The 1,123,328-nt window shown below is 36.5% G+C and overlaps 3 protein-coding genes, 5 long non-coding RNA genes and 2 pseudogenes across 15 annotated transcripts; 5 read left to right on the top strand and 5 right to left on the bottom strand.

Annotated features, from left to right (window-relative positions):
- Positions 1–47,980: 47,980 nt before the first annotated feature.
- Positions 47,981–84,634, top strand: FHIP2A (FHF complex subunit HOOK interacting protein 2A). Of its 4 annotated transcripts, none has more exons than XM_072805198.1 (18): positions 47,981–48,171; positions 54,530–54,608; positions 58,939–59,108; positions 60,967–61,071; positions 61,532–61,654; positions 66,981–67,274; positions 67,457–67,653; positions 68,679–68,793; positions 69,308–69,384; positions 69,477–69,669; positions 69,857–70,026; positions 70,355–70,498; positions 71,369–71,459; positions 73,480–73,623; positions 78,395–78,535; positions 78,895–78,998; positions 81,315–81,349; positions 82,242–84,634. In XM_072805198.1, exons 1-17 carry the CDS (start codon positions 48,127–48,129, stop codon positions 81,328–81,330), a joined length of 2,208 nt encoding a protein of 735 aa, XP_072661299.1. In that variant the 5' UTR covers positions 47,981–48,126; the 3' UTR covers positions 81,331–81,349; positions 82,242–84,634. The 4 variants fall into 4 exon arrangements, 3 of the variants coding, with proteins under 3 accessions (XP_072661299.1, XP_072661298.1, XP_072661296.1); XR_012020550.1 differs by having other exon boundaries at positions 47,982–48,171; positions 79,100–81,349; XM_072805197.1 differs by having other exon boundaries at positions 81,315–84,634.
- LOC140620830 (uncharacterized) lies at positions 77,148–221,487 on the bottom strand. Its single transcript, XR_012020555.1, has 5 exons — positions 220,477–221,487; positions 172,224–172,391; positions 164,973–165,087; positions 164,656–164,834; positions 77,148–78,577 (listed from the first exon to the last, which is right to left on the bottom strand). It is a non-coding gene; the product is annotated as an uncharacterized lncRNA (long non-coding RNA).
- On the bottom strand, positions 128,062–157,814 carry LOC140620828 (uncharacterized). Of its 3 annotated transcripts, none has more exons than XR_012020553.1 (3): positions 157,398–157,813; positions 155,253–155,411; positions 128,062–131,212 (listed from the first exon to the last, which is right to left on the bottom strand). It is a non-coding gene; the product is annotated as an uncharacterized lncRNA (long non-coding RNA). The 3 variants fall into 3 exon arrangements; XR_012020552.1 differs by lacking the exon at positions 128,062–131,212 and adding an exon at positions 152,851–153,050 and having other exon boundaries at positions 155,253–155,414; positions 157,398–157,814; XR_012020551.1 differs by lacking the exon at positions 128,062–131,212 and adding an exon at positions 152,851–153,050 and having other exon boundaries at positions 157,398–157,812.
- Positions 140,673–179,681, top strand: TRUB1 (TruB pseudouridine synthase family member 1). Its single transcript, XM_072805199.1, has 8 exons — positions 140,673–141,024; positions 144,696–144,794; positions 152,146–152,201; positions 161,115–161,196; positions 171,866–171,938; positions 173,480–173,619; positions 175,781–175,837; positions 176,904–179,681. Exons 1-8 carry the CDS (start codon positions 140,739–140,741, stop codon positions 177,161–177,163), a joined length of 1,053 nt encoding a protein of 350 aa, XP_072661300.1. The 5' UTR covers positions 140,673–140,738; the 3' UTR covers positions 177,164–179,681.
- LOC140620827 (small nuclear ribonucleoprotein-associated protein B-like) lies at positions 144,817–149,101 on the top strand (annotated as a pseudogene).
- LOC140620829 (uncharacterized) lies at positions 196,514–210,506 on the bottom strand. Its single transcript, XR_012020554.1, has 2 exons — positions 210,223–210,506; positions 196,514–197,512 (listed from the first exon to the last, which is right to left on the bottom strand). It is a non-coding gene; the product is annotated as an uncharacterized lncRNA (long non-coding RNA).
- Positions 221,488–266,747: 45,260 nt separating the features above from the next.
- Positions 266,748–267,983, bottom strand: LOC140620548 (uncharacterized). Its single transcript, XR_012020307.1, has 2 exons — positions 267,608–267,983; positions 266,748–267,364 (listed from the first exon to the last, which is right to left on the bottom strand). It is a non-coding gene; the product is annotated as an uncharacterized lncRNA (long non-coding RNA).
- Positions 267,984–268,931: 948 nt separating this feature from the next.
- ATRNL1 (attractin like 1) lies at positions 268,932–1,053,797 on the top strand. Of its 3 annotated transcripts, XM_072805187.1 has the most exons (29): positions 268,932–269,251; positions 293,518–293,601; positions 295,282–295,395; positions 300,601–300,729; positions 302,507–302,715; positions 318,181–318,355; positions 323,283–323,370; positions 328,754–329,009; positions 365,051–365,234; positions 393,463–393,617; positions 417,017–417,101; positions 418,013–418,221; positions 419,214–419,332; positions 423,372–423,504; positions 426,892–427,073; positions 435,358–435,571; positions 438,086–438,274; positions 448,078–448,296; positions 480,745–480,882; positions 505,102–505,195; positions 533,787–533,839; positions 561,533–561,627; positions 577,462–577,540; positions 579,761–579,918; positions 620,101–620,162; positions 645,599–645,677; positions 813,849–813,956; positions 949,924–950,038; positions 1,051,618–1,053,797. In XM_072805187.1, exons 1-29 carry the CDS (start codon positions 268,947–268,949, stop codon positions 1,051,740–1,051,742), a joined length of 4,155 nt encoding a protein of 1,384 aa, XP_072661288.1. In that variant the 5' UTR covers positions 268,932–268,946; the 3' UTR covers positions 1,051,743–1,053,797. The 3 variants fall into 3 exon arrangements, with proteins under 3 accessions (XP_072661288.1, XP_072661289.1, XP_072661290.1); XM_072805188.1 differs by lacking the exons at positions 813,849–813,956; positions 949,924–950,038; positions 1,051,618–1,053,797 and adding an exon at positions 729,149–731,986; XM_072805189.1 differs by lacking the exons at positions 561,533–561,627; positions 577,462–577,540; positions 579,761–579,918; ... (3 more) ...; positions 949,924–950,038; positions 1,051,618–1,053,797 and adding an exon at positions 559,095–559,164.
- On the bottom strand, positions 846,233–867,789 carry LOC140620823 (uncharacterized). The gene is made up of 4 exons (XR_012020531.1): positions 867,668–867,789; positions 862,958–863,013; positions 849,190–849,330; positions 846,233–846,859 (listed from the first exon to the last, which is right to left on the bottom strand). It is a non-coding gene; the product is annotated as an uncharacterized lncRNA (long non-coding RNA).
- LOC140620822 (FUN14 domain-containing protein 1-like) lies at positions 859,216–860,968 on the top strand (annotated as a pseudogene).
- Positions 1,053,798–1,123,328: the final 69,531 nt, after the last annotated feature.

Genomic DNA, 1,123,328 nt, shown 5'->3' with positions numbered 1-1,123,328 from the left:
AGGGGTTATAATGATCCCACATCTGTACCATCCGTGGCTCCCAAGAGAAGCAAACAAAAATCCTATTCTGGCAAAAGCATTCCTAATTTAGACCCCCTGGATTCCACAGATGATCAACCAAAAATGAGGTCATAATAAAAAAATTACGAAATACATAGGGTGCCTGGGTGGCTCAGTTGGTTAAGGATCAGACTCTTGATTTTAGCTTAGGTCATGATCTCAGGGTCATGATATCAAGCCCCACATCAGGTTCTGTGCTGAGCATGGAGCCTGCTTAAGATTCTCTCCTCCCACTGCCCCTCTCTGCTCATGCTCTCTGTCAAAAAATTTAAAAATTACAAAAAGAAAATAAAAGTTGAAATGTATAATGTAATAAAATAAAATAATAAAAGATATAAATCACAAAAATGAGCCAACAAGAGACTATCAAAAACGACCAAGTAAATTTCAAAAAGAACCAAACAGAAATTTAAAATATCAACAGATTTTTTTGAAAATTCAATGGATAGGTAAAACAGAAAATTAGTTGGAACCAAAGAAAGAATTACTGAAGTGGAACGTAGATATTAAAAACTACTAAGAATACAACTCTGAAATATAAAGAGATGGATAATACAAGAAAGGTTAAGATATATGAAGAAAAGGATGAGGACTAATGTATAGTTAACACATTAATTATAATTAATAGGAGTCCTACAAGAGAATAGAAATCATGGAAGAGAAATGCCATTTGAAGAAATAACAGCTGAAAACTTTATAGAAAACCATAAATCCATAGATAAAGGAAATACAGCATATATCAAACAGAATGAATAAAAATTACATTGACTTAGGGATCCCTGGGTGGCGCAGCGGTTTGGCGCCTGCCTTTGGCCCAGGGCGCGATCCTGGAGACCCGGGATCGAATCCCACGTCGGGCTCCCGGTGCATGGAGCCTGCTTCTCCCTCTGCCTGTCTCTGCGCCTCTCTCTCTCTCTGTGACTATCATAAATAAATAAAAATTTAAAAAAAAATTACATTGACTTGAAACTGAACACTGAAGACATTTAAAAAAAAAAAGAAGACCCGAAAAGCAAACAAAGAGAAGACACACAGCTTATAAGGAGATAGCAGACTGACAACAGACTTCTTGATGGGAATGATGAAAACCAGAAGACAGTGAAATTCTGTTAGACTATAACTAGTCATTTAATTTTGCATAAACAACAAAAATGTCTTTAAAACATGAGGGCAGCGGCACCTGGGTGGCTCAGTGGTTGAGTGTCTGCCATCAACTCAGAGCTTAATCCCACAGGGAGCCTGCTTCACCTTCTGCCTGTCTCTGCCTCTCTCCATGTCTCTCATGAATAAATAAATAAAATCTTTTAAATAAATAAATAAAATAAATAAACAAAATGATGGCAAAATAAAGATATTTTAAGATTGAACAAATAATGATATTTCCACTAATTTCTACATTATATATATAATGTAAATATATAGAAAGAAATGATCCCTGTTAACAGGTATGAGATAGAATAAGGGAAAAATATTTGTTTACATAGATAAATCTAACCAAATGTTAACACATTTGAAATGATAAAGTAGGGTAAAATTTTGTTCTTTTAAAAAATTAAGAAAATATACAACCTTTAGTGAAATTGGTTAGGATACAAAAAAGGCATTAATGAACAATATTAGAAATTGAAAGAGATATTTAACTATAGGCAGAGCACATGTTTAAAAGAGGCTATGGACAGGGGTGCCTGAGTGGCTCAGCAGTTGAGCATCTGCCTTCAGCTCAGGGCATGATCCTGGGTCCAGAGATCAAGTCCCATATCAGGCTCCTTGTGAGGAGCCTGTTCCTCGTCTGCATCTCTCGTTCTGTGTGTGTGTGTGTGTGTGTGTGTGTGTGTGTGTCAACCTCTGTCTATCTGTGTCTCTGTCTCTCTCACTCTCTCTCTGTGTCTCTCATGAATAAATAAAATATTTTTTAAAAAAGAGGCTATCGACTGGGGACATCTGGCTGCCTCAGTCAAAAGAGCATGAGACTTTTTTTTTTTTCAAATATTTATTTATTTATTTTTGAGATACAGGGAGAGCTGGTGGAGAGGCAGAGAGAGGGGGAGAGGGAGAGAGAATCTCTAGCAGACTCCCCACTGAGTATAGACCCTGACATGGGGCTTGATCTCACAACTCTGAGATCATGACCCAAGCTGAAATCAAGAGCCAGATGTTTAACCAACAGCTACCAGGCACCCCTCAAATTGCTATAAACCAGTAACAAAGAGAAAATCATACAAGTGGCTAGAATAAAAAAGATATACTGCATGCAGAACAACAAAGGTAAGAAGCAGAACAGACTCCATAACAGAGCTAAGCTATAAAGAAGACAATAGACTTTTTTAAGTGTTGAAAGAAAAAACTCTCAAACTAGACTTCCATATCTAGCAAAAGTACTCTTCAGAAACATTCAAAGCTTTCTTCAACAAACAAAAGCTGAGAAAATGCATCACCAGCAGACCTATACTATAAGAATGTTGAAGGGATCCCTGGGTGGCGCAGTGGTTTAGCACCTGCCTTTGGCCCAGGGTGCGACCCTGGAGACCCAGGATCGAATCCCACGTCGGGCTCCTGGTGCATGGAGCCTGCTTCTCCCTCTGCCTGTGTCTCTGCCTCTCTCTCTCTCTCTCTGTGTGTGTGACTATCATAAAAAAAAAAAAAAAAAAAAGAATGTTGAAGAAAAAGAAATTTTTCAGGAAGAAAGAAAATGATACCAAATAGAATCAAATAGAACCAGACTCAGACATAACCCAGGTTTCAGAATGACCATACAAGGGATGCCTGGGTGGATCAGCGGTTGAGCATCTGCCTTCAGCTCAGGGTGTGATCCCTGGTCTGGGATTGAATCCCACATTGGGCTCCCTGTGAGGAGCCTGCTTCTCCCTCTGCCTATGTCTCTGCCTCTCTTTCTGTGTATCTGACAAATAAATAAATAAAATATTTTTTTAAAGATTTATTCATTCATGAGAGACACAGAAAGAGAGAGGTAGAGACATAGGCAGAGGAAGAAGCAGCCTCCATGCAGGGAACCCAATGTGGGACTCGATCCCAGGACTCTGGGATCATGCCCTGAGCCAAAGGCAGACGCTCAACCACTGAGCCACCCAGGTGTCCCAAAAAATAAAATCTTAAAAGAAAAAAACAAAAAAGAATGACTGGACAAGAACTTTAAGGTAACAGTGAATCTGGATCTGGTGGAAAAGAAGGACAGATAACATAAAGAGATGGAGAATTTTAGCAACAAGACAGAAACAATAAGAAAAGTGGAATGGCAGGGCACCTGGGAGGCTCAGTGGCTGAGTGTCTGCCTTTGGCTCGGGTCAGGATCCCAGGGTCCTGGGATGGAGTCCCACATCAGGCTACCTGTAGGGAGCCTGCTTCTCCTTCTGCCTATGACTCTGCCTCTCTTTGTGTGTCTCTCTCATGAATAAAGAAATAAAATCTTTTAAAAAATAATAATAAAAAAGAAAAGTAGGATGGAAATACTAGATATATCTGAGATGAGAACTTCTTCAGTGAGCTCATCAGTAGACTGAACACATCTAAAGAGAGAATCAACAAATTTGAAGATATGTAAAACGAGGTATGGTTCAGTCATATATTGGAATATTATAATTTATGATAATGAATGCACCACAGTCGCACCCGACAACATGGTTGAATCGTAGAAACAGAACATTGCTAAAAACAAGCCATACTAGAAAATGTATCATCTAGGGATACATACTTGCATGGTAAATACTTTTTTTAAACAAGAGAATTCTTTAAACCACACTATAACTCAGTGATATAGCAGTCTCTGCTTGGCCATAGTTGACTGGACTGGAGTGAAGACTTGATCCAGACTGGACAAATCCAGTTCTTTCTCCAGAGAATTTGGATTGATTGGGAGAGAGGACACTTATTAGTCTACTATGTGGCCTCTGACCTGAGAATTGAAGTGTTGTGAACTGAGTTGTGTTTCCCCAAAATATATGTTAAAGTCCTAGTCTCCAGTGATCGTATTTGGACAGGGAGCCTTTGGGAGATAATTAGATTTAGATGAGGCATTAGGGTAGGCTCCTCACTATAGGATTAGTATTCTTACAATAAGAAACACCAGAGTTTGGCGTCTGTCTTTCCTTCTACCATGTGAGGACACAGCAAGAAGAATGCCATGCTTCAGCCAAGGAAGAGAACCCTCAGCAGAAATCACCCACACTGGTACTTGACCTTGGACTTGGTCTCCAGAACTGTGAGAAAAAAATTTCTGTGGCATAAGCCACCCAGTCTGTGATATTCTGTTATGGCAGCCTGAGCTGACTAAAATAGACATACGACTCTGTGAACATACAAAAAGTCAATGAATTTTACATTTTACATGGGTGAATTGTACAGTATGTGAATAAAGCTGTATTTAAATAAATCACTAGAAGCCCTGGGCTCAATTCCAATTCTAAACTTCCTGGCTGGGAGACCTTAGAAAACTCATTTAACTCCCAAATTTAATGATTAATTGCTTGGAATTTTTAAATCCTGGCTCTCTCATTTGCTACTCTTACATCCTTAACCACAACCTCTTTGAGCCTCAGATTTCCTCGTCTGAAAAATAGTTGCTTCCTCTTTGGGATTTTTAATGAATTAAAAGAGGTAATCAATGTTAAATATATCACCATAATCAGACATATAGTAGATACTCCATAAAATTAGCTATTGGTTCAAAATGTACATGATAGTGGTGCCTGCCTGGCTCAGTCAGTAGAGCACATGACTCTTGATCTTGGGGTCATAAGTTGGAGCCCCACACTGGTTGTGGAGCCTACTTTTAAAAATAAATTAAAAATGCACATAATAAGAATAATATTCACCTCACAAGGGTTATTGGGAGGAGAAAGTCTAATACTGTATATGAAAGAACTTTTTATTACAGACCATTGGGCAAATGGTAATTATTTACCTGGTTGATAACAGGCACTTTTTGTGGATCCTAACACTTTACACCCCCAGGAGGGTCTTATTTTTCACCGAAGGAGCTCCTGAGCTAATGCATGAAGACATCAACCTGTCTGCCACTTCCATTCTGGAATCTTTGTTCAATTCATCTCAGCCTCTAACTGTGCCCATCTTTCAGAAATTTAAGTGATCATGCTTAAAATGGCTATTTTGATGTGAAGCATACTGCTGAGTTTGATATCAGTCAGTTTCTTGGGAATTGTGTTCTGAATGGGATCTATTCTATCCTTCAGTAAATAGTAAATGCTTTACTTACCAGTATGGGGCGGGGGAGCTTAACATAATGAAACTGTTAGCTCGAAGCAGACGGTGAGAGGCTGATCATACAGCATGCTGGAAGAGTTACGCATAAATTGGCAGTAACTGGGGGGATATTAAGAGAAAAATTGGACCAAAAATGGGGAGATAAAGTCAAAACAGAGGAACAAGTAATTGAGTCCAGATTTAGACCAGAACGTGAAGCTTGAAGGACCTTTAATTTAGACATGAGGGCTAGTGACAGAGTGGAGATTGTAACTATTTCAGAAGTAGGCTCTGCCATTAAAAGACATCAGTACAAGGAAATAAAGGCAGAGGTAAGAAAAGATTTTATTCTCTAGCAGGAGTCAGGTAAAAAAAGTACTAGCTGTCCAAAGACACCCACTCCAGAGACTACTGCCCTTAAAGGAAAAAAAGAAAAAAAGAGAACACAATAAGAGGGAAAGTATTCTACACAGCCTAAGAAGGGATCTGGATGTTGCATGGGACATTTAAGGGATGAGAAGTGCCAAATGGCAAATTCTAATCATCAAGGATTAGACATCTTTGATGGCTAGTTTCCCCTTAGTTCAGAAGAGAGGAAGGCACCCAAGCTATATATAATGGATCTCATTCTAAACACCACAGATAGGCCATTGCTTCTTGGCCTTTGGGCTAAGATCAAGTATAAACACCAGAGATAGGCCAGAAAGGGCATATTAGCCACAGGAAGTTCTCACTGTTCTGTTTCACTTACGACAAATCTCCAGGAGTGTTGGAGACACATAAATGACATATGCTTAGCCAATATTTAGATACATTAAATCACACCAAAGGGACCAACAGTCGAAGGATGGCATTGCTGCTTGTAACACTGAAATAAATGTTCCATTTCTCTTCACACTGCAAGTGCAGGAAATTCTTTTTTTTTTTTTTTTTAAGGTTTTATTTATTTATTCATAAGAGACACAGAGAGGCAGAGACAGAGGCAGAGGGAGAAGCAGGCTCCATGCAAGGAGCCCGATGTGGGACTCGATCCCAGGAATCCAGGATTCTGAGCCAAAGGCAGATGCTCAACTGCTGAGCCACCCAGGTGTCCCAAGTGCAGGAAATTCTTAAGTAACATGAAAAAAACAATGTCCTAGCCTATATCTTGTGACTAAGCCACAAATCAGATGTTTTTAATGGCCTAAAAAGTTCCTAGTCAGGGGCACTTTGGTGGTTCAGTTGGTTAAATGTCTAACGCTTCATTTCGGCTCAGGTTGTAATCTCAGGGTCATGAGATCCAGCCTGGTGTCAGGCTCTGTGCTGGGTGTGGAGCACCTCGCTGCGTGCATGGATGCTCGCTCTCTCTCTCTCTCAAAAGAAAATATCCCTTTAAAAAAAAAAGATTCATTTATTCATGAGAGACACATAGAAAGAGGCAGAGACATAGGCAGGGGGAGAAGCAGGCTCCCTGCAAGGAGCCTGATGTAAGACTCAATCCCAAAACCCTGGGATTACAACCTGAGCCAAAGGCAGATGCTTAACCACTGAGCCACCCAGGTGCCCCTCAAAAGAAAATATTCCTAATCATTGAAATCAATATTATATGTTTTAAAAATCAGAATAAAAGCTTCTAGTACAAGTAATATTCCTGATATATGGGCAGAAAGCTCTTGCTAATAGGGTCAAAGCAATCTCAACTCTTGATGAGAAGATCACAGTGATGCTATGATTTGATTGCAAAGTCCAGCCCGTGGAGTACAAACGTGAACATTGCCTTACAGGGGTATAGAACTCCAATCTGCACAGCCTGGTATGGATGATCTTTATGTCATTTGCAAAGTCCCAAATCATGTAATATTCAGAGGGTGTGAAGCGAAGCTAACTCAGGGTGCTGAAGAGAGTTTCAGAGGACCTATATATGATCATAAGTATGAGACAATGAACAAATCTATCTTTGACTTTGCTTGCATTGGCTATTATTTCTCTTGACTATTGATCATATTTTCCTGCCTTTTCATAATTTTGTAATTTTTATTGTATGCCAGGCTTGGTATACAGGAATCCAGAGGCTGCAGATGATGTCATCTTGCATTAAATAGGCAGATCACCTCAACCAAAACAGGGATATTGTTGTCTCCATTCTTCAGGTGTGGCTCTCCTGGCTTTTGATTGAGACCCTACCGGGTCTCTATCTCTTCAGTTCTTCAGAATTGGTTCTGTCATTTAGAGGTTTTGAATTTAGCTTTTTACCTTCTGACCCCATGCATCTTTCAATATTTAGCAAATGTTTAAAGGGGGTAATTGACTGTATATTTGTGGCAGGATCTCTCCTTTTGGTGGGACTTTGTCTCCCAAGTTCTGTGAAATTAGGATATTTCATTCTGCCTTTTAGAAGTCAAGTCCTCTAGCATCCAGGAATCAACAAATGCTCCTTTGTGTTCAGTTCTAAACTGGTTTACAATCTGTCAAGCCAGCCCCACACCATTACCAAAAAAAGTTCCACTAGTTTCTCTTTTCCCTGGAGAGGTCCCTCTTCCTAGGCCATGCCTGATTTCTTAGTCCTCGCCTGGAACTGGCAAATATCCCCAGAGAAGAAAATGGCCAGATATTGTTAGCTCATCGAGGAAGGGCTCCTTTCTCTCTAGAATTTTGGTTCTTATGGTCTTACTGTGTCCACAATCTCTGATGTCTTTTAAACTATGATTCAGTAACTTATCCTTTTTCCCCCCTACCTATTGCAGCAAGAGCACTGGCTTTCAATGTGTTACTATATTCTACCTTAGAAGCAGAAGTCAGGAATCAGCCTGTAATATTTCTTCAAAAGTTTATATGTCAAAGGTGAGACCTCTCAATAGAATCCCTTGATCTGTCTGAATAGGCAGGTTGTTTTCAGTAATCTTTCCACTGCAATACTACACAATTAAGATCACCTTTTGTCACGATCTTTCCAAACTTGTTATTCTTTACTTCTCCCAACAATTCTTCCCTTCCTCCATCCCATCAACCACCCAAACACACATCCGCATACATAAAAACATACACATACTGCATTTCAGCAATACCAAACTACCGTAGTTTCCTCAGATAAATCATGATGTTTTCTCTGCCTGGAATCCCCATTTCTTCCTTATTTTCATAGGTAACTCTTCATCCTCCTAGAATCTTCACCTCTTGCTGGAAGCTTTCCTTGTTACCAGCCATTCCTTTCTTCTATAACTCCATTCATTGTTCTGTATTCCTATCACAGAACTATGTTGTGTTGAAATGATCTGTTTACTGATTGATTCCACCCTCCACCACACCCCCTGTCACACAAAATGGGATCCTTAAGAAAAGAAAATTTGCCTCGTTGGTCTTTTTGTCTCCAACACTCAGTGCAATGGGTTGGCATTAATATTGATTGAACTGTACTCTCTCCAGTGGGCCATAATGCATTTTGATCCAGGATGACTAGATAACAGCAAAGCCATTAGAAGCCTCATCTCCAATGCTGTTGACATTGATTTTTTTCTTTTAAGGTACATTTCCTGAGGTCTCACCAGTGCCAAAATATGAAGAAAGTAATCATTTCTCTCTGACTAAAGTGGGATAACTAGTGATTTATTCTTGAGTTAATAATATTAGCTAACACTTACATAACTCATGCTAGGTGCCAAATATTTTACATACATCATTTTATTTCATCTTTACAACCACTTTCTGAGGTAGGCACTGTTGTTAACCCCAGTTTACAGAGGAAAAATCAGAAGCACAAAAAGGTTAAATAAGTAGCAGACTATAACGTGAGTATAGGTTATCTGGTTCCAGGGGCCATAAAATTAACCACTGTACTATCCAGCATGTCCTCTTGGCTTCCTTTCCCTCTTGTCTCTTTCTCCTAAATGTTCATTATATAAATAGTACATTAGGAAATTCATATTGTGAAAAATTCAAAAACAAAGCAAAAGCCCACTTTAACTTCCCCACAAGTCCAGATTTCTTCTGCAGAAGTACTCACCACTGTTTGGTTGGTGGATATCCTTCTAGACCCATTTTTTCTTTGTTTACAGACATATAGCTATCATGCATACATGTCCATAAAAACAGAAAAATATTTTTCTAAAAATTGCTGCAGGTTTCCATATCAGTATTTGTAGGTCTATTCCATTCTTTGAATGCTGCAGAGTGTGGATATATTCCATAGTATGGATGCATTCTAGTTTAGTTAACCATTTCCCTTTTTTCCTGATTTCACCGTTACAAACAATGCTGCAAATGAATATCCTTGAATGTGTCTCTTTAAAATTGTTTGCAAATATATGTCTAGAAGAAACACTCAGAAATAAAATTGCTAGGGAGGAAGATTGTGTCAACATTTTTTTAATGGTGATACACAAGTGGTCCTCCAGTGAGACTGTAACTTTTATTCTTTGTCATTCACAGATAAAAGGGGTTGAGGCTGCTGTGTTTCCAGGAAATCAATTCTGTATATAAACACTGTCACTCTCTGACACATGAAGGAAAGCCCAGGTCTTCCCTCTTAACCACTTCATCTTCAGGAAGAAAGAGTTTTGATGTAGGTTGTAGATAAACAGAGTCCTTGAGAACACACAACAGGATTCCTAAAAAAGGAAGTGGCAGGCCAGAAGGAAGTGAATTTTCTGTGAGAAAAAATGAAGTGAGTCAAAGCCTTCTTTCTCCTCTTTAGTTTCTCTTTATGTTTTGTGACCTGTGTGGTAAGACCAAGCCAAGGGTGTGTCCCTTTACCCTTGAAAGGCCACACTAGATGGCACAGGGTTCAGGGTTAAGAGAACACAGAGTGAGCAGTTCTGGAAAATTCTGTTCTAATCCCTAAGGAAGATGAGGGCAAGAGGCCAGAGAGAATGAGGACCGAAGATTTAGCTAGAAGCAATATGCAATTGCCTGGATGTTCCCTTGTCCTCATGCCCCTCACAACTCTAGAAAAGTCACAGACGTAGTGGCTAGTGATTATTAGTAGCATCAGAATCACTTCTCATGAGACAAAACCAACAGGTATTTCAATACATTTCATTCTTTAAATGGCTTTAAAATTTGATGTAAGTACTGGTTTTATTTTATATGCTATTTACAATGTTATTTTAAACATTATTTATAATGTTATTTTAAATCTTATCTTACTTGAATTTACTCCTAGTATAGAAAGTTGTTGATATTACTCTCTGAAGCCTTTTTTGTAAAAAGAAAAAATAATAACAAATGTTGCTCCATCCTTATACTCTTACTGCATGCTCTAAGGATAAACAAGCTGTATTTTTAATATAAGATTAAGGTTGCAGAACTCTCTGATAGCAAAATAACTGACTCAATTTGTAATCATATAACTAGAGCATATTATCATCACGGTCTAACTTATTATATTGCCAAAATCCAAATATGCTCTTTCTAATACACGTTTGACCAGGGAAAAACAAAAGGTATTTATGGCTTCATACTGTCATTGGTGTTTGTTTCCTCTTATACTATTTGGGTTATCACAAATATGCAATTTCTATTAGCAATTCTAGCTCTTTGTCTCATAAGTACATTTTAGTAATTCGAGGCATAAATACCAATGATGCTCTGCTTAAGTAAGGCTATCCATCTGTGAAACTAGGAAGACTATCCTGAGTCTTCATACTGCCACCTTCAGGACACGAATGCTTATTCACAACTCTGGAATGCTAACTATTAAATTAAATTAAATTTTAAAATAGTTGTCCCCTAACCCTCTAAGAAAGTTGCCACTTATTTAACCCATACTGTGCAGGAGACCTTATGCTAAGAACTTTTTAGTACTTCTTTCACTATTTATCTCTCTATAAGGTAAATCCTAATTTATGTAAGTAGATAACATCATTCATTCAACCAAGAAATAAATAAGGGGCTGAAATACAGATAAGAACAATCAAAAGGTAGATTTAGATTGATTTATAATTAAAGCAACTGTAAGAGCTAATCATAAAGAGAGCAAAGAACAGATCATTTTAGACAAGGGGTGCATATACAAGAGTTCTGTATGGGGGCAAAGGGGGAGGGGACTTGGCCTGTCCAAGGACTAGAAAACCAACTACAGTGGGCTTGAGCTGAACAGAGTGAACTTGAATTATCACATTTCCAGTTGGACAGGTAAGCAGGGACCAGTTCAAAAACCTGAAATTTGGGCAGCCCAGGTGGCTCAGCATTCTAGCACTGCCTTCAGCCCAGGGCGTGGTCCTGGAATCCCAGGATCAATTCCCATGTCCGGCTCCCTGCATGAAGCCTACTTCTCCCTCTGCCTGTGTCTCTGCGCCTCTCTCTCTGTGTCTCTCATGAATAAATAAAATCTTTAAAAAAAAAAAGAAAATGAAAAAGAAAAAAACCTGAAATTTTATTTTTAAATTAAATATAATGAAAGACCACCGAACGATTTTAAGCAGGGAAATGGTGACTAGACATAGGCCTCAGCGTGAGGGTAAATGTTTAACAATGGGGGAAAAGGTTCTAATTTGTGGCATTTGCTGATTTTCTGTGATGTAAATGCTCTCATTGTGATAAATTTCAAGCCACCAACATGTCTTTACTTAACTGGAAATTGGAAAAAGCCACACATAATTAGCTGTCAGGTACCATTACTATTAGGCTCCAGGACACACTGCTGCTGAGAGGAAGCATGAGATGAACACAAGAAAATGTGCATTGAATTTGGCAAAATGTAGGTCATTAGTGACCTTAATAAAGGTTGTTTGAGACTCTAAGGGCAGAAGCAAGTTTGAAGTGGGTAGAGGAATAAAATGAAGGCAAAAAAGGAGTGACAATGCATGACTTTTCTAAAGAGATGACAGCTAAACAAAGAGGAGGAAAGATAAAAAAAAATTAAATGAGATTAAGATTTTTGCCCTAAAATACATCAAATAAGTATAAGTGGAAGGGATAGGATTTGAACCCAGCTTTGTTGGACTCTAAAGCTTATGCCTTATTTAGAGCTACCTGGACCCTAGAGAGAAAAACAACATAGAATTATAGATGATTTTTTAAAATACTTTTCTGTATTTTCCAATTTTTTCATTAACAGAATACTCTTATAATCAGAAAAATACTTATAAAACTATAATGGATTTTATATTTGCAGAGTAACTACTGAGATATAGCAAAGTATATGAAAACCATTGGTTAGTCAAGTTCAACATAAATAGCCTATTACCAAACAGTGCTACCTAGTACAAAGCTTACTTCTCAGATAAATATTTAAACGTTAATTGTATTTTACTGCTTATAAATCAACACATTTTAAAATATCTGTGAACTAAAATACCTAAAGGTGCAACCTTCAAAACTCATGACTTCATAGATTTTAATTCTTAAATGACTTCACAACATTAGACATGGGAAGGGACCATGTTCTGAATTTTGTGTAGTGCTGAGTACACTGACACAGCTCAAAAGACAATGAATAATGGTAGGAACCAGAAAATGATGTAGTTTTCTGTAAAAAATGAAGCCTCTTGCATTGAAATTCAAAATATATGATGATTGTTTTTCTCTAGAGTACAAGGGTATAATAAGGGAATAAGTTACACTTGGGACTTGAATTTCATGAGGATATTTTTCCTTTGGCTTTGTAAAAAGACAGATCTCTGTGATCAGAGAAAGCATTCTTAGAACAGATCAGAGGTTGGGGCATGTATGTAAATGCAATTGACAATTATGGTTCTATTTTATAATTGATATCATATCATTCATGGGTAAATACAAGCTATAAGCTTATGTTGTATGTTTAGATTACAATACTAAACTATTATAATGATAATTTTGAGTGAATATAAAATTTCAAACTAATAGAAATCGTTTTTTAAAAGATTTGTTTATCTGAGAGAGAGAGAGAGAGAGAGAGAGAAAGAATGCACATAAGCATGCGGGGCCGGGGAGTGGGGAGCAGAAGGAGAGAGAAACTTCACAGGCTCCATATGTGTGGAGCCTGATTTGGGGCTCGATTCCACCTCCCTGAGATCATGACCTGAGCTGAAACCAAGAGTTGGACACAATGGACTATGCCACTCAGATGCCCATAGAGATAGCTTTTTAAGGGCATCCATATGATCATTTGTTTCTTTTTAATTCTACACTTAATAGAATTACATTTAGGTTTTTTTAAGTAGGAAAAAGAAATTGCTATTTTCTCGAGAGGAAAAAGTATATTACTTGCAGATAATTCATCTACTAAAAAAAAATTCAAGAGTATTTACAGTAACACTACTTGAACTATAGAGTATGGTCTAACACAAAAATGAGCATACAAAAATCAATAGCTATCTTACACATCAGAAGCAATGTGTTAGAAAACGTAGGGGAAAAAAGATCCTATTTACCATATCACAAATATCTACATAATTCTGAAAATACCATTAGAAGTATAAAAGGCACTGTTGGCCACTAGGATTGGACTACATGTGTGTTTAAATCTTTGATGGTTGAGTTGTGGGAAAGTTGAAGACTGACTTTATTTTTCTTTTATTCATGATAGTCACACAGAGATAGAGAGAGAGAGAGAGAGGCAGACACAGGCAGAGGGAGAAGCAGGCTCCATGCACCGGGCGGGAGCCCAACGTGGGATTCAATCCCAGGTCTCCAGGATCGCGCCCTGGGCCAAAGACAGGCGCTAAACCGCTGCGCCACCCAGGGATCCCCTGAAGACTGACTTATACTTAGTTTTGAGCACCTTCAAAATTTATCTTTCTTTTATGAAAACTTACTTTCTATGAAAAATAAATGCTAAACTGTGTGTGTGTGTGTGTGTGTGTGTGTGTGTGTGTGTTTTAATTTAAAAAATAACCTTGTTAATAGATGGAGAAGTACTACAGTATTACCCTTGGATTTGCCAAGCGGCTCCCATTAAATCATTTGATCAGACTGCCACCTACAGGTGACAAGAAAAGCAGAATGGCACTAAAATACCATCTGCCATGTATCAGGCATCGTATTAAGAAAAATGACCGGATAGCCAGATAAATACAGAACTCTCCCTTAAAACTGTTTTCAGTTAATTACCAATACCTTTGTAGTATAAGTATGTCCCAAGTATTGCCTATGACATACCGATATAAAAATTTTTCATTGCTTATCTGAAATGAAATTTAACTGGGCATCTGTAGTGTTATTTGCTAAATCTGGCAACCTTTAAAAATAAAGATAATAATGTTGAGCACACTCTCCTGCATAAAACCTTTCATTGGCCTCAGCGGAAGGTAGAAGCATCTTAACATGGTGTGTAAGAACCTTCATGTCTCACCTCCCATCCGGCTCCTCTCTCCTTACTATCAGCTTCCCATCAACATCAAAATCTTTCTTTTGCTTAGGTATTTTGCTTGGCCTAGAATGTAAAGTTTACTAGTTTGTCTGTCTTTTAATATTGCTTATGGTAATTTTATTATGTAATCACATCTTGCCTCAAGACTTAATAAATTAATGTCAAAATTATAGCAAAATTAATTATAATTAAATTATAATTATAGCAAAATTAATTATACTTAAATTATAATTAAATGATACATTACTTCAAGATAAAAACTAATAAGAACACATAACTTACATAAAAATATTACCTTGGAAAGACACACTGGAAATAGTCTATCTCCTGAGAATTTTTGTGTTCTTATTTGAATGTTAGTGAATCAAAAGTCCTATTGAACTTAAACTGTATGTTTGTTTGTATCTAGCTACAGAACTTGCAGAGTCCAGTGCGACATAAAAAATGTGGAGCCTCTTGTTCGAAAATGATTAAGAACTTCAATATGATACAACCCAACATCAAATCCAAGCATGGACCCTTATAAGAGCAGATCGCTGGCTGCTCAGGTCACCTGCTCTGTATATACATTTTCCTCCAGACTGAATGATTTTAGAATTGAGATTTCTCTAAGAGAAGTTCCTTTTTGCTTAAACTAGGACATGAATAATTTATAATTTGTGACGTTTTGAAGATCTTGCTAAATGGACCTACTAGACAATCAAGAAGAAAATTAAGCTTATAAGAATGTGGAATTTGCAGGTACACCTGGCTGGCTCAGTCAGTGAAGCATGTGACTCTTGATCTCAGGATCATGAGTTCAAGCCCCATGTTGGGTACAGAGACTACTTAAAAAGAAAAAAATCTTAAAAAAAAAAAAAAAAGGAACGTGGACTCTGTAGTCAATTCAAAGCCTATTTTCATGGCTGCTTGGTGGTCTTACTGGTTGGCTTTAGAGATCCACAAACTTCCTCTAATTATAATCAAAATTATGTGTGTGTGTGTGTGTGTGTGTGTGTGTGTTTACATATGCATTTTTTAGGGGAGAGCTTTCATTCAATTCTCAAAAGGGTCAATAACCAAAAGAAACTTAAAAACCACGGTTCTATGAAATTATTTCTCCTTGTTTTGATGTTATCTCTATGGCTATCCATGCTTTGCTTAAAGAAACCCCTGCTGGTAACTGTTTTTTTTTTTTTTAAACTTTAAATAAAGGGATTGATACAGATTTTTAAAACTATGTTTATTTCAAAATACAGAAAAGAAATGTAAAAAGAGAAATATAAGGAATAAACAAGTATATCAGAATCCCAGTCAGAGAAATGAAACCCGAAAGGATCTACATTAATCTCTTACATCTTAGCTGCTACTGTTAGAAAATTTGAAAGATAGTAAAATTGATCTTTAGTTGCAATATTTATTATGTAATAGTATATAATACTTACTGAACACGTACCATGTGTTAGGTACTGTCCCAACTATTAATTCACTCCATCCTCTTACCAACCCTATAGTCTCCATTGTAGAAATGAGGAATCAAGCAAACAGAGATTAAGAAACTTGTCCAATGGTACACAATGAATGGTAGAGACAGGTCCTGAATTGGACACAAAGTCAATATACTTTATAAGCTTCATTTTTTCTTCATTATTTAGTAGGCCCACTTAGCAAGAAACCAATACTTCATAGAACAGTTAGGAGGTATCAAGATTAAAGAATTAGAACACTGAAAACGTATCTTTCCAGAAAACCTTTTTCACTTGGCTTCCAGGACACTGCTCTTCTGTGGGTCTCCTCCTGTCTCTGCCTGCTGCTCCTTCTTCAGTCTCCGTGTACGATCCTCCCCTTCTGTCAGGCCTTGAACCTTTTTTCTCCATCTATATATACTCCTTAGGCAAAACTAATCCAGTCCCATGACTATAAATGCTGTCCATATGTTGGCGATTTTCAAATTTGTATTTCCAACTTGGGACACTCCCTTGAACTCTAGATTCATGTATTCAGCTGCCTTCTCAACCTCTCCATTTGGCATCTAGTCAACATTGTAAACTAAACCTGGCCAAAATGAGCTGCTGATTTCCTTCTCTCAGGACTCTCATTCTCTCTCATTCAGTAAGTAGCAATCCCATCCTTCAGTTAGAACAAAAAACTTTGAAGGTCTGTGTCTCTTCTCCCTCCCTCACGCCTCATATCAAATCTATTGGCAAATGATTGGCAAATCTTTTTTTTATAATAAATTTATTTTTTATTGGTGTTCAATTTGCCAACTTACAGAATAACACCCAGTGCTCATCTCGTAAAGTGCCCCCCTCAGTGCCTGTCACCCAGTCACCCCCACCCCTCACGCTCCTCCCCATCCACCACCCCTAGTTCGTTTCCCAGAGTTAGGAGTCTTTATGTTCTGTCTCCCTTTCTGATATTTCCTACCCATTTCTTCTCCCTTCCCTTATATTCCCTTTCACTATTATTTATATTCCCCAAATGAATGAGACCATATAATGTTTGTCCTTCTCTGATTGGCTTACTTTACTCAGCATAATACCCTCCAGTTCCATCCACGTTGAAGCAAATGGTGGGTATTTGTCATTTCTAATGGCTGAGGAATATTCCATTGTATACATAAACCACATCTTCTTTATCCATTCGTCTTTCGATGGACACCGAGGCTCCTTCCACAGTTTGGCTATTGTGGACATTGCTGCTATAAACATCGGGGTGCAGGTGTCCCGGCGCTTCATTGCATCTGTATCTTTGGGGTAAATCCCCAACAGTGCAATTGCTGGGTCGTAGGGCAGGTCTATTTTTAACTCTTTGAGGAACCTCCACACAGTTTTCCAGAGTGGCTGCACCAGTTCACATTCCCACCAATAGTGCAGGAGGGTTCCCCTTTCTCCACATCCTCTCCAACATTTGTGGTTTCCTGCCTTGTTAATTTTCCCCATTCTCACTGGTGTAAGGTGGTATCTCATTGTGGTTTTGATTTGTATTTCCCTGATGGCCAGTGATGCGGAACATTTTCTCCTGTGCATGTTGGCCACGTCTATGTCTTCCTCTGGAGATTTCTGTTCATGTCTTTTGTCCATTTCATGATTGGGTTGTTTGTTTCTTTGCTGTTGAGTTTAAGAAGTTCTTTATAGATCTTGGAAACTAGCTCTTTATCTGATCTGTCATTTGCAAATATCTTCTCCCATTCTGTAGGTTGTCTTTGAGTTTTGTTGACTGTATCCTAGCTCTGCAAAAGCTTCTTATCTTGATGAAGTCCCAATAGTTCATTTTTGCTTTTGTTTCTTTTGCCTTCATGGATGTATCTTGCAAGAAGTTACTGTGGCTGAGTTCAAAAAGGGTGTTGCCTGTGTTCTCCTCTAGGATTTTGATGGAATCTTGTCTCAGATTTAGATCTTTCATCCATTTTGAGTTTATCTTTGTGTATGGTGAGAGAGAGTGGTCTAGTTTCATTCTTCTGCATGTGGATGTCCAATTTTCCCAGCACCATTTATTGAAGAGACGGTCTTTCTTCCAAAGGATAGTCTTTCCTCCTTTATCGAATATTAGTTGACCATAAAGTTGAGGGTCCACTTCTGGGTTCTCTATTCTGTTCCATTGATCTATGTGTCTGTTTTTGTGCCAGTACCACACTGTCTTGATGACCACAGCTTTCTATTGGCTGCTTAACCTTCAATATATGTCCAGAGGAATAGAAAGCAAAATCCATCCACTTTCTTACCCCAAGTCACCATCATCTCTCTTACCTGGATTATGGCAAAGTCTCTGTGATGGCCATGAGAATATGCCTCTCAGAGCTCCCAGTGCAGATGGATAATTGACTGGTGGTTCCATCCATCAGTGAGTTCACAGGGAAGCCACACTTCCCACAGAGGCCATACTTCCCACGGACTGCTTCTAGCTTCTGGATGGTCAGGAATACTGGGGTGGGCCCATTCCTGGGAGACGGGGTGGGGGTGCTTTGCTGGTAGGTGACTTTGGCTCCAGACCTCTCTGTTAGCCTTACCAAATTTTCATAGAATCGCAGTTTCAGACTGCCCCTCTGACCTTCCTGCCCCCTATCTGTCCCTTACCTGGGTCAGACCTACACTGCAGTCTGAAGGCCACTTAATGTCTATTCTGGTCCTTTCCATGTGCCCTTTCAGGGGTGCCTCTTAATGAATCTCTCACACATCTAATCCCAACATTCTCAGAGGACTCAGGCTGACATGAACTCAGTCTGTTCATTAATCTTCCTGCTTCCACAGTTACATCCCTACAGTCTCTAGACACAGCAGCCAGAAGGGATCAGGTGAAAACCAAACTCTTCACCTCAGGCTCTAGGCTCTACAAGATCTGCTCCTTGCTTTACCCATGGATCTCGTCTCCTTTCTGCTGACTCTGCTTCAGCTACACAAATCTCCTGGCTATTCTTAACCCTCTCGGTATAATTTGCTGGCCCTTGCACTTGTCTTTCCCTCCGGAATACTTGTGCCCCAGACATACACAATCTTGATCCTTCTACTCATTCAGGTCTGTCACTCTCTATCCTCTTGTTCCGCTTTATTTTTTTCTTCGTAGCATTTAATCACCATTTGACATATTATACATCTATTTTGTTTATTTGCTTCTTGACTCCCTCATCCCCAGTACAACACAAGTGCCATGAAAACAGACACTTTGTATTCATTCCCACATTCCCAACACAAATAAAAGTGTCTGGCACATAACTACTTAATAAATTTTGTTGAATGAATAAGAACAATGAACTGTTTTTTTTAGAGGGTGGGCATGGATAGAGAGAGAGAGAGAATCTTAAGCAGACTCCATGCCCAGTGTGGATGGAGCCTGACATATGGCTCAATCTCACAACTCTGAGATCATGACCTGAGGTGAAATCATGAGTCAGAGGCTTAAATAACTGATCCACCCAGGTGCTCCTTGAATAATAAAATTCTTACTAAAGATCATGTATAAGGTCATAAAAATCAAAGGAATTTACAAACATAAGTTTGATTAGGAACATTGGAGTTTTCTAAAGAATGAGAACACAACCAGAAAAATGAGTACCATAAGTAATAAAGGATATACATTTTTGTTTTGTTTTCTTTTTTTGCTGATTATAAAAATGCTAATTTTAAAAAAAGCAAAATTCACATTTATCACTAAACTTTCATATAAATATGAAATAGTATTTTATCTCAAGAAAGCTTAAGCCACACTTAGTTAGCTGGATTATACTGGGAAAGTGCTAAAATATCAAGGGAGTAAAAGCTGTCTTTCTATGACTTTTGAGAGGATATGTGATGCTAGGGAATAGTTAGCAAATCTATTTTTTTCAAGCATAGAGAGAAAAATATATAGGAAAACATTCAAAAATCTCCCTAATGTTGGGAATATATGACAGCAAATTAACTTACTGACTGTAATGAGAAGTAATTGGAAATATATCTGAATTTTTGTGAGATTTAATGAAATTGGAGTCTTGAACACACTTGAGATTAATTTTTCAAAAAATCATGTTCTCATGAAATTCAAAGCCACTTTCCTACTTTTCTCCCTGCTTTTCTCCTTTTCCTACTTTCCTAGCTATATTCTTAAGGAAAGAAAAATAAAATCAAAATATTATTTAATCACACTTAGAAAATCTGAGTCCCAAAGTTTAAGTCAATGGGTCATACAAAATTTCTCTGACATAATAGCTATGTGCATCCAATTGGCAGACTCTGTGGCCTGGAAATAGAAGCCACAAAGTGCCTTTTTGGCAATCTGCCCTTCTCTGAAAATTACATTTAGAGACAACAGACAGAAATGCAGACACTCAATCCTGGCATTGATTCATTGCACAGGAAGGTCAGAATTATTGAAGGATTTAAATGATATAACTACTACCGGGAGTCTATGCCATTTTTGTCAGTGATTAAAAGAAGCCAAGTAGAAATTACATTTCTGGTTTTACCACTAAGATATTGTACACACTTGAATTAGTCTTCTCAATATAAGCATGTTTTAGAAATGCTTATATATTATTATATGGTGGGGACAAAGAAAGCATTTATCTTACTGAATTTTATTCTGCATTCCATGAGGAAACCTGGTCCAGTTTTCTTTTTTCTTTGTTTCTTTGTTTCTTTCTTTTTCTTTTTTCTCTTTTCTTTCTTCTCCTTTCTTTTTTCTTTTCTTTTCTTTTCTTTTCTTTTCTTTTCTTTTCTTTTCTTTTCTTTTCTTTTCTTTTCTTTTCTTTCTTTTCTTTTCTCTCCTCCTTCTCCTCCTCCTTCTCCTCCTCCTCCTCCTTCTTCTTCTTCTCCTTCTCCTTCTCCTTCTCCTTTGATGAAAAAACAAAACTATGATCCTTTGAACTTTTTTAGATGGTGCATGTGTGATTACTTCTTAGGTTATGGAAGGATTCAGGGATGGCTTAACTGGTTCTGGCTCAGGGATTCACATGAGCTTGCAATCAAGATATCAGCTAAAGCTGCACTCATCTGATGATTTACTGGGGCTAGAGGCTCTGCTTTTAGGCGTACTCACACGTCCAATGGCAAGGGCTTCAGTTCCTTGCCATGTGGGCTCCTCCATAGAGTTGCTCATGATACGGCAATTAACTTCCCCCAAGGTGAGTGATCCAAGAGTGAGAGAGTAATGAGACAGGTGCTGTGATATCCTTTGTCACCTAACCTCAGAAACAATTACCATCAATTCTGCTGTATTCTACTGCTTCTGTAAGCCTACCTTGATGCGCAATGGGAGACAGACAACACAAAGGTGTGCATAGCAAAAGATGGGAATCTCTGGGGAGCGTCTTGAAGGCTGCCTACCACACTCTAACATCATTTTCCTCATCTATAAAGATTTTATTTATTTATTCATGAGACAGAGAGAGAGAGAGAGAGAGAGAGAGAGAAAGAGGCAAAGACATAGGCCATAGGCTAATGTGAGGTCTTTTAACTAGATGACTTTTAAGATTGCTGACCTCCTCTCTCCCCAGTGCCATTTCCAGACCTTAATTTTCACTCTCACATTGGCAATTCTATTTCTATTACTAAGCCATCAAAAAGAATGGAATCTTGCCATTGCAATGATGTGGATGATACTAGAGGGTATTGTGCTAAGTGAAATAAGCCAGTCAAAGAAAGACAAATACCATATGATTTCACTCATCTGTGGAATCTACGAAACAAAACAGATGACTATAGGGGAAGGAAAGGAAAAATAAAATAAGATGAAAACAGAGAGGGAGGCAAACCATAAGAGACTTTTAACTACAGGAAATAAACGGAGGCTTGCTGGAGGGGAGGTTGGTGGGGGGGAATGGGATAATTGTGTGACAGGCATTAAGGAAGGCACTTGATGTAATGAGAACTAGGTGTTATAGGCAACTGATGAATCAATAAATTCTATCCCTGAAACTAATAATAAAAATAAAATAAAATAAAATAAAGTAGAAAAATATCCTATTTTTCTTAACTTTAAGCCATATAGCTGTACCAACCTCCATTCATCTATGTTCTCATTTATAGACTTCCTGGTCGCCATTCTTCATCTCTGTAACTTAGCACCTGACCTACAGTTGTCTTTCTCACTCCAAGTCCTGCCATTAGCCTAAGACTTCTACGTCCTCTTGGGTGACCCAACCTTCACCATGGCCTTCCACTTCTTTAACCTCCTCATCTCCAATGCCCTTCCTAGCTACTTTATTTCAGAATCCAATTCACACTAACACCCTGAATTTGTCATCACCAAAACTGTTCAACTTTGTAAACAATAAACACAATCACCTCCTCTCTTGTTAAAAGTTCCTGTTTTTCTGATTCTCTAATCAACTGCCCCAGACCTGGTTGGAACTTCTGGGAAACTATCACATCTACGTTCTCTCTGTATCAGATCTCTCTTGTCTTCACTTCATATTGGATTTTAAAGTCCATTACTTGAAATACTCTCTGGATAGATTCCTCACATCCTTTATTTCATAATCGCTTTCACATCCACCTGGAAAAGCCTTAGTCCTGATTGCTTTCAACTATCTTACACCTTCTCTATCACCTACAACCAGACCACTGAAAGCTGCTGGAGAAAATCATGTGAGAGTGTGAGCTGGATAGATGATCCTCACATTCATACAGGCTTCCACAGTTGTCCACCAGTTTCATAGTCAAGGTTCCCTAGTCAGCTCTATCTTCCAGTCCCACAGAGTCTATTTCAAATAATCCCCACTTCCCTCAAAACTCCATAACTGCCCCTGCCACCTCCCCTAGCACCTTCACTTACTCTTTTACCTCCCAAAGAAAACAGAATCCATTAGCTGAGACTCTTTGTGTCCAGACTCATTCTTTTCTTCTTTCCTCTTATCATAATGAAAGAGGAGTTTCACCTCTCATCTGAGGTCTGTCCGTGTCTAAAATTCCATTCCCTCTCACCAGCTCAGAAACTCTCTTTTTTTAACCCAGTGCAATCTCACTTCCATCTTCCTGTCTTCCCTGAAGTAGTTCCTTGTTTTATTCTGTTGACTTTCTCTTTTGTCTAAATCTACTGTCCAATATGGTACCACTAGCCACATATAGCTATTGAGCACTTGAAATATAGCTAGTCCCAAATGATAAATCCTCACTGCTTTAAAAACTTAATATTTAAAAAAAGAATGTACATTCTCTCTTTAATCACTTTCCATATTGATTGCATATTGAATGTATGGCTTTCTAGGGGATGGGACAGATTGACCTCTAATTCCTAAATATTCTATTCCATGACTTGGTATTATGAAGTTATCTGGTCTGCTTTATCTGAATGAGATAACATATTTTCTTCTGTATATATACAAAGTTAATATACCATGATATAGTATATTATATAAAGTATATAGTCTCATACATTATATGATGTGTGGTATTTATATAAAAGATTAATAATGCTGCAGATGCTATTAATATTTGAATATAGGGTTTTTTTGAATTTTAATCCAGTGGAGCCCATTCCAGACCTCTGTCCTCTAGAACAATGAGATAATAAGTTTTTGTTGTTTTAAGCTATGAAGTTCGTAGTAAATTGTTAAAGCAGCAATAAAAAACTGATATACTAATTTTAGTCTCTAAAGTCTTTTTTTAAACGAAATGCGTTTCTGTGGGTCAGGGGTTGGCATAGTTTAAATTGGTCCTCTCCTCAGGGTCTTACAGATGGCAATCCAGGCATTGGCCAAGCTATGCTTTCTTGCTAGTTATCAGTTAGGAGCTGCTCTCAGCTCCTAGGGACCCCCAAAGTTCTTTTTATGTGACCCTCCCATAAATGGCTATTTGATTCTTCAAGGCTAGCATGAGAATCACTCTGATCTCCAGATGCTGCTTTTATATTTCATCATGATAAATGTACTCTTTAATCCCCAGGACTTATGTCTCCATAGGTATATCTATTTCTTGGTTTGTCTCTCTCTCTCTCTCTCTTCTTTCTTCACTCATTTGTTTTGTTTCTTAAATTCCACCTGTGAGTGAGATCATATGGTATTTGTCTTTCTCTGACTTATTTCACTTAGCATTATATTCTCTCGCTCTCTTCATGTTATTGCAAATGATAAGATTTAATTCTTTTTATGACTGAATATTCTATTTTGTATATATACACCACATCTTCTTTATCTATTCATCTATTGAGGGACACTTGGGCTGCATCCATAGTTTGGCTGTTATAAATATGCTGATTTAAATATAGAGGTGTGTGTATCCCTTTGAGTTAGTATTTTTGTATTTTTTGGGTAAACATCCAGTAGTTCAACTACTGAGTCAAAGGGTAGTTCTAGTTTTAATTTTTTGAGGAAATCCCATACTGTTTCCCACAGTGGCTGCACCAGTTTGCATTCCCACCAACAGTACAAGAGGGTTCCTTTTTCTCCACATCCTCACCAACACTGATTGTTTCTGGTGTTTTCAATTTTGGCCATTCTGACAGGTGTGAGGTGGTATCTCATTGTAGTTTTGACTTGCAGTTCACTGATGATGAGTGATGTTGAGCATCTTTTTATGTATCTGTTGGCCATCTGGATGTCTTCTTTGGAGAAATGTGTATTCATGTCTTCTGACCAGTTTTTAATTATTCTGGTTTGGGATGTTGAGTTGTATCAGTTCTTTATGTATTTTGGATACTAACCCTTTATGGGATATGTCATTTGCAAATATCTTCTATTCATTATGCTGCCTGTTAGTTTTGTGGATTGTTTTGCTGTGCAGAAACTTTTTATTTTGATGTAGTCCCAATGGTTTATTTTTGCTTTCATTTCTCTTATTGTCTCATTTCAAGTGACATACCTAGAAAAATGTTGCTAAGGCTGATAGCAGAGAAATTACTGCCTGCGCTCCCATCAAGGATTATTATAGTTTTGGGTCTCACATTTAGGTCTTTAATCCATTTTGAGTTTATTTTTGTGTATAGCGTAAGAAAGTGGTTTATTTCATTCTTTTGCATATAGCTGTCCAGTTTTCCAAACACCATTTGTTGAAGAGACTTTTTTCTCACTGTATATTCATTTCTCCTTTGCTGAAAATTAATTGATCATATAACTGTGGGTTTATTTCTGGGGTTTCTATTCTATTTCATTGATCTATATGTCTACTTTTATGCCAGGACCACACTGTTTTAATTGCTAGTGCTTTGTAATATAACTGGAAATCGGGCAGCCCGGGTGGCTCAGTGGTTTAGCACCGCCTTCAGCCCAGGGTGTGATCCTGAAGACCTGGATCGAGTCCCACGTCAGGCTCCCTGCATGGAGCCTGCTTCTCCTTCTGCCTATGTCTCTGCCTCTCTCTGCCTCTCTCTCTCTCTCTCTCTCTGTGTCTCTCATGAATAAATAAAAAAAATATATATATATATAACTGGAAATCTAGAATGTGATACCTCCAGTTTTGTTTTTCTTTTTCAAGATCACTTTGATTATTTGAGGTTTTCTGTGGTTTTGTACAAATTTTAGGATTGTTTGTTTTAGTTCTGTGAAAAATGCTGTTGGTATTTTGACAGGAATTGTGTTCAATGTATAGATTGTTCTGGGTATTATCAACATTTTAACAATATTTGTTCTTCCAATCCATGAGCATGGAATGTCTTTCCATTTCTTTGTGTCATCTTGAATTTCTTTTTATTTTTTTAAAGATTTAATTTATTTGGCAGAAAGAGAGAAAGCGTGAACAACTAGAGCAGCAGGCAGAGGGAGAGGGAGAAACAGGTTCCCCACTGAGCAGAGAGCCCAACACAGGGCTTGATTCCAGGACCGCAAGATCATGACCTCAGCCAAAGGCAGATGCTTAACTGACTGAGCCTCTGAAGAAACTCAGGTGCCTCTTGAATTTCTTTCATCAGCATTTTACAGTTTTTAGAGTACACGTCTTCACTTCTTTAGTTAAGTATATTCCTAGATATTTTATTGTTTTTGGTGTAATTATAAATGAGATTTTAAAAAAAGATTTTATTTATTCATGAGACACACACACACACACACACACACACACACACACACACACAGGCAGAGGGAGAAGCAGACTCCATGCAGGGAGCCCGACACAGGACTCAATCCTGGGACTCCAGTCTCACACCCTGAGCCGAAGGTCGGCACTAAACCGCTGAGCCACCCAGGGATCCCCCTGGGATTATTTTCTTAATTTCACCTTCTGCTGCATCATTTAGTGTATAAGAATGCAACAGATTTCTGTACATTGATTTTTGTATCCTGTGACTTTACTGAATTCATTTATCAGTCCTTGTAGTTTTTTTGGTGAAGTCTTTAGAGTTTTCTATATCACATCATCTGAAAATAGTGAGAGTTTTACTTCTTCCTTGCCAATTTGGAGCCTTTTAAAAAAAGATTGCCTAATTGCTATGGCTAGCACTTCCAGTACTATGTTGGATAAAAGTGAGAGTGGACATCTTTGTCTTGTTCCTGACCTTGGGCCAAAGCTCTCAATTTTTCACCATTGAGTGTGATGTTGGTTGTGGGCTTTTCATACAAGGCCTTCATTATGTTAAGGTATGATCCCTCTAGACCTACTTTGCAGAGGGCTTTTATTATGGATGGATGTTGTAGTTTGTCAAATACTTTTTCTATATCTATTGAAATGATCATATGGTTTTCGCCCTTTCTCTTACTGATGTGACATATCACATTGGTTATTTTTGTGAGTATTGAATGACTCTTGCGTCCCAGGAATAAATCCTACTTGATCATAGTGCATGATTTTTGTAATGTATTGTTGGAGTTGGCTTGTTTTGTTGGGGACTTTTACATCTATATTCATGTAGATATTGGCCTGTAGTTGTCTTTTTTTGTGGTGTCTTTATCTGGTTTTGGTATCAGGATGATACTGGCCTCATAGTGTGAATTTGGAAGTTTTCTTTCCTCTTCTAATTTTTAGAATAGTTTGAAAAGAAAAGGTATTAATTCTTCTTTAAATGTTTGGTAGAATTCACCCATGAAGCCATCTGGTCCTGTACTTTTGTTTTGGGGGAGTTTTTTTTTAAATAATTGATTCAATTTCATTCCTAATAATTGGTCTGTTCAAATTTTCCACTTCTTCCTGCTTTTGTTTTAGTAGGTTATACACGTCTAGGAATTTATCCATTTCTTCAAAGTTGTCCAATTTGTTGGCATATAGGTTTTCATAATATTCTGCTACAATTGTTTGCATTTCTGTGATGTCGGCTGTTATTTCTCCTCTTTTATTAGTGATTTTGTTTATTAGGTCTTCTCTCTTTCTCTCTCATTCTTTTGTTTGAGTCTGGCTAGTTATCAATCTTGTTGATCTCTTCAAAGAACCAGCTTCTGGTTTCCTTGATCTGCTGTTGATCTATTTTTTTAAGTTTCTATATCATTTATTTCTGCTCTAATCTTTATTATTTCCTTCCTTTTGCTGGGTTAAGGTTTTGTTCATTCTTATTTCTCTAGCTCCTCTAGGTGTAATGTTTGGTTATTTATCTGAGATTTTTTTTTTTTTTTTGGCTTCTTGACATAGACTCTCAAGTCTTTTGACAGTTGTTACCTAGCCATTAGTTAGTACATTATGTCTCATGCTGAACAGAAATACTTAATTTGATATAGTAAAGCCCTCAATGTTCCTCTTTATGGTTTGCCTCTTGGGGTCTTGTTTAAGAGAATCTTCCATTCTATAGTCTCTTACATTTTCTTCCATTTTTTAGATACAGATTTCCTTTCATGTTTATGTCTTTAAACCATTTGGTGTTTGTTTTTATATATACTGTGATGAAGAGACCTAGTATAATTGTTTTCCTTATAGCAATACAGAATTTTTTTTCAATAATATGCATTGTTATATTGGTTTATTAGTTTCTTCCTACATTATAACTGTGCTATTTTATTGCTTTTGTGCTATTTTATTTCATTTATAATTTTTTTAATCGAGGTAAAATTCACATACCATAAAATCAAACATTTTAAAGTGAACAATTCGGTGACATCCAGTACATTCACCACCCATACATATTCTCATAAATTACAGTTCCTTTTAATATTTGGTAGGATATTTCAACTTTGCCTCAGTTTCCTCATCATTAAAGAAAGACAACAATTTAACCTAACTCATAGAGTGTTTATGAATATTTTTTTAAAAGCTGTATATATTAAGTGCTTAGAATAGTGGTTGGTAGGGGCACCTGGATGGCATGGTTGGTTAAGTGGCTGACTCTTGGTTTCAGTTCAAGCCCTCATCTCAGGTCATGAGACTGAGCCCCATGTTGGGTTTCATGCTCACTACAGAGTCTGCTTAGGACTCTTTCCCTTTAGGGATGCCTGGGTGGCTCAGTGGTTGAGTGTCCACCTTTGACTTAGGGTGTGATCCTGGGGTCCTGGGATGGAGTCCCACATTAGTCTCCTTGCAGGGAGCCTGCTTCTCCCTCTATGTCTATGGCTGTCTCTCAGTGTCTCCCATGAATAAATAAATACAATCTTTTTAAAAACCCTCAAATAGTTTCCAGTTTCACTCAAAATAAAATCCCAAATCCCCTGTGGTAAGATCCTCTGGCACTTGATCTAATGGAGACCATAACCGAGTAGGTGTTTTGGAAATCTATGGAGGATTATAGCAGGGAACAGTACCATATATCCTGCAATATATGGTATGGGCCCATAAAAGAAAAAAATTCTCTCTTGTTTTATAGAATTCTTGAATTTCTGGCTGGATATTTATGTAGGTGGCAAACCTATTTATTATTAGTTGAGAATTTAATATATAATACAATATCCAGGTAACCACTACTCTGTAAATTAAGGGGAAGTGGCACATTATTTTGTTTGCAACATTATCAACAATTGCTCACCACTTTGGGAAATCACCTTATTCTTGGCAACACCATTGGCAATTTGTGTCACTTGTATGAAACACCTGAACAAATTTATAGCTATCATCTTCGTGCTGATTCAACATGTAGATATAAACATCTTTTATATTCCTCTATTGCAATTGGGTCTCTGCATTTATGTGTTAAAACGCATATAATTCTATTAAATTGGTCCAAATCTACCCTTCTCAACTCTACTTTCTGGTGTAGGTGTAGGTCTTCTCAAGCTACAGTTCTTTAGCAGGTAATGCTGTGTTCAGTTCTACCAGCAGAGGGTACTAGAGGGAGGGTATGAGGCAGAAGAAGAAAATAGACTGCCTCTTCTCATCCTGAGTGTGTGGTTTCTGCCACAGTGACTTCAACACTGCTTCTTTCTGCTACTGGCAGTTGGCTCTTCTTTAGCTTCTTTGGCACTTCCAAAATGAGCCTTAAGGTGCCCCCCTACAGTACTGGTATGAGCAGGACAGCATCTTCTTCTCAGGGGTCTAAGCCCTAGCTCTATGTAGTCCCTCTTCTAAAGCCCCTAGTTTCTGAAAACACCAACATCTTCTCTTTGTTCCTCTGGCAGGTCATTATATTTGGGCCTCAATGTTTCCTTCCTTCAAGCTCCACTGTAACACATTCCTCATATTCAATTATCTCTGTTGGGGGTGTCTAGGTGGCTCAATTGATTTAAGCCTCTGACTCTTGATTTCAGCTCGGGTCATGATCTCAGAGTCCTAAGATTAAAGTGTGGGTCATGATCTCAGAGTCCTAAGATTAAGCCCTGCATCAGGTTCCATGCTCAACAGGAAGTCTGCTTGAGATTCTCTCTGCCAAACAAACAAACAAACAAACAAATTCTCTGTCCCTTTCCCTCTGCCCCCCTGCACATGTGCTCTCTCTCTCTCTCTCTCTCTCTCTCACACACACACACACACACACAAATAAATCTTAAAAAAAAAATTCTCTCTGCTGAAATGACTGGTGTAGTTTCAGTTTTCTTGACTTCTTTCTCATGAATACTTGGTGCCAGAGTGGGTCCAGGAAACAGGCCCTCAAAGATGGGATTTGGGATTGTTTAGTTATGTCCTTAACTTTGCAATCAGTACTGACTGATTAACAATTTACTAATAGAAAATTGTTATCTGGTTATCTGTGGCCATATAAGTCATTATGATTACCTAAAGTGTTACCTGTAGTTGATTGTGCCTCCTGAAACAAGTGGCCTGCAGGACCAGGTGGTGGTTCCATTTGACTGCTATGGTAAGAATGATGACTACAAGAACTGTGGGGTCAATAGCTGCTTCTGACCATGCTAGGGAGCTTATGGAAAGGAAATAACAAGATTAGGGTTTTAAACTTTCATCTCAGGTCACAGCCAAGGAACTAGAGAGTATCTATGGCAGCCCTAACATAACCTACTATTTCTCAGAGCTGCAGGGTCAGACTTACTGAAAATCATCCCCAAAATTTAGTTGTCTGGGTTGCAAAAAAATGATTTAAGTTGAATTCGCAGAATGCACATCTCTTATGTTAAACTTATGGCATTAAGAAATAGACCTGAGGCTTGAAATGAGGACCTCTGATAGAACTGAACAAAGATGAGAATTTGAATTCCCAAGTCTCTCTGAGCCCCTCTTGCCAGCACAGCCTGCTCTCCCATGTCTGAGGAGACCAGATTCACTTAAAAATCTGGTATAACCTCACCTTAAGGAAGTTGCCTTGCAAAGATATGTCAATCATTCTCAAGACATCCCCTGACCAGCCCCGAATGACTCTAGACTCAAAAGTAGAGTCGGATCTCAGAACACCCCAAGGAGATGAATAGTTTGGCCCAGGATGACATAGCTTACACTCTCAAAGAATTTCCATGTTTTTCTAAAATAGAAAGATAAAAACTAATACATATAAAGATAAAATGTTGGAAATGGATTTGAAGAGTACCACTCCAAGGGGGAAAGAATACAAAATAGAATGAGGGCAAATGTACTGATATATAAGTGCCTTTGCAAGAGGTTCCAGAGATAGTGTGTAAACTAGCAAACCTATCAGCTTCCCACCACACTGCTGGAACTGCTTGACCACTTGATGATTAAAAGGCAGAGAAAATCAAACCCTTTTATCACCATTTAAGTCAGATGCAGGATTAAGATTGTTATTTGACAGATATGGCTTAATAGCTCCAAACTTCAGGTTGAGGTCCTTACTTTAAAAGGGACTTTTCAGAGCACCGGTGTGGCTCAGTGGTTGGGCATCTGCCATTGGTTTAGGTCATGATCCCAGGATCCTGGGATCGAGTCCTGCATCAGGGTCCCTTTAGGGAGCCTGCTTCTCCCCCTGCCTATATCTCTGTTCACTCATGAATAAATAAAAATAAAATTTTTATTTTTTAAAAGATCTTATTTATTTATGAGAGATACAGAGAGAGAGAGGCAGAGACATAGGCAGAGGGAGAAGCAGGCTCTATGCAAGGAGCCCAATGCAGGACTTGAACCCAAGACACTGCGGAATGCTGGGATCACACGATGAGCGTGATCAGTAGTAGTAGATTAGTAGACGCTCAACCACTGAGCCACCCAGGAGTCCCAAAATAAAATCTTAAAAAAAAAAAGTTTTGAAAAAGGATTCTTTTTAGAAAGACGAGTTTCACAGCTAAAGTCACGGTGTTGTTAGTAGCAGACCTCCTGTTTCTATTATCCCTACCATGGCTCCTTAAACAGTGTCAGTGCCAAGCCACAGATTCATAGTGTAGATCCCACTTTCTCAGTTCACACTTGTCAAATCAGTTCCTACAACTGCAGTTTTGATTAATCCACAATGTATGGGAACCCAAAACATTCTCATCACCACCAACATGGTTTCATGACAGAATGCAATGAATGAGCCAAACTCAATTGAAGAGAAAACAAGATGACCACTATAATACCATGTTAAAAAAAAAATACATATAGCCTTGATGTATTTCAAGGTAATGAAATGAAGCACTTTAGATTTTCTTAAGTTGTATCTTAGAAAACTTTAATAAAATTGCAAAAACCTGTGAAACTGGTTTTATAGAGCATGAGTGGGGAAAACGAGGAAGATGATAAGAGAAGGAAAAATAACGTTCCTTTAAATACCATCTTATATAGGTCTGTATCAGTAAGGATTTGGTCAGAGATCCAGAACCATTAGGATCTCTTTCTCTCTCTCTGTCTCTCTGTCTCTCTGTCTGTCTCTGTCTCTGTCTCTCTCTCTCACACACACACACACACACACACACACACACACACAGATTTACTATAAAGATTGGGCCTTATGTGGTGGTGGGAGCTGATAAAAGACAGTCTCTGTAGAGCTGTCTTCATATCTGATGCCAGACCTTGAAATCTGCAGGCAGGCAGTTGAGAAAAGAGATGTCAAGTGGTGACTGGAATCTGTGTCAGTCTCACTGTCTCCAACTTTAATGATGTGGGTATCTTGCAGGAGAAGCTGGTGCCCTGTGTCCCAGAGATAAATGTACACCTGGAGGAGGAGTCAGAGGGTTGAGGGAAGATCCAGGGGAAGGTTAAGCAGCTGTGGGCTGGCTGCGCACACCAAGGAGGTGAGTCAGCAGATAAACAACAATGTGCATGAGCTACAGAAGCACCCGGAGACCTTTCCACAATTTTCTGAGCATAAGAAATTAAATGTCTGCTGAGGCCTGTTGGTGCGCACATCTCACACGAAAACTGTCTCTTGTGGCACACCCTACCTGGAAACATATATGGGAGGGAATTGTGGGAGATGTAGTTCAGCCCAACCGATTCAACACATGACAAAGCCTCTGCAGTCGATGGATTCCCAGTCAACCTGGCACTCATACACATCTCTTTAAATTAAACTTAATTTCCAAATGAAGACAATTAAAAAGCCAAGATTCTACCTAACAAGTACAATTATCCCATATATAACTAAAACCACATTAACCATATTCCCAAAAAAGGCTATGAAATCTTCCTTCTCGTCTTGGGTGATGTTCATTCTTTTTTGAGCTAATTTATACTTTCTCTTTGGTACCCTACAATTTAACCACTGAGATGATAGGGGAATAAGAGGGGGGAAGAAAACAAGTTTTGGTATACATACAAAAAAATAAGCATATTCATATAAAAATAAGGAAGAATTACTCATAACTGCTTTAGCCCTTATTTCTGCAACTGGTCATACGGTGATAACTTGTATATACCACCTTCTACTATTAATTTCATATTTCCCTTACTCTCAGCAAGTGCCTCAACTGGCTGTGGTTTCTTGGGTGACTCACACCTTTGTTCCAGAAGAGTCTGGGCCATTAGCAATATAGCCTAAATGGGGTTATTGCAGCTTTCCATTGACTGTAATCAAAGGACCTGGAAGCAAGACTAAGAGGCAGCCCCGGGGATATCCTGCATTCTAGACATACTCCTCCTTGTTCCCACTGAGTAGCAGCAATCCAACTCTTCTTTTAAAATCAGGATAAATAACCCCAGTCAGTGCAGAACGCTCCTTGTTTGCCTGTTAATTTATTGGCAAGAAGCCCAAAGCGGGCAGGTTGGAATCTCAACTTCCAGGTCAATGGAATCGCTGGTGTGCCCCCTTTTGGAAACATTCCTCTCTTTCCAACTAAGTCCTTTAAACTAGCAGAGTCTAAAGTTATATGGATGAAAAGCACTCATTTGTACACTCATTGTACACTCATTTCCACCCTTAATTTCCAGACCCATAAACACTCCATGATACTGGCACTGTAACTGAGCTTCAAAAATGCCATACCACTGCTCTAGAAAGCCAGCTGCTTTAGGATTATAAGAAATATGGTAGTCATCAGGAATTACATGAGCAGCATGGACCAACTGCCACATTTCATTTGCTAGAAGTTATTTGATCAGAAGAAATGCTGTATGGAACACATTGATGGTAGATAGATTTTTAAGTCCGTAAATTATGTTCTGCCTAAGGCATTGAGGGATGAAAAGCAAGTCCATATCCAGAGCAAGTGTCTATTCCAGTGAGAACAAAATGCTGCCCCTTCCAGATGAAAGTAGTAAGTGGAATCAAGCTGCCACAGGAAGCTGACTTATGCCCCTAGGGAATGGTTCTACCATGGGTGCTCAGTGTTGGTCTCTGCTATTGGCAGGTTGGACACTCAACAGTGGCTTTGCTATATTGGTCTTGGTGAGTGGAAATCGATGTTTCTTATCCCATGCTTAACCTCCCATCCTTGTTGAAATAGCCATGTTGGGAGCTCACTGGGCAATGATCGGAGTGGTTGAGGACATAGGCTGACATCCACAAAATGGGTCATCTTATCCAGCTGATTAAAATTCTGTAGAGGTTGCCCTCTGAAGGGCATTTACATGGAATGCAAATATATTTATATTCTGTTCCCAGAGAGCTCTATCTACATACTTATTCCTCAGACCTCCTTGTATACCAATCTTCCAATCGTGTTCTTTCCAAGTTGACATACAGCCAAACTATTGACTGTATCTCAGGAATCGGTGGACACCCATATCTCTGGCTAGCTCTACTTTCAGGAAAAGCAAACAACCTGGTGCACTGTTCTACGTTCTGCTCCCTGGAGGCTTCCCTTCACTGTTTTGCAAGGTCATCTTGGAGTGGGGCTGTAGTGCCAGAGCTGTCCACTTTCAGGTGGTACCAGTATTATCATGCAAAACCATCTGCAAACCAGATTTTTTTTTTCCCATAGCAAACTGGTCAGAGAATTTCTCATGAGGCCATAAATGATAACTAGGGTTGGAGGAGTGCGGATTGTTGTAGAAGTAGGGCCATGGTCATCTGGGCTACTTCCTCATGCAATTTACTTGCATCTTCAGAATCTTCTTGAGCCCAGTCTCATATGTATGAAGTGCTGCTGTGCGTGCCCAACTTAATGGATGACTTTATGAGTCACACAGTACCAGGACATTAAGCACAGCTTACATCTCATAGTAATTTGGTGTCCACTGTCTATCCAAGTATTCAGTCCATACTAAGGCCTCATAGTAAGTAAAAAGCTGCTTTAAAAAAGCATAGTTTTATATATATAGAATTTTATATGGCTTTGCTCCAAAATCCTGAGAGTCTGTACTGCAGCTCATGTATAAGAGCCTGCCAAATGCTCCACGCAGTAATGTCTTCCACCAACACTTCATACACCATTGAATCTGCTAGGTCATATGGCCCAAGCGGCAGAGAAGTTTATATCACTGCCAAATCTGGTACAAAACCACCTACTGTTTGGAGACCCACTCGAAATTGGTATTTTTTTGGGTCATTTAGTAAATGGCTCAGAGTACTGGGCAAAGAATTAGGTATATATTGCTTCCAAATTCCAGAGTGGCCTACTAGGTATTCTATATCTTTATTGGTGGTAGCATGGGGCCAGGTGTTACAACGTGTTTCTCATGTGGAAAAGATAGCTTGACATGCCCCAGACCTCTGAACCCCTAGAAGTGTCACCAAGGTGGCAAGACTCTACATTTTTTTTTAATTTTTTTTAATTTTTTATTTATTTATGATAGTCACAGAGAGAGAGAGAGAGGCAGAGACACAGGCAGAGGGAGAAGCAGGCTCCATGCACCGGGAGCCCGACGTGGGATTGGATCCCGGGTCTCCAGGATCGCGCCCTGGGCCAAAGGCAGGTGCTAAACCACTGCGCCACCCAGGGATCCCAAGACTCTACATTTTTATGGGTTTTCTTTCCTGTCTTCTGGCCCATATGTATCTTAACAACATGCATAAAGATGTTAATACTTCTTGCTCAGCAATCAGCAGAATATCATCAATGTATTAGACCAGCATGATGTGCTATGGAATGGAAGGGTAATCAAGGTTTTTCTACACACCAGGTTATGACAGAATGGCAGAAAGTTAATATATCTTTCAGCTAGAACAGTGAAGGTATATTGCTGGCTCTGCCTGCTGAAAACAGACCACACTTGATAATCTTTAAAAAAGGTCAGCAAACTGTGGCCCAAAGAGAAAAATCTGGCCCACCACTTGTTTTTATAAATAAAGTTTTATTGGAACACAACCCTGTTCATTCATTTACATATTGTCTATAGATGCTTTCACACTACAATGCATATTTGAGTAGTCATGACAGAGACCCATGGCCCACAAATCCTAAAATATTTACCATCTGGCTATTTACAGAAAGGTTGCTGATATTGAGAAAAATACATTTGTTTTATTAATAGCTATGAGCCAGGTGCAAGAGGATATGTTGATTTGCCTCAGCAATGAAAGTGCATCTAGAAAAATGGCTGCAATCAGAGTTAATACCTGACTAGGCTTACAAACATCCACTGCGGTTATACAAGTTACATCTGTTCTCTGTAAGGTAAACAGCAAGTTGAATGGAGATGTGGTAGGAATCACCATTACTGCATCCTTTCAATCCTTAATAGTGGCGCTAATCTCTGGAATCCTTCCATAAATATGATATTGCCTTCCTATTTTCAAATTTTTTAATTTAATTTTATTTATGATAGTCACCCAGAGAGAGAGAGGCAGAGACATAGGCAGAGGGAGAAGCAGGCTCCATGCAGCGAGCCCGACGCGGGACTCGACCCCGGGTCTCCAGGATCATGCCCTAGGCCAAAGGCAGGCGCCAAACCTCTGCGCCACCCAGGGATCCCGCCTTCCTATTTTCATAAATAGAGGCAGTTCTAGTAGATTCCACTTGGTCTTTTCTGCCATAATAGCACTCACTCCCTGAGTCAGGGAGTCAGTGTGGATTCTGCTAATTGCTGAGTGTGTCTACCTCAGGTATGCATTATAAAATTGGGTAAATACCCACAGGCTAGATTCAGGTACCCAATGGGACCAGTATGAAAATAATTTGAGCCAAAACTCCATTGATCACCTGATAGTGATATTTTTCTAAGGCCCTACTGTGGTATTTTGGGGTCTCTAAAAATTAGTTGAGTTCAGAGCTAGGATCTAGTAATCCCATAAAAAGTCTGGCTCTTTTTCTTTCCCCAGTACAGAGTCACTTTGGTAAATGACAACACATCCCTTGGATGGAAGGCTAGAAAGAAGACCAACAGTATATATACTTGGCAGTATGGCATGGTCCTTTCTCAAGAGTACCTGGTTTTCCCTTCATTTAAGTGGCTCCAGATCTGTGAAATGACTCAAGTCTGGGAAATGACTGAGTAACTGAGGCTTTCTACTTTGGTGATTCAAGTCAGACTTCCTGGTTTTTTGTTTTGTTTTGTTTTTGTTTTTACAGATTTTATTTATTTATTCATGAGAGACACAGAGAGACAGAGAGGCAGAGAGAAAGAAGCAGGCTCCATGCAGGGAGCCCGATGCGGGACTCGCTCCTGGATCCCGGGATCACACCCTGAGCTGAAGGCAGGCGCTCAACCACTAAGTCACCCAGGCATCCCTCAAGTCAGACTTCTGTTCATTAGACTTAGAGATCAAGTAAGACTTCAGTGGTGATACTCATCTGCCTTAAATGTCGAGACACCATGATTAACTAGCTAATGCCAAAGATCTCTGCAGGTTAGGATACTCTAATGACTACTTTGCCTCTGTTGCCCATTATAGCAACTAAATCTACCTTGACTCTGGTAATTAAACGCTACTGCTTGGCCCTACCATCCTAGGAGCCCATTATCTCCATTTAATTTAAGGATCCCAGCTCAATGGTGGTAGTCCCAACTGCAATTACTTGCCTAGAGAAGACCCATCACGGAACTCTTCACAGAGGATGGGGCTCCCCTCATGACTCGATATCTCACTGCTTTGGTAAAGAATGTATCCCATGGGTCCTCCTGAATATAGTGGGAGGCTGGATGAGCAGGTTTTATATGATTAATCCACTAATATTCCAATTTCCTTAAACCTTACAATTTCCTGAAGAGCTTCCCCTGTAATATATGAAAGAAGTTTGGCATTTCTACTTCCTGTAATGGGAAGTGCCTTTGGGTCCAGATTTTTGGTCAGCCAAACAGACTATTAGATCTATTCCATGCTCATTCAACACACTGAATCTGGAATCTATGATTAGTGAGCCAATATTTAGCCTGATCCAACTCCATATTCTTTCCCTCCTGATCTTGTGGCCTTAAGATCTATTCCCAAACATATTCTCTAAGTTTCCTTAGTGGGCAAAATCATGCTAGGGAACACATTACCCTTAAGAAAGCAATACTAAAACTAATAGCTGACTCCTCAAAAAAAAAAAAATGGAAACCAAAAAAATGGAATAACATCTTTAGGAAGCTGAAAGAAAAACCAAAAATTCTAGTGAAAAATTCAACATTAAAAGTGATATAAGTGAGTAAACAGATAAAGATAAAAAAAATACATAAAGTTAACAATATCTCTCAATATAAAGATGAAATAAGGATGTTTTCAGGCAAAAAGATGAAAGAAAGAAAGAAAGAAAGAAAGAAAGAAAGAAAGAAAGAAAGAAAGAAAGAAAGAAAGAAAGAAAGAAAGAAAGAAAGAAAACCCCTAAAACCAAAAAACAAAACTCAAGGGGCACCTGGGTGGCTCAGTTAAGCGGTTCAGTGTCTGACTTGGACTCAGGTCATGATCTCAGGATCCTGGGACAGAGCCAAGTGTTCAACTCCCTGCTCAGCAGGGACTCTGCTTGTCCCTTTCCCTTTGCCCTTTCTCTCACTTGTGCTCTCTCGGTCAAATAAATAGTCATCTAACAAATAGTTAGATGGTAGACAAAAATCCAAATATATCAGCAATGACATTAAAAGGATTAAATATTCCAAGGAAAGAATTAAAGACTGTCAGACTGGGTAAAAAAGAAAAACATATGTTTATAACAGACACATCTTATTTTTTAAGCACATAAAGTTGAAAAGTAAAAAGATGCAGAAATATACTGTGCAAACAGCAACTAGCTATACCTATATGAGATATAGTAAAATTGAAGACAAGAAGCATTATTTTCATAACAGGGACATGCTAAAGGAATCAATCCATCAGCAAGTTATCAAAAGTCAAAATCTGAATATACATGTAACATAGCTTCAAAAGATATAGAATGAAAATTGGCATAACAGTAAGAAAAAAAAAAGCCATAACCATAGTGGATGACTTAATCACATCTCTCAAAAGCTGACAGAATGAGAAAATAGTCACCGAGTATAGAAGATCAGAACCACAAACTTGACTTTTAAAACACTGTACCCCCCAAAAAATAAAAATAAACAATAAAAATAAAACACTGTACCTGACAATGACAGAATGCATATTACATCATTCTATGAATACAAAGTTCAAAATGAGGCAAAAGTAATGTACGGTGTTAGAAGTCAGACTAACAAGAGCCCGTGGCCAGGGTTAGTGCCTGAAGATGGACACTGGAAGCTTCTGAAGTGGGGCCAATGCTCCTTCTTGGTGAGGCTGTTGTTGATTGTCCCCGCCATTCACTTTGTGACAATTTGTTATGCTTTACACATGACTTTCCTGTGCTTGTTAGACTTCTATTAACATTTTTACATGAATAAAAGGAGGAATCTTTGGATTTGATAGCATTGGGAATAACTGCCTTCCATGATCTGACTCCTGGCCACCTCGCTACTATTCAACTATTTTCCTCTTCTCATCACCTACCTGCTCCAGCCACGCTGCCTTCCTCACATACACCAATGTCTTTCCCAAGATAAGGCATTTGCATTTGCTGAGAATATTTCTTGGCCAGAAATATTCTCTCTTCTAGGTGCAAAGTTAATTCCCTTACTTTATTCATACGGCACCTCCTCAGCGACGCCACTTTATTAAAATAAAGACTTTCCCAAATCATCTTCTCTCCCCTTCCTCTAGTTTATTCTCTTCATAGTGTTCATCACTACTTGAAACTTTATATTATTTGCCTTTTGTCTTTTCCCCTTAGGATGTAATGTGTGTGTGAGTATGAGTGGTTGCTCAATAAATATTTGATTACAGAATGAATATAGAGTCTTTGGAATTTCCTTCGGCTTCCTTGGTGGCTTGGTAAATAATCAAATTTTGTGAATGCTCCATATATGCTTGAAAATGTGATTTCTTTGATGAGTATAAATGTCCACATAACTTTCAGTTCAAGCTTGTTAATTGTGTTATTCAAGGGGCGCCTGGGTGACTCAGCAACTGAGTGTCTGCCTTCGGCCCAGGGCATGATCCTGGAGTCCCGGGATCGAGTCCCACATCGGGCTCCCTGCATGGAGCCTGCTTCTCTCTCTGCTTGTGTCTCTTCTTCTCTCTCTGTGTGTCTCTCATGAAAAAATAAATAAAACCTTTTTAAAAAATTGTTATTCAAATAACCTATATCTTTGCTCATTTTCAGAGTTTGATGTATCTGTTTGTGTTAGGGTTAATTAAAACTTCTAAGTACAATAGATTTTCTTTCTCTGTAGTTCTGTCAGTTATTGTTTTCTATATTTTATGTCTAAATCATATATATTGTGTGTATATCAAGTACATTTATGAACATGAAAATTATGTCTTTTAGACCCATTATTGTTTTACAAATGTTTTTACCTTTTGTGATGTTTTTCTTTTTTTTTTTAAGATTTTTTTTATTTATTCATTCAGAGAGAGCAAGAGAGGCAGAGACACAGGCAGAGGGAGAAGCAGGCTCCATGCAGGAAGCCCGATGCGGGACTCTATCTCAGGTCTCCAGGATCACACCCCAGGCTGCAGGCGGCGCTAAACCACTGTGCCACCAGGGCTGCCCTGTGATGTTTTTCATCTTCAATTCTATTTTGTCTTAACTTGTTACCCTGTTTTTTCTTTGATCCGTATTTCTATGGTATATCTTTTTCTATTTCTTTATTAGAGCCTTTCTTTTCCCCTTGGTTTTGAACATGCCTCTTCTAGAAAATATAGTACGAGGTATTTTTAAAAATCCAATCGATGCGTCTCTGGCTTTTAATTGGTAAGTTTAATCCATTTATGTTTATTATAATTATTATAAAAACCGATTTTATGTTTTCTATTTTTCATGCTTTTATATATTTCATTTTCCCATATATTCCACTGAATTGAGCAAAACTTTTTCTATTGAATTTGGAAGTTATACTTTGCATTTTTATTTTTTTAGTGGCTATCCAGAATTAAACACCACATTTCTCAACCACCAAGTGTGGTTATGGAAGTTCTGGCTGATGAAATGTAAGTAGAAATGTAGAACTTTCAGAAAGAATTTGTTAAAAGGGAAGAAGTAGACCCCTTTCTTCTGCTTCCTCCTGCAACTTTCCCCAAAATTAGAAACTGGAGTTACAGCACCTATATAGGACCAAGAAGTGATTTTTTTTTTTAAGATTTTATTTATTTGAGAGAGACAGAGCACGGTGTGTACTTGCATGCACACAAGCACATGAGGTGGGGGTGGTGGGAGGGGAGGAAAGAGGAGGGAGAGGCAGGCTTCTGGCTGAGCAGAGAGCCTGATGCAGGGCTCAATTCCAGGACCATAAGATCATGACCTGAGCTGAAGGCAGACACTTCACTGACTGAGCCATCCAGGTACTCTGGGACCATGAAGTGATTTTGCATGTAGCAGTGCTGGAGGGTGTACAGAAACTTAAGACTGTCTCTATGATAATGTCCTGATACTAGTTCTGGCTACCTATCAAGCAAAATTCTTTTACCTGAAAGAGAAATAAACTTAAGTCACTGTTATTTGGGATTTTTTTGTCACACACAGCTGGACCTAACAGGGCCCAGCTCAATTCCAGGAATTGTTTCTTTTATGGTAATTAATCTCTTAGCCTGTGGGATGAAGGCATATCTCTCTTGGTCTGTTTCCAATTTGTGGCACTTGGCCTTTCCTTCTGGACTTCTTCCACTCTAATCCCCACACAAAGTGGGTTTCCTCAAAAACAGAGCCTGAGATGAAGACTTGACTGTAAGTAGTTTATTTCAGATCCAGGGAAGTGAGGGTGTAGGGAGAATAAGAATGAAGGAAGAAAGGCATAAGAGGGCTATTGAGGTCACCACTGTGATTGATTTTCACACTTGACCCCACTGGGACCTCCTGAAAAGTGCTCGGAACACTTCCTAGGATTGCTTCTAACCGTAGAGATGGGACATTGGAGTATGTATCCACTAGATTCCAATCCCTGTTAGCTAAGAGTTGTCCCCATGGGTTCTAACTCTACCATATTTTTGGAAGGAGCAGGCTCCCCATACAGAATTTTCAGTGGCAGAAATTCCAAGGAGTAGCATGAGGCTGAGATGAGATGCTGTAACCATGAGGGGAGTTGAGCTTGCCCAGAACTGCCTACTGCAGCGTCAACTGTAATCAGAAATGGGTCAAGATGAGGGATCCCTGGGTGGCTCAGTGGTTTAGCAACTGCCTCCTGCCCAGGGCGTGATCCTGGAGACCCAGGAGACCCAGATCGAGTCCCGCTTCAGGCTCCCTGCATGGAGTCTGCTTCTCCCTCTGCCTGTGTCTCTGCCTCTCTCTCTCTCTCTCTGTCTCTCATGAATAAATAAATAAAATCTTAAAAAAAAAAATGGGTTAAGAGGATGTGGCAGAGACACCGGCAGTGTCTGCTACGCTGGGCAAGGAGTTTTCACAGTTGCTATGGAAGTTTCTGAGATCTTTTGGCTTCCTTCTCATTTTCATGACAGTTGTAGGGTTGAGTTCAGGAAATGAAGTGTGTAGCCTATGCAAATTCGCCATTTTATCTTGAACCAAATTCCCAATTTTAGAAACTCACTTCTCTGTGAACGTTTTTATGACACGTTTTCCCATCCATTTGACTGCTCTTTTCCATGAATTCCTCCTCCCTATTCCAACCCTTAAATGCAGGGAGTCCTCAAGTTTGTATTTATTCTATCTTTCTTCTTTCACTGTATCATCTCACTGAACCATCTCCCTTATTTCTGTATCTTATTTACCACCTATGAGAGAAAACTTTTTCCATCTTTTATTCTAGTGCAGATCTCTCTCCTGACTTCCTAATCCAGACTGATCACCCCATACTAGACATGGTCACATAGACTTATCATACAAGTAAACAAATCTAACATATTAAAAAAACTCATTATCTTTCCACATCTCAGTTAAAAGCATCTTCATCTAACCCCATCCAAACGAGAAACTCCAGCAACATTCTTGCTTTCTTATTCTTCACTCATATTTAATCACTTGCAAAAATTTGGTTGCTCTTAGTACATCTCTCCAGTATAACCTCTCCTTTCTATTCCCATAGTAATTAGCCTTTATAATCTTGTATGAGCTTTTTAAAAAGTACCAAAAATGATTTCTTGCCTACAGTTTCTCCCCTTGCCAAATAAAGGGCATATTGTTTACACCAGTATATAGTTTAGTCAAGAAGTTTTACACGGTTTGTTTTGAAAGCTCCTTATCCTTCCTCCAAAACTCCCAGTCTCCTGGGAGGAAAGGGATCTCTTTCAGTACCTGAGCAGACTCTTATTATTTGCTTCCTTTCTTTAAATAACAAAGATATGCCCATAATTTCACTTCATATTTCTGTTCTAAGCAATATCTAATGTTTCCTCACAACAGATGAGGGTTTAGCTTCTGTCTTTCTCTCACATACACACCCCACCCCTACTTCCACCACATAACCATCCTTTAATCTTCCCAATACAGCAGCAATAATATAATTTTAATTAAATCAGTGTTTATATTACTATGGTTATATAGACATATAGCTGAGCCATGGATGTATTATGATTACTTGTTCCTACAGAATATTTTTCTTTTCCTTGGTATTTATAATGATTCTCATTTTTTTTCTTTGTTTAGTTTTCTTTGTATTTATCACTAGTTCAACCTCAAACTCTCCTATCTTGTAAATCTTCTCAAACACACAGATAATCCATCTAGAAGTTTTATCTTCTTGAGGACATCTCTTCTGACCTGCTCCAGTCTGGACTGGTTGGTTAGCTGTCTCAGCTTGATGCATAGTTGTTATCTTGGAATACTACTTCAGCAACATCCTAGGAATTTCCCTCACCTCCCTCTGATGATGGGCTCTCTATTCTGATTCCTTTATCTTTTTTTCTTTTTTTCCCTTTGGTTTACTCCATGAGGTTTGATGGAGCACATCTTCTGATAGCTTGAGAGAGTAGAAGGTAGGAAAGATTTTCAATACCCTGCACATCTGAAATGACTTATTTACTAAGAAACTGTAAACTAGGAAACTTCGGTTCCTAGAATTCTAGATTGAAATTATTTTATTTCAGAATTTTTAAGGCATTGTCCTAATGCCTTCTTACTTCCCATGATGTCATTATAAAGTGTTATACCTTCATAATCCTTAATTCTTTGTATGGACTTCTTTTCTCTTTTCTCTCATTGGAAACTGTGTAGTTTCAGATCTTCTCTGAACTCAGAGTTCTGAATTTCAAAATAACATCCTCTACAGTGAGTCTATTTTCATTTATTGTTCTGGCGTTTGTTTGTTTATTTATTCATGAGAGATACACAGAGAGAGACGCAGAGACATACGCAGAGGGAGAAGCAGGCTCCATGCAGGAAGCCCAATGTGGGACTCAATCCCTGAACTCCAGGATCACACTCTGAGCCAAAAGCAGAGCTTAACCGCTGAGCCATCCAGGTGTTCCAAGAATTTTTTTTTATTATTATTTATTTATTTATTTATGATAGTCACACAGAGAGAGAGAGAGAGAGAGGCAGAGACACAGGCAGAGGGAGAAGCAGGCTCCATGCACCGGGAGCCCGACGTGGGATTCGATCCCGGGTCTCCAGGATCACGCCCTGGGCCAAAGGCAGGCGCCAAACCGCTGCGCCACCCAGGGATCCCGAATTTTTTTAAAAAATATTTTATTTATTTATTCATGAGAGACACACAGAGAAAGGCAGAGACATAGAGGGAGAAGCAAGCTCCCTGTGGGGAGCCTGATGTGGGACTCCATCCTGGGACTCCATCCCAGAACTCTGGGATCAGGCCCCTGAGCTGAAGGCAGATGCTCAACCACTGAGCCACCCAGGTGTCCCTGTTCAGGAAGGAATTTAACAAACTCATTCACTCTGAAGTATAATGAATGATAGAATTTGGCACATTATCTCTCCCAAGAGTATTTCAATTTTTAGCAGGGACTAAATTTCTTATTTGGCTTAAGCCAAAGGAATGAAGAAATAAAATCCTAATTGGGGAATTTCAGTTTCCCATATCTAAATGTTCTGGAGGCTAGGGAAGCCTGTATTATGCTTTCTCAAATCACACTTCTGTTGCAGGAGGTCCAGTCCACGCATGAGGCTGGTGCTAATGTTAGTGTCACTACAGACTATCTAAGATGAGAAGAGGTAAGGCTATCTGCTCAATTATAATTCTAGCCCAGCGTGTATGTCTTGGAACATACATCAGACATCAGGGAGATGAATCATCATCCTAAATGTTGATATTTTGTCGAGTAAAACATTTTTTATTATATTCATAATAAGTATACAAAGACAGGCATCATCAAATGCAAACAACTCTAAATAAGCCTGTGTTTAACAGACCTTCTTATACAATTAGTGGTTGTAAGACATTATGAAAATACAAAATATCATATAAATGTATGACAATTAGGTCAGGAAAATAATCACGGTTTTTAATATGATTAACCCCCTCAAGCTGTGTGCATAATAAAAAATATGTACTCTTGCTTGAAGCAGACACAATTAGTCAGAATTTGGTAGGGAGCATACTTCAATTTTTGGCATACAACAGAGAGTGCTTCCAGCATTCTGGAGACCAGTACACAGGAAATTAAAGCCAAATTTACCTGCACTGCAAGGATACAAGCAACAAAAACAAGAGAAAAGAAGACAAAACAACAGATAGTCCCCTGCTTACAATAGTTTGATTTACAATTTTTTGACTTTATGATGGTGTGAGAGTGATACACATTCAGTAGAAACCCTACTTGGAACTGGATCTGTTCCCAGGCTAGCGCAGTGATACGCTCTCGGATACCTGATGCTGGGCAGCAGCAGCAACCATGACTCCCAGTAGGCCACTCCATCACAAAGGTGAACAACTGATGCACTTAAGATCATTCTAGTTTTCAGGATGCCTGAGTGTCTCAGGGGTTGAGCATCTGCCTTTGGCTATGGGTGTCAAACCAGGGCCCAGGGATGGAGTCCTGCATTGGGCTCCCAGTGGGGAGCCTGCTTCTCCCTCTGTGTCTCTGCCTCTCTGTATCTCTCATGAATAAATAAATAAAATCCTAAAAAAAAAAAAAAAAAAGACATACTGTTTTTCACTTTCAGTACAGTTTTCAATAAGTTACATGAGGTATTCAGCACTATTATAAAATAGGTGTAGTGTTGGGTGATTTTGACTATCTCTAGGTCAATGTAAGTGTTCTGAGCACATTTAGGTAGGTAGACTAAGTTACGATGTTCTGTAGGTTGTGTATTAAATGCACCTCGACTTAAGATATTTTCAACTTATGGAGTTATGAGGACATAACCCCATCGAAAGTCAGGGGAGATCTATAGTTAAAGTCTCCACTTAAACCTTAATATCTGGTCCTATTATTTTTAAACACCATTATTACTACTAATAATAGAAGTAATAACAAATGCCAGCATAATGCTTACCATGGATTGGACGTGGTTAAAGTATTTTACATACGTTGTTAAATTTCCACACAACCTCACCGGGTAGGTGCTACTCTCCCCAATTTTGCAGATGAAGAAACTAAAGCATAAAGAGATTAAAAAGCCTGCCACGGTGAGTGGCAAAGCAGGAGTTTAAATTCAGGCTATGCACCTCCAGAGACTGGCTCTTAACACCACTGCACACTGCTGTTCCTTTCTGCCTTTTTTTTTTTTTTCCTATTCAACAAATTCAATGACAAATACACACCGCCATCACCAGTTATGCAAAACTTACTCCACCCTCGCCTTATCAAGAACTTAACGGTCCTTTTGATAAAATACCAATACCGGCAAAAAAAAAAACAAACAAACCAAAAAACAAAAAAAACAAAAAAACACAAAAACAAACACAAAGTTCTCCAGGACATGAACATTTTCGTAACTTGTATCAACCCAACCTAAAATTCACCACCGGGCATTGTGCTTCTTCAAAGCCTGGCTAATAATACTGTTGCACAGTATTTTTAAGAAGTCTCCACCCGAGCACTTACATTGTAGCCCCACTTACCTGTCCTATGCATTTAGCAGAACCCCTTCAGGTTGTTTCCCTCAGTTATTTTCCATTCGATAAACAGAATAGAAAATACAACACTGGGCAGCCCGGGGGGGGGGGGGGGGGGGGGGGCTCAGCGGTTAAGCGTCAGCCTTTGGCCCAGGGCGTGATCCTGGAGTCCCAGGATCGAGTCCCACGTCGGGCTCCCGGTGCATGGAGCCTGCCTCTCTCTCTCTCTCTCTCTCTCTCTGACTCTCATGAATACATAAATAAAATCTTTAAAAAAAAAAAAAAAAGAAAGAAATAAAATACAGCACTGGATGCCCTGCACCTATCAAACATGTTACAAATTATGAACTGAGCCATCTTACCATTTGTCCATTCGGGACTTCTGTTTTAATACTTAATTACTATTAATAACTAATATTATTATTATTATTTTTATTATTATTATTATTATTTTGCAGTTAGCAAAGCCATTTCAGCAACATTGGCTGCCTTGTTCTAATTCGTCGTATCTAAATGCACGGACCATGTTTGCCTTGGGAGCACGGAGCTGCTCCTTACCAGTCTCCCAAACCTGCCCTTGGAGGGGAAACCTCGGAGCTATGCCCTACACAGCCACGGCGAGGCTCCCCTACAAAATCGGCCTGGCAGTCCCCCTGCAGACACGGCACTGGGGGCCGGCTGAATTTTCCCGAGCTGAGGACGCCGGTGCGGGGGCGCCCGTCGGGTCCGGGTCCGCGCCCCCCGCGCCTGTCCCGCCCCCGCCGCGTCCGGCCGCCCCGCCGCTGGGCAGGCTCGGTCGGGGCCTCCCCGGGCCGCGGCGGCGCCCCCTGCAGGCCGCGGCGGGCAGAGCGGGCGGAAGAACCCGAGCCGGGCTGCCACCGTGTCCGAGCCCGAGCCCGAGCCCGAGCCGCCGCCGCCGCCGCAGCAGCCGCAGCAGCAGCGCCGCGGGGGCCCCGAGCCGGCGCCGATCGCCGCGTCCCCGCCGCCCGCCGCCCGCCGCCCGCCGCGCCCCAGCGCCCGCCGGAGCCGCCCGCCGCCCGCCCGCCCCGACAGCCGCCGCGCCCGGGCCCCGCCTCGGCCTCCGCTCGTGCCCCGCGCGCACCGGCCTTCACTCTGGAGCGGCCCGGGCAGCCGCAGCAGGGGCGGCGGCGGCGGATCGAGGAGCTCTCCAGGTCGTCCCGGGAGAGGCTGCTGCAGTCCCGGGACAGGATGTTCTCCAAGTTCACCTCCATCCTGCAGCACGCCGTGGAGGCGGTAAGGCGGCGGGCGGCGGGCCCACGGCAGGCCGGGGATGGCGGCGGCCTACGCTCCCGCGCCCGGGCCTGGGCGGCCGGCCTCCCGCGGACGGCGAGGCTCCGGGGCGGGCCTGGCTCGCGGCAGCCCCGGGCACGACCGCGCTCCCGGGCGGGGGGGGAGGGGGGGCTCGGGGTCGCCCGGCTCCCGGGTGGGGCCGCGGGGCCGTGGGCCTGCCCCGGGGAAAGGCGGCCGGCGTGGGCAGGACAAAGCGGCGGCAGCGCGGCCCGGGCCTCGGGGCCGGGGGGACTTTGCAGGACCGGGCGGGGGGGGGGGGGGCGGCGACCCCAGGGCGGGCGGCGCGGGGCCTCTGTGCAGGCCTGGGCGGCGGGACTGCGGAGCCGGAGCCCGAGCTCGGGGGTCTCGCGGCTGCGGGGAGGCTCCCCAGCCCTGGGTCAGGATCCCCCAGCCCTGGGCCGCGACCCTCCAGCCCTGGGTCATGACCCCTCAGCCCTGGGCCGCGCCCCCCCAGCCCTGGGTCATGACCCCTCAGCCCTGGGCCGCGCCCCCCCAGCCCTGGGTCAGGATCCCCCAGCCCTGGGCCGCGACCCTCCAGCCCTGGGTCATGACCCCTCAGCCCTGGGCCGCGCCCCCCCAGCCCTGGGTCAGGACCCCCCAGCCCTGGGCCGCGCCCCCGCAGGCCCTCCGTCTCCTTTCCTGCCCTCTCTTCCCGGACGCTCTCCTTCGAGGACCTCACACACCAGCGTAGAAGGCCGTTCAGAGCCCCCAGCACACTAAACTAAAAAAAAAAAAAATTCCCTCGTTGTTGTCTTCGTAAGATAGAGGTCTACTTTGCTGCCCTTTGGTGGTTTCTCTTTACCCAGGGAGAGTTGCCCAACTTGGAAAATGCATCCTGTGGAAGAAACCAGTACTTTCCTAATTAAAAAAAAAAAAAAAGTCATTCTCTATATTTAGCTTGTGCGAATATGAATAGCACCTTAAAATCCACCCAACTTAAAAACAACAACAACAACACCCCCCCCCCCGCCCCCAGCTGCCACAGAACCATTTTCATGGTCAGATAAAATAAAAGGTATTTTTAAAATTAAGTGTGAAAACAAAAACCTCAGTACAATTGTTTTAAGTGATATGTGGGAAATGCTTAGGAATCACGTTAAGCGCAGTCCAAGTTCTTGAGGAAAAAGTGTATCAAATCAAAGAGGGTTTTCATGAATGAAGAGCAGGATCACACGTGAAGGAGATGACAGTTTTAGACTTCAGGGCAACAGTTTTCCCTTCTTATACACAGTCTACGGCATCTTTATGTTAAAAGAATTAAACCAAAACTTATAAAAACAGTGGCATTTACATTTTATATTATTCTTTAGCTTAAAATACTGAGAATCATTTCATTTTAACATTGAGTACAGGTTGATATTGAGATAACTAGGAAAAAATATATTAGGTTATTTACATCCTTTACCTATCAGGTTGATATTTACAGAAAGAAGTACTGAGAAAAAGCAGGACAGCTTTCACACTCTCCCACTAAAGAGTCCTTTTTATCCTGAGACTTGTGTTTTCTGTCCTCGTTATCTTTTTATAACTGTGTATGCTAGCGTCTACCAAACTGTCCGTGGGAATTGACTCTGGCATATCCAGGTTCTCTACTTTGCTGAGATGAGAAAAAGTTAAAGAGTGGGTTTTGTTCACCTGGTCCTAGTAACTGATATGTTGCATTTGGAAAACTAATGTTTTTACTTGATTAGAGTTCATGTTTCCAGCTGTGATACCTCCCAGTTTACTTTGATAAGGAGGTTAAATCTGAAAAAATTTGGCATACTTTTTCCTTTCTCTCTTGGAAATGAACTCATACATAATGATAAATAAGCCATCCTTGTGGTATTTGAACAATGTTTTTGCCTAGCCTAAGATTGGTTTCTAGTTTTTCAGTTCTGTTTATTTGCCTGGCATTTTCTTCTATAAACTACTTTTACCATTCAGCAGTTCATTAGTTTTTCTCTGTAGTCCTTTTAATTTGTGTGCCCGAATAGCATTTCTGATATAGTAATGCAATTAACATTATTATCTGGATTTTTCAGAGGTGGGACATTATCCTATGTGCTGGTGTTGACATCATCTTTTTCCAGTGTCGCTGTTTTTAACCATTTTGATATTATTACTTTATAGGTTTCTTTGTTCAATTAGTTCAGCCTTCAAATCTTCAAATGTTTTTTTTTAGGGTTGGCAAGATAAACATATTCATTTAAATGTGATTCACATGTAGAGTTTTCCTTATTTAATTAACGGTTTCTCCTCACTTTCTGTTAACTAGTACTAGGAAAAAGTATATAAGATTTTCAAGATCAGTATTTGAAAGCATGTTAGTAAGCTGATAGATTACATTTTGAGTTTAGGAGAGAAATTCATACCTTGATCAAAAGCAAAAACTGTAATGTAACTCTTGCTTCCCTTTTCAGAAATGAGTCTTCCCTCAGTGAAAAAAATGATTGGCCAGTAAGTTTTGCAGCGAATGAATCCATTTTGTTAGCCTGTTGCCACATGTCATGAGTGAAATCTTGTAGTTAGTGCCTAGGTTGGACTAGATCATGTTAGCACAGTTTCTCCAAAATACAAGTAAAACACTTTAGTACAATTAAATATTGAGGGCCTAGTCTGTCCCAGGTAATATTGCCTGGTTCTTTTTAAATTTCAGCCAGTTTCACCCTTTGAGGGCAGATTTATTCCAAGAGGATAGGGGAAGAAAGTTTTATCTACTTTAATTCAATGGAAGTCATCCTTCAGAATTTGAATCTTCTTTTTGAATTATAGTTAAGAGTTGTTGATTGTTGGGACTGGCAGTGTTTTAAAAGCTATTCTGCCCTGGGAATTAAAACCTCAAATCAAACATATATATATATAGTGTTTTCTTAGGTGTATTTTTTTTTTTTTTAAGATTTTATTTATTTATTCATGAGAGAGTCAGAGACATAGGTAGAGGGAGAAGCAGGCTCCCTGCAGGGAACCTGATGCGGGACTCGATCCCAGGACCCCGGGATCACAACCTGAGCCAAAGGCAGATGCTCAACCACTGAACCACCCAGGTGCCCAAAGTGTATTCTTTTTTGATGGGATCTCTAACTTTTAGTCCTTCAGTCATTCAGCAAATGTTTGTGAGCCTACCATGAAAGCATGGCACAGTGCAGAGGAAACACAAGGCTTACAGCCTAATTTGGGAGACAAAACAAATACACAAGTTAAAGATTAAACGGTGCACAAGAGTACAGCCTAGCCTCTAGAACCATCCAGAACAGAGTCAGTCCTGCCTCTGTCCCTCCCTTCTACACAGGACAGGTTAGTCTTTGTACATTTCAACATCCTCATTGTAAAATGGAAATATACCTATCTCATAGGATTATTGTGAAAATTAAAATGAGGTAACATATGTGAAGTGCCTAGTGCAGTGCCTGGTACATAGTAAGTGCTTCATAAATGTGAACCATTGATATTAATTTTTGGTTGATTGTTCAGCCAGTGAGTTTTGTGGGGACAAGCAGTTAGGATTAGTGGGCTTGGAGAAAGAAGGGAGGCCTGTGCTGGATTTGGAAGAGGCCAGGGAGATAGGAGGCACCTGAGGGAAACAGGAAGGAAGAAGCATTTTGAAGCTGAGGGTGTGAAATGTCCATGTTACAGGTGAGAGTGAGCACATCGGGCTTCTCTGACAGATGCTGGCTCTCTGAGTTACCGCTGTAGGTCCTTCTGTGTGGTAGGCCTTTGGGAGAGACAGTCTGGGTTGCTAGTTACAAGCAGTGTTTCCCCTTGGGTGAAGCAGTTAACTGGCTTTGGATCTTAATAGGAGTTTAGGGGAAATTGGAGTTTATTGTGAGATCATTTAAGACTATATAGGAAGTGAAAACTTCGCAGCACTGTGTCTGGCACATAACTACTCAGTAAATGACAGCAACTGCCGTGTGGATGGATTATTCACTCGGTAAAAATTACTGAATGCTTACTTGTGTCATCACTGAGTTGGAAACCAGCAGAGAATTCGGTGATGAGAAAGATGACACAATCCAGTGGAGGAGACCAGCCATGACAAATGTGGGATAAGGGCTAGGAGAGAGTGAGCAGGCTGGGAGAGGGTGCAACGGTTTGTGGGAAGAACTGGAAGCTCGGCAGGAAGTCTGGCAAGGCTTCCCAGAGAAAGCCATGCCCCAGGTAGGCACTCATGTCCAGTTTTGGCTGAGAGTGTGATTGCGTGAATTTTCAAAAATTCAATCTGTTTCGTAAAAGGTAAACTCAAGTGAGAATCCCCTCATGCTGATTCACACACCTCTTCCTTTTTTTATTTTTAAATAAATGTTTATTTTATGCAATGATAAAACAAGTTATTTGCATGTTAGAATTAGTAATGAAAGACCATTTTAGTAGGAAGTTTTACATAAATAAGGAAACTTACTCATGTTTGAACAAGGTTATTACTAAACTAAGTTGTTAGCAGTTTGTCTCACTGTCTACTTAAATAGGTTTTTTATTTAAATCAAACTCCTGGGAGAGAGGTATTTACAGGTAAGCAGCACCATCCTGCTTTGATTTGGACTACAACACCAAAGGTCCGAACACAAGTCCTGTAAGACCTCTGATCTAGTGACCTAACTTGGAAATGGAGTTAAGTCCCAGAGGTAAAATAATCTGGAGCAAGGATGCTCTAATTCCTTCTATACCAAGGAGATGGCCCTCAGAAAAATTTAACAAATCACAACATTTACACTTAAGAAACGAGGTACTTTTTTTTTGAAACACCAAATTTCATTTTGGTTTATCCCAATCGTTAATACATTTTACTATATAAAGATGGTAAATAAAAAACCAGGTTCAAAAAAAAAAAACAAGAGGATTTTGATATATATATTATATATATTTTGAAGGAGATCTTAAAATCAAGTTGCTGATTGAAACATTTTTTCACTCTAAAAGTTTGAGGAAGGTTATTTTCCCAAGGTAACACTTCCTAATTTTCTATTTTTTTTCTCCATGTCTCCCAAATAATTTCTCTGCCAGATAGTTAATTTTTCTTTTTGAAGGATAGTAATCCCAAAGGTTTTAACTCTTTTGTTAAAAATCTAAAGCTTTTTAAAAAAATTCACAGCACTGTCTTTGGAAATGAGGTGGGTACTTACAATCGCTCAACTCTGCGATTCAGAGTGGCGCCCACAGGCAAGCATAGGAACTAGCGTTAAAATGCTGTCAGTTGCTGTGAAATGTTTCACTTCTTTCCTAAGGACATTTCATCTTCTGGGTTGAAACGCTTAGGGGTCTATGACCAATGTTTATAATTTGCCCAATAGTTTTGAGATTGTTTTGATAGGATTTCAAACTTAGAGGTCTCTCCCTGAGGACACCAAGAAATCAAAATGGAATAGGAAAAAGTACAGAAGTAACATGATCCCTCAAGTCATCAGTTTAGGTGAAGTATATGGAAAAGAAAGATGACCTTGCCATGCTATAGGTTATCAGAATAGAAACCTGTTTGTTTTTAAGTAAGTTGAGTCAACTGAGAACTTTCTGGCCAAAATTTATGAGCAATAGTAGGACCAGCAGAGCATTCTCTCTTTCTCTTTCTCACTCTGTTTAAAGAAAAGACAGTGTTGTGGAAGGTGTATCCAGGTCTTTTTCTATTCATTTAACACACATTTGAAATCCTTGGCAGGTTTGCTATGAGATGGCTGAAGGCATATAATTTTGGTCTTAAAATTTTTGAAGTAAATTTGAAAGCTAAAATGTAAAACATTTTTGGCTTTGTGGAATTTAAATTGGTAGTGTCTTGTTCACATAGGTATTTTGCTAAAAATATGCACTGCCTAATCCAGGCTTAAAAAAGAAATGGTTTACATCTGTATGTCACTGGAAGTAGGAAACAGTTTTAATCAGATTACAGGGTTGACTTTGGTCTATATTTTCGTAATGGTGACGTGTAACTAATTACATAGCAACTTTTTACTGTTTTGGATTTCAAAGTACTAGGTACAAAGATCCCTGGTTATTGATAATTTCATTTTACTGATAATATAAATAGGATATTGCATTTTTTCATTTAACACTATTTTTGAAACCTTTTGTAGTTACAAGTTTGGGGAGGAAAAAACTAGTCCTTGTAGTTTAATATTGATAAACATTTTTCCTCTCAATCTTTCTTGATTTTAATTCCTTTGGTTTCTCTTTGATACCTGACGTGTAGAATGAAATTAAAGCTCATCCCTTAGGCTTATGCTGCTTTTATATTATTAATAGACAAATACAGAGTTATACTTTATGGGAAATGTATAATGCCATTTTCTTAATCGTTGTGGTCTTTTTGTGTGTGTGTGTGTTTGTGTAGCTTGCACCTTCTCTTCCTTTACAAGAAGATTTTGTTTATCACTGGAAGGCAATTACCCATTACTACATAGAGACTTCGGGTAAGAAACAAAGCTAATGTTAATTAAACAAAATTTATGAAATCCTAAAATATATTTCAAATTAATTTTCAGAGTTATATTTAAATTTATAAACAAGTTATTTGACTTTTAATTTCTCTTTTAGATTCATTTTAAAAATGTATCTGTTGAGCACCTACTATCTGTAGGAATTGTTCTAGGCACTGGGCAATAGAACAGTAAATCAAACAGACAAAATCCCTGTCCTAATAGAGCTTATATGTTGACAATGGAGGAGCGAACAATAAATGGACAAATATACATAGTGTGTCAGATGGCAAGTGGTAAGGGGGAAATGAAACATGCTAAGGGATAGAAGTGTAGACATGGGGAGAAGGAGGCAATTGGTTATTGTAGGTTAGAGAAAACCTCATTGCCCAACTAGACTTCTCAGTTGAAATCTGAAAAAGAGAGGAAACAAGCCTGGGGGCGGGGTTTCAGGAAGAGGACCTAGTGCAAAAACCCTGTGGCTGGAGCATGCAGCATGCTTGGCGTATTCTAGGAACTGCAAGGAAGCAAGATTGGCTAGAGCAGCGTGAACAAGGACAAAAGTGTGAGGAGTTGACATGAGATGGGAGCCAGGTGCAGTTACAAGGTCCTGGTAAGCTATTATAAGGGCTTTAGCTCTTATTCTAAGGTGGGAAGCCATTAGAGGGTTTTGAACAGCATGTAACATAATCTTTTTTAAAGGGACCACTTTAGCTTCTGTGAAAAAAAGATTGGAGGGATGAAGAGGTGAAGCTACAGACAATTAGGGGCTATTGCACTGGTCTGGTGGAACTGGTAAGAAGTGATTGTATTTTAGGTGTATTTTGCAGAAAGTTTTTGTGACAGATTGGATGTTGGGTATGAGAGACAGAGTCAAGGAAATTCCAAAGTTTTGGGCTTAGGCAGTTGGAAAATAGAAAGGCCACTCACCAGGACAGGGAGACTACAGGAGGAACAGGTTTATAAGAGTATTCTGGACATGTTAAATTTGAGATGCCAACTATGCGTCCAGTTGGGTTTGTTGAGTAGACAGTTGGAAATAGGAATCTGGAATTTAAGGTGGAGTTCTAAACCAGAGATATGAAATGAAGTCATCACATGTAAGTAGGATTTAAAGCCATGAGACTGGATGAGATGTTCTAGGGAGTAAAGATATATGGAAGAGAGAAGATGTTCAGAAATGGACACTTGGGCCCAGGGTCCAGGTTGGGATGATGAGAACAATAGCAAAGGAAACCACTTTTGCTAGTGGGATAGAAGACAGCCAAGAGAAAATGGTGTCCTAGAAGCTAGGATAGGAGAGAAGGATTAATTATGTCAAATGATGCTGATGTCAAGCTAATGAAGACTAGGAAAGGATCTTTGGACTTAGCCACATGGAGCTCATTAGTGGACTTGATAAGAGCCGTTTTAATGGCGAGGCAGAAAGGGAAGACTGATTGGAGTATGTTTAAGAGAAAATGGGCAGAGAACATGTATAGACAGTATGTATGGACTGCTCTCTTATGTTAATGGAAAGGGGAGTGAGAAGTGGAGCATTAGCCTGGGGGAGATGTGATATCAAGAGAGTGTTTTCAGTTTAATTGATTTATTTAATTAATCTCTACACCTAACATGGGTCTCCAACTCACAGCCCTGAGATCAGTGTCTTATGCTCTTCTGCCTAAGGCAGCCAAGTGCCCCTCAAAGAGAGGGTATTATTATTATTTTTTTTTTTAAAGATGGAAGATATTGCAGTTTGTACCTTGATGGGGTGATCTAGTAGAGAGAGAAAGGTAGGCAAGAGTTAGATGCGATAATTTCTGAGCAGTACCCTTAAATAGGCTAAGGGGTGGGGTCTAGTGCACAAGTGAAGACTTACTCTTAATAGGCATGTGGACATTCCATCCGTAAAAATAAGGTGTAGAAAGTAGAGTATATGAGTATACATGAAAAAAGAGGGTGGATGTGGTACAGAGTCTTCAAGAGTTCTTTTCTGGTTGCTTCTATCTTTCCCAGTGAAAAAGAAGGGTGGAGAGTAAGGGGGATTGTGAAATAAATTAGGTCAAAGATTGACAAACTTTCTGTAAGGGGCCAGATAGTTAATATTTTAGGCTTTGTGGGTTCTTTGGCCTGTGTTACAGCTACTCAGTATTGTTGTAGTGCCAAAGTAGCCATTGACAATATGTAAAAGAATAGTGTTCCTTTGTTCCAGTACAACTTAAAACAGGTGGCAAAGCCAGATTTATCCAACAGGCCAAGGTCTGGCACCTCCTGAAATAGAGTATTCAGGCAGTCTGATTGGGGAAGCTGATGGGGTCCTAGGTTATAATTCCTTAAAAGAAAAAAATCCTTTATGTTTGTATAATACATAAAAACTAGACGCAAAATGTATGTATACCTTTCCATGTAAAATATAATATCTACCTTAATATAGGTATTTAAACAGCAGATCTATAGGAAAGTTTTTTGAGAGGAACTGCCTTTTCAAATGACTCTTCTTAGCCCTTGTGAATTTTTCACTCCTCCATAGCTTTAAGGAAACATTTCAAAGAAAAGGCTTTAAGTTCTTGCTTTAAATGAGTTTTTTTGCAGTTTAGGAGAAACAAGTATGTTATAATAAAAGATGGTACAAATGTGTGTGTGAGAGAGACACAGAGAACAAAGCAGGGAGAAACAGAAGGCAGAGTCCATAGCCTGGGTTTTGAAGGATGAGTAGGAGTGCAAGATCGAGAAGGAGGACAAAGGGATTTAAGGTATGGCATATGAGAGGCACAGAGACTTACATACAGCTCAGGAGTGAAGGGGAAGCTAGGATTTTAATCCTGTCAAATCACATTTAAAATTCATTTGTCTCTCAATTTACAAAGCCTTTCTGGTCATTTTTCTCCTCTAATAACTGTAATCAAACCATGCTTGAACATGGATTCTTTCCTGGGATGTTTATATGAAGTCTGTAATTAAATGGGAGAAAACATTAAACAAAATAAATTTAAAGCAAACTTGCAGATTATCTTCTATTAGTGGCTGGCTATTCATTTTAGAAGAATATGAAATGAAACATCCCAAGTTAACACTTCTTCTTAGTATGTGTCAAGGCACCAAGCTTCACACCCATAGTTTCATTGTAGTCGTACTATAACACTTACTGGTATAGATTAGCCCCATTTTACAGGAGTTGGTGACTGAGGCTTAAGTAGTTCACCAAGGTCATCCAGCTACAAGTGACAGAACCAAAATTTGAATGCAAATTGTCTAACTCCCAGCTCCATGTTCTTAGTACCTGCCACATACTCTATCAGATTTGGTACATGTATCGTCCTTGGAAACAAGGGTGACCATTGTCTTTCCATTGTTTTCCCTATAGGCTTAGAGTTATGATTCACACTGTGTGTGTGTGTGTGCTCGTGGGTGTGTGCACACATACATACACATGCACACAGGCAAAGCAACATAATCAAACTAGGATTGTGTTGCACCTACTATGGAAGTACTAAGTAAAAGACAACAGAGACATGAGTAAGAACTTGGCATTTCCAAGTATATTTTGTATTTAAACATTCTGTAAAACTTCACATATTGTTAAGAGCAATTCAGCCCTCATACAATATGGATAAGTTGATTAAACCATGTGATTTTTCAAGTTCAACTATGAACTTGAAAAAGTATCTATGAATTTGTATCTTTAAAAAAATCGATAGTACATAATAAGAATTCTCCTGAGAAGAAGTTTTGGCTTTGGGAATAGCTGCCTGTTAATGAGAGATGTCAGAAGTTTTTCTTTGGGCTCCTCATGTTTTCACAGATGGAGATGAATTAGGAGCTCTAAGAGGTCTGACTTCCAGTGTTACATTGTGATTCAGGAGCATTCAGAAACAGAACCTGCCCTCTCTATATATCTTATCTAATTCAGCTTAATGTTTAAGGTGAACCTGTTTCTATATAAAGAGACTTAAAATTCAGATCTAAAAGTTCAGATCTTCTGAACTGGCTATTTGAAAAAAAAATTTTAATTGTAAGTACATACAAAACTTTGATGTTACGTGTATTTTTCTTGATCATGTTGCTATTTCCATATAAGTGGCTCTTATTTTGGTTATGCATGGACAAAGTTAATAGAATATATTTCAGAATATTGATTCCATTTTTGAGTAAGGACATAGCAAAAGAACCACCTAAATCCTGGCAAAGATAATTATTCCATGAACATAAACTTCACTTGAGTGTGTAGTTGAGGTTTTTCTCAGTTTGAATTGGAACAGGGAAATATCAAGAGTACTTTAGGTACAAAATAGGCAGTTTTAAAAGGTTTGAATGTTTGATGTATTTTTTTTTTTTTATTTAGATGATAAAGCCCCAGTGACAGATACAAATATTCCCTCTCATCTGGACCAGATGTTGGGTATTTTGCTGCAAGAAGAACGTGAGCGAGAATTCGGAGTGACAGGGCCATGTATGGAATATTTACTTCATCACAAGATCTTGGAAACATTATATACCTTAGGAAAAGCTGACGTAAGTTCCTAATCCCCCATTATGTTCTTGGGCATGTAATACATGCATTAATGTCTTAGAGATAAACAAGCTGCCATGTACTAAATTTAATCTTAGAGGTATGTATTAAGCATGGTGGGATTCAAGTGAGGATTGTGTAAAACAGAAAATGTGCAGCCTGCATGGATGTGATTTTTCCAGAGAGCTAGCAAAGCCCCCAAAGGCTCTAAACAACAATTGGTACTTAGGCTGCTTCGAATCACCGTATAAACATTTATGAAAATACACTCAGGTACATGTACTTACAATCAAAGGATGTGAGAAGGAACCCAGTGAAAATTGGGTTAGGAAAATAGGAATTATTTTTCATAATCCTAAAAGAGAATGTCACTGGTTATTCTGACATTATCTCTACTGAGTGCAGCCATGTTAAGTTTTGAGGCCTCGTGAATCTTGGGAACTCTTTGCAAAACTGATATTTATGATATGAATAATATGCCACAGGAAACTTTCAGATTACTTATAAGGGCGAGTTTCAAAGCCTGTGGGAGTGCAAGGGAAGGGGAAGAACTTTGGGGTGCCTGGCTTTGTCACTAATATACTATGATCTAAAAAGTCCCTTTGCTTAATCTGCTTTCTCTTTGGATCAAATAGGTGATCACCAAGGGCCTCCTCCAAGTCTCAAAATCTGAGCTTCTGTTCTGTGAATTCCTATAATTTACATGAAAATCAAACTGGAAAAAAAATCAACATGTTTAAACACCAGATAGAGTTATGAATAGTGGTATTATGGACAGTTTCCTCTTAACTAAGTCTTTAATACTTCCAATTCATTTTTTTTTTCTTCCAATTCATTTTAAGTTAAATTGATGCAATTTATATTTTTGAGGCAGGACATCCACTCCCCTGCCCTGTGAAGAGAGGGACAGTACAACACTAAGTTGAATTGATTAATTGCTCTTTGAGTGAAAGTTAATAATTGTACCACTAGCAAATTAATTTTGATACTGGTGATTGTTTAATATTATTGTTTTATCTGAATAATGTAGAGGATCTGCTATCTAAAAAAATATTACTGTACATGAGATTATCGTTTATACCATTTCCAGATAGCATGGCTATGATGATGCTGTGGAAATGCTCATTTTGTGACTGTATTTTAATTGCAGGGCAGTATAAGCAGCTTAGTCATAGAACAGATAGCCTTGTTAGTTTGCGCTCTGTTAACCCACTGTATAAGTAATCATCAGGTTTACCTAGTTTTCAGTAAAGATTTAAAGCAGCTGGCATGTTACAAAAACTTCTTTATTAAATATTCATTGTTTATAGTAATCATAATGTAAATAATTTTGCAACTAATGCAAAACAGCATTGTTAGAATAAATCTCAGCATTTTATACCAGAGGATTCCCTTTACTTACATGTACATGCTAGAAGGTTTTGTTTACTCCTCCATCTCTGTAATGGAAAGTTATCGATTACCTGTTGTTAGTGGAGGTAACAAGACTCTGCCTCTGTTTTAGCCCATGGAGTTAACCATAATAGTTTCATGTTATCCTAGCATTTAGAATACAAACAGCTTGATGTTGCTGGAACCAAACTCTGATTTCGGCAGTGTGTTATTACCATGCTGTCTGTCATTACATCAGCCTGTGGCTCCATAAGCGGTATTATAATCCCAGATATAATTTTATTTCTAGAATACCAGTCATTAATATTTGATTGTGAATTTTATTCTGAAAGACTGATTAATTGGCTGATGGCCTTGACATTTGAGGTTCAGCAAATTCATTCACGTTCCTGTTCTTTAAGCTTTTGAGTAAGTGTGTTTGTATCATCTGTTCTCTTCTTGTTTGCTTTTCCTTTTTTATGTGCCCAGTGTCCTCCAGGAATGAAACAGCAGGTTTTGGTGTTCTACACTAAACTCCTGGGAAGAATCCAACAGCCGCTGCTTCCACACATTAATGTCCACAGGCCAGTGCAGGTATTTTTGTTCCCCTTACAAAAAAATTATTTAGTTTGATTTCTTTTAGTATAAATAATTTAATGTGATCTTTCTAAGAGTTAAAATAAAGGAAATTATTCTAAAAATAACATGTAAATTAGCAAATACTTGAGTTTTTTGTATGCATGACTTTGTATTTTTACTCTATATATCTTTCTCTTAAAACTTGAAACATTAGTTTTTCCTTTAATTTATCTCTATGATATCTCAAGGAGTTTATTGTGTACTTATTACTTTTTTAGGGTAATGTATTGAAAAACTTGTTACTAGTAAGTCTCTCTTGTTATGGATGATTGTAAATAGTGCTCTGTCTGAAAAATGCAAGGTATGGTATATTTGCATTATTTGAAAAGAGTATTCATAAGGCAAGCAGATGGCTACTACAATATGTGTAAAAAGTAACAGAAGCTTGAAAAACATTTTTAAAATTTTTTAACAGAAATTAATTCGACTCTGTGGTGAAGTCCTTGCAACACCAACAGAAAACGAAGAAATCCAGTTTCTCTGTATCGTGTGTGCAAAGCTGAAACAAAATCCCTACTTGGTTAATTTTTTTCTGGAGGTATGATACTCTTCTTGTCAACCTTCAAAGCGTGCTTGTATTAAAATTATTTTAAGAATTGAATTCTATAAAAAATATTAGAAGGAATTACATTTTATGGGTGTCATAGGGCTTGTTTTACTTCCTAGAATTATTTTTCATTGGCAATCCCTGTTTTAACTTGAAGTCTTCTGAGGAGGACAGTTTTCAGAGAAAGTAGTTGAGCTGGATACACAGGGCAGTACACAGCCTGGACAAATACAGAGTCGAGGTTTAGCAGGGGTGCAATGTGAAAGGGAAAATCAAGGAGGGCAAAGTCAGGATTCCTGGGTGGCGCAGCGGTTTGGCGCCTGCCTTTGGCCCAGGGCGCGATCCTGGAGATCCAGGATCGAATCCCACGTCGGGCTCCCGGTGCATGGAGCCTGCTTCTCCCTCTGCCTGTGTCTCTGCCTCATTCTCTCTCTCTCTCTGTGACTATCACAAATAAATAAAAATTAAAAAAAAATAAATAAATATTAAGGAGGGCAAAGTCACAGGAGCTTATGAGCTATCATGTTTTCAGCCAGGTTTGCTCTAGTGTGGAGCGTGGATAATCTGGCCTAGGATAGGTGGGGGTGGTGTGTGCGGATTTGGCTGGATGTGCAAAATCACGAGTTACCTCTCCATAGCAGTTGCGATCGCTCTAGTATCCTGTACTGTCTTTTCTTAGCCATAGTCACTGGATCATACTTTACGTGTTACACCAATCGATATTTTGAGTTTTACTCCTAGTTTTAAATCGAAAATACTTTGTGTACTTTCTTCTATCATTCACTTTTTTTCCTCAGTGAAGTCATTTAGAAATATAGTAGAAAAATGAATTTTGTTTTTTTAGTTCTTTTTTACATCTTTTTGTCGTCTTTCTTTTTTCCCCTAGGTTAGGTGTAAGTGATGTACACTGCAGTTTGCTCTTTCTGGAGTATGGTTCTCTGAGTTTAACAAACCCACAGTTGTGTAGCTACCACCACCATCAAGTGACACAGCAGTTCCGCCCCCCTCCTGCAGTCCCCTTCTCGCTCCCTGCCCGTCCCCAGTAATCACTGATATGCTCCTGTCACAGGTTTCCTCTTTTACAGAAAGTCACAAAATGTCACCAGCCTTTGAGATTTAACGAGTTTGGTCCTTGATACTGTTGAGTAGTGTCCCATTGCATGAACATGTCACAGTTGTTTATTCGTCCATCCGTTGAGGGAGTTGTGGTTGTTTCCAGTTTGAGGCAATTATGAATTGCCTCACATTCACACCCAGTTTTTTTGTGTGGTCTTAGATTTCCACTTCACTTGGGTAAATGCCTAAGGGCAGAGTTGCTGAATCCTGTGGCAAGTGTATAGTTTTTTTCATAAGAACCTGCCATACTGGGGATCCCTGGGTGGCGCAGCGGTTTGGCGCCTGCCTTTGGCCTGGGGCACGATCCTGGAGACCCGGGATCGAATCCCACGTCGGGCTCCCGGTGCATGGAGCCTGCTTCTCCCTCTGCCTGTGTCTCTGCCTCTCTCTCTCTCTCTGTGACTATCATAAAAATTAAAAAAAAAAAAAAAAAAAAAAGAACCTGCCATACTGTTTTACCCCAATGGGTTTATCATTTTGCATCCTACCAACAGCATATGAGAATTCCCATTGTTCCACATCCTTGTCAGAGTGAGTGTTGTCAGGGTTTTGTTTTGCTTTGTTTTTAAAAATTTTAGCCGTTGTAGTAGATGGGTTTGTTTTCTGATTCACTTTATTAAATAAGTCACCCAAGATCCTCTTCTGCATGCTTACTGAAGATGAGTAGGCAGCCAAGCTGCACAGTGGCATGCTCGTAAGTTTCTAGGTAGTGATACGAATTTTGAATGCCAGTTTTTCATGATGTACCTCATATTTTGAAGGTATACTTCAAATTAGCTGGAATAAACTTATGATTTCAGATTTTAAGGGTTTATTAATTAGGGTGGTATTAATCCTCTTGGTTTTTGATATAAGTATATCAAATATCTCAATCTAGCTAAGTCTGGGATTTTTCTTCTCAAAGGTCACTTACTAAAGCTTTTTTTAGCTGATCTTAGTTATTTTCAGTGAGTGGATTTTTGCCCAAGCTTATGCTTTAAGGACTTTTTCTCAGAATCTCTAAAACCTGTTCCTAAGTACACAGCCATAGATCAGAAGCAGAGAACATGTGTGAGCCTATGTGTGCTGATGGTGAGATGTACTTTGTTTACCTGTCTTCGGAGAAGCATTTATGTTCAGACCTTGCTTACAGAGAACACTCTTCAGAATCAGTGGCATGTCTGCTATAATACACCCGTTTTAAAGCATGTACTTCTCTACAGCCTGAGGTGATAGGCATCTCTGTTTTCTCAAGACTATTCGTAAGCTTTTGATGTGTTTATTTCAGTCTCCCTGGCATTAGAGTTATTGAAATGTGTTTTATTTTTCCTGCTGCTCAGTAAGCTCCTTGAGGACAAGGACTTGTCTCATTCATCTTTGGGTTCCCACAGCTTCTCTAGTGTCCAGTATAATGTATAATAACTGCCTAATTAATACTTAATGAATGAATCTTTAGAGAAATGCAGCTATTTTACTGATAACTATAGAGAGTAACAAAAGTACTTCGTAGTCCTCAGGCATGTATCCCCTGAAATCTAATCTCTCTTTTCATGTATATCAGCTACTATGTGCATCTGCTATGGTTTAAGTGCCCAAGGTAAATGAGTTAGGAACAGTTTTTGCCCTAAAGGAATTTATAGTCTGGTGACAAGGCTATATAACCTGAGGTAGAGTAAGGTGAGTATCATAAGAAGGGTACAAAGTAAATGTGAATGTGCCTTAAGTCTTCCTAGGATGAAGGGATTACATCTGCTCTAGGTTGTTGGGAAAGACGTCATGGAAGAGGTTATCTTTGATATGAACCCTGACAGGTGTTCAGATAACAATGGGTGAACATAAGTAAGGGAATGAAGATATAGAAGTTTGTGGTGTGTTCATGAAACAGTGTAATTAGGATATGTGATAAGAAAAGGGCCTGGAGAGATTGACTAGGAAGGGTCAAAGGCTTTGAATGACAGCATGAGGAATTTGAACATACTTGAAGTCACTGGGGAGTCATTGAAGATTTTTGAGAAGGGTTGTTATTACATGATGGTGTGTATGCCTTCAGTTAAACTGGTGGCGGCATCTTGTCCCGTGGATTCCTTTGAGAGTAAAAAGAAGAGCAGAAGAAACCAGCTTGGAGGCTGAGGTAGTAACCCCAACAAGGACTATAAGTTGGAAGCACTGGGATGGAATGAAGTGAATATGTTCAAGAGACGTCAGAGGTAGATTCTGTATGGGCTTGTGCAGGAAGCAAGAGAAAAGATGATGAGTGCTTGAATTTTTGAACTAGTAAGGCTGTTGCAAACAGAAAGAAGGGAGCTTCAAGGGAGCTTATTTTGAGGGGCATAGGGTAATTATGGTTCTGGATGTTTTGAGTCCTCCTGGTATCCTAGTAGAGATAATTGGCAGGTATTTGGTCTTGCAAATCTGTGATTTAGGAAAGAAGTCTGGGTTCAAGAGATTTGGAGGTTATGTGTATAAATGTGCGGGGGCTATCATTAAATCCCTAATAGGAGTAGAAAGGGAACAGTTTCAGTTAAGAATCAAAGTGTGGGGGATCCCTGGGTGTCTCAGCGGTTTAGCACCTGCCTTTGGCCCAGGACGCAATCCTGGAGTCCCAGGATCGAGTCCCGCATCGGGCTCCCGGCATGGAGCCTGCTTCTCGTTCTACCTACCTGTGTCTCTGCCTCTCTCTCTCTATGTCTATCATGAATAAATAAATAAAATCTAAAAAAAAAAAAAAAAAAAAAAGAATCGAAGTGTGAGAGAAGATAGCACTTCCTCATCACCTAGAGAGCATTTTTAAAAATGCAGATTCCATCACGGTGTTGTATACCTGAAATCAATATAACGTTGTCAAGAATACTTCAGTAATATAAGTAATAAATTAAAATGCAGATTCCTTGGCTTCACCTCCAGATATTCTCATTCAGCAGGTCTGGGTGGGACCCAGGAATCTGCTTTTTCTCAAGCTCTACAGAAGACCATGACACCAATAGTCTTGAGTCACACTTTGAGAAATACTCATCTAACGAGTGCTATTCTAAGATTATTCTTCCCTTTGCTCTTCTTATCTGAGATACCATTTCCAACAATCTTACTAGTATTTTAGATGGAATCAAGTGTTTTGTATTCATAAGGACTGTGATATGCAACTGATTTTGTAGGAAATTGGAGAGTTGTATGGAGGATTCATGGAGTTCTACAAAGTTGTTTTAACGTGCTGTGGGCTCAGTTTCTCAAGAAGATTGGTCTAACTGTAATAAAATGATTTATAATAAGTATACTATAACTTTGGAAATAGAACTTTGAATTCAGTCAGCATTGAATTCACCTCTGTGATGGGTGAAACACGGTGAGATGGCCCCTTAGGAGAAGCTGGTTCATGATGACTTCTAACCTCTATGCATGATTTGATTTTTGCTCTTAGGTTCAAATGGAAAGCAAAACACTTTTTCCCTAAAACTAATGATTTGCTTTGGTTAAGATTCCTTTTTTTTTTTTTTTTTTAAGATTTTATTTATTTGAGAGAGGGAGAGTACATACGAGTAGGAGGAGGGAGAGGGAGAAGGTGACTCCCTGCTGAGCAGGGAGCCCGACATGGGGCTCGATCCCAGGACCCCACTATCATGACCTGAGCCAAAGGTAGACGCTTAACCAACTGAGCTACCCAGGCACCCTTTCTCCTCATGTTTATGTATGTGTTGGGGAAGTGGGGCCAACATTTCAAGTAAATCTTTCTTTTCTCATCAAGAACACTTAAGAAAAAGGTCCTGAGAGTAATGAGGTTTTTTTTTTTTTAGTAAAGCAGAGGTACAAGGGGAAAACAGAAAAATCATCTAAGGAAATTCATCTTAGAAGAATCAACATCGAGGCTATATATTTTCTATAGAGCCTCGTGATGAGAAAACAATTAATTCCAATTGAATTCCTGATTCTTTTTTTTCTTCACTAACATCAGTTGTTTTTAGCAGTAGTCACGTAGTTATCACTAGTGTTGTTCATCGCTTATGGTCATGGTAAACCATTTTGTACTTAGCAGAAAGAGTGTTATAAATTCCTGAGCAATTTTAAAATATCTAAAGCACAGCTTGTTGAAGTCTGAGTATTTTCATTTGTTGTAACACTTTCATCTATTGCTACATTGAATGTGAATTATAGAAAAACAGATAAAAATATGATTTCTGTTTTATAAGTCTTCTAGTGTGAATCTTGCAGAACATGTATTCTTTTTCAGAATAAATTGAAATCATTGGCTTCCAAAGGCACACCAGATGTAATTTCAGAAGACTCATTGAAAGGTCAAGATTGCTTGTCAACAGACACAGGACAGTCCTGTCAGCCAGAGGAACTGTCTGGTGCCATGGGGCTGGAGCACACAGAGTTAGAAGACGAGCCTCCTCAGCAGATAGATGACCTGTCCACCAGCTTAGATAATCTTGCTGTCACCTCACTGCCAGAGGCCACAGTTGTTCGTCCAAACCAGGATTACAACTTAGTGAATTCCTTGTTAAATCTCACTAGAAGTCCTGTGAGTCTTCCTTACTCTTACCCCCTAACCTGATCACAGTTACGTATATTTGAAATAAGAAAAAAAAAGTCTATTCTTATTTTTGTGTAAAACATTAGATCTTTTTCAGTTGAATTTTTTCCCAAACAACTTGACACGCAGCTAATTCAAGAATTGAAGGGGTGTGTGTTTTCTCCCCTCAGGATGGCCGAATAGCTGTGAAGGCCTGTGAAGGCTTGATGTTGTTAGTAAGCTTGCCGGAGCCTGCAGCTGCCAAATGCCTCACGCAGAGCACTTGTTTGTGCGAACTGCTGACAGACAGACTCGCTTCCCTGTACAAGGCCCTACCTCAGTCGGTGGACCCGTTAGATATCGAAACAGTGGAAGCAATTAACTGGGGGTAAGAACTATCACTTGTGTTTTCCTGTAGGAGCGGTTTCTTACACCTATACTTTTAAATTCACTTCTATTTTGCAGTGATATAAACCTTCTGTCGTGGAAAATGTGACATTGCTTGTGATCATTAAATGGGATTATTTTCTGAGGCTTGTTTTAAATTTGTTACTAGTCAGGAATGAATTGGTATGGGAACAATCCAGCTGTTACAGAGTTAAGCTATTTTTCCATTATAGTGGTCGGATAAGACCTAATTACATGAAAACCAATAACTTTTATTTATTCATTTATTTATTTTGATTCCTGAAAGAAGGAACATCCTTTTAGAAACATCCTGCAGCCTCTCGGGCAGTTTCATGTTTTGTGGCTTGTGTTTATGGACTCTCCCCTCCTACCTTATGCTTCCACCCTCCCGATCCACCTTTTGGGGCTTCCCATAATTCTCACAGGAAAATATTATTATTGCAGAGCATTTATGAGTTTATAAGCAGCATGAGGAAAAGTACCCCCAATCCCATCATTTTAGTATAATAACCTGTCATAATTTTTCTGTGTATTCTACTTGTCTCTTTCCACCTGATAGTCTGCAGCATCTGTGGGGCAGACCCATAGATTCCCTTTACTACTGTATCGTGTTTTATGGTGGGAGGAGAAGCAGCCCACTTGTTTTCCTTTTGCACGCCTCCTAGCACCTGAGAACCTCCAACATTTCATTCCCACGACTTGGTCAAATTTATGGGGGAGCACAAGGAACTGCCATGTGGTTTTCCCTCTGCAGATGGCATTCTGCATTAGTCTCTCTCTTCCCCCTTAATGAGTGAAAGTTATTTACAACTTTCATTTAAGAGGTTTTCTCTTATCCATGGCTTTCTTTTATATGACCTGCTTCTAATAGTCATCCAGCATGGCCTGTGTACATGTGTCTAACTGCATAAGTTCATTCACGGGCATTCATTGTTCCATATGCACTGAATTGAATTAATTCTCTGGGATAACTTCGGACTAAGTATTTCTTCCCACACCTTACAGCTTGGACTCATATAGTCATAAAGAAGATGCTTCAGCATTTCCAGGAAAACGAGCCTTAATTTCATTTCTTTCCTGGTTTGATTATTGTGATCAACTCATAAAGGAAGCACAAAAGGTTTGTTTTTTTTGTTTCTGTTACTTATTGATAATTTTAAAATATAAATGTCTATTAAGTAAAACTTCCTCAGTTTATATCCCCAAATAGATCTTAATTGTTTTAGGATGATAGTTAGTACAGTAAACACAACTAAATAAAATTTAAAAATGTGTGTGTGTGTGGATGGGTGTGTATGTGTATGTTACAACTCTGTAATAAACCCCAGTTCAAGTTCTGCCCTATATTTCTTTAAGTATTAAAATCGAAAGCTCCTTGAGGTGACATTGGCCTCCCTCCATTTACTCTAAGGCGATTGGGATAATATTTTTGTCCTTTTCATCTTGTTCTTGGAAATTTAGATAAAATATAAATGACCCCGTAGCTAACATCTAGTCCAGGCTTATATGCCATCAGCAAGATGGTCAACAGGCAAATTTGTGTTTCCCCATTAATTCAGATGGACAGCAGTGCTACAGGTTAATCTCTCTTTTCCATTAAAGAGAAAGATAATGCTGCTCCTTGTGCATTCTAGACTGCTGCTGTGGCTCTTGCCAGAGCCGTTCATGAAAGATTCTTTATTGGAGTTATGGAACCTCAGTTGATGCAAACGTGAGTGGCCTTTTTCCTTAAAAAACAAAAAAACCCAAATAGCTACTCAGTGTTATTTTCCCCACTAATAATTACCTGTTTGTTATGCCCAGTTCTGAGATGGGTATTCTGACATCAACCGCTCTGCTCCATCGCATTGTTCGGCAAGTAACCTCTGACGTTTTGCTGCAAGAAATGGTGTTTTTTATCCTTGGAGAACAGAGGGAACCGGAAACTCTGGCAGATATTAGTAGACACCCTTTAAGACACAGGTTAATAGAGCATTGTGATCACATATCTGATGAGGTAAGCTATGTAAGATTTAGAGTTGGTCTTAGATTCTTGGAAATACAGTTGGAATGTCCTTGTGATGTCTTGAATACAGCCTCTTCCTTCACGTGGCTTGAAAATCTAAATCATGACTTCTAGGATGGCCAGAAGAATCATTTATGCAGAGATGTTTTTCAGTAACCCTTTATCATTTTGGTTTCAGATAAGCATAATGACATTAAGAATGTTTGAACATCTTTTACAAAAACCCAACGAACACATTCTTTACAACTTGGTCCTAAGAAATCTCGAAGAAAGAAATTATACGGAATATAAACCTGTGTGTCCAGAAGATAAAGATGTGGTGGAGAATGGATTGATAGCAGGAGCTGTGTAAGTTCCACCCAACTCTGCAAGCTTGGCATTTTCTCTCTCCTCTTCCTAATTCATAAAGAAATGCTTCTAACGGTTCACAAGATCTTTGAAAATTAAGTTTAGATGCCGTGGTATCACCATCCCTTTAAATCACAAGTGGTATTCATTAAACAGAACAAAATCAATATATTCTTGAGTAAGATTTTATGTTAATTTCCCTATAAAATGTAATTCTTTAATTTTTTTATTAGCAAAATTATGTTTTCTAAGAATGGCAGAGAATCTTCTGGTTTAGAAAATGTGATAAAATGTTGTCTTTTTTCATACGTGATTAAATTAAACGTAGAGATCTAGAAGAAGACCCGTTATTTACTGACATTTCACCGGAAAACACTCTGTCAAATCAAGAGTGGCTTAGTTCTTCACCCCCTGCTACTCCAGAGCACCCCAAAAATGATGGGAAAACTGAAGTCCATAAAATTGTAAATAGGTGAGTTGCTGTATAAATTTGACTTACATCTCTTCTTGTTTTTATAACCTGTAATAGCTCTGTTCTTAGATTGTTATGGAGATATATAGTGAATTCAGTCTTCCCTTCTTTAGTCTAAAGATTATATCAGCTTTTTGTCATGTTTATGTAGCAAGTGACAGCCTAGGGGCAACAATCCATAGCAAAAGAGGAAAGCTCTACTTAACATAGAAACAAAAACGAGTAATAGTGCTTAAATAAACCTTCAGAGTGCCCTGCTTTTTTTTTTTAATATAAATAATTTTAAGTCATTCCCAGTTGGAACCACATGGAAAGTGTCCACTTTGACAACATGTCCATCTTGGACATGTACTCACATATGTGAAGCGTAGGGCCATTCCTTTTTGATTTTGTGGTTTTACTTTTTTTTTTTTTTTTTAAGTACTCTTTCTCGGAAAATGTTCTCTTTCTTCTTTCGTGGTGCTACCATGATTTGCCTGGTTCTGGCAGGTGACTTTACAGAAATTGCATGCGGCCCACGATGCAAAATTAGGATGCATAAAAGTCTCCAGTTTAATTACGTAAAAGCCAGTTTCTTGAAATTAACAGATACTGTGGCAGTATGTCATTATGCTGTAACATGAGTCCTTTTAGGCTTACTTCTACTTTGAGTGGAATGAGTGATTTTTAAATAAAACCTTTTAAGATATGAGAGAGTAATCGGTAAAACTGATTCAAAATTAAGTACTTAAGAATGGATCATTTTAGTTTTTAAGTTTCCATTTGCAGCCATACTTTGCTAAACTGAAGATATTGCTCGATAGTTTAAGATACATAGATACTGAATTGTAGGAATATTTATGTTACTGATTGTGGCTTTTTTCATTTAAGTTTTCTCTGTCTGGTACCCGATGAAGCAAAATCATCCTACCATGTCGAGGGCACTGGATATGACACCTACCTCCGAGATGCTCATAGGCAGGTAAGTGAAGTGGTTAATTTTTGGAAATGTACTCTAATGAGTGCACGTGCATGCTTTGTCCCAATTGCCCACAGCCATTTCTCCAAAGGTTTCCCTTTCTCTGCAGGACCTGAACTCCTTCTTGCCACTTTAACTTTGGGCAGGTAACCTAACTTTGCCTTTTACTATCTCTGTCTCAAGACTTCTCTGTTCCCTTCTCCACCTCTTTTCTCGCCTGAACGGTTATTTACAAGGACCCCATGCCCTGTCTCCTGTGCTGGAGTTTTCTACCTCCCTGAAAGGTCTTCTCTGAAGTGTTAAACTAAGTAGCCTTCCCTCGGTCTTCTTTCCTCTCTCTAGCATTTTACAGAACTCCCAATTTTGAAATGTTTCAAGTCAGAAAAATGCTTATTTAATTTTCATTTAAATCCTTGAGATTGAAGTGTGCTATTCTATCTAATTAATTTGCATATGCCTATAGCCAGAATGCAAGTCCAGATGACTGCATGAGTGAGTAGAGTAATTGTGTAGCTAGTGCCTTCAGGGACAAGAGGGTGAAGGCAAGACAAGTGGTACCCATGTCAGTATTATCTACTGGATTTTTAAACTGCATTTATTCTTTCTGTAAAGTTTCATTTCCATTTTATACAAATGTACTTATTGTAGATTCAGAAATATTAGAAAACAAGAGGGATAAAAAACTTTAAAACTATTACTTTCTAGGTGAGAATTTCAGACGGTTTTAATGGAAAACTTATTAAATGTTGGGGTGTGGTTTAGGATAGAAAACAGTCTATCAAAAGCCAAATTGTGGGATCCCTGGGTGGCGCAGCGGTTTGGCGCCTGCCTTTGGCCCAGGGCCCGATCCTGGAGACCCGGGATCGAGTCCCGCATCGGGCTCCCGGTGCATGGAGCCTGCTTCTCCCTCTGCCTGTGTCTCTGCCTCTCTCTCTTTCTCTCTGTGTGACTATCATAAATAAATAAAAATTAAAAAAAAAAAAAAAAAAAAAGCCAAATTGTTTAAAACTCACAAAATAACTGAAGAAGCTGGCTTTTTTTTTTTTTTTTTTAAGAAGCTGGCTTTTTGATTGTTTTAAGTATGTTTTTCTTTTAAAAGTTGAAGTTAGTACTTTGTGGGAGAATATGTCTTGTTTTAATTTCAGGTAATTTCCAAACTAGAGAGGTCAGAGTAATGTTGCTTTATTGAATAAGGGGAATCTGAAAAGGGAAAGGATGGGGAAAAAAACTGTGCTCTAAATTTCTTTTGTTTAAACTCAAGTAAATTATATATCAGGGAAGACTTTTCAAATTTATTTTTGTTATATGAGATCTTCTTGTGCTCATCTAAGTCATATTGTTTAAAGCTGTGTAGTGAAGGACCAGTTCCTTATTATCTCCAATCTGTTACAGACTGACACTTGGGTAAAGTATAATAAAAATGAATTACTAGAAAGATGAAGAGAAAAATACACAAAATACCAGCCCTGATTATTTTATGAGATTCAACAGACTTAAAATTTACTCAGCTAAATGCAGTGTAAAGGATTCTAGATGCTTACTCAGGTTTGTGCTCCTCTCACGGCGAGGGTAGCAAACCACCTGCAGAGCATACTCTAGGCCACCAGATTTGTCCCGGGACAGGACGGCATAGGAGAGCCAGACCTGCCTGCTTGGACAATGCACCTCTGTTCATCTATTTGCATGCAATGTTTTCAAATAGATTTGAAAATGTGGTTAGGACTTACTTTGCTTTTTCAGTATTCCCTAAATCTATGATGGAAGTAAGTAGAGTTAAATTCCTCTAAAGGGAAACACATGCCCATTTTTTCAACAGCATATGTTGGTTTTGATGATTATAAGCTTACCTGTGCATGTTACAGGTCAGCATGTTACCTGAGCCCCTCCCTCTGTTACGGGTGCCTCCCAGGGAACAGACACTCGACCCTCAATCGGATTCTTATATGCCTAATAGAGGGATTTCTATTTAATCTCAGTTTGTGTTGGTTGGTTCTCCTTTGACTATGTGAATGCTTTTCCCTAGTTCCAGGACTACTGTGCTATCTGCTTAAGATGGGAGTGGCCTGGGTCTCCAAAAGCATTGGAAAAGTGCAATTTAGAAGCTACTTTCTTCGAAGGTCATTTTTTGAAAGTTTTATTTGACAGAATGGGAAGGATTCTTGATCAGGTAATAAGCTTTAAAATATGAATTTTCATGTTATTTTGTTACCATTCACCATGGGTTCATCTCAAGTCTTAGTTTATATCTTTAATAAAGTAGCCCTGTTTTCTTAGTTTTTCCACTAGATGACTTTCATTAAAACTTGATTGCCAATGAATGGTGCATTTCTGATGCATTCATTATGTTCAAAGAGCCTTTATTTGGCCTGACGACTGTTATAGAATTATATATTTTACTTCTCATTGTAGACTATTGTCTTAATAGCCTTCACATGTTTTGGAGGTGATTGGAATGCTTTCCTTTTATAACTTAGAAAGCCTTTTTTTTTTTCAAGTTAGTACAGTTATTACAGATACAGATTGAGTCAACCTTGTAAAGTTCAATTCAAAGGACCTTAAACGTCATTTCAAATTGAATCCTGAGCACTCCAGTCTCATTAAAATTACAGAACAATATTAGATGAATCTGCTTCTTCAGACAAAGAAGTTACGAATGATATCCATTTTCATAAGGGGGAGGTGAAATGGAAAAAGTGAATTTACTTATTCCAAGGTAGATAAAAGCACCATCAGCTAGTATGTTGCTGTGTGTGTGTCTCTCTGACTGTCAGGAGAAATGAATTTGGGATTACAGAATCCGTCCCTCCCTCCCTCCCTCCTTGACAAATGAACAAAGTGACGAATAGAGCTTTGAAATGCTTTCCACCCTGGGATATACACTTGAAGTAAAACCACCTGGCATAATACTTGCCTTGACATAGAAATTGTCTTAACCAATTTGGAATTAATTTAAAATTGTATATTAAAGTACTTGTTCTTTTTTTTAGCATTTTAGTTAAATATTTATGTGAGCATAGGGAGTTATAAAAGAAATATACTCCATAAGCAGGCTGTCCTCAATAACCAGGAAGCCAAATAAAGAAATTATAATTTAAGAAGTATTTTACCGGGTTAGACTTCAGTCAGTACTGTGATAGTAATCAGTAAAGAGAGAAAGTCCTTTTTTCTTTTAACCTCTTAAAAGCAAGCGCTGTGTTTCTTGTGTTTGCTTGGTTGGTTGTTAAATCCGGCTCTTGCAGCCGTTATGCTATAAACATCATGGCTGTGTCAGCCCCCTGGGTAGCAGGGCTCATCAGTTCACTGTGTTCTTTGTGCTGGTTTGCTAAGCCTCATTTGGATCTTGGGTATTTTTTTCCTTTAGTTTGTGGAGTGCTAACAATAAAAGCATACTTGGAAGCAGATACCCTGAAATGCTTTTAAGTTCTTTTTTTTTTTTTTTTTAAGTTCTTTTTATTTCAGGCAGATAGCACATCACAGTGCAGAGCTGATTCATCCACGCTGTCTCAGCCATTCTTCTGTAACCCGGAGTCAGTGACAAGGCAAGACAGACTTCTGGGCATATTTTGTCAGTGAGGGATCCCCACTCCAGTTAATGCAACTTGCAGCTAGTTTGCTACGGCCACAGCCTCAAAGCTTTGGTCTTTAAAACCTTTGATTTTCCAAGCCTTTTTTTGGTCAGAACATTATGTAGTCAGATCTCAAAGATAATCATGAGTCCTGGTGTGCTAAGCATGCTTGGTTTAGTTTCATTTTCTTTCTTTCCTAAATGTTTTTTTGCTGAGGATAATGTTTGCTTATAGTTTCTTAGTATAGAAATAGGGTTCAAAAAAAAACAGGGTTCAAGGGGGATCCCTGGGTGGCTCGCGGTTTAGCACCTGCCTTCGGCCCAGGACATAATCCTGGACTCCCAGGATCGAGTCCCACATCGGGCTCCCTGCATGGAGCCTGCTTCTCCCTCTGCCTGTGTCTATGCCTCTCTCTGTGTGTCTCTCATGAAAAAATAAAATCTTAAAAAAAAAGAAAAAAGAAATAGGATTCAGGGAACCAGCCTGGAATTAAACATTTACTCCAGATGATTAGTGAAGGTAGCTAGTTTCCTGCGTGCATAATTGAGAAATTATGTCTTGAGTATTCATAATATTATTGTGTTGTCACAAAGTTAATTTTTCTAAAATACCCTATAACACAAACATTTAGTAGTATTTGTGATGATTTTATAAAGATAGTAAGATGCTGAGGTTCATAAGCAGAATATAAACAACACTAGGAAAAATGTAGGGAGATTCAGCTGCTTCTCTCTGCCCTGACAGAGAAGAGGGCAGTCTTGGGCAACTATGCCACTTGTCACATTTTTTTTTTTTTGTCAGGGTGAAGCTGACATTACTTGCCATAACCTCCTACTTAGATTTGCTTCTAAGAATTAAGTGAAGAAAGCAATTTTTAGATACCTTAAAAAATGCAAAATCTTGATAAGTACAGGATTTTTTTGAAATTTCAGAGGCTATCATATTAAATTTTGATTTAATATGACTAAATCATATTATTTTGGCTATCTGTAAATTTAGCTTTTTAGTAGAAGATTGAGACTAAGTTTACTGGTGACATCAGGATGCTTTTTCTTTTTTTGTCATTAGTATGCTTTTAAGTCAGAGTTTATTGTCCTAAAATTCAGGCCTTATATTTAGTGTGAGCTCAAAGATGGGCAAAGCCCATTTGACACATAAAAAAATCTGGTTAGCTTTCATTTCCGGTGAATACTGTATGTAAAGTAGAAAATAAAGAGATCCAGAATAATAGATATACTTAACTGTTAACCCAAGAAAGAGTTACTCATATTGAAGAAAAAAGGCCAGCTTATTTTAAATTAATTACCAGGGATGCCTGGATGTCTCAGAGGTTGAGCGTCTGCTTTTGGCTTAGGACTTGATCCCGAAGTCCTGGGATGGAGTCCTGCATCAGGCTCCCTGCATGGAGCCTGCTCCTTTCTCTGCCTATGTCTCTCTCTCTCTCTATCTCTGTCTCTCATGAATAAATAAATAAAATCTTTAAAAATAAATAAAGTTATTACCATTATGAAATGGAGACCATTTCAGAGGTAGGACAGTTTCTGTGTAGCTGAGATTTGTTTTCCTTTTCACATTAAATATAATCTGAGTCACCCTCAAACTCCCTCAAACAACCAAGGACATAGATTCTTGTTCAAATAAAGCTAAAAACCAAAGTAACACCCTATAAAGAAAATACCAAGTTTAAGTGGCAGCGTATATCCTTGCTGAAAGCCATATTCTGTTGACTTATTTAAGCTCCTATAAATGGTAGAATTTAGTGACCTAAAAATCTGAACTACCAGAAATAAAGTCACATATAAAACTGTACTGAAGTTGTATTTTAAGTGATTTTGTTCACATGCTTTGCCAAATACATTCTTCTTAAAGATTTTTCAAACGTTTCCTTTGTGCCTAAAATACAACCTAATGTGAATTCATTGCTTGTTAAGAATTGAGTCCTGGAGGCTATGTTCTGTTGCACATATTATCAAATTGGAGAATATGCTCTTCAAATTATCCTCCTATAGGAATAGTATCTCCTTTCATTAATCTTGCCGGAGGCTCAATTGTGAATAAGAGTGCCTTAGGATAGTTTTTCTTCTTTTAGAAAATCTGTGTTCACGAATCTCGTGCTTTAAAAAAAAAAAAAAAAAAAAAAAAAAAAGCTATAGTTGGACTTACAACGCAGAACTTGTGGTTCTTTTCGTGTAACAGCACCTTTGCTGTCTTCTGGCACATGCCCTAGCATGTGCTGTCCTCCGAATGCCAAATGTTCACTTCTTAATTGGTGTTCATTCTATCAAGGGCTTAGCAGCTGCTCAGCGAATGGAGTGAAGCAGGCAAAGCCTGTGGTTAACATTCACTCGTTCCAATTCCCTTTTCTCTCCTCCGGGCTCAGCACGTGTTCCTCACTCGCCCCCAGCCCTCCCACGGGAGTCAGTTTTGTCTCAGCCACTCAGTTTCCTTTGGCTGCTTAAAAGAAAACTGGAAGGAACGAGATTTCTGTTGAAAGCTCTAGGCACCATAACAGCAACTGTTTTTGTACAGTTGTGCCTTTTGCTTTGATTTTGATGTGGTCTGTACAGCATCTCCAAGTTGTTTTCTATGTGGAGTAAACAGATCAAAAATTTAAAAACCAGAATTCAAGTAAAATCATGTTGCTGCTATGAAGCTTTGTACATTACTACATACAAAAAACTGTGTGCAGGATTGTATCCAGATGTACAAGTGTTTGGGGAGAATTCATGCTCTAGCAGTGAGTGAGATGATCCTTGTCTGTCACACCATTTTGAACCTTTTCACTCACTGGGAGGCACGTGGGGGTCATTTCTATCCCAAGTACTCTCCCTCTACTGAGAAGGTTCTGTGATGTGTAGCTTTATTTTATTATATACATGCTCTTGATGATTGACAGTAGCTGAATAATCTAAGAGGTGAAAAATACGATTTCTAAGATTAGATGACTATATTTTAAAAGATCTTAATATCTTCCCTTCTATCTTTGATCTTATATTCAATGTGCCCTATGCTGCTATAATTTTACATATGACACTTTGGTGGGTTTTGATACTATCTTGAACACTTTCATTAATTAGAACAACCTGTGTAAAACAAACATTCTGACTATGTTATGTGTTTATGTTTTCTTTGTATCTATATGTGTGCTTTTTTTCTCCTAAGTTTTAGCATTGTGATATATGTACTTTGACTAAGATGGCAAGGGTCAACTTCATCATCAATATTTTTATTGTAGAAGAGCATGTGGAGGGAGGAGTAAGATGAAATATTTTCCTTTCCTGCAAAAAAATAAATTGAAATGGTAAATGAAGTGCTCAGGTGTATACATCATAAATAATGTCAAATGTCTTTTTGTTTTTTGCCTCTCAATAGCCATATGATGTAAATTTACAAGTCACCTCCGTGTTATCTAGACTTTCTCTCTTTCCTCATCCACACATACACGAGTACCTTTTGGATCCTTATGTAAACCTTGCTTCTGGCTGTAGATCCCTCTTCTCCGTAATCGTCAGGGTGAGTTCTTAGTTTTGTTATATTCTCTAGGATTGATAACACCTGCAATAAACATGTCCACTAACATTACTTACCGTTGTACGCACTTACTGTTACATAATGGAAAATACTATGTGTATACCGTCAAGAAGTCATTATTTTACTATATCATGTGGAGAAAAAAAAGAAAAATTCATTCTTTTAAATGGTAACTTTTATATTTTAAGGAACATATATTAGTCCTTTGCCAAAGATGGTTATTAGTCCTAATGCCAAAAGGTGACATTCTTCATTTAGAAATAGGAAATTGATTTTTTTAAATCCTGAAAATCCCTCTGTAGTTGATAACAGGAATGCAGTTCCTTTTGTCTCTGATGCAGGTTGTTGGAGACCTTATGGTCCGAATCCAGCGTATTCCAGACTTTACTCCCAAGCTTCTGTTAGTCAGAAAGCGATTGCTTGGCTTGGAACCGGAAGGCCCTATGTAAGCCAGTGCTTTACATGTTTTTAATCTAAAAAGTTCACCAAAATTTGACAAAATGCTAATATCTTGAATTGACTTATTGGTTGCTTTCCTTTTACCAGTATTGACCACATCACATTGCTAGAGGGTGTGATCGTGTTGGAAGAGTTCTGTAAGGAGCTGGCGGCAATTGCATTTGTGAAATACCACACTTCCTCCACACCGTAAATAGCATCCTCCAAGTAGCTAAGGAAGCAAAACTGTAATGTACATTTCATCAAAAAAGACTCAGCTTCACCCAGCCGTGAGGATAAAAAGCCTTTTAAATGAAGTACTGCTATAAACTGGACAGGACCATTAACTCATGGAGTGGACATTCTCAGTAAAATGTTGTATAATGTTGTTTTCATTGGCTTTACCATAATGGTTCTATCTGTAACATTGCACGTCCTTGAATCCAGGATACAATCAAAGGAACTTCAGGAAATAAGCATTTCTAATCCCTGTGTGAAAAGCTGCAAAATTTCTGATGTCATGACTTTGATGATATTTCTGTTATTTTAATATCCTTTTAGGTAGCAAGGCATTTTGACATTCTCTGGGACTCAAATGCTTATATTCTTTTGGATTAATAAGTAGCAAAAAAAGAAAAAAAACATAATTTTATAACTTTTTAAGGTCAGGATTCTTATCAAACAAAATAAAAAACTGTAAATGGAAAAAATATAATTCAGAAACCATCAAATGAGATGAGTTAATAATAGAAGATAAAAATGTATAGAGCACCATTAACTTTCTTCAGCTTTTCTAAGAATAACAATTTAATATGATAAAGAAGTTCTTGATTAATATATATATTTTTTAAAGAAACATTCTTTTACTCTTTTGTGCACATAGCCATGTTAGTGATTGATTTTCACGTATGGGTCCCAGGATATTTAAACTGTGTCATTTTTGCAACAATGTTGAATTTGTGCTCACCATTGGTAATGTTTGCTAAAATAGTATTTTTTTTTAAGCTAATGAACATATATTGGGTTGAGAACCTTTTTTTCCTTCTATCTGTCCCTTTCTGAAAGTTGCTTTCAAATATTGCTTTATAACTTGATTTCTTATTGAAATGCGTGGTAGTGTCTAGGCGGGGAACTGACTGCTAACTCTTGGGCAGCAATCAAAATGCCAGTGGCCTCCTCTGTGTTTACATATTTTTTTCATTTTGCTCAGTCTTTTGTTTTAAATGATTCTAAAGAGATTGAAAAAGAAAACCAGTGTGTCCTGTTTACACATTAAAGAATGTGGGTAAATTGGGTCTACGTGAAGGACAGAGTGTGGTAGTTCACAAAGCTGTGCTGTGCACAGCACACTTCTTCTTGATTTACAAAATGGTGTTTGCTAATCCACTTTCTATTCTTCCTTTAAGTGATGCTTGTCACTCAAATATTGCTTTTAAGCTTTCTTCTTCTTTCTTTCCTCCTCCACCTCCTCCTCCTTCTGTTGAAATATTAAGCAGCAGCACTATGCGCTTTATCTTTCCATTTACTGATACTTTAGGGAGCAGACTATCAGAATTTCCAGCTTGGAAGGAACTGTCGCTGCTCCTCATAATAAGTTGTTTTATGTAGCATGTTTGCACATGTGCATCATGTGGCACGTGCACAGAAGCATGTTTTACACCTTCTAATTTTGTTGTATTTGTTTTTCCGATTTATTTTATAGTTAGTTTTGGCTATTTATTAAGAACAAAATATCAAAAAAATTATGAATATTCTTGGCTCTAGAATGCGTACCAACATTAAGACTACATTTCTCATTTAACGCAAATCTTCATTAGCTCAGTCTGAGCACATTTATTAAGCAGAACAGGGGAAAAAAAGTGGGAGATGGTTACTTTGTGGATGATTTTCTTCAAATGATTTTTAATAATGGGGAAGTGTTGCTCAGTTCTCTATTTATTGATCAGCCCATATAAGAAACACTGCAACATTTCCATTTTTAGACATAGTCGTGGTCTATTATGATGTAGGTTTATTTAAAAGAAGGCATGAAGAGATATTAGGTATTTCTTCATGTTTTTGTAGTGTTCAGTGGGTGTATTAGCAATATTACCTCTCAAGCCAAATACTATTTTATCCTTGATTTCACAATGGGACCTTATAGCTAATACATGACACCAAGCTCAGAAAAGCTTTAACTCTTACATTTTTGTGTATGTATGCTGCTTCTTAAAACATAATTATTTTCTTAAGTTATTGTAATGATTTTGATCTGTAGTCAACTAAAGCATGCAATATAAGTTGCTTCTCTTCTAAGTTTCTCTCTTTCTTCTTCCTTGTTTAGTTCAGACAGACCTTAGAGCTGCAGAAGTTCTCACAGTGAGTTGGATTTGTTAGTGAAACAATGTACTACATTCCTAGCCTTTTTCTTACTGTTTTTTGGAAACTGAATATTTCTGTTACTCAGTACTTGTAAAGCAGTGACTCCAGTGCACTGTGGGGTGGAAAGTACTACCTTAGCTGATTGCCATAGCAAGTTCTGAGCTGAATTTTAGTCCTGCTTCACATCAATATAAATATGTATGCACATTTTTTTTAACTTTCTAACAAGTATAATCTCTGACTTTATTTTTAATAATGAGCCACATTCTTTACTTGATAGAACTCAGATTTGTCCTTAGCCAATTATCAGTGTAGTACTCACATTATAACTATGTAATGTTCTCATAATGTATCTGTCTGTGCAATATGGAAGCTATGAGGGGATTCATAGCCCTTTGATTTAATTGTACATTATTATGTGTGTACATGTGTATATATATGTGTGTGTGTGTGTATATATATATATGTATATATATATATATATATATAAATGGACCAAAATCCTTAGCTTGCTTACACTGTTGCTAGTGTAAAGATTGTTACACTTAATTTTACAGGGCACAAGTTATAGAATTACTTCATAATTCATGGTGACATATTTCCACAAATTATTGCATTCATATACAATTACCATTTAATTATGAAGTTCACAGGTATTGACAGAAGTTGCAGTGAAGTGCTAAAACCACAAATTATATGGTAGTTCTATTTTGGGTTGTATGATTAATCAAAATATGCATGTCATTGTGACACTTGATATGTTAAAACAAGATAGATAATCATATTTCTGGGCCCTGTAAAATAGTGTTACTGTAATACTCTGGCCTCCTGCCTTGTTTACATTAAACAAAGGATATTTGATAAATTTTTCTATTGAATATTTGTGTAGGTTACTGACAGTATTACCAAGGCCTGGAATTCTTGGGCCATCTGTGAAGAAAAACTCTTCAGATGATGATTGTGTACCTACCAGCTCTTCAAATGGAGGTTGTGATCAAGTTCAACTTTTTGTGCTAATGATGCATGCAGGACTAGGAGGGATAATCTAAAAATAAATAATGTAATTTAAGCAAAATGTCTTATATTTTTATAGAATTCTAATTGAAAATATTGTACTCACTGATAAGTCTAAAATAATAATTCATAATGTACAAAAGGATATGACACACATCGGGGCACCTGGCTGGCTCTGTTGGTGGAGCATGCGACTCTTGATCTCAAGGTCATGAGTTTAAGCCCCACATTGGGTATACGCCTACTTTAAAAAAAGAAAGAAAGACCGGGATCTCTGGGTGGCTCAGCGGTTTGGCGCTTGCCTTTGGCCCAGGGCGTGATCCTAGAGTCCCAGGATTGAGTCCCACGTCGGGCTCCCAGCATGAAGCCTGCTTCTCCCTCTGCCTGTGTCTCTGCCTCTCTCTCTCTCTCTCATAAATAAATAAATCTTAAAAAAAAAAAAAAGAAAGAAAAAAGGTTATGACACACAAAGATTAATGGGTCACTTCATTGATTCCAGGGAGAAAACAAGAAGGAATAGAATCAGAATATTTGTGAGGGATAATGTATAGCTTGAGAAATCCTCCTGAGTGAGCCTCATAATATATTGTCCACCCCACTTTTTAATAATCACGTCCCTGAGGAAGGAATGTTTATACAAGTCTTAGAAAAACAATTGATGGGAAGTACTATCTCTTAATATATTTGTAACGCATATAAAAACTTTTTTTTTAACTGATGTGTAAGACAATTAGACTTGAGGCTTATTCCATTCATCTGAATATTTGCCAAAGTGCCCTAACTGGAAACTGAAAGAAACATGGAATATACTGCATAGCCAGGGAGAGAAAAATGTGATTATTCATCCCACCTATTCAGGATTCTTTCCAGCAGCTGTTATTCAGAATAGTTTTAGAAAGACTTAAAAAGGATAACAGGTTAAAAGGATGTAGGGGAGGTAGGTTTAGCCATTGAGGAGTTGAAATTTCCCTCCTTGCCTTGAACTGCTTTAAAAGCAAACTGCGTTTTAGGGATGTATAATCAGATCCCTAGTCCAAAAACCTGGTTCAGACTGCTGCTATTCATGAAGAAATTTGCAGTGTTTCATGTGGAAAACTAGTTGTCTCAAGGGAATTTAAAGAATTGAATAAAATTGTTAAAGTCAAAATTTTGTGAGAGTAACTCTCAAAAGCTATACCTTTCTCAAACCATCCTTCCCCCCCGCCAAACAAAACAAAACAAAACAAAAAACCCCCCAGCAGAAGCACTGCATGACAGTTTGGTGCTAAAGGATCCAAGGATGTAAGAAATGGATTAGGTTTTAGTTGGTCTTAAGCCAGTTAGTAAAGTTGTTGCTCATGGGCCTAGCTCTTAGGAGACTGGCTGTTAATTTTACTTGATCTATACCTAACAACATATATCAGGGAGATCCATCTAGTATACATTCACTACTCATGGCTTGACTGTTGTGTGCATCAGAGTTTTTTCTGTTATAAAAGCATTTCTAAATGTCAAAAATGCATCATCAAAAACAAACCAATAATTTGGTTATTCAATGAATACTTATTGGGAACTTGTTATGAGCCAGGTTTTAAGATGCTAGGAAAACAAGCAATTTTTGCCCTCAAGAAGTCACAGTCACAGATGAGGGTTCAGTGTGTTTACACAAATTCCAGCCCACATTGGTGAATGCTGTTAATACCCAACTGTAGGAGCACAGGGAGAAAGAAGTGTTAGCCCTTGAACAATGCCAGTGTTAGGGATGCTGATTCCCCCTCACTCACCCCATGAAGTAAAAAAAAATGCATATTTGACAAAAATTGTCAACACATTTCTGTGTTATGTGTATTATATACTGTATTCTCAATAAAATAAACTAGAGAAAAGAAAATGTTACTAGGGAAGAGAAAGAACATTTTCAATACTGTACTATAGCCAAAAAAAATCTGTGAAGAATTGGATGTGTGGGGTTTAAGCCTGTTTTGTTCAAGGGTCGACAGTAGTGTTGCAGATCACCTACAGGGAAAATCTAAAATTCAAGTCTTGACTGAATTATATTCTTACTTGGAACTGGAGGTGTGCTGGATATTCTGAGAAGTCATAACCATAAAGTAAAGTCAGCAAGAAATGGAACATGGTTCTGTATCCTGTTACGTGTATCATAATTAACTGTTTCGTTTCACCTTCTTCGTTCTGAGATTGGTATAAAACACCAGCCCAAACAATTGTACTTTGGAGCCCAAACTTTCTCAGTTGGTGAATAGTTATAATAAACTGTTCTGATTTAAATGATCTCTTTCTAGAACTATTATATCGAAGGCAAAAAGTCAACTGAAATATTAAAACCAAAAGACTTAAGCTTAAAAACTGACCCAAATAAATGGTCAGCGTAAAATTCGATTTAGTAAAATATTTGTAGAACCAAACCCTTCTCCTTGCTTTAACTCTGTGCTCCCTTGACTACCATTCTTTATTGTGACACAAGGTGGCTGCATATCCGGTTGCAAACCAGCTGTGGTTGACCAAGACAGAAGAGGTGAATTCAGAAACCACAGGCTGGAGATGTGAGAGGGATGGAATGTCTTAAACCGCCACTGGTTCTCATTTCATAACTCCCTGTCCTGAAATTTCAGCCTGATAGGCTACAAGGCAGGTCAATCTAGGAGTCAGGTCATCTAGCAAAATGAAGAGACCTGATGTGTTTCCCTTCCTATCTTCAGTCTTCTGGAGGTACCCTCAGCAAACCACCAGGTCTCCCAAGGGTGAATCTGAGGAATTGAAGGAAATTCAGCATGCTTCATAGGTTTATATTTTGATCTTATTCTTCATTCTAATTAGACTAGTCACTATATCAATGAACAGAAATTCTCTTTTGAAGAGAGAAGGGGAGGGGCCTCTGGGTGGCTCAGCTGGTTAAGTGTCTGCCTTTGGCTCAGGTCCTAATCCCAGGATCCTGGGATCAGGCCCCACATCAGGCTCCCTGCTCAGCAGGAAATCTGCTTCTCCCTCTCTCTCTCTGCCCCTCCCCCTGCTCATGCTCTCTGTCAAATAAAATCTTATTTTAAAAAAAGGGTAGAGGAGGGGGCATTTATGTAATAGTTCTCTTGGATTTTTTTTTTCGATTTTATTTATTTATTTGAGAGAGCATGAGCGGGAAGGCAGAGATGGGAAGAGCAAAGGGAGAGGGACAAGCAGACTCTGCACTGAGTGTGAAGGCCAACACAGGGCTCCATCCCACAACCCTGAGATCATGACCTGAGCTGAAATCAAGAGTCAATACGGTCAACCTACTGAGCCACCCAAGTGTCCCATATTCCCTTGACTCTTGATGACTAACCAAATCCTGACATGAAAGTAGGACCCAGTAGGACTGCCAGAAACTCAAGCACGACCATGAGCTACTCTGTTCTCATTTGAGGGGGTGAGGGTGAGGAAATAAGACATCCATTGACATTTGTAGCTGTTAGTTTCCTAATGGTACTCATGTTAGGTACATTCATTTGCATGGTGATCATTCTATTAATTCTTAACAAAATGTTTAATTCCGATCATGAGCCAAACAAAGGCTTCAGGGATAATATTCAGGTTAGAGGATCCAAACAAGCCAAGAACACATCCTGGGTCTAAGAGACTACTCTTTTTCAAAACACATTTGAGGTTGAGCACTATAACCAGATGTGCAAGCTTGAAGAGCTCCATGCGGTTCAGAAAAAGAGAACAGGTGACACGCCCAGCCTGTGAGAGTAGGGAAGACAAAGCAAAGGCATCTCCCAAGTCTGTTACTGCCTCAGGCCTGTAATTTATGAGTAAGGAATCATAAAATCAATTTCACTGTAATGCAGACAGATGAGATGGCATACAAATTCACTATAGTCTGGATGAAGTTATATTTCAAAGCCCTGAAGATGAGATTCATTTATGTAATAACACGAGAAATGTATTTCTCATGCCACTCACAAATGCAATAGCATGTTGGGTTTTAATTGATTAGACTTCCCCAGAGAATCATGTACTGAAGATTTCTAGAGGGAAACAAATTAGCCATTCCTTAAACATTATTCTTCCATGTTTAAAATACACTTTCCTTCTTAAATCTCTTTATCCTGTTGCTTTTATCAACAATGTAGCAAGTCACAGAGCATTTTACAGCTCTAGACTCTTTGTTGGCTGCTTCAATTATTAGTGTCCTGCAATCTTTATTCCCATTCTGTTTTAGAAATTATTAGGCAATAGATCATCTTTTTCTTAAGTTGAATTGGTGGTGGGCTCCAACAGAACTGGAAGTCGAGAAAACATCTCCTTTTAGGATATAAATATTAGCCCCCAAATCCGTGTACCTTCGGATCCCCTGACAATCATTTCCCTGAAGTGATCTAATGTGATGCAGCTACACGTAAACCTTTCCCAGAAAATACTGTTGGCAAGAGCACATGACTCACTGGAAGTTGGGTTCAAAATCACATCCTAAAAATAATAAGAGCCATAAGTGCAAATGTGCATAGCACTTTCTGGGTGTTTTTCTTTGGAATTTGACATTGAAATAAAAAATCTTGCATGGTTCTCAATGGTTGGAGTCTTTTCATGCATAACATATGACATAATTGATATTCATTGAGTTGAGTATTTCAAAGAAAAAGCTGATATATATCTTGCCAAGTAGTGTTGCTCATTCATTATCATTTTTATTTCAATAGAAAGAAAAAGACAGGGAAGTGTAATTAATTTGACATAGATAATTCTGGGCTGAGCATTTCACTATCAATACCATTTTGAGGCCATTATGAAAAGTTCTTTGTCCTCATACACCATGCCACTGCTATACTTTGATACAAGCACATTGTATTTTGGTCTTTCCTCCAGTAAATTATGTGATCACACATTCAGCTAATGCCATTAACTCCTTAGGACAGAGATCCTCACTATTGGCCCTTTTTGGTTAAGAAAGATGTTGGGCAGATATAAATGCTGAGGTTTTTTTTTTTTTTTTTTTTTTTTTTTTTTTACCGGTGTCCGGATTATGTTTGGAAAGACCTTGCAAGTTTCTCAGAGTCTGTGTTATATATATATATATATATATATATATATATATATATATATATATATATATATTTTGTGTGTGTGTATGTTATATTTTTTTATCTGCAAATGCTTCAGAAATCTCCACATCACCATGGAAGCTGATACCTGCTTTTTACCATGATTAAAAAAGAAGAAGGTATTTTGCAGGGGTAGTTAAGCTGCCCTCATTACTTCTATTCATCAGACCACTGACAGTAAGAGGCTACTTCGCTTATACAAAGGCACAGCTCTGTGTTCCCAATAGGACTTTCCAAAATAATCCTCGGAGTAGAAAATACTTTTTAGCTAGATACATAAAACACTATAATCAAATGCTCTGTCCGTACACATTGAGGTCTGAGGTCCAAAATGGATTGTTTGTCCCAGGATTATAGTAACATCATCCATGAAGCTCAACCAATGTTTACTAAAATCCTGTCTGGCTATGACAAGAGGAGGGAATTTCAAGAAGTGCCTCTCTCTGAGAGGTTTGCTTTTTCAAGAAGAGGTTAATAATAAAGCAAGTTCAGTGCAGGTTATCAAGCTATGGTCCCTCAGTCCCAAATCTGCTCTTCTATATTCTGTTTAATGATGCTGTGCTAGGATCCCACGAACTAGATTTCTTCTTTACCGGCTGACTTTCTACTAGGTTGTGTCGGTAAGAGTTTTCTATGGGAAGAAGGGGAAACAGGAGGAGAGGTGAAGGCACGTCTTTCCTTGCGTTTGTTCGCTGTTCCTGACCTGTCAGCTCAGCACTGGGTTTGCAACTGGTTTCAGCCTCTGTATTCTCTAAGCTCCCCTAGAGGCAGCATAGCAGCGCCCCCACACTCCCACCCTCTACTGGAGCCTGAGCCTCAGCTTTCCAGAGCTTTCCTGCATGCTACCAGGACTGTAACCCCTGCCTCTTCCCTTTGCTGTCTCAGCCCTGGGTTCCTGCTTCCTGGGTTAGTATTAATGAGTGAACTCCAGGAATGATCCTTCTTCCTCATTCAGCCCCCAACCTTAGGGCAACTCATATCCGTATTGAATTCTTTCTGCTGGGGGCACCTGGGTGGTTCAGTGGGTTAAGCACCTGCCTTCCGCTCAGGTCATGATACCAAAGTCCTGCAGTCGAGCCCCACATCAGCCCACTGGGCTCCCTGGAGTTCAATGGGAAGTCTGTTTCTTCCTCTTCCCTTGCCTGCCGCACCCCTTGCTTGTGTGCTCTCTCTCTATCTCTCAAATAAATAAAATCGTAAATAAATAAATAAATAAATAAATAAATAAATAAATAAATAAATTCCCTCTGCTGAAATACCTGTGACATAGTTTCTGTCTTCTTGAAAGGACCCATCTCAGTGTCAATATCTTCCTTTGTCAACTCCAGCCTAGGGAAAATAATCTCCACGGAAATTTTCAAGGATGCTGATGCTTTCCTCGTTAATAATCTTTCTTAATACTTTAGTGAAGACATTGCCACCTGGACCCCATCAGGAGATATGGTTGGGTATTCATACTCCACAGAAATCCACATCCCTATCTCCCTAAGTGTTTGTTTTTTAATTTAATTTTTTTTTATTCATGAGAGACACAGGAAGAGAGAGGCAGAGACATAGGCAGAGGGAGAAGCAGGCTCCCTGTGGGGAGCCCAATGCAGGACTTCATCCCAGGACCCTGGGATCACGACCTGAGCCAAAGGCAGACGCTTAACCACGGAGCCACCCAGGTGCCCCTCTCCCTAAATCTTTGGATTAGCTTTCTGCATGACACCAGGAAACTATGGCATCTCAACTGATTGACGGTAGGCCACTAATGGGAATACATTTCATTGAACAAACCAAGAAAACCCCTTGGGCCACTTCCAGCTGGGTGAACTAACCCACTTAATCCAAATTCAGGTGAGTACATCCAAGTCCATACATTTGGCCTGACTGAATGTTCTATTTTATCTTTGTTTGACTCTGTTCCCAATAAAGTTGTGCCTCACCTCTTTCCATACTGTCGTCTTTGGAAGCAAGTGCACACCTCCACTTTTCTTTTAAATAAGCTCTGCTCTCAATATGGGGCTCAAACTGATGACCCTGAGATCAAGAGTCACATGCTCCACTGACTGAGCCAGCCAGGCGCCCTCATAGCCCACACTTAAGAAATGCAGAGTTAAGTTATATCCTATCTCCTTCAGGCTGGAGAGGCTACATAAATTATTTGGAATTCTTCTTCTATATGAAAATTTGCATCCTCCTTCCCATGTATTTGTTCAATCAGTTATTTATTTATTAAGAAAATATTTTATTTATTTATTTATTTTTGAGAGAGAGAATGTGAGGGGAAGGGCAGAAGGAGAGGAAGGCAGAGAATCACAAGCAGACTCCACACCAAGTTTGAAGCCTGATGTGGGGCTCAATTTCAGGACCCTAAGTTCATGACCTGAGCCAAAACCAAGAGTTGGACGCTTAACTGACTGAGTCACCCAGGCATCCCTATTTGTTTAATCATTTACATCAATATCAACTCATGGATATTTATTTTATACTTTAGGTTGTAATCCAATATTGCTTATAATCCAATACTTTAGGTTATAATCCAATATTGCTCAGATTATTCCAGTCTAGCCATGGGACTCTTTCCATTGATTTCTATGCCCCTTTGACATCTCCCATCAAGGAAAGGATCTCTCTGGTTTTGAGCATGTCCTGTCTTCCTGGCACTGCTAGTTGCTCCAAGCTCATCTCACACATTACCTGTCCTAATCCTGAAATTAGCAGCTTCTTCGAGGAGCACCAGGGCCATTTGAAAAAATTGAATTCTGCAACAATGCATTGACTTGGCATAGTGCTTTGGGTCCAAATAGATTTAAGAACGGCTGTTGCACTAAATGCATGGTATTTGTAAAGCCCTTCCAACCTGATTAAGACAGGCTAGAGGACACTGATATACTAACAGAACTGTTTAGAATGGGTGACACAGTGGAAAGAGCAGTAGAATTTATTTAGAGACAAGAGTGTTCCTGTTAACAGCACAGAAACCCCCACAATCACCAATATTATTACTCGAACATGGCTGTACAAAAGATTCCAATTTTAGGCTTATGTTGTTTCCAAAGGAATCATATACTGCTAGAATCAGAAGAAGTTCTTCAAAATATGTCCTTACACCTGTATCCCATTACGTCTGATGCACTATGAATCATCGCTTTCTACAAATCCTGTAATTAGCTTGTAATTAATTAGAACAATTGTATTGTCTGATATCTTTTGTGTCAAAAATATTAAATTGCGAATGATAATCATTCACAATCAACTACAACTACAACTTTCATGACCTTATTTTTGCATTTCTTCATTTTACAACTACTGGAAGCCAAAAAGTGGAAGGGCCTATGTATATGGATTTTCCGTTCTTCTGACAAAACCGGTTTGTTTAAATCTGTACAGATGAGAACACAATTATTGTAAAATAGGAAAACCCACATTGGTTTTGTACACTTGTGTTTGCTCTGTAAAGGGCAGCATTTATGTATCTTAAGCTGTATCTTGAAAGCTTTTCTGTCTCAGAAGCCCGCTTGCATTAAACATGAGAGGCTGATAAGTGCTGTTGCCACAGGGAATTACAGGCCGCTCTTGGCGGCCCCGGATGATCTCAGCTCTGTGGGGAGGGCGAGGCTGAGGAGGCTTGGGGCCCAGGCTGTGCACACCACAGGAAGGAAGACAGGTGTGGGCTTTGACTGCAGACAGCGCAGATTTTGATGTTTTTCTTTACTTAAATGATCGATTGTTCTCCTTTACATCCTGTGAGGAGAGTGTGACATGCTGTGCAGACATGCCTTGGATCTGTGAGGGAAGATAAAACCCCTCCTCTGCGGGGGAAGAGAAGAAACAGAAAGAAAGGATGTGGGAGAAGAAAGGAACATGAAAAGATCCAGAAGAAAGAAGGGAGCTCAAGGAGAAAGGACTGCGGAGGATGCAACGTTGGAGGAGACCCTAGTCCCCCATCCTCCAAGCTCACCAAGCTCACCGGTGCCTGGACTCCCCCTGTGTTTTCTGCAGTGACTGCCTGGTCTCTGGGCCCTGCCTCCTCTGCAGCTCTACCTTCTGTTCCTCCCTCCCCCCTCATCTCCACTTTACCCCCAGACTTTCTGTCACCACCAGCATCGGTTGGGCATCATCCCAGACTCTGGGGCCTGTCCTCAAGAACAGAAGGTCCTAGGGGAGTTCTGTAGACTCGCCTTGCCAGCCTGTCCTGCTGTTGGTCCTGCTCTCTGACATTTGGCATCCGGTGTAGGAGTTAAGGATTTGACTTGTTCTTATGACTTTGTTCCTGTGATCTGCTCCTTCCCACTCTCAATCTGGTAGTGCAGTCCGGAGGTCATCACTGCCCAGCTATGAAGTTTCAGGCACCTAATGCCACCTCCCTGAGCCTCAGTGTCCTCATCTGTAAAATGGGAATGGTATCATCTATTCTCAAAATCCCCTTAGATCCCTAGGCCAATTGAATCATTACTGGTGGAATGGGCCTTTGCAGAAGCCTTCTGGACAAGCTTCCCAGCTGGTTCTGATGTGCAATAAGGTTTTCTTCACACAGATCAGTCTTCCCCCACATGCTAGCTCCAGGACCCAGGTGTGCAGTCTGGTCCATTGTTCCTGTCCGTCCTGGTGACATATCCTCTCCTTAGCTGTCCCCTCCCTGTCGTGCAGCTTCCTACCTCTAATATCCAGCCCACACGAGAGAAAGACCTAAACTGAATATTCTGAAGAGTTCAGTTTGCTGAATATTTACATTTTTCCTCCTTCCTATACCCTACAACTGGTTTTTTTTTTTCCCCTACAACTGTTAATGTGATTTTATTTTTCTATAAAGTTACAAGAATAATTCTGGCTCAGCTCAGCATAAAGCAACCCTGCTCTTTTCCTCGGCAACTGCTAATCCTTGCAAGTAAGGACCGGTCTGGAAATTTTGTCCTAGGTTTTATGGTTCCAAGTCTGTTGCTGACATGTCAGAAAGGGGAAACATCTCGCTAACTCAAGGGAGCTTTCAAAGGGCAGGCCCATGCCCAGCTGGTCATCGGTTGAAAGGACTGCAGACCAGGGTGGAGGGTCGGCCAAGCAAGGCTCAGGAGCAGCCTTTGGGCCTGTTCCAGGACAGTCAACGGGAAGGAAGGGTGAACCCAGGCCTGGCTAAACAGTTACCAAGTGCTGCCACTGGAGGGCGATGTCTCCAAACAGTCTCTCACCACCGGGAAAGGTGCTGCCGAGGGGGTGGGTTCCAGCCTGAGTTTCCAATTCATTCAATTTGTAGGGCATTTGAAAATCATGAGGCTCCTTCTGAAACCCTAACAAATATGGATATATTAAGCTTGAGACAACGAAATAATTGAATATAGGATTTTGTATTCAACTAGGTATTCAATTAGACATTCCCAATCCTGTCTGAAGACTAAAATCACCTAAAAAGCTTTTTAAAACCGTCGCTATCTGGACCCCACAAAAGACCAATTAAATCAAAATCTCTGAAAGATAGAGCAATGGTATTTGCATATTTTAAATCTCCTCAGTAATTTTAATGTTCATTCTACAAGATTCTAGTTGAGAGATTGGTAGCAAACATCAAGGGACACTTTATGGAAGAAAATCTTAATTTTAGAAAATTGTGTTATGTTTTCTCCTACAAATTGGGAAATCACTACTGATATTTTACTTTAGAGGTAGAACTGCTTAGCTTAGTTCTAGAGGGAATCTGTGGTTGAGAACTGCTGTATAAAGTCATTTTGCCCCTGGAAGCCCAATTTCAATAACACCCTTCAAGAGCTAACAAGTTATTAACACCTGTGTGCAAATTAGCTTATCAGATATCAAAAAAAGCTAGGAATCTGATACAAATGAGGCCAGAAGAGCTTAATTTTTTTTTTACACAAAAGGGGGAAGAAAATTTATATTGGCTTTGCCCTCCGTTATATATAGACTTAACCTGAAAAGTCAGAAAGTATTAAAAAATAAAATCATTCAGAACCCCTCTCTCACTATTGACATTTTTATGTATTTCCAGTATTTTATGCACATATATTATTTTTTTAACCTGTGAGGGCTACATAAATTTGTTTTATCCCTCTAACCTTAGCATTATAATAAAAAGACTTTATTTATGCATTTGATGCAGAGAGAGAGTGTGCGCAAGAGCACACAAACAGGGGAAGGGGCCAAGGAAGAGGGAGAAGTAGACTCTCCACTGAGCAGGGAGCCTGATGCGGGACTCTATCCCACGACCCCAGGATCTGAGCTGAAGGCAGACGCTTAACTGACTGAGCCACCCAGGCACTCCTAAAAAATTCTTTAGAAGCATTGTGAATAGTAGCCTAGAATCACTGTATGAATATGTGTCAAATCATGCAGCTACAGTGGAAGATGAGAGTGTCTGGTTTATGCCCATTCCTTGTTTTTATGCTTCTAGTAGCAAATAGCTGCGCTCTATTATAGGATTACATATTCTCTTCCCCAGAGTCCTGGAGACACTGGCTGGAATCCCTTGGCTCCAGTTACAAATTCCCAGGATAGGGACTCATAGGCCAAGCTTGGATTGGGTGTCCTCACTTAGTCCAACCAGTTACGCCTGGGTAGAGGAGTGAGGGTGAGATCACACTATTATGGGAGCTGCTGGAAGCCCACTTCTTTTTTTTTTTTTTTTTTAAGATTTATTTATTTGAGGGAGGGAGAGATAGCATGCAAGTGGAAGGGACAGACGAGAGGAAGAGAGAAACTCTGCTGAGCACAGAGTCAATGCCAGGGCTCTATCCCATGACCCTGGGATCCTGACCTGAGCCAAAATCAAGGTCGGTGCTTAACCAACCCTTCCAGGCGCCCCTGGAAGCCCACTTCTGTAACCTTGTAGATGGATGGTGGCACCAAAATAACCCCTGGGAAAGGAGAGCCTGGACACATGGCCCATGGGTGTCCTCTATAACCTGTTCTTCCTTTTTGACTCTTTCAGCTTTTGCTCATAAACAACTATCATAGGAATTGTGTGGGAATCAAAGACTGTCCTCAGAGGGGCTTAAAATCCAAATAAGGAAACATAATGTGAAAAAAAAAAAAAAGAAACATAATGTGTATGAAATGAGAAATTAAATAATAGTAATATTTGCTTCTTTTTACTGAGCAGATATTTTGAGCCATGTTGTATGCATTTATTATATCATTTACTCTTCAGAATCATTCTATGAGCAAAGCACCAATATTCCAAATCTACAGGCTGAGAGAGGTAAGGTGACAGTTATTAAAAGTATACCAGAATTTGAACCCAGATAGCCAACTCTCTCACAGTTTCCACAATGCCAGGCAATCTCAGGTAGCTCATAATTATGTAGTGGCCTGTTCTTTTTCCTATTTTACCTCTTTACCCTGGGATTTGGCTTAGGTAAACCTCCAAATCAGGTTACAAGGGGGAACTGATCTCATCTATAAAATACTAGAGCCAGACTAAAGCATAGGCGAATAAATTTTTATGGAATGGTAAAACACATGCACACACACACACACACACACAGGAGTACTAACCATTTTCTAGGGAAAAATCACCTCTGAAATAGAGAATTGTATAGTGGTTCCCAAATACCTGTGTGTGCACTCCCTACATCAAAATCACCAGAGGCACTTGCCCAGATATCTGGACCGCACACAAGATTGACTGAACTCTGGAGTGGAGCCTTCTCCCAACCCCCAGTATCAAGAGATGGTTGCTCAATTGCCTTGTAAGGAGCAGGAAATATGGTTAACTGTGGGGTTTTGGTTTCTCTGAGTAAAGTTTTGTTTGTTTTAACATAGTTTTCTTAAGATGTAGTTCATATACCATACAATTCACTTATTTAAAGTGTATAATTCAGTGGCTTTCAATATATTCACAGGGCTATCCTTCCATTTCCACAGCTTTATAACATTTTCATTATCCCACAAAGAAACTCCACTTCCCTTAGCCATCACCCCCGATCCTCTTACCCAACCCCTAGCCCCAGACAATCACAAATCTACTTCCTGTCTGTATAGATATGTCTATTCTGGATATTTCATATAAATGGAAACACACACTATATGGTTGCTGAGCAAAGTTTGCAGGTTTGGGACAAGAGCAGATTCATGGCAGACAGCAGAGAAAAGTCTTTCCCACTTAACACCAGGTGTCTCTCTTCTAAATAAGTGTTGAATGCAATATTTTAAAAACATTGGCTTGAAGGAACCCAGGACCCCTGCCAATCTAGAACTGGATTGCACCAAGGGTCGCCAAGGGTCCTCTGAGCACTAAACATCCAAGGGAAAGCTCTCATCTGCTGTTTGTCTTGACCTAGCTGGGTAAGAATCCTGGGCCCATTCTTGAATTCAGTGTGTCCTGCAGGAGGTCCAGGTACCTGTATTTTAAGGGAGTACTCTGCTGATTCTGCATGTGGGGCATCAGACAAGCATTTGGGAACCACTGTAAAAGGCTCTGTTTCAGAGACAAGGCAAAAGCTGCTTTTGCTCACACACTCTCTTTTGTCAATCTGCCTTCCTTTCTTTGCAAGAGCTGCAACAGGGACTTTACTTCCACAAGAGACCATCTCAGTTATTATATGGAAATTCCATTCTTACAGAGACCAGAGGAAACTTGCGAGTATAAAAATAACAGAAATCCCTGGAAACAACTGCACACTGCTGACCTGCTGAATGTTACTGATTTGCTGGAGGATGGCTTAGGGACTTCACACAATCATTGTGCCTGTACCGATGTGAGTGTTTGGGGAGCCTAAAAGTTCCCTTCAGCCATCCAGTGCCCCTTCCTGGGCCTGAAACTCATTCTCCCAGTGAGCAGAAATGCTTCCTTAGCTGAGTCCCTTTTTATGACTTTGATTTACAGAAGCTTCCGACAAATAAATACAAGTTGATTACTAGGTCACAGCCTCTAAAGAGCTTTCCAAAAGCCTTCGATGTAAGGGAGATAAACTCGAACAATATTTGCAAAATAATCCCCGTTGTTTGTCTATCATTTTACCAGGGACTGAGACACTGATTATATCTGGGCTCTTTGCTATTTGCCCTAGAAGGCAGATAGAGACTTTTAAGCTACTTTGCACAGATAAAGAAAGGAGATTCAGAGAAGAGATTTGCCCAAGATTACCCAGCTGGCCAGTGGTGGCCTCATCTTGGGACTTCGTCCCAGATCTCCAAGTCCCTGGGCTTACCATGTTGCCTCCCTCCCGTAAATATTATAGAGAAGCCTGCCAGTATGTAGGAAACTTCAAAGATTTTTCGTCCCAGCTGTTTAGCCACAGAGGTTGGGCTTACAGAGCCACTAATTTAGTCTGGCAGCGCCTTGTGGTCTGCAGAGCCTTGGCAAGAAGAATGAGGAAGATTTGTACATTTTAAGGATGGCTAGCCCAGTGGTTCTCCCTAAATGCCCATTCTGGGCATCTCACAGCTCTGCTAGATACACAGACACACATACACATACATACACATATACACACAGACACATATATACACATGTACACACAGAAAGATACACACACACATGTACTCACATACATAGACACGTACACACAGACAGACACAAATTCTCTCTCTCTCCTGGAAAATCCAAACATGACCTGTTTTATTTATAGATTTACTTAAAAGCCTAACAGCCAATCCATTTCCAAAACAGTCAAGACCTAGTGAGTTAATCACACTCATGAGCACATGCACACACATGTGTGTGCCTGTGTGTGTACTTTGTTTACTTATTTGTAATGTCTTGGTTTAATGAGACTGTTTACAGCTCATCCTGTTTGGCCTGAATGTGAGCAGCAAGCTAGGCCTTGCTGACTTGCATCAGCACTGTGTGCTGCTATGTGCACACGTCTGCTCACCCGTGAACAGAAGAGATGCTTGTGGGCTCTTTCTGAGCAGCCTCCGGCGGGCGGCAAGAGCTCACCACCTCCCAGGAGCCAGAGAAGCTCCAGCAGCAGCCTCAGGCATGCATCTCTTAGCAAAGGATGAAGCAGAAACTGGCCTCTAGCATTTCTGTTCCCTTCACAGGACAGGAGGAGCTCACGTGATTGGAGAGCCTACAATGTGTCATGCTCTTCACTTGCATTATTTCCTTCTTTCGTCATAATAACCTCACATGGTACACACTTCATCGTGCCGATGCTCCAAGAGAGGACATAGACGCAAAATTCTTTGTGGTGCAGTAACGAGTATGAAGGACATGCCAGGTGGTGCTGCAGCTGTGTTTAGCAGAAAGATTTGGTCTGAAGGTCAGAAAACACCTCCTGAGCAAGTCACATATAAGCTACATCCAGAAGGATGACTAAGGGCTGGTGAAGGTGAGAGTAGAGTTGGGGCAGGAAGGAATGGTCCAATGGGGTTGGGGAGGACTAGGGAGCATGAAGCTTGTGACAGAGGAGAGTTTTAGAGGTACAAAGGAGGCCAGGGTGATATAGTTGGTGGACAGAGTAAGGAGGAGAGGTGAGAGATTAGAAGGGAGAGCCAGATCCAGACTGGAAAAGGCCTTGGAGGCTAAGGCTTTGGGATCATTTTGTGATATTACAGGATTAAATCATTTTTGTAAGTGATACCTGAGATAACAGGACCTTTAAAACATTCTTTCTATGGGGTAATAGTCCAAATTTTACACGATCTATCGTCCAAGGGACATTTGGAACATAACCAACCAATTGCTAAGCTGTAGAGTGTGTTGTGTCTCTACCAATTGTGCTAGTTCTTGTCTTTTCTTATCTGTGTATCTTATCTTCTTAGCCACGGTGTAATTCCTTGGCTCCAAAGACCTCATGCTTTTTAGAACATTCTCCCCCTCCCCCAACACCCACCACCTACAGCCCTGATTATTTTCTATTAGAGTAAGCAGTTTTCTATAATGCCTGTCTTTGAAAGTAAAAGAGATAAGGCATCTGATTGGTCTGTACTGGATAAAGATAAAAAGAATATTCCATCCCAGCTTGACATACTACACAATAGACTTTCTCATTCTATGGGTAAATTTATACTTTCTCTGAAATGTATGACTAGTTAGTGAAAAGATTGGTTTCCTTCGTACACAGGAATCCATCTCATTGTAATTGCATCATGTACAGAGTAATACGTTCATCATACTGCGTAATAGGCCAAGAATGAATTAACACCCTGCCCCATCATTACATTTGCAGTGGGAATGAATTGGAAAACATTGTGTTGCAAGTGTCAGAAACTCAACTTGAATTCACCTAAGAAAAAAGCAGATCCATGGGAAGGTTCCTGGTCTGATGAGGAGGGCCTCTTGGCTTCTTAGGTGGGCTCTGAATAAAGATGGTAGCTCCCATGTGGTTAGAAGGAACCCTTCCCAAGAGAAAGGAGATTGCCTAGACAAAAAGCTACTGGCAACTGCATGTGTCTACTGTTTACATTTTGGGGGTTATTGTATAATTACCAGAAGAACACAATGGAGTGAAAAAGAGCAGGACTTTTTGAGGTCAGACAAAACTGAATTTGAAATACTAACGTATTCGTGCTGAGACCTTAGCAAATAATATAAACTCTTTGGACTTGCTTTTTTTCAGCCAAAAAAGAAAAGATCACTTAAAGATGCAATGAGAGTGTGTGTTTAAAAACCTAGCACGGTGCCAGAGATTTACTGAGGGCTAATAGTGTCAGCACCATTCTTCTCTCTGTTCATTGGGAAATGAGTATTAACCACTGTGTGTGTGACTCTGTGTGCGTAAAGTGCGAGGACAGTAAGTGACACATGGCAAGAGCTCCATAAATGTAGCTGTGATTATATCATTGGGATCATGGTTTCAATTTCCCTATAAGAATACCCCTAAGTGAATCGCGTGGATTCCCATCTTGCCTTTCTTCCTCGGGGAAATGGACATGAAAAGACGTTGATCTTTCTTCTTGATCTTCTTTCCATCTCAATGCCAGGAATTGTTCTTGCTCCACAGTGCCCAAACAGACATTGGACACTTAGTCAATATTAATTAATGATGTTGGTGTTGGTGTGGCAGCTCTTTGACACTAAACATTTTTATGCCAACAAAACCACGGTAGAATCCAGCAGCTGTGCTGCAATCTTGTCTCAGATGTAATCACCATGCACTTTGTTCGTATTCCCTGTGCTATTCATGCCACTTAATTAGCCCGGTTTTGTTGCCTTTATGCTGATTGTATTGATGCCCCTTCAGGAATAATCCTCCCTCATTTTTCTTGTTCTGTGGCTGTGGGGATTGCAAGACCCCATCTCTACTTCCACTAGGGCTTGCATATAACCTGTGGCAAAAAAAAAGAGTGCAGAGAAGGCACCAGGTTTTGCTACTGTGGTGTATGGGGGATGTCTCAGGGCTTTGTTTAAACTGATAGTTTACCTGTCATCATCGGTTGTCAAAGAAAGCCTTTCTAGCAACATAAAAGGGTGGCGTGGATGTGGTTGCTTGAAAGGAGTTTTCAAGCGGAAGACAACAATCTTTTTTTTTTTTTTTTTAAAGACAGAGAGCCCAAGTGTGAGAAGGGGCAAAAAGAGAGGGGGAGAGACAGGCAGACTCCTCGCTGCATGGGGAGCTTGACGCGGGGCTCAATGCCAGGACCCTGAGATCATGACCTGAGCCGAAGGCAGACATTTAGCCGACTGAGCCACCCAGGCACCCCAGACAACAATCTTCTTGATGTCAGCGAAACTGCATAAAGTATCTCAGTATCTCCTCTAGTGTTTAATTTAGTGCTTTGTTCAAATATAATAAAAATAACAGGGATCCCTGGGTGGCGCAACGGTTTGGCGCCTGCCTTTGGCCCAGGGTGCGATCCTGGAGACCCGGGATCGAATCCCACGTCGGGCTCCCGGTGCATGGAGCCTGCTTCTCCCTCCGCCTGTGTCTCTGCCTCTCTTTTTCTCTCTCTGTGTGTGACTATCATAAATAAATAAAAATTAAAAAAAAAAAAAAACAACAGGAGGACAGCCAACATTTACTGAGCGCTTATGGATGCTAGGCATTATTCTACACACGCTGCATGTTAAATTGCTTAAATTTCAAAACAGCTCTATGACATAGTTACTATTATTATTCCCACTTTACAGATAAGAAACCAAAACAAAGAGGTTAAGTAACTCACCGAAGGCCACTCAGCTTTCAGGTGGTAGTCCTGACTCTCTAACCCTAGCAGTGCACTTTGAATCCATGATAGCAGACACTTAGGAGATACGTATTGATGGATTATTTTTATTTTCATCTTGTTTTATCTGTATAGTGTCCTTAGGGACTACTGGCTGGCTCAATTGGTAGAGTAACTCTTGACCTCATGTTGAGCATGGAGCCTACTTAAAAAAAAATTTTTTTTAAACCCAGGTAAAATGCCCTTTAACATTTTCTCAGAAAAAAAGAAAGAGAACATTTATGGAATATCTATGGTGGATCAAATATGGCATTCTGTGTTAACTCTATCTCACTTCATTTTTGAATTATTCTGCAAAGTAGTAACCTGCTATTTTTTATTCTTACAGAGGAGGACACTAAGGACCAGAGAACGAAAGGATGCTGTTAAGATTCTATAGCTAGTAAGGAAGGTAGAGATGGGATTTGAATACTCATAAGACTCTGGCCCAAAGGCCACAATTCCATACATTTCCTATAGCTGCTGACTTTGCATCACAGATGGCAACCATGGAGTCATTTCCTGTAAATTTTTCACAAAGCTGTCCTTTTGGGGTAGGCTCATCAGCTTAGATATATATATATATATACACACACACACACACACTGTCACTGTGACTATACTGTGTGAATATTTGCCAAAAGATCTAAAAGCACTTCAATACTAGAAAAGCAGCTCCTTTTCAAGATGGACCACAGTTGTGATAAATACAATACCAATAATTACAACATTTTACATGCTTACATTTTAATTTCATTAATAATAAGCACCTTACATTTTCATGATGCTTACTATATACCTGATATTGTTCCAAGCATTTCACATGTAGTAAATCATTCAATCCTTACAAAAACCCTATGAAGTTGGCCTAATATTACTTCCCTTTCTATAACGGGAAACTGAGGTGGCAAAAGACAGAAAACTTGCCCAAGGTGACCCAATGACAAAGTGGTGAAGCCAGACCTGAACCTAGGCAGTGTTGCTCCAAAGCCTGGGCTCTCAGCCATGCCCTACACTGCCACTCATTAATTATTTCAGAAGTGGTAGTTTTATTCCTTTCCCCATACTTTAGGCCATGGGGATTAATATGAGAATTAATCATGTGTGGTGCATGACCTAATAAATTTACTAAATGAGCTAAATATTTATTTAATGTTTATATATATGTGTGTGTGTATATATATGTGTATATATATGTGTGTGTATATATGTGTATATATAATAGTAATGCAACCCCTGTCTTCAGGAAGCTAAACTAAGCAAATCAGCAAAGACAACACCATGTGATACAGGACTCCAGTAGGAATGTTTGCTGTTGTCTATTTTCCATTTATTCTCTACACCATTCAAACCAAATGTCCCAGGAAGCTGCCCCAGGTCTTGTTGCCCTCTGACTTCTGGTTAGGTACAGGCTACAGAAGGAGGAGAGAGAAGACAAGTATGTACATTCCCCAGCCTCCCAGCACTGCCCCACTTCAGCCCTGGCAGTGTTATGATCCCCTGTGGCTGTAATTTCTGTTGGGTGACTACCCATTCGTGGCCCAGCTCTTGCAGGGGCACCTGTCAACACCATTTCCTCCCTTTGTTCTTTTCAGGTTTTTTCTTCTTCTTCAGGCTAAAGGGTAGGATCTTAGAGGTAGCTTTATCATTCCTTGTTGAATTAGCTCTTAGTGTACATTTGTTTCCTGCAGGAGTCTGGCCGATACTACATGTGAGCAGACGCAGAAAGGTACAGAAAGGTACCTGACCTAGACTCAGAGGGAAAGGGGAGGCTCCTCAGAAGAAGCAAAATCTAAGATGACTTCTAAAGGACGAGTAGGAATTATCCAGATTGGGAAAGAAGATACAGAAGAATATGCTCCAAAGAAAGAACAGCAAGTGAAAAGAGAAGAAAGCTAGCGTGGCGTAGAGCATAGACAGTCTTAAGAACCACAAGTGGCTACTAGATACTGCTCAAGATGAGAAGCAAAAAGATTAAGCCTACGTAAGCAGGTTTTAAATCACAACGGTGCGGATTCTAATGTAGTTTTGCTGTGTGGTTTGTCATATGACCTTTCCTTGCATTTCCTTATGAAGAATTCAGCAAAATCTATATGACCTACCAAGTGTTCTAGAATGGGGTTTGGGGACGCTGAGTGAGATGAAGTGCTGGGTCTGGTCTTCAGGAGAACATAGGGGTGATAGGGCGATAGGTTTTGGATTGCTCTGTCAGATTCTGAAATTTTTTAGGCCACACGTACTACTGCTGATGTGTAGCTATGGGTGTGGTTAATGGATGTGACCAACAAAGTTCATTTAGGACAAGTGATTTGGACATGAAGAATCAGCAAAGGAAAGCTTTGAGGAAAAGAGGCAGTGAATGCTCAAATGTTACAGAAGAAGCCTTATTCTCTGCCTTTATTTGCATAATCCATAGTAAAACATAACTAAATTATTGGTTAATATCATTTAAAACCAACACTGAGTTCTGATGAGAAGACATGGGACAGTTTCTTCCTTTCTTCTACTAGTCCTCTATTCTTGCCTCTCTTGGTTACAGATATTAAGCATTTTCTTTGTTGGCATCTTGTTTATTTTGTTTACCTATGGATGCCATGCCCTATTAGTTATTTCCATAATTCCTCACAGTCCAGCCACCGTGGCTGCCCCTTCTACATTGCTAATCATGACAGTAATTACGGCCTAGTCTCTGGTGGCTAAATGCTATCACCTAGCCTGACTACCTTTGGGCCCCCATCACCCCTATGAATATTAACAAGGTCAACTTTGAGTCCATCTTTTCTACCATCTGAGAACCACTGCAACTGAACTTGTTAGCATTGCTGGTGTCGCCTCACCAGCACATTCCTAATTGTTTTGGTAAATGCCATGTCCTTTGGGCCCTCCAAGGATCACAATCCTCTGATGGGACTTCCAGCCTTGTACCTAACAGCCATTCTATTATGTCTGCTTCTCTTGGCCTCTGTTCCTTAGCATTCTTTCTTCAAGCTTTGGTCAGGGCAACTCTGCCCTTGCTACTTTCTGAGTGTTGGTCCCTGCTTTTGCCAGGCTTCCAAGAACCACCCAGCTGTGAGTTTGCCCCATTCCCTGAGGTTCTTGCTAGGGGATGTGAAATAAAAGAAAAATATGGATTAGTCTCTGCCTCAGTTCCTGGCAGAGCTCCTCAAACCCTTGTAATCTCCTAAGTGACAACAGCACTATGAGCATCTTTTGTTCTGATATTTGGTCTTTGCCTTCAGTTCCTGGCATAGAGTACCTAAATCCCTTAGAATTTCCTGGGTGATAGGGGCGCCTTTTGCTCTAACGAGGCAATTCTTGGTGGGCTCTTTAATAGCTTCCAGATGGGGGGCAAGTCACCAGAAAGATCAAGCCATAATTAGCCTGGAATTTGGAGCCCCACTCCCTGTCCTCCAGGAAGAGGAGAGAGGGTGGAGATCGAACTAATGGTTGGTCATGCCTACATGATGAAGCCTCCAAAACATCTCAAAAGCACTGGGTTCAGAGAGCTTCCAAGTTGGTGAACACATCTATGTGCTGGAAGGGTGGCACATCCCAACACCCCAGGACATCGCCCCTGTGCTTAGGATCCTTCCAAACCCCACACAATGTAACCCTTTGTCTGCCTGTTCATCTGTTTCCTTCATCACACCTTTTATTATACAATAAACCAGTAAATGTGTTTCCCTGAGTTCTGTGAGCCAGGCTAGGAAATCCCTGACACAAAGAAGAAGTCACAGGAAACCCAGTTTACAGCCAATCAGTCAGAAGTATGTGTGACAACCTAAGGCTTGCTGATTGGTGTCCGAAGGGGGGCAGCCTTCTGACATCTGATGCTACTCCAGGTAGTGTCAGAACTGAACTGAACTGACACCTGGCCAGGGTCACGGAATTGCTTTGTGTGGAAAACCTACATATCTAGTGTCGGAAGCGCCGTGAGTGTCGCAGTAGTGTGAGAGAGGAAGAAACATCGCGTGCCCCCTGCAGAGGTGCTAAAGCCCACATGCTGGAAAAATGCCCCCAAACCAGTGAATTCTTGCTTTTCTGGTTTCATATTCTTTCCCCTCATCAGTCGGCCTCAAAATTCATTCCTTCTACCTGACGTTTTTCCAGGTCACCAGAGTTGAAGTCTAGTAACTGAGCTGCTACCTGTGCAATAGAGGGTGCCTACGTCACCCTCCTAGTGAGGGTGACCTGTTTATCCAAAGTCTTAAAACTTTGCTGTAATACTTGCTTTGGAAATTCAACTTTCACGAATCTATCCTAGAACAATAAACAGAGATTTATGCAAATATTTAGGTACAAATATGTGTAATAAACCATTGCTTTTAATAGCATTAAAATATGTATAATATAATTAATTCTAATAAAATGAAAAGAAAAGCAGGAAGATAGGCAGGCAGGCATGAACACCAAAAAGGAGGAAAGGGAGGGGCACCTGGGTAGCTCAGTCAGTTCAGCTCAGGTCATGATCCCAGGATCCTGGGATGGAGCCGGGTGTTGGGCTCTTTGCTCAACGGGGAGTCTGCTTTTCCCTCTGCCCTCTGTTCCCCCTGCCTTGGGCTTGTGCTCTTGCACTATGACTCTTTCAAAAAAATAAATAAAATCTTTTTAAAAAATCCTCCTTCCTTCCACCAAGAAGTGGGAGTATCTTGTCGCATATTGAGTATGCGACAATAGGAAAAAGTTAAAGAAATTGTGTTACATACCAACACAGATACACAATATTTTTCAATTGTTAAATGAGACTATATGATGGATGGCAAGGAAAGATATCCAGGACAATTAATTAGATGAAGAAAGAAACTGAAAAAGACTACCAGGATTCTCATTTCTGTTTATTTGTATACTTTTACAGAAGCACAGAGAATGAGCTAGAAGGATAAGCACTAAACATTCAACAGCAATTATATGGTGGGGAAGCGGATGGCTTATAGATGATTTTAATTTTCTTCTTTTTATGCATCTATATTTTTTAAATGTTCTGTAATGAACCTATATTACTATTATAAAAATTTCCTTAAAATCTTCTGTTGAATCAACAATCCACTTCTAGGAATGTTTCCTAGGAAAATAACCAGAAGTGTGCTCAAAGACTGGTTAGGATGATCAATGCAGCATTATTTATAAGAGAAGGAGAATTGTAAATAATACAATTATTGCAATTATTCCACAATAAGAAAATGATTAAACAAATTACGGTATTGAGAATACAAATATTTCTCTTTTTCCTAGAAAAGTGCTTACTGTTCTGTGCTCCTGGTAACAAGTGCTGCTATAACTAGTTTTAACACCCTTCTATGATTCAACACAACTTGTTTCAGCAAACAAGCTCTGGCTAACCAACCAATAAGTGACAGTCTCTTATGACCCAAAGTCAGCCAATCAGGACAAAGTTAGGCCAATAAATATGCTTCTCAATGCCAACCAATCAACAGTAGACTCACTAGAATAGCCATGTTTCTGGAGTTGATGTCAATCTATTTATGCTCCTGAAAATCTGCCAATCCCTGAACTCCACATTTCCCCAAAACCCTATATAAAATCATCAGTCTGTTATGATCCTTGAGATTGTGGCTGGCCAGCACATTTGCCCCTTACTATATAGCAGACAACAAATTCAACTTTGTATTGTGCTGTGTTTTTTGTGTGTGTATTTACTTTAGTAATAAACTCAGCTCTGTGTGTGTGTGCATGCACCTGTGTGTCTGTCTGTGTATACTCACCTTGAGAGAGCACACACACATATATACATAAATACAGACCTATGATGGAATGCCCATCCATGTTTAATGCATTCGTTACAAATTTTATTTTCAAAGACATATACTGGCAAGTAAAACTGTTCAAAATTTATTATGCAGAAAAGATGAATACAAAACTGTGTATTGTATGATTCTAATTAGAGAAACAGAGATGAAGGGGGAGGAAGGGGGAGAGACAGAGAGAGAGAGAGAGAGAGAGACTAGAAAGAAAATACACCAAAATGTTAATTAAAAGTGATTCTATGTGGATCGTGAGATTCTGGGTGACTTTTTTCGTCTTTATTTTTTTTTTCTTTTCTTTAAAAAAAAATCTATGATGACACTTGGCACTTTTACAACAAGGGAGGAAGATTGTTTTTGAAAAAAACATCTTGGCTTAGCACTATAGCACCAAATCAATTAATTTTAAACACCATCTATAAAGTTTAGCACCTTCTTATGTGTCCTTTTTATAAGATTCTTTCACTGACGAAGCAAGCCCTGTTATGTATGTAAAGGTCTAAATTCAACAAATATGTGGCCTCTGTGCCAGATACCACATTAGGCACTCAGGTACGAAGGGAATGTCCCACCTTAATGATATAAATGATGTAACACTTCCCTGAAAACCTTGTGGTAAAGGGCATTTTCGTAAATGGCCCTAGCATCTGAAATTATGCTTTTGCTTTTAGACATGTTCAGCTGCTTGTTATTAGTGCAGACCATCAGCGTAGCAAGGGAAGGTAAAAAAGAGAAATACAGGTGTTTGTTAGGACTGGGAATAATGGTCTATGAAATGTGGAACAATTAAAAAATGGCAGTAGTATTAGAGAGGGAAAAATAAATTGTAATTTCTCCTATGGTCTTTTTCTTTATTTTGGAGGAAGAGAGCTTTAGCTTCTTAATAAAAACTGTGTCAATGTCCTAATTGCATTTAATGAAGCCATATGTCTGGTGCTGAGAATGTGGAAAGATGCACTAGAGCCTTCTGGTCTCCAACTCCTAATTCATGCAAGCAGCTCTTAAATGGCTAAGAAATGATGATTGAATATTGTGAACAGGCACAATAGTTAATCTCGTATGAATAGGCAGTAGGAGGGGAATGTGTTTGTCTTGGGTTTGTTAGAAAGGTTTTCATGATCAAACACTGAAAGAGGATTTTCCCCATTTTCTGCCTGCTGACAATGCATCACTGATAGTTTGACTTAATGAGGTTCTTAGGTTTAATAAAATAGGAAAAGGCAGTGAGCCATTTCCCAAAATGACTTGAAAGAAATATTTGGCAAAAATAATTGAGATTCAGAGATTACCAGTACAAAGAACTCTATCAGTTTCTCCCATACCAGACTATGCCCACTTGCTCTATGCTTCCTGCTGATTTTAGAATTTACCCCCATTTGCTGCCAGGAGGGCAGCATCCTCCCTTAACAGAGGCCATTCTTCATAAACTATAAGATGCTAAGGAATTAATCACAATTTCAGTGGGTAAGAAGTAAATGGAGAGTCTGCACAACCCTTCATAACGATATCCTAGCCTACCTTTGTAAAATCTGCTGGAATTTACATGGTGCTTTCATAAACCGTTAACTCATTCAATTCTCACTCTAACCCTGTGAGTGGGGGACTGTTACCCTGGCTTTACGGCTGAGAAAACAGGCTCAAAATATGTAAGTGAGTTACCTGAGGTCTCACAGTGAGAAAATGCTAGAATTCAGACCCAGATCTGGTGTTTGATCCATTCTATCTGAACTACTACATTTAAAGGAGCAGAGAGGACCATTCAGATCTGAGGTCTGAGGACCTAGAACCCTGCCTCTTGTTAGCAGATGACGTGACACGTCAGTCAACCTCTCTGAACTCTACTTCTTGCACTGAAAAAAAAAAAACAGAATTAATCATGCCAGTTATCAACTTATTATCTCTTGGCTCCAAATCCACCCTTCATTACCATGCTAAAAGATGAGACTGGAGTTTGGCTATTCAGGTCTCCTTACGCCACAGACCAATAGCAGATAAAGATGTTGCGCCACTGGCTGAATCATTGATCCCAACTGCCAAGGGGAAAGTGAGTTGTTGCTACACAGTATGGGCAAGGAAGACTGTCTGGAACACAGAGAATTCTCTAGAGTTCTTGATACTTCGATGCTCAATAGTAAAGGTTAATAGAAAACTATAGAACCCAACAAGCAAAAAGCAGGAGGATTGTGGACTCAGACTCTGAAGTAATGAAGGTTTGGGTCATTTCACCAGGTAGAGAACCCTGACCATTTAAGATTCTTTCTGAGGGTAAAGGGCTGTCTATCTGGAGGCTGTAAGGGAGAATCTGCTTCATTGTCTCTTCTATTTACTAAGAGCCACCCACACTCCTTAGCTCATGACCTCCTTCCAGAAATGTCATAACTCCAATCTCTGCTTTCATCATCATATCTCCTTTTTTGAGTAATCTCTACATCCATCATGCGGCTTGAACTCATGACCCCAAGATCAAGAGTCACATGCTATACTGACTGAGCTAGCCAGGCACTCCCATATCTCCTTTTTTGACTTTGACCTCCCTCTTCTAAGGATGCTTGTGATTACACTGGGCCTACCCAGATAACCTAGGATAATCTCCCCATCTCAAACTCCTTAAATTCATCACATCTGCAAGATCCTTTTGTCATGTAAATTTCAAATTCACAGGTTCCAGGGATTAGAACACGGACATCTGTAGGGGGGGCCATTATTTAAACTACTACTGAACTATAAAAAAAAAAACAAACAAACCAAAACCCTGTCCTTCATTATTATTGTGTATATTGTGTTACAATATTACAAATACTATTGTAATAACAATAATGAAAAATTTGAAGTTACCTTTTCAGTGGAACTGTTTGTCTTCTGAGTAAAAATACCTCTAATTCAGATGTTTTCCATTTTGCTTTACTCTAGGTAAGGAAGGATATTGGAATTCAAACACATTTGTTTCTTCTGCAGAAATGATACTGCTCATTCTTTTCTTAAAATACACTCACTTTGAGTTGTATGTGGCTCTCTGAGCAGTGTGGAAAAGTGAAAAAAAAGAACAAGAAAAGAGGAAGATTTGAGCAAGATGCAGAATAGAAGGTGGACAAAAATTCAGAAGCAGTTTGTCAGTATTGCTTCAGAAAGGGAGGGGAAAAAAGGAAAAAAGCAAACACATACCCAAAATATTTGCCATTCTCATAAGATGGAACTTAAGTGAGAGAAGGGTGTAACCTCTGGCTTGGAAGGTGCCGAGGGCCAGGGAAAGCTTCATTTAACCACATTTCAAGACAATACAAAGCAAATGAGTGTCTCTGAAAGTAAATGGCAAAGGGGATTGATTTTTAAATTACTTTTAAATCATAAAATACCACAATTGTAACAGCATTTTGGGTAGTCATCCGGCAGTATACCAGGAACTTTACTGGAGAAAAAAATCCAGGAAGACATTTCATGAGAAGCACTCATTAATGCATATCTCTGTTGGATTGGATTGGTCTATTGACCTTAGTAACTGAGTTTTCACCCTAGAAAAGGATTATTTGTGAAAGGTGGGCATTTGAAAAGCCTGCCTTGAAAATCTAGTAGAAAATAGGACATTTTATAAATGTTTAAAACCATATATAAAAGATGGCAGGCTGAGAGCGGACTTCAAGATTCTCTGCAACTTTGATAATTGGAAGCTTTAAGAAACACCCATCTATTTCTCTAAGCAGGTTGTGTTTTTCTCAAAAGGGAGAGGCTTGAATCCAATATAAATTTTCAACATTTATGTAAGAGTTCTTTCTTTTTTAATGGAAATTGAATCACTTCTGGGTGAATTATCAGAAAATCCATTTCCCGAATGCCAGTTTACAGAAATCCAATACGCTCAATGACAATTTACCAAAGGAACATCTCCAAATTTATTGAATTTTCTGATTTATCAAAAAAAAAAACCTTTAAAAATTTCAATATTATTTCTTACATTTCAAACGTTAACATTAAATTATCCCAAACAAATGAGAAGGGTATTATACAATCCTGACATATATTAAATGCTGCAAGTTTTCATTCTTTCTTTCTATAAAAAAAAAAAAGATTTCATTTATTTATTTGAAAGAGAGAGCATGAACAGGGAGAGCTGCAGAGGGAGAGGAAGAAGTAGACTAACCACGAAACAGGGAGCCTGATGTGGGGCTTATTCCCAGGACCCTGAGATCATGACCTGAGCTGATAGCAGATGCTTAACCCACTGAGCCACCCAGGCACCCCTGCAAATTCTATTTCTAACCATTAGATACTATATACAAAAACACAGTAGCAGTTTGCAGAAAGATTCAGTGTAGTAAAATGAAAATTATTCAATTGCATGGAAAGAATGCCTAGAAGGAGTCAGCATAATGTACTGTATGATTAATACTTTAAACTTGAGTTATCTTAACCCTAAATATGAAATTATAAAAGAAGAATTTTAAAAGGGGTTAAAAATCCTAAAGAGATTAAAAATGGAGAAATGATCTGGAAAGTGACAGGATCAATTACATCACCTAATAATTTCAAGCTATAAATAGCTGAAAATAAGAAACGTTGATCTGTTACTTGAAATAATAATGGAGAAAATATCTTAACAGTGCAAAAATATTAGTAAATATTAAATAGTAATATTAATAATTAAATATAAATATATAATTATAATATATAATTATATAATTATATATTATAAAATATAATTAAATGTAAATAATATTTAATATTAGTCAATATTAGGAAATAAAATTATACTTTCAAAATCTCATTAACAAGCATTAGGAATCAATGTAAACATAAAACAATCTTGAGATGTCAGCTATGGATAATTTTTTATATTAAATGTATTTATAGAAGACTAAACCACTCTAAATCAGGAGTGGTTGACCAGCTGACCATTCAAAACATGCTGCTATGGAGACAAGACAGAACCAGTCAACAAAAACTTCACAGGAATCTTCAAAAGCTGTTAAAACTATCACATCCAATTTGAGATGCTGCAAAACTGGACTAATAAAATCCACTACATATTGCTCTAAACTTTAGAAATATTTTTTTTTAAAAATTAGGTTCTAGTCAATGAGTAAATTTATTGAGTGGGTCACCTCAGTCAGTCCATGATTGAAATCCACCCAATGGCTTCTCATTCCTCAGAGGAAACCAAACTCTTGGACTGGAGTCTCCCTCAGTCTCCTAGGTCTCCCACAGTACATTCCCGTACTTCTCAATTCTCATCTAACCTTGAGCCTGGTAGTCTGGCTTCTTCATGTCTTAAAAATTTCATTTCTCTTCTTTCTGGCTTCATGACCTTTGTTCTTGATCGTTGCCCTGCCTGGTAGAGTCTTTTTTGACTTCTTATGACTATCTCCTTCTCATCTTTCAGGTTACAGCAAAAAAAAATGTCATTTCCATGATCACTCTGTATAAAGTTTCTTTCCCCAGTTACCCTCCAATCAACCTCTTCGCTTTAAAAAAAAAAAAAAAAAAAACGAAAAAAACACAAAAAACTATCACTATTGGAAACAACTGGGCTTGTTTATGTCTTTGCTTGCTTATTATCCATGTTCAGTAATGGAATGTAAGCTCTATGAGGATTAAAGTTATGCTTCAAACCTAGCACCTTTTCCAGACACACAGTACAGACATTGTAAATATTTGTTGAATAATCAAAGGACAAGTCCTTTTGTATTTGGGAACATACTTCTTTTTTATTTTAAAAAAATCACTTGGCTGGGTCTTTTAGTAATGTGAAAATAGAGCAAGGAATTTTTGGAATGGAGACTTTTGAGACAAAGAATCTTGGCCAATCATCCATATCCACGTCCAAATGAATGGAAGGTTTCCTTTCCACTTGAGGATTGTTTCCCTATCTCATGGAAAACTACTTGACTTTTGAACGTACTGACTTCAGGGATTTGGAAGGATCTCTAATAGGCTGTCTATGAAGGGTCCATGGAAGAATGACTCACCTTGTAAAAGCTGTCACAGAAGACAAATCTGTGACAGTGTAGGACATGGATCAGCATAAATCAACCAATGGCTCATCTGGGAATTGTGTCTGCTTGTATATATCAATACCTTCTTTGGGAGGCTTGGTTCCAAAGCATACTTTAAAGACAACAATATTAATCCTTGGAATTGCTTCAGAGGAAGAGATGAAAGGAGTGCCATCACTTTTGCAACCTGTGTGCCCCAGGCAACCTCTCTGACTGTTTTTCCTTCCCACTGAACTCTTGTTATTGAAGAAAAGCTAATTAGAAGTCAGAAAGAGGTTAAAGTTCCCCCAAAGACAGCATTTCAAACAGAAAATTGGGGAAAGTTTTCCAAGCTTGACAATAAGAAGGGTTTTAATAGCTATTAAGGTGACCTCAAGTTCACCTTCAAACAAAATTTTGAGGAAACTGGTGTAAGCCTCAATCTATTTTTACTCAATGAACTGAAAGAAAAAAGGGAAAGAATCTAGACAATGTGTTGCCTGTCCTGGGTAAATCAATACGAATGCTGCTCTTTTTCGAAGGCTTGTGTGAGCTTAATGATCATCAAATCCTGAGCTCAGAATTCAAAAAATATATGTATATAATTATTGCAAATGTCACTCAGAAGCACTAGTTTAAAATAAAAGACTCAATGAAAATGCATGTGGCAAGCTGACTACAAATTATCATACACATTATTACCATCTATTCAAATATTTATCTTTCCTGGGTACTATAAGCCCAGGGGGATTGGTAATGAGATATTGAGCCTTTTGCCATTAATATTCCATCTCAAATTGAGCCCAGCTTTACAGGGAAAAAAAAAACCCACATTGTTGTCATCTCAGTTTTCACTGGCTGCTCTTTGTAAAGGGGTAAAGACACTGTCACAATTGGCTCTACAGGAAAATTGCAAAGTTGAGGTCAGTTTCCACTCTCATTTCACTCTTCTGTGCCTCTCGTTTCCTTAGGTCTTCCTATTATCTATCCACATTCTGGGAGTTTGCAGTGTACTGTACAAGGTACTCCCTTTGCTGGGACCTTTACCTTCTTTCCCTCTGACCCATCTGAATATGCTCTCTCTGCTCTTATGAAGGCAAAGACACTGAAGGAAAACAAAATCCTTGTATTGTGGACTGTGTCCCTCAAAACCTTGGAAATAAAGTCACCTTCTCAGAGTTAAACTATAAATGAATTCCTAATGGATCAATGCAGAGATTAGTAAGTATCTTAACAGGACCAAATGGTTCCCAGGGCAGTAAGAACAGACATTAATCAGATTAAAAATATTAATACATATCTAAATAATGGGGGAAGGGGAGGATTTTGTCAGCCAAGGAGGTAGAAATCACTTGCCAGAGATAAGATTAGCTGTGTCATCTAAGCAGATTGTAGATGGGGCCCTTTCTTTTTTAAAGATTTTATTTATTTATTAAGGAAAGAGGCAGAGAGAGAGGCAGAGACATAGGCAGAGGGAGAAGCAGGCTTCCTATGGGGAACCTGATGTGAGACTCGATCCCAGGACCCCGGGGATCATGACCTGAGCCAAAGGCAGATGCTCAACTGCTGAGCCACCCAGGTGTCCTGTAGATGGGGCCCTTCTCATTGCCTTCTTATTGTAGTCCTGGGTGGATGCCACCAAATGTCCAAATTATAAAACTTCTGCCTCCCATGCCCACCATCCAGCTTATTCGATTCTTTCCAAAAAGTGTCTAATAACTTGATTTCCACACTTGATCTTAGCCAAAAGGCCAAGAGGCGATTGATAACTTGATTTTCCCATGCAGCTTGCCTACATGGAAAAAAAAATGCATTGATCAGGCCAACAAAAATATCCAGCATGTCTAATAATTATTTTTCATATTAAAAGTGTATAAGCAGGTGCCCTGATTGTATGATAGTGTGCCGTGAGCTGTACAAGCACATCATCTCTGGATCTCCATGAAGTTTCTGAGGCTACTAGACTAGTTTAGAAAGAATGCCTCAATGGGATAGCCCACTGTGGTACACTGTGAGGGGCAGGTGACAGGACGTCACACAGTCTATAATCATAAGAAATCATGAGATTGGGGGATCCCTGGGTGGCGCAGTGGTTTGGCGCCTGCCTTTGGCCCAGGGCGCGATCCTGGAGACCCGGGATCGAATCCCACATCGGGCTCCCGGTGCATGGAGCCTGCTTCTCCCTCTGCCTGTGTCTCTGCCTCTCTCTCTCTCTCTGTAACTATCATAAATAAAAATAAAAATTAAAAAAAAAAAAAAAAAAAAGAAATCATGAGATTGGGCAGCCCGGGTGGCTCAGCGGTTTGGCGCTGCCTTCGGCCCGGGGCCTGATCCTGGAGACCTGGGATCAAGTCCCACATCGGGCTCCCTGCATGGAGCCTGCTTCTCCCTCTGCCTCTCTCTCTCTCTGTCTCTCATGCATAAATAAATAAAAATCTAAAAAAAAAAAAAAAAGAAAAGAAAAGATAAAGAAATCATGAGATTTCTTATGCACACTGTTATGGGTTGAATTGTTCCCCACTCCCAATGGTATGTTGAAGCCCTACCCCAAGTACCTCAAAATGTGGTCTTATTTGGAAATAGAGTAATTGTAGATGTTAAGTCATTGTAGATGTTAAAGTGAGGCAATACTGGAATATGGTGAGCCTTAATCCAACATCACTGGTGTTCTTATAAGTAGAGTAAAATTTGGACACAGATAGAGACACAGAAGAAAGACGACCATGTGAAGATGGAGGCAAGACTGGAGTGATGCTATCACAAACAGACAACATCAGAAGCCAGAAGAGGCATAGAAGGATCCCTCTCCAGATCCTACAGAGGGAACACAGATCTGACACCTTGATTTTGAACTTCTAGAACTATCAGAGAATAAGTTTCCTTTTTGTAAAGCCACATAGCTTGTGATAACTGGCTATGCACCCCCAGGAAATAATACACATATTTAAGAAGAGAGTACCTAATGGCTTCAGAAGCCCATGGTGTACAAAATGAAGGTGTATAAAGTTTATAGGAGGAAGCAGTCTATCGGAACTAGGGCTGTGTCTAAGGAGAACTTTGAGGATAAGAGAGTTGAGATGGAGAAGTTGGGGAAATCCTCAGTTAGAGGTAAAATCTCAGAGCAAGGAACTCATCAGGGCTGCCATTTACCATGACTAGATGGAATAAGGGAACCAGGAATTGGAACTTAACTGTTGTTAATATCTGTTTTTTGTGTGTGATTAGCAGGATAATCCTTAAAAGCTACAGAAGTAACAAGAGAGAGTAGGTGGGAGGGGCTGTGGTTCCGAGATTGAGGTAACTGGGAAGACCATTGCACCCTGTAGCCTGGTTTGGGGAGACGCCAAAAGAAAGAGATCATGGAGATTGGAAGAGAAAACAGAGTATTGTCTCCCAGTCTCCCACTTGGCTGGTTTCCTGATAGGGGGTCCTGGAAAACCACTTGCGAATGCCTCAGTTGGACAGCCCACTGACACTTCACTTACCTCATGGGCCCTTCTCTTCACTGCCCAAGTCTTACCGGGAGCTGTAACTTATAGAATTACTCTCTCCATTTCTCATGCCAGAAATCTAAAGTCATCTTCAATTTTTCCCTTTCCTTCACTTTCTCATCCCCTTGTATCAGGAAACCCTGGATTGATTATCTCTTAATATATCTCCTTTACCACGTCTCTGCCCCTTACTGACCAGTCCCATTAGCCCTTTGCGCCATCATTTGCCTGCACAACACAATGGCCTTCTTTTTTTTTTTTTTTTAAGATTTTATTTATTTATTCTTGAGAGAGAAAGAGAGAGAGAGAGAGAGAGGCAGAGACACAGGCAGAGGGAGGAGCAGGCTCCACGCAGGGAGCCCAACGTGGGACTCGATCCCAGGACTCCAGGATCACACCCTGGGCCCAAGGCAGGAGCTAATCCACTGAGCCACCCAGGTGTCCCCACAATGGCCTTCTAATTGGTCTCCCCACTTTCAGTCTTTCTTCTCTAATACATTCTTCACTCGCTAGCAAAAGTGATCTTGTTAAAACGAAAATCTGATTAGAAAATTCCCCTGCTTAAAATCATCCATTCACTGAGAATAAAACCCCACTTTTTATAATGGCTTACAAAATATTTTGCTCCTATACCCTGTATCTCTCTCTCTCCTATTCCTTGGTTCTATCTGCACTGTTCTTCCTTTAGTTTCTCTACCTGATACTCTTGCCCACCACAGGGCTTTTGCACTTACAATTTTTTAAAGGTGGAATCTTCTACCCACAGTAGCATGGCTAGCTATTCCCTATCCTCAGTTTCAGCTTAAATGACTCCTTGGAGAGGCCTTTCTTGGCCACCACCCATCTCTATTAATCTTAATATCTCATTTTTTCTTTCATAGTAGGTATTATAACTTGCAATTACTTGATATCTCCTCCTTTCCACACACATACACCTCTCTCTCTTTTTTCTTTGTCTCCCCCAAAAAAATGTAAGTTCCATAAAACTAAGGACTATAATTAGTCCTGTTTACCACTGTATTCCTAGTATCTAGCACAGAACTTATTTATTTATTTTTATTTTATGATAGTCACAGAGAGAGAGAGAGAGAGGCAGAGACATAGGCAGAGGGAGAAGCAGGCTCCATGCACCGGGAGCCCGATGTGGGATTCGATCCCAGGTCTCCAGGATCGCGCCCTGGGCTAAAGGCAGGCGCCAAACCGCTGCGCCACCCAGGGATCCCCTAGCACAGAACTATATAGTAGTTGCTCAATAATTATTGTTTGGGTGAATAAATATTTAATGCAACCACAATCCAACAAGGCCCCAGGACTGGAAGTGGAGGGGATAGTAAGAACCATTTGCTGGGAGGAGGAATTTTTTTTTTTTATTTTTTTTAGGATTTTTGTTTTATTTATTTGACTGAGAGAAGGAGAGCACGAACAGGGGTAGGAACAGGCAGAGGGAGAGGGAGAAGCAGGCTCCCCACTGAGCAGTAAAGCCAATTTGAGGCTTGATCCCAGGACCCTGGAATCATGACCTGAGCTGAATGCAGATGCCACCCAGGTGCCCCAGAAGAGGAATTTTTAAAATGTGTATATGATAGTTAATTTTATTTGTCTACCTGACTGGACCAAAGTGTGCCCAGATATCTGGTTAAACACTGTTTCTGGACTTGTCTAAGAGAGCATTTCTGAATCAGATTAGTGTTTAAATTTTTTTCTTTAAGTAGTCTCCATAATCAGCATGGAACCCAACGTGGGGCTTGAACTCACAACTCTTGAGATCAAGACTTGAGCTGAGATCAAGAGTTGGATGCTTGGGAGGCCTGGGTAGCTCAGCAGCTGAGCGTCTGTCTTTGGCTCAGGGCATGATTCTGAGTCTGGGGATCAGGTCCTACATCCAGCTCCCTGTGAGGAGCCTGCTTCTCCCTCTGTCTCTGCCCCTCTCTCTGCGTGTCTCTCATGGATAAATAAATAAAATCTTAAAAAAAAAAAAAGAGTCAGATGCTTAACTGACTGAGCCACCCAGGCACCCCTGCATCAGATTCATATTTGAATTGGTAGACTGAGTAAAGCAGGTGACCTCCCTAACGTGGCCAGGCATCATCCACTCTGGTGAGGACCTGAATAGAAAAAAAAAAGTCAGAGGAAGGAGGAATTTCTCCCTTTTTATTCTGCCTCATTTCTGCAGCTGAGACATCTCATCTCATCCTCTGTCTTGGATTTACATCATCAGCTCCCCTGGTTCTCAAGCCTTAAACCTCAGATTGAATTACAGCCCTGGCTTTCCTGGGTCTGCAGCTTGCAGATGGCAGATGGTGGGACTTCTCAGCCTCCATAATTGCATGAGCCGATTCCTCTTACTGAACTTCCTTTTATATCCTGTTGGTTCTCTTTCTCTGCAGAGCCCAGGCTAATACAGTGCATGAAGGATAATTTCACTATGACAGTAGCTGTATTTCCAATCCAAAATGCCGGGGGAAAATATTTTACTTAAATAGTGTTCATTGGGGCGTTATTTATAATAGCAAAAAATTTAAATAGTCTCTTGGCTACAAGTGGAGAAAAGGGCATATTTACTACTAGTCACCATACGGAACTTTTAAAACTATCAAAAAAGATATGTAGAAGCAAATCTCGATGTGATCTTTATCTGTGATGTTAATCTGTCAAATAAAAGGTCAAGTTGTGTGTGTGTGTTTTGTCTTTGTGACTTAATGGAATAACGAATTTGTCTTTAGTTAACAACAATATTGTGCAAAAATCCCGATGAAACCGAAAATTTGAAAATATCTTTCACAAAAAAATATAATTGTATCCAGAAGTTTCCAGAGGATTTTAGTGGCCCAAACTCCTTGCGACTGCCTTGTAGGAAGGAGAGCCTAATGGCTCTAAGTTGCCCTGGAGGAGTGGTTCTCAGAGTGTACTCCCCAGAGCGGCAAATTCTCAAACTCCATCTTAGACCTAATAAATCAGGAACTCTGGAGGGGGCGATGGATAGTGCAGAGATCAGCAATCTGGGTTTTAGCACTTTCTCTGAGTCATTCCGACACATGATAATTTTTGAGAACTAGTGGCTTGAGCAAAGGCACTAGTCTTCCTCTGGATCCAGACCAAGTAGAACAGGTTTTCTCCACCTTGGGCATGCCCCAAATCCTGCCAGGAGTAGTGAGATTGTGTACCCCATAAATTCCCACATTTGGTCAGGGATCCCCTCCTTTCTTCCTCACTGGGTTTTAGGAGGATGAGAATCCATAATAAGTTTGCTCTGCTTTATTCCTGCTCTGTGAATGTGTCTCTGGGTAAAAAGCCACTTATTTAGGGGAATAAGCTGCTTTTCACATCTCCTCTGGAACTAGAAAACCACTTCTTAGTCTAATGCACTTCCTGTATTAGGAATTATATTAGATGGAAAAAACCAGCTCAAGAGTCCCCATCTGTCGCTGAAACAGAGACTTAACACACTCCCGTTATCCTTTATTGCAAAGGAGAGCACAGAATCCCAGAGAGCAGAGGCCTCTGAGGTTACAGTTTGTAAGTGACAGCCCCCAGGGTTTGCTGCTTCTAATTGTACATTAGGGCTGTACTCAATTCAGTTGCCCTTCGACTTCCAGACTTACACAACTCAGGGCTCTACTTTTCACATGTATGTACTAGGGCCTCAGGAGCAGTGTGAATATTCAGACAGTTTTCTACAGATCGAAAAAGCCCTACTAAGGGGTTCGAGCAGAGAGCATAGCCTGAGCCAAGCCCTGACTCCTGGCTTAGGGCAACATCCACCACAAGAGATTCCTTTACAAATATGGAGACCCTTCTGGGGACTCTTCCAATACTGACACCTGAGCCACACCTGAGACCAATTCAATCAAAACCCCTGAGAATGCGGACTGCCATCCATGTTTAGCTATTAACGTTCATCAGGAGATTCTAATGTGCAACCAGAATTAAGAACCACTGTTCAGAATTATTTCCAAGATTCCTTTACCATGTTATTTTTTTAAATTGAGGTATAAGTGGCATAGAGCATTTATCAGTTTCAGGCGTACAACATAATGATAAAGTCACCAAAATAGTCTAGTGAACATCTATCACCATACATAGTTACAATTTTTTTTTCTTGTATTGAGGACCGCACTATTATTTAAGTGTCTAATCTTAACCTTATCATCAAAGAGACACTGGAGATATGCTAAAAAATTGAGATTAATATAGTCTGGTCATCTCCATACCAAAACAGCACTGGTTGATGAAATTAAATATTTCATCCAACACTGTCTGAGCCATCAATTCAATAATGTATTCCATATGATCTTAAAAGCAAAATCTGTTTTAAAGATAAAGATTATTTCTATTTCTATACCTAAAGACTGACTACTGAAAACTGAAAAACTCAGTCGCTTGTTTTGCAAAGCAATGAGATTTGGGGGTAATCAGGGAACATTTTCTCCTTGTCTTGGCTTTCCAGCCGTAGCTTATAAAGTAAGAACTTCCAGGCTCTTGGAAGTATTGGCTAGAAGCTTCTGCCTTCCTTCTTCTGCTAGCTCCTTCCATGGAGGGATTGCTAGAAGAGTGTTGAGCTTATTGGCATCCATCTTCTCCTAACCAGCCTATCCAGGCATACATACTCTTCACCTTAGATGACAAGCACAGGGCAAACCCTGGCCTGCCGAGAGTCCTCCCTCTTTGTGCAGCTCAGGAAAGAACAGGAAATCTGACTTCATCATAGGTACTATCAGCTTATTCTAATCCAGCTTTGCTGGCAATAAATTTTATATCTTGATCTTCATTTGACCTCTGGGTCTATTTCTGAACTGATTCAGCAAAAGAGTAAGACTAATTAGCCCACTGGAGCCCTAACACGTTAATCTCCATGACCAAAATGACCCACACAACTATCCTATTTGTGGTGTTTCCACTAAAGTCGTGCTACAGAGTTGATGCACTCACTGCAACATTATTGCTCCAGCTTTCAATCAAACCAACTGGTTTTGGCTGAGAAAAACGTTGGTGGATTAGGAGAGTCTGGGAAGTATTGGTCATTCTCATTATTCTCTTGTGTTGATGAGCTGAGGCTGATTAATTCAGTAGAAGGCTTCTTTTGTCATGTTTTGTAATGATTCTAGGATAAACACCGCCTGAATTGATTTATAGCTCTCAGGAATTGACAGAATTAGTTTGTGGTTGTTTTGAGATGGAGTAGTTAGGATTGGTAGCATCAGGATTATATAGGAGTCTTCATAACATTTACAGTCTGAGTTTCATTATTGTTATTGCTATTGGAAAGACATATCTGTTACTGTTCTTAGAACAGGGCTAGGTTCAGAAGTTTTGGGCTTATTGATAAGGACAACTAATTTAATCTTTTTTGTACTAAGATGTTTCCAGTTGTCAAATAAATTTTTACTGTCAAATAATCTTATAATCATTGTTACCATGGCACTTAGGGTACTCACTAACTATGAAACTAGTAGAATATTAATGAAAATTTGTGCCCAGGGATCCCTGGGTGGCGCAGCGGTTTAGCGCCTGCCTTTGGCCCAGGGCGCGATCCTGGAGACCCGGGATCGAATCCCACGTCGGGCTCCCGGTGCATGGAGCCTGCTTCTCCCTCTGCCTGTGTCTCTGCCTTTCTCTCTCTCTCTCTCTCTGTGTGTGACTATCATAAATAAATAAAAATTAAAAAAAAAAGAAAATTTGTGCCCAAATCCATAATGTGAGAATTTCAAAACCATACATAACAAGCCTAGATGACGTAGGTACAGAGATAGATTGAATTGAAGATACTACCTTGATCCTAAAAGCCACAAATTGATATTTAAAATAGCTATTCACTTTTCTTCTGAAGAAACTGATGTAATTCTAATGCTTAACTGTGGGCTCGAGTTTGGATCTTATGATGGAGCTCAATTTTCTCAGATTTTGAATCCGGAGGACGTCACTCTGAAGAAAATTGAATGTTTTCAGCCACAATAATTGGTTAAAAGACATTTCTGGGAAGAGAATATATTGATAGAATTATGTAGTCAAAGATTTAGGTAAATTTATGGGCAAAAGACTCTTTAATGTCCTCAGCGTACATGATTAATAATTTAGAGTCAAATTTAGGGGCACTCCACCTAGAGAGAATTACATTATCCAATTTCTGTTAGGTTATCCTGAAGTGTAAGCTGCAAGCTTATTAAAAATAAATGAGGTAATCAGACAAATTCTATGACTATGCGTGAGCTCCTCATTAATGTTTCACTAGACAGCATTAAGAAAGAACTAAATAGACTGCACTAGATTTAGAAGTAATAAATGGACTTCAAAAGCAAAGCAACTTAATGACCTTCCAGTAAACATGAAGACTTGAAACAGAAAGGATGAAGGATTTAAGAAGCCTATCAGCTACACTTTTTGGCTGCATCTACAATGGAAAATATACAATAGAGTTTGATCAATTAGCTGCTTAATTTGTTGAATCAAGAGGCCAGGTTTAAATATTACTTGGGAGCTGGAAATCACTGACTGGACTGTCATTAACAGGTTAAAGTGCCTAGTTCTCCTTTCACTAAGTGCTGTTTGAATACAGCATGGTTTCTCAAGGGCAACACTACTGGCATTTTGGCCTAGATAATTCTCCATGGCTGGGCACTGTCCTATGAGTTGGATGTTTAGTGGCATCCCTGACCTCTATCCACCAGATGCCAGTAACATTGCTCAGTCGTGGCCACCAAAAATGACTCCAGACATTGAGAAATGTCCCCTGATATTTGTACCCCATGCTAGAGAGAGGAGGCACACCTGTTACATAGAGGTAGAGGACTCCAAGAATACAAATAGCACCTTTCAAATCAGAGTGAGAGGTTCCAAACAGCATTAAATGAGAGGATTAACTTAAAATTATTTGAACAACTTGGATTTCACAGGCAATTAAACTAGTTAATTCAGATAAAAATTTCTTCTCTGAGACTTATCGGGATTGGCATCAACTCAGTGATCTAACTGCTAGGTATATGTTTTATTTTGACTTCAGGTTTTGGGCCCAGAAATACCTCAAGTGCAATGATCAGGACTAAAAAGCAGGTGGGGCAGTGCTTATCAGCATGATTATATTTCTTGGGCCTTGTTACTGTGCACACACATCCTCCTGCAAGAGTTTCTTCTGCTGGTTTCTGGTGACTTGGTTCTTACTCTGGTGTCTACACTGCCCCTCTCCCATCCCATCCCTGCCTTAGCAGATAGACCATCCCACCTTGGCTTACCAAATGGTTTGAGATTAAACATATGTACTTTAGGGCCAGATAAAACTGTGTTTGAATTTTGACTCCATGTTATATCAGTCTGTCATCATGAAAAAAAAATGGGATCAGTTATAATAATCCTTCTAAGGTTGTTGAAGCAGTTACATGAATTGGTTAGGACATTAATGTCTGTGCCAAAAATAGAGACCCAATTACAATGCTAAAATAGGTAAGGATTAGTTTTTCATGTAGAAATTCAGATGGAGGCAACCCTGAGCTGGTATGGATGCTCCAGGTTGTCACCAGGAACCAACACACTTCTTTTATTTCTACTCTGTGACCTTCAGTGAGTGATTTCCAACTGCCGGGTTAAAGGATGGCTGTTGGACGATTTCCTCATTCCCAGCAGAAGAGCCCAAAGAGTAAAGGTACTTTTTGGAAAGTACTTCTCGGTAAGTTATTTTTATTCTCATTGGCCTCACATGTGAGAGGCAGGTACGGTTGCCCCCAAGAACACAGCAGGTAGAAGCCCAGGTTTCAAGAATTCAAGTCAAATATTTCCTCTTAGAGTTAAGGAAATACAAATCTTCAACATACAAGGCTGTGTTACTTTATCTGGAACAACCAAAGTGGGGACACATACAATAGGACACATAAGCAATACTATTATTGGGGGGGGGGGAATAAAGGAAATTTTTACATTGATCAGGTAATGTCCTTAGCAGTTTAAGTGGAATATCCAATAAAAATGTATTTTCATCTATGTGGGAGAAATGCAAATTATTTGAAGTTTAGAATAATTGGGACTTTTTCTTCTTTTCCCCAGTGCCATTGTAATGTGAAAAGTATAACATTTAATAAGTACTGATACCATTCATCATAAAGTACCATTCCTTTTATTTTTCTCCATCTATAGAAAGAGAAATCTATGCCTTTGTGTTAATGTTTAATGATTCATTGTCTCATCTCACGCTTGTATTTTGCCCTTTAGAAAGAAAATGCTAATTAAGTAATAAATGAGGTATCAGGGAATTTCCTAAGTATGTACTACTCAGAATAGCTATAAATCTGTGCTTTATAAAACATAGAATAAGTGTGGTAGCCATCTATCCAGCAGTCATTCTCCCCATCACCTTGACTACTTCTTGTCTTCCTTGGTACCTGAAGTTTGTTCAAGTATTTACCTTTCCACATATTCAGTCCCAGAAGGGAATCACTGATTCACTACTGTAACTGGTTGCTGTAATTCCATTACTCTTGCTAACGATTAGTGCAGTATGGGCACATGATACCCAATTAGTCAGCTGGGATTTTTCTTCTTTAAGAGATACAGATAAGAACTTGCCCTTTTGAGGGTTTGGATGTTGTAATGTGAAGACACAATGCAGCCATTTTTTTTTTTTTTTTTTTTTGGCTACAGAGAAAGATGTTGTTGATATATTTTTGAATGGCATCTCAGAAAGTTGGAAGGTGCCCAGACCTTGATAACATCCTTGAACCTCTGAAACAACCCTGAACCAGCCTAAGTTTATAGGATAAAATTTACTATTTGAGCTCCCTGTTTGGAGGTGTTTTGTTATTTGCATCTTGACTCTTGAATGACATAAGAGACTTTGCTGTGGTCTCTTATGTGCTAGCTGCCTATACAATATCTGTTGTCCATTGTTTCTTATTAACAGAACCATGATTGTGTTCATGGTAGCAGCTGACCACATTTCCCAGCTTCCCTTGAAGCCAGGGCTCAACAGAGATGTAAACAGAAATTGATGGGTTTGTCTTCTAGGATTGCTCCCTAACAGGCACTAACTCAATCCAGATGCTCTCTTTTTCCCTTTTCCCTTCCCTCCTTTTTCTTGCCAGGAATGTGGATATAAAGGGTGGTACTGTAATAGCTAAATCTGACTGTGGGTAGACTTTAAGGATGAAAGATACATACAAACGATGGTAGAGAAGGAAGAAAGAAGGAGCTATGGTCTCTGATTGACCCCAGAAATGCCATGCCAGCACTGAACTATCTACCTTTGGACTTTTTCTTGTTCAAAGCTATTCTTATTTGGGGTTACTGATATATACAACCAAAACTAATCCTGACTGTTGCAGCTGCTGAATGGCATCAAAAGTGATACTTTTTGGAAGAAATTAAGAAAGAAGCAGAAGTCTTATTTCGTAGAAGACAGATTTTTTTTTCAAATTTAAAAATTGCCAATGAGTTATTTTGAAAGATCAAAGAGTCCCTCAAATTGTATTTAATAATTCTATTAGATTTTTTTTTACACAATTATCCTAAAAAATATTTTCTTTTGAAGCTGGTTGAGAAAGCAAGGAATAGAGACCATTATAATGCTTGTTACTATGTTTCTGCGAATGCCCAGAAAGGAATCCAAAACTGGGTCACTAAATTCATTCAGCCTGCACATATTTATTGAGCACATAAAAAAGAAGAGGTACTGTTAGGCACTGTGTGTGTGTATGTGTGTGTGTGTGTGTGTGTGTGTGTAAGAGAGAGACAGAGAGAGAGATATGCAGGGAGGGGCAGGGATGGAGAGAGGGAGGAAGAGAAACAATCAGATGTAGATGCTACATTCATAGAACAAAATGAATGTTTACTGGCAGGAAAGAAATTGAAAAAGATGATGCCATTTAAAAAAAATCAAAAATCAAAATACAAATGATTGCCAAAAGAATGCAAGGAAATAAGCCAAAATGTTAAAAGTTCTATGTCTTACAGTTTTCATTTTCTTCCTTATATTCTTCTCATGTTCCCTGTAAAGAACATGGTCTTTTGTCAGAAAAAGTCATAAAAATATTTTATTTTAAAAATCTAGTTGTTATAAGCAAGGAATTTGAAGTTGAAGTCCTCCACCCATCATGTCCTGGGAATTCTCAGTTTTCTGCATGTCTCTTCCTCAGTGGCTGCTTAAAATTCTTTAGTTGATCAGAGTGGCTTTAGCTGAAGGTTTTGACCTTTATAAAATGAAGATTCAGTGGAAGGTCAGTAATTCTTAATCAGGAATCTTCACGGTCTTTTAGGAAATAAGTATTCCTGTTCCCATTCCTAGCAATTCTGATTCACGAAGTCTGGAGCAGAACTAAACCACTTGAATTTTTATTCCTCAGGTGATGCAGATGGGCACCATGCACTGAGAACCATTGCTTTAGGATGTTAGCAGTCATTTGCACCATAGTTTAAATGAGGATCCAAAGAAACGTTTGATAGGGAATGAGGGAACATAACAAGGGCAGTTGTACCAACACTGAAGGGACAAGGCCTTCAGCACTGGAGAGAAGCACAGAAACCTCCAACTTCACCATTCTCCCAGGACCTTGCACTAAGGTTTTAAAGAAACAGAATGTATGAAAACAGATGCTCTAAGTATCCAACTTACTAGGATAATGAATCAGCTGCGCCCTTATCTCAGCGAGGTAGAAATGAAGATGCCATGAAGAAAGGAGAGATGGTTTGGAACTTCTGATACACAATATGAAATCAGCTTGAGTGTGTCTCATTTTGGAAGGCTTATTACATCATGGCCAGCGGTCAAGAGAAGGTCACTGGAGACAAATTCCAGAGGGTGTGATCTGGGTATGTCCAGATATCATTAAAAATTGGGAGATGGTGTTAAACATAGGACACTGCTTCCTTAGGCGATCCCCAGCTGGGGATCATCGCTGCTTGGACACAGAGCCAAGTTCCGCTCCGGGGTTTGCATAAATGACTCTCACTATGAATGGTATGCATACATGCCAGGAGGGGTCTTAATCTCTGTCTTTGTTTATCACTGACAAAGGAAGATAACTATAGGAATAATTTTTCTCTCTCATATCTTGCCAGAACAAAATAAGATCCATCATCAACCCTAAATAGCCAGTTGTTTATATTGGTAATTTTTTGAAAACTCTTAAAGCTCCACATTCTGTTGTGTTACAGTAATTTCTTCCTCAATTCTTAATTAGAGTACTAATTGAAAGTACTACTTGAAAAACGAGCATATTTTTCTTGCAAGTAGAATGATAATAAATCTTATAAATTTAAACCAGGAATCAAAGACCCACTGAGTTAGGAGGAAATCAAAAGACTGTAAAATGTATCACATCATTTTCCCCTGGGCCATTTGATTCTTCCAGTGTCAGGCTCTGCCTACTATCTTGTCCTGGTGGGCTGAAGGATGCGCGTATTCAAGATGAGGCATTACATTCTACTTAATAATTATACACATAAAATTTTGATGCTTAGGGACTCCTGGGTAGCTCAGCAGTTGAGCATCTGCCTTCGGCTCAGGTGGTGATCCTGGGTCCGGGAATCGAGTCCTGTATCAGGCTCCCTGCAGGGAGCCTACTTCTCCCTCTGCCTATGTCTCTGCCTCTCTCTCTGTGTCTCTCATGAATAAATAAATAAAATCTTAAAAAATTTGTTTTGATGCTTATAGACGTTTAATGCATTGGAAGGGAAAAGACTTTTTATTTTTTAAGGTTTTATTTATTTGAGAGAGAGAGAGGGAGATAGTAAGTGAGGGAGTGTGGTAGAGGGAGTCTTAAGCAGACTCCATGCTGACCAGGGAGCCCAATGGGGGGCCTGATCCCATGATCTATGGGATCTTGACCTGAGCCACAAACTGTGCCACCCAGGTGTCCTGCAAAAGCTTTTATTTGGGCCTTTAGTTCATTTATCAGCTTCTAGGACTTATCCTCTTAGATTTAATTTAGGAAGATTTATCCAACTGAAGAATTAGTTTTAAAAATCAAAATTAAAGTCAACTAAAGAACTTCCTAAACTCAACATGATGAAAATCAGAATTTCTTATAGGAATGGAGATGAATTATTTAGTGCCCTGGTAAGCCTATATATTTTCTTTTATCTACCCTTTGAAATAAAAGGGAATCACTTCAGAGAAAAGAGGTCATTATCAATTCTATCCAGAGAAGTAAATACCATATTAGGTATTCTTACAGCATGGAGCATTGTAGTATTGCTGATAGGTGAATGTTTTACATTAGTTTCAGTGAAAACTAAAATCTTTCTCTTACTCGAAGTACCAAGCACTTAAAACAATCACAGAAACGCTTTATTTTTATTTTTATTTTTTATTTTTGGTTAAGTGCAAGTAAAAAAAAGACACTGTGTTATATACTTCTAGGGAATATTGGAAATGATGATTCTTTCTTTGGAGGAATAAAATGTATTTTCTCCAAAGGCAATTCTTCCCTACACAAGAGGAGTGAAGAAAAAGGCTGTAGTCTTAAAATAAATCATTGAACACTAATACCCAGTTACAGGTTTTATTACTGTAATCACAAAAGGCCAAAGACCAATATCATTTCCTATAACAGCTGCGGCCCGTTAACAACCATTTAGAAAAGACCACGTTCCAAGAACACACACCAAAATAATTGACGTCATCTGCAAAAAGAAATAGTACTCTGCAGTCTCCATCAGCAATCCTGAACCGTGGAAGTTATAAATAACCTCACTTAAGCCCACACTGCCACTTCTGTCTGTGAAGCAAGCTCTGCTCCGCTAGATCGACCTTCTGAATAATGATACCCAACTTCGGTTACACATTAGAAACCACTGACACACTTCCTTTGTATTTGTTCACAAAAAACTGCTAAGCCTGGCTCTTTTTGAAGCTATGGATAATTTCTAGTTTTCAAGATGATACCAAGTTATGTCATGTTTCTCCACACAATTAAGTGTTCCAAAGTCACTCCACCTTTTGCTCTGCAGGCCTAGCACATTGCTGGGTACATTGCTCAGGGACACTGTGGATGAGCCAGAGTGGATGTCCAATGCCAAATGAAAGATAGTGACCCTTTTTGAACCCTCATTTGCTACAAACCAAGGAATTTACGTCTCATCCATTCCAATTTCTGCTACTTATAATAAAGCACCTTCTGAAACTCATAAAAAGGAGAGAAATATTGATCTATCCCTACTGGCAGTGCCCCCTTCCTTTGTTTTGCTTTTTCTTCCCTTCCTTCTCTTTTTTTACATCACCTCCTCTTCCCCTTCCTTCCTATTTACTCTCATAAGCATCTATTGGTGGGTATTGAGCTAGTTGCTGAGGCATATCTAAAGAAACGTGTTTTTTCACCACAACCTGCTCAGAGGATCCCCTGGTTTAGTGAGCTATCATTTGTAGTAATGATAGCTCCATCTATTGCATGTTGACTTCATTCCTGGTGTATTAAATCATTGTATTTAATCTTCAAACAATCTTGAGAGGAGGTTATTTGACAACAACATGTTACAGTTAGGAAAAAATACTCAGGGCAGCCCCGGTGGCCCAGCGGTTTAGCGCCGCCTTCGGCCCAGGGTGTGATCCTGGAGACCCAGGATGGAGTCCTACATGGGGCTCTCTGCATGGAGCCTGCTCCTCCCTCTGCCTGTGTCTCTGCCTCTCTCTCTCTCTCTCTCTTTCTCTCTCTGTCTCTCAAGAATAAATAAATAAAATCTTAAAAAAAAAAAAAACTCAGAGTGCTTATTAACCTACCAAAGTTCACACAGCTACTAAATGATTGATTTGGGATTCAAACCGATCTATTTGGATCCCAAGCCCATGTTTACTCCACAATTATATTCTGTTCCAAGGGAGGGAGCTGGGGGGGTATTTACCACCACACTAATAAGTATGTGATCTTTCCTCTTCTGCAGAATTATTTCTCTGCATCACAGTTTGATTACAATTCATAAAGACACACACTTAAAGCATGTAAGGATATTTAAAGCACAAAAGGCTATGATTCAGATCAGTGTTACTTAAAGCCTGATCTATAGACCAGCACCAGGAGGTGAACTATGTGATGAGATAAACCCAGAAACTGGGAGTAAGCATTTAGGAACTTTTATAGCAATTTGGTACAGTAACAATAGTAATAATTATATAAGATAATAACATACAATAATACATAATAGTGATGGCGATAGAATAACAATAATAGTACAATGTAGCATTCCATTTTGGGATTTTTTTAATTTATTTTTTTCTAGTACTCCATTTTTATGGTATTTTAACAAAGTATTAGTCTACATGAATCTGATATTTAAAAAAAAACAACTGATCCTTCACAAACAGTTTGAGAAGCACTGGTTTAGGTCACTGTGAATACAAATAAGTGAAATTTAGCTGCTATTAATAAGCTAACAATATGATTTTCCAGACATACACTAGGATACCCAGAATTCCTTTGTTTTGCTTTTTCTTCCCTTCCTTCTCTTTTCAGAATAGATCTTTTCTGTTTCCTGCACAGTAAACCGCTAGCTGTTTCCTGGGCCTACTACTGTGGCATTTGGGAGAATCAGGCCACTCCAAAGCGCTTCTGCCCTAGAGTTCCTCTAGCAGGTTTCTGGAACAAAGGGAATTTTCAGGAGGTGCTTGATGAATGTTGACTGGAACAATTAGTGACCAGTGACCCATGAGGTAAAAGTCTTTTCTGAGTTTTGACTCATATTTCTTGGTGAAGAAAGAATTAAGTGTTGACACATTGGTGAACCTTCCAGTAATTTTGGTCATGGGACTTAGTGACAGATATCAAAGATACTTTTAAGTGGTGTCATTTACATACTATGTTGATTGGGAGTTGTGCTCCTTACCCTACCTTGGTGGAGTATTTCAGGGACTAATACAAGACCATGAGATGATCTCAGGGCTCTTCTGTGGACAGAATATAGACATATAATATGGTACTTGGAAGAGACATCCTGGAAAATTTATGTACCCAGGAATCAGAATTGGCTTATTCATGACTTCTAAGGGAAGTCATGCATTTAAGGAGTTGGTTATTGCAACTGATGATAAAATGCTGCTGCTGGCAGAAAATGTTATTTTATGAAAGCTTTTAAAAGAAATCTTTCCCCACGCCCTGAATGATAATATATTTGAGATTTCAATTGCATGTGTCACTTCCTTATTTTCAGAGCTGTGTCCTGGCCATGAAAACATCTTCTGCTCATGGTGACACCTTAACTGAAGTTGATAGGGTTGATTTTCAGCTGGCTGGTGACAAGCATGAATCCTTCATGGAAAAATCTGAGCTATGGAGTTGTTGCATGGCTTCCCTGCCCCCAGAGGCCTGCAGTGAGTGCACAAGACTGCTCTTTTATCTGTGACTAAGGAAGCTAACCGGATGACTCAGAGGCCAGGGGAAAACATGCTCTAGGGATTTCTTCTTTCAGATCCTTGAAATGGGAGGAAGATTAATGGCAGGCAAAGTCACACGGCAGATTATAATTCTCTTCAGGCAGGTTACAAAGGTGCACTGACAAACTGTGAGGTGGGGGAGAGGAGGAAAGGAAAAGTCTTAGAGCTGCTTTGAAAGCCATTTATCAGAAAAGAAAATATCTCTTAATAAAATGACACCATATCTCAAAAATCTTACCTGGCATCCCTATCTGCTATATGCTACAATGTCAACTAAATATGCCTTCATAGTAATCGGAAAATAGAATTTATGCACAAGAAATATGTAATTATTAGATACATATGTTTAATAAAACAAGCTGGCTTGTTTCAAACACTGAAGTAAAGGAAGGCTAAAATTTCATAGATGGGTGTGCTCATCTATTTGATGAATTACACAGACTGGCAGCTTTATGAGTACTCTAAGTATCTCAGCTTTCTGATAAAATATGGAATATTTATTGTATAATATAGATAGTAGGATTACAATATTATTCCAAAAAGTGCATGTAAGAGGGAGAGGAAGATGTTTGCGCTGGAATATTTATTACCAAAGATAAATTTGTTGGGTAAGATGGGGTTCAGGATATGCTACCCCTAAATATGGCACCTTGGCATATTGAATTTCTTAAGCTGAAGACATTTGAGAAAATGGCAGGTGCAGAAAGGTCACTGTGACCTTCCCTTGCTTGTCCTCCTCCCCTGAAAGCTGGAGATAAATCTCCCATGTGAAAAGTACCCTCCCTGAACCAAGAGGAAGGAAGACATTCTTATCACTAAAGACAGAGAATTTGGGACTGAGAAGGCAGTACAAACAAACCTTCTTAAACTCTTATCTTTCTAGCTATTTCTTCATTATGTGCTACCTCTAGCCCAAATCCCTTTGTCTTATCAATTTTTCACAAATTTATTATTTCTTTATCTAAAAGGTATAAAAGCTTCCTGCTCTAGCCACTTCTTCAGGCATTTCTTCTCTTGTGAAGGGCCTTCTGTACATGTAAAAATTCAATACACTTTGCAAGCTTTTTTCTTGTTACTTTGTCAGTTTAATTTTCAGATCCAGCCAGGAATCCTAAGAGGATGAAGGAAAACCTTTTCCTCCACTACAGGAGGGATATAACCTTTAGCAGGATAAGCTAAACTAAGTCAATTCAACCATTGACAAGGTGTCATGGTCAATTCACAAACCACGTATGAACTAGGCTCCCATGTTACAGCTTAGGACAGATCAAAGCCCAGCAACATTGAGTATGATCTTAACTGTTTTCCTACCTTTCAGAAATTTTGTAAAGGAGAAATAAATTTTATTTTTGGGGAGAATGACCAGGGTGTTCATGGTTAATTAGTGTTTGTTCAAAGTAGGGGAGTAGAATGGGTGGAAAGGGAAAAAAAAACATTTATTGTTGATAGAAGATGTGGATGCAGGTTAGAACTTATTCTTGAGCTTCTTAAAATAGTTTGTAGAGTAATGAAGGTATATTACATGTAATTCAATGTTAAATAGTAAAAAGTAATTTTAGAATTTCATAGTCAAGCTTCACTTGTTCTGAAATGTTTATCCATACCTAAGATTAACCACAAGAATCAAGAAATTTTTGAAGCCCAAGCATATCTGCACAATCAAGAAACTTAGGAGGACATGCCTTGGCTCCAAAAATAAGAACATATTTTTATTTTCTACATTAGCCAAAACATTCAGGTATTTCTAAAATTGTAGAATATATACCAAATCACAGATTAGGAGGAAGGTATCCAAACATTCTTCAGGCCCGCCCACCCCTCAAATCAATCGTACGTTTAAAAACTGGTAAAATATTTAAAAGGAAGATCATGATTTTCTAAATTCAATTAAGTAGTAATAGGAAAGGTTGAAGCCTTCAGGAGTTTTCAGATAACAAATGACGGGAGGTAAAGCCTTCTTCCTCTGCCAGCTTCTAAGCATAGTCCAGGCTAAATAAGAGGCTCTTCATTCGACCTGTTAATGGGAAACATCCATCACCTCTGAGTACAGCCTTAAAATGGTCTTCAAGCGGAGACCGTTATTAAATGTTTAAAGAAAACTGAAGTCACAGAATGACATTTCCCCAGCTTATGATAGCATAGATTAATCAATGCAGACAATTTGTACATTATCTTTGGAATGTGAATATAGAATGGTTTTAAATATTCCAACTCCTCAGAGCCTACTTAAAAACAGATACTGATGATACTTTCTCCAAGCTGTTTATAAATGACTTTATTTGCACCAGTGGTCAATATGAACGTTATTTCATGTGCCTATCACAGAGCAAATGCATAATAAACATTTGTTGAACGAACAAATGAACAAATCAATGTTAAGCAACATAAAAACAATCAGATCTGCAGTGTTACTTTGGCAGCATTAAAGATACCATTGGACGGATCCTAACGAAGCCTGTTCTATTGTGTTTGTAATTTACCTAATGTATATAGTCACACATATTGTGTTTACATTAGATTATAAATATTTATATTATTAATGTCATTTTATACAAATTCAATATTTATTATTGTGGATATTGGTGTAATTTGAGAATTTATTCAATGTATATAGATAACATTGTATACATTGTAGGGAATCAATTATATCCTTTGAATGAATGTTCTGAGAGCTCAGAAGTAATTACAATCATCTTTTTTTTTAAAGATTTATTTATTTATTTATGATAGACATAGAAAGAGAGAGAGAGAGAGGCAGAGATACAGGAGGAGAGAGAAGCAGGCTCCATGCCAGGAGCCCGACGTGGGACTCGATCCCGGGACTCCAGGATCCACGCCCTGGGCCAAAGTCAGGCGCTAAACTGCTGAGCCACCCAGGGATCCCCCCCACTTTTTTTCAAAAGATTTATTTATTTATTTATTTATTTATTTATTTATTTATGATAGACATAGAGAGAGAGAGAAAGAGGCAGAGACACAGGAGGAGAGAGAAGCAGAAACGATCTTTTTATGGACCTAAAAAGCAAGAAAATGTCAAGTATTTTTATTTTATACATTGTAAAATATTTCTATCATCTTGAGTCTTTCTGTGTCATGTCCTGTCTCTTCTATCTCTTTGCCCTTAAAAATTTTCACATTTGTTTAATCTAAACTGCTACATAGGGAATCCCTGCATGAAACCTGCTTCTCCCTCTGCCTGTGTCTCTGCCTCTCTCTCTCCTCTGTGTCTTTCATGAATAAATAAATAAAATCTTAAAAAAAAGAAACCCTGATTTCAAATTTATTTAAAATAAATAAATAAATAAATAAATAAATAAATAAATAAATAAATAAATAAAATAAACTGCTACATTGTGGGGAGAGAGGGTATGTGGCTTCTTTTTGCTTATTACTGTGAAATTGTCCCTTTTTTATAGAGAGGTCCTGTAAGCCAGCTAATGCATTGGCAGGTGAACTAACTTTTACTGCCAAATGAGTCAGCTGAGATGGGAACATTAATTTATTTGAATGGACATGAAATGACAATGTCATAAAGAGATATTGGTATAGCTTAATAGAATAAACTGTCAGGAAAATGTAGGTTGCGTATGATGTGATTGGCAAGCATCAAGAATGTTTCCATGTTCACAAGTGCCTCTTCTTCCTCATCTGTACTGTTGTGTCTTGGATTCCTCTACTGAATTGCAAATACTCCTGGAGGAACGACACCTACAACTATCATCAAGTGTTAATATTAGATTAAAATCGCTGATGTTCAGATGTTTTGACCTATGTAAGTAGTATTTTTTTAAAATTTTTATTTATTTATGATAGTCACACAGAGATAGAGAGAGAGGTAGAGACATAGGCAGAGGGAGAAGCAGGCTCCATGCACCAGGAGCCTGACGTGGGATTCGATCCCGGGTCTCCAGGATCATGCCCTGGGCCAAAGGCAGGCGCTAAACCGCTGCGCCACCCAGGGATCCCTGTAAGTAGTATTTTTATTTGATTCAACATCACACCTTCTTAGGGATAGTTCATGAGATTACCTTGTTATTGAACTGAGAAGAGAGGGGACAAGAAATCTCTGAGACAGGGAAAGATCTGGAGTATGAAGTACTGCCTAGAGTCAGCTGTATTATCTGGACCTATGACACCTCCGTCATTCTGGGCATAATGATTCCGTTATTGCTTCCAAGATTCTATATCTTATATGGCCATTTTATATTTATGCAAAGTTTATAGTGCACTCATGTAAGGCTTGATGTACACTGAAATCCCCCAAGCATTTTCATTTAGGTTGATTCAAAGCCACGTTTTCTAGGACTTGTCCCTGAGAATTGGTTTTTAGCATCTATAATTTAATGTTCACCTCTATAAAAATAATTTCAATCCAGCTTAGTTCTCTAGCCCCTACAATCTGGTTAGTGCTTATGGAATACTGGGTTAAGATTTTGGACTTTGGAGTCAGGCAAACCTGGATTCTACTAAGTCTAACTGCCGCTTGTTGGTTGTTGGACCTTTAGCAAACTGCTTACTCATTTTGAGTCTTAACTGACTCATCTTTACATGCCACTAATACTTCTCAGAGTCATTAAATGAGTTACATGTGGGTTAGATGAATTATTGTGTTAACTCTGCACTTTCCAAAGAAGAGGCTAGTCCTTGACTAATACCCAGGGGATAACTTCTCACTCCTTGGTATATCCTGCCTGATAACAATGTTTTAGTATGCCTGAGGTCTTGGGCTATAATGTATCAGTTGGACAAGAAAGTTTGTGCTAACAAGATGACTTAGAGCACCTGTTCTTGTACTTCTGAGGCCCAGGGCCACTTGTTAATTTGTTTTCTGGGGGGGCTGGAGACTGAACAGCTAAGGTCAGTCATGTAGGTACTCTATGCCTACATGCTGGATCCCCAATTTAAACCCTGGATACCAAGGCTCAGGAGAGCTCACCTGATTAGCAACACTTCACATATGTTGTCACATTTTTATTACTGGGAGAATTAAGTGCTGTCCTTGTGACCCTACTAGGAGATGATAACTGGAAGCTCATGCCTGGTTTCTTCTGGTGCCTTCATCCTAAGTGCCTTTATACTTTTTGCTGAGTTTAATCTGTATCCTTTCACTATAATAAACTGTGACCATGAGTATAACTGCTTTCTTGAATTCTATGAGTCCTTCTAGAGAACCCATTCTGAAGTTGGTCTTAGGGACCCTCACATATCCATGTATGCTCTGCTAGCTATATATCCTTGGTCAAATGCTCTAACCTTAATTTCATTTTCTCATCAGTAGATGGAGATTATAATATGTTTAATAGCTACCTTGTAGTGAAGTTCTGGGACTCAGCCTATACTTTATTTTCAACTAGTGCAGAAATGTCTACTTCCAAACTCCTCACCCCTCATGGACCTCACTCGCCTCTTATCAGTGGCTGACTTTTCCCATTTTCATCCAAAAATCATCTCCTTGATGGAAAAGTCAGGTAAAATAGGATCTTTGCTTGAGTTTTGTCACCTGATTGGCCTCAAGTAGTACATTGATCTTTCTTGATCTTGTTTAAAAGTTCCTTTTTGTTTTCTTTTTAATCTCTGGAATTCTTAAATTTTTTTCCCATTCCTGAATCATTTGGACTTTAACTTTTCTGACCTTACTCCTTCCTACATGTGTGTGATAGTATCTGCCCCTTCTTTAAAAATATGTGATGCTATCTACCCCTTCTTTTAAAAAATTCCTTGCTTAATTAAAAATTTTACATTATTGCTACTATTTTTCCTAATTATAAAACTTATGATCCAAATTAAAACATTAAAAATACTTATACCTTAGAAAATAAACCCTTTTTTAGAAGTCTAACTCTAAAGAAACCAAAAATGTGTTTTCTTTAAATAACTTAGTTCACAGCAGAGTTTCTTATTCAATCACTGGCTTCTTTAATTATCTTCCCTATTAGGATAATTTCCTTCTCTGTTAGGATAATTTGAAATTGCACATACAGAATTTTTTTTTTTCAGAATATTTTTTTGGAGAGTTTTTCAGCTCTCTCAAATTTCATGTAATGAAACATGCCCATCTGTTCTCTGATCTTTTAAAAATATGCCTTTCTCAAGACCATGGTATAGGTTTGAGCATCTCCAGCTTTCCCTTCTTGGTTATCAGGAACACCCTTTTGTGCTTCACTTTTAAAATGAGGGTCTCACATTATATGGTCTTGAAGTTCTCATCAAGCACTGTTTGCTTCTTTTTTTAAAAGATATTATTTATTCATTTGAGAGAGAGAGGTCATAGGTGAGAGGCAGAGGCAGAGGGAGATTGAGTAGCAGACTCCCCACTGAGCAGGGAGCTGGATGCAGGGCTTGATCCCAGGACCCTGAGATCGTGACCTGAGCCAAGCGCAGACGTCTAATCAACTGAGCCACCTAGGCAGCCCCCAAGCACTATTGTCTATGTTTCTACCATCTGCAGGAAGTTGTATAGATGAGCAACAATTGGAGGAGCCTTTGCAAAGAACAGCTTTCCCAGGCATCCTTGCCTATGGCAAGGGTCAAAGAAGTGCCCCAAGAATGCAACCATGGTGGAGTCGATGACAGATTTGGAATCAAACCTGATAGTATTATCAATTTTTAAGTCTCATTAATTAACAATCCTTGGAGGGATTGGGTAGTTGAAGGCAGCATGGAAGCTGGTCTAGAAAGTTGGGGTTTTATTATATAGCACGAGGTGATCATTTTCTCTTTGCATCAGTTCCATACATACAAAAAAAATGGAGATAAAAGCCCTGTGGTAAGCTACACTTGGAATATACATCTATTATTTTATGTATTTAGCACTTTACTTTTCTGGAAACTGGCACTAACTCCCCTTTATTTACATGGTTTCTGCTGGATATGCCATGTTTATTCATTCAGTTATTCAACAACTATTTATTGAGTGCTATGTGTGACACTATTCCAGGCCCTAGAGACATAGCAATGAAAAAAATATACAAAATTCCTCATCGAGCTTACGTTCTGATGGAGGAAATAAGACATTAAACGAAATAAGTAACTATTTGGTACGTCACATAAAATGTGCCATGGAGAAAAATCAAGCAGGAAAGTGAACAAGGAAAGACAAAGAGACAAAGTGAGAGAAGCACTATATTTTGTAGGTGGCCAGGAGGGACTTCATCCAGGATATTTTTGGAATTAGATCAAAATAGGATGGTTTAAACCAAGACTGTGGAGTAGGGGCGGGGGGAAGCCTGGTAGAAGCAAAAGAGAAGCATGAGACACAAGAGAATAGCAGGAAGAGTGGAGAGAGAACCTGAGACAGAATTTTCCAGGTTCTGCGTAACATTCCAGTATATTTCTGATAAATCCTTTTTCAAAAATCCTTCTGATATATTTTAAACTGGATCAGTTTCTGTCACTCTGAATCAAAGAATCCTAACTCATACACGTTAAGTAAGATAACTTGTAAATTCAAGGCTTGCTCAATGTGGGACACATTGGTTACATCGGAGAACCAGAGCTTGATGCTTCTGATGCCAAGAGTACAGATTTAATAGCAGAGTAGAATTAATTTTGCTGTTCCCTAGCATTCCAGAAATAAAATGTGCAAGAAATATCCATTTTTCTGGTTTTTTCCCAAGTTTTTCTCTAAATCTGGTTAGTTAACATATATGGTAAAATTGGTTTCAGGTGTAGAATTTAGTGATTTATCACTTACATATGACACCCAGGGAGGGTTCTTCTGTTATCTTTTAATTGAACCAACTCTGATTCTATATTGGCATTGTGGAAAATTCAAATGGAAGCATTATATTTCATCTCTATTTCTGTTCTCCCTCCACTCTCTCCATCCTGGAGTCACAAAATAATTAGGGAATCTTACGGATGTCTAGACCAGTGGGAAAAGGCCCTCTAATCTCTAAGTCATTATTGTACAGTCCTGCTTTAAACTTTCTCTTAAGGTTTCTGGCTCTCTGCTTTTCACCATGAGGTGAACCCAGAAATCTGTGCTAAGGCTAAAGGATACTTTGCTCTCTAGGGTGCAGTCAGCCCTTCTGAAGTTGTGACACTTTCCTGGAAAAGAAAAATCTTGAAGCAGGATCAAGTATCCACTCAGGTAATAATGGTACCTGTAAATCACTCACTCTCCCTTTCTCTCTTTTTTCTCAAAATAATTCTATTCTCTTCTGGCCTCCAAAGCACTTCCATGCATAATGTTTTCATTTAGCTTAGACTTTTAGAATAAACCATAAGAGTAAGAGACTCCCACTTCCAATTCAGCTTTTTAGCTTGCAAAAACTCCCCAAAGATTTTTTTTTGGCCTTTCTTTTTGTGGCATAATATACATAACATAACATATTCCATTTTAGCCATTTTAAGTATACATTTCTGTGGCACTAAGTACATTTACATTGTTGTATACCCCAGAGATTTAATGAAGGACTGCCGATCTGATTGAAATGGGGAAGGATGAAAATATAGAAATAAATACTATATTTGAAACATTGTTTTTTCAAGTGTTTGTTGAGTGAATGGGGCAAGTTCCCTAATTGGTCATTTTGAGCAGCAAAGACGCATCATTAGTATCGTAGGTTTTAAGGTACAAGAGGATGATGAGGAGAAAGGGTGGCTGTAAGAAAATGTGGGGTAACAATGAAGACCAACATTATCTTTCTCACAATACTCATAATGCTATTTGATGTATCTGAAGGAGAGTAAAATGAAGAAATTTTCTCCACTCTGTACCAGCATCAGAACAATATTACTGAATTTGATAGGGGGTGTAAATAACTTCCAGAAAGTCTCAAATCGAAAGTAAAGCTTAATTTTACGAATTGCAATAATGCCTTTTGATACCTAAGCAATGGATTACTAAGGGATGCAATCCACATTAGAGTTAGTATTAAAAATCTTAAACTTCTTAAGAATTACAGCAGGGGTAGACCAGTGGGAAAAGGCCCTCTAATCTCTAAGTCATTATTGTACAGCAGAGGGTGGGGTGGACAGAAATGCATCAAAATAAGCCCAAGTGATTTAGTATTGGCTTTCTTTTGGGAATTTGAAGAACTCGGATCAATTTATTCATTCTGAAATATTTAGTTAAGCGCCTACTCTGTGTGAGGCAGTGGGGATACAGCAGGGAACAGGTAAATGGTGAATTACATTTAGGTGTATTTTAATTCTGAATCGTGAATCCAAGGGCACGATGAATCGAATCAAGCAGGGAACTGAGGGAGCTAGGATTCTTCACAAACCGCAGCAAAATCAGTATTTTAAATTTTCTATTCTTGGAAGCTGGGTCCTCTTAGTTCTGGAAGGTGGGTGGGCAGTGGGATGTACAGAGACTGCCCGCCGAATATATATACACATAGACTTCGGGTTTGGGTTCAGGAGTTTGGGGCTGGAACTCCAAATTACACCTGCAGTACTGAACTCACCCGACCCAAGAGACAGGTAAGATTACAGGAGGAAAAGGACTCCATCAGAGCCCTCGCAAGGCATTGCCATTTCAGCACGCAGGAGAAGGCCATGGACTACAATTCCCACACGCCCTTGCGGCCGCCCCTCCCGGCGGCCCAGCTCCGAAGCACGGGAAACATGGAGGGACGTCGGGCGCACTCCTGTTGCGTCACTAGAGTGCGACCCCAGATACAGACCAGGTGTGGGCTCCAAAAGTATGGCAGCTACCGAGGCGGCGGTGGTACCGTCGTCATCTTTGGAAACAGACACAGCCCTGGTCCCTGAAACTGCAGGAACACCCGCCGCAACGGCCGCCACCTCCCCAGCGACGGCTGCAGCCGCGGCCGTGGCGGCCGCTGCCAGGACCGGACCCGACGCCAGGGTCTCCAAGGCCGCTCTGGCTACTAAGCTGCTGTCCCTGAGCGGCGTGTTCGCCGTGCACAAGCCCAAAGGGCCCACTTCAGCCGAGCTGCTGAATCGGCTGAAGGAGAAGCTGCTGGCAGGTACTGCAGCCCGGGTGGGGACCAGGCCGAGGCGACGGCCGCGACAGCGGAAGCTGCGGGGAGCCAATGGGCTTTTTTTTTTTTTTTTTCTTGTGGCTCAAGAAGTCCAAGGAGGGGAAAGGAGGGCTGAGCCCCGGAGTAGCTCTGGGCCGAAGCCCGGGGCCTCTCGGGCTTGGACTTGCCCCGGCGTGGACTCCTCTAGCCTAGGTGGCCGTTGTTCTCAAGGGAAGGACAAAAAACTAAGCACAAGACCCCCACACGTACACGGAGAGGCCTCCTTCCTTGGGCAGGACGAACAGTCTGCAGTCCCGCCGCCCGGGAGCCTTTGCATTTGGCCCACGGTGACGCACCCCCTCCTGAAGGAAGCCTGGCCTCGCCCCCCCCCACCCCCCCGCCAGACCTGCATTCTTAAACATAGTTTGGTAATGCAGATATTACTTAAGTAACCAAGACTTTAATGCAGTGGTTTTCCCAGGGATTGGGATTGGGAGATTCTGGTGGTGGGTTTTTTTTTTTTTTTTTTTTTTTGTTTTTTTTAGGAAACCATGTTTAATCTGCACCCCTCAGGTGATTCTGGTGTAAGTGGTCTGTGGACCACATTTCGAGGAACACTAAGTATAATTTAAGAGCATTCTTTTTGTTGTTTTTTTTTTTTTCTTTTTTTTCATGTACACCAGGGGAATATTAGAAAAGTCTGAAGAATCTCTCAGTTCGTCAGCCCGGTAGAGTATTTCAGGCAGTGGCATCAAGGAACCTTAGTTTTTTTTTTTTTTTTTTTTTTTTTTGGACACCTACAAGAAGCCAAATCTATGTAGAGATGTGAAGGTGAAAGATATCTTTTCTCTTGACTGAGCTCATAGCAGAAATTTCTGCAGATAATGGTGATAAAACTATTTAGCTGCATATTCAGAACCCTCTTGAATTTGGCCCTGGCTTGTCTTTCTGTTGAAAAACAGTAAAGGAAATTTCTTCCTCCCCCTCCCTCTCCCTCTCCCCTCCCCCCCTCCTCCTCCCCCTTGTCCTCCTTTCCCTCCCCCTGGTCCTTCTCTCCACCTCCCCCTCCTCTTCTACTCCTACTCTCCCTTCCCCTCCTTCCCCCTTCTCCTTCCCCTCCCCTCGTCCTCCTTCCCCTGGTCCTCCCCCCTTCTCCCCCTCCTCCTCCTCCTCTTCCTTCTTTAATGATTTATTTATTCATTTGAGAGAGAGCAAGCACTTAAGCAGGGGGAAGAGGCAGAAGGAGAGGGAGGGAATCTCAAGCAGACTCCTCCGCTGAGCGCCTAGCTACAAGCAGGACTTGATCTCAACATCCTGAGATCCTGACCTGAGCGGAAATCAAGAGTTAGCCACTTAACAGACTGAGCGCCCCCCCCCCCCCCCCCCGGCACCCCAGGAATTTTATTTTTTACATTGTGCCTTGGCAAACTTTATACCTTTTTTTTTTTAATGCGAGAGCAAATTATAGGACTTTGTTGAATAAAATGGAAGCAGTACAGATTCTAATGTTTCATGGGCAGTAGGCACACTCTTGCAGATGTTTAATTCCAGTATTATATCTACTCGTTCTTTTGTTACGTTTTCCTTATACTTTGTTACCTATAAGTATGGGTCATATAAGGGATGTTGAAGGGAAGAATTGAATTAAGACCAAGCTTTGTGGTGTCATCAGAGTTGTTTCCTATATAGAATTGTTTTCGTTTGGCCTGATTTGTTAGCTAAACTATAGCTTTTTTGATCCTCAAAGTAATGATTACCATTCTTTCTCTCAGATAGGTTTCTGATAGGATCAAAGACATAGCCTGGCCTTCTGGTTCATCTGTCTCTAACAGCTGATGTTTCTTGTTGAAACTTGGTTAAAACATTGTTTCAAGGCTGTTGCTAGGCCATCCTCTAGAAGCCTCTCACCCAGATGCAGACGTTCTCATTACTCCATTTCTGTATTGCTTTCATTGGTCTATTCTATATTTATGTTAGCTGGACCAGGCTTTCTCAAATGCCATTGTAACCAGCTGTTAGAATTACTTTGGAAGGTAATTCTTGTAAAAGATACAAATTACAAAGCCGCACATTCTGATGCCAGCGAGGTTTGACACGCACTGACCAAAGCCACTCTTATTAATGGTCATAGCCTCCATTAACACTTCTGGCCTCTCCCTATATTGGTTCATGTTGTGCTAAAAATCCTCGCCCTTTTTTGTCTATAGGAATCCTTCAAGGCCCAAAACAGAATTTTGTAGCTAGAAAAGACGTTAAGAAATATTCTTCCATAAATGTTACCAATAGGGTGAGCCAGATTACATTACATTTACATTTACAGTACATTTACAGATTACATTACATTTCCAGTGTAGTAGAGGTGGTAGGTATGTCTTTGAACTAGAAAGAGGTAAATTTGGATGCAAAGGGGCGAAGTAGATTTGTGGGCCTTCATCCTCTAAGAAGTGTCAAGGTGAAAAATACAGAGAGTTCTCCAAAAGTTTTCTATAAATTTATAGATGAGAGATCCATAATGAATTGCAAGTGAAAGGTGAAGGGTTTGAAGCTTGGGCCTGTCCTTATGGGCTTGTGCTAAAGCAGACAGCCGTGCCCTTCCCAGCATGGTGATATAATTAGAGAGTGGCATTAGGACTGAGTTCCAGACAGACTGTGTTCTGTAATTATGTGGTTGGGCCAGGCAACCCAGCACATCCTTTTGGTCATCTATTCTGGCTTCTCCATTATTGCTTTGCTTCCCTTCTTTGCTTTGTCCTCTCTTTTCATTTTCTTTTGCTCTGTTTTTTATCTTCTCCGTGTCAGTGGTTATAAGGGAAGTTTGGTGGGCTTGGGAGATGTAGATCAATAGAATAGAACTGTTCTCTCCTTTCTCATTTGAAGTTCAGTAGCCAATAGTATGTCAATGTATGGATATATGGATATATGTTTAACAGTAATAATAATAATAATAATAACTTATTGTCAGAGTGCCTTGTAATTTCCAAAGCACTTTCAGATAACTATTTCAGTTGATCTTTACAATAGGAAGATGAGATGGTCCAGATTAGGATTTTCTTTTTTTTTTTTTTTTAATCTAAATGCTTCAGAGTTTAAGAGGTAATTTAACTGTTGCCTACTTCCCACATAACCTTTTGTTAAGCTTAACTTCCTGAAGGAATTGAGGGTTTTGATTTGGAGAGAAGGGCAGCAAAAATAGATAGTTTGGGAACTTCGTGTTCTTAGAAGTAGCCTTTTGAGAGGTACTCCTGACAATAGGTAGCTGGGGGGTACCAGCAAAGAATACCAGGAAATAGAGAATTAGAAATGAAGTCAAGAACTTTTAAAACTAGCTGCCTATATAAAAACTAACTTCTTTTCATTATTCCCTGACATCCACTACTACTAGGAATTTTTAGGGTTTTCAGGGCTAGCCTAGATATTTGCTCAATGTGTAAAAAAACTTTTTTTTTTTCCTGTTAGAAAATGAATTCTAGTTTCTAAACTAATTTTGGAATACTATTTCTTTGTAATTTAGGGAGTGTCTGCACATTTTTAAGTCTGTTCTTTGCTAGTAATGTTATCTTAATCTGTTAACTTTGTACAATATTTTTTGTTTTGAATATTCCATCCCTCCTATATTTATGGAGATCTTACTTCATTTGTCTACTAATTGCCATTTCTCATCCCAATTACTCTCATAGAAGCTGGAATGCCTTCTCCAGAATGGACCAAAAGGAAAAAACAGACTTTGAAAATTGGACATGGAGGGACACTAGACAGTGCAGCCCGAGGAGTTCTGGGTAAGAAATATGAATGGAAGCTTGATGTAACTATCACTTATTATAGAAAGAAATAATGAGAACAGATAAAGCCATGCTGTTTTCAGTCTATTTTGGAGTATTTCAGATCTCCATGGATTTATAATGCCATCTTCTAAAGAAGCCCTTAGAATGGCACAAGGTATACAAAGCTATTAGAAATAGTCACTTGCGTGTGTAGATAGGGCTTTGAAAGGGTTTGTATCTGTAAAGAAAAGAGTTAATGCAGTAGGTCTGAAATCACTATGTTTAGAAAGGCCTGCTTGCATGGCTTGCCCTTGGCAGGCATCTGGAAACTTGGATTTTGAGAGGGTTCCCACCCTTCTCTATCTGTTGACTGGTTTGCTGTGCCTTGGCTCTTGGTGTGAAAAGTGTGATGTATGGTGACCACCTGCTTTCCTTTTAGAAGTCTGAAATTTTGTCCCACTTAGGCAGGTGTGCCTGGGTAATCATCTTCAGCCTCTCCAATTAGGAACTTTGAGAACTGAATTTCTGATGGACTTCCCTGAGTAGGAGCATTGCCCATGTGTTGCTGCTTTTTTACATTTTGGAGAAAGGAGCATGCTCAAGTGTCCCCTGTCATAGGAGAAGAGAAAATAAGAAAGCCTGTGTGTGGATTTCACTGGTGTTTTTTCCATTATGATCTTGCTATGTAACATTACTATGTCACTGTGGTAAGTCTTCAGTGTATATGAATCTTGGTGTTAGGGATTCCTGACAAGATATTTGACTCTTATTTTTGCCTATATCAAATTTAATCTCTGAGATCAGCCCTCTTGAGAAAGTGAGCCGTATGGTTCCTGAGAGAAAGTAACACTTTCTTTTGAAGATATAGTGAGCATTATTGCTTCTGGAGGCAGATTGGTGGAATTGATTGACAGGAACAAAAGCATTTATCCTTTTTTCTTCTCCTTCTCCCTCCTCCTCCCTCTTCCTCCCTCCCTCCTCCCTTCTTCCTCCTCCTCTTCCTCCTCCTCCTCCTCCTCCTCCTCTTCTTCTTCTTTCTTCTTTCTTCTTCTTCTTCGCCTCTGGTAGAGGTTCTAAAGTTTGCAGATTGCTAAAGTGTGTATCCAAAGGCTAGGGTATGTTTTACAATCTTTTTATACAACTCTATCCATAGTCTCAGAAATAAATATGTTGGGTTTCTTGTTTCCACATCCTAGAAACAAACTTCTGTAGGACAATGCTTACTTTTTACATGGTCTGGTGTTTGGTAATTTATTCTATTTCATTTTTTTTAATGTTGATAATCCACTAAATTGATTTCATGATGCTCTAATAGGCTGTGATTCATGGTTTATAAAATACTGTACTGCAGTGTCCAATCCATTTTATTAGCGCTAAAAATTTTGATACAAACATTAGATACAAACCTGGTCTAAGTTATCCAACGGAAATGAGTGCTTATTTGGAAGTAAAGGATAATGTTGGTGAAGAAAATTCTGTTTCTCAAGAAAGTTAGAAATAATGTTTGATTTGAACTTTCTAAGATTACAGGAAAAATATTTTTACTGAAGATTTAAATAAGTTAAAAAAAAAACACAAATCCATTTTCCAGAATTAGAGAACTTGAATAGGCAAATTCTGACACCTTAAAGTTATTGTTTCCTACTGTAACTAATGATAATCATTTAATGAGCAACTTGCTAAGTGTGAAGTCTTTCAATTAGGACATGCATAACTTACATACTTAAGTCCTCTTTTTAAATCTATAAGGTAGGTGTTATTATTCCTAATCTTACAAAATGAAGACTCAAAGAGAGTGCATTGTCATAGTTTGTAGCAGAGTCAGGGTTTTGAACCAGAGCTGCTCAGTTCCAGAGCTTCTGCCCTAACCTGGTGTGGCAAATATCTGGGCCTCCTGCCCTCCTCCCCTGCCCACTGCAGGGTTACCTAGCAGTCACAGCATTCTTTGCTATTGGTCCTAAAAGTGACTTCAGTTTTTATTAGTTCAGCGCTCCTTAAGTTGAAGCCTATTTGTGGTAACCATTCTGTTCTACTGTTTTCCAAGGCACAACACCAAAAATATAAGAAGAGACAGGATAAGGTCTGCTGTTGATTTACATATAGACCAATTGTATTAGTTTCTGGTGGTTTTTATTCATTGGTATGCAGAAAATAGTGATATTCAAGGCGATGAATAAATAAGTTTATTTTTTACCCTACAGCTAAGGGATTTTGTTGAAATTTACATTTTAGTCTTATGAAAGGCTGGCATTTGACTAAGATTTGTATGGGTGGAAGAAAATGCATTGGAAATAATTTCCTATTTGGAGGCTTAATATGTATTTATTACCCAGGGACTTTATGATGATATAATCTGTGCATATATCAAATTTATTAATTTTTCTTCTAATACCTGTAGTTCCTGATGAGGAAAAAAAATTTTTAAATGTAGGTATTTTGTCACAGAATAAAGAGTATTTGTTATTTAAATTAGTAGTTCTGGAGACCGTTAGAATTTGATTTTTGCTGTATCGTAGAATAAACACTGTGTTCTAATCATCATGAGTTTGTGAACTAGCTGCTTTATTTACCAAATACAGCCTAGGAATATCTATAAATAACTTCTCTGAATCTCTACTTGTTTATCTCTTGAAAGGGTAATATCTACTATAACTCTCAGTAGGTTTATTGAAATATGAAAGATCTATAATACACAGATATATGCTGTACTCTGTCAAGTGCTTTATAAAGGCATTTTTTAAAAAAAATAAAACTGAACCTGTGTGCGAAAAAATATACTTTTACTTTCAAAACGTAGACTGTTTTTGCTGGAGTTTTCCTGTGCTATATTAATGGTACAGATTTAAGAAGTTAGCTGACAATTTAAGATATAATCTGAAATTTGGGTTTATAATTCTATTAATGGAATTAATCGTCTTTCAAGATGATTGCAAGGGTGTTGGAGAATTAGATAAATGGCAATAGAAACTTCTAACTGCAAAAGCTTTGGAATTACATGTATCGTACCCTTGCCTGTTCCAAAGTGGCTTTCCTCATTTAAAGAAGTCTGTCTTACGATTTGAGAATAGAATACTAGGGCATTTGGATAGGTTTGGAGACAGTTTTTTACAGAGAAATATTTTAGCACAGAAAATTTGGGAGATGGAGAAAGAGAGTGGTATTGTGAGACAGGGGAATTGGAGCCATCAGAACCACCACCATGACTGTGGGAAAGAGCAGCAAATGCTGCAACACATCGATTATAGGATGAGGTGCATCCTACAAGATGGCCGGATCTTCATTGGCACCTTCAAGGCTTTTGACAAGCATATGAATTTGATCCTCTGTGACTGTGATGAGTTCAGGAAGATCAAGCCAAAGAAGTCAAACAAGCAGAAAGAGATGAGAAGCAAGTCCTCAGTCTGGTGCTGCTTCGGGGGGAGAACCTGGTCTCGATGATGGTAGAGGGACCTCCTCCCAAAGATACTGGCATTGCCCAAGTGCCACTTGCTGGAGCTGCTGGGGACTCAGGGATCGGCAGGGCTGCTGGCAGAGGAATTCCAGCTGGTGTTCCAATGCCCTAGGCTCCTGTAGGACATGAGGGCCATTCGGAGGGGTTGATGGGCCATCCCAGCAGGTGATGACCCTGCAGGGAAGAGGCACTGTGGCTGCTGTTGCAGTTGCTGCCACCGCCAGCATTGCAGAGGCCCCGACCCAGTACCCACCTGGCCTTGGGGGTCCTCCCCCACCTATGGGCCAGGGGACCCCGCCTCCAGGCATGATGGGCCCACCGCCTGGCATGAGGCCTCCCATGGGCCCCCTGATGGGGATCCCTCCCAGTCAAGGAACTCCGACGGGGATGGGCATGTTCCTGCCGGAGATGCGGCCCCCTTCCCCGGGCATGTGAGGCCTCCTTTGACCCTTGGCCACAGAATTATGGAAGTAGCTCCACAGAGGCGTGGGCCCGATTACCACAGACATGTTTGTTATGCCGTTGTTCTTAGAGTCTCACAAGATTGTCTGGTTTCCCTTTCAGGGCCCCCTGCCCCGTGAATGTGCTCACCAAGGCCTTAGACTCATCTTGGCCCTCCTCAGCTCCCTGTCTGTTTCCCGTCAGGCTGTGCACAGTCCTTTTATTTCCTTGTCGCCTGTGAAACTGGTTTATAATAAACTCTTAAGAATATTAAAATATGGGGCAGCCCCGGTGGCTCAGCGGTTTAGCGCCTGCCTTCAGCCCAGGGTGTGATCCTGGAGACCCGGGATCAAGTCCCACATCAGGCTCTCTGCATGGAGCCTGCGAGCCTGCTTCTCCCTCTGCCTGGGTCTCTGCCCCCCCCCCCTCTTTCTCTGTGCCTCTTATGAATAAATAAATAAAAATCTTTAAAAAAAGAAAAGAATATTAAAATATAAATAAATAGGGCAGCCCGGGTGGCTCAGTGGTTTAGTGCCGCCTTCAGCCCAGGATGTGATCCTGGAGACCCGGGATTGAGTCCCACATCAGGCTTCCTTCATGGAGTCTGCTTCTCTTTCCCTGTGTCTCTGCCTCTCTCTCTCTCTCTCTCTTTCCCTCTCTCTCTCTTCTCATGAATAAATAAATAAAGTCTTTAAAATAAATAAATAAATAATTGTGAGACAGTGCATGGCAAATCCTGTTATTCATTCATTCTCTCCATTCTTCCCACTTTTCAAAGTGTTGTGTCTCTGCTCATGCCTTTCTTTTGGACAAACTGCTCATCTCTTTATTATTAGAAATCCTACTGACCTTTCCAGATTTGGTGGAAATGCTCTCTTCCTATACAGCCTGTGCACCTTGCTTTTTTATGTTAATGTAAAACTTTACATTCTATTCTTTCTTTTGTTAACTCATGAAGGGCTGAAACCAGGTCTTACTTGTTCTGTGCCTGTATAATAAGTACTGAATAAAATGTTAAGTGATTGAATGTTGAATGATTGAGAAAAACCTGAGTAAAAATTCTGTCAAATAAACTGTCCCTTGAATGAAAAGCTACTGGTTGGGTGGGCCTCAACTCCAGATAATCTTTCTACATACCACTTTTGTAGTAGACTTCCTAGAATTCTGTTTTCACTAATCACCTAACTTCAATGGGCCTTGGTTTTCTTGGATATAAAATGAGAAAGTTAAGTTGGGTAACTTTAAAATGCCTTCTATTTCAAACTGTCATTCTGTATCACTAACCTAGCAGAGAAATCAGCATTCCAACCATGATAAAGTCAAACATGTGAGTCTATTCTAAGACACCTGTACTCTGGTTGATAAACCCACTATGCTCATCCTGAGAATCTATGCAGTTTGTTACTTTTTTAGAACATGCTTTTCTCTATTTCAAATTCTAAACCTCCTTTAAAGCCTATCTCAAGCTCTGTTTGAAATGCTTGAATGAAGCATTATCTGGCCTCTAGTGGTTCAGAGTACTCCCTTCTTTGACCTCCTGCAGCAATTCTGTGTTCATTTTGACTCTTAATCATATACTATCTTATTGCTATTTAGCATTATTTACTCAATGATTCATGCACCATTTTTTTTGAGCACTTGTAATTTCCCTTATCTATATTTTATTTTCCCTGTGAGATTTTAAACTCTTTCAAATCAGGAAATGTTCGGTTCCATGAAAAGTATTGTTCTTGGGACTGTGTGCATAGTAGCTGCTCCAGAAATATTGACTGGGGATTCTTATTTTTTTTTTTAAGATTTTTATTTATTCATGAGACACACACATTATTCATGAGACACACACACACACAGAGACAGAGAGGCAGAGACACAGGCAGAGGGAGAGGCAAGCTCCATGCAGGGAGCCTGATGTGGGACTCCATCCTGGTCTCCAGGATCACGCCCTGGGCTGAAGGCGGCGCTAAACCACTGAGCCATCTGGGCTGCCCAAGGCTGGGGATTCTTGAATGGGATGAAATTGCATTAGATCTTTGTTATTATTATACAGAGTTCTCCCTGGACAGCAGCAGCTATCATTTACATAATATGATGCTCAACAGAGGATACTAAAGGCAATTTTTTATCTTAGTCTTTGAACTAATACGATCTATCATAGAAGCTTAGAGAGGGTTTGGGATGGCTTTATGTAGGGGTTGAGATTTGAGCTGGATTTCACAGGATGGATTTTGAACACTAAAGAGTTGGTGCTGTGGTCATTGGGACCCTATTGAAGACTACTGCTTTGTAGTGTGCAGTACAGATAATCAGAAATGGTTATAAAATGGTATGAATTGGAAGAGAAAGGGATAGAATGTAGAACAGTCAGGTTGGTAGTGATTTAGGCTAATTTAGGCTTATGGCAGTGGGAAAAAAGCCTAGATGAGTAAGGTGGTGGAAGGATGAAAAGGAAGAGGGGTCTACTATTAGCCTGGTCTGAATTTTAACTCCACCATATACTAGTTGTGAGATGCTGGGCAAAGTTCTTAGTCTCTCTCAGTTTTCTCATCTTTAAAATAGGTATTATTTTTTTAGGCTTGTTATAAGGATTAAATGAGCTAATAAATGGAAAGCATTTAAAGTAGAATTTGATACATGGTAAGCTCAATGAATGATATCTGCTATAAATATTCATGATAATTCTTTCAGCTGCTCAATCATTTCTTGTTTTGTTTTCCTTGTAATTTCTGAATTGTGGTGTTTATACTCTGTTGTTTTTACAAAATTATACCCATGGATGAGAAATAGTTCAATTATTATAAAAATTTGCTTTCTGTTAACTGAAGAAATGATTATAAACTTTCATTCTTGTGTGGGGAAATGTGTTGTCATAAGGGTAAATGATGTTTGAAATTGAAGAGATACTTAATACATGGGTTGTGTGTTGTACTTAATGTATAGTCTGTGTGACTTTACATTCTCCAAGCTCTCCTTTTACCCTGTATTCTTCCTCTGTGTTTGGTTGATCTGTTATGTTTCTGTTTTCTTGATTGTATACTGCTGGACACTGATCATCAGTAAATGGTTCATTAGCTATGATGAGGACTTTTACTTTGTTTGATAATAAACTGTATCAAAAGGGTTTATCATACTGTGGTTAAATTGTACCATGAATTTTTCACTGATCCTCATATAAGATTACAGGAATTCCTCTGAGATTGTTCTAAAACTTTTCATTATATAGTGGTCTGGATTGAGGTTTCTATCATGTTTAACACTTTGTGAGAAAAAAGAAAGTGTCCCTCACATCTCTTCAGAATTTCTAAGTTACAGGACAAGTTCAACTGATAGGAGTGATAGGAGCCCTCTTGTTATGCTAAATATGTTTTTTCAACTTTATATTACATGTGCCAGAAAATTATGACCAAAGTATATAGATAATTAGAAAATCTAGTTTTCAGAATAGAATGTCATAATATCTCTTTCTTTGATTTATAGTGGTTGGAATTGGAAGGGGAACAAAAATGTTGACCGGTATGTTGTCAGGGTCCAAGGTAAGAACACTGGAATACTTTTTATTTTCTCTTGAATATTTTTCTTAATGACCTATGTTTTGGATTTTAATAATTAAAAAACTGTGTATGTTGCATTTACAGGTGTTATTCCAAGTATTAATTAGGTCTGTCATGATATCTGAGATTCAAAATATTGAAACTATAAATTGGAAATTCTTTTTTTTTTTTTAATTTTTATTTATTTATGATAGTCACACAGAGAGAGAGAGAGAGAGAGAGAGAGAGAGAGAGAGAGGCAGAGACACAGGCAGAGGGAGAAGCAGGCTCCATGCACCGGGAACCTGACGTGGGATTTGATCCTGGGTCTCCAGGATCGCGCCCTGGGCCAAAGACAGGCGCCAAACCACTGCACCACCCAGGGATCCCTAAATTGGAAATTCTTAAACAAATTGATTTATGGAATCAGAAACTCTGTAGTGCTTATAATTTTAAAAAATTATATTGTCTTTTTATGTATTTCTTAGATGAAAGAGAACTTAACAGATCATGAATTCTATTGGTAGTTTTTTTTTAAACCTTGGAATTTTTATAAAAACAAAACCATTAAAAAAAAAAAGAACAATACCATTTTGTAACCCATACACTTTTCAGCAAACAAACAAACAAAAAAAACAAAACTGCTTTGTTCAGCAGTTACAAAATGTTTATTAAAGACAAGTGAAGCTTTCTAGGAGATGGTAAGTTCTGTCATTCATCTGTGAGAGTAACCTTGGCTAAATCAAAAAACACTTTTTGAGGCACTTGATGAGTAGGGAGAGGAAGGTTTACACAGAGGCAGGGAGAGTTTGTAAATCTGTGGGTAGCTTCAGGCATTCACTGGGAACCCTCCTGCAAAGCACAACGGTAGAAGGAGCATGAAACAGAGGTCAGTGTGTCAAAGGGGTTAACCTCTCTGGGCTTCTCAGTTTTTCCTTAGGAAGAATGATTTGATCCCCTTTAGGGTCTCTTGTGGCTCTAAAAGAGACAATCTTGTCTGTATTCTAATTAGCAGTGAGATGCTGGTTATAATAGTTGGGGCTAGGGATCAGTGAAAATGCCTATGCAGGAAGATTAATAAGCCTCTAGGTAGAGAAGAATTTTAGCAAGTTCCTGGACTTTTTATTTGTTTTAAAACCCTTACTCTAAGTGGGATATGAATAGTTGTAAAGTGAATTTGTCTAAATTGTTTCTTAAAATATGTAGATGGTCAAAGACCATTAAAAAAAAACCTTCCAGTTTATTGCAGACTGATGACATTTATAAAATAGAATTTAAATGCTCTGGCAACATCAAATTGCTAAATAAGTTTCTAAACATGCTCATTTTCTGAGCTTATCTCATCATGGATACTGGCTCGTGGAGCACACTTTGAGTGGCAGTGGTCTAAGTAAGCTTTTCTTAAAATAAAAAGCCCTCGAGAACATACTGTCTTTGACATCCCATTTTAGTTATCAACTGGAATAGAAACCTGTGTCTTTCAGTTGGAAAGGATCTTTATACCTTAGATAAATGGAAAAATTTCAGTGTGTCTTGCTGTGTAATCCTTAAGATGTTGGTGTTGAAAAATCAAAATTTTTTAATACAAAAATTGTGTTAAATGGCAGAGTTTGACTGTTAATTTGTACCTTCTGCTTAAATAATTACGCATGTAATTTAGATTTTGTCTCTGGTACAGGATTTTGCCATTTGCTTAATATTTGTTTCTTGACTCTACAATATAGACAGTGGTTATATTGATGCAGGATTATGGATGATATTTAGTTTCTTTTTCACATTATTTAGTATTTTTCAGAATCTTTACAATGAATAAATCACTTTTATAATAACAAAAAAGATATATTTGCATTAAGGATTTGTTCTCTTACTCCAAGTTAAATGATGTTGCATTCATTGGAATATTCATTATTCACCTTTCCCCTTCTCCCAAAACCACAAATCCAACACACTATTGAAAAGTTTGACATATAAATTCCAGGCATATTTCCAGAAATATGACCGGAAATGTGAATACATCATTGGCTCTGGTTTAAGCTTTATTTATCATGAACCATTTTGGTATTCAGCTAGGAAAGCTGAATGTCATACAGTGAAATCACTGATCCTCGGATGACTGTATCCTAAATAGAAAATCCCAGGTGCATCTTATTACAGAAACCTAGTTCTTGGGTGCTTCACATTTCAAAAATAGCCATTTTTATCTTGTTAGCTATTTCTTTTTCTTACACTTTTAATTTTAGATTAGGTATCTGTTAAAAATTAAGTCATTTAAATTTAAGTATGTGGAATATTACATTTTTATCAAAAGCAGTTAAAAAATTTTAATGAATTTTTAAAAATATATTTTGTCTTTAGCACTAGAGTGAATCTTTGAGATTGCTTTCAAAATTTTTTTGACCAAGGCCTATAGTGAGAAATTAATTTTACATTGTGATCCTATATACACATACATGTCTAAAAAACAAAAATTTCAGGGGCACTTGAGCAGCTCAGTTGGTTAAGCGTCTGCCTTTGGCTCAGATCATGACCCCAGGGTCTTGGGATGAAACTGGTATGGACCTCCCTGCTTAATGGGGAGTCTGCTTTTCCTTCTCCCTTTGCCCCTCCCCCCAGCTCATATGCACATGTGCACTCTCTCTCTCAAATAAAATCTTAAAAAAACAAACAAAAATTTCATCAAACAGCCTTTAACCCTGTGTACAATGTACTCTTGATATTTTTCCTTCTACTTCATTAAGAAAAATTAGGGATGCCTGGGTGGTTCAGGGGTTGAGCATCTGCCTTGGGCTTAGGGCATGATCCTGGGGCCCTGGGATCCAATCCCACATTGGCCTCCCTGTCGGGGGAGCAAGCTTCTCCCTCTGCCTTTTGTCTCTGCCTCTCATTCTGTGTCTCTCATGAGTAAATAAAATCTTAAAAAAAAAGAAAGAAAAATTGCAGCCTCTTAACTAGGCACAGACCTACCATTGGCCCTAATGTTTGCTCTTTTCTACTTTAAACTTTTACAACCAAATTTTATTTTCATTACAATGCTACTAGAAAAATTAGACTTACAGTATGTGTAGGGTGGAGTTGCCTCAAGAGTAGAATTATTTAGCTGTTGGATGGCAGATATTTGATGTTCACATTACAGCCGTATCACAGTACATCTTTCCTTTACCATCCAGTCCTGAGTAGAGACCTTGCTAATTGAACACGGCCTAACACTCTTTCCTGCTGAATCAAGAAATATCCTTAGAATTCATTTCAATATGATGCCACTTCATACAGCCACTGTCAATTAATGAGTGACTTTTTAAATAAAATTTTTATGCCATCAGATTATTTTGCTCTTATTCTTTGAAGACCAGAGACCATTGAAACTGCTCACCTCCTTTCTTGCCTTCCTTCTGATTCACATCAGTGTGTGATCAAGAGTCCCTCTCTGTGTTCTTCATTACTTCCTCTCCTGTCTTGTAGTACTTTTTGTTTTGCCAATGAACATGTTTCTCTTGAGTCATTTTTTTTTCACTGCGTGCTCTTTTGGATTACATGTATATATAATGTGTATAAAAAGCATCTAGGTTTTCTGTATAATACCATGTGTAACAGAAGTTGATTGATAAATCCTCTTAATTGTTGACCCTTGAACAATGCAGGGATTAGGGGTACTGACCCCCTACATAGTCAAAAATCACTATATAACTTTGATTTCCTAAAAGTTTAACTACCAGTAGCCTACTGTTGACCAGAAGCATTACATCATAAGGAGTCGATTAATATATACTTTGTATGTTATTTGTATTTTATACTGTATTCTTAAAATAAACTAGATAAAAGGAAGTGATATTAAGAAAATCATAAGGAAGAGAAAATACAGTGCTATACAATAAAAAATTGCATATAAGTGGACCCACATAGTTCAAACATATATTATTCAAGGATCAGTAATATTACTGTTGCCAAGGGCTTCATGTATTCCCAGATCTCTAGGCCTATTGGATCTCTCTTACTACATATGCCATAGACACTGACATTTATTTTATCTAAGCAAGTTCTGTTAGAAATCTTGAGCACAATTAATTTCATTTCTTTTTCATATCTGTCATTTCTGGTAGCTGAGGCAAAATATGGTACTCATGAGAAGCAGGAAGCATTACCTGTCATTTCTTTAAGCAGCAAAGTTTCTTTGGTCATTAAAATGAGGAAGAAATTTCTTACCGTGAGGGATATTGCATGACAGACAGTGGTTCTCAAAAATAGTTTTATAACAGATACAGAAGTGGATCTAAATAAGGTGTATTAGGTAAGGGACACCTGGGTGGCTCAGCAGTTGAGTGCCTGCCTTTGGCCCAGGGCGTAATCCTGGAGTTCCGGGATCGAGTCCCACATCAGGCTCCCTGCATGGAGCCTGCTTCTCTCTCTGCCTGTCTCTGCCCCTCTCTCTCTGTGTCTCTCATGAATAAATAAATAAAATCTTTTTAAAAAATTAAAATAAAAAAAACACACCAGCAGCAAAGGAAAGCAAGTGATAACATATATATATTTTTTTAAAGAAGTATTAGGTAAGATAATTCTGAGAGAAGTTAGGCTAATGTGTCCCTTTGGCCTAACTTGATCTAAATTCCTAGAAGGCGGCAGTGGTTGCATGGTCCCTCTACTAGCCTCTCTTAATTAGACTTTACGCTAATCACTGAGCAGAAGATGGATAGCAGATGTCCTTAGAAGTAACAAACTTTGATGAGGTTTTGTAGTGCTACCTTTATTAGTTTCCTATATTGCTGATTAAAGTCAGTTACTTATATGTGCTTTAGAAACCACATGAGCAGATGGAAGGGTTGATGTCCTATTATGAAATTACTGATGCCATATAAAGACTAATAGCATTTTCCAGATGTAAGGCTACTCCCCTGTCTCTGTGGAAATAAACTAAAATGGTACCTGAAGGCAAAGCCAACATTTCCTCAGAAAGCAGCTTTGTATCCCTCCCATTGAACCTTCCGCCAAGTATACAGTAGCATTTTTAGGTTAACCAGTCAATGTCAACTCTGAAATGGGACTTGAATATTACTCCTGTGAAATATAAGCCAACTCTCCAGGACTTGCACATTTCTGTCATTTTCTCCAGAGGCTAGTCCAATTTGTACCTTGTCTTTACACTCTATTAATATTATACATTTCATAAGTACTATATTGAAAATTTGAAGGGCTTACACTTACTATCTGTAAAGAGTTGTTCCTTTTTAATGAAGACATTTAAGGTCACGTGGTCTTGGTTTGGTAAGTTTAAAAAAAAAGGTTCTTCCTAGTTGTAAATAATATTCCTTTGTTTGTGAAACTCTGAATCACAAGCTTTCAAATCAAATCTTGGAAAAAGCAGTTGCCTAGTTGAGATGAAGATGATTATGTATCTTTCTGTAATATAAAAACATTTTCCTTTATACTGAAGAGTACAGAATGCAGTTTGCTCTTAGAGCTGTTGAGCTTGCTCAGGAGTTCAGGGAGCTTAAAGATGAGTGAAATAGAGAGTACATACTACTAGTATCAGAGAGAAACTATGAATCCCAAAGAGCACACAGTTCACCGGAAACTTCTTTAAGAATTCTGTAGAACCTCTTTTTGTTTTGTTGTAGTTAAATTATGTTGTAGTGAATACCTTAATAGAATTTAGAATTACCAGGTATGCAACCCATCTCTGTGTAGAATTTAGGACAGTAAACAGAAATACTTTAGACCCCATAGGATAAAATGGTAGCATGTGTGTGTGTGTGTGTGTGTGTGTATTCCCATGTTTTGTTTTGTTTTTTTTCCTCTAACCCATATCTTCTTGGTGGTGAGGTTTTTGTTTCTCTTGGAGGCTTACCTATCTGGGTGGATTTTTCTTAGTAGCTTTGGGACCATTGACTAGAATTAAAAAATTATCACTAGATGCCAAGACAAGGGAGATCTAGAAAACAGCTATGATTTGATCAGCAGTCCTTTGTATTTCTCACAAAGTATGGTCCAGGGACTTCTGAGGCTTTTGAGGGGTCTGTTGAAGTCAAAACTGTTTTCGTAGCTTTGCAATCTGATAAGCATATTGTGGAGTTTTTCAGAGGTTACCTGGTTGATAGCATGGCTCTGATAGTTAATGGGATGTGTGCATGTGTATCAGTGTTTTACACATTTTTGAGTTTTAATTTCTAACAGATAAGTATCAACAGATAAACCTCATGAAAACAAACTTGTGCTGCTAAGGTTTCTAAATAACTTTCAGGTGTATATAGGGGTCTAAAACCACAATGTCTGAGAATTGCTATTTAGGTATTATTTCCCTTAAAAAGAATCCAGCATGTAGCTCACAGTTGTGAGCGCAGAAGCTGAAAGGATTTGAAACTTGGTGAATACAATCTCATGTCCCAAACTATGGTGAAATGTGGAAAATTGCACAGATAAGAACTTCCCCAACATGGATATAATTCTATCCACAACTTTTTATTAAGTAGCTATACTGTGTTTCCATCTAGTAAGAAACAATAGAAGAGCAGTGCAAAATCCAAGCTAACAGTTTGTAATTGGAGAAGATAAGGATCAATATTTATCTTTCTCACAAGCACCTCCTAGAATGTACTTTGTACATTCACAGTCCTTAAGAAACATGATTGAATGAATGAACACACTAGTGAATGAATGAATACGTGATGTGGGTTTGATACAGGCTTTCATTCTTCTTATGTAAGGAACTTATATTGGGCACCTACTCAACTATTCTGGCAGGTGGTGTTTAGAAGTTGAGATGAATTAATAGGGTGGTTTTGAAAGATGAACAGGGTGTAGGATTTGATTCTTAGAGAAGAGAGGAAGCTCAAGGCTAGGGAAGTACATGTGCAAGAACCCCTGAAGTCGAGAGACTAAAATGAGCATTGCACACAGAAAGCATGTTCCAAGATTAAAAGGTTCCTGGTTAAAACTTGTTACATAGAATAGCTCATACATTTCCAAGGCACAGTAAACATGATTGCATGTTTTTTCTCATGCAGTGAGACAGATGATTAAGGCAAAAATCAGAGCATTTTCTTGGAAAGTCACTATAACTAGCTGAGTTACTCTAACCACTGTTACTGTGAATCTTTCTGTATTTTTTAAAAAATAATAATGATGATAATAGTATTGTTCAGTGTTGCTTACCATGGCCAGGTACTGTAGTTCTCAACTCTGCCCTCCTGAGGTACTATCATCATCTCTGTCTTAAGATAAGGACAACAAGGATCCAGCAGGAAAGACTGCCTTAACCTACTTTACTCATGTGATGGAGTCAGGATTCAAACCTTGGAGTCCACACTCTTCCCATTCACCCTGCTGTTTGTACTTCTCTCCATAGTATGCTTAATCCTGCTCGATCGTTCCAAAATATGGAGGCAGGAATGGAGCATCTCGAGTAATGAGACTGAATGTTTAGTTACAAGAAACTAATTTTTGTTAATACTAATGGAATTTTGCAGGGAACTTTTAAAATTTTATTTTAATTCCATTACAGTTAACATATAGTGTTATATTAGTTTCATGTGGACAATATAGTAATTCAGCAATTCTGTACATTACTCAGTGCTCATCACAAGTGTACTCTGAATCCCCATCACCCATTTCTTCCATCCCCCCACCCAACTCCCCTCTAGTCACCTTCAGTTTGTCCTTTCTAGTTAAGAGTCTGTTTCTTGGTTTGTCTCTTTTTTCTTTGTTCATTTGTTTTGTTTCTTAAATTCTACATATGAGTGAAATCATATGGTATTTGTCTTTCTCTGACAATACCAATGAAATTCTTAAAAGTTAATTCAAATACATTGGAACATTCCCTCCTGTTTTCCATTGTTTAAAAAAATTATTTTGAGGAGCACCTGGGTGAGGCTCAGTCATTTGAGCGTTGGATTCATGATTTCAGCCCAGGTCATGATCTTAGGGTCTTGAGATTGAGCCCCACATTGAGCTCTGTGCTCAGCAGCGGGGAATCTGCTCCTCTCCCCACCTGTGTGTGTTCATTCTCTCTCAAAAAAATAAATCTTGAAAAAAAAAAAAGAATATATTACACAAGTGTGCCCTGAGGTACGAAGTAAAATAGTCCTTGGTTAACTATGAATGCTCTAATTCTTCGCTTATGTATAAATGATCAGTTCTTAGAAGTGACTTTTTTCCTTTCAGAGAGCTCAAGAAGTAGCTATTTCTCTTTATTAAGAAAACACATGTACTGTTAAGTACACTACCTCTTCTGTGCTAGTTTGACTCACTTTCAATATATTTAGCTTTTGTTTAATTATCTAATCAAGTTAATGAAATTAGTCTTAGTATTTCATGTAAGAAATAGTAAATTTATTTATTTTTAAATTAATTTTAATTATGTGGGTGGTAAGATTGTTGAATGTTGTGATGGCCATTTAGAGATTTATTGTACCATTCTTTGCACTTCATAAGTATATTTGAATTTTTCCTTCAGAGTCAAAACTGCCTAGTATAAAACTGGTTTTAGAAATTTCTTTGTGGGATGCCTGGGTGGCTCAGTGATTGAGTGTCTGCCTTTGGCTCAGGTTGTGATCCCGGGGTCCTGGGATCGAGTCCCACATTAGGCCCCCACCAGGGAGCCTGCTTCTCCCTCTGCCTCTCTCATGAACAAATAAATAAAATCTTAAAAAAAAAAGAAATTCCTTTGTAATAACTATGTTTATAAGTCATAATTGTCAATAAAATAAGACTTTTCTTTGTCATATTGGCTGGTGTGGGAAGTTTGTGAGTGCTCCTCACTTACTACATATCAAAAATTAATAAAACAGCTGCAGTCTCTTATTTTTGCCTTTATTTTGTGTCAAGTTGGCAGTATTAGTAAAATTCTGTAAAAACTTTTAGACATCTATAACAGTTTTCCTTTACCTTATGACCTATTTTTCTTGTTTGCTTCTCTTCCTCTAGAGGTATATTGCCATTGGAGAACTGGGGAAAGCTACTGACACACTAGACTCTACTGGGAAAGTAACAGAAGAAAAACCTTACGGTATGATGTTCATCTAATGTAGTTCTCTTTTTAACATTTAGAGAAAGTTTCTGTGAAATCATAATTTTAAAATCTCTTACTGAGGGATCCCTGGGTGGCGCAGCGGTTTGGCGCCTGCCTTTGGCCCAGGGCACGATCCTGGAGACCCGGGATCGAATCCCACGTTGGGCTCCCGGTGCATGGAGCCTGCTTCTCCCTCTGCCTGTGTCTCTGCCTCTCTCTCTCTCTCTCTCTCTCTCTCTCTCTGTGACTATCACAAATAAATAAAAAATTAAAAAAAAATCTCTTACTGAATATTAACAGTGATTGTTACAGTTTTTAGTATTCCCTGAGTTAATAGGATTGCAAATTATTGACCACATTTTTACTTACTTGGTATGAGTTTGTTAAAAAAGATTTATCATAACTGCCTCTTTTCTTCTGATCAATTGTTTTAATATTCAGAGTTCTTCCAAAGAATTCTCTTGCCAAAAAAAAACACATATAGCTAGGAATTAGGGATTTTACTTGTGTCTTGTCATTGTTTATTTACTTATTTTTTTTTAACAATTATTTCTTAGCTTTTGAAGTGTATCAGGTTTAGTGCTTTACAACTAATCTTGTTTCTGTGCTTTTGGTGTATGTAAAAAAACATGACAGAGGGAAAGCTATTTCTCTGGAAGTAAAACAGAACTCACTGGGGCCCACCTTGATTTTTCTACCATTCCTTCTTTTACTACTGTAAGGATAGATAAATGAAGTGGTTTCCTAGCAACTGTCAGGGTGTGATACTATTCATAATACAGTGGTTGCCATTCTCTGTAGTCAGTTCACCTACATTATTATGTCATCAATTGTGAATTATTTTTGTAGGCTTTTTTGTTGTTATTGTTTTGGGTTGTTTTGTTTTTTTGGCCTATGTTTAATGTTACCTCTTTTTATTTAGCCAGCCCAACATCTGGCTTTCCTAAGTTTTTGTGTTGAGTGTCCTTAATATATATTCCATATTGCCCTAGTACTAAGACCAGTCTTCTCCTTGGTCATAGTAGCTTCACTTGTCTTGTTAACATTTATATGTAACTTAGTGTGTCTTAATTGATTAATCAAGCAATATAATCAAAAGATAAATCACTGATTTATGGTGTTAAAAAATAGATATTAAATTAGCTTTGAATTATTATTATTAGGAATAATAGCAGACCCTCACTTAATAGTAACCCAACCATAATTTTCAATAAAAAGCTTTTGAGAGATTAGAAAGGCATAGGACAATTGGAGGATGTCAGAGATTTCCAGAAATACTAAAGTATATGTCAGTACCTATAGAATTAGAAGAATAGTGAGGAAGTAAAATTGGTAAGACTTCTTGATACGATAAAGTAGTGAGGGAGAGGACATTGTCAACCAAGATCTAGGTTTCTAGGTTTTAAAGTTGGTTATGTGATGATAATTTACTGAGTAGGGATACTAGAAGAAGACCAAGGTGATGAAAATACAGTTGACCCATGAATAGCACAAATTTTTCTTGTGTGGGTCCACTTATGCATGAATTTTTAAAACAAATACAGTATGGTATTAAAAATGTAAATGTGTTTTCCTTATGATTTTTTTTTAAGATTTTATTTATTTAGAGAGTGTGTGCTTGTAGGCAGGGGGAGGGGCAGAAGGAGAGAGAGAATCTCAAGCAGACTCCAAGCTGAGTGTAGAGCTCCATGCAGGGCTCAATCTCATGACCCTGAGATCATGGCCTGAGGTGAAATCAAGAGTCAGTCACTTAACTGAATGAGCCACCCAGGTGCCCTTTCCTTATGATTTTCTTAGTAACATCTTTTTTCTAGCTTACTTTACTATTAGAATAAAGTATAATATATATATATAATATACAAAATACATGTTAATCATCTGTTTATGTTCTTGGCAAGGCTTTTAGTCAACAGCAGGCTATTAGTATTTAAGTTTTGGCGGGAGTCAAAAGTTACACATGGATTTTTTACTTTATGGGGGTTCTGTGCCCCTTAATCCCTTTGTTCAGGAGTCACCTATATTTAAACATTCCCTTCCTTCCTGCTCTTAATAGGCATTTTGGAATTTTAAAAAATTCTGTATTGTGCAATTTGTAACCTTACTTTAAAGAAAACTTAGTTTATTAAAATCATCGTATTATATGTTGAAATAAGTCATGGAGAAACCAAGTAACTTTCTTCAGAACGGGAAGGGAGACCTCCTTATTGTTTATTGAATAGTGTTTGTAGTTCCAAAAAATAAAAGCTCAGAGAATTTTGCTTATTAACATGAGTTTTCTATGTAATTTTAGTAAATTAACAAATGTTGGTCATTGATTTCAACTGCTATAGCAGGTACCAAGGGGAAGATTAATAAGTATGAGACCTAACCTGTATCCTTAAGGAGCTTCTGTCTAATGGAAAACTAGGACCTATATTCTCAACTCTCTAAGACCCAATACCGAGACCTCTAATCAGTATTTTACAATGCTTCTTCACTGTCTTGAACTAAAATTCAGAGATACTCTCTTCTACCTACACATTAGGGAAAAAGTCACTAAAATACAATAAACAATATAAGGAACAAATTAAGGATTTTATAATGAAATAAGTGTGTTGCTATGTAAATGCATGACTATTACTGCACTAAAAGTCATAACTTAGTAGTTAGATGTTGACACTTAAAAATGTGAATGCCATAAGTACAAAGGCAGACTGATGCAGGTACGTTGTATTGGTGATGCAGTATTAGAAAATTCAGTATATGGAAAACAGCACAAAAAATACTTTGTGTTTAAATGGAAAATGGACTTAGATTCTGGACTCAGGGGATTATAAACCCACAAGAATATCTGGCAGACATCCAGAAGTTATGTAGCACACAGAACACTTCATCGTGCTATCCCATCCTTCAAATTGTAGGACACCCAGCATTTCTGGTCCTCAACTATGAAATGCTGCTAGTGTTGCCACCCCACCTGGTCACTAGTGGTAACAATAAAAAAATGCAGTTCTTAATTGACCTGTTGAGGATAACTGACATATGGGTATGGTGACTAAGACAGGATGCAGTAAATGGTAAATGAATGCTCTTACGTCATTTTTGTTCTATCTAGACAAACACTATTTTTAGCCATTGTTTCAGATACCTGAAAGCTCAGAAGAATAAAAAAATGAGTCTGGCTCAGGAGACTCAAAGCTCAAACCATATTTAAAGGACCCTTCCTTTTATTCTCTTTCACGTCACCCTCCTTTATCCCTAAGAAACTTTTCACCTTTTATAAATACACATTCGCATGTTAATCCCCAAGCTATGGGGCAAGACCATGTCTCTTTCAGTCCTAAGTATATTCTTGGTGTCTAGGACAATATGTGGCACATAGAATAAAGTATAGTGTGTGAATAAATAAGGCAGGCAATAGAAATATGGCAAAGATGACTGCAACTAAGTCATACAAAAGGCAAAGCATCTTCCTACCTTCTGCTGCTCTTTTCTCATCCACATCTAGGTCTGAAGTCTCAGGCACAGTTGCTTGGATTTCTGTGAACACTTGGCTTCATTGTGCTCATCTGCTCTTCACTGAGCTCAGGATACGAAGGCCATGGCTTCCCAGGCTCTTAGATGTGGGCCAAGCTTCTGGGAAGGCCTGACTGCTTCTGCAATAAGAATAGGTTTTTCAGTCTCTTTTGTGGCTTTTCTACTGGAAGGCAAAAAAATGTGGGAAAAAAAAGTATCTTATGCTTATCCTCTGTTCTAAACACTGCAAACCTCCTGATCCCAAGATAGGAACTTACCAAGGTCTTCTCGAAGGGATGTAGCTAATATCTAGTGGGAGTGGCTCCTCTTTGGTCTGTGCTTTGGCTGCATACACTTCCTGGAGGAAGCTGACAAGTTGAATTGGGTCTCGAACTGTGATTTAAACAAATAGAGCACACTTTTTAGTAGGGCTGCTGTGAAGCTGGGGATCAGTCATCTTATGGTGCCTTTTGTTTGTATTTAAACCTTTTTATTATAAAGTATTACAAAAATAAAAAGTGAATGAAACTTAAATTTATGGCTCAGTGAACTATCGCAAAGCAAACCTCCCTGCAACTACCAGTCATGTCAAGAAATAGAAGATTCCTAGAGATACCTTTCAAGCCCTAATCCATATATAGTATTCTTCTGTTGATACACATTTGACCCCAGTTTGAGGCTTTATGAAGAAAGCTGCTATGTGTATTTTGTACCTGTATTTTGATAGACACATGTACTCATTTCTTTTGGATATACCCCCAGGTAGAATTGCTGAGTAATGGGGTAATCCTATTGTATGGAAAATAGTCAACAGTTTTCAAAGCAGTTGTATAACTTTGCATTTTCACCAACAGTAAATGAGTTCCACTGACTTGGACAACACATGGTATTAACAGTGTTTTTAATGTTGGCCGTTCTGTTAAGTGTGTAGTGGTATTTTATTATGATTTCATTTGATTATTAATGAGATTTAGCACTTAATCATATGTGTTTTGGCTTCTTAGCCATATTCTTTTGTGTATTGTCCAGGTCTCTTGCCCATTCTTTTTGCTTTTGTTTTTGTTTTTCTTTCTGTATTGAGTCACCTTTTAAAAAAAAATGATTTGGGGCAGTCCGGGTGGCTCAGCGGTTTAGCGCCGCCTTCGGCTCAGGGTGTGATCTTGGAGACCCAGGATCGAGTCCCACGTCGGGTTCCCGGCATGGAGCCTGCTTCTTCCTCTGCCTAGGTCTCTGCCTCTCTCTGTGTGTCTCATGAATAAATAAATAAAATAAAAAAAAAACAACAACAATGATTTGTATGAGATCTTTGTATACAATGGATGCTCTTTTGTTGTATGTCTTATGTATATTTTATTCTATTCTGTGGCTTATCTTTTATCTCTCTTAATTTTATCTTAGAAAAAAGAAAGTTTTAGTTTTATGTCTTTATTTTTTTATTTAAAGGTTTTTTTACTTATTTATTCATGAGAGACATAGAGAGGCAGAGACATAGGCAGAGGGAGAAGCAGGTTCCCTGCAGGGAGCCCCTTGTGGGACTCAATCCCAGGACCTCAAGATCACGCCCTGAGCCGAAGGCAGATGCTCAACTGCTGAGCCACTCACGCAACCTGAAGGTTTTAGTTTTAATTTAGTTTACTTTATCAAATCTTTTCCTTTGTGATTAGTCCAATTCTTTTGGTTCCCAGTTAAAAAACTGTTGTATTGTCTTAAATCATGAGCAGACATTGAATTTCATTGAATACTTTCCTAATATCTGTTGATTTTTCTCCTTATTCAAATAAACTAACCTTACATTTCTAAAGTAAGCCCAAATTGATGATAATATGTTATCCTTTACATAAATTGTTGAATTTAGTTTGCCAGTATTTGGTTTAGGATTTTTGCATCTTTGTTTCTGAGATTACCTTCTATTTTTCCTTCCTGTTAATGTCCTTGACTGGTTTTTTTTTTTAAATTTTTTTTTTAATTTTTATTTATTTATGATAGTCACAGAGAGAGAGAGAGAGAGAGAGAGAGAAGCAGAGACAGAAGCAGGCTCCATGCACCGGGAGCCCGACGTGGGATTCGATCCCGGGTCTCCAGGATCGCGCCCTGGGCCAAAGGCAGGGGCTAAACCGCTGTGCCACCCAGGGATCCCCCTTGACTGGTTTTAATATCAGAGTTATGCTGACCTCATAAAATGGGTTGGGAAGTGTTCGCTTTCTTTTTTCTTTTTTCCTCTAGAATTTCTTTCTTCTTCTAATGTTTGGTAGAATTTTTACTGGTGGACATCTGACATCTGGAGTTTTCTTTGTTAGGACGGTTTTTAATCATGGCTTTCTCTATTAAATATCATACAATATCTCTTCTTGTGTCATTCTAGATAATTTTTACCCTAAGAATTTGTTCATTTCATCTAAATTTTCAAACTTACTAGTGTAAAGTTGTTTATACTATTCCTTTATGATCTTTTTGTTTTGAAATAATATCAAACATATTTTTATAGTTTTCAGTATGTAGATCTTTCACTTGGTTTGTATATGAAATCCCTAAGTCCTTCATATTTTTTGATGCTATTATAAATTGAATTTTAAAAATGTCTGTTTCTGATCATTCATTCTTAATATAGAAAAATGGAGTTAATTTTTAAATATTGGTTTTATGTCTTTTAGCCTTGCTAAACTCACTAATTCAAGTCACTTTTGTGTAGATTCCTTGTGAGGGGGGATCTAAAGTAGATATTTTTCCAGGTCTCCATTAGCCCTACTCCTCAGATGTGGCTTTTTGGGGTCTCTGTCAAATACCCTGGGTATTCAGCCAACTTTCTTCATGCTGATGGTTGGAATTCACACATCTTCCCACCTTGTAAGACCTTTAGTCGTAGTTCTTTGGTTAACTATGTGGCAACTCACTGTATTATATGCAGTGTGGAATTTAGCCAGTCTCAAGTGGACCCCTCTAAGACATCTCTTTCTCTGTGTGTTTCTCTCAAATTCCACCTGCTGCTTCCCCAATTTCTGATATTTTTATCAATGAGATTGTTACTAGTTGATGGACTGTAAAGTTTCTTGGTTCCTGTCTTCTTGAAGGAAAAAATTCAGTTGAGGGACTTGATGGAGAATTAAAGCACCAAAGATTTTATTTAGCAAAGGGGAAGTACACTCCAGAAACATAGCAAAAGGGATTGGTCTAAGGGAGAGGGAGCGGTCTCTGCATGGAGACTGGGTGGTCTCTGGCAGTTTTCCATTTGCTATCCTTTCTCCTCTCTTGCTCATCTTTATCTTTTATCTATCTCCTGATTCTGGCAAGATCACAGTGCTCTTTTGGGATTTTCCTCCTTGTACCATGGTCCAGAAAGCATTTCTGAATGAAGCAAATGATCCTCAGAAAGGCTTACCTGTTTCTTTCCCTTCTTTCAGAGATTACAGTCTTTGCTATCTGTTGTCTAAATGTTCGAAAACAGTTCTGCACTATATATTTTTTTCAATTGAAAAGCTGCTTTTAGGGGTAGAGCTTGTCCAGGAACGGTTACTCTGCCCTGGTGGAATATTGCTTTTAACCATACAGTTCAGTTAAATACCAGCTATCGTGATGTAAGTAGAGTCAACAAATATTAAGCAAATAATAATGTGTGACATGATCTTGCATATATTACATTATTGTGAGAATGACTTTTTAAAATTAATTTCAAATGAATACTGCCACATTGATGATTTATTAGTTCCTAAACAAAGAATAATACCCAAGTCCTGTGACACTTTTATCATACCCATCTTCTTTTACCAAATGTATGTCTTTTAGATAGTTATTGGATGTAATTGCTTTAGAGATTTTCTCATTTCTTTGTAAATCCTTTGGAGATAGTCTTTTTTTTTTTTTTTTTTAAGAGAGACATTCACTTACTGAAAAAGAGTATGCACAAGTCGGGGAGGGCCAGACAGAGAGAGAAAATCTCAAGCAGACTCACCCTGGGGCATAGAGCCCAACATGGGGCTTTGTCTCACAACTGTGAGATCATGACCTGAGTGGAAACCAAGAGTCAGATGCTTTCTCAGCTGTGCCACCCAGGCTCGCCTAGAGTCTTTATTATTATTATTGATTATTATTTGGATTGGACTAATATCATATTTTAGAGATAAGCCAGCATGCTTCACTACATACTCATGTAGTGAATATAATAATCATATGATAAAAAATAATCCTGTTTCATTCTAAAATATTACATTCATTTTTATCATAAAACAACTTGCTACAGGAACGCCTGGGTGGCTCAGTATTTGAGTGTCTGCTCAGGTCGTGATCCCAGGGTCCTGGGATCGAGTCCTGCATCAGATTCCTGGAAGGGAGCCTGCTTCTCCCTCTGCCTATGTCTCTGTCTCTCATCAATCAATAAATAAAATCTTAAAAAAGAAAAAACTTGCTGCGTAGGCTTTCTGTCCAGTAATTCAACATCAGATGAATGATTGGCCTAGGTGACTTTTAAATGCCCTTTGACCTTGAGATTCTATTATTCCTCAGCTAATTCAGCAAGAATATCTTGAGTGTCTCTGTAATTGTGTACATTATATAAGAAGAAAAGCTGCTTTTGCCTTTTAGGACGTTGGAGTTTCATTGGTGAGATAATACCTGCATATATATAGTAGGTATCAGTTAAAAAATTGTGTATGATTAGTTGCAGAATGAACAGCACAAACCAGAAATGCCTGAGACGTTAAGTCAGAAAAAGAGACATTGGCAGAGGTAGATATTTATTTCGAAAATGTATTGCTAAGTTATGAAGTATTGTAGTATTCTCAGCAATGGCATTTCTTTAGCAGTAGTCAGGAAGGAGGTGGCATTGGCTGTCTAAATTTGGAAGTTTTGCATCACTAAAGTGCCACCAGTAATTGTTTTAACATGTTTCAACAGAATGAAAATTTTTCATGGAAAAATCCTCATCATATCTGTCATGAGCTGCATCTGTTTAAAAAGCAGTATGAAGAGAATACCCATCTGAGATCTGTCTTTATGGACCGCTAGGTGTTAGAGGAAATCTCTTTAGTTCTTGTAGCTCTTTGAGTCTAGTAGGTTCTGGTCTTTCGTTTGTGTTTAACTTGAGGATCCAGGTCACACTGAGGTTAAGACTATCTTGCTGTGTTGATACTGAAATCTGAATACAGTATTCCATGTTATCCTTTAATTTCTATTCTGGTGTTACAATGATAATTCAAAGCACATTAGTTTTTGTTTTAATATTTTTTAATAAAATCAAATGTAGCATGTATGTATTAGAATAAAAAGTTTAAATAAATTTCCTTCTAAGTGAAAAAGAAGCACTAGAATTTCCACTGTGAGACCTAAAGAAGTATATGATATTTTTGTAATTATTGAATATGAAATATATATAGTCATATATAAATATGAAAACCCCAAATACTGAATTTCAGTGTGTCTAGTTTTAATGTGTTAAAATTTTAGAACTATGTTGTAATATTATAGTAATAATATTTATACTTAATAATATAGTTAATCTACTGGAAAGAGTATCAAAAGCTGGAAATAAGACTAACAGACACTGAAAGCTTTATGTCTTCATTCAAATCTTCTCAAATCATTCTTTAAAAAATGCTTAGTAATCATGGTATCCTTCCACTATCTTTTCTTGCACTGGCTTTTTTTTTTTTTTTTTTAAGATCTTATTTATTCATGAGAGACAGGCAGAGAGAAAGAGAGGCAGAGACACAGGCAGAGGGAGAATCAGGCTCCATGCAGCGAGCCCGACATGGGACTCGATCCCAGATCTCCGAGATCAGGCCCTGTGCTGAAAGGCGGCGCTAAACCACTGAGCCACACGGGCTGCCCTGGCTTATTTTTTAAAGTCAGACTCCTGACAGTGTTTGTTTAAAAGAACAGAAAAATTCTAAGAGCAGTGAAGGGAGGGAAGGAGACAAATAAATACTTTACCTGGGGACAGAATTGAATGTGAATGTCAGTTTTATGCCATACCACAGAACAGTTTTGAAATCTAGCAGGTGAGTTTTTAATATGGCCAATACTTAATAGTCTTTGATAACTGCATTAAGTTGTTTACAGTATTTGATGCCTGGAGAAACTTAAGACAGTTTATGGATGCTTTTCTTTTTTTAAAGATTTTATTTTTAAGTAGTCTGTACACCCCCCAAGGTGGGGCTTGACCTCACAGCCCCAAGATCAATAGTCACATGCTCCACCAACTGAGCCAACCAGGCACCACTTTCTTTTTTAAAAAAAAATTAAAAAAATTTTTTTAATTAAAAAAATTTTTAATTGATATATTTTTATTTACTTATTCTTTTAAAGTTTTACTTAATTATTCATGAGAGACACAGAGAAAGAGGCAGAGACATAGGCAGAGGGAGAAGGAGGCTCCCTTCCAGGAGCCTGATTCAGGACTCGATCCTAGGACCCCGGGATCATGACCTGAGCCAAAGGCAGACACTCAACCACTGAGCTACCCAGGTGTCCCTAATTGATTTATTTTTTAATTAAAAAATAGTTGGCATTCAGTGTTATATTAGTTTCACGTGGATAACATATTCAGTGTTTACCATCTATCATCATACAAAGTTACTGCAGTATTTTTGACTATATTCTCTATGCTGTACTTTTCATTCTCATAATTTACTTATTTTACAACTAGAAGCTTGTACCTCTTAATCTCACTTACTTATTTTGCCCATCACCACTTATCTGGTGAGCACTAGGTAATATATATTGTCAAATCATTATGTTGTACACCTGAAGCTAATAATAACATTGTATACCAATTATACTTTAAAAAAAGAACTTATCTATCTGTATTTCTCTATTTTCTGATTGCCTCATTTTTGAATACTACAGTACCATTTCTGTAGCTAATGCAACATTTTTCTCAGGTCTTCTAAAGGCTATAGTAAGAACCAATTAAGTGTGTATAAGATGACTGGACCAGTTTTGGAGAAAATTTAGAGAAAAAAATTGAAGCAAAAAGAAATTTAGTCTTAATATTACAAAATATAAGACTTTCTCCCCCTTTTATCCCAGTAATGTGTATTTTATTCACCGCGATAAGGGAGAATTTGGCCTACAAATATATTTTGTTAGAAAATTCTTAAAATTTCCCCTTTAATGCTGTGAAAATAGCACGTATACTTCTGATTGGTTTAGTATTATATTTTTTATTCATTTTTGACAGATAAAATAACACAAGAAGATATTGAAGGCATTCTACAGAAATTTACTGGGAATATAATGCAGGTACCTCCCCTGTAAGTTCAATTATTGAATTTGAATAAATGTTTAATTTTTATTTTTTAGTGTTTATTAACATCACTTTAATGAGAAAAAAAGAGGGCTTCATTTTCTGTATAGTGAGTCATGTTTTAATCTGACAACATACGATCAAGTCAAGGTGAGCCTTATTTAGACAGGTTGCAGAACTTCAGCACTCTCTGAGGTAGTGGAATGTGGTTTTCTCTGTCCCTGGATGTTGCCACAGCCTGACATCTATGCTATTCCAGTGTTTATTGGTTTTTTTGATTCTGTGTGTATACCTCAGGGCAGTTCTGGAATGCAGAAATGTCAGTTTTCCTGGAATTGCTGTGAAGGAACCAGTCCAGTCTAGTACTGGTATCGGAGCTGTGATTTATAGTCCAGTTGGTACTTTTCTTTAGGTGTGAGGACCATTTTTTTAGGCCAGGAGTCTTATGCTTCACAATTCTCTGGAACAAATGAAACAGATGAGAGTTAGAATTTATTAAAAGTATTAGAATATTGAGTACCACTGAACCATATTTTTTGTGCACATCCCCATTTCAAGTAGCTTGCTTTTTATTTTTAAAAAATCGCTGAATTGTTATAAGATGTTAGGAGAAGTTACTGATGTTCTTTTAGAATTGAGTAATTATTTCTTAAATTTTTTTTTTTTTTTTTTAAGAAGGCCCCACGCCCAGCGTAGGGCCTAGTGTGGGGCTTGAATTCACGACCCTGAGATCAAGACCTGAGCTGAGATCAGGAGTCAGATACTTAACTCATGAGCCACCCAGGTGTCCCTAGAATTTAGTATTTATGTTTTACTATAAAATCTTTATTTTTTTCAAGAACACTGGAATATGTAAAGAGAAATATGTCTTCAAAGTTTTGCCTCAAATGAAAGTCAAAAAATTTTGCAGAATATGAGTAAATGTTATTTTTTCGATCATTATTGTTAAAATAGCTTAAACATTTATATCTATAAGAGCAGTTTTAGAAATTTCTTCTGTTGATTATTCCAAGGATTTTGTGGTCTAAAAATCTTATCACACAAAGCTAAGATCTGTTAAGTAGATTATTTGCTTATTTGCATTTTAGAAATATTTTGGTAACTTTTATGTGAAAATGATTATTATTGTAATGAAAGTTGTTTCAGGGAAATATAGCTGAGACCATTGTGACCAGAGGCCTTGTGCCTTTTTTTTTTTTTTTTTTTTTTTTTTTTATTTTTTTTTGCCTTGTGCCCTTAACCCAGAACCAGGACCAGTGAACATATGAAGAGACCATCTCCAGAGAGAAGGTTAAAGTGTAAAATTGACAATATTGTTCATTGGGTAGCAGATTGAGCTTTAGCTTTAAAAGTATTTAGGAACTCCATCCCTGGCACTGTTAAGGAGTTGATTAGAAAGAAAAAAATAGTTTGTATTTTAGAAAGATTCAATTTAAGAGCTGCTGGTCCTCCTTTCTTTCCATCCCGTAATCTGGAGTTAATCTCTCTCATTCTTTCTTAATCTTTTCTTGCTCCTTCATTCCTTCTCTCCCTCCCTTATCTTGCAAGCTATTCTGCATTAAAGAAAGATGGACAGAGACTTTCAACCTTGATGAAGAGAGGCGAAGTAGTAGAAGCAAAACCTGCCAGGCCTGTTACCGTATACAGTCTCTCCCTTCAAAAATTCCAGCCACCATTTTTCACATTAGGTAAGGTGGAATACTTTGAAATCATTTGTAGTTACATGTACTTTTATTCTGCATTTGGCTACTTTTGTGTATTTTAATGGATTCCTAGTATGTTGAGGATTTTTAACATTTGAATTTAAGTAAAGTTAGGGTTTATTGTTTTAATGGATTCCTAGTATATTGGAGATTTTTAACGTTTGAATTTAAGTAAGGTTAGGGTTTAATAATACCTTTTTGATAACACATTTGTTTTTTTGATAACACATTTAATGAAAATACTGATAGCTACATGGAAGTTCAGAAATGCTTTTCTAAATAGGCTGAATTTTTAATATATCATATTATAAATAAATAAAATCTTAAAATATATATATATATCATATTATAAAGTTGGAGGTAAATACTTTCGGTCTCTAATGGCAAAGAGTGAGGGGTATATACTGTCAAAATTTTACATTTTGTGTTTTATTATCTTATGGATGCTTATTCCCTCATTTTGGCTAATACCTGGTAGTTTACATTTGGTTTTAAAATTTAATTTGTCCTTTTAAAATAGAGCATTTTTAGTTTTTGGATAAGAAACTCCTAAGAGTAGAGTGATTATTTCTCCCCCTTCTTTGTTACCTGCAAGTTACTGCTAAAGATCCTGACAATATGGAAATAATGGGTAAGACAGAAATGTATTCTTGGACGTGTGGTAAATTTTAATTCAGGTTATCAATTTGAATTTATCTATAAATCTATATTTGAAATAAATTTAAAAACCAAAAGGTTTGTTTCTATTGTTTGGAAATTTTATGATCTCCTAGTTGCAGAAAATAGTAGTTGAAGTCATGATCATATATAAGCTATGAAGAATCAAAAGCTGTACCTCTTTTAGAATCTCAGGCTTCTTTAAACTGATCTGCTCTTAATTTCACAGTGCCTACTAAATAGGATTCCCTTTAGAAATAATTTCATAAAACTTTTTTCCCCTAACTTCTGTTGCTTTGACATACTAACAAATGGATGTAAAGTTCCTAAAGGATGTGGTTTTTGTACAGTTAAAAAACAAAGTCATTTCTTTCCTTTAGTGTCCTGATTCTAAGCCATTTGACAAATAATGAGGAAAAACATACTAAAAATGCTTCATTTCATGAAAATGCAGCAGCTAGGTTGGTGCAGTAGATATTACCTGTGAAAGAGAAACTGGAGTTTTTCCAGTTTCCAGCAATAAATTGTAAATACTTATTTTGTTCACTGGAGGTTGTAATAGGCCAAAAGAGTTGTCTTTTCACTAAAGTCAAATATAGTCCAAGAATGTTTACATTCCTGCTTTGATCCTAGTGCTCATATTTTATCTCAGCAGTGGCCCCCAACCTTGAGCTGATGGGGAAAAAAAAGAATTAAAATCCCCAGGTTGTGAGTTTTGGTTAATTCCTTCAAGTGGCTTTATTTGTATGATAAGACTGTAAGCAGCAGGAGTGTAGTCCCTTTGTTTGGAAATTCAGGATATCTTGTGGATGAATGAAAATAGTCCAGAGCCTTGCTCTTAACCAATAAACGGTAATATACTGTGTTAAGATGTTTAGATCTGCATTCAGTCTGCAACATTGTGTAATTTTAGTTATTTTGTGATTTCTTTAGGAATATTTCTAAGAGAATGTACAAATAGACTGAACTCTCCATTTACTGTATTTTCCCAAACATAATTACTGTCCCTTATGATAAGGGGTTTTTGTTTGATGTATTTTTTGAGTGTGTAAATCTGAAAATATCTTAAAAATCTACAACTCTTGATAGCAAAGCTGAGGTGTCCAACTATTTAAACCTAATTAAGTGAACAAAGTGTACAAATCTGAAAATATTTTTTTAAATGTACAGCTCATAATAGCAAAGCTGAGATTTCTAACTATTTAAAACCTATTAAATGAACAAGGCTGAAGTATTAATGTTGGTGTGACTTGCCAGTTAATTTAAAATGTGTTCATGAGTTTCTGCTGTTTGCTTTCTCCACACTCTGACTTTTCAATCTCACAAACACATATGCTATTGGATGAATAATTTATGTTTTAGTGCATAAATATTTTATCACTCGATTGTTTGCATAGTGCATTTTTACATTTGTTTAGGGGCATCATTTCTATGTAAAGTGGATTTCATAGGAGGTTAGCAATTTACCATGTCACTGTTAACATTCCAGATGTTGAATGTGGAGGAGGTTTTTATATCAGAAGCTTGGTCAGTGACATTGGTAAAGGTAAGCATAAAGATGAATTATGAATTATCATTTAGAGAGTAATATTCCTTTTTGATGGGAAGAGGGAATTTCTATTTTTCATATGTCTGAGTGCTGGCCTTAGGGAACTGTACTCTTGCTGCCTTCAGCTTCAGAAGCATTGAAGGTTTATGGCATACAATTATCAGCATCAGCAGCTGCCATGAAATGCTTAGAACAGGAGAGAAAGAGAAAAAGAGGAGCAGGAAATGATGATGGGAATAATCAGTGTAAGAACCAACAAACATTATTTCAGATTAAAATATTTTAACACAAAAAAAAGGGATAAGATAAAAAGACTCATCCTTTTCAAAGTTACTTTCATTGATATAAGTAAAAAAAAAAATTTAACTGGAAGCCACAGTCTTATAAACAGCTAGAAAGTTACAGTTCCGGCTCTGCCATTTGCTGGCAGCTGTGGCACTGGACAAGTCAGATTACCTCATCTGCAGAGGAGAGTAATAGTTACCTTATGGGCTTGCTTCATGGTTAAATGAGAAAAGTATCTGCCAGTTCCTTGTAGACTTTAAAGCAGTTTACAAGGTGAGTTGCTAAATATGATTTTGCTACTTGATCATTTCTTAATCTCAAAGCTCTTGGTTCTTATTTTATTTTATTTTATTTTATTTTATTTTATTTTATTTTATTTTATTTTATTTTATTTTATTTTATTTTATTTTATTTTATTTTATTTTATTGTTTGCTTTGGTTCTTAGATTAGATTATTACAGTTTTACATTTGGGGTGGTTTTGAGAGGTTTAAATCAAGATCGTCTGTCATTTGAATATGATTATGACTATGAAATCCTGAATGAGGGATCCCTGGGTGGCGCAGCGGTTTGGCGCCTGCCTTTGGCCCAGGGCGCGATCCTGGAGACCCGGGATCGAATCCCACGTCAGGCTCCCAGTGCATGGAGCCTGCTTCTCCCTCTGCCTGTGTCTCTGCCTCTCTCTCGCTCACTGTGTGCCTATCATAAATAAATAAAAAAAAAAATTAAAAAAAAAAAAAATCCTGAATGATTTGCCCTGTGGATTTTTGTTGTTCTAGAACTCTCTTCCTGTGCCAATGTCCTAGAGCTGACCCGAACCAAACAGGGACCATTTACACTAGAAGAGCACGCTCTGCCTGAAGACAAATGGACGATTGATGACATTGCACAGTCTCTGGAACATTGCTCATCTCTTCTCCCAGCAGAATTGGCACTTAAAAAATCAAAACCTGAGGAATCTAATGAACAAGTTTTGAGCTGTGAATATATAACGCTCAGTGAGACAAAGGGAGAAGATGATGTCATTAAGACATATTAAGATTGGTTTGGGATTGTCATCATTTCTTGGTTGACATTTGAATCCTGTGTACAGAATGACAAGCTACGTGCAAAAGACAACCACTATTTTTTTTTCCGCATGATTGTGTGTGTGTGTGTGTGTGTGTGTGTGTGTGTGAAGAAAAACGTTCATCATTTACAGTTTTTATGGTGTACAATTTATCTGCTCTACATTATAAATAGCCTTGCAGTTAGTTGTTCAGTTGTTTGCCTTACTATGGAATGTTCTTTTAGGATGTTATTATGTTGTTAGATTGGATTCAGGAAAACCAGACCTTCTGATTTTGATCTTTCTTCAAAGTCTTTTCCTGGAAAAAGTTGAACACATTTTCTAATCAGAGAAAAAAGAAACACAAGTTACATGTTTCTTTGGTGTCACGAGAGTGAGTGTAAATTAGTGTTATATTGACTTAACTTTGGCTTCCTCGTGGCTCTTGTATTGAAGTTCGTTATGTTTGGAAAGGCCATTATTTAACTCATGTTCTGAAGTTTACAATTATTAAGAACATTTATTTGATAAGGCTGTACTACCCTGGTAATAGCTATGTTTGTTTAGATCTTAGAAACCAATAAACTTTTGTAATAAATATTTGTAAATAAATTATTGCTGCTACCACTACCAGAATGTAAATAGAAGACTAAATATTTAATTAAATTGACCTCTACCATGAGTGCAAAGGACAGCCTGTGGCTTATATTTTGGCAGCTCTGTGATCTTTTCCTAATGATTTCCTCAACACAGTCAACCGCCCTGCACCAAGTTATTAAATAGCATAATTTTTAAAAATTAAGCTAAAGAATGTATCTTTAATTTAGAATTTCTTTTCCCTATTTCTTAGTATTTGTATCTCTACAGGGCATTAATCCCTATGACACTGTGGGGTTTTTTTGGTTTTTGTTTTTAGTTTGCTGTTTCAAATTATATTTATAGATATTGAAATAGCTACCCTGTATTTTCCAGTTAATCACTTATGCTCTAAATATTTTAAAACCGTTATTCTCAAATGTTTTTATTCAAATAGCCTACTGAAAGTTCCAGGTCCCTTTTTAACATAATTCTGAAAATGTAGTCACATTACAAAATGACAAATTTCACATATAAGGAGTGCTTCATATTTTTGTTACGGGAAAGCAATATATTATGTGGCCAGTCTTCAGAAATGTCTGAATCCTGCTTCATTTATTCAAATAAGTATACTTTCTAAAAGAAGAATAGTTTAAAATTTCATAATTTAGGAGTTTCTAGGTTTTTATGGATTGCATTTCTTGTAAAAGTAGTTGTTTGTTTGCAACCTCTAACTCAAAAATTGAAATATGTAAACTAGTGTGATTTTATTTGTAGTTAATCTAATATAAATTAAGTATAAAAAGTTACATGGTTTAGTAGATCATTTTCATCATATTGGCTATTTATTTATTTATTTATATTTTTTATTTTTAAAGTAGGCTCCATGCCCTGCATGGAGCTTGACATGGGGCTTGAACTCACAACCTGAGACCAAGACCTGAGCTGAAGTCGAGAGTCAGATACTTTGACTAAACCACTCAGGTGCGCCTTGACGATATAATTTAAATGAGAATATTAAAACTAATTCTAATTATGACACACAAAACTATAAGGGAAAGACTTTGATCTCTTGATGCTGTAATATAAAATACCAAACACACAGTTACAAGTTGAGAGTTTACAATTTTACTTAATCACATATCATGCCCTGCAGTTTGTATCAACCAGAGTGGCAGTGGCTGCCCCTGCCTGCTGGAGCAGCACAGCTTCTCATTTGTTACGTCTGTATGCATTGCCAATTAAGGTCCAAATAGAGGAACATTCAAGTTTTAGAGAACAACTGGGGCATCTGTGCCCTATTTCTCCACTTAAAAATTGACATATATAATTTGCCAACGGAAAATAATAGAGATTTTATCTTTTTTTATATTTACAACACTGAAGGAAATTTTGCCAAGTGGAAAAATTACCCATAATCCTTACCTTCCTGATGCAGTGACTTCAGAGCTTTAATATAGTATTCCTGTCTTCCCATTTTTTTGTTTACCTAGTTACAGTCTTAAGGCATTTATATTTTCTAATTGTGTTTTCATTTCATATTATCAGACTATATTTCTGTTTAGTTTTGGTAATTATTTTAATCATATCACTTCATGTTCAGTTTATTTGAGCCATTTCCCTATTGCTGAGCACTTACGTTATTTTCAGTTTTCTTAGATCAATTCCTGGGAATGGGATTATTAAGGGGAATAACAAGAACAGCTTTATGGCTCTTCATATGTTTGCCTTATTGTTTTCCCAGAGTTATAACATTTTACAGTGGCACCCTTTCAGTATATCAGCTCATTAAAAGTTTACAGCTTTGGGTGGGGGTTTTATATGTTGTTGCTAATTTAGTAAGAATAACGGTTCAAGACTGCTCTTGCTTTTGTGTGACTTTTTCATATACTTTGTTCATTTATAGAAATAAATGGTCTTAATGGTTTCTTTATACATTTGTGTGAGTTATTTATGCAGTAAATACTTGGTAGAAGTATTTTCATGGCCTGTTGTCTTTTTTTAAAGATTTGATTTATTTATTTGAGAGTAGAGACAGACATAGAGCATGAGCAGAGAGAGGCTCAGGGGGAGAGGGAGAAGCAGACTCCCTGCTGAGCAGGGAGCCTGATGCAGGACTTGATCCCAGGACCCTGACTGAGATCATGACCTGAGCAGAAGGCAGATGCTTAACCGACTGAGCCACCCAGGCACTCCTGGCCTGTCGTCTTTTAAATTTTCATTTCATTTTCATTTTTTGCTAACTAAATTTGCTAATTAATTTTAGTAACTGTACCTCTTTTCTAGTTGTCAGATTTATTAATATGAATGGTTAAAATTTTTTAACCTTAAAATATTCCTGTCATAAACAACTAAAACTGATACAGATGCTCTTGAAAGGTTCAAGACTCCTTGATAAAACATTTTTTTGTCTTCCAAGAGTCCATTATCTAAGTACTGTTTTGTTTTTTTCATTATGTAGTTCTAGGCCGAAAGTTTAATGATATGATAAAGTTCTGTTTTGATTGTAAGAAGAACTTTCTGAAAATGTTTCAACTTGGAATATACCAAATCACTTAATTTTACACTTTAGATTTTTTATGTTTCTGAAAAAAATTTTTTTTAAAGATTTTATTTATTTATTCATGAGAGACACAAAGAGGGAGAGGCAGAGACACAGGCAGAGGGAGGAGCAGGCTCCCTGCAGGGAACCCAATGTGGGACTCCAGGATCACACCCTGGGCTGAAGAGAGGTGCTAAACCGCTGAGCCACCCAGGGATCCCCAGTTTCTGAAAAATATTTTTGTCTTAAAAGTCATCAAAGGTGATCATAGGATTGTTTTACTTATGATTTTAAAATTCATCAGCATTAAAATAATAATATAGACTTTCCCTCTACTAATTCAAAATTATAAAATTTGAATAAGGGCTAACCTCACATTTTCCTTTTTTTTATTTAACCTCACATACATTTTCCTATACTGACTAGATCTTTCATTCTTAAATACTTGAATTAATACAGGCTACTAATCCATCATCAGAAATAATTTATTTTGAAAAAAAATAAAGTGTGCTTTATATCAGTTCTTCAGTACATTTTATACTCCTGACCAGGTTGAAATTTGCATTAGACTGACAGTGGGCTGTTAGAGGTTCATTTAAATAGTGAGTTGTTCTATTTCAAAGGAAGAAAGTAATTTACCTTCTGTCATTATGTATATAATAGAGAAAATGTAATTCACGAAGCACTTTAAAATGTTAAAAATTTAATAGAAGTATATAATAGATAGTTTATATACTGAAATCATTATGATGGCCTTGTAGTCAAATCTGTAGAAGACTTGTGTTGAAACTATTTCTTTACAGTATGTGTGGGCAGCCCTAGTCTGGCCTAATCATTAAGTACCATTTGTTAAACACTTATTATGTGACATTTGAATCAGTAATGCCTTCATATTTTCAATTTGAGTTAGATTCTATGAACAGGAATATTTCAGATTGCTGCTGTAAGTAAGTGGTGATACCAGCAGGGAAGCTAAAGTCAGAAATGACTATTTTGCTTGTCTTATCCATGACTCTTAAAATATAACATATTAAGATCATTTCTGTCTCTACTGCTAATGAGCTTTTTCATCCAGGCAAATCACTTCAATTTTGGGGGCCTCAGTTTTCCTATCTTTGAAACAAAGGGCAGACTAGTCTATCTCTAAGAACTTTCCCAGCTCTAAAGTAGGAAGCTTCTGAGTACAAAACAAATGTATGTTTCTTCTGTTCAGAAGCTCGTTCCTAATAACCTGAATTTTCATGTTGTTCATCAAATTCCCATTCTTTGTCTCTTTGAGTATTGCATCTCTTCCATCCAGTTGTCATATTAGATTTATGTCTTACATTCTCATTTTGTTTTATGTGTCTAATTTACTCTTTCATATTTTCTATCTATCCCTCTGTGCTGTAGCTAGGGGATTTGCTTTGAATCTTTTCCAGATAATGAATTCCTTCTGCCATTTTAGTTTACTGTTTACCTATATATTCACTTTAATGAATATTGTATTTTTAGAAAATTTCTAGAATATCACCGTTTTTCCCCCCAAAATCCCTCATGTGTTGTTCTTTCATCAGATATTAGTTTACATATATATTTAAATATAGTTTAAACATGTGGAGGTTTTTCACTTACACTGATAATATGTATACAGAAAATTGCATATACAATACATGTGTAACCAGCAACGAAATCAAGAAATAGGATATTACTAGTCTAGCAAAAGCCTCCTGAAGTTCTCTTCCAGTCATCAGCCACTGACCTTCACCCTACCACCAGGGATAACCACTTCTAGCATAGATTATTAATTTGCCTTCGTGCTTTATATAAATAGAAGTGTGTAATATATACTCTTCGATGCCTGGCCTCTTTTGCTCAAAATTACATTTGTGAGATTCTGGGATCTTGTAGCCTATGGTTATAAGTCATTCATTCTCATTATTGTTTAGTATTCCATGGTGTAAATATACCACCCTTTATTGATTCTAGTGAATAATGGGCACTTGATGAGCTTTCAGCTTTGAGTGTTTGTTTTTTTTTGTTTTTTTTTAGAATTCCATTATATTTCACTCATTCTGTCTCATTTTTGGCTTGTTCTACCTCTTTCAAAAATGTCTTAGTGTCTGTGGTAGGATTTATGATATACATCTTCAACTTATCACAAATTACCTTCATTGTACCACCTCATATATTATGTAGAAACTTTATAATAGTATATTTCCATTTCCTACCTCCTATCTTTGTGCTTTATTCACACAACTTACTTTAACAAATAATATAAACCTTATAATATATTGAGATTTTGTTGTTGTTTTTACTTTATCACTTTAAAGCATGGTTCAGCAAACTTTTTCTGTAAGAAACTCGATAGTAAATATTTTAGAGTTGGCAGTATATGGTTTTTCTTGCAGCTACTCACTTTTGCCACTAACATGAGAACAGCCATAGACAGTACATATAAATGAATGGATGGGGTTGTGTTCCAATAAAATACACTTACCCTCATGTTATAGCTTGCTGACCCCTGCTTTAAACCGACAGCTATCTTTAAGAGATTAAAAATTGTAAAAAAATGTATCTTTATATTTCTCTATATCCTTGTGTTCTTCATTTTTCTTATGTGGATCCAAATTTCTACTATCATACTTCTTCCCCCTGAATAACTTCCTTTAATAGCGCTTTTATTTTTAAAAGATTTTATTTATTTATTGAGAGAAAGAGTGTGTGAACAGGGTGGAGGCAGAGGGAGCAGGAGTGAGAATCCCAAGCAGACTCCCCACTGAGTGTGGAGCCCAGTGTGGGGCTTGATCTGAGGACCCTGAGATCATGACCTGAGCTGAAATCAAGAGTTGGGCCACCCAGATATCCCCTAATATATCTTTTAGCACAGGTCTGACAGGAATAAATTCTCTCAGGTTTCGTCTGAAAAATGTTTATTTCACCTGCATTTTTTAAAGCTATTTTTGCTGGGTATATAAATTGGGTATATTCACCTTTTTTTCAATAAACACTTAAATGATGTCATTTAATTATCTTCTGACTTGTGTGTTTTCTCTGGCTGCTTACAGGGTTTTATTTTTAGTGTTTCTCAGTTTGATGTGTCAAGGTCTGGTTTTCTTTGTATCTTCCCTTTAGGCCTCTGAATTTCTTGCATTTTCAGTTTATTTTCTTTCATCAGTGTTAGAAAATTCTCAGCCATTATCTTTTCAAATATTTATTTTACTCCATGCTCTCTTTTTTTTCTTCTGGGACTCAAATTGTTGTGATATTCAACATTTCATATTGGCACACAGATATTGGATGCTCTGCTCTTTTTTTAAATTTATATTTTGGTTTGGGTAATTTCTAGTGACCTCTTTTTAAGTTCACGGACTTTTTCCTCAATCCAGTGCACCAATACACCTGTTAAGGAAATTCTTCATCTCTAATACATTTTTAATTCTAGCATTTTGATTTCATTCTTTTTTTTTTTTTCAGTTTTTACCTCTCTTGAAATTCCCTATCTGTTCATGCATGCTGTCTACCTTTCCACTAGGTCCATTAACATATTAAAGTTATTTTAAAGTCTGTCTGGATGGGGGGCGTGGGGGTGACTGGGTGACAGACACTGAGTGGGGCACTTGATGGGATGAGCACTGGGTGCTATTCTATTTTTTTTTTTAATTTTTTTATTTATTTATGATAGTCATACAGAGAGAGAGAGAGAGAGAGAGGCAGAGACACAGGCAGAGGGAGAAGCAGGCTCCATGCACCGGGAGCCCGATGTGGGATTCGATCCCGGGTCTCCAGGATCGCGCCCTGGGCCAAAGGCAGGCGCTAAACCGCTGCGCCACCCAGGGATCCCTGGGTGCTATTCTATATGTTGGCAAATTGAACACCAATAAAAAATAAATTTATACAATAAATAAATAAATAATAAATAAATAAATAAATAAATAAATAAATAAATAAATAAATAATAAAGTGGTAGTTCTAACATCTGGACCATATCTTAGTCTAGTTCTGTTGATTGTTTTGTCACATAGCCTTTTCTTACTTGTGTGTGTGTTTCTTATTTCTTAATTGAAGGCCAGATTTTGTGCTTAAAACAGACTGAGCTACATAGTATTTACATCTGTAAATGGGCACACATCTTCCATCCAGCCATTAGAGTGGGGTGTTGGGGCAGTCTAGTCAGTAGTTGAAACAGGCTTGGGTTTGGTGTTGATCTTACTATCAACATAGCAGACTTGTAATTGCTGCTAGGGTAGGTTGCTTCTACTTTGTTTAGTGGACTCATGGATTGTGGGAGGATTTTCCTCAGTTTTTCTCTGCATGCTCACAAGTCTTTCATATTTATGCCGTAGAAGGAATCTGACCAAGGCTTTTCCACGTTTCCCAGGGGTAAACTGCTATTGCTTGTTACTTGGTGGGTTCAAGGAAATGTTTCTTGGTCCTCTCACTCCAGCCTGTCTTAGGCCTTGTGTTTCTGGACTTCAGGGGTGAGGTTTTTCAGCAATTCTGCCCCTTTCCCAGGGATAGCAGATCTCTGCTTTGTAACAGTACAAGATCCTGACCCAAGTTCATTTCTTACCGTTCCTGCAGTGACAGGCAGCTTTTGCTTCTGCCTTTCCCCCAAAGGCAATGGATCTTTGCTTGGCTTTTTCTCTCTCCCTAAAAGATTATGGCTTTTGCTTCACGTGAAGGGAGGGTTCATGTAGGGGGTGGGCTTCAATGCCTTTGTGCCACCCACAGGGTCTCTCAGGTCTACTGCCCTGCGCCCAATCACTCTTATATGTGAAGACCCACAGTAAAGAACTAGGAAGTGACTTCCTTTCTGTCTGAGACTCCCCAAATTCCTAAGCTATCATTCTTGGCCTTCAAGAATTTATTACAATTTCAGTTGTTTTCATCTTCCGTGCTTTTATGATGACTGCCTCTTCCTTCTGTAGTATGCCAAGAGTGGAAAAATTCATGTTTCCCATCTCTTGTCAGAGGAGCTTGTCACCCATTTGAGTTCATTTTACCTCTTAAATGATGCTTTTATATTTTTCCCAGCATTTGTAGTTGCAAGGGTTTTGAGGCTGTTTCATTCCCTGTTTTTGTTAGAAATGGAACTCTCCATATCAAAAGAGCAGTGAGGGGAACATACCTGAGCTGCAGTACTCTAATGTTGTAGTTCATTTTATATGTTTAGAAAATAATCTGACTATCCATTGAATCATGGCAAAATATTTAATAAATTAGCATTCATGTGTGAAGGGTGCCTTGAAATTCTTTTGACTTTTGGATTCTTCCATTGTCAGTGAGAAAATTGTGACATAGAAAACTAATTTTTCCCAACTCCAAATTAATGCATTATTAAGAACAGAACTTAGAGGTCAGATATCTTAAGTCATTAATAATCTTTTGGCTCATGGATTTGGCCATATGATCTAAAGGTGGCAAATAGGTGTTTTATTTTATATAATTTAAATATGTCATTGTCAAATATTCATGAATACCTTTGCATGGGGAAACAATGTATAGCATACTAAAGAGTTCTTGAAGACATAGTTCAGGCCTTTAAGAAGTTTTCACTTAATTACTTCGCTTACTTACTACATACAAAGAGATAAGTATGGTACGATACAGGAATATCAGTGAGTGGTATCACCAGAAAGTGCTAGTGATGTTTAATGGAGCAATAATTAATTCTGCAAACATCTGTTGAGCTTCTAAAGAGAAGAGAGGAGGGAGAACAGAGTGTCTAGTGATCAGGATGGGTGCATAGAGGAGGGATAGTATTCAAAGAGTTAAGAAAGGAGAGGAGAAAAAAAAAAGAAAGGAGAGGAATTCAGGAGGGGATAGTAGTTCCAGCAAGAGAGCAGTGTACAAGGCATATGTAGGGAGAAGAGAGAAGGTCTGAGTGGAGAGGAACATTTGCATGAAGATGGTTAGCATTACATCGTTTTGAACCTTGAAAGTCGGAAATGAATAAAGCTTCAGAGGAGGAACTGGTTTAGATGGAAGCTTTATTTTAAGGAGATTAATCTGGCAGTGATGTGTGGCAAGAACTGAAGAGGCTGAAACAAGAGGCAGAGAACCCAATTAAAACTGAGTCTGGTGCACTGATCCAGGACTGAGATAATAAAATACTCCAAACCAGAGTATCATCAGATAATGGATGTTTGAGCGAACAGTTTAAAGGAAAATTGGCATTATTCAATTTATTTATTAGATAGCCAAGGGCCAGGGAATTGGAGGATAAAATGATTAGCAATAGCCATCAAATAGTTTATCTAAAGGGAATGAATCTGAATTTTTGTATAAGAGTAGTATTTTTGTATAAGAGCATTTTCGTGGATGTTGGGTAATTGGTATAATTGCCTATGCTAATGACAGCCATTGTGCTTTGTTCCTTTTTAATCAGCTCTGAGCTTCTCTGTGAGCAAACAGCCTCCTGGAAGGAGCCATGCCTTCTCACTGGTCTCCAGTGTCTGGCACATAGAGGTTTGTTGAATTTAATCTATAGCTAAAGGTTCGCAGTAATTATGTGAAATATTAAATCATGCTCACAGTTGAGAGAATGGGCTCTGGAGTTGCAGGTTTTCCAAGCTCTACAGCTTTGACCAACTATTAACATTAGGCAAGTTAATTAGCTTTTCTGAGCCCCAGTTTCCTCGTCTTTAAAGTGAGAATGTTGATAGCATCTACTTCATAGAATCATGAGGTCTAAATTGGCCATTCAGGTAAAGTGTTTAGCACGACTTAGAACTTAGTAAATAGTAAACAGAAGCAAATGCCATATACCTGACTTAGAAGTAATAGAAGAATAAACATGAAAGTCTCATGGTTTATGGATTCATAGTATACATTTCAAAAAATATTTTATTAGATACTGTTTTGATAGGAAGAATTGAGCTGAAACAAAGAACTCCTGATAGTACAGATGATTAAATGGTGCAATAAGCTACTGATGCAAGTAGAAAAGTCTAGAGAATGTAGAAGTTAATGTTTTGTATATTAAGTGTACTAAAGTATATTAAATATATATATCTGCATCACATGCCATTAAAGTTAGTAAACCTTTTGCATTTATATCATCTTATTTAACCCTCCAACAATTCTGTGAAGTAGAGAGTAGAAAGGATCAGTCTTGTCATTTAGGTGGGGAACTTGAAGTGGCGCTGAGTATGAGGTGACTTGCCAAGAGTCACATAGCCAGCATGGCAGAGCTGGGTCTCTGTACTCTTCTGGTTCCAAAATACTGTTTATATTACATCTGGAGGAAAGTGATCTGAAGCACAGATGTTTAGTGGGAGGAATGAAACACATGCTGTAATGCCAAAAAATAACTGGGCATAAAAGCAGAAAACAAGACATTTGTTTCTGTTATAATATGACAGAAAATAAGGCTCTTGTGGTTTGGGATTGAGCATTCAGAGAAGGAATGGGGAGCAGTTTGATTTGGGTGACACGGCTCTTGGAACGCTACATCTGGTTCTGGGCTACTCATTACTAGGCTTATGGAAACCAGCTGGACGAGGTTCAAAGCAAAGCTCCAAAATGATTAAGAGCTTATGGCATTGATTAATAAGAGTAAAAGAACTAAATATGTATAGTTCAGCTAAGCAAAGACTAAGGAAAAACAAGCCAAATGTATACAAATATCTGAAATGTGTAAACATTAAAAAGGAAGATTAATTATTTAGCATGATACATGAGTATAATATGCAGTAATGGGATGAAACTTTAAGCTGAGGATAAGGAAAAAATTGCCTGATAATCAAGGCTATCTGTGGCATAGCCTTTCCCTAGAGAAGCAACAGAAATCTCAAGCCTTATGACTTCTAAAACTTTCCTGGAACCTAGGTTTTAGATGACGTGAGAGGATTCCTATTCATTTGGTCAGGTGTGGCAGTAGTATTGCAGTTATATAATAACATGTCATTTTTTAGAATTATTCTGAAGTATAAGAGTAGAATAACATGATGTAAGACATTTGTTTAAAAATACTACAGCAAGGAAGAGAGGGGGGAAGAAAGAGAAGAAAGAGAAAGAGGGAGGAAAAAAAGATAGAAGGGAAAGGGGATGAAGCCAGCATGTCAAAGTGCTGATAGTATTGAATCTGAAGAAGGCAATGTGTGAGTTCATTGTACTTTTTTTCTTTGCTTTTATGTATGTTTGAAAACTTTCATAATAAGAAAAATTAAAATCTATGTTCCTAAACAAAACTCGGTAGTATATTAATCCCTGGCCTCCCTGGATAGAAAAGCCTTCCTGCCCCACAGGCAGACTTCTGGTTGACCAGGGCCTACCATGTAGGGGTAAATGCCTCTGTTCACTGTCTCACTCTGGCATTGCAGATTGAGCTGGGATCAAGGACTCTAAAACTGGAGATAGAAATCCAAGAAAAGGGCAGCCCGGGTGGCTCAGCAGTTTAGCGCCACTTTCGGCCCAGGGCATGATCCTAGAGACCCGGGATTGAGTCCCACGTTGGGCTCCCTGCATGGGGCCTGCTTCTTCCTCTTCCTGTGTCTCTGCCTCTGTGTGTGTGTGTGTGTGTGCGTGTGTGTGTGTGCGTGTGTGTGTATCTGTCTCTCATGAATAAATAAATAAAATCTTTAAAAAAAATAGAAATCCAAAAAAAATTATTAGATTTGTAGGCCTCTAGTGTAGCTTCAGGAGGTAGAATTTCTAACAGAGTAAAATTGTTGAACCGTTAACAACTGACCTCTCTGGTCTCTTGTTCCTGGAAAATACTGGCCATTGAGCAGAGGTCGAGGTGCCTTAGAATGGCTAAATCTTATTCTCTTCAGTGAAGAAACACTTTTCCCTTTTGTTTGTTGTTTGAAAAGCCAGAAGATGGGTAATTCATAAAGTGAAAGATTTCAAAACCTAGCAATCACCTATGAAGGTGAAGTGTTAAAAAAAAAAAAGATTTTAAAAAAGTATCTTCTCTCCCTTAACTTCTCCAGGCAGATCTGAATGTTTAGGGTAGGGGATTTAGGAAGCTTTTGGAATATATGCCCTCACTCTGCTCTTTTGTTTGTAGAGGAATATAAATATTTTATGTGAATTTCACTGGTAGCAATCAAGCATGAACACAGACCGAGTATTTGAGGACCTGTCATGTCTACATTTTTCCAGAGTGCACAACTAGGCCATCACATGGTGGTTGGAAGGGGGCTGATTCCACCCCAGTGTAGAGATGGACTGTGTAACCTCCGGAGCTGTCTGAAAATAAAGCAGTGGCTGGATGGAGGACACGTTTGGTTGAGTCCATCCCATGAACAGACCTCCTTTCTCCAGCCCCGGGTCACTGTCTTAGCTTGGGCCCTTATCATCTTTTACTGGGGCTATTGTGGTCTCCATAATTGGGCTTCCTCACCTCTAGTCTCTCCTTTAAGCCTCTCTCCTCCACCTTCAGAGTGGCTGTTCCAAAATACAGCTGATTGTCTTGCTCCTGTGTTTAAACACTTAGCACCTATAGGATAAAGTATGACAAGGACATAACTTATTTTTTACTATTTCCCTGGTGCTTCACATCTTGCCTGGCACGTAGACATTCTTCAATGAAGATCTGATCGAATGCATGCAACCTCAGTGGCTTTTCTGTGTCTTTGTAGGTGCCCAGAAGGTGGCTATTTCCCTTGTCCACCCAGCAGTTTTTTGAGACTCAACTTAAGGGGAGTAGTAGTGAAGTCTTTTTTTTTTTTTTGATAGCCTGGTCAGAATAAATCCATCCTCATTTGGTTGCCATTGCACCTCATATATACGTTCATTACCATACTTAGCACCCCATTTTAAGCATACCTGTTTTCCCCACCACACTCTAGCCCCTTTGAGAGCAAATGCTGTTTTCATCTCGATTTCCCCACTGCTTGGTACATTCTGGGTACTCATTATGATCAGATAAACCTTGGAACTCTGTTCCAAGGATGGGAAGATGAGGGGCACTCATCAAGTTTGAGTGAATAAAGTGAGAAGCATTTATTCAGCACATATTTACTGACTCTACTTTTTATTCCAGCTGCTTTCCTGTCTATAGTTCAAGGAGAGCATGATACTCAGAACCAGAGATCTAGCTGACCTCTAAGTTAACCTTGAGCCTATTGCAGGTCCTTAAAGGAGGAAACATCCCCCCCCCCATTTCTGCATCTTAGAGACAGAAGGATGAGTAATGCAGTGATACATGCTAGAGATATTTATTCCACTACCCTAAACTGCCTCTCGACTTTAAGAATCTATGAAAGAAACAAGATTAACTTATCCCAATTTGTGGTAGCATTGTTTGTTTGTTTCCTTTTTAAGGAGGAGGTGGAATTGGATTGTTTGTTTGGTTTCTTCTTCACTAAGAAGCGTCTTAATAAAACTAGTCTGGACATCTGTCCCATTTTCAAAAATTACAAGTTTTGATCATTGCTAAATTGTACAGATCCCAATCTGTCTGTTCTGCATACATTTGCATTTATAAAAGCAGAAACAGACTAAAAGTCTTTCTAGTGCAGTCCCCTAAATGCATGAAGTATTAGATTGCTTGCCCCCATTGGCTCATGCATTGCTAAGGGCTTAAAAGGATCATTGATTTGAATTATTTAATGTGTACAGCAAGTTGAGTTTCCTTTTATTTTTTTTTTTTAAAGAAGCTTTGGGGACATTGCTTTAGTTTTTTTTTTTTTAATGCTGAATCTCATTTTTCTTTGAAAATAAGAAGTTAAAGCTGTATTCACATAAGCTCCCAAAGTGCCAGATTTTCATTGTGTTTTTAAACCATCTAGGAAATGTTTGATTCTAATGAACATTACTGCTGGAAATTGGACTGAAATTGCTGGGCTGAAAATATAGTTATAACTACATGTTATTCTAATATTATATTATTTTTCCTTTTCTGGAGCTGATGCAGATGAAATAAAAGAGGGAGAGATCCTGCATCTAATAAAAAGCCCTCCTGGATTTTGCTGTTTTAAAATTTTAAGCTGGTTTTGACTTAAATTCAGCCACCAGAGTCCTGCACTAAATGTTGAACATTTTTTACTATGTAATTGAAGTTTTAGTTCTCACTGTTTTGGGTGGTTTACTCTTTCCCCATGGAAAGGCTGTGGTTTTGTCGGCACAATTTGGGATGGTAACATCTGGGTGAACGGATTTATTTTAGTTTGTGTTGTGTTTGGAAAGCTTGCCAGAAATGGAGCTTTGTTTGTGATGTCTAGTGTGGCTCTTTCTCACCAAGCAGAGAGTGTCATTTCACCCCATCTGTCAAGACATTGCACAAATAAGAAAAATGGAAGTCCAGCCACATAAGGCAGTCAGGTGATATGAGAAGTAGAAGTAGAGAGATCAATAGGGTGACCATATAACTTATCATCTGAACCCACAGAGTGAGAGGGGAATGCTAAATAATTACAAGACATCACTTGATTACAACAGTTTGTAAACTGGGACCATCTAGGACAAACCAAATGCCACTGTCACCCTAACTGGGAAGCTTGCCACTCCATTAAAGGTCTCGTTTACCATGATGTACAGCACATTCTTCTGGGAATTCTAGGAGTTCTGCTAAGTCATCGATGCAGCTCTGTGTCAAGGAGTAAGATGGTAGGAATTCTAATACATCAGGTAATATAATACTTTCTGGATTTGTAGCAGGTGAGAGGCATGTTAGGGCAGAAGACAAAGCAACTGGGACTTAAACAAAGGGTGTAAACATTGTCTAATAAACCTGCTACAGCTGACGGTAAATTATTATTATTGGCTAACCATCTTTCTTCATAAATCAAAGGCACTTAGAATGGGGGAGGGCATGGAAATTGACTGCCTACTGGGAGAGCTGGGATTTGGGTTGTCTATGACTTCGATTCCAGAATCAGAAACATTAGCCAAGGATGTCAGCAAATGAAATATGTTTTCACTGTTACATGCCACGAGGTGCAGCCACTGGCCTATTTTCACTTACAGTAATTCCTTCTGAATTCATATACCTTAAAATAGCTGCAACTCCTCAAATCTGTAAGGATGGTGCATGCTGCTTGCCACATATTCCTTTTTCCCGAAGGTTTCTGAGGTCTTTCAAGAACACAAGTCAATTCAGCAAATATTCGGGAGACCTAAAGTGTGTAAGTCACTGTATAAGGTACTTCTAAGATACAAAGGGGAGAGCGGCCCCTGCCACTCAAGGTACTTCTCTATAATACAAGGAAATAAAGTGAATAAATAAAATCATGATACTACATAGCAGGTACCATTAAAAAGGGACATACAATAAAGCTGGGTGTAGGAATGAAGATACCTGCAACAGTCTATAATAATTAACTGCATGTTTGAAATAACTTATCATTTTAAAGCATCTTGGGGTGCCTGGCTGGCTCAGTTGGAAGAGCACATGACTCTTGATCTCAGAGTCATGAATTTGAGCTGCATATTGAGATTACTAAAAAAAAAAAAAAAAAAAACTCACAAAGAATCTATGTCTAAGTAGTACCATGAAGATTAGAGAACTAGGAGATCACATCTAGTTATAAGGATCTGTGATGACTTTCCCTTTTCTGCAACCTTATCTGTAACTTGGCTTCCCTAAAATCTCTCATGAGAAGAGACTTCTTTCTCACACATCTATTCGATCTTAGGCAGCCAAACATATGTCCTTTGTGGTCCCCACGATGTTCCCTGTTGCTTTGTCTTTAAGAGTCTTTGATATTCTCTGCCTTCCTCTCTAACCTTGCCTGTGTCCGGTGCATTGTGTTTTGGCACCCAGCTCCAGGAAGCCTTCCTCCTCACTCCATTGCTTGCCAGGAGGATCTGGGGATATGACCACTGCTCATCTTTCCTTTGCACAACTCAATCAAAGCCACACACATTTCTTGACTGGACTCCTGCAATGGGTTCCTTTCTCTCTCTTGCACAAATCTGCTCTCCGCACAACTGGCAGAGATGAGACTGGGGGACAGATAGATGTGCAAGTTTAGAGGGGAAGAAGACTCTTGTACATATGCTGGTTTGAGACGTGTTAGGAGTGTTAGATATCCACAAGTTGGCAATCAGATGAGTCTCAAGGGAGAGATGGGGGCTGAAGAGCTGAGATTCTTATGTATGACAAGTGTTTAAAACCATGGGATAGGATCAGGTCATTATTCTAGGGAGCGTATAGGTGGAGAGGCTCACCAGCTTCTGAGGCCTTAGTCATTCCAAGTCAGCCGATATGGTAGGAGGAAAGGCCAGGGAAGGTGGAATCTCAGATTCGAGGGGAAAAGTACTTCAAGGAGGGACTGGTCCGTGCTATGGAGGGAACTAGTAGAAGCAGAACAGAGAAGCTGTTGTGGGACATGGAGAACTTGAGTTTGTTAGTAATCTTGAAACTCCCTTAAAATTATATGCAAGATTTGTTGGGTGTGTGCAAAAGAGACCAGAAAACCAACAAATCCTTATTGATGGTTCCTACTTGCCGGGCACTCTATTACTCTCGTTGAAGTTTCACAGAAACCTTCTAGATTTAGTACCATCGTTCCCAGCTTACAGATGATGACACTGAGGCCCAGAAATTAAGTAGTTGGCCTAAGGCTATACCAGCTGATGAGCGCAGAGCTAGGAGTTGAGCCCAGGCAGCCTGACTCCAGAGCCCATGCTCTAAATTACGAGACTGACGCTCACGGAAGACTATGGCAGAGTGTGCGCATACCTCCGGACTAGAGTATCAGGACTTGTTCACATGGGAGTAGAACTGTCAGAACAGATGAAATCAGAAAGTAAGAGCAGGAAAAACGCAGACCCACAAACAACAGAAGAACTCACTGGCTGGGGGTTAAACCTTCAATTTATATTCAAACAGAGGCAGGTGTCTTAGCCTCTCTTAAAAACTCACATCCCCTTTGATGAGCACAAAACTTCATATCCTCCCTTGAATACTATTTATAACCTCAGTCATATTAAATATTGTCACTGAAATCAAGGCAAGGGGACAAAGTGCTGCCTCGGTTTCAAATTCTATGTCCTCTCCCAGATTCTGACATGTATCTGTGCACAGACTGAACACACACACACACACACACACACACATGCACACTCACGAACATCTCTGATGTGGCCGGTGGAGGGAGAAAGTTGGAGAGATGGGCCATTAAAAAGAGAGTCTATCAGGGATGGAAAGAGGAACAGGGAAGAGGGATAGGACTTTGTGAGCAAAGGGCCGGAGGGGCGCTGTCTTGTCCAAGGAGAGAGGCCAGCACTGTCGCAGGCGGATGCAGCAGGACAGGGTGCCTTCTGGGTGCTAAGTCCACACTTGCCTTACTACCAGCCCCGGGGCAGATGCAGCAGTGTCAGGAGAAGAGTATTGTTACAGGCAGAAAACTTGGTGGGGGAAACACATCTCCCATCCTGTAACGGATGCTAGAACTACAACAAACGTCTGCCCCCCAAATCCATTTTCTTGCTTTCTCCGAGAGAACGGATCATTAGAATTGCAGGTAACCTTGGGGAAGGGAGGGAGAGAGCTCCCGCGAAGCCGGGCTCATTTTCAGCTGTCAACGGAAAACACAGTCCCGCACCCGCCGCCAAACCTCTCGGGCTTGGCCAGTAGTTGTTCTCCGACTTCGTTCTGTTACCTTTGAAGTCCAAACATTTTTCGATCCATTGTTTTCTGCTGTGTCAGCCCCGATCAAGCTAAGTGCGAGAGTTTGCACCATCAAGATGCCACAATTACTGTGTCACCATCCGAGCAGATGGGGAATGCGCCCGGCCCCTGCAGGCATTGGACCGGAGGGGGGCTTTTAAGGGATGTGGTAATAGCCACGTTCCGATGATCTGGCCTTAAACTAATGGGCAAAAGAGGTATCTGACCCTCTACTTGTAAGGGATGGTAACAATATAATAAATCACTTTTTTTTTCTGTGTCAGTTTCCCACCTTGCCCTAATTTCATAGATGAAATCACATGTGTCGAACCGACTTTGCAATTTAGCTCTGAAGTCCAGAATGGCTACACAGGAGAGCACCAGGCCTTTTTATATACTTGTTCCCTGATGTGTTAAATCACCCGGAAAGCTGGAGGAAAATGCTCCCCTGCCTGAGCAAGTTCAAGAAGGGTGCCATCTGAAGGATATTCCAACATTTTACAGTTGAAAGGATGTGGAAAATCTCAGAGTATTAATAATAACTATCATTATCTTTTTATTTTTAAGCTCAGACGCAGGAAGTTGAGTTAATTACACTCCTCAGTTCGTGGCACATTTACGCTGTTATGTTTTCCAGTCCCTTCTCTGCTTTCATGTATTTATTCCTCATTTCTGTTCTCTCCCTGACTGCTCCCCTTGCACCCTGTCCCCCCCATAGGTAACTGTTCTAATGCATGTGTATTTCATTATTCGCATGTATTCTTATGAATTGTATAAACACGTATGATCAACCTACATAACAGTGTTGTGTTATATATCATTCTTTTTCTTTATTCAATCAACTAGGTTTTTAAGATTTTTAAGATTTATCCTTGTTGCTCTGTGTATTTCTATAATCTATTGATTCTACTTGCTGCAGAATGCTCCATGGTTTTGCTCTCTTCATTGGGTGCTCACAACATGCAGCGCTTTAGGGGCATTATCTCATTTGATTTTACCTACAACCCAGGAGCAGAGCACTGTAATTTTGGCAGTGATCCCAAATTGAGGGAAACGAGTCAGGATAACACCAGGGGATTCAACAGAGTGATATACTGATGTGCCAATAGCCAGGCAGGATTTGCTCAGCATACTCCAGGGCAGCTGTCCTGGTGACTGCTTCCTCCTCCACTTCTTGCAGGTCTTTAAATACTGCTGATTTCAGCTCAACGGTAGTCCTTTCTTCCTTCTGGCGGTCATGTTCCTCTGGATCAAACAGCAAACGATTCTTTGGAATCACTTAGCACCCAAAGACAAAAGAGCTACAAGGCGCTGGGCATCTATGTACGTGTTCTTGGAAGAGACATGTTATGGAAGGCCGTGGGTGGGCTTCAGTGCCTCTTGAACATTCTGTGCTTGGCCCAGGCCCAAGTTTCATGGTTCCAACAGGACACTGGGGGAACTCTGAGCTTCAGAGAAGGATCCACATCTTTAGTGGCCCAGGTAGGATGGAGAGATGCTGGGATTGTCAGAAAGTGCTGCTCCACCAAACCCAACCAGAGACTGGAAGCTCTGACTGCGGATCACAGGTTGTGCAAACATTGAATCCTCTTCAGGCAGAATATAAGCCTCTGCGTGGATATGCTAAAGTGCTGGACTTTGTGTCTCTATTCCTCTAGGAATCTGATAGAAAAAAATGTGCTTTTGTTCTTTTTAAAACTTTTTGTCAACAGTTACACTCAACACCACATCCAGTGAAACTTCCAAATCATACTCCATGAAAATGCTCCAAAACCCAATATAGTGAGGTGGTTTTTTGTTTTTTGTTTTTGTTTTTGTTTTTGTTTTTTGCCATGTGTGATTAGAGAGTTTGCTTCAATGCTGACAGTCTTTAGAGAAGTATTTGATTATGTTTTCTCAGATCTTGTATTTTGTTTCTCAAGCCTCCATTTCTGTCTGTTCATTTTGGAAGTAGTACATTTAAGATTTTCAACAATTGAGTATCTTTGGAATATTCTCTGGTTCCCTTCTTATTCTTACAAAAATATATTCAGTATAGTTGATAGTGTTTCTTTCAAATTGTTCATTTTTCTAACTCAGGATTTAGAACCACATGTCTAATTTTTCTTGACCAGTCTCCATTTCTTGTCATCAAGCTTCTGGTCTCCTATTACCTTTTAGGTCTAATTGGCTATTCTAATAAAGAGCTTCTAACAGATTTTTTTTCTAGTATGTCTTATCTTTTGACTGCATGCTAGTAGCAGACTGTTAGCTGTTTTGATCTTTTATAATATTCTACACTGCATGCTTACTACTCCTCTTTTGCTGAAAGTGGTGCCCACATACAGCGCAGTAAAATGATGTAGTACCCAACCAACATGGACATAGCAAAAATTTGAAGGAAAGAGACACCTCTGGACCTGAGCAATGGTCACTGGACCCAGTCTCCAAAAAGCCCTGAGTTGAAACAGATCTAGTTGTGTGCATGAAGCAGGAAGGATGGAAGAGACGTGACTGCTGAAGCTTGATCTACATTGAGGTAGAGATGGCTTCCTGTCGCAAGTAGCCTCTCAACTGCCAGCTGATGGAGAAACTCTAGGTCTGCTCTTCTGGTTCACCAGGGCAGCTTTACCACATCCACTCGTTGGCATTGCAGTTTGACCCCTTCAGGGACCCACAGTTGTCAGATATTACTTCTCTGCAGAACAATTACACCAACATAGAAACAAGCTCCTAGGAAAGAGCTGTCACCATCACCTACTCAGAGACTGTTCACTGGAAGGACCCATGAGCCACTCAGTTCGTTCTGAGTTTTTATGAGAAGGCCTCTGACTGCAGGGCCCCCTGGATGTTTCCATCTTTGCCAGGCCTACTTTTCTCTTTCTCTTTCTTAGAATCAGAGTTTGGAGCACACAGCATAGTGAAAAGTCATCCTATCCTTACAAGGCAAGACAGAGAGGCCTTTCCTAGCAGGAGGGAGAGAGCAGATGGAAAGTTCATCTTCTTCCTGCGGCAGATAGACTCTCTGACACCTGGAGGGATTTGACATTCCTCCTAGCAACCAGCTTAACAGGAAAGGCATACATACGTCCCTCCCCCCCTCCTCACCTCGCTTCCTTCTCTCCCTGTTTCTGGGCTCTGTACCTTCAGAACCTATTTTAATTATGCTATGATTTCTGCCTCCCCTCTTCTCTGTTGGAAATGAAACGACCTGGAAACCACTTACCTTTTACTGAATGAAGTAAAAGAGCTAAAAACTGCCCATAAAAATGAAAGCATAAATGAGGTACGATACTAATAGTAATGAAAAGATACTGAATTAAAAACTGACAGAGAAAAAAAATAAAAAATAAAAACTGACAGAGAGAAAAAAAGGGAAAAAGAGAGGCAAGAGAGAAACAAAACAATAACCTAGATGACCTATTTTTAGAAAAGCAACATCAGAGAAAATAAATATTATTTATATTCGTGTAGATTTCTATGGAATCAAATTTGTAGAGAGATCTTTTCTGATTCTTTCTGAATAATCAGAGCTGTACATACAATTAAGAGGACATTCAGGACAGCCCGGGTGGCTCAGCGGTTTAGCGCCACCTTCGGCCCAAGGCGTGATCTTGGAGACCTGGGATTGAGTCCCACATCGGGCTCCCTGCATGGAGCCTGCTTCTCCCTCTGCCTGTGTCTCTGCCTCTCTGTCTCTGTGTGTCTCTCATGAATAAATAAAAATTTTTTTTTTTTTTTAAAAGAGGACATTCAAAGAAGTGTAACACCATGGCAGGTGCTGAACCCACCTGCAGAGGGTTGCCCATCTCCTCCAAACTATGAAGAGTTTTTGGTTCAACTTTAATATAATCAAGACAGAATGATCAGAGAGAAAGAGCAAGCAGGCAGTTCACTGGCGGAACATGTGTGAGTTCTTACCATTCACTCTCTAAAATCACAACTGTCTTAGATAAAAAAGAACAAAACCACTCTGTTAAAGAGAAGCTTGGTGCTATAGAGAGTTTAAAATGTACTCCAGAACTGTCTCCACCATTCTAAATCCTTCCCAGTGTTGTACAGCAAAGGATCCCAATCCTAAGAAACATTAAATCAAATTTCTGTAATGGAAAATATAAAATATGAAAATGTATTATGAAGCGACAGTAATTAAATCAGAACTGGTTGCAGGAATACATGAACGGACCAATGAGGCAGACATCAAGTCCAGGGATAGATTCAAATGCATAAAGTAATCTAATGTAAAATAAAGGTAACATGGCAAACCAGTGGGGAAAAATTGTTCATGTGATAATTGGTATTGAGATAATTGGCTGATCACTGGGAAATAAATAAGCTTATTCCCTACTTCAGTTCTTATACTAAGTAAATTAGAGATGGATATAAGATTTCTGTGTATGCTAAATATATTGAAAAAAGTTTTCAGAATATCTGCTGGAACCGATCATGCCACTAATCAAATAAAGATGCAGAAATGTAAAACAGACCTACTAAAAACAAAACAAAACAGAAAACCAGACCTACTTTTCCAAAGCATATTTATTTTTAAGAGAATTTTATTTTTAAGGAATTCTGCATGTATTCTCTGAAGGAGCATTACTATGGGACGTGGCTTATCAAATGATGAACTCAACCTCAGATTCCATATAGGAGCCTTTCATGTTTAAAAAATAAGTCAACTAGTCCTTTTGGCCTCATGAAAACTAAACCCTACCCAAAGCATCAGGAAAGGGTAGTTCTTTGCATAGGGGGTCACAGTTAAGGTTGAGCCAATTATGACATCCATCAACACAAGGTAACATTAGTAGAGTACACATGCTTGGAGACTTTATGATTTAACCCGTTTACTGAACCAACAGATATGGTTTATACTGGGAATTTTGATTTTGATCAAGATGAACTATTTTATTCAACAGGCTTATTCAACACCAGTCACATGTGTAACATCTGTACTTCCGTGTTTCAGATATTGCTAATTAGGGTTATCTGGCTAACTAAGTCAGCGGACCATGTGACACTTGATTTCAGGGTTATGAGTTCAAGCCCCACGTTGGGTGCACAGATGGCTTAAAAAATAAAATCTTTTAAAAATTATTAATAATAGTTTGATAATGATATCTTAGATATGACACCCAAAGGCCAGGCAACAAAAGAAAAAAGACTTCATGAGAATTTAAAAGTTTTGTACATCAACAGATAAAAAAGTCGACCCACAGAGTGAGAGAAAATATTTGCAAATCATGTATCTAATAAGGGATTAACAACCAGAATATAGAGAGAACTCCTAAAAGTCAGCAACAAAAAAACAAAGAACCCAATTCAAAGATGAGTAAAGGAGTGAAAAGACATTTCTCCAAAGAAGACACATAAATGGCCAGTTAGCACAGGAAAAGATGCTCCACATGACTCATCATTGGGGAAAAGCAAATCAAACTACAATGAGGTACCATCTCATACCCATTAGGATGGATACCATAAGAAAAAGGAAAAAAAAAAACAAAAATAAAAACAAAATAATAAGTGTTGGTAGGAATATGGAGAAGCTGGATCTCTTGTTCACTGTTGGTGAGAATGTAAAACAGTAGACCTGCTGTGCAAAACAGTATGGTAGATCCCTCCAAAATTGAAAATAGAACAATCATATGCATCTGCACACCTACTTTCACAGCAGCATTATTCACAAGAGCTAAAACATGGGAGTCATCCAAGGGTCAATCAAAAGATAAGTAGGTGAACAAAGTGATTGTACATATGATGGAATATTATTCAACCATAGAAAGTAAGAAAACGCTGACATTTGCTATCACATGACTGAAGCTGAGGACAAAAACCACTCACAAAAGGCAAATTCTATATGATTCTACTTACTTGAGGAATTTAGCATAGTCAAAATCAGAGATAGAAGGTAGAATGGTGGTTGCCAGGGGTAGAGGAGGAGAGGGAAGAATAGGGAGTTCTTATTTATCAGGTACAGAGTTTCAGTTTTACAGATTGAAAGCATTCTAGAGATGGGTGGTGGTGATGATTGCACAACAAGATGAACGTACTAGTGACCACTGAACTGTATACACTTGAAAGTGGTTAAGTACATTTTATGCAATGTCTATTTTACCACAATAAAAATATTGGAGAAAATTACTAATAAGAAAAATATCAACAGTCCACAATCAATCATCCCACTTACCTGAGGGAAGATTAACATGGTTAAGGACTCCAAGTGGTCTGATGAAATATATATAAAAGGACAGAATAAAGGGGATAAAGACTAAATAAATGAGGACATTGAGGCCCAGGCAAGATGAAGGCTAGGAAATGAATAAAACAAACGATAAGACTAATACAAAAAACCCCCCCACAAATTAATAGTTGGCATTTGCTGAGCTCTTAGGAAGCACCTGGCCTGAGTACTTTACTCATTCACTCATTTATTTATTTATTTATTTAAAGATTTTTTTTTTAATTTTTATTTATTTATGATAGTCACAGAGAGAGAGAGAGAGAGGCAGAGACACAGGCAGAGGGAGAAGCAGGCTCCATGCACCGGGAGCCCGACGTGGGATTTGATCCCGGGTCTCCAGGATCGCGCCCTGGGCCAAAGGCAGGCGCTAAACCACTGCGCCACCCAGGGATCCCTCATTCACTCATTTAATCTCCCAAGCAAACTCTGAGGTAAGCAGTATTTTTTTTTTTTTTTTGAGGAGTACTAATTAATTCAGTAGACTAAGCAGAGAATACTACCTGCAGAGAGGGAAGAGCAAGTATAAAAGCAGAAAAAAAAATAGTAGAATGTGACCGTACAGAAGAGCTGGATATTGTTCCCTGTTCTGTTTTTGGCACAGTATGAAGGAAGACTTCAAGTTGCACTTATTTCTATTTTGTCTTAACTTTCTCTCTTTTTTACTACTATCTATCATCTATCTATTAGCTTGTTTGCCCAATCCCAGGATACATGTATAGTGATGTCAGAATGTTAACCTGTACTCTCATGGGAAATGACTTTATTAACTATAGTCCTGTGCTTCTATAAAGTTTCTGTCCTGTGGTCCTTAGTATTGTAGTCTTTACTCATTATCTAAGGCACATAGGCAAATTTTCCCCAACTCCCTTTAATGAAATTGTGTCATATATCTGTAACACCGATTTTTTTTTAATTTTCAAAAATAAATTTGTACACCACTACCCCCACCCCCAGATCCTTTTATCATCCCATTTTACAGATGAGGAACAGACCCAGAGAGGCTGAGCAACTGGCCCAACTTCATAGCTAACATGGTGGAGGTGGGATTGAACCAAAGCATTGATCTAGAGTCTACATTCTCAGTCGCTGCATTAAGCACATTAAGTGAATACATGTGCTATCAACATGGACAGAGGCGGGCCACAAATCTGACTCTGTCTTCTAATAGCCAAAGAGAAAGTGTGATCAGAACTTACTTTAAGGGATGCCTCTGTGGCTCAATGGATGAGTGTCTGCCTTTGGCTTAGGTCGTGATCCCTGGGTCCTGGGATCCAGTCCCTCATTGGGCTCCTCACCGGGAGCCTGCTTCTCCCTCTGCCTATGTCTCTGCCTCTCTCTCTGTGTCTCTCATGAATAAATAAATAAAATCTTAAAAAAAAAAAAAAAAAGAGAACTTACTTTAAAAAGAAATTCCCAAAGCAGAGAAATAGGGTGTCCTAATGAACATACTCTGCTCACATATATAATAAAACTTGACTCATTTTCCAGGTAGCCCAAGCATTTAATCTCTAATGTCTTACAGAATAAAAATAGCTAGAGTTAAGGTGTGGTTTCTAGTTACTGCAGTTAGGACTGAGTTTCTTTGCTTTTTTTAAAGCAGATTTTCTTTTTTAGAACAGTTTTAGATCTACAGAAAAAATGAGAAAACAGTACAGAGAGGTACAGAGAGTTCCCATATACCCCACACCAATATCCGCCCTCATTAGCTTCTTACATCAGCGTGGTACATTTGTTATAATTAATGAATCAATACTGATACATTATTATTAACTGAAGCATATCCCTTCCTCAGATATTCTTTGTTTTTAACCAAAGAATATCTGATATTTTCTACTCCAGGAAGCCACAGGACACCACATTATCTTTGATTTTCATGTCCCGTTGGCTCCTCTTGGCTAGGACTGGGTTTTAATCTGCCCTATGCAGAGTCTGAGGACGTTAGCATTTTCCTTGAAGCATTACAGCTCAATATTTTCAAGCGCTTATACAAACAGCCTAATGTTATGATGGCTCATAACAGTGTTTCAAGGTAGTAAACATCTCTGTTTTCTGTGCCAACTGAAAAAACTGCTGCTTGCTCTCTTGCCAGATGACTAATTGGGTACACAGGAGCATTCTTCCAGGTAAAGCATATTTCATGGGCTTTCTTAAGCTGCAGCCTCATATGCAATAATTGTCCAATTACGAGACTTCTGTTCACAGTCCAGCCACTCTGTTTTCACTAACTATATCTCCAACTTTGAAAAGGATGGCTCCAATCACTCAGAAAATTTAACATGACTATTAAGTTTTTTCACCATCAATTTCCCCTCCATCAAGTCCTTCCTCTTTGCCTATAAACATGCCCAGGATCCTCCCAGACTTTAAAAAGTAAAGAAAACAGTTCCTTGCAGACCAGTTACTGTCTGATTCCCTTATTCCGTGACTGCTGGAATTCTCAAAAGGCCTGGCCTCTGTTATCATTTCTACTTCTTCCTCATCCTTTGGTTCCTTAATTCAGAATCATCAGGGCCCTTTCATCACTATTTAAAACTTCTCTCTAAGGATGACCAAGTCCAGTGACCTCTTTTCAGTTCTACTTATGCTCTTGGAATATTTGACTGTGTTGGTGATTCCCTCCTTTAAAGCGCCTCCCAGGCTGCCCGGGGGGCTCAGTTCGTTAAGCATCGGACTCCTGATTTCAGCTCAAGTCATGATCTGAGGGTCATGAGATGAAGCCTCGAGTGGGCTCTGAGCTCAGCGCATGGTGGGGAGGGGAGTCTGCTTGAGGGTCTCTCTCTCTCCCTCTGCCCCTCCCCCCACTTACACGTGTACGTGCTCGCTCTCTCTCTCAAATAAATAAATGAAACCTTAAAAAAATAATAAAGTGCCTCTCACCTGGCTTTTATGATATAAAATGACTCACTCTCCTTCTCCCTCTTCCCCTTCCACTCATGCTCTCTCGCTGAAATGCATAAATCTTTATATATATATATACACACACACACACAAAACATACTGTCTTAGTACAATCTAAGAAGGTAAAAAAAGGTAAGTAATAATCCTTCTTCCCTTGGTAGTTAGTTCACTTTCTTTGCACCTTAGTTTTGATGAAGTCACAGGTGACATGAACCATTAACCCTCCTAGTACCCCTGGAGATAGAAGGGCTGCTGTATTCATCGTATATATGGGGAAACTCAGATCATCAATGACTTAAACAGGATCCACGGCATAGAAATACCACATAAACTGTGAGGTGTTAGTTACAGGATTCTGATTCCTGGCTTGTGGCTCTTCACGTTCTCACTCTCTGCAAATTTATGATCTTTTCTTGTGCCTAGGAAAATCATTTTTGTTCCCCGCCGTCCTTAGTATTATAATAGCTGCTTTAAAGCCCCCTCCGTACACTCAGAAACATCAACAGTTAGTATTTGGGGCACTTACTGAGTGTGTATCATTATGTATACACACAGCTCCCACTTTAATCAGAAAATCCACAGTGCCAATATTCTCAGCAGATGCCACCAAGAACCCAGCTGAAGCAGGTGGCACGAATAGCCAAGCACTGTCATGCCAATCTTGAGTCCTCGGGGGATGCAAATGATTCTTTTAATCACTTTTTGCTGGCTTGTCTCTTTTGCTAATGGGGGAGTGGCTACTGCATCCATTTCATATCCATGTAGCGTCGCACTGTTAGCATCACTTGGCTTTTTCCAAGCAGAACTTATAGCTAATGACAAGCTATTGCTGAGAAAATGAATATTTTTTCTGAGTTCAGTTCTGCATGGGAACAGCTGACCAATTTCCATTGCTATAATGTGGCTCTTTTGCTCTTGGTTGATTTTGAGTAATAGCTTCACTTCTGAGGAAAAAAAGATCCTGTTTGAAGTCCATTCGAGATTTGGTTCAACAAACTGGACTATAGGTCTCAGGAAAAAATCTCTTTTGAACCTTCCAATAATAGACTTTCTCTTCTGTTATTTCTGGAACACTTTATCCTTCACAGCCAAGCATGTAGATAGTTTTTGTTGTTCACTGTGTTCTGTGTTTGCCATTCTGACCCACTTTTTCAACTTAAAGAACAAATAGAATAAAATCTCCTTTCTATTTCTAATTAATTGTTTGAATTCCCCTTTCTCTCATCTGTAGGAAGTCCAGTATCTTCTTGAAAACTTCCTTTTCCCAATCTGGGAGATTGATTAGTTGGTTTGTAAAAGGTGTCAATCTTATATCTAAATATCAGGGAGAGAAAGATTGGAACCATTTTCATCCGCATGAATGTCACTTTCAAAAACTGGTCCTGGGCAGATCTGGGGACCTTTGTCCACTCTATAGTGGTACCCTTGGTAGGCCAGCTTCTTGCTCAGGCTGCACGTATGCCCCATTTAACTTACTCACTACAGCAAGTGTGATATCAAAATATTTAAATATTGGTAAAGCATGGGCATCAAGCAATTAGAATGATTTCTAGCTGTTAATATCTGACAGACTTATAAAGAGTACCAGCTGATTGTTGGTCCTGGAAAACACTCCCTTTTAGTTCCTATGCCCCTGGTCAGCCCTTTTCCTGCAAACTACCCACTCTGTGTGGAAGTGGCCGGCACTGTTTACAAATACACCTCCCCTTCCCAAAGTTCTGCATAGCTGGAGGCAACTCTTTACCAGGAGGTAAAATACCCTGTTAGGTAACCTTAACCTAGGATAATAGGTCCCTACTTGCCTGCATTTTTGTAAGCAACAGAACCACCCAGGAAACTCATTAACAAGACAAAAAAATTTTTAAAAGTCTTCTCCAAGGAGACTTTCTGTAACTATGTATACAGGATTTCTCTTGGGAGGAAACAAACAAACTAAAGTCATCATATTAGATTTGGTTGACAAAAAAAAAAAGATTTGGTTGACCAAAGAAATTAGCTACATGAAGGCAAGGACTTTGTGTTCCCATTTCACATGGGAGCTTTTCTCTGCTTTTCTGTTCCAAAAGGGCCTAGGAAAATTGTCAGAACTCTTGTTTTTAATTAAGAAAATTAAGATTTAGAGAACTGAAGTGGCTGTCCAGTTTACTCAAATGGTAAACGACAGAACTGTGATTAAGAATCTTCACATCTATGTTGCTCTGACCACCAGACCAAGTGGAATTCTATCGATCTTTCAGGACTCAGCTGAAGACCCACAGCTTTGAAGACAGTATTTTTTCCTTCCACCAATGGACCATTGATCTAGGAAAGTGAGATTAGAATGAGATCATACAAGGCTTGAAAGAGAGCCAGAGGAGTTTAAATCTTATTTATCAGGCAGCAAAGACTTTTTTAAAAAGAAAAATGGCACAATCAGAATTGAACTTTTGGAAGATTAATCTGCAAGGTATACTCAAGTGTGATAGAGGAGAATCAGGGACCCAGAAGGAAACCAGGGGGAAAGTCCAGGAGAGAGTATGCAGCATGAGACCAGGACATTGGTAGAAGGCAAAGATGGTCCTAAGGTTTGAGCCTTTAGAAGATAACACTTCTTTTAAAATAGGGGACACGAGTGGGGCTCACCTGGGAGGCTAGGGTGAATTCTACACTAGAAATACAGAGCATGATGCTCTGGTTAGGTGTTCTAAAGGAGATGTCCCATTGATGGTATATGCCTTTTAAAATAAGAGGATTGAGATTCCAAGTTTGGTCTTCCTTTAGAATGCAAATCTGGCAGGATATGTCCTAATGGCACATGTACCCTTGTCAGATCTGTCTTGTGGTGGGATCTCCTCATTCATTGAGTAGCAATTCACCACTTTTCAGGAGCTGGGGATTCAAAAAATGGCTGACAGCATTCTGGGTTTCAAAATCATTATAGACTGTCTCCTGGCACAAGGGCAATGACAGAGATCAAACAGGAAGCAATGGAGTCAGAGAGGTGGTGGTGGGACAAGGGTATCCAGAGAGGCTTCCAGCGAGGTTGTACAGGAGGACTCAGAGCTGTGTTGGAGGAGCATTGAGTGAGGGTTTCCCCCAGTAAGGTCATAGCAAGAGCAAAAGCACAGAGGGAAGAGATATGGCCACTTAATTATAAGTGGGCCAATGAGGCTTCAGCACAGGGGATAGGGAGGAGGTGGAAGGGTCATTTTCATGATGAGAAAAAACAAAACAAAACAAAACTGCTTCAGTCAGAGTGAGGAAGTGGGAGACCGGGAAGGAGGAGTGGGGATCAAAAATAGAATTTCAATCTTAGAAAATACGAAGTTTTCATGCTTGTAGGAACCATCAGGGACCATTCTGCTCCAACCACCTCAATTTATGGATAAATAAATAAAGCCCAGAAAGCTTCGATGGTTGGCTCAAGGTCACACAGATAAGGGAGGACTTAAGCTCCCAGATCAATGTCCTGGCTCTTGTCTCCTCACTAAAGACTCAGAAAGAGAAAGAGGCATGCTCAAGTCTATAGGCAGTGATGCCAGGGCTTTGGAGTCTTATGACAGCACTCCTTCCCCCACCCCAGAGATCATTGCTATAGACTGTGTCCCTCTAAAATTCACGTTGACACTTAATCCCCAAAGCGATGGTATTTGGAGGTAGGGCACATGGGAGGTGATCAGGACAGTGAAGAGCCCTTGTGAATGGGTTAGCACCCTCATACAGCACTCACAGCACTCCCTTGCCTCTCTGCCACATAAAGACACGGGAGAAGACAGTCTTCCATGAATCATGAAGCAGTTTCTCATCAGGCATTGAATTTGCAGGTGCCTTGATCTTTTAGACTTTTTAGCCTCCAGAATGGTGAGGAATAAATTTCTTTTGTTTATAAGCCGTCTAGTCCACGTAGTGTTATAACAGCTGGAACAGACTAACACAATCACAGAGGTGAAGCCGCTGTGAGAAACCATGAAAGCAATGCCGTCATCATGGCTGTGATGTGACTGACAGGAGGCCAAGATCAAAGTGGTGAGAAGAGATGAGTTTGACCCATTTTATGAGCAGGGTGTGGGGACCAGGATAAGCAAGGATGTTGGAAATCCTGTTAGTGCTGCCAGAGGAAAAGGCCATGAACCAGGGTCTAGTGTCATCCAGGAAGATGAGAGAATGTTCCAGAGGCAGAAGAGAGTGGGAAATGGGTGGGACATGATGAGGAGGACTGCCCAAGAGCAGTTGTTATTGCAAAATAGAGGTGGAAGCAGAGCCTGGAAAGGGTAATGGAAAGAGAGCTTCTCTAAGGTCCCCTCTTTCCTACAGGGGTTTTGACAAAGTGGTCATGGACAGGAGTTGGAAATCACAGTGATGGAGAAAGTAGAATTCCTCAGGTATTGGATATAAGATTAGAAGTTCTACCTAGGGTAGTGAGAGGGAAGGTGCTATTGAGCCAAAAGGCGGGAGAATGTGGGTAACGGGCAGGAGATGGGGGTTTGAAGGTAGGATGGTGATTTTCTTTCTTTTTTTTTTTAAAGATTTTATTTATTTATTCAGGAGAGACACACACAGAGAGACAGAGACACAGACAGAGGGAGAAGCAGGCTCCCCGCAAAGAGCCTGATGCAGGACTTGATCCTAGGACCCAGGGATCACAACCTGAGCAAAGGCAAACACTCAACCACTGAGCCACTCAGGCCCTGCAGGATGATGATTTTCTAATGTAGAGTTGAGGGAGACAGAATTTGGGGAGCCCCTGGATGCCTGTGCTTATGGCCAGTGAGACATGACTAAGCATTTATTATAGGCCAGGCACTGGGCAAAGTGCCTGGGATGCCTGTCTGACCACCCTTACCTGATCCCTCTGAGGTAGAGTTGTCCTCATATTATTTTATTTATTTTTTCGTCTTTTCTTTCTTTCTTTCTTTCTTTCTTTCTTTCTTTCTTTCTTTCTTTCTTTCTTTCTTTCTTTCTTTCTTTCTTTTTCTTTCTTCTTTTTCTTTAAGAGAGAGAACGTGTGCACACATGCATGCCAGCAGGGTGGGGAGCAGAGGGAGAGGGAGAGATAGAATGTTAAGCAGGCTCCATGCCCAGCAAGGAGCCTGACTTGGGGCTCGATCTCATGACCCTGAGATCATGACCTGACCTGAAATCAAGATTAAGACACTCCATGACTGAGCCACCCAGGTGCCCCATCCTCATTCTATTTTTACTTTTTAAAGTTTTTATTCAAATTCCAGTCAGTTAACAATAGTCAGTTGGCCTCATTTTATAGATGAGGAAATTGAGGCACAGAAAGTTAAGAGACATTCCCAATGTCATGTAGCTGATGGATGGCAAAGGCGGAATTTAAGCTCCATTAAGCTCCACTCCTGCTCCAGAGTCCAGGTTTGTAACTACCATGTTTTTAGCCTTACATCCTCCACAAAAGGGGAGCAGCTGCATAAGAGGATCTGGGGTAATGGCACCTTCCAGCCCTGAAGTTATGGTACGGTGTTGTTTCTGTAAAACTCATCCTCGTCTTAGAAGAAGGTATCTTGAAACAGATAATGTGGGCCTGCATCCCATCTCTGCCGCTAGTAGCATAGTGACTTAGGAAAAATTACTTAACCTTACTGAGCCGACCTTTGCTTTTTATAGAGATGTTGTAATGAAAGTAATAATCAAGGTACCAATTTTAGCAGAGCGTCCAGGGTGTTCCTATTAAAACATAAATCATATCCTGTCATTGCTCTGCTCAAAACCATCCAATAGCTTCTGAACTTACGGTAAAAACTGGTCTGTAAGCGGCCTGCAAGACCCTGGACCATCTGGTCTTTGAACTTGCCTGCTGTTCCTGGCTCCCTCCCTTCCTGGCTCATGACAATCAGGTCCCCTGCTGTTCCTTGAAGACACCAGGCACACCTGCGCCCCAGATATCTTCACTCACCCCTTCACTCCCCTAATTCATTGATCAAAACTCTCAGTGAGGGCTTTTCTCTCCCTTATATAAAATTGTCTGTTCTATTCTGCTTCTCTACTGCTCCGCTTGTCTGTTGCTGTGTAACAAATCTCCCCTAAAACTTAGTGGGTTGAAACATCAACAAACATTTTGCTTCTCATGGTCTCGGAGGGTCAGGAATCCTTCAAGGACTCAGCCGGGAGGTTGTGGCTTCTGGATCTCTCCCAACTGGTCAGAGTCAGAAGGTGGTTAGAACTAGACGAATGCAAGTTTCAAGCAGCTGGGGCTGGCCAGGTCTCTCTTTCTCTCTTCATAGTCTCGGGTCCCTGAAGGGGAACTCTGCATGTGGGCTCATTTGACCTACCTCATGGCACCAGGGCCTCAAGGCTGTGGACTAGTTTATATGGTGCCTGAGGTGAGCATTCCAGCTGGTGAGGTGGGAGCTGCGTCTCATACATGCTAGCCTCGGAATTCCCAAGGCACCACTGCCACATGTTCTATTGGTTGATGTCACAAAAGTATCCCGTTTCTAGGGAAGGAAACAAAGAACCCATCTCTTAATTGGAGAAGAAGGATTGAGGTCACATTGTAGCAGGAGTCCATGGGGTGGGAGATACCGTTGTTGCCACGTGTGAACAATTCAACCTGCTGTATTTCCTTCACTTCTTCATCTCATGTGCCACTTACCTGACTTCTTTTCTTTTCTTTTCTTCTTTTCTTTTCTTTTCTTTTCTTTTCTTTTCTTTTCTTTTCTTTTCTTTTCTTCTTTTCTTTTCTTTTCTTTTCTTCTTTTTCTTTCTTTTCTTTTCTTTTTTTTCTTTCTTTTCTTTTCTTTTCTTTTCTTTCTTTTCTTTCTTTTTAAGATTTTATTGGGGAGAGAGAGCGTGCACATGCATGAGCAGGGGGAGGGAGAGGGACAAGTAGACTTTGCGGAACCCCAGTGCAGGGCTGCTTTATCCCATGACCCTGAGATCATAACCTGAGCTGAAACCAAGAGTCAGATGCTTAGCTGACGGAGCCACAGACATTTATTTTCTATGGTCTGCCTTCCCTGCACTAGAATGTCAGCCTGGTTTGTTCACTGCTATGTTCCCAGAGCCTAGCACAGAGCCTGGCACACGGTAGTCAATGAGTACTTGTCGAATGAATGAATTATGCCTTTTAATTCTAACTATAGGTCTCGAAATTAGGTATTATTATAACCATTTTACAAATGGGGAAAGTGAGGCTCAGGAAGGTTTGGTAACTCAGGCAAGATCCTCAGCTGCAGAATGGGAGAGCTGGGATTTTGATGCGTGTCTAGCTTTTTCCACTATTCCAGGCTGCTCACCACTCTGCAGTCCCCCTCTGCCCTGGCCCCCAGCCCTGCCCAGAGACACATACTGCCCCTGGCACACCACAGTTCAATTTTTCCCTAGTTGGTTGCACCTAAGCCGAGAACAAAGCAATTACACTTTAAATCCCCTGATGGCAGATATTACTGAGCATGTTCAGAGGTAACCAGCACATTTTGCATTCAGATTTTATTTCTGGTTTGCTGCGAAAAGGCAATTAAATGAAAGGTTACGCAGCTTTTTTAAATGGCCAACTCAAACTTTTGGCTTATTTTTGCCGTGCTGTCTTTATAGGCATTTTACCAATATTTATCACTACCTCCCTCAGGGAGCCCTCAGATCTGTGATATTTGAAATAACAAAGCCTCTCCGTTGTGGGCCCTTTAAAAGGTTTGTGGTAAAACTGCACTATTAACATTCACAGTTCCTCATTTATGAGGCCGGATTGCACGTATTTCCATATTCCTCACTGTTTTTCCAATGAGGATTTCATATAATAGTGTTTGAAGGCTAAAGACTTCAAAGCAAATTCTTTACCATTTTTATCTTGAAAAATATTCAATATTTGTATAATTAAAGTGAAGTCTTCCTAGAGAAAATGACAACTCAAATAATCTTAAATGTACCTCCAAGAAAGAAGCTGTCAAAATGACATTTAGCTGTACGGTCACATTTTCCAAGGCCGTTGCTTCTCCTCCTCATTTCTTGTAATCTTTGAAGGTTATGTCACGGCTGACTTCAGATCACTTTTTAAATTATTACGGTCTCCCTTCCGTGTGAGTTCTGAGGGTGAGGGGCTCTATCTTCCCTTTGCTCCATATTTTGTCTCCTGCATTGCAACCGGCCTTTTAAAACAAAAGCCAAAACAATGAAATCTTCCTTGACCGAGGTTTGCCACTAGTTACTATCCTAGTTCACTCTTCTCTGTACTAACGCTTTTCAGTAACTCTGTGTCCCCTCTGTCTTCATTTTCTCACCTCCTAACTATATGGCAAAGATGTGACAGTGACCTCCAAGCTCGTTAGCAATTAATCTAAGGGAATTTCTTGAGTTCTTTTTTTTAATTGACTAGCCTCCTGTCTGCCTGTCTGATTTTCACTTTCCGCTCCTCACTTGGAGCCCTACTCAGTATTTAGGCGTCGGTTCACCTAGGATGTCTTCAAAGTAGCTCATGAGTTGGTATCATAATTCGTATATCCTTCTACCTGGGGCTGGTGCAGACATTCAGGGAGAAGAGGAAGAAGCTGGAAGTAGGTCAGGCCAGGGCTAGGGAAATGGACCCATCTCTAGGCTGGGAGACCTCGTAGCTTTATGCTTGGTGTTCAAAGGGGTTTGGAGAACTTGTGCTGGACCTGGGTCAAAACTAGTTCTTGGGGTCCAACCCAGTGGTCACTTAGGGATTTCCAGGCAATGCCTCTACTCATTCAATGAGAATTTACCACGTGCCAATTCTGTGTTAGGCATTGTGCTAGGCGCAGGAGATGCTAAGCTAAGTAGACACAGTAGCTTTCCTTAAGTTGCTCACCAGGGAAGCAGAGAGACAGAAAAGTAAACCCACAAGTATGACAAGAATATCTAGAAGAGTATAATTCAACAATAGCGTTCCTATCACTGGTCATGGAAATAAATGTCATTGCCTTTATTTAATCAATTGCTCTTTCGAGAGTTTGATATGGGACATACTAGGTGTTATATTAGAGAAGCATGATATTGATTGCTTTGCACATGAATAAATAAATAAGATGCTTCAGTATTTTTATAAATAGCTGTTAAGAGCCACTAGAAAACCTGGAAACTCTTAAAACTGCTATGCTATTTCCTCTAGAATCTTTAATTTTGCACATTTTATTTATTTATTCATGAGACACACACACACACACACAGAGAGAGAGAGAGAGAGAGAGGCAGAGACACAGGCAGAGGGAGAAGCAGGCTCCATGCAAGGAGTCCGACGTGGGACTCGATCCCAGGACTCCAGGATCACGCCCTGGGCTGAAGGCGGCCCTAAACTGCTGAGCCACCGGGGCTGCCCAATTTTGCACATTTTTATCCATACAAACACTTGTTTTCTTCATTGCTTATCTGTTTAAACCTCCCATCCCTCCACCATGTCTTATTTAAGTCCCATCCATTAATTCTCCAGTCCCAAATAAAACAAAAATGACAGACTGTCTAACCAAGGAGAGTAGATTTTCGACAGGCAGTACTCACAAGTAGGAGGAAAGAGTCGAGACAGGTATGATAAACGGAATAAGCTACTAATGTTACAGTGTAACAACTTTCAGCCATACATTTCAAAAATTTAAGACTTTAAGAGACACGTCTGCAAAGAAAGAAATAAAAACTTCAACAGACGATTTAGAAAATAACAAGAAGAGTGATTTTTTTTTAATTTATGGGATGTGGTCAAACCTGTGCTCATTGCCAAATTCATCATCATAAAGGCTTTCTGGTATTTAAAGCATAGGTTTTAGGTTTAGTTAGACCAGATCCAAATCCCGGTGCTGCCGCTTGCTGAATGACCTTAAACGACCTTGCCTCTCAGCATGTTTCTCCATGGGTAAAGTGGAATACTGATCGCTTATAGTGGGGAATAAACTTACGAAAAATGTCAAGAATAGCATCTGGTATGGAGTAGGGACTTGACAAGTTGTAGCTGCAAGTGACGATTTATTTGAGTTCTGGTTTTGTCCTACAACGATTTAATGAATTTTTAAAAAACTAATCATAGATTTTCTTAGTGATTCAAGAGCTTTGAAATGATCTAAATGTGTCATACCTGTCTTCAGCTAAGAAATTCCTCTTTGTTCACTTACTTTGACTTGCTATGAGTATCTCTGGCCATTTTTGATCAAGCCCTCACAGATTTTATATCATTAACTATGTGGTAAACAAATTATTTGTGGAAATAATAGCCTTGCTGCCTTTGGAGGAACGTCCTCCGTAGAAATAAATACACAGCATCAAATTTGATGTGCGACAATTTCAGATGCTTAAAAGGGACTTCGATTTGAGAAGGAAGGGGTCTGTTTGGGTTCTTTAGATTCTGTGAACTAAAACTGCTTTGTTAGTTCTGTTTTTCTGGCTTCTGGGAGAGGAGGAGATGTGAATTCAATTAGCACCTTGGTGTTTTCTTGATCCTTCATTTCAATACGGGAGACGCTTCCTATGCACAGTGGTGTCAGGTTACATCAAAGGACAGGGAAACAGTTTCTTGGTTTTTAATTTTCTACCAAAAAGGAAAGGCACCCACTTTGTTCCGCTCTAATTAGTATGGGAGCAAGTGCATGACTTTGAGGGCAGGCAGATGCTTCAAAGGCGGTGTATCAGAGATCTTTATTAATTTCCGTGCAGGATTTCTGTTTCTTCCACGTTCTAGGCTGACTGGCCCAGGGAGACGCTGAACAACCTGAGCCAGGTGCTGTTCCCCAAGAACAAGTCATGATGGTGAGAAAATGGCTTGTTCACAGTCTCCCACTTCCTTCTCCATCAGAAGCATAACGTTCATTATTTTATTTAGGGATTTTAAAAATTATTTTAAAGTCAGTAACAAGACTAATTATAAAGACATTTGCTGTGAAGGTGCTGGGATTAACACTAGTTTGCCGCCCCCCCCCCTTCTTTTGGAGGAGCCCAGACTGGAATCATGCAGAATGTTCCGCTGCCACCAAGTCCTGCTTTTCTAATGAGGAAACAGAGGCCCACATGGCAAAGTAAGGATTAAACGACTAATAAGGGCTCTGGTCCTTTTATTAAGCACTGAAATCTTGATCCGCTAATAAATTTGCCCAATGAAAGGAGCTTCCCTAAGTAACTGATTCTCACTCATCTTCTTCAAAGGGCCTGTGCATCCTATACACGTGCATTCCGAGGGGACCTTGCCTCCCTTGCTAAGAGACCTAAGCCCAAACTGTTACAAGTGACATTTGAACAGCAATTTTTTTTTTTTAATTTTTTGGAGTTCAATTTGCCAACATTTAGCATAACACCCAGTGCTCATCCCGCCAAGAGCAGGCTTTTATGCCTGAGCTCCAGCAAGGCTACCCAGATGTGCAATCCATTTAATTCAGTGAGCACTTCGTTCTAGTTAGCTGAGCATCTAACTAACTTTGTAGAAGTTAGTAGAACTAACTAACATCTAAAGAAGAAGTTAGTAGAACATCTAACATCTAACTTTGTAGAAGGCCCTCTCTGTGGAGGCTCATAGATGAGAAAAACACTGAGGTTCTACTATCGCCTATAAAACGTCACTTTGGGAGATTTTTTAAAATACAGGTAAAGCCCCTAAAGGGTCTTCCTTTAGGCTGGAAGTCACACACTCAAATGCCTGCAGAGGCCCAGCTAACAACATAAATGAGTGATTTGGGCTGGATGTAAAACAATTTGGGGTGGTTGGGTGGGGGCTGTGGGCTGTTTCCAGCTGGAGCCCTGCTCCTGTTTTAAAGGGGCAGCTGCTACTCATTTCCGGCCAATTGTGTTCCCATGCAGAAATGCAGGACCGGTTGGGCCAATACTGAAGATTTCTCAGGAAAAGCCAGAAATCTCAATTTTTGGGTAAAATCCCTCAAAAGGACTGTGCAGGCCAAATGCACCCAGCTCAGTTAGCTGTTTCCCACTTAGCCACGTGCGGAGCGATCACAGAGAGCAGGGTGCAATGCCCTTCAACGGAATTCTTTATCATCCCCTGCCCTACCTTTCCCCTTCCTGCCTGACGGTAAGGGTTCTTCTCCCCCAGCCTGCTCTGGCCCAGGCCCCGGTTCAGTGAATGTTCCAGAGGAACACTGAGCTTTGGTTGTGGGCTCAGTATAAACAACCTTGAGCAACACTACTCTGGGGTAAGCACCTGACTGTAGATTTGTAATTTTTTTTAAAAAAGGAAATATTTATGATTTTCTTCTTTCAAGGAAGAGCTGTACTGGTCTGAGAAAGCACTTCGAGGTTGACATGGGTCAGGGCTGTATGAGGATACATAGTAGAGAGCTCCATTCTGAAATGAGTGAAAAAAAGCATCCAATGCCACATGAAAGTCATTGCCAGAACTTAAAACTGGGTTCAAAAATTCTAAAGGCACCAGCGGGCCAGCCATTAAAAGACCTGCATGTGACCCCTCTGTCTTTCTCTCCTTCTCTTAAAGAGGTAATGTGAATATCAGAACAATAAATGCAGACAGACAGTGTCCACCATATTTAAAACGCCGCTTACTATGCAGGCATCAGGAATTGCAGGTTAAGAGACACCTGGGTGGCTCAGTGGTTGAGTGTCTGCCTTTGGCTCAGGTCATGATCCTGGGGTCCTGGGGTCGAGTCCCACATCAGGTTCCCTACAGGGAGCCTGCTTCTCCCTCTGCCTGTCTCTGCCTCTCCGAGTCTCTCATGAATAAATAAATAAAATCTCTAAAAAAAGTAAAGAAATTGCAGGTTAAGAATGTCAGCTGAGAGGAGTACATTAGGAGTTAATGAGACACGGGTAACAGAAGGAATGAGTGGGAGCAGAGGAGACTGTTGGAGTCACCCATAAATAGAGCCTGGCGAAAGGAATGAGCAGACCATCAAAGGACATGGCATGGAAGGGCAGTATTATGTGTTTTGGAAGAGATGACTCTGGATTACAAAATAGAAAGGTAAAAGCTAATAGGGGATGACGGACAACAGTGAGATGGGAAGGGATTAGGGGTTATGATATAAATATATGTAACCATATGCAATGTTATGCTGGAAAATGGTTAGCCACTCGTTCTCCTGGGGTGGGGAAAGCCTCGATTTGTAGCATTTGCTTATTATGTGGTATAAATACTCCCACAGTGACTAGTTTCAAGCTATAAATGTGAAGGCACTAAAAGCAGAGCTGGGAAGAGATGTGCACGGTTGGGCCCCCGCAAGGTGGAAGGTAAGGAAGGTGACATAATAAGATCAAAGAAAACTCAAGATCCTGGGGTGCCTTAGCTATGAGGGATGATGAAGTCTAAAGAGTGGCTAGAGTGATGCAGAGGTCATGAAGCTGAAGAGGTGAACACAGAGATTAGAAGGACCCCTCCCCCACCCCATCCAGGAGGGTGACTGTGGAGAAAAGGGTAGAGGGTAGAGTTTATGATCTAGGTCCCGAAGCCATAGAAGGCAGTGTGACATTGTGCTCAAGGTCAGTGGCTGTTAGAGGGAGATGTCACGTGATGCTATGCGACTCATCCATTGCCAGTTATTCAGCATCTTCTATGGGCATGATGCTGTGTGGATTATAAAGATGTATAAGACCACGTGCCTATCCATTTAGTAGGGAGATGAGGCCTGTACACAGGAAATAGTGTCATGTGACTGATATAGGTTACGAACCTATAGATGAAAGATGAGGCTCTTAATATTAATTATAGCCAGCACTTATTTGAGCTCTTACAATGTGCCCAGCATTGTGTTAGGTACTTTACCTGCAATCCTTTTGATCTTCAATACAACCCACTTAACAGATGAGGAAATGGAGTCAGAAATTTTAAACAACTTATCCAAGTTCACACAACTGGCAAGCGGCAGAACCAAGCTTGGAACCCACGCCTTTCTAATGTCAAAAAGCATGTCCCCCAACCACTGGGCATACCAGCCCCCTCCCCTTCCAGACTCTGATGGAGATGAAGGGTAGTGTAATGGGAGATTTGGAGTTTCTTTTTAAAAAATTACTCAGCTTGCATATTCCTAAAGAGTCAATTCATGTTAAGAAATAATTTCCCTTGTGCTCGCATGTGACATGTATTTTTAGGATCTGCTGTTAGCAAGTGTATTTTTATGTGATTGAGTGGGAGAGTGGGAAAGTTTTGCAGAGCTGTTTAAACCGGAATGCAGGGGGCACAGCGGAGACTTTAAAATCTCTGTCATCTAACGTCTTGGAAAAACCACAAAGAGACGTGTTCTCAATTTATTATTCAATGTACATCCCCAGATGAATGACTAGTTAAAGGTATTGTTAAAGCATTTTAAATGACCCACTTCCAGCAGTGAACAAAATCACTTACTGTGCCAAGCCAACTGGCGTTTCTGAGATTATAAAACCACAAAGTGAGGAAAACGTTAAAACTGCTAAAGCAAAAATGATACGCAGTAATGGAGAAGGATAAAAACTGAGCTTTATCGTCTGCGTGGGCAGATGGCTGGCCACTAGGTGGGCCTCGGTGTAATGTCCAGGGTAATTGGCTGCTGGGGTTTTTCTGGCGAGGAAGCGTCAGACTTCAGCTTGGTACACAAAATGCTGGCACATTCTTTCCTATCCCTTGCTCTCTGCCTTCTCCTCACAACTAGATCTGACAGTTGATCCAAGGAGGCAATTGAAAACAGAAAGTTACCTTTATCTTGAAACGCTTTTCTGGAAGTAACGACATGAAAAGTAATTAAGGACCGGATTTCCTATCCACCATTCTCTTCTGCATTGTACAATTATCCGCAGATATAAAATTGCCTGCTTTGATAATTATCCCCTCCAAATGAGGGGCAAGTGGCTAATTATGCCCACATGTGGCCGATTGCACTCTCCATTAGCCAATTATGTGCACGATTATTTGTGCACATAAATAATTGTACTCATGGAAAATAGCCGCCCTCCTTTCAAATGCTCCTGCTTTGAGGCGCTGATGGAGTGATTGTCACACTTGGACTCGTTAGGAGTGAAAGAGTATCTGATACCAGGAAACGCACAAGTGACCAGAGCTTGCAGGTGTGCACTGAAGCACATGGCAGAGGAGGCCAAGCGAGCAGGAAGGAGCACGGGAGGCAGTGCAAGCCTGTGGGTCAGGAAGGTGCTTCCGAGGTCGCCTGAGCCACTCATGTGTGGTGACCTTGGGCAAGTCATTAACCTTCTACTGGTTCTGCATACACCATGGGGATGATAATAGTGCCCAAGTCCCAGCTCTAACGTAGGATGGATCTGACAATTCAAAAGGATTTGCAGTCTACTTCGGATAAAAGCGCTGCATAACATGAGGCATTATGATGTGCATCGGCACATTTGCAACTGCCAAAGAAAGGTAATGACCCTCCATAGCAAAGCAGGACCTCTGGTTTGGAGGGAAAGGACTTGATCCCCCGGGGCACTGATGAGATACCAGAGAATGACATGTGGTCAAACAATTCATTCATTCATTCATTCATTCATTCACTTCTTCAAAAAACCAGTCGGCCTTTCACATGGAGTTGTTCTGATGAGTCAACGAGGGGAACTTTTACTTCGAGCCTAGGAGATCCGACCTGGGTTTTCACAGTTTGATTGACAGGTAAACTCAATGCCAGTGAATGTTGTAAGGTAGGGTCATTTTTAACAACCTAAAACCTGTGGCTTTAATGCCAATGCTAACAAGTAGTAGATGTCACGGTGTGGGGGGAAGGCCAAGAGGCGAGACGGTAACTTTGCTACTGCCTGTGCTCCCATGTCCCCTTTCACACACAGTGGAAGGAAGTGTTCTGCCTCAAGGGGGTGAGGAAAAAAATTCACAGAGGCAAAAATGCTAAGTTAGTTTTGAAAGAAGAGTTTTTGCCAGATGGATCGGACATGGGGGGATGTGTTCATATTACAGGAAACTAAGGTATAAAATAGCCTGATCTAGAGTTAAAAATGTGGACTCTGAAACCGGACTCTGCCTGGGTTTGAATCCTGGCTGTGTGTTATTGAGCAAGTTACTTAACTTCTCTGTGTTTCTGTCCACTCTTAGGGGTATTATAATAGATTTGTATCATAAAGTTTTGTAAGGGTCAAATTAATAATACATACATAAATAGAAGTATTTAGAACAATGACTAACATAGAGTAAGCACTGCCTGCCATTATTTTATTTTTTTAAAGACTATTTGTTTATTCATGAGAGACACACACACACACACAGAGGCAGAGGCAGAGGCAGAGGCAGAGGGAGAAGCAGTTTCCATGCAGCCCGATGTGGGACCCGATTCCAGGACCCTGGGATCACGACCCGAGCCAAAGGCAGATGCCCAACCGGTGAGCCTCCCAGGCGCCCTGTCTGCCATTATTTTAATTACTAAACTAAATGTAGTTGGACCAAAAAGTCCATCCAAGAAAAGCAATACCAGTGGTTCTCAATCTTCAGTATATCTAAAAATCATGTGTATAACTTATCAAATAAAGCAAATTCCCAGATTCCATCCTCAGAGATTCTCACTCACTAGGTTGGGCTATAGTCCAGAAATCTTCACTTTAAACAGGCATCCCCCAACCCCACCCCATGTGATTCTGCTGCAGGTGATCTGAGAAATGGAATCACACAAAAGTGGCTCTGACCACATCCCATTTCTTACCTGGCGTATCTTACATGAGAGAAGAAGGAGATTCTAAGGCCTTGTGTCGAAGGTCTTTTTCTGGGATTTCTGCTTATAGGTGCCTCTTCGGGAACAGGCAGTGAGAACCTGGAATGACAGTAACAAGTCTCCTCCAAAGCAGCGCTGTGTCTGTGCTGTATGGTCAGATGGGCACACCAGCAGCTGCCTTCTCTGACTCTTCTGTATTTTCAGGAGATGGCATTTTTAAAAAATAATATTTTTATGAGATGAATCTCATTTTCTCTAATTCTATAAATAAGGAAACAAAAGCATAAACATCTGCACTTAGGGGAACAAGTGACCAAAGCCAGATGCTCCCAGCTCCAGGGGATTCACAGCAGTGAATGGTGAACTTGCCCACTGTGCAAACTATTGACCTGTGGCTGGATGCTCTGCATTTGCCAAAAAGAACTGGTTCTGCCCACGGTGCATCAATGCTTAAGGTAAGTGGTTCTTCAAAATGCTAGTTTTGAAAGCCTGGCTTCCCTAAATAGGAATACTGTAATGGTAGCAAAAATGAAATCATCTTCTGGATTGAAAAGGGACCCACGACATAATGGTTATCACACATCCCTTTCCCTAGGTGATGAGTGGATGCCTGGCCAGCCTCCAATCCCAGGGTCTGAAAGCTGCAGCAACTGTAGAAAAGATACTGGACACTCCTCAGAAATATTTTGTTGGCATAAAAAGAAATATTGATTAATTATAATAAAAATGTCTTACTTAAATGCTACCAAAAAAAAAAAAAAAGAAAAAGAAATTTGCTTTTCCCATATTGACACAGTGAATCATCACAAAGACAAGTTCCCCTAAATACCAACTTTGTGATATATTCACACAGATCTCATAAACTCTGTCAGGAATAGCAGATAGTACAGGTCATCTACTCCCTGTCTAAAGCCTGAACCCTCTTCATTACGTCCCCAAGAACAGCCTCTCCCCTCTGTTGGAGGTTAGATTTAGCAGCCAGCTGTCCTGAGCCTTGCTCTAGCTGACAGTTTCATCCATGAGATGAAAGATGTTCCAGATGAGAACACTGGAAGCATGCTGCTCTGGAAAGAGCCAGTCAGGCTGGAGGGAGGGACTAAATCTAACAAGATGATATGCAGTAAGGATGATCTTGAAGCCAAACTCCAGACCAGATGAGTTGAGCACCCCATTCTTGAGAACAGCGGAGATGAGCTTTGGTGGCTGGGCACGTCTTTGTCTGCCAGAGCAGCCTGTTCCATCTGGATGGCTCGAACTGTTGGAAAGTTCCTCTCCACATGGTGCTCATGTACTTTCAATCCATTCTTGCCATGGTCGGGGGACTTGCTCACCCCAGCTTCCCTTATCTCTCCCTTGCACCTCTGGATATGTTCCCCTTCTGTCTTCCCTTCCTCTTCCTGATTCATGTGCACCAGCCACCCTGGGGCCTTTGCTCCGGTCCTTTTTTTTTTTTTTTTTTTTTTTTTTTTTTAAATTTTTTTTTAATTTTTTTTTTTTTTTTTATTTATTTATTCATGATAGGCACACAGTGAGAGAGAGAGAGGCAGAGACACAGGCAGAGGGAGAAGCAGGCTCCATGCACTGGGAGCCCGATGTGGGATTCGATCCCGGATCTCCAGGATCGCGCCCTGGGCCAAAGGCAGGCGCCAAACCGCTGCGCCACCCAGGGATCCCTGCTCCGGTCCTTAATGAACTGAACTCAGTCCTGCCTCCAAATCCTTACACCTGCTGTCTTGCCTCTTGGCAAGGCTGCCTCCTTCCAGTCCTTCACGACTCCGCTCAGATGTCTCCTCACCCAGCGTCAAGTGAGCCCTCCCGTTCCTCTCACTCTCTGCACCCTGCTAACTCCCTTCTAGCACTGGCCAACATTTATATTTATTTAAAAACTTTGTTACTTAGTTATTTGTACATTCTCTCTCCTGTTCCCCCAAATTCACTGCAAGTCTTCATAAGCCAGTAATTTAAACTAAGTTAATAGATACCAAACTTGTTCCTCCAGATAATTATATATCATTTTTGGCTCATTCTGAGTTGATAAATTTATTTTAATTGTATTTGGTATGAAGCGAGCAAGAGTATTTGTTCACCTGTTCTTACCTATGGATGTATCTAAAAAAGATTTAAAGTAGACATTTTGGGGGCCAGATATGTGTGATGATGAGGTCTTCTATTTCTAAATATCCAGCTCTTCTAGCTCGTTCTCCCAGCATGGGCATGTCAGGCCTTGGATCCCCATCAGACCTGTGGTCTTCAAAGCTGTGGCTCTCCAGGGTTGGCAGGTTGACGCAGGATTCACCCAGCTACCTGGAAGGCCACTTGCTCAGGACTGGGTCTGTCCTGACCTGGTCAGGGGGCTGGAGGAGTCAGGAGCCAAGGAGGTGGGTAGCTGCTGATATGAACTCCTTTCACCGAGGCTGCCAAATGGCAATCAACAGTGTTAATGACTTTTGATTTAGGTTTGAACAGGGCAGTCCCTTGGGCCATTTACTGTGCTGTATCATCCTCTTTGGAAAGTGCTCTCTAAGTAACTGCCCAGCAGACTGAGGAAATAAAATGCTCATCAAGGAAAAAAAAATGCAGAAAGTCTGACTTCTCATAACATGGTGTTTAGGTCTAGAACTGCATCTTGAAAGGGTGCTTACATTTTCTATATTCATTGCAGAGAACACTCATCTGTTCCCTCCCTCCCCCTCACATCTGCCTGCTTCTGTCTCTCCATCACACACACACACACACACACACACACACACACACACAGAGAGAGAGAGTCCTTGCCAACAGAAATAGAGTTGCTTCTTTACCTCTTGGAAAGAAACTTCATTCTGATGAAGACCATGCTGACTAACCTTGCTCTTAATTGTTGAGACAGTGCTTTATGCCTTTATCTTTGCACAGCTGAAGGGCCTGGTGGAAGCAGTCCTCTAAACAAAATAAGATGGAAAGATTCCTGCCAAGGGTTGGCAAAACTGCAGTCTTCTCTCCTCTCCTCCATGCTCACAGCTTCTGAGGGAGAGAGGAAGGTGCGGCAGCGAGCAGTCCTGGGCAAGGCCCCCTGAAGGGAAGATGGAGGAAGAAATGTATGTAGAGGTCAGGCTGGCTGCCCAGACCATGACATAAAGGATCTAGCCCTGAATAACTGCTTCAGCCCTTTGGTAACTGCTCTGAAATAACTTGGCAGAAGTTCACAAGGACCTACTGCAGGGCCCAGAGGAACCCCTTAAGGCTGAGACACTTATTCCTGCACAGACTCTTGAGAATGTACACTGCACATTGGCCAGTATTCTTGCCCTGATGACAGTAAAGAACAGCAGGTCATGGCTCTACTCCCAGGATTATGATGGAAGGTGATGTCTCCTGAGGGTTCACCATGTGTCAAGGGCTGATTGAAGCACTTTGCTGTATCTAGTGGACATCTAGTCCTCACAGTTATCAGAAGGGAGTGTGTATGGAGCAAAAACCAATAGCAAAAACCACCTAAGTGGCTCAGTGGTTGAGCATCTACCTTTGGTTCAGGTTGTGATCCCGGGGTCCTGGGATTGAGTCCTGCATCAGGCTCTCCTCAGAGACCCTGCTTCTCCCTCTGTCTGTGTCTCTGCCTCTTTCCCTTTGTCTCTCATGGATAAATAAATAACATCTTTAAAAACAAACAAACAATAAGGGCACACAGCAATAGCTACCCTCTTTGGGCCCCTGTAAACATAGTAATCGTGTTTTCTTCTCCAAATCCTATGTATTGCTTCTATTGCTGAGGTACTCATTGTAGAAGAGAGATATAATGTAATTATGTAAGAGGGTACTAGTCAAGACAGCATCCAACCATGGTGCTCACTAAAGGCTGAACCAAAACTCCAGCTTCTGCACTGTCCCAAAATGAAGATCTCTTGGTTTAAGGATGAGCCAGGTAAATGTCTGCTGTTCATTATATAAATGATTTCAACAAAAGTGTAAAGAGATCTTTGTATTTTCTGGGATTCAAAAATCTGCCTCACTCTTTGGGTAAAGGATTTCAGACAAAGGTCACCCAGGTAAAGGGGGCCCAGCACATCTGGTTCTGTAAGGTGGCAGACAGTAAAATGAAATTCACACTTGCAGCCCATATGCCCCTGGCTTTGTGCATGAACTGCAAGAGCTAATCACAAACAGCTGTAGCTTTGGAATAAGTGCAGCACATCCTTGGCTAAGGTTGGCCCCAAAAGAGGGCTCTTGTCCTGTAGAAACCCATTGCATGTGTGCTTTCCTCTAGGCTAGAAAAGGCATGATCAGACTAGTAAAAAGGCATCATGAAAGTGACTGTGATATCTTGTGTAAATGGAGGCCTAAGTAGCCTCCATTTCCATTTGGTGTTGAAAAAAATGGACCCATCTTTGTGCTCCGCAAAGCCTAAAACTCTTAGGAGAAGGAAACCTTATGGAGGAATGTATTGCACTCTCTGGGGTGTTGACAAGGGATAGAGGGAGGGTGAGGGCTGCTTCAGGCAGCATTCAAGAACCTGGCTGACAGCACATCTGCCATTTTTAACATTTATTTCCAAGGTTATTCCAGTCATTGATGTCTCTACTGCAGCCCACATGAAAGAAGATGGCTTGGAGGAGCACAGAGGGGAATTCTCATGGGCCAGAGTTGAGATGTATATATACAACTTCTGACCATACCTAGCTAGAACAGGGGCTGAGAAATAGAGCCCAGGAAGCAGATTTTGTGAACAGCTCACAGTTTCTGTCACCTAAGATATGGAGGATCCAAAGCAATTAATTAGAAAAATAAAATAAAAAATAGTGATAGCTAACATTTATTCAAAAGTGACTATACACCAGATAGCACTCTAAGCATTTTCATGGATCAACTCATTTAACCCTGACAATGGCCCTTTGAAGTCAGTGCTTGTCATTACCCCCAAGACAAGGAAACTGAAGTCCAGAGGGGTTAAGTAGAGAAGTGGTCATAATTGTGCCCTTGGTCTCTGAGCAGTTCCTACAAATATCACCTGGAATCTGACGTGAGAAATGCTTGAACAAGGTGGGAACAAGGAGCTGAAGGGCACTGAGACTCAGTTGCCCAGTTGGGGATAGAGGGATGAATGGGATGGCCTTGAAGTTTGATTGAGAAGCTGATGCTTGACCACCTTTGTGGAGCCTTGAAGGGTGAAAGGGACTTCACTAGAGAAATTGGTGGGTAGGGAAAGAGGGTGTATGGCAGGTAGGAGGCAGAGGAAACCGTACCACCACAGAGACCCGGAGATACTATAGCATGTTTGGGGTGTTAGGAGATAATTGTTTTAGAGGTAAAACCATGACCACATGCAAATACATGAACATATGTCGAAGATTTTATTTGATTTATTAATTAATGAGGGAACCAGTAAGATGTTACAACTGGTTCAAAAGAGAATCCGCATGATAAGCAATGAGGAATGCTGCAGTGAGCTTATAAGCAGATGCAAAACTGCTATATTCCACTAAACATGATTCAGGTGCATTTCTATGGGCAGGAATTATTTGCATAATTATCAATTTTATACAATAGGCAGAGCTGTAAAATAGCTCAAAGACCATGAGAGCATGAGCAACCCAGAGGGTATGCTAGACAAGTTGCCTCCAATTTTTTTTCTCATTTCAAAATCTTTCACAGTTGTTTTTATGATAAGGGAGTATCAGTGATTCTGTATGGCAGGAGGCAAGACTGGAAAGACAGTGGAGCCTAGTTTTCAGGGGTAATAAAAGTCATGCAAAGATATGTGGACACAATCCTACAGGTCAGTGAGTCTCACATTAATAGAGTGGATGAGACACCTATAGAGCTTGTTCTTCTACAATTCTCAGGCCCAACCCTACCCTAAAGGGTCTGATACAATAAGTTTTGGGTAGAGCCTGAGAATGTGCAATTGTATAAAAAGCAACCCAGGTGGTTCTAATGCACTTTGAGAAACATTCATAGAACTCATAGAGAGCCATCAAGCATTTTTAAGCAGGGTAGAAACCTGAAGACATCTATGTTGGGGCAGAGGAAATCTTGATTAGGAGGAGAGAAACTCGATGGTCTTAAAAGACTGCAAAGCAATAGCCAGAGCAGCTCTCCTTTGAGTGCCAATGATGGTCTTGGAATGTATGAGGCATACAGATGTTTTATTTATTTTATTTATTTATTTTAAATTTTTTTATTGGAGTTCAATTTGCCAACATATAGTATAACACCCAGTGCTCATCTCGTCAAGTGCGCCCCTCAGTGCCCATCACCAACTCACCTCAACCCCCCCGCCCTCCCCCCTTTCCACTACCCCTTGTTCATTTCCCAGAATTAGGAGTCTCTCATGTTCTGTCTCCCTCACTGATATTTCCCACTCCTTTTCTCTCCTTTCCCTTTTATTCCCTTTCACTATTTTTTATATTCCCCAAATGAATGAGACCATATAATGTTTGTCCTTCTCCATTTGACTTATTTCACTCAGCATAATACCCTCCAGTTCCATCCACGTTGAAGCAATGGTGGGTATTTGTCATTTCTAATGGCTAATATTCCATTGCATACATAGACCACATCTTCTTTATCCATTCATCTTTCGATGGACACCGAGGCTCCTTCCACAGTTTGGCTATTGTGGACATTGCTGCTATAAACATTGGGGTGCAGGGGTCCTGGTGTTTCACTGCATCTGTATCTTTGGGGTAAATCTCCAACAGTGCAATTTGTGGGTCATAGGGCAGGTCTATTTTTAACTGTTTGAGGAACCTCCACACAGTTTTCCAAAGTGGCTGTACCAGTTCACATTCCCACCAACAATGTAAGAGTGTTCCCCTTTCTCCACATCCTCTTTAACATTTGTTGTTTCCTGTCTTGTTAATTGTAGGATTGTGTCCTTGTTGTTTCCCCATTCTCACTGGTGTGAGGTGGTATCTCATTCTGGTTTTGATTTGTATTTCCCTGATGGCAAGTGATGCAGAGCATTTTCTCATGTGCGTGTTGGCCATGTCTATGTCTTCCTCTGTGAGATTTCTGTTCACGTCTTTTGCCCATTTCATGATTGGATTGTTTGTTTCTTTGCTGTTGAGTTTAATAAGTTCTTTATAGATCTTGGATACTAGCCCTTTATCTGATATGTGATTTGCAAATATCTTCTCCCATTCTGTAGGCTGTCTTTTAGTTTTGTTGACTGTTTCTTTTGCTGTGCAGAAGCTTTTTATCTTGATTAAGTCCCAATGATTCATTTTTGCTTTTGTTTCCCTTGTCTTCATGGATGTATCTTGCAAGAAGTTGCTGTGGCCAAGTTCAAAAAGGGTGTTGCCCGTGTTCTCCTCTAGGACTTTGATGGATTCTTGTCTCACATTTAGATCTTTCATCCATTTTGAGTTTATCTTTGTGTATGGTGTAATAGAATAGTCCAGTTTCATTCTTAAAAGCCATCTACTAAAAGCCCACAGCAAATATCATTCTCAATGGGGAAACACTGGGAGCCTTTCCCCTAAGATCAGGAACATGACAAGGATTCCACTCTCACCACTCCTATTCAACATAGTACTAGAAGTCCTAGCCTCAGCAATCAGGCAACAAAAAAGAAATTAAAGGCATTCAAATTGGCAAAGAAGAAGTAAAACTCTCCCTCTTTGCAGATGACATGATACTGTACGTAGAAAACCCAAAAGACTCCACCTCAGGATTGCCAGAACTCATACAGCAATTCAGCAGTGTGGCAGGATACAAAATCAATGCCCAGAAATCAGTGGCATTTCTATACACTAACAATGAGACTGAAGAAAGAGAAATTAAGGAGTCAATCCCATTTACAATTGCACCCAAAAGCATAAGATACCTAGGAATAAACCTAACCAAAGAGGTAACGGATCTATACCCTAAAAACTACAGAACACTTCTGAAAGAAATTGAGGAAGACACAAAGAGATGGAGAAATATTCCATGCTCATGGATTGGCAGAATTAATATTGTGAAAATGTCAATGCTACCCAGGGCAATTTACACATTTAATGCAATCCCTATTAAAATACCATGGACTTTCTTCAGAGAGCTGGAACAAATCATCTTAAGATTTGTGTGAAATCAGAAAAGACCCTCGAATAGCCAGGGGAATATTAAAAAAGAAAACCATATCTGGGGGCATCACAATGCCAGATTTCAGGTTGTACTACAAAGCTGTGGTCATCAAGACATCAAGACAGTGTGGTACTGGCACAAAAACAGACACATAGATCAATGGAACCGAATAGAGAACCCAGAAAGGGCCCCTCAACTCTATGGTCAACTAGTATTCGACAAAACAGGAAAGACTATCCACTGGAAAAAGGATAGTCTCTTCAATAAATGGTGCTGGGAAAACTGGACAGCCACATGCAGAAGCATGCAGATGTTTTAGATATGAAAGCAGCCTGAGCAAATTTGGTGTCAAGGGGAAGAAAGGGGGACGCCTGGGTGGCACAGTGGTTGAGCGCCTGCCTTGGGGCCAGGGCAAGATCCTGGGGTCTGGGATTGAGTCCCGCATCAGGCTCCCCAAAGGGAGCCTGCTTCTCCCTCTGCCTGTGTCTCTGCCTCTCTCTGTATCTCTCATGAATAAATAAATAAAACCTTAAAAAAAAGGAGGGGGAAAGAAAAGAAAGGGCAGAATTAAGAGAGATTTTCACTATAGCCTGAGAACTCTGCCTCCTGCCAAATTCAGCCCCAACGCTGCACCTGTGGAGGTGCTTCCAGCCTCTTCCTGGGCCAACAGGGACAGGCTAGGCTCCTGAGAAATAAGGAGACTTGCCACCCATGGAAAGCCTGCTTTGGAACTCTCTGGATATTATTCATGCTTTCTAATAACAATGGCACTCTGAACCATAAAAAGAATCCAAGTTCCTCAACTCATAAAGCCGCTCATCATTTGGAAGGGGTAAAACACTGTCACTAGATTCATTCATCCATGAAATGAACATTCTGGGGAGATGCAGTGAGTTGATGCACCACCCTTGAGCAGGGCAAAATGAATGCTCACTGGGAATACTTGGTATTTTAAGAGGATAGCCAAGGGAAGAATAGCGGGGGTGGGGCAAAAACTTTAATAGATTTCCTCCAATCATCTACGGCAATAGAAGATAATTAAATTATAATCTTAATTGAGTAAGCATTCATGGGTCCCTTATTATTTGAATTGCCTCCTAACTGTTCATGTACAAATATGATACATTGAACTGAAGCTATTTTAATAAAACATCAATTTTCAGAAGCTGTAATAGGTTCTCCCAGGTCAGATTTGATAAGCTATAAAGAATAAATGCCAACTCATATTTTTCTGTGGTAATGGGAAATAAAGAGAAATGAGTGGTTCAAACCTATAGTTTAATTTTAGACAAGAGTTTGGCTCCTTCTCTCCTGTCCCTTTTTTTCCTTTAAAGATTTTATTTATTCGTGAGAGACACAGAGAGAGAGGCAGAGACACAGGCAGAGGGAGAAGCAGGCTCCCTGTGGTGAGCCCAATGGGGGACTTGATCCCAGGACCCCAAGATCTTGGCCTGAGCCAAGGCAAATGCTCAACCACTGAGCCACCCAGGTGTCCCTCTCCTGTCCTTTCACCAAAGCTGTTACCAAGTAACCAGACTGGTTGGCTTGAGTCTCACTGTTTGGTGTTCACCCTTCCCCTGACCCTCTGCGCAGACACTTTTCATCTGTTAAATGAAAGAATGATTGTAAAACTGGGGCTGTCCTGAGCTAGGATTCTGAGGCCTAGGTTCTGACTCTCTCTTGATTGCTAAGTCTGCAAATGACCTTCAGGAAGACACCTAAGATCTGTGTTGAACCGCAGATCATCCCATTTTTATCTTGAGCCCACACTGAGAAAAAGATTACATGACTGCAGTTATTGGAGAGCCTCATGGAAAGATGTCTTCTAAACAATTATAATTAATGTTATCATTAAGTATTGCCTTAGTACAGATCTCCCAAGTATAAATATCAACGGAGTCAGAAGTCAGTTTTCCCTGAAGCAAAATTGAAATTTGAAAGTGCAAGTTGGAGGAGCTTCTTTTGCCATGTATGATTCCAGAGGTTCTGCAACACATATGTAATTTTTTTCCTAAATGGACTATTGACGACAAATTATGACTTGAAATTTCTTCTTTCCAGAACTGACCAGAAGCTTAACAATAATCCCCCATGGGAGCTTTCTAAAATACTTTCATAAACAGTTTTCGGGACCATTAAATTTTCTATATAATATCAGTCTATACAAAAGCCACTATGTGTTTGTCAATTGATTACAAGAAAATATATGTTAATTGTTATAAATGAGAAAATTGATTTATTATGTGTAATAAACATTTACAAATATATACGCAGTATCATCCTTTGGTTAGTTTAGAGGTTAGAAGAAACTATTGGAATGTATTGCAGTGGACAGAGAACAGGACTAGGAGTCAGGACACTGGGTTCCCAGGAAGCACTACATAAGGCTGCATGGTACAGCGTAGGGCTATTCCAGCAGTGGACCAGCCTGGCATCATGGGTACTTACCCGAGGAACTTGTTAGAAATACAAATTCTTGGGTCTGACTCTAAATCTGCTGAATCAGAATCTCTTAAGTGTGGGCCATGAAATTTGTATTTTAGAAGGCTCCCATGGGATTCTGATGTACAGTAGAGTTTAAGAAGTACTGTATAGTTGATCCTGATTTAGACTTACCAGGGATGTGACCTTGAATAAGTTACATAATCTCACTGAATTCAATTTTCTCATATTTAAAATCTGCCCAATAATGTCTATGTTACAGGTTTGCTTGGAGGATTAAACAAGTTGTTGATGTCTGGTCTAAGGCTGACATCAATAAATGGTAGTTTCCTTGCTTCTCTGCTCTTCGCATATGAGCTGGTTCAGTGTGAGCAAATAATTAAGCTGTTCTCCATTTAGTTTCTTCATTTGTAAAATGAAGGAGATATCCGTTATACTCCCTCACAAGGTAGTTACAAAAATCAGTTGCAATTATGTCTGTGACAGCTCTTTGTACACTTTAAAAGGATTAGACATATTTAAGAGATTAATGGGGCTAGGTTGGTGATTTTTAAGCTCAAGTGGGTAGTAAGATTGACCCTGTTCTATGTCCACATAGAAACTCTAAAGAATATGCACGTTTAAAACAGAGGTGTCATCCAGGGAAGGTGATTTGTTCACCCAAACTAATCCATACAGATTGGTCTTCCAGTGGTATGCTAGAGCCAGCCTATACAGCTCATGTGGGCCAACTGTTAAACCTTCTGGAATTTTGTAAATTGGTTGTTTAAAACAGACACTACAAAAACCGAGTTATACAAATAAACTTACAATAATATTAAATAAATTAAAAACAAAGGTAATAATTACTCCATACTCTTCTATTCATAATTATTTTACTACTATACCTTGAGATTATTCACATTTCTTGTACACAGATGGCAACAGTATTTATAATGGTGTGCTGTCTCCTCACTCCACAGAGACTGATATTGGGCCAGTAGGTTGAAATTGGCCAGGGTAGGAGTGTATTTGCACCATGGAGATAGGCCAATGCTACAAATCTAGGCCTTTCTTTTTTCTTCTTCTTTTTCTTTTTCTGGAGAGCTGTCTGTCAAAAATTTACCAACACACCATTGGTAAACCCCTGGTCTTACCTTTGTTAATTTACCGCAGTTCAAGTTCTGACTCCAGAACTTGACTCCTTAGAAACTGAGATTTGTCAATATGCTGAAAATAGAACCATTTCTATGCAAAGGACTCATTACCTAGGCTCACAGGCTGATATATATACAATCAGAATATCCATTTATTAATTTACTGTAACGAGAGTTATCATAGGACATACCCCAGGGAAGGCAAGAGGAGTTAGTCATACATTTTGAATGCTTAATGACATTATGCCAAGATGATGTTGAACATTCTTCTCCACAACTGGGATACTCATTGACTTAGGGAGGGGCAAGCGGAGTCCTTGGGCAGGTCACCCTCTCCTTTGGACCTTAGATGGGCACTGTCCACTTTGCCCAGGGGCCCTCCTTTCTTGACATGATTATAGCTGACCTTGCCTTTCTGCCCCTACTGATGAACTTACCCTTTCTTAACACAGGGCAATGACTCCAATCAGGTTATAGTCAAAACCTGGCAGCTATTCTTCATTTTTAAAGCACTGTCTTTCAAAGACAAGTTCATGGACCATCTGCAACAGGATCATTTGGATGTGTCTTAAAAATGTAGCTACTCAGCCTTCCCTACATCTGCTAAATCAGAATCTCTGCTAGTGGGGCCCAGGAATCTGTATTTTCAACAAGCTACTAGGCAATTTCTATATACACTGCAAGCCTGATGACCACTGCTTGAAGTTTCTTTGTATACCTCCACTCAATACATAAAAATACTAATTTCTGAATTTAACTCCCAAGACACATGTAGCTTAAAGTTCCTGGGGGCACCACACTGCCGTCCCCTGTGCCACACATACCATGTTAGTCATGAGAGAGACTGCACCAGACAGTGTAGCTCTATTAGTACAAATTCACTCCCACTTAGGAAAACTAAGTTCTAATTCTGACTTTGGGCCAGTAGGCACTTTTGCAATCCCTTTCATTAAGGGACAATAACAATATTAATTAGCATTTTAATAATAATAATCGTTATTACTATTATTACCCTTGATGGCAGAGTTAGAGGTGCAGGACTGGAATTTGCTTTATGTGAGATCTAAATGTATACAGATGGAGGTGCGTGAGTTTTGCTATCATCTCTAAGAAGTGAAAGGAACAAACTTCTGTGAGTAGCACATTATCAGAATCATTCTGGCCCAATGGTTCTTAACCAGGAGTGAATTTGACTCCAGGCAACAGTGCCAATATTTGGAGGTATTTTGGGTTGTCACACTGGGAGTAGTTTGGGGGTTGCTACTGGCATCTAGTAGGTAGAGACCAGGGATGCTGTTAAACATCCTACAAAGTGCAGGACAGTCTCCAATGAAGAATTATCCAGCCCCGGATGTCAATGGCTCCAAAGTTGAGAAACCCTTCTCAAGCTTCCTTTTCTCTTTTACGTTCTAGTCAATTGTCCTTCCAGCTTTAGGATTCATCCAACAGCCCACGCAGTTTCTGGAGAATCTTTAAAGGACTGAATCATTTTAATGTCACGAGAAAAGAATAAATTCACATGAAAGGATGGGTCATTTTGTTTAATGATGTTTTTCCTTTCACCTAGCAGGAGCTCAATAAATATTTTTTTAATTAAATGGATGAATAAATTAAAACATTACTTTCACATGTGTTTTAATAAATAACAGGACAATGGCTTCATCTACATATATAACTTGTTCTTGTATTTGTCATGAGTAGATCATCAAATGCTGGCAACATGCTTCTTCCTTTGAATGGATCCAATAATAATGCTCTTTAAAAGAGAAAGCAAAGTGGCTGTTATTTGCTGAGAATGTAATGCTAATAAAAGCCAGCCCTGAATCCAACCCCCTAGATCTATTTAAGGAATTCAAAGAATGTCAGAAAAGCATGTGACTTCAAGGTTAATGTGTAAAATTCACAGAAACTTGAAAAATCACTATGACTAAAAAGAAAGTATGAGCACTCTGCATGCCCTTAAATTAGAATGACAGCCAAAGCCAGTTAATTATAAGAACAGCTAATTTAACAAGTTTTTACATTTGCCTCCTGCCCTACCTCACATTTAATCAATATGCCTTAAAGAAAAATAATGAAGAAGGGGAGCTCTGAACAAAATTTGATTGTACACACCCAGGTCAAACACTGCATTTTCTATCTGCAACTTGGGTGCATCTGTAGTTTACTAGCCAGGAAGAAATGCAAATAGAGGAAGACTGGATTCATCCAACAGCCCCCTGTTACAGAGCAGGGAGTGATCTGAGAACTAGAACAAGAAGGTAAAAGAAGCGGTAGCTAAAGGAGCCTCATCATTGTCATACCATAAGAACGTGGACTCCTGGAAGTTAACAACCGATGTGATTAGAAATTTTTCTTTTGAAATAACTTTTTTCTCATTATAATTCCTGTTCATTATAGAAATGTGAGAAAATAGTAGATAAATAAAGAAATAAGATAAAAATTACCCATAATGGTACCATACTTTTTTTTTAAAGCCCTGGGTAAATGCTAGGAATATAGTATAGGAATAAAGGTTAAAGTTTGGAGGAGCATAATTGACTTAAATTATCTAGGCTGGACATTTCTTGCTGAGGTAATTTTACAGATGACATTACTGAAAGAATAAGTGACTAGCCAATCTCACACAGCGAGGAAGGGGCTTGGGAGGATATTGGAACCGAGATTTCTAGTTTCCAAAGGTAGTCAAGGGGGAAGTGCTAAAAATCTAATATCCCTCTGGATGGATATTTAGTCTGTTACTACAATAAGCCACATGGTAAGTCATAAGGGGCATTTCATACTTCTAATCTGTCTCTACTGTATTTAGAATCTGATAATGCCACTATTAGAATTCATCTCTTCAAGAATAAAAGGAACCAAGGAACTAAAGAGAGGGTTGCAATAATCCATTAATTATATCCGTTAAGCTTCAGTTACAGCTAATAAGGAATATCACATGACCACGGTGTGTGCTTGTTCTGAACAATAAAGAACACGAGGAAAGATACGATTCAGGACTGAAATGTCCTTCAGCGCTATGTAGGTAGTGGCGATGAAAGTCATTAAAAGAAAAATTGATTGAGGTATTTTAGTAAACAAAAGAACTCACTGCTTACCCATCAGGAAGTGTATTGTTAAAATAAGGCCGTTTAGCCTCTTGGAAGAAAATGTTTCTTCATGCTTCTCTCTTTAGCCTAATTCTTATCCTGTCACATTTCAGGCGGGGAGAAAAAAAAAAAAAAAGACGAGATTGAAAATGATGGTCCTATTTTATTTGCTTCAAAAGAAACAGGCTGTTGCATTGTGCTTGGAACAGTTTACTCTTGGCCTTGACGTAAGTGTGAAAGGAGGACCATGTAATTGACTAGGCTGTCTCTGGAGAGGCAGCAAATATAGTGTTAAGAAGATGAACAGGCGTGAAAACAATGACTATTTGATAAAAGTAAATAACTTCTGCAGCGAAAATATTCTCAACATATTTTCTTTGATACTGATTTGCTTAATAGGACGATAACAGAACCGTAAGTAGCTTGTGGGCATTTCCTTCCTGATATTTTTCTTTTGCATTCTTGAATTTATAATCACTCACATTTGTATTACCTTCAGGTTACACCGAGGATCTGTAACTTTTATTAAAATCTGGAGCATCCAATACTTGACATATATCTCTGTTCTCTGAAATCTTAGGATTGAACTAGAACATTCTTGTGAACATTGATATATTAAAATAGGAGTGAATGCCAGGCCACCATACAGGATTTTTTTAAAGAATGGTGCTGGAGGGGGTGGGGAGAGGCGGGAGGAAAATCAGTTTTGCCACCCTTAAGTAATTCACCCTTGATAAGAGTATATAAGGCTGGAAGTTGGAAATCAGGAAGAGAGTATTTTTGGAGAGGGGTGTTGGTTTGCTCTGAATGAACCCTGCCCCTCTCCCAGTGGAGACAGGCTAGGGGAGACCTGTCTTTCCCCTAATGCATCGTTGGAAAGAACCCTCCACATGACCACCTCCAGAGCCTGCTATGGGAAAACTTTTGCCTGGGGAGTAGTCCTCTGGACTCTGACTCAGCTAAAGGGGGAAACACAGTTTGGCTGGCTGCTTTGATGATGGAGTCAAGACTGGCTGCACTGAACAGCCTTGTGGGGGTTGTCTTAGGTCTTGTCTGAGAGGTGCCCCTGGAAGAAAGAACACAGAACTGCAGAGAAGATAGAGGTCACTTGGAACTGAAAGAGGAGTAGGTGACCAATTGGGACCTAGATTCATTCACCCTGTAGACAGAATGACATGGGAAAGATCCCCAGTGATGGGGGATGGGGATGTCTCTATAGATACAATTCTCCACCCCACATACACACCCAAAAGCAGTCAAGCTTTAAACGCATGCCACGTCTTAGAAAACTCAAATACTAAATCACCACCAAGATATCTGGCAAGTAAGAACTTTCTGGCTCCCCTTATCTCTTTTTCCTCCTCCTAACCCTGGGAATCTTAGCAAGATGGGCAGGAGAGGAGCAGAAACCCTTGGTGGGAAACAAGACCAGACATTTGCCCTCCTTCTGCAACTATAAATTCTCTCTTGCCACAGGCCCGAGTGGGGAGCGGGAAGAAATTTCCTTTTAAATAGGAAATGTGTTATTTCATTTAAAAGCATTTATACATTGGGACTGGATACTTCAATTATTAAAGCAAGAGCATGTTTGGTAGCTTAAAGTGATAAGAGAATTCTTTTTCTTACCTAAGAGCATCCAGAAAAGTCACATGTTCATGCAGTGACAAGGGAAGAATGAGGTTCTAGGGTAGATTTTATGAGGGTAGCCAGAGCCGTTATGAACTGGTTTAATGTAGTGGTTCCATATGCAGGTTTGTGCACCATAGCCTGTGCAGAGGGGAGAAAAAAGGGCTGTCATATTTTCCCTGGTCCTTTGTAGAGAAGAGAGCTCAGAAAGCATAAAAGCCCAAATCAAAACCCAATGGGTATATTTGCATATTCAAGTCTAAGACATATCGCATAAGCACTGAATTATGGCATTCATTATTTCAAGTGACAAGCTGTGTTTCTTTCCTCCTTCTAATTTAACAAATTAATTTTCCTTGGAAACTTTTGGTTTGGATTTTAAGATTTTAAGCTTTCATCACAAAAAGATGACAGCATTGAAGATGAAAGTGTGTGGTCCTTCCCAAGATGTTCTCAGCCCCTCAAAGGATTCTGTGCATCTTCAGACTTCCTTCCTCTCCCATAACCTGTATTTCTTGATATTCTCTTTACATTCTTCAAGATTTTTTTTAAAAGAAAAACAATCTTCTGTGGTTGAAGGACATTTCAAAGAATGAGGATATAGTTTCAAATCAAAGGAAGTTTCATGATAAGACTTTAGTAGCTCATTGGACTTACAGTACATCCTTTCCTCATGAAAGTGTTAAATAGCTCCCCGCAGTAAAGCTGGCAATCTTCCTGCAAAATACAGGTTTCTTTTTTTTTCTCCTGCCCTACAGAATGTATTTTTCAAAATATGAAAATATATATATATATCAGCAGTCAGAAAATAGCATATTATATATAATGTATATAATATATGTATATAATATGTATGTATATATATTTTGGCTTCTTTTTCAAGGTCCTTAAAACCCTATAATCATGAATATTTTCTCTCCTTGGTATTTGTTCCCCCTCTCAGAATCTTTGAAGTTCCTTTGCATGACTCTAGGACAATGTCATCGACATTGTCGTCTTCTTCTTCTTCTTCTTCTTCTTATTATTATTATTATTATTATTATTATTATTATTATTTTGTAGACATGAAAGAGGAATACCGTATTTCCAACCGGGTAGAAGAAATTCTGAAGCCCCCTATTTTTTACCTCATTTTGCAAAGAGGCCCTTCTCTTTAAGAAATGTAATTTGTTATTCACAGTTTTCTTGTCCTCTTATTATCAAGGGAAAAATTGTAGAAATTTTAAAGAAAGCTCTAGGCAATGTTTTTATCCTTGAATCTTTGGGGAGTTATAAAAACAAATAGATTACTGAATCTTCAAGAGAAACAATTGTGAAGTCATTACTTTTAAGCACAAGCAAAATTTCCTCCTGGATCATTAAGCTATAGAAGAATAGAAAAATTGCATTTTGAGATTCTGATAAGCCTAGGTAACTTGTAAGTAAAAAAAATATAATTTTACTATTCAGAAATATTGACAACATTTGAGTATAATAGACTTCTCCCATTCCAAATGTAAAGCTTCCTTCACCGGGCTAACAGAAGTACTGCCACAGTAGATATTAAGAAAAAATAAATAGAATGAGTCAACAATTTAAAACTAAAATGTGTTTTTTATTCATTCTCATTCACATAAAATTTTTAAATCATCATAAGAGCTTTGAAAAAAGGAGAGGGCAGAAAAGTCACCCACTTTCCTTCTCTCCAACTATTTCCTTCAGATGCGTGCTTTTTCTTGAGATATAGGCACTCCACAAGAGGGAGGTCTGGGTGGCTCAGTACTGATCAGACCAAAGCTACTGACCCACTTCTTACCTCCAATCTGTTCTCAGCCCTTGACTTTTGGCTTTGTTTTAGTTCAAGTCCTATGACCTGATTTGGCTTATCAGACTGAATAGGTTAATGTGCCTCCTTCCCTCTTGGTCTAGCCCTATGGTGGGCCTAGATCATTCAGAAAACATAGCCATTCACAAGGACCTTGGTAAATTTCCTTCCAATGTTTTTCCAATATCTTTTTTCTTTCGTATTTAGAATAGTACACACACGCATGTATTTGAATATCTTGTGTTTTGCTTTAAAATTACATTTTAAACACTTTATATCATCTCTGTAATTGTCACTTTTAGGATAATAAAATAATCTCCAATTGATATATAATGATTTATTTGGTCATTCTGCCATGGTAGTAGATATCTGCTGTTTTTCTTGCTCAGCATCACTCTTTCAGTTCAGGAACTACCACTCCCCCTTTTCATGGGATCTGGAGGAGACGCTGATCACAGTGTTTTCACTCTACATTTTATCTCACCAAGGGCAAGCAGGTGACCAAGCCAGGCCAGTTAGATATGACCTCCATATCTTCTGTTTAGAGAGTCTTAAGCATGGTGTCATCCCATTCAAGTTTCACTGATAAGCAGAAGATGACTGAAGCTGGGTCATTCAAACACAGTACCCCAAAGGAAGACTGTCCATGAGACCATTATATGAAGGTTCCTGGAGTTATCCTGGTTCCCATACTTCCCAATGTCATTGATTTGAGAAACTACCCAATCTTTCCAATGTTCTCTTTTGCTACAGTCAGAATTGCAGTCTGTTCTTTGCAACTAAGGAATTCTAAATGATAGACTTGTTGCTAGACATTTTGGTTATTTTTACTACTTAGGATAGTTTCGTGATAAACATCTTTGTGTGTGTGTTCTTGTGTGTATAATGGCTTTTTATATATTTGAAATAATTTCCCAGAAGTGTAATTACTTAGTCAAAAGATATGAACATTTTTCTGATTCCTAATATAAATTGCTCAAATGTTTTAAAGAGGATTACGTGAATTTACATTTTCTATATTACAGTAAACATTACTAAAAAATACTATAAAATCTGCCTTTCCGTTCCGAAGGACCTTGTAATAGATGCTGTGTTGAAAGTACTTGATATAGGAGCAGAGTGCTTCCGGTTGAGCTTTAAAATAATTTAACTGGGTGTTCATAAGATGTGGTGGAGTTATGGCCAAACAGGCATTTATGGGTTAGTTTGCACCACCCCCAGGCTGGTGAACAGATTGTGTATTCAAGAGCCTTAAATTTGTAATAAAAAGCTGACAGTCAGCTAATGCACACTTTGCTAATGGCTTTGCATTATTCCATGAACTCCTCAAGATAACCTTATTGTTATCCCTATCTTATAGGTAAGGAAAAGAAAACTTTGAGAACTTGATTAACTTTCCCAAAGCTGTACTGATACTAGGACCCAAATCCATGTACCCCTTAACCCTCATTATAAAACTGTATCCTAATCCTGCTCTTATAGAACCTGGGGTCAGAAAGTCAGGTTGGGCTCCTATAATTGGATAATCTTGGAAAATTCACTCAATTTCCTTGAAAATTCCTTTTCCAATCTATAAAACTTAAATAGTAATACCAACTCTACCCACCCCATAGGACTTGGTGAAACACAGAGAGATAATGTAGGAAAGTGCTATACAAATGTAAAGTATTAGCATGATGATTTAGAGTTAGCAGACCCCATGGGATTTAAAGTTAGCAATGATTTAGAGTGAGCAAACCCCCTTTATAAGAGGTCATAAAGAATACTGGGGCCTTGGGATATCCATTCATCCCTTTCTGCCTTGAGTTCTAAGTCATTTGGGATACATATACAAGCCCAACAGATGAACATGAAATACATCAGCTGGATTGGGGATGTGGTTTAAGTGCATGGCCACAATGGGCTTCCTAATACTTCATGACTGATTAAGGAGATAGATTTTACCCACCCCTCGCTGACAGAGCTGGATCCTTCATGTCTCTCCTATAGGGCAATCTCTTAGTACTTGGTGTTAGAGGAGAAAGTTGGCTAAAGGCAGACTGTCCCACAACACAAATGTGAATGGCACTGAGCCCACATGGTCGGGTCCTCCTTCCTAAGTGAACAATCATATCCTTTGTCCTAGACAAAGGTACTGAGGTGGTACAGGGAAAAGGTCTGAAGACTCCCAAGGTTTACCCTTCTGGGAATCTTTATGGGGATATGGAAATATGAGGTTTGAGAAAATAAAGTTTCCCTAAGCAGTGAAGAATCTTTATTAGTATTAGGAAAGCAAGGACCACGGGGAGTAGTTCTTCAACGATACTGCCTCCCACTTGGCTGAGCTGAAGGGAGCCATCTGTGGCTGCTACATACAATTTTGTCAACTTTGTAATTCCACACCCACTCTTTAATTTCTCACCATGTGGCCATAGAACTCCCTTCATATTATTCATTTAAAAAATAAAATGTGTTTCCTCTCCTATAAAATACAGCTCATTGTCAGCACTCATGCATTGTTTGCTGTCTGATGTAACTGTTTCCCACCACTTGGGCTGCTTGTTCTCTATGTGTCTATGGGTTCCCTCTAGGTCCGAGTGTGTGCCAGCCTCATTTGGGCAGCAGAAGCCCCATGGAAGGGCATTAGGAGACAAGAGCTAATTGGAGTTTTGTGATTAGCTGTCATGGATGCCTGGTCCTGTCAATAGTGCTCAATAAAGCCACAAGGCCAAACATTTCCTTCTGCATACTGATTGCTGAGTCGGGTTTCTCTGTGCAAAAGCACTTTCCAGGCAGTCAATTTTAGAAAATTTGTCTTGGTTCCTAAGTGGTTAAAAATCCAAGTCTGGAGAGTTGCTGGTTATGACTGAGATACTGCTATGTTATTTTTGTTCTTCAAATCTTTCCCGTTTCTCAGATCCCTTAATCTGTATCTGATCAACGATCTCTTTCCAGTCTCCAAGAGTGATAAGTACATATTCTACTGGATTTAAAGTAAAGGACTTTGAAATGTCTTTCTTCTTGTCCGCTTTTCCTTCTTACTGCCTCCCTGCTAGTCTAGGCCCTAATTCCTCATCTACACTATTATGATGACCATGAAGGAGGTTTTCTGGGGCTACCCTACTTCCTGTCCATCTGGAGGTCTGTGGTCAGCTCTTCCTTCAGTCCTGGGAACTGCCCCATCACTATATTTCCAGTTTGGCTTAAGTTGGCCAAAGCCTCCTTGCAACCAGAGGACTAATAAAACACCATCTTGCGATGATCTGTGTTGGTTCCAAACTTCTCCAGCATTTCCTGTCTAATCCACCTATGGATTTTTAATAGTTTCTTCCTCTTATTGGGTAATTATTTGTGTGCATGTCTTATCTCCTCAAATAGAATGTGGTCTTTTTTTTTTTTTTTTTTTTGAATGTGGTCTTTTTAAGAGTGTTGGACCATGTTCTGTCCATCTGTAGATGCCTTATAGCACCTAGTGGCACCTTTCACAAAGAAAGTCCGCAATAGATATGGATTGACTACTCCATTTTCTTCTTCTTTATCTCCAGCTCCTCCCCAGTCATATCAAACACCTCAGTGGGGGTCCCAGAGAAAGCACGTTGCTTTACCTGCAGCTATGGTTCTATCCTCAAAGCAGCTAGGAGAGGACCCAGAGAGTCCTGATACATCCTGCCCTGGTATCATGTCCTTGGTATTCTGATGGTCCATGACAAATATCAGTGTGTGGTGTGTGTGTGTGTGGGTGATTGCTTGCTCAGCTCCTCCCCCTGTGTACCCACTCCATGCTCTCCATGGAGACTAAGTCCCTTAAGTAAAGGGGCTAGGTTAGAAGAAATTCTATTATTATTTTATTATTTTATTAAATGATGGCAGTATAGATACTGAGTATTCTGGTGTGTGTTTATGATAAGCATATCCTTCTTTGTAGGAGAGAAAAAGAAGAAGAGTAAAAACTAGATTATCATGTATATTATTCAGAACCCTTTGTTTGCAAATGATAGACACTCCATTCAAACCAGCCTGAGTCAAAAAGGAAAGTACATTGCTTTATGCAATCTTATCACAAACATGGCAGGGTAGGTGGACCCTCAGGGACAAAGGAATGGGATACAAGGATTAATCCAATGGGAGTCAATTGCCCATCCCAGAGGTGGTAGTGGTGACATGGAGTCTTATTAGAGAAGGGGTATGTGTTAGGGCAGGGGAGGGCTGAGCAGATAAAGATAAAGGCCAACAACCATTTTAAAAATGGTTTCCTTTGATGTCTTCCTAAATTTTGCAAGTGCTTTCAACCAACAGGGAAAAGAACACAGAGTCTAAACTAGTGGGTGCTATGCTTGTATCATGAACCCTGTGCCTGCCTTGAACAGCTCACTCACTGCCTATACCTGAGGCTGTAGGTGCTCTGTGAAAAGCTTCTACAAGGCTGCTCCCAAGCTGGGTTCCTCACATGATTCTATCCCCTCTCTGTTGCTTCACCACAGTGATCGCCCTCCTCTCCTAACCTCTGGGACTGATGGCTTGTTTGCATGGACTGCCTAACTTTGCTTTTGTTGTCATGCTGAATGACAAAGTCTTCACATTATCCTAAACCTGATAAACTGTGGCCACTGGACCAGTTTCCCCCTCCTGTAATTGCACCATGGTCCTTCACCCTAGCTTAAGTCAAGCACTCCTAGGAAAAGAAAATGCATGGTTCACAATAGACATTCTAGAAATGGATTGTTTTTGACATGTTGTAGAATTTATTCACACTTTGGAACTAAAGCATTTTCCCACTGAAACCAACACCAACCAGACTGACCCTGGAGTGTAAGGAGGCCCAAATATGAGATGTTCTAGAGAGCTGTACTTGGGGCACTTGACATATTCTCCAAAAGATTTGCTTAGAGCACAGCACTGAAATTAACACCGCCAGGTCTGTCATGCCCATGGAGTTGATCTCACGGAATGTAGCCTCAGAAGTGAAGCCAGCTTTTTGTGTGGCCAGCCTTCCTTCCCTCAGAAGTCAGCTGTGTTTTCTGCTGATTCTCCCCAGGAAAGGCAGTACCTGAATCCTCAAACCATCACTAGGAGTAGTGAGTACTCCTGACAGTCCCAGAAAGCATCCAGTGCTAGAGACTCCAAGCTTGTGATAGATTATGAGAGAGAAATGAGAAAGCTGAGCTCTTTAGATAAACCTTGTTTTTTACAAGTCCCCTAATTCTATTGCATAATTATTTTGAATCCATGGATAATTTGTAAAACTTTCCTATAAGTCATTCACATGCAATTCCCTCTCATGCAACACTTGGCTTTGTTAATGCATATCTATTAATGAGAGCTGTGTTTCTCAAGTGCAAATGCTCTATATGTGTTATGGCTCTCAGCTTGCATATAAAGGGATATTGAGTACTATGATACCAATATCTTTTATTTAGATATGTAAAGAATTTATTGGATTGGCTGAAATAAACTCATCTGTCAGTTTCTCTACACACTTGTAACAAAGAAGTCACTGGCTAAGGAACAAAAATTTCAATCCATGTAGTTAAAAAAACAGATCAACTTTGCCCGATGCAAAAATAAGACAAAAGATATTGTGTGAAAGACAGTATTTCTTTAATCAGGTCATTGAGAGTATTACAAAGTATTTTTTTCTTTATGGTAAGCACTCTCTTGACTCAAGTGGGAAGTGATGAGCTCTTTGGCCTTTTGTGTCTCCATAGAATGGTGACATTGCCATAAAACTCTCACCTGGCACAGGTACTGTGAGAAGTGCTCAGGCTTGCTTTTAACAGCACTCCAGATTGCATTTTAGTCTTTCAGTGAACGGAAGGGAATAAAAAATCCCTCTATTAGAACACCTTCTCCATTTCAAGGGAAATCATTCTGCCAGGTTTTTATTTGGTGTTACCTTTTCCAGTTCATTTAAAGCTGTCCAAGGCCCCAACACTGCTAATTTTTCTCTCATTTGTGATCAGTTTAAGCACGGGAAATTACCTATTCAACTCCTTGCCCTTCAGGAAACAGCCTTATTGCGAAGATGTCCTAAGGAAGAAACCTAGATTTTTGCAGAATCTGTATCCTCCCTGTCATTACTCAAGTCCATTCAATTGTTTCATTCTGTCCACAGACTCTGGGAAACAGGCACGAAGAAAGTGTAGCATCCCTCTCCATTCTCCTGTGTGGGGGAAAAAGCCTGTGCGGCAAGGCTGACCTTACAAAGGCACATTAATGCTCGATGACAATGAGGACCTTCTCTGGAAGGGGAATAGGGAGAAGCAGGGTTTTTCCTCTTAGGAAAAACCACACACATGTGCACACACTCACACATTACTGCAAGACAACTGTGATTGCAGTTTACGTGCTGAAGCGTCTTTTTCCCGAGACTGTTTTATCCGACATCCTTTCCAGACAGTGCATGCAGAAGACTTAGGTTGGAAAAGTGCATTAGCTTTTGATTAAAGGTTGGACGAGGGCCAGTTAAATTTTTAAATCTGAATGAGCTTGCTGACTCAGGCTCCTTAGCAGCATAATGGACAGACAGTCCTCAAAGCTTTCATTAAAAGGGTTTCTGGTAACTGATGTCTAGAGAAATGAGTTGAAATATAATTCACTGAACTGCTCAGCTTTCATCTAAAACAGAATATGTAATCTCAGAGAATTTAACTGGTCTCTTGAAATTTTCAGGTAAAATTAAATTTAAAGAAGCTCGAGCTTAAATATTTTGGAGAAAAGAAGCCTCCAGTAGCTTTGTGACTAAATCATTTTTATCCTTTAGAATCCTGTATTTAATTCTGTTTATTGCATTTTAAGTGCAGCTGGAGTCACCAATCTGCTGATAATAAAGTCTGGAATGGTTTGTGGGAGGTTCTCAGGATGTATCAGAGACTGATTTGATTTGAGTTTTATTTTTAATTTTGGGTCTTCTCTGAACTCCGCCTTCTCATTTTTGTCTTTTTTCTCTTCAGTGGTAGGAACAAACTGTATCTTTGTAGAAATCTCCCCAGGAAGCCTGGCTATAAAAAGGCCACAAAAACTACTCTGCCCTTGGAGGTAGTCTCATAGGACTAGTAACTCTCAGCCTTTAGGTTGAAACCCAAGATGTGCCCACTCTCCTTTTGCAATGACCCTAGAAGAGAAGGTGCTCTCTCTCTTGTTTCTCATAAGAGGATATAAATTTTAGTTTATTTTCCCTGTCCAGTGATATCTTGTTCAGTGTTGAGATTGTATCAGCCCTTCCGGAAGGGGGCAACAACAAGGGCCACTTTACAAAATGGGTGACGTCTTTGCAGACAACTCTGGGTTGAATGCTTCATGTATAACTTGTCTTCCCAATAAGGTTGTGAGCTCCTTAAGGCAGGAATTCTAACATTGACTCCTCCTCGATCTCTCCAGTCACTTCCACACCACAGATTCCAATCATCAGTTGCCAAGCCATTTTAGTTATCTTTTTGACATGTGTAGTGACATCTTTTCAAGTGTCTGCCCGGTTCCTATAGACCACTGTCCTCTCTTGAAGTCAACCCTAGTAGCCTTACTTGTGCGTATGACTCTTTCAGAGATAGTAGCTGATTGGAACAGTGATAGACAATTGCCACTAGCTGGGCCAATCAAATTCTCTCTCTTTATCTCTTTCTCTATCTCTTTTTCTCTGGAATTTCAAATTGAGATTCAGAAACAACCATTTTAGTCTCTGTGTGTGGCTAGAACTGTAACATAAATTCAGGCTGTAGGGATGCAATTTTCTACCAAGTGAAGAGAGACACAGAGGAAGACAGCCTGCGTGAAGAGAATGGAATAGCAGAGAGAAGCACACATGAATTTAGAGGAGCCTGACACCTTTCTAGTTAGATTCCAGTCAGTTCGGAGGCCTAGATGGATTCTTGTCAATGATCATCTTTTGTAACTAGATAATAAGTCTCTTCCCACCCTTTTGCATGTTAGCTTAAATTCTTTTGCTCTCGAAACCAAAGGAGTTTTTTTTAAAGATTTTATTTATTTAAGTGAAAAAGTGAGAGAGAGAGAGAGAGAGAGAGCATGAGCAGGAGAAGGGGAAGAAGGAGAAGCAGACTCCCCACCAAGCCAGGAGCCTGATGCGCAGGACTTGATACCTGGACTCCAGGCTCATGACCTGAGCCAGGGGCAGCCACTAACTGACTATGCCACCCGGGTGCCCCACCAAACGAGTTCTAAGTGATATAAAATGGCTGTCATACAGAAAGGAAAATGGTGGTTGCCAGGGGTTGTGGTTGTGGGATGGGGGTAATGGGAGTTGTTTAATGGGTATAGTTTCTGTTTTTCAAGTTGAAAAAGTTCTCTAGATTAGCTGTTCACCAATGTGAATGTTCTTAACACTACTGAACTATATGCTTAAAAATGCTTAAGATAATAAAATTTATGTGGTGTGTATTTTATCATGATTTTTAAAAAGAAACAGAAAAATATCTGTTACAGTAGACTTCCTATAGTTTCCATTGCCCTATTCAGGTTCCATTGCTGCAGGTGTAGACAATTGTAGTTACCAAACTAGTCTTCCCACTTCCATCTCCTTGTAAGTTGGTCCCCAACTACCAAGTAATCAAGCCTACATACATGGAACCATTTATATTCCTAAAATAGCACTCAACCTGTACCTTTCTGTAGCATACAAACCTTCAGGCTACCCACCAAATTCAGAATCAAGTTCCACTCCCCACACTGGTATACAGAGCCTAATAAACCATTCCAACCTTCTAATCTACTGATTCCCAAAAGGAAGAAGACCCTAGCCGGATGGTTCTACCACTTCCCTAGACCAGGACCTACTCAAGCTTATTTTCCAACCTTGGATACCTTCCTTTTGCTCACCACATCTCATCTTTCTTTCAAAGTCCAGATCTAGGTCCACTTCTCCCATAGAACATTTTCTGACCACTCTAGGTTCTCTAAGGACATTTATTATTAGAATCACACTTGTTGACGTTTCAATATACACAATATCCTATGCATCTATTATTTTGCTAGTGTACAAATTGCTTGATGATAAGTACTAGGTCTTATATTCTTTGATTTTCCCCCCTAAATTGCCTACCAAGATACTATATTCTGAGTAGGCTTTTAATAATGCTTGTTGAATGAACTAAAAAATAACAAGGGGTTGCTTTATCAGCTTGCCTCTTCAGGAAAACATTTGCAGAGAAGTAACAGAAACATATATTGAACACTTAGTAGTTGCCAGATACCATGCCAAGTGTTTTACATGGACTACATACCTCATTTAATCACCCCAACAGACCTATTAAATAGATATGATTATTATCCTCATTTAACAGATGAGGAAATTTAAATACATACAGTTAAATAACTGGCCCAAGATCATAGCTACTAGGAGGCAGAGTCATAATTGTGAGCTAAATCTATTGGCTCCCAAACCTTTGTGTTTGTGTGTTTGTTTGTTTGTTTTTCTGTATCACCACACATTCCATACTCTGCTCTTACTGCTAGCTTTCTTGCCTGGTTTTCCTGTGAAAGATACCTTCCCTAGGGGCAGGAAACTTGCCTTAATATGTGATAGAGGCTCACTAAATATCTATTAAAGAGAGGGAAGACAAGCTGCCTTTCTGTCTCACAAAGGAAGGGAAGAACAAAGAGAGGGAGGAAGGGGGAGAAAGAGAGAGAGGGAGGGAGGGTGGGTGGGATGGGATAGAAGGAACTTTGGGGTAGAGCTTGTTCTGCTCCTAAGCTTGGCAAGATTCAGTCTTGCAAGGGGCTTGGCTAGAAAACACTGGCTCATCTTTCTGAACCACATTTCCAATGTCATTGATCCCTTTCCTCTAGGGAGTTATTCAGCCATGTGATCACTGTGTGGATGATAGTTGATGATGAATATTCTCTTGCTCTGGTCTCTTCTGGCCAGGGTTCCTTGGCTTCCAGCCTGTTCCTTGCTTGTTTTGAACAGATAGTACATAACCTTCTTTTCTGTCTGGTAAATGCTGAACTCTGGCCTCTCTTAGCCATTAGGTCTCCAGATAAAAAGAAACATGGGTCTCCCTGCCCAGCTCTGCCAATTTTGTACCCCTGATTGGTTGTGCATGGAGAGCTACAGAATATTGGGTGGTGACATAGGTTTAAAGATGGGTAGGCAGATAACCCCAACTACAGTTCCTGAAATTATACTATTGAGGATTATTTCGTTGTGTTAAAGAGTTTCCTCCTTTTCCTTTCCCACAGCCATTCCCTGCTCCCATATCTAAGTTTCCTACCTATAAAATAGAGATATTCAGGTTGCTATAAGCATAAAGTGAGTTGATGCATTTATGTGCTTAGCACAGTACCCAACACAATGAATAGTAGCTATTGTTGTTGTAATAATTATTATTAGTAGTAGCAATAGTATTAAGATGCATGATAACCTGGGGAAAATAGCACATTAAGCCAGGATTAGTCAGGAACTTCCTCAAGGGAGTTAGTTTACTAGCATTTTTATGCTACTTCCCAAAAGAATGGTTCATTGAGATGAGAAACGTGTAGAGATAACTCCCTACAGATTTGGAGTCTGGAAATGAGTAATGCTGTGTATTCAGGTGCAGTGTGAGAAGATAGGAGGGAACTGGGGCAGCACACAGTGGTGTTTGGTGAAAACTGTGGTTTGCAAGGAACAGAAAGCTAACTCAAACTAGTTTAAGCCATAAGAGAACTTTTCAGTAGGGTACTGGGTAATCACAGGCACCAGGAAGCAGGGTCCCCCATTATTCCCGATTTTCCTGAATTCTACAAGCCTTAAATTTTTTTTTTATTTTTAAAATATTTTATTTTTATTTATTTGAAGGAGAGAGAGAGCATGCATACACACAAACAGGGATGGGGTAGGGCAGAGGAAGACGGATAATCAGACCCCCAGCTAAGCAGGGAGCCTGACACGGGGCTCTATCCCAGGGGCTCCATCCCAGGACCTCAATCCCGGGGCCTTGATCCCAGGACTTTAATTCTAGGGCCTGGATCCCAGGATCCTGGGATCACGACCTGAGCCAAAAGCAGGTGCTTAACTGACGGAACCACCCAGGCGCCCCCGAATTCTACAAGGCTTTATTCTCTCTTTCTACAAACAGATTTTCTCTACACGGTGGTTATAATAACTGACATTATCTCATACGTCTCCTCTTTTCAGCTCTGTGACCAAAACCACAAAGCTTCTTCCCCTCCAGCTTCAAATTTTATTTTATTTTTTTAAAATTTTATTTATTTATTTATTCATGAGAGCACACAGAGAGAGGCAGAGAAATAGGCAGAGGGAGAAGCAGGCTCCCTGCAGGGACTCCAATGTGGAACTCCATTCCCGGACTGGGATCATTACACCTTGAGCCAAAGGCAGACGCTCAACCACTAAGCCACTCAGGCATCCCCTCCAGCTTCAAATTTTAAAAAGAATCCAAGGACAGAGCATGTATTTGCTAGGCCTGGGTTATATGTCTACCATGGTCTTTAAGTTGAGAAATCAGAACTAGGCTTGGTCTCTGCACAATACTCACAAGAATGGAGCAAAGTAGAGACTAGTCCAACAGAAAACAACAGATGTCCACTGATTTTATAGTATATGGGTCTGGGAGAGCAGACATCCTAAGACTAGATGGCCTGGACATTTTCTTTCAGGCAGATGAAAACCCACATTCATCCAGCTAAAATTTTTCCATTCTCTTTGTGAGGAGTTTCCATGGAGAGGCTAGCTTCATGGGGTAAAGTAGCAAGAACACAGCTCATGCAGTTTCTCGCTGGGGCACATCCTTATTGCTATTTCAGCCCATCCTTCCCACGGCTCACACGTTAGTCCATAGTCTTATGGCTTATGGGCCTTTTCTTTTCTCTTTACATGCTGCTCATATTCCCTTCCCTAAAAGCTACTCTATTAAGAGGGAGATTAGCCAAGTGGGCTGGTTTGATTATGTGCTGATTTAACTCGTAATCATAGACCTGGAAAAGAAAATGTCAGACACACTTTAATAGCTCAGGATATAAAACACGGAGTACAAAGCAAACTGCAGGCTTTCTGGTCACTGGAACGGTAATTCTACCGGAGCAGGCAAGGAAAGAACATAGTGAAGAATAATGTTTAATATCAATTGTGGCAATGTCCAATTTTTGTTTGGGAGGACCATGCAGTAGGGAATGGAAGGGGAAGACATTAAGTCTTCAGAACAGTGTATATATATTTAGAGCTAAGGTTAAATGATGAGAAAAAACTAAGTATAATTTCATTGGCTATCTGATTAGGCTTAGCATGGACTGTATCTGCAATGGTGCTATTAATTTGGAAACATTGGACCTTGTTCTTCTCTATTTGGCAAGGACCTGACTGAGATGGAGAGAAACAATCATGCTTTTGCAGTTTACAATGCACTTTCCTATAAAATATACCATTTTAATTCTCCCAACTAGGCCAAGGGAAGTAATGTTATTCCCATTTCACAGAGTGAGAAACATGGGCTAGAGCCCAGAAATGTGGCTGATGAGTTTGAAAAGTTGAACATCAGCATTTTTCGTTTTAAGGCACAGAAGTACCTAGCAAGCTTCTAAAATGCATGTTCCTGGTTCTCTACAGCCAGCATCTGATTAAGTCAGTTTGGCAAAGGGCCCAGGAAACTGAATTTTCTATCACACACCCCAGGGGATTTTGAAGTATGTATACTTATGAAACACCATCCCCGCACTACCCAGGTAGCAATGTGAGAAACTGAAGCACATAGACTATGTGGTCACATCATTTAACTTTTTTGAGCTTTGGTTTCCTCATCTGAAAAACAGATAATAAAAATAGCTAGGTGCCATGCCAAGTGGTTTACATATGCTGCCTCCATGAACCCTTTCTATAACCCTAGGAGTGTGGTGCTATTGTTGTTCCTGTGTTATAGGACTCAAACGTAAACCATTTTTACCCTCTCCCTCTTTGGAGAATTGCCAGGAAGAATAGAGGCAATAGGAATATCTAGCACATATTCCTGATGTCAAATGAACCGCAGCATCTGTTATAACTAACTGCTAAGACTGATAATGCGGACAATACAGCCACTGCGAAGATGCAGAGCCTGAACCAGATCATCTCCAAGGCGCCTTCCAGCTCCACCATGTTGCAATTTCAGCATATCTTTTCTCTACATAAAGAGGTTCCTACAAAGAGTGTGGCAGTAACTTAACTGAACTATAGTGAGTGACCCAATTCTTCCTTTAAATTGGAATTTGTTGATTTTTTTTTAAAAAAGAAGGAGCCTAGACAATGACTAGACAGAGAAGGAGAAAAATACAAGAACTATTGTGCCTTGATAGTATGGTTATGGATGATATTTTTTATTTAAGCAGTTTATTTTTACATATGTTAATATAGTTTCTACAACAAAAATGTGGAGGAAAAGCAGGATGTCCAGTTTGTCTTGTGCTGCCAATTTACTGTATATTTCCTCAATGTTTTTTTTTTTTTTATCACAGTAACTGAAAGTTCTCTTAAAAAAAAATTAAAAAAAGAAAGATATCAGGTATCCACAAAGAAAGACTTCAGAGCTGATGGCCCTAAATCTAGTTTTAACTCATTAGCCTTGGCTTATCTCAAAATATTAGAGGTAAAATATGATCCAATCTGTATCTCCTGCATAGTGTCATATTGTTAATAGAAAGTTCTCGGAACAATCTGCATCATCACTGAAACACTTCATTCAGTTCTTGGGCATTAAATGTAATCTTCTGTTCTTGCCCCATATCGTTGAACAGTGCTTTCAACTTCATTGCAAAGGCAACTACTGGAGCCTGATACTGGACATAAAGCATAAACACTTGCAGTTATGAATCTAAGTTTACTTTGCTTCAGAAATAAAAGTTGTTGATGAAAGAGGAAATCATTTAGATCCTATGACCTTACCTGCAAGCATTAGAAAATTACCTGTATTTCACTTAATGCACTCTTCTACTTTCAGAGAAAGTAATCTGTATTTTCATTTGCTCCTTAATTATCCTTTAGCTTTAACAGAGTGACCTTGTAAATTCATATTTTGAGTTCAGAGAGCATGGTCCCTGTAGCAATGAGGGGAACAGTCCATGTCTCAACGTCCTAGCTGACACTGACAGGCACTAGAGGGCATGGGTTTGAAGATGAGAAGTGGGTAAAGGCATGGACCTTATGGATTCAATAATCTCGGGGGAGAGATGGTGGTGGTTTATACTTGGATGCTAGCAGCAGAGGAGATAAGAGGTACATTATAGATACATCTGGTTGATTCACTCTTATATTCCCTATGCCTAGGTATAGAGTTTGGCATAGTAGGGATTCAATAAACATTTCTTGAGTGAATAAATGAGGGGAATTTGGGCTGTTTTTTCACTTCTGAAATGGGGTTGGGGGTGGGAGCTACTAGTAGTAACTATCTCTGAGGGTTATTGTGGGGATTAAATGAGGTAACTCCCATAAAGTGCTTAGTATAGCCACAGAAACATAAAATAATGGTAAGATGTGTATATGAAACACATAGATATAAAACATTTTGGGGTTTATCTTTGAAGAGATGGGGGTAGACTTCCACTCTTCACTTTTTTTTTTTGAAAGAAAGAGGGGCAGAGGAGGAGGAAGAGGAGGAGGAGAGAGAGAGAGATTGAGAGAGAATCTTAAGCGGGCTCCATGCCCAATGCTGAGCCCGACTTAGGGCTTGCTTTCATAACCCTGAGACCATGACCTGAGCTGAAATCAAGAGTTGGATGCTTAAAAAAGCCACCCAGGTGCTCCTTACTCTTCATTTTATGCACTAAAAATAAAGGAAAGACAAGAATGTTGGAAGTGTGAGTCATTTTTTACTTCCTTTTTGTGATTTTTCCTACTTTTTGAAATTGTTCTCTAATGAACTTGTGGAGTGAAGACAGAAATGAAAGGATAAGATTGCTCAGAATTTCAGGGTTTTATTTTTTATTTTTTAGAATATTTTATTTATTTATTCATGAGAGACACAGAGAGAGAGAGGCAGAGACACAGGTAGAGGGAGAAGCAGGCTCCATGCAGGGAGCCCGATACGGGACTCAATCCCGGGACTCCAGGATCACGCCCTGGGCCAAAGGCAGGCGCTAAACCCCTGAGCCACCCAAGGATCCCCCTCAGGGTTTTATAAAGCATCAGAAATGTGAGACTTTCTTCCTGCTCCTTCTGCATGGCTCATTTCTCTGACTCCATGAATGTGGGTATTATGCTTCTCCTCCTCCTCTCCCCATCTCTTTTAGGTTCAGAGTAAAGTGAGCTTTTGACACTATTACAAAACATGAACAACCACCTAGTTCATCCCCAAGGTCTGCAGCCTCTTACTCCTTCAAAAGAATAAACACATCTATTTAGTGGTTAAGAGTCCCTTGAGTTGAAACCATTCATCAGAGTAACTACCAGCCATCTGTCTGAGGTATAATTTATCACTAAAGAAATGGGGCTCCTTGTTGGGATTTGCAAATTGTGTGTCCAAAGGAGGGATCTGATGCTTTTTAAGAGGGGACACCAAAAGGTAGAAGTAAGATGTGCAATTGGAGGCATGGGGAAGGGCAGAAGTCATCAGGAAATTTAATTGTTAAGGTTAACCTTAGGGTCACCTCAAGAAATAACTATGCTAGAATGAGCTCTAAGATGCAAACTCTTCAGTCTGGATCCTCCTGCCAAACACGAGAGGTACTCCCTCTTCAATTTCTCTGACTCACTAGTCCTCAGTAGCTCCTTCATGTTTGCTTTTCTAGTGCCGGTGTGCTTTTTCCTAAGGTTTGCTCTCTCAGCTCACATTCAGCTGTTGTTGCTAAGACCAAGCAGTCCGTTGTTCTCAACCCTGGCTGTACATTAGGAAACTACTGGGGAACTTAAAAAAAAAAAAAAAAAAAAGTTGCCTGGGCCCTATTCAAGATCTGTTAACTTCGAATCTCTTCTTGGTGGATCCTGGGCGTTACTTTTTAATTTTTATTTATTTTTTTCCCTTAAGCTTTTCAGGTGATTCTAATGTGCAGCCCGCATTGAAAACTGCACTATGAATGAAAGAAAGCTCAAAGAGTGACCCTTCTCAGGGAGAGTTTACTTTTCGTAAAAATCTAGAAGACCAGGAAACTGTTAACACACAAAAAGGCATGTAATAGCACTATTCACAATAACAACCATAATAGTAGTAACGTTATTAATACTGATAGCTAATATTCATTGAGCTTTCAGTGGGTTAATTTAACTCTCAACAACTTTATGAGATAGTTACTATTATTATTAATATGCCCATTTTACAGATGAGCAATCCACGGCACCAATAATTTGCCAAGCAAGGCAGTGCTCAGGCTGGGATTCAAGCCCCGGCAGTCCAGCTTAGAGGCCACAGTCTTCACGAGCTCTACTGCCCACTTGCAGTGTTGAAATCACATAAGTGATGGTATTGCAGACACAGTGCCAGCATTTCCATATCCTCCTTCTTAGATAAATCCATTCATGTTCCAGAGGACTACACTTTAAAAACAGGCTATGGATAAGATGTGCCACTTCTCTAATATAATTTGAACTAACCAAGAGACTTCATCCTGTTTTTAAAGCAGCGTAAATTATTAACCAGCCTTCTGTGGTTCCTTTTGCAATCTAATTCATGAAATAAATCCATGGCATCAGTTAGTATCATAAGTTTTCTATAAATTGCTCATCAATCAGTATGTGATATAAGATAAAGCAGTAAGAGTTTTCCTCCAAAAGAATGGTCTTTCTGTTTGTGACAAATTATTCTTGGCAATATAATTAGCCAGAGGGGTTACTGAAACAGATGGGAAATGTTTCTTCCAAAATTTGAGAACTGAAATGATTCTTATTCTGTCTTGTGATAAATGCCAATTAAAATAGTTTTCCCTTCACAGGAAAAATTAAGGAAAAAATAGTTTAAGGAAATATCAACCCCGATTGCCAGGGGAAATTTGTTTCTGCAGTAAAACAAGCAAAACAAATCAAATCCCTTAAAATTAGGAACAGACTGTCTTCTGAAGTGAAGTTCACATCTGGAGATTTTTATAAAATTTATTGGAAAAGTTCCGGTTATCTCTATTTTTAACATAACAAAAAGATTCTTGTTTGTTGAATTTGATCTAAAATGTTACTTTTAAGGAAGGTTCTGACACAGCTTGTACATTGCTGGAAAATGTTCTCTGTGTGGACAAAGAAGCAAGGATCTTAGATATCGAGGCCAAAGTAGACTATTGATCAGCTGGACACTCAAATATTCTTTCTAAATTATATCTGATTCCCATCACCAGCAGTGTGACCAATAAGCAAAGAGCTGAAAGTAAATAGCGAAATTAAAGAATTGTGTTTATTAATACTCTTCAATACATGGACTTAAGTTGCATTTACAGAGTGCTACTTATACTAGGCGTTTTGGCAAAGATGTTGTTTAAGGTATCAAAAAATAGAAATGCCAGCTAGAATGTATTTAAAAGGACCCTGGTGGGGTGGCCCAGACGGTTAAGCATCTGACTCTTGGTTTTGGTTCAGGTCATGATCTCATGGGTCATGAGATGGAGCCCTCCGTCAGGCTCTGCACTCAGCTTGGTGTTTGCTTGAGATTCTTTCTCTTCCTCTACCCCTCCCCCCACTAAAATAAAAATAAGTAAATAAAATCTTTTTTTTTTTTTTTAAAGACAGACCCTGGAATGACTAAATTCTCACCTGTGTAAAAGTCAAAGTTCAAAAAATTGAAATGTTCTTCCTAAGCACAAGATATCCTTTGGTCATATACAAGTTTCCATGCTAAATTTTGATTTTTTAGGGCAGTCTGGATGGCTCAGTGGTTTGGCGCTGCCTTCAGTCAATCGAGTCCCACATCGGGCTCCCTGCATGGAGCCTGCTTCTCCCTCTGCCTGTGTCTCTGCCTTTCTTTCTGTGTATGTCTCTGTGAATAAATGAATAAAATCTTAAAAAAGATTTTTTTTGATATTTTAAAAACCCATGAAAATGAATCAAACTCTGTTATTTCACAAGTAAATTGCCTTTTTCCTCTTCATCTTGTGTTCTCATCATTTCTCTTTGTCACAGGTACCATTTATAATCATTCTTCCTCATAATTTCAACCTTCTCATAAATTGAGTTCTACCTTTTTTTGCCCCTTCTCTCCCCAAGTAGTCTCATTATCTCTTTCTGCACACATTTTCAACTTGAGTTCCTGTTCTTGATTGCTTAATTCTTTTTATATTTCTTAATACAAATTCCCAAAAGTGAGAATTGGATTGCCCCAGCTCATCCCTGTTTGATTAGAGCTTTTGTGCCAAGTCACCTTGTAAAACTGTGGTGAGCCTAAGGATTGGCTGCCCCTGGATTGGCATATGCCTCTGTGCTAATTATCTGTGGCAGGGATGAGCAGTATCATGTGTACAAAACATGGCTGCCTAAGTAGGCTTTATCAATGAAGGATATGGAAAGGATAAGATCCTCACAAGGAGTTAAGGGCTTATCTCTCATTATTATCTAGTGCAGATGGTGAAGGAGCAGTGGATTATTCAAAATCCATAATCATGGGAATCTGCAAATACCTAGACATTTTACTTAACTGCGTAGATGAACATACCAAAGGTAGAAATTTACCTTGAAATTCTATGAATCTGGGATCCCTGGGTGGCGCAGCGGTTTAGCGCGGATGTTTGGCCCAGGGCGCGATCCTGGAGACCCGGGATCGAATCCCACATCGGGCTCCCGGTGCATGGAGCCTGCTCCTCCCTCTGCCTGTGTCTCTGCCTCTCTCTCTCTCTGTGTGACTATCATAAATAAATAAAAATTAAAAAAAAAAAAGAAATTCTATGAATCTAATGCATCTTGGAAAGAAATAATTTAAGCAATATACTATGAGTATTGAATTAGGTCTAAGTCTTTGGAAAATATGTAGATATCATCACAAATAGTTTAAAGAATACAGCTTAAAGAGCAGTGGCAATCAATAATAAGAAACTAGCCTGGTTAAAAATGTTTGTAGACAATATTGTGATAAATATATGTTCTTTTTTAGGAAGTATATATTTTAATTTTAAATGGAGTGTTCCATTTATCTTCTTCATCTCAAAAATGACTGAGCCAGATAAGAAATAATTTAGATAAGGTCAGCTAAAATAATTATAGCCCATGGAGCAATCTAGAACCCAGGGGTGAATTACTTTATAGTTGGGTTAAAAAGAGTAGAAATCTGATAAGAGCTATAAAGTAATAAATGTTAAAGACAAGGATAATTGGACATCTTATTTATATTTTCTAGTAATTCAGGACTAAAAGGACATGTGATAAAATGAAAAAGCAGAAAAAATTTAAACTAGTGACGCTTTTTTTTTTTTTAACTTAACAATTAACTTTAGAAACTTAAATCATGGGATAATTGCTACAGATAGTTTAAGATGATTCAGAAAGATTAGGCATTCATATGAGTGAGGATAGCAGTTGCAGCAACAGAGTTAGAATAAAAATAATGAGCAGTAGGAAGTCCTGAGGCTATAGGGCATACACTGATCATAAGTCAGGGGAAATGTTCCTACCTGATATAACATTGTAGACCCGCCAGGACTCTTGGGCATCTACAAGCCTTGTAAGAGTGTAAGGGCTTGGCACTGGTTTCTTTGGTGGTCTCTCTTGAGTTACTGCACCCTCAAAGGCATCATACCAATGCAATATTGCTGCTTTGCTGTTTATTCATACATATTTTTGGTGTCTGGCTAGCTCATAATCGCCCATATTTTTTCCCTTTTAATGAGGTTGATTTTTTTCTTATTTTGAGTGATCATTTCCAGTTTCACCCTTTCCAATCTTTCTCTAATAAGTATTTCATTTTGACTAGTCTGCATGTTTAAAAGAAGATCAGTTGAGCCAAGAATCTGTCAGTAATGATGTTATTATTTATGCAGAAGAGACTTGGGGTAATCTTAGAGATAGACATTTCCTTAAGCATCCCCCTAGCCATTAAAAATAGGGCTGTTGCTGATGATTCCTGCCAGACTTGAGTTTGGGGAGGGTGCTTCCTAGTGAAGACCTAACCTTTCATTCTAATTCTTCCCTTAAATTTATTCATTGTGTAGTCAGAGATGCGAAAGTCTCATTGTAGTCCAATCTCCACTTGGAAATACATAGCTATCTACTATGATTGACTTGAGGTATGTGTCAAATCTTTCATCCAGGAGCTACTCTGTCTAAAATCTCACCATCAGTATTTAATTCCTTTGTGTTTTTTCCCTCATTGGCCTTCTTTGAAAAATATAAACATTTCCTCCACAGAGATTATATTCTACGAAATCACCAAAGGGTGTTAGGACTTCTCAGATTCATTTTCCTTTGAACAGGCCAGGTAGTAGTCAAGGAATGTTCATATTATATGTGTGCGTGTGTGCGTACTGGTACAGGGGCAGGGAGAGGTTGTTGGGGATGGCAATGGAGGTCATACATCTTTACACTTTTCTTATATTCCTTATCTATCAAAACTATTCTCAGGAAATAGGCATAGTCATTCACGTTAAGATGTTAATGACTGATACAAACTAAATGTGCCAGCTCTTTAAAGGCATTTGCAATATAACAAGTGCCCCCAAATCCTTACATTCAAAGGGCAAACCTGCTGAGTTCCAAGTTTTCATTGATTGTGGTGGTAGTGTATTTTGTTCTCTGAAGCTTCCAATAGTCACTGTGGTCACCCCACACGTTGGTCACTAACCTCATTCAGCATAAGGCAGTGGGCTGTGAAGTTGCTGCCACCTGAGAAAAAGGTAATGGGCAGCAAGATGCAGAGGAATTACTAAGCTTGCTCTGTGGCTCTCTAGTATCCCATGGCTCCACTGGGTCCTAACAGTGTTTTCTAAGAAGGATTAAAAGCAGGCATTATCGGGTAGAGCTTCACAGTTTAAAACAATAGCCTTAACATTTTATATCATTTGGAATTTTAACTCTTCCAACAACATTCAGGGAGGGCCAATAATTTTTGCTATTTTACAAATAAAAGAGCTACGGGTGAGTGAGGTATATGTTTAGTTGTGGAGTTTGGGTCTCCTGGCTCGGTGTGCTGTTCTCTTGGCACTGTTTTGTGCTACCTTTCCTAAATTGAAGGACTGTGTCGAGTGGGAAAAAACATGGCCATAAGGTATTTAAAAAAAATGTCTATCAAGTGGTTTAGATAATTTAATAAACAAAATTCTTGCACATGCTTTCTAGTTGTGGATAAAACATTTTCTGTTTACTGAAGAACCAATTTTCCTAGAAAAATACATGTCCTCTTCATGGGCAGAAAGAGTTTCAGACTACATCCTAATTTTTAAAAAATGGAAAACGTGAGAGTCTTGCTTAAAAAATCAGCAATGTTCATGTTGACTTTTTTTTTCATTTAATTCAAAATTTCACATCAGCTTTGCAGAGGGACATGGGCAAGGGACTTACAATAAGAAGAATTGTAAGGCTGGTTTTAATTTACTTGTGTACATTTTCAAAATTACTGTGCCTGGAGTCTTCCAAGACTGATGTTTTTAATAAGTAGAATGTCGTGTTATCGGGATTTGTGGGGCCTGGCTATCATTTGTCAGATATTTTTCTTTTTTTATATATGTGCTGTTTTGCAGTTCTTTGTCTCTGAGCTCTATTCAGGGAAACCTCCCTGTATCCTGATGGCTTTGTCTCTGCTGATCAGAAGGTCCATAATTCTCTTTCATGCTCTTTTCCTTGTAAACATAAACATATTTTCCTGTGTCAGGACCCCAAGCAGCTTTCTAAAAGCTAGTATGTTATTCTTATGAATTGTTTATTTTGCTTGGGAGCTTTTGTTTTTTAAGTACTTCCTGTTTTTCTTCCTATGACTCGCTTTCTCTTCAAACAGAAGGAACATGAAACAAACCTCAACTTCACTAAAGGTTTATAGAAATTCTACCTGTTTTTTTCCATATGTGGGCAATGCCTTAGGAGTTTGTTTGTAGCAGCTGGATTTTTTTCACAAATAAAAGAATCCTTTCTATTACTCAAAATCACAAGTATCTCCCTGTGTCCAATGACACTACTTTTCAGTGTATGACCCCAGTTAAAGTTGGTTTGTTTGGATGTAAGATGCATGATGCTGCATAGTGCAGTGATTGCTAATATTAGAGTCCTCTTGAGAAATTAGAATTATCTATTGGTGACAAATTATGATTTCTGAAAATAAAAGAATGTAATACTTTCTTTTCTGTTATCTGATTCAAATTGGACTTTTGTTCATTTTTATTGACAGAACTGCATTTTTAAAAAATTTATTTATTCATTCATGAAAGACACACAGAGAGAGAGAGAGAGAGAGAGAGAGAGAGAGAGAGGCAGGCAGAGACACAGGCAGAGGGAGAAGCAGGCTCCATGTGGGACCCAATCTCAGGTCTCCAGGATCATGCCCTGGGTCAAAGGCAGGCACCAAACTGCTGAGCCACCCTGGGATCCCCAGAACTCTATTTTTAAAAAGAGTTTTGTTCTTCTTTCTCATGAAGGAAAGTGACAGCAAATGATTTCCTGGGTATAAAAGTGACTTTTTATCTTCTGGGCGCCCTCATTCCTTTCAACATTACCCTGGGGAGGAGAGGATAGGAAGCCTACTAGGTGTCTTGCAATAGGTTGGAGAGTTTCAAATTTAGACATCCCTTCTTGGCACATTTTGTCAGGCATTGGGCCATGCCTTTTCTTCCTTTATTTTTTCTTTCTTACATCCTCCTCCCATTGAGTAAATCAAATTCTTACATCTCCATTTTCAAGAGGAATTTTGCTGCTGGTTTGGCTTGTCTAATTGCATTTCTTTTTTAAAGTATGCCTATTTCCTTTTTGGCTTTTCTTTCCATACTCAGGCAGAAATTTTAGTCAACCAGTTAATGAGTATTAATTGATAATTTTTATGTTGCAGGTTCTGAGCTGGGCTTTCAGTGTATCTCTTTAGCTCTGCTAGTATACTTGCACTTGGTTCTAAGTTTCAGATTCAAGGCTCATTCTTTGGTTGTTTGTCCTTTGGTTAGTTTTGCCACTGCAGTCACTAACTTGTGTGACATTGGGCAAGTCACTTCATAGAGCTTTGGAAGGCCTTTCTGGAACTGAGCATGGATGATAAATTAACCTGAACATGCCTGGCATTAGGCTGAACTATGAGGTATAAGACAAAGAAAACTGCTTTGTCCTTAGCTCTGTCACTCTATGAGTTTGGATAAGATACTTCAATTTTTTGGGTCCCAGCATCTCATTTGTAAAATAGACTAGATCCATCTTCAAAGTAATGAGACTTTCCTATAGCTCTGTTTTTTTTGTGTGTGTGTTTTGTTATTTTGTATTTGTGTGTTGTATCAACTTAAATCTCTTTCAATAATCTTTCCCCTCATGTGGAATTAGAATGAATTCTGTTCCTAAGAGTATTTTTTTTTTTCCTAAGAGTAGTTTTTGATGAACATTCAATATCAAAGTTTGTATGGTGCTTGACCATTTGTTGTGCACTTTCATATATTCTGTTTGGACCCTCGTGTGAACTCAGAAATGGACATTGAGTTTTGCATCTTACAGGTGGGAAAATTGATGCATAGAAGTTAATGGGTCATGCAAGAGTCATCTCTATATAGGAGGCAGAATTAGAACTCAAACCCAAGTTTTTGTCATAGACCGTATGCCACCTTTTAAATTTTTTATGAACCCACATAATTTAAATTAATTTATTATTATATTTTTAGAAGTAAATCTTAATTTTCAACCAAAGCTTATAGCTTTTAAGCCTATAATGCTGCATCTCCTGCTCCTATTCCCTATTTCCTAAGACAAAGCAGTGTAGCATGATTATACTGCTGTCTAGATTTATCAGTTTTAAACATGCAATTACTCTGTATTAAATAATGAAGGATTTACCCCCACCCATCTTTATCCTTTTCCCACTTTTTAAATGTAGACATATTATAAATTTTTTTGTAAATCAATAGTGTTTATATGACTATGTAAATATTGTTTACCAATAAACTGTCATGTACAAGTTTCCTTTTTTTCTTAGTCAACAATTGCTTCATTTTGTTCATTTACTTGATTTTCTATGTGCTTATTCCATTTTCAACCCAAATACTCCAAGATCCATCACATTTTATTAGTATTTTTTTTCTAAAGCTCAAACAGTTCCAAGCAGTCCTATCAATTTTTTTTTCTAGTTATGTCTCCCTCCCCAGCCCTCTGCTGCAGGTTGGACTGGTTGCTCTGTTGGTTTGGGGCATAGCTGTCTGTCATTCTAAGATATTTCTTTATAAATCTTTTATGTTCAGTCTCTTCTCCCTTTACCATTCTCCAGGAGTTTTTTTTTTTTTTTTTTTTTTTAAAGAAGAGTACCCTACAAGATAAATTTTAACAGTGTTCATATGTCTGAAAATGCCTTTATCCTCATACTTGATCGATAGCTTGGCTGGGTATAGAATTCTAGGTTGACAATAATTTCTCTTCTATCTTTACTTACTTTTTAGCATCTAATTTTGCTGTTGAGAATTTTAATGCTATTCTTCTAATCCATTGCATTTGCCTTTCCCTCACTTTTTTTTCTTCCATTTGTGAGTCTTTTAATTCAATGTTTTAGGTGGTAGTGGGTCTTTCATATGGAGGTTCAGTTCAGTTCTGGGAAATCTTACACTGAAGTTAACACAAACAAGTTTTGTCTTCTCCTACACAGGAGTTGTGCATTAATGTACTATCATGTTAGTAAATGTACAATATTATACATTCTTAATTTAAGAGAGAGTCTGTTATGCATAATCATTAGTGAATCTCTTTTCTCCCCTAGTTTTTCCCTCCTCGATAAGAGCAGAAACATTGTCTTTTTATTCTAATTTCTAGGAGATTTTCAGACTTTATTTTCTAAATTTTTAAAATTGTTTTGTATTTTGGCTACCCTACTTTCACCTTTTATTTTTTGTTCTCTGAGTGTCCTTTTGTTTATTGAAGAGTATCCAAAAAAAAAAAAAAGAGTATCCAGCTCTTTTTTTTTAAAGATATTTATTTATTTATTTATTTATTTATTTATTTATTTATTTATTTTAGAGAGAGCACAAGCAGGGGCAGGAGCAGGGGCAGAGGGACAGGGAGAAGCAGGTTCCTCATTGAGCAGGGAGCCCAATGTGGGGCTTGACCCTAGGACCCCAAGATCATGACCTGAGCTGGCGGCAGACATCCAACTGACTAAGCCACCCAGACACTTCTCCAGTTCTTATTTTATGATTGCATAAATATTCCCTTATCACTTGACTGTGTTTCCTCTAATTCCCTTTTTTGTTTGTTTTGGTTTCTTTTATGAAAGAACCAAACTAATGAATCCTTACTGTCTGTATTTAAGAGAGTCATGGAAAAAAAATGATTGAGTGAGACTTATTTACTCAGCAGGCTCCACTACAGGGTGAGCTGGAGGTTGGCTTGACTTTTAGTTTGGAGACCCCAAATGACAATGCATTTTCTCTTGGACTATTCAATTTTTACAGATAGATATCCTTCAGTTTTCTCTCCGGGAGTATTCATTGACTGTAGGTATTCTGGGAACAGGTAGGAAAATGTGGTAGGGAAATCCACCAATCACTATAAAAATATTTACCTAAATGCCTCATTTTTAACTGTGTACCTCACTCTCTCCTTCCATTATGGTTGGTGCTCTAAGGCTGGAGCCTCTGAGATTCAATTTCTTGAGATTTAACCTTCTGTCAGGGTTGAGTCTGGGGTCATCTTTGGCTGCTTGGGGTGAGGAAGGGGACCTTGGGCCCTTATATTGCCCTTAATTATTCTCCTTGTTTTCATCCTTGAGCCCCACCCCTACCTTTCATGGTACCACTTACCTCTGAGTCCTGGGCTCTTTGGGCTTGTTTCTTATTGTTATTATTTCTGTAGGCATAAATGATTTAGTTATCACTTCTCCATTCCCTTTCCTCTTTCCAATGCACTGACACTTTCAAATGCCTTGACCTCTTATCAACAAATTGGTTCTTATTTTGTTATTGTGAATTTATACCTTTAAAATTAAAAAAAAAAAAAATCTGTCCTGTCAAGTTGGTAGAGTTTGGAGCAGAGGTAAGTGCTCATACTTAGTCTACTATGTTTAACAGAAAGTCCTAGCCCATATTTTTATTGAATTAAATTTCATGAAAGACAAATTTCTGCAATTGACTACTAGCAATAAACTTTTTTGGGAGTAATAAGTCGAATATTTAGGATGAAAGTTGAAGTATGTTCGTTTTATTTCCCAGTTAAAAAATGTTATTAGCCCCGCAGTATGAATTTAGAATCTTTGGAATTATTTCCTTGGATTTACTTATAACAATATGCTTGAAATGTGTTAAGTAGAAAAATTGGCAGGATCAGAGTGTATGTGTGTGTTTGCAAGTGTGACAGCAAGAGAAACCGATAGAATCCAAGAGAAAAGCAGTGATAGATTTTGGTGGGGAGAAGGTTGTTGGTATTTCAGCACCTAGCTGCATACATGTTTTTAATATCATCAATAGTTTTTTAACGAGTACCTATGATTGATTTTTTTTTTTTTTTTTTTTGCTGTCTAGTGCCACAGACCATTCATGCTCTATCAGTGTCTTAAAAATACTGCCCCAATTACACTAAGGATCCCTTTGAACGAATGCATTTCTGGCTCTTGTGGCCAGGCTATCTGCAGCTCTCATTATCTTGGCTGCTTTCAGAAGCCTCATATGAGCCAAATGGTGAACAATAGAGATCATTCTTCAGTCAAGCAACTGAGAAGGGGCTGCTTTGGTTCATTAGTCCAAATAGGATCTTTTACTTTTTGAGTTGCAATCAAAAGATCAGTGGGACTGTCATTTCTCTTGTTCTTCTTAAAAAATCATGTGGATTTCCTTCATTTGGCAGTGTGAAGTCTTAGCTTCTTGCCCATCATTTTATAGTACCATTGTTAAGTGGTATGAATGGAAATAAAACACATTCCCCAAATATCTGAAGGTCCTGATATAAAGCTAATTGTGGAGAAAACAAGTATTTTTCTTATCTCTTCCCCTTGGAGAAATTGTAATAGATAATTCCAATCTTAACAGTTTCATCCTACTTCAATAAAACAGATTTTCTCTCCACTACCTCTTTGGAGTAAATTTTCACCTTCCTGCTGGATTTATGACTGCTATTACCAATACGATGAATTATTACAGTGTTGGATAGCACTATGAGGATGCTGACTCTACTTTTTTAGAAAAAAGAGATAACCATGTTGGAGCATTAAAATTTCTTGATCATAGAAGACACTGAAACATTAGTCCAGATTCTAGGCAAGCTTTATCACTGACTTTTTGTGTGACTGTTGTAAATCATGTAAGTTTTCTGTGTCTACATTTATAAAATACATAACCCTTAACTATATAGGGGAACTCCCAATCTACTGAGCCTAACATATTATAGATAAGCTTATCCAGGGGGTAAATCTCATGTTTTATTCATCTTTGTTTTCTCTTCCTTAAATTCATAAAAGTTACTCAGTAAATGTTGACTAAAAGGGTATGAAAGAAAAAAAAAGGATATAGGGCAAGTGGTAATCCTGTGTGATCCTCGTGATGGTAATTTTATATAGATTTAGTATATTCAGCTTGATTCTAAAGGCAAAGTTGAGAGGAAGCTGTGGGGCTGCATGTTCTTTAGTGTAACATGAAGTACTGAGCTGATTATAGTGGTTATGAGATTAAAAGATATATATTTTTAATGGGCAAATCCTTTGCTTGAATATAGGCTACAGTCAGTGTGTGGCTGAGCAGTGATCTCTCTTGTTAAAGGGGCTCCAGTGTACCCTTTGAATTACCTTTACACTCACTGACTGTTTTAAGGGCTTGGCTACCTTCCATATTTCTGAAAGCAACTCTACATTAGATGTGAGAAAGATGTGGCTCACTTTAAACTTTGGCTGGCATGCGAGAAGAATGGAGAAGACAGCAGAGATTGTTCATGTATGTCCACCACAAGAAAGAGTTCTGGATTTTATAGTCATGGAAATTAAAAGGTGTGATCCAGAACAATATCCTCCTTTCAACTGTTTCCCGCCCGCCCCCCCAGAATGTTCTGTTCCTCTTCTTCCTTCATCCCAAGTAGTCTCTAAGGAGCATCCTGATACAAAAGAGATGTCAAAGGAAGAAGGGGCTGTCCTCATTTTCAGATTTGAGGATGAAATTTCTAGTACTGATATTATAGGGGGATTGTGATTTGTTGTATTAATGAAAATCATGGTTTTCTTTTTTTTCCCCCCTTTCCCTTTCAAAGGAGCCACCTCTCTCTGGACCTTGGTCTTCCTTCCTTAAGTCACTGCGGAGGCATTTGCAAAGCAAGCCAACACCTAAATTTTATTCACTTAAGTAGAACAAAGCAACTGCTAATAGAAATAGCCTGATAACTAGTGGAAAAAAACACAGGACTGATGGAAGCCACGGGACTTGTGTTTAGAGCTCGGTTCATTACTTTCACCCAGCCCGCCACTGACAAATCTTTCAACCTTTCTGAGTCTCTCTATCCTCATCTGCAAAATGGGGTTAATGGAGGATTTCATCTGCAACGTGGGGGATAAAAGAGATGAAAAGAGATGACGTGGGTACTTTATGCCCGAAAATACATGAGTTGAATCTTAACAATAATATGACTGTGCGGTTACAGCTAAAACTTTTTCTCCTTTCGCTGTCAGAAATGCCTTCGGTAGATTTCAAATTCTTTTTCACACAGTCTGCTCTTCTTTGGTGGGGGATCCCATTACATGGCTTGTAACTCGAGTATACAGGGCTGCAATGTGCGCTCGGCTTCCTTTCTCAAGGGCTGATGCGAGCTTTTAAGAGAAGACACAAAAGTACAAAGCAAAAATTTCAGCACATGCCATCAAATCTTGGAAAGTCATCTAAAGGAGGAAAAGATTGCCGCTGAGAAAGGAAAAAGGCTCTTTTCTGGGCATCATTTCTGCTCTTCTTGGAAAAAAAAAAAAAAAAAAAGCCCAGATGTTGCAATATTTTTCAAGGCAGAGTATTGTCCCAGATGGAGGAGGAAACCCTGACAAGCAGAAAAAAGGAGATACCTGGGGCTCGGAGGCAGCACCGGGAAGGGGGGGGGGCGCCCTGGGCTCAGAGCCTCGCAGCTCTTTGTTGGGGGCGGGGGAGCCCTCATTTCCGTGGAAGAAATGGCTCCCCTCGGCCAAGTCCCTCCGCGCTCGCGCTCGGGGCTCCGCGACCCCCGCCGCCCCCAGGCCCCGCCCCTCCCAGTTGGTGCGGACCCCACAGCGCGTGGACTGCGGTGCCTTTAAGACTTTTGCCTGCTGCACATGCTCAGCTCTTTGTGCGTTGTCGGAGTTTTTCTAAGAAAAAAAAAAGAAGAAATAGGCAGGAGGCTGGGGCGGGGGAGGGGGAAACGCGGGGGGAACGCGCTGCACTTTCGCAGCTGCGGCCGGCCGACGGGAAGGGCCGCTTTTTTGCTGAAGCTGCGAAGCCGGCCGGGTCCGCCCCTCGGCTGCTGGGGCTCCGGGGCGCGTGGCGCGAGCGGGGCCGGGGAGGGCACGAGGACCGCACCTGGGGCCAGCCTCCGCCGCGCGCGCGGGCCGGGGGGGGGGGCGCGGGGGAGTCCCCGGTCCCTGTCAGGGCGGGGCGAGACCACGGCGCTGGGCCCGGGGGGGGGGACACGTGGGCTCGCGCGGGGGGCGCAGGCGGCCCGGCCCCCCGCGCGCTCCAGCCGCAGCCCCGGCGCCCGGCTGACGGCCCGGGGGAGACGGCGGCGGCCGGGGGCGCGCTGGCCGCCGGCCCGGCGGTGCGGGACTGAGCCCCGCTTCCCGGATTCCCCTCCCGCGTTGGGCGCGCCCACCTCGGGGCTGCCGCGGCCCCCGCCCTCCCCGGCGCGCGGGGCTGGAGCGCAGGCAGTTGGCGCGAGCCGCGGGCGAGGCGGGGCCGCGCGCGGGTCCCCTCCCCTCCCCTCCCCTCCCGCCCCCCGCCCCCTCCCCCGCCCGCAGGTCCCCTCCGGAGCGCCCCGCGCCGCCCGCGCCGCCCGCTCTCCGCCTCCGCCTCCGCCTCCGCCTCCGGCCGGGCCCCGGGGCGCCGCGGCGCCGGCCTCGGCTCGCGGAGGACAAGGTCAGGAGAGCGAGAGGCGATGCCCGAGGGCGCCTGGCGGGAGCCGAGCGGAGGCGACGGCGACGGCGACGGGGGTCTGTCCCTGCTGACCCGGGAGCGGGACTGGGGCAGGCGCCGGTGAGGAGGAGGAGGAGGAGCAGCAGCAGCAGCAGCAGCAGCAGGAGCGGCGGCGGCGGCGGCGGCGGCGGCGCGGGCTCCTCCGGCCGGATTCCCCTGTCCGCGCCCCCCGCCCCCCGCCCCTGCGGGCATCGCTGTCGGCGCCTGCGAGCTCTGCCGGGCCGGGCAGGGGCGCCGGGGAAGATGCAGCCGGGGGGCCGGGCCCGCATGGGCCCCCCGCAGCCCGCGGCCCCGGGGCTGTGCAAGGCTCGGCCGGTCGGCGGCGGCGGCGGCGGCGGCGGCGGTGGCGCCTCCTCCTGGCTGCTGGACGGGAACAGCTGGCTGCTGTGCTATGGCTTCCTCTACCTGGCCCTCTACGCGCAGGTGTCCCAGTCCAAGCCGTGCGAGAGGACCGGCTCCTGCTTCTCGGGCCGCTGTGTCAACTCCACCTGCCTCTGCGACCCGGGCTGGGTGGGGGACCAGTGCCAGCACTGCCAGGGCCGGTTCAAGTAAGTGCCTCCGCCGGACCCCGCGCCCCCGCGCCCCGCCCGCCCCGCCCCCGCCCTCCACGCGCCCCCGGGTCCCGGTCCCGGTCCCGGAGCCGCCCGCAGCTCGCCGGCCCCTGCATCCCGGGCGCCCCGGGCACTCGGCCCCGCGCGGAGCCCCGCCGTGGTCGGGATGCCCGCAGCGACTTGTGCGCCCCTGCCCTTGGGCATTTGCGTACTCCGTTCACGGTGCCAAACACCATTCTGTTAGGTACCACCCCCCCCCTTTTTTTTAAATAAAAAATCATGCAGGTAACTCTTGAAATGCTTGAACGTTGCAAAAATATTCAAACAATGCAGAAGTATAAGGGTTAAAAGTCACGGTCTACCGGTGCCTCCCTCTACTCGCATCGCCCTGCTCTCTAGAGAGGTAACACTGCTGACATTTCGGTTTATTTAGTGTTATAATAGTGATCTTAAGAGTTCACGGTGGGCTTACAAGGTGCCAAAGACCGTGAAGCGCCTGACGTGGATTATCTCATTTGTTCCTCGCAACTCTGTGAGTTATTAGGATTATTAGGCCGGATTTACAGAGAGAACTCGAGGCGATGAATTTAAGTCGTTTGCCCAAGATTATTACACGGTAGTAAGGTCTGAGTTGTGGTTCCAAATCGGCTAGCCTAACTCTAGAATGTGTACATTTTAGCCAATAAATTGAATTTGCCAGGACAAGTTTAATTGAGAATACAAGAGTGATTTTGGGTAACCTGAAATGAGGAAATGCCTGGACTTTTTAACGTGAAGATAATGGATTTTTCCAACTGTTTATTTCACTATCAGTTGTTGTGTGAGACCATGACTTTGGTTTTTCTCTGAAGCTCAAGGCCCCAAGGAGTTTGCTTTACAACAAGGATACTTCCCCTCTCTTGGCCGATGTTTATTAAATTCCGGCCTGATATGAAAAAGAAATAGGTGAATGGATGGGTGGGTGGGTGCGGGGAGCAGTAAGTACCATAGTTGAGGCCGTTAGGGTAGCCATCTAACCATTTGCAGATAATAGTCATTAAGTAAGGCAACTTTTTAGACTTCTAGGTAGCTACTGTGAAATTTGGGGGTTGTTTTGTGGCTCCGAGATTATGCTATATAGATTACTGATATTTGCTGTTAGGATGATAGCAAAGTCTAAGTGAAATGTCTTGGGTTCTAAGGCAGAGGAATATGGTTCACCTTATTAATGGATTATAGGAGGATGTCCTGGAAATTTTAAATACAGCATATTTTCCTTTTTTTTTTTTTAAACTGTCGCAATTTTGAACAATGCCTGCTTAAAGGGCACTTATAATTTTAGGTAGATCCTACTATTTAATTTCCAGCAGATTTTTGGAAGTTAAATCTCAAAATAGAAGTTGATGAAATCCATTTGTAGCAATAGATTGAAATGTTTTCTTCCTACTGTCACAAACTAGTATAATACTGTAGTTTTTTTGATACTTTTTTTTTATTTGAAAGAGATGCTAATTAAAAGTTTTAAGTATTTCAGGATAAGGAAAGCTATCTTACTGAATTGTGCTTGTGAGTAGCCTTTATTACTTAAGTGGTTTTAAATTTTTTTTTAGATTTTTAAATTTTATAAGAGAGAGCACAAGCAGGGGGAGTGGAGGGCAGAGGGAGGGGGAGAAGCAGGCTCCCTCCTGAGCAGAGGGCTCCATCCCAGGACCCCAGGATCACTACCTAAGCCTAAGGCAGACTCTTAACCCACTGAGCACCTAGGCACCTCTACTTAGGTGTTTTTAAACTTTGGCTATGACAATTGCAGCGAGCCTTTTTATCAAGCACGAATTTTGAACATATAGACTGATAGCCAACAAAACAGCTGCATCGATTTTTGATATCTTTCTAGAAATAAGTAGGAAGATAACTTGGTACATATGTGATTGAGAGATTTTGACCTTTTTGTGGGTTGATTTGCTCCATTTGTCTAAAGAGGACAAAGATTCCTGTAGTCCCAAGAAGCTCCTCTTACATTTTATAGTAGTGGAACTTGTTAATCAACTAGATCAGCAGCCTGTAACCTCACTAGCCGATGTTGTCCCAGTTAGTTGGAAAGATCACAGGTCAATTTAAACTAACTTAAATAACATAAGGAGATGGTATTCATAAACATAATACATTAGTGAGTAAAAGAGGAATAGCTTCTTAAATATAGTTAAATAACAACTAGCCCTGAACTAATCATTGAATATAAATCATTTCCTTGGAAACTGTTATTTCCTGTGATTCATTGTACTGTATTGATAAGTATTTTTTCATTTCTTTATGGAATACAAGCTATTAATCAGAGTAAATATAACTGGTACTACTCTGTTTTATGTATACTCTTAGGGGTAAAATGTAGTATTTAATGTTAAAGGGAAGAATCAATTCAGAAGAAAATTCTTCCTGGTAAAGTATATGTTAAGCTAAAAAAGGATGATAGCTTGTTTTACTCAGCATTTGAAGTAATATCATAGTGAGAAAGACTTTACCTAGAAATTCTCACTTCATTAATTATCTTGAAAATCTTTTACTAAGCTGAAGGATAGCAACCTAGCAAACAGATATCAAAAATGATCAATCTTGGTAAGCAGGTGTCAAAATTAATTGGCTGGTTCCATGGTAACTTAGTTTTTTTTTCTACGGTGGGGATTTCACTAGGGAATAAGAGTATTCTTCAAATGGTTCTTTAGAATGGAAGATTGATGGTGGGGAGGGATGCAGAAGCAACTATGGTATCAAAAGTGGTACTTTAGTTCTCTTAGCACTGATTCCAGTCTTCTGTTTCTATTTGAAAAGAACAAAACACTCAGAATTATAAGTCATTTCTCGCATAGGTAAAACAAAATGAATACTTTGAACCTTGTCTGAAAGGCTTGGGAAAAGACAGTGCCAATTTGAAATCTAATAATTAAGGATGTAATATACGCTAATTTGAAGTATATTTACTTGAGTACCTTAGTATAACATTAGACTAGAGAACATTTTACTACAAGATTTGTTTAAATGAATTACATTTTCTTTTAGAAACTAGTTGTTTAGAATTTTTTCTGTAGAGTAGTTGAGATTTATATTTATATAAATTTATATTTCATGTTCAGACTTGGACATTTTCTGGCTAATGTGACTTAGGAACCTATGTTTTCTAATTTGTAAGCAAGAAAACTAAATTAATGCTCTGAAATTGGAAAATATCTCATACTGTGAATAATTTCTAAATGTAACTTTATTAAAACATTTATTGAATATTTAAAAAATCTATTACATCTTATTGTATTTTTAATGTATATTGATTTTTTAAAAAAGATTTTATTTATCTCAGAGAAGAGAGCACATGGATGCACAAGTTGGGGGGAGGGGGAGAGGGAGAAGCAGACTCCCTGCTGTGCAGGGAGCCCTACTGGAGGCTTGGTCCCAGGACCTCGGGATCATGTCCTGAGCTGAAGGCAAATGTTTAACTCACCGAACCGCCCAGGTGCCCTGTAATGTAGATAGATTTTTCTTAATCTCTTAGGTTAATCAAATGTAGATACGGAAATTCTCACATTTTTAGTAGAAGTATTCTATTTCTGGTGACAGCAATGATGAAGATATAATATTGGGACTTCATTGCTGTTAAAAACAGAAAGGGGGGCACCTGGGTGGCTCAGTGGTTGAGCATCTGCCTTTGGCTCAGGGCATGATTCCCAATTTCCTGGAATCAAGTCCCACATTGGACTCCCCAGAGGGAGCCTGCTTCTTGCTCTGCCTATGTCTCTGCCTCTCTCTGTGTCTCTCATGAATAAATAAATCTTAAAAAAAATAAACAGAAAGGGACAGGGTTAAAAGTGTAAATATGTTTCCTTAGCTACTACTACTAAAAAAAAAAAAAACACATTTGGAATCATTTCTATTAATAGAAAAACTGTCAGTAACTATAAAGTTGCGTTGAATGCTCCCTGACCTCAAGTATGTTTGTTTTTCTTTAATTTGTTAATATTTTTACCCATAAGGTTTTTTTAAGCTTTTATTTAAATTCCACTCATTAAAAGCACTTCCATACAACTCTTGGTACTCATTGCAATAAGTGTACTCCTTAATCCCCATCACTTACTTAAAACATCCTCCCTCCACCACCTTCTGGTAAGAGTCTTCTTTATTTAATTAAATTATTTTTTTTTTTAGAGAGATAGTATGTGTGCATGGGGGGAGGGCAGAGGCAGAGGGAGAGAGACAGAGTCTTTTTCCTTTTTTTTAAAGGTTTTATTTATTTATTTGAGAAACAGCATAAGTGGGGTGGAAGGTGGATGGGTGGGGAGGGGCAGAGGGTGAAGTTCAAACAGACTCCCTACTGAGCAGGGAGCTGACTGGGGGCTTGATCCTAGGACCTTGGGGTCATGACCTGAGTGGAAAGCAGACACTTAACCAACTGAGCCACCCAGGGACCCCAAGAAAGAGAATCTTAAGCAGGTTCCACACCCAGTAAGGACTTGTCAGACTATGTCACTCCTTATTATATATACTCTTATAGTGTTCTTTTTCCTTTTTGATACTTTCAAGAGGCATTATTCAGTTATGATTAAAATTTTTTCATTATTTTTAAGACCTTTTTTTGAGGTGTAATTGACATGCAGTAAACCGAATGTTTGTAATGTTTTATTGTACATATACACCTCTGAAACTATCACCGCAGTCAAGATCATAAAAATACCCACACCCAAAATTCCATGTGCCTCTTGATAATCCCTGTACCCAGGCAAATACTGAACTGCTTTCTGTCACTATAGATTTGTTGGACTTTCTAGAATTTTTTGTAAGTAGAATCATATACTATGTACTCCTTTTTATCTGGCTTTATTCACAGTTTATTCATTTTGAGATTCATTAATGGTGTATCAAGGATTTATTCTTTTTAGTTACTGTGCAGTATTCCAATGTACGGATATACCACAATTTGTTTTTCACCCAGTGATGGATATTTGGGTTTGTTTCCAATTTTTGGCCATTCTTTATAAAGCACATCTGAACTTTTATGTGGAAGTCTTTATATGGACATCTGCTTTCTTGGGTAAATACAGAAGAATGGAATGGCCAGATCACATTGCTGATACATATTTACCTTTTCAACAAACTGACAACTTTTCCAAAGTGGTTGTATTATTTACATTCCCACCAGCAGTATATGAATGTTAATTCACAATGTCACCAACACTTGGTATGGTCAGTCTTTAATTATGAGGGTTCTAAGTGGTTTGTAGTAGTATCTCATTGTGCTTTTAATTTCTGTTTCTCTAATAACTAATGATGTTGAACGTCTTGTCATATGCTTACTTAGAATCTATATATTTTCTTTGGTGAGGTGTCTGTTCAAAACTTTTGCACATTTAAAAACATTTTTTTCTTTCTTGTTACTGATTTTTATGAGTTCTTTACACATCTGGATACTAGTTCCTTTTCAGATTTATAATTTGCAAATATTTTTTCCCAGGCTGGGGCTTGTCTTTTCATTCTCTGAGCAGTGTTTTCAAATAACACAAGTTTTAAACTTGATGAATTCCAGTTTATCACTTTTTTTCTTTTATGAATTTTATTCTTGGTGTTAGATCTAAGAAACCTTGGCTTAAATTGTTATTTCTCTTTAATTTTTTTTTCTAGAAGTTTTGTAGTTTTAGATTTTACATTTAAGGTTTATAGTCCATTTTGAGTTAATTTCTGCATATGGTGAGAGGTATGGATCTCAATTCTTTCTTTTTTTTCTTTTGCATATAGAAATTCAGTTGTTCCAGGACCATTTTAAAAAGACTATCCTTGAGGTGCCTGGGTGGCTCAGTCGGTTAAGTGTCCAACTCTTGATTTTGGCTCAGGTCACGATCTCAGGGTTCTGGGTTCAAGCCCTGCATTGGGCTCTGCACTCAGTATGGACTTGGTTTGGGATTCTCTCTCTCCTTCTCTCCCCGCCCCTTTCCCTGCTTGCCCTCTTTCTCTCTCTAAAATAAATAAATAAAATCTTAAAAAAAATAAGACTATCCTTTCTCTGATAAGTTGCTTTGTATCTTTGCCAAAACCACTTGTTCATATATTTGTGTATTTCTGAACTCTCTTCTGTTCCATTGATCTCTTTATTTGCACATCAAGACAAAAATGTCTTGATTATCGTAGCTTTATAAGTCATGAAGTCAGCAGGTGTTAAGTCCTTTAATCTTGTTCATTTTTCAGTTACTCTGGCTCTTCTAGGTTCTTTGCATTTCCATATGAATTTCAGGATCAGCTTGCCAATTTCTACAAAAAAAAACCTGGGATTTTACTTGGAATTATGTTGAAGCTATAGATTAATTTGGGGGACAGTTGACACCTGTCCCTCAAATTAATCTCAATATTAATATTGAATTTTCTGGCTCATGAACGTGGTATATGTCTCCTTTTATTTAGGTCTCTTTTAGTCTCTCAGCAGTATTTTAAAATTTTCAGTGAACAGGTTTTACAGCTCTTCTCAGATTTTTCCCTAAATATTTCACATTTTTTGATGCTATTATAAATTATATATATTTTTATTTTTAATTTCTGATTGTTCCTCTTATTTGGAAATACGTTTTTTTTTTGTTTATTAATCTTGTATCTTTCAGTCTTGCTAAACTCATTAGTTACAGATTTCTGTAAATTCTTGATGATATTCTGAATAGATTATGTTGTTTGCAAATAAAGATACCTTTCCTCCTTTCTGTATAATCTGGATGCCTTTTCTTTTTCTTGCCTTATTTCACTGGCTAGAACCTCCATTGCAGTGATCTATACTTGTGGTGACTTTGGTCAACTCTAAGCAATTCATGATTTAGGGAGATTTTATATATATATATGTATACATATTACAGTATATATTAGATTTTATTTATTCATGACACACACACACACATACACACAGGCAGAGGGAGAAGCAGGCTCTATGCAGGGAGCCTGACATGGCACTCCATCTGGGTCTCCAGGGTCACGCCTGGGCTGAAGGCGGTGCTAAACTGCTGAGCCAACTGGGCTGCCCATAGAATATTTAATTCTTCTTATTTTGTTTTTATTTATTTATGATAGTCACAGAGCGAGTGAGAGAGAGAGAGAGAGAGGCAGAGACATAGGCAGAGGGAGAAGCAGGCTCCATGCACCGGGAGCCCGACGTGGGATTCAATCCCGGGTCTCCAGGATCACGCCCTGGGCCAAAGGCAGGCGCTAAACCGCTGCGCCACCCAGGGATCCTCTATTATTTAATTCTATTTATTTATTTATTTATTTATTTATTTATTTATGATAGTCACAGAGAGAGAAAGAGAGGCAGAGACACAGGCAGAGGGAGAAGCAGGCTCCATGCACCAGGAGCCCGATGCGGGATTCGATCCCGGGTCTCCAGGATCACGCCCTGAGCCAAAGGCAGGCGCCAAACCGCTGCGCCACCCAGGGATCCCTATTATTTAATTCTTAAGTATGATGTTATCTGTAAGTTTTTTGTAAATTCCTTTTATCACATTGAGGAGGTTTCCTTCTGTTCTTAGTTTGCTAAGAGTTTTTATTGGAGATGGATATTAGATTGTGTTTTCTACATCTGTTGAGATCATCATGTCATTTTTCTGTTTGTTTCTTGATATTATGAATTTTGTTGCTTAATTTTTAAATGTTAAAACTACTTTACATTCCTGAGATAAACACCATCTGAAACGATTATGTTTTCTTTCTTTATATGTTGTTTGGAATTGATTGATTAGGATTTTGCTTAGAATTTTTGTATATATGTTCATGAAGGATATTGGTCTGTACTTTTTGTATAATGTCTTTGTGCAGTTTTAGAATCAGGGTAATACCAGCCTCCTAGAATGAGTTGGGACCTTCCTGTTTAGTTTACTGGAAGAGTTTGTATAGAATTAGCATTATTTCTTCATTATGTTTGGTACACTTCACCAGTGAAGCCCTTAAGGTCTGGAATTTTCTTTAACTCCAAATTCAGTTTATTTAATATAAATTCATTTGGTTTAGCATATAATACCACAAGTTCAATTTATGTATTATATATAGGACTGTATAACTAGAATTTGGTCAAATTTACTGGCAAGAATATTGCCCATCTTGATAAACATTCCTTGTATAAGTGAAAAGAATGTGTGTGATGGGTGGAATGTTCTATAAATTTCAGTTAGATTGAGTCGATTCATAGTTTTATTCAAGTTTTCTAAAACCTTTTTGTCTACTTATCAGTTATTGAGAGAGAAGTATTAAAATCTTCAATTTTAATTTTGCATTTGTCTATTTCTCCCTGCAGTCTTTCTTGTTTTGCTTTATGTATTTTGGAGCTCTTTTATTAAGTACATGAAATTTTATTTCCTCTTGATAAATTGACCCATTTTTTCATTATGAGATGACTATTGAAAGATGATCCTTTTATCATTCAGGTCTTTGTACCTTTTTTGAAAATCAGTTGGATATATCTATCTCTATATTTGTTTCTTGACTCTGTTCTGTTCCTTTGATTCATGTTCTGTCCTTTTGAGAGTCTCTTTTTTGACTATTATAACTTTATAGTAAGTCTTGAAATTAGGTAATGAGATTCTCAGAACTCTATTTTTATTTTTGAAAATTCATTTGGTTATTCTAACTCATTTGCTTTTCCACATTTTAGGATCAGTTTCTCAGATCAAAAAAAAAAAATCCTCCTGGGATTTTGGTTGGGATTGTGTTGGCTTGAGATTGTTTTGAGAAGACTAGCATATAAACAATACTGACTTCTCCATTCCATCAACATTTCTTCATCTATTTAGGTTTGCATGGATTTCTTGCATGTTTTGTAGTTATCATATATAGATCCTACATGTATTTTGTTAGATTTATACTAAATAGTTCATGTACTTTGATGCTATTGTAATTGATATTGTTTCTTTTAATTTCAATTTCTGTTTGTTGATCTTTATTATGTGGAAATACAATTGATTTTTGTATATTGACTTTGTATCCTTCCTGCAATGTTGCTAAACTCCGTTTCAGTAGCTTTTTTTATAGATTCCTTGGGATTTTCTACATACACAATTATGTTATCTGTGTAGAGTCAGTTTTACTTCCTCCTTTGCAATTATATGTATGCCTTTTATTTTTCTTCTTGCTGTATTGTACTGGCTAGGACCTTCAACTTGATGTTGAATAAGAAAATAATAGTGAATATCATTGCCTTGTTCCCAGTCTTAGGTGAAAACATTCAGTTTTTAAGCATATAGTATTATGTGAGCTGTAGGCTTTTTTGGTAAATGCCATTTACTAGGTTTAGAAAGTTCCTTGGTATTCCTTATTTTGACAGTTTATTATGTATGGATGTTAAATTTTATCTTTTTCCTGTATCTGTTGAGACAATCATTTGGTTTTTCTTTAGTTTGTTGATATTGGTGAATTAACTTGATTGATTTTCAAATGTTTAATCAGCCTTATAGTCCTGAGATAAGTCCCCATTGGTCATAATATATTATACTTTTTATATATTGGTGTATTTGATTTGCTATTATTTTGTTGAGGATTTTTGCTTCTGTGTTCTCAGAAGATATTACTTTGTAATTTTCTTTTCTTATAATGGCTTTGGGTTTCTTATCATGATAACACTAGCCCTATAAAAAAAGTTAGAGAGTGCCCCCTGCCCCTTCTTCTGTTTTCTGGAAGAATTTATGTAGAATTGATCTTACTTTTTTCATCAATGTCAGTAAAATTCATCACTGATGCCAACTGGGCCTGAGATTTTCTTTGAGGAAAGGCTTGCAACTATGAATTCAATTTTTAAAATAGATGTAGGGACATTCATTTCCTTTTTTTTTTTTTTTTTTGAGTGTGTTTTGGTAGATTGTCTTACAGAGATTGATTCGTTTCATCTGAGTTTTCAAATTTGTGGGAATAACATTGTGTATAATATTCCCTTATCCTTTTAAAGTTTGTGGAGTCTTTAGTAATATTTCTCACATTTCTGATATTGGTAGTTTACATTTTCTTTCTTTTTTCTTAGTCTGGCTATATATTTATTGACGTTATTGATCTTTTCAAAGAATATGTTTGGTTTAATTGATTCCTGCTCTTTTTTCTTTTATTGTTGTTTTCAGTTTCATTGATTGTTACTTCCTTTGGTTTTAATTTGCTTTTCTTATTCTAATTTCTTAAGATGAAAAGCTTACATCCTTAATTTGAGATGTTTCTTCCTTTCTAATAAAAGTATTTTAATGCTATGTGTGTTCTGAGCCCTGCTTTAGCTGCCTCTCACATATTGATAGGTAGTGCTTTCATTTTTATTCAGATCAATATACTTTCTAATTTTCTTTTAGACATGCTCTTTGGCTCATATAGAACAATTTTGTTTAACTTTCAAGTATTTGAGGATTTACCAAAGATTTTTGTTATTTATTCCTAGTTAAACTATGTTCAAAGAACTATGTTCATACCTTGTATGATTTCAGTTCTTACAAATTTGTTAAGACTTGTTTCTAGAAAAAAAATGTGGTGCACTGTGGTGAATATTAACATTTGCAATAGAAAAGAAGGTACATTCTTCTGTTGAGTGGGATGTTATAGAAATGTCAGTTAAGGCAAGTTGATTCTAATTGTTCAGGTAATTTATCTGTATGATATTGTTTAGTTCTGTTGATTCAGAGGAGTGTTGAAGTCTCCACCTGTGATTATAGATTTGTCCATCTGCTTTCACTTCTGTCAGTTTTGCTTATGTTTCAAGGCTTTTTTTTGGTGAGTGGATACAAAATAGAACTGCTGTGTTTTTTTGGTGAACTGACCCATTTGTCATAGTATCATTTTTTCCATCTTTTTCTTTGGAACTGTTTCTGCTTTATAGTCTACTTTGATATTAATAGCCACTCTGTTATATATATATTTCAATCCAATGTAATAATCTCTTTTTATTGGTTTGTTGAGACTATTTACATTTAGTATATTTGGATATATTTTGGTATTCTGTTTTAATTTGCTATTGTCCTTTCAGATATATGGCTTTGTATTATTTTTTATTGATTATGCTATTGTTCACAATATGCATACCTAACTTTTTGTAATCTATTCAGAGTTAATGCTATTTTAAAATTAGCAGGCTAAATTAAGTTTTATAACCATATTTGTCCATTTATCCATCTCTACTGACCTTTGCTATAATTGTCTTGTACATTACATCTACTTGTATGACAAACCCCGTTAGATAAAGTTATAAATTTTTCTTTCAACAACATATTTTAAAGAACCTAAGAGGAGAAAAACTGTCTATTTTATATTTCTCAGATTTTTGCTCTTTCTTTTGCTTTTTGCTTATCTATAGATAGAAATTTCCTTCTAGGATCATTCTTCTTTAGTGTGAACCACTTTTTTTTCCCCCCATTTCTTTTCAAACATGACTGTTGCTGATGTCTTTTCTTAATGTTTTTTGGCCTAACAGTACTTTTATTTTGCTTTGTTTAGTGAGGGATATTTTTGCAGGTACAGAATCTTAGGTTTTTAATTTTTTCAGCATTTTAAACAAGTCGCACAGTTCTTTTCTGGTCTTTCATGATTTCTGATGGGAAGTCTGCAGTAATTCTAATTGTTTTTCTTCTATATATAATGTCATTTTTCTCTAGCTACTTTCAAGATTTTTCTGAATTTTTTGTTTTAAGCAGTTCAAATTATGATGTATCTGGATGTAGGTTTCTTTAAATTTACCATAGGTGGTAGGGTTTGCTGATCTTCTTGAATTTGTATTTCTGTGTTTCATCAAAATGGGATTTAAAAAAAACATTATTTCTTTTAATATATTTTTCTGCAGTAATCTTTTTTGTTTCTTCTTGGATTTTAGTGACACTCATGAGGTTTTTGATTTAGCTTCACGGGTTCTTGAGGTTCTGATTTTTTAAAAAAATTTTTTCTCTTTCTTCAAATTGTATTATTTCTTTTGAACTATCATTAGCTTCACTGACTGTTGCCTCTATCATATACTTTCTGCTTTTGAACCCATCCAGTCATTTTAAATTGTGTAAGAGGTGGTATTTTTCATTATTAACCTTTCCATCATGTTCTTTTTGATAATTTTTCTTTCTCTGTTGAGAGCTCTCATTTCATTTTTTCTTTATCTTTGTCTTTTTTTTTCTTTATCTTTGTCTTATGGCGTCTAGTTATAATAGTTAATGTCTGTCTGATGATGCAGTTTTGGATCTTCTCAGGGTTGACATCGATTATCTTTTCCCTTGAGAAATGTTGATAGTTTCCTAGTTCTTTGTATGTTGAGTGATTTTTATTTATTCTGGACATTGTGAAAGTTATCTTGTATAAGTTATGGATCTTGTTATGTTCTGGGGAATGTCCATTTACTGATCTATCAGTTTACTTGTTTAGTTCTTTTTAGTAAGGAACAAACCATTTGGGTTCAAGTAGCAAATTCTCCGTCATGCTTTCTGAGGGTAATGGTTTTAATCTCAGTTCTGTTTTCAAAGCCTTTGGATCTGAATGCACACATGCCACTCAGGGACTAGTCTGAGACTTGTGTAGTGTTTTAAGTTTTAATTAATTTCTCAAAGGCTTCATTAAGCTGCTTTTTGGGTCTGTTCCTCATATGAGCTACTCAGATTGAACCTGAGTCTTAATGTGAGTTCATATGCAGAATTAGGGTATTTCCATCTTCAGCTTTTGTTCCTTCGGACACCTTGCATACTCTGATGTGCAGGGTACCTTTTCCTGGCCATTCGTGCTGGAAAGACAGAATTTCTCCTTTAAGAGCCCATGAATGTTTTGCTGTCATTTTCAAGGTTTGCCATCCTTTTCATCTCTTAGCCTTTGCTTTAGTAAAATCCTGAATTTTTTTCTACTGGGTTCTCACATTAGCTCTTGAATTGATTTCTCTGCTTCTAATTTTCCCCTTGCTGTTCTCCTTTATTGCTACCAGAGTTTGCTTCATAGAACACAAATTTGATCATATCTTTTCTTTGCAAAAGAGCTAGAATGTTTAAAGCAGCGACTCTAAGGTTTCTGATGAAGAATCTATTGTCATTCAAATTGTTGCTCTCATTTTCCTTTGGCTTCCTTTTTTCTTCTAAATTTTCAGAAATTTGGTTATGATGTATAGGAGTATAGAATTTTTTGAGTTTATTTGTTATTTGCTGTTTCTTGCCTTGTAGGTTTATATATTTTTCAGAATTTGTAAAATTTTGTTATTGTTTTTATTTATTTAATTTTTGCATTTTACTTATTTATTTATTGAAGCTTGATTTGCCGACATAAGTATAACACCCAGTGCTCATCCCATCAAGTGCCCTACTCAGTGCCTGTTACCCAGTTACCCCAATTGTTATCATTTTTTCTGGTATTTTTTTTCAGCTTCACACTCTTACTCTTTCTTCTCTCCCATGACTCCAAAGAGACAAATATTACTTCTTTGTCACTAAAGCCCTCTTCAGGGATGCCTGGGTGGCTCAGTGGTTGAGTGTCTGCCTTCAACTCAGGATGTGATCCCAGGATCTGGGATCAAGTCCCACATTGGCTCTTTGCAGGAAGCCTGCTTCTCCCTCTGCCTGTGTCTCTCGGCCTCTCTCTCTCTCTCTCTCTCTCTCATGAATAAACAAATAAATCTTTAAAAAAAAAAAAAGCCCTCTTCAGTCTGTTTTCTTTACATTCCGGTTGGATAACTTTTGTTTATCTTTATGCTCATTGATTCTTACTTCTATCATCTCCATTCTGCTATTGGGCCCATCTTGTGAGTTGGTATAAAAAATTTCACTTATCATATTTCCATTTCTTTATGTTTTGTTTCTTTACTTGAAACTTTTATTTTTATATTTGTTTTGAAAGTATCTGCAACTGCTTGTCATACCATTTTTCTGATAGCTGCTTTAAGATTTTGACAGGTAATTCCAGCATCTTTACCATGTCAATCGTGGTACCTCTATCTTTTTTCAGATGAGTTCAAATTTTCTTGTTTCTTGGTATGGCAGGTAATTTTGGATTATATCTTGGATATTTTAAGTATTGTGCATGAAATTCTGGTTCCTGTTTAAAAATTCTGCTTTAGGAGGCAATCAACTTGTTTTGGTTTAGCATACATGACCTTCCTTTTTTTTTTATATAATAGCTTTATCGAGTTTTAACTTATATACCATAATATTAACCACAGTAAAAAATAAATGAGTACAACTGAATCAGATCTTTTCAAAATGAAGTATCTTGCCTGGCAATTTAATTTCTTAATTTCTTCCTCCTACATCTGTAGCTTCTTTGCTCAATATGAAGTTAGCTTGACATTAGGCATATTTAACATGGCCAGAAATCTTGAAGTAAATGCCTAATTATAATATTTGGCCTAGAATCTGATTTTCAAATATTTGAGTGAAAGACTTCTGAGTACCCCCAAATAGCAACTATCAATTCCAATGTAACTTATCCACAGAGAAGTATTGATACACAGTAGCTAAAAGATTAAAATGCTGAAAACTTTTTTGATACTGGTTTTAGTAATATTCATCCTGAAGGCATTGTTTTGTCTTGACAATTATTATTTTTTTTTAATAGAATTTATTTATTTGTGAGAGAGAGAGAGTGCATGAGCTGGGGATGAGGCAAATGGAGAGGAAGAGGCAGACTCCTTGCTGAGGAGGGAGCTCATTGAGGGGCGTTATCCCAGGACCCCAGGATCATGGTCTGAGCCAAAGGCAGACGCTTAACCCACTGAGCCACACTGGCACCCCTGTTTTGGCAATTACTTGAAATCTGCATGAGATTGGGAAAGATTTGCAATGGAAATACAGTATTTTAAAGGATCATAGGAAAAAAGTTTTATTTGCTAGAGGAGAAATGGTGATGGTCTTACCAGGGTCATGCTACCAGCAATCAATTATTTTTCACCCCAAATCATGCAAAGGGTAGGGTATAAACATTTCCTTCCTCTTCTATCAGATGTGAGAACTGACTAAGCACATTATATTTGTTACCACTGAGGCCAGTCTATAGAGGAATCTTGTGTATGTGGTGCCAGTCAACTACTGTAGTCAGCTTGGTTAGTGTGTTTTATGTGAAGGAATACTGTGTGGCCAGGATATGATTTGTTCAAATCAGTGTTCTCTAAAGTGGGATGGTAACTAAGATAACTCACTGGAAAGTGGGAAGAAAATATTAGGACTCCTAGTATTGTTATTTTTAATTTTGATTTTTAAAATCTGTACTTTATAGTGCACAATATTTTTCTTTATTTTATTTTAATTTATTTTATTTTAATTTAATTTAATTTAATTTTTTATTTTTGAGTGGGCTTTATGCCCACTTAATTGACTGAGCCACCCAGGCACCCCTAGTGCACAATATTTTAAGTAGTACATGTTTACTTATATGTAAATATACATATATTTGAGTTATGTAATAAAAATTTTTACTGACAAAGGAGCATGTAATTAAGGTTTGAAGACTACTACTCTAGCAGATGAGGTCACCTAAGTTTTTATTAGGAGTCAGGTGGATGGAGAATGCACATTTAAAAGTGGAGGATGCACAGTATACTATGAAGGAAGCAGGAAGAAATATAAGCTCAGTAGTGTAATACAGTATCACTGTGGAGAAAGGAAAAAAAGTTAATACCAATGAATATAATCTAGAGGTACTCTTCATTTTGTTTAAATGTATAAAATAGTATAGTAAAATGTATAATGTTTTAATTAAAAATGTATAAACTATTAAACAATATTTTAATTAAAAATACTGTTTTTAAAAAGACTTCCATATGACGATGGCTTGCAAAGGTGACTCTCTATAAAGATTCTCCAAGTAGATTTGACTATTTCTTGAGTGGTTATTGTCAGCACTAAAACCATTTTTTCTGATAAACAGGATTTATTGTCTCAGAGACTTTGTAGTATTAAAACTACTGATTTTTTCTTATTTTATGTTTTATTTTTTTATTTTTTTCAAAGATTATTTATTTATTCATGAGACACACACACACACACAGAGAGAGAGAGAGAGAGAGAGAGAGAGAGGGAGACAGAGACACAGGCAGAAGGAGAAACACGCTCCATGCAGGGAGCCTGACATGGGACTCAATCCCAGGTCTCCAGGATCATGCCCTGGGCCGAAGGTGGCGCCAAACCGCTCAGCCTCCCAGGCTGCCCTTATATTATGATGTTTTAATCAAATTTTTTATTTATAGCCAGGATAGAGAATAATACTTCAATTGCTTTGATTTTAGTTTAATGTTTGTGCTTGTTTTCCTATACTTAGTAGTGGCTGTTCCTGTATTTTAAATAGCTTAGCATGTTTATTTGATCAGGGACTCTAGATTGGGCAGTTTTAGCAAGATGAGACATTTGAAGGCATATGGGCACATGACAGGCATGGGGATAGAGATTGGCAAACTTTTTCTGTAAAAGGCCAGATAATAGATATTTTAGAATTTGCAGGCCAGATGGTTTCTGTTGCCACTGCTCAACTCTGCTCTTGTAGCATGTTAGCAATCTTAGACATGTGTAAACAAATGGATGTAGTGGAATTCCATTAAATCTTCATTTACACAGACAGTGGGCCAGTAGTTTATGGAGCTCTGATCTAGATTAACATGTCAGTATGACCTCAAATCAAGAACAGGAGTGCCGCAATAAAAAATAGGTTAGTTGTTTGAAACTTAGAATACTTCGTAAAAACAATATTAGAAATAGCTAGTTCAGTGTCTGTTTCCATGGGTATATATTTTCCTCTGCAAATAGGCCATACTTTGTTTCTTTGCATGCTTGGTAGTTTCTTGTTGATTATTGTAACGTGATAAGTCTAGAAGTTAGAGTCTTCTCTACAGGTTTTTGTTTGTTTTTGTGTGTGTGTGTATGTGGGTTGTAGTTCATGATTTTTCTAAACTGCTTTTGTAATGACTATATTCTTTGTTGTGTATGGTCTCTAAAGTTTCTGTTCTTTTAGCCTGTGGTCAGCTAGTGTTTTGATACAGATTTCTTTGAATGCATGGAGCCAAGGAAAAAATAAAAAAATTCTTCTAGTCTTTGCAGATTGACTCTTTTGGAGCATTCCTTTGGTGCATAGGTAGGTTGTTTATGACTCTGCCTTAGCCTCCATTTTCTTTTTTGCTTTCAGTCTAAAAGTTAGCCAGAGATAAAATATAGTAGAGTCTTCTTAGGTGCTTTCTGAGCATGTAGTCTTCCCTGAGGATGCACGTGGCTTCCCAAATTCCCCTGTATGGGCTCACATACTGTATAGTTTCTCAATTAATTCTTCAAAGAATCTCTCCCAAGGTTTTCCTCCCAGGCTCTTGGTGTATCTATTATTTACTTCCACTGTCACCTTTTGCTTCATGAAGCAGGGGTTGTTTCTATTTGTCTTTCAGTGTTTTTGAGGAATCCTTCTGTATAACTGCTTTTTTGCTCTGAAGGGATTTCTTGCTAGGTATGGGATGATTTTCAATACTTGTATCAGCAAATGATTTCATGAGTTAAATGTAAAAGTATTAGGTAAATTTTAGTTGCTCAAGGGGTCATTGCAATTAAATTTATGGTTCCTTCGTTAAACCAATCTGAATAACTGTTAAATCTTTCTTCTCCATTCTTGTAACCATTGTTATTTGGATTGCCCTATGGTCTCATTGTTAGATATTACCCATTGATTCACTGAATGATTTGCATTTCCCCAACAAAGCAATGTTATTTCATGAGCCACTAAGTCTTTATATATACTTCAGTCAGCAATACTGTTATGTTTATTGTTTTTATATAGTGCTAGGTTAAGTTTGATTACATTTAGTTTAAGATTTTTGTGTGAAGGATATTTATAATTTTCATTTCTTCTTCTGTTGGTTTCATCAAGTTATACTATTTAAAGAAGTATTCCTTTCATCTAAAATATCAAATTTATTGACAGGAAGTTGTTCTCAATGTCTTATTCTTTCTGTAGCATCAGTAGTGAGGTTTCTCTTCTCCTTTTTGATAATGGTAATTAATATTTTTCTTCTTGGTAAGTTCTGCTAGGAAATTATTAATTTTTTTAATCTTCATGAAGCCAGTTTTTAATTGTGTTGATTTCCTTTATTGTATGACTTTTCTATTTAAGAGATTTCTGTTCTTCTTTTTTTAAAAAATATTTATTTACTTATTTGAGAGAGAAGACAGTGTGCACCAGTGGGTGAGGAAGAGAGGGAAAGAGAGAGAATGCCACACAGACTCTGTGCTGAGCATGGAGCCTGATGGCGGGACTCAATCTCACAACCCTAAGTGACCTGAGCTGAAACTAAGAGTCGTACACTCAAATGACTGAGCCACTCAGGTGCTGTAAGAGATTTCTGTTCTTTATTATTCCCTTCCATATACTTTCATTTGCTTTAATTCACTATTCTTTTTCTAGCTTCTTAAGCTGTAACTTTGAATAATTGATTTTCAGTTTTCTAATATAGACATTAAAAGCTAAAATTTCTCTGTAAATTCATCTCATAAATTAGCTTCATCTCATAAATTTTGCTATGTTGTGATTTTCATATTATTCAGTTAAAAATATTTTCTAATTGGCTTGGGGACTTAGAAGTATATTGCTCAATTTGCAAATATTTGGGGATTTTAAATTTATCTTTTTTGTGTGGTCAGTGTGTATGGGGCTGCCACTAATTTCATGGTATTTGGATGCGTGATTACTGTAGCCAGTTGTTATTGATTAAGTTGATTTAATTAAATTCTGATGTTACTTGCTGGCATGGCCTAAGAACAAGTAGTCTTATAAAGAGGGTGGGAATTAATTTTTCTCACTGTCAGCTTTGGCTTCTGAAGACTTTTGCAGGCTCAAAGTGTGAAAAAAAAATATGAGAGTTTAAGGTCCTCAAGCTCATCTATCCAGATGGTACCCTCCTAGGTATCAGAGTTTTACTTCCTCTTAGGGGCACTATCTTTAGCACTGTAATTTTGTTACAGTTGTGAATTAAACTTTTTTTTTTTTTTTTTGTTATAATTCTGTTCCTCTCACAGTCTGAGCCTGGGGCTGTTTTTCAGCTTGGATCTTCACTCTGAATTCAGGAGTAGAGATTCCTTCACTTTAAATGTTACAGAGTCCCCTGGCTTTTACACTGTATCTAAAATTAGTGGTTGGTGATTTGGGTCTTATAGGATGTTGGGAAAAGCTGCTTATGGGCAGGCGTCTCATAGAGGCACTCGGCTGGAGTTTTCTTCCTTCAGCTTATCAATGACTTTTTACAGCAAATCAACTAACTCTACACAGTCCTTAGAATTACCCTTGCTACTGTACTTCTCATATATTAGAGCTATTGCAACAGCCTGTTGTCCATGCATAACTTTCTACTGGTATCCCATCTCAGCTCACAGGTTAAGAGTCTTAGTCATTGTGATGCTGTGGCATGCCAGGAGTTATTACCATTCTGTCTACCATCTGCCCATTGAGTGATCCAATCCTAGAATCCTGTCTTGAAGATCTGCTTCCTGCTGGTAACTATTAGTTTGGTCACCGGCACCCGCCCCACCCTCCCGAAGCAGAAGTATCTGCTTTTACACTGAGAATTAGCACATATAATATACTTGGGAGATGCAGGGACACTGACTGAATCATACAGAGAAGTAGCCAGTAAGAAGTATGTTATCAAGTCACCTACCAAAGGGGGGGACTAGAGCTTAATCCCACTGGGAAGTACTGGGGAGAAAATGCACTGCAGTATAGTCCCAACAAAGAGGTAAGGAAGCTTAGGGTATTTACATTTTTATCCAATCATTCATTGACTAGGGGATACCTCTGGGAGGATATTGATTTATAAGCACTTTCAGCTCATCACATGCAGAGGAAGTGTAGGTTCCAGCAGCCAGAGGGGAGTCCTCCAGCAAAGATGCAGGTGCTCACCTAAGGAAGTCAGGCTGAGTGTATGGAAATAGCAAAGAGGGTCTGAGAGAGTATGGGGGTAGCACAGACACTGTTGGCTACTTCAAAAGATATATCTGTTTTCTACTATGTAACATAATGCCAAATTACTTTGCGAAGTTGTATGACAATTCTTTTTTCCACATCTTTGCCAATATTTGATATTATTCTTTTTAACTTAGTTTTGTTGTGTGCACAGTGGTGGTATGTAATTGTGATTGTATTTTGCATATCCTTGATTATTATTGATCGGTTTGGGTCCAATCAGAAAGGAGAATCACATAATCTTAACAGGGAAGGTTTAATGTAAATAATTTTTGATTGTACCAGGGATTGGGATAATGAGAAATTGGCTAGTAAGAAGTAAAGGTTTCTCCAAACGATGTAGAGATAGTGGATATAAGGAGGAGCCACTACTAACCTTATGGTTGAGATACAACACTTACGTACAAGTTCCCACCTCCTGGCCTGAGATCCAGACCTTGTTGAGAGGGCCTGGCTGTGGCTCACTGAAAGGTACAGTTGCTGTCATGCTGCACTGGTAGAAATTATTTGATATCTGCCCTTTGGAACTTGCTATGGTTATCTCACTGAGAGATGAAGAATGCTGTTCGTGAGGCAGTGTCTCACTGAAGGCACTCTGCTGCAGAATTTCCTGAGGGGAGGTGCTAGGAGAAGCTACTGGTGGCTGGCTTGCTGGCCATCACATTCTATAGGATCCTAGTCCTGGAGAAGCCAAGCTGCAGGAGATTGTTAAGTACATTGGAACCCGGAAACAAAACTCTTGTCTCCTATACTCTTTCTAGTGCACTCTGTTGACAAAGCATGCCAGCTTAACATCATGCCATCTGACAAAGAAAACATATTTAAAGGGCCCAGATCTATTTTCACAGAGTAGGTAAACTGTGGATTTTGAGGCAAGAGGCAATGGATAATTGGCACAGTCTACCCTTTGGTTATTCAGCTTCTTTATGTTTCCTTCTAAACATATGTGAATTCCCTAGCAAACAACAACACTGTATTTCTATCTAAGAAGATACACATATTCCAACTGAGGTTCTCACCCTTTGACCAAAAAGAAGAAGTACACAGTTCGAAGGGTCATTATATCTGTGGTTGGTTGTATTAATTACTCTTCATATTCATAGTCATATTGAATATGCCATTATCTAAAGTCTAAATTGTAGAGTTAACTTAAAACAAATTGTATGTAAAATAAAAATGAGGAGAGAAGATATACTTGTAACAAGCAAATAGAAACTGTGCAAAACTGTTATGATCTTTGTTTTTATGTGTTATAAGATGATAATTGATATCAGTGGTTTTGTTCTTCTACTCCCTATTTTATTTCCCCTGCTCTCAGCTAGAGTCTCAGGCTGTTGGAGTTTCACCTGGTAGAGTCCAGTGGGTTGATTTCTCAGTCATTCTGCTTTGGTTGAATATTTTTTATGGGCCTATCTTCTGGATCTCTCATCCTGTTTTAGCTATGTTTAAATGTGCTGTAAACCTGTGCATCAAATTCTTAATATTGATTAGGGTAGTTTTCAGTATTAGTATGTCTATTATTTTTTCAAATATGCTCTCTTACTTTTTACAGTTTTCAATTAATTGCCAAAGTTTTAAATCTTGTCTTTTGTTGAGCTTAGTAAAGCATATTTGTTTTATATGACACATCTGATAATCTCTGTAGTTGAAATCTTCAGTTCTCTTTCTGTTGTCTGTTGGTTCTTATTTTGTTGTCATGCATCTTCATATGTCTTAGTATCTTTAATTGTGGTAGACGTTTTATTTGAAAAGTTGTTATTAGAAATAATTTGAGGTCTAGAATGATGTTATCTTTCTTTAGAGTATTTTTGTATCTTCTGTTACGAACTTTGGCCTACTGGCATTTCCAGTATCGTTTTAAGCCAGTTTTAAGTCTTGAGGTTTCTAGCCATCCAGTGAACTCATAGCTAGGCTGCAGTCCATGCAGGGCCTAGTTTACTTCTGGTACACCCTTACTCTAATAACAGGTCATTGCATCTCAATTCAAAGTGCTGTGCTGTCTTGAGCCTGTACGTTTTGTGGGCCATTGCCTTCAACTGTCGTGTCCCTCCCTGTTTCAGGCTGCCAAAAGCACGCTGCTTTTTGATATTGTCCTCTCAATAGGCAGGTCTCTCCAGAGCAAAAAGCAGCTCTGAATGCCTGCCTCATCTTAAAGAATTTGCAAGGTCTGGGTCTTGAGTTGGTAGATCTTACTATTTTGTTGCTTATAAGATGCCTTTAAGATTTTAAAATTGTTCCTCAGCTTTTTTTTTTTTTTTTAAGATTTTATTTATTTATTAGAGAGAGAGAGAGAGAGAGAGAGAGGAAGAGACACAGACACAGGCAGAGGGAGAAGCAGGCTCCATGCAAGGAGCCCAATGTGGGACTTGATCCCGGGACTCCAGGATCACACCCTGGGCTGAAGGCAGGCACTAAACTGCTGAGCCACCCAGGGATCCCCTGTTCCTCAGCTTTTTAAAGTTGTTTTCAGTGCAGGATTTGTCCGAATTACCTTATCTGGTATTGTTGGAAGTGAAAAATCAGGACAAGTTATTTAACTTGTTCTTTATAGATTGTGCCTCAGTTTTCTCATCTGTATTATGGCGTTAATAATTATTTATTATCTTGTAAGGTTTTTTTGAGATTTTTAAATGAGGTAACACATCATGCTCTTACAGTAGATCCTGACACATAGAAAATGCACATTTTATTACTAATTTGAGATATTGGAATTTGTTGTTCTTAAAAAACTTTCCCAAGCATGAATTAGCCCATTTATTTATTTATTTATTTTTTAAAAGATTTTATTTATTAATCATGAGAGACACAGAGAAAGAGGCAGAAACACAGGCAGAGGGAGAAGCAGGCTCTATGCAGGGAGCCTGATGTGGGACTTGATCTCAGGACTCCGGGATCACGCCCTGAGCCAAAGGAAGATGCTCAACTGCCGAGCCATCCAGGTGTCCCGAATTAGCCTCTTTATTGCCTAAAATAATCTGCAGGGATTATGAAAGATTTACAAATAATGTTTTTATTGACATTTCTGTGAACCACGATTTAGGTAAATGAAACTTTTGTTTTCCTAGTGTAGTTAAGATGAGTTTATACTATAAGGAAAATTTAATTTATCTAAAACTAAATAGTGACCTAGAGATCTATGTGCATATGTGTATATTATGTATATGTATTTATGTATAAGTGAATATATAAAGACTGATAAGTCCTTGTGTGTGTTTATATAAATATATGTATTTGTATAATATATAGAATCTAAATGGGAAGATATCTTAATTACTTAAAATAAGGTGTTTTGTGGATAAAACAATTGGGCTGGAGCTAAGGAGAACAAAATGAAGTACAATTGAGATCTTGTTTTAAATGTTTTTAAATTATAAAAACAGAAATTTTTCTAAGAATTGTCTTTTTTATGTTTGAAATAGAAGATAATTATAAAGCCTTTGATTTATCCTATTTTCAAAATTGAGTTCTTGGTATAAAATAGACAAGAGAAAATCTTAATAAAAACAGGTAGTTGCACACAGTAAAGTCTGGTGACAACTACCCTAGCAATTCTGATAGATGTAACGGGACAGATTGTGGCGATACTTGTGGTGCATCTAGTATAATATATAAACTTCTTAAATCACTGAGTTGTACACTTGAAACTGGTATCACATTGTGTGTTAGCTGAAATTAAAATAAATGAATAAGTAAATAATTGCTTGAGAATGGATAACATGAGAACTAAAGAAAGCCAAAACCAAAAGCAAACATAGCTAACACTGTAACTCTGAAAGTGGTTATGTACATACACTATTTCTCTATTTCTTTGATCTGCATCTTTTTTTTTTTTAAGATTTTATTTATTCATGAGAGAGACAGAGAGAGAGAGATGCATAGACACAGGCAGAGGGAGAAGCAGGCTCCATGCAGGGAGCCCGACGTGGGACTTGATCCCGGGTCTCCAGGATCACACTCCGGGCTGCAGGCAGCGCTAAACGGCTGCGCCACCGGGGCTGCCCTGATCTGCATCTTTTAAAGTGCATTTGACCTTCCTTCTTTTGCCTCCATCTTATTTTTGTACAGAGACAATTTAACTTCATCTATTTTTGCATTAAATCCATCAGTAGAGTGTTCAATTTTTCAGTGTATTTTTTTACCTGTGCAAAATGAAACATTTGAAATATGTCAAGGTGTAGAGAAATCCAGAATAAATTCTTTTGAGTTGTAGGGAGATACAGGGCAATTTGAAAACTTTTCTAATTTGTAAATAAATTCTCCCTGTGGAAAATGCTACATCTCATTTCTTCGGTTTAATGTCTTTTTAATTTTCTTATGCTACTATATGTTTTAAAGTTACTTTAAGGTAATTTTTTCATGATTTTGTTTTCTAGGTTAACAGAACCTTCTGGATATTTAACAGACGGTCCAATTAACTATAAATATAAAACTAAATGCACATGGCTAATTGAAGGCTAGTAAGTATATAATTTGGATTAAATTGATTTTTAAATTTTATTCTGAAATGATAAAGAAAATGATCATATCAATGTTAAAGTATTAAAATGTAATTTTATAGGTATATAGCTCATTCAGTTGCTTATAGTTTATTCAGTGATTATTCATGATATTTTTAAATGAGATTTGCAACTTTTAGATATTACATTTAATATAAATTTTTTTTAACTATTTTTTTTTAGGATTTTATTTATTGATTCATGAGAGACATTACATTTAATATAAATTTTTTTTAACTATTTTTTTTTAGGATTTTATTTATTGATTCATGAGAGACACACAGAGAGAGAGAGAGGCAGAAACACAGGCAGAGGCAGAAGCAGGCTCCATGCAGGGAGCCTGACATGGGACTTTATCCCGGGTCTCCAGCATCACGCTCTGGGCTGAAGGTGGCGCTAAACCTCTGAGCCACCTGGGCTGCCCTTAATATAAATTATAGTATCCCTTTACTTGTGATAATAGTTTGTTACATATATTTTAGAGTTATGTTAGTGTGGCAGTAAGTAGACGTTTTTGGCTTACTTTAAACATCTTGTTATGGAATTTGAAGATGCCATAGAGAAGATAAAAATATTCCATGCTGAATTATGCCATTGGTTTATACTCTTCAGTATTTTAGTTATAAGGGTATTTAAAAAGAACATTTTGTAAGAGAGAGTTAATTATCCTTTTAGGAGCTTTTTTCAGTAATTAGGGCCTGAGTTTGGATTGATCTATTTAAACATACTGTGAATAGATCATAAATGAATTGATACAAGTTATTTTATGGTTCTTAAAGAGTGTATTTGGAAAATGTTATTTTTGGGGAAGGTTATTTAGATAGGTTTTTAGAAATTATCAATTTCCTGTACATTGATAGTTTCATTTTGTTTATTTTTGTCTTGTTTGTTTGTTGTTTTTTAAGTAATCTCTATGCCCAACATGGGGATTGAACTCATGACCCCAAGCTACATGCTCTACCAACTGAGCCAGCCAAGTGTCCCCCACCCTTTTTTTTCATCTTATTTATTTGTTAATAATATATCCTACTGAGACCTTTTGATTAAAATTTCAATACCATAGTAGGGCCTTTAGCTAATAAGTATTATGTAGAAATACGAGATGTTACTTATTGAGTGTTGAATTTTAAAAATCAACTTCATTCAAGTTTAATTTGTATACAATAAAATTCATGTTAAGTGTACAGTTCAACATAGCTCCAGTAATATATACAATCTGTATAATGTCCACCTTAATCAAGACATAGAACATTTACTGCTGACTAAAGTTTTAGAAAATGGTGATTTATATATACAGTTTGTTAATAGATTTTGAAGTCGCATGTCATTTTTACATTTGATTTATTTTTAAAATTTTATTTAAGTAATTTCTACACCCTACTTGGAGTTCAAACTCACAACCTTGAGATCAAGAGTTATATGCTCTTCTGACTGAGCCAGCCAGGTGTCCCTCATTTTTATAATGTATATAATACTCTTTTTCTGTAACTTAATAGTAAATAGAAAATTTTTTGTAAATCAGTTTTTAAAAATTTTTTAATTTATTTTTTGTAAATAGGTTTTTAATACAGTACTCAACATTTTTTCTGACTATGCTTTGAATATTACATATGAATTTAAACATTTTAATATTTTTTTCAGTCCAAATGCAGTGTTAAGATTAAGATTCAATCATTTTGCAACAGAATGTAGCTGGGATCATATGTATGTTTATGATGGAGATTCAATATATGCACCTTTAATAGCGGTTCTTAGGTGAGTAATTGTGTTTTAATTGGTGAATTGACAGTTGTAGAGGAATAAGTGTAATTTATTAATTTTAAATATATACTACTCTGGGCTTTAAAATAAATTTAGCAGAGATACTGATTGCTAAGTTTCAGAGATGTTATAATACTATGTTGCATATTGTGACTGTCAACTTAGGTACATATATATTAGTGTAAATTTTGATTTAGTAAAGATAAATGAGTACTCATTTCAGAAATGTAGATTTCCTAAAAAGTATCCTTTATTCTTGCCACATATAGTTTGTTCTTTTAAAATGATGTGAATGTTTCCAGAGCTACCTATTAGACAGATTAATATGAGTTCTAGATGACAAAGAGATAAAGATGTGTATGTTTTCTATAGTTGTCTTTTTATTTTAGTGAAATGATAAAATTTCCAATTCTGTAAATAAAAAGTTAAGTTACACTTTATGTAATGGTTTAATAATCGGTATGTTTCTTTCAGTTCTCAAAATTTGGGAGTTTTTGTTCTTTCAGAATACTTATTGTTAGTAGTCAGGCAGTCAGATTTAAATTTTAAAATTACAGCATTTTCAATATCAATTTAAAAATCTTTTCTATGTAAGTAATATAAATTATTATAAAATGTTTCATGAATAGGAGAAAATATATTTGACATAGGAAAAATTAGGATTGTGGTGATCAGTGTTGATTTTGAATACAATTAACTAACATGATTGTTGACCAAGTTACTGATTTATTTATTCTTATATTTCTTATATCCGTAGTACTGCTTATATGTTCTGTTATTGTTAAAAATTTAAATGAAGATAAAAGCTTATTGTTCCCTTCAAATTTTTAAATTTTCTTTTTTCTTTTTATTTATGTTGCAGCTACTCTGTTTACCAGGAATGTAGACTATTATTTTTTTGGATAGACATGTAAGGACTTGTATTTCTGAATGAATATTTCACAGTGACTCTTTAGCATCTTAGCATCTTATTCATAGCAATACTATTATGGCTATTACTCTAAAGACTTTCAGAATTTAATTTTTGAGTTGTCTGAAAATTATTTAAAGGGTTGCCACAAATACCCCTTCATCCAAGGACAAGAGGTAGAAAATGGAATAGTCTTACGAATAATTATATTGTAAGATAATTCATAGTAACAATTAGGTAAGATTCTGGGTTCATACATTAATTTTTAGCAATTTAGATTTTACTCAGCTATCGTTATTCTATTTTTATGATACTGTTGACTGTTATTTAGATGTGTGCCTTTCCATTTGTTTTGTTCATACTTGTAACGACTTTGCATTAATTAACAGTAATCCATTAACACTCTTACCAGTGCTTTTTTGGTACTAAAGGAAACTTTGTAAGATAATTAGCAGGATGGAATTTAGTATATGTCTGTGAAGATGGAACCAGTGACTTTTTGTTAGCAAGTGCTCCTATTAGCTATCTTGAAAGAGATGGAAGACGTTTACTGAGTATCCACTTGAGCTAAGCAATGTAGTAGGCAGTTTAAATGTTATCTAATTCTCACAAGGATCTTGTGGAAGAAGTGCTGTTATCCCCATTTTATAGCTGAGAAAATTGAGACTCAGGGGAATTGTTTTACTTCTAATAGATGATGGAGCCAGAATTAGGACATGACAGTCTCCTGATCTAAAAGCCTGTATACTGTGAATTCAGAATCTAAGTGTTTGAATGATTCCAGTTATGTAAATGTACATTATTCAGCAAATATGTGATAACTTTCTCAGTTCCAGAGACTGTCATAAGCCTGGAGGATATAGTAAGGAATATGATCAGGCATTACAATGAATTCACACACGAGCTACCTAGAGTTGGGCCAGACTTCACTGCTTGAGTGCACAGCCCTCCATAGGACTGCCCTCAATTCAGACACCAGCTTCAAGTTTAGAGATCCTCAGGTCCTACCCACACTTCTGACTAGCTGGCTGCAGATTTAGGGGTACCCACCATCCCTTCTGGTGCAATAATTCACTAAAATGACTCACAGAACTTAGGCAAACACTATACTTATGATTATAGTTTTAAAATAAAGGAGAAAAATAATTACCAGCCAAATGAAAAGACATATAGAATGAGATCTGGAAGGATCACAAACAACTTTTTTGTCCTTGGGATGTGTTACCTTCCCAGCACACCAATGTGTATCATCATCCAAGAAGCTTACCTGAGCTACAGGTACCCAGAGTTTTTGTTGGGGTTTCATTATATAGGCATGATTGATTCAGTCATTGGCCACAAGTTCGAACTCAATCTCTAGTCGCCCTCCTCTCTGGAAGTTGGATTGATTTCTTGTGGCTCAAAGCCTCAACCCTTTATTTTATTTTATTTTTTTTTAAATTTTTATTTATTTACTTATGATAGTCACAGAGAGAGAGAGAGGCAGAGACACAGGCAGAGGGAGAAGCAGGCTCCATGCACCGGGAGCCTGATATGGGATTCGATCCCGGGTCTCCAGGATCGCGCCCTGGGCCAAAGGCAGGCGCCAAACCGCTGCGCCACCCAGGGATCCCCTCAACCCTTTAATTGTATGATTGGTCTTTCTGGTGTGGCCAGCTCCACCCTGAGTCACCTCACTAGCATAAACATCAGAGTTCCCCATGAATAAAGAAGACTCCTATCACTTGGAAAATTCCAAGGATTTGGAGTCTATATCAGTACACAGCAGTTAGGCACTGGTGGCAGCATGCACACAGAATTTTTTACTCAGCACAGTAAGTATTATAATCAGGTTATGAAAAGAGTGGTATATGATTTTATTTTATTTTAATTTTTTTTTGATATATGATTTTAGAAGTAACTAATTCTTCATGGTGAATTTCATCATAGGTAGAAGAATAATAGGCAAAGTATGGGGGCCAGATGGGACATTCTTGGTAGAAAAAACATGTACAAAGGCATAGACACATTTAAGAGCATTATGTTTCAGGCTAATATAAGTAGTTGTGAGTAATTTGATCATAGGAAATGTGAAGGGATTGGTAGGAGCCAGATTACCCAATAAGCAGTAATCAGTACATCTCCCGAATGCTTATTATGTACCAGGCAGTATGCAAGCAAGTGTTCTTTATATATATTAACTCCTTTAATCTGTACAGTATTCCTTTAGTTAAGGATTATTATTGCAAGAAGTTTATAAATTCTCCATTCATAAATGGGGAATTGAGGCACAGAGAGATTCAGTGAGTGGCTCAAAGTTGCCTACCTAGTAAGTAATGTAGTCAGACTAATAAGTCTGGTTTTTTAATCCTTTAATCACTGTATACCACACTAAGGGAATTGAGCTTTCTTCTATAGGCAAGACTTTAGAATGTGGAGAATGGATACAAATAGAGAAGTGTTACTGTTTTATTGTGTGCGGACAACTGTTTGCTGTATTGCATGTTTGTAAAATCACATTTAACAATTTGGGGCCTGGATAGATAATATATTCCTATGGAGAGTGCCTGAAGACAGTAGCAATCCAGTCAACTGAATTTAGATATTGAGGTGATTCACACACAAGCTGCAGTACAATCTCCTGGAGGGCTGGTCTTTTACTAGTTCACTTTTACTTATAGTCTTTGGGGTCCCAGGTCAGAGCGAGGAACCTGGGTTCCACTTTTCTCCTAGCTCTGTAAAACAACCCAGTTTCTTAAATTTTAAACTTCATCTCCAACTTTGAAACCAGCAAATGCCCATAAGGAGAAATGACTCCAGTACCTGGGCTCACCATCTTCTTAATTCTCCAATTCCATTCAAATTAATTTTTTTGGTTTTTATGTAATTTGTCATTTTTCTAGTTGACTTCAGTGGCGGGGTTAGTTGGTCCAAATTGCTTAATGTGTCATACAAGATATGCAAACCTTTTTTAAAGTTTATTTTAAAAAATAAACAATTTATTTAAAATTCTTTTATTTATTTTTAAAATATTCTTTTTTAGAAAACTTATAAATAACCAGTAAAGAAATCTATTCTTTATTTCAGAGAAATTAATTTATATATATAGATTATAATATATAAAAATATAAAAATATGACAGATATATTTATATATTAGTTATATATAATATTATAAATAGATATTATATATCTATTATAAAGACCTGGGAATATTATTTTTAGCAATGTACTTACTTCAAAGTAATTTCACTATAATGAAAAATATACCTAACTAAGACTGGTATTATAGAAAATTTGAATTCTTCTGATAGTCCTCTTTTAAAATTTTTTGTTCCTTCACAAACATAAATTAGTAGATGCAGTAATAATTAGAAAAACATGAAGATTTGATTACTTTTTGTTTGCTTTGAGAATATGTTTGTAAAATAAATTATTTGACTATTTCATATCGTTCTGTTAAATATGATTTGAATGAGAGAATTCAACTCCTGGTGATGCCTACACAGAAATTTAACACTGCCTAAAGGAATGGACTATTACGAGTAATGTAATTTGTTAGCAACTTGCTTTTATGTTTTACAGATTTAGAGAGAGTAGTATGGTATAAGTAAATGAAGATATGTAATATTTCCTCATGAATAGGAGATTGAAAAGGGGGAAAGTACCAATTACTAACTGGTTACCGCGCCAAAACTCTTGCATGTTAAATCTACCCACTCCCACCATTAGTTTTCTTTTGTATGGGCTGAAGTGTCCTTTGGAATATTAATTTAATTTGTAAAAGTATGCAAAATTTGAAAGAAATATAAATAATATATATTTTTAGATGACCTAAAATAACCTAGATTAGTGTCCTGGAGGTGTACAAGTTTAACTAGAATGCCACTGTACTCACTTTGCTGCTGTGGAGTGTTCTCTTAGCTTCATTAGAATTTGCAACCAGAGGAATATAGTGAGCCTATATGGTGGCTTTAAGAGATGGTTTACACGTAAGTTAAGAGATCACCCCATGGTATTATAACAGAATGTATAGCAGGATAAAGTGAGAAATGGGATGCTGCAGTGCACATGGTGTGAAGGAAGGAAAGGAGGGTCGTGGCATGAGAGCACATGTTCATCCATTGGCAGCAGTAGGAGGACCGATTGGGTGGAAGATGGAGAGGAACTTTTTTAGACTGATCATTCTAGTTGCTTATTCTGTTATACATATTTAGGGATGCTGACAAGGGTATTTTTGAGTAAATTTTAATGTGATTAACAGTCGTATGTGTATTAATATATATTACATTCGATTTTACTTTCTTACAGTGGTTTAATAGTCCCTGAAATCAGGGGAAATGAAACTGTGCCTGAAGTTGTTACAACATCTGGCTACGCACTGTTACATTTTTTTAGTGATGCTGCATATAATCTAACTGGTTTCAACATTTTTTATTCGTAAGTATTTTTTAAAATTTTGTATTGTAATGATTCTTATAACTTCAAATTATTTGTTTTTATAGATATCTTCTTTGTGAGGAGCAAGCTAGTGTGGTAAATTTCAAAATTATAGGATTAAAATAGGATAAAAATCTCAATCATATGCTGTAAAGTACTATCTCTAAGCTTGTTTTCTAAGTGTCAGAACTTTATGGTAGCAAGTCTGGTTGACATTTAATTATGAAATTTAAAATTTGCCTTCAACTCAGGGCATGATCCTGGAGTCATGGGATCGAGTCCCACATCAGGCTCCCTGAGTGGAGCTTGCTCTTCCCTCTGCTAGTATCTCTGCCTCTCTCTCCCTCTCTCTCTGTGTCTCTAATAAATAAATAAAATCTTAAATAAATAAATAAATAAATAAATAAATAAATAAATAAATAAATATTTTAAAAAAAGAAATTTAAAATTGTTGGTAAATGATTAAATAAAGAAGTATAAACTAGAGTAACCTTACTTGTGGTAGCAGATGTGGGATTAGTGGGAGTCTTCATCTGTGTCTCTGCTTGAAGGTATTGTACTCCTAATTTGAAGATGGGTATGTGAACTACCTTTGTGTAGTCTTTCTGTTCTCCAGAGACAGTACTGGATACTCTGTGTACATTATGTTCTTTGATTTTCTTTACAACAATTCTGTCAAATGGGTATTTTTCCCATTTTACATATGAGGAAATGGAGGCTTAAGGTAAGGTAGATGGATATACCACTGTCTCCTCTAAAAGAAGAAAAATAATTTTTATTAAGAATCTATTATGTATCTGGCAGTTTATATAAACTTTTATGTCTGGAAGTCCCATGGTGTAGTGAAGGAATCAGAGATGATGTCAGATGCTTTCACAGGAATGACCACAGGAGGAACTTGATACACTTCTTTTTTTTCCTTTTTTTCAGGAATGTAGACTATAACGAGAGAATTTTCCATCATGAATAAAATATTCTAAGTATTTTTTTTTTAAGATTTTGTTTATTCATGAGAGAGAGAGAGACAGAGAGAGAGAGAGAGGGAGAGAGGGGCAGAGACACAGGCAGAGGGAGAAACAGGCTTCCTTCAAGGAGCCGGATAATTGACTTGATCCCAGGTCCTGGGATTATGCCCTGAGCCTAAGGTAGACGCTCAACCGCTGAGCCACCCAGGCATCCCTCTAAGTATCTTTAGATTGTTAGAATTTGAAATCAGCAAGTTGTTTAGGATTTATTTTATCTCAAGCATGTATGCAAGGAAGAATAAGTATATAGTAGAATATAATTGGTTAAAAGGCTTTAAAATAAAATTTGATAATTATCCCTTTTCTTCTATGATAGTATATAAATGATAACATGCTATTTAAATAATATTATATAACCAGGTTATATCTTGGCTTTTCATGTAGTTTCAGGTATTCATGAATTTAATTATTTTCTGTAAAATGTATATTCAAAACACTTGAATACTAAGTCTTTATAAAACATTGTGTTTGGAACTGTATAGATTATGCAAATATGGAGTGTGTAGTCCTTTGAAGTTTGAAGTCTGGGTGACAAAGTAAACTCCCTGAATGAATTAAGATCAATTGCAAATAAATATTAAATGAATTGCATTAGGGACAAAAGGATACAGAGTAAAGCATTGAAGCCACATTGTGAAATTGTGTTAACAGAGCACATAAAACAGCATAAAAGTGGTAAAGCTTACAAAATATCAACCAAAATTCTTCTGTAATTACCTTGAATTTGAATATATATGAATTATATTTTACAGAATCAATTCTTGTCCTAACAATTGCTCTGGTCATGGGAAGTGTACGACCAGTATTTCTGTTCCAAGTCAAGTATACTGTGAATGTGATAAATACTGGAAGGGTGAAGCTTGTGATATCCCTTACTGTAAAGCCAATTGTGGCAGTCCTGATCATGGTTACTGCGACCTAACGGGAGAAAAATTGTGCGTCTGCAATGATAGTTGGCAAGGTAAGCATGTGATGGCTTTTTGCAACAATGATTCATATTTCTAATAAGATTAAAAGAAATTCTATACTCCTTTGTTTGCACAGCCAAATCTCATGTACTTTATTTTTAGAATTTCAGATGAACAATCAACTTCTTAATAGTTTGTTTCTTCACAACTGGAATTGGTAAAGATTTTGTCTACACCCTGTTTTGACAATCAAGTGAAATTAGATTTGGTGATCTTTTAAAATAGTGGGTTTGTGATCAATATGATCTATAATTTTTGGTTGAATCCTGAAAGGTTTGATGACTTGACTGACTTTAATGCGTGTTGCATTCAAATTTGATTTATAATGGATAACATAGTATACTGCAAAAATACTGGTCTTCTATGGTACTGAAGTATGTTAAACATATCTTAGGAAAGACTGACCTCTTGTGGCTATTTTTAAAAGAACAGAATATTTTTAAAAGTAAAAGATTTCATTAAGGATTAAACTAATTTAGAATTAATATTAAGGATTTCAGCTGCTTATTGCAAAAAGTAAGATTCCTGAAGGAGAATTTCTAAACAGTTTTTATACATATCTGTGATTAAATATTAGTTTTAGATTACATTGAAGAGTTTTAGCTTACTTAAGTATTTGGGTATAAAATCATGAATTTTATCATTGTGGAATTAAATGAAGAGATACATCTAGTTATCCATATGCTTACCTATCCAGAGCTTACTTTTTGTTAATTATATTTACATATTGAGCTAGCTTTGTGCCAGCATGCTAATTCTGTTGATTGAGGTAACTTTGACTCAAGAAATACGTAATCCAAAGTTACATGATCATGTGTTGTTTTAGTACAGGATAGCAGTAGTAGCAGTAGGTCCTGTTAGACCAAAGCAAAAATGAAAGAGAATGTGCCCCTCATATGGTTGTATTCATCATTCTTTAAAGATGACTTAAAAAAAATGTTACTGAGTATGCTGAGTTACCGAGTATACTTATTTAGAGGAATTATTTTAGTCTTTGTATAGATTATGCCCATCTTAAACCTATGTTATCCCGGGATCCCTGGGTGGCGCAGCGGTTTAGCGCCTGCCTTTGGCCTGGGGCGCGATCTTGGAGACCCGGGATCGAATCCCACATCAGGCTCCTGGTGCATGGAGCCTGCTTCTCCCTCTGCCTGTGTCTCTGCCTCTCTCTCTCTCTCTCTCTCTCTCTCTCTGTGTGACTATCATAAATAAATAAAAATTAAAAAAAAAAAACCTATGTTATCTCATTAAAAATATTACTCTGACACAAAATACCAGTCATTTCTTACTGAATTGAATTTGATTACCTATTATGATTATGACAGATAGAGAGTTCTCTATGTTCTTTAATTATTGGAGCATATATTTTATTAAATGGCTATTTTAATAGTTTGTGACCTTCTAACAAGTGCCTCAATACACCATTTTTTTTTTCATTTTAGTCTTGAAACTAAAATAATGTTCTTTTTTATGGAGAGAATGGTACATCAGAAATATATTTAAATTAAAGCCTGAGAAATAGAAGGATAGCTTATACACATAAGGTTTTTCAAAGTAGTCTTCAGTTGCTGTCATCTTTATCTTATTTCAACAGTTTTGAAAGGAAAAGAGGAATACATTTGTATGCTATTCTCTATAAACATCTCTGTCCTTTTTTATTCTTTACTTTTTTCTTTTTACTAGTCCTTCTTTAAAATGCTTTATTTTCTGGGGATTTATAATATCTGCCTCAAATGTTCTCTTCTGTTTTATGACTTTTGTTGGCCGTTCACATTTTTATTTTTGTCAGTAGTGTCTCAAGTTAAAAAAAATTCCTGACTCTTACATATGTCTATAAGCAGTTGGAAAAGGAATATACCCAAATGCTGGGTGTATTCACTTTTTTGGGGGGAAGGTGTGTTCACTTTTAAAGGAAAGTGATAGGGCAGCCCGAGTGGCTCAGCGGTTTAGCGCTGCCTTCAGCCCAGGGCATGATCCTGGAGACCCGGGATCGAGTCCCATGTCGGGCTCCCTGTAGGGAGCCTGCTTCTCCCTCTGCCTGTGTCTCTGTTTCTCTCTCTCTCTCTGTGTTTCTCATGAATAAATAAATAAAGTCTATAAAAAAATAAAGGAAAGTGATAATATGAATAGTTTCATATATATATCCACACAAACGTGTATATTTTTATACATATCTTTTTTATAACTGTAAAATGTACAGAAATCAGATACATTTTTATGCCACTATTCTTAATAGTTACAGAATTGATCTCTGAATTGATGTGAATGTTTTATGGTGGAGCGCTTGGTGCAAGTGATATTGTGCTTCTTTCATGATAGATGATGTACAGATTGGTTCCCTTAAGCTTCAAACCTGATCCTTGATTTATTTAAGGCAGTATAGCTTAAACTAGCTGGGATTCTTACCAGAACATGAGGGGAAAATGATGTTTCTATTTCAGATATATGAATTGGGGAGGAATCATTGAGGGGAAAATGAGAGAGAGAGAGAGATTTGTTTCTAGGACATCTGCGGAATGATCAAAGAACTTGAGATATTTAAAAATGAGAGCTGAGGAAGCAATCTGTGAGATTCAAAATCTGGCAGTTTTTTGTACTGTGTTGTTTGGAATTAGATTCTTGGGTTAAAAATAACAGATTATTGCTACTTCCATTATATTTTATTCTTTTATGATGGTTAATTTTACTTACTCTGATTTTATGCTAGTATAAGAAAAATTAGTATTACTTTTTAGAAACCAAGATTTTATTAAAGACGATGAATGTGGAGGGGAAGCCCAGCTTTATGTTAGGTCTTGAATTCCCTTCCTAACATTTCTGTAGTGTTTATCCCACCTGGTCTTCATGTCTCCTTCTTTTCTCATTTAGTTTTTTATGGGCACCTCTGAAGACTTGTGCTCAGCCATCACCATACTTTTTCCTCCCTTAACTTTCTCTTCTTTCCTCCTTAATCCGTTTAAACCATACTTTTTCCTCCCTTAACTGTCTCTTCTTTCCTCCTTAATCATCTGCTATCATTTTTTTTTTTTTTTTTTACTGCTTGAGTAATTTTTCCAAATTACACAGGAGTCTGTTTTAATGGTAAATGGCACCATCAATGTCAACTGTCCCCCCTTTCCTGTAGAAAAGACTTAGAAAACCCAAAAGCTGAGACAGTAAAGAATAAAGAAAATACTAAGTAGCATGTTGAAAAGCACGCAAGTTTGTTGTATACTGTGTAATTTTGTCATAATATATGGTTGTCAAGGATGATATATACATATTAAATAGATTATTTAAAGGGTAGGGACCTCTGTGGACTCATCTGCTTTTGTGATATTTTTCACTGAATAAAATTTGTTGGGGCAAAGGCAATGTTAAAAAGCAGTTTTCTTTTACGATGGCTTCCAAACATTGAAACAGATGGATTTTTTTTATAAAGATTTTATTTATTTATTCATGAGTGACACAGAGAGAAAGAGGCAGAGACATAGGAAAAGGAGAAGCAGGCTCCATGTGGGGAGCCCAATTCGGAACTTGATCCTGGGACTCTGAACCGAAGGCAGATGCTCAACCGCTGAACCAACCAGGCATCCCCAAATGAGGAATTTTTAAAAAACATCAAAATCATGATATAACAAATAGAGTTTATGTTCATATGTAGAGAATACAGTATAACATTAATTTACGAAGCAGTCTCCAAGTTGTGGTGCTTCCCTCCCCCCATCCCATTAATTCCCTAATTAGAGTGGCTCCAGGTTTCTTTTACATAAATTAAACAAAATCTGAACCAATGGAAGTCTTTGATTCTAAGCAGAAACAGTTCTGGCTTACTGGAGCAGAAAAGAAAGTTATTGGAAAGTATGGCAGAGACCATTATCTCCCAGAATTAATTCTTCCCTTCTTTTTAGTAATAGAATTCACTGAGTTTTTAGCTCAGGATGGCATTCCAGCTACATAGCACATTTCTTAGCCTTTCTTGCAGCTAGAATGGCTATTGTACTAAGTTCAGGTCAATAGGACATGAGTGGAAGTGATGTGTAGAACTTTTAGATCATTGAGGTCTTTCCAAATGGTAGTAGATGGCATAACTAGAATAGCCAGTATTACTTACCTATTTGGTCTAGAATGTTTCATTAGGGAGAAATTAACTTTTAGCTTATTTAAGCAACTTAGTTTGGGTTCTCCTAACCTGTACCCTAACTAGTACAGAAGCATCCTTACTAGCTCTGAAGAGAGATGAAAGGCTGGAAAAACCTTTGTTGAAAGGGGCAGGGGCAACAGAAAGCCATGTGGGTGGGTTCACAGCTACCTGAAAGATGAAGGCACAGGGATGTTTGATTAGGATATTCCTGTCATTCCACTGGACCCTGGATCCCACCACTGGCATCCTTCCTGTGTATTCTACATTCTTCAGGCATGGCTAGAATGCATTCCAAATGGTTCCAACAGCTTTATATCACTTGGGAGGATGCAAAGTCCTGCTTAGTAGCATCTACTTGGCTAACCATAGGTCTTTTTCATACCTTGGCTGCTTGGAGATGTGTAAATGGAGAATTTAACTTTTCGGATTTATATAGTGGGAAGGGATCCTGTTTTTGAATCTCACACAATAAGAGATATTCCCAACCGGGAAGGGGGTTGAAATCATTGGAGTCTCTCAAACAATTACAAAATCCAAATAAATATTTTTAGGTGTAGATTATTGCCTTATTTGACAATGAATGGGGTAAGTAGTTCTCTCATGTCCACTCTGAAAAACTGTGCAATGTGGAATAGGTAGTGGGAGTAGACAGATTAAAAAAATAAACCTGTAGCCTTTAGCGTCTGATTTTTTTTCCCTTAATCCATGACACAAGACATCTTTTCCCCTATTTTATCAAATGAAAAATAGGCCACCGTCTTTATGTGCAAGACCATTACTTAACTAGTTAAAAATTGTTCCTGTAATGTTCCTTTCCTGTTCCAGAATGTCCTGCTTATTAATCCTCTTGTCCAGTCCTTTTAAATGTTTCAGGATATGCTTTATGTTTTCATTATTGCAGTTTAATTCATACATGGTTTTCATATAAGGATTGGAATTTATTATTATTTTTTTAAGATTTTATTTATTTATTCATGAGAGACACACAGAGAGAGGCAGAGACACAGGCAGAGGGAGAAGCAGGCTCCATGTAGGGAGCCTGATGTGGGACTCGATCCTGGGACTCCAGGATCACACCCTGGGCCGAAGGCAGGTGCTTAGCCACTGAGCCACCCAGGTGTCCCAGGATTGGAATTTGTTGTTTTAAGCCTTTGAAATATTGATTAAAAGATAATAACTAAATATGTAAATCATAGAATTTGTTAGTTTTATATAGTATCTTTGATTCTTTATTTAAACTCTTGCTTTGTTTGAACTTATTTCAGTTTCTTTCATGCTTCTATGTCCCTTCCTATTTCATGGTCTTTCTTATTTCTGAATTTCATCCTGCAGTACTTTAGCCTATTAACATTCTAGGACATGGTCAGATCCTCCTGTTAAATGCTTTAATGGGACCCTACCTTTTTAATTTATAGCATTTATCACATTTATGTATGTGTTATTTTTTTCTTTTTTTCTTTTTCTTTTTCTTTTTATTTATTTATGATAGTCATAGCATTTATCACATTTATGTATGTGTTATTTTTTTTATTTTTTTCTTTTTCTTTTTTTTCTTTTTCTTTTTCTTTATTTATGATAGTCACAGAGAGAGAGAGAGAGAGAGAGGCAGAGACACAGGCAGAGGGAGAAGCAGGCTCTATGAACTGGGAGCCCGATGTGGGATTCGATCCCGGGTCTCCAGGATCGCTCCCTGGGCCAAAGGCAGGCGCCAAACCGCTGCGCCACCCAGGGATCCCTATTTTTTTTTTTTTTTTAAATCTTTCCTACTGGAGTATAAGCTCTGTGAAGTGAAGAATGATTTATGTTTTCATCATTTTTGTGTGTCCCTAGTACATATTATAGTGCTTGACATGTCATAGGCATTCCAGTTTTTTGTTGTTGCTGAATAAATGATTATTATTCTTTTTAACTTAAATTTCGCTTAGTTAACATACAGTACGGTCTTGGTTTCTGTAATAAATAAATGAATTAGAAGTGTATTATTTAGCTAATTTAATGATATACAGAAATTCAAATAGAAATGTTTCAGTGGATGAATACTATAATAAATTATGTACTGTACTTGATATGTAAAAACAATTTTAAATATTAAGAAAAACAACTGAATTTGAGCATGTGGTTCTAGGATTCTTTGTTTTCTGTTTATTGTATTCCTTTGGTTTTAGATTTTAACATTTGCCAGTGGGTGGCAGTATTGACTACCAGAACATACACTTAAACTATGACTTTATTCAGGTTGTAAAAATGATAGTTTTGTTTTAGAAAAATATAAAACTTTTAAATTCAAACTCATGAATATTTTATCCTGAAGTATTTTTTTTTTCTGGGTTAGTCATATGACATTCTAGGACATGCATGGTTACTTTAGCATAGTGTGTTGGTACACATCAGAGTATAGGTTGCACCTTGAAGAAATTCACAGGATAGCTTATATTTTCCTTTTTATATTTAATAATAAATATGATCTATTTTATTTAACTTTAATGACAATGAATGTACTAAATTAAATTCTTTTTTTTAAAAAAGATTTCATTTATTTATGAGAGAGAGAGAGAGAGAACAAGCAGGGGGAGGAGCAGAGGGAGAGAGAGATGCAGACTCCCACCTGAGCTCCATTCCAAGACCTGGAGATCATGACCCGAGCCAAAGGCAGATGCTTAACTGACTAAACCATCCAGGAGCCCAGATTCTTTTAGTTCATTTTCCCACTAGCAAAATCAGCAGATCTGACTTTTTGCAAGTCAGTAAAATTAAGTTTTTATTCCTAACCCACTAAAAGTAAAGGTAGCATTGAGAATATGAATATACACATGCACACACACAAATATATATGTGACAGGATTTATTAACTAATTCACTCATTTATGTAACAATGTTTTGAACTACTACATACTAGAATAGTGATTCTGTGCCTTTTGGATATATTGTGGAACAAAAAAGGCAAGGATCCTTGTGTAGCTTACTTACATTCAAGCTAGGAGAGACTATACTTATATTAAGTATAGCATATTAGAAAGGGATAAGTGCCATGGAAAAATAAAGTAGAGCTGAGAAAGAGGGATAGATCTGGGGATGGGAGTTACAATTTAAAATAGAGTGCTCAGGTTAGGACTCATTGAGAAGGTGACATTTGCTCAAGGACTTGATACAAATGAGGGAATTAGCAATATAGGTATTTAGGAGAAGAATATTCCAGGTAGAGGGAACAGTCAGTACAAAGACCCTAAGGTAGAAACATGCCCGTTTTGTTTGATGACCAGCCAAAAGGCCAGTGTGCCTGGAATTAAATTACTGAGGGGAGATTAGTCAGATATGAGCTCAGAGAGTTACAGAACAAAGGAGAGGCCTGGGAATGTGGGGTTAAGGGGTTGTTGGAGTAATGGAGGTAGGTGAAAAATGGAGCCAGATCAGCTAAGCCTTAGCATTGGGGAACCACTGTAAGGATTTTGACTTTTACCCTATGTGAAATGGGGAGTCATTGAAGAATTTTGAACAGAAGATTGATATAGTCTGTCTTAGTTTTAATAAAAGGTTTCTGTTGGCTTCTAATGGAGAAGACTAGAAGTAGAGTACCAGGTAAGAGGTTCCTGATATAATCCAGATGAGAGGTGATAGTAGCGTGGGCAGGCAGTGGAGGGACTAAGAACGACTTGAAAGCAGGGTTAATAAGATTTGCTGATGCACTGGACATGGGAGGGGGTGAGAGAAAGAAGAGTCAAAGTGATTTTAAGACTTTTTAAACCACAGAGTATGATGGGGTTGTCATCAACTGATACGAAGAAGACTTTAGGAGGAAAATCAGTTTGATTTTGGAATGTGAAGTTTGAGATGTCTTTTAGACATCTAGGAGGTGACGTTGAAGAGACAATTGGGGTTTAGTGGAGGAGGTCTGTACTATAGCTATAAATTTGGATCTTAAGAATAGTAAATTAGAAACTATTGATGGTCCTTAAAGCCATGAAATCAGATGAAATCACCAGGAAAGTGAGTATAGAGAGAGAATAGAACAGACTGAGCTGTGAGTCACAACATAATTCATAGGATACTCTGTACTAGACATACAGGTTCCTTCCTTACAGAAGCTTACTTGATGTTGAAATATTTACAAGCACGGCAATATATTTACAAGGCAATATATTATTGCCTCTAACTTAGATAAGTAGAGTAAACAAATCCTGCTCTAAATCCTAGCTAATTCTATATTTATCATTTTCAACTAATCAGAACCAAAGTCTGTAAAGCTTTGCTTTAAGCCTTCCACAATACGTTAGAAAGCGCTGTTCTTTGCTAACAGGACATTTCCTTTCCATATTATAATCGCATCATTGACCTAAACTGAGAGAACCAAGTATTCTTGGAACAGAAGAGTATAATGATTACCACTCACAATTCATTGTTCTATAAAATTTAAATATTGTCAAAACAGCTGTGAGCATTTAAAATATACTAAAATTCATGCCTGAACTTTGGAGATTGGTTTAATGGGCCCAAAGAGTGTTTAGAATACTTTGGATACTGAAACAAAATCCGGTGACATTAGAAGATAAGTCTCTTACACAATTATCTAGTTTTGCCTTTTATCGGAGAACTTCAGCTTCAGTATGCATATTAAGTCATAAAATTATTTCTAGAATGATTACAAGTTATGTACACCTCTTTTAAAATATCCCTTCTCAATATATTTTCCCTTTGTTGCTAGGAATCCAATTTCTTTTTGGGAAATTGCCTTTCATTTAGTGAGAGTAGTCTTGGTGAGCTGGTAAATCCAGATACCTGCCTAGTCTAAACTTGATTTTTTTGCTTTATTTTGAAATTTTCTGAATTTCTCCAATAATTCCCATTTTTCCTTAAGACAGCCAAAATTAGTTTCTGTGGCTTACAACCAGAGAAATCTAGTTGATATACCATACAAGAGATACTATTAGAGGGCATATACATGTATGTATACGTTATACATTTTATGTATTTCCGTTATTAGCTTTATTTAAAATACCAAAAGTGGTATTTACAATATAGAGGTATTGATAGAAACTTGGCTTAACAGTCTGCATTTGATTCAGTTCAACGTTAGCTGCATTTATTTAGTGTTTTTAATTGAGAACTGAAAAAAAAAAGAGTAAATATAATTTGGCCTTTTAAATCTATACCACCTTAATAGTAAAATATTTTTTCATGATGACTTTGATTAAATATGAATTAAAAGTATGAGCTCAAACTGTGTCAATAAGTCCAGAATTCTAGAGTAAGATTAATTTTTCCCCTGAAAATCCCTTACTTGACTGTATAACATTTTGGTTTCTTTTCTTGCTTTAAATAATATGAACTCCACTTAGAGCCTTGATTTTAGAAATAAGAACCTACTGTTAAGTAAGGAATAATTCTTCTTCCTCGTTGGAGGATATCAAATTTTATTGCTAGATTTCCTGTTCTGTATCTTTGTACATAAAAATTATGGATTTTCTAGTAACATCAAAAATTTGTCTATAAATCTATTCACAAATTTGGGGGGACCTTTGAAGAATTGCTGTTTATCACTCACCTGAAGACTTTAAAGTTTTATCTTTATGTAGAAGCAAAGTTATTTTATACATTTTGTGTAAAAAATTTTTTATTTTGTATTGATTTCCATTATAAAATCAGAGATAGATTCCTTTAGAAAACCTTTTGCAGTGCAAAATGATTAGAATACATTGGAAAGGAAGAAAGAATGTAATTTAGTAGTCTGGAATTACTTTGGAAAAACTTTAAAAACTTTGCTGCTCTTTCTTTATTGTAGGTTTTGTCCTTGCAAATTTTTTTTCTCAATTTGATTTCCCTGTGACTATAGGAATATTTTTTTTTTTTTTGAGAGAGAGAGAGAGAGAGAGAGAGAAGTTAAGGGGGGAGGACAGAGGGAGACTCAAGCAGACTCCCCACCCAATGGCCCCATGTCATGACCCTGAGAATGAGAGCCCAATGCTTTGCTGACTGAGCCACCCAGCGGCCCCTAGTATTATAGGTACTTTTTACTTGTAATTTTCACTTTTTTCTTTGACATGTATATTTGTAATATCTAATAACATGAGTCTTCATTAACATAGAATGCCTGAAGTATACTCAGTTTTCTTACATATAAAATGAGGGGATTGACTTAAGAATAGGAAGCTTTTATGTATTATTGAATATTAAGTATGATCTCATTTTATCTTCTCAGAATCCTGTGCTCTTATGATATAATTTGAAGCTTAAAGAAGTAACTTATCCCAAGTTTTCATATCTAGTAGGTGGGAAAACCAGGTTTACTTCATAGCTCATGCTTTTTTAATCTTTTTAAGCTCTAAGGTTATTTTCATTCAACCATTCATTCAGTAAATATATACTAAGGCCAATCATATAGGAGTTGTAGGCCATGTTAGAGATTATTCCTTTTGTTTGAAGCATGATGGGAAACCATTGAAAGATGTTGAGAAAAACAATGATAGGAGTGGATTTATATTTTTAATCATTCTGGTTGCATGGTGGAGAGTTGAATGTGATGGAAAGGGAACCAGAATGGAAATAAGGAGACCAGCTTGGAGACTATTGTTATGAGTAGTCCAGGTGAGAGCATGGTGGCTTGGACTAGGATGGTAGTTATAAAGGAAGGAATTGGTGGTTGGTGTCTTGTACAAGTGACAGAATTTAAAGATGTTTATAATTGCTGTGGTGCAGACACTCAGACACCAGTCAGTCAAAACAGATGCTGGCCTTAGGACCGGAGCAAGATCCTGGATGAGCTATGCTGTGCCAGGCATTACCCCTGTAGTTGTTGATTAGAGAGGTTTGGATTATATCAGGACAAGGGCCAAGGGAACTGGGAGAGAGGGCCAGGTACTTGAGGTAGCATCTACTTATGTTGAAACCTTTCCATATTTTAAAAATCAGAAAGGCTGTACGCCTGGATACCTAATGAATGTCAGTCCAAGATTTGTTGATGGATTGGATATGGAGTGTGGGGGGAAAGAGGGATCTCAGAAATAGCCCCATAGTCTTTGCCCTGAGCAGTGAGGTGAATGGAAGTGCTATTTACTGAGGTGGTAAACACTGGTGAAGGAGCAGATCTTAAAGGGAAGAGTTAATGGGACGCTTGGGTGGCTCAGTGGTTGAGTGCCTGCCTTCGGCCCAGGGCGTGATCCTGGTCCCAGGATCGAGTCCCGATACGGGCTCCTTGTGAGGAGCCTACCTCTCCCTCTGCCTGTGTCTCTGCCTCTCTTTCTCTGTCTCTCATGAATAAATAAATAAAATCTTAAAAAAAAAAAAAAGGGAAGAATTAAGATTTTAGTTTTGGACATAAGTTGGAGGTGATTATTAGATATCCAAAGGGTGATGTTATGTAGGTAGTTCGTCTTTGAATCTGGAATTCTAGAGGTAATACATTGGGGAGGGATCAGAGTATAATTCTACTCTTTATGATTGTAGAATAGCCTTTTCCCCTCAAAAATCTCTCAGCAGCCTTTACTAATGCCTGTAGTTCCAGCATTAGAAATTCATTTATGCTCTTTGGATTATTAAACAACACGTAATCTGTGGAAAAGGTAGTGTATTAAATCTTTATGAAATCCCCACTGTAATATGAATTAGTTTATTACATCCTTTTCAAGACAGCTGAGATCTGCATACCTTGAGGAAATTCCCATAATGCTAGAAAAAAGTTTGCAGAGAGAGTTAATGCCGAGAGGTTGCATAAGGGGCCACATTAGGAAGAGGTAGATAGAGGATTTTTCATGGATATATTTTTATTTAGAGAGTCTTGGGTCACCTGGATGACTCAGTCAATTAAGCATCCTACTCTTGATTTCTACTCAGGTCATGATCTCAGGGGCCTGAGATTGAGCCCCGTCCAGAATGGAGCCTGCTTAAGATTCTCTCTCTTCCTCTCTGTCTGCCCCTCCCCTACTCTCTAAAAAATAAATAAAAAATAAAAAGGAGTTGTATTTATTCAGAGAAAGAGAGAATGAGCAGGGGGAAAGAGACAAGCAGATTCCCCAGTGAGCAGGGAGCCCAGTTGGGGACTCAATTTCAGGACCTGAGACCATAACCTGACCCTAAGTAAGATGCTTAACTGACCGAGCCACTCAGATACCTTATAAAGTTACACTCTAAATCATTTTATAGAATATAGAAAGCTACAAATTAAAATATCTAATTTTCTTTAAACTTTTAAGTCATATTCATAAATCCCATTCTATTATAAACTTACTAATTTAGAACAAAATAGAGAACTATAGAGTTTGGCTCTAGACCATTCCTTCTAATAATTGCTGGAAGTTAACCTAAGATATGGTAGTAACAAAGATAAGAATTTTGACTGCTATTATGTGTAGAAAATCAGATATTTTAGATTACTGAGTAAAATTAAAAACTCTAGAATCCTGTTTTTCTGTATTAAATACCAAAAGTCTGATATCTTAAAACAATACACATTTATTAATCTCTTACCATTCTGAGGTAAGAAGTCAAGTCAGTTTCACTAGCCTCAAATGTCAGCATCACACTCCTTCTGGAGGCTCTAGGAAAAGATCTGCATTCTTGACTTTTCCAGCTCTAGTTCCTTGGACTTTTCCTTTCCTCCATCTTCAAAGCTTGCAGCACAGCATCTAACTTCAGTGGTCATACTGCTTTCTTCTTTTGTATTCAGATCTCCCTTTCTTGTAAGGACACTTGTGATTATAGTTAGAGTCTGCTTGGATAATCCAGGATAAACTCCCCAGCTCGATTTCTAATTTAATCATATCTTCAAAGTTCCTTTTGCCAGATAAGATAATATTTGCAGGTTCCAGTGATGAAGACCTACATTTCTTTGGGGGCCATTATTTAAGGTCTCTGAAATATTGTTCTGAAATATTTTGCTTTAGTGCAGATTTCATAAACATATTACTGCTTCAACAGTTCTGACTCTCTTAAAAGTTTTACATGCTGTTATTCCCTATCAAGCTCTTTGCCAAATAATATGCAGGTTATTTGTTCCCATCTCTGTGGCTTTAGATGGTAGGCTATTATTATTGTGAAAGTTTTAAATTTATGGAAAAGTTGCAAGAATAAGAAGAATAGTACAGAGAATATCCAAGTGCCTTTTACCCAGATTCCCCTATTGTTAACATATTTTCTTTATTATTCCTGACTTAAATGATTTAAAATAAATCTACATTTCCTTTTTAAGAAAGCAAGATATAAAAATTCATACCAATGGAGATATTACTTATATATCATGTCCATATGACCTCATTTATTTTCAGTTTAATTAGAGATTGGCAAACTTTTCTGTGAGTTTTGGAAACTTTGCAGACCATACGATCTATGTTGCAAGTACTCAACTCTACTAGTGCAAAAGCAGTCACAGGTGATATCTTAAATGAAGGAGCATGCTATGTTCTAATAAGATTTTATTAATAGAAAGAGATAGTGGACTGGAGATTGCTCATTGGTTCTTTGCCGACCTGAATTGAATGAATTCTAAATGATTTAGAATTGGAATTAAAAAAAGTTTTTTTGTCAGCAGTATGTTCCTTAAATTTCTTCAGTTACCAAGAAATGATTATAGTCTTTTCACTCAGAAATAGTAACATTTTATGTATCTGATTTAAAAGATTATGTCATTATCAAAGAGAGAATCTAGAATGCTAGCTGGTTTGTACCTGAAAAATATACTCATAGCATGTAAATATTGAAAAGGAGTTTGAAGATGAATGAATGAATGAATGTGTGGGTGAGTGAACAAATAAACAAATGGGAACTTTATAGGCTAATGTTTCTCACATCAGGGTCTGTTTGGAAATTTTGTGGTTGAAGATAATTAAAACTTTTTGATATTAACATTTAAGGCAAGTGATCTCATAATTGAGTAGAAATGTCACTTGATTGCAACGGCAGCATTCCTGTTGACTATTAATTTGGCAACAAGTAGTATCACTTATAGGCTAAAAAGAATATTACTGAGGTGTTTTGATGCTTTTGTGATAAGTGAAGTTTAAATGATAACATGGCATATGAATTTAAAAGATTTATTAAAGGTAAAGGAAACAAAAGTGATAGAATTGTGTCAAGAAAATATAGATCTGTTGAAATTGTGTTAAAAATGTACTGTAGTAATAACTTTTTCTACTTGGGACCTATGATTTACTTTGAGCAAAACAATGTCATCCATCATATTAAGTAAACATTAATTTTGTTGGTTTTATAAGTTTGTTTATATACAATTTATACGTTTCTGTTGGTTTTATATTTATAAAGAACTGCAGACATAAAGAATTAATATCTAGTTTTGTTTGAGTGTATTTTAGTTTCCTTAGAATTAAAATAATTAATGAACCTTAGGTTTGGTGAAAATATATTTCATTAAGGAGCATTTCTTCAATTAGTTAAGTTTGAGAAACCTGATCTAGGCTAGTCTACATTTTACAGAAGAGGAGACCCAAGTCTCATGAGTAACATGAATATGGGTAGGTAAAGGCAGTGCTATTAACTTGAAGTTATTTAAGTTATCCTGCACTTACTAATACTTTTTATTTTATTATGCATAATAATTTTTTCTGTTTGAGGATGATAAGCCTCCCTACTGATGCCAGTTTGCCAGTTTGGTTGTTCTTTTTTTTTTTTTTTTAAAGATTTTATTAATTTATTCATGAGAGACACACACACACACACAGAGAGGCAGGGACACAGGCAGAGGGAGAAGCAGGGTCCACGCAGGAAGCCCAATGTGGGACTCGATCCCGGGTCTCCAGGGTCACGCTCTAGGCCGAAGGCAGGTGCTTAATCCCTGAGCCACTTGGTTGTCCCTAGTTTGGTTGTTCTTAATAATGATATTAAGAAAAAATGTAATTTTTATTTTTATATTTAATAGTTTATAATTTGTAAATGCTTTCATTTCCACTGTCTTAAAAATTTAGATATTTAAAATAGCTTTTAGGGGTAGATGGTAATTACTTTTATAGATGAAGGATTGCTGATGGGAGAGGTAAACAGACTTGCCCAAGGTCATACTTATTGTCAGTGACCAAACCAGGATTTGAGTACATTGATTTGCAGTCTAATATTCTAGTAACATATTAAAGTAAATATGAAACTTTATGTTATTTAAATGATTCTTTCAGGTTGTGATATTTGTATCTGATTAGGTATTAGAATTTTTTCCCCTGTAGGCATTATGTATGCTCTTAGAATTTTTTCTGTAAGTTATGTTTCAGACCATTTACTATGTATATTATATTTATTAATATAATGAGCATTGAAGTCTTAAAAAATCTTAATCCATATATTCTATTTCCATAACGTAAGGCCTTTGTATAATGCATTGTTTGATTTTTTTTTTTAATAGGTCCTGATTGTTCTTTGAATGTTCCTTCTACTGAGTCTTACTGGATTCTGCCAAATGTTAAACCCTTCAGTCCTTCTGTAGGTCGGGCTTCCCATAAAGCGGTTTTACATGGGAAATTTATGTGGGTGATTGGTGGATATACTTTTAACTACAGTTCTTTTCAAATGGTCCTGAAGTAAGTTTTGTTTTTTTTCAAATGTTCATAATTTACTCTTTTTTTAGCTAGATTACTTTGGCAATAAGACTATACTAAATGTCTTATTTCATTGCTGTCCAAATTTATAAATGTTTATATTAGTGATAGTATCTACTTGCTACATGGGACTGACTTGAGAATATATGAACACAGTATATCCATAGTTAATTATTTGCCATTGTGCATCTAGGTTTGTTTTATAGAAGTTTCATTACCTCTCTAGAGAGTGCTTTTTGCATATTCTTAGCATGAAAATATTAACTTCAAATAAGTAGGGGGCCATGCCTATATTGGATATTATAAATCCTGTCACCTTTTATTTTTTAGAATGAAGTGTAATTGCTTATATAAAAATACTTTCAGTTCTGTAAATTTTAATTTACCTGAGCTTTTACTTTGCCTTTACTTTACAACCTTTTGGGAAAACAGTGCCAGTATTATAAATCATTCATTAACTGTTGGTGCAATAGAGATAATCCTCTGCAAGATTGGATAATATGAGAAATCATATGGGTGGCAGCTTTATCTGACTTTTTTTTCAGCTGGCGATTGTATTTTATCAGCTCTCTATTAACAGAATAAAGGAGGAAATAGAGTAATTTGATTACTGTAATCAGTAATTTGATTATCAGTGTTGTTTTCAAGGGTGATATTCATAATATATTATAATTGATACAACTTGGGCATTAATCAATCATAACTGACTTTGTTAGTATTCTTTGTATGTAATATTGTATATATTGCAGATAGGATCCTTGCAAATAGGCATTGTACTTACAATTTTTTAAGTATGTATTTTTGCTTTTGTCCCAAATAGTCATACTTAGACTAAAATATGTTGGTTGCTTCTCTGAAATTCAGATTTAACTGAGCATCCTATATTTTATCTGACAACCCTACCCACTGAAAATATTAACCTTGTTAATTTGGAGAATATAAAAAAAGTCTGTGTTTAAGAGGAGATTGCTTTAAAACTATGATTGAATTTGATAGGCATTAAAGTATAAAGTAAATTCTGGAGAGGAAGGAAAGGAAGAGTTAAATATTTAAGTGAAGAATTAGAATTATGCATCACAATATATGAAAGATAAAATATTCTAGAAGGAATTGTAGGAGAATTGGTAGGATTAAATGAGTTGTTAAGATATGAAAAGAACCTGAAGAAATAAGATTTAAATGTGGAAATGAGAAGGAAATTAACTAAGATTAATGAAAATGAAAAGCCTATGAAAATAAAGTAAAACTTTGAAATAAATTGTGGTATTTGCAAAGTTGAGTTGTGAAGACAGTACAATTGTCAAGGAAACATGGGACTCTTAAAAGTTTGTGTTCTGTACAAGTTTAATAGCATATATTTTTAAAAAGATTTTATTTATTTATTCATGAGAGACACGGGGGAGGGGAGAGAGAGAGAGAGAGAGAGAGAGAGAGGCAGAGGGAGAAGCAGGCTCCATGTAGGGAGCCTGATGTGGGACTCGATCCTGGGTCTCCAGGATCACAGCCTGGGCTGACGGTGGCGCTAAACCACTGAGCCACCCCGGGCTGCCCAGTTTAATAGCATATTTAAAATGAAGTGGTAAATGTTACTTGATACTCCCCTAAACTTATATATTTCCCATGTGACTCAGTTTAACTTTTTTTTGTCTGAAACTTGGTTCTTTTGCTTATTGTGTTTAGTTTTGTACTAAGCTGGGAGGTGTCAGAAGTAAACTTGTTGCTGTTTTCACAGGTTAGAGAATTTTTTTTATTATTTTCAATGTAGTTCAATTTTAGGTAGGTAAGGATATTTACTAGCTTTTATTTATTTTTTTGAAGATTTTACTTATTTATTCATGAGAGACAGGGAGACATAGGCAGAGGGAGAAGCAGGCTCCCTGTGGGGAGCCCGATACAGGACTCGATCCCAGGACCCGGGGATCACGACCTGAGCCAAAGGCAGACACACTCAACCACTGAGCCACCCAGGTGCCCTATTTACTAGCTTTTAGAAGTGATGTAAAAAAAAATCATAATAAATAAAAAAGAAGTGATGCCAGTCATAAGTCAATTTATCTTATATAGAATTTAATTGCGATGTAGATGTTACATTTTAAGCAGAATTATTCAATAAGATATAAAAGTTCTATATTAATGTATTAAACTAGAATATTTGACAGAACATATATATGTTTATATATATGTAAATACATGTTAGTGAGAATTAACATGTATTTATGGGCATAGCAAATGGTTTTGAATATTTACTGTATGCTTGATACTTGGGACAAATCAGTGGACATAATTAATGTCCCTATCTTTATGGAATTAGTGAGGAAAGACAGGCAATTAGAAAAAACATAATTACCATAATAAATAAGTACGTTGTAAGTAAATTATTATATATGCGCATATATATAGAGATAGATAGGATAAGCAAATCATGAGTGCCAAAGAGAAGAGCTACAGTTATAAATTCAGTGGTCAAGGGGAGGTATCACAAGAAAGGTGATAACAGACTTGAAGGAAGTTAGGCATTGGCATTGCAGTTATCTAAAGGCAGGGAAAACAGCCAGATGAAAGCCTTAATGTGGTAGGTACTTGGAGAGTTCAAGCTAGAAGGAAGCATGAAATTGCATTGATAGTGGGGGAGAGAGACCGGTCATGTAGGATGTTGTAGATCTTTCGAGAGTCATGGGAATGTTTGAGCATGCTTTGACTTATATTTTAAAGGAGTCACTTTGCCTACTTTGTTAAGAATGTATTGGGATTGAGAGGAAGAGTAGAAATGGGGCTTGAGTTGGGATGAGATCATCAAGGGAATGAATTCTAGGTGGAGAAGAGGACCAGGAACTGATCTGGACGCACCATATCATTAGGAGGTCAGGGGAAAAGAGGAGAAACCAACAGAGGAGACTGAAAAGGAGTGGCTGGTGAGGTAGGAATTCCAAGAGTATGGTGTCTTTGAAGGCAAGGGAAGAGAGTATATGGGTAGGAAGGATTGATTAGCAGTATCAAATGCTTATGATTAACCAGGTCAAGGAAAGTGAAGCCTGAGAAGTGGCCAGGGATTTAGCAAGTTGGTTTTAACAAAAAGTTTTGCTGGAGTGTTGTTTGTAAAAGCTTGATTTGAGTTAGTTGAAGAGAGAGTGGAAAGGTTCAAGGAGGGGCAAGGAAAAAAGAGGTAGTAAAGAAATGGAGTGATAGTTTGAAGGGGCAGTAGTGTGGTCAAGAGAAATTTTTCTTGCTTTTTTTTTTATATATATATATAAGTGAGGAAAATAACATCATGTTTTTATGCCGATGGGAATTATCCAGTAAGATCAGAAAAGTGGTGATGTAGGTAGGAAGGAGATGAGCAAACTGCTAGAATGTTGTGGGATCTAGAACTCTAGTAAACTCCAGTATAGTTTATTGAGAGCAGCAACAGCCAACTGCCAAGTAGGGGTCTAGGACCTAGATGCTAAGAATAGTTTTGCATTTTATTTTATTTTATTTTATTTTATTTTATTTTATTTTATTTTATTTTATTTTTTTATTTTATTTATTTAATTTAAAGTTTTTGTTTATTTATTCATGAGAGACACGGGGAGAGAGAGAGGTAGAGACACAGGCAGAGGGAGAAGCAGGCTCTATGCAGGGAGCCCGATGTGGGACTCGATCCCAGGACTCCAGGATCACACCCTGGGCTGAAGGCAGGCGCTAAACCACTGAGCCACCCAGGGATCTCCTAGTTTTGCATTTTAAATGGCCTGTAGAAAAGAGCTGAAGAAGAATGTATGAGACCAATGTGTTATACAAAGCCTAAAATATTTACTATCTGGCCCTTTACAGAAATAGTTTGCTGGGCCCTAATTTATGGTAACTTGGTGGAAAGCAGTGTGTTGAGTATAGATATAGGTACAAGTCAGTGGAAATTATGTTCTGATTGATTATATTTCCTCATTTATATCATATACACATACTTTATAGGTGGGAAATAAGCTAAACATAATACGGAAGACAATTTTTGATAATCTTTTCTTTTTTTTCCTTCCTTCTGTCCTTCCTTCTCTCCTTCCTTCCTTCTGTGAAGAGAGCTCCCTAACCTTTTCTGATAAGTTGGAGGAAGAAAGAGAAGAGGGGGGAAAAATAATGGATAATGAACTTCTTAAACATATTCTAGTCAGTTCTTAGCTGGGTGCTTCCCTTTGTATGTTTTGGCAAATTGAGGAAATTTGAGTGTAGAGTATGATGGTGACAACTGGAGTTCTGTTAGATAAGCATTTGAGATTCATAGTTTAGAACTTCTGTTTTCATATGTACATTTTTAGAACAAACATTAATTTTCTTTTTGTATCCTACAATCTAACAAGTACCTTATTTTTACAGAAGCTTCTACTTATTATATTCATTTTATCTCAAAAAGTGATCTGTGAATGAGTTGGCATAGGAAATACATACTTCTTAGTTAATTTATATAATGCTAAACTTTGTGTAAAAGAATAAAAATAAAGCAAATGGCTATTGTAAAAATGGAGATAATTTTCATCTATTTTGAAAAAGATAAGCTGGCTTTTAAAAAAGTCAAAAATGCAGAACAGCTCACTTATTGTTTAGGCTAATCAATTGGTTGAAATTGTTTTTTTTTTTTTTTAATTGGTTGAAATTGTTAAAGGTAATTGAACAAATTAATTCCAGTAATAAATAGCCTGGTCAAGTTAATGTATATTACACATTTAGGTGATTGAATTCTAATTTAGAGTAGGTATATCTTGAATGAGTCTTTATTTACAATTTCTAATATGGTACATAAAACTATGAGTTTATTAGTTATAATTGTTTTTGAATTTAATGAATACTTGAATACAAGTGAGGAAAGCATATGCAAATTAAATAAACAAAAATGAACCTTAGCTTATAAAGTATTTTTCTTTTTTTTCATTTTTAGTTACAACTTAGAAAGCAGTATATGGAATGTAGGAAGTTTATCAAGGGGTCCTCTCCAGAGATATGGACACTCTCTTGCTTTATATCAGGTATGGATCCTGCTTTTTAAAATTCTAATCTTTTTTTTTTTTTTTTTTTTTAGATTTACCTTTAAGGAGAAAAATACTAAATCTCAGGTTTATTTCAAATACTTAATGAGAACAGTAGTAGATCATAGATCACATAACTTGAGATTTTGAGATGTCACAAACTCATATGGTATTTTACTAAAAAAAGTAGATTGTAGAACAGTTCTTTGAACATGAGAAGAAATGAAGATTGAGTTTTTGTCCATGGCTTTATACCTAATTATCAGGTTAATCACTTTTTAAAAATTATAGTACACATAAAATGTACCATGTTAACCATTTTTAAATGTAGTTTCAGTGATATTAAGTACATTCAAATTGTACAACCATTACCACATTATTTTCAGACCTTTTTTCATCTTGCAGAACTGACACTCTACACCCATGAAACAGTAACTTCCCATTTCCTCCTTCCCCAGCCCCTGGCAACCGCTTTTCTACTTTCTCTGGGAATTTACTCTAGGGCCTCATGTAAGTGGAATCATATAGTATTTGTCTTTTGACTGGCTTATTTCACTTAGCCTAATGCCCTCAAGGTTCATCCATGTAGTATATGCTAGAATATCCTTCCTTTTTAAGCCTTAGTAATATTCCATTGTATGGATAATACTACATTTTGTTTATCCATTTATCCATTGATAGACCCTTGGGGTTGTTTTCACCTTTTTGGCTCTTGTGAATAATGTTATTGTGAACATGGGTTTATAATTATCTATTTAAGTTCTTACTTTAAATGTTTTGGGTAGATAGCTAGAAAAGGAGTTGCTGGACTATATCACAATTCTATTTTTAATTTTTTGAGGAATTACCGTATTGTTTTCCTTTTTTTTTTTTTTTTTAAGATTTTATTTGTTTATTCATGCGAGATATATAGAGAGAGGTAGAGACACAGGCAGAGGGAGAGAAGCAGGCTCTGACGTGGGACTCGATCACAGGTCTCCAGGATTACGCCCTGGGCTGAAGCCAGGTGCCAAACCGCTGAGCCACCCAGGTGTCCCCCTATATTGTTTTCTACAGCAGCTGCACCATTTTACATTTTCACCAGCAGTTCCTAAGGTTCTAATTCCATCACATCCTTGTTAACACTTGTTATTTTCCTTTTTTTTTTTTCCAGTAACAGCCACAATTTTGCATTCCTACCAGTAGTGCACAGGGTTCTTACTCCTCCACATCCTTGTTAACAATTGTTATTTTGTTATTGTTTATTGTTCTTTTTTATAATAGTCACCCTAATGTGAAATAGTATCTCACTGTGGTTTTGATTTACATTTCTTTAATAATTAGTGATGTTGAATGCCTTTTCAAGTACTTACTGGTTATTTGTATACCTCCTCTAAAGAAAAGTATATTCAAGTCTTTTGCCCATTTTTAAAATCAGGTTATTTCTTTGTTATTGAGTTGTGGGTGCTTTATATATTCTAGATATTAACCCCTTATCAGATACATGATTTGTGAATATTTTCTTTCATTCTGTGGGCTGTCCTTTTACTCTGTTGATATGTTCTTTGATGCACAAAAATGTTTAATTTTGGCATTGTCCGATTTATCTATTCTTTTCTTTTGTTCTCTGGGCTCTTGGTGTCTTGTCCAAGAAATCATTGCCAAATTCAATGTTATAAAGACTTTTCCCTATGTTTTCTTTTAAGAGTTTTAAAGTTTTAATATTTATATTTAGGTCTTTAATCCAGTTTGAGTTAATTTTTTGTTAAGGTAAGGGTTCACTTTTGTTCTTTTGCATGTGTATATTTTGTTTTTCCAGCACAATTTGTTGAAAAAACTGTCTTTCTCTCCTGAATGGTCTTGGTACCCTTGTTGAAAATCATTTCACCATATGTATGAGGGTTTATATCTGGGCTCTCTATTTTTTTGATTTGTATCTGTGTACCAGTACCACACAATTTTGATTGTTGTAGTTTTGTAGTAAGTTTTGAAATGAGGAAGTATGAGACTTCCAACTTTGAGACCAAAGTTGTTTTTCAAGTTTATTTTGCCTATTCAGGGTCACTCAAGATTCCATACATGTATTTTAGAATAGATTTTTTCTGTTTCTCCAAAAAATGTCATTGAGATTTTGATAGAGATTGTACTGTACTCAGTTACTCTGGGTATTTGTGTAATTCATGAATTTAGTATGATTAAAATGATAGGCTACTTAACTGGTCTTAACTGGTTTTTATTTTGTATCATCAAAGATTCCTATGTTTTGTGGTCTGTGGCTAGACCCTTTAAATAAGAACTTACTACATATTTTCTGTGCTTATTTAAGAAAATGTGGAAAATACAGGAGTGATATAAAGAATAAACTGCAACTCTTTTCTTTGCATATGCATATTTTAGAGATAATATAAAAACCTCTCTATGTACATATGTATGTGTGTATATATAAATGCTTTCTTTTAATTTTGGTTTTTAGTTTTAGTGTTTCGATTTATTACATTTTTTTGGTAATGGCTTTTGAGATGTAACTGACATACTATATAGTTTACTCATCTGAAGTGTGCAGTTTTTTTAGTCTATTCAGAGTTCTGCAACAGTCTTTTGCAGATTTGCATAAAATTGCAGAGTTGTATAATCAATTTTAGAACAATTTTATTACCTCACAAAGAAACTTGTACTCTTTATAACTGCACACCTCCTCATCCTCCCAGCTTTAAGCAATTGTGAATTTACTTCCTGTCTCTATAGATTTGTCTCTATAGATTTTGTCTTTTCTGAACATTTCATATAAATGAAATTATGTACTATATGGTTTGTGACTAGCATGTTGCAGTATGTATTTCATTTTTATGGCTAAATAATATTCTATTCTATTCTATTCTATTCTATTCTATTCTATTCTATTCCATTTGCTTTATCCATTTATCAGCTGATGGACATTTGGGTTGTTTTCACCTTTTGGCTATTATGAAAGTGCTGCTGTGAAATTCATGTGTAAGTTTTCGTGTGGACATATGCTTATGTTTCTCTTGGGTATATATGTAGGATTGAAATTGCTGGGCCAAATGGTAACTCTATATTTAACTTTTTGAGGAATTGCCAGACTGTTTTCTAGAGTGGCTGCACCATTTTATATTTCTACCAGTTATATATGAAGGTTCTAGTTATTTTACTATTCTATCCTTGCCAAACTGGTAGGTTGACATCATTTTGATTGTAGCCATCCTAGTATTTGTGAAATGGTATCTCATTTTGTTTTGATTTGCATTTTCTTGTTGACTAATTATATGAGTCATCTTTTCATGTGCTTCTTGCCTGTTTATATTTTCTTTGGAGAAATGTCTATTCAAGTCTTCTTCCCATTTTTTATTTCTTTATTTTTAATTTAATTTTCTTTATTTTAAAGATTTTATTTATTTGAGAGAGAGCAAGCACAAGTGGTGGAGGGGAGAGGGCAGAGGGAGAAGAGGCAGGCTCCCCTCTGAGCAGAGAGCCTGACTCCAGGTTCTGGGATCATGACCTAAGCCAAAGGCAGCTGCTTAAACTGACTGAATACTGCCCCCTCACCCCTACCCCCTGCATCTCCCTCTTCCCATTTTTTAATTGGGTTGTTTTATTTTTGAGAAGTAAGGGTTTTTTTTTTTTTTTTTTTAATATGAGTCACTTATCAGATACGTGATTTACAAATATTTTTTTCCCATTCTGTGTGTCTTTTGAAGCACAAAAGTTTTTTAATTTTGATGAAATCTGATTTATAATTGCTTTTCTTTTTTTGCTTGTGTTTTGGTATCATATTTAAGAAACTGTTGGCCAAATCCAGGGTTATGAAGGTTAAAATTCTTTATAAGAATTTTATAGTTTGGCTCTTACATTTAGGTCTTTGATCCATTTTGAGTTTTTTGAACATAGTATGCAGTAAGGGTTCAAGTTCATTCTTTTGCATGTTGACTATCTAGTCTCTTTATACCATTTGTTGGAGAGGCTCTTCTTTTCCCCCTGAATGGTTTTTGGCACTTTTGTTAACTATTAGTTGGCCCTAGAGGTATGAATTTATTTCTGGATTCTCAGTTCTATTGATTTATATGCCTGTAGCACACTGTTTTGATTACTTTTCCTTTGTAGTAAGTTTTGAAGTCGAAAAGTATGAGTCCTCCAATTATATTTTTCTTTTTCAAGATTGTTTGGATATTCTAGGTCCCTTGTAATTCCATGTGTTTTGAAATCAACTGGTCAATTTCTACAAAGAAACCCTCTAAGAGACTGCATTGATCAATTTGAGGATTATTGCCATCTTAACTATATTAAATCTTTCGACTTGTGAACATGGAATGTCTTTCCATTCATTTAGACCTTTTAAAATTTCTTTCAACAACGCTTTGTAGTTTTCAGAGTTAGAGTTGGTAATTTCTTTTGTTTAATTTATTTCTAAGTATTTTTTTTTCCTTTTGATGCTTTCGTGAATGGAATTGTTTACTTAATTTCATCTTTTGGATTGTTCATTTTAAATGTATAGTAATAGATTTTTTTGTACATTGATTTTGTATTCTGTAATGCTACTAAATTCATTTATTAGCTCTAATTACTTTATTTCTTAGGATTGTCTATGTACAAATTCATATAATCCATGATAGAAATATTAAACTACTTTTCCAATCTGGCTGCTTTTATTCAGTTTTTGCTTTTTTTTGCTCTGGCTAAAACCTCCAATGCAATGTTGAATATAGTGGTGAAAGTGGCCATCTTTGTCTATTTCCTGATCTTAATGGGAAAGCATCAGTCTTTTACCACTAAGTGTATTATTAGCTGTGTGTTTTCCTTAGGTGCTCTTTATTAGGCTGATGAAATTCCTTTCTATTCCTAGGGTAGTAATAATGTATGTCATTTATATATCATCCATTTAAGTCATGTAATTGAAATTATTTGTATAATTAAAAAGTGCTATAATGTATTTGCCCATAGCCATGAGAAATGGTAATAAAAATGTACTCCACATAGTGTATCAATGTGGTCTTTTTGGTGTACAGTGCTTGATGAAAACAGTGAATGAGACTAGCACAAAGCGGTACACCTAGATGGTAATATTTAAATGTAAGAACTCGACAACTAAGATAGTTAAAAAACATAGTCAATTTAACTATATAATATAGCTCTTATTTTTTTATTATTTTTTTAATATAGCTCTTTTAAATAAAGTATCTTAAAGTAATTTTTTGAAAGCATGGATTCCCCCAACCTTTTTGTAGGGAAAAGCATTAATTCCCATTTGACTTTCTATAAATAAGAACTATGTCTTATACATGTTGTAATTACTGAAGTTTAGTGTTAAAATTGAGCCTTTATTTTTAATTAATCTATATTGCTAAGTTACAATTATTTTGCTTATTAATATATGTTTTTTAATTTACAGGAAAACATCTTTATGTATGGAGGCAGAATTGAAACAAATGATGGCAATGTCACAGACGAATTATGGGTTTTTAACATACATAGTCAGTCATGGAGTACAAAAACTCCTACTGTTCTTGGACATGGTCAGCAGTATGCTGTGGAGGGACATTCAGCACACATTATGGAGTTGGATAGTAGAGATGTTGTCATGATCATAATATTTGGATATTCTGCAATATATGGTTATACAAGCAGCATACAGGAATACCATATCTGTGAGTTACTTTGAAAATGTAACTATATACTCTTTATTAGTTGAGAATATTTTTATCTTTAATAAAATCTTATGAGTTTAGCCAAATGGTGAGTTCTTTGAATCAGAATTATGAACTAAGAGTTAATAATTTTTAATATAAATCTTTTGATTTTGTATTAGGTTTTGTCCTTTAATATTTAAATTTATCTTCTTAGCTAAAAGTGGGGAAATGTTACATACCAGTTATGCATTTTTCAGGAATTGAGAATATTTAAAAATATGAGAAATTCCAACAGATGGTGCTATTTCTTTGAATTTTACTTATGAGCCAGGAGCTAAAACTAACCCAGTTTCTTTACTATGCATTCCATGATTTCAGGATTTTCAGTTTTCAGGGTTCTATTTCTAATCTTACTGCAATATCTCTATATATGTATTATTCTTTTAAAGTAAGCTTCCTGAAGATAGTATGTTTACTTTTATAAGAGATTATTATCTGGTGCATGAAGGTGACCGAGACAATCTATATGTGACTTTTGTACTATAGTCTTAAATACTTGTCTTTGTTTTCTGATACTTAATTTTATTTTGAATCTTAGGACATTTTCAAACACAAGATTTTTTTAAGAATTTGTCTAAAATGCCATATGGTCCCTATTTAGATTGAAGACTATATTCCATTTCTGGATCTGGCCAGTATTATGAACTTTTGTGTATAGACAGCTATATCCAACTATTTAGAGTCCTTGTGTAGTCTTACTGAGGAATCTCACTTGCAGAGCAACAAGAGAGTCCTTGATGTGCTCAGAAGACTCCCTTTCTAAAAATACTCCTCCTTTCCCCCTGCAGTCCTTTCAAGTGATCAGTTTGCTTTTTGAAATCCCCACTGCAGCTGAGTGGGTACTGGGATATGTGTCCTTCTCCTTTCTTATTGCCATTTTACACTGTTTCCAGTCCTTCCTCCTTCAAAGCACTCAATCTTAGATCATCAGACTGTGTTACCTATTACTTCCTATTACTTCTTCACTCTTCTGCTGCTCCTCAGATCACTGTCCTTTATTCCTTGAAAAATACAGCTTCTGGTTTACTAACATTCCATCTGACATAATACATTACGATACAATATATTGGCTAAATATTTTTCTGATTTCAGTATCCACTTAAATACTTCTTCTAATACTTGGACTCTCATTTTTTTTTTTTTTTTAAGTCTCTCAGAGATTTTGTTTTCCATTCAGTTTGAGTCACTCTCTCCCATTGTCATACTCTTGACCTTGTGTACCTCAGTGAATCCCGTCATTTCCATTTCAGGTATCTTACTCTTGGAGTGCCACTGCTCCTTCCAGCTTATTTCTTCTAGTACCCCAACCTGTCCATTCTCCAGCCTTACTAGAGCTGTTAGTCCAATGAACCTCCTATCAATTTTTCTCTGTCACTCCCTTATCTGTACTTCTAACCTTACCCAACTTGAAGTTCATAATCACCAGTCTTTCCTCTAAGTCTCCTAAATTGACCATTTCATACATTTCCCTCTCTTCAAATTTCCAGCACTTCTTCCCCATGATTACTCTCAGCCATCAGTGGCCTTAACTTTTTATTTTACTAGGCAAACGGAACATATCTAAAGAGAACAACTGCTGATGGGAACATTTTGGAGTGTTATGGTTAATAAGCAATGCTGTGCTGAATGAACTACTATGTACACATATTATTGCTGTCACAGACTTGTGGCATTGAAGCAAATGTGGCTGTCATTGCATTTTTTAGATGGGCCCAAGAGTTGTTTAAGCAACAGTTACAAGTCTTCTATGTAGAAAGATTGTTTTGTTTTTTGATTTTGTTATTAATTTTTGGTTTTATTACGGTGTTCAGGGAATGTTGTAGGTATTATTTCTACTTTTTGTAATTGAGATTTTCTTTGTGGGCTAATCTTCATATTTTATAGATACTTAAAAAGGAGGTAAATCTTGTATCAAGGTATGGCATTTGAAATATAAATATACACACACGCACACACACATACACAACTATCATGTCTACTTCATTGATCTGTTTAGATATTCTTTTCTTTCCTTACTTTCTTTTGTACTTTATTGGTCATGCTCTGAAAACTGAATTAAAGTTAAAAATGTTAGTTTATTTTTGCCTATTTCTCCTTATATATTCTGGAATTTATACTTTATGAAAGTTGCTATTATGGATATTCATAACTGCCATATCTTTAATTGCAAGTTGTACTTTTAAAATTTTTTTTTTAAAGATTTTATTTATTTATTCATGAGAGAGACACACAGAGAGAGGCAGAGACACAGGCAGAGGGAGAAGCAGGCTCCATGCAGGGAGCCAGACGTGAGACTCGATCCCGGGTCTCCAGGATCACGCCCTGGGCCAAAGGCAGACAGACGCACATCCACTGAGCCACCCAGGTGTCCCTCAAGTTGTACTTTTTTTTTTTTGTACTTTTTAATATTACAAATTGCTTTGCTTGCTTAATGTTTTTGACTTGATTTCTACCTTGTCTGATATTAATATTATGGCTTTTGCTTTTTGTGGGAAGGAGTTCAATATTTTCCTGGTATACTTTTGCCCTTCCCTTCCTTCATTGTTAACCTTTCAGAATTGCTTTAAGTATATCTCTTGTGTACAAGAAATAGTTGGATTTTGCTTCATGATTCCATCTGGTTTTTGTATACTTTGTGTCACTCTGTTGTCTTCCTGTTTTTAATTATGGTTCTTATGTTTAGGGAGAGTGAAGCCTTCCCCCCCCCCTATTTTTTTTGTGGGAAGGAGCATGGTAATTTTTGAGATCTGCTACCATTAGGCTTCTTCCACATTCCTGTTTCTCATCTTCTTTTCTGCATTCTTGTGGCTTCTTCTGTGTGACTCTCTTAGGTTCACTTGCTTTTTGCATATTCACACCTTACTTGTAGCTTGGAGTTTTTTTTTTTTTTTTAATTTCTAGTTTCTTTGGATATTTAATTTTCTTTTTCTTTCCTATTACCTTTATGTTTTCCTTATTGTTTTATATGTCTTTTCTGAGGAAAATGGGAACATTCAGAATTAAACTATCACCAAGCTTGTAATTGAACCAGAGGATATGACTTTTGAAGTTTTAAAAAACAGAGTCTAAAGTTAACCAATACTTTTACTCTTTGATCAACATTCAATGTACAGGCTACTGATTTTTACTGCTTTAATTCATCTTGTTTTGTTTTAGTAAATTTGACTGTACTATCAATATTTTATACTAAGAGTCACAGTTGTTTCTGTAAAGGGCCGTATAGTAAATATTTTAGGTTTTGTGGGCCATATGGTCTTTGTCACAGCTAGTCAACTCTGCTGTTATAACATGAAAGCATCCACAGGTAATACATACACAAATGAGCATGGCTTTATTCCAGATTGGGCTCCCCTTGGTCTTAGATTGTTTGCTTCTTGGGCCTAGCAACCCTGGTCCAAATTCAATTAAAATTTTGGCATGCAGTTTTTTTGGGACCTTATATGTAGGGTGAATTCATACCCAAAGTGGCACAATGTTTAGTCTATAACCAAAAGTTTCCAAGGGAAGCTTTTCTTTCCTTGCATACAGAGCCAGGGCATTTTCTGTCAACTGCTAGAGAGCAGATTAAAAAATTTTTTTTCATGGGGGATATAACCTTGACTTTATGTAGAAGTTCTCTGATTCAATACTTCCATGGGCTCACCTTCAGTATTGACCATTAAAACCAAATTTCTAGGTTACCTGATTAGTATACATCTTCCCTACTCTGCCTCCCTACTGAATATACAGTTTACAGTTCACAGAATACATTACTCTTTTCATACTTCCCTTAATTGAACAATAGTTTCATTCAATTATGAGACATGGTGGTGATTATGCTTTCCAGGGATGGCTAGGAAGGCACATCAGATTTATTCTAATCTCTGAATGGTAAATATTGATACAGGTTGATTACTGATAAATTCATTTTCTGGTAGGTTTTTGTTTTCATTTGGAGTAATTTGATTATATAATTTCAATCGTAGTTTTTTTTTCTTTTAAGATTTTATTTATTTACTCATGAGAGACACAAAGAGAGGCAGAGACATAGGTAGAGGGAGAGAAGCAGGCTCCCTGTGGGGAGTGTGATGTGGGACTGGATCCCAGGACCCTGGGATCATGATCTGAGCCAAAGGCAGATGCTCAACCACTGAGCTACCCAGCTGCCCCTCAAGTTAAAATTTTAACTATTTGTTAGAGTTCTTTCAATTTATTCTATTAAAAAAATACTAATTATAAATAAATTTATCTACAAGGTATTTTTGGTTTGACTTCATTAATTGCACTACTTGTCAGGCATACTTATAAATATAGTATAAGATAGATATGGGAGGAATATATAGGTTATGAGCTTTATAAGAATAATAGATGAATTATGAGCAGTTTTAAAATTCTGTGAATTAAGTACAAAGTAGAACTCATCAACTTTTCTGTAAAATCATATCTTAATAAGATTATTACTTTATTTACTCCTATGCATTTTGAATTCACTGCTTATGAACATAGGTATAAAAAATAATCTAAGTACTTTTACTTTGAAAAGTACTTACAAATAAAAGAATACAAAAAAGTGGGTAAATATAGTTTAAAGATGTTAGAATAATTAAGTTCTATATATCATAGAAAAGTATTTCTTTAGGGAATGATATTATATTGAGTAGTGCTGCTTTGAACATATGTAATAGGATAATTTATCATCTTAGTTATAAGTGATTACTTATTTCCACAGAGTTTTTATATATATTTATTTACTTACTTTTTCCTGTTCTTAGTGGGAATTATTATACTGTGATAGTTTAGGCTCTTTTTTCCTGACTAATTTTAATGGCATCAGGTACCCAAATACAGGTTGGTTTTACTTTGACCATCCTTACATGTTTAAAACTTCTAGACAACTAAGGAAAAAAATGTTTTTGTATTAAAGAAGGGACTATCTCTTTAACCAGCATTGTGGTGAGGATAACTGAAAAGAAGGCTGACATTCATTAAGCAGAGTAATTCATGAAAACAGGGTATTTTGCTAGATGATAATTCACTCAGAAATATACCTTAACGGATATTGATCTCATCATTATGTAGAAATTTAAAAAACAGAAAAAACTCCCAGTTAACATACTTCAGAATGGCCCTTATTCAACTTTTCATAATATTGCAAAGGATTATAAGGTATTTCTTGTTCTGCATTTAGTACAATGACTCTTCTTTGAGATTTTTGTAATATAATTTAGAACAAAGTGACCATTTAGTTAACTTACCTTTAATTATTTTAATTGGAGAATTACAGATTAGCATTAAAAAATCGAGGATACTAGAGAATATTTTTTTTTTTTTTTAGAGAATATTTTTTAACTGCTGAGATTGTAGGTCTTGCCATTGCTATTTTATGAATTTTAGTTTTGTTGAACTAAGGAGCTCCAACCATTGGGTTGACTTTGTAGCTTATAAAAGCACATTTTGGTTCTGCTTGGTTTCACCCAGATGCAATAATGCATATGAGCAAATGATGAATCAGGTATGTTCCCTTACCTTTGCAGAACTTATTTTGAGCAGGATGATACAGACAATAAAAAATAAATATAATAGGTATGCATGCTATATGATATGTTAGAAGATAGTAAATTTTATAAAAATAGAGCAAGGTAAGAGGATTGATAGATAGTACTTAGGGTGGGAAGTGGTTACAAAATAGGAAGGAGAGTGTAGATCTCATTGAAAAGATGAGTTTTGAGCAGAGAGTTGAAGGATGTAAAAGAGTTTGCTACATCAATATCCGGGGGAAGGGTGTTCCCTGGAAGTGGGAGCAGCTGTGTCAAGGCAAGAACATCCTAAGCATGTTTAAGGAACAGTACGAAGTCTGGAGAAGAGAGTATGGAAAGTAAAAATGAATAGATAAGGTTAGACAAGTAATAAGGAAGTAAGATCATTAGGTTTTTGTGTTGCTTTTGTTTTTTTTACTGAGTTAAAAATGGAGAGACATTGCAAGATTTTGGGTAGAGTGATGACATCAATTCTGAAATGCAACATTTTGTCTGTGTTGCAAATAAACTCTAGGAAGGAAAGAGCAGAAGCAAGGAGGCCAGTTCAGGAGTTGTTACAGTAGGACAGTGAGGTTGGTAATATTGGAGATGATGAGAATTAGTTTCTCATCAACATCTATATGTTTTTAAAGTAGAACCAATAGTATTTGCTGAGGGTTTGCATGTGGAGTCTGAGATAAAAGAGAGGAGTCAAAGATGATTCCAAGGTTTTTGGTCTGAGCAGTTGGACAGATGAAGTTGCTATACTGAACGTAGAGGATTCTGAAGCAGGTTTAAAGTGAAGGTGGTTTGAAGGTCAGGAGTTTAGTTTGGATATGTTGTATGTGAGATATCCACTAGACCATAAAGTTGACTAGACATGTACATTTGGGAATGCTTAGGATGTAGATGGCATTTACAGCCCTGAGACTGGATCAAATCACTAAGGAAATGGGTATAGATAAAAAGAAGAAAAGGGTTGGGCTTCATGGCGTTCCATAAGTAGGAGAAGATGATGAACAAGGAAGAGTAATGTTGTGAACTAGGAGCTAAGTGAAGAAAGATGATTAAACAGAAAAGTAGTCTATCATGCCAGATGCTGCTCTGCTGATGGCTCAAGGAAAATGATTTTTAAAAACATTTTTAGAGAGAGAGAACATGTGTGTGCACGCTCGCACATGCACACACACACACGAGTGGGGACAGGGGATGGGCAGAAAGAGAGAGAGTGAGAGAATCTTAGGCCTCACACCAAGTGTGAGTCCATCATGGGGCTTGATCTCACGACCCTGAGATCATGACCTGAGCTGAAATCAAGATGCTTAATTGACTGAGCCACCCAGGCACCTCTCAAGGAATATGATTTCTAAGGATTGGACATTGAATTTAGTACTGTGCAAGTGACTGGTTATGTTGGCAAGAATACTTTTTATGTAGTGGGGAAGGGTAGAAAAAGCCTGATGATTGGATTTTAGAGGGAGCAAGAGCAGAATTAGAAACAATAGGCAAATTCAACACTTTTAAGAAAATTCACTTGTAAAGTGGAGCAAAGAAGGTAGCAGTAGTTGGCAGGAAATACAGGATCTTTTTAAACTTGGATTTTTCCCAGAAGCAGACCATTAAACAATGATTCAGGAAAAAGAATTTTATTTAGGAAAATGCTGGTAATGCTATTCGAGGAGTTAAGAAATAATGCCAGCGTGAGAAGGCGACCATAATAGGATCCACTAATAAAACCAGCCACCACAGGAGTAATGGAGCTTAATGACCCAGGCTTCAAATTAACACTTCATCTTTGAAATCTCTTCTTTAACTTTTAAAGTTCTTGTTAGTTGATGAATCCTGTGGACAATGTCTTTAAAATCAATCCATTGTTTAGCTGAAGATATGTTTCATTCATTGTTGTGTGATTTCTGTGGAAATGTGTGTAGATGTATAAGAACAATATTTGGTAAAATGGCTTATGTGGGACACACATCAGTAGATCTGGCAGGGAATTATCCACGAGGGTGCCCTAGAGTACAACTTCTACAAAGTGACGGAGGGATGTCAGGTGCTTAGCAGTGACAGAAATTGAATTTCATGTGCAGAATTATTGGAACAATCAGGACATAACGAAGAGATCAGCTTGCAGTAAAGGCTCGCTAACCTTTTGTTTAATTAAGAAAGTAAAGGTGGCCTTCATAATTGTATAATGGTGAAAAGATTTATTAATCCAGAGCTACATTTGCTGCATTTTTCATTTTTTAGAAGTGGCTTAATTTTCCTCTAACTTCCTCTATTTGTTTATAAATGAATATGACACATATACTGCTTTTAATGAGTATTCTTCTTGTACTTTTTCTTCTTCTACAAAATTAATTTTAGAGTATGCAACTTCAGTATGCCTCTCTGAATGTGTACTTTTTAGTAAAGTACCCTGTAGTAAATGCTTGATAAATATCTGCATGTATGTAGAGGGTTCTGAGCACATATTCTTTAAAAGTTGAATCTATATATTTCCTTAGTGTTGTTTAAAGTACATTAGCCAAGTGTTAAAAATTGTAGACTATACATGTTATTCTCTTTCTAGTGGTGACTCAAAGTATTGTGCTTGATATTCTCCATGTGTCTCTTTATTTACCATTTCTGTCCTGCTCCTGTGCCCTCTATCTTTCATTGGGGCACCCACTGTAGATCAGAGGGTGGAAGAGGAGTGAGGCTGAGGTGTTTGATTTCCCCAATACCCTGCCTGCGGGGTCATCTTGGGTTAGGTGGGTTGCCCTACTGAAGGCTGGACTGTCAGGAGTCTTTGTCTATACAGCTACTCTCTAAGAGTTCTGGAAACCACTCCCTCCTCTTGCTTTTTTTGGACTAAAAGATAGTAAAGACTTCCTGTTTTGTTAGTTCCAGGATATTGCCCTGGTCATAGTTTTGAAAATAGTTTTTTTATTAGACTCCTTATAATTGCTCATTTTTAGTATATCATCTGTTTCCTCTCAAGACCCTGGTGATTGCAGCTGCTATTTGTTCTTTAGAGATTTAAATAATCCTTGATACGTATTTAGGCATTAGGATCCTGGAGGGTGGGAGAAAGAGATGTTTTATAAGAGGACTTCATCCTTTATTAGTGGAGAAAAATTTCAGCAGAAGTGTAAACCTTTTAGAATAGCATGGAGGTAGGTCCTTTGGTCCATTTCTACTACTGTTATTGAATAAAAATTTTATTACTGTATGGTCCTTTGTAGCATTTTATTTTCTCTTAATGTTAGAGATTGTTGTATTTATTTAACATTTTAAGAGCATTAGCTAGCTATTCTGGTTTTGCAATAAGCAGCACTTTTACTTGCTTACAGCTTGCTTTCCATTTATTTTATTGTTTATTTATTTAAAAAAGATTATTTGAGAGAGAGAGAATATTGCGAGCTGGGGGAGGAAGAGGGTGAGAGGCAAGCAGATTCTACACTGAGTGCAGAACCAGACACAGGGCTCAGTCCCAGAATCCTCAGATCATGACCTGAGCTGAAACCAAGAGTTGGATGCTCAACCGATTGAGCCAGCTTTTTGTTTATTTTTTAAAATAACCACTTGTTGGTTTATAATTATGTTTACTCAGACTCAACTTTATTTGGTTATTAAGTCATCAATCTAAAAGTAACGATGTCTTACTAGCAAAAGCACCCCCAAAAGCATATTTGGTAAGAGATGTTACATGAAAAAACATAACCATTTAATGTAGTCCTTTAAGTTTTCTCTTTATAATCATATTCATTAAAAAAATTGCTAGATTAAAAAAAAAAAAGTTTCTGCCTCTCCACTATTCTAAAATGTAGAATTTCTTACGGATTTGTTTCTAAAAATAGCTTTTTATTACATGTATGCTTATAGAGCATATTGTTTATTTTGTTTTGAGTTTTATAAACAGGAAGTAATATTTTACACTGCTGTATTACCAAGATTCATCTATGCTATGTATTATTGTACTTAATGTCTTTGCATTACTGTGCTTCATTATATGACTCTACCACAATTCCTTTATCCATTCTCCTCTGTTCATGAGCTTTTGGGTTGGGTACTTGCTTAAATTCTTCCACAGCGGCAATTTTGAGGCATCTTGATAAAAATATTATATTTTAAAAGGTAAGGAAAAATATCCGTAGGATTCTCAGGCAGAAAGAAAATGTTTTACAGGGTAAGAGATTAGCTTAGTATTGGATTTCTCAAAAGCAACATATAAATCAAGGCAACTAAGGAGCAAATTTTTCAAGAAACTCAAAGAAGTATAGGTTAAGGGTTTTGTATCTTGCCAAACTGTCCTTCAGGTGTCAAGGTTATTGAAAAAACAGTTTGAACATGGAAAAACTCAGGTAATTCTGTGTATCTGTGTCCTTACCTGGGAAATCTAGTAGAGCAGAAATATACGGACTTTTTTGAAAAGTATAGATAGTAAATAACTTAGGCTTTTAGGCCACATAGCCATTATTGTCTTTACTCAGTTCTGCTGTGGAGTCTGTATAAATGCAGTGTATAAAATACATAAATGAATGAGTGTGGCTGTGTTCCAATAAAACTTGATTTACAGAAACAGTTGGTGGGCTGGAATTGGCCTGTGGACTGTAATTTGTCAACCCCTTTCCTAGAGAATAAGCTTCATCTAACAAAGAGATGAATGAGAACACTTCAGGTAAAAGAGTGGTGGGTGGGGTATGTGTATTTAATTTTAGAGCTAAGACTAAAACAAGGGTACAGATGTCAGTAGACGACTAGTGTGCAGATATCATGTGTTCCTTCCAAGTAGAAAGAATGCAACTAAAAATGAGAGGAGGATGAGAGAAAGGGGGATAACAGAAAAAGAGCCTGGATTCTTACATAAGTAATTGATAGGAGTCAAAGGATGCTATTTAACTCTTGGTATACCATAAAGGCCAATTGTAGTTTTTTGAGCAGGCTTAACATTATGTGAAGACTGTTATTTTGTAAATCTCATTGTTTCCTAGAAGTCTTCCAAAGGACAAAGAGAACATTTACTTACTTAAAAAATATAGAATATTCTATCTGCAATTACGGTTGGATCTATTGGATGTTTTTAAAAATCTAAGCTATAATGTAGGATCTTAGTGTTTATTTTTATTATGTTTTAAAACACTTGCTATTTCATCGTCCTAGAAATTAATTCATTGCTCATCAGTTGTTACCAGCAAAGGCTAAAAAATATATATATATATAAAAAACAAGAAAACAAGTTACTTAGGAGGGTGATGCCAGAACAAAATATATGGTCACTTTCACGTTTCTTATTGCAGTGCCCAGAGTATATTATTACATTTAAAGAAGGCATAAGAGAAAACTTGGAGGGACCATCATTGTAGCCTGCTCTTAGCTTTTTTTGAACACACTAATTAAATTCAGTGAGATAGGAGTTGTGATTCAAATGTCAGAAAAAGTAGAATTCAGGCACCTCAGAGCATTGTATGAGTTAAGAGTACCTTATTATATTAAAAACCACAGTTCACCATAAAGATATATCTATTCACCAAATAATCCAACAACCAGCTATTTAAAACAAACTACAGACAATGCGAAGATACAGATAGCAGCAATGTCTTTACAGAGCAGTTCAAGCATTACTCTGTACGTGACAAGACAGAAAGTAAGAAAAGGTAAAAATATCTGAACAACATAATCAAGCAATGTTAAGAATATATATATGAACACAATCTGGTTATGGACAATGTTCTTGTGGACTTCTCAAGTATGCATGGAAAATTCACAAAAAGTGACTAGATTATATACTAGGGTATAAAGAAAATATCAGTAGATTCCCCCAAACTGGAAATATTAAATAAAACCTTTCCAATAGGTGAAAGGGTAGATACAAGTTTAAGTTAAAAATTGCTGAAAAATAATGACAGTAGAAGCAATACGTATAAGAAGATTAGTTTAAAACAGTTATCAGAGGAATATTTATAGCATTAAATAACTGTATTAATATGAGTGAAAATAGTTGAACCACATTCCCAACTCAAAAGCAAGAAATAGAACAAACTGTACAGATACCCAGAATTGCTAGGGAGCAAATAATAGAAATAGCATCTGAAATTATTGATGTAAGAACAGAAAGACAATAAATCAACTTAATAGATTTTATTTCTTTTAAAAAATATTAAAATAGATAAGCCACTAGCTAGCTCATTTAATCAAGAAATAAGGGAGGAACCACAGATACACAAAATAAAATATGTTAAGGGGAGAATAATATTGGCAAATCGGAAATTTTTAAAAAAAAATGAGACTACTTTGTACATCTATGAAAATAAATTTGAAAATTTAGAAGAAATAGATAATTTATTAGAAAATAAGAGTTTTCTGAAATTGAACCCAGTGGAGATAGAAAGTTTATATAGGTGAATTTCCATAGGAAAAGAAGAGAAAGCACCAGGCATAGATGATATTATAGGTTAACTTTAGCAATGCTTGTAAATTCTTTTAGAGAATAAAAGTGGAAGGAACACTTACAAATTTATTTTAGAAAGCAAGTATAACATTGCCACTTAAATTTGATATAGTTATCTCAGAAATAGGACATTGTAGACCTGTGTGATTTAAAATGAGTTAAAATGTTTTCTCTTAAATATTACCACAAAAATCTTAAATAAAATGAACAAATTTCAACATACACCAAAAGAGTATACCATGATCAAGTGGGATATTTAACTAGGATTCCAAGGATGGTTCAATATTAAGAAGTACATTAATAAAATTAACTATATTTGTATATCTAGGGAGACCATGCTAGAAAAAGCCCATTCCTAATTAAAACTCTTAAAAAATTGGAGTGGATTTTTAAAAAAGATTTTTATTTATTTATTCATGAGAATACACAGAGAGGAGAGAGAGAGAGAGAGAGAGAGAGGCAGAGACACAGGCAGAGGGAGAAGCAGGCTCCATGCAGGGAGCCCGATGTGGGACTCAATCCTGGATCTCCAGGATCAGGCCCTGGGCTGAAGGCGGTGCTAAACTGCTGAGCCACCTGGGCTGCCCAAGGATTTTTGAACACAATAAATGTATCTGTGTCAATCCCAAAGCCAGCATCTTTTTTTTTTTTTTTTAAATGTTTATTTATTTATGGTAGTCACAGAGAGAGAAAGAGAGAGGCAGAGACACAGGCAGAGGGAGAAGCAGGCTCCATGCACCGGGAGCCCGACGTGGGATTCGATCCCGGGTCTCCAGGATCGCGCCCTGGGCCAAAGGTAGGCGCCAAACCCCTGCGCCACCCAGGGATCCCACCAAAGCCAGCATCTTAAATGAGGAATTAGGCATTTGTGTGAAGGTTAAGATAAAAACAAAGATGCTCATAATCTTCATTACTATTTAACATTTTTCTGAAGGTAGTAGAGGAAACCAGTAGAGCAACAGGAATTTGATAAGGAGAACTTAAACTATTTGCAGGTGATAAAGAATTCCTGGAAAGCCTTACACAATAAGAGGACTAACTGAAACAATAAAACAATAAAAAAATTCAACAAGATAACAGGCTATAAAATTAATATGCAAAAAGGGTGCCTGGGTGATGCAGTCAAACATCCAACTGTTGGTTTCGGCTAGGTTGTGATCTTAGGGTGAGATTGAGCCCCACACTGGGCTCTGCTCAGGGCGGAGTCTGCTTAAAAGACTCTGCCTCTCCCCCCTCAAATGAATAAATCTTAAAATTAATATGCAAAAATAAAAATCCTTTCTGTATACAGTAGGCAATTGGAAGACCTAAGGAAGAGAAAAACACATTTAGGATAGCTACAAATGAAGCTAAATCACTTAGGTGTAAGTCTAACAAGTGTTCAAATCTGCTTAAAGGAAACTATAAACTATTGCTGAAAGTCAGAAAAAAGCCACCTAAATATGTAATAAAAATACATATCAATTCCATTCTAGGAATTTATTCTTCAGTTATATCTTTGGAATACAGAAACAGATTTTTTTTTTTTTTGCTATGGAGAAAGTTATTGTAACATTATTTGGAAACTGCTTCAGTTGCAAACATAAGAGAGTGGTGGATAAAATATGGTACATCCATATTAGTGGAGTACTATGCAGTTGTAGAAAAGAATGAAGAACTCTTTGAAATCATATGCAGTGATTTACAGGATACATTAAGTGACCAACTGCAAAATAGCATATATAACATACTACTGCTTGTGTAAGAAAGTAGAGGAAAAGAGAAGATATTCTTATGCCTACTTATATGAGCAGAAATGAACACTGTAAGGATAAACTAGAAGATAGTGATGTTGGTTACTTTTATAAAAGAGGGTAAAGAATGGTGTGGAAAGGACAGGAAATGAAACTGTATTTCTCTTAAACATTAGTTTTGGCTTTCAGAAGCGTATTGATTATCTACATGTAAAAAAATCAAGGAAGAAAATGCTAGAACAACGCAAATGGAAACAAACTCAAACCATGTTTCAAATGAATAACACAAATCACACCGAAGAAGGAAAAAATAACTAATACATATGCCTTTTTAACATGGTATTTGGTTGCATGTCCACAGTCTAGATGTGGATGGGAAGAACTGCAAACAAATTGTTTAGGTTTGTTTTTTGAAGGTTTTGGTGAAGCACTTCTACATTATTTTGGATTTATTGACAGAATGAAAAGAGTAAATTGTTGTTGGGGGCTAAAATTCTCAACATGGAAGACAGGAGACACAAATATGAAATGGGGAAGGCAAGAAAGAATCTTGCCCGGTGGATTGGAATTGGCAGTATCAGTGTGAGCCTGTGGTTACAGAGGTAGGTAGGTAGGTGGACAGAGAAGTAGGCAGGCCCATAGTTACAGGTGTAGATTCTTTTGAAAGGGCCTAGGAGCTAAGACACTCTAGTAGTATTGAGCACAATGACCCCCCATATTCCCAGATCTAGTTTCTAATAACATTCCCAGAAGGGAAAGCAAGGCTTCTTGGAGAAAAGGCTGATTCTAGGTAGGGCTGTGGCAGGAAAAGTAAGGATGAACCTGGTATTTCTGGTTATATCAAATTAAGGAAGTGTTCAAGAAAATGACGGGTCTTGTCAAAACAGATGAATGGCTTGAAGAGGGTTCCTTTGGTAAAATCTGGGGTACTCAGCATTAAAATAATTTAGGATAGTAGTAAATTATAAACTTGAAACAACAGGAATCCATGAGCTTACACTGATAATGGGCAGACTGAGATACAAATAGGGGAGGGGGGAACCATTTTCTTACACAGAATGCTAACTGGCATTGCTGGAGTTGAAAAAAAATCATGATTTTGCAATAACTGTAGTAATTGCAATTGGTTTGGGAAAGAATCATCAATAGGTGTTAACTTGAGCAGCCCTGGTGGCTCAGCGGTTAGAGCGCCTCCTTCGGTCCAGGGCGTGATCCTGCAGACCCGGGATCGAGTCCCACATCGGGCTCCCTGCGTGGAGCCTGCTTCTCCCTCTGCCTGTGTCTCTGCCTCTCTCTCTCTCTGTGTCTCTCATGAATAAATAAATAAAATCTTTAAAAAAAATAGGTGTTAACTTTATGGAGGTGGGGACAAATTTTTGATGAGATATGCATGCTATTTAAATGTCTTTCCCACAGATTGTTTACAGGATGCAGGGAAAAATAGTACCTTGTCTGAGTGATCAAAATTCACATCACAGACCATGGGAAATTGTACAATGTGTGCCTCTGGATATGATAGCTGCTGAGAGAAACATCACTTATATAGCAGGGTTTAGCAAACTTTATCTGTGCAGGTTCAGACAGTAAATATTTTGGGCTTTGTAGATTATACAGTTTCTGTTTCATCCACTCAGTTCTGCCATTGAAATTTGAAAGCACGCCATAGATAATAATGTAAATGAAAAATATGCCTGTGTGCCAATAAATATTTATTAACAAAAATGAGCCGCCAGCTAGATTTGGCCTATGGGACAGTTTTCCTACCCAGTATTCTGAGTGGGACTGCAAACCTAAATCTAATCCTTAAGCAGTATCAGACAAACCTCAGGTGAGGAATCTGTTGTTTAAAAAGGCAAAGAGTTGGGCGCCTGGGTGGCTTTGTTAATAAAATGTTTGCCTTTGGCTGAGGTCATGATCTCAGGATCCTGGGATCAAGCCCTGAGTCTGAGTTTGGCTCTCTGCTCAGCAGGGAGTCTGCTTCTCCCTCTCCCTCTGTGCTCTCTCTCTCTCTCTTACTTTCTCTCAAATGAATAAATAAAAAAAAAAGGCAAAGAACTTTATTCTTCAAAAATGTCAATGTCGGGGTGCCTGGATGGCTCAGTCAGTTAAGTGTCTGACTCTTGGTTTTGGCTCAGGATGTGATCTTGAGTTTGTGGGATTGAGCCATGAGTGGGGTTCCTCACTCAGTAGGGAGTTGGCTGGAGATTCTCTCTCTCCCTCTGTCCCTACTGTGCTCTCTCTTTCTCTCTCTAAATAAATAAATCTTAAAAAAAAGTCAATGTCATGGGAAACAAAGACTGAAATTGTTCCCGATAAAAAGAGGCTTAAGAAACATGACAACTGAATATAATAGGTGATCTCTGACTGTATCTCTATGCTGGATGAAAAAATGCTATGAAGGACATTAGTGGCTCTTTACAAACTAAAATATTTGTGTGTATTAAAGCATTCTGTAAATGTTAAATTTCTTGACATGAATAGCTGCAATATGATTAGGTAAAGAAAGAGCCTTTGTTCTTAAAATATACACCATGATATATAGGGATAAGAGAAATGATGTATACAGTTATTTTGCTTGTGTGTGCCCACATTTGTGTGTGTGTGAGAGGGAGAGGGAAAGAGTGGGAGAGAGAGAGAAGGAGAAATAATAAAATGGAACAAAGTATTAACAGTTAATCTGAGAAGTGGGTATATAGGAATTCTTTGACTATTCTTGCAACTCATTTGTACTGTTGAAATAATTTCCAAATAAAATGCTAAAAATAGATTACAGGAAGTGGATGTATGTTTTTTTATATTCGTTTGTATAGGATATATGTTTGAGCTGAAGATTATAAAGAATTCCTGTGAACTTCCTCTGGCTGTAAAGGAAACATCAGTTTGTCCTTTCTTCTGTACTTAGAATTATGGCTTTCAGGGAATCTGTAAATCTCAGAGGGGACTTATGTGGATGGTTTTACTAACTTGGACCATAAAACTATTCTGAGTTAGTCCTGAGGGAAATTTATTTCACTTTAGGTTAGCAATACCTCATAAACTTTCTAAGAATCTCAATGTGAATCTCAAGGTTAGTATAATATTAATGTTTTGCTTTCGTATTTTTCATGGTTTTAGAATTTGGAAGGTGTAGTTGGGAAGCCAGTATTAATGCCATTATATCTTAACTTTTTTCCTTTTGATTTAAAAACCATTAGATATGATATTTTTAGGGAGTTTTTTTCCCCCCTCTGTAAGTGTAGTGATATGTCATGTAACTTTCTCTTCAGTTTTTAACATCATGTGTTTTTCAAAATTTGGTGGTGGATTTCAAGTGTAAATTGGACAATGGTTTCAGCAAATTAATGTCTGAAAATATAGATCTATAGAACAGATGTAGGTGGTGGAAATTAGGAATTTTTAATAGAGGAAATCTTCCCGTTAAAAAAATTCTATCTTAGGAATCATAAAACACATACTTTTACCATCCTAAGTTAGGCTTGGCATTTGATACAGAATTTCATTTGTGAAGAACTTCTCAGAACTAATTAGGTAAAGTGAAGCAGTTTCAATGTAATAAGTAAAATATTGCTTTAATAAATTGTTCAGTCTGTGTGACAAAGGCTGCTGTTCAGATTATATATGTTTTTCTATTTTCTAAATGTTTCAGAAAATATCACATGAAAAGGCTTACGTTTTGGTGAGTGAAATTATTATAAAACTTTATAAGCTATATGAATATTATATATTTAAAAATATGTATTGGTGACATTAAAAAATTTCACTATATATATACTCAGGATTCAGAAAATTCTGGTCTTTCTCTGTTTTAACATTCTTTCATTGATGGAGATCTTAATCCCTTACAAGGCAGCCACTGCATTTTTGTATGTATTTTTAAAATTCTATTTATGTTTATTTAAAAAAATTATTTTTTCTATTTCTGTTCAGAAGAAATATGCACTTCTTGTAAATTTGTACTTGATTTTTCATGACTATATAGAAGTGTACAAGTACAAAGTAACTCACACTTCACACTCACATATTGGCCTTACAAAAATTCTGAGATCTTATTTTCGACATGCGTTCTATTCATTGTTTTTTTTTACTTTAAAAATTTTCAAAGATTTTCTTTATTTGAGAGAGAGAGTGTCAGGGGGTAGGGGGGAGAGGCAGAGGGAGAAGCAGATTCCCCACTAAGTGGGGAGCTCGATGTGGGGCATGATCCCAGGACTCTGGGATCATGACTTGAACTAAAGGCATATGCTCAATTGACTGGGCCACCCAGGCATCTCTGCCTTCTGCTCTTTAGACAAACATCTTTATCATTTTTGGTCTTCACTTAACAGGGCTTCCATTCACAGCTTTTTGTTAATGCCTTACATTAACATAAATGTTAATTATTTAAAGAATATTTAAAGAATATTACAATTATTAATGTAATATCACAATTATTAATGGTGATTATAATGGTAATTATAATTATATATTATTAATTGTAATATTGTAATAACTAATATTACAAAAATAATGATAATAGCAGCTAACATTTATTTGCTGAGGACTTACTCTGTGCTAGGTGGTGTTGGTGAGTTAACCCATGTTAACTCAGAATGAACATGTATTTTCTAGGCAAGGGAACTGACACACAGATGTCTCACAGAAGTGGCCATTGGTCACCCAGCTAGCAAATGGGAAAATCAAGATTATATAAATATAAGATACATATTATCTGCGTTGACCTTTTGTTACCTTTATCACCCACTCTGGAACAACTGTATTTTGTAATGACCCATTCAGACTTAACAGGGTTTAACAGAGCGTGGTGTGTTATCTAATGTGAGACCATTACTTTCCCTTGTTCTAGGTATATTTTCTTTTATACTGATATTACTGTAATGACTTATAGTTAGCTTAAAGAAAACCAGCCCATCATTGCTATAGATTCATAATTCTGATATCTAAAGAATTAGTTACCTCATCCTTTATTGGGTCAGTGGTCATTTAATAAGTACAACTTTGCTTTCATCCTGGGAATTGACAAAAAATGTCAATTAAACCACTGGCAATAAAAGAAAGAGATGGAGAATATATAAATGAAAAGATCTAATGGACATGTCAGACTATCAAGCAACTTTAGTGTATGGATCTCATTTAGGTCCTGATTCCAACAAACTTAAAGTTTTAAAATCATTAGAGTTTTGAACACTGCCTGGAAACTTCCTCATATTAGATGATTATTAATTGTCTGCTTTTGCTTTTGTTTTGTGGTTTTTTGTTTTTTGTTTTTGGAGAATTGCAGTGCAGGTTCCAGGGTTTTGGAGCAAAACTATAATCTCTTCTACAGATTACTTTTTGAGGAACAGTTTTTTTTTTTTTTTTTTTTTTTCCGCTAGACCTGCTGCCTATTATTTGAGTATAATTCTTTTCTCTGTTGTCTGGTAGTCTTTCAGTTGTTAATACTTTTCCCAAAAATGTTTGGTAGGAATTGGCAAAGCCATCTGGGTTTGGATTTTCTTTGTGGCAGGGTTTTATTTTTTTAAAGATTCATTCATTTATTCATTCATTCATTAATTCATTCGAGACACAGAGAGACACAGAAAGAGAGAGACAGAGACACAGGCAGAGGGAGAAGCAGGCTCCATGCAGGGAGCCTGACGTGGGAATCTATCCCGGGATTGCTAGATCATACCCTGGGCTTAAGGCGGTGCTAAACCGCTGGGACACTGAGGCTGCCCTGTGGCAAGGTTTTAAAGTTACAGATTCAATTAGTCAAAGTTATAAAGCTACTCAAGTTTTTTCTCTTGTCAGAGTTAGCGTTTGATTAGTTTTTCAGAACTTGTCTATTATATTTAAATTTTCAAGTGTATTGATCTAGAGTTCTTCATAATATGCTGTTAGTGAGGCTTCGAATATTTTATCACTGTGCTCCCTTTAGGTCCCTAATATTGGCTTATTTGGACCTTCAGTTTGTCTTAAGCAGATTTTCCAGAAGATTTTAAATATTAATACTTTTCAGAGTACCAACTTTGGGAGTTATTGATTTTTTGTATACTCATTTGTCTATTTAGTTAATTCTTTTTTTTATGTGACCTCCTTTTATTTATTTTTATTTTTATTTTTATTTTTATTTTTTTTTATTGGTGTTCAATTTACTAACATACAGAATAACCCCCAGTGCCCGTCACCCATTCACTCCCACCCCCCGCCCTCCTCCCCTTCCAACACCCCTAGTTCGTTTCCCAGAGTTAGGAGTCTTTACGTTCTGTCTCCCTTTCTGATATTTCCCACACATTTCTTCCCCCTTCCCTTATATTCCCTTTCACTATTATTTATATTCCCCAAATGAATGAGAACATATAATGTTTGTCCTTCTCTGACTGGCTTACTTCACTCAGCATAATACCCTCCAGTTCCATCCACGTTGAAGCAAATGGTGGGTATTTGTCATTTCTAATAGCTGAGTAATATTCTATTGTAAACATAAACCACATCTTCTTTATCCATTCATCTTTCGTTGGACACCGAGGTTCCTTCCACAGTTTGGCTATCGTGGCCATTGCTGCTAAAAACATCGGGGTGCAGGTGTCCCGGCGTTTCACTGCATCTGTATCTTTGGGGTAAATCCCCAGCAGTGCAATTGCTGGGTCGTAGGGCAGGTATATTTTTAACTGTTTGAGGAACCTCCACACAGTTTTCCAGAGTGGCTGCACCAATTCACATTCCCACCAACAGTGTATGAGGGTTCCCTTTTCTCCACATCCTCTCCAACATTTGTTGTTTCCTGCCTTGTTAATTTTCCCCATTCTCACTGGTGTGAGGTGGTATCTCATTGTGGTTTTGATTTGTATTTCCCTGATGGCAAGTGATGCAGAGCATTTTCTCATGTGCATGTTGGCCATGTCTATGTCTTCCTCTGTGAGATTTCTGTTCATGTCTTTTGCCCATTTCATGATTGGATTGTTTGTTTCTTTGGTGTTGAGTTTAATAAGTTCTTTATAGATCTTGGAAACTAGCCCTTTATCTGATATGTCATTTGCAAATATCTTCTCCCATTCTGTAGGTTGTCTTTGAGTTTTGTTGACTGTATCCTTTGCTGTGCAAAAGCTTCTTATCTTGATGAAGTCCCAATAGTTCATTTTTGCTTTTGTTTCTTTTGCCTTCGTGGATGTATCTTGCAAGAAATTACCATGGCCGAGTTCAAAAAGGGTGTTGCCTGTGTTCTTCTCTAGGATTTTGATGGAATCTTGTCTCACATTTAGATCTTTCATCCATTTTGAGTTTATCTTTGTGTATGGTGTAAGAGAGTGGTCTAGTTTCATTCTTCTGCATGTGGATGTCCAATTTTCCCAGCACCATTTATTGAAGAGACTGTCTTTCTTCCAATGGATAGTCTTTCCTCCTTTATCGAATATTAGTTGCCCATAAAATTCAGGGTCCACTTCTGGATTCTCTATTCTGTTCCACTGATCTATGTGTCTGTTTTTGTGCCAGTACCACACTGTCTTGATGACCACAGCTTTGTAGTACAACCTGAAATCTGGCATTGTGATGCCCCCAGATATGGTTTTCTTTTTTAAAATTCCCCTGGCTATTCGGGGTCTTTTCTGATTCCACACAAATCTTAAAATAATTTGTTCTAACTCTCTGAAGAAAGTCCATGGTATTTTGATAGGGATTGCATTAAACGTGTATATTGCCCTGGGTAACATGGACATTTTCACAATATTAATTCTGCCAATCCATGAGCATGGAATATTTTTCCATCTCTTTGTGTCTTCCTCAATTTCTTTCAGAAGTGTTCTATAGTTTTGAGGGTATAGATCCTTTACATCTTTGGTTAGGTTTATTCCTAGGTATCTTATGCTTTTGGGTGCAATTGTAAATGGGATTGACTCCTTAATTTCTCTTTCTTCAGTCTCATTGTTAGTGTATAGAAATGCCACTGACTTCTGGGCATTGATTTTGTATCCTGCCATGCTACCGAATTGCTGTATGAGTTCTAGCAATCTTGGGGTGGAGACTTTTGTGTTTTCTATGTAGAGTATCATGTCATCGGCGAAGAGGGAGAGTTTGACTTCTTCTTTGCCAATCTGAATGCCTTTAATGTCTTTTTGTTGTCTGATTGCTGAGGCTAGGACTTCCAGTACTATGTTGAATAGCAGTGGTGAGAGTGGACCTCCCTGTCTTGTTCCTGATCTTAGGGGAAAGGCTACCAGTGCTTCCCCATTGAGAATGATATTTGCTGTGGGCTTTTCATAGATGGCTTTTAAGATGTCGAGGAATGTTCCCTCTATCCCTACACTCTGAAGAGTTTTGATCAGGAATGGATGCTGTATTTTGTCAAATGCTTTCTCTGCATCTAATGAGAGGATCATATGGTTCTTGGTTTTTCTCTTGCTGATATGATGAATCACATTGATTGTTTTACGGGTGTTGAAACAGCCTTGTGTCCCAGGGATAAATCCTACTTGGTCATGGTGAATAATTTTCTTAATGTATTGTTGGATCCTATTGGCCAGTATCTTGTTGAGAATTTTTGCATCCATGTTCATCAGGGATATTGGTCTGTAATTCTCCTTTTTGGTGGGGTCTTTGTCTGGTTTTGGAATTAAGGTGATGCTGGCCTCATAGAACGAATTTGGAAGTACTCCATCTCTTTCTATCTTTCCAAACAGCTTTAGGAGAATAGGTATGGTTTCTTCTTTAACCGTTTGATAAAATTCCCCTGGGAAGCCATCTGGCCCTGGACTCTTGTGTCTTGGGAGGTTTTTGATGACTGCTTCAATTTCCTCCCTGGTTATTGGCCTGTTCAGGTTTTCTATTTCTTCCTGTTCCAGTTTTGGTAGTTTGTGGCTTTCCAGGAATGCGTCCATTTCTTCTAGATTGCCTAATTTATTGGCGTATAGCTGTTCATAATATGTTTTTAAAATCGTTTGTATTTCCTTGGTGTTGGTAGTGATCTCTCCTTTCTCATTCATGATTTTATTAATTTGAGTCTTCTCTCTCTTCTTTTTAATAAGGCTGGCTAATGGTTTATCTATCTTATTAATTCTTTCAAAGAACCAACTCCTGGTTCTGTTGATCTGTTCCACAGTTCTTCTGGTCTCGATTTCGTTGAGTTCTGCTCGAATCTTTATTAACTCCCTTCTTCTCTTGGGTGTAGGATCTATTTGCTGTTTTTTCTCTAGCTCCTTTATGTGTAAGGTTAGCTTTTGTATTTGAGTTCTTTCCAGTTTTTGAATGGATGCTTGTATTGCGATGTATTTCTCCCTTAGGACTGCTTTTGCTGCATCCCAAAGTTTTTGAACGGTTGTATCTTCATTCTCATTAGTTTCCATGAATCTTTTTAATTCTTCCTTAATTTCCTGGTTGACCCTTTCATCTTTTAGCAGGATGGTCCTTAACCTCCACGTGTTTGAGGTCCTTCCAAACTTCTTGTTGTGATTTAGTTCTAATTTCAAGGCATTATGGTCTGAGAATATGCAGGGGACAATCCCAATCTTTTGGTATCGGTTCAGACCCGATTTGTGACCCAATATGTGGTCTATTCTGGAGAAAGTTCCATGTGCACTTGAGAAGAATGTGTATTCAGTTGAGTTTGGATGTAAAGTTCTGTAGATATCTGTGAAATCCATCTGGTCCAGTGTATCATTTAAAGCTCTCGTTTCTTTGGAGATGTTGTGCTTAGAAGACCTATCGAGTATAGAAAGAGCTAGATTGAAGTCACCAAGTATAAGTGTATTATTATCTAAGTATTTCTTCACTTTGGTTAATAATTGATTTATATATTTGGCAGCTCCCACATTCGGGGCATATATATTGAGGATTGTTAAGTCCTCTTGTTGAATAGATCCTTTAAGTATGATATAGTGTCCCTCTTCATCTCTCACTACAGTCTTTGGGGTAAATTTTAGTTTATCTGATATAAGGATGGCTACCCCTGCTTTCTTTTGAGGACCATTCGAATGGTAAATGGTTCTCCAACCTTTTATTTTCAGGCTGTAGGTGTCCTTCTGTCTAAAATGAGTCTCTTGTAGACAGCAAATAGATGGGTCCCGCTTTTTTATCCAGTCTGAAACCCTGTGCCTTTTGATGGGGTCATTAAGCCCGTTCACATTCAGAGTTACTATTGAGAGATATGAGTTTAGTGTCATCATGAAATCTATTCAGTCCTTGTTTTTGTGGATTGTTCCACTGAACTTCTTCTTAAAGGGGAATTTTAAGAGTCCCCCTTAAAATTTCTTGCAGAGCTGGTTTGGAGGTCACATATTCTTTTAGTTGCTGCCTGTCTTGGAAGCTCTTTATCTCTCCTTCCATTTTGAATGAGAGCCTTGCTGGATAAAGTATTCTTGGTTGCATGTTCTTCTCATTTAGGACCCTGAATATATCCTGCCAGCCCTTTCTGGCCTGCCAGGTCTCTGTGGAGAGGTCTGCTGTTACCCTAATACTCCTCCCCATAAAAGTCAGGGATTTCTTGTCTCTTGCTGCTTTAAGGATCTTCTCCTTATCTTTGGAATTTGCAAGCTTCACTATTAAATGTCGAGGTGTTGAACGGTTTTTATTGATTTTAGGGGGGGATCTCTCTATTTCCTGGATCTGAATGCCTGTTTCCCTTCCCAGATTAGGAAAGTTTTCAGCTAGAATTTGTTCAAATACATATTCTGGCCCTCTGTCCCTTTCGGCGCCCTCGGGAACACCAATTAAACGTAGGTTTTTCTTCCTCAGGCTGTCGTTTATTTCCCTTAATCTATCTTCATGGTCTTTTAATTGTTTGTCTCTTTTTTCCTCAGTTTCCCTCTTTGCTATCAACTTGTCTTCTATGTCACTCATTCGTTCTTCCACCTCGTTAACCCTCGTCGTTAGGACTTCTAGTTTGGATTGCATCTCATTCAATTGATTTTTAATTTCTGCCTGATTAGCTCTAAATTCTGCAGTCATGAAGTCTCTTGAGTCCTTTATGCTTTTTTCTAGAGCCACCAGTAGCTGTATAATAGTGCTTCTGAATTGGCTTTCTGACATTGAATTGTAATCCAGATTTTGTAACTCTGTGGGAGAGAGGACTGTTTCTGATTCTTTCTTTTGAGGTGAGGTTTTCCTTCTAGTCATTTTGCTCAGTGCAGAGTGGCCAAAAGCATGTTGTATTGGGAAAAGGAGAAAAAGAGAGGAGAGAAAGAAGGAAAGAAAAGAGAAAGAGAAAAGAAAAGGGAAGAAAAAAAAACGAAAAAGAAAAAAAAAGGGGGAAGAAGAAGAGAAAGAAAAAGAAAGGAGAAATAAGGGGGGTGGGGGAAGGAAACAAATCAAAAAACAAAACAAAACAAAACAGAACAACAACAAAAAAAAAACCCAACCACGGGGGAGTATCTTCTGATTCTGTGTACTTTAAGTCCCTTGGCTTCCCCTGGAAGTTGTCAGTCAGTCTAGCTGGTGTTCTGGGGGAGGGGCCTGCTGTGCTGATTTTCAGGTGTTAGCACTTGGGGGAGCTGCCGTGCCCCCGCCTGGTGCAGGGCTCAGTGGGGGTTGTTTACCCCGGGAGGCCACAGGAGGAACAGCCCCAGTGGCGGGGCCAGGTCTGGAGCCCTGGATTCAGCCCCCGCAGGAACTCCGGGGCTCTCCGTCTGCAGGGCTGGAGGCTCCGGGCGGGGCCGCTGATGTGCTCAGCTGGGGCAGGAGCGTCCTTGCTGTCCTGGACCCTCCCGGCCTCTGCCTGTCCCGGGGGAGGCCGGATCCTGGGCTGTGTCCCGGCGCCCTGTGCTCCGGAGCCTGCGCTGGTGGATTCGCGCTCCCGCCCGCAGCCCCCTCCGCGGAGCCGCCGCCCGAGCCCCTCCGAGCAGCTCCTGGAACCGCGCAGCCCCCTCCGCACGGAGCCTCTTCCTCTGCCCGAGCCCCTCCGAGCTGCTCCCGCCCCGCAGCCCCCTCCGCGGAGCCGCCGCCCGAGCCCCTTCAGCTGCTCCATGTCCCGCCGGGTCCCGCCGCCCGCGCTGCAGCCCTTAGGGAGCTCGGCGCACTCTCCCGGGGCGCAGGTGTCTGTTAATGTCCCCGGGAGCCCAGGGCATCCTCGCCCTCCTGGGTCCTGCTCCACCTCCCCGCGAGTCCCTTTCCCCCGGGAAGGTCGGTGCAGCTCCTGCTCCTCCGGGACGGGGCTCTCCTGTCCTGCGGACACTCGCCCCGGCCTCAGCCCGGCTCCTCGCGGGGCCCCTCCCCCTTGGAGGCCTTTTGTTTCTTTATCTCTTTTTCCCCGTCTTCCTACCTTGATAGAAGCGCGAACTCTTCTCACTGTAGCATTCCAGCTGGTCTCTCTTTAAATCTCAGGCCGAATTCGTAGATTTTCAGGATGATTGGAAGGTTTTCTAGGTAATTTGGTGGAGGCAGGTGATTTGGAGACCCTACTCTTCCGCCGTCTTGCCCCTCCCCTCTCCCTTTCTTTATATTGATATGTAATTCATTGTCTTTCGGGTTTTGCTTTTTAAAAGTTTCTAAAAAATATGCATTTCTTCTTTACAGTGTCTTTTAAAAATAGAGATTCTAAATTTGGATAAAATATATAATTTATTAATTTTTATGGTGTGTGGTTTTTGTATCCTTAGAGATCTTTGTCAAGGTCACAACAGTTTTTCTCTTACATTTTTCTACTAACTGTTTATAGTTTTGGCTCTTATCTTCATGTCTTTCATCTATTTGAGTTAGTTTTCATATGTGGTATGAAGTAAGGGCTGAGGTTTTGTTTGTTTGTTTAATAAATACTGAAATTTCCCAGTAACATTTGTTGAAAAGTTTTTCCTTTCTCTGTTGAACTACCTTGGTAAATGTATTGAAAAATGAGTTGACCATATGAGTTAATCTTTGGACTCTATTTTGATCCATTGATATATTATGTTTTCACCACAACCACAGTTTATTGATTGCTGTAGCTTTATATTGGAAGCAGTATAAGTACTATGTTATTTTTTCTATTTTTCAAAAAAATTTGGATTATTCTACATACTTTATGCTACCATATAAGATTTAGAATCAGTTTGTCAATTTCTTAAAAAAAAAAAGCTTGTAGGGATATTAATTGTGGTTGAAATACATATACAGAGGGGAAAATTTAATAATATTGGTTTTTCTAACTCATGGATGTGGTATATTTCAGTATTTATTTAGGTCGTCTTTAAATTTTTCAGCACTGTTTTACAGTTTTTAGTGTGCTGGTATCGCACATAGTTTGCAGAATTTATACCTAAATATTTAAAATTTTTATGTTATTGTAAATGGTGTTTTTCACGTATTTGTGTAGTATAGTGAGTGTCATGTTTGCCTGTAAATGGCACTTAAAATTTCAACTTACAATTGTTGATTGCTAATATATGGCAAAACAATTGATTTTTCATATTGAACTGCTATCCTGCAATTTTGCTAAACACGCTTCTTAATTCTTGTGGCTTTTTGTAGAGTCCTTATTTTCTACATAGATGATCATGTGTTAAAACCGTGCTAATAAATGTTGTTTACTTATTCCTTTTCAAACTACATACCTTTTACTTATCTTCTTTGTATTGCAGTGGTAATATCTCTAGTACAGTACTGAGTAGGAGTAGTGAAAGTAGCTATTTCTGCCGTTTTTTCCTGTTTTAGGAGGAAAAGTGCCAGTCTTTTAATTATTATGTTAGTGGTACATTTTGTAGGTAACTTTTATGTGGTCAAGGAAATCCACTTCTATTCCTTGTTTGCCAGGAGTCTTTTTCATTAATGATGTTAAATTTTTATGCGTCTATTGAGAAGATCATTTTTTCTTCATGAGCTTTCTTTATCAGAAAGATTTTGACTATTGCATTTATTTTCTTTAATAAATGTTAGAGTTGTTCAAATTACCCATTTTTTTTAATGAATGAGCTTTGGTAGTTTGTGTGAAGTTTGCCCATATCATTTAAAGGTGTTAAAAATATTGTCATGAAGTCATTAATTATATTCTCTTATTCACTTGAGAATGATAGCTTAAGCACTGGTTAAGCTGTCTCCTGCATATTTTGAAATGTATTTTTGTTTCCATTTAATTCAAAAAAATTCAAAATATTTTCTAAGTTTCTTGGTGACTTTTTTCCTCTGGCTCCTAGGTTATTTAGTAGTATTGAGTTTAATCCAAATAGATGAAGATTTTTCAGATATCTTTCTTGTCATTATTTCTTATTTCATTTAGTTATTGTCAGAAACTATATTTTTTTGCTATTAAAATTTTTGTGAGTCTTATCATCTGACTGCGAATATGGTCTGACTTGGTGAATATGGTCTGACTTGGTGAATATGGTCAATTAAAATGGATGTGTCTTCTGCTGCAGTTGGGTAGGACATTCTTTGAATGCCAAATGCATGATGGTGGTTGGAGTTGTTCAAGTCTTCTATATCCTTACCATTATTTTCTTTAGTATATTCCTTAGTTATTGAAAGACTAATGAAGAAACCTCCATTTATGGTTGTGGATTTATGTATGTAATTCTTTGGTTCTATCAATTTTTGCTTCATACATTTAGATGTTTTGTTATTATGTATTTATGCAATTAGAATTTTCAGGTCCCTAAAATAAATTGTCCACTTTCATTCCAAGTTATCTTCTGTTACCATTTCTGCTAACATCTTTTGTTTGAATGGCTTCTTTAGCATTTCTTTTAGAGTAGTCTGCTGGATATGGATCATCTTGGTTTTTCTGTATCTGGGAATCTCTTTATTTCACAGTCATCCCTGAAGAATGGTTTTGCTTGTCATGGAGTTCTGAGTTAGTTATTTTTTGGCATTTTAAAAAGTGTTGGGCACTTCCTTCTGGCTTCCGTGGTTTGTTTGATTGATTGATTGATTGATTGATTGATTTATTTATTTATTTATTTATTTATTTATGAGAGACACAGAAAGAAAGAGAGAGAGAGGCAGAGACAAAGGCAGAGGGAGAAGCAGGCTCCAGGCAGGGAACCTGATGCGGGACTCGATCCTGGGACTCCAGGATCATGCCCTGAGCCAAAGGCAGGCGCTAAACCGCTGAGCCACCCAGGAGTCCCTCCATGGTTTCTTAGAATGAAAACCACAGTCATTTGAACTTGTAATTTGTCTTTCTCTAACCACTTCTGAGATATTTTGATCATTTTTAGTTTTCAGCAGCTTGATCGTGATGTGTTTAGGTGTAGATTTCTTTCAATTTATCCTGTTTGTGATTGCCTCAGCTTCTAGAACTATAGGACCATTAATATATTAACTATACCTTCTAAAAAATTTTTTGTTGAGGTTGCTCTAGGAGTTATAATATACATTTTTAACTTATCAGAATCTATCTTAAAATGAAGTTCTAACACTTCACATATAAGGTTAGAACCTCTGAATTTCTCCTCTTTTACTTTGTGCTAATATTACATCTCATGAACACCATCGTAAACTGTTGTGCTTTTTTAGAAAGTAAGTTATCATTTTAGGGAGACAAAAAAGGAGATATTATGTCTTTTATATGTACCTACATATCACTCTTCCTGCAGCCTTCATTCTTGTATATAAATCCAGATTCTATCTGATATCAACTGTTATGTTCATTCACCTTGAAGAACTTCCTTTGCTATTTTTTGTAGGGCAAGTCTGGATATCTTTCTTTTCTTTTCTTTTCTTTTTTTTTGTCTGAAAAAGTTTTATTTCATTTTTGGAAAATACTTTGTTGGGTATAGAATTCTACCTTGTTAATTATTTTTTGCTTTTGATAGAGAATTCTACGTTGATAGTTTTTTTTCCCCTTCTGAGTAGTTTAAAAATATGAGACTTTATTGTCTTCTGACTTACATTCTTTCTGACAAGTTAGTTGTAATTCTTATTTTTGTTCTTTAGCTTGTACATTTTTATTACTTCATGATGTTCCTTGTTGTGGGTTTCTTTATTTCTTTCTGTATTTTTTCCTACTTATATTTCATTGATCTTGGTTTTATGGATTTATGGATTTCTGTGAACTTGAGAAATTATTTCTTAAAACATTATTTCTGTCCACCCATCACTGCTACATTTCTGGAACTCTTATCACAGTGGATTAGACTACTTTAATATTTTCCTACAGGCTCCAGGTTCAGGGTTTTTCAGGGTTATTTGACTGAATTGCTTCTTTTCAGATAGCTTTTATTTCTATATCTTAAGTTCAATGTTTTTTTCTCATAAAATGTCTAAATGTCTTAATTCTACTCAATGTATTTTACAGTCAGATATTATATTTTCCATTTCTAGGAGTTCTATTTCTGTCTTTTTTATCTTCTCTTTCTCTCTTATCATGTTCACGTTTTCTGTAACATTACTGAATATATTTGAATATATTTGCAGTAGCTTTTAACACATTCTTTTCAGCTAATTTTATCTTTTGTGCTATTTCTGGGTCACCTTCTGTTGACTGATTTTTTTCTTGTTGTGGGCCATATTTCCTTTGTCCATTAATTTTTAAATGTATTCTGAATATTGTATATTTTTATCATCTTGGCTGCTGGATTTTCTTGTGTCCTTTTAAAGAATATTGGACTTTGGATTGACATATAATTAGGTTATGTGGCACCGTTTAAGCATTTTGGAGGATTACTTCTATGTTAGTAGGAGGGAATCCAGAGTAACCTTGAGTTTATAGCTAATTTATTCCAGTATTACAGCCCCTTTCAAGACTTTACCTAATGCCTCCTGTTCTATTAGGTCTTTCTTTTGTGTCTGCTAAGAGCACAACTATTCCTGGCATGTGTGAGATCTAAGAGTTGTTCAGCCTGCTAATTTTTTGGTTCTTTACATGGCTTCAAGTATTTTTTTCTTATGTGTATGCAGATCAGCTTAGGACTTGAGGGAATCTTCTGCAGATCTCTTGAGCTTTCTCAGTGTACAGCTACCTCATCTACAAATTCTAGCTGTTTTTTTTTTTTTTTTTCTGATCTTTGTTTTCTTAATCCAGTAAGATAATCAGAATCTGTTTGCAGTTTCTCTTCCTGTTTAAGTTGTTTATGGCAGGTAATTCAGTACTCTCTAGATTATTCCATCATGGCCTAATAAAGAAGGTTTGGAATACTTGAGTCATTTTTGCTTCTGACTTTTATAAAATTGTTATGAACTATTCCATGTATCTGTTATTATCAATATCTCTTCCCTAAGGAACTACTTTTGTATCAGTGATTCATTATAAATTGGGGATAAGATAGAGCACATTACTACGTTAAAGCAAAATTCATGCATATGCAAATAATAACATACAAATGATATGTAATGCTTTTTCTGAGATGACCAGTGTTTTTACTTTGTTTACCCAGGAAAATTGGTTCCTTGTAGTAATATGTACATGCTTCCAAATATAAAAATAATAAAAATATAATGAGATGTGGATCATAATTAATTTTACATTTTGAGTTTATCACCTGTATCTGAACAAGATTATTTCTTTAATTTTTCATCTGAAACTACCATACCACCTGTGGGTTCTTAATTGAACTGCTAGTGAGTAGCTCTTAAGAAATACTGCTATAGTATTTAAGAATACAGCCTTCAGTGATAGACTTCTCTCATAGGTCTTACACTTTTATTTATTTTTAATGTTTGACAAGTAGTTGAGTGAAATATTGTATTTCATGATGAACTGCCCATTACTTGTAAGGTGAATATATATATTTTTAATTAACCTTTTTATTTTGAGATCCTTGTAGATTCACATATGCTTGTAAGAAATAACAGGGTGATCCTATATACCCTTTATGAAAATTTCCCAAATGTCATTCTTGCAAAAATATATTACAATATTACAACCTAGATATTGACACTGCATCAGTGATGCAGTTCACTGATGTTATTCAGATTTCCCCAGTTTCATTTATACTTATTTGTATGTGCATGTGTGTGTATTTGGCACTTGTGTATGTGCTTAGTTCTGTGCAATTTTATTGCATATTGTTTCAGGTATCCACCACCACAGTCAAGATTATATCTATCTATATCTATAGAATAGTTATATTACTATAAAACTCCTTCACATTGTCCTTTTAGACCACAGTCACCACCCTTTCACCCTCACTCACCTCCCATCTCTAACCCTTCATAATCATTGATCTGTCTTCCAGTTCTAGAATTCTGTTATTTCAAGAATGTTATATAAATGAATCATTCACATTTAAGGTAATTTTGATATATTAGTATTATGCTCTGTTATTTTATTATTTATTTCCTTTATGTTTCCCATTTCTTGTGCTTCTGTTTCTCTTTGCTAGTGGGTTACTTGAATGATTTTTAAAATTCCATTCTTGATTTATTTATAGTATTTTTGAATATATCTCTTTGTATAGTTTTTTTTAGAGATCACACTGGGTTAAAAAGACATTGACTGGCGTCTGGGTGGCTCAGTTGGTTCAGCGTCCAACTATTGATCTCAGCTCAGGTTTTAATCTTTGGGTCACATTGGGCATAGAATCTACTTAAAAAAATAAATATATATATACAAATATGCAGTCATATATATTTGTATGTGACTTATCACAGTCTACTAGTATCACCATTTTACCACTACAAGTGAAGTGTGGAAACTTTGCTTTCATTTACATCCCTTTACCTTCTCCAATTTTAAATATCATTGTCTCAGTATTACATGATGTTATAATTTTTTCTTCATCAAAAATTTATAAACCTCATAGAGGAGAAGGATAGTCTGTTGTATGTAATCATATTTCTACTATTTGTTGTTCTTTCCTGATGCTCCAAGATTCCTTCTTTTTTTTGTTGTTTTAAAGAGGTGCATGAGTGGGAAAGGAGAGGGGCTAAAGGAGAGGGAGAGAGAGAATCCCAAGCAGGCTCCGTGCTCAGCGTGGAGCCCTACATGGGGCTCAGTCTCACAACCCTGAGATCATGACCTGAGCTGATATGAAGAGTTGGATGCTTAACAAACTGAGCCACCCAGGTGCCTCCTGAGACTCCGTCCTTTATTATTTCACTTCTGTTTAAAAATTTTCCTTTAACCATTCTGTCAGGAGAGGGACATATTTCAAAAATTTTTAGTTTTTTCTTTTTCTTCTCATTTAAGAGTCTCTCTCTCTTTTTTCCCCCCACTTAATTCCTGAAGGATAGTTTTGCTGGAATAGAATTCATGCCTGACAGTTCTTGTTTTTCAGCACTTGAAAAATGTGCTACTTCTTTCAGCCATTATAGTTTCAGATGAGAAATCCATAGTTATTCAAATTGATGTTCCTCTATAAGTAATGTGTCATTTCTCTCTGGCTGCTTTCAAGATCTTTTTTTTTTTTTTTGTCTTTTTATAAATTTTGTTATGATGTATCATGGTGTGGATTTCTTTAAAATTTTCCTATTTGGACATCTTTAATGTTCATGAATCTGTAGGTTTGTGTCTTGTACAAAATTTAGATGTTTTTATTCATTGTTTCTTCAAATACTCTTTCAGTTTCTTTCTCTTTTTCCTCTTCTGGGATTTTAATGATATGAATGTTGAATCAACTGTTAACGTCTCAAAGCTTTCTGAGATTCTGTTGACTTTTTTTTCAGTCTGTTTTCTCTATTATTCAGATTGGGTAAGTTTTATTGACCTGTCCTCAAATTTACTGATTCTGTCTTCTATCAGCTCCACTCTACTATTGAGCCTGTATATAGAGTTTTTGTTCGTTACTGCATTTTTCTTTTTTCCCCTAAATTTCTTTGTTACTTTCTTTTTTAGCTGAGATTTGTTGTTTCAAAGATTTTGTAATTGCTTGTTCAAATTTTTTTTTTTTTTTTATCATGGTTATTTAAAAATGCTTGTCAGGCAATTTCAACATCTTAGAGTTACTATCACTTGATTGTCTTTTTCATTAGAGTTGCGACTTTACTGGTTCTCAGTATGATAAATGATTTTTTTTTCTTTTTTGATAAATGATTTTTTTGTTTCTAATTGTATCCTGGGCATTTGTCTATTGTATTGAGACTTTTTGGGTCTCATTTAAATGTTTTAGCAGGCAGTCAAGGTTTAGGTTCATTCTTTGGTCTTGTGGGATCTCTTTTTCCAGTCTTGATCTGGAGGATGAAGAACCCTTTCCCTGCCAGCTTATTTTTAAACAGTGTTTACTGGGTACCTCTTACTGGTGCTGCTAGGATCATTTGGGTTGTCCATAGGACTCCTGATCAATTTTCAGGAGGAATAAGGCTACTTGAGTTGCCTTTAATTTGCTAGATGGGGGAGCTGAGAAATGTTGGGCCTACATAGCCTTCTGTTGGAGGGGAAGGAGACACCTATCCTATAGTCCTGGAGTCTGTAATTCACCTGCCTTTACACTTTTCAGATTTCTCCTTTGGTTGTCTCTTGCACTATTTCTAGAGTCTGTCACACTTAGTGGGGAGAAGAGGAATAAATGAGTCTACACCATTTTGTTCCACTTATCAACTTTTAAACTTTTGGTGTGGTACTTAGTTTTTCTAACTCTAAATTTCCTCAGCTATAAAGAAGAGAATGCAATAGCAAACCTGTAAAAGGGTTATTGTTAAATAAAATAACGAGATACTTCTTGAGACATAGTATATGTTCTATTAGATAATGATATTAGAGCTGATTGCAAGGTTGTTTATTGCATTATCGGTTTTTGGAACAAATTGAAACCCAAATGAGTCACGATGTAGTTATTTAAATAAGTTATGTATCCTTAATAGAAAGGAATTTAGGTGTTGAAAAATAATAAATGGGTCATGGAAGAATGCCCCATTTGTTTTAATGAAAAAAAAGTAAAATAGATGATTTTTTGATACAAGTATTTATAGGTATGGATGCACATGTTTGTAATTTAAATATATTTGGTATATGTGTAAAAAACATTTATTACTATATTCTGAAAGTAGTCTGAACATAACTAAATTGTGAAAATACTTCTAGGTAGTGGGCTGGGAGAGAAGGTAATATTCACTTGTACATTGAAGACCTCTATTTCTACATTTTTTTAAAAATAAGAGGCAAACTTATCTTTATTAAAAAGAGAATGAATAAAAATATGGAAACCTTCAATTAGGTTAGATGAGTAGAACTTTAATAAGTGGTTAAAGGATATTAGATTATTTCTGGTAAGTTATTATTAATGTCATTTTTTAGAAATTACCTCCAAACTGTAATACTTATTAGTTACAAGTGTGCTCTGAAATTTCTCCATATATATTTAGTTTTATCAAAGTAAAATTAGCTTAGTGACCCTTTTTGATACTTCTGTATTTTCTGACCATTGAAGTATCACTTTCTTAATTACCTTAGAATTATGTAAAAGTGAGCAATTTTTAAGATCACCTTTATTTTCTATTACTTGATTTGAGTATTTGTAGTTGAGATGCTTACTATACCAATGTTAAATGACTAGTTGGTGGGAAGATGGAGGTATAGGCTGGGTGGATATCTAAAGACCAATGATAGATTTCTATAAAGTTACTCTTTATAATTGAAATTTTCCAAGTCAAGGATCTGTGTTTTATTTATCTGCATATTCTTAGAAGCATGTCTTGCATATGATTGATGATCATATCAGTGAATTTGCAGTAAGAAATAAGTTCCTTTTAGCTATACTAAGCGGAATGGGATTTAGGTATAGGAAGTTAATAATAACAAGAGTATTAGAGACAACAAAATGAGAGGGTCACCCAGAAATCTGGGAGCTGCCAAACACCCAGGCTGAAGCCTAGGATTGCATTTGTCACTGAACTATTCTAGGTTCCACTGCTGCCATTGAGCAGACACTACCCCTGCTGCTGTTACTTTAAGATCACACACTGCTATTATCCACTGTAGCATCTGCCTGTTATGCTGCTAGAGATGAAGGTAGAATGTCTTTGTTACTTTCACCTTCTAATCTCTCACAAGTACCCCCTTGGTAAAACCTGTTCATACAGTTGTCGAGGGAGTCTTGGAAATTTAGTGTTTAGGTTTTCATTCAGCTCTGTAGAAGAGATGAAGGACCAGCACAGGGCTAAAAATTGCTAAGGGTTGAGGATCATATCTGTTTTAAATCTTTGCTATATCAGTGACTAATTCAGAGCTTGTCACATAATAGGCTTTCATAAACTATTTGTTAGTCTTTTTCTCAGAGTTCTTTACAAATACAGAAATGTGTGTGAGAATAAAGTTTTCCTTTTTCTGTTGTACATCCAAAAATTTGGCATTTTCAATTTTCAGAGTTTAATCTACAGAAAGACCAGTCTTACTCAACTTCAATGTCTAACACCTAACATAGTAAACTAGCAAATATTTAATAATTGTTTTTGATTAAGTGAATGTTAATTATACTTTACTCATAAAAATGTGCTATTGGAATTTATGTATTGGTAGTTGAGTGACATATTAGTTAATTTTTAAAAACTCCTTAAATTTCATGATTCATCTTCTTTCTCTTACAGCATCAAACACTTGGCTTGTTCCAGAAACTAAAGGAGCTATAGTCCAAGGTGGATATGGCCATACCAGTGTGTATGATGAAATAACAAAGTCCATTTATGTTCATGGAGGCTATAAAGCATTACCAGGCAATAAATATGGATTGGTAGATGATCTTTATAAGTATGAAGTTAACACTAAGACTTGGTGAGTAGATTGGGTAAAAATATGATGAGAAACTTTGCCATTGTTTTATTTTATATTCGTATAATAGTGGTGTTTATTAAATATTTTCAGGGAAAAATTTTTACCTTTTTCCCTGTTTATTTCAACTAATACAATTCTCTTGTATAGCAGAGGCACAAAATAACACATTTTCAGTGTATTCATGATCACTTTAAGTGACTGACTTTAAAACTTTTTCTAATTACATAGATATACTTATTCTGTATGCATTACTTATAAGTACTGATCTCATGTTCAATTCAGATGAGCAAGTTTGCTTACCAGCGTAACTTTGAGCTTTGATATTTTCTGCTCTATGATTTTTTTCTTTGCACTCATATTTTAATATAATTTGTAAATTTTAAAAGCATTTTTCAGTTTCATCATCTAATTTCCTGTGAAATGCAAAGCTTCTGCATTTCGGTAAATTTTTGTCCTTGTTATAAACAGTGTTACACTGTACAGCTTGTGCTGGTTTTCTCATGCAGATATGTAAGAGTTTCTGTAGGGCATATACATAAATTGTTGTGTCTGAGGATATTTATATCCTCAACTTTACTACATGTTGCCCATTTGCATTTCAAGTCACTGTGGTAATGTACACTTCACCAGCTATGTGTGAATGTCCCTGTTTCTTCATATTACCACCCACATTTGGTAACTGTGAAGCTATTTTCCTTTTGCACTTGCAATGGATTTGCATGGTATCTTAATGATACTTACTGTGCATACTCAAGATTACTATTGTGGCTAAGCATCTTTTTATGTATTCATTTGCCATTTGTGTTTACTATTTAGTGAATTGCCTATTTGTAAACATAATGTTCTCTTTATGTTTGAAATATTATTATTTTTTCACTTTTTTTTCCATTTATATGTTTTCCACATATATATGTATATATATATACATATGTATATATATATATGAGTTTTAAAGTAGAATTTTTATTGTACTCAAATATTTACCTTTGTTAAACCTTGGAAATGATTCTGTAGTTTTAAGACACTATACACATTCTTATAAACTCTTACCATGGAATTACTTTATGAGTTTGAATGAAATAGTTTTTCATCAAAGTTTGATTTGTTCTACCCTCTTCACTTTCAAACATACATTCTAATTTTTATTTTATTTGAAAAGAAAGATGGAATTAAAAAAGATAAGACTTTTCCTTTGGAGGATTTGGTAATTTTTATTACCTTTTGTCTAATCAATATATTATTATTCTTTATATTTTTATAATATTAAAACCAATAAATCACTTTTTTATATAATTTATCCATTGCATTTTATTTTATGCTTTAACATTTCTAACTTTTCCTCCTTCACTTTTTGTTTTGATAGCAAGAGGAATTGTGATTTAGTGACTAAAGCACTATCAGTCAGCCTAACATATTTTTGTGATGTGAATGGATAAGAGAACCATGGGTATTATTTGAATGAAGTCAAAATGAGAGTTACTTGTTGCTCACCACTTGAATGGGATTTGCTCAGATTTTAATATATTTCCCTTCCTGAAAATTTCCCATAGTGAACTTTTGTGTAGAAGAATATTATCAATATTGGCAATTTTAATATATGCACAAATAACATTGGGTACTTATTCCTTAGGAGAATTTATTAAAATAATTTGTAAATTATTTACAGCACCTTATTAGAAATATAGGTGCATATGATAGTTTAATATTTTACTGGTTCTGTTTTTAATAAAAATCAGTAAAATTATCAGTGAATACAAAATTACTTTTCTATTATTCTTAAAGTTTTGTAAATACTTCTCATTAGCTTAATTTTAAAGTTTATTTTCATATAACAATTAAAATATATTTCAAGTTTATCAAATATGTAATTTAAAAATATCACAAATATATATCCATTGTACAGATTGATTTTAATTTTTTACCACCTTAAAAATAATCTAGTTTCATTTTTTAGTAGATATAGTTTAGTAGATAGGCTGCTTTGTTGAGGTATTAGTAAATGTTTGGAGGAGTTCTTTTTCATTGGTGTAATGGATTATTTTGGCATATTATTTTTACTGAGAAAAATTAGGAATTACATATTTTTAGGCATTTTAGAACTACCAAGGCAGTGAGAATTTGTGGGTCAAGATCTAGGATAGGTGGAATGTCAAGGTGGGTAAGATTGGAATTTTGTGAAACTATTTTCCTTTAGATAATTACAAATACTGAAAGCTGTCTAAAAAACTGAGCAGAGCTTTTGTTGATTAATATAGAGGTCCAAAATTGGATCTTCAGGTGTGCTAAGGAAGATGGACTTTGCTACACACTTAAGGATTTGGCTTAGTTTCTGAAGTTCTAAGCCTGCTAGTGTAGGTAAGTCCACTTTGAATCATTGGATTATGGTGAGCTGCCCATAGACTAAGTAGAACAAAAGTAAATTCTCTCTTGGGGAAGGTATCACACAGAGCCTCAAATTATTTCTTCAAATAAACCCTATGCAATATCTGATACAAAATAAAACAATGGTGAGTGTTAGTAAAAGGTATAAAAAATAGTCATAAGAAACATAGCTATAGGATAATGGTGTTTTCAGATGGAGACGTTAAAATAAAATGTAGAAAATATTAGGAGACAAATGGAAACTTTTACTAAAGAATCAAATGGAAATTATCGTAATGAAGAATACATTAAATGAATTAAGAATTCCTTAGATGAGTTTAACAAGTTAGATACAGCTGAGGAGGGAATTAATGAGATGGAATACAGATCAAAACAAAAACGCATACCTAAATAAAGAGAAGAATGAAAATAAAATAAGAAAGGAAATATAAAGGACCTGTAGAAATGGTCTAACATGCTTGTGTTTGGAGTCAAGAGGAAGAAAAGTGAGAAAATTTTATAGAGCATGATTTGAAGTCTTAATGACTAAGAATTTTCAAAAGTGATAAAAGACATCAAGCTACAAATTGGAAAACTTCCATGAGCACCAAGGGAAATAACTACAAAGAAAGTTATACTTAGAAATATCATGATAAAACTAATGAAAATCCAAACATGAAGAGAAAAATTTAAAAGGAGTCAAAGGAAGAAAGTTGTACTCTCTTTAAAGGAATAACAGCAAGACTGACAACTAATATCTTAACAGAAAAAATGAAATTTAGAAAACATGATCTTTAAATTGCTGGAAGGAAATAATAATCAGCCTAAAATTTTGCACCCAGTGTAATAACTTTAAAAAATAAAGCCAAAATAAGGATATTTTTTAGAAAAACAAGAATTAAGAGAATTTGATAAGAGCAGACTTCCATGAAAGGAAATACAAAATAAAGGAAATACTATTGAAGAAAAAGATAAATGTTACCAGATACTAGAAGGAATTTAGAAATTAATAGTAAACTGAAGTGATTATTATTAATATATATTAATATAATATTAATATAATATTAAATAATAAAAGTTAATAGAAGCTTAAATAGATATAAAATTTGCATGGTAATAACAGCTCATAAATTAGGAAGAAGGGTAAAGGACGTTAAAATACTAAGGTTTTTTGTTACATGTAGAAATTGATAAGAGAACTAATTTATGGTACACATTAATAATTAAGGCTTTATAATGTAATTATTAGGCAACAAAAATAAAAGTAAAACTTCATATCTAACAAGCTAATAGAAGCGAAAATAAGAATACTACTTAATGGCTTTGGAAGACAAGAAATGTATGGAAAAAGAGAAAGTCTAGTTGAGATACATATGAAGGAAGTAGGAAGTGTATTTATTTATTTATTTATTTATTTATTTATTTATTTATTTATTTATTTAGGAAGTGTATTTAATTCCAAGTATGTCAATAATTACACTGAATGTAAGGAAATAAATATTTCAAATTATGCTAAATGTAAGAGACTAAATATTTCAATCAAAAGCTAAGGAGATTTTAGACCTGGTGTAAAGCAAAGCCTAGCTGTATGCTGCTTAGAAAAGATACAAAAGTCTAAAAATATTTAGAAAATTTGAAAGTAAAGGAATGGGAAGAAGATACACAATTGCTAAATAAAAGAAAGTTGATATAGCTTTACTAATATCAGAGAGATAAGAATTTTTTTTTATTTTTTATTTTTTTGACAGATAAGAATTTAAATCAGGTATCTACCTGGAAGATGTAACAGTGGATTTATATGTACCTTATAATACTGTGTTAAAGCAAAAAAAAAAAAAAAAAAAGAGGGGTGGGGGGAGACAAATTATATTGGGATTTTTAAATCTAATTTTCTTGGGAACTGATAGTTTAAGGAGACAAAAAACAGAAAACAGAAAAAATATAAATGATTTCAATAGCCTAATTAATAATTTTGTATTCTTTGGTATTTGAGAGCATATTATCTTATGACTGCCAAATATACACTATTTTCAAGTACAAATGGAACATTTTCCAAATTTACCATATGCTGTGTTTTAATGCAAGTCTCAAAAATTTAAAAAGATTCAAATCATACAAAGTAATTGATCACGAAAGTAATTAGAAAAACCCTAAGATGTCTAGAATTTATACACTTCTTTTTTTTAATTAATACATTTCTTAAAACTAATTGGTCACAGAAATTATACTAAAAGTTAGAAAATATTTTGTACTGAATGATAACAGATCAAAATGTGTATGGTGCCACCATGAGGGGCATTTATAATTTTAAGTTCATTTATTAGAAAATATTTTTAAAAAACCTGAGAATCAGGGGCACCTGGGAGGCTCAGTAGTAGAGCTTCTGCCTTTGGCTCAGGTCATGATCTTGGGGTCCTGGGATTGAGTCCCACATCAGGCTCCTCACAGGGAGCCTGCTTTTCTCTCTGGCTATGTCTCTGCCTCTCTCTCTCTCTCTCTCTCTTATGAAAAATTAAATAAAATATTAAAAAATATAAAAATATTAAATAAAATATATAAACTATTATAATATTTATATAATAATATAATTATAAGTAATATAAAATAAAATATATAAAATATATAAAATATTAAAAAATATATAAAAAAGCCTGAAAATCTGTGGTGTAAACATAATCTCAAGAAATTATTAGAAAAAGGATAGCAGATTAATCCTAAAAGAAGAATAATTAAATAAAGATAGGAAAAAGGGAGAGAACATGAGATAACACAAATTAATGAAATAGAAAAGAAACATGATGAGGATTATCCATATAGCTACCAAAAATCAACAAAGTTAGTTGTTTGGAAAATGGTAATGTAAAAGCAATGCAACTTAAGTGATTATAAGAACATTAATACCTATGGAGTAAATGCAATGACATGTATGCAGTAACTTTACACAAATTATAAAACCTTATTTAAGTGAGAAATAAATAAGATATAAATAAATGGAGAATACATTATAATTGTCCAAAAAATTGAATATTGTAGAGATGTCTATTTTTTTTTTTTTTTTTTTTTAGATTTTATTTGTTTATTTGGGAGACAGCATGCATGAGCCAGGGAGAGGGGCAGAGGGAGAGAGAAAACAGACTACCTGCTGAGCAGGGAACTGGATGCCAGGCTCGGAACCCTGGGATCATCATCTCATCTGAAGATAAGACACTTAACCAACTGAGCCACCTAGGCACCCCTGTAGAGATTTCTACTTTGCTGAAATTGATTTGTAAATTCAATGTAATCCTAAACAAAATTATAGCAAGTTTTTTTTTAGAAGTTGACATGAATATTCTGAAATTTATATGAAAAACAAAGCTAGAGGACTTCTCTACCAGATCTCATGATTTTGAAGCTATAGTAATTAAGTGTTGTTGCAAAAATAAGGAAGTAGGCCAATATGGCAACTAAGAATTCCAGATGTACCCATTTGTGGACTTTTAATTTATGACAAAGTTGAACTATAGAGCTATTTTTATGATAAATTATTGTAGGCTAGTAAGATATATGATTGAAAAACTGAATATTGGGACCTACTTCACACCATCCACAAAAATCAGTTTCAGATCAATTATGGATCCAAATATAGAAGATAAAATAATAAGTATTGTACAAGATGACACAGACAAATATCTTTATATCATTGGTAAAGAAAGACTTTTAAATTTAATTTTTAAGTTTTAAATTTAAATATTTATTATTTAAATACTATTAATAAACAAGAAATGATAAACTGAACTATATATGTCTAAAAATATCCAAAAACAAGAAGGTTAAAAGACAAGTTGCATTGTGGGAGGTATTTGCAACACAGGAAGCCAACAAAGGACTCTCTTTCTGAAAATACTGAGAAGAACTACAAATCAATAGGAAAATGTCAGATATCTCAATAGAAAATATGTAAAAGTGTTGAACAAATACTTCACAAATGGATATTTGGATGGCCAAAATACATTTTAAAAGGTGCTCAACTTTATTAGTCATTAGGGCAATTTAAATTAAGACAATGTTGTTGTACCACCATACATCCACTTAAATGGCTAAAACTTACCAGACTGCAAATACCAAGTGTGTATCAACTGCTAGAAGCATCTTAAAAAAACTTTTGACAGTTTCTGCTAAATTTGAATACACTCACACTCATAATGTATGAATCCTCTGAAATAGTTATTCTAGGATGTGTCCCAACAACTGCATATATGTGTGAACTGTAGTCATATAGAAGAGTATTCATGACAGCTTCTTTATAATAATCAATAATTGGAAACAAGTGAAATATCTGTCATTGATTCAAATGGTTATGTTATATATTCTCACAGTGGAATGCTATGCAATAATGAAAATGAAAGAATCATCTCTGTAGGCATCCATGCAGTTGTAGCTCACCAAAATAATTTTGACCAAGAGAAGTCAGACACAGAATATAGTATGATTCTACTTAAATGAAGTTTAGCACCAGCAGAAATTAATCTATGGTCTTAAAAAGTTATAACAGGGATTGTCTTAGGCTAGTAAGAATTGAATAGCAATTGATGAGCAATAGGGAAGCTTCTGGAGTGGTTGCACATGGGTATCAGTTTGTGATAACTCATTAAACTATACTCTTAAATTATGCTTACTTTTTGGTATAAAGTCATAAAAGTTTATTTAAAAATAGAAATCTGTATTTGATTTGACTCTGTGGGTTTAATATTATATGCTTATAGTTTATGATAATTGGAATAATGAAAGAGGGTCAATTTTTAATATATAGTTACCAAAATACATTTTTTTTCCTGCCATTGTTAAAAAAGGATTGAGATATAAAAGTTCAGATATACCCCAAGCCATTGCTGCTACTCCACTGCTTCAGGACTAGTTGAGTTAGGTTTCTTTAAAGAGTAAAAGAGAGCAAACATTCATTCCTTCCTGTATTTATGGGAATTCTATTTCTCAAAAATGTTTCCTTCTATATCGTTAGAATGTACTAGTAATTGGTATCATCTTTTAAGAGATTTCAAAGTCTGCTGTAATGATTTTAGGTGCCAGGGCCATTGTCTTGATTTCTTAGCCTTGTTAGATATCTCATAACATTCTTTGCACATAACGTTTATAGAGCTTATAGTAGGAGGCTTTTCTGTGGAAACTTCAGATTTTCTAGACCTTTTTTTGAGGTCCTTTCCTCTACTGCTGTGTTTTTTCAGTCTGTGAAAAAGCCCAGTAAACTTTAGCACATAAGGAATATATTAAACATTATCATTTACAACTTACAGCTTTAATGATCAACTAGGTAATTTTTTTTTAATTTTTTTTCAAGTGAAAGAAAACAGATTCAGCTATACTTCTAAAAATGTTAAAAAGTTAAGTGCAAGTCTAATGATATGCTTCTGTGGTACTATATTAATTCTTTGAATAATATATAAAAATTTTTGAAATCACAGTTACTTAAAATGTGTTTTTATAATGATGCTATGTCTGATTACATAAAATGACTTATTTTACCTCCTTAAAATTGATATAACAGGAGTTATTTTTACATTGAATGATTCAAAACTATTTTATTAAATTACTGAATTTTTGTGATTTCTCTAACATTTTAGCTGTCAGGTTTTGGAAAGTGATGCAGGACAATTTTATAAATGTTATTAGTTTACTTACATTTTGGCAAATACTGATGAACATGATATGGTGTTCATCTTTGCTTATTTCTCTTCATGATTAGTGTCTGAAATCTTTTTAGCAAAATTGTTGACTCTATCAAGTACTGTGTTGGGAATAATTTTAAGATGTTCTCAGTAAGGAAGACAGATAATTTAAAATTTTATGATTTATGTGTATGTGAGAAGTAATAGAAATACACATACATGTGTGTAAAGAAGTACAGCAGATTTATTAAAATGAAAAAAATATATAGGCAAAAAAAATATTGTCTTTATAAACATCATGATATGGGGCACCTGGGTAGCTCAGTCAGTTAAATGTCTACCTTTGGCTCAGGTCATGATCCTGGAGGCTCGGTATTGAGTCCTGCATCAAGCTCCCAGCTCAGCAGGGAGTGTACTTCTCTCTCTACCCCTCACCCTGCTTGGCTCTCTCTTTTCTGTCTTGCAAATAAATAAAATATATATCTTTTATATTTCTTATTTAAAAAAATATTTCATTTATTTATTCATGAGAGACAGAGAGAGACAGAGAGAGAGGCAGAGACAGAGGCAGACGGAGAAGCAGGGTCCATACAGGGAGCCTGATGTGGGACTCTATCCCCAGACCGCAGGATCACACCCTAAGTGAAGGCAGATGCTCAACTGCTGAGCCACCCAGGCGTCCCATAAATAAATAAAATCTTAAAAAAATAAACATCATGATATGTTATGGGATTTGGAACTTTGGAAGGTGTAGTTAAAATCACATACTGATAATTTGAAGAAATACACATATCTTTAGAGCTCTACCTTTTAAGGTAATTTTTGAGATATAGAGTACTTACTTTTTTCCTAGTACTCTTTTATAAACTGGGAAATAATGAATATGGCATCTGAAAGCATATGTTTATAGTTTTAGAACAATAATATAGTAAACACCTCATCCACCTGAGCTAAGTAAGAGGACATTACAATACCCCCAAGAAGATCTCATGTGTACCTCCATGACGGCATTCCCTTCATTATCCCTGAAAGAGATAACCATTATTCTTAATATTGTATTATTTTTTTGCTTTCCATTGTTTTTTTTAATATGTAAAAAAAAATTTAGTTTGTCTCTTTAGTTTGTCTGTTTTTGAATTTTGAATCTTATTGTTAAACATTGTATGTTTTCCTTAGAGATCTTTTTAAAAAATCAAATGTATGTGTTACAGACATATTTTAATGGGGGAGGTAGATAATAAAAATGGAAATAAGTAAAGTATATTTAAATGTCAATAAGCGCTATGGAGGAAACAGAAAGCATGGAAAGAGGATTAGTTTTAGGTTTCTATATTTCGATAGGGTAGTGAGAGAAGACATCACCAAGACCATATGTGAGTAACGACCTGAAAGAGGTTAGAGAGGGAGCCATGCCAGAATCTGAGGGACAAATGGAAAGCTAGTGCAAAAACTTTGAAATGGGAATATGCTTATCATTTGAAATTAAAGTGGCCAGTATAGCTGGAGTAGAGGGTCTTAGAGTGGGTTGGGTGAAATGGTGGAAGATGACCTTAAAGTGGTTATTGTGAACACTGTCACATAGAGACATCAAGCTCAATAAAAGGATTTTGACTTTTCACTCTAATATGGAAAGCCATTGGAGGGTTTTGAATAGAGATATGAGATGCTCTGCCTTAGGTTTTTACAGGTTGCTTTGGCTGCTGTGTTGTGATTATGATGCAAGAGCAGAAGAAAGAACACCATTTAGGAGGCTAGTATAATAATCTAAGAGACAAATGATAGCATCTGGGACCAAGGAGGCAATGAGCAGGTGATGAAGTTTGGTTAGATCCTGAATATATTTTCAAGGTAGAGCCAAGAGAGATTGCGTAGACTAAGGGATTGGAAATAGAGTGGAAGAGAGAACAAGTGAAAGAGAATTAGGCTTTTGGCCTTAAGATCTGAAAGCACGGAGTTGGCATTAATGGAGATGATGAAATTTGTGAGAGGAGTAAGTTTGGTGTAGAGGAAGATTAGAAGTATTAGATACATTTAATTTGAGATATAGATTACACATCCTAGTGTATATGTTAAATAGGTGGCTGGATATTGGAATTAGGGCATCTGGACACTAATTTTCTGGTCAGAGAAGTAAGGATAAATAATCAGAAAAAGAGACAGAACGAGCAGGTAATGGGTCAGCAGGAAAACCAGGGAAGTATATGTTCTAGAAGCCAAGAGTGTGTTTCAAAGGAGGGAGGAAATTTGTCACTCATCAGAAGCTGCTGTTGGGTGAAATAATATGAGAATTAGGAAATGTTCGTGGAATCTGGCAAACTGGAGTTTTTTTGGTGACCTTGATATAAGTGGAGTGGTAGAATGAAATTCCGATCAGCATGAATTCTAGTCAGGATGGAAGAGGAATTGCAGGTAAGTGGTAAATGTTCTGAGGAGTTTAGTTGTAAGGGAGAGAAGTTGGGCAGTGGGGGTTAAAGGAGGTGGGAACAAAAGAGGGATTTTGTTTTTTTAAGTTTGGAGAAATATGGTTTTTGGCTTACAGGATGATCAATAAGATGTAAAAAATAAAAATGATGCAAGAAAGGGAGGAATTTGCTAGAGGGATGTACTTAGAACAAGTAGCAGTAGGATCTAGTGAACATAAATAGGATAGCTTTTAGGAGCATAGACATTTTATTCACAGGAATAGGAGAAAAGGCAAGTTTTATGAATATGGTTGCAGGCAAATGGGTAGAAGTGGCGAGAACTTGTGAAGATTTTGATTTTTTTTATTCTTAATGAAATAGAAAGTTAAGTTACCACTCGGGAGTGAGAAGGAGGGATATTTAGGAGGGTGGAGGGATGGGGAAAATGGACAAGGTTAAGTGGGTGATACAGATTTTCAGCTATGGAGTGTATAACTATGAGAATAAAAGGAATAGCAGAGGGAATATAGTCAATGGTACTATAACAGTGTTGTTCAGTGACAAATGATAGCTACACTTGTGAGCATAACATAAGGTACAGAGTTGTTGAATCACTGTGTTGTACACCTAAAACTAATGTAATGTTTTGTGTCAATTATACTCCCCCCCCCCCCCAAAAAAAAGAATCGGGGATTGGACATTTGAGGTTTGAAGAGAGGAGATAAGGTATGAAATGATCTTTTAGGAGGAAAGTGGGAGGTATGGTAGAGTTGCTGGCAGAGTTGTAGTCTTGCGTAAGAGACAATGTGTGAAAATAGATCCTTTTTATATTTTCTGTTCTATTGTGGATGGTATTTGAAATGTACCAAGTTTTGCTATTATGGACAGTCATCGTTTATATGTTCTTACTGTTCTTCTCTTATTTCATATATAGGTATCTCTAGGTTATTTCCTTGTATTATAAATCCTTGGTCATATGCAGTACCATGCTCAATTTTACCCAACTATACTCCATTATCGTTTTACTAATTTATACCTTCACCAGTCATGAATGGGAGTTTCCAGTTCTCTACAATCTCTTCAAATTGTGGTGTTTGTGTTTTAAAATAAATTTTATCAAAATACTGGGTGTGAAATGATGTTCCCATTTCGTTTTGCATTTCCCTGATTACTAAATAGGTGTTTATTGTCCATATATCTCTTCTTCCCATTTTATCATAATGGTTATTTTGTGTATCCTTCTTTTTGCTGTTAATTATTTGTTAGTTTAATACTTTGCAAACCTTTTCTCTCCCAGATTGCGAATTTTCATTCTGCTCTTTGTATGGCATTGTTTAATGAATGGAGATTTTTAATTTAAATACAGAAATGATCAATCTTTTATTTTTCAAAATCCTGTGGATTGTATTTTGTGTTTTGCATAAATAATACTTTCCTATCTCAATATTTTTTATTATTTCCTACCGACATTTTATAGTTTTGACTCTTTTAGTTTTTAATCCAACTGGGTGGGGATCCATTCTTTCTTTCTTTTCTTTTCTTTTTTTCTTTTTTTTTAATGTGGATATCCAATTGTCCTGGACCATACATTTTTTTTGTATATATATTTTTTTATTGGAGTTCAATTTGCCAACATATAGCATATCACCCAGTGCTCATCCGGTCAAGTGCCCCCCTCAGTGCCCATCTCCCAGTCACCCCATCCCCCCACCCACCTCCCCTTCCACTACCCGTTGTTCGTTTCCCAGAGTTAGGAGTCCCTCATGTTCTCTCGCCCTCTCTGATATTTCCCACTCATTTTCTCTCCTTTCCCATTTAATCTCTTTTACTATTTTTTATATTCCCCATATGAGTGAAACCATTTAATGGTTGTCCTTCTCTGATTGACTTAGTTCACTTAGCATAATACCCTCCAGTTCCATCCCCGTTGAAGCAAATGGTGGGTATTTGTCGTTTCTAATGGCTGAGTAATATTCATATACATAGACCACATCTTCTTTATCCATTCATCTTTCTTTTTTTTTTAATTAATTAATTAATTAATTAATTATTTATTTATTTATTTATTTATTTATGATAGTCACAGAGAGAGAGAGAGACAGAGAGACAGAGACACAGGCAGAGGGAGAAGCAGGCTCCATGCACCGGGAGCCCGATGTGGGATTCGATCCCGGGTCTCCGGGATCGTGCCCTGGGCCGAAGGCAGGCGCCAAACCGCTGCGCCATCCAGGGATCCCTCCATTCATCTTTCGATGGACACTGAGGCTCCTTCCACAGTTTGGCTATTGTGGACATTGCTGCTATAAACATTGAGGTGTAGGTGTCTCAGTTTTTCACTGCCTCTGTAATCTTTGGGGTAAATCCCCACTAGTGCAATTGCTGGGTCGTAGGGTAGCTCTATTTTTAGCTCTTTGAGGAACCTCCACACTGTTTTCCAGAGTGGCTGTACCTTTAATGGCCTGTAATACTAATAGATTTTTGTTAGAATTATTGCTAGGTGTTTTATATTTTTTATAGTTTTCTAAATGATATCTCCGCTAGTTTTCTAAGGCAGAGATAACAAATTACACAAATTTGATGCCTTAAAACAACAGAAATGTATCCTCTCATGATTCTGTAGGCTAGAAGTCAGAAAGGAAAATAAAGTGTCACATGGGCCATACTTTCTCCAAAGGCTCTGGGGAAAAATCCTTTGTTGCCTTTTAGCATCTGGTAACTGAGCAGTCCTGGGTATTCTTTGATTATAATTGCATTCATCACTCTGATGTCTGCTTCTGTCTTTCCATTGCCTTCCTCCTGTGTGTGCGTATGTGTTTTCACATGGCCCTCTTATGAGGCCACCAATCGTTGGACTTAGGGCCTGCTCTAATCTAGTGAGATCTCATTTTACTTAGCTAATGAAATCTGCAAAGATTATTTTCAAGTAAGATCTTATTCTCAAACTTGAGGTGGACTTGAGTTTTAGGGGATGCTATTCAACTAGTACATTATCTTTTTATTTCTTTTGGGACTGATATATGGAGATGTAGTTTTTTATGTTACCTTTATGTCTGATAACTTGCTGTATTTTAGTCACTTATATGTAGATATTGTTGCAGTTTTTTATAATAGATGGTCAGATTATATGCAAATAATGGTAGTTTTGTTTCTTTCTGGGTCTTACAGCTTTTTATTTTTCTCACCTTAATCATTTTAGCAACTACCTCCAGTTCAGTGTTGAATAGGAATTAAAAGTCATCCATTTTGAGTTCTGAGCTTTAACAAAATGCTTTCAGTGTTTCTTTAGTAAGAATGATATTCCCTGTGGAACATCAATATACCTCTATATACCTCTTGTTCTTAAGAAAGATCCCTTTCTCCCTGGTTTGCTAAGGGTTTATATCATGAATGGATGGATTTTATCAAAGGTATTTTTGGAGGATGATTATCTGATTTTTCTAGTAAATAATTTACTGTGAGTGCTTACTTTAATCATGTTATTTTTAACCTAATTTGAGTTAAGTCAAATATGGTTAATATTTGACTTAGTATTACTTATTAAGTTAATATGTATTACTTATTTTTTGGCTTGCTAACATTTTGATAAAATTTTTTGCATTGATATCAATATGTGAAATTTGCATGTGGTTTACTTGCATATTCTTTTTTTTTGTTTGTTTACTTGCATATTCTTATCAGCTTTTTGGTGATAAATTTATGTGGGGCTCATAAAATAGGTTGGGGACTATTCCTTTTTATACTTTGGAACAGTATGTGTAAGACTGGGAGTATTTTTTCCTGAATGTTTAATGTGATAATTTTCAATTCAAGAGTTAGAAAACAACTTTATGTGTAGAATTAAGGTGTGAAATCCAACATATGTAATGGTTATAAACCTATTTAGATGCTATATTTATTCTTAAGTAAGTTTTGATGAGATATATTTTTAGGAATTTATTCAAGAAATCAATGTCTTCTGTTAAATTGTTATAATGGTGTTCATTATGTTCTTTTAGAATCTTTAATATCAGCAGCATCATTTTTTTTAAAAGATTTTATTTATTCATGAGAGACAGAGAGGGAGTGGGAGAGAGAGAGAGAGAGAGAGAGAGAGGCAGAGACACAGGCAGAGGGAGAAGCAGGCTCCATGCAGGGAGCCCAATGTAGGACTTGATCCTGGGACTCCAGTATCCTGTTGTGGGCCGAAGGCACGTGCTAAACCACTGAGCTACCTAGGCATCCCAGATTCAGGTTTTTAATTTTTGGTAGAATACCAAGATGTTGTATCCTTCTGTGATTTTTTTTAAAACAATTTTTATTGACATAAAATTCATATAACAGAATTCTCCACTTTAACTTTTTTAAATGCACAATTCAGTGGTTTTTAGTATATTGATAATGTTTTGCAACCATCGTTATTATTTCCAGAATATTTCCATCATCCCAAAAAGAAATCACATACCTCCCTAAACACTCTTCTTCCATCTCCTGGAAACCACTAATCTACTTTCTGACTCTAGATTTGCCTGTGGTATTATTTTAACATTTCATTTTTTATAGCCAAATAATATTTCACTATATGAATATATTACATATTGTTTATTCACTCATGAGTTGATGGACATTTCAGTCATTTTCACTTTAGTATATCAAGAACGAGGCTGCTATGAACATTTTTTTTTTTTTTTTTTTTGCTATGAACATTCTTGTAGGGGTTAACTTTATATATCGGTAAAGTGGTGATTAAAATGGTTCCAGTTTTCTCAACTGTAAAGACAGTTTTTCCTTTTTAAATTAATAAACACCTGGTTAGAGATACTTTTAGACTATGTATTTTGTTTCTTTTTTTTTTTTGTATTTTGTTTCTTATTAAACTTTACCTAATAGTTTTAGTATCCACTGATCATTCTTGTGAGAAAATTATTACCATGATGGCTACTGAATGGTGATATCTAGTTTTATTATTCCTTCTAATGTGCCCTGAATTTTTCTTCACTTAAATCAGTATGACTTGATAGATTTTATTTTATTCAGTATTTTATAATGAATTAATATTATTCTTTATTTTATTGCTTAATGTGTCCCACATTTGGCCACTTGAGCTCCTTCCAGCCAGGCTACTGTGTTCTTTACACATGTCCCTGTTGTTTTTTGTGCAATCCTCCACTTTCTGGCACACATACAAAAAAAAATTCATTTTACATCTTATTCTTTCCCTGCTGGAATAAGTAATTTCCCCAAGGAACCCACATTCATTTTAGTGGAGAGTAACATTTAAAAAACCAAGATTAGGGCACTAGGTTTGTTTATTGTTTTTTTTTTGGGGGGGTGTTTATTGTTTTTTTGATGTGTTTACAGATCATTTCAGAAGATAGAGCCAGAAAATGTGCAAACATACATATCTATATCTATTTATAGAAATATATATATCTCTGTCTCTATGTATCTGTCTGCCTAAACCTTGTCTAAGCTGCATAATGATGTAGTACAATGTCACAGGGTTTATTCTAGCCTTCCTCTCTTCCACATTTGTATATCCCTTCTGACAGTGAGAAACCTGGATCAAAAAATATCTTTGATTTCTTTCATTGGAGTTTTGTAATTTTTTTCATATAGATCTTACACATATTTTGTTAGATTTATGCCCATTTAATTTTCTTTTTTGGTGCTAATATAAATGGTGTCTTTAATTTCAAGTATTCATTGTTCATTGCTGGTATATAAGAAAGCAATTGATATTAGTTTATTAACCTTATATTCCTTAACCTTGCTATAATCACTTAGTTCCTGGAATTTTCTGCTTGATTCTTCAGAATTTTCCCTGTAGAAAATTATGTCATCTGTGAGCAAATATAGTTTTATTTATTCCTTTCCATTTTGTGTATCTTTTCTTGTCTTATTGCATTGGTTAAGACTTCCAGTACAGTGTTGAATAGAGGTGGTTACAGAATATATTTTACCTTGTTCCTCTTCTTAAAAGGAAAAACTCTAGTTTTTCACTGTTAAGTATATGATTTTTGTTTTTTGTAAATTCTTTTATCAAACTGAGGAAGTTCCCCTCTATTCCTAGTTTGCTGAGAGTTTTTATCATAAATAGATGCTGGATTTTGTCAAATGATTTTTTCTGTATCTGTTGATATGATGCTATGATTCTTCTTCTCCTATTGATGTGATATATTACATCACTTGATCTTCAAATGTTTAATCAGCCTTGCATACCTGGATAAATACTATCTGCTTAATCATTAGATAAAAACTGTTTTCAGGGATCCCTGGGTGGCGCAGCGGTTTGGCGCCCGCCTTTGGCCCAGGGTGCGATCCTGGAGACCCGGGATCGAATGCCGCGTCGGACTCCCTGCATAGAGCCTGCTTCTCCCTCTGCCTGTGTCTCTGCCTCTCTCTCTCTCTCTGTGACTATGATGAATAAATAAATAAAATCTTAAAAAAAAAGATTTAAAAACTGTTTTCAGCTTAAGTTTCTCTCTAGTAACTGAATGTTTTTTCCTTGATCCATGTATTTCCTTTACTATTTACTAGATAGTGTTTATTTTGTAAAAAGAAATCATAGACAACTATATTTTATTTTTTACTTTTTAAAAGATTTTATTTATTTGTGTGTGTGTGTGTGAGAGAGAGAGAGAGAGAGAGAGAGAGATGCAGAGACGCAGGCAGAGGGAGAAGCAGGCTCCATGCAGGGAGCCCGACATGGGACTCGATCCCAGGTCTCCAGGATCAGGTCTGAGGCTGACGGTGGCGCTAAACCACTGAGCCACGTGGGCTGCCCTAGATTTTAGAAGGGAAATGTGCCATATTTTTTAAAAAAGTCAACTTGAAAGTGCTCTATATTTGTCAATGGTAAAATTTTGTATATGTATTGCTGAAGTGAGCATGATAGTGATATAATTTTGAATCTATAGGTTTCTTTGTAACCAGAAAGGCTTAGGAGAGAATGGGAGTCAAATTTCTAGATGACTCTTGTCGTTTATTATGAAAGCCTGGTATTCTTTCTTTTATAGGCATATTGAGATATAATACATATACCATAAAATCCACCCATTTAAAATATACCGTTAAATGGTTTTTAGTTTATTTACTGTGTTGTTCAATCATTGCCCCAAATTAGAACCATTTTATCCATGCAAAAGGAAACCCTATACTTCTTAGTAGTTAATCCTTATTTCCCTTCAAACCCACAGCTCTTGGTAAGCATTATTCTACTTTCTGTCTCTAAAGATTTTTCTTCAGGACTTATAAATGGATGATACAGTATGTGTTTTATTTTCTTAGTAATAGACTTCTTTAAGCATTAGTGAGAGCATGATTTCATATTGTAGCATGTATCAGCACTTAATTTATTTATTTTTTTGTTAAAATATATTCCATTGTATGGATATACCACATTTTATTTATCCATTTGTCAGTTGATGGAAATTGGAGTTGTTCCCACTTTTTTAGCTATTGTTAATACTTCTATGAACATTTGTATAGATGTTTTTGTGTAGAGGCTTGGTTTCATTGATCTTGGGTATATATCTAGGAGTGGATTGGCCAGCTCTGTAGTTACTCTACAATTTAATTTTTGAGGAACTGCCAGACTGTTTTCCATAGTGGCTGCAGCATCATTTTACATTTCCACCAGCAGTGTATGAGGATTCTAAGTTCCCCATATCCTGGTCAACACTTGTTTCTGTCCAACATTTTGATTATAGCCCCCCTAGTGGGTATGAAGTGGTATCTCATTATAGTTTTGATTTGCATTGTTATAATGGCTGATTAAATTGAGCATATTTTCATATGCTTATTGGCCATTTATATAGCTCCCTTGGAGAAATGCCTATTAGGATCCTTTGCCTATTATTTTATTTGAATTTATCTGTTTATTATTGAGTTATGAAGTCTTTATATATTTTGAGTGTAAGTCCTTTATCAATTATATGAGTTGCAGATGTTTCTGTGTGTGTGCTATTTTTCACTTAGTTTACAGTGTCCTTTGAACCTCAAAATTTTTAAATTTAAATGATGTCCAGTTTGTTATTTATTTTGTCACTTATGCTTTTGGTGTCATATCTAAGAATCTGTTGTAGATTGTATTGTAGAATATGGTCATGTTGACAGTGTTTTGTTTCCCAATCCATGAAAATGAGCTATACTTCCATTGATTCAGATCATCTTTAATTTGTTTCCTTAATATTTTTTAGTTTTCACAGCATAAGTTTTATAGTTACTTTGCTAAATTTATTCCTAAATATTTTATTCTTTTTGATACTGTGGTAAATTGATTTTTAAATTATTTTTATCTTAGGATTTTGCATTGGTAGTGTATAGAAATTCAACTGATTTCTATATATTGTTCTTTTACCCTATTGACTTACTAAACTAACTTATTATCACTTATTATTTCTAATAATTTTTTGTGGATTTATTAATATTTCTATATACAAGTTCATGTCATCTGCAAATAGTTTTGGTTCTTCCTTTCTAGTCTGGATGCCTTTTATTTCATTTTCTTGCCTTTTTCCCATTCAGTAACCTGTAGTACAATGTTGAATAGAATTGGCAAGAACAGACATCTTTGTTTTGTTTCTGATCTTACGGAGAAACATTTAGTCTTTCACCATTAAGTATTATGTCAGCTGCTTTTTTTTTTGTTTTTTGTTTTTTTGCTTTTTTTTTTAAATGTCTTTTATATTAGATTTCTATGGCTGCTGTAACAAGTTACTGCACACTATGTAGCTTAAAACAATGGAAATGTATTCTGTCACAGATCTGAAGGCCAGAAATGTAATACCAAATTGTGAACAGGATCGTGCCACCTCCAGAAGTGCTTGGGAAATTACTTTCCTTTCCTCTTTCAGCTTTTGGTGGCAACCAGTATTCCTGGAGTTGTGGATGAATTGTTCCATTGTCTGCTTCCAAGTTATATTACCCGCTCCTCTTTTTTGGTGTTTTTTTATATTTAGAAGACCTATTTGTCATTAGATTAAAGTTGGGTTTTTTATATTTAGAAGACCTATTTGTCATTGGACTAAAGTTAGAGGCATAATCCAGAATGATCTCATCTCAAGATCCTTAATTTAATTACATTTGCAAGATACTTACTCCAAATAAGGTAACATTCACAGGTTCTAGGGATTAAACATGGATTTATCTTTTGGGGTGGAGTGCCATTCGGCCTTTATCAGGTTGTGGAAGTTCCTTTCACAGGAAGTTTCCTGTTTTGTTGAGTGTTGTTAGCAAGAAGGGGTGTTGGATTTTGTCAAAAATTTCTCCTCTATCTGTTGAGATTGTCATTTTAAAAAATCTATTAACATGGTGTGTTACATTGATTTTCAGATGTTAAGCCAATTATGCATTCTTGGGATAAATTCCACTCAGTCATGGTGGAATATATCTTACTGGTTTTGGTTTGCTACTATTTTGTGCAGGATTTTTGTGTCTCTCTTCTAAAAGAACATTAGTCTGTAATTTTCTTGTGATATTGTTGGTTTAGGTATCAGACTCATAGTTTCTCATAGAATGAGGTGAATAGTGTACCATCCTATTTTATATTTTTGAAAAGTTTGTGAAGACCCTTAACTCTTATTTAAATATTTGGTAGAATTCACCAGTGAAGCCATCTGGCCTTCCTTTTTAAATATTTTTTACTTTTTAATTTGGAGGAAAGTTTAAAAATTCCTAATTCAATCTGTTTGTTGTAGGTCTATTCAGATTTTATATTTCTTCTTTTCTCAATTTTGGTAGTTTATATCTTTCTGGGACTTTGTTTATTTCATATTGTTTGTATATAGTTGTTTAGTATTGCATTATAATCTGACATTTCTGTCAGATTGGTAGTCATTTGCCTTTTTCATTCTTGATTTTATTATATTTTCTTTATTAAAAAAGATTTTATTTATGTATTTGAGATAGAGAAAGCAAGAGAGAGCAACTATGAGCTGGGGCAGGGGTTGGGCAGAGGGAGAGGGAGAGGGAGAAGCAGGCACCCCATTGAGCAGAGAGCCTGAGGAGGGCTTGATCCCAGGACCCTGGGAGCATGACCTGAGCTGAAGGCAGATGCTTAACTGACTGAACCATCCAGGCACCTCTCATTCTTCATTTTAGTAGTTTGAGTTTTCTCTTTCTTTTTATTCTTGCACAGTATACCTAAGGGTTTGTCAGGATTTTCTTTTTTTTTTTTTTTTTTTGTCTTTTAAAAGAAAGAACTTCCAGCTGCATTCATTTTCTTTATTGTGTTTTTCAGTCTATTTTATAGTATTTTGTGTTTTAATTTTCAAAATCTTTTTGCTATAGGCTTGGTTTGCCCTTTTGTCCAGTCTCTTACAGTGGAGGTTTTTAAGTTATGGAATTTTATTTTTTTCTTTAAATATATGTGTCTACAAATAAGATATCTCTCTAAAATACTACTTTTGGTGTATTCCATGTTTGTCTTGTCTGCATTTTTATTCATCTCAAAGTATTTTCTAAAATGCTTGGGATTTTTTCTTTGACCCATTTATTATTTTGAAGTTTTTGTTTCATTTCCACATATATGTGATTTTTCCAAATAATCTTCTTTTTGTTTTAATTATTTTAATTCCAGTATAGTTACCACAGTGTTATATTAGCCTCAGGTGTACAGTATAGTATTCAACAATTCCACAAGCACCTTATGCTCATCATGACAAATGAACTGCTTAATCCCTATCATGTATTTTTTTAAAGATTTTATTTATTTATTCATGAGTGATGCAGAGAGAGAGGCAGAGACATAGGCAGAGCCTGAAGTGGGACTCGATCCCGGGATCACGCCCGGTGCCAAAGGCAGAAGCTCAACCACTGACCCACCCTGGCATCCCCCTATCATGTATTTAATCGATTAAACATCCCCTCACACCTTCCCCTCTGATAACCAACAATTTGTTCTCTATATTTAAGAGTCTTTTTCTTGGTTTGTCTCTTTCTCTCTCCCTTTTTGTTCCTTTGTTTTATTTTTTAAATTCCACATATGAATGAAATCATATGGTATTTGTTTTTCTCTGACTCACTTATTTCACTTAGCATTGTATTCTGTAGCTCCATCAAAGTCATTGCAAATGGCAAGATTTCATTATTTTTTATGGCTGAATAATATTCCATTGTGTATATATACATAACATCTTTATCCATCTATCGATGGACACTTGAGCTGCTTCCATAATTTGGCTATTGTATCCCAAATGATTTCTATTACTTATTTCTAATATCACTCCATTGTGGTCATAGAGCATGCGTTGTATGCCTAAATTTATTTAGTCTTATTTTATGCCCTAGCATTTGGTCATTCCTAGAGAATGTTACATATACACTTACAAAGATTTTGTATATTGGTAATGTTGGCTACCAAGTTCTCCATATATCTGTAGGGTCTAGTTGGTTTGTGGTATTATTCAGGTGTTGTATTTCCTTGTTTATCATATAGTTCAATCCATTTTTGAAAATGATTAGTGAAATTTGCTACTGTTATTGATTTGTCTATTTCTCTCTTGTACTCTGTCCATTTTTGCCTCATTTTTGGGAGGTTCTGTTGTAAAGTCATGTATGTTTATAATTGCCATATCTTCCTGATGGACTGATCGTTTTATCAGTTTTATCCTTTTAAGAAATATCACTGTTGAAGTCTAGGAACATTTTTGTTTTAATGTCTGTTTTGTTTGATGTTATTATAGTTCCTCCAGCTTTCTAATGTTTATTATCTATATAGTATCTTTTAAAAATCCATTTTCTTGGGTAGCCCCAGTGGCTTAGCGGTTTAGCGCCACTGTTGGCCAGGTTTGTGATCCTGGAGACCCGGGATTGAGTCCCACGTCCGGCTCCTTGCACGGAGCCTGCTTCCCCGTCTGCCTGTGTCTCTGCCTCTCTCTCTGTGTCTCTCATGAGTAAATAAATAAAATCTTAAAAAAAAATCATTTTTCTTTAATCCTTTTTTTAAATTTGTACCTTTCAAATCTAAAGTATGTCTCCTGGAGAGAGCATCTAGTTGGTACTTTTTTTTTTTTTAATCCTGTCTCACAGTCTCTGCCTTTTATTTGTATATTTAATAGTTTTAATTTCATGTTATTTTTGATGTAGTTGAATTTGTCTGCCATTTTATTTTTTAAATATCTCATTTGTTACTCTAGATAATACTTTTTGTTACTCTTTTTTATAGCTCTGTTTGCATTAATTAAATATTTTCTAGTGTAACATTTTAATTCTTTAATAGTTTTTTAAAAAATATAATCATTTTAGTTACTTCTTTAGTGTTGATTTTAGGGCTTATCATATATACCTTATCAGAATATACATCAGACTCACCCTAACTTAACTCCAGTAAAATATAAAAATGTTCCTCTTACAGAACTCTCTTCCCTTTTTTAAAATCTTTTTTGTGGTATTACAGTTATATATAGAATATCTATATTTGTTCCAAAAATCAATAATATATTGTTATTATACTAACTTTATATGATTTTTTCTTTCAAAGAACAGAGGAAAGAAGAACAAATATATATTTCTTATATAAACTTATTATTGAATATTTTTGTGTACTTATTTTTCATTTGTTCCTCTTGATTTGCATTACTATTTGGTATCAACGTCTTCAGTCTGTTACTTTGTGCTGTTATTGTTCAATATATTACATTTCTATGTTATAGGTCCAACAATACAATTATATATGTGTTGTTTTATAATAATTGTTTTTCAAATGTATTAGGAAAAGAAGAAGAAATATGCATTCATACTTTTATAATTACATAGTTGTCTTTTCGAGCACTCTGGATTGAAATAACTGATCTAAGATAGAAGAACTTCCTTTAATATCTTGTAAAGCAGATCTTCTACCAACAAATTTTAATTTTTATTCATGTGCTAATTGTCTTTATTTGGTTTATTTTTGAGAGATTTATAAATATGAGATTCTTGGTTGACCATTTTTTTCAGATTTCTTGAGGTAAAATTGACAGATGAAAATTGTGTATATTTAAGGTATACATGTGATTTTTGATACACATACACATTGGAAAATAATCACCATCATCATCATTTTACATAGTTCCCATTTTTTTGGTGTGTATGGTGAGATTGCTTATGATGCACTGCTTAGCCAATAAATTTAAAGTATACAGTACAGTCTTATTGACTGTAGTAACCGTGCTGTACATTAGATCTCCAGAGCTTATTTATCTTGCACAACTGAAACTTTGTATGCTTTGACCTACATCTCTCCATTTCCCCCATTCTCAGCTCTTGCAAACACCATTTTGCTCTCTTCTCTTTTGAGTTTACTTTTTTAGATTTCACATAAAAGTCAAATCATACAGTATTTGTCTCTCTGTGTCTGGCTTATTTCACTTAGGATAATTTTCTCCAGATTCATCTATTTTGTTGTCAATGGCAGAATTTCCTCCTTTTAAAAAGCTGAATAATACTATATATATTTATATTTATATTGCATTTTTAAAAATTCATTCATCTATTGATGGACACAGGTTTGTTTCCGTCTTGGCTACTATGAATAATGCTTCAGTGAACATGAGAATGAAGATATATTTTTGAGATAATGATTTCATTCCTTTGGACATATACCCAAGAAGTGAGATTGCTTAATAATATGATAGCTCTTAGTAGTTCTATTTTTAATTTTTTTTGGAGGCTCGAAACTGTAATTGATTATATCAATTTACTTTCCCACCAGCAGTGTAAAAAAGGTTCGTTTTACTCCACTTCCTTAGCAACACTTGTTATTTCTTGTCTTTTCCATTATAGCTATTCTAACAGGTATGAAGTGACATCTCATTTTGGTTTTATTTGTATTTCCTTGATGATTATGGGTGTTGAATACTTTTTCATTATCTGATGGCAATCTGTATGTCTTTGTAAAAATATCTATTTATATCCTCTGTCCATTGTTTAATTGGATTATTCTTTTTTATTGAGATATATGAGTTTTTATATAATTTGGATATTATATTTTCTCCATTCTGCAAAGCCAGGTCCAGTGCTGAGGGCCTCCCACTTTTTTTCCCTTGGGCAGTGCCTGAAGTGTTCAGGGTTATGCTTTTTCTACAAAAAAACAGAGTTGACCCAGCTATCTGTGTGTGCTCATGAACCATCTGCAGAAGCTCAAGTGTGCTACATGGGGGAGAGGGATTTATGGATTGCTTGGGGCATATTTGTGCTATTTGGGGTAAGTCTGCAGGTGGTGTATCCTATGAAGTTCATAGGTAGGCCTCTTGGTGGAGTTCACGAGGTGGTTGGTGGAATTGTTTGTTGGGTTCTGTGCCTCATTTGCTGTGAGCACCCTTTTTCTTCCTCTTCCAATCTTTTCATCATTCTGGATGGGGTAAGAAAGAAGTGGTCCTCTTGGGCATAATCCTACTTGGCTGTGGAAGCCAGATACGTATTATGCTCCCACTTCCCCCTTGGGAGTAATTGTAGGTTGAAGGGGTTTCTCTTGGGAATAAGCTGTGTTGCCTTGGGGAAGAGGTGATGTGGTAATATGATATTGTTCTTCTTACCCTCCTCAGTCGTCCTATTCTTAGAATTTTTGCTTCAAGTGATACTGAGACTTCTGGGCTCCCACACAGTTACTCCTATCTCTTCATAGTTGATAAAATCTGTTTTTGTGGGAGGATGAGGTCAGAAAACTCTTCTTCCACCTCATATCTCAGTCTCTGAGACCTCCATCTCAGTATTTTGACATTTTTTTTTTCATTCAGCACTTTGCATATGTCATTCCACTGCCATTTGGCCTTTATGGTTTCTAATGTGAAGTCTGCTGTTTGTCCTATTGGGGTTCTCTTGTATACAAGCAAAAAAAAAAAAATCATCTTCCTCTTGCTGCTTTTGAGATTTTCTCTTTCTCCATAGTCTTCAGCATTTTTACTATTTTATGTCTGAGTGTGGTTCTTCCTGTATTTTTTCCTATTTGGAGTTCGTTGAGCTATTTGGATGTGTATATTAATATTTTTCATCAAATTTAGGAAGTTATAAGACATATTTGGAAAACTTTTTACTTCTTTCTCCTCTGCATTAATATTCTTAGTAAATGTATGTAGTTGTTAATAATGTTCCACATTTCTTATATGCTCTGTTCATTTTCTTTTCTTAATCTTCAGATAGCAGAATCTCTATTTTTCTATCTTCTACTTTTATTTTTTTCCTTCTGCTTGCTGAAATTTACCATTGGGCTTCCTTTGTAAATTTAAAAATTTTTATTATTATACTTTTGAACTCTGGGTTTTCTTTTTTTTGGTGACTTCTGTATCTTTTATTGTATATTTGATAAAACTGTCATGTTTTCCTTTACTTTTTTAAACCTGTGTTTTTTAAGGCTGAACATATTTATAATAGCGGCTTTGAAGTCTTTTTTGCTTCATCTGACATCTGTGGTCTCTCAAAGGCAATTCTGTTGCCTGCTTTTCCCCCTGTCTATAGGTTACTCAATCCTAGTTCATGGCATGCCATAATTTGCATGCATTTTGTTGCCTGCACTGGACAATTTAGATAACATATTGTAGCAACTCTGGATCCTGCTTTTTCCTCCTTTTCTGGAATTTTTATAATATTATTTATTTAGCGACTTCGCTGAACTGTGTTAGTGAAGTCTTTTTCTTCCTCCAGTGGATCCTCTGATGTTGCTCCTCAAAGGAAGCAGCCTGGAGATGCACTGAATCACCCCTAGATGACAGTAGTGTTAGCCGGGCTTTCTGAATTTTTCCTCTGACCTCCCTGGTAAACTGTCTGACTCTATTACAACCATCTGCTGGCAACAACTAACTGCTGACTGACTGTCTATTATTCTCAACCATGATCTGGGTCATAAATTGCTCCTTATTGTACTTGAATTTAATCTCAACCCTTTTTCAGGGGCAGTCTTTGGCCAATCTTAGAGATTCTGACCCTCATAGGGCTTTTATTAGCTGTCTTTCCCCCTGCTTTTCTCTGGCAAATTTCTATGTTTTAGCTGAATGTTCTCATGGAGTTGCCAACTGTCTCTTAATTGCTTACAAAGAAATCTCCATTATTTTTGAGAGTGCCCTTAAGGCTTAAAGTTTCCTACTTTCTGTTACAAATAAACTCAGTTCCCTTGGAAGATCTATGGCACTTCCTTTTTTCTTAGCTTGCCTCTCCCTGGTGTGGGATAGGATGAGAGTCTGTGCTAGTACCTTGGAATTGTAAGTGGGGTTAGTAGTTCCTCTTGGAGTGATACTACTGTGCAGGGTAATAGATGGGGATGGTGGCCTTTGCTCTTCCCAGCTTGCATGGAACTCCTTTCCTATGACTGATGTGGGTGAAAATTTGTTGGCCCTCTTAGCCTGTGAGACCTGGTGTATAGCTTGCACCCTATAAATGGGGGCTAGGAAGAGGATGAACATTTAGACCTCTCATGCTTTCTCCTCGAATAGAGTTTCTGTCACTCAGACCTGGGGGCCATGAGAAAAGTTGGCTGTCTGCTATTCCTGGTTAGATATCAGTGGTCTGGACTAGGAGCTGAGGAATGAAGGAGCTCTCTGTTCTTAGCTCTACCCACTGGGGGTTGAACTTCTGTCTTGCCAAACTGGTTGTGTATTTATGTGGTGACGGGGGATACTGATATGGGGAAGGATTGGAGTAGATAATGGGTCAGATATCATGGACGACTCTGTTCTTACTGAAATTTAGTAGATATTCTTGAGTAAATATTTATTTGTTATTGCTCTTACTAATTTTTTCTGAGAACTTAAATGTCTTTTTCTTGGTAATTTTTACCAATTATAGTTCTCTCCTTATAGATAGTTTTTGGAATTCCCTATATTGACATTCTGGAAGTCAGCTCCACATTCTTTAAGCATTAATTTCTATAGTGTTTTGAGATATATACTATATATGCCTTACTTTCCTGTATTTACTAGATTTACATTCTGATTCATTTTTAGTACCAGTGCTTTATTTAGAATACTTATGAAATATTGATTCATATTGTCATGCAGTTTATTATATGTCAGTACATTAAGGTAAAATACAATTATGAGCATATATTTATAGTACTTTCTCTCAGTTAAATTTTAATTAAAAGAACATTTATATTAATTTAATGTTTCTCAAAACTGCATTGTGATTTTATGCAATATGGATCTATCAAAATAATCTTAAGCAAAAGAACGTACATGCAAATTAATACAAGCTATATAATTCTATTTTAAAAGTACAATGACAGCAATACAAATAGAACAAACAATCCTAAAGTTGATAAGGAACCACAAAAGAATCAGAACAGTGGTGTTCTTTTTTTTAAAAAAAAAATCTCCATACTGTTTACTTAGTTATATTCATCTTGTGAAAAATCCATTGAATTTTAGACTTATGTGCACTTTTGTGTATGTTATATTTAAATAAAAACAAAAAGTGTAATATGGGATCCATATGAATTATTAGTTTTGCTGAACTGAATACAGTTCAGTAAATTTATTATATTCAATAACTTTTTATTTGCTTTGGTATTTAAAACTGGTGGTACCTCATCCTCTAGTTTTAAGGATACTTGTTTCCTATTTTATAGATGAAATAAAAGTTCAAAATATAAATTATTAGAAAATCATGAACAATTATGTTTAATATTGTGTTTCTCAAAGCATTTTAAGATACTGTGAATCTCAAAATATTTTACAAATATTGAAACTTAGAGGCCATTTATGAGTTGTTAAAATAAAGCATGTTATTTTCACAATTCGAAGGAAAATTCTATAAGTGAGTTAGACCCTTTATATATATATATATATATATATATAAAATCAGGGAGGTCTTTTTATCCTTTGTAATACATTTTTAAATTTTATCCTGTAGGACTATTTTGAAAGAAAGTGGGTTTGCCAGATACCTTCATTCAGCTGTTCTTATCAATGGAGCTATGCTTATTTTTGGAGGAAATACCCATAATGACACTTCCTTGAGTAACGGTGCAAAATGTTTTTCTGCCGATTTCCTGGCATATGACATAGGTATGTATCTGTTAGGATTGTACAAAGTAGGAAATATCAGAAATTTGTCATTTAGAGATTCTCAAATACATTAATCAACAGCATGTGTATATGTCATTTTAGAGATAAATTCAGTGACAGATTATGAATGGAATTCTAATTTCAGCACAGTAGTAGCATAGGGTCAAGAGAACAGACATTCTAGGTTTGAACGTCCTTTTTGAAGGCTGTTGTATATTGTATCCCTACGTGAGTAATTTATCAGTCTATTGTATTGACTGTTGCCATATTGGTTTTGATAACATGTAGATATGGAGCACTGTCAAATTATGTAAATTATAAATAGTGGGAATGCAACCATTTTAGTGTTAGTGGGTATGAGCAAAGATGTATTTATTTATTTATTTATTGAAGATTTTATTTATTCATGAGAAGCACAGAGAGAGAGAGAGAGAGAGGCAGAGACACAGGAAGAGGGAGAAGCAGGCTCCATGCAGGGAGCCCGATGTGGGACTGTCTCCAGGATCATGCCCTGGGCGGAAGGCGGCACTAAACCACTGAGCCACCCGGGCTGCCCCAAATTTGCATTTAAATTAAACATACAGATACAGTTACTTGGTGTAGGAAGATGATAGAAGTAAAGAAAGGAGAATAAAGACAGTAGAGCTAAAGTAAGATTTGGAGATAAAATAGAACCCAGAATGTATCTAGGAATGGAGGTAACTGAATAAGAATATTTTCCAGAGAACCAGAAATACAGTACATTTATACAGTTTGCTTAATTTCAATTATGCTATCTATATTTCTATCAATTTTTAAATATTAAATGATTGTATTTTTTTAAATACTAAATTTAGCATCCCAGTGGACCATTGTAGTGAAAATATTTCTTCTCTTCGTATCGTTTTATAGATCAAGCCTACTCGATCTCTAAAATATATTTAGCAGTAGTTCAGAGAGCTTTTAATTGATGGTGCAAAGTAATATGCCAATTTTAACCTATTAAGAAAATTTCTGATAAATAAAAATAAAAGAAATCAAAGAGTAATACATTTAATAGATTTGAGAGGTATGCTTTGGCTCTTAAACATCAAAAAGGCGCCTAGTCTACTTTGAAGAATTATTTCAAGTGGTGACATATAAAGAAAATTATGCCTATTAATAAGAACTTTGATTTTTATACTGCTGTACATTTGGAAGGAAATTCCTGGTAATAAAATCAAACATACTAAAAAAAATTAAGCATATTTTTTGACTCTAAACAGTATCTGTCTGTGGTTAATCATTAAAAAATAATAATCCACTGCCTTTAGAAATTTTAGATACTAAATAAGTCTTTATCTTTTTGGACTAATAATTTGAAGTGATAACTCATTTTCAAAATTGGATTGTCTCGGCTTTTAGAAGGCTTATAAATTAGTGCTAAGATCATGAAAAATGGATTAAATGATGTACTGAATCTAGGCTCCCATTTTATGATCTGTCATTGCCAGGCCGGGGCTGTCAACATCTGTCATTTGACCGTGATGATGAGACAGTAAGGTTATTTCTCTGGAAGTAGATGAAGGGATTTTATTTTGTTTTGTCTTGTTTTTCACTTCTGAATAAAAATAGAAAAGTGTAGAATTTGTTTTTATTGTTAAAAACCTAAGGGAGGTTTTGAACTTTTTCAGAAGATTCTTCAAGGAGTTTCACCTATTATTTGTACTTTAATGGAGAAATTAATGTTGAACTATTTTGTAGCTGACATATTGGGAAATTATTTTTATTCTTTCCATATTGTTCAAGATTATTATGTTTTGGAGTTTATCAAAAAAGCTCATGTAGCTGAAAAATATTAGAGGTGTTAGTTTGAGAGAAAGAGATCAGATTATCATTATTCTAATTACTCTTTGCTGAGTGTTTCCAAAAATTAGATAGTATGCTAAAGGCTTTATATATAGTATCTTAACTTTTCTTATAATTTTGTAACAACGTGTTAATAAACTCCTTTCCAGAATAGTAAGCCCAAAACCATATAGGCAGTAAGTGGTACATCTAGCTTTTGTAACTCCTAAAACTTGTGATAATCTTTTTGCTTGAGTACCACATGCTGCTGTTTATTTGGGTCCATTGTATGTTCTTATTTTTTTTTATGTTCTTAATTTTGACAATACATTTTCAGACACTTATGTTTATTAATATTCCTTAATGCTATGGAAAGATAGAAGCAAATATCTGTTTTATTTTTTTAAGCAAATTGTTCGATGGGAGAAAGAATAACATTTCAAACAGTTTTACATTTCAACATAACATTAACAATTAACAATATTAACAAAAACGTAAAGCAACTATGCAATTTAACATAGGATAAAAGTGTTCTGTTTTATCTCATTTGATTATTTTTGTGTAGTTCCTAATAAAGTTCTCCCCCCAAATTTGTTTTTATTTTTTTGGGTTTGTGGTATCAAATGTTGGAATATTTTCCTGGGAAAAGTATTTTTTTATATTTCAGAAATGTCTTCCAAAATAATTGTTTTCTTTATGGAGTATATTTTTTGGGAATAAAATACAACCATTGCATAATGAACCAACTTAAAAATAGATGTGTTTTGAAAAAGGTCATCTTGCTAATTTTTGTCTAGTATACTACCCTTGGACTTTTATGGCATATTTAACTGGAGTGCACCTGAGGAGTTAGCTGGTTGCTTTGTGTTTTACGATGTTTAAATAAACAAGAATATTTGCTCCAATACTAATTTTTCATTGCTCTAAAAAGTACAATTTCAATCTTAATGCCATAGTAAATTTTACATAGTGAATATTGTTAATCTTTGAGTATATAACCTTGCTTTCACAGTTCTCATTGTTATATTATAGATGATAGATGTGGAAGGCACATACCTGTGATTTTTTTAACATGACTGTACCTTGGCATCCACCTTGAAGATTGTAGGGAAAAAACTTAGATCTGTATAATCTGATTTTCTTAGATTATCACTGGGCACCTATATTTTAAAAAAGTAACTCAAGTGCAATTGGTAATAGACTCAGGGCTAGTGAATGAGACTCAGTCAACCATAACATAAAGAATGATATATTACTTAATGTTCTTGTCTGTAAATCTAGCTTGAAATCAGATAACTTATTTTTTTTTCTTATTGCTAGTGGTATTTTTATTGCTTTCAGAAAGCTACCATGACACTTCATTCAAGATTAAAATAATCCTTGTGGTAAAGATGTAATTACATCTTTCTGTTAAATATGTAATGGAAAAACATGCATGTTGATCTCATGTTGTTAGACATTTATACTTTCAAACTATTTGGCTGTGCACAGTACACATTGTCATAAAAGTCATTTTTCTAGGGTTTGAAGGAAAAAAGGTATCAGATGGTTTGTTTGTTTTTCACATCTCTAAAGTGTCACTAGGTGATTGAGGATTTCTACATTTACAAGTGAGAGATTGTCATGAATTGAAACATACCTTGGGATCAAACTGAATTTTCAGACTGTATTTCAGAATCATCAAATGAAGAGGGATTACAAGAATTTTTGGTGGGCCTAACATAGAATTATGATGCTTTTAATTATAAATGGTAGTTTTTACTCTTTAATAAGAAAATTTACCTAGCGGTTAAGAGGATGTGTAGAATTCTGAGCAATGTGGTTAAGACAGAACAAAACAGAGGATCATAAAGGAAGAGAGGAAAAAATAAAACAAGACAAAATCAGGGAGACAAACCAAAAGAGACTGAGGAAACAAACAGGGTCACTGGAGGGGTGGCGGGTAAGGGGGTGGGGTTAACTCTGTGATGACCAGTAAAGAGGTCATGTGATGTAATGAGCACTGGGTATTATATAAGATTCACTGACCTCTACCTCTGAAACCAATAGTATGTTATATGTTAATAAATTGAATGTAAATAAAAATTTAAAAAAGAGGATGTATAGAATTCTGAACAAGATGAAGAATAACTCAGAGATAGAATGATCATATTTTTTCTTCAAGAAGATAATAGAAACAAGAAAATATGATTTTCTGATTACTTCAGAATAGAGTAAGGAGTAGGATTTATATTAGAAATACATCTTGCAGAAAGCAGATATATTGAAACTAAAGCTGAAATTTCAAATCAGATCAAAATAATGAGTTTAAAAAATTTGTTGTATTTTTTCAAGATTTATTTATTTGAGAGAGTTAAGCAGAGGGAAGGGTAGAGGGAGAGAATCTCATGCAGACTTCTGGCTAAGCGCAGTGCCCCACATGAGGCTTTACCCCAGGACCCTGAGATCATGACCTGAGCCAAAATCGAGTCGGACTCTTAACCGACTGAGCCACCTAGGCACCCCTATTTTATTTTTTTTAAGTGAGCTCTACATCCATTGTGGAGCTTGAACTCAGAACTCTGAGATCAAGAGTTGTGTGGTCTACCAAGTGAGCAAGCCAGTGCTCTAATAATCTAAGAGTTTTTAAAATAAATTTCTTGAGCATGACAGTTTACTTATGATGTTAATTTCTTGGTAGGTGATTATTTAAAAAAAAACTCAGGATAAAACTTAAAAGTAATTTTATATTTGCAGAAGTAGTACTATTTTAATTGGTAATATGTAATAGTATGTATAGTTAACCACACTGTTAAAACACAGTGAAGTTGTAGTTCACTATACCCTTTAAAATCACTTGACTAGTTTATGAAGCATGGCATGCATGTTTTTGTACACCCCTGGGGAGTGTGTGTGTGTATATGTATAATGGATACAATTTTATAAGGTATATAATTTCATTAAAAATCATTTTAAAATGAAAACATCTAATTATTTAATTTTTTAAAAAGATTTTATTTATTTATTCATGAAAGACACACACACAGAGACAGAAAATAGGGAGAGGGAGAAGCAGGCTCTCCCTATAGGGAGCCTGATGTGAGACTTGATCCCAGGATTCTCGAATCAGGACCTGAACTGAAGGCAGATGCTCAACCACTGAACCACCAGGTGTCTCTAATTATTTAATTTTTTGAACACTCCAGTGAAATTATAAGAATTCCAACCTACTTGAGCTTCATGTTTATAATTATTTTCATTTTCTGGAGGACATTTTATTCCTTTCTTTGTTAATATTTCCCTATGCTCTTAGTTGAGTTCTTAGGGTTATTCCTTGGTGAAAGCAGCACCCCTTGCCTGATCACTTGAAAGAACTGTTTGTTTCTCTTTGTCGTCAGAAAAACTCTTGAAATTATTCTCACATTTTTTTCACTGCATTTAGCCAAGAACTGTTTTTAGCTTGACTCTGTTTTTTTGCTTAAGGATTCTTTTCTTTCTATAATACTATTATATAGAAGAAATAGTAACTTCTTCCTTTTTAAAAAAGAGGCCAATAAGTAAAGGAAAAAACGACCTTTCATTTTGAGAAAAGAGAGAACTAATATTTGTTAAATGTTTCCTGTGGTTCTTGGCACTTAACATGTTCTTTATGATGTAATGTTCATAACCTCTAATAACACCTATATAGTACATATTATGATATTCATTAATAGGAGAAGAAACTGATTTAGCATGGTTAAACCCAAAGTCACGTAGGTCATGAGATGGTATATTCAGAATTTGAAGCCAAGCCTAAGTTCAAATTTCTTTTGATTCTACCATTATGCTATGATAATGATTTTTCCCTTTAACAGGAAGAAATTTGAATGGTCTTTAATTGTGGAATGGATGTATAATATTTGGTAATGTGGCAAGACACTCAAGAAAATAAATTTTATTAGCAGAGTTAATCAAATTTTTATGGTATATTTGAATTTTATTGTGTCTCTCCTCTCCCACAAATTAACCAGAAAATACTGATCTCAAGACAGAAAATCAAGGAGAAAGAAAAGAATAGTGAACAGTAAATCTCTCTTTCTCTTAACATATCTATTAGCATTTGGAGACATTGTTTTGAATGTAAAAATTACTGAATACAGATTCTTGTAATAAAATATAAAACTGAAAGAAAGTTTTCAAATGTCTTAACAAAATGTCTTCCCCAGGGGAAGAAGGCAGAGGAAAGCAGTCGTGAATATAGAATCAAAACTTTAAAATAAATCATTAGCAAATAGAACTCAACAATGTTTCAAAAGTATAATAAATTATGCCCAAGTTGAGGTTATTCTAGGAATTGATGTATGATTTATTATCAAGGAATCCTTAAATATCATTTTTACATCAGGACTATGTACAGAAGCCAACAGGAAATAACATTGTATGTTAAAACTATGAAATAATTTCAGTTAAGATTGAGAGTTGAATAGTGATATACATTTTTCCTGGTAGGGAGTAAGAAACTAAATAAATACTTGTTGAATGAATGCCAAGGGACAAAATCCTGAGTAGGGCTGTGGTGAGATAACCTAGGAGAAATGTGCAGCATTTACAGTATTAGGAGAAGGTTTGATCTAATGGGGGAAAAAACCCAATGAAGCACCATCACTTAAGGGGCAGATCGAAAAACATTTTGGCAACATCCAAAAATTTGGTTTTCTGTTATAAAATATACAAATCATTAATAGAAGTTTTTCTTTATATTCAATCTAGTTTTAAGTCTTATATATACAATCTGTGTTCTTTTTCATAATATGAATACTGACTGACTTCTGAACTGGCATTTCAATTGGATTATTAAAAATCTTTAAAATATGTTTTGAAGTAGTACAGATACTTTCATGAAAAATATGAATACTTAGAGAAAAATAAGTCAGTGAGTATGCATTTTCCACCTGTACTATTTTATGCATCATTGATAAATTAAACCAGTCTCTAAATTTCAGCATAAATTCTTAATGTAATTATGTGGCTCTTCATAGCGACATAGTTCTGGCAGCACAGTATTCTGACTGTTGAAATTTGAGTTTGAGAGAATGATAACTTTATTTTTTTGATCTTATGTATATTGAGTGTGCAGTTGGTAAATTAATATTTAGTACCTTTCAGTATAAGTTTTTTAAAAATCTATATTTCAGAGAGTATGTTTCACTTTGGTCGTTAGTCCTGTGTGATTTTTCTGTCGTCATGGAATGGTATTTTTGTCAGTTTTCATGATGTCAGTAGCCATGTGTGTTTTGCTTTCATTTGTGTAGCCTTGAACTGTTTGTTAAGTGATAATGACCTGAGTACTCTGGAAATACATTGTCTTCTTGGCAAGAAATACAATTATAGATTGTAGTCAGATTAATAATATAACAAACTTTATAATGTAATAATGGGAATAGATTATATGTAAACAAATTATATTTAATATTGAGCTTTAAGGCATTTCATAACTTATACATGTTGTAGGAAAGCCAATCTATGATTTATAATGAATCCTGATCAAGAATGTAAAAATTCAGCAACAGAATTTATCTAGCTCAACCTTCTGTTTTGTAGTTATTGAAGAAGCTGGAAGGGATAAATAGAAAGCCTGTTTGTAACAACTGCTCTTATCTTTTTCTTATTCTGTTGAAAAATCCTGGCATATTGGGCAAATATCAGCAAGTATCAAAAAGTGTCTATATCTGCAACAGTTGCTTACCTCAAAAAACTTTTCTTAAGTTTGCAAGTTAAATTCTATTCTTTCTAAAGAGTTTTTTTTTTTTTTTTTTTTTTTAGATTTTATTGATGTATTAGATAGGAAGAGAGAAAGAGTGCACGAGAGAGCAGGACAGCAGGGAAGGTTAGAGGGAGAAGGAGAAGCAGACTCCCCACTTAGCAGAGAGCCCAATGCAGGGCTCCATCCCAGGACCCTGGGATCATGACCTGAGCCGAAGGCAGATGCTTAACCAACTGAGCCACCTACGCACCCTGTCCCTAAATAGTTTTATGAATGAAAACAATTTGCCAGCAATTTTAAGATACTATAGAGGAAAACTCACATTTATTGTATTATATCAATCAGTACCGATTAGGTTATAGTGTGGCAACAAAAAATCCTTTCACAGTCTGGTTTCTCTGGAAAGCACATTCTGAGATAAGTTCAGGGTACTTATTAGGTCACTGGGATGAACAGCTGTGAAATGGAGAAGGAAGAAGCATGATTGGGCAGAGGGAAAAGTCAAATGGATATTAACAGCTACAGCCAATCCCAGGGGAATTTTGGAGTTGAAATGTCCATCAGTGTTGTCCTTTTTTAGGATGAAACAGCTAGGCCTTGATCAGTCATTGTATGAGAGTGATTCTTAGGAGGGCAGGAACTTGGGTAAGGAAGCTCTTTGTACGTGGCTAACGCAGTCTCCACAAGGGCTGGTAGCTCAATGATCTTCAGTGATAGCAATCCTAGCAGCAGGGGCAACAGATCCTTTCTGAAGTTGTATTTAGGCAGTGCATATCCATGTGCATCAGAATTCATTTTTGAGCTACTCAAGCCACTTCAAATACATTTGTCAAAAGGTCCTCTAGGATTCCAGTGACCCATTCTTCCTGGGGGAAACCTAGATTATTGATTTGGCTTCTGCAGCTAGTCTCAGGGCTACAACTGATACTCATCATGTTCTCCCTCTATTAATTTTTCTAATTTTCTAAATATTCCTTACCCTCAGTTGGAACTTCTTCTGATCTCCATTCTCTACCTGGTGGCATGACCCAGACCTTTACCCTTAGGTATTTGAACCCCTAGTCATCATATACCTCCTGCTCTGGGTATTGAACTTGCCCATTTACCACCACCCTTGGCAAGAGGATACCAAGAGACACTTAGCGGGTCATTTGTGTACCAAACATCTTCCTCTGCTCTTATTTTGTAACAGCTGTCCTACCTCCCTTTGATGATCAGGGCCAGTTATCCCTTCCAAGGTGGTGACTCCTTTTTTCCTAGTATCTTGACAGAAGGAACCTGAAGTGCCCGAGTGGCACTATAGTTTATAGTTCAGTGGAACATTGCTATGTTCACTGCCAGAGTATTTCCGCTTTGGGGAATAGGATATCTAATCCTGTAAGACTGATTTCTGGGATATGAAGTACAAATTACTCAACTATATCATTGAAAATGAGGCCACCAAGAGTGGCTTTTACTCCTTGGTTCTTGGACCTACATATTCTTCCTATTAGTGACAGCACCATTTAAAGTTGCTTGATTTTAAGGTATATGTATCTCGCATCCTAGTGTTTCATTTGTGCCTATCCAAAGGTCTATGACATTGTGTGTTATGGGATCCAGTGGATCCCATGGTTATGGGCTCATTCTTGTACTTCCTTTGCTGTCCTGTGTCTTCTGATTACATAGGATCCCATGCTGCTTGATTAAATGCTCCATAATGTCTAAGGCAGTCATACTGGTTAAGACCCTTAATTGCAAAAAAGCAAACTGAGATACATGCTCAGAATATGTATCTATTCTTGTCCTAATGAATTGTTGTTTTAGGGTAGAGCATACACAGTAGATGGACACACTGCCCAAAGACCTGCCCTGTTGAGAGGCTTTTTCCTTTTCTTTCATTCTTCAGGGTCACTCCTGAGTGAGGTTGTCTAAGTGATGTACACTTTTGACTTGTGTCCACATATCAAGCTGAAATACTTGCATTTTTTTCTTCTTGGTATTTGGGCATATAGAATTCTTCACATGACCATGACTGAAAGATGATAGGTAGGTGTTGGTGCAACAGTGTTAGGTAATATGGGGTCTGAGCTACCCATTCATGCAGATTGCTTGTGCATTATGTGGTCTTGCTCATGCTTGATCTTGGGTGCCACTGCATTTTATGTTCTTATGACTCTTGGTAATAGATGCAGCTCATGATATAAAACTCTGAACACATGGTCAATTGATAATCCAGGGACTTCATCTCTACCAGGGCCCAATAACATAACAGGAATAGAGTATAAAATTTTCTACTGCAGATGGCATGGCTTCTGACATGTGTATGGGGTCTGCATTGGGATTTTTTCACTGGGAACTTCTGTATATTTCACGTATTACTTTTTCCAACAGTTCCACCACCAATAGCTATAATTCTACTGGATCATGCAGTCCTAACTGCAAGGCTGCTTACAAGTGTAGCCTGAACTTGTGGCAGAGCTATTCCTTACTCTGGCATGTACTCACAGCTGGCAGCCTTTCATGTTGTTCAGCATGTGGGCTGAAGCAGTATTCCCAGGACTGAAGTACACTACCTTCAGAATCCAAAGAGACCTACTGGATGGTTTGCTTTCTGCTTTTCATGAGAATTATAAGATGTAATAATTGGTCTTTCAATTCAGATGAGCTGTCTTAAAATGCTCCTGACCACTGGATCCCTAAATATTTTACTAATTTGAAATCTGAATCATTGTAGGTTTTATCTTCCACCCATCAAAGCATATATGTCTTAACAAGGTCTTCATCGCATAAGCCATTCTTACTCATCTGGCACAGAGTAATGTCATTAATGTAGTCTAACAGTATAATGTTCTGCAAAATGTCCAATTGGACCAAATGTGTCTTATGTTATGACAAAAGGAGGGAGAGTTATATGATCCTGAGGCAAAATTGTGAATGTGTACCATTTTTTATTCCATATGAAGGCAAACTATTTTTGATTCCCTTTTCTGAAAGGTTTAGCAAAGAACACATTTGCCGAAAATATCCATGTTAATCTGTTCTAATAAAGATACACATTTTACATAGTGACTGCAGTTTGGGCTACTACTTGGTAGTAGGCTCTTGTCATCCTCCAGGCTTTGTTTAGTTTGCATGGCCCAGAATGGTGTTTTAAATGGAGATTTGGTGGGGTCTATTATCCCTGCATTCTTTAGATTCTTTAGAGTAATATGAATTTCTGCCACTCATACCCTCTGGAATGCAACATTAGTTTAAATTTTAACATATTATCCAGGTGGTAGTTGTTTCAAAATTTCCACTTGATCTTTTCCACTGTGATAGCCAGGGGCCCAATGCCAGTGTTGTGCCATTTGCTGAAAACATCCAGGGCGTGACCACTGCATAGGTCTGCAGACCTAGTGGCTCATTTTGAACGAGACCTTGGCCAGGATGTTGTTAATTACCTTATTGCATTATATCCCTCCTATAAAGAGAGTGGATGATGACACTTTATATCTGTGGTGTTGGTGCTAACTCAGATCTGTGTCCAACTATACTTGAAATGTTTGTGTTGCTTTTTCCTCTGGGTTAGAGCTATGCAATGAAATGACCATGGGTGCCTTTGATGAAGAAATAGAGTTATTACCATGTACACTTACTATGTTACTGCAGGGTCCTTCCTCCTAGGTATCAGAATTTTAAATATATCAAATCTGGACTTCAGAAATGGCTGAATTCCAGAAATTGAGCAATAAATTGTGACTTTTTATTGCAGCATCTAACATCAGCCTTCTGATCATGCATCCTTGATTTCTTCTGATGATATAAGTTAGGTAGAAGTGCCCTTGTTGGCAACCTATTTTGCTTCTAGGGATGCTGTGGTCTATTAAACATCTCTATAATTTTTAATAGGTTAGTCTCCTAGACTGACACTCCAGCTTTGCTGGTTATTATAAATATTCCCCTCTACTTGGATTGGATTCTGATGGTTAAGTGTCAACAGTTGGGCTCTATTGTCCTATTTATTGTCTCCATCATTGAGCTCAGTTCTGTTACAGTTTCCCCAACCATTAGCTTTAGCCAGTGGAGGAGAGCCAGTACATTCTTATTGATTCTAGTGTCCCTTTCTCTATCTCATTCTTCATGGCTTTCATAAATGGCATGCCCTCTGGCCCTTTCTATAGATACAATGACCTAGTAGGTTTTCCAGTGTTATATTAGTATATCTACTTCAAAACGCCCATATTTCTGGCCTTTTTATCCCTGCTTTTACTCTTTGCTATGGCAAAGAGTGGTTCTAGCATTTTGACTTTACTTAGCAAGGGCTGTATTTTTTTTCTGTTCCTAAGGGTCTTCTTATTCTTTTTTTAGCTTTACTGGGGTATAACTGACAAATAAAATTATAAGATATATAACATGTACATTGTGATAATTTGGTATATGTATACATTGTGAAAGGATTCCTCTTGTGTAGTTAATACATCCATAAGCTCACATATTTTTCCTTTTTTTAAAAAAATTTTTTGATACTCTTTCTAGAGTAAGTTCTCTTTCAGCAAATTCCAATTATACAATACTGTGTTATCAATTATAGTAACCATGTTATATATTAAATCCTCATACTTGGTTCATTTTACAATTGTAAGTTTGTATCCTTTAACCAACCTCTTATTTCCCATATTCCTCAGTCCCTGGCAAACATTTTTTAACTCGTTTTCTGTGAACTTGATTTTTTTTTTTTAAGATTCTACATATTAAGACAAATACCATGTAGTATCTGACTTATTTCACTTAACATAATATCCCTAAGGTCCATCCATGTTTTTTTAAATAGCAGGATTTCTTTCTTATGGCTGAATAATATTTCATTGTGTATGTATATGTATATATACTTATACATATATAAATATATAATACATATACATATATATGTAGATATGTCACATCTTCTTTATCCATTCATCCATTGATGAACACTTTGATTATTTCCATACCTTGGTTTCTGTGAATAATGCTGCAGTTAACATGGGAGTGTAGATATCTCTTTGACATCTTGTTTTCATTTTCTTTGGATATATGCTCAGAGGTGGGATTGCTGGATTATACATGGTAGTTTTATCAACACATGATACCGCTTGCCTTTTTGATGATAGCCATTCTAACATGTGTGAGATGATAGCTTATTGTGTTTTTGATTTGCTTTTCCCTGATAATTAGTGATATTGAGCACTTTTTCTTGTACCTGTTGACCATTTGGATATATTCTTTGGAAAAATACCTATTCACTTTGTCTATTCATTTTTAATTGGATTTTCTTTTGTTTTGTTTTTGCTCCTGAGTTGTGTCAATTCTTTATATATTTTTGTATATTAACCCCTTATCAGATATATGATTTGCAGATATTTTCTCCCCTTCTTAGGTTGTTTTTTCACTCAGATGATTGTTACCTTTGCTGTAAATAGGAGTCATTTTAATAGTATGCTCAAACCATCTCCTGGCGTCCTTGTCAGGGCATAAATACTGCATGTTCTTTTAAATCAGAAGAGTGCTTTTATTTCTTTTAAAGATATTTTATTTATTTATTTATTTATTTATTTATTTATTTATTTATTTATTTATTTATTTATTTACACACAGAGAGAGGTAGAGACATAGGCAGAGGGAGAAGCAGGCTCATTGCAGGGAGCCCAATGTGGGACTTGATCCGCAGACCCTGGATTATGCTCTCAGCTGAAGGCAGATGCTCAACTGCTGAGCCACCCAGGTGTCCCCAGTAGAGTGCTTTTAAATCAGTAAACTTTCCCTAATCTAGTGTAAGGTTCTGGCCTCTTGAATCAATCTCCCTTTATTACTTAGTACTGTGTGTACTTCCCCAACATCTGCCGATATTTGCTGTCTGGGTCTTATAGATAGTCTCTTTCTTTCCTTAGCAGTCCCAGATTTGCCCCACTGAATTATAGAAAAAGATAATGAAGGGCACCTGCGTGGCTCAGCTGGTTAAGCATCTGACTCTTGATTTCAGCTCAGGTTGTGATCTAGAGGTCATGAGATTGAGCCCCACATCAGGCTCTGTGAGGAGTCCGCTTGAGATTTTCTCCCCCTCTGTCTGCTCCCCCTCCCAAATAAATACAACATTAAAAAAATTAAATAATAAAATAAAAAGATGATGAAAGGCTGAGAAAGCCTGAGGGCTTCCTTAATACCACATATAGAGGCTGCCATATGTAGAAGGTCTGCAAATTAGTAGTGTATTAGTAATTACTATTTTCAAACATCTGATACTTCACACTTGCTAGAATATGCCCTTCCTTTGGCATACCTTCCTAATTTACCACTGGTATAAGTTTTAGCAGTTGATGGCCATCTGGTGGCAGCAGCTTTCTATATTACACCTACCAACAGTGATGGGTTCTTCATAGCCAGCCTGATAGTATGTGATTCAGCTCACAAACTTCCTCTTATTTCCTGCTCTTCTTGTATCGCTGCTGGTACCAGCCATCATAGTTTGGGTTCTCTATGAAGCAGACTCTGAGATAGAGTTTAGTGTTTATGATGTTCATTTAGAGTACCCTTTGGAAGAGATCAATGCCTTTGGAAGAGGTAGGGGGAGGGATGCCCGAGTGGCTCAGTGGTTGAGCATCTGCCTTTGGCTCAGGGCATGATCCTGGGATCTGGGATTGAGTCCCACATCAGGCTCCACGAGGGGAGCCTGCTTCTCCTTCTTCCTATGTCTCTGCCTCTCTGTGTCTTCATGAATAAATAAATTTAAAAAATCTTAAAATAAAAAGGAAGAGGTAAGGGGAGAAAAGAGGATTTGACAAAAGGAAAAATTGAGTAGTAATGCTGGACAGATAACCTTAGTCAAACACACAAAGATCTCTGGAAGTGAAATGGTTGATATGTTGGGATGAAGTGACAGGACCTTTAAAATCCCATGTCGAACAGCAGTTGTATGTGGGTCATCCTTAAAAAGATGTGTCCTTGAGTGAAGTGGCCCAAAGATACTGAGGCAATTGCTGAAGTAATTTGCAGCTGTTGATGCTCTCCCAGCAACAGAGACAATAGTTCCTTCCTTGAATGAGGTCTCGGCAGCACATATTCATCTCCACTATAAATCTCAAAGTTTCAGAGGTTAAGACCAATAAAAGTTAATTTCTCACTCATGCTACATGGCTAATGTTGATTAGCAGGCAGATAAGCTTATTGTCATCACTAGAGACCAGGACGAAATTTCATTTTCTTTGGTTGGATCCATCTGGAAATACAGGTGTCACTTTAGCTTGCATTTTGTTGGCTAAAACAAGTCGTATTATCACACTTCTAGGAAGTGTGAGAGTTTAGTTTTACTATAGGCCCAAAAGAAGAGAACTGGAATTATTTGTTAAATAACACCAATACGTATATAACAAATATTGTTTGTAATTCTTTTTAAACTTTTAGTATAATTGAAGGTGATATCTTGCAGATAGTAACAAAGCCTTCACCTCCTACCATCACATGTGTTAAAAGGCAGCCAACTTTTGTAGTAGAATTTTGTTGTACTTTTACTGGTCTGAGTTAATTATTCTCATGTATCATTAATATATTAATAGTGTACTGTACTATTTCTCTGTAGGGACTTGTGTACTTTAAAAACATTTTATTTTTTTAGTTTCATGAAATTAATGTTTATGTTGAAGAGTATATTTTGATGATGTAGTGAAGCAGTATAATGTAATAATTAGGAAGACCTGGTTTTGAATACGGATTCTACCATTTAATGAGTTTAAGGAAGTTACCAAACCTCCAAATACTATTTCCTTATCTATAACATGGTGACAAAAACATTTGCTCCTTAGAGTTATTTTCAGAATTAAATATTACATAGCTTTGATAAGCAATAGGCATATTGTTTTTATTAGGTAAAAGGTATGACCACTTATCTTAGGAAATTTTATCCATTTAAAAAGACTATGAAGGTTTTATGTATTCTTCACTTAATTTTATATATTATTATAGTAATTTTTAAAAACATCTAACTTTTAGAAGCAACTATGTGCTTTTCCATTTTCAGAGGAGGCCTCCCATAGCATTTTTTATGTCTCTTTTAATACTTATCACATCCTATTGTCATCCCTTCAGAGCAAGAATTCAGTCTCATTCAGGTTTATATCCATAATGTCATTGTGTCATTGGATCTTCATTACATCTGAGTTGATTTACTTAAATAATAATCATTCTTTTTCCTTAGCTTATCTAAATTTGTTAACCCAAATTTCACAAATTCTTTTTCCTATTCTTAGTTAAGAGCAGTTGATGAATTCTCAGTCTTCCTTACTTGAGATTGAAACACCCAGGTTAATTAATCTTTTACTCTTTGTTCTATTTTTCAAGATATACTATTATGAAAAAATACATGGTTTGGAGAACATTCAGAAGACTCCCTGATCTTCAGCATGGTTACTAAATTGAGATATTTGATTTTTAAATGTGTAAGGAAATATCACCTTAATAGGAAGAAACTCAATGGATAAATCTGGAAACCCCATGCTCCTGAGTTTTGAGCCTTGCTTACTTACGTTAACTGTGTGGGATCAGTAGATATGTGGTCTGATCAGTTAAATCCCACTATTTCACTGTCTTGGACAAGCTCCCAGTACTCTTTCCATTTCTTTGTGAGTTGAGTTGGAGTTGTTTATCTCTCGTGGGCTTTTAATTAATTTATTTATTTAGAGTTTTTAAGTGTTTCTGTAAATGGGTGTGCTTGTGGGCCTGAAACATAAAGTTTGATAAAAAATCTACACAATTAGCTGTTACATTCCCAAATCCCCTTCTTAAGCTTGTGATGAGTGTCTGCCATGTTTCTACTCTGTTAGAAGACAGAGGTTTACTCTTTGTGAATGTTGACCCAGGTACCAGAACATGGTTGAGGATGTCTATACAATTTTGGAAATAGTGGGACTTAGGGCAAGTATACATACTTACAAAGGAAACCTCTAACTCTTTCCTTCTACTTATGTCCAGAATCCTATTAGCCAGGTTTATAGCTTCTAGGCAGGAGATTGGAGGATTTACCTCAAAGAATCTAATGAGCCCAAAAGAAGGCATGTACAAAAACTAACATTTGGAGGTCTTCAACTGAAATGGTCTAACCTGATCAAAATTTCCACACTGCTATATAGTATATAAGAAAAGGATATATGAAAGTTATTAAGAGACTAAATCTTAAAGAGTTCTTATAACAAGGAAAAAAACATTTTTTTCTTTTTCTTTCTAATTTTTTGATGTCTATGTGAGATGATGGATGTTAAGTAAACTAACTGTGTTTAATCATTTCACTAAGTGTATATATGTATATGTTGAATCATGTTGTACACCTTAAACTTATACAGTAGTATATATCGGTTGTATTTCAGAAAGCAAACAAACAAGAAGTATTCCAACAGTCAACAATATGTCTTGGCCAAGCACAAAATTTCCAAACAGTTTTGTTGTGCCCACTCTTAAATTTGAAAGGGCAGTTAGTTATTATAGACATTCACAAAAAGCTGCTGAATTTGATGAAAATATCAAACAAATAGGAAAAAATAAGAAAACAAAAGAAACTGAGATAATACTGGAAGGAGATTATAACTTCAATAATTATAGACAGAAGATGTCACATTTATGAAGTAAAAATGTGACTTAAAAATAGATCATTCAGAAAACAAAAAATGGGGCTTTTGAAAATAAAATTAGGATACTAAATTAATAAATTTTAAGATAAAATGAAGTATATGTTCCAAAAGTATTATGAACAAAGAATAGATGTAAAATAGGATAAGAGAGATGAAATTTAGATGATTATAACAGAAAATTTGCTGTCTGAATAATAGGAGGGGCCAAAATAAAGAACAGAAAATTTTAGATGAAATTATCGAATGAATAATTCAAGAAAAATATCTGGGCTTGAAATACATGAATTTTAAGAATAAAAGATATCACTAAGCCCCAGAAGAGACTCACAGCAAAACTCATCATGAAAAGTAGAGACAGGGTAGCCTGGGTAGCTCAGCGGTTTGGTGCTGCCTTTGGCCCAGGGTGTGATCCTGGACACCCGGGATCGAGTCTCATGTCCACATGGAGCCTGCTTCTCCCTCTGCCTGTCTCTCTGCTTCTCATGAATGAATAAATAAATAATATCTTAAAAAAAAAGAGTCACTCGACACACTGCAACCCCACGAGAAACTCCAGATAGCTCCTTTAAAAATAAAAGAAAAAAGTAGAGACAGAAAGAAGACCCTCAGAGCTTATATATTTAGAGAAGGAATAGTCCTAATAAGTCATGGGACTCAGTAGGATAGGGCCTTGCAAAAGCAAAACCAGGAGCCAGAAGATTAGAGAGTAATACCTTCAATATCTGAAAATGCTTTCCAAGTTAGTGTACTAAGCCCGATCAAATAATCATATAAATATTACAGTGAAATAAAGTCACTTTCCAGAATTGCAACCTCAGAAATTTTCTTCCAATGTACACTTTCTCTGGAAGATGTAGAATTATGTCTCCTACTGATATATTTGATTAAACAAATAAAAATTGATAAAACTTGAAGTCCAAGAAATAGAGTAAATAATAGAGAGGTCATGTGCAGAGAATCCTTAGAATTTTGCAGGAGGCCTAGAGACAAGTTTGAATTATAAAAGAAATATGGAATTTTGTGGGGATGTCTTAAAGAAGTAAATAAAGCCACTAGATAGCTTGATATATTAGAAAATATTGTGAAAAGGTGGACACGTTTCGTAAAGAGTCAGGGATGTAATTAGCAGTTTATCTATAGAAATCTAAGCAAAAATATGCGGGAAAAATAGAAAGTTGTTCAAGGATAAAATGAATTATAATATGCTACATTGGCTCATCTATATGTAGAATAATAAATAATAAATATTTAATATTGGCCTAAAAATTATAAGTACATGAGGAGGATGGAGGGAAGAGAAGTATATGTGTATATGTCTGCATAAGAATTAAATCTTCATCTTTTAAAGAGAAAGAGTTATTATCTGAAACTAACAACTAAGTGTGCCATTTAGAATAGGAACATAAAAAACAAGCTCCTTCTAGTTTTTTTTACTTAGAATTTAAAGCGCTTACCTCTGTGATTCAGGAGTAACATTGGGAAGATAGGGAGTAGAAGAGTTTTTTGTGATAAACCTTGTGGGATTATTTGACTTTTAAGCTTTGCACATACATATGTTTGGCTGAAAACAAGCAAAATAAGAACATGCCATAATAGCATACAACCTAACTAAGTCGGGCACAAATTAGTGGGTAATAAATGTTAAAATAATGGTTCTGGGAAGATTGGTATATGGTAATACACAGAAAAATCTCGGTAACATGATATATTGGAAAAGTTAAATTAGATCCCTGGAATAGATGCAAAAATAAGTTCCAAATGGATTGAAGATCAAAATGGTAAAAGCCAAACTATACCTCTGTTAGAAGAAAATTAGAGATTATCTTTAAAATCTTGAGTTAAGAAAAAAAAGAATAAATCATGAAGGTAAATGGTAGGTTTGATCAAATTTTTGTACAAATGTTTGTAAAATAAGACTCCATAAACTACATGAAAAGGCAAATCACAGCTTAGGAGAATATATGTTAATGCATATAATTAGCAAAGGATTGGTATTTATAACAATTCTTAAAATTATTAAAAAAAAAATCTTGGGACACCTGACTGGCTTAGTCAGAAGAGCATGGGACTCTTGATCTCAGGGTTTTAAGTTTGGGCCCCACATAGAGTGCAGTGATTACTTAAAAATAAAATCTTTATAAAAAATCAAATAGAAAAATGGGCAAATACTTGAACAGTGATCTTATAGAAGGGTGGAAAAAAAAGGCCTATTAATGTGAAAACATGCTTGATCTCACTAGTATCAAAAATACTCATCAGATTGGTAAAAATTTAAAAGTCTGAGAGAACTACATAATGGCAAGAATGTGAAATAAGAGCTATCATACATGGCTGTTGTTAATTTAAGTCAGTGCAACTACTCTGGGGAGCAAATTGGTAAAATCTAGTAAAATTGAACTGTGTCTTTCCTTAAACCTAGTAATTTTCCTTTTGAAATTTATCTGGAGAAACTCTCAGAATTTGCAAAAGAAAATGTGTGTAACCATGAACGAACTAAAAGGACTTGTAGGAAAAATCAGAAAAAAAGTCTAAATGACCTTTAAAAGGATAGATATATTTTGGTATAATCATAATATGGAATACTGTAACATGATTAAAATGAAAACATAGCATCACATATATGTGTAAGTTTAAATGGGTTGTTTAATAGACATTTTTCCAAAGAAGATATACAAATGGCCAATAAGGGCACAAAAAGATGCTCAATATCACTAATCATTTGAAAAATGCAAGTCAAAACCACATTGAAATACTACTTCACATTCATTAGGATGGCTATTATCAACAAATAGAAAATAACAAGTGTAAGTGAGGATATAGAGAAATTGGAATCCTTGTGCATTCCTTGTTGGAATGTAAAATGGTTTAGTGGCTATAGAAAAGAGTATGGTTGTTCCTCAAAAATGTAAACAAGATTTAACCATTGAACCCAGTAATTCCACTTTGGGTATATACCCAAAAGAATTGAAAGCAAGTACAAGAATGGATATTTGCACACCTATGTTCATAGCAGCATCATTCACAATAGCCAAAATTAGAAGTAATCTAGTTGTCCATTGATGGATGAATGGATGAACAACATGTGGTATATACTTACAATGGAATATTATTCAGGCTTTATTTATTTTTTTAAAGGTTTTATTTATCCACTCATGATAGAGAGAGAGACAGAGAGAGAGAGTGTGAGAGAGAGAGAGAGGCAGAGACACAGGCAGTGGGAGAAGCAGGCTCCGTGCCAGGAGCCCGACGAGGGACTCGATCCCAGGACTCCAGGATCGTGCCCTGGGCCAAAGGCAGGCGCCAAACCACTGAGCCACCCAGGGATTCCCCCTTATTCAGGCTTTAAAAAGATGGAATTCTGACACATGGCACAATGTGGATGAACCTTAAAGATGGTGAGGGAAATAAACCAAAGACAAAAGGAGTAATACTGTAATGATTTCATTCATCTGAAGTGCTTAGAGTAGTCAGATTTATAAACAAAAAAGTTGAATGGTGATCGAAAGGGTCTGGGAAAGAGGAGAATGGAGAATTATTTAACAGGTACAGAGTTTCAGTTTTGCAAAACAAGAGAGTGCTGAAGTAGATGGTCATGATGTTTCCAAAATGTGAATGTACTTAATGTCACTGAATTGCACACTTAAAAATGGTTAAAATGGTGAAAGCAAAAACAAAAACAAAGAGCAAAACAATGGGTTGAAAATAAGCTACAGAAGGATCCATATTATATAACATATCTTTGTATTAAAAAAAGCTTTACCATCTACAAAAATTACTATGTGTATCATATATAGAAACACTGATAAGCAAATACAGAATAGTAATTGCATCCAAAGAAGGAAGACCTAAAGAAGCTTGAGTTGGGATGAGAGTACACAGGGAGCCTAAGTCATATCTATAGTAATTGATTTCTTTAAAAAATCTGTAGTAAATATGGTCAAGTACTGGATTTGACAAATTTGGGTAGTGGTACACAGGTGCTTATAATGCCGGTTTTTTTGTTTTGTTTTGTTTTTTTGGCTGTTATATGCACTGGAAAAATTTCATCTTTTACCAAAAGAAATTGGCTTATGGAGTTAAAAAAAATCTTCAGAAAGCCAAATTTTTAGTTAATGCTTGTCTTCATCCTTAGCACTTTTTTTTTCTCCTAACTCCTTAGTTTTTCTGAGCATTTTCTGTGGTTTTCATCTTGAAAATATGCTCTCCCTTTGGCTCATTTGTGTTAGATAGTGGGCCAGGTTACTTACCTGTTAGACCTAGGTAAGCTCAGATTGTTGGGTCAGTTTGTTTTCTGGACTCCAGATGCCCCCAAATGATCTTAAAGATTCTTCTTTGGAGATTTTTTGTAAGAAACTGGTATCTGGCAGTCTTACTCCTTCATCTGACTCTTCTATTTCATTTCTTTGAAGCATATTCAAGTTTCTAATTCTGTTGTTGGAATACTACAGTCAACACAATTTGTAAATCACTGACCCTGTGTGTATGTGGCGGGGGGGGGGGGGGGATGGAGGAGGGTTGGAAGGAATGATTGAAATCTATCTGCCCTGACTTATAAACTGTCTCTAACATTTTCATCTCTTTCTTTTTCAAAGCCCATGCCTCCTCCCTTCTCTCTAAAGGAAGTAATCTTTTAAAACCTACTACAAATATACTTTTAAATATCAAATATTTGTAAATATAATTTATAGAAAAACAAAGGTAGTCAAATGGGCCTTAAGCAAATTATTAACTTCTCCTACATTTAATTTTTCATTTCCAACATATAATAATACCTGCACAATCAGCTTCACTGGATTCTTACACAATGACCATTTTAAATTATGTAGATGAATGCACTTTGGAAGTTTTATAGTACTGTGCACGTGTAAGCACACTTCTTAAATGAACTGTAACATGTAAAATTGACCAGGTTATTAGTCCTATGTGTAGGCCTCTTTAATGTTATTTCCTAAAATGTGATATTCAGAGTATTGGCTCTTAGGAATGTTAATGTAAAAAGTATTACATGAACCATTGTACTCCTGTGGATAAAATATTGGGAAAGGACTGGGTTAGGTATAGTTATTCTATTTGTCTGTACTCTCTCTTTTGAGAGTGTTTAATAGGCAGATGTATTTTGTGAGGTAAAGAGAGATTATACAAACTAAGGAAAACCCTCTTTTGGGGGATTTATGTTCTTTGGAATAGACTTTAGGAAAACAATTCAAGATGTATTTTATTGCTCTCCATCTCTAGTTTCATTTCCTAAACTATGATTTTGGTTCTTATAACTTCTTTGGTTTCATTAGTAATCATATTGAATTAAAACCAAATTATTATTTTGTTACCAGTGTTATAATCACATAAATAGGAAACAAGTAATTTATACAACTTCTTTACAGCTAACTGTATTTCAGATTATTTTCTTGTTCCAAAAAGGCTTCTAAACTACCTAAAAATAAAATTTGTTTTTAAAAGCTTATTACATCTATATGTTTTTATTAAATACCACTGCCCATCTTTAGATATGTCATGTCTAAGAAGATGAAATCTAAGAAAAGGATGTCCCTAGTCACTGAAAACTGAATCACTTGACACTGAATCACTCGACATCTCAAAAGCTATATTGGTATATGTGTCAATTTTGAAGCTAAGTTATATTGAAATGATACAGTTTTCTATAACCATTTTTCTTTTCATGTTTTTTATATAGCTCATGGATTATTTAGGTTTTTTATTTTTTCTCATTTTTAGCAACTGAAGTCATTCTCTTTTGCATAAAATGAACACCATTATTTTAAAATATCAAATCGTCAAAATGATTTAAACATTTTATTTTGATTCCATTTTTAGGCATTATTTCACTGAATATTGTATATTGCATTTAATATCTTAAGTACGCATATAAAATTTGGTTTAGTAATTTCACTTTCTAAGAGGTTTGCCCAGTTTTGACATTCATGAAATTTACTATATGAGCCTTGATTTATTTAATTATCCTCCAATATAAAGTACACTGAATATTTTTTACCTTTCATTTTCATTGTTCTCATATACTTAAATTTATTTGTGGGAATTTTATGCAGAAGTTGTTTTAATTTAAGGAACGATGCTAGTTTGAATAATGATACTAAATTGTAGGTCATGGCAAATTAATGAAAGGCTTCCTAATTTTAATTATTGTATCTTTAATTTGACCAAAGATTGTTTTATAGTATTTGTCTTAATTTATTGTTTTATTTCATTTTTTGTTTTGCTGTTCTCTTTTTTTCTAGCTTGTGATGAATGGAAAATATTACCAAAACCAAATCTTCATAGAGATGTCAACAGATTTGGGCACTCCGCCGTTGTTATTAATGGGTAATAGATGTACATTTATCAGTCACACTATCTCCATATTTGTTACTCTTTTTAAAAATTATCATTTATCATTTATACTTAATGGCATTGGGTATCCCTACTCTACCATGGAATACATTTTGGCTTGTTAACCATATCCTTCATTCTTTTGTGTTCAAATATATTTAAGTGAAAGGGGAGCAGTCAAAGACAGTGGTAGTTGAATTAATTTAATAATTGTCTGGACTTTTCAAACTGAATTTTTGAATATCTTTTTGATTATTTTACTCTTGGGTTTTTCTATTTTATAAGAGGATAGTAAAACATTGAAACATAGATTCTGTATCCAATATCTATTTTTTTAAAGATTTTATTTATTTATTCATAAGAGACACAGAAAGAGAGGCAGAGACATAGGTAGAGGGAGAAGCAGAGCCTGATGCAAGACTTGATCCCAGGGACCATGACTTGAGACAAAGGCAGATGCTCAACCACTGAGCCACCTAGGCATCCCAAATATCCAGTATCTAAATTCATTTTCAGTATTCAGAAATTATAATTCTAGATAGCTGTTCTAAAGTGTATCTTATCCATGAACAGCTGTTTTCTTTTTATCAAAAAATTGTTTGCTACCTTGGTAAAATGTATATTTAAATTTATTTTTGAAACTAATATGTTAGGGAGCCTGGGTTGCTTAGTTGGTTAAGCATCTGCCTTTGGCTCTAGTCATGATCCCAGGGTATTGGGATTAAGCCACATATGGGGTTCCCTGCTCAATGGGGAGCCTGCTTCTCCCTCTTCTCCCCACTTGTGCTCTCTCTTGCTATTTGTCTCTCTTTCTCAAATAAATATATAAAATATTTTTTAAAAAAGAAGCTAATATGTTAGACTTTTCTTAATATTGTTTAAGATTCTTTTTTTTTTCCCAATAGGTCCATGTATATATTTGGAGGATTTTCTAGTGTGCTCCTTAATGATATTCTTGTTTACAAGCCTCCAAATTGCAAGGCTTTCAGAGATGAAGAACTTTGTAAGAATGCTGGTCCAGGAATAAAGTGTATTTGGAATAAAAATCACTGCGAATCATGGGAATCCGGGAATACTAATAATATCCTTAGAGCAAAGTGCCCTCCTAAAACAGGTAAAGTTTTTTTCTTCTTCCCTCTCTGGCATAATGCTTCTCTACTGGGCTAGAAGGAGTAATACATTTTGCTTATAAGATTTACCTTAGTATAGCTTTTAGAAATTAAGAAGTCACAATCCTCTAATTAGGAATTTTAATGTTCGAACTTAGCAGTGATTAATAATTTAATATTTTTATAAATTATTTTTAGTGTTCTCTTTTTAATTATATATGTAATATTATAATACCAATATTTTATGTGTAACATGTGAACTACTTTCCTATATAAGTAAAAAATGCTTTAAAGTATACCCTAAGAAATACTGTTTTTCTAAGAAATACAATGAAATAATTTATTTGCATTTGGTAGTTTTTTTCTTTCTTTAATATTGCCAAGCCAACCACAGAGTTAAAAGATTTTCTAGAATTTTGATGATTAATGTTTTAGTTTAATAACTTTTATAAAATATTGAATAAGTAGAACAAACATATGAAAAATTACTAGTAAATATTTATTTATGAATGATTTAGATAAGTCAATTCAATTTTCTTTAAATGAGTGGGAGTTTTATGCATTTTTTGTACTATAATTGGCTATGTATTTTCAGGGTTTGCTAGTATATGATAACTCAGATGACTCTAAATATCTTTATGAAGAATAATGAACAATGAGTGTTTGTTACAATGTTTCTTTTAGTTGTGTAGTAATGCTTTTTTTTTTTTTTGTAAGTCTTTCCTCCTCCCCCATAAAGAATAAATTTTAAATGGCAATAAGATCTTGGTAGATTGAATAATTAAAATGAGGGTAGGAAGTATCTTGAAACTTAGAAACAATTCAAATTCAATATGAAGTTCACCTCATATTGAAGATGTTATTTTGATATTGTTGGTCGTATTTATATTGTAAAAAAGTCTTAGTGATTCTTAAACAGATGTTAAAAATGTGTGAATTAAGAAGTGTGACATTTTCTTTCTCATCCTGATGCGTTCATCTCCCATTTGTCCTGCAGCTGCTCCTGATGACAGATGTTACAGATATGCAGACTGTGCCAGCTGTGCTGCCAATACCAACGGGTGCCAATGGTGTGATGACAAGAAATGCATTTCAGCAAACAGTAACTGCAGTGTGGTTAGTATTTATGGGCAAATGGTGATGTTGTTAACCTTGCTGCTTTCTAATCATTAGCTTACTGTTCAGTAGCATTGTACAGATAGCATTTTTTTACATCAAGACACTTGAGGGAGTCACTCACTATGTTGTAAATTCACTCTAGTTTCTTGCTCAAATTTGTCAGCCTACATTCTAGTAACTTTTACTTCCTCCTATGTCTTTTAAAAAAAGATTATAAGTGTAGTCTTGTGTGGTGATAGACATGTGATATAGGTAAGTAAGTATAGAGATTATTTCCATGGGATTCTTGTCAGACATGCACATGCACGATGGTGGTGTGGTCTGATGTTTTGTTTACATGCTTTGTGTTTAAGTTTAACTGGAGGTTGACTTTCCCTTTATCTGTGTAGATGAGTGGTTCTCAACCAGAGTTTTGTGCCTTAACCGACATTGGCAATGTTTATAGACATTTTTGGTTGTCACAACTGTGGCATCTTGAAGAGGCCAGGAATGCTGTTAATTCTGTAATGCATGAATTCTCCCACAAAAAACAAGTATCTGACTCAAAATGTCAATAGTGATAACTTTGAAAAACCTTACCTTAGGTAGACAATTGAAAAAACTGATAAAATTAACATTTATGGTAGATGAAAATTGAAAGCAAAAATTAATGTTTTTAGTAGGTAGTATCAAAATATCTCATGTTTTTAAGATGTCAACAAATTGAAAGAAAAATTTCAGAAAGTATTAACAAGTATAGCATTAAAAGAATTAAAAACTGTAGTAGGACTGAGGATTCTCTTACTGAGCTGTAGGTTAAACAACTAAATGATATGCTTACAGATTTTCAACTAAATGTAACATGCATTATTTCTTTTTTTGAGTTTCTATAAATAACCAAAAGTATTCATTTGCTTTTAACGATACCATGCAGAGGTAAAATGTAAAGAAAAGGAAGTTTGAAAACTAAGTAAAAAATTTTTATTGTATCAACAAAAATTTTCTTCAATAAACAGTCATATTTCAAAATAATTGTTTTATGGTTCTGTAGTAAAATAATATTCAAAACTTAAAATGGAGAAAAATTTTCAGTTACTGACTTAGCAGTATGAACTTAGCAGATGAAACTTTTGGTTTTATATGTATGGTGTTGGTGTATACTTTCCAGTGATATAAGTTGCTTTAATAACAAATATACTTCAATTTTATTTGAGTTTTGTTAATAGGACCTGACTCTGCTTTGAAAATTTGAATTACTTTTTAATATTTGCATTAATATTTACCTAATGGGGGTTATCTTAATGAGTAATGTGGAAAGAGGAGTTAAGTAAAATAAAGCATGGGAATAAGGGAATAAAGTGAAGAATGTTATTAAATAAAAATTATAGGCGGAGTGTGTTTAAAGCTCTGTTGGATGGCTCTGAATCTAGACATTGTGTTTAGACATTTATACTAAATGAAAATATGTGTACCTCAAAAATTGTTATATAAATTGCTATCAAGTATTCCTTTCATAAAGTGACCTTATACTTTATATTTTATTTTTCATAATGATGTGTAAACAAGGAAGGCACTGGGTGAGATAGTATAAGTGAGCAGATGGTATTCACTTGTAATTTAGACTTTGACGTAATGTCTTTTAGACAGTTTTATCAGAATGTCTGGTGATTAAGCTAAGCCCCAATGCTAATGGTTACAGAAAGGTCTGTGAGATTTAGTGTAAATGGTGTCTACTGATACCCTTTTTTGTTATTTAGTCATACTTATTCCAGGTTGGGTATTTTGTGCTCTAACAGTTCAAACCTGCTTACTGATCTGGTTCATTAGACCAAAAAATATCAGCCATCTTTCAGAATAACAGTCAACTTTCTTTCATCATTGATTAAATTAGCCCTGTGTGTGATTGAAATATAATTTCATCTATTGTGCTGGTTCAGTGTCAATAGATGACTACCATGTGTAATGAAGAGCAGTTGAGTTATTTGGATGGTGACTCTAATGACACCATTGTTACTATAAAGACTGGCATTAAAACTGTTCTTGGGCAGCCTCTGTGGCCCAGCGGTTTAGCGCCGCCTTCAGCCCAGGGTGTGATCCTGGAGACCTGGGATTGAGTCCCATATCAGGCTCCCTGCATGGAGCCTGCTTCTCTCTCCGCCTGTGTCTCTGCCTCTCTCTCTCTCTCTCTCTCTCTCTCTCTGTGTCTCTGTCTGTCTGTCATGAATAAATAAATAAAATCTTAAAAAAAACTGTTCTTCTTTCTTTTCTCCTAATAAGTTGTTTAGGAATTCCCTTGTCATTTTTACAGGTTATTCTATTATCAGATGATTTGAGGAAATTTCCTTTACAGTGAGCTGACAAATGTTTGGAGCTATATTCTTTTTATTTTTTAAGATTTGATTTGTTTATTCACGAGAGACACACAGAGAAGCAGAGACATAGGCAGAGGCAGAAGCAGGCTCCTCGCAGGGAACCCAATGCAGGACTCCATGCCAGACCCCAGGATCTCTGAGCCAAAGGCAGACACTCAACAGCTGAGCTACCCAGGCATCCCAGAGCTATATTCTAATAATGCTAAGATTTATATTCTATATGAAGACAGAAAGCTATGAATTAGAGAAAAAGTAGCAATAAAAAGTATGTTCTGAATGAAAATGTAGTGGTTGAATAAGAGTCACAAAGTACTTTGAGATTTTAAAAAATGTATCTTCTCTGATTTTTCTGGATAAAGAAAGACAAACATTAGTATACAGCTATTTTTTTTATCTCTTACCTTAGATTATATGTAATTTGATTGCTTCAAAGAAATTAATGTCTTTGGAACTGAGGTGACTGCAGTGTATTTTACGGGGGGATATACAGTAGTTTATAAATAAATACTTGATGGGTGACATTTAAATTATTTAAGAGGATAGAAGTTGCTTCAACCAATTTTATATGTGGGATAGGTAAAATTGAATTTTATCTGTTAACTTTATTGACTAAAAAGAAATATTTAGCTTTCTTAGTTAATGTCTAGTTAAGCATCTATAGAGAAAAAAAGATTGAAGTGGGGCTCAGGGTTCAGCATTAAGTCCTTTACATTTTTTTCCTCAAGAGTCATGGAAGGAATTAAGCCAAAAATTTTGATCATAAGTGTTGATGACATCATGTGAAACATCTGAACCTTGGTGTATATAGGGAACTCCCACCAAAGTTCCTATGTTGCCTATTTTTTTAAAAAAAATATTTTATTTATTTATTCATAGAAACACAGAGAGAGAATGAGAGGCAGAGATACAGGCAGAGGGAGAAGCAGGCCCCAAGCAGAGAGCCCCACGTGGTATTTGATCCAGGGTCTCCAGGATCACGCCCTGGGCTGCAGGCGGTGCTAAACCGCTGGGCCACTGGGGCTGCCCCACCCCCTTTTTAAATCTTTAACCTTTAATCTCTTAATACTGGAATTTAGTTGACATATGATTATATTGTATAGTAGGATTGATCAAAGTCTAACTTCTGCACTTCTTTGTAGCCATAAAAAGAAAATTTGACAAATAAAGGAGAAACATAAATTAACCAAAATGATTAGTGTCTGGGAAAGTAAAATTAATTTGAGTCATTGTGAAAATAATTTGTCTTATTAGATGTATTTGGTTTTGATAAAGTATATTTTTACTTTTTTACAACTTATCATTTCTACTTTATTTCTAGGGGTTTGTTTGCGTGATAGTTTTATTATGACTAGAATTATTTCATGTGATCATGAAGAGAAATGACTCTGCATAGGGTTTATTTATTGAATCAGAAACATGTTATTAGATTCAATAGAAAAGATTTTCATTAGATGGTTTCTATTTCAAATTGTGGAATTTGCACATTTTTTCCAATAAGCGTATTTGTAGTTCCAACAACTATAGTTTAGAGAAATGAGTAAAAGAGATTCTGATTTAGTAGAACTGCATTTGGGGTTAGAAATCTGAATTTTACAATCACCTGGTAATTTATATATACATTGAAGTTTAAGAATTATTGCTATACAAAGGTGAAAAATAACATGTTTTATCTTTTAACTTTCTAGTCTGTGAAAAACTACACCAAATGTCATGTGAGAAATGAGCAGATCTGTAATAAACTTACTAGTTGTAAAAGCTGTTCACTAAACTTGAATTGCCAGTGGGATCAGCGACAACAAGAATGCCAGGCTTTACCAGGTAAAGATTTCAGTTTGGTAACTGAATTTTATAGTCCACAGATGAGTACCATTATAGGAAAGAGCATTTAGTAAGAACATTCCAGTTTCTAAAATTAAATCGATAGCAAATAAACAGTAATATTGGAGTAATAATAGTATTGTTTCTATAGGAAAAAATTGTATGTTTGCTTCCAATTGTTTAAAGATGTTCAGGATTTCTTGTATTTATTATATTAGTGACTTGATCAGAATCCTTTTCAATTAAAAAAATTGTATCTTAAAAACAGAAAATAATAAATACTCAGACTAATACCCTAATTTACTAAATGTTAACATTTTGACCTATTTGATTTGTTTTTTAAATGCTTTCTATCTTTGAAATTCTGGGAACTATTTTTTACTGACTACTTTTTTATTACAATTACAGTATCTATAATAAGTTTTATATGATTTAATGAGAATCTAAGTTTTGTAAACCACAGAAAAGCCCAATTTAAAAAAGCAATTTCAATTTATTTTTTACATTTAACACTCTTCTTGGTAGACCCTAAGTACTCCTCTTTTAAGTATAAAAGATAAAATCACAAAATAGAAAAGTAATAGAGATATTTAACCAGCTCCATCTTCTTGTTATACAGGTAAAGTGAGACATAACTGGTTAAGTGACTTGCTCAAAGCTGCATGGCTTGTAAAAGGCTGATGTAACTACTAGCTGGGTGTTCTATTTCTGTCCAGTTTTTGCCTTTATCTCTTAGTTTTGTTTTATTATTTTCAAAGAAAAATTTCTGTGCCTATGTAATTCTAAAAAGTCCTTGAAAATCCCATCAAAGGATTTATGTCATGCTTCGAAGTTCATGTAATAAAATAAAAATTAGATTGCCCTTAAAAGTACCATTCAGACTTTAGAATGTTAATTTAAATTTTGGATTTTGTTTATATACTGACCTTTGAATTTTTTAAACAGTGTTATATGCATGTGTGTTCACTTTGAAAAAATTAGAGAATATTCATACAGTGCTAGATTTTGAAAAGCAATAGTAAGATGACACTAAACTTAAAAGTTATATTGATATCTAAGTGTTATATTCTACAAATCAACATGTAGATATTAGTAAAAATATTTACCAAGTTCCTTTAAAAATCTTGGACCAAGGAGTACCTGGGTGGGGCAGTCAGTTAAACATCAACTCTTGGTTTTGGCTCAGGCCATGATCTCAGGGTTTTGAGATCAAGCTCTGCCCTGGGCATGGAGCCAGCCTAAGATTCTCTTCTTCAGCCCCTCCTACCATGTGCCCACACACACTCTCAAATAAATAAATAAATGTTTTAAAAAAAATCTTGGAAGGGGTATATAATATATATATTTAAAGGAAGATCGCTATAATAAGAAGGGAATTTGATTGCTAGTGGAAGTTTGGAAAAATAAGTGAAGTTGCATTTGGTAGTACCCGTCTACTCATTGCCCAGGAAAGAATGTTGGTTTGGTTTATTGGCTCCACTTGGCCAGGGTATCTTGAAGAATGATAAATACCATACAGAAAATACAATAAAAATCACATTATAAACTAACTTCCCTACTTCTACATTCATATTTACTAAGTAGCAAATTGGGTATATACAGTTTGTTTTCCACTCATCTTATTTCGAGGAAGTGACAATTATTAAATGATAATTCCACTCTTTTGAAGTATTACTATGTTCTAGGCACTGTTCCTGGTACCCAATTCAATAGAACAGCAGTTATTAAAGAATAGGAGTCCCCTGCTCATTGACTCTTTCAGAGGATTCATGAAGTCAAAACTAGTAACACTAAGATATTATTTGCTTTTTAAATTCTGATTCTGTCATGGGTTTACTATGGAGCTTTCCAAAAGCTATGTGATCTATAATTCCAGTAGATTCAGAAGTAGATAGGAGAATACATTTGTCTTTTATTAAATCAGCACTACAGAGATTTGCAAAAATGCAAAACAGTGCTACACTTTTCACTATTCTTTTTTCTATTTTGAAGACTATAATTCTTTTAAAATAAAATCTACTTTTTATTTTAAGTTAAAATGTTTTTCCCCCATCGTTTTATTTAGAAAAATTTCAAATGTACAGAAAACTGGAATCTTAGAGATGACACCCACCCAAAACCCTTACCCAGATTGTACATGAACATTTTCCTTTCTTTATGCCTGATCTGTCTGTCCATCCCCCTATTCATTTATCAGTCTGATAAATGATGTCAGTAGTCTGATTTGAATTGTCAGCTTCTCTTTCGCAGGGAGAGAATTTGATGACATGTCTCCTGTGGGCCTGTATGTAACATAAAGGCACAAGACCTCCCAAAAGCTAGAAGAGTGTTTGCAATGAATTTTTTTTTTTTTTTGCAATGAATTTTTAAATTAAAATTTTAAGTTAATAAATAAATATATTTTTAAATGGCCAGTTTTAATTTTTAATATGGTCAAAGCCAATAGATAACAAATGCATAAAGAAAAGATCTATGAGTCCTTAATAATTTTTAAGAAATAAAGGGGTCTTGAGACCAAAATGTTTGAGAATTGCAGCTTTAGAATATTTCCAGAAAATTTATACTACTGCATTTAAACCTGAAAGGGCAAAAGGCACTGATATATTTAATGTGATATGGAAACTGAAATGTAGTCAAACTTTATAGATCAGTGTATTAATGAAGCACTGCATTATTAACTAGTGTACACTAGAGCATAACTTTTTAATGTATTTCGAAATGTTTGTTTTAGAAAATAGACACTGTTTTAAGATCAACTTGTATTCTAAGGATAAACCACTGTTATTGAGTAGTATGTTTAAATGTTAGAAAGACCTGAATATCTGTGTTTAAAAATAAACATTAGAAAGCAAAGATTATAGCTTCTTTATTAAACATAAAAGAAATGAGACTTCTTTCCCCACAGTTATAATTAAAGAATGAAAGAACCTAACATGTCAAAATAGTGCACCTGGGCTATGGAAATTAGATACGAGAGTAGGAATAACTTTGAAATTACTTTTGTTATGTGCTGGTTATTTTTCTTTAAAGTGATCTTATAGAATATAAATTGGACCTGGAGATGTAAAAATAGTAGTGATTTTATTAGTTGAGGTACCATATGCTACACTAGAAAACCTAGCAGTCAACACATTTTAATAGATGTTATAGCCATACCCTATATTATGCTCAAGAATTAAAGAAAAAAATAGGATCTTCTGTTTTTATTCTTCATCAAACTATTAGATAAATTTTGTTTAGTAAATTATATTGATATCCTTAGAATTTTTAATCATTAAAAGTTACTTAGATACAGAAGTTGTATTTAGAATTCTAAAATAACTGAAAAATATACATGCCTTTTGGTAATCTAAAAATAAGATATAATTTTTTTTTTTTTTTGACTAGCTCACCTTTGTGGAGAAGGATGGAATCATATTGGTGATGCTTGTCTTAGAATCAATTCCAGTAGAGAAAGTTATGACAATGCAAAACTTTATTGCTATAATCTTAGTGGAAATCTTGCTTCATTAACAACCTCAAAAGAAGTAGAATTTGTTCTGGATGAAATACAGAAGTATACACAACAGGTAACAACTCTACTTGTTTATATCATGGAAATATGCAGAAAGTCCTAAAATCACTAGCAATGGTTCATTCCTTTTGTTTTTAAATAAATTATTTTGGGCAGCCCAGGTGACTCAGTGGTTTAGTGTTGCCTTCAGCCCAGGTCGTGATCCTGGAGACCTGGGATCAAGTCCCACATCGGGCGCCCTGCATGGAGCCTGCTTCTCCCTCTGCCTGTGTCTCTGCCTCTCTCTCTCTCTGTGTCTCTCATGAATAAATAAATAAAATCTTTAAAAAAATAAATTATTTTTATTAAATCTTGGAAGTAAAGTGGAACTGACTTTGGAAGTCAATTGGCAGTGGACTTAATCTGTATATATATTTGAGAATAAGATTTTCTAAATTACTCATCTTGCATTTTACATAGTAAACTACTGCATTTCTTACCAAGTGCTCATTTTATATGAATAAATACACTTAAAATACATGTGTATAAAATTTACAAATTTGTTTTGAAGGGTAATTACTTCATAACTTGAGATGTCCCTTATAATTACAACACTAGAGGGATGTCTGGGTGGCTGAGTCATTTGGAGTCTGACTCTTGGTTTTGGTGCAGGTCATTATCTCATGGGTCCTGGGATCGAGCCTTTACTGGGCTCTGTGTTCAGGGCAGAGTCTGTTTGGGATTCTTTCCCTTTTTTTCTCTTCCTCCCTCAACTCATGCTCTCTCTTTCTGTCTCTCAAATAAATAAATAAAAGTAATTAAAACACTAGACTAACACATTGGTTACATTGCATATTTTTAAATTTTTTTTGTGTGTTGTAAGTTGGGTTTTTGGATTATGCTTTTTTTTTCAGGTGTAGATTTGCTTGAAATAATATGATAAAGGTTAGCAGAAATAAAATCAAATTTTAAAGTTTGTGGAAGCTATTGGAACATAAAGCACTTGGAAACTGCTTTCAATATTTCAGGGGAATTAGAATAGTTCTTTGAAAACTATCAAAATATATTTTATGAGATATTTCTAGAGGAATTTACAGTATTTATTTTCTACTCTTGGGTTGTTAAAATCTAGTCAATTCTTAAGAGTAGATTTTATAAGGAAGTTTGGAAATAATTTACTAAACCTAGTTTTGGAGTACTTTAGTTCATGTATTTACTTGAAATGTACTAATATGAACTGTCATAGCATCATAGCATATTTATGTATTTTGTTTCAAAAATAAAATTAGAACTCAAACTAGATCAAGGTATGATTAGATAAGCGATAAGACTAAATAATTTTAGATGCCTTAAATCTGTAGTTTGTAGTTGATTTGGCCTAATGTTTAAGATAAACACACACAACATACACATAGACACCCTATGGTAAATAATGCACCAAGTGGCATAATTTCTATACAAATAATGTATGTATGTCTATAATTCAGCTGTTACTTTGAAGACTCATGGGCCAGATCTCAACAACTTTGTCTTGACTTTCAGTTATGATTTTTATTTGGACAAATAAAATAGACTACCAATTTCTAGGTATTTTAGAAATTATTACCAATTACTTGCTATAGAAATACTTAAGTAATGTTTTCTAGGTATAGCTGATTTTAAAGAAGCATTGAGAATTGTAATCAAAGTGATGGAGAGGGTGCAATTGAACATACTGCTTATCTTTAAAACTTAGTAGCAAGTTATTCTCTCCAGCTCTGTATTCTTCATCTGTAACAGGTTAATAATCATAGCTATTTTGTAGATTTATTGTGAGAAAAAATAAACTAATGTATATAAAGAATATAAATTTTATTTTTGATTGTTTACAATAATTATGGTTTACATTTGGAGGATTGTTATTTTTGTATCACTTTTCTAACTGCTGCTATTCTTACTATTTCCAGGAATTGTTATTTAGAATTCATGGATAACTAAATGAATTTATTTGATGAAAATTAATACTGATCTTAATTTTGGAAAAACATTTGCCTCAGACTAGTATTTTAATTTTTGCTTGGTGAATGAGAAATCCTTCTGACAGCTCCCTCTGCCCCCCCAATGCCCTGGGTAGTTGTACTAGGACCTTTTATCTCATAAGATCATTCCTGATTTTTGATGAAGAATAGGTAATTGATTTTACTTTTACTAGTAATAGAGGAATATGCATCTGGTGTTTAAGAAGTGATATAGGGACAGTTTTTATAAATGTTGGAAAAGATTAGAGGGACTTACTCATACTCCCTTTTGAAATTTTTGTATGGACACTCATTTCACTGTTAACTTCTTACCCTAACATTTTTGGTAATATTAGAATGTATATTTCTTATGAGTATCAACACCAGATGATTTAACTTTTATTTATTTATTTTTGAAAAGAAGTTTTGTTTATTTTTAAGATTTTATTTATTTATTCATGAGAGACAGAGAGAGAGGCAGAGACATAGAGGGCGAAGCAGGATCCCTGTGGGGAGCCTGAGTTGGGACTTGATTCCAGGATCCCGGGATCATATCCTGAGCCAAAAGTAGACAGATGTTCAATCATTGAGCCACCCAGGTGTCCCTGATTTAACTTTTAATTTCAGTTTCTAATCATAGATTGAAAGCTCTGCCCCACGCATTAATAAAATGGTTAAATTAATTATATCCCTGGCTTTTGTAAATATTCAAAACTGTGAAGCAGACATCACAATATATTTGTTGGCTGTCAAACATTTATTATATGGCTGATATTAATAGAATAAAAAACTATTATAATTAAATTTATATGAGAAGCTAATCTATGAAATCATTTTTGTGTGAACTGTGGACCAGTATTCGTTCAATTAGTACGTAATTATTGAGTACCTTCATTGTACTTGGCAGTCTATTGCTTGCTGAGAATAGAGATCAAAAGATAATCACTGGGGGCGCCTGGTGGCTCAGTCAGTTAAGCATCTGCCTTCTGCTCAAGACATGATCCCAGGATCCTGGGATCGGGCCCCACGTCAGGGTCTCTACTCAGCAGGGAGACTCCCTCTCCCTCTGCCCCTGCTCCTCCCCTTGTTCATGCTTTCTCTGTCAAATAAAATAAATAAAATCTGTAAAAAAAAAAGTGAGAGAGAGAGAGAGAGAGAGAGAGAGAGAATCACTGTTCTCAAAGAGTTTAGTGGCAAGGAAGACACACACAGTTACCCTGAAGTGTGATAATTGCAATAATAGATGAACACAGGACATATGAAGAAAGAAGATGGATGTCTTAGTAATGTGGACTTAAGGAGTTTCCTAGAGTGATGCTCTAGCTAACTCTTGCAGGACTTTGTGTTAGCCAGTATATGAAGATATTTGTAACGAGGCCATAAAAGCATCTATGTATTTATTTTCTTTGTCTTATTTGAGAGCTTATGGCCAAAAGGTAAGATGTCTGTGGTTTCATGTAGGACGGGCACTAATTGATTTTTAAAAAATATTTTAGAAAAAAGTGAGAAGGTGTATTTGTAAAGTTTCATTTTTAATTGTATGGTTATCATATAACAAATTAAATCTCTTAATTCTTTTGATACCAGGAGCTTCATTTCTTCAATTACAAAATTGGGGGACAGTTATTAATGAGCATTTGAAAAAAATTAGTTCTGTTGAATATGTATCACTTTTAAAGAGCTTATTATTGGTAGATCCATATCTTGTGAGTTTTAGAAAGTACTTAGTATTTGGCATTAGAGCTCTCTTGCTTTTTTCCTTGTTCAAAATATAATATTTTTAGTTTTACACTATAATCTTGAAATGTGCTGTTTTAGAAGTTGCATATTTCAAAGTGTTTTGTGTTAGTTCCTCATCTTTTCTTGTTATTATAAATCATAAAGATTTGACTAACAGTTTTTTGGATGTGTGATAAACTTAAATTTGAGACTTTGTGGACTAGAATGCCCTCAAAAAGAAAAATGTTTTGTTTCATTAGAAAGCTGAGCTTTAGCAAAATTTCAAAGGTGGATGCTTCTGCAAGGTGACATTCCATTAAGCTTACCTTTATGTAAAATGAATTATATCCCGAGTCATTCCAATTGTATACACTTAAGATAACCCTTCCTTGGCAAATAAAGACAGACAAATTTAGGCAATTTAAAGAGATATCCTGGGTCAAATAATCATTTACTTATCGGAAATGGCTAATGAAATGTTGCTATGATTAATGGTGTGCTATAGTAAATTTTCATAATATAGTAATTTGTCTTTGATTTTCAACTGCCTGTCCAGTTCATTTACTGGGTAATAGTTACTTTAAATGTTTTATCAACGGCTTCATTTTTCTATTTCTCTCCTCTTCCTCTCAGATCCTTATCATGATGAGTTAGGGAGTAATATTTCATTTTAAATGACTTGTCTTTACTATAGATAGTCGGAAATGTAGGCAGAGTCGCTGTAATGTGAAAGACAATCATTAATTTGAAATATCTATGTTGGATTGACTCCTGCTGTTATTATCAAGAACTGTAAAAATGTTGTAGCTTTTTGTATCAAAATATCTTTCAGAATAATGTATGAAATATGTAGTGATGACAAGACAAAGCAGTATGTATATTTTTATAATTAGAAACATTTATTAAGTACTATCTCTGTCTCAGGAATTGGATGGTGGAAAATAACCATATCTGTTTTAATGAACTTTTGTTAATAATTTATTGATTACCTAATCTGTATTCTGCTAGGTGATAAGAGATCTGTCATAATGAATATTCATAGATATTTTAATTGTATCTAAGAAATATTTGTTGAGTGTTTACTATGAAATTTATTGTAGTTATACGCCTTGCAAATTTCTAGGTCTATAGCTATCTTTATAAGTTCTGTAGGACCATTTGTATAACATACTTAGAATAAACACTGGATCTATATATCTTATTTCTGTATGTTAAACACTTAAATGGAGACACATATTTCTCTCTATCCTGACAGTCTGCAATATAAAAAGGGTAATGTGGGGTTTTGAAATCATCTCACATTATAATATTATTAACATAGTAACTTAGAAAATAAATATATTATGTATATTAAGGTAGAAGTGTTTAGGAATAATGTCAGCAAGTTGACAGAATGGAAATTTCCAGCTCTTGTCCCCTCACAGAAACATTGGTTTGAACAACCATTCATATACAAAAATGCAAGAGCTAGGTAATCTAGGTAAGAGATTATAGCACTCAGGAGAAGTAGAAATAAGAAAGGACAGTTTCACAATACCTGTATCATCCCTCCCCTAAGCTCATGCAGGACAGTGAAGCATGATGAGAGATAACTTTCTGCAAAGGGGAAGGAGAGTGAAGTGAGCACTTGACTTTGCTTCTGACCCCAGTTCCAGGCCTTCCCCGGTGAATCCCAGTGCCTGATTGGTTGCTACTGACCCAGGCACCAGGCATGCTCCAGACTGACACCCATGGCCTCGTACTCCAGGCTGTCCGCCTGCGGCTCTAGGCTCCAGGAAACCTAATGTCTATGACCTTCCCAGTATACTCTAGCACTGGGCTGGTTCCTGTGGAGTCAAGGCCAGGCTCACCCCTGGAAACTCAAGCTTCAGGCCTTTCCCTGTGTACCCAACCTTCAGGCTTACCCCTGTGGTCCCAGGTCCCAGGCCCATCCTTCATGGACTCAGAACCAGGCTTGCCTTACTGAACCCTGGCACCAAGGCTAGTCCCCACAGACTCATGACCAGGTCCATACCTATAAGTTCAGGTGCCATGCTCACCCTAGCTCTAAGCTGGTATCCATGGACTTAGGGTCAAAGGTTATCCCAGTGTCATGTTAACCTCCAGTTTCCTTCAGCTCAAGAGATTCAGGCTCCAGATTGGCCCGTGTGGGCCCAGCTGTAAGCCTGCCACAGTGGATATAGGCTCCAGATGCCCTCATGGATCTAGTCACCATCCCTGCATCAGTGGACCCTTGTACCAGGTGGTGCCCATACACTCTGGATCCAGGCCTGTACCTGCAGACACAGATTCTAGGTCCACTGCCATGAACCCAGGCAGTTGGCCTGCTCATGTGGATGCAAGCTCTAGACCTACTGCAGTGGTCCTAGGCTCTAGGCTCGCCCCTCTGTATCCAGACACCAGGCAGGCCCCTGTGGATTCAGACTCTAGGCCTGCTTGCCCACTGACTTAGGTACGAGGCTAGCCTAGCTGAGTCCTCCGGTAGTAAACCTGCCTTTGGATTCTATCGACCATATAGACCTTTAGAATTTCTGGATAGGCTGAATGATGAGGGGCTTTCCCTACTGAAGTCTGTCTGTAAAGATAGAAAGAAGTAGTCACTTCTGCAAATGAGACACGAATGCAAGGCCATAAGGGTCACAAAAAATCAGGGAAATACGACACTATCAAAGCAACAGAATAAAGTACCAGTAACTGACCCTAAATAAATGGAGAGCTACAAACTGCCTAACAAATAATTCAAAATAATCATCTAAAAGAATAGACATATTCCCAAAGAGGTTATTCAAGTGGCAACAACTATGATAGAAAGTTTGATATCATCAATCATCACAGAAATACAAATCAAAATCAAAGTGACACAGCATCTCATACCTGTTAGTTAAAGTGGCTGTTAACAAAAAGAAAAGGGATAAGTTGACAAAGATGTGTAGAAAAAGGAATCCTGTACACTGTTGGTGGGAATGTAAATTGGTATAGTCAAATTAAAAAACAATATTAGTTTCCTCAAAAAATTAAAAATAGAACTACTATGTGACCCAACAATCCCATATATATAGGATATATCCGAAGAGGGTATATATATCCAAAGAGAATGTAAACAGGGTATCAATGAGATATCCTGCATGCCCATGTTCATTGCAGCGTTATTCACAATAGCTAAGGGATGGAAATAGCCTGTGTTCATGGATGGGTCAATGAATAAAAAAAATGTAAATATATATAGTGTATTATGGAATATTATTTAGCCTTACAAAAGCAAGAAATCTTGCCATTTGCAACAACATGCATAAACCTAGAGGACATTATGCTAGGTGAACTATGCCAGATGCAGAGAGAAAAATACTACATTGATTGTAATTATATGTGAAATCTAAAAAAGTCAAACTTCATAAAAGAAGATAGTAGAATGGTGGTGGTTGCCAGGGCAAGGGATGAGGGAAATGTGGAGATGTAGGACAAAAGGCACAAAGTTTCAATTATACAGGATAAATAAGTTCTAGAGATTTAATGTATAGCGTGGTTACTCTAGTTAATAATACTGTATTGTATACTTGAAATTTAAGAGACTAGATCTTAAATGTTTCACCACAAATAAAAAGGTAACTGTGTGAGGTGATGGGTAAGCTAATTAGCTTGATTGTAGTGATCATTTCATGTTGTTTGCGTGTACTAAAACATCAAATTGTGTACCTTAAATATATACAATTTTGTCAATTATCACTGAAGGAAGTTAGAAAAAAAAATTAAAAAACCCCCCATGTAGTTCTAAAGCAGAAATAAGAAAATAAAAAGATAGAGTTGTTTATAATCTAACAGAATTTTGTAAAGAGAGTAGCTTGGACCAAAAATATATCATTTTAAAATTATCATATGAATAAACACATTTTAAAATTGATTAATGATTAAAAATAAGATCTATAGAAGATATTTTCTTTTCAAGCTTCTTTTTGAAATATTAATGAGAGCACTAAGAATATTTAGTTCTATGGTATTTAGCAATCTATTAAATTTTAGGCAAAGGAGTCAGATTTTATCATAATGTGGAAGTAGATGACATAACTTTATCTAAAATTGCATGAAAGTTCTGATGTACTAGACAAGTCTGAACTAGCAGTTATTCTTCTTGGTCCTTCGTGATCATGTTATGAAGTCTTCACTCACCCCTATATACAGTTTGTTGAGTTTGTTTCCTGTTCTCTCACAGTGCATGTAATGGCAACTTAGCTGTAGATTCTTATCTCCAGAACTGATTAAACTGGTAACAATAGTAGCAGTAACAGAGCAACAGCAGCAGCAGCAATATGTTAATTTTTTCATAATCTTGCCTCATAAGGTAGGTATTTATATCAGATATTTATAACCTTATTTTGTAGAAGAGGAAACTGAAGTTCACAAGGACTAAATAACTGACCCCAGTCATGTAGCTTGAGTGCAGAGTCTGTGTTTGGAAAATCGTGTTCTGTTCTATATCATTCTCCAAAATGTGCTGGAATTGTTAATTATCCTTGGTCCAAGAAGTCATTAGAAAGCCAGTTCTATATGTTTTTAAATGTCATTTTTAATGATAATGAACTATTTGCTAAGGAATATGACAGTATTTTTATATCTAACTTTTTTTAATGCTCCTTTTGCTGTTTGCAGAAAGTATCACCGTGGGTAGGCTTACGCAAGATCAATATATCCTACTGGGGATGGGAAGACATGTCTCCTTTTACAAACACAACACTGCAGTGGCTTCCTGGTGAACCAAATGATTCTGGATTCTGTGCATATCTAGAAAAGGCTGCAGTGGCAGGCCTAAAAGCTAATCCTTGTACATCTATGGCAGATGGCCTTGTCTGTGAAAAACCCGTTGGTAAGTAGTAAACTAGTAATTCTTTAAAAATATTCTGTTTCCAACTTCTCTTCCTACCACCCCCTTCCACTTGTGAGAGTCTCTGTGCCTGAAGTAACTTTCACTATCTTTTTATGATGTTGATTTCCTGATATTTTGGTAAATTTTAGTTTATCCACTTTTCCCACTTACTCTTAGTGACCTCAGCATTAACTTATGAAAATAGGAAAATTTTATTCTTTAATATGATCTTTATTTCTTGGTTGAATCTATTCTTAATTTTGTTAACATCTTTTACTTTTATAATAACAGTGTGTGGAAGAAAGATTTATTTTTAAGATTAACAACTAATTTAGAATTCTTTTCCTATCATAGAGATCTATTTAATTCGGCAAAGTAAAAAGAAACTTTTCTGGGTTTTATTTTATTTTTATTTTTTTGCATCATATGTCATTTTGTGGTGATTGACCTTTACTATTTTTATATTGGACATGGCATTCAAACCCCAACCCGTACCCGTTGCAATTTTTTATTTGGTTTTATTAGCCAGTATAAAATGTTAGAAGTGGATATTGTTTTTTTTTTAAGTTTTTATTTAGTTATCATACAGTGTAATATTTGTTTCAGGTGTACAGATAGGTACAAGTCTTCCAAACAACACCTGATGCTCATCAAGACAAGTGCCCTCCTTAATCCCATCACCTGTTTCACACATCCTACCCTGCCCCCTTCCCCTTTGGTCACCATCAGTTTGTACTCTATAGTTGAAAGTCTTTTTTTTTATTTGTATCCCTCTCTCTTGTTTTGTTTTGTTTTGTTTCTTAAATTCCACATCTAAGTGCAATCATATGGTATTTGACTTGAAATGGATTTTTGTTAAGTAAGAAAGGAACACTGAATTTTCTCTTTTTAAATATTTTTTATTGTGTAAAATATACATAATATAAAATTTACCATTTTAACCATTTTAAAATGTAGAGTTCAGTGTTACTAAGTGCATCAACATTATTGTGAATCAATCAACACTATATATCTCTAGAACTTTCTCATCTTCCCAAATTCCATACTCATTAAGTAATAACTCTCCAGAACTCACTCCTCCAGCCCCTGACAACAACCACCTTCTACTTTGTCTCTGAGTTTGACTAATCTAGGTACCTCATATAGATGGAATCATAAGGTATATGAACTTTTATGGCTGGCTTTTTTTTTTTTTTTTTATAAATTTTTTTATTTATTTATGATAGTCACAGAGAGAGAGAGAGAGAGACAGAGACACAGGCAGAGGGAGAAGCAGGCTCCATGCACCGGGAGCCCAACGTGGATTCGATCCTGGGTCTCCAGGATCGTGCCCTGGGCCAAAGGCAGGCGCCAAACCGCTGCGCCACCCAGGGATCCCTAGCTGGCTTATTTCCTTTAACATAATGTCTTCAAGGTTCATCCCTATGGTAGCATATGTTAGAATTTCCTTCCATTTTTAGCCTGAATAATTATCCATTTTATATACACCTACAACATTTTGTTTATCCATTCATCAATAAGTGTGTATTTATTTGAGTTGCTTTTACTTATTGGCTATTGTGAGTAATGATGCTATGAACAAGGGTATACAAATATATTTTCCAGTTCCAGTTTCACATCTTTTGGGTATATAGCCAGAAGTGGAATTGTTGTATCATATGGTAATTCTATGTTTAATTTTTTGAGGAATTGTCATACTGTTTGCCATGGAAGTTGTACCATTTTACATTCCTACTAGCAATGTCAAGGTTCCAATTTCTTCACATAGGTAATTCTATGTTTAATTTTTTGAGGAATTGTCATACTGTTTGCCATGGAAGTTGTACCATTTTACATTCCTACTAGCAATGTCAAGGTTCCAATTTCTTCACATCCATGCTAGTATTTTATGTTTTTAAAAAGATTTTATTTATTTATTTATTTGAGAGAGAGAGAGTAAGCGAGAGAGAGAACACAAGTAGGGGGAGTGGCAAAGGCAGACTGAGCCACCCAGGCACCTCTTCTTGCTAATATTAAAAAAAAAAATTATCCTAATGGGAGTGGTATTCTATTTCAGGTAAAGATTTTATAGCATATTGTTTTATTTTTATTGTTTGTTTATATCAGAGACGTGTTTACTGACAGGGCATTTGTTTTGATAAGGTATGGAATGTTTATGGAAAAATTTGTGGCAGGAAAGTAAATAATGATAGTGTCTGTAGTATTTATCCAAAGATAGAAAACTATGTCATGGGCTACATTTCTACTTACAAGTTTTTAAGTTATGTAACTTTATGTACTTTGTTAAAGGATTAAAATTCTCCAAAGAATTATAATTTTCAAATTTGATAATAAATTCAAGAAGTATTGATATCTTCATTTTCATTTACCTTCTTATGTATTTTTTGCAATAATTTCTATCCCATACTTGGCTTACTTGAAACATTCCCTAAATAGCAAAAGGAATGAAACCCATATACCTGTGTTAAAATACAGTTAACAAATAAAATAATTATGTTTGTTGATTTATTCCAGTTAGTCCAAATCAAAATGCCAGGCCATGCAAAAAGCCATGTTCTCTAAGGACATCCTGCTCCAACTGTACAAGCAACGGCATGGAGTGTATGTGGTGCAGTAGTACCAGACGATGCGTTGACTCTAATGCTTACATTATCTCTTTTCCGTATGGACAGTGTCTGGAGTGGCAAACTGCCACCTGCTCTCGTAAGTATTTATCTAGAGTGACTTTTCATTTAAAGGCATCATAAATCAGTTTTCTGTGGTGGAAGGAGGTATTAAACATTTGAAGAAGTTTTTAAGATGGGAAAAACTTGTAGCTAGTTTTAAAACCTATTAATAGTATAAGCCCCAGATTTATACCATTATTTTGAATTTTACTAATTATTTTACCCTACACACACACAAAGTCACACATTTTGCCACATTTGTGCTCTCCCCAACTCTGAGTATATATTGCAAATAGTGTAACATTTCAAGAAAGTGCTTATTACTGCAAGGGACACATACTGCTTTGTTGTGTCCTTTGCTTCTTCAGTGTCCTTTGTTCTAGCACTGTTCCCATTCCCATGTCTTACATGACTGATATTTTTAAAGACTTGCATAACACTACTGATAGCACCTGGTGTCCTTGTAGGATTTTGAGGCCACATGCAGCTTTTTTTTTTGGCTTGGGAAAATGTAGAAGCTGCGGGTCTCAGCTAGCTTTGTGCTAGCAGAACGTAGAGTTTCTTTCCATAATCTATCCTCTGACATTGGGCCTCATTAAAAAAAAAATGCCTTTCCAACAGGGGCATGAATTAGTTGGTCTGTTCAGATTTATAATAAGAAGGATGGAAGGATTATTTACTTCCATTGCTCCTACTATCTGCTTTTCAATGTTGAATCAATTCATTCATGCCACACTAATTGGGGTCTGTCCCTCCTGTGACTGATCTATACTTTACATTCTTTTGGGGGATATACTCTGCAGGTGCCTAGGGTCACCATTCTACAACCACAGTTAGCTACAGAATCACCTTAGATAAAATTGGAATTCAAGTGTATGTTCATCCAGAAATCCTTTATTTAGACAAAGTAAAACATCTACTCACTTGCTAAATCCAAATAGGCACAGATGAAATGAGAGGAATATTTTGTTCCTCTTCATTACCACACTTCCCAGCACCCGAATGTCTGCAAAGCTTAACGGGAGTCCTTAGGTTTCTTTAGTTTTGTTTTTCTTCCCAGGACTTTTACCTGCAATAAGCTGGGTTTACAATTAGTGAATCTGATTAATGGGTGTCAGATCCCAAAGGAGCTGCAGTGACAGTGCCATGAAAGGAGACAAAACAGCAGCCACTTGAAGCCCCTTGTGGGTTAAACTCAGGAATATGTTGTAGTTGAAGGGTGTTCAATGGAATAGGGAAGGGGAAGTTTTAATCTTTATAAGGGAATACTTTTCAGGGGGTCTTGTCATCCCTATTCTATTTTTTTTATTCTAACAATTACCCTATCATGTCTTCTCTCACTCTATTTTTACAACTCTTGTATGTCCATTTCAGGTTTTTGCATCAGTCTACTGGCTTCCCTCTGTTTCTTTCCCTCCTACAAACAGGCACTTGCAGGTTTCCTGGGAGTTTGGCCCATAACACAACTTGTTCCTACAACTTTTTAAAGTTTCTTTTGGACTTATCAGCCTGTTGGCTTCCTTACATAGGAGTAGCCACTATTGACATAACTATTATAAAGTATGGATAAGTATCCTAGCAGTAACATGCATTACTTGCCCATCTGTTCTTCCTTCTATCCTTCTTCTGAGCTCTCTTGTTTATACTCTAAGAGGAAGGAAGAGCTGCTGCTTTTAAGAGGGGCTCCCTAAGTCTGAGATACCTTTTGGTGGTGAATCTTCTGTTTTGAGGCTTGCCCCTGGATCTAGTGGCCCACAGACAACATGGCCACCCAGTTATAAGCCCTTCTTTCTTGGATGAGTGACCTTCTCATTTAGAGGTAGCTAGCTGCTTAAGACAGTGCAGGTGGAGACTCATTGGCCTTTCCAGAGCTTACATCACTCCCAAAGATACCTCCATAGTCTACCAACCCAGCCAAACCCATATTTGCTCCATATCAGGCACCAATGTTGAATGAAGAGCAAATAAGTGCCACAATGCAGGCTAGAAGTTCTAGGATATGGCTATTGTATGTACTTGTTTTCTCAGGATCTTGGCATCAAGTGGTGGGGTGTTTCTGGGATGGGCATGGCTGGGTGTATTAGGCATTGAGCTCCTTGTTGCTATCCTTTTTTAGGAACTTTGATAGGGAATGGTGATGTACCTCATTCAGTGCATGGCATTGTGGTTGTTGCAAGCATAAAATGGTCTCACTCCCACAGAAAACATCTTATTAGGTGTCAGCTGCCCATACCAGTGCTGGAGATTTGGGGGCAATTGAGAGAGTACTCAGACTCTTCTTCTTATATCTTCATAGTCATATTTGTCTTTCCACAAACATTAATGTTTGGTAAAAGAAGTCAGACACAAAGGATGACATACTGTGTGATTCCATTTAGATAAAGTTCAAAAACAGGCAAGACTAACCTCTCTTGTTTAGGAATGAATATTTAGGTGGCAAAACTGTGGAGTGAGGCAAAAGTTAATATAAATGACAGATAGTGGATACTGCTGAGAAAAGATTGGGATGCTGACTAGGACAGGGGCACAAGGGAGGCACTGTTCTATCTCCAGGCTGGGTGCAGGCACAGAGCATTTCTGTACAGTAATTTATTAATCTCACATCTTTCTTTATGAACTTCTCTGTGGGTATTATAGGGTAGAAGGGTAAAAGGCAGGGAAAAAGAAGCATGTAAAGTCTCTAAGCTCTTATACGCTTAAGAACTTTCTAAAAGTTATTTAGAGTTAAATCTAAGTCGTTTTTACTGCTCACAAATCTTTCATGTATTCCATATCTTCCTTCTCATTTATTCACATTTGGATAATAGTCTTCAGTAATTCTTTCAAATAAATTTGTGGTTAGTAAACATTTAATTTGTATATGTCTAAAGTGTATTTTTTTATGTTCATGTGAATGATAAAGTGGCTGGATGTGGGAGTTCTAAGTAATTCTTTCCTCAGACCCTGTAGCATTTGATGCTATGAGTGAGAATTCTCATGTGACTTTGATTTTCATTCCTTTGTGGGGAACCATTTAAAAGAAATTCTTTAAGAAATAAAAGATTTTAAGATTTTTTTCCTCTTTATCCTTGGCATTCCAAATTTTGTAACTTATTTCAATTTAATTTTCCAGTAATTGAGTTGGCTTTTAAAAAATGGATTCTCATTGGCTCTTTGAATCTGAAGAGTAATTTCTTTACTTGCTAAAAATGGTCTTTAATGCTTAGATTGTTTTCTTCCATATATTGTTTTTAGAAATCTTAAAGTAGTGGTTGGAATTTCAAAGTAAATCTCAATGTCTTAAATTCACTTGTATTTTCCATCTGTTTGTTACAATTCATATTTTTCTTCTTTATGGTTGCTTATTTGTGGACTTTTAATCTATTTTAAAGTGCTGAGAACCTGTATTTCCACTATAAAAACTGTAACCTGTATTTCCACTATAAAAACTGTAACCATATTTTTTTTGAGAAGGTAAATGAAACATTAAACACTGGTACGAAGTGCATCGTCACCACTGATGAACTAAATTAGGATATGTACTGCTGGTAGGTCTGTCTGCTAGGGTTGTGTGGATCAGTTGTTAAGTTCTGCTTTTATGTTTTTTGTTTTTGACGCTTTTCTTTTGTTACTGTCTTGATTTTTGATGTCTTAAGAGTTTTGTTTTCTACTTCAACCATTTGTTCTCGAGCAGTTAGTCTAGTCTGATGGATTTTTCTTTTCTGTAAGCCTCTTGTTTCACTGTTTATGTCTGTTACCACATTTGCCTTTTTGGTGGCTGTCTATACCTTATTTGTGCTGATAATAGCCAATAACAGTTATTTTTGTCCCATAGCCCTTTAAATTATATGTCCTTTACATCCTTGTGGGGAAGAGGGCCATTGGACTTTGCTTCAAGGAGACCTTGTGTTTTCTGGAAGTAGTATTCACCTAGCGGTGATCTACGTCTTGTGAGAAACAAACTCCTTCTCTGTTACGTCATTCTTCCCTGTTTTTAACCAACATGCTTTTAATGAGCAATAAGGAATGTCAGAACATAAAATAAGGACTAGTAATAAAGGTGGCATCCTTGCTCAAAATATGAGTGCTAAAAAGTAGCTGAGTGTTATTGTTTAATGGACATCACCTTTCGGGCAATGTTTTTTGTCATACTTTTGCCTTTAACTTTATATCTTGTTAGCATTAATTATACGTAATGGATTTATATGATCATTTCTGCTATATGTGTCTGGTCCTTCCCTAAACATTTAACAGTAGTAACTCTTTAAAAACATTCTTAGAATTATAAATAAAGCTTTATTAGCAATGGTATATATTTTATGTTGCTTTTTAGAAAGTTGTTTCAGCAATCATTTGAGATTGCCAAGTAAATGGAACTTGAAGGAAACTTTTCTTTGCTAATGAAACACAAATATGGATTTTATAATAATCCCAAGAGTTTTTCAGTTATAATATTGTGATATTAGTACTTAAAATCCACAAATTGAAGAAAAGAAATATATCTTAAGACAAATTTTATGTAATGTTTTCTGGGAAAGCTTTTTTAATAACTGCAATTATTAAAAATTGACACTTTTACTTAAAATATTGGTTATTCTCTTTGTGAAAATGAATTTCAAAAGGATAATTTAGAACAATAATAGAAGACTTAGTTCCTAATATATAAAAGTTCAAATATAAAAATGCAATTAAGTTGATGCAGTAAAAATGAAATAATAGGAAATGTGAGAATACAGTACACGTCTCACAAATCTGTATTTCTTTCAGTATTTTGCAGGTCTATGTACATGTTCAATTTAAACATCTTTTTCTCTTGGCAGTTAGGGAAGGTAATCGTTTTAAAATTGAATAAAATTTAATTTTTAGAGTAGCTTTAGGTTCATAGCAATTTTGAGAGGAAGATGCAGAGTTCCTATATATCCTTTGCCCCTACATATGCACAATCTACCCCTGCCCTGTCAACATCCCATGCCAGAGTGGTACATTTGCTACCCAGATGAATCTACATTGACATCATTATAGCACAAAGTCTGTAGTTTACATTAGGGTTCACTCTTGGTATGATACATTCTGTAGAGTTTGACAAATATATAATGGCACGCATCCATCATTATAGTATCATACATAGTGGTTTCTCTGCCTAAAATTCTTCTGAGCTCCACCTATTCATCCTTCTTTTTCTCCTAACTCTTGGCAATCACTAATATTTTTACTGTCTATATGGTTTTGCCTTTTCCAGAATATCATATAGTTGGAATCATATAATATGTAGCTTCTCAGATTGGTTTCTTTCACTTGGTAATATGTATTTAAGTTTCCTTCATGTCTTTTCATGGCTTGGGAGCTTATTTATTTTTAGAGCTGAATGACATTACATTGTCTGGTTGTACCACAATTTATCTACTCACGTACTAAAAGAAATCTTGCTGCTTTTGGCAAGTTTTGGCAGTTATGAATAAAGCTGCAGTAAAAATCTATGTGCAGGTTATTGGGCAGACATAAATTTTCAGTTCATTTGGGTAAATATCAAGGAATGTTATTGATAGATTTTATGGTAAAACTATGTTTAGTTTTCTAAGAAACCTCCAAACTGTCTTTAAAAGTGGCCATATTTTACAGTCCCATGAGCAATGAATGTTTCTGTTACTTTGCATTCTTACATACCACCATTTGATATTGTCAGTTTTGGGATTTTGGCATTTTAATAGGGGTATCTCATTGTTTTATTTTTTATTTATTTATTTTTTTATCTCATTGTTTTAATTTGCAGTTCTCTAGTGACATGTGATGTGGAGTATCTTTTCATACTTGTCTCTGTATGTCTTCTTTGCTGAGATATCTGTTTAGGTGTTTTGCATGTTTTAAAAATTGGGTTGTTTGTTTTCTTATTGAGTTATGTGTTCTTTGTGTATTTTAGAAACAGTCCTTCATCAGGTGAGTCTTTCCTAAATATTTTTTTACAGTATATGGCTTTCATTTTCATTCTCTTGACAGTGTCTTTGCAGAGCAGAAATTTTAAATTTGAGTTTTAACGAAGTCTAGTTTATCAGTTTTTTTTCTTTCATGGATTGTGCCTTTGGTTCATAGCTAAAACATCATCACCGAACTCAAGGTCATCTAGATCTTATATGCTTTCTTCTGGGAGTTTTCTAGTTTTGCTTACAAATGTTCATCTGTTCTTGCATGTTACCATTAGGACCTTTAGCATATTAATCATAGCTGATTTAAATTCCAGGTCTGGGGGCACCCGGGTGGCTCAGCTGTTGAGCCTTTGGCTCAGGTTGTGATCCTGGGGTCTTGGGATCAAAGTCCCACATCAGCCTGCTTTTATTATTTTATTTATTTATTCATGAGAGACAGAGAGAGAGAGGCAGAGGCAGACACACAGGCAGAGGGAGAAGCACGCTCCAAACAGGGAGCCTCACGTAGAACTCGATCCCGGGACTCCAGGATCACGCCCTGGGCTGAAGGCAGGCACCAAACCGCTGAGCCACCCAGGGATCCCAAATAAAATCTTTTTAAAAGTTAAATTCATGGATTGATAATTCTAATATTCTTGCCATATCTGGTCTGATGCTTGCTCTGTCTCTTCACATTGTGTTTTTTGCCTCTTGGCATGCCTTGTAATTTTTTTTTCTTGATAGCCAGGTTTTATTTATAGATAAGAGAGACTGCTGTCAGTAGGCCTTTACTTAACGTAGTGGTAGGGTGTGGAAGGAGCAGAAGTGGTCTGTAACTGATTGATTAAGTCTCAGTCTTTTGGTGAACTTCTACTTCATGCTGTGAACTTCACTAGAGCTTCTCAGCTTTCTCCCCCTCTCTCAGGTGGTACTGGATAGCTGAAGGGAGCTAGAATTGTATGTTTCTTCTTCCCACGTGGAAGGCCAGAGCAGGCTAGAATTGGGTATTTCCCTTTAACAGGTCAGGTAGGCTCTGAGAAAACCTCAGCTGTTTAGGCTCTGTTAAATAGTTTTTCCAGTGCTTGTTAAGAAGAACAGAATGCTCTGGCATGTTTCAGAATGGTTCATTTTTGTGTTCCTGTGCTGGAAGCACAAGAAGTTTTTTCTTTGATGTGCATTGTGAGGACTTTGTAGAGTTCTGGAGGTAAAACTCACAAAAGTGTGGGAGTGCCCCTGGTGACTGGGTCCTTCTGGGAATTTCAGCTCTCAGAGTCGTCCACACTGAACTTCCAGCTGTTGAGCAGCCACAGTTTAGGGTTTCTTCCCTAGACACTGGCTCCTCCAGAGGCTTCAAATTTGGTATATTGATTCTCTGTATCCTCCCTCTTGCCAGTCTTAACAGGCAGTGATTTGCCCTGTGACCTCACTTCTCTGACAGAGCTCAGAAGAGTTGTTGACTTTTCATTTTGTGCTACTTTTTAACTTTTTGTTAGGATGGAATGGTAACTTCTGAATTCCTAAGGTGCTGGATCAGAAACCAGAAGTCTCCAGTAATCATCTGATGACATAATTTCTTACAGACTGATTTTTCAAATTCTTACACATTTCAATAACCATATTGAATATTTTACAACTTAATTTTTAAAAAACCCAAAAATAAATAAAAGTGATTGCTTTAGGTACTTATAGTTTATACAGTCTCTATACTATTCATAACAGAAAAAAATGGCATAGCCTACAAAAGCTTTCCTGTATTGTCTAAAAAACAGAATCTGTCAAGTTTTGAATCATTATTAAATACTAAATAATACATTTTCTTTTAATCTTTAAGCAGTGCCTGTTGCTTTCTGCTCTTGAGCAAAAGGAAAACCAACATTACTTTATATAATAGTTTCATATGTAAAATAAAATCTGAGAAATAAAATATCATTCTGAAAATGACATTTTATAATTTTTTGTTAAAACCTAAAATCAAATAGATAAAGAGAACTAGAAGATTCATAGTTTGCCATTCAGCCAGTGCAATAAACCCAGCATTCTTTCATCTAAGATTTCCCAAGCAGTTTGGAAAGCATTAACAGGAATGTTGTACTTGAGAATAGTTTAGATTTACTTTGTATGTAATGGTTCTTCAAGACATTTTATTGGTTATATTTTCTTAAAAAGATAGTCCTAAAATAAAATTTACTTTCCTGGGAGATATCCATAGACTATAAATATAAAACTATATTTATTCTGGGTGAGACCTAATAAAATAAAGATATACTTCAAATCATCACATGATAATAAATAATTGCAATGTTAAGATAACATACCTAATTTGATATTTTCCATTGTTTTCTATTGATTTTGTAGCAACCCGTAGTTTTGAAGACAATTAGGATAATCCAGTCAACAGTACTGTGGGGTAGCTACAATCATATATGTGAGAACTGTTTCAAAGCCTGAAGGCTAAACAGAGTATGGTAATATATGAAACATTCAGTTATCTAGGATCTTTTAACACTGTACTGCTGAAGAAATATATATTCCAAAAGCAAATATGTTCATGTCAATGAATTATTTATCTACAGAAATAACATTAGTCAGTTGTATTCAATGATTCAGAGTGTTCTTCCTTTTTAAATTATTTTTTCTTTTTAAATTATTATTAAGGAAATATAGGAGAGCACTCATTTTCCACTTTCTTCAATCTTATCTCTTAAATTCTTAGCATACAAAAAAATTCTTCATAACAAATCATGTTATAATTGATTAATTCTTTAATCCAATACTCTATTATCTCTGCACAGTTCACTATAGTGAGTTCTTGATGTTCACTGAGAAGCTTGTGCCATTCCTGTTGGCAGCAATCTGAGAAACATTTCTGTTTTCAGTATATTAAAACACCGAGTGGCAATTAAGTTATTGCCTCCATAACAATGAAATTCAGTCTGCCAGAATTACAGTTTTTTCTCCCTCTAGGTTTTTTCTAGCATGTGGCTAAAACATTATTCATGTCTTATACCTCTGTCACTATCGTCTATGGATAAACAATTTCCAAGACAAAGAGTGCCTTTTCTAGCAAAATATCAGTAAAAGTAATTAAAGGAAGTTTCAGCCTAATATAGGATACTCTAATTATGAATTTAAAATTTAAAACATCACATAGCAACTGTAGTAAATATAATGACAAACTGTAACATGTTCATTCTTGTAAAAGGCATCACAGTATTCATAAGCTTTGTTGAAGCTCATAGATTATAGATCAATTAAACAAAAAGGTTGAGCTATAGTGTGTGAGTCTTGGAGGGATATTCTGCAGCCCTGAGTGTCAGAGCTTTTGCTGGTTGCTTGGTTGACATAGTGATCTGGTGCCCATATTCCCATTCAGTTTGGTTCTTTGGGTGAAACTGAGTTTACTCAGCACATGATAGCCAATGCTGGTATCTTAGATCCTTGGGCAGAGTATTGTCAATGAAAGGCAGTACACATGGGGCTAAGCTGTCTCATGGGATGGGCAGGCAGCAATTACAGTGGATGTTCACAGGCAGATGCAGAGTTTTTTCATGAAGGCCCTCACTAGGCACAACAAGAGCAGCTACATGGCTCTAAATCATGGACAAGAGTCAGTGTGGTCTGTAGGTCCCTGGATCAACTTCCAAAAGGTGCTAAAAACAGGCAAAGTTCCCAGGACCCTTTAAATGCTTACTTCATTTTTCTCCATGTCATGGTTACTATATCCTTTTTCACCTTTAAGTGAAAATCTCTTTGCTCATGATGTACATTTTATTCACTTTAAGTAATTGCTAGCTCTTAGATATTATTACAAAAAATGTTTATATTAACTATAGACAACTTTTTATAGTCTTTTTTTGAATAGTATTATTTTTCCATTAGCTTACAATTCTATTTGAATATAAAGTCATATAAAAAAAAATAAAGTCATATAACGTATTTTGTTAATGTTCCTGTCATGCAGCTCAAAATTGCTCTGGCTTGAGAACCTGTGGACATTGTTTGGAACAGCCTGGATGTGGCTGGTGCAATGATCCTAGTAATACAGGAAGAGGACACTGCATTGAAGGATCTTCACGAGGACCAATGAAGCTTGTTGGGATGCACAATAATGAGATGGTTCTTGATACCAGTCTTTGTCCTAAAGAAAAGAACTATGAGTGGTCCTTTATCCAGTGCCCAGGTAATAAAGATATAATGAAAATAATTTCACAGATGAAAAAAATTCTTCCCTATATCCATCTCTATTGTGTAGGTGTCATTCTATTTGGAATCATTAAATAGGCTAACCAAATGCATGGCATACAGTTATTATATTTGGCTTCATTTGAATTGCTAAGAATAATCTCATCCTATAGTCTTTTATAGTTTATATGATTATAATACCTTAGAATTCAAAGGCAATTCAGAAAATCCAGTTAGACTTCATGCTAACTGTGGGAATGTTTTAAATAATATTTATGATGGAATCAGCTGGCTTCATTTTGAATGCCATTCAGTTTTGAAGGTTAATAGTTTTCAGGTTTTTTTTTTTTAATAGGAAATCTGTTCTTATATTGAATAAAACCAACCTTCTGAAAAAATTAATTTATTCAGTATATTTTTATTGAGTGCCTACTATGTGCCAAGGAGTGTTTTAAGTGTTAGAGATACAACAGTTAACAAATTACACTAAAATCACTGCATTCATGAAGCCTAAATTCTAATTGAAATTAACAAAATTAATTATACACACATATATAGGTGAAGTTAAGTGCTATTGGATAAAGTGCTGTTAAATAAATAAGAGGGCACGGCTTGCAATTTGAAATGGGTGGTGAGAGAAGAGTTCATTGAGAAGTAGCAGTAAACACCTCATGTAGATGAGAGAGTGAATCATAGGGATACCCAGGGAGAGTATTCTAGAACAGGTAATAGCCTGACACAAGGACTTGGGTCAAATAATCCCAAGCCTGACACAAGGACTTGGGTGAAATAGTTTATTAGGGAGGTGAACCTAGAAAGCACAACTGAGGGAACAGAGAGGTTTCAAAGAATGGAGAAAAACCCATAATATGTCTGTTGTTAAGCTGGCTAGTGTACTTGGAAATTTGGACTCACACCCACTGGGGACCTACAAAGAACTTTCTAGAATGCTTCTCAAAGTTAACCCACCAAGGGACTAGGAGGGTGGGGTACTTATCTAAGGATTCTCATCCTTCATTGGTTGAGTGATGCCTTTGCGGGCGGGGTATTGTATTTCTGAACTGTGCCAGAATGTCTGATTAATAGCTTGTCCTGGCACTAGTGAAAATTTTGAGGCTGAAAAGTAGAGAGATACTGCAGAACTTACTTTCAGTGAGTCACTGACATTGCATTGTCCTGAAACCAAATGGACAGTGGGAATGGGGACAGAGTGCAATGATACCTGCTACATAAACTTTGAAATATGTGAAAAGCAAAAATGAAAAAGCTTTTGGTTCATGCAACATGATTGAATCTTAAATGTTTTTTGCTTGGTGAAAGAAACCAGACCCAAAGGCTACATGTTATATTATTTCATGTATCAAATGATCTGGAACTATGGGGATGGAAAATATCAGTATTTGCCAGGAGTAGCAAAGGTAGGGATTGATTTCAAGGGTACCTCAAGATGGAATTTTTTGTTATGGAATTGTTCTTTATCATACTGTGTTAGGTTATACATGACTCCATGCATAGGTCAAAAACCTGTATTGTGTACCACAAAGAACCAATTTTCCTGAATGCAGATTAAAAAGGAAAGTCGACTAGAATATCAGAGGATCCCAGGATGTAAACTGTGACAAGTAAATTTAATTGTATTACAAATAACATAACATAAAAAAAAAAAAAAGAAAAAAAAAGCAGATCTAAGTAACTTCGGAAGACAGTTTGGATACTGTAAAGCTAAAGAAAAAAACTATGTAAAATTGTATTCTGGTTAGTAAATTTGTCACATGGTATAAATTAACATTTCTAACAATACTTTATATGTTTACTAGGTTTGGGCAAATAAATTGTGTTTAATCTAAGGTTTTCCGTTGTCAGAGAAAGAGGTTAAAAATATGTATAAAGAGTGAAGACTACAAAGAGCGAAGACTACAAACAGTGAATCCTGTAGTGTTGGGTTAGGGTCTGAGATAATAGTATAAATTCCTGCTTATTTTAATGTATATACAAAGAAGTAAATATGGATATGTGTGTATACATAGGTTAGTATATATACATGTATTTCCTAATTCTATTTGTCAAGAGGGTCTAGAAGCCATGACATCCCAGTAGCCTACATCTTGGTTTCTAAATACTGTTTTCTATTGAGAAGAACCAGGGCTCCATAGAGAAATGGGTAATTCTAGCGCTGGGACAGGGAAAGTACATGATGAGCCCAGAGGACTGTTTGGTGTCAGAAAGTAAGAAACAGCTTAAAAAAAAGGGCGGGGGGGGGGATCCCTGGGTAGCTCAGCGGTTTGGCTCCTGCCTTTGGTCCAGGGCGTGATCCTGGAGTCCCGGGATCGAGTCCCACGTCGGACTCCCTGCATGGAGCCTGCTTCTCCCTCTTCTTCTCCCTTTGCCTATGTCTCTGCCCGTCTCTCTCTCATTCTCTCTCTCTATGTCTATCATGAATAAATAAATAAAGTCTTAAAAAAAAAAAAAAAAGGACGGGGTCATGATCATGCCAAAGGGACACAGCGCCAACTTAAAAGAATTCTCAAAAACAACAACAACAACAACAACAACAACAAAAAAGAATTCTCAATGGATGAAATATAAATAATATAATGATTGCATTGCATTTTTATTCAAAAAGCAAAATAACCTAATTCTATACTGATTTAAGTGATTTAATAAATAATAAATTGGTGAGGATGAACAAAAATTCTTTACAGAAATATTCTAAATAATAAATGTAGAAGGAATGAGAGAAATTAAAAAATCACTGTTAGAATCCCACAGTAATAATTGCTATAAGAATAATCCACTTAGGGCAGCCCTGGTGGCTCAGCAGTTTAGTGTGGCCTTTGGCCCGGGGTGTGATCTGGGAGACCGGATTGAGTCCCATGTCCCATGTCGGGCTCCCTGCATGGGGCCTGCTTTTCCCTCTGCCTGTGCCTCTGCCTCTCTCTCTCTCTCTCTCTCTCTCTGTGTGTCTTTCAGGATTAAATAAATAAAAAAAAAATCTTAAAAAAAAAGAATAATCCACTTAATATTGAAATTGGGGAGTGAAACCTTAAGGAGAAACAGGATATTTGTGTTGCTTTAAAGCTTCTGGTAATCATTCCCCCCGCCCCCCCCCCCCCCCCACCAAAATATCTATTCATGTTTTATGCCCATTCCTTAACTGGATTATTTGTTTTTTTTTTGGGTGTTGTTTGTTAAGTTCTTTATAGATTTTGGATGCTAACCCTTTATTGGATATGTCATGGGCAAATATCTTCTCCCATTCTGAAATTTGCCTTTTAGTTTTGTTGATTGTTTCTTTGGCTGTGTAGAAGCTTTTATCTTGAAGTCCCAGTAGTTCATTTTCTTTTGTTTCCCTTGCCTGTGGAGATGCGTCTAGTAAGAAGTTGCTGTGGTTAATGTCAGAGAGATTACTGTCTGTGTTCTCCTCTAGGATTTTGATGATTTCTTGTCTCACATTTAGGTCTTTCATATGTTTTGAATTTATTTTTGTGTGTGGCATGAGAAAATGGTCTAGTTTCATTCTTCTGCATGTTGGTGTCTTGTTCAGTTTTTCCAACATCATTTGTTGAAAAAACTTGTCTCTTTTCTGTTGGATATTCTTTCCTGCTTTGTTGATTAGTTGACCATATAGTTGTGGGTTCATTTCTGCGTTTTCTGTTCTGTTCCATTGATCTTAAGTGCATGTTTTTGTGCCAGTACTATACTGACTTGATCACTATAACTCTGTAATATAACTTGAAGTCTGGAACTGTAATGCCCCCAGCTTTGCTTTCCCTTTTCAAGAGTATTTGGCTATTTGTGATGCCATACAAATTTTAGGGTTGTTTGTTGTCGCCTTGTGAAAAATGCTTTTGGTATTTTGGTAGAGATTGCATTAAATATGTAGATTGCTTTGGGAAGTATAGACATTTTAACAATATTTTTCTTCCAATCCATGAGCTGAGAATATATTTCCATTTCTGTGTATCCTCTTCAATTTTATTCGTGTTTTGAAGTTTTCAGAAAACACATCTTTTACCTCTTTGGTTAAATTTATTCCTAGATATTTTATGATTTTTGGTAGAATTGTAAATGGTTTCTTGATTTCTCTTTTTGCTGTTTCATTATTGGTGCATAGAAATCCAACAAATTACTATACATTGATTTTGTATCCTGTGATTTTAGTGAGTTTCTGTATCAGTTTTAGCAGTTTTTGTGGTGGCGTTTTTTGAGTTTTCTACATAGAGTAGCATGTTGTCTTTGAATAGTGCAAATTTGATTTCTTCCTTGCTGATCTGGATGTATTTTACTTCTTTGTTGTTTAATTACTGAGGCTAAGACTTCTAGTATTATGCTAAATAACAATGATGAGAGTGAAAGTCCCTGTCTTGTTCCTGCCTGTAGAGGAAAAGCTCTCAGTTGTTCCCCATTGAGGATTATAATAGCTGTGATTTTTTTGTTTATAGCCTTTACGGTGTTGACATAGTTCCCTCTATCCCACTATATTGAAGGTTTTTATCAAAAGTGGATGCTGTACTTTGTTAATTGCTTATTCTGCATGTATTGAGATTATATGGTTCTTATCCCTTTTTTTGTGAATGTGTTGTATCATGTTGATTGATTTGCTAATATTGAACCACCCTTGCAGCCCAGGAATAAATCCTACCTGATTATGGTAAATGATTCTTTTAATGTACTGTTGGATTCAATTCGCCAGTATATTGTTGAGAATTTTTGCGTCCTTGTTCATCAGGGATATTGGCCTGTATTTCTCCTTTTCAGTGGGGTCTTCATCTGGTATTGTAATCAAGGTAATGCTGGCCTAGTAGAATGAGTTTGGAAGTTTGGAACAATTTGAGAAGAATAGATATTAACTCTTCTTTAAGTATTCTGGTAGAATTCCTGTGGGAATCCATCTGGCTCTGAACTTTTGTTTGTTGGGAGATTTTTGATTACTGATTCAATTTCTTTGCTGGTTATCAGTCGTTCAAATTTTCTATTTCTTTCTGTATCAGTTTTGGGAGTTTATATGTTTCTAGAAATTTATCCATTTCTTCCAGATTGTCCAGTTTGTTGGCATATAATTTTTTATAATATTCTCTATTTTTTTAAGATTTTATTTATTTATTCATGAGAATACACAGAAGAGAGAGATAGATAGAGAGAGAGGGAGAGAGAGAGAGAGAGGCAGAGACATAGGCGGAGGGAGAAGAAGGCTCCATGCAGGAGCCTGACATGGGACTCGATCCCGGGTCTCCAGGATCACGCTCTGGGTTGAAGGCAGTGCTAAACCGCTAAGCCACCCAGGCTGCCCTAATATTCTCTATTTATAATTGTTTGTGTTTCTGTAGTATTGGTTGTGATTTCTTCTCTCTCATTTGTGACTTTATTTGTTTCCTTTCTCTTTTAGGGATGTATTTCCTTTCTATTTTAGGGATGTATTCTTGATTTTGACTGCTTTTGCTGTATCCTAAAGGTTTTGGACAGTTGTGTTTTCATTTTTATTTGTTTCTATGCATTTTTAAAATTTCTTCTTTAATTTCCTGGTTAATCCAGTCAATGTTTAGTAGAATTTCTTTAACTTCCATGTATTTGTGGCCTTTCCATATTTTTTCTTATGGTTGACTTCAAGTTTCATAATGTAGTGGTCAGTAAACATACATGGTTTGATCTCAGTCTTGTATTTGTTAAGGCCTGATTTATGACCTTCTATGTGATACATTCTAGAGAATGTCCATGTGCACTCAAAAAGAATGTATATTCTGTTGCTTTAGGATGAAATGCTCTGAAAATATCTGTTAAGTACATCTGGTCCAGTGCATCCTTCAAAGCCTTTGTTTCCTTGTTGGTTTTCTGCTTAAGTGATCTGTCCATTTCTGTAAGTGGGGTATTAAAATCCACTACTATTATTGTATGGTTACCAAGGAGTTTATGTTTGTTATTAATTGATTTATATATTTGGGTGCTCCCAATTTGAGGGCATAAATATTTATAATTGTTAGATCAAGTTGTTGTATAGTTCACTTTATTATGATACGGTGACCTTTTTCTTTCTTTTTTTTTATGGTGACCTTTTTCATTTGTTACAGGCTTTGTTTTAAAATCTAATTTGATATCAGTATGGCTACTTTTACTTTATTTTGCATGATACCATTAGCATGATAATAGGTGGTTCTCCATCTCCTCACTTTAAATCTGCAAGTATATTTATATCTAAAATGAATCTATTATGGGCAGCATGTAGGTGGGTCTTGTTTTTTATCTATTCTGATACACTGTCTTTTGATTGGAGCATTTAGTCTATTTGCATTCAGAGTGATTATGGATAGATACAAAACTTTGTGCCCTTGTATTACTTGTTAAGTTGTTGTTTCTGGAGATTTTCTGTTCTTTTCTAGTCTTTGTTGATGTTGGTCTTTCCCACTCAAAGACTCTCCTTTAATATTTCTTATAGAGCTGGTTTAGTGGCCATGAATTCTGTTAATTTTTGTTTGCTGGGAAACTCTTTATCTGTCCCTCTATTCTGAATGACAGTCTTGCTGGATAAAGTATTCTTGGTTGAATATTTTTCCCATTCAACATCTTTTATATACCATGCTGTTACTGTCTGGCCTCCCAAGTGTCTGTGAAGAGATCTGCTGCTAACCTAATTTGTCTTCCTTTTAAGTTAGAGATTTCTTTTCCCTTGCTGCTTTTAGGATTTTTTCCTCATCTGTATTTTGCAAATTTTACTAAGATATGTCTTGGTATTGGCCTGCTTTTGTTGAGTTTGATAGGCATTTTCTTTGCCTCCTGGATTTGGATGTCTGTTTCCTTCTCCAGATTAGGGAAGTTTTCATCTATAACTTTCTCAGCTCAAATAAACCTGCCCCCTTTTCCCTGTCTTCTTCTTCTTCTGGGACTCCAATGATACAAATATAATCTCTTCTCCTGTGTCCCAGGCATTCCTCAGCCTTCATCCTGTCTGTGTCAGCTATCTGCCCACCTGGCAGCACTGTGCACCTGTGTTTTATCTTAGGTATGCTGGCTGAGTTTCAAAACCTCAAACTTTAGGGACCCAGTGTGGCATAGATCTATGCAGTCCTCTGGGGGAAGGTCTTAATCATGTTGGAGCTGGTGCAGATTTGCCCCAGAAAGGTGGTTGCAGGAATGCACAACAGCTTGGAGGTTATGGTAAAGCTCACTAAAATTCGTCATTCAGGTTAGCTGCCTTTGTCCTCATGCAACAGAATGGGGCAGCACAATGGAGCCTACTGGCCTTTTGTCACCTGAATGGCAGAGCAACCTCTCCCAGAAGCACTCCAGTAATGGGGCAACAGCTCTCCCAGTGCATCCCAAGCGATCTTCTGGTCATGTTGTCTTCTCTTGGGCCTCTGCCCACCTTCTCCACAGGAGCAGAGCTGTGCCCACTGGGCTCCATTCCATCCATCACATGGACTTCTAAAACTTCAGTCTTTGAGCTTTGCTGGTTGTAAAAATTCACAATAATTAGCTCCTCTTGTTCTCTCAATCATTGGTTTTGGGGAAGCATTTTTCTCGTGCGATCCCTTTTGTGCTGTTCCTGTTATTTCCTCTCTCCATGATCAAGGCCTCCTCTCCTCTATAGCACCTGTGATTTTTTTCTTTCCTCAAATCATGTCTCTGTACTTCCTACCTTCCACAGTGTAGTCTCTTTTTTCCCTCTAGTTGTTGCAGTTTGTTTTCTCAGTCCTCAAATTGATGTCTTAGATCTTCAGAATGATTTGGTATTTATCTAGGTGTGTTTGAGGGATGAAGCAAGCATAAGGTCCTTCTACTGCTCCACCGTCTTAACTACCCCCTAGCAGTCACTTCCTAAACAGAACTCAGCAGATTAACCATACAGGAAAGTATGATAAACTGTACTATATTAAGATTTAAGAAAATTTTTTCATGAAAATTCATAAAAAAGTGAGCAAAGAAAGTTATAGAATTGAAGATACTGACAATACTAACAATCTAATAAAACCTTTTATCCGGAATTGATATTATATACTAGTAATAAAAATACAGCACAAGCAAAAACAGGGCAAGATAGTTTAACATCATAAAACAGAGTATTTAAAAGGCCAATAAACATCTGAAAAGGTGTTTAATCTTTTTGTGTGTGTGTGTTTAATCTTTTTGGTATTGAGGGAAATGCAAATGAAAACCACAAAATGATACCACTAATCACCCACCAGCATGTCTAAAATGAAAAAAAATATCATTTTAAGTGTTAGCAAGAATATAGAGCAAATGGAAGCCTCATATATTGCTTTTTGAGAGCCTAAATAGTATAAACACTTTGGAAATCATTTTGGAAATATCTGTTAAAGGTGAACAAATGCATACCCAATGAATCAAGAATTGTATGTCTAAGCCAGTGGCTGATAAAGTCTGCTGCCAAATTTAGCCTGTGGCTTGTTTCTACATGGCCTGTGAACAAGAGTGATTTCACATTTTTAAAATTGAAAGAGGAAGAGTAGGGAAGGTAGGAGTGTAGGAAAGAAGGAAACAAAAGAAGGGGAAGAATCTTTGACATTTTATATGTGCCCATACTGTCTAAAACACTTAATATTTGGTCCTATACAGAAAATGTGTCTGCTGATCCTGGGTTAGGCCAAATAACCCATTAGAAAGCATACTTATGTTCACTTGCAGGGCATGCACAGGAATGTTCATAGCAGCACTATTTTAATAGCTCCAACCTAAAACTCATCCAAGTGTTCATCTACAGTTGTATGATTAAAGAAGTTAATATTATGCACAACAGAACTTACAGCATGAGAATGATTAACCGACAGTTGAATGGGACAATTTGGTGGTTCTATACATAGTGTGGAGAGAAGGAAGCCAGACGCAAACAAAATACTCTTCTGTCTCAGTTTACCTAATGTTTAAAAATAGGCAAAACTTTTTTTTTCAGAGATATCATTTATTTATTCATAAGAGACACAGATAGAAAGGCAGAGGCATAGGCAGAGTGAGAAGCAGGTTCCCGGTGGGGAACCCAGGACCCCGGGATCACAACCTGAGCCAAAGGCAGAGCTCAACCACTGAGCCACCCAGGTGCCCCCAGGTGAAACTGTTTTATGGTATTATAGATCAGGGAAGTGGTTATTTTGGGGAGCGGGATAGCAGCTAGTGATGAAAGGGGATACAAAGGAATTATTTTATTTTAAAAGTTTTCTTGGGTTATAGTTTCAAATATTAGTTCATTTCTGATGTTCTTTGTTTCTCTCTGAATCATGTTTTCACTTTCTTGGTTGTTTTTTGCCTTGTTTTTAATGCCTCATTAAATTGTGAAGGTTGTCTATTTTCTCATAGGCATCTTATAATTCAGTGTTCATTTCTGAGTTTGTTTTCATTACCTTTCTTAGTCCAGTCAACTCTTTTTTTTTTTCATTTCTTACTCTTTTATGTCCCATTTCTATTCTTAATTGAATTGCTGAATTAAGTTAGTTTTTTAAACTCTTCAAATGGTGGTTTGACTATATTTATTTTGTTTGGAGAGCTTGTCACAGTTTCCTGCTTCTTGGTTATATATTTTAGGGGAATTTTTGTCAGTTAAGCTATGTATGTTAGATCTGAATTCCTGGTTTGTTTTCTGATTTTTTAATAGTGTGGAGCTTCATTAATTTTTTTCTCCATTTTTCTGGCATTGGTGTAGTTTGTATGATGTTTTATGGAGTTCTCTTTTGTTAGAACAGCAAAGTTTGGGTGACTAATGTAAGGATTGTATGTCCACTGAATTTGTGGCTTTCTTTTTTGTCTTGTGAGAATTTAACTTTCTACTTCTTTATCCGCCTGGTCCCAAAAGGACCTCTTTTACTTCCCACCTTTTTTCCTCCTAGAAGTTATAATCAAGACCAGTCTTCAAATTATCCCTGCTTTTAAGTCATTTTCTTTTTTTTTTTTGAAGGTTTTTTAAAAATGTAATTTCTACACCTAGTATGGGTCTCAATCCTACAACCCCAAGATCAAGAATGGCACATACTACCGACTAAGCCAGCCAACCACCCCTAAGACCTTTTCATATATAACATGCTCTGATTTACAGTGATATTGTCCTGGTATTTCCATACTTAGGATAGATTTACTCTTTTAAGGGGAGATTTTATATCAACTTAAACTTGTTGCTAGTTACTTTCTTCTCTCTTCTGTTTTATCTTGGTGAGCATTTGCTAACCACAAAATCTTGCAGTGGGATCAGAACATATGAGACTGCTTCCATGGATTTTTCTTCTTGTTGTTTTGATGAAGTTGTAGTTCTTGGATATTTTTTCCTCTTCTTGTACTTTCTTTTGGAGTATGTATTGGGAGACATAGTCCTAGGCAAACTTCATTATTTTTAGTTACCAAAAAGTTCTATGGTGTTTCCTCATAATAATAAATGGGATTTTAAAGACATAATTTTCTAATTTGCTATTTTATTTATTATTATTATTTTTAAAAGATTTATTTATGAGAGAGAGAGTGCACACCAAGTGGGAGGAGGGGTAGAGAGAGAGAGAGAGAGAGAGAGAGAGAGAGAGGATCTTAAGCAGACTCTGCTGAGCACAGTGCCTGAAGTGGGGCTCAATCCCACAGCCCTCAGAGGGTAACCAAGAGTTGGATGATTAACCAACTGCACCACTCGGGTGCCCCTAATTTGCTATTTTATAGCAACTACAATTTATTTTATTATATTGCCCTCTACTATATGACCTTGATGACTTCTTTTGTTCATTCTGGTAGTTTTCTTCTAGATTCCTTAGGATTTTCTTAACATTGCTTTTCAATAAGCACAGTATTATTTTTTTCCTTTCCAAATCCTACATGTTCTTTTTGTTCTTATTGCACTGTCTAGACCCACAGTGCAACATGGGATTGAATTAGTTAGAGTGGATATTAGTCTTCATTGGAAGTCTTTGGTGTTCAGCCTTTAAGTATAATGTTAACTGTTGATTTTTCATGAATGTCTTTACCGGATTGAGGAACTTCCCTTCTGTTCCTAGTTAGTTGAGGTGTTTTTTTTTTTTTTTTTTTAGTCATGATTAGATATGTAATTCCTCCAAATACATGCACCTGTGGAGATGATCATATAATTATTGTTTGTTTTAGTTGTTAATGTCATTAATCATAGTGATTGATTTTCAAATGTCAAACCAATCTTGCATTTTTGAAATAAACTCCACTTAATACTGTCTCATCCTTTTACTGTATTGTTGGATTTGATTTGCTTAAATTTTGTTAGGTATCTTTGCATTTGTATTGATGAGAGAATATTTGCCTGTAGTTTTCTTAGTGTTTGGTTTGGTATCAGTCTCAAGAGTTGAGAAATACTTTTTCCTCTTCTTTTTTCTGAAAGAGTTTATATAAAGCTGGAATTAGTTCTTAAATATTTGGTGGAATTTACCTGTGAACACATCTCAGCTTGGAGTGTTTCTGGGAGAGGAGTTTTGACTACAATTTTTTTTTTTAAGTAGGCATGAGGCTATTCAGGTTTACTAACTCTTCTTGAGTGAGCAGTGTCTTTCAAGAGATTTATTTATTTAATTTAAGATGTTATTGACAGAAAGGTGTTCATAATAATTGCTGTTATCCTTTAAAGGACCTGTAGTGATAGCCTCTCTTTAATTCTAAATATTGATAATTTGTGTTTTCTCTCTTGATCAGTCTGTCTTGAGGTTTGTCAGTTTTCATTGATCTTATTATTTTTTAAAAAGATTTTATTTATTTATTCACGAGAGACACACACAGAGAGGCAGGGAACAGGTAGAGGGAGAAGCAGACTCCATGCAGGGAGCCCAACGTGGGACTCAGTCCCAGGTTTCCAGGATCACACCCTGGGCTGAAGGCGACAGTAAACTGCTGAGCCACCCAGGCTGCCCTCATTGATCTTATAAACAGCTTTTTGTTATATTGATTTTCTCCTATTGTCATTTAATATTTCATTAGTTTCTGCTCTTGATTTTTCCTTTTTGCTTGCTCATAGTTTGTTTTTCTTTTTATATAAAAAGTTGAAACTTAAATAATTGAGCTGATAATTTTTTCTAATTTAAGCCTTTGATGTTAAAAATTTTCCTCTAAAAACTGCTTTTGAGTAGTGTTTTTGTGATAGGTTATTTCCATATTTTTACTTTATGCTACGTATGTTGTATTTAAGTATGTTTGTTATAGACAACACATTGTTAGGCTCTTTCTTTTTAAACAATTTGATAGTGTTTGCCATTAAATTGATGTGTTTGGGCCTTTTAAATTAAATGTCTTTATCAATAGGGTTGACTTAAATATCCATCTGGTTACTTGTTTTCTCTTTTTCCATCTGTTTTTTTTTTGTTTCTGTTTACCTCTTTTTCTGCCTTCCTTTGAATTAATTGAACATATTTTATGCTTCATTTTATTTATTGGTCTGTTGACTATATTACCCTCCTTTTATGGTTGCTCTAGGTTTTCTATTCATTTTTAACTACATTTAAGTGATATTATACTTCTCTGTCGTGTAAGAGCCCTATTATTTTTAAATAGGTCATAAGTCATGTAGTATACTTCTATTACTTTTACTTTAAATGGCAAGTTATCTTTTAAATATGATTTTAAAATAAAAAAGACATTTTGTCATCTAGTAGAAATGGAGTGACAGTAAGGTGACCAATTATCCTGGAATGTGTCCAGGACTGAGGTCTTTCGTGAAATGTAGGAATTTCAGTACAAACACCAGGACAGTCCTGGGCAAAGTGGGATGACTGGTTACTCTAAAATGATTCAGTTTAACTGTCCCTACTTGAAACAGTTAAGAAATAGAACAAAGTGGATGAAGAACACTTCTTAAGACATTGGACGGGCAGCAAAGGTCAATGATCCCTTAGAAATAGGAAACAAATCAGGTGAGCCCTACCACTATCCCCAGATACTGCTAGAAAAAAGTTTTCATGAGGCAGTGCAGTCAGGGGACACAGGTAGAGCTTGGTTACCCTGAGTTGGAGAGATGGAACTGGGAATCTGGGGAGGAGAGGCCAAGATGACTAGATTCTTTGGGGAGTAGAACCAAAGAAGAGAGACTTGAAAAGAGACAGAGAACTGTCAAAACCTATAGAGGGCTATCCCTGAATATTCAGCTAAAAAATAAGTGCAAAATTGTAGGAAACTCCTTGTGTTTACAGAAGGACTTACTTGTGGAATAAAAGACATAGTCACCAAATAGCACACAGGACTGGGAATTGCCTCGGCATTATTCATTGGGCATTAGGTAGCATAATTTGGAAGAATTTTGCTTTACTTAATGTGGCAAAATTAGCTGTAGACTCAATGCTGCAGTGGTCCTGTATAACATGGCCAGAAGGATCAAACTGTTTTCTATTAACTTAGCCAAATTCCAGAACAAAGCTAAAAAATATTTATAAGAATACAAAAGGTTTTCAGTACCCAAGATGTAATATTTGAAATTTATAATGTTTGGCTTCCAATTAAAAAATTAGCATGTATACAAAGAATAGGAAACCTTGACTCATAATGAAAAAGGAAAACTGATCAATAGAAACCAACCTAGAAATTAAATAGATGTGAAGAGTAGACAGAGATATTGAAACAATGATAAAAAACTATATCATATATTAAAAACTAAACTTTTTGAGCATGTTAAGTAGAGCCACAGAAAACAAAAAAAGTAGAATTGATGAAGATGAAAAATATTCTGATATGAAAAATTAATGGGATTAATATCAAATTAGACATTGTAAAAGTAAAGATTGATATACTCCAAGACAAACAATAGGAAGTACTTAATAAAGCACAGAACGAAGAATAACTGAAGGAAAATGAATAGCACATCAATGAGCTGTGAAATGGGCTTAGAAAAATCAGAAAAAATAATGGCAACATTTTTCTAAATTTGATAAAAACTATAATCCAATGAGTCAGGAATGTCAATAAATGTTAAGTACAAGAAACATAAGAAATCTCTACCAATGCCCATTATAATAAAATTGCTTAAAGCCAATGATACAAAGAAAGATAAATCAGACCAGAGAAATAAGACTCAGTATGTATGGAGGAACAAAGATAAGTCTGATACCAGATTTCTCATCAGAAAAAAGAAAAGTCAGAAAACAGTGGAGCAACAGAAATGGAGCATCTTTAAAAGAGCAAAAGAAAAAAGTTAACTTAGAATTCTTAATGGCATATCTTTAAAAAAAAGAGTAAAAGAAACACTCTTTCAAAGTTACAAAGGATTTGTAACCAGTGGACCTACTGTATAAGAAATGTTAAGTCCTTCAATCAGAAGGATAATTTCCAGATATAAATCTGATCTATACAAAGGAATGAACAAAGGACATGGTAGCACTGTGGGTAAAGACTTTTTTTTCCCCTAAAATTTCTATATCTAAAAAAGGCAGTCAACGTTTTAAGGCAAAAAGTCATTAGATCTACTTTGTAGATGTATATTCTAAATCCTCAAATTACTACTAAAATAACATAGAGAGTCATAGCTAAGAAAGTAGATAAAATAATCCAAAAGAAGGCAAAACAAGGGAAAAAGAGCTATATAGGACAAATGGTTAACTAATAGCAAAAGGATAGATTTAACTTCAATTATTTGGATAATTATGCTAAATGTAAATGATCTAATCACTCCAATAAAAAGGCTGAGGTTTTCATATTAGCCAAAAAAGCAAGACTCAAATATACACTCCCTATAAGAAACCCATTTAAAATACAAAGACACACATATTTTAAAAGTAGAAGCATGGAAATAGGTATGCTATGCTAACACAAGAGAAAAGCTGAATTGGTGACATTAATATCAGACAGATTTTAGAGCAAAAAATATTACCTAAAATAAAGAGAACCAGTACATAAAGATAAGTCGGTGAATTCATTAGGAGGATATAACATTCCTAAAACATTTCTACCAAAGAACAGATTTTCAAAATAGGTAAAGGTTCAGCAGTATATGACAAGGCTTCTCTTTTAATTTCCAGAGGTACTGTAGGTTACCACTTTCTATTGAGAGAAGTAGCTGCCACCACATCACTTTGTTTTTTTCTCACTGCTTTATTTTGGAGAGTATATTAGTTTGCTGTTGCAGCATTACAAGTTACCACAAACTTAGAGGCTTCCACAATACCAAATTATAGCTCACAGTTCTATGTGTCACATGTTGGATGTGGCCTGGTTGGCTCCTTGCTTGAGGTCTTAAATCCACGTGTCAGTCAGTCTGAGTTTCTGTTTGAAAGCTCTGGAGACGAATGTGCTTCCAAACTCATTCAAATTTTCTCAGAATTTAGCTCCTTGCAGTTGTATAACTAAGTGCCTGTTTTCTCACTGGTGGCTAGTAAATCCCTTCAGGTTGTAAAGTATGCCCACATTCTTTCCCACATTTCCCCCCTCCATCTCTAAAACTAGCAACGTAGGCTCAAAAGCTCAAACGGAATCTCTCCATTTGAATCTCTTACTTCAAGTAGAGACCAGCTCCTTTTAAGTGATCTTCTGTCTGGCTTCATCTAGGATGATTTTCCTTTCTTAAAGTCAACTGTGCTATGTAATAAAACCTATTCAGAATAAGTTGATGAGTGTTCCATCATATGTTCAGGTCCCTACCACACTCAAGAGGAGTGGAGTACCTACTACAATCAAACCTAGTGTTTGATTAAATAACTGAATATTATAACCTAGTTTCATTGACACCAAAGATTAACCACCATATCATACAACTTACCTATTTAAAGTATATAACTCAGTGATTTTTTAGTGTATTTAGAGTTGTGTAACCAGCACCACAATCAATTTAAAATAAATTTTATCATCCCCAGAAGAAACCTTATACTTCTTAGCAGTCACTGACTGTTAAACCCCCACCTACCCTTGTCCACTGTAGGCAAAAACTAATCTTTATATTTCTTACGGATTTGCGTATTCTGGACATTTTAAATAAATTGAATCATACAGTTGTAGTTTGTAGTGACTGGTTTCTTTCACATTCCATAATGTTTTCAAGGTTTATCCATGTTGCAGAATGTAGCAATACTTTATTTCTTTATATTGTAAAATTATATTCAATTTTGTGGATATACCACATTTTGTTTATCAAATTATCACTTGATGGACAATTTGGGTATTTATAATTTAGGGCCTTTTGAATAATGCTTCTATAAACTTTCATGCAAGAATTTATTTATGGACCTATTTTCATTACTTTTGGAATGGAGAATCTTACTAGATAAAATTACTTTGGATTGAATAGCAACTACATCTATCCTTTTGAGGAACTGCCAAACCGTTTAGAAGCTGCTATATTATTTTACATTCCCACTAACAGTGCACAAGTGATTCTAATTACTCTACATCTTTGTCAACACTGATTATTGCATGTTATTTTGATTATAGTTATCCTGGTGGGTGTGAAGTGGTATCTCATTGCAGTTTTCATATGCAATTTCTTAGTAGGTATGATGTTGAGTATCTTTTCATGTGCTTATTGACCATTTCCATTCTTTTTCAGAGAAATCCCCATAATTTCTTTGTCCATTGTTTAATTGGAGTATTTGTTCTTTTTATTATTGAACTCTAAGTGTGCTTTATATACTGTAAATATAAGACCTTTATCAGAGATTGATTTCCAAATATATTTTCCACTCTCTGGATTGTCCATTTATTTTCTTGATTGTGACCTTTGTTTAAGGGCACTATCAGAACTTTAAATTTTGGTGGTGACCTATCTATTTTTTCTTGTTTTTTGCATTTGGTGTGTTTTGCATCTGGGAAACCATGAATAATGTAGGATCCCAAAGATTTAATTGTTTTATAGCTAATATATTTAGGCTTTTGATCTGTTTTGAGTTAATTTTTGTGTGTGGTATGAGATAGGGATCCAACTTAGTTCTTTAACATGTGTCTATCCAGGTGTCCCAGCACCATTTGTTGAAAGACAAATTTTTTTCCCATTGAATTTATTTTTTATTTTACATCCTTTAAAATGGTTTTAGTCATTTTTATATTTTCCATTTCTCTCCTTTTTAATGTTTTTGTTTTACTCTATTTACTTGAGCATATAAAGCATATTTATTTATTTATTTATTTAGTTATTTTTAGAGAGAGAGATTGGGGGTAAGGGCTAAGGAAAGGGAGGGCAAATCTTCAGCAGGCTCCACATCCAGCACAGAGTTGATGTGGGGCTCTGTCTCACAACCCTGACATCATGACCTGAGCTGAAATCAAGAGTTGGACACTTACCTGACTGAACATTCAGGCACCCCAATAAAGTGTACTTTTAAAGGGCTGTTTTAAAAATCATTCTCTGCTCGTTCATCGTGTGTGATGTTTTCTTGTTTGTTTGTTCTATTGAATTTTTTGTTTGTTTTACTGATTATAGAGAAAATGTTCCAGCTTGCTTATTTTTTTGTGGTATTCCAGACATTGTGAATTTTTGCAGTTTTATTATATGATTTTGTTCTGTTTCATTTAGTGTGTTGTAATTTATTCTGACATGCAGTTATGTTATTTAGAATCTATATGATCATTCCAAAAATTGTTTTTAAGATTCTGTACGTAGCCGTCCTAAGTCCAGTGCTAATTTATTTCCACTGCTAAGTCAGTCCCTTTCTGTGGTCTCTATAGAGTGCTCTTTGTATTATGAGGTCTCTACACTCTCGTTGGAATACAAAGTATTCTAGTCCTATGTGAGCTACTGGCATTATTGATTTACTGTTTTCTGGTGGTATTTTCTCTAGCTTCATGGAGTTTCACACTCTGTGTTTAGGCATTATTTAGGCAAAGATTTAAGACAACTCCTCAGCAGATTGATATGTGTAGCTCTCTTCTCTCTATTTTGCCCTCCAAATTCTAGCCACCATGGCCTCCCTAATCTTTGATCTTTGTTTTCTCAACTAAATGAGCTCTCTGGCTTTTTTGGGCGGGGTGGGGGTTGCCTGCCTGGGCTGCATTCTTATATCTGCCTCCGGGTAGCAATCCAGGGGTGTCATAGGCTCATGTTCCATTTTTCTTAGATACAATTCTTGAGCTGCCTGTTATTTTAAAGTTGTTTCATATATTCTGTTTCATGTTTTTGTTTACAAGTGGAGGTCAATTTTTAGATTGGTTAATGCCTCATGGGCAGAAATAGAAGTCTTCTATCTGTTTTTATTTACAGTAATGAATCTCTTGTATACAACATGTAGGTCTTTTATTATTTTTTGGGTTTTTTTAGATCTAGTCTGACAATCTCTGCCTTTTATCAGAGTGTTTACAATTAAGATTTAATATAATACTGGTGTAATTGAGTTTTAGTCCTACCAACCATCATGGTACTTGTTTTTAAAATTTCCTTTATTTTTTCTTCTATTGTTGGTTCTTCCTTTTGCCTTTTTTGGATTAATTGAGTGTTTTTAAAGTCCATTTTTATCACTTTTATTGGATTTTTAGCTATACTTCTTTTGTGTTTTTTTTAGTGACTGCTGTAGTGATTGTAATAGTCATCTTTATCTTATCACAGTCTACCTTGAATCAATATTATACTACTTCATGTATAAGGTAAGAATATTACACTAGTGTAATTTCATTTGCTCTTTTCCTGTCCTTTGTGTAATTATTGCCATATATTTTACTTCTGTATATGTTATTAACCGCACAATACATTATTAGTTTTTGCTTTAAATAGATGATTTTCTTATAAAGAAATCATGATAAGAAAAAAGTCCTTTTACCTACCCATGTAGTGTTCATTTTCTGTGATCTTCATTTTTTTTCCTATAGATTTGAATTCACTTCTGTTGTATTTCTTTAGCTTGATGAACTTTATTTAAGATTTATAAATACTGTTTATCAATTGTGGCTGTAAATGATGTTTGCTTTCAAATATCTGGAAAACATTTTTATTGTGTAATTGCATGTCTTTATATTTAAAAGATATTTTTTTATTGGAAATAGCATTCTAAGTTGACAGATTTTCCTCAATAGTTTGAAGATGTAATTTTCTTTTCTTTTGGTTCCCACTCTCTTAAGAATTCCTCTATCAGTTTTATTGTTTTCTCTTTTGAAAGCTATATATATATATATTGTTTTTGTGCCTCTGGCTTTTTTAAATAGATTTTTTTCTTAGTTTTTGAATGTCAGTAATTTTAGTATGATGTACCTAAGGATCAGTTTTATTTTTCATTTTGATTGTGAATTATATGGTTTATTTACCTCATCGCTTAATTTCTTCATCATTTTTGTGAAGTTTTCTGCCATTATCTCTTCAAATATTGCATCTGTCCCATCATGTCACTCTATCATTTATTTCTAGGAGTTCGCTTTACTTATGTTAGGCGTCTTCACTACATTTAATTTTTCTGTAGTGTTCTCTGTATTTTATATTCTTGCATCTCCTTTGATCTGTGTTTCAATTCACTAATTCTTTCTTTGGATGTTTCCAGTTTTCTGGTGAACTTGTTTCAATTATTACTATTTAACACATTACCCCAAGCTTGTAGTATTAAAGCAGTTTTATTCATGATTTTGCATCATCTTTTTTCCTTGTTGAATTCTGCTAGGCAGTCTTCTGTCAGTCTCTCTTGTTTGTTTTTTTTTGTTTGTTTTTTGTTGTTTTTTTAAAAAAGTGTGACTACAGTTATATCTGGCTTCTTGACATGCGTTGGATAGTCTCAAAAATGTTTCCCTCACATGTCTAGTAGTTTGAGCTGGCTGGTTGATCTAGGGGTCCTTTATGGGTGACTCTTTTCTGCTGTCCTTTCATCCTTTAGTTTTATAGACTGTGCTCTGTACATGTTATTAGAATTTTAAGAGGGAGAAGAAAGAGTATGTATGCCTCTTGAGGCCTAGGCTTAGAATTTGTATGCCATCACTTCTTCATTCTATTGTTTTGAGAAAGTCTTGATGCCACTCCATGTTCAAAAAGTGTGAAAAATCCCATTTGTTTGGTGAGGACAAGGATAAAATAATGTAATGAAGGTTGCCCATACAGATATAGGAAGAATTTGTGTCAATTATTTTTCAGCTTGTCTACTTCTAATTTTTTTGTATGTTTGTTTATTGACATATAACTCACATGCCATAAAATCCACCATGTTAAAAAAAAATCCACCATGTTAAAGTATACAATTCCATGGTTTGTAATATAACATGGTGTGTAACTATCACCAGAATATAGTTCCAGAATAATTTAATTGCCCCTAAACAAAATCCATACCCTTAAAAGTCACCTCCTATTTTTCCTTCTCCCAGCACCCGAAAACCACTAACATACTTTATTTCTCTATGAATTTGTTTATTCTGGACATTTAAATACAGTCATATAATATGTGGGCATTTGTGTCTGGCTTCTTAACATAATGTTTTTAAGGTTCACTCATATTGTTGCATATTGTTAATCTTTTCCTTCTTTTTATGGCTGAATAACATTCATTTATTCACGCCATATGTTTATACATTCATCATTTGATAGATCTTTGGCTTATTTCCACTCTTTTGTTTTATGAATAAAGCTGCCATGAATATTTTCATATAGACATGTTTTAGACTTTTTGGCATATACCTAGGAGAGGAATTTTTAGTCCTATGATAAATGTGTATTTAAACTTTTAAGGGAGTTGCCAAGCTGTTTTCTTGAGGTACTTCACTGGTTTTTTACATTTCCACCAACAATATTTGTGGGTTCTATTTATTCTGTCCTCACCAACACTAATTTTTGTTCATTATTTTGATTATTAGTATCCTAATGGATATTAAGCGGTAGCTCATTGTGGGTTTGATTTGTATTCCCCTTATGACCATTGATGCTCTTTTTATATGCTTATTAGCCACTTATATATTTTCTTTGGAAAATGCTTATTCAAATCATTTGCCCATTTTAATTTTTTAAACTACAGTATTTTAAGAGTTACTTATGTTTTCTGGAAATAGATCCTTATCAAAAATAGGATTCTTAAATATATTCTCCTGTGGGATCTCTTCACTTTCATTATGGTGTTTTTTGAGGCATAAAGATTTTTTATTTTGCTGATGTCCAATATATCTGTTTTTCTTCTTTTGGTTGCTTTTGCTTTTGATGTCATATCTAAGAAACTGTTGTTTATTTCAAAACCATGAAGATTTACACTTATATTTTCTTCTAACATTTTCATAATTTTAGCTCTTATTTAGATTTTTGATCTGTTTGGAGTTATTTTTTTATATATGACATGAAGTACAGGTCCAAATTTGATCTTTCACTTATTGGTATCAAGTTATCCCAACATCATTTGTTAAGAAGACTATTCTTTCTCCATTTAATGGTCTTGGCACTCTTGTTGAAAATCAGTAAACTGGGGATCCTTGGGTGGCTCAGCGGTTTAGCGCCTGCCTTTGGCCCAGGGCCTGATCCTGGAGTCCGGGGATAGAGTCCCACATCAGGCTCCTTGCATAGAGCCTGCTTCTCCCTCTGCCTGTGCCTCTGGCGCGCTCTCTCTCTCTCTCTCTCTGTGTGTGTCTATCATGAATAAATAAATAAAATCTTTAAAAAAAAGAAAATCAGTAAACTATGAATGTATAGGATTATTTCTGGGGCTAATAATATTTAATTGATCTATATATCTCTCCTTATGTGAATACTACACTGGTTTGATTGCTGTAGCTTTATAGTAGGTCTTGAAATTGGGAAATGTCAGTAGGCCTCTAACCTTTTTCTTTTTCTTTTTTTTTTATTGTTTTGGTGAGTTGGGATTCTCAGTAACTTCTTTTGAATTTTAGGATATGCTTGTCTGTCCCTATAAAAAAAAGTCTTTTGGAATTTGATAGATACTGCATTTAATTTGCAGATCAATTGGGATGAATTGCTGTCTTAATATTAAGTCTAACAATCTGTGAATAGAAGGAGTCTTTCCGTTAATTTCTTTCAACAATGTATTGTAGTTTTCAAAGTATAAGCTTTAACATTTCTTTGGTTAAATGTACTTCTAAGTACTTTATTATTTCTGATGCTACTGTCAGTGGAATTGTTTTCTTAATTTAATTTTTGAATTTTTCATTGTAAGTATATAGAAATTCAGTGAAACTGATATCTGTATAATTGAGCTTTTATTCTACAATATTGCTAAGCTCATTTATTAGCTCAAGTAATTTTTTGTGTGGATCCTATAGTTTTTTATGTGTAAGATCATGTCACCTGCAAATTGACTTGGTTTTAAACATTCTTTTGAAATCTGGATGCCTTTCATTTCTTTTTGCCTAATTCCCCTATCCATAACTTCCAGGACAATATTGAATAGAAGAGACAAGAGTGGACATTTTTGTCTTTATCTTAAAAAGAAAGCTTTTTCAGTCTTTCGCCACTAAATATTAGTCTTGTATGTTTCGTATATCCTTTATCAGATTGAGACAATTCCCTTCTTTTCCTAGTTTGTTGAGTATTTTCCATGTATTGAGATGATCATATTGTTTTTCCCTCTCTCTTTATCTACTCGATTGTTTTTTATGTGTTTAAACAACCTTGAATTCCTGGGATAAATTCTGCTTTGTCATGATGTATAATCCCTTTTATATGCTAGTGGATTCAATTTGCTACTGTTTTTTTTTTTTTTTTTTGAGAATTTTACACCTATAAGCATATTTGGTATTGGACTGTCATCTTTTGTTGTAATGACTTTGGTTTTTATATTGGGTAAGTAATGGTCTCACAGAATGAGTTAGGAAATTTTCCCTTTGCTTCTCTATTGTAGAAATATTCTTAAATAAGTAGTATTGATTATTATTTAACTATTTTGTAGAATTCATGAGTGAAGCCAATGATTTTGGGCTACATTTTCTGGTAATTTGTTGTTAACTCCATTTATTCATTCATTCATTCATTTATGTATTAATTTTTTTTTTTTAATTTATTTATGATAGGCACACAGTGAGAGAGAGAGAGGCAGAGACACAGGCAGAGGGAGAAGCAGGCTCCATCTCCATGCACCGGGAGCCCGATGTGGGATTCGATCCCGGGTCTCCAGGATCGCGCCCTGGTCCAAAGGCAGGCGCCAAACCGCTGCGCCACCCAGGGATCCCTATGTATTAATTTTGAAGTGTTGTTGACATACAATGTTACATTAGTTTCAGGTGCACGATATAGTGACTTAACAACTCTATACATTATGCTATGTTCCCCACAAATGTAGCCACCATTTGTCATCATACAATGCTCGCTTGCTCGTATGTATCATTGACTGTATTCTCTGTGCTGCACCTTTCTTTTTGTTTTTGTTTTTAAAGATTTATTTATTTATTTATGATAGAGAGAGAAAGAGAGAGAGAGAGAGAGAGAGAGAGAGAGAGGCAAGAGACACAGGAGGAGGGAGAAGCAGCCTTCACAGCAGGAGCCCGGCGCGGGACCCGATTCCGGGACTCCAGGATCGTGCCCTGGGCCAAAGGCAGGCGCTAAATCGCTGAGCCACCCAGGGATCCCCTGTGCTGCACCTTTCATCTCTTTGACTTAATCATTCCATAACTGGTAACCCATACCTCAATCTCTTTATTTTTAGACATTATTCATATTTTCTTTTTTCTTTAGTCAGTTTGGTTGTTAGGGTCATTCCAAGAATTTGTCCTTTTTAACTGAGTTATCTAATGAATGAATGAATGAATGAATTTATTAAGATTTTATTTATTTATTCATGAGAGACAGAGAGAGAGAGAGACAGAGCCACAGGCAGAGGGAGAAGCAGGCTCCATGCAGGAAGCCTGATGTGGGACTCGATCCTGGGTCTCCAGAATCAGGCCCTGGAACAAAGGCAGTGCTAAACTGCTGAGTCACCCGGGCTGTCCCTGAGTTACCTAATTTATTGGCATACAGTTATTCATTATGTTTCTTTATAATTCTTTTTTCCTACCGTTTGTTGGTAGTATGTCTCCTCTTCCAATCCCAGTATCTATATTTTGGGAATATCTTTTCTCTTGTATTTATTGGTTGGTTTAGCTGAAGTTAGGTCAGTTTTGTTGCTTATTACAAGGAAAAAAAACTTCTTGCTTTATTGATTTTTCTCTGTTGTTTTCTACCCTAGCATTCATTTTCCCTCTCTAATCTTTATTATTTTCTTTCTTTTGCTTGCTTTGAGTTTAGATCGCTGTTTTTCTTTTCTTTTTTTTTTTTTAACTTTGTTATGGTGAAAATTTAGATTGATTTGAAGCTTTTCTTCTTTGTTTAATGTAATCTTTTATAGCTATAAGTTTCTTTTTGGCAGTGTTTTTGCAGCATCCTTTAGGTTTTGGTATGTTATGTTTTCATTTTCCTTTACTTAAAGTAAATTTTTTTAAGATTTTATTTATTTATTTATTCATGAGAAACACAGAGAGAGAGAGACAGAGAGAGACAGAGACACAGGCAGAGGGAGAAGCAGGCTCCATGCAAGGAGACTGATGTAGGACTCGATCCCAGGTCTCCAGGATCACACCCCGGGCTGCAGGTGGCGCTAAACCGCTGCGCCACCGGGGCTGCCCCACTTAAAGTAATTTTTAATTTCCTTACATTTTGCTCTTTGGCTCATTAGTTATTTAAGAATGTGTTGCTTAATTTCCACATATTCACGATTTTCTAAGACTTTTTTTCTGTTACTGATTTTCAGTTTCACTTTATTGTGTTTAGAGAACATACTTTAAATGACTTTAGTTCTTTTATTATATTTTTATTGTTTAAAAGAATACATTTCTCTAGAGAATGAAAGAAAGGGAGAGAAAGAGGGCATAAGAGGTGGGGAGGGGCATAGGGAGTAAAGAATCCCAAGCAGACTCCACACTGAGCATAGAACTTAACGGGGGGCTTCATCCCACGACCCTGAGTCACGACCTGAGTTGATATCAAAGTTTGGAATGCTTAACCAACTCAGTGACCTAGACACCTGACTTCAGTTCTTTTAAATTTATTGAAGTTTGTTTTATGACCTAGTAGGTAGTGTATCATGGAGAATGTTTTAAGTGCCCTTTAGAAGAATGTATATTCTGCTGCTGTTGTATAGATTCTTCTTATGTTTGTATGGTCTAGTTGGGTTATAGTGTTGTTCGAGTCGTCTCTTCCCTGCTGATCTTCTACCTAGTTGTTATATTCATTATTGAAAGTATTAAAGCCTCCACCTGTTATTGTTGAATTGTGTTTTATTGTATTCTTTTCATATTTTAAAAACTTTTATTTAAATTCAATTAATTCACATATAATGTATTATTGGTTTTGGAGGTAGAGGTCAGGGATTCATCAGTCTAATATAACACCCAGTGCTCATTACATCATGTGCCCTCCTTAATGCCCATCACCCAGTTACCCCATCCTTCCACCCCACTCCCCAGTAGCAACCCTCAATTTGTTTCCTATGATTAAGAGTCTCTTATGGTTTGTCCGCATCTCTGATTTTGTCTTTATTTTTTCCTCTCTTCCCCTATGATTCTCCAATTTGTTTCCTAAATTTCACATAGGAGTGAGATCATATGATAATTGTCTTTCTCTGATTGACTTATTTCACTTAGCATAGTATCCTCTAGTTCCATCCACATCATTGCAGATGGCAAGATTTCATTTTTTGGATGGCTGAGTAGTATTTCATTATATATATAATTTCATTATATATACTATATAAATAATATATTCTTTATCCACTCATCTGTTGATGGACATTTGGGCTCTTTCCATAGTTTGGCTATTGTGGACATTACTGCTATAAACATTGGGGTGTGGGTACCCATTTAGATCACTACATTTGTATCTTTATTTTTTATTTTTTTATTTTTTTTACATTTGTATCTTTAGGGTAAATACTCAGTAGTGCAATTGTTGGCTTGTAGGGTAGTTTTGAGGAACCTCCATACTGTTTTCCAGAGTGGCTGCACTAGTTTGCATTCCCACCAACAGTGTACAATGGTTCCCCTTTCTCCACATACTCGCCAACAGCTTTTGCTTCCTGACTTGTTAATTTTAGTCATTCTGACTGGTGTAAACTGGTATCTCATTGTAGGTTTGATTTATATTTCTCTGATGCTAAGTGGTGTTGAGCAATTTTTATATGTCTGTTGGCCATTTGTATGTCTTTGGAGAAATGTCTGTTCATGTCTTCTGCCCATTTCTGGATTGAATTATTTGTTCTTTGTGTGTTGAGTTTGTTAAGTTCTTTATAGATTTTGAATACTAGCCCTTTATCTGATATGTCATCTGCAAATATTTTCTCCCATTCTATGTATTTTAATTTCTGTCAATGTTTCTCCATGCATTTTGAAGATCTATAATTAGATGCATGTATATTTATGCTTTTTATATGTTCTTCATGGAATGTCCTTTATTGTTATAAAATGTCCCTCTTTATCTCTGTTAAAAATTTTAAAGTCTATCTGAAATTCGTAGAGCTACTGCAACTTTGTGGTTGCTCTTTGTATGTCATATCTTTTTTAATTTACTCACTTTCAATATATTTGCATCTTTAGGTATGTCTTCTATACACAGTACACAATTATATCTTTATTTTTAATCCAGACTGTCTGTCAGCCTCTGCCTTTGATTGAATTGTTTCCTACATTCACATTTAACGTTACTATTGATATACTTGGATTTATGTGTGCTACTATACTTTTTTCACTATATGTCTCACTGTATGTCCTCTGCCTCTTATTTATTTATTTATTTATTTATTTATTTATTTATTTATTTAATGGTAAGTCAATATTTTCCAATGTAGCATTTAAATTTATTTAATGATTTCTTCACTTTATTTTGGAGTTATTTCTTTAATGGTTGCTCCAGTGTTTACCAAATACAACTTAACCTATTAATGTACTTCAGATTCATAATAACTTAATTTCAGTAGATAAAATGATGTTACTCATATAGATCTATTCTTTTTCTCTTCTTTTTGTGGAATTGTTATATCTATAGCATCTTTTATATGTTGCAAAACCAATAATACATATTTACAGTTAATACTGTATCAAATTTTATCTTTTAAAGAATCTGAGAGAAAGAAGGAGGGCAAGTCTATAGCATTCATTATGTTAATTTTTATATTTGCCAATTCTGGTTTTCTTTATTTATTCCTGTGCATTCAAGTTACCATCTGTTAAGACCATGTTATGTCTGTTGCCCAATATATATTTTGTTCCACTTACTTCCTTTGTAAGGTTATTGGGAAATACAGTTTTATGTTATAAGCACAAAATCTCATTATATATGTCTTTTAAATATAATTTAAAACTTAGGTAGCAGAAGAAAGGAGACAAAATATATCCCTTATTGTCTTTTGTAATGACATAATTACTGTTGCCAGTGCTCTTTATTGTATTTTGTGGAGTTGAATTACTGTGTGGGATCATGTGGTTTCCCACTGAAGAACTTCCTGTAGTATTCCTTATAAGGTAAATCGGCTAGCAACAAATTCTGACAATTTTTGTTTATTTTTTGAATGTCTTAATTCACTTAAATTTTTTGAAAGTAGGTTTGCTGGTTATGAAATTTTTGGTTGACAGTTTTTCTTTGACAACTTTAAATATATTTAACAGTGCCTACTCTCCTCCACTGCTATTGATAAAAGGTCATTTGCTAATCTTATTGGGCTTCTTTGTGACTGTGAAGTCCTATTTTTTCTTGTTCTTTCAAGATTTTCTCTTTGTTTTGATCATTTTTATTTTAATGGGTCTGTCAATCTTTTCATGTTTATTGTAGAATTAAACTTCTTGAATATGTAGTTAATATTTTTTATCAAATTAGGGAAGTTTTCAAAATTATTTATTCAAGTAAATTTTAGTCTCTTCTCTTTCTTTTATCCTTTCAACACTCCCAGTACATGTAAGTGTGAGTACTTGATGGTTTCCTGCATTTATCTGAGGTCTTGTTCACTTTTCCCCATTCTTTTTTCTCTCTGTACTTACATAATTTCTATTGAACTATTAATTGTTTCTTCTGACAGTTCTAATCTACTGTGGAGTCCCTGTAGTGTATTTTTTATTCATTAAATTATTCTACTCATCAATTTTCATTCACTTTAAAAAGTTTCTGTTTTTTTATTATTGTTCCGTATTTGATCAGGTATTATCATACTTACCTTTATTTCTTTAAGCAGAGTTTTGTTTTTTCTGTCTTTAATTACTTTAATATTTTCATTGTCTTCTAATTGTTCTGTGAGTCCAGTTCTTGGGCTTTCAATTCTCATTTTTACTATCTCCCTCTTTCTTCTGACTCTTCTTTTTGATGGTTTGTCAATTTTCTTTTTGAAGTTTTACTCTGTAAGTGTTTTTGTTGGTTTTTCCCCTCCTTCCCCTTCCAAGTCAGAAGTTTGCAAACCGAGGCCTGAAGGTCAGACCTGCATGGTCCCTTGCCTATTTTTGTAAATTAAATTTTATTGGAATGCAGATATGCTCAACTGTTCATGTATTACATATGGTTGCTTTTGCACTATAATGGCAGAGATGAGCAACTGTGATAGAAATTATATCATTATATTATCAGCAGAGCCTATACCATCTAGCCCTTTACAGAAAAACAAAATTTTCATAGTGTATATTCTGTGTTGTGTTTGTAGGACCTGAGTTTTTAGGAGTATTTCATGGGGCCATTACATCTGATTTTGCAAGGTGGATGAGACTTTTCTTGATTAAAGAACTGATTTTACATTAGTATTTGATGTTGGAGTTTCTCTACTATGTGGACAATGTGAATTTTACTCAACATATATGTCTTACATAGGCTTCAAGTTCTCACAAGTGATTTTTTTCTTTCATACACAGACCACAGTATCCTTAAGGTTCTTTTTAGCTTCATTGGGTATGTGATGTGCTTTAGTACCTTGTTTCCTTCTCCACAGATAGGGGCTGAAACTGAAGGCTTCCAGCATTTTAAATACGGTTCAGTTTAGCTATCTTCCTTTGGATGCCAGAGATCATATCACCTGGCTATGCTGGGTTTTCAAACTCATGTCTCTTATTCTTGTTTGTCTATCCTATGTATAATAAAATTCTGTTGCTACCTCAAAATTCTCTTTAAAGTTCTTATTTTGAACTATTTTGAATCAGCTCTGATTTCTAGCATCTGATAATCCCTTTTAAGATAGGGTATATGTTTAAAAATGTTTTGAGTAAATTTTCTGTGTATATATTTTTTGAATTTTATTGAAAATGTCAAGCAGATATTTTTAAATGTTTTACATCTGTTTTAGAGAGCACATATTTTTCAAAACTATGTACTTTATTTGCATATCAAATGCTGAGTTTTCCATAATATTTCATTTTCTTTTTTTTGTCTGTGTATCCATAGATAAAGAACCATCTGGGCTGGTTTTAAAATTTAGACAAAATAGTATGGATAGCTTCTCTTTAGTTTTATTCATGTTCCTCAGCCAGGTTGTTATTAGAATCTTTCGAGTAACGATGTATCCTGGTAGAACTATTAGATGCAAGCTTCTATTACTCTGTTGATCCAGCACCCTGATGCTGGTGGGAATAAAACATAATCATAGGCTTATTGTGTATCCTTTTCTTGTCTGTGTTTGCTGCAGCCATTATGCCTGGGTTCTACTTTCTGTAACATGCTTTCTCTATTGTCATTGCCAGCATTCTAGTTACAAGCCATGACAATGCCCCCCGCCACCCCCCCCCCCCCCCAGCCACCCAGGAATCCCCTTTTTCTTCTCTTGCAAATTCGGCCTGCAGTTAGGTGTAAATTGTACCAGCTTTCTGTCTGATACATTCATTACCTCAAACATTAGACTTTTCTGTGTCATACTTTCTACAAGCTGTATGGCATCATGCCAATAATATTCTTAGTGATTGCCGTATGGCTCAGAACTGCCTTCTGAACTTCTCATTTTCAGGAAGGACAGTGGGTAGCATTATACCAAGGATCCTCTTTTAATTTCCAGAGGTAGTTTATTACTTTCTAGTTTTATTTGTGTCATTGTCACCATACCTAAATTCCTTTAGTTGCTGCCAAGTTTCCTTATTATTTTAGTGGTAAGCTGAAGGGAGGATGTTAGTTGTGATTGCTAAATTTAGACATCTTATTCAGGAGTTAAAGCATTTGTTTTTCTGAGATGAAAAATCTTCCAGGAGATACATAAAATACTTATAGTAACCCATTTCCTATTTTAACCTTTTCAGATAGTACTTTCTATAGAGTGGGCACTCAATAAATTTTGTTTTTACCTGACTGAATTAATAAGTGTTGTCGCATTTCTATGAAACAACAAAGAAATGTTAAAAAATTAAAGTTCTTAACATTTTTGTTTCTTATTATAGAAGTCATATGAACTTATTATAGAAAACTGATGTAAAAAAATCTTACTAAACTAGGATAACCATTATTCACTTTTCTAATAGGCATCCTTATAGATTTTACTTAATTTTTTTAAACTTTGTTATTTTTCTTTTTTTTTTTTTTAAGATTTTAAATTTTAGAGAGAGAAAGAGAGTGAACAGGGGGAGCAGCAGAAGGCAAAGGAGAGGTAGAGGGAGAGGAGGAGACTCCTTTGAGCATGAAGCCTGACACTGGGTTTGGCCTCACCTGAGCTGAAATCAAGAGTGGGGTGCTTAACGAACTTAGCCACCCAGTCACCCCCATGCTTCTACATTTTAAAACAAAATTGTTATCATTCTATTTTTTTAAAAGATTTATTTATTTATTTATTCATGAGAGATGCAGAGAGAAACAGAGAGGCAGAGACACAGGCAGAGGGAGAAGCAGGCTCTATACAGGGAGCCTCATGTGGGACTTGATACCAGGACTCCAGGATCATGCCTTGGGCTGAAGGCGGACGCTAAACCTCTGAGTCACCCAGGGATCCCAAATTGTTATCATTCTAAATATAATGTTTTGCATCTTGATTTCACTTAAATTATCATGAACATTTTTGGTCTAAATTTCCTCCTCATTGTTTCATAATATAATATAAAATGCAAACACTGTATTATAATTTTCCTTATTTTTATAAAGAGAATGATGATATAAAGAGAATGATTATTTAGCATTTTCCCATGATGACTTTGTTATTTCTCTACTATTTTACAGTAGAATTGTGCCTCTGAAAATTTCTGTAAGGTATAGGTGTTTGGTTTTTACCATTCTTGCCTGTGTATTTCTTTACTCTTTGATGTTAACTTTTGTCAATGACCCTATGCTAGTCTCTTAGGATTTCTCTCCCTTTCAGATTTTCTATATACAAGAGGTATGGTATTTAATGCCTGGTCTTTTGATCATGCTTTCTGATTGTGTGTTTGTTTCTGCCATTGATTAGCTGTGTGACTTTGGGTTGTTGCATAACCCAGGCTTCCTTATCTTAGAAATGGTCCCCAGTGTAGTACCTTCCATATAGAATCGTTGTGAGGATTAAATGATACAATTTATGTATATCACCTGGTATACTATCTGACAAAGGGGTGGTATTTATGTATTTTAAAACTGATGCAGTATGTGCAGAGACCAATCAGATTAGATGCTGGCCATAAACAATTGGGATTGACTGAATATTGGCTTCTCTGGCTAGAGTAAGAGAAAGCTCAATTAAATGCTATCTTAGTTGTAATAATGATGAAAATGATTATGAGGCCATATGAGGTCAATGAAGCCACATGGTGTTTGTGTAGGTGGTTACCTTGACTAAGTCATTATGCCCCAAATAGGCATTAAAGGTATGAGCTTTCATATATGAACTTTATCTCTCATCTGAAATTCTGTTGTAAAGTTAATACCAAAACCTATTAAATCTTATATGATGAAGACATGAAAAAGTCTCAAGTTTTAAATGTGATTCTGTTTAGTTCACATTCAATAGAATTCTGATTAAGCTTTGAAGCTTTTCTTATCCAAGGAAGATAAACATTTATGCAAATTAACTTAAAAGTGCTATTTTTGTTAATCATACATGGAGTTTTTTGAAGGACCTATAGCCACAGAGTTTTCTATATTTATTGATCCTTTGTTTTCATGTGTAAATATAATTAAGATGTATTTTAACATTTTTTACCAAAGCTACATTATTCATTCTTGTGTTTGTATAACTTAGACATAATATTCACATGAATCAGGAAGGATTAGAAAAGTATTCCCTTCTAGGACGCTGGGGTGGTTCAGTTGGTAAAGTGTCTGACCATTGATTTTGGCTCAGGTTATGATGTCTGGGTGATGAGATCCAATCTGTATCAGGCTCTGTACTGGCATGGAGCCTGCTTAAGATTCCCCCTTTCCTTCTGTCCTTCACCCCTGCTCAGGCGTATGCTCTCCCGTTCTTTCACTCTCAGAAAAAGTTTATTACCTTTTTAGTATAGCTTTTATGTTTTACTTTATCTCTTGTCCCTATAGTTTAAGGAGCATATGACAAAATTTCAACACAGAATTTATTGTATATATTGTCCTGCATTAATATTTTGAGTCACAGGTTTTACATAAAAAAAAAATTTGGGAAATGTCCTTTGGACATTTCTACCATTCAAATTTGTAAAATAAATTCTTTGTCTTGATAGCTATTATACTTGGTCTTGTTTTACAAATATTCATAATATTTTTTACTTTTTTCTTTAGCTTGCCAGTGTAATGGACATAGCACTTGCATCAATAATAATGTGTGTGAACAGTGTAAAAATCTTACCACAGGAAAGCAGTGTCAAGATTGCATGCCAGGTTATTATGGTGATCCGACTAATGGAGGACAGTGCACAGGTAAGTATTTTTTATTTTACTTCAGTGCATTTTTTACTACAGAAAAGAAAATGCGAAAGATATACCTCTTACAGAAAATATATTTTATAAAAGAAAATATTTTAAATTAAGTTTCAATATTTTTGAAATTAATATTTATTCTTAGGGGTGATATGAACTATAACAATTCTGTGATACACTTAAAAATTTTTTTTATTTCAAAATGAATATATGTTTATTATAGGAATTTAGCAAATGCAGACACATTAAAAATCACTTATAGTTCACTATTCAAAAATAATTACTGCTGATTGTTTTTTAATAATAGTAAGTTATTTTGGCTTTAGAAATAAATAATTAAAGGTTTTGTGTATGCCTTATATCAGATAACCTTTTTGGGGTTTAGAATCAATCCTGGGTTGAAATCTCCCCCTGTGTGTTCTCATGCTATAGCCATAACCACTCAACCTCTCAGTGCCTCATTTTTCTCATATGTAAAAGGGAGATGATAAAGATCAAATAAGATCATATAAATAGAGGCACATGTAATAAGGATTGAAGCACATTTTTCTTTTCTTTTCTTTTCTTTCTTTTTTTTTTTTTTTTTAAGATTTTATTCATGAGAGAGAGAGAGAGAGAGAGAGAGAGGCAGAGACACAGGCAGAGGGAGAAGCAGGCTCCATGCAGGGAGCCTGACATGGGACTCTATCCTGGGTCTCCAGGATCACACTCTGGGCCAAAGGTGGCGCTAAACCGCTCAGCCACTGAGTGCTGCCCAGGAATTAAAGCACATTAAAAGAGCATTTAAAATGCTCTTCTCATCACATTTTTTTGTTCACCAACCTTTACTTTTCTCTATCTTCCTCTCTATCGTCCTGCTCATTCTTACTTTTTAGACAATTTTTAGTTTTTCTTTAAAAATTTTCCTTTTAGATTGTAATTTTACAGTAATCCTTTTTTATCTCTAGGTTGGTCCTTGTCCCTTATGTTTTTAATCTTCTGTTTTTACATGGAGGTTGCCTATACGGCACCCACAGAAAAGACTCCATTGTTGGCTATGAAAAGTTGAAGACTCTCTAAACAGGGAGCTGGCCCTGGGCCTGGCCTAGATAAGAATGTTAACACTGCTTGTGTATTATGAATAATGCTGCTGTGAACTTTATTGCACAAGTCTTTGAATACTGCTTTTCAGTTCTTTTTTTTTTTTTCCCATAAACTAGGAGAGGAATTGTAATTCCATGTTTAACTTTCTGAGGAATTGCCAAATTGTTCAAGTTGTTTTCCATAGTGGCTGCTTCATTCTACATTCCCACAAGAAATGTAGAGGATTCCAATTTCTCCACATCCTTGCCAACACTTGCTATAGCCCATTAAAAAAAAATTCTAATCATCCTAATGGATGTGAAATGATATCCCATTGCGGTTTTGATTCACATTTCTCTAATGAGTAGTGATGTTAACTGTCCTTTCATGTGGTTGTTGACCATTGTATATTTTCTTTGGAAAATGTTTATTCAAGTCCTTTGCCCATTTTAGAACAATCTGTTTTTTTTTAATTGTGGTAAAATATACATAACAGAAAATTTACCATTTTTACTTGTGTAGGATAAAGGCAGCATTAAGTATATTTACACTGTTGTGAAACCATCATTACCATCCATTTCCAGAATTTTTTTCATCTTGCAAAACTGAAACTCTATACCCATTAAATATTAATTTTGCATTACTCTTACTCCAGCTGCTGGCAACCACCATTTTGTTTTCTGTCACTATGAATACAGTTTTTCTAGATGGCCTGAAATATGTGGAATTGTGCAGTATTTGTCCTTTAGTGACTGGCTTATTTCTTTTAGCATAATTGTCTTCATGTTTCTTTCATGTTGTAGCATGTATCAGAATGTCTTTCCTTTTAAAGGCCAAATAATACTCTCTGATCTACGTATATGCAGTTTGTTTATCCATTCACCCATTGATGGAACTCTGAGTTGCTTCCACCTTTTGATATTGTGCTTAATGCTGTGATGAACATGGGTGTACAAGTATTTGTTCAGTTTCCTGTGTCTTTTCATGTGCTTATGGGCCATTTGTGTATCTTTGGAAAAATGTCTATTAAGTCCTTTGCCTATTTTTTATTTGGGTTGTTGGAGTTGTCATTGAATTGTAAGGGTTCTTTATAGATTCTAGATATGAAGCTTTTATTAGATAATTAATTAGCAAATATTTTCTCCCATTCTGTAAGGTTGCCTTTTCAGTTTCCTTTAAATTTCTTTTGAAACACAAAAGTTTCCAATTTTGATGAAGTCCAGCTTATTTTTTCTTTTGTTGCTTGTGTTTTTGATGCATATCTAAGAATCCAATGCCAAATGCAATGTCATGAGGATTACCAAAGTATTAATTTTTTGCCAACATAGGCAAAAGGAACATTTGAATAATTATATTAGCTACAAAATGTTTTAAATTACAATGGTAGGTTTTATCACTCCAATAGGCATAAGTGCTTTTAGAAATATGTTCCCCTTTGGGGATAATACTTCTTTGCTAGGTTTAAGACTAAGTTCAGTTATTCCATATTCATTTTTGTTGCTGACATTGCACATCTGGCAAGCTGAGGCATAATGCAATGGAAAATTAAAGGGGATGAAAGATAAATGCCTATCTTATTCACTACTGCACATTCTCTGGTACTTTATGGAGCTTTAAATAATTCCTTGTAGTTTACTTGTTTCCTAAAGTTGGCAAGATAATATTTTGCTGTCTATGTCTTCTCTATGGTGATGTAATATATGAAAGTCATTTTTATTTCTTAGGGCCACATTAGCTATATAACTAAATCAACAGAATATCACATCTGGTGAACTATTTTTAATGCAGCTGTGGCTAAAATCAATTTATAAAAAAATGAGTATTATAAATTTACTGCCATTTCTTCATTTTTAGTTCACCTTATTGAGAAAAGTTCATTTTTCATTAGTAGATACATTTAGTAAAATTCAAAGTCTGCTGATATTAAAGGAAAGAAGGAAATAGATTTATATTTGGATGGTAAGACTTTAGAGGTACTGTAGACTCAGAAATTATTTATTATTAAATTTAACCTACTAAAGTCAATTTAACATTGTTGTTGATATTATATAAATGTACTTGTAGATTTTCTCAGATTGTTTTTAGACTATAGCATATTTGTAGCTGTTCTCCTAATACAATTAACTATTAAAAGCTTTATTTTTTTATTTTTATTTTTTTAGTAATTGTCAGGGGCGCCTGGGGGGCTCAGACAGTTAAACATCTGACTCTTGATATCAGCTCAGGTCATGATCTCAGGGTGGTGAGATTGAGCCCTGTGTTGGGCTCCATGCTCAGCGTAGTCTGCTTGAGATTCTCTGTTTCCTTTTGCCCCTTCCCTTGCTCTCTTTTTCCCTCTCTTTTTCTCTCTCAAATAAGTATCAATCAATCAATCAATCTTAAAAAAAAATTACCTGGGAATCCCTGGTGGCTCAGCAGTTCAGGGCCTACCTTTGGCCCAGGGCATGATCCTGGAGTCCCGGGATTGAGTCCTGAGTCAGGCTCCCAGCATGGAGACTGCTTCTCCCTCTGCCTGTGTCTCTGCCTCTCTCTCTCTGTCTTTCTCTCTCTATGTCTATCATGAATAAATAAATAAAATCTTTTAAAAAAATAAAAAAATAAAAAAATACCTGTCAGAATGGCTAAAATTAACAACATAGGAAACTAAGGATGTTGGCAAGGATGCTGAGAAAGGGAAACCCTTTTACATTGTTGGTGGAAATGCAAACTGGTGTAGCCACTCTGGAAAACAGGATGGAAGTTGCTCAGAAAGCAAAAAATAGAACTACCCTGTGATCCAGCAGTTGTACTACTAGGTATTTATCTAAAGGATACAAAATATTGAATCAAAAAGGCACATGTGCCCCAATGTCTATAGCAACATTATGAACATATCTAAATTATGGAAAAATCATGAATGTCTATCAACTGATGAATGGTAATGGAGATGTGATACACACACACACACGTATGTATATATGTATAGATATACACACACAATGGAATATTATTCAGCCATCAATAATAATGAAATCTTGCCATTTGCAAGGATGTGGATGGAGCTAGAGTGTATTATGCTATGTGAAGTCAGTCAGTCAGAGGACAGTAAATCCCATATGATTTCACTCATATGTGGAATTTAAGAAATGAAACAGATGTACATAGAGGAAAAAAAAGAGGGAGGGAAACCATTAAAGAGACTCTTAGCTATAGAGAGGAAACTGAGGGTTGCTGGAGAGGAGGTGGGTAGGGGGATAGGTTAAATGGGTGATGGATATTAAGGGGGGGCACTTGTGATAAGCACTGGGTATTATATTTAAATGATGAATCAGAAGAGCGGGGCAAGGGCAGCAGGAGAAGGGTCCCCAAGTCACCTGGTCCCACTAAGAACCTAGATAGCTTTCAAATCCTCCTGAACACCTACGAATTCCACCTGAGATTTAAAGAAAAAACAGCTGGAATGCTACAGAGAGAAGGGTTTTCGCTTCTAACAAGGTAGGAAGGCGGAAAAAAAAAATAATAAAAAAGAATCAAGTGGGAGAGGGGCCCGACGAGACGCCGGCTAAGGGCTAAAGCCGGGCAGCTAAGGGTGGACAGGAAGGCCCAGCCCCGGAGAAGAAGCGGGAACTTTAACAAATCCGAACCGGACTCTTCCCAGAGGGAGAGGCGCTTAGCAGGGAACCCGGGCAGGAGCAGGAGGGGCAGCGGGGCCTCCGGGCTCCCGGGGTCACTAACAGGAGGGGCGCCCGGGGAGAGCGCCCCACACACCCGGGCCCATCTCGGTAACGGGCTGGAGCGCCCAGCGGGGCCTCGGGGAGAAGCTGGGGGAGTGGGACTCGGGGAGAAGCCGGGGGGCAGGCGGGGGCTCCGGGGGAGGGGGCTGCGCCTGCTGCCTGCAGGAGCCCCGGCCCGGAGCGTGATCCCAGCAGCGCAGGCCCCGGAGCCCAGGGCGCGGGGGACACAGCCCAGGACCCTGCGCTCCCCCGGGACAGGCGGAGGCGGGGAGGGCCCAGGACAGCGAGGATGCTCCTGCCCCGGGCGCCCCCGTGCTGTGCAGGTCAGCGCCCCCTGCCCCGGAGCATCCAGCCCCCTGCGGACCGGGAGCTGCGGGAGTTACTGCGGGAGCTGACTCCAGGGCTGGGGAGCTGGCCCCGCCAGTGGGGTTGTCCCTCCTGGTGTCACCCTGTGCCTGGGAGGGATGGGGTGGCCAGGGAACAGGGACCTCACGGGGTAACAGCTCCCACTGAGCCCGGCACTGGCAGGGGGTGGGGCAGCTCCCCCAGGTGTGCACACCTGAGACTCAGCATAGTAGCCCCTCCCCCCAGAAGATCAGCTGGAAGGACAGGGGAAGAGCCAGTTCTTGAACCAGCAGCGCTGGAAAGCTCCAGGGGAGGCCGAGGGATTTACAGTATATAGAACCAGACGGTAACCCTCCTTTTCCCCCCCTTTTTTCTGGTGCAACTCGTTTTCATATCAGACTAAAAATTTCCAATATTTTTTTTCTCATTTCCCACCATAAATACAATATTTTACCACCTCTTCATTTTTAAGTTTCTTCTTTTTTGACTTTCATATTTATACAATTACATGTCTTAGATATATTTTCCACTTCTAGATTCCCTTCCACATACTCAACTTAATTTTGGGAGATCTACAAGATACGGTTTTTGGTTTTCATTCCCTCATTTTGTTCTACAGTGGCAGAAGCTAATACCTTCTAAAACATGACCAGTATGCTACAGAACGAAGTGGTATACTATGTTGGTTCATTCTGTGAGATTCCTCAATCCCATTCTGCCCCCCTCTTTTATCTCATTTATGTTTTGGTGGTCATTGTTGGGGCCCTCTACAAGTATTTCTAGTTTATATAAATTTGGGACTGAGCATCTTCTAACATACAGAGCTTAATATTGTCAGAAACAAGAGGACCATCTTCTAGGATCCCTAAGGTAGACCACATTCTCCTTCCATTGCAACTTTGTCACCACCCCATCTCCCAGTCCCCCCTTTTTTTCTTTCTTCTCTTTTATTTTGTTTTCTTTTTTTCTCTTTGTTCTCTTTTTTTCTTTTTCTTTTTTCTTCCTCTTTGGGATTCTTGGCCTTTAATTTTTTTTAATACTTTGTTTTAAAATTTGTTTTTCACTTTAGTGGTCCTTTTGTTTTATTTTATTCTGATCTTTGTTTTCATTTTCTGGTCTCTGACCTTGGCAGAATCATCTAGAGTGAAATTTACTTAGGTTGTGGTTGATATTCTTAACTCAGCCCGCTCATACAGCCACTATGCACTGACCAAAATGACTAGAAAGAAGAACTCACCACAAAAGAAAGAATAAGAAACAGTACTCTCTGCCACAGAGCTACAGAGTATGAAATACTCTGTATTTCAGAGAGCCAATTTAGAAGCACAATTATAAAGCTACTCCTGGCTTTGGGAAAAAGCATAAAGGATTCAAGAGACTTCATGACTGCAGAATTTAGATCTAATCAGGCTGAAATTAAAAATCAGATGAAATGACAATCCAAACTGGATGTCCTAATGATGAGGGTTAATGAGGTGGAAGAGAGAGTGAGTGACGTAGAAGACAAGTTGATGGCAAGGAAGGAAGCTGAGGAAAAAAGAGGAAAACAATTAAAAGACCATGAAGAAAGGTTAAGGGAAATAAATGATAGCCTCAGAAGGAAGAATCTATTTATAATTTGGGTTCCAGAAAGCACTGAGAGGGCCAGAGGGCCAGAAAGCATATTTGAACAAATCATAGCTGAGATCTTCCCTAATTAGGTCAGGGAAACAGGCATTCAGTTCCAGGAGATAGAGAGATCCTCCCCACCCCCCCGCCCACCCATCAATAAAAACCATTCAACACCTTGACATTTAATAGTGAAATTTACAAATTCCAAAGATAAAGAGAAAATCCTTAAGGCAGCTCAAGACAAGAGATTCTTATATGGGGAGAAATATTAGATTAACAGCAGACCTCTCTATAGAGACCTGGCAGTCCAGAAAGGGCTTGCATGATATAGTCAGGGTCCTAAATGAGAAGAACATGCAGCCAAGAATACTCTATCCAGCAAAGCTCTCATTCAGAATAGAAGGAGAGATAAAGAGCTTCCAAGATAGGCAGAAACTGAAAGAATATGTGACCACCAAATGAGCCCTCTGAGAAATATTAAGGGGGACTCTGTAAAAGAAAGATGAAGTCCAAAGAAATGATCCACAAAAACAGGAATCGAATAGGTATTATTATGACACCAAATTCATATCTTTCACTAGTTACTCTGAACATGAATGGGCTAAATGACCCCATCAAAGAGATGCAGGGTTTCAGGACTGGATGAAAAAGCAAGACCCATCTATTTGCTGTCTACAGGAGACTTATTTTAGACCTAAGGACACCTACAGCCTGAAAATGAAAGGTTGAAGAACCATTTACCATTCAAATGGTCCTCAAAAGAAAGCAGGGGTAGCAGTCCTCATATAAGATAGATTAAAGTTTGTCCTAAAGACTGTAGTAAGGAATGAAGAGGGACACTATATCATACTTAAAAGGTCTATCTAAGAAGAAGACCTAACAATCATGAATATTTATGGGCCTAATGTAGGAACTGCCAAGTATTTCAATCAATTAATAATCACAGTAAAGATATTCATAAATAATAATACACTAATAGTAGGAGACTTCAACATGGCACTTTCTGCAAATGACAGGTATTCTAAGCACAATATCATCAAAGAAACAAGAGGTTTATGATACACTGAACCAGATGGATTTCACAGATATTTACAGAACTTTACATCCAAACGCAACTGAATACACATTCTTCTCAAGTGCACATGGAACTTTTTCCAGGATAGGCCACATACTGGGTCACAAATCAGGTGTAATCTGATACCAATATGTCCCCTGCATATTTTCAGACCACAATGCTTTGAAACTTGAACTCAATCACAAGAAGAAATTTGGAAGAAAGTCAAACACATGGAGGTTAAAGAGCATCCTACTAAAAGATTAATGGGTCAACAAGGAAATTTGAGAAGAATTAAAAAGATTCATGGAAACTAACGAAAATGAAGATACAACTTTTCAAGATTTTTGGGATATAGCAAAAGCAGTCCTAAGAAGGAAATACATCTGAATACAAGCATCCATCAAGTAATTGGAAAAAACTCAAATACACATGTTAACCCTGCACCCAAAGGAACTGGAGAAAGAACAGCAAATAAAACTTACACCAAGCAGAAGAAGAGAGATAATACAGATTCGAGCAGAACTCAATGAAATCGAGACCAGAAGAACTGTAGAACAGATTAACAAAACTAGGAGTTTGTTCTTTGATAGAATTAGTAAGATAGATAAACCATTAGCCAGCCTTATTAAAAAAAAGACTCAAATTAATAAAATCATGAATGAAAGAGGAGAGATCAAAACCAATACCAAGGTTTACAAATGATTTTAAAAACCTATTATGAGCAGCAGTACAGCAATAAATTAGGCAATCTAGAAGAAATGGATGCATTTCTGGAAAACCACAAATTACCAAAACTGGAACAGAAAGAATAGAAAACCAGTACAGGCCAATAACCAGGGTGGAAATTGAAGCAGTCATCAAAAACCTCCCAAGACACAAAAGTCCAGGGCCAGATGGCTTCCCAGGGGAATTCTATCAAACGTTTAAAGAAGAAACCATACCTATTCTATTAAAGCTGTTTGGAAAGATAGAAAGAGATGGAGTACTTCCAAATTCGTTCTATAAGGTCAGCATCACCTTAATTCCAAAACCAGACAAAGACCTCACCAAAAAGGAGAATTACAGACCAATATCCCTGATGAACATGGATGCAAAAATTCTCAACAAGATACTAGCCAATAGGATCCAACAGTATATTAAGAAAATTATTCACCATGACCAAGTAGGATTTATCCCTGGGACACAAGGCTGGTTCAACACTCATAAAACAATCAATGTGATTCATCATATCAGCCAGAGAAAAACCAAGAACCATATGATCCTCTCAATAGATGCAGAGAAAGCTTTTGACAAAATACAGCATCCATTCCTGATCAAAACTCTTCAGAGCGTAGGGATAGAGGGAACATTCCTCAACATCTTAAAAGCCATCTACGAAAAACCCACAGCAAATATCATTCTCAATGGGGAAGCAGTGGGAGCCTTTCCCCTAAGATCAGGAACAAGACAGGGATGTCCACTCTCACCACTGCTATTCAGCATAATACTAGATGTCCTAGCCTCAGCAATCAGACAACAAAAAGACATTAAGGCATTCAAATTGACAAAGGAGAAGTCAAACACTCCCTCTTCACCGATGACATGATACTCTACATAGAAAACACAAAAGACTCCACCCCAAGATTGCTAGAACTCATACAGCAATTTGGCAATGTGGCAGGATACAAAATCAATGCCCAGAAGTCAGTGGCATTTCTATACACTAACAATGAGACTGAAGAAAGAGAAATTAAGGAGTCAGTCCCATTTACAATTGCACCCAAAGCATAAGATACCTAGGAATAAAACTACCCAAAGAGGTAAGGGATCTATACCCTAAAAACTACAGAACACTTCTGAAAGAAATTGAGGAAGACACAAAGAGATGGAAAAATACTCCATGCTCATGGATTGGAAGAATTAATATCGTAAAAATATCCATTCTACCCAGGGCAATTTACATATTCAATGCAATCCCTATCAAAATGCCATGGACTTTCTTCAGAGAGTTGGAACAAATCATCTTAAGATTTGTGTGGACTCAGAAAAGACCCTGAATAGCCAGGGGAATATTGAAAAAGAAAACCAGAGCCGGGGGCATTACAATGCTGGATTTCAAGTTGTACTACAAAATTGTGATCATCAAGACAGCGTAGTACTGGCACAAAAACAGATGCATAGATCAATGGAACAGAATAGAGAACCCAGAAACGGCCTCTCAACTCTATGGTCAACTAATATTTGACAAAGCGGGAAAGACTATCCACTGGAAAAAGGACCTTCTCTTCAATAAATTGTGCTGGGAAAATTGGGCAGCCACATGCAGAAGAATGAAACTAGACCATTTTCTTACACCATACAAAGATAAACTCAAAATGGATGAAAGATCTAAATGTGAGACAAGAGTCCATCAAAATCCTAGAGGAGAACACAGGCAACACCCTTTTTGAAGTTGGCCACAGCAACTTCTTGCAAGACACGTCTATGAAGGCAAGGGAAACAAAAGCAAAAATGAACTATTGGGACTTATTCAAGGTAAAAATCTTCTGTACAGCAAAAGAAACAGTCAACAAAACTAAAAGACACCCTATAGAATGAGAGAAGATATTTGCAAATGACATATCAGATAAAGGGCTAGTATCCAAGATCTATAAAGAACTTATAGGGGGTCCCTGGGTTGCTCAGTGGTTTGGCCCCTGCCTTCAGCCCAGGACGTGATCCTGGAGTCCCGGGATCGAGTCCCACATATGGCTCCCTGCAGGAAGCCTGTTTCTCCCTCTGCCTGTGTCTCTGCCTCTCTCTCTCTCTGTGGTTCTCTCATGAATAAATAAATAAAATCTTTTAAAAAAAGAAAAAAAGAACTTATTAAACTCAACAGCAAAGAAACAATCGACTCATGAAATGGGCAAAAGACATGAATAGGAATTTCACCAAAGAATACATACACATGGCCAAGAAGCTCATGAGAAAATGCTCTACATCACTTGCCATCAGGGAAATGCAAATAAACCACAATGAGATACTACTTCACACCAGTGAGAATGGTGAAAATTAACAAGACAGGAAACAACAAATGTTGGAGAGGATGAGGAGAAAGGGGAACCCTCTTGCACTGTTGGTGGGATGGTGAACTGGTGCAGCCACTCTGGAAAACTGTGTGGAGGTTCCTCAAAGAGTTAAAAATAGAGCTACCCTAGACCCAGCAATTGCACTGCTCGGGATTTACCCCAAAGATACAGATGCAATGAAACGCCGGGACACCTGCACCCCAATGTTTATAGCAGCAATGTCCACAATAGCCAAACTGTGGAAGGAGCCTCGGTGTCCATCGAAACATGAATGGATAGAGAAGATGTGGTCTATGTATACAATGGAATATTATTCAGCCATTAGAAATGACGAATACCCACTCTTTGCTTCGAGGTGGATGGAACTGGAGGGTATTATGTTGAGTGAAGTAAGTTAGTCGGAGAAGGACAATCATTCTATGGTTTCACTTATTCGCACAATATAAAGAAATAGTGGAAGGGGTTGTAGGGGAAAGGAGAGAGAATGAGTGGGAGAAATCAGAGAGGGTGACAGAACATGAGAGACTCCTAACTCTGGGAAATGAACAGGGGGTAATGGAAGGGGAGTTGGGCGTGACTGGGTGACAGGCACTGAGGGGGGCACTTGATGGGATGAGCACTGGGTGTCATATGTTGGCAAATTAAACTCCAATAAATATACCAAAAAATGCAAATATAGTAGGGTAGACAGAATGTAAGTAAGAAAATAAATAGGACTTTTAGATAGTGATAAGTGTAATGAATAAAATAAAATAGTGATGTGGGGAGTGAAAAAAAATGATGAATCAATAAATTCTGCTCCTGAGATTATTATTACCGTGTATATTAACTAACTGGAATTTAAATAAGAACTTGAAACCAACAAAAAAACTTTAAAATGTGGTTTATAATTAAAATTATTTAAATTTTTCATTGATGTCCAAGAAGATTCTCTAATACGAATTTGCTATGGAGTATCTATCTATCTATCTATCTATCTATCTATCTATCTATCTATCATTTATCAATCTTTGTAGCTATGAAAGAATAAACCAATGTAAACACCTAGGGATATGGCATTATATTGCTGGGTCCATATCTAGGCAATATCAGTGTCCTCTTGGGTAATTACTTAACATCTTACTGTCTGAATATCCTTACCTAAAAATTATGTGACTAATTTAATTTATTGTGAGGCCTACATGAGATACTTTACATAAGAAATCATATGTGTTTCTGGCAAATGTTAACTCTAGAATGCTATTATTAACATTATTACCATTCTTTTTATTACTATAATTTATAACATCAGTAGGCTTATGTATGTTAATGAAAATGTATGATTTAGACTTTTGAAACAATATTATTATTGTTGTATTTTCCCTAATCTGACTTATAAGTTTTAGTAAAAGAAAATAAGTGAAAATTTCATGGAATAGAATGGCTCAGTATAATATAGTGGCTCAATAGTCTCTACACTGTATTGCTTTGTGATGAAGGATTATTCTTGAATTCACAATTATTGACTTATTATTTGCAAAACAGTGTGCTAGGGCTTGAATCTATCCATTGTGAGGTTGCTATAATAGTGTTATGAGAGAGGTTGAATGATACCACAGGGGACAGAGAGATGAATTCTAAAGAAGGATTTGAGTAGGCCCTTTGGAGTTGAATTCAATTTATAAGTTTTAATTTTATGTGATTATCATTAGTTGCATGCTTTTCATTATACCTTGTTCTAAATGTGAGACAAAGCTAAAATGCTATTAATTCCCAAAATGTTTAAAAATATTTATATATATTTGTTTTCTTTGATTATTCATAAAAAGATGTATTATAAGAACTTTAAAAAGGGGCATCTGGGCAGCTCAGTGGTTGATCATCTGCCTTTGGGTTAGGTCGTGATCCTGGGATCAAGTCCACATCAGTCTGCTTCTCCCTCTGCCTATGTCCTTCTCCCTCTGTGTCTCTGATGAATAAATAAATAAAGTCTTTTTTAAAAAATAAAAGCTTTATTAAAAAAAGATTTTCTTCAGAAATACTTTAAGAAAAGCAAAAAAAAAAAAAAAAGGCTTTTTAAGTCCTGCAAAGTTACCTGTTTAAACTGAATGATTTCAAAAAATCTTTATTTCATAGGTTCTATAATATTGTCTTCTCTCTGTTCTAATTATTTTGAAATGTTTTCTATTTCTGGGGAAAGTGGTCCTTTAACTTCAAATACTTATAACCCTAAGCTTTCCTTTTCTACTCCATCCTTTTTCGCTCTTTTCATTCCTTTTATCCTTATAAAATAGGAATCAAAAAGGACAAGAGGAATTGAGACTATGAAAAGTATTTGGACCTGACATTAAGTCAGGTGATTTCAGAATGACCTTGGTTGTGGTTAGTAGAAGGTGCAATTTACTATTTTCTTTTCAGAAACTTTTCAGAGTTTCATAGGCCAAGCCTAATGAAACTGCCAGAGACATAGTCACTGGACTTTTGAGTGTTGGGGAACTTCGCTTGGCTTACTTTTGCACTTTTATTATATCCACCCTATTTCCTCAAGATCTCTTTCCCTGTTTTTTGTTTGCATAAACTTCTACTTTCCACCTATTCTAACTTTAAATCTTCATTTCAATTTTTGTCATTTCCTTAGTGTTATTTAAGGTCCTAGGCCGGATGCTATGGATTATTTCCACCTCTGGTTTGCATGTTTTTGACAATGAAGTATGTCACTTGCATGCTTTCTTTTCATTAATAAATTCACTAATATACCTAATGGAATTTTAAAAATTACTTAATGATTTTAAATCTACAAGTACAATACTTATCTTTCAGGGACTAGATAGAAGCCATTATTTTATCTTAATATTTCTCCTTAATTTTATTTGATGTGATGCTTAGTCCTCTTATGTATTGCTTGAGGTTTTGTATTACAAGGATCTGGCACTATTTGGTTGTTTAAAAAGTGATACAAGAGGGGATCCCTGGGTGGCGCAGCGGTTTGGCGCTTGCCTTTGGCCCAGGGCGCGATCCTGGAGACCCTGGATCGAATCCCACGTCAGGCTCTTTGCATGGAGCCTGCTTCTCCCTCTGCCTGTGTCTCTGCCTCTCTCTCTCTCTCTCTGTGTGACTAAGATAAATAAATTAAAAAAAAATAAAAATAAAAAAAGTGATGATATTATGATTTAATTTAACAATAAAAAACAACAACAAAAGGCTTTTATACAAACCTACAAAAGTTAAGGAATTCTTATTTCCCTCAAATAACAGGCCTAGGATGGAAACTAAAATGTAAATTTAAAATGGGACATATTTCCCATATTCTAAAGCACAAAACATTTATTTATTATACTCCAGAAAATTAGAGGTTAATTTAAGAAACTAAGCATGTATTTGGTTTTATGGATTTTTTTAAAGAATGAAATTTTCTAAATGCCAGTTTGGATACACGCTTTTTCATTGCTCAGGTAATGCACAAAAACTAATTAGTGATGGTGGAAAAGTTAATTATATGTTAGAAACACCTAGAGCAGGGGTAGGTGAGCATCAGCATAAATATATTCTGTAAATATTTCATAAACATATTAAAATCCTTCTTAATGTATTATTAACAAGAAACACCTTTTCTCTCAAAGGTCCATTTTTATATACTATAGGATATGAATGCAAATATTTGCTTTTCTCTTAATCACAACTAATTTTATCTATACTTCTCATCTTTTGCTCTGTGGGTCCATCTACTGACTTTATAAGAACAATAATCTATAATTTTTAGACTAAAGGAAGTATATGAACATTTAATTGTATATTTATTTTAATAAGCAATTTTAACTTGTTTTTTAATTTCCTATATAAGGCCACTATTATTCATGTTAATTCATTCAAAAACTGAATTCAGTGACTTTTTTATTTAAATATATTCTCTTTTCATCCCCATTTTAGTTAATGATAATACCAGTAAAACTTCCATGATTCCCCTTTTCTTCTTTTGCTGTTGGATATTACAGGTTAGCTGAAATGCAATAGCTTCTTATCAAATAATTGTTGAATGAATTAATGAATAAATGAATACTTTTTTTTTTTAATACCAATATGATTTTATTCAGACACAGGCAGGAACAATGACCTTCAGAGCTGGGTAAAAACAGTAAGTTAAAAGCATGTTTAAAGTTTCAGATAATCAGTTAAAAAGTCTGAAGGAGGTGATTTCCCTCCTTTTCTGTTGATTAATTCAACACAGCATAAAATAATTTATATCTATAAAATACCCTTATTTCTAAGCAAATCAACTGGAGATGGCCCTAGGATTTCCTCAGCTATGCACGATGCACACAATCTTCATTCCCTCCTCTACCCCACCCAAACTTTAAGGCAAAAATGGCCAAAGAAGGTAATCCCCTTGGGGCTCTCCACGCCTGTGCCCACCCACCTCCTACCTTGCTGCCCTTCCAGTCTCAACAACAGCACCCAGCCCTGGCGTAACATCCTGTAGCCACTGTCAGAGATGCACCGGCCCCTGTGTGTCTAAGCATGTTGATTCCTCTCCTGGTCCAGATACACCTCCCCTGCATCCTACGGCCTAGAGACTGTACTAGATTAATCATCATCAACACCCATTAAACAAGATAGCAGGAGGGGAAAAAAGAGAAACTGGGTTATAATGTGAATTACAGGTAGTACAGTCTCTGGTTAATAGGTACTACTTTATACATAACAAGGCAATTAATAAAATATAATTAGTGCTTAAAAAACAAAACAACAACAAAAAAGTCGAGTGTCTGTACCCTCCATACAGTGTTTCCATTTGTTATCCACCTTTATATTTCCTTTGTAGGAAGAGAAAGACGTACTTTTCTTCCTAAGAATATTTAGTAATTTTATTACAATTTCTGAAATCTTTTATTGCTTAAAAAGTGTCTGTGAAAAAATTAAAAACTGCTCGATAAGACTTACAATGCCTTTTATGCTGTGACCTAAGATAATTTTTCTGGTTATGCATTCTACTTTGTTTCTCATATTCCATCACATATTTACTTCTCTTTTTCTATATGTCCATATTTTAGTTAATGATGCTAACATTTTTTTTCATCAGTTAAGCACCAAGCATAATAAGTTATCTATAATTTAACTATATATTAATAAGTATATAATATTATGAAACAGTGTATGTAACAAATAGCTAATAATAGTTTATTTGTACCGGGAACATTGCTAAGAACTTTGCCTAAATTTTTACATTTTATTCTAAGCACTCTATAAGGTATTTACTATTATACCCATTTTATAGATGAGTAAACCAAGGATATAGACCTAAGTGCCGTGTTAAAGTTTAAGCCAGTGAGTGCAGGAACCAGAATTCATATGTGAATCATCTCAGTCTTGTACTCCAAACCAGATGCTCTTGTATCTTCTTTGAATCTCAGCTATAATCAGTGGTCAAGTCTTAACCATTTCAAAGCCATAATATTGAACTGCCATTGTCCAGTTGTGTCTATATATTAGCCTAGCCTATGGTAGTAGTTTCCAAACAGATCAGCCTCTCTCTGTTTTAATTATTCTTTTATTTTGTTGCTAGGACATTCACAACATTGTATACCTTTTTACTTCAGGTCCAACCACCCTTTCATGTAAATCCAGCTCTTTTCCCATTTGAACTACTTTTACTTCCCTGGACATTGTTGTACCTCTGAACTTCCTAAGTCATTTCTGAGATTTCAGCTTAGCCTGAAAATGTTTTGTAATGTCTCTCCTAACTTCAGGCAGTGCTGGTACCTCCATGATGATAGCCATCAGTATTTTTAAGTCATCGTTTACTTCTTTTTCTAAGGAGGATGCGAACGAACTTGAGGAGAAAAGTTCGTCTCACTTGTTTTGAATTTTTTTATATTATGTTTGTATCTTAATTCCATAGGTGGTAGTACTGTGCTTGATATAGAGTTAGCACTTCATTATATTAATGTTTCTAAGAACATATAATATTTTGATGTACATTTCTTTTTTTTTTAAGATTTTATTTATTCATGAGAGACACAGGGAGAGAGAGAGAGAGAGAGGCAGAGACACAAGCAGAGGGAGAAGCAGGCTCCATGCAGGGAGCCTGACATGGGACTCGATCCCAGGTCTCCAGGATCATACCCCAGGCTGAAGACAGAGCTAAACCGCTGGGCCACCAGGGCTGCCCTTAATGTACATTTCTACATTCATCTATACTTTATACTAAAATCCATGAGTTTAGGGACACCTGGGTGGCTCAGTAAGTTGAGAGTCTGACTTTCAGTTTCAGCTCAGGTCATGATCTCAGAATTGTGAGATTGAGCACCATCTTGGGCTCTGTGCTTAGCATGGAGTCTACTTGGGAATATTTCCATCTCCGTCTTTCTCCCTCTGCTCCTCCCCTTGCTTGTACATTCCCTCTAAAATAAAACAAATGAATAAAATCTTTACAAAAATAATAAAATCTTTGAGTTTACACTAATGCTTCATTTTCTGTCCCTTACTATAAGTTTCATTCGATTCTCCCTACTGTCCAAATTTTTAGCCGACTTTCATTCTCTATAAAATGTTTTAAAATTTCTTCAATCTTAGAATAAACAGAAGGTAGTTTCAGAATTGCTGAACCATACCTCTGTAAAAAGGAAGTCTACTAATTAGAGATTAGCATTTATTTGCTTCTTTTTATCTTCTGTATGAGGACATATAGTCTGTAATTGTATTAAAAAGTACTTATGTTCATTCTTTTTTCCTCTTTCCGTGTGATTGTTAGTCATTTGAGTAAGGATCATTAATTTATTTCTGTGTTTAGTTAGCTTCAGGGCCACCTGCACCCCACCAGTATTGTTGATGTTATTTTCTTTTTTGAATATGTGACATATTATCATGGTCCTCAAAATCACAAATGTACAAAATGTCAGTGTCCTCCCTGCCATTCCCCTCATTCTTTTCATGACATTCTCACTCATGCCTTACGTAACCTAACTCAAACCATTCCCTGGTTTATCCTCCCTATATTATTTTTTTAAATTTAAATATGCAGAAACATGCATATTTTCTTTTTTTTCCACAAAAAATGTTGTCTTGTACTGTTTTTTTGTCATCTAATAATATAACTTGGGAATTATTCCACCTTAGTTATAGAGATTCTTCCTCATTGTTTTTATAGCTTCCCAGTACTACATTATGAGGATATACTTTAGTTTATTCAACTATTCTCCAACTAAGAATGTTTATGTGAATGACAGTAACTTCAAATGTCAGTAGTGGAAACTTTTGTGTCCATGTATATATCTGTACTGTAAGAGGTCTATCTTCAGGACAAATTCCTAGAAGGGAGCATGTGATTTTAAGAAATAAACGCATATTTTGTATTGCTAGTATGTACCAGTCTGTATTTCCACTAGCAATGTATGAGAGTACCTGTTTCCATATAGCTTTGTTAACAAAATATTTTTATACTTTTTTTTTTTTTAAGATTTTATCTATTTATTCATGAGAGAAACAGAGAGAAAGGCAGAGACACAGATGGAGAGGCAGGCTCCTTGCAGGGAGCCCCATGCGGGACTTGATCCCAGGACTGGGAACATGCCTTGAGCCAAAGGTAGACACTTAAACGCTGAGCCACCCAGGCATGCCTATTTTTTATACTTTTTAACTTTTTGTCTGACAGATGAAAATTTTAATTTTTAGTTCTCTCATCCTAGGTGAAATTAATCTTATCTGCATACATTTAAGGACCATTTTTATATTTTATGTGAATTTTCAATTTATGTATTTTTTTTTTAAATTTTTATTTATTTATGATAGTCACAGAGAGAGAGAGAGAGGCAGAGACATAGGCAGAGGGAGAAGCAGGCTCCATGCACCGGGAGCCCGATGTGGGATTTGATCCCGGGTCTCCAGGATCGCGCCCTGGCCCAAAGGCAGGCGCCAAACCGCTGCGCCACCCAGGGATCCCTCTATTTATGTCTTTTGCTCAATTTTCTGTTGAGATATTTTTATCCTTTTTCTTTAATTTGAGAATTCTTTTTTTTTTTTAAAGATTTAATTTATTTATTCATGAGACAGAGAGAGAGAGAGAGAGAGAGAGAGAGAGAGAGAGAGAGAAGCAGAGATACAGGCAGAGGGAGAAGCAGGCTCCATGCAGGGAGCCTGACGTGGGACTCGATCCTGGGTCTGCAGGATCACACCCTGGGCTGAAGGCGGCATTAAACCGCTGAGCCACTCGGGCTGCCCTTGATGGGAATTCTTATTAGGAATATTATCTATCTGTTGAACAGTTTTCTCCAAGTTTGTATCTGTCCGTTCGTGTTGCTTATAGTGATTTTTGTTTGTTTTTGCCATGCTGGTCTTTATATTTTAATCTAATAAAAAATTATCACTCTTGAATTAGAGTTAGAATACTTTTTTTACATCCAAGTTATCCAAGTTACCTATGTATTCTTCTGTTAACTTGTGTGGTTTTATTTTTTTTTTACATTTAGATCACTAATGCTTTTAGAGTTTAATTTTGTGTATGTTTTGAGGTATGGATCTAAATTGACCTTTTTCCACCAGTTGTCCTATTGACATTGATTTTAAAAAATTCATTTTGATCCCTGATTTAATATACAAGCCTTTAATATTTTGAAGTTTCATATATATTTGGTTTTGTTTATGGATTTTCTATTCTACTCTGATATGTTTGTCTATTGATGTGCCAGTAACACAGGGTTTTTTATTATAGAGGGCTTATCAATGCTTTAATATCTTATACGCTGGTTCTTTTTCTTGAGCTTTTCTTTTTTTTTAGTGTTTTCTGGCTTTTTTTTTGCATTTTTTTGTTTGATGATGTAATCAATTTATCAATTCTGATAAAATCTTTTTTTCATTTCTTTGAAGTTGTTCTTTTGTCAGATGGCTATAATATGTAAACTGAAAGTTTTAAGAGGTAACATGTATGAAAGTACTTCAAAAGTAGTACAGCCCCATATAGATACAAAATATTATTATGTTACAAAATGTTTTATGTTTTTAACATAATATTCAATACTTTTTCAGACTCTTTGATTCATGGTCTAGTATCTATTCAAGGCAATCTTTCAAAGTAATCTCATTGAAAACAATGCAGATTCAAAATAGATACAATAAAATTCAGTTGGAATTTAAGAATTTGAACTTGTGGCAAGTAGTAATCTTTGTGAATAGCTTCTAATAATGTGTCATTCTTAAATCTTCAGTTATAGCTCAGGATATTAATATTTTATTCTATTTTTTAGATGAATGTAAACCAGATTATATAAATAAAGCATAAGGAGTCATTTTAAAGGATTTAAATACTTTAATGGTAGTCATTAGCAATAGTCAAGAAATTTAGCTAGCTAGAGTGAGAAAATGAAATATGACTAAGGGTTTATTCTTTTATCAAAGAAAATGACACAAGATTAAAATTACTCTTTTTTTAAAAGTAAACATATGAAAGTAGACAGGGTATTAAGAATATAATTCCAGAGGCTGAGTTAAAATTTTTATGGTGAAATTTTTAATATTTGAATGTTTTTGCTTAACCCTTTTCTGTTAGGAAAAAATGACCCAACTTGTTTTAAATATGGTTTCAGTTTTTAAAAATAAATCAGAATGGAAAACTGGCAAATACGTGATTCCAGGCTTTGCGATTATAGATCAGGGATCGGCATGCTTTTTTTCCTCTAATGGGTTAAATACTAAATTTTGCTTTTGTGGGCCACCTATGGTTGCTGCCATTGCTGCCTCTGCCTCTTCCTCTGCCTTCTCCTCCTTCTTTCCTCCTTCATCTCCACCTTCTCCTCTACCTCTTTCTTCACAATCCTTTAAAAATGTAAAAACCATTCTTAGCTTATGGGCTATACAAAAATTAGGAAATGGGCCAGATTTGTCCCCAGGGATATAGTTAGAATAGATGGTTAGAGTCTCTTCTTTCCATCTTTGAGTATGTTGGAAAGCTTTGGAATATAAAATATAAATCTTCCAGCCCTCTGGGCCCTTTAGATTTTTTTTAACCTATTACTGAAATCCTTGAAACAATGCCATTTGTTTGAAGATTCCAGTTAATTAAGTTCTAGATTTTTTATTGCCATCTTTTTCTTTTAAAGATTTACTTATTTACTTGAAAAGAGAACACATAAGCAGGGGGAGAGGGGAGAGGGAGAGAGAATCCTCAAGTAGACTCCCCACTGAGCATGGGGTCCAGTGAGGAGCTCCATCTCAGGACCCAGAGATCACGACCTGGGCTGAAATCAAGAGTTAGAAGCTCAGCTGACAACCACCGAGGCATCCCTTGTTTGCCATCTTAATTACAGTTCTAGAACAGTGCCTCACACTCTATAGCATTCAGAAAATACTGGAGCTAGGGCTGGATTACTGAGTTTTACTACTTACTCTTTATTTAAGCAATACAGGTATCAAATATCCTAACTAAACAAAGCAATCCCTGTAAGCCCAGTGGCCTATTTTTAATTATGAGCAATATCACTTTTTTGGTAGAAAAAAATTACACTCTCAACCACAAGTATATAGCAATAGTTGTAATTCAGGCATTTTTAATGAGAAAAATATTAGATTGCTAAGATATTATTGGTATCAACATTTCATGTTATTTATATCAGAAAGAAACAGCTATATTGTTTCCCCTTTTCATAAACCAAACATTGATGAAAATTTGTGCTTAGAATTCTAAATAAACATGTAAGTTTGAAGAACAGAATTTTAGGGGCACCTGGGTGGCTCAGTAGGTTAAGTATCTCCCCTCTGCTCAGGTCATGACCCCAGAGTCCTGAGATCAAGCCCTGCTTCGCAGAGCAGGGAGCCTGCTTCTCTCTCTCCCTCTGCTTCTTTTTCTGCTTGTGCTCTCTTGCTGATCTCTCTCTGTCTCTGACAAATAAATAAATAAAATCTTAAAAAAATAGAATTTTGGGTCAGCTATTTGAACATTTGCCTTTGTCAGAATTCTTACTCCTTTGAAATACTGTATCTACTAAATAACATGTATAATATGCTAGATATATGAAGCATATTAAATGGACATGATTTTCTAACCTCCAGAAATTATTGTTATAAGTATTCAACAGATAGCAGTGATGTAGCAATGAAAGGGACTTTGGCACATAAACTGACTTTGAAACAAGTGCTGTCAATGACTACTACTTTTTGGTTTCATATTTCTAGGTATATTCATGTACAACTTGTTAGAATAACCCTTATAGCATCCTTTTTTTTTTTTTTCTGTCTGTATTGTTCAGTTTTGGTTGTAAGTTGATACTGCAACTTTATGCTTTAGAGGAACAGAGATAACATGTGACCACATAATGTCCCTCTAGTGTATGTCTAGGCTCTAAAATCATCATCATATAAAATTTGCCAAACAAAGGCCACCATATAATGATTTCATAGGTGCTTATTCAGCGTAAAAAGATAACCTCAAACGCTGACAACAGAATAATTTCAACCCTGTCATGAAGTATAAATTTTAAACAATTGAATTTAAAATACATTTGTGCCATTTTAGCCTGGAGTACAGAACCACAAGGGAATTCTCTCAAAATGAGCTTACATTAAAAGATATTTTAACACAATTTTTTTTTGTCTCAGAAATTATTAAAGCTACTATACAATGATAATTCTTTTAAGGAACTCAGCAAACATAACTTGTATCCCTTTCTGCCATAAAGGGTATATATATAAAAGGTTTATCCAAGTTTAAAATATTAATGTACATTATTATTTTTAGTAAATTTCTGGATATAAGACTATTAATATGAAACTCTGCAAGTTAATATTAAGCTATCATGGCATATTCATTTACTATTTATGAAGTTAAGTGTTATCAATATATCTTAGGGTCCCATTATTGCTCGCTGATTGGTTTCTTTATTCCTTACAATACTACACCTTGTCATTCATTTCTGTAATTCTACATCGTGTGTCTCCATAGTTAATTCTACAAACTTAAAGGAAAATTATGCTGATTTATTTAAATATTCTTTAGGAAGAAAAAAATCAGACTTTTATGTAGAAATCTCTTGTAGCAAAAAGCCAGATTGTTAAGAATCTACCTAGTACCAAAATTTACTTTTTATGTGTGTGTAGGGGTGTGTATATTTACTTTATATTAATCATCTATTATTTTTCAAAGCAAGTAATCAAAAACAATGATCAAGATGCTTAGTGTTCTATAATTCTAATTTTATATTTTGATCAAAACCTATGACACGTTTACTAATTTTTATATGTGTATGTGAATCAGGAAAAAAACACATTGTTTCATTTATATCAGAGAGTAGTTTAACTAGCTGGAGGCATGCAGGCACACAGTAGTTCTCACAAGATTTTTGAAAGGGCTGGTGGCATGGTTGGCCTCGTCTCTTTAGACTGTCTCAAGATTGGCAAATGCACTGTAGCCTAGAATTACTGACAGTAATTCTGACAGTAATTCTGTCAGTAAAACTGACAGTACAAAGATCAGATAATGTGATTGATGTCATTAAGAGAAGGTGAATGGCAATGTGAAGTACCAATTACAGTGGTTATGACAATGAAAAGGAGGGGTCAGATACAAAAGAGATTGTGCATGCTGAAACTAGAACCTGCCATTTGATTGTATGTTGGACCCAATAAAGTATAAAGTTTGGGTCTCAAATAATTGGAATGCTAATCTTTAACAAGGAATGCAACATAAGAAAATGAAACGAGTTCATCTGAACCAAATTGACTGTGTGTAACTATTATGCCCTGGGATGTTTCAGTTAATATTCTGGAATATTAAAACTGAGGATGATCTCAGAAGCTTAATAAGATGATTTGGGGGCAATAAATAGACATGCTTTTTTACATGATATATAACTATATTATTATTATTGTTAGCAGTATAATAGTAGAAGTAATAGCTGTACTTACTAAGTGTTTGATATGTGTTAGATATTTAAAAATACATGATCTCATTTAATCTTCTGTGGATATTAAGAGCTAAGTATTATTATTATTTTTTTTTTTTTTGCAGATGAATAGGCTAAAGCAGAGAAGTTAAATACATTGCCCAAGGTAGCTGGTGATTATAGATGAAAATTTTGAAGTTAAGCTGTTTGACTCCAAAACTCTTGTGCTTTTTGAAATTCATTTCATTAAATACATGAATCATATGAAAAATAGAAAGGAGTCTAAAGAAGAATGTAATAATACTTGGATCCATACTAGACATTAGGATACCCTCAAAGACTTTAAGGAGTTTTCACAAAATTTTTAAATAAGTGAACTTATTTCCCTTTAATAAAAAATAACTTATGTGTAGCCAATATTTTTGGATAGCAAGAGGAAAATACACAGTACAAAAATAAGATAATAATAAAACCTGCATGAAATGTGATGCATGTTTGTGATGGAGAATATTCAGTGTCATTTTCGTTTTGACTTACAGCTTGTACATGTAGTGGCCATGCAAATATTTGTCATATGCACACAGGAAAATGTTTCTGCACAACCAAAGGAATAAAAGGTGATCAATGCCAATTGTAAGTAAAAATGACTTTTTAGAACTTAATGTGGATTGAATTTTTGCTATAAACTGATTGTTATACGTTTTCCTTTTTAAGCTTAGTGTTGTGCTAGTTAAGCAGCCAATATTATTGTAAACTGTTTTTGCTTGCATTTTATCAATTCTCATAAACAGTTAAGCCTTTTAAAAATGGCAGTTTTGGGGATGCCTGGGTGGCTCAGTGGTTGAGTGTCTGCCTTCAGCTCAGGTCATGATCCCAAGGTCCTGGGATTGAGTCCCACATCAAGCTTATTGCAGGAAGCCTGCTTCTCCCTCTGCCTATGTCTCTGCCTCTTTCTGTGTCTCTCATGAAATAAATTAAAAATTTTAAAGAAAATTGGCAGTTTTGTGGAGGCTTTAAAGGAATCCATAGAACATGTTTGTCTTTGGTATCTCTAAAAAGAGAAACATCCTTAATTTTTTGGGAAAACACACACATCAAATTTGCATTTTCTTTTTATAATTGTTAAATATAATAAATAGCTCATCATATGTTGAATAAATAACTCAAAGTATGTATTTTTTGCCTTTCTTTTGAGTCTGTCATTATTAATTATAATTGTAGTCATTTAACCCTTTCAAGTGGTTCCTTATACTTATTTCTCTATTTCACTAGACATGAACCCACTTTTGTTACTCTGCATTCAGTAGTTTTATGAATAATTTTTGTCTTTTTATAATTGTCAAGATTATCCTCTCTCTCAAAAAAAATTAATCCTTAAAAGTAGTCGTTTAATGTTACCTAAACATTCCTTTTTTCTAATTTACATATGTCATATCATATTAAAATAATTTTTGTTTCTGAGTTGTATATATGTACTTACATTAGACATAAATGTACTGTATTTGACACAAATCATCAACTCTAATAAAAAAGGATTCTCTAAAACTTTCATATACAAAGAAGTCTGTTAACCATGGAAAATGATCATTCTGTTTCTTTTAATTTAAAACAAATATATTATTTGCTATAGAGTTATTTTAAACATTTCAAGTTAGATGGTCGTAACTATGGCTAGCCACTGAGGTATCATAGGTTTTCAAGTTCAGAGAAGGTGAACATAACCAGTTTTTATCCCTTCATAATCTCTAAACTTAAAAAGGAGATCAAAGTATAAGGTCTTAGGGAAACTCCTATTAAGGAAGGCTATTTTGGTCTCAATACCAATGGATTTAAATCAGAGTTCTTTGTTCAAGGACAGAAGATACTTCTAATATTTTGTTGAATACTGGTATCCATGAGTAGGAACACCTTCTTGGGTCCGTACCCTGTGCATTTGCACAGGCCTTCATGCATAGAAGCATGTTGTGCTTGGTTTAACTATCACCATCTTGAAATTCTTAACTAAATTTTTAACAAGAGCCTTACATTTTTGTTTGGCACTACTTCTTGCCACCCTCTCTCCTGCCACAAATTATGTATAAGGTCCTAGTCATTAACAAGAAATATTTTATTTTTGTTTCAAGATTCCATTATTTCATCAATTAAAACTGACAATTGGGCAGCCCTGGTGGCTCAGCAGTTTAGCGCTGCCTTCAGCCCAGGGCATGATCCTGGAGACCTGGTATTGAGTCCAATATCAGGCTCCCTGCATGGAGCTTGCTTCTCCCTCTGCCTGTGTCTCTTCCTCTGTCTGTCTGTTGTCTGTCTCTGTCTCTGTGTGTCTCTCATGAATAAATAAATACAAATCTTAAAAAAAAAACCCTGACAATTTAAATTTGTACTATAGTTTTGCTTAAGTGATATAACCATCTATAATAATTATCTCTAATGTGATGTGGTACTTTAGTGAGATACTTTTGTTTCCAGAAAAGTGAGAGCAGTATTTTAATTAATTGAAATCATGTGATTATAAGCTTAGAAATACAGAGTTACAGGGTTTGGCATATGTATGAAAAAGTAGAAAACTATAGATTCTGAATGAACTCTAATTCTAATTCTTTTTTTTCCCTAATTCTTTTTTATGATTTTTAAAAGCAAGTGAAAAATTGGAATACTAATTTGTACAGTATTTTGTAGATAGCCTTTATAGATAGAATTATATTCATTATTTTTTCCTTGTTTCATTTGTCTGGCTTTTGAGTACGAGGCAATGAAAATAGGATCATCATTCTTAAAGCAATTATTTTTTTACAGTGTGCTTATACTAAAAAAAATTCTTGTTAGGAAGCAAAGCTAGTTATTCAGATCACTAAATAATTATCAAGTAAGTGCTTGTACTGTTAATGAAGATGAATATCACATAGTTTTTGCTGAAAGTATCTTTCAGGCTAACAGTGGAGAGACTAGCCAAAATATAATATACTAATTTCCTCTATTACTGATTTAAAATGCTTGCTAACCTTTGCCTCTTCACAGGACAATTTTTGTTTGGCTTTAAATATGTAGTTGGATATCACATCTTGCGTATTTTTCATAACCTCCTCAAACTACACTTGATTCTCTTCTGGTGTGCTAATTTATTCTTTGCATTATCTGTGCACTTGCCTGTATACTTTGCTAGAATGAAATTCTTTGAGGACCATGTCATTAGTACCACAGTGTAAGTGTTTAATAAGTTTATAATGGAATTGAATGAAGAAGGTATTGAAGGAGTACCAAAAGGGCAGGATTAATTTACCTTGGAAGGATCAGGAAAGTTTGAGAAGAGGATACTTGAGCTGGAACTTGAAGGAGAGGTAAAATTTTCTGGGTGGACAATATAGTAAACAGAAGGAGAAATTATATTAGCAAAGCAAGGGAATGAATATGAAAATGGTTATAGCATTTCAAGCTTTTGTTCAAGGACAAAGAGGCCTGGCAAGAGCATCACTCCCACCTTTACAATGAAAGAAACAAGAACTGGGCAAACTGTAAATCCATGAGTTTTCTGGAAATCATTGGAGAATTGAGATTACAGGGTAAACAGCCCCAAATCTAAAGGGAAACAAGAACTTTCAGGGAGAGATGAGACAGGAATGCTGTCTTACCTGGAGCAAAACTAACTGGAAATGTAGAAGACTTGAGCTCAAGTTTGCAAGGTTAATAAAGTGCAGAGCTGGGATTCCCTGGGTGGCACAGTGGTTTAGCGCCTGCCTTTGGCCCGGGGCGCGATCCTGGAGACCCGGGATCGAGTCCCACGTCAGGCTCCCGGTACATGGAGCCTGCTTCTCCCTCTGCCTGTGTCTCTGCCTCTCTCTCTCTCTCTCTCTCTCTCTCTGTGACTATCATAAAAATAAATAAAAATTAAAAAAAAATCAAAATAAAAAAAATAAAGTGCAGAGCTCCTGGGGGCCACAGGAATTGAGGGGAGGTCCATGCCCTTTTTAAAGTTGTTTTTTTTTTTTCTTTTTTTTTTTTTTACCCCCATGCACTCCATCATTTGCTCAAGAAATAAAATGGAGAAAATTTTAAGAATGTGTTTCCTGTGGTCTAAGCTGGGGGAAGGGGAATACCAGAGACAGTGGGCAGGGTTTCAATATTGGGCCAAAGTGTTCATTCAAAGGGGCATTACATTGTTTATCTTGCCAGGGTTCTGGCTCTGACCTAAACCACAGCTGGAACTCAGAAATGGTAACTTAAAACATGAATTTAATGGGGACAGGAACTATAAGATAAATATATAATGAGTGAGGTGATATTATCTATGAAACTTGTTTACTTTTGAGGAGTAACATGTAGACTTTAAAGGAAACAGTATATTAGTTTTGTAAAATTTATCAGTTTTACACTGTAAAGGCATCACATACTGCATTCTGTGAAATGCAGTGTCTCACTCAAAATCCTTTTCAATGTAATAGTGTAAGGAAGGTTGGTGATATTTAAATTTTTTTCTTTAGCCTTCTAACAATCCTAGGAATAGAACCTGGTGTTCTTCAGTGGGAGATAATTTATCTTAACAAAATAAAAATAGGTGAAAGAAGTTTTGATAAAATATTGTGGCAGATACTTAACAATGTATCTTCCTAACTCCCATGGCTGTGATAGTTTCAACAAAGCTATAGTGGACAGTTTCCTGTACTTTCCCCTATTCCACATAAAGTCTGAGAATCTTTGTCCATCTTTAGTTCCAAAGGCACTCATTTCTGCCTAAGTGCAACCAGGAAGGGTAAGATAGTTTATGCCAAGATGGATCATCCTCAGCCAACGAAGGGTGAGAGTTCTGGATGACTTCTCAGGTGGCAGTGAGCACTATAATGCTAATTATAAGTGGGATAGTGGTTATCCTGGTGTGTTATAGTATAATTATTGAGAATATTAACTGTGTTTGATAGGATGAAGTTAGGTTGGAGGAGAAGTGCTAGTTTGTGCAGGAATCATTTCACTTGAAAGTTATAGGGGGATAGTAACTATGATTGTGGACTTGACTGCTTTTGTTAACTGCCATAAAGCCTTGAAGAAGGAGCCTTCAATCAACTCAGGGCATGCTGTGAACATCTCATGGCCTTAATGACAACATTTGAAGACTCTTACCTTTTACCCCTAGAGAGCAGAGTATGTTGAAAATTATGCCCAGGATTTAATCATAATGTTGGCTGGCTGCAAATGAAACTGAAAGGTCAGCTCTCACAGTTCATCCATGGCAGAGTCACTGCCTGTTGAAGAGTGGGAGTTTGAGGCATACAGTGGAGACACAAGTATGACCTCTGAGCCCTGAATCCTAGATTCATTCCCTTGAAGACTCCTGGCTCCAAGTGGTAGTCTTCTGTCATTTGATAGAGTAGGGTAGCCTCCCTGTCCCTGACAACAATGTATAGATTTTACTTGATGTTTATGCTTCTTAAAGAGTTGTTTGTCCTCTTCCAGAACGTACCCTTGCCTTCATTTATTATCTCCAGATCATTAACAAGTGTCAGGTCTCAATGTAGCATGAGTGGGAAGATGCAGTCTCTGCTGTAGATAGGTAAGAGATAGGTTAATACTGAAAAAGCTGCAGGGCTTAAAAAATCTGCAAAGGCAGGAATTAGTAGTGCATATATGAGAGTGGACCTTGAGGGTGTTGGATCAGGGAGCATGAAATCTAAGCCTGAAGAAGGGAGAATTTATTGATAAGATATCACTCTCCTAAGAGCCAGGATTTCACGTCTTAGTGATATACCTGTAATTGTTGATGAATCTTTAAAATGTGGGCATGCTGATTGCCTCTAGTAAATAGGTGGGGAGATGCTGGAGCCGTCTTGAGGAAATTTTGAGCATTGGAGTCAGAAAACTCAGGAAGCTTGATATATGGGAACACATGTATTACATAGTATCAGATAGACCATTAATTGATTCTATTTTCTTGGACGTTTTCCAGAACACTTTCTTCACTAAGATGATAAAGAGTACAATCTTCAGGAGAGCTCTGGAGCCTTTGAAACTCAATGGTGGCTGTTCTCTGTAGGCCATGGTAGACAAGAGAAAATGTTATCAGTCAGCTGGGCTCCCTAGTGTCAGTGGGTATGTCAGGATTCCAGAATAGAAAAGGCCAGATAGTTGCACCTAACTCTTAATTAGCTTAACAGTTAGCAAGACCCAGTGGCCAGTAGTGTGTGTTGGTTGGCAGGAGTTTGTGGTAAACCCCAAGTGAGTTCTGAGGGATGAATTAACTTGGCAGCCAGCTATATTATTGTTTGACTTATACTACCAGAAAAAACTCACAAACCGTTAAGCAGAAGGTTGATGTCAGCTGTCCCAACGGAAGGCTGGGATTCTTCACTCTTTTTATGATTCCGATCTGAATCTCTGGTTCCCAGCACCCATTAAATAAAATTGAGGAAGCACCCATATCGTCTCATCAATATACAGAATAAATATTCATCCACTGTTTCTTCAGTGGGACCTCAAGTCATTTAGTACATAATTAGTCAGTGGTAAAGGGAACACAGATAATTCAGAAGGGCTTTGGATAAGGTATTGAACTAATATTTATCACTATAATATTAATTTATTTTCTTACAAAATATTTTCAATATTGCTACTATGTATTTAAAGAAGTAGTGTTGGGGATCCCTGGGTGGCTCAGTGGTTTAGCACCTGCCTTCAGGCCAGGGCGTGATCCTGGAGTCCTGGGATTGAGTCCATGTTAGGTTCCTTGCATGGAGCCTGCTTCTCCCTCTGCCTGTGTCTCTACCTCTCTCTTCTCTGTGTGTCTCTCATGAATAAATAAATAAAATCTTAAAAAAATTAAAAGATTTTTAAAAAATAAAGTAGTGTTAATATTTCTGAAGACACCAAAGACAAATTTTATCTTAACTGCATGTAAAGAAAACAACCAAAAAAAAAAAAAAAACATGTTTCTGGATTGGCCCTAGATTAGACCTTTTCTCATTCATTCATTCATTCATTCACTCATTCATGTGTGAGAGAGAACACAGGCAGTGGGGAGGAGCAGAGGGAGAGGCAGAAGCAGACTCCACTGAACAGAGAGCCCAATATGGGGCTTGATTCCAGGACCCTGAGATCATGACCAGAACTGAAGGCAGATGCTTAACTGACTGAGCCACCCAGGTGTCCTGAGACCTTTTCTAATGTGCTTCTGATTACTAGGAAATACCTAAATTCCAGCAAGCCAATCAAGTGTTCTTATGTCATGTACACAGTAAATGTGAAGTCCGAAGTATTTCGGTTGGGCAAAGGAAAACATTACCTTATTAGGTCAATGATTCTCAATTGGGATGGAATAATGTTCTCTAGAACTTTATGGATTTTCATAATTAATTATCTTGAAAATTAGGGGAGTGCTCTTGGCATTTAGTGATGAAGAATCATAGCCCCTTTGTTAAAATGGGAACTTATGGGGAATAGGTAATAAATGGAATTTTGATATAAATCTGTTTAATTGATTAAATTGGGCCTGCAGACTCCTCTGTGGTCGTTTTCCCTGTCTCGAAGTGAATAAATGGAATGGATATATGTAGCCCATGGTAGACTCTCATATTAGCTGTTTGACCTGTGAGAAAAGAGCCATTAAGTTAGAAAGGGCAAAGTGGAAGAGGTCCCTGAAACTCCTTTCATTCACTCTGGACCCAGACAAAATGGTAAATCAGAAACTGGAGATCTCATGACAAGACAAATAACAGGCTGTTGACATTGAGAAAATGAGCAAGTATTGTATTTCAAATATGAGCTGGATCTTTGAGTGGTTAAAATATGGACAGGAGTATGATGAAATGTCACAGAAAATATATTTTCTGTTTTGAAGTCTCACCACATGTCGAGATATACATTCAGTTTCTGATATTTAAAGAGACTTCGGAAACTAAATCATTTAATAGATTTTAAGAACTAGATTGGAAAAGATACATAATTTTAGAGTCTGTAAAACTGGATTGTAGGATTCGGGGAGCATTTTAAGAGTCTCATGTTGAAAAAGAATTGGTGGGCAGCCCGGGTGGCTCAGCGGTTTAGCGCTGCTTTCAGCCCAGGGTGTGATCCTGGAGTCCCAGGATTGAGTCCCACATCGGGCTCCCTGTATGGAGCCTGCTTCTCTCTCTGCCTGTGTCTCTGCCTCTCTCTCTCTCTCTCTCCCCTTCTCTCTCTCTCTCTCTCTCAGTATCTCATGAATAAATAAATAAAATCTTTTTTTTTTAAGAAGAAAAACAATTGGTAACCTCCAAGTAAATAATTTTGATATGTAATTTCTACCATGATGATTTTATATTATAGTGCTACAGATTAAAAAAAAATATAGGATAGAATTAATATGATTTTAATCACCTTGTTAGTGAAATCCAGTGCTATTAATAAGTTGGTACTACTACTACTATTTCATTCTTAGTCTATTACAAGGAGTCTCAAATATTCTCTAGACATATGGATACTCAAAGATGTGTTTTGTACATGCCATGGACAGCATAGCTATTGGTGATGAGATTTTCTGAAATGATGAACACATATTTGTTAAATTCTGATAAAAATTTATATGGTGTATTTTCAATTTATGTGGCAGTTGCATTTCTAGAAAATTCAGTGTATGTTATAAACATGCAAAGCTACTCTGTTTGATACGTAAAATGGAGTTAAGTTCCAAGGTCAAATAATTAGGAACAAAAACTTAAATAAATAAAATCTTAAAAAAAAAAAAATCAATCCCAGGGTGGCTCAGCGGTTGAGTGTTTGCCTTTGGCTACGGAGTCCTGGGATCAAGTCCTATGTTGGGCTCCCTGCATGGAGCCTGCTTCTCCCTCTTCCTATGTCTCTGCATCTCTCTCTGTGTCTCTCCTGAATAAATAAATAAAATCCTTTTTTTAAAAAAAAGAACAAAAACTTGTTTGTTTGCCATGTTGTTCAAAAGTTATGTGGTTTTTTTTTGTATATATTATTTTATTGGAGTTTGATATGCCAACATATAGCATATCACCCAGTGCTCATCCCGTCAAGTGCCCCCCTCAGTGCCCGTCACCAAGTCACTCCATCCCCCCGACCACCTCCCCCTAGTTCGTTTCCCAGAGTTAGGTGTCTCTCATGTTCTGTCACCCTCACTGATATTTCCCACTCATTTTCTCTTCTTTCCCTTTTATTCCCTTTGACTATTTTTTATATTCCCCAAATGAATGAACCTATATAATGTTTGTCCTTTTCCAGTTGACTTACTTCACTCAGCATAATACCCTCCAGTTCCATCCACATTGAAGCAAACGGTGGGTATTTGTTGTTTCTAATGGCTGAGTAATATTCCATTGTATACATAGACCACATCTTCTTTATCCATTCATCTTTCGATGGACACCGAGGCTCCTTCCATGGTTTGGCTATTGTGGACATGGCTGCTATAAACATTGGGGTGCAGGTGTCTCGACTTTTCACTGCATCTGTATCTTTGGGGTACATCCCCAGCAGTACAATTGCTGGGTCGTAGGGTAGCTCTATTATTAACTCTTTGAGGAACCTCCACACAGTTTTCCAGAGTGACTGCACCAGTTCCCATTCCCACCAACAGTGCAAGAGGGTTCCCCTCCACATCCTCTCCAACATTTGTTGTTTCCTGTCTTGTTAATTTTCCCCATTCTCACTGGTGTGAGGTGGTATCTCATTGTGGTTTTGATTTGTATTTCCCTGATGGCCAGTGATGCGGAGCATTTTCTCATGTGCTTGTTGGCCATGTCTATGTCTTCCTCTGTGAGATTTCTCTTCATGTCTTTTGCCCATTTCATGATTGGATTGTTTGTTTCTTTGCTGTTGAATTTAATAAGTTCTTTATAGATGTTGGATACTAGCCCTTTTTCTGATAGGTCATTTGCAAATATCTTTTCCCATTCTATAGGGGTCTTTTAGTTTTGTTGACTGTTTCTTTTGCTGTACAGAAGATTTTTATCTTGATTAAGTCCCAATAATTAATTTTTGCTTTTGTTTCCCTTGCCTTCATGGATGTATCTTGCAAGAAGTTGTTGTGGCCAGGTTCAACAAGAGTGTTGCTTGTGTTCTCCTCTAGGATTTGGATGGAATCTTGCCTCACATTTAGATCTTTCATCCATTTTGAGTTTATCTTTGTGTATCGTGTAAGAGAATGGTCTAGTTTCATTCTTCTGCATGTGGCTGCCCAATTTTCCCAGCAACATTTATTGAAGAGACTGTCCTTTTTCCAGTGGATAGTCTTTCCTGCTTTGTCGAATATTAGTTGACCATAGAGTTGAGAGGCCGTTTCTGGGTTCTCTATTCTGTTCCATTGATCTATGAGTCTGTTTTTGTGCCAGTACTATGCTGTCTTGATGATCACAACTTTGTAGTACAACCTGAAATCCGGCATTGTGATGCCCCGGCTCTGGTTTTCTTTTTCAATATTCCCCTGGCTATTCAAGGTCTTTTCTGATTCCACATGAATCCTAAGATGATTTGTTCCAGCTCTCTGAAGAAAGTCCATGGTATTTTGATAGGTATTGCATTGAATGTGTAAATTGCCCTGGGTAGAATGGATATTTTTCCAATATTAATTCTTCCAACCCATGAGCATGGAGTATTTTTCCATCTCTTTGTGTCTTCCTCAATTTCTTTCAGAAGTGTTCTATAGTTTTTAGGATATAGATCCTTTACCTCTTTGGTTAGGTTTATTCCTAGGTATCTTATGCTTTTGGGTGCAATTGTAAATGGGATTGACTCCTTAATTTCTCTTTCTTCAGTCTCATTGTTAGTGTATAGAAATGCCACTGACTTCTGGGCATTGATTTTGTATCCTGCCACACTGCCGAATTGCTGTATGAGTTCTAAGCCTTCCTGGGATAGCGTCTTTTGGGTTTTCTATGTAGAGTATCATGTTATCTGCAAAGAGGGAGGGTTTGACTTCTTTGCCAATTTGAATGCCTTTAATTTCTTTTTGTTGTCTGATTGCTGAGGCTAGGACTTCCAATACTATGTTGAATAGCAGTGGTGAGAGTGGACATCCCTGTCTTGTTCCTGATCTTAGGGGAAAGGCTCCCAGTGTTTCCCCATTGAGAATGATATTTGTTGTGGGCTTTTCGTAGATGGCTTTTAATGCTGAGGAATGTTCCCTCTATCCCTACACTCTGAAGAGTTTCGATCAGGAATGGATGCTGTATTTTGTCAAATGCTTTCTCTGCATCTATTGAAAGGATCATATGTTTCTTGGTTTTTCTCTTGTTGATGATCACGTTGATTGTTTTACGAGTGTTGAACCAACCTTTCCCGGGGATAAATAAATCCCACGTGAATAATCTTCTTAATGTACTGTTGGATTCTATTGGCTAGTATCTTTTTGAGAATTTTTGCATCTGTGTTCATCAGGAATATTGGACTAAAATTCTCCTTTTTGGTGGGGTCTTTGTCTGGTTTTGGAATTAAGGTGATGCTGGCCTCATAAAACGAGTTTGGAAGTATTCCGTCCCTTTCTATCTTTTGGAACAGCTTTAGTAGAATAGGCATTGTTTGTTCTTTAAACGTTTGATGGAATTCCCCTGGAAGCCTTCTGGCCCTGGACTTTTGTGTTTTGGAGGGTTTTGATGACTGCTTCAATTTCCTCCCTGGTTATTGGCCTGTACAGATTTTCTATTTCTTCCTGTTCCAGTTTTAGTAGTTTGTGGTTTTCTAGAGATGCGACCATTTCTTCTAGATTGCCTAATTTATTGGCATTTGCTGCTCATAATATGTTTTTAAAATCGTTTGTATTTCCTTGGTATTGGTTTTGATCTCTCCTCTTTCATTCATGATTTTATTAATTGGAGTCTTTTCTTTTTTGTTTTTAATTAGGCTGGCTAATTTTTTTTTTTTTTAAATCTTACTAATTCTTTCAAAGAACCAACTCCTGGTTTTGTTGATCTGTTCTATAGTTCTTCTGGTCTTTTTTTCATTGAGTTCTTGGATCTTTATTATCTCTCTTCTGCTTGGTGTAGGTTTTATTTGTTGTTCTTTCTCCAGTTCTTTTAGGTGCAAGGTTAGCTTGTGTATTTGAGTTTTTTCCAACTTTTTTGAGGAATGCTTGTATTGATTGCAATGTATTTTTCTCAGGACTGCTTTTGCTGTATCCCAAAGATTTTGAATTGTTGTATCTTCTTTCTCATTAGTTTCCATGAGTCTTTTTAATTCTTCTCTAATTTCCTGGTTTAACCCTTTTATCTTTTAGCAGGATGCTCTTTAACCTCCATGTGTCTGAATTTCTTCCAAATTTCTTCTTGTGATTGAATTCAAGTTTCAAAGCATTCTGGTCTGAAAATACACAGGGGACAACTCCAATCTTTTGGTATTGGTTAAGACCTGATTTGTGACCCAGCGTGTGGTCTATTCTGGAGAAAGTTCATATGCACTTGAGAAGAATGTGTATTCAGTTGCTTTTGGATGTAAAGTTCTGTAAATATCTGTGAAATCCATCTGGTCCAGTGTATAATTTAAAGCTCTTGTTTCTTTGGAGATGTTGTGCTTAGAAGGTCTGTCATTTGCAGAATGTGCCGTGTTGAAGTCTCCCAGTATAAGTGTATTATTAGTATGTATTAGTATTATTAGTGTATTATAAGTATGTCTTTACTTTGTTTATTAATTGATTGATATACTTGGCAGCTCCTACATTAGGCCCATAAATATTCATGATTGTTAGGTCCTCTTGTTGCACAGTTCCAATCATTAAGTATGATATAGTGTCTCTCTTCATCTCTTACTACAGTCTTTGGGACAAACTTTAATTTATGTGATATGAGGATTGCTACCCCTGGAACATTTGAATGGTAAATTGTTCTACAACTTTTCATTTTCAGGCTGTAGGTGTCCTGGGTCTAAAATGAGTCTCTTGTAGACAGCAAATAGATGGGTCTTGCTTTTTTATCCAGTCTGAAACCCTGCGTCTTTTGATGGGACCATTAAGCCTTTTCACGTTCAGTGTTAGTTTTGAAAGATATATATTTAGTGTCATCATAATACCTATTCAGTCCCTGTTTTTGTGGATTATTTCTTTGGGTGTCCTCTTTCTTTTACAGAGTCCCCCTTAATATTTCTTAGAGACCTGGTTTGGTGGTCACATATTCTTTCAGTTTCTGCCTATCTTGGAAGGCCTTTATCTCTCCTTCTATTCTGAATGAGAGCCTTGCTGGATAAAGTATTCTTGGCTGTATTTCTTCTCATTTAGGACCCTGAATATATCCTGCCAGCCCTTTGTGGCCTGCCAGGTCTCTGTGATGAGGTCTACTGTTAATCTAATATTTCTCCCCATATAAGTTAGGGATCTCTTGTCTCTTGCTGCTTTAAGGATTTTCTCTTCATATTTGGAATTTACAAGTTTCACTATTAAATGTCAAGGTGTTGAACAGTTTTTATTGAATTTAGGGTGGTCTCTCTATATCCTGCATCTGAATGCCTGTTTTCCTCCCCAAATTAGGGAAGTTCTCAGCTATGATTTGTTCAAATATCCTTTCTGGTCCTCTGTCCCTTTTGGCGCCCTATGGAACCCCAATTTTTCCTCCATGGCTGTCATTTATTTCCCTTAACCTTTCCTCATGGTCTTTTAGTTGTTTTTCTCTTTTTTTCCTTAGCTTCCTTCCTTGCCGTCAACTTGTCTTCTATGTCACTCACTTTTCCTTCTACCTCATTAACCCTCGTCATTGGTACCTCCAGTTTGGATTGCATCTCATTTCATTGATTTTTCGTTTCAGCCTGATTAGATCTAAATTCTGCAGTCATGAAGTCTCTTGAATCCTTTATGCTTTTTTCCAGAGCCACCAATAGCTTTATAATTGTGCTTCTGAATTGGCTTTCCGACATCGAATTTTAATCCAAATTCTGTATCACTGTGGTAGAGAGTACTGTTTCTGATTCTTTCTTTTGTGGTGAGTTCTTCTTTCTAGTCATTTTTCTCAGTGCAGAGTGGCTAAAAGCGAGTTGTACTTGTTAGAAGCGCAAACTCTTCTCTCTGTAGCATTCCAACTGTTCTTTCTTTTAAGCTCAGTTGAATTCGTAGGTTTTCAGGATTATTTGAAAGTTATCTAGGTAAGTTGTTGGGGGCAGGTGACTTGGTGACCTTACTCCTCCGCTATTAGCCCTTTTTGTAAATCCATTACAAATCCATAATTATGGAGATAACTAATTGTTGCACTTAACATTTATGTCCATTGAGAACCACTTACCTGATCAGTTTGTGTTTTTTTTACCCAAAGAAATTTTGTTGTTTCATTTATTATACATAAGCTCCTAGAGCAATTTACTGACTTCCTGAGAAAGTTATATATATTGATAATATTGTTAGCTATTATATTAGTAGATTAATGAAAATTGATGGGTTGATCCAGAATCATAATTTATTTTTTTCTATAACAAATTGAAGATTAAATTTGGAATTATAAAATATAATTATATGAGATACAGGTCACTATTACTAAGCATGATCCTTAATTGAGTAAATTAACTCATAATTGAATGTCAGTTTCTCTTCCTCATAATCTTTTTTCTTTATTGGTCATAGCTTTTTCATTACTACTTATTTTAGTCTCAAGACACTGGTTCTTAAAATTAGTGTGAAAAAAAATCTGTAGGAATATGGTGACTTAAATTGGTAACTAAAATTTTACTTTATTACAATTATTCTAGGTGACTGTGAAATAATAGTTCTTGATATACTTTGAGGATTTACATCTCATACATTTGATATACTTTGAGAAATGTTGACATAGGAGGATAGTCTTCCTGAATACTTTTTCCCTGGTTTACCAGCAATATCTAAGATTATTAGTCATTTTTTCTATTTTTTTTTTGATTTTGCACATCTAGTCTTTTTTTTTGTTTTGTTTTTTTTAATGGGAAGGAGACAGAGGATGATGCCAGTGTCTTTTCCATTTTAGAGAGATCAAACTTTTGCCTTCTTTTCTAGAGTACTTTTTGGCACATATCAAGGGCTGTATAAAACCAATATAAATGAATGTATTGTAGGGTATTTGTTTTTCCCAATTTCTCTTGTTATTTTTAAAAAGTCTTCTATTTTGGGAATGAGGAAATTTAGTGCCTGTTTCTTCATTGTGCTCTAATCTACATTAACTTTTTATACAAGCAATATAAAGGAATCTCTTGCTGTATAACCTTTTTTATACTGTATCCAGTACACAACTACAGATAGTCTGTAGTCACAACTACAGATAATGCTAATGATTTATTTGTGCTGATGAACCAAGCTGCCTTAATATCTAAGAAATAAGATATTTGAGGGGTATCTATGCTTGCTTTATTTCAAAAGCATTTATTTGGTGAGAGACCATAAAGCCATAAATCTCAAAATATCAGTTGAGAAAGCAGATTACCAATTCAGTTTAAGCTTGCCCCCAAGTGAAACAGATTTGATATTGTCTTATCTCCAACTCTCCAGGAAGGGGCTCTCTTGTTAAGAAGTCCAACTGGAGTAAAAAAACAAAAACAAAAACAAAAACCCTCTATGTCAAGAAAATGTTTAAGTTCTTTTGGAGTATGTCTTCCAGCATTTAAAACTTTTAAGTTTTTAGGAACATACTTCCAAATCTATTAGCCCTGCAATTAGTCTTTCTAAGCCCCAGAATTGTACTAGATTCGATTTAATTTAGTTATCAATTGCAAAAACTTTCTGAACACAACTAGGCTGTTTCCCAGGTACTATTGATTAGGTTGAAGGTCATGTAATTGGGTTCTGACCAATAAACATTAAGTGATGTCCATCACTTCAGGCCTGGCCCCTAAAAAGATCTGTGCCAAATATCCTCTTTTACCCCATTCAGTAGTGCAGTGGAGAGGAGGATGAGGACTGGAAAGATTGCAGCTCAAGAATAGTTCAGTCCTGGGAGACTGTTTGGAGCAAGACATCTTTCCCAACTCCACTTCTCTACACTGGACTGTGCCTGAAGTTATAATCAGGCTTGTTTTGTGTAAAACTGCTGAAATTTTAGGGAATTTTTTTTACAGGAGTTAGTATACCTTTCCATGAGTAATTACTGTCCTTTGGCACCTTGCTTGACATCCTTAATTAATGCACTTTTCATTTGAATTACCTTAAATGAAAGGTATTCATTAAGTGTATCTTCTGGTGTTAGTTTAGTGAATCGTCTGTGGGGGATTTGGGTCAGTTTGTTCTTTTATCCAAAATCATCTCTTACAACCTTTGCACGCTTTCCATTTCTTTTATCAGAGCTATTCTCATTGGAGGCTATCTCTTAGGAGACTAGTATAGTCCTTGGTCTTAATATAGTCCTTACATTGATATAAGGCATAGCAAAGTTAAGTGGTTTCAATTCTAGATGGTCAGAATAGGTCCCAACACATATAAAATTGTTGGGATGTTAGTATAAAAGAAGTAAGGAACATAGTATCAAATTAATGTGTAGAATATACTAATTATAAGTTGGAAACAATTACAAAAGAAACAGACTTAAGTACCAAAAAAAATGTAAACTTTCAATTTGTTTCATTCTATATTATTAAAAATTATCTTAAAAATTTAGAGGAAAATAGTCTCCTAATATGTTCCAACTTAACCTTCTGTGAAGAAAGAAATTACAGTAAATTTCAACATTTTAATGTAAAACATATATCTAGTATATGTGTAGATGTTTTATCAAAATATGGATGGATTTCAAATGCATGTGCATTTTAGGATGAATTACTGCTATACACTACTGTATATTTCTGATGGCCCCAGTGCAGCACTCTTATTTTGAGGAAAAAAGATAGATGATTGAAAATATTCCAGTGGTATCTCTTTCTCAAATACTTAACTTTTTGTCTTGCTTTGATATTTACAGGTGCAAATATAATACTATTTTTTATGTTTTTACTCTTCTTCATTGCTGTCATTGCCGTCATCATCACATATACTGAACTCTCTCAAAGCCTGTCTCTGGGCTAGGTACTGTTATTTAATTCCTACAATAATTCTGTGAAGTAGGTAATATTATCATCCCCATTTTAGTCTTAAGGACATAGAACCTTAGAAAAGTTAGTTTGTCCAAGGTCACAATTTAGTTAGTCTTAGAGTAGAACTTCCATGTAGGTTTCTATAACTAAAAATCCAGTGCTCTATACTTATTGTATACCCATCATTTCTTTATTTTTAAGAAGATTTTATTTATTTTTTTATTTGAGAGAAAAGGAGAAACAGAGAAAAAGAGAGAGCTGGAGGAGGGGCAGAGGGAAAGAATCTCAAGCAAATGCTGTGCTGAGTGTGGAGTCTGACAGGGAGCTTGATCCCATGACTCTGAGATCACTACCTGAGCCGAAATCAAGAGTTGGTCGCTTAACCGACTGAGCCACCTAGGTGCCACCCCCATCATTTCTTTATGGATAATTGGCAAATTAGAATTGAGGCACTATTTCCAGATTTTTTGGGAAATGCATGAATAGTATTGTGAGCTATATATTTTTCTACCTTTTAAAACCCAACTTTAATATAAAATATTTAATAATTAATTAAAATTAAGTATTCTTTAGATAACAAAAATTATTAATACTGTTTTTTTCCTTAGGGAAAGAATTACATAATGTAGAGATTGATTTTATTCTTCAGAGACTTATGCTTTAACTATACTAAGTCAGATTAATAGCTCTTAAGTTTATATATTAATGTGAAATACTTTATAATTTATCACTAACTTCAATTTTTATTTTATTTTGATCCATTAATTATTTTTAGTTTTTTCCCCTTAATTTTAGAGACATTGAATTAGTATTTTTTAATCTTTTCTTTGACTTGTTTTGTTAATCTGGATTTTTTTTTAATGGACTTTAATCTTTAGAGCAGTTTTGGGTTCCCAACAACATTGAAAGAAGGTACAAACTTCCCATATACTCCTTACATATATGCATAATTTTCTCATAATACCTTTAATACAATACAATACAAGAAATACAATAATTTCTCAAAATACCTTTCACCAGGGTGATACATTTGTTATAATTTATGAACCTATATTGACATGTCACTAAAACCCAAAGTCCCAGGATGCCTGGGTGGCTTAGTCAGTTGAGTGTCTTACTCTTGATTTTGGTTCAGTTCATGATCTCAGGGTCTTGGGATCAGCTCCCTCATTGGGCTTCTAATTTAGTGTGGAGTTTGATTGTCCCTCTCCCTTTGCTCTTCTCTGTATCATTTCTCTCTCTCTCTCTCAAAACAAAAAAACAAAAAACAAAAAACAAAAAACAAAACCCCAAACCCCCTTAAATCCAGAGTTTACATTAGGGATCACTCTTGGTCTTGTGCATCCTCTGGGCTTTGGCAAATGCATAAATGAACTGTATCCACCACTATAGTATCAGAGAAGTTTTAATGCCCTGAAAATTCCCTGTGTCTGTACTATTCATCCATCTCCCTTAATTCTTGGCAAGCACTGATCTTTTTACTGTCTCCATGGATTTGCCTTTTACAGAATGCTATGTAGATGGATGCATATAGTATGTAGCCTTCTCAGATTAGTTTCTTTCACTTAATAATATACATTAAAGTTTCCTCTATGTCTTTTCATGGCTTAATAGCTCATTTCATTTTAGGACTGAATAATATTTCATGGTCTGGATGTACTGTAGTTTTTTTGTCCACTTACCTACTGAAGGACATCTTGATTACTTCCACATTTTAGCAATTATGAATGAAGTCACTGTAAATATTCATGTGCACTTATGTCTGTGGACATAAATGTTCACTTTCTTTGGGCCAGTAATAAGGAGAACAAGTGCTGAATCTTTTCCAGGGCTATATATATTTTCTTAATGTCTATACACTTGACAATACTTGAAATTATAAGACATTTTAGTTTTAAGGATTCTGATATTGCAAGTTGAATTTGGATTTTCTTAAGAACTAAAGTTAGTTCTCAAAGATTTATGTGTCTGATCTTTAAAAGATTTCATATGTATAACCACCGAGTTTTTTCTTTTTTGAATTTGTGCTCTTTCAAATTTCTTGTAATTTTTTCTACTGAATTTTTAATCATTTGTAACAATGTTTTATACATTCTGGATGTATGTCTTTTGTTGGTGACATGTGTGGTAAATACCACTATGTAGTTTGGATTTTCCCAGTTTTGTACATCTTCGAAGAGAAAGTTCTTAATTTTAATATAATCTGAAACACTGTTTTGTGTATCTTTAATGAAGATAAGTTGTTAATTTTAATGGAATCTGAAACACCAGTCTTTTCTACATGGTTACTGATTTTGGAGGGAAGGGTTCGGTTTAAAACTTCCTGTCTTCTGCATTATTAGGTGATATCTGCAGATGGCCAAATGACCCTAGAAAGGTTTTATTTTATTTTTTTTTCCTAGAAAGGTTTTAATTATTTCTTTAAAATAAGACATAAACTATTCAATTTTTTAAAAGAATATAAATCATTCAGATTTGAAATTTCTTCTTATATCCATTTTATTCTTTGGTTTTTGTTTTATTATAATAAAAACCAGTCTTACTATAATACACTTAATTCTTTTTATAAAAATTTTTTTTTTTTTTCATTTAGCATGTCAGGAGTTTTAGAAAGTTCAGCTAGTATTCTTCAGATGTTTCTTCTTTGTTTCTTCTGTCTTCTGCTTTTGGACTTAAGTAACATATCTTTTATGTCTCTTTCATATTTTTTCTCTGTCTCCTGACCTATTTTTCAGTTCACTTTTCTCTTTCCTACTTTTGCTATTAATCTCATCCATTCAGTTCTTAATTTTAGTTATTGTATTTTCATTGTTGTTTTTATAGTTCTACTTCTTCAGACTAAATTCTTAAACTTATCTATTATAGTTTCTTACTGTCTTTTATTGTTTCCATTTTTTTAGGAGAATTTCTAATCTTTTATCTGTTCCATTATGGTAAAAATCATTATTTTAAGACCTATATTTTTTTCCTGATAATATCTAGATTCCCATTGTCCTATTTTATCATCTTTTGTTTCTGGTAGCTCCTGTTCTTCTTCTCTTGTCTGTTTCCATGTCTGGTTATTTTTCATTTTGTCCCCGATACTATATTTGCAAAATCTAAATATAGATTGAGACCTTGGATAAAATACTTCCAAAGAAAATTTAATTCTCTTATGTGTATGAGAACAATAGAACCTTAATTATTTTCAGAGATAAGTTTGGTTCAAAGTAGATCTACAGTCTCTGGAAGGCCTCACTATGCTCTGATTCCTAAGATTACTCTTTAAAACTTAGCTCACCATACTTTGGGTGGACTAGACTCTAAAGCATTTTCCTGTGAAATATTGTCCCTATCCATAATCAGGGACAAAAGAATCTCCCAAGGGATCCTAGGATTCCATCCTTTTCTGCATCTAGGCCTGGTAATTTTTCACTCTTTTGCTCTCCAATGTTTTAAATACTAAAAAATTACCTTTTTTAGTTGCCTTCAACTAAAGCAATCTGGTTTGTTCTGCTTATCATTATTGGTCTCTGAAATCCATAAACAGCCTTATAATTTTAAATCCTGTACCTCTTATATTAGTTGAGGATTGACCTTATCTTTACTTCTGATTTTTTTAAGTTAAACTGCCTTAGAAATATGTTATTAATATTGATTCTGTGCTATACCCTAATATATTTTTGCTCATATTATATATCATGTTTATTATTTTTTTAGAGGAAAAAACAAAAAAAGCAAGTGTGTTTTATCTTGTGTGTACTTTTTATAGTTTCTCATGAAAATGCAGTCAGATTCCCAGCTGTATTAAATTATCTGTCATGATATTTCAAAATTAAAGCAATTAGATGTCTATCCCCTGTTTTTTAGTTTCTGAGTAGAAAAAGGATATCTCCTGATAACATGCATATGTATTTATATTTAAATATTTAAATCAATAGGAAGAAAACAAAATGCTATATTTTAGCACTTAGAATGTAGAATTATTTTTATATTTTGTTTTTTAAGTACTTTTATTTATAATGCAATATGATAATTCAAAGAAATGATAGTCATTATTTAGGTGACATGTAATGACAATATTTGCCCTTTCAAAGTCCCTAATAAATATTTCAACCTAAATCTCTTTTCTTAAAAGGTCTGACTGTTTGCTTAGTTTGTTTACTGGGAATAGAGGATGATTATCCCCTTGCTTTAGACACAGAATTCTTTGAACTTATGTTTTTAATTAAACCGTTCAGAAGACTTCTGAAGGCTTTTAATGTTTATATCTAATCTTTATACAGAAAGATTCTGAATTTAAAAAATATTACTTTAAGCTTACATATTAGAAATATTACTGTATTTATATAGTGCAATTTTAATGTGTTTAAAGAGGTATTATTTATATCTATACTTTCCCTTTACATTCACTTTACCTTCTATAATCTGAGTTTGAATTTGATCAAATAATTTAATATTTTAAATTATTTTGTGAATTAGATTAGTATATGTTCCTAACTCAAATTTATTGTAATTTTTTATAGTAAGGAATTTTATATATAACAAAATATTATGGTGGACAGACCTTAAGATGACTATCAATGATATCCTGGTATTCACACTATTATAGAATGTGGGCAGGATCTTTGACTTCTAAACCAGAAAATATGGTAAGGGTAATGGTATATCCCTTCTATAATTACGGCACATCACTTCCATGAATGTGGTTTAAGGCCATGTCTTTTTTTTTTTTTTTTTTTTTTTTTTTTAAGGATTTTAAGAGAGAGGGAGAGCACAGAGGGAGAGAGGGAGAGGGAGTGCACACAGGGAGAGGGAAAGGGAGAACAGACACCCCCTAAGCAGAGAGACCAATATTGGACTCGATCCCAGGACACCAAGATCATGACGTGAGCCGAAGGCAGATGCTTATAACCGATTGAACCACCCAGGCATCCCTTTAAGTCTGTGTCTTGCCAGAAGATTTGCTCTAGACAGTTTCTCCCTTTCTGGCTGGCTTTGAAGAAGTAAGTAGAGCTTCAGGCATCCTCTGGGAGCTGAGGGCAGCCTCCAGCTAATAATAAGCAAGAAACCAAAGCCTTTAGTTCTATAGCCACAAGGAAATAAATTCTGCCAACAACCTGAGGGAGCTTAGAAGCAGCCCATCCACAGTCAGAAAACCTCTGATGAGAACCTAACCCCAGCTGACACCTTGATTGCAGCTGTACAGCAGACCTCAGCTCCAGCCAATACCTTGATTGCATCCTACCTAGTCTCAGAATCAGAGAACCCAACTTTGCTCTATGTTCTGACTCCTGACCCACAAAAACTGTGAGATAATAAAGATGTTAAAATTGCTAAGCTTTTGTGATCTGTTACTTAGCAATAGATAACTAGTATGAATATATTCAATTGATCTTTTATTTTTACTTGATTTATATGATTTATATGTATATTTGTGTATTAAATATATAATATATGTTATTATATGTGCTATATATTATATGTGCTCTATGATTTTCAAACAATGAAGGGCATCTCAATATTTGATAGAAAAAATATGCTTTTCTGAATGGGTAAAATAATTTTAACAATGCAAATTAAGGCTTTTCTAAAACCTGACTATTTTAAAAGAGATTTTACTTTTGTGTTACTTAACACTGTGGTTTGTTACAGAATAAAACATAGCTTAGGGGCCACTGGGTAGCTCAGTTGGTTGTATCCAGCTTGATTTTGGCTCAAGTCATGACCTCAGCTTTGTGAGATCACAATGCAATGCCCTGCATTGTACTCCATGCTCAACACAGAGTCTGCTTCTCCCATTCCTTCTGCTCCTCCTTCCACTTTAGTGCTCTCTCTCTCTAAAATAAATAAACAAACAAACAAATAAATAAAATCTTAAAAAAATAAAACATACCTTAACATATTTTTTCTTGGGACACCTGGGTGGCTCAGTGGTTGACCATCTGCCTTCAGCTCAGGGCATGATCCTGGGGTTGGGATCAAGTCCCACATCAGGCTCCCCACAGGAAGCCTGCTTCTCCTTCTATGTCTCTGCATCTCTCTGTGTGTCTCTCATGAATATACAAATAAAATCTTTTTTAAAAACTTAAAATTAATTTTTCTTAATCTGCTTATTTCATATTTGTATATGTAAAATTTTAGTAAGAAAGAATTTAGAATTTTCTTTGTAATATTGCTCTCTCCTTTTGTTGAAAGTCATTGATTGTGAGGTGCTCCATTCTGATGTTTTAATTTCATTTAGGTCTACAATGGAATTTATAGATTATAATAATCTTAATTTCCAAACATTATTATATAGATTACATGAAAATCTGTAATGGGTGTTCCAAGCATTTCAATATATCAGCTGATTATATTTGCAATAGAATTGCATAAATGGTCATACCAATCAATTTTGACATGTGAAGAATGAGATGAGAAGATCATTTGCATAGCACAGCATTAGGTCTAAGTGATACATTTATAAATTTATACATATAAAATTCATATACTTATTTGAGATTTCATTTATTTCATCCCTTATAATGAATATATTTTTCCATGGGTGGTGACTGCTGTTAGAATGCAAGATCTTGGATTTTTGATTAGAGATATGACAAATATTTTTTGAGTGAGTTAGATATAAGACAAATTTGTCTTATAGGATATGACATATTTTTAAAAAATTTTTTTATTTATTTATGATAGTCACAGAGAGAGAGAGAGAGGCAGAGACACAGGCAGAGGGAGGAGCAGGCTCCATGCACCGGGACCCCGATGTGGGATTCGATCCCGGGTCTCCAGGATCGCGCCCTGGGCCAAAGACAGGCGCTAAACCGCTGCGCCACCCAGGGATCCCGGGATATGACATATTTATAAGAAGAAAAATTAGATTATTCTTACCTGGTCTCCATCTTTATGATGATGACTACCAATTCCCATACATCCTCTATATTTACAGTCAGTACTTGAAATTTTCCCGTTAGCAAGAGCTCTTTCTTTCCCACCATTATTTATTTATTATTGGCATGAACTCATGAATTCCTTTTTTCTCCAGTGGTTTATAAATCACTGTCATACTTAATCATCTCATACTTGTCTTATTCCAGATTTGTCCAGTGGGAGATACTTCAAGCTCATTTGTGTTTTTGTGACATAAACCCATCATTTTGAGAATCTGTTCTTACTTTCTAGTATAAGAAGATGTCCCAGGTTCATCTTAAACCTGTCCTGCCTCAGATCAGCCTTTTAAAAAATATTTTTGTAGAGCTATGATTCCTTACAGTTAAGAATTACATTAGTAGCCAAAATCTTGGTGCTAGATATGCTCTTTGCTACTGAAGTGTCTTAATTTAGTGGACTGTTGAGTGGACAGAACTAGGATATAATTATTTATTTACATATACAATTAATTACATATATATATGTACATATGAATGCATATACACACATAAACAATTTTAGAAAGCATTACTTCATACCTAAACTTCTTTTTTTTTTTAATTTCTTTTTTTTCATACCTAAACTTCTAATTCCAATGTATCTCTCCAAGGTTCTTTGGGGCCTTCTCCAGTTTAATATTTGTTTCTTCCTCAGTGAAAACCCTGGCTTCCAATGACATTAACACATTCCTTATTTGCTCAATTCTGTAATAAAAGAAATACTTTCAGAATTGCTTTGTATCACTTTAATAAGAGAACCCAAAAAGATTTCAAAGTTTGACTCCTGCACCTCACTCCCAGAATTGATAATATAGTCAGATACTATGTTAAGTTATTCGGAGTAGTCCTTCTTTTTATTTTCCTCCTCTCCCTTCCTTCCTTCCGTCCTTCCTTTCTTCCTTCCTTCCTTCCTTCCTTCCTTCCTTCCTTCCTCATTTGAAATTCACTAAATTAATTTCTTTTAATTTCTGTTTTTAGGATTTTTTCCTCTTTCTCATTTTTATTGGTTTAATACATATATTTTGGAATATGTTGAACATTGATATTCTTTCAAAAGACAAAAGTACTTGAAAATATACTCAGAGAAGTTCCCATTTCCTCCTTTCTCCTCCAGTAGGTAACTGACTTCATTGTTTTCTTATTTATCCTTCCTGTGATTCATATATATATATGTTTTATATACATGCATATGTTTCTTATGCATACATATGTGTATATATAACACATACACATTATTCTTTTCCTTCTTACACAAAAGGTAACATATAGATATGTATTTGTATTAGGTCATAAAGATCTTCATTATATTTTTGTTTGGTTTTATTTACAGATGTTTGGTACTCCATTGTGTTTATATACTGTGGTTTATTTAACAAATTTTGTGTGCATGGGCATTTAGGTAACTTACAATATTTTATAATTATAGATATGTACACATATTTTCATATTGCTGGTGGTTTACTTCTAAGTTCCTGTGAGTATATTGAGTTGAAGAATAAATGCTTAGATAAATTCATTAGATAATGCTAAACTCTCCTGCATAGGGATTTTCTCATTTTGTATTCCCACCAGCTCATAATTGTACAGGAGCACTGTTTGCCCACAGTCTTATATGCAGAGCAAGTTGCTATGCTTTTGAAATTTTGACCATCTGATGGGGGAGAAATGGCATCTTGGTATAGTTTTAGTTCATACTTCCCTGTTTTAAGTGAAGTTGATATTTTTTGTGAATTGTCTTTTTATGTCTTTTGCCAGTTTTTCTATTGATTTGTCAGTCCCTCTCTTATTTTTAAAGAGTTCTTTATAAATTAAGGATTTTGCCCTTGTATGTTACATAGGTTGTCAGTTTTTCCACAATTTGTCATATATTTGGATTTTGCAAATGCATTTCTTTTTACCATGCCTTTTAGTATACCTGTGTTATCATGCAGTCTTTTCTTCTAAAATTTTATTTGTATGCTCAGGAGTCTAACCTATTTAGATTTTTTTGTATGCATTTAGTATGAAGACTGGATCTGATTTTATATTTTTCCAGATGTCTCTCCAGTTGTCTGAATATAATTTATGAAAAAACTTTACCCCAATCCTTTAAAATACCACTTTTATTATATGCTAGATTTTTAGTATCTGATAGTAGGGCCTCTTTGTGGAATTTCTATTCTGTACCTTTGGTCTTTCTATCAGTGCATGGAAACTACACTATTTTAATTATAGGCCTTGAATATATTTTAAATCTTTTAAGACTAGTTCCCTTCAAACTTCCTTTTCAATTTTTCTTTTTTAAATTAAGTTTTTAATTTTAATTCCCATGTAGTTAACATAGAGTGTTATATTAGTTGTAGTTGTAGAATATAGTGATTCAACAATTCTATACATTACTTAGTACTAATCATATAAGTGACTCTTGAATTACCATCACCTATTTCACCCATCCCCCTATGTACCATCCTTGTGGTAACCATCCATTTGTTCTCTATAGTTAAAAGTCTATTTTTTGGTTTCACTCTCTATTTTTTTCCTTTGCATATTTGTTTTGTTTCTTAAATTCCACATCAGATGGTATTTGTCTTTTTCTGACTGAGTTATTTCACTTAGCATTATGTTCTCTAGATCCATCCATGTTGTTGAAAATGGTAAGATGTCATTCTTTATGGCTGAATAATATTCCATTGTATATAAACATGTCTTCCTTATGCATTCATTTATCAATGGATACTCGGGCTATTATATCTTTACTTCTGCATGTGAACATTAAGGTCAACTTTTCAAGCTCCTTTAAAGCTTATTGGAATTTTCATTTGGTAAAATTGAACATTACCTTTCAAATTAACTGCAAACCCTGATGATGTTGAGATAGCCCAGTAAAAAATATGGGATGTGTTTGTATATTTATGCATACTTTTGTTTTGCAGGCTGAGTTTTATGCCTAAAGTTTCATTATGTTTCCTTTGAAACTATTTATTTCCTTAGTTATTTGTAGGCACTAGTGATTTTTTAAATGATAGCTGAAATTAAATGACTAAAAATTGATGTTTAAATTCCACTCATACATTTTGAAAATACTTTTAATACATTCAAAATTGTCTCCTACTTATTAATATATAAAGATCTTTAGGCAATATATGATTCTAATTTGCTTTATTGAGTTTGAAAATTTAAGAGAGGATATAATTCTTATATTGGACACCTTGAAGAACTCCATAAGCCTCTCAGCTTAATGATTCCTTTTTTTTTTAAGATTTTATTTATTTATTTATTTATTTGAGAGAGAGAGAAAACGAGAACACAAGCATTTGTGCCCACGAGCAGGAGGAGGGGCAGCAGGGGAGGGTGAGGGAAAGGGAGAGAGAATCTGAAGCAGACTCTTTATTGTTTCTGGAGCCTGTCATTGGCTTGATTTCACAACCTTGAGATCACAAATGGAGCTGAAACTAAGAGTTAGCCATTTAACCAACTTGAACCACCTGGGCACCCCTCAGCTTAATTCTTAATGAGATGGTATTAATTCCTTATTTCTGATAATGAGCTTGAGTAGTGAAAGCTAGCAAAAATTACTAAATAAGAGCATATAATTTAATCTTCCTGAGATAATTTGCTGTTTGGAGAAAATAAAATTTTAGCCATGTCTTTACAATAATTATATTATGTTGAAGGTAACATATCACAAGTAAATTCTATTTTAATATAATATTAATTTTTTTGAATAAATTTAATATTATCAAAGAAAATAAAAATTGTCTAACTTCCATGTGGGAAAATAAGTCTGTATCCAGAACTTTTAAAGTCAACATATAAATAAATTAAAAAATATTTGAAATCCTTAACATTTGTCAAAGTTAGTTATTTTAGATTGCTATGGTACTTTGAAAGCCATCTACTTAGACAAATAAGATTCACGGGGAATATCATGCATAACAATGCAGATACTATTATTTTGAATATTTTCCTATTTCTATTCTAGAAGTAGTATTGAGATATCCATTTGCCACAAGTCATATTTATTTTTGTGATGGAAAAAGGAATTGTAATAAGTTTGTAAATCAGCCCTTCATTGTATGTATATATTTGGTACAAAATGATGGGATTTATGGAATGAGCCTAAAGGGAGGAACAAAATATAGAAATAGTAGAGAATCTGAAGTGCTTAACCTAGCGATAATGAATATGATCATTTTCTATAGCTAGAAAACTATATATCACAAGTTTTGAAAGTTGCATTTGGGGAAATCGTAGGAAACCTAATATCTAAGGTTTTATTGTTTTATAGAGACTAAATAGTGGTATAAAGGACTATCATATTTGTAGTTTAATTTTGCAGTTAGTGTAGAAAAAGATTTACTCTTTAATTCAGTTTTTTTTGTGTAAGTGAAAAAACTAGCAACACATGGCTGAAAAATGAATTCAGAATGTGACCTGATTATTTAACTTATTATCCTCAACTGTTTGGCCTTTCAATAATTAAAAATATATATTAAAATTATTCCTCTTTTCTGAATAACTCTATTAAACTAAAGACATTTTGGAAGGCCTTTCTTATCTTTTAAACTTTTACACATACTTTAAATATTAAGTCACTTTATTCAGTTAGCCTAGTGTATTCCATTTTGTTATAATTTATTTTGGAGGGTGTTCCAAGAAAAACCATTATGTAAAATCAAGCTGTATCTCTGTTAGGCACTGTCATTTTAATTGAATTCTGGAAACATATAAAAATGTGAACTTAAGACATTTTAAAAATATTTATGATCTTCTCCCACTGCTGTAATTAACCATAATTTTGAAGAATTTAATTTAACTTAGAATTCGTGATTTGAAATGCTCTTATGTTCTTCCATTTTTTATAATCTGCTTATATAAATTCATAAATTTTTTATAATCAGGTTACATAATTCTCCTGAATTTAAGGTTTGACAATTCAGAGAGAAACTTTTCTTTGTGACACAATCGGGAAATCTTTTTTAAAGTGTAGATTCATTATGTAGAAACTGGGCTAAAATATATTAATTTCAAAGAATATCAGAAGAAAATGATGTAGATTTTGAATTTCCAAAATTTTCTTCCTTTACCTAAAAGTGCGTCTATTAAGACTCTCAATTTCTTCTTATATTATTAAGGAACAATGTAAACCACAATTTCCTAGTCTTTATCCCATCTGCTTTCTGACATTCCCTTTTATCATTTTGTGTTTGTGGTTATTTGTCTTTATTGTTTCTTTTCTCTATTCATGCCCAAATATTGGCCTTCTACATTAATTATTTTGAAGATTTGTTTTTAAAACTTTGATTAATGGTATAGGTTTTAAAATGTTTTAATGTAGAGTTTAATTACTTTTTTGCTTGAAGAAAAATATGGAGGTTTTGAATTTTGTTGTTCAGTAGCAAATGAGTTTTTTATTTCCACAGATGCGATTCTGAAAATCGCTATGTTGGTAATCCACTTAGAGGAACATGTTATTGTAAGTATTTTTACTTTTTTCATTTTAAATAATTAGTGTGTATTTTTAGTTTTGGGTGATTTTGCTGATAATAAAATTCATCTTGCATGCTGATGTCATTAATATGTTACAATATCTATTTCTTTTTTTATTTCTTAAATCTTACAACAGAACTCTATATATGTTGCTAAGAAAGGCAGTCTTTTGCTGTATTTTCTTAATTATACTTGGTGCATTTTTTTCTACTCTTGAAGAGTGACATAGCAATAGATCTTATTCTTAACATGAAAACAAATATAGGACTTTAGTAACTTCAGCTTGATTTAATGTAATCTTTTCATTTTGATTAAATTTTGAATAAATAGAATTTTATGATAGATTTTTACAGGAGGCAATTTTGGTCATCATTAAAAAGCTGTGTACATTTTTTTACTGAAAGATACTTTCACTGGGAAGTGATCACATTGTAGATGTATGTTTAGCTGTTTAAGAAACAAGTTTTCAAATGGTTATATCTTTTTACATTCCCACCAGGTCTGTATGAGTTTCAGTTTTTCAAATCTCTTAATGATTCATATGGTTAGTCTTTTTAATTTTTGCTGTTCTAATAGGTGTGTAATGGTATCTAATTCTAATTTTATTTACATTTCTCTAATAATGATAAATATTTGTTCAAATGATTATTTGCTATGTATATATTTTTATTTGATGAAGTATGTTTAAATATGTTGCCCACTTACCATTATTACTTTCATTATTGAGTTTTCAGAGCACTTTATGTATTCCAGATACAAATGCTTTTGCAAAATTTTTGCAAATTTTTTTTTTTAGTTTATGGCTTGTGTTTTCACTCTATTTGGAGTATTTTTTTTTTTTTTGAGGAGGAGTTTTTAATTAAGATGAAGTTCAATTTATCAATTTGTTCTTTTGAGAAATCTTAGCCTAACCTAAAATCACAAAATTTTCCCATTTTCTTCCAGAAGTTGTATATTTTTATGTTTTCTATTTATGAATATAGTCCCTTTTGAGTTAATATTTATATATATTTCAAGAAATGGATCAATTTTTTTTTCTTCATATGGATGGCCAAATGTTTTAGCACAGTTTATTTAAAGACTCTTTTAACCAATGAATTGCTTTCGTATCTTTGTTGAAAATCAGTTGCCAATATATGATTATAAGACTGTAAAGGTTGGGGCACCTGGGTGGCTCAGTCAGTTAAGTTCTTGACTCTTGGTTTAGACTCAGGTCAAAATCTCACGGTCATGGGAGTGAGCTCCATTTCAGGCTCCATGCTCAGCCTGGAGTCTGCATGTCCGTCTCCCTCCCTCCTGTCCCACACTTGTGCTCACTCCCGCTCTGTCTCTCAAATAAATAAATAAAATAAATCTTAAAAAAAAAAGAATTTAAAGGCTATTTCTGGAATTTCTATTGTGTTCTATTAATTAATTTGCCTACTTTTATGCCAAAATAGCACCATTATAACTACTGTAGTTTAATATGTCTTGAAATCATATCATTTATTTTCCAACTTCATTTCTTCTTTATCAAACTTGTTTTGTCTTTGAGTTCCATTTCTTTTGTGTTTACATATGAATTTTAGAAACTGTGTGTCAGTTTTTTCCAAAACACATGCTAGAATTTGGATTGAGATAGTGTTTAATTTATAGAACAGTATGGGGGGAATTGATATTTTAACCAGTCTTCTGACCCATGAACATCTTTCTCTTTTTAAAATTTAATTATTTTAAAATTTATTTTTAGCAATATTTGGTATTTTTCACTGTGAAGATCTTTCCCAGTTTTTGTCAGATTTATCTTTACATGTTTTATATTTTTGATGCTGTTGTAAATAGTATTTTTAATATTTAATTTTCAATTGTGTCTGGTTAGTACAACTTCAATTGATTTTTATGTTGATCCTCCATAAACTTTGTTAAACCTACTCATTAGTTGTCATACCTTTTTTTTTCCCTAGGTTCCATTACATTTTTTATTCAGACAATAACGTGTTTTGTTATTAATGGAATTTGATTTCTTTCTTTCCTGGGTCCCTTTTATTTCTTTTTCTTGTTTTATTGCATTGGCTACTACTTCTGGTACCATGTGAAAAGATGTGATGAGTATGGAAATTTTCCAGTGTTGTTGATTTTAGAAGGAAAACATTTGGTCTTTATCTATTAAGTATGATGTAGGTTTTTCCTAGATGCCTTTATTAGGTTGAAGAAATTCTCTTATAGTCCTACTTGCTGAGGATTATTGTTAGGAATGGGTGTTTATGTCAAATAATTTTTCTGCATCAATTGAAATGATCACAAGGTGTTTCTGTTTTACTTTGTTAATGTAGCAATTTTAGTTTTTAAAAGCAATTAATGCTACAACATGTGGATATACTCCTTTTGTTGTTGTTATTCATCCTAGATGAGCATGGTGATTATTTCTAGCCATTGGCTATTATGGAAAATGCTGATATGAACATTCATATGGTCTTTGTATAGATATATAATTTCATTTTCCTTGAACTGATTTTTAGAAGTAGAATTGTTGGGTCATATGATAAACTTATGTTTAAGTTTTTAGTAACTGCCAAAGGATTTTACAACATTTTACATTCCTACTAGAAATTTATAGATGCTTTAGTAATTCCACATTCTTATCAACATTTAATATTATCTCTCTTTTTGATTTTAGCCATTTTAGAATATCAAATTGTGTTGTGGTTTTAATTTGTATTTCTTGTATGACTGATAATGTTGAGCTCAATTTCATGTGCCCATGTCCTGAACATGTTTTGTTAGATACATAAAATCCTAATTTTCCTAATTCTTTTGTTGCTATTTAAATGGCATCTTTTAAATTACATTTTCTACTTATATTTGATATGTAAAAATTATTTATTTTAGTACATTAATTAGATATTCATAAACCTTAATGAACTGTTATTCGAATTGTTCACAGATATGTTTGATGATTAAATACAATTAATTATATTACATACAAATAAAAATAGATTTATTCCCTTCTATCCAGTTTTTTTGTTGGAGGTTTTTTGATTACTGTTTTTTGATTACCAGTCTTTTTGCTGTTGATCACTCTGCTCAAATTTACTATTCCCTCCTTATTCAGTTTTGGAAGCTCATATATTTCTAGGAATTTATTTCTTCTTGTTTATCCAATTTGTTGGTATAATATTCTCTTATAAACTTCTGTATTTCTGTGGTATTGATTGGTATTTCTCCTCTGTGATTTCTTATTTATTAGCCCTCTCTTTTTTTCTTGATAAATCTTGGTAAATCAATTTTCCTTATCTTTTCAAAGAACCAGCTCCCTCCTGATTTCATTGATTTTTGTTTATTGTTCTTTTAGTCTTTATTTTATTTATTTCTGCTCTTTATTTTATTTTTATTTCCTTCCTTCTAGTGGCTTTAGCTTTATTCTTTCTAACTCTTTTATTATAAGGCTAGGTTGTTTGAGATTTTTTGTTTGTTTCCTGAGGCAGGCTTGTATTGCTATAAACTTCCCTCTTAGAACAGCTTTTGCTACATCCCAAGGTTTTGAACCATTGTATTTTCATTTTCATTTGTCTCCATGTATTTTTTGATTTCCTCTTTGTTTTCTTGGTTGATCCAATCATTATTTAGTAGCATGTTATTTGGCCTCCAAGTATTTCTGTTCTTATAGATTTTTTTCTTGTGATTAATTTCTAGTATCATACTCTTGTGTTTGGAAAGATGAATGACATGCTTTTAATCTTTTTGAATTTATTAAGACTTTTTTGTGATCTAACATGATCTATTCTGGAGAATATTCCGTGTACAATTGAAAAGAATGCATATTCATCTGGGGTGGAATGTTCTGAATATATCCGTTATGTTGACCTAGTGTAATGAATCATTCAAAGCCATCATTTTCTTACTGATTTTCTGTCTAGATGATCTGTCCACTGATATAAATGGGATGTAACAGTCCTCTACTATTATTATATTACTGTTAATTTTTTTCCTTTATATCTTTTAATAGTTACTTTATATTATAAGTCCTCCCATGTTGAGTGCATAGATATTTACAATTGGTACATACTCTTTTTGGATTGTTCTCTCTATGATTTTTGTCTCATTACAGTCTTTGTTTTAAAGTCTATTTTGTTCAATTTATGTGTTGTTACTCCCCCAATATTAACCCAAGGAGGTCCACAGTAAGATACATAATACGTAAAATGACAAAAAGATTTAAAAGCAGCAGGGAAAAACAGCTACATAGGGGAAAACCCATAAGGCCATCAGCTGTTTTTTTAGCAGGAACTTTACAGGCCAAAAGAGAGAGGTGTGATATATTCTCAATGTGTAAAGGAAAAAAAGCTGCAACTATAAGAATACTCTATTTATCTAGGCTATCATTCAGAATAGGAGAGGCAAAGAGTTGCCCAAACAAAAAACAAAAACAAGAAACTAAAAAAAGAATTTCTCACAGAAAAGCTAAAGGAGTTCATCACCAGTAAACTAGCCTTACAAGAAACATTAAAGGAAATTCTTTGAGTGTAAGGAAAAGGTCATAATTATGAGTAAGAAAATTATGAAAGAAAAAATTTCACAGATAAATACAAACATATAATAAAAGCAGTAGGTAGATCATTTCTAATACCAGTATGGATGTTAAAGCACAGAGGCTGAAAAATCAATTATGTTTACAAAAATTATTAAAGGAATTCATAAAATAAAAAAAATGTTAAGTATGATGCTGTGTACATAAAACACAGGGAGGAGAGTAGAAATGTAATATTTTTAGAATGGGTTCAAAGTTAAGTGACCATCAATTTAATAATTGACTACTATATGCATAAGATGTTATATATGAACTTAATGATAATCACAAATCAGAAACCTATAATAGATACAAGAAAATATAGATAAAGGAATCCAAGCATAGCACTAAAGAAGACTATCACAAAACAACTGTACAACAAATCACAAATCAGCAATAAGTGTATGTCTATCAATAATTACTTTAAATGGAAATGGACTAAATCATCCAGTCAAGACATAGGATGACTAAATGGATAAAAAAGCCACCTCTATCTATATGTTGCCTATTAGAGACTTACTTCAGATCTAAAGACACATTAAGATTGAATGTGAAGGGATGGGGAAACATTTACCATCAAAATATAAGCAAAAAGAATGCTGGAGTAACAATATTTACATCTTTCCAATGTTTTTAACCACTTCCTGGGATGGTTGGTTTCTCTAAGTACTAAGTCAAAGTTATGGTGGTAGATAACCACAATCAAGTAGAGAGTTTGCTGTAACTTATGGAATATTTCCTTTATCAAGTTAAAAAATTATTATCTACATTAGTATAAAATTTTATCATGAATGACTTTCCTTTACCTGAGTCAGTGTGAAGTTGTATTAATAGGTTTTCTAACGATAAATATCTTTTAATTCTGGGGTAAACTAAACCTGGGCATGGCACATTATTATTTGGGATACTGCTAAATATTGCTTGTTTATATTCTCTTTAGGAGTATTTTCAGTTTGAATGAATATAAACTATACTTTTACATTTTTTTCTAATGAAACAACCTTTGACTGTAATGTTTCAGTTTTTCTTTTTTATTTCCATACTGGGTAACTATAGTGATAGCTTTTAAAACTTAATTTTAGAAGATTGAAGACCTCTTTTAAATAGAAATAGTTAAAAATATTAAGTGAACTTCAAAGATTAGTGAAATTCAAATAAAATTTTGGGGTCTTGTGCCTTTTTAAAAATTTTTTTATTTATTTATGATAGAGAGAGAGAGAGAGGCAGAAAGAGAAGCAGGCTCCATGAACTGGGAGCCCGACGTGGGACTCGATCCCGGGTCTCCAGGATCGCGCCCTGGGCCAAAGGCAGGCACTAAACCGCTGCACCACCCAGGGATCCCGGTCTTGTGCCTTTTATTGGTAGTTCTCTCTCTCTTTGCTATATTATATGGCCTTTGGGTTTATTCATTCTTTACATCAAATTAGTTTTCTAGTTCATGAGTTTTAGGATTTGTCCTTAGTAATATCCTTCTCTTATATACTTTTTAATTGTCATTGTTTCTTGTTAACATTATTTTCCACCTAGTTTTTAGCAGACATTGATGCTCAATGTAATTGATTGGAAGTTGTAGAACTGTGATATTTCAGTTCGTTCTTTATTTCTTGATTAGAAAACTTCTGTAAAAAACATATTTCATCTCATCAGATATTTGTTTACTCATTGCTACAGTTCATATAGGAAAGGCATGATAAATGTGATATTAGTTATTTATATTTACCAGTTTTCAAAGTACAGAATTATTTGCTCTATATTTCTCAAACATGAAAATTTTTATTTTTTCAATATTTTTTATTGAACTTATATTTGCCAACATATAGCATAACACCCACTGCTATATGGGTGTTATGCTATATGTACATCCCATCAAGTACGCCTCTCAGTGCCCATCACCCAGTCACCCCAACCCCCCCCCCCCACCGCCCACCTCCCTTCCACCACCCCTTGTTCATTTCCTAGAGTTAGGAGTCTCTCATGTTCTGTCACCCTTACTGATATTTCCCATTCATTTTCTCTCCTGTCCCCTTTATTCCCTTTCACTATTTTTTATATTCCTCAAATGACTGAGACCATATAATGTTTGTACTTCTCCAATTGACTTACTTCACTCAGCATGATATCCTTCAGTTCTATCCACGTCGAAGCAAATGGTGGGTATTTGTTGTTTCTAATGGCTGAGTAATATTCCTTTTTTTAAATTTATGTTTTATTGGTGTTCAATTTGCTAACATATAGAATAACACCCAGTGCTCATCCCATCAAGTGCCCCCCTCAGTGCCCGTCACCCAGTCACCTCAACCCCCTGCCCACCTCCCTTCCACCACCCTTTGTTCATCTCCCAGAGTTATGAGTCTCTCATGTTCTGTCTCCCTTTCTGATATTTCCCACTCATTATTTCTCCTTTCCCCTTTATTACCTTTCACTATTTTTTATATTCCTCAACTGAATGAGACCATATAATGTTTGTACTTCTCCAATTGACTTACTTTACTCAGCATAATATCCTTCAGTTCTATCCATGTCGGAGTAAATGGTGGGTATTTGTCATTTCTAATGGCTGAGCAATATTCCATTGCATATATAGACCACATCTTTATCCATTCATCTTTCGAAGGACACTGAGACTCCTTCCACAGTTTGGCTATTGTGGACATTGCTGCTAGAAACATCGGGGTGCAGGTGTCCCGGCGTTTCACTGCATCTGTATCTTTGGGGTAAATCCCCAGCAGTGCAATTGCTGGGTCGTAGGGCAGATCTATTTTTAACTCTTTGAGGAACCTCCACACAGTTTTCCAGAGTGGCTGCACCAGTTCACATTCCCACCAACAGTGTAAGCAGGTTCCCCTTTCTCCTCATCCTCTCCAACATTTGTTGTTTCCTGTCTTGTTAATTTTCCCCATTCTCACTGGTGTGAGGTGGTATCTCATTGTGGTTTTGATTTGTATTTCTCTGATAGCCAGTGATGTGGAGCATTTTCTCATGTGCTTGTTCGCCATGTGTATGTCTTCTTTGGTGAAATTTCTGTTCATGTCTTTTGCCCATTTCATTATTGGATTGTTTCTTTGCTGTTGAGTTTAATAAGTTCTTTATAGATCTTGGATACTAGCCCTTTATCTGATATGTCATTTGTAAATATCTTCTCCCATTCTGTAGGTTGTCTTTTAGTTTTGTTGACTATTTCTTTTGCTGTACAGAAGCTTTTTATCTTAAAATGTTCTGTTTATCATAAACTTATGGACTCATACATATTTTTTATGTTTAAAGCCATTTGCAGTTATTAATCTTACTGATGTCCAAATTGTTTTTTTTTATATCACTTAAATTATCTTTATTTTCTAACTTTCCCACATTAATTCTGTTTTTCTTCTTTCAAACATTCTGGATTTTGGAGGAGGGGAATATTTTTGAATGATTTTTTAAAATTAGAAATTCTTTTTTGATTCTTTTTTAATCTTTAGCTTTTATCATGTCCCAAAGTAGTAACTACTTAAAATTATGAACATATATGAGTTATATTCCATTTAAAAAAATATATAAATCTTATATGTTTAAGACTAAGATAATTTTCCTTCTAAGATCTGTGCTGTCCAATATAAATATAACATGAATCACATATACAATCTTAAATTTTCTACTAGCTATATTAAAAAAAGTTAAAGGAAACGGGTAAACTTAATTTTAATAGTCTTTTATTTTACTCAGCATATCTGAAATGTCAATTTAACATGTAACAGTGTAAAAATCATCAATGAGATACCTTTTCTAAGTTTTTTTTCAAACCAAGTCTGAAATACAATTTGTATTCTATCCTTATAGCAATCTCAATTCAAATCAGTCACATTTCAGTTACTCAATAGCTACATATGAATAGTGGCTACCATATTGGATAGCTCATCTCTAGATTATATAAGATTCTTACTCTCTTAAAAATGTTAAAGGAGTAGTCCTAAAGCACTAGATGGCAGCCTTGTCATTTGTTATTAGACCTTCAAAACTTAATAACATTTGAAAGAAACGGTGTTTTAAAAAAGAAAAGGTCAGTAATTCTTGTAATAGTGTTAATGAAAACTATTCTGATTTTAAAGATTTGAGTGAAATTTAAAATGCAGGCCCACACTGTAGCTTAAAGCAATTGAACGGAATGTGGTGTTAACTTAATTGAAAGTAATATACCAGCAGTTGTATCCTATAGACAGGCTTAGTAGTTTTTTAAAGTTCAGTTTAAAATCCAAAACTGAAGTAATAGAAATGATCATTCCTTAATGGAACACAAAAGGAAGTTCCTAGCAATGATATCTAATTTGATTGGTCCTTGTAATATTGAATTACTCAATTTATCTTGGCAAATATGAAAATTGTAGTTACAGTAGTGTAGTTTCTTTTTTCTTTTTAAATGCTTTCATTTTGGTACACCTGGGTGGCTCAGCGGTTGAGCGTCTGTCTGCCTTTGGCTCAGGGCGTGATCCTGAGTCCCAGAATCCAGTCCTACATTAGGCTCCCTGTATGGAGCTTGCTTCTCCCTCTGCCTGTGTCTCTGCCTCTCTCTCTCTCTCTCTCTCTCTGTGTCTCTCATGAATAAATAAATTAAAATAAATAAATAAATAAGTGCTTTCATTTTAATTACAATAACAATTATAATAAAGAAAATCATAAATAAAATGAAAGACTGGACTATGAAAATGTTATATAGATGATATATTTCAGAATACAGGAAGTCACTGTCTACAATTATCTATTTTATGCTATTATTACATTAATTCTTTAAGGATGTGTAATGTCCAAACTTCTAGTTATTGATATTTTAGTATATTTCTAAGTAATCTAACATATTTTGATTATTTTACTTTTTATTTTTAAAAATTACTGTTTTATTTTGAATTTATTCTATTGTTAGAGTTCAGGATACAATTTTGTGATGATAATAGTACACTGTCTTTTAAAAGTAAAGAATTTAATTATTACTTTTATATTCAGTGTTCACTTCTGCCACTTATCACATCCTACATTAGTTTATATTGGTAAAAAAAAATATCCATTCATCCCACTGTAAGCTCTTTAGTTATTATTGATATATTTAATGTTTATTAATGTTTATGTTTTGGACTGAAAAATTATTTATGAGCATATTATTTAAGGATTTGAATTTTTTGTATATGAGATAATATTTCTAATGTTATTATAGATATGTTATGAACATCATTCTCTATTTACTTAAAATACTATGTCATACAAAACAAAGAAATTGAAACTTAAATTAACTTTATACTTAGTGTAATTATTCTATGTTTTATTCTAAAATAGGCATAAAAGAATTTTCCCATTTTAAGCTAAATATACTGTATTTTATTTGTGTTTTCTATGATTTTAACCATTGAGCATAAATAGGTATTTGAACAGAATCTGGCTGGTCCATCTGGAAGTGCGAAGTGACCCTGATGAACACAGAGAATCTAAATTCTTCTGTTTCACAGTTTAAAGACATGATAGATTGAGGATTACCAGAAAAACATAATTTAACCACATGGTTGGCATTAAACTTTATTCTTTGATTCATCAGTGCTTTTATTAATTTTCCCTAAGCTTATATACCAGTATTTTTAGATATTTATTTCAGTATTACATGACATTTTGGCATATTTTAAAATGAAGGACAATATAACATAATTATGAAAAAGTTAAAAATAGCTGATAAAAAATTGCTATTGAATTAACATGGAAGAGAGATGAAAGTTTTCTTTGGCAAAATATTTTATAATGAAAGTGTTAATTATTCTGGTTATATAAATAATACAGTCTCACTGCAAAATTAAATAAAGTTTAAGGAAGAAATAAAAATGTCTGAAAACCTCCTGCCAGGGCTTCCCAGTGGTGGTGTACAGTCTGTGTCCTCTGCAGAGGTGCCTACTTGCAGGAGAGAACGGGCACTGATATCCTGTACTTATATTTCTTACTAAGCCACAGAACTTGTGAGGGGTTGTATCTGTCTTGAGCAAGGGTTAATAGTTCCTAATGTGTATAAAGATGCTGAATGGGCAAATGAAGGCATTGCATGCCTTTCTAAATAAATCATGTCTTGAGAATGATTTTACATAAAAGTTTACGACATATATAATATTCTCAATGTGAACAACTTTTTTTTCTCACTGGGATATCTGACTCATTATTTAGTATCATTTATTAAATAAAACAGTTTTTGTCCAATCTGGAAAACAACTACCTGACTTTAAAATAATGTTAATACTAGTTAACATTTATTGAGCATTTACTGTGCCAGGCTAGTCTAAGCTTTTAATACTTATTAGCTTATTTAATCATCAAATGAGAAGTATACACTAATTATGAACATTTTTTTGTTTGAGGGAACAGAGGCAGAGAGAGCTTAATTTTTGTTAAATCACATGGCTATGAAATGGCGAAGCCAGTTTGAATCCAGCATCCTAAGTCTATAGCCCATACTCTTGACTATGAGTAATAAAATTATAGCAACAAAAATTAGTAATATATTTATCCCAAGTGTTTTTAAATGAATTAAATAGAAACATAATTTTGAAGGAAATAAAAAGAAAGTCTAAATATTTAAAAATTCAAACCATTTTCTTAAATAAGAAGTCTTCATATGAAAATACCATACTTAACCCAAATTGATATATAAGTTTTATGGAATTGCAATTAGAATTTTATTTGGTCCTGTCTTTTGAAGTATATACATTAGAATAAATTACCTTAAAATTTATTTTAAGTAATACACTTAAAATTTTTTTTAAAAATTTGAATTCAATTAATTAACATATGCATTATTGCTTTCAGAGATAGATGTTAGTGATTCGTCAATTTTTTTAAAGATTTTATTTATTCATGAGAGACAGACAGAGAGAGAGAGAGAGAGAGAGAGAGACAGGCAGAGGGAGAAGCAGGCTCCATGCAGGGAGCCTGACGTGGGACTTGATCCCAGGTCTCCAGGATCAATCAGGTCCTGGCCTGAAGGCGGCACTAAACCGCTGAGCCACCTGGGCTGCCCTCGTCATTCTTATTATATAATACCCAGTTCTCATTACATCACGTACCATCCTTAATGTCCATCACCCAGTTATGTTAACTATGTGTTAACTATGTTAACTAGTATTAACATTATTTTAAAGTCAGGTGGTTGTTTTCCAGATTGGACAAAAACTGTTTTATTTAATAAGTGATACTAAATAATGAGTCAGATATCAGTGAGAAAAAAAAGTTGTTCACATCCCTCCACCCCCCTTTCCTCCAGCAACCCTCAGTTTGTTTCCTATAACTAAGAGTCTCTTATCATTTGTCTCCCTCTCTGATTTTGTCTTGTTTTATTTTTTCCCTCCCTTTCCCTATAGGCTGCCCTATATTTATTTTAAATTTATTTCATTAAGAAGTAGAGTTCATGATTGAACAACTTTAGGTATTAGTCATTCATTTATGTGAAAATGAATCTCAAGATTTTTTTTTTTCAGTCTATAGAACATTTGTTTCAAGTAAAATCTGTGTAGATTCTCATATATTATTGCAGAGTAATGACATAGTTTAGCTACTTGGAGATACTAGGAAGTAAAGTAAGGTGGCTTCTGAAGAAGCCAGGGCACATTATATGAAGACCCCTAAATTAGAATCAGTGATGTATAGACACAAGTAATCATCATCAATCTTTTTTTATTCATTGATGAAAAAAGTAAGAACAATGAGTTTATGTATATATCCTAGGCCATGGAATCAGTCATTTTCAGAGTGTGAATAATAAAAATTTCTGTGTTTTCTCTGAAATTATATCTAGCATATGTTCAACTTTCAAATTTTAACTTTGGAATTATTCTACATGTTCCAAGCTCAATAGAAATTCTTAATTAATAATTAAGTGGATAGTACTTGGATAGTACATGGATAGTACTGTTCAGCAAGCAAAGAAAAACTAGTATATATTGAATATTTATTATGTAGAAACCAATTTAATATGAATTATTTCATTTAATACTCACAAGAGTGACATATTTTTTCTCCTTAATTTACTTACTGAAGAGTTACACTGTTAGAGTTTGGAGAGAATGTCAGTTATTGGAATTGACTCACTGTTATTTATTCATTGAACATGTATGTATTGACTACCTACTTTGTTGGACTCTGGGGATATTATAGTGAACAAAATGGGTTCTGCTCCATTGATCCTTATTAACTAGTAGGGAAAATAGGTATTATACCTGTTATATAATTACCTAGATATATAATTGCCATAACAACTCAGAATGAGAACTATAGATGCCTTAGGAATATATTATAAGAAAACCTGATTTAATTTCTGGGACAGGGAACAGGAATGGGTCAGGCAAGAGAATGATGGTGAAGGAGCAGGAATGGGTCAGGCAAGAGAATGATGGTGCTTTGATGTGCAGATGACTTAATAGTGGAGTGGTGTGGATGTGAGAATGGTGAAGCGGCATGCACAAAGTTTGTCTGTGATTGGGAGAAACATAGCATGTGATAAACACATAGAATCAGATGAAGAGAGGCAAAGAGATAAAGTACATAAGATTTGCAGAATCCAAAACATGCACTGCTTTATAGAATGAGAGGATTTGGGCCTATATTGTGAGAAAAATGGGAGCCATTGAAGGGTGTTAAGAGGAGACTAAAATGTTAAATTTTAGTTTTAAAATAATCCGTCTGCTTTCAGTGTGTCAGACAGCTGCAAAGAGCATGAAAAAAGCATTTAAAAATGATCATTTTCTGAAGCATATTTCTGGAGCTATGAGTAAAATATGAAACTTCAGGGCTGTGAATATATTTGAACTTATGTTCACACAAATTCTCTCATTTACTAAACCAAGTCTAAGTTGGCAAACATGTATTTATACAAATGCTATTGTTTAAAATATATTTAGATCCTTGATATTTTTATCAAAGTCTAGGTGCATCCTTTTCTGACCCCTCAAGATGACTAAATACATGTGTCTGGTATTTTCTTCCTAAACAGCTTTGCTGCAAGCATTTTCGCCACATAACTAAATTGGCTGTAAGTCAATTTTGCCATGAAAGATAAAATCAGAAAAAATAAAAGGGACATTTATTAAAAAGGACATAATGAAATATGAAAATAATTAACAAAATTAAAAACTTTATTGTGAAATAAAAAATATTTGAATACATTTAAATTGTGTGTTGGCAATACTGCACAAATAACTGATTTTATTTTGCTGGTGATATCTAAGCACTTTTTTTCAAAGTCTTTTATTCATACTATTATACGGTTTTTTTTTGCTTGTTGATTTGTTTTCACATTTTAGCATCACTTTTTTTTTGGCGAAAATTTTTTCCTTCATTAAGACGGATATCAGTTTTCAAATACTAGTATGCATATTGGTAACTGGGCTTGTATTGCGTTGTGAAAACATCCTACACTGTTCTTTGTTCTTGCCTTGTTGTCAAGTGTCCATTAATAAACTTTCTAAAGTTCTGCAGGAAAAGCAGGTTCAGAACCATGTACCACCATATGGACCATTGTGAGGGCTAAGATTTATTTAGTCTAAGAATAGGAGCACTGCATCAATGGAGAAATGAGACCAAACAGGTGATGGAACCAAAAAATCTGTCAAACCAAACTGCCACCAGTTATTTTTTATTTATTATTGCAAAATTGCCTTTTGGCCAATTATTTATGCAATAAATATACTTGTGGCAAAGATGATTATAGTGAAACCACATAGAACCAAATATATATGATCATGAACTCATATATTTCTGAAAAGATACGTAATTATATATAAATACACGTATGGGAATCTGACTTTTGAAATTTTTTAGAATTCATTGAGAGCCAATATAGTAAATAAGAAAAGTGAAATAACATTTATTGAATGCCTTTATTTTATGACAGTCTTCTCCAAGCCAAATACACACTGGCACAATTATGTTTAACCCATATAGTAATCCTATGGGATAGGCAGTTTTATCCTGATTGTGGCATCAAATCTCACTGAGGTTAGTTAACCTGCATAATATAACCCAACCCAATCGGTGAATGGGAAATTACAGTTGAGATCTCCTTAAATACTGTGGACAATGCTCAAAAGTGAAATACAATATGAATGGTGAAAAAGCAAATTGTAAGCCTCAGTTCCTTTCTCAAAATATTCAAATTAAAAATTTCTGAAACAATTCAAAATCTATATAACTATTATTCTGGCTCCCAAATGAGCTGAAATTTATATGAACAGTATCATTCGTACATTATATGCAAATCAAGATCAATTTCATATGATCCTGATGTTTGCCTTCTTGCATCTCAGATATGTAGATATTTCCAACAAATACTCTGATGTTTTTTAACATTGGTTATTATTTACTTAGAAAATACATAATTTTACGTAGCTTTTGTTGAAAGACTACATCAAATAATCATTTGCTTTTCATCACCTCACATAACTTTTTCTTTCTTTATGGTTTAAGTTCTGTTTCAAAAGATCTTTTGCTGTAGCATTTAAACTTTTAGTCATCATTTCCAATGAATCATTACTTTGGCATAGTATCTGACCTCTTTAAATATTTTGTACATGTTAGAGTCTTTTATCTTGATATTTTATTTGCATAACCTCCTTTTTATGATGCTGTGTTTTACTCATGAACTTAATTTTATATATAACCTGTTACTAATTCTTTGTAGTAAATAGTAGCCATTTGTTGTTGTTGTTGTTGTTGTTCCATGATTGCTGGTGCAGTATTGACTGAACTACCTAGAAAAATCTACTGCTGCATGTAGGAACTCACCCCTTGGTTTACTCTAGTCATAGAAGACTAACAAGAGAGACTGATTATTTTATGTGATTTTTTTTGCCCTATACCTAAGAAGTAAGTCAATTAGAAATGAGATATGCCATTTTTTTTGGACAAGTATATAACAATCTAAATTTAATTACTTAATGCATAGTGTAAATCATTTGAAAAAAACATGTTAAAGGTCAAGGATCAATAATCCTTTGTGCACCCCTTTTAAAAATCTTTTTTGGCCCAATTCTGGAAGTAATGCATGTTCATTCTAGAAGAGAGATAGACAAAAAAATTAAAATTGCTGATAATTCTTCTACCTAGAGAAAACTGTTGCTAAAATCTTATTAGATATTTTCCCAGTCATTTATTTTATGAACTGACACTATGATAGGCTGAATAATGCCCTCCTTCCCCCAAAGATGTACACATCCTAATCCCTAAAATTTGTGAATATATTACCTTAAATGGTAAAATGGAATTTGCAGATATGATTAAATTGACAATTTTGAAATGGGGAGATTGTCCTTAGAGATCAGTGTAATCCCAAGTGTTCTTATGAAAGGGGGCCAAGGAGATTTGATTACAACAGTGGAAGATGTGATCATGGAAACAAGAGGTCAGAAAGAGGATGGGGCCACGAAGCAAGCAATGAGCAATATTTAGAAGCTGGAAAAGGGAAAGGAATGAATTCTCTTTGAGTGCCCCCAGAAATAACCACACCTAGAACTTTCCTTTTACTTTTACTCCCTTTACTTTGTAAAGTTCATTTGGACTTCACACTTCCAGATCTGTGAGAATAAATTCATATTGTTTAAAGCCACTGAGTTTGTGGTCATTTGTTATAGCAGCAGTAAGTGATGTTCTCCAAACATCACATCACAAAGGAAATAGTCCTCAAAATTATTTATTAATTATTATTATTTATTCTTTAATTTATCCTTAATATCTTTATGTATGCCATTATTTTGTTCTCTTATAACTGTCAGTATATTATAGTTTTAAGATAATTCATTTTTTTGTATTGTCACTTTAAAAAATTAAATTAAAATTTATCTCACTTTATTTTTAATATGAAATCTGTTTAAAAATATTTTAAGTGTACAGCACAGTACTGAAAATTATAGGGGGACAATGCTGTAGCACAAATCTCTAGAACTTATTTATCTTGCATAATTGACACTTTATGTCTCTTAGTTGGTCATTCTCTGCTGCCTTACTCCCTGGTCCCTGGCAACCACCATGCTACTCTCTGTTTTATAAATTTCACTATTTTAAAGACCTTACACAAGGAGAATCATGGAGTTTTTATCCTTCTGTAACTGGTTTATTTCACGTAAGTCCAGCAGTTTTATCTCTGAGTATTTACCCAAAAGAATTAAAAACAGGATCTCAAAGACGTAATAGCATTCTAATGTTCATTGCAGCAATATTCAAAATAGCCAACATGTAAAAATCACTTAAATGTTCCTTGACCGATGAATGGAAATCCTGTATTATGTGTCATGGATGAAACCTGAGGACATATATACAGCTTTTTAAAAAAAATTCTTTAAAATTTTTCAATGTAAAATAATTACCGACTTACATATATTTACAAATATTTCTTTATGACCCTGACCTTGGAAAGTGTTGGACAGACATTTATAATATATCTCTTATTTTTGATTTGTCTGATTTTTTTTTAATTGTTAAATTCAGGTTGTATATTTTTAGTAAGGATAGCACAGAAGTGATGTCTTTTCAGTATATCCTATCTGGAAGTATATGATACCATTTTTTTCCATCATTGATGCTATTATTTTTGATCAGCTGTTACTCTGTGGTGTGTGCCACTTTGTTCACTCTAAAGTTACTGTTCCTTTTTGTATCTAATGAGTACTTTATGAAGAAATTCTTTGATATTATGTAAATATCCTGTTTATTATCTTACTATCATCCATTATTTTTAACATACATTGATAATTCTTTACCTGAAAGAGTTATACGTACTTGCCAAATGGTGATTTTTCTATTTTATTATTTCTTCTGCATCTATTAACTACAAGAACAAACTGTTCCTTTTCCCTTGTTTATTTGTTTATTCAGTTATTTGTTTATATCATATTTGCCTCGTGGATATGTATTTATGGCTTAAATAAATTACTATCATTATTTAATAACTGAAACTGCTCTAGATTTGGCTATTAGGAACACCCTCCAGTCGGCTCCTACTTCCTTTTGGCATGATCCCATAATTTTCTGAGTATTTTCTTGTCCTACAAGATAATTCAGACTCATTTTGTACTTTTCCTGCCTTTGCCCTGGAATCAACCATTGTTCCAGGAAGTCATGATTTCTTATAATTGGATAATGGTATTTAGAAACCAATATATAGGAAGAGCTAAGTATGCTTATTTGGTTCAGGGTGTTGTTCTTTCTTTCCTTTTTGAAAAATTATTTTTGAAATTAAATCAAGTATCTTCCTCCTCCTCCTCTTCGTCCTCCTCTTCCTCCACCTTCTCCCGTGCCCCCTTTCTTCTTCTTTTGGAACTCTAGTATCTTTTTTTTAAAGTGCATTTATTTAAATTCCAGTTAGTTAACACAGTGTAATATTAATTTCACGTGTATAGTACTTCCATACTACACCTGGTGCTCATCCCAACAACTGCACTCCTTAATCCCCCTCCCCTGTTTCACCCATTCCCCTGCCCACCTTCCTTCTGGTAACTATCTGTTCTCTAGAGTTAAGAGTCTGTTTCTTGGTTTGCCTCTCTCTCTTTTTCCCCCTTTGGTCATTTGTTTTGTTTCTTAAATTCCACATATGAGTGAAATCATATATTTATCTTTCAGTGACTGACTTATTTAGCTTAGTATAATACTCTAGAGAGTATTATGGAATTCCACTGTCTTGTAACTAAAACTCACTGTATTCTGAAACCTATTTGTTCCCTAAGGGAAGAGTTGACTGTTTTTTCTTGTCTGATGTTGATACTTCAGAATCTAGATGAAATAGTATCTGCCTTGGTCCCTTTGACATTGACAAATAATTGCTTTTCTATAACTTCAAAAAAATTAATCTCTGAAGCAATATTCCACCTTCCTTGTTTCTACCTTTCATGGAAATCCTGTGTACTCCATTTAATATTTTATCTACTTACTACTTTTTCACCTGCCTCATTGTCTTTTTGTTATTATCCCTCTTGACATGATTCCTAACCTCGATTTCTACATATACTTTAGTTATGCATTAATATTTTGTGTTCAACTTTTAAAAAAGCTTACTGGACTCCAAACACTCCATACTCCTAGGACAGCATTATTATAGCAGGAAGTATGTATTTAAAAGAGTCTGGAGATCTCAGGTTATTAGGGCTAACTGTATAGTTGTTATTAATGCATTGTGGGTTTTTTTGGGGGGGAGTAGAGATAAGCATAATCACCAGTGTAGTAAAATAACCCCAAAATAAGACTTGGGTGCCTAATTAGGTGCCTATATATATATATTTTTTTTTTAAGATTTTATTTTTAAGTAATTTCTACACCTAACGAGGGACTTGAACTCACAACCCTGAGCTCTCAAGAGTTTCATATGCCATGGACTGAGCCAGCCAGGCACCTCAGTATTTATATTTTTATATCTGGCTACATACTAAACTTGTTTATTATTTTAGTTGTTTTATATTTCTTAGTAAACAATCTGATTTTATACATAAAAAGATAACTTTGTTTTCTTCTTTTATTCTAACTTGGAATCTGTCATATATTCACTACCAGACTTTTTTATAGTGCTCTTTCCTCATTTGTATTTGTCTCTTAGTTGTAGAATGTGATGAATTTTTTTTTTTTTTTCAGGAGAGTATATAGATCATGTCCTTTTAGGACATTTGCTTACCTGAAATTTATCACTGTGTTGTTTTTCTGTGTAGACAGCATTGCTGAAAATACATTTTCCATAAATATTGCTCTAGTTTCTTGTCTTTTCACATATATTGTTACTTAAGAACACTTGTCATCGTGCCTCATCCTCCTTTGTAAATAACTCATTTGTCTGTGTGAATGTGTGTGCTTTTTTGCACATGCCTGTATACAGGGATGTGCTTAGATGTCAGTAATATTTTCTTCAATAACAGCTTTATTGAGATATAATCATATACTCCAAATCTCTTTTTAAAGTGTACAATTTAGTATCTCTTAGTATATTTAGAAAATTGTTTGACCATCACCATAATCTAATTTTAGAACATTTTCAGCACTCCTAAGAGAAACCCAATACATATGAGCAGTCACTCCTCATTCCTCCTTCCCCCAAACCCTAACAATTCTCTTTCTGTCTCTATGGATTTGTCTACTCTGACATATATATAAATGGTATTGTGGAATATGTGGTCTTTTGTGACGGACTTCTTTTATTTATTATGTTTCAAGACTCATTCATGTTATATCAAGTATCAGTACTTCATTCAGGTTATGGTGAAATAATATTCCATTATGTGTACATACTGCCTTTTTAAATTTTTTTTTTTTTTTTTTTACCATTCACCAACTGATAGACATTTGGATTGCTTTACTTTTGGGCTACTATGAATAATGCTGGATTATTTTTTATCTTTTATATAAGGTATATCAATATTTAGGTTTGAGTCTTCAGTACATCTTTTCTATCATATATTTAACATAAGTGTATATAATATGTATATATAATACGTACTTTTTTTGATTTGTTGTGATGTCCGCTTTAATAACATTAGCATGCATATATTGAAAATTTCTATGCCTGTTACTCCTCTTGAGTGATTTTTGTCTCTATTCTATTTTTGTCTCTATTCTGGGAGGCTTTTTAGATTGGACCTACATAGCACTCATTAGTCTTATGTTGTTTTAATTATTTTATTTCTGATTCTCTTTTTATGTTTAATTTTATCATTATTTTATTACTTTCTTATTTCTGTATTTTTTTTTACAGTTTCAATTTATTTAGCTGCTTTTTAATGTAGTCTTCAGTGTTATTATCTCATCTTTCATCTTTAATTTTGTGGAGTTTTTTAGATTTTCCTTTTTTCTTTGATACATATCAAACAGATATTTTAAATGACTAGACCATTTACTCATGTTATATTATTATATGTACTTCTACATATAATATTACATATACTCTATGTTCACAAATAGATATTTTTCTCACTATGAAAGTCTAACTTAACAAAATAGTAGATGTCAATTTTTTTCTCTTTGTTTTCGCTTTTTAAAAATCTATACAATTAGAATTCGCAGCCAGAATTATGAACAGCTTCATATTCAACTTAAGGTCTGTGAAGTTCATACAAACAGTGAAAGTGCTGTAAAGAAGAGTGGCTGTTTCTTACATCTGTTGTACCTGTATTTGTAGACTTCATTTTTAGATACAATTGGGAAATTAATTGTGAACTTCTGATTTTCCTAGAATTATCAAAGATTGCTAATTGTTAGCCAAAATATTTTTTTTGCCCTTAAATTATTTATTTATTTATTTTTTATTGAAGTTTGATTTGCCAATATCTAGTATAACACCCAGTGCTCATCCCATCAAGTTCCCCCCTCAGTGGCCGTCAGCCAGTCACCCTATCCCCTTGCCTAATTCCCTTTCCCCTACCCCTTGTTCATTTTCCATAGTTAGGAGTCTCTCATGTTTTGTCACCCTCTAATTTTTCCCACTCATTTTCCCTTCTTTCCCCTATAATCTCCTTCACTATTTTTTATACTCCTTGTATGAGTAAAACCATATAATGGTTGTCCTTCTTCGATTGACTTCACTCAGCATAATACCCTCCAGTTCCATCCACATTGAAGCAAATGGTGGGTATTTGTCGTTTCTAATGGCTGAGTAATATTCCATTGTGTGTGTGTGTGTATATACATATATATATGTATATATATGTATATACACACATATATATATCTTCTTTATCCATTCATCTTTCGATGGACACCAAGGCTCCTTCCACAGTTTGGCTATTGTGGACATTGCTGCTATAAACATTGGGGTGCAGGTGTCTCGACTTTTCACTGCATCTGTATCTTTGGGGTAAATCCCCAGTAGTGCAATTGCTGGGTCATAGGGTAACTTTATTTTTAAGTCTTTGAGGAACTTCCACACAGTTTTCCAGAGTGGCTGTACCAGTTCACAATCCCACCAACAGTGCAAGAGGGTTCCCCTTTCTCCACATCCTCTCCAACATTTGTTGCTTCCTGTCTTGTTAATTTTCACCATTCTCACTGGTGTGAGGTGGTATCTCATTGTGGTTTTGATTTGTATTTCCAATCCATGAGCATGGATTATTTTTCTATCCTTTTCAGTTTTCCTCAAATTTTTTCAGAAGTGTTCTGTAGTTTTTAGTGTATAGATCCTTTACCTCTTTGATTAGGTTTATTCCTTGGTATCTTATGCTTTTGGGTGCAATTGTAAATGGGATTGACTCCTTAATTTCTCTTTCTTCTAGTACTATGTTGAATAACAGTGGTGAGACTGGACATCCCTGTCATGATTCTGATGTTAGGGGTTAGCCAAAATATTTAAGAGTTGGCTGTATCACTTATAGTTTTTCCAAACTTCAGGGCTAAGTCTGTGAAATCAGAGTATTGATTTATATAGTGTTTATGGTTTCTTCAAATTGTAACAGATATCCCTTTGGTATTTTTCTGTTGACAGTTTTCAAATAATTGTTTCTAGCCAGTTAATATAAACATGCAGTATACAGTTTATAATTTCTATATTATGAAAATTTAAAATACCCTGAAAAGTGTAGTACATGTACTTCCATGTATGTATATCTTTTTGCAGTATATATAATATCATTTGAAAGTTGTGTATGTTACTGAGTTTTAGTAAAACTCAACATTTTTCTGTATTTCCTGTAGCAGTACAGGCTTCAGCTCTGCTCCCTTTGGTGCAGGATGAACATGGTTTACAGGGCTCTACTGTATAGTCTCTGGTATGAACTTGTTGATTCTAGATTGTAGCTGCTCTAGCACTGAGATGGGGATATACAAGAAGCAAAAACAAACTAAAACCTCACAAATCTAGGGAATGCACCACTGGACCATTCAGCTCGTTGCCTTTTATCTACCCAAGGACATTATCTTAGTATATCTAATTTCTCTCTCTCCTGTCTTATCAGTTTTTCCCTTTTTACTAAATTTGTATTTATGCCAGTCAGTATGAAAACATGCTACTTCTCCCAATTTAATAAGTAGTTCTCTTTAAAAGACAACCTAATGAATGGGAAAAGATATCTGATAAAGGGTTTGTATCATGAATATGAAAAGAACTTATACACTCAATGAATATGAAAAGAACTTATGAAAATATGAAAAGAATTTATACAACTCAACACTAAAAAACAAATAATCCAATTAAAACATGGGCAGAAGACATGAATAGACATTTCTACAAGAAAGACATACAGATGACCACAGACACATAAAAAGATTCTCAGCATCACTGATCATCAGGGAAATGCAAATCAAACCACAATGAGATATCACCTCACAGCTGTCACAGTGGCTAAAATCTACAACACGAGAAACAACAAGTGTTGATGAGAATGTGGATAAAAAGAAGCCCTTGTGCGTTGTTGATTTGAACACAAACTGGTGCAGCCATTATGGAAAACAGTATGGAAGAACCTCAAAAATTTAAAAACCAAAATACCGTGTGATCCAGTAATTCCACTTCTGGGTATTTACCAAGAGAATATGAAAACACTAATTTGAAAAAATATATGCATCCCTGTTTATTGTAGCATTATTTATAATAGCCAAAATATGGAGGCAGCCCAAGTGTCCATTGATAGATGAGTGGATAAAGATGTAGCATATATATACAATGGCATATTACTCAATGATAGAAAGGAATGAAATCTTGTCATTTGCAGCAACATGGATGGATCTAGAGAGTATAATGCTAAGCAAAATAAGTCAGCCGGAGAAAGACAAATACCATTATGATTTCACTCATACGTGAGATTTGAGTGAAGATTTAAATGAAGAAAGGAAAAATAAAAAGAGACAATCCAGAAAAAGGAGACAAAAGAACAGACTCAAGTATACAGAGCAAACAAACTGATAGTTACCAGTGGGGGGGTGGGTTGAGGGGTGGGAGGGGTGAAATAAGTGTAAGGGATTAAGAATACACTTAGCTTGGTGAGCATTGAGTAATGTATAGAACTGTTGAATTACTCTATTGTACATCTGAAACTAATTTACTAATTTAACACTGCATGTTAACTATACTGGAATTAAAAATAAAAGTAATTCTTTCACCTCTCTTGATCACACTCCTCCTGCTACTTTGTCATTATTCCTTAATTATGAATAACACAATAAATTGAGTTGATTGTAGTCAAACAGGACTTTCTTTCTATAGCATAATAAAGTAGTTCATTAAAGCAGTACAAAAAGTAATTTTCAAAGTATGTACATTTTCATAAACTTGATACATACTTTAAATTTTATTTTATTTTATTTATTTTTTATTTATTTTTTATTTTTTTTAATAATAAATTTATTTTTATTGGTGTTCAGTTTGCCAACATACAGAGTAACACCCAGTGCTCATCCCGTCAAGTGCCCCCCTCAGTACCCGTCACCCATTCACCCCCACCCCCCGCCCTCCTCCCCTTCCACCACCCCTAGTTTGTTTCCCAGAGTTAGGAGTCTTTATGTTCTGTCTCCCTTTCTGATATTTCCTACCCATTTCTTCTCCCTTCCCTTCTATTCCCTTTCACTATTATTTATATTCTTTAAATTTTAATATTTTATGTGCTGTACTCTATTTAGCTAAGAAGTTCAGAGTAAATTTCAGCTTTGAGATACATATTTTAAGTGCCAGGTAATTATTCATTTGCAATTCCCCTAAAAATACACCAACATGATGTTTAAAACTGGTGTGAGGAGAAATAGATTATCTCCTGGTTTATTTTATTTTATTTTATTTTATTTTATTTTATTTTATTTTATTTTATTTTATTTTATTTTATTTTATTATTTTATTTTATTATTTTATTTTTTAAAGATTTTATTTATTTATTTATGAAAGACACAGAGAAAGAAAGGCAGAGACGTAGGCAGAGAGAGAAGCAGGCTTCAGGCAGGGAGACTGATGTGGGACTCGATCCTGAGACTGTGGATCACGCCCTGAGCCAGGGGCAGATGCTCAACCACTGAGCCACCCAGGCGTCCCTATCTCCTGGTTAAGTGGAAAATTACACAGCTGGCTTCTGGGGAATTTTGATTCTAAGCTTGAAAAGAAAACATTTTGTTAAAAGTATAAACTTTCTTCAGCTTATAGTAATTAACATTCACTGACAGGTACTCTTATCACTCACTTGAATTGAATAATACTCCTACGAATTTTGTTTCAGGATTCGGACTTATTTTTTTAGCCCAAGTGACATTAGGACTGATCATAGCATATATATAATATACGTTGTGCTAGTCTTGTACTTCCAACTCTAATAAATAAGAGGGAATAATAAAATCAAAGTTGAATGCCTGGTCGAGTGTGATGGAGTATGATTGTGACACAGGCCTAGAGTGCATAAAGGCAAAAGAATGTTTGCAGGCTTCAGCCTCTTCTCAGGCTTCGGCCTCTGCTACAGGTGTCCCTTGTTACTAGTCCTGACCTCCCAGAGCTGTCTACTCCCGACTTTTTAGTACTTAGTTTCAAGCTAGAAAAAAGTAAATAGAATTATGCAAATTCTTGAAGCTAGTTTTGAAGTGCTTACCTTTCCTCAGTCTTATTTTTACCCTCACTTTGAATAGATACTACCTTTCCTCAATATTGCCAGCCTACCTCTAAACCCCTGCCAGCTGAAAGTGACCAGGGTGGTTACTCCTCTTTGTTAAACAACATATTTACTTGACTCCTCCGACACTAAATTCTGGTTTTATTCCTGTCTCACAGGTTGCTATCTCCGCCTCCTGAGGATCTGATTATTTACATTGGTATGCCTCAGGGCTTATCCCCTGCACCTCTGCTCTATTTATAACTGGTAATTTCTTGGCTTCAGGGTTTCAAATCTCACCCAAAATGTCGATAATTTGCAAATTGTTACCTACTAAACAAGCTTCTAAACTCGATTCAACATATCACTTGGAAATTCAATAAGTGACTCAACCTTCATATCTCCAAAACTAGGCTCCTAATGTTTCCTCTGGCTCCTCCAAAATAAAACCTAGTCTTCTTACTCATCTTTGTTAATGCTGACATTTTGTGTAGTCTGGGATCAAAAAAGCTCTACTTTTCTTTCAAATGGTACATGCAGTTATTGAGCTAATCTGTATGTTGTACCTACCAGTACGTTCCAAGTGTCTGACCTCTTCTTGTAACCTCCACTCTTAGTAGCCTTGCCACTATCCCCTGTGGCCTATATCTTGCCATACCTTTTTTTTTTTTTTTTTTTTTTACAAGACTCATAGTTAAGACTTATCTTTTTTGAGAGTTTTGTGCTTGTTTCTTCTGCCTGGATTGCATTTTCTTCAGTAAACTCTATTGCTTATATTCATACTATCTTTGATCTTTAAGTGTTCCTTCTCAAAATGGCAACCATTCTACTCTGACAACAGTTTCTCTCCTTTTCACTGTTTATTAGTCTCCATACTCTTACTGTCATCTGTTATACTATATACTTAAGTTACTTATTAATTTCCCATGTCTCTCCAGTAGAATGGAAGTTGCATGAGGAGAGATTTTTTTATTTTTATTTTTTTTTTATTGTGTCTCCAGTGCCTAGAACACACTGGACTATTGAATTTGCCTCTGCAGTTTCTGGCAGTCAGATGGAAATTGGAAATATGACCTATTGCATAATTCTCATTATCTCATACAAGTTCTGAGGAAGACAAAATGTTGCCTTATACTAAATTATACAAGAAATATATAAGGTAGATCTTATAAAGTATGTAGTAATCAACATAAAGAATGATGCCTTGGTAATTTTAACAATAATTGCAGTGATAGTATTCCTATCTTTACTTTTTATTTTAATAGTGTTTAATGACTGAGGGCATAACATGAAAGGTGTGTATCCAAAGAATAGAAGTTATCTCTGTTTAAAATAATCTGAAATGGGGACGCCTGGGTGGCTCTGTGGTTGAGTGTCTGCCTTAGGCTCAGGTCATGATCCTGGGATCCAGGATCGAGTCCCACATCAGGCTCCCTGTGAAGAGCCTGCTTCTTCCTCTGCCTATGTCTCTGCCTCTCTCTCTCAGTCTGTGTCTCTCATGAATAAATAAATAAATCTTTAAAATAAAATAATCTGAAATGTTTTTGTAAAGGTGGCAGTTTGATTAATGAGTAATTCTTCACTCTTACGTAAAATATGAAGCTATTCATGATATAAAAGACTCAGGGATCCCTGGGTGGCGCAGCGGTTTGGCGCCTGCCTTTGGCCCAGGGCGCGATCCTGGAGACCCAGGATTGAATCCCACGTCGGGCTCCCGGTGCATGGAACCTGCTTTTCCCTCTGCCTGTGTCTCTGCCTCTCTCTCTCTCTCTCTCTCTCTCTCTCTGTGACTATCAGAAATAAATTAAAAAAAAAACTAAAAAAAAAAAAAAAAAAGACTCAGATGTTGTACCTTGGTTTCAACATTATACATGAACAAAATTAAAAGTTGTATATCCCCAGTTTCTTTTTGTCAATTGTTAATGAATCACTTCTGTAGAAGGATGCTTATCACACAGGCATTTTAAAATTGTTAATGGTAAAAATTACCACAATAATAAAGGAATAAATGCATTATACTATGTGATAGAATATTATTTATCTATTAAAGTTCATGTTTTCAAGGAATTTTGGTTTTTTGAAAGTAGGGTACCAAAATGCCTGCCTGCCTGCCTATTTTTCTATCTACAAAATTTTAACTGGAATAAAATGCACCAAAATATTGCCTGTATTTTTCTCTAATTGTAAGGTTATGAGTGACTATTAGTTTATTTTCTTACTTTTGTGTACTTTCCAGAATGTCTATTCTGTTTCTAGAACTTTTGTAATGACAACTGAAGTAATAAATACAGTTTTTAAAGCATAGGACTTCTTTCATATCTTTATTTTGCTTTTTGTTGCTTGATGACAAAGATTTATATTTTGCCAGTCTTGAATGGACCACTAATAATTAATGACAGTTATTTTTCATAAAATTATTTTAATAAAATATTTTAAAATTGTTTTAATTGATTTAATTAATAACTATTTTAATAGATTTTAAAGTATATTTAATAAAATACATATCTTAACAACTGATAAATATTTTAATTTTTAATATACAGTATGTTTTCACCGAACTTTTGTTTTTATCAGTTTGTAAAAGTGCATATCAGGATTGTATTTTTTTCCCCCACAGACAGCCTTTTGATTGACTATCAGTTTACCTTCAGCTTATTACAGGAAGATGATCGCCACCATACCGCCATAAACTTCATAGCGAACCCAGAGCAGGTGAGAAGATAATTTAACTTTTATAATAGAATTATATTCATATCATGGGATACACATTTTTTGTCATTTTTTATTGTAATTTTAACTACTCAGAATTATCACACTATAGGGCTTTTGAAGAAAGACTAACCATGTTACTTTTTTCTTTTCATAAAACTTACATATCCTTGTGATTTGGGGAGTTGGTGCATTTTATATTTCAGATTCTGCCAACAGTCCTACAATTTAAATGATACATGTTTATTATTTTTTCGGTTTCATGACAGTGTGTGTGTGCTTATAATTATGTTCTCAAACTGGGGGTAGCCTACTTTGAAAATAAAAACCATAAATTCAAAACATGATATAGTAAATATGTTCTTTTTCTTATACATTGTTATGCTGTAGTAGGTTTTCCATTGTACTTTTTAATGTCCACTAGTTTATCTAAGTTAGATGAATGCTGGCCTCTTTTTTTTTTTTATGATCTTATTGAAATGTAATGGACATATTACACTGTATAAGTTTCAAGTGTATACAAAAGTTGCTTTGAATATTTCTGTATTACAATATTATTACCATGGTAGCATCAACTAAACCTCTATTATGTCACATAATTATCATTTCTTTTTTGTGGTGGGAATAATTAAACTCTAGTCTTTTAGTAACTTTGAAGTATATAATACAGAATTGCTGTCTATAGTAACTATGTGCATTTGATGCCGAAGACTTATTTATCTATTGGTTGTAAGTTTTTATCCCTAAACAACATCTTCCCAATTCCTCCCAATACCCAGCCCAAAGGGCTTTTATGAGTTTGGCTTTTCTAAATTATTTATTTAAATGATATCATTACAAGTATTTTTCCTTGTCTGACTTATCTCATTTAGCATCATGGAATGCTTGTTTCTTTAAGCAAATTACTGCAACAATTTTATAATTGCAAAATTTTATGAAGTTTAAATTTATGAAACAAAGAAGGGCATTTATGCAACATTGTCAGTTATCATAGGAAAAGGCTCAAAGTTTCTTTGGAAATAACACACATACTTCCCTATCCATCTGAGACTTTATAAAGTTAAAAAGCCAAGGGAATGTATATATCAACCATAGAGTTTATTTGGTGGAATTTTAGTTCTTTTGAAACTGAAAACAACTCTTTCAAAATGAAGATGTTAGTGAAATGTTTGAATGATTCTTTTTTTGTTTGTTTGTTTATTGTGGTTAGAATAATTAACATGAGATATACTCTCCCAAAAAGTTTTAAAGAATACAGTACAGTATTGTGAATTATGGACACTGTTACACGAAGTAGATTCTTCTTGCATAACTGTAACTTCATATCTTGTTACTCAATTCCCATCCCCACCTCTGGCAATTGCCAGTCTTTTCTCTGTGTTTATGAGATAGATCAGGGTTTTGTTTTGTTTAGAATATATATATATATATATATATATATATATATATATATATATAATCAGACAATAATTGTCTTTGTCTGTCCTAAATCACGTAGCATAATGCCCTCAAGATCTCTAGGTTGTTGCAAATACCAAGATTGTTCTTCCCTTTTTATGACAATATGATTTCATTGCATGTGCATACCACAGTTTGTGCTTTCATCAGTGATGGACACTTACAATGCTTTCCATATCTTTCTTGGATATTGTATACTGCAGAAAGCATAGAGTACACATATTTTTGACATAGAATTTTCATTGGATAAATACCTAAAAGTGGAATTGCTAGATCATATAGTTCTATTTTTAATTTTTTTGAGAATTTCCAAATGGTTTTCCATGGAGTCTCCAGTAATTTATTTTTTCACTAACAGTACATAAGGGTCTCCTTTTTGACACATTATCACCAACACTGTTATCTCTTGTCTCTTTAGTAATAGCCATTCAAACCAGTGTGAGGTAATATCTCAATATGGTTTTGATTTCAATTTCCCTGATAAATATTGATGTTGGTCACCTTTTCTTGGCCATCAGGATGTCTTCATTATAATAAGTCACAGGAATAAAAGATACAACAGAGGGAACATAGTCAATGATCTTGTAATAGTGTTTTATGGTGAAAGATGGTAGCTTGTGCTGAGCATAGCATATAGAGATGTTGAAACAGTATGTTAGACACCTGAAACTAATGTAACATTGTTTGTCAAACTATACTCAAAAAGTTTTTAAGAAGTCTATTCAGATTCTTTGTACATTTTTTAATTTTTTCAAGTTGTAATGTAAATTCCAGTTAGTTAACACAGGGTAATGTTAGTTTCAGGCACAGAAGTTAATGATTCAGCACTTACATACAACAAGCAATGCTCATCACGGGTGCCCTCCTAAATACCCATTTAATCTATTCCCATATAGTAATGCTCATCACTAGTACCCTCCTAAATACCCATTTAATCTATTCCCTCCCCCTCCAAACTCCCATCCAACAACCCTGTTTTTCTCTATCGTAACATACAGTTATGTTTTTTGGTTTGCCTCTTTCTCTTCCTCCCCCACCGTCACCATGTTCATCTGTTTTGTTTCTTAAATTTCACATGTGAGTGAAATCATATGGTATTTGTCTTTCTCAGGATGACTTATTTTGATTAGTATAATAATCTTTAGCTCCATTCACAGCATTGCAAATGGCAAGATTTCATTCTCTTTTATGGCTGAGTAATAATTCCATTGTATATCTATGTACCACAACTTCTTTTTTTTTTTTTTTTTTTTGTACCACAACTTCTTTATGCATTCATCAATTGACAGACGTTAGGGTTCTTTCCATGCTTCATCTATTGTAGATAATACTGCTATAAACATTGCGAAGCATGTGCCCCTTTGTAGTGCAATGGCTGGGCATAGGATCGTTCTATTTTTAACTCTTGGAGAAGCATCCAGACTATTTTCCAGAGTGGTTGCCCCAGTTTGCATTCTCCCAACAGTGTAAGAAGGTTCTCCTTTCTCCTCATCCTGGCCAACATCTGTTGTTTCCTGTGTCGTTAATTGTAGCCATTCTGAGAGGTGTGAGGTGATATCTCATTGTAGTTTTGTTTTGTATTTCCCTGATGATGAGTGATGTGGAGCATCTTTTCATGTGTCTGTTAGCCATCTGTGTGTCTTTTGAAAAATATCTATTCATGTCTTCTGCCCATTTCTTAACTGGATTATTGGGTTTCTGAGTTTTGAGTTTGATAAGTTCTTTATAGATTTTGGATACTAACCCTTTATCAGGTAGGTCCTTTGGAAATATCTTCTCCCATGCAGTAAGTTGCTTTTCAGTTTTGTCAGTTGTTTCCTTTGCTGTGCAGAAGCTTTTCATCTTGATGAAGTCCCACTAGTTTATTTTTGCTTTAGTTTCCCTTGCCTCCAGAGACGTATCTAGTAAGAAGTTGCTATGGCCAATGTCAAAAAGAGGTTACTGCCTGGTGTTCTCCTCTAGGATTTTGATGGGTTTCTGTTTCACGTTTAGGTCTTTCATCCATTTTGAATTTATTTTTGTGTATGGTGTGAGAAGGTGGTCCAGTTTCATTCTTCTGCATGGTGCTGTCCAGTTTCCCCAGCACCATTTGTTGAAGACTGTCTTTTTTCCATCGGATTTTCTTTCCTGCTTTGTCAAAGACTAGTTGACAATTAGTTGTGAGTTCATTTCTGGATTTTTCTGTTCTGTTCCATTGATCTAAGTGTCTGTTTTTGTGCCAGTACCATACTGTCACGATCACTACAGCTTTATGGTCTAGCTTGAAGACTGGAATTGTGAATTGTGATGCTTCCAGCTTTGCTTTTCTTTTTCAAGATTGCTTTGGCTATTTGGAGTCTTTTGTGGTTCCATACAGATTTTAAGATTGTTTGTGGTAGCTGTGTGAAAAATGCTGTTGGTATTTTGAAGGGATTGCATTAAATGTGTAGATTGCTTTGGGAGGTATAGACATTTTAACAATATCTGTTCTTCCAATGCATGAGCATGGCAGGTTTTTCCATTCCTTTGTGTCATCTTCAAAGTCTTTCATAAGTGTTCTGTAGTGTTCAGAGTACAGATCTTTTATCTGTTTGGTTAGTTTATCCCTAGGTATCTTATAGTTTTTATGGTGCAATGGTAAATGAGATCGATTGCTTGATTTCTCTTTCTTCTTCCTGGTGTATAGAAATACCACAGATTTCTGTGTGTTCATGTTGTAACCTGCAACTTTACTGAATTTGTGTATCAGTTTTAGCAATTTTTTGGTGGAGTCTTTCAGGTTTTCTCTATATAGTATTATGTCATCTGTAAATAGTGAAAGTTTGACCTCTTCCTTGCCAATTTGGATGCCTTTTATTTCTTTGTTGTCTTATTGCTGAAGCTAGGACTTACAATACTATGTTAAATAGCAATGATGAGAATGGACATCTGTCTTGTTCTAAACCATAGAGGAAAAGCTCTCAGTTTGTCTTCATTGAGGATGATATTAACCATGGGTTTTTCATATATGCCCTTTATTATGTTGAGGTATGTTCCTTTTTTAAAAAAAGATTTTATCTATCTATCTATCTATCTATCTATCTATCTATCTATCTATCTATCTATTCATGAGAGACACAGAGAGAGAGGGGCAGAGACATAGGCAGAGGGAGAAGCAGGCTCCATGCAGGTAGCCCGATGTGGGACTTGATCCCGTTACTCTAGGATCACTCCTAAGCCACTCAGGTGTCCTGGTATGTTCCCTTTAAACCTACTTTGTTGAGGGCTTTTATCATGAATGGATATGGTACTTTGTTAAATGCTTTTTCTCTATCTATTGAAATGATCATATGGTTTTTCCCTTTTTTTTTAGTAATGTATTGTATCATATTGACTGATTTACAAATACTGAGCCATGCTTGCAGCCCAGGAGTAAATCCCATTTGATTGTAGTAAATAATTTTTTAATGTATTGTTGTATTTGGTTTGCTAGTACTTTATTGAGAATTTTTGCACGCATTTTCATCAGAGATATTGGCCTATATTTCTCTTTTTTTTGTGGAGTCTTTATCTGGTTTTAGTATCCAGATAATGCTGGCCTCATAGAATAAATTCAGAAGTTTTCCTTCCTTTTCAATTTTTTGGCATAGTTTGAGAAGAAATAGGTATTAACTCTTTCAAATGTTTGGTAGAATTTACCTGTGAACCCATTTGGTCTTGGACTTCTGTTTGTTGGAAGATATTTGATTACTGATTTGATTTCTTTGCTGGTTATCAGTCTGTTCACATTTTCTATTTCTTCCTGTTTTCAGTTTTGGGAATTAATATGTTTCTAGGAATTTATCCTTTTAGACTGTCCAGTGTGTGGCATATGTTTTATGGTAATATTCTATTATAGTTGTTTCTGTTCCTGTTGTGTTATTATTTCCCCCTTTTAATTTTTGATTTTATTTGGGCCCCCCCCCTTTTTTTTTCCATAAGTCTCATGAGGGGCTTACCAATTTTAATAATTTTTTAATGAATCAGCTCCTGGTTTCATGGATATGTTCTAGTGGTTTTTAGTTTCTATATCATTTATCTCTGGTCTAATTCTTATTATTTCACTTCTTTTGGCTTTACAGTTCATTTGCTATTCCTTTTTTAGCTTCTTTAGGAATAAGGTTAGGTTGTATATTTGAGATTTTTCTTACTTCTTGAGGTAGGCCTATACTGATATGTTCTTCCCTCTTAGGACTGATTTTGCTGCAACCAAAATATGTTATGGACTTAAGTTTACATTTTCATTTGTTTCTATGTATTTTTAAATTTCTTCTTTGATTTCCTCTTTGATCCATTCATTGTTTAGTTAACACATTGTTTAACCTCCATGTATTTGTAAATTTTCCGTATTTTTTCTTACTCTTGACTCCTAGTTTCATAGCATTTTGTCAGGAAAGATACATGGTATGATTTCAATCTTTGTTGAGGCCTATTTTGTGATGTAATATGTTCTGTATACTAGAGAATGTTCCATGTGCCTTGGAAACGAATGTGTATTTTGCTGTTTTAGGATGGCATGTTCTATCTGTTACATCCATGTAGTCCAGTGTATCATTCAAAGCCCCTGTTTTCTTGTTGACTTTCTGTTTAGATGATTTTGATCATTGATTTTAGTGGGGTGTTAAATTTCCCCATTATTATTGAATTACTATATATTATTTCTTTTATATCTGTTATTAATTGTATGATATATTTGGGTATCCCATGTTTGGTGCATAAATGTTTATGATTGTTATAAGTTTTTTTTTATTATCCTCTATGATTATATAGTGCTCTTCCCTGTGTCTTAAAACAGTCTTTGGTTTAATATATAGTTTGTCTGATATAAGTATGCTTCTCAGTCTTTCCTTGACATCCATTTACATGGTAAATTTTTGTCCATCCCCCCATTTCAGTCGGCAGATGTCTTTAGGTCTAAAATAAGTCTCTTGTAGGCAGCTTATACATTGGTCTTGATTTTTATCCATTCTGGCACCCTATGTCTTTTGATTGGAACATTTATCCATTTACATTCAAAGTAATTATCGACAGATATGTATTTATTACTATTTTATTGCTTGTTTTTTTCATTATTTCTTGAGATTTTCTCTGATCCTTTCTTCTGTTTGTCATTTTTGGTCTCTCCTTTCCATTCAAAGAATCCCCTTTAATATTTCTTGCAGAGCTGATTTAGTGTTCATGAACTCCTTTAGTTCTTGTTTGTCTTAGAAACTATCTCTCTTTCTATTCTGAATGATAACCTTGCTAGATAGAGTATTGGCTGCAGATTTTTTCCATTCAGCACTTATAATATATCATGCCACTCCCTCTGGCTTGCCAAGTTGCTGTTGAGAAATCTCTAGCTAGCCTTATGGGTCCTCCCTTGTAAGTTAAGGATGTCTTTTGTCTTACTACTTTTATCATTTTTTTAAAAAAGATTTTATTTATTTATTTGAGAGAGAGAGTGTGTATACTCAATTGAGCACAAGGGGGAAGGGCAGCAGGAGAGGAAGTCTGGTTCAGGTCCTAATCCAAGGACTCTGAGATCGTGATGTGAGCCGAAGTCAGACACTTAATCAGCTGAGCCACGCAGGTGCTCTGCCTTTATGATTTTGTATTTATCACTGTATTTTGTAAATTTAATTACACTATGTCTTCATGTCGGCCTGCTTTTATTGATTTTCGTGGGAGTTATCTGTACCTCCTGCATCTGGATGTCTGTTTTCTTCCTTGTATTAGGGAAGTTTTGAGATATTATTTCTTTAAAACAATTTTCTGCCCTCTTTTTCTCTCTCTTCTTCTGGGACTCCTATAATAGGAATGTTATTATATTTGATGAAGTCACTGATGTGTTTTATTCTTTTCCTAAGTCCAGTGAGTGTCCTTATGGTTATTGCTTTAAATTCTCCATCAGGCATGTTTCTTATATCAGTTTCACTTAGATCTCTGGCTATGACCTTATATTATTCTTTCATTTAGGATGAATTCTTGCATTTTGGCATTTTGCCTAAGTCTCCACTTCCTTCTCTGTGTTAGAAAAGGCAATTGTGTCTCCCCCTCGTCTTAAAGTAATGGCCTTATGGTCATGTAGTTTTCAGGGCCTGGAATTTTAGGGAGTGTGTCTGGAGTGTGTGACTGCAGCAAGCTTGACTGGGAAGGGGAGTCCCACCAGAATGCAGGGTGGGCTTGGAATAAGCAAGTTAGGCAGCCCAGTGTGGTGCTTCCTGCAGGTGGCTCTGTGTTTATGCTGAGCAGCACAGGAGGAAAATGGGTAGCTCCTTTGTTTCTGTAGAGGTATATCCATGAATGCTGCCTCTTAGGGATATGATCCAAGAAGACAGACTAATCTACCCCTATGTTCCCCAGGTGTTCTTTAGGTCATTGCTTTCACACTGTCTGCCCCTGGGTTGTTTGCCTGCTTTTTCTTCAGGAGCAGCACAGTAGCCTTCTGGCCCTTTCCCAGTCAAGCCTGCTGACCTTTAAAACTCCAGCTTTAGATCTGCTGGTTGCAAGAATTTGTGAAATTCAGCACCCTTCATCTTCCAGGGCAGTGGCTTTGGGGACATGTTCTTGTGTGTTCCTCTCTCTCTCTCTCTCTCTCTCTCTCTCTTTCGTCCTTCTCTATGACCATAGCTCCCTGCCACAGCACCCATGATCCACTTCTCCCCTAAACCACATCTTCACACTTCCTGCCTTTTTTGATGTGGCTTCTTCTCTTCTTTTTGTTGTGGAATTTGTTCTGTCAGTCTTAAGGTCAATGTTTGGGGTATTTAGGATGATTCAATAGTTATGTAATTGTGTTCATGGGAGGAGATGAGCCTAGGGGTCCTCCCCTTCCTCACCATCTTCCTACATAGCCTCTTTAATCCACTTTGTATTTTGTACATGGTGTAAGTTTAGTGCTACAGACTGAATGTTTGTGCGCCCCCAAACATTGTGTAAATCCTAATGTTCAATGTGATGGCATTTAGAGATGGGACATTTACAAAGTAATTAGGTCATGAGAGTGGAGCTCTCATCAATGGGATTATTAGTGCCCTCATAAAAGGGGCCCTAGAGAGTTCCCTCACCTCCTCTGCCATGTGAGGGCACAGCAAGAAAAGGCTTGTCTATTAACTAGGAAGTTGACCTCAACAGATACTAACTTTTCCAGTACCTTTATTTTGGAATTTCCAGCCCCCAAATGTGTGAGAAATATAATTCTGCTCTTTATTGTTGCTCTTTCTACCTCCTCCCTCTATTCCTGTTTTTGTTTTGTTTTGTTTTGTTTTGTTTTGTTGTTAAAGCAGCCCTAGTGAACTAAGACAGTAGGATCCAGTTTCATTCTTCATATGGATATCCAGTTTTCTCAGCACTGTGTGTTGAAGAGACCATCTTTTCTTCATTGGGTATTCTTGGTGTCCTTATTGGAGATTACATAATCTTAAACTACACATATGTGTAGGTTTATTTCTGGAGTCTTTATTTATTATGCTGGACCATTGTCTATTTTTATGCCAGCATGCTGTTTTTAATTACTGTAGCTTTGTATTATGTCTATACAAATGCCACTAGGAATTTGATGAGATGATATTGAATTTATAGATTTCTTGAAGTACCATGAACATTTAAACAATATTAAGTTTCTCAATCTGAGAATGCAGGATTTTTTCATTATTTATGTCTTCTTTTATCAGTGTTGTATAATTTTCAGTGTATATCTTTCATCTCCTTGGTTAAGTTTATTCCTAAGTATTTTCTTTTTGATACTGTTATAAATGGGATTATTTTCTTAACATCGTTTTAACATAATTTGCTATTAATGTGTAGAAATAAAACTGATTTTTTAAATGTTGATTTTGTGTCCTGAAGCTTCATTAAATTTATTAGTTCTTAAATAGGCTTGTATATATGTGTGTTCTATTCTGTATGTGTGTGTGTATGTGTGTGTGTGCATGTGTGAACACTGTGTTCAGGTTTTTCTACATATAAGATTATGTCATTTGCAAATAGGTATTATTTTACTTCTTCCTTTCTGATTTGGATGCCTTTTATTTATTTCTCTTACTTAATTGCTTTTCCTAGGACCTCCGATACTTTGTTAAATAGAAGTGGTGAGAGTTGACATCCTTATCTTATTCCTGATCATAGGGGAAAACTTTTCTACATTGAGTATAATGTTTACTTGGTCTTCTTAGTTATGGCCCTTATTATATCGGGGTACATTCCTTTTATAGATCATTTGTTGAGAGTTTTTATCATGAAAGGATGATTAATTTTACCAAATGCTTTTTCTGTATCTATTAAGATGGTTATTTTTATTCTTCACTCTGTTAATGTGGTATATTACATTAGTTGATTTATGTATGTTGACCTATCCTTTCATCTTAAGGATAAATCTCACTTTATCATGGTGAATGATCCTTTTAATGTACTTTTGAATTCAATTTGCTAGTACTTGTTGAGTATTTTTGCAACTGAGTTCATCAGTGTTATTAGCCTAGAGATTTTATTTCTTATAGTATCATTGCCTGGCTTTGGTATCAGATTATTTCTGGCCTCATAAAATGAGATGGGGAGTATTTCCTACTCTGTAGTTTTTAGAAAGAATTTGAGAAATTGATATTCTTTAAATGTTTGCTAGAATTTACCAGTGAAACCATTTATTCCTGACTTTTTTCTTTTTTGGGAGGTTTCTGATTACTCAGTCTCCATGCCTGTTATTGTTTTATTCATATTTTTTATTTCTACGTGATTTAGTCTTGGTAGTTTGTATGATTTTAAGAATTTATTGATTTCTTTTAGATTATCCAGTTTGTTCATATGTAATTAGTCATATTAGTCTCTTTCAATCCTTTTTATTTCTGTAGCATAATGTTTCATTTATGATTTTACATTTTAAGTCTTTTAGTCTTACAGAAGGTTGTATCAATTTTGATTACTTTTTTCAAAAAACAACTCATTGATTTTTCTTTTCTTTATTGATTTTTCTCTTATTTATGTCTGCAGTAATATCTTTAATATTTACTTCTTTTTGCTAACTTTGAACATAGTTTGTTCTTTTTTAAATTGAGGAGTAAAGTGACATTGTTTATTTGAGAGCTCTCTTTTTTTTTAAGATTTATTTATTTATTTATGATAGACATAGGGGGAGAGAGAGAAAGAGAGAGAGAGAGAGAGAGGCAGAGACACAGGAGGAGGAAGAAGCAGCTCCATGCCGGGAGCTTGATGTGAGACTCGATCCCGGGACTCCAGGATTGCGCCCTGAGCCAAAGGCAGGCGCCAAACCACTGAACCACCCAGGGATCCCCAGCTCTCTTCTTTTTTAAGGCAAATGTAGGCATTTGTCATTTTTAATTTTCCCTTTGAACTGGTTTTATTGCATTCCATAAGTTTTTTCATCGTATTTTGTTTCAAGATTTTTCTGATTTACCTTTTGATTGCTTTTCTGATCCCTTAGTTCAGAAATGTGTTGTTATATTTCTACATATTTTTAACTTTCAAATTTTCCTTCTGCTATTGATTCCTAGTTTCAATCCATTGTGGTCATAAAAGATAATCGGTATGTTTTCTGTCTTCTTAAATTTGTTAAGACTTGTTTTGTGACATAACTAGTAATGTATTTTGAAGACTCTCCCACATGCATATGAACAGATGTGGTTTCTGATGCTGTTATTTGAAATTTTGTTTCTATGTCTGTTAAGCATGTGTATCTTGTAGTGTTGCACAAGTCCACCTTTTTCCTTATTGATTTTTCTCTTTGAGTATTCTATCCACTGTTGAAAGTATTGAATGAAGTCTCGTTATATAATGTCCTTGTTTGTCTCTTGTTAAAGTCTGTTTTGTCTCATATAAATATAGCTACCCCTTCCTTCTTTTGTTTCTTATTTTCATGAAATATCTTTTCCTATCCCTTCTCTTATAGTCTAAACATTTTCTTAAATCTGAAATGAGTCTCTTTTAGACAGCATATTATTATTGAGTATTTTTTAAAAAACCTAGTTGCCCATTCCATGTCTTTTGATTGAGGAGTTTAATAGATTTCTGTTTAATTATTGATAGGAGAGGATTCACTTTTGCCATTTGTTAATTGTTTTGTGTCTTATAGTCATTTTTTGGGGGGACTCCTCTTTTCTCTCCTGCAGTCTTTTTTGTGTTTTATTGTTTTTTTGTAGTGATATGCTTTGATATCTTGCTCTTTTTCTTTTGTTTATCTTCTATGTCTTTTCTTTGTAGTTATCATAAGATTTGCATGAAATATAGATATAGCAGTCTGCTTTAAGCTGACAAAATATAACTTCAATCACATACCAAAAGTCTATACTTTTACCTTTGTTACCCCTCTAACTCTGTTATTGATGTCATAACAAACATTTTTAGCATTTTTTTTGTAAAGCAGATCTGGTGGTGATATGCTCCCTCAGCTTCTCTTTGTCTGGGAAAGTCTTTATATTTCAATTTTTAAAAGAGTATTTTTACTAGGAATAGTATTCCTGGTCAGCATGTTTTTTCTTTCAGTACTTTTAATGTGTCATCCCAATCCCTTATGGCCTGCAAAGTTTCTGCTGCAAAATCCACTCATAGCCTTATGGGGCTCACTTGTATATGATAAGTCACTTTGCTATTGGTACTTTTAGTTTTGTCTTTGACTTTTAACAATTTGACTTGATTTCTTTGGGTTCATCTTCCTTCTGTTTTTGTCAGCTTCATGAATCTAGATATCTATACTTCTCAGATTTGGGACATTGTAGGCTATTGTTTCTTTAAATAAGATTTATGTCCTTCTTTCTCTTCTCTTTCAGGGATTTTTTGTAATGTATATATTGGTTTTTCTTGAAGTATTCCATTTCCACTAGGCTTTCTTTACTTTTTTTTTGCCCCTCTAGGTAACTTCAGACAATTTGCCTTTGAGTTCACTGACTCTTTCTTCTGCTTGGTCAGGATTGTTGTTGAGGTTCTGTATGGATTTTTTTCATGTAAGTTATTGTATTCTTCTGTGGTTCTTTTTCATCATTCCATCTCTGTTGATATTGATGTTTTGTTCATATATTTTTTTTGTTTCATTTAATTATGTTTCTGTGATCTCTTATTACTCTCTTATTACTTCTTTAATATAATTATTTTGAATTACTTGCCAGACAATTCTAGAGCTCCATTTCTTTAGATTCAGTTACTGAGGATTTATTTTGTTTCTTTGGTTGTGTCATATTTCTCTTACCCTTCATTTCTCTTGTAGCTTTTCATTAGTTCTGTGCATTTGCAGAAACAACTGCTTCTCCTAGTTAGTCTTTATGGACTGGCTTCAAAGGGAAAGAATCTTCGTCAGCCCGTAGCTAGAGATCCTGGGAGCATCTGAAAACTTTTCTCTGAATTATCATGTTCCACACTCCCCCTTCCTTCTAGGGGAGAATTCTTAGGGTTGCATGCTTTCTCTCAATTTCACAGAGCCATTCTGGCTGTAGTGAGCTGTCTACCTTTCCACCTTGGAAAATGCACAGAAAATCCAGGGTATTTAGTGCACATGCCATTCTTTCTCCCTCCCGAAGGGAAAGTCTTAGGGTTGTGTAGATTACACAACCTTAAGATTGTCTCCCAATCTTGTGGAGCCATGATAGCAGCAGTAAACTCTCACTAATTTTCTTTATTTTTAGCTGTTTTCAGATATCCAAACTGTGCTTGTTCTCTTAGTTCTCTGGATGAAGTGAAACAGAAACAGATCCTTTGGGCAGTGCAGTAAAAGGCCAGAGATGTTGGGTATATGGTACACTCTCTCTTTTCCTTGAGGGAGAAGTCATAAGCCAAGGTGGTCTCTAAGGCTGAGCGCTGTCCTGGGGCAGGGGCTGAAATTAGTAAAGTATAATTAGTCGTCTTACTCATTATAATGTGGCTATTCTTGGTTTTGTATTAATCTTTGGTAGCTTCCTAACTGAATTTTGATTCTCTAATAAAAATATTTTGGTTCATATAACATTGTCGAATCAGTGTTTTTATGGAGCATAAGTGTTGGCACTTCCTATTTTCCCATCTTGCAGATGTCACTCTTTATTGTTCTATTTTTGTTATATATTAATCTATCTTTTCATCTATATTATATATTTAAATAACTTTTCAAACAGATGAAACCTCAAAATATATCCTATTTGCTAGCTTCTTTCCTCTAAACTATTTTATTTGATTTGTCAAGAAATAATATAATTTCTTAAATTTTCCTTTTCCAGTAAAATAGGATCCCTCTTCTCAAAAAGTAGAATAATTCATTTTATGTTACCCCTTTTCCTTTTCTTTTTAAGAAAATGTCTCTATTCTTGGAAATACATTTGAATTTTTAACTCTTAAATAAGAATTTTGTAGGAGTATAGTTTTTCAGGTATAATCATCTCTTTACTGATAATGTGTGTCTTTTACCAAGACATTAAAAATGTCAGTAACTTTTTCTTCAGTGTGATAAGAAAGCTTTTATAAAAGCATTATAATCACCATTGACTTTTTTATTATAAAATATGCATAAAATAAAATTTGTCATTTTAACCATTTTTAGGTATACAATTCAGTGACATTAAGTACATTTACAGTGTTCTGCAATCATCGCCACTATCCATACCAAAATTTTTTTATCACTTCCAAATAGAATTTCTATATCCATTCAGGAATAATTCCTCATTTTTTCTTGCCCCTGCAGCCCAGTTATTTTACCTTCTGTCTCTATGAATTTGTATATTCTAGAAACTTCATATGTATAACTATACAATATTTGTTCCTTTGTATCTGACTTATTTCACTTAGCCTAACATTTCCAAGACTCATCTGTGTTGTAGCATGTATCACAATTTCATTCTTTACCATTGGCCTCTTGAATGTTAAATTCCAAGTAATGGGAATGTAATTCCAAACTTTTATGGCCTTCTTTGAAGATATAAAAAATTTCATATGATTGGAATATCTGACTCAAAATATGGGTGTGGGGGTGCCTTAGTGGCTCAGTCCATTAAGTGTTTGCCTTTGCCTTAGGTCATTATTTCAGGGTCCTGGGATGGACCCCATGTTGGGTTCCATGCTCAGCAAGGAGTCTACTTCTCCCTCTCCCTCTGCCCATCCCCCTTGCTCATGCTCTCTCTCTCTAAAATAAATAAAATCTTTTTAAAAATCTGGCTGTGAATAACATTTCTCCACAATATTATCCATAGTGTCATACACATAGATCCAGATTAGCTATAATCCTAGTTTCTTTCTCTCTTGATGTTCTTTTCCGTTATCAATTTCCTGAAATTCTTTTATAAGGATATTTTTATTTATTAGAGAGAGAGAGAGCGCACAAGTTGGGGGGAGGGAGAGGGAGAAGCTGAGCAGGAAGCCCGACATGGGGCTTGATCTCAAGATCCTGGTATCATGGCCCAAGCCTAAGGCAGCCAATTAACTGACTGAGCTGCCCAGACACCCCAATTTCCTGAAATACTTGATTCCTTCTAAATATCATAGCTTTCTATATTACTGTCTACTGTCTTGTCCAATTGAAGCCAAGAGCCCCGACACATTTTCTTTGAAACTGTAGGGTGGTAAACTATCATGAAAGGTATCACTAAGAATGCTTATAACATCATTATATGTAATTACATACTATAATTTATAATTAAAAGGATATTCAACTTAGAACAGTTATTAAAATTAATATAATTTAGGGCAGCCCGGGTGGCTCAGCGGTTTAGCACTGCCTTCAGCCCAGGGCCTGATTCTGGAGACCCGGGATCAAGTCTCATGTTGGGCTCCCTGCATGGAGGCTGCTTCTCCCTCTGCCTGTGTCTCTGCCTCTCTCTCTCTTTGTGTCTCTCATGAATAAATTAAATCTTAAAAAAAAAAAAATTAAATTAATATAGTTTAGTAGTCAGAGCTTCCTACTTATCCTGCATAAAAAAATAATAAATATGTACCTTAATTATTTATGCATTTCCTACATTTTGACAATAGGTTTAATTCTGACCCATTTTTACTGGAGAGTTCGAGTTTTTATATTTTATATATATTTTTTTACTACAAAAATGCGTGTATAATAATACAGTATGCACCTAAGAAGAATTCTTTCACAAAACAACAATCTTACATTGTTGTAAAATTACTTTGGACAAATCTCAAACACGTGTCATTTAAATATTAACCACAGGTAAACAGAGAATCAAAATACAATGAATTATAACAGCCTCTGGCTTATATACAGAAGGCTGGGTTAGAGTAGAGAGGATAAATGGGAACTTTTAACTACCTTTGAATTTATCACCTCTATTTTTTATTCAAAAAATATAATTGACAACTACACTTAGTTGAATATTGACAAAATATACAAACTCTGTGAAATATAGTGTGGGCATAATTAAAACATAAAACTATTTAGTGCAATTTGATTTTTAACCCTAATATTTTCTTTCTTGTTAGTCAAACAAAAATTTGGATATTTCGATTAATGCATCAAACAACTTTAATCTCAACATTACCTGGTCAGTTGGTTCAACAGGTAAGAGAATTTTGTTGTCTCATGTCTTTCACATCTGTTTGTGTATGGAAGGTGTTCTAACATGACCTTTTATTGTTAATTCAAATAATTGAAATTAAAAAATATGTCATAATCATTTTGCTGATTCAGGTAAAAAAATAAGTAGCAATATTAATAAAGCTTCATTACTTTGTTAACTTTATCCCTTATTCAATTAAAAATTAGATGGGTAACAAATATTATTCACTACTTAATTTTTTAAAATGGCAGTGTTATGATTTGCTATGATTTTAATTAAGATAGATTACTTCTTTAATGACTAGGGATTGAGATTTCAATTATTTGAGTCACTATTGGAGCTATAAATTTAATTATTAACCTTAATATTGATATAAAACAATGGAATTCTGTGCATGCTGATAAATTAACATGTTTTCTATTACTGCCAAGCTTAGAAATATACCATTCCCTTTGTCAGCTTCAGTGCTGAGTGGTTAAAAAAAGTTCTGTGTTAATATGCCTTCTGGGGCAGCCTGGGTGGCTCAGCGGTTTAGTGCTGCCTTCAGCCTAGGTCCTGATCGTGGGGTTCCGGGATCAAGTTCCGCATCAGGCTCCCTGCATGGAGTCTGCTTCTCCCTCTGCCTGTGTCTTTGCCTCTCTCTCTCTCTGTCTCTCATGAATAAATAAATAAAATCTTTTAAAAAAATATGCCTTCTCTAAGAAGATTTATAAGTTGAAATTTTTGACTTCATAAAAATGTAACCAAGATGAGATACAAAGTGTATGTTGGATTATGAAAGAGTATATTTACTGTTTTTTGTATTTACGTGTTAGGAAATTCTATTGATTTTTATTTTCTATATCAAAGATACACTCTTGCATTAAAGTGTTGAGATGTTCTTAAAATATGTGGATTCTCAGATATCTATATTCTATTTCTGAAAATCAAATCATTATGCTATTTTAATATGTAGAATCATGGAGACATAGAATTCAAGAGTGATGTGGTTTTTGCAATTCTAGAATCTATATATCATATGTATTAAAAAATGAGAAATTTGGGCAAATATATAACATTTTGTTACAATGTTGCCAAACATTTAGTTAAAATCTTAGCAGTGTGAGCTTCATTATTAATAATTCATGATGGAACACTGGCTCAGTTAGTAGAACATGTATCTCTTGATATTGGGGTTGTACGTTAGAGTCTCATGTTGGGTGTAGAGATTATTTAAAAATAAAATCATTTAAAAAAAGGAATTCATGAAAACTTGTACTATTTATTCAAAATTTACTTTTGCACAATAAACTTACTCTAGAAGAGTTTTAAAACTTGTCAAGAAAAATATAGAAAACCTCTGTAATTACCTTAGAATAGTGATTTTAGTATGTCAGAAATTGCTTGTAACTTTCAGATTCCCAAAACTAAGTTCTCAGAAATTCTGATTTATGAGGTTAGGAGATGATGTCAGGAAATATGTAAAAGTACCCCAAGTAATTTTGGAATAGGTGATGATTTAGAAATTAATTCAGTTGCTCAGTATATTAATTCTAAATATTTTTACTTTTTGGTAAGGTGGAAGATGTGGTAAGATTGTTGGAAGTGCTTTGTTCCATTTGGTTAATTTCAGTAAATATTTATTGAGTATGCAATCTGTGTTTAAGTAATTGAACATTTAGCTCATGTTTTAAATTGTAGCCTCCTTTCAATTTATTCAAAGTAATGATTGTTCAATTTGTGGTTAAGACAAATAGATTTCTTTTCCATTTTTTAATTGGATTAAGACATGTAAAATCTGTCCTGATTTGTTTTGAGAGGCTCTGTGGAGTAGTATATGGAAGTAACTCACTATCTGGGGCTAAAAGAGGAAGTTACCATTCAGTAGCTATAAACTTAAGGCAAGTGTTTTGATCTTTCTGCGGATCAGGTTTCAATTTGAAAAATAGAATACCTCTCTTATAAAATTGTTATTAGAGAAGAATATAAAATCTTCTGCACCAGTGCCCAGTACATAGCACTTAATCAGTGGTATCATTTTTAAAAATAATTTTTGTGCTATTTCCATTATATCTCTGATGAATCTTATTTTATTTCTCCTTTGTCACTCTAAACAGTAAACAAGTTTATTTTGATAATTATATTTTTATTACAGTTATAATAATTAAGCAAATATAATATATATTTTTAAATTCAAAAGATCCTTTTTTTCCCCTAATTTGTTATTGTTGTTTACATTTTAGCTGGAACAATATCTGGGGAGGAGACTCCTATAGTTTCCAAGACTAATATAAAGGAATACAGAGATAGTTTTTCCTATGAAAAATTTAACTTTAGAAGCAATCCTAACATTACATTCTATGTGTACGTCAGCAACTTTTCCTGGCCTATTAAAATACAGGTAAGTGTTAATAGTACTTAACATAATGACCACTTAATATTATTTTTTCACAAAAACAAATAGCAACAATGCTGTTTTTGTTTGAAGTAAAGATACGGATAAGATTTCTGTTATGAAAAAGATGAAACGCGTGACCCTTGATTGAAAGGGTACATTGATTGTCTATGATGAATATCTTTATTTTTTTGACTGTTGGAGATCTGTTGGTTTAATGTTAATTACACTTTTCTTTTTGGGTAACAATGGAGTACCTGCTGGGGCAATATTATTTCGCCTAGTTTATACTCTGGCTAAGAACACTAGGAGAACAGAATCCAAGTTCAGGTTTATCTATGTGGTCACCAAGTTTAAGACCCAGCACAGATAGAAGATAGGTCAAAAGTAAATGGCTTTCTCCTTTATGTTAGCACAAAGGGAGGGCTTTGGCTTGATAAAAGTATAGGTGAGAGTTTGAGGCCTGGTGCCCAGGAAGGGGGTGGGAAGCTGTCTTATTTCTTGGCACTGGGCTTTGCACTAGACCGCAGATCTGCTCAATCTCTATGTCCAGGCCTTTGACGCCTCTCACAGTTATGAAAGCCATGAAAAAATGGGCTCAGCTATTCTCAGGAGCTTGGAAGGATGACACAACTGGATTCCGGGTTCAAAATACCACAACTGCCACTGGATTCAGGCAGCATATCTCTCTCTCTCCTTTTTTTTCCTTTTTTGGGGGGCAAAATCTCATTGAGAGGGATGCCCTTGCTACTTTAACACTTCCTTTTCCTGTGGCTCAGCAGTGATAACTGTCACTCACTCATGCAGCCAGTAGATCCTGTCCTTCCTTCAGGTTATGAAACTTGATTGCCTTCTATATCTAGTTCAGTGGTTCTCAAAGTGTGATTAAGATTAGGGTATTAAGATGCTTATCCCAGATTACTAGGTAGACTCAACTTAACCACTTGAGTCCTTAAAGTAACATTTGGTGGCTGAAGTTAGGATTAGAGAGAGATATTCCTACTGAAGAATACTTAGAAGCAATCTTGCTAGTTTTGAATATAGGAGAAAAGGGATCTAGAAGCTGGAAAAGTGGAGGAAACAGATTCTTCTTTAGAGCCTCTAAAAAAAAACACAGCCCTGCCAGTACCTCGATTTTAGTCCATTGAAACATGTCAGACTTTTCACAATAGAAATATAAAAATAAGTAAGTCAAATTTCTAATGTACAGAACCATAATAGTAAATGTATATTGTTATTTAAGCCACTAAGTTCATGGTAATTTAATGCCACAGCAATGCAAAATGAATAAATCTGGTGTCTTAGTCCATTGGACTGCCATAACAAAGTAACACTGGATAGCTTATAAAAAACAAATTTTTTGGTCACCATTCTAGAGTCTGGAAAATCCAAGATTAAGGCACCAGCATAGTCAGGTATCCTCTTTCTCATTCATAAAATAGCACCTTATCACTGTATTCTCACAATGTGCTGGAGGAGAGTAAGCTCTGTGGGATCTCATGAGGAATCCACCCTTGTGACCTATTCATCTTCCAGAGATTTGCCTTAGCACCATTGCCTTTAGGAGTTAGAATTTCAACATATAAATTTGTGGGGAGAGGCATAAACATCCAAATCATATGATCTATTTTGGTAATTATTCCTTGGACATTTGCAAGAAAAAAAAAGTGCATATTGTTGTCATTGAGTGGAGTGTTCTACAAATGTGAATTATGTCAAGTTGGTTGATGGTTTTGTCAAGTCTTCTAATGTTTTTATTGATATTCTGTCAATTTGAGAAATGAGTGTTCAAAATCCAAGACTGTAATTGTGGATTAGTTTATTTGTTCCTGCAGTTCTGTCAATTTTTACTTCATGTATTTTAAAACTCTCTTACTTAGATGCACAGTGTTTAGCATTTTTATGTCTTCTTGATGAATTGATGACTCTATCATTAGTAAATCACTTTCTGTATTTCTGGTAATATTCTTTGCTCTAAATTTATTTTTCCAGATATTATTATAGTTACTCCAGGTTACTACTCATTATAGCCAGAATGCAATATAATTTTTTTATGTTTCAAGTTTTTACTTAAATTCTACTTAGCAATATATAGTATACTAGTTTCAGAAGTAGAATTTAAGGATTTATCACTTACGTATAACACCCATTGCTCACCAAAACTGGTGCTGTCCTTAATCTCCATCACCCATTTAGCCCATCACCCTGCTCAGTTCCCCTCTATCAATCCTCAGTTTGTTCTTTATATTTAAGAATCTCTTTATGGTTTGCCTCCTTCATTTTGCTTTTTTCTTTTCCCAATGACGATCTGTTTCTTAAATTCCACATATAAGTAAAATCATATGGTATTTGTCTTTCTCTGGCATATTTTGCTTAGACTAATCCACTCTAGTTCCATCCACATCATTGCAAATGGCAAGATCTCATTTTTTTTAAGGCTTAGTAATATTCCACTGCATATAGTATACCACATATTCTTTATCCATTTACCAGTTGATGGACATTTGGGCTCTTTCTGTTTTTTATCTATTGTTGATAATGCTGCTATAAACATTGGGAAGCATGTGCCCTTTTGAATCAATATTTTTGTATCCTTTGGATATACACCTAGTAGTGCAATGGCTGGGCATAGGGTCGTTCTATTTTTAACTCTTGGAGAAGCATCCAGACTATTTTCCAGAGTGGTTGCCCCAGTTTGCATTCTCCCAACAGTGTAAGAAGGTTCTCCTTTCTCCTCATCCTGGCCAACATCTGTTGTTTCCTGTGTCGTTAATTGTAGCCATTCTGAGAGGTGTGAGGTGATATCTCATTGTAGTTTTGTTTTGTATTTCCCCGATGATGAGTGATGTGGAGCATCTTTTCATGTGTCTTCTTTGGAAAAATATCTATTCATGTCTTCTGCCCATTTCTTAACTGGATTGTTGGGTTTCTGAGTTTTGAGTTTGATAAGTTCTTTATAGATTTTGGATACTAACCCTTTATCAGGTAGGTCCTTTGGAAATATCTTCTCCCATGCAGTAGGTTGCTTTTCAGTTTTGTTAGTTGTTTCCTTTGCTGTGCAGAAGCTTTTTATCTTGATGAAGTCCCACTAGTTTATTTTTGCTTTAGTTTCCCTTGCCTCCAGAGACGTATCTAGTAAGAAGTTGCTATGGCCAATGTCAAAAAGAGGTTACTGCCTGGTGTTCTCCTCTAGGATTTTGATGGGTTTCTGTTTCACGTTTAGGTCTTTCATCCATTTTGAATTTATTTTTGTGTATGGTGTGAGAAGGTGGTCCAGTTTCATTCTTCTGCATGGTGCTGTCCAGTTTCCCCAGCACCATTTGTTGAAGACTGTCTTTTTTCCATCGGATTTTCTTTCCTGCTTTGTCAAAGACTAGTTGACCATTTAGTTGTGGGTTCATTTCTGGATTTTTCTGTTCTGTTCCATTGATCTAAGTGTCTGTTTTTGTGCCAGTACCATACTGTCACGATCACTACAGCTTTATGGTCTAGCTTGAAGACTGGAATCGTGATGCTTCCAGCTTTGCTTTTCTTTTTCAAGATTGCTTTGGCTATTTGGAGTCTTTTGTGGTTCCATACAGATTTTAAGATTGTTTGTGGTAGCTGTGTGAAAAATGCTGTTGGTATTTTGAAGGGATTGCATTAAATGTGTAGATTGCTTTGGGAGGTATAGACATTTTAACAATATCTGTTCTTCCAATGCATGAGCATGGAAGGTTTTTCCATTCCTTTGTGTCATCTTCAACATCTTTCATAAGTGTTCCATAGTGTTCAAAGTACAGATCTTTTATCTTTTTGGTTAGGTTTATCCCTAAGTATCCTACGGTTTTTATGGTGCAATGATAAATGAGATCGATTGCTTCATTTCTCTTCTTCTTACTAGTGTATAGAAATACCACAGATTTCTGCATGCTTATGTTGTAACCTGCAACTTTACTGAATTTGTGTATCAGTTTTAGCAATATTTTGGTGGAGTCTTTCAGGTTTTCTCTATATAGTATTATGTCAACTGTAAATAGTGAAAGTTTGACCTCTTCCTTGCCAATTTGGATGCCTTTTATTTCTTTGTTGCCTTATTGCTGAGGCTAGGACTTATAGTACTATGTTAAGTAACAATGATGAGACTGGACAATAACCTGTCTTGTTCCTGAATATAGAGCAAAAGCTCTCAGATGTTCTCTATTGAGGATGTTAGCTGTGGGTCTGTTGTATATGTCCTCTATGATGTTGAGATATGTTCCATCTATCACTACTCTGTGGAGGGTTTTTATCAAGAATTGGCACTCTACTTTGCCAAGTATTTTCTTTGCATCTATTGAGAGGATCAAATGGTTTTTATCCTTTCTTTATTAATGTGTATCACATTGATTTATTTATAGACATTGAACCATGCTTGCAGCCTAGGAATAAATCCTACTTAATTGTGGCGAAAGATTCTTTTAATGTACTGTTGGATTTGTTTTGCTAGTATTTTGTTGAGAATTTTTGCATCCATGTTCATCAGAGATGTTGGCCTATAATTCCCCTTTTTAGTTGGGTCTTTGTTTTTGGAATGCAGGTAGTGGTCACTTCATAGAATGAATTTGGAAGTTTTCTTTCCATTTCTATTTTTGGAGCAGTTTAAGAATAGGTATTAACTCTTTTTTGAAATGTTTGGTAGAATCCCCTTGGGAAACCATCTGGCTCTGGACTTTTGTTTGTTGGGAGATTTTTGATTATTGATTCAATTTCCTTGCTGATTATCTGTTCAAATTTTCTATTCTTCCTGCTTCAGTTTTGGTAGTTTATATTTCTCTAGGAATTTATGCATCTCTTCCAGATTGCCTGATTTGCTGGCATATAATTTTTCATAATATTCTCTTACAATTTTTTATATTTCTATGGTGTTGATTGTGATCTTTCCTCTCTCATTCATGATTTTATTTATTTGGGCCCTTTCCCTTTTCATTTCTTTTTGAAATGTCTGGCAAAGGTTTATCAATTTTAGTAATTCTTTCAAAGAACTAGTTTCTAGTTTCTAGTTTTTTTATTGTTTATTTTTGATCTAATGTTTATTATTTCCTTTCTTCTTTTGGCTTTAGGCTTCATTTTCTGTTTCTTTTTTAGCTCCTTTAGGTGTAAGGTTAGGTTGTGTATTTGAGATTTTTCTTACTTCTTGAGGTTGGCTTGTATTGCTATATCCTTCCCTGTTAGGACTGCTTTTGACTGTCATGTTTTCATTTCTATTTGTTTGCATGCATGTTTTTAAATTTCTTCTTTAATTTCCTGGTTAGCCAGTTCATTGTTTAATGGGATGTTCTTTAAGCTCCATGTATTTGTGTATTTGTGGTCTTTCCAAATTTTTCTTGTGATTGACTTCAAATTTCATAGCATCGTGTCAGAAAATATGCATGGTATGATTTCAGTCTTCTATTTGTTAAGGCCTGATTTGTGACCTAGTATATGATGTATTCTGGAGAATTTCCATGTGTACTCAAGAAGAACATGTACTCTGCTACTTTAGGATGAAATGCTCTGAATGTATCTGTTAAGTCCATCTGGTCTAGTGCATCATTCAAAGCCCTTATTTCCTTGTTGTTTTTCTGCTTAAATGATATGTCCATTGCTATAAATGGGCTATTAAAGTTCCCTACTATTATTGTATTATGACCAGTGAGTTTTTTAATGTTTGTTATTAGTTGACATATATTTGGGTGCTCCCAAGTGGGGGCATAAATATTTATAATTGTTAGATTCTCTTCTTGGATAGACCCCTTATTTTTTGTTACAGTTTATTTTAAGATGTAGTTTGTCTGAGATCAGTGTGGCTACTTTGGCTTTCTTTTGATGTCCTTTATCATGATAAATGGTTCTCAATCCTCTCACTTTCATTCTGCAGGTGTCTTCAGGTTTAAGATGAGTCTCTTACTGCAGGCAGCACATAGGTGTGTCTTTTTTTTTTTTATTCCTTATGATATCCTATGTCTTTGGATTGGACATTTAGTCAGTGGAGCATTCAGAGTGGTTATTGACAGATATGAATTTAGTGCCATCATATTACCTGTTAAGTCATTGTTTCTGGAGATTTTCTGTTTCTTTCTAATCTTTTTTGATTTTGGTCTTTCTTTCCCAAAGAGTCTCCTTTAATATTTCTTGCAGGGCTGGTTTAGTGACCATGAACTTTGTCAATTTTTGTTTGTCTGGGAAACTCTACCTTTTTTTTCTAATCTGAATGACAGCTTTGCTGGATAAAGTATTCTTGGTTGCATTTTTTCCCCATTCAGCACATTGCATATATCATGCCATTTTTGTCTGGCCTGCCAAGTTTCTGTGGATAGATCTGTTGCTAACTTAATTTGTCTTTCCTTGTAAGTGAGGGATTTCTTTTTCCTTGCTGCTTTTGGAATTTTTTCTCATCTGTATTTTGCAAATTTTACTATGATATGTCTTGATGTTGGCCTGCTTTTGATGCATTTGATGTGCATTGTCTATGTCTCCTGAATTTGCATCTGTTTTTTCCCCCCAGATTAGGGATATTTTTAGCTATAATTTGCTAAAATAAACCTTCTGCCCCCTCTTCCCTTTCTTCTTCTGCAATTCCTATGATAAGAATGTTATTATACTTTATGGAGTCTCTGAGTTCCCTAAGTCTACATTCATGATCCAGTATTTTTCTTTCCTTCTTTTTTTCGGCTTCATTATTTTCCATTTTTGTTTCCTATATCACTTATCTGTTCCTCTGTTTCTTCCATTCTTGTGCAGTTGTTTTTGAATCTCGGTTAAATTTTTAAATTTAAGCTTGCCTAGTCTTTAGATCTTTTATCTCTGTGGTAAGAGACTTGTTGGTGTCCTCCAGGCATTTCTCAAGCCCAGCTAGCATCATTCTGATTGTTGTTTTTAATTCTGAATCAGGCATTACACTTATAACTGTTCAGTTAGATCTCTGACCATGACCTTTTTTTGTTCTTTCTTTTGTGATGAATTCTTCCATCTTGGCATTTGTCTAGGTCTCTTTCTTCTTTTGTTGTTAGGAAAGGCTGTTATGTTTCCTGGTCCTGAGAATAATGGCTTTATTAAGAAGAGGTCATGTAATATCCAGGACCTAGTGCTTCAGGAAGTCTTAATGGTGTATTCAGTGTGTACTCTGCTGCTGTGTTATGGCTGCTTTTTTTCTCTCAGATCAGTCCTCTTCAGTTTCTCCTTCCCTTCAGTGGGGAGTGTTTGGACCTTGTCCAGTGTGTGGCAAGTTTTAACTAGGTGTGCTCTGGTCTGCTTGTTAAAAGGAGCCTGATTCTGTTTCATCTAGATCTGAAGCTTTGTAGCACTCTCTGGTCAGTAGATTTTGTGCATGTGGGAGTTTTTGTGGGTCTTCTGGGGGAGGGGTCTGCTGCTCTGGCTCTCAGGTGTGCTTGCCCGAGTACAGAGCTACCTGTAGAGTGCAGAGTGGTCAGGTTGCTATAAGCATCTAAAACCTCCACTGGGGATGTTGTGCTGCTCACTGAAGTCCCTCTGTGCTGTTGGTGACAGGCTTCTCCCTCAGCTCTAGAGAGGAGAGTTCATGCTTGCCCTGTCCAGGAAGCCTTCACAGAAGAGTAGCAGTCTCCTCTCATGTGTCTTAGGTGTCCTTCAGATCCATGCCTTCCCCCGTCTGTGTCCCAGCTCTCTGCTCACCTGGCAGTGCCATGCACTTGTGTTTTATCTGAAGCATGCCAGCTGATTTTCAAAACTCCAAAGCTTAGGGACCTGGCATGGTGCAGATGCATGCTGATTCTCTGGGAGAGAGTTCACTGTGCTGGGACCCATGCTGATTTGTCTCAAAAGGACAGTTGGACAAATGTATAGGAGCTAGGAGTTTAGAGTAAAGATCAGCAAAAAGCTGCAACATGGTTAGCTGCCCTCAGCACGTGTCTCTGACCCTGTGCTAATGAACAGGCCAGGGTAATGGTGCTTTCTGTCTCTTTTGTTTCCTGAGAGGCAGTGCTACCTCCCTCCCCCACCCCGCCCCGCCCCCAAATATACTCCAAGGAGGGGGACTGACTCTCCCAGTCTAACCCAGGCTATCCTCAGACAATGTTGTCTGCCCCTGGGTCTCTGCCCTTTCTCCACAGGGGCACCACTACAGCCCCTAGGCTCAACACCATCCACAGTAAGGACTGCTACAACTTCAGTCTTTGAGTCTACTGGTTATAAAAACTCATGATAATCAGCCCCTCTCATTTTTCCAGGCAGTGGTTTTGGAAAAGTATTTTTCCACACAATATCCTGTGTGCTGCTCCCTCCTCCTCTTTCTCGTCTCTCTGTGATCAACGCTCTCTCCCTTCCACTGCAGCCCCCATACTATTTCCCCCAATCATGTCTGCACCTCCTACCTGTACAACGTGGCCTCCTTTCTCCCTATATTTTTGCAGTGTGTTCTTTCAGCCCTCAGATCAATTTCTTGGGTATTCAGATGATTTGATATTTATCTGGTTGTGTTCTAGGCATGAGGCAAGGGTAGGGTTCCCCTATTACTCCACCATATGATCCCTCTCTAGAAAGCTCTAGAATGCTGTATTATTTTTCATCCTTTTAATCTATTTTTCCTTTTATATTTAAAATGGGTTTCTTTTAGGCAGCATGTAGTTTGTCCAATCTTAAACCATGTACATGTGATACACATATATTTATATCTTTGGGTTTAAATCTATTTGTTTATTTATTTATTTATTTTTGCTCTTTATTCCTTCTTCCTTTTCTGTCTTTTTTATTGGATATTTTTTATGATTTCATTTTATCCTCTCTGTTGGTTTATTAGATACAATTCCTGTTGTGTTATTTTAAACATTGTTTTACTTAGTTTATCATATTCCTCTTAAACTTTTCATTGTCTACGTTCAGTAATATTACAGCACACATTTTTTAAAATATATTAAGCTTAAGACAATATACTTTCATTTTCATCCTCTGGGCATTGTGCTATTGTTGAATATGTTTTACTGCTTCTTATAAAATACTATACTGTTACTATTTTTGATATAATCAATTGTATTTAGATATATTAAAAGTAATGCACAATCTTCGATTTACCTACATATTTACTCTTTTTAGTATTCATCTTTCATTTGTCCTTTTTGTAGATTCAGATTTCTATCTAGTATCATTTTCTTACCTTATGAGGGACTTAGGCATTTAACACTCTAGTGTAGATCTGCTGGCAATGAAGTATATCAGTCTGTATTCTGAGAACATCTTTAATTTAGTTTCTAGGAGGTTGAAGAATTCTAAATTGTAGCTTTTTTCTTTCTTTTTTTTAAAGGTGTTTCTCCACAGTCTTTTGGTTTGCAGTGCTCCTAGTGAGCAATCTGCTTTTAACCTTATTCTTTGTATGTAATGGGTCTTTTTCCTCTTTCTGCAGTTTAAAATTTTTCATTTTTTCACAACTTTTGATTATGGTGTACATAGGTTTGGTTTTTTTCCTGTTTCTTGTGCATGGGTTTTACTGAGCTTCATACATTTATAAAATTATAGTTTTTACCAGATTTAGAAAATTTATTTCTAAAAATTTTCCCCCATTCCTTTCTTCTCCTTTAGGAATTGCAATTGTACATATATCAGACTGGCTGAAATTGTTCCTTGGCTCACTAATGCTATGTTTATATTTTTTATACACTCTTTATTTTTATTTTTGTGTTTCATTTTAGATAGTTTCTTTTCCTGTATCCTTAAATTCATTAATCTTTTTTCTATAGGGTCCAATTTGATTTATTATTATTATTATTATTTTTTTTTTTTTTAAGATTTTACTTATTTATTCATGAACGACAGAGACGTAGGCAGAGGGAGAAGTGGGATCCCTGTGGGGAGTCCAGTGCAGAACTTGATCCCAGGACCCCATGATCATGACCAGAGCCAAAGGCAGACACTCAACCACTGAACTACCCTGGCGCCCCTCGTGTCCAATTTGGTATTAATCCTATCCAGTGTTTATTTTATCTCAGATATTATATTTTTTATCTCTAGAATTTTGATAAGTTTTTTTAGAAAATATTTATATTTTCTGCCTTATTTAATATATGAAATACAATTATTATAACTCTCCTATAAATTGTCTACAGATTCTATCATTTGTATTTTTTCTGAGTTTCTTTTTTCTTCTTTTATTTTGCAGCTCCTTATGGGTCATATTTTTATTAGATAACAAACATTTTGAATTTTATTTTTTTCGGTACAATTTTGATAAATAAGTTTTTGCTTTGTTCTGGGATAGAGTTAATTTTCTTGAAAAAGAATTGATCTTTCCAACACTTCTTTTTGTCTTTTGTTAGGCACTAACAAAGCAGCATTTAGTCTGGGGTTAATCTTTTTATTACTGAGTTACTGTTCTTCTGGGTGCTGTACACTATGATGCATGACTTACAGTTTTCTACTCTGACTCTTGGGACCATGAAATATTTCCAACTCTATGTGAGTTTTGATAATTTTTTCTCTGCTCCTTTCAATTGGCTTTTCCCCTAGCCTTGGATAGTTTCTTTATCAGTAGGTAGTATTTACCTGAAGACTCAAGGGGACCCTCAGCAAATCTCTGAGCAATCTGGGAAGTCCTCTCTTCAGTATACTGTTCTATAAAGTCTAGCTACCTTGGCCTCTATAGATTGTCAGTTTCATCTCCTCAACTCCAGAAAATTTCTGGGATACATATGTTTTCCCTCTCCTTTTGATAGATAACAGCCTCAAAAATCACAATAATTTCTGACATTTAAATGCTCACTCCATCTTTAAAGCCCCCCTCATTTGTCCTACATTGCTTGATACCCAGTTTCTGAAAACAGCCATTTCATATATTTTATCTGTCTTACTCATTATTTTGACAGGATGATAAATTCATTTCCTCCACTTTGGGAGGAAGAAGATATCCTACAAAATCATTAGATTTTAAATCTGGGAGGAAGAAGATATCCTACAAAATCATTAGATTTTGAATCTAAATAGTAAATTGAATAAATAATAAATAAATGATAAACCTAGCCATAGGTTTGTTCACTAAATGAGGAAACCACATATATAGTTATTATGTATGTGGTTTTATGTTTTTATTAGTAATATGTTTTATTTAGTAGCTTAGATTTAAGCTTTCGAGTAATTTGTGGGTAAATGGTAGTCAGATTATAGACATGTCTATGTATTTTAGATTTCATAAGCATATACTATTGTAGATTCTAAACTGCAAGTTTTTAGAAAATTAACAGTCCATAGATAAAATTGTTCATAAATATTTGCAGACTACACTCTATGGAAGCAGTTATTTTGAAAAGTGATTGAAATAAAAAAATTCAAAAAACCTAATTCCTATTGAAAAATTTCCATCTGACCATGAGATATTAAGAAACATCCAAAAAAAATCACTGTTTTCTTTTCACAAAATTTTTTTCCATGATATTTCTAACAAGCAAACATACTGTTTTTGAGAAGTTAACACTTAACTTTTATCACTTTTACTTAATTTATTTTAATATTTGTTTCAGTAGAGTTGCTACACAGGGAGAGAACATTGTAAATATAGTTGAAAGAAAGTGCCTTTCTTTAGCCTTTCTTTTTGTAATTTAATTCTTTGTATTCTTACATGCTATAGCATAAAAGATGTATGAAGAATTTAATATTTAATTATTTTTTGTTTGCATAACAAAATTCCTTTTTATCATATGCCCTTTTGGTAAGCCAACCATTTCACGTAGATTTTGTGTGAATTAATATCAATGGTATTTTTTTTTTCTTTAAAGATTTATTTATTCATTCATTCAGAGAGAGCGAAGAGAGAGGCAGAGACACAGGCAGAGGGAGAAGCAGGCTCCATGCAGGAAGCCTGATGTGGGACTCAATCTTGGGTCTCCAGGATCACACCCTGGGCCTTAGGCGGAGCTAAACCGCTGAGCCACCGGGGCTGCCCAATATCAATGGTATTTTTTCATAATTTTATGTGGTACCTATGTTTTTCCATCACAATTCTTTTGAGCACTTTCAGTTGTAGTATTTCCATATATATTTGAATAGATTGAACGGATTAATTTAAAAGGTATTATTTGAATAAGGAGAGGTTTTTACTGATATACAGGAAAGTAGAAAAATGCTTCCTTTAGCTTCATCCAAGTTGGGTCTAATCTTGTTATTAATAGGATGAAACTTACTATCATGATAATAGAACTTTGTACATTTCTACAAATAATGAAAAAAATAAAAAGAAATATTAATGATTGTTGCTTACTTAGTATCTTCTCTATTTTGTCAAAGACTAATATAAAGTAGTACTTCTTACAGAAATGGCAGATATTGAATATTTTTATAAAATTCTGGCTACACTTTCAAGCAGTTAATAAGTTAAAGTCATATGCAAGAAATTTTGCTAGTATATAAATCAGAATACAAAATAGTCTCTACCTTCATGTAGCTCACAAAATATATTAGTAAGCATTCTTTGTTGTAAATAAATCCAACTTTAAATTAGATAGGCTTAGAAAACAGAGGCATCCAGAAGAAATGCCTTTGGGTACTTCAAGAACCCAATTACACCTCCTCTGACCCCTTCCCTAAAATTGCATCCCTTTAACTTCCATTCATGTAAAAACTCTCAACAAAGTAGGTTTAGAGGGAATATACCTCAACTTAATAAAGGCCATGTATAAAAAACCCACAGCTAACATCATTCTTAATGGGGAAAAACTGAGAGCTTTCCTCCTAAGTTCAAGAACAAGACAAGAATGTTCACTTTCATCATTTTTATTCAACATAGTACTGTAAGTCCTAGCCACAGCAATCAGACAAGAACAACAAAAAATAAAAGGCATCCAAATTGGCAAAGAAGAAGTAAAACTTTAACTATTTGCAGATGGCTTGATACTATATAAAACTCCATCCCTTTACATTCTTTATACTGTGCTATATAAATAATTACTGAATTGACTTAGTTTCACAATGTATTGTATGACGGTATTGTATTTTATTTTAGTTGCATTTAATAGCATCCAAACTTAGCAGTCCAAGAGAGAAAAAGGAAAAGACTCTCTTAGTGTCTTTATACAGAGGCTCAGGGGCATATTTTGGTTTTGTTTAGGTCATAAAATGCTCTGAGCCATTTGCTGTCACTGATATGGATTGGAAGGGTATTTATGACTTGGAAAGTTCTAGATTATATGTCTATCTCTGTGATAGTAACAGAGGTGATACTAAAGCGGGAAAGGTTCTTGGAAAAAGTTATACTAGAGTAAGATCTTGAAGGATGACTAAGAGGTCAGAAAAGGGACATGATACATGAAAGGGAATTCTGGACATGAAGAATAGGTTTTCAAAGTTATGAATAAATGATTTTTATCAGGGAGGAAACTGATTTTTAATGGTGAGAAAACAGGTTGTATGATAGCGAAGCATAGGGTGTTCATGTGGGATTATACAAGTGTGGCTGAAAATAGAGAGGAAATGTGGCCAGAACATTTTCTTGGAACAAAATGTAAAGTATTTACAGAGTTAATAAATGTGCATTTGAAAAAATTGTATTCTTTTAAAAGATTTATTTATTAGAGAGAGAGAGAAGGAAAGAGAGAGAGAACCTCAAGCAGACTCTACACTAAGTGTAGAGCCCCATGTGGGGCTTGATGTCACCACCTTGACCTCATGACCTGAGCTGAAACCCTGAAACCAAGTCGGATGATTAACCAACTGAGCCACCCAAGTACCCTTGAAATATGCATTTTAGAAAGAAAATTCTGACAATCACGTGGCTGAAGGGTTGGACTAGAGAGAATTTTCTGAAAATTAAATTTAAGTTGTGTTTATTCTTTTAAATTTGACATTTAAAAAAGGAATTTTGTGTATTCTGAATTGACAGCCAAAACAATAAGACGATCGTCCTCAAGATCGATATTGACATATCCCTAAAGAAGATGTTCCTACTTAAGAAATTTCCCATTATTGTGCACACAGTTTGTTAGATATGTATAAATAATCAAAAGCATTTTAAAATGCCCATGCAAAAAGGGGAAATTTTTTTCTTGGAGTGTATCTGAGTTAAAATGTCTAGTTTTCAAAAGAGAAAAACCAAGAAATGGACTCTCAACTATATGGAACAAACTGATGGTTACCAGAGAGGAAGGTGGAGTGGGGGGGATGGATGAAATAGGGGATGAAGTTAAGGAGGACACTTTTTGTGATGAGCACCAGGTATTGTTTGGAAATCTTTTTTTTTTTTAATTTTTTAAAATTTTTATTTATTTATGATAGTCACAGAGAGAGAGAGAGAGAGAGAGAGAGAGAGAGAGAGAGGCAGAGACACAGGAAGAGGGAGAAGCAGGCTCCATGCACTGGGAGTCTGACGTGGGATTCGATCCCGGGTCTTCAGGATCGCGCCCTGGGCCAAAGGCAGGCGCTAAACCGCTGCGCCACCCAGGGATCCCTGGAAATCTTGAATCATTAAATTCTATACCTGAATCAATATTGCACTATAATATTAACTGGAATTTAAATGAAAAATTTTTAAAAAGAAAAAGTAATAGTCTCTTTTTCTTTACTTTATTCAAGTCAATAAATGTTAATTGTATGCCTAGGATGGTGAGGCACTCTACTATGTATTAGGAGGAAATATATAATTGCTATTCACATTGTCAATTTATGATTTACAATTTATTTCTCACTCTATCACAATCTGATTTCTACCTATATTGCTCCTTTGGAGCTACTAAGGCATAAGTCATAGATAATTTACAGACACTAACTTCTCAGTTTCTTCCTTCAGTTTTAATTTGCCTATTAACAGCATTATTAGGTCCTGTTTTTAAAACACTTCTTCTCTTGATTTCTGTGCCACCACGTTCTCCTACTTTTCTTTCCAACATTCTAATCAAGTTTTATTTACTAAATAAAAGTATTTCCTTTTGTTATCACTTGGATTCCTATGTTTCTTGGGTCTACATTTATTTATTCTGTCCTTAGATAACAGACTTCCTGTTTTGGTTTCATTTACTCTGTGGCTTCGGTGGTCACTTATATGCAGATTATTTATAAATCAATATTACCAGGCATTGGGTATACGTTCCAGTATATCTCATACATCTTCTCATCCATTGCTGCATGTCTCAGACACACACACCTTTTGCTTTTACCACAGATTTGGGTTTTGACTGTTGGCTTCTGTCTATTCTTCAGTGAACAGGCACATAACTCACATTCAACTAATTGCATTGTCAAGTATTCCATTTTTTTAAGTGTCTGATTAATCCATTTTTTTTTTTCAAGCACCTACTGCCAAACTAGTTTAGATCAACATCCTTCTCAGGCTACTGTAATAGCACCTGACTGTTTCTCTTGTCCTAAGTATTGCTTTCCTTCAATCATTTCTTCACATTGTAAACAGTATTATATTTCTAATATTCAAATTGAATCCGTTTACACCAATTTCTTAAAACCTTCAAATACATCTCATAACCCCATGATCAAGCTCAAAATTCTTAAAATGGCTTATATGGTGCTACAAAATATAGTCCTGTCCATGTGGTTAGCCACATTTCTTATCACATTTTCCTCTGAGCTCCACGATTTAGTAATACTGCACTTCTTCAGTGCTTGAAAGTATTAAGTTTTTTCTCTCCTCTGGGCTCTAATATATGCTCTTTTTTTGTACTCTTCTCCTTTTCACTTAGTTTTTACTTTTCTTTCTGAGCTTGTACTATTCATTTATTCTTATGCTTCTGAATCTGCAGGTATACTGCAGTTCATCTGATTTAGGTTTAGATCCATTGGATGGCTCTGATTCAAGCTGCAGGCCAGCCAGGATTAGTTCAGGTTTGGGTATGTATGTTCATTCTGGCACCCAGATGAAGAGGTAGTGGGTACCTAGGAAATGGTTTAATAGTGGATCATAAAAGAGAAGACAGTGCAAAAACATTTTTTTTAATATTTTTTAATTTTTTATTTATTTATGATAATCACACAGAGAGAGAGAGAGAGAGAGGCAGAGAGAGAAGCAGGCTCCATGCACCGGGAGCCCGATGTGGGATTCGATCCTGGGTCTCCAGGATCGCGCCCTGGGCCAAAGGCAGGCGCCAAACCACTGCACCACCCAGGGATCCCCCCAAAAACATTTATATATATATATTTTTTTTTTTAAATTTTATTTATTTATTCATGAGAGACACAGAGAAGCAGAGACATAGGCAGATGGAAAAGCAGACTCTTGGAGGAAAGCCCGGTGTGGGACTCGATCCTGGGACTCCATAAACACACCCTGAGCTGAAGGCAGATGCTCAGCCGCTGAGCCATCCAGGCATCCCAGTGCAAAAACATTTAAGTCTCCATCCATATACTACATTGGCCAAAGCAAGTTAGCTGGTCACACCCAACATACACAGGTGGGAAAATATATTCCACTCAAAGGAATAGGGAGTACATATTTGCTAAATACTAATCGAAGCCATTACACTTACTGTAGCCTATTTTTATTAAATATTTAACAAAGGATTCTTCAGCAGTCCTTTCATTTAAACTAGAATGTTGAAGATTATGAAGTTTCTGGTACACTATCACCTTTATTCTGATTTTGGGAATACCATTATGAAAGTCTCTTATCAAATCGAAATTTGGGGAACATCTGTTCTTCTGTATTTCATATAATAGTATTTGGTTATAATGGTGACCACTGTCAAAAGAGGTGTATTGCAGTGATTTGGAATGCATTGTATGGTATATAAAGTAATTCTTGGAATATTTTTTTCCACACAGAAGTTTTTCTTATTAGTAAGCCATATAACAGGATATTATTTCTTTGTTGTTTGTGTATTATTTAGCATATCCATTCAGCTTCCTTGTGATTGTTTTTTACATGATATATCTTTTTTCTTATTATTATTTTTTCAACTTGTATTTTTCAATCTAGATTGTGTCTCATGTGGATAGCAGGTAGTTGGAGTCTGGGTTTGTTTTTATTTTTGTTTTGTAAATCCAATGTCACAATCTCTGCCTTTCAATTGGATTTTTAGTCCACTGATATTTAAGGTTCTGATATAGTTGAATTTATGTCTACCATTTCATTTACTGTTTCTTGTATGTCTCCTATCATTTTTGTTCCTCTGTTTCTCCTTTACTGCTTTCTTTTGGATTAAGTCAATATTTTCTAGTGCAGCATTTTAATTCACTTAACTGTTTTTCAGTAAGTTTTTTATTTTCAAGTGGTTGCTTTAGGGCTTACCATTTATATGTTAACTTACCAGAATCTACTGCAGATTTAAACTAAATTCCAGTGAGGTATAGAAATTTTACTGTTAGCTCTATTCTATATTCCCTCCTTTTGTGCTGTAATTATTAAATATATTATATAATCTATATATGTTACAAATCCAATATACTGTTATAATTAGCTTTATATAACTTTATGTTTGTTAAAAAGCTGAGAAATGAAAGGAAAAGAAATGTATGTTTATAGAGTCTCTTATAAAAACCTTCCTATTTGTCATTCTGGTTCTCTTCATTTGTTTTTGTGGATTCGAGTTATGATCTAATTTTTTTTACTCCAGTATACATTTTCTATTTGCCTTTATTGTGAAATAAATTACATTTCTATATATTATAAGCCTAACATTATTGTTATATACATAGTTTTATACAATTGTTTTTCAAATCATTTAAGAGAAAAAAGAAGAAATATTCATCTATGCTTTATTTTATATATTCCTACTTACACAATTATCTTTACTGGTACTTTTTGTCTATCATTTGAATTACCATCTGGGTCAATTTCTTTCAGCTTGAAGAAATTATTTTGGTATTTCTTGTAAGGTGAGTCTGATAGCAACACATTATTTAAGTTTTCATGTATCTGGGAATGTCTATTTTGCCTTTGTAAAAAAAATAGTTGACTAGATATAAGATTCTTGGTTGACAATATTTTTCTTTAAGTATTCTGAACATGACATCCCACTGCCTTCTGGCCTCCATTGTTTTGGATATGAAGTCAGATATTAATCTCATTGAGATCCCTTGCATATTCTAACTCATTTTTCTCTTGCTGGTTTCAAGATTTTTGTCTTTGTCTTTCAAAACTTTACTATATTTCTTGTTTAGTTTCCCCTTGTGTTTATCCCATATGGAGTTTATTGAACTTCTTGGATATATAGATTAATGTATTTAATCAAATTAGGGAAGTTTCGGCAATTATTCCTCAATTCTTTTTTCCCTGCTACTTTCTCTCTTCTTGTAATCTTATCATACTTGTGTTGGCATACTTAATAATATTCCACATTTTTGTGAGGTTCTGTTCATTTTCCTTCATTTTTTTTCTCTTTGTACCTAGGACTGCATAGTATTTCTTGAACTATGTTTGTTAACTTTTTTTTTTTTTTTTTTTTTTTTAAGGGCAAATCTACTGTTGAGCTTTGGTAGTGAAATTTTCATTTCAATTACTTTACGTTTAACTTCTGAATTTCCATTTGATGCTTTTAAAAATAATTTATATTGATTATAGTCTTTATTTCATGAAAAATTGTTATTGCATCTTTTTTTATTTACTCCTTTCAGCAGTTTTCCTTTAGCTATTTGAATATATTTGTAATAGCTTCTTCGACATTTTTGTTAAATCCAATATCTGAGCCCTCTCACAGATTTTGTCACTTGTTTTTTATTCTGTGGATGGGTTACACTTTTCTGTTTCCTTGCATGTTTTGTATTTTATTGTTGTTTTTGTTAAAAACTATATATTTTAGGATATTTATTATGTCAGCTTTGGTTACTATTTTCCTTTGTTGTTTGCTTGTTTATTTGACTTGGCTGGACTATTTTAATGAAGTCTATTCTGCAGTGGGAAGCCTGTGACCTTATTCTCCAAAGGTATTGCCTTGGCATGGGTGCAGTCACCATGGCTTTTACATTGTTCTCTTTGAGTGTCTTACTCCCTGACCTCCCTACTAAGCTCTCTGCTACATTTGGTATGTAGCAAATATACATTTGGACTCACAATTAGCTGTGAGTCTGCACTAATTTGCCACTGATTTGCCACTGATTGATGTGTTGTGTTCAACAGTGTCCAAGAGCATTAATTGTTCCACATTTCTGATCCAATTAAATTTAAGCCTGAGTAGTTTTAGGGCTAGTTGTTATTTCTCATCAACCCTAGGTAGGCTTTCATTACCTCTTTTTCTCTTGTTCTCTCTGATGAACTAGCTAGCCTATTTTGTAATATGTTGCCCTGAATGAAAAGAACCTGAAAAAAGAAAAAAAAAGAAATATTAGCAAGTTAGGAATAGAGGGGAATTTTTTCAACTTGATAAAGAGAACTTTTTAAGAGTATATGTCTATACATTGTCAATGAACATGTGGAAATTGAAATGAAAATCACAATAGTATTTATAGTTGCTCTAAAGAAAATGAAAGAAAATGAAATTAAATATACATTTAATGAAACATGTATAAGATCTGCATGAAATTATATATACACTTAATAAAACATATACAGGTTCTGAAAATTATAAAACGATGATGAAAGATATCTAGGAAGATCTAAACAAATGGAGAGACATACTGTATTTATGGATTGGAAGACTCCTCATAATAACTACACCAGTTCTTTCCAAACTGTTCTATAGGTGTAATGCAATTCCTATCAATATCCCAGGAAATTATTTTGTAGATATTGGCAAACTTATTCTAAAATTTATATGGAAAGGAACAAACCATAGAATAGCTAATACAATTTGACAAAGATACGAATTATAAGAATTACTCTTTCTTATATTGTCTTACTACATAAGTGCAGCAATCGAGACAGTATAGGATTGGTGGATGAACAGACATATAGTTCAGTAGAATGGAATAAAGAATCTAGAAATAGATCCACAACAATATATTTGACTGATTTTTTACAAAGGGGCAAGAGTATCTCAATGAAAAGGATAGTTTTCTCAGCAAATGGTACTGGAACAATTGGACACATATATAGGCCAAAAATGAACCAGAACCTAAACTTTATACCTTGTACAAATATCAACTCTAAATGAATCATATACTAAAATGTAAATTTAAAGCTATAAAAATTCTAGAAAAGAAAAAGAGAGAAAAATCTTCAGAATGTAGGGCTGAGCAAAGAGTTTTTAGACTTGGCACCAAAGGCCTGATTTATTAAAGGAAGATTTGATTAATTGGAGTTCATCAGTATTATAAACTTGCCTTTCAAGGGCCCATATTGAATTAAAATACAAGCTATACAAATACAAGTGTATAGCTTGTATTTTATTAGTCATATTTCCAAGAAAAGACTAGTATGTAGAATATATGAAGAACTCTCAATACTCAGAAACCAAATATACTGATTAGAAAATTGGCCAAGACTTTGAAGCAAATCATATAAAATTGCTAAATGAACATATTAAGAGGAGTTCAAAATCATTGACTGTCAGGGAAATGACAATTAAAACCACAATTAAATATCACTACACTTAATCAGATGAGTGAAATAAAAAATGGTGATGTACTAAAAACACTCAAGGATATGGAGAAACTAGATCACTCATACATTTCTTACAGCATTATAAGATGGTAGAACTACTCAGGAAGATAATACATTAGTTTCTTATAAAACTACATATAAAATTATCATACTATTGTACTCTTGGCTGTTGTACTCTTGGCCGTTTATCCCACAAAAGTGAAAACTTGTGTTTACACACCTGTTCACAAATGTTCACAGCACCTTTATTTGTGATAGCCAAAGACTGCAATCCTCTTTTAGCAGTGGAATAGTCAAGCAAACAGTGGTACTTACATACCATGTAATAATTCTCAGCAATAAAAAGTAACAAACTATTGACTCATGTAATATTTTGGGTGAATCTTTTAGAAATTATACTGAGTGAAAAAAAGCTGGTCTCAGTGAGCAACATATTGTATGATACCATTTAGTTAATATTTCTAAATGATGTAATTTTAGAACTGGAGAACAAGTTAATGATGCCTAGGAGTAGGAACCATGGTGGGTAAGGTGAAGCAGAGATGGGAGAGAGGTAGATATGGATTTTACATGGCATCACCAGGAATCCTTGTTAGTGTTGGAGCTATTCAGTATTTTCACTGGTGCTGGATGAACCTACACATGAGATATAATTGTGTGGAACTTAATACACACATAAATACGTACAGTATAATTAGGGAAATATGGGTAAGATAAATGTTAATCTCTGGAGTGTTATACCATAGTTATGCAAAATACTATTTTTAGGGTAAACTGGATAAAGTAAGGTATGTGAGTTTTAAGTGGAAGGGTTTTCTTTATATCACTTCTTACAAAAGCATGTGAATATATAATTATGTCGATAAAATTTTCAATTAAAAATTATCCTGCATGAAGTGGTAAAAGCCATTATCTATAAATGGTCAAGGAGTTGATATTTCAAAAAGGGCAAACTGAAACAAATGTAAACATCTATTAGGATTTTGGTTCACTTTTCTATGAATAAGAGTTAATGGTATTTTACACCACAATTTGCTATACCTTTTTGCCATGTGTATATATGAGCTGAACATAGTTCCATAGCCAGAGAAAGGTCTCAGTTACAAATACATTTACCTGATATGAAGATTCTATCATTCACTACAATGTAAATTCTGAGAAGTTATGGGCAATGCTCAAATAGCAGCATAGTGCTAGGGAGATGAAAATTGGCTCACAAATCCAATATTCTTCCTGCCAAGGAGAAGAGTCATTGGCAGATGCTCTAAGCTTTTAATTGTGTCTCCTTAAATGCTGTATCCTATAAATAAGATCACAGCAGATAGCCTCAAATTATTTCATTCCCTGATTTGATCAGAGTGATCAGTCCTTTTTTATTTTTCTGAAAAGTAGAAGAATCTTCATGGAAGAAACTAGGATCCACTGTATCTGCTATTTTTGATACACAATATCAAGTAAAGGATCAAAAGTTCCCAATTATTAGAAGAAATGGGAATAAGAGATCAAATCCAAAAGGAAAAAGAAAAGACTACAGAAAAAGATCCCAATGGTAAAGAAGATTTTATTAGTTTAAAAATATCTGTACTTAATATCTTCAGGAAAAGGGTTAACAAAAATGATAACTTTTTAAAAGAAATATAATTTTTAATAATAAGAATCAAATGGAAAAAAGAATTTGAAATAAAATTAAAATCATCAGAATTAGTTTCTCCATATATGGGTTTCACAGATTAGACCAGAGGAAGAGAAATATTAGAATATAGTTGTGATAGATCGCATTATTGTCCAAGATTCTTCACCTTTTTGGTAATTACGCCTTTTTTTTTATTTTGTGTGATTTTACAGTTTCTTGTATTAAAGTTGTAGAGTATATTTCTCATCTTTGGCTTTGGGTTTGGACAATTGTCCTGCTTTTGTTAATTAAGAGACTGAAGTAAGGTATGTGAGTTTTACGCCTAAAACTTAAGAGAGCTTGCATGTTTCTACTTGCCCCCCTCCCATCTCTGTGAGAAGTTCATGGTCAGACCAGCCTATTTGTCCCAGTGCTGACAGGTGAATTCTCAACAGAAATCATTACCCAGGAGAAAATGAGCTACCTCTTAATGTGCCAAAGTAAAATATCTGCCGGGTATAAACAACAAAAATATCTTCCACTTCATGGTCAATAAAGACATTTTCAGTCAATATTTGAAGGGACAATATATTGGCACCAAAGAAGTAGAGGACCTTAAGCGAAAGAAAAATAATCTCAGATATAAACATATAAAGATGATAGTGAAGAATAACTGAATAAGGAAACTTAAGTAAATATTGACTCTATAAAAAGTAGCTCAAGGTGCCTGAGTGGCTTAGTTGGTTAAGTGACCGACTCTTGGTTTCAGCTCACGTCAGAAAGTTTGTCTGCTTTTAATGACAAACAAGAGTTTTTCAGTTAAATAATATTAATTATAGCTAACATTAAACACTTACTATACATTTTGTATAACATGTATTATCTTTTTGAGTAGTGAAACTACTCTAAGATAGTGTATTAGTCAGAATTGTAAGATGGTCCACAAGATTCCCATTGCCTAATGTCCACACCCTTTATATACCTTCCCTTAAATATGAAAATGATAGAAATTTTCATGATTAGAAGATTGACTTCTAGACTCCTTGACTAGAAAAAATGGTGGCTTTCCCCCTCTTGTTCATGAACTTTAGAATTTCCTTTTTCTGCTGTCTTTAAAAACTATACATTATTCCAAATAATAGCAAATCAATCAAAGTTATAAACTCTAGAGAATTAGCTAACCCCTTGAGGGTTAACTCAAGGAGTTAACTCCCTTGAGGAGTCTACTATACAACACCTAGCATAATACTGATAAGTTAGACAGTAATCACTCTTTTTTTTTTAAGATTTTATTTATTTATTCAGGAGAGATGCACAGAGAGAGACAGAGACACAGGAGAGGGAGAAGCAGGCTCTTTGCAAGGGGCTCGATGTGGGCAGGACCCCAGGATCACACCCCAAGCCAAAGGCAGACAGACATTCCACCACTGAGCCACCCAGGTGTCCGAGAATAATCACTTTTGCCTATTTCCAAGTTTTTACAATCTTCACTGATATTGCTACTTAGACTACAGTAGTTCTGTTTATCTCATTGCTCTTTGCATTATTGTTGTCACGTATTTTTGTTCTACACATATGTTAAACTTCATGAGCTACTTTTTATTTTTTAAAGATTATTTTTGAGAGAGACAGTAGGGGGAGGAGCAGAGAGACAGGAAGAGAGAGAATCCTCAAGCCAACTCTCCACTGATCACTGATCATGGAGTCTGACACAGGAGTTGATCCCAGGACCCTGAGCTCATGACCTGAGCACTATCTTGATTGTGCTTTAAAATACTTTATTCCAGTCCATTTTCTTTACCATTCTGAGATTCTTTATTTATTTATTTTTTTTATTTTTTTTGAGATTCTTAATAATGTTAAGAATATTAATACTAACATCAGATCACATTTCTATTTCTCTCTCCCATATCTCTAGGTTTTCTTTTAAATTTTCTAGTTTTTCTCTCCCTCTTCCTCCTCCATCTGGTCTTCCAGGATGCTAATTTGTTCTATTCATATATCTATTCTACATTTTATTTCATATATTTTATTTCTAAATGTTATTTATTTACTTAGTCATTTATAATTGAAGTATAGTTGACACTCAGTATCATATTAGTTTTAGGTGTACGACATAGTGATTTGACATTTATTATATACTTTATGAATTGCTCAGCCTAACTGGAGTTTTCTCATTCTCCTTTCACATTACTGCTAATTTCTCTTATATTTTTAATATATACTCTTTAATATAATTTGAAATTCTTAGGCAAATTTTTGGGCCTAGAGCTATTGACTATTCTGAAAAGTACTGCATACTTTTGATGTTGCAAGGATGTTGAAAATTTCTAAGATGGAAATCTTCAGGTCCCTAGAAAACTATTATTTCTAAATTTATACAAGCCCAGACCTTTTTTAGAAACATCTAGTGTTTTTAGAAACACTGTATGTCCGTATCCAGCTACTTTCTTGATCTGCCCACTTGAATATATAACAGGCATTTCAAAAACTAACTTGTCCAAAGATATACTCTATGATCTATTCACAAAATCTTGCTTGATTTTACTGTACTATAAGCATATAGAAGATAGCCAGTTCTGGTTGCCTCATGGAATAGGGACACTAATAAACTGGGATATATCCAGAAAAGGTGAACTATAGATGGAACTATAGATGAAGAAGATGTTATGAATTGTAACTTTTACATGGAATAGAATTTCTATGGAAATCAGTCAGATGTTATGGAGAAATAAAATTCAGTTTAAGACAAAATTTCTGATGAATAGAGTTGTCCAAAAAAATGATTTGCCAGGCTTAATAGAGCATTCCACTTCCAAAACTGAGCAAAGGCTTTATTATAGTCATAATATTTTAGAAAAGATATATATGACTTTCTGGCTATCTCTAATACCTCAAGATTCGATAATCTTATAATTACACTATAAGGTTTTACTTTTAAGGTTTTAAATAGATGAAATTTTTATACCACTTAGTTATTAGAATGTAGTAATTGATATATTTGATTTATGAAAACTTTCTTTTTGAGGGGTTGAATTTAAATGATAAAAACAGTGAAAATTATTTAGTTTTAAATGTTCTCGTATGATTAGGAAATGAGATAACTTAGACTTATATTTCAGCTTGTCACATGGGACATTATTTTTTGGCAAAATCATTTTATGTCCTCTTTTCTGGCTCTCACTCCCTTCCATTAGTACTTTAGAAACAATGGTGGACAGAACAACTGATGTTATTCTGGAGGTAGCTAGCTGTACCTTGTTTGCAAACAGAAAGAGAATTGGATTGTTTTATTTTTCTTTTCAGCGTTCTCCTCAACATAATTGAGATATAAACTGTAAATTTAAGGTGTACAATATGTTTTGATACCTGAATATATTGAAAAATATTTACCAAAATAAAGTTAGTTAACATATTCTTCACCTCAGATAGTTAACCATTTTATCATTGTTGTTAAGTGAGAACGTTACTCTCATAGCAACTTTCACATCTGAAACATTTATTCAAAACTGAGTCCCTTAGCTGGCAGCCAGGGCCCCTGCAAATCAAACAAAAAGCTTTGGTATTGCAAAAGGAACCATCAACAAGATAAACTGGCAAACCTACAAATTGAGGGAACATATTTACAAATCATGTACCTGATAAAGGGTTAATATCCAAGGTATTTCAAGAACTCCTACAACTCCGTAAAAACCCCAAACCACCAGTTCAGAGGAACTGAATGGATAATTTTCCAAAGAGGACTAACAAGTAACCAACAGGTATATGAAAGGTACTCAGTGCCACTTATCATTAGGGAAATGCAAATCAAAACCATAATGAGATGTTAACTCACAGCTGTTAGGATGGCTGTTATCAAAGATGAGAGAACAAATGCTAGCAAGGATGCATTGTTGATGGGAATGTAAATTAATATAGCTACCATATATAACAGTATAGATGTTCCTCAAAAATTTAAAATAGAACTACCATATGATTCAGCAATTTCTTTTCTGGATGCATCTCTGAAGAGATAGCTACACTGTTATATTCATTGCTGCATCATTTACAGTAGCCAAAACATGGAAACAACATAGTATCCATCAACAGATGAATGGATGAAGAAAATGTGGTATACCTATGTATACAACGGAATCTAGCCATGAGAAAGAAGGAATTTTGGCCATTTGCTACACGTGGAAGGACCTTGATGGCATAAGGCTAACTAAAATGCGTCAGAGAAATACAAATATTGTATGATCTTGTTTATATGTGAAATCTAAAAATATTGAACTCATAGAGTAGAATGGTGGTTGCCATGGGCTGAAGAGGGGTGGTGGAAATGAAGGCATGTTTGCCAAAGGGTACAAACTGAATTGTAATATGAGTAAGTTCCAGGAATCTAATGTACATCATGGTGATTATAGTTAACAATGTACTGTTACGTACTGAAAGTTGCTATGAGAATAGTTAATGTTCTCATAATGACAACAGCAAAATGGTAATTATGTGAAAAGCTTCTTTTTTAAAACATTTTATTTATTCATGAGAGGCAGAGACACAGGCAGAGGGAGAAGCAGGCTCCATGCAGGGAACCCAACATGGGACTCAATCCTGGGTCTCCAGGATCATGCCCAGGACCAAAGGCAGGTGCTAAACCGCTGAGCCACCCAGGAATCCCCTGAAAAGCTTCTTATTAGAGACTTTGGAGCCATTGTCACTTGCACACTTTGTTTTAAGTAGGCAGTAGATTTTCTGTAAAATTAGATTCATGAAATAAAAATAGTTTAATGCATTTTGAGTATGTAGAAGTAAACAGTTTCAAATTTTTTTTGGCAACTAATGAACTGGATATTATCAATTAATATGGAATGTTACATATACATTTATATGAAATATTTATTATAAATGAATCTTTAGACATGGGGTAAAAGTAAAAATAAATGGAAAATTGTTTAAACTGATTTTATTGTATAAAGATCTTGACTGAAATAATAGTAGTTATATTACATTTTCATTAAAAGTTGTACTTTCTCTTTTTAATAATCTATATTTTAATACAAGTTATAATATCAAGTCTATTTTTGTTCTTTACCTATCTCTTGTCCTTTTCTTCAGTAATCCCATTAAATTTCAAAAATATTTTAAAATTATTTTATTCTATAAAATATTTTAGGTGAACAATGTGTCAGTGAGTCCTTGTGGTGTAAAACCTGCATGTAGGTAAAGATTGTGATAATTGTTAGGTTAAAGGGAAAATTATGACCTATCATTCTGAAATCATTTTACTGCCAAAATCCACTGACTCAATGACTTTTTTTAACGTTTATGAAAGTACTTGAGGATTTTTATTTTACTTTCTTTTAAGTATTGTACCAAATTTTTTCTTTTACTTCCTGTTGCTGAGTTATATGTATTATAAAAGTTTAATTCTTATAGCATCATAAATTGTATACTTGCTAGTGGAATTTTAGAAATTAAGAAAATGATTATTTTTTTCTGTCAGATCACTTACCACAGTAGGAAATTTTGAGTAGGTGACTATTTATACACAATTATTCAGACTTTAATTTGGCCATTGAGAACTTTTGCCATTTTAATACATTATCTGATCAATTTATATATTTAAGAAGGCTGTTTCAATTTAATGTAAATCATTCTAACGTCAAACAAATTTTTTTCATTGTCTTCAGTAGAGTATTTTATAGATCACCAACCACGTTAGCATTCAAATATCCTTACAAATTTTGTGACTGTGAGATATATACCAGAAACATTAAATGATAGATATGTCAATAATCTATTAATTAAACATGATTTTTTTTCTTTTGAAATGCTAAGAATCATGCTACTGAGTTGATGTGCGTCACTTCCTAAAGTGAGATCTTATTTTGGTAACATTTATTCTTTATGAATTGTAATGCCATGCAATTGAATCTTGATAATAAAAAAGGAAAAATTACTACATAACTGCAATGCAAATAACTTGAAAAACACAAAGAGTGCATTGAGCTTAAGTACTTTGTATTCTCCTACAATAGTGCTACTCATCAACACTTATACATCACCACTTAAATTAAATTGAATTAGATTGAATCTAAATTACCTGTTTCTGAGTAAATGGGATTTCGTAATTTACTATTAAGTCAATCTGCAAACTGATGTCATAATTTAGATTTGATTTTTTTTTTCTATGAGAATGATGCTAGGAATCATTCTTCAATTTGCAATTCTAATTTTCATAGTAGAGTAGGTACATCCCCTTACTAATAATGGTTAACTTATATAGAACAAAATAGGAAAGAACAGAATCCTAATGCTGATGTCTGTAAATTTTTATCAGAAGTCTATTAGCATTTTTGAACACAGAAGATGAATCATTTGAGCACAAAATAAGTTTGGAAATCTACTGGATATGTAGATATTAAAGAAAAAGGAAGTTTGATCTTATGCATATGGTTTGAAAAGTAAATGTTATCACACAAATATGCTGATATAGATGCCCTTATATACGTTTTTCTCAAACTATCCCAAAAGCCCAATTATTTTCTTTCCCCTCCTCTTGTTATTATTGTTATTGTTTTACTTGTCATTTTCCAAATTGTTATAAACTTGAGAAATTTACCATATATATTTTCAATGTTTTCCTTTTTTAAGCTTCAGTTCTTCCTTTTTTTAAGATTTTATTTATTTATTCATGAGAGACATAGGGAGAGGCATAGAGGAAGATGTAGGGTCCCAGCAGGAAGCCTGATATGGGACTTGATCCCAGGATCTGGGACCTTGACCTGAACTAAAGGCAGATGCTGGACCACTGAGCCACTCAGGCACTATTTACTTTATTTATTTATTTATTTATTTATTTATTTATTTATTTATTTATTTATTATTTATCTATCTATTTAAATTTTATTTTTTAAAAGATTTTATTTATTTATTCATGAGAGAAAGAGAGAGAGAGAGAGAGAGAGGCAGAGACACAGGCAGAGGGAGAAGCAGGGAGCCTGACATGGGACTTGATCATTCCCTGGGCCAAAGGCAGGTGCTAAACTGCTAAGCCATCCAGGGATTTCCCCCCCTTTTTTATTGTAAATATTTTATTTATTAATCCATGAGAGACACAGAAAGAGAAGAAGGCTCCCTTAGGGGAGCCTGATGCAGGACTTGATCCCAGGACCCTGGGATCACACCCTGAGCCAAAGGCAGATGCACAACCACTAAGCCACCCAGGTGCCCCAAGCTTCAGTTCTTTTTTCATTAAAGTAGGTTGACATAAGTTCAAGAATTGTTAGTATTGGAAATTGTTAAATAAATTTTATTCATTACTTAAGTAATATATCAATTTTACTAATCAGAAAGTATAAATCTGAGGAATATGTAAAACCATACCTAAGAAAACATTCTTCTAGAGACAAATGGAAAGATTTATGATAGCAACAAAATTAAGATTGTTTGTGATAGGTATGGGTGGTTCAATGAAGGAAGATATATCAAGTTGACACAGAGCTCAGTTTCACAACCCTGAGATCCATGACCTGAGCTGAAATCAAGAGTTGGCAGCTTAACTGACTGGGCCACCCAGGCACCCCTACACACAATTACATATATTCATTTTTATTTATTTATTTATTTTTAAAAATAAATTTATTTTTTATTGGTGTTCAATTTACCAACATACAGAATAACACCCAGTGCTTATCCCTTCAAGTGCCCCCCCAGTGACTGTCACCCATTTACCCCCATCCCCCGCCCTCCTCCCCTTCCACCACCCCTAGTTCGTTTCCCAGAGTTAGGAGTCTTTATGTTCTGTCTCTCTTTCTGATATTTCCCACACATTTCTTCTCCCTTCCCTTATATTCTCTTTCGCTATTATTTATATTCCCCAAATGAATGAGAGCATATAATGTTTGTCCTTCTCTGATTGACTTACTTCACTCAGCATAATACCCTCCAGGTTCATCCACGTTGAAGCAAATCTTGGGTATTTGTCATTTCTAATGGCTGAGGAATATTCCATTGTATACATAAACCACATCTTCTTTATCCATTCATCTTTCGATGGACACCGAGGCTCCTTCCACAGTTTGGCTATCGTGGCCATTGCTGCTATAAACACCGGGGTGCAGGTGTCCCGGTGTTTCATTGCATCTGTATCTTTGGGGTAAATCCCCAACAGTGCAATTGCTGGGTCGTAGGGCAGGTCTATTTTTAACTCTTTGAGGAACCTCCACACAGTTTTCCAGAGTGGCTGCACCAGTTCACATTCCCACCAACAGTACAAGAGGGTTCCCCTTTCTCCGCATCCTCTCCAACATTTGTGGTTTCCTGCCTTGTTAATTTTCCCCATTCTCACTGGTGTGAGGTGGCATCTCATTGTGGTTTTGATTTGTATTTCCCTGATGGCAAGTGATGCAGAGCATTTTCTCATGTGCATGTTGGCCATGTCTATGTCTTCCTCTGTGAGATTTCTGTTCATGTCTTTTGCCCATTTCATGATTGGATTGTTTGTTTCTTTGGTGTTGAGTTTAATAAGTTCTTTATAGATCTTGGAAACTAGCCCTTTATCTGATACGTCATTTGCAAATATCTTCTCCCATTCTGTAGGTTGTCTTTTAGTTTTGTTGACTGTATCCTTTGCTGTGCAAAAGCTTCTTATCTTGATGAAGTCCCGATAGTTCATTTTTGCTTTTGTTTCTTTTGCCTTCGTGGATGTATCTTGCAAGAAGTTACTGTGGCCGAGTTCAGAAAGGGTGTTGCCTGTGTTCTCCTCTAGGATTTTGATGGAATCTTGTTTCACATTTAGATCTTGCATCCATTTTGAGTTTATCTTTGTGTATGGTGAAAGAGTGTGGTCTAGTTCCATTCTTCTGCATGTGGATGTCCAATTTTCCCAGCACCATTTATTGAAGAGACGGTCTTTCTTCCAATGGATAGTCTTTCCTCCTTTATCGAATATTAGTTGACCATAAAGTTCAGGGTCCACTTCTGGGTTCTCTATTCTGTTCCATTGATCTATGTGTCTGTTTTTGTGCCAGTACCACACTGTCTTGATGACCACAGCTTTGTAGTACAACCTGAAATCTGGCATTTATTCATTTTAAATGCAAAGTTTTATGAATTCTGGCAGTCATACACAATCATATAATCTTTTTCATAATCAAGATTGAAAGTTTCATCAGCCAAAAATTTTCTTTGCATACCATTGCTGTTAATCATCTCTCACTGACCCCAGACCCTCATAGAAAACTGATCCACTTTCTATCATCATAGATTTGCCTTTCTGTGCTCCCTTTGGGAGCACATATATTAAGATTTACCTTCCTATAATTTTTATAAAATGGAATTACATACTGTGTATATGTTTTATAATATATTTGAGATTACTCAAGTGGATGTCTGTGTAAACATTTGATTCTTTTTTATTACTGACAATTTCGATGGAATGGTTATATAATGATTTATTTATTCACAAGTTGATGAATTTTGGGGCTTTGTCCAGTTTGAGGTGATTATTAATTAAACCACTATAAAGGTTCACATATAGTTATTTTTGTGGGTATATGTTCTCATGTTATCCAACTAGATCATACAGTAACTGTATGTTTACTTTTCTAAGTAACTGCTAAAATTGTTGTACAGTTTTGCATTTCCATTAGTAATGTATGAGCATTCTAGGTGCTCCCATCTTCAACAGTACTTGATATTGTCAATTTTGTTGTTTTAATTTAGGTATTCTAATTTATGTAAAGTGGTCATTTGTTGTTTTTAATTTTTCCTAAAGACTAATGATATTAACCATCTTTTCATGTGTTTAGTTTGCATTCATATATTTTCTTTGGTGAAGTATCTGTTCCAATCTTTGCCCATGTTTTTATGGTTTTGAGATTTCTTTTTATATTCTGGATACAAGTCCTCTTAAGATGTGCATTGCCGTACTTTCTCCCAGATTATTTTTTTTCTTTTTTTTTTTTGTTCTGCTAATTCTCTTCAAAAAAAAAGTTTTTAAAATTTTAATCAAATCCAGTTTATCAGTTTCTCTTTTTTAATGGCCCATGTTTTTGATGTTGTATATAGGAAATCCTGGCCTAAACCAAGTAACAAAGATATTTCTCCTGTGATTTTATAATTTTTAAAATAATTTTACGTTTTATATTAAGGCCTATAATCCAATTTGAATTTTTTTGTATGTTTCGATGTGTGATCTGATATTTAGTCTTTGCATTTGGATATATAATAGTTTCAGCACCATTTATTAAACAGAATCCTTTCTTCATTGAATTATCCTCAAACCTTTGTCAAAAATCAAATGATTCTGCTTGTGTACATTTATTTCTAGATTCTTTGTTCTGCCCCATTCAGATACGTGCCTGTCTTTTCATCAGTTCACTTTTCCTTCGTCACAATAGCTTTTTTGGAAGTTTTGAATCAGATAGTGTGACTTTTTCAGTTTTGTTCCTCTTTTCAAAAATTGGTTTGGCTATTCTATTTTCTTTGCCTTTCCTTATAAATACTGGAATCTCCCTTTTTAAATTTCTCCAAGAAATCCTTCTGGGATTTTTATTGCAATTGCATTGAATTTATAGGTGAATCTGGGGAGAATTCTCATCATAATTCTATTAAGCTTTGTAATTCATGACTACAGTATATCTGTATCTAGGTCTAATTTGATTTCTTTTGTTAGTATTTTGTAAAATTCAACATACATGCTTTGTGCATATTTTATCAGACCTATAATGAATTTCATAGTTTTTTTGATACTTTTATAAATTGTAGTTTTTCACTTCTATTTTCAATTGTTTATTGTTAGTATGTAGAAATGAAATAGATTATTGTAACTTTAATTTGTATTCTGTGAAGTTACTAAATTCATTTATTATTTATATTAGTTTTGAGAATTAAAAAAATCATGGTGTCTGAAATTAGAGTTTTATTTTATTTCTTCCTTTCCACTTGTTTCTGATTTTTTTTTCTTGTTTTTTTTTTTTTTCCTTGTCTGATAAGAGCTTCAGTGTGGTAATAAGACATTTTGAAAGCAGATATTCTTTTTTTGTTTTAAAGATTTTATTTATTTATTCCTGAAAGATACAGAGGAAGAGAGAGAGGAAGACACAAGCAGAGGGAGAAGCAGGCTCCACTCCATGCAGGGAGCCTGATGTGGGACTCGATCCCTGGTCTCCAGGATCACACCCTGGGCTGAAGGCGGTGCTAAACCGCTGAGCCACCGGGCTGCCCCGAAAGCAGATATTCTTGCCTTGTTGCCAGTCTTAAAGGGAAAACATTCCATTCTTCACCATTAATTATTATGTTAGCTAAATGTTTTTCAAGAATTTTAGAGAAGTTTCTTGGATATTATTTTACTGATAGTTTTTGACATCAATAGTTGATGTTGAATTCTTCCAAACTTTTTCTGTACCTATCGGAATGATTTTCTGCTAATTCACTTTTAGTCTTTAGGCTTGGTAAATTACATTGATTAATTTTGAATGTTGAACCAGTTTTGCATTTTGGGATAAACCAAAGGTGGTATTGATTTATTATCCTTTTTATATATTGCTGGAGTCCGTTTGCTAGTATTTATTGAGGTTTTATTCTCCTTCTATATTAATGAAAAATATTTGTGTCTAGTGTTTTTTTTCTTATAATTGTTTGGTTTTCTTATCAAGATACTGCTGGTCTCACAAAATAAGTGTTACTAAAAGTGTTATTTCCTTTTCTGTGTTCTAAAAGAGGATGTAGACATGATACTACTTCTTACTTAAATATTTAGAATTCCCAATGAAGTCCTATGTTTATAATTGATTATTTTGTTATTTTAGTTGTGTTGCTCCAGGGTTTTATTTTTTTATTTTATTTTTAAAAATATTTTATTTATTTATTAGAGACTCAGAGAGAGAGAGAGAGGCAGAGACACAGACAGAGGGAGAAGCAGGCTCCAGGCAGGGAGCCTGACAAGGGACTCAATCCGGGTCTCCAGGATCATGCCGCGGGCTGAAGGCGGCACTAAACCACTGAGCCACCAGGGCTGCCCGCTCTAAGGTTTTAAATGAGAAATCTAATGTGCTTAATAGTTACATAGTTACAGTACTACTTAGGTTATCTATTTTTCCATAAGAGAGCTTTATCATGTTGTGTATTGCAGTGAAGTTTTCCATATTGTCAAGGATATTGAATTTATGGGCATTAGTTTATTTGAAAAATTATCTTATTATCCTTTTCATTTCTGTAGGGTCTATGGTAACGTCCCCTCTTTCATTCCTGATATTGGAAATTTGTGACTTCTCTCACTTTTTTTTGCTTGATCTGACCAGAGGCTTGCTAATTTCGTTGATCTTTTAAAAGAACCAGCTTCTAGAAATAAATATTAATTTTATATATATATATATATATATATATATATATATATATATATACACACACACACACACACATATTCCTCTATCTGATGAAAGCCATCCTAAAAACATGTGCAAATATCAATATGAACTCATGGTTAGCTTAATACAGATACAAATGTTTATATGTATAGATATGTATATATGCACATGTTAGTAAACACACTATACTAGGAAGGCCTAAAAACAATGATACCATAGTATCCACAAGCAAACCTACTGTCTAAGGTTTGATTTTTAATACCATTATCCAGTAAAGAAACTACTTGGAAGAAATGGTTGATTCATGTACTAGGGTAGCAAATACATAAGCTAATCCTGTAGTATTTTATAGTGCCAGAAAGTAAGGAAGTATTAAAGCAAAAAAAAACTAAGAGGAAAGTTAGGCAATTATTTGCTCTAAGAAGAATTAAAACCATTTTTTTTTAAAGATTTTGTTTATTTATTCATGAGAGAGACAGAGAGAAAGAGAGGCGGCAGAGACACAGGCCAGAGGGAGAAGCAGACTCCCCATGAGGACCTGGATGCGGGACTCGATCCTAGGGCTCCCTGGGATCAAGCCCTGAGCCAAAGGCCAACGCTCAACTGCTGAGCCACCCAGGCATCCCCCATTAAATTTTTTAAGCAATATTCAAGAAATTATAATCAGAAATTTGTGTACTATTTATGCAGAATTGTCTGGTATGTTCATTCCACATGTTTGTTTTTTTTCCAGAAATAGGTTTTATTCTTTTAAAAATCATTCATTTTCCATTTAACCCTGTATTTTGAAATCTTTCTTTATAAGGAATTTACATATTATTACATTAATAACTGTCATGTTAATTATCTAAAGGATGCTTATGGTTATCTGGAATAGATAGATTATTGTGGTGGATTTTATCCAGTAATAGCTAACTTAAGCCCCAGTTTGCTTTTATTTATTTAAAAAATTGGATAAATAAAAATCTGTGATCTTGAATTGCTTAGCTGAAAAATAGCTTGCTTTGGCGTATAGTTGACCAACTTTCATTATGTAAGTATGCTTTTATGTCAGCATTTTGAAAGACTGTGATCCAAACAATGTTTTGAAGAACTTCTCCTTTATTTTCAGTTTGTTAAAAGAACTTGATAATTTCAACACATCCCTTTATATTTTCATTTTTATTTATTTCATATTATATCAGAGTTTATTTATGGCAAGCTGACATTTTGCACAAACACACCAATTTGTCCTTCAAATTAACATTTTTTTCTCTCTTACAAATTCTGACATTTTGTGGTAAATATCAAGCTATTAATCTACTTCTCTATCCAAAGGCATTTAATGCAGCTTTCAAGTCACAAACTCAAAACGTTGATCATTATTATTAATTAATGAAAAATATAACATATCTTAAATTCAGGTTTTATATTTTAGACATATGAATTTGCATGTAAGATCAAATGGTAAAAATATATAATCATCATCACTATTGCCATAGATTCAGCCAACTCAGTTTTTAGTATGTCACTTAATTGTTTGGGGGCTTTTTAAAAACATGGAGGAAATTAGGATATTTTGAAATTTTACCATAATTGGTCTCTTGATTTTGATTAATTTTCTTTGAATAATTATTGGATGACTTGAATAACATCATTATAGAAACAGGAATTTCAATGGTGCATTTATGCTGGCTAAAATTTAAAACTGACTTTTAATGCACCTTGTGTAAACTTCTTATATTTTTCATGGGAAAGACCACAGAACCAAAATGGAACATATTGATTATCTGTAAAGGGCCATGTTCTAGCAATGAAATCAGCCAATAGATTAGGCCATTATAGATTTTAGGTTCAGAATTGTTTTATATCCTCAGGAGGTATACTCTGAGAGACACTACAGAGTTAGGGTGTTGTTATTGTTATTGATTTGATTCACTGTTTTCTAGATAAAATTGGCTAAATGATCACTCTTTTAAAGCTGTCTCATCTGTTTTTCCACTGGCTTAAAAAATAATATTTCAGGCAATATAACCTATTTAGTTGAGAAGATTTCAGTCTGATGTAATTTATCTTCTGAAAGAAATTTCTAGAAGCCAAGATAGTTAAAAATGTTCATTGTTGAAATTAAGAAGCTGAGGTAAATATACATGTTAAGAAATCATTTGTTACTTTGATTTCAAAATATTGTAGCTAAAGTCATAAATGGTATATCTTATAAAATTTTTCTTTGACTAAAAATAAATAAAAACATTTTTATATAAGGAACACACATTTTCTGTAACTTCTGAACTTCACAGTAAATATCAATTTATAAGGAAAAATGATATTTCATTATGTATAATTAGCATATAATTATAGTATATATGATTACTGGTTTATAAAACAAATTCAAATAAACAATTTAAAAATATTTTTCAGAATAACATCGATGCCTGTTTCGTCTCATGGCTTATATGAAGTCCTAAGGATACTCTTATGCCAAATTTTGCTATTCAGTATATTCAGTTATTCAGCAAACATTTATTAAATGCTTGCTATGTACCAAATGCTGTTCTAGGTATTGGGGCAGTGCTATGAACAATATGAACAAGGCTATTATTCTCATGAAGCTTACATTTTAGTGGAGAAAGACATTTTAACTAATGATCAACCATTAAGATAAGGTAGTTTCAGACTGAAGTGTAAAAGAAGTAGGTTCAAGAGACAGCACCTACTTCAGAGAGTGTTTTAGAGAAATGTGTTATTTTAGGTGAGATCTGGATAATAAGGAGCCAGCCATGTGAAGACAAATGCTCAACATCACTTAAAATGGTTCCCCCTCTCTGTCTTCTTATTCCTTTCCCTGTGGGCTGTCCAGTTTCATTGGAAAGGGCCTAGAACTGCTGGATTCTGTTCTAAGTAGAGAAAAACTGAGGACAGCCAGATACATTGAATCTAATGCTATGTTTTATATTTCTCTGCTACTCTTACCTTTCCTCCTGTCTCTTCTCAGCACTTCCACATACTTTTTAGACACCAAGGAGTGGATTCCCTGTCTTACATATGTAAATATAGAAAATAAGATACTTTCTAAAGTTAAGTATAGTTGACACACAATATAATCAAAATAGGATGCTTTTAATGTTTTTTTCCCCCATTAGCACTTACCAAGTTCTAACACATTATATAATTTATTATTATTACTGTTTTTGTCTGCGGTCATCAGCACCATTAGGAATTTTGATGTTATTTTTCACTGATACATCTAAGAACTTAATATGGTATTCAGAATATAGTAGATATGAAGTGAAATATTTGTTGGATGAATAAATTGGCACTTTATATGAGGGAATTTGCTTGAATTAGTGTCTGCTGGGCCTTATTCATTGATAATACCTAATCATCCTTAGATCTGCCTTCCATTTCTAACATCAGTCCAATCTGATTATTACATCTTTGGCTGAGAATGAACTATCTGACATAGTGTTTTCCAGAGGCTGTCTCCTGTAGAACTTCCTATAGAAAGTCTCAGGGGGAGAAAAATGTTAAAAGATTTTCACAACACTTTGTCCTGCTGACTCTCCTTTTGAACAAATGAAATGGAATGCTTTTCAACTTGGAGCTCTAGCATCCAGATGATATGCTGAGTACAGAGATTGCTTGTGCTAAGTCTGCATTTACTCTTGAGTGCATTTATGTTAACAGATTAGTTACTTTAGGGCATAACTTGCTTCTATTTTTAAGGCAGTTTGAATTTCAGATATAGTTTCTGACAGAGACCTCCCCCATCAGTTTCTATGCCGTCATATACTCCTCATTGTGAAAGGTAGTAGAGTATTATCTGTAACAAAAGTTGGTCAAGGTCTCCAAACAGTACTTTACTTCTTGTTCAATCATCACATTGCAACTTAATTTGTGAACAACTGCAGCTATCATTGTGACAAATTAGAAAATGTGTTAATTTGGAAAGTCTAGGTGTCTCATCACCCTCTGGTAGTGGAATCCCAGATTATCCTCTACATACAAGCTGGAGTCAAAATATCATTCATATCTATTATGAAAACTTTCTTCTTTTCTTTTATATTAATAGGTATAGATAGGTAACATAATTGAAGTTCATGGTTATAAATTGGAGACTCTTCTTTTAATTACTACTTTATTCAGATATTATTTGGGAAAAAGTAAGATATTGTAGATATTTTCATCTGTGTCAGTGTTTCGCTTATTTGTCTCTAAACATGATTTTTGTTCCAAGGTACTTAGTTATGTGGACGCAGAAAGGGTAATATCTGTTTCAAATGTACTCTCATGGATAGTCACCTGGGGAGAAAATTCATTTGTATTTTTTCCACTTAAAAAGATATTTTTTTCTTAAATCTTTTAAGACATTTTCACCTATAACCAATCTCCTACAGCAATTATCTTTCCTCAGTCTCTGTATAAGTGCTTTGTAATTCTTCAAATGCTTAGAAGCTTTTTGGAAATGAATGTCACTATATTTAAGCCATAATGTATATGCCAAAAATTTAACTGTCTTCTCAACTGACTATACTTCTTTATTTTATATAAGAAATACTGGTCTTTCTTATTTAAAATGCCATTTAAATTCCTTAGTGTTACTTCTTCGCAATGAAAGCTGGGATAATTGTAAGGCTCATCTCTTTCGTTTTCCTTTACTCTTGGATTATATCTTTTGTCCAATGTCTGATTTTTTTTGTGTGTGTGATATACTTTGTATAGTTTTCTAGTTGTTTAAGGGAGGCGATATTTCTCATCCCTGTTAGTCCATTTGTACTGGAAATGGAAATTCACTTCCGTGTTTTTGAATGATCTTCATAAAAGATTATTAAAGGAAAAAGATTTCAGTAACTTAGTGGTTTAGCTTCAGCTATCTGGGAAAATTCACTTATGTTGACCATTGCTCAATACATGATGTAAAAGCATAAAATATTTATTATACCTACTATATGCTAGGTATTATGGCAAGAATTTTTATTAGTTCAGTTAATCTTTCCTCTAGCACTGTGAAGTAGGTACTTTTATTATTACTTTTCACATTTAGGACAACCAAGACATAGATAAATAATTATCCAAAATATTTATACCTAGTAAGTGAAAAGGTGATTTCAAAATCAGAAATTCTCTATTCAGATACCGTATTATTGACTAATATACCTATGTAGTACTTACTGAAGAATTGTGTTACAGTATAGTCTCTATGTTAGCAGAAATGTAAAACAACTTTACCTTATTGGCTAGTTTCACCTCTCAAAAATAATTTCTTATTAACATGAAATTGTAAAATGAGCAACATTTTATTTTTTGAGTAGAGTATAATAAAATAATTGTATGCATGCTGCATGCAACCTCTCTAGACAAAAATATATGGGGAAAAACATATCCTGTTTCTTTAATAGAGTTGAAATTTATTTTTCTTTTGGCATACAAGAAATTATTAGTTGTATTAATAGAAAATGTGATCATTATTCAATGAAGAATCTCATTTGCATATTTTAGTTAGGCACATTTAATATGTCATAGGATTGCACATGAAACTTTGCCTACATTCTTGAGGTAATTTTGTAATAGTTTTTAAAAACCATTTAATGTAATAGCCTATATAGAAGTGCTCATTGACGGTTGTTAAATTTGTTAGGTGTACTAGATGAAGTTCTAATTTCAGCGTATATGATTTATAATGTAGTGATCCAAATCCTTTGATGGTTTAAAAATATTGTATGTACAAATGCCATGAAACATCACCACCAATACTGGAAAAGAACATATATTGAGTAGGTTTCAAATTGTCTTTTATTTTGATTTTTCAGATTGCATTCTCACAACATAATACAATCATGGATCTTGTGCAGTTTTTTGTCACCTTCTTCAGGTAATTTGCTTTTACTGACTTTGAATTTATTAAACCTATATTCTGATAATGTTCTACCAATCTGTTAGGTAATTTATCAAATCTCTAACCTTGAATATAAGTGGTGTGTCTTGAATAGTTTTATATGCTTAAATATATACTATACAGCAGAGGAAACATACTTGAAATATATTTTTCAAGATGATTTTGCTATTGTACTATTTAATTGCTAATGGAATCAGTGAAAAGAAGATGATAACTATGTTCCTGTCACATAAGTAATTCATTAATGAAATTAGCAATATATTCACCTTGGATTAGGTATATCTTCTAGAATTAAATAATTTCAATTATTTGTTAGGTAATTATCATATATGTTTAGCAATGTGCTAAAAATCTGTAAGGAATGTATTTTCTCTCCTCAATGAGCTTCAAATCTGGAAATACTATGATTTTGAATAGAGCATCATTCCCTAGAACATTAGTTATCTGAGGTATTAGCAGTAAGTTCATACAAAGATTTTATAATTAAACAACTTTGGAAAATAGGGCTCTTTTAGTTTGTTTATAGCTGATATTACTTCTACCACTGACATTACAAGAGTTTTTTTTTTTTTCTTAGAGTTTTCACTTTTTTTTCAAAAAAATATTTTATGTTTATTCATGAGAGATGCAGAAAGAGAGGCAGAGACATAAGCAAAGGGAGAAGCAGGCTCCCTGAGGGGAACCTGATGTGGGACTCGATCCAGGATCCTGACCTGAGCCAAAGGCAGCTGCTCAACCACTGAGGCATCAAGTTGGCCCTCCTTAGAGTTTTTAATGTGCTACTTTGTGATGTATCTTTCTAAAGGAGAGGGTAGAGTTTGCAGCATTTCCCAAATTATAAAAATTCTTTCCAGGGAACATCTATTATTATTTCCATAGGATGTAAATAAAGAAACATTGGATTGGGAGAAGTGTGTCAGTGATAGATAACACAGATGTTATGTTATCTTAGGTCATCTGGATAGGAAGGGATGTTATTTTTGTTAATATGATTATTGTACGTACAGGTTGTACTGGTCCACTGAGTGCCTTTATGTGAATTAGACAAATGTGTTCTCCTTTGGCAGACATAGCCCTAGATCGTAGCATACAGCTTTATAGAGTGCAGTATGAATTTTGACCTCCACTTACCAAATTGGCTGAGTTGCTTTGTACTTCATGAAGAAACCTATACAACCCAATCCTTGACATAGATGATATGCCAAGCACTTTCTTAAGTGCCAAAGTAACCATTATTGGTTATCTTGTCTAGACACCCATACAATACTTGAATTCCTATTACCTTCCCCACAGGGTCAGGAAACATTTTCTATAAAGAGCCAGATAGGGAATATTTCAGGATTTGTGGGCTATACCATCTCGGTTGTATATATGCAAACCTGCTGCTATAGTGCTAAAGCAGATATAGCCAATAAGGAAGCAAATGGGAGTGGCTCTGTTCCAATAAACCTTTATTACAAAAACAGCTGGTGGGCTGAGTTCTGCCTGTGGACATAATTTGCCCAACCCCTCATCTAGCTTATGCCCGAATGCCTTTAATGATGAAAACATGCCATCTCCTGAGATAGCATTTTCTATCTTCAGATAACTAATTGTTCTTTGTAATTGAGATGAAATCTGTCTCCCCATAATATCACCTCTCATTCATCCATATGGTTCAACACAGAGCAAGCCTCATCTCTCATCTCCATCTATATAGCCCTTCAGTTTCTAAACTTTTTTCCAATTTACATATTCCCTATTTCTTTATCCTCTTCTGTTATCGAAACCTTTGTCATGTTGGTCGCTTTGCTCTGAAAACAGTCGTGTTTGTCTCTTTCCCTTTAGAAGTTGTGATTTCCAGAATTTAATGCTATCAACATATTAATCACTAAGTATGTATGCATATTTTAAATTTGTCCCTTAAAAATGAAATGAGGAAACAAATATATTATGTTTTATGATTTTGTACTTCTGAGTATAAATGGATTTTGAGGCTCTTTATTAGGTTATAGAATGTTTTTGGAAAGTATTAGAAGTTAGAATAAAACAAGCATTATTAAAGCATCAAAATAAAACTGTTTTTTGATGCAGAAGAGTATGGATGGAAATATATTGAAAAGTTCAACTCTGTATAAAAATCCACAAAATTGAATATATATGTAAATTATTAAATGTTTAGGGTTTTATTTTAAGCTTTTGAATTTGTATGCATATTTAAGTTCAATAGCTTTTTTATTAACTAAAAGAAAGCTAGTGTTAATGTGTTCCATGTCTTAGAGATGATCCTATTTATTATGTTGTCATCATGGACAAAGTGAAATAAAATATTCTACCTGTTGTGTGAGATAAAATATATTTGATGTGCTTTTTTGTCATTTAAATTTCTTTCAGTAGGAAATGTAAATTAGATTGTTTTAAAATTATCTCATTGTTAAGAAAAAACATGGATAGACTATTTTAAAGTTTTTTTTTTTTTTTTTTTTTTTTTTTTTTTTTAAATAAAGCCACTGCTAAATTTTAAGAGTTTTAAACAGGTCAGCGTGTATGGACATCCTTCAGTCAGGCCACTATAACTGCTGTTGCTGTTTCTAACGGAGTTACTGATGTAGCAGAGGTGAATATGTCAGCTTTTCAGTTTAGCCTTGATTCGATAGAGGCCAGTTCACAAACTCTTGTCAGTTTTTAACCTCTATATTGGGCATAGTTCTGGGATAAACATGATTGGGCAAGTACTAGGGAGATCATTTATAGGCATAGCCTGGCTTTGATCTTAGCTTTCTATACCATCAGAAAGCTCATAGTTAGTAGGTGAAAATCTCAGTCCTTTCATATGTAGAATTAAATGATTTTGTGGTTGTTGTGAGTCTGTAGTATAGCATACTAAATGATTAGAAAACTGGAAGGGAGTTATTTTAAAAATAAATGTTTTTGTCTGGTATGTAAAGTGGAAAAGGAAGTCTTTATGAATCTGAAAAGTTAAGTCTGGTAAATTAAATGGAGATACAGTAGGGACCACTGCCCTTGGACCTTTTAAAATATGTAGTGGTATGTATTTTCACTATCTCACTGGGATGACATAATATTTTTGATTTACCATCTTAACGAGATAGAGGGTTTAGAGGTTGCCTAAGTGGTTTTTCTCACCATGACAGATCTTACCCCACAGGCCAGGGATATAATGTACAGGTTATTCTAAACACTTTGTACATAAATTCTAATTATATACTTAAGAACTGGGGAAATTATCACTGGATGGATCCATAGACACAGTTGGTCCCCTGTGAGCCAAAATTTAGCAAAAATTTGTTGCATGACTCCTGAGGACACTCCAAATCTAACAAGGGGCCACTAGATTTTAGTCCTTGAATATGTGTCATCATCTCTTACCCAGTGTTTAATATCTACTTATTCCTCTTGTAATGTATATATTACTGTGAATATACCTGTATATATACACAAATATACACAAATATGGGTAGGGATCATACAATGGTCCCATTGGGGATCATTTTGCAGACTATTCAAGATGTTTCAAGATGTCCTTTCTTCTCCCCTGCTCTGTAATGGGGATCTGGCTTTGTAAATTAGCTCATCTGGGAACTGAGCAGAATGCCATGATTTTTCTATTGGACCAGCAATTCTCAGCCTGTTGTTTCCTCATTCTTACTTAAAATAAACTAAATGCTAAATAGCACCATTGTTGGCTGCCCACCTATTTGACCCCTAAGGATGCCAGGCATTTTTAATCATTTCCACAGCTCCTTGTGGGCCAACCCCCTTGTCTCCTCCAACAGTCTTATTGATCGTTATGGTAATAATTGTGGGCTCTGGATTTTGTCAGTTAAGTCCTGACACCTGGCATCTTTTACTTTGAAGCCCCATTACTCAATGTCTAACCCTATTACTGCCTCTCATCAGCTCTGGTCTGCAAAAGAAAGTCACCACTGAACTTCTTAGTGAAGTGATGCCCCTCTCATCAGTGTATTCTTTCTCTAGTGGCCTTGGTCAAGGATGTGTCCCCTGGAACATAATCTACTGGTAGTTCGTCTGCCCTTACATAGTATACCCTTTCTAGCACATTCAATGTCTCTGTTGGCTTCTTTATTCCCTTCTCTTCCATCTGCTTGGGCAACTAGGACATTTCCATTACTTTCAATTGGCTGTTGTTTTTTCTAGGTTTCTAAGAATCACTCCAGCAGCAAGTTTTGCCTATCTCATCCTCAGGAGTCCTCAGTAAGGAATTATATTTCCTGTGGTCCTGAGAATATGCACCGAAATTCATGAGTTCTTGTTTATCCAGTCTTACCTGCTATCCTTCTTGATTAAACACCACCAAAATGCAATTCCTGTCATACTCCCCTAGTTCCTGCCAGTACACTCTAGCTTATTTTTATAGCTCTTTTAAGTATATAATAGCTTCCCTTTCTTATCAGGCCAAGATGTATTATGCTTTCATTAACCTGGTTATGGGGCACCTGGGGGGCTTAGCTGGCTAAGCATCTGACTCTTGATTGCTGCTCAGGTCATAATCTTAGGGTCATGAGATTGAGCTTTGCATCAGGCTCTGTGCTCAATGTGCAGTCTGTTTGTCCCTCTCCCTCTGCTTCTCCCCCTACTGTGCACGTGCATACTCTCTCTGATAAATAAATAAATAAATAAATAAATAAATAAATAAATAAATAAATGCTTAAACAAACAAACCTAGTTATCAGTCTGGCAAGCAGGAGAGTAGGAGGTGGCAGCTCATTAGGGGCATGTCTATTGCCTCTATTACTATGGAAGGGGGTTGTAGAACCAGCAGAAGCATGCTCAGAAGCATTCATCTCTATATTCCATTCTAAATATTCCTATCCCATATTTCAAGGGCAAGGTTTTCCCAACCACAGCCCTGTCTATGCATGAAAGAACTGGTCTAGCTGAGCATTTGATAATCTTGGGCTTTGCAGCTCTAACGGCTAGATCATCAGCATGCTGTTCATCCATATTGGCTTTTCCAGTGTCAAAGATAAGGGCCTCAGTGAAAGCTAGGAGAGGGACTCTCTAGGTTTTATATTTAGTTGCTAATGTTTGTCAAGGGCCTTCAGTGTCTCGTTATCACAGTGCTGATATAATACAACATAGCAGTAATCAGCTAACCCAGTCTCTTTTGAAGGCAGTTTTCCCAGGTTCCCACTGGTGAAAGTTTTAGCAGTTGAAGTATTCTCCCAGAGACTGTCCATGCCCCACTCCCAACATTGATAGTGTTCTTTTAACCTGTCAAAGAATAAGTGAGCCAGTCTCAAATCCCCTCCTTTTTTTTAACCTCATTATTACCCAAACTACAAGTCCTCAGAGAAGCAGACACCAAGACAGGATTAAACATGCAGTGCTGATCTGACCTTTGTGAAGTAGAGCATAAGAAAGGGAAGTTGAGTGAAAGAGCCTGAGATTTCAGTGCACTCCTAAAGCCAAATCGCTCATCAGGTTCTGCCTCTCTCAGGATCAGGCCTGCTTTGTCATCACAGCAATGCTCAGTCATTTTTTTTTTTTTTTGCAATGCTCAGTCATTGACTAGAGACCATCCTTGGGAAGCATGGAAGTGAACAGGGCAATGGATTTCAGAGCGCAGTTGTTGGTACTCTTGGTGAATTGTGTTGTCTGTAGTCAGTGATCAGTAAGGTAAATTTTAATGGTTGGCACAATAGATTTGTCTCTTGCCTTAAGATTTGGTAGAACCACCCTATAATACGATATGTATTCGATAAGGCTTTTCAGTTTGGTTTTGTATGGTTTTATTTTTTTGTGGATAGATTTTTCAGTTTCTTATGAAATTTCATTAATATTTACACCTCAGGATTTCCATTTTTTCTTTTCTTTTTTTAAACATTTTATTTTATTTATTCATAAGAGTCACACAGAGAGAGGCAGAGACACAGGCAGAGGGAGAAGCAGGCTCCATGCAGGGAGCCCGATGTGGGACTAGATCCTAGGACACTGGGATCACAACCTGAGCCAAAGGCAGATGCTCAAACACTGAGCCACCCTGGTGCCCCTAGGACTTCTATTTTTTCTTAACACAGGTGGCAGTTTTCTTTAGGAAATTGTCTATCTCACCTTATTTTAAAAATTTATTGCCATATATTTTCCAAAATTAATATTCTAGAATTTCTCTTATCTTAGAATTATGTCTCCTTTTTCATTGTGAGTTTTGCCTCTTTTCCTATTTCATTTTTTTTTTCTTGATAAGCCATGTAAGAGCTTTGACAGTATTGAGAGTCTTTTTAAAAAATGCTCCGCATCATTGGCCATCAGGGAAATACAAATCAAAACCACAATGAGAATGGTGAAAATTAACAAGACAGGAAACAACAAATGTTGGAGAGGATGCGGAGAAAGGGGAACCCTCTTGCACTGTTGGTGGGAATGTGAACTGGTGCAGCCCCTCTGGAAAACTGTGTGGAGGTTCCTCAAAGAGTTAATAATAGAGCTACCCTATGACCCAGCAATTGCACTGCTGGGGATTTACCCCAAAGATACAGATGCAGTGAAACAGTAGGACACCTGCACCCCAATGTTTATAGCAGCAATGTCCACAATAGCCAAACTGTAGAAGGAGAAGACAGTCTCTTCAATAAATGGCACTTGGAAAATTGGACATCCACATGCAGAAGAATGAAACTAGACCACTCTCTTTCAACATACACAAAGATAAACTCCAAATGGATGAAAGATCTAAATGTGAGACAAGATTCCATCAAAATCCTAGAGGAGAACACAGGCAACACCCTTTTTGAACTCAGCCACAGTAACTTCTTGCAAGATACATCCACGAAGGCAAAAGAAACAAAAGCAAAAGTGAACTATTGGGACTTCGTCAAGATAAGAAGCTTTTGCACAGCAAAGGATACAGTCACCAAAACTAAAAGGCAACCTACAGAATGGGAGAAGATATTTGCAAATGACGTATCAGATAAAGGGCTAGTTTCCAAGATCTATAAAGAACTTATTAAACTCAACAGCAAAGAAACAAACAATCCAATCATGAAATGGGCAAAAGACATGAAGAGAAATCTCACAGAGGAAGACATAGACACGGCCAACATGCACATGAGAAAATGCTCCACATCACTTGCCATCAGGGAAATACAAATCAAAACCACAATGAGATACCACCTCACACCAGTGAGACTGGGGAAAATTAACAAGGCAGGAAACCACAAATGTTGGAGAGGATGCGGAGAAAAGGGAACCCTCTTGCACTGTTGGTGGGAATGTGAACTGATGCAGCCACTCTGGAAAACTGTGTGGAGGTTCCTCAAAGAGTTAAAAATAGACCTGCCTTACGACCCAGCAATTGCAGTGTTGGGGATTTACCCCAAAGATACAGATGCAATGAAACGCCGGGACACCTGCACCCCGATGTTTATAGCAGCAATGGCCACAATAGCCAAACTGTAGAAGGAGCGTCAGTGTCCATCGAAAGATGAATGGATAAAGAAGATGTGGTTTATGTATACAATGGGATGTTACTCAGCCATTAGAAATGACAAATACCCACCATATGTTTAAACATGGATGGAACTGGAGAGTATTATGCTGAGTGAAGTCAGTTGGAGAAGGAAAATCATCACATGGTTTCACTCATACAGGGAATATAAAAAATAGTGAAAGAGACTAAAGGGGAATGGAGACAAAATGAGTGGGAAATATCAGTGAAGGAGACAGAACATGAGAGAATCCTAACTCTGGGAATTGAACAAGGGGTACGGGAAGGGGAGGTGGGTGGGGGAATGGGGTGACTGGGTGATGGGCACTGGGGGGGCACTTGATGGGTACTGAGGATTTTACTCAGTGTTATACTATATGTTGGCAAATCGAACTCAAATAAAAAAAATCAAAAAAACTAAAAATAAAAACCAGTTTCATGGCTTTAATCCATTGTTTTATTGTTTTCTAATTCATTCTTTTCTACTTTTACTTCTACTTTTTTGGGGGTTTGCTCTCTGATTTTCCAATTTTTTTTAAAAAAGATTTTATTATTTATTCATGAGAGACACACACAAGAGAGAGAAGCAGATACACAGACAGAGGGAGAAGCAGGCTCCATACAGGGAGCTCGATGTGGGACTTGATCCCAGATCCCACAATCATACCCTGAGCCTAAGTCAGATGCTCAACTGCTGAGCCACCCAGGCGTCCCTATTTTTCCAAATTTTTTATTTAAAACATAATCAAGCTCATTTAATTTCTAGTTATATGACTTTAATATATGCATTTAAAGCTACCATTTTTTTAAAAAAAATTCTGTTTCATCTGTATTCCATAGAGTTTAATATATAGCATTTTTATCATTCTGTATTTCAAAATATTTTCTAATTTCTTTTATGATTTCCACATGAATTATCTAGAAGTCTATTTTTGGATTTCCAAATGAGTAGGATTTTTTCAATGTATCTTTTTTATTAGCCTGTCTTCAGTCAGTAAAAGATCTTTATGATATTTTGGTATTTGTTGATTTTTTTTTCTGTTGTCACATATATGATCAACATTTGTAAATGTTCCACCTGCTTAATAAGAATGGGTTTTGGGTTTCTTAAATCATTGCATTCAAGATTTTTATAGATGGCTCATTAGATAAAACTTGTTATTTTTTCTTGTATGTCCTTTTTCAGTGTTCATGTTCCATCTCCATATTATTAAGTGAGATTTATTACTGTGTCATTCTATTACTTGTGCATTTGTCAACTTTGTCTTTATATTTTTTCATTTTAATATTATGGCTTTAGGTGCAAACAAGTTAGAATTATTAAATTTTTCTTATGAATTATTGTGTTTTTCCTTCAAATTTTTTATTATGATAAAGTACACATAAAACTTGCCATCTTAACCATATTTAAGTGAACAATTCAGTGATATTAAGTGCATTCATATTATTATGCAACCATTACCACTATCCATCTCCAGAACTTTTTATCTTGCAAAACTGAAACTCTATGCCATTAAATACTACTTTCCCATATTCTTTCCCTGAACTCTTGACAATTACTATTTGACCTTCTGACCTTCTGTCTCTGTAATTTTGACTAGTCTAGTCCGTTACACAAATGGCATCATATAGTATTTTTCCTTTTGTGACTAGCTAATTTCTCTTAGGATGATGTTCTTAAGATTCATCCCTAATGTAACATATATCATAATTTCCCTCCTTTCCAAGGCTGAATAGTATTCCATTGTATGTATATACCATATTTTCTTTGTCTAGAATTGCTGGGTATATGGCAATTCTGTTTTTAATTTTTTGAGGAACCTTCATACTATTTTCTACAGTAGTTGCACCATTTTATATTCTCACCAACTGTTCACAGGGTTCCAGTTTTTCCATATTCTCACCAACATTTGTGATTTTTTTTTTTTTATGTATGTGATAGCCATCCTAATGGGTGTGATGTAGTATCTTACTGTGGTTTTGATTTGCATTTCCCTAATGATTAGTGATGTTTAACATTTTTTATGTGCTTATTTTCTGCTTATATATTTTCGTTGTAGAAATGTCCATTCATTGCCCATTTTTGAATCAGGTTCTTTGTTTTTTGTTGAATGATAAGAGCTCTTTATATATCGTAGGTATTAATCCCTGATGAATAGTCAGATATATTATTTTCACTTATTTCTTCGCACTAAGTATCTTGCATTCACTCTAATGATAGTGTCCTTTGATGAATAAAAGGTTTTACGTTTTATGAAGTCTATTTTATCTATTTCTTCTGTTGTTGCCTGTGCCTTTGCTGTTGTATCTGAGAAATCATTGCCAAGCCAATATCTTAAAGCTTTTGGCCTGTGTTTTCTTCTAAGAGTTTTATAGTTTTGGCTATTGTGTTTAGGTTGTTGATATATTTTGAGGCTTTTTTTTTTTTTTTGTATTGTATTAGATAAGGGTCTAACTTCATTCTTTTTCATTTAGATATCCAGTTTTCCCAGCACCATTTGTTGAAAAGACTATCACCTCTTCATTGAATGCTCTTGGCACCCTTGTAAAGTCATTTGACCTCATATGTGAAGGTTTATTTCTGGGCTTTTTATTCTAGTCCATTGGGCTATATGTCTGTCTTTATGCCACTACCACATTTTGATTATTATATTTTTGTAGTAAGTTTTGGAATCAGGAAGTATGACTCCAACTCTGTCCTTTTTCAAGATTTTATTTTCTTTTAATTTTTAAATTATTTATTTTTGCTAGTTAGAGTCCTTAGGAGCCATGTGAATTTTCAGATGAATTTTTAAAAAAAATTGTTGGGATTTTGGTAAGGATTGTATTATATGTGTAGATTGCTTTGGATAGTGTCAACATCTTAACAGTATTAAGTTTTCAAATTCATGAACACAAGGTGACTTTCTATTTATTTGTCTTTAATTTATTTTCAGCAATATTTTGTACTTTTTTATTGTATGAGTCAGCAACTTGGTTAAGTTAATTTTCAAATAGTTTATCCTTTCTGATGATATTGTAAATGGAGGTGTTTAATTTTTTTAGATGGCTTACTGTTAGTGTATAAAAATGCAACTGGTTTTTATGTGTTAACTCTGCATTCTGCTACTTTGCTGAATTTGTGGGGTTTTAAAAAAGATTTTATTTATCCATGAGAGAGAGAGAGAGAGAGAGAGAGGCAGAGATATAGGCAGAAGGAGAAGCAGGTTCCCCATGGGGAGCCTGATTCAGGACTTGATCCCAGGACTCTGGGATCATGCTCTGAGCCAAAGACAGATACTCAAACACTGAGCCACTTAGGTGTCCCTGAATTTGTTTATTAATTATAAATTCTTGTGCTGTGGAATTTTTAGAGTTTTCTATCTATATGTGCATTTCATTTGCAAACAGTTATAATTTTACTTCTTTTCCAGTTTGGATGCCTTTTTTTTTTTCTTTTGTCAATTGTTCTATCTAGGACTTCCACTACCATGTTGAATAGAAGTAGCAAAAACAGAAACTTGTTCCTGATTTTATATATATATATACACACACACACACACATATATGTATATATATGTGTGTGTGTGTGTGTATATATATATACACACATATATATACATATATATATGTATTTGAGAGAGAGAGTGTGTGTGTGTCAGTGTGAGGAGGAGCAGAGGGAGAGAATCTGAAGCAGACTCCCTGCAGAGTGGGTAGCCCAGTATTGGCCTGGATTTTAGGACCCTGAGATCATGACCTGAGCTGAAATCCAAAATCAGATACTTAACCAACTGAGCCACCCAGGCGCCATCCCCCCATTTTTTATTTTATGGGAAACACTTTTAGTTTTTTACCACTGAGTTTGATGTAAAGCTGCAGCAAATTATCATAGCTACAAGATCTAGCTATCATAATTAACAAAAGTGGCTACACTAAAGAACAGATTTTTAAGGTAGGTGAAACAGCCTTATATTGGAAAAAGATGCCATCTAGGGCCTCCAGAGCTGGAAAGGAGAAATCAACTAGTGCCTGGCTTCAAGGATTCAAAAGAAAGAATGACTCTTGTTAAGGCTAATGCAGTTAGTGACTTTAAGTTGAAGCCAGCGCTCATTCACCATAGGGCTTCCAGTTCCAGGCAACACTAAGTAAACATACATCTCTTTTTACCTCGCACTGGATTTCAACTATAAAACCTGGATAAAATGTATGGGTAGCTATTTGATAATTCTGAAAAGTATCAGCAGGAAGATCAGGGAAGACCAAAATTCAAAGTGCCACTGAACTGTTTGGGAATTTATTATTATTTTCTCCTGGTATCCCCTGACTTGAAAATTAATGCAGGCTGAAACCCGAGAGTGACTCCTCAGGTCTAGACAAGAAACTTCCTGGAAATATCCCTTAGTTCTGAGTAGGGCATGGAAAAGGAAATTCTTAAAGGCCAGAGCAAGTAGTGGAGACTCTTCCCCCATTTTTTCTCTCTTTCTTTAATTCACTCACCCCCAATCCCAAGCAATCCTGCAGTAACATTGACTGGAATGAGAAGCTGCAAGAGCCAAATCTCCAAGGGAGGGCAATCTTCCTTTACTTATGATAGAGTTGTGGTTACAAGTGATAGAGCTGTGGTTACCAGAGGGCCAAGACAATCGCCATTGCCTTTTCCTTTTCTCTGTCCTCCCAGCATAGAACGTGGCACAAAGCACTACAATAAAATTAAACTACAGTAATACAAAAAATTGTTATCATCAGAAGATATCCTTAGTATTATAAAAAGTCAGGCAATACAGTGGTATAAAATATTTATGACCTGCATAAAGGACAAAGGTCTTATATTCAGAATATATAACTCATATAAATCAATAAAGTGGTCTGAAATTACAGCCCTTCCCTGTAAAATGATGAGAGACTTGGACAAGCACTTCACAAAAAAGGACATTTGAGTGACCATAAGAATATGCTCAGTTTAATTTTTATTGGAGAATGCAAATTACAAATCACAACATAATAGTGCTTATCATATACCCATCACAATGGCTAAAAATTAAAAAAAAACGAATTTTGGAGAGGATGTGGAACTCTCAAAACTTCTGGTAGTCTAGAAACTGGAGCAACAAGTTTAAAAACAGTTTGACTTACATTCTAAAGTTAAATTGACACATACTTTCCATTACACCAAAAGCCATGTAAAAATAGTAATAGCGGCCTGTTTTAAGTAGTCAAAACATTAGAATATTCCAAATACCTAAAATAATGGAATGGAGAATATAGTCATTTAATGGAAAAATATGGAATAATGCAAAAGAACAAACCAATCCTATAAGAACAATATAGATGTCACTCACAAACAGTGTTGAACAAAAGAATAAATACTGTAGGATTTCATTTGTATGAAGTTCAGACATATGCAGAACCAAACTATGATGTTAAAAATCAACATGATAGCTACCATCAAGGAGGGAGGAATGGGCAAATTACTATTTCTTTATTGGGGTGTTGGTCATCGGTTTATTATCTTCCTAATAATTCATTCCGCTGTATGCTTGTGATTTCTCTGTGTGTGTTATGCACTGATGTTCTGGGAAAGGTTTTTAAAAAGAGCATTTCCTACTTTTAAAATATTAAGAAAATTTTATAATTAAAACATTATCCTAACTACATAACTTAAAAAAGATATGCTTTAAATAAAAATTAAGTGTAGAAAGGAGCATAAGATACATTGACATTTATCATTTTTTTTATTGGTGTTCAATTTACCAACATACAGAATAACCCCCAGTGCCCGTCACCCAATCACTCCCACCCCCCGCCCTCCTCCCCTTCCACCACCCCTAGTTCGTTTCCCAGAGTTAGCAGTCTTTACGTTATGTCTCCCTTTCTGATATTTCCCACACATTTCTTCTCCCTTCCCTTATATTCCCTTTCACTATTATTTATATTCCCCACATGAATGAGAACATATAATGTTTGTCCTCCGACTTACTTACTTCACTCAGCATAATACCCTCCAGGTCCATCCACGTTGAAGCAAATGGTGGTTATTTGTCATTTCTAATGGCTGAGTAATATTCCATTGTATACATAGACCACATCTTCTTTATCCACTCATCTTTCGATGGACACCGAGGCTCCTTCCACAGTTTGGCTATTGTGGCCATTGCTGCTATAAACATCGGGGTGCAGGTGTCCCGGTGTTTCATTGCATCTGAATCTTTGGGGTAAATCCCCAACAGTGCAATTGCTGGGTCATAGGGCAGGTCTATTTTTAACTGTTTGAGGAACCTCCACACAGTTTTCCAGAGTGGCTGCACCAGTTCACATTCCCACCAACAGTGTAAGAGGGTTCCCCTTTTCCACATCCTCTCCAACATTTGTTGTTTCCTGCCTTGTTAATTTGCCCCAAACTGGTGTGAAGTAGTATCTCATTGTGGTTTTGATTTGTATTTCCCTGAAGGCAAGTAAGGCAGAGCATTTTCTCATATGCATGTTGGCCATGTCTATGTCTTCCTCTGTGAGATTTCTGTTCATGTCTTTTGCCCATTTCATGATTGGATTGTTTGTTTCTTTGCTGTTGAGTTGAAGAAGTTCTTTATAGATCTTGGAAACTAGCCCTTTATCTGATATGTCATTTGCAAATATCTTCTACCATTCTGTAGGTTGTCTTTGAGTTTTGGTGACTGTATCCTTTGCTGTGCAAAAGCTTCTTATCTTGATGAAGTCCCAATAGTTCATTTTTGCTTTTGTTTCTTTTGCTTTCGTGGATGTATCTTGCAAGAAGTTACTGTGGCTGAGTTCAAAAAGGGTGTTGCCTGTGTTCTTCTCTAGGATTTTGATGGAATCTTGTCTCACATTTAGATCTTTCATCCATTTTGAGTTTATCTTTGTGTATGGTAAAAGAGAGTGGTCTAGTTTCATTCTTCTGCATGTGGATGTCCAATTTTCCCAGCACCATTTATTGAAGAGACGGTCTTTCTTCCAATGGATAGTCTTTCCTCCTTTATCGAATATTAGTTGACCATAAAGTTCAGGGTCCACTTCTGGGTTCTCTATTCTGTTCCATTGATCTATGTGTCTGTTTTTGTGCCAGTACCATACTGTCTTGATGACCACAGCTTTGTAGTACAACCTGAAATCTGGAGTACTTCCAAATTCGTTCTATGAGGCCAGCATCACCTTAATTCCAAAACCAGACAAAGACCCCACCAAAAAGGAGAATTACAGACCAATATCCCTGATGAACATAGATGCAAAAATTCTCAACAAGATACTGGCCAATAGGATCCAATAGTACATTAAGAAAATTATTCACCATGACCAAGTAGGATTTATCCCCGGGACACAAGGCTGGTTCAACACCCGTAAAACAATCAATGTGATTCATCATATCAGCAAGAGAAAAACCAAGAACCATATGATCCTCTCATTAGATGCAGAGAAAGCATTTGACAAAATACAGCATCCATTTCTGATCAAAACTCTTCAGAGTGTAGGGATAGAGGGAACATTCCTCAACATCTTAAAAGCCATCTACGAAAAGCCCACAGCAAATATCATTCTCAATGGGGAAGCACTGGGAGCCTTTCCCCTAAGATCAGGAACAAGACAGGGATGTCCACTCTCACCACTGCTATTCAACATAGTATTGGAAGTCCTAGCCTCAGCAATCAGACAACAAAAAGACATTAAAGGCATTCAAATTGGCAAAGAAGAAGTCAAACTCTCCCTCTTCGCCGATGACATGATACTCTACATAGAAAACCCAAAAGTCTCCACCCCAAGATTGCTAGAACTCATACAGCAATTCGGTAGCGTGGCAGGATACAAAATCAATGCCCAGAAATCAGTGGCATTTCTATACACTAACAATGAGACTGAAGAAAGAGAAATTAAGGAGTCAATCCCATTTACAATTGCACCCAAAAGCATAAGATACCTAGGAATAAACCTAACCAAAGATGTAAAGGATCTATACCCTCAAAACTATAGAACACTTCTGAAAGAAATTGAGGAAGACACAAAGAGATGGAAAAATATTCCATGCTCATGGATTGGCAGAATTAATATTGTGAAAATGTCAATGTTACCCAGGGCAATATACACGTTTAATGCAATCCCTATCAAAATACCATGGACTTTCTTCAGAGAGTTAGAACAAATTATTTTAAGATTTGTGTGGAATCAGAAAAGACCCCGAATAGCCAGGGGAATTTTACAAAAGAAAACCATATCTGGGGGCATCACAATGCCAGATTTCAGGTTGTACTACAAAGCTGTGGTCATTTATCATTTTTGTTGCAAATTTGGAAGATTAAGATATTCTCTAGGCAGGTTATTTGTAACAGGAGAAGTTAACCAGGAAGATCTTTCTTACTAGATGTTGTATTTTTAATATCTTGCCATGGAGGCTTGAGAGCACTCCACTTTTTGTAAAATACTTCAAGGAAGAATTGAAGAGTTATCAGATATGCTTTATACATTTGTAAATCTGTTAGCAGTCTGGGGGAGGTTCATTTAGTTGTCTTCCTATGAATTTTACATAAATGATAGCTGAAATGGATTTATGAATTATTTCTCAGCCTTCATTTAACTCCTTCCATATGGCTATATAGCAATGATTTTATTTGTGTGGGATTGATTCTTCACTAGCTTCACTAACGGGCTAAAGCCAGTTAGCTCACAGCCTTCAATAGCCAAGTGCTGGGTGAAGAGTGGGCATGTGTAATGGTATATAATGTGAATTCTGGAATCCCTGCATCCATTTTTGTCCCCAAGAGGGAAATAAGTCTGAGGACAGAGCTGATGCACAGCCAAGTATATAGTTTAGAGAATCAGAGAACAATGGAGCTAGGGCACTCATCAGTCAGTCCAAACCTGGGAATTATTCTTCCTTTTGACTTTGAGGAGTGTCTTAGTCTGCTTGGGATGCCATACCATAGACTGAATGGCTTTAACAACAGAAATTTTTTAATCTTACAGCCCTGCAGCCTGGAGAGTTGAAGATTTGAGTGCCAGCATTGTTGGTTTCTGGTGTGAGAATTCTTGGTTTGTAGATGGCTGCCTTTTTGCTGTGCCTTTTTCAGTGCATGTACATGGAGAGAGAGTGCAAGCTCTCTGAGGTCTCTTTTTATAGGGACACTAATTCTATTGGCTTCTGATGAAGAAAGGGGTAACTGGTCTCAAGCAAGTCTAAAACCTAGCAAGGCAAATTCTATCAGACCTTAAAGATTTGAGAATAATCCTCTTTGGTTCAGTACCCTACCTTCAGGTCCATTCCGGTGACAGCATCACCATACAGCCTTACAGAGTGGCCCTGTCCTTTTAGCATGGTGAGGGGGCTCTGACCCTGTAGCACTGTGCTGCAGGTTTGTCCCCAAGACACTGGGTAGTGGCATCTTGGTCCCCATAAACCAGAAAGGCCCCACCCTTTAAAACTGAGGTGGAACCAGTCTTGCCCTAATGATCTCTGACTGAAATTCAGGCTCACTTCCTTTCCTTAAAGGATAAAACATGTTCTTACTGAATAGTTCTATGGTCCCAAACTATTGAATCCAAGAAGTCTGACAGCTTTTTTTTTTTTTTTTTTCATTTTGTCTTGCTTTCTTTGTCCCCTTTAGTTCAAACTCATAGTGTCTCTACTGGTATAATCTCATCTCTGTTCCTCATTCTGAGGAGATGGCTGATTAAATCTCTGCATCATACCCATGATCTCCTCTATAAATCCTTGCTCGGCCACCCCCTTGGTGTTATCTTCAGAACATGATTTCTCAGCTTTTGCGATATGGATAGGCTGAGAATTTTCCAAATCTCCCAAGTTCTGGTTCCTTTCTAAGCAATTTCTTCTTCAACTCATCTCTCCTCTTGCATTTAGCTATAAGCAGTAAGGAGGTTCAAAACTACATCTTCAATACTTTGCTTAGAACTATTCTCTGTTAAATTTACAGTTTTATAGCAAGTTCTACCTTCCACAAAACACTAGAACACAATACAGCTAAGTTCTTTCCCATTTTATAGTAGGGATGGCCACAGTGCACCAGTGTGGCTGAGTCAGTTGAACATATGACTTTTGATTTTGGCTCAGATCATGATCTGAAAGTCCTGGGATTGAGCACCATCTGGGGCTCTATGCTCATCGGGTAGTCTGCTGGAGACTTTTTTCCTCTCCGTTTGCCCCTCTCCTTGCTCATGTGTATTTGCTCATGCTCTCTTTTTCTCTAAAATAACTACATAAATAAATATTTTTTCAAAAAATATTAAGGATGGCCTTTCTTCCAGTTTCCATTAACCTGTTGCTCATTTCCATCTGAGACTTTACCAGAACAGTTTTTAACATCCATCTATATATCAACATTCTGTTTGTGATTATTTATGGGTAATCTAAAAAGAGAGATTCTCTCTCTACCTGTACATGATTCTTTCTGAGCTCTCACCAGAATTGCCTGTAATATCCCAATTCTTCAAAACAGTCTCATTACAGCAATCTAGGCTTTCTTTAGCATGCTTCTCAAAATTTCACCAGTCTCTACTCATTACTCAGTTCCAAAGCTGCTTTCACATTTATAGGTTTTTGTTACAGCAGCACCCACTTCATAGTACCAAAATCTGCCTCTGTTCATGTTGCCATAACAAAATGCAACAGACTAATGGCTTAAACAACAGAAATTATTATCTCACAATTCTGGAGGCTAAAAAAAATCCATGATCAAGGTGCTGGTATGGTTGGTTTCTGATGTAGGCTTCTGCTTGGTTTATAGTTGGCTGCTTTCTTGGGGTGTGCTCACATGGCCCTCCCTCAGTGTGTGTTCACTGGAAGAAGAGAGAGTGAGGGTGGGAGAATGAGAAGGTGGGAGGGAAAGGGAGAGAGGAAGGAAAGAAAGGAAGGAAGGAAGGGAGGGAGGGAGGGAGGGAGGGAGGGAGGGAGGGATGGGAGCTCCTGACCCCTACCCCAGGTTTCTAACTTTGTAACTTGTTTCTGATGTGGGTCCATAGCCTGTTATAGCTTCCCTACCCTGGGCCGAAGGGCACACCCATCCCCTCACCATCCTTCCATTCTGGGGGCTCTCGCACAAGTCTGAGGGCTAGGCTGACACAGTCTTCCCTCCTCCTCCAGGAGCCCCCAGCTTGTCCTGACCTGGGGAACAGCTCCTGTCCATCCACCCCCCATACCCTACTAAACCATCTGACAAAATTAATGAATAAAAACAGTGAAAACATGAAAAAAGGGGGGGAGGGGAAGAGAGACAGAGAGAGGAAGGAATGGAAGGCAGGAAGAAAGGAAGGAAGGAAAGAAGGGAGGAAGGAAGGAAGGAACAGAGAAGAAAGGAAGGAAGAAAAAGAGAGCCCTCTGAGGTCTCTTATAGAACACTAATCCTTTTGGATCAGGGCCCACCCTTATGATCTCATTTAACCTGATCACCTCCTAAACTGTCTATCTCTAAATACAGTCACATTGGATGTCAGGCTTTCTCATAGAAATTTGGGTGGAATACAATTTATTTCATAGCAAGGAGTATAATATCCATTTAGTCCCAATATTATACCATTTTTGTGATAGAGTTCTGTCTCTTGCCTTTGAAATCATTTTAACTAACAAAGCATCCTAAGGTATTGTTAACTCTTACTTTAACAATCCTCAAAAATGTACCAATTTATTGCAATGAACACATTGCTTTTCCACTTTTACCCACTAGGTTTTGTTGATTCCTCATTGTTGCCAACCTAATAACTGAAACAAATAATTTTTTTAAATATGCAAATTTTATTGCATTCCAAGTTAGCAATTTATTTTGTTAATGTCTTAGTTGATAAGAAAAAAGACATCCTTCAAGTGTTAGGAAGGTCTTTTTAAAACCCTTGAAAGATATTTTCTGGAATAGCAATAATTAGGAGGTAAATTACTTTTTAAAATAATATATTTCTATATTTCAACACAGTTCCCTAGTTTGTAATATTTTTTACTGAAATAAAATATTAATATGCCCAAACCATCTTTTAAAATATGTATTTAAGACTGAATTTTATGACCAATTAACCTCAAATTGCTATAAAATAGTGACAATATTATCTCTTTTTGCATTTGGCCAACTACATTATTACCAGAGGATATTTCTTTGTCACTGGAAACCTGTTTTACAATATAACCTTATACCACACTGTGTTACTTTTATTAAATTCTTTTTAATTTTTGCTAAATGAGAATACCTAATGAGTTCTATGGTTTTCACATTAAGAATCCTTTCTATAATGACCATTTTATGAAGGTTAAAATCAAATTATTGAAATAGCTCTCCCTAAATTCCTATGCTTCCCTTTTTTTTATCCCTGTAGCTCATGTACTTAATTTTTAAAAAATATTTCTTGCCTTTTTTTTTTTTTTCCTTCTGTTTCTATTAGGAGGATTTTACTGAATGACGTTGAACCTTTCAGATTTTCTGGCATTATTATACAGGAGACTTTATTAAAAAATGAAAGCCCAATTATTCCTGCATGTCCTCCCCATATCATATACCAAGGAGCAATATGAGCTGTTGTATAATATGATAGGAAAAAAATTATGAAAGAAAGCAGTGAAACTAGTTTTTCTCTGACAAAAGTGCCACGTAGTGGATTAAAGGATGCTAATGCTTGATGTTGCCTATTAAGACCTTTGACTTAAGAAATATATTAGGGAAAAGCTAATTAAATAGAAACTCAGAAACTTAGTCACTTTATTGAATAACAGTTTATTTGTCACTCACGTCCATTGGGCATAAGGGAACCAGTGGAAAGGACAAGGTAATGTGCAGTGCACTGCTCCATCAAGTAAGTAAGACTGATGGAAATTTTGTCATCCTGAAGGTGTCTAGCATTGTCATTAGGGACTGGGATTTTCTGATGATCATAAAAGGATGAGTTTTCCACAATGCTGGGTAAATTTGTCAAGTGTTTTAGGTTTTTGCTGTTTAAGAAAGCAAGTGTTCTTAGTAAACTGGTTTTGTTTTATGTAGATTTAAAAAAAAAAGAACTGTAACTTTTATTTGCAGTTTCTTGTTTTATGTAGATTTTCAAAAAAAGAACTGTAACTTTTATTTGCAGTTTCTTTTCTTAAAAGCATGAGGTGCTTTTGGGTGACTCAGTCAGTTAAACATCTGCCTTCAGCTCAGGTTGTGATCTTAAGGTCCTGGGATCGAGCCTGGCATCAGGCTCCCTGTTCAGTGGGGAGCCTACTTCCTCCTCTCCCTCTGCCTGCTGCTCACCCAGCTTGTGCTCACTCTCTCTCACTCTTTCTCTCTCTCTCTCTCTGTTAAATAAATAAATAGAATCATAAAAAAATCAAATTAAAGCATTTGTAAACATTACCTTCATATAAGGTTAAAATTGCCAAATAAGGACATCTACTGTCAGAACAATTATTAGATTTTTACATCAATTAAAGAACCAATTCCATTCATTTAACAAAAGCTTAATAACACCTACTATATGCCAGTAACAGAGATATATTCTACTGGGTTTTTAATATTTATTGGAGATTATAAAATTTTATTAGAAGGATTTTTTGAACTATTTCTTTATTTTGCCTATTTATTTGTATCATCATGGTTTCTTTTTACTGATAGGTTTTACCAATAACCTAATATTAATAAACATAGAAAGCATTTGCTGCAAACCCCTAAAGTACATATCTCCTCTTCACAAGGAGGTGAAATTATAAACAAAATTTTATATTGGCATTCTGCACCATTATTAAGACGACACTTTTTACTTGAGTCATGAAATTTAGATCACAAAGAATTTAGATCCCTCATGGAGAAATTGAACCAGTCTCCAGCATCTTGAACTGAATCTCTATCATGTAACTTTTTTTGGGGGAAAATACTGTGAATTACAAATTATTAAATAAAAATGCATTTTGATACTTAAGTTGTCTTTAATTATTAAATGTAAATGAATTTTAGCATATGTAGTATTGTCTATTACTGCACAAATTCTGAAAGAAACTGTTGGTGAGATTTGTTGTTGGATTCATTACAGGGATTTTAAAGTTGAATGTGTTTTTACATTTTAGCTGAAAAATAATGGTGAAACAAAGTTAGGAGGAAGGGAGAACTGCAATTTAAGACTTGTCACTTAGGTGACTTACTTAAAGTTTCCATGACTTGGCTTTCTTATCATTTAAATAAATACATAGCAGTATACATAGTATATCATGCATATTTGTGGTAGTTAAATAATATGTGTAAACCACCTAACATAGTTCTTGGTACATATTACTGGATGGATGTTATTTTATTATTATGAATGCTCTTTATGAGTTCTGTTTGGGCATAGTAGATTGGAGGTGATATATCTCTTATGTTAAAATTCTTAAGTATATTGATAGGACTGAAATTCAGATATATGGATCCTTGGTCTTATCTGAAGTATTAATCATTAGTACCATATTTTACCAGTTAAAATTTTAATCTGAATAAGGGAAGTGTAACCACAATTCTAATAATTCAGACTGGAACAGGATTCAAAGGCACAATTGGCATATTGAGTTAGGAGAATCCTTGTTACTGGCAGGAGAGTGAGATTGTGTATTGAAAGGTATTTACCAGCATTCCGCTAGACGTCCACCAAATGGTGAAACTAGAATGTCTCCAGGCACTACCGAATATCCCTTGGAGCCCAAAACTCTCCTGATTGAGAACCACTGAACTAGAGGGAATTAGGCAGGTTTTTCAAATATATAAACAAACCTTACCATATAGAAGAAAGAATGGACTGATTCAGTGTAAACCAGAAGACAAAGGAAGCAGCATTGATTGACAAAGGTTAGAAAGAGCTTAATAGAAGAACACTTTGATAGTTTGAGCTAGCTAAAAATAGAATGCAGTGACTAGTGAGTAAGCAGTTTCTCAGCTTTGATGAGCGATTAGAGGCAGGATCACAGAGTTGTGCTGGGTATTTCTTTCCTGGGAGGGCATCCGAATTAAATCCCTTAGATCACCTTTAATGATAAGATGCTCTCATTAGGGCAGGTATAATAATATAGGTTTGGAAATCATTCCAATTGAGGTTATAGTTGAGGCCATGAGGATAACTGAACTCGTTCTTTCTGAGAGCAAGAGAAGGTAACAGCATGGTATGAACTGGGATTTAGGGAATGTCCATAATTTAAAAGAGGAAACCTGGAATGTGACCTACCTTCACTGACCTTCTACTACATCAGGAAAGATAAAGGGAAACTAAGAAAATAAAGGGATTTTCTTGAAAAAAGTTAATAAAACGTATAACCCCCCTAGTGAGTCTTACCAAAAAGAAAAGAGAAAGGACCCAAGTAAATGAAATCACGAATGAGAGAGGAGAGATAATGACTAACATCACAGATACAATTATGAGAGAATATCATGAAAAACTCTATGTCAATAAATTGAGCAACTTGGAAGAAATGGATTAATTCCTAGAAATACATAAAGTACCAAAACTGAAATAGGAAGAAATAGAAAACTTGAAGAGTCTGACAACCAGCAAATACATTGAGTCAGTAATAGACAGTGTCCCAGCAATCAAAAGTCCAGGGCCAGATGGCTTCACAGGCAAATTTAACCAAATGTTTAAAAAAGAGTTAACATCTATCCTTCTCAAACTATTCCAAAAAATAGAAAACTTCCAAATTCATTCTCTGAGGCCAGCATTACCCAGATACTGAAACCAGACAAAGACACCACAAAAAAAAAAAAAAAAAAAAAAAAAAAAAAGGCAGGGGGGAATTACAGGCCAATATCTCTGATGAACCTGGATGCCATAATTCTCAATAAAATACTAGTAAACCAAATCCAGCAATTATATTAAAAGGATCACTCACCATGATCAAGTGGGATTTACTCCTGGACTGAAAGTGTGGTTCAGTATTCACAAATTAATCAAGGTGATATGCTACATTAAAAAAAGGAAGGGTAAGAACTGTATGATCCTTTCAATAGATGCAGAAAAAGCATGTGGCTAAGTATAGCCTCCATTCATGATAAAAACCTCAAAAGTAGGGATAGAAGAAATATACCTCAACATTATAAAGGCCATATATGAAAAACCCACAGCTAATATCCTCAGTGGGAAAAAACTGAGAGCTTTTCCTCTATAGTCAGGTAGAAAACAAGGATGTCCATCTCACCATTGTTATTTAAGATAGTATTTGAAGTCCTAGACACAGCAATCAGACAAAAAAAGAAATAAAAAGCATACAAATCAGCAAGGAAAAAGTCAGACGGTCACTATTTGCAAATGGCATGATACTCTATATAGAAAACCCTAAAGATATCACCAAGAAACTTCTAGAACTGATAGATGAATTGAGTAAAGTTGTAGGATGCAAAATCAACATACAGAAATGTGTTACATTTCTGTACACCAAAAATAAAGTAACAGAAAGAGAAATCAAGGAATCAGTCCCATTTACAATTGCACCAAAACCCATGAGATACCTAGGAATAAACTTAACCAAAGTGGTAATGAACCTGCACTCTGAAAACTATAAAACACTTATGAAAGAAATTGAAGATGACACAAAGAAATGGAAAAACATTCCATGCCCATGGATTGGAAGACAAATATTGTTAAAATGTCTATTATTACCCAAAGCAATCTTCACATTTAATGCAATCCCTATCAAAATACCAACAGTATTTTTCACAGAGCTACCACAAACAATCCTAAAATTTGCATGGAACCACAAAAGACCCCAAATAGCCAAAGCAACCTTGAAAAAGCAAAGCAATTGTGACTTTCAGCAATTTACTTTGAACTTCCTGAGCATTGGATTTTTCTTTTTAAAAATAAGAATAATATATTCTATCTTGAAGTGTTCTCATAAAACTAAATCCAAGCATCAGTGTGAATGAATTATTTAGTACAGTATCTTGAAATGTGTTCAGCATTCAATGGACAGATGCTAGAATTGCCACTTTCATCATCATTGTAGGATATTCGACGATCTTCTCTTCAAGTGAGACAAGGAGAAAAAGTATATTAAGAAATTAACAAGAGTGGAAAGTGTTAAAATTTGCATAGCTTATGAGTGAATGTTTTGAAGAATACAAGGATTATAAGTTAAGGATGAGTACCAGGTTTTTGTAGTGACCAGTGACTAGTGAATTTATCTGCTCTCCCTTGGGTCTTTTCGTAGCATGCTGTTTGACCTCAGAGCAAAGGGAGAGAAAAGAGTGACACATAGTTGGAACCAATTAATTAAATATATATGATTCTTTTATTTTGAGATTTGTTAGTCTCAAATCACTGCTAACAAAGTATCCTGCATGTTCATAGCTTATTGCATGTTTTACCTAATATATATAGACCATAGGTATGAACACTGTAACTGAATTATTTCCTAGTGTAAACATTAGCATATACTGGTTTTTCTCAACTTCAAAATGACTGACATTGGACTGGAGAACTTGTCATTGGGGACAGTCTTATGCATTGCAGGATATTTAGTAGCATCCCTGGCTCTACTCTTTTAACGCAAGTTGCACCCCTACCAATATTGTGATAATCACATGTTTCCAGATATTTCCAAATGTGTCCTAGGGGTGAGTGGGGAGCAAAATTATATTCACTTGAGAACCACTAGAATATTCTCATATCTAAAATAGTTGCTAATATGGATAAAATGAATGAATCTGTGTGAAACTTAAATTTATAAAATTCCCAGCTTTTATGACTCAATAGTAATTCTAAATAGATTTCTATTGCTTCATAAGACTAACAGAGTTACAAATTTATATTTCTTTGACAGGGAATATCTTAAAGATAGACTATACTGTTTAAAAAGGAATATAAATATTTATTCTACCTGTATACTTTGTTTTTTACTTGAAAACATTTTAAGCGCTATTTTTCCATTTTTGCTTTAATTATTTTCCAAGACAGAGTGGTTAGTTCTATATATTTTTAAATTCTATACATATTCTTGAATATTTCATTACATATTTCCAATGTTTTAAGTGAAAATTACTTGTGTTTTATTTTCCAGTTGTTTTTTATCTTTATTGCTGGTAGCTGCAGTGGTATGGAAGATCAAACAAACCTGCTGGGCTTCTCGACGGAGAGAGGTATCAATAATATTATTTAATATTTTGCTTAAGGATCTGAGTAAACATGAATCTGTATTGCTTGATTATTAGTATGTGCCACTCAAGTACAGAGTTTCAAATCAGCTTTACTTATTAATACTGAACAAATCAATCTAGAATTTTTAGACTTTAGAGCAAACTTTACCACTGTCATTTTAAGTCAGTATCTGTAGAAGCATTGGTTAATTGCAATGTTAATTGCAGACAGTTATTTTAAATAGTGTTAGAACTCATATTGATTAAATGATTTGCAATCTCTTTAATTTAGATAGTTATATAAACTAGTTTTATAAGCATCTCTGTTGTAATTACAATTTTCAGTGACAAATATTTATTTTTTGGTTTTTATCTCCTAGATTTTTTAAAGTAATCAAATCTACCATTTTGTGATTATCTGATAATTCAAGTATGTTTGAAGTGCATCTCAATTTGATACATTTCTGTGTCAGAATTAATCATGTATGTTCCCTCAATCCTAAGATTTACAAAAACAGTAGTATTCTTGCAGAATAACTAATGATATAAATATATTAGATAGTTCCTTAATTTTGTATATATTAGTTAATTGAAAGGAATAAAGCAATATAATAATCTGAGGAATATAAATGTGCAGCAGATTTATTATTTTATACTTATATAATAAAAAGCAAATTTCTGCTTTCAATAGTATTATAATCTATTAGTATCAATATAAGTAAGCTGTTGTTAGTATTATAAGTGTTTATTTGCTGTTGCATTTCCCAGTATATTTTTATGTATATGATTTTGTGCAACAATGTAAAGCAGTGGTATAATTGCTTACCATCTTTTTCTCCATATACAAGATATTATATTTATAGACTTAAAACCAGTCCAGTATACTCTAAGCTATATATTTAGTGAATGAGGTGAGTCATTCTTAATTATTCTTCAGTTTTCAAACATTAATTAAAACTCAGTGTCTCAGTGTCTACCTGACAGCCCTCCCCCAGAAATAAATAATTCATCTCGATCGTCTCTCTTTTTGATTTTCTGTATAATGCCAAGGCAACATCAGTAAGAATATACTGGTATGACCGACCCCGTGATAAAAGTGATCTAATTGAAAAAGATCTTATTAAATATAAATACATAAATATTTGGCAAGAAGTGGAATTCTGTGTGGAGATAAGCAGTCGTCTTTTTTTTTTTTAAGATTTTATATATTTATTCATGAGAGACACAGAGAGAGAGAAGCAGAGACAGAGGCAGAGGGAGAAGCAGGCTCCATGCAGGGAGCCTGATGTGTGACTTGATTCCAGACCATGGGGTCATGTCCTGAGCTAAAGGCAGACTGCTCAACCACTGAGCCACCCAGGCACCTTATAGGGGTCTTCTACACGTTAAAACATCTGTTAGGTGAAATTATGGGTTCAGGAACCGAAAAACATTTCGTAGGCAGGCACTGTGAAGGCCTTCCATAATGGCATAGGGCAAATGACAATTTATGCTTCTAATCATTAGAAAAGAAGTCGAGATCAATCAGGGAGCCTGGGTTCAGACCTCATTATGATTACCAATGTTTAGATACTTGATTTTTAAAGTTTATAAAATGCAACTATATGAAATAGAGCATTGTGAAAAGATCATTGTATGACTCTGTTATTAACTAGTTTATGAAAATGGGTAAGTGTCCTAATTGAATTTCCTTTCCTCTAAAGAGGAGTGATTGTACTGTATAACTAATTCCTCAAGCTCTAGGAATATTTAAATCTAATAACTAAAGTTTAGAAATAGTATTAAATATTTGAGAAAACTAATGTGAATAGTTCACTTACCTATAAAACTTTCACACTTCTCAAGATGAGAAATTGCTTTTGGTTAAGATTATATCAATTCAAGGAAATAATGTTATTTTTGCATATTAGAAGTTCTGGCAAGCCGATATTAAACTTTAATTTTTAAAATACAAATTTAATGTATCTTTTTATCAGAAGTCAAAATCTTTCAAAATATGTGGTGCACATGGACAGAGCAAAGGGTGAAACTAGATTAAGACCACTGGGCCAGGTCTAATCTGTCCTTCTAAATATTACCATGTCTTCCTGAAAATCCCTCCATATAACGCCCCTCTCTCTAGAGCTCATCTAGGTAGTGAGTCTTATAGTAATGATTGAATTCATTTTGCTACCCCTACTGAAGTACAAAAATTTATCTTGTTGAGAGGTCATGTGATTGTTTATAATGTCATGTTAAAAATATTGTGATGTGTTTTCTCACATTTAATTTTATTAAATCTTTCAAATACAGAATTCTTAATGTCTTAGAAACCATTCCTCTGTTGATGTACAGATAAAGATGCCATTAGGTGACTAACAGTAATCTATTATTAGATAATAATTTTACATTATTAAAAGATTTTATTTTGATTTAAAGATCCAAAGACTTTTAATTACACTAGTTGTAGCTACTGTAATTACCCCATTTATAGACTTTATTTGGATGGAGGTAAAAATGTGTTTTTATTTGATCCTCTATTCAGTTTTAACTATTAGGTTAACTCAAATATTCCCCAAAGGGAAAGATCCCAGAATGTTTGCTTTATGTGGATATGTCACTTTCTCTAACATTAAGACATCAACTATTGTAAGCCTCAGAGGACCTTTATTATTAGTATAACGGTAATTTATTTGTAACACTATATGAATATTATTTAAAGGATTCTCCCTTCTTAATATTTCCATGATTTTGTTAGAGGAATTATACTATTTGGTTTTCTAAATATTAGGTCTGGTTTAAAATGAAAAAATTCTTTGGATTTTTAAAATATATTATTTAATTCAACCAGGCATGGTGCTTTTTTAAAAAGAAGCTATTTGAAGCTTTGGTTTCTCACAAACACATCTATACTATTTTTGTGATATAATTTTAATAACAGAGGCCTGTTATTGATGTAACACTTTCTGAATAACACTATTGACAATTCAAGGGCTCTTAAAAACAGAAAAACACAACTACAAAGGACTTTCATTTTAATATACCTCTTCGTATCGGAACTTCACATTCATTTCTATGATAACCTTATTAAGAATATAGACATTTTATTTTGGGTGGGGTGCTGTGCTAATGAATGGAAACAATAAGTGGGTATTGACCAGTAGAAATATTATAATACACTAGAAGAATGAGTTCATTTTTTTTTATAGTTTGTGGTTATTACAGAGGTATTGAAACATTTAATTTCAATGTTACATTCAATTTTAGATAAATTGTCACTGCATTACAAAAATATTCCTTAGGAGCAAGGATATGGTAAAAGGAGTCTCTTGAAATATTATCATGCTTAATAATCTTCAGTTTTAAACTGAAATTTGAGTTTTAAATAAGTATCATAAGGCAAAACCCATCAAAATATTTAGTTACTGCTTGTATTGAAGGTAGTGAATCTTATATTTGACTAAGGTTAGTGAAAGTATCCTACATATCTTAATAGTTACAAGAACTTATTTTTTTTTTCAGTAGAAACCATTTTTTACCACATTTTGAGCGGTTTAATTGTAATTTGCCTCAGTTAAAATCTAACTGCAGGGGTGCATTGGTTGCTCAGTTGGTTAAGTGTCCAACTTTTGTTTTTGGCTCAGGTCATGATCTCAGTAGGGACACCTGGGTGGCTTAGTCAGTTAAGTGCCCGACTATTGATTGCCACTCAGAGACCCTGAAATCCAGCCTACGTTGGACTCTGTGGTCAGAAGGGAGTCTGCTTTGTCTCCTTCTCTGCCCTTCTCCCACTTGCGCATGTGTGTGCTCTTTCTCTTATGCTCTAAAATAAATAAATAAATCTTAAGAAAAAAACCTGCAAAATTCATAGAATAATAGATCCTTAAATGCAAGGATTTTTTAAAAATATTCATCAAAAAAATAAATATTAATTAAATAAATATTTATTTATTTTAGCTATCAAGATGTGGGGTAGAATGGGGTGGGGCAGTGGACAGGACAGACCAGGGGAGAAAACATCTCAAGCAGACTCCTCACCGATGCCAAGCTGGAGTGGGGCTCCAAACAGGGCTGTCTCTCTCTACCCTGATATCATGACCTGAGCCAAAACCAAGAGTAGTGGCTTCTTAACCACCTGACCCACCTAGGCACTCCTAAGGTTATTTCCGATCAACTTAATGTTACTAGTGGGTCTGTATGTTTGAATGATATTACATTTTCTGTATCTGCAATTTTTCCTTCTTTAATTATCTTAAACTTGCAGTTCTTCAAAAGTTAAAAAAATATATTAATATATGGAGCTTTACCACATTATTTGCTTATCTTTCAGGTCTGCTTTTCTAATGCTTAAAAATCAATAAAAACAGCATTGCCTGGGATAAGACAGTGTCCACTGAGTGACTGACCTTGTGTTTATGATACACTACTTTCTTGCACATTTCATAATCATACTGCATAAAACCTAAATTTGAATTTAGCATTATCAGCGTGAAATTTGAGTTAAAAATAAACTAACAACCAGAGATGGGGTTTTAGTAGCTCTGAGTAGCAAACTACTTTTCTAGAGGCAAATACATTTTCTTTCCTTCTATATCTAATTATTTTATGGGAACAAAAATAGAAGAAGTAATAATATCAAGTTATACTTTACTGAGGTCATGTCATGGGTAAATAATTAATGATAAAATATTCTCTGAAATGCTAAATTTGTGGTAAAATGGTTCTTATTATTAATGCAGTGTAGCAATGTTTTATAAAATGAGTTGCTCTACCTCCTTAGGCACCTATCTTACTTAGAGAGGAGTGGGCACAGTGAAGAGAGTAATGAGAAAATGTTATTTTGGGTTGAGAAATTAAAATTATGTACTTTATGCAACTTCTTACATAATTTCTTAGTATTTTAATCTATTTTATATAATGTTTAAGCATTTTAATATCTACATATAGCTTTCCGTAAAACATGTTCTTTTGTCAAAAGAGCAAGATTTTTTTAAACTATAAATAATGCACTCAAATAAGTCTCTCTTTGTATTTAGTGACTTTAGTGTTAACTTACTTTTTATCATTTTCTCTTACTGAATTCCAAAATGTAATGATTCCCTTGTTTTATTTTTTTCTCTCTATCTGGTAAGATTAGAAATTACAGATGTTCACCATGTCTATTTAAAATATAGTTTTAAAAATTAGCCTGTCTGCTTAAAAATAATTTGAACTGAGAAGTCAGATATGTATGGGAGCATATGATTTGAAAGTTAACTGATTCTTGCCTTCTTTACCTATTGCCAAAAATCTTATTGTGTATATAGTGCTTTCATTTTGTTCAGCAAAGATATATTAATCTCCTGCAATATTGCAGACAGATTGATGAATACTGCAGATATAAAGAAAAATACACAGATCCTATTTTTTAGAAAATTCATAGCTTTAGCAATTTCATAAGATACATACACAAACACAATCTCTAAGGAATACTTCATTTTGCTTTGTTGTGGTGTCATCCATAGGTGGAGATATAGTATATTAAAATGTTTTCTGGAAGTGGCATTAGTAATAGAATTAAATGAAAACTGTTACATAACTGTATATGGATTAAATTTCTAAAAAATGATAAAAACTTTTAGCATTGTTTGTACTATGTATTAATACAATGTAAAAATTGCCTAAAATTATACTTTTTATTTATTATATGATATTATCATCAATTAGGACCAATTGTTTATATAGATTAAGAAATAGCCCAGAATATTGAATTTCTGTCAATAAATTTTAATCAGATTCAACATAAAATGTTATATATCTGATACAAAAGAAAAACTCTTGACTTAATGACTAATTTTGTAGGAATAAATCCTAGAAATATAAGCCTGCCTACTTTTTCAAAATATATTAATGCAAAGATATTTATAGGGTTTTTTTGTATATCAGGAATTTTATATCATTCAAAAAACTTATTGAAATAATTCTATTTTCTTATAATGGGATATTATGAAACTGAAAACTAAGAATGACAGAAAAGTATGTGTAAAAAATAAAACATTATTCCTTCATTCAACAAATATTTATCAAACAATTAGTATTGTTCCACGCACATTTTTAGAGGAATATAGCAGTGAACAAACAGGAATTATAGTTCTTGAATACTACTGGTCTTAAAAATATGCTGTTAACTGGGAGGTGCTGATAGAGTATTATAATGTTTCCATTTGTGTAAATCACACACACACAAACACACACACATGCATTGTATTCATGGAGATTTTAAGAGACTTGCCAAGATTATCTCTGGATTGTGGGATTGATATTTGGTAAAAAAAAAGTGATTATGTCCTTTCAAAATTGAAACACAAACAACTGAATATCAGGAAAGTAGAAGGCATAATCTAACATTTTGGAGTTGGGCATTTAATAAAAATAGTATTTAATCCTCATTCTAGAAGATATATATTAGTTCCCTTTTAGCTATATAAGGAATTTGAGGGAAGTTGTGTGCAATGATCAAAGCTCATAAGTAGTAAATGAAAGAGCAATGCTTTTTAATTAAGTCTCTCACATTCTAAAACTCAAGCTCTCTGGACCATACTTTAAAGATAGCCTGAGTTTGAACAGGTTTGATTTCCTGCTTATAGTTATAATTGACCACTTATAATATAATTTATGAATCTGTTTGTTATAGGGAGAGTATGCTGTATTTCATCTAGTAGTATGATAATGCAATCATTATTTGATGTACCGCTTAGAAGAAAAATAGAGTAACAAACTAATCCCATAGTACCCTCACTACTAAGAATATTTATTTTGTACTTCTGAAACAGCTCTTATAGACTTACTTATATAGAAATTTTATTATTTATCATTCAAAAATATATATTGAAAGGAAAGCAGAAGCAAAATAAATTAGTAAGGTATTGCTAAAACTTGTTCACATTCATAGTTGCACCTTTTATAAATGACTTTTTGATTCAGGTAAAAAATGTTTTGTTTCACATAGTATCATGGTCCAGAATAAAAAAATTTGCAATTGTTCAGGCCATGATATATATATCATACTTTCTGGCCAGTAGTGATTGTATGATTTCACTGATTATAAGACATATCAGGTTTTAGAGATATTAAGATGGGAAAACAAAATGTGTCTTAGAATCAAGATATGGTAGGGCTTACTGTATAAGGTTTTTAGTCCTAAGTGAGTTAATGCATGCTAAGTGCTCACCTTTTTGCCTTTTTTACTTCAACAAATATTAGCTGTTATCATTATTGATATGTAATACAAATAATGATTAACATTATATTATTATTCATTAATATTAGTAACAGGAAATCCTGTATATCTTGGATCCATGTGTACTCTAATACAGTTGTTCTCAATTCAGTATGCCCTTTAGAATCAGCTGTTGATCTTAAAAATTATATTTATATATTCTTGAGAACCACTCTACTGTTCCACCCCTACCAGACCTATAAATCAGAATTCTGTGAGGCTGTTTTATGAATCTATTTTTAAAGCTCACAATTGATTCTAATATGCACCATTGGCATTGAAACTCTACTTTGGCTTTTATTCAGAGAGGTGGAAAACCATTGAAGGTTTTTCAACAGAGAAGTAATTTGAGTTAAAAAAGATACAATTTTAAACTGATAATTCTGTTGCTGTGTTGAGACTAGACTAAGATAGACAACTGTGGACGCAGGGAGACTATAAGGAGCTTAATGCCCTACCTGGTGAAAGATGATGATTGCTCAAATCAAGAAGTGGTAGTGTATATGACAAGAAGTGATCAAATTTTGGATATGTTTTGAAGATAACACACCTGGGTGGTTGGGGAGATGTGAGAAAGAATTAAACCAATCATGATTTAAAAAGAATCTAAACTAAGCATGACTTGAAGGTTTTGTCTTAACAACTATAAAGATAAAATGAGCAGGAGAAATAAACCTCAGAGTCTCAGTATATCAGTGGTATCTAAAGGCATGGGACTGGTGGTATCACCAAAAGAGGAGGATTAAGCCCTTAGGCATTCAAACTTAACGTTATAGGTTGAATATATCCCCTCCTAAATTCATGTGTTGAGGCCCTAAACCCCAATGTTACAGTATTTGGAACTGAGGTCCTAAGGAGGTCTTTAGGCTTATGTGATACTGATATTCTTATGATGAATTAGTGCCCAGTATAAAAAGAAGAGGTCATGTAAGCACACAGTGAGATAGAAGCTATCTGAAAGCCAGGAAGATGGCCCTCTCCAACAACCAAATCTGCCAGCACCTCCATCTTGGACTTCCTAGCCTTTAGAACTGGAGAAATTAATGTCTCCTGTTTAAGTCATTCAGTTTATGATATTTTGTTATAGCAGCCTGAGCTGATTAAGACATTCAAGAAATCAAAGAGAAGACAAAATCTGCAACAAAATACTGTGAAGTTGGAGAAAAGCTAAGTGAATGTGGGCTCTTGGAAGTTGAGGAAACAATTGTTTTAGAAGAAAATAGAATTTTCAACTGTCTCAGAGGCTGCTGATGGGCACAAAAAATTATAACCGAAAGTTGATCATTGTATTTAGCCATTTGGAAGTCATTTGTGACCCTGGCAAGAGCCATTTTAATGGATCAATAGCTACGAAAGCTCAATTAAAATGTGATTAAAAAAGAATAGGAAACAATGACTTCTAGAGTAGCGGTAAGAAGAGCTCCAAAGACTTATAACCCTAGCTGATGAACAACTATAACTGGTGAAAATTATTTTTAAAACAAATAACCATTCATTTATTTTTATTTTTTTTAAAGATTTTATTTATTTATTCATGAGAGAGAGAGGCAGAGACATAGGCAGAGGGAGAATCCTGATGCAGGGAGAGTCCTGATGCAGGACTTGATCCCACGATCCTGGAATCATGACCTGAGTCAAAGGCAGATACTCAGCCTCTAGCCACCCAGATGCCCTAAACATCCATTTTAATCTCTAGAATCTATCTTAAGTGCATACAGCAGATGAAAATGCATTTATTCAAGAGACTCTAAATCTCAGTTTAAAAAAAAATCTGTAGCATTTGAGTGTGACCTGAACTCCTCTTATCCTCTCTCAGCTCAGTATGACCAGCATTTCTCATCTCCCACCTGACCCTGACCCTTGCCTAGTTATGTATTGCAGAGGTTCTATTTTAGGTAAAAGCAACTGAGATCTGAGGCTCTTTTCCTTTACCAAGCCTTGTCTTGTAGGTCAGAGTTCCTCCTCAGGAAGAGTAAGCTGAGAATTCCGGGGTTCCAATTGCACTCATCACACTTTGCTCAAAGGTGGAGATTATGTGTCCAAAGAGACAATCTGAAAACACAAGAAGCTACCACACTTGTCTGGCACCATCCTCATGAAATAGGGGAGTCATTTGAGAGAGATATGAGAGAGACCACTGTATCCACCATCACCTCTGGAGCTGTGGCACAGAAATTTTATCTAGGGGAAGATGTTTGTTTGAAACAAACTGAAGAAGTTCAAACCCAGTGGCTTCCTTGAAAAAAAAATGGACATTGTGGTGGTAAACAATGCAGAGGACACTGATAGCTTCACCATAAATCAGTTAGAGGTTGACCAGAAAGATCCAGTGATAGAGAAAGTTAGGATCGCTCCTGGGATTGTAAAAAAAAAAAAAGTCAGGTAGTCTCAAATATTACCCTATAATGGACCCAAAACTAATTGAATCAGATTAGGGAGCAATTTTAGCATCAGAGCATTATCAGCCTTATCAAAAACAATAATCAATTCATGGAGGCTAACAGCTGGATGTGATTCCAAAGGAATCAGGGGGAGTAATAGAAAGATCTTGCATAGACACAAAGAACGCCCTGATCAAACCAGTTGTCCCAGATGACCATGCACCAAAGCTGCATCCTCTGAGGGACAACATCACAGGCTGCACTGCAGAGAAAATAGATTTCACTAAAATAGCCCAGCCAAGTCACTAAACAAATAAGTATATAAAAAAAATCTGTGTGGGGGAGGAAAAGAGAATCACTATACAGAATTGTCACAATCTATTAACCTAAAATGTCAGTGCTTTTTAGCAAAAGTTATGGGACATGCAAAGAAAGGGAGTTGTAGCTCATAGACATGACAAATAGCAGCAGGCGAGAGAGAATGCTCATGAGAGGTCCTAGCTATCAGAATTAACTGACCAAGACTCTAGAGCAGCTGTTATAAATATTTCCAAAGAACTCAAGGAAACGATGATTAAGGTAGGATAGAAATACCTCATAAAATAGATCATATCAATAAAGAGAAAAATTATGAAAAAGAAAAAGATAATGGAAAATGAGGAATTGAGAAGTACAAAACCACAACAAAAAATTTACTAAAGGGATCCCTGGGTGGCTCAGCAGTTTGGCGCCTGCCTTTGGCCCAGGGCATGATCCTGGAGACCTGGGATCGAGTCTCACATCAGGCTCCTGGCATGGAACCTGCTTCTCCCTCTGCCTGTGTCTCTGCCTCTCTCCCTCTCTCTGTGTGTGTCTTTCTTGAGTAGATAAATAAAATCTTTTAAAAAAATTACTAGAGAGATTCAATGATAGATTTGAATTGACAGAAGAAAGAATTTATGAGCTTGAAAATGGATCAGTAGAGATTATGAAACAAGAACAGAGAGAAAAAAGAATGAAGGGAGGTAAACAGAGCTTAAGAGAAATACAGAATACAAGAAGCATAACAAGGAAAGAAGAAAGAGAGGAGCAGAAAAAATATTTGAAGAAAGGCTGGCAAGATTTAAAATTACTTAGAAATGAATAAAAATGAACACACAATATACCAGAACTCATGGGATGAAGCTGAAGTAGTCAATGGGAAATAAATAGCTGTGCATGCCAGTATTTAAAAGAAAAAAATATTTTAAATCAATAACCTATTTTTTAAGTTTTTACTTAAACTCCAATTAGTTAAAATACACTGTAATATTAGTTTCAGATGTACAATATAGTGATTCAACAATTTTATACAACACCGGATTCTCATCACAAGTGCATTCTTTAATCCTCATCACCTATTTCACCCATAGCCCCACCACCTCCCCTCTGGTAATCATCATTTTGTTCTCTAGAGTCAAGAGTCTGTTTCTTGGTTTGCCTCTCTCTGTTTTCCTCATTGCTTGTTTTGTTTGTTAAATTCCACATATGAGTGAAATCATATGGTGTTTGTCTTTCTCTGTTATTTTGCTTAGCATAATATTCTCTAGCTCCATCCTAATCTTCTTCTACCTTAGGGAACTTGGAAAAGAAGAACAAATTATATCTACAGGAAACAGAAGAGGAAGAGAATAATAGAGATTAGAGGAGAAATCAGTGAAACAGAGAACAGGAAAACAACAGAGAAAATCAGTGAAAACAGAAGTTGATTCTTTGAAAAAAGATCAATAAATTGACAAAATAGACTTACTAAGAATGAAATAGATAGACTCATCAAGAATAAAATTACTAAAATCAATAATAAAAGAAGCAGTATTATTACTGACCTTTCAGAAATAAAAAGTGATCTAAGGGTACATTATGAACATCTGTATGCCAACAAACTGAAAATTTTAGATGAAATGGAAAATTCTGGGACACCTGGAAGACCATAACTGTGGCTAGTGGTTGAGCGTCTGCTTTCGGCTCAGGCCGTGATCCTGGGGTCCTGGGATCGAGTTCTGCATCATGCTCCCTACAGGGATCCTGTAGGATCCTGGCTCCTGGCATGGAGCCTGCTTCTCCCTCTGCCTATGTCTCTGCCTCTCTCTGTGTGTCTCTCATGAATAAATAAATAAAATTTTTAAAAAAGAAATGAAAAATTCCTAGAAAGGCATAAACTGCCAACACTGATTCAAGAAGAAATAGAAAGTCTGAATAGATCTATAAAAAGCAAAAAGTTTGCATTAAAATTTTAAAACTTTCCACTAGGTGCATCAACAACCTGTCTACAACAAGCATGTCTAGTGCTCAATCTTTCTTTGTTTGTTTGTTTCAGGTTTTTATTTAAATTCTAATTAGTTAACATTGTAGTGTAATATTGGTTTCAAGGAGTAGAATTTAGTGATTCATCATGTACAATCCAATCTTGTTTGCTAATACAGCTTTCTAATAAAAGGAACCAGGACCCCTTGGAGAACTAACTGGTTGATTGTAGAACCAGAGCAGGAGATACACAGGCTGAGTTTTACAATGCCAAAATGTAACAAAGTCCTCAAATACACACCCAACCATGATGGGAGTATGTCAAAGAGACACAGAAGCCACTACAGACAGCTCCCAATGATGAAAGCTGGAACAATTTGATCAGTAAAATAAACAAAGTAGTACTGTATTATAACCCAAAGTATAAAATAAATATGAGTGAATCCATACTGATATAAACAAGTAATTGAATAAATAAATAAACGGAGGAGAATTGATGTCCTGTCATGCAGAGACATTCCAAATAATTTATGTAGATATTTTGCCCTTAGGGAAGTCGAGCATGGTCCTTAATGTGAGCTGAGCATAGTGACTTCGTTTAGTTGCAGCTGTACTAAGTGTAATGGTAAACTGGCTGTTAACACATTGTTATTATCTAGAGCTTACCTGGTATTCTTGCCACATGGTACATTGTGTTTATTTTTTTAAGTTTTTTTTGATATCAGTATAATTATAGATTAATTGGGTTTATTATTCACTGAAATGACTCATATACTTACTTTATTTTATTATTTTTTAAAGATTTTATTTATTTATTCATGAGAGAGAGAGAGAGAGAGAGAGAAAAGCAGAGAGAGAAGCAGGCTCCATGCAGGGAGCCCGATGTGGGACTCGATCCTGGGACTCCAGGATCATGCCCTGGGCCAAAGGCAGGCGCTAAACCGCTGAGCCACCCAGGGATCCCTGACTCATATACTTTAATTGTGATATTTATGTGAGCCATTTTTGGAGTATATTGAGTGAACATGGTATTAGATTTACTTATTAATCTAATATTGAAAATGTTAGTCATTTTAGTGTATTAATTATTCTAAGTCTAAATTATACTGTTATAACCAATAGTTTGAACAAGGACAGACAATCAAGGCTTAATTTTTTTTTTTTTAATTTTTATTCCCCCCAGACCATTCAAACTCATTTTATGCAACCAATTTGTTCTTACTTCTTGAGTAGCTAGGGACAGGCATGATTTCCTTTTTCTTCCTTTCTTTTCTAGATACATGTTTTCCATATTCTGGGTAATTTGATATAAAAAAATTTTATTTTAGTCATGGAGGAGATTTTTAAAAGTCATTCTCCTCTCTATTGGAAGTAAACATGAGCAGATTGCTATCAAATTAAACATCAATTTTGTTCCTTTTACTTTTTGCATTTTGTCTTAATATCTATTGTTAATAGATGATATATCTGTGTTTCAAAATTTGAAATGTGCATCCCTGTTACCTACTCATTTACTTCTTCCCTTCTCAGAATCAGTGTAATCAAGTTTTATGTGTGTATGTTGTGTGTATTCTTTTGAAGTTATCTGATATACCTGTAAATGTGAACATACATTCTTCTTCCACATTACTTATTCTAATGGTAGCATATTATATATACACCCCATTTGGCAGATTTTTACATAACACTTAAGGTCTAATAAATTCTTGTAATTCTAAATTTTTACTAACTTAAAAGTAATATTTCACATCTATTAATGAGCAGTCAAAAAAAAAAACCAAAAAAACAAAAAAAAATGAGCAGTCAAAATGTATCAATTAACTTTCATGATATGTCACATTTCGACTATTTTTAAATCTTTTTTCTGTTCTATTTATTTCTATAATGGAGTCATACACTTAGAATATTCTATCAAAGAGATTTTTATAAGAATTCCAGGATACCAGTCTAGCCATGTAATTCTGAGAAATAATTCTTAAAACTATTCTTCATTGACTACTTCTTAAGAACTCATGGCTCTTTTTCAAATTTATAATTGTCATATAAGAAAAATTACTAAGTATTTCAGTAAGAAATTTAAGGCACAGCAAGCTAAATCATAACCTTAGGGAGATAATTAAAATATTGGAAAATTACTTTAGACCATGTTGTAAACTGTTTGAAATATGATGAACAAATGGAAAATAAAATTTGGTTTTTGCTACTTTTTCCTTCATTAAATTAAAAGAACCAATTATATATAAATAACTGGTTCTTATGTTGATATAGAAAGATTTTCTAATTGTATAGTCACTATATCATGCAATTATAAATTTGTACCATATCACTGTGTGAAAGAATGGTACACACTTATGACACTCATATACTGGTCTTCAATATAGTACATTTAGAGCAACCTGTGTTTACTTACCTTGGCCCAGATTCCTTGCTTGGGAAAATGACTTGCAATGATTTTGAAACACAAACTCTCCACCTGCTAATAATTTTTGTTTTTAAGATTTCATTTATTTATTTGAGAGAGAGAGAGAGAGAGAGCACGCTAGCAGTAGAGAGAGCATGATCAGAGGGGAGAAGGAGAACCAGGCTCCTGTCTAAGCTGGGAACCCAGTGTGGGCTCTAGGACTACATTCCAGGACACTGGGATTATCACATGAGCGGAAGGCAAATGCTTAACCTATTAAGCCACCCAGGTGCCCCCACCTTCTAATAATTTAAAATGTATCCAAATTTAAAATCTACACATAGTATTTTCAAGTAAAATATGTAAGATATAAAAAATCCAAAATTATAATTTATTTTGGTAGTTTCATTTTCCCAATATGTAATTATTGCTCTCTATCAATTTTTTTCTGCTGGTATAAAAACATATTTATCTTAAAAAATGCCAAGTAATTCAGCACTATTTACAATAGCCAAAATATGGAAGCAAACCAAATGTCTGTCAATAGAGATGTGGCATATATATATATTATATATAATATGTAATATATACATATATATATTACTCAGCCACAAAAAAAGGATGAAATCTTGCCATTTGCATCAACATGGATGGAGTTAACGAGTATACTCTTTAACGAGTATAATGCCAATTGAAATAAGTCAGTCATAGAATGACAAATACCATATGATTTCACTCATATGAGAAATTTAAGAAACAAAACAACTGAAGGATTAAAGAGACAAATAAACCAGACTCTTAAATATCAAGAACAAACTTGTAGTTACCAGAAGTGAGATGGGTAGAGAGATGGGTAAAATAGATGGAGGGTATTAAGAGTACATTTATTGTGATGAACACCGAGTAATGTATTGAGTTGTTGGATTGTTATACTATATACCTGAAGCTAATGTAATGCTCTTCATTATTTATATTGGAATTTAAAAAATAAAAATAAAACTGAATGCCAAGTTATTTCTGTAAAAGAACATCAATTTCAATAATATGTACTTCTTATTACTTCTTAATGCATCCTAAAGTTCTGACGTTGTGGACTTCAGTAAGGTTCATAATTGGAATACTGTCTTTGACTTTCAAAAACCATACATAATTGTTTAAACAATTCTATATCAGTCTCAGTTTACTAATTAAAATGAGAGATACATACACCATTCTCAGGAGCTGGTTTCATATTATGTCATCGAATATAAAACATTTATCTCAAATAGATGCAGACAATTTATTATTGCTTTCAGAATAGTTATTTACCTAACAGATGAACTAACATGAATTAAGCAGTAAATCAGTTTTACTTCCTTTAGATAATTAGTAATTTACATATAACCTTTGGCTATTTTTTTAATCATAGGGTATTGATATAAGTTGCATAAAATTGCTTTCTATATAGAAAACGCTTTGTAATGGTAACATCTAATTAAAATGCACTATATTTTAGGGTAGTTATATTCTAAATGATACTATAGAGACTACTATGGATATTTAAGGAGTCTGAGTGGAATTGGTACAAGGAGGCTAAATCATAACCTTTATGGATGACTAAGTTATTTTATCAGTCAGTTGAAACAAATGAAAGTATTTAGAGTATTGAATTTTTTAATATATTCTGTACTTAGAAATTATACTATTTTTTTTTGCCATAATAGCCTATTTCGTGTCAAGGTATACATTAAAAGGATAGGTTCATAAAATACACTAAGGTAAGTAGGTAAGGCTGATTATGAATGCAGGAATCCTGCCCAGGAGCTCTAACATAGACCCCTGGAGGCTTCCCAAGAAGTGAGAGCATCAATACATTAATAACCAATTAATCACACCCTAGTTTGTGAACCATACCCTAGTTACTGGCAGCTAAAATCCAGTTTTGGAAGAGACATGGTAAATGGTGTACTTGCCTGTCAGCTAGGTCATGCAAAATATATTTGCTCGGAACACCTTATTTACTTCACATATTGCTTAGGAACTACCCAGTATTGGGTAAACAACTCTGTTGTCTTTCATTTTAAAACTTCAAAAAATTCATAGGTTTTTAAGATTGGGAGTAGAATCTTGTGGTGGCTAGAAACTTAAGTGGCTGGATGTTGATCGTTCAGAATATTGGTATCTTAGATCCTAGCTTTTTAATCTTAGTATTTCACAAACTGGAGGTAACCCATGTTTTAAACTGCCATCCTGTTTTTTCTTTAGTATGTATTGTAAAGTGGATTACTGTGTTTTAATATATCGTTGAGATGTATTGGGGTAATTTTTTTTCCAGATGAAAACATCTCATTTTGTTTTAGAGATTAATTCATAATTAAGATTTGCCTAATTAAATTTGTTTTCCATTTAATTTTGATGGATCTACTTTATCAAGAAAAATATATACTAATCGAAAGTATAAATCAGATGAATCAGCCAGGGATGCCTTGCTTGCCAATAACCTATTAAATGATCAAAAATCTTTAAGATTCATTTCACTTTGATATCTCTGTTGATAGTTTTAGTATAGTTTTAATTTAAAAGTATAATCATATACTGACTCAAATTCTATGTTAAGGTGTAATTTAGATCATTGTTGGAACATATTTTTTGCTTATTTTGTTAAGACTCATTTTTTTACATCTCCTAATTAGCAAATTACCTGCTCATTAGTGAACAACTAGAAGGTATTTTAATAACAGTAAGTTTAATTAAGATGGTGAAAACCAAATAAAATCTCCAGAAAGTTCTTACAAGAGAATAATGCATACATAATAAGTAACAATCACAATGTATGTAATTCCTTTTTGTTTAACCTTTATAAAACCTTTATCGTCTTGCTACCTGATGAGTGAAATATTTGGTAGCACCTTGAGTGCTATCATCCTTTATCTAGTTGTTATTCTACTTAATATGCCTCATTATTGTACCCAGAATTACTTTTTATTTTTCTTAAGATAAATGTTTGATTTCAAATGAAGGTGACTTTGATGCTCAAAGCTGGCAGTTAACGATAAGAGTGAAATAACTTTTTATGTGTGTGGTACATAGGCTCACGTCTGGCAGAGGTTGTTGTCATACATAGTAAGTGGCCAGCATATTTTGTGCAAGCTATTAAATCTTCATGATATGTGTTATTTCAGCTAGAAGAAAAAAGAATATTATGGTAAGTCCTTCTGAATATTGAAATTTACAAGAAATGGAACAAATTCTACATGGCTTCACCTTTTTTTTTTTGAATGTCAAAAATTTAATATTGAAAATGAATTTAATCTGAGTATGGGAGCATTAAACAAAATAAACCATATCCATTGAAGATTGGATATCCAATTACTAAAGTCATGTTTTAGCTTTTTACCTTACTAAAGACTTTAAATTCCAGAAATATCACTTTGTTAACAATATTTTCAGTTAGTGTTGACCATAAAGACATATTGATTATATGTACTAGGACTGGATATTACCATAAATTTCTTTGCTAGAATTTAGATTTTAAATATAAAGCCCTCAGCAAGTTCTCAATGTTTGGCTAAAACAGATTTTATCTTAGCAAGAATATCATATCTTAGGTAAAAAGTAAATATAGATTCTTTTGAACAATATCTTTAAATTGTGCAGTGCAAGTTCTTATTTTAATGAAGTTTAATTTTGAGATAAGTAATACATTCATATATTTCAAAACTTAGAACAAAATAGACTTCCAAGGAAAATAGTGGACTAGGAGGACTCTAAACTCACCTCGTCCCATTGGTACAACTAGGTAACACTTACATTCATGCACATAACCCAGAAAACACCTCAAAGACTGGCAAAACAAACTCCACAACTAAATGTACAGAGAGGCTGCATAGAAGAGGTTATGAAATGGGCCAGAGAGGGGTGGGGAGCTAAACCCCTGTGGTCCGCCCCACTGAAGGGAGAGAGCCTCCTGCTGGAGAGGGCTGAGAAACAGACTATCAAACTGGGGAGCTGGCATGGAGAAGACAAATCCCCATAGCATTTGGCTTTGAAAATCAGAGGGACCAGCATGAGTTCTTACAACCAGCATGACTTAAAGCCAGGAACTTTAAAAATCAGCAGACTCAGCTCTGAGAGAGCCCAGAGGGAAAATCAACAAGGAAACAATGGCTTTCAGTGACACACTGGACCAGATGGACTTAGCAGATATATTCAGAACATTCCAGATTAAAACAGCAGAATACATATTCTCTACAAGTGTACATGGAATATTTTCCAGAGTGGTTCACATATTAGGCCACAAAACAAGTCTCAACAGATTCAAAATGACTGAAATTATACCATACATCTTTTCTGAAAAATACATTATGAAACTAGAAATCCACCACAAGAAAAAGTCTGGAAAGAACACAAATATGTGGAGGTTGAATAACATGCTACTAAACAATGGATGCATCAATGAGGAAATCAAAGGGGAGGTTAAAAAAATACATGGAAACAAATAAAAATGGAAACACAATGGTCCAAAATCTCAGGAATGCAGCCAAAAGCAGTTCCAAAGGGAAGTTTGTAGCAATACAGGTCTACCTTGAGATACAAGAAAAATGTAAAATAGATAACCTAAACTTATCTAAAGGAGATAGAAAAATAAGAACAAACAAAACCCAAAACCAGCAGAAGGAAGGAATAAGCTTTATTATTATAAGAGTTACAGCAGAAATAAATGATCCATGAGTAAAACAAAGCAAAACACTGGAACTCATCAATAAAACCAGGAGCTGGTTCTTTGAAATGATCAAGAAAATTGATAAAACTCTAGCCAAACCCATCCAAAAAGAGAAAGAGAGATAGAGACAAAGAGAGAAAGAGAGGGGACTTAAATAAGCAGAATCACAAACAAGAGAGGAGAAAAATGTTCATGTCTTTTGCCCATTTCATGATTGGATTGTTTGTTTCTTTGCTGTTGAGTTGAATAAGTTCTTTATAGATCTTGGATACTAGCCCTTTATCTGATACGTCATTTGCAAATATCTTCTCCCATGCTGTAGGTTGTCTTTTAGTTTCTAATGGCTGAATATATATATATATATATATATATATATATATATATATATTCCACATCTTCTTTATCCATTCATTTTTCGATGGACACCGAGACACCTTCCACAGCTTGGCTATTGTGGACATTGCTGCTATGAACATTGGTGTGCAGGTGTGTCAGTCTTTCTCTGCATCTGTATCTTTGGGGTAAATCCCCAGTAGTGCAATTGCTGGGTCATAGGGTAGCTCTATTTTTAACTCTTTGAGGAATCTCCACACAGTTTTCCAGAGTGGCTGTACCGGTTCACATTCCCACCAGCAGTGCAAGAGGGCTCCTTTTTCTCCACATCCTCTCCAACATTTGTTGTTCCCTGTCTTGTTAATTTTTGCCATTCTCACTGGAGGAGCCTCGGTGTCCATCGGAAGGTGAATGGATAAAGATGTGGTCTATATATGCAATGGAATATTACTCAGCCATTAGAAATGACGAATATCCACCATTTGCTTCGACATGGAACTCGAGGGTATTACGCTGAGGGAAGTAAGTCAGCTGGAGAAGGACAAACATTATATGGTTTCACTCATACAGGGAATATAAAAAATAGTGAAAGGGAATAAAGGGGAAAGGAGAGAAAATGAGTGGGAAATATCAGAGAGGGAGACAGAACATGAGACACTCCTAACTCTGGGAAACAAACATGGGGTAGTGGAAGGGGAGGTGGGTGGGGAGTTGGGGTGAATGGATGATGGGCACTGGGGGGGGCACTTGACGGGATGGCACTGAGTGATATGCTATATGTTGGCAAATTGAACTCCAATAAAAAAAGTATATGAAAAAAAGAAGAAATAACAACCAACACCACAGTAATACAAACAATTGTAACAGAATATTACAAAAAAATTATATGACAACAGATTGGACAGCCTAGCAGAAAAGGATAAATTCCTAGAAACATTTAAGCTCACAAAATTGAATCACTATTAAACAGAACATTTGCACACACCGATTACCAGCATGAAATAAAATCAATAATTAAAAAAAAAACAAACCCACACTTCCCAACCAACTAAAGTCCAGGACCAGATGGCTTCACAGGGGAATTCTATCAATCATTTTAAAAACAGTCCATACCTATTCTTTTCAAAGTATTCAAAAAAATAAAAAAGGAAGGGAAATTTCCAAATTCATCCTATGAGGCCAGCATTATCCTGATACCAAAACCAGGCAAAGACACCACAGAAAAAGAGAATTATAGGCCAATATGTCTGATAAACGTAGGTGCAAAAATCTTCAACAAAATACTAGCAAGCCAAATCTGACAATACATTAAAAATGTCATTCACCATAATCAAATTGGATTTATTCCTGGGATACAAAGGGTGGTTCAGTATTTGCAAATCAGTCAACATGATAAATCACATGAAAAAGAGAAAGAATATAAGCTATATGATTTCAATGATTCAGTAAAAGCATTTGGCAAAGTGCTATATTCATTCATGATAAAAGCCTCAACAAAGTAGATGTAAAGGAAATGTCCCTTAACATAATAAAGACTATATATGAAAAACCCACAACTAATATCATCCTTAATGGGGAAATATTGAGAGCTCTTCCACTAAGGTCAGGAACAAGATAAGGATGTCCACTCTTACCATTTTTATTCAACGTAGTACTGGAGGACCTAGCCACAGCAATCAGACAACAAAAAGAAATAAAAGGCATCCAAACTGGTGAGGAAGAAGTAAAATTTTCACTATTTGCAGATGACATGATACTATATATAGAAAACCCTAGAAAACCCTAAAGACTCAAAAAAACTACTAGAAGTGATAAAATCAGTAAAGTCACAGAATACAAAATTATTGTGAACAAAAACCTGTTACATTCCTATACACTAATAATGAGGCAGCAAAAGAGAAAGAAAATAATCCCATTTACAATTGCACCAAAAAGAATAAAATACCTAGAAATAACTAAATCAGTTAGTGACCTGTACTCTGAAAACTGTAAAACACTGATAAAAGAAATTTGAGATGACATAAAGAAACAAAGACATTCCTTGCTCATGGGTTGGAAGAACAAATATTGTTAAAATGTCTATACTACCCAAGGCAATCTACACATTTAATGAATTCCTATCAGATTACCAACAGCATTTTTCATAGAACTAGAATAAGGAATCCTAAAATTTGTATGGAACCACAAAAGACTCCCAATAGCTAAGGTAATCTTGAAAGAGAAATAAAACCAGAGGCATCACAAATCCAGAATTCAAGTTATATTGCAATATTGTAATAATCAAAACAGTAGGGTAATGGTAAAAAAAAGGACACATAGATCAAAGGAACTGAGTAGAAAACCCATTAATAAACCCACTAATATATGGTCAATTAATCTTCAACAAAGCAGGAAAGAATTTCAATGAGAAAAAGACAATCTCTTCAACAAATTGTGTTGGGAAAACTGAACAGCAGCATGCAAAAGAATGAAACTGTACCACTTACACTATGCACAAAAATAAATTCAAAATGTATTAAAGACCTAAATGTGAGACCTGAAACTATAAAAATCCTAGAAAAGAACATAGGCAGTAATTTCTCTGACATCAGCTGTAGCAACATTTTTCTAGATATGTTTCCTGAGGCAAAGGGAAACAAAAATGAATGAATGAATGAATGAATGAATGAATAAAACTATTGGGACTACATCAAAATAAAAAACTTCCCAGTGAAGGAAACAATCAAAACTAAAAGACAACCTACTGCATGGGGGAAGATATTTGCAAATTACATGTCCAATAAATGATTAGTCTCCTAAATATATAAAGATCAGATACAACTCAATACCCAAAAAATAAATAATTCAGTTTAAAAATGGGCAAAAGACATGAACAGTCATTTCTATAAGGAAGACGTACAGATGGCCCATAGATACATGAAAAGATGCTCAACATCACTCATCATAAGAGAAATGCAAATCAAAACCGCCATGAGATACCACTTCACACCTGTCAGAACGACTAAAAATAAAAAACTAAGAAACAACAAGTGTTGGCAAGAATGTGGAGAAAAAGAAACCTCCATGTACTGATGATGGGAATGCAAACTCGTGCTGCCACTGTGGAAAACAGTATGGATGTTCATCACAAAATTCAAAATAGAACCACACTATTATCCACTACTATTTACCCCCAAAATATAAAAATACTAATTCCAAGGGTTACATTCACCACTATGTTTATTGCAGCATTATTTAAATAGCCAAAACGTGGAAACCGCGTAAATGTCCATAGACAGACAGCTAGATAAAAAAAAAAAGATGTGTTTACACACACACACATACACACACACAGTGGAATATTATTCAGCCATAAAAAGAATGGAATCTTGCCATTTGCAGTAGCATGGATGGAGCTAGAATATAATACCAAATGAAATAAGCCAAAGACAAATACCATATGATTTCAGTCATATGTGGAATTTAAGAAAGAAAACGGATGAAGGAAAAGAGAAAAACCAGAGTTTGAAACACTTAAGAAACAGACTCTTAACTGTAGAGAACAAACTGATAGTTATCAGATTGGAGATGGGTGGGGGGGATGAGTGAATAGGTGAAGAGGGATTAAGATTACACTTACGATGAGCACTGAGTAATGTATAGAATTGTTGAATCACTATATTGTACACATGAAACTAATATAACACTGTATGTTAACTATACTGGAATTAAAATTTTTTTAAAAAGTAAAAAAAAAAAAAAAATGGAAACTAGTCCTCCAGCACACCAGTGGGGTAGGCTATTACTCAAACTTAGGATCTGCACAAATTTCATTCCTATATCCTACTAGCAAAATTAAAGTCAAGATTTGTACAAAGTATTCAGCATATTGTAGTTAACCCCTGGGGACAAAAAAAAAATTAGAACAAAGTAAAAATATATAAATTGAGAGGTTATACATCTGACTATAACTTTTTCTACTCCTTTACCCCCTGTTCCCATAGAGCACTGTTTCTTAGGTGTCCTTATTTTTTAATGCAAATATCAAGAAATGCAATTGTATCTTATTTGCCTCATTTCTTACACAAAATCATATATTTCCATATTTTTTCAGAACTGAGATATCATGGAATGTAATGTATAGCATTTTAATGTAACACCAACTAAGAAAAAATGCTGGCAATTAAAATGTGACATGGTGTTGATTATAGAGTGCATCACAATGTCAGAAATATTAAATTGTAAATAAATTCATATCTTAGAATAAAGAAATATGGTATGTGTCCTCTGCTACACATCACTCTTGTCATTTAAGAACATAACCTGATTATCTTTGCAGTGCAGGCCTTCTTTATTATCTTTTTTTACAGGTACATAATATTTCATAGTATGATTGTAGCCTGGTTTTATTTAACTCCTATAAATGGACACTTGGTATTTTTTCCTGTCTTTGAAACTTTGTGCGTAGGTCATTTTTAATGAATTGCAGGTAAAACTACAGTATAAATTCCAAGTGAGATTGCTGGCTTATGGTAATCACATTTGTAATTTTTATAGCTTTTACCAGAAAGTACAGTTTTACCACTGTATTTTCCAACCAACTAGATGAAGAGTATGTTGTCAGACTTTGGACTTTTGCCAATTGAGAAGTGAGAAATGGTATTTGAGGGTGGTTCTAATTTGTACTTCTTGAATGAGGTCAAGAATATTTTCTCATGTTCAAGGGCCATTTGTTTTTCTTTTTCTGTAAACTGCATGTAATCTGCCCATGTTTCTATTAGATGGTTCATTTTTTTATTCTTTATTTCTAGGAATTCTTTATAGATAGGGAGATTAGCCTTTTCTCTGGTATGAGTTGGGATTATTTTCTCAGCTTGTTATCGAGTCTTTGCCTAGTTTTTTAAAATATGAAGATGTTATTCATATTTAATATCAAATAGCTCAAACTTCTCCTTTTGGCTTATGGAATTTGAGTCATAGATTATAGCGGAATTTTCCATGTTTTCTTCTAGAAATGTTATGGCTTTTTTTTTTTAACATTTGATGTAGGCTCATACATTGGTAACCCCACAATGGCCCATATATCCAGATATTCACACTCTTGGGTAAGCCTTTCTATATTGACCATAGACTGGGGCTCTGACTGCTTCAACTCATCAATTATGTTTGGGGGTGATGCTTTGTTAGTTTGACACTTAGTCCTTGATTAAGCTGGCAGTTCTTCTTGGAAGGTTACCAATTAAACACTCCATGGTACCCAACCACCATGTGATAAGGCTGCCCTAGTTGAAAGGCCCATTTCAGAGAGAATCAGCACCAGCAGACAGTAGCCTCAACTGAGTTCCCAGTCGGGTCTCCAGATGAGAAAGAGAATCCAGGTGTGCTGGACCTTCCATCTTAGGTGGGTTGGGAGCCTCCAAGTGACTGAGTTATCCCAATTGACCGCAGTCATCCCAGCGCAGCAGCAGACACCAAGTGGGGCAGAACTTTCCACTTGACACACAGAATTGTGAGAAATAATGCATTGTTGCTTTAAGTCGATAAATTGTTTCACATCACCTCAAATCTTAGTGGCTTAACATAACAAATCATTTGTTTGCTTATAACTTGGAGAGGGCTCAGGAGAGAGAGAGAGATAGCACATTTCTCCCCAACATGGTATCAAGTGAGGCAGCTCTAAGGTGAGCTGGAGAGTCCTCTTGAAAGAAGACTTCATGACAGACTGGCCATTGGCTAAGGGCTTCAGTTTTCCTTTATGTGAGCCATGTGGCTGCTAGTTTTTCTGATATATGTTAGCTGAGTTTTGAGAGGGAGGAAGTGGCAGCTGCAATTTCTCTTAAAGGATAGGCCTATTATTTCCACAGCATCACCTCTCCCCACTGTACTATGTGGGCAGAAGCAGTCAAAATATCATCTCAGATTCAGAGGTATTAAGAAATAGGTTGTCCTACCTTCTTTTAAAAGAAGTGATAAAGAATTTTTTGAACATCTTTAATCCATCACAAATTTAGATACTTGATTCAGCTTCATTTTTTCTCTAATGTCTATTAGATTATTCCATCACCATTTATTAATTAATTCTCCTTTCTCCCAGTATTTTGAGACATTCTCATTACCACATTCTAATTCTTATAATTTCTATGCTATTTGCTTTCATAGGTCTGTCTGTCCATGCACCACTACCACTTATTATAAATATTATATATTATAAATAATATATTTTCTCTCTGATAGGTTGGCAACCTCTCGTTCTTTTGTTTTCTTAATTTTATTGTGTATTCTGACCATTATTTTTATAAATAAATTTTATAATAAGTTTGTCACATTCTGGAGAAAAAAAAGACTATTGGTGTACTCCAATTGAATTAAAATTATAGATTAATTTAGGTAGAACTGTTACCTTTATGATTTTCATTATTCCTAATCAAGGAATATAATTATCTCTTACCATTTACTCTTGTGTCGTAATGTTTTAAAGCTTTTTTCAAATAGATTTTGTATACTTTCCTTTAAGTTTATAAGTACAGACGCATGTATATAGAGATATGCACACATAAAGATTTATATTTGCTAATTTAACATGCTGTATGCTGTGCTGAATTTTCTTATTGTTTGTAATAGTATTTCAGTTCATACTTGTGGGTTTTCCAGGTATACAGTCACATTAACAAAAATAAGTTTATTTCTTCTTTTATTTTTTTAAGATTTTATTTATTCATGAGAGAGAGAAAGAGAGAGAGAGAGACAGACAGAGACAGAAAGACAGAGACAGAGACAGAGACACAGGCAGAAGGAGAAGCAGGCTCCATGCAGGAAGCCTGAAGTGGGACTCCATCCCGGGTGTCCAAAATCATGCCCTGGACTGAAGGTGGCGCTAAACCACTGAGCCACCTGGGCTGCCCTATTTCTTCTTTTTTCTAATCTTTACACTTCAGATTTAATTATTTTATCTAATTATACTGGCTATACTGGTAATTATAATACACTGTATCTACAATACAGTGTTATGAGTAATGGTGGTCTTGTTGGACATCCTTGTCTTGTTTCTGACTTCGGTGGAAATGTCTTCAGAGATTTCCCATTAAGTAAAATACTATGGGACTTTTGGCTTGATTGATTAATCTATCTATCCATGAAATCATATTTAATTATATTTCTGTCATATTGTGTTTATTAAGAATTTATGTTGAATTTCTATCAAATACGTTCAATTATCTGTGGAAATATGTCATTTTCTTCTTAGGTCAAGCACGGTGTTATATAGAAATAACATATTTTTAATATTTAATTCCCACAATCATTATAAATTATTTTATTTTATTTTATTTTTTTTTGTTTTATAAATTATTTTAATGTGTTGCTGGAATCTGTTTAATTTGGAACTTTGCATCAATATCTAAAGTGATATTGATCTATAGTGGTTTTTTTTTGTGTGTGTGTGTATAATCTTCAGCCTTTAGCATTAATGGGGTACTCATTTCACAAATAAGATTTGGAAGTATTCCTTCTAGTTCTCTGCCCTTGAATAGTCTAAATATCATTGGAATTTCTGTTACTTAAAGCTTTGGTAGAATTCTCTGTGAAAATGACTGGATTGTTGCTTTCTGGAGGGCTAACTCTGACAATTACTTCATTACTTCTGTGGAATGTGTCTATACAGACTTTCTATCTGTGAGAATTACTTAATCCAGTTTATTAAAATTATTTTCATAATATGATAAATACATATAAACTCATAAAGAGTTTGTTCTTTTACCAAAATGAAATTAAGCTAGAGCTAAATAATAGGAATATAAATAGGAATTTCCATATATTTAGAAACTAAGGAATCTATTCTAAGTCTATTCTAAGAATCTATTCTAATCTATCCATGGATCCTAGATAACATTATAATAGAAATTAAAGGATATTTTGGATTGGATGATAAATAAAATACAATGTATTAAAATTTTGTGACATGCAACTAACACAATGCTTATACCAAGAAATTGGTAGTCTTAAAAGCTTACGTCAGAAAATATGAAAGACTGAAATCAGTGATGTAAGTATACATATCAAAAGTTAGGAAAAGAACAAAATTAAAGCCAAATGAAATGGATGGGATGAAATAAAAAATAATGGATGGAATGGAATAAATAATAAAGATAAAAGCAGGAATTAATGAAATAGAAAATAAAATACAATAAAGAAATCAATGAATCCCTAAGTTGATTCTTTGAAAAAAATTGATCAAATTGATAAACCCCAAGGAAGACTAATCTAGGAGTCTTGAGGGTATTTGTTCTCTTTACCAGAATGCTGACCTTACTCTGGTTTCTTCAATTTTCATCTGACAATATTTATTCATCTTTCAGATCACAGTTCAAATGTCACTTTCTTAATAAAGATTTACTTTACCCTCCGAGATGAAGTTAGTGTCCTCTCTAAATCATTCATTTAGTAAATTTGAGTTTCACTTTAAGAAGCTAGGAAGTCATTAAATTTTATGCAGGAATTACATTATATGACTTACACTTTTAAAAGATGTAAGTGTACTCTGTACTCCCCAAAGTGATCATTCAGCATAGTCCATGATAGAATTCCAGCTGACTTTTGGGAGAAATTGGCAAGCTGATCTTAAAATTCACATGAAAATGCGAAGGACCCAAAATAGTCTTGAAAAGAACAAGTCATATACTGCCTGATTTCAAAATTTACTGCTAAGCTATAGTAATCAAAATAGTGTGGTAGTGTCATAATGATATAGACTTATATAGATTAGTGAAATAAAACGTAGAGTTGAGAAATACACACTTTACATTTATGGCCAATTGGTTTTTGACAAAGGTGCCAAGATAATTCAGTTGTGGAAAATGTTTTTTTTTTTTAACAAATTGTTGTTGGACAGCTGGATATCTACATGCAAGATGAATTTGGATCCTTACAATACAAAATTTAAAAAATACGTTTTAGACATTAATATAAGAGCTAAAACTCTAAAACATTTTGAAGAAAACAGGAATGTATCTTAATTACGTTTGGTTAGGCAATGAGTTTTTAGAAATATCACCAAATGCTCAAGAGATATAAAAGTAACACACTGGACTCCATCAGAATAAAAATTTTTGCACTTCAAAAGGCACTACCAAGAAAGTGAAAAGACAACCCACAGAATGGAAGAACATTTTGTAGGTAATATATTTGATAAGAATCTAGTGTCCAGAATATATAAAGAACCTTTACAACTTAATAATCAGACAAATAACTCAATTTAGAAATGGGCAAAGTCTTTGACTACGCATTTCTCCTAAGAACATACATGAATGACCATTGAGCACTTTAATAGATGCTCAATACCAAAGTCATTAGGAAAATGCAAGTCAAACCATAGTGAGAAGGGCATGGAACTTACTGCTTAATGGGTATGGGGCCCATGCTATGGGGGTGTTGGGTTTCCTGTTGAGAAATAGTGGAAATCGATAGTCATGATTGTCACACAGCATTGTGAATGTACTTAATGCTTTTGAATTGTATACTTAAAAATAGTTTAGACAGTAAATTTTGGTGTGTATGTATCTTTCACAATGAAAAAATAGTACACATACACAATGAGATACCATTTCATACCCCCTGGAATGGTACAATAAAAAAGACAGACAATAATAAGTGTTGACAAGGATGTGGAGAAATTGGAAGTCTCCTGCATTGTTGAAGGTAGTTTAAAGTGGTGGAGCTATTTTGGAAAAGAGTTTGTCACTTTCTCAAAATGTTAATCAGAGTCACCACATGACCCCACAATTCCATTCCTAGGTATCCGGGAATGGGGAATGAAAAAAATTGTCCACACAAAGATGTGTGTGTGTGTTTATAGCAGCACTATTCATAATAGTCAGAAAAGTGGAATGATCCAATTATTCATCTACTGGTTAAGGAATAAATAAAATGTGAATGAAGGCATAATACCATATGTTGTATGATTATGTTTACATGAAATGTGCAGAAGCAGCAAATATATAGAGACTACCGAAGGCAGGATGTGAGAATGAAGAAAGGCAAAAAGAGATAGCTATTGGCATGATGAAAATGTTAATTAGATGATGTAATGGTTGCACAACTCTCCAAATAAACTAAAGTTCACTGGATTCTACATTATGGTGAATTTTAGGGTATGTACTTTATACTGTAGTAAAATTGTTAAAATCAAAGAGAGCCAGATAGCTCTGGTTATTGTGTGGACAGTGGAAGTAGGAAGACCAATTTAAAGGTTAGGGTGGTTTTGGAGGGATGATAGTGATATGAACTAAGTAGATGGTAGTACAGATGGAGAAACAGAAGTAAATATTTGTTTTAGAGGTCGAGTACATAGTATTTGACAGATTGCATGGTTGTGTAAGGGTCAGAGAAAGACTGGGTCTCACTATATTACCTATGGTTTTGTCTTCAACTACTGAGTATATGATGGTAGTATAACTTGAGATGATAAGAACTAGAACAGAAAAAATGCTGGGAGGGGAATTAGGCAGCAATCAAAAACACTAATTGGTGTTGTTACATTTAAGATGTCTAAGAGATATTAAAGGGAGAGGTGATGTAGGCAGCTGGACGTATAGTCAGTTGGATATGCAAGTCTGGATTTCCAGAGAGAGAGATCTAGAGAGAATATATGTTTGCAAACTGTTGCCATAAAAACGATACTTAAGACCTAAGACTGGATGAGTGTTAAATGATGTTTTCTAGGAACTGTTTTAAGAGTAGAGGTTACAATGCCTTGGGGGACTTCACAACTCAGTGAGAAAGTATATTTAAAGAAGTGGGTATATGCAAACTGTTCTGGATTTCACCACCAGATGGAGGGTAGATGATTAGAAATAGGCGTGACCCAGTAAGGAACTATCTGAGCTATCAAGGAGTACACATTTGTTCAATGGAGAAATTGCTTAGGATGTTATTCAATGTCAATATGGGTGGAGGAAACACCATGGGAAAATACTGGAAGATATGGAATACCCATTGTTTTAAAAATACTGAATAATCCAATGTGGATGTGTAAGTTAAAAGATAAAGCATAAAGTTACTTTGTGTCTGATAAGAGAAGTTATGACAGGCAATGAAAAAAATGGGGAAACAGACAATTGGAAAAATCATTTAAAACAGTATATTCTTTGGGGAGTGGTTATCTCAATTATTACTTACAAAATCATGATGCCTTTTGTCCTACTTTTGATAAGAAACCAAAGCCTTCATAAATGTATATAAAATCCATATATACATGAAGTGTGAATACAGCATGCTTTTACATTTTTACAAAAAAAACTTAGAGTTGCCAACATTATTCCATGAAATACATTTTTTCAAATTTACATTGGCTGTTTTTATGAACTTATATCAGCAGACTGTATTTGGTGTATCATTAACTATTAAGAGTATTTTAGTAACAAATCTATCTTTTCAATCTTTTATATTTTTTTCTGCAACCTATTTGGAACAGTTCCTTGCTAAATGCATTATATCATTTTCTTCTATCCTAGTTACATTTAAATTCTATTTCTTTGGACACCAAATGTTTTTTAGTTGATTTTTGTTTGAAGATTTCCAGTAGCCCCAGAAACTGTGGTCAATGCGCACATCAAAACCAGTTAAAGTTTCTCAACCCTATTCTTGACGAATAATTTTTCTACTCCTAGAAGAGTGCAAAGACAAAAATTTTCATCTCTCTCCTTGCTATTCATTTTAGACATTGCCTATTTTATTTGTAAATACTTAGAAGCATCTCCCAATTAAATAAAATTATTAAATAAGCAGATGTAAATCATTTTGAAATGGTTCTAACTGTGGGAACTTAAGATAATATTTCAAAACAATATATAGCACTATAGGTCTGATGCTTAATTTTAAAGATAATACCATTTAAAAATAGAATTATAGTAAATATTAATGCTTTTTTCTTGAGCCTGTTTACTTATTTTAGTAAAAAATATTTAAATACTCTTTATTCAAGAATTTATAAATTATGCTATTTTAAAACATCAGATTTTGGAGATGTAGTCAGTATATAATATTATATTCATCTTTTTCCACTTAATGCTGAGTTTTAGAAAATGTATATTGTTAATGGGCCATGAATTTTCAAGTCATTTTGTTTACTAAGCTAGAACTGAGATCTGAGCAATTATGTGTGTAGTAAAACCTTTAAAACCAGAATGCATTGCATTAAAGAATGTTCATGTTCATTTGCAGTGAGGTAGACAGTAGTGTAAGAATTTTACCCTAACTAGGATTAAGTTAAGAAGCAAACTGTGTGTACATTGTTGTGTTTATTATTATCTGAATGTCTGAAGGTTTAATGTTGTTGACATCTGGAGTATTTTTCAACATACTTTATAATGTGCTTTACTTTCTTTTCATTGCTGATCACATAGGCATTTTCAATTCCTCATAGTGTTTTCCAAGTATTTAGAAACCTTATTTTCTTTTGCATGTTAATGAAACCTCATTGCCACAACTATATTTTCGCAAACATCCTAAATGTAGAATTCAAGTAGACTTAAAACAACTGTTAGCGATTTCCATGTAGAGGATTTTTGCAGATGATTAGACCATTAATATTGAGAACTAAGGAGTTAGTAGTACTCTATCATTCCAGCTGATAGTAAAGAGAACAGTAGTGGTCATGGGAATCAACAAACAAAATAATTTAAAAATACATATCTCTATGAGTTGTGATGGTGGATATGGGGAAAAATGAATAATTTAAGATAAAATTAAGCCATGACTATACAGTAAAAATAAAATCTATTTAAAATTTATTAACATACTTATGATCTATAAAGCATAAGCTAAAATCTCCTAATAATGTCAGTGAATTTTGTGCAATGATTATTAGTTGTATGAAACTGGAGAAATATTTAAATGATCTACTCAGAATCAATTACTCTTTTAGCAATAATCTTGGGCAAACAGTCCTAACCATCTTTCAGAAGGGCTACTAGGCCATTATGGGAATTATCATATTTATTCACAGTCTTTTATCATTATATCCTTGCTTTGTCATTGGGTTCTCATTTGCTTAATGAAGAAAACATTTTGAATTGTCATAGGGACTATATTTCAATATTTGGCCCTTTGACAATAATTGTGTAAGAGCTCCAGACCTCACACAGCTGGTCTTAAATTCTTATTTTATAAAGACCACTTTCAAATGCTTTCAGAAAGACAAATGAAGTTTCCTTCTCCTCTTTATTCTTTGGGTGTTTAGGATAAGAGCTTTCCTGGGCCTAGTTAATCTATATACACTTGTGTCTAATTTTTGGCAATATTTTTTGACAAAGATTTAACAGCTCATTAATTTTGATTTTAACTTTGAGTGACATTGTTTTGAATTAAATTTGCTTATGTAACACATAATTTTTCCCCCCAAAGTCTTTTGAATCAAAAGTGTCAGAGTGGGTACTGATGAGAGATGAGTCTGTTAACCTTCCATTAAGAAGGTCAGGAGTCCATGGTCAGTAATAGTCTTAGCCAACACTCCATTTGGCAACAGGCCACCTCCTTTGCTACTTTTATCATTTTCTGTGTGAAGCTAAATTATAGCTGACACATCTTAGTGTTGGTTCTCTGTAAAAGTGCCCTAACATGGCAGCTTACTCCAGCACTATGAAATCCCCAGTATAGAATATACTGTAACAAAATAAATGAATTCATTGTTGTACTAGTTAAACTGAAAGTATTGACACTAGAAGCCCTGAGAATAAATCTGAATTGTAAGGAGTCTGTTTGTTAAATGAATACAATCATTTGCTGCCATAGGCCACAAAAATTAAAAAGGTCTAAGTGCTTCTTTTAGACAGAGATGCAGAGACTAATTTTACATGAATGCATACTCTAACAGGATTAGGAGGCTTATTCTGGCACATGAATTGTACTTTTGTTCATTGCATGGAGCACGCTTGCATCTTCACTTTCAGCCTGTTTTTATCATGCTCTTAAGTTCTTTGATTTAGCACTTTGCTTTCTTTGTGTGTTTTAACCTTCAGTTGTCTTATTATTGTTTCCTTTGGTAGATATTTAGTATTTTTTTGTTTGTGCTTTCCACTATTTGTGTTCTAAATTCATTGTTTGTCTAGTCAGTAAGCAAATATAAAAAGAGAAAGGGGGAGCAGAGAAGTGGAAGGAGAAATGGAATGAATATTTGTGAACAATAATAGAAATCTACTGCAGTACATTTTCTCACATATACAAACTTCCCTTCTTTTTATATATGGAATTCACTCATTGCCAGCTACCTCCTCTAGGAAGAAACTCAAAAGTCCCATCTACTTGTTTCATAACCTTGAATAAAAATGCAAGTTATCTAGCTACCTCTCCTTCAATATTCAATATTCAGTGGTGAAATGGGACAGGGTAACCATTATAAGCATTTCCACTGGAAAGGAATAAAAATGCAAGTTATCTAGCTACCTCTCCTTCAATATTCAATATTCAGTGGTGAAATGGGACAGGGTAACCATTATAAGCATTTCCACTGGAAAGGATAGAGGGCATACAGCAGTCCCTGCACACAGCACTTCTAAACTGTTAGGTCAAATGTTTCACCATCCCACTTCCTATGACTCAAGTATCTTTGCTTAGGTTTTCTGGGAGTGGTTCCCTAGTTTGTTGTTCACAGCTCTTGGCTCTATCCTCTAGGAAATCCGTCTGTTTTCATTCTTTTCCTTGGTCATATCTAAAAAGAGTATGCACAATCTACCTTCTTGAGAGTCTGAGTCTTAAATGTGAAACTATGAAGGATTTGGTATTACTCTATTTGCACAGATAACATGTATATACATATATATATATGCACATATGGATGCCTATATATATGCCCCCTCCACATTCACACACTGATTTCGGAGACAGACTATTCACACAGCAGCTATATCATGTCCCTTTGTCATTTCATCCATAGGGTGACACAGTGAAAACCAGATGTATTCTGCATATGCAGTGAGGTTTGTACCACAGATAAATTATGAATCTTGGAGTTTCTATAGAGCAACTGGCACATGTGACCTTCCCCTCCAGATATGGAGAGAGGGACATTTGCTCTGGATTGTAAATGAAGATATCTGAGAGAAATATTTCTAAATCTTCTTGGAGGTCTCAGTCTTTAACAGATAAGATTTGTCTAGTGTTCAGTCACCCTTTAACCAAGGTTGCCAGTAATATTTTCCCCCTGAAAACCTTGACTGTGCAGAAACATGAAAATATTCAAGGAGTACTGTCTCCTGACATTGGTAAGTTTCCTCAACTTGTTTCACTCCTAGAAGGTTGGAGGTTCCAAAGATGGTCCTTTTTTTTCTTTCTAATTACTTTCTTTAAATATAATTCATACACTATGCATTTCACCCATTTAAAGTGTGCAATTCAACAATGTTTCTAATCTCATAAAATGGTGCAACCATCACTATAATTCTAGCACATTTTAATCACCCTCCTGTGAGCCCCATATGCATTCGCAGTCACTCCCCATTTTTCTCACTCCGTTTCTCCCACCAAGCTCTAGGCAATCACCTGTACCATCTGTCTCAATGGGTCCATTCTGGACATTTCATGTAAATGAAATCATACCATATGTAGTCCTTGTGATGGGGGTCTTTTACTTAGCATAGTATTTTCAACATTCATCAATCTTGTAGCATATAGCAGTACTTCATTCCTATATATTGTTGAGTCTTTTGGCCTTTTCATATTTCTAGCAGTCATAGTCTCTTTTCATCCAGAGTGGTAGTACTTGTGATGGCGCAAAGACCTCAAAAACATTTGCTTTCATTGTTACCACCATATGTTTATTTGATTACATAGTTTTTATGGGAAATGCTAGTGTCTGATGTCTGCCAGTCTGTCTATCTTTCTACCTATCTAATTACAGGTTTTTTGGCTTTTTCTTTGAGGTTATCAGTCTTCTTTGGCATGTTTTTTTGATCTATCTTCCTTAGACATTTTGTCCAAGTGGATGGATTTACTGAGGACAAACTCCTCGAACCAGAGACTGTAAAAAAAGGCATGCCATGTCACTGAATTTCTGACGTATTTTTTCTTTCATCTCTTCCTGAAAACAAGACAATTGTTTCCTTAGCTCAATTTTATATTATATGAACTTCTCGTTTTTAGCAATAATAACTAGTTCACATTAGTAGTATCATCCTTTGAAACTGGTTGTCCACCACCACACAATGATTTTACATGAAACAATTTGTTATCGTTAGAAGGTTATAGATTTACTGTTTTCATAGTACATGACAAAAGTTAGCCTCCAGTAATGACCTCTTATCGCCCTCCTAGTCGTTAAGTTAGTGCCACATAATTTAGTTTAGTGTAACAGTACCACTTCTATATGCCCTTTTAAAATATCTTTTTTTTTTTTTTTGTAGTAACAACTTTCAAATCATAGTAGCTAACAAAAGCCACTCATTTTATATGATGGCCATGGCATTTAGCTGTGGTCCTACTCTAGGCACAGATTGAGTGTGAGTCTATTCTACATTCTTCTCATCCTGAGTCTTTTTTTTTTAAGATTTTATTTATTTGTTTATGAGAGACACAGAAGGAGAGAGGCAGAGACATACGCAGAGGGAGAAGCAGGCTCCATGCAGGAAACCCATTGTGGGACTCGATCCCAGGACTCTGGGATCACGCCCTGAGTCAAAGGCAGATGCTCAACTGCTGAGCCACCCAGGCATTCCTCATCCTGACTCTTTGATGGCAGGAACACCTGCATACTTGAGAGGACATGCTTCTTTTGGCAGATGGTAGTAGTAACAGAGATGTCAAGCTACACCTCGCAATTGCATTTAAAGCCTGTTAGGACATTACATATATCATGGCACCACATATTTCACTGACCAAAGCAAGCAGCATGATCAAACCCCAAATTAATAAAAGAAGATTACTTCCAGGACACACAAGAGGAGAGGTGGGTGGCAAGACATGTATCTGTGATTAATAATTCTATTTTCCATAGAAAGAAAGAAAGCATGATCCTTTTTCCTTTTATATCAATGAGCAACTCTCAGGTTTTATTTATTTATTTATTTATTTATTTATTTATTTATTTATTTATTTATTTTTTATTGGTGTTTAATTTACCAACCTACAGAATAACCCCCAGTGCCCGTCACCCATTCACTCCCACCCCCCGCCCTCCTCCCCTTCTACCACCCCTAGTTCGTTTCCCAGAGTTAGCAGTCTTTACGTTCTGTCTCCCTTTCTGGTATTTCCCACACATTTCTTCTCCCTTCCCTTATATTCCCTTTCACTATTATTTATATTCCCCAAATGAATGAGAACATATAATGTTTGTCCTTCTCCGACTGACTTACTTCACTCAGCATAATACCCTCCAGGTCCATCCACGTCAAAGCAAATGGTGGGTATTTGTCATTTCTAATGGCTGAGTAATATTCCACTGTATACATAAACCACATCTTCTTTATCCATTCATCTTTCGATGAACACTGAGGCTCCTTCCACAGTTTGGCTATTGTGGCCATTGCTGCTATAAACATCGGGGTGCAGGTGTCCCGGCATTTCATTGCATCTGTATCTTTGGGGTAAATACCCAGCAGTGCAATTGCTGGGTCGTAGGGCAGGTCTATTTTTAACTCTTTGAGGAACCTCCACACAGTTTTCCAGAGTGGCTAAACCAGTTCACATTCCCACCAACAGTGTAAGAGGGTTCCCTTTTCTCCGCATCCTCTCCAACATTTGTGGTTTCCTGCCTTGTTAATTTTCCCCATTCTCACTGGTGTGAGGTGGTATCTCATTGTGGTTTTGATTTGTATTTCCCTGATGGCAAGTGATGCGGAGCATTTTCTCATGTGCATGTTGGCCATGTCTATGTCTTCCTCTGGAGATTTCTGTTCATGTCTTTTGCCCATTTCATGATTGGATTGTTTGTTTCTTTGGTGTTGAGTTTAATAAGTTCTTTATAGATCTTGGAAACTAGCCCTTTATCTAATACGTCATTTGCAAATATCTTCTCCCATTCTGTAGGTTGTCTTTGAGTTTTGCTGACTATATCCTTTGCTGTGCAAAAGCTTCTTATCTTGATGAAGTCCCAATAGTTCATTTTTGCTTTTGTTTCTTTTGCCTTCGTGGATGTATCTTGCAAGAAGTTACTGTGGCTGAGTTCAAAAAGGGTGTTGCCTGTGTTCTCCTCTAGGATTTTGATGGAATCTTGTCTCACATTTAGATCTTTCATCCATTTTGAGTTTATCTTTGTGTATGGTGAAAGAGAGTGGTCTAGTTTCATTCTTCTGCATGTGGATGTCCAATTTTCCCAGCACCATTTATTGAAGAGACTGTCTTTCTTCCAATGGATAGTCTTTCCTCCTTAATCGAATATTAGTTGCCCATAAAGTTCAGGGTCCACTTCTGGATTCTCTATTCTGTTCCACTGATCTATGTGTCTGTTTTTGTGCCAGTACCACGCTGTCTTGATGACCACAGCTTTGTAGTACAACCTGAAATCTGGCATTGTGATGCCCCCAGATATGGTTTTCTTTTTTAAAATTCCCCTGGCTATTCGGGGTCTTTTCTGATTCCACACAAATCTTAAAATAATTTGTTCTAACTCTCTGAAGAAAGTCCATGGTATTTTGATAGGGATCCATTAAACATGTATATTGCCCTGGGTAACATTGACATTTTCACAATATTAATTCTGCCAATCCATGAGCATGGAATATTTTTCCATCTCTTTGTGTCTTCCTCAATTTCTTTCAGGAGTGTTCTATAGTTTTGAGGGTATAGATCCTTTACCTGTTTAGTTAGGTTTATTCCTAGGTATCTTATGCTTTTGGGTGCAATTGTAAATGGGATTGACTCCTTAATTTCTCTTTCTTCAGTCTCATTGTTAGTGTATAGAAATGCCACTGATTTCTGGGCATTGATTTTGTATCCTGCCACACTACCGAATTGCTGTATGAGTTCTAGCAATCTTGGGGTGGAGACTTTTGGGTTTTCTATGTAGAGTATCATGTCATCGGCGAAGAGGGAGAGTTTAACTTCTTCTTGCCAATTTGAATGCCTTTAATGTCTTTTTGTTGTCTGATTGCTGAGGCTAGGACTTCCAGTACTATGTTGAATAGCAGTGGTGAGAGTGGACATCCCTGTCTTGTTCCTGATCTTAGGGGAAAGACTCCCAGTGCTTCCCCATTGAGAATGATATTTGCTGTGGGCTTTTCGTAGATAGCTTTTAAGATGTTGAGGAATGTTCCCTCTATCCCTACACTCTGAAGAGTTTTGATCAGGAATGGATGCTGTATTTTGTCAAATGCTTTCTCTGCATCTAATGAGAGGATCATATGGTTCTTGGTTTTTCTCTTGCTGATATGATGAATCACATTGATTGTTTTACGAGTGTTGAACCAGCCTTGTGTCCCAGGGATAAATCCTACTTGGTCATGGTGAATAATTTTCTTAATGTACTGTTGGATCCTATTGGCTAGTATCTTGTTGAGAATTTTTACATCCATGTTCATCAGGGATATTTGGTCTGTAATTCTCCTTTTTGGTGGGGTCTTTGTCTGGTTTTGGAATTAAGGTGATACTGGCCTCATAGAATGAATTTGGAAGTACTTCATCTCTTTCTATCTTTCCAAACAGCTTTAGGAGAATAGGTATGGTTTCTTCTTTAAACGTTTGATAGAATTCCGCAGGAAGCCATCTGGCCCTGGACTTTGTGTCTTGGGAGGTTTTTGATGACTGCTTCAATTTCCTCCCTGGTTATTGGCCTGTTCAGGTTTTCTATTTCTTCCTGTTCCAGTTTTGGTAGTTTGTGGCTTTCCAGGAATGCGTCCATTTCTTCTAGATTGCCTAATTTATTGGCGTATAGCTGTTCATAGTATGTTTTTAAAATCATTTGTATTTCCTTGGTGTTGGTAGTGATCTCTCCTTTCTCATTCATGATTTTATTATTTTGAGTCTTCTCTCTCTTCTTTTTAATAAGGCTGGCTAATGGTTTATCTATCTTACTAATTCTTTCAAAGAACCAACTCCTGGTTCTGTTGATCTGTTCCACAGTTCTTCTGGTCTCAATTTCGTTGAGTTCTGCTCGAATCTTTATTAACTCTCTTCTTCTCCTGGGTGTAGGATCTATTTGCAACTCTCAGTTTTTAAGAAAATGAATTAAGTGATGAGTTCTCCATCGACTGATGAATAAAGAAGATGTGGTATATATACACAATGGGATATTACTTAGCCATAAAAAAGAATTAAATCTTGGCATTTGCAATGACATGGATGATGCTAGAGGGTATAATAAGTGAGATAACTCAGAGAAAGACAAATACCACATGATTTCACTCACACATGGAATTTAAGAAATAAACAAGCAAAGGGGGAAAAAACAGAGGCAAACCAAGAAACAAACTTTTAACTATAGAGAACAAACTGGTTAGCAGAGTGGGGGTAGGTGGGAGGATGAGTCAAATAAGTGATGAGATTAAGGAGTACACTTACTGTGATGAACACTGGGTGATATATGGAAGTGTTAAATCACTAAATTGTACACCTGAAACTAGTATTACACTGTATATTAACTAACTGGAAGTTAAATAGAAACTTCAAAAAATTATCTCTATCTATATAGATTTTTCACTGTTTCAGAATATTTTATATGGTTTACTGCTACATTTAAGTCTTAAAAGAAAAATAATTTCTCTCCTGGAATTAAAGATTTATTTCAAATGTGGGCTGAAATATTGATGATTAAACACTGAAAATGACTAGATTTTGGGAATCCAAAAAAAAATCACTATTGAAACTTTGGCTTCTAAACACAAAGTGATATCATTTTATAAAATAGTTTATCTGAATCACATAAACATTAGCTCATATGCCATTTTTAAAATTAATTAATTTAGTAAGATTTTATTTTTTAACTAATCTCTACACTCCGTGTGGGACTTGAACTCACAACTCTGAGATCAAGAGTTGCACGCTTTACCGACTGAGCCAGCCAGGCAGCCAGGCGCCCTTATCTATCTATCTATCATCTATCTATCTATCTACCTATCTATCTATCTATCTATCTATCTATCTATCTATCTATCTATCAATTCCAGTTAGTTAACAGAGTGTAACATTAGTTTCAGGTGCACAATATAGTGATTCAGCACTTCCATATAACACCTGGTGTTCATCACTACAAGTGCCCTCCTTAATCCCCATCTTTATACCATTTTAGAATATTACAAATATCTAGATGTGTTCCACCCCACAAATTTCATTGAGCAAAGAGTTTGGTTTGGGGACACAAAATTGATCTGAATTTTTTTTATTCTGGACAGCTTCTCAAAAAATCAAGCGATTCTAAACTTGATTTCAAGAGATTACTAGTACCTTTATTTTAGTCTTATATCTGTGTGAACTATAAGATAATAAACCATGTATCATTTTTCTAATTTTTTTAAAGATTTACTTTTATTTATTTATGATAGAGAGAGAGATAGAGACACAGTCCGAGGGAGAAGCAGGCTCTATGCCAGGAGCCTGACGCAGGACTCGATCCCGGGACTCCAGGGTCGCGCCCTGGGCCAAAGGCAGGCGCGAAACCACTGAGCCACCCAGGGATCCCCTCATTTTTCTAATTTTAAAAGTTTTTCCTTCTTATTAAAAAGTAATATATCATTAAAGTAAAATTTGAAAGTAGCACGAAACAAATCATCATAATCCCTTCATCTTACCACAGATACCTACTTACATACAAACCTGATATGTTGTTAGGATCATTGTATATTTGGAAATTTATATTATTTTTTAGGTCAGTTTAAGTCAACAGCATATAATACACATTTTCAACACATCTGTGTTTTAATGATAGAGTTTTCATAATCAATCCAAAACTTACATGGAAACAAAGTTGGTGTTGGCACTTTGTAAAATCATTCCAATATTATTGTTAAATGGGTATTTTTTTTCCTATTAAAGAAATATTTGGGGGGCATCTGGGTGGCACATTTGGTTAAGCATCTGACTCTTGGTTTCAGCTCAGATCATGATCGATCTCAGGGTTGTGATACTGAGCCCCCTATTGGGCTTCATGCTCAATGTAGAGTCTGCTTGAGATTCTCTCTCCCTGCCCTCTCCCCCTCCCATTCAATGCTCTCTCTCTTTCAGAAAGAAAGAAAGAAAGAAAGAAAGAAAGAAAGAAAGAAGCCTTTTAAAAAATATTTTGTTAATACTTATTATTGTCTTGTTTCATAGTGAAGACTTAATTGATTGTTTTACCTATTCTCTACGTAGTATGTGATTATTTTGTTTAAAAAACATATAAACTTTCCATGTTGCAAATGGCAAGATTTCATTCTTCTGTAGGGCCGAGTAATATTCCATAGTATAAATATAACATACCTTCCTTATCCACTTATCTGTTTATGGATCCTTGAGTTACTTCCATAAATAATGCTGCAGTAAACATAGAGGTGCATAATCTCTTTGAGATAGTGGGTTTTTTTTCCTTTTGGAAATATGTCTATTCAGATCCCCTGTTCATTTTTTAATTGGATTCTTTGGATTTTTTTTTGGTGTTAAGTTGCTTCTTTATGTATTTTGTTTTTTTTTTTTTTTTTTTTCTTTATGTATTTTGAATATTAATACTTTATCAGATACACCATTTGCATATATCTTCTCCCATTCACTAGTTGTCTTGGATGGATCTGGAGGGTATATCGTAAGTGAAATAAGTCAGACATCCTTGATTTCTGAAAGCAATAAATGCTTCAAAATTTTGTATACTATTATATTTATCATATATGAATTAATATTATAAATAAAATATACCTAATATTTCTTATTCCTCCTTAAATTTTACATATTATATGATTGATATATTTTTATTATATACATTTTAAGCTAAATTTTACCTGATTTTAGAGCCTTTCTTTTTTCCCCTGGGTAAATTTCATCTTTGCTTTAATATACTTGCTAAGGACTCTAAAGATTTGAATTAGATGAAGAGGCTTGTGTAGTGTGAATCGGGATAATATTTTTTATGTCTATTGTGTTTGTATTTGGAAATGAGTCACACTGAATTGCCTCATTATTCTTTTTGAGTCAGGATGGGTCTTAATTTGCATTTCCTCACCAGGTACTCTAGGATAAGAAAGTAATTCCTCAGTAACTCTATTTCCCTGAAATCCTTCAGAAGCCCAAAGAGGTTCACCAGGCAATGTATGGCTCCAAATCAAAGGAGAATTCTTAGAAGTTGCATGTATCCTTCTTTGGTCATCTCCCCTTTTCAAGTCTCGATTCTTGAGAGATTAGTAATTCTTTCTTTGATGTTTTCTTTTTAACTGTTTGCTTTATAAGTACTTTACTGGATCAACTTTCTGTTGAGGTATAATCTGTATACAGAACAGGGAACAAATTGGAAGCATATAGCTTGTTTACAGAATGAACACTTGTATATAACCACCTTCTATCCACATCTGTGTAAGGAAATAATTTGACACAGAAGGTCCACCTAGCTCTCCTCCAGTCACAATCCTCTGGAAAACAATGAGTATTCTGATTTTTTTAAAAAGATTTATTTGTTTGTTTGTTTGTTTATTTATTTATTTATTTATTTATTGGGGGGGGCAGGCAAAGACACAGGCAGAGGGAGAAGCAGGCTCCATGCAGAGAGCCCAACGTGGGACTCGATCCCGGGACTCCAGGATCACGCCCTGGGCCAAAGGCAGATGCTAAACCGCTGAGCCACCCAGGGATCCCCTATTCTGAGTTTTTAACTAACATCATCTGTGGTTATTCTAGGTGTTTGAATTTTTTTCTTTCTTTCTTTTTCTTTTCTTCTTTCTTTCTTCTTTCTCTCTCCTTTCTTTCATTCATTCATTCTTTCTTTCTTTCTTTCTTTCTTTCTTTCTTTTCTTTCTTTTTTCTTTTCTTTTCTTTTTTTTCTTTCTTTCTTCTTCTTTTTCTTCCTTCCATCCTTTACTTTTTTAACTTTAAAAGGAGTCAAATATGAGGCTCTGATATAATGTATGTAATATTCATTTTCAAGTGGAAAACACCAAGTGTAAATGAAATGTGTTTTTGTCTGAATATAAACCTCCATGAGCTATGTAATATTATATTTTATTGAGTCAAAATAGCTACTAAAAGCTGCTTTACCAATTTTCATTTAGTATTTCATTTTTGAATATAAATTGTTATTTGGCTAATATGTTAAGAAAATTGTTAAGGCAATAGTTAAGAGCTAAATTTTTATGCAAAAAGAAATAAACAGTTTTTTTTCTTGAGTATTTATGTATTGTACTCCCACTCATTTTATTAAGTAGATAGAGCTATTTTTTTCTTTAAGACTCAGCTATCGGAATCCCTGGGTGGCGCAGCAGTTTGGCGCCTGCCTTTGGCCTGGGGCGTGATCCTGGAGAGTCCCGCGTCGGGCTCCTTGCATGGAGCCTGCTTCTCCCTCTGCCTGTGTCTCTGCCTCTCTCTCTCTCTCTCTCTCTCTGTGACTATCATAAGTAAATAAAAAATTAAAAAAAAAGACTCAGCTATCACGATAACATTTGATTCATGTCTATCTTTTTAGACATGAAAATAGCAATATAGCCATTCAGATTTTTTAAATTTATGACTCAGCATTTATGAATTGATATACCCTTCAACTGAAATGTTACAATTTTTCTCAATTTGAAAGGTTATAATTAATTATGATGAAGCACTAAAGATTGATAATTAGAATTTGAAATCAAAATGTCAGTATATTTATTATGAACCTACTTGAATGGGCTGATAATTTCACTAATATATGACAATCACCAATCATAAATATCCCAACACAGTTCTTAAGCTAACACTGTCTTTAAGTTATCCTTCAATATTTTCTGTGATCTTGTAAGTAAAAAATAGGTATGAGTGTAATAAGTCCAATTAGTGACAGTGGTAATATTTTACATGTCTATTGTGTTTGTATTTGGAAATGAGTCACAATGAATTGCCTCATTATTCTTTTTGAGTTAATAGGTGTAGGTTATCATTTAAATATGTGTCCACATACTCTTTTCAGCTCATGCCCAACACAATGACATTCATAGATTAAAAAAATTAGTCATGAATGGAAAGGAAGGTCTTTATACTTTCTTCTGTCTTAGTAATTTCACAGAACATTTTATAGGAGAGAAAATGGGATAATGTAAAGGAGTAGAAGCAGTAGTCATGGTCAGTGAATAGGCAGATTTACTTGACTTAAATTGAAGATATTTTTGCAGGCTGGTTTGTGTGCAGTTGGGTAAAAGGTAGAGCGAGGACAGTACAGGAGACCTGTGAATGTCAGATGAACTGACATTTAACATGAGAACAAGATTGTATGTGAAAAATTATTTTGTCAAGCTTTAAGGTAGTATGAAATTATTAGTTAGTACTAACCCATTTATTTTTAATATCTGTTTAAAATATTATTTCTAATATTTAGTATTTGAAATAATACAGTTCAGAGATCATTATTTGTCCATAGGATCACACTATTGGTATCTTAAATTCAAGTTAAATTTATTATACATCATAACTGATATTTAATGTTATATTTATTTCTTAATTTTATTTGGTCAACAACAAGTATGAACAACAGCAAAAATTCTAAAAAAGAACTGATATCTTTTTCAACCTTAAATCAATTTAGTTTAAATTATCTAGAGTATCTATTTAAGCTAAATTAAACTGTATAATTAAGTTGATTTAGGATTGAAGTATTTGGTTAATATGTTAGTATATTTATACTAATGGTATATGGTTTAGGACATATGCAATTCACTAGCTTAATTGAGAGCCTTAAGTAATTTTGATAAAAAAGGAAAATAAGAATTCTCTGTTTTCTATTGGGTAAAATAAACATTTTAAAAATTTAAAAATTTAAAATTTACCTAAAAATTTAGATTTCCAGCTTCTATGAAAAAAAAAAAAAACGTAAGAATAGATACAATATACTTAATCCAAAATGACAAATTAACTGGAGATGAGTAGTGCTCATTCTACTTAAACAAGCTGTACATTATTCTTGTTCACTTCTGGCCTTGCCCCTGTTAGTATTCACCAGAAATTTTAAAGGATATTGGGAGCTTTTTTTCTTCATAGCATAAGTCCCTCTCTTGTAGAATGGAGTCCTACAATTGGCAGCTAGGCCCACCTCAGAATTTAGAGTGTTTACTCCTAAGTCAGCTCTCATTTAGGATATCCTTTCTGCCTCATAGATTACAATATGTAACAGATAGAAAACCAGGGCAAATGTTGGCATACTGTTTGTTTTTCTCTCTTTTTTAAGGAATAACAATGCTATTATGACAATTTCCAATACTCAAAAGCAATTCTTTCACATATTTTATCCATTTTTCAAATTGTTTCTGGCAGAAGCATAAATCTATTCTCTATTAATCAAAGCCAGATGTGGATATCTTAATTAATTAAAAAATTTTATATTTCCAATTTGGTTTCTAAATGATTCAAAGATATTTCTCCTACACTGTGAGCTTTGTGTAGAGTCTAAATAGTAAAGAATTGTAAAATTTTGAAGTATTGTGAAATATTAACATTTTTACATGAAGTAATGTGGATGCTATGTTAAGAGATGGCTAAGTATGCATGACAGCTATTCACCAAATATGATATGTATATTTAGTGCATTTTCTGCAATTTTATAAGCATACATAAACTTACATGTTTATTTACTATAGTTATTATCTCTTTATAATGTCTTGGCTCACAGAGATCATCTAGGGCCAGTGTTACTATCATGTTTTATTCACCAGAAAACATAGCTTTTTTTTTTTTTTAATTTTTTATTTACTTATGATAGTCACAGAGAGAGAGAGAGAGAGAGATAGAGAGGCAGAGACACAGGCAGAGGGAGAGGCAGGCTCCATGCACCGGGAGCCTGATGTGGGACTCGATCCCGGGTCTCCAGGATCGCGCCCTGGGCCAAAGGCAGGCGCCAAACCGCTGCGCCACCCAGGGATCCCCCAGAAAACATAGCTTTTATCCCTGGAAATAAACAGAGTTGTTGGTTTCTCTCTCCATTTGATGGTAGTAATTTGCCTTACTTATAAAAAATAACATGCTAGGTCTTGATGATGGATTAGGCTAACCTGTACAGGGATGTACCAATATAACCACTAATAATAGGAACATTCTGTAGGTACAGTTAAAGAGAGAGCGAGCGAGCAAGAGAGAGAAAAAGAGAATTATTTAATGATACACCTTAATGTAGAATATAAACAGTTATTCTTTATGTGTTTCAAACAGCTTTTATGGTAGGGCAGTGAATAATTAAATATCTCTTAATATATGTCATATACATAAATATTACACTTAGTCATAAATATACACCCACACATACAGAAATACCCAGGTAAAATACCAGTGACTCTCATTCATCAAAATATTTAATCCTTTTATATTATGGTAACTATTTCTAAATTATTTTTATCTTAATTTCTATAGCCTGTAACTTAGTTTTCTTAAATGAAAATTTGAGTATTATGATATCTGCGACTAGTAAGAAATTTACATGTATAATGATTTGAATAAAAAAAGGGAGAAAAAGAAGTTAACTGAGGATATTTTTATTTGAGTTTGTCATATTCCCATGTGTTGAAGTCCAGGATCCACTCTTTGACATTTACCCTTCTGGAATAAATTGAGATGTATTAGAGATGATTTTGATGGTCATTTTACGAATGTAGAATGTTGTGTTTTTCAGAAATATATTTTACACAGACCCTTTAATTGAGAGGCAAAAGTTCAGATAGCAGTTATATAGATTAGGCTTTCATATTTGATTCCAGGAATGTACATTTTCAGCATGGCACTCATAGAATTAAATGCACAGCTGCCAAAACCGTTAATGGGATTTGCATGCTTAATTTAGTGCTACACTGAAAACATATCCCTTCTTGTTCAATATATTCAATCAAAAAAATTCATTAAGAAGTATTCTTATCTACTTTTCATTTTCAAGGTACAACAAGAGACTGTTACATCCCATTAAAAATGAATGTTTAAGTAACGAATTTCGAAATAAAATATTGACTTTTTGAAGTGCTTTTGGGAAAATTTAATTTATAAAAAAGAAAACTCCTGGAATATGGTGGTAGCATTTAAACCTTTTTTTTCTATGCTTGCAATTATTATGCAAATATTATTGCTGTTGCAAAAGACCTTTGTCATGAATTGCTTTGTAATAGAGCAAAGCTACTGAACACTATTTTTCAAATAGATGTGTCTATGACAGTATTAATACATAAGACCTACGATAAATTGCTGGTGGTAAAAGACTAAACAAATGCACCCACCTCTTTTTTCCTAAAGTGCCAGAATTAAAGATGTTTATCCAAATACCTTAAATTAATGTATTTTTATATATTCTAGCTATGCTTATGGTAGCAAATATGGAACGATTGTATTCAGCTTTCTTCTTTATCTGTCACTAAGATGGTGTCATAATATTTAGAGATAGGCTCTCAACTGTCAGCATTTGTTACAGTTCAGTGATGCATGACAAAGTGTGAGGGACATTGTCTTCCCGCACTGCTAAATGTATTAACGCAGTAATGATATTTCCCAGTGACTTCTTACTCAAGGTCAAAATAATGAGATTCATCTGTATTTTGCAACAATTTGTTTTTTACCCAATATATTTTCCATCTTAGCCTATTTCCTCAGGTTTATTAGGTACTTTCTAAATTTGGAGTAAATATATGTTACAACTTAAAGAATTGTCATTTTTAACCTTTAATTTTGTTTTAAATAATCAACTATGACTTCTCAGTTTATCTATTAAAATAAATAAGCAGCATTCTCATATGTTCTTTTTGTTGCTATCTATGAAGAGATGACCTGAAGCAGAATTCTGGATTTCGTATTGAAATTTTCTTCTTTTTTATGGCATCAATAAATATAAAAATTATTTTATAAAATAATAATTGCTCAATGATAGCCAAGTATTCATTCAGTAATCATCTCTTATTCATATAATGCTTTAAAATTTGTAACTTGTCTTCACAGGCAATATTTATTTTCATCCTGATAGCAATTCTATGTAGTAGAAATTTTAGAAAATATTACCCCTATTTTACAGATGAGGAAATTAAATTCAGGGATGTTAGTATCATAAATTCACACAGATTAAACTTAAAGTTGGGCTTTTTGACTCTAATTTTACTATCTTTCATTCTATTCCATTCTTGCTTCTTTATATTTATTGAAAATCTGAAGATTGCAGTGGTATAAATATTACAGTGTACTTTTATAGAAAAACAAAGTTACCAGTGCTACAATTAAATATTCACTGCTTCTGGATTAATCTTTCTTAATCATCACTTTGAGTATGTCACTTTTTTACTTGAAAAACTTTAGTGTTTCATTGCCAACCCTATTATGTCTTCATATATCCATATAACCATTTTCCAAGAGAAATATTTACTCAGATAAGAGAGGCCATTATTTGTAGATTTTCATTTACTGAAGTTGGCCTCATTTCACTGAATAGATTACATATTGATTACAAATGTTTGCATGGGATAATTTCATTTTACTGATTTAATGGGAACCAATGTATGCTATTGGCTTAACAGGAGCTGTCTTTCCTTTTATTTAAAAAAAAATTTTTTTAAATTTAAGTTCGATTTCCAACATATAGTATAACACCTAGTGCTCATCCCATCAAGTGCCCTCCTCAGTGCCCATGATCCAGTTACCCCATCCCCCGCCTCCTCCCCTTCCACTGCCCTTTGTTCTTTTCCCACATTTAGGAGTCTCTCATGTTTTGTCTCCCTCTCTAATTTTTCCCACTCATTTTCCCTCCTTCCCCTTATAATTCCTTTCTCTATTTCTTATACTCCAATTCCAATCTACCTATATGTCATAAATGATCTTTACTTTTTCCCCATAACATATTCAGACTTTTTGAGGACTCAATTTGCATTGAAATTTACACTATCAATGGTATCTTTAAAAGCATGCTCTGTAAATCTTTTAAATTCTGTATTATTAGCAATGCTACATGCATCAATTAACTTTCATTACTTATAACTACCCTTCTGCAATGAAGAGTTTGAAAGAGTAAAATATATATTCAGATATCTGAACTTTGCAGTTCAAAAATACTGAAGATCAGTAGAAGTAGTACCCAGAGGTAATTTGAAAAGCAGATCTGAACTGTGAATTTCTATGTCAGAATTTTCATTTTGAAAGCTTCCTGTAGGTCAAATAACAAGGATCATGAACACTCTCTGCTCATGTAGTTTTTTTTTTTTGTTTAAGGATTTTATTTATTTACTTGAGAGAGAGAGAGAAAGCATAGAGGGAGAAGGAGAAGCAGACTCCCTGCTGAGCAGAGAGCTTGTTGCTAGATCCCAGGACCCCAGGAACACTATCTGAGCCAAAGGCAGACACTTAACTGACTGAGCTACCCAGGCACCCTTTACATAGATACTTTTGGACAAAAGTTTATTATAAACATATATTGTTTTAGCCCCAATATGTGACAGTGGATTCAGTTATTGCTAAAAGCATTCATTCAGATTTTCAGCCATTTTGATTATGATGTATGGACAGTAATTATATTTTTTATTAAAGGTCTATAAAGTAAAAATGCATAATATATCAAAAATATATATTACAGTTACTAATAGAATTTTCACTGTTGGAAGTTTGAAGTTAGTTTGCTTTTTTTTTTTTTTGGAACCTCAGTTCTTAAAAGGATTAGGTTCAGCAAGAATGCCTGTCGATTAAGCTACTTACTTTAGTTTTTCTCAGTTTTCACTTTCTAAAGAATATGATTTGAGCTTTTGCTTGGCAATAAGGAGTTCCTCAATAGTTTACAGTCTCAATAAACAAGACTGAAAAAATTGCTTTAAGCTTTTGTCTGAGACACTATACAAAAATGGCAATAGTTACTAGGGATTTAAATTTTTAATTGTTTGGATGATGTGAGTTTACTGATTATGTGTAAGTGCATATAAGTACTTCTATTAATATAAAATACTTTATAGCTAATATACATATTTATTCTTTTTTCTTTTTTTTCTTTTTTTTTTTAAATTCCAGTGTAATTAACCTAGAGTGTTATATTAGTTTCAGGTGTTACAGTTTGGTGATTCAACAATTTTGTACATTACTCAGTGCTCATCACTGTTAAGTGTAAGTCCCTATCACCTTCTTTGACCATTGCCCTTCCTCCCACTCTCCCTTTAGTAACCAATAGTTCTCTATATTTAAGATTCTATTTTTGGGGATCCCTGGGTGGCGCAGAGGTTTGGTGCCTGCCTTTGGCCCGAGGCGCGATCCTGGAGACCCCGGATCGAGTCCCACCTAGGGCTCCCGGGGCATGGAGCCTGCTTCTCCCTCTGCCTGTGTCTCTGCCTCTCTCTCACTCTCTCTCTGTGACTATCATAAATAAATAAAAAATTTTTTAAAAAGAGTCTATTTTTGTTTGTTTCTTTTCTTCTTTTTTCAATTGTTTGGTTTCTTAAATTCCATGTATGAGTGAAATTGTGTAGTAGTTGTCTTTTTTTTGGCTGACTTATTTCACTTAGCATTATATCCTCTAGGTCCAGCCATGTCATTGCCAGTGGCAAGGTTTCATTCTTTTTATGCCTAAATAATATTCCTGTGTGTGTGTGTGTGTGTGTATTCCCCATATCTTTTTATCTATTCATCTTTCAGTGGACACTTGGGCTGCTTCTATATTTTGGCTATTATAAATAATGTTGCAGTAAACATAGGTGGATATATCTCTTCAAATTCATATTCTTTGGATACTCACTGGTAGAATTACTGGACCATATGATAATTCTACTTTTAATTTTTTAAGGAACCTCCAGACCACTTTCCACAGGGGCTGTACCAGTTTGCATTCCCACCAACAGTGCAAAAGGGGTCCTTTTTTTCCACATCAAATATTTCTTGTGTGTGTGTGTATGTGTGTGTGTGTGTGTTTAATTTTAGCCATTTTGAGAGGTGGGAGGTGATCTCTCGTAGTTTTGATTTGCATTTTGCTGATGATGAGTGATGTTGAGCATTTTTTCATGAGTCTGTCGGCCATCTGTATGTCTTCTGTGGAGAAATGTCTATTCATGTCTTCTGTCCATTTTTAAATTATGTTACTTGTTTTTTTTTGGGGGGGGATGTTGAGTTGTATCAGTTCTTTATATATTTTATATATTAATCCTTTATTGGATATGTTATTTGCAAATATCTCATCCCATGCAGTGGTTGCCTTTTAGTTTTGTTGACTGTTGATTTCACTGAGCAGAGCTTTTTATTTTGATGTAGTCCTAGTAGTTTGTGGTTGTTTTTCTTTTGCTTTTATTTCCCTTTGCCTCAGGAGACATATCTAGAAAAATGTTGTTACAGCTGATGTGAGAGTATTACTGCCTTATTCTCTTCTAGGATTTTATAGTTTCAGGTCTCACATTTTGGTCTTTTAAAAAAATATATTTTATTTATTTATTTGAGAGAGAGAAAGAGTGAGAGATCACAGAGGGATAGTGATTGGAAGAAGGAGACTCCCCACTGAGCAGAGAGCCCAATGTGGGACTCCATCTCAGGACCCTGAGATCATGACTGGAACCAAAGGCAGACGCTTAACTAACTGAGCAACCCAGACACCCCACATTTAGCTCTTTAATCCATTTTGAATTTATTTTTGTATATGGTGAAAGGAAATAGTTCAGTTTCATTCTTTTGCCTGTTGCTGTCCAGTTTTCCCAACACCATTTTTTGAAGAGACTAGACTGTCTTTTTTCATGAAATTCTTTCATGCTTTGTTGAAGATTAATTTAGCATATAATTGTGGATTTATTTCTGGGCTTTCTAGCTGTTCCTTTGATCTATGTGTTTATTTTTGTGCTAGTACCATACCATTTTGATTATTGCAGCTTTGTAGTATATCTTGAAATCTGGGATTGCGATATCTCCAGCTTTGTTCTTCTTTTTCAAGATTGTTCTTTCTATCTGGGTCTTTTGTGGTTAGATATATTTAAACATAGAAATTAAGTTAAAATATTATTTTAGTGTTATTAAAATAGAGTAACAGTAATATAGATTGTGTTTGGTGAAAAATCTGAATTTTTTTAAAAAGGCATATGATTTTCATAAGATTATAGAGGCTTCACTTTATCAAAATTGTATAGTTTTCTTCACAAGCATCACTACTTCCTTAGTTTCCTTGCACCCTGTTGATATGGGAGGAAATTCAAAGTATCTGACAGTAGAATATCCAGAATGTATCTTGTAGAGAGTGCTGTTTCAACACACAGTGAAATCCAAAGAAAGAAACTCTTCTCTGACCTGCCAGGAATTGCATCTACAGGTTATCTTACCCCAACTTAATATAGTTATAATTATAAATTAAGAGTTTTAATTTAGAGTTTAAAAAAGTGCCTGAGTAAATCTTTGTATTGTGAATCAGTTTTATAGTCATCATCAAAATTATGTCAGTCCTTTAGGAACTCACATTTTAAGAGAGAAGATTATTTCCTATGTTTACCAGTATATATAGATATATTTTATTATACCTTCTAAGCATGAGAGTGATTGTTTTGTTTACTTTCTCCTGTTCATTTTTTTGGGCACATTACCTAAAAACAGAGAAATGAGCAATGTGAGGTGGGTTGGGGGATAGCAAGGGATTAAATCTCAAATGTTGGCACCCTCAATACAAGGCAGAAAGGCTTTGATGTGATACCCAAACATTTGGTTACATTGAGCAGAGGTGGAGGATGAAAGAGCTGGGGCTTGTAGTAACTTCAAAAGTAGTCTAAAGAGGATAGAATCCCATTAAGAAAACCATACTTTCCTTTGTCTCTGCTTCTGGGACAAGAGCACATGCACATTGCGGATCATGTGAGATGTTAGGAATCTAATTAGGTGGACATAAGATAATTGGTGAAAGTAATAAAGTTGTGTACATTTTATTATGCTGAGTTCTATGCTAAGTGCCCTCTAAAAAAACTATTTCATGTTTTCTTCACAACTTGTGAGGTAGACAAAATCATTATCCTCACTTTGTAAATCAAGTTTGTAGAGGTTATGTAACTACCCAAAATGGTATAGCTAGTAATGGAGAAACCAGAATGCAAACCCAGGGTGTCATTATTCTAAAAAATATACTTTTAACCACTACTTTGTGGTACATTATGTGACTCGTCCAAACTTGAAATAAAACCAAATTTGAGTGGCAAATGGAACAAATGTAATAAACAAATGAAATCAATTGAATTCTATGAAAATTATTTTATATTATAGAATCTGTATGACTACAAAAGACTTTCATTTTCTCTTGTTGGCTTTATTTCTATAGAAATGATGAGCTAAAGCCTCATCAAGAATTGTTCAAATCTTTGTTGTGTTATTAAATTTCTCTGTGCCTCAGTTTTCTTATCTGTGAGTTAAGGGAAATAATAGTACTTGCATCATGGATTGCGGTGAATAAATAAATTGCTTCATGTGAAGTTCTTGCCTTGTCTAAGCACTTTGGTTATTTAATTAGCAATTATTATAAAAGAAGATTGCATGTCAAAATTGTGGAATTCAAGGTTAATTCTATTTAAGAAAGTTCAACTAAATGTCATCAATTTTGATTACATATGTAAGAAGTATTCAAAATGACAAAATGAAAACTATTTTTGTTGTGAAATTTGGAGTTAATAAGATTACCATGAAAAGTAAATAACAAATATATCATTTGCTTTTTAAGAAAATTTCAAATATATAGATATATTATACACATGTAGAGTTTCAAGATATAAATCCTCTCCAAACAACACAGTAGTTTTCAAAGGATGTTTTCTTTTATTATATACTTCATGATACAATAAAATAATGAAAGAAGAGCTTAATAAGGTGGAACTGATTGGATTGGACATTTGTATACCTCTGTGGGTATTGTTTAATTATCCATGAGATTGAGTTGTTAAATAAGCAGATTAATATGAGTAATACATAAAGAAAGAAAATAATAAGAATATTGGAAAAATAATTTTATTTCTAATTATATGTGGCATTTTTTGGCTTATAAAATATGTACATTTCATTGGGAGAGAAATTTTTACTTATATCATATTGTTTAGATTCTATTTCATATATTATTTGTTAGTTATCAAAATAAAGCATTTACAATTAGAAGTAGACATATTAGAAAGTAATAAACTGATAGTTGACCATTTTTAGTATTATATTGTTCAATAGATTTTATTTAGCTTATGTCTTAATAAGTTAAAAATGAAGGATTTTAGTCTTCTGTCTGTCAAGTTTTTCTCTTTTTTCTAATGTAAATATTTTTGTAATAGGGCAAGAAGTATCATATTTATTATGTCTTCTACTGATTTCATAAATGTAAATAGCTAATTTGTATGAAATATTTAACTAAATACCATCTGGTATCATCTAATGCATATAGACATAGAGTTATTGATTAATATTAGCTTGATTGATATTATTTGAATCATATTTTATAATTTGGGATATTTTATAATTTATCCAAAATTAGTGCCTAAAATATAGGGACTTCTTTTTGTTGTTGTTGTTGTTGTCTAGCTTTCTGATCTTTTTCAAAAAATTTTTTTATTGGAGTTCAATTTGCCAACATATAGCATTACACCAAATGTTCATCCTGCCATGTGCCCCCCTCAGTGCCCATCACCCAGTCACCCCAATCTCCCGCCCATCTTCCTTTCCACTATCCCTTGTTCATTTCCCCGAGTTAGGAGTCTTTCATATTTTGTCACCCTCACTGAATTTTCACTCATTTTCTCTCCTTTCCCTTTATTCCCTTTCATTAATTTTTATATTCCCCAAATGAATGAGACCATATAATGTTTGTCCTTTTCCAATTGACTTATTTCACTCAGCATAATACCCTCCAGTTCCATCCATGTCAAAGCAAATAGTGGGTATTTGTTGTTTCTAATGGCTGAGTAATATTCCATTGTATATATAGACCACATCTTCTGTATCCATTCATCTTTCGATGGACACCGAGGCTCCTTCACAGTTTGGCTATTGTGGACATTGCTGTTATAAACATCAGGGTGCAGGTGTTCTGGCGTTTCACTGCATCTGTATCTTTGGGGTAAATTCCCAGTAGTGCAATTGCTGGGTCATAGGGCAGATCTATTTTTAACTCTTTGAGGAACCTCCACACAGTTTTCCAGAGTGGCTGCACCAGTTCACATTCCTACCAACAGTGCAAAAGGGTTCCCCTTTCTCCAATTCCTCTCCAACATTTGTTGTTTCCTGTCTTGTTAATTTTCCCCATTCTCACTGGTGTGAGGTGGTATCTCATTGTGGTTTTGATTTGCATTTCTCTGATGGCCAGTGATGCAGAGCGCTTTCTTGTGCTTGTTGGCCATGTCTGTGTCTTCCTCGGTGAAATTTCTGTTCATGTCTTTTGCCCATTTCATGATTGGATTGTTTGTTTCTTTGCTGTTGAGTTTAATAAGTTCCTTTATAGATCTTGGATACTAGCCCTTTATATGTATCTTGCGAGAGGTTGCTGTGGCCAAGTTCAAAAAGGGTGTTGCCTGTGTTCTCCTCTAGAATTTGGATGGAATCTTGTCTCACATTTAGATCTTTCATCCATTTTGAGTTTATCTTTGTGTATGGTGAAAGAGAGTGGTCTAGTTTCATTCTTCTGCATGTGGATGTCCAATTTTCCCAGCACCATTTATTGAAGAGACGGTCTTTCTTCCAATGGATAGTCTTTCCTCCTTTATCGAATATTAGTTGCCCATAAAGTTCAGGGTCCACTTCTGGGTTCTCTATTCTGTTCCATTGATCTATGTGTCTGTTTTTGGGCCGGTACCACACTGTCTTGATGACCACAGCTTTGTAGTACAACCTGAAATCTGGAGTACTTCCAAATTCGTTCTATGAGGCCAGCATCACCTTAATTCCAAAACCAGACAAAGACCCCACCAAAAAGGAGAATTACAGACCAATATCCCTGATGAACATGGATGCAAAAATTCTCAACAAGATACTGGCCAATAGGATCCAACAATACATTAACCACAGCTTTGTAGTACAACCTGAAATCTGGCATTGTGATGCCCCCAGCCCTGGTTTTCTTTTTTAATATTCCTCTGGCTATTCGGGGTCTTTTCTGATTCCACACAAATCTTAAGATGATTTGTTCCAACTCTCTGAAGAAAGTCCATGGTATTTTGATAGCGATTGCCTTAAATGTGTAAATTGCCCTGAGTAGCATTGACATTTTCACAATATTAATTCTTCCAATCCATGAGCATAGAATATTTTTCCATCTCTTTGTGTCTTCCTCAATTTCTTTCAGAAGTGTTCTGTAGTTTTTAGGGTATAGATCCTTTACCTCTTTGGTTAGGTTTACTCCTAGGTATCTTATGCTTTGGATGCAAAGGGATCTGTTGACAGGATAGGTTAATTAAATCAACCATTTCACTAGATTTCAAAACATTCTATACAATTTTTACAATTTCCTGAAAGCATCAATGAGTCCAATTGACAAATAGTAATGACAAGGTAAAAACTAGGGGAAGGGAGAATTGAGAAGTAAGAAGAGTACTGCAGAAGTTTTGCTTTGTTGGCCTTGTAAATGCAAACTTGACATTTAGTTTTTTGACCTCAGAGTTTAAGAGAGAACAAGTAAAAGCTCTACCCAGCATTAGAAATCTGATAGAAAGTGTTCACTATAGTAAAATTGAACCTCAAAGAGATGCACATTCCAGATAAGTGTGAACTGGAAGTTAGTCTGCAACACGCTCATTTTGTAGCCAAAAGCTATCCCTTAATTACCTGCATGATCCAAAAATATCTTGAACCTTTAGTTTGGTTAAGAATAGCCTCTGGCAAAAGAAGAAGGAAATCTCTGAAGGAGCTCATCTCATCCAACTCCAAAAAATTTTCCAACATATGTTTTTAAAGGCAAATAAAGAGTATACACCCCCAAATTACCAAATACATAGAAAATAAAGAGCAAGAACCATAAGAAATGATACATAAGTAGAACAGATGTGAAGATTTATTTTATTTATTTATTTATTTTGTTTAAATTTTTTATTTAAATTCTAGTTAGCTAATATATAGTGTAATACTGGTTTCAGGAGTAGAAATTAGTGATTCATGACCTACATATAACACCCAGTACTCATCACAAGTGCTCTCCTTAATATTCATTAACCATTTAGCCCATCACTTGCTCCCCTCCCCTCCATTAAGCCTCAATTTGTTCTCTATAGTTAAAAGAATTTCTTACTGTCCGTCTCTCTGTTTTCCCCCTTCTCCTATATTTATATGTTTTTCTTAAATTCCACATATGAGTGAAATCATATGGTATTTGTCTTTCTCTGACTGACTTATTTCACTTAGCATTGTACTCTCCAGTTGCCATATCACTGCAAATGGCAAGATATGTTTTTCATGGCTGAGTAATATTACATTGTGTGGATGTGTATTTGTTTTTCTCATCACAGGATAAAAGTAAATGGTAGGGGGATCCCTGGGGGGGTTCAGCGGTTTAGTGCCTGCCTTTGGCCCAGGGTGTGATCCTGGAGACCTGGGATCGAGTTTCGCATCAGGCTCCCTGCATGGAGCCTGCTTCTCTCATTGCCTGTGTTTCTACCTCTCTCTGTCTCTCTCTTTCTCTCTCTCTCTCTCTGTGGTGTGTGTGTCTCATGAATAAATTAAAAATCTTAAAACAGTAAATGGCAGAAATTGAGTAAGATCATCGGTTTCATAAGATCGGCCTATATGATATTTTAGTTTTAGTGGACATTGCATTTAATGCAAAAATATTAATATATTTTAAAAAGTACAATTTTTGTTCTTTAAGCCAAATGCCTTCTGTAGCCACATATACTGATTATTGGAATTTAGCTGGAAATTGTGTAGATTAATTTGAAAATAGAGGAACTGTCAGTACATATTTTCTAGCTGATAGAAGTTTGGAATTCCCTAAGTTTTTTGTTTTGACAATTTAAAAAAACATGTAATAAATTACAAAGAAACAAATTATCATTCATATTCCCACCACCTTGAATGAAATGAGGCTAATGTCTTGGCATATTTACTTATGAGTTTATTCCCTTTTTTAAATGAAAAGAAATCATTATTGATAAAAATATTAAACATATTTATTGAAAATATTTTAAAAGGAAAAGTATAAAAGTGACAGAAAAAAAAACCCAAAATTTCTCTGTCTAGATCTCATTATCCATAACATTCTGGAAATAACTTTCTATGTATAGAAAAATGCAGAATGAAAGAAAGGAAGGCTAACAAGCAGGGGTAAGGATTTATGGTAAGTGTAGGTGCCACTTTTATGAAAATAATTTGATTTCATTTGACTTTAATTCAGCAGAAGAAGTGAAAACTGAAGTTAAACCAAAATAAGTATTGAACGTCAGAGATTCCATTACCAAAAGAAGTATCAATTCCTAAAATATCCTCTAGGATTAAAATAAGAAATTTTGAAAAATATTGAGAATTTAGAATCAAATGGATTTTTAAAACTTCATGTTTTTAGCTTTAGATATTCTTTTCATAATATGCTTTGATAAAAGAGAATAGTAGTGCTTTCATTGACACTTTACATCTCCCCTCCCCCGCCCTCTGAATTTTGGTGATTGTATATTTCTTAGATTGTCCTAATTTGTAAAATTGACTTTCTGTTCTATGAAACTTAACAGTTGGTTAGTATTAGTTACATATTTGATGGATATGGTACATACTACCAATCTTTTTACCACAGCTGACTCTTGTATTTTGATCTATCTCTTCATTGACTGGGTTTTATTGTCAAGTAGTTTTTTGTTTGTTTATTTTAGAAAACTCACAGAGGGACAATTGGGTGTTCAGTGGTTGAGCATCTGCCTTCAGCTCAGGGCATGATCCTGGGGTCCCAGGATCAAGTCCTACATGAGGCTCCCTGAAGGGAGCCCACTTTTCCTTCTGCCTGTGTCTCTGCCTCTCTCTGTGTCTAATAAATAAATAAAATCTTTAAAAGAAAGAAAGAAAGGAAAGAGAAAGAAAGCTTTCATGAGAGCTATATTTTCCAAACATAAAGTTCCAAAACTTTTTGTGTTCTAGCACCTTTAGACTACCAGTCACTGTTTCACAGTTACGCCCAAAGAAGTACCTAGCAGTTATATTTATGAAATGGTTACATTCAAATGGTTCAACAAGTATTTGTATCCTACTGACTTATTAGGTATTTTAAAAATGCACACACATTAAAAAAATAATATTTCATTCTTAAATAACCTTCATCACCCACTAATGAGATGTAAATGACTGCTGGACACTATGCAGCTTTTCAAATCTTGGAATCAAATTATGCTACATTCATTTACTATTTGATATTGATTTTAATATGATTCTTGCTTTTTGTCATAGCAACTGCTTAAAATTTAGTCTAACAAAATGTGACATTCTCTAAAGTAGCACATTCTGATGTTGAAATTGGTGTCTACTTTAAGCAGTAATCCACGCAATGTGTCTGTAACTAATATCACTATATATATACTTAGTATTTGATGAAAGTTTTGCCTATTACATTAATATTATAGCAGTCATCATTTACCCTATAATTTGTGGTATTTTCCTATTTGTATACCAGAATTGAGCCTGGAAGGATAATTGCCATGTCCCTGACTGAGCTCCCAGGACTCCATTCTTGCTTCTGAGAACCATTTAATCAAGGACAATGCTGAAGGAGAGATGAATGACTCTATATGTTTATATATTTTCTACTTTATTGAACAATCTCTTCTCTCTCCAAAGGAAACTTCAGCACCCCTATATCAAAGCCCCTAGGCAGCCCCAACGTTCCCTTCTAGTAGTATAAAGATCATGCTAAATTGTGCACCCTTACTCAACTGATCCCCATACCTTCTCTCTCACCTCCTGAATTTGCCCCTTGAAGAGCAAATATCTTATTTATTATAATTTATGCCACTTGGTGTGTGTCCTAATCATCTGAAACTGGCACTGACTTGAAACAAGATACCCAGTATAATAAACCCTTCTAAAATAGGTTGGATATATATCATCATTTTCACAGACACATGTATATGCAAATTAGTTTTGTTAAGAATATGTAAATTGTAACTAATTAAAACTTTTAAGTATGATGATATTCATAACCTATGAATTGTGGGATGATAGTTTGTTTTCTTGGGCCAGTTGTTGTAGAGTGGGGAATAAGGATTAGGAATAATTGTATTTTAAAAATTGCTTGGTAGCCAAAGCAGCATAGGTTCATTTGAAACATCAGCTGTTCTGATAATTATCATACTTAGAGCTAACAGTAATTTGGCTCAAATTATTTATTTTCGGTCTCTATATTGCTTAAGCATCTGCTCATGAATTAGTTTTTGTAATGTTTCAATATGTTCTGGTTCACGTTTGGCATTTTTGGTTTTGCTACAATAATGAGATAATGAGATAAAACCATAGATTTTCTAAGTAGTCCTTGGACAATATTTAATATGTTCTCTTAGACAGGCAGCAAATTAAATCACTTTAAGTTGTTCTTCATAAATTTTTTTCACCCTATTTATATTTGATACTAGTAATGCACTTGCAAATCAGTTTCTTAGAGTACACCAGCTGAATTAGTTCCAACATGAAAGAAAAACAAGTTATTTGTCCAGAGAAAGATATCCTATTACTGATTTATAGATAGATCTAATATAAAATATATTTTCCCTAAATCAATTTATGATATTATTTTGGTCTTACATATGAACAAGAGGGAATCTATCATCTAGCACCTGTGTCAGAGTCATTTCCTCATATAGAAATCATCAGTAAATATGGTATACTCTTGATTAGCCACTCTGAAAAATCTTTGGCATATATATATTTCCAAAATGCTGATGTTTAACATGTTTCCTGCCCTCATATAAATTCCATATTTCTTGCTTTGATGATAGAAATGTAATTAGGCCAATAAGTAAGTTTTTTTTAAAGTATTTTTTGAATGACATGAAATTCACAAAACAAAATTAAACATTTTAAAGTAAACAATTCAGTGTCACTTAGAGCATTCACAATGATGTGCAACCACCACCTATATCTAGTTCCAAAATTTTTTCATCACTACAAAATGAAATGCTATATCCATTAATCAGATATTCCCTATACTCCTCTCCCCCTGCTAGGCAATGACCAAGCTAAGTTGTCTCTGTGGATTTACCTATAATGAATATTTCATATAAGTAGGACCACATATTTTTGCATCTGGCTTCTTTGATTTCATACAATATTATGAAGTTTATTCATGTTATGACATATTACTTCATTGTGTGTGTGTGATAAACACAATTTGTTTATCCATTAATGGACATTTGGACTATTTCTACCTTTTGGATATTGTGAATAGCGCTGCTATGAACATTAGTATATGTGTATTTATTTGTTTAAATACCAGTTTTCAGTTATTTTGGGTGTATTCCTAGGAGTAGGATTTCTGATTAATACAGTTTATTCTATGTTTAACTTTTTTTTTTTAAAGAATTTTATTTATTTATTCATGAGAGACACAGAGAGAGAGAGAGAGAGAGAGAGAGGCAGAGACACAGGCAGAGGGAGAAGCAGGCTCCACGCAGGGAGCCCGATGTGGGACTCGATCCCGGGTCCCCAGGATCACACCCCAGGCTTCAGGCTGCGCTAAACCGCTGCGCCACCGGGGCTGCCCTATGTTTAACTTTTTGAAGAACCACCAACATGTTTTCCATAGTCCCAAATGAACCATTTTATGTCACCACCAGCAATTTATAAAGGTTCCAGTTTCTCCACATTTTTGCTGTTTGCTATTTGCCACTTTAAAAAAATTATTACTATCCCTATGAATGTGAAGTGATATCTCATTGTGATTTGGGTTTGGATCCCTAATGACAAATTTTTGAGCATCTTTTTAGGAGCATTTTGGCCATTGGCTTTTTGTTTTTGTAATATATTCAGGATACTAGACCTTAGTGTATGTATTATTTGCATATATTTTTTCCCATATATTGTCTTTTCACTTTCTTGAAAATCTTGCTTGATGCACAAAAGTTTTAAGTTTTGGTGAAATCTAATCTGCAAGTTTTTTTTTTTTTTTATTTTCTTGTTTGTGCTTTTGGTGTCATATCTGAGAATTTATTGCCAAATCCAAGGTCATGAAGTTTTACCCCTATGTTTTGTATTAAGAGTTTTATGGTCTTAGCTCTTACAGTCAAGTCATTCATCAACTTTGAGTTAATTTTTGTATAAAGTGTGAAGTAGGGTTCTGATTTCTTCTTCTTTTTTAATCCAGTTGCCATAGAACTATTTCTTGAAGACCTATCTTTTTTCCTCTTTGAATGGTCCTGTTCCCCATATCAATTGCTCATAGATGTATGGGTTTATCTCTGAACTCTCATTTCTTTTTTTTTTTTTAAATTTTTTTTAAATCTTTTTTTTATGATAGTCACAGAGAGAGAGAGGCAGAGACACAGGCAGAGGGAGAAGCAGGCTCCATGCACCAGGAGCCTGATGTGGGATTCGATCCCGGGTCTCCAGGATCGAGCCCTGGGCCAAAGGCAGGCGCTAAACCGCTGCGCCACCCAGGGATCCCTGAACTCTCATTTCTATTCCATTGGTTAGCATATTTATCTTTACAAATATTTTAAGGCTGAATGAAATAGGAATTGTGAATTATCTACACATTTTGAAAAAAGTTTATCTGTAATTTTTAATGAAGTCACAATTATGTAGATACTGTGTTATAGGTACTCTGCTAGGCAGAAGGAACATAAAGTTGAATACACATTATCCCTCTCTCAAGAAAGAGTTTAATGTTTAGTGTGGAGCCAACATAAGTAAATCAACAATTTTAAGTTTAGTCTAATAAGGACTAATACTGAGATGGGTACATGATTCTATAGGAGTGTGGGGGACAAAATGAGTACTAACTGATGTCCATTCAACAAGCATGTAGTCTAAATTAATCACAGAATCCTATTCCCCTTTCCAGGGATTTTTCATTTTCAGTAATGGGTTGCCTAAGTAACATTAAGCCAGGGGAGGCCCCAGGAAAGCTTACTGAGGGATTTGTGAAGGGAAGTTTTGTCACTCCTAAGAGAAAGTCATAGGAAGTTGATCTCTTTCCAATGAAAATTAATGAGGAAATGTGTTCCCCCAAAGAATACCAGCAGTCTTCCATGAAGCCACACTGGAGACTACAGAGGAGAGAATCCAAAATGAACTGAGGGAATCCTGGGTGGCTCAGAGGTTTAGCACCTGCCTTTGGTCCAGGGTGTGATCCTGGAGTCCCGGGATCAAGTCCCACATCAGGGTCCCTGCATGGAGCCTGCTTCTCGCTCTGCCTGTGTCTCTGCCTCTCTCTCTGTGTCTTTCATAAATAAATAAATAAATAAATAAATAAATAAATAAATAAATAAATAAAATCTTTAAAAAAACTGATTAAAAAAAAAAAAACAAATGAACTGAGTCCTTGATAGCATGATTGAACCTCTGCCTCTACCAACCCTGAAGACTCACTTAGCTTTATGTGAATTCATAAATTTGCTCACTATTAATGGCAGTCTGAACATGAAATTAGGTTTCTTGAAGATGAAATATCCATAATATGGGGAGGAAGGTGCCAGAGGTGTATGTAAGTGTGATTGAGGTTCTAATACAGCTTCCCCAAAATGGTGGTATTTGAACTGAATGTAATTATTAGCAATTAGCTAAGTAAAAAAGGAGAATGGCATTGCAAGAAGGAACACGAAATATGAATTACAAAGTGGAAAACATGAGCCCTGCTAATAAAGATTTTACAATATAATTAGGCTAATAGAATATGGATGTAAAAAGATGATGCATACTCTCATATGTTATATTTCTTAGTTTTCATATCAACATTAAGAAGGTAAGAGTGGTTGGTGGCTCAGTCGATTAAGTGTCTTACTGTTGTTTTCAGCTCAAGTCGTGATCTCAGGGTATTAAAATGAGCTCTGTGTCCAGTTTCGTGCAGGGTGTGAAGCCTTCTTAAGATCTTTCTCCTTCTGCCTCTCCCACATTTGCTCTTGCATTCGCTCTCTCTCTCTCTCAAAAAAAAAAAAAAAAAAAAAAAGAAAAGAAAAGAAAAGAAAAGAAAAGAAAAGCTAAGTGAGTATAAGGGAGTGAATAGGAGAGACACTCAGGAGTGACAGACCTCAGCAGTAACACAATTAAGTAAACAAATAATTGTAGAGGCAAAAAAAAAAAAAAAAAAAGATAAGTGAGTGTAAGGGAATGAATAGGAGAGACACTCAGGAGTCACAGACCTCAGCAGTAACACAATTAAGTAAACAAATAATTGTAGAGGCCAGATGTGCTGATACTACTTGCCTGAGGAGTTTTCAAATATAATTAGGAGATCATGAAATGTTCTAGTTAATGTCTGCCTATGGAAGTATGTTAAATCTGTGATATACAGTGCTGTTATCAAATCCAAGATGGTGGTGGTACCTTCCAATATGATCAAGATTGCATTTTGAAAGGAGGAGACCACTTAGTGGCCATTTTCAGTGGGTTTCTAGGACTGAACATGGGTAGTGATATCCTGACAGAATGTCAGTGTAGTCTGCTTAGCAAGAGAGAGGAATACCTGCAACTATGGTAGAAACTTTGTTTCTTCAGGTAGAAATGCTTATTACCTCATGACACATTTTCATTGTGATTTAGTTTCCCAAATAGGATGAGGTCAGTCAAAGAATCTTCTGTTCAAGATGACAAAACTGCTGATTGTGTCTGACATTAATTTTTTTAAAGATTTTATTTATCTGTTCATGAGAGATACACAGAGAGGCAGAGACATAGACAGAGGGAGAAGCAGGATATGGGACTCAATCCCAGGACCCCATGATCAAGACCCGAGTCAAAGGAAGATGCTCAACCGCTGAGCCACCCAGGCTCAATTAATTAAGTTGAAATTTTTTTTTAGGGTATTTTGAGTCTTGATTTTGATAAAGCAGTATGATATATTGGTTATGACTGCATACTGTGGGGGCACCTGAGTGGCCTGGGTGGCTCTATCGGTGAAGCATCTGCCTTTAGCTCAAGTCATGATCTCAGAGTCCTGGGATTAATCCCCACGTTGGGTTCCCTATTTAGGGGGGAGTCTGCTTCTCCCTCTGTTTTCCTCTGCTGCTCCCTCCTACTTGTGTGTGTGTGTGTGTATATATATATATATATATATATATATATATATATATATATATATATATCTGCATACTCTGGAGCCAGACTGACTATTTGGATTCCTGTACCAACTTAATTACAGCATTTTGGTAATTGAGAGTCACTTAAGCTCTCTGCCTACTCCCTCATCTGTAATGAAGGAATAATAGTTATAGAACCTTTCTTATTTAATTGTTGTAAGACTTAAATTTTATCCATGGAAAAAATTAAATTATATCCATAAGTGTCCTGGATTAGTATTTGGCATAAAGTTAGTAGTCAATGAATATTATTCTGCTAGCTATTTTATTAATGTTCAGTTATTATGGCACTAATTCCTTCAAATCATTGATAAAAACCACTTCACAGGTCTATGAGACTGAGGGCCAGATGTTGTGCTGTACTGGGGCAGCTAAGTTATCCCTACTAAAGGATATGCTTCAGCAAATAGAATCTGTCCTTGGGATACATCACTTTTATCCATGGCATGTGTGGTATATTGCATCCCATGACACAATAGTAGAGGTAGCCAACTAATCCTGACAACAGGCCATTAGAGTGAAAGTGATTTTCCCAATGTTACAGAGCAAGTAATTGTTGGACTTGAGGCCTGAACCCTAGTCACCTGACTCCATAATCCTGTGATCATTTCATTGCCTAATGAATATATAAAGTGTTCTAGTCCTCTTGCTTCTTTTGTTCTCAGATTAGTAGGATTTCTATAAACAAATACAGTTAAATGTTCCCCAAAGTGGTTCTACTGGTCAAAAGCAACATATTTCCTACAAAATCATACCTCCTGTTATGTGGATGCTTCTTATTCTAGAGCAAGTTCAGTTAAAAGATAATGCAGGAAGATCTTCTAGAAAAGAACACTTAGGTAATAGTGCATATTTATCCTTTAAACATTAGTTTCCTTAAGAATAAATTTTGATTTCTCTCATTAACATATACATCATATATTATAATTCCTTTTAAAGAGATTTATGTATTCTAGAGAGAGAGAGAGATAGCACGAATGGGGAGAGGGGCAGAGGGAGAGAATCTTCAAGCTGACTCCCAGATCAGTGTGGAGCCAGATGCAGGGCTTGATCCCATGACCCATGAGATCATGACCTGAGCTGAAACCAAGAGTGGGATGCATAACCAACTGAACCATTCTGATGTGTCATATATATATTTTATATAATTGTGTTACAAACCCATAGTAAACACATCTTGATTTTTCATAGCATACCCATATAATTTATATGATTTAGATTATTTGCATTTAGAGTACAGACTTAGTGCTGCAATGGAGACCTCAGATAAACCAACATGGTAGACAAATCTACCATGGTATACCAGGGCTGGTGAATGGCTCAAGGCAGACAGACAACTTTGTTCTACAAGTCCACAAAGGAAGTGAATGAAGTTCATTTTCATTCTCTGCTGTGTTCGAGGGTGTTGTCCTTATTTACATGCCAGAGGTGGCTCTCAGGTGCCAGCCATGTCCTTATTTTCTAGCCCATGAGACCATGAGAAATGAAAAATCAGAACTTTTTCAAGTTCATTTTTAAAGAGTATATATTGGTAGTTGCATTCATAACTATTTGTTCACATTCCACTGTTCAAAATTTAAATTACTAGCTGCAGAAGATATGGGAAATATGATCTTTAACTATGTGGTCTTGTACCTATCTAAAATTCACTATTACCAATTACTAGTGTTAAAAAAAAAAAAAAAACCAACATGGATAACTGACTTTTAGGGAATAGGCAGAGGTAAGGAGATCATATGGGTGAGTCATATGGATGAGTCATATTGGTGATCATATTCAGATAACTGGATGATCTGAATGGGTAGTAATAAATGATCCTATGGCTTGTGAAGTTGGAACTGAATCAGATTGTGTGAATCCAATAAATGTTACTGTGAAAGAAGCATAATATGTTTATGACCAGGATAGAAATAAAGAAAAAAGATTAATGCTTGATTATTTTTTATGATCTTCAGTAAATAAGCAGGTTGGCTATAAGTAAGAACTTATCTATTATATTCAAAATAAAACTAGAGACCAGAAGTAGGATGTTTCTTTCTTTAAATAAGTGTTTTAAAACTTTTATTAAAGAATCCATTTGGGTTAGGACATCAACTGTCTTTCTCTTATTTTACTCAAATATGTAGCTGATTTTATTTATCCCAGCAAGCTATCTAATTTTACTTGGTGTGATATTTTGATATTCCTTTAGAGTTCGCAGAAACCATTAATATAAAGAGAATATGCATCTGGTGATGGAATATACTCCATTATTTATTTGTAATTTATCATACTGGAAAATTCTAGTAGGTAGAGAACAGTGAGATTATCACATATACACACAAATTTTTGATAAGCCACAATACATGAATAATATAAAGCCAAGCTTTAAAATCCTCAGTCAATATTATAAATACAAATCTTAAGTCCTAAAGTTAAAATTTCAAGAGACAGTCTTATTGTCCATTATTCATTACAAAAATGCACATATCTCTAAAGGGAAAAGCACTTCTCTCGTGAAATACAGAAAATGTGTGAGTCTTAGTTCTGTCTATGCTAATGTAAGTATTTTTTATCACTACAGGTTTGCATATTTGGTTGTTTTGGGATTCATCTGTGACAGTTTCCTTCTGTGTGTTTGAAATTGATGTATAGATTTATGCTATAAGGATACAAGCTTATTCTTTTCCTATATAGCACTTTAGAGTCATTTCAAAGGCATGAGTTGAAATGTTTTAGTACCAGGCCTATAGTCATAATTTTGGAATCAAAAATAAGTCCAGACAATAACACTAACACATGGCTACTTGCATTTGTTTCCAAGACAAGACAAATAGAATGAATAATAATTTATTAGCATTGACTCTCCATGCTATCCTGAGTGTATGACATAAGCATTTTAAAAGTTGTCAGTATTGCAAGCATGACCTAATAATGCTTTTTTTTTTTTACTCATTAGCAGTTTTAGCAACAAAACCTTTATACTTGAGAAATTATCAAGCATAGAGATTCTGAAGTAATTTGACACTAGTGATGCCTTAGAAAGTGAGCCTTTTCAAATTTCCCATGGTAGGCACAAGGCAAGTTCTATATTTGGTATTAGCTGTGAGTAAATACTTTCTAATTTGTAAAAACAATTTACCTTTGTTGTCTTTATTTTTTATCCTCAAATCTGTCATCATTCCTATAATAGAGAAAAGAGAGGGAGAAAAGCAAGTGTTATATGTAATATCTTTTAACTAAATATTAATAGTACCAAGATCTGAAAACTAAAATTAGTATCTGTGAAAAAAGTCAACTAAACTAATTTTATCCATTAAAACATTTTAAATCACTTCAAATTTTGATATACACAACACACAATGATTATTATGTACTTTCATTATTTTTGGCAAATTAAACTTACTATTTTGTAAGTTACTACAGTGAAATAGATTTTCCATTTCATGCTACACAGTAGCAATTCATTAGTGTCTATAATGGCACTTGAATTCAATCAACCGTGTTAAGCACTGACCTATTTCCAGAATGGTTCAAGGAATGGTGATATATATATTTGGATTTTGATAGTCTTAGATTCTGGTAAAAGATAACATATTTTATGGCTGATAAAATTCATACTAGACCAATGAGTTTAATTGACCACCAGACAGTAAACAAATAAGATGTTGAAAATTGTGTAATTTAGTAATCTGGTAAGCCTAATATAGCTACATATGCCAAAGTATTTTATAAAATTGTATTTTAGATAATCATTGCCATCTTTTACTGTTTAAATAAAATTTAGAACAAATGCTTAATCTCAAAGTTTTTAAGTTATATATAACTTTTATTATATATAACTTAAAATATAATTTTTATTATATATAATTTAAAATGGAAGTAAACGTTATGTTCAAGTATTTTAAAAGTAGGTGCAATTGATTAGTTCCAGAGGGATAAATTACAGAGTAGTAATACATATTTTCAGTGCATAAACCTGACAAGTGATTCATACTCATAAAGACCAATTTTACAAATCAATAAAAGAAGATAGACAAACCAGTTAAAGAAAGGGTAAAGATTTGAACAGACACTTCATAAAAGAGGATATCCAAATACCCAATAAGAATGTCTAAAAAAATTTCAGTTTGATTAGTCATTAGAAAAATGTAAAATAAAACTATAATGAGATAATACTACATCACTATCAAAGGGCTAAAATGAAAAAGAGACAATTCTAAGTGTTGTCAAATATATGTAGCAATTGAAACTTTTATTCAATACTGTAAAGAATGTAAATTGATACAAATCCTTTACAAAACTGTTTGACAATGTCCATTAAAGCTAAGCATATGCATATGCATACCTTATGACTGATACATTCTATTCCTAGTTACCCAATAGAATGCATAGATCAGTTCACTAACAACACATGCAAGAATGTTCACAGTAACATTACTAGTAGTAGCCAGAACTTAGTGTACTCAAATGTGCCTCAACAGTTGGAATTTTTTCAAGTTAATAATGGTTTATACCCTCAGTGGCACACAGGAAAGAAAATGAGTGAACTTCTACAATTGCATGTAGCAATATAGATGACTAATGACTACCAAAGGGGAAGAAAAAGACCAGAAACATAAGAATAAATGCTGATTCAGTTTATTTAAAGTTTAAAAACATAGAAAACTAACTAGTATGTTACATCAAGTTAGTATTTACCTATGTGAGGCATACATAGTATTTACTGGGAGTAGTATAAGGGGACCTTCTAAGGTGCTGTTAATAATATTTCTTATTCTGAATCATATTTATACAGATATACCTAATTTTTGAAAATCAAGTGAGCTGTGTAATTATGATTTATAGACTTCTGTGTATTTTCTCCTTCAATGAAACTTTAAAAATATATTTAGTGTGGGCAGGTAAACAGCAGAAGGAACCCAGTCATAACAAGGAGACCAGTCCTAGAAGCCTCTTTGCCCCCTAAGGCCTAAGACTCCCCTCCTTCATGCCAGAGACATAGAGGCAGCCTAAAAACACCAACAGAGGGACCTCACCATGTCCTAATCCCACAGAGGAATCCTAGGGCCAGGCCTAGGGAATCTCTTCTACCCCCTCAGGTAGTAGTAGCAGTTACTAGGAGCCCAAGAAGCACCAAACATTGCCATACAGACCAAAATAAGACTGCTAAGACTCCGAGAAACTGCTAGTAGAACCACAGCCCAAAAAATGTATGCCAAGATCTGAGTACTAAAACTAAATAGAATTAATGTCTGCTACAATAAGATATTCAGTAGAATCCATAGTTGTCTATCATGATAGAAAATATGTCCAGAATGCAATAAAAAAAATCACCCTTATTACCAAGAACCAAGCAAATCACAATATACCTGAGAAAAGATAATCAACTGATGCTAACATATCTCATTCAGAAATATTGGAATTTTCAAGTACGGATTTTAAAGCAGCCATTATAAAAATTTTCAACAATGAAATACAAATTCTCTTTAAAAATTAAGAAATTAAGAGTAGAAAAGATCAGCAAAAAAAAAAAATAGAAGGTATAAAGAACCATTTTACAAAAACCAGTTGTATTTCTATACACTAGGAATGAATAACCTGTAGCTGAAATTAAATGTATTTCCATTTACAAGAGTATAAAATGGAACAAAATAGGAACAAATGTAGCAAAATAATTTCAAGACTTGCACACTGACAGCTACAAAATGTAGTTGAAAGAAGTTAAAGAGGACCTAAATAAATAGAAAGCTACCTCATGTTTATGAATTAGAAGACTTAATTATTGTTAAGAAGGTAGTACTCCCCAGTAGGTATGTAGATTTCATGCAATTCCTATTAATCATAGCTGCTGTCTTTGCAGATGTTAAAAAGCTAGTTCTAAAAGTCATATGAAAATGCAAGGGATCCACAGTTGCAAAACCACTCTGGCAAAGAACAAAGCTAGAGTACTCACACTTTCTAATTTCAAATTAATTGTAAAGCTACAACAATAAAGACAATGTGGTTCTGGCATAAAATTAGAAATACAGATTAGTGGAACAGAAGTGAGAATCCAGATAAACCTTAACATTTATGGGTAATTGGTTTCTGCTAAAGTTGCCAAGAAAATTCAGTGGAGGAAAGAATAATATTTTTAACAAAATGGTGGGATAACTTGCTGCACACTTGCAAAATTATGAGTTTGAACACTCTACCTCACACCATGTACACAAATTAAGTCAAAATAGATCATAATAGATCATACACTTAAATGTAAAACTAAACTATAAAATTCTTAGAAGAAAGCATAGGGGTAAATAAATATTCATGACCTTGGATTAGGCAGTGGTTTCATAGATTACTCAGAAATCACAACAACAAAAGAAAAAATACATAAATTGGACCTCATGAAATGAAAAACTTTTATGCTTCAAGAGACACCATGAGGAAAGTAAAAAGACAGGCTGCAGAATGGGAGAACATATTGGCAAATCTGATTACTTGTATCAAGATAGGGACATGTATTCAAAATATAGAGAATTCTTTCAACTCAATATAAAAACTCTAAAACAGAAATTAAGCAAATGACTTGAAGTAATATTTTTCCAAAGAGAAATAAATGGCTATTAAGTACATGAAAAGTTGCTTAACATCATTAGTGGTTAGGAAAATGGAAATCAAAACCACTAGTGAGACATCACTTCATATCCACAAGTATACCATTAATCTAAAAGACAGACAGCAACAAGTGTTGGTAAGGATGTTGAGCAATTGAACTTCCAAAAAAACCGCTTGCAGGAGTATAAAATTGTGAAACCTCTTTGGAGGTTTGGCTGTACCTCAAAAAGTTAAACATATAATTACCATTTGACCAAGCAACTTTACTCCTGTGTATATACCCAGAAGAATGTAAAAAATATGCCCATACAAAACTTGTTCACAAATGTTCATAACAACATTATTTGCAATAGTCAAAATATGGAAACAACCCAGATGTTTGTCAACTGATGAAAGAAAAAACAAAATGTGGTATACAGAATGGAATATTATTTGGTAATAAAAAATAATGAAGTATTAATACATGCTATCACACAGATGAACCTTGAAAACATTATGCTAAGTGAAAGAAGTCAGACAGAAGGCCACATAATGTATGAATCCATTTATATGAAATGTCCAAATAGTCCATATAGTAGTTTTCAGAGACTGGGGGCACAAGGAATGGAGAGTGACTGCAAGTCAGTATGGGGCATTTTTTGGAGGTGATGAAGACATTCTGGAATTAGCAGTGATACTGTAAAACTCTGTGAATAAACTAAAACCCACCAATTTTGACACCTGAAGAGGGTGAATGTTTTTATATGTCATTTATATATGAGAAAAACTGTATTTAAGTAAAAAGAAAGAAAATGATAAAACCTAAAAATTCAGTAATAGAAACTTTTAAAAATTCTTGCTGGATGGACTCCATGTTAGAGTGGAGATGACATAATAGAATTATTAAACTTGAGGACAAAACAGTGGAATTCACTCAGCAGAGAAAATGGAGTAAGATAATGAACAGAACACTAGGGACCTGTGGGATAAGAACTAAAGAGCCAACATTCCTGTCATCTGAGTTTCAGAAGTGGTGGAGAAAGGGAGTCAGGCTGAAATGGTATTTGAAAAAATAGTGGCTGAGAACTTACTGATCTTGGCAAAGGACTTAAACCTACAGAGCTAGGAAGCTGATTAAATCCCGGAAGGATATACCCAAAATTATTCCCACCAAGAAACATCATAATCATAGTAAAAAAAATAAAGAAAAAAATTGCAATCAGAGAGAGAGATAATGTGCTATATATCAGCACAGTTTGCATGTCAGTGAATTTGTCTTCTAAAACAATGGAAACCTGAAAGAAGTGGCACAATATTTTTTTAAATGATGAAAGAAAAGAGCTTTCAAGTGTGAATTCCTCATTTGGAAGAATTATCCTTCAGGAATGACGGGGAAATAAGAAGTTCCCAGATAAAAGAAAACTGAAAGTGTCTATGTCCTGCAGACCTACTTTTAAGAGTTATGTAATGGAGATTTTTAAACTGCAGGGAAATGATAAAGGCAAGAAATTTATGGCATCAGGAAGAAGAGTGGAAATATAGGTATATACCATAGACTATCCATTCCTTCATAAGATTTATACATCTTTGATGATTAAAGCAAAAATTATAATTCAGTCTGATACTCAATACAATGATACTTAAAATGGGGAAGATAAAAGTAAAAATTGGAAGTGAGGCTCCACATATCACTCTAAGTGGTAAAATGTTGATTCTAGTAGACCATTTTAAGTCACATATGCATGTAATAATACCCAGAGCAGCCACTATACAAAAGATAAACTCAAAACACAGTAAATAAATTGAGCCAGATTCTTTAAATATGTTCACATAACTTAAAGGAAAGTAAGAAAAGAGAGAGGAAAGAAAACAAACAAAAAATAATTACTAAAGTGCAGACTTAAATGGTAACATAGGAATGATTACTTTAAATAAACATTAAGGACAAAGATTAAAGGCTAAAGATTAGCAGAGTGGGAAAAACAATGAAACTATCTGCTGCCTACAAAAAACCAACTTCAAATTCATCTACGTAGGCCAGTTGAAAGTAAAAGGATGGAAAAAATTATATATCATGCAAACTTAAAAACAGTAGTATGTTAATATCTGAGAAAGTAGAATTGAAAGCAAAGAAAATTACTAGAGACAAAGAAGGGCATTATGTAATGATAAAAGGATCAGTCCACCAGGAAGACATAATAATCCTAAGATTACCAGTCAACATATCTTCAAATTACATAAAGCAAAACCTGATAGAACTAAAAGGTTCTAAAAGGTGAAATAATAAAATCAACGGTTATACTTGGGGACTCATATATGCCTCTTACCCTGCGAACTGATAGAGCCACTAGACCAAAAATCACCCAGGAGGGATGCCTGGGTGGCTCAGCAGTTGAGCATCTGCCTTTAGCTCAGGGTGTGATCCTTGGGTCCAGGATCGAGTCCTGCATCAGGCTCTCCACAGGAAGCCTGCTTCTTCCTCTGCCTATGTCTCTGCCTCTCTGTGTTCTCATGAATAAATAAATAAAATCTTTAAAAAAAATCACCAAGGATATAGAAAGTTTGAATAACACTGTCAGTTTACAGTATGTAATTAACATGTAAGAATATTCTACCCAACAGCAGTATATACATATTTTAAAGTGTCTATGGGCCATTCACTAAGATAGAAATTCTTCTAGGCCATGAAGATAACAAATTTAATACAAATCATACAGAATGTCTCTTCTGATCATAATGAAATCAAATTAGAAATTAGCAACAATGACAAGGAAAAAAGTCTTTAAACATATTGAATTTATAGAACAAACTTCTTAAATAACCCATGAGTCAAAGAGGAAGTCTCCAAGAAATATTTTTAAAAGTTTAGAACTAAAGGAAACTGAAGGAAAACAAAAATACAATAAATCAAAATATTTGGGATATAGCTAAAGCAGCCCTGAGAGGGAAATTTATAGCACTAAATGCTTGTGTTAGAAGGGTCAATAATCTAAGTTCCTACATAAAGGAATTAGAAAAGAAAAAGTAAAAAATAAACACAAACAGGCATAAAGAAGCAAATAGTAAAGATAAAACAAATCAAAGAAACTCAAAATAGGAAAATGAGAAAAAACAATGAAACTTAAAGCTAGTTCATAAAAAAAAGTCAGTAGAATTGGTAGATCTTTTGAATCTACCTTGAAGGGGAGAATTGAAGAAACGTAGGGAAAGGACAAATGGTATCAGAAATGAAATAGAGGTTATTACTACACATTTTGCAGCTATTTAGGGAATACAGTGGAAAGCTTTATGCCCATAAATTTAACAACTTCAATGAAATGGACCAATTCCTCAAAAAGAACAAATTACTGAAACTCAACCAAAATGAAATTGATAATCCAAATAGTCCAATAACCATTAAAGAAGTGAAATTTATAATTTTAAATCATTCCTTAAAATTAATTTCTAGACCCAATTGATTTCAATGGAGAATCCCATCAGACATTTAAAGAAGAATTAACAAAACTTTTACATAATCTCCTTTCAAATATAGAAAAGGAGGGAGCACTTCCTAGCTCATTTTATAAAGTTTGTTATTACTAAATGTACCAAAACCCAGCAAAGATATTACAAAAAAAAAAAGAAAGAAAAGAAAAAGAAAAAAAAGAAAAAGAAAGAAAATTACAGTCCCACACCTCTTGTGAACTTAGAAAAATCGGTAACAAATTATTAGAAAGCTTAATTCATCAGTGTAAAAATAATTGTATACCATGACCAAATGTGATTTATCACAGATATACAATGATGGTTCATCATTTGAAAGTCAGTGTAACCTACCATTTGAACTTACTAAAGAAGAAATACCATATATTCATATGAATGATGGAAAAAAAAGCATTTCACAAAATCCAACACCCATTCATAATTTAAAAACAAAAACAAAACCCAACTGTTAGCAGTTTAGAAATAACAGGGAATTACCTGAGCCTAATAAAGAGCATCTACAGAAAAACAACAAACAAACAATGGTTAACATCATACTTAGTGATGAAAGGCTGAATGCTTTCCCTGTCAGATCAAAAACAAGGTAAGGATTATCATTTCCAGCACTTTAAGTTTGGTTATTTTCCCAGACCGTAGAATTCAATTTGAACTACTTTCTTCACTGATTTCCCCTTTGTAGTTTCAGCACTGACATTATTTAAAGCATACTCACATACAATGAAATATAATGAAATGTGAAAAGTATAAAGATAGTAACAAAAGGCATTTGCAGTTGACCCTTGACCAATGCAGAGGATAAGGGCACTGACCCTCTCACATTTGAAGATCAGTGTGTCTTTGATACCCCAAAACTTTGAGGGCTTATTACAGTCAACATGTATTTTGTATGTTTTATGTATTATGTATCCTCTTATTACAATATAGTAAGCTACAGAAAAGGAAATATTATTAAGAAAATCATAAGGAAGAGAAAACACAATTTAAAGTACTGTATGAAAAAAATCTGCAGGGGATCCCTAGGTGGCGCAGCGGTTTGGCGCCTGCCTTCGGCCCAGGGCGCGATCCTGGAGACCCGGGATCGAATCCCACATCGGGCTCCCAGTGCATGGAGCCTGCTTCTCCCTCTGCCTGTGTCTCTGCCTCTCTCTCTCTCTCTCTGTGACTATCATAAATAAAAAAAAAAAAAAAAAAAAATCTGCAAATATATGGACCTGCAAAAGTCAAACTTGTGTTGTTCAAGGGTTAGCTGTACTTACAACCACTGTTATTTTACATCGTTCAGGAAGATGTGCCAAAATAAGTGTATAAGAAACATATGTATTAAAACGCAAAAGAAAAGTCAGTAGAAATAATAAGATAATTCATTATTGTGAATAATTACAAAATGGGCTTTTTTATTCTTTGCCCATATATTTTTTGCCCAATATTACATCCTCCTTTTGAAATCTGATTTCAACTAGATCATATAATCATTTGATGAGCTGTGTATTGTATTGTCTTCTGGGCTGGAATTTAAGAGGTTGGAATTTACTTATTTTGAAGACTTGTCAACTGAATTGAGAGCCCAGAAATAAATCCATGCTATATAGGGTCAAGTAATCTTTGAAAAGGACACCAAACACACAATGAGAAAAGAATAGTCTCTTTAATAAATGATTTTGGAAAAATTGATATCCACATGAAAGAGAATGAAATTGGACCCCTATCTTACAACATTCAAAAAAATTAGCTCACAGTGGTTTTAAGACTTGAGTATAAGACCTGAAAATATAAAACTCCTACAAGCAAACATAAGGGAAAAGCTCCTTGACATTAGTCTTTGCTGAATTTTTGGGTATGATACCTAAAGCATAAGCAACAAAATGAAAACAAGTAAGAGTACATTAAACTAAAATGTTTCTGCACAGCAAAGGAAACAACAAAATGAAAAGGCAACCTACAGAATAGGAAGAAATATTTGCAAACCATCTATCTGATATGGGGTAAATATCTAAAATATATAAGAAAGTCTTATAAACCAATACTAAGAAAAATATGATTAAAATATGGGCAAAGGTCTTGAATAAATATATCTTGAGTGAAGACATTCAAATGGCCAACAGGTACATGAAAAAGTGTCATCATCATTAATCAACAGGAAAATACAAATGCAAGCCACAATAAGATACCACCTCACACCTGTTAGGATGGCTAACAGAAAGACCAGTGATAACAGGTATTGACAAGGTAGTGGAGAAATGGAATCCCTTGTGCTCTGTTGGTAAGAACGTAGAATGGTGCAGCCACTTTGGAAAACTGTGTGGAGGTTCCTCAAAAAATTAAAAATAGGACTACCATAGTATTTGGCAATCCCATTTCTAGGCATGTATCTGAAGGAAATGAAGTTTGTATCTCAGAGATATCTGCACACTCATCTTCATTATAGCATTATTCACAATAGCCAAGTAATAGAAACAGCCCAATGTCTACCAATAGATGAATGGATAAAGAAAACGTGATGTATACACAAAATGAAATATTATGCAGTTTTAAAAAAGAAGGAAATCTTGCCATTTGCAATAATATGAAAATTACTAAAGGATGTTATGTTAACTGAAATAAGCTAATTATGAAATGACAAGTTCTTCATGATTCCACTTAGATGCAGTTTCTAAAATAGTCTCCTGGAAGCAGAGGGTAGAATAATGGTTGTCAGGAGCTTGGAGGAGGGAAATATGGAATTGTTTTTGAGAGAGTATAAAATTTCTGTTATGCAAGATAAATAATTTTTAGAGATGTGCTGTACCATGTATCACATTTTTAAATGTGATATTGTACACTTTAAAATATGTTAAGAGGATTGGTGTAGATAGATCTCAAGTTAAATGTTCTTACCAACACCCCTCCACACACATGTGCACAAGAATACAAGTAAATTATTAAAGATGGTGTAAAGATGGTGGATATATTTAATACCTTGGTTGTGGTGATGGTATTCTGGGTATATGCCTATGTCCAAACTCACCAAGATGTATACATCACATGTGTATACTTTCTTTGTATATCAGTTATAACTCAATAAAACTAAAAACTAAAAAAAAAAAGTTTAAAAGTACATTATGTAATATAATACGAAACATTTCAAAATCAGTGAGTTTTGCAAGGACAAAAGATACAAAGCCAATACATGAAAGCAAGGGTATTTCTATATAATCTCAATGAACAGTGAGAAATTGAAATAAATAAGGGTGACAGTTATGATATCTCCAAAAAACATGAAATATTTAGGTAAAATTTAACTGAAGACTTTGAAACACTGATGAAAGAAATCAAAGAAGACCTTTTTTAAATGGAGAAATATACTTCCTTCATGGCTTGGAAAAATCAATATTGTTAAGATTTCAGTGATCCTCAAATTGATCTATAGATTTAACATAATCCTGATAAAAACTCCAGTATATTTTTAGTATAAATCAATAAGCTGATTTTAAAATTTATATGAAATACAGGGAATTACAATTACCTAAACAATTTTGGGAAAGAACCAAGTTGGAGAATTCACAACACTTCATTTCAAGGCTTATTTTTAAGCGATTTTTCTTTTTCTTTTTTTAATGTTTTTAATTAAATTCAATTTAGTTACATATAGTATATTATTATTTTTAGGAGTAGAATTTAGTGATTCATCAGTTGCATATAACACTCAGTGCTCATCAGTACATCAAGTGCTCTCCTTAATGCCCATCACCCAGTTAACTCATACCCCACCCACCTCTTCTCCAGCAATCCGCGTTTATTTCCTATAGTTAAGAATCTCTTATGGTTTGCTTCCCTCTCTGTTTTCATCTTATTTTATTTCTCCTTCCCTTCCACTATGGTCATCTGTTTTTTTGTTTCTTAACTTTCACAGATGATGAAAAGAAGTGATTGTTCTTAATAGGGACTGTTTTGTACCCCCAGGAACATTTGGCAATGGCCTGGGGACATTTTGGTTCTCATAACTAGGAGGCTGCTAGTGGCATCGAGTGGATGAGGCTAGAGATGATGATAAATATTTACAATGCACAGTTTGCCCCCAAATAAAGACTTATCAAGCCCCAAATGTCAATAACAGTAAGGTTGAGAAATTCTCCTCTAAGACTGTTGTAATCAAGACACAATGCAGCATTGGTGGGAAGATAGATGCATAGATCAATAGAACAAAAGTATACCAATATATACAGTCAGTCAGTTTTCAACCAAGGCTAAAAGATATTTCAATAGAGAACAGATAGACCCTTTCTTTATTAAGTGGTGTTGGAACAACGGGATATCAATATGCAAAAAATAAATGAATAAATAAACTTCAATTCATCCTCACATGAATACATAAAATTTAACTCAAAATTGATTAGAAATTCAAATTTGAAACCTAAAATCATAAGATATCTAAAAGAAAACATGGAAAAATCTTTGTGAACTATATTAGACAAAGATTTTTTAGATATATCAAAATTATGATCTATGGAAGGAAACACTGGTAAATTGGGCTTACTAAATACGAAAAACAAACCATCGACTGGAAGCAAAATAGTTGCAAAGCACGTATCTGACCAAGAACTTCAATCTAAAACGTACAAAGAATTCTCAAAACAGAAAAAACTATAATTTTTAAAATATGCAAAAGATTTGAACATACATTTCAACAAAGAGGATGCATGGAACCCTATAAAGACTTGAGGAGACTTTTACCATTAGTCTTAGCACAAAATAAAACAGCACTATGATACTACTGCTACTTCTATTATTACTGTATCATTAGTACTACTACTACACACACACTCTAAAATAAAAAAAAAACAATAAGAAAACTCTTACAGTAACAGAGAAGGATGCAAAACAACAGAACTGCCAAACACTGCTTTGGAAATGCAAAGTCATATGGTCACTTTGGAAAAACAGGCAGATTTTTATATAGTTAAACAAATACACACCATATGTGATAGCAATCCATTCCTTCATATTTACCCAAAAGAAATAAAAAGTTGTGTGCACACAGAAGTCATATATGAACATTTATAATGGCTTTATTCATAAACATGAAAACCTGGAAGTAATTCAAAGGTTTTTCACCTGGTAAATGAACAAAGCATGGTATATCCACATAATGGAATGCTACCTGACACTGAGGAAAAACAAAATTACTGAGAGAACATGAATTTCAAATTCGTTATGCTGAGTGAAAGAAGTGAAACTCAATAAACTCAGAAGGTCCTATTTAATTCCATTTGTTTTGGAAAACACAAAAGTATAGGGAAAAAGTGGATCAATGGTAGCAAGGGCTCATCATAAGGGGAGGGATTAGCTTAAAAAGGGTCATGAAAGAATATTTTGATATGATGGAGCTATTTTAGTTCTTGATTATGGACCTATTTTAGTTCTCGATTATGGTGGTTAATATATATATATATATATATATATATATATATATATATATATATTCCTAAAACTAATTAAAAGGCGAATCCTATAGTATGTAAGTTATATTTCAAAACATCTGATTTTAAAACTTTATTTTATTTTTTTTAATTTTTATTTATTTATGATAGTCACAGAGAGAGAGAGAGAGAGAGAGGCAGAGACACAGGCAGAGGGAGAAGCAGGCTCCATGCACCGGGAGCCCGACATGGGATTCGATCCCGGGTCTCCAGGATTGCGCCCTGGGCCAAAGACAGGCGCCAAACCACTGCGCCACCCAGGGATCCCTGATTTTAAATTTTTAAAAAATAAAACTTTATCCAGTGTATTCTGTTTAATAAAAATAAATAAACCGCTTGCTCCTATTTCCAACTAAATATGTATGTGAATATGGATTTTCTTCATATATTTCAACCAAAATAGTGTGTCTTAACACAGTGAAAGCAGAAGCATATACAAGAACTTAATCATCCTCTAGATATTAAAGAGATTTGCAAGTGTATAAAACAATGGCACTCTTCTCACAAGTTTTTAGTTGTTAAATGTATTTTTTTGTAAAAATGCATTGTTGCTGTTCTACATGAATTAATAATTTTTTTCAAATGCTCATTTTTAAATTTCTAATGTAGCAAATTTTGATAGTAGTAAATTATACAACAAAAGCTCTTTGAGATCCACAACATATTTTAAGAGAGAAAAGTTTGAGAAAAGTAAAAGACCAGTGAGTTGTAAGGAAACAGGTGTCCTGAATGACCATGAGGAGCTGCACTGCTCTGGCAGGTCTGAATCAATAACATTAGGATTGTTTTGTGATACAGAAATAAATTCCTTTGTTCTTTAATCAGTCTATTGTTGGATCTCTTTGTGACAACAACCACCTGTATCTTAACTAAATGTAATAACCATGAGCCCACGCACTACATGAAGCACTGCTACATTCTCACATTTAATTTCCACAACAATATTGTATGTAGGCATTTTATTTATTTTTGTAAAAGATTTTCTCTCTTTATTTGAGAGAGAGAGAGAGAGCAGGCATGGGGAGATGCAGAGGGAAAGAGATAAGCAGACTACACTGAGCTCAGAGTCCCTCACTGGGCTCAAGCCCATGACTCTGAAATCATGACCTGAGCCAAAAACCAAGAGTCAGACACTTACCTGACTCAGCCACCCAGGCACCCAGTATACAGGCATTTTAAATTCATTCCTACAGATGAATAAAATGAGTCTCTGAGAGGAAATAACTTGCTTAAGGTCATACAGCTAGTAAGATTTTTATTCAGGCCTTATTCTAAAACCTAAATATTTTGATCATATAGTATACACACTTGGAGGCAGACAGACCTGAATTCATATTCTTATTTAATCATTTACTACTGTTAAGATTTGATAGCTATTAAATGGAAATTTGGCTAGTACCTATTTCACAGTGCTATGAGATTTTTAAAAAATGGGTAAAATTTAGTCCAAAATATATACAAATAAGTGTTAACTATTACTACATCTCAATGGCTCTCTTCATCTGGTACCCTACTAGAGGTTTTATGGTGCTTAGAAAACTATGTTTAAGGTGCTTAGAGTAACATATTTGGCATGTTATTAACAAAAAATAAGTGGTAGCTATAATTATTATTCCTACATTTGTCAAGCATGGTTATTTGAGGAAACCTCCTTTGTTCTAATAGGCTTATTCTTAGAATCATTTCAAGTATCTCATATTTCATCTAACATTTCTGGTGAAGCACTCACAGCTCTGAACTAGTCATTTGCAAGACAGAATCAGTTATTACCACTTCTGACATTATTTCTCAGTTGAGTTTAGAGAATATATGGTCAGGGACTTTATCTGGGATATCAAAACTTTGCCTCATCACTCAAGCCTGATGGACAGGTTGAATAGTTTATTCTTCTAAGAGACTCTGAAATGCACTTAGTAAGATTTTCATCACATACTGTGTTTTTCTGTGTTCAACAATAGGAAGGTATATATCCAGCTTGTCAAGCCCATACACACTCATGTGAGATTTTATAACATAAATGAAAAACTATGTGGGATACTCCTCAATTTAAATCCATGACTTGCTCATGAGAGAAAAAAGGCATTCTTTCAGTTTAAATACACTGTCCCTCTTGAAGAAGGTCATCAAAAACATAAAATTGAAAAATTTTCTTTCTCCCTTGTTCTTCATCCTACACAGTTCCCACCCCATTCCTAATGGTTTCCACTTATTTTAGTTTCATATATATCCTTTCAGAGATTTCCCTTTTAAATGCACATATAAACACCATAGGATTTGCTAAGAATCTTGGCATTTAACCAAACTGGGTTCTTGCCACAAACATTAAGATGAAAAGATCTGCATCCTATCATGTGGATCTATTGTATGCCCTGCTGGGAGACTTGAAACAGCAGACATTAGAAACATACTCTGAATGTTTATCTAGTGGTTTTATTTCTTCTATTTGTTTCTGGCAGTGATTTAGGGTGGAGTTCGCCTGGAGTTGTTATTGAACTGTTCTTGAAGCCTTACTCATTTCCTGCCACCCCAACCCAATTGTGTTTGAAGTAGAAAGCTGAAGAGTGAAGATGGTGAAGATGAACATGGATATGTTTTAGTCCTTGGCATCTCAAGGCAAAATTGGTACTTGAAACCAGATATCTGCCTTCAGATCCCATAGTTTTTGTCTATACTATGCTTTGGTCCATTCCATCCTTCTTTGTTTTTGCAAATTTTTAAAATTTGCACTATATGTGCATTTAACCCAAGGGAATATCAGAAGTTATGGAAGACATATGAAAGAGATGATCTTTATCTAAAGAGACTTAAAGTTATACTGATTTTAAGAAGTAGGTATAATTCTCTTCTAATGTTCCTTTATTTTTTATAATCTTCCTTTAAACACTACTTTGATATTTTGTAATAATGTTTTCTGTTGTATGAAAATCAGTGTCCATCAGGTCTGTGTTGGACCCTTTATTAGTTGAATAATACAGCAATGCTAACCAAAATGCTAGTAACCGAAGGAATTTATTTCTCTCTCATGGACCAGTTATTGTATCTGTCCCTGCCAGTAAGCTACTTTCTCCCTTTAAATGAGTCAAGGAGCCCTTTCCCTTTCATCTATGGCTCCCTCATTCCCGAGGTATTCCAGTGCACAGATTAGTAAATACCTGGAGGAAGCACACTTCTTAAAAACCATGGCCTTGAAGTGATACACATACACATCTGGTGTATTTCATTAGGCTGAAATTGTAATAAGCTACCTTAAAAGAGTAATTTTACCCATTGACGGATAGCAGGGCATCTCTGGCACAGACTCTACAGGGTAGTTTATCACTTTAGGTATTGTCTCATTGTGTGGCCTGTAATTTTGTACATTACCAGCATTTTGTGAAATTTTGTTTTAATTCAGTGAAGTGGCAAATAACAACCACCACGCTTCTGTCGAATATTTATGTGTAAGTGCTCATCGTCAGTACTAAGATTAGTATTTCTAGAATGAGGAACAGGTCTATTTGCTTCTAGTCTCTATTTTTCTTTAAGTGTGTGACCTTGGGAAGATCATTTAATCTCTTGGTGCCTCTGTTTCCTCATCCATAAATTGAAGAGGTTTTATGATCTCCAAAGGTGCTTTCAATGTTAAAATTCTATGAAATGAGTTATGTACATTTTTAAAGTTTGCAGTGTCATTTTTTCCACTTGTTTATTTGTTGCTTGAATTTAAATGAAATATAATTTCATCATCATTTTAAGGCAATAGTCCTCACTGAAAGAGTAAAAAATTGGTACTTATATTTATTCATGCCTAGTTAAATTTAACAGCAACATGAAATAAATGATTACCTGTTTGGATATAATTTCATAATAAGGCCTCTGAAGGTCGTTTGAAATACTGCACTAATTAATGTTTTATTTCCAGCCTTCCTTAATTATTCTAGCCAGATGGTCCTTTATTTATGTTATTGCTAGAGGTTTCCAGCTGAGGTTGTTTGATTGTTGAAGAAAAATATGTGATGGCACCATAAGATAACTGTAATTGAATTGTTAGGTATGTTAGAGCATTTGAGCCTTCTGTCCCTGTTCTATCCACATCTGGGATATAAGTTTGTTAACAAAGCACTTTGACATCTCATCTGATGCTTGAGTGAAATTCTGAACTGTGTAGAAGGAATTCAAATGGGAAAATGACACTGCATTTTATTGTAAAAGGAGACACTTTGCAAATATCTTTCTGTGCAAAATTCATTTTGTGAATGATTTTTTAAAAACTTTAAAGTAAGTATACTTTTAAGGACATGATCTGTTTCCCAATGTCCTAATAACTTCAGGAATAAGCTGTTCCATTAAGGTCAAATTTAAAATTTGTGCAGATTAGCCACTATTTAGGAAGCAGTTAAATGGAATTTTTATGGCATAGAACTTCAAAAGTCTAAATGAATTATCAGCTGAATAGATAGTCCAATAAAAGAAACAGACTTAAAGTGGAAGATAAAAGTGATAAAGTGACAGTAAATTAGAGAATAGAACTAAAAGCTCCATTGTTATGAAGAACAACAATAGACCTGAATTATCTATGTTTCTTTAGAAAATATCTCTTCTCCCTCTTTCACTTGTGAGTTTTAGAATTACTAAATAAATTAATAGCATTTGAGCTGGAAGCTTCTATCAGCCTAGTTAGGTAGGAAGCCTTATTAACATGGCCGTTGGCAACTTAACACTGGACAATTTTCTTCCAAGTGAACGTGATTTCATTATTATAGTACTTAAGCTGTGCACATGCAGAATAAATCAGTTCAATGACCTTCTTCCCAATATGTTCAAAGACTTTGAAACCTTAGCATATGCAGTGCTAATGCAATTGGACATTATTGTCCAAACATTTTGGTGTTTCAGTCTATATGCTTTGTCTTGCCTTTGCTTATCATAATGTATATGTAATAAAATTTTATTGATAAGAAGATTATTTTCTTTAAATCATGTTACTGTTAGAATGTAATATACTTCATAGATGTTTAGTATTAATAATTAAAGAGGTAGCAAGTCTAGGAGAAATTTGATACGTAATGAAATGAGCAAAGCAAAGCAAATAAATGACTCGCAATAGAATGTACATATATGCACACACATGTATATTCACTTGAATAGAAAAATTGACCATGTGGATTTAAGAAGATTTTTAAAGAAACCAAAGAGGAAGGTAAAAGAGGATTGTATTGTTGTTTTGTCTTCTTTTGGCAATAAGTATTCAACAACATATTTAAGTTAGCCATCTGAAAAGCACTGAATGATGCCTCATAAAAGAAAGACCTTAATAGAGTGTTGTGTGTGTTTTTTTAATTAGCTTGTCCCCATTTCTGCCATTATTTAGTTGGCCATTTCAATCTGGATAATTTCTCCCTGCAGTATGTTTTCGGACCACTTGCTGAACTAAATCTCCTAATTTTTATAACCCAGAATATATTTTAATTTAACCTTGTGGATATATACTGGCTAGAAGCATCCACATGTGCTTCATTAAGTATACTTAGTTCTAGGCAGAATGAGAGTCCGTTTTCTTGGCTTGCCGTGGAAAAATACTTAACCACAAGCTCTTACTTCAGCTATTGGCCACCACCTAGTTTCTAAACTAGGGAAAGATCAGTGTTCCCAAAGTTGGCATGAATTAAAAGAGAAGTTATGCTTGAAAAGATGACTAACGTTTATTGTAAAAGTCATAAAGATTATGAGAAATTAGAATGGGAGACCTTTACATAAGTATTTTGCTAGGAATTATTAAATGTCTTTCTATTCAGATTCATAAAATGAATAAATAGTACCTTTGACCAATTTGCTTTGATTATTTGCTTTGAAGTTGACTTTTCTAGTTCTCATCATTTACAAATGGTTGGTTCATGCTAAATCATCTCCCTTTTTTGTGGCAACAGTATGTAAATACTGTATATGGAACTTAAGTTGACCAACCAAATGATCCAGGAATATATACTAGAATAAACTCTTTAGTTATCTCCCATTGTAATTGTGAAAACAACTATAGTTTTGTTTTTTAAAGGCTTTATAAAATAAGTTACAGGTATTTATTTTTTATGCACTTAGGGCCATCTTGTTAACAAATATGGTTATAGATTTTAATAAATTCATGCCACATAGTAGAATCCTAAATAATTGTTAGTAAAGAATTATTTTTTTTGCAGTTTTAACCTTTCACATAATTTTGCATATTTTCATAGCTTTAAAGATAGCATTTCTCTATCAAAAAGTACTTACCAGATCACTTTGTTTGTTTTACCTTTAGACTAATACAGTCTGAGGAGAGTTGGAACTTTTTCTGTTTTGTATTTTTCTCACTGTACATTTGAGATGGTAAAATTGATCATCATTTTTAATTATTAGAAAAGAATTCAGTGAATACAATGTGAGTGAAAAGCCAGATGTGTAGAAAATCCCTATACTGATCAATAATAGGTACTGATGTACATTTTGTTTGCAGCACTTCAGTAACACATGCTATCCATGTAATTTGAGAAATATACCTAGCCAGTGCAAGTGAGCCTGGACAGAGGGTTTGCAGAATGGAGAAAAACATTTAGGAGAACCAGAATAATGGAAACATGTATATTGCCATTCCTGTTAATTGATGATAAAATATCATTGATTTTTTTTAAGGGTAAAACCTTAATGAAGCAGTATGCTCAGGGTCTCATATAGTCTCAAGCATCTCAATAGAATGAAAGCATACTATTCTGCATACATCTTATTTTTAAAAGACGTAGAGCACCTAAAGATTAAATATTTGCTTGTAATGGTTACATTGTCATATAGTAACTGACTATATGTAATAGTAAGCTTAAAAAACACGAGATAAGAAATGTTTGCCAATTGTCTAAATTTTATTATGATAAAGATGGACCTTTTTCTGAGTTTGTCTTATTTTCTAAATCATTATTGGTCATTTATTATAGATGGATTATTAGAAGTCTATGTAGTGCATGTAGATTTCCTTTCAGTTTAGTAAAATGGGAAGTCTATTGTTACCAATTTAAATATTGTAGTTATATAGTTTCTAGTTAAAAATTAGGCAGATGTTTTTATATTAGTCACCTTTTAAGTAATAGTTTATATTTGTCATTGCATAAAATGATTATAACACTAAAACCGTAAACACTAAATCAATAGGCAATCTAATAAATGCCAGCAATTGAAAAAACACATTTGGCTCATAAATAAAACCCTTCAGATTTATGACATTATGTTTAAAAGCTTTTGCAAGCTTTTATTTTTTTTGAGCTCTGATATGTGCATTTTCAAAAATTTACTGGCTGTTTACAAATACGTTTTTATATATGTTTATATAGCCATCTGAAATTATGTTCATTTATTTAGTCCATTAGTCCCTTCTCATGTCTTTCAGTATGAAATCCACACTCATCAGCATCAAATGAAAGACACTAGGTGATGTGATCATAGTTTCTCCCCCACATTTATCTTTCAGTATGTCTTTCTGCCCCATATTCTCACAAAACTACACTGGCTTTGCCTTGAATCCACCGTAATTTTTCTCTTCCAAATCTGTTAGCAATCTTTGCCCCTCTGTTTAAGATGTTTGCTAGCTTCTTTGTTACTCAAAACTGGCCTCCATTCTCAGACAATAACAGCAATATGCTTCCAAAGGACTTTAAGCTGTCAGGTTATCATTGTCCTCTGGAGGGTCTTGCCAGGCAATCAGCCCTCACTCTGAGCTAAGCATTTCACCTTTGTCCCGCTATAGTAGCCTGCACTTACCTCCATTGTGGGACTTGTCATACTGTCACAGAGTTAGTTGCCTGCTTACTCACCTCTCTCTCCCAATACTCTAGGTTTCTTGTTTGCAAAGGTGATGCCTTCTTCATTTTATGTCTTCACAGTACAGCACAATGCCCTGGTACATAGCAGGGACTCAATAAAGGTTTGTTTATTAAACAAAATTATTCAGGAGGTCCACCTGTTAATGTAGTCTAAATGTGCCTATGATCACATCTTCTTATCTGCATTGTTTCTGAGTTTAGATAATGTATCTTGAATCTAATATTAAATTTGATCATTTCTGGTTTCTCTTGTGGGACAATGAAATAGCTCTCCCTAGTTGTCTCTGAAAATGTGTTTATCCTCAGAATTGAATGCAGTATAAGCAGGCTAATGACATTCTTTTAATTATTGACATTTTGTCAAAACAGGGAATGTTTTCCAGTTATTTGCACATAGGAGAGGTTGGCATTGCTGTTATAGACAGAATGAAAATTTATGGATTTCTAACAAATCTTTTCTCCCTGCTGTTATCCTCCTATTTTCCTTGACTAGTTTAAAATGTTACTTGGAAACTTCTTATTTAACTATTTATACTTGAATTTTCCTTTTTTTTTTTTGAATGAAAATTTTAATTCTTTGCAGTAAGAGACTTTTTTGTATCTCAGCATGGTGCTTTACTTGTAGTTGGTATTCATTGTTAGCAGAGTGTAAGAATTACTGACAGGAAATAGAATGATTTTCATTATTGCTTCAATCAAGATGGGTAGGTTTAAGAAGACTACAAATTCTTTGATATTACTCAAAAGAAAGGTGACATTTTATTCCCTTCCCTTGAATCTGAGAGGACTCTATGATGGCTTCCTCCAGTTGTACACTGTGTATGTGACTGTATGCCAGTTGCTAGACACAGGCCTTAAAAGATTGGCAGTGTTTACTTCTTGCCTAGAATATTTGCTCAGGATAAGCCAGCAGGTCTGTCTTCTTTGAGACCACCAAGTTATGAGAAGCTCAGAGCATGTAGATAGAAGAATGGGGGGACCGGAAAAGACAGAGAGAGAGAGAGATGGGGGAAGAGAGGAATGAAGGAAGGAGAGGGAAAAATCTAGAGAGGCAGTAGGAATCAAGATACAAGATATGTGACTCAAGATCCCGTTTTGGAAAGTGGACATTCCAGTACCATTACCCACAGGTGACACATGAATCAGAAATGAACCACCTATCCAAGTTTTTCCAGAATTCTTGACTCAAAAAAATTATGAATCAAATATTGGTATAATTTGTTAAACTACAATAGATTATCAGAAGAAAGAGTGATAAATCTATAGAAAACATAAAAGCTTAACATAGTTTAGTCTCTACTTCATGAATAATAAGTATAAAATATATTATCAAGGCTATTTTATTTTATTGAAAGCTGTTAAAGGATGTTGAAATGTCTTTATTATACAGCTTAAAGAAGAGTGGATTATGAGTTACATCTTTCTCATTCTTGACAACCATCACATGTTGCCATGTTTCTTTTTATGCTTCTTATTAATGAATAAATTACTTTGTTTTTGCTTTTTGCTTTAAATATTGGCATAAAGTCTGCGGTGCTCTAAATAATAGTTTTGAGGATAAAGTGAAATCCAAGATGATTATCTCATTCTGTAGTAACTATCTTTTCTGAATTTTTCAAACACCTTCTTTGATTTGCTTATTATCTTGAGGCTTAATTTCACACCTTTTGGGCGAGGCCAACCCACTTAAGTGGCAGTAAGAGAGGAGAGAGAAATTAAAGCAACAAACTGCTGCCAATTCCTAGTAATCCAAATCAACTTGGGCTCTTTCCATAAGTTAATGCTTAAAACTTCAGATGATGATGCACTGTGATTTAATGAAAACACAGTTTACTGTCATAGTGATTATGTCAGTAGAAGGAATAAAAACAATTTGAACTGTTAGACATACTACATTTTCTTTTATTTTTAACTAAAGTCCTTCACCTTATAGTTTTATCCTTTGTCTTCTGTAAAAATTCCTCCCCAAATTCCTCCTTAGATCATTCAGTAAGTGGGGAAAATAAGCCTGACCATCTGTACTAGTGCAGCTAAATATTCCTTATTTGCACATAGGTTACCTTGTTACGATGTTATTAGCATAAGTCTGGGACTTCATGACCAGAACAGGGAAGAGCACCTCCACTGTTTGGTATCAGCCAGGCCTTCTGCTATACTTGTTCATCTCCAGCAGTGCTATTGGTTCATATCACTCTTGTCCTTCCAAGAATTTAATTCAGTAATTCTCAACTCCATGACATTATAACAAATATTTTATAGTGTCCCCTTTATTAACATAGAATGAAACATATTACCAGTATAATTTACATATATCCATGATTTTAAAAAGCAGTAAAATGTTCTATGTATCAAAACCTAATGTGTATTTTAATACCCAAATGCTTATATATATCTGTGCTTTAAGATATAATGAAGTAGTCAAATGCTTTAATCTATTCATAGAATTACCACAAATATGAGAGCTAGAAATGCTAACAGAGATGCTAATGTATTGGTGACTCATCCATAAGAGCAGCATTGCCGTATAGTCATGTGATTTTTTGAAAGTGTGAACAACTCATGGTGATGTTAGGAACAAAGCAAAGAATATATTTTCTTAAAATACATGGTAGTTGCATCCATGAAACATTCATTGTTAATAACACAGTGCAAAACATAGTATTTATAAAAAAATGTAGTTAGGTGTTGAACTTAATTATAAACAGAGGAGTACCCGTTAAGGCTTATGAATGTCATGCAGGAATCAGGGAAGTTTGTAGTGGGGAAGTGTCTTGTGCATTGAAGGACCTTTAGAGTGTTTAGCTTCTCCTATTAAATGCTGGCCCAGCCATTTCTCTCATTCACTGTAACAGTTCTCACACCAACACACACTTGACGATTTTCCATAATGCCCTTACAAGATGGCACCTCCACCAATTATGAACTTTTTAAAAATTTAAATTCAATTAGCTAACATATAGTACATCATTAGTTTCAGATATAGTTTTCAGTAATTCATCATTTGGGTATAACACCCAGTGTTCATTACATCATGTGCCCTCCTTAATTCCCGTCACTCAGTTATCCCATCCTCTGACCCACCTCCCTTTCAGCAAACCTCAGTTTGTTTCCCAGAGTCAAGAGTCTCTCATGGTTTGTCTTCCTCTCTAATTTTTTCCCATTCATTTTTCCCTCCCTTCCCTTAATGGCCCTCTGCACCATTTCTTATATTCTGCATATGAATAAAACATATGATAATTGTCTTTTTCTGATTGACTTATGAACTTCTGCTTCAAACACTCTTTTCTTTTTCTTCCTATTTATACCCCAGCATCTTGCTGACAGTATACTCTTCCTGAATTCTCTAGCTTAACATATAATAATTTCTCCTAACTAAATATAATAGGAAATGTTACCAAACTTATGTAGTAACATAGTTTCTTTGTGACATCTTTTACTACGTAAATTTTATATACATAAATCTTAACATCTAAATTTAATACTTTTAATACTATATTGCTTAGCTAACATTACTCATACTCTGTACTTAATTTATTTTCTTAGTAGATGTATATATGTATCTGTTTATATTTGTGTATGTACTTCCAAACATGTACATACACATACTCATTTCTGTTATAACCCCATTAGGGCAAGATCATACTTTATGGAAAAGACAAGGATTGGTAATATGGTTTTAAGTCCTCAGTATAAAGTGATCATTGAAATGCAGGAGATTAAGATGGAGCAGCCAGGGAAGCAAATTAGGACATCACTGTATCACTTGTCAAGGAAAAGACATTGTAAGAATGCTTTGAGAAGAGAAAATAAGGACTGAGAAGGGCTCAGAGAAAGAAATGAACAAGTTGACAAAACAACCTTAGCTAAGGCCTTTTTGAGGAGAGGTGGGGATGGAAGCCAACTTAGAGAAGTAAGATGTGAGAAAGTAAAGGGAGTAAGTAAAGACAAGTATTGTTCAAAAAAAATTTTTTTTCTCTGCAAAGGAAAAGATAGGGCTGTAGTTGGGTGGATATGGTGATGGCTCAGGGACATGGGTTACTTGTGAGGGCACATATAAGTTTGTGTGCATGTATATACATTAATGGAGGTATCTTAAAGAGGTTTAAATGCTAATAGAAATAGGCAATAGAGAGTAGCTTAAAGGTTAGGGAAAGGAGGATAATCAGTAGATTTAGATTTATGGGAAGGTAGTAGAGGAACAATATTGTTATCAATTTATATTGTGCTTTCTAATTTATATTGTGCCCGTAAAAGGCAATACATTTTTTGTATCCTCAGCACATAGATTATTATCTAGAGAAACTAGGATCTTCTATATTTTAGTTGTAGGAGAGAAGGAACTGTAGCCTGTTAAAAGAGTTAATTTACCTGAAAACTCAAATTCCAAGATCCTGTACCCATATTTTCATTATAACCCACCTTCAAAAATTGCCAAACTTGTGTTCCTTATATATTTCATCTATAGAAATATTTTAAATTATCTTTCTCAGACATTAAATAATGTTTTTAATAATTTTTGAATTACCATTAAGTATATAATTTTAGTGCTCTTCTAGCATACAATAAATTTTAAAAAGTAATAAATGTGAGAAATGAGTTAAATCAATATGATTAAATCTAATAAAATACAAATTGAAGAACCTACATTATTTCTAGAGTAATATCTGTAAGATAGGTGACAAAGACTTCTTCATATATACAGACTCCAGTATTAAGAATAAGATGATTATGTGCAGACAGCTTTTGTTTTCTTGGCCCTGTACCTCACCTGTTCTTTTTTATTGGTTGATCCTATTTCAGGAGAAAGTCTCTTTACATTAGATTAGACTGTATACCAGCCACATGGTTTTCTGTCATACTAAAATTTCAAATTTAATAAATGATCAGAAGCAATCTAGATTCTGTAATAATAAATCATAATATAGTTCATGGAGCTTGGCTAGATGGCTCAATTAAATAAAATTTCACCTAAGTATATTGATAGGAGTGGGATATTATTTGGTGTGAGTGTGATGTGTACTCTTTGATCAGTAGCTTGAGCTTATTGTGATTCTCTGGAGTATATTGAATAATTATATACTGTTAGAAATATTTTATATTTTGAGGGTTTTAGGTGAAATACTTATTTGAGAATACCATGTAGTTTATAACTTTAGATGCTATTGCTCATAATAGAGTTTCAAAACAGCAAAAATAGTTATTATTTAAATGGTAGGAAAAGATAAATTGCAACTACCTGAATCATTCCAGGGGTAGAATTATTGACTTGATGGGAAATTGATCTTCATATATCATAAGAAAGAATGCTCCAAATAAGACAAGTCATTTTACCGAAAATCTTATTTACTTAAGAGAAAAAGAAAACAGTTAATATATCCTTGACATTAGCTGATGAAAATTAGATTAATTTGTGTTAACATTTAGAGTAAATGTAATTTTTTAAACTAGTTTTCTCTTTATTGCCTTGATAGTATAAGTCAGGGTCTGTGTCAAGTGCTTTACATACATTATCTCATTTAATTTACACAATAACCCTATAAAATATTATTTTTTCTTTTACCAATGAGTAAACAAAGGTTCAGAGAGTTTACATAACTTAATTTGATCAGGAACTCATAACTGTGGGATGCTTGGGTGGCTTAGCAGTTAAGCGTCTGCCTTCAGCTCAGGGTGTGATCTTGGAGTCCCGGGATCGAGTCCCACATCGGGCTCCCTGCATGGAACCTGTTTCTCCTCCCTCTGCCTATGTCTCTGCCTCTCTCTGTGTGTCTCTCATGATAACATAAATACATTTTTAAAAAAAAAAAGGAACTCGTAACTAGTCAAAACAGGACTTATCTGGGTTAGTCTTCGAAGCCAAAGTTCTTGACCATTCTGATGTGCTGTGTATATGTGTGTGTATATATACATATATACACACACTCATGCACACACATGTATATCATAATCTTGACAACTTGTAACATTTTACTTATACTTTAAGTATAATATTTATATATTCATAGTAAACATGGCAATATCTGTTTATATATTTTAAATGCATTAAAAGAATATTTTTATAGTACCTATTATTATGCCTAGAACAGCTCCAGGCATTATGAGTTTCAAAATGTATAATAAGCTGTCTACTCTCAAAGGAATATTCAATCTAGCTAGAAAAGAGTGATGTAAATAAATAAAACAGAGATGGTATACTTCAAATTGTATGGCATCTATTATTACATAATGGGATGATATGCAAAAAGTATGTTTGCTAGAGATGGTAAACCCTATAGGAGTTTTTTAAAAAAGAGTTGAATGTCATATGTCTTTAGGAGAGCTTTTTGGAGGAGGTAAGAACTAAGCACTGAATGGATATAAAATATTTGAATTGATTTGGATACACAAAGTAGCATGCTGAGGTACATCTACTTTAGGATTAAGGTTTCTCTTAAACTGAATGATACCAAGCATTTTCTGGTTCTGAAGGTACATATAACGCAGTGGCCCTATATATTTCTCTGATGTAGCCAAGGCAGCTTATTTAGAATGCTGGCACAGATCTTGGTTGATTGATCATCTTTCTGCTTGACCCATACCATTTGCATACAACTCCTGTTTTGTTCTGGAGGATCTGCTCTACCATATTTCCATCTTAAGGCAGCCTTCTTACCATAACATTCTGCCCTGGTTTCTGTTCTCATTAAGCCTAACTTCTGGTCCCATTACCAATGTTGTCCATTGAAGGGATGACTGACTACTCACCAGCTTCAGTGTCCAACTGCCCCAGCACTTGCTGACTCCCTGTACTAATCTACGGCAAGCCTCACAGTCAGTAACATTTTGGTCTCCATGACAGCAAAAAAATATCCTGCACTTGTGTTTTAGTAGCAGGAACAACTTCACCATGACGAAAGCATGGCAAAGAAAGACAGTGAATTGTCACACCATTTAAAATCCCAAATGTCATTTTCTTGCTGTGCTGTTACATATGAGCAATTATAATTTATGAGGATAGTATGTAGATTTTAGGTAATTTCTATTTCTAATTCTCTATGTGTAATACAGATATAGATATATATGTATATGTATACAAATATTTTTGTTCAAGATAGTGAATCATTATTTTGCTTATTAACTTTTTATGTCCTGTCATCACGTATAAATAAGAATATAGCCTTGAAACAATTTAATGTTTTCCAGTAAAAAAAATCCAGACATAAAATAGTTGTGCATTTTTCAAATTCATCTATTTTTATCTTCAAGGTTTACAATCACTTTCCAATATATGAAAATTACCATATGAATAATTTGACATAAAATTTTGTTCTCTTCACATTTCAAAGTTTATTTTTAGATGTAGAAAAGATAAGTTTTTTTTTCTCCTTTCTACTCCTACAGTTAGAATCCAGACCACTTGCAGATATCTTACTGCTTACTTTTTTATTTACCTCACTGTAATTATATCCAGTGGTGAAATCTACAGGATCAAGGTCACCTTGCTCTGTGTCAAGCTACTCCACTTCTTCACTGTTTCTACATTTTAAAATACATATTATTAGACATTAAATTCTGAGTTTTTGCACATTTAATTTTAAAGCCATGGCTAAATTGGTTCAGTTTGGGAACATTATCCCAGAAATGTTATGTGTATTTGGTCATTTGACTACTGAATCTACAGACCAGATGGGAGAACATCTAATGGTTTCTCATTAATTCAGAGGATGCAGTGATAGAAACAATACGTTTGTTTTGGTGGCCAGCATTAAAATAAGAGCTATCAAAAAGCTAAAGACTGCTGATATGGGTGGAGGGACAGAAATTGGGGAGAGAAATTGAGGCATTATTTCTATTAGAGACATATTGCAGAGTCATGGATTATTAAAATTCTGAAGATACTGAAAGATCTAGTAAAAACTAATTCTCCTAGGCATGGAGAAAATAGGGTACCTGCCAAGAGCACCTAACCAGTTAGTAATTAACCAAGGCTAGGACTCCATCTCTTTTCTCTCAGTACTTTTTGGCCTAATAACAAAACACAAACATAACTTTGTGTTTATGTACACCAACATTTGGGGGAGAATGTACAAGAAACTTTTAACATTATCATCTTTGGATAAAAAGATGAGTTTATCCTGTACTTTATTTATTACAACTTTATATAAAATATATGTGTTTATAATTTTAAGTGAATAAGCTTTAGTACATATAACTAGGATTCTTAGATTCCGCATTTTTCTCACTTGAGATTTGAATTGGAAATCCTGAATCCAGTTGTATTGTATTATTTAACTATTCTCTGAACATCAGATACTTTTTTTTTTTTGGAACTCAAGAAAACAATGTTGTTCTGTAGAGCAGTAATTTATGTCCAGGTACATTTTCAATGTGAAAATAGCAATATTATTTTGAAAAATAATTATCTGTACTTTGAGTATTATAAATAATTATTTGTATATTAAAATTATTATCTCTTATTAGTATTTGTATATTAGATTATAATTATTACATATAATTAAACATCTGATATAATTATGTATAATATCTTGCCTTACAGAAATGTTTCTCAGGGTGGGTGGGAAGTGCAATTTTGATGCCTAGGGGGTGTTTGGTAATGTCAGGTTACAGTTTGGTTTGTTGTAATTTGGTGCAACTGGCACTAGGAGTTGGGCAGTACGTAGGCCATGAGGGGAGAGCCCTAAGAGAACCTAGCCTGCCCCTTCCTTCTCCCATATGACGTTTCAAGGAAAAAGCATCCATCTAGGAACCAAGCTTTCACCAGTCTCTGAATCTGACAGCCCTTTGATCTTGGACTTCTCATCCTCCAGAATTGTGAGAAATAAATGTGTGTTGCTTATAACCCACCCGGTTTATGGTATTTTGTTACAAGCAGCCTGAACAAAGATGCCCCCTAGAGAAACTCCCCTGACTAGACTCAAATGGTCTCTCTTCTTGTTCACAGGGTCTCCTTTTTTTTTTTTTTTTTTTTAAAGATAGATAGATTGATTGATTGATTGATTTGACAGAGTGAGAAAGCACAAGCAGGGGGAGCTGCAGAGAGAGAGGGAGGAGCAAGCTCCCCACTGAGCAGGGAGCCTTATTTGGGGACTCTATCCCAGAATACCGGGATCATGACCTGAGCTAAAGGCAGCCGCATAATCAACTGGGCCACCCAGGCACCCCCATAGGGTCTCCCTCCTACTGTACCAAGTATGATAATGATGTCTCTCTTCCATTGTATTCTTCAGCTCCAGAATTTGGCTTCGTTCTTTTTTATGATTTCTATCTCTCAGTTGAAGTTCTGTTTTTGCTTGTACATTGTTTTTTTTTTTTTTAAGATTTTATTTATTTATTCATGATAGAGAGAGAGAGAGAGAGAGAGAGAGATTGGCAGAGGCAGGCGGAGGGAGAAGCAGACTCCATGCAGGGAGCCCGATGTGGGACTCGATCCCGGGTCCCCAGGATCACACCCTGGGCTGCAGGCAGCACTAAACCGCTGTGCCACCGGGACTGCCCTGTTTCTTTTTCATATTGTCATTTATCTGTGTTCTCCTGTCACTTGCTGAACTTCCTGAAGACAGTTATTTTTAATTCTTTGTTAGGCAATTTGTAGATCTCCATTTTATTTTTGCAGTTAGTTAGGAAAATTATTGTGTTCCTTTAGTGGTATCACATTTCCTTGATATTTTAATGTTATTTACATTCTTGTTTTGCTTTCTTTGCATTTACAAAAATAGTCACTTCCTCTAGTCTTTAGTGTTTGGTTTTCAGAGAGAAACACCCTCACCATCAGTCCAGCCAAGGATTCTGGTGCTTTCTCAGGCCCTTCTTATGGATGTCCTCCCTCTACATTTCCTGTTCCCTCTTGGGGTTGGAGCAGAGAAGGATACTTAAATTTAACACCCTGTGTTTTCTCTTGATACTGCAAAATCAGGTCAGGTGCTGAGAGCCTCCTATTCGCTGTCTTTAGTGTGGTGCCCTGAAATGTTCCAAATGTGTTCTTTCTTCTAATTGAGCACAGTTGGACCAGCTCTGAGTATGTTCACTATTCATCTGCAAAGGTTTGAACTTGTTGCCAGTGTGTATACACACAAGAGATGGCCATGTGCTTCTGTGTGGGTGAGGCACATGGAGTGCTGGTGGTGTCCATGGACCAGTGGGGAGGGTCCACAGATAAGGCATCCCCTGTGGCGCATGGGGACGGTTTTCCTGATGCAGTCTGTGAAATCTTTAGTAGCATCTGCATCCATTTAATGAACTGTGAGCCCTGGCTGCTGTGTTCCCAGCTCTTTCGGTCCCTCAGTTGTGTAGATCACCTCAGTATTTTGGGTAAGGTGAGAGAGAAGAAGTCATCTTGAGTAGCATCCTGTCCAGCTGGGGTAGCTGGGCACTGTCTACATGTTCGATGTCATGATTAATTTATAAAATCTATATTCAATTCTTTGAATCAAATTTTGACCAGTTGTTGCTTTTTTATTTTTAATGTGTATTTGGATTATTCATGGCTTCCTTAAATACTATTACTTTGGTTTATTGAGAGTTGGGTTGGTTGGTTTGGAAAGGTGTATTTCTACAATTCCACATTCTGCCATTCTGCAATTAAAATATATTTCAAACTTATTATTTGGAAGTACCTTCAAAAATAATTGGTAAATCACATAAAGAACCAACCTCACTGCTTATAGTTATGCCTCTTGTTTTTTCCTGAAAAGATAAAGAGATCTGAGTTTTCCAATATGGTAGCCACTAGCCACATATGACTACCTAATTTATACTTAATTAAAATTAAATAGAATTAAAAATTTAGTTCCTTAGTCACACTAGCCATGTCAAGTGCTCAGAAACCCACGTGTTATTAGTAGCTATTATATTAAACATTGCAAATATAGAGTATTTCCAACATCACAGCAAGTTCTATTGGTGTGAACTAGCACATATCCAGATTGGCCATTTGCCTTCCTCACAGGTCTTCTCACTAGAGGTTTTATTTATTTATTTTTTTTATTTTTTATTTATTTATTTATTTATTTATTTATTTATTTATTTATTTATTTATTTTTTATTGGCGTTCAATTTACTAACATACAGAATAACCCCCAGTGCCCGTCACCCATTCACTCCCACCCCCCGCCCTCCTCCCCTTCCAACACCCCTAGTTCGTTTCCCAGAGTTAGCAGTCTTTACGTTCTGTCTCCCTTTCTGATATTTCCCACACATTTCTTCCCCCTTCCCTTATATTCCCTTTCACTATTATTTATATTCCCCAAATGAATGAGAACATATAATGTTTGTCCTTCTCCGACTGGCTTACTTCACTCAGCATAATACCCTCCAGTTCCATCCACGTTGAAGCGAATGGTGGGTATTTGTCATTTCTAATAGCTGAGTAATATTCCATTGTATACATAAACCACATCTTCTTTATCCATTCATCTTTCGTTGGACACCGAGGTTCCTTCCACAGTTTGGCTATCGTGGCCATTGCTGCTATAAACATCGGGGTGCAGGTGTCCCGGCGTTTCACTGCATCTGTATCTTTGGGGTAAATCCCCAGCAGTGCAATTGCTGGGTCGTAGGGCAGGTCTATTTTTAACTCTTTGAGGAACCTCCACACAGTTTTCCAGAGTGGCTGCACCAGGTCACATTCCCACCAACAGTATATGAGGGTTCCCTTTTCTCCGCATCCTCTCCAACATTTGTTGTTTCCTGCCTTGTTAATTTTCCCCATTCTCACTGGTGTGAGGTGGTATCTCATTGTGGTTTTGATTTGTATTTCCCTGATGGCAAGTGATGCGGAGCATTTTCTCATGTGCGTGTTGGCCATGTCTATGTCTTCCTCTGTGAGATTTCTGTTCATGTCTTTTGCCCATTTCATGATTGGATTGTTTGTTTCTTTGGTGTTGAGTTTAATAAGTTCTTTATAGATCTTGGACACTAGCCCTTTATCTGATATGTCATTTGCAAATATCTTCTCCCATTCTGTAGGTTGTCTTTGAGTTTTGTTGACTGTATCCTTTGCTGTGCAAAAGCTTCTTATCTTGATGAAGTCCCAATAGTTCATTTTTGCTTTTGTTTCTTTTGCCTTCGTGGATGTATCTTGCAAGAAGTTACTATGGCCGAGTTCAAAAAGGGTGTTGCCTGTGTTCTTCTCTAGGATTTTGATGGAATCTTGTCTCACATTTAGATCTTTCATCCATTTTGAGTTTATCTTTGTGTATGGTGAAAGAGAGTGGTCTAGTTTCATTCTTCTGCATGTGGATGTCCAATTTTCCCAGCACCAATTATTGAAGAGACTGTCTTTCTTCCAATGGATAGTCTTTCCTCCTTTATCGAATATTAGTTGCCCATAAAGTTCAGGGTCCACTTCTGGATTCTCTCTTCTGTTCCACTGATCTATGTGTCTGTTTTTGTGCCAGTACCACACTGTCTTGATGACCACAGCTTTGTAGTACAACCTGAAATCTGGCATTGTGATGCCCCCAGATATGGTTTTCTTTTTTAAAATTCCCCTGGCTATTCGGGGTCTTTTCTGATTCCACACAAATCTTAAAATAATTTGTTCTAACTCTCTGAAGAAAGTCCATGGTATTTTGATAGGGATTGCATTAAACGTGTATATTGCCCTGGGTAACATTGACATTTTCACAATATTAATTCTGCCAATCCATGAGCATGGAATATTTTTCCATCTCTTTGTGTCTTCCTCAATTTCTTTCAGAAGTGTTCTATAGTTTTGAGGGTATAGATCCTTTACATCTTTGGTTAGGTTTATTCCTAGGTATCTTATGCTTTTGGGTGCAATTGTAAATGGGATTGACTCCTTAATTTGTCTTTCTTCAGTCTCATTGTTAGTGTATAGAAATGCCACTGATTTCTGGGCATTGATTTTGTATCCTGCCACGCTACCGAATTGCTGTATGAGTTCTAGCAATCTTGGGGTGGAGACTTTTGGGTTTTCTATGTAGAGTATCATGTCATCGGCGAAGAGGGAGAGTTTGACTTCTTCTTTGCCAATTTGAATGCCTTTAATGTCTTTTTGTTGTCTGATTGCTGAGGCTAGGACTTCCAGTACTATGTTGAACAGCAGTGGTGAGAGTGGACATCCCTGTCTTGTTCCTGATCTTAGGGGAAAGGCTCCCAGTGCTTCCCCATTGAGAATGATATTTTCTGTGGGCTTTTCATAGATGGCTTTTAAGATGTCGAGGAATGTTCCCTCTATCCCTACACTCTGAAGAGTTTTGATCAGGAATGGATGCTGTATTTTGTCAAATGCTTTCTCTGCATCTAATGAGAGGATCATATGGTTCTTGGTTTTTCTCTTGCTGATATGATGAATCACGTTGATTGTTTTACGGGTGTTGAACCAGCCTTGTGTCCCAGGGATAAATCCTACTTGGTCATGGTGAATAATTTTTTTAATGTACTGTTGGATCCTATTGGCCAGTATCTTGTTGAGAATTTTTGCATCCATGTTCATCAGGGATATTGGTCTGTAATTCTCCTTTTTGGTGGGGTCTTTGTCTGGTTTTGGAATTAAGGTGATGCTGGCCTCATAGAACGAATTTGGAAGTACTCCATCTCTTTCTATCTTTCCAAACAGCTTTAGGAGAATAGGTATGATTTCTTCTTTAAACGTTTGATAGAATTCCCCTGGGAAGCCATCTGGCCCTGGACTCTTGTGTCTTGGGAGGTTTTTGATGACTGCTTCAATTTCCTCCCTGGTTATTGGCCTGTTCAGGTTTTCTATTTCTTCCTGTTCCAGTTTTGGTAGTTTGAGGCTTTCCAGGAATGCGTCCATTTCTTCTAGATTGCCTAATTTATTGGCGTATAGCTGTTCATAATATGTTTTTAAAATCGTTTGTATTTCCTTGGTGTTGGTAGTGATCTCTCCTTTCTCATTCATGATTTTATTAATTTGAGTCTTCTCTCTCTTCTTTTTAATAAGGCTGGCTAATGGTTTATCTATCTTGTTAATTCTTTCAAAGAACCAACTCCTGGTTTTGTTGATCTGTTCCACAGTTCTTCTGGTCTCGATTTCGTTGAGTTCTGCTCGAATCTTTATTAACTCCCTTCTTCTCTTGGGTGTAGGATCTATTTGCTGTTTTTTCTCTAGCTCCTTTATGTGTAAGGTTAGCTTTTGTATTTGAGTTCTTTCCAGTTTTTGAATGGATGCTTGTATTGCGATGTATTTCCCCCTTAGGACTGCTTTTGCTGCATCCCAAAGATTTTGAACGGTTGTATCTTCATTCTCATTAGTTTCCATGAATCTTTTTAATTCTTCCTTAATTTCCTGGTTGACCCTTTTATCTTTTAGCAGGATGGTCCTTAACCTCCACGTGTTTGAGGTCCTTCCAAACTTCTTGTTGTGATTTAGTTCTAATTTCAAGGCATTATGGTCTGAGAATATGCAGGGGACAATCCCAACCTTTTGGTATCGGTTCAGACCCGATTTGTGACCCAATATGTGGTCTATTCTGGAGAAAGTTCCATGTGCACTTGAGAAGAATGTGTATTCAGTTGAGTTTGGATGTAAAGTTCTGTAGATATCTGTGAAATCCATCTGGTCCAGTGTATCATTTAAAGCTCTCATTTCTTTGGAGATGTTGTGCTTAGAAGACCTATCGAATATAGAAAGAGCTAGATTGAAGTCACCAAGTATAAGTGTATTATTATCTAAGTATTTCTTCACTTTGGTTAATAATTGATTTATATATTTGGCAGCTCCCACATTCGGGGCATATATATTGAGGATTGTTAAGTCCTCTTGTTGAATAGATCCTTTAAGTATGATATAGTGTCCCTCTTCATCTCTCACTACAGTCTTTAGGGTAAATTTTAGTTTATCTGATATAAGGATGGTTACCCCTGCTTTCTTTTGAGGACCATTCGAATGGTAAATGGTTCTCCAACCTTTTATTTTCAGGCTGTAGGTGTCCTTCTGTCTAAAATGAGTCTCTTGTAGACAGCAAATAGATGGGTCCTGCTTTTTTATCCAGTCTGAAACCCTGTGCCTTTTGATGGGGTCATTAAGCCCGTTCACATTCAGAGTTACTATTGAGAGATATGAGTTTAGTGTCATCATGTTATCTATTCAGTCCTTGTTTTTGTGGACTGTTCCACTGAACTTCTTCTTAAAGGGGAATTTTAAGAGTCCCCCTTAAAATTTCTTGCAGAGCTGTTTTGGAGGTCACATATTCTTTTAGTTGCTGCCTGTCTTGGAAGCTCTTTATCTCTCCTTCCATTTTGAATGAGAGCCTTGCTGGATAAAGTATTGTTGGTTGCATGTTCTTCTCATTTAGGACCCTGAATATATCCTGCCAGCCCTTTCTGGCCTGCCAGGTCTCTGTGGAGAGGTCTGCTGTTACCCTAATACTCCTCCCCATAAAAGTCAGGGATTTCTTGTCTCTTGCTGCTTTAAGGATCATCTCTTTATCTTTGGAATTTGCAAGCTTCACTATTAAATGTCGAGGTGTTGAACGGTTTTTATTGATTTTAGGGGGGGATCTCTCTATTTCCTGGATCTGAATGCCTGTTTCCCTTCCCAGATTAGGAAAGTTTTCAGCTAGAATTTGTTCAAATACATATTCTGGCCCTCTGGCCCTTTCGGCGCCCTCGGGAACCCCAATTAAGCGTAGGTTTTTCTTTCTCAGGCTGTCGTTTATTTCCCTTAATCTATCCTCATGGTCTTTTGTTTGTCTCTTTTTTCCTCAGTTTCCCTCTTTGCTATCAACTTGTCTTCTATGTCACTCACTCGTTCTTCCACCTCGTTAACCCTCGTCGTTAGGACTTCTAGTTTGGATTGCATCTCATTCAATTGATTTTTAATTTCTGCCTGATTAGCTCTAAATTCTGCAGTCATGAAGTCTCTTGAGTCCTTTATACTTTTTTCTAGAGCCACCAGTAGCTGTATAATAGTGCTTCTGAATTGGCTTTCTGACATTGAATTGTAATCCAGATTTTTAACTCTGTGGGAGAGAGGACTGTTTCTGATTCTTTCTTTTGAGGTGAGGTTTTCCTTCTAGTCATTTTGCTCAGTGCAGAGTGGCCAAAAGCAAGTTGTATTGGGAAAAAGAGAAAAAGAGAGGAGAGAAAGAAGGAAAGAAAAGAGAAAGAGGAAAAAAAAGGAAGAAAAAAAAACGAAAAGAAAAAAAAGAAATAGAGAAAGAAAAAGAAAGGAGAAAAAAAAGGGGGTGGGGGAAGGAAACAAATCAAAAAGCAAAACAAAACAAAACAAAACAAAAAAAAAAAGAAGAAGAACCACCGGGGAGTATCTTCTGATTCTGTGTACTTTAAGTCCCTTGGGTTCTCCTGGAAGTTGTCAGTCTTGCTGGTGTTCTGGGGGAGGGGCCTGTTGTGCTGATTTCCAGGTGTTAGCACTTGGGAGAGCTGCTCTGCCCCTGCCTGGTGCAGGGCTCAGTGGGGGTTGTTTACCCCGTGAGGCCGCAGGAGGAACAGCCCCAGTGGCGGGGCAGCTCTGGAAACCTGGATTCAGCTCCGGCAGGAACTCCGTCTGCAGGGCCTGGAGGCTCCGGGGCGGGGCCGCTGATGTGCTCAGCTGGGGCAGGAGCGTCCTCGCTGTCCTGGGCCCTCCCGGCCTCTGCCTGTCCCGGGGGAGGCGGGATCCTGGGCTGTGTCCCGGCGCCCTGTGCTCCGGAGCCTGCGCTGTTGGATTCGCGCTCCCGGGCCGCGCAGCCCCCTCCGCGGAGCCGCCGCCCGAGCCCCCACGAGCTGCTCCTGGAACCGCGCAGCCCCCTCCGCACGGAGCCTCTTCCTCTGCCCGAGCCCCTCCGAGCTGCTCCGGGTCCCGCCGGGTCCCGCCGCCCGCGCTGCAGCCCTTAGGGAGCTCGGCGCACTCTCCCGGGGCGCAGGTGTCTGTTAGTGTCCCCGGGAGCCCGAGGGCATCCCCGCCCTCCTGGGTCCTGCTCCACCTCCCTCCGGGCCCCTTTCCGCCCGGGAAGGTCGGTGCAGCTCCTGCTCCTCCGGGACGGGCCTCTCCTGTCCTGGGGACACTCGCCCCGGCCTCAGCCCGGCTCCTCGCGGGGCCCCTCCCCCTTGGAGGCCTTTGTTTCTTTACTTCTTTTTCCCCGTCTTCCTACCTTGGTAGAAGCGCGAACTCTTCTCACTGTTGCATTCCAGCTGGTCTCTCTTTAAATCTCAGGCCGAATTCATAGATTTTCAGGATGATTGGAAGGTTTTCTAGGTAATTTGGTGGAGACAGGTGATTTGGAGACCCTACTCTTCCGCCGTCTTGCTCCTCCCCTCCTCACTAGAGGTTTTAAATATTGCAATATTCACATCCACTTTTAAAGGGTAAAAATATTTATCAACACTAAAGATACTCCGGGTATTTTTCTGTCGGCTCTAAAGGAAAGTTCATTACTCAAACGTATTTTGAGTAATATCTTAAATACATGCAGTTGAGAGACTATAGATGAATACTTTGAGTGCTCGAATGTGTATATCTTGGTAGGTGTGGTAGATATATTCTTTATGCCTCTTCAGGTCCACTCTTCATCCCTTTCTGTCTCACTCTATGCCAGTGGGCCTCTTTGCCCTCCTTTTCCCAGTAGGTTTCACGTAAAGTATAAGATCAGGATATTTATGTCACCAGTTCCCACCTTGCAAGGTTCTATAGGCTGACTATATCCCACAACCCAAGCTACATCTGCCACCTACTATTGCATAACAAACAATCCCAAATTCTAATGGCTTAAAACAATATTTTTTTCCACAACTCTGTGGATTTTTCTCTCTCTGGGGAGTTCCTCTTTTCCATGTTGTATTGACTGCGATCACTTATGTGAGTGCATTCAGGAAGGATGTCATCTGGAGCCAGCACATGTCTGGGACCTCAGCTAGAGTGGCCAGAACAGCTGGGAGTAGATGGTCCTCTCTTTCAAGTAAGGTAGTCAGGTGCCTTTACATGGTGGATCAGAGGTTCAGGAGGTTGAAAACCTGAAGTTTTTAGACCTCTTAAGGCCAAGGCCAGGAACTAGTACAGCCTTACATCCACTGCATCATATTGGTCAAAGCAAGTTATGAAATCAGCCCAGTTTCGAGGGGTGGAATGGAAATTCTGAATTGGAGAAGCAGCATGCGTACACAAAGATGGGAAGAGTTGCTGGTGGCTATATCCACCATACAAGTCATAGATCAGTGAAAGGGCTCTTTATAAAGACTCTCTTTCTTTCCCAAAAACCACTTGTTCCCTTTATCCCTCCAAGCCCAGGGGTGGTGTGACTCCCAGTTCTTACTAATCCCAAAGTACTGGTACTCTGTGAATTTCTTAAACTTGTCCACCTCTTGTTCAATATTTCTTTTTATTTTCCCCTAGCTTCCTGTTTCAGCACATTAAATATTAGTAATACTACTTGTACCTGTATTTGTTGATAATTCCATTAATTTTATTTTTTAGCACTTATAGGTATCTAGGAATTTCCTCTACCCAATTTGCTTTACATTTAATTTTTACAATTTTTTACATAGATTTAAGCTTGAGAATGAATATTAAGTTTAACTAATGAGGTATTCATCAGACTTTTCACATATCACAGTTTGGCAACATCTACAATCTTTAGGGACAGTACTGGCAAATTCTAATTCCATGACTCAGTTCTATGTCGAGTTTCTATGTCAGTACATTAAAATGTCTAGTGTTTTTCTAGAATTACATAAATCTATTGCTTTTGTGTCTTAAGCAATTCTAATACATTTCACTTTAACCTTCTAAATTGTCTGTGTTCCATAGAATTCATTCCCTTCACTATTTCCATCAATATTTCTTTTGTTTCCATCCTGACATAATTGATTTCTGTTTGAACACTTGAGGTTTAAAACAGCTGATCACATGATCTTTCAATCTTTTAAGGATCCAGGAGTTTCAAAACTAAATTTCAGTGTTTCCCTCAGATATACTGCTTTCTTGGTATTAATTGTGTTAGAATTTTTTTTAACTAGCTTTCTATTCAAAAAAGAAGGCTATTCCCTTCTGAATTTACATTAAAAATGGATTTTCATATGATTACTTTATAAATATTTGTGTTATATTACATTCCTTTAAAATTTGTTTTTGATTCTGATTTAAAAAAAAAGTTTTTAGCTACCTTAATTAAATTGGACCACTACCCTGAGACTTAAGGAAGCATTTGTACTAAACTATTTAATGATATTTATGTCATGTCATTGAAAGTCTGAATTTTTGTTTCTTGTTCATACTGCTAATAGAATGTAATAGTAGTCTGGAGAATATACAATGTTTATAAATGGGGCTGTAACAGATACACACCAAAATTTGGTAACTAGATAGAGGAATACCAGGTTTCTTTATTGAGATCATATCACTATGGTATTTCATTGCAGCTATAAGACATTTGTATGACTTACCATAAGGTAAATGCTAACTTTGCAACATGTATCACTTTTGTAACTGACATTCTATGTTCAGGTTCATTGTGTTCCTGACATATTCCCATCATTTCCTTTCATGAGAGAATCTCTTCCTTGTGAACTGCAGTGACTTTTTTATTGACATGATACAAGTGCAAAAGCTTTCCAGTAAAGCATTACTTCGTAACAATAGGCCAGACACATTCTGCCAAGCAATAAATCATCTATATATTCACTGGAGCACAAAAATATTTCAGCGATTTACCAGGTAAAATTGATATTTGAGTAGTGAGATTTTGATTAAATGCTCTTTCTTCTGCAGCTTTGGTAAAATTTCAGGTATTTAATTTCCATATATAATTTTATTTGTGAACTCCATATATACATTATTATGTTTTTCAGCTGAATTTCCAGCTGGATATAAAAACTGAGAACAAGAAGAGGTGTTATTACTTAGAGGTGTTAACAGTTCTCCAATTTTATAACTTGTCATTTCATTTTCTTTTGCCTTTGAAATGCGTTATACTCCTGAAAGTTTTCATATTTGATATATGCAAAAAATAATTTGAGAGGGATTATGCTAATATAGTGTTAAAACACATTCTGAAGCCAGACAGCCTGGGTTTTTAGTCTCAGTGGTGACCCTTCCTTGCTTTCTAACTCTGTGCCTATTATTGTCCCTCTCTATCCTTTAGTTTCATCATCTTTAAAAATGGGAATAGTAGGATAATACTATTATTAGTATTAATAATACTAATTATTAATAATACTTCATAGGTTGTTATGAGGATTAAGAGTTAATATATGTGAAGTGTTTAAATTTGTGGATGTCGTATAGTAAACTCTATGTGTTTGCTACCATTATTGCTACTGAAAAAAATGAAGACACATTTGCTTTAATCAATGAACATAATTAGTTTCAGTCATTGTTGTTAATTTATTTCAATTTCCCTACAGTGAAAAAGAGTGCAATGAATTCCCTTGCCATTATTTGATATTTTAAGTTGTATTTTTCATGTTTATATATGAAATGTCCCATGCTGTTTCACAATATGTTAGATATTGGGAATTTAATAATAATTTGTTTGAGTGATGTTTCCACTCAGAGAGATTCTAACACCATCCTAACCAGGGAAAGTAAATTGTTGTCTTAGCTAATAATAAACAAGTAGTCTCTTTAAAATCACCCCATTCTGTGGGTGCCATGGATATATTACTCTTTAAACATGCTAATAGTTGATATTTTTCTTTTTCTCACCTTTATGGGAAATTAAGTCCTTGTAAAGATATATTTCTTTAAGAGAGAGAGGAAGAGCCCTTGCATTTCTTGAGTGAGTCAACTGAAATACAGTAAAATGAACAATGAAGGAGAACGGAGAACACCTGAGTTCTGGCCCTAGCTCTGCTTCGACAACTGTATGATCCTGAGTTGATCTCTTACCTTTGTGACTTATAGTTTCTTTACTAGCCAACCCTGTGATTATTGTAAAAATCAGATATGAAAATAAGTCAAAACATTTTGGATACTATGTAAATAAAAAGTAGTAATATTAATTTTTTTTAGAAGCAATTCTGCCCTGATGAAGAGGTTAAGGATTAAGCTGATTTTTAATATGCATTATGTAGAAGTGAGGTTAGGATACTGCAGAACCATGCTGATGTTCATGCTTATGGAGAGGGAAAATAATTATTTCTAGCCAATTCTTAGAGTGGGACAGCAACGCTCAGAACTGAGTGATGGTAAAGCACAGGCTGCCTTTGACAGAAGTGATAGTTACTTAATCCTTCCAGATTAATGGTGTCCAAAAGATGATTTAGAAGCCTTATATTTGCCCAAAAGCTTTTGAGAAATTGCCTATCAAATGTTTTTCTATGGATTATCAATACATGATAAAATTAACAGAGTTCAATCATTGCTCCTTTTCATCCTTATTCATTATGGTGGGGATGTTGTTAATGGTTGTAGGTAGTAGCCAAAAAGAAAGAAAAAAATAATAGCCAATCTAGGTGCACATAATATGAAACAATTACCAATTATCTGAATGCTGTATAAGAAAAAGGAAAAATATTTATAATATATTGACAAGTATTTATTGTGCTACACATTTGGTGGAGTTACAAAGATGATCCTTGTCTTCAGGATCCTGCTGGTCTACTTGAGAAGCAATGTACTAAGGAAAGTATCTATGTTTCTCCTTCCCAAATAACTAAAAGAGATCCATTGTTATCTTCATCAGGATGTGGGGTAAAGACAAAGATGAGAGCTTGGGTAGTTGAATATGGGGAGGGGAAAGCACAGAAGACCACTGACTCAGTAGGGCCAGAGGGAGCAATTGGGACAGTGGTCCTTTGGAGCAAAAAGTTTAAAGAAAGTTGTTTATGAAGTTTGGTTTTAGGTAATAATATAACTCTTCTTCTTATTCCAAAGAAACAGCCACTGAACTTTTATATTTTACTGCAAATTTTTTTAGTGAGTTCATGGGTACTTGTTATTTTTAGATGTGATATTGATGCTGAGAGTAGCCATAAGGTAAGAGGACAAGATGGCTCAATAAATCTCTGCCTACAGATTAATTTTTTAAAAAATACATAAACAATGCCACCAGATTTTTACATAATGTTCACTTTAAATACAATTTTTATTTTTTTAATTTTTATTTATTTATGATAGTCACAGAGAGAGAGAGGCAGAGACATAGGCAGAGGGAGAAGCAGGCTCCATGCACCGGGAGCCCGACGTGGGATTCGATCCTGGGTCTCCAGGATCGCGCCCTGGGCCAAAGGCAGGCACCAAACCACTGCGCCACCCAGGGATCCCTAAATACAATTTTTAAATGGTATTATTGGCCACAACTTCTAGACAAGTCAGTGATTGACAGATCTAAGGACAATATAATTATATGACATATATTGTTCTTTTTATGATAAAGACTATTACCACATATGAGAGTGACACCCAGGAATTACCTGGGTGTTTTTATATCATCTGATGTTAACAATAACTTGAAACATGGTGAATGCTGATATGTTGATATCTTCATTTTTTTTTTGATATCTTCATTTTTAAAGATGAGAAAAAGGGGGTGTGGTTGTTAAGTGATATGCCTTAGATCACAGCCCAGAAAGCTGCAGAGCTCAAATTTCACCTGTCATTGACTCCAAAGCCTATTATTTTTTTATGATTTTATTTATTCATGAGAGACACGGAGAGCGAGGCAGTAAGCAGAGGGAGAAGCAAGCTCCTTGTGAGGAGCCCAATGTGGGACTCTATCCCAGGACCCTGGGATCACAACCAGAGCTAAAGGCAGATGCTCAACCACTGAGCCACCCTGGCATCCCTAAAAGCCTATTATTTTTCCAACTTACTATGTTCCTTTGGGAAGAACACAACTTATTTGATGCATCTCCCATTAATTCTATATTTATAATCTCATAAATCAAACCTTAAATTACATCATTTTAGAATCTAGTATATAAAAAAGAGGAACAAATTTGGACTGGAACAAAGAAAATAATTAAGAGGATAAAAATAACCCAGGGCAATAATATAACTTAAGCAAATTTAAGCTGAATATTGAGAAGTTAAGAATATAAACATCTTAGATTTTCAAAGCAATAGCCTTTCTTATTAGAGACTTTATTTTATGTAAAGCATAAATTACTAAAATACAATAACAACAAAAATAGTCATTTGTAATTATCCCCAGGTTACTGAATTATTTATATTGACCATTTTTTGTATTTGTTAAATTACTTTTGATCCCGTGTTCCTATCTCATTTTGTGGCAGGGTTTGGGGGGAAAAGAAAGAAAAAGAGAAAAGAAATCCTTTCCTGGACCTTCATACACGTTGAAGTTTGTGTTCATAGTAAATTAAGTAGTCTTATTTGTTCAGTTTATGATGCTTTAGTATCTTTCGACCACTCACACCACATCTTGTTTCAGCAACTTAGTTTATTGCTAAGTCTTGCCACTTCTCACTTTATTTCCTTACCATTTTCAACTATTTTATTTTTCTGATGAGGAGAAAACAGCAAAGATGATCTTCCTGACTTAAAGGTATCCCAAAAATTTGTATTAATTATTTCCTAGTGTTGAGTAGAGCATATAGATATTGAAGTGTTATAGGACATTGTAATTCCTAGCAGGTGTTTGGCATGATACAAGAGAAGTCAGAGTTTATTTTTATTTTTTTTAAAAGATTGCTATTTATTTATTTATTCATGAGAGACAGAGAAGAGGCAGAGACACAGGCAGAGGGAGAAGCAGGCTCCATACAGGGAGCCTGATGTGGGACTTGATCCCAGGACTCCAGGATCACACCCTGGGCTGAAGGTGGCGCTAAACCACTGAGCAACCCAGGGACCCTGAAGTCAGAGTTTAGGATGTTTATTTGAAACAATAGTTTCAAACGTGAGTGATATAATGGCCTACCCTTAAAGAAAGTAAAAGAAATGTCACCAACCTTGTGGCTGACTTAGGTTTATTTTTTATTCTTACTTCTATGAATATAAACATTAAATTAGATATAATAAATTACTACTCTTATAAAGTTATGAAACCAAAACTAAAATGTCTTTAAAAATTTAAACAAAATGATACCCCAAATAGAAATTCTGATGAAGAAATTGAAGACTTTCTATACTACTTCGCCCTGTCACAATTTGTCCATTCCTCAGGATTTGAATACAATGCTACCGCTTCCAAGAAGTCTTTCTTTGTTTCTTTTTTTAATTGAAGAATAGTTGACATACAATATTATATTAGCTTTACATATAAGAAGTCTTTCTTAATCATTCTGAATATAATTAAATGATCCCACTCCCCTAAACCCCTATAAAAATCACACATATTTCTTTTACATACTTACCAAATGGCATGTTAATTATACTTTATAAAATAAAATATTTTATGTGTATATCGTTACCCTACTCAATTGTATATTCCTTGAGAACAAATACATCTTATCTCTCACACCATAATGCTTTTTCACTTACTTATTCTTTATTATAAAATTAATACAATTTCATTTTTGAAATTTTAGAAAATATAACTGCTTAAAAGGGAAATCTTAATCACCTATAGGTCCAGAGACAGCCACTACTAAAATTTTAGAGCATATCTTTTTATTCTTTTATTCTAATTGTCACAAAATGAATGAATAACTTAAGAGTTTTTAGTAAGGGTTAGTATGTAAGGATATGTATGTATGTATATATATATATATCCTTTTATCCATTCAACCAATGTTTTTGGTGATCCTACTAAATATCAGAGTTTTTTACCTAACGAAATTTAGGGTCATGCTATGAGTATGATTTACTATTTTGTTATTTGTATTTATCATTATATTATCAGCACTTCCCCATATAATTAAATATTTCAAGATATATATTTTATGATTATATGCAATTATAGATAAGTATCAAGTTCTCTATTTTAATAACTATGCAATTATGGATATATTATAACCTCATTCTATTTTTATATACATTTGTCTTGTGTAGATTAGTATCTTATCCATAAATATTTCTTGAATAAATAACTTGAGTTATATTTTAAGGTTATGTGTCTGTGTAAGGATTTATATGTATGCTTATATTGTTTTCTCATTCAGTCAATACTTTTGGAGATCTGATTGGGTCAAACATTGAGTAATGTCTGGCAAAACAGAATTAAATATAATTTCTGTACGACAGGGGCACTTAGATATTTTAGAGAGAAAGACAAAGGAGCTGATGACAATTACAGTGCTATTAACAACAAATCCAGGTTAAGTCCACCTTGCTTCCTGACTTGCATAAGACTATTAAAATAAACACTCAAAACTGAGACAATTAAAACTAAAGGGTACAGAACCCACAACAGGACACATCACAGCTCACCATGTAGCTCATTACTTTCTTTCTCCTTCCAACCTAGAGATCCAGCTCTGTGTTCTAGGCATAAAAACCTTTTTGTGATGAAGCCACAAAGATTTATGAACAAGCTGTTTTTGAACTAATATCAGATGCCTTATTTCCTATTAACACTTTCTTCCCCATTTCAAATGCCCTTGATTTTAGTTTATCTTACAGGGACCTAGAAATTAATTTGTAGTTTCTCTCATGCACATTAATCATTATGTGATCACATCTAAGATATTTACTAATTTTAATTAATAAAAACACAAGACACAACTTCTAAGCAATAAAAGGTATTAAGAGATTGAAACTCTCAAATCATTTAAAACCTACTACGAATATGGAATGGTATATGTAATAAGTACAGTGATTCATTGATTCTAACACGTTTTTTTTTTTTTTTTTGCTGCTTATTATATACCAAGCTTTGAGCTAGGTCCTAGAAATATAGCAATGAGCAATAGACACGTTTCCTACTCTCATGGAAGTTATATTCCAGTGGATGATAGAAGTGTACACAAGATAACAAATTTTCATTTATAGCTTAGTTTTTCAATTTGTAATGCATTTTTCTTAGTTAAAATGTATAAACAGAGTTTGTTTATAAAAACATCTTTTTTACCATAATTTTTATTGAAATATAATTAACTCACAATATTGTATTAGTTTCAAGTATACAACATATTAATTCAACAATTCTATACATTACTCAGTGCTCCCCACCATGTATCTACATACATTATCACAATATTATTAACTATATTCTCTATGTCATATTTTCCAAATTTAAATCATTCACATTGAATAAAAGTTGTAGTACTAGAGACTCACTAGAATTTAACTATTCCTGGAAAAATGTATATCAAGAATCAAGTTGAAAAGCATGTGACATTCATTTTTTTACCCTAGAATGAGACCTGGAGCACTCTTGGCCCCATTCATATCTTAAGAATCCCAGAAGCAGAAGCTATTCTAGTGATAGGTGTCATGCAAAGGCCACTGGACTACAATCCCAGACAGGCATGGAAGTCTCAGTGACAGCAGCATTTTCTAGAAAACAGTGATAGAGGAAATGGAATTGTAGGAGAGGCCATTTATATGCACTACTGATTTTTAAGTCAAGTATAGTTTTATTAAGATCAAGAACTATATGCAGCTAAGTTCTAGCTAAAGTAAAAGTAAACCAAATGAATATAACCAGCACTAACATTTGTGACAGACTTTATTTTCTAGTAATAGCCACCATATCTCCTAGCTCACATGCCCTTCTACAGTGTGACCTTGCTACTCTCATATCAGCAGTGGAATCATTCTTCTCCCCTTGAATGTGGACTGGCCTTAACAACTCACTTATAACCATTAGACAACAGTAGAAGTGATGCTTCTTCCTTGGTGTCCTAGTCTCTTGGAACACTTGCTGTCTGGATGCTTCTTTTTGGATGCTTCCTTTTGGGAAGAGCCATGGTGTTCAAAGTTAGACCACATGAAGAGGTCACATGCAGGCATTCCAGTTGACACACCCACTTGAGCCCAGTTCCGTGTCATTCCAACCTAGAACCAGGTACCTGTGAGTGAAATTCTCTATGTGTAAAGAAGAAAGCAAAGTGATATTTGGTGACCAGAATGATACATGTGACAGAGACAGTAATATTCACTAAATATTCCATGTGTTCTCCCAAATGTCTTAGGCCACTTGCAATTAATTAGGGACAAGTGATTAAACCTGAAAAAATAGGTTGTGAGCAGCAATGATAAATGTCACTTCCTGGCTATAGCAGACATGATCAATGATGCATTAGCTGATATTTAGATATACTGAATCCTTAGGTTATTTTTGGAGTAGAAACACCAAACTATTCTTGAATAATATACTTTCTTCATTTCTCATTATTCCATTTTATTTAATCACTCATTCTTTCCACTTACAGAACTCCTACTGTGTGCCAGACAAGTGCTGGAAATACAGAGATGAATAAGACATAGTTCTTGTTCTCAAGGAGCTTAGAGTCTTATGGTGAACTTCTTCTAAATGCTTTAATTGCTTACTTGCCACTTACACATTTTCTTCAGAAGAAATTTGAAAGTCTAAATTATTCAACCTAGAATGCAAGGACTTTCCAATATGACCTTAACTTATCATACCTATATTATTTTCTGTTAACACATTACAGCCACACAAGAAATCTCATTTTCCGGAAAAATGGCCTCTTTTTATAGACTTTTATGATTTTGCATATGCTGTTAATTTTGCCTAAAACCATCTAAATTACCTCTATTTATAAAAATTGAACCCACTCTTTATAACCTAATTCAAATACTACATCTCCATGACATATTTCCTGACCACCTCAGTAAATGTGATACATTTTCCTCTGAAACCTCAATGACAATTTGAGCACATTTCTTTGTACTCTGGCCCCACTACACAATAGTGTATCCTTGAGAACGGGACCACTTATCTATTTTTGTATCCTATATGTCACTTAGAATGAAATCTTCCACACAGTGAGTATTCAGCAGCTATTTATTGATGTGAACTGAGTTGAACACAGCAACTTGATTTCACCTGCATCATTTGTTCATGAACGCATCATGAATCTTACAAGTCTAAGAGAAAATGTGATATAATATGAGCATACAAATGGAATTCCAGGTACTGTGCCTCAACATTATTGTTATAAAAAGAGGATTGCCATGTTAAAACTTACCAAATGAAGAAAGAGAAAAAGACTTGAAATGTCAACATGCTTTAATAACACCATAATCCTGGGGCACCTTGTGGCTCAGTGTTTGAGAGTATCCCTTTGCCTCAGGTCATGATCCTGGGATCTTGGGATCAAGTCCCACATTACGCTCCCTGCGGGGAGCCTGCTTTTCCCTCTGCCTATGTCTCTGCCTCTCTCATGAATGAATCAATAAAATCTTTTAAGAAATAACACTGTAATCCTATAAAATATAATATCCATAAATCTAAACTTATTATATAAATCTGATCATTTATTTAATGATTTAATATTAATAAATAAATGCTTCCAAATCATCAAATTTCGCCTCTAAGTACAGATATTTGTAGAGTGACAAAAAAGATATGCTTAGCTACATAGATGATCTATTCTGGCTTCAAAATGCAATTAAACTTGGAAATTAAACTATGTTAACGTTTGGCATGAACCAACAGTGTTCCTAAGTTTCAGACTGAAAGTCTTATTCTATGTCCATATTGGACCATATTATTTACTTGCTTCAGCCAAACAGACTATTCAAGAGATTCTATTTTGCCTTATGTTCTTGTTCCTCTGGAAATACACAGTAATGAGGGTACTTTTAACAGATGCTCCTCTAGACATATTAACTTCCAATGTTTACTGTTCATTTTACTCACAACCGCTATTTTTATTGCAGCAAACAAGAGTGGTAAAATGCAGAAGGTCAAATGATTTCTATTCCAGTACCTATAGTGATTATACACCTGGCCAAATGTCATTAATTAGGCTGTGCTAGCTCACACTTATTGAGTGCTCACTATCTGCCAGTCAGCCTCGTAAATGCTTTACATACATTATTCAATTTAATTCTCATAAAAACCTCATGAGGTAGGTTATTGTTATCACCATCTTATAGATGAAAAAACTCTGGCACAGAGAGGTTAAATAACTTGCCCAAGGTTGAAAAGCTAGCAAACTTATAAACAGTGTGTTAGGATCCCGGTATCTCAGACTGTCTATCACCAGAGCTAGCACCCTTGGCAATGTTCTAAGCAAGGAAGGAAATTCTAAACCCTAAGTAGTTGCTCCTGTATAAATTGGGGCAAAAATTTGCAAATCAGTCTTTCTGGAAAGAAAATGCAATTGCCATTTCATTGATTGTTAACTAGTAACAACAAGTTCACAGAGCATTTAATTAATTTCCTGAGGATAATTGTTAACTTAGATGAAATTTACTGTGGCATGTGAAGCAATCCACAGTGACAATAAGGGAAGGTTGTTGTGATATACTGGTGTTACAAAAACTACAGAAATCAAGTTTTCCAAGTAATCATGGCTGGAACCAAAAATTGTTTCAAAGACATTGTACATTTTGTTAGAGTAGAACACAGGTTAATCTATTAAAGATATAGTAAAAAAAAAATATTTCTGTAGAAATATATGTTAATTGAGCAATAGCTTGGCTTAATAGTTTATACAAATTTTAGTAGAATTATTTGTCAGTTAACTAAGTAATCCTTTTTTGGCAACTTCACATACAGACAAGAATGATATATATGGTAGATTAATTATATATGATCTAGAGAGAGTAACGGAGATCTCTGTCTCTAGCTCATCCATATTTTTACCTATTTATAATTCAATAAGTATGAAGATGAGAACACAACCCTGATTGTTCCAACTTATGATGTGCCAGTTTATATCATGTCAAATATATTTTTTAAAGGAAAGGTGTTATGATGTGTCAGTGTTCATCCTTCAGTTGTAACAAATGTATCATTCTGGTGGGGGATATTGATAATGGAAGAAGGTATATATGTTTGGAGAAAGAGAGTATATGGGAAATCTCTGTACCATCCCCTCAACTTTTCTATGAAACTTTAGGATCAAATAAATAAAGTCTTCAAAAAAAAAACAAAAACAAAATAAACCTACACTTTTATAGTCAATTAACAAACTATTTAAAATAAGGTAAAATAAGCTGACACTTTCTTTTTAAAGATTTTATTTATTTATTCATGAGAGACATAGAGAGAGAGAGAGACAGAGACATAGGCAGAGGGAGAAGCAGCCTCCATGCAGGGAGCCTGACGCAGGACTCTATCCCGGATCTCCAGTATCCCGCCCTGGGCCAAAGGGCGCTAAACCACTGAGCCGCCCAGGCTGCCCAGCTGATACTTTTATAGTCAATTAATCTATAATAAAGGAAAACAAGAATATATAATGGGAAAAGAATCTCTTTAACAAATGATGTTGTGAAAACTGGGCAGCTACATGCTTAAGAATGAAACTGGACTACTTTTCTTATGTCATACACAAAAATAAACCAAAGTGGATTAAAGATCTAAATGTGAGAACTAAAACCATAAAATCCCTAGAAGAAAACATAGACAATAGTCTCTTTCACATCAGACATAGAAGCGTTTTCCTACATATTTCCTTCAGCAAGGGAGAGAAAAACAAAATTAAACTATTGGGGCTATATCAAAATAAAACACTTTGGCACAATGAAAGAAACCATCAAGAAAATAAAATGACAACCTACTGAATAGAAGAAGAAATTCACAAGTGATGTTCCAATAAAGGATTAGCATGCAAAGTATATGAAGTACTTATACAACCCAACACTAAAAAACCAAATAATTAAATTAAAAAATGAGCAGAGGACCTAAGTAGACATTTTCCTGAACAAATTATATAGGTGGCCAACAGACACATGAAAAGATGCTCAACATCTGGGAAATGCAAGTCAATACCACAATGAGCTATCACCTCACATCTGTCAGAATGGTTATAATCAAAAAGATAAGAAATAATAAGTTGGTGAGGATATCAAGAAAAAAGAACCTCATGCACTGTTAGTGGGAATGCAGGCTGGCACAGTCATGTGGAAAACAGTATGGAGTTTCCTAAGAATTAAAAATTGAAATACAGTATGATCCAATCATTCCACTACTGGGTAGTTACTCAAAGTAAATCCAAACACTAATTCAAAAAGATACATGCACTCCTATGTTTATTGCAGCATTATTTACAATATCCAATATATGGAAGCCAAGTGTCCATCCACAAATGAATGGATAAAGAAGGGGTCCTGTATATACACACACGTGCACATGTGCACTAAAATATTATCCATAAAAAAGGATGAAATCTTGCTATTTGCAACATGGATGGACCTAGAGAGTATAATGCTACGTGAAATAAGTCGATCAGAGAAAAACAAATACCATATGATTTCACTCATAGGTGGAATTTAAGACACAAAACAAACAGAAAAAAGACAAAAAACCCAGATGTTTAAATATAGAGAACACACTGGTGTTGGCCTCACCTCTGGCAACAGCCAAAGGTAAATGGGGGTGGGGTAGGTGAAATAGGTACAGAGGATTAAGAGTATACTTATGAGCACTGAGTAATGTTTAGAATTGTTGGATGGAACTGGAGGGTGTTGTGCTGAGTGAAATAAGTTAATCAGAGAAGGACAAACATTATATAGTCTCATTCATTTGGGGAATATAAAAAATAGTGAAAGAGAATAAAGGGGAAAGGAGAGAAAATGAGTGGGAAATCTCAGAGAGGGAGACAGATCATGAGAGACTCCTAACTCTGGGAAACGAACAAAGGGTGGTGGAAAGGGAGGTGGGCAGGGGGTGGTGATGACTGGGTGACAGGCACTGATGGGGGCACTTGATGGGATGAGTACTGGGTGTTATGCTATATGTTGGCAAATTGAACTCCAATAAAAAAAAAAAAAAAAAAAAAAAAAAAAAGATCAGGCCAAGAGTGAAAGCAACTACTTACATAGAGATGCCCTGTATGTGATTTTCGTTTACAGAGAAGCAAATCCAAGCATCATGTAACTTGCCATCTTTGTGTACCACTCTTAGAAATCAGTATCATGGCCAGGGCCAGTATCTGGTGGAGATTTCAACTACTGTGCCAAGTTCTCAGCTACTTTGAATAGTAATATTGGGGATGGGGATATTAGGGAAGAGAGAAGATTGAATAATCTAACCATGGACAAAGAGAATAAAAACATAGGATATAAGAGATTTTATCCTTGGACTAAGGAAAAAACAACAGACCCAAGAGAAGTCAAGAGAGATAGCTCAGCAATGTTATGAGAATAGAGGTCAAGTGGGATTGATGGTATGAGAATAGAATCTCACACAGTGTATGCAAATAGAGGTCAAGTGGGAAATGACAATCAGTACAAACAGTGGGAGAGGGAATAAGGACACTCTTGTGAACCAGAGGAAAATAGAAGGAAAGGTAGTAGACATATATATGACTTCCTGCATCTATATTTAATGCCTAACTCACTTGAAAATAGTTCAAATGCCCTCAGAAAGACCTATAAATATACAATAATTAGGTCAATTCTGATTCTTTGGGAAAACCCAGTGAGCAAAGGTACTCCTATTAGTGGACAGACTTTGGACATTGGAAGTCATAATTTCTATGTGGGCTTTTAAGGAAAGCACTTCACTAGATATGTATAAACATATTTTTGTGTTTTTTTGAATTTTAATGTATTAGCCCCTTAGACATTCTTTCTACTGAATAGTCTTTTCTGTATCATGCACATTGGAAACTAGTTTTCCATTAGATATTTAACTTTTACTACTCTAATTAACAAGGAATTAATTAAATGGATATAGTGAAAAAACAAGTGGAATGATCACTAACAGTAGTCTATTAATTCCATCTTTTATCAACAATGGATGTGAATCAATATAGGGTAAGTCAATCTCTTTCTTCCCATAAAGTTCTGTCTGGATTCATAAAATAGAAACTTTCACCAACATGTCCACCTTCTTGAGGAACTTCCATCAACAACTCCACCCTCTTGCTCCTCTGGAAGAGAGGAGAAGCAACTTACCTAATTGTTGAAATTGGGGTATAACGCACAGCTCATGCAGAACTTTGGCTAAGTCTCGAGAACCAACATGAGATTCTAAAAATGGAAAAGTTATGGATCTTGATGAATATCACTAAGCATTCCTATTACTCAGCAGGGAAGAAATGTGAAAAAGATATGAAAGTGACAGTTATTGAGGAAAACAGAAATATTACATGTTTATGCTCCAATAAGGTAAATTTCTGTTAGCATTTTTCTTTTTAATCTGAAATGGGATATGTTATACATTAATCTCCAACTTATTTTTTTTTTCATGTAATAATATATCATTGGAACCCTTGCAGTACACTAAATGTAAATCTGGTTTCTTCTTTTTAATTTTGCTATAAGAGTTTGTGGTAAAGATTATTATTATTTATCCAACTATTCTGCTATTAATGTTCATTCAGGTTGTTTCCAGCTTGTTCTTTTTTGCCCGTGCAAACAACATTAAATAAATATCTTTTTTTTCTTTACAAATAAAGAATTGTTGAATCATCATATTTTATACCTGAAACTAGTGTAACTGTATATTAATTATGCTTGAATAAAAATAATGCAATTGACCCTGAACAACATGAGTTTGAATGAACTGTGTGGGTCCACTTATATGCAGATTTTTTATGGTACTATAGATGTATTGTCTCTTCTTTATGATTTTAATAACGGTTTTCTCTAAATTACTTTATTGTAAGAATATAGTATATATACATAAAACATACAAAAATATGTGTTGATCAACTATTTATGTTATTGATAAGGCTTCCTGTCAGCATCAGTCTATTAGTCTATTAGAAGTTGAGGGAGTCAAAAAGTATTCATGGATTTTTGAGTGTTTAGGAGATTTGTATCCCTAATCCCTACATTGTTCAAGGGTCAAGAATAGTACTCTAGGCAGCCATCACTAATTGATTAGATATAGTACAGGATAGCAAACCTATTTGCCATCCCTGACCCAGAATGCAGGTCCATTAGAGTCCTTTCCACTCTGTGCAGTAACTATGTGGTTGCTTCTATTATTCCACTGCTGTAGTTACTTGCTTTTGTATCTGGCTGCCTTACTAGCATATATAAGCCTCCGTGAGAATTGATCATGCTCTATTTATCTTCATTTTCTCAATATCCATCATAGTGTCTTACATATAGCAGGCATGTGGATAATGTCTGTTGAATCTACATGTATGCATAAGTAGATAAAAGAAAATAAGTTGATAAAGGATAATCAATATACATAATTAGTCTCATGGCATAAATGTTATGAAAGTATAGAGGATACAAGGGACTTAGGGTCTGGTCAAGGATAAAGATATGATCACAAGGTGGCAGCAACACATACAAGCTTTATTTGGGTTATGCTTTGACAAGTTTGCATATAGGTAGAAGTCCTTCAAGATAGGAGACTGTCTAAAATCTACCATGTGGGGGCCACTACCAGATGGGGCAGATGACCAGGAAACTCCTAGGAGATAAGGGGGAAACAGAGGGAGCCTACAAGTCTAAGTGATGTTGCTCAGCAGCACCTAGGGGATTCTCTGGGTCAGACCTCCAAAGGGCATCAGTGACTTAGGTTCTTTACAGCCTGACATTTATTAGTAGCTTGAGGCTAGCAGATGTGTAACGTAGTTTCGTGTGGTATACAAAATAGGCGAGCTCTAACCGACTAAGAATATCTGCTATTTGGGCTCTGGTTAAAATTGGATGTGTTAAATTTTGAGTTTGGGGCTGGTGGGCCTTTGGGCTATGGGTCTCATCCTTCTGTGAAGAAATAATCAACCTAGTAGCTAATATACAGAGAGCCTCTTTGGCTTATTTGTGTAACAGTAAATAACCATGATATAAAAAGATAAAGATATGATCATAAGGGAGGTGGGTGGGAGATGAGTGAAACAGATAAAGAGGATTAAGAGGCATTCCATAATCAATAGATAACAGTACAAGAGAGACAGGGTAAGTAGAGTAAACACTCCCATCCAAGAATGTGAGGAATGTCAGACAAGCAGCTGGTTACCTGTCTGTAAGCTTTCTGAAAACTCACAGTGACTTTGAGGGTGAGGAATCTGGCTGGCTGTTGCTCCTCAGACCTTAGATGGACTCTCAGGAAGGTACTTCCTGTACCTGAAATAGAGGTTATCAAATATCCCTTAGGGCTGTGAAGCTTTTTCTTTTTACTTCCTGCTCAAAGAAAGTTGGAAGTCTCAGTGCAATTTTAAGTCTCGAACAGTAATATTATTTTTTTATTACAGGTTTGGCAGTACAACTCTCTCAGAAACTCATGGGGCTTCTTCTCTATTTGATTACAGTGAGTTCCATGTACCAGTAACCCTGCCCACAGTTTTTGTAGAGACATAATTCTCAGATCTGCTACATTGCCTTTTTCTTTTTTCTTTCCTCATGCCTCACTTTCTAGACTTAATCAGGGCTGAATTGAGGCTCTCTGACTTTTGTAAAAAGTCAAAGTTTTCCATCAGATCTTTGCTCTGAGTCAGTTTATCCAGCTGAAATATTTTAGAGTGCATCACCCCAAGCTAAAATTTGTCTGAAATATCATAATCAACTCAACAGTTTTTAAAATGAGCATAAGCTATATCTTTAATGTAATCTTTGACGCTAGATTAAATTTTATGGGCATTTATCACTCAAAGACTTTCTCAGCTCTATTTCTTACTCTTTAGGGTCTATAGCGGTTAGTTTTCCAATATTGCAAGACTTTAGATTTTTGGACTCTCTATTCCATTTTATGTCTCTTTGCAAACTAATTCTTTACTGGTTAAAAGTCTTTTCTTAGTATCATGCCAAATGTAAGTCAACATATTCTACTAATGGTGTTTTCCAATTTCTTCCCTTAAATCTTAAACTTACTAGGTACATGATTTATTTTCCAATTTATTAAAGGAAATACTTAACCAAATGTTCTTCCACCAGATAACATGTATTGCCACCTGTTCAATTTCCAATATCAGTTTTCTCATAACCTGACTACTAATCAATGCCACATAGTTTAGATTTTTGTTACAGCAGTCTCCTACCCTGGTACAATTTCTGAATTTGGCAAGATAGGCTTTGTAATACTGAGATAATAGATTAACCTTGAAATCACAAGCTATAGCAAAGGCTTATTTCTAAAACCTATAACATGTCTAATAGTGATCAGCAAGGGTCTTTCTTCCACATAGTAACTCAGAGACCTAGGCTAACAGATCAACCTCTAGTTTCTCACTGGTCAGTCAAAGCAGATGTAACAAGTGTATGGAGAATTTCCATTTTTGCTTTGGCCCAGAATAGATGTCAGTTCCATTCACAACTCATTAGACAGAATTAGTTGCATGGCCCTGCCTAATTGCAAGATGTCTAGGAAACTTAAGGAGTCATAAGAAATATTTGATAAGCATTGCAGTTTCACCTACAAAGAAAAATTATTAAAGTATATAAAGTTATGAAAAATCTAGATAAATTAAAGAATCTATGTATTTGCCAAATTTGTAGCTTCAGAGCTACTAGGAATTTTCTCTGTAGCCTTGGAATGTATTTTCAGATAAATAAAACTATGTTTCTTTCAGTTAATAATACACTTATTAAACTCTTTAAGGATGATATGGGCAAAAATTATAGAGTAGGTTCAAAAAAGAGATGTGTTCAAGATAGCTCCGTCTATAAAGTGTAAATCGTAGGAAACAAATGGTGTTTGAAGTGTATCCTTCAAAGGCAAACATGTGAATACCATACTCTCCAACAAGCAGACCCTTAGGTGGACTAGAAAGTTCAGTTGTCTGAGCAAGTATAGCACTTTTTGTGTGTGTTTCAGAAGAAATGACTTACACTTATATCTAGATTTGAAGTCAGACATGGTTCTCTGACTCACTATTATGTCTATTAATGATGAGCCTTTGCAAATTACCAAAATGTACATGACATACCTCTTTCCAGACATGTAATGAGATTCTACAAGTACTACCAAAAGGATTATGATGAATCCTTACATATGAAATTGAAGTATTTACTATATAGCTGTCAATGTCAATTAATAAGATTACTAAAGAGACTAGATATGTTTGGTCCTTTATGCCATTTGTTAGTTATAGGCTTAGACCTAAAGTTAACAGATTAAAATTAATACAAAATAAATACTGGAAAAACTATAATAATATAATGTTATTCATTAAAGTATCACGCTAAGGATTTTTGCATGCATTATCTCAATTATTTCCATAATAATCCTATGAGGTAGTGAAATGATGGCAGTAAGGTTCCCCAACTGATCCAAGATCACACAAGTAGCAGAACTGGTATCCAAACCAAGCAGTCTGACTCTAGGGGCCATATCCTCAATTACCGCTGTCCACTGCTGACCCCATTGTATGATAGGAGGTGTTTGGACTGCATCACTGAATTGAACCATCTTGAGAATTTGTGTTGTTAGATTTCAATTCAATGGTCACCATGTCATAGTTGGCTAAGGGGAAGTTTTCAGGTTGCCGAGATCTTATTCTTACTCTTTTCGCCTACCCTCCTGTTACCCATTTAATATATTTACCCAAGTGAATGTACCTTTAAAAAATACTTTTATGTTATTTTAATATACCTTTCCACCCACCACCCTTTTGAGAACCCTGCTCTAGTTTATATGAGCAACTCTTTTTTCCAATGTAAGGGTAAAAGTGATATCTAAAATATTTCTGATCTCAGGAAGGCTTATCATAAATTGATTGTGTATAATGATGTTATATAAATTGATGTAATATATTGATGTAATTTATATTACATGTAAATGGTGAAGACTAAAGGATCGTGAAATGTAATATAATGGTGAAGACTAAAAGACTAAAGGACTAATCACCACTAATATAATGGTGATCAAAGTGTGAACTTTGTATGCAGCCTTTCATTGTCGCAATGATATTTTTTAGGCTGCCTAAGACTCTGTGTCTAACACTGGTTCTTACTCCAGCTGTGAGAATAAAAGTCTCTTGGGCATTGCTTTCTGTTCACTTTGATAGCTAGATGGATAAATTAAATATAGTAGCTGCACAACTTAATCACTGTGTAAATGTAGGCACGTTAGTTTATGATTCTGCATCTTTGTTTCCTAATGTGTTAAATAGAAAAATAATAATATGTACTTCATGTGTTGTTGTGAGAATCAAGAGTTACTTGCAAACTGGTTAGAAATGTACCTATTACATACTAAGCACTCAATGAATAATAATAGATGTAGTGGTGAAAATTACTGTTATGTAAGACAAGCTAACTAATTCACTACCTTTATGTTCTTATGCCTCCACCAGTGGAAATCTCCCACCGACAGAACAAAACAGTTGGCAGCTTTAGACTTCCAAGTCACACTGTTTCTTAAAAGAATCTATAAAATAGGAACTAGGTTTTTCTTAAATACCACAATAGAGGCACTATTAGAATAGAGTTTAAAAGCACAGAATCTGGAATGAGAATACTAGTTACTTTTCTCATAGGGTTATCATCAGGTACATATGAGCATCACTTAAGTGTCTGTAAAATCAATGAACAAAATTTTAAACATACTTTACAAACACGTATTATTCCATGTGGAAATACTTTTTTTCTGTTAGGAGTGTCCTGGGTGACACAATTGGTTAAGCATCCAACTCTTGGTTTCAGCTCAGGTTGTGATCTCAGTGCCCTGAGATCAGGCCCCAAGTGGGCTCTGCACTCAGCACAGTGTCTGCTTGGGATTCTCTCTCCCTCTTTTTCTGCCCCTGTCTCTGGCTCATGCTCACTGTCTCTATCTGTAAAGATAAATGAATAAATCTAAAAATATATTTTTTTATTATTTCATGGAATTCTGACCAACAATGGTGCAAACATACTTAACTTTAGATTTGACTCTGAAGACAAAGCAAAAAGCAAGACAATCATTTATAGAATTATCATAAAAAGAAAGAACCTTTCCTTGTCTCAAATTTATAGTCACTTGGCCTCTTTGAGACTCAACTTCATTATATATAAGGAAATTATTATTTCTAATACATATGCCTACAGTTTTTGTGAAGATTCTCAATGAATATGAATGTGCTTTCTGTATTGAAAGGAACCTTACAAGGAAGCAAGATATATGGGAGGAGAAAGGAGCTAGCAATTTCTGCATGCCTAATATGTTAAACACTTTGTAACATACTTACCTTACAATAACCCCACTAATTAGGTCACTTACCAATAAAAATATTCAACTAAGATTTTGTAATGAATATGTGGTAGTGCTAGAAAACTTCACTCAGATTTATTTCTCATATCCAGAGAGTACAAGTAATTGAAATTCAGATGAGTCCACAGAGAATTGTAGAACCTAGTAAGCAAGTTCCGAGGTTGAAATTTGTATAAGCAGCAGTATTCTGAAAAGACTTACTATAGATTTCAAAAACACTGATAAAACATATAACATAGAAATAGCATGTAAATAAGTCCTGCCCAAGAAAATTTTATTGGCCACTCTGTCTTAGCCCAATTAGATTCTGAGAGAGTTGGGCAGCCTCGGTGGCTCAGCGGTTTAGCGCCGCCTTCAGCCCAGGGCGTGATCCTGGAGACCCGGGATTGAGTCCCATGTCCGGCTCCCTGCATGTAGCTTGCTTCTCTCTCTCTCTCTCTGTGTCTCTCATGAATAAATACATTAAAAATCTTTAAAAGAAAATTCTGAGAGAGTTAACCAGATATTGGATACACACTCTTTGTCTAATAATGTGTTAAGAGCTATTCTAGGAATAATATTAATATGCTGTTCCCAATAGTTGTTAACATTAAATATCTTATTGTTAATCTATATTAGTACGTTGTAGTTAAATTGAATGGAAAGGGTTTTTGTTTTGTTTTTTAGAATCCTGGTAATTGCTGTAAAACATACTTTATATTGGCTGAAGTGTTTTAATTTAAACTTCCTACTGTTTGGCAATATATTAATACGTTGTAGTTAAATTGAATGGAAAGAGTTTTTGTTTTGTTTTTTAGAAACCTGATAATTGCTGTAAAACATACTTTTATTGGCTAAAGAGTTTTAATTTAAACTTCCTACTGCTTGGCAATATTTCTTTAGTATATATTTTACATAATGTTTATGTACTAGGGACACCTGGGTGGTTCAGTGGTTGAGCATCTGCCTTTGGCTCAGGACATGATCCTAGAGTCCTGGGATCGAGTCCCACATCGGGCTCCCTGCATGGAGCCTGCTTCTCCCTCTGCCTGTGTCTCTGCTTCTCTCTGTCTCTCTCATGAATAAATAAATAAAATCTTTTTAAAAAAAGAATATGTACTAAGTAAAACCTTTCTAAGACAATAATTTATCTTGGGCCCTCCAAAATCAGTGTGTTTTAAGGATGTGCTACAACTTGAATATGAAGCATAGCAGGGATCATTTTTCCAATTTTCTAGTGACTCACTGTGAAGATTTTGTGTTGTCTATGTGTGTGTATAGTGTTACTGCAAGTAAACATTTTTTTAAAACTATAGCTTTTGTTTTAATTTTTCCCAAACAAATATGTATCTCTAAGGTTATTTTTTAATCTTTTGGGCCGGGATATCTATATGAAGAAATACTATCACTAGCCTTCATTCAAATAGAATTGAGTTGTTCATAAGAGACAATGAGTGTTCAGAAGAAAGAATAATTTAAATTAAAATATGAGCCTTTGAGTAAAACTTCTCTAAGAAAAACTCCTCTGTGTACTATGTCAGTGATCTTGGGTTAAATATCTAACCTCCCTGAATCTTTGTTTTCTCATCTATAGAAATGGGAATGTCATTATGTTATTTCAGAGTTGTTGGGTGAACTGGATACTGTATGTATCAGTGTCTAGCATGTAATGGCATTTGAATGTTAGTCTTCATCCTCTTTTTTTTTCTCAGTAATTTAATTGATTTGTCACTGCAGTTGCAGAGTACAGTATATTCTACAATATTTTTTTACAATAAATTTTAAAACATGAAAAATGGATATCTGTCATTCAGTAGGACTAATGACTTAGAGTACATCAGTGATTTCCAGAAATGAATGCGTGGATGAGTACTGGTTCATGGCTACTTTTTCACTCTATAACTAGAAAAATAAGAACAATTTTTAAAACTTTTCATAAAGCTAAATTAATTTCATTGAAATATTACATTCTTTCTCATTGTGTTGTGTTTAAGATATATTATAGTACAAATATGATATTTGGGAGTTTTAAAAAATATTCTTTATAGCAAATGAAAGTGGAACTCCTAGGTCAGTGACCCAAACTTCTTTTAAACTTTATTTTAAATATCAACTCTGCCACTCATTATGTATGTGATTTAGGGCAATTTATTCAACCTCTCTCATGCATTGTCTCATCTGTAGAATGGGAATACCAATAGTAATCATCTTATTCTTTGTTGTTACAGCAAAATTAGATAATATGTCAAGACACAGGCAACCTGGGTGGCTCAGTGGTTTAGCGCCACCTTCAGCCCAGGGCATGATCCTGGAGCCTCAGGATCGAGTCCCTTGTCAGGCTCCCTGCATGCAGCCTGCTTCTCCCTCTGCCTGTGTCTCTGCCTCTCTCTCTCTCTCTCTCTCTCTTTCTGTCTCTCATGAATAAATAAATAAAATCTTTAAAAAAATAAAGAACTCATAGAACAGCACTGGAACATATTAAGCATTCTTATAGCAAGCTAAAATTACTATCATTTATCACTGGTCTGAATCCAAACTGCTGGGAACCTTGCATTTAGATAATTCGTCTTATGTCAAGATCACTTTTGAAGTAAAGAAAACTTATGTTTGTGAATGATATAATACCTGAAAGAGATAGTCTTTGTAGACCTATGAGATTGTTATTGTATGTGAAAGTATTTTACAAAATATCTCTATTTTCTGCAATACATTGAATACCAGCATTGAAGACCACCCATAATTATTTGGTCATTTTTAAAAACGTGTCTTTATTTTTATATTAGATTAGGCTTTTGATGCTTTTTTTCAGCTAAAAAAAAACAATTTTTGGCTATATTTTTCATTTAATTTATCAAATTTTCCTCTTAATTTCTCACATTTCTTAGAGCAAAGCTTTACTATATAATAATTGAATGATGATGAAGGCCTACATATTTTATTGTAAATAAAAACAGTTGTGAAATATGAAGCATAATTTTGCATTTTTTTCACATTGAGTTAATTTATTTCTAGAAGTTTAGGGAAGTTAGAATGGTGTTTATTATTTACTGTTTCTGCTATTCTTGTAAGGCATCACAAGGAGGAAAAACAATAACTAGATAACTCTTTTTTAAAAAGCTCAGCATTTCCTTTTTTTTAATTAATTAATTTTTTTAGTGGAGTTCAATTTGCCAACATATAGCATAATACCCAGTGCTCATTCTGTCAAGTGCCCCCCTCAGTGCCTGTCACCCAGTCACCCCAATCCCCCGCCCACCTCCCTTCCACTACCCCTTGTTCCTTTCCTAGAAGGATTTCCTTTAGTTTGAATAGCATTTGTTCTGTTTTCTCAGAAGAAAGTATTATTGTGTTAATTTTGAGTTATTAATGCCATACCATACTATAGGAAAAAAGAAAACCTACAACATCCTTGAATGGATGAAGATAAAAAGTTTCCTTTTGAGGAAAATACAGTACTGAAAATGCTTCCTTTGAAGCAAAGACAGAGCTCCCTTACAGGCTTTGTTTTAAAACATTGCGTTCTGACCATTTCTTGAGATATCTCAATTTAAAACCTTAGTTACATTTTCCTAAAAATGAAAACTTTACCCTTTGTCCTCATAAGAGAATGAGAGGATTTGGCAGGAAACACATGTATCCTCATTAATCTGTATTTTTGCAGCAATAACAAAATTTTATTCCTGGGTTGTAAGTAAGGTCTGGGTGGCAGGGACACTACCTTTTTTTTTTTTAAGGTTTTTAAAATTAATTAATTAATTAATTAATTAATTTATTTATTTATTTATTTATTTGAGAGGGAAAGAAAGAACATGAGCTGGAGGAGGGGCAGAGGGAGAGGAGAGAGACAATCTCAAGCAAACACCGTGTTGAACATGGAGCCTGATGCAGGGCTCAGTCTCATGACCCTAAAATCATTACCGGAGCTGAAACCAAGGGTCGATTGCTCAACCAACTGAGCCACTCAGGTGCCCTGGGACTCTACCTTATTGACCTTTCACCTCTAGTACCTAGTATAATGTTTGCTTGATGTATTTGTAGATATTCAGTGAGTATTTGTAGAATGAATACACATCAAGCCAGCTGCCAAAGCAGCACATGTCAAATATGAGTTTAATTGTAAAATTACTTGCAAGTGAGTCATTTAATCCCAGTTTCACACTTGTAGGCTTGATATCCAAATATCCAGAAATACTACATTTGGAACAAAACTTGGCCAAAAATCTTAACCTAATGATCAATATAAAATTTTGAACTTCACTAATGAAGCCATTTTTGATGCACGATGTTCTGAGACCCTTCCCTAGAATAGAATAAAATAATATATTTTAAGTTCCTAATTCCTGAACAATTAAAAAAACACACTTCCCCTCATCTACAGTGAAACAAAGTTTTGGCTATTAACAGATAGCAAAAGTCTTATTAATAATACATGAAGCTGATAGATGTCTGATGGGACCTCATTGCTCTAGGGATCCCATCAAAACCAGAACTAGACTCCTGAAACAGAAGTTGAGAAGTAATTGCTAGCAAGCAAGACAGTCCAAGAACTTATGTAATAAATTGCCATGTGGTGTTGGCAGGGTACCAAGTTGTAGTGAAGAGCCATGAACCCTAAGCACATGTTTTACTAGATATGTTAACAGGTGAAGGCCATTCTATTACTCTTATGAACCAATGGGTCCCAGAGAGCTTTACTTGACATCAGATATTAGATTGTTAAATCACTTTTTAAAAATAGCTTCACAAGGGACACCTGGGTGGCTCAGAGTTTGAGCATCTGCCTTTGGCTCCGGGTGTGATCCTGGGTTTTGGGATCGAGTCCCACATTGGACTCTCTGAGAGGAGCCTTCTTCTCCCTCTGTCTGTGTCTCTGCTTCTCTCTGTGTCTTTCGTGATTAAATAAATAAAAAACTTTAAAAAAATAGCTTCATAAGAAATTTGTAGAATGGATTTTTTAACTTTGTGAGATCTACCAGTAATAATGTGTAAAGGATAGTTATGAAACAAAATAATAGTTGCACAAAAGGTGGATATTTTAGAAAATAATATTTGACTCATTGTTCAGTGTGTGCCCAATGTGCTTAGGCACAGTAGCTTAAGTTACCATTTGACCTTAGGTATAATCTATGAATAAAGCAGAGTCTTTGTTTTTCCATAGCCTCTTTTAAATGCAATGTACCTCCTTAAATATCAGTGTTATTGCTCCAAGCTATCATACTCTTAAAAAGGCACTTAGCAGAACCATTGAAAGTTGATACATTAATGTACTGAGGAGCAATTTCTGTGGAAAACTCTTTCCTAAATTAGTTGAATTTTTTTTTATGTAGTAGAGTAGAAGGGAAGGTTTTATTCAGATAAGGGTATATCACCAACCTTTGTTTTTATGAAAGATACCAATACTTTTGTGACTTATTTAAGTAGCAGAAAGGTAACTACTTACTTCAAAATGTTTTTTACACCTATTTCTTTGTTAATATCCTATTATGGGCAGAAGTGAAACTGGACTTAAATTCAGTTTATTACCAATACTCTAATAGCTATAAATGTATCACTATTTCATGTGAGTGAACATTGGTTGAGATTTAGAAAAGCTGTTGGACCAGAAAAATCTATTTATCCAATGGCTGGTTTACACATTTTCAATAGAACATTGAAATAGAACATTTTCACATTTTTTTATCTTCAGTATCCTTTGAACCAAATTACTCACAATCTAAATGTAAAATAAATACAAGAAAAATTGCTGTTTTTGGTGAGGAGGATGGAAGGAAAGGGCCAGAACCTGCCAGCTTTTATCCTGCCATTTGCCTAGCCCCGTGTCTCTGCTACCAAAGTACAATTCAGAAAAGGATACTTGAATGGAAAATATAATGTGTAAATTAAATGACTATCAATATTCTGATAATCTAATTATAAATCCTAAACTAGTCATAATACTTGGTTTCTGATATGCCTCTTTTTTCCACTTGCCATTACTCCTTCCTAGTTACCACTTTCCTATTTCTCACTTCCACCCCTGTCATCACCCCCAACACCACAGTCTACATACATACCACACACCACACTAGCTCATCCTATGGTGGCCAAAGATCAGGTCGAAAGTAAAATTTTAAAGTCCCTGAAGAAGATGCATAATGCATCACTACTCTGTCTTCTCTAGGTAATCTCTCCCCAATTGAACTCGGCCACTGCTCCTTTTCCTGGGCGTGTAGCACTCAACTTTCTCAATTGTTTGCCCTCCATTGAAGTCAACCTACCCTAAGTTAAAGTTCATTCTCTGAAAGCTCTAATAAGTGACCTGCACCTATTAAACAGATAGTGTATTTATTAATAATATACAATGAGTTTATTTAGTTTCTTCTTTGTCATCATATTTAACACTATTATATTCAGTTGTGTAATACAAAGAATTAAGTTTTATGGAAGTTTAGTGGTAGGGCTGGTTAAATATTTTGATGAATATCATACAGTTGGGTGACCACTTAATAATAATGATAATGTCTTAGATTTTTATAGTCTTATAATTTAAATTCTTGAAATATATTAGCTGAGTGTTTCCCAAAATATGTTAACCAGACCACCTCTGATGTGGAATATGATTTTTTTTAAAGATTTTATTTATTTATTCATGATAGACACAGAGAGAGAGAGAGTGAGAGAGAGAGAGTGAGAGGCAGAGACACAGGCAGAGGGAGAAGCAGGCTCCATGCAGGGAGCCTGACGTGGGACTTGATCCCGGGTCTCCAGGATCACGCCCTGGGCTGAAGGTGGCGCTAAACCACTGAGCCACCCAGGGATCCCCTGGAATATGATTTTAAGTAGCGACCAACACAGTTTTATGTGATACATAAACACCTGGAATTAAATAATATATGTTCATTTGTAAGTTATCTTTTTATCTTTTGAAATCCTAAGCAGAAAGCCTCATTTTGGCGCTAGTTTATTTTGAATTTTTTTTTTTTTATTAAAAATGTGAGCATGTTTAAGTTAAAAGGCTAGGTCAATAACAGCACAGGTAGTATTAGGGAATGACAAAATTTACAAAGGCAGTGCTGGAATTATTTGAATTTGAGAAACTCATCTGCTCTTCAAAAAAAAAAAAAAAAAATCCCAGGTGGAGAGTATAGCTGTTCTATATCCATTTTTCAGCTAACGAAATCAAAGCTGAAAGGTAGGTTAGTGATTTGTCATGTCCACACAATAGCAAACCTGAACCCTTTCTACTGACAGTTTCAAGTGCTAGTTATTCTGTATATTGGGGTATAAAACCAGACTTATGTTTGGTTATGTCTATAAGTATCTACACATTTATAATAAATTACTTATAGATATATATACACATAGATAAATACAAAGATTAAAATGCATTAATATATAAAGGTTTGTTTTGCATAGATAAAATTAATTACAAAAGAGACTGTGTTCTGACATTGTGGAACTAATCTGGAAAAAGTTCTTAGGAAGGAAATATTAAACAGATATCTTATTAAAAGTAAAATGCACTATTTTTAGTAAAACCCATTTTTTATAGTGAGAATCCTTGAATCTACTCTCTTACCAGATCTCAAGTATACATTATTACTAACTATAGTCAACATGGTGATACTCTAGGTCTTAAGAATTTATTGATCTTATAACTGAAAGTTTGTACCCTTTGATTGGTATCTTCCTTTTACTGCCTCCAGCATCTGGTAACCACCATTCTACTCTGTGTTACTATGGCATTGAGTTTATTATTATTGTTATTATTATTATTATTTAGATTCCACATGTAAGTGAGATCATGTCATATTTATCTGTGTCTGGCTTTATTTCATGTAGTACAATGTTCTTTAAGTTTATCCATGTTGTTGCAAATTAAATGTGGATTTGTTAATTAGCTTGATCATAATAATCATTTCACAATGTATACTTTTTTAAAAAAGATTTTATCTATTCATGAGAGACAGAGACAGAGAGAGGCAGAGACACAGGCAGAGGGAGAAGCAGGCTCCATGCAGGGAGCCTGATGTGGGGCTTGATCCCAGGATTCCAGGATCATGCCTGGGCCGAAGGCAGATGCTAAACCACTAAGCCACCCAGGGATCCCCTCACAGTGTTTACATATATCAAAGCATACTACTTAATCATATATGTTTTTATTTGTCAATCGTACTTCAAAAAAGCTGGAAAAAAAGAAAAGAGTTCAACATAAAAAACAAAAAATAAAACCACAAAGTGTAAATGTGATTTGTATTTTAATTTACATTCTGTAGAATACATATACATGGTGTCGATAACCATATATATGTATATATACATATATATATATGAACTGTGCCATAAATTTTATAACAAAAGGTTAATGTTATTAAATTAACTAAAAAAGAAAATGCTTATGTATTCAAGTGTTGGTAGTGAGAAAAATCATAAAATAAGAAGTTAGTTGACTAAATATATCCAGCCAGTTGACTAAATATATCCAGCCATTTAGTATTAACTCAATAATAGTTGAAGAATGAATGTCACAACAGAATTTTTCAAAATTCCTAAAAGGCAGGAATTGTGTCTTATTTTCCTATGTAGCTGTAGCACCTAGCACAGTACCAGGTTTATAACAGGATGTTCAATTAGACTTTGTTAAGTCAATATACTATTTTTAAATCTACAAAGGCTTATCATCTTATAGTATTTCTAGGACTGTAGCTATCTTTTCCCTGCATGTTCTTATTTTACCATACATAAAGTTGTATCTTACTGTACTCCATTTTCTATTTCTGGGAGTGTTTTATGATATCAGTTAACATGATTAGGTCCACCTCATGTATCTGCTTTATTATTAAACTTCAAAAGCAAGAACTCTATGACAAATCAGCACAACTTGCCTTGGCTATTGTTTACATTTTCCTTGATTCCAGTTAACTAAAAAATGTTTAGTCTTCCTGTTTGGTGTTATGGGTTTACTAAGACCTCTTCCAATAATGTATGTAAAATATTGTTCCTATTACATTTGAAATGTGCATGGAGAAATGTGTATTATATGAGAAATAGAAAGGAAAAAAATGGTGAATAATGTAGAGAACTTGAGTTGTTAATGTTAACAGTTGGAGTTTGTACTTTATCATATGAATGCATCACATATTTTTAAAATTAATTGAAAAATTTAGTGTGCTATATATAGAATTCCACTATGAATCAGTGTTTACAAATGTAAATATTACGGAACTTACCTTATTTCACACTACTTTTAAACTTCCTTTGACTTAGAAGTCTTTAATAATATCTTGATGGCACCAAGGCAAAGCATTTTTTATAACTAAGAAGACAAAGCCTCCCTTTGACCGTGTCATTGCTACTATCCTGCACTTGGCTGTCCTTTTTGTTGTAAATTAAAATAGATGGAAGCTGTCGAGCCAAGTCAATGATGGAGGCTAATTTAATGTGATATAATTGATGAACTCTGAATTGTTCCACTTTTCCTTTTTGAGACACTGAGTAGAGCTTAAACTTTCAGACAGAGTATTTTGATTTATGCCCTTTGTCACACTGATGTTGGACGACTCATTGTAGTGATAGAGAAACAGGACATTAACTCTTTTATGGATACTTCCATAGTTTCTGTGTATTTGACAGTACAACAGTCAGATAAATGAATCCAGCTTAAATATACTACCGGAGTAACTCTTAAAAAAAAAAAAAAAAGGAAAGAAGAGATGAGAAATACTACCCAAGAGAGAAGGGTGGGGTGGAGATGTAGAGGTTACCAACTTAATACTAAAGCAATAACTCAGCCATTAGAAATGACAAATACCCACCATTTGCTTTGATGTGGATGGAACTAGAGGGTATTATGCTGAGTGAAGTAAGTCAATCAGAGAAGGACAAACATTATATGGTCTCATTCATTTGGGGAATATAAAAATAGTGAAAGGGAATAAAGTGGAAAGGAAAAAAAATGAGTGGGAAATATCAGAAAAGGAGACAGAACATGAGAGACTCCTAACTCTGGGAAACGAACTAGCGGTGGTGGAAGGGGAGGTTGGTGGGGGGTGGGGGTGACTGGGTGACGGGCATTGAGGTGGGCACTTGATGGGATGAGCACTGGGTGTTATTCTATATGTTGGCAAATTGAACACCAATAAAAAATAAGTTTAAAAAATAAGAGTAAAGCAATTAATCAAATGCTATGAAAACAATCAAATTATTGCAAAAGGGAAAAAAATCAACTGAAAAAAGTCCAAGTAAAATCCTGGATTTATATCACTGTGATTTTCATGAATTTTAGTAACTCTAAATGCCCTTGAATTACAATACATGACAAAATTTTCAACAGGAGAAATCATATAGGCATCTCAGCATGATGAACCTTCCCAGCATATGCTGATAGAATTCAGTAGAATGGAAAGGTGTTATCATTGTGTCTAAGTATCCAGATGGAATGTAAGGAGGCAAAAAAGAGCAACTGTCCAGAAATTATCATTACTAGCAATATTCTGTTCAGTGCTTTTTCCAGGAGTTATGTCAAAACGACCATCAACAGTGCACATCCACAGAACAGGGCTTTGTGCTTATGTAATCTGTGTAGGATAGCTAACAAAGAGGAACAAGAAAAAAATTAAGAGTTTCTTAAACAATATTGCCATACCTTTAACTATTTGGCAGAAGTGTTAAGGGCTACACTAAAGTTGCTAATCATTAAATTTGGCAGTTCATGAATTGAGAGAGTGGAGCTTTTCTATAATCATTGATTAAACAGTGGCATTCTCATGATAAATAGACTGAAGTACACTCAGAAAGTGCAAGTTAAAAATAAAATTTTAACTAAAAAGCCTAAAGCAGAAATATCACACAGCTTCCTAATGTAAATAGAATTTCAAATCCAAACCATAGTCTCATTTGTGCATTATATGCTTTTTGAGTTTTGTTTGTTTGTATTTTGTATTTGTTCTCTTTTATTTTGTCTTGTTAATGAAGAATTATAATGGTCCTAAATGACAGGGGCAGCAAGATGAGTTCTTTGGAGTAAGGACCATCCAGTGCTATTGATGGGCTAAGTGCATCTTGTGAGTTGTAGCTACAACCTACCGAAATTTCAGTTTCCTGTTTGTGAAAAATTATTATCAGGAGAAGAAAGCCATGTCCTTCCTATTAAACTTCTAAGTTATCAAGAGTATAAGAACAGTTTGGTGCCAGGAAAATTAAAGAGAATTATGGAGTAAATTCTTAAGAAATGGAAACGTCTTGCCAAACTCCGTTCAAAAACATTGGTGCATGAACTCAATCAAGAAGATATATTAAAAAATAATGTTGCTGATACCAGGTCAGGACAATATCAAGAAGAATAAAAAGCACTGTGATCAAGTCAAAGGTCAGAGACAAAAGTCAGGAGAATATGTCTACTACATTTGAACACTCTTAGTGTTTGGGAGCTTCCTCCAGCAATTGTAACTTGTATTCTTGCTTATTTAACCACATTTGTGATTTAATCCTTATTATTTGTCCATTCTTCAACTTCTGAATATTAGTGTTTATCATATTTATAGAAGAGAGCCATATGGTTGTTACAGTAGATACAGAAAATGCAGCATCATTCATGATTAAAAGAATAATCTTAGCAAACTGGAAATACAAAGAAATTTTTTTTAACTAATAAGAAATATCTCTAGAAGTCCAACATACAGCAAACATGGAACTTAATGGAGAAATGTATAAAGCACACCTTTTAAAATCATAAACAGGGAAAGGATCTTCACTTCTGTGAAGATTAAAATTGTACTGGTGGCATTAACCAGTGAAATTAGTCAAGAAAAAAGTAAAAGATATACAGATCACAAACAAATAAATACACTTTTCATTATTTATAGATTGTATAATTGTCTATGTATAAAATCTAAATGAATACATTGAAAAATTGTTGTAAATTTCAAAAAGTTGGGACACCTCAGTTGCTCAGCGGTTGAGTATCTGCCTTTAGCTCTGGGCGTGATCTCTGGGCCTGAGATCAAATCCCATATCAGGTTCCCTAAAGGGAGCCTGCCTCTCCCTCTGCCTATGTCTCTGCCTCTATCTCTCTGTCTCTCATTAATTAATACATAAAAATCTTTAAAAAGTATATTAAAAAGTTAGCAAGTAACAAGAAGTACACTAAATACACAAGAGAAAAATTTGTATAAAAAAACAACAAATAGTAAATGTGTCTTAAAAATATTTTTTATAGTAGCAATAGACATATTAGCTATGTAGGAACAATTTTAACAGATGTGCAAATTTTTTATGTAGAAAAATATAAATTTATAAAATAATAAACTCTCCTAAAGTTGTATTGAGAAACATAATGAAGATCCAACCAAATGGAGAGAAATATCTACATGGATAGGAGGATTCCATGTAATGAAGTTATCAATTCTATTGAAATTGATCTATAGATTTAATGAAATTTTCATTACAACAGGTTTTTATAGAACATAAAAGATAACCTTGAAATTTACACAGAAGAGCAAGTATCTATGTTAGTGAAAATCATTAGGGATAAAATAAATAAATTATGGCCTCACACAACAATACGGATGAATATTAGAAACATAAGCTTAAGTGAAAAAAGCGAATTGTAAAGTATTATTCATAGCTAGAGGGCATTTTTAAAAGATTTTATTTATTTTTGGGAGACACAGAGGGACAGAGACAGAGACAGAGACATAGGCGGAGGGAGAAGTAGGCTCCATGCAGGGAGCCTGACGTGGGACTTGATCCCAGGACTCCAGGATTATGCCCTGGGCCGAAGGCGGCACTAAATCACTGAGCCACCTGGGCTGCCCTAGAGGACATTTTTATAAACATCAGAAAGAGCAAAACTGTTTACAATAGTGATTACCTTTAGAATGGGGAAGCAGGGTAATGAAATAGGAAAGGAGAACATAGGGAAGCCTGGGTGGTTCAGTGGTTTAGCACCACCTTCAGCCCAAGGTGTGATCCTGGAGACCCAGGATTGATTCCCATGTCGGGCTCCCTGCAAGGGGCCTGCTTTTCCCTCTGCCTGTATTTCTGCCTCTCTCTCTCTCTGTCTTTCATGAATAAATGAATAAAATCTTTAAACAAACAAACAAAAAGGAAAACAATTGAACAAAGGAAAAGGAGAGAGAGGGAAAAACCAACAGACTCTTAACTATAGAGAACAAACTCTTGGTCACTAGAGGGGAGGTCGGTGTGTGCAGGGGTGAAATAGATAATGGGGATTAAAGAGCACACTTGTCATGATGAGCACTGTGTAATGCACAGAATTGTTGAATCACTATATTGTATACCTAAAACTAATATAACACTGTTAACTATACTGAAATTAAAATAAAAATTTTGGTAAAATTTATAAAAATAAATAAATAAAAGAAAACCAGGATACTCTAGAAAAGCATGAAAAGGTTTGGGGGAATTGCCTTTCCATATATCAGAATTCACTGTGGTGCTTGCTTAAGGGTATGTCACTTATGGAATTGAATAGAAAGTCCAGAAGTAGACCCCATGAGACTGTATGAAACTATATGGGAATTTGATTTATGGCTGATTCACATATTGGTGGGGAAAGAATATAATATTTAATAAATGATGGTAGGACAATTGCTTATCCATGTGGAAAAAGGAAATAGGAGCCAAACTTGCTCAGGCTCAAAGATTAATCTCAGACAGATTAAAGGTAATCAAATTTCATTTAAGGTAAAAAGCCAAAACTTTCAATTTGAAAAAATTATAGGGCAATATTTTAGCAAAGTTGAAGATACACATTATGAATTTGTAGGTGAATATCCTAAAGAAACTTGCATATGTGCAATAGGAGATATGTATAAAATTTATCTTGGCAGTATTATTCATGATAGCAAAAGTTAGAACTAACAGATGTCCATTTATAAAGAAATTATGCTATATTTATATATGGAACAGTATGAGTAAAAGAGAGAATTAACTACAAAGAGAGGTATCAATATGAATAAGACTCAAAAATGTAACACAGATATCCCCTACTTTTTGAAAATTCTCATTGTGTTACTTTGCTTTTATGAAGGAACTACATTGATACTTGTGTTTGCTAACCAAAAGAGATCTGAAGAGATTTTCACCTTTACAAGGAAAAAAAAAAAAAAAGGTGAAACTCAAAAACAGCATTTAGCATCTTGCACCCATCCGTTGTTTGGTCAGTACACATCCTGAGCGGGGAGAGGAACCCTGCTTCTTCCCAGGACACTCAGCTGCCAGAGCTCCAAACTGTGTCTGTGAGCATCTATGCTTTAATCTCCTTTAATTTCAATTTATTTTGTGCATCTGTTAGCAAGATGTGTCTTTTTTTCTAAAGATTTTATTTATTCATGGGAGACAGAGAGAGAGAGAGAGGCAGAGACATAGAGAAACAGGCCCCCTGCAGGGAGCCCAATATGGGACTCTATACCCAGACTGGGATCACGCTCTGAGCTGGAGGCAGATGCTCAACCACGGAGCCACCCAGGCACCCCAAGATGTATCTTAAGGTATCAGAAAAGCCTTAAGAGAGGTTATTTCGGGGTCTGGGAATGCTAAATATTTTTTTTTTCATTTAAATTAATAGGAATTGCTTCTTTGCTTAAGGCCATTTTGGCTTATTAAAGGCTTCATAGGGGATCCCTGGGTGGTGCAGCGGTTTGGCGCCTGCCTTTGGCCCAGGGCGCGGTCCTGGATATCTGGGATCGAATCCCACGTCAGGCTCCCGGTGCATGGAGCCTGCTTCTCCCTCTGCCTGTGTCTCTGCCTCTCTCTCTCTCACTGTGTGCCTATCATAAATAAATAAACGTTAAAAAAAAAAATTTTAAAGGCTTCATAGGAGCACTCTAATTTCAGATGGTGGGGGAAACCTGTAGTGTGTGGGAAGAGCAAGCTGCAGGATATACACAGTGTGGAAAGAATGAAAACGGCTGAGCATTTTATTGTTTAGTGATACATATGGGGACAACTATTTAAAATAAAGAGAACAATTAATACAATATTCAGGATCTGGTATCATCTGAAAACAGATAGAGACATAATCTGGGAAAGGAACATTGGAGCCTCAGAGCTACTGACCATTTTCTTTCAATTACTTAAAGCAACTTTGAATACATGGATGATCATTCTCTAAATGTTGGTTTCCTAGGGCTGTTTCAACGAAGTACCACAAACTGAGTGACTTAGGAACACAAATTTGTCGTCTCACAGTTCTAGAGGCTGTATGTCCAAGATTAAGATGTTGGCAGGGCTGCTTCCTTTGAAAGCTGGGAGGGAGAATCTGTTCATCCCTCTCTCCTGGCTTCTGGTGGCATGCTGGCCATCTTGGCTCTCCTTGGCTTCACATTCATCTCTGCCTTCATCCTCACATAGCCTTTTCCCTTTGTCTCTGCCTCTTGACATTATAAGTTTTGGAGGACACAAGTCATATTGGTTTAAGGGCCCCGCCCCCTCCACAGCTAACTCCTTGCTTTCGTTAATATTTAAGATTTTAAATATTTTAAATCACATTACATTAGTTAGTGAAATGTGTACACACTTTTAAGATTTCTGCCACTCTTTAAGGAAGAGCTTAAAAACACCTGTAGAGTAAAATAAATTCACTTTTCTTTCTTCTAAGTTATCTAGTCAGGTCATAGGGATTATGACTGAAAAGAGTTTGTGTATGCATTCTGTTTTGTTTCTTTCTGAACAATTTTGACAATTTTTTTACAGGATGGAAAAAATTAGTTTGAGTAATAATGCATTGTTTACTGACAGACAGGGCCATATTTAGGATCAATCAGTACAGAATGTTAATTTCCCACACCTCTTCCTAAATACTTGTGTCACTCTCTGCACAAGCCTTCTTCCACTTAGCTATTGCATTCATTGTCCATGAATATGAACAACCACAACTCTGTTGAAAACAATATACATTTATCCCCCTATAATTCTGGAGGTCAGAAGTCTGAAATCCACTTTATTGTGCTAAATCAGGGTGTCAGGGCATACCCCCTCCAAAGACTCTAGGAGAGAAGCCCTTTTCTTGCCTTTTCTAGCTTTTAAAGCTACCTTCCTTGCATTCCTTGGCTCCTGGCTCTTTTCTTTCATCTTCAAAGCCTGTGGTATCTCATCTTGTTTTGGAAATTTCCTTGCCTTCACTTCTTCTGTAGTCAAATCTTTCTCTACTTCCCTCATAAAAACATCATGATTACTTATAGGGTTCTTCTGGTTAATCCAGGATAATTTCCCCAGTTTAAAATCCCTGATTGAATCACATCTGCAGAATCCCTTTTCCTATATGAAATAGCTTTCAGAGGTTCAAGGGATTAGGACCTGGATATCTTCAGGGGACATTATTCAGCCTACACACAGCTATTATCTGGTCAAATCATACAATTGACTTTTCTCTGCCATGACTTTAATTTATCCATGAATGTATTTAGTACTAAAATTGTATTCACATCTTAGTCCTACTTCAAAATTCGGACATAGAAACATGAAGTGAAGACATCACTTTGTATCCCAGTAACCACCAGATGGCAAACTTTGTCATAGTATCTCTAAACTAATCTAATCTAATTTTGAAGTCTAAAGAGTTAAATATGCCAATTTAAAATCAGTCATAATGTCATGCAGTTTGGATCAATGGAACTTGTATTATCTAGATTACTTGTGATGAGAATGACTGCACACAATCAGAGCTTTAAAATTGTCCTCTGAGCTATGTCAGTGGCCTCTGAAACAGAAAACTACTTCTCTAGTTCCAACATTTATGTTTCCATTTAACAGAAGGTTTTTCTAATGCTATATTCACTTATTCACTATATTCTTTGTAAGTTTCTTAAATTATATTAAGAGTATATATAGAACCAGGTTGCCTGGGTTGATTGAGCATCTGACTCTTTTTTTTTTTTTCTAAAGATTTATTTATTTATTCATGAGAGACACAGACTGAGAGAGAGAGGCAGAGACACAGGCAGAGGGAGAAGCAGGCTCCATGCAGGGAGCCCGACATGGGACTCGATCCTTAGTCTCCAGGATCATGCCCTGGGCTGCAGGCAGCGCTAAACCACTGAGCTACCCAGGCTGCCCGAGCATCTGACTCTTGATCTCAGCTCGGGTCATCATCTCAGGGTCCTGAGAGGGAGGTTGGGTTGGGCTCTGTGCTGGGTATGGAGCCTGCTTAAGATTCTCTCCCTCCCCTTTTGCCCTCCCTCATTCTCTCTCTCTTTCTCAAAAAAAAAAAAAAAAAAAAAGGTATATGTAGTACCAGTTAGGATAAATAATTGACTATTGACTATTATTTATCTTAATTGTAATTATTTACATACAAATTCTCCTAGAATTTGTTTCATTAGTACTTCTATCTTAGACAAGTACTAATCGTTGCCACTTTTGTCCTGTAGTATTATGTAACATATATTAAAAATAATAGGCACACCAGCTTTCTAAAATACCAAAAGTTATTACTTCATTGGCTTTGTTTTTCAAATCATACATTCTTATGGTAATAATTACAACAATTCAGAGGCTTCAAAAGAATGACAAATACTCTCCTTTCTTTGTTATAGAAACTTCTATAGAAAAGTCAGGAAAAATATAAATTTAAATGAATTAAAATTCATGTTCTAAAGATAAAACTTTCTTGTATTTCTTCGCAGGCATAAAGATGTAGGTATGGATGATAATACATATAGACACATAATTGGAATCATACTTCACAGTGACCTTTTTCTTTTGTACGTCACGCAAAATAGAGATTAATTGTATTGGTACTCCTTCATTCTGTCATTCCCAAACCCAGAGTAAATATCATTCCAAATCTTATTTTTATCATATATAATTTTACATATGATTTTATATATGTGTGTACATATTATCTGATTTTTCATGTAATTCTGTCCTTGACCTTTTCCAATATCATTAAAAATTCTTTGAAAATATAATTTTAATGGTCATATATTATTTTACCTTTTTTCATATTCCAGTTTATTTAACCAAATTATCTCCAATTTCTCACTATTGTAAGCTATACTTTGGCAGGAATTTGTAAATATTGCTCTTTGTCAGAAATTTGTAAATCTTGCTCATGCCTCTATTTCATTGATAGGGAGTCATGAAGTGGAATTACAGAGTCAAAGGATAGGTGCACTTTTGATGTTCTTGGTATCTATTAGCAAATTACTTTCCAAAAAAGCCAACCAACTGTATTCTTTTAATACAATTAATGAAGTTATTCATTAATCTTTGCTAATTAAAAATATTCCTTGATATTTTCTTGTTATCAATTTATCTTATGAATCTCTTCCTTTCAAACTGTTTTAATTATATATAATAAAATTGATATAAAAGTCATCATTCATCCTGCTGTACTAATATTTGGGAAAGAAACATTTGGGAGGATAAATATAATTTCTAAAAATGGCAGAAATTACAAGGTGGAATTTAGGGTTCTCTAGCTTCTAATTTTGTGTAAATCAGAATTGTCACTACTGCAATAGAGAGACAAGGAAAATAGAAGTGGATCTTTTAACTAGAGTTGTTTTGTGCTTTTTTAGCAAATCCTACATATGCTTTGTGACTTATTGTTCCCTGAGGAATTGGAACCTGATATCATAAGGTTCTTGCAATGACACAATTATTTTCAAAGTGTAATATTCCTAAAGGGAATTAATTATTGTTTTAATAAGAAGATCTATCAATAGATAATAAAAATATATTTGAAAATTCACAAACTCTTCACTTTTTAATATTATCTATTTGAAACGGTTAAGAGATCTTTTTATAGAAAGAAGGCATCATTTCCAATGGCATTATACTCATCCTTCATCTTTTTTTGTTTGCACTAAAGAAAATCTTGCCAAATCTAATACATTATTCTCTGAAGGTATGTTTGCATCATTTCCAATTAAATGTTTTAAGTCAGCAGTATACAGTAAATTATCATAAATGTTATTGTAAGTTCAAGCTGAAATGTTGGCAAGAGAATTGCTAAAGGGCAGCATTTAAACTCTTACTGGCTTTGTGTATTTTCCAATGTCTGTGGTATACATATATATTACTTAGATTGATGAACTTGCAGTAGCTTCTAACTTGAAGTAATATATGGTGTTGGTCTCTTTTTTTAAGGTCAAAACAACATTTAAATTGGAATAACATTTGCTTAGTTATTCATCTCACTTTTTTTTGAAGCAAGTAGGCATTGATTTGGGAAAATAAATTATAATTTTTTTTTTACTTGGAATTCTTAGAAAGGGAACCTGCATGTGTTTTGTCAAAAACTGTGGCATTTAGTGGATTGAGTAATAATTTATGCTATGTATTCTCTTTACTTTTATTACTAATAAAAACTCTAGAAAAGTTGTTGGAAAACTAGCTGAGGCTGGTTAAATTTTCAAGCCTATTTTAATAGTATTTATTAAAACTCATTACTCTCTAATTATATATTTCTTTGACTCTTGACCTACTTGGCCTTCAAACTGTTTATGGATCAGAGGTGATTTCTTAATTAACAAAGCCTAAAACATTCAAATCAGTAGTAGAATTCTTTTGGTATTTGTTGGCTCATCACACATTTGGTTACCATGCTTGTCCAACTACTATATACTGCAGTGTGTTGAGCAAAGATTATGTCACAAAAATGATTGATGCAAATGTAAGTATGTTTTTCAAATCTTGGTATTACAGACTTATTCCAATGTGTTTGAAGGGCAAAAACTCATTTCCTGTGGTTACTGTAATTAAAAAGGCAGAGTGGGAAAAGATCTATGGAATTCAGAGTTGGCATAGTTTGAGGGACTCCAAGAGAAAGAAGACAGAAAAGGGAAACAATATATAGTGTTTGACAAATGATAAGGAAGGATATGCAGGAATTTGTAGTATGAAGAAGAAAAATAAAGGGCTCTGTTTATTCTTAGAAAACATGATTGTCAAATGGAAGAATTATTCTGACCCAAATTATTGTTTAATTATTGGGGTGCTGGGTGGCTCAGAATGATTAGGCATCTGACTTTGGCTCAAGTCATGGTTCCAGGGTCCTGGGATCAAGCCCTGCATAGGGCTCCCTGCTCAGCAGAGATCCTGCTTCTCCCTCTCCCTCTGCCACTCTCCCTGCTTGTGCTCTCTCTTTCTCTCTCTCAAAAAAATAAAATCTTTAAAATACCCAAATTATTGTTTAAGTATCATAATATGGTTCCTCAAATTCAGCAATTCCTTTAAGTATTAGCTTTGCCTTACAGACTTCTTGAAGTCTTAGTACTAGTCCAGTTCCTGGAGATAATTCTCTTTTTCTGAGATCATAGCACTTGCTTATGCCACTCACTTAACAAGTGATCACACATTTATGTTTCTTATTTGTTTAATCATTAAAATCTTCTATTGTAAGTTATCATTTCATTATTTAAATCAGTCTAAGGATAATATAAATCTAGAAGATAAGCACTCTGTCCTATTTCTTGCTAGTCTTTTTAACTTGCATTTGTATCTTGCATCGTACTGGACTCTCACTTTCCTAATAATTGAGTATAGTATAGCATTCACTAAAGGAAGTCACTCACTCAATATTAAGAGAAAAAATAAAATGTCATTAAAAACATTCAAAGACTTGGGTGAAATTTAGAAGCTTTAAAGCATATAGTTCATCAGTTAGTTATTTATTTTGGTCATATTATAGATCTGAGATGGAGGACTGGTGTTTGTGAGCCGACATAGTATCAATAAAAGGGGGTAGTAAATGGAAAAGGAGTACATGAATAAGATTTTTACATTTTAGAGATGGTGGTTCTAATGAGTACTACACTTGAATTAATTCCAAAATATATCCCTTGAGCTGAAAGTATGTGCAGTCATAATTGCATGACCTGTGATAAATTGTCTTTGTCCCAAGACAGATTACAAAACTGGCACTGTATCAAGATAGAGTAATTGTAGGAGAATAGAAACCGTCTGGACATCTGCTTAAAAGGCACATTCCACAGAAAGCTGAAGACATGATCAACTCTTGAGTTGCTTTGCTGACAGCTTCGACTCTGAGAAGGTAGACAGCATAGTGAAAGAAACTACCATCCATGTTGGGGGTATGGAAGTCCTAAGGGAAAGAAAATTGATCATGTCATTTTAGGGTATAGAACAGTAATGAAAAATGAACAGAGGAGGTAGGCATATATGTGTTACACATTTTAGCAAGATAGATTTCAAAATGTTTAAAGACAAGCAATGTTCAATCAAATGGAAAGAGATACCAAAGTAAGGTATCCTAAATAACATTTACTTTTAAAATTCATTCACTAGGTAAAAGCAATGGTGTTAGAAAGTCAAAAGCTACCAGTTACCTAAGACTTCAAAACTGAACTGTTTTTCTTTTTTGTTAGGATAACTTGGCTGATACATCAAGGATAGTCTAAAGATATGATACATCCTGACTTCAACAAGGGATTTGACAATATCAGATGTTTTTTTGAAATAGAAAAATGGACAATGGGTAACAGTTAATTATTGTTGGTGCTTTCTAGGAGTGGGGACCAATTATTAGCAATCTCTTCTCTCTCTCCGTTCTAAGCAAATGTGAGCTGAAAAATTTAATGGCTTTAGGTATATAAACCTAATGAGTTTGCTAATTCCGAACTTCATATTTAGTCACCTGTCATGGATAATGCTAGATTAATTTGCCCCATGGGGATCTTCCTAGATAAGAAGTTATGAGATAAAGGATCAGAGTATAATTCACATAATCTGTTGGCAGATTGGCCTCTAAGAGGAAGAGAGGCAGACCTAAACTGAACACACTCCAATTCATCAATAGAGAAACTCACTCTACCTTCCATCTGCTGTGGTCAACCTTGGGAGTGGTTATATACCCTGGGGAATAAAACAGCAGCTTGTCAGGACAGCTCTGTGCCCACCATCAGGAGGAAGGGTAACAATTCCAATCACTGCTTCTCTGGGTATTCTCCTGGCACCCTTGGTGGTCAGTTTTTATTTCATACCCAGAAAACTCTGAAGTGGGTCACAACAGTCAGTACATATATCAAATCAACTTTCATGACACTCCTGAAAATTTATCTGTGATCTATTCTCCATCTGTGTCTAACTAGTTATATGACCACATTAAATAACTCATTAAATACTAAATGCTAAATTGCATTAAATACTAAAATGCATAAAGGTACATTAGTACTAAAATTTCAGTAAGGTAGACATGCCCTAAATTCAGTAGCCACCTGGCTTTATCAGGTTTTGAGGGGAAATTATTAAAGTTTAAAAGATTATATTTGTTTTCAAGTTAAATTCGTAAGTAAAGTCCAAAGTAAAATTATTTTGCCTTCGTGAGTTAAAAATTCTTCAAATGAATTCCATAGACTACCCTTCAATATTATTTATTATGTATTCTCAGCCAGATGCATTCTCCATTCACAGGTAGAATTGAAATTGTCTGTTTCTCTCCAGGATGCATGAAAGTTCCTTTCAGTTGTATTAGTTCAGTAGCAAGTCTTTCATTGGCCTTATTTTTATTTTTTATTTTATTTTTATTTTTTATTTTTTTTTTGGCCTTATTTTTAAAGAATACAAATCCTTACACACAGAACGCTTTCACAGCACTGGCCCCACAATTACCAAATTTAGAAAACAGGCCAGTGTTTAGCCTCTTTGTACATAATATGTACATGGGACTTGACTTCTTTGTAGTTTAATAATAGCAAATATTCTTCTGCCCACCAATTTCTAAAGGCTTTTCTTGTCCATACAGTTAAATCATTGCCTCAGCTTACCTGCTTAGGAAGAGGCATACTGAAAAATAAGTTACACCTGAAGGTTTTGGCCCTACCTGAAGCCCAATAATCTGTGTCTTTGTTAGGTTCCCTGAATACTTGTTCTGCCTTTAAGAAAGCAGAGTGACTTACTGAATTTGCAAAGGCAGGTGAAATAAACAGCATCATTAATAAAAACGATATTATGTCCATTATCTTCACTTTATATTTTTCAACTTGTTCATAATCCTAAGTAGATAAGAGGGCTACTGATTGGAAACCTTATCAGAGACCCCAGCAGCTGAATAGATTCATTATCAAATGCTAGGTAAGTATCCACTTTTAGAGAAAAGGCTCCTAATAAGGTAATAAAGTGTTCATTTCTTTCCCCTGGGATCAATTTAAAATTTTCATCAACCAGGAGATAAATAGCTTTATTATGAAATTTAGAGATTTATGGGCAAATTGGTAGAAAGAATATTGTGGTAAAATAAAGGGAATCTGTATGTTATTAAGCATATAGAATATATTTGGTGAGAGTTAAAATATATTTGGTATAGGGAAAATAATTATATGGTTAGATAAGTTTTATTAGTAGGAATATGCCGTAAGCCAATAAATTCAGGAAGACATATATATATGTTGATAAGTGAAGCAGATAAAATATATAGGAAGAAGTAATCAAGTTCTTGGGAATATTCTTGGACCATAAGATGGTCATTCAAACCAAGAAAACTGTTTAGTTACCCTTGGTGAGGGTCTGGCTAAGACTGAAATAGGCAAGGACCTCTTTCAGTTGCCCAATGTTTGGGGCCCGTTCCTCATATGATATATATACAAACTACTGAAATTAGGATTCAACAACATATGATCCAAAAAGCTGTACTTCAGGGGGAGGTCTAGGGAGCATTTGTTTTAGACAAATTTTTTACCATGGTCAGAGGATGATTTTACACAGTTTGAAAATTAAAGAGACTGTATACCTCAATTTCTTACAGAAGTGTTCTATAGTTTTTAGGGTATAGATCCTTTACCTGTTTAGTTAGGTTTATTCCTAGGTATCTTATGCTTTTGGGTGCAATTGTAAATGGGATTGACTCCTTAATTTCTCTTTCTTCAGTCTCATTGTTAGTGTATAGAAATGCCACTGACTTGTGGGCATTGATTTTGTATCCTGCCACGCTGCCAAATTGCTGTATGAGTTCTAGCAATCTTGGGTGGAGTCTTTTGGGTTTTCTATGTAGAGTATCATGTCATCAGTGAAGAGGGAGAGTTTGACTTCTTCTTTGCCAATTTGAATGCCTTTATATCTTTTTGTTGTCTGATTGCTGAGGCTAGGATTTCTAGGACTATGTTGAATAGCAGTGGTGAGAGTGGGCATCCCTGTCTTGTTCCTGATCTTAGGGGAAAGGCTCCCAGTGCTTCCCCATTGAGAATTATATTTTCTGTGGGTTTTTTGTAGATGACTTTTAAGATGTTGAGGAATGTTTCCTCTATTCCTACACTCTGAAGAGTTTTGATCAGGAATGGATGCTGTATTTTGTCAAATGCTTTCTCTGCATCTAATGAGAGGATCATATGGTTCTTGGGTTTTCTCTTGCTGATATGATGAATCACATTGATTGTTTTTTTTTTTTTGTTTTTTTTTGTTTTTTTTGTTTTTTTTTGTTTTTCACATTGATTGTTTTACGAGTGTTGAACCAGCCTGTGTCCCGGGAATAAATCCTATTTGGTCATGGTGAATAATTTTCTTAATGTACTGTTGGATCCTATTGGCTAGTATCTTGTTGAGAATTTTTGCATCCATGTTCATCAGGGATATTGGTCTATAATGCTCCTTTTTGGTGGGGTCTTTGTCTGGTTTTGGAATTAAGGTGATACTGGCCTCATAGAATGAATTTGGAAGTACTTCATCTCTTTCTATCTTTCCAAACAGCTTTAGTAGAATAGGTATGGTTTCTTCTTTAAACGTTTGATAGAATTTCGCAGGAAGCCATCTGGCCCTGGACTTTTGTGTCTTGGGAGGTTTTTGATGACTGCTTCAATTTTCTCCCTGGTTATTGGCCTGTTCAGGTTTTCTGTTTCTTCCTGATTCAGTTTTGGTAATTTGTGGCTTTCCAGAAATGTGTCCATTTCTTCTAGATTGCCTAATTTATTGGCGTATAGCTGTTCATAATATGCTTTTAAAATCGTTTGTATTTTCTTGGTGTTGGTAGTGATCTCTCCTTTCTCATTCATGATTTTATTAATTTGAGTCTTCTCTCTCTTCTTTTTAATAAGGCTGGCTAATGGTTTATCTATCTTGTTAATTCTTTCAAAGAACCAACTCCTGGTTTTGTTGATCTGTTCCACAGTTCTTCTGGTCTCGATTTCGTTGAGTTCTGCTCGAATCTTTATTAACTCTCTTCTTCTGCTGGGTGTAGGATCTATTTGCTGTTTTTTCTCTAGCTCCTTTATGTGTAAGGTTAGCTTTTGTATTTGAGTTCTTTCCAGTTTTTGGATGGATGCTTGTATTGTGATGTATTTCCCCCTCAGGACTGCTTTTGCTGTATCCCAAAGATTTTGAATGGTTGTATCTTCATTCTCATTAGTTTCCATGAATCTTTTTAATTCTTCCTTAATTTCCTGCTTGACCCTTTCATCTTTTAGCAAGATGGTCCTTTACCTCCACGTGTTTGAAGTCCTTCCAAACTTCTTGTTGTGATTTAGTTCTAATTTCAAGGCATTATGGTCAGAGAATATGCAGGGGACAATCCCAATCTTTTGGTATCGGTTAAGACCTAATTTGTGACCCAGTATGTGGTCTATTCTGGAGAAAGTTCCATGTGCACTTGAGAAGAATGTGTATTCAGTTGAGTTTGGATGTAAAGTTCTGTAGATATCTGTGAAATCCATCTGGTCCAGTGTATCATTTAAAGCTCTCGTTTCTTTGGAGATGTTGTGTTTAGAAGACCTATCGAGTGTAGAAAGTGCTAGATGGAAGTCACCAAGTATAAGTGTATTATTATCTAAGTATGTCTTAACTTTGGTTATTAGTTGATTGATATATTTGGCAGCTCCCACTTCGGGGCATATATATTGAGGATTGTTAAGTCCTCTTGTTGGATAGATCCTTTAAGTATTCAGTTAGTGTCCCTCTTCATCTCTCACTACAGTCTTCGGGATAAATTTTAGTTTATCTGATATAAGGATGGTTACCCCTGCTTTCTTTTGAGGACCATTTGAATGGTAAATGGTTTTCCAACCTTTTATTTTCAGGCTGTAGGTGTCCTTCTGTCTAAAATGAGTCTCTTGTAGACAGCAAATAGATGGGTCCTGCTTTTTTATCCATTCTGACGCCCTGCGCCTTTTGATGGGGTCATTAAGCCCGTTCACATTCAGAGTTACTATTGAAAGATATGAGTTTAGTGTCATCATATCTATTCAGTCCCTGTTTTTGTGGATTGTTCCATTGGACTTCTTCTTAAAGGGAAATTTTGAGTGTCCCCCTTAAAATTTCTTGCAGAGCTGGTTTAGAGGTCACATATTCTTCCAGTTCCTGCCTGTCTTGGAAGCTCTTTATCTCCTCTTCCATTCTGAGTGAGAGCCTTGCTGGATAAAGTATTCTTGGTTGCATGTTCTTCTCATTTAGGACCCTGAATATATCCTGCCAGCCCTTTCTGGCCTGGCAGGTCTCTGTGGAGAGGTCTGCTGTTACCTTAATACTCCTCCCCATAAAAGTCAGGGATTTCTTGTCTCTTGCTGCTTTAAGGATCTTCTCTTTATCTTTGGAATTTGCAAGCTTAACTATTAAATGTCGAGGTGTTGGGTCTTTATTGATTTTAGGGGGGGATCTCTCTATTTCCTGGATCTGAATGCCTATTTCCCTTCCCAGATTAGGAAAGTTTTCAGCTATGATTTGTTCAAATACATATTCTGGCCCTCTGTCCCTTTTGGCGCCCTCGGGAACCCCAATTAAACATAGGTTTTTCTTCCTCAGGCTGTCATTTATTTCCCTTAATCTATCCTCATGCTCTTTTAATTGTTTGGCTCTTTTTTCCTCAGTTTCCCTCTTTGCCATTAACTTGTCTTCTATGTCACTCACTCGTTCTTCCACCTCGTTAACCCTCATCGTTAAGACTTCTAGTTTGGATTGCATCTCATTCAATTGATTTTTAATTTCTGCCTGATTAGATCTAAATTCTGCACAAAATGCTCTGCATCACTTGCTATCAGGCAAATACAAATCAAAACCACAATGAGATACCACCTCACACCAGTGAGAATGGGGAAAATTAACAAGGCAGGAAACCACAAATGTTGGAGAGGATGCAGAGAAAAGGAAACCCTCTTACACTGTTGGTGGGAATGTGAAATGGTGCAGCCACCCTGGAAAACTGTGTGGAGGTTCCTCAAACAGTTAAAAATAGACCTGCCCTACGACCCAGCAATTGCACTGTTGGGGATTTACCCCAAAGATACAGATGCAGTGAAACGCCGGGACACCTGCACCCCGATGTTTCTAGCAGCAATGTCCACAATAGCCAAACTGTGGAAGGAGCCTTGGTGTCCATCGAAAGATGAATGGGTAAAGAAGATGTGGTCTGTGTATACAATGGAATATTACTCAGCCATTAGAAACGACAAATACCCACCATTTGCTTCAACGTGAATGGAACTGGAGGGTATTATGCTGAGTGAAATGAGTCAATCGGAGAAGGACAAACATTATATGGTCTCATTCATTTGGGGAATATAAATAATAGTGAAAGGGAATAGAAGGGAAGGGAGAAGAAATGTGTGGGAAATATCAGAAAGGGAGACAGAACATGAAGACTCCTAACTCTGGTGGAAGGGGAGGAAGGTGGGGGGTGGGGGTGAATGGGTGACAGGCACTGAGGGGGGCTCTTGACGGGATGAGCACTGGGTGTTATTCTGTAAGTTGGCAAATTGAACACCAATAAAAAATAAATTTATTATTAAAAAATAATAAAAAATAAAGAGACTGTATACCAGCTATGGAGCTTCTTAGGTACCATCTATTTTCTCCCAGAGTAGATATTTGAATGTGGCCCATGAAAATATACCAGATGTTTCTACATCCATACGCTTTATCTGTTTTATCTTTTGACATTACTATATGGAGGAAACCCTACCACATAAAAAGCAAAGTCCTTCTCTTGGACTTTTATGACATAGTCCTTCTCTTGGACATAAATCACTTTTATAATTTACCTTGGGTTACTAGCAAGCAAGACAACTCACTGTTTGGTAGTTTTCCTTGCCATCAAATGTTGCTGCCCTGGTCAGAGAGAGTGGTATAGAGGCTTAACATAACTGATAATATGGGATTAACTGTTAGTTATGTTAGTTGGAAATTCAGAAGATCAAAGACAAATCTGCACTCAAGAAAAAATAGGTTAAAAACAATAACATTAAAATATGAAAAATTAAACACAGTATAATACTGTGTGAATAATATTCAGTAATAAAGTACTGAATTTAGATTTTAAAACTCACCTGTAGAAATGTTAAGTGGGAACATTTGTTTCGATCAAAGTTCATGTGAGAAAAGACCTGGAATTGTTGATTGGGTCCAACAGCAGAGTAGTTCTTAAAATAAAAAACAAAAAAACTATGTTAAGGTGCATGTTAATTTAGATTACATTAAGAGAAATAATACCATATTCTACACTAACCAGATCACATCTAAAGTATGTGTTCATTTTACATTTTAAGAGGAACATTGAAAAACGAAATGCTGCAAGCTATGTTAAATGAGAAACAGTTTTGTCCTTTTTATGAGAGTCTGAGTAAACTCCTTGAGGACAGGACTATATTTCATATCTCTTAAGTGGCAGTGCTTGGCCTTCTTCCCAGAACATTGAAGTATCCCATAAATGTTTGTTGCATGAATAATGAATGCAAAATTTAAGATACTGGAATTGTTTAATTTGAACATATAAGAAAAGTTTCAAATATGTACTATATATTTAAAGGAATGTTAGTGAGATTAAAGGTTTCCTATTTAATTTTAATGATCCAAAAAGATCCCAAAAATATAAGGTTTTGTTCAGTATAATGAATTCTGTGTTATAAACCTTTGGGGAAAAAATACTGCCTTGATAAAAAGTGATTCTTTTGCTATGTATATTCAAGGATGCTAGATGACCATTTGTCAGAAAATACAGAACACTTTTGGCCCTGCTTAAATGGGAACATTGGACTAGATAACCTCTAGGATTCCTTCCAACTCTGAGAATGAGTCATTTCAGTGAGTCTGCTATGACCACTTATTTTTCTTACAATTTGATTTTTGTGGTTTCATATACAATTCCAAGTACATAAGAAAGGCAATTTATATTAGTCGTGAATAATCTATGCTGCATCTAACTGCCCTTCACATTTAAAAATTCAAGTGATTGAAATTAGTTTAGAAAATATTTGTATCATTTCTCCTTTCACAAAAGATTAAAAACAAATAACTGCATATTAATCTATCATAATGATTAGTACATGAACACAAGATGTATCTTTCAATAGACTTTAGAAAATTGTAATTAACAGACGTCTTATTTTACAAAGGAACATTTTACAGAAAAACCATTTTTAGAGTTTCTCAATATTGAACTGAAAATGACTCCATTCACTAATAGCAAAATAATCACATTTTCCTTAAAGGAAAAAAAAATATTTTTATAATATTGATTAAGAGGAAAATGCCAGTGTTTGAGTCACTTATGTCTCCAGGAAGATTTAAGTACCTCTTCAAGAACTTTAAAATTATTGTCCCAAACTACTTAAATGTCCACCATGAACCTCTTATACACTAAATGTAAAAGCTAACTAGATTATGTTACATTTAGAATTTCTTAACCTAGAAGCTAGCATATTGTGGTTCAAAAATGAATCTTGAGCTTCGTATTGATTCCCAGAATCAGGGAGAAAAAAATACTTCTTTAGTAAATTAATTCTTAAGAGCGGGGAAACGCTACTGAAGAATTGATCTGAGCCTTATTGTAACAAGAGTCTCCAGTCATAAATTACCGGCACACAGGCAGGAGTCGATGTGTCGTTTCTATTGTAATCAGTTGCTTTTATATTTCCCCTCGTCAAGGTTGACTGGATTATATTGTGCATGTCTTGGATGTCAAAGGCATTCATTTGCTCTTCTTCTTGAAAGCAGGACAAGTATTTCTCTGACAACTTAGACCTCTAACTTGGGGAAGTCATGTATTCCACAATATGACTGTGGGGGGAGTGTATCCTGTGGGGGGAACTTTTTTTTTTTTCTCTAGTGCGTGTTCCAAAATTTGAAATTATCCATTTCCCATTTTCACTCTTTGAGGAGTAATATGTATTCTGGGGATCTAGCTTTTAAATGACCTTTTCAGCACTCATCCTTTTGCTCATTTTGATTTGCTCAGATAAATTACAACCACCTGGCCTTTTGTATTAAAGAAGGTTACGTACAAAATTGACCTTTTGATACTTATTGGGAGAGCTAGGTTCATTGTATTTGAGATTAACTGCTGTTGCTGTTTTCTTGGTTATGTCTTGAATAACTTTATATGAGGATGGTAAAGCCTATTTTTCTTACTTGTTTGTTCTGAGCTACTTCTGACACGATAAGAGTGGACTCTGAATAATACAAAAAGAAATCATGTTTTAAAAAGTAATAGATATGATTTCCTTAAATCTATGGTGTCTGATGAGTTATATATGTTATTTTTATTTCTCTTAACTTTGATAAAGCCAGAATTATCCTTTGACCATTCTGCTCCTTGCTGCCTTACTTCATAAGACTCGGACTTCTTTCTGTTTCATGAATACTTTAAGCAGACACTTGCCTCCAGAACTTTGAATTGCTGTTCCCTCTGCGTGAAATGATCTTTTCTGGCTTCCTTTGCTCCATTAACTGAATACCTCACTTGTTCCCCTACATTTTCTTGGCCTCCATGTAGTTAGGGTGGGCCATGTGACTATTTATGGAACGTGATATATATCACTTCTGATCTAAGGCACTGAAAAGTCCGTACAGGATTCACTAGCACTTCTACCCTTACACTCAAAGGATCCTTGAGTTGGGATGCAGAACCTCAAGACTGAAGCAGTCTTTATAGCTGGGTTACCAGATGGGGAAGTTACTTAGACCTGTAGATTTTGTGTGGGCAAGAAATACACTTTTCTATTTTAAACTACTGAGCTTTTGAGGATGTGTCCTGAGTATTCAAGGTTTCAGGTTAAATGACATTTCTTAGACTTTCTGTAATCACCCTACCTAAAGCACTTTCTCCCTCTGCTATCTCTCTTTTTCCCAATCATTATATATTTTCTTAGTAATTTTTGGTAATATTTTATTTAAGTACATGTTGAACAAACAAGACTTCTATATGCTGTTAGTAATGATTTTTAAGTGCCTAGAGTAATCTCTAAAATTGACAATCAGCATTTTATTTTTGACTTTTTGTTTTAATGTCAAGAAGTGCAAACAAAACAAAATACTGTCTTGCAAAGGTCCATTGTATTTCCTATTGATCACTAGAAAGGATGTTCTGGTATCAAGCAAGAGCCGAGTTTTTTTCGGTTCTACATAAATCCATTCTGCATGATTTCTTTCATTCAGAAGTGAGGTCATCTTTGGCAAAGTCTAAATCAATGATGCCATCTATGTCACAAAGAAAGGATTAAGAATCCAAATTTTAGAATTTCCTGAAGTAACCTCCAAAATTCTGCAACATTCTTACATATCTTAAGGTTTTTGTCCACTAAGAAATAGCAAGACTATTTTGCTTTTAAATCCAGTCCATATAAGTACTTCATTCAACATCAGATTATTCCCCAGTTATCTGCTTCTAGTCTCCTGGTAGATAGTCTAAAAGAGTCCCTGATATATTTTCTTAATAGCATGTCAAAGCTTGTTGAATAGAATAAAAAGAGTCACCTTTTATATATATAGAAAAGTGTCTGGCACACAGTAGGAACTCAGTAAAGATTTTTTTTAATAAGCCAAACTTATTCACTAAGTGGATGAAGGTAAAAAAAATTCTCTATCAAATGGTTTTAAGAATGAGCTTTTATGAGAGAGAGAGAGAGAGAGAGAGAGAACGAATGAACGAAAAAGAAAAGAGAAGAAAAGAAAGGAGGGGAAGAGAGGGAAGGAAAGAAAAAAATTCTGCTCAGAATTATAAACTCTTTAAGATTCATGTTGTGGAATGACAAGTAAAAAATAATTTCAGAATCTGCTTTTGTTCCTTAATAAAATTCCTTGACAAGGCAGGGAGACTTTACTGAGAATTATTTTCTTATTGCTAATGCATAAAGAGGTGACATACAGTCATACTTCTTTTTTCATTAGCGAATTAAATAATATATTGCCAACTGTAAGATAAAAAGAAATATACAAAGCATATCATCTGCATTATCAAAGTGTTGAATAGAAAATCAGCTATTTACTATTATCAGGATACAAATGATTTTCTTTTGAAAGTGTTCACAAGATGGAATTCTTCATTCATACAGTCAACAGGCACACGCAGTTGATGAAAACCAGGAATTGACTATGCTGGAACACGTTAGTATTTCACTTAAAGTACAGAGAAATGATGAAGTTACCAATTCTAACTTACTTCAAAATATTAAAAGAAATGTTAGCAAATATGCTAGCAAATACTAGTAATTTCTGGAGTGGATTTGTGACAATTTGACAGGAATAATGTTTTACTTTTCTTTTTTTGTTTCGTTTTGTTTTACTTTTCTTAGTTTTTTTCCACACCACAAACCAGCTTGATCTTTCCAAACAAAATGGTTCTCCCAAGGTCTATCCAATGATACAAAGCTTAACTGATTTGATAAGCAATCTTGTGGATGCTCTAGATAGCTTTTGTAGTGGGAAAAAAATCAAATTTTGGTAAAGGTCTAATCTTTTTTAGATTAAACCTACTTTCCATCCAGACTTACCTTGATTGATATATAGAGACAGTTGTCAGGTGCTTTTTCTATTTTCTTGGATTCAAACTTCAATTGGGAAAAATTGTGCCATGTGAGAAGTACAGTTTTGGCTCCCTTGATGTTAAGAATACATAACCATGAATACATAAGGATAAGGAAGATCTGTCATACTTTGTTTTATTTGACACTGCCTAAATTAACCTAGACAAAGTCAGTCCACACTTAAATGACCCTACTTGTAAAAGTAAGATGTGTTTTCTTTAACTCCTGTCGGTAGAGAGCTCTTAAGACCTTATTATATACAAATGATGGTGATACTATCAGGCCATACAGTTTATACCACTCTGCTGCTGACAATATGGACAATTTCTAGAGTTCCATGAAGATTACACTACATAGAAGCTATCTAGAATCAGTATGTTAACTGGGTGACTGGATGGCTCAGTCAATTAAGTGCCTGACCCTTGACTTCAGCTCAGGTCATGATCTCAGGGTTGTGAGATCGAGCCCCATGTCAGGCTCTGCACTGAATATGGAGCCTGCTTAAGATTCTCTCTCCCTCTCTCTCTCTCTCTCTCTCTGCCCCTCCCCCCCAAAACAAAATAAAATAAAGTAAAAAAAATAAAGTCAGTATATAAGGCCGATATGGAGACAAAATCATTCACTATAGATTATAGATGATATTGCACATACAACCTCCTAAACATCAGTTTGAGAACCACTAAGCTAGATGAAGAATTAAAAAGAAACTTTAGAAATAGATGTTTGAGCTTTTGAACCCATGCTGCTTTTGAGATATGTATCAAGTTCTTATCCAACAAATAGGGATGTGTAGAGAATTCTAAAGTAGTCTTTCTTGCTTTCATTATTTATTCTGTTTTATTTTTAAGCATTAATATGTATTAAGAGATTTGTTGAAAGAATTTAAGAAAGTAATTGAGTTACATTCTGGTTCTGGATGAGGGGCAATTAGCTTCTAAAGATAGCAGTAAGTTAAATTATTGAATCCACTGAAACTACAAAAAAAAAGCCTTTTTTGAAGAAAAATATCTATTAGTGCAGAGATTTTCTGGTATTCATCTATTTATCATTTAGAGATCTATGGTTTATAGGTTGAAGAATTTGTGGCTTAGAGATCTCTAAGTTCCTTTTCAAGCTAAGAATCCATGAGGACTTTGCCTTACGCATACCAATTATATGCGTGGTGTTATCAAAATGACAACAATGACTTTCATTTGCTGGCATATTTTAATCCTTATCTTAGCCTATTATGTATGAGTTTTAGCTGTAATTTGAGTGTGAATTATCATATGTGAATTTTATGCGTATTCACATAGACACTTTCACACAGTTATTGACATGCATGTATAAATATACATATTTGTAAGCTGAAACAACCTATTACCAATGTAGAGGAAATATTGAACTTTATATTTTGGAACACTTAGATGCATTTTCCATTTTGGTTTTCTTCTTCTCTGGTCACAGGTTTGATGATATTAAAGGTAGGTTTTATTTTTGTCACCTAATTGCTCAAACAACCCTATGTACCTGAACAACCTACCAGGAAAATTTGTTATGGCCATTTGACAACTGAGGACATTTTGCCTTAAAATAGTGAAGAAAAATGAGTGAACTTCAGGTTTAGTGGAATCTTCTGAATGATGAAATCTCTCCTGGACTGTCACTGAAGTTTGTTTTGCAAGTTACTACAAATTTGCAAAAAAAACAATTCAAAAGTCACTGAAAGTGAATACTTTCATTTTTTTTTAAGATTTTACTTATTTATTCATGAGAGACACAGAGAGAGAGAGAGAGGCAGAGACATAGGCAGAGGGAAAAGCAGGCTCCATGCAGGAAGCCCGATGTGGGACTAGATCCTGGGACTCCAGGATCACGCCCTGAGCTGAAGGCAGATGCTCAACCACTGAGCCACCCAGGCATCCCTAAAGTGAACACTTTACGTAAACTAGATGAATACCTGTCAAGAAGCTCTTTGAAAGTTTTTTATTTTTAAGTAAACCACCATTTCAAGAGTAACATAGTCCCAATAGGTCAAAGATTACAGAAATCTAGAAAAGGGTAATTAAAGTAACCTGCACTGGGATGCTGGAGTGGCTCCGCAGTTGAGCATCTGCCTTTGGTTCAGGGTGTGATCCCAGGTCCAGAGATCAAGTCCCACATCGGGCTCCCTGCGAGGAGCCTGCTTCCCAAGAAGCTCTGCCCAGGTCTCTGCCTCTCTCTCTCTCTCTCTCTCTCTCTCATGAATAAAAAAGATAAAATCTTAAAAAAAAAAATAAAGTAACATGAACAAAGGTGTTATGCCAGGCCACTCCAATAAAGTACTAATACCGACTTCCAACTGATAGACTGGGAAGCAGTATATTCCCAGTATTCGGAATAAGATTTTAAGACTTGTGCCTTGTATTTTCTGTTATGTAAAATGATAGAATATCATACTTTCCTAATTTAAGGATACAAAAAGCTATTGTCACTTCTTTTTACTTCCTTGTACCATACTGGTACCAAAATAACAAAATCGATTGTTCACTTCTATTGCTCTGTTAAATGTGTTTGTGTAAATAACTGAAATACTCCTTTTCACGAAATGTTGCTTAATCTCTAATTCAAACACTTTGTTCATTTTAGTATGTAAGCTCAAGAGTAATCACTAAATCATTTTGATTGCTCCATTTATGCCTTTCCAAAATCTTAGGAATGTAATTGGTATTAAAAATATAAATGCACTATGATGACTTTATGGTAGATTCTTTTCATAATATTTGCAGTATTACAATAAAGTAAATGAGAAGCAACATGAAACCTGCTATTGATTTGTTGTTTCCACAAAATTGCCCCATTCTAAAAAAATAAATATCTATGTTACTTTGGATGATAAAACATAAGTTCTAGAATATCAGGGGACACTTACTTTAAAAAGCTCAATCATAATTGAAATTAGTTTTATCATAACTTGCTTTCATTCACATTTGGATGATACAGATTTTTTATACTTTATGTCATTCATTAGTTGCTCATTCAACAAATACTACTGACTACCAACTAAGAGCTGTGGGGAATAAAAAATAAAAATAGATATTTTTTCCTTGAAGAAGATTTCAGAAAAATATAAGGATATAAAGAGATAGTACCATACTAATATAGTAAGTAATTCATAGGTAAGATGATCATTTCAAACTTGGGGTCAGGTAGAAAGACTTGGAATTTGGGGAGAAGGATGGATAGAACCTAGACATAGCAGGAAGGAGACATGAAGACAACTGGGGACAGTTAGTTACTGTTCTGCTTTTTGTGTGTTTTTAAGGATTATTATCCTAAAATCTGTTAGAGAGTTGTTTGCCTTTTGCTGGAAAGGTGGTTAGTATGAACTTAGAAGAATGATACAGCATTTGAGAGAGAGGTATTGAGTGGAAAAATTATCATATATACACTTGATAAAATCAATGACTATTCCTGGTTGCCATATTTAAACAAGGATTTTCATATTTTTAATTTCATGGTTGTTTTGTAAGACATTTTGAATAATAAAAGTTATTATAGACAACAAACATGACACTATGAACATCTCTTTAATTTTTAAATTTTCTTCACAACAGTGTTTATGGCAGCATGATTATAATCTATTGTATTACGGTCAATTTGTTCTTTTGGCTTTATCTTTATGCTGAATAATTGGCAATAGCAGATTAGTTATAAAACAGATCATCTGTTTTATGGCTTCTTATTGCTGTGCAAAATGTTAAACTTCATTTTATATAAAAATCACAATCACAAAATTAATTAATTAAATTTCAAAAGTTCTTAAGAAAGTACTCTATTTTTTCCTGCTAATTTTTAGGTTGAGGTTTTATCATTCTTAGTCACAAATAGCAGAAAGCCGTTCCAAGTCTAAATTCATTTTACCACAATCATGACATTTTCCAACTGTCTCATAAATTTGCAACATTTGTCAAGAGGGAGAGTAATGGAGCAAAATGTGTCACTAGTGCTGAAGAAAATGGGCCTGTGGTAATTAGTGTGCCACCTTCAAAGACAAAATTAGTGCTTGAAATTTAACATAATAATTGTACCAATGAACAGTTACTGAGTACTCACAGGGTGCCAGCCTCTGTGTTGAGCTGTCCAAGTACATTATCTCTACAGTGCCTTATCCCTTATGATATTATTGCTACTCCCATTTTATGGAGAGAAATAATAAGTATTAGAAAGGTCTGAGTATTTGATTATGGTCCAAGCATTTGTGGATGGAGAAGCTGGGATTCAAAACAAGTCCTCTGAGGTATAGGTGTAGGTGTCGGCACTATTAATATCCCAACTATGTAAATGAGCAAAATTAAGGCTTAGAGAGGTCTAAATAGTTCAGTTAAGCTCTAATGGCTAATAAATGGAAGAACTGGTATTCAGGCACAGATCCTTCTAAAGTCCAGAGTCTGACTATATTGCATGTCAGACAAATTTTGACACAAGTTAAGTCGCAAGGATGTCTGTTCTGACACAGAGGGGACTGAATTCAGGAAGATGTCAACTGGCAAGAGGGAGGACAATTGATAAGGATATGGCTGAAAGCCAGAAATTAGTAACAAAGAGAATCTCACTTTATTTTATGTTATTATTTTAGAGCCATAACATCGAAGCAAGAGTGTTTCAGGGAGAAGGGGGACTTATCTTTTCTGAGTTTCAGTCAGAATATTTGCATAAGTTTTCTAAGGTCAGAAACTCAAATTTCTCAGCCAGAGTCCTCGAACTAGTCCTCTACTAAGTAGCCTGGAGTGAATTCATTTGGCTAATTTCCTATTTGTATCCTTTACTGTACATTATCTTGTACCCTAATTATTTTTACATTACCATGTCTCATTTTATGAACTATAGCATTATGGTCTTGGGCAAGAACAATGTTTTTCTTCTGCTTTGCAAACATTACTGTAGTAGTCATTCCATTCTTAAAAATAAGTGGAAATTGAAAGCTCAAGAACAAATCAGTGTCTTTAAAAATACCTCTGTATTTGACTAATATTTTTTAAATGAACATAAGTATACGATAATCACTGATTTTTCTTTATTATGAGTTTTGCAGATCACAATAATATGTTATAGTACAGAGAAATTTATTCTTTGTCAAAGATAGTGAATTTGGAATATTTATAGGCCTCTATTACAATATGTGGTATTGAGTATTCATGAATTGTATTTTGTAGACCTTTTACTTTCAGATGTAGGGAAAATATAAGATAAGGAAGCAGAAGCTGTTAATTTTGTTAAAAATCTCTTAACTATGAAGAACTGAGGGTTGCTACAGGGGAGGTGGATGGGGTGTGGGCTAAATTAGTGATAGGTAAGGAGAGCATTTGTGACAAGCAAGGGTATTATATGTAAGTGATGAATCACTAAATTCTACTTCAGAAACCAATACAATACTTTATGTTAACTAACTTGATTTTAAATAAAAAGGTGGAAGAAAAATCTCTTAATTATATGAGATGCCATTTGTAATCTGAGAAAAACTAGTGCAAATGAAAAAAATATTTTTTTTTTTGTGAATGGGAGAGAGAATGTGGGTGGGGAGGGGTAGAGGGAAAAGGAGAAAGAGAATCTTAAACAGGCTCCACACCTATCATGGAGCCTGATGCTGGGCTCGATCTCACAACCCTGAGGTCATGACCTGGATGCTTAACCCACTGAGCCCTCCAGGTACCGCAGATGAAGAAACTTTTTAATACAAATGTTAGAAAATTGTGTTTAAACCCAAACTAGAGGGATCCCTGGGTGGCGCAGCGGTTTGGCGCCTGCCTTTGGCCCAGGGCGCGATCCTGGAGATCCGGGATCAAATCCCACGTCAGGCTCCCGGTGCATGGAGCCTGCTTCTCCCTCTGCCTGTGTCTCTGCCTCTCTCTCTCTCTCACTGTGTGCCTATCATGAATAAATAAAAATTTAAAAAAAATAAAATAAAATAAAAAAATAAACCCAAACTAGAATTAACAGTTTTCTCATAGCAATTTGTACATTACCATAGGAAAGGTAGTTTGTATATTTGTATGTGTGTGTGTGTGTGTGTGTGTGTGTCTATGTCTCTGTGTGGGTCTGTATGTATGTTCTTATCTAAGAGACAAGGGGTATGGTGTCTTTTACAGTTAGTATCCCTTGGCATTTGAAGTAACATTATGTTTGCATTTTGTTTAGACAAAATGTTCAGATTTATTGACCACTCCTAAGAGAAGCACAGACAAGATTCTATTTTCTAGCAGCTGTATTTTTAATAATATAATTTTGAGGTTATAGTAAGTGAATAATTTGGTAGTTTAGATCATTTACTTTTTACTTTGAATATGTTTATAGTGTATCTTCATTATTTTAAATAAACATAAAATTTAAGAACTTCAGCTATTACTCAGTGATAATTGTATTATTTCTATCCCATCCATATTGGCATGTGGATGTTCTCTTTTTAATAATGACAAAGCAGGTATTAAATTATATTTTAGATGCTCATTTCATGAACACAGTCACTGCTGTGTTACAAGTGTTAAAATGAAAATGTTAAATAATAAACTGCCATCAAGTATTGGCTTTTGTTCCTTCATCATCTAAAAGGAAATTTTATGAATGATGCATCACAGCACGACATACATTTACATTCAAATACCAGTTGTTAACGTTTTAAGTTAATGCCAGTGAATCTTTAAAAATCTTTGTGAATAATGAAGTTATTCATTGTGTTCAAGGATTTTGCCTTTTTCAGTGATAGGATTTTCTTCTCATTTGAAAGAGTGTTTAATTGCATTGCTCATCCACTTTTAATATTTAATAATAATTTTATTAGCTGTGTAGAATGAGAAGGGCAAGATTTGCAATATCTACTGCTGGTCATCAATTTTTTCTTATCATGACTTAATGAATATTATAATTACAAGGAAAGGCAGAAATATAAATTAGGTTGGGAGTTGGCTGGGACTTGCTAGTTTATTGCTTTTAGCTTGGGCAAAGCCCAGAGTAGGCATGAGGAAAAAGAAACAAGTATCTTGGGGTACTTTAGAAGCCCTAGCACAAAATTTTTGCAGCCTACTAATCATTCCTTATTTTCAATAATGAACACAGATGGTTTGAATCAAGTTACAAACACTGTCAGTAACAATTCCTCCTGGTTCCACAGCAGTTGACAGGATCTTGACAACTTCCAAGACTTAGTCTTGGCAGGTATATGTTTCTTTAATCTCTATTAATGCATTTTGAAACTTTTTACTATCTTTTGTTAAACACTTTTATTGGTATTTACTTTCAGCTGAGACAAAAGCTGCATTATTTTGCGAGGCAAAACTTGACATAGCCACCATCATAGTAACACTTTTTACTGAGGTAGCACCTCCCACCTTAAGTTTTCAAAATGTTTTTGGGTACATTTCATTAGGTCTGTGGGATAGAGGTCAGGAGAAAAGTTCTTTGCAGGTACCATGTGTTTAAAGCCTCTGTGGATTTATGACCCTGGCCATGGGGAAAAAACAATTTTCATTTTATTGATCTAGCTATAGATACGGGCATCAGATGATTCCTAAGTTTTGAGTACCATTGTTAAAAATGGAACCAGGTATTGTTGAATTTCATGTGTTTTTAACCTATTTTAAACAAATCATTTTTAACCCCCTCCAGCAACTACTTCGAGAACGACAGCAGATGGCCAGCCGTCCCTTTGCTTCCGTTGATGTAGCACTGGAAGTAGGAGCTGAACAAACCGAGTTTCTACGAGGGCCATTAGAGGTAGGAACTGTGGTGCCGAAAGGGGACCACTGTGATTTGCATATTTATATTGCTTCTCTAATCTGCATCTGCTTGTGCAGCCAAATACAGTCCGATTATGTAGAGTTGACAAGATTCAGCTACATATGTTATGCCACTTCCAAGGCACATAGTTTTAATAGCATGACATGAGCTGTAACAAAAGCCACTGGAGAATCTATTAGCCTAGGCAAGAGTGACAGACTGCTCACCTGCAGCCTTTCTCTGACAGATAGGAGCTGAAGGAATTTAAGATACAGGTGTGATTGAAGAAACGAAGCACCCTATTTTTAGTCTTTGGAGTGCCCAATATTCTAGTTAATAATTCACATTTATCTTTAATGAAGTTGACCGTAACAGGTGGGGGGAGAGGAGTTGCATTTTAATTACATAGTTTCAGTTTTGAATGTTGAGAATTGTAGAATGTAGTGAATATTTTTATTTGGAGCAGTGGCTATATTAGTGTATTCTTTTATTGCAAATGCAGAAATAGAGTATGGTGAAGGAGAAATCATTATGTGCAAGTAAATGTGTGGTACTAGATTCCTGAAATAATGCATGGAATGGCTTCAGAAAAGAATGACCACAGAGAGAAAAAATCCACAGATTGTGATTTACAAAAATCAAAGCATTTTGAGGCATAGTCATTTAGTTGTATTCTTATTATTTTTATTTTATTTACATTTCATGGATGGTAAGACGTTTAAGTAGAAAGATTAAGAAACGCTATGAAGTTCGAAAATTGTATCCCCCCCCTTTTTTTTTAAATCCCCTTATGTGACTAATTTCATGTTGCTATTTTCAAATCTTGCTTTTCTTCAAGGAAAGCAAAAGAAATAGACTCCTCCAAAAACCTAGGTACAAATATAATTGATTCTGTCTATAGCAGTTTGGTTATTTTGGGGAAAAAAGAATTAAACAACTGAATCAGGCCGTGCGGATGTTATCCAGAGAGCTGATTTTTAGAGGACGTTTCTCTGTGATTTTTTTTAGCTTTTGTGTACTTGATATTTTACTATTCTACATCACAGGTTGCCATGGAAGCTTAGAACATTAGGAAATTAATATGTATATCTTCCATTACTGGGGGAGAAATTAGAAGACAGAATGATTAAATGAAAGTTACAGTAGATACTGTAATATCATGTTGGCCCTTTGCATCACATCACTTTAGTACAAAGTCTTTAACAAATAGGAAACCTGGACTATTTGAATCCGACTTCTTTTTCTCCTCATCTGTTAAAAACATTGTCAAACACTGTGAAAACACAAGTCACAGGAGAAAAATGAATGTAAACAATACATACACAATTCACAGAGGAACAGAACCAATGGAGAACTAGAAAACTCACAAACTTAAAGAGCAAATGTAATTCACACGCATGGGCACACTGCCAGTGTGTCAGTTGCTGCTTACTAGTGTTCAGGAATGTATTGTTAGGTGTGTGTGTGTGTGTGTGTGTTTGTGTGTGTTCATAATCATTCCATTTCTTTTATTTTTTCCAAATTTTATTTCCTTCTTTATCATTGTCATTTTTAACATTAAATTTTATTTTGTAGAGTTTAGAGATTTCTACCTCTACTTAGTTTTAATTCGTTTGCCTACTGTCCTTTTATTCCTTACTTCCAACTTCTCTGTGTCCTTTTGTTTTTTACCTATCCCTTAAAGAAGTGACTATTCACTTTTTATTTACCCAGTCATTCTGTAGTCTATCTTTTGATTAATTGCCTGAATCTATTTACATTGACAATAATTACTGTACTCCCAAAGTTTATTTTAGGGGCTCCATTGTGTGTGCGCACGCATGTGTGCACCTGTGTGTATGTGTGTGTGTGTTGTTCTTGTTGTTACTACCCTTCTTTTTGGTTCTTTTTCTGTTTCTCTTGGATAAATTGATTTCCTTTTACTAAACAATTTTCCACATTCTATCTCGGTTTCTGATGGTTACCTGTTACTTACCATGATTCATAGTGATGGTTATTTTCCTCATCACTGCCTAAAAGTTTATTAAAACACATTCCTGCCCTATCTGTCTCAAACAAAATTAATATTTTAGCATGCTCTCAACTTCCTGTGTTCCTCCTACCCTATGTTAATCTGTTTGGAAATTTTATTTAATTTTTTAAAGATTTATTTATTTATTTATTCATGATAGACATAGAGAGAGAGGCAGAGACACAGGCAGAGGGAGAAGCAGGCACCATGCCGGGAGCCCGACGTGGGACTCGATCCTGGGACTCCAGGATCGCGATCTGGGCCAAAGGCAGGCGCTAAACCACTGAGCCACCCAGGGATCCCTGTTTGGAAATTTTAATCCAGATATTATGGGCATAGTTTTTTTTTATTATGGTATATTTAACAATAAACTGTCTTTACCCTTCTTTACTCTTTATATCTAGATGCTTACTCATGCATTTCTTTCATCTTTCACTATATTTTTCAAAGAGAAATTTTATGTGGCATGCTCTTTGAGACCTCAGATGCCTACTAATATGTTTATTTTGTCCTCACATGTAAATAATGGTTTAATTAGATATAAAATTAAGTTTCAAAGTTCCCTTCTTCAAAACTTCAAAGGTATTATGCCCTTGTCTCAAGTCTGATGTCAGTTATATTCTTTGTTCTTTGTAAATGATCTCCACTTCCTTTTTGCAATCATTTAGAATTTTCTCTTGTTTCTCAATATTCTTAAATCTCTCTCTCTGACATGTATATGTTACCTCGTATTTACCAATCTGTGCCCCCCTTTAAATCTGTAGCCCTATAACTTTGTATAATGCTGACTAATCTTTGGTTACTATTTCTTTTAATATTTCTTACTGTATTCTGTCCCGGAATTCCCACTAGACACTCTTGATACTTCTTCCATCATCTATATTTCTTAGCTTGTCTCTCATTATTTTTACTCTTTCATCTTCTCCAGCTGCCTCTGGGAACATTCCTCGATCTGCCATTCTAGTATACTGCTTTCTGAAGAGTGCATCCTTTCTGCTATTTAACCCATTCACTGACTTCATATCAACAATGATATATTTTGTTGTTAATAGCTGCAATTGTTCTTTTCTTCACAGCTGCTTGTGGATACCTCATATTTCTAATGCCCTCCCTGTCTTTCTGAAGCCATTCATTATATTTAATTTAAATACTATTCCATGCCTTCCCTTGTATTTGACTTCCTCTGGTATAGATCATTCCATTTTTCAATTTCTTCATGGTGCATTCACTCTTCAGAGTTCTCTTTTCTTTTTTTCTATGTACACATATTTATTTTAGCTACTAGGATCCACACTTAGGAAGAGGGATAAAATCCTTGACTCTCAATTGTGCTCTTTCGAGTAATATAGTGGTTGGGCGTGAGGAAGCTGCTTGTAGTGTATAATCTGGGTTCAGTCACCACTGCTCATTTGTCATGCATGTTCCTTTCACTTGAGAACTTTAAAGTACTTCCTTCCCAATCATTATTCCTATCAGATGGTAGCCTCCCTCTGATGAAGGTGCAGGTCCGCAGTTGAGGTGGGGATAGGTGAATGCTTAGGGATTGCCCAGGCTCCTGCATGTATGGCTCTGGGATTCCACATCCCAGCTGAACTCTAAAGCTACCCTACCATTAATTTGCAGCCTTGGTCTGGCATTGGGCTGTTTCTGCTGCTTTCCTGACCCCTGCAGGTGAGATGAGCATCCAGAGAATGTGGACCTCTGGCACTCTCCTAATTCAGGCCACCATTTACTTCCTATAATACACCTAATCCCCTTCTATCTTTCCAACTGTTTCTTTTAAGATTTTGTATGAATTGCTGAGTATGTTTTGATAATCAGCAACATTTTTATATCTTGTATGTTATCACTATGTTTGAATTCAGGGAAGGAGACAGGTAATTTGTTTATCATTTGTTGGCTGCAGGAGCAAGTGCTTTGTGGGTTTTGTTTGTTTGTTTTTGTTTTAAAGATTTTATTTTTTCATGAGAGACCAAGAGAGAGGCAGAGACATAGGCAGAGGGAGAAGCAGGCTCCCTGAGAGGTGCCTGATGTGGGACTGATCCCACGACCTCAGGATCACACCCTGAGCCAAAGACAGATGCTCAACCACTGAGCTACCCAGGCATGCCTGCGAGTGCTTTGTATTTTTTAGAGCATTCTATTAATGTTGATTGTCTTGTTATTTTTCTCATTTCATTGCTTAATTATACAAATAATGGGCATACCACTATTTCTTTTGTACCACTTGTTTTCAGTGAAATGCCCAAGAAGAAAAATATCTACCTCCATATTCTCCTTTAGCAAGCCCTTTTTATCTGGGAGTCAAGTTCTACTTATTAATGTATAGTATTGTGGGGTTCTTTTGGAAACAGGTTTAATAATATGTACCATACAATTCACCCAACTAAATTATACAGTTTGGTGATTTTTAGTACAGAGTTGTGTAACCATCACCAAAATCAATTTTTAGAACATTTTTATCATCCCCAACACAAACCCCATACTGCCTAGCAGTCACTTTCCATGTATCCCGCATCATTCTTCCTCAGCCCTAGGTACTAATCTACTTTTGTTTTTATAGATTTTCCTAATCTATGTTTTCATTTCATTTCGTGTAAATGGACTCATACAGTATTTTTTTTGGATTAGCTTCTTTACCATAGCATAATATTTTTAAGGTTCGCTCATATTGTGGCATAGGATCAGTACTTCTTTTCTTTTTATTGCCAAATAGTATTATATTGTATGGATGTCACATTTTGTTTATATATTTACCAACTGAGAGATATTTAGGTTGTTCTCACTTTTTAGATATTCTGAAAAATGGTATTATGAATGTTTGTAAACGAGTGACATTTCTTGGCTATGTAATTAAGAATGGAATCGTTGAGTCATATAATTTTTTATTATTTATTTGAAAGAATTTCTCTCCCCATTGCATGATCTTGAGACCTTTGTTGAAAATCAATTGACCATAGATGTAGGGATTTATTTCTGAACACTCAATATAGTCTATTGTTTGATAGGTCTGTCATATGACAGTACCAGACTGTATTGATTACTGTAACTTTGTAGTAAATTCTGGAATTCGAGAATATGAGTCTCCCAACATTGTTCTTTTTGAAGATCATTTTGGTTCTTCTGGGTCTCTTGAATTTCCACATTAACTTTAGGATCAGTTTGTCAATTGCTACAATGAAGCCCACTAGTATTTTGATAGGACTTGCGTTGAATCTGTACATCAACTTGGGGGAGTATGTTATATTTTTACATCTACCTTATTGAGGTGGTAATTTCATTAATTGAGTACCTTCATGCTTCCTCCATGCCTAAAATCCTAAATTCCATATAAGATTTCCTTCCTCTTCGTAAATAATTATGATTTCTGATATTTGAAATTCCCTATAGCTACATATGTCTAACCTTTTCAAATAAATCAGCAACATAGATTTTTTAAAAATACAAGCTGAAAACATTGCTGTTCAGTAGATTGTTTTAGAGCTTAAATTGTTTATTTCTTCCTGTAAAATTAAACACCAGAAGTAAATCTGAGCAGCTGCTGGTATATTCCTTTGACATACTTTAGAAAATAATAGCAGTAGAAGTAAATGTTTAAAATTTTATTTTCTTTTCTCCTTTGCTAAGCATTTTGTGATAATTACTATTAAGAGGAAGTTATCTATCTGAAATGACTAAACATACACATATATATGTGAAACTTTTTTTTTCATTTTTATAGTATACTGGAAACTGGTCTTAATCTCTTTTTTATATACATAACAATACAATGTAGTTTATTGATTTACTTACACAGTGAATTCTGAAGCTTAGGCCCTGAAAATCACATTAAGGATTTTATGTAAACCTAAAAATCTAAGTAATTTTAAAGTTCTTCTGCTGGGTTTTTCTTAAAATTTGGTTTTTAAATTCAACACAAAGTCATAGGTTAGCTGGCTATTGCTGCTGTGTAAATATTTTTTGAGTGTTCATGATGTAGTAGGTTAAGAAATGGATTTCTTTTAAATTAAATTTGACTCATGTGCCACTGAGTTCCATATCTGTACAGTCAGGGGAAAATGTAATGTACAACATGAAATAATTACTTTTGATACATCTACGGGTAATGGTGTGCTACTATACACCAAATGGCCTATTCTATGAAGTGGATGTGTTCCTGAAAATTTTTACATATATATTAATTATATTTTTTAATGAGTGAGGAGTGTTGAATCTTTATAGGACCTTTGTGTAAAAGCCATAGGTGTAAAACCTTTCGTGACTGAAAAAATATATAGGTAGTCTGAATAATCACATTCTAAATTTTCTATTAGCAAGTATAAATCACTACATTTTACTGTATTAGAGTGACAAATTAAAATACATTGTTAAAATTTAATAAATGCACTTAGAATGTAAATTTATATACAAGCACAACATATTAGTGGGTTTAAACTTAACTTAAAAAGAGGATTATTTTTGCAGTAATAGTGTGACCTATAGTACCCATGGGTCATTTTTCTTCCACCCAGCAATAACATGAACATTAATGGTAATTGTTCGGCAGGTTTTTATGGAACACTTCCTAAGTGCTTGAGAAACATCAGAGAATACAACCAAAGAACCATGTTTATATCATAGCCAGGAAAAAGAAATTATTTAATACATTATGAGGTAGCAAGTTCAATGGAAAAAGGAAAAATAAAGCAAGACAAGGGTTTGGGGAATGGTTTGTGGTGGTGGAGGAGGGTGAAGTACTGAATAGGGTGGCAGTCAGGGTCACCTCATTTAGAAGGTGAGATTTGAGCAGGTCTTGAAAGAAGTAAAGGAGTTAAGCAGGCAGAAGATTCCCAGAGGGGAAAAGTGTTCCAGACAGAGGGAATGGCTGGAGCAGAAGCCCTCAGGTGGGGCATTCCTGTCAAGCTCATGGAACAGCAAGCATGGAGTGGGAGTAAGCAGATGATAATAGGGCCACGTAGACCTTTATAAAAACTTTGACATTCACTTCTGAGTGAAGAGAAGAGCCAATTGCAGGTTTCGTTGGAGGACAGACATAATTTGATGGTTTTTAAAAGGATCACTCTGCCTTTTGGGTTAAGAATACTTTGAAGAAAAATGTCTTTGTATAGTTCCCTGAGAAACTGTCATCAAGAAGATGAATTTGTTCATCTAGGATTGAAGAATATGTGACGGGGAAGTAGAGCCATGAAAAACGGAAATGGCAGGCTACCAATACCACTGTGAACAACCAAAGCTGCATTTCCTTGGGAACCACACATCAGACTATGGATGCCAGAGGCATAGGGCCAAGTATTTATTGCCCAACTCTTTTCTGTTACTGGTTGAGGGACACTTCCTTGGAGGCTAGAGAAAGGCCTCAGGCAAAGAAACGCTGGCTCTGGCATTGGTAGTCAGCAGAAAAACGGACCTGCTATCTGATGGGTAATGGAAATCAACCTATTCTTGCTGCTACTGGGAGAGCATAGAAGGAGAAAGACTTGATAGCAGGCTACTGTAGGAATCCAGGCCACAGATAATGGTGGCAAGAAAAGTTGAAGTCATGGGGAGTGATCACATTCGGACTATATTTTTAAGATTCCTATGAATATAATGTTCTCATTTTGAAAGTTTTTCTAGTGAAATTATGTTTGTAAAATCTAAAGAGAAAGATTTAAGAAAATGATTTTTCAGTTCCAGCTCAAGATGGAAACATAGAAAGATCCTGAACTTACCTCTTCCCACAGACACACTGAATGAGGAACAATTTCCTCTTAAAAAAAAAAAAAGAACCCTAAAAACTATGGAGCAAAACCCTTCCTGTCAAGCAAATGAGAGGGATGCCACATTGAAGCAGGTAGAAAAAGGTGAGACATTGTCTTACTATAAACCCCATCTGACAGCTCAGTCAGGAAGGAACTCAATACCCAGAGCTTCTCCCTGAGGAGAAAGGATTTGTATCTCACATCAGGAATACCAACTTTTAAGACCCTTACCTGGGAGTTAATCCCCCAAGAGATCTGACTTTGAAGACTACTGGGGCTGTGCCTGAGGAGCAGGCTTCTGGTTTGGCATACTTCGAAGGGGCCACAGAGGTATTCTCAGGTGATGTGGGCTGGTGGACACAATCTTTGTCCTCTCCCTCTTCCTTGCTCCAGCTTGCTTGTATCTTCTGGAGTGGACTTTATACCCTTGTCTGGTGCCCTGGTTTTTGTAGCTGCTGCCAGGGGACACCTCTTCATTGCTTGGCTCAGGGAACTAGCAGGGCTTATGCTCACAGGTCCCATAGGACTGTGAGGAAAGGAGAAAGACATCATATACCTAGCACTCCCAGGGCACAGAAAGAGGCAACAGACTCAGGAGCTCAATCTTTCTGGGAAAGAGACCTGTTAGTCTGTCATTCTAACTGTAGCTTGAGGGCCCGGCTTCTCATTTAAATAAACCTCTAAAGGCTGACTGCAAATCATATATCTGATAAGGGATTAATGTATATGTATATTTATATGTATAGATGAATATTTATGTATATATATTTATATATATGTGTATTTATATATAAAGAACTCATTCAACTCAACAGCAACAAAACAATCATTTAAAAAATGGACAGAAGATCTGAATATAAATTTCTAGAGAAGATGACACAGATGATGCAATAGGTACAAGAAAAAGATGCTCTGTTATCAAAAATATAAGAAATAGTAAGTATTGGCAAGGATGTGGAGAAATAGGAACTCTTTGTTCATGGGAATGTAAATTGGTATAGTCACTGTGGAAAACTATATGGAGTTTCCTTAAGAAAAATTAACAATAGAACTACAACATGATCCAGCAAGTCTACCTCTGGATATGTATCCAAAGAAAATGAAAACACTATTTTGAAAAGGTATCTACATCCCCATATTTGTTGCAGAAATAGTCAGGATATGGAAACAACATTTTAAGTGTCCATTGATAGATGAATGGATAAAGAAGATGTGATATAGGGCGCCTGGGTGATTCAGTTGGTTAAGTATCTGCCTTCAGCTCAGGTCATGATCCCAGGGTCCTGAGATTGAGGCCAGTGTCTGGCTCCCAGCTCGTTGGAGACACTGCTTCTTCTTCTCCCCCTACCCCTCCTAACCCCTATTCATTCTCTCTCTCTCAAATAAATAAATAAATAAATTTTGAAAAAGATATATATATATATATATACACACACACACACACTATATATATATGTATATATATGTCACTATGTATGTATCCCTTATATACATATACATATACATATACATATATACCCCATGTTTGTGTACTATTCAACTATAAAAAATAATGAAATCTTTCCAGTTGCAACAATATGAATGGACTTTGAGGGCATTATAGTAACTGAAATAAGTCAAACAGAAAAAGATAAATGTCATATGATCTCACTTATATGTGGAATCTAAACAAACAAACAAAAGAAGTGATCTTATAGACACAGAGAATAGATTGATGATTGCCAGAGGCAAGGGTGAGGGACTGTGCAAAATGGATAAAGGGAATCAAAGTAACAGACTTCTAATTATAAAACAAATAATCATGGGGATGTAATGTACAGTGTGGTGCCTGTAGTTAATAATACCATATTGTATGTTCGAAAGTTGCTAAGAGAATAAATCCTAAAAGTTCTCATCACAAGAAGAAATCCTATAGCTATGTACAGTGACAGATGTTAACTAGACTTATTGTGGTGATCATTTTGCAATATATACAAATATCAAATCATTATGTTGGCTCATTATGTTGTACTCTTGAAACTAATAGTGTTTTTTGTCAATTATACCTCAAAAAATTTCAGAAAAAAATATTTTCTCCTTTTAAATGGCACTGTAATAGCTCTAGAACTTCTTCTGGTGCTGTATGTATTCATTGAGATACATAATAGTCACATTCTGTCTTAATATAATCTCTCAAACCACAAAATACACGCTTTTCTTCAGTAACTGATAGAAACCACGAGAAATGAAGGCAAAAACATCTATTGCCCCTTATGTGACTTAGACAGACTAGGTTTGTTATATCTGGTATCACACTAAGAGCCCAGCATACAATTGGTTCACAAACAAGTGAGTGTATAGCCCCTTAGCTGAAATGATGATGATGTTAAAAATATGCATTCCCTATTCATGTTTTTGTTTTGTTTTGTTTTGTTTTCTTGCCTTTTTTTTTTCACTAGGAGTATAAACTTGTATGAGTCCTTAAGTATCACTGATGGTTTTTGCTGGGATATTATTCTTTGTTTCTATTTATATTTCTAATTATTTTTTAGCTAGTTATTCTTACCCTGTTACTTATAACACTGAAAAACAAAACCAAAAGAAAGAATTTGTTAATTTATTATATGTTACACAATAGTCTATACATTGTGATCTGATTTTGATAAACATGGAAAGGGGCAAATTCTTAATAATAGTTATATCTAGATGGGTGATATATATGCTATTCTTCTTACATAGCTGTACTTTCCTTTTGTGATGCCATGCACTGCTTTTAAAAAAAAAAAAAAACAAAGAATTAATAAAAAGTATCAATCTAATGGAAGTATAAAATGTGGCTATTTTTTTCTTAATTTTTAGACTCTTACATTCACTCTACATATATTCAGGTTTGAAATTTTGCCAGTTATTTAAAATGAGTATTTCCAGTCATCATTTCTATTTTAGGAAAAAAAAATTCCTTATTTATATTGCACATATTCTGGGCTCTTCTGTTGTTACCTCTTAACCCACTGTAATTAACTTATCTACATTTCAATTTTTGATAATGTAGATGACAATTGGGGTATATTCTACAAGATACTTAGGTGTTCATCACACATGCACCAGAAAGAACTTTGGAGACAGTAGAAATGAGGATTCACATGCCAAGGTAAGGAGCCTGAATTTGATCTTCCTAGGTCATGAGAACAATTGAAATGTTTATACTGAGTTTAAGATAGTGTTTTTCAACATTCATTTACATATGCTGTCTCAACCTCATTTGAGCCCTACATTAATCTTAGAAAAAAGGCACACAGCAGTTTCTTTTGTTCTGTTTTACCATTGAGCAAACTGAGGCTCTCTGAACTTAAGACCTTTGTTCAGGATCACAAATTCATCCCCCAGTAGAACAAGGACCAGGGTCTGAATCTCAGACTAACCAAAAAGTTTCTTTCTTATACCATTCTTTAAACATGCTGATTTTAGTTCAAATTGAGAATACCTCTTAGGCACTAATGTATTATCAGTGGACTCTTTTCTCATAAAGCTGTCTGTGAACATGAAGTTACTTGAAGTTTATGTAGTATTCTTTGATTCCAGGTGCTCAAATAGACATGAAGAATTGAGACAATTCAGCCTAATACACTAGTAGGAACCTTCTTGTCCAAAGTGGCACATTATCCAGGCCAGACAAAGTGAACAGCTATATGCTAAGAGCATTGTGAGCTTTACTGCAGGAGTGCCATGAGATATTGGGCACAGCCAGTGGACCCCTGCACTTCATTCCCACCTACCATCTTCATGGACTAAAGTTTCTGTGGTTGGTTTCAGTGGCTTATGTACTTTTCCCTGGGTTTCTAATTTTTCAGAGTGTTATAGCCATCTTGTGATATTTGAATTTTAATTATTGTATTAACATTTACCATTAGTTTTTAATTATGTAAGTAATAAATCCTCACTGTAGAAAAAATAGCACAGAAATAATCGAAGTTAAAATTGAAATCTTCCATAATCCCACCACCCATAAATATTCACTGCCAGAACTTTTATTTCCTTCCAGTAACATTTTCCTTTTGTATACATATTTTTACAAAATTGAAAATATATTCTATAGTTGATTTTACATCCTTTTTTCTCAGTGTTAATAAGAACTTTTTTTTTACTTCTAGGTTTGATTTTAAAATGTCATGTTAATTATTTTGTAGTATAACATAATTTATTTCCTATTTTATTTTCAATTAGCATGATTCCAATTTCACACTGTTAGAAATAAGACTATAATTATTTTTTGTATGTAACTTGTGATCCTAATCTATAAAAGAGAAACTATTAGATAAAAATTATAACCTTTTGTGGATCTTAAGATGTACTGCTTATTTACTTTCCCAAATGCCCCTATTCACACTACCTTTAGAAAAGATTAAGAATTACAGTTTTCCAGCATCCTTGTCAAAAATGATTTTTTAAAAAGATTTATTTCCTTGAGAGAGAGAGATCAAGAGACTGTGCAAGAGCAGGGGACGGGGCGGGGGGGAGGGGGTAGAGGGAGAAAATAGTCTTAAACATACTACACACTGAGCTTGGGCCTGACATGAAGCAAGTCTCACTACCCTGAGATGGAGACCTGAGCTGAAACCGAGAGTCAGACACTTAACTGATCCACCCAGGTGCCCCTCAGAAATGATTTTAAAAGCATTTTAAGAAAAGTCTTATTAATTTTGATACATGAAATGTTAATCAGATTTCTCATTACTAGTGAAACTGAATATTTTCATATGTCTTTGATCATTGTTGTTTCTCCTCATTCATTTCATTGACCAGTATTCCTTTGTCCTCTTTTATTTTAATAGCATTTATTATTGTAATCTGGTTGCACAAGATATTCTATATAATGAAGAAAAAATTGAAAACTATTCTAACATTTTCAGATTTTTATTCAATTATCAATTATAAATAATTGTTTTGGAATTTGTTTTGGAACATTGTTTCCTATTTATAAATCAAACATATAAAATATTTGTATATTTTTTGTTATAAATATTTTTCTTTCTGGATATTGCCATTAAAATTTTACATTTTCTCTTTTTTTCTGTTAATCATACTGTCTTAGTAGTATTTTCAGCCATCACCCTTGTTCTATGTTATCCCGAATTTTCTAGTATTTTCCCCTCTTTGCTGACCTTCTTTTGAATTGAAGACTTTTTAAAAAATCAGTATCTCTCAACTTTTTCCTCAAATTTCCTCATTTTTTTCCTCAACTAATTTGTATGTTATGCACTCTTGCTCTTCTTTTAGTTCTTACTCTTTTTTTTAAAAAAAGATTTTACTTATTCATGAGAGACACAGAGAGAGAGGCAGAGACTTAGGAAGAGGGAGAAGCAGGCTCCCTGCAAGGAACCCAATGTAGGACTCAATCCCAGGACCCAGGATCAGCCCTGAGCCAAAAGCAGATGCTCAACACTAAGCCACCCAGGTGCCACCCCAGGTGCCCCTAGTTATTACTCTTAAAACTATAACAGGCATAGTTTAAGTCTGAAATTAGTGAACACTTCTACTTCTTTGCAAACAATGTAGGAACCTAAGAATAATTTGAATCTTATAGGACATAGTTCTCTTTTTTGTACCTCTGAGTTTTGCCACTAGTTGAATTAAACATTATTATTGCTGTTGTTGCTTTACATGATCATTATGTTTATTTTTTTAAGATTTTATTTATTTATTTGAGATAGAGACAGAGAGCATTAGCAAGAAGAAGGAGAAGCAGACTCCCAGCTAAGCAGTGAGCCTGATGCAGGGCTCCTTCTCAGGACCCTGGGTTCGTGGTCTGAGTCAAAGGCTGACACTTAACTGAGCCACCCAGGGACCTCAATCAATGTGTTTAAATCTACTTACATATTTATTATTTCTTTGCTCACTGTTTTTCTTTTCATTCAGAGCTTTCTTCCAGAATGTTTCCTTTATCCCATGTCGTATCGTTAGAAATTCCTTTACCATATGTCTTTTAATAATAAACTCTTTTAGTTTGTTGCTTACAGCTCTCCTTGTCAGTTTTACCCAGTGACTCAGAGCATCCCTCCCTTGCTTACAATCTAAGAAATGTTTTAAAATATACTTTTATCAAGCATCTAGTTATTTTGCATACTTGTATATTTCATTTACTTGAAAATTGTTCTTGCATTTGGCTTCTGGTGTCACACCTGAGAAATCCTCTAGTAGTATAATTGCCATTCCTTTGCAGCTAATCTAGCCTTTGTTTTCAATGGCTTCTGTTTCTGGTGTTCTGCAGTTTTACTGTGATTTTTCTTTTCTTTCTTTCTTTCTTTCTTTTTTTTTTTTGAATTTATTTATTTATTCATTTGAGAGAGACAGAGAGAGTGATAGGAAGAGAGATCATGAGCAGCAAGGAAGGGCAGAGGGAGAAGCAGGCTCCCCACTGAGCAGGAAGCCAGGTGGATGCAGGGCTCAATCCCAGGATGCTGGGATCATGACCTGAGCCAAAGGCAGACACACTGAGCCACCCAGGTACCCCTACCTTGATTTTCTATGCATGAATTTGTTTGTGTTAGTATCACTTGGCCTGTTTTGCACTTCTATGTCTGAGGATTTAAGTCTTTGTTTAGTTCTAAAAATTGTCATTTCTTCTCTCTCTGAATTTTCTTCTCCCCCATTTCCTCTGTTCTCCTTCTGAGATTCTGATTCTATCCATTTTGAAAATTCTTATCCTATCTTCAAGCTCTCTTACCCTCTCAGGTATATCTTCCATCATCTCTTTCTGTGTTTCTTCTGATTTATTTCCTCAGAGCTTTATTCCAGTTCACTAATTTTTTGTTGTGTAGTATATAATCTGCTTTCTACCTTATTCACTAGATTACTTTCATTGCTTTTTTTTTTCCATTTTTAAAAGTTCTATTTTGTTCTTTTTCAAATCTGCTTAGCAGTTTTTGAAAGTCTCTTTTCTTACTAGTTTTTATTACTTCATGTCATTCCAAACATAATTATTTTATTTTATATTTGATCATTCCAATAACTGAAATCCTTGGAAACCTTAAGTCTATTGCTTATTTCTGTTGGCTCTCATTTGTTGTGGCATATTGCCTTGTGTATTTGGTGAGCTTTGTGAGCTCCTACATCTTTGATCTTAATCTGTTGTTTTCTATTGGCCTAAATAAAGTATGCTTTCCTCCAAAGAGGATTGCTTCTGCCGGAGACCAAGGGCCTGCCATAATTCTTTAACCACTTCTTTCGGGGTCCCTGACATACTGCAGGAATCTCAGGCTCCATTTTCTTTCCTTTTTTCTTTTCTTTCTTTCTTTCTTTCTTTCTTTCTTTCTTTCTTTCTTTCTTTCTTTCTTTCTTCTTTCTTTCTTTCTTTCTTTCTTTCTTTTTCTTTTCTTTCTTTCTTTCTTTCTTTCTTTCTTTCTTTCTTTCTTTCTTTCAAGATTTTATTTATTTATTCATGATAGACACACAGAGAGAGGCAGAGACATAGGCAGAGAGAGAAGCAGACTTCCTGCAGAGAAGCCTGATGCAGGACTTGATCCCAGGACCCCAGGGTCAGGACCTGAGCCAAAGGCAGACACTCAACCACTGAGATACCCAGGCACCCCTCAAGCTCTGCTTTCTTATCTTTTGGGTGACTCCATTGGCTTTGGTCTTCTGGGCTGCTCTGCTTTATTGTTTGCTTGTTGTTTTCTACCCTCCTCTGGCTGTCTGCCTGGAGCATTCTCTACTGCCTGCAATGCCAGAAATGCATTAAAAAGCATTAAGAATTTGGTTATTTTAGAGTGGGAGGACCCTACTGACAATTGTGGTTCGTCTTCCATAGCAGCTCTGCTTTAACTGGACAGAATTCTTTCTGGATTGCTGTTTCTCTCTCTGGCATTTGGCTTGCTAGTTTCATCATCACCATTTCCAGACTCCAGTTCTGGCAACCTCTGATGGGAGAGGTCTCACTACTTCTTTGCAGGCTGGTTGTATGGAAGCAGTGAGCCACCAACCCCCTATTGACCTTACGGAGGTGAGGCTCAGGAACAGGACGGACTCTCACCAATGACTCTGCTTTTTTCTCAGCCTCTTGGGGGCCAGACAGTCCAAGGATATTCTTTTACGGACTATGTTGACTTCCCTCTTGGTGTTTATAGATCTCTCCAGACCAAACCTCTGTAAAATCCTTACCCTGAGCCTTGATGCTAGTTTCTATGAACTTACCCTGTCCCAAGAGGTCATCATTAGGGAAAAGTTCTCTTAGCCAGAACCCCAACAGGACACAAGCCCTATCTGCAAATAACTCCCCATAAGCCCCAGGAGAGATTTGCCTTAAAGACAGAGATGATTTTCAGTTGGTAATAGAGAGAAGGAAATGGTGTGAAGGTCACATCGTCTCATATTCCTCATAATAAATGCTTTAGAAGATAAAGTATTTCTTATTTTAAGAAAAATATTTACAGTGAATGGGAGATTTTTATAGGTACACTTTTGGTTCTTGAATTATGGAAGGATAAGGATTCCAGGGTGCATTTTCAAATTTTCTTTATTTTAAAATTATAAAATACCTTTCATCACCAAAACCACTTAAAATATAATGTTTTCAAAAAAAAATTTTAGGAATATAAGATTTGGAATTATAACCGCATGAGTTTTGTGAATGAATGGAGCATGAATTAAGAATTAAATGTGATTCTTCAGAATTAACATGATATGAATAGAACCTACCTCATAACATGGTATGAATATATGCTTAAATTATTGGAATCTCCATGGTTCTAAATTAATGTAATCAGAAGTCATAAGACATTTAAGCAGGAAAAAAGTCATATGTTTACAGTTTTTAGTAAATAGCTTGTTAATACCGTAGTTAAATTACATATAGGTAAAATACTGCTAGCATATTTCATGCAGAATTCAGTGAGTTCAAGGCTAAATGCATACATTTATATTTATTATATATTTTCAAAATTAAAATTTTTTAAAGGAAGTTTTCATCAAGATATTAAAACTTTATGGTTGTCTTACTTCAGTCATTTAAAATGAATATAAACTATGATGAAGAAGAATATAAAGATGAAAATGAATAACAAAATAATAAGCCCACTTTCACTTCTCAGTGATAAACAGAAAAATTGGCAAATACAAAGTCTTTTTTTTTTAAGATTTTATTTATTTATTCATGAGAGACATGGGGGGGGGGCAGACTCCATGCCAGGAGCCTGATGTGGGAGACGATCCCGGGACTCCAGGACCGCGCCCTGGGCCAAAGGCAGGCGCTAAACCGCTGAGCCACCCAGGGATCCCTGGCAAATACAAAGTCTTATAATCCTAAGCACCCATATTCATATTGGCTATCATTCAGCAGAACATCACCCTACTTAAAGGTATGGTCATATCACAGTTGAAGCAAAGGTAGCATAAATTATGTGTATATATAACAGTCTTACAAGTAAGAAATAGCTATATAAAGTGAGGCCGTAATATAATTTATTGGAAAGTTATAATCGCAGTTTAGCAATTCTTGAGAGCAGTGTTCCAGCTCTGAATAAAGAAGACTGAATTTCCAACACCCTCCACCATCCTTCACCCATTCTCAGATAAAACAGGTAATATATTGGACCCATTAAAAAAAAGAAAGTGCTCCTTAATACTGGGCAGATTACACATGCTGCAACCAAGAACATTCCACAGTCTGTGAAACACAGGGTATTTTTGAGTACTGTCAAACACTTTTAATACTCATTTTTAAATGTGTGTAAAACTAGTAATGTATGATACGTTAACATAAAACTAATATTAATATCTTAATACTGGTTTCTTATATAACAATAACAAAAAGCTTATTATGGTGTTTTAGTCTCCTTATTCTAACTTTTTAGATTGCCTTGAAGCACTTTCTGTGTGTCTGATAGTATGCAATAGTTATTTTCTGATTATTGTTTAAATATTTTATTAGGATGTAGTTCTCTATGACAGCTATTACATTAAATTTATGTTTCTGTTTAATATATTTTTGCTTACATTTCATGTAAAATCAGTTAGTAATTTAACCTTTATTTCCTCCTCCTTTCCATTGAGAGATAGTCTGATGAGGTTTATATCCTCAAGGGAATAACTGACTGTAAGAATTCTATAAAATGCTGTTAAATAAAATGTAAATCTTATAAAGTGAAATCTCAGATATTAGAAGTGTAGTGCTAGATATTTTATATGTAGCATCAAAGAAACTAATAACGTTATACTTTGGCTAAGTAAATATTTTCATACTTTGCTTTCTTAGAAAATAAAACAGCAACTAGATAAAAGTTTAGGGTATTAAATCTGAAATTTTACCTCGTATCTTAATATACATTTTCCTTCTACACCAGTTATAGTGTTATGCTAGTCATACAAAAAGCCTTTGTTCATATTTATACCTTATAATTTCATTCATGTGTACTGTAAGTGCCTTTTAATTTTGGGCTCATAAAGAAAAGCTCTGCATCAACCATTCATGGCATATTAAACTAGGGCAGATTAAATATCATATGGGTAAAGTGTATGTGCAATTTTTGATGGAGAAAGAGTCATTATTTCTTAATGTCTTTCTCATCTCCAACACATTTAGAAAACAAAAGCAAAATTAACCCAATTTCTTTTTTCCATATTTCAAATGGAAAAACTATCTTAAAAAGAAAATCTCTATACTATGAAAAATTGGTTCAACAAATGTTTACCAAACCTACTATGTGCAAAGCAGTAGAGAAGATGAATATGGAAAGACATTGTCTCTATCTTCCAGAAACTTAAAAGACTAAGAGGAAATATAAGGCATGTGAAAATACCTCTCCTAAAAAATATAATGTGATTAATGCTAAAAGAAAAACACAGAGAGGGGAAAGAATTTAAATCTCAGGATATTGGTGAGTGTATCATGAGAGATTATAGTAGGGGATCATGGCCTTTAAAAGTAGATAAAATGTCAATAGACAGAGCTAAGGGTAAGGTTGAGATGGGAAGAGTAAAGAGACATGCCAAGCTGAAGAGGCAATATGAGCAAAAGGCAGAGACGAAAAGAGTGGTGTATGTGTGAAACAGTAAGAAGGCAAGATTAGCTACTGGGGAATGAATTGTGGAAATCAAAACAGAAGTATAGAAGATACTATGAAAATCGATTTTAATGAAATGACAGGGATCACATAGAAGGTCTTTGAGCACATGAATTTTATGGCTGACTTTAGGGAAATGATACTGGCAGCATTTTGTAGCATCAGCTGTTTCAAAGAATAATTGAGAAACATGGGCAAGTTAAGCCCTGAACTAGTGGCTTTCAAAATGTAAAGAAATAAATATATTGGAAATGGCAAAGAAGCAGAATTTACAGAACTAAATAATGGATTGAATATGGAGATGGAGCCTGGGGCAAAGGGGAGGGCCATAATGCAGGACTTCTTTCTTCATACATACCTGAAGTCATGGGAGTGAGAAGTCAAAGGAGAATCAAAGACAGAATGTAGGAAAATTGCTATAATTAAAATGTTGGAGGCACATTGAATGAAAGAAAGTATCAAATGACAGGTTGAGAAAGAAGTAAATTGAGAAGTTTAGGACGATTAGAATTAAGAATTAAAAGTATGCCAAAAAGGATGAAGTGGCAAAAGATGCCTTGCATTTCATAAGCAATCAAGGAAGAGGGGAACTGAAGAGAGGAGTAGAATCTGGTAATTATGCACTCATCAGTGACTATTGAGGAAGTCGATTGAATGGCAGAAACCAGATTTAAAGGACTGGGTAGACGAGAAGGTGCATGCAACAAGGCTAGACTACCATTTTGAAATTGGTAATGTCAAAAGGAAGGAAGAAATTGAGATGGTAATTTAAGAAATTGGCAGATCCGAGAAAAAGCTCCTCTGGGAGAAGAAATATTGAAGGGAAAAAACTGTACATTAGCATAGAGAAGAGATGAAAGCAAAGACAGGATCAAGAAAACAAGATGATTAATTTGGGGAAGACGGGATGAGAAAACAGTAAATTAAAGGGAATTTGAACAGTTTCACATGATAGGAGGTTATCTTTGATGATGATCTTTTTTGTGTGTGTGGCAATATTAGAAGGAAGGTCACCTGCAGAGAGTAAGCTATGGGTATAAGTTTGAGGCTTAAGAATTATAGAAGAGGCATAGAACACTTGTGGGAGAGGCTTGATAACAGGTTAAGACCGAGAACTGGGAGCTATCCAAGATTTCTCCTTCTACTCTATTCTTCATTTTCTATCATTGAGCAATGTCAATTGTATAGCCAAAATATGTCTTTAATCCATCACTTCATCACTCTCCTACTGCTGTAATTTCAAGCTTTCAAAACCCTTTTCCTGAATGTATTCTATTACTCTCTTTACTGGTCTCCCTGTGGAATTTTCCACATTGCTACCAAAGTGATCTTTCTAGGGTGCAAATCTGCTCATATCACCCTGAATCTCCTGTGGAGGATGACATGAATTACCTCACTTTTCATTGTTTAATTATCCCTTCTTCTTCTGCTGCTTCTTCCTTTCTCGGGCTGGTTCTGTTACCAGTGCAGGTTCTCCTGCATCATGCTAACCGATTTGTGTATGATCATAATAAGCCTGAAGCACCAGAAGATCCCAGAATACTTTTGACTCACCAAAGAAAGCTTACTTTTGGTATAATCAGTAATACTGATATTTTATAAAGGTTACACCTTTATATTTGATCACCCTTTCCACCATAATATTTGATTAAAAAACTCCAGTATTTGATTAACTAAATATTTGTGGGTTTTTGCATATTTTATTTTATTTCTTTTTTATTTCTTTTATTTTTTTGATTAACTAAATATTTGACTATTTGATTAACTAAATATTTGACTCCGCACTGAGTGCAGAGCCTGGCATGGGGGCTCTATCTTATTTCTACCTGAAATCAAGAGCCTGACACCCAACCAATCGAGCCACCCAGGTGCCCCCCATTATTACTTTGTTTATAATGTTAGTTTCTTCCTCTGATTACAAAATTTAAAAATTCTAATTATGGAAACTTTGGAAAATACAGGAAGGTATATTATAAAAATACAAAGCCTCATCCATACTCCATCAGCTCTAATAAATGGATGCAGTCATGTAGGGACCACCTTTATCTAGATGTAGAATGTGTTCCCCACTGCAGAAAGTTCCCTCCTGCCCTTCTGCAGCAGTACCGTCCATCTACCCTAGAGCCCTGGAAACCATTCATTTGATTTATGGTATTGTGGTTTTGCTTTTTCCAGAAAGTCATATAAATGGAAACCTGTACAATGTAACCTGTGGTATCTGGCTTCTTTCACTTGACATGATGCTTTCCAGATCTATCCATGTCATTACAGGTATCAGCAGTTTGTTCTATTGCTGAGCAGCATTCCATTGTATGGATGCACTACACTTGACTTATCCAATCACCAAGGGATGGACATTTGTGTTATTTGCATTATGGAGCTGTTGTGAATGAAGCTCCCATTAACATTTGCATACAGATTTATGTATGGAAATCTTGGGTAAATAAATATCTATCAGTAAGATTGCTGGGTCATATGGTAAAAGTATGCTGTTTACATTTAGTAATTTCCCAAAGTTGCTGTACCATTTGTATTCCTGTCAGCAGCTTTTGAAAGTTCCTATTGTTCTACATCCTCATCAGCATAAGGTATTATTGATTTTTTTGTATTTTATTTTGTCATTCTAATAGGTGTGTGGTGGTATATCATTGTTGTATTTGGTTTGGAGGAGACCTAAATTTCTTTCAATATAGTTGAGCCCTGCCATTCTGTTTATAGGTATGCATATCTTCAAATGTTTACTTTTCCACAGACATATGGATAGACATTACTTGAGGGATATTCTGGAATAAAAGGCAGGGAGCAGGGAATATCTAATATGTGCCTACAAAACAAGAATTCAGAAAGTAACTTTGAGAAAATATCTTCATAAAATAGTTGTATTTTTCTAGCTTCCTATGAGATCCTCTTCAGTGAAATAACTCTATTAACTACAAAATAAAATATTAATATCAAAGATTAATTTTTAACTTTTATAATAAAAAAATTAAGCATGCATAGAAATAGAAAAATGAATCACATTGCCTACCCTTAGCAAGTGGTGACTCATGGCCAATCTTGTTTCATCTCTATCCCCACTTCCCTGTAACCCCACCAGTGATTATTTTGAAGCCAAATCCCAGGCATCAAAGATTAAATTTTAATAGAATCTCAGAGTTCTTGATTTATCATATTAGCATTGAAAATAACTATTTTAAGATGTTTAAATTTTAAAAATTAATTTCTAGTATTTATCTCTAAGGTTTTATTAGTTTTCTGGTTTGACCTATTTATATGTAAAGTATTTGCTAAGTATATTATCCCAGGCATTTATCCAATAAGCAATGGGAAATCATCACACCTGAATAGAAATAAAAACTCATTGAGATTGTTTTGTTTTATTGACATATCGTATATATAGTTTCTTTAGAAGCATTGTATAGACATCAAATTAAAACAACCACAGACTTTGCTTAAGTTAACAATAGAGGTCATTTGATTTTTTTTATTTGATTTTTTTAAATTTAGTATATTATATATTTAAAATTACAAATTGAGTATAATCCTAGGATACTTTCTTAATTCTTATTATTATACTGATCTAATTTTTCTCACTGGGTAGCTCAACTGAAGTACATAACCAGTTTTAATTAAGAATAAAAAAGAAAAAGAAACTTCACATCATTAGGAATTTCTGAGTTTTGCCACTCTAGCAAAAAAGACCATGAGCAATATGAGATTAGTCAGATAGTGAGATGTGAAGAATGATAAGCAACCATGTTAGGGGCACCTATGACTACAATAATTGGGGAAGTAACCTTGACATATTTCCTTCCAAGTATGAGTATCTATAGTTCATTATATTGCAGACAGTATCCATTACCAAAGATGTAGGGCCAAATTAACTTTAATGTTGCTCTCTTCACAAGACATTCCATAGCTAGCAATAACATTAAGATAATGCTGTTAAAATAAGAATTTCAATTATAAGCCAGATGAGACTGTGAAAAACATGACAGCCTTAATGAGAGTAGGAGTTGGTATTCACTTTGATAAGGAACAGAGTTATCATAGATAGGAAAGAAAATATAGCCTACAGCCTTTTCTTATTGTGTCATGTCATCCTCTATTGATAGTGGCTTTGGGTTCAAATTCATTTTTATTCATTTTCCCAGACAGGTACTAGGATGATGATCCTGTGAATCTTTCAGTTGCAACTAGAATACCTTTGATTTCTGTAGTGCTTCATTCTTCCAAACAGTTGAAAGCATTTTCTCTTTGTTCTTTGGCACATCTTTTCTAACAATGAAAGAAAACCAAGATAGTGGTCTCTTCTTGCAGGTGGGAAAACTGGATCAGTCATTCAGTGCTAAAATTGGGAATAGATTCAAGGTACTTGAGAGATCATCCATTGGGCAGCCTGGGTGGCTCAGCGGTTTAGCGCCCCAGGACCTGACCCTGGAGACCTGGGATCAAGTCCCATGTTGGGCTCCTTGCATGGAGCCTGCTTCTCCCTCTGCCTGTGTCTCTGCCTCTCTCTCTCTCTCTGTGTGTCTCTCTCATGAATAAATAAATACAATATATATATTTTTAAATCATCCAGTGCTTATCAGGGGCTTGATTTTAACGAAGACATGTCATGAATTTGACTCAAATACAGTATCGATGTTTGTGTTGTATTATACATGCTCTTGTTTTTGACTTTACAGTGGCAGGGAGAGAAGGAACTAGTACATATCTCTGGTGGGAATAGAAGATCAGAAGAGAAAAAGCTATTTACTTTAACTGTTTACAGATAGCTAGCTAGCCCCTAAGCATGAAACCACTCCTACACTGGCTGCCCTACTAGCTTTGTTGGCCAAACCTGTGAGTATAGTGCAGTATAGTGTTGTCATGGTTCTCCTGGTGTGGTTTATGCAGAATCCCATGCCTAGGGCGGCTGCATGGAGCACAATTATCTGTCATGAAACTTCAAGTCTGTTTTATATGGTTAAGGAAGGATAAGAGGGCATCTTGCTCATCTGATTTATAATCCATTTGTTTAGTGTTTGTCATCAGCTGTACCATTTTTACCTCTCTATTGTAAATTGTTAGTTTGGAGTTTAGATTGTTAGATTGGAGTTTCTTCTTGTTCACTTTAAATTTTCATATTTCATGTGCAAATGCAGGTTTTTTTCTTTGCATAAAGAATAAACCTATATGATAATTTTGGCTATTTTTAGAGGTCTGAAACTCTTTTCTGCTTTTGAAAAAGCCTAAAACTATTTTTTTGTTTTAATTCACCCTATATATCACTATTTATTCACCACTTATATAATTAATATAAACATTTTTTCTCAATTTCCTTATAAATGTGTTTCTCAGGCTGCATTTTTTTCATCCATATTGCTTACTCTAGAGCATGACCAATTTTCATAGTCTTTACTACAATATGCTGTAAAATACTCATAATGTTTGTGCTGTCTCCTCTCATATTTACTTAATCTATCATCATAGGGAGCATGGCTGAAGCCTTTAAGTGAAGCAATCGATTATACAGCATTATGTTTAGCTTCCACAAGCAGAAATTTCATTTTCTCCCCTAGGAACCTTAATTCTGGAAATGAGCATTCCATTTAGAGTCAGAATGTTCATTTATTAAATGCAAATTTATTTTAGCTTATATAATACATATTTAAATGATAGACATATAGAGAAACAGTAAAATGTATAAGGTGTTTTATTAGCATCTGTGATGATTTTAAATATAATAAAAAATGAAACTGATTTGAATTACAAATATTGCTGAAAAACTTTCAAGATGAATCACAGAGCTCAAATGCAAAGTTGATGTTCTTAAATTAATCAGTTAGTTAATATGTCTAACAAACTGAACTATAATACCATATTATTGGAGCAACTTTGCTAAACAGATCTTATGCCTTTTAAATATAAGAACATAGTGAATTTCAACCGTATTCTTATGGTTATTTATTTTATTTTATTTTTTTCCTCTTTTATCACTGGACACAATGACCCAATGATTCCAAAATAAGGAAAATTCAGTATTTTTCTTCTTGTTCATTTCTGTTTGTCCTGTTAATTGTATTTAGAAGCACCACATTAGGGATCCCTGGGTGGCGCAGCGGTTTGGCGCCTGCCTTTGGCCCAGGGCGCGATCCTGGAGACCCCGAATCGAATCCCACGTCAGGCTCCCGGTGCATGGAGCCTGCTTCTCCCTCTGCCTATGTCTCTGCCTCTCTCTCTCTCTCTCTGTGACTATCATAAATAAAATAAAATAAAAAAAAAATTAAAAAAAAAAATTTAGAAGCACCACGTTAGCATTTACTGTGTTTCTTTTGTCTGTCACCTTGAGGTAGTATCTGAACATTACAGACTCCTATATAAATTTTAAAAATTAGTAAAAATTAGTCTTCATGCTTTTTTAGTGAAAAAGTGAAGTATGAAAACAATAAAAGACATATAAACAGTAGCAAGTAAACAAAAATTATGCTTTTTAATCTAAATCACCTTCAAACTTATAATTAATATTGTCACTCAGAATATGTTTAAAACTGGTATTTTTAAAATGCTCTATCAGCTTTCATACATTCTTTTTGTTGGAGAATATCTGTTAAATCAAATTATTAATCAGGTTTAGACCTTAGTAACATGTACATCTCTAGATAAATGTTATTTCAGAATTGGAAGAGGAATAAAAAAGGATGAAATCCAGGCCAAAAATGTAGTCCTTTTACCTCTCTAACATTAAGAACATTAAATTTGAAGTCAGAAAACTTCATTTCAGCTTTAGTTCTACTTTTTACTTATATGTATGTGACCTTCAGAAAGTAACTTAAACATTTGTGAGCTTCAGTTTCCTCATTTATAAAATAGAGGTTAGAAATACCTTCTATGCCTATAATTCAGAGTTCTTTTTGCATCAGATAAGGTTTGCTACATTTAGATGGCAAATGCAACATTGCTCTCTAAACATACAGTATTCTAGCAGATTTGCTGTCCAACATTTTCATTTATACATTTTTAATAATGATTTATTGATTATCCTCAATGTGCAAGGAACACTGCCAGACACTAGGGAAATAAAAGTATGTAATATAATACCCAACCACCTGAAATTCTAGTGGGGAAAACATGAATACATAATAAAAGACTTTAATTTCAGTCATTGACTTTAATTGACTTGTTGGTTGAGTGTTTTCTAGGTACAAGTAATTATTATATTGGCAAGAGATACCATAAATGTTTAAAAGAAAGATCAAAAAGGAAATAGAATTAAGAAGCTAGATATAGATCAAATTACTTATGGAAATTTAGCATATAAAAAGTGGCATATCAATCAGTGGGGGAAAAATGGGCTTCTCAGTAAATGGTGTATGTTTCTAGAAAATAAAAAAACAAAGATGAATTTTACTCTATAATTTCAGGGTGGCCAAAGTTTCCCATGACTCAAAATCTAGAAGCAATAAGGATTAAAAGACTAATAAGATTGACTTTATACAAAATATTTAAAACTTTCCATGCCCCAAAATTTAAAAGGTAAAATGAAAAATATGAAAATATTTGCAGTTTATACGTGGACAAATGATTGATATACCTAGAATATGAAGAGCTTTTAAAATGAAAGGGAAACAGAAAACCAACAAGTCTATAAAAAATGGACAAGAGATATAAACAGTTCACAGGAAAAGAAATTCAAAGGGCATAGGACATGGATCTATATGTTCAAATTTACTCATAATAAAAATGTTATGAAAATTAACTGACATTGCCATTGCTTGCAAATGAGATTTTTAAAAATCTGAAAGATTGACTACATACTTGTAGTAGGTAGAATATTGACTCCCAAAGATGTCTGTATCCTAATCCCCAGAACTTCACATGGCAAAAGGGACTTTGTAGATATGATTAAATTGAAGACTGTGAGATGTGAAGATGATTCTGAATTATCTAAATAGGCTTAATGTAATTACCAAGATCCTTATAGTGAAAGAGGAGACAGGAGAGTCACTCAGAAGAAATGTGATGAGGGAAAGAGAGGTCAGGATGTGATTGCTGGCTGTGAAAACAGAAAGGGGCCACAGGGTAAGATCTAGAAGATGGAAAAGACAAGGAAACAGATTCTCCCCTAGAGCCTATGAAAAGAGTTCTGCTGACATCTTACTTTTAGCCCAGTGAGACATATTTTTTGACTTCTGATTTCCAGAACCATAAGATGATAAATTTGTATTGTTTTAATCTATTAAGTTTGTGGTAACTTGTTACTGTATCAGTAGCTAACTAACACAATTCTCTTAAGAGGAAGGTTGTGAGCAAACAGACACTTTCATATCTTGTTGGAAATGGAAATTGTACAATGACTTTGAAGAATTTTGCTATATTTACATATATACTTTCCCTCAGATCCCACAAACCTTTCTCTGCACTGTCAAAAATATAAAAAGATATGCAGAAGGCTATTGTAGCACTATTTGTAATAGCAAAAAAAAAGAGTGATAACAGCTCAAATATCCATCAATAGTGGACTCATTGAATTAAGTGTGATACAACACTGTACTATCCAGTTATTAAAAGTAGTATTTCTGTGTTTTGCTATGAAATGATCTAAGCATTATTGTTAAGTGAAAGTAGCAAGATGAAAAAAAAAGTACATTTAGTAACTGACTGGCTAATAAATAAATATAAATAAATACACATATTTTCTTTTAAAAATTTATTTGTGTGTGTGTGTGTTTGGTGGTTATTGATAGGGCTGAAAAGGGAATAGCATGAAGGGAACAAGGATAGATGGTAGCCCAGTATTTTGTAGATCTGACCCTGGAACTGTACCAATGCCATAAAATTATAAAGCAGAATTAAATAAAAATGAGAAAGAGCACAATCCACCCCCCACCCATCCTTGCCCATTAACCTAAATAGTGATGGAGTCAATGGCAAAACTACACAGAGAGAACCTATTTCAAGTGATTTTTAATACATAGTACTTGACTATATATCCTTAGTGAGATATATTCTTATGACAAAAACAACAAAGAAATCAAACCTATTCTGGGTTCCTGGCTGGCTCAGTCAGAAGAGCATGTGACTCTTTGTCTCAGGGTTGTGAGTCAAGCACCACGTTGGGTGTAGAGATTACTTATATAAATAAAACTTTTTAAAAAATCAATTTTTATTCATTGTATTTTTAGATAGAATATATAATATTATATATTTATAATGTACTGTAGCACAAAAGTAATTAATTATCAATATCATTAGGTATTAAGATTTTCAATATATACAAAAACTCAAAGAAGTTAAGCAAAACAACTTAATTTGAATTGCTATATTTTTTCTGTTTAAAAAAGTTCTCGGGATCCCTGGGTGGCACAGCGGTTTGGCGCCTGCCTTTGGCCCAGGATGCGATCCTGGAGACCCGGGATCAAATTCCACGTCGGGCTCCCGGTACATGGAGCCTGCTTCTCCCTCTGCCTATGTCTCTGCCTCTCTCTCTCTCTGTGTGACTATCATAAATAAATAAAAATTAAAAAAATAAATAAATATAAAAGTTCTCAGTAGGGAGGGCACATTGATGCTATTTTATACAAATTCCCCTTTGTTAAAGATGTGTTTCCCTGCTTTGGGGAATCCTGTTGGCTATTTTCAGCTGTCTGCCCCTTCCGGGATTACCACAACAGAAGAGAGCTGCCTTGCCTAAGATCATGACCATTCCCAGGGCAACTGGAATGTAGGAACTGATCCTTGAAGGAGTATAAAAACCTGGCCTCCTGGCCCAACTTGATTATTGAGAGATCATTCTAGCTCCAGATACCCACATGGGTCTGCCACCCAGTTTAACCCTTTCTCTCTAATGAGGGTTCTTTTCTTTATCTTTTTTTTTTTTTTTTTTTTTTTTTAAGTTCATAAGAACTCTGTCTCCCAGGGAGTCTGCTTCTTTGGGAATAAATCTATTACACTGAGCTGTGTTACCTAAAATTTCCTAGGACAATGACCAACTCAGTACCAGTAAATACCTCCTATGTTCAGAATGAGATCTCTAAATACCATTCCCCAGCAGGCATTCTTAGAGAAGTGTCTGTTTATAAGTATGGGACAGGCAAAAGACAAGGAAGCCATCAAAGACTTTTGTGGTCATGTTAGAATAACTCAGGAGCCAATGTGAAGACATTCTCATAGTTCAAAGATAGTACAGTTTGAACAATTAACAAAACTCATGTTAACAAAAGTTATTACTACTACTAATTAAAACATGTCAGAAATGTTAAAACTTATGAATTTATAAGGATAATAAAAATCATGTATGGAGAATGCTAGCAAGTAATTATTTTGAAAATTGATAAAGGGAAATAAATCTTTAGCCTCCTTTTCCTATAAAACCCATTTAAAAACTCTTATTAGTAAACTGAGAATAGAGGGGAACTTCCTCAACTTGATAATAAAAAAAAATCTACAACCAGCATCATGCTTAATGGTGAGAAACTTGAAACATATCCAATAAGATCAAGTATAAGGTAATGATGTCCCCTTCTAACCAATTCTTTTCTACATTGTACTGGAAGTTGTAGCTAATGCAGTATGACAAGAAAAGGAAATGAAAGGTATACAGATTGGGAAGGAAGAAATGAAACTCTCTTTATTTGCACATGATATGATTATCTATGTAGAAAATCCAAAAGAGGGGATCCTCAGTGGTTTAGTCAGTTAAGTGTCCACCTCTTGATTTTGTCTCAGTTCATGATCTCAGGGTCATGAGATTGAGGCTTGCATCAGGTTCTCTGCTGGGCATGTGGAGTCTGTTTGGGATTCCCTCTCTGACTCCTTCTCTTCCCCACCCTGCTCATGCTATTTCTCTAATACTGATAATAGTAAATATGTAAAATAAAGAAAATCCAAAACAACAAAAAATACTTATGGAATAATAAACAATTATAGCAGGATTTTTTTTAAAGATTTTATTTATTCATGAGAGACAGACAGAGAGAGAGAGAGAGAGGCAGAGACATAAGCAGAGGGAGAAACAGGCTCCATGCAGGGAGCCCAATGAGGTACTTGATTACGGGACTCCAGGCACTAAACTGCGGAGCCACCCAGGGATCCCCTATAGCAGGATTTAAAGTTGCAAGGTTAACATGCCAAAATAAGTTGCTTTGCTATAATCCCAACAATGAACAAGTGGAATTTGAAATTAAAGATACGATAGCATTTACATTACTGCCCTCAAAATGAAAACGTAGGTGTAAGTCTAACAAAATATGTATAAGATCTGCATGAAGAATACTATAAAACTCTGAGGAACAAAATAAAAAAGAATTAAATAAATGGAGAGATATTCTGTGTCCATGGATAAAAAGAATCAATATGTCAAGATGTCATTTTTCCCCAACCTGTTCTATAGATTCAAAGCAATCCCAATCAAAATGCCAGTAGTTAATTTTGTGGATATTGACAGACTGATTCTGAAGCTTGTGTGGAAAGGTAAAAGATCTAGAATAGCGAACAGAATACTGAAGAACAGAGTTGGAAGCCTGACACTACAGAGTTTCAAGACTTACTACAAATCTACAGTAACCAAGACTGTGTTTTGGGCAAAAGAATAGACGATTATATCAATAGAATGTAATAGAGAGTCCAGAAATAGATCCACATGAATACAGTCATTTGATCTTTACCAAAGGAGCAAAGACAATGCAAAGAAGCAAAGATAGTTGTTTCAATAAATGGTGCTGGAACAACTGGAACAACTGGACATCCACATGCAAAAAAAGTGAATCTAGGTACAGAGGATATTTGTGAGAAAAGATTAGTGAGTGAAAACCAATAAGAACCATTGCTTTAAATGTTAGCATAGTGAAGTTCTAATTAGTTAATTAGTGAGGTTCTGATTAGTGTGTTTTGTTTTATACTAGAAGTAAAGATAATAATTTTTAAGATATTTTATGATGTCAGTAATATTTGAGTTAGTAGAATTTTCTAATTGTGAACATATGGAATTATTCTGATAAAAATGTAAAGAAATAAAAATGTGAATATTAGTCATAATAAATGTAAATATATATATGATTTTTTCCATTTACCTATTACATATGATTTGTTCTATAATGCTTCTCACAAACACTGCTCACCACCCTACCCTTTTTACCAAAAAAAAAGAAATCAAAACTAAACTAAATTTGTACTAAATATATTTGTGTTGGTTTTCATTGGTTTTGGTTTTGTTTGTTTGTTTTTAAGATTTATTTATTTATTTGAGAATGCAGGAAGAGGGGCAGAGAAGGAGAGAAAGAGAGAATTGTCAAGCACACTTGCTACTGAGCATGGAGCCACATGCAGGGCTCTACCCCAGGACTCTGAGATCACAACCTGAGCCAAAATCAGGAGTCAGACGCTTAACTGACTGAGCCACTCATCGCCCCATATTGGTTTTGGTTTTGATTTTACAAATAGCAATTAAATTTTTGAAGGAAAGAAGTTTACTTTTATTTTTTCTCTAAGTAGATTTAGTATCATCTCATAGATGTTTTTTATAATTACATGACATTTCTTCCTTCTTAAAAGCAGTATATGAGTGAAAAATATAAAAATATATATATTTTTTATATTTTTCATTGATGCTGGATTGTATTTTATTTTATTTTATTTTATTTTATTTTATTTTATTTTTAAAGATTTTATTTATTCATAGAGACACAGAGAGAGAGAGAGGCAGAGACACAGTCAGAGGAAGAAGCAGGCTCCACACAGGGAGCCCGATGTGGGACTCAATCCCGGGTCTCCAGGATCACACTCTGGGCTGCAGGCGGTGCTAAACCACCGCGCCACTGTGGCTGCCCCCATACTACTTTTCAGGGCGTATCATTTCTGTTATCCTATTAACCCTGCTTTGAAAAAAGATAAATATAAATGTGCTATCATTAGTGTAATTTAAACACCTTTCTTTTGAAACAAAACATGTATTTAATATATATAACATTACAGTTTCTTATTAGATATGAATAAAAATGCATGTTTTATATACTGGATTAAAGATAACAAAAACAGAGAAAGTAACTGGAATTTTTTGTCCTACTTGTCTGAAAGGTTATCAAGTAGTAAGTAATGCCAGCAGAGCATGAAAATGACCAGTAATTCAAGAATAAATTGGACAAGATATAGTTTGTTGTATTTTTAACTACAGAAGGCTGGTCAATAGCTGTACTCAATTTACTGTTGTTCCTCCCTGGAAAGCTCAGTTTGTTAGCTTTAGGATAGGCTCAGTCAATGGATTCTTTTTTACTAAGAGAAATGATCCATGGGAGGTCCCCTAAGGAGTAAAGTCATGAGAAAACACAGGCAGCCTTTCATGCCATACAGCACAACTAGGGAAGTTAAGAATCTGACCTATTTGAGATAGAGTTTCAAAGACCGTGCATTTGGAGCTCTTTTTTTTTTAAAAAAAAATCAATTCACATTATCAAAAGAAAGCTAAAAATGATAGCAAAAGGCTGTTTTTATTAGAAAAACCTTTATTATAATAATACATTATTTGAAATGCTTGAAATAGGCTTCAAATAATACTAAAATACATATTAAAGAAGACAGTAATTACACTTTGTTAGTTTGCCTGTTTGTAAGTACCTTTTGCCATCTCCTAGTAGAATAATTTGAGGGGTAAAGAAGACACAAAGACTTGGGTGAGACAAGCAGAAACACTCATTCATTAGTAGTATGTGATTTGACTTAGAAAAAAGGGTGCAGAACCTGGTGATCTCCATGTATATATGTATGTATATATGTGTGTATGTTGAAAAGACACACAAAAAAACTAATTTATCATGTTAAATACCGCTGACAATTAAATTCTGCATTTGGGTAAATAAGACTAAAGAGCAATGTCCTTTTGAAAGCATTGTGGGGGATCCCTGGGTGGCGCAGCGGTCTGGCGCCTGCCTTTGGCCCAGGGCGCGATCCTGGAGACCCGGGATCGAATCCCACGTCGGGCTCCCGGTGCATGGAGCCTGCTTCTCCTCTGCCTGTGTCTTTGCCTCATTCTCTCTCTCTCTGTGACTATCACAAAAAAAAAAAAAAAAAAAAAAAAAAATTTTGAAAGCATTGTTGTTGTTGTCGTTGTCGTCATCATTATCATTATTTTCTCTCCTATTTAAAAAAAAAAGAATTGAAGTGATTCAGAATGAAAGGAACAGACAAAATAAAAGCACAGTTTTTGTTGTTGCTGCTGCTGGGTTTTGTTTTTGTAGTTTTGGGGGGTTTAGTTTGTTTTTAGAAAAGAGTGGCATAGTAGAATAAACTTTGGAGTCAGACAGGCTTGGGTAAAAATCCTCGCTTTTTTCTCTTATGTTCATCATGGGTAGATTCATTCAGTTCTTTGAACTTTGCTTCCTGAAACTGAAACAGGCACAGTAGTGATTACCTCAGGATTGTTGCGAGGATTAAATGAGCTTAAACTGGTAAAACATCTAGCAGAATATCTAGAACAAAGGACAGGCTCAATAATGAACATTTCTTCCCTTCTGGTTTTCCCTTCCCTAAGGAGATGGAGATTTCAAGGAAGCTTGCCTAGAAGGGCTCTTTTCTCTCTCTTCCATCGAAGCATTATCTTTGAAGGATGTAAGAGCCCAGCAGTGAAAAAGTATCCAAGTTTTATATGAAGAAATCAGCATTCATTTATTCGTTTATTTATCAAACTGTTTCTGAGCACCTACTCTGTGTAAGACACCTCCATAACTGTGGAGGGTATGAGAAGCAGTTGCAGCCCCAACCCCAGCAAGAAATACCCTTGGTTTTTGGAAAAAGGAATCTTGAAATGTGGGGTTGGGGGAAGGGCTGATTGGCTCAGTCTGTGAGATGTCTGGCTCTTGGTTTCAGCTCAGGTCATGATCTCTTGGGTCTTGGGATGGAGCCCTGTGTGGAGCCCTGTGCCTGGCGGGAGTCTGCTTGATTCTCTCCAGGTGTCCCTCCCTCCATTTGTGCTCTTTCTCTCTCTCAAATAACGAAATAAATGAAAAAAAAAAAAACCCTCAATTTTCTTCTTCCCTCCTATTTTGAAAACCCTTAGTAGATATGTCATTAGATCTGAGAGTTATATTCAACCTGGCTCAGACAGCAGTGATGACCTCTTCAAAGAGCTGCCTAACCTTTTGACAGATTTGCTAGGATTTGTATCACCTTATCCATGACAATTGAAAATATACAGATGCGACAGTTTAATTCAATGCAGAAAACCTAGTACTTCCTAAGTAATAATGAAAGTTCAAGACTAAGAATTTATTGCTAGGATAGTCAATGTGAAAACAAATGACAAAATGGTATAGAACTCAGTATCTGAAAAAAAAAAGTCAGGACTTACAAATTCTTTTTTTAAGGATCAACTTGGGGACTGAAACTTACTATTTAATTTCCCTTGATTATAACATAAGTTAGGGAAAAAGTGATTTTACATCCCATCTAAGGCTAAACCTCTCAAAAAATACTGTATAAAAATAAAATAAAATAAATGCTTCTATACTTTAGAAAGTAACTCAGTAATTTTTATTGACAGATTCTAAGTACAGAAAAAATTTAAATGTGAACAGTTAATCACTAAAATCATTCTGTAGGGACGTCACTTTTTAATTTCTATAGTGGGTTTAGAAAATAACAGCTTATAATTTTTATTTTTTATTCATTCATTTTTATTTTTTACTTTTTAATTTTTTTAAAGATTTATTTATTTGAAAGAGTGAGACAGAAAGAGAGCACATGGTGAGGGGCAGAGGGAGAGAGAGAGAGAGAAATAAACTCCACTAAGTATTGAGCCTAATTTGGGGTCACTCTCACAATCCTGAGACTTGAGCCTAAATCAATAATCAGATGTTTCACTGACTGAGCCACCTAGACACCCCTATTTTTTATTTTTAAAAGATTTTATTTATTTGAGAGAGAGAGAGAGAGAGAGAACACATAAGCAGGGGAGAAGGGCAAAGGGAGAGGGACAAACTGACTCCCTGTTGATCAGGGAGCCTGATGGAGGGCTCATTTCCTGGACCTGACCCAAAGGCAGATGCTTAACTGACTGAGCCACCCAGGTGCCGCATTTTATTTATTCAAGTTTAAAACAGCTTTATTGAGATATAATTCACATACCATGCATTTCATTCATTTACACTGTAAAGTTCAATAATTTTTAGTCTATTCACAGATATGTGCAGTCATCACCACAGACAGTTTTAGAATATTTAGTCCTCTTAAAAAAAAAAAAAAACTTTGGGGACGCCTGGGTGGCTCAGCGGTTGAGTGCCTGCCTTTGGCCCAGGGCGTGACCTGGAGTCCGGGATTGAGTCCCACGTCAGGCTCCCTGCATGGAGCCTGCTTCTCCCTCTGCCTGTGTCTCCCCCCCCCCCCTCACATGAATAAATAAATAACATCTTAAAAAAAAAAAAAACCTTGTTCCCTTTAGCTATCACCTCAGTCGTCCCCCCATTTCTTACCCTGGCTGCTCTTGTCCATTTGTTTACTGACTTCTCTAAACTAATTTTGCAAAGATTTTATTTCTTGTCGTGTTTGCTCCTTCAAGCCTCTGTTCTGTTATCTCAGCAGTCAGGTAATGACAGGAAGATACTACTCAATGCCTAGAGACAAAAAAGAAAAATAACTCCCTTGGTCTTTGCATACTGGCTCTGAGCTAGGATACTCCATCAATGCTAAGCTAATACTCCAACTCTGCCTTAGCCTTCACCTCCTGCTAGTGTGGAATTGAGATCAACCTGAGGTATAAGTGGAGGGTCCTTTCAGGTCTTTTCTGAGCATAGGTCTGACCCTGGGCATGCACACTACACTCCAGATTCCCCCAAAGTGCTCCAGAAGTCTTCACAGCTCCTCTCCCAAGAATGTTACCATAACTTTGTAATATAGTTTGAAATCAGGGATAACACATCTCCAGCTTTGTCCTTCTTTCTCAAGATCGTTTTGGCTAGTTGTGATCTTTTGTGATTTTATATAAAAATTTTAAAGTTCTTTTTTCTAGTTTTGCTGAAAATGCCATTGGAGCTTTGATAGGGATTGCTCCGAATCTGTAGATTGCTTTGGGTAGTATGGACATTTTAAGAATATTAATTCTAATAATGCATTAGTATGCATTATCTTTCCATTTATTTGTGTCATCTTCAGTTTCTCTCATTAATGTCAAGTTTTCAGTATATAGATCTTTCACTTTTTGAGTGAAATTTATTCTTAGATATTATTCTTTTTGATGTGATTATATATCAGATTGTTTTCTTGATTTCTCTTTCTGATAGTTCATTATTAGTGTATTGAAACATAACAGATTTTTGTATATTAATTTGGTGACATGAGTGTTTACTGAATTTACTTCTTAGTTCTAATATTTTTTGGTAGAATCTATTATTTTATATTTATAGTATGACATCTGACAGTTTTACTTCTTCCTTTCGAATTTGGGTGCCTTTTTTCCCCTTGATTAATTGCTCTGGCTAGGATTTCAGGGACTATGTTGAATAAAAACAGTGAAAGTGTGCATCCTTATCTTATTCTTGATCTTAAGGGGAAAACTTACAGCTTTTCACTGTTGAGTATGATATCAACTGTGAGTTTGTCATGAATAGTTTTATGATTAGGTGTGTTCCCTCTATACCCACTTTGTTGTTGTTTTAAATCATAAATGTATGTTGAATTTTGTTCAGTGCTTTTTATGTATCTCTTGAAGTTATAATATAATTTTATCTTTAATTTTGTTAATGTGGTGTATCAGGTTGAATGATTTAAAGATGCTGTATCATCCTTGCATCCCAGGAATAAATCCCACTTGATTATGGTGTATAATCCTTTTAATATATTGTTGAATTCAGTTGCTAATATTGTGTTAGGGATTTTTGCATGTATGTTCATCAAGGATATTAGGCTGTAGTTTTGTTTTGTTTTGTTTTGTTTTGTTTTTTATGCTGTCCTTGTCTGGTTCTGGCATCAGGAAAATGCTGGCCTTTAAAGTGAGTTTGGAAGCAATCCCTTCTCTTCAATTTTTTGGAAGGGTTTGAAAAGGATAGGTATTAAATCTTTCTGATTGTCTGGTAGATTTCACCAATGAAGCCATCTGGTCCTGGACTTTCATTTGTGAGGAGGTTTTTGATTACTAATTCAGTTTTTTTTTACTAGTAATTAATCTATTCAGATTTTTTCTTCATGATTCAGTCTTAGAAGATTATAAGTTGCTAGGAATTTACCCATTTCTTCTAGATTGTCCAAATTGTTCATGTATAAAATTGTTCACAGTATTCTCTTACAATCTGTTGTATTTTTGTGGTATCAGTTACAACTTCTCTTGCATTTCTCATTTTATTTGATCCCTCTTTTTTTGGTGAGACAGCTAAAGGTTTGTCAATTTTGTTTATCTTTTCAAACAACCAGCTTTTAGTTTCATTGGTCTTTTCTGTCATCTTTTTTAGTGTCTATTTCATTTGTTTCCACTTGATCTTTTTTATTTCCTTTCTTCTACTAAGTTTGGGCTTTGTTCTTTTTTTTCTAGTTCCTTTAGGTGTAAAGTTAAGTTGTTTATTTGATACTTCTCTTGTTTTTTGAGGTAGGCCTATATTGCTATAAACTTTGTTCTTAGAACCACAGTTGCTGCATTCCATAGAATTTGGCATGTTGAGTTTCTCTTTTCTTTTGTCTCTAGGTATTTTTTTATTTTTCTTTTGATTTTTTTGTAACCATAGAGCTATACAGTAACATGTTATTTTCCATTATTTGTGGGTTTTTTCTTGTAATGTTTTCTAGTTTCATACTTTTGTCGTCAGAAAAGATGTTTAATGTAATTTCAGTCTTCTTAAATTTGTTGAGACTTGTTTTGTAGCCAACTTGTGATCACCCCTAGATAGTGTTTCATGTGTGCTTGAGAAGAATGTGTATTCTGCTGTTTTGGGGTGGAGTGATCTATACGTATCTATTAAGTCTATATTGTCTAATGTATTGCTTAAGGCCAATGTTTCCTTACTGATTTTCTGGCTGGATAATTTATCCATTGATGAAAGTGAGGTGTTAAAGTCTTATACTATTATTATAGTGCTGTTAATTTCTTCCTTTAAATCTGTTAATATTTGCTTTATATAAATTGGTACTCCTATGTTGGCTGCACATGTGTTTATAAATATTATATCTTCTTGATGCATTGACCCCATTATCATCATACAGTGCCCCTCTTTGTCTTTTATTAAAATGTTTTTTTAAAGTTTATTTTATTAGTATTAATATGATGACACCAGCCTTGTTTTTGTTTCCATCTGCATTGAATCACTTTTTCATCCCTTCACTTCCACTCTGTACCTGTCCTTACTGCTGAAGTGAGTCTCTTGTATGTACAAAGATTTATCTTGTTTTTCTTTTTTTTTAATCCATTCAGCCACTCTGTGTCTTTTGATTAGAGAATTTATACCCTTTACATTTAAGGAAATTATTGACTGATTGGAATATGCTTATTGACATTTTGTTGATTGTTTTCTGGTTGTTTTTGTAGTTCTTTTCTTTCTTCCTCTATCTCCCTTCCCTATAGTTTGATGGTTTTCTTTACTGTTATGTTTAGATTTCCTTTATCATTTTCTTCTATATTTACAATAAGTTTTTGCTTTGTGATTAGTATGAGATTTACATATATCATATTATGTATATAACAGTCTATTTTAAGTTGAATAGCAGCTTAAATTTGAATATATTCCAACCCCACTCACATCTTGTTTTTGATGTCACGATTTACATCCTCTTATTTTATGTATTCCTTAAGTAATTATTATAGTTTTAGTTAATTTTACTATTTTTGTCTTTTAACCTTTATAGTGAGGTATAAATGATCAACCCACTATCTTTACTATAAATTTATCTTTTCCAGTGAGATTTTTACTTATCTATGTTTTCCTGTTATTAATTAGTGTTTTTTTTTTTTACAGCTTAAAGATATGCCTTTACTATTTTAATAAGATTGGTATACCAGTGATGAATTACTTTAGCTATTGCTTGTCTAGAAAACTTTTTCTTCTCTTTAATTCTGAATGATAACCTTACTGGGTAGAGTATTCCCGTTTCAAGTTTTTTCCTTTCAGTACTTTGAATTTGTCATGACACTCTGCCTGCAAAGTGCCTTCTGAGAAATCTACTGATAGCTTTATGGAGTTTCCCTTGACTTAACTGTTTGTTTTCCTTTTGCTGCTTTGAAAATTCTCTCTTTAACTTTTGACATTTAATTATAATGTGTCTTGGTGTGGATCTCTGGGTTCATCTTATTTGGAACTCTCTGGGCTTCCTGGATGTGGATATCTGTTTCCTTCCCTGGATTGGAGAAGTTTTCAGCTATTATTTCTTCACATAAGCTGTCTGCCCCCTTTTCTCTTCTCATTCTGGAACCCCTATAACATGAATGTTATTCTACTAGTTGTTGCATAGGTTCTGTGAATATCTTCATTTTTAAAAATCATTTTTTTTCTTTTTGCTGCTTTGTCTAAGTAAGTTCCATTGCTTTGTCTTCCAGCTTGCTGATCTGTTCTTCTCTTCATCTAGTCTACTGAATATCTTCCAGTTCAGTTATTGTATTCTTCAGTTTTGTGACTTCTGTTTGATACTCTCTCATATTTTCTGTCTCTTTGTTAAAGTTTTTACTATATTTATCCATTCTTCCCTACTTCCCACTGAACTTCCGTGTTCAGTGAGCATCTTTATGATCATGACTGTGAATTCTTTATCAGATATATTACTTATCTCAATATCATTAAAGTCTTCTTCTGTGATTGTATCTTATTCTTTTATTTGGAGAATACTTCTGTTTCTTCATTTTGCCGGACTCTACATTTGTTTCTATGTATTAGGTAAAACAACAACCTCTCAGTCTTGAAGAGGTGGCTTTGTTTAGGTGATGAACCTTGTTCAACCTTGTTCTAGTTCTTGGTTGTCTCTCAAATCTCCATGACTGTTTAAACTGCCTGATTTATTCTTGATATAGAACTCATTGGTGAGGGTGTGCCAATACCTGTCAGTGTTGCACAGGGAGAAATCTCATTTATCATCTAATTTCAGGCTGATTGGAAGTCAGATTCTCAGGCAGCAGCTTTTAAAGCACATGAATATATACAGTCCTGTGGGGCTGCAGTTGTAATCCCTGCTGGCCTGCAGACCAGGAGATTTAGAGCTATCCCCTGGGTGACAGTTGCAAAATTCTGGGCTCTAGATAAGTGTATAAGCCCCCTTTTGGGAGGTCTCATCAAGCTGTAGCAGGATGTGTAAGGATAGAATCTCTCTGTTTATGTTCTTTGTGAGCACTTCCTTAGCCTCTAGATGAATGGGAAAAATGAAGCCTGTCCCTCAGGCTGAAGCTGCAGGATAAGTAAATAGGCCTTTTTCCACTGGAAGACTGGATATGTTTCAGTCTATTGTCTGTGCAGTGCCTTAGGGGTGGTAGCCTGCCAAGAACTTTCTTCCAATTGTTACATTCCTATGGAGTTCAAGAACCCATCATAAGCCTGCTATTATGGTAAGGTTGCATATGCAAAGATGAATAAAATTCAGGCCTTACCCCTTAGGCACTCATAATCTGTTGAGAGAGAGACAGACACACTTGACTGTGACATAATAATAAGGAGATGTACATATTTTCTGGAACAGAGAGAAAGAAGAAACTAATTATGATCATAGGAGAAGAGGAGTAATTGTTCCAGTGAAAGCAAGATTATTTTAGAATTGTTTCAATATCTGAGCAAGAGTTTAGGGGGAAAAAAGTAAGAGTTCCTTAGACAAGAGAGGGCGTTTCAGAAAGGTAGTCAAGTGGGAGCATGGTACACTTGGTATAGCTGCATATAGACTCCAAGAAAAATGGTGAGAGGCAGAGAAAGGGAGTAGTGGAGGATCACAAAGAGTCTTACTCCTGTAGGCAGTGAGGAACTGGAGAAGATTTTAAAGCACAACAAATCTGTATTCTCAATAAATCCCTCTCATGATGTTATGGGGAATAAATTGAGAAAAAGAGACTGAAGGCAGAGAAAGATACTAGGAGCCTGTCAGATAATGAGAAAAGAAATGGGAGTAAAGTAAGGCTGTTTATTCATTCATTTATTCATTATGTCAACAAATATTTGATTTCCAGCTATATGCCAAACACTGTTATAGGCACTAGTAATTCAGTACTGAAAAAGCAGACAAAAATTCCTGTTGTGAATTTTATATCCCAGATAGGAAAGGATTCAGGGACTCTTTTCCCACCCTTACCCAGTTGTTTGTCTAGGACAAGGGGGATTTTTTTTTTTAAGATTTTATTTATTTTTCTTTTTTTATTTTATTTTTCTTAATTTATTTTTATTGGAGTTCAGTTTGCCAAAATATAGCATAACACCCAGTGCTCATCCCATCAAGTGCCCCCTCAGTGCCCATCACCCAGTCACCTCAACTCCCTGCCTGTCTCCCTTTCCACCACTCCTTGTTCGTTTCCCAGAGTTAGGGAGTCTCTCATGTACTGTCTCCCTCTCTGATATTTCCCACTCATTTTCTCTCCTTTCCCCTTTATTCCCTTTCACTATTTTTTGTTTTCCCCAAATGAATGAGACCATATAATGTTTGTCCTTCTTTGATTGACTTATTTCACTCAGCATAATACCATCCAGTTCCATCCATGTCGAAGCAAATGGTGGATATTTGTCATTTCTAATGGCTGAGTAATATTCCATTGTATACATATACCACATCTTCTTTATACAAGGGGGATTTCTAAGTAAACCTTTGATTCATGTTGTATTTTTTAAGAATTAAGATGCTTTCATGTGTTTGGAGTATGTGTATAGATATAGATATAGATATAGATATAGATATATGGATGAATGATGCATAGATAATATATGCATATATATATACATGTCTATACACATCTATATACACATTGCTATATACATCTATATATTTAAGTATGTATATTTTTTAAAACTTCTGTGTCATGAAGACCCTTTTAGAAAAAATATTGAACTATTTTACTAGGTAGGTATTCAATGCCTATTATATAGCATTCATATTAAAAAATCAAAAGATACAGAGTAGGGTAATAAAATGAGAATTAAGCCATTCTCTCACCTTGATCCCCTAACCACCCATTCATCTTCCTAGAGGTAACCAGTATTTTCAGGATTTTTGTGCTTCCTTACAGACATATTTCATACCGATGTTAATATCAATGTTCTCTTCTCTATAGATGCAGGGCTCATCATTTTGCTAGATAATTACATATTAGCACCTATGAAACTACTTTTTTATGGCTGCATAGTGTTCCACGGCATGACAATTTATTTAACTAGTCCCTCACTGATATACGATTAGGCTTTTCCCAATATTTATCTATTTAAAAACATGCTGCAGTGAATATTCTTGTCCATATCTTCTTATTAACCATCCTTTGCCCCCCACTCTAAAATTCATATCATCTAATGCACTATGTATTTTCCTTATTTGTTTCATTTTCAGTTCCTACACCTACCCTGCACTAGCACGTTAATTCCAAACAGCAAAGATTTTTCTCAGGTTTGTTCCCTGATATAATCCTAGCTTCTAGAGTAAATATTCAATGAATATTTGTTGAATGAATGAATTTGCACATGTGTAATTATATGTAGGAAAAAGTAGTAGAAGTAAAATTTCTAATTCAAGAGGAATATGCATTTATGATTTGACAAAGATCCCCAAGTTGATCTTTATGCAGCAGGATATCTCAGCCTCGGTACTGTTGACATTTTATCCCTGATCATTCTTCCTTGGGGAGGCCTATGCATTGTATGATGTTTAGCAGCATCTCTGGCCTCTAAGCACCAGATGCTACTAGATGTGATAACCAAAAATGTTTCCAGACATTGCAAGTGTCCTTGGTTAAAAAATTCTACCTTCTACCATCTTAGACTCCCATCAACAGCTATGGTAATGACTGTTTCCTACAGCCTTGCCAAGACCCTAAACATTTTCCTCTTTAAAATATGATGGTAAAAACCAGCACCTCATAGTTTACAAGCTTCCATATGAATTCACATTTTAATAGAACTTTGGTATGATGAACCCCTGGCATCATGCACTACAGTGATTAAAGGAAGTTTGACTTTCCATGGTAGAAAGGAAGAGAGGGAATATATGAAGTCCAGAATCATCTCGGAAAAAAATGCTATTATATGCCCTTACTTTTCTTCGTTAAAATGTCCAAGTTTTTTTTTTTTTAAGATTTTACTTATTCATGAGAGACACACAGAGAGAGAGAGAGGCAGAGACATAGGCAGAGGGAGAAGCAGGCTCCATGCAGAGAGCCCAATGTGGGACTCGATCCCAGGACTCCAGGATCACGCCCTGAGCAGACGCCCAACTACTGAGCCACCCAGGCGTCCAAAAATGATGTTTTACAAATCCTTTCTTTTTACTTTTTATTTTTTTTTTTACAAATCCTTTCTTATTTTCAGACTATTATGACTTCATGGGCTGAATCTTTATATAGAATTATATAAATTGGCCTTAATTAATGAACAAAATTTAGAGTTGAAAGATGAGGATTTGAGTGCAGGTTTTCCTAATTATTAGTTGTGTTACCTTGGGGAAGTCACATAAACTCCAAGCTGCAATTTACTCATATGAAAATTGTGGATAATAACATTTGTTCTGTCTATATCACTGAGTTATGATAAGAATTATTATTTTTTTAGATTGTGAAGCTTTTCATAATGGCAAGGGCGTAGGATAATTATTATGAAGGCTTTATTACCCACTGCTTTATCTTATGACTCATAGTGTCCCGAGAGTTTATCACTTCTCAGTGCTTGGGTAATCCCTTCTAACTGTTATCACTCATTTATTTATTAAACATAGACATTTTGTACCTTACCATACCTTTCCTCCAGCTCTATAGTCCTAAATCATTATCGTACAGTTTTCCTCATAAGTGAGCAAGTCCAAGACAGACTCATCATTCATTGATTCATTCAGTGAACATTAAATAAAGCCCCATTATCTTCCCCCCAGCTGACTTTCCTTTTGAACAGCTCCATTTTTGTCAATGCTATTATTAATCTAGTCTTAAGGGTAGGAGCTTTGTAGTCATCTACCTTGCCTGTGTTCCCTGTTTTATTGATCCACTTTCCATGACCAGACTTATTATGATAGAGTACCACCTTTTTCAGTTCCCTCTCACTGATTTTTAAGCTTATGAGAGCTGCCTGTTGGCTACCACATAAAATCCAAGTTATATTTTACTAGCGCTCATTATTACTGTCACCCATTCAATCTTGTAACTACTTTTCCTTTCATTGCACCAGGCCCGTTCCTGCACCTATGCTTTTATTCATAATGTTCTCTGTCCTACAGTTTTCTTTATCTGTTCTTTCACTTATCAACCAGAACTATCTTTCAATGCTTACATCATTCCTATTACTTCTTATCCTTCTTTGCCAGTTTCACTTAGTGTACCGCAGGATCTCAAGCCTGGCTGCACATCAGAATCACTTTACAAGAGTTTTGTTTGTTATCTTGGTCCCTAATCCCAGGGCCGCCCTCTGAAGACTCTAATTCTTAGTGGGGCTTAGTCATTGTAGTTTTGACACTGACAGGCTTGAACATTCTTGTGGATATTGTAATTATTTTGTTTTTCTCTTCCCAACCAAGAAGTTGTAAGTGGTGGTAAGAATGATGAAGATACATGGTCAATAATTGGTTGTTTGATCAATAGTTTGAACATCAAAGTTTTTCATATTCATTTTCTGCAAAGCCTGTGATTTGTATCCTATCTCCTCCAACTTCTGGTGCTATAACTTAAATTGCTTATTCTCTTTTAGCCTCATGTATCTCCATGTGTAAAATGACAATAATAACATTTAACTTTCTAAGTGTTATGAGAACATGTATGTGCATATAAATTATCCATCATATCTAATAGTTGATAAATAATGGCCACTTTTGTTAGTATTAACATTATATTTTCTCTGCTCTTCTGGAGATACTGGGGAATTTCCCCTCCCCCCCTTTTTTTGCTTACTTTAAGATATGCTATTTTATGACTTGGTAGATATGCTTATCTACATTACTATTGGAATTAGGAAGACAGGATAGCAAGGCCCTATCAAATAATTGTGCCATTTTTGTCCTTTAAATCTAATTACATTCTCTCATTTCAAGAAGCAAATGAGTGTCTGTTTTTTGACCATCCTTTCATTGATTGTTCCCTTGGTTATAGGAGAATATGTGCTGTTACAGTTTTTCTTGTCAGCAGCAACTCTAAGCCATGTACATAATAAATTTATGCATCCTATTCACTTCACCTGACATTGTCAAGTGGCTTTTTCTTCTTCCTAACTGCACTTTAAAGGAAGATTTTAATTTATTAATTTAGCTCACTTTATTGTACAGTTTATAATTAATTTTAAAGTAGGGAATGGTAACATTATTCTATTAAATTTAGGCTCACAATATTTATTGTGCTCTGGTGAGAATTAGCAAGAATGCATAGTCTTTTGTTTTCAACAGAAGAAGGTTGTTACATGAATTACCTTTATTAAGTTCTACATCTTAAGTGAGTCATTTTTCATCTTTTTCTTTTCTTACCAATGAAAAAATTAAAACTGCACTTTTAAGTAAAAAATACAGATGTATGAAAAACAAGTATTATTTAATAACTTGTCTCCATTACATTAGATGAAAATAATAATAAAGGAATTAACCAAGGTGATACATTGTCAAGCATAATACGGGAAAAGATGTCCAGAGCAATTAAATGGGGAAAATCATTTCTTCAAGCATGGACATTTATACTCATTTTCACTTTCAAAGTTGTAAAGGTAATTATGGAGGCCAACTCCTCTTACACTGTAACTAGAAACTATGCGGGTATGTTTGGAATGCTTATTATCATGGCAGTTGTTCCCATAAGCTAATCAAACCTGAAGACCCAGCATTGCTCAACAGTGCACATTTTCAGTTTCCAAAGCTGTTGTAGCTGAAATTTATGCAGATGTCAACAATACTGAGGGCTTGGGGTTGAAATGAAAGTGCTTGAAACATTTTGTGAATTATCCTTCTTACAGTGGATATAGGGGGTCAGATGTATGTTTGTTTTTTTTTTTTTTTAATTTTTATTTATTTATGATAGTCACAGAGAGAGAGAGAGAGAGAGAGAGAGAGGCAGAGACATAGGCAGAGGGAGAAGCAGGCTCCATGCACCGGGAGCCCGACGTGGGATTCGATCCCGGGTCTCCAGGATCGCGCCCTGGGCCAAAGGCAGGCGCTAAACCGCTGCGCCACCCAGGGATCCCTTTTTTTTTTTTTTTTTTTTTAATTTTTATTTCAGATGTATGTTTGATTCTCATCTGTTACATGAATGTATTGATACTTCATCAGTTGTTGGAAGGATTAAATGAACTCAGCATGGGCACTGACACATAGCGTTCAGTACATTGTAGTAAAGGAGCATACTGTTTCTAGAAGATGGTATGAGGAGAGGCATAACCCAGATTGTGTCTTCTCCAAGAGTCTATATTTTTCTATTTGTGATTTATAGTGGGTTTCAAATGGGAGTTCTATGGGGAAAAAAGGAAAAAGGTAGTGGAGAGAGGAATACGAGCAGAGCTGGCCACAGCAGTATTATGGCAACCTGGAAGCCCCTTCCCCATGAGCATGAAAGGGATGAGTTGAATCTTATAAAGTGTCGGATTTAACTGAGTATATGAGAAGACACTACTGGTGCAATCGAGTGCTTGGCTACAGTTCAGAATCTATGGTAGAAAAATTCTCAGTAGTCACCCTGATTGCAACGGGTGGAGTGACTGGCTGCTATGTAAGATTTTTGTTCCAGAAGGTTGGAAAACTTGCATCAACCACGGTAGGTGGTGGCTTTCTTCTTCTTCAGATTGCCAGTCACAGCGGCTACCTGCGAATTGACTGGAAGAGAGCCGAAAAAGATGTAAACAAAGCAAAAAGACAGATTAAGAAATGAGCAAATGATGCAGTACCCAAAATATAATTAAAGAAGCACTAGAATTTATCAAATAGAATATTTGATATCCAGGGGACTTGTGGGAGGCTTTTTGCCAGGCCTTGCATCTTAAGGATATGATGTTCTATCCCAGTGGAGTCCCTGGTAAGAAGAGAAATGGTGGCAACAAGGTGTTTCTCAACATTAGTCACCACTAGATTCTCTGGGGCCATGAGAAACAGCTAAATGGACAATACTAAACTCATATAGTGTTTTGCCATTGAAGTTTGACAAACTAATATCTGCTGTAAAAACAATCTATGTGGTATATATACAATAGTATTCCTGAGAAAAATATGGCTTTCATTATTTTTTTAATTTTCATTTGTTTTTAAATTAGCCTATAAAATACCACCATTTGCTACAGATACATAGAGAAGAAAAATGTGTTTGATGTGGATTTATTCCTAGTGAAATATTATCTTTGTTTTATTTAAATAAAATGTTCTTCATTTTGCTTTATAGTGTAGTGCCAGTAATTAAAAATTTGTATTATAACTTCAACATTAGGGTTATCTTTTTTTTAAAGATGTGTTTGCAAACTATAATGCCCTTTTATGTAAGGATTTAGAAGTAATAGAATTATTAAAGATATTAATCACATTTTATAGAGAGAAAAGAAAGCAAGCAAGGGCTCTTTGTTTCAATTAGTCATGATTATCTCTGAATTTGGAGTTATTCATAGCTGGTTTCACATTTCAGATGCATCACCTGATAGTTGGATGTTTTAGGTTATATTACTTATCTGAGCTCAGTTTCCTCATCCATAAAATAAAAATAATTATAGCAGCCTCATAGCGTGGTTACAAGAATTTAATGAGATCAATACATATGAAGGGCTTTCCTGCACCTAATACATTTTATAAGCACTTTTTAATTAGTAATGGTTATTATTCCTATTTTTACTACTAAACATAGTGTCTTGGGTTCTAGATTTCTTTGCATGTGTGTCTTAGAACAAAATGGAAGAGTCAAACAGCTTTTGCTCAAGAAGTGGATTGGCTTTGAAGTGAATGAAGCTTAAGTGTAAAGGCCCCTTATATGCACAGGACCTTTGTAAATACTGGTATTTAATACTGTATTCTTAATTTTATATTATTTTTTCTTAAAGAGGGATTCTAAAACTCTAAAAGTTCTAGGTTCCATAAAACCTGGATCAAGGTTGTACTGCCCTGAATGTTATTTGTTTTGTTTTGTTTTGTTTTGTTTAACTGAAAAATTCAAAGGGAAATATGTATGAGGAGGTCTAAAAATTTATGCCATCTAATGAACACATTGATAGCAGTATTACTATTTTAAACCCAAATCCAATAAATTTTTGAAATCTTCAAAATGAAGCTGTAAGTAAAAATGGCATATTAGACGCAATGAAGATTAGAGGTCACTGGAGCATGGCAGTAAAACTCTAAAGATATGTAATCAATGATATGGAATTGTCTTATTTTTTTATACTCAATATTTTCTAAGCTGTCTTTCTTTTTCTTTTTTTAAAATATTTTATTTCTTTATTCATGACAGAGAGAGAGAGAGAGAGAGGCAGAGAGGCAGAGACACAGGCAGAGGGAGAAGCAGGCTCCATGCAGGGAGCCTGATGTGGGACTCAATCCTGGGTCTCCAGGATCACACCTTGGGTTGAAGGCGGCGCTAAACCACTAAGCCACTGGGGCTGCCCTAATAAGCTGTTTTTCATAAAGAAAGAGAAATTTTAAAAAAGAAAAATAGTTTGAACAGATCAGTGAGAAAGTTAACTGATTAAACTTACTTAAAATGAATATCAGTCCTCTTCAAGTTAAGGTATGTCAAAAGCATATTGAGACATAGATCTTCCAACAAATTAGCAATTAAATGTCTATTACTCATACATACAATAATTGAAGCTGAGAAAATTACATATTTGAAGTCAATAAAACAAACTGATATTGTAAAAATAAGCTGCAGTCTACAGAAAATAGATGCCTATTTAAAATGGTTAGCTTCCAAAATTTGAGAAAAAAATTCTTAGAGGTCTTTCTGGTGATGTTAATTAGTTGTTTGAATAAAGCATAATAAAACCACTGAAAATGCCTTTGAATACATACTGTTAATCATGGTCTTCTAAAGAATTTATTGATGGGTTTTCTTAATATACCTGCATGCTCAGTAGGTGTGAAATGCAAAACATATAGTGCAAACAGTTTAGAAAAATATTCTTGATTTACAAGTCAAGCATTTTAAAAATATGTCCCTACCTTTGAAAAGTAAGTATCTGCTTCAGGGTAAATGAAGTATATTAAAAATGTTTCACCTAAAAAGCAAAAAATGTTTTAAAAATACAACATTTCGGTCTTATGCAACAAATGGTATTAACTTCTTAGGAAGCCAGGTCTTACAGAAATTAAAGTATATTTAGTAACAGAAAAGATCCATTATTTATCAGATATGCTGCCTTAGCACTATGGTAAGAAACATCATCCCCGTTTTACAGAGAAAGAAATATAAGGATAACCAGGATTAAATAATTTTCCCAAAGTGATTGATGCAACCAAGACAAGCATTCACAGGCTTCTTGCTTACAGTCTGTCTCTTAATCTTGTTAGGTCATATCATCTCTCAGCATTTTTAGAAAATGCCCTTTTTTATTATGTTTTCAGCAGACTATGAATCTAATATACCAGCTTTACTCTTTTCTGTGCTTTCCTTTCTTGAGTATATTTTCAGGAGAGAAATCAGTTCTAGTTTTCTGTCTCTTCCAAATAGTTAAAAACATAAAAGATCATCGATGTAGTAAATCAGTTTAGAAGCTCGATGACTTGATTGGGATGTTCAATTTTACTATAATAGCCTAATCTGAAATGTTATCTGAAATGCTTACTCCTTCACAATTTTTTTCTATGCTACAAAAATTGTTCATAACAAGAACAATCTTGGGGAAAAAATAAGATGAGATGTTTCAGACAGCTTAATGGGGCTGCCACTGTACTAGATAACCATTGTTTAGAGGAGTCTTGGATTAGCTGAAGGCTAGTAGAGACTGAACATATTGAACAATGTCTTAAGTTGCACTTTAAAAGTCAGGATAGACAGTTCTCATAAGAAATGAAAGCTCCTTTGACCATTATAGGTGTTCTGTGGCTAAGGATGAAGTGCCATACTAACAGAACAGCGCTTGCAATTTGTGGAATTGGATTCCAAGGTGAACAAGAAGGTTAACAATTTTTTGTAAATTTTTTTCTTTCCTAAGAACAGAAACTCCAAGATTATAGAATGCAGTATTCACAAAACCATTTTTATACTGTGCTTATAAGTATGAGTTAGAGAAAATATCATGTTGCTCAATATTTTGGCAACTAATTTTAAAAGTCTTCCTAACTGAATTGCTCCCTTACAAAAAATTTGAACCTTATTAAATATCTAACTCATTGATATGGTCCATTTGAAGAAGCAATTTATTAGTCTAATGGTTAACACCTGTTAGTTGAAGCTGAAAAATGAAAAGATTTTAATTGAAAGCAAATGCAGTAAATTCTGGTTCCTTTTTTTAGGTTTCATAAAAGATTTACACACACACACACACACACACACACACACAGAGTCTCCTTTCCCCTGGATGATTTTAGTACATTTTCCCTGTGAGTTAAAAGCCATAAGTATCTCCACAGATATTTTTTTGCAAGTAAAATCACTTTTCATTTGGCAAAAACTAAACCTATGATTCATAGCAGCTTAGAGCACTCAAGGCCAAAGAGTACATCTTGCTTGCTTTGACTGACATTTTTGCAGGCTAAATCAGACCTGCATGATTCAGCTGCATTGAGATTCATTATGCTATGGGAGGGAAGGTTTGGGGGTGATGTAAAGGAGCATAAAGAGAAATCGTCTTGGAAATTGTGTCTAGTGACTGAGGTAAAAATCATCCACAACCAATGGGCAATTTCAATTGGTATTTGATTGGGGAGGCAATGTTTTCCTGCCACCCCTTTATACAGAGAGCTAGAAAACTATACAAAGTACATTGAGGAAGAGTTAGTAAAGAAAATTGTTGTGGGGAAGCAGGGAAAGGGATTTTCCTTGCTAGCAGAAGTGAAGTCAAGGTAGGGAGCAAGAGTATAGAGTAAACGGCTCCTTTTCTCAGCTCAGGCATTAAAGTAAATCAAGTCCGTAATTTGTGTAAAAGGAAAAGTGGAGAAAAATCTATCACCAAAAACATTTACCCTAAGCATTTATCACTAGGAATTCATTCCTATTAGATTTCTTCATTAAGTTTGTCTATCAGTTCCCTTTACATTTCTTATGTCCAGAAGGAGTTAAAATCTTCCTACATCAGGTACTTTCCTATCCAGCCTTAGTATAAGGAGAACACGAAAAAATTGCTTTAGGAAGATGGGGCATCAGAAAAGAGTATTTACAAAGGATTACTGTAGCCAACACTCCATTTTCTCTAAATATTTTGTTTATTCTCTCTGAATATTAATATATAGCCCAGTCATAAGAGATTTTATTCAAGACCAAGTACATAATATATGGTGCAAAATGAATATATGGGGCCTTTTGTTAAAAAATTATTAAGAATTTCAAGATGGAGAATCTCAAGAATTTCAGAGCATTTAACCAAGCTTGGGGCACTCCTAACCACAGGGCTCTGTACAACTGCACAGCCCACATGCCCATGAAGTCCATCCTCATTTTATTCATTGTAATGGAAATGGTGAACTCTAAGCTTGGTTAATAAAAACATTTCACTGTAGAGATAGATAGTCAAGTACTTTGACTTCTGAATTCTCAACACTAATACCAACATTTTGAAACCGAATTCTTTGTAAGTTAATGTAGAGCTTTAGAAATCATTAAATTTAACTTTTTAAATTCTGCATGAATGGTCTATTTTATCTGCCTCTCTATCTTTCCTTATTTACCTGACCTTCTTTGGGAATGTATATGATTCATGAGTTCCAACCTTATTACTTCAGGTTTAGATCTTGTGCCCTAACCCTTAAACCTGAGATTCAAAAACCTAGTCCCCATTTCTCATTCCTAACTCATGAGCCATTCAGGTGCATAAAGTCAAGAATTGCTTCCTAGCATCTCCCCAAATAAGCACTCATCTAGAACAATCAACCATTTTACCAGCCCCAGATTTGAGATTGGAATGTGTTTGGATAATATCTGGCTATGCCAAATCCTAAAGTGCATTAATGAAAGCTGGGGTGATTTAGAGTAAGATTCTCTAAGATCCCAGGAAATGAGGAAATTAGGCCTATAAGAGTCTTGGTCACAAAAGCCATTAAAAGTAACCCTTAGAGGGTGACTAGCTGGCTCATTCAGTAAAGCATGCACCTCTTGATTTTAGGGTCATGAGTTCAAGCCCCATTTTGGGTATAGAAATAACTAAACAAATAAATAAATGAATAAGTAGATGACACCTCTTGGTAGAATAGATTTCACATTCATATCTAAATTTGAGTAAACTGTTATCTAAGCCAATATTCCTTTCCTTTCTAACATATTCCCAACAGTAGGATACTTTTTGATTCCTCTATTAAATGGTCTCTTCTTTTGTTGACACATCACAGTAATTAGTTTACGTTAATCCCACCACTGACAGAATGCCCCAGGAATTTTTTTTCTTATTTTATTTTTTAAGATCAAGTGTTGCCAATAACTCTTCTGACTTTTTAATCTTCTACTCAATTGTGTTTAGAGTAAATGAGGTCATTCTTTTGATATGAGGCTTTCTTTTTTTTCTACCAGTCCCATCCCACAGGCATCGAAAAAATTAAATGAAATAATGGCATTTTTATGATGTTGAATAATAGTCATAAGACATTAGCTGAGAAATGAATAGCATTGAGGTTTTGAATAATCTGCTGTTAATTTTTAATGTTATAATTTAGAAAATAATTGTAAATCTTGTTTTTGATCATAGTTGACCGTTAAAATTCTTTTTTAGTAATATAGAGTAAGTACATTATGTCTAATGCAATTCTAAGTATATACTTCTAAAATATTTGTCTCTAAATTTTCTCTTCTAAAATATACAACCATAGTTTTCAATGTACCTCTCCTTGAATGTGAATAGTTTGGTTAAAAAATGTTGAATCATCTTTGTAATACTTGACTGAGTTTTTAAAAATAGTGTGATTCTTTTATCTTTTTTAAAGAAAACACTATATAAAATAGTACTCTTTTTTATTTTATGTATTATATGCAAAGTCTTCCACTATCAATAGATTACTTTGACTTGAGGAAACAGAACTGACAGTATTTTCTCTTCAATCAGAAAATGTTTGCCCACTAAGTATCATTTTATAGTGTTGGATTATTCTTCTAAAATGAAGCTTTTAAAGATTTTATGGGCTTCCAGTTATAATCCAATATAACAGAATAAACATGCAGCCAAGGCTCTGTAACAAAATATGGAAAGTTATGATGTTTGAACTTAAAAAGACAAATGTAGCATGTAGACTTCAAAATATATAAGAAATCTGGAACAATCAGTACAATAATTTGTTTGAGGCAAAGTGTTTAGGAGAGAAGAGAAAGTAAATCTACAGAAAAGTCAAATACTCTTATTAAAGGAACTTTAGTGTGCTAGAGGTAACATTTAAACAGTGTTAATAGGCTTTATGCTTTCTTGATGGCGTAGCCAATTAGTCCAGTTAGTTACCAAGTTTAATCATGAATGCAAGATAACACATCTTTAAAATAAATGAGATAGTTAAAGAGTAAATAGTAAGTTTTTTAGAAAGTAAGTTCAGCACCAAAATCAGATATGAAGACTTACTTCAAAGTAGATCTTTGCTTCCAATTATATAAGGCCTATATTAATCCTAATATGATGTGTCTGTACCTAGATGTTATATATTACTACACAAGTACCATTTGTCCTCCCTTGTAGGAATATGAACTGGTAAAGAATAAGGAAGCTTTCATAATAATATACAGTTGCTAAGTAATCTTACCTTTTTGATAAATTAAAAATGTCTGAATTTTTTAACATTCCTTTTGTCAAGAAGGGGGTGGTCTAGTTTCCTCTCCTTGAATCTGGGTTGAACCAATAGAATACAGGGCAAGTGAAGCTTTCTAGTTCTAGGGTTTATGCTTTAAGAGGCTGGAAGATTCCATATTCTGTGTCTCAGAATATTCACTCTTGAAACCAAGCTGCCACGCTATTAAGTAGCTTATACATCTCAGTGTATGGAGAAGACCATGTTGAAAAGAACCTAAAGCCTCTGCTGACAGTTCATGCTGAGCTGACAGCTAAATGTCAGCACTACCTTGCTAGCATATGAGTGAGTCATCTTGGAAGAGATCTTCAGAGATAAGCTACCCCCTCCAAGTCCTGCCCAATTTAAAGATTCCATTGAATCAAGGAGTTCTGGGATTGGCTCCTGCATTTGCAGCAGGATACTAACTGTATCATAAGAATGCTTGGGAAGTAAAGAGCCAAAGTAGGAAAGAATAGAGGATTGAAGGAGACAGAGTATGTCCTTGGCTTTCTTACATTTTTTTCTTTAGACATTTCCCCCAATATCTCTTTACATTGGGAAACAGGATAATATCCCTTTCACAAAGGCAAGAGAAATGTGTCATCCTTAGTCCTTAGAATGTTTGGTGATGGTAAGCTTAATGCACATGCATGTATACTGAGTATTCAGAACAGGTCTTGCCCACATCAAGAACAGTGCTAAATCCATAATTATTGGAGTGTGCCAATGGATAGTTAGAATAAGTAGGGTATATTGTGTCATTATTGTTGTTGCTTTTTAATTAGAACAACTTCTTTAAGTAGAAGTGTTTTTTTCAGCTACATATTCCTAAAGATACAAAACCATTTGTCATACCATTCAATCATTATCTTTTTATTTTCTAAGAAGATGTAGTCAATGAGTACATCAACTATAATGTTATTTGGTTTGCAACCCAGTTCTTTGAGGAACTGAAAACAGCTTTCCTTTCCTTTTCTCTTTTTTTTTAAAGTTTTTATTTAAGTATCAGTTAGTTAACATACAGTGTAGTAATATTAGTTTCCAGTATACAATATGATTCAACACTTCCACACATCACCTGGTGTTCATCACAAGTGCCCTCCTTAGTCCACATCACCTATTTCACCCATCCCCCACTCACATTCAATCATTACCTTAATCTGAACCGGGTTCATCAGAACCTCCTATAAAATTCAAACTCCTGGGCAGCCCTGGTGGCTCAGCGGTTTAGCGCCTGCCTTCAGCCCAGGGTGTGATCCTGGAGACCCCGGATTGAGTCCCACGTCAGGCTCCCTGCATGGAGCCTGCTTCTCCCTCTGCCTGTATCTCTGCCTCTCTCTCTCTCTCTCGCTCTATCTCTCTGTCTCTCATAAATAAATAAATAAAATCCTTTTTAAAAAAATTCAAAGTCCTTAGTCTGCCATTGCATCTGAAATCAAGTACCATTTACACTTTTCAACCTTGTGATTCCAGACCAAACCTCTCCCCTTAACCGTATTTAACCTGGATGCACCTCTGCAGCATGATCAGATTAAATTCTCAACCTTTTCTTTTTCTTATTCTACGGAAAGTCTTACTTACTTCTAAAGACCAAGTTCAAACTTTTGTGAAACCATTCTTAATCATAGCAGCTGGTATTCCTTTCTCCATCTCCCATACTTCTATGTACGACTGGTGGAACATATGGACTTCTTTGTTTTATGTTTCTTTCTATCCACATCACACCTCTCTCAAAAGCCTGTGATATTCTGAAAGGCCATTAACAAATCTTATATTTCTGGGAAATCCTCCTGGGAGCCTAGTGGTATGTTGAACAAAGTAGTTGAATTTACCCATTGATTAAATATTCACTCTTAATGAAGGGACCAGACTAGCTGCTGTTTACATTACAGATAAGAAAGGATTACATTACTCCTTTTACTTTTACCATCAAATAGAAATGACTGTTTGCAGGACTCTAGTCCTTTGCATCTCGTGATCACTTTTGCCAGAAACCTCTCAGGTACCTACCAGAAAAAGAAAAGCAAAACGAAACGAAACAAAAAATCCATTATAACTATGCAACCAAAACAACTCTCTAGGAATTTTATAAGAATTAAGTAGGTTTGAAAATGTGGTGTGTTTCTCCTATTGAGATCAGAGCACTTATAGATATGGAAAGAAAATTTACTCCAAAGTGTTAAGGTCACTTTTTACAAATTGGAAATTTTATTAAGAACAAAATTTAAACATTTCCAAACAGCTTAGTTATCCTCTGGATTTTATTCAAGTAAGATTTGACCTACAAGTCATTCCGTTGTCTGTATTTTTATTACATTGTAACTATAGTTTACCTGTAAGATTTTTCTCTCTAGGAGAAACCTGTTCTAATCAGTGGTTCTCAAATTACAGTTGTTTCAGATTCACCAGGGAAATGCTTGTTAAAAGGAAGATTCTCAAACCTAGTCCCCTCTGACACTGTGAATTAGCTAATCTCAATAGGGCTCTGAATTCTTTAGTTTAATAAGCACTCCTATCAGGTCTGTTGAGTCTCTAACCACTGTTAGAGTCTCTAATTATGGAGAACTAATACTCTAAATGACACATTTTTGTTTCCTGTAACTTTTGCCGAAATGGCAAGAGTATAAAAGAGGAAGGCTGGAGATAGTGAATGAATAAGACTCAGAACATTCTAATCTGAGCCACTCAGTCAATACTGGTAGGATTGTCTTCTGTGGCCCATCTTATAAAAAAAGTAAGGATTTTCCCACTGTGTAAGATTACACTGATTCCCACTGTAATCTTAAGTGAACATAACAGGGAAATGCCCTATCCCAGCAGGCATTAGTGTCAGAGCAGGAACCCTGAAACAAGTCACTTACCTAGGAATCCTAATGAATAAAATGAAACAAGTCACTTGCCTAGGAATCCTAATGAATAAAACCAACAACAGCATTTTAGAAAAATACCAGTTTTTCACAGCTACTTCCATAATTCACAGTTTGACAGAGACTACCGAAAACTCAGGTCCTGGTACGAATCAGCACTGAGGAGGAGCTTTATGAATATGTGAATCTCTTGTTTATATCAGTACCACCACAAAACTCCAAGACCACTCTCAGAAGACCTTAAAGAGCTAACAGCTTAAATATGACTTCATTAGCAAATATCATTAAGCAAATAAGTTATCACAGTAGTGTGGAGCGTGTACAAGGGGTAATGTGCATTTGTGCATATTGTCAGAGTGATAAGAAAACTTTAGAACACATAAATTGTTCTATTATTCAGGATCTTGAATTATAACTGCCACAGGAAACATTAGACATCATTGACATTTTTTTTAATATATATGTATATCAAAGGAACTAGCCAGAGACAGCATAAAGAGGCTATCATTTTCAGACTTGACCTACCAGCTTAAAACTGACATAGGTAGTGGAATGCTTGCCTCATTTAAAGAAATGTGAAAACCATCACTTTCACATCACATTCCCTATGAAACAGATACATATTTTTGAAAGATGGTAGAGAAAGTTTGAAGATTTGGGTTTTTGTTTGTTTTTAAAGTGAGGCCATTTCTTTTTCTTTTTTTTTTTTTTTAATGATTTTATTTATTTATTTGAATAAGAGAGAGAACACAAGCAGGAGGGAGGGGCAGAGGGAGAAGCAGACTCCCTGCTGAGCAGACTCTGAACCCAGGGCTTAATCCCAGGACCCTGGAATCATGAACCCAGGGCTTAATCCTAGGACCCTAGAATCATGACCTGAGCCAAAGGCAGCCGCTTAGCTGATTGATCCACCAAGGAACTCTGAAAGTTTGAAGATTTGAATTGCTACATGAAGAAAAATGTTTCTAAGGAAGTTTTGAAAGTCTATGTGATTAAGAAAAATTCCACCTGATTATATTAAAACTCTCCTCAAAACAATTAAGCATGAACATTGGTTAATAATGCGTACTGAAAGTTTTAGCAATGAAATCTGTTGATGTCCACAATTTATTTTGAAATGTTTTAAAAGAAATGGACTGATAAATGGACAAATGGATAGATCCATTTGATAAAGCTGTGATAAAGCAAATATAGCAAAATGTTAAGATTTGTAGAATTAGAGTGCAAGTGTATGATGGTTACTATACAATTCCTCTAACTTTTCTGCATGTGTGAATATTTTCATAATGACTTGTTATTGGGAAAAGCACTTATCAGTAGAAAAGGGGAACAGTCCTTTTTTTGGTTGGAAAAACAGTCAACCTACCAATTTGAACACAGGGTTTATAGTCAGACCAAGAGTAGAATCCCTATTTTCACACATAGTGTCTGTGTGACCCTGGCATTGTTAATTCTATCACTAAACTCTCGTTTTATCATCTATAACAGAAGTATAATAATACTTACCATCTACTGTATATGTAAGAATTAAATATATGCCAAGTATCTGGAATCAGTAAACATTCAAAGAGCAGAAGATATTAATTTTTTTCAATTGTTACTAGTTTTTATATCCACTATTAACTGAATAACAAAATAATTTATATATCTTAATTTCCTTTAAAAATCTTCCTAAATTCTTGGGACACCTGGATGTCTCAGTGATTGAGCGTCTGCCTTTGGCTCAGGGCATAATCCTGGAGTCCCGGGATCAAGTCCCACATCAGGCTCCCTTCATGGAGCCTGCTTCTCTCTCTCTTCTCTCATAAATAAATAAATATTTTTAAAAAATCTTTCTAAAATCAAAAGATCAATTTCAGTATAGGAATTGTGACTTTAATGTTATGTAAAGTTCTTGCTGAGTAACTAATATATTTTCTATAATTCTAAATTCAGTCTTATAATCCTATAAGATTAAGGAAAATTAATTGACAAGAATTGCATGGCATTTGATGTATTTCAACTTTAATTTTACCAAATTTAAATTTAACTCTACTAATAAGAAAAAGGGAGGTATTTAGTATAAAGTTCTAGCCAACATACTTTCAACAAAACAATTCATTAAAAAAAAAAAATAGCCCTGTGTTAGATGTTGGGAGGGAAAACAGAGCTTAATACAAGGCCCTCATCCACAAAAGAATTTCATTGTGGTTAGGAAGAAATATCCAGCCCTTGGGGGGAAAAAAAAAACAATGCATGAGTTAAAAATATAAGACATGTAACAAAGAAATATATGATTAAGAACCAAATGAATAATATAAATAATATGTTCTGAGAGTTCAAAAAAGAGAAAATTCATAATGGCCTTAAAGCGAAAGTTTTGGGGATTCTATGCCTATTTAAACCCTTTAGAACATGAAAGAAACTTATTGAGAACATGTGGTTTTGATGGGAAGCAAAATGCAATTGAATAGATAGCATTGTTCAGGGCCGGCCTTTCCTTGGGAATTATGAACAGGAGGAAAGAACAAAAAGAGAATAGTTAACAACAATCACAAGATTAGTAACTGAATATTATATACTTCCTTCATTTCAAGAGGTATTTATTTAAAGAATAAATGTAAAGAATTGGGATGTTGCTGAGGCCCTAACTCCAAGGAGTTTATGAGTAACAATAAGTAAGCAGAATTGTCTATTAAATGCCAAGTGTATGCCAGGCTAGTTGAAGCTTACAGTCTATAATAAAAGCTAAGAAAAAAAATCTGTGATATACAAAGTATGAAGTATCAAACACCATAAAAGAGACCAGATAAAATGCTAGGCATACTCAGAGAAGAGTTTTCTTGCAGTTGACATAAGGGAGATACTGATGTGGGAGGTTAACAGTGAGATGGTCTTTGAAGAGGAATGAGTAGAATCTAGACAGAGATGAGGTGAAAGAGTAAGGAAAAGAATCAGAGTGGACTAAGTCACAGAAGTAAAGCATATACATGAAATAGAGTCTGTGGTTCTTTCTGGAAACTGTATGGAGAGAAGGGTATTTGAAAGAGAGGGAGACCACCAAGGCCTTGAATACAAAGCTCAATTTTGAACTTTATTCTGTTGGTAACAGGGAGCTACTAAGGGATTATCAGCTGAGGAATGAAATGTTCAGAACTTGTTTGTTATTTGTTTTTACCCTGGTAGCTTGTATAAGAATTGGAAGAAGAAAAGTCTTAAGTGCAAAATGACCATAAGGCAACGAGAGCCTGAGGCTGGGAACATAGAAAAAAGCTATCTCAGAGGTTAAAAGGACATAGCTTCACAATTAATTCAACTTCAAGAGCACAGGGACAACAGATTATATGAAACTAGGATGTGGGGGGAGATTGACATGGTTAGAAATGCCAATAATTGATGATAATAAAAACTCGACCCATTTTTGGTTAGTTTTATGGTTGTTCTCAATTCTCTACAGTCAATGCCCCTTTTACTGTCTGCACCCAGAGCAGAATGCTTCCCCTGCCTTTCAGCTTTGTATACCACTGCATGGGATGGAAGCAATTAAAGAAGTTCTCAGATCTAAGCTAAACATCTGGGGGTTTGAGGGTTCTTTTAACAGAAGTAGAAATTAAGAAGATAAAAGAGCAGATCTGAGAATGAGTTTAATTTCACACATGTTAAATATGAATTACTGGTAGATAGCTAAATGATAATATCGATATTGGAATCTGAGTGTGGATGTAGCTGAGCTGAGAAGTTAGGGTAAAGATCTAGGTTGGGAAGTCATCTGCTAAGAGGTGGCAACTAAGACTAGTGAAATGCCTAAGCTTTGAGGGCTCCAGTATTTGTAATTGAGTACATCAGCCATGTATTTGGTCTTAAAGTCATATGCAACTTTTTTTTTTAAAGATTTTATTTATTTATTCATGAGAGACACACAGAGAGAGAGAGAGAGAGAGAGAGAGAGAGAGGCAGAGACACAGGCAAAGGAAGAAGCAGGCTCCATGCAGGGAACCCAACTCAGGACTCCAGGATCATGCCCTGGGCCGAAAGGCGCTAAACCGCTGGATCCCCAGTCATATGTATCTTAAGCCAAATAATACTCAGGATTCATACCATTAGGGGTGTCTGCCAGAAATCTCCATGATTTGTCTTTCATTAAGCTCCTGCCAATACTATAGTTGAGGTTATTGACATTTGAAGGCTAAGTATAAGAATAATTTTAAATGGATTTCTTTTATTTTTTTCAAAATAATATCGCTGTAACTTAATTATTTATACTAAATAAATTTAAATATCAGAAAATAGTTTAGATTGAGTATGTTAGAACTTAACTTCTTAGAGATAAAATCTCGTGATTTACAGAGTAATGTTCTGCATTGGCATTCCTTCAGGGTTGGTACCAAATATAAAGAAAATGTCAAAGTAGTCTGCAAAACTAGTATTAAATTTATTGTCTTTTATACACATATGATATGTCTTTTTTGTAACTAAGTTCCTGGAAAACAGTTATCTTTTTCCCAAGAATTTTTATGCTTCCTTGAGTCTGGCAATGGAGATCCCATTTGATCTTGGCTACTAGGAATTTCAGAACTGTATTTAATGATCAAATGCATTACCATCCTACCTTAAAAATCTTAGGAGATTTTACTATTCAAGTATGGATTTCTTTTTTAGGCTTTATTCTTAATTTCCCTGGTATACATGTGAGTTTTATCATTAGTTATTTCAAGTATATTGGAGAATATATCAAGTTATAAGCAATACACAATAATAATAGTTGAAAGCAAAATGCTAGATGATATTTTTTAAAATTTTTGGTTGAGGAAGTAGCCAAAAAGGAAGAACCAGAAAGAATAGCACAGTATATTGGAGGAAAAAAAAAAGCACCATCCTATGATCTGAATAACAACAACTGCCATTTGTTACACATACGTGGTTCTAGATACTTTACACAATTATATCCAGTAACCATAATAACACCACATTATAGGGAAGAAAATTAAGATTCAGAGAGCCACTGACTTTTGTTAGTGGTGGAGCTAGAAACTGAACAAAGATCTCACTAACTTCCGGAGGATGTATTTTGTCCACTCAAGGCTCTGTCTTTAGAACATGTGCCCAAAATATGTTGCTATCACTTACTAGCTATTTTCCCTTGGCCTATAAGGGACATTTAAAGTCTGATTCTTTATGATTTTAGAATGAAATTGAGATAGCAATCAATACAATATGAAGTATAAAAATTTTACCATTTACAATAACATCAAAACTATTAAATACCTAGGAATAAATATAACACAAGAAGTATGTAAGGCCTCTACACTGAAAACTATAACATTATTTTTTTAATATTTTATTTATTCATGAGAGACACAAAGAGAGAGACAGAGACACAGACAGAGGGAGAAGCAGACTTCTCTGGGAACCTGATGTGGGACACGATCTCTGGTGGGATCATACCCTGAGCTGAAGGCAGATGTTCAACCTCTGAGCCACCCAGGCATCCCAAACTATAACATTATTGAGAGAATCAAAGATATCATAGTCAACGGAATGATATACTATATTCAAGAATCAGAAAATGTGGTATTACAATCATGCCATTTCTCCACAAACTGAAAATAGATTCTGTGTATTTCCAATAAAAATCTTAGAGACATTTTTTTTATGTAGAAATTGACAAAGTGATTCTAAAATATTTGTGGAAATCAAAAGGCAAGGAATATCCAAAGAAGAAATCTGTATGCTACCAGATATCAAGACGTATTATAAAGCTGTGGAATTGATGCAAGGTAGACAGAGACCAATGGATAGTGTAGTATAATACATGACAAAGGTGACTTTGCATTGCAGTAGAAAAAGAATGGTCTTTTCAATAAATCATGATGATCAATTGTATATCCATATAAGAAAAATAATTATTGGGATTCTCATCTCAGAAAAATCAAAATTGGATGGACTGCAAGTCTACAATGTAAACATATAAAACAAAGTTTTTAAAGAAAAGCAGAATAGCTTTACAACTTGGGGATATTTCATGATTTCTTAAATATGCCATAAAAATAGTAGCCATAATGGAAAATTTGGTATATTAAACAATATTAAGAACCTCTTTCATGTTGAGAGTGAAAATATAACCATGCAATGGGACAAGATATTTCCTACAAATACATATTTAAAAAATACACAACTCATATGAAGAAGTTCATTCTTCATATAAAGAACTCCCAATCAATAAGATGCGATCAACTCAGTAAGATAAAGAGCAAAACATTTGAGCAGGCTCTTCATAAGAGGATATCCAAATGGCTAATAAAGTCACGTAAAGGTGCTAGACTTCATTAGTCATTGGGAAAATGCAAATTAAGATCATAGTGCAACATCATACATATCCACGCAAATGGCTAAAATTAAAAAAAAGGCGTCACCAAACTTGGCTAGGATATGAAAGCAACCATAACTCTCATAAATTGCTTTTGGGAGTGTACCTTGATACAACCATTTGGAAAAATGGGTCATATATTTTAAGTATATATATACCTATAAACAAGCAATTCCCCTCTCAGATACAACCCCAACAGAAATAAATATACATGTTCATCAAAAACACGTGTATAAGATTGTTCATTGCAGTACTATTCATGTTAGCCAAATGCCCATCAAGATTTAAGTAGATCATCTTGACTTTTTTGTCATATATTGACCATATATGCATGCGTTTATTTCTGGGCTCTCCATTCCATTCCAATGTGTGTCTGTTGTGTCTGTTTTTATGCCGATATTATGCTGTTTTGATTACTGTAGCTTTAAAATATAGTTTGAAGTCAGGAAGTGTGGTGCCTCAAGCTTTGTTCTTTATCAAGATTGTTTTGCTACTTAAGTAAGATCTTTGTGAGTCTATACGAATTTAAAGTTTGGGTTTTTTTTTTTTTTCTATTTCTGTGAGAAATGACATTGGTATTTGCGTAGAAATTGCAATCCATCTGTAGATTACTTTGGGTAGTATGGACATTTTAACAATATTAATTCTTCTAATCCATGAACATGGAATATCTTTCCATTTGTTTGTGTCATCTTCAATGTCAATATCTTATTGTTTTCAGTGTGCAGATCATTCCCCTCCTTAGTTAAATTTATTCCTAAGTATTTTATTCTTTCAATGTAATAATAAATGGTATATAAATTATAAAGATTAGTCTTTTCGACAAATGATATTGGGAAAACTGGACAGCCAGATGCAAAAGAATGGAATTGGACCCCTATCTTACACCCTACATAAAATCAATTCAAAGTAGACCAAAAACTGAATATAAGACTTGAAGCCATAAAACTTCTAGAAGAAAACATAGGGGATAAGCTCCTTAACATTAGTCTTGGCAATGTTTTTTGTTTTTGTTTTGTTTTGTTTTCTATTACACCAAAGCAAAGCAAAAAAGCAAAAATAAACTAAGTGGGACTACATCAAACTAAAAAGTTTCTGCACAGTGAGGGAAACCATCAACAAAATGAAAAGACAGCCTATGGAGTGGGAGAAAATGTTTGCAAATCACATGTCTGATAAGTGGGGTTTTATACGTAATTAATATATATAAAGAATTTATATTAAATGTATATAAATAACTCACACAACTAAACATCAAAATAACCTCTCCTTCCCCCCAAAGAATCCCTATCTGATTAAAAGTTGGAAAGAGGAACTGAATAAACATCTTTCCAAAGAAGACATATAAATGCCTAACAGATACATGAAAGGATTCTCAGCATCACTAATCCTCAGGGAAATGCAATTCAAAACCACAATGAGACATTACTGCACTATTGTTAGAGTGGCTATTGACAAAAAGACAAGAGATAAGTCTTGGCAAGGATGTGGACAAAAGGGAATCTTTGTGTATTTACTGTTGGTAGGAATGTAAACTGGTGCAGCCACTTTGGAAAACAGTATGGAGGTTTCCCAAAAAATTACAAATAGAACTACCATATGATCCAGTAATCCCAATTCTGGATCCAAAGGAAAAGAAAGCATTAACTTGAAAAGATATATGTAGCACTACCACTATCTCTTACCTTCCCAGTTCAATGCAGCATTAGCCAAGATATGGAAATAATCACATGTCCTTCAATGAATGAATGTATAAAGAAGATGTAAAAAATACATATATATATGCATGTATATATATATATATATATATATGTGTGTGTGTGTGAATGGAATATTTTTCAGCAATGAGAAAGAAAGGAAATCCTGCCATTTCAGACAGCATTGATGAACCTTGAAGTCATTATGCTAAGTCAAAAAGAGAAAGACCATACTGCATAGTATCAATTATGTGTGGAATCGAAAAAGCAAAATAAAATAAAATAAAACTCACAGAAACAGTAAAAAAAAAAAAGTGGTTGCCAAGGGCTAGGGGGTGAGGGAAATAGGGAGAAATTGATAGCAGAGTCCTAGCTTTCATCTAGAAGATGAATAAGTTCTGAGGATCTAATGTAGAACATGGTGATTATAGTTGATAACACTGTACTGTATAATTGAAACTTACTAAGTGTTTTGTGGAACTCTCTCACACACAAAAATGTTAGAATAGATAAATTTTGGTATATTTGCATAATGGAATACCAGAGAGAGCAAGTCACAACTAGATGCAACCATATGAATGAGACTTACAAGTATACTATTGAGCAAAAGAAGCCAGGCACTAAAAGAGTATCACACTTCTATAAAGTTCAATAACAGGCAAAGCTAATCTATGACAGTACGAGTCAGCATAATGGCTACCCTTGTGAGTGTAGAAGGAAATGACTGGAAGAGGGAATAAGACAAGATTCTGAGAAGCTGGAATGTTTTGTTTTTATTAATATGCTTAATCGTCACACAAGTATGTTTATGTCATGAAAATTAATCATGGGATACATTTAAGAGTTTATGTAGTTATCTACCTGTATGTTACATTTTAGTGACAACTTCTTCCCCTCAAAAAAAAAAAAAAAAAAAAGGTAAGTCATCATCCACTGGTTCAAATCTAGGTTGGGTACTTATGGTCAGTTGATAGCAACTCTTTATCCACAACATTTTTTTTTTGTTCTGATGCCTTCCTGCTTTAAATGGCAACTTCATGGATCCATGGAAAAATTTAGATAACTTGAGATATTTGTGCCAAACAATCATTCATAAACCCCGAAAAGGGCTAAAGAAAGAGTTAAACTTTGTTTCTGAAAATGGAAGGGCTACAAGTGTCTAAGTGCCCTCATACTGATTTAACACATACAAAGTGGTATATAAGGAAGATATATACCATAGAGCCTACATGCAATGTCTCAACTTTATGGTTTATTTAACCAGACTTCTTAGAGAATTTCAACTGATGCATCAAAGGATGTTTTCAAAGCACCCATATTAAATTTTGGATGAAAGGAAGAAACCAGGGGAAATTACTACTCCTTTAGGTTCATTTGACATTATTTTACCCCTAATATTGATTATTATTCCAGTTCAAAGAATAATAGTGAAAAGAAATGTTGATATATCAAATTTTACTATTCTGTTATTTGTTGAGGTCATCTGACAGCATCTGATTCCACTTACATGGCTATGGAAGACCAATTATAAAATGACTGTGCTCACTCTGTAGAATGGCCCTTCAGTGCTTGGAAAAGAACAAAGGGCTGTGAAGTTGAAATCGAGAGCCTTAGTTCTGATTCCATGGGTCACTCTATAGGCCTTTAGTAAAATCATTTTGCCTCTCTGGTCTTCATATTTTCAATCTATAAGTAAACAATAACCTTTGGCAACAAAATATTCTTAAATGGTGACTTTTAACATAAGAGTAGTCACAAAAATATGACTATAACTCTATGAAGAATTTCCAGGAGATTGCTCTTGGGGCAAATATTTTTGTGAAACATTAGTTAAAATTGACAGGATAGTGGTAAGTCCTGGAGAGTGCTTGGCATGTTAATTGGTCAAGTATATTTGTTGGGGGTAGTTTTATTAATCAGTACACATGATTTGTCCTTTTATAATAAAAGTCTCCAAGTCTTAGATACTACATTTGAGGATACAAAAAGTGCTTGGTGATCTGCTTGGTATTGTTCAGCATGGATTCATATTTATCCTAAAAGTAAAAAGTAAAAGTCATGGTTCTGTGGAGGTGATAGCAAATTGTTAGCCGCTGTCAATAGCTAATGAATAGGATGGAAAATTAGAGGCTCTGGATTCCCATTGCCAGTTGGATACTTAATACACACACATGCACAGACTAACACACACACACACACACAAACACATGTTTAAGTGTGCGTGTATGGCATGTAATAAAGACAAAGATAAATGTATTTAAAGTTCTAAATTAGACTGATAAGGATATGGAGTTCACTTGTGATCTAATAAAAAGAGTTCAGATTTAGAGACAGAGGTAGAGGTTCAAGTTCCTTAGACTCACTAACTTAATAACCATGAACATATTATTTAACCTTTATTCACCTCAGCAGCCTTATTTCAAAAACTAGGACAATAATTCCTTTTTAAATTTTTTTTATTGGAGTTCAGTTTGCCAACATTTAGCATAACACCCAGTGCTCATCCCAAGTGCCCCGCTCAGTGCCCGTCACCCAGTCACCCCAACCCCCGCCCACCTCCCTTTCCACTACCCTTTGTTCATTTCCCAGAGTTAGGAGTCTCTCATGTTTTGTCACCCTCACTGATATTTTCACTCATTTTCTCTCCTTTCCCTTTCACTAATTTCTATATTCCCCAAATGAATGAGACCATATGATGTTTATCCTTTTCCAATTGACTTATTTCACCCAGCATAATACCCTCCAGTTCCATCCACGTCGAAGCAAATGGTGGGTATTTGTCATTTCTAATGGCTGAGTAATATTCCACTGTATACATAGACCACAGCTTCTTTATCCATTCATCTTTCGATGGACACCGAGGCTCCTTCCACAGCTTGGCTATTGTGGACATTGCTGCTATAAACATCAGGGTGCAGGTGTCCCGGCGTTTCATTGCATCTGTATCTTTGGGGTAAATCCCCAACAGTGCAATTGCTGGGTCGTAGGGCAGGTCTATTTTTAACTGTTTGAGGAACCTCCACACAGTTTTCCAGAGTGTCTGCACCAGTTGACATTCCCACCAACAGTGTAAGAGGGTTCTCTTTTCCCTGCATCCTCTCCAACATTTGTTGTTTCCTGTCTTGTTAATTTTCCCCATTCTCACTGGTGTGAGGTGGTATCTCATTGTGGTTTTGATTTGTATTTCCCTGATGGCCAGTGATGCGGAGCATTTTCTCATGTGCTTGTTTGCCATGTCTATGTCTTCCTCTGAAATTTCTGTTCATGTCTTTTGCCCATTTCATGATTGGATTGTTTGTTTCTTTGGTGTTGAGTTTAATAAGTTCTTTATAGATCTTGGATACTAGCTCTTTATATGATAGGTCATTTTCAAATATCTTCTCCCATTCTGTAGGGTATCTTTTAGTTTTGTTGACTGTTTCTTTTGCTGTGCAGAAGCTTTTTATCTTGATGAAGTCCCAATAATTCATTTTTGCTTTTGTTTCTCTTGCCTTCATGGATGTATCTTGCAAGAAGTTGCTGTGGCCAAGTTCAGAAAGGGTGTTGCCTGTGTTCTCTTCTAGGATTTGGATGGAATCTTGTCTCACATTTAGATCTTTCATCCATTTTGAGTTTATCTTTGTGTATGGTGTAAGAGAATGGCCTAGTTTCATTCTTCTGCATGTGGCTGTCCAATTTTCCCAGCGCCATTATTAAAGAGACTGTGTTTTTTCCAGTGGATAGTCTTTCCTGCTTTGTCGAATGTTAGTTGACCATAAAGTTGAGAGTCTACTTCTAGATTCTCTATTCTGTTCCATTGATCTATGTGTCTGTTTTTGTGCCAGTACCACACTGTCTTGATGACCACAGCTTTGTAGTACAACCTGAAATCTGGCATTGTGCTGTCCCCAGCCCTGGTTTTCTTTTTTAAAATTCCCCTGGCTATTCGGGGTCTTTTCTGATTCCACACAAATCTTAAGATGATTTGTTCCAACTCTCTGAAGAAAGTCCATGGTATTTTGATAGCGATTGCATTAAATGTGTAAATTGCCCTGGGTAGCATTGACATTTTCACAATATTAATTCTTCTAATCCATGAGCTTGGAATATTTTTCCATCTCTTTGTGTCTTCCTCAATTTTTTTCGGAAGTGTTCTGTAGTTTTTAGGGTATAGATCATTTACCTCTTGGGTTAGGTTTATTCCTAGGTATCTTATACTTCTCAGTGCAAATGTAAGTGGGATTGACTCCTTAATTTCTCTTTCTTCAGTCTCATTGTTAGTGTATAGAAATGCCACTGACTTCTGGGCATTGATTTTGTATCCTGCCTCACTGCCAAATTGCTGTATGAGTTCTAGCAATCTTGGGGTGGAGTCTTTTGGATTTTCTATGTAGAGTATCATGTCATCTGCGAAGAGGGAGTGTTTGACTTCTTCTTTGCCAATTTGAATGCCTTTTATTTCTTTTTGTTGCCTGATTGCTGAGGCTAGGACTTCTAGTACTATGTTGAATAGCAGTGGTGAGAGTGGATATCCCTGTCGTGTTCCTGATCTTAGGGGAAAGGCTCCCAGCGTCTCACCATTGAGAATGATATTTGCTGTGGGCTTTTCATAGATGGCTTTTAAGATGCTGAAGAATGTTCCCTCTATCCCTATACTCTGAAGAGTTTTGATCAGGAATGGATGCTGTATTTTGTCAAATGCTTTCTCTGCATCTATTGAGAGGATCATATGGTTCTTAGTTTTTCTCTTGTTGATATGATCAATCAGATTGATTGCTTTACGAGTGTTGAACCTGCCTTGCAAATCCCATTTGGTCATGGTGAATAATCTTCTTAAAGTACTGTTGGATCCTATTGGCTAGGATATTGGTGAGAATTTTTGCATCTGTGTTCATCAGGGCTATTGGTCTATAATTCTCCTTTTTGGTGGGATCTTTGTCTGGTTTTGGAATTAAAGGTGATGCTGGCCTCATAGAACAAGTTTGGAAGTATTCCATCTCTTTCAATCTTTCCAAACAGCTTTAGTAGAATAGGTATGGTTTCTTCTTTAAACGTTTGATAGAATCCCCCTGGGAAGCCATCTGGCCCTGGACTTTTGTGTCTTGGGAGGTTTCTGATGACTGCTTCAATTTCCTCCCTGGTTATCGGCCTGTTCAGGTTTTCTGTTTCTTCCTGTTCCAATTTTGGTAGTTTGTGGTTTTCCAAAAATGTGTCCATTTCTTCTAGATTGCCTAATTTATTGGCGTATAGCTGCTCATAATAAGTTTTTAAAATCGTTTGTATTTCCTTGGTTATGGTTGTGATTGCCCCTTTCTCATTCATGATTTTATTAATTTGAGTCTTTTCTTTTTTTGTTTTTAATAAGGCTGGCTAATTTTTTTTATCTTATTAATTCTTTCAAAGAACTAACTCCTGGTTTTGTTGATCTGTTCCATATCTGTTCTTCTCGTCTCTATTTCATTGAGTTCTGCTCAAGTCTTTATAAGCTGTCTTCTTCTGCTGGGTGAAGGTTTCATTTGCTGTTCCTTCTCCAGCTCCTTTAGGTGCAAGGTTAGCTTTCATATTTGAGTTCTTTCCAGATTTTGGATGGATACTTGTATTGCAATGTATTTCCCCTTCAGGACTGCTTTTGCTGTATCCCAAAGATTTTGAACAGTTGTATCTTCATTCTCATTAGTTTCCATGGATCTTTTTAATTCTTCTCTAATTTCCTGGTTGACCCTTTCTTCTTTTAGTAGGATGGTCTTTAACCTCCACGTGTTTGAAATAGGACAATAATTCCTAAGTTTGTTGTGAAAATTAACTATAACAATAAATATTAAAATATGTATACATTGCAGAGAACTTACACATGTAAGATAGTAACAAAACCTTTGGGTTATCTTTGGGTTTTAACATTCAAATACAGTTTTATTTCAATTCATAGAGCAATTATTCTTCCTCTAGTTCTTGTAAGTGAATTACTGACAGGTGGTAAGCAGGAATTCCTTAGGTCAGATAGTATCAAGAGAGAAGTATAAAGTGATTTAGAGTCAGAACTGCATTGAAGACTTAGCTTTGTCACTTATTTGCTTTGTGAGCTAAAGCAAGAGGTTAACTTCCCTGAACCTTAGTTTCCTTTTCTATAAAATCAGAAAAGTACACTTTATGCATTGGTGTGGAACTTACAGGGGACTGTAAAAGCACACACGTCCTATTAGCTACTAGAATTGTTAAGATTTTTTATTTATGCCAGGCTTAGTCCTAGATGTTGGGGATACAAATAGGAAAAGACTTGACCCTGCCTTCATATCCATAGACCACTGTGGAGGAAATAATCATATAAAGAGCTAATGTCAACACAGCGTGATAAGTCCTGTGATAAAGGTATGCCCAGGGAGCATGGAGAAGTAGAATAGGACAAGACTTCTTACAGGAGATGTCCTAAACTCAGGACTGACAAATGAGTAAGATATGTGTCAGTTGCAAGATAGGTTCTGGATTAGTTTCCTAATGACAAATTACCACAAACTGAGTGAATCAAAACAACAGAAATTTATTTTCGGCCAGCTTGGAAGCTGAAAGAATTGGTTCCTTCTGGAGGTTCTGAAAGAGAAACCTTTTCATACCTAGCTTCTGGTAGTTGCCAGGAATCTTTGGTGTTCTTTGCTTATAGCTGCATCACTCCAATTTCAGCCATGGTCTTCACAGGGCCTTCTGACAAAGATACCAATCGCTAGATTTAATAAGGTCCATATCTTAATCCAGTATATCTCTGTATCTTAACTAATTATATCTATATAGACCCTCTTTCCAAGAAGCATCACATTCTGAGGGTTTGGGAGGACATACATTTGGGGGGACACTATTCAACCGAGTACAGTTGCCCTGTGTCCCCCAAAATTCATATTATCCTATGTGAAAAATATATTTGCCCCATCTTAACATCCCCAAAAGTCTTAACGCATTCCAGTATTAATTTTAAATCCAGATTTTCATCTAAATATCAACTTGAAAGTTTCAAATATCAACATGTAAGTCAGGTATAGTTGGATACAATCCATCTTAGAGCAAAATTCCTATCTATCTGTGAAGAACTAAAACAAGTTATCTAATTCCAGAATACAATCGTGGGACAGGCATAAGAAAGATATTCCCATTCTGAAAGGAAGAAAATGGAAGGAATAAATGGATCATTGGTCCAAACAAATCTGAAACCCAGCAAAGCAAGTTGTATTAGATTTCAAGGCCTGAGAATAATCCTTGTTGGCTCACTGCTCTATCATTGGGACCCGTGGTGGCCCCTTCTAGCTTCTGCATCTGTGGCTCTGCCCTCAGAGTCATTCTTCATTTCCTTCCAACTCCGTATCTTTCCATCCAAGCTGTGGCAGTGCTTCTGTTGGTATAAATTTCTCAAAAATCTTATTGGTCTCCTGTACAATATGGAGAGTTTGCCCCATCACACAAGAGGGTCTCCACACATCTTTCCTTGATAACCCCATTAATCCCATCTCTGCTGGTTTCTGCTAAGATTGGTTGACTGGATCCAGGAATCAGATATCTAGTTTCTTCAACAAAATGTGGTCCAGCTACAACATTTGTGCTCTCTACACAGTTCTGGTTCCTTTTTGTTTATCACAGTTTTTGCCCTAACTTATTCTTTCTTCTCATACTTTACTATGAGCACCATGAAGAAAACAAGCATACCTTCCACACTTTGCCTTATTCCATTGCTTATTTTCCATATTTTTATCTGAGACCTCACCAGAAACACTGTTAATGTTCAGATTTATAAAAAAACATTCTCTTAATGACAATATATGTTATTCTCCAAGACAATAGAAGTTTCCTCTCCAGCTCACCTCACTTCCATTGAGCTCTATGAGAATCACGTTTAGTATCCATATTTCTACCAACAGTCTTTTCAAGGAAATCTAGTCTTTTTCTCTCAAGTGCCTCAAAATTCTCCCAGCTTCTATCCATTACCCAATACCAAAATCACTTGCAGAGTTTAGGTGTATGTTATAGAGGCACTTCCCTTCCTCTTACCAGAATCTGTATCAGTTTCCTAGGGCTGCCATAACAAATTACCATAGACTGGATGGTTTAAAACAAAAGAAATTTAATTTCTCTTTATCACAGTCCTGGGAGCCAGAAGTCCAGAATCAAGATGCCAGCAGGACCAGTCTGTCAAGGCTCTAGAGAAAAATCCTTCCTTGCTACTCTCCTAGCTTCTGGTGGCTCCAGTAGTCCTCACAAGTTCTTGATTTGTAGCTTTATCAATCCCATCTCTGACTTTGTCATCACATGAATTTCTTTCTTCCCTGTGTGTCTTCATATGGCCTTTAAGGACACCATTCATTGGATTTAGAACCCCCCCTAATCTAATATGAACTCATTTTAAGTAATTGCATCTGCAAAGACCCTCTTCCCAAATAAGGTCAGATTCTGAGGTTCTTGGTGGACATGAATTTTGGAGGGACACTATTCATCTCATTACAGGTTCTTATAGATTCCTGATTCTCCTTCAGCTCTCTTCCGGTTGACCATGCTAATATTAAGTTGCTATGGTGACAGTTTATTCATCTGACCTACTGTCTGCATCCTAATCCCCTGTTTCTTTTCAAACTGTGTTTCTTAAATGTTGAACCTTTAAACTGACAGATGCAATGATGCAATATCTTGAGAAATCTGAATGTTATGTTTATCCGGAGATGGGAATTTTGCCAAGGTGAGGTCAGAAACAGTGAAACATTTTTAATTCATTGGATTAATATGTCTGCTACTTGCTGTGGTTAAATAATAGTCTTTGTTTTTGTTCTTAATTACTTGTTGAAGTTGAAAATATCAAGGGTTCTTTAACTGATTCTGTGAATTGATATTTAATACATGGTCTGCCATGGTTACCCAGCCTGGGATTTGTTACTTTAACATATCAATCAATGGCAAAGTCGATGTGTAAGCTGCTAGTGATTTTTAAAGTATCTTTGTATTCAATAGTCTTGTACCTTGTTTGTAATTGAAGGTCATTCTTTAAGAAAAGAATGATATCTAAGACTATAAATTCATTGTACTTGCTAAGCTCTTGAGAGTAGAGATTTACAGTATCAATATATAGTGAGCTTTGCCCATTCAGGCTACTAAGACTGATGCTTGTAGCTTTAATTATTTTCACATGATACAGCTAATTCCAAGAATGCTATTCTTATTTGGATCTTAGAAAATATATGTCTGTTTTACCATTTGAAATCTATTTAACAATACCCTTCTTTTTGTTTTAGGAAAGCCCCTTCTTTCACCAACACATTTGTTAGATTTTACTTGTCTTATCTTCATAGCAATCCATGTACTAAGGATATAATATTTAGACATTCTGTCTCGTACTGGTTATAAACTGGGATGTTGTTTCTTGAAGTTCATGTTGAAAATGTGTTCCAATCACCTGTTTCATAGGGGTATTGTTGTAGGTTAAAACCATTCCGCTACCCACCACCCCCAAATATTTACATCCTAATTCCAAAAGCCCGTGAATGTGCTCTTATTTGGGAAAACAGCCTTTCACACATGATTAGGTTAAGGGTATTGGGATGGAAAATTATCCAGGGTTATCCTTGTGGACTCTGAATGTGATAGTGTCTAAATAGAAAAGAGAGGGAGATTTGACACCAGAAGAGGAAAAGGCAATGTGACCACAAAGGCAGAAATTGGAGAACGGGAGACAGAAACCAAGGGATGCCAGAAGCTGAAAGAGGCAGGGAGCATATTCTCCCACAAAGTCTCTAGCCTTGCCCACATTTTGATTTTAGCCCAGGAAAAATCAATTTTGGACTTCTGGTCTCCATTACTGTGAGAGAATAAGTTTTGTTGTGTTAAGCTATCAAATTTGGGGAATTTCTTATAGCCACCTCAAGAAACTAATACAGGTATATAACATTTTCCCTTGGGAGATATGAGATACACCATGCTCCATCAAAAACAGGATTACTTACTCGATTTATTTATAGTAATTATGTTTCATAGTAGTTCTATGGAGTAAGCTCATCCTCTAAGTTGATACTGAATTTTGAGTAAAGCATTTTACCTTTGAATTTAGGTGTAATACCTAATCTAGTTGCCAAAATTAACTTCAAACTTCCCTATAGAATTGGTTCTTAAACTGGGAAACTATTTCAGTGATGTCTCTTAAAAAGAGTCACATCTTTCCCCACCTAAATAGTATAATTCAGATTTCCCCTTTCTGTAAACATTCATATTCCTTCATAAAGCCTCAAATTCTGTTCAGTTTTCATTTCATATTATAAATTACAAATTAAACCCAACCTTCCTTCCTTTATGGGTGCAAAATTGATAGTACAACTAATTGTTCTCTCAAATGGCTAATTATATTTCTAGTTGCCTACTTGAAGGTCTAATTAGCCAATTGCATATGCTTATGTGGGGGCAAGGAGATAATTGGCATTCTCAGGCAGGTAATTAGAAAAGCAATTAGTAGTGCCCACAACTAATTACAAGAATGAAAATTGTACCCACCAAGATGGTACCAGTGTCTACTGGGCAGAAAACCAGTCTCTGGAAAGTGATAGGAGACCTACTACATCTGGCAATATCTTAATGAGAAGCAGTAAAACAAACCAGGAACTAGGCCTTCCTGGATCTATAAGCCACCTTTTCCAAGGGGCTGCCAAGAGTCTTTCCACCTCTGGCAAAGGGCTGCCTTTGGGGCTGTTTTCCTATTGCCAGTAATAATTTGTCAAAGAAAAAAAAAAAAAAAAAAAACACTTGCACCTAAACTTCTATGCACATCAGGAATGCTGTAATCTAAGTTCCTTGGTTTCTGGAACTAATATATTGTGAAATCAATCTAGAGTAGTGAGTTTTGATGCTGTTGTATTAACAGCATCTCCTTCCCACATGTTGTAATATAAAAGGTCCTGTGAGGAACATCATTTTGGTTTTGGTTTTTTCCTACTGTACCTGACCAGCTCTTTTCTTTACAGAACTTCAGTCAAAGGCTTCAGCAAATTCTCCCTGAGCAGAAAGCTTCCTGTGGTTGGCAAGTTGTATTTTGAAATCCCCACAGGTTTTCTGCCCCATTAAGCTTCTGATTGTGCTCTTTGTTCTTCCTCACACAATCATAAACTGATCCCATGCAAACCAGAAAGGGTAACAAGGGAAATTGGTTGTCTCTGACTGTGAAGTCAAAAACTTAGTTCTCAGGTCACAAAAAAATAAAACTTAAACAATTATCATGTGGTTTCACTCATATATGGAATATAAGAAATAGTGCAAGGGAAAAAAAAAAAAAAAGAAATAGTGCAAGGGACCATAATGGAAAGGAGGGAAACTGAGTGGGGGGAAAGTCAGAGAGGAAGACCAACCATGAGACTCCTGACTCTGGGAAACAAACAAAGGGTTGATGAAGGGGAGGGGGCTGGGGGCTGGGATAACTGGATGACGGGCACTAAGGAGGGCATGTGATGGGATGAGCACTAGGGGTTATACTATGTTGGCAAATTGAATTTAAATTTCAAAAAAAATTAGTAAATAAATTTTTAAAAAGAGAAGAAAACTTGAGAAAGTTGGTGCTCTAAATATACCTGAAAATATAAAATCTGGTGTCAAGAAAAAAGGAAAAGGCCTGAATCACTGTCTCTCCTGACATTGCACAATGGGAGTACCTAGCACAAATAAGAGAGTGCTCAGAGGTTAGGGTAAGCACAGCGCTCTACTGGAGCTCCACCCATAACCCCCAGCACCACCCCTAGGAGAACAGAAGGCCTTGAGCCTGGGGGTGGTGCCTAGATCCTGGCCTGGAAGAGCTGAGAAGGTGAAGGTCAGAGTTTCCAAAAATAGAACAAGTGTGCCAGAAGAATTCGCTATTTAAATGGGAAAAAAAAAAATGCTTTTGTCTTTTTTCCCCCCCTTTTTAAAGTTCTTTGCCCTACCCTCTATTTTTCCAGCATTCCTCTTGCCAGTGCCAATGGTTTACTTCATTCAAGACCTCCTGCCTTGTGCACAGGGCAAAGGGTCTAGGACTGTAGAAAACACTTACCTTGAAGTAAAAGTCAAAACAAAAGCAAATTTGCCATAATGGTTGAGCAATTTAAACACTGGAGCACAATGGAGGATTAACACCTGGAAAAGAATATCCAAAATAAATACATAACCAGGAGGTCATTTTACAAATTAACTGATTGAAGGATAATACAGAAGAGGGATTAGAGGCATTAATTACACAACAAATAAAGAATAAGCAGACCTTGCTTAAAATATATTGTAAGACAGTCTTGTTAACTGTTCCTAAACAGTGGCAAAACAGTAGCTCAATTAAATGTGTATTCAACCAGAGGTACATTATTTCAGATTGGCTCCAGGGTGGAAAGAGGGAGGGAAAATGAAATATTTTACCCCAGTTAGCTGTAAAAACTTGTAACTTGACTTTTTATTAATGGACTATGTTACTGTCAGAGAAACCTAACCTGAAAATATATTTAGAGATTCTGTGCTTAAGGTAACATTTCATTTACACTTCTAGCTATATTCTCTTTCTCCTCCTACTTTATTTTAATAAGCTTTCCATGGGAAAAAAAATGAAAGACACCTATTTTTTTTACTCTGCTTCTCACCTCGGCTATATTTCATACTTCACGTAGAAATTTCATTAGTTTTAAAAGGAAGGAGTGTTCGAGGGTTTTCAGGTGGACACATTTTCTTTAAGTCTGGCCATTGCCCAACCAAACAGTTTCTGGGTGATTTACATGAAGCAACCCAAAAGAATCAAAGACATCAATGAACGCTAAGAATCTGTCGGATGATTACTAGCAACCATGGTAATTTCAGGGAAATATATTGTGACATGTTCCTGTCTCAGGGCCTTTTCAAGTCCTGTGGCCTCTTCCTGGAAATCTTTCCGTACCACCAGAGATCCCCGTAGTGTGCTCGTTCACCTGCTTCAAGTTTTGCTCAAACATCACCTTTTCAGTGAGGTCTTGCCAAGTCCACCTATGTAAAATTCTATGTTCCCCTTCTTTATGCTCACACACTCCTAGTCGCCTCCCCTCTCTGCCTTATCTTTCTCTGTAACACTCATCCTCATCTTCCATGTGCTTTTTCTCATTTCATTTGTGAAAGGTATCATTCATACAGGAGAGTGTAAAATATATATGTAAGTTTACAGAAAACACTTAGATAAAAAAACACCTGGATAAAAAAACACTTGTGTATCTACCCCCCCAGGTTAAGAAATAAGAAGCTCCCAAATGTTGTCCCTGGAAGTAGCCACTGTCCCAACTTTTTTTTGATAATCATTCCCTTACATTTCTTTATTATATCATCTATGTATGTACACAGTACTAATAATATATCATTTACTTATTAATTATAGTTAAACCAATAGATTAAGATACTTGGCATTCTTTGTACAGATGAGTCTCTAGACCTGTTCCTGAGCACCCCAGGCCCATCCTTAGCCCAACCAACTTGCCTCTTTCTTCACCAGTTTTCTTGGCTTTACATATATCACCCCAAACAACCACTCCCTCCCAGATTTTATTCCCTAGTTTAGCGTTCATTTCAACCTCTGATATTTACCCTTGCTAGATTTTCGCGTTCTTTCCCAATTCCCTTAACAGGACAATCTTTGTTTTTGACTTAAGTCAGAATCAACTGACCAAAGTAATGTAATTCTACTGAAAATAACTCACCCCTCAGATTGCAAATGCTAGATATTGGTCACATAACACATAATTTCCTTCATTTCTTTCATGCCTGAAACAAACTTAAATGGCTATAGTTTCTGATATGTTATCCATTCCAATAGCAGGAAAGCTCAGGCTTGCCTTAATAGCCAAACTCTCTTTGTTCTCTGGCCCAATCCTCAGAATGACTTTGCTCTGCTTAGGCTTATGGCATGCACAAGCCACAATTTCCATTTTGATTGATCCCAAGGATTCTAGCAAGCATACTGCTTCACAGATGATCTCATTTTGTTTTGATAATGTGCCCAATCATTTCATATACAATCAAAATGTGTAATCAGAGGTGATGCAAATGAAACTTTATCATCATTGGGACCTCTGCCTATTTGCAAGTGTCCTTCCTTTTCATCTGGTTGAAGTTATCCATTATTCTCTTCATAGAGTTTTCAGTTGAACAATGTCCACCTTTCTTTTGTATACTATAGAGTCTAGAGAACAGTGCTCACTTTCTTTTAATGTTGTTAGAATTAGATGTACCATTCATCCATAATCTGAGTTCTACAATAGCAGCAATCACTGTGTCACTGGCCCCTGAAATGAATTCTTAGATTCTGCAATCACTACACTATCAACATAAATTAGGTGTAGCATCTAAATCTTCCATTGAGAATATTGCCATTTTACCTATCCAAAGCAGTATGCAGTAAGTTTAACAGTATAATATCTAAATTTACTTCCCTTGAGGCATTGATATTATCAGTGTTCTGCCTTCTGTCTCCTTGGCTGCGTTTTACTGGAAACAAAAGTTGTGGAGCAATAGATTATCCATACATAATCTAGGAGCTCCTTTGGTAAAGGAGATATATGGAAAACTCTGTAAGAAAAAAATATAATGTTTTCATTTAACTTTCTTCTTTATTAGCTTTAGAATTTTTGCATTTCTTTCTTTATTCAAGAAGCAGATTTTTAAGTGATGATTGAGATATTTATACCCTCTGCTTAATAAATTGAAGTTTAAATAGGCTAACACACACGCACACACACACGCACAGAACTCTACTTCAAAAAATATAATTGAACTTTTTTTCAGTTTGAGAAATTTACTTTATATAAAAATTATTCTTTCTGGAGATAGCATCTATTTTCTGTAGCAGATTAATCCTGTTCTTTGAGAGATTTATTACTGTCAAACATTTACAAATAAGTAGTTTTTGTAAGAATGCAATTATAAATGATTGTATCCATATAAGTACAAAAAAATTTAAGGAGGTACTTTAAAGTAGAAACTTAAACATTTTTTCACCATTACTACAAAATAATAATTTGACCATTTTCAAGGGTCTGCACTGAATTTTTCATGAAAAGAAGGTCTTGGTGAGTCTTCAATGAAAATAAAATGTAGTTTATAAAAAATCTAATTCTGTAGTTATGGATAATCTGTACTCATCACTTTTTTTTGTCATAAGTTTATGTTGAAGGAAATATCTTCTTTTATATGCTTGTCCCTAGCTCAATTGTCTAGTAAAGTTATCTTGCACTTGAAGAATTTTATTTAGTCTATCATCTTAGAAATTGATGGTAGGTTGCCAATTTGGCAAAGGTCATATAAGTCTAACTATGCTGATTACTTGTATCTATGTTAAAGTGAACTCAGCACTTTCCAAAATACATTGATATAATAATATCTCATTATCTATATTCTGTTAGACCACAATAAAGATACTACTACCATGGATTTTATAAAATAACTTTGAAGAAGCTGAAAGCTTAATTTATTTTAGTACAAGATACTTGAGGACCACTTTTTTAAATTAAGTATGAAAAATAGCAAGCGGCAAATAGCTATAAAGCTGCCAATCATAAATAGATGTATTATCAATCATTTGTTGGCCATTCATTTGTCAAATATTTATTGACTACCTACTATGTGCCACTATATCCTGCACCAGTAGAAAGTGAAATAAGTTTTAAAAATTAAATTAGCAATGGTGAAAATGAGGAATGACTTGGGAGGCATCAGATTTGGGAGGGACAAGGTAAAAATGTCCTAAATTTAGACTGTAATGATGGATGCACAACTTTGAATATGTTAACAACCACTGAATTGTGCACATGCATTTTTTTTCATGCATTTTAAAAGAGGAGATTTTATGGTATATGAATTATATCTCAGTAAAGCTATTTAGGAAAAAAAGCTTTATTCATGAAAGACAAAAAAATCATGAGATTCATGATAAAACTGGCTTAGAGCCAATGTTAACCAACTACTCAAGTATGTACAGTTTATGAGGCAGTCCTGAAGAAGGTGGGCCACTTGCATTTGAGAGTAGAGTTCATTCTCCTCTCCTTGCACAATTGATGTGCAAGAAAGCTCAGGCCCTGTGGCACATTATGCATTTTAAAAAAAAGAACAATAAAAATTCATATAAAATCTACACGTCAGAACTTTATGTCTTCCATCATTTGAGAGTAAATTGCCACCTGAAATCCTTCCAATACTTCAGTATCTATTTCCTGAAAATAGGAACATTTCCCCCTCACAGCTACAATATAGTCATCAGTACAGGGAAATTCACATATCCATATTAGCACCATCCAGTCATCAGACCCCATTCAGGTTTTGCCAATTGTCTCAGTCTTTATACCAAAATTACTGTGAGAGGATCCAGTCTAGAATCATGCATTGTGTCTGGTCTTTCTCAGTCTAAAATAGTGTCTCAATCTTCCCTTGACTTTTGTGAACTTGATACTTTTAAAGAATTATTTTATAGTGGATTTTAGGATGTCTTCGAATTGGGATTTTCTCACATTTCTTCATGATTACATTCAGGTAATCTAATCTTTAGCAGCCATATTACAGAAGGGATTCTGTGTTCTTCTCATTACATCCTATCAAGATGTGCGCAATTTCAATTTGTTCCAGTACTGTTGATGTTCCCTTTAATTATTAAGGTAGTGTCTCCAGAGCTTCTCCAATATACACTTACTCTTTTTCTTTTTATAAGTATTTTATGGAAGGTACTCTGAAAGTCCATCTATTTCACATTCTTCATCAGACCATCCTTTTGTTATTTACTTATTTCTGTAACACAGTTTCTTATTTTATTCACTGAATAATAAACCATTACTAATATGACATTGATGCTCAAATTGCCCAAGATCTGGGCATCAATATCCTCTTTAGGATGGCTCCTGTGTCCTTCTGATGAGTCTCCATATTCTTTGAGTACTCCCTTGCTTTCTGCCACAAGCTGTTCTGGTCTCATCTTATTCTTTCTCTGCCCTAGTCATTTCTCCAGCAAGTCCTCATTCCTCAAGGTGACGATGGTATGTAGAAGTCAAGATACGGCATTAGACACACCCTTGCTGTTGAGGTGTTGCTGCTGCCAGACCTCTAGGTTGACAGAGCAAGAAAATATATGTACATGTATATATAGTGGCATGTGTATTCTCTTCTCTCTATATTGAAAACCATGAGTTTGTTCTAATAGCTGTAATTCCAATTCAATATCATAGAGTTTAATTCTCTTTCCATATGTATAACTCCTTTCTCTAACCAGGTGATGAACCTGTTTTCCATTATCCTTAATATATTAACTTTTTAAAAAATAACAATCCTTTTTATATAACCAGTCTCTGGTCTTAGTGGCCGTTCCCTCTCAGTGCAGAATTCATTCTCCCCTAAATCAGTCTCCAGCACCCCATGGTGGGCTGGTCTCTGCCCCACATGGATCCCTTCCCCACCCTGCTAAGGCTCTCACACTGTATGCCAGACACTCCTAAACCTGGATTCCCTCCTCACTTTGTCTGTGTACCAGGACTCCAAGTCTATGACCTTCCTCCCTGCCCAACCCCGCCCCCCGCCCCATGTACACACTTCCCACCCCACTCAAGGCCTGAATCCCCATGTTTGGCCATACCCTCCTCACCCTTCTGGGGCTACTGACACCATATATGCTAGGCTGTCTCTGTGGAGATGCCTTTATCACTCTACTTGAGACAGTTCAGGCCATGCTCACTTGTGGTTACCCACCTCACCACACTCAACTTCCCACTCAACAACTTCCCACTCGACAGATGCCTCCTCACCACTAGGGCTCTGACAGCCTGTTCCAGCACACTGTGGCTCCCCTTTCTCCCCTGGAATGGGCACCTCCCTTGTTCTGCCCCACTTAATGGCTTTAAGACTGAACTGTTCAGAAAGGGGAGGGGGAAATGTTCACATTATATTTTAACTTGACGTGTCTTTCTTACCTGTTAGATGAAATCTGTGGGGGAAGGGACCACTTTTTACATCTTTTAATTCTCTGCTCTTAACAAAGTATCTGACACATACAGGTAGGAACTCAATAAATGCTTGTTAAATCAACCTTATCCAAATTGAAAGCTGAGAATTCTATAATTCCAGGCTTTATCTATTATCAATGATCTCGGTAAAATCTTCTGAGCATTATTATAGAGAGGAAGGTGAGTCGTAAGCAGTTTTGCAGTTGTCCTTCAAAGGGTATTTCTGGAAAAGTACAACAAAATGAACTTGTTTTTTTCACAAGGGCTGAAACTTCTCTATACAATTTGCTGATAATGTGAACCAAATCTATTGATTTATTTTGAAACCATACATTTAATGGCAGCAATGTCAGATACACAACTTTATTCTTATTTAGTAGCAAAAATCATAAGTGATCAGAATTATGCTTATTTCCTTCATTTTCATAATACAGATAAGTGAATCAGCTTCCATATATGCTCACTCTTACAGCTAATCCAAGAATCATAATGCACTGAAAGAAAATTGAAATGATGTTTGGAATGAAGAATTATATAGGAATAACAAAAACTGACAGTTTATTCTGACTTTTAGATATTTCAATATTGACTTTTAGTTCCTGTTATTGACAGGAGCAAGCTTTTATTCATTTGTATCATACCTGGGAAATTTATTCATCCATTCATTTATTCTCATTGAAATGTAACACTTTTTCCTTTCTACACTGGTCTCTCTTTTCACTGTATGGTGTTTTTTTTTTATTTTCTATTTAATCATACATTTGGAATACTCATCAGGCAAGTGTGGATTTCTGTGGTCTCTAGGAGATGCACTAAGGGCAAGAGGGGGCAGTGGTAGGGATGTAGACACTATGTGCAGTGCCATTCGCTAGACTGACACTGGGGACCGTAGAGTGAACAAAACAGGCAAAAAGTCCTTGCATCATGAAACTTGCATTCCAACAGAAGACACATCAAAAATGAGTGAGAATGTGTATGTGTATGCAGTATCAGTTAGATAGTGATAAATCTTGTGACAATAAATAAATAAAACAAAAAAGTGGGGCTTGGGGTATTCATTGTTGGATAAGAAGATGGGCTGCAGCTTAAAATGGGGAAGTTAGGAAAGCTTCACTAAAATGATACTCAAGCAAAGACTTGATCATGAGAGAGCCAGCCTTGTGGATAACTTGGGGCAAGATTGCTGCTGCAGGCAGAAGGAAGAGCAAATGCAAATTCTCTTCAGTCAATGCTACAAATATTTCTATTTATAAAGTCCATTTTCCCAGATCATCTTCCACGTCTCCCCCTCATTCTCTGCCTTCCTCCATATCACTAACCCTGTTTCTGGCATTGGCTCCATCTCCTTTCCCAGGTTAGTTATCTCAGTTGAGATTCCTGCCATCTCTCACCTATCACAAGAGGTGTCTAATTCCGCACTTGAAATCTCTCTGCCTACTCCCTCTTCCTACCCATCTTCCCTACACAGCTGACTGTGTCCTCTCACTCAGAAACCCAGCCATGTGGCTGTCACTCATACCAAAATACGGAAGTGTAAGATCATATGTTATCCCTAAAATACCATTAGAGGATCTGGTTATTTCCTGTAATGGAACATCAGTTGCACATTGACACCTCCCTGCTTTTACTCATTCTGGAATATATTCTTCCAGTTTCACGCTATTGAAAACTTAGGCACAATCAAAATGTCAGTTCCAGTGCTACCCTCTCCCTAAAATGTTTCCTGACTTATCTGGTTGAAATGAACTTCAGGCATACCTCATTTTACTGTGCTTCACAGGTACTGTTGTTTCTTACAAAGTAAAGTTTGTGGCATCAAGTCTATAGACATTTTTCCAACAGCATTTGCTCATTTGTACGTATCTCTTGTCACATTGTGATAATTTTCACAATATTTCAAACTTTTTCATTATATTATGGTCATCTGTGATCAGTTACCACTTTAATGTTACCATTGTAATTGTTTCGGGGTGCTTTGAACTGCACCCATGTAAGATGGTGAACTTGATAAATGTGTGTGTTCTGATGGCTTCATCAACTGGCTATTCCCCATCTCTCTCCCTCTCCTTGAACTCCCCTATTCCCTGAGACACAGTAGTATTGAAAGCAGGCCAATTAATAACCCCAACAGTGGCCTCTAAGTGTTCAAGTGAAAGGAAGAGTCACATGTCTCTCACTTTAAATCAAAAGAGAGAAATGATTAAACCTAGTGAAGAAAGCCTGTCAAAAGCAGAGATAGGCCAAAAGCAAAGCCTCTTGCATCAAACAGCTAAGTTGTGAATGCAAAGGAAAAGTTCTTGAAGGAAATTAAAAGTGCTGCTTCAGTGCACACACAAATGATGAGAAAAACAACCTTCTTGCTGATATGTTGAAAGTTTTAGTGGTCTGGATAGAAGATCAAACCAGCCCCAACATTCTGTTAAGCCAAAGTTAAATTCAGAGCAAGGCCCTAACTCTCCAGTTTTATGAAGGCTTAGAGAGGTGATAAAGTTGTAGAAGAAAATTGGAAGCTAGCAGATATTGGTTCATGAGGCTTAAGGAAAGAAGCTATCAGTAACATAAAAATGCAAGGTGAAGCACCATGTGCTGCAGCAAGTTATACAGAAGATCTAGCTCAGATAATTAATGAAGGTGGGTACACTAAACAACAGGTATTCTATGTAGTGAAACAGCCTTATATTAGAAGATGCCATCTGGGACTCTTATAGCTACAGAGGAGAAGTCAATGCCTGACCTCAAGCTTCAAAAGACAGGTTGACTTTCTTGTTAGGAGCTAATACAGCTAGTGACTTTAACTTAAAATTAATGCTCATTTACCATCTTGAAAATCCTAGAGCCCTTAAGAAGTAGGCTCAATATACCCTGTGCTCTATAAATGAAACAACAAAGCCCAGATTTGTTTACAGCATGGTTTACTAAGTATTTCAAGCCTACTGTTGAAACTACTACTCAGGAAAAAAGATTGCTTCAAAATATTATTGTCCATTGGGGCACCTAGGGGGCTCAGTTGATTAAACATCTGCCTTTGGCTCAGATCATGGTCCCAAGGTCCTGGAATCAAGCCCTGCTTTGGGCTCCCTGCTCAGCAGGCAGTCTGCTTCTGCCTCTCCCTCTTGCCCCCTCCCCTACTCATGCTGTCTCTCATATGGACACTCTCTCTCTCTTAAATAAATCTTTAAAATATATATTTGTGTGTAAATATATATTGTGTGTATATTTATTATATATTACATATATGTGTATCTACATATATATTATTGTTCATTGAAAATGTACTTGGTCACCCAAGAGCTTTGATGGAGATGTACAATGAGATTAATATGGTTTTCATGCCTGCTAACACAACATCCAGTGGTATTAGCCTGTGGATAAAGGAATAGTTTTGACTTTCAAGTCTTATTATTTAAGAAATACATTCTGTAAGGCTATAGCAGCCATGGGTAGTGATTATTCTGATAGATCTGGGCAAAAAGTCAATTGAAAACCTTCTGGAAAGGTTTTCACCATTCTAGATGCCATTAAGAACATTTATGATTCATGGGAAGAGGTCAAAATATCAATATTAATTGGAGTTTAGAAAAAGCTGATTCAAACCCTCATGGATGACTTTAAGGTGTTGAACATTTCAGTGGAGGAAGTAACTGCCAATGTAGTAGAAACAGAAAGAGAACTAGAATTAGAAGTGGAGTGTGAAAATGGGACTGGATTGCTTCAATCTCATGATAAAACTGTAATGGATGAGGAGTTGCTTCTTAGGGATGAGCAAAGAAAGTGGTTTCTTGAGATGGAATCTACCCCTGGTGAAGGTGCTGTGAAGATTGTTGAAATGACAATAAAGGATTTAGAATATTACATAAACTTAGTTGATAAAGTAGCTGTAGGGTTTGAGAGGATTGACTCTAATTTTGAAACAAGTTCTGCTGAAGGTAAAATACCATCAATCAGCATCACAAAGTACAGAGAAATCCTTCTTGTAAGGAAGAGCCAGTCAATGTGGCAAACTTCAATCTTATTTTAAGAAATTGCCACAGACATCCCAGCCTTCAACAGTCACCGCCCTGATTAATCAGTAGCCATCAACATCAAGGCCGGTCCCTCCGCCAGCAAAGAGATTATGACTCACTGAAGACTCAGATGATGGCTAGCGTTTTTAAAGTAATAATTAGTATTTTTAATTAATATATGGACCTTGTTTTATAGACATGATGCTATTGCATACCTAATATACTCCAACACAATATAAACATAACTTTTATATGTGCTGGAAAAAATTTAGTTTATTCACTTTATTATGATACTCACTTTTTTTTTTTTTTTTTTTTTTTTTTTTTTGCAATATTCACTTTAGTATGATGGTCTGGAAATAAGCCCACAGTATCCCTGAGGTTTGCCTGTACTTACCCGGCTTCAATTTTATTTAAATACCTCTCTACCCACTGGATAGTAAGCTTTCTTTAAGTCAGAGACTCTGTCTCATTTATCTTTCCATTCATAATACCTATCTGCTTGCTCTGCGCATAACGTGATTGATAAATGTTTGTTGAATTTAGTATTAACACAACCAATATCACTTGTAAAGCAGTAATCCTGCAATAATGCACATAACAATAATACAGATTAGAATAACTTGAATTTAAACATCGAGTGATTGGCAAGTGACTCTTGCCCTCTATCTGATCCCTTTACTCAAAGCTCATCAGGAAGGGGAGTAGGGACACTCCCTTGTGTGGGGAGTCTAAGATGATGCTGGACAGGGAAAATTTAGGATAACTTTATCTTAGGAAGCAGAGAGGTGGGCAGTAGGTCCTCAGTGTTCCCCCAGTCCAGTCTCTGCTTCAGGCCAATAAAATGTCTATCAACTAAGCAGGAGATTTCTGGAATCACAATCACTGCTGCTATCCTGGAAGTCCCAGTGTTCCCATCAATTTGTTGGCTAGAGCTATTACCACCAGGTGGCACCAAACTTCAGCCCAGGATAGGTGGAGCTCGGATCAAGCAGACAATGAGTTCCCAGGTGGCCTGCTGCACAAGCTCACCTCTGTCACTTAACAACACTACCTCATATTGTACACAATTCAGTTTTTTTAGCACTGTCTTGGTCCATTTTAGCAGCTATAACAGAATACCGTAAACTGAGTGGCTTATAAACTAAAGAAATTTATTTCTTGTAGTCCTGGTATCTGGGAAGTCCAAGATCAAGCTATAGGTTGATTCCACCTGTGGCAAGGGCCCACTTCCCGGGTCATAGACAGTCATCTTCTCACATGGCAGTAGGGTCTTTTATAAAGTCATTAATCCTCTCCACGAGGGCTTCACTCCTCACTTCCTAATACTTAAGATCATCACATTGGGAGTTAGGATTTCAATGTATGGATTTGGAGGGGGACACATACATTCAGACTGTAGCAGACACCACTGATTGCATTAGGCAATGTTCTACTGCACCATTTTTTAAGATCAGATACTGTACCAGCCAGGTTACATGTCTTATCTCCGATCCTTATAGTAACCTACTGTAAGGTAGTAGGTACTAATTTTTTTATTCTGTTGTTAATCAATCTGATGTTAAAAGAAAAGTCCCTGTCCTAAGATTATACATCTAAGGTAAGAATCAAGACCTAGCTGACTCCCCTGCTGTACTCTTCATAATTTCCGTGGTAAAGGAAGAAGAGATTAGAGGGGGGCGGGGAGGAATGGAGAGAAAGAGAAGAGAGAGAAAGACATTTTTGAAACAAGGAAAGTAATGATATCTGTTGTCATCTCTGTTTCTTTAGCCCCAGAGGTCTGATTCTGCCCAAGAAATAGAAGTTTCCAGCTTTGTCCTTTATGTCTGTTCCTTCCCTGCTTACCTCTCACACCAGAGAGTCCTACCATGAATCACAAGGACTGAATGTGTTTCTCCAGTGTTGAAGCCCTAACCCCTCATGTGATGGTATTAGTAAGTGTGACCTCAGGGAGTAATTAGGTTCAGAAGAGGTCATGAGGATGAAGTCCTCATGGTGGGATTATTGCCCTTAGAAGAAGAAACCAGAGACCAGAGAGTCCCAGCCCTCTTTACCCCTCCATGTGAGGATACTGCCAAAAAGGCAGCCTGCTAGAAGCCAGGAGGAGAGGCTCAGTGTGGCACACTGATCTCAGACTTCCTAACCTACAGAGATGTGATAAATAAATGTCTGTTGTTTAAACCATCTAATCTATGGTATTTTTTTTACAGCAGCTGAACTGACTAAGGTTAATGACTTTTTATTTTTTTTAACTATGAAAGTAAAAGGCTTTTTGCTGAGCCATACCTGCCTCAGAGGCAAGATCACATCCCCATTTTGCAGCTCTTGATCAAGATGGCAGATTTTTGTCTTTTTGGTCCATTGTCTGCACCCATACCCAAGGCTTTCCCATCTATCTAGTCTTACTCTAGTCCTTACCTCTGGTAAGGGTAAGCCTCTCTTGTTTTAGTGCCCTGAGTTTTCTATTAGTTAATGGCTCAGACCTCTGGTAATGGTAGGTTAGACAATTCTTGTGTTACTTTAAATGATTGCCTATTTTGACCTTAAGGAAATACATATCCTTCAGGGACTATAATCTCATGGCAATTTAGAAAACCTAAAATGAGGTAGGGTGCTTTGCCATGGAGGAAACAAACGAGGAAGAACAAGAGTAGAGGTCAGTAAAAGGGAGAGAAAATAAAACTTGAGTGCAGAAAGTTCTGAAATTTCAGTGAATTATTATGCTTCTAGTTGTGTTTAATAAATCATTCTGCCTTTTATTTGCACTAAGAGTATTGGAATATTATATTTGATATGCAAATTATGTGGTTAATCATTGTTCACTTTCTAAACTCCTATATTATTTAATGTGTGGGAAGGACCTTGTTCATGGACTATATTGGTTAAGAACCAAAATGATCTATACCCACACAACTTTGTGTTTACATTAACATAACCACTTTTCAGTTGCCTTCATTAATATGACTTTATTCTGAAGACATGATTTTACCATTCCAAGAAACTCTTGCCCAGAAAGATAAAATTGGCAAATAACACTCTTGTTCCTTTTAGAACTTTTTGAAAATCCATTTAAAGAAATATCAAACTACTCAACTTTCAATAAATAGCATCAGATGATTGCTTAATCGCCAAGATTCACTTTGAACCCTTCACCTGTCTGTCCACCAATCCTAAACTAGTAATCCTTGGGCAACCCCAATCAAGCCTTTCCCTGGTGAAGGACCTACCTTAAACCAAAACTTCCACCCTCAACTCTACCCTAAGGAAATCTCTGAAATATCCCACCTTGCTCTCCCTTCTCCAGGAGGTATCTGAAAGTGTTTTAAGGAAGCGGTCTCTCTTGTGGGAACTCAGCTTTGTCTTATGAACAGGCTTTTTAAAAAACTAATTTTGTCAATATTTTGAGGGAGTCACCATTCAACATAGAAGTGATTGAAGCCATTCCTCTCAGGCTTATGAAATGAAAAAAAAGGCCTAATTCTGTCTAGGAAAGAGAGGCCTCTCATCTTTATCCTATAGAATCTATAAACTCACAGTTTTCCTTGAAAAACATATACTAATTTTCAAAAGTTTACAATAGGAGGCACAGAAACTAAAAAAAAAAAAAAAAAGAATTAATCATATTTGTTAAAGAAAACAGTGAGGAAAAATACAAAATCATTATAAAAACAATTCATTTGAAGTTATATTTTGAGATTACATTATTCTCTCTGGCATTCAGACACCTGAAATTCATTTTAAAATATGTTGGTGAACAATTCTCATTCTCCAAAAATACATAAAAAAACAGTATTTCATAGTATTTCATTTCATAAAATGAAAATAATTGACTATCTCTTGTGGGACTTGGCTTTTAATCTAAGTAGAGATGAAACATAATGACATTCATTTATATGAGACATTGGTAAACTTAAGAGAAATTAAATAACAAGCCTATAAGACTAGTTCATAAATCAGTAAATCAAAAAATTGGTAAAACTTTTCTAAAATGCTATCCAGGGACTCCTTACTCTTTTGCAATCTGTTGCCTGTTTTATATGTCTTTTTAGGAAGGGCTCATCTCCCATTGCTTGTTTGGCCAAAAAAAGAAAAAAAGTGTAAAATTAGAATTTATAAGAGATTATAACTATTATGTCATTTTTTTATTTAACATTTTTTTTAAGACTTGTTAAAAAATTACTCCTGATTTTAGTTTTCTTTGTAGTTCTCTAAAATGCTGCTGCTCTCAGGACATAAATGCCATACAGCCAGTAGTAGAAATGCTGTCATGTAACCATTAGGACTGCACTAAAAGGCAAAATGTTGCAGCTAAAAGTATTTTTAATGACTTGAAATTGCTTGGAGTGCTTTCTAGAAGTAAAAAGATGCTGATTTATTTACCTAGTATACTTACCTAAATTAATTTGGCAGGATTACTTGGGCCCTAATCCTCTTACAATGAAATTTATATGTTAATATTTTTAAATGTGCATCATTTTTCCCCCGAAGGATACAATATATTGCAATGACAAGAATCTACCAACAGTCATTAAAGAAAGAAGTAAATTAACCCATTCTTGAAATATGAACAAGGACTACATTTTTACACAGACTACATTTATGATTTTCTGTGACCTTGCAGATAAAACATCACTGCGTAAACTGTTAATAAGAATAAATAGAATCACATCTATTTTTAGCTTCCTCTCTCATGTATACTTTCCACTTAGAAATATGGAAGGGGCTTTACTCTATCATGTTTTTATTTTTTGCCACAGTGCTATTTCAGTTTTAAATGAATGGTCTTTTTGTATATCTTTTTGATTAAGCACAATCTTTACTACAGATTGAATCCTGAGGAGATTTCTGTATAGATCATTTTTTTTCCACATATTTTTCCTCTTTTATGGTAATAATGGCCATAATTATTCACATATAAATAGGCTCTTCCAAAAGTAGAGTCAGAACAGGTGTACTTAGTTATGTACATATTCACGTATTCCAGTTTTATATCTTGTGTCTTTCTATAGTTATGGACAACTCCCTGGTACTTAGGGCTTTGGCCTTGCCAATAGGTACAAATATAATGAGATGTGTATGAACCATGAAATACATTTTTATATATTTAATAAGTGATGTGCATTTTAAATGAATGTGTCAGTTCATATAGCTGAAATTTAATTTGTTTTTACTCTGTGCCAGGTGGTGTGGTGAGCATGTGCTATGGACTGAACATTTGTACCCATCCCCATCCATTCATATGTTGGAACCCTAATCCCCATGGTGATGATATTTTGTGGGGCCTTTGGGAGGTAATTAGGTCACGAGGGTGGAGTGTCCTTAAGAGAAGAGACAGGAGACAGATGATCTTTCTGGGCTGTGTAAAGACATGGGGAGAAACTGGCCACCTGCAGAACAGGAAGACGGCCCTCACCAACAGCCTGACCATATTGGCACCCAGATCGTAGATTTCCAGCTTCCAGAGCTTTTGTGAGAAATAAATGTCGATTGTTCAAGCCATTCATTTTATTGGACATTTTATTTTATTGTATTCTGTTGTAGCAGCCTGAAATGACTAAAATGGCATGTCACATAATCATCTGTGTAATTCTTGTAAGAGCCATTGCTATCATTACTTTAGGAAGAAACGACAGGAAGGTTAGAACATTAAATGGCTTGTCCAGGACTCACAGCAACCAATAAAGGAGCCAAGGACTTGAATTGGGGTTTACCAACTACTCGCTAGAGGGCTCTCACGACTTTTATGCACTGTCTCTCAAACTAACTTGTTTTGATTGTCCATTTGACTAACATCTCCCTGGGACATATAAAAGACTTGAATGCATGCATGCTACAAATGTCAAAGGCACAGGAACCCTAAAATGAAAGCCACAATTTTTTGAGTGCGTTGTGATATTATGTAGTGGAGGTGATTTTCTCCCTCCTACAAGTGTCACCAGTGAGAAGCCCATATTAAAATTATAGGAAAGTCATCCTGAAAATATTGTTTAATATGCAAAGAGTTTATTTTCTACAACTCCTTGGTAACATATCCCAGTTCATGTTAAGGAAGGTTAATGTAATCATAGGTTAGTTTATGGGTTAGTCCATCAAAATATCAGTTCAGTCTAAAGAATAATTTGCAAACCGCGTGTTTATATGTGGGTTGGGTGAGTGAAGATGGAGTTCGATACAGTATGCATCTTAGGAAAACATGCAAAAATCTAGGAGGTATTTTTTTTCAAGGCGGTACACATTCCACACTCAAACATTCCCCATCTTCCTACTAATGGTAGAAAAGGATGTTCCTTTTTTATTTGGCCCAACAATCCACTGGTCTTACCTGCAACCCTTTTAGTCTGTCCTAGTCCCTTGATGATGGGAAGCTCTACCAGTCCCAGAAGAGGATATCTAAAATCATTTTTCTATGCTTCACTCTCCTGTGAAAGCAATTTGTAGTGGTTTCAAGATAATATGTTTTTTTTCAACAGTGCCATGATTCTTCTCTTCACCTCTTGGAGTTTTCTACTTCCACAGGTTCATTCTCTCTGTTCACCATTTCCAATTCAGTAAGGTGCTTTTCATAAATGCATAAAACAATTGTTAGATAATCTGCAACTTCGTACCACTCATGTTTTAGGTGGATCCAACATTTACTCATCACTATTTTCCCCATCTATTTCACTACACTGCAGCACCACATACTTACCTCTGCTTTGCTAAAACTGTTGAGAGAGTTTAGTTGCACATATCCTGATGGAACCAAAAAGCAACTTTAACTGGACAGGACCCTGGTTTTCTTCAGCAGCAGCAGGAGGATGCATGTACACACAGGCAACCTGCAGCTTGAAGACATAGCAGGCATGTTTGTCAGTTAGGGGCTTTTAAAGACCTAGATTCTAAAAATCAACCCAATAATAACCTTATATTGTGTAAGAAAACTCTACAGTAGAATGGATTTTCACATTCAGAAATTATGTGCATTTTCCCAGCATGATATCTACTTACCTAACACTTTATGCCACATAAAACGATAGATTATCCAGTGTAATCTAAAACCATCCGAAACATTTAAAAGTTTTATAGTACAGTATTTTAAAGTTTACTAACCATTATATAAAATTAATAAGATAGTTTATACAGTTTCTTGCTTTATTGATTGTGGGTAATAACCTGTAGATGGGAGTATAGTAGAATGATATGACTAACTGCCTTTAAAAGAAACTTATTTAAACTTGAATAATTTATTTCAGGTTTCTCGGATTCCTTTCACTTCTGAAGTCTTAGAGAGGAACGGTCAGATATTGAGTTGCTTTATTCACTAAAAATTTTGTGGAGAATTTCTTTAAGGGAAGATGTGGATTTTAATGCATAAATTTTTTAGACAGACTATTGAAGTTGAAATTTCATTTCAAGAGGCAGTCAGCTTTGTTTAACTCTATATTTTTAGTATCCAAAATTACTGAACCAGATTTTGCTTTAATTAATAACTATAGGATGTGAGGCAGTTCCAGTGCTGCTTTTTCTATTAACTTGCAATTTCCTGTAGGAAATTAATAAAATGAAAGAGGGGGGCCAACAAGAATAAATACATGCTACAGTTGCAAGTCACTAAAATTCATCAGAATACATTAAGCTGCACAGTTGGGTGTTTTTTGTTTTTTGTTTTGTTTTGTTTTGTTTTGTTTTTGTTTTTGTTTTTATTCTACAGAGTTTCTTAATTCTTAAGGCGAATTTGACAAAGAAACAGAGCCATTCAAAAATGGTCAACTCTAATATAAAGGACATTATTAAATTGGTTAAGATAGAAAACTTTACTAAACAATGTAGCTTACTGTTTAATAAACTAGATTCTAGAAACAGATTGTCTAAGTTTGAGTTCTGCCTCTGTCATTTACCAGTAGTGGTAATGTGGGCGATTGAGTTAATCTGTGTAGTACCTGGTACATAGTGTGTGGTACATTTGACTGCACTTAGCGTTTTTTTCTTCAATATTAATTTTTTAAAAAAATCTTTTAATTTAGCTATCTCTTCCTACAGCTACCAGAGCCAAATCTTTAGAACAGAACTTAAAGTTCTTAAAATATTGCCAGTTTGTTTTGCCTTTCTGAGTCTTTCACTGTAACTTTGCCTAGTTTTTAAATGATTTACCTAGGAATCCAAAGGGGTCGAAGTTGCATATACATACCTTTTAAGTCAATATTATGGGTACCATATTCCAAGCATCTGATAATTTTTTTTCTGTAAAAGAATTTGTTGGGATCCCTGGGTGGCGCAGCGGTTTGGCGCCTGCCTTTGGCCCAGGGCGCGATCCTGGAGACCCGGGATCGAGTCCCACATCGGGCTCCCGGTGCATGGAGCCTGCTTCTCCCTCTGCCTGTGTCTCTGCCTCTCTCTCTCTCTCATTCTCTCTCTCTCTCTCTCTCTGTGTGACTATCATAAATAAAAAAAAAGAAAAAAAAAGAATTTGTCTGAGATTCCAGAAATTCTTGAAAAAACATTGGAAGAATATTGCCAATTGTCTAGAATATACAAAGAAACACAGCAGTGTTAATTACTGCTGTTTAGATTACTAGTGTTTAGATCTGCAATTCAATCACATTGGTAAGGGCAGCAGGCTTTTCCGAATATGGAAAAGTTTCATAGTTATGCTTGTGCTCGTTCTACAATCAATATGTATTACAATTTAAATAAAAACATAACTAAATGTAGAATTAACACTGTATTGTTTATCTAGTTAATAGCATTAACAAATCTTAGTTTTGGCTTCATTTGAACTGCATGTAAATGCCTAGTCAGTGACATACCTGAAATAGCTTCTTGTTCTTTTTTTTATTATGTGCTTATGTGCTCATCTGAGCATGTCTTGTTACTAGGATTGCCTTATAAAAGTTGCTTTTAATTTCCCAAGTTAATTAAAGGTTTCTCTTACATTTACAGGCTCCCTAGTTTTGAGAATTTTTTTTTTTTTCTGGGAGGGGGGATGTTGGAGGAATGGTACCTTTTATCATTCCATCTTGTATGATTTACTTTGCTCTGTGAATTATTAAACTAACACTCTTTATGAAGTAATAATGAATAACTGAAACAAATGTTAATAAAATGACTAAAATACATATGCTAGCACACTCATCTGCTGTTTTTTTATTTCCTAACAGTGGTTTAAGTGGGCTACACTTGAGAAGGACATTATTTGAAAAATGTTGCTAATTTGTTGTTTTTCATGTTAGTAACGACATTTGGAAAATTTTCAAAGTGATGTCTTTTTTAGTGCAGCACACTTAAACCAGTGCTAGGAAGAAATTTTTCCTTTTTATTATAAGTAAATAGAATTCCTCAGGATCCAACAGTACATTAAGAAAATTATTCACCATGACCAAGTAGGATTTATCCCTGGGACACAAGGCTGGTTCAACACCCATAAAACAATCAATGTGATTCATCATATCGGCAAGAGAAAAACCAAGAACCATATGATCCTCTCATTAGATGCAGAGAAAGCATTTGACAAAATACAGCATCCATTCCTGATCAAAACTCTTCAGAGTGTAGGGATAGAGGGAACATTCCTTGACATCTTAAAAGCCATCTACGAAAAGCCCACAGCAAATATCATTCTCAATGGGGAAGCACTGGGAGCCTTTCCCCTAAGATCAGGAACAAGACAGGGATGTCCACTCTCACCACTGCTCTTCAACATAGTACTGGAAGTCCTAGCCTCAGCAATCAGACAACAAAAAGACATTAAAGGCATTCAAATTGGCAAAGAAGAAATCAAACTCTCCCTCTTCGCCGATGACATGATACTCTACATAGAAAACCCAAAAGTCTCCAGCCCAAGATTGCTAGAACTCATACAGCAATTCGGTAGCGTGGCAGGATACAAAATCAATGCCCAGAAATCAATGGCATTTCTATACACTAACAATGAGACTGAAGAAAGAGAAATTAAGGAGTCAATCCCATTTACAATTGCACCCAAAAGCATAAGATACCTAGGAATAAACCTAACCAAGGAGGTAAAGGATCTATACCCTCAAAACTATAGAACACTTCTGAAAGAAATTGAGGAAGTATGGACATTTCATAATCTGTTTATCAGTTTATGGACTTTTGTCCTGTTTCCATTTGAAAGCTATTATGTATAAAGCTTCTGTGACTATTTGCATACAGATCTGTTTGTAGACACTTTTTTTCATTTCTTTTGATTAAATACCTAAGAGTGATACTCTAGTGGTAGATTATATACTAAGTATATATTTAATTTCCTGAAAAACTGCCAGGTGCCTTTTGAAGAATAGATGTTTTGGGGGGCAGACTGGGTGGCTCAGCAGTTTAGCGCCACCTTCATCCCAGGGTGTGATCCTGGAGACCCAGGATCGAGTCCCACGTCAGGCTCCCTGTATGGAGCCTGCTTCTCCCCCTGCCTGTGTCTCTGCCTCTCTCTCTTTCTGTGTCTCTCATGAATAAATAAATAGAATCTTTTAAAAAAAGAATAGATGGGCAGCCCAGGTGGCTTAGCGGTTTAGCGTCTGCCTTCAGCCTAGGGTCTGATCCTGAAGACCTGGGACCCGAGTCCCACATCGGGCTCCCTGCAATGGAGCCTGCTTCTCCCCCTGCCTGTGTCTCTGCTTCTCTCTCTCTCTGTCTCTCATGAATAAATAAATAAAATCTTAAAAAAAAAGAATAGATGTTTTTCCTTTAGATGATGTGCAATTAATTTTTTTCTTTTTATGGATAATACTTTTGATATCAAATTAAGAAATCTTTGCCTAACTCAAAGTCACAGAGATTTTCTTGTGTTTCCTTCTAAAAATTGTATGATTTAGCTCTTTTATATGGATCTGTTTGCACTTTGAGGTTTTGTTCTGGTTTTGCTTCAAGCAGTATGAGGTAAGGGCCTAAGTTCTTTGGTTGTTATTTTTCATATGGACACCTAATCATTCCAACACTTTCCTTGCCCCCACTTTATTAATTACCATGCTGCTTTGTTGCAAATCAATTGACTGTGTATGTGTTGTCCAATGTATTGATTATGTTAATATATGTGTTTATCTTTATGCCAGTCCTACAGTGTCTTGATTATTGTGGCTTTATAGCAAGTCTTAGAAGTAGAATGAGTCCTACAATCTGTACTTCTTTTTCAAATTTGTTTTGGCTATTCTAGGTCTTTGCATTCCCAATTAAATTTTAAAACCAACTTTTCAATTTCTAAAAAAAGAAAAAAAAGCACCAAGCCCCAGCTGGGGTTGCAATTGGAATTGAGTTGAATCTATGGATTAATATGGAGAGAATTGACATTTTAACAGTTCTGTGTCTTCTAATCTGTAAACTGGGTAGTATCTCTTCACCTGTTTAAATTTTCTTTAACTTCTCTCAGCGATGTTTCATAGTGAAATGTTTTGTTAAATTTATACTTATTTCAGTTTTTGATGCTATCACAAATGATACTCTTTAATTTTAGTTCCCAATTGCTTGTGGTCATTGAATGCCGAAATACAATTAAATTTTGCATATTGACCTTTTATCTTGTGATCTTGCTAAAAGTCAAGTTATCAATTTCAATAGTTTTATTGTAGATTCCTTAGGATTTTCTGTGTAGAGAGTCATGTCATTTGCAAATAGTTTGACTTATTCCTTTCTCATTTGTATGCCTATTATTTCTTTTACTTGCCTTATTGCTTTAGCTAGGACTTCTAATACAGCATTGAATTTTAATGTTGCTAGCCAATATCTTTTCTTTATCTCTGGTATTAGAAAAAAAAAATTTAGTCTTTTACCAACCATTAAGTGTGATGTTAAATTTAGGATTTTCTAAAATGTTCTTTATTAGGTTTAAGAAACCACCTTTGTTGGGGATCCCTGGGTGGCTCGGTGGTTTAGCGCCTGCCTTCCACCCAGGGAGTGATCTGGAATCCTGGGATCAAGTCCCATATTGGGCTTCCTGCGTGGAGCCTGCTTCTCCCTCTGCCTGTGTCTCTACCTCTCTCTCTCTCTCTCTCTCTCTCTCTCTCTCATGAACAAATAAATAAAATCTTTAAAAAAAATCTCCTTTGTTTGTTGAGAATTTTTGTCTGGATTAGATGCTGACTTTTGACAATAATTTTCTAAATTTTTAAGATAATCTTATTGGTTTTGCTTTTTTAGATTATTCATATGGTAAATTAAGTTGATTGATTTTCCAGTGTCAAACTAATATTGCCTTTTTGGGATTGACTTCACTCAGTCATGACTTACTATCTTTTTAATATATGGCTGAATTCAATTTGCTATATATTTTTTTTTAATTTTTATTTATTTATGACAGTCACAGAGAGAGAGAGAGGAAGAGACACAGGCAGAGGGAGAAGCAGGCTCCATGCACCGGGAGCCCGACGTGGGATTCGATCCCGGGTCTCCAGGATCGCGCCCTGGGCCAAAGATAGGCGCTAAACCACTGCGCCACCCAGGGATCCCCGATTTGCTATATTTTAAAGGGTTTTTGTTTCTGCCTATGTGTTCGTTAGGTACATTGGTCTTTGATTTTGATTACCTATCAAGTATTTGTGCAACTTTGATACCTGAGTAATGCTGGCTTTTAAAAGAATGGGTGAGGATATGTTCCCTCCTCCTCTGTTTTATGGAAGACTTTGTATAGAACTGATATTATATCATCCTCAAATGTTTGTTAAAAATTACCAAGTTAAGCCATCTGATCCCTGAGGATTTTTTTTGTGGGATAGTTTTAACTAATTCTTTAATAGATTAGATATCTTTAATAAATTATAGGGATGTACAGGTTATATAATTCTTCTTGAGTGAGTTTTGATAGTTTGCATTTTTCCAGGAATTTGTTATTTCATCTAAGTTTTCAAATTAGTTAGTATTCCTTTATTATTTTTTTAATATTCTCATTATTTTCTTGATGTCTACAGAATCTATAGCGATGTCTTCTCTCATTACAGATATATGTCTTCTCTTTTCATTGATCAGTCTGGCTACAGATTTATCAAATTTATTGGTATTTTTCCAAGAAACAACTTTTGGCTTTATGTTTTTTCCTTCTACTTTCTGTTCTGCATGTTATGAATATTTGTATCTTTATTATTTCTTCCTATCTGTTTGGGTTTATTATTTATTTCCTAATATCTTAAGATTAAGCTTGGCTGATTTATTTGAGACCTTTCTTTATAGTATAAACATCTGAAGGTATAAATTTTCCCCTAAACCCTCCTTTGGCTACACTGCATAAATTTTATTAGGTTGTATTATCACTTTCATTCAATTCAAAACATTTTCAAATTTTTCTTGTGAATTTCTCCTTGAATTTTGTGTTATTTAGAAATAAGTTATTTAATTTTCAAGTATTTGGGTATTTTTCAAATATCTTTCTGTGACTTATTTCTAGTTTAATATTGTTAAATTTATATATTCTCTGATCACAACATATTATATTGTGATCAGAGTATATTTTTGTATGATTTCCATCCTCTTAAATTTGTTGCTGTTTTTTATGGCTCAGAATATGATCTATCTTGGTGAATGAACTGTATAACTTGAATAGAATGTATAGTCTGTTCTTCTGTGGAGTTCTAGAAATGTTAATTAGGTTAACTTCACCAATGATATTAGTCAAGTACTCTACATTCTTAATTCTTACTAGTTTGTCCTTAGCTCCTGTTCTTTCTGAGAGATAATTGTTAAAATATCCAAATATCGTTATGGTCTTGTCTATTTCTCCTTTAAATTCTGTCAGGATTTGCTTTGTGTATTTTGAAGTTGTATTATTAAGCCTGTACGTATTAAGGATCATTATGTTATCTTGTTGAATTGATTTTTTTTAATCATTATATAATGTTCTTTCCTTTTCCTGGTAATATTTTTTGGAGATTTATTCTTTCTGCTCTTAATATAGTCCAGCTTTCTTTTAATTAGTGGTTGCATAGAGTATCTTTTTTCATCTTTTTACTTTTAATCCTTCTGTTTATATTTAAAATGAGTCTGTTATAGACAGCTATAATTAGATATTGCTTTTTTATCCAATATGATTCTACCTTGTAATTCATTTATTTACACCACTTAATTTTAATATAATTATCAATATGGTTGGGTTAAAATCTATTTTCTTATTATTTGTTTACAAGACCCTTGCTTAGGTCTTGCCCTACTGCTACAGTCTCATACATATTTCACATTTCTTTTCTACTCTACATGTAGACAATACAAGTTTATTCTAATTCCTTCAGTGGGCCAAATTTTCACAGCCTCCTGATATTTCCACAAGCTCTTCTCTCGGCCTAGTATATCCTGCCTTTTCTTCCCCTATTTCTCAACTTTATTTAACTAATTCTTGCTCATCCTTCAGATTACAACAAAAAATTATATCCCTCTAAGAAGTTTTTCTTTTATTTCAAGCATGGGGTAAGTTCATTTCCCTGTCTTTGCTTCACCTACCCTACAATGTGTTATATTAGCATTGGTTGTTTAATTTAAGCTTTGTATAGGAGTATGCTAGAGTGAATGAGAAAGTCTTCTTCTTCAAAAGGAGAACCCACTAGCCAGATTGCCATGGGAGTCTCCCACTCCATCACACTCTTGGAATCTCATTTTGGAGTAGTTCTACAGAGTTTTTTTTGTTTTGTTTTGTTTTCCCCCATCCTGCCTGTATCATCTCAGTTAAAGTAATAAGAGAATCCCCTAACATCTCTGCAGGGATGTCTCTTCCTTACGTATAATCTGTTTAAAATGTAGCTAGGCATTTTTATATCATTGTTTTTTGAAGAAGCAAATGAAGTTTCTCTTCTATGATAATTTCTATCTTTATCAAAATAAGAAAGCATGTGTATATGTCTAGAAAACTGAAGCTGAGTTGCTGAAAATTCATTGCTGTTGTTTTTCACTAGTAGTGGTCTGAATTGTCCCACTGGCAGAGTACCAAAATCTGATTTTATGCTATTGCAATTGGATAGCTGCTGGTTGTGCTTGGTACCCTTATGAAACAGCATTCTTTTTGTATTAGATTATTATGAAATATTTAAATAACCTTTTCTAAATTGATTTTTTTCGATTTCTACAAAATTCATCACCATTAATACATCAAGATAGCAGCAATTGTAAAATGGTACTAAATAATAGATAGATGTCTAAAGAACAATGTGTAGTTTTTAAAAAAAATCCCTACAGGACAAATTATGGTAATAAGTATTGACGAGAAATGTGGTTTATCTATTTATAGAAAACATAATTATAGCAGACATTTTCAAGTATATTTTTTCTTACTCCCTTAATTAACTTGAATCAGACATTCTTAGAACATCTTGTACCTACAAAAAATATTCTTTGACAACCAAGTGCAATCTGAAAAGGAGAACCTTATAAGAGTTATTTACTTTTTCATATGACCCATAATGGTGAATCTCATTTTCATTATGTTGTTGTTAGGAAGCTAAAGTTATATTTTGTTTTATGTAAAGAGTAGAAAACATGAAACTTGAAAGTATAATTAGTGAATCAGTTAATAATTTTTAAAATTCTACTTGAGTCATCATAATATCAGCCATAGCAGGGAAAATATTGTGATGTTGATTTGGTCAGCAATAGTAACTTACCTACCCCCAAATATGTATTTTTTTAATTAAAAAATTTATTTCTGGGGCACCTGGGTGGCTCCATTGGTTAAGTGTCATCTGTCTTCCACTCAGATCATGATCCCAAGGTCCTGGGATCCAGCACCACATAGGGCTCCCTGCTCAGCGGGGAGCCAGCTTCTCCCTCCCCCTGCCCTCCACTCATACTCTCTTTCTCTTTTTCAAATACATAAATAAAATCTTTTTTAAAAAAGTTTATTTCTAAAGAAATTTTGCTCTTGGCAGGAGATCAGAATGTTGTAGTGGTTCCTTTTTTAATAAAAAATATACATACTTATTTAACCATTTTAGTTCTTTTAATCTACCCAAAAGATCTTATCAAAATCAAAATACCAGGGTTGAATCTTTAAAAATAAGTTCCTGTTTTGCAGGAAGCATTCCAGGTATGTGCATACATGTGGTAGTGAGCTACTCGCCATGTTGAGGTTCAAATGTTAAAAAGAGCAATTGCTAACTAGCCTCGGCAAACGGAGTATTTTCTTACTTCAGTGTGATTATGTATAGTGTTGTTTAAAATGCCCTTGAAGTTACTACAGAGCCTTAACCCTCAGGACTCAGAAAGGGCTTTAGCCAAGAGCTTACGGTAGAAAGAAGAGGAGGATGCAGCTCTGGTATGGTTGCAGACAAAGTATTCTAATTTTTACAATGCCTATCTAAATGTCTAGCTTAATCAGAAAGCACGCAGGAATTAGTCCTAAAACCTGGGTGTGAATTCTAGCTCTTTACATCTGGTAGGTATAAAATCAGAGGCAAGCTATCTAGCCTCTTGTGCCTAAGTTTCTTTATCTACTAAAAATGATTATGCCTCCTAAATTCCATAGTTGTGTGGAAAAAAACATTTTCAAATGCAAAGCATGGTGTGTGTATATATATATATATAATATATATTAATTATATATATATAATATATATATTAATTACAACTCACATACATGATAAAATTAGGGAAAAATGTGAGGAGCACATTTTTGAAATTATCTGCCCACATAATTTTGATATGAATAGGCAGTAGCCATTAAACAAACCCCAAACACCAAAATATCAGTCCCATGGTAGTATGAAATCCATAATCCATTTCATACTTCAGGCTTATGTTAATTTCACTTCAAATTGAATATAATAAAGACAGGAGCTGAGACTGGGAGATGAGAACCTTCTCCTAAATTGTGAGAATACTGCATTATAGAAAAGTACGCTTTTATTGCTTAATAGTAATAAAATTAGTCTGTTCACGTATTTTCATTTTAACTTTCTAAAAATAATGTTACTATTGAATTACCTCACCACACATCCAGATACTCATTGGTATGTGTGTATGGCATGTGTGTATATACAGAACAGAATACCCTGAATTCATGATTTTTTGTGTCTTCCTTAGTGCTTTTCTTAGATTACAGAGTATGTGAAGCTTGATAAGTATCCAAAAAACTTAGTAATCTAGTTGCGAAACAGCCTACTATCTTCAGATCAGTATGAATGGATATCTTTAAGTGGAGGGTTACTTCAGAACTTCAGAGATTTTTTTTCTCTTTAATTTATATTTTCTCTTTGTCTCCTTATCAGGCAGTATTTAAAAAGCAACAATGTATATATGTGTAGATGTGCCAAGAATAAGTGAACATAGTGGGAGAAGCCTGTAGACCCACATTTATTTCAGAAAGGCTAGAAGATGAGAAGGTAGTAGTATTCTGAATATATGTTCATCTTCTCAGTGATTTCCTGCCTTATAATTCTTTTAAAAATCATATTTCAATCTCAGATTGCGGGATAAGAACAGAATAAATAGGAAGCCACGCTGATCCCATGAACCTTCTGCACTGGCCCACAGGCAGTGTGGGACTAATTATGTTATCGGGGAACAGTATCTAAAAACAGGTTCAGTGAATTACAATCTTGGGGTTAACCAAGACAATTTTAAGCAAAAAGAAACCACTCTTCAATGTGACAGTGGGAAACAAGAAATATTCTTGTTATCACTGTAATCCATTGAGCACAAACTTTAATCTCTTCACATCTAGCTCTACCTGCCAAATTGCTCAGTTTCTTTGTGCCTGTGGTCACACAATCTGATTTGCCAATTGCAGTTTCTTACAATCTGATGCTTCGTTCTGCAAGGGAACCCTGGCATTGTAACTAGGTCCTTATGCTTTTGAATATTGCCCTACATGAGTGATGCTAAACAATAGGAAATCCATTCAAACGGTGACTTAAGAATCAGATGTATTATATCATCCATCCATCCATCCATTCAACACTTAGTGAGCATCTTCTGTGTGCATACTGGGGCATGCATTGTAAGAATTTTTATTTGAAATATGAAAAAGTCAAATGCATAGAAGCAGATAGTAGAGTAGTAGTTATTCAGAGAAGGAAGGTAGGGAAAATGGGGAGATTATGGTCAAAGGGTAAAAAGCAGAATGAGTAACTTGAGGGACTGTACAGCATGATGACTATAATATGACTATAATATGATGACTATATTGAATATAAAATTCCCTAAGACAGTTGATTTCAGGTGCTCTCGTCACACATACCAAAAAAAAAAAAAAAAAAAAAAAAGGGTCAGTATGTATGGGAATGATATCTAAATTATCTTGATAGTAATCATTTCACTATGTATATATACATCAAATCATCATATTGTACACCTTAAATACATACAAGTTTATTTAAAAATAAATAAATATATATTTCACATCCAAATATTTCTGCCTGTAAGGTGTGTTCTCTTTCATCTACATCATATATACTCATGTGAAGAGTAGAGGGGGGAAATGAGTATCTTCAGTCTATTGTATATCTCTCAACTCTTCTTGGCAATTAGAATAGAATCATGTATAGAGTTCTATTATGAGTTATAGCAGGTATTCCCCAAATCTTATTTTCCTATTACATTGTATAGAAACTCTTTTCCTTTACCTAAATACTTCTTTCCCTACTGCATTGTTGGAAACTTTGCAAGGAAATTGATTCTCTAAATGCAAAGCCCAGGACAGATTAGAAGAGCTCATAGTCCACTTTGGGGTGCTGTGTATCATACTACTGCTCCTTGGGAATGCCCATGTCTTCATTTGCATGTTTACTTGTACTCTAAGGACATCTCCTTTAAAGCCAAGAATTTAAGCTCCACTTCCTGGTCTAACTTCAGTAACCAAAAATATAAGGTTTGTTTTTTTTTTGACTCTTTGATTGAAGAGTAAATATGATTATCCTGGACTATGGTTATTTTTTTAAATTTCAGAAAAAAAATTAAGATTATTTATGAGGCAATAAAAAAACATGATTTAGTTTTCTACTGTGGATTTCATGAGACCAAATTATCTGAGGGCACCTGAAAGACCATCATTTGTTTATCTAACCAATATTTATTGAGCACTAAGTATAAAATATAGTGCTGGGGCTCAGGCAAAAATGAATGAGACATAGCCCTTGACCTTAAAGTTATTTACAGTCTAATAAAGATAAACACCTACACATAGGATAGAAGGGAATGAAAGAAGAGTGAGCTGCCTGTGTACCCACTGATAAATATTGAAGAGTGATTGTGTTGAGGTAGACCTTATTAATCTTCGTTTTTCATCTACCTTTTCTGTTTAACTAGAAAAATAAAACTACCTCTTATATAAGAAGGAAAAGAGAAAAAGAAACTGTCAAGATGTTTCATGGGCTGAATTAGCACTTAGCATTAAATGTCTAAGCTAAATGGTTCATAAAAAGTGGGGGTTTTTTGTTGTTGCTTTATTTTGTTTTTGATTGGGAGATACTTAGCCCTGTGACCTAGGCAACTTCCCCAAATAGAAAATTTTAGTATATGGCTTATATTTTATGTTGCATTGTTTCCTGTTTTAATGTTCAGTTATACAAACTTGAAGTTATCATGGCTCCAACAGAAAGTTGTAGATGTCATTAGCTAATATTTTATCATTAGGGAGAGACTATTTTACAACAAAATTCAAAAACAAAACTTTTCCTCCATTACACAGTACCCACTCTCCACTCCCTCCTCCTTTTGCTGCTCCATTAGTCTGTGCAAATTGCCTTTCATTTTATTACTTTCCAGGGCTTTTAAGTGCTTGTTTAGAAACAAATTTTCTTAAGTCCAAGCTAAAATCCAGGATTTATTTGATTCTTTTTCTTTTTCTTTTTTTGGTAATCAGCCAATCCTTAACTCATTAGTTATACTTTCTGTGAATAAGAACCAGAGACATGGAGCTGCTGAAGCTTTATGGAAGAAATGTCCATTTCTATGGAGTCACATTATAAACAAGTTTGTTATATTCCTAAACTAGTTTCAGGTTAAGCAACAATTGGAGCTCATTTGCTTTATTGTGCTATTTAGGATGTAAATATGATTTGGTGTTACACTGATGACTGAACACCCTGTGTTTTTTAATACTTTTATTAGAATTATTTTGTATTATATTTTCCTATAAGTCCAGCAGTCAGCCAAGTAATAAAATGCAATTCCATTTTAGTTAAACTGTTGTTAAAAAAAAAAGACATTATGACCTGGAAACTATGTGTTTGCTATGCCCTTCCTAACAGTTTTTTTTTACATTTCTAACATTTTAAAAGCCAATTATTATTTATTATTATTTATTATTTATATTTATTACCAAGAAATCTCCTAGTTGGCAAGTGCAATAGATGCTTTCTAGTCCTTGACTCTCTTGACATGGCTGTAGCATGTTGTGTTAGTTAATAATTAAGCTGTATTAATAGATATTAATTCAACAATAGATATTAAGGACCACCCTTGTGCCAGATGCTGTGTTAGTCATTGGGAAGAGCTTCTCATCCAGCAAAGAAATTGAAGAAAACAGCAATTGCAGAAAACAAAACTCTCTCTTCTCTTTAATTTCATGAATTCATTCAATCCTAATTTTTATGTCTTCTCAGACCTTTCCATCACATCGTTTGCTGGATGGACCTCCTTTATGTTAAACACTGTTGTTATTCAGTCTTCCTTCCTAGCCCCCTTTTTACTCTACCTGTTTTCTAAAGGTGATCTTATCCCCTTGTCAGATTTTGACATTCTGCTTGCTTGTAATGCCCTTGATCTGCAACCCAATAGCTGACAATGTGCTAGACATCTCCACCCGAGGGTCCTTGTGGCACCTCAAAATTGACCTCATCAACTTGATATCTTTTCTTCAGACCTTTCTCCCCCTCTCCACTTATACTCTTTTTCTTAGTTAATAGCCTCACTGCCCACCTAGAATATTTTCACTATTTCCTTAGAGAACAGAGAACTTTTCTGACCAGGTCAGCATCTCAAGTTCTTAATAAATACAGATATTCAAAACATGTGCTGAGTTAATAAAGAGGTTTTCTTGCTCTTCTGTCTCCCTCATTAGTAATAAAATATATTCAAGTGATTCTTTAGTTCTGAAAAAATTATACCACCACCATCTTTCTAGAATTCATCCCTTGTCATCATCTTCACATTTTGCTTGTATACTTGTATCCTTTGTATCCTTCTAAGATACTTCTTGTCTATCTATCTATCTCTGTTTTCCAAATAGCACCCATACCCATGTCCTTTTTATGCCAAATCAAATTTTCTTTTGTAAAATACCGTGCCTAGATGCAGTTGCTTGAGGTGTGCAGACTCTTTTCATGTTCTTCCACCCCCAGTCACTGGCCCTTGCCACTAAACACTGACCATCATCTCATCTCAAAAACAACTCTCTTCTCTTCTTCCATTTATAAGATAAAATTCTCTTTCCAGTAAATACATCTCTTAAATTCCTAGCCTCTTATTAAAGTAGGGGGATAGTACTAGGTTGGGGAGGAGGCAGTTAGATTGTTTCCCAGGAGATGAAACCAGAAGATCCTCTAACAGTACTCTGTTTACCATGCCTTAATCCACATATGCAAATGGCCTCCAGAACATGGCCCAATAGAGGCTGCTTTCTTGTTACCATTTATGTAAAACTCTTTTTAAGCATGAGTAAGATACAGCTCTTTCTCTGATCCTAATACTCTGAAAATCACTGTGGCTTTAACAATGACAGCAATTCCATAAATTATCAAGTAAATGTCATCTTCATGCCCATCAAATTCACTCTAGTACTGATTGGTATGTTTTTGTTACCATAGAATATATTGATTGACTCCTCCAGCTGTGTGCATCTTCACCTTTCTGCAGTGTTCTTTGCAGGGAGCCCCATGACCTGAGTGCCCCAGAACTATGCTGCTTCCTTCATCTGGATCCAGAAAGGAGATAGAGCCATCTTTTGGAAAAATCACCAAGTACTTTTTGCTATACATGTCAAGGCCTTAGATTTTCATGAGTTAACAACTGACTTCTGAAAGTTTGGTTTTTTTCCTGATGATGGTAGATAAACCTGAACTATATCACATCCACTTACTGTAGTCTGTCAGAGGCAGAGGGCCCTGGTTTCAATGTGTTCTCTCTCCAGTGTATTCTTTGTCTCTAGAACTCCTCCTCCAGAGCCTCATCTGAGAGACAGTGCAAGGTGGTAAGGATTGTGTGCTCTGCAGGTAAACTGTTCTGGCTCTACCATGTAATAGTTCTGTCACTGCGTCTCACCTCTCGGTGCCCCAATCTCCTCATTCTCTAAGGAGAGGATGAAAGCACCAACCTCATTGGTAGTCATAAAGATTAAATATGTTATACCTGCAATGTGCTAAGAAAAGTACCTAGCACATATTAACCTTTGTACCTGTGTTTGGAAATATTAGCCTGCTATACCCATGTCTAAAATCTTCCTTAGCTTTCACCGCACCCTCTGCTCAATCATGGCTTCAATTACTTAAAACATATTTCAAGTTTTAAATCTTTGACTTACAAATGTCATGGAAGTCTTTTTGAAATCTCTGCACATTCTGCCTTTCCAGCCTTATCTCCCACCTTTTTCCTATTTACAACTCCTAGGTTTCAGTCATATCATACTTCATACCAAGCTCTCTCAGGCTTCACACACACTAACATAAACTAAGACCCAGCTCCCAGGCCAAATGCTACTTCTCAAGGAAGGTCCATGGCCCTAGCGGTTAGTCCTTAAATGGCTAGGCAAGCTGTGTAAGCTTGTATGACTGTAGTTTCTTGCATCATGACCATTTCTTTAGGTATCTTTCATGTTGTGAAGCACCTTCTACCTGGTGAGCTCAGTGCTCAGTGTCTAGCACACAAATATTAGTTTGCTGAATAAGCGAGTGCTGTACACAGAAATTAGTGACATTAGGTTTTAGCTTTTATTGATTTAGCTTTTGGTTTGTTGGTAAACATCTTGAAGCCTTTTACCAGGCTGAGCTAACATGAAATATACACATCTAATAAAAACTAGCTTCTTGGATGGCTGTTCCTTATCCTTATGGGGATACCATAGATGATCATGCTAGCCATGATCGTAGCCCCACTACATTTTCAGAAATGGATCAACCAATATACTATCCCATTTTTTTCAGATCTGTTTGTCTCAGAATTTCTCTTGAGTTGCTGGACACTGGCATCCTTTATTCAGGTATCATACATCATGGAGCTGTACTTTATCAAGGCGAACATACCCACAGACAGATTCATTTGTGAAACTGAGTGGAGGTGGGCATCCAGTCTGCCCCACTCTTGTGCCATGTGATAGGACATAAATATGCCCGAAGTCAGAGCTCCAGAAGACAATGCCCCTACCTTACTGGGACCCTCAACGTCTGAAAATCTGATAGGATAATTCCAAGTCATTGATTTATTGAAAGTACACAACTAAACTCATGAGGGAAGAAATAAAGCATTGCAGCATAGCCTGCCAACTGTAGAGGCTACAACCTTGTGAACTGTTTCAGATAGAAAACTTGCAACATTGGCCTGTGTTCTGGGATTTCACAATTTAAAATATGCTTGATTAGTGCCTACAGTTCATGTATTAACCCAGCACACACACACACACACACACACACACACACACACACACACATTCAGCAAAGAATGCTGGCAGGCCCCAAGCTGTCTCAGACTCTGTTTCCTGTTTTGTTGCATCAGTCTATAAAGTCTTCTGAGGTCAGAGGCAGGGTATTGGTTGATGTTATTGTTGATGATTATCCAAAGGAATGACCACATTATGAACATATTGCACAATGTGGTGTGGGTTTCACTTTTCTTATGGACAAAAGAATTCTGACAACATCCTAACAGCTGTACCAAACTGCTTCCTAGGATAGATATTAAACCAGGGGAGGGACGAGAGCTCCCTTGTCAACAGAATGGCTTCCATGTGCCACATGTTGGCATAGGTAAGAGATGACATAAGAGCAAAGACAGTTGTCAAATACTGACACAAAGGAACTACCCAGGATTCAGTGAGCATGCAGGTGGTCAAACATGAAACCCAGACTAACCGTCAGCATTGCTCACAATGAAATCATGACTAAAGAATGTTCCCATGGGGCTGCCTCTGAAGGCAGTGCCACAGAGCTGATTCTCACTCAGCACCCAAGAGAAGGGCCCAGAGAACTGCAGCAGCCCAAATAAAGTAGAGGGCAGAGATGTTTGCAAAGGCCCTAAAACATGCGGAATGGAATGAATGCTTCAAGAAACACAAAGCCTGGCGCGAGGCTCAGAACAGCAGACTGCATGCAGCTGTTAAGGCTGTGTGGAAAGGCGCTGTGGAAAATGGAAATCAAGGAAATAAAGCGGAGATTCTTCATGGCTTGTCAATTATTTTACTCTAAAGGACATTTCAATTGCAATGAAAGGTTTGAATAGACGGGTAGCTACAGTTCCAATGTTTGCTCACCCTGATGCATAGCGTGGTCACAGCTGTCTACCTATTTTTGTTGTTGTTTGCTTTCAAACTTCTCAGGGTTTTATTAATGTTTTATATCTCCACATTCTTTGGGCGAGCTCAAATGTTAGTCATGGTATTTACCTCCCTAAATTTTATGACTATTTCACAAGTCCATTTATGGGGGAAGTTATTTGCTAATCTAACCTTCACAATCGTGTATTAAATGGCTGCTAGGTTTCACCTCAATCCAGTCTGTGAAAGTAGTGAAATCTGTATGCACTGATCAGCCCCTGAAGGAGACATCTGAGAGTTTTTGCCTAAGTTTAAAAGAGCATTACTAAATTCTTGTTTTAAAAGGTGTGATGTCACATTATTGGCCCTCTCTAAATTCTTTATGTTATTAGTGACAGCATGGTTAGGGGAGAGGAGCTTGGATTAAGGAGAGAGTCCTGACTTCTGCACAAGGCCATTATTTTATAATCATTCTTTTCTGCAGTCTTCCTATCTGTAGAATTTTCCTCTATAAATATCACATGAGGACCAGAAGCAAAAGGTAATGATTTATAAAGTATTTTGAGCACAAGAGTGATGTGCCACATAGCATTTGAGGGGAAAAAAATGCAAGGAAAGACCAGATTTACAGCAAGATGATACTTTGTCCCTACACATTTTCCCTAATCTAGGGAAGATAAGGGAAATTTTTGGCAAACCCAAGTTGAGGGCATGAGAGAACTTAGGTAGAGGACTGATGGAGCAGCATGTGAAGAAACTAGCTCCTGCCTGGGACGGGGTTTAACAGGAGCCAGCAGAAAGAGAGATTGTCACAGCGAGACACGCAGGTGGATAGATAGGAGTGTTAGAAAGGTTTATATGTGTTATATGATCAAGTTTATGTTGATTTCCATATTTACAGTCTTCTTCAGGAGATTTCAGAGAGCTTCCTTTAAAAAAAAAAAAGAAAGAAAGAAAATGAAGTATTGCTGCTTGCATTGAGAACCAAGCAGCACAGGGCTCCCTGGTATATATTATGCCTTCCCTTTATGAGCTAGCATATTCTTTCAAGCTAAAAAAGGATGCCCTTTCCCAAGTCCCTATATCTTATGCCACAAGGAATTCCACTTCAGGAGTGCAGGACCAGGGAATATGTACTTTTCCTTTTTGGCGCTGGGGACTATCTAAGAGCTAAAGCAGAAAAATAGTCAACACTAGATGGCCCTAGAAGATATACTCTTAATAGTTCAGCCTCTTGTCAGATTATCCAGGGAATAGTTCCTTAGGCATTTTTCAACATACAGTAATGCCACCTCAGCCCTAATTTTTTTAACTTCCCATGACTAATATTCCATAATTTTAGTTATGTGATAGGAATTCAACTTGGTCTGGGTAAAACACTTAATATAAGGACTGACCCTCTTTTACAGCAGTGCAGTAAGTGTTAGCTATTATTGCTTAATGAATAGACCTGCAACAAGATAATCCATTGTTACTGTAAAATTCTCCTCCCTAATACTGACAAAGGCATGCAGCTCTAGCCACTATGGGTAGTGTCTGGTGTATTGCAACCTCTTGATAAATATGTGGTGTGTGGATATACAAATGAACAAACGAAAGGTTTTTTAGCAAAAACAAATTCATCTGGCCAAGTGACCTAAGAACTTGTGGAGATAGAGTTACAGCCAGAATAAATTCTTGTTTTCTCCTTATGTTGTTGGAAGTGGTTGAGGTAAGATTTGAGGCATCTCTTCATTAGGAATTCAGCAAGACCAACCTTCTCATTATATGGAGCAGCACACTGAGTAATAAGAAATCTGGCGTGGCTACAGTATCTTGCACATAGGCTATGCTCAATAAACATTTATTGAATGACTGTCTTGTTACCAAGATTTTGCAGCAATAAGCTTTAGAGACTTTAGTCTGACCATCTGCTTGAGTGGGATGAGTTGCGATGATGATAGTTCAAATTGGGTTTGTCCTCACAAATTCTTAAGCTCCAAGTAAGAGAGCTGCAGACCCTCTGTCAGAAAATATTGCACTATCTGGAAATCTATTGCTTTTCAAGTAAAAGGCACAGAGCTGGGACTATTTTACACTCATGATTTCAGATGGAACCAGGAGCCCTTGGAAACATACTGAAGAAGCTTCCAAAATTGAACTCTTCCCCTTGGAGCACCTCCACTCAACCTTCTTGGGCATTTTCATGGAAAACGAATTCCTTTTGGCCAGTCATGCTTATTGACAGCTCTTCAGATGTCAGCTAATTTCTACCCATCCATCCTCACTGCCTGAGTGACTTTTCTCTACTTCATATGAAAATGTGCAGATGGAAACCTGTAAAAACACAGTTCAGGACTTGCCTTCTTACTCCAGTGAGCTCCCACTGAGTCACATATTCTATTTGTCTACTGCTCCCTTCCCTTCTGTATTCCTACACAGATTGCCCGCATGCATCTTTTGTGGGAAATATCAAGACAAGCCATTTTCTTGAATAAATATACCACCTTTCCCTTGTTTGCTAAGAAACATACACAGATTGGTTTTTTTGTTGATGTTTGCTTGTTTCCCCTTTCTTACATGGTTCCATACCGGGAGGTTTCCCTCAGTGCCCTTACCAACTGCTTACTGCTCAAGAGAAAGTGTGACAACAAAGATGCTTGTTTGTGGTCCCCTCCTTCCTTGTGCATCTTGTCCTCCTTCCTTTTAGGCATCTCCCGTCAACTTCTCCATATTACATCTTCCATAGTTACAGTAGTGAACGGAATTGTTAAAGGAGGCAGAACATGAGATCTACAATTTCTGTCAACAGATTACAGTTGTCGCTACTCCTTAATAAATAGGAAAAAATATCTCACAGATGAGTGCAAATGGGTGGGCCTGACAGAGCCCAGAGACCACATAATATCATAAGAAAATTCCTCCAATGGAAAGGACATGAGGTTGGGTGGAGCAGGATGTGGAAAGCAGATCAGTTGGGAAGATGTGCGTCTGTACTGGGAAGAGTCCAGGAGGCGTTGTGTACACCTTCACTTCTTGCACCTGCCGGCATAACATGGCAATTTCTGTCCCTACAAATCTTAACTCTCAGAGCCCCAGTTGTGTCATATGTCAAGTTTGGACAGTAAATGTTCCTCTAACCACCCAACAGAGTAGCTGTAAGAGTCAAGTTAGATTTTAAATAGTTTTGTCAACTATTAGGTGCTTACAGAAGGGATTAGTAGAGATTGTTATCCAAAGAGGTGATTTAAAATTACCATAACTACCTGCTATTAACTAAAAAAGCATTAAATAACTTTACAGTTAACACCAAGAAAAATGATATGACTAAATTCTCTGACAAATAATTTTATTTTATCCAAATAGCCTTTTTCTAAGGTGATCTCAGGAAATAAAGAGCTGTTTACAGAGATTAATAGATCCTACCTTCTCTTTTTTGAGACAAATAAAGGGTAAAAAAGCTAAAGACATGGAAAAACTTGAAGGCTGTGTTTGCTAGACTTGGAAAAATTGGTTTATGTTTTTAAAAATGTTTAGGTTTGTGGAAAGGGGGCATGGTCCTTTTGAAAATAAAACTAGTCAGAGAGCTGTCTGGGAGCCAATGTAAAATAGAAAATTTTCTCACAGTTAGTACTGATGGCTTCTTCTGGGTGAGCCTCATCTTAGTGAGGAGCTACCAGTGGCCTGTTGCTTCCACCAGCACAGTGGGGAAGATCGACTCCTATCACCAGGAACCAGAGGACATACTGAAGGAGGGATAGGTGTTTAGAGATTCTTTTTGCCTTTCTTCATAACTTGACATTCTTTTTTATTCTTGTTTCATTTCTTTAAATCTCTGGATTCTCAGCCTTGGACTTAAAATAGTCATGTGTCTCCTATGGTATCTCAGAACTTCTAGATGAGACAGAGAAGGGAGAAAGATCTAGGCATTAGAAACCTGACAGGCCTGGGTTCAAGTCCCAACACTTCTGCTTACATTGCACAGACAAGGAAAGCTCTGGGCACTCAAAAAAATCACCACCATTAATCATGCATACCACTTCTAAATCCACAACCAACTATTCTCTAACTCTCCTTACTTATGCTGTCCTTGTTTGCTTCAAATCCGTGCCTCTGAAGCTTGTCTCTGACTGACCCCTGGCTGCCCCTGCCCCAGCTCTGACAATAACATAAATTATAGTCTCAACAGACAAAGATCTATGGTTGTGAGATGCAGTTAAGTAGCAAGGTAATTCCCTTCTAAATTGAAAATGACCGTCACAGGTATTTTCATGATGCAGTATTTCATTTTAGTGCATTAAAAAAAATTCTTTCAGGACGTGTAAGAAAGGAGAAGAAAAGGAAATTGAAATAGCAAACTAAGAATTTATGATGTTCAAGTATAATAAGTAGGCCAGTTAAGGTATCTCTAATTAAGAAGAAAAAATGGGCTAAATAATATAGCTGCCATTTATTGAATGCTTACCTTATGCCACACAATATACCAAGTACTTATAGATAAGTTTTCTAGTTTAATCATTGCAAAAACCCCATGAGTTACTGGCACTATTTTTATTTCCTTTCTACAGCTGAAGACACTTGAGCGTAATGTCACATGGTCTGTAAGTGGTAAAGCAAGGGTTCAAACTTGGTTTTGCTTTTCATTGTACAATATACCTGCCTGCAAAGAAGGTCCTCAAAGTCTGTGTCATATCAGAACCACATATAACCCTGAAATGTTCTATTATAAATTAGAATATTTAAGCAGAGTTATAAGAATAAGTTATTTTTTAAAAGATTTTATTTATTTACTCATGACAAACACAGAGAGAAAGAGAGGCAGAGACACAGGCAGAGGGAGAAGCAGGCTCCTCGCAGGGAGCCCAATGTGGGACTCGATCCTGGGTCTCCAGGGTCACGCCCTGGGCCGAAGATGGCGCTAAACTGCTGAGCCACCCGGGCTGCCCCGAATAAGTTATTTTAAGAGTAAAAATGTATGGTAAGTTTGGGGCTCCTGGGTAGCTCAGTCAGTCCGACTCTTGATTTTGGCTCAGGTCATGGTCTCAGGGCTGTGAGATCAAGCCCCGTGTTGGGCTCTGGGTTCAGTGGGGAGTCTTCTCAAGATTCTCTCTCTCCCTCTCCGCCTCTCCCCTGCCACTCTCTAAAATAAATAAATATTTTAATAAAATGTATGATAAGTTAAACAGACTATTACAAAATAACAAAACAAAAGAACAATACTAGCTTTTACTGGACACTTGCCCTAGGTCAGGCAGGAGCCTAAACACTTTAAAAGTATCAGCTTATTTTATCCTCACAACAACCTGATTAAGTAGATTGTATACTTATTGTCCTTTTACAGATGAGGAGACTGAGCACAGAGTTTAAGAAATGTGCCCAAGTCTACACAGGTAAGGGGTGGGGTTAAGAATTGCCTCTAGGTAGCATTGAATCAGAAGCTATCCTTGTAACCTCTGTCCTATGCCAACCCCCTACTAAAGTTGACTCCTGTGTTCTAATTGCTCTGAATTCTGATATACAATGTGTTGTCTTTTAAAGCTGTGGTGGGAAGTTCTGTGTCATCGGCATCAGTGACCTACCTTTCACCACTTGTATTTAATACCTGGATGAATCTTGATGAAGAAATACAAGGAAGCAAATATTTCTTAGAAAACGATTCTTCCTGTCAGTACCCGGCCCAACTGCTGGAGCACTTCACTTGTACACCATGATGGATGTACCTGCAACTGACCTTTTCCTTACCTAGAGTAAAATCAGTGATTCTCAAGAGTCAGCTGTCTATCGCATCCTTCCAAGCCCCACATCCTTGGCCCTCTCCAACAGCTTGCTCCCCCAACAGGCCTGTTGATTCTGATGCTGCATGCTCTAGCTTAGCTACCTGCCATCCATTAGAAGGGACACAAAGTTCCTCCTTTATCCTTTCTGTTGTTTTAGATTATGTCCTGTCCCTTGAGCCATATTATTTTAGGTTATTTAGTGTTAGGATTATAGGGATATTTTTCCTGAACTTTTTGAAACTTACTTTCCTAGATGTTAGTATCCTTGTCTGCATCTCATAGCACTTGGTACCTCTTGTTTTGTGACCTAATTGCCTGCTTCGACCCTGCCCCTCAAAATCTTCCATGTTGCCTTCAGGAACTCCCAGTGTCATGAAGCAAACCCCTGTATTTTCAGCCTCTTTAGCTGATAACAATGTTCTCTTTACCTCGTTGTTCTAATTCAGACCTGGCTGTTCCCTGAGGAAACGACTTCCCGTGCACCTCTCTCAGCAGGCATTCCTGTGGCCCTTCCACCACTAGACCTGAAAGCGGGGCATGCACTTCTCTACCTTTTTGGAAGCTACGCCATCACTGCCTCCAAATGCTGGATTTCATACATCCTACTCTCTGACCCCTCCCCTCTGTAGTTCCAGCTCACTTACTCTATTAACCTCAACTTCACAGTCTTTGATCTTCACTGGGACCTCCAATCCATAAATCCAAGCACTTTCTTAGATGTGAACACCTCCTTCCCTAATCATTGCAATCTTCTCTTCACCCTACTTTGTATTTCCTTCAGTACACCAAACAACTGACCTCCCTCCCTTGCTCCTGCCTCCTCTCGTACTTCCTCTAGCCTCAGTTAAACCGAATTGACCCAGTTCTCTGTCTATTCCAGTTCTGCACACAAGCAGCAGAAAAAGGCTGGAGGAAACCAAAACAAAAATCTCTAGGTTTTAACCTTATGACCATAACTTTGCCAAATCCTACATTGCCCAAATCCATTTGTTGGTCTCTTTGCTGGTGCTTGAGGGCACTGTTTCCACTCCTCCCTGGGGACCTTTGCCTTTACTGCTGCTTCTCCTTGGCTTCTAGCTCTTCACATGGCTTCACCCCCACCTCCCACTTCATTCAGATCATGTGTACAGTTCACTTCCTCTGAGAGGCCTTCCCTGTACCCTCTCATGATCTCCCTTAACCTGCTCTAATCACTTATTCTTCTATGACGTTACATTAAATATTTATGTGTTTTTTAATCATCCTCTTCCCTTCTGTACAGGGAAAGATCCTATTGTCTTGTTCACTCTTCTTTGCCTAATGCCTACAATAGTCCTATTTAAAGTATGTGCTTAAAAAGTATCTGTAGGATGAACGTATTATTTTTGTCCAGTATTTTAAATTCTAAAAGAGCATGGTCATGCTCTTGAAAGTTCTTGTTGCATTCCTGTTTGGTTCTGTGCTTCTTTATTCCAGAATATCCGCTTCTTTATTCTTTTAGCCTAAGAAATGAAACTGTCAACCACTTAAGTTATATAATATCATCAGTTGCTTTGAACAGAATAGACTGCCAGCAGCCATGTATCTGGTGTTAGGTTTAGAATCTGTATAAGGAAACATCATCCTCGTTTTTTCTCTAATTAGATGTCTGCACTGTAGTACTACAGTTACGTTATCTCATACCTTACCCTCTTTCCTTCTATCAGGTATTCATTCTCAAGGAGAGGAATTATACCCTGGTATGTATCTTCTTGCCTTATTGTGAGAGGAGGTTACCTTTATATAAAAGTATTGATGGAAATGCACCTCCCAAAGTATTTAATTTGTAACAGTACATTTTATAACCAAATAAGACTTAATCCTGTTCTGGGTTAAAAAAAAATCTGTAATCTTGCTAATACTCAGAGCATATATTAGTATTTAGCACAGTGTCCAGTAACTGCTTTTTAGTTCACCTACTCACTCTGCCCAAGAGAGTCTTAATAAATAACTAGTGCTCAAGGAATAATAGTTTCCATTCTTGTTCTTATTATTATTATTAAAGAAAAGTGTATAAATTTATAGTTTAATGAAAGCATATGACTTGGCAGGGCAAAAGAAGAAATTGGTATTTTCTCTACCATTCCTTTTGACACCTTATAAAACCTCAGTGATATTAATTAATTTCTCATCTTCCACTGTGCCTGCATGCAAAATAAGGATGACCTCTTTCTCTGGAAGCTTCATGACTTAACAAAAAATAAGATACATTGAATCGTTTGAAAACTAAGTGTGAAGGGTAAGCAATGCTTTCTCAGTTCTTTATTGACCTAGCCAAGGAGTTAGTACTGAGATAATAATTTTTGCCCTTTTCTGAAGGGAAAAATAACCATCAGAGTTTGCCAGGCAAGATAGGAAAAATTAAAGAGGAAAGCCATGGTCCCAAAGAGCAGGCATTCTTATGGAAAGATTAGTGATGGCAGTATTACAGCAGCTTGACAAAACCCCGTGAAAAACAAAAGTGTACATGTCTAATAACCTTATTTGCACTATAACATTGTGTATGGATCTGGCCAAAGTCACTTTCTTAGCTAACAAGGACATTTTTTTATTAGAACCATGAATACTGTGGTGGGCCTGGGATGTACTGCCTAGGGTCTCCTTCAGGACAGAGCCTGTTATTCTCACAGCTCACAGCTAAGGGTCCCTCTCCAGGAATTGCACTCTGCTGAAAGAAGCTGCCCCACCCAACACTGTGCCACCTCCCTATATCAATGGAGGTGTTTGAGGTATTGGCTTCTTGTCTCCATTTGATACAACCCTAAATGACCACTCCACTCATCACAAATTACCTTCTCCATCTGCACATCTCTCATTCCATCACCCCACATGGATGTTCCTGAGGGTACTTCCCAATAAACTGCCTGCACACAAATCTCAGAGTCTCAGAATCCGTTTCCTAGGAAACCTGACATACAACATATACTATGTCTACAGTCTAAGGAGTAGTTATTATGAGTATTTCCAATTTTATGAATGTCATCAGTTTTATGATGATCACAAAACTCCCATAATTAAGTGAATTTTCCCATTGACATTTGCCATGCTATGTGATATGTGGCTTATTTCTCAAATGAAAGTAGCTTGAATGACCCCAAAAGAGGGGAAATGCCTTGAGGGATTGGTATTAGTCACAGTTTCAGTATTATACTTCATGATCATTTCCAAAACAGCAGAGAAAGATTGGCAACCAATCAATACTCTCTGTTAGAGGTCAGATTGTGACCAGGGAGACTATTTGTTTCCTATGGCTGCCATAACAAATTATCACAAACGTCATGGCTCAACACGACAGAAATTTATCTGCTTACAGCTCCGGAGGCCAGACGTTTGAAATGAAGGCTTTGGCAGGGTTGGTTCCTTTAGGAGGCCCCAAGGGAGAACCTGTTCCAAGACTCTCCTGCTTGTGGTGGCTGCTGACAAACCTGGGCATCCCCTGGCATGTGGCTGTGTCACTCCGCTGTCTCTGGTCTCCTCATGGAGGTTTCACCTCTATATGGCCTGTTCTCTTTCTAAAAGGATATCAGACCCACCTTAATCCAGTATGAACTCCCCTGAACTAATTACATCTGCAAAGGCCCTGTTTTCAGATACGGTTACATTTTGAGGTTCTGGGTGGGCATGACCTTTTGGGGGATACTGCTCAATCTGCTATAGAGACAATGTGAGAAACAAACAGGATTTCCTCCCCTTTGGCATTTTTATTTGTGCCATGAATCTTAATTAACCTGCTCTCCTTTTTAAAGAAAACACAGTGAGCCAGATGTGTTCAGTGGGCCACGCCCAGTGACAGAAGGCTCCTCAAAAGTTTAATCAATCAGATAATTAGTAGGACCAAGAGGGAGTAGCATGAGTAAAACCAAAAGAAGGATCATTACACAGACTCTGACCATTAATTTTTAGTCGTACTGAAAAAGGAGCTGTGGGGAAAAAGATTTGGAGAGATACTTTATTATTCACTTCTACGTACTTCATTTTTAAAGCAAGCTCTGATGAGGTAGTTGAGTTCACACAATCAAATCATCTATAGGAAAGGCCAAAAGGAATGCTATACAAATATATTTAGTTTGGTCATGTAAGGAGTCTACATGTCTGAGGTCCTAGGCAGGGCAGCAAGCCTGCCCCATCGGTTCCAAAGACCCTGAGAATGACCAGGGTGACTGAGTGTTCCGTGGTTCTGCTAAAAGCATCCTCTGCCTGCTGTTCACTTTCATTTTTCCCCTCTCAGCCCTTTTGATTATAAAGTTAAGGAAATTTAATCTAGCAAATAATGGTGAGAGAGCTAGTGGGGCAAAGAGGCTTCCCAGGCCACATGGAGACACATAAAAGCACATTTAGGAGCCTATCCGTCCATAAGATAGTTTTCTCTTTGCTGTATAAGCCAAAAGGTTTCAGTGGAATATTTATCTTTTTAATAGCTCCCCCCCCCCGAACTTTCTACCACTTGCGCTGATCAATTATCATCTTCCCTGCAAACTTGGGGCTTCATTCCAACTATAATGTATAGACACTGCAATACCAGTTCCGCACTTTGGAACCAAGTCTCAGTGAATGAAAGTGCCCAGGAGGGAAAGATAAGAAAAGATCTGTACACATTAACCTCCCTTACTACACTGCCATGAATCACCAAAACAAAGGGGAAGGGGGGTGGTGTATGAAGATAGATAACGTGACTGATATTCAGTTGGATGTGACTTTAAAAATTGTGTTTGCAAATGATTTGACCCAATACAAAAAATGTAAACACCTGTGTTTTTGCCAGGCACTATGCTAAATACCTTACTCATATGTTGTCCTTTATCATCCTCAGGGTAACTTTGGAGGATTGGTGTTATAAATTCTATTTGCCATCTAAAGAACATGAGGCATAGTAAATTTAAATAATTTGCCTAAGATCCCATAAGATTTTAAGTCTGCTTTACATGCAGTAAAGGCATTTGGGCCTAATGAATATATCTAGACTTTATAAATAAGATCACTCCCAAACGGTATCACCAAAATTATTGATATTAGAAAAGCTACTCTGCCCACAAACTTCAAGGGACATAGAAGGACTGTTACAGACTGTTAAGAAGATGTCCATAGGACTGGTGATACAGACATGCATCAGGGTTTTGAATAATGCTGACAGGTCATGGCACACAGATAACAACAGGGTAGAGATATTGGGGAGGATGAGAAAACTCCTTGAGAAGAATGTCACTTTAGTGTTTGCATCATTGATGAGCTTTATGGAAAAGTAGTTGTGTTAGCCACTGGCAGCCATGCAATCTTCAGGTTGCCTTATATAAAGACAAGCAAAAATGAAGCTAGCATTGGTGGTTTTTTAGGAAAAAAAATGACCTGAGCTGAAAGCAGACACTCAAACACTGAGCCACCCAAGTGCTCTAAATGGTTATTTATTTTAAGAGATTTCACACTTAAGAAAAAAAACAAAACAAAACAGAAAACCCAAAATAGCCAAGTATTGGCCCCCATAGGGTTAATGTTCAGCTTCCTGGGAAAACTCTGTCAGCCACAATAACTCATTGTCTAAGAAATCCAGGTAGGTTTTACTGTATCCTAATTGCATACATGTTTTTGTAACAAGTCAAATAAACTCTTTCATTCAGAGTTTTGTCCATGCTTTTGTTACTTATTATTACTGCTGTGACTGGTTTAATAACCATAGTAGAAAGTCATTTATTATGCTGGATCTATTAACATTTGATTCCTCATTAAGAATATTGCCTTGTCTGCAATTTTATTCTTTCTGCTGACAGTTAGTTTTCACAGTGCTTCTTGATTTAGTTTTATGATTGAAGTTTCAGGAATAAATGTTTTAATTTAATGTTCACTTGGTATAACAGATTTGACCAATAGTTTAATAAAAGAGTACTGTGAGTTCCTGATAGAGAAAGGTCTGCTGGTATCCATTTGGGATGATTTTCACCATGTCTTCATGAAGGTCACACAGACACCCACTATGTGCTACACTTAGGGTTCCATCTGAGCATCTAAGTCTGCCTTTCAAGGCAGGTAGTGATGATCTCAGCCATCCCAGCCAAGAAGTGTGCTGAGGGGCTGATGAGGGACCTGTTTCACAGAGGTCCCCAATGTTCCTATCTAGTCTCTTCTCATCCCTGCCTACCGAACATTTCCTAGGCTCTATCCCCAGTGAACTTCTAGCAATTTCCCAAATAAGCTATGTGCCTTTGTACCTCTGCATTCACGCTTTTCCCTATGCTAGAAATGTCCATCCTTCGTCATTCTCCTAATGAACTCCTAGTCATCCTCTGCCAGGTAAAATCCTTCCCCAGGAGACTCCCTCTACCACCTCCAAGGGTCTGTGAGCCTGTTCAGCCCTTAGTCATAGTTCCTGAGGGAAGCCCACCAGGGCAGGCACTGGGTGTGTGGAACACTCTACCCCTACGTGCCAGCAGGGGCCTAGCACATTTGCCTTCTAAATTGAATTGACCTATTAATTACATGGCTAAGGTCACATCTTGCATTAATAATGTAATGTGTTTTGGAACAGACCAGCCTAGAGGATAATACCAACATCTTGATTTTCTAACTTTCCTGCTGGTTTATATCTATCTGCAATAGATTGAGCTTCTGTTTGTGACTTTTGCCACTAAATTTAGAGATTTACCTTGAGCACAGTTTGGAAAAGAAAAAACAAATATCTATTTATTCATGAAATATTTATTGAACAGCACAGTCTTAGGTGCCAGGGAAAGTCCACTCTGCGTAACACATAATACTGACAGTCAAATTAGACACCCTGATAAAAGCAGAGAACAAAAATGGGAAACAGGCAGATTTTCAGTGGCAGTATTGATGTGACATGTATGGGAAGTTTGACACTGAGATTGGATTTTCCCCACCCTATAAGCCATCAATAAAATTCTCTCCTGGAGGCTGAATTTTTTAATAAATCTATTTCAAACCATTAACAGAGATTTTAAAAATACTGTCTTTGCCCTATGACATATAGATGCAGATAGATGGATAGATGATAGATGGATAGATGATATTTTTTTAAAGATTTTATTTATTTGTTCATGAAAGAGAGAGAGAGAGAGAGAGAGAGGCAGAGACACAGGCAGAGGGAGAAGCAGGCTCCATGCAGGGAGCCTGACATGGGACTCGATCCCCGGTCTCCAGGATCAGGCCCTGGACTGAAGGCAGCACTAAACCGCTGAGCCACCCAGGCTGCCATAATTTTTTCAATCCTCATAACAACACTGTGAGGAAGGTATAGTTATTCCATTTTCTAGATCAGAAACTTGAGGCACAGAGAAGTTGTGATTTGACCAATGTCTCTTGGATGAGAGAGCAGGACCTTGAACCAGGCAATGGTTGCTAAGGATTGTTCTCTTAGCCATTACATTATGCTTCCCTGTAATGGTTATGATAGAAAAACTGATATATTCCTAATTATGTTTTTTAAATATTTTAGTTATTTATTTGAGAGAGCAAGAACAAGGAGGGGGGAGGGAAAGCATCTCAAGCAGACTTTGCACTGAGCATGGAGCCTGATATGGGGCTCAATCCCATGGCACCGTGATCTAAGCAGAAATTAAGAGTGGGAAGCTTAAGCAACTTAGCCACCCTGACACCCCAACTCCTACATATTGAGAGAAAATAAAGTGAGGAGGGCCTAGGATGGAGTGGCCTAGGATGGCCTGGGATGACTTCTTGCAGATGAGTTTTGTGCCAAATCTTGTAGAAATAGTAGATGTTGGCAAGTAGTCTAGGTAGATAGAATGGCCTGAACAAAAGCACAGAGCTGGGCTTAAGCAAGACGGGAAGTCAATCAATTTGGCAGGCACATTTGTCTCTCACACTTAATGCTTCTCGAGGTCAAAAAGGATGGTCCCAATTTTGAAATTAATATATGAAGTGTAGTGAATAACTTGCTTTTGCACTGGAGAAAAGTGCAGGTTGGCAATTGTTTAATAAATAATCTATTTCAGGGGCACCTGGGTGGTTCAGTGGGTTAAGTGTCTGCCTTCAGCTCAGATCATGATCCCCAGGGTCTTAGGATGGAGCCCTGCATCAGGCTCCCTGCTCAGCAGAGTCTGCTTCTCCCTCTGCCTTCCCCCCCCATGCGCTCTCTCTCTCTCTCTCTCTCTCCCCCTCAAATAAGTAAATAAAATATTTGAAAATTATCTATTTCAAAATTTTGAAATACTATCAGGAATCAATTTTTAAAAATAATGTGTTCAAAGTCACCTCCTTCATATTTATTGACCAATGCAGAGTAAAGCATGGTTGGTTATATAATATCTCCAAATAAAATAATATCCTCATTTTCTGGGACCTAACTATCTCTTTAAAACTAAGTAGTAAAACTACTGCTGTCACAACTAGCCTCTTCACTCTCCATATCAGTGCCACACAATTAAAATAACAGCAAAGCTCGCTTGAATCAGGTATTATACTATAGATATAAGCGTGTGTGTGTGTGTGTGTGTGTGTGTAACAGGAGATTTTGAACAGACTGAACATGGAGGCATTTCAACAAAAAAAAAACAATATTTGGTACAGTATGAAAATTAAGCTTACAATTGGAATACCTTTGGAATCTCAAGAACTGCATACTGATTCTGTGAATATTATGTTTTATTCCTTTACCTATTCCCATATGTAATACTTTATTCTCTTTGAATTTGCTTCTAATGCAGTTTAACCCTGGTTTTGACAGTGTCCATCAACTTAATTTCTTTTATTAATATGAATTCTTTTCTTAGTGAGTAAAGCTTGGTAATGTGTTTTATTTCCCTTTATCATTTCATGCAAAGCAAATAGTAAATAAGGAAGGAATATTATTTTCACTTTCATTTTTCCCAAGTGTATACAATGAAATCAGAAAATCTGTGCTTGAGATCTGGAGTCTTGGTATTTGTTGATCCTATGGAATTGAGGCCCTTGATTAGCTGTAAGCCAAGCCATCAGGCTGACTTAATTCTATGCTCAGTAAATTAATTCTATTTTACTAATGTGACTAAAAACTAAATTTCATATCAATATAAACACTCATTAAACTGCAAATACCAAGTTGTGCAAGCTGTTGAAAAGACTCATTTTTATTTATAGATGGATTCTGATAAGAATAGCATTAAAAGTGGTTTCGTAGGGAAATGTTAGAGTGATTAATGTGCAGTTGTTTGCATTTTTAATATTTCACTCATATATCAGATTAGTATTTGTGCACACTGTCAGACTTTATTCTGTCCTTGTCAAAACACTTATTACTGCTGACGGGTATAACATATCCACATTAATCCTTAATTTCTTGATTCAATTTTCTAATTGCTTTTTTGGCATGCGATGGTGGCCATTTAGTCTTATGTGATGTATTCATCATATGGTATAATAATATGCTTTAAAAATTAGATGTATCACTTAAAGTAACTGAACAAGAAAAAAAAATTGCTAAAGATTGGAAATTTCAAATTTCACTGTACTTAAACAAAGTGTTAGATATTAGTATGTCACACATGCTGGAGATTGTCCATAAATCATAGTCATAGAATGTTAAAGGTACCCTAAAAATCATATAACCTACTTGTTCATTTCTTGGTTGGGGAAATGACTTAGTAACATGCCCAGTATCGCATAAATACACAGTAGCGGAGCTGGCTCAAGAATTCAAGTGTTCTGAACTCTGGTCAAGAATGAGGCAGGTATATGCATATGATTTTTAAAACTGATATCTTAAGTTCATTCCTACTATTAATAGTCAAGCTGAAAGAATGAAATATTCTTTGTCATTTTAAGCTATATTTTTAGCAGTATCATCTGGTAGTTAAAAACCAAGATGCTAGAATCAGACAGATCTGAGTTTCAGTCTGTCCCTTGATCTGCCCCTCCCTCACTCTGCTACCCTGAGAATATTATCTGACCTCTCTGAATTTTAATTTCTTCTTCTTATAAAATAATATGATAATGCATGTAAAATGCTTAACACAGCACTTGAAACCTAGTAAGTACTCAACAAATGTTAGTTAATATTAATTTTCAATGTTTTATTATCCTCTTACTATCCATAATTTGGAGAAACTGAGTCATGCCTAATATGTGATAATTTCATTTATTCTTTGATTCATTCACTTATCATGTGAAACATATACTCTGATAGAAGGTATAGGTAAAGCAAAGAGGAACCAACATGATATCTAGCTTGGTGGAGCGGGAGTCTGACAGAGACATACAACATGTCAGTTCCCAAAGGTGGCACAGGCACCATACGTAGGCATTTCAAAAAGAGAAAGTGAGTGAAGGGGCAATGGAGATGAGTAAGAAACTGGGCCTATCCTCAAAGAGATTGTTTCAGTGGGATGATAGAGTATTTATGCAAGTATCATTCAAGGTGGAAAATGAGGAGGGCCATAAAAGGTATAATTAAAGAACTAAAGGGGGAGAGATTCAATACCTCCAACCAAGGAAGGATTCATGGATGAGTTGGCTTTGAGGGATGAATAATCTTAGAAAAATTAGAGGCCTTTAGGAAGATCTCCTAGACAGTAGGGATATTATGAGTGAAGACAACACAGATTATGGAAACCCTGGACACAGTTGTTGAATAGTGAACACTTACTTATATTGACTAAAATACAGAGCTTGCACAGAATAAAAGATGGTGTTTGATGAGTGGGTAGATATAAGAGTATGGCAACCCTGAAATGCCATTTTGGACTCCATGTTATAGAAATCACAGAGTGCCAGCCACCAAACCCATAGATGTCATCTTTTGACAGCAACAATTTTGAGATTCAATGTCTTTAAAAAACCTTATACTTTCCAGTTCACTCCAGTACCCACTACTTTTTATGGTCTTATTCTCAAAGTTAAGAGGTCTTCTTACCCATTATACTAACATTATGCTTAGTGGTTAGGCATACAAGCACAAGCATACATTGTTCCAAATCATGCTTTTGTCACCTATTAGGTCTGCAACTTTGGTTATGTTACTTAAACTCTCTGTGATTAAGTTTCATCATCTGTAAAGTGGAAATAGTTTGTAGCTCATGGAGTCAGGTTAAACTCATGTAAGCATGTAGCATAGCACAACCCATAGTGTGAGCACTTAAGAAATGTATGTTAGCTGGGACACGGGTAGCTCAGCGGTGAGCGTCTGCTTTCAGCTCAGGGTGTGATCCCGGAGTCCAGAGATCGAATCCCACATTGGGCTCTTTGTGTGGAGCCTGCTTCTCCCTCTGCCTGTGTCTCTGCATCTCTCTCTCTCTCTCTCTCTCTCTCTCTCTGTTATGAATAAATTAAAAAAATCGTAAGAAAAAAAAAGAAATGTTAGCTATTATTAAATTACCCACCTAGCCCTTAAAGGAATTTGAATTTGCAACCTTACATTGGGAACATTTTTGAGAAAGAAAACATCTTTTTTTTTTTTTTTAATGTTTTGAGGTCTAGAGTATTAGACTAAACCCTACCTAAATGTTAAGACTAGTCCAAGGACATCAAATAATTCTATTAAATCCTCTGCTGCTGGGCTGAGGGTTTCCAGTGATGAGGCTTCAGTGTGATTTCTGGAAGTGAATCACTCCCGCATTTACTCACTCTTTGAGCAGGCCAGTGAAAGAAAGAACACATACATAGCCCATTTTGCCCATTGGTATCTTCCAAGCATCATGTGATTCTTACAGTAGCAGTTTCCTAGGCTATGTCAAATGGTAGCCTCACTTTCAGAATATTTCTTTTCAGTCATTATAAACTTTAAGAATTATCATCTTGAAAATCCTTATGATTCCAGAAGCTTCTCTGGTAACTTATTTGTCTTCAATAGCTGAAAAATGGAGAGAGAGAACACAGAATTGTTGCCTACAAAAACAAGAACTTGAAAAAAGGAGTACAATAGTTTCAAAACCACTAGAGTGAACAAAACAAGTCTTTTTCACTCTAAAACTGCTGTGTGCTTAATAAACAAGGACTGCTAATTATATAACTGTCAATGATATTTTCTGGCACGGTCTAACACCAGCTTCTTGCAGTACAACAAATACGAAACTGCCTGGAAGTAAATCACAGTCTCTGAGTGCTATGGGCAAACAAACCCATACCTTATCTCTTTCAGAGGCAGCCATGGAAAATGCATGATAAATTGCACAGTTCAGTGAACATGTTATGTCATTGTGAAATGATTTTGATTCATGGTTATGTATCTATCGCTAAACAACTGGCAAACCTCAAGGTATCAGAAATATCATTCGTGGGGTTTTGCTATATTCCATTGCAAAAATCAAGTGCTATAAAGTGGGGTTTTTTCTTTTTTATTTAAAATTCTTTATTGAAGGTGAGATTTGCCACAAATTCTTCGGAAATAATTTTTTAAGTTATGTGAATTCTTGCCAGAAGCATCAAAGAGCTGTGCTAGTCATTAATATTTTTAACATAATGAATAATTCATATTTTTGCTAATATCCTTTTATGAAAATCTTATAGCCAAAATAGAAAAAGTTGTAAGCCAATTGGATTTTAAAATAGAATTATAAGCTCTTTTCATAGAGTTTATCAATATAAAGAAATTTCTGAATGTTTTCTGTACAATAGCAGGAGAATTAATAGTAAGGAATTATTGTAAGGACGCTTTTACAGAAGTGGCTTTTATACGAGCATAGTTCCACGGAAAAGTGGTCCAGATATTTTGCTACATTCTTCATTTGTTGCTGATTCATTGATGTTAAATAATTAATCCATTTTCCACCTGAAATTTAGTTATTTTTTACTAATTTTTCTCTCAGTTGGGGCTTTTGGCATTAGCATTTGATGTTTAAAACCTTTTCTTCTAGTGTTAAAAACAGCAAAATGGTAGCCTGACAACACAATCAAATGATGTACTCTCAAATTGTTTACTGTTTTTCTAAATCCCCTAAACCAAGAACCACTGTTTTTCAACTGGTTTTGGTTGTTATTTTCTTTTATTTTATTGTAATCATAAACTTATTTTCTTCTAATTTTTATAATCAAATATTTTTAAATAAATTTGGATATTTTGAATAGTTCCAATTATTGCATTGAGCGTAAAAACAAAGCAAAAAAGAAAACCTTACGCGATGGTAGAAAGGATAAGTATTTCTTAGGTATATTAAAGAGAATTTTAATATTTCTGATATATCACCATTATTTAAACCCGAATTCATTTTATTTTCTCTTAGTATATTTTAACCAATTGACCTTTACATATACTTTGCATTTATTAAATTAGAATAAATTTCAGAAGGTAGAAATACGGTTCAAAACATTCATAGTATTTTTCTGTTAGCCTTGGAATATGACAAGCCTATTCTCTAAATATTTACATCATTGGAGAATATCTGTGTACTTATGCTGATTTTGACTTAACATTTTCAAAAATAAGTCTGTTAAATTAAATGTAAGCTTTAAAGTGTAAAACTGTAGATCATGTAACTTGATACAAGTATTGCAACATGGCTTACAGCATATTCCTGGAAGATTTTTATGCTCTTTACTTCTATCATGGCCACTTTCACCTTTATATTGAAAACTCCCAAAATGTATCTGTATGAGGATAATTTTAAAACATGAGATTTATGTTGCTATAAAGGAGAAATCGTTTATAACCACATAAAACTGTTGTCACCAGAAATTTCAGTCTAAGTTTTACATGAAAGGGGACATATTTTATCTTTAATGCCTCGTTAAACTTTCTGGAAACGGCAGTATTCTAAAATATTCTTGGTGAATGACTACGTATGTCTGTTTTTCTTCTGAAAAGTTCAAATATGATCAACAACAACAAAAAAAAACTAAACAAATTATTTGTCCTGATAATTAAACCACTGGCACTTTTTCTTCTATTTTGTCTTCATGCATAGATGTTGCTTCGATATGTCAGCCACATCTCACCTACAGTTTTTCAGTGAAATAGCCAAAATCACCATTCCTATGCTAAAATGATATCCTCACTGTCTCAGAGATGACATTGTATTTAAACCTAAATCCCTTGTGCATGTTTGTGTCCACACATGTGTGCATGGAATGCATCTGTTCACACACTTGTGTGCTGACACATGAGTTCATGTACAAAATCATACATCCACTGTGTGTAGGTGCAGGTTTGTTTGTACATGCACACATTTGATAAACCACATTGTGTGGTTAAGAGGATGGACTTAGGTGGCAGCTTGCCTGTATATAAATCTTAGCCCTGCTACTTCCTACTTGTATAAATTTGAATAGGTAATTTTAACCTTGCTTCAGTGTTCTCACTATAAGATTTAAATGAGTTAATATATGTAAAGAATTTTGAATACCTAAACCATAGTAAGTACTTAATATAAGACTAGTTATTACTACTGTATCATTATCATATTTTCATTTATTCTATTCCTAAGGTCATATTATTTATACAAGTGACTTATTGGTGATTATGACATGTATTTCACTAAAGTGCTATTAAAGATATGCTAACAAAATATTTCGGGTTGTGATAATTTAATTAGATAAGCTGTATTGCGTAGTACATCATTGGTGGCAGGAAACAATTATGAGAAAGCAACAAAAGTTGCATAATTTTGTGGCACACAGACTATCCATCAAATTTAGTGACATGCATTCATTTATTCAAATGTAGGCCTACTGCACATCTTTTCTGTGCCAGGATTTGGTGTTAAAATGAAACATGGCACTATACAATCCAGCAGTCATACTCCTTGATATTTACTCCAAGGATTTGAGAACTTAAATCTATACAAGAACTTAACTTGCTAAAAAGGGAGCGGCATGAAGGGAACAAAGGTGGATGGTAAACGTCTCTAAGTGTACTTTATTTTTTAGATCTGATCCTGGAATTATATAAGTGTCTTAAAATTAGAAAGCAATATTAAATAAAAATGGAAAGGGGAACAATCCTTCAAAACAATCAGCCTCTGAATTCACAAACTTACCTAAATTGGGATGGAATCAGTGGCAAAACCACATAGAGAGGACCAATTTCAAGTGATTTTATTTTATTTTTTCCAAGTGATTTTACACATGCAATATTTAAACATGCAATATATTCTTAGTAGGATATATACCCTTAAGATGGAAAAAAACTACAAAGAATTCAATTTTAATTAATTGTATTATCACATATAATATATAATACTATATTTAAATTGTATTGTAGCATAAAAGTAGTTATCTGTATTACTAGGTATCAAGATTTTCAAAGTAAGAGAAAAGAAGATACAAAAACTCAAAGAAATTAAATAAAACAAATTAAATTTGAATTGGCAATATCATTATGAATTCATGGTATATTTTTCCTCTTTAAAAACATTCTGAGTATGGAGGGCACATTGATACTTTACACAAATCACCTTCAGTGAAGACATGATACCCTGCTTCTGGGAATCCTATTGACTATCTTCAGCTGTTAGCCCTTCAGGTATTACCATAACAGCAGAGAGCCACCTTGTCCAAGGTTATGACTCTGCCCAAGAGCAGTGATATGTAAGAACTGATCTTTGAAGGAGTATAACAGCCTGGCTCTCCTGGCCCAATTTGGTTGTGAAAGATCATTCTGGCTCCAGGTCTCCTCCTGGGCCTGCATCTCAGTTCAGCCCTTTCCCTATGTCTAATGAGGTTTCCTTCCTTTTCCATCTATATTTTTTATTTATTATTATTATTATTTTACCATAAGAACCTCTGTTTGCTAATAACTCTGTCTCACAGGGAGTCTGCTTCTTTGGGAATCCAATTTATGACACTGAGCTCTGTTGCCTAAAACTTCCTAGAACAATGGCCAAACCTGTAGCAATAAATACTTCTTATGCCTGGAATTAATACTACTTTCCCAGCAAGTTTCTTTAGAGAAATGTCTAATTACAGGTCTGAGACAGGCAAAAGACAAGGAAGCTATCAAAAGCTTTTGTGATCGTATCAGAAGAACTCAGGAGCCAATTTGAAGACATTCTCATTGTCCAAAGATAGTACAATTCGAACAATTAACAAAACTAATAACAAAATTATAACTGCTATCAACTGAAACATCAGAAATATTAAAAGTTATAAATTTATGATAATAATATAAATTGTCATGTTTGGAGAATGGTAGCAAGTAGTTATTTTTAAAATTGATAAATAATAAATTATTATTATAGAAGTAATAAACTATTTAGCCCACTTTTCCTATTAAGACTGTGTAAAATTTCTCAGTAAACTAAGAATAGAAAGGAACTTCCTTACCTTAATGAAGAATATCTGCCAAAAAAACCTATAGTGAACATCATGCTTAATGGTGAGAAACTTGAAGCATTCCCAGTAAGATCAAGTACAAGTTAAGGATGTGCCCTTCTCACCACTCCTTTTCAACACTGTACTAGAAGTTGCAGCTAATGCAATATGACAAAAAAAAAAAAAAAAGAAATATAAGTTATACAGTTTGGTATGCAAGAAACGAAATTATCTTTATTAGCACATGATGTGATAATCTATGTAGAAAATCCAAAAGAATCAACAAAAATATTCCTGGAATACTAAACAATACAGCAAGGTTGCAAGATACAAGGTTAAAGTACAAATCAGATGCTTTCCTACATACCAGCAATGAACAAGCAGAATATAAAACTAAAGATACAATAGCATTTATACTACTACCCTTCAAAATGAAATACTTAGATATAAATCTAACAAAGTATGTACAGTATCTATATGAGGAAAATTACAAAACTCTGATGAACAAAATAAAAAGAAGAAAAGGTAAAGATATTCTGTGTTCGTGGATATGAATAATAAATATTGTCAAGAAGTCTGTTCTTCCCAACTTGATCTATAGATTCAAAGCAATCCAAATCAAATGCCAGCAGGCAGCTTTGTGAATATCTACAAACTGACTCTAAATTTTATATGAAGAGGCAAAAGACTCATAATAGCCAACACTGTACTGAAGTCAGGAGGCCAGACACTGACTTCAAGACTTAATATAAACCTACAGTAAACAAAACAGTATAATATTGGCTAAAGAATAGACAATTAGATCAATGGAACAGAATAGAATCCAGAAATAGAACCCCATGAATATAATCAATTGTTCTTTGTCAAAGGATCAAAGGGAATGCAATGAAGCAAAGATAGTCTTTTAGGTAAATGGTTCTGGAACAACTGGATATCCATATGCAAAAAAAAAAAAAAAAGAATCTAGACAAATACCTTACACTCTTCACAAAAATTAACTCAAAATTGATCATAAACCTAATTGTAAACTACAAAACTATTAAAATCCTAGACAATAACCTAGAAGAAAACCTGGATGACCTGGCATATGGTAATGACTTTTTAGATACAACATCAAAAGCATAATCTGTGAAAGAAATAATTACTAAGCTGGATTTCATCAAGATCAAAAACTTCTACTCTTCAGAAGACAATATCAAGAGAATGGGAAGCCAAACAACACTGGGAGAAAATATTTGCAAAAGAGACATCTGAAAAGAATTGCTTTCAAAAATAGACAAAGAACTCTTAAAGCTCAACAATAAGAAACAACGCAATTAAAACTGGTCCAAAGACCTTACAAATACCTTATCAAAGGAGACCCACAGAATAGCAAATAAGCATATGAAAAGATGCTTCATATCATATATCATCATAGGAAATTCAAATTAAAACAACAAGATGCCACTGCACACCTATTAGAATAGCCCAAATCTAGAACACTGTCATCGCCAAATGCTGGTGAAGAGGTATAGCAAGAAGAGCTCTTATTCATTGCTGGTGGTAATGCAAAATGGTACAGCAACTTTGGAAGATAGTTGATGGTTTCTTAAAGAACTAAATGTGCTCCTGCTATATGATCCAGCAATCACACTCCTTGATACTGACCCAATGGAACCGAAAACTTACGTTCATAAAAAGGCCTCCACATGGATGTTTATAATAGCTTTATTCTTATTTATTTTTTTAATTTATGTTTTAGAGAGAACACATGCAAACGTGGGGGAAAGGGGCAGAGGGAATGAAAAAATCTTAAGCAGGCTCTATGCTTAGTGTGGAACCCAACATGGGGCTTGATCCCATGATCCTGAGATCATGGCCTGAGCCAAAATCAGGAGTTGGATGCTTCACTGACTGAGCCACCCAAGCACCCCCTGTGGTAGCTTTATTTTTAATTGTGGAAATTTGGAAGCATCCAAGATGTCCTTCAGAAGGTGAAAGGATAAATAAATTGTGGGACATCCAGACAATAGAGTGTTATTCAGCATTAAAAAAGAATAAGCTAGGGATCCCTGGGTGGCGCAGCGGTTTAGCGCCTGCCTTTGGCCCAGGGCGCGATCCTGGAGACCCGGGATCGAATCCCACGTCGGGCTCCCGGTGCATGGAGCCTGCTTCTCCCTCTGCCTGTGTCTCTGCCTCTCTCTCTCTCTCTGTGTGACTATCATAAATAAATTAAAAAAAATTTTTAAAAAAAAGAATAAGCTATCAAGACACGAAAAGACATGGAGAAACCTTAAGTGCATATTACTAAGTGAAAGAATTCAATCTGAAAAAGTTAAATTCCATAGGATTCCAACTATATGACCATCTGGGAAAGGCAAAACTGTGGAACCAGTAAAAACATCAGTGGTTGCCAGGCTTTGGGGTAGTGAGGAAGGGATGCATAGGTGGAGCACAGAGGATTTTTAGGCAGTGAATATACTCTGAGTGATACTATAATGTTGGATACATGTCATTTATGTTTGTCTAAACCCATAGACTAGAATACAAGAGTGAACCCTAATGTAAACGATAGATCTCTGATGAGTATGATGTGTCAATGAAGGTTCATCAGTTGTAACAAATATACCTCTCAGATGGGGGCCATTGATGGTGTGGGAGACTAGCATATGTTAGGGCAAAATGTAGAGGGGAAATCTCGTACTGTCCTCTCACTTTTACTGTGAACCTAGCACTGCTCTAAAGCATAAAGTCTAAAAATTTTTTAAAAAGTCTATTAAAGAAAAAGAAACAAGCTAAAAATAGAACAAAGCATGCTTTTCAAAAATATGCACCTATACTTAACTCCCCAAAGGAAAAAAAAAAGTCTTCTGCATGTTAATGACTACCACTACAAAAACACTAAGTATTACTTTGAGGAAATATTCGATTGAACTATTAAAAAATAAGACATTGTATGTCCCCATCCACTAGGAATGTACAATTTAGTTGACTGAAGCATAAGTAGGAGAAAAGTAAAATAACAGTGTCGTGTCAATTATGCAAATTTAAAATTGGGTTTTCTTTTTCAGGGAGCACCCAAGCCAATAGCCATTGAACCATGTGCTGGGAACAGAGCTGCTGTTCTGACTGTGTTTCTCTGTCTACCACGAGGATCATCAGGTGCCCCTCCTCCTGGACAGTCTGGTAAGATGAATGAGGAACCATCAGCAGTTAAGCAAAACATGCAGACTAACCAGAAGAAATAAATAATAGTATCAGGCACTACAGTGAAGACATGGTTCTAATTTAAAGCATGATAGAATTTATTAGAATGCACACTTTAACAAAATATCTAGAAGTCTGCATTGCTGTAAATTCAGATTTTCCAGTGTTTCTCTTAAAACTACATGTTAAATATGTGTGTGTTTGTGTATGATATACCTGTGTATATATGCTCACAACACCCCCATCCCCAAGTTGTTGTAACTACAGTGAGAACTCTCACTAGCACAGCAAACAAGTTTTTGACCCTTTTGGGCAGCTTATTTATTCCCAAATAGGATGCCAAATTATAAATGTGATTAGAAGTTTGCTTTATAAATATGGAAGCAAATTAAGGAATTTACTTGCATGTTTGGAATGTGTAGTGGTGTCAGAGGATGATAGCTTGATGCCACCATCTCAGGATGTTTATTATAGGTTCTTGTTATCAGCACCAGACAGCTGGAGCTCATGGGCCAGGGAACCATCCCACCAATCACAACAAGCCTTGCCTCTGATTCTCCTTTTCCTACATGAAAAACATATTTTGAATTTGGGGCTAACTGTATGTGTCCTATTAGAGGTCTTCACATTGCTGTGATGTGGTCCACATTGTACACATGCACAGTGTTGAGTATAATTTGCAATTAAATCACAAACCATGCTTATTCCTCTTTTTACATATTCTATTCTATTTACTACAATGTTTTATTTTTCTGTCTCCTGATTATTTGCTCCATCCAACTCTTATGAAATGGATGCTTTCTTGAGGGCAAGGGTTGTTTCAGATCTGTCTTTCTTTTCAATTCCCCTTAAGCAAAAAGTGTCAGAGATCTGGCAAGTTCTCAATAACAGTAACTGATGCTGAACTCACCTCTCTGCTTATTTTATCTCTTCTTGGTTTCCTAGCTAGCTTTGACCTTGCTCCTCACTTTTTTGATTTGTATCCAACCTGACACACAAACGGAAGCTCCATTACTTTATAGCCTATAAACTTAAGATATTCATGTAAAGGAGTTTTTCCCATATGAGGACAGAGGGTTTCCATCACTTTTAGTCTTGTCATTTATGGTACCTGATGATATCTTGTTGCAGGGGTTTCTACCCAAAGTTCATTTGTAGGTGTTTATTCAAAGAAATAAACATTCTTTGTACTTTCTCATATGATGACTGAATGCCTTGATCTTCTTTCAGAACCACCAAGGTAAATGTAAATGGTATGCAGTAAGTAGAATAGTTTGGCACTGGTCAGATAAGATGGATAATTATGGGTACTGTGCCCAGCTAATGGAAGTATTGTTTTAGGGCTGGGATGATTTCCAAAGCAAACACTTCCCTAATGAAAACAAGTCTGTGTGATACACACCAAGGTTCTTCTAGATCCTTGACAAGATGATGTACTGATGGGCAGAGTGAAGGCACCTGCCAATACTCTGTCCCTTTAACCTTTGAAATCTTTTTGACTGATCTGAAAGAACCAAATAGCAGTGTGGATCATTACCTCAGCTGTGTTCTATTACAGATGCATTATGATTACTAAGGATAAAGCGACCTTAGATGTGCATAGTGCTTTACTCTTTACGAAGTGCTTTCCTATTTTTCACATTTGATCCTCATGACAAGCCCGTGAGATCAGTATTATAACACTCACTTTGTAGATGAGGAAATTGAGGCATAGAAATCTATTTCTATACTCAAGGAATAAATAGGAAACTACTAGAGTATAGAGCAAAAAACACCAAAACAAAACAAAACAAAACAAAAAAAAAGCTTCTCGCTAACATTTCAGGTCATTTTCCCTGATGATCTGTAGCAGAGAGCTTATTTCTCTATAATCCATAGCCCTTGTCTTCACAAAGCCCAACACTGGAGGGAGTACTGAAAATGCCCATGGTATTGATACAGGTAGACAAAACCTTGAGTTAACTTACCATACTTTTTACAGAGCCTGTAGATTGAATATCTGTGTGCATAATTCAGAATGAGCTTTTTAAAAAAAAACTAATAAATGTTTTCTAGGTATTTTTATAGGATTAGGAATATTCTTTGAGTCTACTTCAAAATACAGTATTACCTGCTGTCTGCAGTCTACTTTGAAATGCATCAAAAACATGGTATTGATGGATGTATAGTAGGATGAATGGATGGACAGATATATTATAAAGCAAGTAAATGTTAATGGTATAATCCAGGTGGTGGGAATAATGTCATTAAAATTCTTTCCACTTTGCTGCACCTTTGAAATATTTTATAGTAAGATGTTGGGAAACAAACAGAAAACTCCTGACTTCACTGCAACCTAACAAACAAAATAAAATTAAAAAAACAGTGTTTGTAGAGAAAGATTTTCTGATGTTCACATCTCATTTTTCCCTAAACAAGGCAAATATTAACAACAATGTACAAATTAAAGGATTTATCTCTTTTACTCTTCATCAAGATACTTGGTATGTACACAGCCAATTAAAACTTAACATAGTCCCATCCACTGTTTGAGAGGAAATGCATTCCAGTGATCATTCAAGAACCATATTAGCTCTTGGAAAGGAAATGTTGACATTGGTTATCTTCATTTCCAGAATTTGCTTTATCTCTTATTTTATAGGAAATGCATTTATGTGCCTGTGCTTATTGCAGTGCCCTACACATAGAATGCAGTTCATAAATACTTTTGATGATGATGGTGATAGAGGAGGAGCTCCATGGATAGACTCCTGACCCCATCATCACTATGAGAGGAACACAGTGCCAGGAACCTTCTCCTGGATCTTGGGTGATTTGTCTCCAGTTACTAGTATATCTATTCAATGACTAATTAGTATTATTTATTAGATTAAAAGTTCTCTTGCAGTACTTAGCATAGTCTCAAAATTTTTTATGAAGCCCTTTTTTGAAATGTAGCTTTCCAAATGTGGAGTGATGCTTTTCATAATACGCTCTTCATTACCATGAATAAAAGCCCTTAAGACAAGGATAAGTTCAGCCATAAAGAGAAGGCGGAAGCATCTGAGGAGCATGGTGGTTTTCTCTTTGAAACTGAATGTCAGCACTGACAAATCAATGATTCAGTGACACACAGGTGCTAGTTTTTTAGTCATCTCTTTTCAGCAGCAGCTAGTAACTCTTTTTTAATTTAAAGGATAACACTGTCTTTGGAGTTTATTCTCTTTCCATCAGATATTTTGGGAATTCTTAGCAAGTATTAAGGGTCTAAAATGTGTGAAGTCCCTTCCATGGCTTTCATCTTAATAGAGGTCAAAAGAAAAACTGCAGATTCATCCTTCAGATTATCCCATGCACTAATCTTTTTTTTTTTTTTTTTTTTTTTTTTAATGTAATGAGTTTAGGTGTTTGTAGCAATTCTCCCTCTAGGTGGCTTAGAAGAGTAAAAGCAAAAGATATTAAATAGGCTTTTTGGCATTCCTGGAGCTGGACTAATTAGGTTCCCAGCTCCCCCACCCAGTAAACCTGCTGCTTCATTTCTCTATTTTTGTGTGTGTGTGTGAGAGAGAAACTACTGCCAACCATGCCAGACTGTTTGGTTTAATGTAAGATCTCTGCTGTTGACATATGTACACTATACACCACTTTCTCTACTGACCTCAGAATGGTTGAAAAACTGACATCCCCATGAAAACAGGGCCCATCAAGTAATTGCTGCATGACACTAAACAACCAAGCATGTCTCCAATCACCTTGGACGGCAAGATCCCCAAGCGTTTTAGAGTCACATTAAGATGAAATGTGGACAAAGTAAATAGAGCCCTTGAAAAGCATAAATTGAAAATGATAATGATTGCTGTCACTTTGTGATGGAAGATTATGGATTTCATAGTTTATGGATTCTCACTAATAAGAAGCAAATTAACTCTTCTCAGTGGATTAAAAATCCCAGGGACCCAGATTTCCACTGCCAAAAAGGAGCTATGTGCTTCAACTAAAGGTAGAATTTTTCCCTGATCTTGCCTCATGTTTCATTGAGTCTAACATTACCAAAAAGAATACCATAGAAAGTCTAAGGTTTTGATTTTTTTCTTTAGGCTTACATGTTTTGTCAGGATAACTAGGTTATTTTGAAAAATCTAGTATATTGTATAATGTTTAAAATGATAGTCTACTCGTGGTGTCATGGATAATGATGACAAAAAGAAGAAACCTTGGTTTAATTAAATGAAAAAGAGGTGGGGAATAAAGGAACTAGTAATTCTGAGCATTGTCTCTGGCGCTTTCCATATTAGTCATTGGCTTTACCCTCTTCATGATTCTGAAAAGTAGCACCAGTGAAAGGTAGAAGGTCCTCTGCAATCCCAGAGATGGATTGGGAACAGACTCCAGGTCTGCAGTTTCTCAGTATAGTACTCTTTCCTCTGAAACCAGTTTTTAAAAATAATTCACATTTTCCAGAAGCTTTGGAGTTTTCCTATCTTTTAAGACTCTCTGTTTTCCTTCCATAACTTTGATCTTCACACTTGTAGAAACACACCTGTTGATCTAATCTTAGCACTCTCTCTGTTAGAGGTGGCTAGAATAGGAAATAAAATTACTGAACCATATCAAGACTTCGTTATAAAAAATCTGGCATGGTAGTTATCTTTTAACTTCAAATCCAAATATTATTTACATCCACCATATGTATCTTCATAAAGAAGAAAGAAAAAAAAGGGGGCATTTCATGGCAAAATAAACTATAAAATCAGGCAGAGAGACCAGGCAACAACAAAACACAGTCATCTGAAATTATTGTAATAAATATGACTCTATGTCAAAAATACACCTGCTATTAAAAAGGCCCACAGATCAAGAATAGGAAATAACTTTATCTTCTATCCAAAATATAGCTATATAGTGATTGTAAATCTTCATGTACTACCTTTATTCATTTGAGAAATATTTAAAAGTGTCTGCTATATGCCAGGCAGTGGATGGATGGTAGTGAACAAAAACAGAGTTGCTGTACCTATAGGGGTTACAGCCTATGTGGAGATAAACATGAAATAAGTAATCATGCAAATAAACCCATAGTTACAGACAGTGTTAGGTGTTATGGACACAGAGTAGACTATGAGAAAGTTGAAGTGAAACTGATACACAGTTACTAATGTGTATTATCATTCTAAGGAAGTAACAAAATGATAAACTCATTCAAAGGCTTTTTCTCAGTTCTCACCTGCCACCATGTCTCTGTCCTGCTTGACAGTTGAATAGTCCCCACCTGGCCTCTTCAACTTCTGGAAGCTCTCCTCTCTGGTGTGCCGTGACCTATCTGAGGCACCTACTTAGAGATGATGAACGTAGAGCAGTACCCTCTGTTCTTGATCTGCCTCATCTGCCTCTACATTCAGGTGGGGATCTCTGAGGTTTGATCCTTTGGCCAGCCTCTCATCCTTCTCCCCCTATCCCTTGAGGGTCATTCCCTCTCCACTCACAGGGGGGCAAACTCCTGACTCTGGATCTCCAGCCACCACCGCTCACCTGTTGAGCACCAGCACTGGAACCTGGATTTGCTGCTCTTCGGGCTTGTCCCTCTTCCTTCACACCCTCCCTGTGACCATCACCGACTCCCCTACCATTCTTTGTAAAGTTCATTTCAGAGTGGCTCAAGTGTGAAATCCTGGAGTCGCTTGCCCCCTTCTCGCTTTCTCCCATTTTATGTCCAAATAATCACGAAGCTCTTTAAGATCTTGCCCCCCTGGCAGATAGAGCAGACATCATGTTTTTGACATTTTATCTCCAGTTTTTATCTGGGCACTGGCTGCTCTCACTGGACTTCTGCCAAAAGAGAGCACAGTTCTAATCATATCACTCTCTTCCTCATAAACCTTTGCTGGTGTTTTATTGCCTGTTGAAGTGAGTCCAGACATGTAGTCTGGGATGTGAGGTTCTCCTCAACCTCTCTTCAGTCTTCCTTCAGGTTTGGTGTTCACCTACAGATCCCTACCCGCGCCTCCCTGCAGAGCCCCGCTGCTGAGCCTGCCCTCGGGCGGTTGTTTTAACCTCTTGGATCCTCACTTTTCTCACCTATAAGATAAGACAATGGCTACATGGTATATTTTTATGATTGATGCCAGGCCTGTAATCCCACATGGGTGTTTCTTCCTATGATTCCATGAGTGTGTGTGTTGTCTGGCATACTCACTGTTGCTCCTCATGCCTGAATGCCCTCTCCCTCCTACCTGTTTCCAAAGCCCAGTCCAAAAGCCAGTTCCTCTTCCATGAAGCCTCCTCCATATAAATGTGACCTCACTCTCCTTGAAATCCCAGAGGATTCACTGGCTCAATTCTTTACTGCTCCATCACATGTACCAGAGTCACTGTGTATTCTTCTGAACTTTCTTCCCAGATAGTAAGCTGTCTGAGAGCAGTGGCTGTGTCTTATTTTGTCTTCAAATCCCCAGCTGCTAACAAATTTTTGATACTTAGTAGTTGCTTGATAAATATTTAATTGATGAAAAAAATTATCCTTAAATGATAGAACTTCCTCACCAAAAAATATGTAGAAAATATGTAGATATAAGCTATACAAATGTAAAATTTACTAGTTATAATTTCACTTCAGGCCCATAATCTTTGATAGACTGGATTGTCTGTATTTATGATTCATATAGGATTTAAGTTACATGTCTTGGGGACTAAAATCAAGCTCAACATTGTACCTTTGATGAAAGAAATTAAAACTTGGTTGCTTAGATTTAAGGTTCAAGGAAAATGAGAACATTAGGAGGAAATGACACAAACAATAAGACACTTTATATTTCCAATGTAGCATATACTTAAACCGTAAATTTATTCTGTTTTTTTGTTTTTGTGATGTGAATGTTGATTTCTTTCTTGGACAATAATTTTTACAAAACCATGTTATTTCAGTTTGAAAGAGCACAACCAGGTTTGATCCTTTATGACAAGAAAAATAACTTTGAATCTACATATTAGTTATAGTCAGGGCAGGTAATCTCAAAAATGCATCTGACAAATAAAAAGTGTCAATTTGCTGTTGTATTTGTTATTAACACATATCATCTGCTGTAATTCTGCTCTGTGCTCATTACCATTCTTTGAATTGTCATTACCCTTTAAAGTATATATTATCACTTTGCTTTCACAGATAAGAAAAATAAACTCAGGGAGGGTAAGTCACTTAAGTCACTTTCCTATAACCACATGGTAAAGAAGTTATTGAGCCAGAATTTAAAACCAGAAAATCTCACACTATAATGCTCTTTCCAAATCTTTTTATCTCCCCCATGGGGATAGTGGGAAGTGGGGTGGGTTATGATCAGAGACCATTAGCTATGTGCTTTGTGGGATAGTGCAAGTTTTTTCCTTCCTTTCCCAGTGTCATGGCTATGGTCCTCCCATTTGAGATTGTGATTTTTTTCTTTGTGCCATTGTTAATTGAGAGAAATTGATTAATGTGCAGAAGGAACGAAGAAGAAAATAAGAACAAGAAACATGAAGAATAGTGAACATGGCTAATTAAGCCTACTGTAGAAGTGACTGGTACAGCCTAAAAGTTAACTCAAATACTCTCAAGATAGAGCAATTAAAAACAAACCCACATGAAAAGTCAGAACTTATGGACATGAAAAATGAGACCCTCAGCACTGAAAGCATGGCCAGCACATTTTTCTTTTCTTTTTTTTTTCCTCCCCACCTGCCACCCTGTTCAGGTATTTCTAGAATTGGCTGGTCAATAATTATTTTGATCAAAGAGAGAAATAGGAAAAAGTAAGCAACTCAACAAATCAACTTACAAAGCCAAAGGGAAAAATCAAAATTTGTCTGGAATAAGTAAGCTGCCTTCAAAGCAACCAAACAACAAAATAAGAACTTTGCAGATATTAATAAAATGTAAAGCCTAAATCAGCCTGCCAGTATTTCTTATGATGGCTGACACCGTGGTCTCTATGTAAAACTTCCAATTAGTAAGATGTTTCACTTTTAATTGGTCATGAATTAAATAGTCCTGCTTTACATATATTTCGGGGGAATTTAGCAGAAGGCCACCTCCTGCCTTTAACAAGGAGAAATGGGTAATCCTGAATACAAGAGAATTTTAGAATTTTCGTAGCTTTAGAAAGGACTTCAAAACCATCTAACTCTATCCTGCATTTTACAAAACAAAAACAAAAAACCTTCAGAGCCAGAGACAGGGAGAGATTTGTCAAGCTCATAGCTCAGTGCAGACCAGAGCCAAGGTCTCTGGATCCCTTGTGGAGGGAGGGAATTTACCTCTACCTCATGTTTATTATGCCATGTTGTAAAACCTGGCAAGAAAAGACAACAGTAATAATCCCCTTGTTGCCAGAAGGGCAGTACTGCACACCTTCCCTCACCAGGCCCCAGAAATGGCAGACAGAAATGAATTCCCTAGGTCCGAAAAGGAAAATTAAATGGCTTGAGAAAATATGTCTGCTTACCAGCAAACTGATAAAATGTGGGTCAAGGGCCCTGGGAATTCCTTCTTTTCATATAAACATTTTTCTGGTGACCACTCCAAAGGGCCAGTGGTCCCTTAGCAAATTCATTGGGATGGAGTCTATTCAAGTTTTGATAAAAATTCCATGTTATACTGATAGCTGATTTAATCCCTATTATTTACTGTAAAATGGTGCCACAAAACCTACCAAAGGCATCTTTTAGTGTGACTATCCCTTCATTCTTAATGAAAGACCCAGTGGAGGCACAAGCACCAATGATCACAATGTTGTAACTCTGAAAAAGGTAAACATTGATTATAACAACACTACCACTTAAGGCCAGAGTTATCTCTCTCTAAGGACTTTTAGGGAAGGAATTAATGGTCCTCTGAAAAGTGAATAAGTTGTTTCCTCTTATCCACAGTATTACTTGCAAATGAGTGTAGCCCATGTAAGTTGAGTCTACATCCCTAACTAATGGGCAGCAAGTTCAGAGCAGTCATGCAGATAAAGCATTGGCAAAATTTAAGAAAGAGCTCATCCTCTTCTTTAAGAACATGACTCCAAAGGTGTAGTTTGAGGAGACCTAGTTGGTCCCTGGAATTTTCACTTAGAAGCATTGGAAGAATAAATGAATTCTTGCCTCATGAACCGGCTATCTGAATAATTTGAACTGAACCTTGAAGGCCCTAAAAGTCTGGATGCAGTGACCATACATTCAGTTCCATTTATTCAACAAGCCAGGCAAGGATCATCAAATCAATAACATGACTGTGCCATCTGCTTTCCCCCTGCTCACCATCATAATGAAAAATGACTCCTTAAGTGTTCTGTGAGGCAATTAGCTCTGAATGTAGAACCGTAATGGGGAGAGGCTGAGTCACATTTGTATTCAAAACTTTACTGGTAAAATGGAAAGGAAACTGTTGTCCATATTAATAGATACATAAAATGTATAAATGGGGTAATTTGGTATTACTCTATTTATGCGTAATATTATACAATTGCAGAAACACAGAGATAGGAAGGGCACTGAAATGACATCTGGCTCATCCAGCGGCTTGCAGCCACAGCTGGTGACCCTTTCCAGAATCATTTTGGACAGATAGACTGTTTCCAAAGACTTTTCCAAAAGGCATGCGCATACCTTCTGGGACTAATGCATTCTGTTATTTAACAGTCTTTAACTGCATTTTGATCCCATTTTCTTTTGTTTTCTCTCTCTTTTGTTTTTGTTCTCATCCCTCCAGAAATAGAGAACAGCTGATCATGTTCTTTAATCCATCACATTTTGTAATCACCTCCCAGCTCAGGTTCAACACATTGCTCCCAGTCTTTCTATCCATGCCTTGTAAAGCCTATGCCTTCCATCTTGGGTCACCTCATGGCTCTCAGAATGTTCTTCAACCTTCCCAAATGTCATCCTCTCAAGAGTCATGGAGTAGAAAGAGATTCTAGAGATAGTTCTGTCCCTTTGTTTGAAAGATGAGGAAACTGAAGTTCACCTGAACAGACTTCCTTAGTACCCACCGTTCTAGAGCCCAGGGGGCTCTCTCTGGCTTTAGTCTCATTATGCCTTAATGCTAACATCTCTCTTAAAACCAGCTGCTCTGCCCTGCTGGATACTTTCCCCCACAGTTCAGTAGGACTCCTCTGTTCCTTCCTGACCCTTCCTGCCATTCTGCATTTTGTATTTATACCTACTGTTTTTCTTGCACAGGAAAAGGGAACAGTTCATTTCAGTTAGTTTCTCTGATGTTTCAAGGTCATTTTTGAAGCTTAACCCCCTATTCTAAGCTTCTTTCTCATGCCCTATGCCCTATTTGTGTTATCTGCAAATATGGGATTTTAGGGAGATATGAAATACTTCACATTGCTGGATGCTAAAGTGATTTTTTAAGATACACTTTGATGTCATGGATACACCATACCCCTGTCCTGTGCATGTACAAGTCCTTCTGCCTGAACTATCCTCCAAAATATACCAACGCACACCTCCCCTTCCAACAGGAAAATGTCGCTCCAAGGGTCACCACCTCTGTGAAACCTGTTTCCATCCTCAGTCCACTCCTTTGTGTTTTTATTTATTACTCTAACATTTTTATTATAGTGTCTCCATTTTACCCAGACAAGCTAAGGGCAGGGCTTTCCCCCTTATTTATCATTATATCTCCAGGGACTAAATGGTGCCAAGAACATAATAGAAACTCAGTACATGTGCTTAATTATTTTACTCCTTTCTTTTACTCATCTATCCTTGTTGGTGCTAACTTCCCAGAGTCCAGCTCTTAAGCTTACTGCAAATTTTCAACTGCATTTTGCCCGTGTACTTATTATAGATGCCTTACTATGAATTAATTCTATATATATCTCTGGTTTTGTTATTATTATTTTTTATTTCTCTGGTCTTAAAATGAAAACACCCTCCCTAATCTCTGGCCTAAGGCTTGTCTTCTGAAATAGGATCAAAAACTTTACTGAGGTTAAATCACTTGATTCTTCATTGCTGACTAAGACTATTGTTCCAGCCGCATTCTGAAGGACTATTTGTTTCAAGTCATGTTAGTCATTTTGCAATATGTGGTTTATTTCTCCTTACATTTAACAGGTTTCTTTGTGTCTTTTAATATATTTTTTCATAGATAAAAATCTCACTTTGATGATTTGGTCATTCACAAGATCATTGACCATTTCTACGACCATTCTTTTTTCTTTTCTTAAAAATGAGTGCTTCATAGGCTCCTCTTCATTCTGGGTGCTTTAAGCAGGATCAGAGTCCCCACTCCTTTCCTTGGTGGCTTAGGAGTGAGTCACCAGACTCTGCTTCTGTTGCTTGACCATCCTTTTACAGTCTGCTCTGATTCTTGCTTAGCTATGTGGCTTCTATTCCTTTGTTGTGGGTTTTTAGATCACAGCTATTCTTTAAGACAGATTTTTCAAACACTTTGAGTTTCTCTATTTTAATATTTGTTACTAGCTTTTTCTCTCACATGTAAAAACAAGTCAATATTTTTAAACTTGTCTTATGCTTAGTGCATTACAGATTATGTTCTATTTCCCTTTATATCTCCAGAGGTCAATTTAGTTTTTGCATTAATGGTTTTCACTTTCCTCAATTCTTCAGAATCATCCTGGTATCCTAATCTTCTTAGATGACGTAAAGTCTTGTCAGGACACTCCATCTCATTTTAGCTCTTTGTATAGCTCTTTTCTTTCCATCTGAGGTTTTACCTCAACTTCCTTTTTCACCTGCATTACAAGGACTTTTAAGATTACAAGTATTCTCACCTATCATGTTGGTGAAAATTAAAAATATGACAACACATTGCTGGTGAAAATGCAGACTGGCACAGCCCTATTGGAAAGGAGTTGGCAATAAATACCTAACAAAACTACACTTCACTCTTTTGACCCAGCAATTCCACTCATAGGAATATACCCTAAAATATACTTCCAGCAATTACATGGGCATTCATTTCAGCATTGTTTTTAATCACATACTATTGGGAACAACTTAAATGAGAATACATAGGAAAGTAATAAAATACATTATAATACATCCACAAATAGAGTACAATGCATCTTTAAAGAAAAGATGAAGAAGATGTCAATAAACTGGTATGAAATTATTTCCAGGATGTATTATTAAGTGAGAGGGGCACTTGGTGGCTCAGTTGGCTAAGCATCTGCCTTCTGCTCAGGTCATGATCCCAGGGTCCTGGGATGGAGTCCCATGTCAGGCTCCCTGCTCAGCAGGGAGTCTACTTCTCCCTCTCCCTCTGCACTCTCCACCCCCCCACTTGTACTCTCTCACACACACTCTCTCTCTCTCTCTCTCAAATAGATGAAATCTTTTAAAATATTGTTAAGTGAGAAATAAAGTGCAGAAGAGTATCAAGAGTATGCTATCTTTCATATATATTTCATATATATGTATATATTTCATATATTTCAAGAAATAAGGAAAATTTTTAAAATATACAGATATCCAGTCAATTTTGTGGAAGATTACAAAACCATAAAACAAAAACAAATGAGATTGGTTACCTACAGGGAGTGGGGTGGAAATAGAATTTGAAAATGGAGGAATAGGAGAGTGGGGGGTATAGGAGTGAGGAATGAGGAGGGAGTGACACTTCTCTAAGTACCTTTTTATATACTGCTAGAAACATTGTAGTGTTTCACATACTCAAAACAAAGAAAATCAGCATGTGGGCAACCCAAAATGAAAGAAAACCATAAAAAATGAGCCTAAGGGTATTTCAAATGGTAACATACTGGCACTGAGGGGATAGTAAAGAAAAGAACAGCCTTAGTAACTTGGGGAAATAATATTGTGACTGCACACTGTAAGGCTAAAAGCACACAGAACTATAAGCAAACATTGTACTATAGTTAGTACATTCGTTTCTTTGGAAATGGTGGAGGGGGTGGGCATGGGTTTGCAATGCTGACAGGATGTCTATGCCACTATTAAACAAACAAGTTAAATACATTGTGGATAATGAGAGCTGGGTTTCTCACTCACTGTCAGAGAAAATAAGATACACCTATGGGGAAAATGAGAGGAGTAGAATGAGTTCTATGGTTCCAGATTGGAATTAGAAGCATCAGCAAGAGCTTATTCACATACCTGTAGGTATATGTAGAAATTCAGATTTGTGTATGTGGTTTGGTGTATGTATGAATGTTTCTTAGCTGTGTCCCCTGAGAGTCTGGAAACAAGGATAACCTTGGTAGCAATGAACACTCTTATTCACATCTCTGGATCTCCTAACAATATCATCCAATAAAAGGAACCAGAGCTTTTGGGAGGAATGGTTGACTCCAGAGCCAGGAAGGGAAAATGCAAGATGAGCTTGGGAGGTCTTATGGCTCCAGAGTTTAAGAGTAAGTGTTCAAAACATTATGAAGACATGTTGGGAAGACAAAGGAACCCACCTGAGGGAACAACCATCCACCAAACCTCAAACAACCTGAGCAATAGAATAAATACATACACTATTAAATTATGACTCAAGGAATACATTAAATGTCCGTGAGTCCATACTAACATAGATACAAAATTTAATAAATTAATTTGTAGCAGAGAAAAGATGGCTCTTCCTTACAGTAGAATTCTAGTCAATGGATATATAAAGAATAAGGGAGATAGGAAAGTTATCTTAGACAAATACCACAGTGGTAATTACAACAGGCAAGAACAATTGACAGAGTCTAAAATAAATGGGAGAAAATATAATGTAAAACAGCACATTCGCAAAGCCTCAAAGTATCTTCCCACAAGACATTTATTAATTACAAAGGGGGAAGTAATAAGTTTGTAGTAGAAAAATATAGCAGACATGGCCTTATCCAAATGATCAGGGTTATAATACCAGCAATAATAAAACATAAAGAAATCATACACTCCCTGATATTTGCTCTAAAAGACCAAAACCTCACTTCTGTTCTTAAATGCTAAGTCTAATGCAATTATGAGGCAAGATCAGAACAAATCCAAATTGAGGAACAGTCTGCAAAACAAACTGACAAAAAGTCTTCAAAAGTGTCAAGGTCATGAAAGACAAAGGATGGGACTAAAGAATTAACACTAATTAGAGACTAATAACATCTGCATGCAATTAGATCCTGATTTAAATCCTGGAGCAGAAATAAAACATCAGTGGGAAAACTGGTGAAATTCAAGTAAGTCCTATAGATGATTCAATAGTACTAGATTGTTCTGGTTTTGATAATTATATTGTGATTGTATAAAATTGTACCAGGGGAAGCCAGGTAAAGGGCAAGTGAGAACTCTACTCCTTTTTAACTTTTCTGTTAAGTTTAAAATTATTTCAATGTGACTGGTTAGTAAAACATATTTTAGGATTCTTCTGCATATGGGTCATATTTTAAAAATCAACCTATAGATTATGGGCTGTATGAGGCGCTACTCGTGCAGTTTGGAATATCTGTCCTTGAGACTTTCAGTTTGGGGCTCAAATTTTGAAAGCACTGTTTTGTCTGTCCATGGTCTCTCCCAATCAGCAACCATGTAGGCTTTCTGTGTCTTGGTTTCAGCTGCTCAGGGGACTGGCTGTCACAGTCTTTAAAACTATTCTGCAGGATTTCCAAAGTGAATCTTCTATATACCACATAGTTTATATTAAGGCAAACCATCCCAAACATGCATCCAAATTTGGTGAAAATCTATCTAGCCATTATTACGTGATATGTTTACTTATAAATAAAAACATATACCTTAACTCATAATAACTAAATAACAACATAAGATAAAGCCACAATTTACTGAGCACCTGCCATGTATAGCCACTCTCCCAAGTGCTTTATGTATATTAACCATTTAATTCTCTTACTATAACCCCTGGGAGAAATTTTCTCTGTTTTACAGCTAAGAAACCATGCTTCAGAAAGGTTGTTTTACCTGCCAAAAATGTTTTACTTGCTGAAGATTTTACAGTAAGCAAGTTCGAGAGCTGGTTTTAAAGCCTGGTCTATGTGACCCATATGCTGGGCTGTCCTACTGTTGAAGTCTCTGAGGTCACATCTGCCAGGCCACTTGTTCATATATTAATGATGTTGAAAATGAGCAAATCTTATGAAGGCCTGATGCTATCCTCTTGAATTTCCCCCGTGATTCTTGAACTACATGTTCATTTTTATTTTGTTTGTTAGTTTGCTATAGTTTGTAGATTTTTTTTTCTAATTCTGCCTTCCATCTTTAAATCATTTTCATTGGGTACCTCAGAAAGTGTAGGACTTATAATGCAACATGAAAAGCAAGACTAATAAAAGCTTAAAACAAGATGATATACATTTGTTTTATCATATTTTTTAAGACAGAAAGAAGAGGGAGGGGCAGAGAGAGAGAGAGGGAATCTTAAGCAGACTCCACCTCCAGCACAGAGCCTGATATGGATGGAGCTCCATCTCAAGACTCTGAGAACATGACCTGAGCTGAAATCAGGAGTCAGATACTTAACCTACTGAGCCACCCAGGCACCCCATTTTTACCATATTTTTTGTTAAAGTTTTGAAAATGTTTAAAGAAATTAGTCATCCCAAGACCATGAAAAGTCTAAGAAGCTCTTTCTAATGAAAATATTCTTAAGTTATGTTGACCTGGACATGTCCTGCTGAACAGTTACGGCAGAGAGGAGGAGACTTATAATGCAAATATCATTTCTCTTGATTTTTCTCAATTTAGAAAATATATTCAGTAGGCTGTGCAAATGTCTGAAATGAGCAAAAATATACATACACACAACTACACACACACACAAACCCAAGCATACGATTTATTGGGCACTTAGTATAAGTCAGTTGCTGTAATAATATTTTTTATATTTTCTCGTTTAATTTTGTATTAATTCTATAAGTTGGAGCCTACTATTTGTACTTAGCAAGCAAAGAAAATTGAGGTTCAAAAACTTGAAATAACTGACAGACTCAGGATTTCAACCCATTTTTTTTTTCCTGAATCTAAAATGTATGCATTTAATTCCTATACTCTATTTCCCACTTAGGAAAATATTAAAAACAGCATGGAAAAAATACAAAGGAAAAAAGGCACTTACATGAAATATGTTAAGCTTACATCTAATTTGCTCTATTTTGTTATTTGGAAAAAAAAAACTAGAGCAAAAAGAAAGAAGGGATTTTAAAGTGTGTTTCAGAGATCAAACATTATTTTATCTTTTGTCCCAGAGCACTTCAGATTCAAACCCAAGGCTTCACTGCTGCTGATGCGCATCCGTCTCTGTGTCTCATAATTGGTAAATTTACATCATGTGTGTCACCAGCAGCTTAAGAAAGGCACAGATGTCAGTTTTGGAAATCCTGGGAATTTCAGGCTTCCTCAGACTAATTGGTACAATCGATAAAATGCTAATGAAAAGAAAATCTGAACTTTTACCATAGTAACTGAATTCTGACCACAAAGATTAATGTAACTGCCTTTCTGGAATCCCTATATTTTCACACAGTAAATATATATATAAACATATATGTAGTGTAATAAGTGGTTTAGGGATATAGGTGCTTGTATAAGTATATTTAACCTCCCAAGGTAACAGCCTTAAAGGGGTCAGGAACCAATTCAATATGTGTGTGTGTGTGTGTGTGTGTGTGTGTGTGTGTGTGTGTGTATTTATTTGTTTATTTGCATGTATTTTTATATATTTTTATATGTATTCCCTTTAGAAAATAAAAACTTACCTGTCTTAAACTGATCATGTAAAAATCACCAGAAATTTTCATTGCAAATAGTAGCTGTTTAATAAAACTGTTACATTTTCCTAGAATACAAGTATTCTATATGTCACCTGTTGGCTTTAGAGTCATCTTGGTAATGCCTCTAGGAATTTCAAGCAACTAACTAACTGCTTAAGTATTAATGTCTCTCTTAATGTCATATAATCAGAGGAAGCTTCCATTTGTTTACACCATCTTTAGTAGCAGAAGAATGGTACGAGACAAGGTCAGAGCCTGCTTACTGGAAACAGTAGCCTGCTAGGCTGTCTAGGATTCCTGGTATGATTTTTGCTCCCTGCACTGGCCTTCTTTCCTCTCTTTCAATCTCAGGATCATTAGCATAACAGGATCAGACAACTCGAGTTCATCTTGTTCAGCCCCCTGTCTTGTGCAGCCTCCATGTCATATTTTTAAACATATCCACAGAATGAGACTACACAGGTTCTCACTATAATAATTCCCAGATCTTAATTTCCTTTTAGTATTTGGAATGTGGCCACTGCATGATTGATTTTTATACAAACATACTAGAGCTTATACACTGAATTAGTTGCTGCCCCCTTCAAGGCTGTTACCTTGGAAGGTTAAATATACTTATTATACAAGTACATATATCCCTAAACCACTCATCACACTAAACATTATTTATCTGTCTGCCTCCCTAACTAGACTGTGAGCTTCTTTCTTTATCACAGTGTCCTCCATGTCCAGCATAGTGTGTGACACAATGAGCCAATACTTAGCTGAGTGAAGGAATGCATAAATTCATATAATCTATCCCTGTAATTTTATATGTATGAAAACAGGAGCCCTAAAAAAGGTGTACAGTTTTCCCAAGGTCATGTAGCTGATTATTGGCAGAAAAGCAGGTGACCCTAGGTCTTCTGTCTCTCAGGCCAATTGGTTTCACATGATATAGACATTGCTCAAAATAAGTGTTTGCTTCTTCTTTCCAATTGCTCTCAAAGCCCACAGTGTATTCTCTTGAATATACTCGGTGGCAAATCTTTATTCTCTTGAGTGATAACATTGATATTTAGAATCATCCTAATGCCTCTCTGATCTGGCCTCAGACCACCTTTCTCCCCTACTAGCACCTTCACTCATAGAAAGAAAATGCTCACTATTTGTCATACACAGCCTGACGTTCCCAGCTCTGAGAACACAGCTTATGCTGTGCCCTCTGCCAAGAACGTACTTCTTCTTTCACTCCTCACATGTCCAGATTCTACTCATCGTGGTTCATGTTCTTTCCCAAACAAGAATTTGAGCTGTCATGGCAGAGGGAAGGAGGTGAACATTGGTTGAACTAATGTTTTCATATTTCTTATATCTCACTAAGTGGAAGCCAGAAAGTGTACAGGAACTTGGTGCTCAGTGAAAAGAAAAGAGAAGAAGCCAATGAGTGTTACAATCTATCTAATGCATTACAAAAATCTGTGAAGGTATGTGTAAAATGATAATCCAGCCTTGTTTCAGCCTGAAGAATTCAAGGCCCCATTATGAAAAGGTTATCAGAGTCAGGTTTCCGAGTAATTTGCTTAAAAATATGCATTGGGATGATTTGACTCTGTTTATATTTCCAACCTTTGTGGGAAGGAGCTACCTGAGATTGGTAATCAGGTGTTTTTGTCTGTATATGTGAATGTGCCTATGAACACACAGTCTCTCATACAGAGGTGCTAAGGGCTGGGGAGTAGAGAAAGGTGCAGGAGATTTGGGATATTTCTCATGGAAAAAGAAGCCTTATTTGTCTTCTGGTACCCACTTTCACCTACCTCTCTCCATCACCACCGCCACACACACAAACGTCTGCCAGGTCTTTTCCCTGTAGCTCAGGGGTATTTTGTTTTATCAGCTGGTTTTATGAATATAAAATTAATTTTTATTTTTAAAAATTGAGAAAAGAGAAAGGAAAGTCTTACAGCCCAAAGCCTTACAAACCAGAGATAACTAACAAAAGATGTATTTCCTCTCAGGACTTTAGATACATTTATATTTTTTTCTTTTTACTTCAGGAGCATCATTTTTTAATGAAGTTCTGTATTCTGCTTTTCCACTGAAGGTTATATAATGAGTATTTCTCTGTGTCATTAAAAATTCTTCAGAAACATAATTTTAATGACTGCATAATATTGCATTTTATGGATGTGTCATAAACTTAATTATTCTCCTCTTCTTAGCTATTTATGTTGTTCCCCGGTTTCTTCTTCCATTTGGGGGAGGGGGGTTGTAAATAATGCTGCAGTAAAGATTCTTATGTAAAACTTTTGTCCACATCTCTAATAATTTTTTCAGGATACAATACTAGTTCTGAAACATAAGAATGAATCAATCAATCTATCTTTCTTTCTTTCTTTCTTTCTTTCTTTTTTTCTTTTCTTTTTCTTAGGTTTCAATACATATTGTTAAGTTGCTTTTCAGGAAAATTTTACCAATTTAAGTTCAGTCGACTGAGGCCTTTGAACATCATGAAAACCATTGTAGTAAATTATGGCCACATCCCCTCCCTAATGAAAATACCCATGGGACAGAGGGAGACAGTCAGATTTCATACTAAAGGGATTAATTGCAACTGACTAGTGACAGGTCCCTGCACTCAGCAAACCAGAAGCATCCACAGAGACCTCGTAGAGGAAAAGTATAGTAGAAAGCATCTGAAATTAAGACAAGGACATTTATTAGCATATGAAGAAGCTGGTAGTAAGGTTGCCAATATATATCTAGTACACTTGGTAGTATGTACTTTGTTATTTACACCCCACCTATATCCTGAAAGCATTTGAGGTGAGCATTGATCATCTGAGACTATTCCTGATGGAGTGTTCTCTGAGCTCCCAAACCTGCATAACTGACTAACCAGATTCCAAAGCAGAGATTAATTATTCCCATGTTCAGTGGGGCCTAACCAATACATCTCATCTTGATTACTGATAATATCATGAATACCTTTATACATCAATCAAGCTGTTTATGAAAGACAGTAAAACATTAAGATGGTTAAAAATATAGACTGTGGAGCCAGACTGCCTAAGTTTCATTCCTGGCTCTATCATTTAATAGCTGTGTTATCCTGTTATCCTACTCAATATTCTGTGCCTTAGCTTTTTTATCTATAAATTGAGGATACTCATTGTTTTTTCCTTTAGGATTGTCATGAAGAGTAAATATTTTAATACATGTACAGTACAAGGAACTTACTACTTACCAAGTACCCGTAGTAAGTGTTACGTATGAATCTATTATTTCAAGTTGCTAAGAATTAACTTCAACACATGAACTAATGTCAGCTAATAGTATTTTAAAGCACTTGCCTGGACCCTGTGGGTAAAAGGAAGACTTTTTTTAAACTAGGTTCCCAAGAATATTCTGGTTCCATCTTTGAAAAACTTTTTATGGTAACTCTACTAAGTAAACTTTTAGATCTCTCAGAAATATTGAAAGCAGTATCTATACTAAAGACATTTAAACATTAAAAAAAATTTAGCACTCTATCTTGTCTAAGGTAAAGAATTCCCTAAAGTAACACTTAAAAACCATGGTACTTTCCCATAATCTTACAATACAAATATAACAATGGCAGTGACAATAAAAGGTGTATTTCCTTTTAGAACTTTTTTAGCTATACCCTTTCTTCCTAGATTCATCTGCACAAATCTCACTGAGGTTATACATGTGTGTTTAGAATTTGCGTATATATATATATATATATAGAGAGAGAGAGAGAGAGAGAATCTATATAATATGGAATATATATATATATAAATGGAATATGTAGATGATATATATACAGGACTTCCAATTATATTATGTGTATATATATGTATATATAAAGAGAATCTATATAATATGGAAAATATATGTATATATATATATAATATTGAATATATAGATGGTATACACACACAGGACTTCCAATTTTGAACTGTCTGAAATCTAATTCCACTGAATGATCCTGATGAACAAGTGAACTAAATGAAAAAATCATCCAAGTAAAGGGACTGTTCAAAGAATCAGGAACTGCTTGACCAGCAGAAATTGGGCCATGGACTTAAGAGTATATAAAACTCTAGGCCAATCATGGATAATTGAAAGTCATAATCTTCCAAGGGCTTTAACTGAACATTTGGAAATCTGTATGAAAATAAACTGAGTCAACTGAATAAGAATAAACACAGCTCAACTAAACAGTATAAATCTTCAAAAGAAGAACCCTAATTAAAAAGATATATTGCACTTCCTAGACTTTGCCATTCTGGTTGTTTTCAATATTATGCCACTGGGAAAATCCAACTGTTTCTAATCAAATAATTTAAACTCCCATGCTGGGGCTTAAGGGTGGGTTTTCCCATTTTTCTCTTCCTACTTGTTTTGGGGATAAAGCAGTGCAAATTATTCAGACACCAATCAGATTTATCATCCTGTGCCTTTTGATGACATCCATCTGTTTATCTAAGAAGCCATTAAAGACTTATTGAGTTACAGCCCTATGGAGAAAATTGGGTTATCATCTATGGTTAAATCCAATTCTTGCATCTGCCATCTTTTCAGCTTATGTGGTATATTCTGAAATTACCCTGACTTGCAGACCTGCACTACAAGAATACATTTGCTTCATAGCCTTTTTATGTCATTTCTAGAGAATTTCTAATGCATGAGCAATTTGTGGTTCAGGAAAATGTTGACAGAAAGATGTCAGAGCTTTCTCTTGTTAAAAGTTCAAAAGCCTAATAGGGACTGTGCCAGCTTAACAGTCTTATTCAAAAGTGGCTACTGCTCAGTTCTGAGGTTTGTATTTAGAAAAGCCTATTCAAAGAAAAATTTGACTCTAGGTCACAAAACTAGAATTGTGTTAATCAGAAGATAAAGATAAATTAATATCAAGTCAAAATTCAAATGAACATAAAAAAGTGAGAGCTCATCACAAATGGTGTTAAATAAATACCAGCAGGTAAACTGATAAGACACAAAGGACCCAATCTTCCTAGGGAATGACGAGGTAGGAGTTCAGTGCTTATCTCACAAGTCAAGCAGCTTAAGCAATACTAAAAGTCATGTTTTCTGAGCTGGCTGAAGAGGCAGTGGACTGTGTGGAGAAAACTAATTGAAATAAAGTGAATATTTGCAGTTTCCTGGAGATACTGTTATAACCTGACTGCAGGAGCTCCAGAGAAAGAGCAACTGTGAAACAGGCAGATGCTTCAGCTTGCCAATTTTTCTAGTATTTGTCAGAGAAATAATGAAGAATCCATGAGGAAAACATTTCCTTGATTTGTTTATGTAAATCAGGCCAGATTTCTGGGAAGCCTAGATTTTCCCGGAATCTTCGAGGATTACAGCATGGCTATTCTTCCTTAAAATCTAGCTGTACACACCATTTATTGGCCATTTAAGGAGATCCTTCCGATCATATTTCAGTGTCCTTTCATTGTTTTCATCATTCTAAGATAAGTACCCTGAAATGGGAGACAATAGCTGTGCAACAGCTGAGCATTATCAGTTGAGACCTACATGCCGAGTGTGGCTGGTTTCAAAAAGATATTCCTTTGTCTCTCTACCTGTTCACTTGTCTATGACCTTCAGACAGTACTGATTGCACTGTCAGCAGAGAATCTGTTTTTATAAGTCACTAGTGATGACACAATTAGAGAAAGCTGTTGCCAAGCCAATGATGACTAGGAACCAGGACTTAGACCCCATAGTAGCCAATATGAGGAGGAGTCTTTGGGACTATTTCATCCTACTGAATTCATCCAAAAGGTGAGTTTGAGGAGCACCCAAAAAGCTCCTGTTAGAGTAAGAAATTTTATACTTCATGACTTTAAGATCTGGGGCCTATCATCACCACCCTACTCCACCCATAAAATACTTTCCCTAGCTTGCTCAAGTCTGAAATTCTATGACTTTATGTAGTTCCTAGTTGGGGAAAAGAAGGAGTGAGGGCCCTTTTGGCAAGGAGAAAGCACTTTGTTGCTCCAGAGCTTTATTCTGGGATCTACTCCACTGATTATCTATTAGTAAAATATACTGGCAGCTTTTCATTCATTTATTCAAAAACTAGTTTCAGAACACTTACAGATTGTTTCATAGTATTAATTAATTTTAGTGTTCAGGTAGGAAGGGTAATATTGAGGATTCTTTAAGAAAGTTTTTGGTAATTCCATTGATGGATCGGTTAAGGATTTTAACCCAGATATAAATAACTGCTGGAATGGCTAAAAGAAAGGTTCTGAATATGTAATGGGAATTGTTGGAAGCAGTAGGTCTGGGAGAACCAAAATGAGACCACGCAATAATGCCCAAAGGTGGTACCACCATTCTCCTCTCTTGTATCTATCTTTCCCATCCTCTTATCTCCTACAGAGATCACCATGCTTCTCAACGTGGGAGCAGGTGTGAATGCTCTCTCTGACAACTTGCTGGGGAAGAGTTGTTGTCTTTCTGCCTGTCAGTGACATCCCCTTCCACATCTTGTCTTTACCCTATGGCTTCTAAGAATGCAGGGTCCACAGCCAGAGATGCCTTTAACTTGCTGGACTGAGTTCTTCCACCTTGAAGATTACCTCCCTGATTGGCCTACCTTTCAACTAAAGTTTCCATTCTCACACTGACCAGTACTAATTGAAGGAGATAGCATCATCTCTTGGCAGTCAGGTTCCTGCCTGATTTTAGGTTGCCCTCCATTACTGACTTAAGACATGAAGATGTTTACCTTTACAAGTGTTTCTTGAGAGTCAATTTCTCAAGTACAGGGCACTATTGAAGAAGGAAATTACTGTAATATTAATTAATATACAAACTTTAGGAATAGAAAATTTCAGTAATTACTTTCCTGAGGGAGACTATAATTTCCTTGGGCAGACAATAAATGAATATATAAAACTTCCATTTCTATAAAAGATAAAAATGAGAGAGAAAAAGCATTTTCTAAATGTTATGGACTGAGTTATGTTCCCCCAAATTCATGTGTTGCAGCTCTAACCCCTTGTGTGACTATATTTAGAGATAGAGCTTTTAAATAGGTAATTAAGGTTAAATGAAGTCATTGGATGGGGCTTTAACTCTCTAGGACTGGTGTGCTTATAAGAAAAGGAAGAGATACCAGGAATGTACACATACACAGGAAAGACCATATGAGGATAAGGTGAGGAAGCAGCCTTGTGTAAGCCAAGGAGAGAAGCCTCAGGGGAAGTCAAACTTTCCAACACCTTGATCCTGGATTTCTAGTCACCAGAACTGTGTTCTGTTGTGTAAGCTACTCAGTCAGTGGTACTTTGTTATGGCAAAGCCCTAGCAGACCAATACATTAAAAGTTCAACAGAGTCAGCAGAACTTGAGATCTTCAAGTGATGGGCAGGACTTTGGCAAATAATATAGAAGAAGGTCAATCTAAACCAAGGGACTCATGAGCAAGAAGTCAGAGTGATGTAGGGCTAGAGGATTGCTAAGGCAGATGGAAGATGGTAGGAGGGCCCTCACGCCCTTAAAATAAGTTTTAAGAAAATTAGCTTCCTGCAGTTTATACAAACTCAGCTGTCCAAGATTAAGACTAAAAGCTGAAGACCAATTAGGAAAAAAATATAGTAATCCAAGCAGGTAAGTGTTCAGATAGTGATAGAAAATGAGAGTATCTGATAAATTTGAAAGTTATGGCAACGTAGGAATTGATAGGACTTGGTGACAAAGCTGAATTATGTTGACTAATAAGTCATTTATTCTTTTGTGCATCTCAGCATTATACATCTCTACAAGTGAAACCATTAAAGAGATTTTTATGTTAATAGCAAAATTCTTAACCTAAGTTGAGAGCTCTTTTCCATTTGAATAAAGTTGTTGAGCTGTTCGAATTACCCTGAAGATCTTAGAAAGCAAGGACTCATTAAAATTTATGTAATCTATATAAATAAAGCATTCAGACCATTGAAATGTACTGCCTACACAGTTTGGGAAGGGAGAGGGACTAGAGAGTCAGATAGCACTTTGGGGTTAGATCATCCTGAGGGACAAATGGAGTAACCAGCTCAGGGTTGATTTTTCTAATAGTCAGCAAAGGGATTTCTTTTGAAATCCCTCTATACCAAGATATCAGTCCTTGAGACAAAAAACCTGGAATTTAAAAAAAAAAAAAAAAAAAGGAATTTCTGTAAGTATCCAAGGATCTAAGTAAAGTTCATTCCTTCATAAAATAATATCAACTGTTAAATGCTAAGAGTTTCACATAGTTTATTTATACACACTGAGCACTTAACTAGGTATTAGTTCAGGGCAAACTAAACAGGCCTGGTCCCTGCCCTTATGGGGCTTACAAGCTGTTGACAGGCATCAACAAATTAGTGCACAAATGTACCTGATTAAAAATTGTGATAATTTATCTTATTAATTCTTTCAAAGAACCAACTCCTGGTTCTGTTGATCTGTTCCACAGTTCTTCTGGTCTCGATTTCATTGAGTTCTGCTCGAATCTTTATTAACTCCCTTCTTCTCTTGGGTGTAGGATCTATTTGCTGTTTTTTCTCTAGCTCCTTTATGTGTAAGGTTAGCTTTTGTATTTGAGTTCTTTCCAGTTTTTGAATGGATGCTTGTATTGCGATGTATTTCCCCCTTAGGACTGCTTTTGCTGCATCCCAAAGATTTTGAACGGTTGTATCTTCATTCTCATTAGTTTCCATGTATCTTTTTAATTCTTCCTTAATTTCCTGGTTGACCCTTTTATCTTTTAGCAGGATGGTCCTTAACCTCCACGTGTTTGAGGTCCTTCCAAACTTCTTGTTGTGATTTAGTTCTAATTTCAAGGCATTATGGTCTGAGAATATGCAGGGGACAATCCCAATCTTTTGGTATCGGTTCAGACCCGATTTGTGACCCAATATGTGGTCTATTCTGGAGAAAGTTCCATGTGCGCTTGAGAAGAATGTGTATTCAGTTGAGTTTGGATGTAAAGTTCTGTAGATATCTGTGAAATCCATCTGGTCCAGTGTATCATTTAAAGCTCTCGTTTCTTTGGAGATGTTGTGCTTAGAAGACCTATCGAGTATAGAAAAGCTAGATTGAAGTCACCAAGTATAAGTGTATTATTATCTAAGTATTTCTTCACTTTGGTTAATAATTGATTTATATATTTGGCAGCTCCCACATTTGGGGCATATATATTGAGGATTGTTAAGTCCTCTTGTTGAATAGATCCTTTAAGTATGATATAGTGTCCCTCTTCATCTCTCACTACAGTCTTTGGGGTAAATTTTAGTTTATCTGATATAAGGATGGCTACCCCTGCTTTCTTTTGAGGACCATCCGAATGGTAAATGGTTCTCCAACCTTTTACCATTCAAACTCTCCCTCTTCGCCGATGACATGATACTCTACATAGAAAACCCAAAAGTCTCCACCCCAAGATTGCTAGAACTCATACAGCAATTCGGTAGCGTGGCAGGATACAAAATCAATGCCCAGAAGTCAGTGGCATTTCTATACACTAACAATGAGACTGAAGAAAGAGAAATTAAGGAGTCAATCCCATTTACAATTGCACCCAAAAGCATAAGATACCTAGGAATAAACCTCACCAAAGATGTAAGGGATCTATACCCTCAAAACTATAGAACACTTCTGAAAGAAATTGAGGAAGACACAAAGAGATGGAAAAATATTCCATGCTCATGGATTGGCAGAATTAATATTGTGAAAATGTCAATGTTACCCAGGGCAATATACACGTTTAATGCAATCCCTATCAAAATACCATGGACTTTCTTCAGAGAGTTAGAACAAATTATTTTAAGATTTGTGTGGAATCAGAAAAGACACCGAATAGCCAGGGGAATTTTAAAAAAGAAAACCATATCTGGGGGCATCACAATGCCAGATTTCAGGTTGTACTACAAAGCTGTGGTCATCAAGACAGTGTGGTACTGGCACAAAAACAGACACATAGATCAGTGGAACAGAATAGAGAATCCAGAAGTGGACCCTGAACTTTATGGACAACTAATATTCGATAAAGGAGGAAAGACTATCCATTGGAAGAAAGACAGTCTCTTCAATAAATGGTGCTGGGAAAATTGGACATCCACATGCAGAAGAATGAAACTAGACCACTCTCTTTCACCATACACAAAGATAAACTCAAAATGGATGAAAGATCTAAATGTGAGACAAGATTCCATCAAAATCCTAGAGAAGAACACAGGCAACACCCTTTTTGAACTCGGCCATAGTAACTTCTTGCAAGATACATCCACGAAGGCAAAAGAAACAAAAGCAAAAATGAACTCTTGGGACTTCATCAAGATAAGAAGCTTTTGCACAGCAAAGGATACAGTCAACAAAACTCAAAGACAACCTACAGAATGGGAGAAGATATTTGCAAATGACATATCAGATAAAGGGCTAATTTCCAAGATCTCTAAAGAACTTATTAAACTCAACACCAAAGAAACAAACAATCCAATCATGAAATGGGCAAAAGACATAACAGAAATCTCACAGAGGAAGACATAGACATGGCCAACATGCATATGAGAAAATGCTCTGCATCACTTGCCATCAGGGAAATACAAATCAAAACCACAATGAGATACCACCTCACACCAGTGAGAATGGGGAAAATTAACAAGGCAGGAAACAACAAATGTTGGAGAGGATGTGGAGAAAAGGGAACCCTCCTGCACTGTTGGTGGGAATGTGAACTGGTGCAGCCACTCTGGAAAACTGTGTGGAGGTTCCTCAAACAGTTAAAAATATACCTGCCCTATGACCCAGCAATTGCACTGTTGGGGATTTACCCCAAAGATGCAAATGCAATGAAACGCCGGGACACCTGCACCCCGATGTTTATAGCAGCAATGGCCACGATAGCCAAACTGTGGAAGGAGCCTCGGTGTCCAACGAAAGATGAATGGATAAAGAAGATGTGGTTTATGTATACAATGGAATATTACTCAGCTATTAGAAATGACAAATACCCACCATTTGCTTCAACGTGGATGGAACTGGAGGGTATTATGCTGAGTGAAGTAAGCCAGTCGGAGAAGGACAAACATTATATGTTCTCATTCATTTGGGGAATATAAATAATAGTGAAAGGGAAAATAAGGGAAGGGAGAAGAAATGTGTGGGAAATATCAGAAAGGGAGACAGAACGTAAAGACTGCTAACTCTGGGAAACGAACTAGGGGTGGTAGAAGGGGAGGAGGGCGGGGGGTGGGAGTGAATGGGTGACGGGTACTGGGGGTTATTCTGTATGTTAGTAAATTGAACACCAATAAAAAATAAATTTAAAAAAAAGAGATTAAAAAAATTGTGATAATTGCACTGAAGGAAAATACAAAGCAATATGAAAGAGTATAATGAGGGCTCCCCATTTAGATTTCATAGTCAGAGATGGCCTCCCTGAGTAGATGATTTTGCAGTGGAAACTTTGCAGGATAGCCAGGAATTAGCTGGGCAAAGACTGGAACAAAAGAGATTTGGGGCACAAGTGAGGCCAGTGATTCAGAGGGGGCCAGAGGACCAGCTGTTGGCATTGCAAAGTTATGGCAGCATGGATTGAGATCTAGTTATGGAGAGACTTGAGTTCATTTGCAGAGAGTTTCTCTCAGTCCAGGGTCTAGATAAAACCAACCATTAAAGACCAGGGGCTTTTCAGTGGAACATTCAATCACAGACACATTGAAAGTCAAAATAGAAAACCAAATACTGGGAATCTTGGATACAAAGAAAAATGGAACAGATGTGAGTATAACCTGGTCAACCACTACCTGTGAGGTCCTCATATCACCCTTCCCAGAACCTACAGGCACAGACTAAATGGAAAGGGTAGTGTGGTTTGGTGGTCAGAACACCAGTATTGTAGTCAAGATGCCTGTGGATCACTTCCTAGGTGTTTTTTTTTGTTTTTTTGTTTTTGTTTTTTCTGGGAAAACACTTAGCTTTTGTCAAATTTAGTTTTTCATTATATACAATGGTGTAAGGCTCATTTCTTAGAAACAGTATAAGGCTCAAAAGAGGTAATGTCCATAACATGCTTAATTCAGTGCCTGATGGATGATATTATGTTCTTCCTTCATATGCCATCAATACTTTTGCCATTCTTGTTGGCTCATATTTATTTGGTTAATAACTTGATACCCACATACCCCATAAAATGCATGAACTTTATAAATGACATTTTCCTTGTTACTTGTCAGGCTTGTTTGACTCCTTTCCACTTTTTTGAAATTTTATTAAGTTTTTTTATTTTAATTCCAGTGTTCTATCAGTGTTCTATCAGTTTCAGATGTACAACACAGTGATTGAACAATTCTATACATGGTTCAGTGCTCATCATGATAAATATACTCTTCAATCCCCATCACCTATTTCAAACATCTCCCTATCTACCTCCCCTCAGTTTGGTAACTATCAATTTATTCTTTATAGTTAAGAGTCTGTTTCTAGGTTTGTCTCTCTTTTATCCCCCTGTGTTCATTTGTTTTGTTTTTTAAATTCCACATAATGAGTGAAATAATGTAGTTTTTGTCTGTCTCTGTTTTATTTCACTTAACATTATACTCTTCAGTTCCATCAATGTTATTAAAAATGGCAAGATTTCATTCTTTTTTATGGCCAAATAATATTCCATTGTATATATACCACACTTTCTTTATCTATTCATCTATCAATGGACAAATGGATTGTTTCCATAATTGGGCTATTGTAACTAACACTGCAATAAACATAGGTAGCATATACCTTTCAAATTAGTGGTTTTGTATTCTTTGTGTAAGTACCCAGTAGTGGAGTTACTGGGTCACATGGTAGTCCTATTTTTAAATTTTTGAGGAATCTCCATACTGTCCTCCACAGTGGCTGCACCAGTTTGCATTCCCACCAACAGTGCATGAGGATTACATTTTCTCCACATCCTTTCCAATACTTGTTGCTTCTTGTATCTTTTATTTTAGCCATTCTGACAGGTGTGAGGTGATACATCATAGTAGTTTTGATTTGCATTTCTCTGATGATAAATGATGTTGAACATCCTTTCATGTGTCTGGTGGCCATCTGTGTGTCTTTTTTAGAGAAATGTCTGTTCATGTCTTCTGCCTGTTTGTAATTGAATTACTTGTTTTTTGGCTTTTCAGTTGTATAAGTTCTTTATATATTTTAGATACAAACCATTTATTAGATATGTCATTTGCAAGTATCTTTTCCCACTTCGTTGGTTGACTTTTTGTTTTATTGATTGTTTCCTTCTCTATGCAGAAGCTTTTTATGTTGATATGGTCTCAATAGTTTATTTTTACTTTTATTTCCCTTGCCTTAGGAGACATATCTAGAAAAATATTGCTACAATGTCAGAGAAATTACTGCCTATGCGCTCGTCTAGGATTTCTGTGGTTTAATGTCTCACATTTAGGTCTTTAATACATTTTGAGTTTATTTTTGTGTGTGGTGTAAGCAAGTGATCCAGTTTCATTTGTGTGCATGTTGCTGTCCAGTTTTCCCAACACCATTTGTAGAAGAGATTGTCTTTTCCCACTGTATATTCTTGCCTCTCTTGTCAAAGATTAATTGACTATATAATCATAAGTATGTTTCTGGACTTTACCCTGTTATGTTGATACATGTGCTTATTTTTGTGCCAGTAACATGCTGTTTTGATTACTACAGCTTTGTAGTATAATTTGAAATCTGAAATTGTGATATCTGCAGCTTTATTTTTCTTCTTTGGTTACATACAAACTTTAGGATAATTTGTTCTAGTTCTATAAAAACCACTGTTGAGGGATCCCTGGGTGGCGCAGCGGTTTGGCGCCTGCCTTTGGCCCAGGGCGCAATCCCGGAGACCCGGGATCGAATCCCACATCGGGCTCCCGGTGCATGGAGCCTGCTTCTCCCTCTGCCTGTGTCTCTGCCTCTCTCTCTCTCTCTCTGTGACTATCATAAATAAATAAAAATTAAAAAAAAAACACTGTTGGTATTTTGATAGGGATTGCATTAAATCTATAGATTGCTTAGGGCAATATGGATATTTGAATAATATTTGTTCTTCCAATCCATGAGCATAGAATATCTTTCCATTTGTTGGTGTCATCTCCAACTTCTTTCATCAACATTTTATATCTTTAGAGAACAAGTCTTCCATCTCCTTGATTAAGTTTATTCTTAGGTATTTTATTATTTTTGTGCAGTTGTAGATGGGATTGCTTTTTTAATTTATCTTTCTGTTGCTTCATTATTAGTGTATAGAAATGCAATGGATTTCTATACATTGATTTTATATCCTGTGACCTTACTGAATTCATTTATCGGTTCTGGTAATTTCTTGGAGTATTTCCATATGGAATATCATATCACCTGCAAATAGTGAAAGTTTTACTTTTTCCTTACCAATTTGGATGTCTTTTATACCCTTTTCTTTTCTGACTATTGTGGCTAGCACTTCCAGTATTATGTTGAATAGAAGCAGTGAGAGGGGACATCCTTATTTTGTTCCTGATCTTAAGGGGAAAGCTCTCAGTTTTTCCCCATTGAGTATGATGTTAGTTGTAAGTTCTTCATATATAGCCTTTATTATTTTGAGGTATATTGAGTTGCTGAGGACTTTTATAATGATTGGATGTTGTACTTTGTTAAATGCTTTTTCTGCATCCATTGAAATGATCATATGTTTTTTATCCTTTCTCTTATGCATGAGATGTATCACATTGAATGATTTGCAGATACTGAACCACCCTTGCATCCCAGGAAAAAGTCTCATTTGATCATGGTGAATGATTTTTTTAATGTATTGTTGGATTGTGTTTGCTAATATTTTGCTGAGGATTTTTGTGCCAGAGCTATTGGCCTGTAGTTATTATTCATAGTTTCCTTATCTAGTTTTGGTATCAGGGTAGTGCATGCCTTATAGAATGAATTTGGAAGTTTTTCTTCCTCTTCTATTTTTTAAAATGGTTTGAGAAGAATGGGTATTAACTCTAATTTAAATATGTAGTAGAATTCAGAGCACCTAGGTGACTCAGTGGGTGAGCATCTGCCTTCAGCTCAGGTGGTGATCTTTGGGTCCTGGGATGGAGTCCTGTATCAGACTCCCTGCGGAAAGCCGGCTTCTCCCTCTGCCTCTCTCTCTGTGTCTCTCATGAATAAATAAATAAAATCTTTAAAAATATATTTGGTAGAATTCACCTATGAAGCCATCTGATCCTGTACTTTTGTTTGTTGGGAGCTTTTTCTTTCTTTCTTTTTTTTTATTATTGCTGATTCAATTTCATTTCTGGTAATTGATCTGCTCAAATATTCTATTTCCTTCTGATTCACTTTTGTGAGATTGTGTGTTTCTAGGAATTTATCCATCCATTTCTTCCAGTTTGTCCAACTTGTTGGCATGTAATTTTTCATAATATTCTCTTCTAACAATTGTATTCTCTGGGTTGTTATTCCTCTTATTTCATTTCTGATTTTATTTGAGTCCTCTCTTTTTTTTTCTTTTTTTTTTCTTTTTTTTTTGATGAGTCTAGATAAAAAGCTTATCAATTTTGCTGACTTTTCCAAAGAACTATCTCCTGGTTTCATTGACCTGCCCTATTGGTTTTTTTTTTTTTTAAGTTTCTAATTTGTTTATTTCTGCTCTAATCTTTATTATTTATGTCTTTCTATTGGTTTTGGATTTATTTGTTATTTTTCTAGCTCCTTTAGATGTAAGTTTAGGTTGTTTGGGACTGAGACAAGCTTTCTGGATGCACTGGTGGGAGCACAGTACAGGGAGCAAGGCAGGAATGCTAGCAAGTTAGGTAGAGTCCGGCAGGTGGCTATGTGTTTATGCTGTGGGGCAGGGGACAGAAATGGTGCCTGCCAGTTCCTTTGCTCCCAGAGGAGTTCCCCAGAAATTTCTGTTCCTCTGGTAAATAACTGTCCTTCCCTTATTCCCCAAAGGCCTTTCATACTGCTGCTTCTATGCTGTATCTTTGGGGGCCGTTTGTTGTGCTAAGGATGGGGACTCAGCTTCCTCTCACCCTCCCAGCTCTCCCAGAGCCAAACCTATCGATTTTTTAAAATTCCAGGTTTTGAGTACCGCTGGTTGTAAAAACTCATGAAATTAGGCCCCTCTGGTTTATCGAAGACAAATGTTATGGGGATTTGTCTTGCCTGTGGGGGTTTCCAGGTGTGAAGGTCTGTTCCTCCCCCACTCTCCATCTCTGCAGCGTCCCTCTCTGCTGCAGACAGTCTTATGAGTCCCTTTTGTTCCCAACCATGTCTCCACCCTTCCTACCCTCTTTGATGTGGCCTCTGTGTCGTTTCCTGGGTTATTTACACTGATGGGAGTGTTATCTTGTTGCATCTGTGATATGAGGTGAGCCTAGGGTCCTCCTACTCTGCCATCTTCCCCTCTTTTCCACTTTTTTTCTTGATTTGTAATCATGTTTCATACTTGGAGGCTCTTTGAAATGAAATCTCCAGATTGGGGGAGGGTCAAGGGATTAGTATGTAAATTTACTCATTTAGAAATAAAATTCAGCCTGTGTTCAATTAAGACTGTATGAATGAATGATTGCTGTCTAATTACAGACATTTGACAGTGATGAGCATAGTTAATTAATTGTGAAGATAGTATATGTTAAAAAAATAATTTTAAAGCATTTTTTTTGTAATTTGTGTTTTTAAGTGATTAGTAAACTGAATTCTAACCTCCTGCTCACTGAATATTCTCTTAGCTATAAGCCTACCATATTTTAATTAGAGAACTGTTCTGACAGTTCCGGGAAAGGAAACATTTTTTCTGTTTAAAACATTCCTAGCATTTCAGCTACACAATTTATCTAGAATGATATTCCCTTTAAAAGGGATAGTAGACAATTAGAAGCACAGCTCTGTAAATTTTCTGCCTTATGGATCCAAGCCAAGAACCATACAACTTTTGTGCTTTATAAGCAATTGCAAACTAAAATGAGTAACTGGTATATTGTAATAGAGCAGCTTTGAGCTGCTATTACCATAGAATACTTTTCCGGCTCTCTTAGAAGCATGAGAACAGAATTGAGAAGAAGGCATCTATCTGATTGAAGCTAGAATGTTGCTTGCTTTGTACTTCACTTTAGGCAGAATGGTAGTCATTTTATTTGCTATTAATGTGAATAAAGAGATCACTTCTTTTCAGAATGTAGCCTGCAAAAAAGATCTGCAGCCAATACACATAGCTAGAAATGAAGCTGCCTGTATAGACTTAGACATCCCTGAGTTTGGTCAGACCCTAGAAACTGTTCTGAAAATCGCAGTGGGAAGACTATGTACACTTGTTCAAATGAACAATGTCTGTGGGGGAGTTAGTGAAACCCCTCCTTAACTCTTTCTTCTGAATATGGGAGTGCAGGTTGGGCCAATCCAAGTAGTACCTATTCATGTGAACAGTTTTATGAGGATTAGGTTAGTGACAAGGCAGTAAGGTACACTGGTGTTTTAATATTTCCTTTATGATAATACCAAGATGGAATTGTTTTATTTGGACATTAGGAATAAAAGCATTGCTTGAGTATATTTAAATCCTATTAAATATAAACAGTAAACAAAATGTACTCAGTTAATTTTAAATATTTCAGCCAAACACATATTTATAAAAATACTGTGTTGGTTCAATCTCTTAGGGACTTAGAAGTATTTTGGGGGAAGGGTGCAAGTAGATTTCCCTATTTTATCCATTTACTCAAAAGTATTTACTGAGTATAGGCAAAATCCTAAGCACTGTGCTAGGTACTAGGTACATAGCACTAAGCAAAACAAACACCAATTCCTAGCCTTTCAGATACTTACAGTCTACCCTGAGAGACAGAGAGGAATCAAATGGTGCCACAGTCTCCTTTCTTCAAGTGAAATCTTTGAAGGAACACTAATGGATAAAAGTAGAGCAGCTCTGGTAGAAATGAAATAGGGCAAGAAACCCACCATTCCCCTCCTCCTCACTGCCCTCTTGGCAAACTTTTCTAGGGCTCTGCAGACTTAGTCTGAAAATCATTTTACATGTGGTCAGATGTGCAGAAAGATGGGGAGCCTTGGCTCTGCAGGATATCATCCTGGCTAAATCTACCGGTGCTGGCCAGCCTCACCACACTAGCCATACACCATGGACCCAGAATTTCATTCTAACCAGCCTAATGCTCCACAATTTGCCCTTTGCAATGAGAAACACAGCATACTTATTGGCATGGCTTAGGCAGGAGAGTGCCACTACAAGACTCTTCTCCCAAGAAATAGACAACTATAAGAAACCGTAATTATAAGAAAGAGATATGTAGAACTGATGAGAAACCTCAGTGTGCCTAACACATATGCATGTGTGTGCACATGCACACACACACTCTCATGTTAGCCAAATGCTTTGAACCTGCCAAAGGGGTCTAAACTTGTAGAGTATCAGATAATTAGATCACGGTGTCTCTAGTTGGGCCAGATTAATCTCGGGCAGGGAACATATACACTACAAGCCATTTTCTTTTGCTTTTTCTCTGTCCAAGAGGGACCTGAGAGTAAGATGGTCCCATCTGACATAAGGCTATAGTTTCTAGATTCTCTGCTCTCTGATACATAATGTACATGTTCTGTGAATAGTGGTACCCTGGTACACCTTAGTACTGTGTATGCATGAGTAGTGCAGCATGCAATCCTCCTCCTGGGCCCAGAAGCAGCATGGTCTGTAGTTGAAAAGTTTCACTTCTCACTCCTCAAATACTAATTGATTGAAGGATTGGAAGATTCCAGTGGTAAGAATGAGAGAACATGAAAATGTGGAGTTTTAGACACAAAAATAATATAAGGAAGAGAAAAATTACAATGGCTATCATATACATGTTACATATCCTCTACCAGATGTTATTAAAAAGGCTTCAGTACATGCATTCACATCCTCACTTGAACATTACAGCAGCCCCACGGGATAAGCCCCACACTTATGGCTGAGATTCTACAGATAGGGAAGCCAAGGTAAAGCACCTCACACAGGATCACACAGAGTGAGGATCTGAACCCAGACAGTCTGGCTGCCAAGTCAGCACTCTTAGCAGAACCCCGTGCAGTCAGGGGGCTAGGAGGGTCTTCAGCAGGATTGTGTAGGTAGAGGGCAGATTTCTTTCAGCAAAAAAGTGGATGTGAACTTGGTGAGGCTATAGAATAGGGTAAAGAGAATTGAGAGGAAAGAAATTAGGGACTTGGAAAGGAATAGAAAACAGGTTAACCGGACTTTGACTATGATGACTAGAACTGAAAATAAAAATAATAATTACTTAGCTACATTTTTAAACTTTTTTTCCCTTTACTTAGCTCCTTTAAATTCTTTTCTGGAAATAGACAGTAGATAAATTCTAAATAAAAAATTGTCACCAAGAGGGTTGGGTTTTTTGGTTTGTTGTTTTGGTTTGGTTTTTTTGAGGGAAATACTAGAGATTCTGGCCCAGTTGTGGTTCAAGTGGCTGGAAGCAGAGCATCTTCAACTTGAAACTGAGCTCGCACTCACTGATGGGCACCCGGAAGTCAGGGAGCCAGGCAGAGGCTTCGGATGATGGATGGGAACTAGTTGAAAGAAAAGTGTGGAGAAGCCTGAGGCCATGATGGAGGAATAAAAGCTGAATTCAGGAGGCAGGAACATTTTGAGAAGCTAGAAATCAAAATTCACCAGATGGTAAAAGCCAACACAGCGGAGATGATGCCAACAAGTGTCTGGAACGGAGGCAAAGACCCCCTCAGATGGGAGGCAGCTTATATGCTGGACCAGGAGCCAGAATGACTTCAGGATAGTCTTCATGCTCAAGCCCTCCAGTAGCGTGCTTCACCCAGACTGGCTGCTGCTGTCAGCCCAGGAGGGAGATCAGTAGCTCACACTGAAAAACTCACTTTATGAAGGCCTCAGGGATCAGAGACACTGACTTCAACCTGCGCCTGGCCACGGGAATGGGAGGGGTGTAAGGAGAAATGCAAGGCATCCCAGGCTCTGGCTGGGGAAGTCCTGTGATAATTAAAATGGGCACAGACCTGGAAGGACCCAGAAGCCTGTGATTTAATGTGGTAAAATACCTCGGCCAGTGGTGGCCCTGGCCCTGGCCAAACTAGTGTTGAGTTTTCATCCTGAGTCTCTCGTGCACATGCGTATGGTTAAGTGCTTTGCTCTCTGAAATATTTGCTATGCACAGGAGTGAAAGGCTGCCTTATAAGAGAGAGAGAAGCACTTAATCACAAGATAAGAGTGTTTTTTTTTTCCACTTAAGAAAACAAAAAGAACCGGTTTTGGATGGGCAGTTGTGTCACCCCTTCCCACTTTGATATTCTTGGAGTATCTGAATCTCCTGACGTCCCTAGAGTATTGCTCATAGATGCTGGGGGTTCCTGACCCATGTGTTTGTGGGGCTGCAGGGCATCTGTGCCCTCGGGGCCTGACCTGTCTTTTCAGGGGCTGCAGGCTCCCCCCACCAAGGGCTTTCTGAGTTTAGCACCAAAGGGGACACCTGGCTGGTGTGAGGCGTGGGCCCTCCCATCTCTGAGCACTCCCTCCGGCCCACCCTGCTCACTTCTCAGTTGTGGATGGGAGTGTTTTCTCGCTGGCCTGGCCACTGGCACATGTACTGCCTCTGAGCAAATCTTGGTCCATGCCAGAGTTTGCAGACTGGCACCCAGAGCACGAGCTGCATATCAGCCCGTACTCACACTTCCCCAGGGGTTCTTGTGCATGGACGGCTGGCACAGACATTCGTTCGCAGCACCCCAAGGACTGCCTTCCTTTGACTGAGGCACAGGACTCAGATGCCCCAAGGCCATAACTTCACTCAACAGCTTTCTCCCCCAAATCTTTCTTTCCTGTGTTTGCCTAACCCAAGGGATCAAGTCATTCTCAACACCCCCACACACACACATTTGCCTTCCCCCCTCATCAACCTCTGCATGTGGTCAAACAGGAGTGTGGATCCCACCCCTGATTTCAGAGACTGCTTCTATAGTTTACAAAGCCGGGTACTGGATTATGCCTTCACTCCCCTAGGTTAGTGTTCTCGTTTCGAATGCCCATTGTGTACACGTGGAAACTAAGGCTTACACAATTCAAGTATGTTGGCCTCAAGTGGGTGCTACTGCCCAAGGTCAGTATGCTCCAAATCCCATGGCCTTTCACCAGCAGTTGCTCCAGGGACTCTGCATGGCCTCCCTGCCTCCCTCCTCCTCCTCCCTTCCCTACACCAGGGCTAGAGGTGATGTTCTGAGACCCATGCAGCCTGTTCCCTCACTTACCTGTCTTTGAGGTCTGGCCGTTTCTGAGGAGGTAAAGTTCAAATCTCTCTACATGGCAGCCCTCACCTTCTTCAGACTCATTTCCTAGCACCCAGACTGACACCAGCACAGCCAAGGTCCTGGGCACAAAGGGTAACTGGGAGATGCTGCAGGCTCAGCACCTGGCATTCATGAGCAGGTGTTGTCTCTGGGGAGGGATCTCGAGCCACCAGGGGCCTTGAATGAAAACAGCTGGGCAGAGAAGTACATTCACTGTAGTGCCTGCAGGGTGCCCAGACAAGCTGGATGTGTGGTGAGCATGGGGATGAAGCCAGCCATCAGGTTCTCCCCTTTGGGGGTTGTTGGGTCCATGTTTACGAACTGACTAAATAAGTTACCTTAAAAACACCACTCCGGCTCTGACATCCACATTTAGCTTTCCTGGTGTCCTGCAGGTGCCCTTTGTGTTCATACTTCCCTGCCGTCACCAATGATATGTCATTTAGTCACCTGGAAAAATCCCGTCACTCTCCAGGGTCACACATTATTGTCACCTCCTCTGTGAAGCATTCCAGAGTCCTTCCAAGCAGTGTTAAAACTGTTTTTGCTGGCTTTGTCACAGAGGGGTAGAGAGAAAGCTTGGGGGAGGAAGGGATCGGAGTTGGAGTGAAAAGCAGAGTGGGGAATGGAATGGCATCTAGTCCCACTGGCTCTTGGGTATTTGCTCATCATACTGCTAATAGCACTAACCACTGTTGAGTATTGGCTGGATTTATAATTAACCAGATGTCTACAAATACTTCAACCCTTGCCAGATAGAGAGCCATTAGTGTTTCCTGCCTCCCAGTAGACTGCTAGTTATTTCTGGAAGTCCCCAGATGAATGAACCATGGTTATCGTGTGACCTCAGTGCCGTTTGAACCCTCTGACTCCAGCTGTCCCTTGTCCCTGTCCCTTGCCCATGAAGTCTTTAGATACCTTGCAATGCCATGGCCTGTCAGGGGAACAGGTGCCTGTAGCTTCCAAGGCTGCAGCCTCTTGATAGTCCCGGACTCCTATTTCCTAAGGCAAAAGACCTGAACTCACTTTATGCAGGTGGTGGGAGTGTACCCTCTGGTTCCTGGACACATCTTCAGACCCATTGCAATGTACAAGCACCACTTTACCCCTCTGTACAGGGGGCTCACATCCAGCCCACAAACCCTAGAGGAAAAATAGACACCATTTCTTCCTGCACTTCTCACTCCATCTCAGACCTATTCCTCAACAAAACCCTCTTCTCTTGTAGAAAAACAAAGCCTGTCATACATATGAGTGAGTGAGTTTTAGCTGTTAGGATTCAGCAGGGCAATTATATCTTTAGGTCTAAATCCAACAGAAATGGGCATATATGTATACCAAAGGACATAAATAGGAATGTTCATAGCAGCGTAATATGCTAGTTCATAGCTAAACACTGAGAGCAAGCCGAGCAGCCATCATCAGTAGATGATGTGGAGAAAGTGTAGCATATCCACACACAGGACTAGTATACAGCAATGGAATAAACCATCTCTACATGTACATTGCAGATGAATCTCACTTATGTAAGGTTGAACAAAAGAACCCAGCCACAAAACAGTACATATTGCGTGATTCCATTTATAGTTGTTTTTTTTTAAGATTTATTTATTTATTTGAGAGAGAGAGAGGGCACACACATGCGTCAAGGGGAGGGGCCGGGGAAAGGGAGAGAGAGAATCTCAAGCCGACTCCCCGCTGAGCATGGTGCCAGATGGGGGCTCCATCTCATGATCATGACCTGAGCCCAATCAGGTATCGGACACCTAGCTAACGGAGCTAGCCAGGCGCTGCTAAAGTTGTTTTTGTCTCTTAATAACAACTAATCATTGGTGATAGGAATTAATTTGGTAGTTACCTCTGGAGAGGAGAGAGAGCACAGAAGGAATCTCCTGGGATTTGGGTATAGAGAAAACCATGACTCTAGAGATGAATGTTCTAAGTTTGGGTCTTCCGCTGGGTCTCAGCGCTGTTCAGAAATAGCTTGCAACCTTCAGCTGTACATACAATCTTCTCGTCCTCTTCGCTCGGCCTCTAGTGGGGCATTTGAGGTCAGTGTGGGGGGTGACATCTTTCAGTAGCTTCGTCATGTCCATTCTGTTCATAGAAGAGAACCTGGTAGTTGATTCTGTAAATATAATTCCAGGAAAAATAATGTGCACTCAGATATGGGCCCTGATAGCAGCAATTCTAGAGCCAAGGAAAAAGGGAACGAGTCATCATAAACAAGCAAAAGAAAATAGCACTTTCCATCTGGACCTTACCTTTACATGGCTGTTTTAGACATCATCATTCCAAAACAGATCTGAAACTGTATTTTACCTCATTGCTCTTTATATCTGGCCCAATATTTCTTTTGATAATCCATGCTCAGAAGCACTTATAAACAGAATCCTGGCCTATTTTCAAGGATGGGAGATATGACACACCAATTAACTATAGAAAGGTTTGAATTTAGGATGGTTTTATTTCACAATGCAGAGTGTGTAAGCTGTTTCTCCATAGAGCTGGCTACTGCAAATTCCAATAACAGAATCACATTGCTCCCACAGTGGATCCCCCCGGCTGTCAGGAGATTCTCTGCAAACAACAACAACAAAAAGCATTAAGCCGCTTCTTCCTAATTATGGCACTCTCTAAATATCTAATTATCATTGAGAACAAATTGCATGTTGCAGAGATAATATTATGGGGAATCGTTCATCTGTTGGGCTTCTGCTTTTGAATTCCTGAGTCGGTACAGCAGCTGCTAGAGCAAAAAATTTTACCACCTGGACACTTCGTTATGATTTCATATTTAAATGCAAAAACTGCTGAAGAGGGGCTCTATTTGATGGACTTGGCTTCCTCAGGCATTTTGTACTTAGATGTGCATCACGTGTACAGCTTTTCCAGATTTCCCAGGTAGCTGGGAATATTGAATAATTGAGCATTTAGAGGAACAGGAATACATGGGAGCAGTGGGAATATAATAATACCAAAAAGGTGACAGTAGAATCAGCTTCTCTAATTATTCTTTTTTATCAATGCACAAAGGTCTGCAGCTTCTTATGACATTCCTCAGTAACTGCATGGGATTTTCTTAATAAATGCTGATCCAAAAAGTACACATTCCCAAAGATTACCTGATAATTACACCTACTGTAATATGCTTAAAGCTAATTAACATTCAGTCTTCACTTTAGAGAATAGAAATTACCAGGTACTTATCCTATAATTACATCTTTGTGCACTCACTATTGTAATCCATGGCATTAACTATATAATTAAATGATGAACAGTGACTGTATAAGTAGAGAGTACTTAGGTAAAATTTGTGCCTTATCCAAAAAAAAAATAATAAACAGACTCAAAGAACCACGTCTCATTTTAAATTCCATTGTTCTCATGGAGATTGTATAGTATGTCAAGAATTAATAATAATATTGTTAGCTCCTTGGAAGTGGGACAATGATAATACTGCCCCACTGTCAGGAAGATGTCCATTGCAGTTCATCTCACGGCCAGGGACGAGTTGCACCAAGCAATTCTCACTGTCTTTTTTTCTAGGTGCACATCAAATAACAAATACTTAGAAGCTGTCCTACTAAATATGACCTGTCTCTAAGCTATTAAGTCCAGTAGTTTTGTGTCAGATGCTTTGTGTAAGAATTCTTTTAAAAACTAATTTTTATCTGATTTTAAATGCTAATATGCATCCATTGTAGAAAGTTTTTAAAATATTGAAAAAAAAACCACAGAAGAAAATAGAAATCACTTACAATACCATATCAATGTTAACGTTTTGTTCTTCCAGTCCCTTTTCTAGAAGAATCTTCCCTTCTTTCTCTCTCCCTCTCCCTCCATATATATATATATATATATATATATATATATATATATAAAATATTATAACCTGCTTTTTTAAAGCAGTATATTATGACATTCTAATGAAGTATTATTTCTCATCATATTGACCATGATACCATAATATTCTGTTATATTGACAGTCCCTAAATAATGTAACCATTTTTAATGGACATTTGGGTTATTTCCAGGTGTTCATCATTAATCATCATTATTTTACTCATCACCGTGTAAGTATTCTCTAAAAGAATTTTTAAACATTGTGTTTCCGTGAAAGCATATTCTAGACCATCCATTCTAAATAATTGCCTTGGGACAATCTCAGTGCCTGAGTCTGCCTCTATATTCACAGTGTCCTAGAGCCATGGTGCGTCATGTCCAATGCTATGGACTGGCTGAGGTCAACTTAATGAACAAATGATCCACCACGTGAAACCAAAAGACTTCATAGTGTATAGGACAAATGCAGGTTCAACAGAGAACAATAGTTACAAGATTGTCATCCCGTAACAGTAGTGTATATACATCAAACTCAAAAAATCCACATGAAGTTGACATAATATTTACTTAACAAACAGTAATCCAGCTTCAAATAAATATTATCAGGCACTTGGGGCAACTGGGTGGCTCAGTTAGTTCTCAATTTTGGCTCAGGTCATGATCTCAGGGTCCTGGGATTGAGTCCTATGTTTGGCTCTGTGCTCAGCACAGAGTCTGGTTAGGATTCTCTCTCTCCCTCTACCCCTCCCCCTATTCACACTCTCCCTCTCTCTTTCTAAAATAAAGAAATCAAATCTTAAAAAATATATCGGGATCCCTGGGTGGCGCGGCGGTTTGGCGCCTGCCTCTGGCCCAGGGCATAATCCTGGAGACCCGGGATCGAATCCCACGTCGGGCTCCCGGTGCATGGAGCCTGCTTCTCCCTCTGCCTGTGTCTCTGCCTCTCTCTCTCTCTCTCTCTATCATAAATAAATAAAAATTAAAAAAAAATATATCATCAGGCACCCTAAATTAATGCTGTTGGTTTGAAATGTATTTGTTTGTGTGTATTGTGTTTAATTTGCAAATCTGTTTTAAATTTGTTTGGGTGGTATAGTTTAAGAGCTATAATTATGAAGAGTTACTGTGTAATTCATATTTTCACACGTTTAAGTAACAGTAAAAATAATTTAATATGGGGAGTTCTATAAGAAGTTTTATTTTAAAGTGGATCCATACATTTTCTCAGTTTGGGTACTGTTCGAATAGCTACTTCTTTATGCATAGCCTTAGAATAAATTACTTCCTTAGGGAAATTTCCTAGACATAAAATTACTGTCAACTGTTGCAAACATTTGAAAGCTTTTGATGTTTCCGTCAAATGTGAGTACAGATTCTTCAAGTTACTTTTTCTCCCTTTAGTATCACCTTTATTTTTAATATTTTCCACAGTAATCCATTCATTTGAGTTTGCCAAATATTTATCGAGTGTTTACCTTGTGCAGGCATCATGCTTGCTGCCACTGGGCCTTCAAAGATGGAAAGAACTCATCTCTTCCCTGGAGGAGCCCACCCACTAATAGGAAGGCAATGACATAAGACAGCAGTTCTCAAACATTTGTTTTCACTTTTAAGAGCAATTGAGAACCCAAAGAGCTTTTGTTTCTATGGGTTATATTATTGCTATTTACTATATTAGAAAGTGAATAAATTTGTAAATGCCATAATTCTCATTTTCACTTTGAAGCTTATATTTTATCACTGGCCATATGTACTATCCATTGTTTTCCTTAAAGTGACAGCCTTATTTTGTTCATTTTTGAGAAAATGTCTGCCATATACCCAAGTCTGAATAACCATAATTTGTCAGTCCTTCGTGTAAGGAAAAAAAAAATGGCATCCCATAAAAAAAAAAAATGCAGCTAGTTCAGCTGGCAATTCAGACAATCATGTAAGTGCTTTCCCTGAGATAGCTGTCACACTTTGGTATGCAGCAGGAGTGCTTTTATGTTTGCTTCCCATTTCATCACACAAAATATTTAAAAGACATGTATACAACAGTCAGGATTTAGTGGATTAAAACACTCTTATGTGAAACTGGTATTATTTTTTTGCCAAGCATATGTAGCAGGTAAAGAATACCTGTCTGCTACTGATGTCTGGTGCCACTACCTTGATTCATGCCAAAACTCCAGCAATTTTACCCACCATGCCATTTGCACCATTGCACGATGAAAAAGGCAAATAACGTCTACTGTTATTTTGGCAAATAATGTCTTAATATTATGAAATTGTTTTGATCTTGTGACACCCCTGAAAGAGGCTCAAGGAGCCCCAGGGTCTGTGGTGCATACTTTGAGAACCACAGCTATGGAATAGGATTATTAGATGCTGAGGATATGCACAGTTGCTGTGACAATACAAAAAAAGGAGGGCTGAATAGGAGATTTGCTTAAGGATATAGCACTAAAAAAAAAAAAAAAAAAAAGTCCAGGACCCCACATTTGTTGCCTCATCTCTCATCCTCTTCACATTTAGCTTCTCTGAAGAACTTACTATACACTGTGACCCCATCTCCCTACCTTCTACTCATGTCTGCTCCAATCTACTTCCTGGCCTCATCCTACACCAAAACAATCTTGCCCCCCTTGCTTAAAATGCTCCCCTACCTTGACTTCATTTGTATAATATTCTCCTGGTTTCCCTCTATCTTTCTTTTTTTTTAATATTTATTTATTTGACAGAGACAGACAGACAGACAGTGCACACAAGCAGGGGGAGGGGCATAGGGGGAGGGAGAAGCAGACTCCCCACTGAGCAGGGAGCCCAAAGTAGGGGCTCAACTCAGGATCAGAGGATCATGCTCTGAGCCCAAAAGCAGACACTTAACTGAGCTACCCAGGTGCCCCTCCCTCTATCTTTCTATCTATCCCTTTCTGCCTTCTTTGTGGGCTCATATGCCTCTATCCAGCTATTAAAAGTTAGCGTTACTTGAGGCTCAATTCTAGTCCCTGCTCTCCTACCATTCTGGACTTTGTCTAAGCACTCCTGCCTACACCCAAGGCTTCAATTATAGTTTCTCATAAATCTTAGCTCCAACTAGACTTGTCCTCAACCCTTGTTACTTAAAGTGTGGTCTGTAGATCAGCAGTATTGGCATCACCTGTGAACATGTTAAAAATGCAGAATCATCAACCCCATCCCAGACCTACTGAATCAGAATTTGCATTTTAACTGGGTCCCCAGTTGACTGTGGCATATTTAAGATGCACTTTTCTAAGAACCAGGCCTACAGGTCAAACGACTTCTCCGGCATTTCTTCTTGTCTCAAAGACACCTCAAACTCAACAGGTTCGAAATAGAACTCATAATTTTTTTCACCATAGCTAGTTCTCCATCTCTCACATTCTTCCTCTTATCTCCATCTCCCTCCTTTCTGCCACCATCCTTGCCCAAATGTCCCTTGTCTGTTACCTGCACATTTCCCAATATCCTAACCGATTCCCCTGGTTTGACTCTCACCACCCCCAGTTTATTTTCCACAATAGTTTGTGGAAAAGAGTAATCTTTGGATACACATATTGGATTGCATCATCATCTTGCTTAAAACATCCCAATGATTTAACATTGTTCTTATGATAAAGATGAAAATCTACAATATGGTCATATGAGATCTCTCCCCACCTGTTCCCCCAGACTTGTGGGCCAGATTCCCTGAGATTCCTGTCCCCTCACATCTTGCTCTCTTGCCACCAACATCATTTATCTAGTGAACTCCTGTTCTCCCTTAGGTCTTAGCTCAATCATTTCTTCCTCAGGGAACTTTCTCTGGCCTCTGTAATTGAATCTGTTCCTCTTATTCTGTGATCTCATTACACCACTTATTCAGCTGCATATTTGTCACAGTTGTAACTCAACATTCATTTTTTGTAATTCTTTGATTAATATCTGACTCCCTCATGAGACAGCCAGCTCCATTAGGTCAGGGACCATGCATGTTTTCTCCCGCTATCAAAACCTAGCTCATAACCTGGTGGATGATCGGCAAGCCCTACCAGTTCTCACCTCTCTCTACCTTTGTTCGTGAGTAGTTCTCCCATAGTGAGTTCCTTTCTTCCTTGTAGTCAGATAGCTAAATAATCCCTGTCTTTCAGATTAGACTAAAATGACATCTCCAACATGGGGTCTTCACAGCGGAAGTGCCCTTCAAATCCTCCAATTGAAGGATTGGTACTTATTACCTTCGACAATAATTACTATGCCATTTTTCCTCTCTCTGTATTAATTGGTATAAATAACCACTAGCCGCTGAAAAGATAAATAAAAGCTTAATTTTTACTGACATCTAGTCCAATGGGCTGACTGAAGCAGTTCTCCATCCAGGAACTTGAGGATTAGGTTCCTTCATCTTATCCTGCCGTTTTCCTTGCATATGGCTTTATCCACTTTACGTTTCTTCAATGAACGGCATGTACTGTCACACAGCATGGACATGCCTCAGTCTCTTAAATGTCCTAGCCCAGAAATGACATGTCACTTTTACTAGAACTAGTAATCTGACCCCTCCTAAATGGACAGGACAATGGAATAGAGTCTTCCCATATGCCAGGAACATGCATAGAATCAGATACGAGTGAAAACTAGTCATCTCTACTGAGCCAGAAACGCCTCAAAGAGGACAAGATCTAAGTCTGAGTCACCTTTACAGAACATGGGTGTATTTGATATTTCACATGTTTAGCAATTAATACAAATTACTGGTTCAATGAATAATTAAAGATTTCAGAAGATAAAAATAAGAGGGAGACAAAGCCAGCAAGAAGCAGAATGGCAGATACAGAACCAGACTAGCAGACATATCTTTCTTTACCCATCGATACTTGTTTCCAGCACTGACACACATTTGGGCAATGCTAACTAACCTAGTCAACAACTTGAGTCCCTCTCCCCTCCACAGAAAGTCAGTTTTTGATGAAATATTTTTGCTTCCTGTGCCATGGTGATATAAATGAAAATTTTCAGAATAATATTTATGTGCTGGGGATGCCTGGGTGGCTCAGAGGTTAAGCGCATCTGCCTTCGGCTCAGGGCATGATCCTGGAGTACTGGGATCAAGTGCCACATTGGGCTCCCTACATACAGCCTACTTCTCCCTCTCTCTCTGCCTATGTCTCTGCCCCTCTCTTTCTGTGTGTTTCATGAATAAATCCATAAACTCATTCAAAAAATTATTTATGTTCTGAATAGTGCACACATCGCTTTGTATATACCGCCACACGGTGATTCTTTGAGCAATTCTCCAATGTAGTCATTCCTATCTCAGAGCTGATGTGTCTTGTTCTAGATCACACAGTTCACAGTTAACTGCCTCAAGAGGTGGGCTCAGATGTGTCTGACTCTAAAACCTACATATTTAACCACGATGTCACACTGCAGAGTTTGTGAAACAGCTGAATATTTATCAACCTCTAGAAAGAGTACATATAAGTAGTAGAGTTCATCTACCCATTGCAATCTCCATGACCTGACTTGGATAATAGACTCTGAAGGATAACTTGTAGAATTTTGCCAAGACTGGTGGCACATTCTAAAGAATTTAAGTGTCTGTATTTAATTAAGTTACCAATTCTAAAGCCAAGGTATAGTTTCACCATTGGTCAGTGTTGTTTGGGATCACGTGTTTCTGGTGTGTGTGGAGGGCAGGGGGTTTCCAGAGGAGACTGTGGCCCCAAAGTGTCTTGTCCTCTTTCCCTCTGATCTGTACACCCGTCTGTGTTTGTAGAAGTAAGATTAGCTTTTTGGCTTTATGCTTGGCTTTATTACATTCAAAACAGTCAATCATGAAGGCATTCATCACAGCAAAGCCAGAGAAGCCCTCTTAGCCCTTTTATCATTGTTTTTCACCCCTCTTGCTGTGCGTTGTGGCCAGGGAAGCACATCAGGAAAAGTGGCCATTTGTGTAGTATAAAGAATGTGGAACCTAGGAAGTACAAACTGGGTCCATTTTCCACCAGCTATAATATGGTTAATTTTTTGAAGCTATTTATTGAACACAAAGACATCTGATTGAGCACTTGGTAGTATGAATCTTTCTCTGTCACCTTCATTCACCACCTATTTTCATGGTATCTTTGTTAAAATTTGCAGTAATGGTACTGTATAAAGGACTTTGTATGACTCACAGTGCCTATAAAATAAGATTTTTTTTTTCTCAGATCATCTTTGAAAATTGCTGTTTCTTGTTATTTCACATTATTTTTTTTCTAACTGCACTAAGCTTACCTTCTATAGGAAAAGATTATTTAAAGAAATGTACACTTTTTATTTTCTTTAATAGCTTATGTTATAATATGTTTGATAGTTCATGAAGGACACTGTCAGGTTTGGAAAAGGAGCCAATAAACTTTAGGTGCTAAGAAATATAGCCTCATAATATGCCTACTCATATGCAGAGATATTTTATCAGCTTAATGGTACCTTTTAGTATCTGACACCTTTGGTTTACAGATTTGCTCAATGGCCTATTTTCCTCTGTGTCAAATTAGTGTTGAGGGAGGTTTCTGATGAGAATATTTAGTTTGGATATTAGATTTATGGTTGTCAAGTTGGAGATAGTCAGTCTGGTTTATCTCAGATGGCACTTTTTACTGCTGATGCCAACTGGGTAATCATGAAATGCCAGGGAAACTCTTGTTTGGCTTTTAAGGTGCAAATCAAGGTGTGTGAGCATGAGAGTATCTCCAGCCACGGCGTTAATGGGTGTTTTTCTTTGGTAAAATGTTTCCTATCTTCAGTGGGTAAAATGAAAAAAAAAATCATATGTTCATCATATTTTAAATATTCTTTTAGTGGTAAATGAAATCTTGCAATATGTGACATAGCACCAATTATTATATTAAAAATATGGGGGTGCCTGGATGGCTTGGCCAGTTGAGTTTCTGCCTTTGGCTCATGTCATGGTCTTGAGATCCTGGGATCAAGCCCTGCATCAGGCTCCTTGCTCAGCGAGGAGTCTGCTTCTCCCTCTGCTCCTTCCCTTGCTTGTGTTATCTCTCTCTTTAAAAAAAAAAAATAGTTTTTTCTTCCTTTCTTCCTTCATATATATATGGCCAAGGAAGAGAATTGGGAGTAAGGACATTTATGGAAGGGGAAATTCAGGTCATGAAGAAAATAATGTAAGGTGTAGTGTCCCAGAAGCCAGGGGAAGTGGGAAGTCCAGTTGTTACCTTTAAACTGCCTAAGCCTGTGAACTTCATCCAAGAACAGAATTGGGACTAGGTTTGATGGCTTTGTCCTTCTCTTTTGAAATGCAGAGTTTGGCAAATAAAAGAAGGGTACATAACTATTTTCATGCAGAATCTTCATGTGGACAATATGTCGGATTAAATTGCACATAGAGCTATGCCATGTTTGGAGCAAATGACTTAGTTTGAAAGTAAATTATCATGGATCTCCCATAAGTTACTCCTCTATCCTTGGATCCATTGATTAGATATTTTTCCCTCAATTTTTTGCTTCAAATGCATTTTCTCCAAATGCTATAACTCACTTAGTTCCAAGTAGTGCATTTTTGTCCTCAAAATGGACGGGAACTTTCAAATAACATAAGAAACCATAGCTTCAGTTTTCTTTTATTCTGGTCATTTAAGTTATCTGGATGAGTATCATTGAAGTTGGCTAGATTAGCAAGTAAAAATTTGTTATTTCTTAGTAAAACATACTGTTGTGTTACATTGGTTAGATAATTTTATATATTCTAAATGTACTACAGTTTAAATGGGACTTATTATTCCTTATTATTAATTCAACTCATCAACTTATTACAAAGATGTGGTATGGATGCTCATACATTTACTGTTTGAATCATAGAGGCAGGGTAGGGAAAACAACCCCATCCTATGTGAGTGACAGCAAAACCTTGTGAACTAAGACTCATGTGAATGGGAATACTAATGCATCTATTGAGTCTGCTGAAGTGCTGTCAAATAGTTTTTTTTTTCTTTTCTTCTGCTATATTTACCCAGCTTATTCTAGAATCAGAGCACATTGATACTTTTTCTTCTCTCAGAAGCATATTTCTTAAATTTCAAGACGTTGTAATGGTAATTTTAATTAAAGCAAAATTTTATGGCTTTTCTTTAAAAAGAAAGAAAAAAAGAAGGAAAGAAAGAAAGAAACCCTCTAGACAGTGCAAATACAGCCAATGATCATTCCCTCCTGAAGGAGTAGGGTGAAGTTTCACATAAGGAATCATTTACCCAATAAACGGAAATTTACAGTTTCTGAATGTATGATGTTGAAATTCTCTAATTTCTCCTCATAATATTTACATCTAGTAATACATTTTCTGTCCTATTTAGCCACCAGTAATTTCAATATGTACAGAAACTATTAAAAACTTTTATGTGACACAGAATCATTCAAAGTAACACTGCTTTTCTTATTGCTTTATAATAAGAATAGTGGATTCCAGGCTAGCAATGTTTCATGCTGATAACATATATCTTGTCAGACTATGAGCTCTTTGAAAGCAGGCATAGCAAGTATATCATTTAAACTATACTGTGTGCTTATTTGGGGAGGAAGCAGATGGAGATTACAGGGGAATTAAAGCCCCCTCAAGCCACCCATGATAATAAGTCATAGCACTGCATATTATACAACAGATTTGAAGTCTGATAGAAATCTTTCATGATCAAGGAGTATTTAGACAGAGAAAATTCAGACAACTGGGAAAGAAGAGGGATTGAGTTGTTTCATAAGCTGCTTATGCCCCTGTGCTTGTAATTGTAACTCTAATTATATTTGTACTATATTATAATTAAGTGATCTAATTAAATATTCCTTATACTGATAAAATGTTCACTCAAAAAATGTTTCTATTAAAATTAATGCTTTAGAAACACTTAATCAAGACAAGTTCCTTAAAAAAAAATCACTGTTGGATGTATGGACATGTATGTCATAGAAACCCAGAGAGAAAAGGGTTTCAAGAAGAATATGTTCAATTGTGTCAAATGCCTCAAAAATAGATGAATAAAGAATATGGAAAGACTTGGATTTGTCAACTCAGGAGCCATTGCTCACCATGCAATTTAGAGTTTCATTATATGAGCAAGAGCAAAAGCTGAATTTGAAGATGATAAGCATGAGATGGAGGGAGAAGGGCCTAGGACCAGAGACTGTGATTACGGAGATCATTCAGCAGCCAGGTGAAGTGGGGAGAGAAAATGGCAATCTACAGCTGGGAAGGACTTCATTAAAGGGTTGGTGCCGAAGAAAAGAGCAAGTTTTTGGCTTTGCAAACTATGTGCCTTCTAGCAATATGTTTAACTCCTTGAGTAACTATCTGTTCCTTCTGTACAACTGAAATAATGATACCTAATTTAAAAAATTGTTGGGTGGAGGTGCGGGTGGTTCAGTCAGTTAAGCATTTGCCTTCAGCTCAAGTCATGAACTCATGGTGTTGGGATCGAGCCCTGCGTGGGGCTCCCTGCTCAGTGAGGAGACTGCTTTTCTATCTCCCTTTGCCCCTTCCTCTGCATATGCTGTCTCTCTCATTCTCTCTCTTAAATGAAAAAAATAAAATAAAAGACTGTTAGGTGGATAAATTAAATGTAGATTATATAGCAGAATTTTTTTTCTTCCTTATATTTCAGCTTTCTCCTAGGAAGGGTGAATCTTGTCCAATTGGAAGACTGTGTTCTGCTGAGCATATTGATGGATTAGCATAAGCACTTTGGGAGCAGGCCTGAGGAAAGCTGAGTTGCCCTGCATTTAGAGCGTAGAGACCTGGCTGCTCCCACAGGAGATTCAGAACACAGGGGTTTGGTGCCTGGAAAGGCAGATGAGAAGTGAAGGCCAGCCATGGGACAGGCAGCTTGCATGGTTTGAAATGTGACTCCGTCTTAGGAACCTCCTCCAAAAATAATATTTGTAATGTCTTTTGGACTCACAAATGCTCTACATGGGTATTTCTATGGTGTTAAGCAAATAAGGACCTTTGTTAACCAAATAAGGACCTTTGTCAACAGGACAAAGAAAGATTCTCAAGGAAGCCAGAATTCAAGGAAATTCAAAAGACCACTAAAACCACATATTCAAGAACGAACAAAAATCTTTGAAAGGACTCTATATTTCCACAGGATGAGCAAAGAGACAAGAGGACTCTAGGGGACTTCTAATAAGACTTAGAGGGTGAGGAAGCCCTGAGTGGACTCCTGTGTTACATATAAAGCTTAATGCCTTGAACATAATTGATACAGATTCAGTGATGCTAATTAATATAAGCTTTGAAGATGCACCAGAAGGAGTTCTAGATGGCCCATTGTCCAGAATGGTTGGAGGAATGGGATTGAGATGATATCTGCATTTCCCTACTTTATAGGCCATGAAATTAATGACTGGAACAGAACTTTGGCATCGTGTGGCTTTTCCTTAATTTTGCTCTTCTTTGGGAAGTCACGTTGAGCTTTGTTCAGGACCTTGCCGGCCTTGTCACTATTTATCCAGTAAGCTGTACTTTCATCCCACTTCCACAAAAATCTGAGAGATTTGAAATTGTCTACAGACAAGTGCAATGGATGTAAGGTAGTAGTACCAAGGGAATTTTTATTCTTTTTTCTAAAATTACAAAGATGTTTATCAGGCCTTTGCAAAATGCTGGAATTGTAATATAAATGTTCTGGCAATCTCTAAAGTACCTGAAGGAAAATTAGTTTTTGAAGTAGCTACCAAGATATTGACCATTGTTGTAAAAGAAATATTTATCCTATTTGTTAAAGTTAACAGCAAATTCATAGGTGTCTATGATGCTACCATATAACATTCCTGGACAGAGAGAGTGGCAATATCATTTCTTTTAAAATCCACCACAAATATCTACCTCCTTCGGTTCATAAAAAGGCAGCCATAATGACTTTTGCTTCTGGCAGACTGAAATAACATGTGGGGCCTGTGTAGAAACACTTGGAGCCTACAAAATGAGCTTTTAGTTTATCCCCTGGTAGTTAATTACTATACCTCTAGGTCAATTAGATGGCTCCTAATCGCTCGGTTGTAACTGTGGTTTCACTCACAAGCTGTGTGTGGGTAATTCTAGTTTACTTGTTTTCTTAAGTAAAACTCAAATTGCCATGTGCATGAGATCCAAAATAATGATCAAAACTGAAGTATGCCGAAGTGGGCTCCATAATTAAAACAATTTCATCAAAAGCTTCTTATTTTAAATTGCTGTTATACTGTTAATGTTCTCTTGGTTCCTCCAAAGATGATTCCTAAAAAAAAAAATAAAATAAAATAAAAAGAGCCTTGTACCTTCATTACTGTAGCACAAATGATTAGAGATTTGCATAACCTGAAATTAAACAAGAGGCACTGAGTCCAAGGTGGTTGTGTGTAGCGAAGGAACAACGCCACATTGGTCCATTAGGGATATGAGCTGAATCACCCAGAGGTATTTGTTGTAATTCACTATTTCTCTAGTGCAGTAGATTCCCAGCCGTCAAAAGGTTACCGTTCCAGTAGCATGTTGGACAGTCTGTGCTCATCCTACTGTTGTAATGTGCACGCACTAGTTCCAACTCTGGGACACTCCAACAAGAACTTATGGTTCCTTCCTCCCCCTTTTGGCCTATGACTCCTCCACCTGAGAAATGCCCGGTGAAATATCTCCAACCTGCCTCTGCCTCCCCACTCCCTACCCCAAGAAAGCCACCACTCCTGCTTTGTGCATTCAGTGGACACTTAATGAACATCTACTAATACCAGACATTCCCAAATACCAGGCAGACGGAAGATTGAATAAGACCTAGACTACCTGTGCTCAAAGATGTTAATGTTGTATGAAGGAGACAGACATTTAGGCAAGTAATTACAATAAAGTATGATAAGGACTCTTCATTGAGATGCCCAGAAAGTGACATAGACAAAAAGAACACCTAATTGTATCCAAAGGTGATGTATGGAAGAGGAATCAGAGAGGCCTTCACAAAGGAGCTGGTGCTTGAATTGGGTCTAGAAAGATGTGAGAAGGTCATCAGATGCATCAAATAAGAAGTGTAGATGTAACCGGACAGAGGATAGAACAGGAATGAAGGCAAAAAGGACGGCTGAGGGCAGCCCGGGTTGCTCAGCGGTTTAGCACCCCCTTCAGCCCAGGGCCTGATCCTGGAGACCCAAGATCGAGTCCCATGTCAGGCTCCCTGCATGGAGCTTGCTTCTCCTTCTTCCTGTGTCTCTGCCTCTCTCTGCCTCTTTCTCTCTCTCTCTCTCTCTCTCTCTCTCGAATAAATAATCTTAAAAAAAAAAAAAAGGATGGCTGCATGTTTGCTAACTTGATCGATCAGATGGGTGAGGATGCCATAAGCCAAGAAAAGGACTATAAAGGGAGCAAAAGGGGTGCATGTAGGAACCCAGTTCATTTTCTCTCATCACTGTCATCTTCATCATAATTGAACCATATTTACTTAATTCATTCCCCTAATACATTACCGGATTGATTTTAAAAAGCCATATTGCCCATTCTATGTAGATCCAGTGGTTTCTTGTCTTTCTATATATAACATACACTTGTTGATTATTATCTGCCTACACTTTTAAATTACAAAGTAGCTCATAACCCACAAGTTGGAAAGCTTAAATTGACCAATAATCACAAAATAACTTTAGAAAGCTATTTTAAAGATACTCCCTGGGCAGCCCGGGTGGCTCAGCGGTTTAGCGTCGCCTTCAGCCCAAGGCCTGACCCTGGAGACCCAGGATCGAGTCCCACGTCGGGCTCCCTACGTGTATCCTGCTTCTCCCTCTATCTGTGTCTCTGCCTCTCTCCCTCTCTCTCTCTTTGTATGTCTCTCATGAATAAACAAATAAAAATCTTAAAAAAAAAAGATACTCCCTAAAAAAATGCTTAGATCCACATGATTTTATAGGAAAATTGTTTTAAAACTTTAAGAAATCGGGATCCCTGGGTGGCGCAGCGGTTTGGCTCCTGCCTTTGGCCCAGGGCGCGATCCTGGAGACCCGGGATCGAATCCCACGTCGGGCTCCCGGTGCATGGAGCCTGCTTCTCCCTCTGCCTGTGTCTCTGCCTCATTCTCTCTCTCTCTCTCTCTGTGACTATCACAAATAAATAAAAATTAAAAAAAAAAACTTTAAAAAATATGTAATTCCAATGCTAATTAAACTATTTCAGAGCATAGAGAAATAAGTTAACTTTTTTGAGGCCATAATGCAAAACATGACAGAGAAGTAAAAAGATAACTTGACAAAATGGTTATACAATTTATTTAAAATGCTAGAGATAGGGGCAGCTGAGTGGCTCAGTCAGTTAAGCATCTGCCATCAGCTCAGGTCATGATCCCACGGTCCTGGGATCAAGTTCTGCATCAGGCTCCTTGCTCAACGGGGAGCCTGCTTTTCCCTCTGCCTGCAGCTCCCTCTGCTTGTGCTTTCTCTCTTTCTGTCAAATAAGTAAAATCTTAAAAAAAATAAAATTATTAAAATATTAAAATATCTGGGAAAAAATGAATATAATAATGGAAAAAGAATAATTATTCTAGTTACTAAAACATAAAGCTGTAGAATTAAAACAATATCAGGTTTAACTGAATACAGAAATACAGTAGATACAGAAATCAGTAGAATAAAGAAAATGAAATAATCACAAGTATACATGGTAATTTAGTGCAATAATAAAGAATATCAAGTGGAGGAAGGATGATTTTTCAATAATATTAACAAGAGAGTTGGCTACATGCTATTCAAAAAATATGAATTTGAGCATCACTCCTTCCATGAAAATAAGTTCCACGTGGGTAAAATAACATGCTATAAGAAGATGCACATAAATATATTAAATTAAAATACAAGTAAACGTTTTACAAATTTAATTGGGAGGACCCATAAAGGAAAACACTAATGGTTATGACTGCAGTATTCATGCATAAATTCTATAACCAAAGCCAAATGAAAGACTAAAACCCACTGGGAAACTTTAGGACATTTATAACAGAGTCAATATTCCTAACATAAAGAGTCCTGATTAGTTAATTCTGAAAAATAAATATGCCAATAGGAAGCTAGGCAAAGGAAGTGAACAGGCAATTGACATGCATATGTTACCAATGAAAGAAAGAGGAAAGGCCTGTTAGGATATTAAAATATATCCAACTTGGCTAATAATTTAAAAATGCAAGCTGTGATTATAGTAAATGATCACCTATAACCTATTAGATAAACAAAGAAGAAACAACTTCATAATATCTAGCATTGGCAGTATGCAAAAAAAGGAGCATGTTTGTGCATTGTTGCAGTAATAGTTTGGCAATATTTATCAAAACGCAGAATGTATTTTATCAATTTCTCTTAAGAATTAGATATTGGAATGAGAATTCAAAGGTAGAGTCAAGGCTGTTGATTTCAGCTTTTTATATAATAATGACAAGTTAGAAATATCCTACATACTAATCAGAAGAGGATACAGTTCATCTAGGTAAATATAAAATACTTAAATGCCTAAGATGGATCATGACAATAGTTAAATAAAGAAAATGGGTCAGGGATAAGACAGTAGAAAGGGATAGGGATACAGATAATGAAGAGCATTTCCTTTCTCAAGGGGGATAGCCATTCTCAGCTCCAACTATTTGTTGCCATGAAATAATGCTAAGCCAGGCTGCAAGATTTTCCAATTTTTCTGAAACAGGAGTTAGAAATTGGATTTGAAATCTAATTGCAAAAGAAGACACTATGTGGGTCATATATATGCATGCCAAATTTGACTTATAAAACCAATCTGTACCATCTGACTTATACAATGAAATACTATATAACCATCATTGTAGTAGATTGTTCCCACATCTGCTTTTCCTTCCTTGAAAAGGAGTTTTATCTCTCATCTTCTGCTGTGCCTACCAGTGCTTCCTGTGGGACTAGTATATTGCCCTACCCTATTAATGTCAGACTCAGCAACGTGTCTCACTTTGACTAAACAAATGTGCATGGAGGTAGCACACACCATGTGCAAGAAGCTTTAAGATCCAGTACATTCCTCCACCTGATATTTCCCTCCACCTCTGTCCTAAATAGGGGCTACCTGAAGTCGAAAATGAAATACCATGTGAAGCAGAACCATAGGAGATGACCCCCCAACCTCCAACATGCCATGTACACAAAAGAATAAATATTTGTGTGTATAAAGCACTGAACTGTTGGGGTTGATATTGCAGCAAAGTGACTAATAAACTGTTTAAAGTATGACAATTTTCATTGACATGGAAAGACCTTTGCCATGTGTCATTGAATGAAAAAAAGTGAGCAATAAAAATGCATAATATGAAACTTTTTATGTAAAAACTTGTATATAAATATATCTCGATATAGGTATATGTATGAAATAAAAGTCTGAAAGGTATATAAAAATTGTTGTTGGTGAATATCTTGAGATGTAGCACTTAGGACAGTTTTTACTTTTGTTTTTGCATTTCCCTGCGTTTTTTTAGTCAAATCCTTTTTTGTAAAAAGAAAATAATATTTTTATATGATTGATGATTTTTTAAAAACCTCAAAGCTACATAGAACATTATAAAATAATCCTGTTTGGAGAATTCCTGCCTCCCCCCCAAAAAAGTAAGTATATGTCTTCTCATAAAAATTTGATTGTAGAGACAAAACTAATTAAGGCATTCCCAAAGAAAATAAGAGTGCAAATGTTTGCTTATCAGGATTTCAAGAATTATTATAAGGCTATAGTAATTAAGACAATGTGATATTGGCACAATATAGGTATATGAACCAATAAAAAGAAAAATTGAGAGTTTACTCATATCCAGAAACTTGATTCATGACAAAGTTGGCATTGTGGACAAGTGGGAAAGGAATGGATTTTCCAATAAATGGTGTTGAAAAATTGGTTGTCCATATAAAAAAATGAGATTGGACACCTACTTCACATCATAGCTCAAAATTAATACCACGTCTTAAAATTTTAATGTAAAAGGTAATATAAAACATTTAGAAGACATTCTACAGAGGATTTTAATGAATTTGGAAGAGAGGAGAAAGAATTCCTTAATATAAAGTTCAAACCATGAAAAAAAATCCAATACATTAGAGAACTTCTGTTCATTGAAAGATGTGATTAAAAAATGAAAATACAAACTACCAAACAGGAGATATTTTAAAAACCTGTAACTGGCAAATAATAATATTTAGTGCTTTTGAGAACTTACTATGTGCCAGACACTGTATGCAGTACTTTACATATATGAATGACTTTTATTTTCACAACTACCCTGTGAGACAAGTTGTATCATCCCTATTTCTAGATATAGTACTGAGGCACAGAGAGGTTAGGAAATTTGCTCAAGTCCCCACAGTAAGTAATAGAGCTAGAATTTGAATGCAGGCAGACTGTTCTTTTAACCACTTCAACACCATTATACTGCTTTAGCTATATTAAATAAAGGAAGATAATCCAAAACATATAAAGAATACCCACAAATCAATAACAAAAAGACAATGCAATGAAAATAGGTCAAAGACTAGGAGATCCCTGGGTGGCTCAGCGGTTTAGGGCCTGCCTTCGGCCCAGGGCGTGATCCTGAAGTCCCGGGATGGAGTCCTGCATCAGGCTCCCTGCATGGAGCCTGCTTCTCCCTCTGCCTGTGTCTCTGCCTCTCTCTCTCTCTCTTTCTGTCTCTCAGGAATAAATAAATAAAATCTTAAAAAAAAAAAAAAAAAGAAAAGAGATCAAAAACTTAACAATTACTTCACACAAGAGGAAATATTATGGTAAATAAACATATCAACAGTGTTCAATTTCATTAGCAACCAATGACATGCAAATTAGAGCTACATAAGAATACAATCGCATCACCTGATTGACAAGGATTAAGAAATTTGCCAGTATACACAATGGCAGGGAAAGAGAGATGGCAAGAGCAGAGGGAGGGAGAGAGAGAACCTCCAGCAGACTCCCCACCGAGTGCAGAGCCTGACCAGAGGCCCCATCCCACCACCCTGAGACCATGACCTGATCCAAAAACGAGAGTCGGATGATTAACCAACTGAGCTATCGAAGCACCCAGTACTTTGTAAAGTTTTGTGGGGAAAAAAAAAATCTATTTTCTTTTTAGGCTACATTTTTCTTTGACACAACAGCTTATCTAACATGGACACATGGCATAGCCCCACTAAATATGGAAGCGGATATGCATAGACAGTGTTTTAAACGGCTTGTAAAATATAAAATTAGTCTTTAAAAATTGTTTGAAAAATTGAGCCTTGTTCAGGTTTATGTTAATTAAAAAGATGTTACATTTTTGAGTGAAAAAAAATTATTTAACTTGTTCTTTGGAGCCTATTTAAGAAGGTTTATATCAACTGGGAGGGGTTGACAAACCAAAATGTTAACTCAATCAACTGCAGGTGTAGGGGAGGAAAAATTTTCCCTTTCCTTCATTGAAGGTTCATTGGCTAATAATTGAATTGACATAAAACAGATTACAGGAGAAAAATTTAATTTCACACGTACAGGAGCTCATAAAAATATGAGACTCAAAATGACCAAAAGCAGGCTGCTTTTATATCTTTCAGCAAAAGAAACAATAAATTTGTGAAGAATTGACAAGACAAAGTTTGGGCTTGGGGTAGCAAATTAATGAAGAAGTAACAAGATTTGCTTTTATACAGCCTTGTAGGCTCTAAATTCCCTATCTTGGGTGATAAGGATGCGTTCTATCCACCAGGTGCAGGGAGGGTCCTGGCACATGGAGAATATATTTCCTGCTTTCCAGGGGACAGAGGAGGGTCAGAGTGTCCTTCTTGTTCTGGCTGTTTCTTAAATAACTTTAATTCAAAATAATCAATATGTCAAAGTGGCATTATTTGGGGGCAGCCTGCCATCACAGGTTTTTAGGCTGGGTTTTTTTTTTTTTTTTTCATCATTTAATCTGGTGCCTCATTTCTCACTGTTCTTATAGGATCTTTATCTTAAAATATTGAATCAGCAAGGGAAGTGTCAAAAGATTACATTTCAGTTCATCTCAAACCACTGCTTACGTTACCCTGACCTGCAAAACAGTCTTAGTGATGTTACAAAAAGGCCAGAGAGGAAAAGAATTTAAAACAAAAAACAAAGCCTCCCTCCAAAAAAAAAACAAAAACAAAAAACAGAAAAACTTGCTGTTCTGGAGAAGGTTCCTAACATCAGTGCTAAAAATCACTGTGCTTTGAACCATCATTTTTGACTAGGTAGTAGTGATGGAGAGAATGTCCCTTGACCCCTCAGTGCAGTCCTGCAAAAGTTGAGTCCTGAAGGCAGCTTTTGTCCAGGTTGTTAGAGATATTGAACTGTGAAAGATCCCAACGCTGTCAGCAGCTTAGGGACCCAAAGTATAATAATAGGGTAAATTATGTTTTCTTTTCCACATCTGCACGCTGAGATTGTTTTGGAGATCTTTCAACTTAACTCATTATAATCAAGTTGTACCAGCCTTTGTTTTAATAAGATTGTAATCTCGAGGTCTATCCTTCTCATCAATGACTTTACACTGTTAATTGCTTTCTTGTCCTCCATTAAATTGCGGTTGCAATTGCTTCATCTTAACAGGCGCTTTGTGCTTTGTAGTCTGCCCCGTGCTCTGCAGACACACTTAGTAACATCATCTTCCTAAAGAACCAAATTACCTATTATCCCTTTAATCTTGATGTACTTTTTTATGTATATTTGGATCCTAGCTAGTGTCCAACCAGGAAGCTACATATTATCATCTCTTAAAAAAAAATGTTTTTTTAAAAGCACCCTAGTATGGATGGCCAGAATTCATTTCTAGATAGAACTCATATAGTGCATTCATTTATTGTTTTATAGGCCCAATTAAAAAGACAAAGGGGTCTATTCTCCCCCTGATACACAAGAGTGACTTCCATTAACATTAATGGAAGGGAAACACTTGCATGGAGATGAGTGGAGCCATCATATTAGAAAGTGAAAAAAAAAAAAAAAAAGCAGAATCTGGAGTGAACGTCTCCATGTTTTTCCCTAGAAATGCTACACAAAAAGCAAATGGCTCAATTCACAAATGTGTTTTTCCCCTACACTTTCTGCTTGTTTGTATATTAAGGAAAATCAGTGAATACTTTTGAGGCAGTTCCTTCCTTCACAAATCAATCAGATGTGAATTTGTTATTTTAACAAATGGCACAACTTGCAGAAGGAATTCAGTAATGAAAAGCAGTCGGGGGATTTGACAGGTTTTAGCTGAAGTGGAGTCCTGTGAGACCTGCTTTTGGAGGCAGAGGTGAAAGTAGAAATTGGTTACCTGAAGAACTCTGTACACAGAAGCTTAATTTTCAAGGGAAACAGCCTGTCCGTGTCAAGCTTATCTTTTGACACATCTTGCCTGAAGTCTATCAAAATCTGGGAACTGATTCTGACTTCAGTGGAGCCCCTGAATCTGTGATCCTCTTAGCCCTCTTGCGTACCTTATGAAAGTTTTAAATTTCAGACTAACATAACCTGACACAAATTGGGAGATGTTTCCTTTCTATCATTTCATGTTTTGATTAATTGTTTAGGAGTTAAATTATTTAAAGCGTGACCGGCTCCCCATGCTAACATCTTGTCTTTAAAAATATTCACACATTCATTTTGTATCTGGTGGATGTTGCGTTCAAATTAGATTTTAACCTTTGGAAAACGTGCTTCAGACACATAAGCAGTCAGGCTGCTGAGTGACAGCCCTCTCTTTGGTGTCCCTCCAAGGAAGTGCTGGGCTTCCTTGGCCTGGACTTTCATTTACTACTCAAACCAGGCTCAGCAGTATCTTTCCTGCCTCCACTCTGTCCCTCCCCAAGCCTGCTTAGCACGACCTCTGGAATGTTACTATTCATACTGACCTGGAAAATGCTTCTGAGATGTTTTCTGCTTTTAATCACTTCTTTTCTTAATTATGACAAATGTCCTGCTTTGGGGAATCACCTGCAACTTTCTTTGGAGCCAGGAGATTCAACTTTTTAGCCAGAGTTCCTTTTTTAGCTTAAAATATGACTGGATCCCTGTCCTCTACTTATCACCTTTAATATCCTTCCTTTTGCCTTGGGATCCGATTCAACCTTGATCTGCTCTGGTCAGAATTCCCTAGAGTCATCTTTATATTCTTCCCACAGGAAGGCCATGTTTTTTCCATACTTGGTATTATGACGCATTTGTGTAATAACATCCAGTGGAATCTGGGGCAGGGGCAGGGGCAGGGGCAGTGGAGGCGGCAAGAAGGAAGGCTCTTTTTTACATTTTGCATCTTGAAAATGCTTTCGTTCTCTGTAACATTCCTCAGTGTGTCCATTCAGGTCCTCTGAAAGGGTGATGCCAAGAGGAGATTCAATGTGCCATCTTTGTTGGGGGAGGTACCCGTGAAGGGTGCATGAAGAAAGCATGAGTAAGTAAGGAGAGCCTCAGATCAGGATGTATGTATATGTCTGACACCTGTGGAGGCAAGAGGGCAGAATGATTGGGTAGGCATGGCACCCTTCTAGGTTTTGGACAGGACAGTGGGAGAGGCCTGCAGTCAGTCACCTGTTAGAGACGTCACCGTGCAGGCAGAGATAGGGCTGCCCTAGTGCTCCCACCATGCTCAGCACCCAGTGAGACCTGGCCTCAGGGTACATGGTGTGGGGCCCAGAGGGGTGGCAGCTGGGGCTGTTGGGCAGAGCCACACAGGACATCCGACTGGCAGCTTTTTAGGCCACCACACCCAGCTGTTTGTTCTCCCACCTGCAGTGTGGCAACTGCCCTCGGGGGGAGCATATCAGCAAAAAACGATCTGGACAGTTCTGCTCCTGCTGGCCATTCTTCCCATGCCAACTACTGCCCCTTTGGGAATTATTATGGGATTACTGATAGGCAGTGCAGATTTTTTTCCTTGAAATAGATGAAAACCATGTATCAATTAAATTAGCTCCAAGCCTATGCTGTAGCCAGGACTGAAAATCATTTCCTCTTCCCTCTTCCAAATCACATACAGCTAAGTTTCCAAAAGACGCATAACAGGTTGTAGAGATAAAACACAATTAAGATACTCTGACAATAGACTGCCGACACAGAGGTGCACTAAGTTTGAATGCAAACCCACTCCCATTTTCGAATTCCTGGAGAAAAACTGAAGTCCAAATATTTAATTACTTTACAAATCGAAGTCCAAAGAAAATAAAGTCTACAATCTTAGGTTCTCTTGTCCTGGTGATTTTTTTTCTTTTAAAGTCCATAGGTTATTCTCTCCAGTTTCTTAATGTTGCTCAGTGGCAGCTGGTGGAGATCTTGATACCAAAGGGGAGTTAGGGCTTCGTTAACTCCAATCTGGACTACCCATCACTGGGATGGTTGCAGTTCCTTCAGTGCTTCCTAAATTACAGCCTAATCTTCAAAGAATCCAAACAAGTTCAAAGGAACCTCAAGATTATTACAACCTCAGCCTCGAACTTACCCAAACTAGAAAAGGAACTGGTTGCCAGCCCCTAAAGTAATTGTCCCAGTACCCAGGGTTAGCAAAACCAGAGCAGAGATTCAGTGGTGAGTGAGTCAAGGAAGGTAGATGGAGAAAATCTTTTAGTCTTCTAAGGATGCCAGTCAGACTATGCCTAAAGCCCAGAATCTGTGACCTGTGAGTATAAATTCTACTGGGAAAAATCTCTCCATGAGAGGTTAATTAGACCCTATATATTTCTATCAATGGGGAAAAATCCATCTGTGTAAATGTTCCACTCCAGTAAATGTTCTTGACCCTTTCAAAACACTTAGCCTGAGGCCAGGAACTATGTCTGTCATGTGCACCATGGAATCCCTGGCATCCAGCACCATGCCTAACATATAGAAGAGGCCTGATAAGTAATTATAATAAAAATAGAATTTAATAGAAATTAATTCCTTCTCCTGTCATTCAAGCTTGTATATTACCTTAGTTGAAGAATAGCCTCGGTTACAAGGTGACCTGTTAAAAATATGTTACGATTTACAACTGTGTGTTGCAGGATTTTCTAAATACTAGGTAACAAAAAGAAAAACACAAATAAATGAGGCCCAGAGACCAGCATAACTATGGCCATCATCCATATCCTCTGATTTTAAGTTTTTACGTTCATCAGAATAGCCACACTATTTTCATTGATTAACTATATGACAAATAACTGTAGGTATTTAAAAAGTTGTAAGTGTAACATATTTATACTAATAAAATGACACATTTAACCATGTACTTTCTTTTTAAAGCTAAGTTTCTACAAATAAAGTTTGGAATCTACCGATTCAGCAATAGTAAAATTGGCTTTGATCCTGAGAGTTTTATCCAGATTCAAATTCCTTTCTGCCTTAATGTATTTGAGGCTCAGGTAATTCTTTTATAAAATAGAGTGATTATGGACATCTTAAAGTTTGTTGGGAAGCTGAGAGAGTTAAATTAAAAAAATCTGAAAAGCCCCTGGCACAGAGCAGGCTGTCTGTATGCCTTTATACAAAGCAATCACAGTGGACTACATAGGACGGCAAACAAAATGGGCACTATTATGTTTTGATTAATTTTATTTTCAATATTTGGAGATCCTTAAGATGTTTTAAATAATTTCAATTATAACTGGGTAAAACAGTTTTCATTATTAAAATAAGAACTTTCCTATAAATTTTCTTTATACCTGTGTCCCAGCACATGCTTCCCACTACAATTTAGTGCTTGCTTTTGGGGTGTTTTTTTTTAAGATTTTATTTATTCATGAGATACACACAGAGAGAGGCAGAGACATAGGCAGAGGGAGAAGCAGGCTTCCTGCAGGGAGTCCAATGCGGGATTCGATCCTGGGACCCCGAGATCATACCCTGAGCCGAAAACAGACAACCACTGAGCCCCCCAGGCATCCCCAATTTAGTGCTTTAAGCATAGAGATTGTGTCCTAGTCTTCATCTTGAGGACCATACAGTTAAACAGAGTAAGTTCTGAATAAATATTTTTTAATGCAGAAAACATATATAGAACTAACATATGAGTCTTTGTTATTCATGCTTAGTAAATATCAACGCACTTAATCCTCAGAATCCTCTGAGGTGGCTGCTGTTACTACCTCCATTTTACAGATGGGGAATCTAAGATTTAGAAGGCTCAAAGCCACACAGCTAAGTAAGCAGGAGAGCCCAGAACTGGAGCCCAGTGATTTCAAACTCCATCCTCGTGATCCCATAGCAGAGTTCCTCCTTCCCAGTGAAAATGATGATCCTATCACCAAAAAGGGAGTTGCAGTAGCAGGCTGATTGAATTAGTAATAATTTAGTTCTAGAATTTGTATTATAGTTTCCATAGTAACCTAAACTCTTCCCACCTGGTGTGTGTACATTATAAAAGAAGCATTCAGAGTCCTAAGTGTGATGTTGATCTGCAGGACCGTTTCATCCATTAGCACTATGGCCACGGTGCCTTGGGCCTATGAAAATGTTTAAGAAATGAAACAAAAATTTTATTCTAAAACAAGGAGACTACAAAATTGAAATTAAGAAGTATTAATAAAATGTAATATAATGTCAACCTTATTAATTGTTACATTTAATATTCATAAATATTTCAGTGTATTTGCAAACAACCAGTAGGTTTAATTTGCTCACTTCATTAGAATTCTTGCAGGATCATTACTGAATAATCATAACCAATCAAAAGTTATATAAGATACTCATAGTAAATATTTTAAAAATAAAAAATTATGAAGAACTTTCCAAAGATTCCAAATACATGAATTTTTCCTCCTTCTCCATTTTCTGACTTTGTAATCCCGAGAATATTTCCTACAAGAAGCAGCAGAGAACAGCATTATAAGGAAGAAGGGGAAGTGCTTGAGGTTGGTGGAGGGCTGGGAATGACTGATGAACCCCCTCTCCCTCCACCCCCCCACTCCCACCCCCACCCCCACCTGGATCATAATCCCCCAGAGGATGATGGCACATCCATCTGCGGCCCATGAAACTCCCATGCTATGAATATGTATCCCAGAGCCCTGAGCCTGTTTGCATTATTTTAAATATCCCATGACTCCCAGTCAGCACCTAGCACAGTGCTGAGCATGGACAAGACTCTTTGGCTTCCTAATGCTGCTATAAACAAATTACCACAGACGAGGGGGGCTTACACGATGCAGTTTTATTATTTCACAGTTTTGGAAGTCAGAAGTCTAATATGGATCAGAAGGGCTGCATTCTAGGGGAGGAAATCTGTTTCCTTACCTTTTCTAGCTTCTAGAAGTTGCAGCATTCCTCAGTTTATGGTCTCCTGTCTCCACCTTCAAGGCCAGCAGTATATGCTGGAGTCTTTCTCACATTACATAGCCAGGCCAACTCTTCTGCCTTCCTCTTCCACTTTGAAGGAACTTCATGATGATATTGGGCCACCCGGGTAAGCGAGAAGAGTCTCCCCATTGCAGAGCTCTTAGTTTAGTCATACCTGTAAAGTCCCTTTTGCCATTTAAGCTATATTGCAGGGATCAGGACACGGGCGTGGGCATCTCTGGCGGCAGGACATTATTGTGCCTACCACAGAAGCACTTGGCAAACTCTAAGTGAGGAGATGCTGCAGGGGCACCTGGGCAGATGCTAATATTCTGTTTTGAGTGATTCCCAGAAGCTTGTCCAGTTTCTCTTGCTGTTTTCCTGCCACGGCTTCCCTAATGCACCTTAATTCCACCTCTGGAGTTGCTGCCGCCTCTCTTCCCACTCATTACTTTTCCCTGAAACCTAAGATGGGGAAGATGACTCACTACCTTCCTTCTGTTCTCTCATAGCAATACCCTGAGAGAGACCCTTTGGGGGAAGCAGTGTTCCCAGATTCGGGGGTAAGACGCTCACATATCCATACCAGCACTTTCCTTTCTCATCTTGATCTCTGGGTTCTCACTACTGTTTATTAAGAAAAATTCTTGCTGCTGTTTAGGAAATTACCACCACATGGGAGGAATCCTTTCAAGACACCAGGTGACCTGGCAATGCACGTGGCCCACAGGGAACTTGTCCTCTGCTCCTTGCCGGGGCCTCCGCAGCCCTTCTTGCTCGGTCAGGCCCGTTCACGGATCAGAGGTGACACCAGGGCAAAGCTGCCCCCGTCAGAGCTGCCCCTTGGCTGTGGTACCCCCCGCTCTTCGATCGTGGGGCCTCCGTTTCCATAGATATAAAGATAAAATTTCCATAGCAGCTTTTCCACTTCACAGCACACTCAGGAGCTAGTGTTTCATCTTTGTCTTTATTAAAACACATTCACATTCCATTTCTGAAACAGCCATCAGGCTACCTCAGACAAAGGCTGACAGGGAAAAGGCCAAACGCTTCAGCAGGGAGGTTCTTCAGACTCTGCTCCCACCTGAACTTGCCAGCTTTGGCTTCGGTTGCTTCCACTGCGCACAACACTCCCACAAAACCCATCTGCCTGTCATACCCCAATAGGCCAAAGAGAGGACATGGCTTAAAGTTCTCTTCCTCTCTCTGTGGCTCCCCCCCACCACCACCCCATTTCGATGGCTAGGAAAAAGGGATGGGGTGGGGAGAGCAAGTGTTCATCATTGTTGGAAGGATTTTCTAAACTATTACAATGTGTATCTTGCTTTGAAAAAAGGAAACGAATGGTGTGTGAGTTTAAATTTGGAGAAAATGGATGCATCATTTTAGAACTTAGAGCTGATCAGAGCTAACTCTGTAGCGGTCAGGGATCCCTGGCCAGAAAGATGTTGTAAGCATTATTAAATCGTATCTGTCCTCAATAAAGTAGATGGTAGGGCCAAGGATAACTGAGTTCCTGCTTCACTCAGTGGGCATTTGGAGTAAGTAAATAAATGGAAAGTCAGCTTCTACTTGGGACGTTGCAACCTGATTCGGGGAGGGATGGGGATGGAAACCATGAGAAGGATCCATCCTGAAGGATACCTCTTCTTATTCACCTGATGCTTTAGTACCACTTACCTGGAGAAAAGCAACACAGACAACTCAGGCTGGAGGGCCAGTGATGTCACATCCTTCACAAATCACTTTCTGATGGAGGAAGAATGCCTAAACCACTAGAATATTTTACAAAGGGACCAGAGTCTCAAGAACAGAGGAGAGAAGTTGTTGTTACTACATTGTCAGGTTCATTCTTTGTCCTTATACCCTTTACACGGATGTCTTTTAATTTTTTTTTTTTATTTTTATTTATGATAGTCACAGAGAGAGAGAGAGAGAGAGGCAGAGGGAGTAGCAGGCTCCATGCCAGGAGCCTGACGTGGGATTCGATCCCGGGTCTCCAGGATCGCGCCCTGGGCCAAAGGCAAGCGCCAAAACCGCTGCGCCACCCAGGGATCCCGGATGTCTTTTAATTTTAAGAGCCCAGATAGGGGTGCTCAATTTGATTGTTCTGGGTGGCTGAATTTTTGACAGGTTGCTTCCCAGAGCAGCCATCTCTGCCTCTCAGAGAAGCTACCCAGGACCCATGCCATGCCCTTTCATACCTCGGGAACTTCCTATGCACTCTTCCAGTAAAACCACCCTTTTACCCTCCCCACGTGCACACCAGGCAGTTCCTGCCCATTGCCAGTACTCAGCATCAGATCTGTGAAGCTTCATTCCTAATGACCAGCATACCCCAACACACACAGCAAAGAAAGGTCATTAATTAATATTGTATGCTAACCTTTAATGTATTATGCAGGATGTATGCATGTATGACAGAATTTTCCTGCAGATTTTTCATCAAAACATTTTGTTGAGCAGCCTATGCTGGCCACCATAGAAATCAAGTTAAATAACTTTAGTGCTTGTGTTTTAGGGACATCTGTACATATATCATAGGGCAGGGAGCAAGAGAGGGAGAATGAAAAGAAATAAGAATTGTCAAGTGAAAAAAAAGAAACATGGCTTCTTATCTTGCTTGTCAATGAACGTTTCCTTTAAGATACAAAAGAACAGCAAAAACTTCCATGAAAATGCTGACTTACAGTTCCTTTTTGCTGCATAGTTCATAGGATTGTTTTCCTATTAATTATCTCACCGGATCTTAGCAACAGCCCAGTGCAATCCCCATTTTATAGATGGTGATGTAGGGACGCCTGACTCCGTCAGTTAAGCGCTGGACTCTTGATTTTGGCTTAGGTCTTGATCACGAGGTTGTGACATGGAACCCCACACGCCCATCACAGAGCCCGCTTAAGATTCTCTCTCTCCTTCTCCCTCTGCCCCTCCCCCTGGTAACGGGCTCTATAAACAAACAAACAAACATCCTAAAAGAAGTAGATGGTGAAATGAAGGCTGAACAAGGAATTGGCTTGTCCAGAGTAGCAGAGCCAGGCAGTGGCAGGCAGAGAACAGGGTGTGGTCATGCACGTACCCTTCCTCCCACAAGCCCTTAACACACAGCTTATATGTGCCAGGCATTAATGACAGCACAATGGAAATGCAGGCCAGAGAGCTAGAGTTTCTCCCCTCAAGGAGCTGCCACCTTGCTTTTCCAACACATCACCCTGTGCGTCTCCCACTTATTCCTAATTTGAGTGCTTATATTTCAGTAGCTGTCCATGCTCAGTTGGAAGGTTTGTAGCCTGGAAAGTCATAATTTGGGGCTCATTGCCTATGTCTGTCTGCCTACCCTACCAGGGCCCTGTATGATGTGCTCCCTTTATGTCTTGTTTTTCTTACCACCACACCCTGTGCTAACATAGGACTATTAAATAATTTAATCTCATGCTTCTGACATAAAAAGCTTCCCATCCACTGGGGTGATAGGAAGAATGCGGTGGGATGAACTACAGGAAACAGAGGCAACCCTGTCTTAAAGGTCTTTGTTGATGATGAAGACATGGGAAGGCCCTAAGAAAGGAGAATCTAGGGAAATATTACTAACAAACATGATACAACATTGATTCTTTATTATTGAGGAAGCTCATACAAATAAGGAAATTTAACATCAGTACAAAAAGGGACAAAATATACAAATAATTGATAAAGAGACTAATGAATAATAAAAATATGAAAAGCCTACAGTCTAACTAGTAGTTAACAAAAAGATATTAAAATGATAATCCTTACCTACAAGTTAGTGAAAAATTAAACATAGGTCATAAATATATATGATGAAATAGGCACATTTTAAACACTGCTGGTAGAGGTAGAGCCTAAGTCTTTCCATAAAATAAATTGGGACTATGTATCAAGAGCTTCAAAATGATTCATATTCTTGCATTTAGTAATTTCACTTTTAAGAATCTACTTGAGGCAAACAATCAGAAATTTGCTCGAATAATCAAAAGCGGAGATGGTCAACCCAACATTATTTATAATGGTGGAAAATTTGGAACTTAAATGAACAGCAGTAAGAAAAATTTACAGAAATTATGTAGCTCTGTGTTATATCACAATAATGCAAAGAATATTTAATGACCTGGAGAAATATCAGGTTGTCAAAATCCGTTCACCTACAATCTTGGAAGAAGGTGATTATTCTCAACTGTGGCAGTGGTGAGGCAGGGCGCTTCACACCTGAGCCAGTGTGTAAGGCCAGCGGTGGGGGCGGTCCCTGGGCCAAGGGCCGACTGCCCCTGCTGCTGTCACCGACTCACCCTGGGGTCTGGGCAAAGTCACCAGATGCCCAGTCCCCCCCTCCTCTAGATTTTTGCTGCTGTTGCCCCCTGCTTCTACCGCAGGAGAACTGAGAGATGGTGTGTATTCAAACTACCTTGCCGGGAAGCAGCAGGCTCCTCTTAGCACAGAACACAGGCACTCGAGAGAAAAAATTATTAGTGAGTTAGAGAATAAACTGTGAAATGTACTTTGTAAGCTAAATTGCAGTATATGTATAAGTAATATTTTAACCGATGCCTAATTTTCATTTTTTTCCACATATAGAACATTCACCTCCCCAGTTGTCGCCAATACCTTAAATACCATCCCAACTGCCTAATGCGATGTTCTCCACAAACAGTCCTGAATCTTGGGATCACCTGCATGCCCAACGACTCCCAGAGTTGGGAGATGGCTGCAGCCTCCCTGGGAGGGAGCCTTGCAGGGTTGGCGCTGTGGTTAAGAATGCCAGCTTCCAGCTTGGGAATCAGGACAGTGGTTCAAATCCCAGCTTTGCCAAAACCCAGTTGCAAATCTTAGCCAAAGGCCTTAAGTGCTATAAAGCCACAGTTCCCTCAACTACCAGCAGCAGAGGACAGCAGCCTCTACCTCACGGGGGCAGTGGGAGGATTAAATGAAAGGATCCAGGTAAAGGGTTTGCCCAAAGTAGCACCTGACCACAGAGGCCCAGTGGTTTTATTATTACCACTGCCCCTAACTCCTAGACAGCTATCAGATTCTAGTTGAGGAAGGGTGCTTGTGCTAGGCCTCCCACCCCACCCCACCCCTCCACCCCCCCACTCCCAGCACAGCCTGGTTAAGGAGGTTTGAAGCAGCCTCCAGAGCCCGGGACGATATCAGCCAGTGCAGAAAGCACAGATGATGTAATAGTATTGGTGGAAAACCTTTATGGATGTCCAGACTGCTCATGGATACCCCTAAACTGTGATCCCCCAAAGTGCAGGCCCCTATTCTGAGGTAGGTTTTGAGTATGAGCCCAAATTGGGAATGGTTAGCATGTAAAAACGCCTTAATTCTGTGTTAGGAGAAACAGAACCAGGGCGCAGAGGAAGAAATCCAGTGTGGTCCATAAAACCTGTGGAAATGATGGAATTCTGAGGTAGTAGGACCAAAGAGCAGGGATTTGGGGATCCCAGAAAGGCCACAAATGAGCTAGAGCAGATGGAAATATGTTCGCATTCCCTATGCACCCACCTAGAGTGGTCAGGCTGTCAGCAAGCAAGGGCGTGAGGGGCATGGCCTCAAGGTATGTCATGGATTTCTGCTGGAAAGCCAGTCCTGGGCCCTTCCTTCCTGTCACTTCATGCTCCTTCAGCTTCTCTGTACACCTACTCCATCCTTTACACTCATGGCCATACAGTCCTCACCCTTTCTGGCTGTTGACTGCTTGAGACCCTTTCCATTTTATAAATACACTTCATTTCCTTATTTTTGCAAATGCTAAGCTGTGAGATAGAGAAGTAAGTATGGGCTTGGGAGTCCGTAGAGGATTCAGACCTCAGCACTGTGGCTTCCTCGTTCTGTGTCCTTGGGAAAGTTACTTTCATTTCTCTAGGCCTCCATTTCTATATTCATAACATAAACATAAAAATACTATGTCCCACCTCACTGTTGTGAGAATTCATTGAAAAAAAATATTTGTGAAGAAACTCGCATAGAGTAGGCACTTAGTAAATACCTTCCTTTCCTTCAGTGGAGAAATGTTTAAATGCAAATAATGCATTTTATACATTTGCAATGTTTGCTGACAAATATTGTGCCTGTGGTTTTTATGAGTATCTAATCAAATATGCTTGTAGGTGTTTTGATGATTAAAAATATTTGACAGTTACAACCAGGTCAAGTGCTAAGGAAATAATGATAAATAAGAAAAAAATTCTTGCCAGCTGGTGCTTTCATTTTGGTTGGGAAAGACAGCAGATAATTAACATGGATATAAATAATGCATAGACAAATATTTTTATAGAAAAATAAGATATCCATATGTGCTTAGTTTGCATGACTTTTAAATGGAGATTTTGCCCATTGATTGATGGCAAATGATAAGGGCACGTAAATGATATCCCACACATGGAGGTATCAGGTCCAAGAGAGATTAGAGTGGGGAGGTAGATTTTGAGTTGAGAAGGATCACGTGCTGATGTCTAAGTAAACGCATTCTATAAATTGTGACACCTCTGAAAACCAAGTCAGCTGGCTTTCCGAGGCCAGCAAATTGCTGGTGACCCTAGAGAATTGTGTGAGGCCACAATTTAATTGCACAAGCTTTAAGAGATCTGCAGTCTTTTATCCCATTAATTCAACCTGCAACTTTGTTCTCCCGTCCTTTTGAATATGCAATTCTCATTGATTTCAATGGGAGTTAGAGACACAGAGAAAGGGAAGAATTGGGCCAATTATCTGTTCAAAGCAGAGCATCATTTAAAGTACAGTCTTAAAATGTTTGCAGGCACATTAGTGAGTCAGTTCCTTCTCCCTTGTTTGTCCAGAAGGCTTTCCAGTTTGAATGGACCCTTTTTAAAGGGCATTCTCCTTCCCTAAAATCTCAGTGTCAAACTCATGCACCAGTAATTTGATGTGACTGCTGGGAGGCAATGACCTCACATTTTAGTCTCAATTTTACTGCTGAATTGTTTTAGATTTAAGCTATAGACTAATCATAATTACCAACCCCAAATAACATTATAAATTTCTACAATGCCTATTGGGCTCTGACCAGTGCTGCAGACAGCAAGTTAAGTCGGCACAGCCACCACCCTCAGAGACCTTTTGTTTGAAATTGTCTCAGTCCATTGGTCATACACCAGCCTAGTGCAAAGAAGAAAAATGGTTGCAAACATAACATTCAAAGCAACTGAACTTGCACAGACGGTGAGCACAGCATTGTGATTTCAGCTCTCCCTCACCTTATGGACTATGTGTTAAGCATTTGGCTGTACTGTACATTTCTGTAAAGCAAATCCTATTTTTCGACTGATATCCATTCTACAGTTCCACGTTGTTAGAGCTCATGAAAGTCTTATTTGAAAACTCCTGTGGGGGAGGAGATCTAGGTGATGTGGACTGCCAGACATCCCAGCTCCACAGCTAGTTTATGTCTTTGAGGGGCTTCTTAATGTGGGACAGGTTATAGCCCTGGGAGCTCAGGATCTTCTCTTTGCTGGGAGCTCTTTCTCTGGCCTAGAGAGGTATTTCTTCCACAGCTTGCGATACCTTGCCTTCATGCCTCAACACCTTTCTGTTCTTTTGTCTAGGTATTTATAATGCTTTGTAGGACCAGGCTCGGAACTGGTCTCCATCAGTAATTGTCTCTAGGTATGGCACAGAAATGGAGTTCAAAGTTTGCACTTTTCCAATACAGGTGAAGAGGGTTGCCATGTGGGTTGCGCAGCCCACCCTGAACGTGGCAAAGCTATCACCTTGCAGCGTGGTGGTAATTATAGGAATATTGCAGGAGCTTTAGGTTGACTCTAATTCTGCCCTCAAGTTTAGGAGCTATGAGACCTTGGGAAATCTCTGGCATGCTTCTTCCTCAGGAAGGTGAGGCCATAATATCCACCTTCTGGAGTGTTTATGGACAGGCTATGATAAAGTATGCATAAAGTCAGCTCAGTATGTAGTGCTTTTCTGTTTGTTTTGTTTTGTTTTGTTTTCAATGAGAAGGGTTATTGAAATGTATTATGGATTTTCTGTGGAGTAAGAAGTCCATATGTGATTAATATTTTAAAGAAAAAAACCTCTTGTTTATTTTTCTCAAATCCTATTTCATAAGGAACAAAGGCCCTGTGAAATAGCTCACCAAATAGCTCTGATAATCACATTTTGTTCATAAAAATGCTTAAATGAAAATTTTCTGCAGACCTTGATTACTATTTCACGTTTGCTCATTGCTCACTCACCTGGTATTCTCCCTGTAAACAAGTAACAACAAATAAGTGGGGGCAACAGAAATCACTGCTATTATATTTATTACAAACAAGTATTCTTTGGTTGATTGACTTTTCTTATATGAAATCCTATTTCTAATAATTGTTAAAATAGTAAATAATAGGTTCCAGAAATAATAATTACTATCATTATAAAATCTTTTTAAAAAATTTTCTTGCCTTGCCATAAAATGAAGAATCTGAGATTCAGGTGATGAGTGTCCTATCTGACAGCCATTTATTTTCTAGTGTCTTCTCCTTGCCTTCTAAGTAGTTCTGTAGATCAACGAGGAGTGCTAGCTACATTCTTTGTGGATTATACAGTTATGAAATTCTTCGGAAAAGTTTAAATAATTTAAGGACATTTGCCTCAATAACTGTTAAGAACTAGATTTTAAAAAAAAATTAACAAATGAGTATTTCCATAATGGAGGTGTAGTGGGGTCAGGGCTTTGAGGATCTACTTTAGCCTTAGCTGATAAAAAAAACAACAATAAATGATATAACCATTGGGTTATGTACTGCAGGCTTCAAGTGCTCAAGTTCAGGAGAGGAATTTTAGTGGTAAGTAACTAAAAGAGCTTGTCTTTGGCTGGATTTTGCAGGATGTATGAACAGAATTTGGATAGGCAGAGGAAACGTGTTCCTTCCAGGTTTTATACCTCTAATCTGCAGTAGGAATATGCGAATTCCCTCACAATTTTAGTGTATATTTCCTGGTAATTAGCAAACATGAGAACCTGTAAGTGGCTAAAGAGGTTGGCCCTTCCTCAGCAGGAGAACTTCACAGCGGTGACCCCATGGGAAGAGGAAATACTCCCACTGAGGCCCACCCTTCCAGTTGGCATCCAACATTGCCCTGAATTTTTGCATGCAGATCTTCAAAAGATAAGGGGTCAACAGATTGTGTTTATGCAAATGGGGCATTCCGATTCTTCTTGGGAGCACAAGTAAATAGTAAACAAGAGAACCTGAAAGTTAGCTAAATTGGAAAGCTGGCTGAAATGCAAAATAGAACACATTGATAAGAAACGTTGGGTTCGTTCAGCCTGGAGCAAGTGCAGCAGAATGGAGAATGTGTTCTAATACGACTCTCCTCATTATGATCTCAGCTCGAAGTTCTCCAGTGATAGGGACAGAAGGCATTCTGAAAGCTTTCCACATGTCTATTTATTTCCTGCTAAGTCTATCATCAAAAAGTGGAAACATTTAAAAATCCAGTGAATGTTGTCTATCTTCCGTCATATAAAATGATGATGCAGGTATTGGAGATCTGGACTACAGACAAGAGATATAGCTACAGAGGTAGAAATGATGTAAAATTGAAACTTACAGTTGCCCCGAGAGTCTGCTTACCTGCCCGTGTCCCTCAGTACCTTCTTCCCAACCCAGTGCAACCCCATCCTTCCTGACTCCCCTCAAACTGCTGCCGGCCATTCTCCTCATACGGTTCCCCATCGCTCCATGCCCAGGTTAGATTAATTCATGGGAATTCTGTTCATTTCTAGGTCTTTTGTATTACAAGCAGGAATGGCTTGTCTCTGGCTTTGAAGACTGTGGTAGTTTTAAAGTATATCCACAAACTTTTTGATACTTTTCTCTTCAAAAGGTAGAGCCTATCTAATTAATTTCTTAAATAAGGCCTGTTTGTGGCCCGGTTTTTGGTGGTATGGTCTTTTTCTTCTAGTTATATAGAAACACAGAGATTGTATCTTTATCTACAATGTAAATGAAAATATTAAATGCTGATCAGCTGCTAAAAAAAAAAAAAGGTAGAGCCCAAATCTCCTACCCCCGGGGGTGGTCTGGACTCAGTGACTCCCTTCTAACAGAGGAATACAGAATTTACAGGGTGCAACTTCCAGTGCTGGGTTAGAAAGGCACTTCAGCTTTTCTTCATTCTTTCCCTTGGATAACTTGCTGTGAGAAAAGCCAGCTGCCATGGTGAGGAGAGTGCCATGGGATAAGAAATGGAAGTCTCTGGTCACAGTCAGGAAGGAACTGAGGGCTTCTGCTGATTGCCACAAGCATCAGCTTTGAGTAGGTCCTTAGGTCCCAGTCAGGCCTTCAGAAGACTGTCACCATGGCCAACATCATAGTTGCAACCTCAGGAGAGACCTGGAGCTCAGCTCAGCTACTCCCAGATTTTGACTCACAGAAACTGTGAGCTTAATAAATGCTTGTTATCTTAAGTATATAACTTTGGGTGCAGTTTGTTACAATGACCTAACAGAGTAATGGGCTATCCCAATGTAAAAAAGTCTTACAAAGAATTAGGTGAGAATTCCTCACTTTTTGATAGGCCTTGAAAAGGAAGAATCAGCTTTGGTCCACCACTAGTGTTTTTCACATTTTAGCCAAGGGGATGCACTTACAATAGTGATTCTCAGCAGGGGCAATCCACCCCATAAATTGTTTTCAGAAATTTGCAGATCATTCTAGGTTTTCATAATTAGGGCCACTTTAAAGGCAGTTAGTAGGCAAGGCACAGTAGCCTTAGATGCCCTGTGGAGCATGGGACAATACAACACAGTGAAGAATCATCCTACCCCTTACCAGTGTAGCGTGCCCTGCTGGCCATTCATGAAGGTAAAGATGAAAAAAAAAATTCTTAAAAGCTGTCTGAACTTATAATTTCTATTCCACATTAAACTCATTTTTAACACTTTTATTTTTTTAACACTTCTAATATATACTGCACTTTCCACTTAGAAACACTGTGTAAGTTGATAAACGATATTTTTTTCATAGAACCTTTCTCTAGAATTGTTCAAAACTACCTCAGTGGTAACAGTGATCCTCATATATTAAGTTACCAACAATGTACTCACATCAACCTATATTTATACCTGAAGAATTCTACAAGTAGGTAGGAAGTATCTTGCTACTCATAATATAGCCATATGCAAGCCATATGGAGAACCATTGCTCTCGATCATTACAGACATGCTGAGAGGCAGTATGGTAGAGCAGAGTAATAGTCAGACTTGGATTCAAATCCTGATTCTACCATTTGACGTGATTAGTAACTTTTTACTTCTTTCAGGATTAAGTTTTCCCACCTGTATAGTAAGGTAATAACAACTATGTTTGCGGATTGTTGGAAGTGTTAATCTTTTAAAGTGTTCAGGGTAGGGGAGCCTTGGTGCCTCAGTCAGTTAAGCACCTGCTTTCAGCTCAGGTCATCATCCTGGGGTCCTGGGATAGAGCCCCATATCCCTGCTGAGCACGAGCCTACTTCTCCTTCTTCTGCCTGCCACTCCCCCTGCTTGGGCTCATGCTCTCTCTCTCTGTCAAATAAGTAAATAAATAAAATCTTTAAAAAATAAAATAAAGTGTTCAGGGTAGTACCTGGCCCATTGTGATTGTGTAATAGTGACACATATCGTGTGAAGTAATAATACATGTTTTGATCCATTCCGTAATGGCAAATCGGTGTGCTTATTCCTCCCAGGTGTGCTAGATAGGATGCCAGCTTGATTCTGAAACCTAACAATAGTCATGATTTAAAATAATAACAGAGAAACCCAATGAGATACAAGGAATTATTTAGCTTAAGAGTAGAGACAGAGCTTCTTCAGTCAGTTGTGAGCTTGGAAGTATAGGTTAAAATTATTAGGATGTTAAGAGATCTCCAGAGTTTTTTTTTTTTTTTCCATTATGGATTAGCATTTTCAGTTATATTTGTGATGCAGAGAGTAACTGTCCCCCATACCACAAAAGGTTATAAAAAGCTACAATAAAAGACAGTGAATCTGGGATTTACACTTCTTACAGAGTCACGATGGATTCCACTATCCACATCCCTCCTCTCCATGCAGAGACAATGACGGAGTGACAACTATTGAGAATCGGTGTGTTTGGGTGCATGCTGTCTTCTGATCTCTCCTCTGTGCTCATTAATGGGTAGAACCTCCTTCTGACTCTAGCACACATGTGCCAAAATGTGTTCTGTCCTCAACCCAGTCATTGCTACTGCTCGTGGAACTCAGGCCATCAAAAGCCAAAGTTATCCCAAGCACCTCCAAAGAAATGGGAAAAGCCAGACCATGCGCAAGAGGGGGTAATATTAAGACTGTAATTCTGAGACACCCAACTGTCTCCTGCTGGGGAGTAATCTGTTTATCCACCTTAGAGACACCTAGACTCTGAGAGGGGCACAAGAACCCAGCTAGCCAGGTCTGGCAGGAGATTTATTTGCTAGAACACCCAGGGGGAACCCTTACAAGGGGCAAAGAAGCCCTAAAATTCAAGGAATGGATTTAAGCCATCCTTTAAAGTGACCTTGCATTATTAACCAAAATCTGGATTAATTTTCATTATGCTTCTTAAAAAAATCACCTTCATAACCTCAGATGGAAGCATTAATAAAAGAGGAAAGGCTTCTAGTCAGTATCACAAAGAGAAGTTATATAAACTCAATTATTTTATAGAAAGGGGTACTAAAATTACCAAAAAAAAACTTTTAAGAGAAAAAATGAGTATGTTAAGAATTATCAAAATATCAGTACTTCTTTCTATAACTGATGTATATATAGAGGATATTTAAATATAAATTGCCCGTGAACCAAAATGAGAAGAATAGCACAATAACAGAAATGGTTATTGAAACCATCTGAAACTTCCTCTATGTTCCACATTATCAAATAATGATATGACAGTCCAAGTTGCTCACAGAATAAGATAGCTTCAGAGAAATTTTAGTACACATTTCTGTAGTTTCACAAAAGGAGCTCCCTGAAAACTTAGAAGATGGTTTATATAATGCAATTATTTAATCAAGAATGTCAAATACCAGCCATCACACTACCTGCTTTTTAAAGTCAAGGAGGCTGGAAACTAAAGAGGGTGTTTGAAAAAGAGGCAGGGGAAGAACAAATGACAAAAGGTAGAGAAAAATGATGACATAGAGTCTAAAGGAGATGAGCATAGATCATAGCTCTGCGGTATTTAGTTCTCAAAAGTTTATATGTGAAGTATGTATGAAAAGATAAAAAAGAAAACTATAGAATTAGCAACTTCTTTTTTAAAAAAAGGATGAAGTAAGAGACACAAGTTACAATATGGTGTTTTGTTTTATTTTTTAAGATTTTATTTATTTGAGAGAAAGAGAGAGCGTGGCCGGGGAGTGGCAGGGGTGGGCAGTGTGCAGAAGGAGAGGGAGAAGCAGGCTCCCCGCTGAGCAGAGAGCCCGATGCAGGGCTCGATCCCATATGAGGATCCTGGGATCATGACCTGATATGAAAACAGATGCTTAACCAACTGAGCCACCCAGGTGCCCATCAACATGTTAAGTTTCATCTCCAGGTTTCACTGGACTGCAGTTGGAGAATACATTCCTCATTTACCTTCTAGCCAATGCTGTTCTATATGGTTAGAGAGTACCAAGCAGTAGGTGCCACATAAATGTACCTAGTATCGATATCAGAAAAAATACAACATAAATAATCTTTAGGCAGTGGCTGATTTCCTAAAAAGTGGTGTCAGTATGAAATATCAGTGAATCCCTTGATTTTGAAATGAAATTATCCTAAATTTAATAACCTTTTTATAACTCTGTATTTTCGTTTATTTTTAAGATTTTATTTATTTGAGAGAGAGAGAAAGAGAGTACAAGCAGGGAGAAGAGGGAGAAGTAGGCTCCACACTGAGCAAGGAGCTGATGTGGGACCCTGAGATCATGACCTGAGCCGAAGGCAGACACCTAACAACTGACTGAGGCACCCCAATAACTCTGTATTTTCAAATAATATAAAATAAAAAAAACAGATTAACTGAATACTGTAGTAATTCAGGGTTAACCAAAAGTTTCTGTGTTTCAAACATATGAGTGAAAATGTTTCTCAAACACTAGGCTTCCCTACGCCAGTGATTTCGACTCACCTGGAATAGCAGGGCAAAGGTTTACTTAGCTGATGAGGCTGTTGCACACCTCATTACCTGGGCTGTTGGTCAAGATGGTATTGGATGAGGGCCTGAAACTTCTCTGAACCCAGCCCCACATGCTTACCAAAATTTTGGCCTTAAGATTTACTTGAAATGAAAAAGTCTGTGGATATGCATAAGCAGTTTAGCATTGCCTATCTTTGGGAAAATATTTATTTATTTATTTATTTATTTATTTATTTATTTATTTATTTGATTTTATTTATTTATTCATGAGAGACACACAGAGGCAGAAGGAGAAGGAGGCTCCTCGCAGGGAGCCCAATGTGGGGATCGATCCCTAGATTAGGGATCATGCCCTGAGCCAAAGACAGACACTCAACCACTGAACCACCCAGGCGTTCCTGGGAAAATATTTTTATTTTAATCCTTATTTTTTAGAGAAACACCATAATTTGTCAAGTGAGATTAGTATGTTTTACTAAGGAAACTAGAATCAAGAGTGGTTTCTCTGTCTGTAATTATTAGCTAAAATTTCACTTAATTTAAGGGGAACCTGGGTGGTGCAGATGGTTGAGCAGCTTGGTTTTGCTCAGGTAATGATCTCAGGGTGGTGAGATTGAGCAATGTATGGGCTCTGCGCTCAGCATGAAGTCTGCTTAAGTTTCTCTCTTTCTCCCCCTGACCTTCCTGCCCAAGTGTGCTCTCTCTCTCTCTCTCTAATAAGTAAATAAATCTTTAAAATTTAATGTTAAAAAATTTTCTGAAGATAAATAGCCCATCAAAATTAAGTATACTTTAAAATAAAATAACATAACCCTTTTCATATATAAATAATATAAATAATATCCCCATCAAAATTAAGTATACTTTAAAATAAAATAACATAACCTTTTTCATATATAAATAATATCCCTTTTTTTCCAATTTATTTATTTTAGAGAGCACAAGAGAGCAGTGTTCCAGGGGAGGCAGAGGGAGAGAGAGAATCTCAAGCAGACTCACTGCTGAGAAGGGAGCCAGACACGAGGCTAGAGCCCATGACCCTGAGATCATGATCTGAGCCAAAATCAAGAGTTGAGCACTTAACCAACTGAGCAATCCACATGCCCCAGTAGTATTCTTTCTTAGTAGTAAGGATTACCTCTAGCAAAAAAATATTCTTTTTTTTCTGGCCTATGTGGTAGTATAAAGAAGAGATTTTAATATTTAAAAATTAGTAAGAAAATAAGTAAAGTGATATCTTTCATAAAAAGAATAACATACAGAAAAAAAGAGTTGTAAGTTAAGAGAAGAAATTAGATTTACTTCTATAGACACAAAGACCTAAAAGAATAAAACTAATTTAGAATTTTTAGCACAAGGAAAATACAACTTGTGTAGTAAGTGGACACATGGATTATTTTTTCCTATCCTTAAGATATTTGTGTTTCTTTACCCTGCAGTAAAAAGAGAATATGAATCATTTCCACAAATGAGTGTAATACGTGAATTACAAAGAGCTATTCAATTTTTTGTTAAGATCATTCTGTAGTCACTTATAGTCTTTTTTGTCCAGGGCCTTTACTTAAGGATTGAAATTTTTCTAGTTATGATAAAGTGGTCCCATGATTTAAATTATTTAAATTGTTATATGCACATCTTCATGCAGCCCAGCAATTAATGTATATATATATATATATATATAAATGCATGCATATCACCACATATGTAATATGTATGTAGTAGATAAAATATTAGAATTACCTTTCATTCAAAAGTGATTAACAAGGTTTGAACATTTGCTAAGAATATTGTGATCGCTGTTGCCTTTGGCAACTACTTTTGTATTTTCTTATTAATAGTAAAGTTTAAATTTTAAAAAAATCAATTGGGGCACCTGGGTGGCACAGTCAACTGAGTGTCTGACTCTTGATTTCGACTTAGGTTATGATCTCAGGGTTGTGGGATCGAGCCCCACATCAGGCTTTGCTCTGCAGGGAGTCTGCTTCTCTCCCTCTCCTCTGCCCCTTCCATCCCTCTCATATGAACTCTCTCTTGCTCTCAAAATAAATAAATAAATTTTAAAATTAAAAAATAATAAATAAAAAATAAAACAAGCAGAGACAGCGTAGGAATACCTTGTTATTAGGGAAGGCTCTTCCAAATAACACATAAAACATAGGAATCATAAAGATGGTCTGTAATTTGAACTACATATGAAAGCAAGTTTTATGCTAAGAGAATAAGTAAAACAAAGTAGAAAGATAAATAGCAAAATTAGAGAAATATTTGCAACACAGTATTCTGCTGTTGAATGTTTCTTTATCCAAACCTTTTCACAGTGATATAAACTTGTAAATGTATTTGACAGTATTTCATTGACTTGTCAAAAATATCAATGCACAATGTAGGTGTCAGGAACAGTTTGAGTGCTATTTTCATGCTATTGCTTAAAAATCTAAATTCTGCACTAAGTGTTTCATGTTATGATTCAGCATCATCTTCGAGCTCAAACTATAGTCTCAAATGGCAGGAACAAGAAGCAGCAGGGTTCAGGAGGAACCAAAGTTATTTAAACACCAAATTAGTCCTTAATAATTCTAACTTTTCGGTGTTTTCCAATGGAGAAAATGAAATAATCCCCTTCACTACTCTGCCCCCTGGACAGTTTGTGATACTGAATTATTTTTTCCCCATGTATTAAACTGGGAAATTTCTAAGATTCCGTCTAGCTCTAAAATTTTCTGGTTCTCTGAATATCCCCATTATTATCATGACATCTCATTTTGCTGAAAGGAGGTTAAATCGGTAGTCTCTTATCTTATATCTATCTTTGTGAGAAAGAGTAAAGAAAACCGAATTCAGTTTCTTCATGATTAATGCATTTGTCAAATTCTTTCCAAGTAGCAAATTAATTTATTGTGTTTTTTCATGAATGCAAATTAAAGCCGTGCAAACTATTGTAAAACTTAGCAGTCCTTTTTCATAAATTAAAGCTAACTGATTTAATGTTAATGAAAGGAACTATATTCAAATACAAATTTTAATAACTTGGGTGGAAAGAAAATCTTAGACTTCATAAGCCTTTCCTTACATAAAATTCATGTAACTTGAACAGAAAGTCATTAAAAAGTAATTTTCTATATTGAAGCCTGTATTAATTACCTTGTATGAAACTCTGAAAAGTTCCTTAATAAATGTCTGGTCCTATGTGTCCCTAAGAAGGAGAATTGTCTATTGATTAGTTAATTATCCCAAACCAAGGGCACCAAATTCAGTTTCTGATGATCACTGTCTTACCTTTTTTCCTTTGAAATTCTCATCAAAACCAGAAGTAAAACAGCTTAAAAAAATAAGGGAGTATTTTGCTTATGTTCCTATGGGCAATATAGTAAGTACCAGGATAAATTTAATAGAATATTTTGCAATTTGTTGGTTCTTAGGACTTAATCTGAAACTCCATAATGTGTGTGTGTGTGTGTGTGTGTGTGTGTGTGTGTGGTGTATGTATGTGTGTGTGTGTGTAAAGCATCTTCATTGGAAGGATCAGATTTTAAGAATGATTTTAGAAATATGTCCTGTAAGCTTGATTCTTTCATACTCATAACAATGTCTAAATTCACTTCAATAGGAGTATAAGAAGCAAAGGCATTATCAAACTCATTGAATCCTTGTGTTCTTTGATGTAACTAACCCATTTTATAGAATCCTTCTCTGAAGAACATGAGAAAATCAAAGTCAATATTTTCCTTTACGTTTGTATTATAACTGCATTTGTGCTTGATTTTCACTCAGGTCAACAAGGAGAAATTTCAACTTTTGTAATGACTGAATAAACCTGAATAAGCCTGCAATGACTGAATAGCCCCTATAGTGGCTAATTTATGCTCACATCTTTAAAAAGGAAAATTTTGTTAATGCTAAGTGTGATTCCATATATTTCATACTGGGATTCAGGAATTTTTTGTGTAATAATAAAAGTACCTGTTTTTTTTTTTAATATTAAAGTTTGCAACATTTACTAAATTCAAAAGGCAGTGCTAGATTAGATTTAATGCTCACTAATTTCGGGACTAATCATTTAAACTGAGAAAGAGAAATCTAAAACATGAATCTTTGATACATTCTATCTTATTTTTATGTTACACTAAAGTCATAAGAATCGATAAAACAATGAGACTAAAGCTGAAATAGGTCCAAAATCTTTTTGGCTCATCATCTAGGAACCAGAGAAGTACCAAGTATGAAGGAGTCCACCGTGCTTGAGTAGGTCAGACCATCAATTACTTTATCCTGCTTGCAATAGTCGTCTCTGTTGGGTTTTACTTTAAGAGAAAATGAACTTATGGAAGAGCACCATGGGCTTCCTCTGATGAACACATGTAAAATCTTCACCCACTTTTTAAGTATATCTGAGCTGCCTTAACATCTTTCAAAATGTCAGCAGTGATTACACTACATTATGGGATAATTAATATGAACTTTTATCTCAAAGCTAATTTTGAGTTAATACTAGAACAAAACACATGTCAATATGTTAAAGATGGAAAGTTGAACGGACTGCTTTTGTATATAAAAATATATTTTTTTCTCTTTTCAAATGTCAGTCTAATATAAATGTTTGAGAAAGGTTAAGTAATCTGTGAGAGAGCATCTTGTGAAGTTTGTGGTGTAGTTTCTAAAATCCTTTCAGAGAATGCGGTATAGATCCTTTCATATTAAAATATTGGTGATTTTAAGCAGTTAGGGAAGTATCTCATCATATACCTGGATTCAAGGGATGTAGCTGGGGTTGATTAACTATGTCCAATTTACAATTTGATACCAGTGCTCCATATTTTAAAATTATCTTCAGGTGGCATCCTGCACCCTGTTTCCTTCTTCTAAACCAGTCTTTTCCCAAATTAGCTGAAATGACTGAAAAATTTATTTCATCCCACAGTAGTTCTAGAGATATATATCAGACTTTTGCTCCTAAGATGCTTCTGCGTGTTTAATTGCACATCTAAATACAGGCTATGTTCACTATTGGAGTGTATCAACTCTGCCTGTTGGATCATAAAATTCAAGACATCATCTGGACATGTCATGACAACCAGGCAGTTTGGCCACCTACAATTTAATTGTTGCTTTTATTTGAATTAAAATTAAATTTGGGGTATAATTGGTTAACTCTTTGATTCAGCTGTGTCAGTTCTGGCCATACAAGTACTTCTGTACAAAGATAGCCATATTTTGTCTAAGACAGTTCACTCAATATTTTTTACAGAAAACACTGTTTATAATCCCCTTCAAAGAATATATATGCAGCTGGGAGTAATGCTGATGGACTTCAGACATCTAGTCCTTGAGCCATAGAATCTGCTATTTTGTACACTAACTATCTTTTGCAGATTATCCTACCTTTCTATAAATAGTGGGTGGCCCTTTGGCATTGTGGCTTATTGACTCAAGGTCAGTACTTTAGTTCTACCTTCTTTTCTCTCAATTAGTACTTGACCAAAGAAATAAAAACAGCTGGTTTGCTGTTTGCAACTCTGGAAAGTGAAATGGGAATGAAATATAATCCATTAAATTCTGCAGTTATTCATAGGGCACGTGCATTTGTTCTGATTATTACAATCTTTGTCCAAATGTGTTTAAATGGTAGTCTTTTACAAAAAAATAATAAAAATTGTAAAAGCAAGGGAGACTCAATGTGCTTAATTATAAATAAATCATTTATAGTTTGTCCTTTCAAGATCTTCTTTACATCCTTTACTGGCAAGTCTTAAGTACCTTTTAAAATAAAAGTTACTAAAAAAAAATAAATAAATAAAATTAAATAAAAATTACTGTTTGCATTCTCCAACTTTAATAAGTGAGGGTTTAGAGTAAGGAATATAAAACAAAATCTGATGAAATATATGTACTTTTTTGCATGCATGTGTGAATATTTTTAAAATTTCTCTGATGAAATATATGTACTTTTTTGCATGCATGTGTGAATATTTTTAAAATTTCTATTATTGAAGTGTAGTTGGTATGCAATATTATATGGTTCAGGTGTACAACATAGTGATTTGACAATTCTGTATATTACTCAGCGCTCACCACAATAAGTGTGGTTACCGTCTGTCACTATACATTATTACAGTATTTACTATATTCTCTATGCTATCTTTTTCATCCTTGTGTCTTATTTATTTTACAACTGGAATATTGTACCTCTTAATCTCCATCTACTTTACGCCTCCCCCATTCCCTTCCCCTCTGGCAACCACCTGTTTGATTTCTGTCTTTATGAGTGCATTTCTGGTATTTGTTTTGTTTTTTCAGATTCCACATGTAAGTGAAATCATATGGCATTTGTCTTTCTTTTTCTGATTTATTTCAACTTAATGTATTACCATTGAGGTCCATCCATCTTGTCACAAGTGGCAAGAGCTCATTTTTTATGGCTCAGTAATATTCCATTATATTCCAATATTCCAATATATAGTTTCACATCATCTTTATCCATTCATTTATCAATGGGTACTTAGGTTTTTACATATCTTGGGTATTGTAAATAATACTGCAATAAACATAGGGGAGCTTATATCTTTGGGGGTTAGTGTTTTCTTTTCCTTTGGAAAATACCCCAAAATTGAGATTGTTGGGCCATATGGTATTTCTATTTTTAATTTTTTGAGGAACCCCCATACTGTTTTCCAATTTACCTTCTTACCAAGAGTGCACAAGGGCTCCCTTTTCTCTATATCCTCACCAACATTTGTTGTTTCTTGTCTCTTTGATACTAGCATTCTGACTGGTGTGAGGTAGTATCTCTTTGTGGTTTTTGGTTTGCATTTCCCTGATTATGAGTAATGTTGAGCATCTTCTCATGTGTCTGTTTGCCACCTGTATGTCTGCTTTGGGAAAATGTCTATTCATGTCCTTTGCCCATTTTTAAATCAGATTATGTTTTTGTTGTTTTTGGTGCTGACCTGTAGAAGTTCTTTATGTATTTTAGATATTAGCCCAGTATCAGATATATCATTTGCAAACATCTTCTTCCATTCAGTAGGTTACCTTTTTGTTTTGTTGATGGTTTCCTTTGCTATGTAAAACCTTTTCATTTTGGCGTAGTCCCAATAGTTGATTTTTGTTTTTATTCCCCTTGCCTGAGGAGACATATCCATAGATATGTTACTGAGGCCAATGCCCAAGAGATCACTGCCTATGTTTTCTTTTAGGAGTTTTATGGCTTCAGGTCTCCACGTTCAGATCTTTAATCCGTTTTGAGTTTATTTTTGTGTATGGTGTAAGAAAGTGGTCCACTTTCATTTTTGCATGTAGCTGTGCAGTTTTCCCAATGCTGTTTATTGAAGAGGCTGTCTTTTCCCATTGTATATTCTTGCTGCCTTTGTCATAGATTAATTGACTATACATGCATGGGTTTATTTCTGGGCTCTCTCTCCTAGTGCATTGATCTATGTGTCTTGAAATAAATATATATTTAAAACTTTATAGTACCATACTTCTGCTGTACTTCTATACTTTCTTAGATTTAATTCCTCTAAAATGTAAGTTTCTTTTCTTTATTAAAAAAAAAAAAAACTTTTCCTCTAATTATGGGAACTCATCAACCATTGGGCTGAAAGTCAGCGGCAGCTGGATGGTGAACTGGCCCCTTGCCCAGACCTCAGAGTAAGACTAATTTGAAAACCCTTTACAGAATGCAGCCCAGAGCCTGCTGCTCAGAAGATCCTGCTCTAATCAACCATTGATCATAAGAGATTTCCTTTATTGACCTGAAAGCAAGTTTTTTCATCTTCCTGCCAGCTAAGGCACTTACTGAAAGTAGGTAGATAAAATCCAAAGTGAATATGCCTAATAAAGAAGGCAAAGTATTCCATCTCTCCCCACAAATGACATTCTGATTCTCCAGTGGGACTTCTATAATACGTGTATGAATAAGAATTTCTGTCTCCATCCATCTCTTAACCCATTTCATTGTCACTCTGTCAGGAACCTATGATTAGCAAGATATCCCTTCTATAAATACGTATGGCAAGTCATTTGTGAAACTATGGTCAAGGATTGTAGAACAATGTATGGGAATTCTTTTTGTGTTTGCAGATACCTTGGAATGAATGCAGGAAAATGTTTATCCCCCCCGGATATAATGTCAGAAAGTTCCAGATCATTCTGAAGTCTGTTCCCTCTATGATTTACCTGCCTGTAGAGTTTGAAAGATTCCCACTAGTGCTGACTCTTTATGACACTTCTCAATTTACAGTAGCTCAGAGGACACTTTGATGGTTTCCAAAGGCAAAATGGGGCAAAATGGCACTTTTTTCACTCAGAAGGGTCAGCATTTATGGGACATGCTCAGTCAGATTCTCAAAATTGCTTCAGAGAATGAAGAAGGTTTCTTTTATACTATTTTCTGTTAGATTAAAGGAGGTCATTTAAACAAACTACTTCCCCGAAGTCCCTGTTTTGAATTACTGGAGAAAGTGTATACTATCTGGGGTCTTGGATCACTTAGCAAACATCAGAGGGATGGTTTGGAGTCTGTTTTGGGAAAAACACAGTCCAACTATATTGCCTTTTCCTTCAGCAAAGGAGATTTATCAATGATCAATTTGGTTACAGATACATCTGTTTTTGTTAAAATGCCTTTGGCCATTAAGTTATCTGTAATAACTTTTGGTAGGGTTTAAGCAATTTATAATAATATTAATGGAAAAATCATGATTTGGTATGGCATTTTTCGCTTCCATTTTATCTAAATGGCTAGAAGTGAGGATTTGCATAATTTCATCTAGCTTTTTTTCCCTCCCATTTTTGCCATGATCTGAGAGTTTTATACAGAAGACATAAATTGTATCAACTTAGGGGAGCAGAAATATCATCTTGTGCAATACTAAACTTCATTCTTTTTTAGCTTGTTTTTAAATAATCATTGTGGTCTCTACGTACTACGTGGCATTTTAAGCTTTGAATCTGTCTACTGTACTCTCATGTATTCTTATATAAATGCTATGGAGAACAGTGATTCACAGTACCACCCAACACTGTTTAACCTTGATTGAAAATTATAATCTAGTTTCTTATAAATAGGTATCTGAACTCGAAAAAATTATTTGTGTTTTTGTGTTGGCCCTAACTTTGCACAAATCTCCAGAGAGAGAGAGAGATCAGAACGTGAAAGGCAAACTGATTTTTCCTTTTGAGAAGTGGTTCATTCAGGAACTGAAAGAAGCTTATGATGGAACTTCCAGAGTTGATTTAAAATTCTCAGTCTCTCCAAAGACATTTAGGGAGACTTGAATTGCTAATGCTTCGCTGCCAAGCAAGTGTGGCAGCTGTTTCAATTTTTCATCAATATTGTACACACAGCCACAGATATTAAAACCTGTTTATAGACAATGTTGACGAAGGTACTGAGCCAGATGCTCACTAGTGTAGCTTTCACTGTCTGGTCATAAGCATGTTCAGGCCTTAAGGGGTGGCACCATGCAGGAGACTGTCCCCTGGGTCACCTTCTTGGACAAGATATTATTTATAGGTACACTGGTGCTGTGGTGGTCCCTCCCTGTCCTGCATTATTCCCATGCTCCACTCACTGTCTCTTTTACAGCTAAGTACAGGGATTAGAGAAAATAAGGAAGTCAGCCCCTATTTCTGAATACCTTCAAGGTAAAACAACACTGAGACTTCTAATCAGAATTTACTTCCTTAGCAGCGCAAAGGGTCATGATACATCGTTTAATCCTCATTCAAGTAATATTTATTGCCCACTGTTTTGGACTAAGCATTAAGATATAAAGGTGAGTAAAAACATAGCTCTTATATTTAAAGTGCTCCCAGTCATGGGTAGGCAGAGTTAGAATACAAAATTGTATTATCACATAAAGAGTTAGAAAATTAAACTTAAAAAAAAAAAAGAAACCTATTCGGTTGTCCAGAGATTGCTAGATATAAGGTTAACCCCAGCCTTGTCTTTGACACTGTCCACCCTTCCTACTTCTCTGATATGTAACTTAGAGCCAATCCTCAATTAGTGTTACTGGCATCATATAACCCACATCTGACAGTGAGTACAAACCATACCTAATACTACTGGTTTGGTTCTCACTCTGGTAGAAGTATGTCTAGTCCTTGAAGAGTCCTTAACCAGCAAGAACAAATGCACATCTCTAGCAAGGAAGTCTGTGGACTCAGCTTATTGATCCCCAGATTTCACAGTGATGCTTGCGACAGCCTACTCTGCTGCCACCCGAGAGCGTGTACAGGAGAGGAGGCCAGCAGTGGTATCTGGGTCCTTGCTGCTGGCCTGCTGAAGAGAGGCAGCTGCAGTCATAAATTTGGAGAGCCAGAGTGACCTTAGGAACCACCTACTCCACTTCCTTCCAAGAGAAATCTCTCAAGGGACATTCTGAATTTCAGATCAAGAAATGCTTGGAAGCCACAAACTCAGCTGGCTTATAGTTGTCATGGAATTTTGTGGCTATTTGTTGCAAACAGAAACAGGATCCACGGGTTAGAACTAGCCTCTGACTAGTCTTCTTACAGAGTCTGTGGACAATCTCGGTTCTGCCTTTCTCCCACCTCTCTGGTGCTCTGTCTTCTTCTGGGCTCCCCCCGCCCCATTGCCAGTCCTCTCTTCTCGGTCTTCTCTCCTTCTCACTCTGTTCTTTCTACCAAGAACAGCCTCATCCACCCCAAGATTTGCACCGCCCTCATTTAATTGAGAGTTGTTTCTGCAGAGCAGTACTTGCTAATGGCAGTGGGGCAGTGTCATGAGCTTTTCTACCCTTGCGTTTCCCACCTGCCACCAAATGTCAGTGCCCAAGGCAACCGTGGAAACCCCAGCTGAAAATGGCAGAACCACAGTCAGCCCAGGTCCCCGAGTAACTACATGGTCAGATGCTGTACTCACTCCCTCCTCCTTCCTCCACATGTGTCCTGACACCAAACAGGAAGCCCATCTTGGACTTTACATAGTGACAATCTAACATGTTAAGCCACTGAGATTTCAGGCTTTAACTTTATTATAACAGCTAGCATCACTTACCTCTACCTCTTACAAAGCCTTCAGAGTCTATCCACGCAAAACATTCTGGGTATCTCTGGGCTAGACTTTATTCCCGAGCCTCTTAGCAGCATATCTGGCTAGACGGCTCCACTAAGATGTCCCACAGGTCATCGAATTCAGGACATCTAGAACTGAACAAATGATCCACCACCTTCCTTGGCTGTTCTGTTTCTCCTTCACATATCAGCGAATAGCATTTGTATGCGCTTAGCCACGCAAGCCAGAAAGCTGGGAGTTGTTCTAGATTACTCCCTATCTTTCATCTTCAGTATTAATCTCTCCCAAAATATCTTTCCTGTTCATCATTTTTCTCTCTCTTTATTGCCGTTTTCTTATCTGGTTTTAATTATCTTGGCCTTATCCCCAACTCTCATCCATCCGAGCTACCACTAGGAGTGTCTCTTTGAAATAAAGAACTGGTTATGCCTCTCCACTGCTTAAAATCATCCCCTGGCTGTTTCTGGCTTGCAGATGAAACATCTCTTTCCAGGTTTGGTCCCCTGGGGTTGTCTCATGGACTCCCTTCTGCTTCCTTCTGTCTCACTGTTCTCTTGTTCACACCTGTGCTCCACCCCTAGCAAATGTCCAGAAGTTTCAGATGCCCTTGGTTGAAGTTTTAGTTCTCTCTAACCAGAACACAAGCTGACTCTTCTCCTGAATGGCCCTTTCTCATCTTTCAAACCTCAGCTCAGAAATCACCTTCCCTAGGAATCTCTGACCTCCACACCCACCGCAGAGCTCTCGCTTCCACTGTTTTTTCTCCCCGCATGCCTTGGGCCTACTTCATAGAATTTGTCTCTGCGCACTTATTAGCAAATCTAGGAGTGTTTATATTCTTGCCCTAGCTTAATGCTGTTTAATAACAGCTCTTTGACAACAGCCCACCTCAACCATGCTAGCTGTATTTGCCCTCAACACATGTTCATCCATTTAACCCATGCTGTCATCTACTCCTATCTGCATAAATGGATAAAACAATGCACATCAAGTGCTGAGGGCAATGCCCAGCATATAGTAAGCATTCACTCAATGTTAATAGAATAGGGCTTTTAAAAAATATTATTGTTATTGTTTTTATTACCATCAGCCTTAATCAGTGCCTTTGACCTTAACTGATTTCATACCTCTACCAGTTTTTTTAATTTTGTGGGGTTTCCCCCTCATTGGCTCAAAATCATGTGTTGCTCATTTGTACTACAGTAGCAAGTTCCTTCTAATGATAAAAAGTGAGCAGAGTTCAAGTCAAAGGATCTGGAAGCCTGGGTTCAGGTACCACCTCTAGAACCAGTTGTGTAAGCCTGGATCAGTCATTTCATCACTCATTTGGGCCATTAGTGAAGGGAGGATGGAAAGAGCCCTGATAAAGATAGCAGAATAGTCTTGAGAAATAACCTAGATAATTAATGGAAAAGCACTTTATCTCTAAAAAGTGTATAGAAGTTCATTATTAGTAGTATTTCCAGTAATACAAGCAATTTAATATAAACAATGTTTTCTCTATTGAATGTTGTCATCTCTGTATCTTGCCATTGCCACTTTCAATTATTTTCATATTCTCTAATGAGTGGCAACACATATAAGTCATCTGTACTTCTATGAACAAGTTCTCAATTTTGTTATCCAAGTCATCAAAATAATTCTGATTTGAGGACTGAACACAGTACCAACTCACTAACAATGTTGTTCTAAATTGGTGCTGTCTGCAAGTCTTTGAGTTCACCCTTCTATCCAATTTTGTTCCTTATTTGGCGTTTCACAAAGGCACACTAGTTTTTTGGATGAATGAATGAATGCCATTAAAGGAGAGAGGCAAAGTTTTGAGTGCCCAGTGTTTTGTCAGCTGCTCCCTACTTGACTTCAAACTTCTCACTTCATCATTTTGATGATGGTGATGGTGATAATGATGATGGTGGTGATGGTGATGATTGACATATTTGAGCTCTTAGGTGCCAGGCACTTTCCTAAGCCCTTCACATTTAATCTTCACAATAACTTGGTCAAAATAATACAAGAGCTTGATTTAGTATAATGGAAGCTCCATGGAATATGGAATTTTTTTATGTCTTATCTGTCTGATTCATTGCTAAATTCTTAGGGACTCAGTGTGGTGCCTGGAACATATAGTAGACACTCAAGAAATAATAGTTGAGTGAAGTGATTTGCTCTTCAGACACTTTCTTGATACTTAGGATTTTGGAGTTTTCTGGACATTTATAATTTGATTGTGATTTCTTACTAGTAGTAGTAGTAGCTGATTTTTTTAATTAAAATTATTAATTAGCTTTGTGTAATACATTTTACTTTATAAATGTTTTCACATATAGTCTCATTTAATTTAAAGCAATCAATGACATTTTAGTACTGGAAATGCTAAAATACAATGTCTCTACCAAATGAAAAATAAGATATGATTATAATATTGCCACAGTTTGATCTTTACAATGAATGATCAGTAAGCATTTTAATTAATTTAAAGGTGATTGGGACTTAAAATAAAAATTATCATTTTTTAGATTTCCTTAATTGAAAGAAGAGAATACTAGAAAATATTTCCCCAGGTAGCTTAGGATAAGGGAATTCTCAATTGGAAATTTACTTAACAATGTGGAAGAGCTGCAAGGCTGATTCTTGTCATGTTTGTGGCTCTAAATAAAATATATATATATATATATATGTTTTTAAATGAATCAGCACAATTTTTTTACATGTAATTAAAATTGGAACTAGTAAGATATAAAAGAAACTTTACTTTTTAAAAAAGCATGAGGATTTGCATTAAACAATGCCTTGAGACAGTAATAACCATGATTTACTCAGCACATTCTAACCAATCAGAGAACAGTCCATATACAATTTAGGGAGTACTTGGCAATGTTATACAAGGTGGCATCTGTGTTGGCATCTGTAGGGTTACATTTCATAAAGCTTATACAGTGTGTCTTTAAATCAAACTTTAAAATGTTATGATGTGTTAAAGGCCAAACAAAATAGTATAACCAGAATACAGTTATCATTTTTATTTAAACACTGACATCTGCAGTTGTCATTGGTTTTGAGTAGATGAAGGGAAACATTTCTTTAAACTCTCAGACGAATATGACTAGTCCATTTGTCATTCCAATGTTTTCACTATTTGAAGTATTTCAATTTTGGTTCAACAATGTAACCTTTGGAGTTTTGCCTAATAATGACTTCAGTTGCCCTGGCCTTCCAACAGATAAATTAAAATGGAAATGCATATTTTCTAATTATGCATCCAGCCCTAGTTGCGTATTGGCAAGGGTGGCCAGACTGAATGCTAAATTAAGCCTGCACAATAGCTAGAGTCTATGTAACACCAAAGTTTCCCAAAGTCACTTTCTTAATCATGTGAAGGATAGCCAGGACTCTGATCAGTAGTATGTAGCTGTATACAATCAGAGGGAAAACATTTAAACATCCCAGCATGGTATTTCCATTTAAATCTGATTACAGTGAAATAAAACTGTAGCCATTAAAGGTTTAGAAGAACTACAAATACAAGCCGTAAAAGAAGACAGATAGTAAATGAGGTAGTAAAACATTTCAGCAGGGCAAACAGTTTACAGCGTTCATTCAAGTCGTCCTGAAGCAGACTATGTAATTCACTGCAGACCCTGCACCGTTCCCTGAGCTCCACTTAAACCTGCAATTAACCTTTCACGCCTAATGAAGCTGTTTTCCTGGAAAATTAAAATATATAGTGGTGCCTGCTTTTACACAGACTTGGGAGGAGAGCGTTTCAAAATGAATGACTTTTCGGAGGCTTTGTTCAAATGTAAAATGGAAGTGCTATGTTTGTATATAAAGTGAGAGTGTTCTTTCCAAGGCAATTTCACTTGATGTGCAGTATTTTATTACTGTACTTATTAATTGTTCTGCATAATTGTAAAAAAACCCACACATCAGTAATTTTATGATTACATTGTTACTGCTGGAGTCTACTAATACCATTTCACTTCCATTAGGAAAAACTAGAGTTTTACTAAAGATAACTCAACTCCTAATGTTTCTCCTTGGTGGTTTTCATTGCAAATTTAGTGGTTTAAAAAGATATATTTATCATTTAAATATGTAGCTGTTAGTCATTTCTGTTGCTTTCTTTTAGGGCATGTCTGCACGTGTTCATTGAGAACCAAAGTTCTTAATTTTAGGAAGAAGTAGTAGGTCTTTTTCTAAGAATCCGGGTAAAAGTCTGATTTTGGTATATCTCCTACTTATTACTAAATCTCTTTGGTGGCTCTTGGCATTCAAACCAGTAGCTACTAAATTGTGCCCCTGTTCTGAAGGAAAACTGCATGGTCCCAAAGGGGTCTGCTTCCTTCACAGCCTTCCCTGCCCTGGGTAATCCAGAGCAGCCACTGGGGATTGTCCACGTTAGCAGGGGATAGTTGAAAACACCACAAGGCCATGGCAAATGGAATAGGAAACAGAAGATGGTTCTTTCTTTCTTCTGAGGTGTATAATTCATATTTAAATAATCTAAATGTCATAGTGTCTGGTATTTAAGAACTAAAAGTGCAAAAAGGTAAAGCTTATAATAAATATTTAAACCCCAGCATTTTTATTGAATCTACCGGCATATTTTGATGTAAATTCTGCTAGCCTGCAGCGTCTGTGCATCATCTTGACATGGTAAATGAAATTCCTTTAGACCACCAGTCTAAAATAATGAATTGTTCCCCCAGTTAATTGTATTGCTTTGATAACAAGGAACTATGGTAGGCCTAGAGAACACAATAAGTGGATTTCATCAGATGATTTGTGTGACGTTTTGAAAAATGATCTTCTAGAGTGACCTGATTTTAATGGAACTCAAACTGCAGGCAGCCTGTGCCACTGCACCGCATCCTATTGGCAGGAAGTGCTTCCTCCAATGGCACCAGGAGGGTGGGGTCGTCACCGGAAAACGTCTCCCTGGGGGACAAATTTCCCAGGGAAATCTAAAGGAGGAGAAAGTCCCTCAAAGGGCAATATGGATAACTTTTTTTTAAGTTGTTTTTATTTTATTGATGCATTAAAAAAAAATCCGGGAAAGATCTCAAGCTACCTTTATCTCTTCATTACCAGTGTGAAAATAAACCCAGACCAACCAAATAACATGAAAGCTATTTATTCAGAACTTATTCTAGCAATGGAGTCCTCCATCATTGTGTGTTTGTGTTTGCCAGACACTTAAAAAAAGACAAATGTGTGGGACATAGTGGAACAAAGAGAAGGCTTCAGGTATGCCCTGATTGGAAGCCACTGGCACAGGAAAGCTAAAATCAGGTTAACTAGAAACAGCGTGCCCTATATGATTGGTTAGGGGTGCGTATTTGCCTTTCTCTGGTTGGTCCTGAGTTAGAAGTAGGGACAAAAATTAGGGACTTTGTCAGTTATTAATCACGTTGACTGGATGGGACCCATTGTTACAGGGGCAATTGTTTGACTTCCTGGATTGTTACTAGAGATAGCAGCCTGACCTCCCCCAAACCTGACATGCAGGCTGGCTTCCTACTCTGGTTATTGGAGATAGAGATGATTTCCTGAGCATGTTGCTGCAGGTGTGGGCCAGAGTTCTATTTTTATGTCATGGTCTGGCTGTTTCCTATTTATATAGTCTCTTACCAGCATATACATGTTATACGCAGAGGGGAATAATACTGTTTTTCTTAAAGAGCTACTGACAACTTTTCTTTTTATCAATTAAGATTCCCTACAATAAAGTATACTAAAGGGCAAGGATAGAAACTATTTTAATTTCTCAATCCTCTCTTTCTTTTTAAAAGAGTCTTCTGGGATCCCTGGGTGGCGCAGCGGTTTGGCGCCTGCCTTTGGCCCAGGGCGCGATCCTGGAGACCCGGGATCGAATCCCATGTCGGGCTCCCGGTGCATGGAGCCTGCTTCTCCCTCTGCCTATGTCTCTGCCTCTCTCCCTCTCTCTGTGACTATCACAAATAAATAAAAATAAAAAAATAAAATAAAATAAAAGAGTCTTCCACACACTAGACACTTTGGGAAGACTGGGACCTGGTTTCTCCTTTTACTCTTCTGTCCAGGGCCTCTTTCTTGTAGATTGACTGGGGACTAGCAATTTCTGGGCTGTTGTTTTAGAGTTCTCCCTATAGTATAATATGAAGAAATGCAAAAATAGTAATAAAAACTTACACAATTTTACATGAACGTACATGCAGTTATTATGATTATTATGCCGTTCATAATTAAATTACAAGATTGTAAAAAGGAGCAACTCATGGTGTGCCACAGCTGTGTAGTCCTGTAAAGGACCCAAGCTTAAATCTAAACAAAAACATCGTTTGGCCCATCCAGAGGATGAGTGCTGGGCACGTGGCCCTCGGAGCATCCTCTGTGAGCACACCTGGGGGACACTCAAATATCACTGCCTGTAGGAACCCAAGGTTCCTAGGTACATATTGCCATTTATGCAGAATCTGTAAGTGTAGCTGATAGTTCCATTTCCATAAGAAAGAACAAAAATTTGTCAAATTAAAAATAAGCATGATTTGTGATTTTACTTATAAATTAAGGACTGAAATATGGTCTATGGCTTATTATTTTCAACTGGATGTGTTTCCAAGCTTAAAATTCACTAGTGAACCCAGGATATTTGTGAGAGACACTACTTTAATTAAGCTTTGGATTTCAAAAACCCTGAAATACAAAGGCACAGTGGCAGTTTCTGATTAGCATGGAACTTCCTGTTTGGGCATCTCAAAGTGTTTGCTTCTCTCCTGAATCCTTATATCTTCTGTAAGGAAAACAACATTTGCAGCCACAGGTAAATGGAAAAGCATGGTTTTTCAGAGCTTCTTTGGACTGGATCATGCAGTAGTTTAATGAATAACATGATTTCATATTTAGATGCTGTGATCATTGCAATTAGTGTAAGTGGTCTCTGTCTGCATTAAAAGAGACATATATTCTTTGTCACATTTGGCTGTCTCTGGATAAGAGAGTGCCAGGAATGAAATAACAGAAGGTTGTGAATTATAACAGAAGTATGCCAAGAGATCTGTGGAAACTTAAAGTCTGCCTGAACTGAACTTTTTGTTAGCACAACCATGTACTGTGAAGTCTTTTTTTTTTTTTAAACATGTACTTCAGCTCCCTCCTTTGAAGAAAATAATGAACTAATTACTTCCTACAGCAGAATAAGTGGTTGAAACTTCTATGTTGGACACTTCAGGAGTTCATATATGCTCTTCCAAGACCAAGAAAGCAATTTTTATTTAAACTTTGAACCTTTGAACTTGCATTATCTCTAAGTAATTCAGAATAATTATCTGTATCCTGAAAGAGCAGATTATTTAATAGGAATCCTTAAAAGGTAAATATCTAAGATTATCAGCCTGGCCAGTGATTACTCTAACTTTTTAATCCTTTTCCTCCCTCACATCATTAATTTCTCCTTCCCACAAATACTTTCTCTTCTGTTTTCACATGTACATAAAACTCCTTTTTTCCTTTAAAAAATAGATGTACTCAGATAATCCTATGTATTCCCATATATCTCATCTGACCTGTTGCCTCCCCTGTGTACCAGCTCACTTACCTCTTCCCAGGGCCAAATGGCTGAGACATGGAACTTATATATGTTGCCACATTTTTTTCTCACCCCATTCCTTGCTTAACTTTCAGATCTCCTTCCTCAGTTAGGTATGGAAATGACTCAAAGGCCAGCTGAATCTTCTTTGAGAAAGATCTGATGGTCTCTGCATTCAGCCTCACTGCTGGCCCATTTGATGCTCTTGGCCGACTCCTGAACCCTGGCATCCCTTGACTTCTGCAGTGCTGTCCTAGGCTGGTTGACCCTCCTCTTACACTATCTGTTTCCTTCCACTGGTATTTCTTTCTGTTCATAAGCCTTTCGAGTTCTGTTCTTGCCAGATCGTCTTTAAGTCTTACCCTAAATTGACCCACAGGAGTAAAATAATTCAATGGTATCTTACATAGTTTAAGATCCAAAAGTGAGGCTTCTTCTTAAGAGCAGCACATTGAGGAGATGTCTGCAGGGCTCAGGGTTTGATTCAACTTTCAAGTTCAAGTCTCCAAGACCCAGGAGATGGGAAAATGAACCAAAAGTTCTTTAGTGACCTCCTTAAAGCAAGCAGACTGGTCTCTTGGTTTAGCATGGTGACTTGTCACATTTTGTTTTACTCAAGAATTACATGAGACTGAACAGAAACTAAAATGATTCATGTATGCTTATGATACACCAAAGTATCTGGCTAGACCATTGCTTGTACAAATTAAGAAAAGTCTTGACTATCTATGAACATCTTACTAATGTTCTTGTCAATCAGTAGACAAAATGATGTAACAAAATAGTATTCTTTAAATTCCCTATGATAGCTAGAGATCCACTTTTGTGCTGATAGCTGCTGCTAATACTCAAGGTTTTTTTCCTGTTTAAAAAATATCAAACTTTCTTCCATGTCTGCTTATACATAACACAACTCTGTGCCTGGGTGTTTTCTTCTTAAAAACACTTGAGGAAAAAAGAGAATGAAAAGACAGACCACAGATTTGTAGAAAATACTTGCAAAACACAGATCTGAAAGAGACTGGTATCTAAAATGTAAATGAAGTCTCTTAAAACTCAACAATAAGAAAAGAAACAGTTCAATTAAAAATGGGCAAAAGGGGATGCCTGGGTGGCTCAGCAGTTGAGCGTCTGCCTTCTGCTCAGGGCATGATCCTGGAGTTCCAGGATCACGTCCCACATGGGGCTCCCTGCATGGAGCCTGCTTCTGCCTCTGCCTGTGTCTCTGTCTCTCTCTTTCTGTGTCTCTCATGAATAAATAAATAAAATCTTTTTAAAAAATGGGCAAAAGATCTCAACAGATACCTCAAAAAATACACATCTGACAAGTAAGCTTATGAAAAAGATGCTTAACATCATATGTTACTATGGAATTGCAAATTAAAACAACCATAAGCTATAGTTACATACCTATTCAAATGGCTAAAATCCCACACACCAACACCAAATACTGACAAAGATGTGGTACAATGAATGAGAAGCTCTCATTCATTGCCAGTGGGAATGCAAAATAGCACAGCCCCTATGGAAGACAGTTAGATAGTTTCCTTCAAAGCTGTTTGTGAATTGGAAACGTATGTCTATACCGCCTTGTTTATAATTCCCAAAAATTAAAAGCAGTGAAAATTTAATAGGGGAATGGATAAACAAACTGTGGCATATCCATACAATGGAATATTATTTAGCAACAAATATAAATGAACCATTGAACCAAAAAAGATATGATGGAACTTAAAGGCATATTATTAAGCAAAATAAGACCATCTGGGGCAGCCCAGGTGGCTCAGCCCAGGTGGCTCAGTGGTTTAGCGCTGCCTTCAGCCCAAGGCCTGATCCTGGAGACCCAGGATCGAGTCCCCTGTCAGGCTCCCTGCGGGGAGCCTGCTTCTCCCTCTGCCTGTGTCTCTGCCTCTCTTTCTTTCTCTCTCTCTGTGTCTCTCATGAATAAATAAATAAAATCTTTAAAAAAATAATAGGACCATCTGAAAAGGCTATCTACAATGATTCCAACTATGTGTCTCCAACTATATGACATTCTGGAAAAGGCAAAACTAGAGACTTTTTAAAACGATCAGTCATTATCAGAGGCTCGGGAAAAGAATAAGTTGGTAAAGCACAGGGGATTTTAAAAGTAGCAAAACTACTCTGTATGATACTCTAATGTTGAATATGTGACATTATGCATTTGTCAAAACCCATAAAATATACAATACAAAGAGTGAACATTAATGCAAACCATGGACTTTGCTTGATAATCATGTATTAATATTGGCTCAATTTTTCTTTAAGACTGCTCAAAATTTTTAGAAAAATCTTAATACATTGGCTTGTATTCTACAAAAATAATAGTAACACTGAAAAATCTGTGTACAGCTAGAACAAACCTGTATTCAGATGTGGGAACTAAGGTGTGGGAACTAAGCTGGTTGTGATGTTTTTGTCACACACTGAATTTGATTGTCGAAGGTCAGACAGATAATTAACTGTTAGATCCTTGTTCTTCTTCATGTGTGAAGATCATGTCTCAGTTGAGAAACATTTTACATGATACATGATAACAAGCTACATGATAACTTCTAGTAAACAGCTGTATGTTTGATGACTAAATATCAAACAATAAGAAATACGGTGCTAAGACACTGTATCCTGGAAATGGCTAACCAAATATTTGAATGATTTTTTCCTCTTCTTTCAGGCCTTGCAATCGCCAGTGCCCTAATAGATATTTCACAACAGAAGCCTTCAGATAGTAAAGACAAGACTTCAGGAGTCCGAAATCGAAAACATCACCTCTCAACACGTCAAGGAACTTGTGTCTGAGAAACAGAAACTCTCCCGGATATTCTGAAATGTTTGATTTTATAAATGACTTCTATTGAGGCTGGTCTATGGCCTCAGTTTTTATGGAGGCAAATCTCTGTATGGTCCCAGGGCTCAAGTACAGTTCCCTCCAAATGGGCAATGACCCGAGTGGCCAGAGAACGTTTGTGACTTTTAAGAAAGTAACGATATTGACAGTCACGGGCGATAAAGTCAGTTTTTACGACTCTCTTAGGCTTATCATATATAACATTAAATTACTCTGGAAAAAGATGTATATTGTTTCTTAATGCAGAAGGAAAATATGTAATTCATATAAACCAAACTGTTTATATCCCAAGACTTTAAAGAAAGACATTTTATAATGCCTGAATGATGAGAATTGTACAGTTTTTGCCTCATAAGCAAACTTAAATCACTTGTATATGAACAGGAAATGGACAAATTGCAATGGCTTTAAATGTTGTTTTATCTCACTGTAAATGTAAAAGCAAGATTTTGATTTAGTAGGATATAGGTAATGTATTTAAATATTCCACATGACCATATCATGTCCACACTCAGTTTGAGAATGTGACTATTTCCACCTAACTGGAACGCAGACCAAAATGAGTCCATTTGGATGGATGGTATGTGCAACTTCACAGGAGGTTTATTAGAATTCTGAGTGAAAAGGACATTCCTGTCGTCCACGCCAACTGCCTAACTCATTATCAGAGCTGATAGAGCATGGAAAAACCTGCCCAGCAATCTATTTTTCCCCTCTTTCCAAAAACCCTCCAATACCAAACCTGAAGAGAGCTGAAATAGTTATTTTATAGTGTGCAAGCTTCAGCTCCAGTGTGGTAATTTTTTTTAATTGCTTAGGAATCATTGGATCAGACCTAAATGATCCATCTGCATTTCTGTAAGAACAGATCATCTTCTGTTGGCCTTCCTCTCCTAGCTGCTAGATTTTATCTACCTTTTACAAATATGGAAAGTATCTTAGAGGTGACACCCCCCCCCAAGTTTTAATTCAATCCAGGTTCCTTCTTGCCAACTATCCACTTAGAATATAAGTAGAGAAAAGCATTTGTTGGCAAGGAGCTACAGTATTCTTATTCCTGACATGAATACATTGGTGTCACGAGAGAAAGTTTCCAGTTTAAAAAATAAGTGCATCGTTGTCCACATTTAGTGTATTCTTAATGATTCAAAAATCTGAATTATGGCAGAAAGGAAAAATGATTTAAAACAGCTTTTGCATTGGAACGGAGAATCATTTGTGTCCTAGTGTTGACAACGGTTCACTAGAACTCTGTAGCATTAACAGATCTTGTTTGGCTATATCTTGTGACTACAGGATATATGTAGAAAGCAGTGACAGAGATCCAAAGCTGTTTCATACAATTAGCTTTGTTCACTCTGAAAGTCATTTAAATACAATTGGCGTTTAGTACGATACATGTACTTTTCATGTTCTTTGGATTTCTGGAAGGTAATGACACTTTACTGTTTACAGCTAATGCATAGTACTTGCATGCCGTGGTCGTGCAGTAGCAGAATATGACCCTATTGTGATATTCAATGTTTATTTCATGATGCCATTTATACATAGCTTCATTTGATGAGGATCGAATGTAATATGTAACAGGAATGATCATACAATAGGTAGTTGCATCGTATATAAGATTGCTAGGTTGCATCTAACCATGACTATCATTGTTTTGATAATTAGGCACTTCTTAATTATAGTATATATTCCTTATGTTGGCATGATAATTTTGCTATTTTCTATGCATTAAAAATAAGACTAATTCTTAGAATAATTTTATCTATAGCCTGTGGGTTTTTGGGAGAGGGGGGCGGGAGTGGAGCTGGTTGTTTTTGCCTCCCTGTGATATTTTCTCTCTCTCTCAAAAAAAGAAGTGAGCAAAGTTTGTAAATGTCTCCTAAAAACAATCAAGTAATTTTATTAGCTTCTTTTTGAACCCTTTAAATGTTGATTTTTCTCCTGGAAAAATAAATCGACAAAACTGGTGACTACAGAAATATAATCATTTAAAAATAAAACGATTGCCCAATTTGTTTTAATTCTCTAACGATTGTCATGAGAGAAGGCTTAATATAACAAAAACATGAAAGTGTACAATTGTATGTAGAATTTATTTCAGTTATACTTTTGGAGAGACCAAGCAAACAGTATTACTATGAAAAAATCGCCAAGCTTCATCCACCTTGAATCCCTCTGGGTTCCCAACACTTGAAAATTTGAATTTTAGAGAATTACAGGACATCATGCAATGTGAAGTTAAAGTCATACTGTATATGTCTGGGCCAAATATTGCTAACTCTGTGACTAATTATGCAATATCTTCTCAACTTATCAAAGCTTTTTACTGGCAGTAAAATTCTTCACCCTCAGGTGAAGTAGATTGAAAAGACCTTGGAGATTATCACTTTGAATCTGTGTCACGTTCTTTCTGTCCCCATATCCCAAACACTTTAAATCTAGATGCTCCTTTTTTTTTTTTAACTTTTTAAAATCAATTCACAAGTATATGCAAATACTCTTCCAGAAGTGTACAGTTAAATGACTGATTCCCTTGAAAAGTTTATCTTAATGGAATTTTGTACCTTTCAGTTTAGAGTAACTTTGAAAAGTCCTTTGGATTTTAGGATTTCTTGTTCTTTCAAGTATGAAAAGCTTTTGTTAAATAGAATGGAGTTTTAAAAATGTACCTAGGGGGCGGGGCGCCTGGGTGGCTCAGTCGTTAAGCGTCCAACTCTTCGTGTCAGCTCAGGTTATGATTTCAGGGTCATGAGACCCAGCCCCGCATCCAGCTCCACACTCAGTATGAAGTCTGCTTGAGACTCTCTCCTCCTTCTACCCCTCCCACTCGTGCTCTCTCTCTCTAAATTAATAAATTTAAAACTTTACCTGCAGACACTATTTGGACAACTAGAGAATTCTTGTTGAAGGAGATGTACATACTTACACCAATTTAATACATTTTAAGAGGATTGTGATTTTCATAATTGCTTTTAAGTAGAAATTTATTTTTAATGATGCACATAGGCCGAAAGAGTATACCACATACTGTTGTGTTATGTTTAGCAGGAAAACTTCCAATAGGACCTATTTCAATGTGAAATCAATACTTGCTGTGCTTCCCAAGAGCTCATTTTAGGGGAATTCTGTCAGAAGCAGTTACTATATGGCTGTTGTTCTGCTCCAAGGTCATTGAGAGTGTAGACTGCCAGACAGGCCTGAGAACGAATGCTGGAATCAACTTCAAGCCACATGGTGCTGGGCAAGTTTTGACCTCTAGAAGCATCAGACTTTCCATCTGTGAGGGGAAGTGGTGGTGCCCACCTTTGCAGAGCTGTGGGGGGCCCAGAGGTGATAACCGTAAAGCTCCCACAGCAGGCCCTTCCTGCAGTGTAGCTGGTAGCTGACCATCGAGGAGCTCCCAGGCCACTCTTTTTCTACCAACTCTTTTATGAACCCATCTAATTAATTTTTCATCCATCATTTCACCATAGCTGAAGGTCAAGTAGGTTTTTGCAGGTGAAAGTTTTATAACAAACCTAAGTTCCTCTATTTCTAGGGTATAGAGATTTCTAAAACAACTACTTTGATAGTTGAGTCATTAGATGCTTTGACTCTTTCAAAATATATACAACTTTAATAGCATATTATTAAAAGGACTGCTTGATGACTATTAGTCAGGAACTTTGTCACTTTCACATTCAATCAGGCAAGAAGAAACTAGCCCTTACATTTGGTCGTACAGAGTACATATCTTTTTTTCATTAAACATAAAACTATGATTAGAAGAGTGTTTTATATAAAAGAGTTTAAAAAATTAAAATTGATCAAATGAACAAATTCTCCTGCACACACTTAAGAACAAGTCGACTTCCAAAGCCCATTTAACATTTTACTGCGGTGAGTGGAACTTACTTGATCATAAGAATTTGTACAGATTCCTACTTTTACCTCTAGAGATTAAGACTCAGAAGGACTGGATTACACCCTGGAGATTAATATGCTTACTAAGCACCTCAGTGATTCTCACCATTAGGCAAATGAGGGAGTCACAGGCCAAAGAGCTGCCTATATCTACAGTTAGAAGAATTTCTTTAAATAACAAAGTTATCACTAATTCAAAATGCTTTAAATGACTTTCCAGGGAATACAAGCCACCTGGTTGGTGTTACAGCCATGTTTTCACCATGTTATACCTTTAACAGTGTAGTTTGATCAAATTTTTAAAATTATGACTTATAACCATATCAGTATATATGTACACAGGTGTGCATGCCAGTGTTAAAACAGATTGTGTAGAAGTTCAAACCTGCTTTGAAAAGTCAACATTTTATGCTACAGTGTGCTATTAATCAAGAGTTTAATTACTGAAATAAAAACACCGGATCTTCCAACACTCACTGCTAAATACAGCTTTTTGTTTTGTTTTGTTTTTACCCTTCCAAAATCACACAGGCAATGAGTTCAACCCCTGAAAAAGACCTTCAGCCATCAAAGTCTGGGTCATAAAATTGTGTTATCAAATTCCACATTCAAAACACTCTTTTCTCTCTTCCCCTCTTCACCTGATTTTCACTGGCCTTTTCTACATGTTCTCTTTGAATGGCATGCTGAACACACTTGGAATGTTTCTGAGAATAGAAACAAAGCCCACAAGAGCCTGAGTGGCCAGGATTCCAGTTCTAACTGAGGGTCTCTGCCCCAGCCATGTGTTCTGTGTTTACAAACATTGTTCTTCCTGAAAATAACAGTCCGCGTTCTGAAACTGGTAGCATCATGGCACAGCTGAACAGTTTTCTAAGAAGTCTGCTTGTTCTTTGGCAGGCTTTGGGTTTTGTCCCCATGTGGCCATCTGGGTCCTCAATTTATGTTAGTGACATTGCTCTGCCGGGCCTCCGTCCGGGATTACTGAGCAGGAGCTGCCAGGGAGGATCCAAAACATCTCTCCTCTCTGAAACCCAAACAGGAGGACCAAGCACCTATGACCGTCTTGGGCTCAGGGTCTTGGACCTAACCCTGCAGCTGGCCCCACCTGTGCCCTGAGGGTGGATTGGTGGTCTCCTTCCAGGTAGCCCCCCATCACACCTCCCAGGGGTCAGGCCAGGGAAGAGGCTGAGATCAGGAGCCCCACTCTACCCTGAGAAACATGCCCAGTCTGGCCAGCATCTCCCAGAAGCCTGAGAACAGGCAGAGAAGCTTTGGTACAGGTCCTAATAAAGATGTGCCCAAAGCAGGCAGAGCACCGAGTGGATCTTGGAGCCCCATTCTTTTAAAACAAAAGGAAGAGCTTCTCTGAACATCTGAGCCTCTTACATGTTCTTCAGCTTTTTAATGATGAGTCAATGGCTATCAGATTTGCAGATTTCAGCTCAAAACTGATCTCTCTCTGCCCTGAAGAAGCTTCCTTGCAGAAGTCACCTGTGAGGGGCTGAGGTGAGGGGCTGCCACTCCTTCTGTGCGAACCACACAGCCCTTTCTCCCCCTCCCACCCAATCTGAATGGGTTTCTCTGCCTGCTTAGCATGACAGTGCCTGCCATAGCCAGAGCAGCCAAGATTTTGTTGAGCTCTACTTTCTCCACCCCTACAAATGAAAGCAGCAAATCTTAGCATTTTGCTTTCCAAATCTGAGACCACATTCCAAGTTTGGATGAGCTTTTGTAAACTGTACCGCCCCCCAGGCCCCTGCCCCGAGCCTGACCTTTCTGCTTCCCGGGGCTCCCACCCTTTCTCCAGGAAATCGTTCTGCCCCATTCAAGGATTTGTTGTAGAGCAGTCCTAATAGAGCAAGAAACCAACCCCCTCAAAGACCACTGCTGTCTTCTGCTAACCATCAAAAGTTCTCACCGATTTTATTTTTGGCAGAAGTGAAATTTTCACTCAGGCAAGAGAGCTGTTTAAGCATAAGCTTCTTTAAATCGGCTCTGTGTATGGTCAGATAGGAGACCCCGCTCCTGTAAATCCGCCTAGGAAAATAGCATTAGTGGGCAAATTCTTATATCAGTTCTTTGTGTGTCTATAGCCCTGGTTGCCGAAAGATATCTTAAATTTTGTGCTTTTGAGTTAACTTAGTCCTGTGTGAGGACACACTCTAAACTCAAATCACAACTATTTTTTTTTGATGCCTTCGGCCATTTGTCTTAACCATTTCTAAGAAACCCAGGATAAAAAAGCTCACCTGTCTCACCTAGGTATTGTGATGGGTATTTGTTGTTGAAACGGGAAGTGCATCAGAGTTAAATGTGTTCAACTTTTACTGTGAAAAGGCTCAGGTTTAATTCGGTAAATCACAAGCAATGATTTTCCCTTGAAGTTTTCCTGCTAACGCTAAAGTATATATATGTGCCAAAGCTCCCAAATAATCAAATTGCAGTAGGAACCAATGATACATGTTACCTGGTGATTCAGATTTGCGCTTTTCAGGATTTTTTTTTTTACATGTATAGTATATTTCAAATATTACCTTCCTCAACTTTAAATGATAATTTTGCAGCAAATACTAAAGACTGTGTTAGATTTTCTTTCCCATCATCACACATCCTTCCTGACCCTTCAGTGACTAGTCAGCTCATTTTCCCCCAGCAGTAAACGAACATCTCATACCTCTATTGATGCTTGAAAAATAAAGAAATAACCTAAAATAGGTCTTGCACATCTTCGTTCCCTTGTGACGATGCACGCTGGCAGCAGTTGTCTTTTCCTTCAGATCAGCTTGTTTGAAATACGACGGCACTTAAAAGGAAGGCCGGCTGGAAGGACACCAATAAAAATAACAGCTCAGCTTAAAACAATTTGATTTCAACCCAAAATGGATTACCTTGCAACTCAAATAGATAATGGCAAGCAGGATATTCTACTTATCAAGAGTCTTCCTGGCTCCAGTCAGAACTCTGGGTTCATTTGAAGCTCCCTGCCTGGTGGGGATGAAAGAATGTGGTCCCCCAGACATTGATGTGCAGAGGGACTCTGGGAAGAGGGAACGAAGTTTAAGTATGCAGTGCCCACTTCTTGCTGATTTCTGAAGTGACAGCCCCAATTTGACTTTGGAATGCAAAAATTCCATCCGTGTGGGCTGTTAAAGAGAACCACCTTTCTGTGAGGGAAATCTACCTGATAGCATCACCTGATTTCTCGGAAGGCCATCCCAATGATGAGCTCCACCAACTAGACGTTGGTAAAGACCTAAGGATGTGGTGTTTGTGCTTTTACACATAATGTACACTGTTTTAGGGACCAGATTTTCCTTTTCTAAACCATAACCAGAGGATGGTTTGCGGTCGACTTTTTATTGGTAATTCTTATTTTGGATATATATTTATCCAAATATATATATATATATATTTGCACTTACATTTTGCACATTAGTGAATTGTGAACTATTTTGTCTTAAAGTGGAATGTCCAAAACCCTTGGGAAAAAAACAATAACAATTTTACTCCTCTATCAAAATGTTATAACCATGGTTATATCCTTCCATACTGCATGAATACAATTAACGATCACCTTCTCCCTCTTCTTCCCATTCTCCTTCTCTTCCTCTCACTCCTCCCCCTCCTCTTCCTCCTGTTGCTGGGGCTTCTCCTTCTTCCTCTTCTTCCTGCACAAATTACCTTGTAGAGATATTCTCTTTTTGTCTGTTTTTTTTTAATATAGATACTCTTAATGCATTCTTGATAATTTCCATTATAATTTACTTTCTAAGGGATTATTTACAATATTTAATATTTGCAAAGATTATGGCAACATCAGGTTTATGATTCTGATGGAGTATAGGACAAAAAATAATGATTAATAACTTCTACAGAGTTTGAGGCCTATTATGACTGTTGGTATAAAGTTTAATTCCACTCATAAAACAAATCACTTCATGTCATTAAAAATGAAGTACAAATTTCCAAAATTGGGTCTTAACCTAAGCGTACTATCAATCTCAAATGGCAGCACCGTTTGGGCGTTTTGTGCTTTATGTTATATATACCAGTCTGTATAAACCAAAAACATCCAAAGAAATGGTGATAGGTGAGTCAGTGTTGTCAATTTTTTTCAAAGTCTGTTGAGGACATGTGATCTAGGGGTTAACATGGAGACCTGGAAAAACTAGAATAAAACCAAGATGCTATACTTAGCTGAATGACCTCACCATGCTTTATTTACCCCATGTAGAAAAATGAGGACACTGCTTCCTTCCTTCCAGGGTGCTTGTGAGAAATACACTCAGAGTTTTCAGAGCCTCAGATCCAATCCCATACATACCACTGCCATTATCAGAAGGCTGTGCACATGGCACTGTGGATAATACGCCTTACATTATGATAACACTTGATTTCCTAACGCTGTTAGGAAATGCTGGGCCATCATTCAGTGTTTTCTAGATTTTATAGGTGGAAAGATCTATCATATTTCACCAGCCTGCCAAAGCTACTGTAACTGTTGTCTCAGTATTCAAAGGAATGAATGAAGGAGGTGCCATATCACGGTTTGAATTTCCATGTGTAGCTGGATTCTCTGAAGTTCAATACTTAGGTGCTTTCTGTTCCAGCATTAAATGATAAAGTTACTCATCCATACTGAAGTATCTGAAGTTTTATCAGGTAATTACGAAAATGAAATATTCTACACAAAGCACTAAAATTTGTATCTGAAAGAATAGCTCATATTATTCCTCAATCAATATTGGCATATGTAAAACACTTTTAAAACTCTCAACAAAATAATAAACTAAAACATGTTCCTCTCTTCCTGTTAGTCATTATCTATATATTTTTCTTTTAGATAAACAATCTACAGTGTGTTTACCGAAGCTTGCACTGATATTCCCCAATAGTGTTTGCAACTTGAGTTTTATTCCAGCAGCTACACGAAATGAGTCCAGAGCACAGAGCAGGCATGTCCCTCTGGAACCTGAGATTATTTGTTCTCTCACTGTTCTAAAGGTAATTAAGGAGCATTGCATGTTTCTCAATTAATGATTTCTCATTCAACAGGGGATCTTTGATGCTAATTTGTTTTAATCAGGGCAGAGGCTGCTCAAAAACTCTAAACAATTCAGTGAAGAGGAACTAGGAATTTTTAATCAAGTGGAAGAGATTTAAATGCTATGAGGGACACATCCATCATGCACTTTCAATTCCTGTTCATTTAACTATGTTCTTTTACATTTTATAAACTGATATGAGAATTATTAAATAGAGCTTATTGTATTGCATATGACCATTTTCCTTATGTATTTGTATGCATGTATAATGGATGTTGTCCATTTAAAGCCTACTCGTATACAACTTTCATTTCTCTCCATCTAGAATGTATTTATACATCTATCTTACACTCTTATTTATTACATATACTTGTAAATGTAGAAGATGGATATGTAAGGGCATATTTACATCTCTGTACCCAAAGAATAATGGAAGATATGTTATGACTGAGCATTAGGTTTAAGACATTCTTTCACCTCTTGGACAACTTGCCTGAGTGGCCATTCATAACCTGAGCTGCTAAATCAAATTGCATCGTGTACATGAAACACTTAAAAACTATGCAGCCGTTGCACCTGAAAAAGGCATTACAGTATGATTGGACCTTAGTGTATGGAAAAGATGACTTCATCAGGTGACTGTCTCTTATGAAAGTAAATGATCAAAGTAATGAAGTCTAGAGGTGGTCTCAGCCTTGCCTCTGTTTTCCCCACTGCTCAGTTTCTGACCATCTCACTCTGATGTCTTTAAATCAAGTCTACTTTGCAGGAATGTCAATCATGTGAAAATGAAGTTTGTTTGGTTTTTCTCCTTCCTCTAACTGAAATCTAGAAAAAAAAAATCTCAAGAAATGCTCGAGAGGCCTAACTAGTTAAATACTTACTGCTTCACTGTATTGAAATAGGTGGGAAAACGGACTTTTTTTTTTTTCAAACTAGTGGTTCTCAAACTTTAGAATAAATCAGCATCACCTGGAGGGCTCGTTAAAATGGATTGCTAGGATCCTAGAGCTTCTGACTCAGTAGGTCTGGAGTGGGGCTTGAGAATTTTCGTTTCTAACAAGTTTTTGGATAATGTTGAGGCTGGGGCTGGTGACCTCACTGGGAGAACTCTAGTTATAAACAAATCAGGATGAGGTGGCCATGGTTTGAATGCAGCACTGGGCAATGCCTCTGCGTTCTCCATATATCCCAGTGTGTTTTTCATGTGTTCTCTGCCAGGAAACAGGCAGGCCTCATGTGTCTCTGAAGTGGCCTCTGGGTGAATTTCTGGACCAGTTGGACAAGGGCTAGTGCTGCACTTGGACAAAGGAATGACATTCATGCCTACATTCTAATTCATAGAGATCCCCTGGAGGTTTGCTGGAGTTACAAACATTTGAAAACAAACTTTTGAATGGAAATAACGATCTAGTACAGCTGTGCTAATGGGCAATGCCAGAAGCCAAACCGGCTTATAAAAAGGTACACCAGGATGCCATGTTTTCCAACTTTGCTGATAATAATGATCTGGGGCTCTGTCGGGCACCTGTATTTTTAATAAGGGCTCCAAGTAACCCAACAGACGTGTTTGGGGGACTCTACTTAAGGACCCAATTCTTTTCCCTTAGAACTATTCTTTATAATGCTACTAAAATTGCCTATATAGAGCTTTGGTGGAAAGCCCATTCATAAAGCCTCTGTCTAGGGCACCCCTTGCACCAGCTGACCTCGTTTGCTTAGCTTTTCCTGACACGGGGAATGATTGTGTTGGTAGGCAGTGAATTAGCCAATGTGTCTCAGTTGAGCGCAAGTGGCAGATGTGGGAAGGAATGTCACACACCATGCTCCTCCCCCAAATCTGCCAGCGATGAACACATAACCTTCAGACAATGGCAGGAAGAATGATGTCAGAAACTCCGACAATCGTCCCCTTCCTATACTACCTAATGCCAGAAACATTTCTAACCAAGGGGGACATAGTCTCTTTTCTAACGGGCAATCAAATCTTTTGGAGTTATCATGGTTCTCCTATGTATAGAAATGAGCTCTACTCCACTCTGCTAGAGGCGGTCTCAGACTTTCAGATGCCCATGACCCCTGTGCCCATGAGTCAGCCCGGTTAATCACACAATCGTCCTGCACGGTCATGGGCTGGCTTCAGACCTAATCATGTCATATTATTGGGTCACAAAAGTGCTAGTGATCTAATCGAAAGTGACTTTGCAATTACAAGTTACGTCTTGATGTGATCATATTGTCAGTATTCCACTTTGCTGGGACTTACAGACCTCCAGACTGAAGCTGTAATGCTTTCCAAAGCTCAGTGCAAACAGTCATCAGAAAGGTGGTCAGGGCCCTTGCAATGATTCGCTTGCCTACGTTACTACTTAGTTTGGATAGTGTTATGCACACCACCCTCCCCTGCTCCCTCCGCGCCCTTTACGGGGCAATTCTCCCGTGCTGGGTTCCACCTTGCACCCTCGCTTACCAAGCCCTATCTGGGGTTCTAAGTTCTCAAAAAAGAAAGCACAGGTTATAACGGGTGCTCCTGGCTTGCACCAGATCAAATAACATTACAGGTTGCAATGAAGGGCCCGCAAATCTTTCCCTGGCTCTGTAGGGCTGCTACCATAAGTACGATGTAAGTTAGGAAGTCTTTCCTTATACAGGTCCCACAAGAACAGAAAGTGAGCATGTCCAGGGGACTAGTCAGGTTCTTTCTGTTTTTCAGTCTCGGTTTTCTCACCTGTCTGCTGAAGGCCCATCTCTGGACCTGACGGCTGGTTCTCTCTGAATTCTTACGGGGTGACAATGTGACTGTGCTCGCCTGGATTACTGTGCCTTAGATTTTCATGACATCAGCCCTAAGAAGGCTGTGTTAGAACCCATCAAGTGATCTCAGTTTCACAAAGAAACACATGTCCTTAAAATGGCACACAAATTATCATAGGCATTTACAAGGTCAAAGTTTGGGTTCAGCGATTGTGGACTGCTTTGGTTACGCTGTGGATTGGTAGGGTAGCATATTGAGAGAAATGGGTATACTAGCCTTTTCATTTCCTGAGTCTTTCTAACAGAGATCCTTTGAACTGTACATTCTTCAAATATTTTTTATTCCCCACCACCAAAACACTGACTTCTTATTTTATTCCTCCATGAAGCTTAATTTCTACCCAAAGGACAGTGTATTGTGACTTTGTTGTTCTGGCTATGTGTCGAAACTTCATTGCCTCTAAAGGGACCTTATGAAGTACATTCTTTCTACTCAGAAGATAAAATGAGATGTAGAGAATTAATAAATGATTTGGGCATCAAAAGATTCTATATAAAGAACTGCTAGTTAACAGAGACAGGAATGTTAATGTTTTTTAGTCCCCTAAAAAGATCGTTGGAAATATTTTTTGTGGCAGCCAACTTTTAGAAAGACCATAACAATTATTTTATGGTTACATTGAAGGGTAACAATCATCCTCCACTCAGGGCCAAAATAAATGGAAATTCTCCATCAAGCGTGGCCCCAACAGTTTAGAGAGAAGCAAATACTAGGTAACTAGCTGGAGTGTTTATATGCAACATGCAGATGTATGACCTAGATACATCTCTAAAAATTAATTTAACGGCGCTGCACTGGGCCCGGCTAATACTCTAACAAGTTTTTTTTCTTTTCTTTAATGATGAGCATAAACCCTGAGGGCATTGTGTTTGATAGAAGTGACAGCTCTGCAAGATGCAGGCTCCTCTAAGAGTGAGTGTGCTGACTCAGAAAATAGAGAGACAGGACTGGATGGGAGGGGAGTTGTCAGACAAATCAGTAACCTTCCAGATTAAAAGTTATGTAGCTAATCAGTGCTGTAGGCATACTTTACCCATATCCCAAAAGAGGTGGTGATTTCCTTAGGATTTATCTCTTAAAAGAAAAATCAGTATAGAACTTAAAAACTGCATTATGAAATGTCCTGGGTCTTTCTCCTTCGGTTGTTGGACATATTTTGAATTCCATTACCATCTGAATAAAGGAGTTTATTTTTTCCTTCTTCTTTCTCCCTTCCCACCTCCTAGACTCAAGGAGATCCATCATGTTGCTGAAACCACACGGGACATTGAAATCTTTGTCTTTCAAATGTGCTTAGAAATAAAATCGCAGATGTTTGTGTTATTTCTAAGATATTGCATAATTAGGTCCGATATCAGTGAGGGAGTTGAAACAAACAATTCAGCAAGAAAAAAAGGCATTTCTGTCTATTTGCCTGGATTTTCTTTAAAGTGGCTTAAGTCACTCCCAGGATTAATTAACCCTAAAGCTGATTGCTGTGATGCATGGAGCCTAGGGAGCACTGGTTGATTTGGAAAGTGTGTGCATGAGACATGATGGCACCCAGCCCGAAGTAAGCATACTGAGAAGGACATGCATGGAGGATCTAAAACAGGGCTTTTAGATATTGCAGATAAAAGGGGAAGTGAGACTCAAATGATTAGCAGCTCAGCATTGGCATCTGAATCTTAATTATTACAGGGAGAGTTTAGCCAACTCAGGCAGGTATCATCACACTACAAGAGAATCTTGAGTTTGTGGCTTATAAAGATGATTAAAGTGTTCTTGAGACTCTGTTACAAATTTAAGAATGAGGACGGTGGGTGCCCTGACTGTATAGTAACTGCACAAAGGTGCCCAGCAATGCTAGTGTGCCGTGCGGTGGCTTCAGACCACCATTTAATGTTGCTCCTTGTGAAGAGTAGAGGGACATGAGTCTCCTTCTGCTGGGCACATCTGGATGCCAGTTCTCTGGGCTTTGTCCCTGTTGTGTTGGTTCCTATGTTTGTTTCCCATCAGTTAGGTGTATTCAACTACAAATAATGAACAATTTGAAAACCAGTGGATTAAACCATAAGGAGTTCATGTTTCATTTAACAAGAAAATCTCTGGAAGCGTGCATCTTAGGGCTTTGATGGCTCAAAGACATTCCTCTCCTCCCCATCCTCAGTGGATAAGCTTTTAGCCTCAAGTCCATCTCTCTTGGTCATAAGATAGCTGCCACATCTCAGGATCTCACCTCCTCACGTGGCGTGGCATAAAGCAGGAAAGGGGAAAAGAGAGGCAATATTATAAGCAGAATATTTTGTGTTTTCTTTGCAATTCTCTTATCTTTCATCAGGGAAGAAAGTCTTTCCCAGAAGCCCACCCTGCTCTTTGGCATACCTTCTCTTAGCTTTCTCTGGCTGAGGTTAGGTCACATAATTACTCTGAACCAATCCATGGCAAGGGACTATGTGCTTGCTGTCACTGGCTTAGACCTCTTTACTCAAGAGGAAGAACATTTATGCCTTTTGTGAGCTTATTACAATTGCAGGGTCTTAGACCCACCCCAGAACTACTGAGTCTGAATCTTCATCAAACAAGAGCTCTGCTGGTGATTGTGGGGACATGAAATTGTGAGGAGCTCCAACTTAAGACCAAAGATGATTCACCCACTTGGGCTGGGCACGTTGCAATTTAGGAAAATCAGGATTAGGTTGACAAGAAAGGTGGGAATGGCTTTTGGGTAGGCAACCATCAGTGTCTACTACAATCTTGTACTCCCTCATTGTTTTACAGGGATCATCACTTGTTTTGGTGACGATTACTTTCTCTCCAAAAAGCTCTGCAAATTTCTGTCTGCTAACATGACATGTTAACCCAGGGAATGGTTTTGGTCCACTTGAGTTGGCCTTTTGTCTCTCCTTTGTCTTCTGGCCTTTGGATCGTGTCACTATTCTCCTTGAGTGCTGAGGCAAAGGGTACACGTGTTATCTCACTTCCCTTAGACAGGAAAGATCACTTCCTGAGTAGGGTCCAAGCTCAAAGTGGTCCTGTTTTATGGTAGACTGAATAATGGCTCCCAAAGTTATCTAGGTCCTAATCCCTGAAACCTGTATGAGTTATATTTTATGGGAAAAAAAGACTTTGCAGGTTTGATTAAGGTAAGGATTTTGAGATAGGGAGATGATCTGGATTAGCCAGTGGAACCCTAACTGTAATAGCAAATGTCCTGATAGGAGTAAGGCAGAGGGAGGGTTGACTTCAGAGAAAGGTGACATGGAAGCAAAAGCAAGGAGCAGAGTAATGCAGTTAAGGAATGTCAGCAGCCACCAGAGCTGGGAGAGGCAAGGAATAGATCCTCCCCTAGAGCTTCCAGAAGGAACCAGCATTGCCAATAATGTGATTTTAGCCCTAGAAGACTTTTGGACTTCTGGCTTCTGGAGCTCTAAAACAATTCATTCCTGCTGTTTTAGAGCCACTAGGTTTATGGTACTTTGTTCCAGTTGACACAGGAAATGAATACACCCAGCTCACAGCCCCTAGAATCCCTTTGTCACAACTTTAAATCCAGACATGTTACCTTTGTCTTGTTTTAATAAAGTTTATATGGATGCCTGGGTAGCTCAGTGGTTGAGCACCTGCCTTTGGCCCAGGGCATGATCCTGGAGTTCCAGGATCAAGTCCCACATTGGGCTCCCTGCATCGAGCCTGCTTCTCTCTCTGCCTAAGTCTCTGTCTCTGTCTCTGTCTCTGTGTGTGTGTGTGTGTCTCTCATGAATAAATAAATAAAATCTTTAAAAAATAATAATAATATAGTTTACAGATGGAATTACAGATCACTCTTTATAACACACTTAAATACTGTTAAAATAAGATCCTAGTTAGGTTAGGATAAGAAATTAGGCCCTCAGAAGCCTAGAGAGGCAATTCCCTGCCCATCACAGTTTCAGGTCCTCAGTCACCATCATCATCTTGCCTCTAGCAGCAGGGTGACTGGAGGGAGAGAGGGCCTGTGATTTGCCCTGCCTTTCCCCGCCACACACACCCCCAACACACACACACACACACATACACACACACACACACACAGCTAGGCAGCTCATAAAGCAGAAAAAAAAGCAAACTTAGAAAACCCACTTCACATAGCCTTTCCAGATTCCATTCTATAGTGAGCCCAGTCAATTACTCTTCTCTCCACCAAAACCATTGAACAGGACAATAAAGACTGAGTAAGGCCGAAAGCTATGGCTGTGAGGAAACTAAACATGCCACCAAAATCAATAAAGGGTGGTCACTAGCAGCTGTGAAGATTCATGAGATGGATCTGGAAAAGACTTAGAGTGGACAGGGAGATCTCATGCAAAGCAGATACCTGATGGGCAGAGGCCACAGCTCAGGCCCAGGGGGTGGCCACAATCCTGCAGATGGTGGGGCCTGACCTCCAGTGGGGAGAACAAGCTGTTCCTGGTGTTGGCACGTCTGTGCTGAGGGAGGCTTTTAAGGATGCTCATTGGACACTGTTCATCTCAGGCCATTGGGATGGAGATGGATGAGGGTCTGAAGTGAGGCAGACTAATGTGAAGAATCATTGTTTTCATTGCTGGGAAGGAGGGGGAAGAAGCTGTCACAATCCTGCAAGCACAGCTTTTTCTCAGAAATAAGCTCTCAGCCCTGCAGTCTGTCTGCTAAATTCCATGCACTGTTAAATGGTGCTAATAATGCCTGGCCCACTCTGGCCACCATTCCACCACCTATGAGCCGGGAGGTGAACCAGGCATCTTGTCTACCGCTGGTTCTACCCGGCACGGAGCCTCACCTCCCACCCTCCCTGGTCCTGACTCCTCTGCTTGGAAAGAGACAGCTTACTTTTCAGCACTGGCTCCCTTGCAGCCATTGCTGAGCCTTATGGTATAAACTTTCATCAATGGAAAGGGCTCATATATGAAGTTTGTTGGGTCGGTTTCCGTTTTTGCTTTTGTGTTTTGGACTTTGTCTGAAAATCCTCTGTCGACATCATCTTGTTGGTACATCTCTCCAAATAAAACAGATCATCAAGGAAAGCAGATCTTGACCCTCGCTCTCCAAAGAAAGAAGAATCGAGTGAAAAACAGAAAGAAATAAAATACATGTATTCAGTTCTGGATTTTGAGATTCCTGTGGCCCAGGGCCTAGCACCTAATAGGTTTGACGGAATATTTAGCCAATAGGCTCCTGCCCTCAGCTGTCCCCTGCCATGGAGAGGGGCCATGATAGATGCCTACATGGAAAATAGGGAGAATCTATAGAAGAAGAGAGAATTAGATATAGAGTTGAGCCTTTGCCCTCCTAGATTAAAACTGACGGTGTGCAGGAGTTCATGTTCACACATGTGCAAGGTCTTGTCTACTGGCAGCAGCCTGTGGATCAGGCAAGTCCAAGGCCAGTGGAAGACCAGCTGCCTCAGCAGATACCAGTGAGGATAGATGTTGCACGATCAGAGTGCAACAGGGTTGTGGCCATCACCAGAGATATTAGCATAGACAGAAGGTGGCAGGGGACAGGGAACATCTTCCCCACTGACAAGGAAGTATACCCATCACTCTATCCAACGAACGTGTAGACATGGCATGAGGGACTGAAATGACTGGAAACCCCAAGAGAAAATCCAAGTAGCTGCCTTTCCCTAACATTCTGCCACAGTTGAAATGGAAGCTTGAGAAAAAAATAGATTGAATTAGAAGGGAATAGTTACCCATTTTACACATGTAAGGATATGGCTTATGAAGTCATATACCCAATATGCTGAGTTATTACACCTGCAGTGAATTTAAAAGCCTTAAGCTCTAGGTTTCCGCTCCCTATCGCAAGAGAGTTTGGTTGGATGCATTTCATCAGCCTTTACTTCCTTCTCCGTCCTTCCCAGCAGAGCAGATCTGCACAGATGACAGCTTCCTCTGAGTGGTTTCATTTACCCTGTGAGCTCACTGAATGCAGCTTATGCGTTCCTAAAAATATTCATGCTACAAGCAAATAGCCACCCAAAGGGGACTAACATTTATTAAGGACTTGTTATGATGCCATTGTTCCAGAAACGTGATGAATAGTACCTTATTCCATTCAGTCTGACCGATTACCTGGGATGTGGCTGCTATTATTCTCCACTTACAGAGAAGGAGGCAAAGCTCTGGTGGCCCAGCCAAGGATGCGTGACTTGTCCTGAACTGCCTTGCCAAACAAACTCAGAAGCACACTGAATATAAGATACACAGAAGCTGGAAGAGTTAGAAGGCAGAAAATGCCAACTTAGAACAAATTTGAGGATTGACCACCACTTTCCCTCTGCCTCAGTCTCCTTCTGAAAACACAGCCCTAAAAGGGCATTGGCAAAGGTGGACAGTTTATGGAGAAAGGGCATGTTGGTGACAAGTGCTGGAGCAGGGAGCAGGGCAATCAGTTGCAGACCATCATTCTCTCTAGAACAGAGAAGAGGGTCCAGGTGGCTTGTCCCCTGGCCTTGGCAGCATCCTTGTGCAGACCGTGGTGACGGACACAACCTGGCTTACCTGACCTATGCCCTTCATCTGTGGACAGGTAGTAGAGCACAGAGGTGAAACAAAGGTTCTGGAGCCCAGTAGCTTGGGTCCAAATCTTAAATTGGTCCAGGGCAAGTCATTTGAACTCTCTATGCCTCAGCTTCCTCATCTGCAAAGCAGAGGTAATAGCACTTTCTGCTTCAAGGCAGTGAGCCCATGAGTAAGTGAGTAATATGCATACGATATTTAGGACAGCACCTGGCACGGGGTTAGTGCAGTGAAGACATTGGCTGTTATTATTAAGTGGCCTTGGGATCAGCTGACAGGGTTCACCAGCTCAGCAGCTGGGAAACTCTCCCCAAGGAGCTGGTTCAGAATCGAACTCACAAACCAGTTTCCTTGTTGCTCCATAACGTCTAGTTGTATAAGAAGGCTTCTTGAATAAGTGGGACCTCTCATGCATCCTTGTTTTACATCTTTGGAAATTGGGAATGGCAAGACTCGTTTGCTCTGACACAGCCCGTAAGATAATGACCCAACAGGCTTCAGAGAACTGAGGCGTTTTCTGGGCAATCTGACTTCCAGCCTAATAGACTCAAGCGTGGTAAATAGTACCATCTACTTGAACAAGGTAAGGGAGCAGCCAAGGCCCTGGAGATCCTGCTACAGCCAGGTCCGGATTGTCCACTCACTCTCCTGATGCTTCTGCGTGAGGTATCACTGACCTCTTTGTATAAGCAAGGAAATCAATCACAGAGGAGCTAAGTTACTTCCAAAGACTGAGGGCTAATGGGTGGAGCAGGATTCACATTCAGGTCTGCTTGATGGCAAAGTCTTGGGCCTTTCCTCCCGCCACTTGCTTTATCCTTTGTTTTTAAGATTTTTTTTTTTGAGTCTTTCTTTGTCCTGTCTTTCAGGGGTGCTGCCCTCAACCACTCTATACTTCACTGCTGGCTCCCACCTTTGCTCAGGACAACTCTTCCTTCTGTTTGGTGATACTGGAGCCCCTCCTGTTAGGCAGGCTCTCCTCATCTCCCTCCCCAGCAAGCTGCTTCAGCAAAAACTAAAGTCGCTCCTAACAGTGAATGTGAGAGGGTGAAGTATTAGACTTCCCTGGGGACATTAGATATCCCTGAACCCAGCAGACCGTGTCTCCAGAGACTGGATGTGGTAGATGATGGTTAAGAAAACAAATTCAAAATAAGGCATGATCAGTAAATACTGGGTTCTAGAACACTAAACAGTCTGATTAAATGGAGGTCACGTGAAAATCATAAGCCCACTGGTAGCCTGCTAGTAAGATCTAGTATAACCACGATTTCCAACATGGAACCTAGAAATCCGTGAAGTGCCATTTGCAAGTGAAAAAGCCAGGCATATCCCAAGGGACACTGACTGCCATCCACCCTACTCACATCAGTAATGAGATGAGGAGGCATTGGCTCTGGAGAAATCTCTCAGTGTAGGATTGTCTTTCATCATCTCCTCAAATGACCTTTCCCTCATGTTGGTGGACATTAATTGCACACACATGGGCTAGCCTTGATATGCCTCTAAGGGTGTGAGAAACTAGCTCTGTGATTGTGGATCAGTTACTTCTGCTGAGCAAGTAGCTATGTGATCAGGAATCAGTTACCTCTCCTATATTCTTCTCTGCAAGATGAGAGTATCAGGGATAGCTGGAGCTGGTCCAAGTTCCAACACACTGTTATTCTCTAATTATGGTAAAGTGGGTTTAGCCCCAGTGTCTTCTTCCATTCTGGTTGCTATAACAAAATACCATAAACCGGGTGCCTTAGAAACAACAGAAATTTATTTCTTATATTTCTGGAGGCTGGTAAGTATGGGATCATGGCACCAGTGGATTCAGTGTTTGATGAGGGTCTGCTTCATCTTTTTTACTGTGTCTTCACATTGCAGAAGAGACTATCTGGAGTCTTTCAAAAGGATATTAATCCCAACCACAAAGGCTGCACCCTCATGACCTATTCGCCTCCCAAATGCCCCACCTCCTAACACCATCAGCTTTTGGGTTAGGATTTCAACATATGATGTTTGGGTGGACACAAACATTCAGGCCATAGCACCTAACTGAAATATAGCCCTGAATAAATGCGATCAGTCCAAAGTATTCATAAGAGCCAGAGCTGCTTAGGAGAAATCTCATACTCCATTTCTGTGTCCTTTGATCCCCCCACCCTGGGGCATCTTAAGAAGGAAGGTTGATATTTATTGAATAGCAACGATGCTCCAGACCCTTTGTACACCCTTATCAGTCTGGAAAGCCTTTATGATAGTACTCATGCTGTGGAGTGGATGTCACAAAAGTTCTTTGGGTTGCTTTTACCTGGGATTGCCCCATGTGGGTCCCTTGCGCTCAGGCTCTTTCTTCCTTGATTCTATATCCACTCCTCCTGACTTAACCTGCTCTGTCTGCTGAAATGCTGTTGGTCTTTGAGGACCCCTCAAAAGCATCTGTAATGCATTCTCTGACCACATCCCCAAAAACCAGTGCTTTGGTTTTGGGGTCTGTGTGCCTATCATTGCATCTGATGTTATACTACAACACTAGCTGTTTCCACATTCATCTCCCCCAAAGCTCCTTAAGGGGTTCACAGAACTCAGCTGAAGCCGACTTTCTCCACAGAAAGAAGGGAGTCATAGTTAAGGACTGGTCAGAGTCAAGCTGGCTGATTCAAACTCTGATTATGCCATTTCTTAGCCATGTGACAATGGGCAGGTCACTTAACCTTCTATAACTCTTTGTAAAATTAGGATATAAAATCAAGAGGTAATGGTCTCTCCAGTGGCTTCTGTGACAATGTTATGAGATAATGCCCATAGTGCATAAGCTTCAATAACAATTATCATCATCTGTCTCACCTGTCAGCAAGCATCTTTCATCAAGGTGCTCAATTATCCAGGATCTGGCAGCTAGCACAGTGCCTGGCACATAGTGGGCACTCCAATATAGTTTTGTGTGAATGATGGAGTGACCTGATGTACCCAAAATAAGAACTGCAGAGACTGAGATCAGGGTATATGTAGGGAAATTCACAATTTCCCCCTTTCCTTAGTTGCAATCTGATTCTAACTTGGCTTGAGGAATTCCTACAATCCAGTTCTGTTGACCAGATTGTCACATAAATGACCACTTTGCCCCATGCTGTATTGGATTCAAAGACATTCTCGATATCTACTCATCCTTTTCATGCATGTCATGTTCATTGAATTTCTACTATGTGCCAAGTTCTTTTCTGGGCACGGAGGATATAGTAATGAGCAGAATAGACAAAAATCCCTTCACTTATAGGGCTTACATTGTAGTAGGAGACAGACAATAAATATAAGTAACTAAATAATATAGTGTAATAGTAGATGACAGGGGCTATAGAGAAAAACAAAGTAGGGGTGGAGAGGGCTGGTGGCAGGAAGAGACTCACTAAGAAGGCAACATTTTAGCAAAAACCAAAAAAAGTAAGGAAGCAAGGCTTGACTTAAGCTGGAAGAAGAATGTTCCAGAAAGAGGAGCAGCCAGCCCAAAGGCTCTATGGTAATAGTGTGCCTAGCTTGCTGGTAGAGGCCAATTCATATGGAACCCAGGTTTAATTACGCATACCTAGAGTGTCAACATGCTAGTGGATACATATACACTCAATAAATGGTGGAAAAGTCCTTCCATAGGAGGAGATCTTAGTATAATAATGAGCTAAGGGTAACTTCAGGGTAACCCAGGGGGGCTTCTGCACAGGTCCTCAGCTGTAATCAACACAAACTGGCTCACAGAAGGGCTATCAGGTGAGACACATCTAGCAAAGGTCCACCAGGTAAAACACCTAGCTGGGCATTTCCTTGGTTGGAACTGTTAGTCTGGCCAAAAAAAAAAAAAAAAAAAAACAACAACAACACATCTTTTCCCTGCTTCTGTCTCTTCCCTTCCTCCCACCTATTGAGAGCTTTCAGCCCTCTTATTTGAGAAACTTCCTGTTGCATCCTAGCCAACACTGTGAGTACAAATTTTCTTTTACAAACCTGAACTCCTTTAATTTAAAAGGTACTTGTTTCATATACACAGATCCAGAGGACTCAAAATTTGCACCAAATATTCTACAGCCATTGCCTCTGAATAGCTACAGAGGTTTACATTATCTTCATACTGTCTATTTTTAAATCTTACTTTGCACAATTATCTCAAAGGTTTTATACTTTATTGAAATGAGGCATACATATATAAAAGCATGGAAATCATAAGGGTACATACAGCTTGATGAAATTTCTCAGAGTGAGTTTCCTCTTTAACCAGAACCAGATGGAGAGCCACATTCCAGCCTCCCCAAGCTTGCCTTGCGGCTTCTTCCTGTTGCCAATCTACCCATGGGTGATTTCTCTCTGGACCTCCACCACCATAGACTAGGTTGGTCTCATTTCAAACTTTGTCTCAGTAGATGATGAGGTATGTTCTCTCTTGTGTCTGGCTTCTTCTGTTCGAGTTGTTGGTGGGAGTGGTTGTAGATGCTTAGTTCTTCCTGCTGTGTCATTGTATGGATGGACCATGATGTATTTCTCTATTCTGTTGCTCATGGATCATTCAGACTCTTCCAAAAAGTGCTGCTGTGAACATTCTCATAGATGTTCTCTGGGGAACATAGGTCCATATTTTGAAGTGACATCATAAGGGATGCTGTCAGCTTCAGAAGTGAAGTGTGTTTTCAGGGAATTACTCTGGCTTGCTGTGTTAGGAACATCCTCAAAATGGCAAGGATGGACAGAAAGAAACCAGTGAGAAGGCTTAGGGGATGGCCTGGCAGGTATGGGTATTGCCTGGACCAGGATGGAAGCAGTCTGCGTGGTGAAAGTGGTTGGGATGTGCATATATTTTGAAGATCCCTCCTTAGAGAGCTGTGATCTTGCTGGTGGTCAGTAGCCCTGCACTGTCTTGTCACCTCAGCAGAGATGCCATGTTGGGAGGGCACACAAAGGCATTTTATGGCATTGTCTTGCTGACTCTCTGGGCTTTCATGCCTTGTGCACACCCCACTCCTTGTGATAGCCACAATAACTACTACCACCATTGGAGCCAAACAGGAAATCTCAGAAAGCTCTAGATGTCCAGTGGTAGAAGACAAAGCAAGATTAGAGGGTAGCTTTTTAAGTGGTTTTCTCCTGAGAGAGCCTGCTGCCCTGGGTGACATGAATGCCATTAAAAGCTACACAGATTTGTTTATGAGATTCTTCACTCACATCTCAGAGGGACTAACTTACAACTTGGTCCATAGGTAGTTTGTTTTCTAAAAGTTTTTTAAGCAACTAGAAATTCACTGTTGTCTAAAATGCCTGACCCTTTGCAAGACTCCAGTGAGCTTCCTCCAGCATGCTTCCCTCTTCACACAGACTAGCATTCCACTTTGCTGTCTCTATGGTTGAGCCTCCAACACTATTCATGCTCCTCATAGGAATTCATGTCCATAGGCATCCAGTATGAAACATGGGGAACCATCTCTCTTGAACTCCCCCACTTGCACCCTGCTTCCAGGCCCTTTAGTTCATTTCTCTCCACTTCTGAGTTTTACAGGAAACATCCCGTCATCTTTGCAGATTATCATTTTCTCATAACGTTCTGGGTTCTCCTGAATTGATTGAGAGCTTAGACAGTGCTTGATTTTGTCCAACTTTCTCTTTTTTTATATTAACAGGACTCTCTTTCACATAATAGAAGACCTCTTTTTCTTCCAAGGAAACAGGCTTACACACACTTGCTTAACTCAATCAATAAACAAATGGATAATCAAGTATCCTTCAAATAAATAGCCTATACCGCTTGACTGCCAATGCAAGCGACATCTTTGAGCTAAATCTGATAAAGACTGAAATAACTGATTCCTATGTGGAGTTTTTTGTTGTTGCTTCTTGAGATAAGATGAAACTTGAGTCTTCAGACAACCCTGTCATTGATTTTTAGTCTTTTATCCTCCACAGAAGAAGCCCTCTTGCTCCAACTCTAGAAAAATAGCAAACAGCTTTTGCTTTAGAGTCTTGCATGCTCTCTCTCACCTTTCTCACCTCCCTTGGATTAGGGGGTCATCCAGTCCGTGGTGACACAGGATGGGTAAGGAAAGACTTCTGGACCACCCTCTCATCCACTGAGCCTCTTGTAACCTTTTAGAACAGAGTGGGGGTGGGGGAAGGGGAAGCACGTTTGTGGGTAAGCACAGGGTTTCTGCCAAGAACAGGCTTACTGGGAAGGGCTGCTTAACAGTAGTGGAGTGTGGCATTTGGTGGAATTTAAACAGTATATAAGATGTACTAAAAGATGGGGGAAATTTTCAATGATTAAAGACCAATGACATGAGCATCTAACCAATGAGCTCACAGCACACCCAATGCAACTGTTAGAAGAAGAACCTGAGGGGTGACCCTGCAAATGGACTTTTTATCCACGTCTGCTGCTGCTTCTTCTTCTTCTTCTTTTTTTAGAGATTTTATTTATTTATTCATGAGAGACACAGAGTGAGTTTCTTCTGAGAGGCAGAGACACAGGGAGAGGGAGAAGCAGGCCCCAGGCAGGGAGCCCAACATGGGACTCGATCCCGGGACTCCGGGATCATGCCCTGGGACAATGGCAGGCGCTAAACCGCTGAGCCCAGGGATCCCCTCCACGTCTGCTTCTGATAAGCCACCCCTTCTCCCAGACCTTCCTGGGATTCTGGCTCCCCCTTGACCCCTTGAGAAAGAGCAATTAATTGTTCTACTGGACCCTTGAGTGCCTCCAACCTAGCCAACCAGGAAACCTGCTGTCACCATCCCTTCTTCCAGTGTCATCCATTGTTCAGATGATTGCTGGGCACCCACTAAGGAGCCAGGATTGTACCAAGAGTTGTAGAGAGGAGGAAACCAAGGCTTTAAGTTTTTTATGATGTAATATCTACAGTACGTGTGATAAAGTGCTGTGAGGAAATAATCAGAGTGAACACTTGAGTTCTTCTGCTCACCAGACACTGATCTTCATGGGTTACATGTGTTATGCCAACTGGTGCCTTCAACAGCCTGGATGCAGAAGGTGTTGTTACACCCATATTATGGATGTGAAAACTGAGATGTTGAATCTTAAAGAACTATTCAAGGCTGCAGCCTTATGTGCATCCATGCAGAGTCAAAGGGAACAGAATGAGTTTTGGAGGGCACCCCGGCAGCTTTCCAGCTGACTTTCTCAGATATGTGAGCGAAGGGCCATGTCTGAAGAAGAAGCAGGGTTAAGTGTATTTGAAAAGGAGGAAAGTCCTTTCAAACCAAAGAAGCACCATGGCCCACAGGGAAAAGACTGGTCTGGAGTTTGGCTGACCTGATGCCAGTGCCCCCCACCCCAGGAGTCGTGCCTGGGATAGGGGGGTAGATGGGACTGCAGATGTGGCCAGAGTCAGATGCCTGTGAACCCCAGTGTTTGCTGTTGCCTAAGCCTGGCTTCTAATGGTGCCCCCTCTGCTCAGAAATGTCCTGGTTTAGATGATAAAGCTCACAGTCACTGGGGACAGAAAGAATAAACCTTTTGTCCTACAAGTGCTGAGGCCTGCAGGGTTTATAAGGAAGGTTCCAGCTATGGCTGGAAGTGTGGCAAAGGTCATCATGATGGCATAGGGGGTACAGAGGCAGGTGGGAGAGAAGGAATGAACTGAAGACTCATCAGATCAGGAGCCCAGCACTGGGGTTGGTATGTGGCCTGAGCCCAGGCAAGGGTGTGACAATGATAGGAAGGTGCCCAGGAGCTTAAACTCTTGCAGCTATGGAGCTTTTCGATGGGAGAGGAAAGTGGGTGGGTCCCCCCAAAAAAACACAGAGAGTGCGGGGAAGGGGGCAGGCTGGATTTCCAAACTCCTGAATTTGGGTGCCACCAGGGGGCTTCCCACGGGCAAAAGGAAACGTGGGACAGCCAATGGGAACGGGGCAGGACTTGCAAGGCAGATTGCGAGTGGGCTAAGGAGAGGCGGGCATTTCGAAATGGAAAGAATTCTTACAAGGAGGTCACAGGAGAGGGGAGCAGAAAGAGAGGCCAGGGCCGGGGCCCAGGGAATAGGAGCAGGGGTGAGCACAGGGAGATGCAGAGCCAGCAGAGGGAAGTCTGCTGGCCCCGGGGGCGGGGGGTGCCCTGGAAGAGAGTGGCAGGAGGCCAGTGCAGGTAGGGACCTGGAGATAGAGGGTGGAAGCTTCCTCTGCGGCTGTGTCTGCAGGACTGTGTCTGCAGAAGCCAGAGCCTAGGATCCGCAGGTGGATCTCTGAGGCATGAGGTCTCCCCAGGCCCCCTCCACTGCCCCGTACCCGGTGGCATTGATAACCTCACCCTAACTCCTTCTCTCACAGCCCGCAGATAACCAAGCAGTCAATCCTGTCTCTGCCATCCCAGGTCCCCCCAATCTAGCTGTCCTCAGGCCCTCTGCTGTCACCCGCCACCAGCCAGCTGGCCCTGCTGCACTCCTGGGTACTGCCCTCCCATCTCCACACCATGCCCCCGGTGGACCTCTGCACGTGTAAGTGACATCATGTCACTCTGGCCCAAAGCCCTCTAATGCTTGCCAGACAACTTAAAATTTGAACTTCTTGCTGAGGTTTAAGGCCACAGCTCTGATGTCCTTCCGCCCGCCCCACTCTCTGGCCAACTGTTCCTGAAACCCTCCCTGCTGCTGGGGCCTCAGGCCCCTCCCTGTGGCCCTCCTCCTTGAGGCATCTCTCCCAGAGACACACCTGCCCCATTTGTCCCATCTGGTGTCTGCTCAAACATCCCTGCCTTCCCTGACCACCCATCTAAAGTGCACTCTCACATCTCCCTCTTTCTCTCCTGCTCTTTTTCTCTTCATAGCAGTGATAACTTCTCACTTTATTTTTTTCTATTTTTCCAATGTAATCTAAACAGAGTGGGACCCACTCCTTTTAATGCACAGTTCTCTGAATGTTGAGAAAACAGGTAGCCCTATAGTTAACATCAAGATACAGAATAGCGGGGATCCCTGGGTGGCTCAGCAGTTTAGTGTCTGCCTTCGGCCCAGGGCATGATCCTGGAGTCCTGGGATGGAGTCCCACATCGGGCCCCCTGCATGGAGCCTGCTTCTCCCTCTGCCTGTGTCTCTGCCTCTCCCTCTCTCTCTCTCTGTGTCTCTCATAAATAAATAAAATCTTAAAAAAAAAAAAAAAGATACAGAATAGCTCCATCACACCCCGAAATTTGCTCATGCCCCCTTGGAATCAAAACCTCCCCACCTCTTCCCTAGCACCCAACAATCTGTTTCCTGTCCTCATAGAGTTGCCTTTTCCAGACTGTCACATAAATGGAATCAGCTAGCATGTGGCTTCTTTGGCTTAGCATAATGTGTGTGGGATTCATTCATGGTGGTGGGTATCATGGTTCATTCCTTCTGGTTGCTGCCGATCCCTCTATTGTGCGGATAGACCACGGTTCGTTTATCCATTCCCGGGTGAGACCATTTGGATTGTTTTTAGTTTGGGGTGAATGTGATTGATTACAGCTGCTGTAATCACTTGTGATCAAATCTTTGTGTACGCACAAGTTCTCCTTTCGGGGGGTAAAAAACGAGGAGCGGGGTTGCGGAGTTGTGTGGTATGTGTCTGTTTAACTTTATAAGCATCTGGCAAGCCCTTTTCCGGAAAGGTCGTGCCATTTTACATTTCCACCAACAACACACGAGGGTCGCGGTGGTTTGTGAGACCAAATATACAAACAGTGGCCAGACGTATATGACACAGAACTCTGCCCCACCGCCTCTGCAGCAGCCTGCCCCAAATGGTCCAGACGTGGTGAGTGAGTGCAGTTCCCCCTAATTTTTACCCCCTTCTAATTCAGGACTACGTAACAAAGCCAAATAGGCTCCCCTAACCTCACACGGGATGCCCCACTTCCAGGCGGCTGCCGTCGGCCTCTCAGGGCCCAAGGGACGCCCTCCCTGTGTCCACTATAAAGCTGTCCTGCTCTGCCTGCCTCTGAGTCTCTGCCAAACGGGAGACGTGGCAGGCTCTGACCAAGCAGCCTCTACTGGTGGTCTTCGTGCTCCTTTCCCAGTTCATGTATTCACTGGGCCCTTCCATCAGGACAGGGGCTCTGTGCCGCTCTGGGGCCCCAGGCCCTGGGGTAATTAGCTCATAGATGCTCCAGAAAGGCTGACTGGCCAACTACAGGAAACCACAGCCCTCAGCGTGAGCCCTTGGCCCGTTTCCTTCTAGTCGAGCAGAATCTATAGCCAGGGAGTTGCCCGACAGTGGGGCCTGGCCTTCTGGCCTGTCCCCTGGCCTCTGCTGGGGGGAGGAGGACCCATCCATCTTCCTTTCCAGACCTACTCACCTCCTGGTTCCCTGCTCCCCTGCCCTGTCTGAGCAACTTCCCTCTCTTCTGGGGAGAAATTATTTGGGCCAGCTCAGGGTGTGCGGGGTGAAAGCTCTGGGGTTCTTCTCAAGATCTTGTTTGTTGTGAAAGAACATGGAGCCCAGGAAAGAAAGCCTACAGGAGTAGACTCTTTCAGATGCAGCCGGAATCTTCTCCACTTTTGGAAACTGCCTCAGAAGTAGGGAGGCCTGTTAGACTAAATATCATGCTGTCCCAAATGGTGCCAATTTTGGAAGCTCCTCAAGCTATGCCTTCTCCTGGGGAAAAGGGATTTAGAAACCCTTGGTCTGAAGCAGCTCTGAGTGCATGTCAGCTCAAGGGCTTTCAAAAGGCCCTTCTGAAAGTCAAGTTCCAGAAATTGGACCTGGAGTAGCAGAAAAGCTGATGCCCTAGACCTGGATGAAGGAGGCGTTCAACCGTGGTCTCCCCAGAGCCTGAGCCCCAGGAAACTTGATGGGGTACCCCAGGGCCCTGGAGTTGCCTACTCTAAATCACACAATAAAAGCAATCAACAGAATACAACTTTCCATGCCTGTGCCTCCCTTTGTGAGGGATTTTTATTTTGTCACTACATTGTCAGATTTATTTCTTAAAAAAAAAAAAAAAAAAAAGTCTAGTTGTGGCTTAATCAGCACTTGTTTTAGAGCACCTCCATTTCACCCCAGACTAAGTATTTAATGACCTGCAAACAAAGATTTGAAGATGCTACTTAATATGTAACATGATCCATTTTGTGACATAATCCGTTTCACCCTGTCTGTTCAAAACCCAGCTGCTGGGTGTAATTATGAGTTAAGCAGGTGCCATAGGGAGAGAGGGAGAGCCCACTCCCACCCTGAGATTTGTCCCAAGAGATAACTCAGCTCCAAGAGATCTGAGTGGCAAGCAGACGCAGGATGTCTGTGGAGCAGGCCGTGGATTTGCGCTCTCCACTTCCCAGCGGTGGGTGATGCCACAAATCTTCACATTTCCCATCATCACAACCACGGGGTGACTCACAGGGCTGGGGCTCCATTGAGCAGCACTGGACAGTTATTCCGGACACACAAAGACAGGCTAAAATTGCAACAACAACAAAAAAATTGTACAGATTCACAATGTTTGAAGCAACTACACCTATTGCCTCAGACTTTTGGTTGTGTTTTGGCGGAAAGAGTTTTTGCACGCGATTTATTTCATTTTAAACTTTATTATTTGGCAACTCTATGTATAGCACCTACTCCAAGTTTATTTCTGGAGAAGAAGTAAAGACAGTTATGTTATGGACAATGAATGAATGAATGAACAAATGAATCAATAGACACTGAATTCCTGGTATGCGCAAGGTGTTAGGCCAGCGGCCTTCACATTTTCTCTTTTTATCTGCCCAGCAAAGACTTGTTGGGAAGCCTGGAGACAGGGCAGGAAACAGGGGGTCGCTGGGGCCGCCTGAGTGGCCGGGCCAGAGTCTGCCCCCCGCTGGGAGGGCACTGGGGACAGTAGCTCCTGGACATGGTGGGACCAGAGTCCTCATCTCGGGTGGTGCGGGCTGGCCCGGCCCGGTGCGGCCCTCGGGGGAAGGGCCCTTGCCCTGGCAGCTGGGCCACACACGGGGAGCACTGCAAGATGCAGGGGCGAGGGGTCCCCTGGCCTCCTTCCCTCCGCCGCGGTTCCCGGAGCCCCCAGATGATGCTCTGAGCCGCGACACGGCCACGCCCGCATCGGTAGTGACCGGCCTCCGGGCCTCCGCTGCTTGGGCACCGCGTTTCCCTGACACAGCACACTTTCTCCAGTGCATTATTTTCCCCAAGATTTTCACATTCCCTGTGGACGACAGAGAGCGAGCTCCCTGCACTTGGCAAAGTTTTGAGTTTTAATAAAAAATCATGTTTGTTCCTGTAAAGACTTTTTTTCTTTCCCCACGAATTCTAACAAATGCAGTTTTTACTCGACTCAGGCTCTTTCCTGGGTTTGGTTTCTTAAAGCTGACTGTCCCCGGGTTTTTTCTGCTCTCACGAGCCTGGAGTCCTCTCTGGTGCCCCGGCTTTGATGGTCCCTGAGCCGGGGGACCCGGGAGAAGACTCGTGTCATCCCCCTGCTGGTTTCCAGTCTTAGTATGTCCGGAGGGATTTAGGACATCTGCGGTCAATGGGAAGAGAAAGAAGAAATGCTGCCCTGCCCGCGTGAGTGCTGCCCGGGGCCCAGGCTTTCTCATCACAAGGTATTTGAATGTCAAGCATAGTTTATACAACAAAGCAAGGGCACCCCGTGTTGCATTCAGTGCCTGTGGATGCACAGGCCATCTGTAGTGTCTAGAGCCCCCAGAACTGTCCCAGGGTTCCGCTGACAAGGGGCCACCCCCACTGCTGCTGCCACACGCAGGGGAGATGAAGTTCACAAGGAGCGGTGGCCCCAGCCACCCAGCCCTTCCCCTGTCCAAGGCATGGGAATCACTAGACAAGGTAGGTGTCTTCCTTCTCTCCCTCCTGGTCAGTGAAATAGTGAAAAAAATAACAATTAAGAGGTAGCAAGCAGGGGATCCCTGGGTGGCTCAGCCGTTTAATGCCTGCCTTCGGCCCAGGGTGTGATCCTGGAGTCCCTGGATCGAGTCCCACATCAGGCTCCCTGCATGGAGCCTGCTTCTCCCTCTGCCTGTGTCTGTGCCTCTCTCTCTCTGTCTCTCATGAATAAATAAATAAAATCTTAAAAAAAAAAAAAAAAAGGAGGCAGCAAGCAGAGGTAAAGACCCTGGAAGGCCCACCGGTGGCTGATGATTCACTGTGACACAGGTGAAAGCTGTGGATGCCACTTCCAGAAAGGCCCATAATCCCATTATGCCACTTCCAGAAAGGCCTCACCTCATGCCTCACCTCATGCCAGAGAGCATCACCCACATAGAGTAGCTGAAAGCCGTTGACCAGCCACATGGCCAGTGAGGGATTCTCCCGAAGTTCTGCTTCCTGCATCAGCATGGCCAGGTTGATGAGGACCTGGGGTTGTGGGAGAGGGAGGACAGGGCAGTCTGTCTCCAGCCTGTCTCCACAGAGGTGGCAGCACCTAGATGGGGCAGTGGCTTATCTGTCTTGGTTCTCAGTCACCAAGTCCTGGGCCCTTTATTGAATGGATCCAGCCCCTGTACAAAGACCAGCAGATGCTTCCAGAGGTGCAACCTCCTGTTGGCTCTTGCCTTGTCCAGTAATGTTCCTTTGGGAAGAGCAACATAGAAAGTCACTGGACATTTCAGGCTTGAGGATGAAAACAGACCTGGTTTTAAATCTCAGCTCTGTCACTTGGGCAAGTTGCTTACCCTCTCCAAAGACACCTTTAAAAAAAAAGAAAAAAAAAGTAAAAGAAAAAAAAAATGGGATTATGGGCCTTGTAACAGTGAGCTGGAGTAAGAAAGAGATAGAAACCCTGTAACTGGAGGCACAGGGTCAGATGGTGTTATGAGCCCCGGTAGCATTGGAGTCACATCCCAGCTGAAATTCCAGTTCTACTCTCACTAGCCTGTGACCCTACTGATGTTTCTTAACCTCTCTGAGCCTCAGTTTCCCTCTTTGTACAAAGGAGACAGTGCCTACTGCTCAGATTTGTCCAATGGAATATATGAAATAATGTGTGTTGCTGGTTAGCATGGAGACTGGCAACTGGCCACTCTCTACATGTGCTGCCTGTTATTACTTTTTATCACTATTATTCATTTTGAGGCAGGCTGGTTGTAAGTTACTGCATGTGAGCAGAGACAGCAGCCAAGAGCCCCAACGCCAGGCCGAGCTGGCTCTGTATCCTTGGACAAATTATTGATCTCTCCTAAGTCTTGGTCTGCTCTTCTAAAATGGGGGTGCTACATTACAGGACCGCAGCAAAGATGATATGAGGGGATGCTATGCATGTTTCCTAAATGTTGGCTCTCAAAGTGGAGGTGTGAGCCCCAGAACAGGCTCAGAATTATAAAGACCGAGTGGATATGAATCCTGTGTTTCCCTGTCCATGCACAGTGGGCTAAGAAAGGGCCCTCTCTCCTTGAGTTTGGAAGAGTGAAGACTTTTAAAAGGGACTGAAACAATTGCCCCAACCTCTGCCCCCAAGGTTTCCAAAGCCAATTTTGTGCAGTGGTTGGGTCCCAAGGTGGGGCATGAAGATCACAGGGCACAGGTGTACATTCGGAATGAACGTGAGAAAGAACTTTTTAAAATGAAATTTTGTTTTTTAGAGAAGGTATATATTCACATCATTCAGAAATGAAGAGGAAAACTAAAGTGCATACAAAAACCTGCACACAGATATTTATAGCAACTTTATTCATAATTGCTGAAGCTTTGAGGCAGTAAAGATGTCTGTTAGTAGGTTGAATGGACAAATACACTGTGGTCTATCCAGATAATGGAATATTAGTCAGTACTAAAAAGAAATGAGCTGTTGAGCCATGAAAAGACATGAAGGAATCTTAAATGCATATAACTACGTGAAAGAAGCCAATCTGAAAAGGCTAAATAGTATGGAATTGCAACTCTAAGACGTTCTGGAAAAGGCTAAATCATAAAGACAGTAAAAAGATCAATGGTTGCTGGGGGTTGGGGTGAGGAGGGATGAATGGGCAGAGCACAGAAGTTTCATGGTCGTGAAACTACTCTGTATGATACTATAATGGTGGACACAAGTCATTATAGTGTTTGTCCAAACCCAGAGGATGCACAGCACTGATAGCACGAACACTAAGGTAAACTACAGATTCTAAGCGATGATGATGTGTTCGTGTAGCCTCATTAATTGTAACAAGTGTAGCACTTTGGTAGGGGATGCTGATGATGGAGGTGTGTGGGGCCAGAGGGTATATGGAAAATCTTCATACCTTCCTCTCAATTTCCCTATGAACCTAAAACAGCTCTAACAGTCTTTTTTTTAATCAAAAACACACGAGGAGGGATACACAGATTGTGTTCACACCCATTCTTGTCTATCACATCTCACATCCACGTTCACTTTTTATCTGTTTATTGAGAATTTGTGCACTCTTTCTTCATACAAATCTGATCAAATACAAATACCTTATTTTCTTCCTTTTTTGCACAAAATGTAACATATCTTATACAGCATTTCATACAATAAATGAATGGTTTGCTATTTCTTCTTAAAATATGTCCTGGAGATGTCTCCATGTCAGTACAGGTTCTTGATTTTATGTAAGTGTGCGGTAGATCCACTGTGTGAATGGACCACTGCTTATTTATTCTCTACTGATGTACTCTTTAGCCAATTCCAGCCTTTTGTGACTACACACAATGCTTCCTTGACCAACCTTGACTGTATTCATGCGAGCTTGGGTATGTGAGGGCAGAAAAGAAGGATATATGCCCAGAAGTGGGATTGTTGAATCATAAGTTAAATTTGTAATTTTGGTAGATGTTGTCAGATTGCCCCGCATGGGGGATTGTACCATTTTGCACTCCCATCAAGAATGTCCATTGTGCTCCAGGTTTCCCAACTGTTAGCAAGATTTTGTGTTTTTGCTGATCTCTCAGGAAATACATGGTATCTCTAGCATGATTTTAATTTCTCTTTCTTTTACACATGAGGTTGAGCATCTTCTCATTGGTATAAATATCATCTGTATTTCTTTTTCTGTGAACTGTCTGGTTCTGTATTTTGCCCATTTTCCAATTGAGTGATTGTTCTTTTTCTTCCAAAAGTTGCTGTTATATTAAGAAGATATGCCCTTGCCAGAGCAGAAGGGAGGAGAGTTGCCTATCAGCAAAGATGTTGGCAGGGATGCAGTAAGGCCAGGGGGTGGACGGGCATGTGTTGCTGGAAATAACGGCCTTGTTAATACCACTGCCCAGGTGTCGAGGCTCAGTTAGGTCTGACCTCTGCCAAGAAGCTTTCCCAGGTCTGCCCGGTTGGAATTATTCCTACCTATCACCAAGGCCCAGCTCCATGGGCATCAGAGTCTGCCTTATGTTGTTGAGTGGTCATAAGGTGGAAGAGAAAGAGTGTTGGTGGGGACCTGGGGGCTATGAAATCTACACCCCAGTTGTGCTGGAGTAGTTTATCCTAATCATATCCCTCCCCAGTCTGGGCTTCAGTTTGCGCATCTGGATGATGGAAGACTTAGACTAGATTATTGTCTAGCAGAATTACCTGGAAGCCTTTTAACACTATACCTGCCTGGTCCCCACCTCAGACTTGATAGACTCAGAAGGAGGAGCAGCCTGTGTACTTTGATGTGTGCCCTTTGGTGGAGATCAATTGGTGAAAATGATGATCATCAGTGTCCCTCTCCATCCAGATGCTTGGCCAGGGTATGTCTCCTGTCTGAGCCTGTAACTCCCAGGAGCTTACTTCTTGCCAGAGTTGGGCATATTCCTCATCAACACATAGTAGGCACTCAGGAAACATTGGTGGAATCCAACAAATGAAGTTATCTTCTTAAGTCTCATTTTTTTAATCTGCTGCTTATGAAAATACATTGGTGGGAAAGAACAATTCTGTAACCTCTAAACTGTGTGGATTTGATCCATTTATAACACAAAGTTAATCCAACCCAAGTTAATCACCCTGAAGCTATTAGCCATTTAGAATCTCTCTCCAATGGGATGAGAGGTCATGTATTTGCAACCTGTGGGTTTTATGAATAATTGTTTCCTCTTCCATGCTGAGCTTGTGTTTTCTTGATGAAAAATCCATGATTTTTTTTCCCCCACCTGATCTGAGGTTACTCTTCACATTTGGGGACTTCTCAGGCCTGCTTTAATAACTCTGGCTTCTTTGACCTTTATATCTCTGCATTCGTACTTATGCCCCCAGACCTACTAGAAAAAATCCAGAGTGTGTGCCCAGCAAATGGCCTCCAGGGGAGCCTGGCCTGTGGGCTCACTGACTGCATTTTCTAGTGCTTTCATATTTTAAAATGCTCCTAAACAAACAGCCGGCACCACTGGTCATTAGGAAAGCCATGGACACAGAGCCAGTACACCAGCCCAATTACTGGGGCGCGTCCAGCAGGCTTTCCACTGTAGGTCGGGGCCCACGGCACTTCAAGTGTAATCGGTGCTCTGGAAGCCTGAGAATTTGTTTTAGGCTTAATTGGCCTGAGGCTGGTACATGGACCCCAGCTTTGTCCCCTAAAGCGATGCACGTGGCATTGCACTCAGGGAGGCGGTGAATAGCTCCAGCAAGGCCCTTTGCATGAAGAATAAAGCCTCATCATGCTTGCCACATCGAAGGCATGCAGCAGAGACCGCCTGCCCACCACGCAGATCACCTCGGGCTTGCTGGGGAACATGGCATGTGGTGTACCTGAAATGACACAGAGTGCATTTCTTTTTTTCTCGGCTCCAGCCAAATGCTTTCCCATGATGTTTTTCTCTCATAAATCAGCCTTGAGAATAAAGCATGTGTACAAACAAACCTCTCTTACCAGTCAGCCTTTATTTTTGCTGCTTTATAGTAAAATAAAGAGCTTCGTTTTTCCACCGCAATGTCCCATTAGTGGGTATGAAGAGCCCTGGATGGAAAAACAGATGACAGGCTGTAACCCTGGCTCTGTCCTCGTGTACCATGTAACTTGGGGTGGGGGGTGACCTTTAACTGCTTCTAGCCTTAGTTTACCCATGGGACAAATGGGAATAATACTACCTATCCTGTCTATCTCAATGGTAATTATAAAAATGGAGAGGAAGCAATCTTTGCGTAGTGCAAAGTCTTTCAAATGCACAGGGTTATTAATTTTGCTATTTGAACTGGGTGTTTTCTTTCTTTTAGATCTCATGTGGTGGGCTATTTTTCATCTGCCACAGAAAGTTTCATCAGAGCTGGTGTCTCTGGAAGCAGAAGTGAAGCTCACCTTGCTCATCTGTCACCATTTGTCACATTTCCTAAAGAAGATCTCTCTGCAGATCATGTGCCAATTTGTTGGGGGCAGCTATCCATCAAGGTGGAACCTTGATCATCCATCTTTAGCCTGGCAGGTGCTGCCAACACAAAGCAGACACTTCCCTGAGGGGTTAGAAATGACAAAATAGCTCCTCTGAGAGGAGGCCTCAGTACACTGTGACTCAGGATGTGTTCATTCGAGGAAGAAATTCCAAAGAGTGGAGGTGTGTTTGAGACTATCGCCCCCCAACACTCCTACCTTATTCCATGGATCTCTTGCCCAAATCTAACATCCAAGAAGGAAAGCATGATCTCAGAAGACTCTGGTCCCATCTCCAGATATCTTAGATGTCAACATTATAATTGCTATTCAGTTCACAGACTCTATGGAAAGCTCAGGTGAGGCTTTTGTGACCGCTCAGACTTCAAGGAATTAGACATTACTTGTGCAGTGAATGTTTGAGTGTGAACTCTGCCCTGGAAGGACAATGGTACACAAGCCAGACAGAGACTTTGTTCTAGGGGTCCAGTAGTCCATAGAGAAGACAAGATGACAGGTAACAGGCAATCACTGCATAATGTGACATGGGGTATTAGGAGCATCTGGAGAAAGTAACTAATATAGATATGGAGATTCAGGGAAGCTGATGAAATGTTAGCCAGGGCTGGGGGCCAAGGTTGTAGGGGTAGATGAGGGGTCAAAGCAAAGGGATATCAGGTATAAGGACCAAAGTGAAGGCAAAGTTTGTAGCATTAGAGCAGTGCTTCCCAAACTGTGGTCTGGACCAGCACCATGAGCATCACCTAGGAACTTGTTAGAAATGCAAAGTCTTGGACTTTGTGGCAAATGTACAGAATCAGAAACCCTGTGGACAGGGCCCAGAAGTCTGTGTAAATAGCCCTCAGGTGATCTGATGCACATCCTACTCTGGAAACCAGTGTGTTGGAGGAATAGGAAAGCATTTAGCCCAAGGTAAGCCCAACTGAGCATCTTTCTTTCTAAAGGAAACATTGTCACTATCTTTCCACTGTGATGGGGCTCCTACTTGCACACCACACTCCCATAGTGCCGTAAGCTGCTGCCCTTCCTAGCCATGATCAACCATGGTCTTTTATTCTCCACTCTTGATGGGGCGGTGCTCAACATTCTGACCTCCACATTCCCCATACCCCCAAAGAACTGCAGAAAGAAATAGACACTCCACAATTATATTCAGAGATTTCATCAGCCCTCTCTCAATAATTGAAAGAAAAAGAAAAAAAATCAATAAAAATATAAAAGACTTGAACAATAGTATTACCCAATCTGACCTAACTGGCATTTGTAGAACATTCTACCCCAAACAGAAAAATGCACATTCTTTTCAAATATGCTTGGAACATATAGTTTATATTCTGGCTTTGAAATAGTCTCAATAAATGCAAAAGGATTCAAGTCACACAAAGTATTTCTATGACCACAGCGGAATTAAGATAGAAATCAGTTACAGAAAGATATCTGGAAAATGCCCAACTATATGAAAAGTAAATAATACACATTTACATATCATATGGTCAAAAAAAGATTAAAAGGGAAATTAGGAAATACTTTGAACTGAATGAGAAAGAAAACACAATATGTCAAAATTTTTGGAATGCAGCTAATGCAATATTTATAGGGTTATTTTTAGTATTAAACACCATGTAAGAAAAGAAGAAAGAGAAATTAAATGACCTCTGTTTCCAATTTAAGAAAAGGAAAAGCAAATTCAACTAAAGATCGGCAAAAGGAATAAAATAATAAAGATCAGAGTGGAAATCAATGAAGTAGGAAATAGAGACAATGAAACCAAAATCTCATTCTTTGAGAACATTGGTAAAATCAATAAACCTCTAGTTAGACTAAGCAAGAAGAGAGAGAAAGACACACACACACACACGACCAATATCAGGAATGAGAGAGGTGACTTTACCACACATCTGTGATTCTATAGATATCAAAACAATAATAAGGCTATACCATGAACAAATATATGCCAATAAATGTAACATCTTGGATGTATAGACAAATTCCATGGAAGATGAAAGCTACAAAACCTCACTCAAGAAGAAATAGGTGAATAGATAAAGAGGATGTGATATATATATAAATATATATAGTCTATATACCACATATATATTATATATATATACATACATACATAATGGAATATTACTCAGCCATTAAAAATGAAATCTTACCATTTGCAATAACATGGATGGAACCAGAGGGTATTATGCTAAGGGAAATAAGTCAATCAGGGAAAGGCAATTATCATATTATTTCACTCATATATGGAATTTAAGCAACAAAACAGGATCATAGAGGAAGGGAAGGAAAAATAAAATGAGACAAAATTAGAGAGGGAGACAAACCATAAGAGACTCTTCACTATTGGAAACAAACAGGGGTCGCTGGAGGGGAGGTGGGGGGGTGGGGTAACTGGGTGATGGGCATTAAGGAGGACACATGATGTAATGAGCCCTGGGTGTTATATGCCACTGATGAACCACTGAACTCTATCTCTGAAACTAATAATACAATGTATGGTAATTAGTTGAATTTAAATAAAATTTTTTAAAGAAGGAAAACTTATAGCCTGAATAACCCAATAGTTTTAAACAAATTGAGTTTATTTTAATTTTAAATTAATCTAAAATCTTCCCTTAAAAAATAAACAAACAAACAAATGAAAAAACTCCAGACCCAGATGGCTTTATAGGTAAATTATAACCATATATTTAAGGAACAAGTGATATCAATTCTACCCAAACTCTTTCAGATATAGAAGGGGAAAGAATATTTCCCAAAATGTTCTAGATAAGGATTACTTTGATACCAAAACTAGACAAAGACATTGCAGTGAAACTACAGACCAATATCCCTCATGAACAAATATGTAAAAATTCTTTTTAAAAAATATTTACTTATTTGTTCATGAGAGACACACAGAGAGGCATAGGCAGAAAGAGAAACAGGCTCCCTGCAGGGACTGTGATGCAGGACTTGAACCCAGGATCATGAACCCTGGGATCATGACCTGAGCCAAAGGCAGATGCTCAAACACTGAGTCACCTTGGTGCCCCAATATGTAAAAATTCTTAACAAAATTTTAGCATATAAAATTAAACAGTGTATCAAAAGAACCATGCATCATAACAAGTGGGGCTTATACTAGGAATACAAGATTGGTTTAACATTTGAAAATCAATCAATTTAATTCATATTAACAAAGTAAAAAAAAGCACAGCTTTATAATCTTCTCAATAGTTGAAAAAAATCATTTGACAAAATCTGGAATTTATGCCTCATAAATGATGTCAGCAAATGAGAAAGAGAAAGGCATCTATGGAAAACATAGTCAACATCATACTAAATGGTGATGATTGGTTGACCCCTAACATCTGGACAAGGCAAAGATGTATGTCTTTTCTCATCACATCTATTCAATACTGGGAGATACTAGCCAGTGCAATAATGCAAGAAAAAGGTATGAAAAATATCCAGATTAGAAATAAAGGAGTGTAACTCCATTCACAGTCACCATGATTATCTGCAAAAGACATCTACCCAAACAACCAACAAGAATAAGTGAGTATAGTAAGGTTGCAGGAGGCAATATCAATATAAAAAGTCAATTATATTTTTAACTACTAGAAGCAAACAATTGAGAATTAAAACAAAAATACCATTTATGGTAGCATCAAAAATATGAAGTTTAGGGATTAATCTAGCAAAAAGACATGCAAGACATGTTTATTGAAAGTGCTGAGAAATTAAAGAAATCCTGAATAAATGAATAAATATTTTGTTAAAAGATAAGAAGATTCAATATTGTTAAAATGTCAATTATCCCCAAATTAAAATATGAATTTGATGTGATGTGGAATACACATACAACAGAATATTATGCAGTCTTAGAAAGGAAGAAAATTCTGACCCTTTTACAATGTATATGAACCTCAAAGACATTATGCCAAGTGGAATAAGCCAGTCATTAAGAGATAAAGCCTGTATGATTCCACTTAACTGAGGTCTCTAGAGTGGGAACAGATTTGAAACAGAAAATGGAATGGTTGTTGCCAGGATCTGGGGGGAGGTGGACAATAGGCAGTTATTATTTAATAGGTACAGTAATTCAGTTTTACAAGATGAAAAAGTTCTGGATATGCATTGAGATGATATTTGCACAACAATGTGAATATACATAATCCCACTAAACAGTAAACTTAAAAATGGTTAAAATGGTAAGCTTGATGTTGCAGTGCATTTTATCACGATTTTTAAAGGTGGCACAAGAAAACTTTTGGAGATGGTATGTATGTTCATTATCTTGATTACGATGATGATTTCATGGGCATATACAAATGTCATAATATCAAATTGTACACTTTAAAATGGATAATTCATTATATGCCAATTATACCTTGGTAAAGCTGTTTAGAACGTTTAATCAAAGGAATTGAATGGTATAAAGACTTGGGTTCTTGTGAAGTCTGCCTGGATGCTTTTTAAGTGTTTGAAAACACTATCTTTTTTCTTTAAATTAACTGACTGATTAATTAATTAATTAATTAATTTAGAGAGAGAGAGAGAGAGAGTGTGTTGGGGGGAGAGGCAGAGGGAGAGGGAGAGAGAAAAATCTCAGGCAGACTCCCCACTGAGCGCAGAGCCTGATATGGGGCTTGATCTCATGACCCTGAGATCATGATCTAAGCTGAAATCGAGTCGGACACTTAACTGACTGAGCCACCCCAAGCGCCCCCGAATACTTTATCTTGGAGTTCACCTGGAAGAGTGAACAGATAGGCATAACCCTTCCTATCTTGTTACTATTGCCTTGTATTTCTGTCTTCCCCCTTTCTCACTAAAAGAAGCCCAGCACAACCTTTATCAAGGAGCATATTAGACACTCATTTGTTTGTCCTGTCTTACATTTGAGATCCTATCACAAGCGTGCACCTATCACGTCAGGTGGAAGAGCACCCATTTTGGAGCATCTGGCTCCCAGTCTATGGGAAGACAATTAGAAAGCCATCATGCAAGCGATAGGAAAGGAGGGGAGAACTTCCAGGCCACGTACAACTGTTTGTGGTGGTATTTTAGTTGAAACTTGAGAAATGTAGACATGTCAAAGGACAAGAGGTGAGGGAAGGGCTTTCCAGAGACATGGACCAAAGCATATGTGTGGGACAACACAAAGTGGTTTATGGAAAGGCTCTCTGGTACTTTCCTAGGGCTGCTGTGACAGAGTGCCACAAACTGATGGGCTTAAACCAGAAATTTAGCCTAGAATGCTAACCTCACAGTTCTGGAAGCTAGAAGGCTGAAACAAAGTATCAGCAAGGTCATACTCCCTCTGAAGTCTCTAGGGAAGGCTCCTTCCTTGCCGTTCTAGCTTCTCCTGGTTGCCAGCAATCCTTAGTGTTCTTTGGCTTATGACAGCACAGATCTGGTTTCTGCCTTCACCTTCACATGACCATCTTCCCTTGGTATATATCTTGTGTCTCACCATGGCCCTCTTATAAGGACACCAAGTCACTGGATTGGGGCCCACCCTAATCCAGCATGACTTCATCTTAACTAATTATATCTACAAAGACCCTATTTCCAAATAAGGTCACATTCTGAGGTTCTGGTAGAAACAGATTTTGGAGGGACACTATTCAGCCCAGTCCGGGCTCTGAGGAAGATGCATCAGAAAAATGGAGTAGGGACGCCTGGGTGGTTCAGTGGTTGAGCATCTGGCTTCAGCTCAGGGTGTGATCCTGGGGTCCTGGGATCGACTCCTGCATCAGGTTCCCCGCAGGGAGCCTGCTTCTCCCTCTGCCTATGTCTGTGCCCCTCTCTGTGTGTCTCTCATGAATAAATAAATAAAATCTTTTTTTAAAAAAAAAAGAAAAATGGGAGTATAGCAAATTACATAGCTGGAATTTTAATTCAGTGCTAGATCATGCAGATCCATGAACAAAGTTTGGAATTACTCTAAAGGCAATGGGTTACCTTTTCATTTTTCTGAACAGGGGGCAGAGGGGATCAGATCAGTGCCTTTAGAAACTGTGTGGTATCCATGTAGTAGATAATTCCAGAGGAAAGCATGCAGTTCCTCCAGTCTGGGGTTTTATAATTGTCCTCCTTACGTGCAAGGAGGCAGAGCTCACAGGTAGGGGCAGGAGCATGTTGGGATTATGAGAAGGGTGTGGGTTGGATAACTGGATGTGGGGAAATAAAGGAAAAAAGAATTGAAGGTGAACCCCAGTTTTCCAGCCTGGAAAGAAGGAAACTTTTACTGAAGAAATCACAGAGCCCTACGGAAAGAAGAGTGATGACACCTATCAACAGAGATGACAGACAGAAGGAGCAGCTAGCTGTCTCAATTTGGCTGCAAAAATTGAACCCAACCGTGAGTCTTGTGGAACATTTTTAGATAAACAATTTTGGCAAGGTTGGAGACAATGGCAGTCCTGATTGGCTTTTCTGTGGCACCAAGCCGGGCTTCCCTCAAGCAGCTAGAGACGGGGCAGGAGCTCAGGAGAGACACCGAAATGAAACTGAAAATGCATATTTGGGAATCAGTTCTATAATGGGGATAACTTGGCTCACCTGGGTGGGGACTTGGATGCTTCTGCTGAACAGAGGAAGGAAGCTGCCTCTTCCTCTAGTTTCTTTTTCCCTCAAATGTTGTTGGCTGGGGTTAGGCTGCAAACCTACTCCTGAACCAATCGGTAGCAAGGGGGATAGAGTTAGCATGACTATGTTGGACCGGTCATCTGGGGCTGGGGCCTGGGCACACGGAATAAATGTCTGGAAGTCCACCAGTCCTCCCAGCATGTGTAAGTGCTATTGGAGCTTATGGGTGTCCAGGACAAAGGACAGACTTCTCCACTCTGATCTCAGTAAGAATATATATATATATATATTTTTTGGATATCCGGTTTGAGGAAGGCTGCCCTTCTGCAGTAGTAGAAGAATGTTCTGATAAAGGCTGAGCAGGAACTTCTAGAGAGGCAGGAGGAGAGCAGGTGCCCAAAGTGCCAGGCCCAGAGGAGTGGTAAGGAGGTGCAGACTTCCTCTAAAGACTCTGTTTTAACCTCCCTCCAAAAGGTAGTATGCTCGTCTTGGCCTCAGATAACAAACATCTACATTTTGAAAAGCCCCTCTTCTCCTTCCCACTTCCTACCTAAGCTCCATCAGTTCTGCTTCAACAGATTCCACAAATCATGAGCTTCCACTGGATGCATCATCAAGACGTGCCTGGTCCGTTTCCCACTGACCCTGGTGGCCCAGCCGCTGTGCACAGGCTCATTTGTTTGCTCACCCATGTGTCTTGTTTTAGAAACCCGGAAGGGATTCATGTTGGGACAATGGATTGGTGCATGAGCTTCGAATAGGTGTGGAGTCTGCTGCCTGCAGATACACAAACTGCATTGTTGCTTGCTAGAGTTTTCTCCCAATGAGACAGAGATTAATTACAGGAGGTAAACAAAGAATCCCATTCATGAATTTTGGGCCATTCCATGGTGAGGACAGAGACAAATTAGGAGTGCCTACACCCATGGTGCCTGTCAGAGGAGGACGCCAGCAGATGGGCTCTAAATGCATGTAGTTCAAAGGATTGTCTCTTCCTCCATGGCAGGAAAAGATTTCTAAGGAGGGTCTCTGCACACAGAACAATAATGTCCACCATCTGCATTTCAAAATCAATGTGGACAATGGCTTAGGAAATTGAAAGAGAAGTTTGAATAACTAACATTTGGGCTCATCAGTCAAAGCCACGACTGTTACTGACGTGCAGCTTTTATACATGTGGTACTGAAGTGTGGTCAAGAGACCTCAACTCCTTTGAATTCTCTACACCCCATGAAGCTTCTCCCAGGGAGTGGGAACTTGTGACCTTGAAAAAGGAAAACCATGTGGCTAATAGGAGAGCTGCACTAACTTTGTCAAAGGTGGGACCCTGGGACATTTGATGTGGAAGTGTCTCTCTGAGAAAGTTTCGTCTCTGATAGATGGGTGTGCATTGACAAAGCCTACTCCTTTCCAGGGCTTGTGTCTCTGAAAATGGCTTGGAATCGGGCACGTGTGGTGCCTGTTCTCTCTGGCTCCCACAGCGAGATGATGGCAGGGCCACGGGGCTGAGTGCATCCCCTGCCTCACCCCTGGGCTGGGGCTGAGCTCCAAGGAGCCACACATGCCAAGTCCAGACCTCTGGCCCTTGGAAAGCAGATCCAGCAGTCTTCTGGGGAGGACAAATCCTGTAGTAAGAGGAGGTGGGTGTCAGGTGAGTGGGGAAGAGTAAGCTACTCCTTCTCCCTTTTAAATCTTAAATTCTGCACCTGGTTTGTTTGTCACTGTTTCCTCAAACTCAGAATAGTATCTTATTGCAGGAACATTCTTGTATCTCTCCCCAAAGTCTTTCTTTCTTTCTTTTTCTTTTTTTAAGATTCATCTATTTATTTGAGAGAGAGAGAGAAGAGAGCATGAGTGGGTGGGGCAAAGGGAGAGGGAGACAGACTCTCAATCAGACTCCACACTGAGTGTGGAGCCTGATGCGTGACTTAATCCCACCATCCTGAGATACGACCTCTGTTGAAACCAAGAGTTGGATGCTAAACCAACTGAGCCCCCAGGTGCCCCCAAAATCTTTCCGTAGGGTAGTTGTTCTTAAGTTTTAGTGCTCATTCATGGGCCTCACTGCTGACCTATTAGATTGGACTCTGAGAGTGGGGTTGGGATGAGGCTGAAACCTGAACTTTTATAAGCTGCGTGCTCTACAGGCTGATCTGCATTGTGTAGGATCTTAAAAGGGCCTTTGCTTCTGGAATTCAGATGTAATGAGACACATGGGAGCCGAGACCTTCACAGAGTCCTGCAAAGCACAGCACCTTGTTCTTGGTTTTGATCTGTCTCATCGGTAAACTAGTCTGTCATTATTTACTCATCAAAACAGACAGTTAAGAGGAAGGGAGGCATTAGACAATCTCTCTGTCTTGTACTGTGAATAAGCTCTTGCATATTCTATTTTTGACTGCACTTGAAATTAATCAAAGACAGAATGTCCTGTCTGATTATAGAAGCCTTCTTGAATGCAAGCCCTAGCATGCAACGTTGACTCCGAACAGGGCTGCGCTTGGGCCTGCTCACACAGGCTGAGGGTGTGCATCTCTTCCAGGCAGCCTGTTCAGTGCCATCACAGCAGTAGCTGGAAACCACCTGTGGTGGGAGCATTTACACCACAGAAATTGGCAAGTTCCATAGATCAGGCTTTTGTTAATCATCTACCAGAACAGTACTGACTCCCGGCTGGCCGGCCACATCTGTTGTGAAGGTACAAAGTCTTAATTTTGAATTTAAGGACATATGAGAGAATAAAAGGTGCCAGAACAAGGCTACACCATCACTGGAGCCAGGGCTCAAAGCACAACCAGGTGTGTGCCTACAAGATGCCACACTGGGAGGGCCAACATGACTCCTGTTCTATACTGTAGAACCTTCTAGCACCCCTTCCCCATGCTTTTCACCTACAATGGTCTCTTCCTCTGATCCTACCCACACTTACCTTTTAGTTTATCCTGTTGATCAGCAGCATCAGCCAAGTATTTTCTGAACATTTATGGGCCTATCCTTGTGCCTGTACTGAGCAACATGCAAAGATGTTTGAAGCTCTGCCTCTGAAGAAATTAGGGTGCAGGGGGGAGGAGGATAAAACAAAGCTAAAACTTGTGAATAAATTCATGAAGGGCAAAGTGAAAAATTGGCAGCAAGCTGAAGTTTCCATTCTGCAGGATCAAGGGGCACTAGAGGCCTCTGCATTAGGTCCTTGCTCTTCTGTGATCCTGCAGGTAGCCAGCCTCCTCCTCGCGCTGCAGTCTCACTGCTTTGCAATGCCTGCTCTTGCCCTTCTCTCCAGCTCGTGCTTCTGGGGATGCCAGGGGAGGACACCACTGCGGTCTCCTCACCTTTACGCTACACTCTGCAGTTTGCAACAGATGCCTGACCTCAATAAGGGATGGCGAATGGGAGGTGAATAGATGGACTTGAACCTGAAGCATGGGCAGGACTCTAGTCAGGGGAGGGCTGTGATTCCAGCAGGGGTGCAGCATAAACAGAACATCTGAAAAACGCTTAACTTGGGGCCCTGGAAAGTCAGCCCCCTGAAGCTGGAAGTGCCTGTAGGGGGAGCAAAGGAGAAGGAGGTTGGAGGGGAAAGTGAAATGCAGGTGAGCTTGGACCTGGCTGAGTAAATCAGAGATTTTCTAATTATGGTCTTCCAAAGAGCCCCAGGGCACTACAGAAGTGCTCCAGGAGCTCTGTAAATAATTTAAATTTAATTTTCCAAATTACATATTTTAAACAGTAATACAATTACATCGGCACACACAAATTTGGTTTACACTAAATTTTAACACGTTGTCGACCTCCAGTGGGTTAACTTGTGCTAACCCGATCAATTCTCTGAATAAAATTCTGACCATAGCTGTTTAATTGGAGACTATTCTGAGATTGCAGCATGTGCTATGAAGCTGCAAATGGTGTCAGTTTTACTGATAGGAATCAAGATTTTCTCCATTTTATGCAACTTAAATCGAATACAGAAGTAAATTACACGCTGGGGCTGATAGAAGATTGCCGTTTTCTTCAATAAACCCAGATTTCAAGTTTTTACATCTGTCAAAAGAGCCTCATTATTCTCACTGACTGACTTCATTGTATTCACAAATGTTTAATCATTTGGACTTATGAAATAAATTTATATTAATGTTGCAGAGTACCTAAGCGGAAAAGGAGACCCTAATATTTTTGAAATCTTATTTGGCTGAAGCGAGGAAGCCATGGAGAACACCCACCTGCCTTTTCAGAACCCAAACCGATTATCTGGAAAGAAGTAGTGATGTCAAAATTCCTTTGGGGTAAATGATTTCTTTGTTTTGGGAGAAACACCCAACTGAAGCCTTTAATTATGAAAATATAAAGACAAGACCTTCTGAAAGAGAGACATTTGAGATTCAAGCCAGAGCAGTAAGAACTACAGAGAGAGAGGAAAGGGGAATTAGCTGGGGTTGGGGGGGGCACAAGCAAAGACGCTTCTGATTGAATTGTGTCTCCCAAAAAGGATATGTGGGATTCATAAGCTACTGTAATTCAGAACTGACCTAATTTGGAGATAGAAAGTAATTAAGTTAAGATGAGGTTATTAGGGTGGGCCCTAATCCAGTGTGACTGGAGTCCTTATAACAAAGGGAAATATGGACACAGAGACAGACATGCACATAAGAAGAAGTCCACGTGAAGACTATGATGTCACCAAAAGCCAAGGAACTACCAGAAGCTAGGAGGGAGGCCTGGAGCAGATCCTTCTTTAGAGACATCTGAGGGAGCATGTGACACCTTGACCTGAGACATCTAGCCTCAGAAATGAGAGAGTAAATTTATGTTTGGTTTGTAGTACTTTCTATGGTGGCCCTAGGACACTAACATAGTAGACTAGGACAGCTTTCAGAGAAAATGACAGAGGTGTCATGGCGCCTCTTGTTCACCTAATCTTGTGCATCCTCGTCCCCATAACAGTCCAGCTCCCATGGCTAAAAGCACAGAGAGGGTCAGATCTGACTAACTTAGCCCAGGGCTCACCCTCCAGGGCCCAATTCCACCATATATTGGGATTCCACATGAAGCTGTTAGGAAAAGGAATTTCTAATACCACACAGAATTCTTGTGGTAGACCATAGGAAAATGTTGAGCTTCAGGGTGGCAAAATAAACAACATAATTAAAATCAGGAGTTAATTTTATCTGTTTTCTTTTTACTCTTTGAAAGTTACTGCTGGAAAATTTCAAATTACATACCCGGCTTGAGCCTGTGGCCCTCAGTGCATTTCTGTCGGATATCACTGCCTCAGCGCCACGATTGTAGGTGCTATTACTTTCGTTTTACAGGTGAGGACAGTTGGGCTCAGAGAGGTTAATAAATGACTCAAGGTCATGTGGGCAGTAATTGAAGGAGCTGGGATTTGACCCCAGGTCTTTCTGGCTCTAAACACTATACACATGGCTATTTCGTTTTGCTGTCTCCCAAATTTACGGCTCACTGAGTGTATTTTGATTCTCACAACAGATTAAAGCCCACCCATGGGCTAATGGAGGAGGGGGGTGTTTAAGTAGTTCACACAGCTGGATGGCATGTCACAAATGTCAACGTTCCTTGGACCTGCGGAAGCTGAGAATCCTTCCTTTTCAGAATCAACCATGGAGCCCCAGCCTCGGAGTTTTCCATAGCCCTGCTTGCCTCAGGAAATGGGCTGACTTGTTCAGTTTCTTCTAGAAGCAGGGCATACAGCCTCCCTCTCTATGGGTTTGTTGATTGATGAAGGAGTAAGCAGAAGGAATTTTGCTCTGATATATTCTCTGAATACAACAGAGGTCAGAAAGACAACTGCCCCATGCAGACCAAACAACCAGGACCAGGGACACATTCAGACCTGTGAATCCCATCAAGACCTTCCAACCTGTCACTTGGATCTTTCGGTCTTTCATAAATGGCATTTCCCTCTCCCTGAAGCCTAGAAGAGTGATATTGCCTATCCGGGGGCTGGGGATCTGACAGGAAATTAGCATTTACCCTGGGAGGCTGGGCAGGGGGAAGGGATTGAGAACCTGAGTGCCATTTGGAATTCATGAGCATTTTCTAGACATGTTCTCGAGAGCACCTTCATTTCAAGAAAAGGCAAGAACAAAGCAGCCTTTGAAGACAGAGCTTTTATTGCTCGTCTCAGAAAAATATCCAAACGCAGTGGGGTTGTACAAGTGTCACAAAAGAAATTAGGTTTCTCTTTTTCCCTGCAAGAACAAATGTTTATAAGTGTGTCATTTGCTGGGTCTCATGGTAAGGAACATAAATAAACGATTTTGCTTTGCTTTCCACCCAGGGCAAGAGTGAGTGACAACGGTAAACATGGGTGTTTTGGGGGTTGGGGCCTGGGGGCTGGAAGTAGCTTATAGGAGAAGATTAGAAAAAAAAAGAAAAAGAAAAAAAAAAAAGCATCCTCCCTTTCCCTTTTGTCTGCCTGCTAAAAACCCAATTAAAACTTTCCTGCCCGTTTATGGGGCTACTGACAACAGGTTCCATGTCACTGAACTCTGGCTGCTGTCCTGCTCCCAGAAAAACAATGTGAGATTTCTAAACTGGCCTTGGTGTTAATCAGGGCCACATGGGATGGAGCTGTAGAGATTGCTAGGGGCTCTGATCCAGTATGTTCATTCATTTATCTTGCTTTTCCCCGACATGTTTGCTGTCAGCTGCAGAACTAAATACTGAGGCATTCTGAGGTGGTTAACTTCTGCTGAAGCTGAGAAAATAGCTTTCGGAGCCCCTTATCACCAAATCAATCTATCTGGTAAACCCCTGAAACTAAAATAATATGTTTTCAAAAATTCTCCTCTGGTGTTTGTCGGCCTCAAGAAGTTATTTTTTTCAATTTAGTTTAATTTCTCTCTCTCTCTCTCTTTTTTTATTTTTGCAAATTGAGTTTTTATTTCCCCTGTTCATTATTCAAAACTCCTTTGGAGGCAAAGTTCATAAGAGCCGTATGTGGATTTTCCTGAGTTTTTTTAACCCAGTGCTGCCCTGTCCCTGACTCCCCTTGGATCTTGTACACTGACAGGGAAACGGCGAAGCCCAGTGTACCTGGAGCTGCCTCGGAGGGTGCTTTGAGTTAACTCACAGGCCCCAGGGTCCTGTCACCTGAGTGGGCTGTGCCCTTGAGCTCCCAGGGGAGGGGTGGCAGCAGTGGCAACAAAATCTTGAGAGGCTCACCTTGTGTGGACTGGAAGCCAAGACAGTGTTGGGGGAGATGTTGTGGCCTAAGGCAGAGCTGTCAAATTGAAAAGTAATGTAAGAGACATGAAAGTGCCATTGACCCTTGAACGACACAGGGTTCAGGGGCACTGAGCCCCCCATTGTTGAAAATTTATATACAATTTTTGACTCCCAAAAAACTTTTTTTTAATAATGAGATTATTTTTTTTTTTAAGATTTTATTTATTTATCCATGAGAGACACAGAGAGAGAGAGTGAGAGAGAGAGGCAGACACAGGCAGCGGGAGAAGCAGGCTCCATGCAGGGAGTCTGACTTGGGACTTGATCCCAGGTCTCCAGGATCACGCCCTGGGCTGAAGACAGCACTAAACCGCTGAGCCACCCAGGCATCCCAACTCCCCAAAAACCTAACTACTAATAGCCAACTACTGCTAAGGAAACTTACTGAAAACATAAGCAGTTGATGAACACGTATTTCGTATATTTTTTGTATTCTATACTGTATTCTCACAATAAAGCAAGCTAGAGGGAAGAAAATGTTATTAAGAAATCATATGGAAGAGAAAATACATTGATAGTACTCTATAGGTGAAGTTCAAGCTGTGTTGTCCAAAGACAACTGTATAAATGTTTTAGTAGCTATGTGAAAAAAGTGAAAAAGAAATAGGTGAAATTAGACTCAATAATGTATTTTATTTGGATTAATGTATTATCCATGATTTCAGCATGGAATAAATATAAACAAATTACCAATGAGCTACTTTATTTTCCTTTTTTTAGGACTAAGGCTGCAATATCCAGTGTATTCAATACTTACAGCCCATTTCAATTCAGCCTGGCCACATTTCAAGTTCTCAACAGCCCCATCCCTCTCTCTGGTGGCTCCCGTGTTGAGCAAGGCAGATCCAGGATAGCAGGCTTCGCTCTCAGCACCCACTGGCTGTTTGGCAAGAGCCACAGAACAGTTTAAGGAAGACTGTGGCAAGTCCACTTGGGAAGTAGACACCATGTCCCTGTACACGGAAATTAATAGGGTGAAGGTGGCTGGGGACTGGAATCGCCAGGAAAGGTCCCCAAAGACAATAGGACACAGAATGTGTTACATAAATATGACCAAGGACAGATGAATCTGTAAACTGGTTGGGAAGCATTGGCATCTCCAGAGGCAGAGCAACTGAGGCAGGACATTCTCTTTCTCTCCCCCATACCTCCTTCCTTAAGTCAACATCCCAGCAGACCAGGGATGCATGGTCAGAGGGCATCATATCCATTTAGGGTGATGCAGAGAGCCTAGCTCATATGGCAACAGCCCTTGTGTCCATGAGGCAGGCTTGGCAAAACCCCTCAAAGCCAGAGCCCACTTCTGCAGGCACACAGGCCACGAAGGCCCTTATGACTTCATTGCCAAGTCCCTATAATCTTCATTGTCTCCACTATTTATTAAGCCTTTACTATGTGTCAAGCAGGTACGGGCATTTTCTCTGATCCCCCTAATAGTTGCACAAGAGTTGTACAAGGTGGGGATGGTTATGTCTTTTCCTACATCTCTGACCGTGAGAATGACCCATTACCTTCCAGGGTCACTTGCTTCTAAGCCTGGGAGTTATACTTATCCTGAGAGAAATAAGCTTTGTTAAGCCACAGTTCTGTAGGGGAATTGACTGCTTTCATGCTTTTATCTGATCCGGGCACTGTAACTTTGGCTGCAAAGTCAGGCAGGGACTGCTTGGTTCAGATATTTATCTGTAACAGCATGTCAAAATGTTCTTTCACTGGGGACTCTATAAAGACAGCCAACAAATTAGTTGGGAACAACTGAAACCATAGTGGAAGAAAAACTCTACATGCTTCTATAGTCAACTAGGATATTTAGTACAACTACTGTTCTCAATGTGTCTCCTCCTCCTGCTCCTTGTCCTCATGATTAGTAAGTAATAGCAGCAGTAGAAGTAGTGGTAACGGTAGTGGTAGTAGTAGTGGTGGTAATACTTAGGGAGCTTTTGGTTAATTTCTAGTTCTTTTTCACTGGTTCTTTTTCACTAAAAAACCAGCAAATTTTCAACATAAATAGTTAAAAAGAGAAGACACATCATGGCTGAAGACTGATGGCTTTCCAAGACATTGTCCACATTCTCAAGACGCTGTATGTGCCACTCTGCCCTTATGCTTTCCAACCTGGCACTCAGATTTTGTTTCATTGTCCTAAGATCTTTCAGTGTCTAATTTTGGTTGTGCTCAAAATTAAGCATAGACTTACCATCTCTGTTTCACAAAAGATGGTGTTTTCCAGGCACCTAGGTGGTTCAGTGGCTGAGGTCTGCCTTTGGCTCAGGTTGTGATCCCGGGGTCCTGGGATCGAGTCCTGCATCAGGTTTCCTGCAGGGAGCCTGCTTCTCCCTCTGCCTATGTCTTTGCCTCTCTCATGAATAAATAAAATTTTGGGGGAAAAATACTGTGTTTTCCTCTAAATTGCCAACATTTCTCATTACCCCAGGAATGGCTTCTGATTCTCCAAGCTCGAGTCACAAATTTACCTTGGGTTGAATTGGTCCATTTTATATCCTGCCCAAACCCATGATTGGTGAGAGACGTGAAGCAACTTTTAGGGTTTAGCTTTATTTTTATTTATTTATTTATTTATTTATTTATTTATTTATTTATTTATGATAGTCACAGAGAGAGAGAGAGAGAGAGGCAGAGACCTAGGCAGAGGGAGAAGCAGGCTCCATGCACCGGGAGCCCGACGTGGGATTCGATCCCCTGGGCCAAAGGCAGGCGCCAAACCGCTGAGCCACCCAGGGATCCCCCAGCTTTTAGGGTTTAAATTGAAAAGGAAATCTCTCATTGGATAAAAACATGAAGACCGAGTGTGACTCTTCCACATTTTCTCTCCTCTGTATAGAAGCCCAGGGAAGCCTTCCCCTCTTAACACTTCATGCTCCTTTGCACATCACAGTGGCCAGTGTGAGCAGAAGAGTGAGCTCATGGTCTCACTGCAGTCACCTGTTCAGTCTGCAGCTGTGCTGAACCATGCTCTGATCATGGGTGAGGGATGGGAAAAGCTGGAGAGGAAAGGGAATGATACAAAGGGTTCTTGACCAAGAGCTCACAATAAAGAGCAATGAATCTGGACAAACACAGAAGACACCTTTTCTTCAAGAGCAGAGTTTTACTGAGCACCAGAGTAAGCACTGCAGGTGAAGTTTTCCAAGACCTGAGCAAAGGGGAAAGCACTGTTGACTGACAGTAAGACTGAGAGAAGCCGGTAAAGAGTGGGCCTGGTAAGTAAAAATTAAAAAAAAAAAAAAAAGGGGGGGATCCCTGGGTGGCGCAGCAGTTTGGCGCCTGCCTTTGGCCCAGGGTGCGATCCTGGAGACCCAGGATCGAATCCCATGTCGGGCTCCCAGTGCATGGAGCCTGCTTCTCCCTCTGCCTGTGTCTCTGCCTCTCTCTCTCTCTCTCTCTCTCTCTCTCGGACTATCATAAATAAATAAAAATTAAAAAAAAAAAAAAAAGAGTGGGCCTGGGGTGATGGGTAGGCTTTCATACGTAGAGGGGAGTGCAAAGGGCAGTCAGAGGACAGGGAGCTGAGAATGGAAATCTTTAGTGATATGACCCACTCAAAAGAGACCAGCATGGCTAGAAAAAGGACTGCACACTAGGGACAAGGAAGAGAAATGGAAAGAAAGACCAGTGCCCACCAAATTCTAGAAATGCACTGTCTGCTATGGCAGTCAGTAGCCATATGTGGCTGTTTAAATTTAAGTCCAAATTAGCTTAAATTAAGTAAATTAAAATTCCAGTTCCTTGCTTGCACTAGTCACATTGCCAATGTTCAATAGTCACATATGTCTAGTGGCTGCTGTATTGGACAGTGATGTTATAGAACATTTCCATCACGGTAGAAAGTTCTAATAGGCATCCCACAATGTTGAACACAGCCTCATATGGACATTTTTCATGAGGGCAGTGGGGAACCATTTACGGTTTTTAAGCAGGTTACATGAGGGTAAAAATAGCTTAATTTGTTAAAATAAATGTGTGTTGAAGATTTTATTTAACTCATTAATTAATGAGGGAACCAGGAAGATATTACAAGTAGTTCAGTAATTGGAATTTTTTAAATTGAAGTTCACATAACATAAAATTAACCATTTTAAAATGAGTAGCTTAATTTCTAGTTGTGGTAGAGAAAGGGTTTTTAAAATATGTGAATCTGATCGGAAGGATGTACGGGCAGGGCAAGAGTTGGGGGAGACAGGGAGGCCAGTTGGAGGGCTGGACAGGCACTAGGTCTGAGCAGCCGAGGCTGGTCCCAGGAAAGCAGGAGCTGGGCAAGATGAGGGCAAAGGGAAGACAGCAACTTTGATAGGCAGGGCCAGTCAGAGGCACTGACTGGAGAGACGAGAAAGTGAGAATTAACAGACAAAATTTCCTGGAAACAGGAGGAGCTTGGAGGAGCAGATAAATTCATACACCCTTACTTTGAACTGATAAGGAGCCATGCAAGGAGTGGCTTCTACAACGCCCTGAGGGGCTGTCCCAGAGAGCAGCGCGGGACTGGGGGTGGGGTGGGGGATGGCATTGGTTACCTGGCAAAGGTGTGGGCCTGTGCGGATGCAGAGAAGGGCATGGGGCACAGCCTGAGTGTTAAGGAACAGCCACAGTAGGGATGTTCTGCAAGAGAAAAAAGGAACAGATGGAGAAGCAGGAAGCCGGGCAGGAGGGCTTGATTCATTCAGTATTTATTGAATTTATTTATTGAATTTATTCAGTATTTATTGAATGCCTGCTGTATGCAAAGCAGCACGATGGTGCTGACGGTGCATGGTGGTGAGGACGATACCCCAAACCCAACCAGCTCCCAGACTCCTGGTGCATACAGTCCAGTGGGGCAAAAAGACAGCATTTCAGAAACAGTCATTACTGAACGTTGCCAAGAAGTCAGTGAGGAAAAGGAGTCCTGAGGAAAGCCTTTGGGTTTGGCAAGAAGGCAGCAGAGGCCAGGGGCCTAGAGAGTGGGCTGACTCAGGAGATGGAGAGAACAGAGGCCACACTGCACAAGACACAGCAGACATCACTGTCATTCCAGCAGGTGTATCTGGAAGAGGAAGAAGGGACAAGCTTCTCTAGAGAAGGCAGCAGATCTGAGCAGAAGCAGTGGGGGGTGGGGAGGAGGCCTATGCTCTTTGGAGCGCACCCTGGAAGACGCTGGTGCAGAGCCAGCTGGGAAAATTACTAGAGGGAGGAGCTAGGTGTGGGGGTGGAGTTCCCAGGAACTGAGAAAGGATGAAATCTAGTGCGCATATGAGGAGTTTTGGTTTAATTAGCCTTTTGGAAATAAAAAAGCTATGAATGATCATGGTAAAAATTTGGAGAATGAAAAGGTGTTTCTTCCACCCTTGCCAGAGGCAACCGTTGGTGCCAGTGCCTTTTGTAGCCTTCGAGAAATACAGAATTACATATGCAACTAGGTGTGTGTCAGGTGTGCATCTCTAACCCCAGACCCCTTTTTTATTTGTACAGTTGGGAGCACACACTGTTTTCTTATTGTGTTTTTTTCCTTTTCATTTTACAAATAAGGATTGGAGATCATTTTCTATCAATACATAGAGAGCCATCTAATTATTTTTAATGGCTACATTTTCTTTAATGTGCTATCATTTTTTACCAACCCCCAGTTCACAGGCACTTAGGTTATTTCTGGTCTTTTGTTATTACAACACAGCATTGCAGAGAATATCTTACACTAGTATTTTTTTCCTTTCTTGTGATAAAATATTCATAATGTAAAATTGGCCATTTTAACCATTTTTAACTGTGCAGTTCAGTGGCAGTAAGCACATTCACATGGTTGTGCAAACATCATCACCAACCATTTCCAGAATTTTTTCGTCATGCAAAACTGAACCTCTGTACCCATTAAACATTTCCCATCCTCCACTCGAGCCCCCCTCTTCCTATCCTCTGCTAACCACCACTCTATTTTTTGTCTCTACGAATTTAACTTTTTTTAGGTACCTCATATAAATGGAATCATATGATATTTGTTTGATTTATTTCACTTAAAATAATGTTCTTAAGATGCATTCATGTTATACCATAGGTCCCAATTTCCTTCCTTTTTAAAGCTCAATACTATTCTATCATATGTTTATACCATGTTTTGTTTATCCATTCATCCATCGATGAACATTCGTGTCGTTTCTACTTTTTGGTATTGTGAATAATGCTGCTATGAACATGGCTGTACAAACATCTGTCTGAGTCCTTGTTTCCCATTGTTTTGGGGGAATACTTTGGAGTTACTAGATCACTCAGTAATTCTTATTTAGCTTTTTGAAGAACTGTCATGCTATTTTCTACAGTGACTGTATTACTTTACATTCCCACCAGCCATGCACAAGGGTTCCAATTTCTCTATATCCTTGTCAACACTTGTTATTTTCTGCTTTATGTGTTGTTTTAGATTTTTTTTTTTAAATCAGAGCCATCCTAATGGAAGTGAAATGGCATCTTCTTGTTTTGATTTGCATTTCCCTAATGATTAGTGATGTGGAGCATCTTTTCATGTGCTAATTAGCCATCTGTATATCTTCTTTGGATAAGTATCTATTCAAGACCTTTGCCCATTTTTAAATTAGGTTGTTTGTATACTAATATTTTTATATGTATTTCTAATATAAATTCCTATCTGTAGGTTTGCCAGGTTAAGGACTGGGTGCATTTGAATTTTTATACATTTTGCCAAGTTATCCTCAAAAGAGGCAGTATGGATTGCATGTGGTGGTATAATGTGTGCATTTCTAAAATTTTATAGGAGTAGACTCATACAGCCTGTAATCTTGATTTTTTTTGTCTTCTTTTGCTCAGCATAATTATTTTGAGATTCACTATGTTTCTGTGTATATAAACAGTTTATTCTTTTTTAATAATGGTAGTATTCTATTGTATAGATATACTCCAATTTGATAGACATTTGGTTTATTTCTACTTTTTGACTATTACAAATGAAGCTGCCATAAACATTAATTTATATGTCTTAATGGAAACACATGCTTCCATTTCTCTTGGGTAAATACCTAGGAATAGAATTACTGGTTATATGGTATCTATATTCTTACATTTTAAAGAAACTGTCAAACTATTCTCCAACAGTTGTGCTATTTTACATTCCCAAGAGCAGCGTGAGTGTTCTAGTTTCTCCATATCCTGGCCAATACTTGCTTTGGTCAGGCTTTGTAATTTTAATCATTCCAGTTGGTGTACATTGGTATATCAATATGGTTTTAATTTCTATTTCCCTAATGACTAATGATGTTGAGCATCTTTGCATGAGCTTACTTGCCATGTGTATATATTCTCTGATGAAGTAGCTTATTTCTGTTATTACTGTTAAGACATAAGTATTCTTTATATAATCTGTCCACATTCCTTTCTAGAATATATGTTTTACAAATGTTTTCTCCCATACTATGGCTTGCATTGTTGATTCATAATAGTGTCTTTCTTTTTTTTTTTTTTTTCATAATAGTGTCTTTCAAAGACACTAGATTTGATGGAGCCCAATTTGTTGATTTTATCCCTTTTGTAGTTTCTGCTTTTCATGTCCTATTTAAGAAATCTTTGTAAAATCCAAGATCACTTAGACTTTTTCCTATTTTTTCTTTTAAAAGTTTTGAAGTTTTAACATTTGCCTTTAGGTCTATGATCCACTTTAAATAAATTTGGGGGTATGGTATGAGGTAAGGGTTAAGGTCCTTTCAATCAGGTCTTCTTTTGCTTTATTGAGCTATTTATTTATTAGCTATCCAGTTATTCTAGCATTATTTGTTTAAAAGATGATGCCTTCTACATTACCTTGGAAACTGTCAGAGTCAAAAAGACCTAAGTAAATCTATTTCCAGGTTCTTCTATTACATTGACCTATATGTCTATCTTGCACCAATGCCATATGCTTTGATCACTGTAGGTAGCCTTATAATAGTCTTGAAATCATTTGGTGTGAGCCTTCCAACTTTGTTCTTCCTACTCAAATTTGTTTTGGCTTTTCTAGGTACTTTGCATTTTCATATAAATTTTAGAATCACCTAGTCAGTTTTAGACAAAAAAAAAAAAAAAGACAGCTGAGATTTTGATTAGGATTGCATTAAACCTATAGATCAATTTGAGGAGAATTGACAAGTTGCCTTTCCAAGCTCATTTCCTCAACTTTAAAAGGAGAAAAAAACAGTTCTGAAGCCAGAAATTGTGAGATGAAGAGCTGACTTGGCTTCTCATCTTCGTTTTTGAAAGATGTTTTTGCTGGCTATAGAATTCTAGGTTGAGAGCCTTACTCCTCTACCCTCCAGCCACCCAGGTCTTGAATAATGTCAATCCGCTGTTTTCTGGCTTGCATCACCTCTGACAAGCAATTTCCTGTCATCCTTATCTCTATTCTTCTATTCATAATATATATTTTCTTGCTTGGTTTTAATATTTTTCCAAACTTATTTTAAGCAACCTGACATATATATATGCAATATATAAACTTATATGTACATGTATATATGTATGTATACATATAAAATATTTTTATTTTTTGTGCTGAAGTTTCCTTGAACTTCTTGGATCTGGATTTATAGTTTTCATCAGATTTGTGAAAAAAAATGGCTATATCTTTCAAATATTTTATCTACCTCCTCCCCATTGTTTTCTACTTTGTTGTTTTTAGTCTTTTTTCTCTCTCTGTGCTCCATTTTGAGTATTTTCTATTTCTCTGTCTTCAAGTTTACAATCTTTTCTTTGCCTTGTCTTACCTGCTGTTAGTACCATCCAATGTATTTCCCATCTCATTGTATTTTACATCTCATAAGCTTGATTTGAGCCTTTCCCTCTCGACGTAGTACATGTCCTTGTTATGGAATATAGTTATAACTGTTTTGATATCCTTGTGTACTAATTATATCATCTATGTCATTCCTAAATTTGCTTCTATTACTGATTTTTCTCCTCTTATGAATTGTTCCTTCCTAATTTTTAACATGCCTGGTAATTTTTGAATGGATGCCAGACACCCTGATTTATATATCTGGTGCTAAATATTTTGTCTCCTTCCACAGCACCCTAGCCTTCACCTTGTATGGCACCCATCATGATTACAGTAGCTTGTTTGATGGCTATGGATATCTCTGCTGCTCTGTTGGGGGCTCCCAGGGAGCAGCAACAGGTATGTTATGTTCCTGCTGATTCTCCAGCAATGAGCAGAGTGCCTCCTAGTTTGCAGATATTCAGCAAGTTTGCCAAATGGACAAATAAATGAGTCCATCAACCAATGGATGAAAAGAACAACACTCAGATGTCCTTGTGTTTCAGCTACCCATTGTTATATAACAAATTACTCCAAAACTATTTGATTATATCTCACAGTTCTGGGGCTTGAATTGCTTCAACCAGGAAGTTTTCTGCTGGTCTCACTTGGGTCTCTCACGTGGTGATAGTAAATTGGAACTGAACTTATCAGAAGACTGACTGGAATGCTGGGAAGGCTAGGCATCTCTCTCTCTCTCTGGTAGTCTCTGAGTCTCTTTCTAGTCAGTCTCTCCATGTGTCCTCTCCAGCGAGGTAGCCAGATTCTGTGCTTGGTGGTTCAGCCTCCCCCCAAACACGTTCCAGGACGAAAGAATTTTAAAGGCTAGGCTCAGAAATGGTCCTGTCCCAAAGTCAGTCTCTATATTCTGCATGGAGTCTGCTGGGGACTGTCTCTTTCTCTCCCTCTTTCACTGACCCCTGCTGCTATAAATAAATAAATAAATAAATAAATAAATAAATAGGCCCATGTCACTTCCACGGTCTTCCACTGGTGAAGTCACAGTATCAGCCCTGATTCAGGGGAGGGGAACTGTGCTCTACATTTCAATGCAGCACCTTGAATGCACTATTCTATGAAGAGGTCCTGATATCTAGTGTTCTTTTTCTCTAAAGGACTTGTCTGATTTAGCTTTAACTGCCACTTCAGTGGGAAGGCTGTGAGGCCTCTGGTCTCAGGTCTGTCTCCTCTGGGCCCCCTACCTGTTGGAGGAGTATCTATCCTCAGGAATAGCTTCCAACCTAGACATGGAGTTCCAGGTCAATATATGAAACTGGTACTGATGTTATCCAGTATCCTAAATGGGGGGCATGTTTACTACAAACCCTGAGCCATGATCAGTTTGCATTCCACCACTTGTTGTAGTTGTTGTTATTTTCATGCCAACATTTCTAGAACTCCTACCATTTGAAATGAATGTCTTTCTTTCTTTTTTGACCTTATATTTAGCTTGTGAACTTGCCTTGAATCTGAAATAGTTCTCTCTCTCTCTCTCTTTGGCAGAAATATCCTTTTTCTTGACTAGTGTTTGCTTCTTAAATTTTAACGTGATTTTTATAGTTGACCAGCAAATATTTTTTTAAAGTAGCAAACTTAGGTTTTCTAGGATTAGAAGGGCCTTGGAAAAAGTCTTTCCCTAATTCTTTGCCAAATGTTAATTCAGAGAAAAATAAAACCCTAGTGCAAACCTCAGTAGGTTTCCCTCTAACGCTATAATCACCAAGAGTGGAGGGATAAAAGCCACAAAGCTCTGTTTTCATAGCACCTCCTACCACAGGCATTTTAGGACTTGAGTCATGCTTGTCAGAGCTGATGTTAAACAGAGGCTTGACAACCTCCAGGAGTTTTGATTCTTTGGTTTCACTTCCTAATCGGCTGCCCCTGAAGATCGCAGTTCCTCTCAGCCCCAGATGTTAGGAGGATCCTGACCCATTGCCTTTCTCTCTAAGGTCACCAGGAGTTCAACAGCATTCTAGAAAAATCACACATTTCCAAGGTTTAGATTCCACAACAAACATTCTTATGAAGAACTGGGCTTTTCAAGCTGTATTTGTCTACCTGGAACTTCTGACTTTGTGCATAGGCAATGGAAATGCATGTTTGTTTTCCATTAGAAGTGTGTGTGCTTGCTCACATGTGCGGGTTTATACACCATGAGTCAAGTCCTCTTCCCCGGAGATTATCTGATGAATAAATTAGCTTTCTATAAATATACGTTGCAAGCACTCTTATACCATTCAGAGCCATTATTATAATTCATCAAAGCAAATATATAAATGGGACGGCTGTATCAAAGAAGGAAGAATTAGGACATAAGCATTTACCCATATGTCTGGGCAGATCCTTGCCTTCAATTTGGCACCCACAGTCTTCGAACCTTTCCAGTGTCCTTGGAAACACAGCAGCCCCATACCTGGCCACCTTCCCACTTTCTTGACCTTTTTGCTTGAGATAGAACACATTGCATATGATGTCTGATATTTTCTGCTAGATAATGCTCTGGGCTATTTTTTAAACAAAGCACTTAAGCTGATAAGAGTCATATTTTTCCATCTGTATTTCCAACATATTGCCAGAGGTTCTGAGCAATAGATATGTTTTTGAGTAAATAGAATACTAAATCAAGGCAATGGATCATAAGTTTAAGGCAACGAGGCTCTCTCGTCACCATCCAATAAAAAAGGTCACCAGACAGTGAGAAAGAAATGGAATGGTGGGAGATAGAAAGTTTTAATAATGCAGTCACCAGAAAGATCAGTTGAGCTTTTCTTCCTCTTCCGGACCTGAGAAGATAAAGTCCTCATCAGGGCACAGGAAACATGCCCATTTCCATCCCAAACGACATGTGGTTCTGCGGGATCGATCACAGCAGTCTCTGCTCTTATCTCCTGAAAATTCATCAAACTTGTCTCTCCTGGGTTTGGAGCTAGAGTCATTGCCCTGACGAGGTTCAGGGAGGTACTCAGTTATTGGCCTTTGTACACTTAAAAAAATAAAAAATAAAAAGAAGCTGCTAAATCTTTCCCAGGCAGGCCAAGTTTTCTGTCAGCTGTGAGAACTTTACTTCTAGGTGACCTCTTGCCATTGGTCAAGGCAGAAGCAGAACAAAGTGAAAAGGTCAGGTGCCCACACCTTTGGTGGATGCTTGGGTGAAAAAGTGTGTACAGATGGCAGGAAGCTAGAAAACCTTCTCACCTGTCTCCCAACCAAGCCCACGTTGAAGTGTAGAGTGTGCATGTTGACTCATTGGGAAGGGCAGAAGGGGCAACCAGCTTGTAGAGCATGTGCGGAGAAAGCCGAAAGCTAGTGCTCTGTAGGTGGCCTTTCTCTCCAGTGTCATTGTCACCCCACCTCGCAAGCCTGAGATTCTGAACTTGGCCTTGTTTTCTCAGACCAATTGACAAAAGGAGGTTGATTTCTTTTAAAATTTTAATAAATTCAGCAGCAGAGCCAAGTGATGTTGATTGTGAATTACCTCTTGCAGCACAGATGCTGCTGTTAGAGAGTTCTATTGCTCAAATAAACAAATTCCTTTCTCCAGTAATAGTTCTGAGCCCTATAGTGGCTCAGTGCCTCGTGTTGTTTATGCAGTCCGTTCCAGAAGCAATAGGCCATAATATAGTATCTTGGGAAGTTATCTTCTGTCTTCGGTTTAACTGGCATCTGTGACTCTGCTAAATTTTTTCAACCTTTTTTTTTTTCTCTCTCTCCTACCGCTTCTGAGCTTTATGTGATGTTTTATTTAATATGGCATGCAAGATATTGGTCTTCAGTCCAAATTGCAATTTCACATCAAAACTGATTCTCTTGACAGTTGGATGTGGATGGTCCATTTCTAAAGTTTACATGCTGCCCTGGATCTTGAGGGAGAAAATGAACAGCTCACCTACCCTGAGACTTTGTCCACAACACAAAAAGATTCCCCCCACCCCAACCAATGTGATATAATTTACCAGTCTCCTTCAAGTGCTTTGGTGCAATAAGTGATTGTGTTAAAATACGGCAGACATTTCCCAAGAAACAGGCCCATCAGAGCTTTAAATTTATATTGGCATGCATCCCTAAAATTAGTAAGGATCTGGGGTGACTGAGGCAATTACCTGTGAATCTTTGAGTGTCTCTTTCACAAGATCTGGGTGCCGCCTGGTGTCGCATCTCTTTGTGGAAAGTGCAATCTGAGCCCAAGCTTTTACAGACCCATCTTATTAATGACAGTTGGGCCAAAGTCACTCAAAGAAAAAATTTTAAGCCCGTGTGCTGGATTTCCTTGTAGCTCTAGAAGCCTACACAATGTGATCTGAAGTGGTTGACTATGAAAAAGAAGATTATAATTTATACAATATATTAATAATTGTTTTTCAGTTTGAAATGAACAGAAATGCCCTAATTCTCTACAGAACATAGGGTGGCATTCAACTCTCTTTAAAGTCTGACCCCAATTAGCCTTCCTGTTTTATCTCCCACAGCTTCCTTGTTCATTCGTTAATTTATTCAGTCTGTGCAACCAATATTCACTGAGTATCTTCTACGTGCCAGGCACTGTGCTGTGTGCTGAATAAAATTTGCCCCTTCCCTCCACCTCTCTGAATCCTGCCATCCATCAAGGTCAGGGAACATTTCCACTTCTTTTCATATCTTCTCAGATGCTCCTGGGCCACAGGGATCTCTCCTGACTCCTCTGCATTCCCATTATAGGTCATTTTGCACTTACCCTCTCTTGTTCCTCAAGTAATACAGGTTTCTGTGTCCTAAGTCACCAATGGGCTTGTGACCACCTCAAAGGCTGGGATTGCTTCTCTGTTTCTCCCCAGGCCCTGCAGCTCACAGGACACATTGGAGAGAGCAAGTGCTAATAGAATCCCACTGCCTTGCCTCCCTTGAGTCCAGCATCCTTCTCTGATGTTCCTATAAGCACACTGCTGCTCGGAGGCCTGATACTCACTGTTCCCGCTGTCTGGAATGTTCTGCCCTTGGTTATCTGCATGTCTTCCTCGATACTTCCTTCAGGTCTCTGCACAGGGTCACCTCATCAGGATAGGCAGGCAACCAGGCTGATTGCCCTGATTGCTTTTTATGAAGTAACACTACCCCCCACTTGGCTTCATTCTTTATCATTAACCACTGAACATACTCTTTGCTTGTTAGTCTGTTACCTTTTGCTAGAGTATGAGCTCCTTGGCTTTATGGAGTTTGCCTCTTTTGATCACTGCTACATCTTGAGTGTCCAGAATAGGGTTTGGTTCAAGGGAAGTGCTCGTGTATTTGTGGAGATAATGAATAGGAAAGCCATGTTCTGGGGGGCAGATCTGCCCTTGAGGTGGGTCCTTGCTACCGGATTTGTGTAGCACAGTGACAATTGTCAGTGACCACCTCCAGGGGCCAACTTCAGGTGGACTTGAATTATCCAGGATTGATGGCATGAGCTCTGGGGTCTGCTACCCTGCCAGAGTCCTAGGCCTCATCTACCTGTATGTCTCCTGGCAAGTTAACCTCTCTCATCCTCAATCTCTTTACCTGTGAAATGAAAATCTTTACCATTGTAAAGAAGATATAAGATAACATGGGAGAGTTGCTAGCACAGTACCTGGCACCCAGTAAACAGTCAATGCAGGTTATTACTGAAGCAGATGAGATGGCTCTCATTATTATATGTTCACCACTCAAAAGACAATTTGATAAGAAGTCAGTTTGGGCTTTGAAAATGCTCTTAGTTTATGAATGTTTGAGAATGTGGATGTCAACAATTGTTACTATCCTGAGTGGGAATAGGGCCTTCAAGGACAGATGATAGGTAGTCGCCCTAATGAGAGGCATCAGAGCCATGACCTTGGCTGTGCCCTTCACTCAGACCCATCCTTGTAGCTGCTTCCCAAAACACACATTTCCAGGTGAAGGTGGTGGTTGTGGCAGTCCTGGACTGGCACAGAGAGAATGGAAGAGAACAAGGATGAAAATGAGAGAGAATGTCAAAAGCTAGATGAATTTCAAGCTAACTTTGAGTTGAATTTTGGTGTCTTCTTTCCCAAGCTGTTTCAACTACACAGTTTGACTTTATTTTTTGTGCCTTTCATGTCTTTGTTTAAACCAGGAGGACATGTGAACTTCCAGTGTTTTGTTGTAACAGCTTTCTGTCTTGTTTCCCTGGTAAGCATAGTGTGTTTCCTGCAACCTACCTTAACACAGTTTATTGTAGCCTGCAAACACACCTGGGGACTTTGTTCTAGCAGCTTCCGTACATGCAGGTCAGACACTTGGCATGAACCAGCATTGGTGCCTGCACAGAACTCACTCAGGGCCTGGTTGCCTGCCCATCTCAGGCAGAGTGTGCCTCTCTCTGCACAGTGCATACTTCTCCCATTACCTAAGTTTAGCATTTGATTAATTCTCATTAACTCTAAGAAGGGATTTGAATTCTTTTTCTATCGTCTATCATTAGGATGCCTAGGAGTAATTTTCCTTCAGCGATCCCAAATATTCTTCAAAGACTAATTTGACCTTGAGAAGAAGAGTCGTTTTCATAGGCAATTTGACAGTAGATTTGAAAAATCACCTCTGTGCATTCTAACAGGCGCTCTCTTTGGGAAAAGCCAAGAAAAGCTGAGAAATGATGTGTAGACTCTCTTCAATCATGTTTTCTCAAAAGGCATATCTGATCTGAAGTGATGGAGCCTGGGGGAGAAGATCAAGTTTTTTTTGTTGTTGTTGTTGTTTTTTTAAAAAAGACATAGAAAAAACAAAAACAAAAAGAAAGAGTAAAGGTATTTTCCTTCCCTGATCAAGTTGAGACACAGTTGGTCAGGCTTTTTTTTTTTCTTTCTTTCTTTTTTTTTAATCATGCTATTATACCGGACATTAAATTTCTTATCAGAAATTTAAATAAAAACAAAGAAAACAATCTCTGACCCATTGTCTGCAACCATCTCACTTTTTGACAGGACTTGTACTGCTTTCTTGAAAATGGCTCATAAGCTAGTGCCACAGTCTTCAGGAAAGGGGACAGATGATTGGTCGAGGGGCTGTGTCTGCAACCTCTGTGTCCTTGGCTCAGGCTGACTGCAGGGGGACCTCATTTTGAGTTTTAACATTTCAGAGCACCTGGTGAGGGAAGAGCATGGCATGATGAGAGTGTTTGAGGCAGTGTAACATTTGTAAGGCTTAAGAGGGCAGGCTTTGGACTTGGGTTCAAATCCAGATCCCTCCAAGAACAAGTGGTTATTTCTCTGTAACTTGGTTTTTGCAGTTTCAAAATGGAAATAATGCAGCCTTGCAGAAATGAGGGAGGCCACAATGTTCATAGCAGCAATGTCCACAATAGCCAAACTGTGGAAGGAGCCATGATGTCCTTCGACAGATGAATGGAGAAAGAAGATGTGGTCTATATACACAATCGAATACTATTCAGCCATCAGAAGAGATGAATTTGCTTCGACATGGATGGAACTGGAGGGTATTATGCTGAGTGAAATAAGACAATTATCATGTGACTTCACTCATATGTGGAATATAAGAAATAGTGAAAGGGACTATAAGAGAAAGGAGGGAAACTGAGTAGGGAAAAATTAGACAAACCATGAAAGACTCCTAACTCTGGAAACAAAAGAAAGGTTGCAGAAGGGGAGGTAGGTGGGGAGATGGGGTAACTGGGTGATGGGCACTAAGGAGGGCACTTGATGGGATGAGCACTGGGTGTTATAGTATATGTTGGCAAATTGAATTTAAATTAAACATTTTTAAAAATAAGATAAAAGACATTCTCATGAAAAAAAAAAAAAAAGTGAGGGGGCCAGAATGAGGTGAGTTGGGTCAAGGGCCTAAGCCAGGTCTTAACCCTGTACAGTGCAGCCTTGCTATTGCTACATACCCTGGTGGTTACAATAGATTGAGTCTCTGGATCTGGAGGAGCAGGATTCCTGGCAGCAGGGCTTGGGAGACTTTTAAGGCACAGAATTTAAAGACACATGCATTGTTTTGCTTCTACTATTCTCCTTTTTATGCCAAAACCAAAGTATGGGTTGTAATTTTGAGAAAGGCATGTTGACAACCCTGGGAATGCTATGTGGTGTTCTTTTAAGCCCATGAGAGACCATTGGCGTATTGAATTCAATCTCAGCGTTGGACATATGAGGTCTACACACCATCCTCCAGCCCAGCCCTCTCCCCCAGTGAAGGGAGTCAGGGCTTCTGTCTCGTATGTCTGGGGAGAGGTGAATTTTCACAGTCATTTTCTTTCTTTCCAAAGCTCCATCATTTTCAAGCTACTTTCATGTCTCCCGCTACATCTCAATAATAACCCTATACCATCACTTACTTATTGTTAGGCTTCCGTTTTACCTAAATAGACTGACTTTTGTCCCTTTGCCTCCTTTTAAGTTATCCTCTTCCGAAATCACGTTAGGATGTGCTAACTGTATTTTTAGTAAAATGCAAAAGTAAAAAAGTAACCCCATAGCATTTAAATTTAAATGAAATTCACATTGTCTCACTTAAAATGATCTTGTCTACCACTTTTGGATCACACGGCACGTTAGTGGGGACACTGCCCTAAGAGCAGTGGTGGGAGAGTGAGTTTCCGAGGAGGGAATGTTCTGTTGGAGGCAGAACCATGACCAAAGTCCCCTGCAAAACAGTGGCTGTGGGTCCTTTTGTTTTGCTCTACTGTTAGTCAGTCCAGAACCCAGGCCTCTGAAAGGACAGACTCAGAGGAGCCGTTCTCTGTCGGTGACAGGAGAGTGTGTCTCAGACAGCTGTCACTGAACAATTAATGTTGAAAATGAGATCTCAGTTACCAAACATGTGTTCTCATGAGCAAGGTTTCATTCTCATCATCTAGAGCTGCTATAAGACACAAATAATATACATTTTTTTCATTCATAATTATCTCTTCTTAGTGCAGTTTCCATGATTATGATGTATGTCATAACTGTTGACTCCTCACTGTTGGAATTGTTAACATATTGTGAAAATATGCACAAAATCATTCTTTCTAAGCTGACTTTTGCTGTTAAAATTAGAAAGACCAATATGAGTTTGAACAGCATGATAGGAAGAGTAGATGATCAATTCCTATGCTTGGAAGTGCAATTGCCTCTCTAGAGCCGGGATTTCTTGCTTCCGCATCTTATTTCTTCCTGTGCTTGTTATAATAAAGACAATAAAATAAAGTGAAAGGGGGCGGCAGCTGAGCAGGAATAATGGAATATTTTAGTATAAAGTGATTTTGATTTAAATATTTTCCTATTTGTTTTAACAGATAGACTTAGCTATTAGAAACTTGACACAAATAAAATGCATTTGGTTTTCCATGTTGAGGGTTTGAAGTGAATTTTTTATTCTAATATTTCTGAATTTGCTGCTCATCCAGAAGAGAGAAAAAAGTATTGGAGATTAAAAGGAAAAATCCAAATGATATGCATAGTTTTTAAGACAATTGTTACTAAAATTAAACACATATCTATTGAACTGACAAAGACCAAACCCATTTGTTCAGATCTGAAACTTGGCAATGGTGTCTCCCAAGAGATAAATGATTTCTTTGATTTTTAATAACAATTAGGATTTTTGTTTGGACAATCATAACTAGATGGAAAATACTTTCTTGCTCCATTAGAAAAATAACCACTTTCTGTTCTTTCTGCCATCCCCTTGGAGAATCTTGATGGTTTCCTGACCAGGATTGCTTTTCTTTCTGCTGCTGTTCCATGGGCATCTCGTTCCATGAAACCATTAGGGAAACTGATCAGTCATGGAAGTTGCAATTAGATGTTTCCAGCTCTTCAATCAGGAAACATTTGGCACCCACGAGTTCCAGAACTGAGATCCAAAAGCCACTCCCCACCCCCACCTCATCACCAAGACAATCCATGTCATTTTTCTCTGACCCTAAGGAGACCTTCCCTGACTCTGGGTAACAACCATGTCATCTTCCCTATAGGGGGTCCAGCTTTTGCAGGAGATCACCTTGTCCTGGGAAGCCTGCATTGGCGAACCCCCAAAACTTGTTTTGAAATGTCAACACTTTCCTTGTTTTGAATCCTAAGCAGAGATCAGCAGAGCTATCTGTCCCTCCGGCCTCAAAGGGGTATTTTAAAACTTGAGTATTTTACTCATACCCAGCACTAATGAGAACTGGAGGATGATAGGAAGAGAGGAAGTTCCCATAAGCACATATTATAAAAAATTAATGTCATCCCAAAGCAGACCACCCAGACAGAAAACATGTCTCCTATACAAATGAGGGTTGGGGAAACACTTCTAATTAAAGTTTCAGTCCTCCATCCAGATCAGTGTTACAGCATTGAGGATTTTTTTTCTCTTGGATGTTTGGTTTTACTGTGGATATTTTGCAAAAATAACATGAGGTTTTGCTTAACACCAGAATCTCCATTAATATTTATTTCCGCAGAATCTGGGTTCAGGGCCTAGAGCTCTCTGTATGAAAAAGAGCTACCAAAATCCCCTCTACAACATTCTCCTTGGGTGACTTTTTAAATTACTTAAGAATTTATTATTCAAACGTTTAAGGAAATATACCTTCAAAGTTAGAATAACCTGGGGCTTCTGAGTGGCTCAGTAGTTGAGCATCTGCCTTTGGCTCAGGTCATGATCCCAGGGTCCTGGGATTGAGTCCCGCATCAGGCTCCTTCGCTAGGAGCTTGCTTCTCCCTCTACCTATGTCTCTGCCTCTCTCTGTGTCTCTCATGAATAAATAAATAAAATCCTTAAAAAAAAAGTTAGAATAACCTAGTTATAAACCTCTGTTTCTGTATTTCATGAGACATCTCTGGAATTCAGGTCTTTGCAGGAGTTAGAGAAGTGAAGGTCTGGAACATTCTTGAGAGATCCCTAGTTGGGTTTGCTCCAAGTTTGATGCCTAGGTCACCTTTGCTTAAGTCTTGGTGAGGCATGGCTCAAAGTTGCATGTACGGTTTTACTTGACCATTCAATGGATTACTTGGATTTCAAACAGATAAGCTCAAAGACAGGGTTTTAAATATGCAGAACAGGAGAGCAGGAAGTCCATATGGCATGGAATAAAGACACACTCACTTCTGAAAACTTAAAAGGCTGTCATCTGCTAAGCCTGCCTGTAATAGCCACTCTCAAAGATAATTGCCACCCATGTGTCCTTGATGAAAAGTGCATCATGCTGCCCAGGAAATTGGCTTAAACTGCAACAAGAAAGATTTTGATTAGCTGAGGCAGGACTTCCTGCCTGAGCAACCCTGGATTGTGAGAGGGAGGAGCTAGGGGAGACCCTGAGGGGGGCTTGTATGTCCTCAGCCTTCCATCCCTTCTCCTTCGCTTTGGGCCTTGAACTTCTCCCTGAGATGTGGAGGAGGCAGACTGTGACTGTCTCCAGCACAGCTGGGCCTGTGGGAGCATGAATTTTAAGAGGCTTAGCTTGTGTCCCCTCTTCCCTTTTGTGCAACTGGGACAGATTGATACAGTCCACCTACAAATGATGACCGAGACCTGCTCCGTGTTGCTGGGCACCCTTCTGGGAGCTGGGTGACCGCCCTCGGCAGTGTATCCTCTGACCAAGGGGGCATCCATCAACCTCACACCATGGGCAGAGTGGCAGGAGAGTGAGAGAGGGAGAAGGGCAGGCCAGGGGACCACGCAGGAAGACGTTTCACCTGCAGGATAAGGCACCTTCAGAGTTGGCTAGGCAAGGGGCCGAAGGGAAGCTAGGGAGTGTGATGGTGGATGGACAGCTAACTCTAATTCATGAATTCCCAGTTCATGTCTGCAGCAGTAGGAACTGGGGGCAGGAAAAGTCAAGGAGGGACGCAGCCCAGGTATGAGAGCTCACCACATCCTGAGTCCATCCTGGCTGGGATTGCCAGGAAAACCCGCTGTCTGTATTCCATTCACAGGAAAAAGCTTTTGATTCTTAAGTGTTTTCCCGAATCTCTTAGAACAGTGTAGGTTAAGAACATCTTGTCGCCGATGGGTTCATCACTTCAGTGCAAATTAATGCGCCGTTAACCCTATTCTAGGCCTTAACATATGGGCCTTAAACATATGGGCCAACTGACCAAATGCCGGTGACTTTTGCTGATGCCTCAGAGTCTGCATCTGTGGGGGTACTTCTGACCCTACAGTACCTTCATCCGGGGAGCAGGACCATCTGCTCTGGCAGCTCAGAGGGGTTGCTGGGGGCAGGAGGGAGCAGCTAGCGCCTGTACTTGGGGGTCTGGAGCAGATACCTCTTGTGAGCCACACAGGCTTCTCATGCTGAATGTTCCATGGTGCCTGCCTATGTCTTCCATGGTGAGGGTGCATGGTGGGAGCTCCCGTTCCCTGGTCCCACTTCCTTCAGAGCCACGCATGCATGTGCGGGCAAGGAGTGAGGCCAGAGCATGGGCAGCC

The sequence above is a fragment of the Canis lupus genome, chromosome 29 (genome assembly GCF_048164855.1).
Source record: "Canis lupus baileyi chromosome 29, mCanLup2.hap1, whole genome shotgun sequence".
Classification (NCBI taxonomy): Eukaryota; Metazoa; Chordata; class Mammalia; order Carnivora; family Canidae; genus Canis; species Canis lupus.
Note: the sequence above shows the minus strand (reverse complement) of the source record. Positions and strands in the feature narration are given on the sequence as shown.

Bases quoted from the DNA above. Each gene is read 5' to 3' on its own strand.
- ATRNL1 (XM_072805187.1), top strand. From the start codon at position 268,947: ATGCAGCCGGGGGGCCGGGCCCGCATGGGCCCCCCGCAGCCCGCGGCC. The intron at 295,396-300,600 runs GTGAGTAATTGT...ACTTTCTTACAG, and splicing joins CCTTTAATAGCGGTTCTTAG to TGGTTTAATAGTCCCTGAAA. The intron at 448,297-480,744 runs GTAATAAAGATA...TTTTTTCTTTAG, and splicing joins GTCCTTTATCCAGTGCCCAG to CTTGCCAGTGTAATGGACAT.
- TRUB1 (XM_072805199.1), top strand. From the start codon at position 140,739: ATGGCAGCTACCGAGGCGGCGGTGGTACCGTCGTCATCTTTGGAAACA. The intron at 141,025-144,695 runs GTACTGCAGCCC...TTACTCTCATAG, and splicing joins GAAGGAGAAGCTGCTGGCAG to AAGCTGGAATGCCTTCTCCA. The intron at 171,939-173,479 runs GTAAGTTCAATT...TTATCTTGCAAG, and splicing joins ATAATGCAGGTACCTCCCCT to CTATTCTGCATTAAAGAAAG.
- FHIP2A (XM_072805195.1), top strand. From the start codon at position 48,127: ATGTTCTCCAAGTTCACCTCCATCCTGCAGCACGCCGTGGAGGCG. The intron at 59,109-60,966 runs GTAAGTTCCTAA...TTATGTGCCCAG, and splicing joins ATACCTTAGGAAAAGCTGAC to TGTCCTCCAGGAATGAAACA. The intron at 68,794-69,307 runs GTTTGTTTTTTT...TGTGCATTCTAG, and splicing joins TCATAAAGGAAGCACAAAAG to ACTGCTGCTGTGGCTCTTGC.